General features: G+C 45.0%; 3 protein-coding genes across 9 annotated transcripts; 1 reads left to right on the top strand and 2 right to left on the bottom strand.

Moving 5' to 3' along the window:
• The first annotated feature begins 216501 nt into the window (after positions 1-216501).
• On the top strand, positions 216502-424982 carry LOC149441905 (leucine-rich repeat-containing protein 18-like). The gene is made up of 2 exons (XM_089656774.1): positions 216502-216619; positions 422762-424982. The coding sequence occupies exon 2, from the start codon at positions 422766-422768 to the stop codon at positions 423531-423533; it is 768 nt and encodes a 255-aa protein (XP_089512900.1). The 5' UTR covers positions 216502-216619; positions 422762-422765; the 3' UTR covers positions 423534-424982.
• A 75945-nt stretch (positions 424983-500927) lies between these two features.
• Positions 500928-1066629, bottom strand: LOC149441903 (plasma protease C1 inhibitor-like). 7 transcript variants are annotated; one of them, XM_089656783.1, is made up of 8 exons: positions 1066419-1066629; positions 1004702-1005269; positions 958145-958285; positions 869678-869881; positions 731846-731988; positions 663481-663703; positions 651815-651901; positions 500928-501334 (listed from the first exon to the last, which is right to left on the bottom strand). In XM_089656783.1, the coding sequence occupies exons 1-7, from the start codon at positions 1066521-1066523 to the stop codon at positions 651837-651839; spliced, it is 1449 nt and encodes a 482-aa protein (XP_089512909.1). In that variant the 5' UTR covers positions 1066524-1066629; the 3' UTR covers positions 500928-501334; positions 651815-651836. The 7 variants fall into 7 exon arrangements, with proteins under 7 accessions (XP_089512909.1, XP_089512911.1, XP_089512905.1 ...); XM_089656782.1 differs by lacking the exon at positions 500928-501334 and adding an exon at positions 564829-564965; XM_089656785.1 differs by lacking the exon at positions 651815-651901 and having other exon boundaries at positions 1066419-1066628.
• LOC149441904 (uncharacterized) lies at positions 902459-906136 on the bottom strand. Its single transcript, XM_089656775.1, has 3 exons — positions 906023-906136; positions 904905-905846; positions 902459-904657 (listed from the first exon to the last, which is right to left on the bottom strand). Exons 1-3 carry the CDS (start codon positions 906134-906136, stop codon positions 902657-902659), a joined length of 3057 nt encoding a protein of 1018 aa, XP_089512901.1. The 3' UTR covers positions 902459-902656.
• Positions 1066630-1153433: the final 86804 nt, after the last annotated feature.

Below are 1153433 nucleotides of genomic sequence, written 5' to 3'. Positions count from 1 at the left end.
TTTCCAAGTCATTCTGGGGCTCCCATGGTTATGGGCCCATAACCCCCAAATTGACTGGGAAACTGAGGTAATCTCGTTCCCTTCCCCATACTGTCGGGAACTTTGCCGCACTTCGGGCCCGGAGGTCCCCCAGGTCCTCCTGTGCTCTGAAGGGGATGCCAGCTTAAAACAGGTGATTCCTGCAGCCTATCATGAGTTTCTTGATGTGTTCAGTAAACGTGGTGCAGATACTCTACCCCCCCCCCACCGCCCGTATGACTGTCCCGTTGACCTGTTACCTGGTTCAGAGATTCCTTTTGGTCGAAATGTTCCCCCTTTCTGAGCTCGAATTAGGGGCCCTGAAGGAATATATTGAGGACAGCCTCCGGAAGGGGTTCATCCGCCCCTCCACTTCTCCAGCAGGGGCAGGGATCTTTTTTGTGGAAAAAAAGGACAAGACCTTGAGACCGTGTATTGACTACCGAGAACTGAATAGGGTCACGATCAAAAATCGTTACCCACTGCCATTGGTACCGGAATTATTCCAGAGTTTAAAGGCTGCAGTAGTATTTACCAAGCTGGATTTAAGGGGAGCCTACAACTTGGTTCGCATAAGGGAGGGGGATGAGTGGAAAACGGCCTTCCGTACCTGTTTTGGCCATTTCGAATACCTGGTCATGCCTTTCGGGTTGTGCAATGCACCGGCCACCTTCCAACACTTCGTAAACAACATTTTTAGGGACTTCCTGGATATCTTTGTTATCGTCTACTTAGACGACATTTTGATTTACTCATCTTCCCTAGGGGAGCACAGGATACATGTAACAAGGGTGTTGGGGCGGTTGCGGCAGCATGGGTTGTACGCTAAGGCACATAAATGTTGCTTTGAGCAGTCTAGCATTACATTTCTGGGCCTGCTTATCTCCACCATGGGGGTCGCAATGGACCCTCAGAAAGTCTCTGCGATCCTGGATTGGCCTGAACCCACGGACAGGAAAGGCGTCCAACGGTTTATCAGGTTCGCAAATTTCTACCGGAAGTTCATCAAAAACTTCTCGGGTCTGGTCTCCCCCATCACTCAGTTAACCAAGCTTGGGACCCGATTCAGATGGACGCCAGAGGCACAGGAAGCTTTTGAAGCGTTAAAGAGGTTATTCACCTCGGCACCCATTCTGGGTCACCCTGACGCCTCCCTACCCTACATCTTAGAGGTAGATGCATCAGAGAACGCGGTTGGTTCCATTCTATCCCAACGAAAGGTCACCAAGGAATTGCTCCACCCGGTAGCATTTTTCTCACGGAAACTTACCCCTGCAGAGAAAAATTATGATATTGGCGATTGAGAATTACTGGCTATCAAGACAGCATTAGAGGAATGGAGGTACCTGCTGGAAGGTGCCTCACACCCCATCCTGATATTCACAGACCACAAGAACCTGGAATACCTGAGGACCGCCAAACGTTTACGCCCACGACAAGCGAGATGGGCATTGTTTTTTTTAAGATTCCATTTTCATATCACGTACAGGCCGGGATCAAAGAACACAAAACCAGATGCGTTATCACGCATGTACGAGGACGCCAAGGAGATCCCAGTACCCGACACTATTCTGCCTGCAGGGAACTTCTTGGCCCTCCAGACGAACCTTCCCTCCAGGATAATGGGAGCATCCACAGCCATGTCAACCCCAGTTGGGGCGCCCCTCCAGAACAAGGGGGGACTCCTATGGAGAGAGGATCGGATTGTGGTGCCAGAGGAAGCCCGAACCCTAGTCTTGGGACATTGCCATGACCACCCGATGGCAGGAATTTTTGGCCCGGTCAAGACCCTGGAGCTTCTCCAACGCTCCTTCTGGTGGCCAGACATGGCCAAGGATTGTAAGAACTATGTGGGCTCCTGTGTCACCTGCCAGAGGAACAAGCCTTCAAGGAATAAGGCTTGGGGTCTGCTGCGTCCATTACCCATTCCTGAACGGCCTTGGCAGAAGATTTCAATGGACTTTATAGTCGAACTTCCACCTTCACTAGACCACACAGCAATTCTCGTGGTCGTGGACCGTTTATCCAAAATGGCCCATTTCGTACCATTACGAAAGACTCCATAGGCAGCTGAGACGTCGCAAGTATTCATTCGAGAGGTTGTAAGACTGCATGGGGTCCCTGAAGACATCGTCTCGGGCCGAGGGGTTCAATTTTTTTTTTTTTAATTTAAATATTTATTAGTTTTTCATATTATTACAAAAATTCCATAAGAAGAGACACAATACATATAAATAATCATTACATTTCTACTTTGCCCCTTCTAATTACCTCTTTTCTTTCCCTCCCCTCCCAACCCATTCCTACCCTCCTTCCCCCTCCCTCCCCTCTGCAAGTTCTCCAATCTCTCGAGGCCCAATAACTTTAAATAACTTCCTAGTTTAAAATTTTCTATATTTCTCTTTCAATCCCGATTTTTCCCATCGCGAATAGTATATTCCCAACCTGTCTTCCTGCATATAGTAAGATTTTTCCATTCTACTAATCTGATTTACTCTATTGATCCAGTCTTCCTCCTTCGGCACCTCTGTTTTCTGCCAGAACTTGGGTATCAACTCTTTTGCAGCATTTAAATAGTACCATACGCCTGATTCTTTATATTTGTTTACTGTTGTCTCAACATTATGTAGGAGGCACATCGTTGGGTCTAACCCTATGTCATTTCCAGTTATTATTTCTATTAATTTAACTATTGTCTTCCAGAAAGCCTGAATTTTCGGACATTGCCACTAGAGATGAGCGAATCGAACTTGGCGAAGTGGAATTCGTTTCGAATATTAGGAAAATTTCGATTCGCGACGAATCCGAAAATTAGCAGACTTCGGATGCGTGAATCGAAATTTTTCCTAAAATGGCGGCGACGGAGTGGGGATCTCTGGGAAGGCGCGCAGACAAGGCGCGCTGACCCATTATGCATTCATTCATGACATGTGATCGCATTAGCCAATCAGCAGCCAGCCAGCCAGCACTGTGTAATGGTCGAGCTATAAATTGCGGCCATTTTAGAATTCTGCATTAGCCTCCAGTCATTCAAGAGAGGCAGAGCTGTCTGTATTGAGGGAGAGAGTTAGGGCCACAGAATCGTTACTTAGGGACACAGAATCGTTACTTAGGGACACAGAACCGTTACTTAGGGCCACAGAATCGTTACTTAGGGACACAGAACCGTTACTTAGGGACACAGAATCGTTACTTAGGGCCACAGAACCGTTACTTAGGGCCACAGAAACGTTACTTAGGGACACAGAACCGTTACTTAGGGCCACAGAACCGTTACTTAGGGCCACAGAACCGTTACTTAGGGCCACAGAACCGTTACTTAGGGACACATTATTGTTACTTAGGGACACAGAACCGTTACTTAGGGCCACAGAACCGTTACTTAGGGCCACAGAACCGTTACTTAGGGACACAGAATTGTTACTTAGGGACACAGAATTGTTACTTAGGGCCACAGAACCGTTACTTAGGGCCACAGAACCGTTACTTAGGGACACAGAACCGTTACTTAGGGACACAGAATTGTTACTTAGGGACACAGAAACGTTACTTAGGGCCACAGAACCGTTACTTAGGGACACAGAACCGTTACTTAGGGACACAGAATTGTTACTTAGGGAAACAGAACCGTTACTTAGTGCCACAGAACCGTTACTTAGGGCCACAGAATTGTTACTTAGGGACACAGAATTGTTACTCAGGGACAGACACAGAATTGTTACTGAGGGACACAGAATTGTTACTGAGGGACATAGAATTGTTACTGAGGGACACAGAATTGTTACTGAGGGACACAGAATTGTTACTCAGGGACACAGAATTGTTACTCAGGGACAGACACAGAATTGTTACTGAGGGACACAGAATTGTTACTGAGGGACACAGAATTGTTACTCAGGGACACAGAATTGTTACTCAGGGACACAGAATTGTTACTCAGGGACAGACACAGAATTGTTACTGAGGGACACAGAATTGTTACTGAGGGACACAGAATTGTTACTGAGGGACACAGAATTGTTACTCAGGGACACAGAATTGTTACTCAGGGACAGACACAGAATTGTTACTCAGGGACAGACACAGAATTGTTACTCAGGGACAGACACAGAATTGTTACTCAGGGACAGACACAGAATTGTTACTGAGGGACACAGAATTGTTACTGAGGGACACAGAATTGTTACTGAGGGACACAGAATTGTTACTCAGGGACAGACACAGAATTGTTACTGAGGGACACAGAATTGTTACTGAGGGACACAGAATTGTTACTCAGGGACACAGAATTGTTACTCAGGGACAGACACAGAATTGTTACTCAGGGACAGACACAGAATTGTTACTGAGGGACACAGAATTGTTACTGAGGGACACAGAATTGTTACTGAGGGACACAGAATTGTTACTCAGGGACACAGAATTGTTACTCAGGGACAGACACAGAATTGTTACTCAGGGACAGACACAGAATTGTTACTCAGGGACAGACACAGAATTGTTACTCAGGGACAGACACAGAATTGTTACTGAGGGACACAGAATTGTTACTGAGGGACACAGAATTGTTACTCAGGGAGAGACACAGAATTGTTACTGAGGGACACAGAATTGTTACTGAGGGACACAGAATTGTTACTGAGGGACACAGAATTGTTACTCAGGGACACAGAATTGTTACTGAGGGACACAGAATTGTTACTGAGGGACACAGAATTGTTACTCAGGGACACAGAATTGTTACTCAGGGACAGACACAGAATTGTTACTGAGGGACACAGAATTGTTACTCAGGGACAGATACAGAATTGTTACTCAGGGACAGACACAGAATTGTTACTGAGGGTCACAGAATTGTTACTGAGGGACACAGAATTGTTAATGAGAGACACAGAATTGTTACTCAGGGACAGACACAGAATTGTTACTGAGGGACACAGAATTGTTACTGAGGGACACAGAATTGTTACTCAGGGACACAGAATTGTTACTCAGGGACAGACACAGAATTGTTACTGAGGGACACAGAATTGTTACTGAGGGACACAGAATTGTTACACAGGGACAGACACAGAATTGTTACTGAGGGACACAGAATTGTTACTCGGGGACACAGAATCGTTTAATTAAAGAGTATGTCAGACAACACGCAGAGGAGTGGCAGAGGAGGCAATGTTTTAGGAGCGAGCAGACGTGGCAGCAGAGGAATGGGTCGAGGCAGCACTAGTCGCAGCCAGAGGCCAGTGCTCCCGGTGTCATCCAGCGGTCGTGTCTCCACCGACAACCCTGCCGTCATCGATTGGTTGGCTCGGTCGTCTTCCTCTTCCCAGGTCACCTCTGACACCTACAGCCAACGGTCGGTGGGTACGTCAGACACAACCGTTAGTTGGCATGGCCCGGGAGCAAGCCCACTGAAATCACGTGTCCTCTACCTGCCCCTGTCCTTTGGTGTTCCCTCACCAAGCGAAGTATCGCATGCTGTGGGCTCAGCCCCACTGTACAGTGAGGAAGAGCTAACAGAGGGCGGTCAGGAACGGGGGGAGACATCCGCCTCTTCAGCAGCCAGGCGAAGAAGTACTGGCGAGGAGAGTGGCTCGGTAGCCGGTCTAGAGACAGGTCTGTCTCCTGACCCACACGCAGCCGAGGGGGCTAGTAGTGAGGCGGAGACCCTAATTGATGATGATGAGGCTGATCGCACTTGGCAGCCTCGTCGTCATCAGGCTATTGCTTCCGCATCATCAGGAGAAGAGGGTGGCAGCTTGGCAGCGAGCAAAACAGTCGGTGGGTTGCCCAGGAGGCAGCAGGGTCGCAGCAGTGTCAGTGGAGGCAAACGGCCACGGAGTAGAGCACCAGCTCCACTGCAGCCTACCACCACGGCCAGTAGTGGTGCCGGTGTGCACGGAGGAAGTAGCAGTCAGCCAGTGAAGAGTATCAGGGGCAAAGTTTCCTACTCGGCGGTGTGGCAATTTTTCCTCAAGCCGCCCGAGGAAGTAAACGTAGCCGTATGTCGACTATGTGGCCAGAAAGTCAAGCGTGGCCAGGGGGCCCATGTTGGGACTACAGCGTTGCGTCAGCATATGCAGCGTCGCCATTTGGTGGCCTGGGAAAACCGTGATAAAGATACGGCGGTTCTGCCTGCCCCAGCCCCCGCTCCATCACCCGCTCCGTTACTTGCTCCGTCACCCGACGTCAATCGCCCTCTATCAGCCAGTCAAGGCTCCAACACCTCTGCTGAGGGGAGTTGTCGCTCGTTGGCATCTTCCGCTCGTTCAGATGCTCCTTCTCCTGCTACTCCTCTTCACAGATTCCGTCAGCAGTCTTTCTTGGAATCCGTTTCCAAGAGACAACAGTTTGCGAGCACGCACCCGACGGTGCAAAAGCTGAACGTCCTCCTGTCCAAGTTGCTGGTGCTGCAGTCCCTCCCTTTCCAAGTGGTGGACTCAGCACCTTTCCGAGAAATGATGGCTTGTGCCGCGCCGCGGTGGAGAGTGCCAAGCCGGCATTTCTTCGCCAAAAAGGCAGTGCCAGCCCTGCATTCACATGTAGAAGAGATGGTGGGCCAGTCTTTGAGCATGTCGGTCTCTGCCAAAGTGCACGGCAGCGCCGACGTGTGGAGCTGTAACTACGGTCAGGGACAGTACATGTCATTTACGGCCCACTGGGTGAACGTGGTGCCGGCACAGCCGCACCAGCAACTTGGACAGGTCACGCCGCTTTTGCCTCCACGTTTGCACGTCCTTGGTCCACAAAAGATGTCCGCCTCTACCACCTCTTCTTCCGCCGTGTCCTCAGCCGCCACCCCCGTGCCAAGTCCCATTACCCGACCGGCATATCACATGTGCAGGGTGCAACGGTGTCACGCTGTGCTGCACCTGGTATGCCTTGGCGAACGTAGTCACACAGGGGAGGAACTTCTGAGTGTAATGAACAGAGAAATCGACAGATGGCTGTCTCCGCGCAAACTGAAAATCGGAACCATGTTGACCGACAACAGAAAGAACATGGTGTCTGCTCTGCGTCAAGGAAGGTTGTGCCATGCGCCATGCATGGCTCACGTGTTCAATCTGGTTGTCAAGCGGTTCCTAAAATCCACCATCCCACTGCAAGACATCCTTAAAATGTCACGTAAACTTTGCATGCATTTCAGCCATTCCTACACCGCAAAGCACACCCTCCTTGAGCTGCAGCGGCAGAACGGAATTCCACAGCATCGCCTGATCTGCGACGTTGCAACAAGGTGGAATTCAACCCTACACATGTTAGACCGCCTTTACGAACAGCGAAAGGCCATCACCGAATTCCTGATGTTACAAGCGGATAAAGGTACTCCCCTGTGTAACTTAGATGTCAGCCATTGGCAGCTCATGCGTGACACCTGCCGCTTGCTGAGGCCCTTTGAGGAGGCCACGCTATTCGTGAGTCGGCAGGACTATGGGATGAACGACGTCATTCCTCTGTTGCACGTCCTGGAACAAATGCTGTTAACAATGGCTGGTCAGGGTGCGGTAGACGTGGCGCACAGATCTCAACGCCACATGACCCCTGTGGGGGCAGGACAGGAAGAAGAGGAGGAGGTAGAGGAGGACATTTGTGTTCAGGAATTATTGAGTGAAATGGGTGGTTTTTCCACTCAGCGGACAGGAGTGGAGGAGCAGGAGCATCTGGTAGAGGAGGAGGAGGAGACAGAGGACCCAGACGCACCGTGGCAGTATGCTGTGGAGATGGAGGCAGGGAGTCCCTCGCATTCCTTGGCACAAATGGCCCATAGCATGCTCGGTTGCTTGCGTAGCGACAGCCGAATAATAACCATCAGACAGAGGGATGACTTTTGGCTGTCCACCTTGTTGGACCCTCGCTACCGTTCAAAAATGGTGGCCTTTTTCACACCTGCTGAGAGGGAGGCCAAAATAACGTACTATAAAAACCACCTATGTAGTCAGTTGGTCTCTGCCTTTCTGCGCCAACGTCCATCCTCAGACACTGTGGGCCCTGTGCGCTCGCGTTCCGCTGCCATGGCAGCAGGGGAGGGGTGGGGTGGTAGGAGCAGTGGCAGCTCCACCAGCAGCGGCTGCCTCAGTCTGCAGTCGATGATGAGTAGCTTTCTTCACCAGCGCAGTGAGGAAACTACTAACCAGCCGCAGCAGCAGCAGCATCAGGTGGACCTGGAGCAGGACCTCAAACAACAGGCTTGGGCCTACTTGGACAGCACCCTGCCAACCGAGGTAGACAATCCCCTTGACTACTGGGCAACGAAACTTGACCTTTGGCCCCAACTAGCTGAATTTGCCCTTGAAAGGCTGTCATGCCCGGCCAGTAGCGTGGCATCGGAGCGCGTGTTTAGTGCGGCAGGAGGTATTGTAACTCCGCGGAGGACACAACTGTCCACCCAAAGTGTGGAGAGACTCACGTTTGTGAAAATGAATCAGGCGTGGATTAGTCTGGATTTCAAACCACCAGTTCCTGACACAACTGACTAAATCCGCCATGAATCATGCCCCAAACATGTGCCACTTTCAGGTCTCCTCACACTGCTGGTGCTGTCCATTTTGTCATAGGGTGCTGGCAGATTACGGGCCTCCCATTGCTGCTGCCAGGCCTGTAATCTGCCATGGGCCCCCGTACCGCCTCCTCATGGTGCTGCCAGGTCTAGAGTCTCTTATGGGTCCCTGTACGGCCTCCCATTGCTGCTGTCTCCATCGCCACACTCTGCCATGTGCCACTTTCAGTTCTCCTCACACTGCTGGTGTGTTCCATTTTGTCATAGGGTGCTGGCAGATTACGGGCCTCCCATTGCTGCTGCCAGGCCCGTAATCTGCCATGGGCCCCAGTACCGCCTCCTCATGCTGCTGCCAGGTCCACAGTGTCTCATGGGTCCCTGTACGGCCTCCCATTGCTGCTGTCTCCATCGCCACACTCTGCCATGTGCCACTTTCAGGTCTCCTCACACTGCTGGTGTGTTCCATTTTGTCATAGGGTGCTGGCAGATTACGGGCCTCCCATTGCTGCTGCCAGGCCCGTAATCTGCCATGGGCCCCTGTACCGCCTCCTCATGCTGCTGCCAGGTCCAGAGTCTCTCATGGGTCCCTGTACGGCCTCCCATTGCTGCTGTCTCCATCGCCACACTCTGCCATGTGCCACTTTCAGGTCTCCTCACACTGCTGGTGTGTTCCATTTTGTCATAGGGTGCTGGCAGATTACGGGCCTCCCATTGCTGCTGCCAGGCCTGTAATCTGCCATGGGCCCCTGTACCGCCTCCTCATGCTGCTGCCAGGTCCACAGTGTCTCATGGGTTCCTGTACGGCCTCCCATTGCTGCTGTCTCCATCGCCACACTCTGTCATGTGCCACTTTCAGGTCTCCTCACACTGCTGGTGTGTTCCATTTTGTCATAGGGTGCTGGCAGATTACGGGCCTCCCATTGCTGCTGCCAGGCCCGTAATCTGCCATGGGCCCCAGTACCGCCTCCTCATGCTGCTGCCAGGTCCAGAGTGTCTCATGGGTCCCTGTACGGCCTCCCATTGCTGCTGTCTCCATCGCCACACTCTGCCATGTGCCACTTTCAGGTCTCCTCACACTGCTGGTGTGTTCCATTTTGTCATAGGGTGCTGGCAGATTACGGGCCTCCCATTGCTGCTGCCAGGCCCGTAATCTGCCATGGGCCCCTGTACCGCCTCCTCATGCTGCTGCCAGGTCCAGAGTCTCTCATGGGTCCCTGTACGGCCTCCCATTGCTGCTGTCTCCATCGCCACACTCTGCCATGTGCCACTTTCAGGTCTCCTCACACTGCTGGTGTGTTCCATTTTGTCATAGGGTGCTGGCAGATTACGGGCCTCCCATTGTTGCTGCCAGGCCTGTAATCTGCCATGGGCCCCTGTACCACCTCCTCATGCTGCTGCCAGGTCCACAGTGTCTCATGGGTTCCTGTACGGCCTCCCATTGCTGCTGTCTCCATCGCCACACTCTGCCATGTGCCACTTTCAGGTCTCCTCACACTGCTGGTGTGTTCCATTTTGTCATAGGGTGCTGGCAGATTACGGGCCTCCCATTGCTGCTGCCAGGCCCGTAATCTGCCATGGGCCCCTGTACCGCCTCCTCATGCTGCTGCCAGGTCCAGAGTCTCTCATGGGTCCCTGTACGGCCTCCCATTGCTGCTGTCTCCATCGCCACACTCTGCCATGTGCCACTTTCAGGTCTCCTCACACTGCTGGTGTGTTCCATTTTGTCATAGGGTGCTGGCAGATTACGGGCCTCCCATTGCTGCTGCCAGGCCCGTAATCTGCCATGGGCCCCAGTACCGCCTCCTCATGCTGCTGCCAGGTCCAGAGTCTCTCATGGGTCCCTGTACGGCCTCCCATTGCTGCTGTCTCCATCGCCACACTCTGCCATGTGCCACTTTCAGGTCTCCTCACACTGCTGGTGTGTTCCATTTTGTCATAGGGTGCTAGCAGATTACGGGCCTCCCATTGCTGCTGCCAGGCCCGTAATCTGCCATGGGCCCCAGTACCGCCTCCTCATGCTGCTGCCAGGTCCAGAGTCTCTCATGGGTCCCTGTACGGCCTCCCATTGCTGCTGTCTCCATCGCCACACTCTGCCATGTGCCACTTTCAGGTCTCCTCACACTGCTGGTGTGTTCCATTTTGTCATAGGGTGCTGGCAGATTACGGGCCTTCCATTGCTGCTTCTAGGCCCGTAATCTGCCATGGGCCCCAGTACCGCCTCCTCATGCTGCTGCCAGGTCCAGAGTCTCTCATGGGTCCCTGTACGGCCTCCCATTGCTGCTGTCTCCATCGCCACACTCTGTCATGTGCCACTTTCAGGTCTCCTCACACTGCTGGTGTGTTCCATTTTGTCATAGGGTGCTGGCAGATTACGGGCCTCCCATTGCTGCTGCCAGGCCCGTAATCTGCCATGGGCCCCAGTACCGCCTCCTCATGCTGCTGCCAGGTCCAGAGTGTCTCATGGGTCCCTGTACGGCCTCCCATTGCTGCTGTCTCCATCGCCACACTCTGCCATGTGCCACTTTCAGGTCTCCTCACACTGCTGGTGTGTTCCATTTTGTCATAGGGTGCTGGCAGATTACGGGCCTCCCATTGCTGCTGCCAGGCCCGTAATCTGCCATGGGCCCCTGTACCGCCTCCTCATGCTGCTGCCAGGTCCAGAGTCTCTCATGGGTCCCTGTACGGCCTCCCATTGCTGCTGTCTCCATCGCCACACTCTGCCATGTGCCACTTTCAGGTCTCCTCACACTGCTGGTGTGTTCCATTTTGTCATAGGGTGCTGGCAGATTACGGGCCTCCCATTGTTGCTGCCAGGCCTGTAATCTGCCATGGGCCCCTGTACCGCCTCCTCATGCTGCTGCCAGGTCCACAGTGTCTCATGGGTTCCTGTACGGCCTCCCATTGCTGCTGTCTCCATCGCCACACTCTGTCATGTGCCACTTTCAGGTCTCCTCACACTGCTGGTGTGTTCCATTTTGTCATAGGGTGCTGGCAGATTACGGGCCTCCCATTGCTGCTGCCAGGCCCGTAATCTGCCTTGGGCCCCTGTACGGCCTCCTCATGCTGCTGCCAGGTCCAGAGTCTCTCATGGGTCCCTGTACGGCCTCCCATTGCTGCTGTCTCCATCGCCACACTCTGCCATGTGCCACTTTCAGGTCTCCTCACACTGCTGGTGTGTTCCATTTTGTCATAGGGTGCTGGCAGATTACGGGCCTCCCATTGTTGCTGCCAGGCCTGTAATCTGCCATGGGCCCCTGTACCACCTCCTCATGCTGCTGCCAGGTCCACAGTGTCTCATGGGTTCCTGTACGGCCTCCCATTGCTGCTGTCTCCATCGCCACACTCTGTCATGTGCCACTTTCAGGTCTCCTCACACTGCTGGTGTGTTCCATTTTGTCATAGGGTGCTGGCAGATTACGGGCCTCCCATTGCTGCTGCCAGGCCCGTAATCTGCCTTGGGCCCCTGTACCGCCTCCTCATGCTGCTGCCAGGTCCAGAGTCTCTCATGGGTCCCTGTACGGCCTCCCATTGCTGCTGTCTCCATCGCCACACTCTGCCATGTGCCACTTTCAGGTCTCCTCACACTGCTGGTGTGTTCCATTTTGTCATAGGGTGCTGGCAGATTACGGGCCTCCCATTGCTGCTGCCAGGCCCGTAATCTGCCATGGGCCCCAGTACCGCCTCCTCATGCTGCTGCCAGGTCCAGAGTCTCTCATGGGTCCCTGTACGGCCTCCCATTGCTGCTGTCTCCATCGCCACACTCTGCCATGTGCCACTTTCAGGTCTCCTCACACTGCTGGTGTGTTCCATTTTGTCATAGGGTGCTAGCAGATTACGGGCCTCCCATTGCTGCTGCCAGGCCCGTAATCTGCCATGGGCCCCAGTACCGCCTCCTCATGCTGCTGCCAGGTCCAGAGTCTCTCATGGGTCCCTGTACGGCCTCCCATTGCTGCTGTCTCCATCGCCACACTCTGCCATGTGCCACTTTCAGGTCTCCTCACACTGCTGGTGTGTTCCATTTTGTCATAGGGTGCTGGCAGATTACGGGCCTCCCATTGCTGCTACCAGGCCCGTAATCTGCCATGGGCCCCAGTACCGCCTCCTCATGCTGCTGCCAGATCCAGAGTCTCTCATGGGTCCCTGTATGGCCTCCCATTGCTGCTGTCTCCATCGCCACACTCTGCCATGTGCCACTTTCAGGTCTCCTCACACTGCTGGTGTGTTCCATTTTGTCATAGGGTGCTGGCAGATTACGGGCCTTCCATTGCTGCTGCCAGGCCTGTAATCTGCCATGGGCCCCAGTACCGCCTCCTCATGCTGCTGCCAGGTCCAGAGTCTCTCATGGGTCCCTGTACGGCCTCCCATTGCTGCTGTCTCCATCGCCACACTCTGCCATGTGCCACTTTCAGGTCTCCTCACACTGCTGGTGTGTTCCATTTTGTCATAGGGTGCTGGCAGATTACGGGCCTCCCATTGCTGCTGCCAGGCCTGTAATCTGCCATGGGCCCCTGTACCGCCTCCTCATGCTGCTGCCAGGTCCACAGTGTCTCATGGGTCCCTGTACGGCCTCCCATTGCTGCTGTCTCCATCGCCACACTCTGCCATGTGCCACTTTCAGGTCTCCTCACACTGCTGGTGTGTTCCATTTTGTCATAGGGTGCTGGCAGATTAAGGGCCTCCCATTGCTGCTGCCAGGCCTGTAATCTGCCATGGGCCCCTGTACCGCCTCCTCATGCTGCTGCCAGGTCCACAGTATCTCATGGGTCCCTGTACGGCCTCCCATTGCTGCTGTCTCCATCGCCACACTCTGCCATGTGCCACTTTCAGGTCTCCTCACACTGCTGGTGTGTTCCATTTTGTCATAGGGTGCTGGCAGATTAAGGGCCTCCCATTGCTGCTGCCAGGCCTGTAATCTGCCATGGGCCCCTGTACCGCCTCCTCATGCTGCTGCCAGGTCCAGAGTCTCTCATGGGTCCCTGTACGGCCTCCCATTGCTGCTGTCTCCATCGCCACACTCTGCCATGTGCCACTTTGAGGTCTCCTCACACTGCTGGTGTGTTCCATTTTGTCATAGGGTGCTGGCAGATTACGGGCCTCCCATTGCTGCTGCCAGGCCCGTAATCTGCCATGGGCCCCAGTACCGCCTCCTCATGCTGCTGCCAGGTCCAGAGTCTCTCATGGGTCCCTGTACGGCCTCCCATTGCTGCTGTCTCCATCGCCACACTCTGCCATGTGCCACTTTCAGGTCTCCTCACACTGCTGGTGTGTTCCATTTTTTCATAGGGTGCTGGCAGATTACGGGCCTCCCATTGCTGCTGCCAGGCCCGTAATCTGCCATGGGCCCCCGTACCGACTCCTCATGCTGTGACGTTGCAACAAGGTGGAATTCAACCCTACATATGTTAGACCGCCTTTACGAACAGCGAAAGGCCATCACAGATTTCCTGATGTTACAAGCGGATAAAGGTACTCCCCTGTGTAACTTCGATGTCAGCCATTGGCAGCTCATGCGTGACACCTGCCGCTTGCTGAGGCCCTTTGAGGAGGCCACGCTATTCGCGAGTCGGCAGGACTATGGGATGAACGACGTCATTCCTCTGTTGCATGTCCTGGAACAAATGCTGTTAACAATGGCTGGTCAGGGTGCGGTAGACGTGGCGCACAGATCTCAACGCCACATGACCCCTGTGGGGGCAGGACAGGAAGAAGAGGAGGAGGTAGAGGAGGACATTGGTGCTCAGGAATTATTGAGTGAAATGGGTGGTTTTTCCACTCAGCGGACAGGAGTGGAGGAGCAGGAGCATCTGGTAGAGGAGGAGGAGGAGGAGACAGAGGACCCAGACGCACCGTGGCAGTATGCTGTGGAGATGGAGGCAGGGAGTCCCTCGCATTCCTTGGCACAAATGGCCCATAGCATGCTCGGTTGCTTGCGTAGCGACAGCCGAATAATAACCATCAGACAGAGGGATGACTTTTGGCTGTCCACCTTGTTGGACCCTCGCTACCGTTCAAAAATGGTGGCCTTTTTCACACCTGCTGAGAGGGAGGCCAAAATAACGTACTATAAAAACCACCTATGTAGTCAGTTGGTCTCTGCCTTTCTGCGCCAACGTCCATCCTCAGACACGGTGGGCCCTGTGCGCTCGCGTTCCGCTGCCATGGCAGCAGGGGAGGGGTGGGGTGGTAGGAGCAGTGGCAGCTCCACCAGCAGCGGCTGCCTCAGTCTGCAGTCGATGATGAGTAGCTTTCTTCACCAGCGCAGTGAGGAAACTACTAACCAGCCGCAGCAGCAGCAGCATCAGGTGGACCTGGAGCAGGACCTCAAACAACAGGCTTGGGCCTACTTGGACAGCACCCTGCCAACCGAGGTAGACAATCCCCTTGACTACTGGGCAACGAAACTTGACCTTTGGCCCCAACTAGCTGAATTTGCCCTTGAAAGGCTGTCATGCCCGGCCAGTAGCGTGGCATCGGAGCGCGTGTTTAGTGCGGCAGGAGGTATTGTAACTCCGCGGAGGACACGACTGTCCACCCAAAGTGTGGAGAGACTCACGTTTGTGAAAATGAATCAGGCGTGGATTAGTCTGGATTTCAAACCACCAGTTCCTGACACAACTGACTAAATCCGCCATGAATCATGCCCCAAACATGTGCCACTTTCAGGTCTCCTCACACTGCTGGTGGGTTCCATTTTGTCATAGGGTGCTGGCAGATTACGGGCCTCCCATTGCTGCTGCCAGGCCCGTAATCTGCCATGGGCCCCTGTACCGCCTCCTCATGCTGCTGCCAGGTCCAGAGTCTCTCATGGGTCCCTGTACGGCCTCCCATTACTGCTGTCTCCATCGCCACACTCTGCCATGTGCCACTTTCAGGTCTTCTCACACTGCTGGTGGGTTCCATTTTTGTCATAGAGTGCTGTATGGCCTCCCATTGCTGCTGCCTCCACCGCCACACTGTGGCTCCACACTCTGGTTTTGGCCCCGTGACTGCCCAAATGAGTGAAGTGTGCGGTGATTCTAAGATCGACGGCACTCATCTGCATGTCATACTGACTGACAGTATTATTTCTCTTCCCCAGCAGACTCCAAGGGCATTTAAATTAAAGGTACAGTGTTCTTCACTAATATAAAGGCTCTCTGAAGCCTAGAAACACCCTTTTATAAGTTAAATTCGCAGCGAATATATTCGCATCGAATCGAATTTATTCCTCGAATTCGCCGAATCAGCCGAATCGAATTTTTGAATACTTCGCTCATCTCTAATTGCCACCATATTTGAAACACCGTGCCCATCTCCCCACATCCTCTCCAACACATTTTTGAATTCTCCCCACTCATCTTGTGCTCAATGCTCGGTGTAATATGCCGTCGTGTCAAACACTTATAGTTAATCTCAACTTCTCTCATACTAACATTCTCGTGTATCAGTCGAAATATCTTGTTCTGTTGATCCTCGTCTAACACCACCTCCATATCTCTTTCCCATGTTGTTATAAAAATTTACTTTGTGTCTGTGTCTAATTCTGTGAGTATTCTATAAATTTTAGCAATACCATGTTTCCCATCTCTACGTGTTTCTAACAACCTTTCAAACATATTCCACTAATTTTTTAATCTCAGGGGTTTTGGTAGCTTTCCAATAAAACATTTTAACTGGTGATATTTCCACTCATCTATTCCAATAAAAATGTCTCCCTTCTTCTCTTTTATTTCTTTAAATGGTCTCAATTCCCCCTCTACCAGTACATCTCTCAGTTGGATATCTTCCCTTTTAAACCATCTCCCTGATATCTCATCCTTTCCTGGGGGGAAATACTCAGTATTTGCAAGAGGCATTAATATGGAGTTGAATTCCCATTTCTTATTTTTGTGTAAATTATCCCATACCCTAAAAACATTTAAAGTGTAAATACTTGTGCTTTCTTTAATTCTTCTAAAATGTGCTGGGACCCATATCATCTTACTCAAACTAATCCCACTCAGTTCATTTTCAATTTTTACCCAACTCTTCCCCTTATGGTTAAATGTCCAATCGTAGATTCTTGCTAAAATTACTGCTTTATAGTATCTCTTGACATCAGGTAGTCCCATTCCCCCTTTCTCTTTAGTCCTACTCAATGTTTCGTATGATATTCTTGGTTTTTTATTCCTCCAGATATATCTTGTTAACATTTTTTTTATTATCTTAAAAAAAGCCTCTGGGAGTTTGATTGGAACCATTTGGAACCTATACAGTATTTTAGGTATGATTACCATTTTAACTAGGTTTATACGTCCTATCCATGATGGGTTTCCTCCTTCTAATATTTTTAATTCTTCGTTTGTCTCATTTATCAAGGAAATATAGTTTAATCTATACAGTTGTTTATATGAGATAGCAAGTTTTATTCCTAGGTATTTTAAATCTTTTTCTCTCCATATAAACGGGAATTCTTTTCGTAGCTTTTCCTTTTCACTCTTTGATATGTTGATGTTCAAGATCTCTGTTTTTGTTGGATTAGTTTTTAAATTTGATAGTTCACCATATTCTTTCAAGATCATCATTATATTTGGTAAAGTTATTCGGGGGTTGCCTACATAAAACAATAGGTCATCCGCAAAGGCCGCTACTTTGTGTTCTATATTTTCTATCTGGATTCCCTTTACCGCTCCGCTATTCCTTATCATTGACAACAGGGGTTCCAATGACAAAACATACAACAGGGGGGACAGTGGGTTATTATAACCTGTTTCATGATATACCTATGGTATAATTTTTGGATACACCTCCTTTGGGAAGTGTTCACCTATGCGTTTGTGCTACAGGGACTTTAGACTCCTGTAGTCATTTTCTCTGTTGCACATGCATTCAGACCAGTCTTGGTGTCATTTTATATGGTTTTAGGTCTGTGTGTATTGTCTCTTACTGAGGTGATGGTAAACCAGGGCAATTGCCCACATGTCATATTTATATGTGTAATAAAGCATAATTTTTGGAAATTTTTCTGAGTGTCACATTCTGTTCATTATGTAGCCGCTTTTTCTGTGAATCTCTTTTCACAAATCCCCTTTTTTTGCATGCCTTTTTTGGCTACTGAATGGAGACCATATATTGGGTGATACGATAATTTATTCTACAACCTTTTAATAACTATCTTTAGCATATGTGTCTTTTGGGTTCTTATGGACCTGTTCTTATAGAGGTTATCTGACTTTGGTAATTTGGTTTGCCATCACCTCAGTTGATGAGTTTTTTATTATTATTTTTAAGGCGGCTGGAAAATATATTGAGTGGAAGGGCTTGTATTCATGGCATTTATACCAGGAGAAGAGGTAGAGTTGGAAATGCATCAAGCCTTTGCAGCAGAAAGCCCAGGTTTATCTACTGAAGATGAGGATATTAAAATTAAGTTTCGGGAACATAAAAAGCTTGTTATTAAACGTCTTAACCGGAAATGGGATGTATGCTTCTTGGAAGCCTACATTAGACAGAGTATTATCCCACGTGGCCTGAGAAGTAAGGTAGTTCCAGCTGAACATTTACACAATGAAAGGTTTCTAGAGAAATGGAAAGTGCTATGCATAGAACATGGGATTAATGGTATGAAACTTATAGTTGAGGAGGAAAAACTACAACTTGAAGAATTGGATCAGGCTATTAGTAAAAGTGCATCTGGACTGGATCCTTTTAAAAATCAGGAGAACTTTGAAAAATATAATGAGCAACTGAAAAAGGAAGTTGAAAAAGTACAAAAAAATCTTAGAACTACTAAACAAACTAAATTTAGACGTGACCTTAAGGACTGGGAAACGGGTGAGATATTTGATCTCACTACTAAAAGAAGTAGAAGTCGATCTAAACGAAGAGTATTTCGTTCACACTCTAGATCAATGGGGGAAACCATGTCTAGTGAAAGTGACTCTGAAAATCTTGGGAAATCTGTTTCTTTTTTAGACCAACAAAATGGAGAACCTCCTCGTACCAATCAATTACAGATGGGAAGAGGATCCAAAAAGAAAGTAGAGGAATCCTTAAAAAACAAACATCAGGAAGACAAGGGCAGAACAAGAAGTCAGAGGAGGTAGTAGATGAAAATATTCACGATAAAAAGGTAATCAATTTGGCTAATTTTCCACTCAGAAGGGAACATATTTCTTTATTAAATAAAGGTATGTCCTTTTCACCAGTGACCCCCATGGACGAGTTCAAGGTATTTAAAGATGTTAATTTGTTTTTAAGAAAAGTTTTCTTGAGAATGATACATGGTAATCCCATTATGTTGGAGGATATGGCCTCTGATCCGTCCATGGAGGACCGTAAGATGCTCGATATGTTGATATCTCTCATGGAGGAAAGTGAGGATGGTGATGAGAGCGAAATAGATTTGGATAATCACAGTAATGTGATTAGAAAGGTTGATCTGAATATTAGATCGACAAAAATGCCGAAAATTCGTTCCAACATGAGGATCTCGACATTTCTAGACTTTGTTGCTGATGATCTTAAAAATCTTGAGTGGAAAATACCAATTGGTGACAATCTTACTAAAAAAGAAAGAAAAGCCCTTAAAGAATTAAAAGAGACTAAGAATATTGTAATTAAGAGAAGTGACAAAGGGGGTAATGTAGTGATTTTAAATGAACAGAACTACGTCAGGGAGGTGAAGCGCTTATTAAGTGATTCATCCACCTATAGGAAAGTAGCCACTAATCCTTTTCATATGGTGGCAAAAAAATTAAATTCCATCTTAACACTAGGAAAAGAAGTGGGTTTGTTAACTAGAAAAGAGTATGAGTATCTGAGAACTGAAGAATTTAATCACCCTACTTTTTATATTATCCCTAAAATACACAAAAATCAAGAAAATCCTCCGGGTAGACCTATTGTTTCTGCTATCAATGGTCCCCTAGATAAAACAGGGAAATATATAGATCTGTTTCTTAAAGATATGGTTCCTAATCTTCCCTCCTATGTAAGGGATACTAAAGATGTGTTGGCTAAGATTGAGAATATGATTATCAATGAAAATTCCATTCTTGTAGGAATAGATGTGGAATCACTTTACACTTCTATCCCACATGAATGTGGTGTGAGATCGGCCTCTTACTTCCTTGATAAAACATACCCTACTTTGGGAGGACAGAATGAATTTATTAGTGAGTTGTTGGATTTTGCATTACGACATAATTTTTTCCAATTTAATAATACCTTTTATCAACAGACTAGAGGTACTAGTATGGGAGCACCGTGGGCTCCGGCCTACGCATGTCTTCATTTAGGTTTCTGGGAGGAGCAGGTTGTCTTCAGATCATCAAGATTTCTTGTTAATGTCCAGATTTGGTTAAGATATATAGATGATGTGTTCCTTGTATGGCGAGGAACATCTGAGGAATTAAAACTTTTTATGGAGGAGTTAAATCAAAACTCCTTTAATATTGGACTTACATATATATCTGATGAAAGATGTATTTCCTTTCTGGACTTGGAAATTAGACTTGAGAACGGAAGACTCCTCACAAAGACATATAGGAAACCAACTGCTGCTAATACCCTATTAGAGGCTAGAAGCTACCACCCACGTTCACCGATTTCAGGGATTCCAGTGGGACAGTTTTTGAGATGTCGGAGAAATTGTTGGAACATTAATGATTTTAGGATGGAGGCTCAGGACCTCTATAGAAGATTTAGGGAAAGGGGATATTCTCACTCTCAAATTAGAAATGCTCGGAGACGGGCATATCAAACTGACCGCAAGGATCTATTATCTCCCAAAAAGGATGAGAAGGTCAAAGTAAGTGATCAACCTGTTAGAATGATAACCCAATTTGGAGCCCAATGGCAAGATGTAAAATTAATATTAGAAAAACATTGGAAGATTTTAACTCAATGCCCCAAGCTGAGTAGGATTGTAGGTGAATGCCCCCAGATGGTAGCAAGAAGAGCACCAAATCTTGGTGATCTCCTTATCCATTCTGATTATCAACCATTAAAACAAACAACATGGTTGAAATCACGTACTAAGGGGATGTTTAAATGTGGAAAATGTCAAATTTGTAAATATGTAGATCGTACGGATTCCTTTTATGACTCAGGAAACAACACTCACTATAAAATTTAAAGTCTCATAAATTGTTCTACAGTGAGAGTGTTATATATCTTAACCTGTCCCTGTAAAAAGATGTATATTGGTAAGACCAAAAGACAACTTAAAGTACGAATAGGTGAACATCTTAGAGATATTAGATCAAATGATCCTGAAAGCAATCTTGCTCAACATTATGCTAAATATCATGGAGGTAAACTGGATGGTACAAAAGTGAAAGGTTTCTATGCATTGCACTTTCCACAAAGGAGAGGTGATTTTGACAGAGAACTGCTTAAAAAGGAGAAATACTGGATATATAAACTTGATACATTGTACCCAAAGGGGTTAAATGTGGAATGTGATCTCCAAGTATTTTTGGATAAATAGATTTACATAGTTGTGTACCCTTATATCTCCATATGTTGGCTAACTTATGGAATTTTTCTGTCTTCACTAATAGTTGGATTATATGTTAAATAACTAAGGTAAACCTTTTTTGTATTTGGGAATAATAACAATAATATTGATGACCTCATGTTATGAATTTAAGTATAGCTCCAAAAAATGTGAAAGGATCGACCGTTGAGCTAATTATCCCCTTTTCCCTTAATAATAACTATACCATAAAATGGGTATTTGAAATTTGGGTATATTTTTTATAAAATAACCCATAGTGAAAATTCTTAGTTAATATTGCCATCTTGTGGTGGCTTTGCGGTAATTCATATTGTTCTTTTGGGAACTTGACTCAATGAATAGACCTGGTAATTCTTTCATTAATATCGCCATCTTCTGGTGAGAGTGTGGTAATGTTTCAACTGATCAGTATATCTAACTCATGGTCCTTTGATTTATATATGCATTGTTAAAATTGCCAAGCTTTTCCTCTCTCTGATGTTTCTAGTCGCCTGTCTTTTTAATTATATTCAATAATGACCAGCAGCTGTGCTAAGTATTTAGCCCCCTTTTTTTCTTCCATTGGGAATAACTTCAAGATAGTTTTTGCATAAATGGGTGGGTCTTAACCCACTATAAATAGGAAATTGAAATGTAGTGTTTTCATTGGTCCTGACGAAGCTGAAAGAGATACGCCCATCGGCAAAACGCGTTGACGTCATACGTCAGATACGTCACTTCCGGTCATGCGCATTAGGTGGAACGCACGCTGACCTACAAGGAGGAAGCCATCTTCACATGCCATGAGGCAAGCCTAAGCAGCACAGGCGCCAAGAAGGGGCTGGAACCCGCGGTATATCGGCGGATGTCAGCGGTGGTTCCCTGGCCTCTCTGGCCTTGTATGGCAGTACCCATGAAGGACATTCTTTCCTTTCCTATTAGCCATTGCACAGGTGGTGAGTGGACTGTTACAGGACATTAGATATATGGTCCTATGTGATCTATATGACCTATATATCCTATATAGAGTGTAAGCTCTCTCAGTGACTTTCCACATATTATTTGTTTCACTACAGGATGGGGACATCATGGTGCTTTATATAGGAAACAAGTTATACCACGTATATTTCAACAGGCAGAAGATCTTTTGGGATGTGTCTTGTTTTTCTTACTGAAAGTGGTATGTAGTCCACATGTAGTGGTGAAGAAACCATTTCAAGCAGTGTGCTGCTTTTTGCATCTTTTCCTCAATCCTGGGAACAAATGGGGCATATTCTCATTTCAAGAGCCCTAGGAAACAGCTGTTTACATTACAGATGAATGGGCCCCAACCACTTGTGCCGGCATAGGAATGTACTGCATCATATATATGATATAATGTCTTTTTTCATATAGGCATAGAGGCATGCTTTTCTCTTTTTGACGCATACTGTGCTTGCTGCATTGCATACATGTGATACTTATATCCATAGTATAATTTTTTGAAATTCCCTGATTAGGATATAACCATTATGGTAGGAGCTTAGTCTACATTATTATAACCTGTTTCATGATATACCTATGGTATAATTTTTGGATACACCTCCTTTGGGAAGTGTTCACCTATGCGTTTGTGCTACAGGGACTTTAGACTCCTGTAGTCATTTTCTCTGTTGCACATGCATTCAGACCGGTCTTGGTGTCATTTTATATGGTTTTAGGTCTGTGTGTATTGTCTCTTACTGAGGTGATGGTAAACCAGGGCAATTGCCCACATGTCATATTTATATGTGTAATAAAGCATAATTTTTGGAAATTTTTCTGAGTGTCACATTCTGTTCATTATGTAGCCGCTTTTTCTGTGAATCTCTTTTCACAAATCCCCTTTTTTTGCATGCCTTTTTTGGCTACTGAATGGAGACCATATATTGGGTGATACGATAATTTATTCTACAACCTCTTAATAACTATCTTTAGCATATGGGACAGTGGGCAGCCCTGTCTTGTTCCATTGGACATCCCAATGGATTCCGACCTCTCCCCATTTACCGTAATATTTGCGGTGGGCTCCCTATATAATTTACCTATCCACTCACGCATTCTCTCTCCAATCCCCAACACTTCTAAGTTGTCCATCATGAAGCCCCAATCCACTCTATCGAACTCCTTTTCGGCATCAATCAACAAGAGTACCACCGAGGCTTTCCCTTTTCTACTTTTCTGGATAAGCATCAGAGTTCTCAACCCGATATCTCTACCCTCTCTCCCTGGGACAAAACCCACCTGATCTCCATGTATCCATTCAGGCATTAGATCTTTCAGCCTATTTGCTAGAACCTTTGCGTACAACTTGGTATCGGTGTTCAATAATGAAATTGGTCTATAGCTGGAACACTGAGAAGGATCTTTTCCCTCCTTGTGAATGAGTACAACATGGGCCTGAAGAGATTCTCTTCTCCCCTCCATCCCTCCTCCCAGATCGTTCATGTACTTCTTCAGCTTAGGTAACAATATTTCACTATATTTTTTATAGTACTTTACTGTATACCCATCCGGTCCTGGACTTTTTCCACTCCCTGTACTTCTTAATGCTGCTTTTATTTCATCCTGGGAAATTTCCTCGTCCAAGGAGTTCAATTGCACTTCACTTAACTTTGGTAATCCTGCGTTTTTTAAATATATCATCCTTTTTTTGTTGATATCCTCTCCATTTTCTTTTGGAGAGCTTTGGGGACTAATATTATACAACTTTCTATAGTACTCCGTGAACACTTTAATAATCTCTTTAGTTGAGTGAACCAACTCCCCCTTAGGATTTTTTATCTTTTCTATATAATTTCTATTTTTCTTTTTATTCAGAGCTCTCATTAAGTATTTTCCTGGTCTGTCTCCCCATCTATATCTTTCACTTAATACTTTATTATATACTCTTCTCCTCTCCTCTCCTCATCCATCAATCTCTCTAACTCATCTTTTTTATCCATTAACTTCTGTCTTGTTTCTCTTATTATTTTCTTCTTTTGTATCTGCTCCAAATCCAGGATTTCTTTTAAGAGCCCACTAACCCTCTCTCTTCTTTCTCTTTTCTTCCTTGCTCCCATCGCAATCAGGATTCCTCTTATATATACCTTGTGGCTTTCCCATACTGTGGCTGTCAATACTTCCTCTGTCTCATTCTCCTTAAAATATACCTTGATCTCTTCCCCAATCTTCTGAGCTATATCCTCATCCAAGAGAAGGGCCTCATTTAACCTCCATCCTAGGCCTCCCGTCCACCGTCTTCCCCATCCCATTTTCATTATGACAGAGGCATGATCCGAGAATGTACTCATCTCTATTTCTATTTTAACCAATAGTTGTATGAGTTGATGATCTATTAAAATATAATCCAGTCTCGAGTATATCTCATGTGCATTAGAGAAGAAGGTATAGTCTCTGTCCTTCATATGCATTATTCTCCAAGTGTCCACCAGTTGGTACTCGTGGATCGCTTTTTTCAAAGCTCTCAGAGACCTACCACCTTCTCTCTGCACAGGGGATGTTGTATCCTTTTGTGGGTCCATACAGAGATTTAAATCTCCTGCTACTATCAAACGCCCTTTTTTGAAGTCTATCAATTTTTTCAACAGACCCTTCAAATAGATCTCCGTCTTTTTGTTAGGGCAATATATATTGGCTAACGTACACTCGATTCCCTGTAATTTATCTTTCAAGAACAGGAATCTCCACTCCGGATCGGTCCTCCTATCCTCCAGCTCAAATCTCATATTCTTTGCCAACCCTATTGCCACCCCTTTTGCTCTTTTAATTGGAGAGTCAGCGTAATACCATGTTGGATAATATTTGGATTTTAATTTCACGTTTGACTCTATCTCAAAATGTGTTTCCTGTAAAAATACCACTGACGTTGCCCTATGATGTAACTCTTTAAACAACTTAAATCTTTTCCCAGGACAGTTCAACCCATTCACATTATATGTTGTAAACTGTATTTCTTCCATCCTTCTTAATTCTGTCTATCTCTCCTCTAATACACCTCCTCCTTTTAGGCCCTACTATCTTGCAGCTTATTAACCCAACCTCCCCTCCCCACACTCCCTCCCGCCAAACCCCCATCTCCCACCCCCACCCCTCTCACCCTCTCTTTTTTTTCCCCTACCCATTTTTAGGCATATAAACTGCCTACAAATCATTTGTGGATCTATTTCCACCATTGATTTAAAACGTAGGGCGTAAGCTCCGCCCATGTACAACTCACCTCTCCTCTGACCCCCCCAGATCCCCTCTCTCTATCATCTAGACTCGCAAGAATCTTTACTTCCCTCCCTTAACCGAAGCCTCCAGGAGGACTTCAACATCCGGAGGGGAGAGACCAGGGGCGAGAGAGGGAAAAGAGAAAAAAAAAAAAATATTTTCTACTTAATTCTCCCTCCTTTCCCTCCGCAGCCCCGGGACCTCCCTCCCCCTCCCCCCGACATGCTGCCAGTCCTCTTTTCTTGTATCGTCTGTATTTCCTTTATCTTCTTCTTCTTCTTCCCACCCAGCTATCACCATTCTTTGCAAGTCAAGTCTATCACAAAAATCCCTTAGTTCCTCCGGAAATCTCAAATAAGCTGTGACCCCGTTTTTCCAACCAATTAGAGATGCTGAGGTACCCCATCTATACTGCACATTCTGTTTTCTCATTTGCTCCAACAGGGGTCTCAGGGATCTCCTTCTCCATAGGGTCTCTGCTGTTAAGTCCGCATAAATTTGGATAGTCAGATCTCCATACTTAATTAATGATCTTCCCTTGGTCTTCTTCCAAATCTCATCTTTGACCCCACATTTTTGGAACTGGACAATTATGTCTCTCGGTCTTTCCTTCTCAGTAGCCTGTTTGAACTTTCCTATTCTGAACACTCCGTCTAACTTGATCCCGTCTGTTTCAGGTCTGTCTCTTATGGAGTTTAGAATTTTTTTAACTAGTTCATATAGTATTTCCCCTTTTGCAGTCTCTGGGATTCCTCGTACTCTAAGGTTACACCTTCTTTCTTTATTTTCTTGAACTTCCATCCTATAGATCAATTTTTTTCTGGGTGTTTTCCAATTGGCTTATTTTTTTCCTTAGATTATCTATATTTTGGGCCTGGGTTTTAACTTTCTCCTCTGTTTCTTCCACTCTTGATAGCAAATCCCCTAAATCATTTTGAATAGCTGTCATTTCATGTTTTATCGTTTTTTCCAAATTTTGAAACATTTCTATCATCTCCTTTTTATTTGGTACTTGTAGTTCACCGTCAGATTCTTTTTTTCCCAAGCCATCCACTATTTGTTGACTATAGCTGCTATTCATGCCCAATGATAATCTAGGACTATTTCCTGAACTAGTGTCCATTTCCCCTTTTGCGCTTGCGCCTTGGGCCCTTTCTGGCGTAGTATTTCCATATGATGTAAATTTCTTTATTGTTCCTGTTTGAGACCCTTTGAGCCCTGCTCCCTTGGGACCTTTATTCTTCATATCTTCTGTAAATCTTGATAGGCTTGCTATTATTCCTATATATTTTACTCTCCTAGGACACCTGGGCCTCCCCTCTTCTTCTCTTCTAACCCCTGGGAATCCTCCCCTCCTTCACCCCTTGGTCTCCTATGTCACTCAGGGGTCCACAACACAGTAAGCCCCCAGCAGCTCTCACTCACCCTTCCCTTCTCAGGACGGTGGCTCCAGGCTTGTGTGGAGAGCCTTCACTGCTGCTCAGTCCTGGGGGGGGGATTCCGTTGGTTTTCCGATGCTGTATTTCTTTCTTTCTCCTTAGGATTCGTCCCGGGGAAGCAGGGTGGGTCTCCTGATATTCATGGGTCTCCCTGACCCAGGATCGGACAGCCCGCCAGGGGGTACAGGAAGCTGTGAGCCGGCGGCTCCCTCTCACATCAGGAAGCCGGCCGGCTTCCTCTTTCCCCCAAAGATCCTCCGCGGCTGGCCACGTGCTCCCGCAGCGTCACCTCTCCTCTCAGCCGCACGGATCTCCCACTCATATAGCGCCGGGGAAACCAGCGTGTCACTGCAGCCTCAGACCAGCTCTCATCTCCGGCTCTCCGGGTTAAACTCCCCAGCCCTCCAGACTCCAGTGGGTCAGCTCCTAGTGAGGGTCACTGGGTGGGTCGGGAAGCGGGACCCAGCAAGGAGCTAGTGCCACTCGCTCCCACTCCCCACAACCGCCATATTCAGGGTCCTCCCTCTTTCCTTCAAGCAGGTTTAGGGATTGGTCCGGCGTCTCCCCTCTCCTGTCAGGTAACCAGCCGGCGTCTCTGCTTTCCAGTGCTCCTTTGCGGCCACCAGCGTGCTCACGCCGCACTGCTCCGTTTCCCCGGCAACCCGACAGCTGCACTCGGATCCCCGCAGCTTGTTCACCTCCCGGATCTCCGTGCCCGCTCTCCTCTCCCTTCACTGCGCCGGCTTCTCCCCCTTTGGAGACCTCCTCGATCAGGTAGGGCTCCGTACTTTACACCATGAGGGATCTCGGGATGGTCAGCTCGGAGGTTATCGGAGAGCACTCACATCGTGCTCTCCGTTGCCGCCATGTTTAGGCTCCGCCGGGCCGAGGGGTTCAATTAACCTTGAGATTCTGGAGGGCACTGTGCAAAGCCCTGGATATCAAACTGTCCCTTTCCTCGGCATTTCACCCTCAGACTAATGGACAGACCGAAAGGACCAATCAGACCCTGGATCAATACTTGCGATGTTACACATCATTTACTCAGGACGACTGGGTGCCACTTCTCCTTTTGGCGGAATTCGCGTACAACAACACTTGCCATTCAGCAATGGGGCAGTCTCCGTTCTTCTCCAACTATGGGTTTCACCCTGTCTTCCTCCCGGATTTGGTCCCGGAATGCCCAGTTCCAGCAACACAGGATGCACTAACATTTTTCTCTTCAAACAACAAGAAACTACAGGAAGCCATCAGTCGGGCCCAAGAAGACTACAAAAAGGCATTCAACAGGAAACGAAGAGGAGATCTGGTGTTGCGGCCCGGAGAAAAGGTTTGGCTGGCTACATCCAACTTGAAGATGCTCTGCCCTTCAAAGAAGTTGGGACCTAAATTTATAGGCCCCTTTTGCATTAAGCGGATGGTCAATGAAGTGGCCTATGAACTTGTTCTCCCTGAGACACTCAAGATCCACCCAGTCTTCCATGTGTCCCTGCTGAAGCCAGTAATCCCAGATGCCTTCCCAGAACGAGAATCCAGACCCCCGGAGGCCATAACGGTCGAAGAAGAATTTGAGGTGGAAACAATCCTGAAGCGCCGAAGAAGGGGGGGCCAGACCCAATTTCTTATTAAATGGAAGGGCTATGGCCCTGAGGACAATTCTTGGGAACCAGCCCATAATGTCCATGCACCCAGACTTGTCCGGAGGTTTCTTCGTGACCACCCGTGGTGGAGAGATAGGGTGGGCATCCGGAGGTTGCCCGTAGGGGGGGGCAATGTCAGGGATCTCCGCGATCCCCGCAGCGATGGTCCCGGCGCAGGCGCAGTGCGCTGCCCTGTGCAGGGACGCGGGCACTAGGTCCGGGCCGGCCGCGGCCTTCGAGTTTGCGCATGCGCAGTAGAAGCCGCGGCCGCCCGCTGGGCACCAATGGCAGCACTGGGCGGGATATTTAAATGGCCCTGAGCTGTCATTCAGTGCCTTCTGGTCTTACCTGCATCCTGTATCCTGCGAACCTGTACCTAGTAAGTTGTTTGACCCGGATTGTTCTTGACCTGCTGATTTCTCCTGCCCAGACCCTTGCTTTGCCTGACCTCTCTTCTGAATGCCCCTCATTAGATCTGACCTGCTGTTGCTGACCTGGCGTGTGACCCGACGATTCTCTGCCCGCCGCCTTGTACCATACCGTCCTCTCTGTTACCGACTCCGCCTGTCTGACTTTGCACTTGCTCAGCCATCCATCCCATCGGGGTCACCCGACCTCATATCAGGCTCTCCCCTGTTGGAGCCCCTGGCGAACACCCCTACCACTGACGGGAGTACTCAGTAGTCGCGACCTGGTCTCGGGGTACTCCAAGTCCATCCCCACCATCAGGGGCTCTGGTGAACAAGTACCCTGGGGCTTAGATTTCGCGCTCTGGGCACACCTGACCAGTGGAGTGCTAGTGGTGCCGCTAGGCGGTCCGTTACACCCACACTCTTAACACATTCAAAGTGTACACACTCGTGCTCTCGTTTAACCCTCTATACTCTGATGGCACCTATATAATCCTACTTAAATTATTACCCACTAAGTGAATTTTCTATTGTGACCCAATTTTTCCCTTTTACATTATGTGTCCAATCAAATATTCTGGCCAAAATTACTGCTTTATAATATCTCTTAAAATCTGAAACTCCCAATCCCCCTTTCTCTTTATTGCTAGTTATCACTTCATACGATACTCTAGGTTTTTTATTTCTCCAAATATATCTTATCATCATCTTTTTAATCATCTTAAAATATATCTCTGGAATCTTAATGGGGACCATTTGGAATTTATAAAGGATTTTGGGAACCAGTATAATTTTTTTCAGATTTATGCGACCCAACCAGGACTGCTTTTCACCTCCTAATCTCTTTTGTGCCTCTCTAATTTCATTTAGCATTACTATATAGTTTGATTTATACAGGTTTTTATATGCCGAGGTGAGTTTTACTCCCAAGTATTTTAATTCTCTCTCTTTCCATACAAAGGGGAATTCCCCTTGTATCCCTCTTTTTTCCTTATTTGGAAGATTTATATTTAATATCTCTGTTTTAGCCGGGTTAATTTTTAGATTTGACATCTCTCCATATTCCTTCAATGCCCTCATTAAGTTAGGGAGCGTTATCCTAGGATTACCGACATAAAACAATAAATCATCCGCAAAAGTGCCTACCTTATGCTCTGTATTTCCTACACATATTCCTTTTATGTCTAAATTTCTCCTTATTGTTGCCAACAGTGATTCCAAGGACAATACGAACAACAATGGGGACAACGGGCAGCCCTGTCTTGTTCCATTTGTCATCTCAAATGACTCCGACATCTCCCCATTTACCATAACAACTGCAGAGGACCTATCCATGCTCTCATTCTAGCTCCCACTCTCAGGACCTCCAATCTATCCATCATGTATCCCAAGTTAACTCTATCAAATGCCTTCTCTGCATCTACCGAAAGAACCACAACTGGAGTCCTTCCCTTTCTACTTTTCTGAATGAGCAGCAATGATCTCAACCCATTGTCTCTGCCCTCTCTCCCTTGAACAAATCCCACCTGATCTTCATGTATCCATTCGGGCATTAAATCTTTCAGTCTATTTGCCAGGATCTTTGCATATAACTTCGTGTCTGTATTCAATAATGATATTGGTCTATAACTTGAGCACTGGATGGGATCTTTTCCTTATAAATGAGGACCACCTGAGCCTGCAATGATTCTCGTCTCATGTCCATCTCTCCCCCCTAAGTGTTAAAATAGGCCTTTAATTTAGGTATTAACAATTCACTATATTTTTTATAATATCTAACAGTATACCCATCTGGTCCTGGACTTTTACCTGCCATAGAGTTCTTTAATGCTATCTTTATTTCTTCATTTGTAATTTCAGATTCTAGAGAGTTCAAAAGATCTTCATTTAATTTCGGTAGACCTGCGTTTTTTAAATATATTCTTTTTTTCGCCTTTGCTATTCCATCTTTAGATGTTAAATCTTGGGGGGCAATGTTATAAAGTTTACTATAATAATCCCTAAACACCTTTGCGATATCTCTCGTTGAGTGAACCAGTTCTGCCTTGGGGTTTTTTATTTTATCTATATAATTCCTATTTTTCTTTTTCCTCAAAGCTCTCAATAAATATTTTCCTGTTCTTTCCCCCCATCTTTCACATGCTACTTTATTAAAGACTCTCTTCTTCTCTTCTTCCATCATAATCTCTAGTTCTTCTCTCTTTTTCTTTACTTTCTGCATTATTTCTTTTGTTATATTCTTTTTATGCATCTGTTCAAACTCCGCTAATTCCTTTAGGAGCCCACTGATTTTCTCTCTCGTTTCTCTTTTCTTTCTTGCCCCAATTGCAATAAGGATTCCCCTTATATATACCTTGTGGGCCTCAAAATATCTCCTAATCTCCTCTCCAATCTTCCGCTGAGTCTCTTGATCCATTAGGAGAGCTTCATTCAACCTCCATCCCGGCCCTCCTGGAGGCCTCCTTCCCCATCCCATTCTCACTACAACCGGGGCATGATCTGAGAGTGACATTACCTCTATTGTTACTTTAACCAATGACTCTATTAATCGATGATCTATCAGTATATAGTCCAACCTAGAATACATCTCATGAACCTTTGAGAAGAAGGAATAGTCTCTATCTTTCATGTGTGTAATTCTCCAACTGTCCACCAACTGATACTCTCATCACTTTCCTCAGTACTCTTAGGGACTTACTCCCCTCTCTTTGTGTTACAGAAGTTGTATCCATTTGTGGGTCAAAACATAAATTAAAATCCCCAGCTACTATCAAAAACCCCTTTCTAAAATCCGTCAATCTCTTTAAAACTCTTTTCAAAAATAGCTCCATCCTCTATCTCCCTCTCCTAATTAACTGCCAATCTTCCTTTACTCTGGCCCCACAGTCTCCTTCCTCATCCTCCCAACCAGAAATCTCTATAATTTGTAAATCAAGTTTGTCACAGAAGTCTCTTAAATCCTCCGGGAATCTCAAATAAGCTGTAACTCCATTCTTCCATCCAATTAGACACTCTGGAATATCCCATCTTTAGTGCACACTTTGTTTTTTCATCTGCTCTAACAGGAATTTCAAAGATCTTCTTCTCCATAGTGTCTCTGATGTTAAATCTGCAAATATCTGTATATCCATTTCTCCATACTTAATGATTGATCTTCCCTTAATCTTTCTCCATATCTCTTCTTTATCTCCCATCTTCTGGAATTTGACAATTATATCTCTCGATTTCTCTTTTCCACTTCCTTGTTGGATCCTTCCAATTCTAAAGACCCCTTCCACATTAACCAATTCTGTTTCTGGTCTGTCCATTATGGAATTTAGGATTTTACAGACAAAGTCTCTTATTTTCTCTCCCTTTACAAGCTCCGGAACGCCTCTTACCCTAAGATTCTTCCTCCTTTCCCTGTTTTCCTGTACCTCCATCCTATAAAGCAGTCTTTTTTGCTCTTTCCTAATATCTTTTGTCCTTTTTTCTAAACCGGAGATAAATTGGGCATGATTTTTAATTCTTTCCTCTTTCTCCTCCATCCGCAATAACATCTGCCCCAAATCACTCCGTATAGTTGTCAGTTCTTGTTTTATTGTTGTTTCTAAATTCTTAAACATATCTGCCATCTCTTTCTTATTTGGTGCTTGTAATTCACTTTCCAATTTTCTCCTCTCCAAATTTTCTGTTACTTGTTGACTATTATTTTTTGTTCCCAGGGAGAGTCTAGGACTAACTTCCAAACTAATTTCCAGCTCACTTTTTTCACCAATGCTTTGAGATCTTTCTGGAGTCACATTTCCTTGGGACGTATACTTTTTTATCGTACCAGCTTGGGATCCCTTAAGCCCACTGCTTTTAACAATTTTTATTCTTCATCTCTTCTGTGTGTCTTATTTGCTTAAATACAGGAAGCACAATGAATTAACGAATGCAAGCCAGGGACCCAGATTTTAATCCACACTTATTTTCCACTTTTCCACTATATTCTCCTTTTTCTTCTAGGGCTGCTAGTTCCTCATCTCATTCCATCCTCCCCAGGGAATCCCCCCTTCATATACCTTCTTTTTCCCTTTAAACAAACAGTCACTGTTTATTAATATTGGCCAGCCTAAGCTGCTCACATTCACCCTCTGCTTGCTTTCCTTCTGTTGAGACAGCTACAGGCCACCAGCAGAAAGCTTCAGTCTTCCATTGCTCTCTTCAGGGGGATTCCTCTGGGACTCTTCTTTTTCAAGTTCCACTCCCCTGTGTATAGACTTGGTTCACAAGGGGAGCAGGTTGTCCATGGAAAGTTTCACTCGTGTGCTGAGGGTGGAGCGAACCGGCATCTTCGCTCTCACTTTGGACGCTGGCCGGCTTTTCCCCTTCCCAGTACTCCTCCGCAGCTGCCCACATGGTCACGCCGCATCTTTTCGTTCTCACAGCATCCCCGCACGTCAGGCCGGACTTCCTCCTACGAGCCTCCAGTGAACCCCGCTGTTATGGCCCGCCTTCTCCCCAGACCGCCGACTCCGCTCTGGACCCCGCCACTCTCAGGTAGGTCCCTGGTTCACACCTCTGTAGGCATCTGGGGCAGTGTAGATGTCTCGGAGAGCACCCGCTCCGTGCTCTCCTACACCGCCATGACTAGGCTTCCCAATATGTGTAAATTAATTGGTTTACGTGAAAGTTATAGAGTTTACAAATGGTGGAAAATACACTAGGGTTTTCTTTTTTTCAAATACTAATAATGGCGACGATCAGCGACTTATGGCAGGACTGCAGCGGACATTCTGACTCTTGGGGTGAGTGGGGGGTGACTTGGGGTCACTGACATACCCAGTGACACCAATACAGTGATCAGTGCAAAAATAAAAAAAACAGTGACGCTGTACTAATGGCACTGGGAGGAAGGGTTTAACATTTGGGGGCAATCAAAGGGTTAACTGTGTGATGGGATTGTTTCACTAGGGGGCAGGGGATGTGTGCCTCACTGTAAGTACACTGATCGGGATGGCTGTGCTCAGCCATCCCGAGCAGTGTGCCCAAACTTACAGGGAGGAGAGCTGCATTGTAAACAATGCAGCCGTCCTCCCTGTAAGTGTTTGCCTGTAATCACTGGGCTCCGGCGTGTAATCACCGGCCGGGACTCGGTGATTGACACCGGTGATGTCTACCTGACCTTGGCTTGGTATCAAGAGATCCCTGAACTTTCCACTTCGTAACAGCTGATTTAACAATACTGATTGGCATACTCAAGGCTTTGAACATCTTTTTATGTCCTTTTCCATCTTTAGAAAGTTCCATTACCTTGTTACACAGGACTTTTGACAGTTCTTTTCTGATCCGCATGGCTCAGTATCTAGCCTAGTCAGTGCTTCCATGTAAGAGCTAACAAACTAATTGACTATTTATACACTGACACTAATTGCAATTTAACCGCCTCCCGCCCGCCATATAGTAGAATGACGGACGCAAGGTGGTTCTCTCATTCTGGGAGGACGTCATATGACATCCTCCCATTCTAACCGCGCATGCGTGGCTCCGTGAGCACACGGTGATCGGCGGTGCGCTGTGTCCCTCGGACACAGCGGATCACTGATCAACGGAAAGAGCCGAAGATGTCGGCTCGGTCATGTGATCAGCTGTGTCCAATCACAGGGAAACAGGGAAATGCCGGTTATCGGCATTTCTCTCCTCACGAGCTGTCACGCATTCCTCGGAGGGGACATGTACACAGATCATCAGAGCACTGATGATCAGTGTGCCCTGATGATCTGTGTAGTCCCAGCAGCTCCACCTGTCAGTGTCCATCAATGCCAGCTCTCAGTGCCACATTTCAGTGCCCATCTGAGATGCCTTTCAGTGTCACCAATCAGTGCCAGTCAGTGCCGCCTATCAGTGCTGCCTATTAGTGCCAGTCAGTGCCGCCTATCAGTGCCATATATGAGTGCTACCTTTCAGTGCCCATCAGTGATGCCTGTCAATGCCCATCAGTGCCACCTACCAGTGCCTCCTCATCAGTGCCCATCAGTGCCACCTATCAGTGTCCATCAGTGCAGCCTATCAGTGACCATCACTACAGCCTAATTAGCGTACATCAGTGAAGGAGAAAAATCACTTATTTACAAAATTTTCAGTGGTTTTTGGTTTGTTTAAGAAAAAATAAAAAACCCAGAGGTGATTAAATACCACCAAAATAAAGCTCTATCTGTCACAAACAAATGTTAAAAATGTCATATGGGTACAGTGTTGCATGACCGCGCAATTGTCATTCAAAGTGCAACAGTGCTGAAAGCTAGAAGTTGGCCTGGGCAGGAAGGGGGTATAAGTGCCCTGTAGGCTAGTGGTTAAATAGCCACAGATGTGGGACATTAACCTCTAATTGGCATTTTAACCCGTGTGTGTCACCTTGTGTGTCTGTACCTAGGCCAAACATTCCAGGTTATGTAAACTTTTGTTCATGGCCATTTGGGTGATTTCTGTTGTTATGATTTAAAAAGGAGCCAAAGAACTATTTGATAATAAATGGCTTCATATGATCATCATCCTTCAATAAAAGAGCTTTTTTTGGCATGATCAGTCATTTTCAATATCAATGCCAAAATTTCACAATTTCTGCCAGGGTATGCAAACTTTTGAGCACAACTGTATGTATATATATATATTTATGTGTGTGTGTGTGTATATAGATATATATATATTGTGATTTTGTGCAACCCTGCTGCCCTGTAGCAGTAGTTCTGCTATAGGACTGCGTGGAACCGGTTAATGTTTTGCAGCTCTGACCAGACCAGGTCTGTTTGCTGCTGTTCTGTTGTCCCTGACTGAGATAAGAGCTTTTTTGAAGTCTGTCAAAAGTTACATCTACAAATAGTAGTAGTTTGCAGGAGGGAGGGAGGTCACTGCTCATGTAAACAAAATGGCCTTAGCAAGTTGGCTGTCGCCTACAGCTTCCATTTTCCTATTGCGCACAATCATTACACCATACTAAAATTCCAGCCCACCACTGGTCACATGACTGCCAATTTGTGATGTGGACATGTCCTCAGGAGCGAATCCGGGCACGTAGTCGTGGTGAGGGAGGTGAGACGGACTTAGTACAGCAAGTCCCATGGCTGGCTTTCTATTGTTCCACCAGATGGCACACGGCTGTCAGTGGCAGAGCGGAGCTCATGCAGTGCCTCACCGGTACCCCATCATCACATGTGTCCCTTCTTCCTGGGGTTGGTGTTGCCCAAGAAAAATGCCTTGTTTATCTTGCGGTAAATATACCCCTGCTTGTACGCTCCTGTGGTGAGCTGGGATATGAGAAGGGTGGATCTTATTTTGAGTTGGGTGATGACCCTTTCCTAGCAGGTATGGTGGTCCTAGTTGTCATTGCTGGCCCTTTACTCAGGTGAGTGCTTACTTTACTACTCTACCACTGTCTAGTGCAGGCATAGTCGCTGGTGGTCAATCCCCTTCGGGTGGTGCTGGAGAACAGTGGCTGTTCCCTTATGGTGCCCACAAGCTGGCTCCTTTGGGCCATTCCCCGGTATTTGTCAGTATGTTACGCCCTTGGGATAGGCCCTTCTAATGAAGTGGACCATTCCACCTGTGGCGGATCTCATATCTTGATGCAAACAACCTTGTTACAGGTGGAGGGAATCTCCTGTTTCGGGGTCCTGAGGACCGTGAGGCAAATTCAGTCACTGCATTATTTTTTTTTCTGTTACCGGCCCAGAGGTTACAACAAGGTTTGAAGACAGGACAGGTGTCCCTGGTGTAGGTGGTCCTTGTGAACTTGTTGGTCCAGAACCTGGAGTTTGCATGTGACACCTCTCCTGATGTAGCCCCGCTTTTTTTTTGGCGGTTACGTGGCTTCAGGGTTGTTCCACTACCAGAAGTCTAAAGGGTCCCAGGCGGCATTTACCTGCCTGAGTAAGTCTTCTCAGTGCAACCTTGGATGACAGCAACTGGAACCTTCCAAATGGCAGGAGTACTTCCTCCCACAGGACAAGATGGTATTGGAGCCATATCATAAACTTGGACCTTCCTTTTTCTGCATTCATTCCTCTGGTTCCTTGGACAAGAACTCTGAGACCTCACAGGCTCTTGTGGGTATTGTCAATGGCACCTTAACCCCAGAAGACCCCAAAGCCCATGGACAGGTTCCCCTCAGTCAGCTCACTCCCGCTCGTTCCCAGGATGGGGTTGTCCTTACTGGTTTGCGGGCCTGTGATCCTTCCTCATTCTCAGCAGTTTTTCCAAGTCCTGATTGTTCTCAGCTGCAGCATACATTTTCCGTCTCTTCCTCCAGTAAGCAAAATTTCTCCTGAACAACCTTTGCCTCCCCTTCCCCGCCTGCAGGCTTTGTACATGGTGGTTCTAGATTTGCTTCACCAAAGGGTGGCTGCTCTGTTTTCAGAGACAGTCTGTTCTTGGGGGCGCTCCCCAAATCTTATTTTTCGTAGAGGGCCGGGGTTCGCCCGTTCGTGGATCTCCGGGTCCTGTACTGCCTTGTGTGTTACAGAAGTTCCTGTTGGAATCCACCTGTTTAGTGGCGTCACCCTTTCTAAAAAAAAAAAAAATCCTGGCTTTCAGGGTCATCGAGCACGCATACCTGCATGGTCCCAGCTTTGCAGGGCACTGTCCTTCTGGTGCTTTGCGGAAGGGAAAATGAATTGTCCATTTGTAATGCTTCGCTTCAGCTTGGTCTCGGCTCCTTGGGTTCTTACTGAAGTGTTGGCCTGACCCTGGCGTTGCTGAGCCAAAAGGGGATTACCATGTTTATTTGCCTGGACATCTTTCTTCGGCGAGCTGGGGTTTGCACTGCACTTATGGTTGTTGTGGAGATCAGAAAGTACTCTGTAGGGCTTCGGTTGGTACCTGCATCTTCAGGACTCCTCTTTACCCTTGTTCAGAGGACAGCTATCACTGGGTCGGTCCCTTGCTTTGGCGCAGACCAGGATATTCTTCCCGATGGCCAAGCTTGGGGTGCTCAGACTTTGGTCCAGCTGTTCTTGCCCTGCAGATGCTTTTTTTTTGTGCTTGTGCGTGCTGTTCCTGGGGCTCCTGGTTCCCACCTTCAAGGCAGTCCTATTTGAGCAGTCCTCTATGCGTTTTTCAGAGGCCTATCCTGGCAACTAGTATGCATCTCCTGCTTCCTTGGATGACCAACTTGTCTGGGTTGATTGCCCATGATATCTCTATGTGGGTGGCTTTGATTGTCCTCTCTACAGGCCGGGGAGCTACTTCCCTACCCTTCCTTGGTCGATAGTTTTGGTATCTGGATGGGTTAGAGTCTTGGGTTCATGTTTGGTCAGCTGGTGGAGGCTTGTCTGCCCTCCAAAATCTTGGGCTGCGAGCATGAATGATATGTCTAGGGTGCTAGAACTTCTCTATGAACGCTTGGTTGGAATCATATTAGCCATCGCCACCGTAGTGGCCTAGATCAACTGCCAGGTTGGCACAGAGTGTGGTAGTGGCGTTGGAGGTTTCCCGCCGTCTTTGGTGAGTGGAATTGTACATGTTAGCACCTTCTGTTGTGTCTATTCCTGGTGTTGGAAACTGGCAGGTGGATGCCTCATCCTAATCTGGATCAGGGTAGGTGTATTTATACACCCGGGTATGTTCTATCAGATCTGCTGGAGCTGAAGGGCCCAGGATTTTACCCTCCTGATGTCTCGCTTCAGGGGTAAGGTGCCGAGGTTCATGAGGAGAGTGAAGGACTCCCTGGTGGATGTGGCAGGTATGCTTGGTGGTGCCGGGGGATCAGCTTCCCTGTCTGAGATGCAGGATGGTGGCAGGAGGAGTTCCAGTCCTTCTGGTGGCTACAGTCTAGCTTAGTGGGTCTGGTGTGGCTGATCCTGGGCGCCCCTGGCAGCCGTTGCTTTGACAGAACCTTCTGTTATTATCAAAGGTGTTCGACCTTCCTGCTTTACCATTTCTGATTGGGGGGTTGTCGGTTTCGTGATTGTACTGTGTTGATGCATTGCACGTCTGTCTATCGGAAGACCTATCATTTGGCCCTTGTAGGCTTACCTGGTCCAGGGCATGGCTCCAGGTGCCCAGTCTCACTACTGCTCTGTGGCTTGGGTTTTTGTCTTCTCTGGCAGCCTGTTGTACACTTGTTTGTCTTGAGTACCATTTTTGGCCAGGTTCTGCCCTGGCATTCTGTTTTCACCATCCCTTAGCCACCAACTCTTTGCTTCTTACCTTCAGCCAAGGGGTTTTCTGTGTGCTGCCCCCCCCGTGTGTTTCTTTCTTTTAGCCGTGAGATCTGGTCTTGGTTCCTTTGGTCCTTTTTGCCAGCCTCCATTGAAGGTGGCGGGCTTATGCCCCACCTATGAAAAAGAGGGTAATGGTGCAATAAATCTGACTCTTAGATGGAAAAGCTCATATGCTTATGGAGAAAAGTCTATCCGGAAGTAAGGGGAGAGTACCGCAGTATAGGGGGGATCTGCAGGTTTAGGGCAAGCCTCTGTAAGCAGTAGAAGCGATCTCCAAATAATGCATGAAAGACAAAAGGGATTCAAAGGCGCTTCCAAATGTAGACCGTTTATAATTTTTATTTTAAAAAAGATGTGCGTTAGCAACTCACATATTTGAAGAGAGAGGCAGGTGCATAGTAATGGCATTTGGTGAGTGGAGAAGGTCTTGAACGCAGGCCGTGTCCTTGGCTGTGTAACAGTCTGCTCGTCTCACTCCAAAAGCCGGCTTTAGTGTGGAGGAGGATCAGGAAGGAGGACTGGAACGCATGTGGAACGTAAGGCGTGATGATGTCATTAGACGTTATGTGGCACATGTTTCTGAGCATGCGTTTTGCGATGTCCTGTTAGGCACGCTCCTTTTTTGCAAGCTGTAAGGAATAAACTATGGTGCCTTTTTATATACGGGCAGCAGTATCTACTGGTGGGATATGAAATTGGATATTTAAAGCAATACTAAACATTCATTTTTTTTTTTTAATTTTTTTGTAAAATAACAGACATGTCTATACTTACCTGCTGTATGCAGTGGTTTGCACAGAGCAGCCTGGATCCTCTTCAGGGATGTAAAGTGCATATCGCCCGACACCCAGGACATGTAGTTTTTGTTTTACCTTTAGCAGGGCTCACCTGTCAGGTGGAAGCATTCGGGATGCAGCGGTGCAGCTCGATTGCTTCTACACAGCCCACTATGTTGCCAGCCACTGCCCCCTACGTTCCAGACTCCGCTTGCCAATCTGTGGGCCCGGGACTGGTTTAGTGGGTGCCAGCGGGTATACGGGAGACACATCCACTCCCCTCCCCTTCTTGTCCTGACCCAGAAGTGATTTTACGTTACTTCCAGGTCCCCATTGACAGATTCCCGGCCACTGGGGCTGGGAAAGAATATAATGCAGTGTGATGTGCACTGCATTACATCCAGTGTAGTACAGGGGAGACATGCAGGATCTGTTAGACCCTGCATGTCTCAAAAAAAGAACCTGTCACCAAAAAAATCATCACTTTTTGTTCCCATGTGATTGAAAAAAAAAAGTTAAGTAAAAAAAATTTTTCCTTTTTTTTTAAACTTTAAGTTATACCCCACCCCCCATAATTTTTCAAGGCCCCCACATATGTACAAACGTAACAGCACACACTGGGGCGTCTACACACGAAAACAACGATTTCGATACATATGTTACATATTGCCGTTCACGCCAGAATGAGAGCAATAATTCTATTACAAGACCTCCTTCGTAACACTAAAATGATGGCCTATAAGGGGACCCATAGAAAATATAGGGTACTAAAGTTTGTTGCAGTTTCACGAGTGCACGCAAATTTAAAGTTTGACTATTTGGATACCTATTTACTCAATGCCCCAAAATTAACAAGTGTATTTTTTACTGAAATTTGGAACTACCGCTATTTTATTCTCTAAGGTCTCTGATTTCAGAGAATATATAATGTTTTGGAATTTTGTGTAATTTTCAGGCCTAAAATGATTTTTTTAAACTTGTGCAAAAAGCGCAAAAACAGCTCTGGCAGTGAAAGAGATAAACCATAAGCCCGACGCTCCCCTTTCCTGACAAGCACCCAATGTTTGTTCTTTACACTGCAAGGTCTCTCCCCTCCCTGCTAATCCCAGGGTGCAATTCTGGAGACAGGCAGGGAGAGGAAGAGGGGGTAAACAGTGCAATGTTAAAAATGTTAATTGTTTAAGTCTCCATAAAGCCCCAGACATTACTTAAAGCAGATTTAAATACAGTTTTGGTTAAAAAAAACTTTCTTTTGTCAGGAGGTGTATATTGTCATGTAGGACAAATAGATTGGGGCATCGATTTAGTCCCTGGACAAGTAGTTTTTTTTTTTTTTTTTTTTTTTAATTTCCACACCCCTTCTCCTCTTCTCTCCACAGGCTCTCCTGGCTCCTCCTTCCTGTCGGGTGCTCCCACAGCAAGCAGCTTACTGGTCCCCTGCTCCGTGTATCCGTTCACACACGAAGCCGAGGTTTGGCCCCGCCCCTTCACTCAGCTAATTGGCTGTGATTGACAGCAGCGGGAGCCAATGGCTCCACTTGCTGTCTCAGCCAATGAGGAGGAAGAGACCCAGGACATGAGGTTGTCATGCACATCGCTGTATCTTGGTGGGGCTCAGGTAAGTATTGAGGGGGTGGGGGCACTGCTGCACACAGAAGGTTTTTTACCTTTATGCGTAGAATACATCCACTTTAAGCAACAAGTATATGGAGTTAAGATGGAGGATAGCGCTATGCGGTGGTGAGTGGGGACATTATATGCTTATAATGAAAAAAGTTGTCTGAAATAGTATTCAAAATGATATAAAATTAGGAAATATAAAATACACAGATTCAGGAATTATGAAAAAATAGATATATGAAAAAAAAACATAACCATAGGATGGTGATATTGAATAAACGGGGATATATATTAGTTTGGAATATTTTAAAATATGTGGTATATAGATGAATACATATCTAAAAGAAATATGTTATAGATGGATTATTCCTGGTAAGCATGTTGATTAGTCAAAAAATTATGATATGCTTGGACATGGAGTAGAGTCGCACAGCACCAGAGCACCAGAGCTCGCACCAACTTTCTAGCATATTGAGCCTTTCTGCAGCGATCCTGTTTAGTATGAGCTTGGCTAAATGGAGGAAAGTGAAGAGCCTCCACAGATCATTTCCCCAGTCTTAGATCCAGCGATACTTCCAAAGTTCTAAGCCCTCCTCGTCCCAGTCCCACATGAGGGAACCGCATGGTGCCTCCATCGTGGCATCCATCTTGGCTGCTCTACCTGCTTCTCCTACCTCCTAGGTGACATTGGATGCGTTCTCAGAGATACCAGCTGCACTTCTCTCACAACCGCTGTCAGCTCCTGCCAACCCAGACCTTCTGGCCCTCATCCAGGCGCTATCCACCAAGGCTGACATAGAGACGCTGTTTTTTTTGGCTGGAAGAAGCACACCGCCATGACATACACATGGTCCGCACTGAAGTACAGCAGCTAGCAGAATTGGCCGCCCAGGAAATGTAGACCTCTCTGGACTTTCTTGACAGTCCTACAGCTTCAACTGGAGGACTGGAGCTGCCTTAATAACCTGAGGCTCCATGGTTTCCCAAAGGCCACAGGCCAGGAAGCTCTTCAGGGCACGGTCTTGGCAATTTTCCACAAAGTACTGGACTCTACCCCATATGGAGTTCGATAGAGTGCACAGAGCGCTTGGCCCCTGTTCCGCTGACCCTAACAGACCAAGATCATCTCCATTGTTACTATCACAAGGAACGCATTCTTCATCAGGCAAGGGAAGCAGGTTTACTTTGATAGGACCTCAGTGAAAATACTACCAGACCTTTCTAGGGCTACCCTGCAACAAAGAGGCCTGCTCCGTCCCCTGTTGGACAAACTTTGGCACCTGAATTGCACATGCTGCTGGGGATTTCCCCTATTTCTTACGATCTGCAAGGGACCATCCTCCTTCGTCCTCCAACATTCAGATGCTCTAACAGACCTCTTTGCCTTCTTGGAAATGGACAGTATCTCAGTCCCAAACTGGCTGCAGCCGCTCCTGTGACCTTCTAGGCAGGTTGCTTCTTCGTCCATGGGTCTCCCTCAGCATCCTCCTAGAAATAGACATTGCATCCGTGTTTCACCTTCATATTCAGGCTGAGTTTCCTGACATCCCTAGCAGTTAGTTCTGCTGGCTTCTTGGTAAGCACCAGTAATACCTGCTTCTACCTACAATTCCAACCGTTTCTTTTGCAGAAACACTGACATTTCTATGACCATCTGGAGGGCTTAGCTCCTCAATTTATTATTTTTTTAATCTCCTTCTCTGCCAGTGATGTCTCTGTCTATCTGCAAGTCTGGCAACGCTTTAGCAGAGACACTGTGATATTGTCAATGGAGAGTTTAGGGCTCTACTCCTTGGTCGTATCCTTCCTCTTCCCCACTTAGGCCTGTGCTTGCTCAATCAGAGCTGTACTGTTGCGAGCGCTTTCCAGAAAACTTCCTGATAGTCCCTGAATAGTAGGCTCTTAAGGAGAGTCCCTGACCCCACCTTTTCTTTCTTTCCCTTCTTTTTCCTCCCTATTCTTTTCTTTCCTAACTCCTTCTTTCCCTTCCTAACTCCTCCTTTCTATCTTTCTCTTCCTATTCATCTTTCCTCTTTCCCTTCTTTCTTTTTTTTCCTCTTTTCTTGCCTCACTTCTCCTCTCCTCCCTTTTTATTTATTTTTTTCCCCTCCCCCTGCTGTGTTACTATGGACACTCTGTGTCTTACGTCTCTTAATGTAAAAGGACTTAATGTCCCTGAGAAAAGACGTATGTTACTACATAATCTGAAACGCCTGCATTCTGATGTGGCATTTGTACAAGAAACTCATTTTAGGACGGGTAAACTCACTTTCCTCCAGAACAGGTTCTACTCTGTTTAGAGTAGAATCTCTAAACATTAGATAGCCTCTAATCGGGAAGCTAAATCCAAAGGGGTTTCGATACTGATTTTTAGACCGGTACTGTGGACACTAATAAACATACGCTCCGACTCCCATGGGTGTTACCCCTTTGTTAAAAGCTGTATTGAAGGTGTTAAGTTGACGTTGGCTAACATTTACACTCCAAATCTACAGCAAGACTCTTATTTGTACTACTATCTTGGTGCTTAAGGAGTTTGCAGAGGGCAGGTTGTTTCTGGGTGAAGACTTTAATGTCCCTTTTGCACACCAGCTTGGACACCTCCACGGGCACTTGTTCATTCCTACCTGGCTCCAGAAAATGCATCCTACGAGTGCTTCACAAATCTCAGCTTATTGACGCCTGTCGCTTGCTGCACCCGGGGGTACGAGACTACACTTGCTATTCCTCACCAATACCAGTCCTATTCTCGTATTGACTTGTTTTATGTTCCTCATCAGCTTCTCTCTGCTATCGTTGACGTTAAGATTGGAACATTACTTGATCAGACCATGCTGCTGTCATCTTGCGTTTCTCACTCACAGATACTTCTTCTTCTCCGGACTAAAAATGGCACCTGAACGAGAGTCTATTACAAGACCCTGAGGTCTTTGTGGATGTCTCTAAAGAACTGATCGCTTATTTCCAGACCAACAACACCCCTGGCAGTGACTTGAGTATAGTCTGGGAAATGAATACAGCTGTTATACGAGGGATTTTGATTAAACACGGTGCACGTATTAAATGAGTGCGGGGAGTTAAACTAATGAACCTGCTCTCCGACATCCTTGAACTACAGAACAAGTGGGCGCCCACTTCCTGAATGGACCAAGACCTGACAGACACAGCTTTGCCGACAGGTATCTGACCTTTTGAGATTCAAGGCCAAAGCAGCCTTTCAGACTTGTAAGGAGCTCTACTATGAATCTGGGGACAAGTGTAGATGACTACTAGCCCAGACCTTACAAGACCGCCAGTCAGCAACATATATCCCACATATTATTGGATCAGATGGTCAGAAACACACCCTACCATAGGCAATAGCTCAAGCATGTGGCGAATATTATCCATCCCTGTACAATCTCTCGACTACCTCTTCTTCACCTTCATCCCTTGCTGACTACCTCATTTCGGCACCACTTCCGCGTCTTTCCTCTCCAATACAACGTGATCTTGAGGCCCCAATTAAACTAGAGGAGGTTCAAGTTGGCGCTACTAAATTGAGGAAGTCAGCGGGCCCAGATGGTTTCACTATACAATATTACAAAGCTCTCTTTCCCCTGTTAGGGCCTTATATGGTTAAGATGTTTAACACCTTAGGTCAATCCTCTTGCCTACCATCGAGAGTCCTTCAAGCTCATATTTCTGTGATCTCCAAGGCAGATAAAGACCCCGCGTCTTGTAATAGCTATCGGCCGATCTTGCTACTTAACATTGACTTGAAACTGTTTACCAAACTTCTAGCCTCCCGCATCCAACCACACCTGCCTAAACTAGTCCATTTGACCCAGGTAGGCTTTATCCCTATGAGGGAAGCACGGGACAACACCATTAAGGTCCTTTTTTAATTTAGTTCATTTGGCTAATCATAATAAAACCCTCTGCGTCTTCTTGAGTACAGACGTGGAAAAAGCCTTTGACAGGGTGAATTTGGAGTTAATGTTTGCAGTCCTGCGTCATATGGGGTTCATACAGTGGATATCCAGTGTCTATACTACCCGAAGGCTTCAGTTAAGGCAAATGGGGTATTCTCAAAACCCTTTGTTATATCTAATGGAACTTAGCAGGGCTGCCTTCTCTCCTCATTATTTGCCCTTACCCTTACCCTTGAACCCTTCCTAAAGTTAGATCAAACAATGCTATTAAGGGTATACAGGTCTGACCCTCTCACTACAAGGTTTCCACTTATGCTGATGATATATTATTTTCTCTAACCTACCCTCATACCTCCTTACCAATCCTTTTTGATGAATTCAGGAGCTACGATGCTCTTTCCAACTTAAAAATTAATTTCAACAAATCGGAAGCCATGGGAGTTTTGTTGCATACTTTACGAGCCAATTTTCACCTGAAGTAGATTTCCTCAGCTCGGAAGTATCTGGGCACTTACATTCCACAAGTCCTCACTAATACGTTCTTGCTCAACTTCCTGACTTTGCTCAGTAAAGTCCGTACCCTGCTGGATAAATGGAACTTAGATCTACACTCTTGGTTTGGTGGCTGCAACATCTTAAAGATGACTATCTTGCCCAAGTCCTTGTACCTCTTCCAGGCTTTACCTATTCATATTCCCTCATCCTTTGTAAAAAAATGTGCTAAATACTATCAGGCAGCACACCATGGGAGGGTGATTGATTGGTGCAGACACAGTGACCTCAAATTGTGGATGCACATTGAGCCCCCTAATAGGGCCCCATGGTGTTATGTTGCTCTACCAACCTCTCTTAAGACGCACCCGACCATAGTCCTCACACTTCGCATCTGCTACCTAGCCTGTCGCAATCCCGTGATATTTTTGGGCCTGTCCCCACTATTCCCTGTTCTGGGCAACCCTGGCTTCCAAGCAGGTCTGGATGGAACCTCGTTTTGAGAGCTCATTGGGAGGGGCTTTTTCCAAGCTTCACACTTTATATCTTCAAATGCCTGGCCCTCTATTTTGACACTGATGAACCCGGTAGGCCCTTATGGCCTGACCTTCTGGAGTGTACTGCAACTACACCATTTCTTTCACACTGTTGGCCCTCTGGCACAATTCAACTGTCCACTGATGTTTGAATCCTACTGTTCAGATAGTGGCGTTCTTCCCCGTACTCTTTCGAAAATGTATTCTCTACTGATCTTCCCGCCAGATGGCTTTACAATACCCTGTCTAGACAAATGGGTGCTAGATCTCCATCAAACCTTTACACCTGACCAATGCTGGAATATTATCCTCTTTACCCTGAAGTCCTCTGTAGCTGTATACAAAAGACAAATTATAAGCTGCTCACTCAATGGTATTACCCCCGGCTACATTACTTTATTTTTTCCCTGAGACCTCGGATTGTTGCTGGAGATGCCAGGAGGAAAAGGGGATATCGCTACATATTTTCTGGTCCTACCCAAAATTAGATTGCTACTGGAAAGAAATCTGCAGAATTGCTCAAATATTCACTAATCTCTCGGTTCCAGGTGACCCTTCCTCCTCCACTGCTCTCAATTTCCTGCAAAGACATACAAAAAATTTGTCCTTCGTTACTTGCTTAACACTGCCAAAGCCTGCATTACTTTAAAATGGAAAGATCCAACCCCTCCCTCCATTTCAATGTGGCTCAATAAGGTTGAGGATGTTAATACTCTGTAGGACCTGATACTAACCGCTTAAAATAAACGGGAACAAGATACAAAGACTTGATTCTACTGGAATCAGTTTGTTCATTCTGAGGAAGGCAAGACACTTGTGGTACCCTGTCCTGGAGATTAAACCGTCTTAGCTGCTCCCCCCACTCACCCACTTGGCCTCAGGTGTGAATCCCTTCCCACAATTTTTTTTTTCTCTCTTCTCTCCATTTCTCTCACTCTTTTTATCTTTCTGCTCTACTCTTCCCACTTTCTCTTGTAGAAAACAAGGTATCAAAAACAAAAAAAACAGCCTATATGTTCACCGATCATATTAAAACAGATTACGTTTGCCCTCCAGATCTTGGTGGTGTTGATGCTGGAAATGGCCAATAGCTGAACTTTTGCAGTCTGCTTGGGGTCTGTTCTTTTTATGGAACCGGCACTCTCCAGACATCGCCGCCTCACTGGTCTACAATACTTGGTGTTTGATGATTCCATATTTTGTATTTTATATATTGTATATACTCTCAATATTCTTCATCTCCCCTTGGTTGTATGTGTTCAGAGACTTCTATTGCTGTTTTTATTTTCCTTTTGCTACTGTATTTGTTTGGATACCTTGGATAAAGAATTTGCAAAAAAGAATTGTGCACAGCTGGTTAGTAGTAAAGTTTCTTATGTACCATGAGGTGCTAATAGGGTGTAATTTATTCAGCGGGTAAAATGTATTGAATACGGCACCATTTTTCTCGGTAAATATATTTCTAAGGGCTCATTTACACAGGGCATTTGGAAAACTCTTCTGAACAATGGAAACTAACTGCTGGAAAACGTAGGTTAAAAAACGTCAGTTTAGCTGCATTTGCATACCGTGTTTATGTGCGTTTGCATTTAGAAGCGTTTTTAAAAGATAACCTCAGGAGACCTTCCTGAATGCACTAAAAAATAGTAACTATTTCAGACATTTTGAGAGAAGTAGAGACAGCAGAAGCAGAGAGATCAGTATGTGTTGGGATTACTTATCTTTTCTGGTTGTATTCACTATGTATCCCATCATGAGCATAATGTAGCACGTTCTACCATTTTTTCCTTCACATGAAACCTGGAACTGACTGTGCTGGTGTACTAGGTCTATTTGAATACATGGAAAACACTTTGCATGCATTTCTGATGATAAAAAAAGGCTCTGGACAGCATCTGGACCTGAAAGTTAAAAAAACGCTTCTAAACGCAAACGCTGTTAACCGCATTTACAAGCGTTTGGCGTTTGAAATGCCGGTAAAATCTACTCCTGAACGCAAGTTTGGTGCATTCAAAAAAACCGACTGTAAACTAAAGTGCCTGTAAACGACTGTAAGCTGAACAGCTCCTGAATGTCAGTTTAGGACCTGCAGTGTACATGAGCCCTTACAGTAAGGTGCTATTGACATGAAATTTTCACCACATGTTGGTAAGAACCCATGCAATCCATACATACAAAGAAACCAAAACTAATAGGTTCAGAAATTAACCACTTGCCCTCCAGAGGATTTTCCCCCCTTAATGACCAGGCCATTTTAGAGGAGAAAAACAAATATTCTGAACCAGTTGACTGCAGACATAGTACAAGAGATGACCAGAGACTACGAACATAGTACAGGAGATGACCAGAGACTGCAGACATAGTACAGGAGATGACCAGAGACTGCGGACGTACGACAGGAGATGACCAGAGACTGTGGACATACTACAGGAGATGACCAGAGACTGCGGACGTACTACAGGAGATGACCAGAGACTGCGGACGTACTACAGGAGATGACCAGAGACTGCGGACGTACTACAGGAGATGACCAAAGACTGCGGACACAGTACAGGAGATGACCAGAGACTGCGGACACAGTACAGGAGATGACCAGAGACTGCGGACACAGTACAGGAGATGGCCAGAGACTGCGGACACAGTACAGGAGATGACCAGAGACTGCGGACACAGTACAGGAGATGACCAGAGACTGCGGACACAGTACAGGAGATGACCAGAGACTGCGGACACAGTACAGGAGATGACCAGAGACTGCAGATCTGTGGGAAGCGGGTACCCAAATTTGACAGGTACCCGCTCCCACTTCCGTGGAGTTGTCCTCCCTGTAGTCTTGTGGGACAGGTGACAGGTCCCAGAAGACTACAGGTAGCCATTCCAAAGCGCAGTGCTTCTCGCAGTGGGCACCTGGCTGTGAATCCACAAGCTCTCACAGCTGGGTGCCCACACTGAAGATTCTGGCGCCGGGGAGAGAAGATGGCCGCTGAAAGTAGGACACCACTGGACCGAGGAGCAGGTTCTTCTGCACAGTAGAGCTGAGCGGCGGCCCAGTATTCTAACACTGCTTTGGTGGGAATACCAGGCCGACCGCTCCATATTTGCTCCTTAAGACGCACAGACATTTCCCCCCATTTTTTGGGGAGGGGGAAATTGCGTCTTATGGAGCGACAAATACGGTACATACAGGCCCCCAAAATCCAATGAACACCTCCAGGCTTTCAAAAGGCATATTTCCTCAATTCACTTCCCCGCTACTTATCACATTTTCGGAGGCCCTAACATGCCAGAATAGTACAAACACCCCCTCAAATTACCCCTTTTTGGAAAGTAGTGTCTTGGAAATTCGCTTTTAACGAATTTCTCCTTACCATGAGTACTCGCAGTTGGATGCGCAGAAATCCCCCATAAAGCTGTGCGAATCTCGCTTACTGCAACTTCAGCTAAACTCCACGATTCCTGCGCCTCCAACTGGTTTAGCTATCTCGAGATGTGGGGAAAATGGAGCTCCAGTTACCTAGGAATGATCACACGACACTCTCAGGTTGCTGTTGGAATGCACATAGAGAGCGCTTTCATTCTCAGCCTCCGGTTTTATTACAAACACACACACACCCCCCACATGAGCCAGGTCAATCCCCTCCCACAGAACAATGCATGGGGAGTGTCTATACACAGAATGTACATCCTGATTGGAGGCATAGCCTTTCCTTTTATCTATACTGGAAACCAGTTCTCCCCTCCCCCGTTCCGATTGGTGAGCTCTCTGAGGAGAGTAAACTTCCCCCTATCCTATCAGCTCCTAGCAGTATGTCCATTCTCTGTAAAAGCATCCCCTAGATTAAACAGTGTCAGTCTGTATCTGAATGGGCCCGATACAATCTTTATTAAAACACATCCATCCAGATACAGTTCAGGTCGGTAATGGCTTGTAAGATATACATGAGCCTACACGCGGAGTTCGCACTGCTTGGCGCCTGGCGATACGAAGTCCATGTGGTACTATGCTGCTGATATGTGGATACAGGCCCACGGCTTACCGCCGGCGGCATTCACATCGAATGCCGTGGTGGTATACACGGCGGTCTATAAGCGCAGATCTGCCATCTCATCCATTACCGAGCTGAGTACTGTAATACATACATTGTAAATGCGCATGGCCCAATTGCAGCCTTCAGAGCTTTAATTAAGCCACACGAGAGACATATGAATAACACTAATATATGACACATTTAAAGTTCAACCTGTAAATACAAAATTTCCATGTCAGTAGACAGCCCAAGGAATTTGATAAGAAGCTTGGTGAGTATTTTACAGATATCATTTTTGTCACAGGGTTTTGAAAAAGGAAAATATACATTTTTGTTTTCTTTCTTCATTTTCCAAAAAAGTGGCAACAAATGAGATCTGCAAAATACTCACCATGTCTCTTAGCAAATACCTTGGAGAGTCCAAAATCGGGTCATTTGGAGGGGTTTCTTCTACTATCCTAGCATTTCAGGGCAAATATTAGAAGCTTATGACATACATCACCCACTCTTGAAGACCAAGCCTTTTCTGACACTTTCTGTTCATACGAAAAAAGTTTTTTTTGCTAGAAAACGACTTTGAACCCCCAAACGTTATATATATATTTTTTAAAGCAGAGGCCCTTGAGCATAAAACAGTGAGTGTTGAATTTTTTTACGTCACAGATTTGCTCAGCGATTTTGCCTGTGCAATGGCAACAAAGTACATACATTTTTATTATCAATGGGCAATGTTTTAACAGCTTTTACAGGTCACCAATTTATATTTACACAGGAGGTCTAGTGCTAGAATTACTACCCTTGATCTGACGTTAGCGGCGATACCTCACATGCATGGTGCAACTGCTGTTACGTAGTGGCACAGGGTCAACGCTTGTGCACTGTCCCTTTTTTTTTTTATATCACTTTATTGCTATCACAGATAATGAAATATCCCCTGTGTCTACAATAGGCATTGACAGGTATTATTTTTTGAGAAATCTGGGGTCTATTAGATATCTCCTCTGCCTAAGGGGCATCATCTGATCTCACCAAGATTGGTGTGATCAGATGCTTTCACAAATTTACAGTCTCTGTTTATATCCTGCAAAACTGAAGTGATTAAATGCTTGTAGCTTCCAATTTCTTAGACTGTAGAGATGATTGGAGCCATTCTGGTCTGTGATCAGCTCTATGGTCAGCCAGCGGTACTGCCGGCTGCATTCTCTGATTCCCTGTGGGACAGGAGAGCTCAAGAAAACTGTGGAAGGCAGCTGCTTCCGCTGCTCATAAAAGCAATTTAGCAGTTAATTGGCCACTAGGATTTCTTTTACATGAAAGCCGACCACCAGCTGAAAAAAATGATACCAGGATGATGCCTGCAGCTACAGGCATCATCCTGGTATCGTTTTTTCAGCTGGCGGTATAACCACTCAAAGTCCAGCAACGTACTAGTACATTGCTGTTCCATGTTAGGCATATATGTAACAGCAGAGATCCCGGGCATATGATGAATTAGGTCTGTGGACCAATATGACTGCAATTCATTCTTTTTTGTAATGTCCATGCTGAGGGTAAGACCCAAACAAGTTTTACATTCAGAAACGGTGATAGGTTTGCATGCAAATTGTCTGGGGGGGGTGTCACGAACGCGGGATCGCTGCAACCGATATGTGACGATCCCACGATCGCTGTCACCAATATGTGATGACCATGGTGTCAGACCCAAGCCCTTCTCACAAAACTCGTGACTGTAGGACTAGCCAATCTAAAACCGCGATGTCACGTGCGTAACAATGCCACACCCAGCTGCACCCTGTACAACAATTTTCCAGCTAATTGGACCACAATCGATGTACCGGCAGCCTGAGCGATTGTTACTGGGTCAGGTTAATTACGCAATTAACCCTTCACACTGCTACCACCTCCTTTTTGTACAGAGAAAGAGGAAACTCAGCGATATCAGTTATAACGCTATAATGGTTGAGGTAATCGTCTGTATAACACGGTTATACAGAGGGTTAAACAAGCACAGTAGCGTTCTCTTTAGAGGCAGGAATTCGTAAATTGCAATACAGAGCTATAGAAACAGTTCAACACTTTCAGAAGGAAAGATTTATTACAAAAAGGTCAAACGGGTGCAATAAAAAGATTTAGAGAAAAAGATGTAACTAAGATATATATATAAATATACAGAGACCAACAGCACAGCAAAGAGATATCAGAGAGAGGTGAAAGGGTTAAGGTACTTGCCAAAGTCCTGGGTTAGCAGATCCAAGCAGATCCAAGTTTCCGAGCAAAAGGGCAAGGGTCTCCCCAGGTGGTATTGATGTTAAAATGGGAGACGTCTTCAACTTTTTTTTCTTAGGCCTGACAGCCCAATTTGTAGTTCCCCAGCAGGGGGTGTCTCTGAAGTCAAGGACCAATACCCGTTTAGGGCGTGGAGGTCTGGGTGTGGACCTAAACTAGAGCCAAAATCTTGTGTAGTTAATATTTTGGCTTATAACTTTTCCTATGCACAAGTGAAACTCCACCCGCGGGTAGATTATTATGCAGACACGTCTGAGGATTGATTAGATATGAATTATGAAATTCTACACTAAATGGTTCACAAGATCTATTTTTCTGCTTTTCTATGTATTCAAGACAAGGTGAGTGACCTATCAAACTGTTCGGCTCCTCTTAGCCAATCTGACGATATGTCTGGTTTTTATGTAAGTCTCTCATATGCCAAGATATGAGACATAGGGGAAAAATGGATTTTGAAAAGTGTTTATCTGGTTCCTGCTTCATTGGAATGCCTTGAACTCCTGGGAAGGCTCTCTTATCTTTTTACGAGGTGTTAAATGGCACAGGTTGCTCAGACACCTAGGCACCTTGCTCAGAGAGGTGTTTTATAGCTCTGGGCTCCCTGCCGTGCTCTAGCCTGCCTGTGACCCTTCCAACACACATATGTCCCTGTGGATTAACAGAGAGGAAAGGGGGAAAAATGAGGGACAACATGGAGATTTTGTAACAAAATGGAGGACAGAGTCAGTCTCTGGTGCGCACATTTGCCTCCTGATGCAACCGACCTCTGCCCAGAGGTTCACGTTGGGTCGACCTGGTACCGCTGCACTGTAGAAGAACCAAGTTCCGTCTGAAAAGGAATCTTTTCTTCCCGGCCACACTGCTATGCCGACCAAGTGAGTGGTCACGGGTGAGCCCCAGTCAGCTGTGGCTATCCGAATATCGTGGCGACTGCCGGGCTGCCCACCTGTTCACAAAACACTTCAGCTCAGGGGGGTCATCTAACATATTGATATGTAGCTTCTTGTCGAGGTAGAGGAGGAGATTTCCCCTCCCATCTCCTTCCTCAGGCCTAGGACTACATCTGGCCCAAAGGTAGTGGCGCCTGTGTGAACAGGGGGAGAGAATGATATTTGCAGAGTATGATCTAAATTATGGTTGTTATTGTCCATATCTGTGCGCACAATTATCACACCTCCCCTCTCAGGTGGTTGCATGGGAGGGAACTGCAATTTTCCTCCTGAGGCAATCGACACCTGCTGCTGATTTGGCTGATCAGGACACAGATCTGTTAGGCCCAAACATTCACCTTGGTGTGATCTGGTACAACTGCATTGCGGGAGAACCAGGTTCCTTCTGAGAAGGGTGCTGTTCTCCCCAGCAACACAGTTGTGTCAACAAAGTGAGTTGTTAGGGGTGAGCACCAGTCTGCTGTGACTACCTGGATATCGTGGCAACTGCCGTGGTGCCCACCTGTTCACAAAACACTTCTGTTCAGGGGGGTCATATGCTAACATATTGAGATGTAGCTTCTTGTCGAGGTAAAGAATGAGATTTCCCTCTCCAGTCTCATTCATCAGGCCCAGGACTACATCTGACCCAAAGGTAGGGGCGCCTGTGTGCACCGGAACCAGACAGGTGAATTCTGGAACTCGCCTCCCAGATGTGTCCATAGGTACCTTCATCCAAGATGAACAGCCCTCTTTACCGGCTAGCATTCAGGACACCAGTTCCTCCAGTTTCCTGTCTGCTAGGTCAGTCACAGGTCCAGCTGAGTCATGATAGTTGTACCCAGGCGTCTTATCGTAGCCAGCTGCACCCACGACTGACGTAACCTGCTTTGTGGCCTGGGGAGCAGACCAGGCCACAACTGCATCAGTTTCCCCATGCCCAGACCTCTGGGGGTCTCTTCCTACTAGTGGTTCCCAAAGCTGTACCACTGACATGCCCCTCTGACAGTTACCCTTCTCGACTGTCAGACTAGGCACGGGCGGCTGGTTCCTGACTAGTGACAGCGGCCCAATTTGCTCTTCCCAGACAGGGACGAACACCTTAAGGTCCCTAAAAAGTGGGCAACTGCACCCAGTTCCACTCCGCATTGCAGGTAATTCCTGACCCCTAGGAAGGTGGTTGGGGCGTTCTCAACCCCAACTAGCTTTCCCGTGAATTCAGGCAAGCCACATGGGGTAGTGAAGGCTGACTCGTCCTGAGCCTCCTGGGTTAGAGATGGTGGCCCATACCCCCTGCTCAGGTCCATGATGGTTAAACAGTGGGCACCTTCCGGATGCTTCATTACCTCATGGCCCCCGGGCATAGGGTGTGCCAAACCCACAGGGCTGGCGCTCAGTTTTCCAAGGTCCTCAAAAAGCCTGGTCATGTGATCCTGTTTGGGGATCGAGACTACCGGGGATGCCCAGACTCGAGCTGACCCCTGGATTCCTGACTGCGCCATTCCCTCTGTCTCTTTGGCCCATTCAGCCTGCACCTCCGGGGAGGTGAGGTTGGTGGAAGGCAGGAGGGAGGCATGCATTCTGCAGTCTAACTCCTGAACAGCACGGGGAGCTCTCCCCGGGTTTCCCAGAATCCAGACACCATCTATCAGAGGAATTGTCAGCAGCTTCGGGACCGGAGTGGAATGGAAAGGTGATTGGAGTTGAGGAACGCAGCCCCCTCTCTGAGCTCCGGAGATCCCTCGCATTTCCAATCCAGGCGTGCTGTCACTGCCTAGGACCCATGTTTATCTGCCTGTTGATACACCATCAGATCAGATGACATGCTTTCAGGCTTCCAGCCCCCTGCGGATAGGCCATTCTTCCTGTTAGGCCTGTGTTTACTCTTCCCAGCAGGGAAGTTCACATCTAGCCAGAGGCTGAAATCCCTGTGTGAATGGCTTTCCAGTGCTGGCCTGCATGTGGGACTACAAGGCCCAGCCAGCTGTTGTGTACCCTCCTCAGCAGGGAAGCCCTCAGCTAGCTGACCTCTGAAGTTCCTTTGTGGATCGCTTTTCAGTGCTGCCTTATGCGTGGAACTACAAGTCCCAGCTGGCAGTTTACCCTCAGCAGGGCAGCTAACATCTATCTGACCTCTGAAGTTCCTTTGTGGATCGCTTTTCAGTGCTGCCTTATGCGTGGAGCTACAAGTCCCAACCGGCTGCACAGTACCATACAAGGCCAACGGCTGGGCACTTACCAAGGCATTATCTTCTGAGCCTGGGCAAGGGACATGCCTATCCAGACCATCCCTTTGCTCAGCCCCCAGAGATTGTACCTCTGCCCCCTTCACAGCACTGTGGGTGACCCTCAACAATGAAAATGCATCATTTGAATATCATAACCATCATTAGCATTACCAACATTCCCATCAACATTACTGACATTATCATCATTATTATCATTATCAACAGTTACGTTTATAATATCAATGACACATGAGTTCGATACCTCCCCAGGCAAGGGGATTTCTTCTCGTTCTCCAGCTAATGGAGAATCCTGTAGCCCCATTTCAATCCCAGCCCCCTCCCTCTGTCCATCCACCAGGTTGCCCAGACATTACCCCAATATCTGCACACAGTACCTTGGCATGTCAAGTGAGTTCCAGGGGGCCCTTCCGGGTATTCTCGGCAGGGGCATAATAGGAAACAAGAATGCCTAGGTCAGCACCCAACAGGTGTGGGAATTTCCCCTGAGACCCCCACCTCCCTCATCCCCCTTCCCGCATCCCAATCTATGAATACCTTTGCACAGGGTATGCGTGAACGGGTCCCCTAAACTCCTATGAGGGTAAGGAACTTTCCTTGGATGAGGTTCCTCTGCTCAATCACCTCTGGCCGGATCAAGCTGACTTCTGCCCCAGTGTCCCGGAAACCAGTTACAGATCGGTTGCCCACAGTGACTGGCTGCAAGTTGGCTGGGGTTACCCGCATCTTCCTGCGGACGAACAGCACGGAAGAAGAGTTGCCGGCTGGCCAGATGATGTCGTCTGCTTCTGCTCAGGACACTGCGTCCTGAGATGTCCGGCTTTCCCACAGGTGAAACATCTGCGGTTGTCAGGCAGGAATGGCTTGGCTCCAAGTGCTGCAGGTGTGGGCGGAGGGGAAGCTTGGCTCACCGATGTAGGAGGGGTTGCTATGGGCGATTTCCCACCTTTCCAGCCGTTCGGAGGAGCCTTGCGATGGTCAGACACTCGTGTGTGGACGAAGGTATCTGCCAAATCGGCTGCAGCTTTAGTAGATGCTGGCTCTCTCTCCAAGACAAACTGTCTGACGTCAGCCGGGCAGATGTGTAGGAGTTGGTCTCGTATCATGAGATCTTCCAAAGACTCGTAGGAGTCAGCTTTAAGTCCCTTAGTCCACTGTCAGAATGTGGTGCGTAAGCTACTCGCCACTTCCGTGTAAGAGTCCCCAGGTCCCTTCTGCATGGACCTGAACCGCTTGCGGTACACTTCCAGGGTCATCTGGTACTTCCGGACAATGGCATCTTTTAAAACTTCGTAATCATCATCCTGCCCCTCTAGCAATTCAACAAACGCATCCAGGGCCTTGCCTTGTAGCCCTGGTGTCAGGTACCGAGCCCATTGAGCTGGGGGCACATGGTACTGACGGCACATTTTTTCAAATGACAGTAAGTACGTGTCAATGTCACTATCTTTTTCCGTCACTGGAAACTTGGCTGCTGGGCCCACGACCAGAGAGGCGTCCCTGTACTCTAGGGACCCGAGGTTCTTGCTCTGTTGCTGCTGCTGGAGTCTCACCATCTCCAGTTCATGCCGACGATCAGCTTCCCTCTGCATCGCCTCTCTCAGCTTGGCGTTCCGCAGCTTCTTTGTCAGCTGCTGCTTGGCAATCCGCAGTTTCTCTTTCAGCCGCTGATTGGCGTTCCATAGTTTCTCTGTTAGCCTGGCGTTCAAGGAACCGCAGGTATGCCTCAAGATCTGTCTCCATGAGGCTTTTCAGGGCTTCCTGCATCTGAGGAGAGTCCCTACTAGTTACAGGCACTCCGGTGCTGGCCCGCTCAGGTGGTGGTGTGACGATACCATTCGGTGATCCTCCAGTGTCAGTCTCTGTATGCCCATCCTGCGAGGCCGTCTCTGAGCCACTGGGAATGTAGGTAGCGGGGACCCCGTCATGTTCAAGTTCCCCCGAGTTCTGATCTGCTCGGATATCATACTCCACTAGATCACTAATCAAATCTTCACGAGTTTTGCGACCGACGTCCATTCCCCGTGAGGCACATTCCGCACTCAAATCACTTTTGCTCATTTTCTTGTATGCTGCTGCACCAGACATAATTGCAAGCAAAGATAGAATAGGAAACAGAGAAAAGGAAGGAGCTGTTGCTATATGTCTCTCTCTCTCTGTATATATATATATATATATATATATATATATATATATATATATATCAAAAAAATATGCACCGCTTGTTTCTAAGGACTGTTTCCACAAAGGTTACAATCCTTCAGTGCAGAGCTAGTTTTTAACACTGCACTGAAGCTCTCAATGCAACTATCCCACGTACGCTGCCAGCCAATATGTCACAAATGCAGGATCGCTGCCACCGATATGTGACAACCGCAGTGTCGGACCCAAGCCTTTCTCACCAAACTCGTGACCGAAGGACTAGCCAATCTAAAACCACGATGTCACGTGTGTAACAATGCCACACCCAGCTGCACCCTGCACAACGATTTTCCAGCTAATTGGACCACAATCGATGTACTGGCAGCCTAAGCGATTGTTACTGCGTCTGGTTAATTACACAATTAACCTTTCACACTGCCACCACCTCCATTTTGTACAGAGAAAGAGGAAACTCGGCGATATCAGTTATAACACTATAATGGTTGAGGTAATCGTCTATATAACACGGTTATACAGAGGGTTAAACAAACACAGTAGCGTTTTCTTTAGAGGCAGGAATTCATAAATTGCAATACAGAGCTATAGAAACAGTTCAACACTTTCAGAAGGAAAGATTTATTACTAAAAGGTCAAACGGGTGCAATAAAAAGATTTACAGAAAAAGATGTAATTAAGATATATATATAAATATGCAGAGACCAACAGCACAGCAAAGAGATATCAGAGAGAGGTGAAAGGGTTAAGGTACTTGCCAAAGTCCTGGGTTAGCAGATCCAAGTTTCCGAGCAAAAGGGCAAGGGTCTCCCCAGGTGGTATTGATGTTAAAATGGGAGACGTCTTCAACTTTTTTCTCTTAGGCCTGACAGCCCAATTTGTAGTTCCCCAGCAGGGGGTGTCTCTGAAGTCAAGGACCAATACTCCATTTAGGACGTGGAGGTTTGGGTGTGGACCTAAACTAGAGCCAAAATCTTATTTAGTTCATAACTTTTCCTATGCACAAGTGACACTCCACCCGCAGGTAGATTATTATGCAGACACATCTGCGGATTGATTAGATATGAATTAGGAAATTCTACACTGAATGGTTCAAGAGATCTATTTTTCTGCTTTTCTATGTATTCGAGACAAGGCGAGTGACCTATCAAGCTGTTCGGCTCCTGTAAGGGATTTCCGGCAAGAAGAATCGCGATCGGGAACGCGCATGCGTGAAAGAGATCCCGCAGAAGAATTGCTGGTTGTGCGCAGGCGTGCAAGAGTGCGCGATTGCGCACGTGCACACGCACGGCAAAGATTGGCGCCAGACGGGCTATTTAAGGAGGGCTTCTGCTCAGGTTCAGTGCTGACTGGTCTTCAGCTCCCCCCGTGTACTGCTTGTTCCTGTACGATTCCTTTGTTGCTGACCCGGCTTGTTCCTGACCCGACTCCGATTACTCTCCTGCTCCTGGTTCCTGACTTCGGCTCTGCTCCTGACTTTGGCTTTTCCTTCTGATTCTGTACCGCGCTGCCCGACTGTTGATGACCCTGGCTATCCTATGACCCTGCTCCTGTCCTGTGTTCTGGCTACCTACCTTGCTTTGCTGCACATCGGGCACTACACAGAACCTGCTCTGTCTGCTATTATGGTGCTCAAATCAGAGGATACCCTGCCTATCAAGGTCACCACCTGCAAGAGCCGCAAGCAACAACACTGGTGCTCTTGTCCCCCTGCTCCCTAGACTCCCTCTGTTCCAACCTCAGGGGGGTCAGGGCTAGTGACACAAGTGTGGCCGACCTCATCAATTCAGTCTTCCATCAGGTACGTGACAGTACCAGTCAGCCAATGATGGAGTCTGAAAGGGAGGCCTCGCAACTGGGGGACATTCGCCAATCAGTAACTACCTTGTTCAATGTGATACACGACTTACAGAAAAACTTTGAACACCTGGAGAGTAAACTGCGAACCGACTCTAATGTCCTCATAGACACAGATCTCATGGCCACCTTTAATGTAGTCACTCAGACAGAGACCAGTATGATCTTTGAAAACTCTGCCTACACCTGAGTTCTTTACAGGGGACCGCAGAAAGTTCAAGACTTTTCGTAACTCCTGTGAGTTATACTTTTCTCTGCTCCCCAGGACCTTCTTGTCATCTAACACTAAGGTGGGATTTATTATCACACTTCTTAGAAATGAACCTCAGTCCTGGGCTTACCATCTCCGTGAACAACATGATCCGGCCCTAGCCTCAGTGGACTTATTCTTTACAGCGATGGCACAAATCTATGATGACCCCTTCCGGCGCCAAACCGCTGAAACTATGCTTAGTAACCTACAGCAAGGCCAGAGACCTGTGGAAGAATATGTCACAGAATTCCGCATCTGGAGTTCTGATACTCAGTGGAACAAGTCTGCTCTCCGTTATCAGTTCCGTCTTGGTCTTTCTGATACCCTGAAGGATGAGCTGGCCCGAGTGGGGGTACCAAGCAGGTTGGAGAGTCTGATAGACCTGACGATTCATATTAACCATCGGATTCGGGAAAGGCAGGGTGAGAGGACTAACGGGAAGATTCTAAAATGCTCCAAAATTGGGCCCTCTACGAATGTTGTTTCATCAGAATCGCCCACCAATCCAGCTAAGAGAAGTTTCTGGAGATCGAAGTTATCTGCAGCAGAACGCCTTCGACGGCAGAAGTCCAACCTCTGCCTCTACTGTGGTGATGCAGGTCATTTCGTGGCTATCTGCCCGGCAAAATTTCGTAAGCCCTCTTCCAATTGTTTCTACATGATGCACCCTCAAGGGGCAAGCCGGACGCATTTCTCTTTTCATCTGCAGCTACAGCTGGCCGAAAGGACAATCACTGTCCCAGCCATCCTAGACTCAGGTGCTTGTAGCTGTGGTATGGATGCTCATTTCGCTACTCAAAACCAGATTCCACTCCGTACCAAAGCACAAAGACTTGCAGTTCATCTGGCAGACGGATCTGGTATCAGTTCTGGCCCTGTAACACAGGAAACCGTGCCAATATTCTGCTACTCTCCTTCAGGACACCAGGAATTCCTATGTCTAGATATTATTACCTCCCCGATTTTTCCAGTTATTCTCGGCGTGCCTTGGCTAAGAGCCCACAACCCAACCATCAATTGGTTGTCTGGAGAAATCTTCTTTCCTTCAGAATATTGTCTGACTCACTGTACTCCTAAAGAGACAAATGAGGCAACTCCTCTTCTCAGCATTCACTCTGATCCTGAAACCATGAAACTTGTTCCTGTAGTATATCACGAGTATCTGGACGTGTTCAATAAGAAAAGTGCCAACACCCTTCCTCCTCATCGCTCCTATGACTGTCCAACTGAGCTCCTGCCCAGCGCCAAAATTCCTTTTAGTAGAATTTATCCCTTATACGAAGTGGAATTAGAGGTCCTCTGGGAATATATAGACGAAAGTTTGTAAAAAGGCTTTATTCGGCCTTCTACATCACCAGCAGGAGCCGGCATCTTCTTTATTGAGAAGAAGGATCACACTCTTAGACCTTGTGTTGACTACCGTGACCTAAACAACATAACGGTCAAGAATCGCTATCCCCTTCCACTGATCCCCAAATTATTTCAAAGGCTGCGAGGAGCATGCTTCTTCTCAAAACTGGACCTGAGGGGCGCTTACAACCTAGTGAGAATTCGGGAAGGTGACGAATGGAAAACGGCCTTTCGAACCCGATTTGGGCACTTCGAATATCTGGTAATTCCTTTTGGTCCCAGCAACCTTCAAACACCTGGTAAATGATATATTTCAAGACTATCTGGATCCATTTCTAATCGTTTATCTGGACGACATCCTGGTGTTCTCCAGTTCTGTAGAAAGTCATCGGGATCACGTAAAGAAAACTCTGGATAGACTACGCCAGCATTGCCTTTACGCAAAAGCTGAGAAATGTGAATTCGAGAGGCAATCCATCCAGTTCCTTGGGCTTGTGATCACTTCTGAGGGCATCTCTATGGACCCCCAAAAAGGTGTCCGCCATCTTAGAATGGCCCATCCCAGGAGACAGGAAAGCAGTGCATCGCTTTATAGGATTTGAAAACTTCTATAGGAAATTTATCAGGAACTTCTCTGGAATCATCGCACCAGTGAAACAGATCACCAGGCAGCATACTCCTTTTAAGTGGACTCCTGAGGCCCAAATAGCCTTTGAGCAATTAAAAACTATGTTCACGTCCGCACCTATCCTGAAGCATCCAGACCCTGCTCTAGCTTTTGACCTTGAAGTGGACGCTTCAGAGAATGCGGTTGGAGCCATATTGTCACAAAGACAGGGACTCAAATCCCTTCTGCACCCTGTCGCATTTTTCTCCCAGAAGTTAAGTGTTTCTGAAAGGAATTATGATGTGGGAGACAGAGAGTTACTAGCCATTAAGGCAGCATTGGAAGAATGGCGCTATTTACTGGAGCGAGCATCTCATCCCATTCTCATCTTCACAGATCATAAAAACCTAGAGTACCTGAAAACGGCAAAACGCCTCAGGCCACGACAAGCAAGATGGGCACTATTTTTCTCTCGCTTCGTCTTCCATCTGACGTACCGTCCGGGATCTAAGAATGGTAAACCCGACGCACTCTCCAGTGTGTTTCCCGACCCAATTGTGCAGTCTGAACCCGACACCATTTTGCCAGCCAAAAACTTCTTACTCCTCCAGACAGACCTTGTCACGCAGATAAAAGAAGCCGTGGATAATCATCCACCTCCCATAAATATGCACCTGCAATTAAAGGATGGTCTGTACTTCCACAAGGAACAGATCTTTATGCCCGAAGAACTCCGGACTCTTATTCTCCAGAGATATCACATCCATCCATTAGCAAGTCATTTTGGGATTCACAAGACTTCTGAGTTGGTTTCTTGCTCTTTCTGGTGGCCAAACACAGTAAAGGATTGCCAGGACTATGTGTAATCTTCCACAGTCTGCCTGAGGAATACGTCTGATAAAGCCAAGACTTGGGGCCTGTTGGAATCCTTGTCCGTACCGGAAAAACCTTGGAGCATGATCTCAATGGATTTTATTGTTGAACGTCCCCCATCTGAGGGATTCACTACTATCTTTGTACTAATTGATCACCTGTCCAAGATGGCTCACTTCAACCCCTTGAAAGGGACTCCATCTGCCACGGAAACTGCCTCTGTTTTCATCAAAGAGATCATAAGGCTACATGGCGTTCCCCTGAATATTGTGTCTGATCGAGGAGTGCAGTTCACATCCAAATTTTGGAAAGCTCTGTGTGAGGCACTAGAGATTGAGTTACGCTTCTCATCTGCTTACCACCAACAAACAAATGGACAAACGGAAAGGAGAAACCAAACTCTGGAGCAATACCTCTGATGCTTCTCCTCATATTCACAAGATGACTGGGCATCGCTCCTTCCATTAGCGGAATTTGCCTATAATAATTCCATTCATTCCATTACCAAGCAATCTCCCTTTTTCTCTAACTACGGATACCATCCCTCCTTTCTTCCAGAAATACCAATGGAGGCCGCTGTTCCAGCAGTACAAGAAAGGTTGGAGTTCCTCAGGAGTAACGGCAAAGTTTTACAAAGGACGATTTCTGAAGCTCAGGCGAGTAGCAAGAAATTTTTTGATAGAAAGAGAAGGGGCAACTTGGAACTGAAACAAGGGGATAAAGTCTGGCTATCCACGGCTAATCTGAAATTAAGTTGTCCATCAAGGAAGCTTGGTCCAAGATACCTGGGACCATTTACTATCAAGAGAAAGGTGAACTCTGTGGCTTTTGAATTAGAATTACCTACTAACTTGAAGATTCACCCAGTATTCCATTGCTCCTTGTTGAAACCACACATCCCAAGTGGGTTTCCCAACCGGAATTCGGAGGCACCTGCTCCACTGCTGGTGGAGGGGAATGAAGAGTATGAGGTTGAGGCTATCTTGAATTGTAGGAAGAGGGGCGGACAGACCCAGTTCCTCATCAAATGGAAAGGTTATGGACCAGAAGATAACTCCTGGGAACCATCCACTAATGTTCATGCCCCGCGGATAGTTCAAGCCTATCTCCGTCGTCACCCTGAGAAACGAGCCCTAGTGGGCATCTGGAGGCTGCCCCTAAGAGGGGGGCAATGTAAGGAATTTCCGGCAAGAAGAATCGCGATCGGGAACGTGCATGCGCGAAAGAGATCCCACAGAAAAATTGCCGGTTATGCGTGGGCGCGTAGGAATGCGCGACCGCACACATGCACACGCACGGCGAAGGTTGGCACCAGACGGGCTATTTAAGGAGGGCTTCTGCTCAGGTTCAATGCTGACTGGTCTTCAGCTCCCCCCGTGTCCTGCTTGTTCCTGTACGATTCCTTTGTTGCTGACCCGGCTTGTTCCTGACCCGACTCCGATTACTCTCCTCCTGGTTCCTGACTTCGGCTCTGCTCCTGACTTTGGCTTTTCCTTCTGATTCTGTACCGCGCTGCCCGACTGTTGATGACCCTGGCTATCCTATGACCCTTCTCCTGTCCTGTGTTCTGGCTACCTACCTTGCTCTGCTGCACATCGGGCACTACACAGAACCTGCTCTGTCTGTTATTACGGTGCTCAAATCAGAGGATATCCTGCCTACCAAAGGTCACCACCTGCAAGAGCTGCAAGCAACAACCACTGGCGCTCTTGTCCCCCTGGTCCCTAGACTCCCTCTGTTCTAACCTCAGCGGGGTCAGGGCTAGTGACACAAGTGAGGACGACCTCATCAATTCAGTCTCCCATCAGGTACGTGACAGCTCCTCTTAGCCAATCTGACGATATGTCTGGTTTTTATGTAAGTCTCTCATATTCCAAGATATAGACATAGGGGAAAAATGGATTTTGAAAAGTGTTTATCGTTGGAATGCCTTGAACTCCTGGGAAGGCTCCCTTATCTTTTTACGAGGTGTTAAATGGCACAGGTTGCTCAGACAGCTAGGCACCTTGCTCAGAGAGGTGTTTTATAGCTCTGGGCTCCCTGCCGTGCTCTAGCCTGCCTGTGACCCTTCCAACACACTTATGTCTCTGTGGATTAACAGAGAGGAAGGGGGAAAAATGAGGGACAACATGGAGATTCTTAACAAAATGGAGGACTGCGTCAGTCCCTGGTGCGCACGTTTGCGACGGGGATGGGGGGAGTGTTTGGGCAGATTGTGATCAGGGATTTTTTATCACTTTGCTTTGCAGGGGAAATAAAGATTATTTCTCTTGCAATGCAAAGCTTACTGTCATGAACCTAACTCATTCATGAACTGTCATTTCATGAGTTAGGTTTTTGACAGCTCAAGAAAGTGATCTGGGATTGGCTAGAGCTAGTCACATAGTACAGGGTGCTGTGATTGGCCCCATGTATCATGTGACTGCTGTGCGACACTCACAGCTCACTAGGAGAAGCAGAGCTGTTATGAATGAGATTGATTCATAACAGCTTTGCTTACATTGTGATCATGTGGAATGACAAAGGGAAAAGGTATTAAACATGCTAACTGAAATGTATTTAATACTTCGTACAAAATCCTTTGTTGGTAATGACCGCTTCAAGATGCCTCCTGTATGGAGGAACTAGTGGCATGCATTGCTCAGTAGTGATTTAGGCCCATTTTTCCACACAGTTTTCAAATATTGAAGTTGGGCCTCTTCTATGAATTCTGATCTTTAGTTCTTTCCATAGATTTTCCTATTGGATTCAAGTCAGGTGATTGGCTGGGCCATTCTAGCAACTTTATTTTCTTTCTTTGAAACCAATTGAGTTTCCCTTGGCTTTTTGTTTGGGATCATTGTCTTGCTGAAATGTCCACCCTCGTTTCATCTTCATCATCCTGATAGATCACTGCAGATTTTTTTCAGGAATGTCTTGGTACATTTTTCCATTCATCCTTCCTTCAACCACATGAAGTTTGCCAGTACCGTATGCTGATAAACAGCCCCACACCATGATGTTCCCACCTCCAAACTTCACTGCTGGTATGGTGTTTTTGGGGTGATGTGCAGTGTTATTTGACCTCCAAACATGGTGTGTATTATGGCATCCAAAGAGTTCAATTTTGGTCTCATCTGACCAGACCTTATTCTCCCAGTATTTCACAGGCTTGTCTAAATGTTGTGCAGCAAACTTTGAACGAGCTTCAACATGCTTTGTCTTCAGCAGTGGAGTCTTGCATGGTCAGCATGCATTCAGGCCATGGCGGTTGAGTGCATTACTTTATTGTTGTCTTTGAAACAATTGTACCTGCTAATTCCAGGTCTTTCTGAAGCTCTCCACAAGTGTTCCTTGGCTCTTGCAGAACTCTTTTCACTCCTCTGTCATAAATCTTGAGAGGAACATCTGGTCGTGGCCAGTTTATGGTGAAATTATGTTCTCTCCACTTTTGGATTATAGCCTCAACAGTTCTCACTGGAACATGAGGGCGATCCTTTCATACTCCATCACTGGTTGACTGGTACAGTCACGTGCCTGATAGAAGTCTGACTTGACAAGGTCTGCCCCTCTTGTATCTTCAGGCCAGGCCCCACTGAAGGTGGAAACACATGGTGCCTGCAGATGTTGATTGCGGAACTTGTGGCTGAAGGTGTAAACACGGTAAATCAGGAACAGATGAGATGCAGAAACGACCAGCTGAGGTCAAAGGAGCATATCACCGGAACTGCAAGATGTGGATGCGTGGCTTTCCTGACTTCTAACAAGCATGAGGCTGGAACACACTGTGACAACCAGAGCTGATATGATAGACAGCCAGGGCAAGCACTCGGCAGGACTGTAGAGCCAAACTGGAGCCAGAAGCGTAGTCAGAGTGATTGTCAGGGTCAGCAACAAGCAGGTGATGAGGTACCAAAGCATCAGACAGGAACGAGGTCAGGCGTAAGCCAGGATCAGAAACTGATGAGCAGATGCATTACCAGGATCCAAGAGCAGGTAATGTGGCAAGCCCGGGTCAGTAACGGATAACACACAGGATACAGCAGGACACAAGGAAATAGCTGAAGACCAGTTAGCACTGACAGAGAGAGCCTTCTTTAAATAGTCTGGCACCAGAAACTGTAGGCACGCTCGTGCATGTGTGAGCCTATGCTCATTTTTATTTGCAATGCGCCTGTGCTTATTTCTATGCGCGATGTTGCGCGTATGCACATTTCTATGCTCCAGTCGCCGTACAGGAATTCCCTTAAAGTGTGACACCTTTGTAATGAGACACATTTTTTATAGGCCATCAGTTGAGACTGAACCAGCTGATATTAATTTGTACTGACAAGGGGCAGGCTTGCTTCCTGATTACCAATAGATTTCAGCTGGTGTCTTGGCTTTCCATGCCTTTTTGCTTCTCCTTTTTTTTCATGTGTTCAATACTTTTTCCCCAGTCGTCTTCCAGGCCAGCCCTTGAGAGATGGAGCTCCCCTCCAATCAGGAAACACATTGCCACTACGTCTTTTTTAAGGCTGTCCCTCAGGCCCATAACCAGTTATTGTGTTTTCTCCATCCAGAGGGGACATACTGCCAAAGGGCTCCATCTCTCAAGGGCGGCCTGTGGGGAAGAGAGCCAGTTCAGGGGTCAGTTTACCTGGCTGACAGATTTGGTGGGAGGTGGTGGCTTGGGTGGCCACGGTGCTCCTTCCTTGGCAGTGGGTGGGAGGTGATGCATTCCCCCTCCCTCTGAGCCCAGGCACGGACAAGAGGCAGCCAATCCCTTTGCGGTCCTGGTGGGGGGCGGAGCTTTTGTAGCCAGTGCCGCTTGACCCGGAAATACAGACACATCACTTCTGTGGCGGGATGATGTAATCACTGTGGTCCCGACCCCTTAAAGGCACAGGGAGGAGAGGAAGTAAGCTGGTACTAGATGTGGACAACGTCACACAGCCCTCAGGATGCAAGGGAATGATTTTGAGCTGCCGTCCGCACAGACTTCGGGGAAAACAGGCACCAGCGGGACACAGGTAGACACCAGTGGGTGTCCTTTGTGTCTAAATTGTTTGGGTCAGAGCATCTGGGTAATGCCTAGTGGTCTAGGGCACAGCAGGAGAGCAATGTTGTTCACCGGGTGAGCACATTTTTGGTGTCTCTGGAGTCATTTATTGACCTTCAGGGGTCCGTCTTTTTATGTTTTGGCAGCTGATGCCGCTTAAAGAGCCCGAGCCCATTACCAAAAAGTGCTGTGAAAAATGTGGGATGAAGATTCCTATGGAGCAAAGGGAACCGCTTTGTAAACAGTGTGTCACTCGTTTAATAAAAAAGAAGTTAGACACCCTTTATGCAAATTTCTCTGGATTGGTCAAGGAGGAAATGACCTCGACTCTCAAGGAGTTTAAGAAGCTGATTGCAGATATCAGAACTCCGGCGGCTCCAGCAAGTCAGTCCTCACCCATAGCCTCGCCAGGGTCGGTGGCTTCGGGGTTTCAGGATGTCGCAGTGCACACTGCAGTTAGCCTGGTGACTAGTGATGCTGACTCTTCCAGTTTGGAATTGGAGCAGTAAAAAGGGAAGGAAGAGGAAAAGAAAGACCCTAAATTTAAGTTGTCCTTAGAGGATTTGGAAGATCTATTAGCCGCCATCTACGAGACCTTAGAAATTGAGGAAGAGAAGGGTCAACCCTCAAAACATGACCTGATGTATCAGGCCTTACAGAAGAATAAATCTAAGGTTTTTCCGGTTCACCAGATAATGTCAGACGTGGTAAATAAAAAGTGGGCAGATCCTGAGAAAAAAAATCTTTTTTGCCGCCAGCCAAGAGAAGAGGTTTCCGTTTGATCCGCAGGCACTTTGGAATAAGTGTCCAAAGCTAGATTCCCCCCTAAGGTGTCTAAAAAGCCAGTGCTTGCCTTTGAAGACATGGGGCATTTGAAGGACTGCATGGATAAAAGAGGGGACACTGTCCTTAAGAGAGCCTGAAAGACTAGCGTGGCTAGCCTACATTTGCCTTAGCTATGACAAGAAATCTGGATTTTTGGTTGACTCAGTTACAGGATGACATTAGGAATGGCACTCTGAGGGAGGAGATTCAGAATTCCATGCCAGTTCTCTTCAAAGCAGTCGGTTACATCGCGGATGTATCCGCTGAGTTGGTGAAGCTTGCCGTAAGAACAGGGGCTCTGACAGTGGCAACCAGAAGGCTATCTGGCTAAAAACCTGGTCTGGGGACGTGGCATCTAAGTTAAGGTTATGTAATCTTCCCTTTTCAGGAGACCTGCTGTTCGGACCAGGTTTGGATGCAGCCTTGGAGAGAACAGCAGAGAAGAAAAAAGCCTTCCTTGCTGAAAAGTGAACACCTTTCCAGAGGAGGTTTTTTCGGGGCCAAAAGGACTGTCCAACAAGAAGAAAGAAGGGAACAGCTGAAAAAGCACTGGGCAGGTCACAAGCAACGTCTTATGGCGCAACCGCAAAACAGTGACTTCAGGAAGCCAGTGGGAGGAAGGCTGGCTACCTTCCTTCCCCAGTGGCAGAAGATTACAGCCAACAAATATGTCCTCAACATCATTGCCAAGGGTTATGCTCTGGAGTTCAACACTATCCCTCCAGGAAGATTTCTTCTGATGAAACTTTCAAGAGACCCTGAAAAGGCTCAAGCGCTCCCTCTCCTCCTGGGGGAAATGGTAGACTATGGAGTGCTCATCCGAGTTCTGAGGGAAGAAAGTGTAAAGGGTTTTTATGCCCATGTGTTCATGGCCAAGAAGCCGTTGGGAAAGTTTTGTCTGATTCTAAATCTCAGACGCTTGAACAAGGAGATTCGTTACAATAAATTCCGGATGGAATCAATTTTTTTCATAAAAAACATTATTTGCCAAAAAGCGTTTATGGCAACCATGGACTTGAGGGATGCCTACCTCCATGTCCCCATTCGAGAAGACTCCCAGAAATTCTTGAGGCTGGCAGTGGAGATAGATGGAAAGGAGTGTAATTTCCAGAGCAGAGCACTTCCCTTTGGCCTCTCCTCTTCACCGAGAATATTTACGAAGGTACTGGCAGAGGCTTTAGCACCGTTAAGGTTGAAGTCCATGATAGTAGCACCATATCTGGATGACCTCCTCTTTATGGCCCTCATGGAAGCACAGCTGGCAAAAAATCTGAGTCAAGCACAACAGTGGTTGAAGTCCCAGGGATGGATTCTCAACCTGGATAAGTTGATTCTTTGTCCCACTCAAAACATCCTGTTTCTAGGATACTATCTCAGGTCGGTAGACCAGAAGACAGTGCTTCCAGAAGTGAAAGTTCAAAATCTAATCAGAAGAGTGGGGGCTCTACAGAACAATCAGCCAGTATCTGTGCGAGAATGCATGTCGGTACTAGGTTTGATGGCATCAACTATCCTGGTTGTTCAGTGGGCCAGGTGCAATTTAAGGCCCTTACAGTCCTTTCTACTGCAACTACAAGGGCATGAGGACCTGGACAGGAAGGTATGTCTGACAGCAGGGAAGGGGCCACTATGGTGGTGGAGAGGCCACACACGTCTTGGTGAGCGACTACTCTGGTTGCTCTCAATTTTGCAGAAGCCGGCGACTAATGCGAATAGGTGGGACTGGGGAGCCACCCAAGAAAAATAGACCCCAAAAGAAGCCCAGGTCTCTTCAAATTGGAAAATAGGAAATGACTTTTACTATGGCAGTAGCAAAAGCCATTTGCTATTTTCAGGATCAGGTGAGGGGTCACCACCTCATGATTCCTATCTGACAATTCGGTGACAGTCGCATATCTAAACAAACTGGGGCACCAGAAGTCCTTCCCTAATCAAGATATCAGATCTGCTGGTGGGCAGAGAAAAACCTTTTATCCCTGTTTACCTAAAAGGCGTTCACAACCAGGTGGCGGATTTTTTCAGTCGCCAAGAATTGTCACAAGGGGAATAAGAACTACATCCAGAAGTGTTTGCGGAAATTACAGATCAGTGGGGGATGCCATAAATAGATCTTTTCATATCAGCCATAAATGCAAAAGTGGATGTTTTTTACTCGCTAAATCCATGAGATCCAACCCTGGCGATCGATGATCTCCAGAATTCTTGGAATTTCGGGAAGTGCTATGCCTTCCCCCCAGTTCACCTGATTCCCAGAGTTCTGAATAAATTCCTACTAGAAAGTACAGCGTTAATTATGATCACTCCATTCTGGCCCAAAAGGGTGTGGTTTTTGCAACTCCTCTTCTTTTCCACAGAACAACCTTGGCCGCTTCCCCTCAGGGAAGATCTGTTGTGGCAGCGGTCTTGTCACCACCTCAGACTGGGAAATTTCAAGTGGACAGCCTGGCTTCTGAAGAGGAGTTGTTGAAGGCAAAAATGCTCTCAGAGAAGGTTGTGGTGACTTTACTGAGCGTTAGAAAGCCGAAAACCAAAGCCATTTCCAAAAAACTCATGGTGCTGTGAAAACAGTAGATTGAGTATGGACACTCCAGCGATTCTGGAATTCTTGCAGCAGGGGTTAGTAAAGAGGCTTATGCTGAGTACTTTAAAAGTACAAATACTAGCTCTATCTGTTTACCTTGAGCTCTCTTTGCAAGAAGTTCCTCTAATTACAAGGTTTTGGCAAGGCAGTGGGTAAGAACAAACCGTCTGAGTCCAGGAAATGTCCCAACTGGGACTTATCGGTAGTGCTGAGGGGTATCGTCAAAACTCTGTTTGAGCCACTGCAGGAGGCCTCACTATGCTGCTTATATATGAAGATGGTCTTCCTAGTGGCCATCACCATGGCCTGCAGGATAGGGGAATTTCAGGCTCTATCAGGGAGCCTTTCCTAAAAATTTTCTTCACCCTCCAACAGCAAGACCTGAGCCTCCTGGATGTCAGGAGTTGTTTAACATACCTTGAGGTTACAAGCCAATTTCGGTCTTCAGAAGCCTTGTTCATGCTATATGGGGAAAAGCAGAAAGGGAAGAAGACGTCCAAAAACACCTTAGCTAGGTCGATTAAGCAAGCAGTCACTGAATGCTATGGAATTATGCAATTTCCTCCACCAAAAGGTTCTAAAGTCACACTCCACCAGGGCGTCAGCGGCTACGTGGGCAGAAAAAGCAGGCTCTACCCGAGCAAATCTGCAGGGTACCAGCCTGGTAAAGATTCTCCACTTTTGTCCAGCATTACCGTCTGGACCTTATTTCCAGCCAGGACCAGGCCTTTGGGAGGAGGTCCTCCAAGCAGTGCCCCCCCCCCCCCCCCCAATCTGGTGAGTACTTGTTTATCCTCTAAAGGGCTGGCCTGGCAGACGACTGGGCAAAAACCAGAGTTAGACTTACCGGTGACACTGGTTTCCAGTAGTCTTCCAGGACAACATGTTCCCACCCTAGGATTTAAAGTTGTTCGGGGTTTTGTTGTTTGATATGTCTTTCAGATCTGCACTTTGGTTCTCATGGATAACTGGTCATGGGCCTGAGGGACCGCCTTCAAAAGACGAAGTAGTAATGTGTTTCATGATTAGAGGGGAGGTGCTCCATTGCTTAAGGGCTTCTGGAAGACTACTCTAAACCAAGTTACCGGTAAATCTGACAGAGTTTTTTCCCTGTGTCATTCCATTTTATTACATAGAATTTAATTTCTGAACTTATTTGTTTTGGTTTCTTTGTATGTATGGATTGCATGGCTTGTCAGCGACATGTGAAAATTTCATGTCAATAGCACCTTTAGAAATATATTTACGTAGAAAAATGGTGATGTGTTCAATACTTATTTCACCTGTTGTATATGTTAGTGTTGTATGTCTGCCACAAATCAGGCTGGATTTTGATGTGTTGAGACTAAATAAAGTGAGCCTCAAACATGGGAAAGGCACTATGGTCAGTTGTATAAGAAGGAAAGGTAGATGAGAATAATGGTAACTAGGTATCATACTATCATGTTCTAAGTCATACGTACCAAAAAGACACCACCCCATGTATGTAGAGGTTATAAGCCACACAACCAAAACATTCTGGATCCTGTAGGATAAGGAGAACGTGTTGTTAATAATTATTATGTATGGAAATGGGATCATATTATAGCAGCTACAGCATCTCCAGCTCTAAGTCCACCGGGAGACAGCCAGTCCAAGGTGTAGATCCAGTAGGTCTCCCTTTCGCAGAGCTGGTGGAACCACTCTACCTCAGGGAGGCCACTGGGAATCTGATCTACAACCCAAATCTCCAAGCTCACTGTAGACTTCCAGTGGAACTTTGCAAAGTGGCAAGGAATGCTGTTTGTCTTTCCCTTTTATTGGGTGACAGTAAAACCAAACCATTTTCTGAGGGGGCGTGTAGTGCAGCCTACATAAATTAGTTTGCAGGGGCAGGTAAGACAGTATATGACAGTCTGAGTAGCAATTGAAAAAGGCTCCAAATTTGCTTTTTTTTCCTTTTGTGGCAAACTCTTTAGATGTAGGAGCATGTCTTACACAATGCCTTTCTGCATTGGTATATACCACAGAGTGGGATAACCCCATCCCTCGCAGCCACTTGGTCCTCAGCCTTACAATAGAACAATCCCGGCGTTGAACATAGAGATAAGTGAAGGAAAGATGACACTTCCAGTTCCTGCGCCTTGTAAACAAGGCCTTTTTTTTTTTTTTTTTTTTTTTTAAGCACTAGATCAATGCCTTTTTTGATCTACATTGTCTTATTGACACCATATCTCTCCATAAAGAGGGCCTGTTACTACTTATTTCCATCACAAGGGTTGTGATCGGAATAAAAGTGATTTAAAAATGCTTTTGTAAAGGGACAGTGTAAAAAAAAAAAAAGTTTAAAGTGTCCCCGTCCCCCCGTGCTTGCGTGTAGTGGTAAATGCATATGTAGACAGTGTTCAAACCACACATGTGAGGTATCGCCATTACCAGAACAAAAGTAATAATTTTAGTACTAGACCTTCTCTGTAATTTTAAACTGGTAACCTGTAGACCTTTTTAAAGCGTCACCCATGGAGAGTTTTAAGTACCGTAGTGTAACCACATTCCACAAGCAGGTGCAATGTTAAAGCACAACTTGTTGGGTATCTATTTACTCGGTGCAACATCGTCTTTCATATTTTACAAAATAATTTGGGTATATATTGTTTTTTTTTAAGTCATTACAGTATATTTTTTCCAAAAAAATTGCTTTTGAAAGATATATTAATTTTTAAAAACTGTCCATTTCAGTTTTCGGCAAAGTGCATCCTGAATTTTCGGTTTCGGCACCAGAATTTTCATTTCGGTGCACTACTAGTCCTAAACTATCAATCTGATACTACCACCCCCTAAAGATCTTATTAATATTTATTGGATACTGCTATTATATCTCTATAAGAGACCACCACAATTAATTATTTAATAGACACTTAAAAATGTGAGGTCAAATTCCTTATTCAAACCTCTTGGGCCAGAAATTTGAGTAAATGTACTCAATGACTCCTTTTTGCTGTATTCTCTTATTTTATTTTCTCCCCTCCAGTGGCCTTTGTATACTTCTATTCCTAAAAACTGCAGACATTGATAACACAGGTCTGCAAAAAAATTTTTTTTCAAGAGCTGTTTTGGTTATTCCACATAATCTTTATGTTTTTTGGTGCGCTGAATCCGAAAATGACCTCCATTTTGTTATAGGACATCACGTTTCCTGACAATTTAGGTAACTATGTTAAATAAGGCAATATCTCAAAATAAATGGAAATAGACTTATAAAATTAAAGTTTTATTACAATTTTTTTTCATGAAAATCCTTTTTTGAACTGAAATGAGCTCACCTACACACACTAAACTCGATTCTTCTTCCCCGTTAGGCTCCTCTTGGTGCATTTACGCTTGTGAGTAGCATCTGGAATGTCTCTCTGAAGCATCCAACAGTAGTCTGCCATCATTGTAATGCTCCATTTTCCCTGGTATCTCCTTTCCATCTCTTTAATGTCTTGGTGGAATCATTCACCTTGTTCCTCACTCACAGCTCCCAAATTTTCAGGAAAGTAGCGTCAAGGTCCTACCTTTTCCCAGAGGTTATGTTACTCCATGTGCTGGCATCCATCTTGGATTTCTGCTGAGCATGGTGGGAATCTTTTATGCCTTCAGGTCTCTGAGGTCCATCCCCCAGAGGGGTGTGGCTGAGTACATATAAGCCTGTGATCCGCACATGCTCTTTGCACTTGTGTCTTGTGTCTTGGTCTTGCTACAGCTCTGTGTATACTCTCGTGACTCTTCTGGTATCTGACTCGGCTTGTGACTAGACCATTCTCTGTGTTTTCCTTCGATCTGACCTTCCGTTGCTGAACCCGACCCTTGACCTGTGATTCTCTGTCTACTGTTTGTCATGGAAATTTTGTATTGTTGGTCGAACTTTAAATGTGTCATATATTCGTGTTATTCATATGTCTCTCGTGTGGCTTAATTAAAGCTCTGAAGGCTGCAATTGGGCCATGCACATGTACAATGTATGTATTACAGTACTCAGCTTGGTAATGGATGAGATGGCAGATCTGCGCTTATAGACCGGCGTGTATACCACCACGGCATTCCATGCGAATGCTGCTGTCAGTAGACCGTGGGCCTGTATCCACATATCAGCAGCATAGTACCACGTGGGCTTCATAACGCAATGCGCAAGCGGTGTGAACTCCGCGTGTAGGCTTATGCATATCTTACAACCCATTACTAATCTGAACTGTATCTTGGATGGATGTGTTTTAATAAAGATCGTATCGGGCCCATCCAGGTACAGACTGGTATTTTTAGGAGATGCTTGTGCAGAGAATTTACATACCAATAGAAGCTAGTAGGACAGGAAATATGACCCCAGATGGCTCATAGGGGGGAAGGGGAGGAAGTCTGCTGACCTCAGAAGACTCATGGGGGAGGACCAGTGATAGATAATAGCAAAGGCTATGCTCCAATTGGAATGTACATCCTCTGTATAGGTACTCCCCATTGCATTGTTCGGTGGGAGGGGATTGACTTTATTCATGTGGGGGGCATGTGTGTATTTTTAATAAAACAGAGAGCTGAGCCTGAAGCCGGCCCTTATGTGGATTTGCAACACCAGCCTTAGAGTGTCGTGTGATCATTCTAGGGTAACGGAGCTCCAATCACCTACATTTCAACAGAACCAAAGTATTTGGATGGGCAGGAATCGTGTAGTTTAGCTGCAGTCGTGGTAAGCGAGATTCGCACAGCTTTATGGGGGATTTCTGCGCATCCAACTGCGAGTACTCACGGTAAGGAGAAATTCATTAAAGCGAATTTCCAAGACAGTTTGGCGAGCCTGGTGGATACTAACGCGTATTCTTGCGTAGCTAACCAAGAACGAGGGGGGAATGGGCCATCATGAACTAGCAAAAAGTATGCCGGCACATTTCAGGTCTCTCTGCCATTAAGAGGATCGCTTTTTGCGTGTTCGTGTGGCTGATTTCGCTCTCTGTTAGCTAACAAGAAATACCGCTTAACAAGGACCTCGTTTTTTGTCCTAAACTCTTGATTTGTGGGTGAAAGACAAGGGTTTGTCTCTGCGGAGAGCAGCAGAGGGGTGGGTTTGGTTGGCTGGATTTGGTCAAGTTTAAAAATCTTCCAACCAAAAATTAAACGGGTATATGTTTTAGCTGGTAAAAGTTGTTGCATAGTGTTAGGTAAGTATTTGTGGGCTGTAGGTACTGTGGTAATTGCTCTACCCCCCTCCACGTGAGGTAATTATTACAGTGCTGAAAGGCTTAGGTTAATTGTTAACTGTTGTAAGATCTGTGTTATGTAGTCTGTACAATGTTTTGTGGTACTACCGCTCCCAGCAAGCATGCAGCAGGGGGTCCTTTCTGTTACATGTGCATGTTAGTGGGATATGTTGGTGTTTTATGTCTGTTCTGTGATCGTGCCAAATTGTGTTGTATGTGTGCTGTATATTGTTGTGTAATTGTCCAGTGTATGTTCTGTCTAAAAGTCTGTTTTATGTAAGGGGTTAGAGGCAATTTTGAGGCTAGAGTCTGCCGTGTGCTTCCCTGTGGGGGGCCATTCTAGTGTTACCATGTGCTTCCCTGTGGGGGGTCATTCTAGTAATGACCATGTGCTTTCCCTGTTGGTGGCCATTTTGTTGGCTACCATGTGCTTTCCCTGTTGGTGGCCATTTTGTTGACTACCATATGTGCAGTAATCTCTATGCAATGTGTATGCAGTTTTCTATATGCATTTGACCCATATTGTGTTTTTAATCCAAATTTTTTACAGTTTCATTTGTTTGCTTTTAGCTTTAAATTTGCGTATTGCCAGCCAATTTAAAGTGTGTTAAGCGAGTTTTTCCCTCACGTGTTCCACATTTAGTGAGCGCGGTGAAGTCTGGGTTTTTGCACATAGATTTCTTGTATAGTGATTATGTTTTTCTTGTGTTTTTCCTGTTAAAAGTAGTTCCTTATTGTAAAGCGGGTTTGTTTTAAGCTGCTGTGTCGCGTGTTTCACGTCCAGCAGACTTTTTGTGTAAACGGTTTTAGGTGGTTGCAGTGAAGATTGCGTGTGTAGCGCAGATCGTTTAGCGGTGCTGGTATGAGTGATTTTTGCGTCAGCAACAAGGTTACTTTTGGCGCAGTTTTTCGGTTTACCTCTGTGTAATTGTTTTACTGTGAAACGTCCCGTGTTTTTCATAAGGATCCACTTTGTCCTTTTTAACAGTTTTTCAGGTTGAAAAGGGTTTTTTTCTGTGTGTATTAGGAAAGTTTTTTTCTTTACACAAATTTCCTAAAGGTCAGTTAGCAGGTTTCTGCCCAACCAGTGACCCCTAAGTAACATCCAAGAACCCCTCTTTTTGTTTTGACTTGTGTTAGCTACTGTGTGCAGGGAGAGAAAAGCCACTTTCATCATTGTGCGGTGTGGCCTGCCAAACACAGTGGGTGATGAGAACCACATAAATTACGCTGTGGGAGTGGGCGGTCCAGGTAAGTATAACACTTAGCCTGGTTACCACAAACACTTCGGGTGGTCAGGATCACATAAATTGCGCTGTGGGAGTGGGAGGTGTGCTCTCAGTCTGACCGCCACTTGATGCGCTTCGGGTGATCGATAAGTATCACATAAATTACGCTGTGCTGGGAAAGTGGTGGAATCAGGCCTCTCGGTAGGATCCCACCGAGTGCTCCAGGGGGTAAACAGGTACCCGGACGCGGGATATATACCAGTGACTAGTCACGATGGGCAGTAGTCAGTCCATGAAGAGAGAGGGGGAACCAGCCCTCTTCAGGGTAAGGACAGCTGCACAACTGATGAAGGTGAGTTTGGGGGGGAAGTCTACAGAACCCCTCAAAAGGTGGAATAAATGGTCGAAGGGTACCAGATGGGAAATTCCCCGGGAAGGTACATTTGACGCATGGAGGTGGGAAAAATTAATCTCTGAATTTGAACCACGGATGCAGGCGTCAGAACTAGAGATCGCACAGCTATGGCTTCACAGGTCAATCCGATTAGGGAGGCAGGGCATACATAAACTGGTGTCTGTCCGGAAGAACCAGGTGATGTATACCTGGCCTCCAGAGGGAATAAAACAGGAGGATCCGGTGTCAGAGGTGGAGGAAGCTCTTTCAGGGCTGACTCTACTAAGGCAGGCAGGATCAGGGTCTGCTGGGGTTCCCCAACAACCAACAGTGGCTGAGATAAGTATAACTGCACCTGTCTCTTCTGTTAGTGACGTCACTCTTGATGTACCTTCTGTGTCTTCTGTATCTATGCCTCAGCCTCTGCCTCTACCTCTCCCTTCTCCCTGCTTCACCCCAGCTCCTTCTGTTTCCAACTATGAAGCCTACTCAACAACCGATTTGCAGACTATCTGTGAATCAAGGGGAATAGACACCCGGTTAAAAAACAGGGCGGATTGCATCAAAGCGCTACGAACCACTGATCAGACCCCTGCCCCCCAGCTATACCCTGATCTGAGGGACCTCAAACCTGAAGGTGCAGTAAGCGAGGTGGTTAATCTAAGCCCACCGATGATGCTGGGTCAGCCCTTGCACTCTTCCCGGACCGAGGCCTATCCAGTCAGGGTGCAGCAATTTGAAGGCCCTCCCAATGCACAGGGGGAACGGACTTTAGGGGAACGGGTAGTTTGGCATGTCCCCTTCACCCCGGCAGAGATCCGCACTATTCTGGCTGAGCTCCCGGACTATCGAGTCAATCCGAGAGGATTTGCTCGAATGTTTGGACAAAACCAGTTCAGCTATGGTATGAGCGGGTCAGATTGTGCGCAGATCCTGCGGGCTAAGGTGGGCATGGAAGTGGCCAGTACAGTGATTGCAGGGTGCTCTATAACCACGCATGAGGAGATGACTTCAGGGGGCAAAGAGTTCTGTACACAGCTAAAGGCAAAGCTTCCAGAAATGTATGGTGCTACCTCTACTACGGACATGATGAAGCTCACCCAGGGTCCTAATGAGGAAAGCGCCTGCTTCTGGCGCCGTCTCAAGCAGACGGCACTGGATGCGGATCTGGAAGTTGGACCTGATGCTCCAACTGAAGGGGTAAAGGTGACCGCGACGCACATTCTGTTGCGGGCCAAATTTTTGGAAGGCATCGATACTAAAATTCGGGAAAGGCTGGTTCTGGCCCGACCCGAATATAATGAGATGTCTATCCCTGCTATCCTTTCCACTCTTGCGGCAATAGAGAGGGAAATGGATAGAAGAAAACAAGACAAGGCCAAAGTTCTTATGTCCCAGACCCCACACGAAAAACCAAGGGATCTGGGTCACAGGAAGGATAGGCCCCCACCCAGGTGCTTCCAGTGCCACCAAACAGGGCACATGAGGAGGAGCTGTCCCCAATTACCTAAAGGTCGGTGGCAGTTCATTCCTGATGAGTCCTCCGCCCCTATGACCACCATGGTAAGTAACTCCTATGAATTCTCATAGGAAGTTGACAAATCGGTGTCGGCCCAGATCCATCTTTTTCTAGAGGAATTAAAATATCCCCTCCCTTGCCTCACTGACACCGGTGCAGCAAGAACGGTCCTGCGAAAACAGGACATCCAAGGCAAGGTACCCCTCTCAGGGGAAAGCCCTCCTAACCCCTACTAACCTCACTATCAAACGATGCACTATTCTTAACCCAGCTTCTCTTCTTCCTGTGTCGGAAGATGAGAAGGGGGGGGAGGACAGCAATGACAGTGCTGAATTTTGCAACACGACTAACAATACTAACACCTCTTCTGCTAACATGTCTTCTTTGTCCACTATTAACCTCTCTTCCAAAGGACACGACTGCATTTCTTTGGTGGAACTGGAGTCAGCGGCGACACACCCCATATCACCCCGAGAGTAGCGGTAAGGTTGAACGTCTTCCGATACCCAAAAACCTTGGCCTGAGTGTCTCCCCATTGCCCCCTATTCCATCCGGAATGCCCCTCGGCAACCACATGGGCTGTCACCCTACGAGGTGTTGTTTGGGGGACCTCCCAAAACAGGGTTGTACTTTCCTCAACAGTTGTCGTCTTTGCATTCACAGCTTACAGGTTATGTGCAATCTCTGCAACGGGAGCTGCAGAAGATACACCATCGGGTTCGCGAATCGCTCCCCGATCCAAATGCAATAACAGGTGTTCTTTCTATTGAGCCAGGTGATTGGGTCGTCCTAAAGAAACATCAAAGAACCGGACTCGAGCCACGGTTCACCGGACCATACCAAGTCCAGCTGATGACACCTACCTCACTCAAACTCGAGGGACAAGACAACTGGGTGCACGCAAGCCACTGCAAGAAGCTTTTCAGCTACACCAGAGAATGAGGGGTGTCATTTTCCTTTTTCTTGTTGTTTGTATGTCTTACATGTGTGTGAACGGAGGAAAAGACGGCAGATACCCCAACCTTTTATTTAAAATGCACCTGCGTTTAGCCAGAACCGCCAACAAAACCAACTGTTGGGTATGCTCTAAGCCCCCACCCAGTCATCACATGTCCGCAATGGCCGCTGTTCATGCCCTATATGACATCCGCGTCGGCATGAAAAAGCAAGGGACACCTGGTCAGCCCCCACGTAGACATTTGTCGGTAGAACTTAATGACACATTTTTAGCAGGTAACATCAGTTTCAGCACCAATATTAGCTCTAGCTCCTGTAGGGCCCTCACCAGTCCATTATGGGTAACTGGGCAGCTAGGCAGCCCTCAGGTGTGCTTTAACATCAGCTTTGGCACAGGTAACAAGTTTGTTGGGACTACCACCTGCGAGGGAGGTATAACTGTCAATCTGACTAACCAGACTTCCTTTCTGAGTAACCACACTGACCGACCAGACCACGTGTGTTGGAAGGACGGATGTGATGTGCAGACTGAGGGAGCAATCCCCCAGTCTGTGCAACTGTTGCTCAGTGCCAGAGGCCGAACGAGGAACTCTTCCTGCTCTGCTCTGACAGGTCCATACTATTTTCTGTGTGGTTCGGCAGCCTATAGAACATTTCCCCAGAACGCGAAAGGTTCGTGTGCCCTCATAAAGCTAGTCCCCGCATCCTATGTAGTGATGGATCATGAAGAGTTGATGGTCCACAAGAAGGTAAGGATGGCAGGGAGAGTTCGCAGAGAGCTGTTCTCTGAGGGCGACCAGGCATGGGCTTGGTTCCACTCATGGACAGGATGGGGAATAGAACTTATGAAGCGCCTGAACAATTTTTCTGTCATCGTGGATAGTATGTTTAACGAGACCGTAGAGGCTGTCAGAGAAATTGCCCAAGAACAACGGCAGATGGGAATTTTAGTGCTTCAGGAGAAGATGGCCCTTGATTACCTTTTAGCCGCCAAAGGGGGGTTCTGTGAGTTCATCGGAGAGGATTGTTGTACTTGGATAGAAGACACCGATGACAAGGTCCAGGCCCATATGGACAAAGTTAGTGAACTACAGGGAAAAGCTAGAGCTATAGCTAGTGAGGGTTGGAATCCGTTCAAGGGTTTGGGAGGATTGGGGGATTTCCTGTTCTCCATCGGATCTTGGTTGAAGGAAGTGGGAGTGTATATCCTGATGCTTCTCTTTTTCATCTGCCTTTTATATGCCGCGGTGAGATGTTCCTGTTGCCTCATCGACCGTGTAAACCAAGCTCGGGCAGACGACCACATCTCCATGCCCGCTCCTGGGATCCCACTCCAACCACTGATCGGAGGAAGACCTCACCAACCATCCACCTTCTCTACAGATTATGTCCTGGCTTCCCTCTAATTTATCTCTCTGAAGACCACATTCTCCAAGACCTTCAAGCAAGCTTCAAGCCTCATCATGGTTTGTGTCTGCGATTTGGAAAACTGTCTGGGTCGAGACCAGCCTTGTGTGGCCCCGTCTGCAGGGGCAATTTGAGAATCTATTGCTGGATCTCCCCAGACCACCGTGGGATCACAAGCTTTATTCATACCACAAGTCTGTTTGTGGTTTTTGCAAGAGCCTTCCTGTAGTGAAGGTTCCAACGCTCTTGAGGATCATCGCTTCAATCAAGCCTGTTTGCGTCGAGTCTGCGTCGGGTCTTGTTGTTTCAGGTACCCCGTGGAGCTTTATTCTCAGGGACAACTACAGGAACTCTTTGAAGTTTGAGACTACACCCATCAAGCTGAAGAAGATCAAGAAGGGACACGAGGAGAATATGATAAAACAGGAGGGAATGTCATGGAAATTTTGTATTGTTGGTCGAACTTTAAATGTGTCATATATTCGTGTTATTCATATGTCTCTCGTGTGGCTTAATTAAAGCTCTGAAGGCTGCAATTGGGCCATGCACATGTACAATGTATGTATTACAGTACTCAGCTTGGTAATGGATGAGATGGCAGATCTGCGCTTATAGACCGGCGTGTATACCACCACGGCATTCCATGCGAATGCTGCTGTCAGTAGACCGTGGGCCTGTATCCACATATCAGCAGCATAGTACCACGTGGGCTTCATAACGCAATGCGCAAGCGGTGTGAACTCCGCGTGTAGGCTTATGCATATCTTACAACCCATTACTAATCTGAACTGTATCTTGGATGGATGTGTTTTAATAAAGATCGTATGGGGCCCATCCAGGTACAGACTGGTATTTTTAGGAGATGCTTGTGCAGAGAATTTACATACCAATAGAAGCTAGTAGGACAGGAAATATGACCCCAGATGGCTCTTAGGGGGGAAGGGGAGGAAGTCTGCTGACCTCAGAAGACTCATGGGGGAGGACCAGTGATAGATAATAGCAAAGGCTATGCTCCAATTGGAATGTACATCCTCTGTATAGGTACTCCCCATTGCATTGTTCGGTGGGAGGGGATTGACTTTATTCATGTGGGGGGCATGTGTGTATTTTTAATAAAACAGAGAGCTGAGCCTGAAGCCGGCCCTTATGTGGATTTGCAACACCAGCCTTAGAGTGTCGTGTGATCATTCTAGGGTAACGGAGCTCCAATCACCTACATTTCAACAGAACCAAAGTATTTGGATGGGCAGGAATCGTGTAGTTTAGCTGCAGTCGTGGTAAGCGAGATTCGCACAGCTTTATGGGGGATTTCTGCGCATCCAACTGCGAGTACTCACGGTAAGGAGAAATTCGTTAAAGCGAATTTCCAAGACATGTTCTGTACCGTTTTATCCCGTTGTTGTCGACCCGGCCTGCCTGACTACGTTATTGTCATTCTTACCAGTTACACGCCATTGGCGGCGGCCATTACCGCAGGCGGGGTGTCTCGGGGGCCGCGACCTGGTTCCTGGCTGCGTCAAGTCCATCCCCACCATCAGGGGCCCTGGTGAAGGGCAGCCTGGGACTTAGACTCCGCGCCCTGAGGGACTTCAGTCTGTTGGTGGTGGTTGTCGTCAGTCAGTGTGTTACCCTGCCACTAGGCCTACCTGTCCTGCTACAGCCCTGCCCTGACAAGTAGTCAAGGTGGGACTGGGGGAAATGCACTTTCAAACTCATCAGGCAACCTAAAGCTTGAAATGCTTTCAGCATTCATCGACGATCTTTTTGTAGTGAGGATCTTTATTATTGCCTAAACATTTCTGTATGACTTCTTTAAATGCAATCCACCCTTCTTTTTGAGGATCCGTCATGGTATTGACAAACTCTTGATCAACTATAAGCCTTCTAATGTCTGGTCCGACGAACACACCTTCCTTCAATTTTGCCTCCGACAGGCCTGGAAACTTGGTGACCAGGTATTTGAAGCATTCTCCATCTCTTGGAAGTGATTTTACGAATTGCTTCATCAATCCCAATTTTATGTGGAGAGGTGGTAGAAGAACTTTATGGGTAGGTACCAAAGTTTCTCGGAGGACATTTTTTCTCACTCTAACAGAGATGGCAGCCGCTTCCCAGGGAGAAATTTTGCATACTAGTTTCAAACCCAAATCCACCTTCTACATACCCACATACCCACTTTTTATGAGACAGTCTTAACTGAATTCAAGAAAATCTGCAATAGGAACGCATCCACACAGAAACATTACTTACAGCAGGATCCACTCACAGCTCCTTTAAAAACACTTAAAGAAAATAAAAATGTGATCATAGACAAGCAGACAAAGGAGGAGGCCTTGTTATTCAAGACCGAGATGCATATATAACAGAAGCCTTAAGACTTCTCAATGATCGTCAGACTTATGAAGTCTTACCCATGGAACCTATGGTTCAATATCAACAAAAGTTCAAAATACTACTTGAATCAGCACTATCCGAAAACATACTTACCAAGGATGAATTCCTTTTTCTTACACTAAACACCCTGCCACACCTTTCTTCTATCACATTCCTAAGATCCATAAAAACAAAGAAAACCCCCCTGGCAGACCCATCATTTCTAGCATAGGCAGCCTTACTAGCAATTTAGGCTGCTACATAGATCACTTTCTCAAAGAGATAGTAACAAATCTCTCATCCTATGTGAAGGATTCCAGCCACATGCTAGATATTTTGTCAGGCTACAAGTGGGAACATGGGTATAGATGGCTGTCCTTAGATGTGGTATCATTGTACACATCTATTAAGCACAATCATGGCCTTCGTGCCATTCAATATTTTTTAGCTCAGGATTCACCACTTCACTTTACACAATCTCAATTTTTATACAATTGTATTGAATTTGTTTTACAGCACAACCATTTTTCATTTTTAGATAAACACTATCGTCAGATCCAGGGCACTGCGATAGGCGCTAGATTCGCCCCCAGCTATGCTAACATCTTCATGAGCTACTGGGAAAACAATTATATATGGAGTAACACTCCCTTCAGTGCCAACTTGATCCTATATGGGAGGTATATAGATGACATCATAATCATCTGGAATGGCACTGACTCTAAGCTAGAAGGATTTTTAGATCATTGTGGGAATAATCCCTACGATATTTCTTTCACCCATGTGATAGATGATGATAAATTAGTATTTCTAGATTTGGAATTGAGACATGACAGCAATGGCCAGATATGTTCTAAAACATATTTCAAACCTACAGCGGGGAACTTTTATTTACATGCCAACAACAACCATCACCCAGAGTGGATATAAAATATACCCTATGGTCAGTTCTGTAGGCTGAAGTGTACATGCATCTTAAAAGAAGATTACATTAAACAAAGTATGATCCTCAAAAATAAATTTAAAGAAAAAGGATAGAATGAAAAACTGATTGAAACAGCCTTTAACAAATATTTACTCCTTTATGATCCTAACTCCTCAGATTCCAATGATACGGCAACTAGCACATACTCCAAGAACCTTACTGCTTCCAGCAATCTGGTAGAAGTATGCTTTTGTACTAGGTTTAACAACAAATCCTGGGATATTAAACATATTTTGTCCAAAAATTGGGATATCCTGAAAAGTGATCCCATTATAGGAAACGCACTCCCAGACAAGCCCACACTTATCTTGAGGAAACCGAGAGACCTCAGGAGTATTATAGCACCAAGCAGATAAGGTAAAACTACTAACCAGTTCAAACCTAACCTGAGCCCTTGGTCTGTGATCTTTGATCAAAAGGGGTGCTATAGATGTGGAGTCTCAAATTGTGGCACTTGTGAGGTTCTGTGGCATCAAAAATGGGACTTCACGAGTACTAATGGCAAAAAATACCCAATAAAACAATTCATCAATTGTGGTACGGCCTTTGTTATATATGGCTTACTTTGTCCATGCGGCCTATTATATATAGGCCACACTTCCCGGTGCCTTAGGACCCGTATTAGCGAACACAAAAGCACCATCAAAATGAGTAAAGATAAATACTCAGTCCCGTGCCATTTTAAAGAAGCTCATCTGAGCAACTATAGTGGTATGAGAGTCTTTGGAATTGAGGCCATCTCTAAAGATTTAGATAATGGAAGGAGACATCAAGAACTGTGTAGAAGAGAGAGTTTTTGGATTTTTACATTGGGCACCCTTACTCCCAAAGGGTTAAACGATGACCTTGAAATACACACTCTCATTTAGCCCCCCTTTTTTTCTATAATAGGTGTAGACAATTTGCTTTGAGATTGCATTCTGGTTCCCTGTCAGTTTCTTAGCTAAAATAACATTGCTGTTATCACTGACACATCCAACAATGGATTATAATCACACACGCACTCCAAATACTTGTGTGGTCCACATATGTGTCTATTTATATTTATATATAATTTTATATATATTTTTATATTATATTATTTGAATTCAATCAACTATAGACTGTGTCTGGGTCTTTGAGTTTTATGTTAATATTAGTATACATTTTTATACATTTTATTTCCACATTTTTTATATATTTTTTTTTTATACATTTGTAGGTTGAGCAATTTTTTTTATCCATTCTGCCAATTTCATTTACCATTGCTGTCTTTATCTTCTACATCATTCCCCATCACTGAGTACAGTAATACATAAGAATGAAGTTCACCTATTCTGAGAGAAAGTTGTCACTTGTCTCGTTGTCATAACATATGTGGTCACATGAGGGTGTGTGGGATTGCATACATACATGTATGCATATACACACATTTATATGCATGTACAATCATATATTTTTTATATGTATATACAATCATCTTATCCGATATTCCTGAGATCACAACCAATATCAGCTTTTCCTAAGGGTTGTTCTGCATATAATTGATATATTCCTAATCATAGTTTCATTTAATGTATGTCTTTTACCATCATTAGGTGTCAGGGCTCCGGGTATGACCAGAGGTGTGTGGACTGACACAGGGAAATGCAGGCTTCAGATATAGTATAAACAATATAATTTATTTAAGACTAAACAATACATAAACGCAGTGCAAGACTAAACATAAACACAGTGCAAACAAACCAAACCAAAACCCCCCAACAGATAACAAAAGAACAATACTAAGCGTAGTCGGGCAGGCCGGGTCGGCAGCAAACGGGCAGGCAAGGTACAAAGGATCAGGCAGAGCGTAGTCAGACGGGCCGGGTCAGGAACAATCAGGCAGACAAGGTACAAAGGAGCAGACTGGAGAGTGGTCAGGAATAGCAGAGGTCAGGACAGGCGGAGTTCAATCAGAGTCAGGGATCAAGCAGGATCAGACAGGATGCAGGTACAGGGGCTCTTGGAAAACATACACCAAGGCCCTGATCACAGGCCTGGCCATTCCTTATATGAACCTTCTGCAATCAGCCTCAGGTGTTTTGGCTGACTGCAGGAGTGAGCCTCTGGTTGCTGAGAGCACCCGCTGGCCAGTCCTGGTACTGCAACCCACAAAGCAGGTGAGTCCCACCACTGTTGGCGAGTCCATTCCTGACATTGGGTTTATACCATTATTTCTCTTTTTCTTCCTAACATCCCAGATCACCACTGCCCCCTACTGACTATAGACGACAAGCAGTGTTATCAATAGCACTTAATCCCATTTTTACATATCTTCTTGGATTTTTTCACTTCATTTATTCAGTATTCTTATATACCGTATTTGCCGGCGTATAAGACGACTGGGCGTATAAGACGACCCCCTACTTTTCCTGTTAAAATATAGGGTTTGGGCTATACTCGCCGTATAAGACTACCCCTCTTCCAACACACACCAAATAAAAATGAAAAAACATCAGATTTGATTTCAATATGGTATGCTATTTCAGTATGGTATTCCAATGATGGGGTGCTATTCCTCCCACTGACACCAATGATGGGGCCCGATTCCTTGCTCTGACACCAATGATGGGGCACCATTCCTCCCACTGATACCAATGATGAGGCACTACTCCTCCCACTGACACCAATGATGGGGCACTATTTCATCCACTGACACCAATGATGGGGCACTATTCCTCCCACTGATACCAATGATGGGACACTATTCCTCCCACTGACACCAATGATGGTGCCCCATCATTAGTGTCAGTGTGTGAGGAATAGTGTCCCATCATTAGTGTCAGTGGGAGGAATAGTGCCCCATCATTAGTCAGTGGGAGGAATAGTGCCCCATCATTGGTGTCAGTGGGAAGAATCGTGCCCCATCATTGGTGTCAGTGGGAGGAATAGTGTCCCATCATTAGTGTCAGTGGGAGGAATAGTGCTCCATCATTGGTGTCAGTGGGAGGAATAGCACCCCATCATTGGTATCAGTGGCAGGAATTGCGCCCCATCATTGTTGTTAGTGGGAGGAATAGCGCCCCATCATTGGTATCAGTGGAAGGAATAGTGCCCCATCGTTGGTATCAGTGGCGGGAAAAGTGCCCCATCATTGGTATCAGTGGGGAGAATAGTCCCCATCATTGGTATCAGTGGGGAGAATAGTCCCCATCATTGGTGTCAGTGGGGGGGGGGGAATAGTGCCCCATCATTGGTGTCAGTGGGGGGGGGAATAGTGTCCCATTGGTGTCAGTGGGGGAGGAACAGTGCCTCATCGTTGGTGTCAGTGTGGAGGAGGAATAGTGCCTCATCGTTGGTGTCAGTGGGGGGAGGAATAGTGCCTCATCGTTGGTGTGAGTGGGGGAGGAATAGTGCCCCATCATTGGGAAGGAGGAATAGTGCCCCATCGTTGGTGTCAGTGGGGGAGGAATAGTGCCCCATCGTTAGTGTCAGTGGGGGAGAGGAATAGTGCCAAGAGTGTCACAGCATGGTGCTGCTGCACACTTACTGGCCGCTCCCTCACTCGATTTTCGCGGGGCCGCTCGGCTCCGCCTCCTCGCCGGTGATTGGTCACCTGTATGTCTTCCCAGTGCTGGCGCCCAATCACCGGTGAGGAGGCGGAGCCAAGCGGCCGCGCGACCATCGAGCGCCCGAACTGAAAGAAGGAGCAGCCGTGCTTCCTGGACCGGATCGTCGTGGGACCGGGACCAGAGCCAGGTAAGGTACAGCAGCCCCCTGCCCACCCCTGTACTTAGTGTCCCTTCCGCCACCGCGCCGCCCCTCGAAAAAGTGCCGCCCTGACACCGGCTCGCCGTATAAGACGACCCCCGACTTTTCAGAAGATTTTCATGGGTTAAAAAGTCGTCTTATACGCTGGCAAATATGGTATATATTTATACCAGTATTCATATACATTTCACGTTATTCAAATTTTCTAGGTGCCCCAAGAGCACTATAACTTAGTCTATATGATTTGCACTACATATCATTCTCCCATCTCCCGTTTTCTTCATGCAAGGGGTTAAACATGAGATTTTCCTTGGGGCCATCCACGCAGCCGCACTAGTCACCATGCTGTATTGGCGTGCATTCCACACACAGGAACTGCAAGCAGCCATATACGAGATCCCCCTCTGCTGCTGATTTATAAGTATTACTTTCCTCTAACATCATGAAATACCATGACTTACATTCTGCTAGCCTGGTGATGTAGAAACCTTTTACGCTTGACTAATCTTTGTATAATAGATAGATGGATCCATGTAATAACAATAGCACTACAATTATATTTATTTCTATACACTGATTTATCATCTACCAATGAATTAGTGATGAACTATTGATTCATTTGCTATCACATAATATCAGTCATCTAGTTCACTTTCCTTCCAGAGATATGTTTCACAAAAGAACATAAGTTTTACTACATTTATTTACTATTTAATCATAATTAGCATCCTGATTTTATTTCATATATTTCATATATATAATTTTAAACACTAACCCATGTATCTATATGGATATAAAAATATTGAGATAAAATATAGAGATATATATGTATCTACATTTTTAACAATTTGAATCGGTCATTGTTTAAATCTGGGCATGTTTGTTTGTTTATTTATACTTATTTGTATCAAGGTTTTTAAGCACCTCCCGCCTGCCATATAGTAATATAATGGGTGCAAGGTGGCTCTCTCGTTCTGGGAGGACGTCATATGACGTCCTCCCATTCTCACTGCGCATGCGCGGCTCAGGGAGCGCGCAGCGCGGCGATCAGCGGTGCGCTGTGTCCTTCGGACACAGCGGATCACCGATCATGGAAAGAGCCGAAGATGTCGGCTCGGTCATGTGATCAGCTGTGTCCAATCACAGCTGATCACATGTAAACAGGGAAATGCCGGTTATCGGCATTTCTCTCCCCTCAAGCTGTCACTCTGACAGCTCGTGAGGAGAGGAGAGCCGGTAATCGGCTTACCGCGGAGGGGACATGTATGTTGCACATACGGTAAATAATTCAACTGTGCGAAGGATGGGTCGGGTGAAACCAGAAGTGCTTTATTAGGAATGGCTGTAACAAACACAGAAAACTCTTAATTACATGTGACTGGATATGTTCACTGTAATCACTGTCCTCTATACATTACTAAATATTTCCATATACATTAATAAGTATTTTCATATACATTAATAAACATCTTTAATTGCAATACTGAATATCTAGACCTCTGCAGATATGCTAGTGACCTATTCTGCATAACAATAGCGTATTACAATAGAGAAATCACATTCCCTGTATCTTAGCGCCAAATCACATAGCTGCAATATATATTCACATGTATGCTACAAGTAATCTGATTGCATAATAGTAACAGCGACATTTACTAACCACCAGGGCACATGTTAAGTCATTTTGTCCTATTTATCATGTTAAACAGCCTCCTGCTTACCTGTAACAAACACAGAAAACTCTTAATTACATGTGACTGGATATGTTCACTGTAATCACTGTCCTGTAGGAAACAAAGTGTTAGATTTTTAGTTCCCACTTCTTTGTCTTCCTATTATCACAGGAAGTAGTTCTGCCATCTTGTGATGGTACAATAAAAATGCAATCACTAGTATCTTCTATTGACAAAGATAGATTACTGTTATATTAGGTATTAGGCTTTGGATTTAAATTTTATGGGGATGCCTATTTTCTACACCTCTTACATTTACACTGATCGTCAGGGCACTGATGATCAGTGTGCCCTGATGATCAGTGTGGTCCCAGCAGTGCCACCTGTTCAGTGCCTTGTGTCAGTGCTCATCAGTGCCTCGTGCTAGTGCCCATCAGTGCCACATATCAGTGCCTACCAGTGCACATCAATGCCACATATCAGTGCCCATCTGAGCTGCCTTTCAGTGTCACCCATCAGTGCCACCTATCAGTGATGCCAATCAGTGCCGCCTATCAGTGCCAGTCAGTGCTGCCTATCAGTGTGCATCAGTGCCACCTAACAGTGCCTGTCAGTGCCGCCTAACAGTGCCAGTCAGTGCTGCCTATCAGTGCCATGTATCAGTGCTGCCTTTCAGTGCCTGTCAGTGATGCCTGTCAGTGCCCATCAGTGCCACCTACCAGTGCCTCCTGATCAGTGCCCATCACTGCCACCTATCAGTGTCCATCAGTGCAGCCTCATTAGCGCACATCAGTAAAGGAGAAAAATCACTTATTTACAAAATTTTATAACAAAAACTAAGAAAAAACATTTTTTTTTCAACATTTTCAGTGGTTTTTGGTTTGTTTAAGAAAAAATAAAAAACCCAGAGGTGATTACATACCACCAAATGAAAGCTCTATCTGTCACAAAAAAAATGATAAAAATTTCATATGGGTACAATGTTGTATGACCGCGCAATTCAAAGTGTGAGAGTGCTGAAAGCTGGAAATTGGCCTGGGCAGGAAGGGGGTATAAGTGCCCTGTAGGCTAGTGGTTAAACTTGTATGGACATGCTTTTTATTATTCTTGTCATTTGTTATATGTAAAGTTTTATGCAATCGCGATTGTTGTTTTATCAAGCTTTGAAATGTACTATTATGTCTTTTCTATCACCAGAGTGTTTTACTGAGACTTTTGTTGACACTTTAGTCCCATCTCTAATTGGAGATGGCCCATCCTAAACAGGGTGGACCCAATTTTAGTTCTAGAGTATATATAGGAGTGATCACTCATTGTTCAGTCAAGCTCTGATGAAGAAGGTTCGTCCTTCAAAACGCGTCAGCTGTTCCCTGAGTGTCCACTCTTCTGATGGGACTCGTGCAGACTGCTTTTATCCTTAGTCCCTTTGAGGACTTACATGCATGATATACTTCAGTGTGTAGCGCTATTTGTACACTCTTTGCAGCTACTGGGGTATGATGGCGCCACCTGTATAGTATTTAGAAGCAGAATCCTTATAATCTGTGTGATCAGGACAAGATCTTTAACAAGCGCTAGTGCCTCCACTCAATTGGGGCTTGTGGATAACAAGTGAAATCCCAACTGAGAAATGTATCATCCACAGACAGTAATCCACACAGCAGTGTATGTCAAAGTCCATGTATTGATGAAATAACATTCAGTGAACCATCCAACATAAAGTATCTTCCAAACAGGAACATTAAAGCATTCTTTTCTGCATGTCTCAGTGAGGGGAGGCTGCAACACTTATAGTCTGAGTTCTCTCTCTCTCTCTCTCTCTCTCAGGAAATCCACACTTCCCTCTTTTTCACAAGTCTCTCCCTCATGACCTCATCATCAGTGCCCAGAGAGCATAGCAGCCATATTGGAAAAGGGCAAAACAAACACTGCATAATAGAAGTACACACTGGAAAAATGGGCAAAGAAATTATCACTCACTACAAGTGTTTGTGAGTATTATTCTGTAATTAATAAATTTTGGCTTACTGAGGTAATGCGCAAGGTTGGTGCGCTCTGTTTGTTTTCGCTTCACAGTATTGGTCGGGATTCCCCAGCCTTGTTTGGAGCTGCACAATCCCATATGCACTGGTGGTAGATACTTCCAAGTCCTGACTCCATCTACCTACCCCGTGTTGGGTCATAGAGTGCAAGAGAGTTCGTTTTCGATCCACTACTTTTGTTACTAAGCGATCTCTAAGGTGGTGCTTTTTTGTATATGAATCTAGGTTTCTCTGGTATGATGGATCTTAATTGGTTGTCTTATTTTAGTACCTGCCAATGGTTACGTATAATTCTTTCCACCCTTTTACAATAGTGTGTTATACTGTGTAATATATATATTTATTGTAATTGTACTACCGTTATTCCCCAATCTTTTTCATTTACACCTTTCTCTTTATCCCTAATTAACAGAATGAAAATTCCTCCTATAAGATTAACCAGTGCTCAGCTGGACACTGGTAGCAGTCACAAGACTGCTATATACTGCTGATGAGCAAAGGTATTTACCAGTTTTATATTTACTGAAAATAATTGCATTTCTATATTCTGTGTACTATGGGAGACCAAATATGGTAAATGCAGGGTCATGGGTTTAGTAACACTTTAATCATATACTGTATTTCTATGTTTACTGGTGAGTGTTCCACTTTTGTTTAATGCCCATTTAACTGCCCATTTTATTGCTTCGTCATGATTTATATTGGTATACAGAGATGATACATCTGCTGTTGATGAGACAGTTTGATTCATAGTCTTACATGTTTGGAGTAATTGTATAACATGCTTAGTGTCTTTCAAATAAGCTTGGGTACAAGTGGCTTTAGAAAGAAATCTATATATTCCTCTAGTCTAGCTGATAGAGAGTCTATTCCATTTATTATGGGGCACCCTGGTGGGTTTTTACTGTCCTTGTGGATCACAGTAATTTACAGGTATCCTGCAAGTAGAGGGGATTAAATACCTGTAAGGGACCGCCTGGCGGTACCACTAGCACTCCACTGAGTAGGCGTCCCCAGCGCATGGAGTCTAAGTCCCAGGGTGCTTGTTCACCAGGGCCCCTGATGGTGGGGATGGACTTGGAGACCCCTGAGACTAGGTCGTGGCTACTGGGTGCGTCCGTCAGTGGTAGTGGTATGCGCCAAGGGCTCCCACGGGGAAGAGTCTGATATGAGGAGGTCAGCAGACCCCACTGCATGGGATGGATGGATGGATGAGCAAGGTCAGACGGGCCGGGTCGGTAACAGAGAGGACGGCAAGGTACAAGGCAGCGGGCATAGAATAGTCGGGTCACACGCCAGGTCAGCAACAGCAGGTCAAATCCAATAGGGGGCATTCAGGAGAGAGGTCAGGCAAAGCAAGGGTCTGGGCAGGAGAAATACAGCAAGGTCAGGTACAATCCGGGTCAGCAACTTACAATACACAGGTTCACGGATACAGGATACAGGTAAGACCAGAAGGCACTGAATGACAGCTCAGGGTCGTTTAAATATCCCGCCCTGCGCTGCCATTGGTGCCCAGCGGGCGGCCGCGGCTTCTACTGCGCATGCGCGAACTCGAACGCCGCGGCCGGCCCGGACCCAGTGCTCGAGTCCCTGCACAGGGCGGTATACTGCGCCTGCGCTGGGACCATCGCGGCGGGGATCGAGGAGATCCCTGACATTGCCCCCCCCCTACGGGCAACCTCCGGATGCCCACCCGATTTCTCCACCACGGGTGATCGCGAAAGAACCTCCGGACAAGTCTAGGTGCATGGACATTCTGGGCTGGTTCCCAGGAATTGTCCTCAGGGCCATAGCCCTTCCATTTGATTAGGAATTGGGCCTGGCCCCCCCTCCTTCGGCACTTCAGGATTGATTCCACCTCAAATTCCTCCTCACCCTCGACCGTTATGGCTTCCGGGGGTCTAGATTCTCGGTCAGGGAAGGCATCTGGGATTACTGGCTTCAGCAGAGACACATGGAAGACTGGGTGGATTTTGAGTGTGTCAGGAAGGACGAGTTCGTAGGCCGCTTCGTTGACCATCCGTTTAATGCAGAAGGGGCCTATAAACTTGGGTCCCAATTTCTTCGACGGACAAAGCATCTTTAAATTGGACGTCGCTAGCCAAACCTTCTCCCCAGGCCGCAACACAAGATCTCCCCTCCGTTTCCTGTTGAATGCCTTCCTGTAGTCTTCCTGGGCCCGACTGATGGCCTCTTGAAGCTTCTTATTGTTCGTGGAGAAAAACGTCACTACGTCTTGCGATGCTGGTACTGGGCATTCCGGGACCAAATCCGGGAGGAAGACAGGGTGAAACCCATAGTTGGCAAAGAACGGGGACTGGCCCGTCGCTGAGTGACGGGCATTGTTGTATGCAAATTCCGCTAGGGGGAGAAGTGGCATCCAGTCATCTTGAGTAAATGAAGTGTAGCATCTCAAGTATTGCTCCAGGGTCTGATTGGTCCTTTCGGTTTGACCGTTAGTTTGAGGGTGGAATGCAGAGGAAAGGGACAATTTGATGTCCAGGGCTTTGCACAGTGCCCTCCAAAATCTCGACGTGAACTGGACCCCTCGGTCTGAGACAATGTCTTCGGGGACCCCATGCAGCCTTACTACCTCACGAATGAAAACTCGCACAGTCTTGGCTGCCGAGGGGGTTTTTTTCAACGGGATGAAGTGGGCCATCTTGGACAAGCGGTCTACGACCACCAGGATTGCTGTGTGGTCTAGTGATGGCGGAAGCTCGACTATAAAGTCTAACGATATCTTTTGCCAAGGCCGTTCAGGAATCGGTAAGGGTCGCAGCAGACCCCAAACTTTGTTTCTGGAAGGCTTATTCTTTTGGCAGGTGATACAGGACCTTACATAGCCCTTACAATCTTTAGCCATGTCCGGCCACCAGAAGGAGCGTCGGAGAAGTTCCAGGGTCTTTTCTGGGCCAAAGTGCCCCGCCATCGGGTGGTCATGGCAATGGCCCAAGACCAGGGTTCGGGCTTCCTCCGGCACCACAATCCGATCTTCCCTCCATAGGAGTCCCCCCTTGTTCTGGAGGAGCCCTCCGGCTGAGGTAGAGACGGTTGTGGATGCCTCCATTATCTTGGAACGAAGGTCCGACTGAAGGACCAAGAAGTTTCCCGAGGACAAGATGGTGTCGGGTACTGGGGTCTCCTTGGCGTCCTCGTACATACGTGATAACGCATCTGGCTTAGTGTTCTTTGATCCAGGCCGGTACGTAATGTGGAAGTTGAATCTAGAAAAGAATAGTGCCCATCTTGCCTGTCGCGGGAGTATACGCTTGGCGGTTCTCAGATATTCTAGGTTTTTGTGATCAGTAAAAATTAAGATGGGGTGCATAGCACCTTCCAGCAGATACCTCCATTCCTCTAATGCCGTTTTGATCGCCAGTAGCTCTCGATCACCGATATCATAATTCTTCTCTGCTGGGGTAAGCTTCCGTGAGAAGAAAGCTACAGGATGGAGCAATTCCTTGGTGCCCTTCCGCTGGGAGAGAATGGAACCTACCGCATTCTCCGATGCATCCACTTCCAGGATGTAGGGCAGGGCGGCGTCTGGGTGACCCAAAATGGGTGCCGAAGTGAACAACTTCTTCAAGGCTTCAAAAGCTTTCTGAGCTTCAGGTGTCCATCTGAACCGGGTTCCCAGCTTGGTTAGCTGAGTAATGGGGGAGACCAGACCCGAGAAGTTCTTGATGAACTTTCGGTAAAAATTTGCAAAACCAATAAACCGTTGGACGCCTTTCCTGTCCGTGGGTTCAGGCCAATCCAGTATTGCAGCGACTTTCTGGGGATCCATCGCGACCCCCGCGGTGGAGATGATCAGGCCCAAGAAAGTAATGCTGGATTGTTCGAAACAACATTTCTCTGCCTTGGCGTACAACCCATGCTGCCGCAATCGCCCCAATACCCTCGCTACATGTATTCTGTGTTCCCCCAAGGAAGGGGAGAAAATCAAAATGTCGTCTAGATAGACGATAACGAAGACATCCAGGAAGTCCCTAAAAATGTCATTCACAAAGTGTTGAAACGTGGCCGGAGCATTACACAACCCGAACGGCATGACCAAATATTCAAAATGGCCGAAGCGGGTGCGGAAGGCCGTCTTCCACTCGTCCCCCTCCCTTATGCGAACCAAGTTGTATGCTCCCCTCAAATCCAGCTTTGTAAAAACCACTGCTGTTTTTAAACTTTGGAACAATTCTGGTACTAACGGCAGTGGGTAACGGTTCTTTATCGTGACCCTGTTCAACTCCCTGTAATCGATACACGGCCTCAAGGTTTTGTCCTTTTTTTCAACAAAGAAAATTCCCGCCCCCGCCGGTGAAGTGGAGGGGCGGATGAACCCCTTCTGGAGGCTGTCCTCGATATATTCCTTCAGGGCTCCCAATTCGAGCTCTGAAAGGGGGAAGATTCGCCCAAAAGGAATTTCTGAACCGGGTAACAGGTCAACGGGACAGTCATAAGGGCGGTGGGGGGGTAGAGTATCAGCTCCCCGCTTGCTGAACACATCTAGAAACTCATGGTAGGCTGCCGGGATTACCTGTTTTAATTCAGCTTCCCCCTCAGAGCACAGGAGGATTTGGGGGACCCCCGGGCCCGAAGTGCGGCAGTATACCCGACAGTATGGAGAAGGGAACGAAATTACTCCGGTCTCCCAGTCAATTTGGGGGTTATGGGCCCGTAACCATGGGAGCCCCAAAATGACTGGGAAGAGGGGTGAAGCTATAGCATCCAGGCGGAGCAGTTCCTGGTGCTGGCCGGCAATGACAGTGGCGATGGAGGGGGTTTCCTGGTTCACCACCCCTGATTTTATCCGGGAACCGTCAGCCAAATAAATATTGAACCCCTTCTGTTTCAATTGGAGAGGAATACCCTGCTGGTGAGCAAACTTAATGTCCAGGAAGCAGCTGCATGCCCCCGAATCAACTATGGCCGACACTTCCACGGTCCTTTCCGGAAGCTGAAAGGAAAGGGGCACCACTAAGTATTGGGATGGACTAACATTGCCAATGGACAAGGAAGAAGAGGTGCACTTACTCAGTTTCTGCGGGCAGGATCGTACCATATGACCAGCTTTGCCACAGTAGAGGCACAGGTTCTGGGATCGTCTGCACTGATGTTCCTCTGGAGATAGTTTAGGCCGCGCCAGGCCGAGTTGCATAGGTTCAGGGATATCTCCAGGTGGCCGGTTCTGGATGTTTGGCCTAGGTGCTTGACTGGGCCCTTGAAATGGCCCCCAGGGATTTCCATGACCCTGGCCGGACCTCTCAAACCTGCGTTCCCGCAGTCTACGGTCAATCTTAATAGTCAGTGCAAATAAGTCCTCTAAAGTCTCAGGCACCTCCACCCGGGCGAGCTCATCTTTCAGGCCTTCTGATAGGCCTATACGGAACTGATGCAGGAGAGCAAACTCGTTCCAACGTGTGTCCCCCATCCAGCGCCTAAATTCAGACGCGTACTCCTCCGCCGCTCGGCGGCCTTGCCGGAGCGTGTACAAAGTAGCTTCAGCAGAAGCTGCCCGCTGTGGGTCATCGTATAGGATGGCCATTGCGTCAAAAAAAAAGTCAACCGAGCTAAGGTGAGGGTCATTTTTTCCCCGCAGTCGGTGGGCCCAGTCTTGGGGTTCACCCTGCAGGAGGGAGATGACGAACCCCACCTTCACGGATTCAGTCACAAAGGTTCGTGGTTGCAACTCAAAATAGAGGAGACAGGACTCACGGAATGACCTGAAGCGTGTGCGGTCCCCGTGAAACCGTTCCGGTAGGGGTACTCGGGGTTCGGCCGCCGGGAGTGGGGCGGATGCCCCAGAAACCGGTACAGGGGCTGCTACGGCCGGGGGTGCGGGGACCGCGGCCTGTGGGGCAGAAACGGATATAGTGCAGGTCTGGAAGTGATTCTCAATCTGCTGACATCTGTCCTGCAGGGCCGATACGGCCTGCGTCAAGTTAGACAGGTGCCTGCAGATCTCCTCAAGTGGCGAGGGCCCTCCTCTAGACTCAGTCATGGCCTTCTGGTACTGTAAGGGACCGCCTGGCGGTACCACTAGCACTCCACTGAGTAGGCGTCCCCAGCACACGGAGTCTAAGTCCCAGGGTGCTTGTTCACCAGGGCCCCTGATGGTGGGGATGGACTTGGAGACCCCTGAGACTAGGTCGTGGCTACTGGGTGCGTCCGTCAGTGGTAGTGGTATGCGCCAAGGGGCCAAGAGTCTGATATGAGGAGGTCAGCAGACCCCACTGCACGGGATGGATGGATGGATGGATGAGCAAGGTCAGACGGGCCGGGTCGGTAACAGAGAGGACGGCAAGGTACAAGGCAGCGGGCATAGAATAGTTGGGTCACACGCCAGGTCAGCAACAGCAGGTCAAATCCAATAGGGGGCATTCAGGAGAGAGGTCAGGCAAAGCAAGGGTCTGGGCAGGAGAAATACAGCAAGGTCAGGTACAATCCGGGTCAGCAACTTACAATACACAGGTTCACGGATACAGGATACAGGTAAGACCAGAAGGCACTGAATGACAGCTCAGGGTCGTTTAAATATCCCGCCCTGCGCTGCCATTGGTGCCCAGCGGGCGGCCGCGGCTTCTACTGCGCATGCGCGAACTCGAACGCCGCGGCCGGCCCGGACCCAGTGCTCGAGTCCCTGCACAGGGCGGCATACTGCGCCTGCGCCGGGACCATCGCGGCGGGGATCGAGGAGATCCCTGACAATACCTTTCCAGTTTTTTATTTAATAACCACTTCCTTACCATGCAACGCAGCTGTTGTTCCAGGAGGACATCCATAGACGCCCTTCCAGAACCATTCCTTCCACGTGCTCCCTGTGGCACGCTCTGAAATCGCTGTGTCCCTTGGACACAGCTAATCACATATCGTGGTAAAGGGCCAATCACAGCTGATCACAATGTAAACTCACTTGCCGGTTATCGGCAGTACTTTCCTCACGTGCTGTCACAGCGTGAGGAGAGGAGAGCCGGTAATCGGCAAGTGTGACAAGGGCATGTACACAGATAATCAAATCATTCAGTGCCCATGTGTGCTGCCTATTAGTGCCACCTATCAGTGCCACATATCAGTAATATGCTTAGTGTCTTTCAAATAAGCTTGGGTATCTTGTACAAGTGGCTGAAGAAAGAAATCTAGATATTCCCCTAGCTGACAGGGAGTCTATTCCATTTATAATGGGGCACCCTGGTCAAATCATTCAGTGCCCATGTGTGCTGCCTATTAGTGCCACCTATCAGTGCCACATATCAGTAATATGCTTAGTGTCTTTCAAATAAGCTTGGGTTTCTTGTACAAGTGGCTGAAGAAAGAAATCTAGATATTCCCCTAGCTGACAGGGAGTCTATTCCATTTATAATGGGGCACCCTGGTGGGTTTTTACTTTCCTTGTGGATCAGCTTTCTGATCACCGCCATACACCATATCAGCATTCTGATCACCGCCATACCCCATACAAGCATCCTGATCACCGTCATGCCAGTGTCCTGATCACCGCCATACCTCATGCTAACATCCTGATCACCGCCATACTCCATACCTGCTTCTTGATCACGGCCATACATCATACAAGCATCCGGCATTTTAGGGTCTCAACTGATCAAATGTCAGAGATATATCCCAGAGTTTGTAGACTCTATTGCTTTCACACAGACTAAATATTATAAACTGGTTTTGGTTTATTTGTATCCCCAAAATGTAGCAGAATATATTTTGGCCTGAATGTATGAAGAATAATTGTTTGCAAAATTTTAGAACAAAAACTAAGCAAGAAAATGTTTTTTTTTTTCAAAATTGTGTTTTTTTCATTTATATAGCAAAAAAGAAAACACCCAGTGGTGATCAAATACTACCAAAAGAAAGCTTAAAAAAAATGATAATTTCATATGGGTACAGTGTTGTATGACTGACTAAAAGTGTGATAGTGCTGAAAATTGGTCTGGACTGAGAGGGAGTGAAAGTGTCAGGAATAGAAGTGATTAAATATTTTTTATTCCTTTTTCTGGTACAATAATGTTTATTGTAGTGCAAGTGGATAACGCAGGGGAAGTGAATAACAAACACAGAGGTACAATGTCAATGTTTTTATATTTTAACTATCTCATTTTGCAAACTGGCAAACCCGACCAATAGGGCAGGGGCAGTCCCAAATGACTGGCACAAAGGACCCAAACCAAAAACCTTAAGGAGCAGGGAGGCAAATCTCCAATCACTTTGGATTAAGACGTTTCCAATGGGGACTGGAGTGGGTGGGGGGGGGGGTAGAGGGGGATAAATGGAAAGGGGAGGGAGGGGGAAAAATAAAGGGGAGTGGAGAGAGAGAGGAAACTGAGCAAGGAAGGAGAGAGGAGAGTGACCAGGGGCGCCCATACTAGCCGGGGACAGAGTTGGAAGGGCATATGGCCACCAAGGGTCCCAAATCTTTAGGAATTTTGAATGGGTGTCATGAAGAATACTGGTCATTTTCTCATGGACCATTAGGGTAGTCAAAATGCTTTGCAGTTCTGCAAACTGGACTGAGTTTTTTTTTCCAAAGCTCTGGCTATTGCCTGCTTGCCAGCTATATACAAGTAAGTTGCCATTTTCTGCTGGAAGGAGAAGAGTCCCAGGACTGGATAATGAAGGAGCGCTTGTCTAGCGTCTTAGCAAAAAGATACATAGAAAAGGGTCGACAGGAGGCCGAAGACCCTTTACCAGAGGCCCACTAAGCATTGGACAGGTCCACCATATGTGAATCTCATCCCCGATTTGGACACAGCTCCGGAAACACCAATCATCATAAGATGGTTTTGAATGAGCGATATTGGCTGGTACAAGCGGAGGAGGACTTTATAGGCTGCCTCCATAGTGGCCATGTTGAAGGAACATTTAGCCACACTAGACCAGGCCTTGCTCCAGTTTTCTAGGTCTATAGGGACTGCCACATCACGATCCCATCAAGCAACATAAGGAAGGAACGTGGCCCAAGTGCTTGCGTTCAGGGAAGAGTAGAGCGCAGAAATAGTGCCGTGTGCATTTAGAGAATGAAGGCAAATATGTTCATAAGCTGTCTTCTGAAACGGGAAAGAATAATTACGCCTAAGTGGTGTAGTTGCATGTAGCGGAAGAATGCAGCAGGGTGTGTCATGTGATTTCCAGAGTGAGGTCCAGGATGGGAAGTTGCAGGATCCCAAGAAATGGCGAACTTGAATGAACCTATGTGCAGGCCACCACAAAAAGGCCTGGGGTTGTTATAGTCCCGGGGGGAAAAGAGGGTTATGCAGCACTGGAAGGAGAGGGAGAAATGGGGACATAAGGTGAGTATCGGATGGAGTCCCAAAGGCGCAAGCTATGTAATATGAGAGAGCTCAAGGACAGGGGCACAAATTGTCCGGAAGCCACAGGAGGGCTGAGGCCGGGATGGGAGCGCAGTTAAGAATCTCTATGGGCACCCAAAGAGGGACGTCCGATGTCGCTTGAAGCATGGTGAGCTGAGAAATTTGCACCGTCATGTAATATTTGGAGATGTTTGGAACTCCCAGACCCCCTCTCAATCTGTGGGCATAGAAGACTGAGCTATTCTGGGGTGCTTGTAGGTGCAAATAAATTAAAGAATCCTGTTTGGAAGGAGTCATAGGAAAAAGGTGGGGGTCCGTATCGACAGGGTCCCGAAAATAGTATAAAAGTTTGGGAAGAATGGTCATCTGGACCGCATGAATTTGACCAATCCAGAATAGGAAAGGAAAGCGCCAGGACTCCATAAGAGTGGTGACAGTGCACAGAAGGGGGTAGTAATTGGGGAGGAGTAGGAGGGCATCAGGTGGATCCCTAAGTAGTCTAAAGAAGAGCTTATCCAGCGATATGGAAAAGATACTTGAAGATTAGTGACCACTTGGTCCAGAAGAGTGATGTTCATAGCGGTCATCTTGTGGGGGTTGATATGAAGGCCTGAAATGGCAGTGAAGCAGGACAGAAGGTTTTGTAGTTTAGGTAGTGTGGTAATGGGGTTAGAGAGGGTCAAGAGTATGTCGTCTGCAAACAAGCTGATTTTATAGGATCCCAGTCATGTTTGTGTCGGCGTGGAAGGCAATGGTTAAGGGCCAAGATAAAAAAGGCTAGGGACGGGGGGCAGCCCTGTCTTGTTCCACAGAAAATGGGAAAGGAAGTGGAGGCATAGAGCCAGGCTAGGATGGGGTCTCTGAAGCCCCAGCGGTGCAAAACATAACAGAAGTATTCCCACGAGAGGGTGTCAAATGCCTTTTTAAATGTCCAGTGAGAGGAGGAACCCTGGGATCCTCCGTTGGTTCAGCATGATGAGATGGATTACTTTACGGACATCTTCCCCCACCTGGCGGCAAGGGACAAGGCTGACCTGGTTCGTGTGAGTTAAGTGTCATAAAAATTTGTTGATACAGGTGGATAGGATCTTTGCCAGAAGTTTCGTGTTGTCATTGAGGAGGGAAATCAGTCTTAAGCCCTGGGGGTCCTGGGCTTCCTCTGGTGTTTTCGAGATCATAGAGATGTGTGCTGTTAGTGAGTCTGATGAGGGAAGTGTGCCCTGATCAGGGTTTTAAAATAGGCCGCCAAATAGGGAGCCAGGAGCTTGGAGAATTTGTGGTAATAAAGGCCAGTGAAGCTGTCTGAGCATGGGGCCTTTGAGGGACAGATTGAATTAATGGCTGGGGCCACTTCTTTTTCAGTAATACATGCATTCAGCGATTCCTGAGCCAGTGTGGACGATGCAGGGAGATGGAGGTCACAAAAGAAGGCATCCACCCGGTCAGTGGGAAATGGGGTGGGCTTGCTGTAAATGGTAGACAAAAAGGTTGCGAAAGACGCTGTGATTTCTATCGGATCCGAGGTGAGATTGCCACCATTGGAAATATTTTTTCCTTTTAACAACTTTGTTCTCTTGGTTCTTTTTTGCATACTTTTATACAATTCAGATAGTTTTCCAAATTCTGCAGTGTCTTTAAATGGCTCTATTTTGTCCTTGAATTCCTTAATTTGTACCTCTATTTTGTGTGATTTCCTTTTTTTCCATTTAATAAGGAATTCCAGCACTTTCCCTTTTTGTGTTAAAAAATGTAAACCATTCCTGTATATCCTCATCCTCCAACAACCCCCTTCCTGACCAGGCCAATTTTCAGCTTTCAGCTATATCACAATTGCGCAGTCATGCAACACTGTACCCATATGAAATTTGTCTTTTTTTTTTTTTTTTTAGACATAACTTTCTTTTGGTGGTATTTAACCAGTTGCCGACCACAGATAGCTGAATGATGGCTACACTGTGGCCGGCCAGTTCTGGGAGGGTGTCATATGACGTCCTCCCAGAACACGCTCTTGTGCGCGCCCCCGGCAATCTCCATGATCGTTGTGTCCTACGGACACAGCTGATCACGTGATGTGGTAAAGGCCCAATCACAGTGGCCTTTTACCAAGTGATCAGCCGTGTCCAGTGACACACTGATCACAGGGAAATGCAATTGCTGGTTCTCGGTTGCACTTTCCTCTCGCTGTCAAAGCGTGAGGAAAGTACTGCCGAGCACCGGCAGTTGTCAGAACAGGGATCGGCACCGATCATCAGGGCACTGATGATCAGTGCCCTGATGATCGGTGCCCAGCAGTGCCACCCACCAGCTCCGCCCACCCGTGCCCAGCAGTGCCACCCACCAGCTCCGCCCACCTGTGCCCAGCAGTGCCACCCACCTGTGTCCACCAGTGCTTATCAGTGCCACCCACCAGTGCCCATCAGTGCCACACACCAGTGCCATACACCTGTGCCCACCAGTGCCACCCACCAGTGCCCATCAGTGCAGCCCAGCAGTGCCACCAGTCAATGCCCAGCAATTGTGCCAGTCAGTGCCCAACATTTGCGCCAGTCAGTGCCCAGCAGTGATGCCAGTCAGTGCCACCTATCAGTGCTGACTATCAGTATCCATCATCAGTATCGCCTATCAGTGCTGCCTATTCATGCCACCTCATTAGTGCTGCCTATTAGTGCCACCTATCAGTGCCCTTCAGTGCTGCCTATCAGTGTCAATCACTGCTGCCTCATCAACGCACATCAGTGAAGGAGAAAAATTACCTGTTTGCAAAATTTTATAATAGAAACAAAGAAACTTTTTTTTTTCAAATTTTTTGCACTTTTTTTGTTTATAGCGCAAAAAGTAAAATACCCAGCTGCGATTAAATACCACCAAAAGAAAGCTTTATTTATGAGAAAAAAAATGATACAAAATTTCATATGGGTACAATCTTGCATGACCATGCAATTGCCATTTAAAGTGCGACAGTGCTGAAAGCTGAAAATTGGCCTGGTAAGGAAGGGGGTATAAGTGCCCGGTAGGCAAGTGGTTAATCACCACTGGGGTTTTTATTTTTGCTAAACAAATGAAAAAAGACTGAAAATTTTGAAAAAAAGGGTGGCTCAAGTTGGCCGCTTGCTGAAACCGCTCCTCACTGCCCGGACACATCTGCTTATTAGCCTTTTGGAGAGTCCGCTACCAGCTCCATCACCCGAACACAGACTCCCTTGACCTCTGGGCACCTCATGGGGAAGCACACAATGCCCACCCAAAGGACACCAGATGACGCCAGCCCACCTGACGCCATCTTGAAGCCCCCTGGCCACAAGCCCAGATCCCTTCTCACAGCTACTAGTGGAGGACTTTGCTCACCTTCCAGAGACATGGGAGAGCCCCAATGTCTCCCCCACCGGCCCTGTGGGATTCTGAACTCCTGGCTCGCTCTAAGGCCATGCTGCAAGCCAAGCTCTCGGCTGCCACAAAAAAGCCGCCACTTCTAACCAAGGAGATCCGCGATTTAGAATCCCGCACAAATGACTTGGAAGATAAGATGGAGGCTGCCACAACGGTCCTGGAGAGCCATGAGCAGGATCTCTCTGACCTCAAGAAAGAATTCAAAGCTGCCCTACTTCACCTGGAGGACTTTGAGAGTCGGTCACACACCTACGTCTTCGGGGCATTCCCGAGTCAGTAACTGACCTCACCTCCACAGCTACTTCCCTGTTCCAGAAACCGGTGCTGGTTATCCCTATCGATCGCTTGGAGTTTGACCACATCCACAGTGCCATGTGCCCCAAGAGAACCAAAGGCCCGCCTCGCAAAATAATCAAGTTTACATACTACCGTACCGAAGACGCTCTCCTACGAGTGGCCAGAGGTAAGCCGGATCTCAGGTTCCAAGGTCATCGCTACCAGGTCTTCGCTGACCTTGCCCAAATCACCTTAGTGAAACGTTGACAGATGAAGCCTCACTCCTCTACCCTACATGCCCACCAAATCAGGTTTCGCTGCGGTTTCCCCTTCAAGCTTTCCTTCTCCTTCAAGAGCCACAGCCACGTGGTAACTTCACCAGAAGAGGCACAATCTGTTCTCTCACTCTGACTATTCCCACCTGACAAGGACCGTCGCAGTCCAGCAAATTTACTGCTTTGTGGTCACCTGACAGCCTACTGAGCCACCCATGGGAGAGGGCGAAAGGACGCAAATGCTCTCTCCCCAATACCCCTTCTGTATCCAGCTCCCCACACTCTGATACTGGATGACTATTTGTGTCGTAAGTTAATTTGTTCCACCTTGACTGGCGAAGGAAGGTAAACTCTTCCCCCTGCTGATTTGGCTATGGCTGCATCATGGCACCCCCTCCTTTTTCTTTTACCTTAAAGTTTGACTGCTGACATTTATTAGCCCCTCAAGACCTACACCAAACCTTAGCCTTCGGTCTTGATGCTTGAGAATACTCCAGGCTCCCTGTGGGAGAGACTAGACGTGGATTCCCCCCCTATGAGGATCTCTTAAACTGGAACTTCCTGATCCATAGTTCCACCATCCACCCCTCCCACCTCATTGGCATGTACAAGACGTGTCCTTCCAGCACCCCTTCACCACTCCTTCCCCTAGGTTATTTTCACCGGACCCTTGCTTTTTTACCCTCCCTAACCTCGTGTTGGACATATATCCTCCCCTTTAGGCATACGTATTGTTTACAATTTGTTTATACTGTTTGCTATGCTATTGTCAATATCCCTTTCTCCTACCGGGCTACCTTGGTAGAAAGCCTAATCTGTTCTTAGTATTGTACATATTTGTTCTCTTTGGGACTCACACATAGGGTCTCTCACATTTCTTCTTCCTCCCCAGCTGTCCGCTCCACATCTTTCCTCGCTCCTTCCCTCCCTCCCCCTCCCTTTCTTTCGCCCCCGATTTTCCTCTTTCCCTGTATCCACTTCACTTTCGCACCACCCCCCTCCTTGCCATTTTCCCCTCCCCCTTCCTTTTCTCCTCCATCCTCCTGACACCTCCCCCCTTTCCCCCTCATTCATCCTTTCCTGGCCTTTCCCATCCTACTCCTCCGCTCCCAGCTTTTGTTACCACAGCAATGCTGCTCCAGATTGACCTCCCTTCCTCTAGTGACTTCTACCTGTGAGTCCCCATGTTTCTTGTGTAACATTTTTTGGATGGTCTGTGTATCGGGTCACCAATGTTGGGGAACCCCGCTGTCCATGCCCGGGTATGAATGCTATCTTAATATTTTGATTGGTGCCCTGCCCACTCCTGCGTGCACCGACTGGGCGCAATCCACTACCCCTGGTAACTTGTGTGGACAGTTTCAGGGACCCCCGAATTTCCATGGGACCAATGCTATTCTCACTTTCCATCCCCTCCTTCTCCCTTTTTCCTTCTCCCCCCTTCTTGTTCCCTTTCCCCTTCCCAGGTGCAGCCCCACGCCAGTTGTCGAAAAGATCGCCCCCTGCTTTTCTCCTCCATGGCATAACTTCCAGTTGCCCATTGGGCCAGAAGCAGTCATGTGTCTGGCAGCAGAGCTATACATCCTTCTTTGGGATGTGGTCCACCCTAGAGGTGGCACAAAATGACTGCCCCCACCCCCATTCCTTCCTTCCTTCCTCTTCTATGCTTTATTTTTTCTTTTTTCTCTCCTTCCCTTTTCTGAAGCCTGCAGGTTGCAAGCCTGCAGTCTTCATTGCTATCAACTCTGGGCCAATTGAGTCCTGGCCTTGGACCTCCCCAGTGCTGCTTTCTGTTCTACCTTCGCAATGGCTACTGCCCTGCTAAAGATCTATTTCCATAACATCCATAGGTTCAACTCCCCGTTGAAGCAGTCCAAAGTATTCCACTTCCTCAAATCGAGTCGTGTTGATGTCATCTGCCTGTAGAAGTCCAGGTTTTCCACCTGCTCAGCCCCTGTGTACCACTCCTGACATTATCTCACTTTCTATCTTGCTTTTGCCCCTGAAAAACATAGGGGAGTCCTCATCGCATTCCGTCGCAATCTTGTCTTCTCTTGCAATACTGAGATAGCGGAACCCACGGGTAGATACCTTCTATTACAAGGGACACTAAATGGCCAGGAGGTCACGTTGGTGACATATTATGCCCCCAATTGCTTCCAACACAGATTTTTTTCTCATCTACTTCAAGTAGTTATGTGCTACTGCTCAGGGACTCTCCTTATGGGTGACACGAATGTAGCCCTTGACTTCTCGGTCGACAGACGCTATGCAGCCAGGTCGGCCCCATTGCACGACCCAGCCGTAGAGGACCAGATACGAGCACTTCTTCATTCCCTTGGCCTCATAGACGCCTGGCGGGAATTTGCACGCATGCGACTGGGACTTCACCTTCTCCAACCCGCATCACAGCTTCTGTAGAATTGACCATGTTCTAGTCCCCTGCCGCTTGTTATCCTGTATCGATAAAATTATGATCCACTCTTCGCCTTGGTCGGACCATGACCCCTTTGTATTTCTCACGACAATTGCCAATCCCCCCCATCCTTGCCCGTGGAGACTTAAAGACTCGCTCCTGACGATGCAAGACACATGTCTCGATATTCAAACTCGCATTCAACACTTTTTTTTTTGACAATGTAGGCTCTGTGTCATCGGCGGTCTCACTTTGGGAGACCCACAAAGCCACCCTAAGGGGTCACCTTTTCCAAATAGCCTCCACTCAGAAGCAGGAACAGCGCATTTGGGAGCTCACTTCCTAATTGGCAGCGGCAGACACTGCTTGGAAATCACCACCTTCAGCGGCAACTCTAAGGGCCTGTGACGTATTTGTAACAGAGCTGAATCTTCTGGCCTCTGATCAGGCTGAAAATGCCCTCCGGTGGGCCAAACACAAATTCAATTCCTGCACGAATAATCCAGGTGCACTGCTCGCCATGAAATTGAACTCAGTTGGCCGAGTTCACAAGCCCACCTGCCAACGGGGGTGTACTTATGTCTGATCCAACAAAAATCACTGCGTCTTTTGCGACCTACCTCTCCACTCTTTAGGGTAAGTCAGCTTCATTTCCCACTGACATGGCTGATACCTTCTTTCGGGACCTCTGGCTTGCTACGTTGCCTGAAGCAGCTTGAGAATCGCTGAACGTGTGCATCGCTGAAACAGAAGTGGCCATAGCCACTAAATCATTACTCCCCTCGAAGGCCCAAGGGACAGATGGCGCCACTGGTCTTTATTACCATTTTCTCAGTTTCTGGCTTCTCATTTGATGGCCTACTTCATCAGCCTACGGCAGGGCGCACTTCCTTCATCCGATTGCCTAAGGGCACATATCCCTATGATCCCTAAAACTACTGAGGAGGTCCAGGATCCCTAAAGCTTCACACCGATTTCCCTCAATGAGAATATGAAACTTCTGGGAAAGATCTTATCTACCAATATCAATAAATATTTATGACACTTAATCCACAGGGATCAAGTCGGTTTTGTTCCTGTCCACCAAACGGGGGACAATATTCACGAAGTAATCCATCTCATCACTCTACTTAACCACCGGACGATCCCTGGGTTTGACGTCTCGTTGGATATCTATAAGGCTTTGGACACCCTGTCATGGTATTATCTCTACTAGGCTTTGCAACGATGGGGTTTTGGAAACTCCGTGTCAGAGCCTGGGCTTGAACCTGGATTTCTGCGGTGAGAGGCAATGTTTCTTCTTACTGAGCCACCTGGAATGCTGGACAGCTCCCTTGACAATTATTTCAATGATTCTACCTTGTCCTTGTTTATCTTGAACCTTGAACCCCTTGCTCCTCCCATGAACTTCCTGATAAAAGCCATGTCTCTGCAGTTCCTGGTTGCCAGATTATTGTGCCTTCTCCAGCCAATATCCCGCTTGTCTCTCCTGCTTCCATCTATACCTTTGCTATCAACCTTTGGCTTGTTCCTGGACTATGATTCTGCCTCATCCTCATCTACTACTGTTTGTGACCGACCTTTGGCTTGTTGACTGACTCCGATTCTGCTTGATACCTAACCTGTTCGATCTGCTATTGGATTCCGGATTGCTCATTCCCTGGTGGGGTGATCCTGAGATCTACGACCTGGTACTAACACGCAGCTAAATCCATCTCCGCCATTAGGAGCTCTGGTGACCCTGCACCTCAGACCCCGCACCTCAGGTGAGCCTGCGTCATTTCCCAGGGTGACCTGCCTGTGTACCTATCCTGCTCAGGTAAGCCTTAACACTGCTATAGCAACTGGTCTCTGAACCTGACCCAGACCGTGACAGAATAATCTGGTCCAAACATGGAGGCCGCTATAGCAAACGTTGTGGCTTCTCTTAGGCAGCAAATTGCTGAGCTGCAGGAATTCGGGGTTACCCATCAAGAAAAAGTTGCCAAACTAGAAAGCATAGTGAATAGGCAACAGGGAGAGATTCAGACTCTGCAGAGACAACTGCTGAACCGAGATGATACAAACTCACATATGCCCCAGCCTCAACCATCTAAGTTTAATGGGGACTGCCGCCACTACAGGGGTTTCCTTAATCAATGTCGTATATATTTCCAAATGTACCCTGCTGCATTTCCTTCAGAGAAAAAGAAGGTAATGTTTATTATTGGGCTTCTGACGGGGGAGGCTCTAGCTTGGGCCTCCCCTTATATAGAACAAGACAATGTGTCATGGAAATTTTCTATTACAGGTTGTCCTTTAAATGTGTCATATATTAGTGTTATTCATATGTCTCTCGTGTGGCTTAATTAAAGCTCTGAAGGCTGCAATTAGGCCATGCGCAATTACAATGTATATATTACAGTACTCAGCTCGGTAATGGATGAGATGGCAGATCTGCGCTTATAGACCGACGTGTATGCCACCACGGCATTCGATGCGAATGCCACCGGCGGTAGGCCGCGGGCCTGTATCCACATATCAGCAGCATAGTACCACATGGATTTCGTATGGCCAGGCGCCAGGCAGTGCAAACTCCGCGTGTAGGCTCATGTACATCTCTACAAGCCGCTACCGACCTGAACTGTATCTGGATGGATGTGTTTTAATAAAGATCGTATTGGGCCCATTCAGATACAGACTGGCACTGTTTAATCTAAGGGATGTTTGTACAGACAATGTACATACTGCTGGGAGCTGATAGCATGTAAATAATGCGAAACTTGCTCTCCGAAGCGAGCTTACGGGGGAGGACAGAAAAACTGGAAAAACTGGTTTTTAGTATAGGTTAAGAGGGAACTTTGCACTCCGAGCAGGATGGACATTCTCGTGTATGGACATTCCCTATACATTGTTCTGTGGGAGGGGATTGACTTGGCCCCGTGCGGGGGGGGGTGTTTTGTAAGATAATAAAAACAGGAGTCTGGTGTTAGACCCATGCAGAGTGGATTCCAACTTTAACCTGGGAGTATCGTCTGACTTATTCCTGGATTACTGGAGCTCCATTTCCCCACATCTCAAAAGAGCTAAACCTTTGCACACCGGTTGGAGGCGCAGGAATCGTGGAACTAAGCTGCAGTCGCGGTAAGCGGAGGGCGCAATACGGTTGCAGCGAAGTTCGCACAGCTTTATGGGGGATTGCTGCGCATCCAACTGGGGGCACTCACGGTAAGGAAAATTCATTGAAAGGAATTTCCAAGACAAATGACACTGAATAATTTTGATACCTTTTTGACTGCGATGAATCAGGTTTTTGATGATCCCAACCGTTGTGCTACTGCCGAAGCAAAGTTGCATAGTCTGTGGCAGGGTAGACTCTCGGTCGCTGAATACACAGTCGAATTCAGATGTTGGATCTCAGATACCACTTGGAACCCTGCAGCAAAAAAAAGCCAGTTCCTCCAAGGGCTTTCTGAACAGGTAAAGGATGAGCTTGCCAGAGTAGATATTCCTAATGATCTTGAGGATTTCATCCAATTGTGTATCCAAATCAATCAAAGACTTACAGAAAGGAGGAAGGAGAGGCTGGGAATGTTTGGAAGTAATAGGGGCATGCATCTCTCTGCAAGTCCATTTGTTCAGCAGGATTCAAAAGTCTCTCTGGGTTCTAACACTCCTGAGCCTATGCAGGTGGATGCTATCAAGAGGTCCATTTCCATTCAGGAGAGAGAGAGAGCAGACATTCAGAGAACTTATGTCTATATAAGTTCTCTGCTCATTATGCAATTAATTGTCCTAACAAAGTTAGAAGAACAATTGCTGTGACTCATCTGATGGTGCCTGAACAAATAAACTCTATAAGCCAGTCTGTCTGCCCACTGATTCCTGAAGAGAATAAAGTGAACTCACTACTCTCTCATTTTGTCATCCCCATTAAACTGGTATCTGAGGGCCGTGAAATCTCCTGCTCAGCTATGCTGGATTCTGGGGCTGGGGGGAACTTTATGGATATAGAGTTTGCCCACAACAATAATATTCAAGCAAGAAATACATTTACCCCTATTGATATGGAGACAGTTGATGGGTCACCCTTATCTTCAGAACCTGTTACCCATAGAACGGTTCCCCTGGTACTGTTGTTTGAGGCTCACCATTGTGAGACCATCAGCTTTCAGCTGATTACATCACCACCCAAGTTTCCCATCATCCTGGGCATTCCTTGGTTCTCCACTCACAATCCTTCCATCAACTGGGGAGCACGGACTATAGATTTTACGTCCCCCCACTGTGAAAAGTATTGTAAAAAACTTTGCCGACCAAGTTCGTCACCGGCCAAGGAATCGCAAAGTGATATAGTGGCTATCCAGTCATATGACAATTTGCCCCCACAATACCATGAGTTCCGGGATGTCTGTGACAAGAAAAATGCAGATCAATTACCCCCTCATCGCACATATGATTGCCCCATTGAGCTGCTCCCAGTGGCAGAAATACCTTTTGGCCTTATTAGACACTCAACATCTCCTGCAGGAGCAGCCCTGTTCTTCTTTGAAAAGAAAGACTCCACCTTGCGTCCATGCTTTGACTACAAAGACATTAATAAAATAACTATTAAAAACCGCTATCCATGACCCTTCGTCTCTGAAATGTTGGAAAGACTTCGTTCTGTCAAGATCTTTACAAAACTTGATTTACGAGGGGCATATAACCTTGTCCGCATTCGTCAAGGAGACAAATGGAAAACCGCCTTCAGAACCAGGTATGGGCATTTTGAATCCTTGGTGATGCCGTTTGGACTTTGCAACGCCCCTGCAACGTTTCAGCATTTCATCAATGATGTTTTTTGTGATCTGTTGGACCAATTTGTAATTGCCTATCTGGATGATATCCTTATCTTTTCCGATAATTGGGAGGAGCACCGCAAACATGTTTCCATTGTCTTTGAAAGATTAAGGAAGAATAGGCTTTACATTAAATTGGAGAAATGTGAGTTTGAACAAACCCAGATCCAGTTCTTAGGCTATATCATTTCTCCAGAGGGAGTGAGCATGGATCCCGAGAAGATCAAAGCAGTGGTAGATTGGTCAGCTCCTGGAAATGTTAAGGAAATTCAACATTTCCTCTGGTTTGTTAACTTCTACAGAAAATTTATAAGCAACATTTCTAAAGTGATAGTTCCAATCACACAGCTGACAAAGAAAGGGGTACCCTTCATGTGTACCCAAGGCACAGGCTGCGTTTGAAAAGCTGAAAACTCTTTTCACTTCTGCACCAATTTTGGTATATCCCGATCCTGAACTACCCTTTATAGGGGAAGTGGATGCTTCCAATCTAAGCGAAGTGATGAAAAAATGCAGCTTCATCCATGTGCCTACTCGTTTGATGTCCTCAGTCGAAAGGAATTACGACATTGGGAATAAAGAGTTACTGGCAATTAAGGAAGCCTTTTCTGAATGGAGGCATCTGCTAAAAGGGGCTAATCATCCCTTTAACTGTTCTCACTGACCATAAAAATCTGGAATTCATTCGCTCGGCCAAGAGATTGTCTTCTATACAAGCACGTTGGTCTTTATTCTTTTCCAGATTAAATTTTATTTAGGAATAGTAAGGCTGATGCCTTATGAAAGATGCTGTCTGAGCCTCCCCAGGAGGGCAACTCCGAATGTTAAATCCTAACTCAAAAGAACTTCCTAGGGGCCACAAGTGCAAAGTGAGTCTGCTCGGGTGGAAGTCCTCAAATTGGTTCATGACTCCAAACTGGCGGGACATTTTGGGATTTCAAAAACAGATGACCTTCTTTCACGTTCCTTCTGGTGGCCTAGTTATAAGAAGGATATCAAACGCTACGTGGCCTCTTGTCTGACGTGCGCACGTCATAAGACACCCCGAGCTTCTCCTTTGGGGTTGCTCCAGCCACTTCCTGTTCCATCAAGACCTTACCTCCCTCAAAAGAAATGACTACTATCTTGGTAGTTGTCGACCGCCTTACTAAAATGGGTCATTTCATACCTGTTAAGGGGGTACCTTCTGCTGAACAAACTGCGGAGTTGATGGTTCGAGATGTTTTTAAATTACATAGAATTCCTGATGATGTGGTATCTGGCAGAGGAATACAGTTTACATCAAAATTTTGGAAAAGTTTTTGTTCAGCTTTAGGGGTAACAGTTAACCTGTCCTCTGCTTTTCATCCACAGTCTAAGGGTCAGACCCAGAGGACCAATCAAACTTTGGAACAGTACCTTCGGTGTTTTGTCAGTTATCTTCAGGATGACTGGGTGGACTATCTACCTACGGCAGAGTTTGCCTATAACAATGCTAAACATAGCTCCACCTCCCAAAGCCCCTTTTTCCTCAATACAGAGTATCATCCAGTTTTTATTCTTGATCTCCCTATCGCAACTCACATTCCTGCTGTTGCCAACAGATTAACTACTGTAAGGAACCGCCTGGCGGTACCTCTAGCAGCCCACTGGTCAGGCTTCCCCACAGCGCAGAGTCTAAGTCCCGGTCCGCTTGTTCACCAGGGCCCCTGATGGTGGGGATGGACTTGGAGTGAACCGAGACCCATGAGTACACCCACCCATGGTAGAGGAATCCGCCAGAGGTTCCTGCAGGGTGAGAGCCTGATGTGAAGAGGCGGATATGCCAGGGCAAGGTGGATGGATGAGCAAGAGCGTGGTCAGACAAGCCAAGTCAGTAGCCATGGGAGCAGTGCGGTACAAAAGCAGGGGGCAGAGAATGGTAGGGTCACACGCCAGGTCAGCAACAGAAGATCAGATCCACAAGGGGGCATCCAGAAGGGAGGTCAGGCAAGCCAGGGGTCAGAGCAGGAGAGAACAGCCAGGTCAAGAACAATCCGAGTCAGCAGGAATCACAGCAACAATATCAGGAACACAGGGAGACCAAACAGCACCACCTGCTAGCGCAGGGCGATTTAAATATCGCGCCCTGCGCTGTCATTGGTGCCAGGCGCGCACCTGCAGCTCCGAGTGCGCATGCGCGGGTTCCGTCTCCGCCGCGGCCGGCCAGGACCTAGTGCCCGTACACTAGCGTGAACAGGCACAGTGCGCCTGCGCCGAGCCGCGAATCGTGGCGGCTCCTGACATTGCCCCCCCTACGGGCAACCTCCGGGTGCCCAACTGAACTCTCCACCGTGGGTGACTAAGATAGAACTCCCGGATAAGTCTGGGGGCATGAACATTTTGGGCTGGTTCCCATGAGTTTTCCTCGGGACCATAACCCTTCCATTTGATCAAGAACTGAGTCTGGCCCCCCCTTTTCCGGCAGTTCAGGATTGCTTCCACCTCAAATTCCTCCTGCTCCCCAATGGTTATAGCCTCTGGAGGTCTGGACTCCCGATCCAGGACGGGGTCTGGCACAGCTGGCTTCAGAAGTAAAACATGAAAAACTGGGTGGATTTTGAAATTCTCTGGAAGAACCAGTTCATACGCCACCTTGTTAATCATTCGCTTCACTCGGAATGGACCCACAAACTTTGGGCCCAGTTTCTTCGATGGACAAGACATTTTCAAGTTTGTTGTTGCCAACCAGACCTGATCCCCAAGTTGCAACACTAGTTCCCCCCTTCGCTTCCTATCGAAGGTTTTTTTGTTGTCTTCTTGGGCTCTTGAAATAGCTTCCTGAAGCACCTTGTTATTGGTAGAAAAAAAATTGAGCGTGCTTTGAGTGGCAGGGACTGAACTTTCGGCAACCAGATCGGGCAGGAATGTGGGATGGAACCCATAGTTCGCAAGGGACGGAGATTGTCCCGTGGCTGAATGGTTCATGTTATTGTAGGAGAATTCTGCCATTGATACCCAATGCTTCACATAATGCCCTCCAGAACTTCGAAGTAAACTGGACTTCTCGATCCAAGACGATGTCTTCAGGGACTCCGTGCAGCCTCACTACTTCTTGTATGAAGATTTGCGCAGTTTCAAGAGCTGATGGCGTGTTCTTCAAGGGTAGAAAGTGGGCCATTTTTGGCAAACGGTCCACGATCACGAAGATCGCGGTGTGGCCCTGGGACGGAGGAAGCTCGACTATTAAAGTCAATCACAATCATTTGCCACGGTCGATCGGGTATAGGTAGTGGGCGTAGCAGACCCCAGGCCTTGCTCCTGGATGGTTTGTTCCTTTGACAAATGGCGCAGGACTTAATGTAGAGTTCACAATCCTTGATCATGCTTGGCCAGCAGAACGTGCGCTGGAGCAATTCAAGAGTCTTCGCCAGCCCGAAATGACCTGCCATCGGATGATCGTGGCAGTGTCCCAGGACCAATGTTCGGATCTCTTCTGGTACCACTCCTTCCTTCCATACGAGTTCTCCCTTGCTCTGGAGGGACACCCCAGGTAGGGTTGGCATACCCAGGGATGCATCTTGCAGCCTAAAACGTAGCGCCATCTGGAGGGCAAGACAGTTCCCCGAAGACAAGATGGAATCTGGCTTTGGAACTTCCTCAGGATCCTCAAACATGTGTGAAAGGGCGTCGGGCTTTGTGTTTTTGGAGCCTGGTCTGTACGTGATGTGGAAGGAGAATTGGGAGAAAAAGAGTGCTCACCTTGCTTGGCGTGGTCGTAAGCATTTTGCTGTTCTCAAATACTCTAGATTCTTATGGTCGGTAAAAATCAGAATAAGTTGCGTGGTTCCTTCCAACAGGTATCTCCACTCCTCTAATGCGGTCTTTATAGCCAACAGTTCTCGATCTCCAATGTCGTAGTTCCTTTCTGCCGGTGAAAGTTTCCTCGAGAACGCCACTGGGTGCAGAAGTTCCTTGGTGCCCTTCCTCTGGAAGGATGGCCCCTACTGCATTTTCTGAGGCATCTACTTCCAGGACATAAGGCAGAGATGAATCAGGATGACTGAGGATGGGAGCGGTAGTAAATAATTTCTTTAGAGACTCGAATGCTGCCTGAGCCTCGGGCGTAGATTTGAAGCGGACCCCTTGTTTGGTCAACTGGGTAATGGGGGAGACCAGACCAGAGAAGTTCCTGATAAACTTTCTAAAAATGTTAGCAAACCCAATAAAGTGTTGTATGCCTATCTTATCCGTGGGTACTGGCCAGTCCAAGATCGCCGAGACCTTCTGAGAATCCATCGCAACCCCTGCGGTGAAGATGATCAACCCCAAGAATGCAATACTGTGCTGCTCGAAGCTGCACTTGTCAGCTTTTGCATACAGACCGTGTTGGCATAATCGTTCCAACACACTTGTCATATGACCCCTATGAGCTTCGAGTGAAGGAGAGAATATTAATATGTCGTCCAAATAGACAACCACGAAAATATCAAGATGGTCTCTGAATACATCATTAATGAAATGTTGGAACGTGGCCGGGGCATTGCAGAGTCCGAATGGCATGACCAAATACTCAAAATGGCCAAATCGAGTACGAAACGCCATTTTCCACTCGTCCCCCTCCCTTATACGGACCAGATTATATGTACCCCTCAAATCTAGTTTTGTAAAAATGGCTTAGGATTTCAGTCTCTGGAAGAGTTCTGGGACCAGGGGCAGTGGATAGTGATTTTTTTATCGTGACCTTGTTTAGCTCACGATAATCAATGCAGGGTCTCAGGGACTTATCCTTATTTTCTACAAAGAAGATTCTGGCCCCTGCTGGAGAAGTGGATGAGCGGATGAACCCCTTTTGGAGGTTCTTGTCGATGTACTCCTTGAGAACCCCTAATTCTAACTCGGACAGGGGAAAAATTCGACCGAATGGAATTTCTGAGCCAGGTAGAAGGTCAAAGGGGCAGTCATATGTTCGGTGTGGAGGCAGGACGTCTGCCCCCCGTTTTCTAAAGACATCCAGGAAACTGTGGTAGGCCGAAGGGACGACCTGTCTTAGATTGGAGTCTCCATCTGAGCATAGGAGGAATTGGGGAGCTGCGGGGCCCGATGCATGGCAGTGTTGCTGACAATATGGGGAGAGGAACTGAATGGAACCGGTTTCCCAATCAATTTGGGGGTTATGGGCCTGCAACCAAGGAAGCCCCAGAATGACTGGAAAAAGAGGAGACGCTATAGCGTCTAGTCGGAGGAACTCCCGATGATGACCTGCTACCGTAGTAGAAATAGGGGGAGTCTCCTGATCTACCAACCCCGATTTAATTCGTGATCCATCGGCCAAAAATATGTTAAGGCCCTGTTCTTTAGTCTGGAGGGGAATTTGCTGCTGATGGGCAAAGTTTAAGTCCACGAAGCAACTGCATGCTCCGGAATCAATTATAGCCATCACCTCCACGGTACTTCCTGGGAGCTGGAAGGAAATAGGTATGCTAAGTAACCGGCCTGTTTAATATTTTCAGCAGATATAGAAGAAAAAATAGAGGCAGACTTACTCACCTTCAGCGGACAGGAACGCACCATGTGACCGGCTTCTCCACAGTACAGGCAGAGGTTTTTGGATTGTCTCCTCTGGCGTTCCTCAGACGGCTGAGCCAGTCCCAGCTGCATGGGCTCGTGGGTATCCACAGGTACTGGAGTCCGGTTTCCCTCTAGCATAGGTTGGACTGTTCCCCGGAAGGGTGCCCATGTTGTTCTTTGACCCTGGCTGGTTCTTTCAAACCTGCGTTCCTGCAGCCTGCGGTCTATCTGAATGGCCAATGAAATAAGATCCTCCAGGGACTCGGGTAGACCTACTCAGGCTAGCTCGTCTTTAAGAGCTTTGGAGAGCCCTACGTGGAATTGATGGCGTAGGGCGGCGTCGTTCCACCGGGTATCTCCCATCCACTGTCTAAATTCTGACGCATATTCCTCTGCTGCCTGCTGGCCCTGTCTAAGGGAGTACAGGGCTGATTCTGCGGAGGCTGCCCGCTGTGGGTCATCATAAAGTATGGCCATTGCCTCAAAAAAGTCTGTCACCGTTTCTAGGTGGGAATCATGATTCTCCATCAATCAGTGGGCCAATCCTGGGGTTCATCCTGGAGCAGGGATATTATGAATCCCACCTTGGCTGACTCCGTGGAAAACGTGCGTGGCTGCAGGTTGAAATAGAGGAGGCATGCGTTCCGGAAGGCCCTGAAACGTGCTCGGTTCCTGCAGAAACGCTCTTGTAGTGGAACGCGGGGTTCAGCAGTAGGCCATGCGGCTAAAGCTCCCGTGGATGGTCCTGGAGATTCCCCGGCTGGGGCAGGGGAGGCCGGGCCCTGGGAGGTGGTGACAGGTGCAGTCAAGGTCTGGATGCGGTTTTCCAGATGGGTATATCCATCTTGCAGCGTCTTGACGGCTTGGGACAGGGCCGACAGGTGCTGGCATATGTCTTCCAATGGGGTGGGTCCTCTTCCAGACACTGTCATGGCCGTTTGGTACTGTAAATAACCACCTGGCGGTACCTCTAGCAGCCCACTGGTCAGGTTTCCCCAGAGCGCGGAGTCTAAGTCCCGGTCCGCTTGTTCACCAGGGCCCCTGATGGTGGGGATGGACTTGGAGCGAACCGAGACCAGGTCGCGGCTCCTGAGTACACCCACCCGTGGTAGAGGAATCCGACAGAGGTTCCTGCAGGGTGAGAGCCTGATGTGAAGAGGCGGATATGCCAGGGCAAGGTGGATGGATGGATGAGCAAGAGCGTGGTCAGACAAGCTGAGTCGGTAGCCGTGGGAGCAGTGCAGTACAAAGCAGCGGGCAGAGAATGGTCGGGTCACACGCCAGGTCAGCAACAGAAGATCAGATCCACAAGGGGGCATCCAGAAGGGAGGTCAGGCAAGCCAGGGGTCAGTGCAGGAGAGAACAGCCAGGTCAAGAACAATCCAAGTCAGCAGGAATCACAGCAACAAGATCAGGAACACAGGGAGACCAAACGGCATCACCTGTCAATGCAGGGCGATTTAAATATTGCGCCCTGCGCTGTCATTGGTGCCAGGCGGGCACCCGCGGCTCCGAGTGCGCATGCGCGAGTTCCGTCTCCGCCGCGGCCGGCCAGGACCTAGTGCCCATACACTAGCGTGAACGGGCACAGTGCGCCTGCGCCGAGCCACGGATCGTGGTGGCTCCTGACAACTACATTGCAGGAGATTCAGGCGAAGTTGAGCGAGACCTTGGGGGAGGCTCAGGAATATTATAATAGGGCTGCCGACAGTCATCGCAGATCACTTCCTGCCTTTCGTGTGGGCGACAAGGTTTGGCTATCTACCCAAAATCTGAAGGTTCATGTTCCATCTGCAAAGCTGGGCCAAAAGTGTCAAGGTCCTACCTTTTCCCAGAGGTTATGTTACTCCATGTGCTGGCATCCATCTTGGATTTCTGTTGAGCATGGTGGGAATCCTTTATGCCTTCAGGTCTCTGAGGTCCATCCCCCAGAGGGGTGTGGCTGATGACATATAAGCCTGTGGTCCGCGCATGCTCTTTGCACTTGTGTCTTGTGTCTTTGTGTTGCTATTACTCTGTTCTGACTCTCGTGACTCTCCTGGAATCTGACTCGGCTTGTGACTCGACTATTCTTTGTGTTCTCCTTTGATCTGACCCTCTGTTGCTGAACCCGGCTCGTGACCTGTGATTCTCGTCTGCTGTCCTGTACCGTTTTGTCCCGTTGTTGTCGACCCGGCCTGCCTGACTACTCTATTGTCTTTTCCACCAGCTACACGCCATTGGTGGCGGCCATTACCGCAACTGAGGTGTCTCGGGGGCCGCGACCTGGTTCCTGGCTGCGTCAAGTCCATCCCCACCATCGGGCCCTGGTGAAGGGCAGCCTGGGACTTAGACTCCGCGCCCTGAGGGACTTCGGTCTGTGGGTGGTGGTTGTCGTCAGCCAGTGCATTACATTGTTTAGGCCTGCCTGTCCGTTCCTCAGCTCCTGCCCTGACAAAAAGTTTGTGAGAGCTTTCCAGATTTCTTCTCAGATCAACCCAGTCACCTTTCGCTTAAAACTTCCTGACAATATGAAGATTCACCCTGTTTTTCATGTATCACTTTTCAAACCATTTCATGAAAATCCTTTCTCTGGAAGAAGTCTTCCACCTCCTCCACCTGTTGAGGTACAGGGTGAAGAAGAATATGTGGTGGAGACGATTCTTGACTCTAGGATGTTTAGAGGAAAATTGCAATATCTTGTCCAATGGGAAGGATATGGGCAAGAGGAGAATTCTTTGGAGCCTGAGGAAAATGCTCATGCTCCTAGATTAACAAGAGAATTCCACCAGAGGTTTCCCCACAAGCCTGGTCCTAAGACATCCAGGGGATGTCCTGTGAGGAGGGGAGTACTGTCAGAGCCTGGGTTCGAACCTGGGCCTTCTGCGGTGAGAGGCAATGTTTCTTCTTGCTGAGCCACTTGGAATGCTGGACAGCTCCTTTGACAATTATTTGGATGATTCTACCTTGACCTTGTTTATCTTGAACCCCTTGCTCCTCCCATGAACTTCCTGATAAAAGCCATGTCTCTGCAGTTCCTGGTTGCCAGATTATTGTGCCTTCTTCAGCCAATATCCCGCTTGTCTCTCCTGCTTCCATCTATACCTTCGCTACCGACCTTTGGCTTGTTCCTGGACTACGATTCTGCCTCATCCTCATCTACTACCGTTTGTGACCGACCCTTGGCTTGTTGACTGACTCCACTTCTGCTTGATCCCTAACCTGTTCGATCTGCTATTGGATTCTGGCTTGCTCATTACCTGGTGGGGTGATCCTGAGATCTACGACGTGGTACTAACACGCAGCCAAATCCATCTCCACCATTAGGAGCTCTGGTGAAAACCGGTTAGTGCTTAGACCCCGCACCTCAGGTGAGCCTGCGTCATTTCCCAGGGTGACCTGCCTGTGTACCTATCCTGCTGGTTTCAGGTAAGCCTTAACACTGCTATAGCAACTGGTCTCTGAACCTGACCCAGACCGTGACACTCCGTTCTAGCATGGATTTCTGCTCTATATTCTGATCCCACAGCAACTGTCTGCTATGCGGGCCACTCCTCTGCTTCCTTCCCTGTTTTCCATGGAACACGACAGGGCTGTTCCCTGTCCCTTTTCATCTTGGCTTTGGAACCCTTAGTTTTGGCCCTCTGCGTTGATCCAAATATCACTGGGATCCCTTATGCTGGCAAATCATATAAGATCAGCTTGTTTTTGGACGATGCGCTCCTTGCCCTCACAAATCCCATCACCACACTGCCTAACCTTCAAAATCTCTTGTCCCACTTCGCTTCCATCTCTGGTCTTCGAGTTAATCCCCATAGGTTGACCACCATGAACATTACTCTCCTGAACCTAGTGGTATATAACCTCCGAGTGTCCTTCCCCCTACCACTGGACGAGCTCCCCTCTATACTACCTAGGGATCCATCTGATGCCCTCCTACTTGTCTCTGTTTGCAGTCAATTACTATCCTCCTTTGCGTACTGTCACCACTGTGGAGTCCTGGAACTTTCCTTTTCTATCCTGCCTGGATTGGCCTAATCCATTCAGTCAAAATGACCATTCTTCCCAAACTTTTATATTATTTTTGGACTTTGCAGATTCAGCTCCCCTCTTTTTTCCTACATCTTCTCCAGAACAGGATCCTCTCCTTTATTTGGGCTTACCAATGACCTAGAGTGGCTCGCTTGGTCCTTTATACCCACAAGCTGAAAGGAGGCGTGGGAGTTCCAAACATTTATATGGCGGCACAAATCTCTTAGCTCACCATGCTTCACGCTAAGTCGGATGTCCATCTCTGGGTACTGTTAGAGATCCCCAACTGCACACCCATTCCACCTTCAGACCTCCTGTGGCTTCCAACCAGTTTGCACCCACGGTCCCTGAGCCCTCTTATGTCCCATAGCTTGCGCCTTTGGGACTCCATCTGATACTCTGGCAGCCTTATGCCCTGCCCCTGCTCCCTCTGCTAATTAACCTTCTCTTCCCCCTTGGACTAGATCAACCCCAGGCCTTCTCGTGGTGGCCTGCACATGGGTTCATTCAAGTCCTCCATTTCTGTCCTTCTATCTATGAGTGCCGCCACCAATGTTGACTACACAGAAAACAATACATCATATTTAATGTTTTAAGCCTAAATATATTTGGTGATACAATAAAACGTATCCTTTTTTTGGCATAAAATAAATTCTAAAAACCAAATAAAATAGATTTTTGTTCTGACCTGGGAGCTCTCTAGTTCCATCTTGTGGTCAAATTTCATAATGGCCCCCTCCACATCGTAAAATCACCATTGAAAGATGGCACCCATTACAAACGTGCACTTATGTAGGTACATTAAAATCACAAAAAAGATATTTTTTTTTGTAAAATAAATAAATACACCACATGACAGAATAACTATTATTGAACTATTTAAATCATGTTCTACATTAAAATCGAAAGGGACATAGGATTTAAAATCATACATCTATTTACTTTCCAAGCCAGAGTCCCCCCCCCCCGTATGAGCTTACCTCCTCTCCAGTGTGCTGTATATTTATCAATGCCTATTACTTTTAGACTGGAGGTATCTTTTTTTATGATGCATAGTGTAATGTTTCCAAAGACTATGATTACGTAAACCTTTTTTAATGTTTGTTAGGTATTCATTGATTCTGACATGTAATGCATGTGTAGTTCTCTGTTGTGATGGAGATAAGAAATATTTTTTCTGTGTGTTGTTTTATTGAAATCAACAGTGTGTCAAGCAGTCAGTTTGTCTGCTTAATTAAATCTATGAGTTCCTGTGCCCCGCAGGGGATGGGAGATAAGGTTGATCTCAGCGGGAGGCACAGACAGCATGGTGTCCTGCAGCTGGAAAAAGCCAGACGTGCCGGCACCGTGTTTCAGGTTTGGTTGAATTGAAAGGACAGTATAATGTCCCTATGCTGGCAGAAAGGGTCAGAAAGTTCAGAGCTTGTGTCAGTGATGGACAGAGGAGCTCATGCCTGTAGGTCCCACTAGAAGATGCACTGGACTGGTGAGGTATATAGTTCTGTATATGCTATGCTTTGCTTTCTGCACTGCTATGATTTGTAGTTCTGCATTGTCTGAACACCTGGGACTTTACTCTACCCTATTCTGTTCCGTTCACTGTTGCCTGTGTTGGTCTTGAAGCTGTTGCCAGGGCACACAGCCCTCCGAGAATCTGTGATGAGTTGAAAGCCCTCTGCCCCTCTTTCTCCATGCCACTCTGCCTAGACTTACACTGCTGAGGCCACTGTTGGCTGATGAGTCCATGAATTTCTGCCCTGTGCCCCCGGACTTTGCTGTACCAGTTTGCAGCCTGCAATCACTGGCCCCAGATTGTTGCTTTTGACTCTGGACTAATCCCTGTTGTATTAGAGTGCCACCCTGTGCCTAGGACTTCGCCCATGTTGTGCTGGATCCCTGTCCATCCCTGCTGTATGCCCAGTTCTTTGTGTGGATTAACCCTCTCCCTGCCAGGACTCTGCCAACCCTGCCGTGTTTGTGGACTCCTGTCCTCCTCCCTGTACTGGGGTGTTTCTGAGCTCATGCCAGACCCCACAATCCTGTCCTGGAGACCATACCTCTGGCCATGCCCTGTGTGCAGGATTTAACTCTTTCCTCCCCAGATCTCTGCCCTGAGCTGGACTTGCCCTGTATACTGGAGTACCCCTGCTCTGCCTGGATCCTTTGCCCTGTGTGTCGGACTTAACCCTGCTCTGCCCAGATCTCTTCATGCTCTGCCCAGATCCCTTTGTCCTGTGTGCTGGACTTAACCCTGCTCTGCCCGGAACCCTTTACCCATTGTGATGGACTTAAACCTGTTCTGCCCAGAACCCTTTGCCCTGTGTGCTGGACTTAACCTTGTACTGCCCGGAACCTTTGCCTTGTGTGCTGGACTTAACCCTGTTCTGAGCGGAACCCTTTTCCTTGTGTGCTGGACTTAAGTCCAGTAAACAGGGCAAAGGGTTCTATTCTTCCCGAAACCTTTGCCCAAGGACTTAAACCACCCTTACTGTGCTGAGGACTTGCCGCCCTGCTGTGCCCTTGCTGCTCTCCCCTGTTTGCCCTGTACCTGCCCTCTTCTGCCCCATATTGCCACCCTAAGAATCATTCTTCATTGCTGTGTTGTTCTGTGGACTAGTTTTTCTGTGGTCTGTATACCGAGTTTCTCCAATAAACTACTGCACGTCTGGTTTCATGTGATCTGCCTCTGTGTGCTCTCTCCCTGAGCTCCTAGTTCGTCACATCCCTACATACTGTTTTTTTGCACTGACATTCAAGTAAGTATACAACAGGAGTAGGCAACCTTTTGAGCATAGTGTGCCAAAAAATGTTTTTGAAGACTTTGAGAGTGCCAGTTTTATAAAAAAAAAGTCAACTTTACACACTCAATCACAAAAAGGATTTTATATACGGTAAATGCTGTAAACTGAATACTAGTAAGAAAACATTGAGCTTTCAAGGATACCCTTTTTTTACCCATTTTGCAGAACATGTGCCGATTGAAATGAATTTGTCAGCCGAGGACTTCTGCAGTCTGAGGTGATAGTGGCCATTCTAATAGTTCTCTCAGTTTAAACCCAATGTCTTCACCTACATCAGCCCTTATTCCTCCACCTTTATACCTCGACTCACCCTAATCCCTGCACCTTCACACCTCAGATCACCCCAATTCCTGCACCTTCACCCCTCAGATCACCCCAATTCCTGCACCTTCACCCCTCAGATCACCCCAATTCCTGCACATTCACCCCTCAGATCACCCCAATTCCTGCACATTCATACCTCAGATCACCCCAGTTCCTGCACCTTCACCCCTCAGATCACACCAATTCCTGCACCTTCACCCCTCAGATCACACCAATTTCTGCACCTTTACCCCTCAGATCAACCCAATTTCTGTACTTTTGCACCCCAGATCAAGCCCAATTCTTGTTTTTTTTTGCAGACCTCAGATCAGCTCCAGTTTCTGCACTTTCACTCCCCACAACAGCCACAATTCCTTCACCTTTACACTTCAGATTAGCTGCAATTCCTGCACTTTCACACCTCAGATCACCCCAAGTCCTGCACCTCCAGACCTCAGATCACCCCAATTCCTGCACCTTCACATCCCAGTTCACACCAATGTCTGCACCTTCACCCGTCAGATCACACCAGATGAGCACCAATTCCTGAACCCCCAGAACTCTGATCCTATTTCTGCACCTTCACACCTCAGGTCAGTCCTAATATCTGCACTTTCACACCTCAGGTTACCCCAGTTCGTGCATTTTTACAATCCAGATCAGACCCAGTTCCTGTTCCTTCAAGGCTCAGATTACCTGTGCCATGCAGTAGAACTGGAGAATTGAGTCCCAATTCCTGCAGTTCCTAATTCCCTTTTCTAAGGTGGTAATTAACAATATCTGTTCTGAAGTTGTAGTTCCCAATAGAAGTTCTAAAGTAGTAGTTACTAAACCTTGTTTTAAAGCAGTAGTTCCTTCTATTTGGAAGTCACGGTGAATGGCAGTGGCAGGAATCTGCTGATTCCTGCTGCTGTTTTTGACACCTGTGAATTGCTGGCTTCAGCCACCGAGCCTGTACAGTACACTTTTATGATAAGTTGCTGTTCACACAACCGCTGTAGCTATTCATGGCTGTTCACACAACCGGTGATTACCTGTGGTGATCGCTGCTGAATGCTTACAAAGTGTGTGTTCAGTAGCTGCCATCTCTGGTAATCACTGACTCTGTGAACTGTCACAAATAGCTGCAGCACCCAGTAACCTGTCATTAGAGTGTAATGTAATGCTTGGCGGCTGTAGATAACTTCTGACTGGTGTCAAAAACAACAGCAGGAATCCGCAGATTCCTGCCACTGCTTTTTGCACTGTGGCTAAATGCCCTTGTGAATGTAGCCTAAATTTAGTAGTTCCCAATAGTAGCTATGTCAGAAAAGCCTTCTACCTCCACATTAAATTCTTCTTTGCATTAAGTTACTCATACAACATTGCTGTGGAAGGGGTTAATATCCATTTAAACCTCTCTGGCTATATCCCATCCAATCTGTGCCAGGCACATGGATGCTGAGGGAGAGAAATATTTGGAGGGAGGGCAGGTACACCAATAGTAAAAATATGGTAGTGTGACAAGAGCACCCCTACCTGAAAACAGAAGGTTACTAAATGATCCACGCGGAGTAATATGAATTCAAAAAATTCAGACAATACTTTATTTGATCACATAGATCATAAGGAGGTTAAACATGAGCACGGTGAACATGTCAAACAAATAAAATCATGTTTAAAAAGCACTAGGCGTCTTCATTATAGGGTCATTTTAGCAAGTAGAGCACCATATATGGTAATATAGGGTAATGGTGAGGTAATTCTCCTAGATTTCCATGGATTTCCAGCTTATATTAGAGTGAGCCATGTATACAGCAGATATATTCCCAATATACGTCAGGAACCTCCTGGTATGTGAAAGCTGGAACACAAAAAATACACAATGTATGTATGAGAATATAGGAGCTAAATCACATCCAGGCCTCACCACGCCTCCCTCTACAGCAAAAAGTGGACACTTCAATTACCTTCTCAGTTGTAAGACTGTCATACCCGCTTCTCAAATATAGGGACTTCCTGGGTAACCACCCCAAGTGAAACAAAGTCCACAGTACCAAATGATTCTGGGGATATATATAAAAATAAATATAAATGTATAGATCACAGGCATCAAGTGAACCCTGAAAACAAGGAACACAATATGGGTATATTACCATCAATGAAGATCAAGAAGACTCCCGTCGACTTGAAATAAGATCAGGTCCTTGATGCTTGTTCAGAGGTGCATATGGGGGTGGGAAGCCAGGTAGTCACCGTACGTAGATTCCAAACACATATAATATGTATGTAGCAGGCCGTGAGAACCTGAGTCTATATACCCAATAAAGGGTTTCCAAAAATTACTCAATCTGAGAGAATTGAAGCGGTTTCATTAGGATATGGCTATGTCACAGCATACAATGCCTAAATAGGATAGCGTGTATATATATATATATATATGTTATCCTCTAAAGAGGATTTCAAAACATTCCCCGTGTATACAGGGTAAATTAGGCCCATATGAGATGCCTTCTTAACTCCATATATGCTCTATAAATCTAAACAGCTGTAAGCTTAAATAACTTGCCACCGGTGGAAGATATATTCCCCTAGGGGATTGCTGTTTGCAAACCGCTGTAATAGTAGCCTTATGGTAGTTTTTCAGAGGGCCTCATGCCTTCCTAGCAAGGAGCTGTGACACCGCCGTTCCTTCCCACTTCATGGGCGCCGCACCCTATGAAGACGCCGAGCGTAGTGACGTCAATACGTTGACGCGTTTCGTCCGCCAATCACCGCAGACTTCGTCAGAACTGGGAGGGGACTTCAGTCCTTTGCCTTATATGGTGCACTAATTGCATACCAAAGAGTCTCCACCTCGCCATCTTGTGTTGAAAGAGTATCACTACATTTGAAATATCCAAAGTGAATTAAAACACAAATACTAAATTTAAATTGACTGCTGGAAATAAAAAGGAGGGACCATATTACTGTAAATCAGATCATCTTTAAAGAGGATAATGGAGAGAAACTATTATTATAGTAATTATCAAATAGGGAGACATCAAGACAGGGTTCAACTTCCTAATTTTAATATTAATCTAGTTATTATAGGAGTTTGATATATAATGGGAATAGAAAGAATCACATAGTTAGATTCATACTTTGTCCGGATAGATCCAAATTTCATTCCCATATATAGTTCCCCAATACAGGTTATAACTCAAGATATATTAAAGGTTCCAAAAAATTCAATTAAAAAAACCCCCAAAATTGAGTTCTGTGTTTAGTCCATATGGGACAAGTGCACCCAGGGTATAGATCCAGAACTTTTCTTTTTGTAGGAGGACTTTATCAAAGTCCCCCCGACGAGCTGAAATATTCAGCAGGAAATTCCCTTTCACTTTCAAACCTTCTGTTTTACCCCCGTGTACTTCTTTAAAGTGTTGTGCCAGTGGGTTCTCTTTCTCTCCCTTTCTTATATTCCTATTTTCGTTTCTGATATCTCTCAGATGTTCACCGATCCTAGTCCTGAGATTCCTTTTCGTTTTTCCTATATACATCTTCTTACATGGACATTCTATCATGTATATTATTCTGCTGCTGGAGCAATTAATAAAGCTTCGTATCTGGAATGCCTTAGATTTATCATTGTTAAAGAACTGATTAGACTTATGTACAAATGGACAAATTTGACAGTGGCCACATGGGAACATACCACATAGGCCGGTCCTCCTAGTTAACCAATTTCTTTGTGGTGCCCTCTGAAACTCTGATTGTACTAGTATATCATTTAAGTTCCGAGCTCTTTTTGCTACCATTTGGGGGCTCTCCCCTACCACTCTTGCTATCTGTGGATTTTGAGTTAGTAAGTACCAATGAGAGTCCAGGGCCTTCTTGACCTCACCCCATTGTTGTCCAAATTTAATTATGAATCTTACCGGTTGATTTACCGAATTCGCCCCTACCTTAGATTTTGATTTATTTATAAGCTCATCTCTTGTTTTACCGAGGGCTCTTCTTTTTGCTCTTCTTAGGGTTCTATGTGAGTAACCTCTTTCTCTAAACCTCTTGTAGAGCTGAATAGATTAATTTCTATATTCAGCTTCTTCTGTACAGTTCCTTTTTATTCTCTGAAACTGACCAATGGGTATTCCCTGATTTAAACTCCTTGGATGATAGCTATTAGCATGTAGAAGTGTATTGGCCGCTGTTTCCTTTCTAAACGTTTTAGTGACTAATTTATTTCCATAGACAGAGATTGATAGATCCAAAAATGTAATTACCTCTCTATCTGCTGTGTAAGTAAGTTTGATATTCCTATCATTCTCATTTAAGAATTCCATAAATTTTTTAGGTCATCTATACCTCCATCCCAAACCATCAGGACATCATCAATGTATCGCAACCATTTTATTGCATGTTGCTTATAGGGAGTGGAGGGATATACCAACTCCTCTTCCCACAGCCCTAGATGTAAGCATGCAAATGCCGGGGCCCAGGGTGCTCCCATGGAGGTACCACATATTTGCTGGTAGAAGGAACCCAGAAACTGAAAACAGTTATGGGTCAGCATAAATTCCAACAAGTCCGATATAAATTCATTTTGAGCCTCCATTTCAGGGAAATATGTCTCCAAAAAGTGGGCCACAGCTCTCCGTCCCCAAATGTGTGGAATAGAGGTATATAATGATTCCACATCAATGCCCACCAGAAGTGCATCCTTAGGTACTTTTACATTTAGAATCTTTTTCAGTACATCTCCCGTATCCCTCACATAGGATCTGAGTTCCAAGACCAGATCCTTAATTAAATCATCTACAAATTTACCTATTGGTTCCAACGGACCTCCGATAGCCGATACTATAGGGCGTCCCGGTGGTTGAGTAGGATTTTTATGTATTTTTGGAATTACATAAAAGGTGGGGATGTTATAAGCATCAACTGTCAGCATGTCACATTCCTGTTTAGTTAATAAGTTTGCTTCACGTGCCAGTTCCACTTTTTTATTTAGGGCAACCACAAGTTTGGGGAAAGGATTATTCTGTAGTTTACGATATGTATCCGGGCTCTTCAGCTGTCTGAGTACCTCCTTTTCATATTCCACACTCTCTAGTAATACTACATTTCCCCCTTTGTCACTTTTTTTAATCACAATGTTTTTAGCATTCTTAAGTTCCCTAAGGGCTGTTCTTTCACCCCTAGTAAGATTATCGGTGTTCCTCATTGTCCAGTCTATCTTTCCAAGATCATCATGTACTAGATCTAGAAAAGTACTTAACCATTTATTTTCCCTAATATTAGGCATTCTTTTAGATAGAGTTTTAAGTCTAGTGTGTCTTTTCCACTTATTTGAGACATCCACCTCCCCAGTCTCACCACTTATGGGAGTCTCCTCAAGAAGACTAATAAGATCGCTTAGTGCCTGTTGTTCCATCTCTGAATTAAGGTCACAGGGATTTAGTTCTTCTCTAGGTAGATATGGAATTCTTAAAAGGATCTTTCTCAGGAAAAGATTTAGATCTTTGTAGACCTCAAACAGGTCCATTTTATCCGTAGGAGAAAAGGTCAAGCCTTTCCGTAGTAAATCATAATGTCTTTTTTTCAACGCAAAATTGGAAAGATTTATTACCTTAAGGTCATTGGTTCCCTCCTCTAGGTTAGTCTTTACCTCTTGTGGCTTCTGGTTCGATTTTGATTGGGTGGTTTTAGGACAGCTATGATGCTTCTTTCTTCCTTTGTCCCATTTATTTGTTTGTTTGTCTGTTTTAATATCCCCTGGTTCTCGCCAGCCGTTTTTTCCTCTAAAAAACTGACAGATCTCTTATTACTTTCATCATCATCTTCGCTCATTTATCGTCTATTATTCCTAGAGAAATGTTTTTTGCGTTTTGATCGACTCCTTCCTCTGCTATTTGTTAGATCGAATATCTCACCTTTCTCCCAGTCCTCTAGATCTCTTCTAAATTTTTGTTGTTTTGCAAATTTCAGGTTTTTTTGTATTTTTTCTATCTCTTTTCTAAGGAAGTCATTATGTTTATCAAACTCAGGATCGTTCTTCAGGGGATCAAGTGATTCTGCACTCTCATTAATTTCATTAGAGAGTTCATTCAATTGAACCTTCTCTTCTTCCACAATTAGTCGCATGATCTCTATGCCATGCTTTATACAGGCCTCTTTCCACCTTTCCAGAAATCTGGGGGTGTGAAGATGTTCAGCTGGAATTACTCTTTCCCTTAATCCCCTAGGAACAATTCCTCTCTCTATATATGATTCAAGGGATGTAATATCCCACTTTCTATTCAAATATTTGGTAGTAAGCTTCTTATGTAATTTAAACCTAGTCTTGATGTCTCCCTCATTTCCCTCTACCTGAGGGTCTAAATTCTTTGTGAATGCAGATCTAATTTCAGCATCCATCTCCTCATTGATCTGATAGGCCATTTCCCCCCCTAATATTCTCCCTTCCCTCGAAAGGGAGGGGAATACAACCTATCTTATGGATTTAGTCAAAGAATATTACTTATCCAGCAGTCAATGTACACCGTGCTTATGTTTAAGTAAAATCAAAACCTCCAAGGTGGCAGAACAGGTTATAAGAACCTTTAAGAGAGTATGTCACAAAAATAGAGCAGAAACAAGCCACCTAAAATGACACGAATAGCTGGTGTCATTGTCATATCTCCGACTCACTTGTATAAGTGTGGATCCATAAACCCAAAAAAATGCATACTAAACAATATGGTAGTGTGACAAGAGCACCCCTACCTGAAAACAGAAGGTTACTAAATGATCCACGCGGAGTAATATGAATTCAAAAAATTCAGACAATACTTTATTTGATCACATAGATCATAAGGAGGTTAAACATGAGCACGGTGAACATGTCAAACAAATAAAATCATGTTTAAAAAGCACTAGGCGTCTTCATTATAGGGTCATTTTAGCAAGTAGAGCACCATATATGGCAATATAGGGTAATGGTGAGGTAATTCTCCTAGATTTCCATGGATTTCCAGCTTATATTAGAGTGAGCCATGTATACAGCAGATATATTCCCAATATACGTCAGGAACTTCCTGGTATGTGAAAGCTGGAACACAAAAAATACACAATGTATGTATGAGAATATAGGAGCTAAATCACATCCAGGCCTCACCACGCCTCCCTCTACAGCAAAAAGTGGACACTTCAATTACCTTCTCAGTTGTAAGACTGTCATACCCGCTTCTCAAATATAGGGACTTCCTGGGTAACCACCCCAAGTGAAACAAAGTCCACAGTACCAAATGATTCTGGGGATATATATAAAAATAAATATAAATGTATAGATCACAGGCATCAAGTGAACCCTGAAAACAAGGAACACAATATGGGTATATTACCATCAATGAAGATCAAGAAGACTCCCGTCGACTTGAAATAAGATCAGGTCCTTGATGCTTGTTCAGAGGTGCATATGGGGGTGGGAAGCCAGGTAGTCACCGTACGTAGATTCCAAACACATATAATATGTATGTAGCAGGCCGTGAGAACCTGAGTCTATATACCCAATAAAGGGTTTCCAAAAATTACTCAATCTGAGAGAATTGAAGCGGTTTCATTAGGATATGGCTATGTCACAGCATACAATGCCTAAATAGGATAGCGTGTATATATATATATATATATGTTATCCTCTAAAGAGGATTTCAAAACATTCCCCGTGTATACAGGGTAAATTAGGCCCATATGAGATGCCTTCTTAACTCCATATATGCTCTATAAATCTAAACAGCTGTAAGCTTAAATAACTTGCCACCGGTGGAAGATATATTCCCCTAGGGGATTGCTGTTTGCAAACCGCTGTAATAGTAGCCTTATGGTAGTTTTTCAGAGGGCCTCATGCCTTCCTAGCAAGGAGCTGTGACACCGCCGTTCCTTCCCACTTCATGGGCGCCGCACCCTATGAAGACGCCGAGCGTAGTGACGTCAATACGTTGACGCGTTTCGTCCGCCAATCACCGCAGACTTCGTCAGAACTGGGAGGGGACTTCAGTCCTTTGCCTTATATGGTGCACTAATTGCATACCAAAGAGTCTCCACCTCGCCATCTTGTGTTGAAAGAGTATCACTACATTTGAAATATCCAAAGTGAATTAAAACACAAATACTAAATTTAAATTGACTGCTGGAAATAAAAAGGAGGGACCATATTACTGTAAATCAGATCATCTTTAAAGAGGATAATGGAGAGAAACTATTATTATAGTAATTATCAAATAGGGAGACATCAAGACAGGGTTCAACTTCCTAATTTTAATATTAATCTAGTTATTATAGGAGTTTGATATATAATGGGAATAGAAAGAATCACATAGTTAGATTCATACTTTGTCCGGATAGATCCAAATTTCATTCCCATATATAGTTCCCCAATACAGGTTATAACTCAAGATATATTAAAGGTTCCAAAAAATTCAATTAAAAAAACCCCCAAAATTGAGTTCTGTGTTTAGTCCATATGGGACAAGTGCACCCAGGGTATAGATCCAGAACTTTTCTTTTTGTAGGAGGACTTTATCAAAGTCCCCCCGACGAGCTGAAATATTCAGCAGGAAATTCCCTTTCACTTTCAAACCTTCTGTTTTACCCCCGTGTACTTCTTTAAAGTGTTGTGCCAGTGGGTTCTCTTTCTCTCCCTTTCTTATATTCCTATTTTCGTTTCTGATATCTCTCAGATGTTCACCGATCCTAGTCCTGAGATTCCTTTTCGTTTTTCCTATATACATCTTCTTACATGGACATTCTATCATGTATATTATTCTGCTGCTGGAGCAATTAATAAAGCTTCGTATCTGGAATGCCTTAGATTTATCATTGTTAAAGAACTGATTAGACTTATGTACAAATGGACAAATTTGACAGTGGCCACATGGGAACATACCACATAGGCCGGTCCTCCTAGTTAACCAATTTCTTTGTGGTGCCCTCTGAAACTCTGATTGTACTAGTATATCATTTAAGTTCCGAGCTCTTTTTGCTACCATTTGGGGGCTCTCCCCTACCACTCTTGCTATCTGTGGATTTTGAGTTAGTAAGTACCAATGAGAGTCCAGGGCCTTCTTGACCTCACCCCATTGTTGTCCAAATTTAATTATGAATCTTACCGGTTGATTTACCGAATTCGCCCCTACCTTAGATTTTGATTTATTTATAAGCTCATCTCTTGTTTTACCGAGGGCTCTTCTTTTTGCTCTTCTTAGGGTTCTATGTGAGTAACCTCTTTCTCTAAACCTCTTGTAGAGCTGAATAGATTAATTTCTATATTCAGCTTCTTCTGTACAGTTCCTTTTTATTCTCTGAAACTGACCAATGGGTATTCCCTGATTTAAACTCCTTGGATGATAGCTATTAGCATGTAGAAGTGTATTGGCCGCTGTTTCCTTTCTAAACGTTTTAGTGACTAATTTATTTCCATAGACAGAGATTGATAGATCCAAAAATGTAATTACCTCTCTATCTGCTGTGTAAGTAAGTTTGATATTCCTATCATTCTCATTTAAGAATTCCATAAATTTTTTAGGTCATCTATACCTCCATCCCAAACCATCAGGACATCATCAATGTATCGCAACCATTTTATTGCATGTTGCTTATAGGGAGTGGAGGGATATACCAACTCCTCTTCCCACAGCCCTAGATGTAAGCATGCAAATGCCGGGGCCCAGGGTGCTCCCATGGAGGTACCACATATTTGCTGGTAGAAGGAACCCAGAAACTGAAAACAGTTATGGGTCAGCATAAATTCCAACAAGTCCGATATAAATTCATTTTGAGCCTCCATTTCAGGGAAATATGTCTCCAAAAAGTGGGCCACAGCTCTCCGTCCCCAAATGTGTGGAATAGAGGTATATAATGATTCCACATCAATGCCCACCAGAAGTGCATCCTTAGGTACTTTTACATTTAGAATCTTTTTCAGTACATCTCCCGTATCCCTCACATAGGATCTGAGTTCCAAGACCAGATCCTTAATTAAATCATCTACAAATTTACCTATTGGTTCCAACGGACCTCCGATAGCCGATACTATAGGGCGTCCCGGTGGTTGAGTAGGATTTTTATGTATTTTTGGAATTACATAAAAGGTGGGGATGTTATAAGCATCAACTGTCAGCATGTCACATTCCTGTTTAGTTAATAAGTTTGCTTCACGTGCCAGTTCCACTTTTTTATTTAGGGCAACCACAAGTTTGGGGAAAGGATTATTCTGTAGTTTACGATATGTATCCGGGCTCTTCAGCTGTCTGAGTACCTCCTTTTCATATTCCACACTCTCTAGTAATACTACATTTCCCCCTTTGTCACTTTTTTTAATCACAATGTTTTTAGCATTCTTAAGTTCCCTAAGGGCTGTTCTTTCACCCCTAGTAAGATTATCGGTGTTCCTCATTGTCCAGTCTATCTTTCCAAGATCATCATGTACTAGATCTAGAAAAGTACTTAACCATTTATTTTCCCTAATATTAGGCATTCTTTTAGATAGAGTTTTAAGTCTAGTGTGTCTTTTCCACTTATTTGAGACATCCACCTCCCCAGTCTCACCACTTATGGGAGTCTCCTCAAGAAGACTAATAAGATCGCTTAGTGCCTGTTGTTCCATCTCTGAATTAAGGTCACAGGGATTTAGTTCTTCTCTAGGTAGATATGGAATTCTTAAAAGGATCTTTCTCAGGAAAAGATTTAGATCTTTGTAGACCTCAAACAGGTCCATTTTATCCGTAGGAGAAAAGGTCAAGCCTTTCCGTAGTAAATCATAATGTCTTTTTTTCAACGCAAAATTGGAAAGATTTATTACCTTAAGGTCATTGGTTCCCTCCTCTAGGTTAGTCTTTACCTCTTGTGGCTTCTGGTTCGATTTTGATTGGGTGGTTTTAGGACAGCTATGATGCTTCTTTCTTCCTTTGTCCCATTTATTTGTTTGTTTGTCTGTTTTAATATCCCCTGGTTCTCGCCAGCCGTTTTTTCCTCTAAAAAACTGACAGATCTCTTATTACTTTCATCATCATCTTCGCTCATTTATCGTCTATTATTCCTAGAGAAATGTTTTTTGCGTTTTGATCGACTCCTTCCTCTGCTATTTGTTAGATCGAATATCTCACCTTTCTCCCAGTCCTCTAGATCTCTTCTAAATTTTTGTTGTTTTGCAAATTTCAGGTTTTTTTGTATTTTTTCTATCTCTTTTCTAAGGAAGTCATTATGTTTATCAAACTCAGGATCGTTCTTCAGGGGATCAAGTGATTCTGCACTCTCATTAATTTCATTAGAGAGTTCATTCAATTGAACCTTCTCTTCTTCCACAATTAGTCGCATGATCTCTATGCCATGCTTTATACAGGCCTCTTTCCACCTTTCCAGAAATCTGGGGGTGTGAAGATGTTCAGCTGGAATTACTCTTTCCCTTAATCCCCTAGGAACAATTCCTCTCTCTATATATGATTCAAGGGATGTAATATCCCACTTTCTATTCAAATATTTGGTAGTAAGCTTCTTATGTAATTTAAACCTAGTCTTGATGTCTCCCTCATTTCCCTCTACCTGAGGGTCTAAATTCTTTGTGAATGCAGATCTAATTTCAGCATCCATCTCCTCATTGATCTGATAGGCCATTTCCCCCCCTAATATTCTCCCTTCCCTCGAAAGGGAGGGGAATACAACCTATCTTATGGATTTAGTCAAAGAATATTACTTATCCAGCAGTCAATGTACACCGTGCTTATGTTTAAGTAAAATCAAAACCTCCAAGGTGGCAGAACAGGTTATAAGAACCTTTAAGAGAGTATGTCACAAAAATAGAGCAGAAACAAGCCACCTAAAATGACACGAATAGCTGGTGTCATTGTCATATCTCCGACTCACTTGTATAAGTGTGGATCCATAAACCCAAAAAAATGCATACTAAACAATATGGTAGTGTGACAAGAGCACCCCTACCTGAAAACAGAAGGTTACTAAATGATCCACGCGGAGTAATATGAATTCAAAAAATTCAGACAATACTTTATTTGATCACATAGATCATAAGGAGGTTAAACATGAGCACGGTGAACATGTCAAACAAATAAAATCATGTTTAAAAAGCACTAGGCGTCTTCATTATAGGGTCATTTTAGCAAGTAGAGCACCATATATGGCAATATAGGGTAATGGTGAGGTAATTCTCCTAGATTTCCATGGATTTCCAGCTTATATTAGAGTGAGCCATGTATACAGCAGATATATTCCCAATATACGTCAGGAACTTCCTGGTATGTGAAAGCTGGAACACAAAAAATACACAATGTATGTATGAGAATATAGGAGCTAAATCACATCCAGGCCTCACCACGCCTTCCTCTACAGCAAAAAGTGGACACTTCAATTACCTTCTCAGTTGTAAGACTGTCATACCCGCTTCTCAAATATAGGGACTTCCTGGGTAACCACCCCAAGTGAAACAAAGTCCACAGTACCAAATGATTCTGGGGATATATATAAAAATAAATATAAATGTATAGATCACAGGCATCAAGTGAACCCTGAAAACAAGGAACACAATATGGGTATATTACCATCAATGAAGATCAAGAAGACTCCCGTCGACTTGAAATAAGATCAGGTCCTTGATGCTTGTTCAGAGGTGCATATGGGGGTGGAAAGCCAGGTAGTCACCGTACGTAGATTCCAAACACATATAATATGTATGTAGCAGGCCGTGAGAACCTGAGTCTATATACCCAATAAAGGGTTTCCAAAAATTACTCAATCTGAGAGAATTGAAGCGGTTTCATTAGGATATGGCTATGTCACAGCATACAATGCCTAAATAGGATAGCGTGTATATATATATATATATATATATATATATGTTATCCTCTAAAGAGGATTTCAAAACATTCCCCGTGTATACAGGGTAAATTAGGCCCATATGAGATGCCTTCTTAACTCCATATATGCTCTATAAATCTAAACAGCTGTAAGCTTAAATAACTTGCCACTGGTGGAAGATATATTCCCCTAGGGGATTGCCGTTTGCAAACCGCTGTAATAGTAGCCTTATGGTAGTTTTTCAGAGGGCCTCGTGCCTTCCTAGCAAGGAGCTGTGACACCGCCGTTCCTTCCCACCTCATGGGCGCCGCACCCTATGAAGACGCCGAGCGTAGTGACTAGAGATGAGCGAATTATTCAAAAATTCGATTCGGCTGATTCGCCGAATTTGCGGGAGAAATTTGATTCGATGCAAATTTATTCGCCGCGAATTTAACTTATTAAAAGGGTTTCTAGGCTTCAGAGAGCCTTTATATTAGTGCAGAACACTGTACCTTTAATTTAAATGCCCTTGGAGTCTGCTGGGGAAGAGAAATAATACTGTCAGTCAGTATGACATGCAGATGAGTGCCGTCGATCTTAGAATCACCGCACACTTCACTCATTTGGGCAGTCACGGGGCACGACGAAGAAGAAGAAGAAGAATGAAAAGAAGAATGAAAAGAAGAAGAAGAAGAATGAAAAGAAGAAGAAGAAGAATGAAAAGAAGAATGAAAAGAAGAAGAAGAAGAATGAAAAGAAGAAGAAGAAGAATGAAAAGAAGAATGAAAAGAAGAAGAAGAAGAATGAAAAGAAGAAGAATGAAAAGAAAAATGAAAAGAAGAAGAAGAAGAACGAAAAGAAGAAGAAGAAGAATGAAAAGAAGAATGAGAAGAAGAAGAAGAATGAAAAGAAGAATGAGAAGAAGAATGAAAAGAAGAATGAAAAGAAGAAGAAGAAGAAGAATGAAAAGAAGAAGAAGAATGAGAAGAAGAATGAAAAGAAGAATGAAAAGAAGAAGAAGAATGAAAAGAAGAAGAAGAAGAATGAAAAGAAGAAGAATGAAAAGAAGAAGAATGAAAAGAAGAAGAAGAAGAATGAAAAGAAGAAGAAGAAGAATGAAAAGAAGAAGAAGAATGAAAAGAAGAATAAGAAGAATGAAAAGAAGAATGAAAAGAAGAAGAATGAAAAGAAGAATGAAAAGAAGAATGAAAAGAAGAAGAAGAAGAAGAAGAATGAAAAGAAGAAGAAGAATGAAAAGAAGAAGAAGAAGAAGAATGAAAAGAAGAAGAAGAATGAAAAGAAGAAGAAGAAGAAGAAGAATGAAAAGAAGAAGAAGAAGAAGAAGAAGAATGAGAAGAAGAATGAAAAGAAGAATGAAAAGAAGAAGAAGAATGAAAAGAAGAAGAAGAATGAAAAGAAGAAGAATGAGAAGAAGAATGAGAAGAAGAATGAGAAGAAGAATGAGAAGAAGAATGAAAAGAAGAATGAAAAGAAGAAGAATGAAAAGAAGAAGAATGAAAAGAAGAAGAATGAAAAGAAGAATAAGAAGAATGAAAAGAAGAAGAGAATGAAAATAAGAAGAAGAAGAATGAAAAGAAGAATGAGAAGAAGAATGAAAAGAAGAATGAGAAGAAGAAGAAGAATGAAAAGAAGAATGAAAAGAAGAAGAAGAAGAATGAAAAGAAGAATGAAAAGAAGAAGAAGAATGAAAAGAAGAAGAAGAAGAATGAAAAGAAGAAGAAGAATGAAAAGAAGAAGAAGAATGAAAAGAAGAATGAAAAGAAGAAGAAGAAGAATGAAAAGAAGAAGAAGATGAAAAGAAGAATGAAAAGAAGAAGAAGAAGAATGAAAAGAAGAAGAAGAAGAATGAAAAGAAGAATGAAAAAAAGAAGAAGAAGAATGAAAAGAAGAATGAAAAGAAGAAGAAGAAGAATGAAAAGAAGAAGAAGAAGAATGAAAAGAAGAAGAATGAAAAGAAGAATGAAAAGAAGAAGAAGAAGAATGAAAAGAAGAAGAAGAAGAATGAAAAGAAGAATGAAAAGAAGAAGAAGAAGAATGAAAAGAAGAATGAAAAGAAGAAGAATGAAAAGAAGAATGAAAAGAAGAAGAAGAATGAAAAGAAGAAGAAAAAGAATGAAAAGAAGAAGAAGAAGAAGAAGAAGAATGAAAAGAAGAATGAAAAGAAGAAGAAGAATGAAAAGAAGAATGAAAAGAAGAAGAAGAATGAAAAGAAGAAGAAGAAGAATGAAAAGAAGAATGAAAAGAAGAAGAAGAAGAATGAAAAGAAGAAGAAGAATGAAAAGAAGAATGAAAAGAAGAAGAAGAAGAATGAAAAGAAGAAGAAGAAGAATGAAAAGAAGAATGAAAAGAAGAAGAAGAAGAATGAAAAGAAGAAGAAGAAGAATGAAAAGAAGAATGAAAAGAAGAAGAATGAAAAGAAGAAGAAGAAGAATGAAAAGAAGAAGAAGAAGAAGAAGAATGAAAAGAAGAATGAAAAGAAGAAGAAGAAGAATGAAAAGAAGAAGAAGAATGAAAAGAAGAATGAAAAGAAGAAGAAGAAGAAGAATGAAAAGAAGAAGAAGAAGAATGAAAAGAAGAATGTAAAGAAGAAGAAGAAGAATGTAAAGAAGAAGAAGAAGAATGTAAAGAAGAAGAAAAAGAATGAAAAGAAGAATGAAAAGAAGAATGAGAAGAAGAATGAAAAGAAGAATGAAAAGAAGAAGAAGAAGAATGAAAAGAAGAATGAGAAGAAGAATGAGAAGAATGAAAAGAAGAATGAAAAGAAGAAGAAGAAGAATGAAAAGAAGTAGAATGAAAAGAAGAATGAAAAGTAGAAGAATAAGAATGAAAAGAAGAAGAAGAATGAAAAAAAGAATGAAAAGAAGAAAAAGAAGAATGAAAAGAAGAAGAAGAAGAATGAAAAGAAGAAGAAGAATGAAAAGAAGAAGAAGAAGAATGAAAAGAAGAATGAAAAATGAAGAAGAAGAATGAAAAGAAGAAGAAGAAGAATGAAAAGAAGAATGAAAAGAAGAAGAAGAAGAATGAAAAGAAGAAGAAGAAGAATGAAAAGAAGAATGAGAGAAGAATGAAAAGAAGAAGAAGAAGAATGAGAAGAAGAATGAGAAGAATGAAAAGAAGAATGAAAAGAAGAAGAAGAAGAGTGAAAAGAAGAATGAAAAGAAGAAGAAGAAGAATGAAAAGAAGAAGAATGAAAAGAAGAATGAAAAGAAGAAGAAGAAGAATGAAAAGAAGAAGAATGAAAAGAAGAAGAAGAAGAAGAATGAAAAGAAGAATGAAAAGAAGAAGAAGAAGAATGAAAAGAAGAATGAAAAGAAGAAGAAAAAGAACGAAAAGAAGAAGAAGAAGAAGAATGAAAAGAAGAATGAAAAGAAGAAGAAGAAGAATGAAAAGAAGAATGAAAAGAAGAAGAAGAAGAATGAAAAGAAGAATGAAAAGAAGAATGAGAAGAAGAATGAAAAGAAGAAGAAGAAGAAGAAGAAGAATGAAAAGAAGAATGAAAAGAAGAAGAAGAAGAATGAAAAGAAGAAGAAGAATGAAAAGAAGAATGAAAAGAAGAAGAAGAAGAATGAAAAGAAGAATGAAAAGAAGAAGAAGAAGAATGAAAAGAAGAAGAATGAAAAGAAGAATGAAAAGAAGAAGAAGAATGAAAATAAGAAGAAGAAGAATGAAAATAATAATAAGAAGAAGAATGAAAAGAAGAATGAGAAGAAGAATGAAAAGAAGAATTAAAAGAAGAATGAAAAGAAGAATGAAAAGAAGAAGAATGAAAAGAAGAATGAAAAGAAGAAGAAGAAGAATGAAAAGAAGAATGAGAAGAAGAATGAAAAGAAGAATTAAAAGAAGAATGAAAAGAATGAAAAGAAGAAGAAGAATGAAAAGAAGTAGAATGAAAAGAAGAATGAAAAGAAGAAGAAGAAGAATGAAAAGAATAAGAAGAAGAATGAAAAGAAGAAGAAGAATGAAAAGAAGAAGAAGAATGAAAAGAAGAAGAATTCCAGTACAGCAAAAAGTGTATCTGCAGAGAGCTCCGCTATTTCTGACAGTTCTCTGACAGTTCCTTCACATTTACAGCGGTTGAAACATTGTATCTATTTATTTCCGAATAAAAACATCTGTATCCTAAATGGAAACAAATAGATACAATGTTTCAACCGCTGTAAATGAACTGTCAGAACTGTCAGAGAACTGTCAGAAATAGCGGAGCTCTCTTTGAGAGTAACCTCTCACATAGAACCCTAAGAAGAGCAAAAAGAAGAGCCCTCGGTAAAACAAGAGATGAGCTTATAAATAAATCAAAATCTAAGGTAGGGGCGAATTCGGTAAATCAACCGGTAAGATTCATAACTAAATTTGGACAACAATGGGGTGAGGTCAAGAAGGCCCTGGACTCTCATTGGTACTTACTCAAAATCCACAGATAGCAAGAGTGGTAGGGGAGAGCCCCCAAATGGTAGCAAAAAGAGCTCGGAACTTAAATGATATACTAGTACAATCAGAGTTTCAGAGGGCACCACAAAGAAATTGGTTAACTAGGAGGACCGGCCTATGTGGTATGTTCCCATGTGGCCACTGCCAAATTTGTCCATTTGTACATAAGTCTAATCAGTTCTTTAACAATGATAAATCTAAGGCATTCCAGATACGAAGCTTTATTAATTGCTCCAGCAGCAGAATAATATACATGATAGAATGTCCATGTAAGAAGATGTATATAGGAAAAACGAAAAGGAATCTCAGGACTAGGATCGGTGAACATCTGAGAGATATCAGAAACGAAAATAGGAATATAAGAAAGGGAGAGAAAGAGAACCCACTGGCACAACACTTTAAAGAAGTACACGGGGGTAAAACAGAAGGTTTGAAAGTGAAAGGGATTTTCCTGCTGAATATTTCAGCTCGTCGGGGGGACTTTGATAAAGTCCTCCTACAAAAAGAAAAGTTCTGGATCTATACCCTGGGTGCACTTGTCCCATATGGACTAAACACAGAACTCAATTTTGGTTTTTTTTTTTATTGAATTTTTTGGAACCTTTAATATATCTTGAGTTATAACCTGTATTGGGGAACTATATATGGGAATGAAATTTGGATCTATCCGGACAAAGTATGAATCTAACTATGTGATTCTTTCTATTCCCATTATATATCAAACTCCTATAATAACTAGATTAATATTAAAATTAGGAAGTTGAACCCTGTCTTGATGTCTCCCTATTTGAATGATAATTACTATAATAATAGTTTCTCTCCATTATCCTCTTTAAAGATGATCTGATTTACAGTAATATGGTCCCTCCTTTTTATTTCCAGCAGTCAATTTAAATTTAGTATTTGTGTTTTAATTCACTTTGGATATTTCAAATGTAGTGATACTCTTTCAACACAAGATGGCGAGGTGGAGACTCTTTGGTATGCAATTAGTGCACCATATAAGGCAAAGGACTGAAATCCCCTCCCAGTTCTGACGAAGTCTGCGGTGATTGGCGGACGAAACGCGTCAACGTATTGACGTCACTACGCTCGGCGTCTTCATAGGGTGCTGCGCCCATGAGGTGGGAAGGAACGGCGGTGTCACAGCTCCTTGCTAGGAAGGCACGAGGCCCTCTGAAAAACTACCATAAGGCTACTATTACAGCGGTTTGCAAACGGCAATCCCCTAGGGGAATATATCTTCCACCGGTGGCAAGTTATTTAAGCTTACAGCTGTTTAGATTTATAGAGCATATATGGAGTTAAGAAGGCATCTCATATGGGCCTAATTTACCCTGTATACACGGGGAATGTTTTGAAATCCTCTTTAGAGGATAACATATATATATATATATACACACGCTATCCTATTTAGGCATTGTATGCTGTGACATAGCCATATCCTAATGAAACCGCTTCAATTCTCTCAGATTGAGTAATTTTTGGAAACCCTTTATTGGGTATATAGACTCAGGTTCTCACGGCCTGCTACATACAGTCATGGCCGAAATTGTTGGCACCCTTGATATTTCTCCAGGAAATCATGTATTTCTCACGAAACGTATTGCATTAACACATGTTTTGCTATACACATGTTTATTCCCTTTGTGTGTATTGGGACAAAACAAAAAAAGGGAGGAAAGAAAGCAAATTCGACATAATGTCACACAAACCTCCAAAAATGGGCTGGACAAAAGTATTGGCACCCTTTCACAACTGCGGATAAATAAGAATGTTACAAGCATGTGATGCTCCTGTAAACTCACCTGGGGCAAGTAACAGGTGTGGGCAATATAGAAATCACACCTGAAAGCAGATAAAAAGGAGAGACGTTCACTTAACCTTTGCATTGTGTGTCTGTCTGTGCCACACTAAGCATGGACAACAGAAAGAGGAGACGAGAACTGTCTGAGGACCTGAGAACCAAAATTGTGGCAAAATATCAACAATCTCAAGGTTACAAGTCCATCTCCAGAGAACTAGATTTGCCTTTGTCCACAGTGCGCAACATTATCAAGAAGTTTGCAACCCATGGCACTGTAGCTAATCTCCCTGGTCGTGGACGGATGAGGAAAATTGATGAAAGATTGCAACGCAGAATAGTCCGGATGGTGGATAAGCAGCCCCAAACATGTTCCAAAGACATTCAAGCTGTCCTGCAGGCTCAGGGAGCATCAGTGTCAGCGCGAACTATCCGTCGACATTTAAATGAAATGAAACGCTATGGCAGGAGACCCAGGAGGACCCCACTGCTGACACAGAGACATAAAAAAGCAAGACTACAGTTTGCCAAAATGTACTTGAGTAAGCCAAAAGCCTTCTGGGAAAACGTCTTGTGGACAGATGAGACCAAGATAGAGCTTTTCGGTAAAGCACATCATTCTACTGTTTACCGAAAACGGAATGAGGCCTACAAAGAACAAAACACAGTACCTACGGTAAAATATGGTGGAGGTTCAATGATGTTTTGGGGTTGTTTTGCTGCCTCTGGCACTGGGTGCCTTGACTGTGTGCAAGGCATCATGAAATCTGAGGATTACCAAAGGATTTTGGGTCGCACTGTAGGGCCCAGTGTCAGAAAGCTGGGTTTGCGTCCAAGATCCTGGGTCTTCCAGCAGGACAATGACCCCAAACATACGTCAAAAAGCACTCAGAAATGGATGGCAAAGAAGCGCTGGAGAGTTCTGAAGTGGCCAGCAATGAGCCCAGATCTAAATCCCATTGAACACCTGTGGAGAGATCTTAAAATTGCTGTTGGGAAAAGGTGTCCTTCCAATAAGAGAGACCTGGAGCTGTTTGCAAAGGAAGAGTGGTCCAAAATTCCGGGTGAGAGGTGTCAGAAGCTTATTGATGGTTATAGGAAGCGACTGATTTCAGTTATGTTTTCCAAAGGGTGTGCAACCAAATATTAAGTTAAGGGTGCCAATACTTTTGTCCAGCCCATTTTTGGGGTTTTGTGTGACATTATGTCATATTTGCTTTTCTGCCTCTGTTTTATATTTGTTCCAATACATACAAAGGGAATAAACATGTGTATAGCAAAACATGTGTTAATGCAATACCTTTTTTGTGTGAAATACTTGATTTTCAGGAAAAATATCAAGGGTGCCAACAATTTCGGCCATGACTGTACATATTATATGTGTTTGGAATCTACGTACGGTGACTACCTGGCTTCCCACCCCCATATGCACCTCTGAACAAGCATCAAGGACCTGATCTTATTTCAAGTCGACGGGAGTCTTCTTGATCTTCATTGATGGTAATATACCCATATTGTGTTCCTTGTTTTCAGGGTTCACTTGATGCCTGTGATCTATACATTTATATTTATTTTTATATATATCCCCAAAATCATTTGGTACTGTGGACTTTGTTTCACTTGGGGTGGTTACCCAGGAAGTCCCTATATTTGAGAAGCGGGTATGACAGTCTTACAACTGAGAAGGTAATTGAAGTGTCCACTTTTTGCTGTAGAGGGAGGCGTGGTGAGGCCTGGATGTGATTTAGCTCCTATATTCTCATACATACATTGTGTATTTTTGTGTTCCAGCTTTCACATACCAGGAGGTTCCTGACGTATATTGGGAATATATCTGCTGTATACATGGCTCACTCTAATATAAGCTGGAAATCCATGGAAATCTAGGAGAATTACCTCACTATTACCCTATATTGCCATATATGGTGCTCTACTTGCTAAAATGACCCTATAATGAAGACGCCTAGTGCTTTTTAAACATGATTTTATTTGTTTGACATGTTCACCGTGCTCATGTTTAACCTCCTTATGATCTATGTGATCAAATAAAGTATTGTCTGAATTTTTTGAATTCATATTACTCCGCGTGGATCATTTAGTAACCTTCTGTTTTCAGGTAGGGGTGCTCTTGTCACACTACCATATTGTTTAGTATGCATTTTTTTGGGTTTATGGATCCACACTTATACAAGTGAGTCGGAGATATGACAATGACACCAGCTATTCGTGTCATTTTAGGTGGCTTGTTTCTGCTCTATTTTTGTGACACCAATAGTAAAAGACTGGCCATGAGCCGGCTAAGAGTGCAGTGCCACAGAGGAGGAAGAAAACTGAATATAATAACCCTTTCAAAGTGAGAACAAGCAGCATGGGGAATATGACTCTGCACAGCTTCAGTGTGGAGAGAGCAATGCAGGAACCTACACCAGCAGGAATAGAGATGTGCAAGCACCAGCCACGCTGCTTCTGCTGTAAGCAGCCTCTGGCCAACTTTATTGTTTGGAAGGTGAGTCTCCCAGGACTCTTCTTGGATGCCGTCCTTGATGCTGTCGCATGCCACCTCTGGCATACAACATGTGTCATGGAGCAAGTAACTAGCTGTTTGTTATTATAGGTTCCATTTGTACTTTCAGACATACAGTGGGGCAAAAAAGTATTTAGTCAGCCACCAATTGTGCAAGTTTTCCCACTTAAAAAGATGAGAGAGGTCTGTAACTGGCATCATAGGTAGACCTCAACTATGAGAGACAAAATGAGGAAAAAAATCCAGACAATCACATTGGCTGATTTGGAAAGAATTTATTTGCAAATTATGGTGGAAAATAAGTATTTGGTTACCTACAAACAAGCAAGATTTCTGTCTCTCACAGACCTGTACCTTCTTCTTTAAGAGGCTCCTCTGTCCTGCACTCATTATCTGTACCAATGGCACCTGTTTGAACTTGTTATCAGTATAAAAGACACCTGTCCATAACCTCAAACAGTCACACTCCGAACTCCACTATGGTGAAGACCAAAGAGCTGTCGAAGGACACCAGAAACAAAATTGTAGACCTGCACCAGACTGGGAAGACTGAATCTGCAATAGGCAAGCAGCTTGGTGTGAACAAATCAACTGTGGGAGCAATAATTAGAAAATGGAAGACATACAAGACCACTGATAATCTCCCTCGATCTGGGGCTCCACGCAAGATCTCACCCCGTGGGGTCAAAATGATCACAAGAACAGTTGGCAAAAATCCCAGGACCACACGGGGGGACCTACTGAAAGACATGTAGAGAGCTGGGGCCAATGTAACAAAGGCTACCATCAGTAACACACTACCCCGCCAGGGAGTCAGATCCTGCAGTGCCAGACGGGTCCCCCTGCTTAAGCCAGTACATATCTGGGCCCATCTGAAGTTCGCTAGAGAGCATTTGGATGATCCAGAAGAGGATTGGGAGAATGTCATATGGTCAGATGAAACCAAAATAGAACTGTTTGGTAGAAACACAACTTGTCGTGTTTGGAGGAGAGAGAATGCGGAGTTGCATCCAAAGAACACCATACCTACTGTGAAGCATGGGGGTGGCAACATCATGCTTTGGGGCTGTTTCTCTGCAAAGGGACCAGGACGACTGATCCATGTACAGGACAGAATGAATGGGGCCATGTATCGTGAGCAGAGATGAGCGAATCGAAGTATCCGAAGTGGAATTCGAGTCGAATATCTGAAAAATTTCGATTCGTGCCGAATCCGAAAAATAGCCTAATTCGGACGCGCGAATCGAAATTTTTCAGAAAATGGCGGCTGACATGTGCGGCGACGGAGCGGGGATGTCTGGGAAGGCGCGCAGACAAGGCGCGCTGACCCATAATGCATGCCTCAACTACATGTGATCGCATCAGCCTATCAGCAGCCAGCCAGCCAGCACTGTGTAATGGTCGAGCTATAAATAGCGGCCATTTTGGAATTCTTCATTTGCCTGCAGTTATTGAACAGAGGCAGACCGCTCTGTACTAGGGACAGGGACAGAGTTAGGGCCACAGAAACGATAATTGGGGACAGAGAAAAGTTACTTAGGGACAGAGAACCATTACTCAGGGACACAGACTTGTTAATGAGGGCCACAGAATCGTTATTTAGGGACAAAGAAACGCTAGTTAGGGCCACAGAATTCATAATCAGGGACAGACAGAATTGTTACTCAGTGCCAGAGAATTGTTACTTAGGGCCACAGAAACGTTATTAGGGCCACAGAATTGTTACTCAGGGACAGACAGAATTGTTACTGAGTGCCAGAGAATTGTTACTCAGGGACAGACAGAATTGTTACTGAGTGCCAGAGAATTGTTACTTAGGGCCACAGAAACTTTAATTAGGGCCACAGAATTTTTACTCAGGGACAGACAGAATTGTTACTCAGTGCCAGAGAATTGTTACTCAGGGACAGACAGAATTGTTACTGAGTGCCAGAGAATTGTTACTCAGGGCCACAGAAACTTTACTTAGGGCCACAGAATTTTTACTCAGGGACAGACAGAATTGTTACTGAGTGCCAGAGAATTGTTACTCAGGGACAGACAGAATTGTTACTGAGTGCCAGAGAATTGTTACTTAGGGCCACAGAAACTTTACTTAGGGCCACAGAATTGTTACTCGCACAGACACAGAATTGTTACTCGCACAGACACAGAATTGTTACTGAAGGCCACAGAACTGTTACTTAGGGCCACAGAATTGTTACTCGCACAGACACAGAATTGTTACTCGCACAGACACAGAACTGTTACTGAGGGCCACAGAACTGTTACTTAGGGACAAAGAAACGCTAGTTAGGGCCACAGAATTGTTACTCAGGGACAGACAGAATTGTTACTGAGTGCCAGAGAATTGTTACTCAGGGACAGACAGAATTGTTACTGAGTGCCAGAGAATTGTTACTTAGGGCCACAGAAACTTTAATTAGGGCCACAGAATTTTTACTCAGGGACAGACAGAATTGTTACTCAGTGCCAGAGAATTGTTACTCAGGGACAGACAGAATTGTTACTGAGTGCCAGAGAATTGTTACTCAGGGCCACAGAAACTTTACTTAGGGCCACAGAATTTTTACTCAGGGACAGACAGAATTGTTACTGAGTGCCAGAGAATTGTTACTCAGGGACAGACAGAATTGTTACTGAGTGCCAGAGAATTGTTACTTAGGGCCACAGAAACTTTACTTAGGGCCACAGAATTGTTACTCGCACAGACACAGAATTGTTACTCGCACAGACACAGAATTGTTACTGAAGGCCACAGAACTGTTACTTAGGGCCACAGAATTGTTACTCGCACAGACACAGAATTGTTACTCGCACAGACACAGAACTGTTACTGAGGGCCACAGAACTGTTACTTAGGGACAAAGAAACGCTAGTTAGGGCCACAGAATTGTTACTCAGGGACAGACAGAATTGTTACTGAGTGCCAGAGAATTGTTACTCAGGGACAGACAGAATTGTTACTGAGTGCCAGAGAATTGTTACTTAGGGCCACAGAAACTTTAATTAGGGCCACAGAATTTTTACTCAGGGACAGACAGAATTGTTACTCAGTGCCAGAGAATTGTTACTCAGGGACAGACAGAATTGTTACTGAGTGCCAGAGAATTGTTACTCAGGGCCACAGAAACTTTAATTAGGGCCACAGAATTTTTACTCAGGGACAGACAGAATTGTTACTGAGTGCCAGAGAATTGTTACTCAGGGACAGACAGAATTGTTACCGAGTGCCAGAGAATTGTTACTCAGGGACAGACAGAATTGTTACTGAGTGCCAGAGAATTGTTACTTAGGGCCACAGAAACTTTCATTAGGGCCACAGAATTTTTACTCAGGGACAGACAGAATTGTTACTGAGTGCCAGAGAATTGTTACTCAGGGACAGAGAGAATTGTTACTGAGTGCCAGAGAATTGTTACTTAGGGCCACAGAAACTTTAATTAGGCCCACAGAATTTTTACTCAGGGACAGACAGAATTGTTACTGAGTGCCAGAGAATTGTTACTCAGGGACAGACAGAATTGTTACCGAGTGCCAGAGAATTGTTACTCAGGGACAGACAGAATTGTTACTGAGTGCCAGAGAATTGTTACTTAGGGCCACAGAAACTTTAATTAGGGCCACAGAATTTTTACTCAGGGACAGACAGAATTGTTACGGAGTGCCAGAGAATTGTTACTCAGGGACAGACAGAATTGTTACGGAGTGCCAGAGAATTGTTACTCAGGGCCACAGAAACTTTACTTAGGGCCAGAGAATTTTTACTCAGGGACAGACAGAATTGTTACTGAGTGCCAGAGAATTGTTACTCAGGGACAGACAGAATTGTTACGGAGTGCCAGAGAATTGTTACTCAGGGACAGACAGAATTGTTACTGAGTGCCAGAGAATTGTTACTTAGGGCCACAGAAACTTTAATTAGGGCCACAGAATTTTTACTCAGGGACAGACAGAATTGTTACTGAGTGCCAGAGAATTGTTACTCAGGGACAGACAGAATTGTTACCGAGTGCCAGAGAATTGTTACTCAGGGACAGACAGAATTGTTACTGAGTGCCAGAGAATTGTTACTTAGGGCCACAGAAACTTTAATTAGGGCCACAGAATTTTTACTCAGGGACAGACAGAATTGTTACTGAGTGCCAGAGAATTGTTACTCAGGGACAGACAGAATTGTTACGGAGTGCCAGAGAATTGTTACTCAGGGCCCCAGAAACTTTACTTAGGGCCAGAGAATTTTTACTCAGGGACAGACAGAATTGTTACTGAGTGCCAGAGAATTGTTACTCAGGGACAGACAGAATTGTTACGGAGTGCCAGATAATTGTTACTCAGGGCCCCAGAAACTTTACTTAGGGCCACAGAATTTTTACTCAGGGACAGACAGAATTGTTACTGAGTGCCAGAGAATTGTTACTCAGGGACAGACAGAATTGTTACTGAGTGCCAGAGAATTGTTACTCAGGGACAGACAGAATTGTTACTGAGTGCCAGATAATTGTTACTCAGGGCCCCAGAAACTTTACTTAGGGCCACAGAATTTTTACTCAGGGACAGACAGAATTGTTACTGAGTGCCAGAGAATTGTTACTCAGGGACAAACAGAATTGTTACTGAGTGCCAGAGAATTGTTACTTAGGGCCACAGAAACTTGAATTAGGGCCACAGAATTTTTACTCAGGGACAGACAGAATTGTTACTGAGTGCCAGAGAATTGTTACTCAGGGACAGACAGAATTGTTACGGAGTGCCAGAGAATTGTTACTCAGGGACAGACAGAATTGTTACTGAGTGCCAGAGAATTGTTACTTAGGGCCACAGAAACTTTAATTAGGGCCACAGAATTTTTACTCAGGGACAGACAGAATTGTTACTGAGTGCCAGAGAATTGTTACTCAGGGACAGACAGAATTGTTACCGAGTGCCAGAGAATTGTTACTCAGGGACAGACAGAATTGTTACTGAGTGCCAGAGAATTGTTACTTAGGGCCACAGAAACTTTAATTAGGGCCACAGAATTTTTACTCAGGGACAGACAGAATTGTTACGGAGTGCCAGAGAATTGTTACTCAGGGACAGACAGAATTGTTACGGAGTGCCAGAGAATTGTTACTCAGGGCCACAGAAACTTTACTTAGGGCCAGAGAATTTTTACTCAGGGACAGACAGAATTGTTACTGAGTGCCAGAGAATTGTTACTCAGGGACAGACAGAATTGTTACGGAGTGCCAGATAATTGTTACTCAGGGCCCCAGAAACTTTACTTAGGGCCACAGAATTTTTACTCAGGGACAGACAGAATTGTTACTGAGTGCCAGAGAATTGTTACTCAGGGACAGACAGAATTGTTACTGAGTGCCAGAGAATTGTTACTTAGGGCCACAGAAACTTTACTTAGGGCCACAGAATTGTTTCTCGCACAGACACAGAATTGTTACTCGCACAGACACAGAATTGTTACTGAGGGCCACAGAACTGTTACTTGGGGCCACAGAAACGTTAATCAGGGACACAGAATTGTTACTGAGGGCCACAGAACTGTTACTTAGGGCCACAGAATTGTTACTCGCACAGACACAGAATTGTTACTCAGGGACACAGAATTGTTACTCAGGGACACATAATCGTTTAATTAAAGAGTATGTCAGACAACATGCAGAGGAGTGGCAGAGGAGGCAATGTTTTAGGAGCGAGCAGACGTGGCAGCAGAGGAAGGGGTCGAGGCAGCACTATTCGCAGCCAGAGGCCAGTGCTCCCGGTGTCATCCAGCGGTCGTGTCTCCACCGACAACCCTGCCGTCGTCGATTGGTTGGCTCGGTCGTCTTCCTCTTCCCAGGTCACCTCTGACACCTACAGCCAACGGTCGGTGGGTACGTCAGACACAACCGTTAGTTGGCATGGCCCGGGACCAAGCCCACTGAAATCACGTGTCCTCTACCTGCCCCTGTCCTTTGGTGTTCCCTCACCAAGCGAAGTATCGCATGCTGTGGGCTCAGCCCCACTGTACAGTGAGGAAGAGCTAACAGAGGGCGGTCAGGAACGGGGGGAGACATCCGCCTTTTCAGCAGCCAGGCGAAGAAGTAGTGGCGAGGAGAGTGGCTCGGTAGCCGGTCTAGAGACAGGTCTGTCTCCTGACCCAGACGCAGCCGAGGGGGCTAGTAGTGAGGCGGAGACCCTACTTGATGATGAGGAGGTTGATCGCACTTGGCAGCCTCGTCGTCATCAGGCAATTTCTTCCGCATCATCAGGAGAAGAGGGTGGCAGCTTGGCAGCGAGCAAAACAGTCGGTGGCTGCTGCCAGGCCCCTAATCTGCCATGGGCCCCTATATACCGCCTCCTCATGCTGCTGCCAGGTCCACAGTGTCTCATGCCATGTGCCACTTTCAGGTCTCCTCACACTGCTGGTGTGTTGAATTTTTTGACATAGGGTGCTGGCAGATTAAGGGCCTCCCATAGCTGCTGCCAGGCCCCTAATCTGCCATAGGCCCCTATATACCGCCTCCTCATGCTGCTGCCAGGTCCAGAGTCTGTCATGGGTCCCTGTACGGCCTCCGATTGCTGCTGTCTCCATCGCCACACTCTGCCATGTGCCACTTTCAGGTCTCCTCACACACTGCTGGTGTGTAGAATTTTTTGACATAGGGTGCTGGCAGATTAAGGGCCTCCCATAGCTGCTGCCAGGCCCCTAATCTGCCATAGGCCCCTATATACCGCCTCCTCATGTTGCTGCCAGGTCCAGAGTCTGTCATGGGTCCCTGTACGGCCTCCCATTGCTGCTGTCTCCATCGCCACACTCTGCCATGTGCCACTTTCAGGTCTCCTCACACACTGCTGGTGTGTAGAATTTTTTGACATAGGGTGCTGGCAGATTATGGGCCTCCCATTGCTGCTGCCAGGCCCCTAATCTGCCATAGGCCCCTATATACCGCTTCCTCATGCTGCTGCCAGGTCCAGAGTCTCTCATGCCATGTGCCACTTTCAGGTCTCCTCACACACTGCTGGTGTGTAGAATTTTTTGACATAGGGTGCTGGCAGATTATGGGCCTCCCATTGCTGCTGCCAGGCCCCTAATCTGCCATAGGCCCCTATATACCGCTTCCTCATGCTGCTGCCAGGTCCAGAGTCTCTCATGCCATGTGCCACTTTCAGGTCTCCTCACACACTGCTGGTGTGTAGAATTTTTTGACATAGGGTGCTGGCAGATTATGGGCCTCCCATAGCTGCTGCCAGGCCCCTAATCTGCCATAGGCCCCTATATACCGCTTCCTCATGCTGCTGCCAGGTCCAGAGTCTGTCATGGGTCCCTGTACGGCCTCCCATTGCTGCTGTCTCCATCGCCACACTCTGCCATGTGCCACTTTCAGGTCTCCTCACACACTGCTGGTGTGTAGAATTTTTTGACATAGGGTGCTGGCAGATTATGGGCCTCCCATTGCTGCTGCCAGGCCCCTAATCTGCCATAGGCCCCTATATACCGCTTCCTCATGCTGCTGCCAGGTCCAGAGTCTCTCATGCCATGTGCCACTTTCAGGTCTCCTCACACACTGCTGGTGTGTAGAATTTTTTGACATAGGGTGCTGGCAGATTAAGGGCCTCCCATAGCTGCTGCCAGGCCCCTAATCTGCCATAGGCCCCTATATACCGCTTCCTCATGCTGCTGCCAGGTCCAGAGTCTGTCATGGGTCCCTGTACGGCCTCCCATTGCTGCTGTCTCCATCGCCACACTCTGCCATGTGCCACTTTCAGGTCTCCTCACACTGCTGGTGTGTTGAATTTTTTGACATAGGGTGCTGGCAGATTATGGGCCTCCTATAGCTGCTGCCAGGCCCCTAATCTGCCATGGGCCCCTATATACCGCCTCCTCATGCTGCTGCCAGGTCCAGAGTCTGTCATGGGTCCCTGTACGGCCTCCCATTGCTGCTGTCTCCATCGCCACACTCTGCCATGTGCCACTTTCAGGTCTCCTCACACACTGCTGGTGTGTAGAATTTTTTGACATAGGGTGCTGGCAGATTAAGGGCCTCCCATAGCTGCTGCCAGGCCCCTAATCTGCCATAGGCCCCTATATACCGCCTCCTCATGTTGCTGCCAGGTCCAGAGTCTGTCATGGGTCCCTGTACGGCCTCCCATTGCTGCTGTCTCCATCGCCACACTCTGCCATGTGCCACTTTCAGGTCTCCTCACACACTGCTGGTGTGTAGAATTTTTTGACATAGGGTGCTGGCAGATTAAGGGCCTCCCATAGCTGCTGCCAGGCCCCTAATCTGCCATAGGCCCCTATATACCGCCTCCTCATGCTGCTGCCAGGTCCAGAGTCTGTCATGGGTCCCTGTACGGCCTCCCATTGCTGCTGTCTCCATCGCCACACTCTGCCATGTGCCACTTTCAGGTCTCCTCACACACTGCTGGTGTGTAGAATTTTTTGACATAGGGTGCTGGCAGATTATGGGCCTCCCATTGCTGCTGCCAGGCCCCTAATCTGCCATAGGCCCCTATATACCGCTTCCTCATGCTGCTGCCAGGTCCAGAGTCTCTCATGCCATGTGCCACTTTCAGGTCTCCTCACACACTGCTGGTGTGTAGAATTTTTTGACATAGGGTGCTGGCAGATTAAGGGCCTCCCATAGCTGCTGCCAGGCCCCTAATCTGCCATAGGCCCCTATATACCGCCTCCTCATGCTGCTGCCAGGTCCAGAGTCTGTCATGGGTCCCTGTACGGCCTCCCATTGCTGCTGTCTCCATCGCCACACTCTGCCATGTGCCACTTTCAGGTCTCCTCACACACTGCTGGTGTGTAGAATTTTTTGACATAGGGTGCTGGCAGATTATGGGCCTCCCATTGCTGCTGCCAGGCCCCTAATCTGCCATAGGCCCCTATATACCGCTTCCTCATGCTGCTGCCAGGTCCAGAGTCTCTCATGGGTCCCTGTACGGCCTCCCATTGCTGCTGTCTCCATCGCCACACTCTGCCATGTGCCACTTTCAGGTCTCCTCACACTGCTGGTGTGTTGAATTTTTTGACATAGGGTGCTGGCAGATTATGGGCCTCCTATAGCTGCTGCCAGGCCCCTAATCTGCCATGGGCCCCTATATACCGCCTCCTCATGCTGCTGCCAGGTCCAGAGTCTGTCATGGGTCCCTGTACGGACTCCCATTGCTGCTGTCTCCATCGCCACACTCTGCCATGTGCCACTTTCAGGTCTCCTCACACACTGCTGGTGTGTAGAATTTTTTGACATAGGGTGCTGGCAGATTATGGGCCTCCCATTGCTGCTGCCAGGCCCCTAATCTGCCATAGGCCCCTATATACCGCTTCCTCATGCTGCTGCCAGGTCCAGAGTCTCTCATGGGTCCCTGTACGGCCTCCCATTGCTGCTGTCTCCATCGCCACACTCTGCCATGTGCCACTTTCAGGTCTCCTCACACTGCTGGTGTGTTGAATTTTTTGACATAGGGTGCTGGCAGATTAAGGGCCTCCCATAGCTGCTGCCAGGCCCCTAATCTGCCATAGGCCCCTATATACCGCCTCCTCATGCTGCTGCCAGGTCCAGAGTCTGTCATGGGTCCCTGTACGGCCTCCCATTGCTGCTGTCTCCATCGCCACACTCTGCCATGTGCCACTTTCAGGTCTCCTCACACACTGCTGGTGTGTAGAATTTTTTGACATAGGGTGCTGGCAGATTATGGGCCTCCCATTGCTGCTGCCAGGCCCCTAATCTGCCATAGGCCCCTATATACCGCTTCCTCATGCTGCTGCCAGGTCCAGAGTCTCTCATGCCATGTGCCACTTTCAGGTCTCCTCACACACTGCTGGTGTGTAGAATTTTTTGACATAGGGTGCTGGCAGATTATGGGCCTCCCATAGCTGCTGCCAGGCCCCTAATCTGCCATGGGCCCCTATATACCGCCTCCTCATGCTGCTGCCAGGTCCAGAGTCTGTCATGGGTCCCTGTACGGCCTCCCATTGCTGCTGTCTCCATCGCCACACTCTGCCATGTGCCACTTTCAGGTCTCCTCACACACTGCTGGTGTGTAGAATTTTTTGACATAGGGTGCTGGCAGATTATGGGCCTCCCATTGCTGCTGCCAGGCCCCTAATCTGCCATAGGCCCCTATATACCGCTTCCTCATGCTGCTGCCAGGTCCAGAGTCTCTCATGCCATGTGCCACTTTCAGGTCTCCTCACACACTGCTGGTGTGTAGAATTTTTTGACATAGGGTGCTGGCAGATTAAGGGCCTCCCATAGCTGCTGCCAGGCCCCTAATCTGCCATAGGCCCCTATATACCGCTTCCTCATGCTGCTGCCAGGTCCAGAGTCTGTCATGGGTCCCTGTACGGCCTCCCATTGCTGCTGTCTCCATCGCCACACTCTGCCATGTGCCACTTTCAGGTCTCCTCACACTGCTGGTGTGTAGAATTTTTTGACATAGGGTGCTGGCAGATTAAGGGCCTCCCATAGCTGCTGCCAGGCCCCTAATCTGCCATAGGCCCCTATATACCGCCTCCTCATGCTGCTGCCAGGTCCAGAGTCTGTCATGGGTCCCTGTACGGCCTCCCATTGCTGCTGTCTCCATCGCCACACTCTGCCATGTGCCACTTTCAGGTCTCCTCACACACTGCTGGTGTGTTGAATTTTTTGACATAGGGTGCTGGCAGATTATGGGCCTCCTATAGCTGCTGCCAGGCCCCTAATCTGCCATAGGCCCCTATATACCGCTTCCTCATGCTGCTGCCAGGTCCAGAGTCTCTCATGCCATGTGCCACTTTCAGGTCTCCTCACACTGCTGGTGTGTAGAATTTTTTTGACATAGGGTGCTGGCAGATTATGGGCCTCCTATAGCTGCTGCCAGGCCCCTAATCTGCCATAGGCCCCTATATACCGCCTCCTCATGCTGCTGCCAGGTCCAGAGTCTGTCATGGGTCCCTGTACGGCCTCCCATTGCTGCTGTCTCCATCGCCACACTCTGCCATGTGCCACTTTCAGGTCTCCTCACACACTGCTGGTGTGTAGAATTTTTTGACATAGGGTGCTGGCAGATTACGGGCCTCCCATAGCTGCTGCCAGGCCCCTAATCTGCCATGGGCCCCTATACCGACTCCTCATGCTGTGACGTTGCAACAAGGTGGAATTCAACCCTACATATGTTAGACCGCCTTTACGAACAGCAAAAGGCCATCACAGATTTCCTGATGTTAAAAGCGGATAAAGGTATTCCCTGTGTAACTTAGATGTCAGCCATTGGCAGCTCATGCGTGACACCTGCGCTTGCTCAGGCCCTTTGAGGAGGCCACGCTATTCGTGAGTCGGCAGGACTATGGGATGAACGACGTCATTCCTCTGTTGCACGTCCTGGAACAAATGCTGTTAACAATGGCTGGTCAGGGTGCGGTAGACGTGGCGCACAGATCTCAACGCCACATGACCCCTGTGGGGGCAGGACAGGAAGAAGAGGAGGAGGTAGAGGAGGACATTGGTGCTCAGGAATTATTGAGTGAAATGGGTGGTTTTTCCACTCAGCGGACAGGAGTGGAGGAGCAGGAGCATCTGGTAGAGGAGGAGGAGGAGACAGAGGACCCAGACGCACCGTGGCAGTATGCTGTGGAGATGGAGGCAGGGAGTCCCTCGCATTCCTTGGCACAAATGGCCCATAGCATGCTCGGTTGCTTGCGTAGCGACAGCCGAATAATAACCATCAGACAGAGGGATGACTTTTGGCTGTCCACCTTGTTGGACCCTCGCTACCGTTCCAAAATGGTGGCCTTTTTCACACCTGCTGAGAGGGAGGCCAAAATAACGTACTATAAAAACCACCTATGTAGTCAGCTGGTCTCTGCCTGTCTGCGCCAACGTCCATCCTCAGACACTGTGGGCCCTGTGCGCTCGCGTTCCGCTGCGATGGCAGCAGGGGAGGGGTGGGGTGGTAGGAGCAGTGGCAGCTCCACCAGCAGCGGCTGCCTCAGTCTGCAGTCGATGATGAGTAGCTTTCTTCACCAGCGCAGTGAGGAAACTACTAACCAGCCGCAGCAGCAGCAGCAGCAGCAGCATCAGGTGGACCTGGAGCAGGACCTCAAACAACAGGCTTAGGCCTACTTGGACAGCACCCTGCCAACCGAGGTAGACAATCCCCTTGACTACTGGGCAACGAAACTTGACCTTTGGCCCCAACTAGCTGAATTTGCCCTTGAAAGGCTGTCATGCCCGGCCAGTAGCGTGGCATCGGAGCGCGTGTTTAGTGCGGCAGGAGGTATTGCAACTCCGCGGAGGACACGACTGTCCACCCAAAGTGTGGAGAGACTGACGTTTGTGAAAATGAATCAGGCGTGGATTAGTCTGGATTTCAAACCACCAGTTCCTGACACAACTGACTAAATCCGCCATGAATCATGCCCCAAACATGTGCCACTTTCAGGTCTCCTCACACTGCTGGTGTGTTCCATTTTTTGTCATAGGGTGCTGGCAGATTACGGGCCTCCCATAGCTGCTGCCAGGCCCCTAATCTGCCATGGGCCCCTATACCGCCTCCTCATGCTGCTGCCAAGTCCAGAGTCTCTCATGGGTCCCTGTACGGCCTCCCATTGCTGCTGTCTCCATCGCCACACTCTGCCATGTGCCACTTTCAGGTCTCCTCACACTGCTGGTGTATTCCATTTTTTGTCATAGGGTGCTGGCAGATTACGGGCTTCCCATAGCTGCTGCCAGGCCCCTAATCTGCCATGGGCCCCTATACCGCCTCCTCATGCTGCTGCCAGGTCCAGAGTGTGTCATGGGTCCCTGTACGGCCTCCCATTGCTGCTGTCTCCATCGCCACACTCTGCCATGTGCCACTTTCAGGTCTCCTCACACTGCTGGTGGGTTCCATTTTTTGTCATAGGGTGCTGGCAGATTACGGGCCTCCCATAGCTGCTGCCAGGCCCCTAATCTGCCATGGGCCCCCGTACCGACTCCTCATGCTGCTGCCAGGCCCGTAATCTGTCATGGGCCCCTGTTGTCGCTTGTTGGCATATTCCGCTCGTTCAGATGCTCCTTCTCCTGCTACTCCTCTTCACGGATTCCGTCAGCAGTCTTTCTTGGAATCCGTTTCCAAGAGACAACAGTTTGCGAGCACGCACCAGACGGTGCAGAAACTGAACGTCCTCCTGTCCAAGTTGCTGCTGCCAGGCTTGTAATCTGTCATGCGCCCCTGTACCGCCTCCTCATGCTGCTGCCAGGTCCAGAGTGTGTCATGGGCCCCCGTACCGACTCCAAATGCTGCTGCCAGGCCCGTAATCTGTCATGGGCCCCTGTACCGCCTCCCCATGCTGCTGCCAGGTCCAGATTGTGTCATGGGTCCCTGTACGGCCTCCCATTGCTGCTGCCAGGCCTGTAATCTGCCATGGGCCCCCCTACCGACTCCTCATGCTGCTGCCAGGCCCGTAATCTGCCATGGGCCCCTGTACCGCCTCCTCATGCTGCTGCCAGGTCCAGAGTGTGTCATGGGTCCCTGTACGGCCTCCCATTGCTGCTGTCTCTATCGCCACACTCTGCCATGTGCCACTTTCAGGTCTCCTCACACTGCTGGTGGTTTCCATTTTTGTCATAGGGTGCTGCATGGCCTCCCATTGCTGCTGCCTCCACCGCCACACTGTGGCTCCACACTCTGGTTTTGGCCCCGTGACTGGCCAAATGAGTGAAGTGTGCGGTGATTCTAAGATCGACGGCACTCATCTGCATGTCATACTGCCTGACAGTATTATTTCTCTTCCCCAGCAGACTCCAAGGGCATTTAAATTAAAGGTACAGTGTTCAGCACTAATATTAAGTCTCTCTGAAGCCTAGAAACACCCTTTTTTAAGTTAAATTCACAGCGAATATATTCGACTCGAATCGAATTTTTTCTACGAATTCGCCGAATCAGTCGAATCGAATTTTTGAATACTTCGCTCATCTCTAATCGTGAGATTTTGAGTGCAAACCTCCTTCCATCAGCAAGGGCATTGAAGATGAAACGTGTCTGGGTCTTCCAACATGATAATGATCCCAAACATACCGCCCGGGCAATGAAGGAGTGGCTTCGTAAGAAGCATTTCAAGGTCGTGGAGTGGCCTAGCCAGTCTCCAGATCTCAACCCCATAGAAAACCTTTGGAGGGAGTTGAAAGTCCGTGTTGCCCAGCAACAGCCCCAAAACATCACTGCTCTAAAGGAGATCTGCATGGAGGAATGGGCCAACATACCAGCAACAGTGTGGGCCAACCTTGTGAAGACTTACAGGAAATGTTTGACCTCTGTCATTGCCAACAAAGGATATATAAGAAAGTATTGAGATGAACTTTTGATATTGACCAAATACTTATTTTCCACCATAATTTGCAAATAAATTCTTTCCAAATCAGCCAATGTGATTGTCTGGAATTTTTTTCACATTTTGTCTCTCATAGTTAAGGTCTACCAGTTGAGGTCTACCTATGATGCCATTTACAGGCCTCTCTCATCTTTTTAAGTGGGAGAACTTGCACAACTGGTGGCTGACTAAATACTTTTTTGCCCCACTGTAAATGTTTTCATTCTCACTACACTATGTCCTGTACTTTTACATACTTGACACCTTCTGCGGGGACAAAAACCTGTTAAATCACCAAACATCTGGACTTTACGTGGTCGTTCAACCACATTAGGAGCAATGAAATGTCTTAAATTTAAAGTCTTTCTAAAAATGATAGGTTTGTCTGGTAATTCGTCCCCAAAAATCTATAATTTTTCAAGATGTTACAATGTTTATTAAATAGTTTCTTAATATTGCTTTGAAAATGCTGCTTTGAAATTGTAGTGCTAAGAGTCCTTTCAAACCCACTATCTCCTTGTTTTTAGGTCTGTCATTCAGTAGTTCCTCACATTCCAACTGAGAAACAGATGTTATAACTGTCTGCAGTTTTTCATCATCATATGGCTTTGATAAAAATAAATGAGTGTACTTGTGAGCTACTATGGTGTTTGTCTAAACTCTTATCATTAATTAATTTGACAAACAAAACAAAACACAATATATGATACACCTGTGGTTCGCTGGCACTCACACCTACTCATTAGACAGTGTTCTGTGAGAAAATTAAATATATAAATTGTGCCTTGCTCCTGTGTATAAATAATTACAATATTCACTATTTCAAATAACAATCCAAAGTAAAGAATGATATATACTTATATCTAGTGTATAAAATAAAATTATCTACTGCTTATAACATCATAAATAAATACCGCATTCTGTGCTCGTGACAATAATAAATAATGATAATGATAAAAACAATATATATGAAAATTGTGCTCATAGACCGTCCTCTTTCAATATAAATTGTGATGGTGCAATGCCGCTCCCATAATCCACGTGCAGTGTGATTTTATTATTATGAGCTCACCGCAGGTTTTGCCTTATAAAAAGGCAAAACTAGCTTTTTGTCCTTATAGGACTGCTGGGATGATCCTCCTGCTTAGGATATTCCTGATGGCAAATGGGATGATTATGCTAGATCTTAATCCACCTGGGATCTCTGGAGTGATTATGCCTGCTGCTGATCAGGATTTGATGGCTGGATGGATATTTTGCTTTTTCCTCCAAAGGTCTCCTTCCTCCTATACTGATTTCTCTCCAATATATCGCAGAATGATTGTATGAAGAAACAAAAACATCATAGTGCTTTATCCTTTTAAAATTAAGGCTTTATTTGCTGCTGCAAGTTCCATATAGAGTTTTTAGCATTGGCTCAGAGTAAGGCAGTTTCAGCCTGTCCTGCGGTTTCTGCTAAGGCTGAAACTGCCTTACTCTGAGCCAATGCTAAAAACTCTGTATGGAACTTGCAGCAGCAAATAAAGCCTTAATTTTAAAAGGATAAAGCACTATGATGTTTTTGTTTCTTCATACAATCATTCTGCGATATATTGGAGAGAAATCAGTATAGGAGGAAGGAGACCTTTGGAGGAAAAAGCAAAATATCCATCCAGCCATCAAATCCTGATCAGCAGCAGGCATAATCACTCCAGAGATCCCAGGTGGATTAAGATCTAGCATAATCATCCCATTTGCCATCAGGAATATCCTAAGCAGGAGGATCATCCCAGCAGTCCTATTAGGACAAAAAGCTAGTTTTGCCTTTTTATAAGGCAAAACCTGAGGTGAGCGCATAATAAAATCACACTTCACGTGGATTATGGGAGCGGCATTGCACCATCACAATTTATATTGAAAGAGGACGGTCTATGAGCACAATTTTCATATATATTGTTTTTATCATTATTTATTATTGTCACCAGCACAGTATGCGGTATTTATTTATGATGTTATAAGCAGTAGATAATTTTATTTTATACACTAGATATAAGTATATATATCATTTTTTACTTTGGATTGTTATTTGAAATCGTGAATATTGTAATTATTTATACACAGGAGCGCGGCACAATTTATATATTTAATCATATGCCTTTGCTTTGATTCTTTTTTTGATAACATCAGCTTATTCAAAATAGTCAGTGTGACAGACCCAACGAGGACAGGGGCTTTTGGGTGGGACTAGGGGCTAGCCTTCTACCCACTGATTATGGCCCATGGAGGAGTTTGTGGGTTTTGTCTGCTTCTCCCAGTCAGAGCATGGAAAAGAGCTCAGTTCAGCCTCTGATCCTATGGTCAGAGGGAGCAGATCATTCTCTAATGATGGACAATAATGTGATGAATACTGAGAGTGAGGCTTGGATTAATTTTCTGCATAAAGACAATAAAGCTTCCCTCTGAAATGGATGGAAAGGTGTAGCAGGGATGTGGAAATTTTTGAAAAAACAACTTTTCCAGGGACTAAATTGGTGCCCCAATCTACTTGCTTCTCATGACAATCAATTGTCCTGATAAAAAAATACATTTTAACCAAAACTGTATTTAAATCTTCTTTAACTGGTTGCCGACCAGCCACAGTAATTATACTGCAGCAGGGCGGCACCGCTGCGCAAAATCACGTATATATACATGATTTTGCATATCAGATACGGGGGCGCGCGCCCGCCCTACCCGCGCCACCGATCGTGGCCACGGTTTTCAATCACCGGGTCCCGGTCGGTCATTACCCGCTGGGTCCCAGCGATTGCCGGCAAACACTGACACAGAGCAGAGCTGCATTGTTTACAATGCAGCGCTACTCCCTGTCAGTTCCCAACACACTGTTCCTGAGAGCAGAGATTAACTCTTGGGATCAGTGTGTTCCTGTGAAGTATACACCCCCCGCCCACTAGTAAAACACTCCCCTCACACAGTTAACCCTTTGATTGCCTAAAAGAGTTAACCCCTTCCTCTCCAGTGCCATTAGTACAGTGTCAGTGGTTTTTTTTTTTGCTCTGATCACTGTATTGGTGTCACTGGGGATGTCAGTGACCCCAAGTCAGTTCCCTCCCAGTGTAAGAATGTCAACCGTAATCCCGCCATAAGTCGCTGATCGCTGCCATAAGTCGCTGATCGCCATTATTATTAGTATAAAAAAAATCCAGTATATATACACCGCTATTTGTAAATGCTATAACTTTCACGAAAACCAATTAATTTACATGTATTGGGATTTTTTTTAGCAAAGACATGTCGCAGAATACATTTTGGTCTAAATTTATGACGAAATTTGATTTTTACATTTTTTTTACTGGACGTGTTTTATAGCAAAAAGTCCAAAATATAGTTTTTTTTCCTCAAAATTGTCGGTCTATTTTTTTTTATAGCGCAAAAAATAAAAAACGCTTAGGCGATCAAATACCACCAAAAGAAAGCCCAATTTATGGGGAAAAAAGGATGTAAATGTCATTTTGGTGCAACGTTGCATGACTGCGCAATTGTCAGTTAAAGTAATGCAGTGCAGTAACACAAACCACTTACGTAACCACTTCCTGACCGCCCTATATAGAAATACTGCTGCAGGGAGGCACAGGTGTGCAAAATCACATATATATACAGTGAGGAACAGAAGTATTTGAACACCCTCTCCCACTTAGAACAAGTTCTCCCACTTAGAAATCATGGAGGGGTCTGAAATTTACATTGTAGGTGCATTCCCACTCTGAGAGACAGAATTTAAAAAAAAAACTTCAGGAAATCACATTGTATGATTTTTAAAGAATTTATTTGTCTGGCACTGCTGAACATAAGTATTTGAACACCTAAGAAACAGCAAGAATTCTGGCTCTCAAAGACCTGTTACTGTGCCTTTAAAAAGTCCAGCTCTACTCCACTCCTTAATCTAACTTAGTAGCACCTGTCTGAGCTCTTTAAAGATACCTGTCCACCCCACAGTCAGTCAGACGCCAACTACTACCATGGGCAAGACTAAAGAGCTGTCAAAAGACACCAGAGACAAAACTGTGGACCTCCACAAGGCTGGAAAGGGCTACGGGACAATTGCCAAGCAGCTTGGTGAAAATAGATCAACTGTTGGAGCAATTGTTAGAAAATAGAAGAGGCTAAAGATGACTGTCAGTCTCCCTCGGACTGGGGCTCCATGCAAGATCTCACCTCGTGGGGTACCACTGATGATAAGAAAGGTGAGGCATCAGCCCAGAACTACAAGGGAGGAGCTGGTCAATGACATGAAGAGAGCTGGGACCACAGTTTCAAAGGTCACTGTCGGTAGAACACTACGCCGTCATGGTTTCAAATCATGCATTGCACGGAAGGTTCCCCTGCTCAAGTCATCACATGTCCAGGCCCGCCTGAAGTTTGCCAATGACCATCTGGATGATCCAGAGGAGGCATGGGAGAAAGTCATGTGGTCAGATGAGACCAAAGTAGAACTTTTTGGTCTAAACTTCACCCGTCGTGTTTGGAGGAAAAAGAAGGATAAGTTGCATCCCAAGAACACCATCCCTACTGTGAAGCATGGGGGTGGTAACATTATGCTTTGGGGGTGCTTTTCTGTGAAGGGGACAGGACGACTGCACTGTATTAAGGAGAGGATGAATTTATTGTGAGATTTTGAGCAATAACCTCCTTCCCTCAGTCAGAGCATTGAAGATGGGTCATGGCTGGGTCTTCCAACATGACAACGACCTGAAGCACACAGCCAGGATAACCAAGGAGTTGCTCCATAAGAAGCATACCAAGGTTCTGGAGTGGCCCAGCCAGTCTCCAGACCTAAATCCAATAGAACATCTTTGGAGGGAGCTGAAACTCCGTGTTGCTTAGCGACAGCCCCGAAACCTGACAGATCTAGAGGAGATCTATGTGGAGGAGTGAGTCAAAATCCCTTTTGCAGTGTGTGCAAACCTGGTCAAGAACTACAGGAAACGTTTGACCTCTGTAATTGCAAACAAAGGCTTCTGTACCAAATATTAACACTGATTTTCTCAGGTGTTCAAATACTTATGTTCAGCAGTGCAAGACAAATAAATTCTTTAAAAATCATACAATGTGATTTCCTGAATTTTTTTTTTAATTCTGTATCTGAGTGGGAATGCCCCTACAATGTGAATTTCAGACCCCTCCATGATTTCTAAGTGGGAGAACTTGCAAGATCGTAGGGTATTCAAATACTTCTGTTCCTCACTGTACGTGATTCACGCTCCCATGGTTTTCACGCCCCTCCCAGATAGCATCAGATTGCCCATCAGTACACCAGTCATCACATTTACCCCTTGACTGCCAGGAAGACGCTCATACACAATAAACCTCCATTGCTAGTATAGTGTATGAATGGATCAATATCTTTGATCAGATCAGCACTATACCAGCGTTAGTATAGCATCCCCAAAAATGAAGTGTTAGCGGGATCAGCCCCGGCACCTGCCAGCACCTGCGTTTAGCCCCTACGCTTACCCCCCCCCCTTCTCCCCCAGCAAGTGCAGTGTCAGTAGGTCACTGTCACTTGATACATTGCACACAAAATCGCAGTGTTGGCAGAATCAGGCCTGATCTCTGTTAGCACTTTTCAGTAAATTTTGATGACTCTCATATGCAGCAGAGTGCCGTGCTACCTTTTGGTGAACTGGCGAGCACCAGCGTTCTAGTACATCCTAGTCTTTCACAAACCTCTTAGATTGTAAGCTCCCAGGATCAGGCCCTCCTAACCCTCTTGTATTGTTGCTGTGTTGTCTCCCGTTATATTGTAAAGTGCTGAGAAAACTGTCGGCGCCATAAATCCTATATAAAAATAATACCAGCACTGCAGTATGACTTGATGACATGGCGAGTCCCCTTATGGAGTATGCAGTACAAGCTGGTGTGGTGACGAGCACAAGTACCAAGAATTCGCACACAGGCCGGTAGAGCCCCTAGTATCCTTCCGGATGTGCTTGTATATCCCGATTGGCAGCCCACAAATTCTGCAGCACCCGTACTTCCCCCATTTACTGGCCAACCTGAAATTCAGGTGGAAATAGCAAATTTAACTACTCCCCTTGATTTTTTGGACCTGTTTATCACAGAAGATTTGTATGCATTGATTGTGGATCAAAGCATTTTATATGTACAACAGTGTATCGCCGCCAACCCAGATTTAAACCTTGCCAGACCAGTCACATGGAAACTCATTACAGTTTCTGAATTTATATTTTTTTTGGGCCTAACCCTCAACATGGGCATTATTAAAAAAAATGAATTGCATTTGTATTTGTCCATAGACCCGATTCATCATATGCCCATGTTCTCTGCTGTCATGGCCAGGCATAGATATGAGAGTATAATGTGTTTTATGCATTTCAACAACAATACACTCTGTCGTCCTCAGGGTGACCCTGAATTTGACCGGCTCCACAAAATTCAGCCCCTCGTAAATCACCTTAACCAAAACTTTTCAGATGTATATACTCCCCAGCAAGACAACAGGCTACACTTATAAGTTTCGGATTTACGAGGGAAAAGATAGTCATGTGGAGCCCCCCGGATGCCCAGACTACATGGGGAGCAGTGACAAAATAGTTTGGGACTTGGTGTCATCCTTTTTCCATATGAGGTCCCACTTATACGTGGACAATTTTTATTCAAGCGTGCCACTATTTAGACATTTGTTCAATCTTGGAACTGGTGCATGTGGCAAAGTGTGACCTAATGTGTGCCCACCATTAGAAGTGGGTGGATGCAGGGCAGTATATTTTAATGGTGGGCATACCACACATTTTTTTTTATTGTCAGAGATTTCTTCTGTTTTTTTTTCATTCAGTCCACAGTCCACATACAAAAAAACCCCCAAAAAACATAGCATACCAAACAAGGACCAGCGACGTACTGGTACTTCACTGGACTTTGAATGGTTATACCACAATGATGCCTATAGTTGCAGGCATCATCCTGGTATCATTTTTTTCAACTAGCGATCAGCTTTTATGTAAAAGCAATCCTAGTGGCTAATTAGCTGCAAGATTGCTTTTATAAGTAGTGGGAGACCCTCCCCTGTTGCCTTCCACGGCCTTCTCGGGCAGTCCCGAGCCATCAGGGGAACCTGAGAATGCAGCCGATGTTTCTGCCAGCTGACCATAGAGCTGATTGGAGAATGGTGCCAATCCTCTCTATAGCCTAAGAAATCAGAAGCTACGAACATTTAATCACTTCAATTTCGCAGGATATAAACAGGGCCATTTGTAAACTGGGAAAGCATCTGATCACACTGATTTTGGTTTGATTAGATAATGCAGGGGGAAGAGGAGAGATCTAGAGTCTGACAGAACCCAGATTTCTGAAAAAAGAATATATGACAATGCACATTGAAGTTATAGGGGATATTTGCATTCCCTGTAATAGCATTAAAAGTGCTAAAAAAAAAAAGTTAAAGGGATAGTGTAAAAATAATTAAAAAAATCAAAATAACTTTAAAAAAAAGTACCTTTGCCCCCCCCCGCGCATGCGCGCACCTGCGTTGAACCTGTGCCCGTGTGGAAACAGCAGTTGTGCCATGCATGTGAGGTATTGCTACGAACGTCAGATCAAGGGCAGTAATTCTAACACTAGACCTCCTCTGTAAATCTAAAATGGTAGCTTGTAAATGCTTTTAAAATGTTGTCTATGGAATTAAAAACATATGCAGTTTGTCGCCATTGCATGAGGCATGCACAGTTTTAAAGCATGTCATGTTTGGTATTTATTTACTCGGCATACCGTCATCTTTTATATTTACCAAACAATTGGCCAATATAATGTGCTTTTGTGCATTAAAAGTAAAAAAAGTGTATTTTTAAAAACAAATTGCGTTTGAAAAATCGCTGCGCGAGTACTATGTGACAAAAATTTGCAGCACCCACCATTTTATTCACTAGGGTGTTTGCTTTAAAAAAATATATAATGTTTGGGGTTTAAATGAATTTCCTAGCAAAAAATACAGATTTTTTTCATGTAAACAAAAAGTGTCAGAAAAAGGCTTGGTCTTCAGGTGGTCAGAAGAGTGAATGATGTGTGGCATTAACTTCTAATGCTTGGCATAAAATGCCCCCACCTCCCCAAAACGACCCCTTTTTGGAAAGTAGACACCCCAAACTATTTGCTGAGAGGCATGTTGAATCAATAGAAGAATTTTATTTTTTTACTACAAGTTTTTGGAAAATGACCAAAAAAAAATTTTTTTTTTTTTTTTACACAAAATTGTCACTTAAATGATTTATTGCTCACACATGCTATGGGTATATGTGGAATTACTCCCCAAAATACATTCTACTACTTCTCCTGAGTATGGGGGTACCACATGTGAGAGACGTTTTGGCAGTCTAGCCAAGTACGGGACCCAAAATCCAATAAGCAGCTTCAGGCTTTTAAAGGGCTTTATTTCTTCATTACACTTCCTGACTACCTATCACAGTTTTTGAGGCCCTGAAATGCCAGGATAGCGCCAAGTAGACACCCCAAGGAATTTGATAAGAAGCATGGTGAGTATTTTGCAGATCTCGTTTATTGACACAAGTTTTTGGAATATGAAAAAAAAACAAACATATTTTTTCTTTTCTTTTTTTATATTTCAAAACCTTGTGAGAAAAAATGAGATCTGTAAAATACTCACCATGCCTCGTTTTAAATTCCTTGGGGTGTATACTTTCCAAAAAGGGGTTATTTTGTGGGGGGGTGGGGGGTTGGTGCTGTCCTGGCATTTCAGGGCCTTAGAAACTGTGATAAGTAGTGAAGAAGTGAAATGAGGAAGTTACGCACCTTCAGGCTTTCAAAGTGGTCATTGGATTTCAGGCTCCTGTATATGGCAAGGCTCCCAAAAAGTCTCACACATGTGGTATCCCCATACTCGGTAGAAGTAGCAGAATGTATTTTTAGGGTGTAATTCCACATATACCCATGGCTTGTGCGAGAAATATATAATTGAAATGACAACTTTGTGTAAAAAGAAAAAAAAGTGTTTGTCATATTCCAGAAACTTGTGGGAAAAAAAATAAATCTTTCATGGACTCAATATGCCTCTCAGCAGATAGCTTAGGGTGTCTACTTTCTGAAAAGGGGTCATTTGGGGGTATTTGTACTATCCTGGTATTTTAGCACCTCAAGAAATGTGATGAGCAGTCAGAAAGTAAAAGCTGTGTAAATTTCATTATCTATCCCATAGTTTGTAGATGCTATAACTTTCACACAAAGCAATCAATATATACTTATTGGGATTTTTTAACCAAAAACAGGTAACAGAATACATTTTGGCCTAGATTTATGACAAAATTTTTGTTTTGTTGGATATTTTTTATGACAGAAATGAGAAAATATTGTTTTTAAAAAAAAAAAAAAAAAAAAATTCTCAAACTTTTTTGTTTATAGCGCCAAAAAAAAAGTGCATAGGTGATCAAATACCACCAAAATAAAGCTCTATTTGTGTGAAAAAAGGACATAATTTCATTTATGTACGTTGTTGCATGACCACGCAATTGTCAGTTAAACTAGTGCAGCGCTGTATAGCAAAAAAATGGTGTAAATTGCATAAATCTATACTATAGTTTGTAGTTGCTATAACGTTCACACAAAGCAATCACTATACACCTATTGGGATTTTTTTTTACTAAAAACATGTAGCAGAATACATTTTGGCCTAAATTTATAACTAACTTTAAGTTTACTATATATTTTTTATAGCCAAAAGTAAAAAATATTGTTTTTTTTCAAACTTTACAGTCTTTCTTTGTTTATATAGCAAAAAATAAAAAGAGCAAAGGTGATCAAATACCACCGAAAGAAAAGGATGTATATTTAGTTTGGGTACAGCATTGCATGACCGCGCAATTGTCAGTTGAATTAGTGCAGCGCCGAGTAGCAAAAAGAGGCCTGGTCATTAAGGGGGGTAAATCCTCTGGAGGACAAGTGGTTAAGTAATGTCTGGGGCTTTTAAAAACAAAAGGGGCTTTATGGTGACGTAAACGTTTAATATTTTTAACATTGCGTTGTTTATCTCCTCCTCCCCTCTCTGCCTGTCTCCAGCAATGCACCCAGGAACTAGCAGGGAGGAGAGAGACCTTGCAGTGCAATGAGCACCGATTGGTTACTTGTGAGGAAAGGGGAATGTTTATACCTTTCGTTGCCAGAGCTGTTTTTGCGTTTTTTTTTTGCACACGTTTAAAAAATCAGTTACGGCCTGAAGATTACACAAAACTCCAAAACAATTTAAATTTTCTGAAATCCGAGACCCTAGAGAATAAATTAGTGGTAGTTCCAATTTTTTATGTCACACAATATTATCACAAAGGCCTAGGAAACGCAAAATTTCAGTAAAAAATACGCTTATTAATTTTAGGGCACAAAAAGCAATACATTTTACAAAATATAAAAGACGAGGTTGCATTGAGTTAATAGATATCTAACGTCAAACTTTAAATTTCCGGGAACTCGGGAAATGGCAACAAACGTTGGTACCCTATATTTTCTATAGGTGACGCTTTCAAAGCCCCTTAATAGGTCATCAGTTTAGGAGGAGGTCTGGTGCTAGAATTATTGCTCTCATTCTAGTGTGCGTGGCGATGTGTATTGCAACCATCGTTTTCATACGTAGGCGCCCCAGCGTGTGCTTTTACATTTGTACGTGCATACATATGTGGAGGTGGGGGGCCTTGAAAAAGCCTTTTGGGGGGTAATATGCTTGGGTGTACATTTTAATTTAAAAAAAATTACCACATATAGGGGACAAAATGCCCCCTATGTGATGATTTTTGGTGACAGGTTCTCTTTATTTGAGACATCCACGGTCTAAAAGACCCTGCATGTCTGCCCTGTGCTACACTGAATGTAATGCAGTTCACATTGCAGATGGACAAGCAGAGCCCGGGAGACATAGCGGGCAGGGGGGGTGGAGGCTAGCAACATAGTGGGCTGTGTGGAAGAAATCAGGCGGCAGCGCTGCCGCCCGAATGCTTTCACCTGACAGGTGAGCCCTGCTGCTTGCCCGCAGCAGGGCTAAAGGTAAAAAAGAACTACCTGCCTGGCGCTCGGAACTACATGTCCCAGGCGTCGTGCGATATGAATTGAACATCCCTATATAGTATTAATCTTGTACAGGTTAGATGGTTAATGGTACAATGAAGACACATTGGAAGTGACCAAAAGACATGTAGGCCCTGATTCACTAAGATGTGAGTGTAATAGCAGAGACTGACCATTCAGGCAGACTCCGGTCAATCAATCAGTCGTCTGACCAGCGTCTAGCAAGCTCATTGATGAGCGTCTATTGACTACTTTGCTATCACTGGCACATTTTTAGGTGCAATACCGGATATGTTCGCTAGATGGCGCACAAGCGCGGGCTTTATTTACATTGGCGTTTTCATGATGGCAAAAGAATTCTTAGAATGTTATAAATACACCTGTACACCTGTATTAGAATTTTCTATTTTCTTCTATTTATTTTCTTGCTGTGTCTCCAAAATGATCAGGAAACTAATGCATTTACTAATGAATGTCATACATTCTGTACTCAAATGTTAAACATTTACACACTTATATCTCAAATAATTTATATACTTCTAATTTCCCAATATAATTATATATCTTCATTCTCTTTAATCACGTAACTATTCTATGGTAAAGACAAGTGCAGCGCTATAAATGGATGTGATCAATAATGAACGCATGTAAAAACCAAAAAGTGCAAAGAATTGCAACAATGATGTAATATTGTAAATGGTGCTAAAATAAGTTCATAGAATCATTCCTGAATAATGGAATGTCCTTCGTGTGAGAGTACCAACTCAGAGAGTGCCTATGAATGGCACGTGTGGTCTCTCCGTGACGGACAGTAGTGCATGAACTCGTGAAAGGTAAACCACCCTTGGGACTGGTCTACACTCACCAGAACAAAAGTATTAATGTGTATGGGTTATACACTCCACACATCTGGGGGTGCAGCGGTATGCTGGCAGTTATGGGTTAGTCATCCAGCTCCATCCATCCATCCATCAGGGTGGGTGCCCAAATGGTCCTGGGGAGGAATTAGCTCAGCCACAGGAGCCAGAAAGGTGCTCAATAGTGTAGTACACTGTCACAGGGGTGGATGACCTTTCACGAGTTCATGCACTACTGTTCGTGGTTATATTTATCTTGTGTAATACCATTTTAGTAGTCTATATAATTTGACCAGCGCTCGCTCTATCATTTTCAAACAATGGAACTATTCTACATTATAGCTCAAACTGTGTCTCCCACAGTGGTTTAGTGGTTAGAGCTCAGAACTTACAGCACTTGGGTCATGGGTTCTAATCCCGGTCATGGCTACATCCTAAAAAATGGAGATCAATTTTCTGGGTTGTGTCAGTGCCAGGAATATTGATCAAACAATTATGATTTTGCCTAATGACTAGAAAGTGGATGAATGTACTCTTCTGCCAATTAGGAAATGTGCCATTTTCATGCCGTGTATATTTCATTGTAACATTTTTCTCTTTTAAATCTGTCTCCTTATACAACTTGACCCCCTCCCCCACCCCGCCATCACCTGTCCCATATGCAAATCTATGGATCACCGCCCCACTCTTTAACTATCTATTTACTGATCAAGTGAATGTGTCTCATTTTCTATCAGCTACAGCTCAGATCTCACATTATTATACAATTGCTGATTGTATCTCACCACTAGTCTGATTGAATTCACAATTCCTGGTCAGTCCCGTTCCCTGACCTCTAATAAACTTTAGGGCCAGTTCACACTACATGTGTTTCAGTTGCTTTTTCGGCATCACAAACGCACAGAAAGAAGGTTATATGGTTGTCAATGTCATAGTTCACATCAGCACTTGCATTTTCAGTGCATTGCAGGTGCTGTAAACAAAGTTGACCACGCTGCATTGTTTCTGCACAGAACTGTACTGGAACACATTGAAACGTCCTTGAATGTACTAAAACGCACATGTCCCTAACTACATTGAATACAAAGAAAATAGAAAAAAATAAGTGGAAGGGATATAAAAATGCAATGTAAACATGTCCAAAACGCATTCAAAATGTACTGGAACACACTAAACAAGCATGCCAAAAGGGCATGAAAAAAACCCATCAGGAACACATCTAGACTGTTTCTATAGTGTGAACCAGCCCTTAGGACTTGTTCACACCATTGGTGGTGCAGAAACGCATGCAAGAACACACATTTTCCAGCACAGCAAAGAAATGCAATGCCCTATGTAGATGTGCGCAGGTACCATGATGAAAACGTTGTTGCACCTACACACGTCTATTAAAAACAGCCCCATTCACAGCCACAAATACGCATGGCACCACACTACTGTGCGGTTAGGTGCGACACACTTGGAAAATAACATAAAAATAAGCCAACATGGCTAAAACATATCTTGAAAATATGGGGACTCTGATATCCGGCGACAGTCCGTTCACGAACGAGAAGCAATTCTGCACCCTAAAACCAACATAGAGGAAAGGGATGGTCAAATTGCTGTGCTGCTTCCAAACCACCTCTGGCATGCCAGGGTCATTATGCAGGTCCTCGATGCCAGTTCTTGCCTGCAGCCACAAAATATCCACTGGCCACGAGTGAAGGTGAGTGGAGGACGTGAAGGTGGATTTCTACCAGCTTCAACCGCAAGCAGTACCACTCCTGAAAAATGAGAGCAAATAATCATTGACACGTCATCATGACAGTCAATTCTCAGTGCAGGCTATCTAGAGTGTCTTTCCTTTTTAACCATTTCAAGAGTTCAAGGAAACATTCTTGGAGCATCTACTGTGTTTGGAAAGGCCAAAGGTCCCCCCCCTCCCCCAGGCACACTAATGCTTATGCAGACCATAGACGGGGAGAAAAACGGCCGATTTTTCTTTTAAAAAATGAAAAATTGGTTGTTCAAGCGGCCGACGTTGCCAGCAATGGTAAAAAAAAAATCGGCCGATTTTCATCCCGTCTACAGCCGGCAAAAAGTGTCTCTGCAGAGAGCTCCGCTATTTCTTTGACAGTTCCTTGACATTTACAGCGGTTGCAACAATGTATCTATTTGTATCCATTTAGGATACAGATGTTTTTATTCGGAAACAAATAGATACAATGTTGCAACCGCTGTAAATGTCAAGGAACTGTCAAAGAAATAGCGGAGCTCTCTGCAGGGACACTTTTTGCCATACTGGAATTCCTCTCATTTTTCATCCTTCTTCTTCTTCTTCTTCTTCTTCATCATCATCCTCTTCTTCTTCTTTTTCATCATCATCCTCTTCTTCTTAATCCTCTTCTTCTTCATCATCTTCATCCTCTTCTTCTTCATCCTCTTCTTCTTCATCATCTTGATCATCATCATCCTCTTCTTCTTCTTCTTCTTCATCATCATCCTCTTATTCTTCTTCATCATCATCCTCCTCTTCATCATCATCTTCTTCTTCTTCTTCTTCATCATCATCCTCTTCTTCTTCATCATCATCCTCTTCATCATCATCATCATCCTCTTCTTCTTCTTCTTCATCATCCTCTTCTTCTTCTTCTTCTTCTTCTTCATCATCATCATCCTCTTCTTCTTCTTCATCATCATCATCCTCTACTTCTTCATCATCATCATCATCATCCTCTTCTTCTTCATCATCATCATCCTCTTCATCATCATCCTCTTCTTCATCTCTCTTCTTCTTCATCATCATCATCCTCTTCTTCTTCTTCATCATCATCATCATCATCATCCTCTTCTTCTTCTTCATCATCATCATCATCCTCTTCTTCTTCTTCATCATCATCATCATCCTCTTCTTCTTCTTCTTCTTCATCATCATCCTCTTCTTCTTCTTCTTCATCCTCTTCTTCTTCTTCATCATCATCATCCTCTTCTTCTTCTTCATCATCATCCTCTTCTTCATCCTCTTCTTCTTTTTCTTCTTTTTGTCTTCCTCTTGCAGGTCACTGCTCATGTGCAGATTTTTTATCAGTAAAAAATCGGCCAATTTGCCCATCATTGCCGCGAAAATCGGCCGATCGGCAAATTCGGCCGTTTTTTTTACCAACTTTACCGAAAAAAAAAATCTGCCAAAATACCGAAAAACGGCCGAACAAATAGCCCACTAACGATCCGAAAATCGGCCGATTTTATTTTCGGACGAAAAATCGGCCAATTTTCGACCCATCTATGGCCTGCATAAGATATGGTGTGGCCCTAGGGTCAATGTGTGTTTAGAATACTTCCAAAATGCACATACAAAAACACTCCATCCAAATGCATGTTGCATTTCTATAGCATGTTAAACAGAAAAAAAATGCACTTACATAATGTTAACATGCGCAAGTAAAAGTAGACAAAATCCACATCCTTTTATTCTGGCTTCACATACATGCATTGTGGTCTAACACCGCACTCCTGGGCAAATCACATGCAATTTGTGTGCGTTGCAATTAGAGACAAACATTTTGCACACCTCAAATTGCACCGCATCCGGGCCAAAAATGTGCAGGACCCTTTTTCAGGGTATGCACATGTATTGTACTGTCCAAGGCATTGCACACTAACGCATTGCACACTAAAAATGTCAAATACGTTAGTGTGTACAGTGCATGAGTGTAAAATGCGTTAGTGTGTACAGTGCATGAGTGTAAAATGCTTTAGTGTGTACAGTGCATGAGTGTAAAATGCTTTAGTGCACACTGCAGTGTACAACGCATTGCACACTGTAATACACTGTAATACCGTGTACACCCACACATTGTAGACTGTAATGCACTGTACACTATCATGCAGGATGGAGCAACGCATTGCACACTGTGATACCGTGTACACCCACACATTGTAGACTGTAATGCACTGTACACTGTCATGCAGGATGGAGCTACGCATTGCACACTGTGATACGCTGTCCACTGTCATGCAGAATCCAGCAACGCATTGCACACTGTAATACCATGTACACCAACACATTGTAGAATGTAATGCATTATACGCAGTATACATGTCCAGATATTCAAAGATTAGCCATGAAGGCCTAGCTGGTTACCTATTGGGCGACCGCAGATACCCGAATAACGCTACACTGCATCCAGGCAGCTCTGGGAGGGTGTCATATGACATCCTGGCAGAACGCGCTCTCCGTGATTGCTGTGTCCTAAGGACACAGCTGATCACGTGATGTGGTAAAGGCCAATCACAGCGGCTTTTTACCATGTGATCAGCCATGTCCAATGACACGCTGATCACCGGGAAATGCATTTGCCGGGTCTTGGCTGCACTTTCATCACGCTATCAGAATGTGTGGAAAGTACTGCCGAGAACCAGCAGTTATCAAAGCAGGGGTCGGCCCCGATGATCAGTGCCCACCAGTGCCACCCAACAGTTACGCCCACCTGTGGCCAGCAGTGCCACCCACCAGTGCTGCCTCATCAACGCACATCAGTGTTGCTAAATTACCAGTTTACCAAATGTTATAATATAAACAGACTTTTATTCATTATGAGCTATTTTGTGGTTTATCGAGCAAAAAGTAAAACACACAGCAGCAAGTCAATACCACCCAAAGAAAGCTCTATTTGTCTGAAAAAACTGATACAAATTTAAGATGGGTACAATGTGGCATGACCGCACAATTGTCATTCAAAGGGTAACAGTGCAGAAAGATGAAAATTGGCCAGGACAGGAAGGGGGTAGGAGTACCCAGTAGGCAAGTGGTTAATATCATTGACCCATCAATACCCAGGAGCTAATGTACAGATAAGTAGCATGTGCGCCAAGTGAGATTCTGCTAGGCCCCACCCACAAAATTGCAATTACCTGTCCCTCACATGTTATAAACATGTTTGCAATGGCCACACTTACTGTACATATAAGGATCATCTCCTCAGTTGATAACTGTGCTCTCGCCATGTCCAAATGCCAATAAGGTTATCAAAATTTTCAACCAACACAAAACCTCCAACCACTTGTCATCCACTTACACTCCCCACAACCACTTCCGGGTGCGCGCGCACGTGATGACGGACTTCCAGGATAGCCGTTCATGCGCCATGCGGACACCTGGTTGGTGCTTATTTGTTTGCAATCGCGCATTTTTATGTGCGGCTATGATAGCTTTCGCAAATGTGTGTTTCTTATTGATTTGTTTTTTTTAACCTTGGCTAATATTTGTTGCCAAAGGCCAAAAATCAACAAAGTGTGGACTATTTTATTACTGTAAATCGAATTGTAGAAAACCTGTAGCTGGCTGCACAGTGAATGTGACATTCATTAGTACATAATATTGTGGTGCAAGTGGGTTTTTTTTTTTTGGTTTTGAAAAAGCCAGTTTGCACACACTTGCATATTCACGCTCTTACAAGCTACATTTGAGCAGATTATATAAGTATACAAAGTAACTATTAAGGTTGTTCATATATTGAACATAAAATAAACACAAAAACATCGGTCAAATATTTATTGATCAAATATATCGTCATTTATTTGGTCAGCAGGAACAAGTAGGTACAGTCAATATCTTGGTGAGTCACAAAAATAGGATTGATGTGGCAAAAATAAAACACTCCTGCTCATAAGAGCTTACAATCTAAAGATACTTCTAGTGAACTGTGTGTGCACAGGTTATAGCAGGAAACAAAGGGGAAGATGAATCAAGTAACATTTTCATGCACATAGGATTTACTTACACAATCACGTAGTATAAAGATACATTCAAAAAAAAAAAAAAGTCTTCAGATCAAAATATCAAGAAAACAAAGCATGTGAAAAAAAACCCTCCCACCTCTACAAATCCCCTCCCACCTCTACAAATCCCCTACACATACATTTGTCAGCAGGTTTGTCAGAAAAATGCATTGGAGTCTAAATAAGCAAGCAAAATTAAAACAAGAGCAGATTTTAAACAAAACGATTGACATGTGTGAGGCTTTCAATGCAAAGAGAAAAAACACAATCATTGTGCAATAACACACAAACACTTTACAAGGCCAAAAATATGCAAACATTTCCAGCCCACTTCCAAACACAGCCTGGGTGGTGTCTGGGGCAATTCAGCACAAAATCTCTTCTTCCCCCAAACCACTACAAGCAAGGACTTAGTCACAAACCACCCGGCCTAGTAACAGGCCAAATCACTCCCTACTGCACATCTTTATATAAGCTAGGTTGTATTTGGAGCACGCCAAACAAGGCCCCACACCCAATGAAGCCACACCCACCACTGACCTTAATTTGGTCAGTGAAAGTGTTTTCACCTGATGAATCCGCTTCCTACCTGCATTAACCCTTGGTATACAGGCCCCACAAATCAGAAAGAAATATACAGTGAAATGTACGTGTGCAGCATACAACAGAACATTGAGCAGGGATGTGAAAGGGAACCCCAATTGGAACCGTTATTGCTACTATGGTCACAATTCCCTCCAGATTCTCGCATGAGTTAAGACAGTCACATGACCACATCTTGTATGCAATACTGAAAATGACAAATCGATTTGACTAGTATGGTGAATTTCCCATCAATTGGCAAAACACTCCAGAAATCAAACATCACCAAACATTACACTCTGGGCAAAGCTGATTTACAAATCCTGCGACTTACAGTAAAGTTGACCATTTTAATGCAATTTTCAAGACATCTGACACAGATCTCTATGCAAATTGCCACTAAAGTAGTACATGTACTACTATAGAAATCAGTGTTTGAAACGCACCCATATGGTCGCTCTAATAGCAGACAATAGGGTGCGACTTTGCAGACGATTTACAGCTTGCATGTTGTGCAAATCACATGTCAAGTCCCACTCAATGTGCACGCTATTGGAGCGTTCATATTGTTGTGGTTCAAACTTGGTTGGAGCCGCAAGTAATAATAGAGTAATGAATACACTACTTTTCATGCAATTTGCTGAGAGATCGGTGTCGATTGTCTTGCAAATTGCACTTGAAATCACCATGTACCCTAACTTTGAAATCATGCAACTTCTATGCAAGTCACATGATGTGACTGTGGTGTCAATAACACCACTTAGAAATCTGCTTTAATGTGACCGGGTAGCCCCCAGTAACATTGTTTGCGATTGCCATGCAATTGGCATTACAGGCGACTTGCAAATCGTAGACCAAGTCGCACCCTATTGGCCACTGTAGGCTCTGTTCACATCCAATTGGATTGTGAACTCGTGCAACTTCACTGTAAGTTGGGCAATTGCCGCATCGGATTAGATGTGACAGTGGTGTTAGCCCCCAGTAACATTGTGTGCAATTTGCCATGCAAAGGGCAAGTTGCTGGCCATGCCAATCGCATGACAAGTCGCATCCAGGGTGTGCAATTTCAGGTGCGATTTGTGAATTGACATGGTACCTGATATTGGATATAATGAATGTGAATGTGAGTGTATTAACGTACGCCATTTGTTGCAGTGAGAGTTCAAAGGTATTTGAAGATTTTGGCCATTTATTAGCAATTTAACATCTAGACTCAAATAGAAATCGCAATGCTACACACAATTGAAAACACAACTAGTTAGTAATTCTCTAGAAAACACAGTAAAATTGGCAACTTAAACAGTAATTTTCATTTGCATATAGTGTGAACGAAGCAGGAGAATTAACAAAGGAAATAAATCTTTGAAGGTGTGCGGTCTGCTTTGCATTTGGTGGAAAAATCCATACCAGTATTTGTGACAAGTTTGATGTGTGGATTCACCAACCAAGTCTTTTCTCTCTCGCTCACTCTTCTTTGTCTCACTGGCTCGCTCTTCTCTCTCGCTCACTCTTCTGTATGTCTCTCTTTATCACTCTTCAGTATGTTTTTCTCGCTCACTCTTCTTCATCTCACTGGCTCGCTCTTCTCTCTCTCTGTCAGCTCTTTGCTTGCCAAATCCTTCACAAAAGTGGGTTGAGTGTAAACCATCATTATCAAATCTATTAGTGATTCAGGCCCTTATCTTACCCCATTGTATGACATTCACATAAGGTGCAGCTTTGAAGGTGTTTCAACAGACAAGGCCTCATTCTAATTCACATTTTAGGGATCACTTAGACAGAAAGCAAAGATGTTGCCAGAACATCTATTTGAAGACAGCCACACACGGAGATCATACTACTTCCTTGCCGTGGTTGGGATTCAAACCGACAACCCTAGAGTTGTGAGGCAGTAGTGCTAACCACTAATCCACGGAGCTACATTGCTAATCCAGCCTGTATTTCTGTGCTGTGAATCAATCTTAGGTCCCTGGGCAAGTTCAGTGTAACTACCAGATATCTCCAATGTGACACAAATGTTGTGCTATGTTGCCAATTCACATGTATGATGGTTCTATGTATCCCAATACAAAGGATTGCAATACTAATACAGGCGTACCTCGGTTTACCAATGCCTCAGGGAACGTCATATTTGGGGTACAAATGCCAAACCATTTCAGTTAATTGGTCTGTTTACAAATGTTTGAATAATTTGGTATGGGCATGTGGCCTGGTATGGTTCAGGAGGGGGGGAGGCGCTCGCTTGTCCCCCCCCCTTTCCTGACCTGCTGGGCTGCATGCTCAGATAAGTATCTGTTATGGATTTTGGGGGGTACCCCATGCTGTTTTTTATTTAATTTCAGCGTGGAGTTACCCCTTAACATCCATACGAGACCCGAAGGGCTTAGTATGGATGGGAGGGGGGACCCCACGCCGGGTTTTTTACAAATTGTTTATAATTCCCTGCAATACTTTTACATCAACTGTCAGTGGGGAACTCCGCCGACAGCTGAAACATGAGCGCTGCATTGGTTTTCGCTACTAAAATGCTGCATGAGTTGATAACATAACTCATGCGGGATTGTAGGAGCGACAGCCATGTGTTAATGTTTCAACTGTCAGCGGGGTTCCCCACTGACAGCTGAATGTAAAAAAAAAAAAAAAAAGCGTGGGGTCCCCCCTCCCATCCATACCAAGCCCTTCGGATCTGGTATGGATATTAAGGGGGAACTCCACGCTGAAATAAAAAAAAACAGCTTGGGGATCCCCCCAAAATCCATACCAGACCCTTATCCGAGCATGCAGCCCGGCAGGTCAGGAAAGGGGGGGGGACGAGCGAGCGCCCCCCCTCCTGAACTATACCAGGCCACCTGCCCTCAACATGGGGGGGTGCTTTGGGGAAGGGGGGCTCCCCCCCAAAGCACCTTGTCCCCATGTTAATGGGGACAAGGGCCTCTTCCGTTATTGGGATAATTGGTCAGCCATTTTTTGGGATTTTAGCATATTTTGTTTACCAGTAAAGTTGAAAATTTTTTGTTCCAAATTTACTGATAAAAAAAATGTGCCAAAATCCCGAAAAACAGCTGACCAATTAACCCACTAACGGCCCGAAAATCGTTCGATTTTCTTTTCGGCAGAAAAATCGGCCGATTTTAGACCCATCTATGGCCTGCTTTACATGGGTCTAAAATCGTCCGCAAAAAAAATCGGCTGATTTTCAGCCCGTTAGTGGGTTAATTGGTCAGCCATTTTTGGGGATTTTGCAACTTTTTTTAATTGGTAAATTTGGATAAAAATTGGCCGATTTTGCAGATCGGCCGTTTTTAGCTGCAATGATCGGCAAATTGGCTGATCTTTTAACAGATAAATAATCTGCACATGAGCCATGACCTGCAAGAAAAAGAATAAAAAAAAAGAATAAGAAAAAGAAAAATGCAGGCCTTAGATGGGGCGAAAACTGACCGTTTTAAAAAAAAAAAATCGGTTGTTCAATGGGCCGACGTTACCACCAATGGCAAAAAAATTGTTCGATTTTCGCCCCATCTACGGCCTGCAAATATAATAGCGAAGTAATTACTTCTGTCCCTGCAGAGAGCTGCGCTATTATATTTGACATTAAAAAGTATAAAGGTTGCAACATTGTATCTATTTGTATCCGAATAAAAACATCTATATCCGGAATGGATACAAATGGATACAATATTGCAGTCTCTATACTTTTTAATGTCAAATATAATAGCGGAGCTCTCTGCAGGGACAGAAGGAATGTTTCAGCTGTCATCGGGGTTTCCCACTGACAGCTGAATTTTAAATTATTTCCGTGAATTAAATAAATAATAAAAAAAACAGCGTGGGTCCCCCCTCTCATCCATACCAAGCCCTTCAGGTCTGGTATGGGTATTAAGGGGGAACTCCACGCTGAAATTTAAAAAAAAAAACAGCGTGGGTCCCCCTCAATATCCATACCAGACCCTTATCCGAGCATGCAGCCCGGCAGGTCAGGAAAGGGGGGGGACGAGCGAGCGCCCCCCCCCCCCTCCTGAACCATACCAGGCCACATGCCCTCAACATGGGGGGGTGCTTTGAGGCAGGGGGGCTCCCCCCCCCAAAGCACCTTGTCCCCATGTTGATGAGGACAAGGGCCTCTTCCCCACAACCCTGGCCGGTGGTTGTGGGGGTCTGCGGGCGGGGGGCTTATCAGAATCTGGAAGCCCCCTTTAACAAGGGGGCCCCCAGATCCCGCCCCCCCCCCCTACGTGAATGAGTCTGCGGTACATGGTCCCGCAGACTCCTTCACAAAAAAACTAAGTGTGGTGTAAAAAAAACACAGTACAGGGTCTTTGACAAGTCCTTTATTAAAACAATGTCCCCCGAAGTAGATCCAACGTCAATCACGGCGGCGGCGGCAGGGACCCGAAAAAAGAAAAAAAAAAAAAGGTTCCGCTCCCGTCGGAGGCTCCCAGCCTTGTGAAGAAGAGGCTAGCTGACAGTTCTTATATAGGTATGGGGCGGGGCCAGCCGGGCACATCATCCCCGCCCCTTACCTATTTGAGAAATGTCACCCTGTCTCTCCGCTGAGGCTAACTAGCTGAATGCAGGAGACAGTCTGACATTTCTTATATAGCTATGGGGCGGGGCCAGCCGGGAACAGCAAGCATGTGACATGGGGCGGGTCACTCGGATGATGTCCCCGGCTGGCCCCGCCCCATAGCTATATAAGAAATGTCAGACTGTCTCCTGCATTCAGCTAGTTAGCCTCAGCGGAGAGACAGGGTGACATTTCTCAAATAGGTAAGGGGCGGGGATGATGTGCCCGGCTGGCCCCGCCCCATACCTATATAAGAACTGTCAGCTAGCCTCTTCTTCACATGGCTGGAAGCCTCCGACGGGAGCGGAACCTTTTTTTTTTTTTCTTTTTTCGGGTCCCTGCCGCCGCCGCCGTGATTGACGTTGGATCTACTTCGGGGGACATTGTTTTAATAAAGGACTTGTCAAAGACCCTGTACTGTGTTTTTTTTACACCACACTTAGTTTTTTTGTGAAGGAGTCTGAGGGACCATGTACCGCAGACTCGTTCACGTAGGGGGGGGGGCGGGATCTGGGGGCCCCCTTGTTAAAGGGGGCTTCCAGATTCTGATAAGCCCCCCGCCCGCAGACCCCCACAACCACCGGCCAGGGTTGTGGGGAAGAGGCCCTTGTCCTCATCAACATGGGGACAAGGTGCTTTGGGGGGGGGAGCCCCCCTGCCTCAAAGCACCCCCCCATGTTGAGGGCATGTGGCCTGGTATGGTTCAGGAGGGGGGGGGGCGCTCGCTCGTCCCCCCCCTTTCCTGACCTGCCGGGCTGCATGCTCGGATAAGGGTCTGGTATGGATATTGAGGGGGACCCACGCTGTTTTTTTTTTTAAATTTCAGCGTGGAGTTCCCCCTTAATATCCATACCAGACCTGAAGGGCTTGGTATGGATGAGAGGGGGGACCCACGCTGTTTTTTTTTTTTTTTTTTTTATTGTGGACCTTTATTTTTACATTCAGCTGTCAAAATAAATATTATCTAGACCTTTGAAATAAGTAAAATCATTACAGAAATAATTATAAAGGATAAGAAACAAAAATAGAATCACTAGAACTAAGGAAATCTAGTTAGATTACATGAAGATATGCCGAGTGCTGTTTATTAAACACAATAGTCGCGAGCGAGTGCCGGCTCTCAGAGGAATCCACAATCAGATTCACTATTAGTCAGTGGCTAAAAAGCAAACGCCCATGGCAGAAGTCTAAAATGTGTTCTGCACATGCTCAGTTGTATCTGCCAAAGACACTGCACGGGCTTCTAGATTTTTACTGTGTCGATTTCCTTGAAAAAAACGATTTTTAACACATTTTTAATTTTTTTGGAAATAGCAGATATTGTTTAAAGTGAAGTCCTGATATTTGGCAAAGCAAATTTCTAAGTGAACATGTCTCTGCAGTGATTTTTCATGGTTTTAGACTTGCTTCTTAGCAAGTCTGTTTTGTGAGTCTGATTTCGGGCGTGTGTCTTTTTGTGAATTAGATTGGGCATCTGCTTATGGGCTCTGCTCAATAGTGAATTAAGTTGCAGGGTAAAAAATGACGGACGCCCATGAAAATTGGGCTTAAGCCCATAAATATGCGCCCACGCCCAATAGTGAATCAGGGCCGTACTGTCTATATTTAGATCTTTACGCATATTCAAAGTGGCTTTAGGGGGAGCGGGTACCTGATTTTGACATTTCCCGCTCCCACTTCCTGCTCAGTTCCCTGTGACAAACTGACTCATAAGTTTGGCCCCCCCTTCTTCCTACACAGACTTCTGGGACACTTCACAGGTCCCAGAAGACTGCGGCCCATTCACAAGCGCAGATCGCTTCACGCGTGTTCAGTAGGAAACCGACTGTGTAGCCTCAAGGAAGGCTTCACTGCTGGTTTCTCTTAGTCAAGATGGTGACGCCAGCACCCAATAGCCGATTTAAGAAGTGGCTCAGGTGAGGACACCGCTGGATGCATGGACAGGTAAGTGGCCTAATATTAAAAATTCAGCAGCTACAGTATTTGCTATGCTAGTTAAGGAGTCTGTGTCAGTAACTACTGGCTAGGGATTTATCTAAGGATTTCTGAATTTTGGGGACAACAACTCGCTGGTACCTTTTGGGTGCTGAGGGAACCAAATACTGTTTTTCCTTTTTATCTACTATATCTTCTTTATATGCCGCTGTCACTAGGGTCTCTGATTTTCTTAAATTTCACTGTCAGATTCCTTTTTAATAATTCATATGTGTCCTGGTCATTAAACATATTATTCATTTCAGTTAACTAGTCGTCTTTTTTTTTTTTTTTTTTAAGGATTACAATAGTGCTCTCCTTGTTTGCTGGTCTCATCACTATTTCTTTATGATCACATAACGTTTTTATACTTTCTTAGGTATGGAAATCACTCTCATTCTTTAATTTTACTCGTTCAAGATTCTTTCATATAATTTCTTGGAATTCTGCCAGATTTGGGGCAAAATTTTTCTGCAGTTTACAAAGACCCTTCATATGTGTCTTCTTTAGAAATGTTATTAGTATACGAAATGTTATTCTTACTAATCGGATTGCTCAAAAAATGGTGTTTAATAATGTTTTTTCTGACATATTTCTTAATGTCTATAAATGTCTCAAATCTATCAATTTTTCTAGGGGGCATATTTTAAAACCTTTGTTTAACAGGCATATCTCTGGTTGTGTAAAATTATGTTTACTGAGATTAACCACTCCATCGTTATTTCATTTCTGCTCTTTTTTATACTTGCTCGTTTTTCCTTCTTTGCTCCCTCTCTTTTTCTTGCTCATGTACTGTATTTGTTTTTTTTGTCCAAAGAATTCTGTGTTTGGTTTTGATAATATGGTCTCTAACCTCCTTGATTTATAATATTGGGGTCCCCTAGGAGTAGACCACTGTCTACCCTCATTATTACCTGTTGAACACCTAGGTTCCATAATCCCCTCAGTTTGCAAAGGAGTAGATCAATTTCTTAAGGGGATAAATCCCTGTTTAGAAGGAGCTGGTTTCCCCTTTTTATGAGTCCCTTCTTATACACCCACTGGCCACTTTATTAGGTACACCTTTCTAGTACCGGGTTGGACCCCTTTTGTCTTCAGAACTGCCTTAATTCTTTGTGGCATAGATTCAACAAGGTGTTGGAATTCCTCAGAGATTTTGGTCCATATTGACATATCAGTTGCTGCAGACTTGTTGACTGCATATCCATGATCCATTGATACAAGGCAGGATGTATCCATCCTTTCATGTTGTTTATGCCAAATTTTGTCCCATCTGAAAGTCACAGCTGAGTTTGAGATTCATCAGACCAGGCAACGTTTTTCCAATCTAATATTGTCCAATTTTGGTGAGCCTGTGCAAATTGTAGTCTCTGTTTCCTGTTCTTAGCTGACAGGAGTGAGACCCGGTGTGATCTTCTGCTGCTGTAGCCCATCTGCTTCAAGGATCAACGTGTTGTGCATTCAGAGATTATATTTTGCTCTGGGTTGTAACAAGGGATCATTTGAGTTACTGTTGCTTTTCTGTCATCTCAAACCAGTCTGTCCATTCTCCTCTGACATCAACAAGGCATTTTCATCCACACACCTGCTGCTTACTGGATATTTTATCTTTTTCTAGCCATTCTCTGTAAACCCTAGGGATGGTTGTGCGTGAAAATCCTAGTAGATCAGCAGTTTTTGAAATACTCAGACCATCTCATCTGGCATTTTGCCACATTCAAAGTCACTTAAATCCCTTTTCTTACCCATTCTGAGGCTGCTGATTGATTCAGCAAGTCATCTTCACCATGTGAAGCAGCCGACACCATTGATGCTGAGGGTGCATCTGCTCCTCTGATGGAACTCCTGCGTTCCCATAATGAGGGCACAGAGCCCTGCCTGTGATCCAGTTACCAACCCACCAGAGGGAAGCACCTGTAATTTAGGAATCTTCACCCACCCAGCCCTAAAGGGGTACTCTGGCTCACTGGATCTATTCATATATCTATACCTACCTGAAGGAGAACCCCGAGTTCCAGTCTGGACCCTGACCAGTGAAGTGGATCTGCATTACATATACACTGCGTAATTCAATTACGCTTCTGGTTAGTGCGCATTTTTTACTTAAGCACACAGAGCACCGTCACCAGACTGGAAGTTATTGATCACAATATACTTGATATCAGAACTGTCACGGATTGTTTTTCCATCATTTGGGATTTATATAACATTTTATATTTATTATCTTGAATAAATTTTTACTATATCAGATTGGTACATATTGATTAGCGCTGTGCATATATATTTTTATGTGTTTGTGACAAGGCTTTTATTTGGTTTCCTTGGATGCCCAGCTGCTTACACTCTAAGAGCGCTCACTTTCATTGCTATTTTATTCTGTGTTACCAACCAATTGAACAGTTGTACCTAATAAAGTGGCCGCTAAGTGTATTTTCTCTTATGTCTCCAGCTTTCCTCTTTATTAGAGGTAGAGGCCCTGTATTGTGAATTTTTCAGAGGATTTCTTATCCTCACAGGTGTTTGAATATAAGTAAGGATGCACCGAAATTTTGGCGGCCAAAACATGTCGGCCGAAAATAGCCCAATTGGCATTTTGCCGAAAGCAAAATGTGAGCCAATGCAAGTCCCGATAATGAGAGACCTGGCCCCAATGAGAGGTGGACATTCTACTTGGCTGGGGTTTTTTTTGGAGGGGCTATGTGTACTGCAGATGGAGGGGGGGAAGAGAGGAGAAAGGCAGGAGAGGAGGTAAGCGGTGTATACAGTGAGGCAGCAGTGTATACAGACAGTCTCCCTCACTTGCAGCCGCTGAATGTCATTGCCGGTTGTCAAATGCAAAAAAAATATTTGAGCCTCCCCACCCCCACATACGCAGATGTTTCGATTTGCATCCAGAATCTTCATTTTTGGCACCTGAATTTTTCATTTTGGTGCACCACTAATTATAATTATAACCCAGTAGCCAGGCTGTTTCTCTCTGTGTATCACTTGTTTTATTCTCCACCAGAGTCTCTTACTGCAATTCCCCATTCTGTCCACTTTTATTCACTGTTGTGGGTTTAACATCCTCATATAATTCCTGCCATTTAAATATCCCTTTTAGATGATAATCCTCTGTATCTTCCTTTTCTTAGATTTTTGTTCTATCTCTTCCTCTTCTAGGATATCCTTTATTTCATTAGAGTAAAAATTATAAGCCTTGTCTTTTACATAAAGGGCTAACTGTTCCTTGATGTGGTTGATTTCAGCATCTAATATTGCCAGTTTACGTTTTTCTTTACTTTCAGTTCCTCTTCTTGTTTCTCTGGAAATTAGGTTCCACCTGAAACTTCTTGGGTTCATCCCGTCTGCATATATACTTCTCAAGGAACAATATACTGTACATCAAGTTCTGTTACCATTGCATTTTTCAGTCTCATAAAAAGCCTCTAATGCTTTGATTCACCTGCTAGTTCTGTCCACAAACTTCATGTCTGTTAATGGCTCTTTATTTCTATATTCACAAATATCGATTTTACCAAGCTAGGCACCAGCTGCATGGATGTTGTATTGAAATGTCAATTAACTAAATGGTAGAAAAACTATGCTTTGTGCTCTGCATCAAACAAATCCAAATAAAAAACTCCCACGGCTGCACTCACAAACACGTAATAAAAATAGGAAGTGCAGCGCTGATAAATAGTCCTAAAATATATGTGAATACGATTTCATCCAATATAAAAAGTTAATAATAAATGATAAAATTCATAAGAGATCATATAAAAATAGTGAACAGGGTAGTAATGCAAAGTAATGCAGAGTTAATATAGAGTTAAGGAACCGACAGAACGTGACATCATCGCCACCGGAACCACGTGTAAGCCCGGCGGCCATCTTTAATAGGGTCAGTGCTGCTTAACTCTGCATTACTACCCTGTTCACTATTTTAACCACTATAACTGGAATAAAGATTTTTCTGAAATACTACACTATGGGCACCTGTTTTATGGCTCCTTCATAAAGCTTTCAGATGACCCCCATCGAATTGAATACCGAGAGGAAGGGAGCCCTGCATCCAGGCTGAGCACCCATCCATCCTAAAGGGGACTTCTGGACCTAGCAGATTTCCTTAAAATCCCAAGACTTGATGACCGATCCACAGAAGGAAGCTCACCATATACCTGACACCTTCCGCCTACCTAAGAGATCCTTGGTGGTTATATTTATTTGCGAATTACCTATGCACTTCCGGTGAGTGTGCAATTTTACTGTTGATTCCAGTCACAAGCCTATTTGAAATCTGCTACAGAGTAGTATATTCACATTATATGAACTCTTATGAATTTTATCATTTATTATTAACTTTTTATATTGGAGGAACTAGTATTCACATATATTTTATGACTATTAGCGCTGCACTTCCTATTTCTACAGTTGTTTGAAGGTTTATTTTGGTTACCTTTTAGTGCCACAGCTGCTATTTTAGAGCGCTCACTTTGCCATATTTTATACATAATATCAGTGCTGACCCAAAATTAAAAATACAAATGTTGTGCTGTGCTACTAAATTAAATGTGTCTTAGTTACATGTATCCCTATACAAAGGATCAAAATGTTATAAAGGGTGAAAGGGTGACACAAAATAATAAAAAAAAACATTAAATATTATTATTATTATACAGGACTTATATAGCGCCAACAGTTTGCTCAGCGCTTTATATTATGGAGGGAGGACAGTACAGTAACAATACAGTTCAATACAAGAGGGATTAGAGGGCCTTGCTCCTTGGAGCTTACAATCTAGGAGGGAGGGGATAGTGGTACAAGAGGTAATTAGCTGTGGGGGATGGAGTGGTAGGAGGAGTAGTGGATTCCAGTATTAGCTGGGGTCGGGCTAGGCTTCCCTGAAGAGATGGGTTTTCAGAGTGCGCCTAAAGGTGAGCAGAGTAGGCGATAGCCTGATAGCTTGGGGTAGGGAGTTCCAAAGGATGGGTGAAGCCCTTAAGAAATCCTGGAGACGAGCATGGGAGGAGGAGACAAGGGAGCTAGAGAGTAGGAGGTCTTGTGTGGAGCAGAGAGTACGGTTTGGGTGGTATTTAGAGACAAGATCAATGATGTAATTAGGGGCAGTGTTATGAACGGCTTTATACGTCAGTGTTAGTGTTTTGAATTTTATCCATTGGGCAACTGGAAGCCAGTGGAGGGACTGGCAGAGAGGGGTGGCAGATATAGAGCAGTTAGTAAGGTGACTGAGTCTGGCAGCAGCATTCATGATGGACTGTAGGGGGGATAGCCTGCGGTGAGGTAGGCCAGTGAGGAGGGAGTTACAGTAGTCAAGGCGTGATATAATAAGGGAGTGAATGAGTTGCTTAGTGATTTCCGAGGTTAGGAACGGTCATATCTTTGAGATGTGAGGTGAAGTCTACATGAGTTTGTCAGTGATTGGACCTGGGGCTGAAAGGACAGATTGGAGTCTAGGATTATACCTAGTACCCTGGCGTGAGGGGTGGGGCTGATGGTAGAGTTGTTGATCTTGATGGAGAAGTCAGGAGGGGGGGCACGGGCTGGGGGGAATACTAGAAGCTCAGTTTTGGAAAGGTTGAGTTTGAGGAAGTGGAGTGACATCCAGTCCGATATGTCGCTTAGTAGACTGGTGATGCAATTGGAGACTGAGGGGGTGAGGTGAGGGGTAGAGAGACAGATTTGTGTGTTGTCGGCATAGAGATGGTAGTTGAAGCCGTGGGAGTTTATCAATTGGCCAAGGGAGGAGGTGTAGATGGAGAAGAGGAGGGGTCCGAGGACAGAGCCTTGAGGGACCCCGACGGAGAGAGGGAGTGAAGGGGAGGTGGCAGCATTGTAGGTAACACTGAAGGAGCGCTGCGATAGATAGGAGGAGAACCAGGACAGATCGGAGTCTCTAAGGCCAAGAGAGTGCAGTTTTTTGAGGAGGAGGGGGTGGTCAACCGTGTCATAAGCCGCAGAGAGGTCAAGTAGTAGGAGTATAGTATAGTGGCCATTGGTTTTGGCAGTTAGTAGGTCATTGGTGAGTTTGAGTAGGGCAGTTTCGGTGGAGTGTAGGGGGTGAAAGCCAGACTGTAAAGGGTCAAGAGGGTTGTTGTCGGTGAGATGGGAGCTCAGGCAATTGTAGACTAAGTGTTCTAGGAGTTTAGAGGTAAATGGCAGTAGGGAGATGGGTCTTACGTTGTTCAGGTCGGAGGGGTCCAGGGAGGGTTTCTTAAGTATGAGAGTGATGTGCACATGCTTTAGAGGAGAGGGGAAGGTACCAGTGGAGAGGGAAAGATTGAAGATGTGAGTGAGGGAGCATAGGATGGAAGAGGAGGGGGACCGCAGGAGTTGTGAGGGGACAGGGTCCAGGGGGCAGGTGGTGAGGCGGGCTTCGGAGAAAATCTTAGTGACCTCTTCAATGGTAGTTAGGTCAAGGGAGCAAAGTGTTGAGGGGGTTATTGTGTGAGGAGTACTAAGTGGGGTGGGTGTCTGAGCAGTGGCGAAGTCCCTAAGAATTGCGTCAATCTCGTTTTTGAAGTGGTTGGCAATCTCGTGGGTGGTAAGTGAGGTACTGGGTGGAGGCGGACAAAGTAGAAAGTTAAAAGTGGAGAAGAGCCGGCGAGGACTGGAGGAGAAGGTACGAATGAGGGTAATAAAGTAAGCTTGTTTGGCAGCGTGAAGGGAGGAAGTGTACGTTAAGAAGGCAGATTTATAGTGGGTGAACAATTGTTGGGTTTTGGTTTTACGCCATAGTCGCTTCAGCTCGCGACTATGTCGTTTGAGGTTTCTGGTGTGGTCGGTCTGCCAGGGTTGTAGCGGTCGGGGCCTAATACTTCGTGTTGTTGGGGATGCGAGCAAGTCTAGAGCGGCTGAAAGCGAGTTGTTGTAGGCAGCAGTGGCCAGGGCAGGACAGGGGATGGATGCTGTGGTAAAGTTGGTCAGTTGCAGAGTGGAAGGGAGCAGGATTCCAGTTCTGGAGGTTTCTGCTGGTAATTGTTTGCTGTTTGGAGGGATAGGTGTTTGAGGACGAGGAGACAGAGAAGGTGATGAGGTTGTGATCGGAGAGAGGAAAGGGGGTGTTTGTGAGGTTGCAGGGAGTGCAAAGGTGAGAGAAGACAAGGTCAAGAGTGTTCCCGTCAGAGTGGGTGGAGGACTGTCAGGGCAGGGCTGTGGAACGGACAGGTAGGCCTAGTGGCAGGGTAACGCACTGGCTGACGACAACCACCACCAACAGACTGAAGTCCCTCAGGGCGCGGAGTCTAAGTCCCAGGCTGCCCTTCACCAGGGCCCCTGATGGTGGGGATGGACTTGACGCAACCAGGGACCAGGTCGCGGCCCCCGAGACACCCCAGCTGCGGTAATGGCCGCCGCCAATGGCGTGTAGCTGGTGAGAATGACAATAGCGTAGTCAGACAAGCCGGGTCAATAACAACGGGACAAAACAGTACAGAACAGTAGACAGAGAATCACAGGTCACGGGCCGGGTTCAGCAACGGAAGGTCAGATCAAAGGGAAACACAGAGAATGGTCTTAGTCACAAGCCGAGTCAGAATACCAGAAGAGTCACGAGCGTATACACAGAGCTGTAGCAAGACAAAGACACAAGACACAAGTGCAAAGAGCATGTGCAGATCCCAGGCTTATATGTACTCAGCCACACCCCTCTGGGGGATGGACCTCAGAGACCTGAAGGCATAAAAGATTCCCATCATGCTCAGCAGAAATCCAAGATGGATGCTAGCACATGGAGTAACATAACCTCTGGGAAAAGGTAGGACCTTGACAAGGACTGTATGCACTGTGCTAGTGCAAAAGAAGAGGTTATGTGGAGGAGTTGGATGTAGCCGGGTTATTGATGTTGATAGGGATGTTGAAGTCTCCGAGAATGATAGTGGGTAGCTCAGAGGAGAGAAAGAAGGTTAGCCAGGTGGCGAAGTCGTCAAGAAAGCGGGACACAGGTCCAGGAGGCCGATAGATCACTGCAATCCTCAGAGAGATTGGAGAGAATAGCCGGATGCAGTGGGTCTCGAAGGAGGAGAAGGATAGAGAGGGAGGGTTAGGGAGGACTTGGAAGGTGCTCAGTGGTGACAGGAGCAAACCAACCCCACCACCTTTCCGACCACTGGGTCTGGGTGAGTGGGTCCAGATGAGACCTTCATAGGAGAGTGCTGCGGGGGAGGCAGAGTCTGTTGCTTGGACCCAGGTTTCGGGAGCGGGAGACAAAGAGGTCACGGATGGAGGTGAGCTTGTTGCAGACCGAGCGGGTGTTCCAGAGTGCGCATGAGAACAGGATGGTGGTTTTGGGGAGCAGGGGGACAGATATAAGATTGAGGGGGTTGCGGCAGTTTACGAAAGAGAAAGGATGTCTTGTGTGTGGGCGAGGTAGTGGAGGACCAGGGTTCGGGGAGATATCCCCAGAGGTTAGGAGAAGAAGAAGGGTGAGAAAGGTGGTCTGGGAGCAGGATGTATATGAGCGTGTATGTCTTCCAGTTCTGGTGTTCAGGTCAGCAGGAGAGTGGAGTATCAGGAGGAGGTAATGAGAGCAGTTGTAGGGAGATGGAAGCAGTGAAGGTGAGATGTACAGTTGTTTGGGTGAAGCAGAGGGACAGAGAAAAGAGATTTTGGGGACACAGGAGAGGAATATGAAAAGGAGGAGTAGAGGGGGCATTTCCAAAGGTAAACGGAGTGGGAGTCAGGGGTGCAGAAGAGGTTCCCCGGGTGCGATTGCAAATGATCCAGTGTGCATTGGAGTTTTTCGTAGTTGTGTCTTTCTGCAGCTAGAGTTCTCGTGCTAAGTTCGGTAGAGTTCAGTTACGTGTCGTTTGGCCAAGGGTGGTACTGGCTCCAGGGGATCTGTGACACCCAGTGTCAGTGTAGAGGAGTAGTAGTATACAGTAGTTGGATCAAGCTACAAGTTCCAATTTGTGTAAGTTCTAGATTGTAAGGTGAAATTTGACTCGGGGCGGTGAGTGATGGATGTCAGCTGTACTCACGGGGGGTAGATAGAAGGGCCTCAGGTCCAGGTCAGGCCACGTCGTGGTAGGCTGTGGCAGGTCTCACTACTCACGGGGGGTAGACAGAAGGACCTCAGGTCCGGGTCAGGCCGCGTCGTGGTAGGCTGTGGCAGGTCTTGGGTCAAGCCGCGTCGTGGATTGGGTCAAAAATGGCCCAGCACCCCTCCCTGGGTGCTTATTAGGGGCCGCAGGGTTGCCAGGGCCCCTCCGGAGTCTGCTGCTGCCCGGATGGCAGCGGATGGGGAACTTGGGTGACGGAGCTCCTGTCTATGGGACTGCTTCGGTCACCATCTTGAATGTAATCAATAAACATAGATCCTGATGGAAGTCCACCCCCTATATGCAAATGTCCAAATGAAACAAGTAGTTGTGTAGTAGGGTTCCACCACCATTGCAAATCTTGTCATATGTTTCCACTTGTGAATGACAATAAGCAGCCTTGTGGATTCAATACCACCACCAATGGCAGCCTCTTACCAAGCGACAAGACCCCAAATTATAGGTGGTCTTATAACAGTGTGTTGTCAGTAAACATCCATCCACAGTCCATATGGGACCTCTCAGCATCAGGTTGTTCAATGGCACTCAGGAATTCCAGAGTTCATCAGCAGGGATTCGCTTTTTGCACCTCCGTTCCACCATCTACATTAAGCCATGTAAGAGATAAGCAAGCATTCCATAGTGCAACCTGCAGATTTATTGTAATATTTGTACATCTACTCACATAAGTACATGTAAGCACAACCACCACTCTGATTGCTTGCTATGTTTCAGTGGAGATGCTTACTGTGTTATACTGTACATTTCTAACTGACCAGGCCGCCAAAGAAACATCTGTTGCAGCCACCTCAGGGGGCTAGAGCAAATCTTTTATAACTGATATACTGCATTTAGTATGTTAAGCTGTACCTTATTGTTCTTAGTGCTTTCTTCACACACATTTTGTTCCCTTGCCATCGCATCTCAATCGCACCCCTGCGTGGGTAGCACTCGCATTATTTTTTTTTAGTTTTGTTATGTTTTATCTTTTGTAAACTCTTAATAAACAATTTAAAAAAATAAAGCCTGGTCCCATGGAGTAGTTTTGCAGGATTGACCCTTACTGTGCCTTCATATTACTCAGCCCAGCACACATTCCCCATGCCACCGGTGGTGTCTGCAGGACGTTGAGGAACGGTCACCCTATAAACACAGATGAGCTTGTTTTCTTCTTACTCTTGTGAGTGTCTTTAATCCTTTGCTATTAAATACAGTTTAACTGCTGCACTTAGATGGGCGCCTCCTTTTTCTTTTCTTTTCTTTTGTCCTTGCATATAGAGCTGGCTTTGCTCCGAGGATAGCTGCCGCTATTTTGTGCTAACCTTTGGGCCGATTGCCAAGAGACTTTTAAAATACTCTTTCTGTACTTATGAACATTATATCTTTATTTAACAGTGTTTTATGTCATTGCCATTTCTTGCATCAGTGTATATATATTTATTGTTATTTATATATATTACTTCATTTCTGTGTGCCAGAATCACCTCTTTACTGTATCCTGCCTGGGCGAAATGAGTATTTACCCTCCACTCCTTGGATACTTAGTGTGCTGCACACACCCAGTTGGTGTTCTTTTTCTGCCCATTGTATATTTGTTAACCACTTGCCCCCTGGAAGATTTACCCCCCCCCCCTTAGTGACCAGGCCATTTTTTGCTATTCAACGCTGCGCTATTTCAACTGGTAATTGCGCAGTCATGCAATGCTGTGCCAAAATTAAATGTATGTGTCAGCACCTGTGGTAGTGAGCTCTATTGATCCAGGGTGCAGAGTCTAAGCCCCAGCCTGCTTGTTCACCAGGGCCCCTGATGGTGTGGATGGACTTGCAGCAGGCTGGGACCAGGTTGCGGCCCCCAGGTACACCCAGCTGAGGTGGAGGAGACCGCTAGCGGGAGTAGGGTACAATGGGAGAAGACACAGGGAATCCAATAGGCAAGCTGAGGTCAGGACAGGCAGAAAACAAGCAAGGTCAGGAACGAAGCCGGGGTCTGTACACAGATAGACAATATAGGGTTCACAGCAGAAACACAAGGGAGCTCCAACAACTAAGAAGTTGCTCAGGCAAAGTGGCCTAGTCCGAGTACATCTTATATAGACAGGCAGACAAGGAGGCAGGACAGGAAGTGATGGAGGGGAAGGAAATAAAACCCAGAGGACAGCAGAGGACGCCCATAGAAGAGCACAGACAAACATGAGATGGTATCAGAAACAGGACTGCAGCAAGAAAGGTAAGAACACAAACAAAAACCGGTGATGACAATCTGCAGCTACTTTGTACTTGGAAGCTGACAGATGTAAGTTCTTGGAAACATTTGCCTCAGAAGGAGTAAGAATAGGAGCGCATACGACCGGAAACTGGTCTGGAGCAGACACCAATAACCAGGATGAAGGGTCTGGTGAGGAGGGTGCCAGGGAGGGTACAGGAGTAGGCGTGAAGGCTTTGATTTGTACAGTAGACAAGACAGGCTGTGCAGAACAGGAACTTGGGGTAATACAAGGAACAGAGGGCACTGTAGGGTGTACAGGGGCAGTTCGGGACAGAAGGCACTGTAGGGGGGCAGGGCAGGGGACAGAGGGTACAGTAGCTACTAATGTGGAAATCACGGGTGGGTTCAAAGCAGCTGAAGTGAGTTTTGGGGTCTCAGCATGTAGGGCTCATGAATCTGGAAACTCAGATGGTACAGAGGTCACAGATGTTGGGACCTCCACCCACCCAGAAGGTAGCGACATAGGAGCTCTGAGCTGCAAAGTATGTAAAGGGACTGAAGATTTGGACAGTAAAGAGGGTAAAGAACTAGAGGTGGACAGCACCGGAAGGGGGTCCACAATAGGAGTAGGCAGGGGAGCAGCTTTACTACAAGAAACATGTAAGGTCTAGAAATGCTGAGGGAGCATCGGAGAGGTGGTGGCCTCAGCCACGGGTGGGAACACCTCAGGGAGACAAGTCTGATTTTTGACCCCCAAGACAATACTTGCCCAGAGTTCCAGTCAAGATTGGGTGAGTGTTTCTGCAACCATGGAAGTCCAAGAATGATGGAGCTACAAGACTTAGGGAGGATCAGGAAGGAGATTTCCTCACAATGAAGAACGCCAACATGCATAGTTATGGAGGTAGTCCGGAAGCATAGAGGTCCTAAGGCCAAGGTAGAGCCATCAACTGTAGATACTGATTGGGGAGTCATCAAGGGGACAAGTGGAATGCCCAATTCAGTGGCCAAAGAAGTTCCCAGCTGCCCCAGAGTCCACATAAGCAGAAACCTGGTAAGAGTTCAAGGCCCAATGAATGGAGACAGGTATGATAAATCAAGGGAAGGTGGCAGAATTCAGGTTCTGGTCTAGATCACCTCCCTCAGAGTGACCTAGACCCGAGTTTCTCGGGCGGATAGAACATGACTTAATTAGATCACCTTCAGCCCCACAGTAAAGGCATAGACCAAATCTTAGGCGACACGATCGCTCTTGTGGAGTAAGGTGTGTTTGGCCTAACTGCATGGGCTCTTCAGATGTTGGTACGGTTGCAGAGGTAAGTTGATCAGGGACTTTCTGGAAAACAGGAGCAAAAGAACCCACTGGAGGGTGACGTGGATGAGCCCTTTCCAGATCTTGCTCCTGGAAGCGGATATCGATTTGGATGCTAAGAGCAATCAAGTCATCCAGGGTGGTGGGTATGGTTTTTCCAGCTAGTTCGTCTTAATACGGTCTGCTAGACCCTGCCAAAAGGTTGCAGAGAGGGCCTCATTATTCCATGCCAGTTCCGAAGCTAATGTGCGAAACTAACTGCATATTGTCCAACAGTCCTGCTACCTTGAAGAAGCCGAAGAAGAGCTCCTGCGGCAGAGGAAGTCCTGCCAGGCACATCGAAGGTTTTATGGAAAGCTTGCAGGAAGGCTGGGAGGCTGCAAATAGTTGGATCTTATCGCTCCCACAGTGGCGAGGCCCAGGCCAGTGCTTCACCAGAAAGGAGGGAAATCATATACGCCACCTTGGAACGGTCAGTAGAAAAATGGTGGACTGCTAGCTCGAAGTGAATTGAGCACTGATTGATGAAGCCCCGACAAGCTTTGGGATCACCAGAGAAGTGAGGCGGTGGAGGCAGCTGGAGTCTCGAAGGACAGTGTTCCACAGGGGGAACAGCGGAATGTGGAGCAGCAGGAACCGGAGCTGGGGCCAAAACAGAGGGTGAGGAAGTGGAAACAACCTGTAGCTGATCCAACCGGGAGGAGAGTTCCTGCAGACAGTGCATGATTTGTTCTTAAAAGGCCTGATGGACCTCGACTCTCAGCGCCAAATCTTGAAGTTGTTCCAGGACAGGCTGCAGTGTCTCCGAAGAGCTCATGGCCTGAGCAAACTGTCAGCACCTGTGGTAGTGAGCTCTATTGATCCACTGCTTGGGGTTCCCCAGGGTGCGGAGTCTAAGCCCCAGCCTGCTTGTTCACCAGGGCCCCTGATGGTGGGGATGGACTTGCAGGAGGCTGGGACCAGGTCGCGGCCCCCAGGTACACCCAGCTGAGGTGGAGGAGACCGCTAGTGGGAGTAGGGTACAACGGGAGAAGACACAGGGAATCAAATAAGCAAGCCGAGGTCAGAACAGGTGGAAAACAAGCAAGGTCAGGAACCAAGCCGGGGTCGGTACACAGATAGACACTATATGATTCACAGCAGAAACATAAGGGAGCTCCAACAACTAAGAAGTTGCTCAGGTAAAGTGGCCTAGTCTGAGCACATCTTATATAGACAGGCAGACAAGGAGGCGGGACAGGAAGTGATGGAAGGGAAGGAAATAAAACCCAGAGGAAAGCAGACGACGCCCATAGAAGAGCACAGACAAACATGAGAAGGAATCAGAAACAGGACTGCAGCAAGAAAGGTAAGAACACAAACAAAACTGCAGTCTAACATTTGACAGTATATCCTTTTTTCACACAAATAGAACTTTCTTTTGGTGGTATTTGATCACAAATGGGTTTTTTTTATTTTTTTTTATATAAACAAAAAAATGTTTGAAAAAAAACAATTTTTTACTCTTGGTTATCAAAAAAATACATAGTAAACTCAGTCATAAATTTAGGCCAAAATATATAATGCATTTGGGAAAAGTAGGATAAACATAGAAAATACACTAAGTGAGACACAATTGAGTAGGATAGTATGGCTACCACCTCATTATTGTGGGCTGGCAGAAAGCACAAGCACTTATACACAAAATGTATTGAACATTTGGGATACAGTTCACAAACAAACAAAATGGGAATTTAACTCTATGTTGATGCCTATAGTGGCCACCGATTTCTTTCCACCTGGGAATGAAAGCATTGCGGGGAAATGGATAAGAAAGGGAGACTCACAATTAAAGGATATAATGAATGGGGAAGTAATCTGTTCCTTTCAGGAACTGAAAAATAAAAATGAGTTGTTTTCTAGATTTTATGAGTGGCGATATTTTCAATTAAAACATTTTGTTGGAAAGCTCCCCAGGCCCCTAAGGACAAAAGTTGAGTTGAACCCATTTGAACAATTACTTAGTACATGTAGGGACGGTCAGCATGGGATTTCCCGAATTGATAAAATCCTCACAAGAATGACAGAAGTCACTGTCCCTTTGTGTATGTGTATGGAGAAATGGTAAAAGGAATTGGGTCTATCATTAGATGAGCAACAAAAAAAGATTTATAGATTAGCACATGGGACTGAAGTTGGTGGAAATGAACTATAAATGTTTAGCAAGGTGGTATACTACACACAGTGTAGCACATATACAATGTGGAGATAAATCACCTTTGTGTTGGCGTGGATGTGGGAAGAGGGGCACAATAGCACACATTTGGTGGGAGTGTCCTAAAATCCAGGAGTATTGGGAGGGAATAGTTCACCAGATTCAGGAGATAAGTGGGATTAAAATTTCAAAAGACCCAAAGGGTCTGTTTACTTCATGGAAAAATATAAAAACTCTGGGTTATTTTATAAATGCAGCAAAAAGTCTGATACCCAATTTCTGGAAGGAACAAGAGGCACCAAAATTAAAGGATTGGATAGGAAGGGTGGACTATATGTATAGAATGGAGGAACTTTATAATATAGATGAAGATAAAATGGAGAGATTCTGTAAAAGGCGGGATAAATGGGAAGAGTTTAAGAGATCAAATAAATATGCTGAAATGAGAGAAACAGAGATGAGAGGATTTGTATAATTAAATGTAGAAAGTAAGATTAAAATCTGGACTTCCACGAGGGGTGAACAACGTGGAGCTATCGGAAAAAAGATGTGGGGGGGTTGTATAAGGGGGAGGTAAAATTATATTTTGTATTTTTATATTGAGATGTAATGATATGAGAGTTTATTCTTATTGTACAACATAGGTTGAAATTGGAAAATTAATAAAATATTTATTAAAAAAAAAAATCTGGGACTTCTGTGTCTTCATGCTGGCTTCCACCCTAAACTTCCGCCCAAGGGTGCAGAGCCCCTCAACAAGGATCTCTTCCTACAGATCTGAACCCAGAAACACTACCCCTGCTGCTCAGGTCTCAGATTATTTATGGACATCTCCCTCACCATCTGGGCACATCTCCCCAGGGATTGGCTGAAATATTTAGGCTGCAGACTCTGTCCTTCCCACAATGTTCCAGAACTCTCCAAAAGATGGGGAAGCAATAGAGCAGCAGCCTGTGAAACCTTGAGCAGCCTTAATTATTCAACCTCTGCTTCTGTGATTACAGTGGAGCTAAACTAAATTTGGCCTAGCAACCTACTCTAACCTAGGAGAGAGTCCCTGTCCTTATGGGCCAAACCAAAAAAAACTAGCTTCTGGTCTCATGTAACATGTAGGTTAGTAAAGGCAGCTAACAATAGCAAACAATGTGGCATTGCACATGGTAAAAGAACATTTTAGATTGGCAATAACATTATTATTATTAATTTACAGGATTTATATAGCGCCAACAGTTTGCTCAGCACTTTACAATATAGAGGGAGACAACACAGCAATGATACAGTTCAATACAAGAGGGTTAGGATGGCCCTGCTCCTTGGAGCTTACAATCTAAGAAGGTCATAACTGTGGTGGATGAACTGATAGGAGAAATAGAAGATTTGGTTATTAGCTGAAGGCAGGATAGGCTTCCCTGAAGAGAGGTTTTCAGAGATCGCCTAAAAGTGGGCACAGTAGGCGATAGTTGGATAGATTGGAGTAGAGAGTTCCAGAGGATGGGGGAGGCTCTGGAGAAGTCCTGGAGACGAGCATGGCAGGAGGAGACAAGAGAACAGGAGGTCGTGGGAGGAGTGGAGAGGATGGTTTGGCTGATATTTGGAGACAAGATTGGTGATGTAATTTGGGGCGTAGTTATATTGGCTTTATATGTTATTGTTAATGTTTTGAATTTTATTCATTGTGCAATGGAAAGCCAGTGGAGGGATTGGCAGATATGGAATGTTTAGTAAGGTGGATGAGTCTGGCAGCAGCATTCATGATAGACTGAAGAGGGGATAGCCTGTGATTAGGTAGGCCAATGAGGAGGGAGTTCCAATAGTCAAGGCGAGAGATAACAAAGGAGTAAATAAGTTGCTTAGTGGTTTCAGTGGTTAGAAACGGGCGTATCTTGGAGATGTTGCGGAGGTGAAGTCTACAAGATTTGGACATTGATTGGATTTGGGGCTGAAAGGACAGATGGAAGTCCAGGATTACACCTAGTACCCTGGCATGAGGGGAGGGACTGATAGTTGCATTATTGATCTTGATGGAGAAGTCGGGAGGGGGCACGGGCTGGAGGGAATAGTATGAGCTCCGTTTTAGAAAGATTTAGTTTGAGGAAGTGTGGTTACATCCATGCTGATATGTCAGTAGGTTAGTAATGCGAGAAGAGACTGAGGGGGTGAGGAGTAGAAAGATAGATGCGTGTCATCAGCATAGAGATGGTACTTAGTCATGGGAGTTTATCAAGTGACCAAGGGAGGAGGTGCAGATGGAGAAGAGAAGGGGTCCAAGGACAAAACCTTGAGGGCCCCTACAGTAAAATGAAGTGGAGAGGAGGAATAAGAGTTATATGTAATGCTGCGATAGGTAGGACTAGAACCAGGAGAGAACAGAGTCTCAGAGGCCAAGAGATTGGACTTTTTTGAGGAGGAGGGGATGGTCAATAGTGTCAAAAGCCGCAGAGAGGTCAAGTAGTAAGAGTATGGAGTAGTGGCCATTGGATTTAGCAGTTAGTAAACCATTAGTGAGTTTTAGTAGGGCAGTTTCAGTGGAGTGTAGTGAGTGAAGGCCAGACTGTAAAGGGTCAAGAAGGTTGTTATCAGTGAGGTAGGAGCTCAGGCGAATGTAGACTAAGCGTTCTAAGAGTTTAGAGGTAAACTGGAGCAGGGAGATGGGTCTTAAGTTGTTCAGATTGGTGGGGTCCAGTGAGGGTTTTTTAAGTATGGTAGTGATGTGTGCATGCTTTAGAGGGGGGGGGGAAGGTGCCAATAGAGAGGGATAGATTGAAGATGTGAGTGAGGGAGCATAGGATAGAAGAGGGTGGCCGTAGTAGTTGAGGGAACAGGACCCAGGGGGCAGGTATTGAGATGGGCTTCTGAGAAAACTTTAGTGACCTCTTTCAGTAGTAGCAAGGACAATAGAGGAAAGTGTTGAGGGAGATTTAGTATAAGGTATGCTAAGTGGGATAGATGTCTGTGTAGTGGAGATGCCCCTACGAAGTGCATCGATCTTGTTTTTGAAATGATTGGCAATCTCGTAAGCAGCAATCGGGTTACTGGGTGGAGGTGGAGAAAGTAGAGAGTTAAAAGTAGAGAAGAGATGACGAGGACTAGACGACAAGTTATTAAGAGTTACAAAGTAGGCTTGTTTGGCAGCATGGAGGGAGGAATTTTATTTTAACCACTTCCCGTCTGGCCCATGTACATGAACGGCCAGATGGGAGCAGTGCCAAAGCGGGCTGCCGTTTATAAACGGCCCCCGCATTCACTGCCTGTGTGCGCTCCCTGGGAGCGTGCGGCACCATGATCCAGTGCCTGTTGTGTCCTCCGGACACAGCGGAACATCTGTACGGGATCTCTTTGTGAGGTTGACCAATCAGTGATCACATGAATAGTAGTAAGCAAGATGTCACTTCCTGACATCATTGCTTACTACTTGTGAAATCTGTGAATGATCACAGAGGTCACATGGTACAAGGCTATTCACAACAGCCTTGTACCATGTGACAAGATGTGACGAATCACAGCTCTCACAGTATTTCTCAATGGCTGCAAGAATGCAGCTAGAGAGGAGGAGAAATAATTGCTTTTACAGCCTTTGAGTGTAAAAGCAATCAGTGTAAAAAAAAAGAAAAAAAATCTTCATCACCCCCAAGTAGTGCAGTGTCACTATGGTGACACTGTACTGCTAGGGTGATGGTATGTTTAAATAAAAAAACATAAATAATAATATAAAAAAAAAAATAAAAATGTAAAAAAAAAATTTGAAAAATTATAGTTTTTGGTTATAAACTAATCTGGGTTTTTTTTTTCTAAAAAGATAGATGAATACATTTTGGCCAAGATTTATGAAGAAAGATTATTTATTTGCAAAATTTTATAAGAAAAACACTTTTTTTTTTTCAAAATGTTTGGGCTTTTTCATTTATATAGCAAAAAAATAAAAATCCCTGTGGTGAATAAATACCACCAAAATAAAGTTTTATCTGTCTCAAAAGAATGCTAAAATATTCATATGGGTACAGTGTTGCATGATTGCGCAGTTGTCATTCAAAGTGTGATAGCACTGAAAGCTGAAAATTGGCCTGGATAGGAAGGAGGTGAAAGTGTCTGAACTTGAAGTGGTTAAGAAAGCAGATTTAAATGGGGTGAATGCTTTCTGAGATTTGGTTTTATGCCACAATCGCTCCAGTGCACGACTGTATCCTAAGATTTCTGTTGTCGTCAGTCTGCCAAGGTTGGAATGGTCGGGGCCTGATACTTCGTGTAGTTAAAGGAGCAAGTGAGGCTAGTGTGGGCAAAAGTGAACTGTTGTAGACAGAAGTAGCCAGGTCAGGGCAGGACAGGGGAGATATTTTGTCATAGGGGCGGTCAGTTGCAGAGTGGAAAAGAGAAGGGTTAAAGTTGGGAAGGTTTCTGCGGGTAATTGTTTGCTGCTTGGAGGGATAGGTGTTTGAATGATGACACTGTGAAGGTGATGAGATTGTGATCAGTGAGGAAAGGAGGTTTTTGTGAGGTTGTAGGGAGTGCAAAGATGGGATCAAATAAGGTCTAATGTATTCCCATCAGAGTGAGTGGAGGACTGTGTCCATTGTGTTAAGGAAAAAGATGAGGTTAGGTTGGTTGAAGAGTCGGGATGTAGCTGGGTTGTTCACATTAATGAGGTTAAAATCTCCAAGAATGGGGGAGTGTCAAAGATGGCGACCGGAGCTGTCGCATAATCCGGAGCTCTGTCGCCTCTTATAACAATCCGCTGTCATCCTGGTGGCAGCGGACTGAGCACGATCACCGGGGGTCCCGCTGCCTCTTCTTGTCATCGGAGGAGGGGAACTGAGTGGCTCCGGCCCCTCTCCGGTTCAGTGCAGCCTTGGACATTCCTGCCGCCAGAGCCGGCCAAGGCACTGCCGCTCTACCTCTGAGCCCCACCTGGTGTGCTGGCGGTTGGGGGAGGCTCTTACAGGCTACCTGGCCCCCCAGTTGACCGTGGCCTAATTAGACAGAACCCAGGTGCTCTGTCTGGGGTGATACAGCCCCCACGAGGCCCGGGGCCTACTCCAGGCTACGGCCACCAGGGCCTACCACAACTGTAAATATACCTGGGGGTGAGAGTCCTGGTTACCCACAACCCCCCCCCACAGGACTCTGGCACTGAGGTCTGGGTGGTGGCGGCTCCTGCATCCTTCCAGCTTTGCAGCAGAGGCAGATTTTTTTCTTTGGCCCATAACTGAGCTGATTAGGCCTTCAACTCTTACAAGGAATATCAAATATAATTGTGGCCTACATCTACCTCTCCCCTCATCATTGTGATAACTTCTTCTATAATATAAATATGTCAGGGCGTATGTGCTGTCCTGCAGAGATCATTACTGTGTAAAAGGAGCCCTGTCTCTGCATCGGGTTGAACTGGTCCCCTGGGGCTATTCTCTCCCTTGGCAATATATTTTTCACCTGATCACCCCCAGGAGACTTCTTGCATGCTGTCCGCCAGGAATTGCTCAGAAATCCCTTACAACATGCTGAAGACACAGGAAGCTTGCAACATGCCCCAAGATAACACCGAGCATCCCCATCCCGCCTCACTCAGGATACCGCAGCTCATCCAACTACACAGGACAGTGAGTATGCACAGCAGCTTACAAAGGGGGACTTGGAATCCTGTTTTGAGTCTATGTACACCAAACTGGGCGCTAAATTCCAGTCGGAGCTTCATAAAAGTACGAACGTCCTTTCTCAGGAAATAGCTGCGCTGGGTTCTAGAATAGATCACTTGGAAACAAAACATGACGAGTTCAGCTTGGCCTACGGCGAGCACTCCAGAGATCATGACCATCTACAAATGGCCTTTACACAGCTGCAAGCATAGGTTGAGGATCTTAATAACCGAAATTGAAGGAACAATCTGCGTGTTCGGGGAATCCCAGAGACGGTGACCGATCTCTCTCAGGCTACAATCAGATTGTTCAAATCCCTCCTTCTGGACCATGATGCTAGATCCTTTGCATGCGATCGGATACATAGAGCTCTGCGTCCAAATCCTCGTAACGATAAACCACCTCGTGACATTGTTCTGTGTAAAAAGATATGAAAGATTTCCTGATTAAAGAAGATATACTCAGAGCTGCTCGCAACACCCCTGTGATCTCCTTTGAAGGCTCAACTCTGCAAATTTTTTCAGATGTCTCTCCGGCCACATAAGAGACATCAAAAGATGTGGGAAATCACATCTGCTCTTTTCTCGGCCCAAATTCGCTATATATGGGGTTTTCCCTTTAAGCTGATATTTCTGCACAATGGCAGCACGTATACAGCCACAACCCTTCTGGAGGGGTGAGAAATTCTGGCAAAGTTGGGTCTGGCGGACGCTCCCTCATCTCAACGCCCACCTTCTTCCCCTCGTGAATCCCCTATCTGGAACACTCCATCTCCACAACAGGAAAGAAGGAGAGTCAGACAAGAGCCAGGATGAGAGGGTCTTGCTCTTTTGCTATTCATAATTTTGATAAGATGTTGGGACGTGCTGAAGATTTATCACATTTCTATATGTTTGTTAACTTTGTCTTATCCCTTAGCTATTAGGATATGCAAAAAGTTTGAATGGGCCCTTAACCCACAGCCCGTATGCTGATCCTTTGGCACTACTTGATGCAGGACCCCACCATTTTACCGAGCATGGACGAAGATGTCAATGCCCAGATGCGGAGTGGCTGCTCTGCTTTCCATGTTTTATGGTGAAGAGGTCTGGGCCCGGTTGACCCTTTAATGTTTTGTTTCTCTGTCTTTTTAGGTGAGGCAGCTATCCTACCTGATCCATGGTCTGTTATAATTTCTTTAGCTATAGGGGATCTTAGGACCCTACATCTACTGTTTTATGTTTGTTTTTTTTGATAATCTTGGTTCATGATGGTAGTCATATACAACTTTCTTGATCTCCTTGCCGTAAATTTGTGGCTGGGTTACTCCATAAAATGATGCTGACATATTTCACCTTACAATTTGCAGATCCGAGTGCTCCACAGATGAGACCAACTTTTTCTGTTACAGCTCAGATGGATACGATAATGTTGTCTGATGCTATTTTCCTTATGATTAGCAATGTTCATTGTACAGTGAAGGGAATAAGTATTTGATCCCCTACTGATTTTGAATGTTTGCCCACTCACAAAGAAATGATCAGTCTAAAAATCGAACGGTAGGTGTATTGTAATACTGAGAGACAGAATAGCAACAAACAATTCAAAAGAAATGCATGTCTAACAAATTATGCACTGATTTGTATGTTCATGAGGGAAATAAGTATTTGATCACCTTCACAAAACATGACTTAGTACTTGGCAAAACCCTTGTTGGCAGTCACAGAGGTCAGATGTTTATTGTAGTTGGCCACCAGGTTTGCACACATCTCAGGAGGGATTTTGACCCACTCCTCTTGGCAGATCATCTCCAAGTCATTAAGGTTTAGTGGCTGACGTTTGGCAACTCGAACTTTCAGCTCCCTCCACAGATTTTCAATTGAATTAAGGTCTAGAGACTGGCTAGGCCACTCCAGGACCTTAATGTACTTCTTCTTGAGCCACTCCTTTATTGCCTTGGCCGTGTGTTTTGGGTCATTGTCATGCTGGAACACCCATCCATGACCCATTTTCAATGCTCTGGCTGAGGGAAGAAGGTTCTCACCCAAGATTTGACGGTACATTGCCCCGTCCATCGTCCCTTTGATGCGATGCAGTTGTCCTGTCCCCTTAGCAGAAAAACACCCCCAAAGCAGAATGTTTCCACCACCATGTTTGACAGTTGGGATGGTGTTCTTGAAGTCATAGGCAGCATTTCTCCTCCTCCAAACACGGCGAGTTGAGTTGATGCCAAAGAGCTCGATTTTGGTCTCATCTGGCCACAACACTTTCAACCAGTCCTCCTCTGCATCATTCAGATGTTCAGTGGCAAACTTCAGACGGGCCTAGACATGTGCTTTCTTAAGCAGAGGGACCTTGCGGGCACTAGAGGATTTCAATCCTTGTCGGCATAGTGTGTTACCTATTGTTTTCTTGATGACTGTGGTCCCAGCTGCCTGGAGATCATTGGCAAGATCCTCACATGTAGTTCTGGGATGATTCCTCACTGTTCTCATGATCAATGACACTCCACGAGGTGAGATCTTGCATTGTTCACCAGACCTAGGGAGACTGACAGTTGTTTTGTGTTTCTTCCATTTGCGAATGATTGCACCAACTATTGTCACCTTCTCACCAAGCTGGTTGACGATAGTTTTGTAACCCAGTCCAGCCTTGTGTAGGTCTACAATCTTGTCCCTGACATCCTTGGATAGCTCTTTGGTCTTTGCCATGGTGGACAGTTTGGAATCTTATCTCTATGGTGTCAACTAGGAACAGGGAGCGTTGGAAACAAATTCAGAAACTTACTAGGGAATTGGAGACGCATTATAGAACTCATGTAGGCAATCCATCTCTCCTAAATAGAACAATGATATCGCAAAAGCACTTAGAATTGATTACATTTTTATCCCAGAAAACTGAAAAGTCTCTGCACTGGTCTAAAGCTAAATTTTTATTACATAGCAACTCCGCATCAACTACAGGTGAAACTCGAAAAATTAGAATATCGTCCAAAAGTTCATTTATTTCAGTAATGCAACTTAAAAGGTGAAACTAATATATGAGATAGACTCATTACATGCAAAGCAAGATAGTTCAAGCCGCGATTTGTCATAATTGTGATGATTATGGCTTACAGCTCATGAAAACCCCAAATCCACAATCTCAGAAAATTAGAATATTACATGCAATCAATAAAATAAGGATTGTATACAGAACAATATCGGACCTCTGAAAAGTATAAGCATGCATATGTACTCAGTACTTGGTTTAGGCCCCTTTTGTAGCAATTCCTGCCTCAGCGCGGCATGGCATGGAAGCTATCAGTCTGTGGCACTGCTGAGGTGTTATGGAAGACCAGGATGCTTCAATAGCGGCCTTCAGCTCTTCTGCATTGTTCGGTCTCATGTCTCTCATCTTTCTCTTGGCAATGCCCCATAGATTCTCTATGGGGTTCAGGTCAGGCAAGTTTGCTGGCCAATCAAAAAAAGATCATCTTCTACCTCAAAACTATACCATCTCAGTGATGAACAATGATCTTAAGATATTTAGCCATGTTTTGGCAGATAGATTGGCCCCTATAATCTCCTTTTTGGTCTCGCCTGACCAATCGGGATTTATCCCTGATAGACTTATCACAGGCAACATACGCCTCACATTAAATGTTATTCAGGATGCTAACCTACATTCTAAAGAAGTATTGTTTTTGAGCCTGGACATCAATAAGGCCTTTGATAGTTTCCTCTGGCCATATTTATTTTCACTGTTGCAAAAGATGGGCTTCGGTGATGAATTTCTGTCTGGTGTACATGCTCTGTATGCCTCCCCCCAAACAAAAATTAGACTCCCAGGCTGCAACTCTTGACTTTTTTACACTGGGCAGAGGTACCCGTCACTGCTGTCTGCTTTCACCCTTACTATTTGCTCTTGCACTAAGAACATACCCAGATATTTCAGGATACCAACTTCTAGTCTCACAATTTAAATTATGTATGTAATGTAGATGGTATGCTCTTCCTTACTAACCCATTAGTATCATTACCTAATTTATGCACATTATTGAATGATTTTGCATCCATATCGGGTCTTACTGTAAATTTTACTAAATCAGTTGTCATGCCTATTAATGTCACTGAATACCTGAGTGCATCCCTCCGCAGCTCTTTCCCATTTTGTTGAGCCACAGACCGGATCCCATATCTTGGTAGATACCTTACACCTAGCTACTCGGGACTATTTGCTAATTAGCTAATTACCCACCATGTGTGTCGCGCCTCTCTACTTTGTTAAAGATCTGGCATGGATACCCTATCTCATTTTTGGGCAGACTCACGGTGGTGAAAATTACTGTTTTGCCAAAATTACTTTATTTATTTCGAGCACTCCCAATCTCGGTCTCGAAAACATTCCTTGATCGTTTTCAACAGATAATTAATAATTTTATTTGGTGTAATAAACGTCCTTGTTTTACGTCATCTGTCAGTTGCAGCAGACGGGTGGTCTTGGACTCCCCAATTTTTGGCTTTATTACCTGTCGGCCCGCTTTGCACAACTATCGCTGGGCGACTATTAACTCCCAGGTCCCTTGGATTTGATTCTTAATCTATACGCCTGTTCTATCTACAGGGTCTATTATGGACAAAAAAAACACCCACGCTTATTGTTGACCTATAATTCGATTGTTGCCCACTCATTGATACTTTGGTCCCGTTATAAACTTAAATTAAATCTTGTCTCCCTGTTTCACTGGGTTCATAATTTTTGGGTGACCTGAATTTCGGCGCAACATTTTCGTCTTCACAGGCATTCCGCTGGTGGCAAGATCTATCCCTTATCAGATTATCTGATTTTCAGTGAGGTGGGTCTTCTATCACTTTTGAGACATTACGAACACTTTTCAATATCCCACTTCGTGAATACTATCGTTATCGTCAAATAAGACATTTTTTCAACTCACATTTTGGTTTGATACCTTTGTCCCCGATTACGTTTTTTGAACGTATAAGCCGTGACTCTCCTAGGGGTAAGAGTCTTATCTCAGATTTGTACTGTCTTTTTTTGCCAACTATCTCTCCCTCACCCCCTTTATATAGACAGAAATGGGAAGTTGATAGTGGTGTCACCTTCTCAATGGAGGACTGGGACTCCATGGTAGATAACATACGTTCTTACTTGTGGCCAGAAAGGCCACAACCCCGGAAGCAAAGATGGGACATCTCTGAGAACATGATGTGTAGTCTAGAAGGGGTATAATACCAACGAGTTAATACTTTAAGGGCCATCTCAGGGACAGAAAGGGATGTAGACCTCTTGCAGTCCATCCAGAGCGCAGTAGAGTTCTTTGTGGTATCTTTTTGCTGCATTAGTTAAACTGCTGTTTCACACTCAAGCAGAAAATGCACTCGCGCAGGAAAATGCCCCATCTGTGACTGTACCCCCCATCTGTGACCTCCACCCGCCTGTGACAGTAGAAAATTTCAATATATACTGTATATTTTAATTAACCACTTAAAGACCAAACCTTTTCTGTAAAATACATTACATGTTAATGAATTTTAACCCACAAATACACAATACCCAATTGTTGATAAAGTATAATAGATGATGTTACTCCAAGTAAATAGATATCAAACATGTCATGCTTTAAAACTGTGCATGCCCGTGGAATGGCGACAAACTATGTACATTGTACTATCCATAAGCGATGCTTTAAAAACCTTTACAGGTTACCACTTTAGATTCACACAGGTCTGGTGCTAAAACTAATGCTTTGACATTCACAGTGATACCTCACATGTTTAATGCGATTGCTTTTACATACTGATGGAGGACCGACAACGTCCCTTGTGATAGTATGGGCAGTGACATATTTTCTTTACTGAGAGATCTGGGGTCTATTAGACGCCAGATCTCTCCTCTGCCCTTAAAAGCATTGAATAGCACAAAGATTGGTACGATCCGATGCTTTTTTTCAAACCAGTAATGGTTTTTTACAACTGGCGAAACCGGAAGAGATGAAATACTCGTCACTTACGTTGTTTTAGACCATAGAGATGATAGGAGTTGTTTCTGCCCAATCAGAACTATGGTCAAATGACTGTAGTCCTGAGCTCCCCGGTGGGATGGGAGAGCCTAAGAAGGCGGTGGAAGGTTATTTCCATCTTGCATAGAGAGACCCAGTGGATTTTCAATTTGAGGGGCAATCCATAATTCCTAATGGTGTTTGTATGTTCCCTTTTAAATGGCAATCTTGTTTTAGAACAAACTCTGTGGTGGACTTATTGCCAAGTAACCAGGGTGAACAATAGATGGGGGCAGGGCTGGCCATTGTGAACCTCTGTGACTTTAGTTCTGGTTGTGCCTCAATATGAGATGCAAGTAATCCAGGGTGCCATAGCCGGGGACTTTCAGAATGTCTGGAGATTATGTAATTGCATTACGACATGTGGAATGTCTGGAGATGGTGTATTTAGAGGAAGAACAACAAAAAGAAGCGCACCAACCTTGCGCATTACCTCAGTAACCAAAATTTATTGAATAAAAGAATGGTACTCACAAACAGCGAATAAAAACAGGACAAGCCTTCTTCCTCAGAAGGCTTGTCCTTCGAAACGCGTCAGCTGTACTGAGTGGCTTCCTCCATGATGGGATTCACATTTGCATCTTGCCTTTAAAGTCCCTTTGAGGACTTACATGCCTGTTTTTATTCGCTGTTTGTGAGTACCATTCTTTTATTCAATAAATTTTGGTTACTGAGGTAATGCGCAAGGTTGGTGCGCTTCTTTTTGTTGTTCTTCCTCACAGTTTCGTTTGGGCTTCCCCAGCCTTGGTGTGGAGCTGCACGACCTTGTCTATTTCGGTGGTTCCTTCCTTTTTTGGAGTTTGTTCCATCTACTCACCACCGGTCTGGGTCCTGGAGCGCAGGAGATATCGCATTTTGTTCATTGTCGATGGTGTATTTAGGTCATAACGTGAGCTCCATAAAGCTGTTTCTGGTGGGAGGTCATTCAGTTCCAGAACTGGAATTTTTGTCATTCCAGGGTGAGACTGAGCTAGGGGCATAGCAGGAGGGTTTGCAAAGTAGCACTCAATTTTTGGTAGGTATTTTTATATACCATATTGATATGATGGTTGCATGGTGGCCTTTGTATGTACCTCCTTTATGTTATCTAAAGCCTTTCCACCATTAGCATTTGGGCTGATTGCTATGTGCTTTTAGGTGCTAAGCAGGGACAGATCTAACTTGTCTGATGTGGGGATGCAGTAAAAAAAATGTCAGGTGGCAGAGAATAGAAGGTCAGCAGGGAAGTGTACAGGCCATTGTACAAAGGTCATTAGTTTGTAGGGCAGTGTACAGGGGTCAGCAGGGTGGAGGACAAGGGTCACTACTGGCAGGACAAAAGACAGTGGTTACTGCTGGCAGGGTACTCAGCAGAGGACAGGGGACACTGCTGGCAGGGCAATCAACAGGTCCTTCTCTGATCCCTGCACACAGGCAGCAGAGCTCCTTCTCCCTACACAGCACATAGCTGAGATCAGATTCCCTTGTAAATTTGTAGTAAAATCTATATGAGAGTGTTCAGGATGGTCATAAACATACATCTGTTTGTTTTTATTATATTGAAGACATACTGTGCATGTCTTTACATATTTCTAAGGCTCCATGCAAATTAGCATTTTTGAGCTTCTAGAAGCTCTTATCAGCATTTTTTTCTGCTCCTAGAAGCTAAATAGTGTGGTGCACACTATTTTAGGCTAATAGCATTTTTCAAGCTTCAGAGTTTAGGAGCAGAAAAAAAAAATATTTTGTAGAGTTTTTAGGAGCGCCATTCCGCAGAGAAAAATGCTAAACGCTCCTAAAATTCTCCTAACCACTTTTTTCTAGCTTTTGTTTTTCCTACTTGTACTGTAAAACACTAATAAAACTAACGCTTCTAAATGCTACCAGCGTTTCGTATCCAGTGTTTTTTGAGCTTAAAAAACACTAGCATACAATGGAGCCTTAATATGTATATGACATTTGAACAAATAAAAATATTTTCTATCTTTGTAAACAAATGTGTATCTAGTCTTTTCTCTTTTTTTGAAACTACATTAAGTCCTGGTTCACACTGATGCGATGCGGGAAACGCAGCAAATCCTTTGCATTTTAAGCACCGCATTGCAATTGCACGGCATGTTGCAGGTCTCAATGTTAAATTAACGACACTCCGAAACAGATCGCAAAATGCAGTTCAATTGCCAGAAATCAGATCGCAGGGATGTGAACACCCATACGATGCGAATCAAGTGCGGGGAAAAAAAGGTTCCGGAACCATTTTGGTGCGAATGCGATTTGAGCCATACAAAATGTAGGGCTCAAATTGCGGCGCACAGACATCGCATATGGTGTGCACAAGGAATACGGTGCTATTCCTGTATAAATCACATGCCATGTCCTGCCATGCACAAGTGTGAACCTAGTCTATGTTTATAACTCTTGAACCATCTTAAATATACTTGTATATTACAGTCACTCTCTACTATTCTATCAGGTAAAATAAAAGCATCTCGAGTAGGTGTATTTTCAAACAGTTAGATAATGTAACCCTTTATTTCTCTTTCAACCAGCTGAGATATGAAAAATGTATGCAAAAAGATACATTTTCTCCTATCTTTATTAATAAAAAAACCTTATATCGGCTAATAACTAAACTTAAAAATATCTTTGCTTGAAGTCTGTAGATTCCCATCTATGCTGGCGTGCTTACTTCACCTGTTTTGCATTACCTAAATAAAAGTATTCTATCACATACAATTTTGTTGCATTCACATACAGTTAATAATAGAGAGCTTTGCGAGCCATTCCCTAGTGTGAGAATGTGAACAAGGATGTTTATAGCAGCAGTTTCTAGGCCTCTTGACAGCCAAAGTTTATAGCAACCTAATAGACTATAGGCAGAACTTAATGTATGTGAATGCAGAAATAGAAACTTTGAAGACTTTCAGAAGTAGAAATTAGCATTTTGTTCCCTCCCCAACAGGGGCGGACTGACAACTCATGGGGCCCCCGAGCAATAGGGGATCATGGGGCCCCTGTGTCCAAACTCAAAAAAGCCTATGAAAAAGGTACCACGGGCATCTCTTGGGGCCCCCTACTGACCCCGGGCCCTCGGGCAGTGCCCGAGTTTCCAAATGGTCAGTCTGCCCCTGCTCCCCAGATACCCATGCACTACATGAAAAGCAAGAATATAGTGCCACTTTGGAGAAAACATTACAAAGGTAATAGAACAGACATTAAATACCAAAGATCAGGGAGTTACAATTTGTGCAGGTGTCCCACAGAGATTGTGGTACTTTAAACGTACAATCTTAAATAAATGGAGAACATAGTAGCCATTGAACATTCAAATCTGTACTGAAAAATATTGAATTTTTCAAAAGCTCAACAGGTAATATTAATTCAGTGACAATCAGTCAGATGTCATGTAAATGTGATTAATACAATTGTATCACAAATACAATAATCTAAAAATTTGCTCCTAGAGGGCATTTGAATCAGCAATAGAGAGTGCCATTAACAGCTTCTCTTTTTTTTCCCATCATGTTTGCTGACTCATGTTGCATGCTTTCTCTGTCTCCTAGGTGTGTTACTTGGTTACAGAAGCAGATTGTGTAGGTCTGATCTGCAGCACCCTTTTTATTCTACTTTTGGAGCCGTGTGAAAAAAGGTAAGACTAAACAGTTGTGTTGTTGATTTTAATCTTATGTACAATAAAAATAACTGTGAATGGCAAAATTGTTTAAGTTAAAGCTACAGGGATAGGGTTACTAACATGCTTCACAATGTTTCTGCTATTTCTGCACAATTTTCAGTTAAGTAAGTACTGATTAGAAGTTTTTAAAGCAACTGGTATTTTAAGGCAATAGCCATAAAAAATATAATTTATATAATATATCACAGCTATGGCATCCACCCTGCAAATGACAGAACCGAACTTTATTACTTTGACAGCTGCCGTCGGGTGGTTTATCAGGAACACCAATTGTTCACAAGATCTGCAAAAAAATTATGACTTTTAATCTGTAAGTCTTTTAGTCTATAATTCACATCTTTACACAGACAGGAATATTTCCGAAATTTAAGGGACAAGGATCCTTACTGTCATGGCTCAGTGCATTAGAGATACTTTTATTCATTTTAAAGTATCATTTAATAAGAAAAAAATGTAAAATAGTGCAAACAAAATATTTACAGAAAAGGGTATTACAAAAATACAATAAGAAATAATACAATAGAAAAAAAAATCAAAAATGAAAGTACTTAAAGTGTCACTAAATCCACAACAGTAAAATCGGTCTCTATATGCAGTAAAGCATGCTTGTTATACTCACTGTGGAACATACGGGTTAATCCACATTGTGTAAAAAGGCACAATTTCTTCTCTGGTCCTTCCTTTCTTCTACTGTCCCAAATTCATCTGCTGATAGTACAGAGCTCTAGGAAACACTCTGCATATGCTCAGTGTGTGTTTAATGTGTATGGCTAGAGATTTGTTTTGTTTTTTTTTCTTTGGGAGGGTGCATGTGATCTGCACAGGGCAAATTGGCACAGTCCAGACAGAGGGTCAAGGGTTATGCAGCCTCACAGGACACCCAATGCAGAATGAAAACTCCTCCTACAGATTAACCAGTGCTCAGCTGGACACTGATAGAAGTCACAAGACTGCTATATACTGCTGATAGGAAAAGGTATTTAGCAGTTTATATTTACAAAAATAATTGAAATTCCATGTTGTGTGTAGTGTGGGAGACCAGATATAGTGAATGTAGGGCCATAGGTTTAGTAACACTTCAATAATAGTTTTTTTTAGCTTTCAACGAATAAGGCTGTTGGATGATGTTCTTCCTTGCCATAGCAAAGGAGAGCTCCAGACTGCTGATGCAGCCACCTTTTCTGGCCCTGCAGGAGGATGGTGATAGAAATGACCTGACCAGTCAAAGAGTATGAGGAGTGGCCAAAGGGGTGTAAAATTGTTTATGATCATGCAGCTGCCGCTCCCTCAGATGCAGTTTACTGGTTTATCTTCAGAGGCTTACAGGTTGCATTTTGGCAACCTGTATTAATATTGTCCAGAACAGGGGCGGACTGACCATTTGGAAACTCGGGCACTGCCCAAGGGCCCGGGGTTAGTAGGGGGCCTCTTGAGATGTCCCTGGTACCTTTTTCATAGGCTTTTTTGAGTTTGGGCAAGGACACAGGGGCCCCATGATCCCCTATTGCCGGGGGGCCCCATGAGTTGTCAGTCCGCCCCTGATCCAGAATGGAATTGGTATTGGATGCCTATACCATCTGAGAGATAAGATGTGCCTGACTTTCTTCTGTTGCTTCCAAGTATGTCTGTGTTTGGTCTGAAAATGCGGGTAATTACTGGATACATGTAAATATATTCTTATTCTTTATGTAAGCTTATCAATTCAGAAGCTATGAACCCCCCCCTAAATTTTGACTCTATAGGGAGAGTTATTCAACCAGGAATGTGTATTCTGTTTTCTGGGTAGGAGGGTGTCAGGGATCGCCGCAGCGCTGGTCCTGGCGCAGTATGCCGACTCGCACTGGTGTGCGGGCGCTAAGTCCGGGCCGGCCACGGCGATGGAGCTTGCGCATGCGCACTGGGGTCCGCGGGTACGCGCCTGGCACCAATGACAGCGCAGGGCGCGGTATTTAAATCCCCCCTGTGCTGTCACTGGTTGCCATATGGTCTTTCTGATATCCTGTTCCTGAACCTGTGTATTTGTGATTGTTGCTGACCCGGACTGCTCTGACCTTGCTGATTCTCCTGTCCTGACCCTTGGCTTGCCTGACCTCGCTCCTGGATGCCCCCTTGTGGATCTGATCTTTTGTTGCTGACCTGGCGTGTGACCCGACCATTCTCTGCCCGCTGCTTTGTACCGCACCGACCCCACGGCTACTGACTCGGCTTGTCTGACCTTGCACCTGCTTCTCCATCCATCCATCTGTCCATCCTGTTGGGTTATCCCTGCCTCCTCACATCAGGCTCTAACCCAGCAGGAACCTCTGGCGAGCTCCTCTACCACTGGTGGGTATACCCGGGGGCCGCGACCTGGTCTCGGTTTGCTCCAAGTCCATCCCCACCATCAGGGGCCCTGGTGAACAAGTGAACCGGGACTTAGACTCCGCGCTCTGGGGAAGCCTGACCAGTGGGCTGCTAGAGGCTCCGCCAGGCGGTTCCTTACAGAGGGTTATAACTCCCGTAAGGTTTAATTTTGTCATCTGTGCCTCCCTGGGGAAATTTCCCTTCATTTCCTCTCCCACACCAAAAACAGGAAGTGAGGGAAAATCACTCAAAAGCAAGAGAATCCCTGGTTGTCACAGAACATGTGTCCCCACTGGAAGATTTCCCAACTACAGTGGTACCTCGGTTTACGAATGTCTCGGTTAACATAATTTTCGGTTTACGAATGAAAATCCATTGAAAATAATGCCTTGGTTTATGAGTTTTTTAATAATAAGTGTATGCTGGTGCTAATTTTTAAATGCAATTGCCAGCTTTTTTTTTCTTCACTATAGCTCACAAGATTAGCTGTCACTTTCCCTGGAGTTACAGGAAACTTTGTTTCTTTTAAAACTAAAAGGAAACATTGTTTATTTTAACTCCAGGAAATAAACTAAAAGAAAACTTTCTCTCTTTTAGCTGGGGGAAGTGACAGCTGAATTTCTGAGCTATGGTGAAGAAAAAAAAAAGCCATAATTACATTTAAAAACCAGCACCAAATTAAATTTAAAAAACGGTGTTGGGTCCCCCCTCCCATCCATACCAGGCCCTTCGGATCTGGTATAGATTTTGAGGGGAACTCCCATGCCAGATTGAAAATAATGTGGCAGGCATCGTGATTGACGTTGGATCCACTGCGGGGGATATTCTTTTAGTTTTTTCTTTTAATAAAAGACTTGTCAAAGACCATGTTCTGTCTTTTTTCACACTACACTTTTTTTTTTTTGTGAATGAGTATCGGGACCATGTACCCCATACTCAATCACATGGGGGGGGGGCGGTATCTAGGAGCCCCCTTGTTCCAGATTCCAACAAGCCCCCTGCCCGCAGACCCCCACAACCACCGGCCAGGGTTGTGGGGAAAAGGCCCTTGTCCCCATCAACATGGGGACAAGGTGTTTTGGGGGGGGAGACTCCCTGCCGCAATGCACCACCCTATGTTGAGGGCATGTGGCCTGGTATGGTTCAGGAGGGGGGCGTTAGCTTCTCCCCACCCCCTTTCCTGACCTGCCGGGCTGCATGCTCAGATAAGGGTCTGGTATGAATTTTGGGAAGGATTTTTGGCATGGAAGTTCCCCTCAAAATCCATACCAGACCTGAAGGGCTTGGTATGGATGAAGGGAACCCCAAGCTGTTTTTTAAATTATTTTTTTAATTGCCGGCAATTCTTTTACATTCAGCTGTCAGTGGGGAACCCCACTGAAACATTAACACATGGTTGTCACTACTTAAAATACCGCATAACTTAATAAAATAACTCATGCGGTATTTTAGTAGCGTTTACTTTTTTCTGACCTCCAGAACAGATTAATTGGTTTTATAATGCATTCCTATTGGAAACGATGTTTCAGTTTACAAATTTTTCGCTATACGAAAAGTCCTGCAGAATGAATTAAATTTGTAAACCGAGGTATTACTGTATTCCTGTTCTAGGGACAACCCACAATTTGGGATTTTCCTTTACTTTCAATTTGGTGATAATGGTAAAAAGGACTAATAGAGACAGTGAATCTTCCTAACAGGGACACCAACAGCAGTAAAAACAGTGGTTCTAATCTTTCACCACAAAACATAAAAAAAAAACAGTTTTGCCTTTAGGTATACTTTAAAAGTTTTTCTGTTTTGATAGGCTCTGTGTTGATGTTAAGTTGTTGTTTAAACGTGAAGGAACTGTTCACACACAGTCTCAAGTGTGTAGCGCTACCCTCGTAGGACCCGCTGGTAATTTTGGGTCCTCTGTTCTTATCTTGGCCCTAGGCAGAACCTCACTTCTGCTAACACCACCAGAATATCATGACCGGGCAGACAGGGCACACGCTGACCAAGGTAAAGCAAACCGACTGTATTGACAAAACTAGGGTGGTAGAGCAATACAGTTCAGTAATTCAAGGTTAACACATGACAATACATAAAAAAAGACATTATCTACTTCATGGCAAGCCTTCTTGTAGAAAGAGGAAGCAATCTCCAGGTACATGCAAAAAGGAAAAGGAAGGTGCCTCTGAGTGTAGACTGTCAATAATTTAACTAGACAATCTACAATTTCTGGGGAAATTGTGTAAAGTGTTCTTGCCGCAACCTTTACCAAATGATTGATGAAATGTAAGCAGTGCACATTGCAAGCCTGATAGTGAGAAATGCATTTCAGCTTGTATTTTGAAGCTCACAGTCCAGCCTCGTGAGTCATCTGCCTCTTGAGTGACCTTTGGTTGCTGCACCTGGAGAGGGCGGAGTAGGCTCACTGTGCTGAGACAGCTGGGTTGCTATGACAACTCACTCTGAGAGCAATGTCAGCATGCCTGTTCTAAACAGGCTTTTTAAACTTGCCAAGTTCAATTGCGTGCTAAAATTAGTATTAATTAAATATTAAAGAAAAGAAACATAGTGTCTTATCCGGGATATCAATTATTTATTTTTATTTTAATTTTTTTTTTTATTTTAATTTTAATTTTTATTTTATTTTATTTTAATTTTATTTTAATTTTATGTTAATTTTATTTTTATTTTATTTTAATTTTATTTTTATTTTTATTTTAATTTTATGTTAATTTTAATTTTATTTTTATTTTTATTTTAATTTTATTTTTATTTTAATTTTATATTAATTTTAATTTTATTTTTATTTTTATTTTTATTTTATTTTTATTTTAATTTTATGTTAATTTTATTTTTATTTTATTTTTTTTTAAAATTTAATTTTATTTTTATTTTTAATTTTATTTTAATTTTAATTTAATTTTTTTTTATTTTAATTTAATTTTTATTTTATTTTTATTTTTATCCAGACTGAATAATAATACCATCTCATTTATACAGAAGGAACTGTCATTCCCACTGCAAATATTTTTTATTTATTTTAATTTTAATTTAATTTTTATTTTATTTTTAATTTTATTTTTATTTTAATTTTAATTTTTTTTTATTTTTATCCAGACTGAATAATAACACCATCTCATTTATACAGAAGGAACTCATTCCCACTGCAAATATTTTTTATTTTTTATTTATATTTTTCATTCATAGTTTTTGTTTTTTCACATTGATAAATTAATTTATTTTATATATTTACACAAATCATATATTTAAGTATAATTAATTGATGTAATTATTTGATTATCGGTGGTACACTTATGAATTCATTATATCACATAAGGTAGAATATATTGGAGCGCGGTACACTACTGGCATTCGTGAACATTTTTAGTGACAGCAGGGTTAGCTGAACGTTTTGATATAAGATATGTGTAGGTGGGCTTGAAAATGGAAGAGTGATGGCAGTTTACAAATCATGTTCTGATTTTTCTGATTTTTCCTTTACACACTCTAGCTGTGCTCTGCTGCTCAATGCATTCCTATGGGAAAATTTCGCCGCAAAAACCGCGATATTTCTTGAACGATTTGGCGAAACGTTCCACAAAGTAATAGCAATCCGATCGGGAACAATCCGCACGTTTTGATATATTACTTGTATTTGTAGTGTAAAAACTGTGGGAGGAGTTAGCGTGGCAAATATGGCTATAATAAGAAACGGAATAAAAATAAGAACTAGACAATCTACAATTTCTGGGGAAATTGTGTAAAGTGTTCTTGCCGCAACCTTTACCAAATGATTGATGAAATGTAAGCAGTGCACATTGCAAGCCTGATAGTGAGAAATGCATTTCAGCTTGTATTTTGAAGCTCACAGTCCAGCCTCGTGAGTCATCTGCCTCTTGAGTGACCTTTGGTTGCTGCACCTGGAGAGGGCGGAGTAGGCTCACTGTGCTGAGACAGCTGGGTTGCTATGACAACTCACTCTGAGAGGAATGTCAGCATGCCTGTTCTAAACAGGCTTTTTAAACTTGCCAAGTTCAATTGCGTGCTAAAATTAGTATTAATTAAATATTAAAGAAAAGAAACATAGTGTCTTATCCGGGATATCAATTATTTATTTTTATTTTAATTTTTTTTTTTATTTTAATTTTAATTTTATTTTATTTTTAATTTTATTTTTATTTTAATTTTAATTTTATTTTAATTTTATTTTAATTTTATGTTAATTTTAATTTTATTTTTATTTTATTTTAATTTTATTTTTATTTTTATTTTAATTTTATGTTAATTTTAATTTTATTTTTATTTTAATTTTATTTTTATTTTAATTTTATGTTAATTTTATTTTTATTTTATTTTTATTTTATTTTTTTTTTAAATTTAATTTTATTTTTATTTTAATTTTTATTTTTATTTAATTTTTAATTTTATTTTAATTTTAATTTTAATTTTATTTTAATTTTATGTTAATTTTAATTTTATTTTTATTTTATTTTAATTTTATTTTTATTTTTATTTTAATTTTATGTTAATTTTAATTTTATTTTTATTTTTATTTTAATTTTATTTTTATTTTAATTTTATGTTAATTTTATTTTTATTTTATTTTTAAATTTAATTTTATTTTAATTTTTATTTTTATTTTATTTTTAATTTTATTTTAATTTTAATTTAATTTTTTTTTTATTTTAATTTAATTTTTATTTTAATTTAATTTTTATCCAGACTGAATAATAATACCATCTCATTTATACAGAAGGAACTGTCATTCCCACTGCAAATATTTTTTATTTATTTTAATTTTAATTTAATTTTAATTTAATTTTTATTTTTATTTTAATTTTAATTTTATTTTTATTTTTATTTTATTTTATTTTTTTATTTTAATTTTAATTTTTTTTTATTTTTATCCAGACTGAATAATAACACCATCTCATTTATACAGAAGGAACTCATTCCCACTGCAAATATTTTTTATTTTTTATTTATATTTTTCATTCATAGTTTTTGTTTTTTCACATTGATAAATTAATTTATTTTATATATTTACACAAATCATATATTTAAGTATATTTAATTGATGTAATTATTTGATTATCGGTGGTACACTTATGAATTCATTATATCACATAAGGTAGAATATATTGGAGCGCGGTACACTACTGGCATTCGTGGACATTTTTAGTGACAGCAGGGTTAGCTGAACGTTTTGATATAAGATATGTGTAGGTGGGCTTGAAAATGGAAGAGTGATGGCAGTTTACAAATCATGTTCTGATTTTTCTGATTTTTCCTTTGCACACTCTAGCTGTGCTCTGCTGCTCAATGCATTCCTATGGGAAAATTTCGCCGCAAAAACCGCGATATTTCTTGAACGATTTGGCGAAACGTTCCACAAAGTAACAGCAATCCGATCGGGAACAATCCGCACGTTTTGATATATTACTTGTATTTGTAGTGTAAAAACTGTGGGAGGAGTTAGCGTGGCAAATATGGCTATAATAAGAAACGGAATAAGAATTAGATTTCAAATATGGCAGAGAAGAGCGGTAAAAACAAACTGCTTAAAATTGCTCACTTCACTGGCGTCTTCACAATTTCTGTGGAAATTGTGTGGTGTTCTGGCCTCCACGCACTGGAGTGGGTGGAGTAGCTTTTGTCTCTCTGCTTCCTGCTCACACAGCTGGGTTCCTATGGCAACTCCCTCCACACCAAGGGCAGAGTCATGGTTATAAACACAGTGCTCAAACTTGCCGACATCACTGGCGATTGCCATCTTCAAACGCTTGTAGTTTTAAAAGTATAAATGCTACCGTGAAAAGGTTTATAATGTGACAATCACAAGAAACAGACCTAAATTTTGATGTATAGTATGTCTCTGCAATATTAAAAATGAAGGCACAGTCGCAGTTTAAAAACGTCCCTTAACATTTCAGGTGGCTCTGAGTGGATTTTCAATGAAAGTCAATGGGAGGGGTTATTTGCAAACAAATGGTCATATTGTGAAAACTATCAGGAGTATGTCCTAGCCGTGAACATTTTTAGTGACAGCAGGGTTAGCTGAACGTTTTGATATAAGATATGTGTAGGTGGGCTTGATAATGACATAGTGATGGCAGTTTACAAATCATGTTCTGATTTTTCCTTTCACACTGTAGCTTTCTCACTCTAATGTGACTCAGCTGCCCCCTGAGTGACCTTTGCTTGCACCTGTTACCTCAGTCAGTCACAGGTGTGTGACAGCTCTGCTCTAAACAGGCTATTTAAACTTGCCAAATTCACTGGCGATTGCCATCTTCAAACGCTTGTAGTTTTAAAAGTATAAATGCTACCGTGAAAAGCTTTATATTGTGATAATCACAAGAAAAAGACCTACAGTTTGATGTATAGTATGTCTCTGAAAGATAACAAATGAAGGCACAGTCGCAGTTTAAAAACGTCCCTTAAAATTTCTTGTGTCTAAAGTGGAGTTTCAATGAAAGTCAATGGGAGGGATGAGGTCCAAACAAATGGTCATATTCTGAAAACTATCAGGAATATGTCCTAGCCGTGAACATTTTTAGTGACAGCAGGGTTAGCTGAATGTTTTGATATAAGATATGTGTAGGTGGGCTTGAAAATGAAAGAGTGATGGCAGTTTACAAATCATGTTCTGATTTTTCTGATTTTTCCTTTGCACACTCTAGCTGTGCTGTGCTGCTCAATGCATTCCTATGGGAAAATTTTGCCGCAAAAACCGCGATATTTCTTGAACGATTAGGCGAAACGTTCCACAAAGTAATAGCAATCCGATCGGGAACAATCCGCACGTTTTGATATATTACTTGTATTTGTAGTGTAAAAACTGTGGGAGGAGTTAGCGTGGCAAATATGGCTATAATAAGAAACGGAATAAGAATAAGAATATATATGTGAGATAACAATAAGTGTTCCTTGCTATGCAAGAACACTTAATTAGATTTCAAATATGGCAGAGAATAGCGGTAAAAACAAACTGCTTAAAATTGCTCACTTCACTGGCGTCTTCACAATTTCTGTGGAAATTGTGTGGTGTTCTGGCCTCCACACACTGGAGTGGGTGGAGTAGCTTTTGTCTCTCTGCTTCCTGCTCACACAGCTGGGTTCCTATGGCAACTCCCTCCACACCAAGGGCAGAGTCATGGTTATAAACACAGTGCTCAAACTTGCCGACATCACTGGCGATTGCCATCTTCAAACGCTTGTAGTTTTAAAAGTATAAATGCTACCGTGAAAAGGTTTATAATGTGACAATCACAAGAAACAGACCTAAATTTTGATGTATAGTATGTCTCTGCAATATTAAAAATGAAGGCACAGTCGCAGTTTAAAAACGTCCCTTAACATTTCAGGTGGCTCTGAGTGGATTTTCAATGAAAGTCAATGGGAGGGGTTATTTGCAAACAAATGGTCATATTGTGAAAACTATCAGGAGTATGTCCTAGCCGTGAACATTTTTAGTGACAGCAGGGTTAGCTGAACGTTTTGATATAAGATATGTGTAGGTGGGCTTGAAAATGACATAGTTATGGCAGTTTACAAATCATGTTCTGATTTTTCCTTTCACACTGTAGCTTTCTCACTCTAATGTGACTCAGCTGCCCCCTGAGTGACCTTTGCTTGCACCTGTTACCTCAGTCAGTCACAGGTGTGTGAGAAGCCTCGCTCTAAACAGGCTGTTTAAACTTGCCAAATTCACTGGCGATTGCCATCTTCAAACACTTGTAGTTTTAAAAGTATAAATGCTACCGTGAAAAGTTTTATATTGTGATAATCACAAGAAAAAGACCTACAGTTTGATGTATAGTATGTCTCTGAAAGATAACAAATGAAGGCACAGTCGCAGTTTAAAAACGTCCCTTAAAATTTCTTGTGTCTAAAGTGGAGTTTCAATGAAAGTCAATGGGAGGGATGAGGTCCAAACAAATGGTCATATTCTGAAAACTATCAGGAATATGTCCTAGCCGTGAACATTTTTAGTGACAGCAGGGTTAGCTGAACGTTTTGATATAAGATATGTGTAGGTGGGCTTGAAAATGAAAGAGTGATGGCAGTTTACAAATCATGTTCTGATTTTTCTGATTTTTCCTTTACACACTCTAGCTGTGCTCTGCTGCTCAATGCATTCCTATGGGAAAATTTTGCCGCAAAAACCGCGATATTTCTTGAACGATTCGGCGAAACATTCCACAAAGTAATAGCAATCCGATCGGGAACAATCCGCACGTTTTGATATATTACTTGTATTTGTAGTGTAAAAACTGTGGGAGGAGTTAGCGTGGCAAATATGGCTATAATAAGAAACGGAATAAGAATAAGAATATATATGTGAGATAACAATAAGTGTTCCTTGCTATGCAAGAACACTTAATTAAAAACAAAGCTGTATTGCACTCTCATGATTATGGTAAAAGACAGACACATATATAAGTCCATGGATCGGTGAGGTGCCCTCCGCCACTGCTATTGTATATCCATCGCCCCCTTGGCCCCTGGCGGGCGTGCTCCTTTCTGAAGATGATCAGACTTTACTCTGAAGTGGACATTAAATAGAGAATACAATAAACCTCTCCTATAGGCGGACTATATAATGGGGTGGAATGATTTTAAAATAATGAAACCCGAATTTTACAGTTCCATCTAGTGACAAAATAACAAATTACTGTATTTTTCACTCCATAAGATGCACTTTTTTTCCCCCAAAAAAATGTTAGAATACTGGGTCAGCCACTCGGCTCTTCTGTGCTCCTCGGTCCTACCTGTTCCTTGGTCCAGCGCTGTCCTCAACGTCTTCTCTCCAGGGGCCGGCATCTTTAGTGTGGGCAACCGGCTGTGACAGCTTGCTGTCATCCTCTGTACTATGTCTGCAGTCTTTGGTGATCCCCTGTACTATGTCCGCAGTCTTTGGTGATCCCCTGTACTATGTCCGCAGTCTCTGGTCATCCCCTGTACTATGTCCGCAGTCTCTGGTCAACCCCTGTAGTATGTCCGCAGTCTCTGGTCAACCCCTGTAGTATGTCCGCAGTCTCTGGTCAACCCCTGTAGTATGTCTGCAGTCTCTGGTCATCTCTTGTACTATGTCCGCAGTCTCTGATCATCCCCTGTACTATGTCCGCAGTCTCTGGTCATCACCTGTGCTATGTCCGCAGTCTCTGGTCATCCCCTCATAACCCTGAGCACGTGCACTCAACTTGTTTGGCCGACCATGGCAAGGCCTGTTTTGAGTGGAACCTGTCCTGTTAAATCGCTGTATGGTCTTGGCCACCGTGCTGCACCTCAGTTTCAGGATCTTGGCAATCTTCATATAGCCTAGCCTATGTTTATCTAGAACAACTATTCTTTTTTTCAGATCCTCAGAGAGTTCTTTGTCATGAGGTGCCATGTTGAACTTCCAGTGACCAGTATGAGAGAGTGAGAGCGATAATACCAAATTTAACACACCTGCTCCGCATTCACACCTGAGACCTTGTAACACTAACGAGTCACATGACATGGGGGGGGGGGGGGGGGAATGGCTAATTGGGCCCAATTTTTGGACATTTTCACTTAGGGATGTACTCACTTTTGTTGCCAGCGGTTTAGACATTAATGGTTGTGTTGAGTTATTTTGAGGGGACAGCACATTTACACTGTTATACAAGCTGTACACTCACTAATTTACATTGTAGCAAAGTTTCATGTCAAGGTCCTACCTTTTCCCAGAGGTTATGCTGCTCCATGTGCTGACATCCATCTTGGGTTTCTGCAGAGCATGGTGGGAGTCTTTTATGCCTTCAGGCCTCTGCGGTCAATCCCCCAGAGGAGTGTGGTTGATCACATATAAGCCTGTTGTCCGCACGTGCTCTTTGCATTCGTGTCTTGTATGTTCGTGTTGCAACAAGCTCTGTTTCTACTCTCGTGGCTCTCCTGGAAACTGACTCGGCTTTTGACTAGACTATTCTCTGCTTTATCCCTTTATCTGACCTCCCGTTGCTGAACCCAGCTTGAGACCTGTTATTCTTGTCTACCGTTCTGTACTGTCTGTCCCGTTGTTATCGACCCGGCCTGCCCGACTACGCTATTGTCTTATCTGGTTCCTACCAGCTATACGCCATTGGCAGCGGCCATTACCGCAGCTGGGGTGTCTCGGGGGCTGCGACCTGGTCCCTGGCTGCGTCAAGTCCATCCCCACCATCAGGAGCCCTGCTGAAGGGCAGCCTGGGACTTAGACTCCGCGCCCTGAGGGACTCCGGTCTGTGGGTGGTAGTTGTCGTCAGTCGGTGCGTGACCCTGCCATTAGGCCTGCCTTGTCCGTTCCACAGCTCCTGCCCTGACATTACACAAATGCCATGAATCCTGATGGTGTAGTTACGCCTTCGCTTCCCATGTTAGTCGCCAGACTTCATCAACAGGATCTCCTGTTGGATCAGTTCGCTCAGGCGTTGCAGACTTTGCTTGCACGCACCGCGCACCTTACTCCTGGTGCTATTAGGCCGGTTGTCACTCCGGTGGTCGCCCCCGCTGCTGCTCCAGTTGTTGCGCCTACCGCCGCGGCTGCTGCGGCACCCGCGGTGCCCAGAGGTATGACTGGTTCAGCCCCTCTTCCACAGCGCTTTGGGGGTGAGCCGAGTCAATGTCGTGGGTTCCTCAACCAGGTGGGCATATATTTCGAGTTGATACCCCACGCTTTTCCAACTGAGAGGTCAAAGGTGGGTTTCCTAATCTCGCTGCTCTCAGACAAGGCCTTGGCCTGGGCAAATCCTTTATGGGAGAGGAATGACCCGGTGATTCACGAATTTTCCGGTTTTGTCGACGCCTTCCGTAGGGTATTCGACGTGCAGGCTCGCTCCACCTCGGCTGCCAAGCTGCTCATGTCCATGCATCAGGGTTCACGGACGGTCCCGAGTACGCCATAGAGTTTCGTACCCTGGCGGCAGAGGTGGGCTGGAACAATGAGGCTCTGGTGGCTGCTTTTTCTCATGGTCTTTCAGATGCGTTGAAGGACGAGATTGCAGCCAAAGAACTGCCTGTGGAGCTGGAAGCACTCATTTCCTTCCTAATCCTGATTAACACCAGGCCCAGGGAGAGGCCTTCACTCAAGGAACGCCTGCGGAGGCCTCCCAACCGACTGGCGCCTACGTTTTCTGTCCCACCCGTTCCTCCCTCTCCTCCCACGCCTCCTGGGGATGGCTTGTCTGGTGGGGAGCCCAAGCAGCTGGGGTTTGCTCGCCTTTCCGAGGGAGAGCGGGCCGCTCGGCGTCGGGAGGGTCGCTGCTTGTACTGTGGCCTTGGTGGGCACTTTCGGCAGTCCTGTCTGGTCCATCCGGGAAACGCTCGCACCTGAGATCCTGTCAGGGACAGATCTTGGGTGGAGTCTCCTTGTCCCCGGCGTTCCGCAAAGATAAACCACTGATCACCGTTGTCCTCTCTTGGGCGGAGGGCTCGGTGACGGCCCAGGTGTTGATAGACTCTGGGGCCGGCGGGTTGTTTGTGGACAGCTCGTTTGCCGCCCAGCACTCCATCCCCTGCAGGCTCGAGTTACCCCATTGGTTCTCGAGGCAATAGATGGCAGGCCCCTGCAACCACCGCAGGTTACCCACGAGACTCTGCCAGTTGAAGTAGCTATTGGGGCTGTTCACAGGGAGTTGGCCTGTTTTCAGGTAATTTCTTCCCCGCACTATTCTGTGGTTTTGGGGTATCCCTGGCTCCAGAAGCACAATCCAACCTTTAACTGGCGAACGGCTGAGATTCTCTCGTGGTCTCCACAGTGTGGGGCTGGGTGCATCCGTGGGCTGGTTAAAGTGTTGTGTGCCTCCTCAGACTCTGCGTTGCCCACCGACTATGGGGAGTACCTGGACGTGTTTGACAAGGTGCGCGCTGGTGCCTTACCTCCCCATCGTTCTTACGACTGCGCCATACCCTTGCAACCCGGTGCCACTCTTCCCGTGGCAGGGTGTATCCTCTTTCGGTTGCAGAGAATCAGGCCATGGAGGAGTACGTTGCGGATGCACTTTCCCGGGGGCACATTCGTAAGTCTACTTCTCCAGCAGGAGCGGGCTTTTTCTTCGTAAAGAAGAAGGGTGGTGAATTGAGGTTTTGCATCGATTATAGGGGTCTCAATCGAATCACCATCAAGAATGCCTACCCTATCCTGTTGATTACCGAGTTGTTCGAACACCTCAAGGGAGCAACGGTCTTTACCAAACTTGACCTTAGGACGGTGTACAACCTCGTACGGATCAAGCAGGGGGACGAGTGGAAGACCGCGTTTAACACCAGAACCGGTCACTATAAATCCCCGGTGATGTGTAACGCGCCCGCGGTCTTTCAGGAGTTCATAAATGATGTCTTTCGTGACTTGTTGCAGCAGTGTGCGTGGTGGTTTACTTGGATGATATCCTGGTTTACTCTGCCTCCATGGAGTCCCATATCCAGGATGTCAAGCGGGTGCTGCAACGGTTACGTGAGAACAAACTTTTTTGTAAGCTCGAGAAGTGTGAATTCCACCGGTCCCAGGTTGCCTTTTTGGGCTACATCATTTCTGCGGTGGGATTCTCCATGGACCCTCAAAAGGTTGCGGTGGTTCTGCAATGGCCTCATCCCAATGGTCTTCGGCCCATTCAGCGCTTTTTGGGTTTCGCCAACTATTATCGGAAGTTCATCAGGAACTTCTCCACGCTGGCAAAGCCTCTCTCAGACCTAACCAAGAAGGGCAGTAATCCTCACGAGTGGCCATCCGAGGCCATCGTAGCTTTTGAGGCTCTGAAATCCGCCTTCGCTTCGGCTCCGATACTGTCTCATCCCAATCCTGGGTTGCCTTTCATCCTCAAGGTTGATGCATCCGAGACGGGAGTAGGCGCTCTCCTGTCTCAGCGTCGGTCGCTCGATGGACCCCTACTTCCCTGTGGGTTCTACTCCAGGAAGCTTTCCTCTGCAGAATGCAACTACCATATTGGAGATAGGGAGTTGTTGGACATCATTCTGGCTCTCAAGGAATGGAGGCACCTGCTCAAGGGCTCCACGGTTCCGGTCCTCATTCTTACCGATCACAAGAACCTGAACGTATCTTTCGGAGGCCAAGAGATTGATGCCCCGTCAGGCCAGATGGGCCTTGTTCTTGTCGCGTTTCAACTATGTGGTTTCCTATTTGCCTGGTTCCAAGAATGTCAGAGCCGATGCATTGTCGCGGCAATACTCTGAGTTGTCCAGGGAGAACTCTGAGCCAACCTCGGTCATACCTCCGGATCAGATCCTGGCTGCCATTCGCACCAGTCTGACTTCTCCCCTTGGGGAGCAGATTTTGGCGGCTCAAACTGACGCTCCCCCCGAGAGACCGGATGGTAGATGTTTCGTACCTGAGGGACTGCGCACCCGCCTGCTGCGTACCTACCATAACTCCAAGAGTGCCGGGCATCCGGGGAGGAACCAGTTGTCCTGAGTCGTCTCTCGTTTATTCTGGTGGCCAACTCTCTGTGCCGACATCGCCTCTTATGTAGCGGCATGTTCGGTCTGTGCCCAGAATAACTCTCCACGGCATCTTACATTGGGCCTTCTGCAACCCATTCCCAATGGGGAGCGTCCTTGGTCACAGCTGGGCATGGATTTTATTGTAGACCTTCCTGTGTCTCGGGGTCATATGGTCATTCTCATGGTCGTCGATCGTTTTTCCAAAATGTGCCATTGTGTTCCGCTCAAGAGATTACCAACGGCTCAAGAACTGGCCACGGTTTTTGCCAGGGAGATTTTTCGCCTGCATGGGTTGCCCACAGTGATTGTCTCAGACCGCGGGAGTCAGTTCGTGTCTAGGTTTTGGCGCGCCTTCTGCTCCCAGTTGGGTATCAGGCTCTCCTTCTCTTCGGCCTACCACCCGCAGTCCAATGGGGCTGCGGAGCGTTCCAACCAGGCCCTGGAACAATTCCTTTGCTGCTATAACTCGGACCATCAGGACGATTGGGACGATCTCCTGCCATGGGCGGAGTTTGCCAGGTACTGCGGTATTACCTGAGAGGTTCTCACCACAGGACATTCCGACTGTGGAGAACCATCTTGCTGCCCTGCGTTCTTCATGGGGGCAGATCCAGAAGTCCTTGAAGGACTCAGCACAGCGCCAGAAGTTCCAGGCTGATTGCAGACGGCTGCCCGCTCCTTCATACCAGGTCGGAGATCGGGTGTGGTTGTCTACTCACAACCTCAATCTTCGGGTGCCCGCACCCAAACTGGCCCCCCGTTTTGTTGGCCCTTTTCGCATCCTCCGCAAGGTGAATCCGGTTGCCTATGCCCTTGCCCTTCCTCCTGGGATGCGGATCTCCAATGTCTTCCATGTATCCCTGTTGAATAAATCATACTTTCGTAAATTGGCCTATTTTCATAACTTGTGTATATATGCAGAGTCAACTACACAATCCGTAGTACAATATAAGTATTATAATAATGTACATTAATAAACTTTGGTTTTAGATCCAAAGGTGCAACCAACCTTGTGTCAGCACCTGTGGTAGTGAGCTCTTGTTGATATTCAACTTGGGGTTCCCCAGGGCGCGGAGTCTAAGCCCCAGCCTGCTTCTTCACCAGACCCCCTGATGGTGGGGATGGACTTGCAGCAAGCTGGGACCAGGTCGCGCCCCCCAGGTACGCCCAGCAGAGGTTGAGGAGACCGCTCACGGGAGCAAAGTATAATGGGAGGAGACATGTTTGATAGGCTAGCCCAGGTCAGGACAGGCAGAAAAAAAGCAAGGTCAGAGAACGAAGCCAGGGTTGGTACACAAGTAGTCAATGTAGGATTCAGGCAGTAGCAACACACAGAGGCTCCAACAACTAGGAAGTTGCTCAGGCAAAGTGGCCTAGTCTGAGCTTGTCTTACATAGGAGGCAGGCCAGGAAGTGATGGAAATAAAACCCAGAGGACAGCAGACGACGCCCATAGATGAGCACAAACAAACACATGAGGAGGGATCAGGAACAGGACTGCAGCAAGGAGGTAAGAACACAAACAAGAAACTGTAGGCTAACTTGTGACAGGACCCCCCTTACGAGGTCTCCCCACTTTTTTTAGGGCCAGGTTTAAGGGGAAACTTTTGATGAAAAAATTCCACCAGACAGGGTGCAGAAACATCAGTAGAAGGAATCCAACACTTCTCCTCAGGACCATATCCCTTCCAGTCAATTAGACAATCAGAATAATAAAAACCTAGCGAGCGCACATAAAGCAGCTATATGCACCAAAAGGAACCACAAAACCTTTCTATGACAAGCAAATGTAAAATAAAGTGCAGCGCTAAAATAGATGGTATACTATGAGACACAAATGGAAACCTTATATTGTGGGTAAAATCATATAAAACACCTTAAGTCAGTTAAAGAGTACTAAAAAAGTGAGTCCAAAGTAAGGTAATAATATGTTGGCTCCGTTAACCCAGTATGGAATCCAATACGGTGTCCAGGTGGAAAGAATGGAAAGATTGCCCTCTCACCAGAAGCGCAATCTTAATGCGCGTATAGATATCTCAATGGCCGGAGGGTCCGTGCTAGTACTGCCTGGTAATGCGATGTCCCTCAGGGGGTCCCTCCCCTTGGTTATATGTATGCCGGTCTGGTCTAGGACTTCTCTCCTTTGGTCTAAGCAGATCACCTGGAATCTTGGGCTGGGAAAGCTCAGTGCAGAGCAACAAACGTATAGATGCTCATAGTGTAGTATTCAAAATGATTTATTGAGCATAAAAGTATATAGTGTAGGTGGTGTAAAGACACAGGGTGACTGTTAGTAGCAATACAGCATGAAGCTGCTGAATACACTGACCAGTATACAAGTAATGGTGGCCGCTGGACCTCCCTGATCTAGCGTGACGTCAAGGGGTGCAAGGGCTCCTCTTAGACTCATTTCGTATAATAATACGTCTACTGTAGGGGTGATGCCATAGCCGCCGGACGTCATTTGGTTATAGATTGAGATTTGGTTATAGAATCTATATATACTGTATATATATCGAAACATTATAGGGATTTCCACCATAGAGACCCATCATCCCTCAAATTTGTAGGGATAGATGTGACACAACATCATTGGCGTGGTTCTAACAGGTGTAGGCAGGTTTCACGCTTGGAAACCAAGTGGATTTTTGAAATCAAGACTTTAACCCCTGCAGGCCACAATGTTGTCTATGGTGGAAATCCCTATAATGTTTTGATAATGAATCTTCACGGAAACCTCTTTTTATGTTGTATAAATGGTCCCGAAATCTTACATTAAGGACACCAAACAGGTGCTAAATGAGGTTAGAACTCTCAGTTGGAATCCTGAACTCATGACCTTCCTAGTTACAGCAGATGTAGCCTGGTTGTATAGTAACATTGATCATAATGATGGCATGACAGCAGTCAATTATTATGTCAATTTGGCTGATACCATTTCCATAACTCACAAAACATTAATTCTGGACCTATTGGACTTTGTGATGCGTAATAATTACTTCTGGTTCAACAACACCTTCTACCTACAGACCAGAGGCGTTGCAATGGGGGTAAAATTCGCCCCCAACCTGGCCAACCTGTTCAGGGCCAGGTGGGAGGAGGACATAATTTATTCTAGAGAGTGGCCAGAGTTACTTTTCTATAAACGATATATAGATGATGTCCTCCTTTTGTGGCAGGGAGATGAAACAGCCCTTGTAAATTTCTTTGGCACACTCAATAACAACAATTTGAACCTTCAGCTGTCTTTTGAATACAGCACGGATAGAGTCAACTTCCTGGATGTCACCATACTTAATAAAGGAGGATATTGTACCACAGAGGCTTTTTTCAAACATACAGATAGGAACGGCTACGTCCCCACCGATGGTTGTCATCACCCCCGGTGGCTGGCTAATATACCCAAAAGCCAGTTCATGAGGATCAGACGTAACTGCACTGATATCGATGCCTACTATGATAAAGCTGCCATCTTAAGACAGAGGTTTGTAGAAAAAGGATATGGGGTCAACACTCTTGACACAGAGATTGATAATGTAGCAAAAATTAACAGGGACAGTATGCTTTCCGGTCCACCCACACAGAAAAAGAACATATTTTGCCCATTCATTACCCCTTTCTCTATTCAGTACAAGACCATACACAAAATATTCAAGAAAAACTGGGATGTGCTCAAAGCCGATCCTATCCTCTCCCAAGCCCTACCAGAGAAGCCAGAAATTGTTTTCAGAAAGGCTCAATCACTGAGGAACATGATTGCTCCCAATGTGACTGACCACCCTCCTCATCCTAGCCTATTCACTAACCTCAAAGGCTTCTTCCCATGCAAGAAATGTCAAATCTGCCAACATAACAATATGCCAAAAAAAGAAAATTGAAACTTTTACCTCAGCCACAACAGGGAAGTCTTATAACATATCTACTTTTATCACTTGCAATACCCGATATGCAGTGTACCTTCTGGAGTGCCCGTGCCGGAAGCAGCACATCGGCCGGACAACCAGGAGACTACGAGACCGATTTCGGGACCATATATACAACATAAAAAGAGGTTTCCGTGAACATTCATTATCAAAATATTATAGGGATTTCCACCATAGAGAACCATCATCCCTCAAATTTGTAGGGATAGATGTGGCACAACATCATTGGCATGGTTCTATTAGGTGTAGGCAGGTTTCACGCTTGGAAACCAAGTGGATTTTTGAAATCAAGACTTTGACCCCTACAGGCCACAATGTTGAAGTGGACATAAACTGCTTCATTGACAATAGCTGACATCTACCATTACATTTTCAATTTCCAGCATACACTTTTTTTACACATGCTTTTATTTTATAATGTGATGATTTTAGACCACTTATAGATATGAGCATCTAGAGTACCACCTCCCAGAGAATTAATACAATCTGGATAGATGATATTGTTCTATTTTACCATTTATTCATGTATAACCAACAAGTACATATTACATATTTAATATTTTAATTAACTTTTATTTTTTCTTAGTGGGCTAACATAATTGTAGTCAAACCGCATATTTAGCATGCATTGATTCATCTGTCCTATACTTTTACAATACATACTTTTTATGTGATATATAGTTCACCAAGGTCTTCTCTGAAGCCCGCCTCACCACCTTCCCCCTCGACCCTGTCCCCTCACAAGTTCTATGATCTCCCTCCTCCTCCATTCTACTCTCCCTCACCCACATTTTTAATCTCTCCCTCTCTTCTGGCGTATTCCCCTCCCCTCTGAAGCATGCACACATCACTCCCATACTTCAAAAGCCCTCCCTGGACCCCACCGACCCGAACAATCTTAGACCCATCTCCCTGATGCCATTTACATCCAAACTCCTTGAGCGCTTAGTCTATACTCGCCTAAGCTCCCACCTCAACGAGAACAACCTCCTCGACCCCCTACAATCCGGCTTCTGTCCCCTACACTCCACTGAAACCGCCTTACTCAAACCCACAAACGACCTGCTAACCGCCAAAGCTAATGGCCACTACTCAGTGCTCCTACTCCTCGACCTCTCTGCAGCACTCCCTTGGCCTCAGAGACTCCGCTCTCTCCTGGCTCTCATCCTACCTATCACAACGCTCCTTCAGCATTACCTATAACACTACCCCCCCCCACTCCCCCTCTCTGTTGGGGTCCCTCAAGGCTCTGTCCTCGGGCCCCTTCTCTTCTCCATCTACACCTCCTCCCTTGGCCAACTGATACACTCTCACGGCTTCAACTACCACCTCTATGCTAACGACACGCAAATCTATCTCTCGACCCCTCGCCTCACCCCTTCAGTCTCACCAGCCTACTGAACGACATATCAGATTGGATGTCGCTCCACTTCCTTAAACTGAACCTCTCCAAAACCGAGCTCCTAGTCTTCCCCCCAGCCCGCGCACCCCCCCATTGACTTCTCCATCACGTCCAACCATGCCACCATCAAGCCCACCCCGCAAGCCAATCGCTAACAAACTCATGCAGACTCCACCTCCGCAACATCGCCAAAATACGCCCATTCCTAACCCAAGAAACTACTAAGCAGCTCATCCACTCCCTCATCATATCACGACTCGATTACTGCAACTCCCTCCTCACTGGCCTGCCTCACCACAGGCTATCCCCACTTCAGTCGATCCTGAATACGGCAGCCAGACTCATTCACCTTACCAACCGCTCTGTTTCCACCACCCCCCTCTGCCAATCCCTCCACTGGCATCCGATTGCCCAACGGATCAAATTCAAACTGCTAACACTGATGTACAAAGCTGTCCATAATTCTACCCCAAACTACATCACCGACCTAATATCCAAATACCACCCAAAACGCACTCTCCGCTCTTCACAAGACCTCCTTTTCTCTAGTTCCCTGATCTCCTCCTCCCATGCCCGCCTCCAGGATATCCCCAGGGCATCACCCATCCTATGGAACTCCCTACCCCAATCCATCAGACTATCCCCCACTCTCCTCTCCTTTAGGCGCACCCTAAAAACCCACCTCTTCAGGGAAGCCTACCCCACCCTCTGCTAACTGCCGATCTCCTCCACTCTTCCTACCACTCCATCCCCCACAGCTTTTCCTCCCGTACCACTATCCCTTCCCTCCTAGATTGTAAGCTCCAAGGAGCAGGGCCCTCGAACCCCTCATGCATCGCACTGTATTTTTATTGTACTGTCTCATGTATTGTCCCCCATTGTAATGTACAGCGCTGAGTGAACTGTTGGCGCTATATAAATACTGTATAATAATAATAAATAACTAGAAAATCTACAATTTCTGGGGAAATTGTGTAAAGTGTTCTTGCCGCAACCTTTACCAAATGATTGATGAAATGTAAGCAGTGCACATTGCAAGCCTGATAGTGAGAAATGCATTTCAGCTTGTATTTTGAAGCTCACAGTCCAGCCTGGTGACTCATCTGCCTCTTGAGTGACCTTTGGTTGCTGCACCTGGAGTGGGCGGAGTAGGCTCACTGTGCTGAGACAGCTGGGTTGCTATGACAACTCATTCTGAGAGGAATGTCAGCATGTCTGTTCTAAACAGGCTTTTTAAACTTGGCATCTTCACTGGCGATTGCCATCTTCAAACGCTTGTAGTTTTAAAAGTATAAATGCTACCGTGAAAAGGTTTACTGACAATCACAAGAAACAGACCTAAATTTTGATGTATAGTATGCCTCTGAAAGATAAAAAATGAAGGCACAGTCGCAGTTTAAAAACGTTCCTTAAAATTTCTGGTGTCTAGAGTGGAGTTTCAATGAAAGTCAATGGGAGGGGTGAGGTGCAAACAAATGGTCATATTGTGAAAACTATCAGGAGTATGTCCTAGCCGTGAACATTTTTATAAAAAGTTGGATAGTTACTTGTGAGCCACTAGGAGTTTTCTTTCTATATATAAACTCTATTGTTAATTGATATCATACATAAAAAATTATAAAAAAATATATGTGAAAAATATATAAATAATAAAATATTACGAATTAATTAATTAATTGCGTGCTAAAATTAGTATTAATTAAATATTAGATCGCCAGGTACTAATCGCACCCTCTCTAGGTGTATAAATATTAATCATAAATGCCAGTAGTGTACCGCGCTCCAATATATTCTACCTTATGTGATATAATGAATTCATAAGTGTACCACCGATAATCAAATAATTACATCAATTAATTATACTTAAATATATAAATGTGTGAGTTTAGCGAGCGCACCAATAAAAAGCTGCTGATGCACAAAAAGGAACCACAAAGCCTTTCTAAGATTATGACATGAAAATAGGGTGTGCAGCGCTATATAAATAAAACACACTGTCTAAAGTATGACAAAATATGACAGAAATGGAAAAATCCCATAAACTGGATGTTAGACAGTCCAAGGTAATATAATATCAGTCCAAAAAGGTATATTCCAGTGATGGAGTATAAATGACTTCAATCCAAATGGGTATATTCCAGCATCCTAACATGAAGGTGTAGAAAAATTGCCCACTCACCGGAAGTGCAATTTAATGTGCACATAGAAATTCCATGAAGCCGGAGGTCCCATGAAGGTATAGCCTGATGATAAAGGTGCCCTCTGGGGGTGGATAGGGTGACGGCTGCCAGAGAAGTTGATCTGGACCAATTTCCCAAATTGTCCTGCCTGGGTGGACTCCTAGAATGCTGGGCTGAGATGTGGAGGCTCAGTGCCAGGTAGTAGAGATGAGAACGCTCATAGTGTAGTATTATAAAAAGTATTTATTGAGTATATATCATTAAGATAAAACAGTAAACGTACAGGGTTAGAGTACCTATACAGGTATGGTGTAAATGAGCTCTTTAAATGCACTGACCAGTGAATATAAATGATGGCCACCGGACCTCCTGATCCGGTGGCGTAACGTCAGGGCGTGCAGAGGCTCCTCCTAGACGCGCTTCGTGTAATAACACGTCTCCTGTAGGGGTGATGCCATGCATGCCTGACATCTCCTTACTGCTATTTGTAGCCTAAAATTGCGCCAAAAAGTGTCCTGGCGCCGTTCTGCCGTTTTTCGGCCTATTGCGCATGCGCGGGTGCCATTTTGCTGGCTATTTGGCCTCGTGCGCATGCGCGGGCGCCATGTTATCGGTGATATTGTGAACATCTAAAAATGGTCGGCGCGCGGTACACTGCGCATGCATTTTATTGGTTTGAAAGCTTGCTGCCGACGTTCAACTGCGCATGCGCGAGCCGAACGATCGCAGCTAAAGCTAACGAACAGTCTAGGTGGTGTCATACTGAGCTGATGGCCAGTATGTATCACACCTAGCAAATGGACAATGACAGGATCACTGTAGTGATGGATACAAACCCCTAGCAGGTGTACCAATATATGGCCAGAACTGCTCTTCTATAAGAGGTATATAGACGATATTCTCCTATTATGGCAGGGAGAAGAAACTGCCCTGGTAAATTTCTTTGGCACGATGAACAACAATAATTTGAATATCCATCTCACTTACGAATACAGTACAGACAGAGTTAATTTCTTAGACATCTCCATTATCAACAAGGGAGGTTACTGCATCACTGAAGCGTACTTTAAACCATCGGATAGGAATGGATACATCCCTACTGACAGCTGCCACCATCCACGTTGGCTGGCAGGTATACCTAGGAGCCAATTCATGAGAATTAGGCGTAACTGCACTGAAATTGATACTTATCAAAACAAAGCACAAATTTTAAGACAGAGGTTTCTGGATAAGGGCTATACGGCAGACACTTTAGATGCAGAGATTGATAATGTTGCCCGCATGAACAGACAGGACATGCTCTCAGGACCACCTACCTTGAAAAAGAGTCTGTTCTGCCCGTTCATTACTCCATATTCTATTCAACATAAAACTATACGCAATATAATGAAGAAAAATTGAGAGGTACTCAGAGCGGATCCTATCCTTGCTGGGGTTTTACCTACCAATCCTATTATTATGTGCTATATATATATTTTTCATATAATTTTTTATATGGTTTTTTTATATGATCCCTTGAGTATTATAGCCATATCGATTTAATATATTATTATTATTAGGGGTATATGGATATATTTTTTAAGACAATATGCTAAGTACAGTTGTGTCCAAAATTATTCAACCCCCAATGCTGTAAAGGGGTTTAGGGACTATAGTGTACATTTGGAATTGTATTCAGAATCAAATCCTACAAGGACGTTGTAACTACCCAAATGCAACTAAAATGACATCAATTGTTTATGTAATACAGTAGTAAATGGTTCTTATGTGGTTTCTTCATTGCCACAATTATTCAACCCCTTAAAGACTACCACTCTGAAGAACAGAGGTTCATACAGGTGCTTTCCATCAGGTATTGAAAACACCTGTGGATGTCACCGAGCAGCAATCAAGCATAATAAGCACCAATTAGGCAGCTTTAAAATGACTGTGATACTCAGCTCCTTCTAGACATTTACTGGTGTGGTTACAAACATGGTGAAGGCAAGAGAATGGTCCAGGAAGACAAGAGAAGAGGTGATTTCTCTTCACAGGAAGGGCAATGGCTATAAGAAGATTGCAAAGATGTTAAACATACCAAGAGACACCTTAGGAAGCATCATTCGCAAATTCAAGGCAAAGGGCACTGTTGAAACGCTACCTGGTCGTGGCAGAAAGAAGATGCTGACTTCGACTGCTGTGCGCTACCTGAAGCGTAGAGTGGAGAGAAGTCCCCGTGTGACTGCTGAGGAACTGAGAAAAGATTTGTCAGATGTGGGTACAGAAGTTTCAGCCCAGACAATAAGACGCACACTGCGTAATGAAGGCCTCCGTGCCAGAACTCCCAGGCGTACCCCCTTGCTGTCTCCAAAGAATAAGAAGAGTCGACTGCAGTATGCCAAAAGCCATGTGGACAAACCACAAAAGTTGTGGGATAGTGTTCTGTGGACTGATGAAACAAAATTAGAACTGTTTGGGCCCATGGATCAACGCTATGTTTGGAGGAGGAAGAACAAGGCCTATGATGAAAAGAACACCTTGCCTACTGTGAAGCATGGTGGAGGGTCAATCATGCTTTGGGGCTGTTTTGCTTCTGCAGGTACAGGGAAGCTTCAGCGTGTGCAAGGTACCATGAATTCTCTTCAGTACCAGGAGATATTGGATGGAAACGTGATGCAGTCCGTCACACACCTGAGGCTTGGGAGACGTTGGACCTTTCAACAGGACAATGATCCCAAGCATACCTCCAAGTCCACTAGAGCATGGTTGCAGAGGAAAGGCTGGAACATTTTGGAGTGGCCATCGCAGTCACCAGACTTAAATCCGATTGAGAACCTCTGGTGGGACTTAAAGAAAGCAGTTGCAGTGCGCAAGCCTAAGAATGTGACTGAACTGGAGGCCTTTGCCCATGAAGAATGGGCGAAGATACCCGTAGATCGCTGCAAGACACTTGTGTCAAGCTATGCTTCACGTTTAAAAGCTGTTATAACTGTAAAAGGATGCTGTACTAAGTACTAAGATTGAATGTCACTTGGGGGTTGAATAAAACTGATAATGCTGTGAGCACAGAAAAGACATTTGTGGTTATTTCATTATAACTGTTATGTTATATTTGTCTGACCTACAAGTGCCTCTTTAATGTAAATGTAAGCAAGATGACTGAATGATCAAAAGCAATGTCAAACTGGCCAAAACACTCAATTTCAGTGGGGGTTGAATAATTTTGGACACAACTGTATTTACTGATCATCACCAGGATATGGTCTTTCCATTCACATATCTGTTTATTTATGTGTGGGGAGACTTTATGCCTGCTAATTGCTCGGGTTCATTTCAGATCCCCAATAAAATGGTGACCACCTTTTAATTAAAGCATAAGCTTCCCCCTTTTTATATGCACATTCCTATATGCATATTTTTTCATACTTTTATATTTTTATATTGGTACACCTGCTAGGGGTTTGTATCCATCACTACAGTGATCCTGTCATTGTCCATTTGCTAGGTGTGATACATACTGGCCATCAGCTCAGTATGACACCACCTAGACTGTTCGTTAGCTTTAGCTGCGATCGTTCGGCTCGTGCATGCGCAGTTGAACGTCAGCAGCAAGCTTTCAAACCAATAAAATGGCCGCCGGAACTCTCGCGCATGCGCAGTGTACCGCGCGCCGACCATTTTTAGATGTTCACAATATCACCGATAACATGGCGCCCGCGCATGCGCACGAGGCCAAATAGCCAGCAAAATGGCACCCGCGCATGCGCAATAGGCCGAAAAACGGCAGAACGGCGCCAGGACACTTTTTGGCACAATTTTAGGCTACAAATAGCAGTAAGGAGACGTCAGGCATGCATGGCATCACCCCTACAGGAGACGTGTTATTACACGAAGCGCGTCTAGGAGGAGCCTCTGCACGCCTTGACGTTACGCCACCGGATCAGGAGGTCCGGTGGCCATCATTTATATTCACTGGTCAGTGCATTTAAAGAGCTCATTTACACCATACCTGTATAGGTACTCTAACCCTGTACGTTTACTGTTTTATCTTAATGATATATACTCAATAAATACTTTTTATAATACTACACTATGAGCGTTCTCATCTCTACTACCTGGCACTGAGCCTCCACATCTCAGCCCAGCATTCTAGGAGTCCACCCAGGCAGGACAATTTGGGAAATTGGTCCAGATCAACTTCTCTGGCAGCCGTCACCCTATCCACCCCTAGAGGGCACCTTTATCATCAGGCTATACCTTCATGGGACCTCCGGCTTCATGGAATTTCTATGTGCACATTAAATTGCACTTCCGGTGAGTGGGCAATTTTTCTACACCTTCATGTTAGGATGCTGGAATATACCCATTTGGATTGAAGTCATTTATACTCCATCACTGGAATATACCTTTTTGGACTGATATTATATTACCTTGGACTGTCTAACATCCAGTTTATGGGATTTTTCCATTTCTGTCACATACTTAAATATATGATTTGTGTAAATATAGAAAATAAATTAATTTATCAATGTGAAAAAACAAAAACTATGAATGAAAAATATAAATAAAAAATAAAAAATATTTGCAGTGGGAATGACAGTTCCTTCTGTATAAATGAGATGGTGTTATTATTCAGTCTGGATAGTGTGATGAGTCTGTGTCCACTGCGTGAACCTCTCTCTCCTCTCTCCTCAGCACAGCCTTCTCAGTGAGACTTTCTCCACTGGCTGCTTGGCTTAGTCCTCCATATATGGAACATACAGAGAAGGGAAAAGAAACATAGGCCCTGATTCACTAAGATGTGAGTGTAATAGCAGAGACTGACCATTCAGGCAGACTCCGGTCAATCAATCAGTGGTCTGACCAGCGTCTAGCAAGCTCATTAACGAGCGTCTACTGACTACTTTGCCATTAGTGAATGAGGTATCCTGTCTGGCACATTTTTAGGTGCAATACCGGATATATTCGCTAGATGGCGCACAAGCGCGGGCTTTATTAACATTGGCGTTTTTCTGATAGAAAATTCGAATACAGCTGTACTATTACATTCTGAAAATTCTCTTTTGCTATTTTTTTTTTTTGCTGTTTCTCCAAAATGATCAGGAAAGTATTGCATTTACTAATGAATGTCATACATTCTATTTTCAAATGTTAAACATTTTCACACTTATATCTCAAATAATTTATATACTTCTAATTTCCCAATATAGTTATATATCTTCATTCTCTTTAATCACATAACTATTCTATGTTAAAGACAAGTGCAGCGCTATAAATGCATGTGATCAATAATGAACGCATGTAAAAACCAAAAAGTGTAAAGAATTGCAATAATGATGTAAACTGGTAAATCGTGCTAAAATAAGTTCATATAATTATTCCTGAATAATGGAATGTCCTTGGTGTGAGAGTACCAACTCAGAGAGTGCCTATGAATGGCACATGTGTTCTCTCCGTGACGGACAGTAGTGCATGAACTCGTGAAAGGTAAACCACCCTTGGGACTGGTCTACACTCACCAGAACAAAAGTATTAATGTGCATGGGTTATACACATCGCACATCTGGGGGTGCAGCGGTATGCTGGCAGCTATGGGTTAGTCATCCAGCTCCATCCATCCATCCATCCATCCATCAGGGTGGGTGCCCAAATGGTCCTGGGGAGGAATTAGCTCAGCCACAGGAGCCAGAAAGGTGCTCAATAGTGTAGTACACTGTCACAGGGGTGGATGACCTTTCACGAGTTCATGCACTACTGTTCGTGGTTATATTTATCTTGTGTAATACCATTTTACTAGTCTATATCATTTGACCAGCGCTCGCTTTATCATTTTTAAACAATGTAACTATTCTACATTATAACTCAAACTGTGTTTCCCACAGTGGTTTAGTGGTTAGAGCTCAGAACTTACAGCACTTGGGTCATGGGTTCTAATCCCAGTCTTGGCAACATCCCAAAAAAATGGAGATCAATTTTCTGGGTTGTGGCAGGAATATTGATCAATCAATTATGATTTTGCCTAATGACTAGAAAGTGGATGAATGTTACTTGCGTACTGTTCTTCTGCCAATTAGGTCATGTGCAAGTTTCATGCCGTGTATATTTCATTGTAACTTTTTTCTCTTTTAAATCTGTCTCCTTATACAACTTGACCCCCTCCCCCACCCCATCATCACCTGTCCCATATGCAAATCTATGGATCACCGCCCCACTCTTTAACTATCTATTTACTGATCAAGTGAATGTGTCTCATTTTCTATCAGCTACAGCTCAGATCTCACATTATTATACAATTGCTGATTGTATCTCACCACTAGTCTGATTGAATTCACAATTCCTGGTCAGTCCTGTTCCCTGACCTCTAATAACCTTTAGGGCCAGTTCACACTACATGTGTTTCAGTTGCTTTTTCAGCATCACAAACGCACAGAAAGAAGGTTATATGGTTGTCAATGTCATAGTTCACATCAGCGCTTGCATTTTCAATGCATTGCAGGTGCTGTAAACAAAGTTGACCACGCTGCATTGTTTCTGCACAGAACTGTACTGGAACACATTGAAACGTCCTTGAATGTACTAAAACGCACATGTCCCTAACTACATTGAATACAAAGAAAATAGAAAAAAATAAGTGGAAGGGATACAAAAATGCAATGTAAACATGTCCAAAACGCATCCAAAATGTACTGGAACACACTAAACATGCATGCCAAAAGGGCATGAAAAAAACCCATCAGGAACACATCTAGACTGTTTCTATAGTGTGAACCAGCCCTTAGGACTTGTTCACACCATTGGTGGTGCAGAAACGCATGCAAGAACACACATTTTCCAGCACAGCAAAGAAATGCAATGCCCTGTGTAGATGTGCGCAGGTACCATGATGAAAACGTTGTTGCACCTACACACGTCTATTAAAAACAGCCCCATTCACAGCCACAAATACGCATGGCACCACACTACTGTGCGGTTAGGTGCGACACACTTGGAAAATAACATAAAAATAAGCCAACATGGCTAAAACATATCTTGAAAATATGGGGACTCTGATATCCGGCGACAGTCCGTTCACGAACGAGAAGCAATTCTGCACCCCTAAAACCAACATAGAGGAAAGGGATGGTCAAATTGCTGTGCTGCTTCCAAACCACCTCTGGCATGCCAGGGTCATTATGCAGGTCCTCGATGCCAGTTCTTGCCTGCAGCCACAAAATATCCACTGGCCACAAGTGAAGGTGAGTGGAGGACGTGAAGGTGGATTTCTACCAGCTTCAACCGCAAGCAGTACCACTCCTGAAAAATGAGAGCAAATAATCATTGACACGTCATCATGACAGTCAATTCTCAGTGCAGGCTATCTAGAGTGTCTTTCCTTTTTAACCATTTCAAGAGTTTAAGGAAACATTCTTGGAGCATCTACTGTGTTTGGAAAGGCCAAAGGTCCCCCCCTCCCCCAGGCACACTAATGCTTATGCAGGCCATAGACGGGGAGAAAAACAGCCGATTTTTCTTTTAAAAAATGAAAAATCGGTTGTTCAAGCGGCCGACGTTACCAGCAATGGTAAAAAAAAAATCGGCCGATTTTCATCCCGTCTACATCCGGCAAAAAGTGTCCCTGCAGAGAGCTCCGCTATTTCTTTGACAGTTCTTTGACATTTATAGCGGTTGCAACAATGTATTTGTATCCATTTCGGATACAGATGTTTTTATTCGGAAACAAATAGATACAATGTTGCAACCGCTGTAAATGTCAAGGAACTGTCAAAGAAATAGCGGAGCTCTCTGCAGGGACACTTTTTGCCATACTGGAATTCCTCTCATTTTTCATCCTTCTTCTTCCTCTTCTTCTTCCTCTTCTTCTTCATCATCATCCTCTTCTTCCTCTTCATCATCTTCTTCTTCTTCTTCATCATCATCCTCTTCTTCATCATCATCTTCATCATCATCATCCTCTTCTTCTTTTTCTTCTTTTTGTCTTCCTCTTGCAGGTCACTGCTCATGTGCAGATTTTTTATCAGTAAAAAAATCGGCCGATTTGCCCATCATTGCCGCGAAAATCGGCCGATCGGCAAATTCGGCCGTTTTTTTCCAACTTTACCGAAAAAAAAAATCTGCCAAAATACCGAAAAACGGCCGAACAAATAGCCCACCAACGATCCGAAAATCGGCCGATTTTATTTTCGGCCGAAAAATCGGCCGATTTTCGACCCATCTATGGCCTGCATAAGATATGGTGTGGCCCTAGGGTCAATGTGTGTTTAGATTACTTCCAAAATGCACATACAAAAACACTCCATCCAAATGCATGTTGCATTTCTATAGCATGTTAAACAGAAGAAAAATGCACTTACATAATGTTAACATGCGCAAGTAAAAATAGACAAAATCCACATCCTTTTATTCTGGCTTCACATACATGCATTGTGGTCTAACACCGCACTCCTGGGCAAATATAATACAGAAATCCTTTTGCGCTCTTATGAAGGCCAAAAACGATTCTATCTGGCATACACCAAATATTCTGCGGCTGCTAACATCCAATCCTATACCAAGCAAGGAATAATAACATACATAAACACAAATGATGTAGCGCTCAAGCATAAATGCAATACATGATGGTGATCACCACGTGGGATAACTAAATGCTCATTAATGACATAAGTATGTGCGCAGCAGAATGTGTAGAGTCCTTAATGCACACATAACACTGCAACCGATGCACACAGGAAAGTCCAGTGATCCGTGTCACATTCCTCCTAAGCATGCAAAGTGGAGGAATGTGTATGAACCCACACACACTCCAATGTGATCCAAAAATGGCTAGAATGGCCTCTCACCTCCAGCCTGCGACCCTGCAGGGCCACAGCGCATTGAGTAAAATACCACCACAAGGACTAGGGTGTCCTCCTCTCGATACCGTATCTTGGGGATATAAGTACAGCTTCCACCTCTCCTTTGATGTTTTTATGGGCCAGTAAGCGGGATGAATCTCAGCTCAGATCCCCATAAAACAAAAGAACATATCCTCCATAGTGCAAACTGTTTATTTACGTTAAAAAAGAAATGAAGAACACACTCACATGGGCAGAGTGACATCCAGCGTTTTCCCCATATGCTGGGTGTAAGCATAGACCTCAAAGGTGTTCCAAGATGGCGCCACGCCGGAAGTGCGTCACCACGTCAAACCGTCGACGCGTTGCGTCACGTGACCTCGTGACTTCATCAGGACTAACGTGATTGGCCTATCGCACTTCCTTAAATAGGTCTGTATTAGCACCAATGGGAATCCATTGGGCGGGATCACGGCGGCCATATTCCTGTAGCCCATAGTTAACAACCGCAACACACAGGATCCAGGACATAAAATACCCGGGACTTGATAGAATAAGGTCGAAGCTATGCCAAACTAAGCTGCAACCAAACATAAAGTGACCCGAATATTGGAAACTATATGCCAAACATCCCAAGGTAGGGTGTACATTAATACCCACCCAATACCACTTATAAAAACAATATATGGTTAAAGACTAAATGGTGTATAAAAAATCCATATAGGGTGTATCATATAACTATGATCAGTCATTGAAGCCCAAAGTAAAATCAATAGGATATATCTGGGTCAAAATTGTATATATACAATTCCACCCAACCATAAACATAGCATAACATAGAAAAACACATAAATAAAAACAACTATAAAACTCAAAAATGTAAAAATAATATAATGAGATATCAATAAAAATTGATGGACCACCTTTAAGCGTATGCTCATCACCCCTCATATTTACAAATGATATACCAGAAGAAAATATTAATGATAGTAGTACTCAGAATATACGAAAGGTCAAAAAAACATGGATGATACAGATATGATGTCAACATTGAAACAATAAATAAAATCAAAAATCGCTAATAAAACAATTTAAATCAAATTCAATATTGAGTCCTTTCGGTACCTGTGTATCCATATTGAAAATCCACTTTGACTCTGTTTGGCTCAATACCCTGACCTTGTGACTCCCTCTCCAGTGTCTACGGTATTTCTCCACTCCCCAAAAAGAGAGACTTGCCGGATTTTTATTATGATATTGCAAGAAATGTTTGGAGACACTGTGTTTCGGAAAGCCCTTTCGGATGTTTTGGACATGTTCTCTGAGTCTGACCCATAATGGTCTTTTTGTCCGTCCTACGTATTGGAGGCCGCACCCACATTGCAACACATATACCACCCCCTCCGTCCTGCAAGATATAAAATCCTTAATCTGGAATTCTTTTTGGTTACTGGTGGAGATGAAGGACTTACGTCTGGGGTTAGGGACTTTGATAGCTCGACATGCATAGCACGTTTTACAAGGGAAAAACCCCTTTTGATCCAAAAACGTACCTTTCTTATTATTATTCGGTGGATCTAGAACATTATGTACTAGTGTGGACCTCAATGTAGGTGCTTTCCTATATATAAATTTTGGGGCTGATGGTAACATTTTACACAATACCGGGTCAGTAAGTAGAATCGACCAGTGTTTTTTGAAAACATTCTCTATTTTTCTATAATTAACCGTAAAGTCTAACACAATAGCCAATTGGTTATCAAATTCTGTGGTCTTTTGTTTGTCCACTAGAAGACAACTCCTATCCATATCACCTACTTCGGTGATTTTATTTTGTATAATATCTCGTTGGTATCCTTTATCCACAAACCTCTTTTCCATAATTTCAGCCTGCTTCATGTACTCTTCTTTTACAGTGCAATTCCTCCTTAGTCTAATCAGCTGACCTTTTGGGATGTTCAACAGCCATGGGGGGTAATGGCAACTATCCAATGGGATGTAGCCATTACAATCTACTTTCTTAAAGAAAGTTTTGGTGCACAACTTACCCTCATGTGCATAGACACATAGGTCCAAAAAATTAATAAATAACCGATTAACCTCCCATGAGAATTTGATATTCCGATTATTGCCATTCAGCCGATTAAGAAATGCCAATAGGTCATCTTCTGTACCATCCCAGACGATGAAAACGTCGTCGATGTATCTTTTGTACAGAATTAGTTGCTGTGGGGATTGATGGTATACTGCCTCTTCCTCCCAGTGGGCCATGAAAAGATTGGCCACACTGGGAGCGAATCTAGCCCCCATAGCAACACCCCTGGTTTGCTTATAGAAAACATTTTTGTACCAAAAATAATTGTGAGATAGGCAATAGTCCAAACATTCTGTAATATATCTCCTCTGCGTCCAGTTGAGATGACTAAATTCTCTTAGACCCCAATTGACTGAGTTGACTGCATCCTCGTGGTTAATTATTGTATATAAAGCCGATACATCAGCACTTGCAAGAACCAATTGGTTACTCCCCTTTATATTATCCAGCACCTGAATGAGATGCTTGGTATCTCTCAAATAGGCTTTAGTATTACTAACTAGAGGTTGGAGGAAGACATCCACATACTGTCCCATTCTTGACATTACGGAATCTATCCCATTCACTATGGGCCTCCCTGGTGGGTTCTCCGAATCTTTATGGATCTTGGGTATCATATATATAACTGGTATTCTGCATACTTCTGGATTTAAATATTGTGCCTCTTTTTTGTTTAGTAATTTCTTGTCTTTTCCTTTTTTGATAAGCTTCACAAGGTCTTTTTTGTATACATTGGTCGGATCCTTAGGTAGGGCTAGATAAGTGGTCACATCACTAAGATGCGTATCCATTTCTTTTTCATAGTACTCTTTAGTTAGTATTACTATACCCCCACCTTTATCAGCTGGCCTGATAATTATGTCATTTCTCTTCTTTAGTCTATTCATGCCAATTGACAACGCTCTATTTTGTGTTCCTTTCGTAAGTTTTAATTTCTTCATGTCCATATCTATCATTTTTTTAAAAACCTCAACCTGACTGTTGCTATTCAGCTGAGGGTTAAATATAGACTTGTTTCTCAATCCTGAATGAACAATATCATTAGCAGATGCATTAGATATCGTATTTTTCGCTCCTGGTAATCCCGAGAAAAACTTTTTAATATTTAATTTTCTGGCATATCTAAGAGTATCAACATAAATATTGAACCCATTACCTGAAGCAGGCTGAAATTATGGAAAAGAGGTTTGTGGATAAAGGATACCAACGAGATATTATACAAAATAAAATCACCGAAGTAGGTGATATGGATAGGAGTTGTCTTCTAGTGGACAAACAAAAGACCACAGAATTTGATAACCAATTGGCTATTGTGTTAGACTTTACGGTTAATTATAGAAAAATAGAGAATGTTTTCAAAAAACACTGGTCGATTCTACTTACTGACCCGGTATTGTGTAAAATGTTACCATCAGCCCCAAAATTTATATATAGGAAAGCACCTACATTGAGGTCCACACTAGTACATAATGTTCTAGATCCACCGAATAATAATAAGAAAGGTACGTTTTTGGATCAAAAGGGGTTTTTCCCTTGTAAAACGTGCTATGCATGTCGAGCTATCAAAGTCCCTAACCCCAGACGTAAGTCCTTCATCTCCACCAGTAACCAAAAAGAATTCCAGATTAAGGATTTTATATCTTGCAGGACGGAGGGGGTGGTATATGTGTTGCAATGTGGGTGCGGCCTCCAATACGTAGGACGGACAAAAAGACCATTATGGGTCAGACTCAGAGAACATGTCCAAAACATCCGAAAGGGCTTTCCGAAACACAGTGTCTCCAAACATTTCTTGCAATATCATAATAAAAATCCGGCAAGTCTCTCTTTTTGGGGAGTGGAGAAATACCGTAGACACTGGAGAGGGAGTCACAAGGTCAGGGTATTGAGCCAAACAGAGTCAAAGTGGATTTTCAATATGGATACACAGGTACCGAAAGGACTCAATATTGAATTTGATTTAAATTGTTTTATTAGCGATTTTTGATTTTATTTATTGTTTCAATGTTGACATCATATCTGTATCATCCATGTTTTTTTGACCTTTCGTATATTCTGAGTACTACTATCATTAATATTTTCTTCTGGTATATCATTTGTAAATATGAGGGGTGATGAGCATACGCTTAAAGGTGGTCCATCAATTTTTATTGATATCTCATTATATTATTTTTACATTTTTGAGTTTTATAGTTGTTTTTATTTATGTGTTTTTCTATGTTATGCTATGTTTATGGTTGGGTGGAATTGTATATATACAATTTTGACCCAGATATATCCTATTGATTTTACTTTGGGCTTCAATGACTGATCATAGTTATATGATACACCCTATATGGATTTTTTATACACCATTTAGTCTTTAACCATATATTGTTTTTATAAGTGGTATTGGGTGGGTATTAATGTACACCCTACCTTGGGATGTTTGGCATATAGTTTCCAATATTCGGGTCACTTTATGTTTGGTTGCAGCTTAGTTTGGCATAGCTTCGACCTTATTCTATCAAGTCCCGGGTATTTTATGTCCTGGATCCTGTGTGTTGCGGTTGTTAACTATGGGCTACAGGAATATGGCCGCCGTGATCCCGCCCAATGGATTCCCATTGGTGCTAATACAGACCTATTTAAGGAAGTGCGATAGGCCAATCACGTTAGTCCTGATGAAGTCACGAGGTCACGTGACGCAACGCGTCGACGGTTTGACGTGGTGACGCACTTCCGGCGTGGCGCCATCTTGGAACACCTTTGAGGTCTATGCTTACACCCAGCATATGGGGAAAACGCTGGATGTCACTCTGCCCATGTGAGTGTGTTCTTCATTTCTTTTTTAACGTAAATAAACAGTTTGCACTATGGAGGATATGTTCTTTTGTTTTATGGGGATCTGAGCTGAGATTCATCCCGCTTACTGGCCCATAAAAACATCAAAGGAGAGGTGGAAGCTGTACTTATATCCCCAAGATACGGTATCGAGAGGAGGACACCCTAGTCCTTGTGGTGGTATTTTACTCAATGCGCTGTGGCCCTGCAGGGTCGCAGGCTGGAGGTGAGAGGCCATTCTAGCCATTTTTGGATCACATTGGAGTGTGTGTGGGTTCATACACATTCCTCCACTTTGCATGCTTAGGAGGAATGTGACACGGATCACTGGACTTTCCTGTGTGCATCGGTTGCAGTGTTATGTGTGCATTAAGGACTCTACACATTCTGCTGCGCACATACTTATGTCATTAATGAGCATTTAGTTATCCCACGTGGTGATCACCATCATGTATTGCATTTATGCTTGAGCGCTACATCATTTGTGTTTATGTATGTTATTATTCCTTGCTTGGTATAGGATTGGATGTTAGCAGCCGCAGAATATTTGGTGTATGCCAGATAGAATCGTTTTTGGCCTTCATAAGAGCGCAAAAGGATTTCTGTATTATATTGTACACATTCTTTACCTACTTTACCCTTTTTGCTGCATATTATGGATGTGTTTGGGTTTATAGAAAGTAGAGCTATAAATATTGAAGATATCTTCTCCAAACCTAACAATGATCACATTAGTGATCTAGAAACACATTTTAGAAAGTTAGGCCACCTTATGGAGAAAAAAATAAGTATATGGTGGGATCTAATCACTTACGAAAAATATTTGAAAGAGAAGTTGGTACCTAGGCGTCTCAGATGGGAGGTACCTATTAGTGACGGTTTATTAGAGGTAGAGGATGTAGAAGAATGGTTTAATTTTTTCCAGGAGAGGGGGTTAGAGTTGGTTAATTTTCTCCTTAAAAGGAAACAAAGGAAAATGAGAAGTGTAGAATTACAGATCAATGATATCAAAACTAAATTAGAACCTCTTAAAGATACTCCGGATATGATTAACCTCACTAAAAGATTATGCAAAGATCTAGATAGTCTGGATCAAGAGGTTAAGCATCGTAAAATTAAAAAATATCAAAGGGATTGTAACGATTTTAAGAAAGATCAGGTATTTAAATGGCAAAGTTCCCTGATCGACAATGAAGTAGCATCAATAAATACTACACCAGTAAAGGAGATCAAATTTGATAACCATTTCCCCTCTAAAACTTCAAATAATAACACACCTCGTAATCCACATACGAATTATTATCATCAACCCACCCAGCAGACCCCAAAAAATGGGGGAAAGTCAAAGAATAACAGCTCTTATCAAAAGAAACCACCAAACAAAGGTAAACAATGGAGACCTTATTATCCACCTAGATCTTATCCTCCACGAGGACCAAACTACCAACAAGCCCAGTATTACAATGGACCACCAAGACAGGAACCATATAATAATAATAATTACAATAATAACTATTATAATAATGCCAGATCAAGACATAACTCTAGGACCTATTATGATAGGAGTCCTAGACCTTATCATAATCCTGAACACTACTATCGTCCTAATGAGAGGAGCCCAGTTCCCACACATAATCGGTTTGACCCTTTAAGACAAGAATATCATGACAGGGATTTTTTGTGGAGGGACAGGGCGGAATTCAGTCCAGGCCGGAGAAGCCCAAACAGAGGAGGGGATGCAGAGGAGGCCACCAGATCCAAAAGAAAAAGAGAGTCATAGGAAAAGGAGTTTTTAATCTGAGTAAGATCAAATTGACCACTGAAGAATTATTAGTCCTAGACAAGGGACTCAAATATGCACCCCCTAAAACAGGTAATGGGTTCAATATTTATGTTGATACTCTTAGATATGCCAGAAAATTAAATATTAAAAAGTTTTTCTCGGGATTACCAGGAGCGAAAAATACGATATCTAATGCATCTGCTAATGATATTGTTCATTCAGGATTGAGAAACAAGTCTATATTTAACCCTCAGCTGAATAGCAACAGTCAGGTTGAGGTTTTTAAAAAAATGATAGATATGGACATGAAGAAATTAAAACTTACGAAAGGAACACAAAATAGAGCGTTGTCAATTGGCATGAATAGACTAAAGAAGAGAAATGACATAATTATCAGGCCAGCTGATAAAGGTGGGGGTATAGTAATACTAACTAAAGAGTACTATGAAAAAGAAATGGATACGCATCTTAGTGATGTGACCACTTATCTAGCCCTACCTAAGGATCCGACCAATGTATACAAAAAAGACCTTGTGAAGCTTATCAAAAAAGGAAAAGACAAGAAATTACTAAACAAAAAAGAGGCACAATATTTAAATCCAGAAGTATGCAGAATACCAGTTATATATATGATACCCAAGATCCATAAAGATTCGGAGAACCCACCAGGGAGGCCCATAGTGAATGGGATAGATTCCGTAATGTCAAGAATGGGACAGTATGTGGATGTCTTCCTCCAACCTCTAGTTAGTAATACTAAAGCCTATTTGAGAGATACCAAGCATCTCATTCAGGTGCTGGATAATATAAAGGGGAGTAACCAATTGGTTCTTGCAAGTGCTGATGTATCGGCTTTATATACAATAATTAACCACGAGGATGCAGTCAACTCAGTCAATTGGGGTCTAAGAGAATTTAGTCATCTCAACTGGACGCAGAGGAGATATATTACAGAATGTTTGGACTATTGCCTATCTCACAATTATTTTTGGTACAAAAATGTTTTCTATAAGCAAACCAGGGGTGTTGCTATGGGGGCTAGATTCGCTCCCAGTGTGGCCAATCTTTTCATGGCCCACTGGGAGGAAGAGGCAGTATACCATCAATCCCCACAGCAACTAATTCTGTACAAAAGATACATCGACGACGTTTTCATCGTCTGGGATGGTACAGAAGATGACCTATTGGCATTTCTTAATCGGCTGAATGGCAATAATCGGAATATCAAATTCTCATGGGAGGTTAATCGGTTATTTATTAATTTTTTGGACCTATGTGTCTATGCACATGAGGGTAAGTTGTGCACCAAAACTTTCTTTAAGAAAGTAGATTGTAATGGCTACATCCCATTGGATAGTTGCCATTACCCCCCATGGCTGTTGAACATCCCAAAAGGTCAGCTGATTAGACTAAGGAGGAATTGCACTGTAAAAGAAGAGTACATGAAGCAGGCTGAAATTATGGAAAAGAGGTTTGTGGATAAAGGATACCAACGAGATATTATACAAAATAAAATCACCGAAGTAGGTGATATGGATAGGAGTTGTCTTCTAGTGGACAAACAAAAGACCACAGAATTTGATAACCAATTGGCTATTGTGTTAGACTTTACGGTTAATTATAGAAAAATAGAGAATGTTTTCAAAAAACACTGGTCGATTCTACTTACTGACCCGGTATTGTGTAAAATGTTACCATCAGCCCCAAAATTTATATATAGGAAAGCACCTACATTGAGGTCCACACTAGTACATAATGTTCTAGATCCACCGAATAATAATAAGAAAGGTACGTTTTTGGATCAAAAGGGGTTTTTCCCTTGTAAAACGTGCTATGCATGTCGAGCTATCAAAGTCCCTAACCCCAGACGTAAGTCCTTCATCTCCACCAGTAACCAAAAAGAATTCCAGATTAAGGATTTTATATCTTGCAGGACGGAGGGGGTGGTATATGTGTTGCAATGTGGGTGCGGCCTCCAATACGTAGGACGGACAAAAAGACCATTATGGGTCAGACTCAGAGAACATGTCCAAAACATCCGAAAGGGCTTTCCGAAACACAGTGTCTCCAAACATTTCTTGCAATATCATAATAAAAATCCGGCAAGTCTCTCTTTTTGGGGAGTGGAGAAATACCGTAGACACTGGAGAGGGAGTCACAAGGTCAGGGTATTGAGCCAAACAGAGTCAAAGTGGATTTTCAATATGGATACACAGGTACCGAAAGGACTCAATATTGAATTTGATTTAAATTGTTTTATTAGCGATTTTTGATTTTATTTATTGTTTCAATGTTGACATCATATCTGTATCATCCATGTTTTTTTGACCTTTCGTATATTCTGAGTACTACTATCATTAATATTTTCTTCTGGTATATCATTTGTAAATATGAGGGGTGATGAGCATACGCTTAAAGGTGGTCCATCAATTTTTATTGATATCTCATTATATTATTTTTACATTTTTGAGTTTTATAGTTGTTTTTATTTATGTGTTTTTCTATGTTATGCTATGTTTATGGTTGGGTGGAATTGTATATATACAATTTTGACCCAGATATATCCTATTGATTTTACTTTGGGCTTCAATGACTGATCATAGTTATATGATACACCCTATATGGATTTTTTATACACCATTTAGTCTTTAACCATATATTGTTTTTATAAGTGGTATTGGGTGGGTATTAATGTACACCCTACCTTGGGATGTTTGGCATATAGTTTCCAATATTCGGGTCACTTTATGTTTGGTTGCAGCTTAGTTTGGCATAGCTTCGACCTTATTCTATCAAGTCCCGGGTATTTTATGTCCTGGATCCTGTGTGTTGCGGTTGTTAACTATGGGCTACAGGAATATGGCCGCCGTGATCCCGCCCAATGGATTCCCATTGGTGCTAATACAGACCTATTTAAGGAAGTGCGATAGGCCAATCACGTTAGTCCTGATGAAGTCACGAGGTCACGTGACGCAACGCGTCGACGGTTTGACGTGGTGACGCACTTCCGGCGTGGCGCCATCTTGGAACACCTTTGAGGTCTATGCTTACACCCAGCATATGGGGAAAACGCTGGATGTCACTCTGCCCATGTGAGTGTGTTCTTCATTTCTTTTTTAACGTAAATAAACAGTTTGCACTATGGAGGATATGTTCTTTTGTTTTATGGGGATCTGAGCTGAGATTCATCCCGCTTACTGGCCCATAAAAACATCAAAGGAGAGGTGGAAGCTGTACTTATATCCCCAAGATACGGTATCGAGAGGAGGACACCCTAGTCCTTGTGGTGGTATTTTACTCAATGCGCTGTGGCCCTGCAGGGTCGCAGGCTGGAGGTGAGAGGCCATTCTAGCCATTTTTGGATCACATTGGAGTGTGTGTGGGTTCATACACATTCCTCCACTTTGCATGCTTAGGAGGAATGTGACACGGATCACTGGACTTTCCTGTGTGCATCGGTTGCAGTGTTATGTGTGCATTAAGGACTCTACACATTCTGCTGCGCACATACTTATGTCATTAATGAGCATTTAGTTATCCCACGTGGTGATCACCATCATGTATTGCATTTATGCTTGAGCGCTACATCATTTGTGTTTATGTATGTTATTACTCCTGGGCAAATCACATGCAATTTGTGTGCGTTGCAATTAGAGACAAACATTTTGCACACCTCAAATTGCACCGCATCCGGGCCAAAAATGTGCAGGACCCTCTTTCAGGGTATGCACATGGGTGTGAATAGGCATGCCATCCAATTTGGCAAATCGCAATACGCTTTGTGTACCAATATTGGTGTATTGGTAACTTCACCTAGAAAGCCGCAGCAGGTGACATGAAGGGGTTGCGGTTGTGATGCGGTGCAGCGCTTGCACAGAAAACACTGCAAATTTCACATCGCATCTGTGTGACACCAGAATGTGCCAATATGTGGCTTGACAAAGCACAGTGGTCAGTGCAGATTATTTTCAATCCATGTTTTTTTACACTTTTCATTCACTGGTTTAACTCAGGTGATCATTAATCACAATTATCTCCGGAGATCACATGCAGCCCCTCAACCATCTACACATATCTCTGGAAATCTATACAGATCTCCTTGAAAAAATGTCTCCTCTCCTCTTCGGAAAACAATTGTCCTCCACCTCATAAACAGGGGGACAGAGAAGACTTCTCCTTGATAACTAAAATCAGATGAATTATCTGTGCTTAATAAACATACACCAATACTGCAAATGCATTGTACTGTCCAAGGCATTGCACACTAATGCATTGCACACTAGAAATGTCAAATGCGTTAGTGTGTACAGTGCATGAGTGTAAAATGCTTTAGTGCACACTGCAGTGTACAACGCATTGCACACTGTAATACTCTGTACAAAGTAATACCGTGTACACCCACACATTGTAGACTGTAATGCACTGTACACTGTCATGCAGGATGGAGCAACGCATTGCACACTATGATACCGTGTACACCCACACATTGTAGACTGTAATGCACTGTACACTGTCATGCAGGCTGGAGCTACGCATTGCACACTGTGATACCGTGTACACCCACACATTGTAGACTGTAATGCACTGTACTCTGTCATGCAGGATGGAGCAACGCATTGCACACTGTGATACCGTGTACACCCACACATTGTAGACTGTAATGCACTGTACACTGTCATGCAGGCTGGAGCTACGCATTGCACACTGTGATACGCTGTCCACTGTCATGCAGAATCCAGCAACACATTGCACACTGTGATACCGTGTACACCAACACATTGTAGAATGTAATGCATTATACGCAGTATACATGTCCAGATATTCAAAGATTAGCCATGAAGGCCTAGCTGGTTACCTATTTGGCGACCGCAGATAGCCGAATAACGCTACACTGCATCCAGGCAGCTCTGGGAGGGTGTCATATGACATCCTGGCAGAACGCGCTCTCCGTGATTGCTGTGTCCTAAGGACACAGCTGATCACGTGATGTGGTAAAGACCAATCACAGCGGCTTTTTACCATGTGATCAGCCATGTCCAATGACACGCTGATCACCGGGAAATGCATTTGCCGGGTCTTGGCTGCACTTTCATCACGCTGTCAGAATGTGTGGAAAGTACTGCCGAGAACCAGCAGTTATCAAAGCAGGGGTCGGCCCCGATGATCAGTGCCCACCAGTGCCACCCAACAGTTCCGCCCACCTGTGGCCAGCAGTGCCGCCTCATCAACGCACATCAGTGTTGCTAAATTACCAGTTTACCAAATGTTATAATATAAACAGCCTTTTATTCATTATGAGCTATTTTGTGGTTTATCGAGCAAAAAGTAAAACTCACAGCAGCAAGTCAATACCACCCAAAGAAAGCTCTATTTGTCTGAAAAAACTGATACAAATTTAAGATGGGTACAATGTGGCATGACCGCACAATTGTCATTCAAAGGGTAACAGTGCAGAAAGATGAAAATTGGCCAGGACAGGAAGGGGGTAGGAGTACCCAGTAGGCAAGTGGTTAATATAATTGACCCATCAATACCCAGGAGCTAATGTACAGATAAGTAGCATGTGCACCAAGCGAGATTCTGCTAGGCCCCACCCACAAAATTACAATTACTTGTCCCTCACATGTTATAAACATATTTGCAATGGCTACAGTTACTTTACATATAAGGATCATCTCCTCAGTTGAGAACTGTGCTCTCGCTATGTCCAAATGCCAATAAAGTTATCAAAATTTTCAACCAACACAAAACCTCCAACCACTTCTCATCCACTTACACTCCCCACAACCACTTCCGGGTGCGTGCGCACCAGATGACGGACTTCCAGGAGGATAGCTGCTCGTGCGCCATGGGGGACACCTGTTTGGCGTTTATTTGTGCACGATCGCGCATATCTATGCACGATCGCTCATTTCTATGCACGGCTATGATAGCTTTCGCGAATGTGTGTTTTAGTGATTTTTTTTCTTTTTAAACCTTGGCTAATATATCTTTGTTGCCAAAGGCCAAAAATCAACATACAGTGGGGACTATTTTATTACTGTAAATCAAATTGTAGAAAACCTGTAGCTGGCTGCACAGTGAATGTGACATATTCATTAGTACATAATATTGTGGTGCAAGCAGGTTTTTTATTTTTTTGTTTGGTTTTGAAAAAGCCAGTTTGCACCCACTTGCATATTCACGCTCTTACAAGCTACATTTGAGCAGATTATATAAGTATACAAAGTAACTATTAAGGTTGTTCATATATTGAACATAAAATAAACACAAAAACATCGGTGAAACATTTATTGATCAAATATATCTTCATTTATTTGGTCAGCAGGAACAAGTAGGTACAGTCAATATCTTGGTGAGTCACAAAAATAGGATTGATGTGGCAAAAAGAAAACACTCCTGCTCATAAGAGCTTACAATCTAAAGATACTTCTAATGAACTGTGTGTGCTCAGGTTATAGCAGGAAACAAAGGGGAAGATGAATCAAGTAACATTTTCGTGCACATAAGGTTTACTTACACAATCACTTAGTATAAAGATCCATTCACAAAAAAGTCTACAGATCAAAATATAAAGAAAACAAGACATATGTGAAAAACCCCTCTCACCTCTACAAATCCCCTACACATACATTTGTCAGCAGGTTTGTAAGAAAAATGCATTTGAGTCTAAATAAGCAAGCAAAATTAAAACAAGAGCAGATTTTAAACAAAACGATTGACATGTGTGAGGCTTTCAATGCAAAAAGAAAAAACACAATCATTGTGCAATAACACACAAACACACTTTACAAGGCCAAAAATATGCAAACATTTCCAGCCCACTTCCAAACACAGCCTGAGTGGTGTCTGGTGCAATTCAGCACAAAATCTCTTCCTCCCCCAAACCACTACAAGCAAGGACTTAGTCACAAACCACCCGGCCTAGTAACAGGCCAAATCACTCCCTACTGCACATCTTTATATAAGCTAGGTTGTATTTGGAGCGTGCCAAACAAGGCCCCACCCCCAATGAAGCCACACCCACCACTGACCTTAGTTTGGTCAGTGAAAGTGTTTTCACCTGATGAATCCGCTTCCTACCTGCATTAACCCTTGGTATACAGGCCCCACAAATCAGAAAGATATATACAGTGAAATGTACGTGTGCAGCATACAACAGACCATTGAGCAGGAATGTGAAAGGGAACCCCAATTGGAACCTTTATTGCTACTATGGTCACAATTCCCTCCAGATTCTCGCATGAGTTAAGACAGTCACATGACCACATCTTGTATGCAATACTGAAAATGACAAATCGATTTGACTAGTATGGTGAATTTCCCATCAATTGGTAAAACACTCCAGAAATCAAACATCACCAAACATTACACTCTGGGCAAAGCTGATTTACAAATCATGCAACTTACAGTAAAGTTGACCATTTCAATGCAATTTTCAAGACATCTGACACAGATCTCTATGCAAATTGCCACTAAAGTAGTACATGTACTACTATAGAAATCAGTGTTTGAAACGCACCCATGTGGTCACTCTAATAGCAGACAATAGGGTGCGACTTTGCAGACGATTTACAGCTTGCATGTTGTGCAAATCACATGCCAAGTCCCACTCAATGAGCACGCTATTGGAGCGTTCATATTGTTGTGGTTCAAACTTGGTAGGAGCCGCAAGTAATAATAGAGTAATGAATACACTACTTTTCATGCAATTTGCTGAGAGATCGATGTCGAATGTCTTGCAAATTGCACTTGAAATCACCATGTACCCCGACTTTGAAATCATGCAACTTCTATGCAAGTCACATGATGTGACTGTGGTGTCAATAACACCACTTAGAAATCTGCTTTAATGTGACCGGGTAGCCCCCAGTAACATTGTTTGCGATTGCCATGCAATTGGCATGACAGGCGACTTGCAAATCGTAGACCAAGTCGCACCCTATTGGCCACTGTAGGCTCTGTTCACATCCAATTGGATTGTGAACTCGTGCAACTTCACTGTAAGTTGGACAATTGCCGCATCGGATTAGATGTGACAGTGGTGTTGGCCCCCAGTAACATTGGGTGCAATTTGCCATGCAAAGAGCAAGCTGCTGGCCATGCCAATCACATGACAAGTCACATCCAGGGTGTGCAATTTCAGGTGCGATTTGTGCATTGACATCGTACCTGATATTGGATATAATGAATGTGAGTGTATTAACATACACCATTTGTTGCAGCGAGAGTTCAAAGGTATTTGAGAATTGTGGCCATTTATTAGCAATTTAACATCTAGACTCAAATAGAAATCGCAATGCTACACACAATTGAAAACACAACTAGTTAGTAATTCTCTAGAATACACAGTAAAATTGGCAACTTAAAGAGTAATTTTCAATTGCATATAGTGTGAGCGAAGCTGGAAAATCAACAAAGGAAATAAATCTTTGAAGGCGTGCGGTACCTGCCTGCTGGGATAAGGGTCTGCTATGCATTTGGGGGAAAAATGCACGCCAGGATTTGTGACAAGTTTGATGTGTGGATTCACCAACCAAGTCTTTTCTCTCTCGTTCACTCTTCTGAATGTCTCTCTTTATCACTCTTCAGTATGTATCTCTTGCTCACTCTTCTTTGTCTCACTGGCTCGCTCTTCTCTCTCGCTCACTCTTCTGAATGTCTCTCTTTATCACTCTTCATATGTATCTCTCGCTCAGTCTTCTTCGTCTCACTCTTCTCTCTCTCTGTCAGCTCTTTGCTTGCCAAATCCTTCACAAAAGTGGGTGGAGTGTAAACCATCATTATCAAATCTATTAGTGATTCAGGCCCTTATCTTATCCCATTGTATGACATTCACATAAGGTGCAGCTTTGAAGGTGTTTCAACAGACAAGGCCTCATTCTAATTCACATTTTAGGGATCATTTAGACAGAATGCAAAGATGTTGCCAGAACATGTATGTGAAGACAGCCACACACGGAGATCATGCTACTACCTCGCCAGGGTTGGGATTCGAACTGACAACCCTAGAGTTGTGAGGCAGCAGTGCTAACCACTAACCCACGGAGCTACATTGCTAATCCAGCCTGTATTTCTGTGCTGTGAATCAATCCTAGGTCCCTGGGCATGGTCAGTTTAACTAGCCAGATATCTCCAATGTGACACAAATGTTGTGCTATGTTGCCAATTCAGATGTATGTTGGTTCTATGTATCCCAATACAAAGGATTGCAATACCAACGCCTCAGGGAACGTCATATTTGGGGTACAAATGTCAAACCATTTCAGTTAATTGGTCTGTTTACAAATGTTTGAATAATTTGGTATGGGCATGTGGCCTGGTATGGTTCAGGAGGGGGGGAGGCACTCGCTCGTCGTCGTCGTCCCCTTTCCTGACCTGCCGGGCTGCATGCTCGGATAAGTATGTGTTATGGATTTAGGGGGGTACCCCATGCTGTTTTTTATTTAATTTCAGCGTGGAGTTACCCCTTAACATCCATACGAGACCCGAAGGGCTTAGTATGGATGGGAGGGGGGACCCCACGCCAGTTATTTAAAGAACCGTTTATAAATCACTGCAATACTTTGACATTCAACTGTCAGTGGGGAAATCCGCCGACAGCTGAAACATGAGCGCTGCATTGGTTTTCATTACTAAAATGCTGCATGAGTTGATAACATAACTCATGCGGGATTGTAGGAGCGACAGCCATGTGTTAATGTTTCAGCTGTCAGCGGGGTTCCCCACTGACAGCTGAATGTAAAATAATTCCCTTTATTGCATAAATAATAAAAAAAAAGCGTGGGGTCCCCCCTCCCATCTGTACCAAGCCCTTCGGATCTGGTATGGATATTAAGGGGGAACTCTACGCTGGAATTAAAAAAAAAACCAGCGTGGGTCCCCCTCAATATCCATACCAGACCCTTATCCGAGCATGCAGCCCGGCAGGTCAGGAAAGGGGGGGGACGAGCGAGCGCCCCCCCCCCTCCTGAACCATACCAGGCCACATGCCCTCAACATGGGGGGGGTGCTTTGGGGCAGGGGGGGCTCCCCCCCCAAAGCACCTTGTCCCCATGTTGATGAGGACAAGGGCCTCTTCCCCACAACCCTGGCCGGTGGTTGTGGGGGTCTGCGGGCGGGGGGCTTATCAGAATCTGGAAGCCCCCTTTAACAAGGGGGCCCCCAGATCCCGGTCCCCCCCCTACGTGAATGATTCCGCGGTACACGGTCCGCAGACTCATTCACAAAAAAACTAAGTGTGGTGTAAAAAAAACACAGTACAGGGTCTTTGACAAGTCCTTTATTAAAACAATGTCCCCCGAAGTAGATCCAACGTCAATCGCGGCGGCGGCGACCCGAAAAAAGGAAAAAAAAAAAAAGGTTCCGCTCCCGTCCGAGGCTTCCAGCCTAGTGAAGAAAAGCCTAGCTGACAGTTCTTATATAGGTATGGGCGGGGCCAGCCGGGAACAGCAAGCATGTGACATGGGGCGGGTCACTGGGATGATGTCCCCGGCTGGCCCCGCCCATACCTATATAAGAACTGTCAGCTAGGCTTTTCTTCACTAGGCTGGAAGCCTTGGACGGGAGCGGAACCTTTTTTTTTTTTCCTTTTTTCGGGTCCCTGCCGCCGCCGCGATTGACGTTGGATCTACTTCGGGGGACATTGTTTTAATAAAGGACTTGTCAAAGACCCTGTACTGTGTTTTTTTTACACCACACTTAGTTTTTTTGTGAATGAGTCTGTGGACCGTGTACCGCAGAATCATTCACGTAGGGGGGGGGACCGGGATCTGGGGGCCCCCTTGTTAAAGGGGGCTTCCAGATTCTGATAAGCCCCCCGCCCGCAGACCCCCACAACCACCGGCCAGGGTTGTGGGGAAGAGGCCCTTGTCCTCATCAACATGGGGACAAGGTGCTTTGGGGGGGGAGCCCCCCCTGCCCCAAAGCACCCCCCCATGTTGAGGGCATGTGGCCTGGTATGGTTCAGGAGGGGGGGGGGGCGCTCGCTCGTCCCCCCCCTTTCCTGACCTGCCGGGCTGCATGCTCGGATAAAGGTCTGGTATGGATATTGAGGGGGACCCACGCTGTTTTTTTTTTTTTAAATTTCAGCATGGAGTTCCCCCTTAATATCCTTACCAGACCTGAAGGGCTTGGTATGGATGAGAGGGGGGACCCACGCTGTTTTTTTTTTTTTTTTTTATTGCGGACCTTTATTTTTACATTCAGCTTTCAAAAAAAATATTATCTAGACCTTCAAAATAAGTAAAATCATAACAGAAATAATTATAAAGGATAAGAAACCAAAATATAATCACTAGAACTAAGGAAATCTAATTAGATTACATGAAGATATGCCGAGTGCTGTTTATTAAACACAGTAGTCGCGACCGAGTGCCGGCTGTCAGAGGAATCCACAATCAGATTCACTATTAGTCAGTGGCTAAAAAGCAAACGCCCATGGCAGAGGTCTAAAAGGTGTTCTGCACATGCTCAGTTCTATCTGCCAAAGACACTGCACGGGCGTCTAGATTTTTACTGTGTCGATTTCCTTGAAAAAAAACGATTTTTAACACATTCTTAATTTTTTTGGAAATAGCAGATATTGTTTAAAGTGAAGTCCTGATATTTGGCAAAGCAAATTTCTAAGTGAACATGTCTCTACAGTGATTTTTCATGGTGTTAGACGTGCTTCTTAGCAAGTCTGCTTTTGTGAGTCTGATTCCGGGCGTGTGTCTTTTTGTGAATTAGATTGGGCGTCTGCTTATGGGCTCTGCTCAATAGCGAATTAGGTTGCAGGGTCAAAAATGGACGGACGCCCATGAAAATTGGGCTTAAGTCCATAAATATGCGCCCACGCCCAATAGTGAATCAGGGCCATAGTGTCTTATCCGGGATATCAATTATTTATTTTTAATTTTATGTTTATGTTTATTTTTTTTTTAAATTTAATTTTAATTTTAATTTAATTTAATTTTAATTTAATTTAATTTAATTTAATTTTAATTTAATTTAATTTTTATTTTTATTTTTATTTTATGTTTATTTTTAATTTTATTTTATTTTTATTTTTATCCAGACTGAATAATAACACCATCTCATTTATACAAAAGGAACTGTCATTCCCACTGCAAATATTTTTTATTTATTTTAATTTTAATTTTTAATTTTATTTTTATTTAAATTTTTTTTTTTTTTTTTTATTTTAATTTTATTTTTATTTTATTTTTATTTTTATCCAGACTGAATAATAACACCATCTCATTTATACAGAAGGAAGTGTCATAAATAAAAAATAAAAAATATTTGCAGTGGGAATATTTTTCATTCATAGTTTTTGTTTTTTCACATTGATAAATTAATTTATTTTATATATTTACACAAATCATATATTTAAGTATAATTAATTGATGTAATTATTTGATTATCGGTGGTACACTTATGAATTCATTATATCACATAAGGTAGAATATATTGGAGCGCGGTACACTACTGGCATTCGTGAACATTTTTAGTGACAGCAGGGTTAGCTGAACGTTTTGATATAAGATATGTGTAGGTGGGCTTGAAAATGACATAGTGATGGCAGTTTACAAATCATGTTCTGATTTTTCCTTCCACACTGTAGCTTTCTCACTTCTCACTCTAATGTGACTCAGCTGCCCCCTGAGTGACCTTTGCTTGCACCTGTGACTCAGTCAGTCACAGGTGTGTGAGAAGCTCTGTTCTAAACAGGCTGTTTAAACTTGCCAAGTTCACTGGCGATTGCCATTTTCAAACGCTTGTAGTTTTAAAAGTATAAATGCTACCGTGAAAAGGTTTATATTGTGACAATCACAAGAAACAGACCTAAATTTTGATGTATAGTATGTCTCTGAAAGATAAAAAATGAAGGCACAGTCACAGTTTAAAAACGTCCCTTAAAATTTCTTGTGTCTAAAGTGGAGTTTCAATGAAAGTCAATGGGAGGGGTGAGGTCCAAACAAATGGTCATATTGTGAAAACTATCAGGAGTATGTCCTAGCCGTGAACATTTTTAGTGACAGCAGGGTTAGCTGAACGTTTTGATATAAGATATGTGTAGGTGGGCTTGAAAATGGCAGAGTGATGGCAGTTTACAAATCATGTTCTGATTTTTCTGATTTTTCCTTTGCACACTCTAGCTGTGCTCTGCTGCTCAATGCATTCCTATGGGAAAATTTTGCCGCAAAAACCGCGATATTTCTTGAACGATTTGGCGAAATGTTCCACAAAGTAATAGCAATCCGATCGGGAACAATCCGCACGTTTTGATATATTACTTGTATTTGTAGTGTAAAAACTGTGGGAGGAGTTAGCGTGGCAAATATGGCTATAATAAGAATAAGAATATATATGTGAGATAACAATAAGTGTTCCTTGCTATGCAAGAACACTTAATAATAGTTCACATCCTTAAAGGTGTGCATTATCACACTAGAAACTTATATATGTCTATGTGGCATTTTATAATTCATTAATTTAACTAATCTGATATGGATCAATATGTATGTACAGTGGGGCAAAAAAGTATTTAGTCAGCCACCAATTGTGCAAGTTCTCCCACTTAAAAAGATGAGAGGGCCTGTAATTGGCATCATAGGTAGATCTCAACTATGAGAGACAAAATGAAAAAAAAAATCCAGACAATCACATTGGCTGATTTGGAAAGAATTTATTTGCAAATTATGGTGGAAAATAAGTATTTGGTCACCTACAAACAAGCAAGATTTCTGGCTCTCACAGACCTCTACCTTCTTCTTTAAGAGGCTCCTCTGTCCTGCACTCATTATCTGTATCAGTGGCACCTGTTTGAACTTGTTATCAGTATAAAAGACACCTGTCCACAACCTCAAACAGTCACACTCCAAACTCCACTATGGTGAAGAAACAAAATTGTAATGTAAGGGACCGCCTGACAGCACCTCTATCAGTCCCCCGGTAGAGCCTCCCCAGCGTGCGGAGTCTAAGCACCGGAGCACTTGTTCACCAGGGCCCCTGATGGTGGGGATGGACTTGGAGCGCTCCGGTACCAGGTCGCAACTACCAGGTATCTCCAACAAGGGTAGAGGAGTCTGACAGGGGCTCCAGAGAGCTAGGAGTCTGATGTAAGGGAGCCTAGTGATCCCTGCAGGGTGGATGGATGGATGAGCTAAATCAGAGTCATGCAGGCCGGGACGGTAACTAGAGGATCGGTAAGGTACTGCCTAGTACTGTCCAGGAGCGCCTGGGTCCTAGTGCCCTGCCACCTATACGTCTCGGCAGACACCTACGCATGTGTAGACCCATGCGTCGCGATGGTTCCTGACATTGCCCCCCCCCCTATGGGTACCCTCCGGGTGCCCAATTGATCTCTCCACTGCGGGTGACCCCGCACGAATTCCTGCATAAGTCTAGGAGCGTGAACATTTTGAACAGGTTCCCAAGAATTTTCCTCAGGACCATAACCTTTCCACTTAATCAGGACTTGGGTCTGGCCCCCCCTTCTACGACAGTTCAGGATTGCTTCCACCTCAAACTCTTCCTGATCCCCTACTGTAATAGCCTCTGGGGGTCTGGCTTCTCGATCTGGAAATGGGTCTGTGGCTACTGGTTTCAACAAGGAGACGTGAAACACAGGATGGATCTTAAAGGTTTCAGGAAGGATCAGCTCATAAGCAACCTCATTAATCATGCGTTTCACCGGGAAGGGACCTAAGAATTTTGGTCCTAATTTCTTGGATGGACACTGTAGTTTCAGGTTAGTTGTTGCCAACCAGACCTTGTCTCCGGGCTGGAAAATTAAGTCTCCCCTTCGTTTCTTATCGAATGCTTCCTTGTTGTCCTCCTGGGCTTTAGTCATAGCTTCTTGTAGCCGTTTGTTGTTGTCCGAGAAGAACTCCAACATGCTTTGAGTGGCTGGCACCGTACTTTCTGCCAACAGGTCAGGCATGAACGTGGGATGGAACCCGTAATTTGAAAAAAACGGAGACTGCCCTGTAGCCGAGTGATTCGCGTTATTGAATGCGAATTCCGCCATGGGTAAGAGTGTAAGCCAGTCGTCCTGTACAAAAGATGTATAACACCTTAGGTATTGTTCCAGCGTCTGATTGGTTCTCTCTGTCTGCCCGTTCGTCTGAGGATGGAAGGCGGAGGAAAGCGAAATCTTGAGGTGAATTGCACCCCACGGTCGGATACCACATCTTCAGGAACCCCATGTAGTCTAACTACTTCTTTGATGAAGATCCTGGCTGTTTCTTCTGCTGAAGGGGTCCCCCTTAGCGGTATGAAGTGGGCCATTTTTGACAATCTGTCCACGATAACAAAAATTGCCGTATGACCCTGGGATGGGGGTAGCTCCACTATAAAATCCATGGCAATTTTTTGCCAGCATCGTGTAGGAATGGGTAGTGGGCGTAGCAGCCCCCAGGCCTTGTTTCTGGTCGGTTTATTCCTCTGACAGATCTCGCAAGATTCCACGTATCTTTTGCAATCCTGGTTCATCTTAGGCCACCAAAAGGTGCGTTTGAGTAACTCCAGAGTCTTTGCCGTTCCGAAGTGCCCTGCCATGGGGTGATCATGGCAGTGCCCTAACACCTGTGTCTGCACCTCCTTTGGAACCAAAATCAGTCCTTCTTTCCGTATTAACCCTTCCTGGCGGGAGAGTGGCATGTCTGGCATTGTGGAACAAGTTTCAGATGCGTCCTGCAACTTAGCCCTTAGTTCCGTTTGCAGAGCCAAAAAATTACCAGCAGACAGGATGGTATCCGGTTTGAGTTCCTCCTCAGGGTCCTCAAACATGCGAGACAGGGCGTCAGGCTTTGTATTCTTTGAACCGGGCCTATATGTAATGTGAAAGGTGAACCGCGAGAAAAACAGGGCCCACCTGGCTTGGCGTGGTCTTAGGCGTTTAGCTGTTTTCAAGTACTCAAGGTTCTTGTGGTCTGTGAAGATCAGGATTGGGTGAGCAGCTCCTTCCAGTAAATATCTCCATTCTGCCAATGCCATCTTGATGGTCAATAGTTCCCGGTCCCCGATGTCATAATTGCGTTCTGCCGGGGTTAGTTTTCTGGAAAAGAACGCCACTGGGTGTAGAAGTTCCTTGGGACCCTTTCTTTGGGAGAGGATGGATCCAACCGCGTTTTCGGATACGTCTACCTCTAGCACAAAAGGCAGAGCTGTATCCAGGTGGCCCAAAATGGGAGCAGTGGTGAACAGTCGCTTCAGAGTCTCAAATGCTTCTTGAGCTCCTGGTGTCCACTTGAAGCGATTTCCTGACTTGGTTAACTGCGTTATGGGGGAAACCAGACCTGAAAAATTCCTGATGAATTTACGGTAAAAATTGGCAAATCCAATGAACTTTTGAACGCCTTTCTTATCGGCTGGAATTGGCCAATCAAGAATTGCCGAGATCTTTTGGGGATCCATTGCGATCTTCGCAGTGGAGATAATCATTCCTAAAAACGCAATGCTTTGCTGCTCAAAGCTGCATTTTTCTGCCTTGGCATATAGGCCTTTTTGAACATTCTAAAACGTGCTCGATCTCCCTGAAAACGTTCAGGCATGTGAACGCGGGGTTCGGCTGGTGGAGCTGCAGCCGCAGCCCCACTGGGAGATTCAGAAACCGCCCTAGTGTCAATAGCTGAGGCCTGACTCTGAGGGGACACTCCAGATAACGTTAGGGTGTCAAATCGATTTTCTAACCGACTACACTTGTCCTGCAGGTTAGTTACTGCCTGGGTCAGTCCGGACAAATGTCGGCACATCTCATCCCATGGAGAAGGCGACCCTCCAGACTCAGACATGGCCGAATGGTACTGTAAGGGACCGCCTGACAGCACCTCTATCAGTCCCCCGGTAGAGCCTCCCCAGCGTGCGGAGTCTAAGCACCGGAGCACTTGTTCACCAGGGCCCCTGATGGTGGGGATGGACTTGTGGACAATCTGTCCACGATAACAAAAATTGCCGTATGACCCTGGGATGGGGGTAGCTCCACTATAAAATCCATGGCAATTTTTTGCCAGCATCGTGTAGGAATGGGTAGTGGGCGTAGCAGCCCCCAGGCCTTGTTTCTGGTCGGTTTATTCCTCTGGCAGATCTCGCAAGATTCCACGTATCTTTTGCAATCCTGGTTCATCTTAGGCCACCAAAAGGTGCGTTTGAGTAACTCCAGAGTCTTTGCCGTTCCGAAGTGCCCTGCCATGGGGTGATCATGGCAGTGCCCTAACACCTGTGTCTGCACCTCCTTTGGAACCAAAATCAGTCCTTCTTTCCGTATTAACCCTTCCTGGCGGCAGAGTGGCATGTCTGGCATTGTGGAACAAGTTTCAGATGCGTCCTGCAACCTAGCCCTTAGTTCCGTTTGCAGAGCCAAAAAATTACCAGCAGACAGGATGGTATCCGGTTTGAGTTCCTCCTCAGGGTCCTCAAACATGCGAGACAGGGCGTCAGGCTTTGTATTCTTTGAACCGGGCCTATATGTAATGTGAAAGGTGAACCGCGAGAAAAACAGGGCCCACCTGGCTTGGCGTGGTCTTAGGCGTTTAGCTGTTTTCAAGTACTCAAGGTTCTTGTGGTCTGTGAAGATCAGGATTGGGTGAGCAGCTCCTTCCAGTAAATATCTCCATTCTGCCAATGCCATCTTGATGGTCAATAGTTCCCGGTCCCCGATGTCATAATTGCGTTCTGCCGGGGTTAGTTTTCTGGAAAAGAACGCCACTGGGTGTAGAAGTTCCTTGGGACCCTTTCTTTGGGAGAGGATGGATCCAACCGCGTTTTCGGATACGTCTACCTCTAGCACAAAAGGCAGAGCTGTATCCAGGTGGCCCAAAATGGGAGCAGTGGTGAACAGTCGCTTCAGAGTCTCAAATGCTTCTTGAGCTCCTGGTGTCCACTTGAAGCGATTTCCTGACTTGGTTAACTGCGTTATGGGGGAAACCAGACCTGAAAAATTCCTGATGAATTTACGGTAAAAATTGGCAAAGCCAATGAACTTTTGAACGCCTTTCTTATCGGCTGGAATTGGCCAATCAAGAATTGCCGAGATCTTTTGGGGATCCATTGCGATCTTCGCAGTGGAGATAATCATTCCTAAAAACGCAATGCTTTGCTGCTCAAAGCTGCATTTTTCTGCCTTGGCATATAGGCCTTTTTGAACGTTCTAAAACGTGCTCGATCTCCCTGAAAACGTTCAGGCATGGGAACGCGGGGTTCGGCTGGTGGAGCTGCAGCCGCAGCCCCACTGGGAGATTCAGAAACCGCCCTAGTGTCAATAGCTGAGGCCTGACTCTGAGGGGACACTCCAGATAACGTTAGGGTGTCAAATCGATTTTCTAACCGACTACACTTGTCCTGCAGGTTAGTTACTGCCTGGGTCAGTCCGGACAAATGTCGGCACATCTCATCCCATGGAGAAGGCGACCCTCCAGACTCAGACATGGCCGAATGGTACTGTAAGATCCGCCTGACAGCACCTCTATCAGTCCCCCGGTAGAGCCTCCCCAGCGTGCGGAGTCTAAGCACCGGAGCACTTGTTCACCAGGGCCCCTGATGGTGGGGATGGACTTGGAGTGCTCCGGTACCAGGTCGCAACTACCAGGTATCTCCCACAGGGGTAGAGGAGTCTGACAGGGGCTCCAGAGAGCTAGGAGTCTGATGTAAGGGAGCCTAGTGATCCCTGCAGGGTGGATGGATGGATGAGCTAAATCAGAGTCATGCAGGCCGGGACGGTAACTAGAGGATCGGTAAGGTACAAAACGGTAGGCAAAGGATAGTCGGGTCACACGCAGGGTCAATACCAGGAGGTCAGATCTAAACGGGAACATCCGGGAGCAGAGTCAGGCAAGCCAAGGGGTCAGGACGGGAGAAGGCAACAAGGTCAAAACAATCCAGATCAGAAGTACTCACACACAGGTAACAGGATACAAAGACCATTCGGCAACAAGTGTCTGTGCAGGGCTAGCTTAAATAGGCCGCCCTGCACCTGACAGGCATAGCCTGGGTCCTAGTGCCTGCCTAGTACTGTCCAGACGACAGGTGCGCCTGGGTCCTAGTGCCCTGCCACCTATGCGTCTCGGCAGACACCTACGCATGTGTAGACCCATGCGTCGCGATGGTTCCTGACATGTAGACTTGCACCAGGCTGGGAAGACTGAATCTGCAATAGGCAAGCAGCTTGGTGTGAACAAATCAACTGTGGGAGCAATAATTAGAAAATGGAAGACATACAAGACCACTGATAATCTCCCTCGATCTGGGGCTCCACGCAAGATCTCACCCCACGCAATGATCACAAGAACGGTGAGCAAAAATCCCAGGACCACACGGGGGGACCTAGTAAATGACCTGCAGAGTGCTGGGACCAACGTAACAAAGGCTACCATCAGTAACACACTACGCCGCCAGGGACTCAGATCCTGCAGTGCCAGGCGTGTCCCCCTGCTTAAGCCAGTACATGTCCGGGCCCGTCTGAAGTTTGCGAGAGAGCATTTGGATGATCCAGAAGAGGATTGGGAGAATGTCATATGGTCAGATGAAACCAAAATAGAACTGTTTGGTAGAAACACAACTCGTCATGTTTGGAGGAGAGAGAATGTTGAGTTGCATCCAAAGAACACCATACCTACTGTGAAGCATGGGGGTGGCAACATCATGCTTTGGGGCTGTTTCTCCACAAAGGGACCAGGACGACTGATCCATGTACAGGACAGAATGAATGGGGCCATGTATCATGAGATTTTGAGTGGAAACCTCCTTCCATCAGCAAGGGCATTGAAGATGAAACGTGGCTGGGTCTTCCAACATGACAATGATCCCAAACATACCGCCCGGGCAACGAAGAAGTGGCTTCGTAAGAAGCATTTCAAGGTCCTGGAATCGCCTAGCCAGTCTCCAGGTCTCAACCCCATAGAAAAGCTTTGGAGGGAGTTACTGGTCAGTATATTCAGCAGCTTCATGCTGTATTGCTACTCACAGTCACCCAGTGCCTTTTTTATATGTGTATGTACACCACCTACACTATATACTTTTATGCTCAATAAATCATTTTGAATACTACACTATGAGCATCTATACTTTTGTTGCTCTGCACTGAGCTTTCACATCCCAGCCCAGGATTCCAGGTGATCTGCTTAGACCAAAGGAAAGAAGTCCTAGACCAGACCGGCATACTTATAACCAAGGGGAGGGACCCCCTGAGGGACATCACATTACCAGGCAGTACCAGCACGGACCCTCCGGCCATTGAGATATCTATACGCGCATTAAGATTGCGCTTCTGGTGAGTGGGCAATCTTTCCATTCTTTCCACCTGGACACCATATTGGATTCCATACTGGGTTAACAGAGCCACCATATTATTTACCCTACTTTGGACTCACTTTTTTAGTACTATTTATCTGACTTAAGGTGTTTTTAATGATTTTACCCACAATATAAGGTTTCCATTTGTGTCTCATATTATACCATCTATTTTAGCGCTGCACTTTATTTTACATTTGCTTGTCATAGAAAGGTTTTGTGGTTCCTTTTGGTGCATATAGCTGCTTTATGTGCGCTAGCTAGGTTTTTACTATTCTGATTCTCTGCATAACTACTCTTTAGCTGAGCTGCATATCTACGTATTACCATGGATATTTTCGAACTTAGACAAAAAAGATCCACCATCCCTGACGATACTTTTTCCATCGATTAAAAATACCAATGATCTAGGTGGCATATTTTTACATCTAAAAAAATATTGCTTCATCCGAAATTAGAACATTATGGGACATATCTCTCTTGGAGAGATACATTAAGGACAACATGGTCCCCAGATCCCTTAGGTGGGATGTCCCTCCGGAAACGGATGACATTAATAGTGATACAGAATGGTTTCAGTTCTTTAACAACATGGTACTTGACCTCATAAAATTTCTTATCATTAGGAAAAAGAAAGTTGGTATACCTTGACAACAAAATCAATAAGGTTAGAGAACAACTCACACCTTTCAAGGGCACAACTGAATATATCGCTGAATCTAGCAGACTTCAAACATATTTGGAAGGTGTTGAACATAACCAGAAAATAAAAAAAAAATGTAAAAAATACTCCAGAGACACTAGAGATTACCAAAAGAACTTTTTCAAATGGCAGATCCCGAAAACTGATTCCAATCTAGATAAACACCTCCCAACCCCTACTGGTAGTTCTCATAATCGCACTACCAGTAGATTTCAAAGACCTACACCCCACCCAGGGAAGGATAAATACCATGATCCTAGGTCACCCAAGAGACCTGTACCCAGGGACAAACCTCATATCCCTGTTCAGAACAGGTTTGAACCACTACATAATATGGAGGATGAAAACATTGGGTCTAGAGACATGAGAGTTCATCCCAAAAAGACTCACCATATCCCTAGGAACAACGCTAATAATAACTATAATCAGCAACCCTGTTGGCAAGAGAATAACTCCAGCTCTACTCATTACCAGAATTCACCCAGAAGAAATTGGGGAACACCCCGTAACCCCAATTCCTATCCTAAAGGACAACCATAAAATCCCCCACACAAGAGAGATACTTACCAGGATGATTATTACAATAGTCGTAATATGAAATGTAATACGAATTATCGTACAGACTCACATCAACAACCTCATTTGTTAGGAGGGGGCAATACACGCAAGAGAAGCGTAAGAGCAGAGGAAGCAGGGGAGGAAAAAGGATTAATAGATTCAAAAAAGAGGAAAATGTAATAGGTAAGAGCATATATAACTTAAGTGATGTCACTCTCACACAACAAGAACTTGTGGTCCTAGATAAGGGCCTTAAATATGCACCTAAGGCCAAACTTGATAAATTCCAGACCTATGTGGACATCCACAAGTTCACTAGGAGGCTATCTATTAAAAGACATTTCATGAGTAAATCTGTTGGTGTTAATAATCTAACCACTAATTCCACCTACTCAAACCTCCGTAATGCATCTCTATTCAACCCCCCACCATATAAACAATCATACGTTAACATCTTCAAAGAGCTAGTATTAAAAGACATCGAGGCTATTAAAACATGACGTCCACATAATTCTAAAGACCTAGAGATAGGCCTTAAGTCCCTACTTAACAATAAAGATCTAGTAATAAGACCTGCGGATAAGGGTGGAGGGGTGGTAGTCCTAAGTAATTGAAATTCTCAAGGACCCTCTGCACACTGGTATATACCCTTTCAAGCAGACTATGCAATAAATAGGGATATTTAGTTCACACATACAGTATTGCAATACATGCTTAAGCTGGCCAACTGCGTCAAAGTAACCCCTCTATGGCCAGTCCTACGCTGCACTAGCTTTTGGGATTTGAGCACAGGTATCTCAGGTTTGTTGTATTGTTGGGTCAGTAGCCAGACCTGAACCTTTTAGCTCTCCCCAATTGTGTCTTTTCCCCTATGTTAGCATTGTGTCCACAGTAGCATTTGCGTAGGCAGAGCAGCATAGGACTGGCCATAGAGGGATTACTTTGACGCAGTTGGCCAGCTTAAGCATGTATTGCAATATGTGTGAACTAAATATCCCTATTTATTGCATAGTCTGCTTGAAAGGGTATATACCAGTGTGCAGAGGGTCCTTGAGAATTTCTATTGTTAATATGTGGTTACACCCCTTTAGCACTTGATGGATAAATGCATGCACTAGCTTTTGGGATTTGAGCACAGGCATCTCTTGTTTGCAGTCCTAAGTAAGACTGATTATCTGATGGAAGCCCAAAAAATCCTTGGGGATAAAGATACCTATACCGTATTACCGAAACATCCTCTTATTACGTAGAAACGTTCCCTGAAAAACCTAATCAAGCAAGGTTATGATCTCAAAGTAATCAACAAAAAAGAAAAGGAATACCTCTGTCCTAAAGCACCTAGGCTTCCTGTATTCTATTGCCTCCCCAAAATACATAAAGATCCATTACATCCTCCTGGCAGACCAATCATTAGCGGTATTGGTTCCCTATGTTCCAAAGTTGGGGAATATATAGATTTTTTCTTACAACCCCTGGTTTTGTCCACACCATCTTACATTAAGGACACCAAACAGGTGCTAAATGAGGTTAGAACTCTCAGTTGGAATCCTGAACTCATGACCTTCCTCGTTACAGCAGATGTAGCCTCGTTGTATAGCAGGGTGGATAAAAATCAATGATTTTTTTTTAAAAAAATTAAAAAATCGGATTTTTTTTTTATTTAAATCGGATTTTTTTGAATAAAATGCTTTTTGAGGAAAATATATTACCATCCAAAGGTTATTCCATCATGAAATAAAGATTAGTTTTTTAATTATGTAGAATAAGGCTGTATATGTTTAATTTTTTTGGTAAATACATTCCATTAATCCATTCACAATGTCATGCTGTTCCAGAGGTTTTTGTAAGATTATTGGGCAGTTTCTCTGCCTACAAGATATTATCACAGATGCTTGGTTTACTTTTGCAGTTCTCAAAACTGAATTTGACTCAGCTGAGATCACATGCCTCTTCACAGCAAAAATGTTATAACATGAACAGAGTTAAGAAAAAGACCTTAATCCTTCTACAAACCTATGAATACAGAATCAACCCCTTCAGTCCTAAGTTTCAAGAAGTTCAGTGAATAGAATAGAAACAATATTTTTCTGATTGTTTGGAGTGCAATAGATCTGCACAAGAAGAAAGTGAAACTAAGTGTGAGGAGGAAGGGGCTGACAGTCTAAGTTTCTTAAAAAATATATATTTTGTTTAGCCAAATTAGTTAACAAACATGGATGTTTGTTTAAGCAAATAACATATGCTGTAATGTTATTGTTTCAGTTGAATAAATCTATTTAAATTGTTATTAAGGTAATGATTGTTTTTCCCCTTCCTAAGTACAACAGAAAAGTTGTCCAAATATGAATGATTAACCTATTAAACTGGGGATAAAAAAACTAATATGAAAAGTTGTTATTCTAAAAATCTTCATCTACTTGCATATTAAAGTTATACCAGCAAGAATTAGTCTATGTAGAAAACTATGATTTAAATCAAGCCTTACTGACTAGTGATTTAAATCGTGATTTAAATCAGTTTGATTTAAATCAAATCCACCCTGTTGTATAGCAACATTGATCATAATGATGGCATAACAGCAGTCAATTATTATCTCAATTTGGCTGATAACATTTCCATAACTCATAAAACATTCATTCTGGACCTATTGGACTTTGCGATGTGGAATAATTACTTCTGGTTCAACACCTTCTACCTACAGACCAGAGGCGTCGCAATGGGGTAAAATTCGCTCCCAGTCTGGCCAACCTGTTCAGGGCCAGATGGGAGGAGGACATCATTTATTCTAGAGAGTGGCCAGAGTTACTTTTCTATAAACGATATATAGATGATGTCCTCATTTTGTGGCAGGGAGATGAAACAGCCCGTGTAAATTTCTTTGGCACACTCAATAACAATTTGAACCTTCAGCTGTCTTTTGAGTGAACTTCCTGTATGTCACCATACTTAATAAAGGAGGATATTGTACCACAGAGGCTTTTTTCAAACATACAGATAGGAACGGCTACATCCCCACTGATAGTTGTCATCACCCCCGATGGCTGGCTAATATACCCAAAAGCCAGTTCATGAGGGTCAGACATAACTGCACTGATATCGATGCCTACTATGATAAAGCTGCCATCTTAAGACAGAGGTTTGTAGAAAAAGGATATGGGGTCAACACTCTTGACACAGAGATTGATAATGTAGCAAAAATTAACAGGGACAGTATGCTTTCCGGTCCACCCACACAGAAAAAGAACATATTTTGCCCATTCATTATCCCTTTCTCTATTCAGTACAAGACCATACGCAAAATAATCAAGAAAAACTGGGATGTGCTCAAAGCCGATCCTATCCTCTCCCAAGCCCTACCAGAGAAGCCAGAAATTGTTTTCAGAAAGGCTCAATCACTGAGGAACATGATTGCTCCCAAAGCGACTGACCCTCCTCCTCGTCCTAGTCTATTCACTAACCTCAAAGGCTTCTTCTAGAGATGAGCGAATTATTCAAAAATTCGATTCGACTGATTCGGCGAATTCGTGAAAAAATTTTGATTCGAGTCGAATATATTCGCTGCGAATTTAACTTATAAAAGGGTGTTTCTAGGCTTCAGAGAGCCTTTATATTAGTGCAGAACACTGTACCTTTAATTTAAATGCCCTTAGAGTCTGCTGGGGAAGAGAAATAATACTGTCAGTCAGTATGACATGCAGATGAGTGCCGTCGATCTTAGAATCACCGCACACTTCACTCATTTGGGCAGTCACGGGGCCAAAACCAGAGTGTGGAGCCATAGTGTGGCGGTGGAGGCAGCAGCAATGGGAGGCCATACAGCACCCTATGACAAAATGGAACCCACCAGCAGTGTGAGGAGACCTGAAAGTGGCACATGGCAGAGTGTGGCGATGGAGACAGCAGCAATGGGAGGCGGTACAGGGACCCATGACACACTCTGGACCTGGCAGCAGCATGAGGAGGCGGTACAGGGGCCCATGACAGATTACGGGCCTGGCAGCAGCATGAGGAGTTGGTACGGGGGCCCATGGCAGATTACGGGCCTGGCAGCAACAATGGGAGGCCGTACAGGGACCCATGACACACTTTGGACCTGGCAGCAGCATGAGGAGGCGGTACAGGGGCCCATGACAGATTACGGGCCTGGCAGCAGCATGAGGAGTCGGTACGGGGGCCCATGACACACTCTGGACCTGGCAGCAGCATGAGGAGGCGGTACAGGGGCGCATGACAGATTACGAGCCTGGCAGCAGCAACTTGGACAGGAGGACGTTCAGCTTCTGCACCGTCGGGTGCGTGCTCGCAAACTGTTGTCTCTTGGAAACGGATTCCAAGAAAGACTGCTGACGGAATCCGTGAAGAGGAGTAGCAGGAGAAGGAGCATCTGAACGAGCGGAATATGCCAACAAGCGACAACAGGGGCCCATGACAGATTACGGGCCTGGCAGCAGCATGAGGAGTCGGTACGGGGGCCCATGGCAGATTACGGGCCTGGCAGCAGCTATGGGAGGCCATACAGCACCCTATGACAAAATGGAAACCCACCAGCAGTGTGAGGAGACCTGAAAGTGGCACATGGCAGAGTGTGGCGATGGAGACAGCAGCAATGGGAGGCCGTACAGGGACCCATGAGAGACTCTGGACCTGGCAGCAGCATGAGGAGGCGGTACGGGGGCCCATGGCAGATTAGGGGCCTGGCAGCAGCAATGGGAGGCCCGTAATCTGCCAGCACCCTATGACAAAAAATGGAACACACCAGCAGTGTGAGGAGACCTGAAAGTGGCACATGGCAGAGTGTGGCGATGGAGACAGCAGCAATGGGAGGCCGTACAGGGACCCATGAGACACTGTGGACCTGGCAGCAGCATGAGGAGGCGGTACAGGGGCCCATGGCAGATCAGGGGCCTGGCAGCAGCAATGGGAGGCCCGTAATCGGCCAGCACTCTATGACAAAATGGAACACACCAGCAGTGTGAGGAGACCTGAAAGTGGCACATGGCATGACACACTGTGGACCTGGCAGCAGCATGAGGAGGCGGTACAGGGGCCCATGGCAGATTAGGGGCCTGGAAGCAGCTATGGGAGGCCCGTAATCTGCCAGCACCCTATGACAAAAAATGGAACACACCAGCAGTGTGAGGAGACCTGAAAGTGGCACATGGCAGAGTGTGGCGATGGAGACAGCAGCAATGGGAGGCCGTACAGGGACCCATGAGAGACTCTGGAACTGGAAGCAGCATGAGGAGGCGGTACGGGGGCCCATGGCAGATTACGGGCCTGGCAGCAGCAATGGGAGGCCCGTAATCTGCCAGCACCCTATGACAAAAAATGGAACACACCAGCAGTGTGAGGAGACCTGAAAGTGGCACATGGCAGAGTGTGGCGATGGAGACAGCAGCAATGGGAGGCCGTACAGGGACCCATGAGACACTGTGGACCTGGCAGCAGCATGAGGAGGCGGTACAGGGGCCCATGGCAGATTAGGGGCCTGGCAGCAGCAATGGGAGGCCCGTAATCTGCCAGCACTCTATGACAAAATGGAACACACCAGCAGTGTGAGGAGACCTGAAAGTGGCACATGGCATGACACACTGTGGACCTGGCAGCAGCATGAGGAGGCGGTACAGGGGCCCATGGCAGATTAGGGGCCTGGCAGCAGCTATGGGAGGCCCGTAATCTGCCAGCACCCTATGACAAAAAATGGAACACACCATCAGTGTGTGAGGAGACCTGAAAGTGGCACATGGCAGAGTGTGGCGATAGAGACAGCAGCAATGGGAGGCCGTACAGGGACCCATGAGACACTGTGGGCCTGGCAGCAGCATGAGGAGGCGGTACAGGGGCCCATGGCAGATTAAGGCCTGGCAGCAGCAATGGGAGGCCCGTAATCTGCCAGCACCCTATGACAAAATGGAACCCTTGGCTGGGGCAGGCAGAACCGCCGTATCTTTATCACGGTTTTCCCAGGCCACCGAATGGCGACGCTGCATATGCTGACGCAACGCTGTAGTCCCAACATGGGCCCCCTGGCCACGCTTGACTTTCTGGCCACATAGTCGACATACGGCTACGTTTACTTCCTCGGGCGGCTTGACGAAAAATTGCCACACCGCCGAGTAGGAAACTTTGCCCCCGCTACTCCTCACTGGCTGACTGCTACTTCCTCTGTGCACACCGGCACCACTACTGGCCGTGGTGGTAGGCGGCAGTGGAGCTGGTGCTCTACTCCGTGGCCGTTTGCCTCCACTGACACTGCTGCGACCCTGCTGCCTCCTGGCAGCAGCAATGGGGAGGAGGAGGCGGTACAGGGGCCCATAGCAGATTAGGGGCCTGGCAGCAGCAATGGGAGGCCCGTAATCTGCCAGTACCCTATGACAAAAAATGGAACACACCAGCAGTGTGAGGAGACCTGAAAGTGGCACATGGCAGAGTGTGGCGATGGAGACAGCAGCAATGGGAGGCCGAACAGGGACCCATGAGAGACTCTGGACCTGGCAGCAGCATGAGGAGGCGGTACGGGGGCCCATGGCAGATTACGGGCCTGGCAGCAGAAATGGGAGGCCCGTAATCTGCCAGCACCCTATGACAAAAAATGGAACACACCAGCAGTGTGAGGAGACCTGAAAGTGGCACATGGCAGAGTGTGGCGATGGAGACAGCAGCAATGGGAGGCCGTACAGGGACCCATAAAACACTGTGGACCTGGCAGCAGCATGAGGAGGCGGTACAGGGGCCCATGGCAGATTAGGGGCCTGGCAGCAGCAATGGGAGGCCCGTAATCTGCCAGCACTCTATGACAAAATGGAACACACCAGCAGTGTGAGGAGACCTGAAAGTGGCACATGGCATGACACACTGTGGACCTGGCAGCAGCATGAGGAGGCGGTAAAGGGGCCCATTGCAGATTAGGGGCCTGGCAGCAGCTATGGGAGGCCCGTAATCTGCCAGCACCCTATGACAAAAAATGGAACACACCAGCAGTGTGTGAGGAGACCTGAAAGTGGCACATGGCAGAGTGTGGCGATGGAGACAGCAGCAATGGGAGGCCGTACAGGGACCCATGAGACACTGTGGACCTGGCAGCAGCATGAGGAGGCGGTACAGGGGCCCATGGCAGATTAGGGGCCTGGCAGCAGCAATGGGAGGCCCATAATCTGCCAGCACCCTATGACAAAAAATGGAAAACACCAGCAGTGTGAGGAGACCTGAAAGTGGCACATGGCAGAGTGTGGCGATGGAGACAGCAGCAATGGGAGGCCGTACAGGGACCCATGAGACACTGTGGACCTGGCAGCAGCATGAGGAGGCGGTACAGGGGCCCATGGCAGATTAGGGGCCTGGCAGCAGCAATGGGAGGCCCGTAATCGGCCAGCACTCTATGACAAAATGGAACACACCAGCAGTGTGAGGAGACCTGAAAGTGGCACATGGCATGACACACTGTGGACCTGGCAGCAGCATGAGGAGGCGGTACAGGGGCCCATGGCAAATTAGGGGCCTGGCAGCAGCTATGGGAGGCCCGTAATCTGCCAGCACCCTATGACAAAAAATGGAACACACCAGCAGTGTGTGAGGAGACCTGAAAGTGGCACATGGCAGAGTGTGGCGATGGAGACAGCAGCAATGGGAGGTCGTACAGGGACCCATGAGAGACTCTGGACCTGGCAGCAGCATGAGGAGGCGGTACGGGGGCCCATGGCAGATTAGGGGCCTGGCAGCAGCAATGGGAGGCCCGTAATCTGCCAGCACCCTATGACAAAAAATGGAACACACCAGCAGTGTGAGGAGACCTGAAAGTGGCACATGGCAGAGTGTGGCGATGGAGACAGCAGCAATGGGAGGCCGTACAGGGACCCATGAGACACTGTGGACCTGTCAGCAGCATGAGGAGGCGGTACAGGGGCCGTTGGTAGATTAGGGGCCTGGCAGCAGCAATGGGAGGCCCGTAATCTGCCAGCACTCTATGACAAAATGGAACACACCAGCAGTGTGAGGAGACCTGAAAGTGGCACATGGCATGACACACTGTGGACCTGGCAGCAGCATGAGGAGGCGGTACAGGGGCCCATGGCAGATTAGGGGCCTGGCAGCAGCAATGGGAGGCCCGTAATCTGCCAGCACTCTATGACAAAATGGAACACACCAGCAGTGTGAGGAGACCTGAAAGTGGCACATGGCATGACACACTGTGGACCTGGCAGCAGCATGAGGAGGCGGTACAGGGGCCCATGGCAGATTAGGGGCCTGGCAGCAGCTATGGGAGGCCCGTAATCTGCCAGCACCCTATGAGAAAAAATGGAACACACCAGCAGTGTGAGGAGACCTGAAAGTGGCACATGGCAGAGTGTGGCGATGGAGACAGCAGCAATGGGAGGCCGTACAGGGACCCATGAGAGACTATAGAACTGGCAGCAGCATGAGGAGGCGGTACAGGGGCCCACGGCAGATTACGGGCCTGGCAGCAGCAATGGGAGGCCCGTAATCTGCCAGCACCCTATGACAAAAAATGGAACACACCAGCAGTGTGTGAGGAGACCTGAAAGTGGCACATGGCAGAGTGTGGTGATGGAGACAGCAGCAATGGGAGGCCGTACAGGGACCCATGAGAGACTCTGGACCTGGCAGCAGCATGAGGAGGCGGTACAGGGGCCCATGGCAGATTACAGGCCTGGCAGCAGCAATGGGAGGCCCGTAATCTGCAAGCACCCTATGACAAAAAATGGAACACACCAGCAGTTTGTGAGGAGACCTGAAAGTGGCACATGGCAGAGTGTGGCGATGGAGACAGCAGCAATGGGAGGCCGTACAGGGACCCATGAGACACTGTGGACCTGGCAGCAGCATGAGGAGGCGGTACAGGGGCCCATGGCAGATTAGGGGCCTGGCAGCAGCAATGGGAGGCCCGTAATCTGCCAGCACTCTATGACAAAATGGAACACACCAGCAGTGTGAGGAGACCTGAAAGTGGTACATGGCATGACGCACTGTGGACCTGGCAGCAGCATGAGGAGGCGGTACAGGGGCCCATGGCAGATTAGGGGCCTGGCAGCAGCAATGGGAGGCCCGTAATCTGCCAGCACCCTATGACAAAAAATGGAACACACCAGCAGTGTGTGAGGAGACCTGAAAGTGGCACATGGCAGAGTGTGGCGATGGAGACAGCAGCAATGGGAGGCCGTACAGGGACCCATGAGAGACTCTGGACCTGGCAGCAGCATGAGGAGGCGGTACAGGGGCCCACGGCAGATTACGGGCCTGGCAGCAGCAATGGGAGGCCCGTAATCTGCAAGCACCCTATGACAAAAAATGGAACACACCAGCAGTGTGTGAGGAGACCTGAAAGTGGCACATGGCAGAGTGTGGCGATGGAGACAGCAGCAATGGGAGGCCGTACAGGGACCCATGAGACACTGTGGACCTGGCAGCAGCATGAGGAGGCGGTACAGGGGCCCATGGCAGATTAGGGGCCTGGCAGCAGCAATGGGAGGCCCGTAATCTTCCAGCACCCTATGACAAAAAATGGAAAACACCAGCAGTGTGAGGAGACCTGAAAGTGGCACATGGCAGAGTGTGGCGATGGAGACAGCAGCAATGGGAGGCTGTACAGGGACCCATGAGAGACTCTGGACCTGGCAGCAGCATGAGGAGGCGGTACGGGGGCCCATGGCAGATTAGGGGCCTGGCAGCAGCAATGGGAGGCCCGTAATCTGCCAGCACCCTATGACAAAAAATGGAACACACCAGCAGTGTGAGGAGACCTGAAAGTGGCACATGGCAGAGTGTGGCGATGGAGACAGCAGCAATGGGAGGCCGTACAGGGACCCATGAGACACTGTGGACCTGGCAGCAGCATGAGGAGGCGGTACAGGGGCCCATGGCAGATTAGGGGCCTGGCAGCAGCAATGGGAGGCCCGTAATCGGCCAGCACTCTATGACAAAATGGAACACACCAGCAGTGTGAGGAGACCTGAAAGTGGCACATGGCATGACACACTGTGGACCTGGCAGCAGCATGAGGAGGCGGTACAGGGGCCCATGGCAGATTAGGGGCCTGGCAGCAGCTATGGGAGGCCCGTAATCTGCCAGCACCCTATGACAAAAAATGGAACACACCAGCAGTGTGTGAGGAGACCTGAAAGTGGCACATGGCAGAGTGTGGCGATGGAGACAGCAGCAATGGGAGGCCGTACAGGGACCCATGAGACACTGTGGGCCTGGCAGCAGCATGAGGAGGCGGTACAGGGGCCCATGGCAGATTAGGGGCCTGGCAGCAGCAATGGGAGGCCCGTAATCTGCCAGCACCCTATGACAAAAAATGGAACACACCAGCAGTGTGAGGAGACCTGAAAGTGGCACATGGCAGAGTGTGGCGATGGAGACAGCAGCAATGGGAGGCTGTACAGGGACCCATGAGAGACTCTGGACCTGGCAGCAGCATGAGGAGGCGGTACAGGGGCCCATGGCAGATTAGGGGCCTGGCAGCAGCAATGGGAGGCCCGTAATCTGCCAGCACCCTATGACAAAAAATGGAACACACCAGCAGTGTGAGGAGACCTGAAAGTGGCACATGGCAGAGTGTGGCGATGGAGACAGCAGCAATGGGAGGCCGTACAGGGACCCATGAGACACTGTGGACCTGTCAGCAGCATGAGGAGGCGGTACAGGGGCCGTTGGTAGATTAGGGGCCTGGCAGCAGCAATGGGAGGCCCGTAATCTGCCAGCACTCTATGACAAAATGGAACACACCAGCAGTGTGAGGAGACCTGAAAGTGGCACATGGCATGACACACTGTGGACCTGGCAGCAGCATGAGGAGGCGGTAAAGGGGCCCATGGCAGATTAGGGGCCTGGCAGCAGCAATGGGAGGCCCGTAATCTGCCAGCACTCTATGACAAAATGGAACACACCAGCAGTGTGAGGAGACCTGAAAGTGGCACATGGCATGACACACTGTGGACCTGGCAGCAGCATGAGGAGGCGGTACAGGGGCCCATGGCAGATTAGGGGCCTGGCAGCAGCTATGGGAGGCCCGTAATCTGCCAGCACCCTATGACAAAAAATGAAACACACCAGCAGTGTGAGGAGACCTGAAAGTGGCACATGGCAGAGTGTGGCGATGGAGACAGCAGCAATGGGAGGCCGTACAGGGACCCATGAGAGACTCTGGACCTGGCAGCAGCATGAGGAGGCGGTACAGGGGCCCACGGCAGATTACGGGCCTGGCAGCAGCAATGGGAGGCCCGTAATCTGCCAGCACCCTATGACAAAAAATGGAACACACCAGCAGTGTGTGAGGAGACCTGAAAGTGGCACATGGCAGAGTGTGGCGATGGAGACAGCAGCAATGGGAGGCCGTACAGGGACCCATGAGAGACTCTGGACCTGGCAGCAGCATGAGGAGGCGGTACAGGGGCCCATGGCAGATTACAGGCCTGGCAGCAGCAATGGGAGGCCCGTAATCTGCAAGCACCCTATGACAAAAAATGGAACACACCAGCAGTGTGTGAGGAGACCTGAAAGTGGCACATGGCAGAGTGTGGCGATGGAGACAGCAGCAATGGGAGGCCGTACAGGGACCCATGAGACACTGTGGACCTGGCAGCAGCATGAGGAGGCGGTACAGGGGCCCATGGCAGATTAGGGGCCTGGCAGCAGCAATGGGAGGCCCGTAATCTGCCAGCACTCTATGACAAAATGGAACACACCAGCAGTGTGAGGAGACCTGAAAGTGGTACATGGCATGACGCACTGTGGACCTGGCAGCAGCATGAGGAGGCGGTACAGGGGCCCATGGCAGATTAGGGGCCTGGCAGCAGCAATGGGAGGCCCATAATCTGCCAGCACCCTATGACAAAAAATGGAACACACCAGCAGTGTGTGAGGAGACCTGAAAGTGGCACATGGCAGAGTGTGGCGATGGAGACAGCAGCAATGGGAGGCCGTACAGGGACCCATGAGAGACTCTGGACCTGGCAGCAGCATGAGGAGGCGGTACAGGGGCCCACGGCAGATTACGGGCCTGGCAGCATCAATGGGAGGCCCGTAATCTGCCAGCACCCTATGACAAAAAATGGAACACACCAGCAGTGTGTGAGGAGACCTGAAAGTGGCACATGGCAGAGTGTGTCGATGGAGACAGCAGCAATGGGAGGCCGTACAGGGACCCATGAGACACTGTGGACCTGGCAGCAGCATGAGGAGGCGGTACAGGGGCCCATGGCAGATTAGGGGCCTGGCAGCAGCTATGGGAGGCTCGTAATCTGCCAGCACCCTATGACAAAAAATGGAACACACCAGCAGTGTGTGAGGAGACCTGAAAGTGGCACATGGCAGAGTGTGGCGATGGAGACAGCAGCAATGGGAGGCCGTACAGGGACCCATGAGAGACTCTGGACCTGGCAGCAGCATGAGGAGGCGGTACGGGGGCCCATGGCAGATTACGGGCCTGGCAGCAGCAATGGGAGGCCCGTAATCTGCCAGCACCCTATGACAAAAAATGGAACACACCAGCAGTGTGAGGAGACCTGAAAGTGGCACATGGCAGAGTGTGGCGATGGAGACAGCAGCAATGGGAGGCCGTACAGGGACCCATGAGACACTGTGGACCTGGCAGCAGCATGAGGAGGCGGTACAGGGGCCCATGGCAGATTAGGGGCCTGGCAGCAGCTATGGGAGGCCTGTAATCTGCCAGCACCCTATGACAAAAATGGAACACACCAGCAGTGTGAGGAGACCTGAAAGTGGCAGATGGCATGACACACTGTGGACCTGGCAGTAGCATGAGGAGGCGGTACAGGGGCCCATGGCAGATTAGGGGCCTGGCAGCAGCTATGGGAGGCCCGTAATCTGCCAGCACCCTATGACAAAAAATGGAACACACCAGCAGTGTGAGGAGACCTGAAAGTGGCACATGGCAGAGTGTGGCGATGGAGACAGCAGCAATGGGAGGCCGTACAGGGACCCATGAGAGACTCTGGACCTGGCAGCAGCATGAGGAGGCGGTACGGGGGCCCATGGCAGATTACGGGCCTGGCAGCAGCAATGGGAGGCCCGTAATCTGCCAGCACCCTATGACAAAAAATGGAACACACCAGCAGTGTGAGGAGACCTGAAAGTGGCACATGGCAGAGTGTGGCGATGGAGACAGCAGCAATGGGAGGCCGTACAGGGACCCATGAGAGACTCTGGACCTGGCAGCAGCATGAGGAGGCGGTACAGGGGCCCACGGCAGATTACGGGCCTGGCAGCAGCAATGGGAGGCCTGTAATCTGCAAGCACCCTATGACAAAAAATGGAACACACCAGCAGTGTGAGGAGACCTGAAAGTGGCACATGGCAGAGAGTGGCGATGGAGACAGCAGCAATGGGAGGCCGTACAGGGACCCATGAGAGACTCTGGACCTGGCAGCAGCATGAGGAGGCGGTACGGGGGCCCATGGCAGATTACGGGCCTGGCAGCAGCAATGGGAGGCCCGTAATCTGCCAGCACCCTATGACAAAAAATGGAACACACCAGCAGTGTGAGGAGACCTGAAAGTGGCACATGGCAGAGTGTGGCGATGGAGACAGCAGCAATGGGAGGCCGTACAGGGACCCATGAGAGACTCTGGACCTGGCAGCAGCATGAGGAGGCGGTACAGGGGCCCACGGCAGATTACGGGCCTGGCAGCAGCAATGGGAGGCCCGTAATCTGCCAGCACCCTATGACAAAAAATGGAACACACCAGCAGTGTGAGGAGACCTGAAAGTGGCACATGGCAGAGTGTGGCGATGGAGACAGCAGCAATGGGAGGCCGTACAGGGACCCATGAGACACTGTGGACCTGGCAGCAGCATGAGGAGGCGGTACAGGGGCCCATGGCAGATTAGGGGCCTGGCAGCAGCAATGGGAGGCCCGTAATCTGCCAGCACCCTATGACAAAAAATGGAACACACCAGCAGTGTGTGAGGAGACCTGAAAGTGGCACATGGCAGAGTGTGGCGATGGAGACAGCAGCAATGGGAGGCCGTACAGGGACCCATGAGACACTGTGGACCTGGCAGCAGCATGAGGAGGCGGTACAGGGGCCCATGGCAGATTAGGGGCCTGGCAGCAGCAATGGGAGGCCCGTAATCTGCCAGCACTCTATGACAAAATGGAACACACCAGCAGTGTGAGGAGACCTGAAAGTGGCAGATGGCATGACACACTGTGGACCTGGCAGTAGCATGAGGAGGCGGTACAGGGGCCCATGGCAGATTAGGGGCCTGGCAGCAGCTATGGGAGGCCCGTAATCTGTCAGCACCCTATGACAAAAAATGGAACACACCAGCAGTGTGAGGAGACCTGAAAGTGGCACATGGCAGAGTGTGGCGATGGAGACAGCAGCAATGGGAGGCCGTACAGGGACCCATGAGAGACTCTGGACCTGGCAGCAGCATGAGGAGGCGGTACGGGGGCCCATGGCAGATTACGGGCCTGGCAGCAGCAATGGGAGGCCTGTAATCTGCCAGCACCCTATGACAAAAAATGGAACACACCAGCAGTGTGAGGAGACCTGAAAGTGGCACATGGCAGAGTGTGGCGATGGAGACAGCAGCAATGGGAGGCCATACAGGGACCCATGAGAGACTCTGGACCTGGCAGCAGCATGAGGAGGCGGTACAGGGGCCCACGGCAGATTACGGGCCTGGCAGCAGCTATGGGAGGCCCGTAATCTGCCAGCACCCTATGACAAAAAATGGAACACACCAGCAGTGTGAGGAGACCTGAAAGTGGCACATGGCAGAGTGTGGCGATGGAGACAGCAGCAATGGGAGGCCGTACAGGGACCCATGAGAGACTCTGGACCTGGCAGCAGCTATGGGAGGCGGTACGGGGGCCCATGGCAGATTAGGGGCCTGGCAGCAGCAATGGGAGGCCCGTAATCTGCCAGCACCCTATGACAAAAAATGGAACACACCAGCAGTGTGAGGAGACCTGAAAGTGGCACATGGCAGAGTGTGGCGATGGAGACAGCAGCAATGGGAGGCCGTACAGGGACCCATGAGAGACTCTGGACCTGGCAGCAGCATGAGGAGGCGGTACAGGGGCCCACGGCAGATTACGGGCCTGGCAGCAGCAATGGGAGGCCCGTAATCTGCCAGCACCCTATGACAAAAAATGGAACACACCAGCAGTGTGAGGAGACCTGAAAGTGGCACATGGCAGAGTGTGGCGATGGAGACAGCAGCAATGGGAGGCCGTACAGGGACCCATGAGACACTGTGGACCTGGTAGCAGCATGAGGAGGCGGTACAGGGGCCCATGGCAGATTAGGGGCCTGGCAGCAGCAATGGGAGGCCCGTAATCTGCCAGCACCCTATGACAAAAAATGGAACACACCAGCAGTGTGAGGAGACCTGAAAGTGGCACATGGCAGAGTGTGGCGATGGAGACAGCAGCAATGGGAGGCCGTACAGGGACCCATGAGACACTGTGGACCTGGCAGCAGCATGAGGAGGCGGTACAGGGGCCCATGACAGATTAGGGGCCTGGCAGCAGCAATGGGAGGCCCGTAATCTGCCAGCACCCTATGACAAAAAATGGAACACACCAGCAGTGTGTGAGGAGACCTGAAAGTGGCACATGGCAGAGTGTGGCGATGGAGACAGCAGCAATGGGAGGCCGTACAGGGACCCATGAGAGACTCTGGACCTGGCAGCAGCATGAGGAGGCGGTACAGGGGCCCACGGCAGATTACGGGCCTGGCAGCAGCAATGGGAGGCCCGTAATCTGCCAGCACCCTATGACAAAAAATGGAACACACCAGCAGTGTGTGAGGAGACCTGAAAGTGGCACATGGCAGAGTGTGGCGATGGAGACAGCAGCAATGGGAGGCCGTATAGGGACCCATGAGAGACTCTGGACCTGGCAGCAGCATGAGGAGGCGGTACAGGGGCCCATGGCAGATTACAGGCCTGGCAGCAGCAATGGGAGGCCCGTAATCTGCCAGCACCCTATGACAAAAAATGGAACACACCAGCAGTTTGTGAGGAGACCTGAAAGTGGCACATGGCAGAGTGTGGCGATGGAGACAGCAGCAATGGGAGGCCGTACAGGGACCAATGAGACACTGTGGACCTGGCAGCAGCATGAGGAGGCGGTACAGGGGCCCATGGCAGATTAGGGGCCTGGCAGCAGCAATGGGAGGCCCGTAATCTGCCAGCACTCTATCACAAAATGGAACACACCAGCAGTGTGAGGAGACCTGAAAGTGGCACATGGCATGACACACTGTGGACCTGGCAGCAGCATGAGGAGGCGGTACAGGGGCCCACGGCAGATTACGGGCCTGGCAGCAGCAATGGGAGGCCCGTAATCTGCCAGCACTCTATGACAAAATGGAACACACCAGCAGTGTGAGGAGACCTGAAAGTGGCACATGGCATGACACACTGTGGACCTGGCAGCAGCATGAGGAGGTGGTACAGGGGCCCATGGCAGATTAGTGGCCTGGCAGCAGCTATGGGAGGCCCGTAATCTGCCAGCACCCTATGACAAAAAATGGAACACACCAGCAGTGTGTGAGGAGACCTGAAAGTGGCACATGGCAGAGTGTGGCGATGGAGACAGCAGCAATGGGAGGCCGTACAGGGACCCATGAGACACTCTGGACCTGGCAGCAGCATGAAGAGGCGGTACAGGGGCCCACGGCAGATTACGGGCCTGGCAGCAGCAATGGGAGGCCCGTAATCTGCCAGCACCCTATGACAAAAAATGGAACACACCAGCAGTGTGAGGAGACCTGAAAGTGGCACATGTTTGGGGCATGATTCATGGCTTATTTAGTCAGTTGTGTCAGGAACTGGTGGTTTGAAATCCAGACTAATCCACGCCTGATTCATTTTCACAAACGTGAGTCTCTCCACACTTTGGGTGGACAGTCGTGTCCTCCGCGGATTTACAATACCTCCTGCCGCACTAAACACGCGCTCAGATGCCACGCTACTGGCCGGGCATGACAGCCTTTCAAGGGCAAATTCAGCTAGTTGGGGCCAAAGGTCAAGTTTCGTTGCCCAGTAGTCAAGGGGATTGTCTACCTCGGTTGGCAGGGTGCTGTCCAAGTAGGCCCAAGCCTGTTGTTTGAGGTTCTGCTCCAGGTCCACCTGATGCTGCTGCTGCTGCGGCTGGTTAGTAGTTTCCTCACTGCGCTGGTGAAGAAAGCTACTCATCATCGACTGCAGACTGAGGCAGCCGCTGCTGGTGGAGCTGCCACTGCTCCTACCACCCCACCCCTCCCCTGCTGCCATGGCAGCGGAACGCGAGCGCACAGGACCCACAGTGTCTGAGGATGGACGTTGGCGCACAAAGGCAGAGACCAACTGACTACATAGGTGGTTTTTATAGTACATTATTTTGGCCTCCCTCTCAGCAGGTGTGAAAAAGGCCACCATTTTTGAACGGTAGCGAGGGTCCAACAAGGTGGACAGCCAAAAGTCATCCCTCTGTCTGATGGTTATTATTCGGCTGTCGCTACGCAAGCAAGCCAGCATGCTATGGGCCATTTGTGCCAAGGAATGCGAGGGACTCCCTGCCTCCATCTCCACAGCATACTGCCACGGTGCGTCTGGGTCCTCTGTCTCCTCCTCCTCCTCCTCTACCAGATGCTCCTGCTCCTCCACTCCTGTCCGCTGAGTGGAAAAACCACCCATTTCACTCAATAATTCCTGAGCACAAATGTCCTCCTCTACCTCCTCCTCTTCTTCCTGTCCTGCCCCCACAGGGGTCATGTGGCGTTGAGATCTGTGCGCCACGTCTACCGCACCCTGACCAGCCATTGTTAACAGCATTTGTTCCAGGACGTGCAACAGAGGAATGACGTCGTTCATCCCATAGTCCTGCCGACTCACGAATAGCGTGGCCTCCTCAAAGGGCCTGAGCAAGCGGCAGGTGTCACGCATGAGCTGCCAATGGCTGACATCGAAGTTACACGGGGAGTACCTTTATCCGCTTGTAACATCAGGAAATCGGTGATGGCCTTTCGCTGTTCGTAAAGGCGGTCTAACATGTGTAGGGTTGAATTCCACCTTGTTGCAACGTCGCAGATCAGGCGATGCTGTGGAATTCCGTTCTGCCGCTGCAGCTCAAGGAGGGTGTGCTTTGCGGTGTAGGAATGGCTGAAATGCATGCAAAGTTTACGTGACATTTTAAGGATGTCTTGCAGTGGGATGGTGGATTTTAGGAACCGCTTGACAACCAGATTGAACACGTGAGCCATGCATGGCGCATGGCACAACCTTCCTTGACGCAGAGCAAACACCATGTTCTTTCCGTTGTCGGTCAACATGGTTCCGATTTTCAGTTTGCGCGGAGACAGCCATCTGTCGATTTCTCTGTTCATTACACTCAGAAGTTCCTCCCCTGTGTGACTACGTTCGCCAAGGCATACCAGGTGCAGCACAGCGTGACACCGTTGCGCCCTGCACATGTGATATGCCGGTCGGGTAATGGGACTTGGCACGGGGGTGGCGGCTGAGGACACGGCGGAAGAAGAGGTGGTAGAGGCGGACATCTTTGCCGGACCAAGGACGTGCAAACGTGGAGGCAAAAGCGGCGTGACCTGTCCAAGTTGCTGGTGCGGCTGTGCCAGCACCACGTTCACCCAGTGGGCCGTAAATGACATGTACTGTCCCTGACCGTAGTTACAGCTCCACACGTCGGCGCTGCCGTGCACTTTGGCAGAGACCGACATGCTCAAAGACTGGCCCACCATCTCTTCTACATGTGAATGCAGGGCTGGCACTGCCTTTTTGGCGAAGAAATGACGGCTTGGCACTCTCCACCGCGGCGCGGCACAAGCCAACATTTCTCGGAAAGGTGCTGAGTCCACCACTTGGAAAGGGAGGGACTGCAGCACCAGCAACTTGGACAGGAGGACGTTCAGCTTTTGCACCGTCGGGTGCGTGCTCGCAAACTGTTGTCTCTTGGAAACGGATTCCAAGAAAGACTGCTGACGGAATCCGTGAAGAGGAGTAGCAGGAGAAGGAGCATCTGAACGAGCGGAAGATGCCAACGAGCGACAACTCCCCTCAGCAGAGGTGTTGGAGCCTTGACTGGCTGATAGAGGGCGATTGACGTCGGGTGACGGAGCAAGTAACGGAGCGGGTGATGGAGCGGGGGCTGGGGCAGGCAGAACCTCCGTATCTTTATCACGGTTTTCCCAGGCCACCAAATGGCGACGCTGCATATGCTGACGCAACGCTGTAGTCCCAACATGGGCCCCCTGGCCACGCTTGACTTTCTGGCCACATAGTCGACATACGGCTACGTTTACTTCCTCGGGCGGCTTGACGAAAAATTGCCACACCGCCGAGTAGGAAACTTTGCCCCTGCTACTCCTCACTGGCTGACTGCTACTTCCTCCGTGCACACCGGCACCACTACTGGCCGTGGTGGTAGGCTGCAGTGGAGCTGGTGCTCTACTCCGTGGCCGTTTGCCTCCACTGACACTGCTGCAACCCTGCTGCCTCCTGGGCAACCCACCGACTGTTTTGCTCGCTGCCAAGCTGCCACCCTCTTCTCCTGATGATGCGGAAGCAATAGCCTGATGACGACGAGGCTGCCAAGTGCGATCAGCCTCATCATCATCAATTAGGGTCTCCGCCTCACTACTAGCCCCCTCGGCTGCGTGTGGGTCAGGAGACAGACCTGTCTCTAGACCGGCTACCGAGCCACTCTCCTCGCCAGTACTTCTTCGCCTGGCTGCTGAAGAGGCGGATGTCTCCCCCCGTTCCTGACCGCCCTCTGTTAGCTCTTCCTCACTGTACAGTGGGGCTGATCCCACAGCATGCGATACTTTGCTTGGTGAGGGAACACCAAAGGACAGGGGCAGGTAGAGGACACGTGATTTCAGTGGGCTTGCTCCCGGGCCATGCCAACTAACGGTTGTGTCTGACGTACCCACCGACCGTTGGCTGTAGGTGTCAGAGGTGACCTGGGAAGAGGAAGACGACCGAGCCAACCAATCGATGACGGCAGGGTTGTCGGTGGAGACACGACCGCTGGATGACACTGGGAGCAATGGCCTCTGGCTGCGACTAGTGCTGCCTCGACCCCTTCCTCTGCTGCTACGTCTGCTCGCTCCTAAAACATTGCCTCCTCTGCCACTCCTCTGCATGTTGTCTGACATACTCTTTAATTCAACGATTATGTGTCCCTGAGTAACAATTCTGTGTCCCTGAGTAACAATTCTGTGTCCCTCAGTAACACTTCTGTGTCCCTCAGTAACAATTCTGTGTCCCTCAGTAACAATTCTGTGTCTGTCCCTGAGTAACAATTCTGTGTCTGTCCCTGAGTAACAATTCTGTGTCCCTCAGTAACAATTCTGTGTCCCTGAGTAACAATTCTATGTCCCTGAGTAACAATTCTGTGTCCCTCAGTAACAATTCTGTGTCCCTCAGTAACAATTCTGTGTCTGTCCCTGAGTAACAATTCTGTGTCCCTCAGTAACAATTCTGTGTCCCTCAGTAACAATTCTGTGTCCCTCAGTAACAATTCTGTGTCTGTCCCTGAGTAACAATTCTGTGTCCCTCAGTAACAATCCTGTGTCCCTCAGTAACAATTCTGTGTCCCTCAGTAACAATTCTGTGTCTGTCCCTCAGTAACAATTCTGTGTCTGTCCCTGAGTAACAATTCTGTGTCTGTCCCTGAGTAACAATTCTGTGTCCCTCAGTAACAATTCTGTGGCCCTAAGTAACGTTTCTGTGGCCCTAAGTAACGATTCTGGGGCCCTAAGTAACGATTCTGGGGCCCTAAGTAACGTTTCTGTGGCCCTAAGTAACGTTTCTGTGGCCCTAAGTAACGATTCTGTGGCCCTAAGTAACGTTTCTGTGGCCCTAAGTAACGTTTCTGTGTCCCTAAGTAACGTTTCTGTGTCCCTAAGTAACGATTCTGTGGCCCTAAGTAACGTTTCTGTGGCCCTAAGTAACGTTTCTCTGGCCCTAAGTAACGTTTCTGTGTCCCTAAGTAACGTTTCTCTGGCCCTAAGTAACGTTTCTCTGGCCCTAAGTAACGTTTCTGTGTCCCTAACTCTCTCCCTCAATACAGACAGCTCTGCCTCTCTTGAATGACTGGAGGCAAATGGAGAATTCTAAAATGGCCGCCATTTATAGCTCGACCATTACACAGTGCTGGCTGGCTGGCTGCTGATTGGCTAATGCGATCACATGTCATGAATGAATGCATTATGGATCAGCGCGCCTTGTCTGCGCGCCTTCCCAGACATCCCCACTCCGTCGCCGCACATGTCGCCGCCATTTTAGGAAAAATTTCAATTCGCGCATCCGAAGTATGCTAATTTTCGGATTTGTCGCGAATCGAAATTTTCCTAATATTCGAAACGAATTCCACTTCCCCTAGTTCGATTCGCTCATCTCTAGCTTCTTCCCATGCAAGAAATGTCAAATCTGCCAACATAGCAATATGCCAAAAAAAGAAAATTGAAAATTTTACCTCAGCCACAACAGGGAAGTCTTATGACATATCTACTTTTATCGCTTGCAATACCCGATATGCAGTGTACCTTCTGGAGTGCCCGTGCCAGAAGCAGTACATCGGCCGGACAACCAGGAGACTACGAGACCGATTTCGGGACCATATATACAACATAAAAAGAGGTTTCCGTGAACATTCATTATCAAAACATTAAAGGGATTTCCACCATAGAGACCCATCATCCCTTGTGGGGATAGATGTGGCACAACATCATTGGCATGGTTCTAACAGGTGTAGGCAGGTTTCACGCTTGGAAACCAAGTGGATTTTTGAAACCAAGACTTTGATCCCTGCAGGCCACAATGTTGAAGTGGACATAAACTGCTTCATTGACAATAGCTGACTTCTACCATTACATTTTCAATTTCCAGCATACTCATTTTTTCACATGCTTTTATATTATAATGTGATGATTTTAGACCACTTATAGATATGAGCATCTAGAGTACCACCTCCCAGAGAATTAATACAATCTGGATAGATGATATTGTACTATTTTACCATTTATTCATGTATAACCAACAAGTACATATTTAATATTTTAATTAACTTTTATTTTTTCTTAGTGGGCTAATATAATTGTAGCCAAACCGCATATTTAGTATGTATTGATAAATCAGTCATATACTTTTACGATACATACTTTTTATGTGATGTATTATATAGTTCACATCCTTAATGGTGTGCATTATCACACTAGAAATTTATATATGTCTATGTGGCATTTTATAATTCATTAATTTAAACTAATCTGATATGGATCAATATGTATGTATGTACTATATATCAATCTCTAGCAATGTGTCTTATTATATCTAATATATAAGCACCGTTAACCTGAAAATGCGAACAACCGATTTTAGATAGATATATTTGTTTTTACCCATCCCGTGCTCATATGTCTGCATTCCATTCGATCATCAGTAAAATGGCGACCGCAACACTCACACATGCGCGGTTGCTCGTGCGCGCCTGCGCAGTTAAATGCGTATTGATTACATTGACGATCCACAATTACATGGCGCCTGCGCATGCACAGTGAGGCGAATCTCCGGCAAGATGGCGCTCGCTCATTTGCGCGCGCATCTTGCTATATATAGAAAAAATGACGTCCGACGGCTATGGCATCACCCCTACAGTAGACGTATTATTATACAAAACGTGTCTAGGAGGAGCCCTTGCACTCCTTGACATCACGCCACCGGATCAGGGAGGTCCGGCGGCCACCATTACTTGTATACTGGTCAGTGTGTCAGCAGCTTCATGCTGTATTGCTACTCACAGTCACCCTGTGCCTTTTTTATATCTGTGTATGTACACCACCTACACTATATACTTTTATGCTCAATAAATCGTTTTGAATACTACACTATGAGCATCTATACTTTTGTTGCCCTGCACTGAGCTTTCACATCCCAGCCCAGGATTCCAGTTGATCTGCTTAGACCAAAGAAGAGAAGTCCTAGACTAGACCGGCATACTTATAACCAAGGGGAGGGACCCCATGAGAGACATCGCATTACCAGGCAGTACCAGCACGGACCCTCCGGCCATTGAGATATCTATACGCGCATTAAGATTGCGCTACTGGTGAGTGGGCAGTCTTTCCATTCTTTCCACCTGGACACCGTATTAGATTTCATACTGGGTTAACAGAGCCACTATATTATTACCCTACTTTGGACTCACTTTTTTAGTACTCTTTAACTGACTTAAAGTGTTTTATATGATTTTACCCACAATATAAGGTTTCCATTTGTGTCTCATATTATACCATCTATTTTAGCGCTGCACTTTATTTTACATTTGCTAGTCAATTAGATACAAGAGCTTCCCTCTGATGAATTTAGAATCCAAGATTTGCTTGACTTCATACTGATCTGAAGTACTCGCTATTGGGGAAGGATGACGATGAGGACGGGAAAACCTGTTGATGATATACGGTCACAGAAGAGAAACATGGAAAACATTAGGGATTCTCAAATGTGAAGGGAGGCGAAGTTTAAAAGCAACAGGATTTACCTGGTAAAGGACGGTAAAGGGACCAATGAACCGAGGAGCAAATTTCATAGAGGGTACCCGTAGACGGATATTCTTGGTAGAGAGCCAAACCTTGTCACCAAGGAGAAATTTGTGAGTCATGCGGCGATGGCGATCTGCAGCTATTTTGTACTTGGAAGCTGCCAGATGTAATTTCTTGGAAACTTCTGCCAAGATGGAATTGAATGATCGTTGTTTGTCTGCAGCTGCGGGCACCACAGAGGAGATGGGAACAGGAAATGGCACCGAAGGATGATGACCATACACCGTGAAAAAGGGAGACTCACCAGTACTGGCACTGGCATGGTTATTAAGGGCAAACTCTGCCCAAGGTAGAAGGTCTACCCAATCATCTTGATTGACCAAAATGAAGGCACGAATAAAGTGTTCCACGTTCTGGTTGACCCTTTCATTTTGGCCATTAGACTGCGGATGAAAGGCTGAGGAGAAGACCAACTTGATTCCAAAGGATGTGGCTAGAGCCCTCCAGAAGCGAGCTGTAAATTGAACACCTCTATCAGAAACAATGTGTGAGGGCATACTGTGAAGATGGAAGATTTTCTTAATGAAGTTGGAGGCCAACATGACGGCCAAAGGTAGTCCCGGAAGTGGAGTTCGGTGGCACATTTTTGAAAACCTGTCCACAACCACCCAGACAACAGTGGAAACAGCTGAAGGGGGTAGTTCAGGAATAAAGTCCAAGAAAATGTAACGCTCAAAGGTAAGGTTCACTGTAAGGTTCATCTGGAACAGGTAGAGGTAAAAGGAGACCTGCTGGAGCAGACGTGGAGGACTCAGACTGCACACAAATGTAGCAAGCCTGAACATATTCTTCAACATCCTTCCACAGTGAGGGCCATCAGTAATGACGCTTCAGGAAGGCACAGGTGTATTGCACTACAGGATGTCCAGAGAGTTTAGAGTCGTGTGCCCATTTCAGTAGCTTGGAACGAAGGGCAGGGAACCACAAAGGTCTTTCTGGGTGGGATGCGTTTAGGCTGAAGATGAGTGGTGGCCAGGATATGATTGGCAGAAATGATAGGCTCCGGTTCAACATGACACTCAGAGGAGTCAACAATGTCAAATGATCTGGACAAGGCATCTGCACGGGTATTTTTACCGGGCCGAAAGGTATTGTCGAAATTAAATCTGGCAAAGAAGAGGGCCCATCGTGCTTGTCTGGGGTTCAAACTCCAGGTGGACTGGAGATACTGGAGGTTCTTATGATCAGTATAAATCAGGATGCGATGTGAGGATCCCTTCAGCAGATGTCGCCATTCTTGCAGTGCCAGCTTTATTGCCAGCAGTTCCCGATGCCGTAATTCTCTTCGGCATCCGAAAACTTTTTAGAGAAGAATGCACAAGGACGAAGCTTACCATCATCCATTTGGAGAAGGATGGCCCCCACTCCCAAAGATGAAGCATCTACCTCCAAGAAAAAAGGCTGAAAAACGTCCAGACGTATGAGAATAGATGCAGAGAGGAAGGTGGATTTTAGTTTGTGGAATGTGTCGACTGCCTCAGGAGGCCAGGTTCTGGCGTTGGAACCCTTCCGAGTCAAAGAAGTGATTGGGGCCACCAGCGAAGAATAGTCAGGAATGAACTGGCAAGAAGTTGGTGAATCCCAAGAAGCACTGTGTGGCTTTCAACCCAGAGAACTGAGGCCAGTTGAAGATGGCTTGGAGTTTGGAAGGATCCATAAGCAGCCCTTTATTCGTGACTATGTAACCTAGAAAAGGAACCTGGGTGTGTTCGAAGAGACACTTCTCCAACTTTGCATACAGGCGGTGGTCCCGAAGATGTAGGAGAACAGAACATACGTGCTGACAATGAGTTTTTAAATCTGGAGAAAAAAATGAGTGTCATCCAGATAGACAATGACACAAACATACAGATCAGAAAAAATGTCATTAACAAAGTTCTGAAAGATGGCTGGGGCATTACACAAGGCGGATATTCATAATGCCCATCTCAGGTATGTCTTGGAAATTCGCTTTTAACAAATTTTTCCTTACCGTGAGTACTCGCAGTTGTATGCGCAGAAATCCCCCATAAAGCTGTGCGAATCTCGCTTACCACGACTGCAGCTTAGCATCACGATTCCTGCGCCTCCAACTGGGTTAGCTCTGTTGAGATGTGAGGAAATGGAGCTCCCTATACCTGGAAATGATCACACGACACTCTCAGGTTGCTGTTCGAATTCACATAGCGAGCATTTTCATTCTCAGCCTCTGGTTTTATTACAAACACACACACGCCCCCCACATGAGTCCGGTCAATCCCCTTCCACAGAACAATGCAATGGGGAGTGCCTATACACAGGATGTACATTCCGATTGGAGCATAGCCTTTCCTTTTATCTATCACCAGTCCTCCCCTCCCTCCATGAGCTCTGAGGAGAGCAGACTTCCTGTCCTAGCTCCTAGTGGTATGTAAATTCTCTGTACAAGCATCCCTTAGATTAAACAGTGTCTGTATCTGAATGGGCCCGATACGATCTTTATTAAAACACATCCATCCAGATACAGTTTCAGGTTGGTAATGGCTTGTAAGATATACATGAGCCTACATGCGGAGTTCGCACTGCTTGGCGCCTTGCGGCATGAAGTCCATGTGGTACTATGCTGCTGATATGTGGATACAAGCCCGCTGCCTACCGCCGGCGGCATTCGCATCGAATGCCGTGGTGGTATACACACCGGTCTATAAGCGCAGATCTGCCATCTCATCCATTACCGAGCTGAGTACTGTAATACATACATTGTACATGCGCATGGCCCAGTTGCAGCCTTCAGAGCTTTAATTAAGGCACACGAGAGACATATGAATAACACTAATATATGACATATTTAAAGTTCAACCTGTAAATACAAAATTTCCATGACAGGTATTGAAAGCTGTTTTCCACTCTTCACCCTCACGGATCCTAACCAGATTGTATGCTTCACAGAGGTCTAGCCTAGTGAAAATTTGAGCATCCCAGAGTCTGTCAAAGAGTTCAGAAATCAGAGGTAAAGGGTACCGATTCTTAACGGTGATAGCATTAATCAATGCAGGGCCGGAGTGTACCATCTTTTTTCTCCACAAAGAAGAAGCCAGCCCCAGCAGGAGAATTGGACTTACGGATAAATCCTTTCTTCAGATTCTCCTGGACGTACTCAGACATGGCTTGAGTTGAGGAATGGAGAGAGGGTAAACTTTACCTCGAGGTGGAGAAGTCCCAGGTTGGAGGTCAATAGCATGAGGAGGCAAACAGTCAGCAGCTTTCTTACAAAAGACGTCTTGGAAGGCCTGATAATGCAGAGGGAGTATCGGAGAGGTGATGACCTCAGCCACGGGTACACACCGAGGTGGAAACACTTTTTAGGGAGCCAAGTTCGATGGCATTGTGACCCCCATGACAATACTTGGCCAGCGTTCCAGTCAAGATAGGGTGAATCTTTCTGTAGCCATGGAAGTCCAAGAATGATGTGACTTGAGGACTTAGGAAGGATCAGGAAGGAGATTTCCTCACGATGAAAAACGCCGACATGCATAGTTATGCTGTTAGTTCGAAAGTGTAGAGGTCCTAAGGCCAAGGTAGAGCCATCAACTGCAGATACTGACAGGGGTGTCATCAAGGGGACAAGAGGAATGCCCAATTCAGCGGCCAATGATTGTTCAATGAAATTTCTGGCTGCCCCAGAGTCCACATAAGCCGAAACCTGATATGAGTTCAGAGCCCAATGGATGGAGACAGGTATAACAACTCAAGGGAAGGTGGCGAAGTTCAGGTTATGGTCCAGATCACCTCCCTCAAAGTGACCTAGACCTGAGAGTTTCCCGGAAAAACTGAACAAGACTTAATTTACATGACCCTCAGCCCCACAGTAAAGACATAGAGCAAGTCTTAGGCGACGTGATCACTCTTGTGGAGTGAGGCGTGTTCGGCCTAACTGAATAGGTTCCTTGGATGTCGGTACAGTTGCAGAGGTAGATCGTTCAGGGGATTTTTGGAAAACAGGAGCTAACGAACCCACTTGGAGGTGACGTGGACCGGACTTTTGCAGATCTCGCTCCTGGAAGCGGACATTGATTTGGATGCTAAGAGCAAGCAAATCATCCAGGGAGGTCGGTATGGTTCTTCCAGCTAGTACATTCTTAACCACTTCCCATCCGGCCGTTGTATATAAACGGCCGGATGGTGGCAGTGCAGTATCGGGTGGCCCACAGCAGATAAAGTCCGGCCAGGCACATCGAAGGTTTTCCGGAAAGCTTACTGGAAGGCTGGGAGACTGGAAATAGTGGGATCTTGACACTCCCACAGTGGTGAAGCCCAAGCCAGTGCTTCACCCGAAAGGATGGAAATCATGTATGCCACCTTGGAACGATCAGTAGGAAAATGATCGGCTGCTAGTTCAAAATGAATAGAGCTCTGATTGATGAAGCCCTGACAAGCCCTGACAAGCTTTGGGATCACCAGAGAAGTGAGGTGGTGGAGGCAGCTGGAGTCTCAAAGCACGGTATTCCACTGGCGTAACAGAGGGAGTTGGAACAGCAGGAACTGGAGCAGGAGCTGAGACAGGAGCCAAAACAGAGGGTGAGAAAGTGGACACAACCTTCAGCTGATCCAACCAGGAGGAGAGTTCCTGCAGACCGTGCATAATTTGTTCTTGATAGGCCTGCTGGACATTGACTCTCTGCGCCAAACACTGAAGTTGTTCTAGGAGAGGCTGCGGTTTCTCCGAGGAGCTCATGGCCTGAGCAAACTGTCAGCACCTGTGGTAGTGAGCTCTTGTTGATACTCACCTTGGGATTCCCCAGGGAGCGGAGTCTAAGCCCCAGCCTGCTTCTTCACCAGAGCCCCTGATGGTGGAGATGGACTTGCAGCAAGCTGAGACCAGGTCGCGGCCCCCAGGTACGCCCAGCTGAGGTTGAGGAGACCGATCACTGGAGCAGAGTATAATGGGAGGAGACAAACGGAATCCGATAGGCTAGCCGAGGTCAGGACAGGTGGAAAACAAACAAGGTCAGAGAACGAAGCCAGGGTCAGTACACAAGTAGTCAATGTAGGATTCAGGCAGTAACAACACACATTAGCTCCAACAACTAGGAAGTTGCTCAGGCAAAGTGGCCTAGTCTGAGCATGTCTTATATAGGCAAACAAGGAGGTGGGCCAGGAAGTGATGGAAGGGACAGAAATAAAACCAAGGACAGCAGACGACACCAATAGATGAGCACAAACACATGAGAAGGGATCAGGAACAGGACTGCAGCAAGGAGGTAAGAACACAAACCTGAAACTGCAGGCTAACTTGTGACACCTTAAAAAAGAGATTATTTTGGTTATTGTGTTATGTAATATATTGTAAAGGTTTTATGAACGATACTAAGAAGTATAACCAAATTAGACAAATTATTATTATTATTTAAATATAACATGATATTCAATTTGTAATTATTTATATGGTGGATACTTACTAATGCTGGTGCTACCTACCACCCAAGTCAAGATATACAACCCATCAACTGAAAAAGAGGGCAAATTAGACGAGTATGGAAGAACATCATCGTATAACTGCAAATATATGATCCTGTAGGATTGTAGAAACTTCAATTTCCTCATTTAACCCTCTGGGTGACTATATATCTAGAGTATAAATGTAAAAAGTCTCCCTTTTGCAGAGCCTATGGAACCGCTCTGCTTTAGGGAGGCTCTTGGGTATTTGTTCTACAATCCATATTTCTAGCCCTTTTGTAGATTTTTGATGATATTCAGTGAAGTGGCGAGGTATGCTGTGGTTGTCTTTTCCCTCTCCTACTAAATGGTGATGTTCGCCAAAGAGTTTCCTTACTGGGTGAATAGTGCGACCTATATAGAGAAGATTGCAGGGGCATGTTATGCAGTACACCACATAATCTGAAGAGCAGTTGTAAAAATCTGTTAGTTTATATGTATTGCATTTTACTACAAATTATTTCTTACCATGTGAGATGAAAGGGCTGGTCTTACAACATATTTTTTTGCACTGATAAATGCCTATTATTGGTACAAGATACCCGCTGTTGGTTGTTCCTTTTAATTTACTAGGTGCAATTTTGTTTTTGAGATGTGGGGCTCTCCTGTATGTTACTCTAGGTTTGTTGGGAAGTAGTGGTGATAGGTAAGAATCATCTAGTACTATCTTCCGGTGTCTTTGGAAGATTTTCTTTTTTTTATTATATTGTAAACATTATTTTCCTATATTAGATATATATATATATAGTATGGGGGCACCCATCCAAATCATTGGATTTGGGTGTTACGATCACCTCCATAGTCACAGGTGTATAAAATAAAGTACCTAGGCATGCAGACTGCTTCTACAAACATTTGTGAAAGAACGGATCGCTCTAAAGAATTCAGTGAATTCAAGCATGGTACCGTGATAGGTTGTCACCTGTGCAATAAGTCCATATGTGAAATTTAATTTCTACTAAATATTTCACGGTCAACTGTTAGTGGTATTATAAAAAAATGGAAGCAACTGGGAACAAGAGCAACTCTGCAACAAAGTGGTGAAATGAGCGGGGTCAGTGCATGCTGATGTTCACGGTGCGCAGAAGTCACCATCTGTCTGCAGAGTCAATATCTTAAAGACCTCCAAATTTCATGTGGCCTTTAGATTAGCACATCAACAGTAAGCTTCATGGAATGGGATTCCATGGCCAAGCAGGTGCATCCAAGCCTTACATCAAGTGCAATGCAAAGCTTCGAATGCAGTGGTGGAAAGCACTCCACCACTGGACTCTAGAACAATGAAGATGTGTTCTCTGGAGTGACCAATCATACTTCTCTGTCTGGCAATCCATTGGGCGTGTCTGGGTTTGGTATTTGCTAGGAGAACGGTACTTGCCTGACTGCATTGTGCCAAGTGTAAAGTTTGGTGGAAGGGGGATTATGGTTTGGGGTTGTTTTCCAGGGGTTGGGCTTGGCCCCTTATTTCTAGTGAAGGAAACTTTTTTTTTTTTAAAAGATATGTTTTTGAGTTTTAACACAAGACGTACAAGAAACACAAAACCTAGGACCAAGGTCCGACAATTAAAATAGTGAACAGTCAAAGCATCTCACATTGCCATACATGTCCAACATGTCAAAGTATACAACAAACTGAACTAATGTACTACAAATAAAAAGTGGGGGGACCATACCTAACTAAACATAGTTGGGAATAACTCACTCAAGATAATGGATCTATAGAGGACAAAGTAAGGGGATTGGAAAGCCATCTCTTCCATATTTAAGTGTTCTTGCATGGCAAGACCACTTACTGTAATTTCACATGTTTATTCTTATTATTATAGCCAAATTTACCACCCTAACTCCTCCCACAATTTTTACACTACATAGACAGTAATATACCGAAATATGCGGATTGTTCCCGATTGGTGCGCTATTACTTTGTGGAACGTTTCGCCGAATGGTTCACAAAATATTGGCGTTTTTGTGGTGAAATTGGTCCCATAGGAATGAATGGCGGAATGTTCAAAACTAGAGTGGGAGCTGACAAAAGCTAGAGTGTGAGCTGAAAAATCAGGACGTGATTTCTAAACTGCCATCACTCCCTCATTTTCAAGCCCACCTACACAAATCTTATATAAAAACGTTCAGCTATCCCTGCTGATACTAAAAATGTCCACGGCTAAGCCATAGTCCTTATAGTTTTCACAATATGATCATTTGTTTGCAACTCACGCCGCCCCATGACATTCATTGAAACTGCACTCTAGCCATCTCAAATTTGAAGGGCAATTTCTAAACTGTGCCTTCATTTATAATCATTTCAGAGACATACTATGCATCAAAATGTAAGTCTGGGTCTTGTGATTCTCACAATATAAAGCTCTTCGCTGTAGGATTTATAATTTTTAAACTAAAACCGTTTGAAAATGGGAACTGCCAGTAAAGTGAGCAAGTTGGAGCAGTTTGTTTTTAACCGCTCTTCTCTGCCCTTGCTGTAGAGTGAGTTGCCATAGGATCCCAGGTGTGTGAGCAGGCAGCTGAGTGACAAGCCACTCCACCCAGTTACTCCGCCCACTGTAGACTACTGGTGGAGGCAAGAACACTTCACACAATTTCCCCAGAAATTGTAGCTTTTCTAGTTTGTGGAATGTTTTCCTGAGCTCAAAAGTAAGTTTATACAGGGGAAGGGTAGTTGTGGGTGGTTTCAGACATTCTACTTAGTGGAAAGTTAATCCAAGAGAGTTTTGTGGTGCTATAGCTTCAAAATATTTCAGAGATTTTTAAGGAATTTTGATTTACATATGTACATTTGTTTTGTTTGTTTTTGTTTTGTTTTTGTGTTGTTGTTTTGTTTTTGTTTTTTCTCTTTTCCTTTTTCTTTTGTTTTTGTTTTTCTTTCCCTTTTTTCTTTTCTTTTATATTTAGTTTTATTTTTTTCATTTTTATTTTATTTTATTTTTAGTATTATTGTTATTTATTATATATAATACATGTTATATTTTTTTTTATTTATATTTTCTTTATATTTTTTTCATTTTTTTACTTTTCTTTTTATTTATTTTTATTATCATTTTATTTAGATTTATTTTTATTTTTATTATTTCTTATATTTTTTAAAAAAATTATTTTTTTTTATATATTTTTTTTTATTTATATATTATTATTTCATTTATTTTCATTTTTATTTTCATGTTTTGTTTATTTTTAGTATATATTTTTTATTTTTATTTAATATTATATTTTGTTTTATATATTTTTTATTTTATTTTAGATTTTTTATTCATAATACATTTTTATTTTTATTTTTTCATTATTTTCCAGAGAGTATTAAAGATAATTGGAATATATGGTGATTTGTATTTATATTTATGAGGAATTTTGTTTAATTGTTTTAATTGCGGATCATTGTCTTGTATTTAAGTTGTGAAGGGTTCTCACGCTGAGTATATAGAGGATGAGGTAATGTCAGAGGGTGGGTACTTTGTATGATAATTATAATGGTTTAATGATCAGGTGTGGTAGTGGGAGGGAGTTTCTATTATTTTGCATAGGAGATGGATGAGAGCTCTCCCTAAAGGGTATAAAAGACGGCTGGAGACTGAAGGTGGTGTCTTGAGAACGCCCTGTGGGTGTGGCAAAATGCGTTGATGCACTTCCGGTCTGCCGTCATCTTGGCCTACGTCACTTCCGCTATTTGGAACGCACGCCGACTTTTGCGGTTCAAGCGGCCATTTTAGAGGTGGAAAGCTGGTCATCTTCTACAGTGATTCTTAAAGTGTGAGATCCCTATATTTACAATTTGGAAACTTGTTCCTTTGAAGCCTTTGAGGCTATTAAACAAGGCCTGTTATTTTATTGAAGCATGTGAGTGTCCTTATTCTATCGATTTATATGGTATTGAGTGGCAGTATTACACTATGTATCCTTTCTTTCCTTGCACATTATTGAGGATTCCATGGAGAAGTAGAGTGGATTCGATTGCTGTATCTAAGCAGGGTGAAGAAGGCAATTTGAGTTCCTCCTGAGGGGCTATAGGATCCCTTATATCCTATGAGGCTTATTACTCACCTCCATCTGGTGAGTGCGGTCAATATTATTTTTCACGTGGTGATTAGGTGGAAGCACATTTTGGAACATTGTCTTGAAAATCCTTTTGGGAAAATAAGGACTTATGTTTGAAATATTATATATATATATATATATATATATTTGCACGGACATTTATTTATTTGTGATTATTTTTATTTATTTAATTTTTGCGCTGTTTTTTGTGTTATTCAGCAAACAGTAATACCTTATGACCGTCTAGTTGTAGAGAACGTGAATTGCGAAATGAGTTGAGTATAGCTACCCGGTCAGCGTAGTTGAGATATTTGACGATTGTTGAACGTGGCGTGCGTCTATCATTTGAGGGTGCACCTAAGCGATGTGCCCTTTCGACCTGACAAGATGTCGCAATGCCCAGTGCTAAGGGAATGCGTTTAGAACAGATATCAGACAATGAGCCTGAGTTGTAGGATTCTGGGAGGCCTACGATGCGCAGGTTGTTCATCTAGCTTATCCAAGATGTTCTGTTGCATGCATTTGGATTGTGTAGCACCCATCTGTATAGCTTGGAACTCATCCTCTAGGTCAGAGAGGCGTTGTTCAGCTTCAGTTATACATTTGGCGTTTTCTCCAAGGTCCCTTCTAAGTTGCTCTATGCCCTGCGTTACTGCGCTGTCCACAGCCTGAGTAATAGTAGGTAGTAATAGAGAAGCGACAGCCTGTGCAATTCTTTTATACTGGTCCGTGGGACTACCAGTGTCAGCATGCCCTAATGAAGGTGTGTTAGGTGGCGGTGCTCCTTTCCTACCTGCTCCTGGTTCTGGCTCTGTATCCATGCTGCCCGTCCTGTAGTCATTGCTGCTTCTGTTACTGCAGCTTGAAGCATGTTCGGTGGCCATCTTGGCTGCAGTAAGGGAAAGCTATTCCCCTGGGATCGTGCGGCAGGATCAGGGCCGGGTGTTGCCAGCCTCAAGTACCAGTCCATGCAGGATCAGATGGGGGTGACTCGGGGGCACTCCCGTGCCAGGTAATTATACCCTCTGGTGCAGGAGGCTGATTTTACAAGTGAAGGTTTCCGAAGCCATGGGATGCCATCCCTAGCTCACGCGGCACCGGAACTGGAAGTTATATATATATTTTAATACAAACTCTAATTTACTGGTAATTAGTATTTCCTACACACGATCAAAGAATAACCCACGATAAATTGCAGTTATGTCAATCATATATGTATATCAAAGTAGAGTAAAATAACAAAACCTTGATCTGTCAGTGTTTTTCAAAATACTGTATGTTAGCATTCAGTATATATTTCCACAATTCCTGCGGCTGAAGAGAATTGGGAAAAATATTTCTGAAATTATAAATGCTTAAACACTTCAATTGTGTCCTTGGAAATCCATACCTTGTAATATAGATGTGGTTTCCAACATACCAATATAGAGAAAAAAAAATTAAAACTCTGTTCTACAACCAATGCAACCCAATACGATAACTTAGCACCCATTGTCCCTATGCACCATCCAATCTTGATGGTTCAACCAGATCTATAAAACCATGAAATAATGAGCAGTTTATACCACCATGCACAATATCAGCACTACAGCACAATAACAATATCAATAAAGTTCTAGTAATAATTTTAGGATTAATATAAGTTATGATACTTGGCCACAATATCTCACTACTCCCAGGTATAGCGTTCTCTGAGATCTTTGGGTGGAACAGCAGGTAGGTAAAAATGTTTCTTTTCAAGCAGCAGTCTCTCCAATCAGCAGACATTCTTCTCTTTTTAGTAAGCAAGCAAAAGTTGTGTTTATGTGATATTTTCCTGTTTAGATAAAATCTTCAGGAGTATTGCATTAATAAAATATATGTCTTGATGAAATATCAAAATGGCTCTCATAGATGTAGCAGGGGAAATTAATCCTATCTGTGACTGCTGTAATCTGTTGACTGGCATCTCGAGTGTAACCTGACACTTGGACTGGACACAGATAAGGCAGTGAGGGATTTCTGCCCCCCCTTCTCCTCTCAGACTGTAATAGAGAGAGAGCCAATCAGAAGAGCCATTAAAGGAGCCAATGACAGGGACTTTCTCAAGCAGGAGGTGCAGCTGCAAAGCATTGTGGAATATGCAGTCTTAAACAGAAACAGCCTGACAGGCTGATAAAGAAATAGAACTTCAAAAGCCATCAAGCTTCACTAAGATCAGATTGAAGATAAGATCAGAGTGAAGGGATCCATCTTGCTTTTTCCTGAGGGGAGGCAGGCTGTGGCAAGGGAATAGTCTGGACCTAGCAGAGGAGTGCTTGGGGTCAGTTCACAGCATGCTGAGTTATCTGCATCTGTCGGGGGAACATCCAAACTGAGAGATGTGGACCTACAATACAAAAGTGCTCATTGTGAGGTGACCAGAGGAGCCTGTCATTTCCAGGATGATCGTTTGGGCCTTAGTCACAGAATCTGGTGAGAGGGATTTTGCCCACTGGCAGATGACATGAACACACATACAGAGACATCATACTTTGCCCATATTCACCAGGCACTGGGTTGTGTAGATTGCCCTGCTGAAGCAGTATTCGCTTTGCTATACAAATACTGCCACGGGATTACAATTATACTTTAAGTGTTTAAGGAGTTTAAGTGCACCAACGAAAGTGGCTAGCTGAAGATCCCAAGATTCATCCTGTTACCAAGAGACTGAAGTTACTGGTGCCATACGGGCGTGCGCATGCGTATTCAGGCCTCTATATTGCATAGTGTGTGAGGGAATAGCTTTACCTTGGAAAGTAGCTATTAAGCATCAGTTGGGTACAGTGTTTGCCTACTGGGCTTGTGGTATCGGGTTAGAAGGGAGAGGTTTGACATAACAGAGAGTCATGCTGCTCTCCTCCTGCTTGGACATCATAGAGCCGAATTTATGTAGAGGAGTTAAATCCACTTTGCGGTTGCCATATAAGTGTTTGCCTCTGCTCTTGGGGTTATTCACGATTGGAATCCCCTGAAAGCAGCCTGAGTGTAAAAGTGAGTTATATTGCTGTTCTCTTGATTCACTTAACATGTACCTGTTAATGTTTATTACTTCCCATAGAGGTCTTACAGTAAAGCTGATATCTGTATTTTATTATAAAGCGCGTGCTTTTCATTGGTCCTTGCACTTACACTATTGCTAGGTGTGTCAGTTGGGGCTGAGACAGTTCTTGGGGTTGAGAGGCAGAGTGGCGGAGTGAACAAACTTAAGCAGCCCCTTCAGGGGTATCGCTACATAGATATCCCTCTTGATAATGTCCATTTGTTTGAGTTGGTTCACGTATTGTGGACCCTGGTATGTGAAAAACCAGGATGTACTAGGCCGCTGGTGCTCGCCAGTTCACCAAAAGGCACTAGTACTGGCACTCATCTGCATATGAGAATCATCAAGTGATTTTAACATCTCAGCAACCTGGGAATGGAGTCGGGTACGCTTGACCTTAGCTTGGACCATTTCTCCATCGTCTGAGCTATCTGTCGGGTGCCGCTGCTGTCTATAGGTTCGTATTCTGAGGCAGATTCTGTCAGTGAGGCTTCCCCTTCACTCTCATCTGACATGTTCAGAATCCTTTCGGCCTCTTCATTAGAGTACCTTTCGATGGACATTTTGGCCACCAAATTTATAGGTACCTAGTGTGACTCACAGGAAAAAGAGCACCTGGCTTGAACCGCTACAAAATATTTACCTGCAAGTGCTAACAAATATCAGGCTTGATTCTGCAAACACTGTGGTTTTTTGTGCAATATATCAAGTGACAGTTGTCTACTGACACTGCACTTGAAGGGGGGGATAAGCGTAGTGGCTAAACGCAGGTGGTGGCAGGTGCCGGGGCTGATCCCGCTAATGCTGCATTTTTGGGGACACTATACTAATGTGGACATTGGTACAGTGCTGATCTGATCAAAGATATTGATCTGTTCAGACACTATACTAGCAGTGGAGGTTTATTGTGTATGTGAGCATGTTCCTGGCAATCAAGGGGTTAAATGTGATGACTGGTGTAGTGACGGCAATCCGACGCTATCTGGGAGGGACGCTAACTGATGCCGATATCTGAAGCTGCCAGTGACACTAATACAGTGATCAGTAAAAAAAATATGTACGCTGTACTAAGGACACTGGTGACAGGGAAGTGAAGGGGTTAACTGGGGGGGTGATCAAAGGAGTAAATGTGTCCTAAAAGTGTTCCAACTGTAAAAGTGTGCTGCTTTTACTCACGTGTCTTCTTTCTTCTCTCTCTGGGACAGAATGTGCCCAGAGAGAGAATATTTCATTTGTTGTACCTGTGTAATTGTAAACACAGGTACAGAAAGATCCTTGATAGGTCAGGAATTGTTCTTCCGATTCAAGCCGAACATCGCTGGCTTAAATCGGATGATTGATCCCTTGGGCACAGAATTACAGCACCAGCGGGTCGGCGGGCACGTGTGTGTCCTTGGCCTGTGATCACCGAATCATGTATATACCCGTGCCTCCCTGTAGGTGTATTTCTGCTATAAGGCAGACGGGAAGTGATTAAGGTTTACTATCTTCTCCCACTGTGTGCCTCCTAGGTGTGCATTCCCATTGTTGACTGAGTCACCTATTGTGGGTCTGTTGGTAAGTCCAGCTCCTAGATGATGAGATTACACTGATGTCAGCTTCACCTCGTTATCTAATCAGTGTGGGATGTAATATTTGTTTTACTGTTCATGTGGGGGCACTGACCCTATTTTCTGGAGTGTATAAAAACTGTTTTTCTGTTCGATAAAGTAGTTCCAGTTTGCATCAAGCTAGTGTAGCCTAGTCTTGGGTGCAAAGCCCAGCTATAATACCTTGGTTCTGTATCTCAGTGGCGAGGAAGCAGTTCTCTGACGGAAGTCACAAGCTGGGTGCTAGGTGTTCCGTTACAATGTTTTGTGAGTGCGGTGCCTTTTATGTGGGCAAAACCAAATGCCCTTTTTGGCTCAGAATAAGGACCACATTAGAAATAATATGCCATCCACACCTATAGAACAACATGTGGGGCTTAATCATTCTGGTGATGCCCCGGTTGTAAAATTTGCAGCACTGGATCTGATCCTGAAGGACCCTAGAGGTGGAGATTCCGATAGAAGGATCCTTCAGCGGGAAATGCATTGAATTTACTCGCTAAAGGCTACTTTACCTCCAGGACTTAGTGTTACTAAACCCAGGGCCCTGCATTTCCTATATCTGGTTTCCCACAGTACACAGAACATGGAAATGCAATTGATTTAGTAAATATAAACTGCTGAATACCTTTTCTCATCAGCAGTTAGAGCTGTCCTGTGACTTCTATCAGTGTCCAGCAGAGCACTGGTTAAAGCTTGTAGGAGAAGTTTTCATTCTGCTCTAGGAGGATGCAGAACCCCTGACCTCTGTCTGGACAGTGCTGATTGGCCCTGTGCTAATCATATGCACTCTCCCCCCCCCCACAAAAACCTCTAGCAATACACATCAAACAAAGCATGTGCAGTGGGTCTCCACACGATATGTCTTATCAAGACAAGAGGGGGGAAGAAAAGGAGGATCAGAGAAGCCAGGATCAAACAGCATTTTTACACAATGCAGAAGATTAACCTTGTAGGTTCCACAGTGAGTATAACAAGCATGCTTTACTGCATCTACAATCTAATTTGGGGGGGGGGGGGCGCACCACACCGCACATTTTTCCTCCCTCTATCTGAAAATTATGTGTGCTCCTTGCCATTTTCACTTCTTGAAAGGCCTCGTCTGTACCCCTTTCATGGCTTCCTTTGACATTCTGTCTGCATGCTGTACCTGTTATAATAGACTATGGGGGAGATTTGCTTAAACTGGAGCACTAAGAATCTGGTGCAGAGGTGTATAGTAGCCAATCAGCTTCTAACTTCAGCTTGTTTAACCATTTCAATACCGTGCAATTTTACACCTTCCTGCCCAGGCCATTTTTCAGGTTTCAGCGCTCTCACAATTTGAATGACAATTGCGCGGTCATACAACATTGTACCCAAACTAAAATTTTATCATTTTCTTCACACAACTAGAGCTTTCTTTTGGTGGTATTTAATTACCGCTGGGGTTTTTATTTTTTGCTAAATTAACAAAAAAAGACCAAAAATTTTGAAAAAAACACATTTTTCTTTGTTTCTGTTATAAAAGTTTACAAATAAATAATTGTTCTTCATAAATTTAGGCCGAGATGTATTCTGCTACATGTCTTTGGTGAAAATAACCCAAATTAGGATGTATTTTTTAGTTTGTAGGAAAGTTATAGAGTTCACAAACTATGGTATAGATCTGAATATTGATCAATCCTGAAGTACTGACAGCCAATCTAATTTCTTGAGGTCCAAGAATGTCAGAACAGTACAGATATCCCACAAATGACCCCTTTTTGCAGAGTAGACAGTCCGACGTACTTCATAAGAGGCATGGCGAGTTTTTTGAAGTTGTATTTTTCTGTCATAATTTTTCGGAAAATGAAAAAATTAAAAAAATTATTTTCACTATTTTTTTTTTACATACTGTCACCAGTGCAGTACAGCGTCATCATATAACTGGCATGGCGGTTAACAGGGACACTGACTGGTGACAGTATGAAAAAAAAATATATATATATTTATTTTTTATTTTTTTTTATTTTTTTATTATATTTAATTTTTATTACATTTTTTTTTATTTTTTTTTTTATTTTTTTTTCATATTTTACTATGACCAAAGTAGTACAATGTTACCATAGTAACACTGTACTACTTTGGGGAAGTGATCAGTATTTTATTTATTTATTTTTTTTACACAATTTGCTTATAGCAAAGAATTACTTTGCTATAAGCAAGCATTTACCTGAATGAAATCGATTCATTCAGCTTTTTTTTTTTTTTTTTTTTTTTTTTTGTGCTTAGCTGTGATTTGGTCACAGCTAATCACATGACATGTGCATGTGATTAGCTGTGACCATTCACAGCTAGGCACTAGTATACAATGGATGGCATCATGAATGAAGCCATCCATTGTATACAACTGTCATGTCATGATTGGTCACAGCAGGTCACATGGTACCAACAACGGGAGCCGGTACTCGGATCTGTCATCGGCCGTGTCCGAGGTGCACGGCCGGTGACAGATCCCGCTGCTGCGCCGCTCTGCATTGCCGCAAATGGCGCATGTGCGGGAGCACGCCAAATGGCGTGCACCCGGAATGGAGAAGCACATCTGAAGCCGCCAAACGGCCATTGGCCGGGCGGCTAATGGTTAATTAAGGTTTGGCAATAAAACCTGAAAGATGACCTGGAACCTGGTTTCTGTGCAGGACTGGCCCCAGATTTTGCCCTCTCCAGCTTTAGAAAATGTCCCCCTATGTATTCACGCTGACATTTGTAAATATGTATATCTTTTGATGTATTGATAAAAATGCAAGTTAAGTATGAAGATAATTTTTTTAGGTTTGTGCATTCTAGTATTTCTTAGAATGGTGGCATTATAGTTTATTATTGTCCTGTTCTTACTTTATATGTTTGATATAGTTGATACCTATAGGGTTATTCTCGGGCACCTTGCTGAATGTTTGTGACCACTGTGGCAGTGCGGTATCCTATCATGGTGATAACCCAGGATTCTCAACTATACAGGTTGAGGGGCTCCAGGCAGTCCTCTTAATGCAGAGGAAACTGGTTTATCAGTTTCCTCTTTGGTTTGTAAAGCCCGTTTTGGGACCTGTGGCCTGGAGATTTCTAAGAGATTTGGGAGGGATGATTGCACAGGTGTGGGCAGGCCTTTTTGTAGAGGCCAAACCATGATCCTGGGCTCCAGCCGGCAGACAGGAGGTCACTGCCTTGGAGTCAGGTGGGCTTCACCTAAGAGAGGTGGAAGCCAGAGTAGCTGTGCGCTAGTGGCTAGCTGTGTGCGAAACAACCATTTTGGAAAGAGTTTGCAGGAGACAGACATAAATCTGTGTACAAGCCAGGAGGCTGAATATTTGTTGCATTTGTTTGATGGTGGATACCCCTGTGTAGGAAGCATGTTATTGAACTTTCTTTTAAATAAAATTGGGCTAAAAGGCCTTCACCAAAAGAAGAAGCGAGTTACTGTGTGCTTTAAAAAAGCTCTACCATTTTGATGCGAGTTCCCACACCACGTTATCACTGGAATTCTATGCCCCCTTTCAGTTAATATAAGTCTCTGTTATCTACCTTTTGGAGCAAGATGACAATGATTCATTTTTAAAAATGATGTCACCTCGTGTTGTGCCGATAATGTCCGCCTTTCTTTTTTTGTTAGCATTAGTTTTCAAAAAAGTTGTACAATTTTGAGGATGTGGCACAGTGAGAGTCTATATATTTCTCCCAGGGGATTTTTCATTCCCCTGTGACTTCAGACAAGGGCTCCAAATCTTTTTGTTCCCCATGGGTGGTACCAAGTGTTCCTGACCTCACAGGACCTCCAAATCTGCAGATAAACTCGCCTCAGCATAATTTTCCACAAGTGGGTCGGTAATCTGGTGCCATCGGGTTACAAAATCAAGTTTAATTCCCCTCCACTAGAAAAATTATTTCCCTCCAATAGCCACCTCTGTCCCCAGCATTTTTGGGCCATATACAAGGTGGGGCGGGTCCTGCTGTGTTAGGGCGTGATTGTTCCGGTACCAGAACTGGATCAGTTCTGGGGTTTTTACTCCAATCTGTTTATGGTTCCCAAGAAGGACGGGGTTTGTCTGATTTTGGACCTGAAGGGCATGAACGCCTTTGTGCGGGTTCAGAAGTCCTCTCTTCTTTGGGGGATTTTCTGACTTCCATAGATATCAAAAGCGACGTCCCTGGGGGTATCAGCAGTTACTTGGGGAAGCACATTTTCAATCTGTGGCATTATCCTTTTGGTCTAGCCTCCACTCCTCAGGTATTTACCAAGGTTTTGGCCCCAGTCCTTCCTCTGCTGAGGCAACATGGGATTGCCATGTTCTTGTAGCTGGACAATTTGTTCTTACGAGCTGAGACTCATGCAGCCTTGCTTGTGTTCAGATCACCATGCAAGCTCTGCAGGACTTCAGATGGATAGTGGACCTCAAGAAATCTGCCGTGACTCCGACCAGGCATCTTTACTGTTTAGGGTTTGATTCTCGACTCAGGGGAGGCAATAGTGTTGCACCCGCTGGACAAACTTCAGAATCTTCAGACTGCGGTCCACTTGCTGTTGTCCCACAGGCAGTCCTAACTGCATTCTTGCATGCATGCTCTGGGCCTAATGGTCTCCTCCTTCAATGCAGTCCCGTATGCTCAGTTCCATACAAGGACTCTACAAAAAAGGATTCTGGCAAAATGGGACAGGTGCCCCTACTCTCTGGACCACCAGATTTGTCTGGATCTGTCGATGAGGGCATCTCTTCTATGTTGGTTCCAGGCTACGGAGCTCCGAACAGGGAAGTCCTTTCCTCTTGTCCGTTAGACAGTAGCCACAAGAGGTGCATGTCAATTTGGCTGGGGAGGAGTCCTGAGCTTGAGTTTGACTCAAGATCGTTGGACTCCAAAAGAAGCTCACCTGCCCATCAGTATTCTGGAGCTATCAGCGATCATACTGTCCCTGAAATATTGCACAGTTCGTCTCTGGGGTTTGCTGGTATGGATTCAGTCAGACAATGCCACCGTAGTGGCCTGTGTCAGTCACCAAAGGGGCACAATGAGTGTGGCGTATTTCACATTCTTCGGTGGATGGAACAGATTCTTCCAGATCTTGCACCGTGCATTTTCTGTGTCGGTGTCGAAAACTGGCAGGTGAACTATCTCAGCCAGCAAATGCTGGACCAGGGAATGTGGTCCCTGCATCCGGAGATATTTCAGCAGATGCTTTTGGGCTGGAACACGCTGGACATGGATCAACTGGTGTCTCACCTCATCAGGAAGATTCCGAGGTGTGTGGGGAGGGAGAGGAATCCCCATGGTGGAAGCGCTGGTAGTGCTGTGGGATCAGGATCATCTCATATACGCCTTCTCTGCTCAAAACTGCTTTCCTGTCTGCTCTGCAGGATAGCTGGCGAAGGGACTATGGCCATTCTGGTGGCCCCAGATTGGCCTCGGCATCCTTGGTAGGCAGACATGGTTTGGCTGGTTGTGGACACTCCCTGGAGGCTGCCTCTTCAGGAGGATCTTTCCCAGGATCCAGTCTTCCACCGTGCTTTATCATCTCTGGCTTTGATGGCATGGCTATTGAAAAACAGGTTTGAAGGACAGGGGGTCGTCCGGTTTGGTGATCTGCACTATGCTGAAGACTCGCAAGTCTACTTCTCTGAAGATATATCACTTGAAGATTCGCACCTGGAAGGCTCCGCTCAGAGTCTGGTGTGAGGCTCTGGGGGAGCACCTGCATTTTTTTTCAGTGGTTTAGGTGTTGGCCTTTCTCCATCGTGGCGTTAATCAAAAACTTGTCTCTTTCTATATTTTTGGCTCTATCTATATTTTTCTTTAATGGCCCTTGGCCATGCATTCCTTGGTTTGCACCTTTTATTCAGGGGGTTCGACGTGTGGCACCCCCCATGCTTTCCCCATTGCCATCGTGGGACTTGAGATTTGGTCCCTTCGGTTCTCCGGAAACCTTCTTTTGAGAGTAATTCGGGATATTATTCTTCCTATTCTCTCTCAGAAAGTGGCCTTCCTGGTCTTTATTGCACCAACTTGGTGGCTCTGAAGCTGGCAGCCTTGTCGTGTAAGTCTCCTTATCTTGTGGTTCATAAGCACAAGGTAGATGGACGAAGGTCCATCTCCCTCCTTTCTGCTGAAGTTGGTGGCAGCTTTTGATCTAAATGAGGACATTGTCCTTCTTTCTCTGTGTCCTTGGCCATCATATCCTACGGAAGTTGCGTTGCACTCCTTGGAAGTGGTCTGGGCGATTCAGGTGTATTTGTTACAGCCACCTTTTGGAGATCCAAATTTTTTTGTGCTCACATACGGTTCGAAGAAGGGCATGGTGGCCTCCTCTGCCACTAGTTGCCATTGCATTCGGTAGACTGTTGTTTAGGCATAAGCTATTTTGGAGCGGGTGCCCCCTATTCCCTGTAACGGCACATTCCACAAGGGTAATTAGTGTGTCCTGGGCGTTCCGACATCAGGCTTCTATGTCTCAAATTTGCAAGATGGCAACCTGGTCATCTGTGCACACGTTTACAAAGTTGATGATTTAGCATCCTCTGATGCTTGTTTTGGCTGCAAACGTTTGAAGACTGCTGTTTGAGGTTTTCATGGGCCCCTTTGCATTGTTCTAGGGTTGGCAGGTTGCCTGGTTTCACCTTTTGCTGGTTTGCCACCCCTTGTTTTTTAACAAAGAACTTTATTCAGTTTTACAGATAACATTACACAAAACAGTGATACATCATCCCCAAGATTAGAAGAAGGTACAATAAAATATGCTCATCAATCACAATCCAGGTGATACAGAAAACATAGAAAAGCCTTAATCTAGTGAGATTGGCAAAAGCACAGGCACATAGCAAATTAGATTCGACAGGTAGCAATCAGTCTGTAGAACATCATACTGGATTAAAGTTTCAAGCAACGTCTTTGTCAGAACCCAAGCAAAAGAGAGGGAACAGAAAAAGGGGCAAAGGGAAGATCGGAGGGTCAGCAAAATATTTAGCATGACTGTGGGGTATATTAAGCAAAACTGTCTAATGGGGAGTTCACAACACAGGCAAGTCACAAAGTCAGGTCCCTCGCCGCAACCCAATCCACCCAAATCTTAGTAAACCTCCGTGGGCAATTACACCTCTTATAGGTCAGCTTATAAAGTGGGAGCGCATTATTAACCTCCTCCACATCTGAACAGTTTGAGGGCTCAGTTTTTTCCATTGGAGTAAAATAGTTTTCCTGGCATAGTAAGCAGTATAGAACACAGAGTTTATCATGATGGTTAACACCTATATTGTCACAGATCCCTAGTAGCAGTATGGCAGGGTCACTGACAACATTCAATTTACCTATCAGGTTAATATCTGCTACCACCCAACCCCAAAATTCCTGAATGTATGGGCAAGACCAGACTATATGTAAGAAAGTGGCCACTTCGGTATGACACTTAAGGCACGCTGCTTCCTGAGAATTGTAAATTCTAGATAGCCTATAGGGGGAATAATAGGTCTGATGTAAAAAGTTTAGTTGGACATATCTATCTCTCCCTGACACCATCAATGGTAAGTATTGTTGAATACCTTACTCCCAATCATCATCTGCTAAGGTAGGTATATCACTTTGCCAGAGAGAGAAAAGTTGAGCAACTTTAGAGGTTTCCAACCGAGACAAATGGGAATAGAGGGCTGAGAAAAATTTATCCTCACCATCTGGTGAAGGAGACCTTCAATATCACGATACTTAAGGGTAATTGGATAAGTGAACTGGATCCTGAAAGTATTGTGTATCTGGAGAAATCTAAAAAAAACATCCAGTTAGATAGCCCATACTTAAGTTTAAAGTCATCAAAAGTAAGCGCTCTCTAGACACAATGGGGTCAATTTACTAAAGGCAAATAGGCTGAGCACTTGCTCTAGATCTAAGGGGAACATGCAAGGAAAATAAAAAAAACAGCATTTTTGCTTGCAGTGATTGGATGATAGAAATCAGCAGAGCTTCCCTTCATTTCAGAGCTTCCCCTCAGATCTAGAGCAACTGCATTAGTAAATCAACTTCAATATCTTGTAAAGTTTTAATGCCAAATCTGGCCCGTTTGACTGGATCTGGAATGAAGTTAATATGTGAGAGAGTAGGTGTGACAGACCCAACCAGGACAGGGGCTTTTGGAGGGGTCTAGGAGCAAGCCTCCTACCCACTGATTATGGACCATGGAGAGAGCAGGTCATTCTCTAGTGATGGACAACAACATGATGAATGCTGAGAGCAAGTCTTGGATGAATTCTCTGCATCTTCCCTTCTGGAGTGGATGGAAAGATGTAATAATAATCTTGTACAGGTTACTGGCCAGAGGAAATATGGTGGTCCTCATTCGGACTGGGTTGGAGAAGCTCCTCTATTTGGGACAGAAATATTTATCAACAATCTCCCTCAAGAAATCTATGAAGATAAATGAATTCCACTGTTCAGACTGTTAGAATATCATATGAGTTTTGTCTTATGATGGACAGATTATACAAGTGACAGACAGCATTTGTAATGGACTTTGTGTATTCAGGGGTGGGTTTGTTGCCGGTCTGTCTGTGGTGTGCTCCCTGATTAATTAAAGCATTGTCTGGGTGCTTGGCTGCTGATTAGCTTACTGTAAATTAGATCACTGTTAGCTGTTGGCTGTACTGTTGTGATCATGCTCTTACCTAATCAGTGGGATATATTTATCTCAATGTGTAATATTTGTTTTATTCATGTGGAGTCACTGCCCATATTTCTGGAGTGTATAAAACCCTGTTTTTCTGTTCAATAAAGAGTTCCAGTTTGCATCCAGCTAGTGTTGTCTAGTCTTGGGTGCAATGCCCAGCTAGAATACCTTGGTCCTGTGTCCCAGTGGCGAGGAAGCTGGTCTCTGATGGAAGGCACAAGCTGGGTGCCAGGCATTCTATCACAGTAGGATTGTCCCATAAAGGGATGTGTGGGGACCAACAGTCTGCCCTAGCCACATTAACAGTAACCAGCCCTCCACACCTGAAGGGTAGTCTTCATAGGAAGAGTAATATTTAGGTTGGAGTGTGGACCCCTATGAACCAGACTTTGAAGCTCAGAGTAGCAGCCAAGTGGTGGCACTGTGCTTCCCTGGGCAGAAAGCTGCATTTTTAGTGTCCACCACTAGGTGTCTCCCAGCAGTCAGCAGATTCCAGCAACCAGCTCTACCTGGCCACACCTGCTGTGGGAGGGTACTTAAAGGATAAGCTAACCTTGTAGAAAAAAATAACTGCACATTTTTTTGCAGGTAAAAATAATTGTATTTATTATTTTTGTCTACAGGAGCCTGTAAACCATTGCACCAGCGATCAGCAGATCGCTGGTGCCATTCACGTCTCCTGCAGATCTGTCAGTATATCTGTTTGCTCGTACGGGATGTACAAGCAAGCAGATATACTGACAGGAAGAATGGATGAACTACCACGGCACTTCACAGTGGTGTGGTAGTTCATTGAGGACTACAAGCTGACAGCCACTAAGGCTGTTGGGATTTGTAGTCTCTCGTTCACAGATGACTGTAAATGAGTGATACGGCCGTGTATGCGGAGCACTGCACGGCCACATTTTTTTTTAAATTTGACAGCTAGCGAGGGGGGAGAGGATCCCCCTGCTAGCTGTCAAAGCGGGGATCGGGGGAGCTGAGGCCAATCTGATCGTAACATGTTACACCCTGAATATGGGTGTAACATGTTATGAAAAGTGAACTTATCCTTTCAGTTCCACTTCTGCTATGGCTCCTTGCGTCAGTGTTTTGGCTGCTCCTGCCTTGTACCTTGTTTGCCATGCTGCCATATTCTGTTGCCATTACCTTTTGATCCTGAACTTGCTCCTGCCCTGTACCCAGTACCTTGCTGCCTTACTCTGTAATTCCTTTCCCAGTTTTGTTTTCTACCTTCCCATCTGTTCCTCTAGTTTTCCCCTGCCTTGCATATTTTGTGTGTGTGTGTATGTGTGTGTATATATGTATATACTGTGTGTATATGTCTGTGTATATATATATCTATATGTTCTGTCCTCCTTATGTGTGAAGGTACATAGCTTGACAGACAGCTAAACCTTTCTCGGCAATGAGTTGACAAAGAAGCAACGTCCAACTTTGTCTTTATTGCAAAGATATAAGAGGTGAAACTGAGGAACAGAAAATAAGGCGCTTAGTAACACTGTCTGCCATGTGACAAAGCATATTATACATTACAGTAAGGCAATGCACATATAAACACATGTAAGACATGTAGGTTACATAAAACACAGATGCATAAGATATAGACATGTGTGTAGACGTACCGACGATGCTATTGTGAACCTGAATGTGAGGGCTGGATCCTACCAGCATACCACAGGAATGGAGTCTGTGATGAGGAAATGGCTGCTATGAGCATGGCTGATGATGTAATCAGAGTTAATAGGCTACAAGCTATGGAAGCTGAAATGGGTCAAACTTCTACTGTGAAAAGATGCAGTGTATACAAACAGCCACTAGATGGAGCAGTTACACAATGAACAGAGAATTACAAACTGATAAGGCATACTAATAATGCCTAATTAACAAAGAACAAATTGCTAAAGGCATGACACTCCCCGTCTGGTATCTAAAGGATACCACATTAAATCACCCCTGGAGAGAGCAACAAAACCAGTTCAGTAACGGGTCTGAGGAAGAGTTTGGGCTCCTGTTGTCTGCAGACCTTGACCTCCACTTTTCTGACTTTCCCATCTTCACTTGGGAACATCTTGGTTATCAGTCCCAAAGGCCAGTCATTTCTTCTTGACTGAGAGTCTTTAACAAGAACAACATTACCAACCTCCATGTTGGGTTTGCTGGTTTGCCATTTATTCCGGACATGTAGAGTAGAGATGTATTGTTTTCTCCATTTATCCCAGAAGGTATCTGCTAGAGTTTGCACTCGTCTCCACTGACACTTGTACAAGTCTTTAGCACTAAATTCGCCAGGAGGAGCCGATGCTGTACCGACTTTTTGGGTGAGAAGAGTGGAAGGGGTGAGCAAGAAGGGATTTTCTGGATCACTGGATATTGAAGTCAAAGGTCTGGCATTCATGATCGCCACTACTTCGGCCATGAAGGTTGAGAGGGTTTCATGGGTGAGCCTCGAAGTTCCCAGCTGTAGAAAAACAGAATCAAGGATCCGGCGAGCTATGCCAATCATACGCTCCCAAGAGCCTCCCATGTGAGACGCATGTGGGGGGTTGAATGTCCATTTACAGTCTTGGGCGGCAAGATATCTCTCTACATGGTCACTGTCAATGTTTGAGGGGATATGCAGTTCTTTGCAGGCCCCAACGAAGTTGGTACCTCTATCAGAGCGGATTAGTTTAACTGGGCCTCTGATGGAGATGAAACGTCTGAGAGCATTTATAAAGCTGGATGTGTCTAAAGACTCGATAACTTCTATATGCACAGCCCTGATACTCATGCATGTAAATATAACTGCCCAGCGTTTGCTGTTTGCCTGGCCTCCTCTAGTGTGCCGTGTGGTGACAGACCAGGGACCAAACACGTCAAGACCAACATTAGTAAAGGGAGGTTCTATACTGAGTCGGTCCGCAGGGAGGTTAGCCATCTTCTGTGACTGAAACATACCACGTAGTTTTTTGCAAGTGACACATTTGAAAATAAGACAACTCACAAGTCTTTTCGCTCCCACTACCCAAAATCCAGCTGTACGTAAAGCTCCTTCAGTGAACAAACGTCCCTGATGTTTAGTCTTCTCATGGTAGTGTTGCACAAGTAAAGATGCAATGTGATTGCTTGGAATTATTATGGGATTACATTCTTTACTCTCGAACTTTGCATTTGAAATACGTCCCCCAACTCTCAACAGTCCATTAGCATCTATGAAGGGGTCAAGCCTCTTGAGGGAACTGTCTTTAGGAACACTCTTTTGATTTTGGATGAGTTCAAATTCTTGAGTATAAACCTCTTGTTGGATACAACGGATGATAACGTCTCTGGCCTGTGTGAGCTCATCCACTGTATGGGCCTTGTGACAGTAATGCCAACCTTTGCAGTGATCTGATCCTGTAGGTGTGGCTCTAAAGGATCTGGCTATGTGGATCAAGCCGGCTATAGCTCTGTTCAGTGATTTCCACGTAGAAAACTTGTTGAATCGTTTGGATCCAAGCTCTTTGTGAGAAACTCTTGTGGTGAGTACAGAAATATGAGGACGAATCTCTGCATCAGCATTTGGTTCTAATAGCTGAAATGAGTATTTCTCCAGGGTGTCAAGTACAGGTTTGTAGAGGAATGGTGGCCCTGTGAACCACGTAGTATCTTTAAGGTGAGCTGCTGGAACAGCTCTTGTAGCATGGTCTGCTGGGTTGAGGTCAGTTGGTACATAGCACCACTGGGTAGGCTGTGTTGACCTCCTAATTCTTTGAACTCTGTTATGAACATAGACATAGAATCTCCTAGTCTCATTGTAAATGTAGCCCAATACTACTTTGCTGTCTGTATGAAACATTGTACTGACAAGTTTTATATCTATTTCTGACACAATGAGATCTGCCAGCTCTACTGCCAGAACAGCGGCACAAAGTTCCAGTCTTGGTATGGTAATCTCAGGGCTTGGTGCCAGTTTTGCCTTGCCCATTACAAAGCCAATTTGGACTTGACCTTTAATGTTTATAGTTTTAAGGTAAGCGACTGCAGCGATTGCTTTTACCGAAGCATCACAAAATATGCACAGCTGCCTAGACTGAACTTCTGCAGGGGAGAAGTGGGCATATGGCCTATAGATATGTAAGTTAGATAATGCCTGTAGAGAGTTTCTCCATGCTATCCATAGTGCTTCTTTCTCTGAGGGAAGTGGCGAATCCCAATCACACGTATCTGTGGTTAACTCTCTGAGCAGAGTCTTACCTTGGATCGTCACAGGAGCTGCAAATCCAAGTGGATCATATAGACTGTTAATGGTAGATAACACTCCACGTCGTGTGAAAGGCTTTTGCTCTTGGTCGACCTGAAAGGTAAAGGTGTCAGATTTGAGGTCCCAGCTGAGCCCTAGGCTGCGCTGCATGGGTATCGGGTCTGTCGCTAAGTCTAGATCTTTCAAATCACTGGCATGATCTTGAGTAGAGAAGGCTTCCATAACAACTTTGCTGTTTGAAGCTATCTTATGAAGTCTGAGGTTTGAACAGGAAAGCATACTCTGGGTCCTTTTGAGTAGACTGATTGCAGCCTCTGGTGAGGGAAGCGACTTTAAGCCATCATCTACATAGAAGTCTCTTTCAACAAACTTCTTAACGTCTTTCCCATAGTCTTTTTCACCTTCTTGAGCAGAGAGTCTGAGTCCATAAATAGCGACAGCTGGAGATGGGCTGTTGCCAAAAACATGGACCTTCATGCGATATTCTATGATGTCTTGAGTAGGGTCATTGTCCTTGAACCAAAGAAATCTCAAGAAGTTCCTGTGCTCTTCTTTTACTAGGAAACAATAGAACATTTGTTGTATGTCGGCAACTATAGCGATGGGTTCTTTACGGAATCTGATGAGGACACCGAGAAGTGTGTTATTGAGGTCTGGTCCTGTCAAAAGGACATCATTGAGAGAGACTCCCTCATACTGTGAACTGGAGTCAAATACCACTCGGATTCGTCCTGGCTTCTTAGGGTGGTAAACGCCGAAGATTGGTAGATACCAGCATTCTTCTTTTTCTTTTAGGGGTGGAGCTACTTCTGCATGATTGTTCTCAAACATCTTTTTCATGAATAAGAAGAAATGTTCCATCATCTCTGGTCTTTTCTGAAAGTTGCGTCTAAGTGAACAGAAGCGTTTTAAGGCCTGATACCTGTTGTTGGGAAGATGACGTCTCTGTGTTTTGAAAGGTAGTGGTGCAACCCAGGTGTTTGTTTTATCCTTGAAGAATCCTTGTTCCATTATGCCCAAGAAGGCCTCATCTTCAATAGAGGGAGCTATCTTGTGGTCTTCCTTTGTCCTCTGGAACACCGTGCACCCCAAGTGATCTTGGTCTTCACTGCAAGAGTGGTTCTCGGTTTCTGTAAAGTCAGGATATAGCACACTTGCCGGCTTCTCTCTTAGAAGGAATCTGTTAGGACAAGGCTGAAAGAGGGATGGACGTCCATTCTCCAAGGTATTTGTGTAAAGAGAATTCACTGTGGTTGGCTTGTGAACATTTCCTAGGCAAACATCACCTATGATGACCCACCCCAGGTCAAGCTTCTGAGCATATGGAGAACTATGAGGACCATTTATTTGTTTTCTTACCTTGTGGACTCTTATGATATCTCTCCCAAGGAGAAGTACTATTTGGGCCTTTGGGTCGAGTGCAGGTATGAGATGCGCTATGGTCTTTAAATGTTCATGATGTAATGCTGCCTCAGGTGTAGGAATCTCTTCTCTATTGTTTGGGATCTGATTGCATTCAATCAAGGTAGGTAGTTGCAGGGATGCTTCACTATTTATGGATTCGACTTGGAAACCAGTAGCTCTTCTGCCTTTTTCTTCACTCACACCAGCGCAAGTTTTAAGTGAATATGAAGAGCAGTGTCCTTTAATACTGAAGATATCAAAGAAGGCTGAGTTTGCAAGAGATCTATTGCTTTGGTCATCAAGGATGGCATACAACCTTACCGCTTTCTCTTTATGACCGATGGGGTAAACTGTAACAAGACAAATCTTGGAGCAAGATTTGTTACTAAGACCTTCTCCACAGACTTGGGTGCACTGGGGTGTCACTTCAGGAGGTACTGTGTCTCCCTCCTCCCCGCCGTGCTCTACAGCCTGGTCTGGGGGTGTGAGAGTCCATGGGGCTGGCCCAGGGTGTAAAGCTGTATTGTGCGCTTCACTGTTGCATTCCGAGCATTTGATGTTCGCTGTGCAGTCCTTTGCAAGATGAGAGGTTGAGGCACAACACCTGTAGCAAATGTGGTTTTCCTTGAGGAAAGTTCTGCGATCCCTGAGAAGTTTTCCTCTAAATCCTCTGCATTTCAACAATGAGTGTGGTTTCTTATGTAGAGGACATTCTCTGCATGGGTCCTTTGTGGAGATTGTCTCAGACTCTGTAGTACTGTAGGTTTTGTTTGAGGAGTCTTTAAGAGGCACACTGGTTTTGTGTACTGCAACCGGTGTACCTTTCATGTTATGAAGTGAGATAGGTTTACCTGATTTGGGGTAAGCGGTGTCAAACATCGAGAAGTTAAAGCTGGGATCATTCCTAGTTTTTGCTTGTTGGTGCACGAAGTCCATAAAGAAAGAGAATGGAGGGAACGAGACATCGTACTGTTGCTTGTACCTGGAGCCTTGAGCAATCCACTTCTCTTGCAGGTTGTACGGTAATTTTTGTACTATGGGGTTTACACCACGTGCAGTATCTAAGAATGCCAGACCTTGTAAGTCTCCTTCAGTTTTGGCAACTTGTAGCTCTGTTAACAGATCACTCAGTTCTCTTAGCTTCTGGGAATCTTTGTTTTGGATCTTAGGGAAATCCTCAATTCCTTTGAAAAGTGCGTTCTCTATCACTTCTGGTGAGCCGTAACACTCCTCAAGTCTCTCCCATATCATGTTTAACCCTCTGATTGGGTAGTTAATATTAATGTCTCTAATCCGCCTTGCATGCTCTGTCGACTCATTTCCTAGCCACTTGACAAGAAGATCTACTTCTTCACATGCAGACAGATCCAGATCTCTAATATTATTCCTGAATGATGATCGCCATGACCTATAGCTTTCAGGTCTGTCATTAAACTTGGAGAGTCCCTTGGTTATTAACTCACGTCGGGCAAAGAATTTTAGAAAATCTGACATACCTGTATCTCTGTTTGACAGATTGTTGCTGTAATAGGCACCATCTACTTGTTCTTCCTTAAAGGGTTTGACCATACTGCGATCATTTGTGGGTTTGAATGCAGGTTGCATTGAGGGTTGATGTTCTATGGAACCGTCGACTTGTTCCATGCAGGGTCTTTGGTTAACTGAGGTCGCTTGTTGTATGACTGGAGTCTGTTGGAGCTCCTTAGCAGGGGTTGATGTCGCTCTTGGACCTGGATTTAGGCCGTCTTCTGACTTAGCATGTTGCAGTATGTAATCTGAAGTGCGTTGCAAGTTATTGTGAAGACTGGGTTCGGGCCTACTTATGTAGCTGAGTCTATCGCTTGTGAAGTTTGCTGCTTCCTCTAAAGCCTCTGCTTCTGCTACAGCAGCTGCAGCTTCTTTTTCCACAGTTAGCTTTTCTAGAGCTGCTTCCGTGCATGCTTTCTCTATTTTTAATTGTCTTTCTTGTTCGGCAAATGTCGCGCGGGTTTTGGCGGCTTCGGCCTTCGCGCGGGCAATGGCGACGGTGGAGCTGCTCAAAGATCTCCCTGAGCCTCTGGAGTTAACTGAGATGCGAGACCTTGTCTCGAACTGTCCGGATTCCCTTGCTGACATGATGATGCTGTGAACGGGTTAGCACACTTGCAACCGCTGCGGGTGGCGATGCTGCGTAGTTCCTCTTATCCAGCTTGTGAGAAGCCACCGTTTCGCTGCAGTCAGGACTTCAGGAGTCGCAGTCCTCGTATCCAGCTTGTAAGAAGCCGTCGTTTCACTGCAGTCAGGACTTCAGGAGTCGCAGTCCTCGTATCCAGCTTGTAAGAAGCCGTCGTTTCACTGCAGTCAGGACTTCAGGAGTCGCAGTCCTCGTATCCAGCTTGTAAGAAGCCGTCGTTTCACTGTTCTGTCCTCCTTATGTGTGAAGGTACATAGCCTGACAGACAGCTAAACCTTTCTCGGCAATGAGTTGACAAAGAAGCAACGTCCAACTTTGTCTTTATTGCAAAGATATAAGAGGTGAAACTGAGGAACAGAAAATAAGGCGCTTAGTAACACTGTCTGCCATGTGACAAAGCATATTATACATTACAGTAAGGCAATGCACATATAAACACATGTAAGACATGTAGGTTACATAAAACACAGATGCATAAGATATAGACATGTGTGTAGACGTACCGACGATGCTATTGTGAACCTGAATGTGAGGGCTGGATCCTACCAGCATACCACAGGAATGGAGTCTGTGATGAGGAAATGGCTGCTATGAGCATGGCTGATGATGTAATCAGAGTTAATAGGCTACAAGCTATGGAAGCTGAAATGGGTCAAACTTCTACTGTGAAAAGATGCACTGTATACAAACAGCCACTAAATGGAGCAGTTACACAATGAACAGAGAATTACAAACTGATAAGGCATACTAATAATGCCTAATTAACAAAGAACAAATTGCTAAAGGCATGACACTATATATACATACAGTGGATATAAAAAGTCTACACACCCCTGTTAAATTGTCAGGTTTCTGTGATGTAAAAAAATGAGACAAAGGTAAATAATTTCAGAACTTTTTTTAATGTAACCTATAAACTGTACAACTCGGTTGAACAACAAACTGAAATCTTTTAGGTAGAGGGAAGTAAAAATAAAAAAAAAACGTTTTGTGCACACCCTTAAGCTAATACTTTGTTAAAGTACCTTTTGATTTTATTACAGCACTCAGTCTTTTTGGGTAGAAGTCTATCAGCATGGCACATCTTGACTTGGCAATATTTGCATACTCTTCCTTGCAAAAACATTCCAAATCTGTCAGATTGTGAGGGCATCTCCTGTGCACAGTCCTCTTCAGATCACCCCACAGATATTCCATCGGATTCAGGTTTGGGCTCTGACTGGGCCATTCCAAAACTTTAATCGTCTTCTATTGAAGCCATTCCTTTTGTTGATTTGGATGTATGCTTTGGGTCGTTGCCATGCTGAAATATGAAGTTCCTCTTCATGTTCAGCTTTCGAGCAGAAGCCTGAAGGTTTTGTGCCAGTATTGACTGGTATTTGGAACTGTTCATAATTCCCTCTACCTTGACTAAGGCCCCAGTTTCAGCTGAAGAAAAACGGCCCCAAAGCATGATGCTGCCACCACCATGCTTCACTGTGGGTATAGTGTTCTTTTGGTGATGTGCAGTGTTGTTTTTGTGTCAAACATATCTTTTGGAATAATGGCCAAAAAATTCAACCTTGGTTTCATCAGACCATAACACATTTTCCCACATGCTTTTGGGAGTCTTCAGATGTGTTTTTGCAAAATTTAGCCAGACTTGGATGTTTTTCTTCATAAGAAAAGGCTTCCGTCTTGCCACTCTACCCCATAGCCCAGACATATGAAGAATACGGGAGATTGTTGTCACATGTACCACACAGCCAGTACTTGCCAAATATTCCTGCAGTCCCTTTAATGTTGTTGTAGGCCTCTTGGCAGCTTCCCAGACCAGTTTTCTTCTTTTCATCAATTTTGGAGTGACGTCCAGTTCCTGGTAATGTCACTGTTGCACCATATTTTCTCCACTTAATGATGACTGTGTTCCATGGTATATTTAATGCCTTGGAAATTATTTTATATCCTTCTCCTGACTAGATCCCTCTGATGCTTTGGAAGCTCTGTGCAGACCATGGCTTTTGCTGTAGGATGAGACTAGAACATCTGAACTTTAATTTAGGATTAATCAGAGGCACTTTAAATGATGGTAGGTGTGTACTGACTCCTATTGAACATGATTTGAATGTGATTGCTTAACTCTGAACACAGCTACATCCCCAGTTATGCAACCACATTGTTAGTTTATGTTTGAAAGAAAAAAGGGGGGGTGTTGCACTTTAGAAAAAATGAATTAACATATATGTGAAAGAATTTAACTATATATAAGATACCTATATAGCAGCAGTCCTAAATGTGAATTCTTAAACACAAAATCTTATATATTTAAAAAATGGACTGCTCTAAGGTCACAAATAGACAAAATAAACTTTGCAATCTTTAAAGTGATAGCGCTGAGCAAAATACAAATACAATATTAATATTCAGCCCCAACATGTGAATAATTGGTGCAATGGCGCTGTATCTTTAACGGTGATGCTCCATATTGAAATGACAAGTGCTTCACTGCGTTCACACTGGTGCCCCACATAGATGTAAACTCACCGTTGTGACGGTGCGTGGTGTCAGACCCCAGCCCTTCTCACCAACCTGTGACTGAAGGACCAGCCGATCTCAGACCGTGCTGTCACTTGTGTAACAATGCCACTCTCAGCTGTGCCCTGCACAAAGATTTTCCAGCTCGTGGGACCACAATCTATGTGCCAGCAGCCTGAGAGCGATTGTTACTGGGTCAGGTTAATTACGCAATTATCCCTTCACACTGCCAGCACCACCTTTTTACAGAGAAGGAGGAAACTCACAAATCTTAGCAGTAATACTATGATACTAGTATAAGCATCTGTAACACACTGTCACCACAGACAGATGTATTCAGAGGATTATCACATACAGTAGCACTCTTCAGAGACAGGGATTCTTTAATTTTCATTAAAAACTTTAGAAACAGTTCAACACTTTTCAGAAAATACGATTTTGGTGCAATTAAAATATTTACAGAAAAGATGTAACAAATATATATACAGTCAGGTCCATAAATATTGGGACATGGACACAATTCTAACATTTTTGGCTCTATACACCAAAACAATGGATTTGAAATGAAACGAACAAGATGTGCTTTAACTGCAGACTGTCAGCTTTAATTTGAGGGTATTTACATCCAAATCAGGTGAACGGTGTAGGAATTACAACAGTTTGCATATGTGCCTCCCACTTGTTAAGGGACCAAAAGTAATGGGACAATTGGCTTCTCAGCTGTTCCATGGCCAGGTGTGTGTTATTCCCTCATTATCCCAATTACAATGAGCAGATAAAAGGTCCAGAGTTCATTTCAAGTGTGCTATTTGCATTTGAAATCTGTTGCTGTCAACTCTCAACATGAGATCCAAAGAGCTGTCACTATCAGTGAAGCAAGCCATCATTAGGCTGAAAAAAACAAAACAAACCCATCAGAGAGATAGCAAAAACATTAGGCGTGGCCAAAACAACTGTTTGGAACATTCTTAAAAAGAAGGAACGCACCGGTGAGCTCAGCAACACCAAAAGACCCGGAAGACCACGGAAAACAACTGTGGTGGATGACCAAAGAATTCTTTCCCTGGTGAAGAAAACACCCTTCACAACAGTTGGCCAGATCAAGAACACTCTCCAGGAGGTAGGTGTATGTGTGTCAAAGTCAACAATCAGGAGAAGACTTCATCAGAGTGAATACAGAGGGTTCACTACAAGATGTAAACCATTGGTGAGCCTCAAAAACAGGAAGGCCAGATTAGAGTTTGCCAGACGACATCTAAAAAAGCCTTCACAGTTCTGGAACAACATCCTATAGACAGATGAGACCAAGATCAACTTGTACCAGAGTGATGGGAAGAGAAGAGTATGGAGAAGGAAAGGAACTGCTCATGATCCTAAGCATACCACCTCATCAGTGAAGCATGGCTGCCAATGGAACTGGTTCTCTTGTATTTATTGATGTGACTGCTGACAAAAGCAGCATGATGAATTCTGAAGTGTTTCGGGCAATATGATCTGCTCATATTCAGCCAAATGCTTCAAAACTCATTGGACGCCGCTTCACAGTGCAGATGGACAATGACCCAAAGCAAACTGCAAAAGCAACCAAAGAGTTTTTTAAGGGAAAGAAGTGGAATGTTATGCAATGGCCAAGTCAATCACCTGACCTGAATCCGATTGAGCATGCATTTTACTTGCTGAAGACAAAACTGAAGGGAAAATGCCCCAAGAACAAGCAGGAACTGAAGACAGTTGCAGTAGAGGCCTGGCAGAGCATCACCAGGGATGAAACCCAGCGTCTGGTGATGTCTATGCGTTCCAGACTTCAGGCTGTAATTGACTGCAAAGGATTTGCATCCAAGTATTAAAAAGTGAAATTTTGATTTATGATTATTATTCTGTCCCATTACTTTTGGTCCCTTAACAAGTGGGAGGCACATATGCAAACTGTTGTAATTCCTACACCGTTCACCTGATTTGGATGTAAAAACCCTGAAATTAAAGCTGACAGTCTGCAGTTAAAGCACATCTTGTTCGTTTCATTTCAAATCCTTTGTGGTGGTGTATAGAGCCAAAAATGTTAGAATTGTGTCCATGTCCCAGTATTTTTGGACCTGACTGTATATATATATATATATATATATATATATATATAAAGAGAGTAATAAAACAACAGAGAAATAAAAGAAAGAAGTTTCAGAAGGCAGAATACTTGTGAAAGTCCTTGGTTTGAGCAGAGTCCAATCCTCCGAACAACAGCTTGCCTTTCTCTCAAAGATGGTTCCTGATGTTAAAAGGGAGAGCTCTCTTTTCTCCAGGCTGTCAGTCTTTTTCTATTATCTCAAAGGGGTGTCTCCTGAGAACAGATAGCCAATCACCTCATTTGGTGATGGGTGTTAGCTGGTGACCAAGGTTAGGACCAAATCCCTTTTAAGTTCATACTACGGTCAATAACCTTCAATTGGTACAGGTAGCATCCTAGCAACTGGCAGATTAATATTTAGAATCATATTCCAAATGCGCAGATACCAAACTGTAGCATATCCTGCCACTCCGGATAAAAGATATTGCTTTCTACCCTCTTGTAGATGCTACATAGGGATGTAAGGTGTCATGTGACTCATATTAAAATGACCTATCCGAATATATACTTCATATCAATGTGCCCAGTTCCTGCTGAAGTTTATGAATTTGTATGAAAAATTACTCATGTGGAATGTACGTTTTATGGGACACTTAACAGGACATGACTGATCCGAGTTATGGTTTTACGACCTGGCAGAGGAAAGTGGTTGTCAATCAGACATTCTGGAACCAGGCTAATTAGGGATTTACAGCCATGGAGCTCGCTCAGCTGTGCATATGCACTTATGACCCCCCTTCACTACAGACTCACATTCCATTCAAAAGGGAGGAGGGAGAATCATGAGCCATGAGAGACAAAATGGCTGCCAGCGTCCATGTCTCTATGGAGCACAATTGTCACAACTGTCATTTCATGACCACCTATCTCTAGGTAAGTCACACTTGCTTGTTGGGCCTATCCCAGTTTGCAATCCAGTCCTGATGGCAGATATTCCTTCACCCTTATAACCGTGGTTGCTGGTAGTAGCCAATAACTTTCCACTAGATCTGCATCGCTGTTAGGCAACTCCTCTCCTCCACAGGCAGTATTTCATATTTTCAGCATAAATCAAAACAAAACCAGACATCCCATAGTGTAAACCTGTATAAAACTTTAATATGGGGTCAAACAATAGAAATGCCACTCACAAAAAAGTGCCTTTCCTGGCACTAGGTGTATTCAGCTTTGTACATTATGAATGGGAATTAAGATGGCAGCCGCATTCCAGCATGTGTTCCAGATCTCGGAAGTGACATCAGCGGAAGTTGTGTCATAAGCCCTCGACTAGTTTTGACCAATAGGTCGTCCTCATGAAGTACAAAATCTGCCATATTGAAGAGGGTATTACTTCATACCTATATATTGTGTATATATATATATATATATATATATTATATACCCTTCAATCACCAATTGAATTTCCAATTATATTGCAGCTGTGGCACTCTTTTTTTCTTTTTTTTCTTTGCTATAAACGACTGCAACATTGCTGCAAGCCAGTGCCTACATAAATTGTAAACATACATAAACAACAATTTAATTATATATATATATATATATATATATATATATATATATTATCATTTTGAAAAAGATCACTGCATGGTGTTCTTAAAGGGGAAGGTTCCCTAATGCATGTTTATACACACAAATAGGGTAAATGCATTTATAAACAACAAAATTTTATCCCTGCTGCATCTCTGCATTCAGAAATAACTTTGACTATTTTAATATGAAAAATTATGTATATTAATCTCAGAAAAAATTGTATAAAATAATTAATATTAAATAATACCAAAATTGAAATAAACATAAAATATAACCATTCTAAATTTAACCCTATCCATAATGTCATTATAGTGGATATAATTACCATATTAAACCATGACACTATGGGGGGAGGGAATATTAACCCCATATATTGAAGATGCAAAATACTATATTTGCTGTAAATATCACTATATGACTACGTTACACACTATATGACTACGTTACACACATAATAATAAGGGCCAGCTCCGTGACATATATATCACGGAGCTGGCCCTTCCTTCCCCATCTTCCAGGTTTGCTGGGTCGAGCTAAGGGGCCCAGAATGTCAATAGCTACTCGTTGGAACGGCTCCTCAATAATGGGTAGGGGCTGTAGGGGGGCCCGCAGGCCACCTGTTCTTTCATGTCGCTGACAGGTATCACAGGTACGGCAATAGCGAGCTACCGATTGGGACATCCCAGGCCAATAGAAGGCCTGGGCCAACCTCCTTTCGGTCCATAGCTTTCCCTGATGCCCAGCCATGGGAATATCATGAGCAAGGTGTAGCAGTTGGGTTCAGAATTGTTGGGGAACTATCAGCTGTTTAGCCACGGTCTGGGGCCCCCCTTCGGTGTTGGTCTCTACCATGCGGTACAGCAACCCATTTTTCTGCACTATCCTTTAGCCGGTCCCCGGACCAGTCAGCCCTGCTCGGGCCCAGAAGCTTGTCAGAGTAGGGTCGGTGGCTAAGTCCCCTTGAAACTTGTCCCAGTCCCATGTCACCCCAGTATTGTCAGCAGTCAGAGTTGAGTCACTCACCGCGGGCAGCGGAGGTCCGTCCACATGCTGGGGTGACTCCTTCCTCTCAGCGGTTTCCCGGCAGGCCTGACTTCGTGTGACGGCTCCCACAAAGTGGCACTGAAGATCACCCACATCATTCCCAAGCAGCACATCTGCAGGCAGCCCTCCCATTACACCCACATTGCAGTGTTTAGGCCCCAAGCCATAGTCCAGATTGACAGTAGCAAGAGGGATGAAGCGTTTGGCTTCAGCAGCCCCTCCGTCAAGCAGCCCTACCACATGACGAGTCCAGTCTGTGGGTGGGAACTCCAGTAGTTCGCATTGGTATTCAAAGTCCTGGAAGAACCCATCCACATCTCCGGCGTGCTCTTGGTAGGGCTTAAAGTCCTTTCTGGATATTCTCTGGGCCTCCCGTGCCACAGGGACAGCCACAGGAGCACCTGCTTGATTCTTTGCAGCTTCCCACTCTGTTTGTCTCTTTTGAGCCTTTTCAATAGCCGCCATCTTTCTTTTTTTGTTTACAAACGTTTTTATTGTACATAAGTAGACAGTAAAACAACAGCACAGTATGAAAGTGATATTGTCAACAAAAATAAGGCATATTTGAAATGTACAATACATAAAAGTATATTAACATAAAAAAGAAGATAGAGGAAAAAAGAAAGTTATGAGTGCATGAGATACATAAATGATAAAATAGATTGAGTGATACATCTATCAACAATACATGTCGGCCAATCTTTACCGGGGATGTTGTCAATCATGCAACAAATGTCTACAATCCTTCCATGACTCCCATTTTTTATCGAATAAGTGCATCTTATCCAGTAGTGTATAATGAATACGTTCCATAAGCATTACAGCGTCAATTCTGTGTAAAACGGAGTCCAAGGGTACAACATTGGACCGCCAATGCAGGGCAATGGACCACAAAGTGGCAATACATAATGTATGTAGCAATCTCAGAATGGCATCAGGGACCCCTGGGATATGAACCCCCAATAAACAGGTCTGTATGGACAATCGTATCGGGCTGCCCAAAAGTGAGGTAGCCACCTCAGATATCTTACGCCAGATCAAAGATATGTTCGGGCAATCCCAAAATATTTGGACCAAAGTACCTGTGTGGCCACAGCCCCGGAAACATAAAGGGGATGTTTGTGGAAACAATGCATGTAGTCTGGACGGAGTATAATACCATCTGGTTAAAACTTTAAGGGCCGTCTCACGAACCGAAAGAGATCTAGAGCTCTTGCATATATTATCCACCATGGAGTCCCAATCCTCATCCGAAAAAGTGATACCACAATCCTCCTCCCACCTCTGTCTGTACATAGGAGGAGCATGAAAAAGACAGATCAAAAATTGGTGATAAAGATCTGAAATAAGACCCCTACCTCTAGGAGAGTCACGGCTGATACGCTCAAAAAAAGAGATCGGAGAAGATGGGGTAAGGCCAAAGTGCGTATTAAAAAAGTGCCTAATCTGTCTATAACGAAGATACTCACGAAGAGGAACCTCAAATAACACGTGCAGCATATCGAAGGTAATATAAGATCCTCCTCTTTGGAAATCAGATAATCTGATAAAGGATCGATCATACCACCAACGAAACATGTGAGGGGAAGAAAAGGCTACAACAAAAGTAGGATCGCCAAAAAATGAGACACCTGGGGGAATATGGGAGACTAAACTCAACTTAGCCTTGTATTTGGACCAAAGTGTCAGCGAGTGGGTCACTATAGAGTTATGAAAAGTAAGCGATCGGGGGGAGATTTTAGACCATAAAATTCCCGGTAAATAAAAAGGACGTATCGACTGAGACTCAAACTTAATCCATGGGATTTGAGAGTTAATAGTAGACCATTGTGATAATTGCGCAAAACGAGCCGAGAGGTAATATAGCCAAAAGTTGGGAAGACCAAGACCTCCCGTCCGTTGTGAGCGATACAAAATGGATGAGGCAAAACGTGGATGCTTATTTCCCCAAATAAAATTGTTAATAATCCGCTGAAAATGATCCAAAAACATTTTTGAAACCGGAACTGGAAGTGCTCTAAAAAGATAAAGCAGTTTGGGCAAGATATTCATTTTAACCGCCGTGACTCTACCCAGAAAGGAGATATGATAACCATGCCAAATCTTCAGTAGAGTAGAGAGACGTGACACACATGGTGGATAATTAGCTGTAAACATATTTGAGTATCTGGGAGCAAGATTAATCCCCAAACAGGATATCCTGTCCTTGACCCAACGAAATGGAAAAGAACTACGAAGAGATGCACTTAGGGAGTCAGGAACATTAACAGGCATAATCACCGATTTGGTAAAATTAACGGTGAGACCTGACACTTTAGCAAAATCATTCAATACGACACACAAATTAGGCAAAGAAGTCAACGGGTTAGTAATAAAAAGCATAACATCATCAACATACATGCTCAGCTTAAAATGTGAAACTAATAAAGAATAGCCAGAAATATCCGAATGTGATTTGATCGCCAATGCCAAAGGTTCCAACACCAGCGCAAACAAAAGGGGCGAAAGAGGACAACCCTGACGGGTACCTCTATCCAATGTAAAAAAGTCAGAGTTACAGCCAGGAAGCCTTATTCTTGTTTTAGGAGAGTCGTATAGGGCATGTATGCCTGCTAAAAACCCATCACTGAAGCCCATTTTCTGTAGCAAGGAGAACAAGTAGGGCCAAAGAACACTGTCAAAGGCCTTGTTAATGTCTAAACTCATCAACAGAACCTCTTTGGAATGTAAATTGGCATCTTGAATAACGTTAAGAGTGAGACAGATGTTATCAGTAATAAATCTGTCGGGAATAAAACCCGATTGGTCTGGGGAAACCAAAGAGGAGATGATAGGAGCCAACCTGTTCGCCAAAATGCGGCTAAATATCTTCAGATCGTTATTCATTACTGAGATTGGTCTATAGTTTTGTGGCAAACAGTGGTCTTTCTGTGGCTTGGGTATTAGAGACATGTTAGCTAACAACATCTCCTCGGGGAACTTACCCCCCTGTAAAACATCATTAAATAATGTTATCAAGTATGGAGCCAATATGGAGGTGAAATTTTTATAATAGCTAGCAGTAAATCCATCAGGACCCGGTGCAGTAGAGCGTCTCAGCGTGCCTATCGCACATGTTATTTCCTCCAAAGTACAGGGGGCATTAAGAGAGGCAATCTGAGAAGGTGTGAGAGCAGGAAGGGGTATAGAATCCAGCCATGAATCTGATAGAGAAACAGAATCCGACTGTGGAGAAGCCAGTAGTTTAGAATAAAACTTTTCAAAAATACCCAAAACTTCCTGAGGTAAAGATGAGATAGCACCTGAATTAGTACGCAATTTATACACGTGTGGGGGGGGCAAAGAATGGTTCAATTTCCTTGCAAACATGGTAGATGCTGAGTTGCTATGTAATAGGAACGAGGCCTTCGACCAGCGGAGGGCCTTTTCAGTTTTTTGGGAAAGTAGGGCATTCAGTTCCAAGCGTTTTTGGGACAATAGCTGTTTATTAAGTAAAGATGGATTAGCTACATGGCTTCTATAGTGTGCTTCTAATTCTCGGGTTAAAAGTAGTATCTGCTGCCAACGTTTTTTATTTCTGGCCGAAGCCATAGAGATAAGTCGGCCTCGTAGGACCGCCTTGTGGGCTACCCAGAGTGTGGCTGGGGAAATATCAGGGGTTGAATTAGATTGAAAGTAATCCTTAAGAGACATAACCACCTCCTGGCGAGAGTCAGTATCAGTTAGCATAGAATCATTAAGTCTCCATGAAAAGGGAGTAGGTGCCAATCCCACAAACGCGATAGATAAGGCCATAATACTGTGATCCGACCAAGTGCTCAAATGAATACTAGCTATCCTAGAATTAGCTAGCAAAATAGGGGTACAATAGATATAGTCTAGTCTAGCATAAGAGTCATGTGGGTGGGAATAAAATGTGTAATCCCGGGCTCCCGTGTTGTGCGCTCTCCAGGCATCCACCAACTGGGGGGCATCTAGTTTCTTAGTAAGGGATTTTGGGAAAGCTTGGGAAGTGTACGAGGAGGAGCTACGGTCCAAAAGAGGATTTGCCACCAGATTAAAATCACCACCCACCAATAGATGGGGGGACAAAAATGTATCCAGAGCACCAAAAAATTTAGAAAAAAAGGTAGCTTGTGCCGAATTTGGTGCATAGACATTAGCAATTGTAAGTTCTCGACCTGAAAGGGTGCCCTTAAGAATGATAAACCTACTGTCTGGATCATGATACACATGTTGAACCTCAAAGGGAAATGAGTTATGTAGAAAGATGGCCACTCCCCTACTCTTGGAGGAATGTAGGGTATAATACCCCTGCCTATAGGATCTATGAAAATATGTCAGGTGTTTTGCGGCTGCAAAATGCGTTTCCTGTAATAAGATGATTTTTGCTCCTAATCTTTTATATTGAAGAAAGGCTGTTTTGCACTTATTTGGCGAATTGAAACCCTGGACATTATGCGAAATACATTGAATTACCATAATAAACAGAGCTTGCCTCTATCATCATAAAAGTACACATTACAAGAATATCCCCTAAAATTATTTGACTAGACATAGAAACCCGCAGGTCTGCATCAGACAGACATACAGGTGGCAGAACCAGCCTAGGGGACCTCCAGACCCCAACATAGAGGTTGTGACGTCCACAGACTGACATAATACCATCCTCATGCATTAAAGTTTTGAGAAAAGAAAAAGCGAAAAACAATGGAGAAGAAGCTTTAACATCTTCTATATTTGAAAGGGTAACTGAAGAACGTGGATCAGGCAGAAAAGTCATCATACCTGATAAAACAAAAAGTTCAAACATTAAGGGGCCACATGGGCCCAAACCCTGTCTCCTTAGAACATGGAAAACAGAGCTGCCACCCCGCAATCGGGCGGCGACACCTCCGGCCATGTCAGGAGGCAGGGTGGGGTAACGTGTCAAAGAGTGGTACAACCATGAATTAATGGGCGCAATTAAGAGGGTCCAATGACCCTTGTTATACCTTAACTCGCCCAGTTATCAATGCAAGGCATACAAAATATTCAGTATTGCAAAAATATCACAGCAGCAACCACAGAAATACACAACCTGACAATGTAAAAAAAATAGAGAGCAAAATCCCTGTGTCCCAAATCTTAGTAAAGTCATAAAAAACAATAGACCAGACCAAAGACTATCAAGACAATGAGTGTTAGGCAAGAGAGAATGGACCTGTCAACCCGGTTCTTGTCTGACTCTCCTTCTATCTCTCCGTGGGGAAGGGGTATGCCAAATGGGAGAGATACGAGGGGTGGAGGGTGGACGTTGAGGTGATGGGGCATCCGCCAAGCCTAATTTGGCCAAGATTGCTCTACCTTCAGGAGGAGATGTAGCTATATATGTGCTCCCATTATGTGGAACTATCAGCTTAAAAGGGAAGCCCCACTTGTAGCGGATACGAGCTGAGAACAGGGCAGTTGTAACTTCTTTCATCTTTCTACGCTTCTCCAACGTGGCTGGGGAAACATCAGGATAGATTTGTAAAACCGAGCCTTCAAAGGAGATCGTTGGAGTATTGCGAGCGGCTCTGAGTATTTCTTCCTTGGTCAGAAAATCCTTCATGCACAAGACAATATCCCTAGGCGGCTTGTCAGCAGGAGGTTTAGGGCGTAGGGCTCTGTGGATGCGGTCACAGGCAAAAGATCCAGGGTCACGATCTGGAAGGAGTGACTTGAATAACTTGGTTATAATTAATGAGAGATCCGACATAGACTCCGGAATTCCCCTGATTCGCAGATTATTCCTGCGATTGCGATTATCAAGATCCTCGACCTGCGCCTGCAGTTGTGAAAAGGCCGTTTGTAAATGATCATGCTCTCTGGAAAGTTCACCATAGGCCAGGCTAAGTTCATCGTGTTTGGTTTCCAGTCGGTCTGTCCTAGAGCCCAGCGTGGCTATTTCCTGAGAGAGAACATTAGTGCTTTTATGCAATTCCGATTGAAATTTGGCGGCTAGTTTGGCGTACATGGATTCCAAGCAGGACTCCAAGTCCCCTTTTGTGAGTTGCTGTGTATTTTCACTGACCAAGGCTGATAAGGGAGCAGTGGTATCCCGTGCGGGATCGGACAGGGATGCTTGCTCTGTATTGACTGGAGACATGCTGCAAATCTCGTGAGCCTTAAGTAGGTATGCCGTGAGGGACTTCTGAGCTTGTCCCTTTTTTTTCTTGCTGGACGGCATACAAGGAATCTCCCGGGGGTGATCAACTGAAAATTGGAAAGTGAGTGGAGATTATAACCCCAGGGAACCTATAGCGCCCAAAATAGGTCCAGGGTTGTAGTTACATGGATGCTGTCAAACCCATCTGCGATAACATTATATTGTAAAAATATTCAACAAGCCTTGAAAGGGTAGGTAGAACATAAGTCGCAGCAATCCAGCAAAAATTTCACTCTGGAGCAGGATGATGGCACCAGATCCCAACTCAGGACACTAGAGGGACGGGTGGGAAGCAGGAAGCAGAGGACCTCCAATTCTGAGCACAGGGCCCCACAGGGAGACACCCTCCGGGGCAGTATCAAGGCCCCAGTAGGCCTCTGAGCCTTGTAAGGGCCACAGTCACAGAAGATGATGGATTCTGGGGCTATTAATATGAGGCCCACTCCCCAAATCCCTGTGGGGAGATCATAATGACAGGATGCCACCTGTACTCCCCACTCACTGTGACCAGGTGAAAGGAGGACTCTGGCAGATGGTGTAGGCCGCAAACGTCGCCGCCGCCGCGGGGAGCAGCAACCCTCAGCGGCGTCCCTCTCTCAGCCTCTGTGATACAGAGGACGCTGTAGACGTCCTCGGGTGATCCCCCACAGCCCGGATGGCAGTGGGTGCGGATAGGAGGTGCCGGAGCCCCGGCCCACGCGGCCGCCGCCACGAAGGGCGGAAATGTCGCCCGGATTCTACCTCCCAGGTATCCGGGATGATACCAGGGCCCTCCGCTGCTCCACTGTGATCCGCTGCTGCACGGATGGCAGCGGATTCTGGAATTCGGCGCTGGAGCTCCGGATTATGCGGCCGCTCCGGTCGCCATCTTGGACACGCCCCCCATGGCCGCCATCTTTCTATCTAGGGTGGCATCCTTCCCCAGAATGGCCATCTTTTCCTCATACCAGATGACCCAAGGGCTCTTGCCATTTGTGCTTTGAAGCTCTGGTCCATCTCCTCTCAGGACCTCTTGGCTCCTGTCTGTGCCCGCATCTTCCCGTTGCTGTTGGCTGGCTTCCTCCAGAATCTGGACCAGCTGATCTTTGTTAAGTCCCTTGTAGTTGAGGCCCAAAGTTCTGGCCTTTTCTTGTAAGCTGGTTACCATCCAGTGTTGATATTCTGGGGCCACCACTTCCATTGTATGCAGACTCTCATCTGCCATCTCAAGTGCTCTCATCCCGCCGCTGCCAACCAGTTGTCAAGAGAACCAGAGAGCACACAGAGGCAGATTGCACAGAACCCAACGTGCTTTTATTGAGGAGGATTTTGGGGCACAGACAACAGTTCCTTTAGTCCACAGATCCACACCAGACACAGCAGCACAGTACAGTTCTCTGGAAGGCAATATGGAACAACAGGGGTATTGTAATCCACAGGGTTAGTCCACACAGGAGGCTCCAGACAGGGAAGGGTTAAGTCCATGCAGGTTCACGGAGAGCAAGGGGTTAAGTACAGGCAGGGGATAGATCCAGCCAGGCAGATTCACGGGGACAGCAGAAGATTCCTCCACAGTGCAGGGATTCCTGGCAGCACAGACAGCCCAGGAGATGAGGAGGAGGACGGGGGATGGTCGGATGAGAGAAGCTGGCACTCAGCCCAGCCTTCCCTCACACACGCAGCCAGGAGAACACACTGGGGTTTTCCTTGCTCTCTCTTAAGTATAGAGCTATGTGCCTTGTTGGTAACCGGATACTTCCTGTCGGGTTACCATGGCAACAGGCCCTGTCTCCCAGGTCTCCAGACCTGCCCAGGGAGCTCAGGAATTGGTGCATGAGGGGGAAGGGTGGAGGGGGTCTGTTTGTGGATTCCTTCAGCAGGAGGCCAGACTGCAAGCGAGGGGGGTGAAGGGCTGCTGAGGGCTGCCTGTGTCAGGGACACGGAGAACTAGAAGTCCCAGCATGGATGGGACAGAAGAGTGAGGGGCTGCTGAGGAGTGGGGGTGGCAGCCAGCCAGATGGGGAAGGAAGGACCAGCTCCGTGACAATATATATATATATATATATATATATATATATATATATATATATGTCCGTGGTGATCAAAATAAATGTAAAATACCCCAATAATATAAATTATCTGTAAAGTGAAAAAAATTATATTTTTTATAAAATGTAATACAATTAATTTTATTTAAGACCTCAATATTCAGTGGTAATTATACTTTCTTTGATATTCATCAGAAAACAATTTAGATCGATTTGCCCTTCTGGCACTAATGTTTGGAGTTCATAAATCCATTGGGTTTCGTTTTTTTAAATTTCTCTAGTCATGTGTGATCCTCGCCAATGTCTATCTACTTTATCTATGGCAAGGAAGGATAATTAAGAGGGGTCTTTATTGTGTACCAATCTGAAATGGTTGGATACACTGTGCTTAGGGTAACCTTTTTTTATAATTGTAATATGTTCACTGATCCTCTTTGTAAGTTTACGGGTCATTCTCCCTATATATTGATAGCCACATGTACACATCAACATATAGATTACCTGTTTAGTCTGACAAGTGATAAAGGGTTTGATTAGAGATGAGCGAATCGAACCAGGCGAACCGGAATTCGAGTCGAATTTCAGGAAATATTCGATTCGCGGCGAAACCGAAATTTTGCCTACTTCGGGTGCGCGAATCGAACATTTCCCGATCAGCCGGCAAAAGTGTCCCTGCAGTGAGCTCCGCTATTTCTGACAGTTCTCTGACAGAAGGAACACATGTTTAGCGGTTGAAACATTGTATCTATTAGTTTACATTTAGGATACAGATGTTTCAACCACTGTTCATGTGAAGAAGCTGTGAGAGAACTGTCAGAAATAGAGGAACTCTGCACATACACTTTTTGCCGGCTTGGAATTATTCTTCTTTTCATCCTACTTCTTCTTCTTCTTCATCTTCATCCTCAGAAGAAGAGGATGAGGATGAGGATGAAGAAGAAGAAGAAGAAGAAGAAGTAGGATGAAAAGAAGAATAATTCCAAGCCGGCAAAAAGTGTATGTGCAGAGTTCCTCTATTTCTGACAGTTCTCTCACAGCTTCTTCACATGTACAGCGGTTGAAACATCTGTATCCTAAATGGAAACAATTTGTATCTATTAGTTTCCATTTAGGATACAGATGTTTCAACCGCTGTACATGTGAAGAAGCTGTGAGAGAACTGTCAGAAATAGAGGAACTCTGCACATACACTTTTTGCCGGCTTGGAATTATTCTTCTTTTCATCCTACTTCTTCTTCTTCTTCTTCTTCATCCTCATCCTCATCCTCTTCTTCTGAGGATGAGGATGAAGAAGAAAAAGAAGCAGTAGGATAAAAATAAGAATAATTCCAAGCCGGCAAAAAGTGTATGTGCAGAGTTCCTCTATTCTGCAGATACACTTAGAGGAGCTCTGCACATACACTTTTTGCCTGTTTGGAATTAATCTTATTTTCATCCTACTTCTTCTTCTTCTTCTTCTTCTTTATCCTCATCCTCAGAAGAAGAAGAAGAGGATGAAGAAAAAGAAGAAGAAGAAGTAGGATGAAAATAAGAATAATTGCAAGCCGGCAAAAAGTGTATGTGCAGAGTTCCTCTATTCTGCAGATACACTTAGAGGAGCTCTGCAGATACACTTAGAGGAGCTCTGCACATACACTTTTTGCCGGCTTGGAATTAATCTTATTTTCATCCTACTTCTTCTTCTTCTTCTTCATCCTCATCCTCAGAAGAAGAAGAAGAGGATGAGGATGAGGATGAAGAAGAAGAAGAAGAAGAAGTAGGATGAAAATAAGAATAATTCCAAGCCGGCAAAAAGTGTATGTGCAGAGCTCCTCTAAGTGTATCTGCAGAGCTCCTCTAAGTGTATCTGCAGAATAGAGGAACTCTGCACATACACTTTTTGCCGGAAACCGCTGTATGGAGGGAATGTCCCAGAACTGTCATAAATAGTCTATTTCTGACAGTTCTGGGACATTCACTCCATACAGCTGTTTCAACCGCTGTATGGAGGGAATGTCATAGAACTGTCAGAAATAGACTATTAATGACAGTTCTGGGACTGTCCTTCCATACAGCGGTTGAAACATTGTATCTATTTGTTTCCATAAATGGATCCATTTATGGAAACAAATAGATACAATGTTTCAACCGCTGTATGGAAGGACAGTCCCAGAACTGTCATTAATAGTCTATTTCTGACAGTTCTATGACATTCCCTCCATACAGCGGTTGAAACAGCTGTATGGAGTGAATGTCCCAGAACTGTCAGAAATAGACTATTTATGACAGTTCTGGGACATTCACTCCATACAGCGGTTGAAACATTGTATCTATTTTTTTCCATAAATGACATTCTGCAGATACACTTAGAGGAGCGCTGCAGATACACTTTTTGCCGGCTTGGAATTATTCTTATTTTCATCCTACTTCTTCTTTTTCTTCTTATGAGGATGAGGATGAAGAAGAAGAAGTAGGATGAAAATAAGATTAATTACAAGCCGGCAAAAAGTGTATCTGCAGCGCTCCTCTAAGTGTATTTGCAGAATGTCATTTATGGAAAAAAATAGATACAATGTTTCAACCGCTGTATGGAAGGACAGTCCCAGAACTGTCATAAATAGTCTATTTCTGACAGTTCTGGGACATTCACTCTATACAGCTGTTTCAACCGCTGTATGGAGGGAATGTCATAGAACTGTCAGAAATAGACTATTAATGACAGTTCTGGGACTGTCCTTCCATACAGCGGTTGAAACATTGTATCTATTTGTTTCCATAAATGGATCCATTTATGGAAACAAATAGATACAATGTTTCAACCGCTGTATGGAAGGACAGTCCCAGAACTGTCATTAATAGTCTATTTCTGACAGTTCTATGACATTCCCTCCATACAGCGGTTGAAACAGCTGTATGGAGTGAATGTCCCAGAACTGTCAGAAATAGACTATTTATGACAGTTCTGGGACATTCACTCCATACAGCGGTTGAAACATTGTATCTATTTTTTTCCATAAATGACATTCTGCAGATACACTTAGAGGAGCGCTGCAGATACACTTTTTGCCGGCTTGGAATTATTCTTATTTTCATCCTACTTCTTCTTTTTCTTCTTATGAGGATGAGGATGAAGAAGAAGAAGTAGGATGAAAATAAGATTAATTACAAGCCGGCAAAAAGTGTATCTGCAGCGCTCCTCTAAGTGTATTTGCAGAATGTCATTTATGGAAAAAAATAGATACAATGTTTCAACCGCTGTATGGAAGGACAGTCCCAGAACTGTCATAAATAGTCTATTTCTGACAGTTCTGGGACATTCACTCCATACAGCTGTTTCAACCGCTGTATGGAGGGAATGTCATAGAACTGTCAGAAATAGACTATTAATGACAGTTCTGGGACTGTCCTTCCATACAGCGGTTGAAACATTGTATGTATTTGTTTCCATAAATGGATCCATTTATGGAAACAAATACATACAATGTTTCAACCGCTGCATGGAAGAACAGTCCCAGAACTGTCATTAATAGTCTATTTCTGACAGTTCCATGACATTCCCTCCATACAGCGGTTGAAACAGCTGTATGGAGTGAATGTCCCAGAACTGTCAGAAATAGACAGAAACTGTCACAGAACTGTCCTTCTTCTCATCCTTCTCCTTCTTCTCATCCTTCTTCTCATCCTTCTTCTCATCCTTCTTCTCATCCTTCTCCTTCTTCTCATCCTTCTCCTTCTTCTCATCCTTCTCCTTCTCCTTCTTCTCATCCTTCTCCTTCTTCTCATCCTTCTTCTCATCCTTCTCCTTCTTTTCATCCTTCTCCTTCTTCTCATCCTTCTCCTTCTCCTTCTTCTCATCCTTCTCCTTCTCCTTCTTCTCATCCTTCTCCTTCTCCTTCTTCTCATCCTTCTCCTTCTCCATCTTCTCATCCTTCTCCTTCTCCTTCTTCTCATCCTTATCCTTCTCCTTCTTCTCATCCTTCTCCTTCTCCATCTTCTCATCCTTCTCCTTTTCCTTCTTCTCATCCTTCTCCTTCTGCTTCTCCTTCTCCTTCTTCTCATCCTTCTCCTTCTTCTCATCCTTCTCCTTCTCCTTCTTCTCATCCTTCTCCTTCTTCTCATCCTTCTCCTTCTTCTCATCCTTCTCCTTCTCCTCATCCTACTCCTTCTTCTCATCCTTCTCCTTCTCCTTCTTCTCATCCTTCTCCTTCTTCTCATCCTTCTCCTTCTCCTTCTTCTCATCCTTCTCCTTCTCCTTCTTCTCATCCTTCTCCTTCTCCATCTTCTCATCCTTCTCCTTCTCCTTCTTCTCATCCTTCTTCTTCTTCTCATCCTTCTCCTTCTCCTTCTTCTCATCCTTCTCCTTCTTCTCATCCTTCTCCTTCTCCTCATCCTTCTCCTTCTCCTTCTTCTCATCCTTCTCCTTCTTCTCATCCTTCTCCTTCTCCTCATCCTTCTCCTTCTCCTTCTTCTCATCCTTCTCCTTCTCCTTCTTCTCATCCTTCTCCTTCTCCTTCTTCTCATCCTTCTCCTTCTCCTTCTTCTCATCCTTCTCCTTCTTCTCATCCTTCTCCTTCTTCTCATCCTTCTCCTTCTTCTCATCCTTCTCCTTCTCCTTCTTCTCATCCTTCTCATCCTTCTTCTTCTCATCCTTCTCCTTCTTCTCATCCTTCTCCTTCTTCTCATCCTTCTCCTTCTTCTCATCCTTCTTCTCATCCTTCTCCTTCTCCATCTTCTCATCCTTCTCCTTCTCCTTCTTCTCATCCTTCTTCTTCTTCTCATCCTTCTCCTTCTCCATCTTCTCATCCTTCTCCTTCTTCTCATCCTTCTCCTTCTCCTCATCCTTCTCCTTCTTCTCATCCTTCTCCTTCTCCTTCTTCTCATCCTTCTCCTTCTTCTCATCCTTCTCCTTCTCCTTCTTCTCATCCTTCTCCTTCTTCTCATCCTTCTCCTCATCCTTCTCCTTCTCCTTCTTCTCATCCTTCTCCTTCTCCTTCTTCTCATCCTTCTCCTTCTCCTTCTTCTCATCCTTCTCCTTCTTCTCATCCTTCTCCTTCTTCTCATCCTTCTCCTTCTCCTTCTTCTCATCCTTCTCCTTCTTCTCATCCTTCTCCTTCTTCTCATCCTTCTCCTTCTCCTTCTTCTCATCCTTCTCCTTCTTCTCATCCTTCTTCTCATCCTTCTCCTTCTTCTCATCCTTCTCCTTCTCCTTCTTCTCATCCTTCTCCTTCTCCTTCTTCTCATCCTTCTCCTTCTCCTTCTCATCCTTCTCCTTCTCCATCTTCTCATCCTTCTCCTTTTCCTTCTTCTCATCCTTCTCCTTCTGCTTCTCCTTCTCCTTCTCCGTCTTCTCATCCTTCTCCTTCTTCTCATCCTTCTCCTTCTTCTCATCCTTCTCCTTCTCCTTCTTCTCATCCTTCTCCTTCTTCTCATCCTTCTCCTTCTTCTCATCCTTCTCCTTCTTCTCATCCTTCTCCTTCTTCTCATCCTTCTCCTTCTTCTCATCCTTCTCCTTCTTCTCATCCTTCTCCTTCTCCTTCTCATCCTTCTCTTTCTTCTCATCCTTCTCCTTCTTCTCATCCTTCTCCTTCGTCTCATCCTTCTTCTCCTCATCCTTCTCCTTCTTCTCATCCTTCTCCTTCTCCTTCTTCTCATCCTTCTCCTTCTCCTTCTTCTCATCCTTCTCCTTCTCCTTCTTCTCATCCTTCTCCTTCTTCTCATCCTTCTCCTTCTCCTTCTCCTTCTCTTTCCTCATCTCCAAGGGCATTTAAATTAAAGGTACAGTGTTCTGCACTAATTTAAAGGCTCTCTGAAGCCTAGAAACCCTTTTTATAAGTCATCTTCGTAGCGAAGAAATTCGCATCGAATCGAATTTCACACTGGAATTCGCCGAATCAGCCGAATCGAATTTTTGAGAAATTCGCTCATCTCTAGGTTTGATGTAATGCTGTCTATATGTTTGATGGGACATAAACGTTTTAATCTTTCTAGGCATTTTTTGAGTGGTTTTGCATAGTCCACATTTTCCATATCTAAACAAAACCTACTTCTTGAACAAATGAAAAAGAAAGTTTTTTAGGGGGATTTGGAATAATATGTACCAATTTCATCCCCAACCCAGGTGCTCTCCTATAGATGAATGATGGTTTTCTGGGGAGTATAGTTTTTAATGTGGGATCCTTACATAGGATACGCCAGTGTTTCTTAAAGCTTCGCTCCACAGCTTTGTACTGTTGGTTAAACCCTGTATTGTAGGCTAGTTCTCCTTTATTTGTGGATGGTCTACATTTATCTTGGAGTAGAATGGATCTATCCAGGGTACCTACTTTTTTTCTTGCTATTCTACATTCATCTACAGGATAACCTTTTTTTTGGATCTCTCTATGAGGACATCAGTTTGTTTAACATAATCTTCCCGTAACTGGCAATTTCTTTTAATCCTCATAAACTGTCCTTTAGGTATTGATTAAAGTATTGGCCGTCATACCAGAAAAATTGTGGGTCATTGATAGATCAAGACCTTCCTGAATGAAGGTTTTTTGTGTTTGTGGAAGTTCAGTATACTTGTCTAGCGCCCATTTAATTGCTTCTATAGCATATTGTTGTTTTATATTTGTGTATACTGACTCAACGTCTATTGTGACCAACGAACTGGAGTCATCTACTTTGAGATCAGTAACTTTATTTTTAACATCTTTGCTATCCTTTAGATATGAGGGACTTTTACTTGCCAAGGGTTGAAGGTAAAAGTCTAGCCTAGCCTTGAAAAAAGGGAATCTATCCCACTAAGGATAGGTCTCCCTGGTGGTGTAGTTATATTCTTTTGAATTTTGGCACTTGATATATCACCGGTATTCTAGGTGCATCTGGTACCAAGTACCTACTTTCTCTTTTGTTAAGGATACACATCTTTCTTCCTTTGTTAACCATTTTTGTCAACTTTTTCTTTAACTTGATACTGGGATTCCCTTTTATTTTTTTATATGTTGATTCATCATCTAATAATCTATTAATTTCAGCCTCATAGTCTCTTTTATTATGGACAACTACTCCCCCTCCTTTATCTGCAGGTCGAATAACTATATTTTTAATACCTTGCCATATAACTTTGTCTGTACTTTGTTTAATGACAGTCCTCTTTCTTATGTCTTCCTCTGTCATTCTTCTAAAAACCTCTTTGTATTGGTAGTTAGATACTTTGGGGTTAAATGTGGAATTATTACAAAGTCCACTATGTATGGATGAAGTGGTGGGTACACTAGTCTGGGAATCTCCTTTTTCCAAAGAATTTCTTAATCCCTAATTTTCTAATAAACTTCTGCAAGTCTAAATAAACTTCAAATGTGTTTAACTGTTTGGTAGGTGCATATTTGAGGTCTTGGTCCAATGTAATTAACTCTTTTTTACTCATTGCACCAATTATTCACATGTTGGGACTAAATATTAATATTGTATTTGTATTTTGCTCAGCGCTATCACTTTAACCACTTGCCCTCTGGAGGATTCACCCCCTTAATGACCAGGCCTCTTTTTGCTATTCGGCTCTGCACTAATTCAACTGATAATTGCGCGGTCATGCAATGCTGTACCAAAATGAAAATGATGTCCTTTTTTCACACAAATAGAGCTTTCTTTTGGTGGTATTTGATCACCTGTGCGCTTTTTATTTTTCGCACTATAAACAAAAGAAAGACCAAAAATTTAGAAGAAAAACTATATTTTTTACTTTCGGCTATAAAAAAATATATAGTAAATTCAAAATTAGTTATAAATTTAGACCAAAATGTATTCTGCTACATGTTTTTGGTAATAAAAATCCCAATAAGTGTATATTGATTGCTTTTTGTGAAAGTTATAGCTTCCACAAACTTGGGTATAGATACTGCAATTTACGCCATTTTTTTGCTATACAGCGCTGCACTAGTTTAACGGACAATTGCGCAGCTATGCAATATGGTACATAAATGAAATTGATGTCCTTTTTTTCACACAAATAGAGATTTCTTTTGGTGGTATTTGATCACCTGTGCACTTTTTATTTTTGGCACTATAAACAAAAACATTTTTGAAAGAATTTAAAAAAAAAACAATATTTTCTTATTTCTGTCATAAAAAATATCCAAAAAAACTAAAATTTTCTCATAAATTTAGGCCAAAATGTATTCTGCTACATGTTTTTGGATAAAAAAAATCCCAATAAGTGTATATTTGTTGCTTTGTGTGAAAGTTATAGCATTTACAAACTATGGTATAGATAATGGAATTTACACAGCTTTTATTTTCTGACTGCTCATCACATTTCTTGAGGTGCTAAAATACCACGACAGTGCAAACACCCCCAAATGACCCCTTTTCAAAAAGTAGACACCCTAAGCTATCTGCTGAGAGGCATATTGAGTCCATGGAAGATTTTTTTTTTTTTCTGCAAGTTTCTGGAAAATGACAAAAACTTTTTTTTTTTTTTTTACACAAAGTTGTCATTTAAATTATATATTTCTCACACAAGCCATGGTCATATGTAAAATTACACCCTAAAATACATTCTGCTACTTCTACGGAAACTGTGATAGGTAGTCGGGAAGTGTAATGAGGAAATAAAGCCCTTTAACCATTAGCCGCCCGGCCAATGGCCGTTTGGTGGCTTCAAAAGTGTCTCTGCACTCCGGGTGCTCGCCATTTGGCGTGCTCCCGCACATGCGCAGTTTGCGCTAATGCAGAGCGGCGCAGCAGTGCGATCTGTCACCGGCCGTGCACCTCGGACACGGCCGATGACAGATCCGAGTACCGGCTCCCGTTGCTGGTACCATGTGACCTGCTGTGACCAATCACAGCAGGTCACATGACAGTTGTATACAATGGATGGCTTCATTCATGATGCCATCCATTGTATACTAGTGCCTAGCTGTGAATGGTCACAGCTAATCACATGCACATGTCATGTGATTAGCTGTGACCAAATCACAGCTAAGCACAAAAAACAAAACAAAAAAAAAGCTAAATGAATCGATTTCATTCAGGTAAATGCTTGCTTATAGCAAAGTAATTCTTTGCTATAAGCAAATTGTGTAAAAAAAAAAAAAAAAAAATACTGATCACTTGCCCAAAGTAGTACAATGTTACTATGGTAACATTGTACTACTTTGGTCATAGTAAAATATGAAAAAAAAAAATCTTAAAAAAAATAAAAAAAAAGTAATAAAAAATTAAATATAATAAAAAAAATTAAAAAAATTTAAAAAAATATATATATTTTTTTTTTCATACTGTCACCAGTCAGTGTCCCTGTTCACCACCATGCCAGTTATATGATGACGCTGTACTGCACTGGTGACAGTATGTAAAAAAAAAAATAGTGAAAATAATTTTTTTAATTTTTTCATTTTCCGAAAAATTATGACAGAAAAATACAACTTCAAAAAACTCGCCATGCCTCTTATGAAGTACGTCGGACTGTCTACTCTGCAAAAAGGGGTCATTTGGGGATACTGTACTATTCTGACATTCTTGGACCTCAAGAAATTAGATTGGTTGTCAGTACTTCAGGATTGATCAATATTCAGATCTATACCATAGTTTGTGAACTCTATAACTTTCCTACAAACTAAAAAATACATCCTAATTTGGGTTATTTTCACCAAAGACATGTAGCAGAATACATCTCGGCCTAAATTTATGAAGAACAATTATTTATTTGTAAACTTTTATAACAGAAACAAAGAAAAATTTGTTTTTTTTTCAAAATTTTTGGTCTTTTTTTGTTAATTTAGCAAAAAATAAAAACCCCAGCGGTGATTAAATACCACCAAAAGAAAGCTCTAGTTGTGTGAAGAAAATGATAAAATTTTAGTTTGGGTACAGTGTTGTATGACCGCAATTGTCATTCAAAGTGTGAGAGCGCTGAAACCTGAAAAATGGCCTGGGCAGGAAGGTGTAAAATTGCACGGTATTGAAACGGTTAAAAGCCTAAAGGTGCTTATTGGATTTTGGGGTCCTGTACTTGGCTAGACTGCCAAAACGTCTCTCACATGTGGTACCCCCATGCTCGGGAGAAGTAGCAGAATGTATTTTGGGGAGTAATTCCACATATACCCATGGCATGTGTGAGCAATAAATCATTTAAGTGACAATTTTGTGTAAAAAAAAAAAAATTTTTTTGTTTGTCATTTTCCAAAAGCTTGTGGTAAAAAAAAAATAAATTCTTCTATTGATTCAACATGCCTCTCAACAAATAGCTTGGGGTGTCTACTTTCCAAAAAGGGGTCGTTTTGGGTGTGGGGGCATTTTATGGCCAGCATTAGAGGTTTATGCCACACATCATTCACTCTTCTAACCACCTGAAGACCAAGCCTTTTCTGACACTTTTTGTTCACATGAAAAAAATCTGTATTTTTTGCTAGAAAATTCATTTAAACCCCAAACATTATATATTTTTAAAGCAAACACCCTAGTGAATAAAATGGTGGGTGCTGCAATTTTTTATGTCACACAGTACTCGCGCAGCGATTTTTCAAACGCAATTTTTAAAAAAAAAATACACTTTTTTTTACTTTTAATGCACAAAAACACAATATATTGGCCAATTATTTGGTAAAATATAAAAGATGATGCTGAGTAAATAGATACCAAACATAACATGCTTTAAAACTGTGCATGCCCCGTGCAATGGCGACAAACTGCATACGTTTTAAAAGCCTTTACAAGCTACCATTTTAGATTTACAGAGGAGGTATAGTGTGAGAATTAACAGTAGACAGTCCCCTCTGAAGACGTGCTGGTGCACAAAACGCGTAAGAGGGAGCCAATTACGCCGTGACGTCATGCCATTGGAGCATCGTGGAGCTCTGGCGGACATCTTATCTTGTGGACGGTTAGTGCGATTTCTGATACTTGCTTGTTCATTCATGGATACATCTTTTTACTCCTAATAAAGCGTTAATCAATATACTACACTATGGGCATGTTTTATCTTGACTCCTTTGCGGAGTACTGATTTTCCAGACGCCCAGTACCAGTCCCAAGCCTCCAGAGAGGGAGCCTGTTAACCCTTTGAGAGGTGCACCCATCCATCCAGGAGTTCTGGACGCCCCTGGATCACCCTTTAAGGCCCTTGGATCCATCCATCCTGAGAGGGAGTTATTTCCACATCTGACCTGGCCCTGATGACCTTATCTGATGACACCTGGATATATTCTATAAACGCGCATAAATACTGCGCGTCCGGTGAGTGTGCATTTCTTCTGTTCACGAAAGCACAATCACCGATCTGAGCCATCAGGACTTTATTGGCACATTTACATCACTTTATGAACTATTATTTTACCATATTCATGTTTTATGAATTATTCACCTCAGTATCATTTCATATTATTTATCTACTATTTAATAGAGCTGCACTTTTATACATTTTGTGTCTTTTTAAAGGGTTTATTTTGGTTACCTTAGTGTACAGATGCTGATATACTGTGTTTACATTTTGAGCGCTCAGATGCATTTCTTAGTGTTAGAATTACTGCCCTTGAGCTGACGATCGTGGCGATACCTCACATGCATGGTGCAACTGCTGTTTCTATACTGGCACAGGGTCAAGGCTCACGAACGCAGGTGCACGGGGGGGTGAGGGTACTTTTTTTTTTTTTAAGTTATTTTGATTTTTTTTATTGTTGCACTGTCCCTTTATTTTTTATTTATTTATTTTATCACTTTTAATGCTATCACAGGGAATGCAAATATTCCCTATAACTTCAATGGGCATTGTCATATATTCAGAAATCTGGATTCTATTAGACTCTAGATATCTCCTCTGCCCTTACATTATCTAATCAAACCAGGATCGGTGTGATCAGATGCTTTCCCAATTTACAAATAGCGCTATTTATATCCTGCAAAACTGAAGTGATGAAATGCTCGTAGCTTCTGATTTTTTAGGCTATAGAGATGATTGGCACCATTCTGGTCTCCAATCAGCTCTATGGTCAGCTGGCAGAAACACCGGCTGCATTCTCAGGTTGCCCTGATGGCACAGGACTGCCCGAGAAGGACGTGGAAGGCAGTGGGGAGGGGGGGCATTGTCTCCCACTGCTTGTAAAAGCAATCCTGCAGCTAATTAGCCACTATGATTGCTTTTACATGAAAGCCGATCGCCAGCTGAAAAAAATGATACCAGGATGATGCCTGCAGCTGTAGGCATCATCCTGGCATAACCATTCAAAATCCAGTAATGTACCAGTACGTCGCTGGTCCTTGTTGGGTATATATGCTATGTTCTATTTTTTTTTGTGTGCAGCCTGTGGACTGAATGAAAAAAAGAGAAGAAAAAAATGTGTGGTATGCCCACCATTAAATTATACCGCCCTGCATCCACCCACTTCTAATGGTAGGCACACATTCGGTCACACTTTGCAACATGCGCCAGTTTTAAGATTGAACAAATGTCTAAATAGTGGCACGCTTCAATAAAAATTGTCCACGTATAAGTGGTACCTCATATGGAAAAAGAATGACACCAAGTCCCAAACTATCTTGCCACTACTCCCCATGTAGTCTGGGCATCTGGGTACTCCACGTGACTATCTTTTCCCTCGTAAATCCAAAACATAAGTATAGCCTGTTGTCCTCTCACAGATCTTCTACATCTTGACCCCATATCTGGCACGCTTGCTGGGGAGAAATTGTTTGAATTCAAGGCGGCCAGAAAAATGAATGAGGGACACATCAACACAGATTTTTTGCTGGGGAGTATAGACATCTGCAAATTTTTGGTTAAGGAGATTTACGAGGGGCTGAATTTTGTGGAGCCGGTCAAATTCAGGGTCACCTCGAAGACGACAGAGTGTATTGTTGTTGAAATGCATAAAACACATTATACTCTCATATCTATGCCTGGCCATGGCAGCAGAGAACATGGGCATATGATGAATCGGGTCTGTGGACCAATACAACCGCAATTAATTTTTTTTTGTTGAGGGTTAGGCCCCAAAAAAATATATATTCGAAAACCATAATGGGTTTCCATGCGAATGGTCTGGCAAGGTTTGAATTTTGGTTGTGGATCAAAGCATTTATATGCACAACAATGTATCGCCGCCAATCAATGCATACAGATATTCCAAGAAAAACAGTTCCAAAAAATCAAGGGGAGTAGTTAAATTTGCTATTTCCACCTGAATTCCGGGTTGAGCAGTGAATGGGGGAAGTATGGGTGCTGCAGAATTTGTGGACAGCCAAACGGGATTTGCAAGCACATCTGGAAGGATACTAGGGGCTCTACGGGCCTGTGTGAGAATTCTTGGTGGTTGCGGGACAATACTTGTGCTCGCCACCGTACCAGATTGTACTGCACTTATGGGACTCGCCATGTCACCAAGTGATACTGCAGTGCTGGTATTATTATTATACAGGATTTATATAGTGCCAACAGTTTGCTCAGCACTTTACAATATAACGGGAGACAATACAGCAACAAAACAGTTCAACACAAGAGGGTTAGGAGGGCCCTGCCCCTTGGAGCTTACAATCTAAGAGGTATGTGAAGGGCCAGGATGTACTAGACTGCTGGTGCTTGCCAGTTCACCAAAAGGTAGTGTGGCACTAGTACTGGCACTCTGCTGCATATGAGAGTCATCAAAATTTACCGTCAAGTGCTAACAGAATCAGGCCTGATTCTGCGAACACTACAGTTTTGTGTGCAATGGATCAAGTGACAGTGACCTACTGGCAATGCACTTGCTGGGGAAGAAGGTGGGGGTAAGAGGAGGGGCAAAATGCAGGTGCTGGCAGGTGCCGGGGCTGATCCCGCTAACGCTGTGTTTTTGGGCATGCTATGCTAATGTGAACGGTGGTATAGTGCTGATCTGATCAAACATATTGATCTGTTCAGACACTATACTAGCAATGGAGATTTATTGTGTATGAGCGTCTTCCTGGCAATCAAGGGGTTAAATGTGATGACTGGTGTACTGACAGGCAGTCTGACGCCATCTGGGAGGGGCGTGAAAACCACAGGAGCGTGAATCACGTGTATATATACAGGTGAAACTCAAAAAATTAGAATATCGTGCAAAAGTTAATTTATTTCAGTAATGCAACTTAAAAGGTGAAACTGATATATGAGATAGACTCATTACATGCAAAGCAAGATAGTTCAAGCCGTGATTTGTCATAATTGTGATGATTATGGCTTACAGCTCATGAAAACCCCAAATCCACAATCTCAGAAAATTAGAATATTGTGAAAAGGTGCAATATTCTAGGCTCAAAGTGTCCCATTCTAATCAGCTAATTAAGCCATAACACCTTCAAAGGGTTCCTGAGCCTTTAAATGGTCTCTCAGTCTGGTTCAGAATCACAATCATGTGAAAGACTGCTGACCTGACAGTTGTGCAGAAAACCATCATTGACACCCTCCATAAGGAGGGAAAGCCTCAAAAGGTAATTGCAAAAGAAGTTGGATGTTCCCAAAGTGCTGTATCAAAGCATATTAATAGAAAGTTATGTGGAAGGGAAAAGTGTTGAAGAAAAAGGTGCACAAGTAGCAGGGATGACCGCAGCCTGGAGAGGATTGCCAGGAAAAGGCAATTCAAAAGTGTTGGGGACTTTCACAAGGAGTGGACTGAGGCTGGAGTTGGTGCATCAAGAGCCATCACAGACAGACGGATCCTGGACATGGGCTTCAAATGTCATCCTCTTGTCAAGCCGCTCCTGAACAACAAACAACGTCAGAAGCGTCTTACCTGGGCTAAAGAAAAACAGATCTGGTCTGTTGCTCAGTGGTCCAAAATCCTCTTTTCTGATGAGAGCAACTTTTGCATCTCATTTGGAAACCAAGAACCCAGAGTATGGAGGAAGAATGGAGAGGCACACACTGCAAGATGCTTGAAGTCCAGTGGGAAGTTTCCACAGTCTGTGTTGATTTGGGGAGCCATGTCATCTGCTGGTGTTGGTCCACTGTGCTTCCAGGGTCAACGCAGCCGTCTACCAGGAGATTTTGGAGCACTTCATGCTTCCTTCCGCAGACGAGCTTTATGAGGATGTTGACTTCATTTTCCTGCAGCACTTGGCACCTGCCCACACTGCCAAAAGCACCAAAACCTGGTTCAATGACCGTGGGATTACTGTACTTGATTGGCCATCAAACTCGCCTGACCTAAACCCCATAGAGAATCTATGGGGCATTGCCAAGAGAAAGATGAGAGACATGAGACCGAACAATGCAGAAGAGCTGAAGGCCGCTATTGAAGCATTCTGGTCTTCCATAACACCTCCACGGTGCCACAGGCTGATAGCTTGCATGCCACGCTGCATTGAGGCAGTAATTGCTGCAAAAGGGGCCCAAACCAAGTACTGAGTACATATGCATGCTTATACTTTTCAGAGGTCCGGTTCTATGTACAATCCTTGTTTTATTGAATGCATGTAATATTCTAATTTTCTGAGATTGTGGATTTGGGATCTGCACCAAAATTAAATTTACATCCTTTTTTTCCCCCACAAATTGGGCTTTCTTTCAGTGGTATTTGATCGCCTGTGCGGATTTTATTCTTTGCTCTATAAAAAAAAAAGACTGACAATTTTGAGAAAAAAAACAATATTTTGGACTTTTTGCTATAAAACATGTCCAGTAAAAAAATTTAAAAATCAAATTTCGTCATAATTTTCGGCCAAAATGTATTCTGCGACATGTCTTTGCTAAAAAAAAATTCCAATACGTATAAATGAATTGGTTTACGTGAAAGTTATAGCGTTTACAAACTGTGGTATAGATACTGGATTTTTAATTTTTTTTTATACTAATAATAGTGGCAATCAGCGACTTATGGCGGGACTGCGGCGGACATTTTGACACTGGGGGGGAACTGACTTGGGGTCACTGACATCCCCAGTTACACCAATACAGTGACCAGTGCAAAAAAGAAACACTGACACTCAGGGGCGGACTGACAATTCATGGGGCCCCCAGGCAATAGGGGATCATGGGGCCCCTGTGTCCTTGCCCAAACTCAAAAAAGCCTATGAAAAAGGTGCCAGGAGCATCTCATGGGGCCCCCTACTGACCCCGGGCCCTCGGGCAGTGCCCGAGTTTCCAAATGGTCAGTCCGCCCCTGCTGACACTGTACTAATGGCACTGGGGAGGAAGGAGTTAACTTTTGTAGACAATCAAAGGGTTAACTATGTGAGGGGAGTGTTTCACTAGGGGACGGGGGTGTGTGCCTCTCTGTTACACACTGTTCTGGGAGGCTGTGACCAGCAATCCCGGAACAGTGAGCTGAAAGCTGACAGGGAGGAAAGCTCCATTGAAAACAATGCAGCCTTCCTCTCTGTCAGTGATTTCCGGCAATCACCGGGCTTCGGTGGGTAATCACCAGCTGGGACCCAGTGATTGACACCCGTGGCCATGATCGGTGCCGCGGGTAGAGCGGTCGTGCTCCTCACGCGTGCCCCCTACCACGGAAAGCAGGATTACGTTTATATACGTGATCCTGCGCACAGGGGCTGCCTTGTATGTACTTATATGTACTGCTGGCGGTCCCCTAGTGGTTAAAGATTGCAAAGTTTATCTTGTCTATTTGTAACCTTAGCGTGGTCCATTTTTTAAATATATTATTAGTTTATGGTTACTCCCCCCACCTTTAAAAGATTTCAGTTTGTTTTTCACTTGGGTTGTACAGTTTATAGGTCACATTAAAGGTGGAAAAAGTTCTGAAATTATTTATCTTTGTCTAATTTTTTTACGTCACAGAAACCTGACATTTTAACAGGGGTGTGTAGACACTTTAATCTACTGTGTATGTATGTATATGTGTGTATATATATATATATATATATATATATACTGTATGTGTGTGTGTGTATATAGTGTATTTTAGTTGTTTAGGTTATTGCATTTTGGCATTAAGTTTTGATTTTCATGCATTCTCTTTCACTGTAAATAAATCTCACAATATATGCTGTACATATGGTCTGGTCCCAGTTTTCTGGTGTAGCTACATATATCTGGTCACCTTAGCTACTGACTCCTTGCAGCCTAATGGTATTTAAGAAAACATGGCAAAGCTAGGCCACCCAGGGACAGGGACGTTGGCAGTTACAAAGTGGACTTGACAATCCTAGGTGTGCCACCTGCCCAGATAAAGGAGCTGACTATATGGTCTAGTCTATAGAAAAATGCTTGCGGGATATGTACTGTAGTGTGTCTAAACAAATATAAAAACTTGGGCAAAATAGACATTTTAATGATTTTTATACGGCCTACCGGGGTTAAGTGTAGAGGCTTCCACACAGCACATCTCTGAGTCAAGTGGGTTACCACCTGGTTGAGCTTATACAAAAAGAAGAACAAATGCCATTATTAAGGGTGTAACCACCCATCAGAAAATATTTCTTTGTACTTCCTTCATATATTCATCAATGTTGAATGATGGAATAGTGAGTAGTGAAACTCCTGGAGAATAAATGTGCAATAAATAAAGAATCTGGGAAGAGTCACCATATACATAAATCTGCATCTATCGCAACAAGCTTGAATCCAATAGTTTAAATGGCTCTAAGGAAGAAATGTATTATTGTAAACGTTATTATCTTCATTGTATTCCATCATCTTCATATAAGCTGATAAATGAGATTGCATTGTGTATGGCCAACCTCAATCGGCCGATATTCCTTAAATAGAATGCACTCAGTGGATAACAATAATGGTAAATCTATGATGAATGATAAAAATATTAAAGTAGGGGGTCGTCTTATACCCCCAAGTCGTCTTATACGCCGGAAAATACGGTAATCAGTTTTCTCCTATTTAATGCCCAAAAATATCTGCGTTAAGCATTGTTATATGGAAACCGGGACTTTTTGTCCATAAACCTTTTTAAAGGAACCATCTTGCTCTTACTTACAAGAGGAATTTTTGAGGCCTATAGAAGGCTATTTACATATATGTCCAGTGCAGTATTGCGATCCAAGCTTTACCTACATTTATAACAATTTTTGGCATTCAGGAGAGATATCACCTCTCATCTTTTGAAAACAGGTCTTAAAGATCCATACTCTATAAGTGGAAACAACAGTGACTTCCATTAGGGTAACTATTTCTTTCATTGGAACTGCCCATAGTGATTTATGATTTTCTGTATATTAATATTTTTATCCATCATAGATTTACCATTATTGTTATCCACTGAGTGTATTTCTATTTAAGGAATATCGGCCGATTGAGGTTGGCCATACACAATGCAATTTCCTTTACCAGCTTATATGATGATGATGGAATACAAGGAAGGTAATAACGTTTACAATGATACATTTCCTCTTTAGAGCCATTTAAACTATTGGATTCAAGCTTGTTGCTATAGATGCAGATGTACGTATATGGTGACTCTTCCCAGACTCTTTATTTATTGCACATTCATTCTCCAGGAGTTTCACTACTCACTATTCTATCATTCAACATTGATGAATATATGAAGGAAGTACAAAGACATTTCCAAGATAAGAGAAAAATAAATAAGAAATCAAAACTGTGAAGATTTAACCATTTTGAATACTACTATAATGGACTCCCCAAATATCTTAAAAGAAGATTTTCTGTCAAGTACTTATTACGGTTCTTTCAGCCATTTAAATTGATGCAGCTAAGTGAAAATGCAGAACACTTTTTTTGTTTTTATTCACTGATTTTATTTTTGTGATTGACAGTGTGTACACCATACTTTAAATGCCAAACCTTTCCATGATCTATATGATCTAAATAAAATAATTTGCATCCACTATTGATGGTGACAATTTACACCACATAGGATTCATAATATACCATCTTTCTGGCAGGTCTTCTCTAGTCAGCTGCTAACCTTTTTCTTATATACAGTACCACCTGGTTGAGGTTAAGAGGCAGGTACTGGGACAAATCACTGTGCATTTCAACTCCTAAGTATCGAAATTGGGAGACCTCTGAATGGGGGTAAAATAACCAGAGGGGGAGCTAACGGATGTAATGAGAACAAAATAGATTTATCCCACTTGATGCTTGTGACCATCTGGGTGCTCCATCAGAGAACTGCTTCCTCGCCACTGGGAAACAGGACCAAGGTATTCTAGCTGGACATCACACCCAAGATTAGGCAACACTAGCTTAGGTGCAAAACTGGAACTGTTTATTGAACGAAAATACAGGTTTTTATATACTTCAGAAGTAGGGGCAGTCCCCACATGAACAATAAAAACAAATATTACATATTGAGATAAACATCCCACACTAATGAGGTAAGAGCTTGATTACATTATCCTAAACAATGCAAACGATAAACAGTACAGCCAACAGTGATCTTGTTATGTCCCTGCCGGTGGTAGCCTCTAGCATTCCACAGACCGGAATCCCCCAAGGCGCGGAATCTAAGTCCCAACTTGCTTGTTCACCAGGGCCCCTGATGGTGGGGATGGACTTCGAGCAGGCCGAGACCAGGTCGTGGCCCCTGGGTTCACCCAGCTGTGGTAGGAGCACCATTGGAGGTGTATAGCAGGTGAGAGCCTGATGTGAGGAGGTAACGAGAGCAGGGTCGGACAGGCCAGGTCGGTAACGGTGGAGGCAGAACGGTACCAAATCAGTAGGCAGGAGAATAAACAGGTCACAAGCCGGGTTCGGTAACAGGAGATCAGAACGTGCAGGGTTAAGCAGGAGAATGGTCAGATAAGCCAGGGATCAGGACAGGAGACGGATAGCAAATCATGGTCAGGCAGGGTCGGTCAAGGCAATCTACAATACAGGAACTCAGGATACAGGTAAGACCATACGGCAACTAGAGTCAGGCCTGCCCTGTTTTAAATAGGGTGCCCTGATTGGTGCCAGGCGCGTCTGCGAATGCGCAAACCCGTGCGTGATCGCGGCCAGCTCTGGGGTCCCTGACAGATCTAATTAACAGTAAGCTAATCAACAGCCAAGCACCCAGACAAGCCCGGCACCTCCAACCCTGAATAAACAAAGTACTGTACATTACACATGCTGTCCTACAGGTGTTTGCTTTCACTTGTATAATCTGTCCACCATAAGACAAAACTCATACAATATTCCAACTGTCTCAAAAAGTGGAATTCATCTATCTTCATAGATTTCTTGAGGGAGATTGTTGATAAATATTTCTGTCCAAGTGGAGGAGCTTCTCCAACCGAGTCTGCAGGAGGGCCCCACATTTACTTTGACCATTAACCTGTATAAGATTAATATTACACCTTTCCATCCACTCCTGAAGGAAGCTGTATTGTCTTTACTCAGAGAATTAATCCAAGTCTCACTGTCAACATTCATTATGTTGTTGTCTATCATTAGAGAATTATCTGGTCTCTCCATGGGCCATAATCAGTAGGTAGAAGGCTAGTCCCTAGTCCTTTCCAAAAGCCCCTGGTTGGGTCTGTCACATTTCTTCCCCCTCAAAAGTAGACTAACCAGGTCCCAGACCTCCACCTGGCTTGGACATGCGTTAGTTGGGCAGAGTGAACCCACATAGTCTGTCTACACAATCTTGTAAAGAACTCTTAGCGCACTATTGGCTTATCTCCAGTGAATATTAGAACAAACATACAGAGTCCTTAAGTCCCAATAAAGTCCTTAACTGTATAACCGCTTATAGGTGGCAGCCATCCCAGAGTAAGCCAATTCTACGTACATGAAAGAAAAGAGGAGAGGCACCTTTTAAGTGCAGTATAAAAAAAAACGATTTTAATATGCCACAAGTATAAAAACTCACAGAATAGGGTGATAAATGAGCCCATCAGTGTAATTTGTTGTAAAGCCGTCATCCGTGTCCTGCAATGGTCCGCCCGGTGGGGTGATAACTGCCGTAGGTGGTGGAAAGGTTCCAGAACACTGTGGTTAGTCAACAGTCCTGGGAACTGTCACCTAACGGGAAGTGACTGTGACCAGCGTGAACCGCAAGCCCGGAGGACGTGACGTCACACAAGAGGAAGTTCGGCAATGGAGGCTATGCACTTGGAGCTAACTGCTACTTCCAGAGGCCTAATGATGAATTACTGGACTTGTTCTTTTTTTATTATTATTATTATTTATTAAATGTTTCTGGTACAAAAAAGAACATCCCATACATAAAAAAAAAAAAAAAAAAGACGACAGTGCAAATCACAGGTTCATCATCAATACAGAAGTTCCCTTTGCAACACATTTTCCCCTACCCGGGGGCGGACTGACCATTTGGAAACTTGGGCACCGCCCGAGGGCCCAGGGTCAGTAGGGTGCCCCATGAGATGCCCCTGTTACCTTTTTCATAGGCTTTTTTGAGTTTGGGCAAGGACACAAGGGCCCCATGATCCCCTATTGCCCGGGGGCCCCATGAGTTGTCAGTCCGCCCCTGCCCCTACCCCACCCTTATTCCCACTCTCCTCATATCCCTGTCCACACCCTCTTCTGTTCTATCCTCCCTCATGATTCTCTATCCATAGAGAATCATGAGGGAGGATTATCTACCCCTCCTTCCTACATCCTTTTTTTCTCTCGGGATCTCCATTTAGAGTTCCTCTGATGTATTCCACCTAGACTACAACTAATTCCAGATATTTTTTAGATGTCTTAAAATTTAACCATCTACTCCATGTTTTCCTAAATTTTTCTAATTTATCCACCTCAATATAATTGCATCCTGTAGATGTTTTCCACTCTGTTTAGCCAAAGTAAAACTCTTGGTGGCTCTGGAGCTTGCCAAAATTTGGGGATCAAGCATTTAGCCGCACTGGCTAAATGATACTGTTATGATCCGCCAGGTGGTGCTTCAGGCTGCCAACTGACAGACCTACTCAGAGCGTGGGGTCTAAGCCCGGGCTGTGCTTTCACCAGAGCCCCTGATGGTGGGGATGGACTTGAAACAGTCCCGGGCCAGGTCACGACCTCCGAGCAGGCCCGCCAGTGGCTGAGGAGACCCTTGGGGACAGGTACCGGGAGAGCCAGATATGAAGAGGATGGCGGCCCCAGCAGGGTAGTAACGGATTGTGGGCCCGTGAGGGTAAGCGGGGTACAGAATCGGTAGGCGAGAGTAGTCGGGTCACACGCAGGGTCAGCAGGGAAGTCAATCCGTAGAATGGTCAGGGCAATCCGGGTCAAACGCAGGAGCAGGCAGAATAGTCAGGACAATCCGGGTCAAAACGCAGGAGCAGGCAGAGTAGTCAGGACAATCCGGGTCAAACGCAGGAGCAGGCAGAATAGTCAGGGTCAATCAGGGTCACAGGATAGGTGCAGGAACTCAGGATCACAGAAGACCTTGCGGCAATCTGTGACAGTGCAGGGCATCTTTAAATAGTGCGCCCTGCACTGTCATTGGCCGGCTAGGACGTGCCCCCAGCTGTCATTGGACGCCTGAGGCGCGCCCGCGGCTCCTACTGCGCATGCGCGGCGTCCTGTCAGCCGCGGCTCGCCGGGACCTAGTGCCCGTGTCCCGGCGCGATCCGCCGCCACTGCGCATGCGCGAGGGACGGAGCCGCGATCGCGGACCCTGGAGCCGTGGTCCCTGACATTGCCCCCCCCCAATGGGCACCCTCCGGGAGCCCCACTGATCTCTCCACCGCGGGTGAGCCCGAAAAAACTCCCGGATGAGCCTGGGCGCGTGGACGTTCTGGGCGGGTTCCCATGAGTTCTCCTCAGGGCCATACCCCTTCCATTTTATCAGGAACTGTGTCTGGCCCCCCCTCCTTCGGCAACTGAGGATAGTCTCCACTTCAAATTCCTCCTGGTCACCTATAGTGACTGCCTCGGGAGGTCTGGATTCACGGTCCGGGAAGGGATCCGGTCTGGATGGCTTCAGGAGAGATACATGGAAGACAGGATTTATCTTGAAGGTCTGCGGAAGCTCGAGCTCGTAGGCCACCTCGTTAACCACTCGTTTTACCGGAAAGGGGCCGATGAACTTGGGTCCCAGCTTCCTTGAAGGACATAGCATCTTCAAGTTGGTCGTTGCCAGCCAAACCTGATCCCCTGGTTGAAGCAGTAATTCTCCTCTTCTCTTTCTGTCGAATGCCCTCTTACTGTCCTCTTGGGCTTTAGCGATGGCTTCCTGAATTGTCTTGTTATTGACAGAAAAGAAGTTCAAGATGTCTTGAGAAGCTGGTACCGGATTCTCAGGCATCAGATCAGGGAGGAATGTGGGATGATACCCATAATTGGAAAAGAACGGGGATTGACCCGTGGCTGAGTGACTCGAGTTGTTGTACGCGAATTCCGCGGAAGGCAGCAACGACAGCCAGTCGTCCTGAAGGTAGGATGTGTAGCACCGTAAGTACTGTTCCAGCGTCTGGTTTGTTCTTTCAGTTTGGCCGTTGGTCTGTGGATGGTAGGCGGATGAAAGCGACAGCTTGATTCCCAGCGATTTACATAAGGCGTTCCAGAACCTGGAGGTGAATTGGACCCCCCGATCTGATACTATATCTTCGGGAACACCATGAAGCCTAACCACTTCCTTGATGAAGATCCGTGCCGTTTCCGGTGCTGATGGGGTCTTCTCCAGGGGCACGAAATGTGCCATCTTTGAGAAGCGGTCAACGATCACCATTATTGCAGTGTAGCCCTGGGATGGTGGAAGTTCGACCACGAAATCCATGGCTATCATTTGCCAAGCCCGCTTGGGTATGGGTAATGGACGTAACAATCCCCATGCCCTGCTCCTGGAGGGCTTGTTCCTTTGACAGGTGGAACACGTTCGGACGTACTGCTCACAATCCTTGATCATGTCTGGCCACCAGAACGAGCGCCGTAGCAGATCCAGCGTCTTCGTTACCCCGAAGTGGCCCGCCATAGGATGGTCGTGGCAGTGCCCTAGGACCAGGGTTCGCACTTCTTCTGGGACCATGATCCGGTCTTCCTTCCAAATTAGCCCACCGTGGCTCTGGAGGGGTGATTCTGACGGAACTGGTAGTCCTACAGAAGCATCAAGAAGTCGAGAGCGAAGTTCCGTTTGTAGAGCGAGGAAACTCCCAGAAGGTAAGATGGTGTCAGGTAGCACAGCGTCGTCGGGGTCCTCAAACATGCGGGACAGAGCATCTGGCTTAGTGTTCTTAGTACCGGGTCGGTACGTTATATGGAATGAGAATCGAGAGAAGAAAAGCGCCCATCTCGCTTGGCGAGGTCTCAGTCGTTTTGCCGTTCTCAAATATTCAAGGTTTTTGTGATCTGTGAATATTAGGATTGGGTGTGTGGCTCCTTCCAGTAAATACCTCCATTCTTCAAGAGCAGTTTTAATGGCCAGGAGCTCCCGATCTCCAATGTCGTAGTTGCGTTCCGCTGGAGTCAACTTCCTGGAGAAGAACGCCACAGGGTGCAGAAGTTCCTTGGTACCATTCCTTTGGGACAAAACCGCCCCTACAGCATTTTCGGAGGCGTCCACTTCCAACACATATGGGAGAGAAGCATCTGGATGGCAGAGAATGGGAGCAGAGGTGAACAATTCTTTGAGCTTTTCGAAGGCTGTCTGCGCTTCGGGAGTCCACTTAAAGCGGACCCCTTGTTTCGTCAGTTGCGTGATCGGGGAGACCAGACCGGAGAAGTTCCTAATAAACTTCCTGCAAAAATTGGAAAAACCGATGAAACGCTGTACCCCCTTTTTGTCGGCGGGTATTGGCCAATCTAAGATCGCCGTGACTTTCTGGGGATCCATCGCGACCCCCGCGGAAGAGAGAACCAGTCCCAAGAATGTGGTTTCATGCTGTTCGAAACAGCACTTTTCTGCCTTTGCGTATAGCCCGTGTTGACGCAATCGTTCTAATACCCGTATCACATGACCCCGATGAACCTCCAGTGAAGGGGAAAAAATTAAGATGTCATCCAAATAAACCACCACAAAAATATCAAGAAGGTCACGAAAAACATCATTGATAAAGTGCTGAAAGGTCGCCGGTGCATTACAGAGCCCGAACGGCATCACCAAGTACTCGTAGTGACCGAATCTCGTACGGAACGCCGTCTTCCACTCATCCCCCTCCCTGATACGGACAAGGTTATAGGCCCCCCGCAGGTCTAATTTAGTGAATATCGTTGCCGACCTCAATCTCTGGAGGAGCTCGGGGACTAGGGGTAAAGGATAACGATTCTTTACCGTTATTTTGTTCAGGTCACGGTAGTCTATGCAGGGCCGTAACGATTTGTCCTTCTTCTCTACGAAGAATAACCCGGCCCCGGCTGGGGATGTGGATGGACGAATAAATCCCTTCCGAAGGTTCTCATCAATGTATTCCCTCAGTACTCCTGATTCTGCTTCGGACAAGGGAAAGATACGGCCGAAAGAGATTTCAGATCCGGGTAGGAGGTCTATGGGGCAGTCGTAGGAACGGTGCGGAGGGAGAACGTCAGCTCCTCGCTTACTAAAGACGTCTAAGAAGTCATGGTAGGCCGGGGGAATAACCTGGGAAAGATCGGTGTCACCATCCAAGCACAGGAGGAACCGGGGGACCACGGATCCTGTGACGTGGCAGTGACTTAAACAGTAGGGTGAGCAAAATTGAACTGTTCCCTTTTCCCATTCAATCTGGGGGTTATGGGCCCTCAGCCAAGGGAGGCCCAGAATGACTGGAAAAAGGGGGGACGCGATGGCATCCAAACGGAGGAACTCCTGGTGATGGTCTGCCATTGTGGTGAAAATGGGTGGTGTCTCCTGGTCCACCACCCCTGATTTTATACGAGACCCATCTGCCAAGAAGATGTTGAACCCCCTTTCTTTGGTCTGGAGAGGGATTTTTTGCCGGTGGGCAAAAGTCAGATCGATGAAGCAACTACAGGCTCCTGAGTCAACGATTGCGGTCACCGACAATGTTCCTCCGGGGAGCTGTAAAGACACAGGAATGGCCAGGTAACTCGACAGATCATCCCTTCCTGCGGGTAGAGAAAAAGAAACGGGTGTGGACTTACTCATTTTAGCAGGACAGGAGCGCACCTGATGACCAGCTTCCCCGCAGTACAGAAATAGGTTCTGTGATAGTCTCCTTTGACGTTCCTCGACCGATAAGTGAGAACGGGCCAATCCCAGCTGCATGGGTTCCGGGTTGTCCCCTGTTTCTGTGCTTCGCGGATGGTTCCCTGGGGTTGGAGCTGTATCCCTGGAAGGAATCCATGCCACCCTTTGACCCTGACCGCTCCTTTCCAGCCGACGTTCCCTTAGTCTACGGTCAATTTGAATGGCCAACTCAATCAGTTTTTCCAGGGAGTCAGGTAGGCCTACTCGCGCTAGTTCGTCCTTGAGAGGCTCAGACAGCCCGATGCGGAACTGGTGGCATAAGGCCGCATCGTTCCATCTGGTGTCACCCATGCAACGCCTAAAATCGGACGCGTATTCTTCGGCTGTCCGGCGGCCCTGCCGCAGGGAGTATAGAGTCGCTTCAGCGGAAGCAGCTCGCTGAGGGTCGTCATACAAGACGGCCATGGCCCGAAAGAATTCAGTCACGGATTCAAAATGGGGGTCGTGCTTCTCCATCAGACGGTGAGCCCAATCCTGGGGCTCATCCTGAAGGAGGGAGACTATAAACCCCACCTTGACGGTCTCAGTGGTGAACGTGCGGGGTTGTAAGTCAAAGTATAGGGTGCAGGCGTTCCGGAAGGCCCGGAAGCGGCTCCGATCACCACGGAACCATTCCGGCAGAGAAACGCGGGGTTCAGGAGCTGGGGATGTGGCAACCGCTCCGGATACCGGGTTAGCGGGAGGTCCTGCAGGTGGAGGACTCTGAGCAGGGGGAGTCAGGGGGGCTATTGACTCCATGCGGTCCTCCAGTCGGGCGCAGCGACTGTGGAAGTTCTGAAAAGCCTGGGTCAAGGTGGCCAGGTGCTGACAAATATCCTCTAGGGACGCCGGTCCACTTCCTGGCTCTGTCATGGCCGCAAGGTACTGTTATGATCCGCCAGGTGGTGCCTCAGGCTGCCAACTGACAGACCTACTCAGAGCGTGGGGTCTAAGCCCGGGCTGTGCTTTCACCAGAGCCCCTGATGGTGGGGATGGACTTGAAACAGTCCCGGGCCAGGTCACGACCTCCGAGCAGGCCCGCCAGTGGCTGAGGAGACCCTTGGGGACAGGTACCAGGAGAGCCAGATATGAAGAGGATGGCGGCCCCAGCAGGGTAGTAACGGATTGTGGGCCCGTGAGGGTAAGCGGGGTACAGAATCGGTAGGCGAGAGTAGTCGGGTCACACGCAGGGTCAGCAGGGAAGTCAATCCGTAGAATGGTCAGGGCAATCCGGGTCAAACGCAGGAGCAGGCAGAATAGTCAGGACAATCCGGGTCAAAACGCAGGAGCAGGCAGAGTAGTCAGGACAATCCGGGTCAAACGCAGGAGCAGGCAGAATAGTCAGGGTCAATCAGGGTCACAGGATAGGTGCAGGAACTCAGGATCACAGAAGACCTTGCGGCAATCTGTGACAGTGCAGGGCATCTTTAAATAGTGCGCCCTGCACTGTCATTGGCCGGCTAGGACGCGCCCCCGGCTGTCATTGGACGCCTGAGGCGCGCCCGCGGCTCCTACTGCACATGCGCGGCGTCCTGTCAGCCGCGGCTCGCCGGGACCTAGTGCCCGGGTCCCGGCGCGATCCGCCGCCACTGCGCATGCGCGAGGGACGGAGCCGCGATCGCGGACCCTGGAGCCGTGGTCCCTGACAGATACAGTACCCTATTCCTAAACACGTTTATTAAAGGCTCAGATTTATAAAACAAGCACATCCATTGATACCTCTGGACCGTAATCCCACATATTTCCTGAATGAGTTGTATTATTCCCTTCCAAGTATTATCGGGCAGTCCCATCATATGTGTCCTATTGTTCCCTTTTCCCCACAACCTCTCCAACACAACAGTGAAACATCTACTTGTTTATGTGCCTTACTCAGTGTAATATACCATCTCACCAGACATTTGTAATTCATCTCAACTGTGCTCATATTCATCACCCCATGTGTTAATTTGAATATTTTATTCCTTTGCTTTTCATTCAATTTTGTTCCAAGCGCCTGTTCCCATTTTCCCAAGGACCAAGGAGAATCGACACCCTCCATGTCCATAAGGATTCTATAGATCTTAGAGGTGATTTGTCTAGGAACTGTATCTACGTTTACCAGTTTTTCAAATGGATATAGATCCTCCTCAGTCCTCAATGGTTGTGGAAGCCCTGAAACAAAGTGACTTAATTGACAATACCGCCTCTCATCTAATGTGAAAAATAAATCATCTTTCTTCTTTAAATCTAAAAAGGTGTGCAATTTCCTTTGTTTAATATGTCCTTCAAATGTGCATTTTTATCTTTAAGCCATTTCCCAGAAATGTTATCCTTCCCTGGGAGGAAATACTTCGTCCCTCCCCCAGGGGAGTCATAAGTTAGTTATATTTCCATCTTTTTTGCCTATATAACCTATCCCAAATTTTTAAAACTATCTTTGTCAGTGAACTAATATTCACATCTAATGTGCGAAAATTATGTGGTATCCACACCATCTTCCCTAACTGTGCACTACTCAAAATCTCTTCCATATTCACCCAACCTTTCCCTTTTTGCGTTAAATGTCTAGTCTATTATACTTGATAGTATCACCGCTAGTAGAATTTCTTCATATTGGGTAAACCCAGGCCCCCATTCCCTTTTGCCCTACACAATACCTCATAACTAATTCTCGTTTTTTTATTTGCCCAAATAAACTTGAGTGTCATCTTCTTAATTATCCCAAAAAAATATCCCAGAAGGTGTACTGGTAGCATATGAAACTTATACAGAATTTGTGGTACTATCACCATCTTTACAAGATTTATACGACCTATCCAAGAAACTCCACCATTTGACAGTCTCCCCAGCTCGTCCTTTATTTTGTTTATTAATGGGATATAATTCGCCTGATCTAGACCTTTTATTGAAGGAGTTAATTTTACTCCCAGATAGCCTGTTTCCTTTCCCCTCCAACTGAATGGAAACTCTTTTTGAAGACTCTAATTTTGATAAATTGATGTTTAAAATCTCTGATTTTGCAGGGTTTGCAGGGTATTTTCAGATTTGACAGCTCGCTGTACTGATTTAACAATCTCATTAAGTCAGGCAACTTTATTCTTGGATTTGCAATTGAAAACAACATGTTGTCCGCATATGCTGCCATGTTATGTTCCATTTCCCCTATTTTTATTCCTGCAATATCTATACACTTTTTTATCCTTGCCAGGACAGGTTCCAGGGACAGTGCAAATAACAAAGGAGAGAGTGGACATCCTTGTCTGGTACCATTATACATTTTTGTTTACAAACCATTTTATTTTTCAAGGGTAGACTGTATAACAACAGTACAGTTACAAGTAATGCGTACATTGATAACAAGGCATATTTGAAAAGTACATTTCAGAAGAGTACATATGCGTAAAAAAGATAGATAGGGAGGAAAAAGAAAGAGAAAAGAATTTAAGTACATGAAGAATGTATACGATAAAGTGAGTTGAAAGACACATCTGTCAATAGCATATGCCAAATAACCTTCAAACGGAATGCTTTTTAATCATGTAATGAATGTCTATGAACCTTCCATGATTCCCATTTTTTATCAAACAAGTGCATCTTGTCCAGCAAAGTATAATGAATACGCTCCATGAGCATCACAGCGTCAACTCTATAAACACAGAGGTCAAGGGTACCGTGGTGGATTTCCAATGTAGGGCAATAGCCCATAAAGTGGCAATACAAATGGTATGTATCAATCTCATAACAGCATCAGTGGCCCCGGGATTTGAGCTCCCAATAAACAGGACTGTATAGTCAGACGTACTGGGGTGCCTACCAAGGGAGGATACCAAGGATACCTCCGATATCCTACACCAAACCAAGGATATAGATGGGCAAGCCCAAAACATGTGAACCAATGTACCTGTGAGGCCACAGCCCCGGAAACATAAAGGGGACGTTTGTGGGTACAGTACATGTAGTCTTGACGGGGTATAATACCATCTGGTTAATACCTTGAGGGCAGTCTCACGGACAGAAAGGGATCTCAAACTCTTACATATGTTATCCACCATAGAATCCCATTCCTCGTCTGTGAAAGTGATACCACTATCCTCCTCCCATCTTTGTCTATATAAAGGGGGTGTGGGAGAGAAACTGATCAAAAATTGATGATAAAGATCTGAGATAAGCCCCCTACCCCTAGGAGAGTCACGGCTAATACGTTCAAAGAATGAGATCGGAGAGGAGGGTATGAGGCCAAAATGTGACTGAAAAAAATGTCTAATCTGTCGATAACGATGGTACTCGCGAAGCGGAACCTCAAAAAGTACTCGCAGCATATCAAAAGCAATATAAGATCCTCCCCTTTGAAAATCAGATAATCTAATAAAAGATCTATCATACCACCAACGAAACGATTGAGGGGAAGGAAATGCCGTAATAAAGTTTGGATCACCAAAACACCCGGAGGAACCGAAGAGACCAGATTTAATTTAAGTGTATATTTGGACCAAAGTGTCAATGAATGGGTAACTATAGAGTTGTGAAAAGTGAACGATCAGGGGGAGATTTTGGACCACAAAATACCCGGTAAATAAAATGGGCGTATAGACTAAGATTCAAATCTAATCCTTGGGATCTGAGAATTTACAGTCGCCCATTGTGATAATTGTGCAAAACGGGCTGAGAGGTAATATAGTCAAAAATTGGGAAGACCTAGACCTCCCGTCCGTTGTGAGCGGTACAGAACAGATGTGGTAAAGCACGGACGTTTATTACACCAGATAAAATTAATAATAGCCCGCTGAAAGTGATCCAGAAATATTTTTGAAACCGGGACTGGAAGTGCTCTAAATAGCTAAAGCAGTTTGGGCAGAATATTCATCCTGACCGCCGTACCCAGAAAGGAAATGGGGTAACCATGCCAAATCTTCAGCAGAGTAGAAAGGCGTGACACACATGGTGGGTAATTAGCCGCAAATGTATCTGAGTATCTGGGAGTGAGATTGATACCTAAATAGGAAATCCGATCCGTGGCCCAACGAAATGGAAAAGAGCTACAGAGAGATGCACTTAGGGAATCAGGAATATTAACAGGCATAATCACCGATTTGGTCAAATTAACAGTAAGACCTGACACTTTAGCAAAGTCATTCAATACTGTGCATAAATTAGGCAATGAAGTTAACGGGTTAGTGAGGAAAAGCATTACATCATCCGCATACATGCATATTTTGAAATGTGAGACTAATAATGGATAACCAGAGATATCTGAGTGTGATCTGATTGCAATTGCCAAAGGTTCCAGCACCAGCGCAAACAATAGGGGTGAGAGAGGACAACCTTGACGGGTACCTCTTCCCAATGTAAAAAAGTCAGAGTTACATCAGGGAAGCCTTATTCTCGTTTTAGGAGAGTCATATAGGGCATGTATACCAGACAAAAACTCATCATTGAAGCCCATTCTCTGCAGCAATGTAAACAAGTAAGGCCAAAGGACACTATCAAAGGCCTTATTAATGTCCAGACTTAGCAACAAAACCTCTTTAGAATGCAAATTGGCATCTTGAATAACATTTAAAGTGAGGCGAATATTATCAGTGATAAATCTGTCCGGGATAAAACCTGATTGGTCTGGAGAGACCAAAGAGGAGATGACAGGGGCCAACCTGTCTGCCAAAATGCGGCTGAATATTTTCAGATCGTTATTCATTACTGAAATTGGCCTGTAGTTTTGTGGCAGATGGTCTTTCTGTGGTTTGGGCAATAAAAAAGACATATTAGCCAGCAGCATCTCCTCAGCAAACTTACCTCCCTGCAAACATCATAAATAAAGTTATCAGAGAAGGAGCCAACGTAGAAGCAAAGTGCTTATATACTGATGCTGCTAATGAGCAGTAAATCCGTCAGGACCCGGTGTAGTGGAGCTTTTTAGCGTGCTAATCGCACAAGTTATTTCCTCTAAAGTACAAGGGGCATTAAGAGAGGCTAACTGAGAAGGTGAGAGAGCAGGGAGGGGTATAGAATCCAGCCACGAGTTAGGTGGTGGAACAGAATTCGACTGTGGAGGAGCTAATAGATTGGAATAAAAATTTTCAAAAATACCCATAACTTCTTGAGGAAGAGACGATACAGCGCCAGAGTTAGTGCGTAACTTATAGATATGTGGGGGGCGCAAAGAGTGATTCAATATCCTTGCGAACATAGTAGACGTTGAGTTGCTGTGTAATAAAAACGAGGCTTTGGACCAGCGAAGAGCTTTTCCGGTCTTTTGAGAGAGTAGAGTATTCAATTCTAAACGCTTTTGAGATAATAAAGCTGTTTCAATAAACCAGTAGGAGAGATGGGTTCCCAGTTTGACTTCTGTGATGTGCTTCTAATTCTCGGGTAAGTTGTAAAATCCGCTGCCATCGTTTTCTATTTCTAGAAGAAGCCATGGAGATAAGGCGGCCACGTAGGACCGCCTTATGTGCTACCCATAGTGTTGCTGGAGATATATCAGGAGTAGAATTAGATTGAAAATATTCTTGAATAGAGGTAACCACCTCTTGGCGAGAGTTAATATCAGTGAGTATAGAGTCATTAAGTCTCCAAGAGTAGGGGGTGTCACGGATCCACAGTCGCCGCCACCAACAGGCGACAATCGCACGACCGCGACTAACAGTAATACGTCACGCCCACGGCGTCAGACCCCAGACCTTCTCACCAAACTCGTGACCGAAGGACCGGCCGATCTAAAACCGCGATGTGACGCGCGTAACAAGGCCACACTCAGCTGCACGCAGCACAGCGATTGCCCAGCTAATGGACTACAATCGGTGCCTGCAGCCTAAATGCGCTTGTTACTGGGTTGGGTTAATTACGCAACTAACCCTCTACTGCCACCAACACTTTTGTCGGAGACTGGGAAACTCCCATTATCAAATATACACTATAATGATTGAAATATTGATCTATATAGCACGGCCCGCAGACCTGCTATACAGAGATATAACAAACAGTAGCGTCTCTTCAAAGGCAGGGATTCGTGAATTGCAAGTAAGCGCTTAGAAACAGTTTAACACCTTCAGAAAGAAAGATTTATTACTAAAAGGGGTCAAAACAGGTGCAAGACAATATTTACAAAGAGATGTCACAAAAATATATATATATGTATATAAAGCACAGCAAGGAGATAAGTAGGAAGAAGATTACCGGGTTAAGTTACTTGCCCATATGCCTGGGTTTGCAGATCCAAGTTATAGAGCAGGGTGAGTTCTTGATCTCCTTTTGTTACGATGTTGCTGGGAGATCTCTGTGTGTGTCAAGCTCTAACTCACTTGTCTCTCTTAAAAGTCCCTCTCAAAGGGGAGGGGGGCTCTTACTACACGTTTTGGGAGTGGTCAGTGGGAAACTGAATTAACTATAGCTTTATAATACATGACATGAAACATACGGTTGACCTGAGGAATGTGCAATTACTCTGGTCAGTTTGATAATGTGTGGGCTTACGCCGTTTTGGGTCAATGCTTCCCAGCCCTCTGAGAAATGCGGCCTTATCAGACGTAGGTGAGAAAGGTGACAGTTCCCCCAGACTGCTGGTGAAAACTCAAGATGTCTTAACCTGGTTGACCCGCACCATCTGTCAGGAGATAACGTTTGCCTCGCAGGACTGGAAAGGGGGGATGTGAGGAGTGAGCGAGGAATACTTCAAATAACAGAACGGAACAAGAAAAAAAAGGTTGAAGGAGAACTCCGCTCCGACTCTGATGAGCAGGTTTGCTACAGGGGGTAGGTGCTAACCCTATAAACGTGATAGATAAGGCCATTATATTGTGATCCGACCAGGGACTCAAGTGAATGCAAGCTTTCCTAGAATTAGCTAGTAAAATGGGGGTACAGTAGATATAATCTAATCTAGCATAAGAGTCATGTGGGTGAGAATAAAATGAATAATCCCTGGCTCCCACATTATGTGCCCTCCAGGTATCAACCAACTGGAGGGCATCCAGTTTTTTAGTGAGTGATTTTGGGAAGATTGCGAGGGAGAGCTACAGTCCAAAAGTGGGTTTGCTACCAGGTTAAAATCACCACCCACCAATAGATGAGGGGATAAAAACCTATCCAGAGTGTTAAAAAATTGAGAAAAAAAAGAAGCTTGTGCCGAATTAGGCGCATAGATATTAGAGATCGTAAGTTCACGACCCAAAAGGGTGCCTTTAAGAATGATAAACCTACTGTCCGGATCACGGTACACATGTTGAACCTCAAAAGGGAATGAATTATGCAAAAAAATGGCTACACCTCTGCTTTTAGAGGAATGTAAAGTGTAATAGCCCTGCCTATAGGATTTATGAAAATATGTCGGGTGTTTTGCGCCTGCAAAGTTGGTCTCCTGTAGTAAAATATTTTTAGTCCCTAATCGCTTGTATTGAAAAAAGGCTGTTTTGCGCTTGTTTGGTGAATTGAAACCCTGGACATTATGCGAAATACATTGAATAACCATGGCAAACGGAAATAATAGCTATTAGCATAAAAGTACATATTGACAGGACATCTCTGAGAACTATTTGGTTAGACATTAGAATCAGCAGATCCACAACAAACAGAGCAATAATCTGTATTGACAATTTAAGGAGCATCCAGACCCCAGTGTGGGCGCCAGGACATCCACAAATCAGCACAAAACCAATATCATGTACTAAAGAAGAAAGATAGAAAGCAATAGAGGTGAAGCTTTAAGAGCCTCTACAATTAAAAGGTTAGCTAGAAAACATGGATCAGGTGGACCATGTGCCATACCTGAAAAAGCAGAAAAATCAAACATCGAAGGGCCAATCAGGCCCAAACCCTGACGCTGTGAAACATGAAAACCAGGGCTGCCACCCCACAATCGGGCGGTAGCATCTCCGGCCTTGCCAAGCGGCAGGGTGGGGTCACGTGTCCAAGAGTCTTAAGATCATGAACATAGGGACGGTGTAATATATGTCCAAAGACCTTAGTTAAACTTTAACACATGCAGATATAAATACCAAAAATGCAACATAATATGCAGGGATATAGAGACACCTCAGCAGTGATCATGAAAACCATCCAAAGGATGTATGAGATACAAATGAGCAAAATCCACTGGGGTCTGACGTCAAGGTGCCTCCGATGCCCCGGATGGGTCCACCTCCACACGGATGACCGCGGATTCTGCGCTGGGGCTCTGTGGTCGCACAAGGCCGCGTACCTCCGTGGTCACGGAGAGGGGTAATTCAGCCTGGGCCCTCCCTCCCAGATGCAGATGATAGTGAGGGAGCCCCCCTGTGCCTCGGATGGGTCCGCGGCCGCCAGATGTCAGCTGAATGAGGCCGAGGTGCCGAGGCTCTGCAGCCACACTAGGCCGCGGATGTCCGCGATCGCGGAGACGGGCAATATAGCCCAGATCCCCTCCCCCAAATGCAGGGGACAGTAAGGCAGCCTCTGGCTGAGTTTATGAGTTTATGAGTTTATCAGTGAGCTATTGGAATTTGCATTAAAACATAATTTTTTCCAATTTAATAATACCTTTTATCAACAGACTAGGGGTACCAGTATGGGAGCACCGTGGGCTCCGGCCTATGCATGTCTCCATTTAGGGTTTTGGGAGGAGCGGGTTGTATTCAGATCATCAAGATTTCTTGCAAATGTCCAGATCTGGTTAAGATATATAGATGATGTGTTCCTTGTATGGCGAGGAACATCTGAGGAATTAAAATTGTTTTTGGGAGAGCTCAATCAGAACTCCTTTAACATTGGACTTACATATATATTTGATGAAAGATGTATCTCTTTCCTAGATCTGGAGATTAGAGTTGAAAATGGAAGACTTCTTACAAAGACATATAGAAAACCCACTGCCGCCAACACCCTATTAGAGGCAAGAAGTTATCATCCGCGTTCACTGATTTCAGGGATTCCAGTGGGACAGTTTTTGAGATGCCGGAGAAATTGTTCAAATATCAATGACTTTAGGATGGAGGCCCAGGACCTCTATAGAAGATTTAGGGAAAGAGGATATTCCCATTCCCAAATTAGAAATGCTCGGAGACGGGCATATCAAACTGATCGCGAGGATTTATTATCCTCCAAAAAGGATGTGAAGGCCAAGTTGAGTGATCAACCTGTTAGAATGATAACCCAATTTGGAGCCCAATGGCAAGATGTAAAATTGATATTAGAAAAACATTGGAAGATTTTGACTCAATGCCCCAGATTGAGTAAGATTGTAGGCGAACGCCCCCAGATGGTAGCGAGAAGAGCACCAAATCTTGGTGATCTTCTCATTCACTCAGATTATCAACCATTAAAACAAACAACATGGTTAAAATCACGTACTAAAGGGATGTTTAAATGTGGAAAATGTCAAATTTGCAAATATGTGGATCGTACGGATTCCTTTCATGATTCAGGAAATAATACTCATTATAAAATTCAGAGTCTCATAAATTGCTCTACAGTAAGAGTATTATACATCTTAACCTGTCCTTGTAAAAAGATGTATGTAGGTAAGACCAAAAGACAACTTAAAGTACGAATAGGTGAACATCTTAGAGATATTAGATCTAATGAACCTGATAGTAATCTTGCCCAACATTACGTTAAATATCATGGAGGCAAACTGGATGGTACGAAAGTGAAAGGTTTCTATGCACTGCACTTTCCACAGAGGAGAGGTGATTTTGACAGAGAACTGCTTAAAAAAGAAAAATATTGGATATATAAACTTGATACATTGCACCCTAAGGGGTTAAATGTGGAATGTGATCTCCAAGTATTTTTGGAAAAATAGCTAGAGCCATGTACTTTATTATTGCCATGTGGTGGTTAATTTGTGGGATTTTTGTTTTCACTAATATGTCACTTAAATCCTTAAAAAGTATGTATGTATATGGAAACAACTAAAACAATATGGAAGATCTCAAGTTATGAGTTTAAATATAGCTCCAAACCATATGTATCAGGACGGTATTTTGAGCTAACTTCTTTCTTTGTACCTTTTTTCTTTAATAATAATCATACCATAGGATGGATATTTAAAAATTGGGGTATTTCTGTTGAAGTGACCCTTAATGAGAATTTTCAGGTTATATTGCCATCTTGTGGTATATTATGGTAATTCAGAGGGGTTTCTCTGATAATTTGATTCAGTGGATAGACTTGTTGATTCTCTGATTAATATCGCCACCTTCTGGTTAGAGTGTGATGGGTGCTTTAGTTGACGAATATATTTAACTCATGATTTTTTGATCAATATGTGTATCGTCAAAATTGCTAAAGTCTCTCCCCTCTCTGTTGTCTCCGGATATCTGTTTTTTAATTTTATTCAATAATGACCAGCAGCTGTGCTAAGTATTTAGCCCTTTCTTTCTTCCATTAGGAATAACTGCAGGTTGGCTTTTTGCATAAATGGGTGGGTCTTTACCCACTATAAATAGGAAATTGAAATGCGGTTGTTTCATTGGTCCTGACGAAGCTGAGTGAGATACGCCTATCGGCGAAACGCGTTGACGTCATACGTCAGATACGTCACTTCCGGTCATGCGCACTAGGTGGAACGCACGCTGACTCATAAGGAGGAAGCCATCTTCACAAGCCATGAGGCAAGCCTAAGCAGCACAAGCGCCGAGAAGGGGCTGGAACCCGCGGTATATCGGCGGATGTCAGCGGTGGTTCCTTGGCCGCCTTGGCCCTGTATGGCAGTACCTATGAAGGATTTCTCTTTCATTCCCGTTATCCATAGCACAGGTGGTGAGTGGATTGTTGCAGGACATTAGATATATGGTCCTCTGTGATCTATATGACCTATATATCTTCTATAGAGTGTGAGCTCTGTCAGTGACTTCCCACATATTGTTTGTTTCACTACAGGATGGGGACATCATGGTGCTTTGTATAGGAAACAAGATATACCATATATATTTCAACAGGCAGAAGAGTCTTTGGGATGTGTCTTGTTTTTTCCTACAAAAAATGGTGTATAGTCCACATGTAGTGGTGAAGAAACCATTTCAAGCAGAGTGCTGCTGTGTGCATCTTTTCTTCCATCCTGGAAATAAATGGGGCATATTTCCATCCAAGAGCTCTAGGAAACAGCTATCTATATTACAGATGAATGGGCCCCAACCACTTGTGCCGGCACAGGAATGTATTGTACAATATATTTGACATTTATGTCTTCCTTCATACAGGCCTGAGGCCTGCTACTCTCCTTTTTGACGCATATTGTGCTTGCTCCATTGCATACATGTGAGATATATATATTTACAGCATAATTTTTTGGATTTCTTGATAGGGATTTGCCATTATGGTTACTGGTTAATCCCTTATATCCTCTATTATGGTATGCCCATGGCATAATTTTTGGATACACCTCCCTAGGGAAGTGTTCACCTGTGTGTTTGTGTTGCAGGGACACTAGACTCATGTAGCCATTTTCCCTGCTACACATACATTTAGACCGGTTTTTGTGTCATTTTAAATGGTTTTAGGTCTGTGTGTATTGTCTCATACTGAGGTGATGGTAAACCAGGGCAAATGCCCATATGTCATATTCATTTGTGTGTAATAAAGCATAATTTTTGGAAATTATTCCCTTAGTGTCACGTTCTGTTCATTATGTAGCCGCTTTTCTGTGAATCTCTTTTCACAACCCTCCTTTTTTGTAAGCCTCTGGCACCCTGCACGATGCCCCCGCTGCCCAGATGACAGCGGATTACAATCCCGGGCGCTGGAGCTCTGGATTAGGCGGCCGCTCCGGTCGCCATCTTGGACACGCCCCACCATTATACGTTTTAAAGAACTGAGAGAGGGATCTATTAACCCTGATCACCGCTGACAGACCGCTGTAAAGCCCTTTTATGCACCTTAACATCTTAGGCCCTATTCCTAAGACATCTAATGTATCAAACACAAATCCCCAATTAACCCTGTCGAAAGCCTTTTCGGCATCTATCGACAGGAATATTGTCGGCAATTTCTCTCTTTTTCCAGTTGTAGGAGCAATGATCTCAGACCATTGTCCCTCCCTTCTCTTCCTGGAATGAATCCTGCCTGATCTAGGTGTATTCAATCCGACATCAGCTCCTTCATTCTGGTGGCCAGCACCTTAGCGTACAATTTGGTGTCAATATTTAATAAGGATATGGGCCTGTAACTGGCACACTGTGTGCCTTCTTTACCTTCTTTAAGTATAATCATTATATGTGCCTGGAAAAATTCCTCCCTCATTTCCAGTCCCTCCCCTATTGCATTCATATAACCACACATTTTAGGAACAAGGAGATCGTAAAACTTAAAATATCCCACAATGGAGATCTTTAAACTTTTTAAAATATCCCACAGTAGACTCTTTCCTGCAGCCGTGTTTTTTAGGGTCAGGGTAATTTCCTCCAGTGTGATTGATCTCTCTAGGGCCTCTAATTTTTCTTGTGCTAATCTTGGCAACTCCACTTCATTAAAATATTTCTGCCTATTTTTCTTCTCTTCGTCCTCCATTTCTTTTTTAATTCTGGGGCTCACGTTGTACAGCCTACTATAATACTTATGGAACCTATTAGAGATATCAGTGGTGGTGTACACCATTTCTCCTTTACCATCTTTAATTCTTTCTATAAAATTTTTAGATTTCTTTCCTTAAGCTTCCTCATTAAATATATTCCAGGTCTATTCCACCACTGATATCTTTCCTTTGAGACCCTGTTAAATATCCTTCTTGACTCCTGTTCCATAAGCTCTTCTAGTTCTTCTCTTTTAAAGGTCATCTTCTGATAAACGTCTGTACCTATCTTCTTTTTGTGTGACTGTTCTAATTTATAAAGCTCCTCCAACACCCTCTTTATTTTTTCCTCTTGTTCTTCCTTTTTTTCTGCACCTATCGCGATCAGTATACACCTAATATATTCTTTGTGTGCCTATCAAATTGTAGCCATCGAGACTTCCTCGGTTTCATTGCACTAAAAAAATTGCTCAGTTTCCTTCCTTAGCCTTTTCTCTATTTCTGGGTCTTGTAGAAGCATCCCATTTAATCTCCACATATTTATTTTGTCCTGTTTCCCTCCTACCCGTAGTCACATTGTGACGGTAGCATGATCAGAGATGGACGTAACCTCTATGTTGGAACTCACCAACGACTCCAGTTGTCTATGCTCGATCATTATATAATCCAGTCTTGAGTACGAACTATGTACCGGAGAGAAGAAGGTATAATCTCTTTCATTTGGGTGTTTTACTCTCCAAGTATCACTCAGTTGGCATCTATACAATAATCTCTTCAGTAATTTAGATTTCCTACTCCCCCTCACCGCGTACATGACGCATCCAACTGAGGATCCAGACACATATTTAAGTCTCCTGCCACAACCAGGCTACCTTTTTTAAATTCAGAAAGCTTCCCTAATACACCTTCCAGGAACATCTCCAGATTTTTATTTGGACCATAAATATTCACTAGTGTATATTCTACTCCTTGTAATTTCCACTCAAAAATAGGAACTGGCCTTCAGGGTCCTCCATTCTTTCCTCCAGGATGAAATTAGCTTTTCATGAGAACCTTTAGCTCTTTTAACTGGGGAATCAGCGTAATACTACATTGCATGGTGCTTAGAATATAACTTAACATTTGTGTCATGAGTTATATGTGTCTCTTGAAGAAACACCACATCCATGGAGTATTGGTGGATTTCCCTCAGTATCATATGTCTTTTTGCTGGAGAATTTAACCGTTTCGTGTTATAAGTCATAAACTTTATCACACTCATTTCAAATATTATCCCATTACCCTGCTAGCATTCCCACCACGGGAAGACAGAAACAAACAGCTTGAGATGTGGACTTTCTCCCTTCCCTCCCTAATTCACCCCCCCTGTTTCCATCCCTTCCCCCCCCCACTGATTTTCCTTCTTTCCCCTGCCCCCTTCAAATTTGAATGTAAGCTTTTTATGTTCTCTTTGCATCTCTTCAACCTGTGTTTCTAATTTAGTGATCAAGAGCACCTGTGTTTCCATTTTCCCCCCCACTTCTTCCAATCGTGTCAGCATTTGGCCCAGATCATTTTGTATTGCCACCATTTCATTTTTCATGGACATCTTCAACTTCACAAACATTTCCGTCATATCAGTTTTTGTAGGTATTTGTAACATAACACCCTGTTGTTCCAAAACACTTTGATCTGTTATACTATCCGCATCTATCAGGTCATTGGTCTGGTTCACATCTTGTGTCCCGAGTGACATTCTTGGGGGATCTCCCACTCATTTTCTAGTTCTCTCCTGTTGTTTATCAAGGGTTAAATTCTCTGGGCTCCTGCAAAGGAAGATACTTCCTTATTGTGCTAGTATTTTGCACTTGCTTGAGGGGTTTTTACCCCCCCCCCTTTTAGCTAATCTGTTCTTCATCTCTTTAAACTTTGCCGCTAAATTTGCTGCTGATGCTCCGCTGCTATATTATCTGATCTCAGGGAAAGCTTTTCCTTCTGATGACTTTAATTTCTCCTATTTGTTACTTTGGGAGCAGGAGTTATCTAGCTTGTTCCGCCAGCCACTGAGGACCACTGAGAACCCCCTCAAGTATAGTCCTCCGTCCCCTCTAATATTCTAGAGTGCGTTTAGACTGCAGCAATAACATCAGATGTATCAGATGAACCAAGTATTTGGTTCCCATTGGTTACTATACCAGATATTTGTATTTAAAAGACCATTGAGTAAGGTTATTACTCAATGGTCTTTTAAATACAAATATCTGGTATAGTGGAGTGCGCATGCGCGGCTGACGGTGCAGGACATGTCTCCCTGAGGCTCCCCCGCACCACGGGGAAGACAGCCAGCACCGCTCCACAAGCGGCACCGTTCGACAGTGCAACCCCCCGGCCACCTGTCATTATGGTCAGGGGGCACATAAACATCAAGCGGCGCCGCCGCACAAGCCAATAAAGGAGGCCCTAGCCCGTGCCTCCTCCAAGATGGCCGCCGCATCGGAGCACCACAGCAGCCAGCCAGCACTCTCCAGACCTGCAGCCCTGCAAACTGAGCAGCCGAGCCGCCCATGCTCTTTAGAGGGTGAGTCAGATGACACTGAGACCCCCAAGAATGCCTCGACGCCTGACCTTACTGCACCTGACATCCTAGCTCGCTTCGAAACAATGCTGCATAAGGCCCTGAAACAGACCTCAGACCGCATAACCGACAAGCATTCTAGGGAAATCCGTGAGCTGGGGCAATGCACTGCAGACCTGGAACAGAGGGTGGATGACATTACTCCAAACGCAAGGCGATGAGCTTGACCTGCTGCGTGACGAAAACGCTATACTTCACGCGCGCTTAGAGGACTTTGAGAACCGGGCTAGATGCTCCAACGTGCGTGTTCGTGGCCTCCCTGAGTCAATCATTGATGTCCACTCTACAGTCACTGCGCTATTCCAAGAGCTTGCCCCTGCTATTCCGATAGAACGCCTTGAGATGGATAGGGTTCACAGGGCACTAGCTCCAAAGCGCACCGATGGTCCGCCGAGAGACATCATAGCTAAACTTCACTTTTTCCGAACGAAAGAGCAACTACTACAAGCTGCTCGCAACTTGGAGTCCCTCCTGTTCCAAGGTCATAATTACCAGCTGTTTCAGGACCTTTGCCCCACTACCATCACCAAGCGCAGAGCCATGAAACCACATTTGCTAGTGCTTCAACAGCACAGTATACCGTATAAATGGTGCTTTCCCTTTGCGGTACGTTTCCGGTATCAAGCCCGTGACCACGTATGCAAGACTATGGACGAGCTTCAGGACGCCCTATGGAACCTCCAACTGCACCCTCCCGCTGCACAGTCTGAGACTTCCAGAAGGCGTTCGGCGTCGTGCTCACCGCAGAAGTCACAGCCATCACGGATCCCTAGCCTTAATGCACACAAGCGAGGACGCTTTTCTTCTCCTGCTCCCTCTCCACAAGATTCAATGGATTGATTCTTGTTGACCACTCTTGACCCTCCATCCTGCTCCTCATGTGGTGGACAGTCGCTACTCACACAGTTGTCACCTGCAGGGTTTAGTCAGTTGGTCCTATACCTGACTGTTGTCGTTGTACCCTTGTATCCTTATGCTGGTCTGTTGGGCTCCATTTGTTTTCCTTTTACCTACATCTGACCAGCACCGGATACATGCTGCCCAGGATGGGAATTCTATAGGTTTGCTGCTTGGTTTGGTGCATGCCATGTTTGGACTGCTGTTGAGCCTTTACCTCGCCTGCTGGACTCTCGGTTCCGGTAACTCGGTTGGTTTGGTTCCGGCCTCCCTGAGACTATGCCCGATTGGCCGGGGCCTCCAGTGCCGAGGCTCTCCAGGCCCCTTACTCGCTGATGTTGATGCCTTTTTTTCCTGCCAGGATCGCTTTAATATGCCTTTGTTTACATGCTGTCTACCTAGCCGCCTGCGCATCTGTGCACTCACCACTAGCCCCCTTGGTGTCCCGTTTTTTTGACACTACTTGGGCTACACCCGCTCCCTAGGCCACCCAATTTCTGGATGATCCCGGGGACCGTTCTCTTTTCCTTTCCTCTTGGCCTGTTTATGTTCTTCAGTGCTTATCATAGAGCACCCTCCCCTCCCCACATCCCCACACTTGTTCTCGCATACGGCTCCACGTTAAAGCTTAGCTTCAGCATCCGCATACCCTCCCTACGTCTAACCCGCAAAATATCCCACCTGATGGTACCCCATTATCTACTTACTCACTGCTTGCTCTACCCATGGTTTCCCTGAATATTCTCACCCTGAACGTTCAGGGCCTTAATGTCCCACAGAAGCACAACAAAGCCTTCCACTCATTTGCGTCTCATAATGCTCATATAGTCTGCCTTTAGGAGACACACTTCACTCCTACCTCTATTCCCAAATTTTTTAGCCCTCGTTACCCACAGGTCTATGCAGCCTCTGTTGCTACTAAGTGTATTGGAGTTTTAATTGCCCTTCATCGTACAACGCCTTTTAAGCTACATACTGAGATTAAGGATCCAGAGGGTCGTTATATCTTGCTTGTTGGGCAACTGCTGGACTTTGAGGTCACCATAGCCACTTATTACTCTCCAAACCAGGGTCCTCTGCCGGTTTTTTCCCACCTCTTCTCGGTCATTGATCATCATAAACGAGGCACGCTCATAGTCTGTGGAGACTCCAACCATATAATATACCCCTTTCTAGACAAATCCCCGCAATCCCCTTCTCCGCACACCCCCAAACACTCCTTCCAATCCATACTGCAACATTACTCACTGGTCGATTCTTGGAGGGAAACCAATCCTACCAAGCGCCAGTACACTTTTTACTCCCACCCACATAAGTTTTTTTCAAGAATCGATCATATTTGTATGACCGCCAGTTTCTCCCCCCCGCATCCTGGCTTCCGACATCCTTCCGATCCCCTGGTCGGATCACTGTGCAGTGGTTACCACCATTGCTTCTTTGGCTCCAGCCCCCCCTGATCCCTCCTGGACCATTAACGAAAGCCTGCTGGCTAATCCAATTTATTGCTCAGAAATAGCAGTTGCACTTAAGGACTATCTTTCCTTAAATCAAATCCCTGAAATCTCCCCCCTCCTATTATGGGAAGCTCACAAATCGGTACTCCGCGGACTCTGTATTAGTAAAGCCTCTTTCCTGAGTAGGGAAAGGCGACAGAAACGCCTCCTTCTTGAACAAGCTTACGACCAATCCCATACCGCCTTCCAAGCTTCCCCCACCCCTGCCAACAAAGAAGCCCTCGAGCACTCTCGACTAGCCCTGGATCTCTTCCTTATGGACCAAGCCGAGCTCTCCATCCGCAGATTTCGGCATAAATTCTACACTAAAGCCAACAAACCTGGCACTTTTCTTGCTCTCTCTCTCCGCAAACTAGACCATACTGTTAGGCCCATACGGTTATGGACCTCAACTGCAAATCTTACTAGCAACCCCAAACGGATTCTGCAAACTTTCCACAATCATCTCTCGCGTCTTTACTCCGCTTTCACACCCTTTGACTCTTCCCAGGCCGAAGCCCTTTTTGCTTCCCTCCCTTTCCTGAAATTGGCTGAAAATCACCTAGCAGCGCTGGAACGACCTATCTCTGCAGCTGAAACCTTAAATGCTATTAATTCCTTAAAGCCCGTAAACGCCCAGGACCCGATGGCTTTTCTGCCACGTATTATAAAAAGTTTGCCCCCATACTCACGCCTGTCATGACAAATGCATTTAACGCTATACTTTCGGGCCATACCTTTAGCTCAGATACAGTGCAAGCCAACATTTCTATGATTCCTAAGCCGAACTCAGATGACATGCAATGGTCTAATTATAGACCAATCTCCCTCCTTAACGTAGATGTTAAACTGTTAGCTTAAATCCTATCTACTCATCTTAATACATGCATTGGATCCCTAATCCATAATGATCAGGTCGGCTTCATACCAACCCGACAAGCAGGGGACAACGTCAGGCGTACATCCCTCTTAGCTCACTTAGCCAAATCTCGCAATATTCCTGCTTGTTTCCTGTCCTTGGACATACGGAAAGCATTTGACACTGTCTCGTGGCCATACTTACATTACATTCTGCGCCGATGGGGTTTTGGTCCGCATTTCCTAACCTGGATCTTTTCTCTCTACCAGGGCCCTTCGGCCAGAATTAAATACTTAGGGCATCGATCTGCTCATTTCCCAATTTTGCGTGGCACCCGACAAAGCTGTCCCCTATCCCCTCTGTTTTTCGCACTAGCTATAGAACCGCTGGCCCTATTGATTAGGACTGACCCAGATATCTGCGGACTTGAGATAGGAGGCACCTCACATAAACTGTGTTTATTCGCGGATGACGTTTTACTCTTCCTCACCTCTCCCTTAAAATCCACGCCTAACCTTCTTCGCCTACTTGATAGGTTTAGCATGCTCTCTAGCCTTCAAATCAATCCCCAGAAGTCACTGGCGCTTAATATCTCGCTTCCACCCAACGAACGTACCCACCTAAAATTGATACTGCCGTTCTCATGGTTGCAAGGCTCCGTTCCCTTTTTGGGTATAAAATTCACCCCACATATCTCAGGTCTCTATACCGCTAACTACATCCCTATGCTAGCTCATCTAACACTTATGACCAAATGGTCCTCCCTTCCGCTGGCTTGGCTAGGCAGGATTGCTGTTGTGAAGATGTCGATCCTTCCCAAAATCCTTTACCTCTTCTATCCCAGTACCCGCTCACTACCTCCGTGTCTTACAGCGCCGCATTTCCTCCTATGTTTGGGGCAAAATCCACCCCTGTGTTCCTTGTACTACTCTATACCGATCCAAACTCCATGGCGGTCTGGGCCTCTCTGAAATTAGCAAGTATTACCAAGCGGCGCATATAGCACAACTGCAAAAGTATCGCGCTACCTACGAAACCCCGCAATGGGTTATTCTTGAATCCATTGAGTGTGACCCCTTTTCTACAGCGAACCTTCTTTGGCTGAGACGCGTTGATCGCCGCATGATTGCGAATCCCATCACCTCACATTTCTTGTTCCTTTGGGATAAACTGAAGGCCAGCTATCTCTTACAATCACCCCATAATCCCCTCCTTTCATACCTTCGAAATCCAGCCTTTCCCCCAGCCTGGTCCGCACCACAGGTCTTTACTCGCTGGTCTACGGCTGGTCTCACCCAGACCCGACAATTTATGTGCAGGAATAAATTTTAAATCCTTTGCCTTACTATGTGAGTCCCATAACTTCCCCGCCTCTAAGTTATTCAGGTATCTGCAACTGAAACATTTCTTTGCTCCGTATACAATGGCTGCTATCCCAGCGCCTCCTTTGTCTCCTTTTAAGCGAGCATGCCTCAGAGACCCCCATAGACGGGGCCTCATTTCCTATTTATATTCCCTCTTCACAACCTCAACTATCTCATCGTTAACCTCGTACACAAATAAATGGGAAGAGGATTTAGGACGGCAAATCGACCCTCCAGATTGGGACCTCATTTGGTCCAACACCAAAGAGTCGTCGCACAATATTGTGGCCCTGGAGACCAAAGTCTTGACCCACTGGTACCTAGTCCCAGCTAGAATTGCGAAATTCACCGCTGATTACCCCTCAGCATGTTTCAGGGGCTGCGCAGACCCGGGTACATTTTTTCATATTTGGTGGGATTGCCCAATCGTCCGAGTATTTTGGGAGGAGGTTTTTAGAATACTATCCACACTCAGTGCTATAACCCTCCATCCAAGTCCATTAGTTGCGCTTCTCAACCTGCGACCACCTGACACCACAAAGGCAAATTTCAAACTCATTCTACAAGTCACCACCACTGCCAAGCAGGTTATCGCTAAGTCATGGAAGTCTCCCTTGCTGAGTATGACAGCAGTTACGAACAAGGACATTCAGGCGATGATTCACGCAAAAATAGAAGCCACTATTTTAGATTCTATTCCTAAGTTCAAGAAGATTTGGAATCCCTGGGTAGAGCATTTCCTCCCTTCCAATTTTGATGACTCCCTTCTCAATCCGTAACCTATACCTCTTGCCTTATTGGTACCATTCCTTACCAATACTGCGATTTTCCCCCTTCTCCCCCTAACGTGGAGCCGTATGCCCCTTTCCACCCTCCCTCCCCCTCCCCCCCTCCCCTTCTTGTTAGGCCTCATTTGTCATTTAATAGTCATCTATGTTAGCGATGCCTGTCATTGTATTATTGGGTATCTTTACTGTGCAATTACTGTACACCTTCAATGACCCATACTCTTACTTATTATCTTGTTTTGTTTCATGTTAAAACAATAAAATATTTGAACAAGAAATATCTGGTAACCAATTTATTATTTTTTATTCTTTTGCAGTTGTTATTGTAATCACTTTCTTTCCTTCCCCCCCCCCTTCTTTCTTTCTCTCCCTCCCCCCCCCCCTTTTTTTCTTTCTTTTTTCTGTCTTCTTTTAATTATGTAGTATTTGTTATGGTGCAATATACATGATATATTCTTATTCATATTTTATTAATTTTTATTGTTATTATGGTCCGTTGGGCTCTGTAGTCCTCCGGACGGTCCTGGCCTTCAAATAGAACACCTCCAGTAATTCATCTTTAGGCCTCTAGAAGGAGCAGTTAGCTCTGAGTGTGTAGCCTCTCTCCTCCATTGTCAAACCTCTTCTTGTGTGACGTCATGTCCGACTGGCTTGCAGTTCACGCTGATCACAGTCACTTTCGTTTCCGGTCGGGACAGTTCCCGGGACTCTTGACTATTCACAGCGTTCTGCACCCCCTCCACCACCTACGGCGGCCATCACCCCACTAGATGGACCCTTGCAGGACATGGATGACGGCTTTACAGCAAATTAAACTGATGGGCTCATTTATCACCTCAATTTTGTGAGTTTTTAAATTTGTGGCTTTTTAAAGTCGTTTTTTATATTGCACTTAAAAGGCGCCTCTCCTCTTTTCTTTACTACCATGTCCACACAATCTCCATTCTCGGCTGCAGGGCAGAGTTGTCATCGATAATTGTAGAGCAGAGGTTGTGGACCCTCTGTCCAGTTTCCAGCACTTCAGCTGGGAGGTCTTTACTGTTCGGTCTGCTGCCTCAACTCCCTGGAGCTGTGAAGACATACAGTTGTGACCAAAATTATTCAACCCCCAATGCTGTAAAGGGGTTTAGGGACTATAGTGTACATTTGGAATTGTATTCAGAATCAAATCCTACAAGGACGTTGTAACTACCCAAATGCAACTAAAATGACATCAATTGTTTATGTAATACAGTAGTAAATGGTTCTTATGTGGTTTCTTCATTGCCACAATTATTCAACCCCTTAAAGACTACCACTCTGAAGAACAGAGGTTCATACAGGTGCTTTCCATCAGGTATTGAAAACACCTGTGGATGTCACCGAGCAGCAATCAAGCATAATAAGCACCAATTAGGCAGCTTTAAAATGACTGTGATACTCAGCTCCTTCTAGACATTTACTGGTGTGGTTACAAACATGGTGAAGGCAAGAGAATGGTCCAGGAAGACAAGAGAAGAGGTGATTTCTCTTCACAGGAAGGGCAATGGCTATAAGAAGATTGCAAAGATGTTAAACATACCAAGAGACACCTTAGGAAGCATCATTCGCAAATTCAAGGCAAAGGGCACTGTTGAAACGCTACCTGGTCGTGGCAGAAAGAAGATGCTGACTTCGACTGCTGTGCGCTACCTGAAGCGTAGAGTGGAGAGAAGTCCCCGTGTGACTGCTGAGGAACTGAGAAAAGATTTGTCAGATGTGGGTACAGAAGTTTCAGCCCAGACAATAAGACGCACACTGCGTAATGAAGGCCTCCGTGCCAGAACTCCCAGGCGTACCCCCTTGCTGTCTCCAAAGAATAAGAAGAGTCGACTGCAGTATGCCAAAAGCCATGTGGACAAACCACAAAAGTTGTGGGATAGTGTTCTGTGGACTGATGAAACAAAATTAGAACTGTTTGGGCCCATGGATCAACGCTATGTTTGGAGGAGGAAGAACAAGGCCTATGATGAAAAGAACACCTTGCCTACTGTGAAGCATGGTGGAGGGTCAATCATGCTTTGGGGCTGTTTTGCTTCTGCAGGTACAGGGAAGCTTCAGCGTGTGCAAGGTACCATGAATTCTCTTCAGTACCAGGAGATATTGGATGGAAACGTGATGCAGTCCGTCACACACCTGAGGCTTGGGAGACGTTGGACCTTTCAACAGGACAATGATCCCAAGCATACCTCCAAGTCCACTAGAGCATGGTTGCAGAGGAAAGGCTGGAACATTTTGGAGTGGCCATCGCAGTCACCAGACTTAAATCCGATTGAGAACCTCTGGTGGGACTTAAAGAAAGCAGTTGCAGTGCGCAAGCCTAAGAATGTGACTGAACTGGAGGCCTTTGCCCATGAAGAATGGGCGAAGATACCCGTAGATCGCTGCAAGACACTTGTGTCAAGCTATGCTTCACGTTTAAAAGCTGTTATAACTGTAAAAGGATGCTGTACTAAGTACTAAGATTGAATGTCACTTGGGGGTTGAATAAAACTGATAATGCTGTGAGCACAGAAAAGACATTTGTGGTTATTTCATTATAACTGTTATGTTATATTTGTCTGACCTACAAGTGCCTCTTTAATGTAAATGTAAGCAAGATGACTGAATGATCAAAAGCAATGTCAAACTGGCCAAAACACTCAATTTCAGTGGGGGTTGAATAATTTTGGTCACAACTGTAGGTGCTACTGTAGACAGAGGCCAACGGTGCTCTGCCCTGTTGCCAGTGCTTCAGCTGGGGACTCCACATCCTCCGCTCTGGCTGACTCTTGAGGAGGGAGGAAGACTACCTCCTCTCCTGGACTGTGGAACTGCCACTGGGGAGAGAGGACGACCACCTCCTCTCCCGGACTGTGGAACTGCCGCTGGTAGATGAGCAAGTTGCTTCATCTCCTGTGCTATCATCAGGCTGCTGGGTTGACATTTCTCTGGTACTGTCTCCCTGGTGAACAGATCCTTGCTGGGGATGGAAAACCATTTCCTCTGCTCTAGCTGACTTCTGGGGAGGGAGAACAACCACCTCCTCTCCCGGATTGTGGATCTGCCACTGGGGAGTGAGGATGACCACCTTCCTTCCCGGATTGTGGAACTGTTGCTGGGGAGATAAAACTCTGACTACTTCTCTCTGAAGTTCCCGTGTCGCTGTAGGTGTTGGGAAAAGATAGTAGACCCTCTGTCCTCTTGCCAGTGCTTCTGCTGGGACTGTGTATGGGCAGAGACCAGCGTTACTTTACCAGCTTCAGCTGGGGTTAATAGTACCACTGTATCGGCCTGCTGCCGGGGAGAGGGGCTGCCCACCCTGGCTCCCTGCAGCTCTGGAATTGCTCTGGGTGCTGGGCAGAGGGTCAATTTGGCTCTGCCCTGATGCCAGCTCTTCCGCTGGGAAGTAAAATAAACATTTGGTGACCTCACACAAATCCTCCAGGGCCACCAATTGTTGTAGACCGAGGTCAGCAGCACTCTGCCCCGATGCCAGCTCTTTTGCTGGAGACTCACTGGGTTGTTCCTCCTCAACGGAAAAGTCTATTGAATCCCCAGTCTCTGGAATTGATGAAAATCCAGGGCATGGACTGGTGGCACTTGGGCCCAGTGCCAGCCCAGCCCAGTGGGTAACTCGTATTCCATAACAGCCATGGCTGCTGGGGCATAGTGTTGAGCATAATCAAACAGTTTTTATATGCTTGTTCCAGCTCCCATTCTTGTGTAATTATAAAGTCCAAGTCACGGCTCAATCCAACTCCTTTAAGGCTAGAATGTCCTCCCATCTCCACTCCGCTGCACTACCAAAATATGGACCCTCCTGAAACGTCTCACAGACACACTGGGGTGGCATTCCATTGCAGATCCTGATACCCACCATCCAGCACCATTTCCATCTGGACCAGCCACTCCAGCTCGGTCAGCCGTTCCTCCAGAAGATGCTCTCCTAGGAATGGTATCTGCCATGCAAGCTGATCACAAAAACGCTGCTCTGCTGTTAGAAGTAATTCTCCCCTGAACCTCCTCGATTGCCTCATTCCACAATTCTCTTAAAATCACATCCTTCCAGTCCAGATTGCCTTTACCGAGACAGGGCTATAAAACTGGGCCAGAGCTTCCTGCAGTCTCCACTGAAATTCAGCTGCCGTTTCCTATCTTTCATCATCCATAATCCCAGTGATAGTTTGGATTGCTCTAAAGGGAGGAACCAAATGTGACAGACTGTGTATACCAGAATAATCCCCAAAATGTGTTAATGATTCCAAGGCTGCCTCTAATGAATCACCCGCATCCCTGAGACACAGTAGAGTATGTCAATATAAAGAGAACTTCTCCTCCAGCAGACCCATAGTTATGCCATGTACATCCTGGGATGAATGAAGACGTATGGCCAGGGGCTCAATAGCCAGTGCAAATAGCCCCAGAAGACATCCCTGTCTCATTCCCCGCTAAAGACTAAAGGGAAGAGAGAGGGAATTACCTGCATGGACTCTAGCCATGGGGGTGCATAAAGGGCCTGTATCCGAGAAATAAATTTAGCTCCAAAACCGTGCTTATGCAGTACAGCCCATAAATATTCCCATTCTACTGAATCAAAAACCTTTTCAACATCTAAAGAAGCGAGTACATTAGACTGCTCCAAAAAATTTATAGAGAACCGTGTACAGTCACCGGAGGTTAATGTCCATGCCTTTACCGGGCATAAAGCTCGATTGGTCCCCATAGATAAGGATGACATCATTGAGGCATTTAGCAAGCACCTTAGTCGATATTTTAGCATCGGCATTAAGCAGGGAAATAGGTCTATAGGAAGAACGTAATTCAGGGTTCTTACCAGGCTTGGAGACAACAACAATAATCTACAATAATCTCTTGGGTCATATTAGCCAGAAGGCAATGCTCATCCATGTCATGTCATGGAGCTTGGGTGGTAAAATTTTAGTGTGAAACTTATAGAATTCAGGTAGAAGCCCATCCATAACAGGGGCCTTCCAAATTGCATCGAAAAAATTGCCTGTTGGACTTCGTCTAGTGTTATAGAGGCATTTAATTGCAACCTGAGCAAGGGGGCAAGGGATGGGAACTCAATTGTCTCCAGGTGTGATGCCAAGTCCTCCACACAATATGCTACTCTAGAGGAGTAAAGGGTGGTTTGAAAAGAAGCAAAACAGGCATTAATAGCTACAGGGTCTGTCAAAAATGTACCAGATTATTGGATTCAAGTGTTCCAATCACCTCCATGGCCACAGGCGTATAAAACCAAGCACCTAGGCATGCAGACTGCTTCTACAAATATTTGTGAAAGAATGGGTCACTGTCAGAGCTCAGTGAAGTCAAGCGTGGTACCGTGATAGGTTGCCACCTGTGCAATAAGTCCATCTGTGAAATTTCCTTGCTACTAAATATTCCACGGTCAACTGTTGGTTACCACCAACAACCACCAACCACACAACAACACAAACAACAACCACCAACGTTATAACAACGTGGAAGCAACTGTGAACAACAGCAACTCAGCCTTGAATTGGTAAGCCACGTAAAATGACAGAGCTGGGTCAGCGCATGCTGAAGCGCACAGTGCGCAGAAGTCTCCAGCTGTCTGCAGAGTCTATAACTAAAGACCTCCAAACTTCATGTGGCCTTCAGATTAGCACAACAGTGCATAGAGAACTTCATAGAATGGGATTCCATGGCTGAGCAGCTGCATCCAAGCCTTACATTACCAAGTGCAATGCAGAGCATTGGATGCAGCGGTGTACAGCACGCCACCACTGGACTCTAGAGCAGTGGAGACGGGTTTTCTGGAGTGACAAATCACTTTTCTTTGGCAATCCGATAGAGGTATATGGGTTTAGCTTGGCCCACTGGAAAGTGAAGGGAACTCTTAAGGTGTCAGCATACCAAGACATTTTGGACAATTTCATGCTCTCAACTTTGGGAACAGTTTGAGGATGGCCCATTTCTTTTCCAACATGACTGCACACCAATGCAAAAGCAAGGTCCATAAAGACATGGATGAGTTGGGGTGGAGGAACTTGACTGGCCTGCACAGAGCCCTGACCTCAACCCAATAGAATACTTTTGGGATGAATTAGAGCGGAGACTGTGAGCCAGGCCTTTTTGTCCGACATCATTGCCTGACCTCACAAATGCTCTTCTGGAAGAATGGTCAAACATTCCCATAGACACTCGTAAACCTTTTGGACATCCTACCCAGAAGAGTTGAAGCTGTTATAGCTGCAAAGGGTGGGCCAACTCAATATTGAACCCTACGGACAAAGACTGGGATGCCATTGAAGTTCATGTGCATGTAAAATACTTTTGACAATATATTGTATATGGGAGCTGTACTTCCTAAGGTAGGTGAACACCAGGGAGCGTTTGAGTTTTGTGTTACGCCCCTTGACATTCCACGAAATTCGTTTAAAAGGAGCCATAATACCAACAGTGAAATAAGTAACCAAAGGAGATAAACCCCATTAGTCCCAGAGGAGAATATGGCTAAGGCCCCACATGCACAGTGCTTTCGCCAACAATAGGACACCCAGATCGGAGGGGGTCAGATGCCCACACATGGCGAATAAGACCACTGCTAAGGACATTCCCCAAAACTAAAAGAAAAAAAAAAACAACAAACAAAACCCATCCCTCTCCCACTCTGCACAGCCATCAAGAACTTGGAGTGCTTAGAGTGCTAAACAACAAATAGGGGAAAAACTCCTGTGGGGGCAATGAACAGAAAAACAACACAGGTAAAAAAAACCTCAAAGAGTCAGAGGTTAACGACATGTAGACCTGCTTGCAATCTCTGCCATTATCTAACAGTCATATGGAACCAAATTACACTTAGCTACAGCTAAGGGCACACGCTAAGTTGCTAAAAGAACACAAAACCTTTTTATCGGGCCCATTCATTGGGCTCGTGGAAGTGTATCAAGCCATTGTGAAGCATCTTCAGGTGGGGTAAAGAATCAAGTGGACTCATGCAGAACACTGAGAGTAAGGGGAGGGACCTGAACATGGCGCCGTCATGGTCCATGGAATAGGAACACCCGGGGCCCGCCAGAAATAATGTGCAGGAGAACCTGAGCTAAATTCGGGATCTCCACCCTACCTTACCTTGAGTGTGCCCTTTGCCTGGAGTAGTGTCTCCGAGTCGGCCCTGGAGGGAGAGGAGGGTCCGGCTCCCGGACAGAGGAGAGGCAATGAACACTAGGAGAGGTCATTTGACTGCCGTGAATGAGCTCTGAGAGATGCTGGGGAGAAGAGGAAAGGAGCCAACACGGTGAGGACTGGAGCTGATAAAATTATATGGCTGTACTACATAACGATCTGGGACAGATATTATCATGAGTGGAAGAAACTGAGGAGAAATTGGATAAATATGCTCAAGTAATAACTAAATTGGAAGGGCAAATGGAAGAAATGCGGAAGGAGCAAAGGAAACCACTATACAATATGCAGGATCAAGTGAACAGAGATAGAAGGAAAAACCTGAGGATTTGGGGCCTGCCAGAAGTATCTCAATGAGAAGATTTAATGGATTTAATGAGGAAGGTGTTTAATCCAATAATAGATCGGTAAAAGAACAATTGAAAATTGACAGAGCAAAAAATTGACAGAGCAACCCCAAGAAGTGATGATGAAAACCCCCAGGGATGTGATTCTGCGATTTCATTATTATGAAGACAAAGCAAATATATAGAAGAGAAAGAGGGATCCCAGTAATAAAATATGGAGAAACGAGTTTGCAAATAAAACCATTACTGGAGCAGATGTGCAAAAAAACCTGCAATATAGTTGGGGGTTTCCAGCATGTTTGATTGGATGGAAAGATGGTTGCTCTGCTAGATTGAGGTTTCCAGAAGAACTGCGGGACTTTTGTGAAAGATTAGAATTACAGACAGTGGACATTCCAGGAAGGTTAACTTCTTCTGACCATTCTGGAATGTCCACTGTGATTGTGGGGATAGAAAAAGAGGGTTGCCAATTATTCCCTGAAAAGAGATTGCAATAGAAATAAGATGAGAAGCCTGGAGGAAGAGTAGAGGGGAAAATAATTAAGTTGAGGGAAGGGGTTTTTTTTTCTCTTTCCTCTCTCTCTTCCCTCCGACTATTACTTTCCCTCCTCTTCTTGTGGTGGTGTGGAGGAAGAGGTGGCCAGGGAACTGGAGAGAAAAAGCAGGTGATATTTGAATATTTGTATAATAGAGAAAAAAGGAGGGTAGGGTAGGTGAGGTTGAAAGAAAAAATTTTAGGGTAGGTGGGTAGAGAATTTTAGAGTAAAGACGGGGTACTAGGAGGTCCAACATGCACCCGAACTCGTGATCCAAGGATTCAGAATAGGGGTTTGGACAGGTGTGTGTGGTCAGAGTTCCACCCCAAAGTGGAATCGACAGTGGGACCAGAACCACAGTCGATTCAAGGGCAAAAAATGGGCCAGAGGGTTTTAAGATTAGGAGGGGTGATATGGGTGGGAGGGAGAAGAAGTAAGGAATATTTTGGTGATATCACATTCCTGACTACATATACCTGCACTTCTTTCAGTTTGAATATAGATGGGGAAAAGACATAGTATAAGGAATTAATTTGGTTATGACCTATAATGGTCAGGATTGAAAGTAATTGAATACTCTGGCTAAAAGACATAAGATTCCTAGAGAATTACATCAACTTTACTGTCAAGTAGACAGTCCAAGGTATTTAGTAGCAAACATACCGAGTTTTTTTGAAGTTGTAATTTTTTTCCCTCAACCCTTTGGAAAATGAAGAAATTTAAATACATTCTTTTTTCACAAAAGTTTCATACTAACAAGTTATTTCTCTCACTAGGCATATTTGCAATTACACCCCAAAATGAATTCTGCTACTCCTGAGTATGGTGATGCCACATGTGAAGCTTGTAGAAATAAAATTAATTTTATTTATTTATTTTCACAAAAAATTGTCATAGCAAGAATTACACCCCAAAATACATTTTTCTACTGTTCCTGAGTATTGCAATACCACAAATGTGAGAGTTTTTCACAGCTTAGCTGAAAAGATTACCTGTGGTTTTAGTAGAGCAGTTGTCTGCAGAGCAAAGCATTGGTCTAGAATAAAGCAGAGATGTGGTCAGCAGCAGCCAAATAAATTGTCCAGGCACCAGGCAGAAATATGGTCCACAAAAAGTCCTGGGTCATTACAGGCAGCAGGCAGAGATATTGTCAGCACTGTCAAAGTATTGGTCTAGGCCTCAGTCAGGTAAGACCTGGGCACGGGTAGAGACTTCTTCCCACCCAATTTCTTCAAAGCCTCCCGACCAAAAAGACCCTTATCTGTTAATTACAAAACTGGTTTTCTCTACTCGGAACACTACTCTGAAGCTCCTCTCTTAGGTGAGACCCCTGTGTTATCTTAAAACCCACTACTACAGTAGCAGGGCAAAACAGCAGTACAAGCGGCAGGCAAAATACTTGGTCGATTAACAGGCCGAGGTCTGTGCATTTTGAAGGCAGAAATGTGGTTGATTAAACAATCCAGACGACATGCAGATGTATGATCGATAAACAGGACAGGGTAAGTTCTGGTGAAAGGCAGAAACATGGTTTAGAGACAATCCAGACGGCATCGTTGGTTAACAGGCCAGGGTCAGTTAACGTGGAAGGCAGAGGCATGGAAATGGCAGGCTCCTAAAAATAAGGTGAACTAAAGCTCCCAGCACCGATGGGTTGCCTCTTGAGTATTACACGCATTATGTTGAATTTCTTGTTTCAAAACTCCTGGCACTGTATGAAGCTATTTTTCAGACCTCCACATTACCTGACTCTATGCATGAGGTCCTGATCCCAAAACCTGGCAAGGATCTGTTCATGCCGGACTCGTATTGTCCTATATCATTTTTACAAACTGCTATTAAGATCCGAAATAAGGTTATTGCCTCTCTAGTGCATCCAGATCAGATGGGTTTTATGCCTCTAAAAACACTGCATTTAATACCAGGAGGTTGTTCATGAACTTAGAAGCTACTCATGATTGTGTTGGTTGCAAGAGTTGTGGTGTCTTTGGAACGTCGCCATTGATTCAGTTGAATGGATATATCTATGGCAGTGTATCCGAAGCTTTGGTTTTGGCCATAAATTTATTAAATGGATCTCTATCTTGTATTCAAATCCACAGGCTCGAGTGCTGACTAATGGTTGGACCTCTGGGATATTTTCTCTTACTAGAGACACGCATAAAGGATGTCCTCACTTGTCCTTACTATACACCTTGGTGGCTGAATCTCTAGCCATAAAAATTCACTCTGCCCCTGGAGTGTGCGGACTGCAGAAGGGAGACTTGGTTGAAAAGATTGGGCTATATGCTGATAATATACTTTACTTAGCAGTCTCTGGACCATCTTTATCACAGTCTCCGGACCTCAGAACAATTCAGAAATTTTTCTGGCCTCAAAATTAATTGAGATAAATTGCAAATTTTTCCTATTGACTACTTTCCCCCATCTGCTGGCCAAGCCTCCTTGCCATTAGAGCATGTTAGCACCATCAACTACCTAGGTGTGTGAGTATCTAGATCACCCACTGACTATATTGCCCTAAATGTAGAACCCCTTTTCTCCCTCCTCAAGGCTAAATCACAAATTTGGGCTAGACTGCTATTGGGAGTTATGGGTAGAATTGGGCTTGTAAAAATAGTCCTATTGCCTAAAATTCTCTATATACTCTGGCACTCCCCAGTTTACATCCTACTTAGGTACTTTAAGGCAATGGATATGATCCTGAAATCCTTTATCTGGTACAGTAGCCGACATAAATTGGCATGGCGTGTACTTAAGAACCCGAACCCCCTGGAAGGCACGGGCCTCCCAGATCTTGGCCTCTATTATCTAGCTGCCCAACATTCTGATCTTTACTATATTGATAAAACTGACAGGGAGAGATTCTGTGCTTTAGTATCTGACCCAGATATCCCGCCCATTCTACCCATTCTGTGACATTATTAGAGGTGTTCAGGGATCTACTACACAGCCCTCTACTAAAGGGATGGCCTTCTATTATAAAAGAATCTGGGATCTCTCCACCTCTAAGATCAACGCTCTGCATTTTCATATTGATACCCCACTTTGGTCCAATCGGTTGTTGCTTGAACTCCTAACTGTTCCCGACCACAAGTTATGGATTTCTAGAGGCGTAATACCATCTAATATCCAATGGGGCGTTAAAGACTTTTGAGGTTTCTCTCCCAAATTTTATTTGGTTACCTTCAGGTACAACATGCCCTAATATCTCAATTCACTAACCGCTTCCCAGTCCTTGCCTCACTATCTTCACTGGATGTGGTGTATAGGAAAGAACCTCGCAAACTGATCTCCTCTCTGTATGAACTTTTCCTCACCCCAGTAGCCTCTGATCTGGCCTACTCTCTCAAATATCTATGGGTGACAGATGTAGGGACGATTGATGACGAGGAATGGGAGGAGGTTCTAGACTCCTGCAAAAAAAGGTTTTGCTTAAGATGCCCTAAGTCTTACCAAACTCTATGTTGTTCATAGTGCATTACTTAAAATAACTCATCTTGCATGATTTAGAACTGATAAGGATTCTTATTGTCCTAAATGTCATGTATCTGCGGGCACATTCGCCCACCTTCTTTGGCAATGCCCATGGATAAATTAATTTTTGGTGATCCAGTTTTTACATGACCGCATGGGTTCCCCTATATCCTTGGATCCTAAACCATGTTTATTGGGAATTATCCCTGATTCAGGCTCTGAAAGGTATTTGACTATGTTTTTACATTGTTTTACACAACTTTTTTTAGTGCCAGGAAATTGGCAGCCTGCCATTGGATGCAGGAGCTCCCTCCTACGTTGGAGGAATGGATGGCAGATATTAACAATCTATCTATTAAAAAAACAAAAAAAATTATTACAGGCTATCCTAACAAATATAACAAAATATGGGATAGTGACGCATGCGTGGAGCTGCCTAAACCAGGCATGTCTGCTTAGAGCCCCGCTCCACCACCGCTCACACAGCCGCAAAAAGCCGCAGCTAGGCAACCACCACGGCACCCCCACCCTCTCACATGCTCGGTAAGCACCTGTGAATTGATAGGATGGTCTCTGGGGGATCCCAACAAAAGCCCAAACCTAAAAACATCTGAGAGGTGCTAGCACAGGCCTCCTCCAAAATGGCTGCACCACCATCTTCCCACGAGTGTGTCTCGCTCTCCAAAGCTGAAACCCCCCATCTACAAGGAGGATGCAGAATCGGACTCACACATCCCCCGGTCTCCCCCCTTTCATCTCAGCCCAACTCTCCCCACTTGGATCTGCTGAGACAACTTGAGCGGATGCTACAAAAAGGCACTCGGACCTGTGACCAAATCACAGAATGCCTCTCCAGGGAGATTCGTGAGCTGGGCCACCACACCTCTGACCTAGAACAGAGGGCTGATGACCTGGAGACCACACTCAGCAACTACACAGACGAGCTGTAGACCCTCAAAGAAGAAAATCTCAGTGCCTACAGTCTCAACTTGAGGACTATGACAATAGGGCCAGCCTCTCTAACCTTAGAATACGTGGTATCCCTGAATCTGTTATTGATCACAAACATGGCCTTATTCCAGGAATTGGCTCCTTTTATTTCTATAGAGAGGCTTGAAATGGATCGGATAAACAGAGCCCTGGCTCCACGCAAACCAGAGGGCCCCCCACGAGATATAACTAAGCTCCATTTCTACCTCACTAAGGAGAAACATCCTGAGGAACCTCTGTTCTCCCTTATCTTCAATCCTCAGTTGGAACCACTGCTGATTCTCCTATAAGCCTATGCTGGGCACACTGTTATTGTTAATGACTCTGAGTTACTGACTTTTGCAAGACTGTCAGAAGTTTTGCCACTAAGTCTATTGCACTTAGATATCCTTTGAATGTATATGGCTACTGGCACACTATTTCGTCATAGCTACAGGGGAGGCGAATAACTTTCAATACTGATACCTCAGAATATGTCATGTAAATTGTTTTCAGACACCTTGGCTTCATGTAGAGAGCCACAACATATAAAACTCAGGTTTGCCTACGTCTTAAGATATGGGCACATAGTTCTACCTACTAACCCCTCACTCTTGCCACAAAAGTTCATGTTCATCTGAGGAGCACCGGTACCCCCATGTCTTTATGTTAACCTGATCTGTACCATAGCAATCCCTCCCTCATTACATACAAGTTACAAAACCCATATTTAACTGAGAACTCAGGGCTTCCCCTCCCACCTTAATCATAAAAAAGATAACCAGCCTCTTTTTGGTTAATATACTAGGGAGCCCAATCTAACTTGTACCCTACTTGTTCTCAACCCAAGGAGCGCTTCTCCCCTATCAAGCTATGTGTCAGTCCATAAACCTCCTTTGGCCTACTTGACTCATCAAGACTATTAGTAAATACCAACAGTCCCGATCCCCAGGAATCATACATGACCTAGCTGCAATTGTTGTTAATCTCACAGCCTATCAAGATGTTTTACGGCTGCTGTGACACGGGATGGTTGTCACTGCTGCCTCCAGCCTTGTTCTTGGGCACCCCCAAGCGGGCTCCCCCAGGACAAAGTTTAGCCTCCCAGGCTGTGGCTCTTAGCCCTTCCTGGTTAGGCAGTTTTGTACTTTTAAAGTTTGTATTTGCTTTTTCCAAGACACTTATCTTTCTACCCTCACTCTCTCTCTGGACCCACTCTACCCTTCTCACCTCTTTTTTCTATTTTTCTCTTCCTCACCCCAAGGGCTGGCCACAACCTGTACTGACTGCGTCCAATAGCTCACGCCCTCCTATACTACCATCCTCACCCTCAACGTCAAGGGTCTAAATTCCCCCCAAAAACGGGCTAAAGCTTTCAAATCATTCTTCTCAACCAAGGCCCACATAGTATGCCTACAAGAGACACAGTTCACTAAATCACACTGCCTTAAGTATTCTAGAGCCTTCCATCGTTGTACTCCATTTGCCCTCCGAGCGGTAATCGGAGACCCCGAAGGGCGATACATTATACTCACAAGCCACCTCCTCGATACAGAAGTCACAGTGGTATCCTCCTAACCATAAACCGACCTCCTTTCCCTCCCATCTCCTGAATGTACTTGAATCCCACAAATGGCACTCTGCTAGCTTGTGGTGACTCTAATGAGGTGTATACCCCTTCCTGGATAAATCCCCTGTTCCTGTCAAATCCAGCCCCATTAAACACAACTTCCAAGATCTTCTCCAACATCACTGTCTCTTCGACTTATGGCATGAGGCTAACCCGGCAAAACGACAATTCACGCATTACTCTTACCCTCACAACACCCTCTCATGTATTGGCCACATCTTCTTAACAACTGGCACATCACCAACCATACTGTTGTCTGTAATTATGCCCTACACCTGGACAGACCATAATGCTGTTCTCTCAACTTTAGACTCCTTGATCCGCAGGTCTAGAGACCCTACCTGATGTTTAAATGACACCCTTCTGGCTCGTCCGGGACACCATGCTACAATCAAAATAGTGATTAAAGACTATCTCCTCCACAATAACACACCAGATATCTCACCCATTACAATGTGGGAAGCCCATAAGCTGGTGTTAGGAGGAGTGCTTATAAGTCAGGCAACCCACTTAAAAAAGAGAGAAACAGTCACTTCATAGACTTCTAGATGCTGCATTCCATCAATTCCACATAGCCTTTCAAGCTGACCCCTCCTCCAACCACAAACAGGCTTTTGAGAAAGCCCATCTAGAGTGGGATCTCTTCCTAACCAAATCAGCCGAAAAAGTGCTCCGTAGGTCCAGACACTACATGAAAGACAATACACCTGACACTTTCCTAGCTCTGACTCTCCGCAACCTAGATCGATTACACAAACCTATTCACTTGAAAATAGCCAGAGATTCATATACAAGTAACCCTTTGAACATCCTACGAGTGTTTCAAAAACACCTCGCGCACCTTAGCAAAAACCACATTTGAGGAATTCAAAGTTGAAGCTCTTTTCTCCAATTTTCAACTCCCAATCTTAATACTGTCACATCGTGCATCTCTAGAGCCGCTGGTCTCTGACTCAGAGGTATTAAATCCCTTAAAACTAATACGGGCCAGATGATTTCACAGCCTCTTATTACAAACCTTTTGCTGGCCTCCTTGCCCCTCTTTTAGTCAGGGCCTTTAACTCTCTACTAAAGTACCACTCTTTCAGATTGGACTCCCTCACAGCCATCATCACTATGCTACCCAAGCCCAACTCAGACGACACCTCCTGGTCAAATTATAGACCCATCTCCCTCCTCAACGTTGACATTAAGATATTGTCTACACGTCTACACATCTGAATAGGGTTATTGGTTCTCTTATACACAGGGATCAAGTGAGCTTCATCCCCTTGAGACAAGCTGGTGATGGAGTCCATCAGGCAGTCCTGCTAGCCCAAGCAACCACCCATCAAATGCGGGACACGCCAGGCTGTCCTTTGTCCCCTCTTCTCTTTAACCTTGCCATCGAGCCCCTTGCACAACTGATACGAAACAACCCTGACATCCGAGGCCTAGAGCTAGGAGCTCATCATCATAAATTGACCCTCTTTGCAGATGACATACTTCTTTTTGACTACCCCCCTCGCATCTGCTCCCAATCTTTTGACCACACTAGACCAATTCTCAGTTGTCTCTGGACTTTGAGTCAACCCCCAAAAATCTAAAGCGCTCAATATCTCCATACCCTCTTCTACTTTCGCACAACACCAAGCTACCCTTCCATTCTCTTGGTCCATGCATCATATCCCTTTACTAAACATAAAACTCACCGCCAACCTGTCTGCTCTCTACTCCACCAATTACTCTCCCATGTTAACACACCTAACTAACCTTATGACATCCTGGTCCTCCTTACCCTTGGCTTGGATGGGACGCATCACTGTTGTCAAAATGTCAATCTTACCTAAAATTCTCTATCTCTTTCATGTCGTTCTCATCCCAGTCCCTTCCTACTTCCTAAGGATTCTTCAACGTCGAACTCTGTCTTATGTCTGGGGCAAAACTATATTACAAAACTCCAAGACAATTCTTTTCTCCCCTAAAACTAAAGGAGGCCTAAGCCTCCCGTTACTTCAAGCATTATCAAGCGGCACACCTTGCTTAACTCAATAAATACCACCCAGCCCACGAAACTCGGCTCTGGGTAGCTATAGAAGCTATAGATTACGACCCACTCTCACAATTGGTCCTCTACCAACCTCATTCGGGCCCATAAACTAACAACCCCAGAAACTTTCAAACCATTCCCATCCTTATGTGAGACATACGGTCTTCCAGGAACTGAACTATTTAGGTACTTGCAAATCAAGCACTTTTTCATACCTTACCTACGAACTTATTCCCTTACCGGATATGTCCAGATTTGAAAGGATCTGCAAGAGCGACCCGCATACCCGAGGCCTAATCTCTATACTTTATTCACAATTATTAGCTCCTCCATCACCCTCAGTAATGTTGCAAGATGGGAGAGAGACCTCGGTCTTATCCTAGATCCAACTGACTGGGAAGATATCTGGTTAGCTTGGTTCTCTTATACACAGGGATCAAGTGGGCTTCATCCCCTTGAGACAAGCTGGTGATGGGGTCCATCAGGCAGTCCTGCTAGCCCAAGCAACCACCCATCCAATGCGGGACATGCCAGGGCTGTCCTTTGTCCCCTCTTCTCTTTAACCTCGCCAGATGTCTTCCCAAAATATCTTGGCCCTAGAAACAAATTACAAAGTGTTTATTAGGTGGTACATGGTTCCCTCTCGGATAGTTTAATATCTCCCCCTCTACTCTTTTGCTTGCTTTTGGGGCTGCTCCGACCCTGGCACTCATTACCATTCTTGTTGGGCTTGTCCTCTGGCCCACTTTTTCTGAGGTTTTCCCATATCCTCTCCACTATGTTCTCCTACTCTCTACCCCCTGACCCAGCTACAGCTCTTCTTAATTAATGGCCACCAAACACTTCAAGCTCTTTTTGTAGGTCACAACTTCAGCAAAACAAACCATAGCCAAGGCCTGGAAATCCCTCACCTCCACATTTTAGAATTAAAATACAGGATCACCAGAGCCATGATCCACACCAAGGTCGAAGCAGTCCTTTTGGATAAAGTGCGTGAATTCAAAATGCTGTGGAAACCTTGGGTAGAACACTTCCTCCCACCTGATTTTGACGAATCCCTACTTCTCCCATGTTAGAACTCATGCCAGTTTTTGGTTCTTGACTAAAGTTGCTGCTCCTTCCCTTCGCTGCTCCCCTCACCTCTTCTCCCCTCTTCCCCACCTTTCTCTCTTTCCCCTTATCCCCCTCACGCTTTCTTTTCCATATCCCCCCTCTTCGTTCCTCCCCCCCTTCTCCCCCTCTTTACTTTTTCTCTTCCTCCTCTTTGTAATCGTAGGTTGTTCTCCTATAGATCGCTGGTGGAACACCCCTAACTATACCTACCACAATACCTACAGTTCAGTACCCCCTCTGTTAAGCAAACAAATATAACAGATATGTTTCCGTCATCTGTAAAGATGTGCTAATCACCACTTTATACTAGCCTTGCCCTAACTTGTCGATTGCTTTCTATATACTGAGCAATGTATAAACTCTGCTCCATTGTACTCTCTTCATGCATATTATTTCTCCTCTTAGTGCTAGGGGCTGGTTCCCCACCATCTACAAATGCCTTCCAGGCACTCTTTGAATTGTTACTGTTAACGTAGTTTTCTCCCGTTGTGGTTAGCTACCAGTGATCACTAGACCTGCAATCGGTAATTCAGATATGTTACCTTCAATAAAATATTTGAACAAGAAAACATGGGATCGTTGGCTGCAATCTGCAGACACCTGCATTTAGATAAGGCAGGTTTGGTTTGGCTTCATATATGGGCTGTACGTTTATTTTTTTTCTCTCCTTATTCTTCGTAGGTGCATGTATCTTTCTCATATAATCTTCCCGGAGGTAGACATGTCCTCTTCATAAGGGGATATGCTGACTGTTTTTTTTTTCTTTGCTGCTGGCAAACTTTATACAGGTCTCCACTTCTGTGTTATGATCAGTATTCTACTTATATTGTCACAATGTAGTTCTTTTTTTAGTTTGGTTGTTTGGTAACCTGTTTCTTTAATCTTTGTACAACTCAATGCTTTATACTGTAATCTTATGCTTTATTTTTCATTCAATTCAAAAGATTTTGCCTTCTTGGGAAAAAAAAACTGGAACAAATATTATCATGACGTGTGACAACGTTGGAAGCATAGGTCCACTTGGGAGGGACATTGGGGACAGTGAAAACTGGTGTCTCTCCTAACTCTTTCCTGCTGCATATCATACTTTTTTTTTTTCTTCTTCTTCTTGCAGTTTTTGTTGGTTGAATGTTCTCAGGGAAATGGCACTCATGTATGATGTGTAAACTGTTGATGGGTAGCAGTGATGGCGGCTCTGTGACAGTTATACTGATTAGGCTGCACTGATAGGTACTGTACGCTGCTGTGCTGCCCGACAGGTGCACATTTCTGGGGTGATCAGGGCACTGATGGGCACAGTATTTAAGGGGTTACGTGGAAACACACTGTTCCCAGATCCTGTGTGAGGAGGAGAAGCCATAACATTGAGTTACCATTGTTTGTTTACATTTGTGATCGGCTGTGATTGGACACAGCTGATCACATGGTAAAGAGACAGTTTCATTGGCTCTTTACCCTGATCAGTGATGCACTGTGTCTGCGCACCCAAGCGGCGTGACAGGGGGGGGGGAATCATGACGTCCACCTGTTATGACAAAAGGTCCCCCCTGCCATCAAACTGCTAATACCTGGGTGGGAACTGGTTAAGGTCATCACAGAGGACACGATGGCTTGAGGAAAGGAGATTAAATCTCCAAATGCGGAAAGACTGGCCAGCTCAGTCGATTGTTTTAAGAAAGGCCTGGATTCTTCCTTAAATGTACATAATATAACTGGATACTAATATTTATAGGTAAAATTGATCCAGAGAATATCCGATTGCCTCTTGGAGAATCGGGAAGGACTTTTTTCCCCGTTGGAGAAAATTGGATCACTTTGTTGTTTTGGCTTTTTTTCCTTCCTCTCGATCAATTGTGGGTATTTTATAGTGTATATGGAGGCTTTCTATTTGTGTGTATGTTGTTGTTTTTTTCTTTTCTGTTGGTTGAACTGTAAGGACTTGTGTCTTTTTTTTTTTTCAACTAGATTAACTATGTAACTTCTCACCCATCCTCTGACAAGTAAGGTTGGAGGACTCTATCCACCTTAATGCATCTTGAAGGATTCTTAAGTAATCATAGGAGCAAACTTGATGGCTTAGTGCCATGTTCAGAATAGCCACTGAGACAAGTCCTCTTAAAGCATAAGTTCACCTTTTGGACAAAAATAATAAGTGCACATTTTTTTGCAGATAACAAAAATGTGAATACATCATTTTTGTCCAAAGGAGCCTGTAAAGCATTGCACCAGCAATCAGTAGATCGCTGATGCCATGCAGACCTCCTGCAGACCTGTCAGAATATCTGCTTGCCATATGGGATGTACGGTCAAGCAGATATTCTGACAGGAAGCTTCAACTAACTACCATGGCGCTCCACAGCACCGTGGTAGTTAATTGAAAACTACTGTAAGGGAACTCCTGTGAGACAGCTGGCAAATAGAAATACGCATGCGCATGGAAATATCCGGAGAATAGTGACCAGACATGCGCATGCACAGAAATGCACGATCGCGCATGCGCATGTACACACACACACAGCAAATCTTGGCGACAGACGGACTATTTCAAGGATACCTCTGCCTGTGCTTAGTGCTGACTGGTCTTCAGCTGTCCCCTGTGTCCTGTTGTGTTCCTGTGTGATTCCCTTGTTGCTGACCTGGTTTGTTCCTTACCTGACTCTTGATTCCTCTCCTGCTTTGATACTCGTTCCTGACCCCGGCTCTTTTCCTGACTTTGGCTTGCTTATGATTTGATACCTCGCTGTCTGCCTGTTGATGACCCTGGCTATTCCTATGACGTTGCTCCTGCCTCCCATCCCAGCTTCCTGCCTTGCTCAGGTGCACGCCTGGAGGTCTACCATACCAGCTCTGCACATCGCTATTGTTCCTGAATCGTTGGTTCACCAGTCTTTTAAGGACTCCACCTGCAAGCTCTTCAGGCAACACCTGCTGGCACTCCTGTCCCCCTGGTCCCTAGACACCCTCTGTTCCACTTCCAGCGGGGTCAGGGCTAGTGACACAAGTGAGGCCGACCTCATCATCTCAGTCTCCTATCAGGTACATGACAATTACAAGCCAACAGCCGCTAAGGCTGCCGGGGCGTATAGGCACTCATTCACAGAACTTTGTGAATGAGTGATGCGACCATGTGTGTGGAGCCCTGCACGGCCACACTGTTTTCAAATCTGACAGATGATACGAGGAGACGTCTCCCCATGCTATCTTGCCAGAGGGGGAGGGGGAAGCTGCAGCTATGGGAACATGTTACATGTTCCACCCTAAAAACGGGTAGAACATGTAACGTTCCAAAGGTGAACTTATCCCTTAAGCCCCCAGCCCTCTGCCCTCTGCTTTTTCTGGGCCTCAGAAATGCCCCATTCATCCAGGGCTTGCATAGCTTGTTCCAGCCTCTCCTCAAACCCTTCCTCACTGGCAGGTACCTCAAGTCCTCGATTTTTGGTAACCAAACCCATTGTATACTGGATTACTCTTCTGGCACTCTGCTATGAATTCTTCTTCAAAAGAGGACTAGCTTCTTGGAAAAGAGTCTGCATTCTGCTCATCCACTCTAACAGCGTTTAAGTGTCTGGTCCACTTTGAAATCCAACACAAACATCCATTGTTCTGGAGCTATGGCCATCACTGCCTAATGATTTGTTCTTGTTCCAAGTGACTCCAGGGACATCCAGTAGTTCCTCAGGCCTGGTTTGCCATTTTGTTCTCTGCACCAATTGGCAGCTGATGCAGAGCCTGTGGTGGCTCCTGGGCTTGTGGCAGCCATCATTCTTCAATTATGGAACAGGAAATCTCAGATTTGCGCCGTCATGTGTAGTACTTACCCCCAAAGGAGGCACCGATGTATGGGTCCCCTGATTCTGGAAGACAACCACCCTTCTGACAATGCCATATATTCTGGCTACACACCTAACTAGAAAACAGCAAAAAATGCAATTTCAGTAAACAGTCAAAAAGTAAAACATTTGTACAATACAAGGCAAGGACCAAGTTTTTCCAAACCTGAATCCTAAATGTAGAGGGGACCTAACTAAAAGTGATACTCTCCTACCTCTAGGAGAGTATCACTTTTAGTTAGATTTTGCATGGTCCTTCCAAAACCCTTCCACTGGCCATCATGGTACTAAACGTTGGGGCCAAGTATCCTGCATTGGAGAACTCAAGTAAAATTTGCAATCCAACAGTAAAGGAGGTAGATCACCAAACTAAGTTCCAAATTAGGGTGGCACTGTCTCTTTAGGAGGAGAATAATGAGGTCTTTTGTGAAGTCTGGTCACACGCTCTGGTGCCTGATTATTCAATGGGGGCGTCCTGTAGGACCTGGCATTGGTGGCAACTCTGGACACTGTAGCAACAATCTCTTACAAATCCAATGATGCCCCTTTCCTACAGGTCATTGATTCTCTCCAATGGTTGCAGCCTTCGAGCAAATGCGGGACACAGTCCCATTTCAACACAAAGGCGAATGCTGGTGACAAGCAGCATCTCCAACATAGTAGTACTCCAACCATCTCCTCTCACACACTACGTGAGACTGCCCCAGTCCAGGCTTCTCCCTTCTCTTGACTTTTCTCCAGCATACCATTGCTCTTGGGACTTGTAGTCCCATATCCTACTTTACTTAATAGACTGTCTCCTGGGGACTATATATCCCATAGTTCCAAAGTAGCTCTCAGTAGTTTTTTACAGTCCCCTGGGTGGGCTCATTTTTTCCTAGGCTGCACTGCAGCAAATCAGTGTATAAAAACAATCATCAACAAAAATCCTGGGCAGTGGGCGGGCTGTCCTCCAAGAGCAGTTACTCAGTTTCGGGCCCACACTCTCTCTTCCCTACCTGTGATGCCACTCCGCACATCCACAACCAGGGACAGAGAGACGTCAAGTGCTTCCGCCAGGCTGTGGCTGGGGGGCACCTCAGACTGAGGCTACACTATAAGTTTGAGATGTCATGTATGAATACACGCTCCTAAAAGGAAATCGATGCAGCTGGTAACCACTGGAATGATTCTAAGGTGCTTATAAGGACTAAATGTACACAGAATCTTGAAGCGTATATGTAAATTTTGTTTTTTGACTTTAGTTACACTTTAAAATAGGTCTAAAGTTTTCATCACTTATCTGTCATTTATATAGGGAGGCAAGTAGAAAAAAAGGCCATATAGAGTAAACCTGTGAGCTCCCATGAGGTAATACACTTAGCGGTCAATACAGCGACCTCACTTCTCTCTTTCAGCCAAGCCCACAGATACCCGGGGAAACTGTCCCCATGCTAAATAGTGGAAATCCCTAATCTGGACTGCAAAAATTCAGTTTTTTACTCCCTGGCTGGGGAGAGAACATTCCATCATGGTGCCGGCTGCTTCTCTATCGCCGCTTCTCCTGCTGTGATTGCTTGAGGGACACTGACACAGCAGGCAGCTTCACTCCTTGGCACAGCTCCTCTACAGTCTCTGCTACATTCTGGTTAGTCTTCTCTGCCTGACTCCCACTCTACCAGTAGCCCAGCTAAAATGAAGGAATCAAAGCAGGGAAACAATATCAGGGAGGACATGTACTCTCCCAGCTTCCCACTCTCTGACTAGAAAATTCTTATCCCAGAAGCCTCTCTTATTTCCACAGCGGCTCCTCCTTTCTTTATTATGGAATTGTCATAAACACCAAAAATCTTTCTGGAAAGTCCTTCCTAAGCTTGTTCATCATTTTGAACCTAATGGAATTGTAGTGCCCTCTATCCAACCACAAAAAAAATCCTATCTCAGCTAGAGGCTTACTTGAAGCCTGGGATGAGTCAGCCTGGAAGTAAGACAGTGAGATTACCTCAGGTCAGGTTGGGAGTCTCTACAGGTCAGGGCTTCTGGAGCCCTCCCACCCTTCTAGAAACTGCTGGAACTTTCTAGAAGAGGGGCAGAAGAGGCCTGTATTTGCATGTTTGAGGGAACCTGGCAAATCCCCAGGCAAGAGGCCTGGCATGGTGGCTATGGGAGAGCCTGTTCAGCAAACTTAATTGGAGTTAGGTGCAAGATGGAGTGAAGGAAGATGCTGGTGTGTGGAGCCTGGGAGGGGGTCCCAGCAGTGGGGGGGGGGGGCTGCCTACAGGCTGAAGCTGGACAGAAGGATCCTCCACTGTCACACAGTCAACTAGAAAAGACAGCCTGTCAGCAGGGAAAGAGCCAGCCCAGCCTCCTGAAAGCAGCTGCAACCCATTAAGCTATAGGAACATGACAGTATGAGTACCTTCTGGGCCAAAGAAGGGCAGGTTTAATATCCAACTAGTTGTCCCAGGGACTACTTCAGTATGGATCTCAGAATCCTTTGCTCAGGGGCTTATTTATGTTCATTTTTGCTATGAGGTTTGTCCTCAAAGTTGTACAATTCATTGGGCATCCCCTATACCCCTCAACCCTATCCAAGTTTTTAACCCCTAATAAGAATAACAAAATCAAGCTCAAGGTCCGTTTTACTGACTGCGGATGAGAGTGCTGCAAAATGCATGTTTCTTGGCTGTGCAGACCTTAGAGGGGGACCCAAAAACTCAGCGGTCCTTGAAAGGGTAGCGCTACAGAATCTCTCACCTACTTGTTCTGGTATTCAGTCCACCCAAGCTATCGGCAAACTTTTTTTTTTTCTAACCCCTCGACTTATGCAATATAATTTTATTATTGCACGTTTTTTCTGGTGTTCTTTCTGAACTATTTTTTATTAGAGCATTCTTCTTGCCATTTCCACTGTTTTGTATTGGGCATAATTGACATTTACATGCCTCCCTGATTTACCTCTGGTATAGTTACTATACTATCAGGAACCTCTGCTTCGAATGGTCCATATTTTCAGCTTTACTTTCTCTTCTGCAACTTGATTTCCTTTACCTTTATTAAACTCCTTATGGCTTCAAAAATCTCATTTAATGTCAAAGGACTTAACAGTCTCCATAAAAGGAGAGTAATGCAGAAATAAATGCAATCCCTACACGGGGATATTGTTTTTGTTTCGAGAAACCTTCTTCCTGAAACACAAACACCCTGCTCTCTCCTTCAAGCAGTTCCAACACCTTTTCATAGCAACGCAGATGAGCAGAAAGCAGTTTTCATTGTCATCAAGAACTCTCTATCTTTCCATCTTAAATCATCGATGACAAGGGAAGTTTTAGTTTTCTGATCTGTGAAATTGACTGCATCCTGTACATCTTGGCAAATACTTATGCACCAAATGTCAAACAGATGGTATTTTTTAAACTTGTCTTTAAACAAATGACTCCTGCCGACAAGGCCAATTGTTGATTGGCGGAGATTATAATACCATTAACCACTTGCCTACTGGGCACTTATACCCCCTTCCTGCCCAGGCCAATTTTCAGCTTTCAGTGCTGTCGCACTTTGAATGACAGTTGCGCGGTCATGCAACACTGTACCCATATGAAATTTTTATCATTTTTTTCACACATAGAGCTTTCTTATGGTAGTATTTAATCACCGATGGGTGTTTTATTTTTTGCACTACAAACAAAAAAAGACCAAAATTTTGAAAAAAAACAAAGTTTTTCTTTTGTTTCTATTATAAAATTTTGCAAGCAGGTAATTTTCTCCTTCATTGATGTGCGTTGATGAGGCTGCACTGATAGGCAGCACTGATTGGCACTGATGAGCTGGCATTGATGGGCGGCGTTGCTGGGCAGTACTGATGAGTGGCACTACTGGGCACATGTGGGTGCGCTGCAGGGCACAAGAGGGTGGCACTGATGGGTACAGTGCCCTGATGATCAGTGCCGATCACTTCTCTGACAATTGCCGGTTATCAGCAGTACTTTCCTCACGCTGTGACAGCTTGAGGAAGGTGCAGCTGATAACTGGCAACTGTATTTACCCGGTGATCTGCTGTGTATTGACACTGTGTATTGGAAACAGTGATCACCAACGGCGCTGGGGGTGTGTTCTGGAATGATGTCTATGGATGTCGTTCCAGAAACAGACAACCGGCAGTAGCCGTCCTTCGGCTATGGCACGGTAGGGAACTGGTTAATGATCTATTTCTGACACCACTACCCTGACTAGATGTCGTTCATTATGCTTAAGTAAGAGAGATGTAGAGATGTTACCATGGAAGTGGATCTTGCTTTTGGACTGTAAATACCAATCCTCTATTTTTGACGCCATCCATGAATTTTTTACTCTAAACACCCCTAACGTTCACCCTTTTTCCCTATGTTCTGCCCATAAGGTGTTTATAATCGGTATATCGATACAATTAACCTCTCGCGCTAAAAAGTATATTGAAGCCATCAATTTGACTAATTCATTAAAGCCAAACGTGAACATGAGGAAATTATCAAACGGAAACCATCTGTATCTACTTCTGCCATTTTATTGTGAATTATGCACCCTATTACTGTACAAACATGAACGTCAGGTTACTTTTAAGGTCAACTCGCATGCTTTAGGTAACAAGACTGGAGCCTATCTCGCTAGGCATATTAAATCAACTTGTGACTAAAATTCAATTCCTCCAAAACCCTCATGACAACTCAAAGGACTATTATCATACTCTTATAGCAGAAATCTTTTAGAAATTACTATGCATCACTCTATAACTTACATTCGGATACTGCTACCCCTCAACCTACTACAGACCGAATACAATTGTTTCTCAAAAACTTGTTACTTGCCAGCCTTACTGGAGCCCAGGTAGAATGTCTATCCACTCCCTTTACGACCATTGAAAATTTAAAAGTTATACGGTCCTACACAAGGCACCTGGGATAGATGGTTATTTCAATGAATATTACCAAAACTTTTCCTCAGTTTTAAACCCCCATCTTGTCTCAGTGAAGCATTGTCTACAGGTCATTTCCTAAAAGAAATGTTACAAACCGTAGTCACCATGATTCCCAAATCAGATAAAGATACTTCATCTTCAGCTATCTATAGGCCAATATCTCTACTCTTTCTAACTTTAAGTGCAGAAAAAGCTTTCAACCAAGTGCTGGGGGTTTTTAGAAACAGTAGGCTTTCATGGCCCTATTCTGTCTGACATTATGTCTCTGTACTTGTTACCTGTGGCAAGAGTATACTCTTCTGGAGCCTTATCCTGTGAATTCCCTATCACGGATGGAACCACACAAAACTGCCCTTTATCGTCTCTTATTTTCACACTTGTTATGGAACCCCTAGAGCACTCTGTTAAAACATCTTCCCTTATCTCCAGCATTTGTATAGGTCATATTCACAATGGGATAGGACTTTTTGTTGAAGACGTCATCTTGATCCTTACAAAACCCTTGACCTCTCTAACGGCAGCACAACATTTATCTCTATTTGGTAGTGTCTCCTATTATAAAGTTAATGAGAGTAAATCTCAATTCTTGAGCTTCAATACTGTATATTCCCTTCCCTGCAGTCCCTTATTTAAACATGTTTTAAATTTCCATGGACTTCAAGCTATCTTAAATATTTAGGAATTCACCTGCCCTCCACATCCTCAAAAGTTTTCTCATCCAATTTCCAACCATTCTTTGATGCCCTTCCCAATTAATTAAAGAATCTAAGCTCTTTCAAATTCTCCATGTCAGGTAGAATTGTGGCCTTTCAAATGGTAATCCTGCATAAACTGCTGTATCTTTTTTGAACCATTCCAATTGTTATCTCCAAAAAATACTTTATTGAAATCCAATCCCTTCATATCCAGTTTATATGGCAAGGGAAAAGACCAAGATGCGCCCCCTCCACTATCTTGGAGAAACATACCTTAACATACCTTAAGCCTCACTTCACCTTTTTACTATTATTATATTTCTGCTCTCTTAGACCAGTCATGGTACTGGTGAAATTCTGATGCACAAAAAAGGGTTTCAGGTAGGACATTATTGTTCAAGGCTGCTTAGAGTAAAATTCTTTGAGCTGTCATTTCAAGGGAGGACCTTGAAACTACAGCTCAAAGAATTTTACTCTAAGCAGCCTTGAACAGTAATATCCTACCTGAAACCCTTTACCCAGCCATTATAGCCACAATACATGCCTCCATACACTTACTAAATGTCTTTCAAGATCTCTTCCAACTAAATATATTCCTCTCCCCATATACCTTATCTAAATCTACATAAATGGCAACAGCTTGGCATCCTTCACATAGGGGTCATCTTACAATGGTATTTTTTACATACCAAACATGAGCTGCCATTGTCAGAATTTTATAGATCTATTCACAGTGAAAGGGGATATTTCACTCTTTTACAAGCTATTGAGTGCTTTTTTCAACTTTACCAAAACTTCAGCATTCTCTAATTGGGAACATTGAGGAAGAGGCTTCTGTCTGAGCTGCTTGTATAGGCAACCGGCAGGTAGAGATGCTGGCTGCCATAGAGGCTTCAGCTCCAATAGCCCCTACATTAATCTGGGCCTGTGTACATGTATACCCTGCTTTAAGTAAATGTGCTTAGTGATGGGATCTGCATGCAACACCAGCGATGACATATGTACAAACACCCTAACATGATAATGCTGTTTCCAGCAGGCTCGTTGTTCTGTCCTCCCTACATATTTCTCTGTGTGTAAGTCAACATGCAGCTAAACCCTCTGCAATAAGCCAGAAAGTAATTGTGAAGCTTTATTAACAAAGCAGGGTGGGGTGAAACTATTAAGCAAAAACAGGAAACAAATAAGAAGTACATATAAGCAGTGTAAGAACATACAGTACAGAAAACACAATGAATAGTTAAGCTATAGATGGCAGAAAGTCCAACGCTACCAGCAATGCCTAAAGAGGGGATGCAAAGAGATGAACAAGTTCCAGTCCAATGTGCTCTGATAGCTGCCTCCTTCTCTTCCAGTCTCTAAGATGGAGTCTGAGCTCCCAAGAGGCATCTCTTTCCTTTCTCTCAGAATTATGGTAATTTTTATTAACTCTTATCTAAACAGTCTCTAGTTTCAGCAAAACAGTAAATTAGTCTCCATCTAGTGGTCAAATTTGATATTGCAGGAAGGAATATATTCCCCTGCTGAAGGCAGAGCATTCCTCTTCAGACGTCCTTATACTGTGCACAGAGACCTCCATTACTATTATGTTTACCCACATTTACCCACACAGAGCAGTTGTCTTGAAAGGTCCATGTACCATCTGCCTTTACTGTTGCTGCCCACATCACTATGGACATGAGAACCTCGGAATGGCAGCAAGCATTGGAAACTTAATGGAGTAGTAAGCCCTGTACATAACATAAATGCAAATTATGTATTTCCAGGAAAGGAATTCAGATGACTAGAAAAGTTCAAAATTAATAGTCTTGGTACTAACTGCATAAAATCCTCTCCTATTACAAATAATACGAGTAGACCTGTAAAGACAATTGCAAAGTTTTATTACATTTTAATGAATTGCCATATACTTCAAATTATAGTTTCTGAGTGTTTTTTTTTTGTTTCCTTTTTAATGTTTTTAGGACAATGCCAAAAGTGAAAAGTGCCCCCAAGGGTAAAAAAATAACCCTTACAGCTGCTAAGAACTCCATACGAATTACATTTGATGGTCGTCGAAGGTTGGATCTGTCTAAGATGGGAATTGCAGTCATTCCTAAATGCTTGTTGAAGCTCTGTGATGTGGAAGAGCTGGATTTAAGTCGAAATATAATACAGAAGGTGCCTAATTGGATACAGCGTTTTCAGAATCTTCGTTTCTTGGATCTGCATAGCAATCAGATTGAGAAACTTCCAGAATCTATAGGACAGCTTCAAAATCTTCTTCATCTTAATGTTAGCAACAACAAGCTGACAGCAAAGGGTGTCCCGATGGAACTGTGCCAGCTTAAGAATCTTCGGCAACTTAATCTTGGCCTTAATGCTATTGATGTTCTACCAAATACAATAGGTGCCCTTAAAGAACTCAAAGAGGTAGGTCTTTTTGATAACAATTTTACTACAGTGCCCCCCAGCATCCTTAAATTGCCAAAATTAAAGAAACTGAACACCAAGAGAAATCCCATATTGCCAACAAAAGAACAACTGGAGGCAGAACAACAGGAGGCCATTCAACGTGTTGCAAATCTCTATCTTGTAAGTGAGAAGAATTTGTGCAGCCCCTGTGTCACTAAGTGTCAAGCTGAAAGAAGCAAGCAGAATAAACTGAATAATATCGTGATTCCTATGTTAAAGAAACCTCTCTTCACAAATGTGCTAACTTCAAATTCAATAGCCAAAGAAATCCAAGATTATTAAATCAACATTAAAGTGGTTGTAAACCTTTACATATACCCAGTGAAGTGACTGGCCCTAGGTGATGTGTAGAGATGAAACAAATCATCCTACATACCTATTTATCTACAGCAGTCTTTCCCCTACATTTATTCAAAGTGCAAAATTTACACAATTTCTCAGCTCTGAAAAACAGGGAGCAGGGAGCTGAAGTTACATCAGTGAAGATAGCTCTGAGAGCTGATTGAAAGTAAGGAACAACACCCCCTTCACACAGTACACTGGAACAGAGCTGAAGCTGTCAATCACAGGCTGTGCCCTCCCCATCACCATTTTTCTCTTGGTGTCAGGAAAACTCAACAGAAGTGACTCATGCTTATAGCTAAGGAATGAAAGATCTGGCAGAAATTACACTTAGTGCTCTGGATTGAGAAGCGGGCACTATAGAGGGATATGATTTGTTCATATTTCATGTCTGAAGAATACAGCCATTTTAAATTGGCACTCTATACCAAAGTACTAAAGTGTACAAGTCTGCAAGGAAAACTGTTATCTAGATAAGCATATAATCATACAAGAATCCTTTGGTTTTATTTTCAGACCAAGAATGCAAGAAAATTTTGTGATCTGAGTTTGATGCTTCATGTTATGTGATGTAATTAAAAAAATAAATAAATAAATAAAAAAAAAATATATATATATATACACACACACACACACACACACACAAAATTAATCCCTTCATGACATCTTTGATAGAATAAAGATCACATGCAATATTTGGAGAAGAGTTGGTTTCTTGAGAATAGTGTTCTATAAATACAACTGTGATTAAAAAATAAACTTGAAATTCATAAGATATTTTAAAATTTCAGGTGCATGATTACAAAAATGAATACAAAACTACAGTTTAAATTTAACCTGTGGTTAATAAACTAGCAGAGTACATGTACGATTGCTCATTTATGACCAAGATGTTTACAAGCAAACCAGACGACATGTGATAGGTTTTCTTACAATTGCTTCTTTGTTTTGCAGTCAACCTAGCCAGTCTTGATGATTTTTGGGGGGGGACAGTTAGTACTTAAATTTTTTTTTAATGATAGTAAAATTGTGAAAATTATGAAAAAAGTGATTTTCTGGGGATTTCGACCCCATAAAAAATTTAAAAGATGAGGCACAGTTTTTTTTCTGAAATAATTTTTAAATTTGCCTGCAATAAAATACCAAATTTGCCTGTTTTTTTTTTCAAATTGTGGGAAAAATATAGAATGTAGAAACAATTGTGTAAATATTAGATTGTATTTTAAAAAAAAACTTTTTTTTCTCACACAATGACATAACATAGGCCCTATATCTGAAAATGTTAACAGAAATGTTAGACTGTGAATATTTTGAACATTTGTAATTAATGTTTTTGTTATATTAGATTTGCTTGAAATTAAGGCAAAAAAATTAAAGTTTTTAGTTTTAGTGTGTGTTTTTGTTTTCATTTACTATGCATATACTAAGTAGCCAATGATGGCTTTAAAATACTTTATACATTTATTCCTTTACATGAGCACATCACATAAGTATTTCTTAGTTATATGGTGTGAACATGACAGGGCCTGGAAACAAGGAAGGGCATTCTGGTGTCAGTAGCTGAAAACTGGAATCTTTGTTTTTGTTTGTTGGCAACAAATTGTACTTGCAGTGGCTTAGGAGTGGCAGGATCCTAGAAACTACCCAAATTACTCTGTTTAGAAAAGTAGACTCCTCAAGGGTTTTGACAAGAGATAACTTAGACTTTGAACCACAATTTGTCAGAATGCAATTGTCAGCAAAATTAGGTAAAACATTTAAATACAGCATGTTCAACAAATGTAGGCTGAGGCCACTCCTTATCCTTTATTTGCCTTGGCTAGTTGGTAGTATTCTGGGATATGGGGATATGATTTCACCTCTACTTTGAGCAGTGCCAAAAGCAACAGGTCATATGCTATCAAAAAAATCAAGTAAGAATTAAAACTAAAAAACAATTACACTGTAAAATCTACTAGTTTGGCAAACTTGGACTAGCTGACGGGCAGTATGGTGGCTGAATGGTTAATACTCAAACATCGGTATGTTGGTCAATGGGAACAATGCTTCTTACACTTGTGGTCAGTTGGAAAAATTACCCTACAGATGCCAAAAAGATCAGTGGTGTCAGCGGTTACTTATATGAAAGGCAGAAATTGCTCAACTGCTGGAAAAACCCTGGTTGAGAAAGGCTGGTCTAAGAGTTTAATTCCCACCAAGGACTTTTAAGCTTTTGCCACCCGGTCAATGGCCGTTTGGCGGCCGGCAAAATCCCTCAGCGTTGCGGGTGGACGCCATATGGCGTCCTCCAAGGCATGCGCAGTTTGCGCGCCTGTAGAGCCGTGCAGCGGCGTGATCTGTCACCGGCCGTGTACCTCGGACACGGCCGATGACAGATCTGAGTAGCGGCCCCCGTTGCCGGTACCATGTGACCTGCTGTGACCAATCACAGCAGGTCACATGACAGTTGTATACAATGGATGGCTTCATTCATGCGCATGGGCATAATTCCTGAGGGTATAATTCCTGACGCAGCCATGAAGTAAACCATAGCCTTGTCAGCTAAAGGGGAGCAGTATATCCAAGACTCAACCGCATGGTTTTACCGCCTCCAAGCACACATGTGAAAGAGTCCTGAATGAGAAAAAAGAGAGAATGAAGACCATGGAAGGAGTAACAACTGCAAATATACCACTGGAAGTGACCTCTGTGCTCATTCTCTCTAACCCCTTGCTCTACGCCCCCTTCTTTTCCTCCCCCTCTTTCCCTCTTCCTCTTTCCCTCCTCCCTCTCCCTTCTTCACCCTTTCACTCTATTTGTAGCTGCTGACTTTTAATTTTTTATAACTGACTGGAACTCCTCTTTAAATAGGAAAGTGTTGCAACCTCTGTCAGGATTTTATTGTAGTCGGTTTCCATTTTGCAGATTTTCCCTCACTTCCTGTCTGGTAAAAAGTTGAGGGAAAATCTCTACAGGAACTCCAGTTAGCTGTAAAACCTGTCAGGGTTTCTAACCTTTTCCTATTCTGTTTCAAAAAAAAGTTTGATAGACAATTTTTATGTGGTAGCTAATCAGCTTGTTCGATTAAGCCGTAATAGAAAAACCTTGATGCCGATTGGTTTCTACACCAGATTTTGCACTCTCCAGTTTTAGAAAATCAACCCCGCAGAGTCTCTGTAAAACACATTTTCCCATATTATTACACACCTTGTCTGTGAGTTGTTGCATTTAGTAGGGACATCGCTGAACATATGCCCCCTCCACCTGTCCAAGCGTACCTCTGTCACCTCACTCCCAGTGACAGAATGGGGTCCCACCGTGCACTACCTCATGCATGCACTTAACTTTTTCTGCTCTCCCGTACCATGCATCTAGGCTATGGGGTCTCTATCACGGGTTCAGTCCCCCTTGCTACTGGAGGCCCTGTTGCCACGCCAGGTACCACACTTGATAGGCTGCTGTTCGCTTTCCACCACTCATTGGTTACCCGTGGCAACTGCTCTCTTCCTCCACACCTTCTGCCGAGTAAACCCTTTGTAGTGGTCTTGCTTCTGTACCCCATTCAGGCCCTGTTTTCATAAACCAGAAACCACCATACACCCCTTTAAAATAACTTCAGACAAGGCTTTGGATCAGTTTTAGAACTTTACTAAAAACTATGTTGTGGCTGCCCAGGCATACCTGTAAAGGTGCAAGTCCATAAGTGGTCCATTGCTGGTAGATTCCTAGGGAACTCCGATATTTTGTAGGTATAACAGCCTAGTGTCCCATGCGTAGACGTCTTCTGTATGGACCTGGCCTTCCCCCTATTTATATATGGACTGTGAAGGAAGGACTCAAAAAGCCTGGAAACCCAGCACCCAAACGCTTAACCCCTTCCCACCCTGGCCAAACTAGCACACAATATGCCCCTTGTAGATGCCTACCTACATGCGGGCTAAATCCAGCCCTCCAGGTTATTTCATGTGGCCTTTGCACCTCTCCTGCAGCTTCAGCACCCCCCTCATCTCCACCCACACCTTGTCACAGCAGTCAGCAGCAGAGAAAAGGACAGAACTACTCCACCAGATCCTCTAACTGCACCATGCAGCTGCGAAGAGGCTTATCTCTGTCCCTCCTCTGTCTCAACAGATTAACTCCTCCTACAAGTCCTGTGCTTCTCTGTGCAGCCGCAGCACCCCCTCATCACTTTCTTTTCTGGTCTCAACATTCAGCTCCAGGAAACAGACAGCTAATGTTGTGAGCTATACTGAAGAAAAAAAAAAGATGGCAATTGCATTTAAAAATCAGCACTGACATACAATTAGTATTCTGAACAAAATTAGTAAAAAAATTAATAAACCGAGCCATTATTTTCAATTGATTTTCATTCGTAAACCGAGAATTACGTCAACAGAGGCATTCGTAAACCGATGTATATGCTGTTCTTTTTTTTTTTTTGTATGCAGCCTCTGGACTGAATGAAAAAAAGAGAAGAAATCTCTGCCAGAAAAAGTGTGTGGTATGCCCACCATTAGAATATACCGCCCTGCATCCACCCACTTCTAATGGTGGGTACACATTAGGTCACACTTTGCCACATTCGCCAGTTCCAAGATTGTACAAATTTCTAAATAGTGGCACGCTTGAATAAAAATTGTCCACGTATAAGTGGTACCCCATATGGGAAAAGGATGGCCCCAAGTCCCAAACTATCTTGCCACTACTCCCCATGTAGTCTGGGCATCTGGGGGGGCTCCACGTGGCTATCTTTTCCCTCGAAAATCCAAACAATACTTGTGCTCGCCACCGCACCAGCTTATACTACACTTATGGGACTCGCCATGTCGCCAAGTCATACTGCAGTCAGGGGCGTATTTGCCTAGGGTGGCACTTTTAAGGGGGACGGCGGGATGCCACTGCCTCCCCTCCTTCCAACGGAAGGGACATTTAGTACAGGGGCGGGCAGGGGGCTGAATGTCTGACTCCGGTCCCAGTCCCACGACGATCCAGGAAGTGCTGCTGGAGGAGGGGTAGAGAGGTCCACAGGTCTGGTGCCTGGACACGATGTGTGGGCGGGACGACACCCTCTGCAAGCTCCGCCTCCTCGCAGGTGATTGAGCGCCAGAACTGTAGCTTAGGAAAGGCACACAGGCAGCCAATCACCTGCGAGGAGGCGGAGCCAAGCGGCATCGCGAACATCGAGTGAGGAAGCGGCCAGGGTGAATGAAGGACAGCTGACCCCCCGGTAAGTGTGCCGTGCAGATGGTGCGGCTGCAACCAGGTATGCTGGCTGCAGCAGCACCTAGGCTGGAGCAGGGGTCAGCAAGTTAAGTGTCATTGGTGTCAGTGGGAGGAATAGTGCCCCATCGTTGGTGCCAGTGGGAGGAATAGTACCCCACCATTGTTGTCAGTGGGAGGAATAGTGCCCCATCATTGGTGTCAGTGGGAGGAATAGTGCCCCATCATTGGTATCAGTGGGAGGAATAGTGCCCCATCGTTGGTATCAGTGGGAGGAATAGTGCCCCATCGTTGGTATTACTGGGAGGAATAGTGCCCCATCGTTGGTATCAGTGGGATGAATAGTGCCCCATCGTTGGTATCAGTGGGAGGAATAGTGCCGCATCGTTGGTATCAGTGGGAGGAATAGTGCCGCATCGTTGGTATCAGTGGGAGGAATAGTGCCCCACCGTTGGTGTCAGTGGGAGGAATAGTTCCCCACCGTTGGTGTCAGTGGGAGGAATAGTTCCCCACCGTTGGTGTCAGTGGGAGAAATAGTGCCCTACCGTTGGTGTCAGTGGGAGAAATAGTGCCCCACCGTTGGTGTCAGTGGGAGAAATAGTGCCCCACCGTTGGTGTCAGTGGGAAGAATAATGCCCCATCATTGGTATCTGACACCAATGATGTAGCACTATTCCACCCCCCACTGACACCAGTGATGGAACACTATTCCTTCCCCCACTGATACCAATGATGGAACACTATTCCTTCCCCCACTGACACCAATGATGGGGTACTATTCCTCCCACTGACACCAATGTTGGGACACTATCCCCCCGCACTGACACCAATGATGGGGCACTATCCCCCCCCCCACACTGACATCAATGACGGGGCACTATTCTTCCCCCCACTGACATCAAGGATGGGTCACTATTCCTCCCCCCAACTGACACCAAGGACAGGGCACTATTCCTCCCCCCACTTACACCAATGACAGGGCACCATTGGTGTCAGTGGGAGGAATAGTTCCCCACTGTTGGTGTCAGTGGGAGGAATAGTGCCCCACCATTGTTGTCAGTGGGAGAAATAGTGCCCTATCATTGGTGTCAGTGGGAGGAATAGTGCCCCATCGTTGGTATCAGTGGGAGGAATAGTACCCTATCGTTGGTATCAGTGGGAGGAATAGTGCCCCATCGTTGGTATCAGTGGGAGGAATAGTGCTCCATCGTTGGTATCAGTGGGAGGAATAGTGCCCCATCGTTGGTATCAGTGGGAGGAATAGTGCCGCATCGTTGGTGTCAGTGGGGGGAATAGTGCCCCACCGTTGGTGTCAGTGGGAGGAATAGTTCCCCACCGTTGGTGTCAGTGGGAGAAATAGAGCCCCACTGTTGGTGTCAGTGGGAGAAATAGTGCCCCACCGTTGGTGTCAGTGAGAGGAATAATGCCCCACCGTTGTTGTCAGTGGGAGGAATAATGCCCCATCATTGGTGTCAGTGGGAGGAATAGTGTCCCATAATTGGTATCAGTGGGAGGAATTATTATTATTATTATTATACAGTATTTATATAGCGCTAAAATGTTTGCTCAGCACTGGACATTATAATAGGGGACAGAACATGAGACAATACAGGAACAAAACAAAACACGAGGGGGTCAAGGGCCCTGCTCTTTCAAGCTCACAATCTAGGAGGGAGGGGATAGTGGTACAGGAGGAAGTGGCTGTGGGGGATGGAGTGGTAGGAGGAGTGGTGGAGATTGGCTGTTAGGTGAGGGCGGGGTAGGCTTCCCTGAAGAGATGGGTTTTTCCGGGGGCGCCTAAAGGTGAGGAGGGTAGGTGACAGTCTGGTGGATTGGGGTAGTGAGTTCCAGAGGATGGGGGAAGTCCTGGAGAAGTCCTGCAGTCAGGCGTGGGAGGTGGAGACCAGGGAGCTAGAAAGTAGGAGGTCTTGTGAGGAGCGAAGATTACGGGTAGGATGGTATTTGGGTATCAGGTCGGTGAGGTAGTTTGGGGCAGCGTTATGAATGACTTTGTATGTCTGTGTTAGTAGTTTGAATTTAATGCGTTGGGCAATCGGGAGCCAGTGGAGGGAATGACAGAGGGGGGTGGCAGAAGCGGAGCGATTGGTAAGGTGGATGAGTCTGGCCGCTGAGTTCAGGATAGACTGAAGCGGAATAGTGCCCCATCATTGGTATCAGTGGGAGGAATAGTGCCCCACTGTTGTTGTCAGTGGGAGGAATAGTTCCCTACCGTTGGTGTCAGTGGGAGGAATAGTGCCCCACCGTTGGTGTCAGTGGGAGGAATAATGCCTCACCATTGTTGTCAGTGGGAAGAATAGTGCCCCATCGTTTGTGTCAGTGGGAGGAATAGTGCCCCACCATTGGTGTCAGTGGGAGGAATAGTTCCCTACCATTGGTGTCAGTGGGAGGAATAATGCCCCACCGTTGTTGTCAGTGGGAGGAATAATGCTCCACCATTGTCAGTGGGAGGAATAGTTCCCCACCGTTGTTGTCAGTGGGAGGAATAGTTCCCCACCGTTGTTGTCAGTGGGAGGAATAGTTCCCCACCGTTGATGTCAATGGGAGGAATAGTGCCCCACCGTTGGTGTCAGTGGGAGGAATAATGCCCCCCCCCCCCGTTGTCAGTGGGAGGAATAATGCCCCACCGTTGTTGTCAGTGGGAGGAATAATGCTCCACCGTTGTTGTCAGTGGGAGGAATAGTTCCCCACCGTTGTTGTCAGTGGGAGGAATAGTTCCCCACCGTTGTTGTCAGTGGGAGGAATAGTTCCCCACCATTGGTGTCAATGGGAGGAATAGTGCCCCACTGTTGGTGTCAGTGGGAGGAAAAATGCCCCCCCCCGTTGTCAGTGGGGGGAATAATGCCCCACCGTTGTTGTCAGTGGGAGGAATAGTTCCCCACTGTTGTCAGTGGGAGGAATAGTTCCCCACCGTTGGTGTCAGTAGGAGGAATAGTTCCCACCGTTGGTGTCAGTGGGAGGAATAGTGCCCCACCATTGTCAGTGTGAGAAATAGTGCCCCATCGTTGGTGTCAGTGGGAGGAATAATGCCCCACCATTGTCAGTGTGAGAAATAGTGCCCCATCGTTGGTGTCAGTGGGAGGAATAATGCCCCATCGTTGGTGTCATTGGGAGGAATAATGCCCCATCGTTGGTGTCAGTGGGAGAAATAATGCCCCACCGTTGTCAGTGGGAGGAATAATGCCCCACTGTTGGTGTCAGTGGGAGGAATAGTGCCTCACCGTTGGTGTCAGTGGGAGGAATTCACAGACTTTCATGAATGAATGAACTGCAAGTCCCAACAGCCTTAGCGACTGTTGGCTTGTAGTGTGAAATGAACTACCATGGTGCTGTGGAGCGCCGTGGTAGTTCATTAAATCTTCCTGTCAATATATGTGCATGGTCATATATCCTGTACGGGCCAGCCAAGCAGATATTCTGACAGATCTGCAGGAGACCTGCATGGCATCAGAGATCTGCTGATCGCTGATGTAATGCTTTCCAGGCTCTTTCAAACAAAAATAATGCACATTTTTTAACCTGCCAAAAAAAGTGCAGTTTTTTTTTGTCTAAGAGATAAACGTATCCTTTAAACACTTATCTTTGTATTTTTTCTGCAATTATTCATTTGTGCATTTTGGTTTGATAATATGTGCATATTTTATTAGATGTTAGGAATGAACAACACACTGTATGTAATGTTATCTATTTATAGCAGCGCAGCATTCTATTATTTTATTCTATTATTTGTGTCATTTGGAGGAATAATGCCCCATCATTGGTGTCAGTGGAAGAATAGTGCCTCATCATTGGTGTCAGTGGGAGGTGTGACGGATGCAAGATCGCTGCCACCAATATGTGACCAACACGGCGTCAGACCCCTGACCTTCTCACCAAACTCATGACCGAAGGACTGGCCAATCTGAAACCGTGATGTCACGTGCGTAACAATGCCACACCCAGCTGCACCCTGCACAATGATTTTCCAGCTAATTGGACCACAATCTATGTACCGGCAGCCTGAGCAATTGTTACTGGGTCAGGTTAATTACGCAATTAACCCTTCACACTGCCACCACCTCCTTTTTGTAGAGAGAAAGAGGAAACTCGGCGATATCAGCTATAACACTATAATGGTTGAGATAATTGTCTGTATAACACGGTCACCACAGGCCGGTTATACAGAGGGGAAAACAAACACTGTAGCACTCTTTTTAGAGGCAGGAATTCATAAATTACAATTAAGAACTATAGAAACAGTTCAACACTTCCAGAAGGAAAGATTTATTATTAAAAGGTAAAAAATGGTGCAATAAAAATATTTACAGAAAAAAGATGTAACCAATATATATATAAATATACAGAGAACAACAGCACAGCAAAGAGATAACAGAAGGAGGTTAAAGGGTTAAAGTACTTGCCATTAAGCCTTGGATTTAAGCAGATCAAGTTTCAGAGAAGAAGGGTGCTTTGATCTCCCTCTGTTTCAATGGTCAAGGGGAGAATTCTTCAACTTACTCTCTTAGGCCTGACAGCCCATTTTGTTTCCCCCAGCAGGGGGTGTCTCTAAAGCTAAGGACCAATGCCTCATATAGGGAGGGGTGGTCTGGACGGATACCTCAATTAGAGCCAAAATCTCTCATACTCATATTTTGGCGCATAACTTTCCATATGCATAAGTGACATTCCACCTCGCGGGTAGATTATTATGCAGACACGTCTGAGGATTTATTAGATATGAATTATGAAATTATACACTGAATGGTTCCCGAGATCTACTTTTCTGCTTTCCTATTGTCTTGGAAATTCGCTTTAACGAATTTCTCCTTACCGTGAGTACTCGCAGTTGGATGCGCAGAAATCCCCCATAAAGCTGTGCGAATCTCGCTTACCACGACTGCAGCTTAGCCCCAAGATTCCTGCGCCTCCAACTGAGTTAGCTTCTGTTGAGATGTGGGGAATTGGAGCTCCGTTACCTGGAATAATCACACGACACTCTCAGGTTGCTGTTGGAATTCACATAGAGGCAGTTTTCATTCTCAGCCTCTGGTTTTATTACAAACACACACATGCCCCCCACATGAATAAGGTCAATCCCCTCCCACAGGACAATGCAATGGGGAGTGCCTATACACAGGATGTACATCCGATTGGAGCATAGCCTTTCCTAATATCTACCACTGGTCCACCCCCCCATGAGCCCTCTGAGGTCAGCAGACTTCCTCCCCTTCCCCCCATGAGCCCTCTATGGAGAGCATATTTCCTGTCCTAGCTCCTAGTGATATGTAACTTCTATGTACAAGCATCCCCCAGGCTAAACACCAGTCTGTATCTGGATGGGCCCGATACGATCTTTATTAAAACACATCCATCCAGATACAGTTTCAGGTCGGTAATGGGTTGTAAGATATACATGAGCCTACACGCGGAGTTCACACCGCTTGGCGCCTTGCGCTATGAAGTCCATGTGGTACTATGCTGCTGATATGTGGATACAGGCCCGCGGCCTACCGCCGGCGGCATTCACATCGAATGCCGTGGTGGTATACACGCCGGTCTATAAGCGCAGATCTGCCATCTCATCCATTACCGAGCTGAGTACTGTAATACATACATTGTACATGCGCATGGCCCAATTGCAGCCTTCAGAGCTTTAATTAAGCCACACGAGAGACATATGAATAACACTCATATATGACACATTTAAAGTTCAACCAACAATACAAAATTTCCATGACACTATGTATTCGAGACAAGGAGAGTGACCCATCAAATTGTTCGTCTCCTCTTAGCCAATCTGACGATATGTCTGGTTTTTATGTAAGTCTCTCATATTCCAAGATATGAGACATAGGGGAAAAATGGATTTTGAAAAGTGGTTATCTGGTTCGTGCTTCGCTGAAATGCTTTGAACTCCTGGGAAAGCTTGCCTTATCTTATACGGGGTGTTATATGGTGCAGCTCGCCCAGACAGCCAGGCACCTAGCTCAAAAATGTTTTATAGCTCTGGGGTTCCCTGCTGTGCCCTAGCCTGTGACACTTTTAACACACACACTGCCATATGTCACTGTGCCTCTCAGAGAGGGAAGTATGAGGGGAGAAAATGGAGATTCTTAACAAAATGGAGGCTACGTCCTGCCTCTGGTGCGCACGTTCCCCACACCTCCCCCCTCAGATGGTTGCATGGGAGGGAACTACAATTTCCCTCCTGATGCAACCTACCTCTGCCCAGAGGTTCACCTTTGGTCGACCTGGTACCGCTGCACTGTGGGAGAACCAAGTTCCGTCTGAAAAGGAAGCTGTTCCCCCCGGCAACACTGCTGTGCCCACCAAGTGAGTGGTCACGGGTGAGCACCAGTCGGCTGTGGCTATCCTAATATCGTGGCGACTGCCGGGGTGCCCACCTGTTCACAAAACACTTCGGTTCAGGGGTGTCATCTGTTAACATATTAATATGTAGCTTCTTGTCGAGGTAGAGAAGGAGATTTCCCTCTCCCATCTTCCTCCTCAGGCCTAGGACTACATACAGTTGCAAGAAAAAGTATGTGAACCCCTTGGGATTACGTGGAGTTTTGCATGAATTGGGCATAAAATGTGCTCTGAACGTCATCTAAGTCACAACAATAGAAGAACACAGTCTGCTGAACATAATACTACACAAACATTAGATGTTGCCATGGTTTAATTGCACATAACATGTAAACATTCACAATGCAGGGAGGAAAAAGTATGTGCGGCCCTAGCTTAATGACTTCTCCCAGAGCTAATTGGAGCCAGGAGTGAGCCAACCTTGACTCCAATCAGTGTGATGATATTGGATGTGTTGCTGACAGCTGTCCTGCCCTTAAAAAACACACACCTGTTTTGGGTTTACTGGTTTCAAGAAGCACTGTCTGATGTGAACCATGCCTCGCAGAAAAGAGCTCTCAGAAGACCTACGATCAAGAATTGTTGACTTGCATGAAGCTGGAAAGGGTTACAAAAGTATCTCCAAAAGCCTTGATGTTCATGTGTCCACGGTAAGACAGACTGTCTACAAATGGAGAAAGTTTAGCACTGTTGCTACTCTCCCTAGGCGCGGTCGTCCTGTAAAAATGACTGCAAGAGCACAGCGCAGAATGCTGCATGAGGTAAAGAAGAATCCCAGAGTGTCAGCTAAAGACCTACAGAAATCTCTGGCACATGCTAACATTTTTGTGGACACATCTACAATAAGGAAAACATTAAACAAGAATGGAGTACATGGGAGGACACCACGGAGGAAGCCATTGCTGTCCAAAAAGAATATTGCAGCACGTTTGAAGTTTGCAAAAGAGCACCTGGATGTTCCACAGCACTACTGGCAAAATATACTGTGGACAGATGAAACCAAGATTGAGTTGTTTGGGAAGAACACACAACACTATGTGTGGAGAAAAAAAGGCACAGCACACCAACATCAAAACCTCATCCCCACTGTGAAACATGGCGGAGGGAGCATCATGGTTTGGGGCTGCTTTGCTGCCTCAGGGCCTGGACGGATTGTTGTCATTGATGGGAAAATGAATTCCAGAGTTTATCAAGACATTTTGCAGGAAAACGTACGACCATCTGTCCGCCAACTGAAGCTCTGCAGAGGATGGGTGATGCAACAGGACAATGACCCAAAGCATACAAGTCATTCAACAAAACAATGGCTGCAACAGCACAGAATACGCCTTCTGGAGTGGCCCAGTCAGAGTCCTGACCTCAACCCGATTGAAATGCTGTGGTATGACCTTAAGAGAGCGATTCACACCAGACATCCCAAGAATATTGCTACACTGAAACAGTTTTGTGAAGAGGAGTGGTCCAAAATGACTCCAGATCGTTGTGCAGGTCTGATCTGCAACTACAGGAAACGTTTGGTTGAGGTTATTGCTGCCAAAGGAGGGTCAACCAGCTATTAAGTCCAAAGGTTCACATACTTTTTCCTCCCTGCACTGTGAATGTTTACATGTTATGTGCAATTAAACCATGGCTAATCTAATGTTTGTGTAGTATTATGTTCAGCAGACTGTGTTCTTCTATTGTTGTGACTTAGATGACGTTCAGAGCACATTTTATGCCCAATTCATGCAAAACTCCACATAATCCCAAGGGGTTCACATACTTTTTCTTGCAACTGTATGGCCCGAATGTAGTGGCACCCGTGTGCACCGGAACCGGACAGGCGAATTCTGGAACTCATCTCCCAGATGTGTCCAAAGGTACCTTCATCCAAGATGAACAGTCCTCTTTACCTGTTAGCATCCAGGACACCAGTTCTGCCAGTTTCCTGTCTGCCAAGTCAGTCACAGGTCCAGCTGAGCCAGCATAGTTGCACCCAGGTGTCTTACTGTAGCCAGCTGCACCCAAGACTAACGAAACCTGCTTTTTGGCCTGGGGCGTAGGCTGGGCCACAACTGCCTCAGTCTCCCCATGCCCAGACCTCTGGGGGTCTCTTCATACCGGTGGTTCCCAAAGCTGAACCACTGACATGCCCCTCTGACAGTTACCCTTCTCGACTGTCAGACTAGGCACGGGCAGTTGGTTCCTGACTAGTGACAGGGGCCCAAGTTGCTCTTCCCAGACAGGGCCGAACACCGCAAGGCCCCTAAAGTGGGCAACTGCACCCAGTTCCACTCCACATTGCAGGTCATTCCTGACCCCTGGGAAGGTGGTTGGGGCGTTCTCAACCCCAACTAGCTTTCCCGTGAATTCAGGCAAGCCACATGGGGTGGTGAAGGCTAACTAGTCCTGAGCCTCCTGGGTTAGAGATGGTGGCCCATATCCCCTGCTCAGGTCCATGATGGTTAAACAGCGGGCACCTTCCGGATGCTTCATTACCTTATGGCCCCTGGGCATGGGGTGTGCCACACCCACAGGGCTGGCACTCAGTTTCCAAGGTCCTCAAAAAGCCTGGTCATCTGATCCTGTTTGGGGATCGAGACTACCGGGGATGCCCAGACTCGAGCTGACCCCTGGATTCCTGACTGCGCCATTCCCTCTGTCTCCTTGGCCCATTCAGCCTGCACCTCCTGGGAGATAAGGTTGGCGGGAGGCAGGAGGGAGGCATGCATTCTGCCGTCTACCTCCTGAACCACACGGTGAGCTCTCCCCGGGTTCTCCTGAATCCAGACACCATCTATCAGAGGCATTGCCAGCAGCTTCGGGACCTGAGTGGAAAGGAGAGGTGATTGGAGCTGAAGGCCGCAGCCCCCTCTCTGAGATCCAAGGATCAACTCCAATAAGACCCCTCGCACTTCCCATCCAGGTGTGCTGTCACTGCCTAGGACACATGTTTGTCTGCCTGTTGACACACCATGACAGGTCAGATCAGATGACATGCTTTCAGGCTTCCAGCCCCCTGCTGATAGGCTATTCTTCCTGTCAGGCCTTTGTTTACTCTTCCCAGCAGGGAAGTTCACATCTAGCCAGAGGCTGAAATCCCTGTGTGAAGGGCTTTCCAGGGCTGGCCTTCATGTGGGACTACAAGTATTAGCCAGCTGTTGTTTACCCTCCTCAGCAGGGAAGCTCTCAGCTAGCTGACCTCTGAAGTCCATTTGTGGGTCGCTTTTCAGTGCTGCCTTATGCGTGGAACTACAAGTCCCAGCCGGCTGGCCAGTACCATGCAAGGCCAATGGCTGAGCACTTATCAAGGCATAATCTTCTGAGCCTGGGCAGAGTCACAGTTACAGACCGGTTGCCCACAGTGACTGGCTGCAAGTTGGCGGGGGTTACCCGCATCTTCCTGCGGACAAACAGCACTGAAGAAGAGTTGCTGGCCGGCTGGCCAGCTGATGTCATCTGCTTATGCTCAGGACACTGTGTCCTGAGATGTCCGGCTTTCCCACAGGTGAAACATCTGCAGTTGTCAGGCAGGGATGGCTTGGCTCCAAGTGCCGCAGGTGTGGGCAGAGGGGAAGCTTGACTCACCGATATAGGAGGGATTGCTAGGATCGATTTCCCTCCTTTCCAGCTGTTCAGAGGAGCCTTGCGAGGGTCAGACGTAGGTATCTGCCAAATCGGCTGCCGCGTCGGCAGATGCGGGTTCTCTCTCCATTACAAACTGGGCAGAGTCACATTATCAAGGCATAATCTTCTGTGACTGCTTTTCTGAAAATATATACTTTATATTTCTACACAAACAAATGAGAACAAATTTCAAATGGAAGCAAATGGGCACACACATTTATATATACATTATATCCGTGATACACTGTTGCATCACCTGGAGTGTCATGAGCACAGAACCCAGTTTTCCCTGAATCAGCATACTGTGTTGCCATGGTGCAAATGGGTTGCCCCTGGCACCATAACAACCAAAGGTATTCTAGGGACAGAATGCTTTAATTCCTATGGTGATGAAAGCCAGCTTGTCCTCACCATGGTAACTCTTGGCCAGGTGACATACATGACACCTCCATCAGCATTTAGGAGAGGATGGAAGAGGGAGACCCAATCAAAAGAGCCATTAAAGGTGCCAATGACAGGGAGTTTCTCAAGCAGGAGGTGCAGCTGCAAAGCATTGTGGAATATGTAGTCCTGAACAGAAATGGCCTGATAGGCTTATATAGAAATGGAACTGCAAAAACTAGCATGCTTAGTGAGAGCAGAATGAAGGACTCCATCTTGTTTCTCCTGAGGGGAGGTAGTCTGCATGTTGAAGGTAACAGTCTGGACCTAGCAGAGAAGTGCTTAGGGTCAGTTCACAGCATGCTGCGTTATCTGCATCAGTCAGGGGAACATCCAAACTGAGAGATGTGGACCCTACACAGTGCCTACACGGACAGAGTGAAGCGCTCATCGTGAGGTGACCAGAGGAGCCTGTCATTTCCAGGACAATCATTTGGGCCTTAGTCACAGAATCTGGTGAGAGGGATTTTGCCCACTGGCAGATGACAGGAACACTGCACACAGACAGAGACATTACACTTTGTCCATACTCACCAGGCACTGGTGGCCCTGCTAAACAGACACAGTATTTGCTATGCTATACAAATACTGCCATGGGATTACAATTATACTTTACCATAGGAGTTTAAGTGCACCAATGAAAGTGGCTAGCTGAAGATCCCAAGATTCACCCTGTTACCAAGAGACTTACGGCACGCGCATGCGTATTCAGGCCTCTATGTTGCATGGTGTGTGAGGGAATAGCTTGGAAAGTAGCTATTTTCAATGTTTATTACTTCCCATAGAGGTCTTACAGTAAAGCTGATCTCTGTGTTTTATTATAAAGTGTGTGCTTTTCATTGGTCCTTGCACTTACACTATTTTTTGCATTTTATATTGAGCTGCCTCTAGATTTTGCATACTTTAAAAGGGTGCCATGACTGACTGAAAAAAGGTTGAGAAACGCTCCATTAAACAGTTGTAGTTGTGTCTTGTAGCTAAGTCGGGAATATTTCGGAAACCTCATTTATAGACAGAATGCTAATTTTATAGAAGTGCATTATTTTTGCTAATAGATAATAGATCTATGCCTGTACTCAGGGCCAGGACAAGGCAAGAGCAGAAGGAGCACCTACCTAAGTCTAGCACCTACTGACTTCAGTAGGGCTGTAGTGAGCGGTTGCGGGAGAGGAGGGGAGCTCTTTGCACTGGGCAGCCGTTAGAGGAGCTCTGTGTACTGGGTTGCCACGGGAGGAGGGTGGAGCTCTTTCTACTGGGTTGCCATGGGAGCAGGGAAGAGCTCTGTGTACTGGGGGGCCACGAGAGGAGGCAGGAGCTCTGTGTTTTGGGGAGCTAGGTGGAGGAGACCTCACCTCTTCTAGGAGATGGGGGGAGCTCTGTGTACTGGGGGTGCTAGGCGGTGGGGGGGGAGCTCTATATACTGTGGGTGCTAGGAGCTGGGGGCAGCTCTGTGCATTGGGGGTGCTGGGAGGTGAGCTCTGTGTAATGGGGGTTGCTGGGTGGTGGGGGAGCTTTGTGTATTGGAGGGGTACTCTATCTATTCCCTCAATATACAGAGATGCTCACCTCCCAGCACCCAATCCTAGCACCATCTGTGCTCTGTGTATTGTAGGTTGGGGGTGCTAGGACTTGGGGGAGTTCTGTGTATTGGGGATGTTAGTAGATAGGGGGAGCTCTGTGTGTTGGGGGGGCTAGGAGGTGGGGGATGTTGGTGTAATTGGGGGCTAGGAGGAGGGGGGGGGAGCTCTGTGTGTTGAGAGGTGCTACGACGTGGATGAGCTCTGTGTATTTGGGGTTCTAGGAGGTGGGGGATGCTCTGTGTACTGGGGGTGTTATGACGTTGGGGTAGCTCTGTGGATTGGGGGTAGTGGGTGGAGCTTTGTGTATTAGTGGTACTTGGAGGTGGGGGAGCTCTTTGTATTAGGAGTGTGTGACAGGACAAGACCCATTCACTTTGAGAAGATAGGAAAATGTGACACAGGATTCTCATTTAGAGTGAATGTAGTGCTCCATACTAGAGTTTCGGGGCAGAAAAAGTTGTGGATTTGGCTTTCTCTGGATTTTGCAGCTCTGGATCGGAACATTGCATCCTATGTCCGGGTTTTGCTAGACACCTGCAATCTGGATGAGTACCCAGCTGAGAGATGTCGTTTATGCAGCCCTGGCCAAAAATATTGAGAATGACACAAATATTAATTTTTGCAACACTGCTTCAGTGTTTTTAGATCTTTTTGTCAGATGATACTATGGCATACTAAAGTATAATTACAAGCATTTCATAAGTGTCAAAGGCTTTTATCGACAACTACATTAAAACTTATGCAACTATTATTAAACTTATTAAACTATGCAGAGTCAATATCTGCAGTGTTGACCTTTTCTTTTTCAAGTTCTCTGCAATTCCTCCTGGCATGGTGCCCATCCTTGCACAATCAATGCTTGTAATTTGTCAGAATTTGGGGTGGATGGGGGGGGTTCACCCACCTCTTGAGGATTGACCACAAGTTCTCAATTGGATTAAGGTCTGGGGAGTTTCCTGGCCATAGACCCACAATTTCAATAGTTTGTTCCCTAAGTTATCACTTTTGCCTTATGGAATGCTGGAAAAGGCATTGTTTCCCCCAAAACTGTTCTTGGATGGTTGGGAGAAGTTGCTTTTGGAGGATTTTTTTTGTACCATTCTTTATTCATGGCTGTGTTCTTAGGCATGTGAGTAGGCCCACAGAGAAGCAACCCCACACATGAATGTGGATGCTTTACTGTTGGCATGACACAGGACTGATAATAGTGCTCACTTTTTCTTCTCTGGACAAGGTTTTTTCTAGATGCCCCAAACAATCGGAAAGGGGATTCATCAGAGAAAATCGCTTCAGCAATCCAATCTCTGTAACTTGTGCAGAATATCAGTCTGTCACTGATGTTTTTCCTGGAGATAAGTGGCTTCTTTGGTGCCCTTCTTGACACCAGGCCATCTTCCAAAAGTCTTTGCTTCACTGTGCATGCACTCCCACCTGCCTGCTGCTATTCCTGAGCAAGCTCTGCACTTGTGGTGCCCCAATTCCACAGCTGAATCAACTTTAGGAGATGGTCCTGGCGCTTGCTAGACTTTCATGGGCCACCCTGAAGCCTTCTTCACAACAATTGAACCTCTCCTTGATGATCAGATTAACCACTTGTCTACCAGGCACTTATACCCCCTTCCTGCCCAGGTCTAAATTTCAGCTTTCAGTGCTGTCACATTTTGAGTGACAATTGCACGGTCATGCAACACTGTACCCATATGACATTTTTATAATATTTTTCACACAAATAGAGTTTTTTTGGTGGTATTTATTCGCTGCTGTGTGTTTTATTTTTTGCACTATAAACAAAAAAAATTGCAAAAAAAAAAATTAAAAAAAAAAAATCTTTGTTTCTATTATAAAATTTTGCAAACAGGAAATTTTTCTCCTTCACTGATATGCGTTGATGAAGCTGCACTGATAGGCAGCACTGAAGGGTGGCACTGACTGGCGGCACTGCTGAGCAGCACTGATGGGTGGCACTACTAGGCACTGATGGGCACAGGTGCTTAGCAATGATGGGCACTTGTGGGTAGCACTTCTGGGCACAGGTGGGTGGCACTGGTGAGTGGCACTGCTGGGTACTGTGACAGCATGTGGAAAGTGCAGCCGATAACTGGCAACTGCATTTACCGGTGATCTCCTGTGTCACAGCTGACCATGTGGTAAAAGGCCGTTGTAATTGGCTTTTTACCACATCACGTGATCAGCTGTGTCCGCCAGGTGCGTGTCCCCAGAACGCTCTGGGAGGACGTCATTCGGCGATAGTGCGGTTGGCAAGTGGTTAACCACATGCCGCCCAGCCACTGTATAAATACGTTGGCAGGGCGGCACGGCTGGGCAAAACCATGTTTTAAAACGTGTGTTTTGTAAACAGGTAGGGGGCGCACGCGAGGCACGCCGCCGCCCTATCTGTCCCGCCGATCACAGCCGCGGATGTCAGTCGCCAGGTCACAGCTGGTCGTTACTGGCTATGTCCCGGCGATCGGTGGCAATCGCTGACAGAGAGCACAGCTGCAGTAGCTGTGCTTTCTCTCAGTTCCCTGACAGCTCGAGGACACGCTGATCGGGACAGAAGAGTTTCTCTCTCCCGATCAGCGGTGTTCTCTGCAGTACACACCCCGCCCCCTAGTAAAACACTCCCCTCACACAGTTAACCCTTTCCCTGAAAAATAAAGTTAACCCCTTCCTCCCCAGTGCCATTAGTACAGTGTCAGTGTTTTTTTTTTTGCACTGATCACTGTATTGGTGTCACTGGGGATGTCAGTGACCCCAAGTCAGTACCCCCCAATGTCAGAATGTCCGCTGCAGTCCCGCAGTCCCACCACAAGTCGCTGATCGCCGCCATAAGTCCCTGATCGCCGCCATTATTAGTATAAAAAAAACTAAAAATCCCAGTCTTTCCCGCCATTTGTAAACGCTATAACTTTCACGTAAACCAATTAATTTACACGTATTGGGTTTTTTTTTTAGCAAAGACATGTCGCAGAATACATTTTGGCAGATATTTATGACTAAATTTGATTTTTACATTTTTTTTTACTGGACATGTTTTATAGCAAAAAGTCCAAAATATTGTTTTTTTTCCTCAAAATTGTCAGCCTTTTTTTTTATAGCGCAAAAAAAAAAACCGCACAGGCGATCAAATACCACCGAAAGAAAGCTCAATTTGTGGGAAAAAAAGGATGTAAATTTCATTTATGTACCGTATTGCATGACCGCGCAATTGTCCGTTAAACTAGCACAGCGCTGTATAGCAGAAAAATGGTGTAAATTGCAGTATCTATACCATAGTTTGTAGACGCTATAACTTCCACACAAAGCAATCAATATACACTTATTGGGATTTTTTTTACCAAAAACATGGAGCAGAATACATTTTGGCCTAAATTTATACCCAACTTTGAGTTTACTATATATTTTTTATAGCTGAAAGTAAAAAATATTGTTTTTCTTTAAAATTTTTGGCTTTTTTTGTTTATAGCGTGAAAAATAAAAAGCGCACAGGTGATCAAATTACACCGAAAGAAAGCTCTATTTGTGTGAAAAAAAAGGACGTAAATTTCATTTGGGTGCAGCATTGCATGATCGCGCAATTATCAGTTGAATTAGTGCAGCGCCGAGTAGCAAAAAGAGGCGTGGTCAGTAAGGGGGGTAAATGAGGGGGTCATATAGAACAACAGACACAGGTAACCAATAGAACAGAGAAGAGCATTACAACCCAGAGTGTCAAGAAACAAACCCGAAGACAGGCCAAATGAAGGTAGATATTGTATATATAGAGGAGAATCTTTGAATATAATCAATCTTGAAAAGGGGCTCTTGAAAGTTCATATATCCTTATTACAAAAGGGCCTGGATTTTTCACCGAGTTGCCCTGGAGATCAGTTTGAAGTGTATAAGGATATATGTCTCTTTCTCAGAAGAGTTAGTTTTAAACTCTTATATAAGCACAGAGAGGCACAGGAAGGTGGGGAAGCTAAGAACATTGAATCCCAGGATGTTAATCTCAGGGATATCGATGAGCTTGAATATCTACAGGGCAGTACCTGGTTGGATTCAAATATGTTAGATCCACCACCCCCATCCGGCTTGTCAAATAGATCCAAGACATTTCCAAATATAACCAATAACAGATAACTCCAAACATTTTTGGATGCGGTAACTAGAGATATTAGGGAGAAGGACTGGGATTATTTCTTGCTGGGTGAGGATAATTTATTGATTGGTGGATTTAGAGCCCTTATAGGAACTTAAAAATCTTGAGGTAATAATTAGGCCCAGTGACAAGGGTGGGATTGTGGTGATCTGGAAAGAAAATGATTATGTTGAAGAAGTGTATAGACAACTTAATAACGAAAGATGAAAGATGTGCCAATAATGCCTTCCCCGCACTTGTCACTGAAATTAATTACAAGCTCAGGGGGTGTCCAAGATGGCAACTGGAGCAGATGTATGGGGAGAGAGCTCCGCTGCCTCTCCCTAGTATCTGCCTCCATCCTGAAATTAGAGGGGTCCCGCTCCCATCGGGGACCCCTGTAGACTTCGGCCCCTTCCCGGCGAGAGAATTTGGACCGGATTGGTCCCTGACCAGCAGATCGTGGCCTACAAGAGGCCGTGGACCTGGCCTGCGCTATATCCGGACCCAGCGGTCCGAAGAACGCCAGAGACGCCGGTTAAATAACCTTTGCCTCTACTGCGGAGCGGCTGGTCATTTTGTACGCTCCTGCCCAGAGAAGTGGAGTAAGTGTGCCTCTGTCACTACTGCTATGTCTCCTACTTGCCTAAATAACTCAAGTCACCTAGCCGTGCCTATCTCTTTCCAGCTTCCCGGATGAACCGTACCAGTGACGGCCATTATTGATTCGGGGGCCTGCAGCTGTTTCATAGAACTTAACTTTGCAGCCCATCAGCGGATTCCCTTACAGACCAAAGAGCATGGCTTGAACATCTTCCTGGCTGATGGGTCTCGAATAAAATGTGGGTTGGTAGACCGAGAGTCCCTTCCAATCTGCACTATGGTGGCGGGTCATCATCAGGAACTCCTCCGCTTGGACGCCATCGCGTCCCCATTATTCCCAGTTATTTTGGGGCTTCCCTGGTTACGAGCACATGACCCCCAAATTAACTGGAAGACAGGGTCAATTCAGTTCCGTTCACCCTATTGTCAGGAGCGTTGTTTCCTCAGGACACCATCAGCCACCCAGATCCTATTCTGTGTGAACACGGACGAAGAGCTAGCTCAAACAATTCCTTCGGCTTACCACCACTACCTTGACGTATTTAGCCCACGGGGAGCAGACATCCTTCCCCCGCACCAGGCTTATGACTGCCCAATTGATCTTCTTCCGGGGTCTGAAATCCCCTTCGGCCAAATCTTCCCCTTGTCAGAGCGGGAGTTGGGAGCTTAGAAGGAGTACATAGACAAGAGCCTCCAAAAGGGATTCATCCGTCCTTCCACATCACCAGCTAGAGCCGGGATCTTTTTTGTGGAAAAAAAAGACAAGTCCCTGAGGCCCTGTGTTGACTATCGGGAACTGAACAAAATAACAGTTAAGAACCATTATCCCCTTCTCCTAGTCCCTTAGTTGTTCCAGGGATTGAAAACGGCATCTATTTTTACTAAATTGGATCTCAGGGGCGCCTATAACTTGGTCCGTATATGCGAAGGGGATGAGTGGATGACAGCATTCCGCACCTGGTTCGGTCACTTTGAGTACCTAGTCATGCCGTTCGGGTTGTGCCATGCTCCGGCCACTTTTCAGCACTTCATAAACTATATATTCAAAGATTATCTGGATATCTTTGTGGTAGTTTATCTAGATGATATCTTGATTTTTTTCTCCATTCTTGGAGGCACATCGAGGTCATGTCAGGAGTGTGCTGGAGCGACTTCGCCAGCACGGGCTCTATGCCAAAGCAGAGAAGTGCAGCTTTGAACAACACAGCATTCCGTTCCTGGGGCTAATTATTTCCACCACAGGAATTTCCATGGACGCCCAGAAGATTTCCGCAATCTTGGAATGGCCAGTACCCGCAGATCAGAAGGGTATTCAGCGGTTCATTGGCTTCGCCAACTTCTACCGGAAGTTCATCAAGAATTTCTCAGGCCTGGTATCCCCCATCACCCAACTCACAAAACTGGTGGTACGCTTTCAATGGACGCCAGAAGCGCAGGCTGCTTTTGAGGCCCTGAAGAAATTTTTCAAGGCAGCTCCCATCTTGAGTCACCCAGATGCATCTCTACCTTATATATTTGAGGTAGATACGTCTCAAAACGCGGTGGGAGCGGTACTATCGCAAAGGAAAGGTGTGAAGGAACTTATGCACCCAGTGGCCTTCTTTTCTAGGAAGCTCACTTCGGCAGAGAGGAACTACGACATTGGGGACCGGTACCTTTTGGCGATTAAGACAGCACTGGAAGAGTGGAGATACTTGTTGAAGGGGGCCTTGCACCCAATCCTGGTCTACACTGACCATAAGAACCTGGAGTATCTGAGGACGGCTAAGCGCCTTTTGACCACGTCAGGCCAGATGGGCATTGTTCTTTTCGAGGTTTGTCTTCCACATAACATACGGACCGGGGTCTAAGAACACGAAACCTGACGCGCTTTCTCGTATGTTCGGGGATCCTAAAGAAATGCCTAAACCAGATACCATCTTGCCGGCAGGTAACTTCTTACTGTTACAATCAGAACTCCTGTCTAAATTACAGACTGCATCCATGGGGGCCCCCAACCCACCTGGAGTCTCAATACAGAGCAGAGAGGGACTCTTATGGAAGGGGGAACAGATCGTGGTACCTGAGGAAGCTCGAACCCTGGCCCTGGGCAATTGCCACGACCACCCATTGGCGGGCCACTTCGGAGTATGCAAGACCTTGGAGTTGATACCATGCACGTTTTGGTGGCCGAGTAAGGCCAAAGACTGTGAGCCATACGTGAAGGCCTGTGTCATCTGTAACAGGAATAAGCCCACCAGGAATAAAGCTTGGGGCCCCTTGGGACCCTTACCGGTACCCAACAGACCGTGGAGTATGATCTCCATAGATTTTATAGTGGAACTGCCACCCTCACAGAATCATACCGTGATTTTCGTGGTAGTGGATCGCCTATCAAAGATGGCCCCACTTCCTCCCGCTGAAGAGTACACCTTCTGCTCCCGAGACTGCACAAGTCTTTATTAAGGAAGTAGTAAGACTCCATGGAGTACCCAAGAATATAGTCTCGGATCGGGGAGTCCAATTTGCCTCAAAGTTTTGGAAGGCCCTATGTGAAAGTTTGGAAATTAAACTATCCTTCTCCTCTGCGTATCACCCGCAAACGAATGAGCAGACTGAGTGGACCAACCAAACGCTGGAACAATACCTCAGGTGTTACACCTCGTTTCTTCAGGACGACTGGCTGGCACTCCTGCCCCTAGCGGAATTCGCTTACAACAATGCGAGTCATTCCGCCACCAAGCAGTCCCCATTTTTCGCCAATTACAGTTTCCATCCCACTTTCCTGCCTGACCTGATCCCAGAAAACTCGGTTTCGGCGGCTCAAGATACCTTAAATTTCTTTGCAGCCAATAACAAGTTGTTACAGGAGGCAATGACAAAGGCCCAGGAGGATAACAAAAGAGCCTTTAATAAAAAGAGGAGAGGGGAGTTGGTCGTGCACCAAGGAGATCAAGTCTGGTTGGCAACGACCAACCTGAAGATGGCATGCCCATCAAGAAAATTGGCACGCAAATTCGTGGGCCCGTTCCAGGTGAGACGGCAGATCAATGAAGTTGCTTTCGAATTAACACTGCCCGAATCTTTCAAGATACACCCTGTGTTCCATGTATCCCTGCTAAAGCCTGCCACTCCAGATCCCTTCCCGGGTCATAGGTCAAGACCTCCGTTGGCCCTAGACATTCATGGAGAAGAGGAATTTGAAGTTGAAGCAATCTTAAGCTGCAGGAAGAGAGGAGGTCGGACGCAGTACCTCATCAAATGGAAAGGCTATGGGCCAAAGGAAAATTCGTGGGAACCAGCCCAAAATGTCCATGCTCCCAGGTTGATTCAAGAATTTTTCCGCAACCACCCACAGAGGAGAAATCAGTTGGGCATCCGGAGGCTGCCCGTAGGGGGGGGCAATGTCAGGAATCCCAGAGCTCGCGGCGGCGCACGGGTCTGCGCATGCGGCGGGCATTAGGGCATAGGCAACAGCGGTGGCCGCGCATGCGCACTCAAGATCGCGGACACGCACCTGGAACCAATGACAGCGCAGGGCGCACTATTTAAACTGGCCCTGTGCATACTCAAATTGCTGTATGGTCTTTGTTCCTGTGTTCCTGCCCATTCTGTTTGTGTGATTGCCTTGTTGCCGACCCAGCCTGACCCTGATTCTGTTGACCGCCTTTTGCTCTGACCCTTGGCTCGTTTGACTATTCTCTGCCTGATCCTGATTATCTGACCTCCCGTTGCTGAACCTGGCCTGTGACCCGATTACTCTTAGCCTGCTGCTCTGTACCATCTGCCTCCGCTGTTACTGACCTGGCCTGTCTGACTTCGCTGATCCTGCTCGGATCCATCCATCCTGCTCGGATCCATACATCCTACTTGGATCTATCCATCCTGCACGGATTCATCCATCCTGTTCGGATCCATCTGCTACTGCCTAGGTCTGCTCTGCCTCTTCACAGCAGGCTCATACCCGCTACGTACCACTGGCAATTATCTCTACCACAGCTGGGTGTACTTGGGGGCTGCGACCTGGTCTCAGTCTGCTCCAAGTCCATCCCCACCATCAGGGGCTCTAGTGAACAAGCTGTCTGGGGCTTAGACTCCTTGCCCTGGGGAATACTGGTCTGTGGGTCTCTAGAGCCCCCGCCAGCTGGTACCTGACAGACGCCCAGCCCTCCTGAGCCCGATGACACTATGCAGCTCACAGGGGATCCAGACTCTGGTGAGAACAGTCAGCACCAGTTTCCCTCTGTTCTAACCAGTTTTTTTTATCACAATCCTGAAGCCTTATTACTCAAATTCCATTCCATTGTGTTGCATTCCATTACAACTGCCTCTCGCAAGTTATGTTCTCATCTGGTAAAGGGTCTTAGGGATTGGGACATCATGCTCACCAACTAGAACAACGTATGGATCTGGTGACTAAGGTTTTAGAGGGCCATGAACAAGCGGTGGAGGATTTGCATGCTGAGCTGGGACAATCTCCAAATCCGCCGGGTTCTGGAAGTGATTACTGACTCACAGGGCAATGCTACCGCCCTTTATTAAGAACTGGCTCCTGAGTCCGTATCCACAGAGCTTTAGCTCCTAAACCCACAAAGAGCCCTCCCTGGGACATTATTATTAAGTTCCACTTTTACCGCACTAAAGAGCGCCTACTACAGGTGGCTCGGAATCTACTGGCTTTGGAATTTCAGGGTAACTCCCTTCAGTTGTTTGCCAACTCAGTCACAATTGCAAAATGTCGTACCCTAAGGCCCTACCTTCAAATTCTACAGTCTGCTAATATCAAATACAGATGGGGCTTCCTGTTCAAGCTCTCTTTCTCCTATTAAGGTTGTCAGCTGCAGGCTTTGTCCCCTCCAGATCTTTGTCGCCATTTTCAGGAACTGAAATTGGAATTGCCACATTCCCAGACTGAGGAGGCTACAGTCCCTGCACGTTTGTGGGGCTCCCAGTTTTCACTCAAGTCACCTCCTCCAAGTCAAAGCAGCTCTCAAGCTCTTCATTCTCTTCAGGCTCAGCATTTCCCTGTGTCAGTCCACACATCTCTGGTTATATCCAGATCCTTGACATAACACCAAGGCCAGTCCTGACCAGAAGTGGCTGCACAGGGAAGCCATCTTGGCTTGTTATTTGTGAAGGATGCATCCTGTGGAGGTTGTGTACTTGTCTCTGCTAGCAATAGAAGACAGAGAATACTGCTATCAGATTCTGAAGGAGTGGGCCAGGGATCAGCTGCTAGAGGGCATGTGGGTTGCTCATTCTCTTGTAGATAAGGGCAGGGTGTTTTCTGAGGTGCAGCCATTGATTCAGGCTTGTGCTGAATATGCTCTGTCCAGTACCCCTGAAACAGGGATGACTTTTCTCCGCCATTCAGTACAGATCAAGTAGAATCACTGGTATGGTTGTTGGAGGATGATCCGGATTGCTTCTTTGAGCATTATTCAGCACGTTTACAACATGTGCTTGTTGATTGTATAAACACAGTGCAGTCTTTGGTTAGACATGTGTAAGCTGAGCTTTGTTCAACCAGTACTACAGACATGGTCAGATTTGTTACACCCAGCATCAGTCAGCTTTCAAGAACCCAGTCCTGCTTCTAATCCATTTTTTTCAAAGCTCTATCCCTGCATTCCCGACAGCACCCCCAGTTACAGCCCAGTATACCCTGCTATCAACCACATGTCAGTACCTGGTACCCTGCCATTAACCACGTCAAGAAGTCCTCTGTAGCATCTGCTTCCTTCTCTGTTCCATCCTTCAGCTCTTCTCTGTCTTCAGCTGCTCCCTCCATTTACAGCCCTGCATTTACTTGCAGTGCTTCAGTAACTAAACCCAAGAAGAAGCAAAAATTCTTTCCAACCTGTACCATCCTGCCAGTATCCAAATCGGCCAACCTGCTGTCGGAGAACCCGCCTTCTGTTATCCGGCCTGATGACCCGATGCCTGTTATCCAGCCTGATGCCTTGATGCCCGCTATCCAGCCTGATGCCTTGATGCCTGCTATCCAGCCTGATGCCTTGATGCCTGCTATCCAGCCTGATGCCTTGATGTCCGCTATCCTGCCTGATGACCCGGTGCCCGTTATTCAGCCTGATGCTTTGATGCCTGCTATCCAGCTTGATGCCTTGATGCCTGCTATCCAGCCTGATGATCCGATGCCTGCTATCCAGCCTGATGACCCGATGCCTGGTATCCATCCGGACGACCCGATGCCCGCTATCCAGCCGGATGACCCAGTGCCCGCTATCCAGCCTGATGACCCAGTGCCCGCTATCCAGCCTGAAGACCCGGTGCCCGCTATCCAGCTTGATGACCCGGTGCCTGCTATGCAGCCTGAGGAACCGATAACTGCCATTCGGCCTGATGTCCCGGTGCGCGCTGCCCAGCCTGATGTCCCGGTGCCCGCTGCCCAGCCTGATGTCCTGGTGCCCGCTGCCCAGCCTGATGTCCCGGTGCCCGCTGCCCAGCCTGATGTTCCGGTGCCCGCTATCCAGCCTGATGACCCGATGCCACAAATAAACTATGTAATTACATCACTCCTGAAGCCTGCTATTCCCTGTGTCAGTCCACACATCTCTGGTCCGGATCCTTGACACTTTTTGTGGGTTTATCCTCCACAGTTGGTTACTATGATATTTGCACTAACCTTACTGTGTCAAATGCATATTGTATATACCAGATGGTTTCTTGTCTTCTTTCTCCTTTCTTGCTTTTTTTCCCTTTTCTTGGTTTCTTGTCCAGTGTATTTTGTGTTTTCACCAAAGTTTTTTCAGGGTTCCCGGGGATCGTGACGGAGACTATCTTCTTCCTTTTCGGTTGCCATGTTGCTGAATTGGCTATCCCTGAATGTTCAGGGAATTAATTCTCAGAGAAATGGGTGAAGATATTCAAGTTTCTCTTGGCTCACCATGTGGATATTGCTTGTCTGCAGGAAACTCACTTCTCAACCACCTAGAGGCTAGAGCCCAAAATAATTGATGCACGCTGTCCATCAGGTTTTTAAGAATACTGTACTGGCCCTAAGGGGAGTCCTTATTGCCTTTCACAAGAAAACCCCATTTGTCAGTGTGACGCATGTTGCTGACCCAAGTGGTAGATATCTTTTGCTACAGGGCATGATTCAGGATGTTGATATCACAATTTTGACCTATTATGCTCCTAATGTCAATCCTGGACCCTTTTTATCACATATCTGCTCCCTTCTGGCAATCTATCAATGGGGTACTCTCTTGGTGGCGGGGGATTCTAATTTAGTTTTAAATCCTACACTTGATAAGTACCCCCTAGAGGACTCTAATCCTTCTGCTGCAGCTAAATCTTTCACCAATACTTTGCGAACCCATGACTTGGTAGACTTATGGCGTGAGCTCCACCCTTGTGGGAAAGACTACACTTATTATTCTCATCCTCATCATTCCCAGCAGAATTGACCATGCTTTTGAGCTACGTAAACCTCTGCCTCTTGTGCGTTCCATTTCTATTCTTAGACTTATGGTACCGTGACCTGATCACGGCCCCATTTTGGTGGTTTGTCGATCTCTCCGCTGTAAACCTTCCTATTCCTCATGGATTATGAATGACTCCCTGCTTTCACTGAACGAGGTTCAGGTGGAACTCTTGTGCAAATCCCAGGAATATTTTCAGCTTAATTCAGGTTCTGTCCCTTCTTTGGTGACGCTGTGGGAGGCCTACAAGGCTGTCCTTCGGGGTCATATTATTCAAGTAGCTTCGAGACGCAAGAGAGAGGCAATATAAACAGCGTCAGCTTGAATCAAAGCTAGCTTCTGCATTGGCCCACTTTAAGCAAGCATCGACCCCTTCTAACTGTAGGTTGTTGGATCAGGCTCGCCTGGAATTGGATCTTTGTTTGACAGATGATACTAAGAGCTCTTTGCGTTGGATGCGTCAGAAGTGGTACAGTAAGGCAAACAAACCGGATTCCATGTTGGCAAGTAGACTGCGCTCTTTTACATATCACCCTAAGCCAATCTCTCCATGCACTCGACATAATATTCTAACTAGGAATCTTGTAGCGGTGCTGGAGGAATTCCGTTATCGCCTTGCTAAACTTTTTACGGACCCCACACAGGCTAATCCCCAGGCTATTTCTGATTTCTTGTCCCGACTGTCCTTGCCTACTTTGACTCAGACCCATAAAGAACTGATGGACCATGATATTCAAACATTGTAAGTCTTGCACTGCACTGCAGATATGAAGACGAGCAAACGCCCAGGCCCAGATAGATACACGGCTTAATATTACACAGCTTAATATTACAAGAAATTAGCTGATGTGCTTGCTCCTCACTTTGCTGCTATGTTCAATGCGGTAAAGGGAGGTTTGGCTTTTTCTCCCAACTCCCTGACAGCTAATGTGGTTATGATCCCGAAACCTGATCGAGACCATTCTTCTTGGGCAAATTACAGGCCAATTTCTCTTATTAACATCAACATGAAAATACTAGCTAAAATCTTAGCCACTCATTTGATTCTTTTCTTTTTGTCTGATCAAGAAAGACCTGGTGGGTTTTGTTCTCCATAGACAAGCGGGGGACGCCATCAGATTTCTTCATCTTGCTCATACTCGCAAAATTGACATGATGCTTTTATCCTTGGAAATCAAGAAGGCTTTCGACACTATATCCTGGCCTTACCTTATGTTGGTCCTTCACCATTTTGATTTCGGCCCTTCATTTTTGCGTTGGATTTTGTCGCTATATATGTGCCCCCAAGCAAAACTCAAATATTACTGTTTTGAGTTTACAACGTTCCCAATTGGTAGGGGTACTAGACAGGGTTGCTCGCTCTCCCCCATATTATTTATTTTGGCTTTGGAGCCCCTGGCAGAAGTTATCTGTATGCATCCCAATATTAAGGGACTGGATATTGCTGGTTCTTAGCATAAGTTATCCCTCTTTGCTGACGATATATTATTGTCAGTTATGAGTCTGAGGGCTACCCTGCCAAACCTACTCGTGGTCCTGGATTCTTTCGCTGCTATGTCAGGCCTTCGTGTAAACCCTGCTAAGTCTATGGCCATGTCGGTTACCCTTTCACAGTTGTTGGCGACTCTGAAACATTCGTTCTCTTTTCAGTGGTTCTTAACTTTGCCGTATTTGGGGATTAAGCACACCCTGACTTACGAAGGACTATATCAGGCTAACTTCCCCGCTGTTTTTAAGGATTTGACAGAGATGTTGTCCTCCTGAACTCATTTTCCGCTTTCTTGGTTCGGTAGAATCAATGCGATTCGTATGACTTATCTCCCCAAATTACTGTATGTGTTTTGAGTTTTACCGGTCCCAGTCCCTTCACATATATTGTGCATCCATTAGCGGAGGCTTCTATCTTTTATCTGGGACTCCACTCGACCAAGAATTAACAAACAGATTTTATTTGCCCGCAAGACCGAGGGAGGGCTGTCTGTTCTGAATCTTCAGGCTTACTATCTAGCGGCTAATATTGCTCCCTTAGCCCATCTTCACGCATCTCACAATATCCCATTGTGGGCTACCGTTGACCTGATGGATTCCCACCCGATACCACTCTCTTCTTTGTCGTGGCTTCAACCTATTCATCGCCCTTCTCCTCTTGGTCCGATAATGATGCACGCGCTTCGACTTTGCTATTCTATTAAATACTCTGCTGGTCTAATTTCCGCCCACCTGCCTTTTCTGTGTTTGATCCATAATCCATTATTTCCCCTGGGGCGTGACAATCCCAGACAGTTTGCATGGTGGCTAGCCCACAGCTTACACGATGTACATTCATTCGCCTGCCCGTCTGGCTCATTTTATTCCTGCATACCCCCCGACTTGTTTTCGGGGTTTCCAACAAATAGGCACCATGGCCTATATTTGGTGTATTTTCCCTAAGGTTTGCAGATTATGGATTAGGGTATAGACCCTTCTCCGCAATGTTTCACACAAGATTAAGCGCAACCCATACGATGATGTGCTATTATTTAAACCATCAGAAAACTTGTATGTCTTATTTTTGTTGGTCAGTGATCTTGTTTATGACTGTTTCTCTGATGTAAAAAGAAATTAATTACAAGCTCAAAAGAGCCTTTGAAGTGGGTTTGAGTTGGAAAAAAGAACGGGACTACCTACATATAGGGGAATATAATATTCCTACATTTTATGTCACCGCAAAGGTCCATAAGAATCTAACCCGACCACCTGGGAGACCTATTGTATCAGAGATGGGTGGACCCACCGAACGCCTGAGACAATATGTGGATAGAAGAATTAAACATCTGGTTGAAGCACTACCCTTCTTTGTTCTGAACACAGGGCATCTCTTGAGTAAATTTACAGATTTGAATGTACCAGCAGATTGTTTACTGGCGGGGGTGGACGTGGAGTCATTATATATGTCCATCCCTCATCAGTTAGGAATCCAAGCCATCTCAGAATGGCTAGAATACAAGCACCCATTGTCTGGCCCACATAATGAATTCTTAATGGAATTGTTGGACTTTATTCTCCACAATAACTTCCGCCATCATATGCATGCTTACATTTAGGCTGGTGGGAGAAAACTGTTGTGTATGAAAATCCAAGATACCATAATAATGTAGTTATGTGGGATCGCTACATGGATGATGTGCTGGTGACATGGAGAGAGTCATCGGAAGAATTCCAATTATTTATAGTAATAATTATAAATTGTAATGAAAAAAAATATTTTCCAAACATATAAAGTGGATCAATGTGAAATGGATTTCTTAGATTTGAAAATAAGGAAAGTAGGAGAGAAAATTGAGACTGCCATTTTTCAGAAACCTACGACGGGCAATACCCTTCTCCATGCCACCAGCCATCATCCCTGGCCACTGATTAGAGGGATCCCTTATGGACAATTCCTAAAAAGTAGGAGAAATTGCTCTAATATAGATGATTATCACGCGAGAGGATACCCTAGGTCAGTATTATAGGAAGACAGAGTGTGAGCACTGAAACAAAATAGGACACCGTTATTGCAAAATAGAAAACATAAAAATAAATCACATCAAGACAAAATAGGGCTAGTTATGGAACACACTGGGGTCAGCTAGAATCTGTGCTTAATCAGCACTGGCATATTCTAACGTTAGATAGGAGAATTTTGAATATAATAGGTAAAAAGCCCTGGATTATAGCAAAGAAAGCCCCTACTATAGGTGATATTTTGGCCTGTAGTGAATACGGGAAAAGTAGAAGTGAACTTATGTACATACAACCATCCCTGAAGGGCATGTTTACATGTGAACATTGTTCCATATACAAACCTGTAGATAAGATTAGAGAATTTCAGGATTCTACAAGAATGAAAACATATTGTATTAATTAATTTCTTAATTGTTCATCGTCGCCCATGCAACAAGGCCTATATTGGCAAAACAAAATGGAATTTATGTAGGCCGTACATGGGTCAAATTCCAAACAAATTTTCTTTTGAATCAGAAATTTTGTGTGTTTTGTAATCAGACGGTGCCACTGTTGATTTCGAAATTCAACCAACCAAGCCTACAATTTCACCTCATGTTGCTACAGACAAGAATTTTTGTGGCCAAGAATTTTCTTTTCTTTCCAGGTCACAGCTCATGCTCATTTCTTTTTCGTTTATATTTCTCACACAATTCTCCCATCATTGATTCGAAATTTGTTCATTACTCAAAACATTTCCAACATGTCCGATCACTCAAATTCAATGGTCACGCGAAAATTGTCCGTTTCTGTGACCCCTAATGGTGCGAAATTCAAACGAAAATTCTTAGAAAAGATTTTCGAAAGAAAATTCTTTCACAATTCGACCCATGTGTAGGGTTTAGACGTAGAATAGGAGAAAATTTAGTGAGCATTACTAGTAAAGAGGATGAGTCCCCAATAGCCATCCACTTCTTTTTCTATTAGATACTATGTGTAACGGAACCAACCCCAGACTGCGCTTGGGTACTTCCGTTATAATATCGCTTCCCCGTCCGGACACCGACCACATACACCACAGCCAACCAAACAAGACTAGATGACCCCAGTCTGTCTGAACATGGAATTCTTTATTTGAAACTCAAACTGGCTTTTTTATACACTCCGGGGAAAGTCCCCCCTCCCTGCATAATGACACAGGGCAGGGCAATCTACACTTAGCAACACAGGTATTCAAACTTCACACCAGCAGACAGTCCCATCAGGAGAGAGGGCTGCTGGAGACACCCCCCCCCCAAACTAAGCTAATACACATAGATACATATATCCCATAATAGTTTGCTCCCAAGCAAGACACACGATAGAACAATGGGATGCAGCTACATGGCATTAAACCATCAACAACCCCACCCCAATATTAGGACAGATCACCCTAGACTTCTAACAGGCGCAGGGTGACTTACACATAAGAGGAACATGGGGAGCTGAGACAGGGATCTCCCCACTTCTTCAAAGTGAGCTGGATTCCATGGGCCCCCACCCAAAGTGACTCATGGACTGAATAATAGTTTGTCATTACAATAATTTTTATGAAGACTGATTTACATTTAGCTTTATTAGTGAGATATTGGAGACCATGTGGATCCAAGTAGTGAAAACGGCATGAATCTCTGGAGCAGCCATGATTGGGATGATAAGAATTAGGATTTTTTCCTCAGCACTATATGGTTCTGCATGCTGTCCAACCAGTAGGGGGAACCCACGGGGCGCTCAGGTTTATATTTATCCCTGGGAGGCTGCTTTAAGAGGATAATGTAGATATTATTATCTACATCTGTAGCTATAGATAAATAGTAGAGGCAGTAGATGTAGATAAATAGTAGAGGCATCCAACTAATCCCTATCTACACCCTGAAGCCCGGTCAGTGGGAGGGGCGAAACATGTAGGCAGAAGTGATCATGTCCTCCTTCCTTTTGTGATCCCCTGGAGAGATGCCGGAGTGCATGCCGGCTCTCTAGCCCAGTCTGTGAGCATGTGCCGTTCTGGACATTACTACTGATGGACACTGTAATATCTGGCTATTGAGACCGCTTGTATGGACCTCTGCTGCCCTCACATGGTGAGATTGTTTCACTACACCTTTTCATTGTACTGGTACAAGATTATACATTGTGGTTTAAGGCAATCAGAGTCAATCAGCTAACAGTCATTGGTAGGCTGGACCTGGTTTGTGCCTGTCAGATGTCAGTATATGGACTGATCAGATAGTGGCATACCTTCAATAACTACAACCTGCATTATATATATATGTTCTTACTTACCACATGGTTGAAGGCACTGCATCAGAGGGACTTCTGGGGGATCTATTTCCACTCTCATAGGATAGGAGGACTGTAGGAATTATAGGGAGGGGTGGAGGGTTAGTCTCTTGGTGTTCTGGTTTTGGGGATTGGGGGATAGGCTTGTGGGGGTGCTGGGGTTGCACTGGGAGGGTTGGGGTTGTGTGGGACCAGGGTGGGGGAGATTGGTGGGGGGTGGAGGTTCGGAGGGGTGGATAGGAACAGGGTATGTGCATTGTATTAATGCAATAAATAATTTGCGCTAGTGAATATATATATATGTATAAATAATAAAAAAGTTCAAATCATAAGTCCAAAATAAGAATGCCAATACCACAAAAAAATGTGCAAAAAAAGTGTCTAAATGTGACAAAACACCACCAAAGAACCTTGATAATATGATGGCAAGTCATCCATAGGTATATCTTCAGGAAACAAAATTCTGCAGAACACCGATCCTCATAGATCAAATAACAAAATGAAAGAAGCTTTTCAAATTATTGGAAATCCACTTCTCCAAAAGAAAAAAAACACCTTCAATCGTATCCAAGGAGGAAGATGCCAGGCACTCGAGAAAAACAGAGAAACTTCATGGTGCAATATTATAAAAACCAATTCCTTTATTAGGTACTCATTGCACTTACTCAGGAGGTGTCCCAGCCGACACCAGCATCAACAGCATAGCAGCAATCACATAAAATGAGCCTAGCTACTAAGCACATGCGCAGTAGCTCGTAGCCAAACGTAATGACGTCACATCAATCAAGCTCCGCCCTACGCGTTTCATCATCGACGTATGATGATATGATACGTGTTGTATACACTTTATACGTCCTTAATAAATTATATTTATACTGTTGATTAGCTTTTGAGGTGCTACATCTTTTCTTTGGGTTTTTTCTGCAGTGTCAGGAGAACCCCCATCTATAGGCCAGAGTTGGGCCTTACAGCAGGGTGCTGTGTCTAAAGGCTAGAGGGCAAAGTATCCAGGAGAGGTACTGCAATTGAAGCTGAGTAAGCTTATGAGCCAGGTGGCTTGGCATTTTCCAGTGTATGGATTTCTCTTGAAGTTGGAGAAGGTCCTCAGCGTGGGAAATTATTTGTTTGGGAACTTTTGCTTTCATTTAAATAAGTGGGCTATCAAGACCCTAAATATAGTTTCTATCTGCTATGGACTCCGTAAAAAATAACTCATTTATCTTGAGAGCTGGCTACCCCATGTCACATATGGGAGAGAATAATGCATGCAAAATGATGGTGAAATCCAGGTCTACGCTCCAATGATAAGTCCATGTCAGGAACTGTTCACTCTGTGTGGAAGTGCAACCAGGCGAACAGCATTACGTGTTGCAGGTGATGAAAGGAAAAGGTCTGCTGGGAACTGTTACAAGTTGCTATGTGCAACAGCTGATGTGATTGCAGTGAAGTCTGCATGGAGAAGTGCAGTCCAGTCTAGAAAGCGCTGGGAAACTTCTGCAGGGAGAATGTCGTCTTCCATGGTAGCAATAGAATGTCTGGTTGCAGAAAGGAGGAGCTACAGCAGAGAGGCGGCTCCAATTCGGACTGAAGATGTTTTTGCAAAAGTGTCTGGCAACCATGGAGAAAAGTTTGTTCAGCCTGCAGGGGGTGGTAGAGAGCAACCAGTTCCATTTTATGGCTGCATATGTTAATTGCTCAGCCCAGGAAAGAGGGCTCAGTTAGAGTTAATCCCTTTTAAAACCAAGGACATATTAATTATACAGGTTCTGAGGCTAATTTAATGCAGATAAGGCATTAAGGGAGTTTACTTACCATCTTAATCAGCCACAGAACCTGTGTAATTATTATGTACAGTAACACCTCGGTTTACAAATTTAATTTGTTCTGCGGGAATTTTCGTATAGCGGAAAATTCGTAACCGAAACATAGTTTCCCATAGGAATGCATTGAAAACCAATTAATCCGTTCCTGAGGTCAGAAAAAATGTCAAACACAAGTCTTGTATCTGTTCAAAACTCTTTATAAAGTGCACTTTTCAAAGGCATTAATATTGTACAGGGACAGGATTACTCAAGCAATAACATGTCAAACATCCAACTTCAAATTTTAAAGCACACATCTTTTAAAACATGGCAAACTTTTCAAACAATTTCAACATTCTCTGGAGGAGGAGCAGAGCAACTGGGCAGCACTAACACAAGCAGGTTCTTCTTCATGTCTAGGCTGTTTTAGTAGGAACCTTTCTATTGTCTGCTGCCTCAGGCACCTTTTCAGCATCCCTCAGAAAGGGGACATGACATAGGTGTCAAAACTGTTCAAAAGTCTCTGGGCTAGAGCCTTATCTGGGTAGTGCTGCTCTACAAAAGCCTGTAGGTTCACCGACAGTTGGCATGCCTCCTTGAGATCCCTGGAATAGAGCTGTTCCTCACTTGTTTACTCCTCCTCAAATGAGACCCGCTCCTCCATCGCCTCCTTCTGCAGTTCCACCAGGTCCTCAGTGGTTAGCTCACAGTTGTGTCCCTCCTCCACCAGCTCACAGACATCTTCCTCAGTCACCTCCCCAAGGAAACAATCTCCTTCTACACTGTTGACTCTGGTGCAGGTGCAGAAGCATCGGAATCAGGTGTCACAACACAGTCTGGCCACAGGTTGCGCCAAGCTGAATTTAGGATTCTATGGCTGGCCCAGGCAATGGTGATAATCTGCAGACAGCTCACGATGTCAAAATGGTCTCTCCAAAATTCATGGAGGGTGAGGCTTGATCGATCTGTCATCTCAAAGCATCGCCAGAAAAGCTCCCTTGTGTAGAGTTGTTTAAAATTGGAGATGACCTGCTGGTCCATTGGCTGGAGTAGTGGGGTGGTGTTAGGCGGAAGGAACATGACTTTAGTCCTCCAGCAAGTCTTCCTCGAGGCCTGAAGGATGAGCAGGAGCATTGTCCATGAGCAGCACGGCCTGGAGCGGCAGGTTATTGTCGACAAGGTGCTGCTTGACAGCAGGACCAAAAACAAGATTGACCACTGCACAAACAAGAGGTGTGTGACCCAAGCCTTTGGGTTGGACTGCCACAAAATGCTCAACTGCTCCTTCTTCACCTTGTGTTTCTTGAAGGCCCGTGGGTTCTCTGAGTGATAGACGAGCAGGGGCTTGATCTTAAGGTCCCCACTGGCATTGGCGCAGAACAGGAGGGTGAGACGGTCTTTCATCGGCTTGTGGCCAGGAAATGAGGTCTCCTCTTCTGTGATGAAGGTACGCTTTGGCATCCTCTTCCAGAAGAGCCAGTCTCGTCACAGTTGAAGACCTGCTGAGGAAGGTAACCCTCTGAAATCATGACCTCCAGGAACTCTGTAGCAAATTCCTGAGCTGCAGCAACATCAGAACTTGCGGCCTCGCCATGCCTGACCACGCTGTGGATGCCAGATCTGGTCTTGAACCTTTCAAACCACCCCCTGCTCGCCTTGAAGCCTTCTGCATTGGCTGACATTCCTGGCTGTTGGTAGAGGAGGTTAGCGTGCAAGGCCTTGGCTTTTTCGCAGATGATCGCCTCGGTCACTGTGTCCCCTGCACGCTGCTTCTCTTCAATCCAGAGCTGGAGCAACTTTTTGACCTCCTCCAGAACAGGAGGCCGTTGCTTGGAGATCCTGGTGACTCCCTTGGCTACATCTCTCCCAGTTATCTTCTCTTTCATCTTTAGGATGGTACCGATTGTGAATGCACTCTTTCCATACTCTATGGCAAGGTCAGTCAATCGCATTCCTCCTTCATGCTTCCTGATGATTTCTTTCTTGACCTCAAGCAGAATCATCTCCTCCTTCCTCTTCCCAGCTTCCGCTGCTTTCTTGGGTGCCATGACACCGCAGTCACTAAGTGAGCAGAATATAAAAAAAAAATGCTTTACTGTACACCCACACCCAGTCCAGGAGCCCCAAGTCTATCAGTAGCAGGCATGCACAGCACATGAGCTGGCATGGAAACCACCCCACAATGCAAAACACACAATAGCAGGCATGCACAGCACATGAGCTGGCATGGAAACCACCCCACAATGCAAAACACACAGTAGCAGGCATGCACAGCACATGAGCTGATATGGAAACCACCCCACAATGCAAAACACACAGTAGCAGGCATGCACAGCACATGAGCTGGCATGGAAACCACCCCACAATGCAGAACACACAGTAAAAGACATGCAAACGACAAAGCTCACCTCCCTACCTTTCCACAGGCTCCAGCATGCATGGTGCTAAACCTCCCAGGCACAACACCGACTCCAGCATGCACAGTACTACTGTGTAAACCTCTCAGGCACAACACAGACTCCAGCATGCACTGAGATATAAACCTGCCAGGCACAATGCATCCTGAGGAAACTTGCTTCGTATTGCGGTAAAAATTTGTAAACGGAGGCATTATTATCAATGGATTTTCTCCTAGATTGTAAGCTCGAAAGAGCAGGGCCCTCGAACCCCTTGTGTATTGTTTTGTTACTGTATTGTCTCATGTTCTGTCTCCCACTATAATGTAGAGCGCTGAGCAAACCTTTTGGCGCTATATAAATACTGTATAATAATAATTCGTAAACCAAAAGTTCCATTAACCGAGTCGTATGTAAACCGAGGTATCACTGTATTCGGTTTTAAAGGGATGAGGTGGCAACCCTAAGCACAGCATCCAGCATCCTGCAAGGGATATGACCATGGGTTTGGGTCTGCCGTTACTTCTGGCAACAGGGAATCTGTTTTGCCTACAGGAGTTGTTGGAGAGTCCAAGAAGGCTGCAATGTTGCCCTGTGACCATGTGGGGGCATTAGCCTATGAGGGCGCAGCAGAGAAGAGACAACACCCACAACTGAAGAGTACAACACATGCCATCTTGAATAGTAAGACTGTGTTCCTATTACATGTATGAGAGAGACTGAGTATGTGTTTAATGCCGGTGAAGTGGTAGCAAGTCTGGTGAGGAGATTTGCTTTCAGAAGAGACTTGCTGTGTAGAGGGAAACCATGGGTTAATGCTGAATCCACAGCAAGATGGAGGACTCATATTGACTTGCCTTCATGCAGTCTTATGTGTAGCAGGGAGATAAGAGGGTAAAACTGAGTATAATGATATGTAGTAACATATATATAGTAAGTATACTGATGAGTTTAAAATTGTTGTTTACATAACAATGGATTAATTCCACTTGCTATGACTGAAACAGCAGAGTCTTATAAAGTTAATGAAGCTCTGTCAGTGCACGGTGGTGAAAATATGGTACTGCAGTCAGTTATGTCAGGGGTGACCAATGAGAGATGTATGCAATTGCCCCTAGCAACCATAGTAGGTGCAACAAAGGTGTCCCTGGAGACCTCCCCAGAGCTCACGGTATCCGAGCTTTAGGTTTCCCAGGACAACTGTGTAGCTGCCCTGATGAGCCAGAATGTTTCTCATAACATGGAAAATGGTGTACTAAATGTCCTCCAGGCTCAAGCTGCTGATAGTTGGAGTCAGGAATGATAATGTTGATGTTGGCAAATGTATTACTTTCAATGTTGTTGATGTTGGGAAATGTATTACTTTCAATCTTGATGATGTTGGTTTGACATCTCCCATGACAACCACGGACAGTGCCGCAGAGTTCTCCCTGGAAGGCTCACGAGGACTCCCTGTGTTGGAGCCAGCGTTTGTCCAGGACAGCTCTGGGGTACTTGTCTGTTAATTCACCGGATATATATATATATATATATATATATAAATAAATCTGGTGAATTAACAGACAAGTACCCAGCTCTGGTACTGTTCTGGTGGACCAGTGGGAAAATTGGCTCAAATGGTAGATCATATATTATCTGAGTCTGATGTGGATAGAGGTGACTGGGAAAATCTTCCATAAAGTTATCTGCATGGTTGAATGAAACTTCCATGTGTGACACTGGGGTGGACATGACATGCAGGGTCTGCAGAGGGCGGCATGTTGGGTGTTGCAAAAGTCAACCCTCTCCAGTCAGAAGGATCAGTTAACCACTTCAAGTCTGGACACTTCTACCCCCTTCCAGTCCAGGCCAATTTTCAGCTCTAACACATTTTGAGTGACAATTACTCTACTGAGTTAGCCCGCATCGGTGCTCTACCCATATTAACTGTGTATCCTTTTTTTGAGACTGAGCTTTCTTTTGGTGGTATTTAATCACCATTGGCTTTTTTATTTTTTGCTATATAAATGAAAAATCACTGAAATTTTGAAAAAAAAAAATAATTTTTTGCTTTGTTATAAAATTTTGCAAACAGATCATTTTTATTCATACAATTAAGCCAAAATGTATTCTGCTACATTTTTGGGGTAAAATAACCCATAACAGTTTATATTATTTAGTTTGTGTGAAAGCTATAGAGTCTACAAACTATGAGATATACTGTATATTTGAAAATTGATCAGTTAAGATCCTAAATTGTAATTGGTCACAGCAATCACATGGTAAAACACCACGTGATCGCCCGAACACAGCAGTAATGTGATCCGCTGTGTCCGGGCGACACGCCGATCACCGGGCTCCAGGGTGCATGCTCTGTGAGCCACGCAGGAGCCATCAATGTGGGCTGATGTACAGGAACGTTAGCCCGCATCGGGGCTGCTTCCCGTCCACTATCTATGTACAATGGGCAGACGGGAGGTGGTTAAGGGTGTGTGCATGGCAGAGGCTTTGTCCACAGCCCAACAACAAAATAATGTTGAGTACTAAAATGTCAGTGTAAATTATAAAGACTTGGAGAGACTCTGTGTTGTTGAAAATGAGAGGATGAATATGACATACTGTATGTGTTTGGCAGGACTCAAGGGGAGCCACAAGTTGTATCAAGTACCTCTGAGGTGGAGGTCTCTTTAAATGGCTCTGCCCCTCCAGCCTTAGTGGATGAGCTCAACCACATCGCTAGTAAGGGAAGAGTCCCTAAAGTTCAATAACAGAGATGTTATTGAAAATGTTGGAACCCTATTGCGTGTATCCACCGCAGATGGGCGGCCTGGTTCTGCGAGTACCATTCAGTGGAGACAGGTGGTACAGGCTACAGCAATGTTGGTCAAAATTGGTATTGGTTACTGCCGTGCTGGTTACTTGTATGAAAAGTGGGGTCTACAAGAGTACATCCAGTGGCGGTTTTGTTCGGAAGGCACTCAGGGGAACTGCTAGAGAAATCGCAAATGACAGATATGTTAGAAGTCTCTCCATCTGATGTGATTGGATGTGGTCTGAAGCGCGGTTGAGCAGTGGTTGGTACATGGCACGTATACTGTCTCACCCACTGAACCTCATGAGCAGGAAGGGTCCAGAAAGGACATGGCAGTAGCTGCAATTCTGTCCATCACCCTCCAAGAGGTGCAGATTAAGGCACCCAAAAACTCTCTGACAGGAAGAAATAACAATGTTGGTAAATGTAACGGTTGTCTTACAGTGTCAGCACAGTAAAGTAGGGTGCTTCCTACTGATCTTGGGAATGAGAAGCACGCTAGAGCACTGTTGGACGGGTGAGACTCGTAAAAAATGTGTTGAAAAAAGGTTAGCTGGTAGGACAGTGTTGGACAACAGGGAGTGTTGGACAACAGGATGCAATGTGAAACTTTGGGAAGGAGTAACCGTTGGCCTGTATGTGGTCCCTCCTCAGATACTGTCCTAGCAAACAATGGGACAAGAGTTCCTCGTAATGGTGACCATAATGGGGGGGAGGGGAAGATATGTGACAGGACGAGACCCATTCACTGTGAGAATATAGGAAAATGTGACACAGGATTCTCATTTACAATGAATGTGATCTTCCAGACTAGTTTCCAGAGAAAGTTGTGGATTTCTTCTTCAAATGGATACTGCGCTAGGTGAACCCTTAAAACTTTGTGAGCACTATAGAGACCTTTACACCTCTGAAAAGTGATCAAAAATTGAAAATAAAACACTGTAATAGTTAAACTAAATAAGTGCATACATATGCCCTATGAAGACCCTCACCCCTCTGAAGGGCAATCAAAATTTGAAAAAAATTTATTGAATTAACTGAGTACAGTAATCATAAATATGTGTAAGAAACAATGATATGTGGTCAAGTTAACCTCAAATTTCATGCATTATCTATGAGCCCTATGAAGACCCTCACAACCCTGAAGAGTAATCAAGGTTGAGGATAGGTCTAATTTCAATGTGCAAAAAATTCACATCAAATGTACATAAAGGTTAATAGAAAAATTTCAAGAATAAAAACAAAAAATGCCCATAGTCCATAAGTATGAGAAGAAAATTCCACAATCGATATTATTGTAGACAATGCTGTAAGTGCAAATGTAGATAAACTTGCTTCAAATGGTCACCAGAGTGCACACCACCACCAATGTAATGAATGGAGGCTTACCAGAAATGGAGACCCTTAATTGCAGGGTGTCCTAACCAGCTTTATAATGTAGAGCACTGGCAGGCTTCCCATATCACACCTCAAAACATGGTGTAACAGAACCGACCCAGAGTGCGCTTGAGTACTTCCGTTAGAATACCGCTTCCCCGTCTGAATACCGACAACAGACACCACAGCCGACCATACAAGACTAGACAACACCAGTCTGTCTGAACATGGATCTTTTTATTTTAAACTCAAACGGGCTTTTTATACAATGCACACTGAGACTGATCACATGATCATATGCAAAAGCAGCTATATACAGAAATAGAATTAACACTCTAAACAGTAAGTTAATTAGGTTAGCTAGCTGGGTGATCTAAACAAAAGGTGAATGGGAATTCACAACTAGACAATGGTTTGATGAATTAGGATCTCACTGCAGAGCAGACGGTCTGGCTCCTACACTTGAGTAGAGGAGAGGCTGGCGTAATCAGCTCTTTCCATTCTCATGTCTAGTTCAGAATCAACAACCAGGAATAGTCTTCATATGGCTGATAAGTATTACTGTCCCACCTGAAGTAATTTCTACCGCATTCTCAGCGTTCATTAGTCACCCTGTGCCCCTAAGAGAGACAGGGTGACTTGCACATAACACATGGGGAGATGAGACAGGGGTCTCCCAACATCTGCAAAGTAAGCTGGCTTCCATGAGCCCCCCCACCCAAAGTGACTCCCGTCACATATGGAACTTCCCAGACTCCAACTCGAATGTAAACTCAAAGTGTAGTGCCAGACAAGGTAATGAAAAAAAAAACATGCCTCAATAGGTATCAAAAACGTCTTTATTTGTGCAAATAGGATCCTACTTACAAGCTGTAGAACAATTAAAAACATTCAGATGAACCATATCCAAGATGGCCGACAACACAATAACATCATAGGGCATATGTATGCACTTATATAGTTTAACTATTAGGCTACGTTCACACTAGCGTTGTGTGCAGGCGGCAGAGTGGCCTCTGCCAATTCTGCACATTACAGCACATGGTGCTGTTCTACCGGGAGAGTTTGCGCCGCGTTGCGTCGCGTTGTGGCAAAACGGACGCCTCTGGTCGAGTCAGTAGACGTTGAAGCCTCCTATTCTAGTCTATGGTGCCGCTCCGCAAACGCCCGGCCGGTGTTTGTGGTGCGGTTGCGGGGCGTTTGCAGAGCGGTAACACCATTCAAACTGCATTATAGGCGTTTGTGGGGCGTTTTAACGCTCGGCAAACACCTAGCAACCGCCGCTAAACCGCACATGCGGCGTTTGTGGAGCGTTTGCCAAGCGTTAAAAATGCTACGCAAACACTGGACCAACGCTTGCCAAACGCTGGTAAAACAGCCAAGTGTGAGCGAGCCCTAACAGTGTTTTATTTTCAATTTTTGATCGTTTTTCAGATGTTTGAAGGTCTTTATAGTGCTTACAGAGTTTTAAGGGTTCACCTAGCGCAGTATCCATTTGAATTAGCCTTTTAAGAGACAATATCCTCTTAAATACTTGCAGCTTTGTGATTTCAGTTGATTGGGGATTTGCACAGTTTGATCTTACATACAAAGCTGTGGATTTGGCTTTCTCTGGATTTTGCAGCTCTGGATCGGAACATTCCGGGTTTTGCTAGACACCTGCAATCTGGAAGAGTACACAGCTGTGAAGTGTCATTATATACTCAGGTCTGAAAATAGCTCAGTTGAAGACAGCTCCGCGGTGGGTGAAATGGAAGGTCTTGTTGAAGGGTTAGAGGACCCTGCCGAAAGCCAAGAGACAAAGGTCTGAGTTCCAGAAGTCAGGACGCCTCCGATCAGGGTGTAAGGAGAATCCCTATCTATAGGCCAGAGGTGTGTCTTACAGTAGGGTGCTGTGTCTAAAGGCTAGAGAGCCAAATATATACTGCAATTGAAGCTGAGTGATCTGGGGGTGCTATGGGGGGGAACCTCCTAGCACTGCATTGGGGGTGCTAGGAGGTGATAGGAGCTTTATTTGTTTGGGGGTGCTTGGAGGTAGGGGAGCTCTGTGTATTGGGGGTGCTAAGAGATGGGGGGAACTCTGTTGGCACCAATGGGATGCTAGGGGTGGGTGGAGCTCTGGATTAGGGGGCTAGAAGGTGGGGGGTCTGTGTATAGAAGGGCGGGAGGAGCTCTGTGTATTGGGGGTTCTAGGAGGTGGGATGAGCTCTGTGGTTTGAGGGAGATCTGCGTATTGGGGGACTAGGAGGTTTGGGGAGATTTCTGTAATGGGGAGGCTAAGAGGTTGAGGATCTCTGTGTATTAAGGGGTGCTAAGAGGTGGAGGGGAGCTATGTGTATTGGAGGGTACTAAGAGGTGGTGGGAGGTCTGTGTATTAGGGGATGCTGGGAGGTAGAGGGAGCTCTGTGTACTTTGGGTGCCAGAAAGTGGGGGAGCTCTGTGTATTTGGGGGTATTAGGAGGTGAGGGATCTCTGTTATAAGGGGTGCTAAGAGGTGGGGATATCTGTGTATTAGTGTATTAGGGGATGCTAAGAGGTTGGGGGAGGTTTGTGTATCAGGGGGTGCTAGTAAGTAGGGGGAGGTCTGTGTACTGGGGACTGTTGGGAGGTAAGGGAGCTCTATGTTTTAGGGGGTGCTAGGAGGTGGTGAGAGCTTTTGTGTATTGGGGATGCATGGAGGTGGTGGGGCTCTGTTCATTAGGGGGTGCTGGGAGGTGTGGGGAGCTCTGTGTAAGAAGGTAGGGGGAGCTCTGTGAATTTGAGGTACTAAGAGTTGGGGGAGGTTTGTGGATGGGGAAGCTACTGAGGTACTAAGGTGTGGGGGAGATTTTTGTTTTGGGGGGCTAGGAGCTGTGAGGAGTATTGTGCACAGGGCATGGACAGGCAGGGCCAGAAGGGGCACCTGCCTCAGGTGCTTGCTCTATTTGCAGTGGAGGGGGCGTGCTGGGAGTTCCCTCTGCCTCTCACTGACAGACAGGAATGACTGCAGTGTCACTCCTGTCAGCAGGGATTTTTTCCATCCAGAGATCGGTGATACTGTCAGGGTCCTGTCCACGGCTGAAGTTCTGGAAGATCTCCAGCCTCAGTTAGCCTCAGTATCGTGCCAGATGGCCTTTATAAGGAGGCTCATCACTTACTCAAGTTGCTGGATGATCTCTACCTCCCCATACCTTGTTCCTGTTTCTTGTGTTATTGTGACCTGTGTCACACGGGGCACCATTTGTTTTGGCGGTTTTCCTACCCACACTTATTTACTTGGTTCTATACAGATTATAAATGTAATAAGTGATTATAACCTTTTGTCTATACCTGAATTTAGCCAATAGTGTTAATATTAAAAGATAACCACTGTGCAAAAAATAAAGATCTAATTTATTTACAAAGCAAGGAAGCTTTCTTCTAATCAATTACAACAAAAATATAATACAGAAGACAAATAGTTACTAATATAGTCAATCAATTGATGTTACATGAAATAAAATATTAGATGTTACAGTATAGAGAGATGACTATAAGAAAGGAAGTTATAGAAAATAAAAGATAGAGCATGGCTTATACATTACAGACACCCTGACGTTGTTAGGTCTGGCTCCTGGAAGGCACACACAATAAAGAGAGAGCTTATCCTTTGTCCAAGGTGTTTTATGCACATTACAAAAGACCATCCCAAGAACCACCCACCCAAGTTATCTTCCAATGGGTGGGCTTCAGAGTAAGGTACACTAAGAAGCAGTTGCCTTCCATCCCCCTCAGCTCCATTGAGTCTTTTGCAGTGTAATCCCCCTCCCCCCCACAGTCACAGTAACATACATGGAGGTGTGTTGAGGTGATACAACAGATGGTAAATATGTTGAAAATTATTATAGGCCCAAAATAGCCACCACATCTCCCCCTCAAGTTCATTCGAGAACTTATGCCCTCCCTCAATGATTTTGTACCCACCCATGACCACCCAGAAGGCCCAACCCCCCCACCACCACTGCGGCCTCCTCTTCTTTCTTGATCACGAAGGAACTCCTAGTAAACAAAGAAGTCCTGGTGCCTCCGAGACCTCACATTCGCACCATGAATGCCTGTGTTGGGATGTTTCCTCACCCCTCTGCCTTGGAAGGATGGAACTCCAACATCGATGGCGGGATCCTGGTATCTTTAGTCCCGTAGCTTGGGAACACTGTGCAATGTTTGCAGAGATTGGATCAGACCGCGAAATGGCACTATTCAGCATGGCGAAAGATAGTTGAGGAAGGTCTAGCTTTTGCACCCTTGTCTCTAGAGATGACGTGGTGGTTGTTGTTTCTTCAGGTGGTGGTAGGGCAGGCCTCCAGACAATCATACATGGATACGAAAAAAGAGAAGGAGAATGTTATTGGGGGGGAAATCAAGCGTGAAGCAGCTGTTTGGCCTTTAAGGTTGTTAACCATAGGGGGTCTTAATGTGGGCAAGTGAAGTGGGATCCCCACAGGATGCAGAGTCTGAGCAACAGCCGGTATTTACCAGAGCCCCTGAAGGTGGGGATGGCCGATGCTGCATGCTATTGTCAGGTCTCAGTCCCTGGGTTCTCCCCACCCACTCACAGGGCTCGGGGTGAAACTATATACAGATTGAGGGATGTCTGCAGGAAGCAATTCTAAGCCTGTGGATCCCCATCGGACTCTTGAAACTGAGTCAGGCACAAATGCCACAGCCTTTTAATTCAGGCTAAAAAAAATTACATGAAACAAGGAAAAAGAGAGAGAGGAAAGAGTAATAAAAGCCAAAGCATAAACAAAATGATATAAAAATAAAAAGGGTACAGATTTAATGCTCCTCCAACTACGACTTTTACTTTAGGATGGTGAAGAGCAATGAATCTGTATTCATACAAAAAAATTAAAAATGAGAAAAGGTGAAAAAAAATTATAATATATACTGTATAAATATAGTCGCCTGGGAAAACTGCATTAAAACACAAAAACATTGCAAAAATTGCAGCAGTTACTAGACAATAGACAAGTCCTCCACCATACTATAATCAACAGTATATTTGCAGGTCAGGTACACAAAAACGGGGAGAGTAAAAAAATTTGATTGAAAAAACTTTTAGAATTTAAATAAACCTGACTGCATTTTATTGCTCCAATTTAGAGGCTTCTCCCTAAAACAAACCAAACCAAAAAAAACAATAAAAAGGGGAAAAAAGAAACAAAGAACATCAAGAGTTTCCTTTTCCTTTATGTTGTTTTAGGGTCCTCTCTTGAATGTGCAAATTTCTTTTGTGTGCATCAGATCAGGTTCTTTAGAGAGCAGTTAATGGCCTCTCGGTTTCTCAATAGGAGATACCTCATTGAGGTACACCTTCTTATAAGTTTGGTGATCATTTTCCTGACAGTGATGCACATTATTAATTGCATCAGGAAGAGCAACAGGGTTACACAAATCAGGTGAAGAGGGTGGAGTAAGATGTTTAAGAAAGCTGTGGCTTTAGGACTGTACCTGAAGAAACTCATCAGCATACCTTAGCATCTCTCTAATGTGTGTGTTACTTGGATTAATCGACTTTGATCCAAAGGTAACACCTAAATTGACCACTCCACTCCTCCTAAGACATCCTGATCTCCAGCTCCCCTGTTACCTTCTCCCCTGCTCATCATCAGGACTGCTCCAGAACCTCTGGAACTCCCCTCCCCAGTATGTCCAGCCAACTCCTACCCTGTTCACCACTAGGTGATCCCAGAAAATGAATTTATTTATGGAAACTTCATCTGCCTCCACCTAAAAACTATACCTCAGCCAGCTCCATCAGACCATTCTCCCGCAGCTATTACTCTTTGTACCACCCCCTCCCTTTAGATTGTAAGCCCCTTGAGCTGGGCCCTCCTGTTGATGCTCTGCACAAACTATTGGCGCTAGCTAAATCCTGTGGCCCAAAGCCAAACTTTTTAGCTCTTCTCCAAATTCCAGGAAGTTTCTGTAGGTGTATGGGGGTGTCAGGTTTGAGACCAAGCATTTTCTCTGAGGTAATAGGGGTATATCCCTGTGTCTGTGCTATTCTTTGTGCCAGCATTGCTGTCTCCTGTAAAGCACCAAGCCTAACAGAACACCCTCCTTTCTCCAGCACCCATCAGTATCAATCATCTGAGGATGTCCGGACTCATAAACCATCAAAACATGATGGACTCGGGGATATAACACAGTAAAGTCCGACAGGATAGTACCCAAATTGACTGCGGTATACGCACGTTGTTCAGTCCCTGCAATGGGACACAGGAATGAGACAGTGTAAGTCAGGCATTGATAGCCATGGAACTGAGCCATCCACCAATCCTTCTGACTCATAGCAAACTTGGATACTACCCTACCTGTGTCTTTTCAAAGTGGAAATTATACCACTGAGAAAGAGGCAATCATTCCTCCGAGGTCCTGGGACACCTCTGATTGTACCTGGGTACTGGACAGAGCAAGTTGGATTTCCTGATCCCTTCACCAACATGTAGCAGACCTCCCAATTTGATTCTGAGTGCCTCCAGATCCATAGTGTAATATTAGTTGAGGTACACTAGGAGCCTAGGATAGGAAGGGCACTTATGGGTACTACCTGTGGAGACTACAGCATACCCGCATGTATCACAAGGTGAAGGGCTCTTGGAAGAGCCGAGGCACAGTGTTCAAGGAACAGCTACTATTGGGATCAATTGGCCAATAAACAAATAAGAATCTCTTGCAGCGCCGAGGCGCTGGGATCACTGAACATTAGGGGGCAAAATTCAAGTTGACAGGTGTGCATAGAGACACACAGATATCGGGGACAAATATACAAAAACACATAAAAACAGCCATGCAAACAAACCGAAATCTCTAGAAGACAGGTAGAGGGGCACAGTGACACTGGACAGGAAACGGGCTTAAAATACAATTGGGTACACAAAGGCAGGCTGCTAGGAACAATAAGGTGACAAGCCTATGGTAATTAGGCAAGCTTAAAAAGAGATAGCCTGGCTGGGGGGTGGGGGTGTAGCTAACTGAATTAACAGCAGGAGGTTAACCAGTCTACAACACAAGTTTTGCGAGACAACAAGGATCAGCCAAACCTTACAAGTTAAAGCCATGGCACTACATATACCATCATACCTACTGATCCTTAGGAATATCTTCACAAAACACAAACACTATAGATGTAGTAACACTTTTTAGCGCTGTCCTAATCAGATTTCCATCTGAAAACTGGCTTTACCTAGTCACCAATCAGTGGAGCAAAGAAACTCGTTCATACTTGAGCTCCATACATGTCAGATTAGGACATACAAGCATACAATCCAAACGCACACGTTCCTGCATTACCAATGGCGGTGTGTATAAGTGGGTGCTGCAGCGACCGTCTGCTGGAACCGAACAGAATCAAGCAAAGCAAATTGTCACCAGCACACTGAGGATCACCAATATGGGGCAAAAAGTTTTAATGAACGATCACATGGTTACAACAAAGCAATTAGAACATACAACACACGCCTAGACCTGAACAGTAAGACACAACCTGACTGACAAACGCAAACAAGCACCATCTAACTAATGGGGGGTGAAACTCATAAACATGGACACCTGAAAACAGACAATACAGGAGAAAAATAATTTTGGAACGAGATGATCGCCTTCTGTTCGGAAAGCCCTGAAAGCCAATGACAAAACCTATGAGGTAAAACACCAATAAAATTTAGAAATAAAACATTACATTTCCACCTAAAAAATAAACAACCAATGGTTAGGGCTTTACAACAGCAACACAGCTTACAGTGAATATTAAAAAAAAACAAAACATTTTCTCAGATGTTTAAAGAGTGCACTTTTTGTATTACAAAAAAAATTGTTGACGTCAACTAATTATTACCACGTGGATTTTGTTTATGGTATACCATTAATATCCAAAAAAAAAAATTGTTTACCATGGTTAAAATGAGCAGCTCAAAACAAACATTTTAGTGTTCCCATCCATTTACAAAATGTTGTACTTCACCAAAGAAATTCTTCAAAACTTGTCCTTCTGGAAAAAACAAACACATTAGGGTGAATACAGCTCAGAACATTTGTATATGAATAGGGTCATTTCCACTCACAGACCTGGCTATACAGGAGGGGGGGGGGGGGCAGTTGTTGGTGGGCTGTCAGCAACTGAGACATTAGATTTTTGAAGCCTAAACAAATATTACGTTCACCTTCAGACAAGACAACATAGATTCCATAAACACACTCTTACAATTTGTTATCTCAAAGACAAACTCTAGATACCACTAATACCATCATGTCTTCTCCAATAACCTGGACTTTTTCTTTTTACTTCCATAAAATCCATTTTGGAAGTTTGAGATTCCTTTAATGATTCTTCCCTTTTCAGTTGCTTATTCTCAGCCTGTATAGATGCATTCTCTACCTTCATCTGCTGGAATGGGACCCATGATCTCGGCCGTTCATACTTATTACACTTCGGCCATGTTCCAAAGCGTGCTGAATACACTTCCACATCACGTCTCATTGTCCTGTATGGATTTTGTTTCACTACCTTTCCAGCAGAAGAGGATCGACAAAATCGTGCAATGTGGCCAAATAATCCACATGCATAACATTTGATCTTTTCTAAGGTGGTCCGGCATCTATTAACTAAAGGCTGTGTTTTAGACGGAGAATATTCAGTAACTGACACCTGATTAGCAACTTTTTCTGGCTGCTTACAAGATGAAGGGGCAGCTATACAATCGCTCCCACCATCCAGAGATTTACAGATGTTCACACAGACACTAGGGGAGGATGATTTTTCACTGAATTGACAAATACTTAAATCAGTCTTTTTATCATCTAATCTTAACGGGAAAATGAGCGAGCTGCTTCTGGCAGTCCACAGAAAATTGATTCAATTCACTTTCTGCATTCTTCAATTTTCCTACTAACTGATCAATTTCTTCCTGTAATCTTTTGTTATCTCTTGTTACCTGTTGGTGACTAGCATCAGAATATTTTACAGAAATTTTTAAACTACTCAGGTCGCTTTTGGATACTTCAAGAGCTTCCTGTAGTGATTCGTTTTGCAACTTCAGATGCTCATATTCCTTAGCCATCCAACAGGCAGCAAAGATCAGTGGAGTCTTTCCCACACGCTTACTACAACTTTTCCCGCTAGGTTTTGATTTTGTATCTTCTTCTAACTCCAGTCTGGCCTTTCCCTGACTAACTTCTCTGTTTTCCTCATTCTGTTCCTGTTCCTCACAGTCTTTTGGCCTTACCTTGTGGCTCTCCCTTTTCATCAACTGCTGATAACAGTCCATATCAGTGCTTGAGAATTCCACTGGCAAGGACTGGGTAACTGCATAAGGCCCCAGTCCTGAAGATTGCTCATTGTCCCCCTGTTCATCATTGCCATAATTCTGGGGTTTAGACTTTTGTGACTGTTCCTTTATACATTTACTTTCAAGTGTTTGGAATGCGTTCTCATGGAATGATTCCATATTAAAAACATTCCCTGCTTCCCTACTCATTGACTCTAACAGCCATATACTCCAAGCATCTCTTTCATTTGGGCGTGTCATCTTTTTACGATGATCATACCAGAGGTCTTCCCAGGTCTTAGGTTTAAAAGTACCTCTTTTAGAATACTTCATTCCAGTCCAGCGCTCCCAATCATGTATATATTCTACCACCCAGGGTTCATATTTACCGATCATCTCTTCCCTTGGGGTCAGTTGGCAGGGTTTGCCACACTTAGACGCCCTCCTTGAGTTGATGCTGTTACCCATCCTTACGGATACTGGACCCTGGAATAATTCCCAACCTTAAGCGGTTGCCCCAACCTTAAGCGGTTGCCCCCAGAGGTAGCTAATCTCTGGCCAATGATTGGGGTTGACAGGTTCTGCCCCTGTCACCGTTGCTGCTTTTCACTACTTGTAATATAGTCCTTCAAGCAGCCTAGGGATCACCCGAACTTGATAGTTCAATCCCCCCCCGTGGAGGTTTCTAAAGTATTCTGACAGATTTTTTCCTAAATTGCTCCTATTATCCCAAGAAGGATTAGAGCAAACTTAAATAATCAAGATTTGAGTGCTTGGAGTGCATCAGGCAGTTAATTGAGGCACAGCTACTTGCAGTATGGTGTGTAGTAGTTACAATAGAGCTGGTTCTCACAGATCTAACTACACGCTTACAATCTACAGTTACTAAATTACAAAGAGGACAGATTCATACTCACACCCCGCTGCAATAGGTGCAACCCAGCAGTTATGATGTTTCCTTATGCACTCTCAGTACAATTTTAATTCAATTATACTGTTCATAATCAGTCTCATCAAAATATTAGTAAAGACAAAAGGTAAAAATGACATTCGACAAAGCTTACTAGTCTAGGTATTTTAGACAGAAATGGAAGATAGACATGAAAACAAAGAAAGATGTAAATAATTATCTATTCCACACAAGAAGTAATATTTACCTAAACATTCAGACTTCCTCACTAAAGGGGCACCATTTGTTTTGGTGGTTTTCCTACCCACACTTATTTACTTGGTTCTATACAGATTATAAATGTAATAAGTGATTATAACCTTTTTGTCTATACCTGAATTTAGCCAATAGTGTTAATATTAAAAGATAACCACTGTGCAAAAAATAAAGATCTAATTTATTTACAAAGCAAGGAAGCTTTCTATTAATCAATTACAACAAAAATATAATACAGAAGACAAATAGTTACTAATATAGTCAATCAATTGATGTTACATGAAATAAAATATTAGATGTTACAGTATAGAGAGATGACTATAAGAAAGGAAGTTATAGAAAATAAAAGATAGAGCATGGCTTATACATTACAGACACCCTGACGTTGTTAGGTCTGGCTCCTGGAAGGCACATACGATAAAGAGAGAGCTTATCCTTTGTCCAAGGTGTTTTATGCACATTACAAAAGACCATCCCAAGAACCACCCACCCAAGTTATCTTCCAATGGGTGGGCTTCAGAGCAAGGTACACTAAGAAGCAGTTGCCTTCCATCCCCCTCAGCTCCATTGAGTCTTTTGCAGTGTAATCCCCCTCCCCCCCACAGTCACAGTAACATACATGGAGGTGTGTTGAGGTGATACAACAGATAGTAAATATGTTGAAAATTATTATAGGCCCAAAATAGCCACCACACTGTGATTTCCTGATACCGACTCGGCTTGCTCTTGGACCTGTCTACTCTGCTTAACCCCTGATCTTGGCTAACGGATACTCTCTCTCGCTCCTCTGTGTATGACCTCGGCTATCCCATCTGACTACGTCTGCACTGATTCCCACCTGGTACCTGACCTTGGCTTGAACCAGCTATTCAGTAATCCTCTATTCCCGGAAGGGCTGGCATACCTCGCACAGGCGCCACCTGTCTGCAGACCTTATCTCCGTGCATCAGCTGTGCTCATGGGTGAACCACCAACAAGCACTTCTACAGGTGACCTGTGCCACTTTGGGCCTGACTCCCGCTGTCCCACTCTCAGGGGAGTCTAGAACTTAGCCGCAAGGGAAGCCCTCTCTCCATTGACCTCCATCACCAGGTACATGATAGATACTCTGTACCACCACCTCCAGCACTAATCCTCTGCTCCCCACCGGCCACTGTCATTTGTAATCTGTGCCGAGTCTGTGTTTAGTGAGAGGAGGGGTGAGCTCTGTGTACTTGAGGGTGAAAGAAGGTGAGAGCTCTGCATCCATGGGGGGGGGGGGGGGGGGTCAGCTTCCCATCTTTGCCCTTGGCATTGATTGATCTTGAATCGGCTGATCACTGCCTGTACTGGTTGCAACAATTCTATCTTAACTAGTTAGGCTCTAGAAAATTTTTTTGCACATGTATTGGGGGTGCTAGGAGGTGGGGGGAGATCTGTGTATGGTGGGGTGAGGAGGTGGGGGGGAGATTTGTGTTTTGTGGGGGATAACAGGTGGGGGGAGCTCTGTGTTTTGGGAGGTGCTAAGAGGTGGGGGAGCTCTGTGTATTGGGGGTGCTAGGTGGATGATCTTTTTGTACTGGGGGTGTTAGGTGGTGGGATCTGTGTATTAAGGGGTGCTCCAAGGTGGGGGGAGCTCTGTATATTGGGGGGCATTAGAAGGTGAGGGATCTCTGTGTTTTAGGGAATGTTAGAAGGTCGGGGAGCTCTGTGTATTGGGGGGCTAAGAGGTGGGGGGAGATCTGTGAATTGGGGTTGCTGGGAGGTGGGGGAGTTCTTCGAGGTTGGGGGGCTCTGTTCATTGGGGGAAGGTGCTGGGAGGTGGGGGATGCTCTGTGTACCGGGGGTGCTAAGAGGTGGGAGAAGCTCTGTGTACTGTGGGTGCTAAGAGGTGGGGGGAGCTCTGTGTATTGGGGGCTAGGAGGTGGGGGGGGATCTGTGAATTGGGGTTGCTGGGAGGTGAGGGAGCTTTCTAGATTGGGGGACTAGGAGGTGGGGGGAGATTTGTGTTTTTGGGGGCTAGGAGGTGGGGGGAGATTTGTGTATTGTGGACAGGGACAGAAGGGGCACCTGCCCCGGGTGCTGGCTGTAGGTGCAATGAAGTTGCTAGCTCCCCTTTCTCGGTTTCTCACTGACAGACAGGAGTAACTGCAGTGTCACTCCTGTCAGCAGGGATTTTTTTTCCATCCTGCACTAATCCTCTGCGCACTTGCCAGCTGCTCTGTATTGTGCCGATTTTATATTTACATATGACACAGTACACCTCAAGTGACACACCTCAGTTCAAGAGGAATAGTTGCCAGGAGGCTAGGCTTTGAGCACTCTTCAGTAGGGCTATATTTGGCAACTATGGGAGGAAGAGGGAGCTCTCTGTACTTGGCAGAGCTCTGTACTGGAGGTTCTAGGACGTGATGGGAGCTCTATATATTGGGGGGTGTTAGGTGAGGAAGCTCTGTTCTTGGAGCTTCTCGGAGCTGGGGCCTCTGTTCTTGGAGTGGAGGCTCTGTAGTGGGGGGGGGGGGTAGGTGGGAGGAGTTGTGAGCTGCTGCTAGTTCATGGCCTATGGTGGCGGACTTGCTCGGCAGCGTGGGTGAGCATGGCCTCCCACTGGAGGCAGCAGCGTCCACTGCCCCATCCGGGGACTCGGTCACCTTCTCAGACCTCCCTGTGACCTTGACTACCTCACCTCTTGCCCTGGCTTCCCCCTCCCAGATGATGTGGAAATCAGAGAACTCTTGCACACCCTCCCTACAAGGGCTGATATTGAGGCCTTGCTTCTCCGTGTGACCGAGACCCACAAACAAGACCTCCAGGTAATGCGCACTGAAGTGCAGCAACTATCTGAATGTCTGTAGCAGGAGGAGGTGGTGCTGGGGACCATAGAAGACAGGGTTGTGGTGATGGAGCGGGAACAGGCACGGCAGGCGGACTCTGCTGTAACCCTGCAGTTCTGCATGGAGGACCTGGAAGACTGGAGCCGACGCAACAACTTGCGGCTCCATGGACTTAAGAGATACAGTTGTCAACATATTCCATCTAGTGCTCAGTACAACTCTACCGGAGCCCCTAGAGCTTGATAGGGTACATAGAGCACTAGGCCCCAAATTGGTTCACCTCAATAGACCTCGGAACATCATCTGACGCCTTAATCGGTACACGCATAAACTGCGGAGAGCCTGGACCTTGGGGGAAGTTGATTTCGATGGGGAGACTATCAAGATATATCTGGACCTATTGAGAGTGACCCTACAACGTAGAGCGCTACTGAGACCCCTGCTTGAGAATCTGCAACATCTAGGTTTGTCATACAGATGGGGTTTCCCTTTCTCCCTGATGATCAGGAAAGATGATAGGTCCTTTACCCTTTTATAGACCATCGGACCTCCCTGATCTGTTTGCATTATTGGAGATCCCCCCTATTGTTTTTTTTTTTTTAATTTAAATATTTATTGATTTTTCAAAATAGTAACAAACAATTTAATCATACCTTCCTTCCCTTCGCTTCCTTTCATTCCTTCTTATCCTGAACTTCTCTCCCCATCCTTCCCTCCTTCTTTTATTCCTATCCTTCCCTTCCATCCCTACCCTCCTTCCTCCAATTCTTTCCTTCCTTCACCCTCCTCCCCATCTCCATTTCCTTCAATCCTTTCTTCATACTTTCCCTTCCTTCTTTATTTCCTCCCCTCCTTTCCTAACTCACTTCCTTCATTCCTATCTTCCTTCCTTCCCTTCTTTCCTTCCTGCTTCCATCCCCTTCTTTCCCTCCCTCCCGTTCTTCCATCTTTCCCTTTCCTTTATTTCTTCCCTTCCTTCCCTCTCTTCCTTCCTTCCTTATTTCCTTCATTCCTTCCTTTTTTCTTTCCTTCCTCCCCTCCCTTCGTCCCTTCCCTTTCCAGGATGGAAAGAATGAAAGGAAGGGAAGCGAAGGAAGAAAGAAAGAAAGGGAAGGAATGATAGGATAGGAAAGGGAGAAATAGAGGAAAGGAAAGAAGGAAGGAAGGATAGAAGGAAAAGAAAGGCATTGAAGGAATGAAGGAGAGGAGGGGAGGGAAGTAAGGAAGGAGGGAGGAAAGAAGGAAGGAAAGGATGGAAGGGAAGGAAGGAGGGAAGGGATGAAGTAAGAAGGGGATGGAGGAAAGGAAGAAAGGAGAGGAAGGGAGGCAGGGAAGGAAGGGAAGATAATAAATGAAGGAAGGAAAGAAGGAAGGAGGGAATGAAGGAAGGAAGGGGAGGGAGGGGAGGGAAGGAAAAGAAAGGCATGGAAGGAATGAAGGTGATGAGGAGAGGGATGGGAGGGAGAAAAGGAGGAAGGAAGGAGTGAAGTAAGGAAGGAGGCAGGGAAGAAGGAAAGGATGGAAGGGAAGGAAGGAGGAATGTGATGAAGGAAGAAAGGGAGGGAGGAAAGGAAGAAAGGAAAGAAGGAAGGGAGAACAGATAGGAAAGGGAGGAGGGTATAAAAGGAAAGAAGGAAGAAAGGGAAGGAATGAACGAGAGGAGGGGAGGGAAGGGAGGTAGGAAAGGAAGAAGGAGGGGAAGGGAAGGGAAGGAAGGAGGGAAGGAAAGGGGGAGGAAGGAAGGAAGGAGGATAGAAATGTAGGGAGGGAAGGAAGGGAAGGGAGGGGACGCTTAGGAAAGGGAACGGAAAGGAAGGAAGGAAGAAAGGGAGCAAATTAAGAAAAGAGAGGAAGGAAGGAAAGAAGGATGAAAGGAAGGAAAGAAGGAAGGAAAGAGGGAGGAAGGAAGGAATTTCTACTTGCTGTAGAAAGACTTTTGTCTTTTTTCAGCTAGACTACACCTTAGGCTTCACAAAGTCGTCAGACTAGTCCAGCGGAGCAGATTGGATTGGATTGGATTGAACCAGTGACCAACGATTGCTGGTGTTCTGAGAGCATGGGCTAAAATACTTGATTTAATATTACTGAAAGCTTTAGGTTGGAAAATAACTGGTTTGCAGACTTCTCTTATTTTGGGTGGGGACAAGATGGAAGATCAGTTTGCTTGCATTACATGAAAATCCTGATATAATCATTGCTACACCTGTCTGCCTGATGTACGGCCGCGAATCTAAAGTTGCGCAGTGTGCAGTATGTCGTTTTTGATTAATCAGACAGACTTTTGCTGAGCAGCTGCAGGAGATCCTTGCCTGTCTTCCAGAAAACCGCCAAATCCAGCCAATCTTCCCAAGATGCTGCTAGAATTTGCCCGTGCAGGTCTTACTGAACCTGTGCTAATCTGTCTGGATGTTGATACAAAGCTAAGTGATCAGTTAAAACTGGCATGTTTTCATGTGAGGGCAGAAGATAAACCTGCTGTGCTTCTACATCTATTGCACTGCATTGTGAAGCCTCAGGCACAAACGATCATCTTTGTGGCCACCAAACACCATGCTGAGTATCTTTCATTCCGGCCCTCCTTCCTTCCTTCCCTTGCATCCTTTCCTTTACTTCCTTCCCTCCTTCCTCCCTTCCTTCCTTCTTCCCCTTCTCCTCCCTTCTCTTTGCTTCAATTTCTCCCTTTCTTTCCTTTCTGCATTCCCATCTTCCCTTCCTTCCTCTACCCTTCCTTAACTTCCTTCCTTCCCTCCCTGCTTTCCATCCCCTTCCTTCCTTCCTTTGTGCCTTCATCCCTTCCCTCCTTTCCATTCTTTCTTTCTTTCCTTTCATTTCTTCTTTCCTTTCTTTTCCTTCCTTCCATCCTTGTTTCCTTCCTTCATTCCTTCTTTCCTTCTTTCCATATATTTCTATCCTCCTTCCCTCCTTCTTTCCCCATTCCTTTCTTCCTTCCTTTTTTCCTCTTCTTCTTCACATTCTTCCCTTTCTTTCTTCCCTTCCCCTCTTTACTTCCTTCTTTCCCTCCCTTCCCTTATTTGCTTCCTTTTATTCCTCCTTCCTCCCGCCTTCCTTCATTCCTCCCCTTTCTTCCTGCCTTCTTTCCTTCCCTTCCCTCCCTCCTTCCTTCCTCTTTTCCTCTCTCCTTCACTCCCCTCCACTCCCTCCCTCCCTTCGTTTCTCCCCTTCTCCTCTTCATTCCCTCCTTCTTTTCTTCCTTTCCTCCTTTCCCTTCAATCGCATTCCTCCCTCCTTTCCTTCCTTCACCCCCCTCCCCTTCTTATCTCCCTTCCACCCTTTCCCTTCATTCCCTCCCCTCCATTCCTTCCTTCCTTCTTTACCTCTTTCCTTCCTTCCTTCCCTCCCTTCCTTCCTTTCTTCCCTTTCTTCGTTCTTTCCCTCCCTCCCATTCCCTTTTCTTCCCCTACCCTTTCTTTCCTTTCCCTTCCTTCCTGCTTTCCTTGCCTTCCTTCCTTCCTTCTTTTCTTCCTTCCTTCCCCCCTTCTTTCTATCCCTCCCTCCCTACCCTTTCCTTTTCTTCTTCACTCCCTCCCTCCCACCCTCCCTCCCTTCCTCTTCCCTTCCTCTTCCCTTCCTTCCTTCCTTCTTTACATTCTCCTACCTTCCCTTTGCTTCCATTTCTCCCCTTCTTTCCTTTCTGCCTTCCTTTCTTCCCTTACCTCTCCTTCCCATCCTTCCTACCTTTCCTTTCCTTTCTTTCTTTCCTTCCTTCCTTTCTTCCCTTCCTTTCTTCCCTTCCTTTCTTCCCTTCCTTTCTTCCCTTCCTTTCTTCCCTTCCTTTCTTCCCTTCCTTCCATACATTTCTTTCCTCCTTCCCTCCTTCCTTCCCCACTCCTTTCTTGCTTCCTTTCTTCCTCTTATTCCTCTCATCCTTCCATTTCTTCCCTTTTCTTCCCTTCCCCTCTTTCCTTCCTTCCTTCTTTCCCTCCCTTCCCTTACATGCTTTCTTGCTTTCCTTCCTCCTTCCTTCATTCCTTTCCTTCCTCCCTTTCCTTCTATTCTTCCTTCCTTCTTTCTTTCCTTCCTTCATTCCTTCCCTCCTTTCCTCCCTCCATTCCCTCCCCTCCTCTCCTTCATTCATTCCCTACTTTCCTGCCTTCCTTCTTTCCCTTCCCTCCTTCACGCCCCTCCACTTCCTTCCTTCCTTCTTCCCTTCTCTCCTTCTTTCCTTTCCTCTTTTCCTCCCTTTCCTATCCTATCCTTCACTCCCCTCCCTTCCTTCCTTCCTTCTTACCTTTTCTCCTTCCGTCCCTTTCTTCCTTCTTTCTTTTTCTCAATTTCTCCTGTTCCTATCCCATCCTATCCTTCCTACTCTTCTTTTCTTTCTTCCCTCCCCTTCCTTCCTTCCTTCCCTTCCTTTAATTCTTTCCTTACCTTCTTTTCTTCCTTTCCTTCACTTCCATCCCTACTCTCCTTCCTCCCTCCTCCCCATCTCCATTTCCTTTCATTCGTCATTCATCCCTTTGTTCCCTTTCATCCTTCCCTGATTTCCTTCCGGCTTTCCTCTCCTCCTTCCCTTACCTCTCCTTCCCATCCTTCTTTTTTCCTTTCCTACCCTTCCTTCTCTTCCTTCCTTCCCTCCTGCCCTCCATCCCTTCCCTCATTTCCTTTATCTCCCCTTTCCCACTCCTTTCCCTTTCCTTTCCTTTTCCTTCTTCCTTCCTTCCTTCCCTACATTTCTATTCTTCTTCTTTCCTTCCTTTCCTTTCCTTCTTCCCTCCCTCCTTTCCTCCCTCCCTTCCTCTTCCCTTCCTTCTTCCCCTTCTCCTACCTTCTCTTTTCTTCCATTTCTCCCCTTCTTTCCTTTCTGCCTTCGTTTCTTCCCTTACTTCTCTTTCACATCCTTTCTTTTTTCCCTTCCTGCCCTCCTCCATCCCCTTCATACCTTCCCTCCTTTCCTTTATCTCCCCTTTCCTTTCCCTCTCCTTACCCTTTCCTTTCCTATTTTCCTTCCTTCCGTCCTTCCTTCCTTTTTTCCCCTCCTTCCATACATTTCTATCCTCCTTCCCTCCTTCCTTTCCTTTCCTTTTCTTCTTTCTTCCCTCCCTCCCTACCTCCTCCCTTCCTTCCTTCCTTCTTCCCCTTCTCCTACCTTCCCTTTGCTTCCTTTTCTTTCTGCCTTCCTTTCTTCCCTTACCTCTCCTTCCCATCCTTCCTTTTTTTCCCTCCTACCCTACCTTCTCTTCCTTCATTCCCTCCTGCCCTCCATCCCCTTCATCCCTTCCCTCCTTTCCTTTCTTTTCCTTTCCTTTATTTTTTCCTTTATCTCCCCTTTCCTTTCCTTTTCCTCCTTCCTTCCTTAGATTTCTATCCTCTTTCCCTCCTTCCTTTTCTTTCCATTCTTCTTCCTTCCCTTCTTTCCTTCCCTCCATACATTTCTATACTCCTTCCCTACTCCCTCTTCTTCCTCTCATCCTTCCCTTTCTTCCCTCCCTCCCCTTACTTGCTTTCTTGCTTCCTTTATTCTTTCCTTCCCTTCCTTGTTTCCTTCCTCTCCTTTCTTCCTTCTCTCTTTCCTCCCTCTTTTCCTCCCTCCATTCACTCTCCTCCACTCCTTTCCTTCTTCCCTTCTCTCCTTCCTTCCCCCCTTCTTTCCTTTCCTCCCTTCCTCCTTTTCCTATTCTATGCTTCCTTCCCTTGCTTCCTTCCCTTTGCTTCCTTTCATTTCTTCCATCCTGAACTTCTCTCCCCATCCTTCCCTCCTTCTTTTCTTCCTATCCTTTCCTTCCATCCCTACCCTCCTTCCTCCATTCTTTCCTTCCTTCACCCCCTCCCCATCTCCATTTCCTTCAATTCTTTCTTCATCCCTTCCTTTCTTACCTTCTTCCATCATTTCCCTTCTTCTTCCATCCTTTCCCTTCCTTCCTTATTCCCTCCCTCATTCTTTCCTTCATTTCCTCCCCTCCTTTCCTAACTTCCTTCCTATCTTCCTTCTTTCCCTGCTTTCCTTCACGCTTCTTTCCCTCCCTTCCATCTTTCCCTTTCTTTTATTTCTTCCCTTCCTTCCCTCCCTTCCTTTCTTCCTTCCCTTTCCAGGATTGAAGCGAAGGAAGGGGAGGGAGGGAGAGAAGGAAGGATAGGAAAGGGAGGAATAGAGGAAAGAAGGAAGGAAGAAAGGAAGGAAGGGTGTGGAGGGGAGTGAAGGAGGGAAAGGAAAGAAGGAAGGCAGGGAAGTAGGGAATGAATGAAGGAGAGGAGGGGAGGGTGGAGGGAGGAAAAGAGGAAGGAAGGAGGGAGGGAAGGGGAGGGAAGGAATGAAGGAAGGGGGGGGGAAGGAAGGAAGGGGAGGAATAAAGGAGGGAGGAAGGAAGAAGGAAAAAAGAAAGGAAGCAAGTAAGGGAAGGGAGGGAAAGAAGGAAGGAAAGAGGGGAAGGGAAGGATGGAAGAAAAGAAGGAAGAAAGGAGTGGGGAAGGAAGGAAGGAGGATATAAATGTATGGAAGGAAAGGAATGAAGGAAGGGAAAGGAGAATGGAAAGAAAATGAAATGAGGAAAGGGATGAAGGCACAAAGGAAGGAAGTGGACGGAGAGCAGGAGGGAAGGAAGGAAGGAAGATGAGGAAGGGTAGGAAGGAAAGAAAGGAAGGAAGGGAAGAAAGGAAAAGGAAGGAAGGGAAGAAAAGAAGGAGGAAAGAATGGGGAGAGAAGTTCAGGATGGAAGGAATGAAAGGAAGCGAAGGGAAGGAACGAAGGAAAGGAAGGATAGAATAGGAAAAGGAGGAAAAGAGGAAAGGAAAGAAGGGGGGAAGGAAGGAGAGAAAGGAAGGAAAAAAGGAGAGAAAGGAAGGAAAGTAGGAAGGAAGAAAGGAAGTAAAAGGGAAGAACAAATAAAGCAGGGATGAAGGAGGAAGGAAAGGAAGCAAGTAAGGGAGGGAGGGAAGAAAGGGAAGGATGAGAGGAAGAAGAGGAAGAAAAGAGGGAGGAAGGGAGTCGGGAAGGAGGATAAAATGTATGGAGGGAAGAAAGGAAGGAAGGGAAGGAGGAAGAATGGAAAGAAGAGGAAAGAGCATAGAAATGTAAGGAGGGAAGGAAGGAAGGAAAAGCAAAGGAAAGGAAACAGAAAGGAATGGAAACGGAAAGGGAAAGAAAAGAGAAGATAAAGGAAAGGAAAAGAAAGGGAAGGGATGAAGGCACAAAGAAAGGAAGGGGATGGAGGGAATGAGGGAGGGAAGGAAGGAAGAGAAGGAAAAAAGGAAGGTTGGGAAGGAGAGGTAAGGGAAGAAAAGAAGGCAGAAAGGAAGAAGTGGAGAAATGCAAGTAAAGGGAAGGTACGAGAAGAGGGAGAAGGAGGGAAGAGGGAGGGAGGGAAGGAGGGAGGGAAGAAGGAAAGGAAAGGGTAGGGAGGGAGAGATAGAAGGAAGGGAGGGAGGAAGAGAACAAAGGAAGAGAAGAAAGGAAGGGAGGGAAAGGAGGGGAGGAAAGCAAGAAGGAAAGCAGGGAAGGAGGAAAGGAAGGAAGGAATGAGGGAGGGAAGAAGTGAGGAAGGTTGGAATGGAAAGAAGGGATGAATGATGAATGAAAGGAAATGGAGATAGAGAAGAAGGGAGGAAGGAGGGTTGGGATGGAAGTGAAGTGAAGGAAAGGAAAAAAAGAAGGTAAGAAAGGAAAGAATGAAAGGAAGGGACGGAAAGGAAGGGGTGGGAGGGAAGAAAGAAAAGGATAGGATAGGAAAGGGAGGAATTGAGAAAACGAAAGAAGGAAGAAGGGGAAGGAAGGAGAGAAGGTAAAAAGGAAGGAAGGAAGGGGAGTGAAGGAAGGGAGGAAGTTATGAAGGTAGGAAAGAAATAATGAAGGAAGGAAATGGGAAGGAGGATAGGAACAAAGTAAAGGAAGAAAAGGGAGGGGGGAAGGGAAGGAAGGAAGAAAAAGGAAAGTGAAAAGAGGGAAGGAGGGAGGAAGGAATAGTAAGAAGTGAAGAAATGAAGGAAGAAAAGATATCAAGGAAAGAAATGGAGGGAAGGAGGGAAAGGAGGGAAAGAAGGGGAGGGGAGGGAATCGGGAAGGACAGCAAGGAAGGAAGAAAAGGATGGGAGGAAATGAAGGATTGAGGGAGAGAAGAAGAAAAAAGGGAATGGATGGAAGGGAGATAAGAAGGAAAGGGATGAAGGAAGAATGGAAGGAAATGGACAAGGGGAGGGGGGTGAAGGGAGGGAGGGATGGGATGGAAAGGAAGGGAAGGAAAGGAAGAAAAGAAGGTCAGGAAGGACTGAATGAAAGGAAGGGAAGGGAATGAAGGGAAGGGAGGGAAGAAAGGAAAAGAATAGGAAGGGAGAAAAGGGAAGGAAGGAGAGAAGATAAGAAGGAAGGGAGGGAAGTGAAGGATGGAAAGAATGGGAGGGAGGGAAGAAAGGGAGGAAGTTATGAAGGTAGGAAATAAATAAATAAGGAAGGAAAGAATTAATGAAGGAGGAATGGGAAGGAGGATAGGAACAAAGTAAAGGAAGGGAAAGAAGGAGGGAAGGAAGGGAAAAAGCAAGGAAGGAAGGAAGGGAGTGGAGGGAAGGGAAAGAAGGAAGGCAGGAAAGTAGGGAATGAATAAAGGAGAGGAAGGGAGGGAATGGAGGAAGGACGGAAGGAGGGAAGGGAGGGAGGGAGGGAAGGAAAGGGGCAGAATGATGAAGGTAGGAAGGAGGAATGAAAAATGAAAGGAAGCAAGTAAGGGAAGGGAGGGAAAGAATGAAGGAAAAAGGAGAAGGGAAGTGGATGGAGGGAAGAAAGGGAAGGATGGGAGGAAGAAGAGGAAGAAAGAGAAAGGAAGAGAAGGAAAGGGAAGGATAGATTGAATAATGGGAGGAAGGAAGGGCAAGACAGAAGGATGGAAATAATTAAGAAATGAAGGGAGGGAAGAAAGGAGGAAGGAAGTGAGTGGAGGGGAGTGAAGGAGGGAAGGAAAAGAAGAAAGGCAGGGAAGTAGGGAATGAATAAAGGAGAGGAGGGAAGGGAATGGAGGAAGGAAAAGAGGGAGGGAGGCAAGGAAGGGGAGGGAAGAAAGGAGGGAGGGAAGGAAGGGGAGGGAAGGAAGGAAGGAAGAAAGGAAGGAAGAAAGGAAGAAAGGGAGGAATGAAGGAGGGAGGAAGAAGGAAGGAAAAAAGAAAGGAAGTAAATATGGGAAGGGAGGGAAAGAAGGAAGGAAAGAGGGGAAGGGAAGTGGAGGGAGGGAGGGAAGAAAGGGAAGGATGGGAGAAAAGGAAGAAAAGAAGGAAGAAAAAGTGGGGAAGGAAGGAGAATGTATGGAAGGAAGGAAGGATGAAAGAGAGGACATTTCTATCCTCTTCCTTTATTCTTGCTCCCACCTCTCGTCCATTCCGTCCTTCCATCCCTCCCTTCCCCTCCTTCCTTCCTCCCTTCTCTCTTTTTTTCTCTTCCTCCCAACCTTCCTTCTTTCCTCCCTTCTTCCTTCCTTCCTCCTTTCCTCCCTCCCTTCCCTCCCCTCCTCTCCTTCATTCCTTCCCTTTCTTCCATTTTTCCTTTTATCCCTTCCTCCCTTTCCTATCCTATCTTTTTTTCCTTCCTTCCTTCCTCATTGTCCCTTCCTTCCTTCCTTCCTTCCTCATTGTCCCTTCCTTCCTTCCTTCCTCATTGTCCCTTCCTTCTCTTCCCGTCTCTCTTTCCTCTGCTTCCTTCCTTATTTCCTCCCTTCCTTCATTTATTCTATCCTTCTTTCTATCCCTCCCTTTCCCTTCTCTTCCTTTCCCTTTCCTTCTTCCCCTCCTTCCTTCCTCACTCTCTCCATGTCATTCCTTCCTTCCTTCTTCCCTTCTCTCTTTCCGTTGCTCCCTTCCTTCCTTTCTTTCGTTCCTTTCTTTCTTGCCTCCTTCCCTTCCTTCCTTACCTATCTTTCCTTCCATTCCTTCCCTTCCATCCTTCTTTTTCTATCCTTCCTTCCTCACTCTTCCTTACCTTTTCTATCCTGCCTCCCTCCTACCTTTCTTTCCTGCCTTTATTTCTCCCTTCTCTTTCCTTCACTTCCTTCCTTCCCTCCATCCCATTCTTTCCATCCTTCCTTCATTTCCTATCCTTTTTTCTTTTTTTGTTCCCTCCTTCCCCCTTTTTCCCCTCCATTTTTTCCTTCCTTATTTCCCTCCCCCCCTTTTTTGTTTCCTTTCCTTCTTTCCCAAACCTTCCTTCCTTCTTGTTTTCCTTCCTCCCTTTTATCCTTCCTTTCCATTCCCTGTCCTACACTTCCCTTCCTTCCTTCCCTCCCCACATTTCTATCCTCCTTCCTTCCTTCCTTCCTTCCTTCCTCTCCCTCCTCTCCTTCATTCCTTCTTTCCCTCCTTTGTTCCCTTACTTCCTTTCTTTTTTTCCTTCCTAGATAGATTGAAGTATGGGAGGAAGGAAGTGCAAGGGGGACATAAGGATGGAAATAATTAAGAAAGGAAGGAAGAGAAGGGAGGATAAAGGAAAGAAGAAAGGAGAGGATGTGAAGAAAAGGAAGGAGAGGAAATGAAGGAAGCTGGAGGGAAGGAAGGAAGAAAAAAGGAAGGAGAAAGAAAGGAAGGAATGTAAGGGAAAATAGAAAGGAATGAAGGCAAGGGTAAAGAAGAGATGGGAGGCAGAGAAGGAAGAGAAGATAATGAATGAAGGAAGGAAAGAAGGAAAAGAAGGAAGGAGGGAAAGAGGGAATGAAGGGGAGGGAAGGAGGGAAGGGAAGGAAGGATAGAATAGGAAAAGGAGGAAGGAAGGTGGGAAGGAAGGAGAGAAGGGAAGAAGGAAAGGAGTGGAGGGGAGTGAATGGAGGAAGGAAGTAAGGAAGGAAGGATGGAGGAAGGAAAAAAAGCAAGAAAGCAAGTAAGGGGAGGGAGAGAAGGAAGGGTGAGAGGAAGAAGAGGAAGAAAAGAGGGAGGAAGGAAGGAAGTAGGGAAGAAGGATATAAATGTATGGAGGGAAGGAAAGGAAGGAAAGGAAGGAGGAAGAATGGAAAGAAATGCAAGGAGGGAAGGAGGATAGAAATGTATGGAAGGAAGGTAGGAAGGAAGGGGAAAGGGAAAGGAAAGGAGGGGAAGGGATGAAGGCACAAAGGAAGGAAAGGCATCGAGGGCCCTACATCGAGGGCAGGAGGGAAGGAAGGAAGAGAAGGAAGGGTAGGAAGGGAAAAAAAGGAAGGATGGGAAGGAGAGGTAAGGGAAGAAAGGAAGGCAGAAAGGAAAGAAGGGGAGATATGGAAGCAAAGGAGAAGTGGAAAAAGGAAGGACGGAAAGAGGGCGGGAGGGAAGGAGGGAGGGAAGAAGGAAAGGAAAGGGTATGGAGGGAGGGATAGAAAGAAGGGTGGAAGACATGGAAAGCAGGAAGGAAAGAAGGAAGGAAGAAAGGGAAAGGAAAGAAAGGGTAGGGAATGGGAGGGAAAGGAAGAAAGGAAGGAAGAGAATGAAGGAAGGGAATAAAGGAAGGAAGGGAGAAAAGGAAGGAAAGAGGGAAAGAAGGAAGGAAGGAATGAGGGAGGGAAGAAGGATGGAAGGGAATGGATGGAAGGGAAGGAAGGGATGAAAGGAAATGGAGATGGGGGATGAAGAAGGGTAGGGATGGAAGTGAAGGTAACGAAGGAAAGAATGAAATAAAGAATGAAAGAAATAAAAGAATGGTAGGAAGGATAGGATAGGAAAGAGAGAAATTTAGAAAAGGAAAGAAGGAAGAAAGGGAAGGAAGGAGAGAAGGTAAGAAGGAAGGAAGGAAGGAAGGAAGGGAGGGGAGTGAAGAAAGGAAGGAAGGGAGGGGAGTGAAGAAAGGAAGGGAAGAAAGCGAGGAAGTTATGAAGGAAGGAAAGAAATAAGGGAGAAAGGAAAGAATGAAGGAAGAATGGGGAGGGAGGATAGGAACAAAGTAAAGGAAGAAAAGGGAGGGGAGGAAGGAAGGAAGAAGGCAGGAAGTAAAGGAAATTAAAAGAAAGGAAAGGAAAGTGAAAAGAGGGAAAGAGGGAGAAAGGAATAGTAAGAAGTGAAAAAAGGAAGGAAGGAAGAAAAGATGGCAAGGAAAGAAATGAAAGGAGGGCAGGAAATAAGGGAGGAAGGGGAGGGAGGGAAAAAAGGGGAGGGGAGGGGAGGGAAGCAGGAAGGAAAGCAAGGAAGGAAGGAAGGAAAGGATGGGAGGAAATGATGGAAGGAATGAGGGAGGGAGGGAAGAAGAAAGGAAGGGAAAGGATGGGAAGGAGAGGTAAAGGAAGAAAAGGAAGGATAAGAAGGGAAGGGATGAAGGAAGAATGGAAGGAAATGGAGATGGGGAGGGAAGGGAAGGAAAGGAAGAAAAGAAGGAAGGGGAGGGAATGTCAGGATGGAAAGAATGAAGGGAAGGGAGGGAGGTTAGAAAGGAAGGAAATAAAGAAGAGAGGAAGGAGGGTAGGAATGGAAGTGAATGAAAGGAAGAAAAGAAAGTCAGGCAGGACGGAATGAAAGGAAAGGAATGAAGGAAGGGAAGGGTGGGAAGAAAGAAAAGAATAAGATAGGAAAGGGAGGAAGGGAGAAAAGGAAAGAAGGAAGAAAGGGAAGGAAGGAAGGAATGAGAGAAAATAAGAAGGAAGGGAGGGAAGTGAGGGAGGGAAGGGAAAGAAGGATAAGAAAGGCATGGAAGGATTGAAGGAGAGGAGGGCAGGGAAGGGAGGGCCTTAAAGGAGAAAGGAAGGAGGGAAGTAAGGAAGAAGGGAGGAAAGAAGGAAGGAAAGAAAAGGGAACGAAGGAAGGGAAGGGAGGGGAAGTGTAGGAAAGGAAGATAGGGAGGAAGGAAAGGAAGAAGGAAGGAAGGTTTGGGAAGTAAGGAAAGGAAACAAGGAAAGAAGGGAAGCAAGGGAGGGAAATAAAGAAGGAAGAAATGGAGGGGGAAAAGGGGGATAGGAAATGAAGGAAGAATGGAAAGAATGGGCTGGAGGGAAGGAAGTGAAGGAAAGAGAAGAAAGGAAGGAAGGAAAGAAACGAAAAAAGAAAGAAAATAAAGGTAGGAGGGAGGTAGGGAGGATAGAAAAGGTAAGGAAGAAAAACAGGGAAGGAAGAAAAAAAGGAAAGGAAGATAGGGAGTGAGGAAGGAAGGATAGAAAATTAAGGATGGAAGAAAGGAAAGAAAGGAAGGAAGGGAGCAATGGAGAAAGGGAAAGAGAGAAGGGAGGGAGGAAGGAAGGAAGGAAATGGCGGGAGTGAGGAAGGAAAGAGGAAAGAGAAGGGAAAGGGAGGGATAGAATGAAGGATAGAATAAATGAAGGAAGGAAGTGCAGTTTGGAGGGAGGAAATAAGGAAGGGAAGGAAGGAAGGGACAATGAGGAAGTAAGTAGGTAAAGGAAGGAAGAGCACTAAGGAGGGAAAGAATGATAGAAGAACATAAATGAAGGAAGAAAGGAGGGGAAGGAAGGGATGGAAGGAAGAAGGGGAAAGAACTAAGGAAGGGAAGGAAGGGAAGAAGGAAAGGGAAGGGAAGGAGAGGGTGGGATAGATTGAAGGATGCAAGGAAGGGCAAGAGGGACATAAGGATGGAAATAATTAAGAAAGGGAGGGAAGAAGGGAAGGAAGGAGAGAAGAAAGCAAGGGGATGGAGGGGAGGATCTTTCTTTGCTCTAGGACAAGTCCCACAATGTTTGATAGATGATGAAGATGCTCTGCTGATCACAGATCATGAGCGGTCTTTGGAACTGCAGAACTTGCATCGCATCTTTGAGAATGCTTACAAACAGTACAGGCAAATCCAGACCAGCCCCAGCTCCAGAGTCCTTGAAACGTGTCAGACAGGCCAATTACATTCAGTTGGGAGTACATCCCTTATTCTGGTCTCGCCTTGCTGGGGAAGAAATTCCGCTCTGAGTAGCATACCAAACAGCAGATTCTCAAGCAGAGACAATCACAGCAGAAGCAGCATTTCTTACTAAGCGGTGGAATGAAAAAGCTGAAAAATAAAACAAAGCAAAGAGTGCAGGAAATGAGGAAAACTGCTTTTCGCAGAGGAACTGAATTTAATAAAGGAAAGATAAAGAAAAGATCTTGACACTTCCAAGCTTGACACTTTCAGTGTTTTTTAGAACATGACATGGCTCATTTGGAATAGAGTTACTTGCTGTGCAATGACTTTTGTCTTTTTTCAGCTAGACTTTCAACCCCCTACTGCTGCTACACTTTTTTCCTTCCTTCTTCTCCTTTCTTCCTTTCCTCCCTCCCCTTCTTCCGTCATCCCTTCCCATCTTCCATTCCATCCCCTTCCCTTCCTTCCTTTCTTTCCTTCCTACCCTTTTTATTTTCCTTCCTTCCCTCCTGCTCTCCACCCCCTTCCTTCTTTTGTGCCTTCATCCCTTCCCTCCTTTCCTTTCCTTTCTTCTTTCTTTTTTTCATTTCTTCTTTCATTTCCTTTGTTTTCCTTTCTTCCTTGCCTCCTTTCTTGCTTACTTCTTTCCCTTCCTTCCTTCCATACATTTTCTCCTCCTTCCCTCCTTTTTTCCCCATTCCTTTCTTCCTTCCTCTTTTTCCTCCCATCCTTCCCTTTCTTCCCTTTCTCCACTTCCCTTTTCTTCCCTTCCCCTCTTTCCTTCTTTCTTTCCCTCCCTTCCCTTACTTGCTTCCTATCCTTCCTCCTTCCCTCCTTCCTTTTTTCTTCCTTCTTTCCTCCTTCATTTCCTCCCTCCTTCCTTCTCTCCCTCCTTCCTTCCTCCTTTCCTCCCTACATTCCCTCCCCTCCTCTCATTCATTCATTCCCTACTTCCCTGCCTTCTTTCCCTTCCCTCCTTCACTCCCCTCCACTCCCTTCCTTCTTTCCTTCCTTCCTTCCTTCCTTTCTTAATTATTTCCATCCTTCTGTCCTTCTTGCCCTTCCTTCCTCCCATTCTTCAATCCATCCCTCCCTTTCCTTCTCTTCCCTTCTCTTTCATCCTCTTCTTCCTCCCATCCTTCACTTTCTTCCCTCCCTCCACTTCCCTTCTCTTCCCTTCCCCTATTTCCTTCCTTCTTTCCCTCCCTTCCTTTTCCCTTCCTTCCCTTCCTTCCCTTCCTTCCCTTCCTCCCTCCCTCCTTCCTTCCTTTCCTCCCTCCCTCCTTCCTTCCTTCCCTCCTTCCTCCCTCTTTCCTCCCTCCATTCCCTCCCTTCCTCTCCTTTATTCATTCCCTACTTCCCTGCCTTCCTTCTTTATCTTCCCTCCTTCACTCCCCTCCACTTCCTTCCTTCCTTCCTTCCTTCCTTCCTTCCTTCCCTCCTTTCCTTTCTTAAATATTTCCATCCTTATGTCCTTCTTGCCCTTCCTTCCTCCCATTCTTCAATCCATTTCCCCCTTTTCTTCTCTTCCCTTCTCTTCCTCTTCTTCCTCCCTTTCTTCCCTCCCTCCACCTCCATTTTCTTTTTTTCCCCTCTTTCCTTCCTTCTTTCCCTCCCTTCCCTTACTTGCTTCCTTGCTTCCTTTCCTTCCTCCTTCTTCCCTCCTTCATTCCTACCATTCCTTCCTTTCTTCCTTCATTCTCTCTTATCTTAGTTCCTTCCTTCATTTCCTCCGTCCCCTTCCCTCCCTCCTTCCTTCTTCCTTTCCTCCCTCCATTCCCTCCCCTCCACTCATTCATTCATTAATTCATTCCCTCCTTCAATCCCCTTCCCTCCTTCAATCCCCTTCCCTCCTTCAATTCCCTTCCCTCCTTCATCCTTTCCTCCATCCATTCCCCCCCCTCCACTCATTCATTCATTTCCTACTTCCCTGCCTTCCTTCTTTCCCTTCCCTCTATCAATCCCCTCCATTGCCTTCCTTCCTTCTTCTTTTCTCTCCTTCCTTCCCTTTCTTCCTACTTTCCTTTCCTCTTTTCCTCCCTTTCCTATCCTTCCTTCCCTTCCTTTCTTTCTTTCTTTCTTTCTTTCTTTCTTTCTTTCTTTCTTTCTTCCCTCCCTCCCTCCCTTTCCTTCTTTCTCTTCCTTTCATTCTTTCCATCCTGACCTTCCCTCCCCTTCCTTCTTTCTCTTCCTTTCATTCTTTCCATCCTGACCTTCCCTCCCCTTCCTTACCTCTTTTTTTTTCTTCCTTTCCTTCCCTTCCTTTCCATCCCATTCCTCCCTCCTTTCCTTCCATCACCCCCCTCCCCTTCTCCATTTCATTCCATTCTTCCTTCATCCCTTTCCTTCTTATCTCCCTTCCATCCATTCCCTTCCTTTCTTCTTCTCTCCCTCATTCCTTCCTTCATTTCCTCCCATCCTTTTCCTCCTTCCTTGCTTTCCTTCCCGCTTCTCTCCCCTCCCTCTCTCCATCCCTTCCTTCCTTCCTTCCTTCCTCTTTTCTTCCATTCCTCCTCTCCCTTCCTGATTTCCTCCCTTTTCTTCATTTCTTTCCTTCATATCTTTTCTTCCTTCCTTTCTTCACTTCTTACTGTTCCTTCCTTCCTCCCTCCTTTCCTCTTTTCACTTTCCTTTCCTTTCTTTTCCTTTGCTTTCATCCTTCCTTCCCTTTCCCCCCTCCCTTTTTCTTCCTTTACTTTGTTCCTATCCTCCTAAGCCTAAGATATCTATACTTAAAGACCCTGCTACAGGGTAAGAGAAAAATGACAATAAGCGGTGTTCAAATAGGAGGGCTGGAGACCCCTGTTCTGGGTCTAATAATGTAGGGAAGCTCGAAGGACTTCAATGCAGCAAGGATGTTGATAACATCTGGAAACTTGAAAAATGCAGAAAAGAGCCAAAGTTGCAGTCTCTAAGGAACCATGTAGAATATCTATGTGCATCCTCACGGTGCGTTTCGCTGAGAGTTCCGTTTGTTGGAGTGATTATTGGATCTTTCTCTTTGGGGTTGACCCCCCAGGACTCTTGGTTGAGGCAACAACAGTCAGCCAATTTGGTACATGTATCAGATCCATTTTTGCAAAAGCAAAATGATCAGGTAGCTCAAAAGGGTGAGGGTAAAGGTATGGTTCCCCTTCCTCATGATCACGTGGAATGGTTGGCCGCATTTGTAGGTCAGACGCAATTCACCGAGCCATTCAAGTAAAGGTTTGAGTGTCTTGAGCATTAACAGAGTTCTCTGCGAGACATCTGGCAGGAGATGGACAGCCGCGCTGTCAAATTCCAAGACGTCCAGTTGGCAAGCCAATTGTAATATTTCCTCCTTAGAGGGTATAAGAGTGTAAACAGCACAACACATCACTCGGCATGTCAGGTGGGGGGGTTGAGGACCAAGGGTCCGGTGAACTCTGTCAATGACAATCTCCATATCTTGTGGGCGGCCTAAGTATCTGTTGAAAATGGCTGTTACTGTAGTGCGGAGTTCCCCCTGTAGGGTTGACTCTGGATTCCTTGGAGCCTGATGTTTTGTTGTCGTCTGCAGTTTTCCAGGTCATTAAGTATTGTTGGAGGTGAACAATTTGCTCTGAAAGATCTGAGGACTGTAGGGTCTGGATAGATTGGGACATATTCTTGTTCTACCACAGACAGATGAGAGTCAAGGGCAGACACCTCTTGTTTAAAGCTCTGCACCTCACCCCTCAGGGCAGTCTCCACCCTGTTTGCCAACATCTCAAAATCAGCCCTTGTGGGCAGCTTCTGAAGAAAGGACCATAGTGTCTGTTTTGTGGGTGAGACTGCCATGGGTCACATATCAAATATAGGGTGCATTAAAGTATTCACAGTGCCCTGGGGAGATACTCCTGGATCCATCTTGGCAGGTGTTGAGACATGGCTGAGGTGGTGGTTGCCAGGAGAAACAAATCCCACTAGATATCCACACAGAGCTGGGATGTGTGTGCAGATCTCCTTGTCAGGTGTTGGAGATAGCAACCCAGGCAGACAGGGAGAGAGATCACTCGGTGGTGTGAAGAGAGGCATCAGATGTTTGTCCTCTGGCTTTGCAGCCTGCTCCACTGTAACAATGGCCGCAGCCACCGCTGGACTCACAGGGTGGGTTGGCACCATCTTGGCTGGGTTCGGTGTGGATACTGCCGTCTGAAGCAGCCTCAGATAGTGCTCCATGTTGGCAAATTCGGCCAGGGGACACTCCGCTTGCCTTCTAGGAGGTGCCTGGGAACCGGGTAAGGCTCACAATGTGGGGTAACTGCAGGTGCTCTGCTGAAGCCCATCTTCACATAGCCATGCCAAGACCACGCCCCCACTATTCTCATATTCTTATTAGCAACATGTCCAATGTATTCCTAGGCATACCACAATTTAACCATGATATAATTTTACCCAAAATGTTCATGGAGAAAAATAACTAAACCCATATTCAGGTCAAATATGGTCCTTGGCATGTATATCCATAATAATCCACCCAGAATCCCCATGTGCAAAAATAGCTATTCTCATATTCTTATCAAAAACAGATCAAATGTGTTCCTAGGCATGTTTAGCCATGATATTCCACCCATAATCCCCATGCAGAAAAATAACTATTCTCATATTCTTTTCAGAGGTCAGATGTGTTCCTAGGCATGTTTAATTATGATATTCCACCCATAATCCCCATGCAGAAAAATAGCTATTCTCATACTCTTATCAGAAACAGGTCATATGTGTTCCTAGGTATGGTTTAACTACCATAATCCACACGTAATCCCCATGGAGAAAATTACTATTCTCATATTCCATTCCTCCTCTCATATCAAATGTGTTCCTAAGCATGTTTAACCATGATATTCCACCCATAATCCCCATGTAGAAAACCAACTATTCACATATTCTTATCAGAAACATGTCAAATGTGTTCCTAGGTATGTTTAACCGTGATATTTCACCCATATTCCATAGGTAGAAAAATAGCTGTTCTCATACTCTTATCAAAAACAGGTCAATTATGGTCCTTGACATGGTTTCACCACAATAATCCACCCATAATCCCCATGTAGACAATGAACTATTCTCAAATTCTTGCCAAAAACCTGTCAAATGTGTTCCTAGGCATGTTTAACCACTTCAATATCGGGCACTTTTACCGCCTTCCTGCGATAAAAACAAAAAAAGACCGAAACTTTTGTGAAAAAAAAAAAAGTTTTTCTTTGTTTCTGTTATAAAAGTTTGCAAATAATTGTTCTTCATAAATTTAGGACAAGATGTATTCTGCTACATTTCTTTGGTGAAAATAACCCAAATTAGTATTTATTATTTAGTGTGTAGGAAAGTTATGTGATATATCTGAAAATTGATCAATCCTGAAGTATTGATAGCCAATCCAATTTCTCGAGGCCCAAAAATGTTAGAACAGTACAAATATCCCCCAAATGACTCCTTTTTTTGCAAAGTAGACAGTCCGATGTATTTCATAAGAGGCATTTTTTGGAAAATGAGGAAATTTAAAAAAAAAAAAAAATTCGCAATTTTTTTTTTACATACTGTCACCAGTGCAGTACAGTGTCATCATATAACTTGTGTGGCGGTGATCTAGGACAATGACTGGTGACAGTACGAAAAAAAATTTTTTTTAAATTTTTTTATTAAAATTTTTTCTTTTTGTTAAGAATTTTTTTTTCACATTGCCAGTAGTATAATGGTACCACTTTGGGGAAGTGATAAGTATTTTTTTTTCCTGATTTTTTTACACAATTTGATTGATTATAGCAAAGAATTTATTTGCTATAAGCAAGCATTTAACTGAATGAAATTGATTCATTCAGATTTTTTTTTGTTTGTGATTAGCTGTGATTGACCACAGCTAATCACATGACACAAATGAGCTGTGATTGGCCCACCCTGTGCATGTGATCGCTGTGACCATTCACAGATAGACACACTTGTATACAACTGTCATGTTACCTGCTGTGATTGGTCACAGTAGGTCACATGGTACTGGCAATGGGGCCAGTACACAGATCTGTCATCGGCTGTGTCCAACACCATGGTATGGATACTGGAATTTACACAGCTTTTACTTTCTGACTGCCGATAACATTTCTTGAGGTGTTATAATGCCAGGGCAGTACAAACACTCCCAAATGACCCATTTTCAGAAAGTAGATACCCTAAGCTATCTGCTGAGAGCTGCTATCATGTTGAGTCCATGGAAGATTTTTTTCTCTCCACCAGTTTTTGGAAATTAAAATTGTCATTAAAATGGTATATTGCTCACACATGCCATGGCTACATGTGGAATTACACCCCAAAATACATTCTGCTACTTCTACCAAGTATGGGGATACCACATGGGTGAGACTTTTTCAGAGCCTAGCCACATAAAGGAGCCTGAAATCCAATGACCACTTTGAAAGCCTCAAGGTGTGTAACTTCCTTATTTCACTTCCTCATTAACTATCACAGTTTTGGAGGCCCTGAAAGACAAGGATAACACCCCCCCTAAATGACCCCCTTTTGGAAAGTAGATACCCAATGAATTTAATAAGAGGCATGGTGAGCATTTTGCAGATCTCTTTTTTTCTCACAAGGTTTTGAAAAATAATAATAGAAAATAAAAAAATGTGTTTTCGTTTTCTTTCTTCATTTTCCAAACGTTTGTGAGAGAAAGTAAGATCTGCAAAATACTCACCATGCCTCTTATCAAATTCCTTGGGGTGTCTACTTTCCAAAAAGGGGCCATTTGAGGGGGTTGTACTATTCTGGCATTTCAGGGCCTCCTAATCTGCGATAGGTAGTGTTGAGTCAGATTAAGGGGTCCCCAAATGAGACCTTTCAGATGAGATAGTGAGTCCAAATTGATAAAGAAAGGTGCATTTATTACACTGCGGTGGAGATAATATAGCATACAGAAGTTCACCTCGTGTGAGATGGACCAAGATATTCAATATATCTAAACTCTTAAGCTTTAAACTAATATAATATATAATCATAAAGTCCAGGCGTGTCTTATAAAGTCCAGACATGATAGTATAGTTTTAGTCCAATCAGATCCTTTTATGCTTAACAGCAAGCTTAGAGTTAAACGGGTGTTAACATGATGTGACTAGTCCAAAATGGGAACCTGTGGTCATCCGCTATGACAGTTGCTGGTTCAAACTTGTTTGACCACAAGATGCTTTTCTTAAACTTGAAGCAGGAAGGTAGGTAGTTAGTTCACCTCGTGGATGCTTACGTCACAGGCACAAACTTCAAACCACATTTCCTAAGTGAAAGAAAGGGCAAAGTGTATTAAAAGCTCTTAAAAATGACAGTATATATGTTTACAAGAACCTTCATTGTTAGACCCCCCCAATATTTCTACTCAATTCCCTCCTCTTGACCCCCCGACTGGGGGTCACCACTATATTCCCTACCTTATATGACACCAGAAGGTCCACAGCGCTACTTCACTACTAAGTGGAGTAAAGTTCTTCTTGGTATGTATGTGGATACTTAGACTTTACTCATTCACATCACCCTTCTTGGCATCATATTAAATCTGATAGGTTCACTATCTGCTAACACTCTATTTCTTTCCTTGGGGTCATCTTCCTGAGTTTTAACTGTCATTGTAATAATCTTTTGTATTCCACATTTAGTATACCTTTAAAACAAATAGGCAAGCAATCCTACAACTATGATTCCTATGAGCAACAAAACTTTTATTCGTTAGCGAAAGGTCTTAGCAGGATTAATGTCCAAATACTAAGCAACCCCAAAGGTCGGTTACAGCATATATCTATTTCATTGTACCTTTAAACTTTTAAACTTATAATCTTTAAGCAGTTAATGAGTAACATTTGCGTTTTGCACTTCTGCTTTTTATCTCTCTAGCTTTCTAGACACAGGCTGTTCTTGCTTTCTGACAGAAAAATACAGGATGTTGGGAGGGGGGAGCGAGTTGAGAGGGGAAGCGAGATCTGTATGTAGCTGTGAGGAACCGCAGTGGTGTACTACAGGTGTCATCCAGTTCTTCCCAGAAAAAAATTGCAGGAGAAAAAAAACATAACTTAGCATAGCTTCATTATAGATCACTGATACATGGGTCACATGATTTGCCCTCTATAACCTTGACTACTAAAATCAAGCAAAGGCATAACAACAGTTTACTCATCTTTTGAGATTGGCTGTATTTTTTTGCAATGACTGGCATGTATCCACGTCTGTTTTCCTTCTAATTTTACAGCTGTGGCAGTTTTCAGGAGTACTTGGTAGGGTTCTTTAAACTTTGGTCCCAAGGGTACCTTTACATGTTCTTTTACTAGGACCCAATCATCTGTCTGCATATGATTTGCATGATGTGTCCGGTGAAATTTGTTCCACGGTCACTTTCTATGGTTTCAGGGACTCCAAAATGGCATATCACTTCTGAAAGGAGTTTCCTTGCTGTTGTCTTGGTATTTGCTTTGGCCACTGGCCAGGCCTCTATCCATGATGAGAACATGTCCACACACACCAAAAAATATTGGTATTGGACTGATTTGGATAATTGGATGTAATCAATCTGAAGTCTTTCAAAGGGGAATAGTGACTTGGCCAAATGTCTTTGTGTCGCTCTAGTTGTTTTTTTGGGGTTATTTTTAGCACAAACTATGCATTCCTCAACAAAATCGTGACATGCATTTCTGGAATATCGAATGAACCATCCGGCCTTTTCAATGTTTCTCTCCATTGCCCTAGGGCCTGCATGACCTGGATCATGGGCTAGTTGCATGATCATCTTCTCTGTTTGAGGTGGGACACATATTGCATTTTCCATGCACAACAATCCATCTTGGTCTTTCTTTGCTCCATCCCTTTCCATTATCCTTTCCATTATCTCATACCAACCATCGGGTGCAGACTCTTGCAATTTCCTAATCAGTTCCTTTGCCTTCTTTATTCGCTCTCTTTTCTTCTCCAGTCTTGAGCTTCTTCTTCTTTTGCAAAGTCAGTGATTAGGGTCATTCACTTATATTTGTTATAACTGTGATTATTAACACTGATTTCTGAGGATATTTTTATCGATAACCAGTTTTCATTTAATGTATTTTTAGTGCTGCACCGTCTCTATATTTATTGATGTTTACTAGGTTTCAGGATTCTGGTGACACTTATAATTTATTTATATAATTTATTTATGTTGTGAGCGCTCGCTGTATTTTTACCATTTTTTGACCTTTAAGATGGCTACTTCCCTTGGGAGGGTGACCGCTTCAAAGAGTTTTTGAACATATTTCCAGTTTTGGATTGGTTCTCCTGCAGCAGTTGTGAATCCTCTGTTCTTCCATATGGGTCCATAGTCATAGAGCACACCTCTATGCGTATAGATGTTGGCTGATCGATCCCTTGCAGTCTCACAAGCCCTGGTGAGTGCTACCAACTCAGCAACTTGCGCTGAAAGTGGTGAAGGGAGCAGTTGGGTCTCAATAACTTCCTCCAATGTTGTCACCTTCATATGCTGTCCTTGGGACTCCATCCTCATATGGGCATGGACCGTCTACAAACAAGATCAGATCAGGATTTTCAAGTGGAGTGTCCTTTACTGGGGAGATTTGCTCAATTTCTTTTTCCATGAGTTCCAGATTTGAGGGGGATGTCTTTTGGTAGGCGGGACTTTTTAATTATAGTTTGGCAGAGCCAGTGTCGACTAAACATGAAATTTCCTGGTCTGTTAATTGTGGAAAGCGTAATGTTACAAACGCCTCTTTACCGTCTGTCTAAGAGATGCACAAGTTGGACCCTGTAGGCTCAGAAAGTTCAGGAGACATTGCTAGTCATTCATCACCTTCTCCCTCTTTCTTTTGCTTGCATTTGTCAGGTAGTTTGCACCTCTTAGCAAGATGCCCAAACTTGCCGCAATTAAAATATTTCCTGGTTTCTCTCCTAAAATCAATAGCTCCTTGAGCATGATCATGAGCTACAAAAGTATTAAGTCTTTTCTCTCTCCTTGCTTCTTCTTGAGCCTCAATACTGCTACACACTTCTCTTAGCAAAGTCCATTCAAATCCCTTCTACTCTGGTTTTGTTGCCATTAAACGTTTCCTTGTTATTTCCTTCAGCCCCATCACAACAACATTCTTGCAACTTATGGCAGTGATGTTAGTGTGATCTACATCTACGCCCACAGTTTCTGCCATAGATTGAACACGCTTAATGTAATCAAATAAATCCTCAGTCTTTTCTTGTCTCACATCTAGCAAGCCACCAGATTTGTTCTGTGAGAGTCATTCATTAATAAAGAATTAACAACATTCTGTCCATTTTCTTTCTAGCCCTTTTATTGTTTTATCTTCAGCCTGGAACAAAAAGTTTCCCCTGCCTGTGGGGCATACAGTGACATTGTGATTGTCTTCTGCACTTTTCTGTGCGACCTTGTTCAGATCAGCGGACCCAAGGACTATTCTCAATAATTGAACCATATCTGCCAAACAGAAATCCTGAGATTCTTTTAATATGTTCATCTCTTGCATAAAGGTGGTGACCATTGGTTGACCACCATCATCCGGTCCTTGTCTAGTACTGGCAAATATGTCAAGAGGCTATGCGCTGTATCTTAGGCCCAATTTGGCTTCATTTTCTCCCTGGGCTGCTATAGCCTCTAAGTCTTTCATAGCTCCTCTGTATGGTCCTTGCCCTGCACTGTTAGGTTCAGGACAAGCTTAGTAACTTGGGGGAGGAGGATGATTTGGGTAAGAGGGTGCTGTGGGGGATAAACATACTGGGGAGTGAACTTGGGGTGACTTACTGGGTGAAGGAAGGGTCATTGTTTTTACCTTACCTTAAATTCAATCTGCAATTTAGAAAAGGACTTTAGATACAACTGAGATACAAATTTCAGGCAGCGATCCCTCCATTCGTGAAAAGCCTCCAATTTAGCCAGTTCTTCATATTGCGAGTTATTCCACAAGGGAGTACAGGAGAGAAAGACAGACAGTAATATTAAAGGACGCTTTTACCGTACTCCAGACGCGCCTCAAGAGGTCTACAGTTGGAGCCGTGGATGGAAGGACCGGCAGAGCCAACTGAAGATGAGAAAGAGCTGAAATGCTGAGATCAGAAAGGGAAATCAAACTAATAATAGGATCAGTATTATCAAGCAAATTCCAGCCAACCAGTTGCTGCAATTGGGCCGCTAGAAAGTAAAGTCTGGGCTCAGGAACCGCCAATGCCCCCAACTCCTTACTGTATTGCAACGTGGACAATTTTATCCTAGCCACCTGCTTTTTCCAAATAAGACTCCTAAACTCCTAGGTCTCTATGTGATGAAACCACTTCTTGGGAATCCATATGGGAGAATTATGGGAAACAAAGAAGTTGCGGGACCCAAATCATTTTAATTTAATTGACTCTACCCGCCACCGACAAGGAAGTTTGCACCAACTTGTTACACTTCACTTTCTGCTGATGGAGCAGAGGTAAAAGATTAAGAGAAATATACTGCTTAGGATCAATAGAAACTACCACCCCCAAGTACTTAAATGTAGACACTACTTGGATGTGCTGTGCACAGGCCGGGAGGGGGAGTTCCACAGGATCCACAGGCATCAACACCGATTTATGCCAATTAATTGTAAAGCCGGAAAATCCACCAAAGCGTTCGATTTGGGACATAACAGAATCTAAGGATGTGGAAGAATTGCCCAAGTATAACAATGTGTAAAGGGATATCTTTTCCGAAAGAACACCCCTTCTAAAACCGACGATGTCCGGAGATTGGTGCACCAAAATTGCCAAAGGTTCTAACGCCAAAGCGAACAATAGAGGCAAGGGGGGACAACCTTGCCTCTTTCCCCTCTGCATCCTGAATGAATCTGACAGATCCCCATTAACCCGGATTTGGGCACTAGGGGCCGCATAGAGAAGGCGTACCCATTCCCATCCACGCTGAACACATCGCCCCTGGCCCTGGAGCAGTGTGGGAGCCTCTTCCTCTCTTCCACACCCATCCCCGGCCACATTACCCCTGGTGCCAGATCTGCATAGGAGCCGTTTGTGTGGTGTAAAAAAAACACAGTAAAGGGTCTTTGACAAGTCCTTTATTAAAACAATGTCCCCCCGAAGTAGATCCACTTATGTGGATTCTTACAGTTCTTAAATAGGTTAGGGGCGGGGCCAACCGGGGACATCATCCAAGTGACCCCGCCCCATGTCACATGCTTGCTGTCTTAAATAGAAAATAGAAAAAGAACTGTCAGACTGTCTCCTGCATTCAGCTAGTTAGCCTCAGTGGAGAGACAGGGTGACAGTTCTTAAATAGGTAAGGGGCGGGGCCAGCTGGGGACATCATCTGAGAAACCCCGCCCCATGTGACATGAATGATGTCACATGGAGCGGGGTTTCTCGGATGATGTCCCCAGCTGGCCCCGCAACTAACCTATTTAAGAACTGTCAGCGAGTCTTTTTTTCAGAAGGTTGGAAGCCTCCGACGGGACCGGAACTTTTTTTTCTGCGGGTCGCCGCCGCCGTGATTGACGTTGGATCTACTTCGGGGGACATGGTTTTAATAAAGGACTTGTCAAAGACTGTCCTGTACTGTGTTTTTTTTAAACCACACTTTGTTTTTTTGTGAATGAGTGGCGGGACCATGTAGCGCAGACTCATTCATGTGGGGGGGGGGCGGGATCTGGGGGCCCCCTTGTTAAAGGGGGCTTAGAGATTCTGATAATCCGCCCGCAGACCCCCACAACCACCGGCCAGGGTGACAGTTCTTAAATAGGTAATAGGTGTATCCATTTCAGATATAGATGGTTTCATTTGGATACATATAGATACAATGTTGCAACCTTTATACTTTTTAATGTCAAATATAATGGCGCAGCTCTCTGTAGTGACAGAAATAATTACTTCGCTATTATATTTGCCGGCCGTAGACGGGGCGAAAATCGGACAATTTTTTTTACCGTTGGTGGTAACGTCGGCCCATTGAACAACCGATTTTTCGTTTTTTGTTTTTTTTAAAAAACGGTCAGTTTTCGCCCCATCTATGGCCTGCATTTTTCTTTTTCTTCTTCTTTTTTTTATTATTCTTTTTCATTTTCTTCTTTTTTTTTCTTTTTCTTGCAGGTCATGGCTCATGCGCAGATCTGTAAAAAGATCAGCCAATTTGCCGATCATTGCCGCTAAAATCGGCCGATCTGCAAAATCGGCCGATTTTTATCCAAATTTACCGATTAAAAAAAGTGGCAAAAGTGGCTGACCAATTAACCCACTAATGGCCCGAAAATCAGCTAATTTTTTTTTCGGCCGATTTTAGACCCATCTAAAGCAGGCCATAGATGGGTCTAAAATCGGCCGATTTTTCTGCCGAAAAAAAAAAAAATCTAACGATTTTCGGGCCGTTAGTGGGTTAATTGGTCAGCCGTTTTTTGGGATTTTGGCACATTTTTTTTATCAGTAAATTTGGAAAAAAAAATTTCCAACTTTACTGATAAACAAAATATGCTAAAAACCCAAAAAATGGCCGACCAATTATCCCACTAACGGAAGAGGCCCTTGTCCCCATTAACATGGGGACAAGGTGCTTTGGGGGGGAGCCCCCCCTGCCCCAAAGCACCCCCCCATGTTGAGGGCATGTGGCCTGGTATGGTTCAGGAGGGGGGGCGCTCGCTCGCCCCCCCCCTTTCCTGACCTGCCGGGCTGCATGCTCGGATTAGGGTCTGGTATGGATTTTGGGGGGATCCCCAAGCTGTTTTTTATTTAATTTCGGTGTGGAGTTACCCCTTAATATCCATACCAGACCCAAAGGGCTTGGTGTGGATGGGAGGGGGGACCCCATGCCGTTTTTTATTTATTATGGTGCTGGTTTTTAAATGTAATTTTCCCTTTTTTTTTCTTCACTATAGGTCAGAAATTCACCTGTCACTTCCCCCAGCTAAAAGAGAAAGTTTTCTTGGAATTTATATCCCTAAAGGAAACAATGTTTACTTTAAGTTTATTAAAAGATACAAAGTTTTCTGTAACTTCGGGGAAAGTGACTTCTAAGCTTGTGAACTATAGTGAAGAAAAAAAAAGGCTGGCATTTGCATTTGAAAATCGGCGCCGACATACACTTTGTATTGCAAAAAAAAATATTAACAATTGTGTAAACCGAGGCATTATTTTCAATGGATTTTCATTTGTAAACTGAAAATTACGTTAACCGAGGCGTTGGTAAACTGAGGTACGCCTGTATTAGTATTGCAATCCTTTGTATTGGGATACATAGAACCAACATACATCTGAATTGGCAACATAGCACAACATTTCTGTGGCATTTGAGATATCTGGCTAGTTACACTGACCTTGCCCAGGGACCTAGGATTGATTCATACCACAGAAATACAGGCAGGATTAGTGTTCAACAGCTCCGTGGATTAGTGGTTAGCACTACTGTCTCACAACGCTAGGATTATTGGTTTAAATCCCAACCACAGCAATGAATTTGCATGATCTCCGTGTGACTACCCTAACATACATGTGCTGGTGGCAGCATCTTTGCTTTCTGTTTAAATGATCCCTAGAATGTGAATTAGAATGAGGCCTTGTCTGCTCAAACACCTTTAAAGTAGCATCTTATGTGAATGTCAAATGATGGGATGAGATAAGGGTCTGGACTAATGATTGATTGGATAATGCTGGTTTGCACTCCACCTCCTTTTGGGAAAGTTTGTCAAACCATGAGAAGAGTGAGAGAAAGAAATGGATTAAAAAAAAAAATAAAATAATGGCATGGAGTCGGCCCCCCCCCCCCAAATCCTACAGACCCTTATCTGAGCATGCAGATACTGCATGCCTTCAAAGATTTATTTCCTTTGTTGAATTGCCTGCTTGGTTCACACTAGATGTGATTTAAAATTGTGCTTTTTGTTGGCAATTTCACCGTGTTTTCTGTAGATTTACCAATGAGTTATTGCGTTTTCAATTGTTTTTTGCGTTGCGATTTCTATTGTAGTCTATATGTGAAATCGCTACAAAATGCTGAAAAAGTTAGACGAGAACTACTTTTGAAATTGTGCTGCAGCAAATCGCTTACGTTCACAAAGACACTCACATCCACATTCATTAGATTGGATATCCGGTACAATTTCAATTCCCAAATCGCACCTGAAATTGTGCACCCTGGATGCGACTTGGCATGCGATTTGCATGGCATGCGACTTGCAAATCGTATGCCAAGTCGCACCCTATTGTCTGCTATAGAGCAGTCACATGGGTGTGCATCCGACACTGATTTCTAAAGTAGTACATGTGCTAATTTTGTGACGATTTGCATAGATATCTGTGTCAGATGTCTTGCAAATCGTAAGGAAATCAGCTTCTTCACTGTACGTCGCACAATTTCTAAATCGGCTTTGATGTGACCGCGGTGTAAGGCCTTTTTATGTTTGAATTCCTGAGTGTTTTTCCGATTTATGGGAAATGCCGCATACTAGCAAACGTGAATTGACATTTTCAGTATTGCATGCGAGATGTGGTCATGTGACTGCCTTAAGTCATGCGATAATCTGGAGTGAATTGTGCCCATAAGGCCAAGAAATATTGCCAATAGGGTTCCCTTTCACATCCCTGCTCAGCGCTGTACATTACAATGGGAGACAATACATGAGACAGTACAATAACAATACAGTACAATTACAATACATGAGGGGTTCGAGGGCTCTGCTCCTTAGAGCTTACAATCTAGGAGGGAGGGGACAGTGGTACAGGAGGAAAAGCTGTGGGGGATGGAGTGGTAGGAAGAGTGGAGGAGATCGGCAATTAGCAAGGTAGGCTTCACTGAAGAGGTGGGTTTTCAGGGTGCGCCTAAAGAAGAGGAGAGTAGGTGATAGTCTGATGGATTGAGTTAGGGAATTCCAGAAGATGGGCGATGCCCTGGAGAAGTCCTGGAGGTGGGCATGGGAGGAGGAGACCAGGGAACTAGAGAGAAGTAGGTCTTGTGAGGAGCAAAGAATGCGTTTTGGGTGGTATTTGGATATTAGGTCGGTGATGTAGTTTGGGGCAGTATTATGGACAGCTTTGTACATTAGTGTAAGCAATTTGAATTTGATCCGTTGGGCAATCGGAAGCCAGTGGAGGGATTGGCAGAGGGGGGTGGCGGAAACAGAGCGGTTGGTAAGGTGGATGAGTCTGGCTGCCGTATTCAGGATCGATTGAAGAGGGAATAGTCTGCGGTGAGGGAGGCCAGTGAGGAGGGAGTTGCAGTAATCGAGTCGTGATATGATGAGGGAGTGGATGAGTTGTTTAGTGGTTTCTGGGGTTAGGAATGGGTGTATTTTGCCGATGTTGCGGAGGTGGAGTCTGCATGAGTTTGTTAGCGATTGGACTCAGGGCAGGAAGGATAGATTGGAGTCTAGTATGACACCAAGTACTCTGGCTTACGGGGTGGGCCTGATGGTGGCATTGTTGGATGTGATGGAGAAGTCAGTGGGGGGGGGGGTGGTACGCGGGCTGGGGGGAAAACTAGGAGCTTGATTTTAGAGAGGTTCAGTTTAAGGAATCCGATATGTCCTTCAGCAGGCTAGTGATTCGGGCGGAGACTGAGGGGGTGAGGCAAGGGGTCGAGAGACAGATTTGTGTGTCGTCGGCATAGAGGTGGTAGTTGAAGCCGTGAGATTGTATCAGTTGGCCAAGGGAGGAGATGTAGATGGAGAAGGGGCCCGAGGACAGAGCCTTGAGAGACCCCGACAGAGAGGGGGAGTGAGGGGGAGATGGTAGGGTTATAGGTAATGCTGAAGGAGTGTTGTGATAGGTAGGACGAGAGCCAGGAGAAAGCAGAGTCTCTGAGGCCACAAGGGAGTGTAGTTTTTTGAGGAGGAGGGGGTGGTCGACTGTGTCGAAAGCCGCAGAGAGGTCGAGGAGTAGGAGCACTGAGTAGTGGCCATTAGCTTTGGCGGTTAGCAGGTCGTTGGTGAGTTTAACTAAGGCAGTTTCGGTGGAGTGTAGGGGACGGAAGTCGGACTGTAGGGGGTCGAGGAGGTTGTTGTCATTGAGGTGGGAGTTTAGGCGATTATAGACTAAGCGCTCAAGGAGTTTGGATGTAAATGGCAGCAGGGAGATGGGTCTAAGGTTGTTTGGGTCAGTGGGGTCCAGGGAGGGCTTTTTGAGTATGGGAGTGATGTGCGCGTGCTTCAGAGGGGAGGGGGACCAAGGTAATCAATATATCTAAACTCTTAAGCTTTAAACTGATTTTATATATACAGTCATGGCCGAAATTGTTGGCACCCTTGATATTTTTCCTGAAAATCAAGTATTTCACACAAAAAAGGTATTGCATTAACACATGTTTTGCTATACACATGTTTATTCCCTTTGTATGTATTGGAACAAATATAAAACAGAGGCAGAAAAGCAAATATGACATAATGTCACACAAAACCCCAAAAATGGGCTGGACAAAAGTATTGGCACCCTTAACTTAATATTTGGTTGCACACCCTTTGGAAAACATAACTGAAATCAGTCGCTTCCTATAACCATCAATAAGCTTCTGACACCTCTCACCCGGAATTTTGGACCACTCTTCCTTTGCAAACAGCTCCAGGTCTCTCTTATTGGAAGGACACCTTTTCCCAACAGCAATTTTAAGATCTCTCCACAGGTGTTCAATGGGATTTAGATCTGGGCTCATTGCTGGCCACTTCAGAACTCTCCAGCGCTTCTTTGCCATCCATTTCTGAGTGCTTTTTGACGTATGTTTGGGGTCATTGTCCTGCTGGAAGACCCAGGATCTTGGACGCAAACCCAGCTTTCTGACACTGGGCCCTACAGTGCGACCCAAAATCCTTTGGTAATCCTCAGATTTCATGATGCCTTGCACACAGTCAAGGCACCCAGTGCCAGAGGCAGCAAAACAACCCCAAAACATCATTGAACCTCCACCATATTTTACCGTAGGTACTGTGTTTTGTTCTTTGTAGGCCTCATTCCGTTTTCGGTAAACAGTAGAATGATGTGCTTTACCGAAAAGCTCTATCTTGGTCTCATCTGTCCACAAGACGTTTTCCCAGAAGGCTTTTGGCTTACTCAAGTACATTTTGGCAAACTGTAGTCTTGCTTTTTTATGTCTCTGTGTCAGCAGTGGGGTCCTCCTGGGTCTCCTGCCATAGCGTTTCATTTCATTTAAATGTCGACGGATAGTTCGCGCTGACACTGATGCTCCCTGAGCCTGCAGGACAGCTTGAATGTCTTTGGAACATGTTTGGGGCTGCTTATCCACCATCCGGACTATTCTGCGTTGCAATCTTTCATCAATTTTCCTCATCCGTCCACGACCAGGGAGATTAGCTACAGTGCCATGGGTTGCAAACTTCTTGATAATGTTGCGCACTGTGGACAAAGGCAAATCTAGTTCTCTGGAGATGGACTTGTAACCTTGAGATTGTTGATATTTTGCCACAATTTTGGTTCTCAGGTCCTCAGACAGTTCTCGTCTCCTCTTTCTGTTGTCCATGCTTAGTGTGGCACAGACAGACACACAATGCAAAGGTTAAGTGAACGTCTCTCCTTTTTATCTGCTTTCAGGTGTGATTTCTATATTGCCCACACCTGTTACTTGCCCCAGGTGAGTTTACAGGAGCATCACATGCTTGTAACATTCTTATTTATCCGCAGTTGTGAAAGGGTGCCAATACTTTTGTCCAGCCCATTTTTGGAGGTTTGTGTGACATTATGTCGAATTTGCTTTCTTTCCTCCCTTTTTTTGTTTTGTCCCAATACACACAAAGGGAATAAACATGTGTATAGCAAAACATGTGTTAATGCAATACGTTTCGTGAGAAATACATGATTTCCTGGAGAAATATCAAGGGTGCCAACAATTTCGGCCATGACTGTATATACCTGTGTGTGTGTGTGTGTGTGTGTGTGTGTGTGTGTGTATATATATATGTGTGTATATATATATATATATATATATATATATATATAAAATCATAAAGTCCAGGCGTGTCGTATAAAGTCCAGGCGTGATTGTATAGTTTAAGTCCAATCAGATCCTTACATGCTTAACAGCAAGCTTACAGTTAAATGGGTGTTAACCAGGGGTGGACTGACCATTTGGAAACTCGGGCATTGCCCGAGGGCCCAGGGTCAGTAGGGGGTCCCATACCCTGGTACCTTTTTCATAGGCTTTTTTGAGTTTGGGCAAGGACACAGGGGCCCAATGATCCCCTATTGCCCGGGGCCCCATGAGTTGTCAGTCCGCCCCTGGTGTTAACATCATGTTACTAGTCCAAAATGGGAACCTGTGGTCATCCGCTATGACAGTTGCTGGTTCAAACTGACTTGACCACAAGATGCTTTTCTTAAACTTGAAACAGGAAGGTAGGCGGTTAGTTCACCTCGTGGATGCTTACATTCCAGACACAAACTTCAAATCACATTTAATAAGTGAAAGAAAGGGCAAAGTGCATTAAAAGCTCTTAAAAATGACAGTATATAAGTTTACAAGAACCTTCATTGTTACACCCCCAATATTTCTACTCAATTGTCAGGAAGTGTAATGAGGAAATAAAGCCCTTTAACCTCCCTAGCGGTATGATTATGTCAATATTTCTGTGCTTAAAGCGGTAAAATTTTTTGCATGGAAACATGTTGTTTTTTTATTGTAGGCCTGTAATTTTTAGGAATAACTCACTGAAATCTGTCCGAACAAGAGTCTAGTACATCCCGGGTATGATAAAATTTGAAACATGAAATCATAAATTATAATATAATAAATAATCATAAAAAATAATAATATAATAATAATACATTTAATTCAATAATATAATCAAACCAAAAGTACTGAAATCTGAAATAAAGCTTAGTCGCAAAATCGTTTTCAGTGTCTGACGAATTTCCCCACGAATCATTATCACTCAGTTCTGCAAGTGGTTCTAATTTACTATCGCTGTTCTCTAGCTGGTCTAAAACCGCTTTTGACATAAAGGGACGCTTTTTGGATGCCATGGACTTTTCTCAGTTTCAAGGCGCAGAAAGAACGGTGAAAATGCAGGCATGGCACAGGACAAAGCAGTAGGGACAAAATGTATAAAAAGTGTAATGCTTTGATACAGTAATGTTTTACTATGTGATTTTAGTGTATTTAGTGAATGTCACTTTTAAAAATTAAAAATTTCCCGCCGGTTCCGGCCCCCGTACATCCCGCACGCCCCAACGCTCGCAGGGACCGGAACCCGGAAGAGGAGATGTCCTGGGACGCTGCAGGGGGCACATCGCGGGAGCGCAGGACAAGGTAAGTGAAACAGGGATCCCGGAGCAACGCTGCAGGGTAATCCCGAGTGTAGCTCGGGATTACCGCTTTTGGCACTGATAATTAACACCGAGCTACACTCGGGAATACCACCAGGGAGGTTAAAAGCCTGAAAGTGCTTATTGGATTTTTTGTCCTGTATGCGGCTAGACTGCCAATAATTCTCTCACACGTGTGTAGCACTGCCCCTTGGGACAAGCTGGAATATATTATGGGTCCTGCGCTCAATAGATCCAACCCTAAGCAAACCCAATCCCTCTGGCACAACTGGTAATGAATAGCAAATACACCACCAAGAAATCTGCAGACACAGGGTTAAATGAAACAAGAACAATTTTCTAGAGAATGAAATGCAGTGTAGAGGGGTGGGGTTCCCCTTTCAACTTCCAAACCTACTTTTCTTCTTTGTGCAATGCAGTAAATTTGGTCTGCCACTAGAGGGCTTCACAGCCAAGAGTCTCCGGATGGCAGAGGCGCACTTTAAGCAGAATACAACTGATATCAAACAAATAAACTTACTTATGCTCTATCACTGAAATGTATTACCCACACCGGTGTATGATTCTGCTTCTGAGGGGCGTTAGCCAAAAATCACCTCAGAGTCAGAACAGAATGCAATAAAGAGGTACCTCTAATAAAGCTACTAAGCCAGATTCCCCCACTTCAGTCCTTGTAACGGTGGAGCTCTAATTGGTGCACGTTTAGTCCTTACAATGAAGTAAATAGCAGCTGAAGGCTTCTTTGGAGTTTCAGCTGGTGTGGTTTACATCAGATTTCACTAGGTTTCTGGGCTGAGAAGATCCAACCTCAGTGTCTAGAAGCAACACAAAGCACCCCAGGACCAGGAGCAGTCGCCAGATGCAATCTCCCAGTATGTGTCAGTCCCCGGGGCAGACAGTCTCAATTACACTGGTGGTGAGGGACAAAGCAGGCAGGGGAATCTGTGGCTTGCACAGGGCCCCGGATGGGTGAGATCCCAGCAGTGGGGTGCGGATGTCCCAGTCTATATGCAAAGTGTAAATGGTGTGTCTTACTCTCTCCCAGTGGGACAGCTCACCAGACCCCGAACACACAGCAGGGTCCCTCTATCCGCGCTGAGTGCTGTAGTGCCTCCTCCTCTCCTTGGATGGGCTCCACGTGTCCCTGTCTTTCTCCAGCCTCGTGTGTCTCTCTGTTCTCCCCTTCACTTCCTGCCTCCTCCCCTTCCCAGTGTCCTTTGCTGAGAGCCCTTTGCTGTGAAGTGGATGAGTCATGAGCTTGGCAGAATGCCCAGGTTTTACAATAGGGGAGGGAGAGGGAGGACCGACTGCAGAACGTGTGATTCCTTCTGAATTCTCTTGTACAAGGAGCCTGCTACACACTCCCCCCACCAGAGAAGCTTTGGTCCTCCAAAGACAGCAGTAAGAGCAACCTGTTACATGCTTTCTATATACACGCGGAGAGAAAGCAAAGTTAGTACACACAGGAAAATTAAATTATTCACACTTGCATAAGAATCTGGCAGAGGAACCTCCCACCATGTAGCAGAGTGAGGGTTGTCCTGCCCATAGGCCACACTAATGGGAATGGCCCAACCAGATGTGCCAGGGGGTGAGTTGGGGCTGTCCCCTACCGAAACTGCGGTAGGAGAACCAGGCATCACGAGAGTCCTTTGAGAAGCATGTACTACTTCTTCAGAGTTTTCACCCAACACATCATATGTCAGTCTTTTTGGGGGTTGAATAACTCTACGCTCTCTCTGTTCCCTGGGCTCTAGCAATTGTTCTAGTGTTGGTTCCGATGTTGGTTCTGACACTACTGACTCATCAACCCTCGCTTCTTGCTCGACGCTCTCTGTCTCTCCCAGTTCAGCTTCCTCCACATCTTCTCCCTCATCAACAATGGACCCAGAGTCTTCAGGTTCTAACTCGGGTAGAGAAGGCTCAGGCTCTTGCAAGTCTTCTGCAGGTTGGGCCTGAGGCACAAATTCAGGAGCCTCTGGCCTAAGAGGAACTACGTCAGTCACTCCAGTGGAAGAAGGAGTGGTGGGTTCGGAAATGTCAGATGACCACAGCAAATCTGTCCCTACCTCCTCACTCTCACTGTCCTCTTCATCTGCAGGAGGTGGTGTGGGTTGAGACTTGGTCACAGGTCTAGTCCTCTGAGAAGTTGAGGGGGTAGACTGTGGATCAGATTGTGATGGTAGACGGACTGCATCTGACAAAGGCAAAAGGTGGTTGCGGTGCCAGGTTTTGAGTGGGCCAACACCCTTTTCCGGTCGAATCTGGTAAACTGGCAATCCAGGCAATTGTTTGCAGATGACAAAGGGCTCTGATCGCCACCGATCCGCCAACTTGTGTTTTCCAGGGATACCCAGATTTCTCAGTAAGACTCTGTCTCCAGATTGTAAGTCCTGTACTCGCACTCTGAGATCAAAGTTCTCTTTGTTTCTCTGACCCCTGGCGTCTGAGGTGGCTTGAGCCTTCTCATAAGCAATCTTCAGGCTTTTCCTTAGGCGGTCCACATATCCTCTATGGGAAGCTGTAGAGTTATGGTCTACAGAGGTTCCAAAAGCCAAGTCTACTGGCAGTCGGGCTTCCCGGCTGAACATCAGCCGGTAAGGAGAGTATCCCGTAGCGTCGTTGGCAGTGCTATTGTAGGCATGTACGATGGCTGCTACATGCTTACTCCAGTGTTGCTTTTGCACTGAAGTCAAAGTCCCGAGCATATTCCCGAGATAGTCCCGAGATCTCTCTGGCTGAGGATCTCCCTGAGGATGGTATGGAGTAGTCCTCGACTTTTGGATGCCTAGTAGACTCAAGAGTCTCTTGATGAGGTTGCTCTCGAAATCTCTCCCTTGGTCTGAGTGGATACGTTGTGGTAGTCCATAATGCACAAAGAACCTTTCTACTAAAATCTTTGCCACAGTTAAAGCTAACTGATCTCTAGCAGGAAAAGCCTGGGCATACCTGGTAAAATGGTCAGTCACTACCAGGATATTTCCCTGTCCACTCTGATCCGACTCCAGGCACAGGAAGTCAATGCACACCAACTCCATGGGTCCCTGACTTTGAAGGTGGCCCATTGGGGCAGCTCATTGAGGCAGAGTCTTCCTCTGAATACATCGGATGCAGGAGTGACAGTAACTTTCAACTTCTGTCCGCATGCAGGGCCAGTAGAAGCGGTCTCTTACCAAACAAAAGGTTATTTCTGGTCCCAGATGGCCATGGTCATCATGGAGAGCGGTCAGCACCGTTTCTCTGTGTTTTGCGGGCAAAAATAGCTGCCATTGCTCTTCAGGATCATCAGAGGGGCCCCTTCGGTAGACCACTCCGTGGCGTAACTGTACCCGATCCCACTCACGATGTAGCCGCCGGGCCTCCCTTGACGATGTAAGAAGCAAATCAGGGCTTTTGCTTTCTAAAGCCTTCAATACTAGGCCGCAGAGGGGGTCTTCCAACTGATCTCTTCGCAGATCCTTCCTGGAAAGCTTGGGCAGGCCTTCACCCCCAACCTGGGTGACATTGCAATAACACCTGGGAACGCCAGATGCCGAAATCCCAATGTCTTCTGCCCTGGACCCACCTCTTGTTCGGTGTTCCACTCCTTGGCATAAGGCTTGTACCCCTTCCGAGGGCACCTGAGTCCACTCTTCTGGGGAATCCTTGGAACAGTGAGGTCTTCGGGATAAGGCATCTGCATCCCTATTCCCTGGCCGATAACTGAGGTTGAAAGTGAATTCCGATAAGGCAGCTAACCACCTGTGGCCAGTAGCATCCAGCTTAGTTGTAGTGAGAATGTATGTGAGGGGGTTATTATCTGTTTTTATCACAAATTCTGCTCCATATAGGTAATCTCGAAGTTTGTCCACTACTGCCCACTTCAAGGCCAAGAATTCAAGCTTGTAGGTGGGGTAGTTCCTCTCAGCGGACGCCGAAGCGCGGCTCACATAGGCGACAGGTCGCAAGCATCCATTCTGTTCTTGATAGAGGACTCCGCCTAACCCATCTCTACTTGCATCCACATGCAATTCGTATGGCTTGGCTGGGTCTGCATAGGCCAGGATTGGGGCAGTGGTTAGACTCTTTTTCAGCCGTTCAAAGGCCTCTTCACACTGGGTTGTCCATTGTCCTTGAATAGATTCCCTAGGCCTCCTAGGTCCCACTGCTGGCTTCGCAGGTCTAGAAAGATTTGCATCATCATTGTCTTCTTCGTTTCTGAGCAGTTCATTGAGTGGGCGGGCTATCCGAGCGAAGCCCTGGACAAATCTGCGATAATAGGAGCAAAACCCCAGGAAAGATCTGAGCTCTGTGACATTTGTGGGTCTCGGCCATGAGGTGACAGCTTCCAGCTTCTTGGGGTCAGTGGCCACTCCATCGGCAGATACGATATGACCCAGGTAATTGATCGAGGGTTGGCAAAACTGGCACTTCTCCAAAGACAACTTCAATCCCTCATCATGAAGTCTCTTGAGCACCTTCTCCAATCTCTCCTCATGTTCCTCCAGGGTCTTCCCAAACACAATGATGTCGTCCAAGTATACCAGTACTTCAATTAAATTCATGTCACCCACCGTCTTCTCCATCAGCCTTTGAAAGGTGGCTGGAGAGCTGCACAAACCTTGAGGCATCCGGTCGAATTCAAGGAACCCTATTGGGGTTATGAACGCGGTCTTCTCTCGGTCTTCCGGGTGCATGGGGATCTGGTAATACCCATTCTTCAGGTCCAGCACACTGAACCACTTTGCCCCTGATAGGCTTTGCAAAGCATCCTCTATCCTGGGGGTGGTATACTGATCAGGAACAGTTCTTCGGTTTAGCGTCCAGTAGTCGATGCACAATCTCAGAGATCCGTTCTTCTTCCGGAACCACCACTATCGGAGAGGCGTATGGGCTTCGGGACTCTCTGATGATGCCTGTCCTCTTCAACTCTGCCAGTTGCTCACGCAGGTCTTCTAAATCTCCCAATGGAACTTGTCAAACCCTTTCCCTGAATGGGGCGTCTTCTTGAAGCCGGATCCGATGATGGGCACTTTCTGCACACCCCACATCGAACTCACTTCTGGAGAATGCAGCCCGCCACCTTAGGAGTTGATTCTTCGCTCTCTCCATTCTGGGGAAAAGGGGGTGTTCTTTGGGTAAAACGCATCAACAGGGATTTCTTTCTCTCTTCCGTCCCCTAGCTCAGTGGGCAAGATTGGGGTTGCAGGATCCACATGTCCTAACAGCACCCGAGCTGGGATTTTCACTGGGGCAGCAGTTGGGTTACGAACACTGACCGAAACCTTTCCGTGGCTCCTCCGTAGCGCTTTTGTTGACACTACCTCTGGGAGGATCTCCACTCCTGTGTTCTCTTCACAGCCACCAGCCTCAAAGACAAATGAAGGGGCCTGGCTGCTTCCAGGTCAATTTGACTGATGACTGATGTGTCAGTCCCCGGGGCAGACAATCTCAATTACACTGGTGGTGAGGGACAAAGCAGGCAGGGGAATCTGCGGCTTGCACAGGGCCCCGGATGGGAGAGATCCCAGCAGTGGGGTGCAGATGTCCCAGTCTATATGCAAAGTGTAAATGGTGTGGCTTACTCTCTCCCAGTGGGACAGCTCACCAGACTCCGAACACACAGCAGGGTCCCTCTATCCGCGCTGAGTGCTGTAGTGCCTCCTCCTCTCCTTGGACGGGCTCCATGTGTCCCTGTCTTTCTCCAGCCTCGTGTGTCTCTCTGTTCTCCCCTTCACTACCTGCCTCCTCTCCTTCCCAGTGTCCTTTGCTGAGAGCCCTTTGCTGTGAAGTGGATGAGTCGTGAGCTTGGTAGAATGCCCAGGTTTTACAATAGGGGAGGGAGAGGGAGGACCGACTGCAGAACGTGTGATTCCTTCTGAATTCTCTTGTACAAGGAGCCTGCTACACGTGGTATCCCCATACTTGGGAGAAGTAGCAGAATGTATTTTGAGGTGTAATTTCACATATACCCATGGCATGTGTATATATCATTTAAGTGACAACTTTGTGTAAAAAATAAAATTAAAAAACCTGCTCCCTTTCTCCAGTGCCAAGCAAGGACGTTTGTGGCAGGAAGACCAGAAAAGGGTAGGGCCCTTTGCAAACATACCATCCCACAGAGTCCCACCCCTACAGATCAGCCCATCAGGCTGAGATGCCCATCCTTGTCATACCCGCCTCCAGGAAAGAGTGTGATCAGGAGAGACCAAGGAGAAGGGCGGGTGCCCACAGGCAAAATGGTGAGCGCAACTCCCCATCCCAAAAGGCCGCAAAGCCCTGGCCTAAATTTTGGAGCCGTCTGACTGTGTGGTTTGGACACCCACAGGGGGGCAAGATATGAACCACAGGCCTGGTAGGAGGGCCTAGAACAAATGTTCTAGGTTCCCCTACACAGACTGCAGTTCAGTATCTTGCAGCAGCAAGTGGTAGTGACAAAGCAGCTCCCAGGCATCTGCACTTAGACCAGCACATAAACCGACCCAGGGCAGGTGGAAACGGCACATGTGCAAAGCTTTCATCATGGCACTGGCAGACCTCCTCTGGCCAGACCAGGGGGCTGCTTGCCTAAACAGGGATACAGGCAGGGCTACCTGACAGTCGGAGGCAAGCAGCTTCAGAGAATATGCCCCATTATAATACAACTGGTGCCCACCGCTGGGAAGGGGGTTGGGAGATGGGTACAGAAGTGCGTGCCTGCAATGGTGGCGTGGAGGGGAAGCCCACAGGGCCAACCACCACAGGGAGCATCAATGCCCAGGAAGGGAGGGGACAGCTACTTACCAATCCAGTGGAGTATGCAGGGGGGCTGTCAGCTAAGATAACACTGTGACATAGACTCTAGCCCAGTCATATGCATTCCCGCAGGATGTTTAACTTGCTGCCTGCCCTGGTCAAGGGCTGGGGTTGTTGCAGCTGACTCAGTCCGGAATTAATAGTCTGCATGTACTTGCTGGAAAGAGTGCGGTGATCACTGGATCTATATTATCCAGCCCATCGCCCAGCCCTACTGTTGATTGGAGATCTACACATGGAAAATCCCAGGAAAAAAGGCCATGGGACACAAGTCCCAGCAGGGACTTGGTCTTTACTCCTGAAACAATAGGCAGAAATAACTGTTTTGCAGAGAGGGCGTTTTATCCCAAGAAAAGACTGCCTATAGTCAAAGTATAGTGCAAAGTCTTTTTTTTCTGTCTTGTGTCCTACTCCTGTAGGTGGCTATAATAAACCTTGTTTGGTTAAGATTGGTCAAGAAGAGAAACTTTGTCCATCAAAGAATGTTCTTCCATAGACTCAACATGCTGTTCAGCAAAAACCTTGGGGTGTCTACTTTCTGACAATGGGTAATTTTGGGAGATTTTTGTACTATCCTGGCATTTCAGGGCCTCCAAACCTGTGATAGGTTGTTAGAAATTAAAATGAGGAAATTACACCCTTTTGAAAGCCTGAACCTGGTCATTGGTTTTTGTCTGCTATATGCGTCTAGGCTCCCAAAGTTTCACACACTAGGGTAGTGATGTAGCTGGGTGCTAAATTGTATATGGCATTGTAAATTGTTAGTATTTTGAATTTAATTTATTGGGAGAGCAGAAGCCAGTGGAGAGATTCAGTGGAGGAGTAGCAGACACTGAACAGTTGGTAAAAATGGATGAGCAGCAGCATTCATGAGGACTGAAGAGGGGATAGCCTATGTAAAGGTAATACAATGAGGAGGGAGTTGTAGTAGTCAAGGCGAGAGATGACCAGGGAGTGAATTCGAAGCTTTGTGATGCCATTGATTAGGAATCCTTGTGTTTTGGAGATGTTGGGTAGGTTGAGGTGGCAAGCTCTGAACAGTGATTGGATGTGGGGATGAAAGGATAGTTCAGAGTCCAGGATAACACCTAGCACCTTGGCATGGACGGGTTAATAGTTGTACCTTCAATTATGATAGGGAAGTCAGGGGAAGCAGCACGTGGGGGAGGAAATATTATGAGGTTGGTTGTCTGGATTGAGTTTGAGGAAGTGGTGTGACATGCTGATATGTCTATTAGTAGATTAGTGATGCGCTTGGAGATGATGGAGTGACTTCTGGGGTAAAGAGATGGATTTGGGAGTCGTCAGCGTAGAAATGGTATTGGAAAAAACATAAATTATAAAGGTGTGGCTGGCCAAGCAGGGGTGGGATATCGGGGAATAAATTATACCGGGGGGGGGGGGGTAGTCGCCAACCCGCATAGCTTCAAAGCAAATAAAATGATGAAAAGGGTGTTCAAGGGTGGCCTGCCTATATATATCTAACGTATTAGAAGCACAGAGAGAGAGCACACTGGGACAGATTGCACGGAATTCGATGTGCAGGCATTTATTGGGGAGTTTTGTGGGGTACAGACAATAGAACCGTTAGTCCACAGAACAACACAAAACACAGCAACACAGTAAAGTTCTCTGGAAGGCAATATGGGACAGCAGGAGGCCGATAGTCCACAGGGTTCAACAGAGGGGCGGAGGTTCCATGGGAGTTGGAGTTCATGGGGAGAATTGGGCTAAGTCTTTCGGGTAGCACAGGGTTAGTCCACTTACTGGATGCGGGGGGGGCTGGACACGGAGGGTTACAGTCCACACAGGCAACACGGGGTCAATCCACACAGGCAGCTCCAGGCAGCAAAGGGTTAGGTCCGTCAGGCTCACGGGCGGCAAAGGGTTAAGTCCGCCAGGCTCACGGGCAGCAAAGGATTAGGTCCACCAGGCTCACGGGCAGCAAAGGGTTAAGTCCGCCAGGCTCACAGGCAGCAAAGGGTCAAGTCTGCCAGGCTCACGGGCAGCAAAGGGTCAAGTCTGCCAGGCTCACGGGCAGCAAAGGGAGTTTTTTGGGGTACAGACAATAGAACCGTTAGTCCACAGAACAACACAAAACACAGCAACACAGTAAAGTTCTCTGGAAGGCAATATGGGACAGCAGGAGGCCGATAGTCCACAGGGTTCAACAGAGGGGCGGAGGTTCCATGGGAGTTGGAATTCATGGGGAACCGTTGCCATGGTAACCAAGACATAGCATTGGGTTACCATGGCAAAGGGCCCTGCCCCCCCTCCGGCCCCGCGCAGGGAATGCAGACTTTGTCCCTGTCGGGCACGGAGCGTGGGAGGACAGGATCGCGCCGTGCATGTGGGGATAGTGAAGGGGTTGACAGGAGGGAGCTTGCATGTGGATTCCCACAACAGGGGGGTCAACTTTCTGGCACTCGGCCAGGGGAGCAGGATGCTTCCTCAGTAGGGGGCCAAATTACTGGCACAAAGTGTGAGGGGCTGCTGGGGGGTGGGGGGTGGGGGGTGGCAGGCAGCAGACCGGGGGATGGGGGGAGACCAGCTCTGTGACAATATATATAACATCCATACTTGGTGGCAAGTACCTTGTTGGCAATCACAGAGGTCCTACGTTTCCTGTAGTTGGCCACCAGGTTTGCACACATCTCAGGAGGGAATTTGGCCCACTCCTCTTGGCAGATACTTTCCAAGTCATTAAGGTTTGGTGGCTGATGTTTGGCAACTCAAACTTTCAGCTCCCTCCACAGATTTTCAATCGGATTAAGGTCTGGAGACAGGCTAGGCCACTCCAGGACCTTAATGTGCTTCTTCTTGAGCCACTCTTTTGTTGCCTTGGCCGTGTGTTTTGGGTCATTGTCATGCTGGAACACCCATCCACAACCCATTTTCAATGCCCTGGCTGAGGGAAGAAGGTTCTCACCCAAGATTTGATGGTACATTGCCCCGTCTGTCATCCCTTTGATGCGGTGCAGTTGTCCTGTCCCCTTTAGCAGAAAAACACCCCCAAAGCAGAATGTTTTCACCATCATGTTTGACAGATGGGATGGTGTTCTTGGGGTCATAGGCAGCATTCTTTCTCCTCCAAACACGGCGAGTTGAGTTGATGCCAAAGAGCTTGATTATGGTCTCATCTGACCAAAACACTTTCAACCAGTCCTTTGCATCATTCAGATGTTCAGTGGCAAACTTCAGACGGCCTGGACATGTGCTTTCTTGAGCAGATGGACCTTGCGGGCACTGCAGGATTTCAATCCTTGTCGGCGTAGTGTGTTACCAATTGTTTTCTTGGTGACTGTGGTCCCAGCTTCCTGGAGATCATTGACAAGATCCTCACGTGTAGTTCTGGGATGATTCCTCACTGTTCTCATGATCGTTGACACTCCACGAGGTGATATCTTGCATGGTACACCAGACCTAAGGAGACTGACAGTTGTTTTGTGTTTCTTCCATTTGCGAATGATTGCACCAACTGTTGTCACATTCTCACCATACTGCTTGGCGATAGTTTGGTAGCCCAGTCCAGCCTTGTGTAGGTCTACAATCTTGTTCCTGTCATCCTTGGACAGCTCTTTGGTCTTTGCCATGGTGGAGAGTTTGGAATCTGATTATTTGATTGCTCCTGTGGATAGGTGTCTTTTATATAGGTAACAAAATTAGATTAGCAGCACTCCCTTTAAGAGACTGCTAATAATCTCAGCTTGTTACCTGTATGAAAGAAACCTGGTAGCCAGAAATCCTGCTGAATGATAAGGGATCAAATACGTATTTTCCTCATGAACATGCAACAGGAACAATTGAGTCCTGTAGCAAATGCACTAATACGGCTACAATCACCTCAAGCCTCATGAACATGCAAATCGGTGCATAATTTGTTAGACATGCATTTCTTTTGAATTTTTTGTTGCTATTCTGTCTCTCAGTGTTACAATACACCTACCATTTGATTTTTAGACTGATCATTTCTTTGTGAGTGGGCAAACATTCAAAATCAGCAGGGGATCAAATACTTATTTCCTTCACTGTATTTGACATTTTCCACAAGCAAACATAGAATGAGGGAATTCAGTGAGACAATTATGGGTAGAGTTTTTAACAAATTCTGAGTGCATAAGGATATCTCCTAGGTTACTTGCCCGACGTGATGTCATTTTTAGTGTAGGTCCTACAATTTGCAATAAATATTGGTTAAAATGCCGCAATGCTTCTGAAGGACATCTCGTACCCTATTTCATTGGGCCCCATACAGAGTTATTAATCGAACAGTATGCCCGTCATTGCTAACAACTTCCTTTTCTTTAACCTGTAAAAGGTGTTTTCTATCACGTTCTGCGGCTTTCCTCCTTGCTCATCTAATTTGTTTGTGGGAATAACCTCATTCAAAAAACCATGCATAGAGTTCTTTTCCATCCTAGTATAGACTTTTCTGGGTCTGTGCAGTTGTGCTTGATACGTAGGAATTGCCCAACTGGTATTCCATTCTTTGTCCAATTAGGATGATGACAATCTGCCTGTAACTAAGTATTTGCAGATGGCTCTTTCCGAAATGAATTTGTCTCTAATTTTCCATCTTTTACACTAATGCACAGATCCAGAAAGGAAATCTAAGTTTGACTAAAGGTGTAGGTTAACCGAATATTTAGTTTATTAACATTTAAAGATGTAATAAATGCATGTAACTCAACTTTAGAGCCACTCCAGATCACGAGCACATCATCAATGTACATTATCCACGTTTTTATGTGGTTTCTAAACATTGTCTTCCTCCCATCGTCCAAGATGGAGGCATGCATAGACCGGTGCCCAGGCTGCCCCCATAGAGGTGCCCCTGACTTGTTGATAGTACTTATTATGAAATTAGAAAAAGCTGTTTTCCAGTGCAAAGGCCAATAATTCCACAATAAATGTGTTTTGTGGAGCTAATTGTGGGTAATTTAATGACAAGAAAAATTCTACTGCCTCTAATCCACACGTATGTGGTATTGAGGTGTAGAGGGACTCGATGTCCACTCCTACCAGCCAGTTACCCATATCCATTTTGAGGTCATCAATCTTAAGGAGTACATCCCTCGTGTCCTGAACATAAGATCTCAATTTGGTTACCATGTCTTTGAGTAATAAGTACAATTACCAGTTGAATTAGCGCATTGCCGAACAGCAAAAATTGGCCTGGTCATGAAGGGGGGTAAATCTTTTGAAGGGCAAGTGGTTAAGGTAAGAGCACCAATTACACAGCTTCCAAAGAAAGGAGTGCCCTTTGTATGGTCACCTGAGGCACAGACTGCTTTTAGTAAGCTAAAGAATGTCACTTCTGTACCAATATTGGTACATCCTGATCTACATTTTATAGTGGAACTGGATGCCTCAGACTGTCGTGTGAGCTATCCTTTCTTAGCGAAGAGGAAAAAAGATGCAGCTCCATGCTTATGCATATTTTTCTCACTTTATGATCTCAGCTGAAAAGAATTATGACATTGGAAATAAGGAATTAAAGAAGCCTTTTCCAAACTGAGGCATCAGCTGGAAGGGGCTAAGCATCCTGTGACTGTTCTCAATGATCATAAAAATCTAGAATTAATTTGTTCTGCCAAGAGATTGTCGCTGTTCTTTTTAATTTTATTATTTTGTATTGACCTGGGTCAAGAAATGGTAAGGCATCATCAGTCTTATCAGGGATGTTGTCTGGGCATTTTCAGGAAAACAACTATCAGTGCTCGATCCTGTCTCAAATGAACCTCCTAGGGGCCACAAGTTTTAAGGCATTCTCAAGGAGGGGTATGATAATGACTCACTTATCGATCACTTATCAATCATCCACCTAAGAACATTAATCTGGCTTATAAGAACGGATTTTGGATTCAAGGTCATCATCTCTACGTACCTGAATCTGCTCGGGTTGAAGCCCTCAGGTTGGTTCATGATTCCAAACTTGCTGGGCATTTTGGGGTTTCTAAGACAGAAGAACTTTTATCATGTTCCTTTTGGTGGCCTGGTTACAAAGATGTCAAATGCTATGTGACCTCATGCCTGACTTGTGCATGCAATAAGACTCCTCGAGCTTCTCCTTTGGGGTTGCTCCAGCCACTCCCTGTTCTGTCAAAACCATGGCGATGAATTTCTATGGACTTTGTGCTTGAATTACCTCCCGCAGTCCCAGCTAGGATTTACCATGCTTATCCTGATAGCAGTGATTGATGTTTTTGGAATTGTGGTCAATGAGGGTACATCCTACATACATGGTGGCTGTGTCCGCATCTGATTGGCTTCTGGTCCAGAGTCTTTGACCTACTGCAGATGTTATTTCATGTGATGGTTGGTAAAGACGCTTGGCTGGCTATTTAACATTGTCCTATACCGGGCTGCTCTGCACCACAGCAGAAACTGGCCTCTTACCTTTTTATTTCTGCCAAACGAACCATTGCTCAGGCCTGAAAGACCCCTTCTGTTACCATTCAAGGGGTGAAGACTAACATGACCGCTATGATGATTAATGATAAATGTCCAGTATTCACATGGAAAATTTCTGAAAGTCTGGGAACCGTGGATAAGTTTCCCATCCCTGCCTCTGTCTAGCTCCGGTTGACTGTGAGCACCATTTGTTCAGACCCCGTGCCCATGGTACTCGCCCTCTCCTGGGGCCTCTTTTTTTTCTCCTCTCCTTTTTCTCTTCCCTCTTTTGTTGTTTCCTTCCTCTCCACTTCTTTTGTAATACAAAGGTTAATGAAGATTGCGGTCCCCCAGTATTGTCTGGGATATTTCCCTCATTTTTACTCTGGTCCTATTTGGTCTGGTAACAGTTTGCTATTATGTTAATTGTTATGCGTACCTAGGTGTGAAAGAAGCAGCATGTTTGATGTCGCCCCTGTGCAGGCAAAACTATGGCTTGTCATAATCCCTTGAAATTTCAATAAAAATATTGAACCACAATTACTTCCCGCAAAAGGAATGACCACCATCTTGATAGCTGTCGACCGTCTCACACAGATGGCGCATTTTATTCCAGTTAAGGGGGTACCCACTGCTGAACAAACTGCGGAACTGATGACACTATGTCTTTGACACTACATCGTCGGGGATTCTATGTAGTTTAGACAGTTTACTTTGAAATTCTGGAAAAGCTTTTGCTCAGCATTAAGAGATACCATTGTCCTCTGCTTTTCATCCCCAGTCTAATGGTCAGACCCAGAGGACCAACCAAACTCTGGAGCAGTATCTTCCATGCTTTGTCAGTTATCTTCAGGATGATTGGTAGGACTAACTTCCTACGGCAGAGTTTGCACATAATTCTAAACATAGCTCCACTTCTCAATCTCCTTTCTACCTAAACACCGGATATCATCCAGTTTTATTCCTAATCTCCCTATTACAACTCCAATTCTTGTTGTTACCAACAGACTTATTACATTACAAAAAATTCTGGATAAATTTATTGAGACTTTAAGGGAAGCTTTGGAATGTTACAAAAAGGCTGCCGACAGACATCGCAGATAACGTCCTACCTCTTGTGGGTAACAACATTTGGTTATCAACCAAAAATTTGAAGGTTCATGTTCCATTTGCTAAATTGAGTCAAAAGTTTGTGGGTCCTTTTCAGATTGCTGCACAAATCAACCTGGGCACCTTTCACTTAAAACATCCTGACAGTATGATTCACCCTGTTTTTCACATATTGCTACTCAAACCGTTTCATGAAAATCCTTTCTCTGGAAGAATTCTTCCACCTCCACCACCTGTTGAGGTACAGGGTGAACAATTTGTGGTTGAGAAAATTCTTTATTTCAGGATGTTTAGAAACAAACTGCAATATCTGGTTCAATGGGAAGGATATGGGCCAGAGTAGAATTCCTGGGAGCCTGAGGAGAATGTACATGCCCCTAGATTACCACGTGGAATGATGGACAGCTCCCAGGACAATATCTTGAATGATCCTGCCTCGACCTTGTTTATTGTGAACCCTGAACCCTTTGCTCCTCCCATGATCTTCCTTCCTGCTTTAAGCCATGTCTCTGCACTTCCTGTTTGCCAGTTTACTGTGCCTTCTCCATATCTCACTCTCATTTCTCCTGCTGCCTTCATTACATTCGCTACCACTTGTTACTGACCTTTAGCTTGTTCCTCCACTACGCTTCTGCCTGATCCCAACTTGCAACCACTTGTTACAGACCTTTGGCTTGTTTACTGACTACACTTCTGTTTGATCCCTACCTGTGATATATATTTCTGGACCCCAGCTTGCTCACCCTTTGGTGGATTGCGATCTGGTACTGGCAAAACCCATCTCCATATCTAGTGAATACCGGTTAGTGCTTAGACTCTGCACCTCAGGTGAGCCTGCATCCTCTGCCATCCTACTGGTTGGTGGAAGCTACTGATCTCTGAGCCTGACACCTGACCGTGAAATGTATGTGCTTATCCTCATAATAGAAAACAGATGCAACCATCAAATCTAAGGACTAGTAAAATGCAATATATTACATTTTTGTTCCTGTAATTAGTAATCTTTTAACCTTGAGTTTAACAGACCTATTTTGTGTTTTTTTTTCTTCCCTGTAACATGACAATAAGCACACACTGGAGGGTGTGTGGATCCATGTAAAAAGATACAGGATGAAAAAGGTTAATTTGAAGTTCAGTCTGATACTTTATCTGCCTCTTGCTAAATAATGCAGTGATCACCTACCTGCACCCTGCGGCTGCTGTTTGTTCCATCGAGCAGTGGACTTGTCATGTTTCACATGACTGTCATATGCCTTTAAGTGTTCTTTGTATTTTGTCTCTGCTCCTCCCTTTCCTCCGGTTTAGTTCATGCTGTATAGTGTCAGGGAAGAAGAATGTTGCAGCTGCGCCCACATGTACGTGCTGACATGCACAGGTGGGCTATTTAAACCCCTGCTATAAACAGAATGGTGCATTCTGGTCTACTACTTCCTGTTTCCTGTATCCTGACTCCTGTGATCCACTTGCTTGACTCTGACTAAAATTGAACTCCGCCTGCACCGACCCGGCTCTCCCTTTTGACTATCCGCTTGCCTACTTCTCTGTACCTGATCCGTCCAATTGATCCTGACCTGGCCTGCCTGACTATTCTACCTCTCCTGCCTGTGACTATCCCTGACTACCAGCTGTCACGGTCATCCGCATCTCAGCTACACCTCTCTGCTGCTGCACCTGCTCACCTGCATACTGCTACCTGTATCCTGGTATTCCGGATCTTCACCTGCCAGCTGTCACCGCAGACCTGTCAGGCACTTGTGCCCCTTCCAGCTCGTTACTTCCTGTCTACCCTATCAGGGGTCCCGAATGGGAGTGGTAAGAGGACGTCCTCTCTCCACATCAGACTCCTCAACCAGGTATGTTACAGTACCAGAAGGCCATGTCGGAGCCTGAGAGAGGGGACTCTCCTCTAGATGAGATTTGTCATCACATCTTGGCACTAACACAGGCCGTCAAGGATCTTCAAGAAGGATACACCCGGCTGGAGAACCACCTTCAGACCTTACCTGCACCTGCATTGTCTGATAAGCCTGTAGCAGCTCCTGCTCCCGCTGCTACCCTAGGAAACATAATTCCTTCTGCGGTGATGATGTTACCTCCCGAGCCAAGGGTCCCTACACCAGAAAGATTCTCTGGTGATCACAGAAAGTTCAGGGCATTCCGCAACGCATGTGAGCATTATTTCGCTTTACAACCCCGGACCTTTTCCCTTGAAACAACTAAAGTGGGGTTTGTGATTTCTCTGCTCCAGGGAGAACCACAGGCATGGGCCCATCACTTGCTGGAAAAGGAGGATGCCAAGTTAGCCTCCTTAAACATCTTTTTTGGTTCCATGGCTCCAACGAGCCACATCAGCAGAGGCCGCTCTTAATGTACTCCAGCAGGGACGCAGAGCAGTGGAAGATTACGTCACAGAATTTACCCATTGGAATGACACTGCCCTACGTTACCAGTTCCGTTTAGGTCTTGCTGCATCCCTCAAGGATGAACTGGCCCGCGTAGGAGTACCCAATACTCTGGAGGAGCTCATTACTCTCTCTATACAAATTGACCGTTGTCTTAGGGAGTGTAGATTAGAGAGATCCACCGGGCTAAGTCGCCCCATATGGATGCTACCTAGGGCTCCAACGTCAACCAACATGTCACCTACCAGCTCTGCTACACCTTCTGTGGAGGAACCTGAACCCATGCAAATAGGTCTATTATGAACCTCTTTGACACCTGAAGAACGCCAGCGTTGACGCCAGAAAAATTTATGCCTCTGTTGCGGAGAAACCGGGCACCATGTGCGGAACCGCCCCGCCAAGATGCGTAAGTTACCAAATGACTTACCTACCAGTCCACCTGCTGCTCCCGTCAACCATGCTCACATTTCCATTCCTATCTCCTTTCAGCTTATGGAAAGAGCTCTTCCAGTGTCTGCTATCCTTGACTCCAGAGCTTGCAGCTGTTTTATCGATGTAAGCTTTGCCCAGCGACACCAGATACCGTTATGAGCTAAAGCACAGAAACTTACCGTATACCTGGCTGATGGATCCAACATCAAATCTGGAGCAGTTACCCAGGAAACAATACCCCTACTGGTCACAATACCATCCTCGGGCCACAAGGGACTATTATGTCTAGATGCCATTGCCTCCCCAATATTTCCGGTTATCCTGGGAATTCCCTGGTTACAGGCACATAACCCTAACATCAATTGGGTATCTGGTGAAGTAAAGTTCCTGTCCACCTACTGTCATGAGCACTGCCTGCTCCAACCCTTTGCTCTATCCAGACCCCTCCTATGTATGGACACAGAATCTGAGGTACATCAAATAGTCCTAGCGGCCTATCTTAGTTTCCTGGATGTTTTTAGTAAACGTGGTGCTGACTCCTTGCCATCACACAAACCATACAACTGCCCAATCGAGTTACTGCCTGGGGCTGAAATTCCCTTAGGTTGGATTTTCCCTTTGTCAGAGCAGGAATTAGAAGCACTAAAGGAGTACCTCGATGCCAGCCTGAGAAAGGGGTTTATCCACCCATCTACCTCCCTGGCAGGAGCTGGCATCTTCTTCGTAGAGAAGAAGGATCATTCCCTTTGTCCCTGTGTGGAAAACCGTGAGCTAAACAATATCACCATCAAGAACAGATACCCCCTACCATTGGTTCCAGAACTATTTCAGAGGCTGAGATCTGCAACCCTGTTCACTAAGCTAGATCTAAGGGGAGCTTATAACCTGGTACGTATCCGAGAGGGGAATGAATGGAAGACTACCTTTTGCACCAGATTTGGGCATTTTGAATATCTAGTAATTGATAAAATAAAGCGAGCGCTAAATCTGAATGATAGAGTAAGCAGCTGAACACACTAAAAGGTAAACCGCAATACCTCTAAACAACAAAAAATAAATATTGGTGCAGCGCTGAACATTTAAACAAAAGACCTGCTGTGTGTTTTATGTGATCAGACAAGATGTATCACTGAAGATACACTAGAAATAAGAATATAGAAAACGCATGATCATGACATGCGTGGAAGTATCCAATTGTCCAAAATGTATGAGGATCAGGTGTGTAAGGGAAAATGGAGCAGCCATTTCTAGATATAAATATGAAATACATTGGTATTGAATTAGATGGCCTAACAACCTATTTCCCTCTCCTGCTGGCTCGACATTTGGCACTCCAGTTCTACCTCCAGCTCCGCAGCATTCACACCACCTATTGTCTACAAGATTATTGTCACAGCCTTTGAAGACCTGTTAAACCCAAAGGACAATGGAAATAACACTAACATGTGGATAACTATTTGCATCTCAATGAGTTACACCAAAGACACAGATGACTCTTCAAAGAAAGATCAGATAGCTAGGTACCACCCACTGTAGAGCATATAAATTGTATTAGAAAGCCCTAGTTAGAGAGAGTATTTTCTTTGAATCCAACACCATGTATTGTTCTGCTCTCCCTGCATGGAGGTCTAGCTACATGCTTGTATAATAAACATCTAATTTTCAATCCGGCTTCAGCAGTCAAAATGTTACTGAAACCCACGAGTTTTGGGTTTCCCCGTCAATTTGGTCCTTCGAGCCGGAAAGGGAAACTCTACAGACATCGTTTAGACACAGAAGGACAGCACAACCTGGGAAGTCATCTCTGCCGGCATTGGTAAGCTAACTTTCTGCTTACTATGATTTCCCCTTGTGCTGTGCCTTTTTCTGTAAAGTCGATGTGTCATGGAAATTTTGTATTGTTGGTCGAACTTTAAATGTGTCATATATGAGTGTTATTCATATGTCTCTCGTGTGGCTTAATTAAAGCTCTGAAGGCTGCAATTGGGCCATGCGCATGTACAATGTATGTATTACAGTACTCAGCTTGGTAATGGATAAGATGGTGGATCTGCACTTATAGACCGGCGTGTATACCACCACGGCATTCGATGCGAATGCCGCTGGCAGTAGACCGCGGGCCTGTATCCACATATCAGCAGCATAGTACCACATGGGCTTCATAACGCAAGGCGCCAAGCGGTGTGAACTCCGCGTGTAGGCTTATGCATATCTTACAACCCGTTACCAATCTGAACTGTATCTGGATGGATGTGTTTTAATAAAGATCGTATCGGGCCCATCCAGGTACAGACTGATATTTCTAGGGGTTGCTTGTACAGGGAATGGACATACTGCTAGGAGCTGGGAAATATGACCTCAGATGGCTCATGGGGGGGAAGGGGAGGAAGTCTGCTGACCTCAGAAGGCTCATGGGGGAAGACCAGTGATAGATAATAGGAAAGGCTATGCTCCAATCGGAATGTACATCCTGTGTATAGACACTCCCCATTGCATTGTTCGGTGGGAGGGGATTGACTTTATTCATGTGGGGGGCATGTGTGTATTTGTAATAAAACCAAAGGCTGAGTCTGAAACCGGCCCTTATGTGAATTGCAATGCCAGCCTTAGAGTGTCGTGTGATTATTCTAGGGTAACGGAGCTCCATCATCCACATCTCAACAGAAGCTAAAAGTAGTTGGATGGGCAGGAATCGTGTAGTTTAGCTGAAGTCGTGGTAAGCAAGATTCGCACAGCTTTATGGGGGATTTCTGCGCATCCAACTGCGAGTACTCACGGTAAGGAGAAATTCGTTAAAGCGAGTTTCCAAGACAGTTTGGCGAGCCTGGTGGATACTAACGCGTATTCTTGCATAGCTAACCAAGCACGAGGGGGGAATGGGCCATCATGAACTAGCAAAAAGTATGCCGGCACATTTCAGGTCTCTCTGCCATTAAGAGGATCGCTTTTTGCGTGTTCATGTGGCTGATTTCGCTCTCTGTTAGCTAACAAGAATTACCGCTTAGCAAGGACCTAGTTTTTTGTTCTAAACTCTTGATCTGTGGGTGAAAGACGAGGGTTTTCTCTGCTGAGAGCAGCAGAGGGGTGGGTTTGGTTGGCTGGATTTGGTCAAGTTTAAAAATCTTCCAACCAAAAATTAAACGGGTATATGTTTTAGTGGGTAAAAGTTGTTGCATAGTGTTAGGTAAGTATTTGCGGGTTGTAGGTACTGTGGTGATTGCTCTACCCCTCCACGTGAGGTAATTATTACAGTGCTGAAAGGTTTAGGTTAATTGTTAACTGTTGTAAGATCTTTGTGTGTATGTAGTCTGTGCAATGTTTTGTGGTACTACTGCTCCCAGCAAGCATGCAGCAGGGGGTCCTTTCTGTTACATGTGCATGTTAGTGTGACATGTTGGTGTTTTATGTCCATTCTGTGATTGTGCCAAATTGTTTTGTATGTGTGCTGTATATTGTTGTGTAATTGTCCAGTGTATGTTCTGTCCAAAAGTCTGTTTTGTGTAAGAGGTTAGAGGCAATTTTGAGGCTAGTGTCTGCCATGTGCATCTCTGTGGGGGGCCATTCTAGTGGCTACCATGTGCTTCCCTGTGGGGGGCCATTTTCTTGACTAACCACATGTGCTGCTTTGTTTGGCAACCATTTGTGACTGCCATGTGTTTTCTCCACCATTCCTTTTTCCAAGTTTCGCTTTGAGTTTCAATGATCTCTATGCAATGTGCATGAAGTTTTCTATATGCATTTGACCCATTTTGTGTTTTTTATCCAAATTTTTTTACAGTTTAATTTGTTTGCTTTTAGCTTTAAATTTGCGTATTGCCAGCCAATTTAAAGTGTGTTAAGCGAGTTTTCCCCTCACGTGTTCCACATTTAGTGAGCGCGGTGAAGTCTGGGTATTTGCACATAGATTTCTTGTATAGTGATTATGTTTTTCTTGTGTTTTTCTTGTTAAAAGTAGTTCCTTATTGTAAAGCGGGTTTGTTTTAAAGCTGCTGCATTGCGTGTTTCGCATCCAGCAGACTTTTTGTGTAAACGGTTTTAGGTGGTTGCAGCGAAGATTGCGTGTGTAGCGCAGATCGTTTAGCGGTGCTGGTATGAGTGATTTTTGCGTCAGCAACAAGGTTACTTTTGGCGCAGTTTTTTGGTTTACCTCCGTGTAATTGTTTTACTGTGAAATGTCCCGTGTTTTTCATAAGGATCCACTTTGTCCTTTTTAACGGTTTTTCAGGTTGAAAAGGGGGTTTTCTGTGTGTATTAGGAAAGTTTTTTCTTTACACAAATTTCCTAAAGGTCAGTTAGCAGGTTTCCAGCCAACCAGTGACCCTTAAGTAACATCCAAGAACCCCTCTTTTTGTTTTGACTTGTGTTAGCTACTGTGTGCAGGGAGAGAAAAGCCACTTTCATCATTGTGCGGTGTGGCCTGCCAAACACAGTGGGTGATGAGAACCACATAAATTACGCTGTGTGAGTGGGCGGTCCAGGGAAGTGTAACGCTTAGCCTGGTTACCACAAACACTTCGGGTGGTCAGGATCACATAAATTGCGCTGTGGGAGTGGGAGGTGTGCTCTCAGTCTGACCGCCACTTGATGCGCTTCGGGTGATCGATAAGTATCACATAAATTACGCTGTGCTGGGAAAGTGGTGGAATCAGGCCTCTCGGTAGGATCCCACCGAGTGCTCCAGGGGGTAAACAGGTACCCGGACGTGGGATATATACCAGTGACTAGTCACGATGGGCAGTAGTCAGTCCATGAAGAGAGAGGGGGAACCAGCCCTCTTCAGTGTAAGGACAGCTGCACAACTGATGAAGGTGAGTTTGGGGGGGAAGTCTACAGAACCCCTCAAAAGGTGGAATAAATGGTCGAAGGGTACCAGATGGGAAATTCCCCGGGAAGGTACATTTGACGCATGGAGGTGGGAAAAATTCATCTCTGAATTTGAACCACGGATGCAGGCGTCAGAACTAGAGATCGCACAGCTATGGCTTCACAGGTCAATCCAATTAGGGAAGCAGGGCATACATAAACTGGTGTCTGTCCGGAAGAACCAGGTGATGTATACCTGGCCTCCAGAGGGAATAAAACAGGAGGATCCAGTGTCAGAGGTGGAGGAAGCTCTTTCAGGGCTGACTCTACTAAGGCAGGCAGGGTCAGGGTCTGCTGGGGTTCCCGAACAACCAACAGTGGCTGAGATAAGCATAACTGCACCTGTCTCTTCTGTTAGTGGCGTCACTCTTGACGTACCTTCCGTGTCTTCTGTATCTATGCCTCAGCCTCTACCTCTACCTCTCCCTTCTCCCTGCTTCACCCCAGCTCCTTCTGTTTCCAACTATGAAGTCTTCTCAACAACCGATTTGCAGACTATCTGTGAATCAAGGGGAATAGACACCCGGTTAAGAAACAGGGCGGATTGCATCAAAGCGCTACGAACCACTGATCAGACCCCTGCCCCCCAGCTATACCCTGATCTGAGGGACCTCAAACCTGAAGGTGCAGTAAGCGAGCTGGTTAATCTAAGCCCACCGATGAAGCTGGGTCAGCCCTTGCACTCTTCCCGGACCGAGGCCTATCCAGTCAGGGTGCAGCAATTTGAAGGTCCTCCCAATGCACAGGGGGAACGGACTTTAGGGGAACGGGTAGTTTGGCATGTCCCCTTCACCCCGGCAGAGATCCGCATTATTCTGGCTGAGCTCCCGGACTATCGAGTCAATCCGAGAGGATTTGCTCGAATGTTTGGACAAAACCAGTTCAGCTATGGTATGAGCGGGTCAGATTGTGCGCAGATCCTGAGGGCAAAGGTGGGCATGGAAGTGGCCAGTACAGTGATTGCAGGGTGCTCTATAACCACTCATGAGGAGATGACTTCAGGGGGCAAAGAGTTCTGTACACAGCTAAAGGCAAAGCTTCCAGAAATGTATGGTGCTACCTCTACTACGGACATGATGAAGCTCACCCAGGGTCCTAATGAGGAAAGCGCCTGCTTCTGGCGCCGTCTCAAGCAGATGGCACTGGATGCGGATCTGGAAGTTGGACCTGATGCTCCAACTGAAGGGGTAAAGGTGACCGCGACGCACATTCTGTTGCGGGCCAAATTTTTGGAAGGCATCGATACTAAAATTCGGGAAAGGCTGGTTCTGGCCCGACCCGAATATAATGAGATGTCTATCCCTGCTATCCTTTCCACTCTAGCGGCAATAGAGAGGGAAATGGATAGAAGAAAACAGGACAAGGCCAAAGTTCTTATGTCCCAGACCCCACACGAAAAACCAAGGGATCTGGGTCACAGGAAGGATAGGCCCCCACCCAGGTGCTTCCAGTGCCACCAAACGGGGCACATGAGGAGGAGCTGTCCCCAATTACCTAAAGGTCGGTGGCAGTTCATTCCTGATGAGTCCTCCGCCCCTATGACCACCATGGTAAGTAACTCCTATGAATTCTCATAGGAAGTTGACAAATCGGTGTCGGCCCAGATCCATCTTTTTCTAGAGGAATTAAAATATCCCCTCCCTTGCCTCACCGACACCAGTGCAGCAAGAATGGTCTTGCGAAAACAGGACATCCAAGGCAAGGTACCCCTCTCAGGGGAAAGCCCTCCTAACCCCTACTAACCTCACTATCAAACGATGCACTATTCTTAACCCAGCTTCTCTTCTTCCTGTGTTGGAAGATGAGAAGGGGGGGGGGAGGACAGCAATGACAGTGCTGAATTTTGCAACACGACTAACAATACTAACACCTCTTCTGCTAACATGTCTTCTTTGTCCACTACTAACCTCTCTTCCAAAGGACACAACTGCATTTCTTTGGTGGAACTGGAGTCAGCGACGACACACCCTATATCACCCCGAGAGTAGCGGTAAGGTTGAACGTCTTAACGGAATCCTTAAAAACAGGATCTCCAACATCATGGCTGATACCCAAAAACCTTGGCCTGAGTGTCTCCCCATTGCCCCCTATTCCATCCGGAATGCCCCTCGGCAACCACATGGGCTGTCACCCTACGAGGTGTTGTTTGGGGGACCTCCCAAAAACAGGGTTGTACTTTCCTCAACAGTTGTCGTCTTTGCATTCACAGCTTACAGGTTATGTGCAATCTCTGCAACGGGAGCTGCAGAAGATACACCATCGGGTTCGCGAATCGCTCCCCGATCCAAATGCAATAACAGGTGTTCTTTCTATTGAGCCAGGTGATTGGGTCGTCCTAAAGAAACATCAAAGAACCAGACTCGAGCCACGGTTCACCGGACCATACCAAGTCCAGCTGACGACACCTACCTCACTCAAGCTCGAGGGACGAGACAACTGGGTGCACGCAAGCCACTGCAAGAAGCTTTTCAGCTACACCAGAGAATGAGGGGTGTCATTTTCCTTTTTCTTTTTGTTTGTATGTCTTACATGTGTGTGAACGGAGGAAAAGACGGCAGATACCCCAACCTTTTATTTAAAATGCACCTGCGTTTAGCCAGAACCGCCAACAAAACCAACTGTTGGGTATACTCTAAGCCCCCACCCAGTCATCACATGTCCGCAATGGCCGCTGTTCATGCCCTATATGACATCCGCGTTGGCATGAAAAAGCAAGGGACCCCTGGTCAGCCCCCACGTAGACATTTGTCGGTAGAACTTAATGACACATTTTTAGCAGGTAACATCAGTTTTAGCACCAATATTAGCTCTAGCTCCTGTAGGACCCTCGTCAGTCCATTATGGGTAACTGGACAGCTAGGCAGCCCTCAGGTGTGCTTTAACATCAGCTTTGGCACAGGTAACAAGTTTGTTGGGACTACCACCTGTGAGGGAGGTATAACTGTCAATCTGACTAACCAGACTTCCCTTCTAAGTAACCACACTGACCGACCAGACCACGTGTGTTGGAAGGACGGATGTGATGTGCAAACTGAGGGAGCAATCCCCCAGTCTGTGCAACTGTTGCTCAGTGCCAGAGGCCGAATGAGGAACTCCTCCTGCTCTGCTCTGACAGGTCCATACTATTTTCTGTGTGGTTCGGCAGCCTATAGAACATTTCCCCAGAACGCGAAAGGTTCGTGTGCCCTCATAAAGCTAGTCCCCGCATCCTATGTAGTGATGGATCATGAAGAGTTGATGGTCCACAAGAAGGTAAGGATGGCAGGGAGAGTTCACAGGGAGCTGTTCTCTGAGGGCGATCAGGCATGGGCTTGGTTCCCCTCATGGACAGGATAGGGAATAGAACTTATGAAGCGCCTGAACAATTTTTCTGTCATCGTGGATAGTATGTTTAATGAGACCGTAGAGGCTGTCAGAGAAATTGCCCAAGAACAACGGCAGATGGGAATTTTAGTGCTTCAGGAGAAGATGGCCCTTGATTACCTTTTAGCCGCCAAAGGGGGGTTCTGTGAGTTCATCGGAGAGGATTGTTGTACTTGGATAGAAGACACCGATGACAAGGTCCAGGCCCATATGGACAAAGTTAGTGAACTACAGGGAAAAGCTAGAGCTATAGCTAGTGAGGGTTGGAATCCGTTCAAGGGTTTGGGAGGATTGGGAGATTTCCTGTTCTCCATCGGATCTTGGTTGAAGGAAGTGGGAGTGTATGTCCTGATGCTTCTCTTTTTCATCTGCCTTTTATATGCCGCGGTGAGATGTTCCTGTTGCCTCATCGACCGTGTAAGCCAAGCTCGGGCAGACGACCACATCTCCATGCCCGCTCCTGGGATCCCACTCCAACCACTGATCGGAGGAAGACCTCACCAACCAACCACCTTCTCTACAGATTACGTCCTGGCTTCCCTCTGATTTATCTCCCTGAAGACCACATTCTCCAAGACCTCCAAGCAAGCTTCAAGCCTCATCATGGTTTGTGTCTGCGATTTGGAAAACTGTCTGGGTCGAGACCAGCCTTGTGTGGCCCCGTCTGCAGGGGCAATTTGAGAATCTGCTGCTGGATCTCCCCAGACCACCGTGGGATCACAAGCCTTATTCATACCACAAGTCTGTTTGTGGTTTTTGCAAGAGCCTTCCTGTAGTGAAGGTTCCAACGCTCTTGAGGATCATCGCTTCAATCAAGCCTGTTTGCGTCGAGTTTGTGTTGGGTCTTGTTGTTTCAGGTACCCCGTGGAGCTTTATTCTCAGGGACAACTACAGGAACTCTTTGAGGTTTTGAGACTACACCCATCAAGCTGAAGAAGATCAAGAAGGGACACGAGGAGAATATGATAAAACAGGAGGGAATGTCATGGAAATTTTGTATTGTTGGTCGAACTTTAAATGTGTCATATATGAGTGTTATTCATATGTCTCTCGTGTGGCTTAATTAAAGCTCTGAAGGCTGCAATTGGGCCATGCGCATGTACAATGTATGTATTACAGTACTCAGCTCGGTAATGGATAAGATGGCGGATCTGCGCTTATAGACCGGCGTGTATACCACCACGGCATTCGATGCGAATGCCGCTGGCAGTAGACTGCGGGCCTGTATCCACATATCAGCAGCATAGTACCACATGGGCTTCATAACGCAAGGCGCCAAGCGGTGTGAACTCCTCGTGTAGGCTTATGCATATCTTACAACCCATTACCAATCTGAACTGTATCTGGATGGATGTGTTTTAATAAAGATCGTATCGGGCCCATCCAGGTACAGACTGATATTTCTAGGGGTTGCTTGTACAGGGAATGGACATACTGCTAGGAGCTGGGAAATATGACCTCAGATGGCTCATGGGGGGGAAGGGGAGGAAGTCTGCTGACCTCAGAAGGCTCATGGGAGGAAGGGGAGGAAGTCTGCTGACCTCAGAAGGCTCATGGGGGAAGACCAGTGATAGATAATAGGAAAGGCTATGCTCCAATCGGAATGTACATCCTGTGTATAGGCACTCCCCATTGCATTGTTCGGTGGGAGGGGATTGACTTTATTCATGTGGGGGGCATGTGTGTATTTGTAATAAAACCAAAGGCTGAGTCTGAAACCGGCCCTTATGTGAATTGCAACGCCAGCCTTAGAGTGTCGTGTGATTATTCTAGGGTAACGGAGCTCCATCATCCACATCTCAACAGAAGCTAAAAGTAGTTGGATGGGCAGGAATCGTGTAGTTTAGCTGCAGTCGTGGTAAGCAAGATTCGCACAGCTTTATGGGGGATTTCTGCGCATCCAACTGCGAGTACTCACGGTAAGGAGAAATTCGTTAAAGCGAGTTTCCAAGACAGATGTTGTGGAAAAGTACCCTTTCCAAGAACCTTGACTGTTGAATTTTTTTCTTTTCTTTTTACTTTCCATACTATCTGTTACTTATTACTGTCCTTTTGCATGAATGTGTTCTGCTGAATGATTTGCCCTATTTCAGGTGCAATGTGTGGTTAGGTAGGATCTCTGCAGTTCCTGTTACCGGGCGACTGGGCAGGTCAGGGATCGGGTCTTCTGACTCAAAATATCTTGAGGTATGACTGATAAGGTACTAAGTGTGGTGGGGCCATGTGGTCCATTGCCATGGGTGACAGGCTGCTTAAAAAACAGCACTGCTTGAAACATTAGTACCAGTTTTGATTGATGAAGCTTTCTTCTTTTTTCTCTTCTGCGTGGCTCTCCATAAAGTCACACCATAAGTAGAGGAACTGTCTTTTCTATTCTACAGCAGTGTCTATAAACTGATGTGAAAGACTTTTTAGGGAAACAAAGCTATCAGATACTATACTTTCTCTAAAAAGTTCTATAATCTTTTCCTATTGAAATTTTGGTTGCTTTGGTTGTACTGTATTGATCTCTTTATGCGCTGCCATGTGTTTTACATATAAGTGGACTGTCTCTCTTTTTGTAGAAAGAAGTACTTTTTTTTTTTTTTTACATTCCTGAATTGTTTTACTCTGTATAACCGAATCCCCTCAGCCTATGTGACTGAGGTGTCCCTGTTCAGTCTGTGTGGCTAATTTATGCATAGTATAGTCTGGTATATATCCTTGGCCAGGATTGGGGGCCAGATATACGGTTCCTGCTATTATCTAGGTATATCGTATCTTTGCATATGATCGTGGGGGCCTAGTAATAGATGAATTCTGACATTATCTAGGTATATCGTATCTTGCATTTGATCGTGGGGGCTTAGTAATAGATTAATTCTTGAGGAAGTCTCACCACCGTGTGAGATGGGGAATTGTACCACCGTGTACACCCCAAATGGGTATCTGTGTGATACCACCGGGAGTTCCTCCTGGATTGCCAAAGATTATATAACTTTGGAACAGGAGTGGCTGAATCCCTCAAGGAATGGAACCAAGGCACACAGGGGTTTAGTACCCCTAGAAGGGAAATTTCACCTTAAACTCTTGAAAGAATGTAAAAAAAAAAAAAAGTACTACCCAGATACTTTCAAAGATAAGACAATTGAACAAATGTGACTGAACAATGTGAACAAAATTGTTGAAAAAGGAAATAAAAGAGACTTATAGTCCTATATAAGAACATGAACCTGGTAATATTGCCAAATAACTGTAAGCACATGATAGTTTATACTACCACCCTGCCTACTTACAATGACCTAACTAGAGGCATGGGTTAAAGCCTACTGTAAGTATGAACACCAGATAAAACAAAAAAAAAAAAAGGGAAATAATGAGATCTATATATAGATTTGAGGTACAGTCCAGAAAAAATAAGAGAGAATGCAGCCTTATTAGAGAAATGTGCCCATATTTTTGTCTAGAATTTAAGCAAGCTAATTGTGAGAGTATGTTGTTGTGTTAAGATGTGTGAGATCCATGGATTGTATGTTGTATTGTCTGGGTTGACTGTATTAATGTGCCTAAAGTGCCCTGTCAGCAAAATATTTGACAATACTGATTCAATATCAGTGGCATAATGATTTGTTTTGTGTTTGTTACTTATGTTTTAAGGTGATGTGATGTTGCAAGTAAAGGTAACGAGTCAATACCATGTTGGTCATGGCAACATCTAGAAGATAAACACATTTTGACCTTAAAATTACTAAATTTTGATTTTTGAGACTTTTAGAAGTTTAAACAAATTGAGACATTATTGGGGTACCTAATCACTTAAAATCGTAAAGCTATAAGTGTAATATGCAGAAGTTTTGCACTTTCCAATTTAAGAATGTGATAAATTTAAAGTAGGGAAAAAAAAAAACATGTAAAATATACTGCTCATTCTAAAAAAATTAATCTAAGAAAATTGTAAGTTGAAAATTGTGAAAAGCTTGCAGGGGTAACTATTGGTTTGGACATTTAAGCCGCACCCACTACCGTTATTAAAATTGATAAAAAGTCAAGGGGAATGTTAAAAGAATTAGTGACATGTAAAAAGCATTTTCACTGATCCTATTTAAAGTTTAAAAATCAGGAGTGCTCTCTCATACGTTTAAGATGCTGACAGCCCACCGAGTGCTGACCCCCCTTTTTCTTTAACACATGTTAATTGCATGGTTTGTATATGAGAACAGCTGTATGGTCATGCAAATTTACTTAGCCAAGTGAACTCTAAAAGGAAATCAGCTGTTAATAGGGAATTGTTATGTGTATTCACTATCTTGTGTTTGTTTTTTAGAAGATACAGTTTTGGAAGTTTCCAATGTGTTCAGTATGGTGAAGTATAACTCTTGCACACAAATGGTAGCTTACTAAAAGGTTTACATTGAGCTGCTCATTTTTAACCATGGTGTATAATAATAATTTTTTTTCTTAATGGTATACCATAAACAAAATCCACGTGGTAATAATTAATTTGACGTCAATAATTTTTGGTATTAGAAAAGTGCACTGTTAGAACAACAAAGAGAAAATTTTAAAAGTATGTACTGTATGTTTTGTTGTTAGATCTTTAACCATTGGTTTATTAGGAGGAAAGAGTCATGTTTGTTACTAAATGTAATTGATGCTTATTCCTCAGATTAGATCAATGCCTTGGTTGGACTTCTTTCAGGCTTTCAGAACGGAAGATCACAGCCTTCATAAAAAAAATCAACCAATGGAAGTATTCCAAATTGTTTTCTTCCTTGTTTTATTAGTCTGTTTTCTTTTGTAAATACTTAAATGTTTCACCCCCATTAGCTGATATCGGTGTAGTTGGTTAAGTTTGTACCTTCTTTGGAAGTTCCTAGTTGCCTATTTATTGGGTGTTAGATCTTCTTTGTTGTGTGTTCTGATCTAACATGTATGGGCTCTGGTATTAACGAGTTCAACACTCTAAGGGAGGTCCCCAAACGAACCAGACAAAGCCAGAAATCCCCTATTACCAGTGACAATAGAACTGAGCATTTTCTATCTTATAAAGTTTTTATATTATTGTGAAAGTTTGACTATTGAGTTGAATAATTGTTTCTCTATTTTAACACCTATAATATCCTAAGAAATATAATTAATGTATGTTAGTGTTACTATATTGATTGTTAAGCTCAGTTAGATATTGTCAAGATTTTAAATTAAATCTATGTCGGGGTCTTCAGCTTTTCTTCAGATCTGTCTCCTCTATTTCCAAAGAGCAGCAGGGGTATGCTGGTACATGTAGTTCCATGACTTTAAATTATAAGGTTCTGCTGTTGCCTATTGTCCCACAAGATTTGTGTTTAAGGCTGCTTAACCTCCTGCTGATTTAATGAGCCCAGCCAGGCCATCTCTTCTCATTCTAATGTGGCTCATTGCCTCAGGCTTTATACCTTAAAGGTCCTAGCAGATTGTCTCTGTGTTTCCGAATGTGTTTCAATCCTGTTTCCTGTTTGGTGTCACCGTACATCTCTATCTGCTCTTAGAGACCCCTGTTTGTTTGCTTGCTTTACTACCTACTCCTAGTTTTCTGTTCCCAGTGTCTGTGTGTTTCTATGCATGTCAGCTTGAACTGAGCTCCCTACTGTCCAGTGATCCCTGTGCCTCATCACTGCAAGGGGTTCTTATTTATCAGTTAGTAATTCCCAGTAGCTTCCTGCCAGGGTGAGTACGAGGACCGCAACCTGGGGACTGTCTGCAGCAAACCCATCTCTACCTTCAAGAGCTCTGGAGAAGACAAGGCAGTTCCTTAGACTCTGCGCCCCGGCCCTTACAAGGGCCCTCGCCTTTGTTACATGTGCGGACATGCTGCGTTCTCCCCAGATGATACTGTTGGGAATCCTTCCTGTCTTAGAATCCTTGATATATCAGCTGTATCCTGTGTGCCTGCATTCCCTGTGAGCCCTGATCCCCAGTGCTACAAGTGTTTCTTACTAGCATTTTGTGTCCTGCTTGATTTTAAGACCAGTGCCCCAGTGCTGAACTGTCCTCCTGCCATTCTTCTAAGTCCTGTATTCTGTGCTCTCCAAGTCTCCTATCTCTGTGCTTACATATTCCTGGTCACTGATCCCAGCCATACATGATAGGCCCTTTTTAAGATGGCCGATTGTTTATGATTGAATTATGAATAGTGTAGTTAAGTTTGGATGACGACTGAGTAACACATTATACAAAGTGAGAGTGGTTTCTCCTCGTATTAAGATGTATTTCTTTTTTTTCTAGGTCTTATTGTCTCTATAACACAGATTTACTTCGGCAGAAAAATAAAAACGCCATGGCTTCATGGGCATTTTTGTTAAATACCTAATGCTGGACTAGCAATCTGAATGACGCCATCTTCAAAAATATCCTCCCTTATTCCTGGACTTCTTGACATCAGCCACAAACAACAGTGATGGAGAAAAGTGGTTTCAAAACTTTTAAGTATCTGAAGAACATTCCCACTTATCATTTCAGCTGTCCATGAATAGAAGTCAAAGCTCAATTTGCTATAATTGCAGCAGATCTGCACACCTACCGGAAGTTTCTTGTCATGTGGACTGCGATGGTCCTGAAGAAAATATTATGTATGAACATTGTACGAGTTCTTAGGTGTTGCAGTACAGTCTTATGGAGGACTAGCTGTCAAGGATACATTGGAGGAATCAACTAAAGACTTGGCGTTCATAAACAGTTAGCCCAACACACAGTTTTTTTAGACTTTTTGATTTTTAATTTTGTTTAATGTTTTGCATTTTTCAGCCTTTGTGAAGCAAAATTAGATTTTTCTGCAGAAGTAAATTGGATGTATAAATCAGGAGAAATATGAACTAGAAAGAAATATTAGGCAAACAAAGTGAGATGTATGAGAATTTAAGGGAGGAATTGTAAAGCAAATATGTTTCTCAAATTTCTTTTTAGGAAGGGATAATTGTTTGGACAATATGATGTCCAAGAGGAGGGATTGTAAGGGAAAATGGAGCAGCCATTTGTAGATATAAATATGAAATACATTGGTATTGAATTAGATGGCCTAACAACCTATTTCCCTCTTCTGCTGGCTCAACATTTGGCACTCCAGTTCTACCTCCAGCTCCGCAGCATTCACACCACCTATTGTCTACAAGATTATTGTCACAGCCTTTGAAGACCTGTTAAACCCAAAGGACAATGGAAATAACACTAACATGTGGATAACTATTTGCATCTCAATGAGTTACACCAAAGACACAGATGACTCTTCAAAGAAAGATCAGATAGCTAGGTACCACCCACTGTAGAGCATATAAATTGTATTAGAAAGCCCTAGTTAGAGAGAGCATTTTCTTTGAATTCAACACCATGTATTGTTCTGCTCTCCCTGCATGGAGGTCTAGCTACATGCTTGTATAATAAACATCTACTTTTCAATCCGGCTTCAGCAGTCAAAATGTTACTGAAACCCATGAGTTTTGGGTTTCCCCGTCAGGTGCAACCTTCCAAAAGTTTATATAGAATCCAAATGCGTATATATTCTCCTCTGGATGATGTAATTGATGTACAGAGTGCGCACTTACCAGATGCTCTAATAAAAAGCACGTTGTTATATAGTATCCCTGGTGTGAAGAGGTCCCTCGGGTATGGATGACCCGAGGCCGAGCCTAGGGGTGGGTGGTCCTCCTCAGGGTCCTGGGGTGCGTTAGTCTTTCCAGATATTTAGCCTCTTTAAGGTACCGGGATACTGACTGGAAGAGGTGCAGAGGGATTTAAATTTTGAAAAAGGCCTTTTTTGGTGCTTTTTTTCAAAATTTATGAGGCTATAAATAGCTGTATTGAGACGTCAGGCTGCACACAGGCATACCCCTTTTGAAAATGAACGTTGAGTTCGAAACGCGTTAAGGAGGAGCCCTTGTAAGCCGTTGACGTCAAGCCGTCGGATCACGGGGATCCGACGGCCACTCCATATTCCGAGCTGGTCAGTTGTTCATATGTTTTACATAAGCGAATCTTATGTGGCATTTTTGTAACACTACAGTTCTTTCTGTCTGGAAGAGGTGCTGAGGGATTTAAAGTGCTTGGTACAGAGCAAACATTAGGAATATCCCATAGTGTAGTATGATAAAAGTACTTTATTTGGTAATGCTAAAAGTTATATTATAAAAAACTTACAGAAAGAACTGTAGTGTTACAAAAATGCCACATAAGATTCGCTTATGTAAAACATATGAACAACTGACCAGCTCGGAATATGGAGTATGTATGTCGTGATCATGCGTTTTCTATATTCTTATTTCTAGTGTATCTTCAGTGATACATCTTGTCTGATCACTCTACATATATAAATAATGCATTTTTGCTGTATATGCGTTTATAAAACACACAGCAGGTCTTTTGTTTGAATATCTAGTAATTCCCTTTGGCCTATGCAATGCTCCAGCAACGTTCCAGCATTTTGTAAATTACATTTTCAGAGACTTCCTAGACATTTTCATTATAGTGTACCTTGATGACATTTTAATTTTCTCTGCTTCCCTTTAATTCCACCAAGGCCACGTACAGAGAGTCTTCAGCCGCCTAAGACTTCATGGTCTTTACGCCAAGCCCGAGAAGTGTGAATTCGAACGCCAAAGCATCCAACTCCTTGGATTAATCATTTCCACAGAGGGGTTCAGGATGGATCCTCAGAAGGTTTCTGCCATGTTGGAGTGGCCTGCACCAGCAGACAAAAAGCGAATACCTGAAGACAGCTAATTGTTTAAACCCCTGGCAAGGAAGGTGGGCACTCTTCTCACGTTTCATTTTTCATATTACCTACAGGCCAGGATCCAAGAATGTTAAACACGATGCCTTGTCCTGGATGTTCGACGATCCTAAAAATCTACCCATTCCTGACATGGTGCTCTCAGCAGGAAACGTCTGTCTCCTACAAACAGAACTGTTGTCACAAGTCCAGCAAGCATCAGTGGCGGGTCCCTCACCTCCAGGAGTAACCCTATTGGCTAAAGAAGGCTTATTGTGGTTAGGAGACATGATTTTTGCACCAGAAAGTGTACGGCTGGAGATCTTAGGGCTATGTCACGATCATCCCCTGGCGGGACACTTTGGAGTCCACAAGACTCTAGACCACTTCTTGTGGCCTGAATGGGAGAAAGACTGCAAGGCATATGAAAACTCATGTCCTACATGCACACGAAACAAGAGCAATAGGAGCAAAACATGGGGATTAGTGAGGCCCTTAGCAGTCCCCAATCAACCCTGGAAGATGATTTGCATGGATTTCATTGTGGAATTACCCCCATCTGAGGGGTGTTTGGCCATCTTCATTGTGGTGGATCGATCCTCAAAGATGGCCCTCTTCGTTCCTATGAAAAGAGTACCCTCTGCAACAGAGACGGCCTAAAGTTTTATTAGAGAAATAAGAAAGACTTCATGGAGTTCCGAGAAATATTGTCTCCGATCGAGGAGTACAGTTCACCTCAATATTTTGGAGAGCACTGTGTGAGAAACTAAGAATAGAACTATAATTTTCATCTGCCTATCACCCCTAGACTAATGGCTAAACGGCAAGAACAAACCAGACACTGGAACAATATATCCATTGTTTTACGTCATTTTCTTAGGATGACTGGGTGTTAGTGTTGCCTTTGGCCGAATTTGCCTATAACAATTCTAAGCACTCAGCTACAAAGCAATCTCCATTATTCTCAAACTATGGATTCCATCCGTCATTCTTATCCAACACATTGCCTGAATCATCAATCCCAGCAGTACAGAATACTTTGGGTTCCTGCAAAGGAACAACAAACTACTATAGGGGGCAATCCTGAAGGCCCAACAAGATAATAAAAAAAATTTTTGATAAGAAAAGAAAGGGGGACCTGATCCTAGAGCCTGGTGAAGAGGTATGGCTGTCTATAGCTAATTTAAGATTGACCGGTCCCTCAAGGAAACTCGGTCCCAAATTCCTGGGACCTTTCCCAGTAAAGAAAAGGATCAATGATGTTTCGTACGAACTCACTTTGCCTGAAACACTGAAGATACATCCTGTATTTCACATATCATTGCTCAAACCCTCAGTACCTAATCCTTTTCCAGACTGGAAATCAAAGCCACCTGAATCTGTGATTGTTGTAGTGATTTTTGGACTCTTTATTAAAGAAAACAATATTCCCCAAAAGAGAATCATAAAGCTGACTGTTATTTATTAATTACAGGTACTTATATAACACCGTCAATTTACGCAGCGCTTTACATATATATTTTATACATTCAGATCAGTCCCTAACCCTCAAGGGGTGTACAATCTAAGGTCCCTAACTTACATTCATACACATACTAGGGCCAATTTAGACAGGAGCTAATTAGCCTACCAGCATGTCTTTGGAGTGTGGGAGAAAACCAGAGTACCGGGAGGAAACCAGAGAACCCACGCAGGCACAGGGAGAACATGCAAACTCCAGGCAGGTGCTCCCATGGTTGGGATTCGAACCAATGACCCTAGTACTGCCAGGCTGAAGTGCTAACCATTTAGCCACTCTGCTGCTCATGGGTTAACCAGTTGGTGAAACCTCAGATGACCTGTCCATGAAGCCATTCTAAACAATGAGTATTGAATGGAAAGAGACCTGTTTGTCATAAAATTGAAACCAAATACACTGCCTTGAGAACTGCAGATTCTCAACCTAAATTGACAATTGTGGGACTCTGTATTATTTACCTACAGCTTTAGGAGCCCTTACAGGAAATTTACTCACCAAACAAGCCCAGCAGGATGTCACAATTGTCTATTGAGAGCCAGAAGGTCAGCCTCAATTATAGTGAATCACACATCTCAGGAAAACCCAACTGAATGTTTACTATAATTACCAAACAATAGGGCTTGTTAACTGGAGACTTCCTAAAGCCATATCTCCCTGAACCTTGCACTCAGTTTATATGAGGAAAGATTTCAGTTAATATTTTACAAAAGTTTTTGGCATATATCTAAACTGAAATATTATTAAAGTCATGGGTATATACTAACACACCAAGGTCCATTTAATAAAGTTGGATACTGCATATCACTCAACTGAAGATCATTAAGTCATAAGGATATAGAAGATGGTTTGTGATTTGGGTAAAATATATATCAAAATAAAGATGCAGCAACACATGTGTCTACACCAAGATGTAGAGAGAGGTGGCATATATCACACGATGGACTGGAATTAAGCGTACAAAGATCAAACTGAATACCATAACCAATTATGGAATTATTATACGGAGATCAGCCGTTTTCAGGACAAAGATCAGACATCAAAATACAGCTCTCATATAAGGAAGATAAGCCGCTAAATCAGCTAATATATATATGGACCTTATTCAAAAGAGATATTGGAAAAAGTAATTTTCATACCTCAAACAGGACACAAATTTTATCATACTTCAGATAAAAGATGAGTCATCATTTCATTCCTGGTACATGACTGCCCCTGGTGGACAGGTAAAGAACATCCAAATTACACAGAATTCTAACCGTCCAATCAAGCCCCCTGGGAGGTCTTTCAGAACAATGGACCTGTACCATATATATATGCAAGACCCTCAAGAGATGAACACATTCTAAAGATTTGACATTCAAAGACTCTGCCTAAGACTCTACACTCGGCCTAATATTGAAACGCTCTGCAAAGACTCTGCCTGCTGCTGAGAACTTCCTGCTGCCATTTTATTTTTGAAGTTTTTTTTTTTTTTTTTAGAAGAAGCCTTTCGCCAAAGAAGAGACTGACTGCTGCTGATCCCAATTTTTGTTCCTGACTGACGAGAGACATTTTATTTTTACCAATTGCATCCCACTGGAAGACCTCAGAAAACACAATTCTGGGAGTGGTGAGAACTGTATTAGAACATCATAACTTTTTATATATTTAAAACTTACTAGAGCTTTTGTCATATTTCATTGTGTTGGTAAGAGTAATATAGCACATATCTGTGTAATTTGCATGGTGTACAGAGGTTAACTGGGTAATTGATCTAACGTTTTGGGTACTGATATCATATATTGTGTACTAACATATTTGAAATATTTTGCTGTGTATTTTATCAGGTATCCTTTCTTATTTCTCTACAGCTGCGGGAAATTGGAAATTATATCTGGAGCACTAATCATTTAATACTAACCCCTTTAAAATTGTTTTTGCATTCTGGTGATAGACCTATATTGTGTTTTTATACCATAGACTGTGTGTAAGGAAATACTCGTCACCAGTAGTTGTGTTTGTTTTATATATATATATATATATATATATATATATATATATTTGTACATAAATAATTTATCGAAAAGGCAAATTTTGTGTATATGGTAAGAAATGACATTGGTGAAAAGAACTCAAGGAAAATTATAGTGTTGTGATCAAATTATTAAGGTGTCCATATCATTGGATTATTAATTATTTGCCGTATTTAACAACTGGAGGCACTGCAATATATTGTTTACGGGAGTTGGACAGCGCCCAATTTATTTAGAATTATTTTCTATTAAACCTACCCCTACATCGTCACTGGCGAAAGAGAATATGAGGTGGAAACGATCATTGATTGCAGGAAGAGAAGGAATCAACTCCAATACCTGATCAAATGGAAGGGATATGGATCTGAAGATAATTGCTGGGACCCAGCATCCGATGTTCACGCTAGAGAATTTTGGCATTTAAATGCAGGTACCCTGAGAAAATGGCCCAGTTGGGCATCTGGAGGCTGCCCTTAAGAGGGGGGCAATGTCAGGGAAGAAGAATGTCGCAGCTGCGCACACGTGTACATGTTGACGTGTATAGGCGGGCTATTTAAACCTCTGCTACAAACAGAATGGTGCCTTCTGGTCTACTACTTCCTGTTTCCTGTGATCCACTTGCTTGACTCTGACTACAACTGAACTCCGCCTGCACTGACCCGGCTCTCCCTTTTGACTATCCGCTTGCCTACTCCTCTGTACCTGATCTGTCCAATTGATCCTGACCCAGCCTGCCTGACTATTCTATCTCTCCTGCCTGTGACTATCCCTGGCTACCAGCTGTCACAGTCATCCGCATCTCAGCTACACCTCTCTGCTGCTGCACCTGCATACTGCTACCTGCATCCTAGTATTCTGGGTCTTCACTTGCCACCGCAGACCTGTCAGGCACTCATGTCCCTCCCAGCTCATTACTTCCTGTCTACCCTATTAGGGGTCCTGAACGGGAGTGGTAAGAGGACACCCTCTCTCCACATCAGACTCCACCACCAGGTATGTTACAGATAGCCCACCCCTTTTTGCAGTAAGGCATTTCAGCTTCAAGCTTCATGTCATGAAACAGATCACATTATGATCTTTTGACCTATCTTATGTTCATTGTTGTAAGATTCTCTCAGTTTATGGAATAAACTTCACAAGATCTACCAAGTGTCATCTGATCTGTCACTGCCTGTCTTATTCAACTAAGATTGGAATTATCGCTATCTCATCACAACTGTAAGTTAAAGAGATCACACTTTCAATGCTTAGATTGGAGAAACAGAACAGTCAAAAGATCAGTGAAATGTCTTCATAGGATACTTGCTAGCTTTGGATACACAGTGAGATGTTATATGGACACTTTAATAGCAGCTACAGACTGTGCAGCCATCTCTACACAAGCCTGTACATGTCTGCAAATATATCTCAGTATAACACTCATCAGTGTCAGGACAAATTATTGATGTGAAGGTCTTGCAACTGCAAGTTTATACATTGTATCTGTATGCATTAGCACATGACTTGTCTGTGAAATCTTAGAAAGTGAAAGAAAACCTTTCTGCAACCATTGCCTAGAAACATGAGCTCACCCACAGAAAAATTGATACATTTCTCTGTAAACTTTCTATCAAGCCCTCTCCTTGTTAACATGATGTTTCAGGAAAGTAATATACAGTCTGGGGAAACTATTACACAACCACAGCTTCATCCAGAGCAGGGCTTAAACCCTGAATTATACAAAAGAGAAAAATGCTTAACAAAAAAAACCTGAAGATGCAGAAGAATCGTAATGCTGACAAGGAAGGATTGCTGTCTAATATAATGACTTATGGTCTTATACTGTTAAATGCATGTCTGCTCTCTCCCAACAATCTCATGAGCCAATACAACTAGAGGGCGCTACCCAGCAATTGAATGTTGCTTATGAGAATTATCAAAGACTGTGTGTTAAATCGGTACAACACTCAAGGGCCATTGGAAGAATAATTGAGGTTTTAGGAGCTCAATCTTGAAAGAGACAATTTAATGGTGTGAATAAAGACAAAGGCAGAAGTGAGAATAACGCAGCTCCATGAATCCAGATCTTATCGCTCTACTGAAAACGCTACTCTCCTCAAGATCTTTCAAATCCCTACAATCAAGGTCTTCTACACTCTGCAGAAGTCTTAGGTAGGAGAGCCAGTGGTCTTGTAGTTACTCCTCTGAATGACAATGTGGAAATATCTTTGCCCACTATCACTGAGTGCAACCAGATTCCAAACACCAAAGAGATCCCTACTCCTGAAGCTGCTTTTCACCATTCTCACTTAACGCACATAGCCAACTGAATACCAGTCCTCGATGAAAGTGCCGATATCCTGCTGTTACTCGGTCCAGACATCCTAAGGGTGCACAAAGTTCGTCATCAAATCAACGGTCCACACAATGCACCATATGCTCAGCATCTGGATCTAGGATGGGTCATCATCTGACCTAGACAAGGACAGAAGGTCCTACTCAGTCTCTTCCCTTAAAACACATGTCCTGTCAAATGGGCGAACAACTTGTTCTGCACAACGACCACATAAATATATCGTGAAAGAAAGACTGTTTGAAAAAAGTGCACAACGGCACATCATGCAAGACAATAAGAAAGCTTTTTTTTTTTTTTACAACACATCTCATATATAATCCATTTTCTCCCAATATTGCCCTTAGCCCCCCCCTCCTCCACTCCCACTCAGCCCCCTCCTCCACCCCCATCTCTTACCTACCTGTCTATCTTTTACTTCTCTTTCTCTTGATTACCCCTTAATGCTTTTACATTTTCTTTACTTCCCCCTTTTCCCTATTCAATTCCAGGTGGGGTATCTTAAAAAGTTCAAGGATCTATTAATCCCTAAAATCTGCAGATATATGAACGCAATAGGTGCAGGGTTAGAAATGAGGAAGGAGTCACTGCAAGCCCACATTACGCTCATTTTAAAGGAAGGAAAGGATAGCTCACAATGTGCGAGTTATAGACCTATATCATTATTAAATACAGATACTAAATTATATGCAAAGGTACTAGCAATAAGACTGAAAGATCTGATGCATGAATGTAGATCAGGTGGGCTTTAGACCGGGAAGAGAAGGAAGGGACAATGGCCTGAGATCCTTGATCCTTATACAAAGAGCTAAAAGAGAAAAGATACCTACAATACTTTTGTCAATAGATGCCGAAAAGGCATTTGATAGGGTCAACTGGGGATTCATGTTTGATAGATTAGAAATAATAGGAATAGGGCCTAGGATGATGAATTGGATAAAAGGATTGTATAATGACCCATCAGCGGCGGTTAAAGTTAATGGATTCCTCTCTCAGTGCTTTAGGATGCATAATGGCACCAGCAGGGATATCCCCTTTCTCCTTTATTATTTGCTTTGTCTTTGGAACCACTCTTGGAGAGTGTAAGGAAATGTATAGATATAAGGGGGATAAAAGTAGGAAAAAGAGCATAAAGTTGCCACCTTTGCAGATGATATGTTGGTTTTACATAGTTAACCCTAGAATAACTTTGCCTAATTTAATGAAAGTATTAAAACAGTATGGGGAGATGTCAAGCTTGAAAATAAACTCCATTAAATCTGAGGTCTTAAATATTAATCTCACAAGGTCAGAGAAGAATGGATTACAAAAAGAATTCCCCTTTACTTGGAAGAGAAATGAAATAGGATATCTTGGAGTAAAATTAACAACTACATGCCGCCCAGCCACTGTACACATACGGCGGCAGGGCGGCACTCGCAGGCAAAACCACGTTTTAAAACGTGTGTTTTGTAAACAAATAAGGGGCGCGCGCGAGGAGCGCCGCTGCCCTATCTGTCCCGCGGATCACCGCCGCAGATGTCAGTCGCCGGGTCGAAGCAGCTCCTAACGGCTATGTCCCGGCGATCGGCGGCAAACAGTGACAGAGAGCACAGCTGCAGTAGCTGTGCTGTCTGTCACTTCCCTGTCAGGTTGAGGATGAGCTGATCGAGAAAGAACAGTTTCTCTTTCTTGATCAGCCTTGTCCCATCCAGAACACACCCCGCCCCCTAGTAAAACACTCCCCTCACTCCTATAACCCTTCCCTGCAAAATAAAGTTAACCCCTTCCTCCCCATTGCCATTAGTACAGTGTCAGTGTTTTTTTTTTTGCACTGATCACTGTATTAGTGTTTTTGGGGATGTCAGTGAACCAAAGTCAGTACCCCCCAATGTCAGAATGTCCGCCGCAGTCCCGCAGTCCCGCCATAAGTTGCTGGTCGCTGCCATATGTCCCTGATCGCCGCCATAATTCGCTGATCGCCGCCATTATTAGTATAAAAGAAACCCTAAAAATCCCAGTATCTTTCCCGCCATTTGTAAACACTATAACTTTCACGTAAACCAATTAATTTACACGTATCGGGTTTTTTTTTTAGCAAAGACATGTCACAGAATGCATTTTGGCAGAAATTTATGACTAAATTTGATTTTTGCATTTTTTTTTACTGGACATGTTTTATAGCAAAAAGTCCAAAATATTGTTTTTTTTTCCTCAAAATTGTCAGGCTTTTTTTTTATAGCTCAAAAAATAAAAACCGCACAGGCGATAAAATACCACCAAAAGAAAGCTGAATTTGTGGGGAAAAAAAGGATGTAAATTTCATTTATGTACCATATTGCATGACTGCGCAATTGTCCATTAAACTAGCGCAGCGCTGTATAGCAGAAAAATGGCGTAAATTGCAGTATTTATACCATAGTTTGTAGACGCTATAACTTCCACACAAAGCAATCAATATACACTTATTGGGATTTTTGTTTACCAAAAACATGTAGCAGAATACATTTTGGCCTAAATTTATAACCAACTTTGAGTTTACTATATATTTTTTATAGCTGAAAGTAAAAAATATTGTTTTTCTTCCAAATTTTTGGCCTTTTTTTGTTTATAGCGTGAAAAGTAAAAAGCACACAGGTGATCAAATTACACCGAAAGAAAGCTCTATTTGTGCGAAAAAAAGGACGTAAATTTCGTTTGGGTGCAGCATTGCATGACCGCGCAATTATCAGTTGAATTAGTGCAGCGCCGAGTAGCAAAACAAGGCCTGGTCATTAAGGGGGGTAAATCCTCTGGAGCTCAAGTGGTTAAGGAAGAATTAAGAAAACTATTAAAAGGAGGAGCTTCGTGGTTTGGACAAATAAACCTGGTTAAGATGGTGATACTCCCAAAGATATTGTATAAATTCCACATGCTCCCGATCTCTCTCCCAAGGTACTTTTTTGGGATAATTAAAAAAATTATTAAATTCATCTGGGTAAATAAGAAACCAAGAATTAGTTATGAGGTGTTGAGTAAGGCAAAAGGAAATGGAGGTTTGGGATTACCTAATATGAAGACTTATCACACAGCAGTAATATTATCACGAGTAGTAGATTGGACATTTAATACACAAGGGAAGAGTTGGGTAAACATAGAAGGGATATTAAGTAAAGCTCATTTAGAGAAAAATATATGGATGCCACATAGGTTTCGCACATTGGATGTTGAAACAAGTTCACTGACTAGGTTAGTTTTGGGTATGTGGGATAGAGTTCACAGACAGAAAGGATGGAAGTTTAATTCACTGATGATTTCACTTGTGGGAACAGACTTTTTTCCTCCGGGGAAGGATAAAATTAGTGGGAATTGGATAAAAGATAAGAATGCACGTTTGAAAGATATTATAAAGGATGGGAAATTGCACACCCTTCAAAATGTAAAAAAGAAAAAAGGACTTGTCACGATGGATGAATGGAGGTATCACCAGCTGAACCATTTTGTTGCAAGCCTCCCACATCCATTGAGGACAAAAGAGGAGTTGTACCCATTTGAGAAATTATTGAGCGGAAGTTTGACACCAAAACATGTTACTTCAAAGATATATAAGATACTTGGGGATACGGGAGGAGTAGACTCTCCAGGGTTTCTAGGGAAATGGGAGAAATAACTGGGAATAGAAATGAACCCACAGCAAAGGAACACTGTCCTTAAACTAACACATAAGGTGATAAATATGTGTACGGTAGAAATGAATTATAAATGTATAGCCAGATGGTATATTACACCAAATGTAGCTCATAAACAGTGGGTAGAAAATTCCCCATTGTGTATGAGAGGATGTGGAGAAAGGGGCACAGCAGCTCACACATGGTGGAGTTGTCCAAAGATTCAGAACTATTGGAGGGAAATAATCCTTATCCAGGAAATTTGCGAGCTAACTTTTCAGATAGACCCATGGAAGTGTTTATTTTATTATTTTGAGCCACCATCGGAATAATACAAAAACAGAGCACTGTATCAGTTGATTAGTGCAGCAAAGGGGTTGATTCCTAAGTATCGGCAAGAGATTGAAGCACCAAAAATTGGAAACTGGATAGATAGAGTGGAGGGTATCTTTAGAATGGAGGAATTGTACCACTCGGAAGAGGATAAAATGGAAAAATTTAAGAAAACATGGTAATAAGAAATCTCTTAATCTCTAGGATGACAACATCGGCAACACAGTGTTCGAGGTAACCACTAAAGAAAATGAGTTGGCAGCCACCATAGAAGACAAAGAATTCTTGAAAACCATGAGTAAAGAGTTCTACCAAGATGATTCCAACAGTTGGGTAGCACCTCTACCATTTCGTACCCCAAGAAAAAGACTACCAAACAACAGGGTACACACAGAATCATGGTTTGTTTCTTTAAATTGTAGTTTGGACCAGAAGCCTGAGATGAAAAAGCACTTTGTGGACTTTATGCAGAAGGTGTTTGAGAGAGATCATGATGAGCCTGCACCTCCTCTTACGGAAGGAGAAGAATGCTTTGGTGTCTACCATCCTCGCAAGCCTGATCAGATTAGGGTGGTCTTTGACTCAAGTGCTTGTCATGAAGGTGTCTCCCTCAATGACAATCTTCTCACTGGGCCTAATCTGAACAACAATCTTTTAGTTTTACTTTGCTTCAGACAACAGCCAATTGCATTTGTATGTCGGCAACAGAGTGGAACACAAGGAAGTTCTCTACGCCTGAACAATGGCACTAATGTTCCCACTAGCCTCAACTGTCAGGAATGGACTGGCCAGCTATGGTGGGACTCACCTGCCTTTTGATCTGCAGTACTAGGGCTGGCCAGCGGGTGTTCCCAGCAATCAGAGACTCAACTTTGCAGCCAGCTAACACCTGTAACTGATTATGCTGGGGTATTTAAGGGATGGCCAGACCCACAGACTCTGCCTTGGTGTGTGTTTGTCCTGGGCCCTGCATCCTGTTTCTGTCCTGCATCCTGTTTCTGAACCGCTGCTGACTTCTCCTGCTCTGATCCCGGCTCGCTCCTGACCATCCCTCTGTCTGACCCTCTGTACCACGCTGCTTGCTACCTGTTCTGATCCCTGGCTTGTGACCCTGACCAATCTCCGCTTGCTCCCCCTGTACCTACCTGCCCTATTGTTATTGACCCGGCCTGCCTGACGACGCTTGCTTGTATGTACTGTTATCTGTGGGTGGTTTGGTTTGTTTGCACTGTATTATGTTTTAGTATTGCACTGCGTTTATGTTTGTATTGTTAGTGTTAATAAATTATATTGTTTATAACATATCTGAGGTCTGCGTTTCCCTGCGTCAGTCACACATCTCTGGTCACACCTGGGAGCCCTGACATTACACCAAGGCCAATCCTGACCAGAAGTGGCTGCACAGGGAAGCCATCTTGGCTTGTTGATGGGAAGGATGGATCTGGACGAGGTTGAGTATTTATCTCTGCTAGTGCTTGATGACAGAGAGTATGCTTATCAGACTCTGAAGGAGTATCCCCGGGATGAACTGCTAGAATGTATACGGCTCGCTCATGTTCTAGTAGATCAGGGCACAGATTTCTCTATGGTGCAGCCATTGATTCAGGTTTGTGTTGAGTTGGTTTCATCTGGTTCCCCCGAATGCAGGGATGAATTTTTGCCACCATTTAGTGCAGACCAGGTTGAGTCCCTGGTGTGGTTATTAGAGGATGATGTGGGTTACTTTCTGGAGCGTTATTCCACATGTTCACCACAGACACTAAGAGATTGTATAAACGCAGTGCAGTCATTGACCAGACAGGCTTTGTGTAAGCTCAGCTTTGTTCAACCCCTACTGCAGACATGGACAGACTTGTTGCACCCAGCCTCAGTCAGCTTACAAAAACCCAGTCCTGCTTCTAACTCTACTCCTGTATTCCCACCAGCTCCTCCAGTTACAGCCCAGTATACTTGGCTATCTACCGCATGTCAGTACCCTGTTCCCACTCACTGCACCTATCCTGCCTTTAACCCTGTAAAAAAGCCCTCTGTAGCAACTGCTCCCTCTCCTGTTCCATCCTCCAGTTTTTCTCTGTCTCCAGCTGCTCCATTCGTTTGCAGACCTGCGTTTACTTGCAGTGCTCCAGTAGTTAAAACCAGAAAAAAGCGAAAATTCTTTCCAACCAATACCATCCTGCCAGTATCCAAACCGGTGAACCTGCCTTCCGTGACTCAGCCGGATGCCTCTCTTCAGCCGGATGCCTCTCTTCAGCCGGATGCCTCTCCTCAGCCTGAGGCCTCTACTCAGCCGGATGCCTCTCTTCAGCCGGATGCCTCTCTTCAGCCGGATGCCTCTCTTCAGCCGGATGCCTCTCCTCAGCCGGATGCCTCTCCTCAGCCTGATGCCTCTCCTCAGCCTGAAGCCTCTCCTCAGCCTGAAGCCTCTCCTCAGCCTGAAGCCTCTCCTCAGCCTGATGCCTGCATTCAGCCTGATGCCGCTACTCAGCATGATGAACTGATCCAGCCCGACGATCCTATTAGGCCAGTTGACTCGATGCCCGCTGTTGATCCAGATGATCCGGTACCTGATCCAGTGCCCGCTGTCGTGCCAATTGACTCAGAGCCCGCTGTCATACCTGGTGACCCGGTGCCTACTGCCTTGCCAGATGACGCGGTGCCCGCTGGCAAGCCAAATGACCTGATGCCTGGTGACCCAGTGCCCGCTGTCATACCTGGTGACCCGATGCCCGCTGTCGAGCCAGACAATCCGATACCTGATGACCCGGTGCCCACTGTCGTGCCTGTTGACTCGGAGCCCACTGTCTTGCCAGACGACTCGGTGCCCGCAGTCTTGCCAGACGACTCGGTGCCCGCAGTCTTGCCAGACGACTCGGTGCCCGCAGTCTTGCCAGACGACTCGGTGCCCGCAGCCTTGCCAGACGACTCGGTGCCCGCAGTCCCGCCAGTTGACTCGATGCCCGCTGTTCCGCCAGTTGACTCGGTGCCCGCAGTCTTGCCAGACGACTCGGTGCACGCAGTCTTGCCAGACGACTCGGTGCCCGCAGTCTTGTCAGACGACTCGGTGCCCGCAGTCTTGCCAGACGACTCGGTGCCCGCAGTCTTGCCAGACGACTCGGTGCCCGCAGTCTTGCCAGACGACTCGGTGCCCGCAGTCTTGCCAGACGACTCGGTGCCTGCTGTTCCGCCAGTTGACTCGGTGCCCGCAGTCTTGCCAGACGACTCGGTGCCCGCAGTCTTGCCAGACGACTCGGTGCCCGCAGTCTTGCCAGACGACTCGGTGCCCGCAGTCTTGCCAGACGACTCGGTGCCCGCAGCCTTGCCAGACGACTCGGTGCCCGCTGTTCCGCCAGTTGACTCGGTGCCCGCAGTCTTGCCAGACGACTCGGTGCCCGCAGTCTTGCCAGACGACTCGGTGCCCGCAGTCTTGCCAGACGACTCGGTGCCCGCAGTCTTGCCAGACGACTCGGTGCCCGCTGTTCCGCCAGTTGACTCGGTGCCCGCTGTTCCGCCAGTTGACTCGATGCCCGCTGTTCCGCCAGTTGACTCGGTGCCCGCAGTCTTGCCAGACGACTCGGTGCCCACTGTCGTGCCTGGTGACTCGGTGCCCGCCGCTTCGTCTGGGGGCCCGAGACCTGTTGCTCCGCCTGAGGGCCCGAGACCTGTCGCTCCATCTGGGGGTCCGGCGCCCGCCGCTCCGCCTGAGGGCCCGAGACCTGTAGCTCCGCCTGGGGGTCCGGCGCCCGCCGCTCCGCATGGGGGTCCGGCGCCCGCCGCTCCGCCTGGGGGCCCGATGCCTGTCGCCCCGTCTGGGGGCCCGATGCCTGTCGCCCCGCCTGGGGGCCCGATGCCTGTCGCCCCGCCTGGGGGCCCGATGCCTGTCGCCCCGCCTGAGGGCCCGAGACCTGTAGTTCCGTCTGGGGGTCCGGCGCCCGCCGCTCCGCCTGGGGGTCCGAGGCCTGTCGCCCCGCCTGGGGGTCCGAGGCCTGTCGCCCCGCCTGGGGGTCCGAGGCCTGTCGCCCCGCCTGGGGGTCCGAGGCCTGTCGCCCCGCCTGGGGGTCCGATGCCTGTCGCCCCGCCTGGGGGTCCGATGCCTGTCGCCCCGCCTGAGGGCCCGAGACCTGTAGTTCCGCCTGGGGTCCGGCGCCCGCCGCTCCGCCCGGGGGCCCGAGGCCTGTCGCCCCGCCTGAGGGCCCGGTGCCTGTCGCCCCGCCCGGGGGCCCGGTGCCTGTCGCCCCGCCCGGGGGCCCGGTGCCTGCCGCTTCGCCTGGTAGCCCGATGTGCCTCTGCCCGGGGTCCTGCCCGATGTGCCTCTGCCCGGGGTCCTGCCCGATGTGCCTCTGCCCGGGGTCCTGCCCGATGTGCCTCTGCCCGGGGTCCTGCCCAATGTGCCTCTGCCCGGAGTCCTGCCCGATGTGCCTCTGCCCGGAGTCCTGCCCGATGTGCCTCTGCCCGGAGTCCTGCCCGATGTGCCTCTGCCCGGGGTCCTGCCCGATGTGCCTCTGCCCGGGGTCCTGCCCGATGTGCCTCTGCCCGGAGTCCTGCCCGGTGTGCCTCTGCCCGGAGTCCTGCCCGGTGTGCCTCTGCCCGGAGTCCTGCCCGGTGTGCCTCTGCTTGGAGTCCAGCCCGGTGTGCCTCTGCCCGGAGTCCAGCCCGGTGTGCCTCTGCCCGGTGTGCCTCTGCCCGGAGTCCAGCCCGATGTGCCTCTGCCCGGAGTCCAGCCCGATGTACCACTGCCCGGAGTCCTGCCCGGTGTGCCAGTCTTTGATATCCCGCCAGTTACCAGACCCGGGCGGTGGAACATTTTTCCCAGCTAGGACTGTTTGGAGCGTCCTGAGGCCGCTCCTTGAGGGGGGGGTACTGTCAGGAATGGACTGGCCAGCTATGGTGGGACTCACCTGCCTTTTGATCTGCAGTACTAGGGCTGGCCAGCGGGTGTTCCCAGCAATCAGAGACTCAACTTTGCAGCCAGCTAACACCTGTAACTGATTATGCTGGGGTATTTAAGGGATGGCCAGACCCACAGACTCTGCCTTGGTGTGTGTTTGTCCTGGGCCCTGCATCCTGTTTCTGTCCTGCATCCTGTTTCTGAACCGCTGCTGACTTCTCCTGCTCTGATCCCGGCTCGCTCCTGACCATCCCTCTGTCTGACCCTCTGTACCACGCTGCTTGCAACCTGTTCTGATCCCTGGCTTGTGACCCTGACCAATCTCCGCTTGCTCCCCCTGTACCTACCTGCCCTATTGATATTGACCCGGCCTGCCTGACGACGCTTGCTTGTATGTACTGTTATCTGTGGGTGGTTCGGTTTGTTTGCACTGTATTATGTTTTAGTATTGCACTGCGTTTATGTTTGTATTGTTAGTGTTAATAAATTATATTGTTTATAACATATCTGAGGTCTGCGTTTCCCTGCGTCAGTCACACATCTCTGGTCACACCTGGGAGCCCTGACATCAACCCTGCTGACTGCGGCAGTCGTGCAGTACCTACTACTGCATTTCAGGACACATCTTGGCTAAATCCACCATGAAAGAAGGTTATGCACACCTTTACTTCAGGCCTATAAAGGAACTAGTACTTCTTTTGACCAAAGAGGAAGACAAGTCATCAACCTGAATTAAAGGTAGGTAAGAAGGAATGTGCATGTTGCTGCCTTCCCCTCTGAATATGGATTTCCATGTCTGGACTTTTGAGACCAACATCTGCAAGTATTATGCTAAATGTTTGCATTGTTTTCCTTTGTTCTTCCCTTCCTTCTTGTTTTGCAGATGTTCCTGGAAAGAATCTTCATTTCCTATATTGGATTAAAGTTTGTTATAATAGAAATCATAGATTTCGACAGGGAGTGTCATGTTTCACATGACTGTCATATACCTTTAAGTGTTCTTTGTATTTTGTCTCTGCTCCTCCCTTTCCTCTGGTTTAGTTCATGCTGTATAGATAGCCCACCCCTTTTTTCAGTAAGGCATTTCAGCTTCAAGCCTCATGTCATGAAGCAGATCACATTATGATCTTTTGACCTATCCAATATTCATTGTTGTAAGATTCTCTCAGGTTTATGGAATAAACTTCACAAGATCTACAAGGCATCATCTGATCAAGTCACTGCCTATGTTATTCAACTAAGATTGGAGTTATCGCTATCTCATCACAAATGTAAGTTACAGAGATCACACTTTCAATGCTTAGATGTTTATCCAGTACAAAAGCAGTCCTGTTCTGTCTCTCCAATCTATTACAATGGCTCTTATTTTTGAGTGCAGCTTCTTTTTTTCCTTGCCTGGTTATTTATGCATGTTGCTATAAAATGTGTTTCATCACAGTGGACTGAATAGATCAATAAAGAGACCAGGGTAGAGACAAGGGAAATTAATGAGTATTTAATATATTCGATATTTTAATATCTGAATTTTAGTAGCATGCAAAAATATGGTCTATCTTGCTTTTTTGTAGTTAACAGAATTAGTGGATTCATTTCTAACAGTAAGACACTTCCTTTAGCCTGTTCTCTCCTCACTGACTTGGGTCATTGATATGTCCAATAAGGATAGGAACTTTACTATCATCAGACATTAGAATGAAGAGAAAAGGTCTTCGCACAGTAAAAACTGTGATAGTGCGAGCAATGGTTATAGCAGAGACAGCCGCAGCCTTTACTCCTTCTTCCTTGATTTCCAGATGTGCATGATGGTGGACATCACTTACAGCAAGGTCTGTGCGGTTTGATAAAGCACATAGATTTGGATACTCAAATATATCATAGAGACCTAGAAATGAAAAAGCCAACAGAGAAAAAGATATGTAAGATTAGATTCAAATGGTTGAAAAAGCCAACAGAGAAAAAATATGTAAGAAGATTAGATTCAAATGCTTTTAACATATTCTGAAAAAAACCTTAGAGTAGAAGAGCAGTGGAAGCTCTTTAATAGGTTTGCTGTGCCATTGCAGAAAACAAAAATCAAAGCTTTCCCAGGTAGGAACATCTATATAAATATATAGAATCACATTTCATAACGAAAGCCATTTTTCCCAAATTATCTTCCAGGACAGCCTATGGGATATGCTCTTCCTTCATCAGGAACAGGGAACATATCACCAGAAAACACTTGGAGAAAACTGGCCAGTTCAGAAAGACATCCTCTCAGTCCAGAGGAGATTCATTGCCTGGAGCCTAGTGCTAGGAGACTTAGCTTAGGATCCCCCTCTACAAACCGTCACCCATCCTGCTTTTTTCATTACCTGCACTCCTGATGGTGGTACTCTTGCCCATCTTTGCTTCTTCAGTTCCTTCCTCTTGAGGGGCTTAAGACGCCTAGGGCCAACTTTTTTTCATGACTGGGAAGGTCACACCCTTGGTTGACCAGTCTGGGCTGGTACGAATCTGCTCTGGTAGCAGTAAGGGAATGTCCCAGTGAGATATGTGCCAAGCTGAGTTTACCAGAACAGCTGTACTAGATGCCAAAATCCCTGGTGCGGCAATGCCATTGTCTGGGCACTGCAGCTCCTAGTTCTGGAGCTGTGAAAGTGCAGAGGATGTAAGCTGGGCCTGCTGATACCTATTCCAGTCAAAGGGAAGTGATGGTATGTAGGCGGGAGGACAATTTTGGGACAATGTTTCCTCCACTCTAACACCTGCTACGATTGACTTGGGCAGACAACATCTTCCATCCATAACTCTTGCACCAGCAATATGCAGCTAACCTTTTTGTCAATAGTTATTACATTTCATCCCCTCAGAGTTTTCCTTGGAATCTGTCTGTGACATGAAATCCCTTGGTAGTGGACTTCAAATTTTGACTTCATGGTTGGCTGTAGAACAGGATGGAGTTCGGTGGGGGGAGGGGGGGGGTGGGGGGAGGGTCATGTTTTCTCAAGGGTTAGGTTTTCATGTGAAACCTGGTTTGTTTTGCTGTATGGGTGGCATTGAGAATTAGCAGGCCCTCTGCTATTCATAGTTACATACGTAGCTAGTCAGGTTAAAAAAAGACAATTTAGTTAAATCAAAAGAAAAGGAATAGAATAAATAGAAAGCCTACATATACAGAATTCTATACCCACAGTTGATCCAGAGGAAGGCAAAAAAAAAACATATAAAGCATGGTCAAGTTTGCTCCAGTGGCAGAAAATAAATTCCTTCCTGATCCCTAAGAATGCAATCAGATATTCCCTGGATCAACAACCTATTATTGCCTATAAATATTATTCTTTGGTTCTATTTTGTGTTTTTAGGAATTCATCTGCTCTTTTTTTAAAGCAATCTACTGAGCTAGGCAGAACTAGTTGTTGAGGGAGTCCATGCCACATTTTCATAGTTCTTGCTGTAAAGACGCCTTTCTGTATATAGAGGTTAAGTCTCTTTCCTACAGAAATAGTATACCCTTGTAGTCACCTTGTTAGTCACCTTAAAGTGACTAACTCAACACCAAGTTCACTAAATTATACATGGTAGTATACTCCCTTAATTGCTTCTTCTCAAGAGACAATACATTCAGTTCTGCTAATCTTTCTTCATAGCTGAGCTCCTTAATGCTTCTTATCAGTTTGGTTGTCCTCTTTCTCCAGTTCTCTGATTTTCTTTCTGTGTACTGGTGCAGAAAACTGAACTGCATATCCTGGATAAAGTTTGTACAAGGGAAAAATTATGTCTCTTTCCCTCTCTGGAGTCTACCTATTTTAATACAGAAAAGTATTTTGCTAACTTTAGAAACTGCAGCTTTGCATTGCATGCTATTATCAAGTCTATGATCTACTAGAACACACAGGTCCTTCCCAACCATTGACTCGCCCAGATGTTCTCACAGAATAGTTAATGCATGCATGTTTCTAAGCCCCATGTGCATGATTTAACATTTATCAACATTAAACCTCATTTGCCACATAGTTGCCCAATTATCAGGGGCATTCAAATAAATGGTACTTTTGAATTTATATAATAAAAGCACAAATTTCAGGGAGTGGAAACTCCCTTTTCATCATCTCCTCCTCTGCAACATTTAAACACTTATCCGAGCATTTAACTAATGCCTGGAAAGTAGGGATACACCAATACAAATATTAGTATCGGTACCTGTACTCATGAAAATGCTCCTGATACCCAAACTGATACTTTGCAGTGCGATTTGTGTCAATGTGATTTGCTGTCCAAATCGCATGCAGTTTCAAATCCCCGCAGCTTTCTCTGTTCTCAGTGCAGGGATGACAGCACGGTCTAGACAGCTTCTGATTGGTCAGCACTGGTCAGCCGTTGCTTTCTCTCCTGTCCTACAGCTGAACATCTGCCTCCATCCTCCACCTGATAGCCGACACCAGTGTATACATCCCACATGTCTTTCTCTCCCACTCTCTGCTCACAGCATGGGATAGGTGCAGGAAGGTTCCCAGCACCACTCCTGTGTGAACTCAGGCTATAACAAGCCTCGGTATCAGCGAGTACTTGACTGAAAGTATCAGTACTTGTACTCGCCAATCAAACAATTGTATATGTGCCTCTCTACTAGCAAGTTTCAGCATGGAAAGATTAAGCCAGTATGCCCTAGGACAGCCTGCTTCACTCCATCAGTGCTGAAATGCTTACCACAGAAAGATTCTTGTGCAATTTCACAACAGGCTATCCAGGATCAGGTGTTCCATGCGCTGAATGCTCACAGGAATGACTCCTATAGACAGGGAACCACCACTGCCAGGATTGTCACTGACAGACGTACAGCCATGTAGTTATTTAGTGTTTTTTTTAACTCACTTTGGCACAATAAAATTTTTTTACATTAAAGTAAAGTATCGCACACAAATATTTTTTTCTTTTTTCATTTTCAAGATTATTGTGATTTGCAGCATCGACCGCTCCCGTCAAACATTTTTCTATTTCAGTTATTTCCAGTTTTCTTTCAAATATTTTCATCTTTATTTTATTTAATTTTTATGCTCTTTATTAATTATTCTTTTTTCAGCGTTCTTTTGTTTTTTTTTTGTTATTTTATTTTTACATATTTCTTCTTTTTTTTTGCTTACTCTTAATCTTTTTTTTTTTTTTCACTTTTCTTACTTCATCACAACACTATTTACCGGTTTTGTCCATGTCACATACCCAAGTTTCCAGCGGCTGCTTATGCATAAAAATACCCTAATCGTGTTACAGATTCCCACCCTGCCCTGGTGGGCAGGGTGAAAAACATTAGGGAGTATGGATTCTTGGCAGTAACATGAAGGCCGAGACCGCTCCATACTTGTGTCACGTTGACTGGCCGGGAGAGCGGCATCTTCTTTTACTAAAGCGATTAGAAAATCAGACAAAAAATACAATCTGATCATTGGTACACAATCATGACAGTTCATGCAACAATATATACGAAAGGACAAGCACAAGAAATTTTCTTGGACGATAGCAGAGGGAAGGATGTTTGTTTAACCCCTTGGTGCTGACCGCCTCCTGGCCCTATAAGGGTTCTAAAAGCCGAGAGATGGAGGTGGGCCTTTGGGTCATGTGGCCACTGTGATTGGCTGTTACAGCGGTCACATGATCGGAAAGCTTCCAATCACAAGTTTGGATTGGGAGCTTACCGATCACCACTGGCTACCGTGCTAGTAAGTAGTTTTAACAGGGCTGCTCAGCGATAAGGTCCACCCCAAGTGGCAGCATATATGCATGAGGTCGGTGTCATAAGGTTAATCAGTACATTATTCGTCTGAAAAAAATCAGAAGACCATGACCATGCATGCTCAGAAACAAAAGAGTACCTTACAATATATTAAATCACTTCTGAAGTTATATTGTGTTGTACGAGAATTTTCGTAACTTTAGTAACCTCTTTATTTTCGATATGAGACTAGCAAGCGGAAAAAATGGACGATCATTTGTCCGATATTCTCATTGTGTGCACGAAGCTTAACTGTACCTAGCATCAACTGAGGGTTGGATTAGACTATTAGCTGATCTGAATTGAAGCAGTCTGTGAGGAACAACTGTAAGCATGAAGAGGAGTCAGAGTTATAACCAGTCCAGTCAGGAGTGGACGGGGCCAGGGGGCAATTGATCCCCCAGGCCACTCTGATGCCCCATAAAAAGGCTGCACTGCTTCCCTTAGGCTTTGCGCACACTCTGTCATGTCCTCTCCCAGGCTTGACCAATGACAGGTGGATGTCAGTGGCTTGGTGGGGCTCTTCAGCTTGCTTCATTTGGAGTCCCACCACAGTGGTGGAATGCCAGGGCCCGGTTGCAAATGTGACCTTTTCAGCCCTAGTAGTTTCGCCACTGGTGGCAGTAGTTTTTTATTTTTGTTTTTTTTGTTTTTTTTTGCAATTAAATTTTTCATTATTTTATAATTTTTTTTTTTAGGAGGCTTGTTGGCGGGCTTTGGTGAAATATCAGGGGTATAAACAGACCTCTGATATTTCACCTTTGAGACAAAGAAAGGAGAATGAGGGCACAGACTTCAATCTCCACCTCTGCAGCAGCACAGAATGAATGGACAGGAATAGCTCTGCACAGAGCTTCCCGTTCATTCACAAACTGAAGCATAGTAAACACAGTTTACTATGGGGGTGCCAAGGGGCAGCAGGACAGGCATAGGGTGGGTGTCATGTAGAGGAACTGCAATTCATGCAGTAACGCCTGCACACCTTGCTGCCCCACTCACTGTTCTCCCTCATAGCGGCGCACTGCAGGAGAAATGACAGCCAATCCCGCAGTTAGGCTGTCGTTGTGTACCCAATTAGATGCTCTGGAACTGCAACTAATCAGGAAATTCTGATATCGTTATGTGACAGTGGTAGAGGTAGACCTTTCGTAATTGGCTGCAGTTTCAGGGCTTCTGATGGCGTACACTTACTAGAATGCAAGAACAGCTGCTGTATAGAGTTTGTGATGGAGCCTCCTGATTTAAATGGCCACTCCTGATGTGCAGGGGAACTCCTGATAATAAATGGGGGGGGGGGGGGGGGGGGGGCGGGGCTCTACTAATAAAGGGGAACTCCTAATGTGAAGGGGGAGACCTCTGATGTAAAGAGGGATTCTGACATAATGGGGACACCTGATGCTCAGTAGGAGGCTATTGATTTAAGGAGGGCTCTTGTGTTAAAGATGGATTCTGATGTGAAACGTAGAATCCTGATGAAAGTAGGGACTAGTGATGCAAAGGGAAACGCCTAATGTAAAAGGGGGGGGGGTCTTCTGATGTAAAGAGGAACTCAGATGTAAAAGGAGACTCAGGATGTTAATTAAGGGGCTCCTGATGTAAAAGGGGGAGTCCTGATGGTAAGTAGGGAGCTCCTGATGTTACAGGGGGGGACTCCTGATGTGAAAGGGGGTCTATTGATGTGAAGAGGACTCCCAATTTAAAGGTAGGCTCCTGATGTAAAGGGAGCTCTTGATTTAAAGGGCCACTACTGATGTGAAGGAGAACTCTGATGTAAAGGGGGACTCTGATGTTAAAGGAGAACTCTTGATGCTAAGTAGGGAACTCCTGATGTAAAGGGAGGACTCCAGATGTAAGGGGAACTACTGAAGTAAAGGGAACTCTGATGTGAAAGGGTGACTCCTGATGTAAAGGGGGTCCTTGATGAAAGGGGGCTCCTGATTTAAGGGGCCACTGCTCATGTGAAGGGACACCTGATGCTAAGTAGGAGATCCTGATGTATAGGAAAAATCCAGATGTGAAGGGAGCTCTTGATTTAAAGAGCCACTACTGATGTGAAGGAGAACTCTGATGTAAAGGGGGACTCTGATGTTAAAGGAGAACTCTTAATGCTAAGTAGGGAACTCCTGATGTAAAGGGAGGACTCCAGATGTAAGGGGAACTACTGAAGTAAAGGGAACTCTGATGTGAAAGGGTGACTCCTGATGTAAAGGGGGTCCTTGATTAAAGGGGGCTCCTGATTTAAGGGGCCACTGCTCATGTGAAGGGACACCTGATGCTAAGTAGGAGATCCTGATTAGAGATGAGCGAATCGAAGTAGGCGAAGTGGAATTCGTTTCGAATATTAGGAAAATTTCGATTCGCGTCGAATCCGAAAATAAGCAGACTTCGGATGCGCGAATCGAAATTTTTCCTAAAATAGCGGCGACATGTGCGGCGACGGAGTGGGGATATCTGGGAAGGCGCGCAGACAAGGCGCGCTGACCCATAATGCATTCATTCATGACATGTGATCGCATTAGCCAATCAGCAGCCAGCCAGCCAGCACAGTGTAATGGTCGAGCTACAAATGGCGGCCATTTTAGAATTCTCCATTTGCCTCCAGTCATTCAACAGAGGCAGACCTGGCTGTATGCAGGGAGAGAGTTAGGGACAGAGAAACGTTAGTTAGGGCCACAGAATCGTTACTTAGGGCCATAGAAACGTTACATAGGGCCACAGAAACGTTTACTTAGGGCCACAGAATCGTTAGTTAGGGCCACAGAAACGTTACTTAGGGACACAGAATTGTTACTCAGGGACAGACAGAATTGTTACTGAGGGATACAGAATTGTTACTGAGGGCCACAGAATCGTTACTTAGGGCCACAGAAACGTTACTTAGGGCCACAGAATTGTTACTTAGTGACAGACACAGAATTGTTACTGAGGGACACAGATTTGTTACTGAGGGCCACAGAATCGTTACTTAGGGCCACAGAATTGTTACTTAGGGACAGACACAGAATTGTTACTGAGGGACACAGATTTGTTACTGAGGGCCACAGAATCGTTACTTAGGGCCACAGAAACGTTACTTAGGGCCACAGAATTGTTACTTAGGGACAGACACAGAATTGTTACTGAGGGACACAGATTTGTTACTGAGGGCCACAGAATCGTTACTTAGGGCCACAGAATTGTTACTTAGGGACAGACACAGAATTGTTAGTGAGGGACACAGATTTGTTACTGAGGGCCACAGAATCGTTACTTAGGGCCACAGAAACGTTACTTAGGGCCACAGAATTGTTACTTAGGGACAGACACAGAATAGTTATTGAGGGACACAGAATTGTTACTGAGGGCCACAGAACCGTTACTTAGGGCCACAGAAACGTTACTTAGGGCCACAGAATTGTTACTTAGGGACAGACACAGAATTGTTACTGAGGGACACAGATTTGTTACTGAGGGCCACAGAATCGTTACTTAGGGCCACAGAATTGTTACTTAGGGACAGACACAGAATTGTTATTGAGGGACACAGAATTGTTACTGAGGGCCACAGAAACGTTACTTAGGGCCACAGAAACGTTACTTAGGGCCACAGAAACGTTACTTAGGGCCACAGAAACGTTACTTAGGGACACAGAAACGTTACTTAGGGCCACAGAATCGTTATTTAGGGCCACAGAAACGTTACTTAGGGACACAGAATTGTTACTCAGGGACAGACAGAATTGTTACTGAGGGATACAGAATTGTTACTGAGGGCCACAGAATCGTTACTTAGGGCCACAGAAACGTTACTTAGGGCCACAGAAACGTTACTTAGGGACAGACAGAATTGTTACTGAGGGACACAGATTTGTTACTGAGGGCCACAGAATCGTTACTTAGGGCCACAGAATTGTTACTTAGCGACAGACACAGAATTGTTACTGAGGGACACCGAATCGTTACTGAGGGCCACAGAATCGTTACTTAGGGCCACAGAAACGTTACTTAGGGCCACAGAATTGTTACTTAGGGACAGACACAGAATTGTTACTGAGGGACACAGAATTGTTACTGAGGGACACAGATTTGTTACTGAGGGCCACAGAATCGTTACTTAGGGCCACAGAATTGTTACTTAGGGACAGACACAGAATTGTTATTGAGGGCCACAGAACCGTTACTTAGGGCCACAGAACCGTTACTTAGGGCCACAGAAACGTTACTTAGGGCCACAGAATTGTTACTTAGGGACAGACACAGAATTGTTACTGAGGGACACAGATTTGTTACTGAGGGCCACAGAAACGTTACTTAGGGCCACAGAAACGTTACTTAGGGCCACAGAAACTTTACTTAGGGCCACAGAATTGTTACTTAGGGACACAGAATTGTTACTTAGGGACACAGAATTGTTACTCAGGGACAGACACAGAATTGTTACTGAGGGATACAGAATTGTTACTGAGGGCCACAGAAACGTTACTTAGGGCCACAGAAACGTTACTTAGGGCCACAGAATTGTTACTCAGGGACAGACACAGAATTGTTACTCAGGGACACAGAATTGTTACTCAGGGACACAGAATTGTTACTGAGGGACACAGAATTGTTACTGAGGAATACAGAATTGTTACTGAGGGCCACAGAAACGTTACTTAGGGCCACAGAATTCTTACTCAGGGACAGACACAGAATTGTTACTCAGGGACACAGAATTGTTACTCAGGGACACAGAATTGTTACTGAGGGACACAGAATTGTTACTGAGGGACACAGAATTGTTACTCAGGGACACAGAATTGTTACTTAGGGACACAGAATTGTTACTTAGGGACACAGAATTGTTACTCAGGGACAGACACAGAATTGTTACTGAGGGATACAGAATTGTTACTGAGGGCCACAGAAACGTTACTTAGGGCCACAGAAACGTTACTTAGGGCCACAGAAACGTTACTTAGGGCCACAGAATTGTTACTCAGGGACAGACACAGAATTGTTACTCAGGGACACAGAATTGTTACTCAGGGACACAGAATTGTTACTCAGGGACACAGAATTGTTACTGAGGGACAGACACAGAATTGTTACTGAGGGACACAGAATTGTTACTGAGGGACACAGAATTGTTACTGAGGGCCACAGAACTGTTACTTAGGGCCACAGAAACGTTACTCAGGGACACAGAATTGTTACTCAGGGACAGACACAGAATTGTTACTCAGGGACACAGAATCGTTTAATTAAAGAGTATGTCAGACAACATGCAGAGGAGTGGCAGAGGAGGCAATGTTTTAGGAGCGAGCAGACGTGGCAGCAGAGGAAGGGGTCGAGGCAGCACTATTCGCAGCCAGAGGCCAGTGCTCCCGGTGTCATCCAGCGGTCGTGTCTCCACCGACAACCCTGCCGTCATTGATTGGTTGGCTCGGTCGTCTTCCTCTTCCCAGGTCACCTCTGACACCTACAGCCAACGGTCGGTGGGTACGTCAGACACAACCGTTAGTTGGCATGGCCCGGGACCAAGCCCACTGAAATCACGTGTCCTCTACCTGCCCCTGTCCTTTGGTGTTCCCTCACCAAGCGAAGTATCGCATGCTGTGGGCTCAGCCCCACTGTACAGTGCGGAAGAGCAAACAGAGGGCGGTCAGGAACGGGGGGAGACATCCGCCTCTTCAGCAGCCAGGCGAAGAAGTAGTGGCGAGGAGAGTGGCTCGGTAGCCGGTCTAGAGACAGGTCTGTCTCCTGACCCACACGCAGCCGAGGGGGCTAGTAGTGAGGCGGAGACCCTAATTGATGATGAGGAGGCTGATCGCACTTGGCAGCCTCGTCGTCATCAGGCTATTGCTTCCGCATCATCAGGAGAAGAGGGTGGCAGCTTGGCAGCGAGCAAAACAGTCGGTGGGTTGCCCAGGAGGCAGCAGGGTCGCAGCAGTGTCAGTGGAGGCAAAAGGCCACGGAGTACAGCACCAGCTCCACTGCAGCCTACCACCACGGCCAGTAGTGGTGCCGGTGTGCACGGAGGAAGCAGCAGTCAGCCAGTGAGGAGTATCGGGGGCAAAGTTTCCTACTCGGCGGTGTGGCAATTTTTTGTCAAGCCGCCCGAGGAAGTAAACGTAGCCGTATGTCGACTATGTGGCCAGAAAGTCAAGCGTGGCCAGGGGGCTCATGTTGGGACTACAGTGTTGCGGCAGCATATGCAGCGTCGCCATTTGGTGGCCTGGGAAAACCGTGATAAAGATACGGCGGTTCTGCCCGCCCCAGCCCCCGCTCCATCACCCGCTCCGTTACTTGCTCCGTCACCCGATGTCAATCGCCCTCTATCAGCCAGTCAAGGCTCCAACACCTCTGCTGAGGGGAGTTGTCGCTCGTTGCCATCTTCCGCTCATTCAGATGCTCCTTCTCCTGCTACTCCTGTTCACGGATTCCGTCAGCAGTCTTTCTTGGAATCCGTTTCCAAGAGACAACAGTTTGCGAGCACGCACCCGACGGTGCAAAAGCTGAACGTCCTCCTGTCCAAGTTGCTGGTGCTGCAGTCCCTCCCTTTCCAAGTGGTGGACTCAGCACCTTTCCGAGAAATGATGGCTTGTGCCGCGCCGCGGTGGAGAGTGCCAAGCCGTCATTTCTTCGCCAAAAAGGCAGTGCCAGCCCTGCATTCACATGTAGAAGAGATGGTGGGCCAGTCTTTAAGCATGTCGGTCTCTGCCAAAGTGCACGGCAGCGCCGACGTGTGGAGCTGTAACTACGGTCAGGGACAGTACATGTCATTTACGGCCCACTGGGTGAACGTGGTGCCGTCACAGCCGCACCAGCAACTTGGACAGGTCACGCCGCTTTTGCCTCCACGTTTGCACGTCCTTGGTCCACAAAACATGTCCGCCTCTACCACCTCTTCTTCCTTCGTGTCCTCAGCCGCCACCCCCGTGCCAAGTCCCATTACCCGACCGGCATATCACATGTGCAGGGCGCAGCGGTGTCAAGGTGTGCTGCACCTGGTATGCCTTGGCGAACGTAGTCACACAGGGGAGGAACTTCTCAGTGTAATGAACAGAGAAATCGACAGATGGCTGTCTCCGCGCAAACTCAAAATCGGAACCATGTTGACCGACAACGGAAAGAACATGGTGTCTGCTCTGCGTCAAGGAAGGTTGTGCCATGCGCCATGCATGGCTCACGTGTTCAATCTGGTTGTCAAGCGGTTCCTAAAATCCACCATCCCACTGCAAGACATCCTTAAAATGTCACGTAAACTTTGCATGCATTTCAGCCATTCCTACACCGCAAAGCACACCCTCCTTGAGCTGCAGCGGCAGAACGGAATTCCACAGCATCGCCTGATCTGCGACGTTGCAACAAGGTGGAATTCAACCCTACACATGTTAGACCGCCTTTACGAACAGCGAAAGGCCATCACCGATTTCCTGATGTTACAAGCGGATAAAGGTACTCCCCTGTGTAACTTCGATGTCAGCCATTGGCAGCTCATGCGTGACACCTGCCGCTTGCTCAGGCCCTTTGAGGAGGCCACGCTATTCGTGAGTCGGCAGGACTATGGGATGAACAACGTCATTCCTCTGTTGCACGTCTTGGAACAAATGCTGTTAACAATGGCTGGTCAGGGTGCGGTAGACGTGGCGCACAGATCTAAACGCCACATGACCCCTGTGGGGGCAGGACAGGAAGAAGAGGAGGAGGTAGAGGAGGACATTTGTGCTCAGGAATTATTGAGTGAAATGGGTGGTTTTTCCACTCAGCGGACAGGAGTGGAGGAGCAGAAGCATGTGGTAGAGGAGGAGGAGGAGGAGACAGAGGACCCAGACGCACCGTGGCAGTATGCTGTGGAGATGGAGGCAGGGAGTCCCTCGCATTCCTTGGCACAAATGGCCCATAGCATGCTCGGTTGCTTGCGTAGCGACAGCCGAATAATAACCATCAGATAGAGGGATGACTTTTGGCTGTCCACCTTGTTGGACCCTCGCTACCGTTCAAAAATGGTGGCCTTTTTCACACCTGCTGAGAGGGAGGCCAAAATAACGTACTATAAAAACCACCTATGTAGTCAGTTGGTCTCTGCCTTTCTGCGCCAACGTCCATCCTCAGACACTGTGGGCCCTGTGCGCTCGCGTTCCGCTGCCATGGCAGCAGGGGAGGGGTGGGGTGGTAGGAGCAGTGGTAGCTCCACCAGCAGCGGCTGCCTCAGTCTGCAGTCGATGATGAGTAGCTTTCTTCACCAGCGCAGTGAGGAAACTACTAACCAGCCGCAGCAGCAGCAGCATCAGGTGGACCTGGAGCAGGACCTCAAACAACAGGCTTGGGCCTACTTGGACAGCACCCTGCCAACCGAGGTAGACAATCCCCTTGACTACTGGGCAACGAAACTTGACCTTTGGCCCCAACTAGCTGAATTTGCCCTTGAAAGGCTGTCATGCCCGGCCAGTAGCGTGGCATCGGAGCGCGTGTTTAGTGCGGCAGGAGGTATTGTAACTCCGCGGAGGACACGACTGTCCACCCAAAGTGTGGAGAGACTCACGTTTGTGAAAATGAATCAGGCGTGGATTAGTCTGGATTTCAAACCACCAGTTCCTGACACAACTGATTAAATCCGCCATTAATCATGCCCCTGCCATGTGCCACTTTCAGGTCTACTCACACTGCTGGTGTGTTCCATTTTTTGTCATAGGGTGCTGGCAGATTACGGGCCTCCCATAGCTGCTGCCAGGCCCCTAATCTGCCATGGGCCCCTATACCGCCTCCTCATGCTGCTGCCAGGTCCATAGTCTCTCATGGGTCCCTGTACGGCCTCCCATTGCTGCTGTCTCCATCGCCACACTCTGCCATGTGCCACTTTCAGGTCTCCTCACACACTGCTGGTGTGTTGAATTTTTTGACATAGGGTACTGGCAGATTACGGGCCTCCCATAGCTGCTGCCAGGCCCCTAATCTGCCATGGGCCCCTATACCGCCTCCTCATGCTGCTGCCAGGTCCAGAGTCTCTCATGGGTCCCTGTACGGCCTCCCATTGCTGCTGTCTCCATCGCCACACTCTGCCATGTGCCACTTTCAGGTCTCCTCAGCCACACTCTGCCATGTGCCACTTTCAGGTCTCCTCACACTGCTGGTGTGTTCCATTTTTTGTCATAGGGTGCTGGCAGATTACGGGCCTCCTATAGCTGCTGCCAGGCCCCTAATCTGCCATGGGCCCCTGTACCGCCTCCTCATGCTGCTGCCTGGTCCAGAGTCTCTCATGGGTCCCTGTACGGCCTCCCTTTGCTGCTGTCTCCATCGCCACACTCTGCCATGTGCCACTTTCAGGTCTCCTCACACACTGCTGGTGTGTTCAATTTTTTGACATAGGATGCTGGCAGATTACGGGCCTCCCATAGCTGCTGCCAGGCCCCTAATCTGCCATGGGCCCCTATACCGCCTCCTCATGCTGCTGCCAGGTCCAGAGTCTCTCATGGGTCCCTGTACGGCCTCCCATTGCTGCTGTCTCCATCGCCACACTCTGCCATGTGCCACTTTCAGGTCTCCTCACACACTGCTGGTGTGTTCAATTTTTTGACATAGGGTGCTGGCAGATTACGGGCCTCCCATAGCTGCTGCCAGGCCCCTAATCTGCCATGGGCCCCTATACTGCCTCCTCATGCTGCTGCCAGGTCCAGAGTCTCTCATGGGTCCCTGTACAGCCTCCCATTGCTGCTGTCTCCATCGCCACACTCTGCCATGTGCCACTTTCAGGTCTCCTCACACTGCTGGTGTGTTCCATTTTTTGTCATAGGGTGCTGGCAGATTACGGGCCTCCTATAGCTGCTGCCTGGCCCCTAATCTGCCATGGGCCCCTGTACCGCCTCCTCATGCTGCTGCCAGGTCCACAGTGTCTCATGCCATGTGCCACTTTCAGGTCTCCTCACACTGCTGGTGTGTTTAATTTTTTGACATAGGGTGCTGGCAGATTACGGGCCTCCTATAGCTGCTGCCAGGCCCCTAATCTGCCATGGGCCCCTATACCGCCTCCTCATGCTGCTGCCAGGTCCAGAGTCTGTCATGGGTCCCTGTACGGCCTCCCATTGCTGCTGTCTCCATCGCCACACTCTGCCATGTGCCACTTTCAGGTCTCCTCACACACTGCTGGTGTGTTCAATTTTTTGACATAGGGTGCTGGCAGATTACGGGCCTCCCATAGCTGCTGCCAGGCCCCTAATCTGCCATGGGCCACTGTACCGCCTCCTCATGCTGCTGCCAGGTCCACAGTGTCTCATGCTATGTGCCACTTTCAGGTCTCCTCACACTGCTGGTGTGTTGAATTTTTTGACATAGGGTGCTGGCAGATTTCGGGCCTCCCATAGCTTCTGCCAGGCCCCTAATCTGCCATGGGCCCCTATACCGCCTCCTCATGCTGCTGCCAAGTCCAGAGTCTCTCATGGGTCCCTGTACGGCCTCCCATTGCTGCTGTCTCCATCGCCACACTCTGCCATGTGCCACTTTCAGGTCTCCTCACACTGCTGGTGTGTTCCATTTTTTGTCATAGGGTGCTGGCAGATTACGGGCCTCCTATAGCTGCTGCCAGGCCCCTAATCTGCCATGGGCCCCTGTACCGCCTCCTCATGCTGCTGCCAGGTCCACAGTGTCTCATGCCATGTGCCACTTTCAGGTCTCCTCACACTGCTGGTGTGTTGAATTTTTTGACATAGGGTGCTGGCAGATTACGGGCCTCCCATAGCTGCTGCCAGGCCCCTAATCTGCCATGGGCCCCTGTACCGCCTCCTCATGCTGCTGCCAGGTCCACAGTGTCTCATGCCATGTGCCACTTTCAGGTCTCCTCACACTGCTGGTGTGTTCAATTTTTTGACATAGGGTGCTGGCAGATTACGGGCCTCCTATAGCTGCTGCCAGGCCCCTAATCTGCCATGGGCCCCTATACCGCCTCCTCATGCTGCTGCCAGGTCCAGAGTCTCTCATGGGTCCCTGTACGGCCTCCCATTGCTGCTGTCTCCATCGCCACACTCTGCCATGTGCCACTTTCAGGTCTCCTCACACTGCTGGTGGGTTCCATTTTTTGTCATAGGGTGCTGGCAGATTACGGGCCTCCCATAGCTGCTGCCAGGCTCCTAATCTGCCATGGGCCCCCGTACCGACTCCTCATGCTGCTGCCAGGCCCGTAATCTGTCATGGGCCCCTGTTGTTGCTTGTTGGCATATTCCGCTCGTTCAGATGCTCCTTCTCCTGCTACTCCTCTTCACGGATTCCGTCAGCAGTCTTTCTTGGAATCCGTTTCCAAGAGACAACAGTTTGCGAGCACGCACCCGACGGTGCAGAAGCTGAACGTCCTCCTGTCCAAGTTGCTGCTGCCAGGCTCGTAATCTGTCATGCGCCCCTGTACCGCCTCCCCATGCTGCTGCCAGGTCCAGAGTGTGTCATGGGTCCCTGTACGGCCTCCCATTGCTGCTGCCAGGCCCGTAATCTGCCATGGGCCCCCGTACCAATTCCTCATGCTGCTGCCAGGCCCGTAATCTGTCATGGGCCCCTGTACCGCCTCCTCATGCTGCTGCCAGGTCCAGAGTGTGTCATGGGTCCCTGTACGGTCTCCCATTGCTGCTGTCTCCATCGCCACACTCTGCCATGTGCCACTTTCAGGTCTCCTCACACTGCTGGTGGTTTCCATTTTTGTCATAGGGTGCTGTATGGCCTCCCATTGCTGCTGCCTCCACCGCCACACTGTGGCTCCACACTCTGGTTTTGGCCCCGTGACTGCCCAAATGAGTGAAGTGTGCGGTGATTCTAAGATCGACGGCACTCATCTGCATGTCATACTGACTGTCAGTATTATTTCTCTTCCCCAGCATACTCCAAGGGCATTTAAATTAAAGGTACAGTGTTCTGCACTAATATAAAGTCTCTCTGAAGCCTAGAAACACCCTTTTATAAGTTAAATTCGCAGCGAATATATTCGACTCGAATCAAAATTTTTCCACGAATTCGCCGAATCAGTCGAATCGAATTTTTGAATACTTCGCTCATCTCTAATCCTGATGTATAGGAAAAATCCAGATGTGAAGGGGGGACATCTAATATAAAAGGGGACTAAATATACTTTGAGTACTGGCAACAAAGTATTCCTTAGCCCCTGACTGTATCTGAGTATATACATGGCAGGATTTTTAAATTAAATGCACGTTTATGTAAGTGAGTGTCTCACTCAGCACAGTAATTATGCAGTATTTTGTAGGTATGAGATTAAAGAGTTCTCTAAATTTAGATCTAGATTTAGATCTAGATTTAGATGAATGACGAAAGTGGCAGGTGGGGATCAGGAGGAGGCAGGAAGAGGGAGAGCTGGAGGGGGGCTGAGTAGCTGCACCATGGACCTATGGGTTGTACTTTCCCCTGGGCCAAAAGTACAGAAGTGGAGGTACAGATGTTTTTCCACTTTGGTGTGCTTTTATTTACCTCTTTATATACTGTGTATATATATATGTTTTACTTGTAAGGCCTGGTTCACACCAATGCGTTTTTAGTGCTTTTTGCAGAAATGCACTACGGCCCATTTAACATGGTTTCCTATGGGAAACGTTCACATCTATGCTTTTTTGAGCCGCTGGGTGTTGGAGAAGGTCAAGGACTTTTCTAAAAACACAAAATGTTGCTTTTTTGATTCAATAGACCTCAATGGAGATGCTGCAGAAAACATGTGACATATTTTTGATGCGTTTTGCGTTTTTAGTCTGCACATCAACAAGTTGAACCCCAAAAAAAAAGAAGCAAAAACGCATTAAAAAAGTATCAAAAACGGCCGTGAAAAAAGCAAAACACACCGCAAAAAGGACAAAACGCAAATTGCATTGGTGTGAACCACGCCTTTGTGGGCTCTCATTTTACTTCTTTGGGTGTTTTTGCCTTACTGGTCAATTATTTGTTTCATTATTTCCTTGATATGTCTACCTTACAGTTGTTTGGCCCTGTGCCTGCTCAAGGTCATCTGTCTAGTGCGAAATGCAAGCTGCACCACCCTGACCCCCCTCCGGTGGAGGAGGGAATGGAGAACATAGTGGAGCACACAGCAAAACGGAGTTTTAGGAGTTAAAAAAGGCAATGAAGAGGGTGAAACAGTGACCTTTACTGGACATCCCTCCAAAATTGAACAAAAGAAGAGAAGTAAACTGGTCTGGGAGGCTACCAAGAGGTCTACACCAACATTAAAGGAGCTGCAGGAATATCTAGCAAGTACTGACTGTGTGCACATGTGACAACAATCTCCCATATTCTTCATATGTCTGGGCTATGGGGTAGAGTGGCAAGATGGAATCCTTTTCTTACGAAGGAAAACATCCAAACCCGGCTAAATTTTGCAAAAACACATTGGAAGTCTCCCAAAAGCATGTGGGAAAATGTGTTATGATCTGATGAAACCAAGGTTGAACTTTTTGGCAAAATTCCAAAAGATATGTGTGGCGCAAAAATATCACTGCGCATCACAAAAAGAACACCATACCCACAGTGAAGCAATGTGGTGGCAGCATCATGCTTTGGGGCTGTTTTTCTTCAGTTGGAACTGGGGCCTTAGTCAGTCAAGGTAGAGGGAATTATGAACAGTTCCAAATAACAGTCAATATTGGCACAAAACCTTCAGGTTGCTGCTAGAAATCTGAACATGAAGAGGAACTTCATCTTTCAGCATGACAAAGACTCAAAGCATACATCCAAATCAAGAAAGGAATGGCTTCACTAGAAGAAAATTTAAGTTTTGGAACAGCCCAGCCAGAGGTCAAACCTGAATCTGATTGAAAATCTGAGGGGTGATCTGAAGAGGGCTGTGCAGAGAAGATGCCCTCACAATCTGACAGATTTGAAGTGTTTTTGCAAGGAAGAGTGGGCAAACATTGCCAAGTCAAGATGCACCATGCTGATAGACTCATACCCAAAAAGACTTAGTGCTGTAATAAAATCAAAAGGTGCTTCAACAAAGTATTCGTTTAAGGGTGTGCACACTTATACAACCATATTATTTTAGTTTTTTTATTTTTACTTCCCTCCACCTAAAATATTTCAGTTTGTTGTTCAACTGAGTTGTACAGTTTATAGGTTGCATTTAAGGTGGAAAAAGTTCTGAAAAGATTTATCTTTGTCTCATTTTTTACATCACAGAAACCTGACATTTTAACAGGGGTGTGTAGACTTTTTATATCCACTGTACATATAAACCTCTAAGAGCTCCCTGTGTTTTGCAGTGTATCAATATTATTTGGCATGCTGTAAGACAGGTATGACATATGAGGAGCGATTTCTTTATTGGCTTATTTACACCTGCTTTGCTGTCTGAAGAGCGATATGTGTACAGAAGCAGAGTGTTGCAGCAGCACCATGTGTACACCCCAGCTGCTGTCTCTTCAGCAAAAGGGGGAGTGGTTGGGCGGGGGCAATAAAAAATTCAACTCAACCACAAGGTTTTACCGCTCTCAACTGCTAGTGTAAACAAGCACTAAAGTCTCATTTTGGTGGTTTAGGATCGCAGGTGGAATCGCTGCAATTCTGCCTGCGATTTCAAATCACACTGCAATCATGGAAAAATGCAACACGTGTGTTTAGGTGCCATTCTTTTTTACGTTTTGCCATGAATGTCACGTGACATCGCACGAGGCTTGTCACCCATAAAGGAGCAGGAGCTTCTTTGGGTGGCAAGCTATGAGTAAAGTGGTTTGCTGAGATTGCTGCACAATCAGGACAAAACCGCAGTAAGCTTGAGGTGTCATTAAAAATGATTGGCATCGAAAAGTTTTTGCCACAACTACAGTGCAATTTGGAATTGCAGGCAGAATCGCAGTGATTCTGCTTATGATCCCAAATCGCTGGATATGAATGGAGACTAGATTGATTATAATATGTTAGTAGTCTCTTGCATCTAACTTCCTGTTCACACTTCATGTAGTAGGAAAGCACAATCCCAATCCCAATTATTTTGCGTGATTCACTGTGTGTTGTGGGATAGGCCAGCCCATTCATGTTTTTTGCGCCAAAGAAGCTCCTGTACCACTTTGGGCAATGAGCTGCAGGTGATTTTTTTCCCATGCATTTTTTCGCAATTGCTGAATGTTTTTGTTGCGTTACAATCACAGAAAAATCGTATCGTTCTTAACCACTTGCCATCCTGATTTACCCCCCTTAACCACTTGAGCACCTGAGGATTTACCCCCCTTAATGACCAGGCCTCTTTTTGCTACTCGGCGCTGCACTAATTCAACTGATAATTGCGCAGTCATGCAATGCTGCACCCAATCGAAATGTACATCCTTTTTTTCACACAAATAGAGCTTTCTTTCGGTGTAATTTGATCACCTGTGTGCTTTTTATTTTTCACGCTATAAACAAAAATGTTGAAGAAAAACAATATTTTTTACTTTCAGCTATAAAAAATATATAGTAAACTCAAAGTTGGTTATAAATTTAGGCCAAAATGTATTCTGCTCCATGTTTTTGGTAATAAAAAATCCCAATAAGTGTATATTGATTGCTTTGTGTGGAAGTTATAGCGTCTACAAACTATGGTATAAATACTGCAATTTACGCCATTTTTATGCTATACAGCGCTGTGCAAGTTTAACGGACAATTGCGCGGTCATGCAATACGGTACATAAATTAAATTTACATCCTTTTTTTCCCCACAAATTGAGCTTTCTTTCGGTGGTATTTGATCGCCTGTGCGGTTTTTATTTTTTGCGCTATAAAAAAAAGGCTGACAATTTTGAGGAAAAAAAAACAATATTTTGGACTTTTTGCTATAAAACATGTCCAGTAAAAAAAAATGCAAAAATCAAATTTAGTCATAAATTTCTGCCAAAATGCATTCTGCGACATGTCTTTGCTAAAAAAAAATCCAAATACGTGTAAATTAATTGGTTTACGTGAAAGTTATAGCGTTTACAAATGGCGGGAAAGATACTGGAATTTTTAATTTTTATTTATACTAATAATGGCGCCGATCAGCGACTTTTGGCGTCAATCAGCGACATATGGCGGCGACCGGCGACTTATGGCAGGACTGCGGGACAGCAGTGGACATTTTGACACTGGGGGGGGGGAACTGACTTGGGGTCACTGACATCCCCAGTGACACCAATACAGTGATCAGTGAAAAAAAACCACTGAAACTGTACTAATGTCACTGGGGAGGAAGGGGTTAACATTTTTAGAATTTGCAGTGTAAGGGGAGTGTTTTACTAGGGGGCGGGGGTGTGTACTGGATGGGGGGAGGGAGGGGGGAGCTGATCGAGGGAGAGAAACTCTGCAGCTTCTCACAAGCTGTCAGAGAACTGACACAGAACAGGGCTGTGTGTAAACAATGCAGCCCTGCTCTGTGTTAGCGATCACCGGCAATCGCGGGAAAACGGCCAGTAAAAACCATTCATGACCCGTCGGCTGACACCCGCTGCTGACACCCGCGGGACAGGTAGGGCGGGCGCGCGCCCTCTACCTGTTTTGAAGGCAGCCGTTTTAAAAAGTGCTTTTGCCTACGAGCGCTGCCCTGCCACCGTTTATATGCGGTGGCTGGGCGGCAAGTGGTTAATGACCAGCCCTCTTTTTGCTATTCAGCGCTGCACTATTTCAACTGATAATTGTGTGGTCAAGCAATGCTGTACCCAAATGAAATTTATATCCTTTTTTTCACACAAATAGAGCTTTCTTTTGCTGGTATTTGATCACCTGTGCGCTTTTTATTTTTTGTGCTATCAACAAAAAAATACCAAAAATTTTGAAGAAAAACAATATTTTTTATATTCGGCTATAAGAAATATATATAGTAAACTCAAAGCCAAAATTGAGGCCAAAATGTATTCTGCTACATGTTTTTGGTAAAAAAATCCCAATAAGTGTATACTGATTGCTTAGTGTGAAAGTCATAGCATCTACAAAGTATGGTATAGATACTATAATTTACGCCTTTTTTTGCTATACAGCGCTACACTAGTTTAATCAACAATTGCGCGGTCATGCAATACGGTACATAAATGAAATGTATGTCCTTTTTTCACACAAATAGAGCTTTATTTGATCACCTGTGCACTTTTCATTTTTGGCTCTATAAACAAAAAAAAGTTTTCTTTTTAAATTAAAAAAACCCAAAGTGATATTTTCTCTTTTCTGTCATAAAAAACATCCAGAACTCTCAAATTTTGTCATAAATTTAGGTCAAAATGTATTCTGCTACATGTTTTTGGTTAAAAAAAATCCCTATAAGTGTATATTGATTGCTTTGTGTGAAAGTTATAGCATCTATAAACTATGGTATAGATAATGGAATTTACACAGCTTTTACTTTCTGACTGCCCATCACATTTCTTGAGGTGCTAAAATACCAGGACAGTACAAATACCCCCAAATCCCAAATGACCTCTTTTCAGAAAGTAGACACCCAAAGCTATCTGCTGAGAGGCATGTTGAGTCCATGGAAGATTCATTTTTTTTCCCACAAGTTTTTGGAAAATGACATCCAATGATCACTTTGAAAGCCTGAAGGTGCATAACTTCCTCATTTCACTTCCTCACTACCTATCACAGTTTCGGAGGCCCTGAAATGCCAGGATAACATCAAACCCCCCCCCCCCAATTACCCCTTTTTGGAAAGCAGGCACCCCAAGGAATTTAAAAAGAGGCATAGTAAGTATTTTGCAGATCACATGTTTTCTCACAAGGTTTTGAAATATAAAAAAAAAGGAAAAAAATATGTTTTTGTCTTCTTTCTTCATTTTCCAAAAACTTGTGGCAACAAACAAGATCTGTAAAATACTCACCATGCTTCTCATCAAATTCCTTGGGGTGTCTACTTTCCAAAAAAGGGGTTTATTTTTGGGGGGGATTGGTGCTATCCTGGCATTTCAGGGCCTCCAAAACTGATAGGTAGTCAGGAAGTGTAATGAGGCAATAAAGCCCTTTAACAGCCTGAAGGTGCATATTGGATTTTGGAGTCCTGTACTTGGCTAGACTGCCAAAAAGTCTGACATGTGGTACCCCCATATTCAGGAGAAGTAGCAGAATATATTTTGGGGAGTAATTCCACATATACCTGTGGCATGTATGGAACCGGACATAAAGCGAGCAAAATCATCTCTTGTATTAAAAGAGGTATAGACTCCAGAGAGAGATATCATTTTACCCCTGTACAAATCATTAGTAAGACCTCATCTGGAATCTGGGGAACTGGAGAAAGTACAGAGAAGGGCAACTAAACCGATACGAGGCATGGATGAGATCAGCTATGAGGAAAGATTAGAGGAACTGAATTTATTCTCTCTTGAGGAGATTAAGGGGGGATATGATCAACATGTATAAATACATCAGTGGTTCATATAGTGAACTCGGTGTAGAGCTATTCACCCTGAGGTCATCACAGAGGGCAAGGGGGCACCCTTTACGTCTGGAAGAAAAGAAATGTAATCTCCAAACACGGAAAGGTTTCTTCACAGTGAGAGCTATAAAAATGTGGAATAGACTCCCTCAAGAGTTGGTTCTGGCCAGCTCAGTGGATTGCTTCAAAAAAGGCCTGGATTATTTCTTAGATATACAGAATATAACTGGATACTAACATTTATAGGTAAAGTTGATCCAGGGAGTATCCGATTGCCTCTCGGGGGATCAGGAAGGATTTTTTTCCCAGCAGGAGCAAATTGTATCATGCTTTGCTGGGTTTATTTTGCCTTCCTCTGGATCAACTGTGGGTATAGGATTTTACCTTTTTTTTTTTTTTAATGGTTGAACTGGATGGACTTTTTTCTTTTTTTCAGCCAACTGTAAATTTTCCGTAAAAAAAAAGAATCTTTCTTGTAATTTTCCAAAAGCTTGTGGTAAAAAATAAATTCTTCTATTGATTCAACATCTCAGCACATCGTTTGGGGTGTTTACTTTCCAAAAAGGGGTCGTTTTTGGGGATGAGGGAATTTTATGCCCAGCATTAGAAGTTTATGCCACACATCATTCACTCTTCTAACCACCTGAAGACCAAGCCTTTTCTGAAACTTTGTTCCCATGAAAAAAAAAAATCTGTATTTTTAGCTAGGAGATTACTTTGAACCCCAAAACATTTATATTTTTTTAAAGGAGACACCCTAGTGAATAAAATGGTGGGTGCTGCAATTTATGTCACATAGTACTTGCGCAGCAATTTTTAAATGCACATTTTAAAAAAAAAAAATACACTTTTCTACTTTTAATGCACAAAAACACAATATATTGGCCAATTATTTGGTAAAATATAAAATATGATGGTATGCCGAGTAAATAGACCAAACATGACATGCTTTAAAACTGCGCATGCCCCGTACAATGGCGACAAACTGCATACATTTTTAATATCCATAGGCAACTATTTAAAAGCCTTTACAAGCTACCATTTTAGATTTACAGTGGAGGTCTAGTGCTAGAATTACTGACCTTGATCTGACGTTCACGGTGATACTTCACATACATGGTGCAACCGCTGTTTACATACTGGCACAGGGTCAACGCTCACGCACACAAGTGTTTTTTGTGTATGCAGCCTGTGGGCTGAGTGAAAAAAAGAGAAGAAATCTCTGCCAGAAAAAGTGAGTGGTTGACCACCATTAGAATATACCACCCTGCATCCACCCACTTCTAATGGTGAGCACACAGTAGGTCGCACGGTGCTACATGCGCAAATTCCAAGATTGTACAAATGCCTAAATAGTGGCATGCTTGTATAAAAATTGTCCACGTACCCCATATGGAAAAAGGATGACACCAAGTCCCAAACTATCTTGCCACTACTCCCCATGTAGTCTGGGCATCCGCGGGGCTCCTCGTGACTATCTTTTCCCTCATAAATCCGAAACTTATATGTATAGCCTGTTGCCCTCTCACAGGTCTTACACATTTTGACCCCATTGCTTGCTGGAGAGAAATGGTTTGAATGCATGGCGGCCAGAAAAATTAATGAGGGACTCATCAACGCAGATGTTTTGCTGGGGAGTATAGACATCTGCAAATTTTTGGTTAAGGTGATTTTTCAAGGGACCGAATTTTGTGGAGCCGGTCAAATTCAGGGTCACCCCGAAGACAACAGAGTGTATTGTTTTTGAAATGCATAAAACACATTATACTCTCGTACCTATGCCTGGCCTTGACAGCAGAGAACACGGGCATATGATGAATTGGGTCTGTGGACCAATACAACTGCAATTAATTTTTTTTAGTAATGCCCATGTTGAGGGTTAGGCCCCAAAAAAATTTAAATTTGGAAACCATAATGTGTTTCCATGTGAATGGTCTGGCAAGGTTTGAATTTGGGTTGGCAGCGATAAATTGTTGTGCATATAAATTGCTTTCCACAATCAATGCATACAGATCTTCCGTGAAAAACAGCTCCAAAAAATCAAGGGGAGTAGTTAAATTTGTTGTTTCCACCTGAATTCCTGGTTGGGCAGTGAATGGGGGAAGTACAGTTGCTGATTCTGCGAACACTGCTGTTTTGTGTGCAATGTAGCAAGTGACAGTGACCTACTGACACTGCACTTGCTGGGGGAGAAGGGGGGAGGGTAAGCGTAGGGGCTAAATGCAGGTGCCGGGACTGATCCCGCTAACATTGCATTTTTGGGGACACAATAGTAATGTGAATGCTGGTATAGTGCTGATCTGATCAAAGATATTGATCCGTTCAGACACTATACTAGCAATGGAGGTTTATTGTGTAAGTGTGTTCCTGGCAATCAAGGAGTTAAATGTGATTACTGGTGTACTGATGAGCAATCTGACGCTGTCTGAGAGGGGATGAAAACCACGGGAGCGGGAATCACGTATATATATGTGATTTTGCGCAACCGTGCCGCCCTGTAGCAGTATTTCTGCTATAGGGCGGTCAGGCAGCAGTTACAGAAGCGGTGCATTACGGCGCTGCGTTATTTCAACTGGCAATTGCGCGGTCATACAACGCTGCACCAAAATTAAATTTATGGCCTTTTTTTCCCAAGAATTGAGCTTTCTTTCGGTGGTATTTGATCGTTTGTGCAGCTTTTATTTTTTGCGCTATAAAATAAAAAAAAAACGACAATTTTGAGAAAAAAAACAAAACAATATTTTGGACTTTTTTCTATAAAATATGTCCAGTAAAAATTTTTTAAATAAAATTTCATCAAAAATTTAGGCCAAAATGTATTCTGTGAGATGTCTTTGCTAAAAATAAAAAATCCCAAAACGTATAAATTAATTGGTTTACATGAAAGTTACAGCGATTACAAATGGCAGTATAGATACTGGAATATTATATATATACATATATATATATATATATATATATATATATATATGTATATATATATTTTTTTGTAATAATGGCGGCGATTAGCGACTTATGGCGGCAAAAAAAGCACTGACACTGTACTAATGGGACTGGGGAGGAAGGGGTTAACATTTGGAGGCAAAGAATTAACTGTGTGAAGGGAGTGTTTTACTAGGGGCGGGAGGTCTGTGTTTCACTGTAAGCACACTGATTGGTGTTTGCTGGCAATCGGCGGGTGTGATTGACACTCGGGGCCGCAATCGGCGGCACGCGTAGGGCGGTCGCGTGCCTCGAGCACGCCCCCTACACAGAAATGCAAAATTACATATATATATATATATATATATATATATATATACACATGAGTTTGCACAGCGGGTCCGCCCTGCCACAGTAAAAGTACTGCGGGCGGGCGGTAAGCGGTTAATGACACCCAAAACCGCAGGCAGCATTTTGCAATTCCAAAATCCCTAGGTGTGAATGCAGCCTAATATCTACAGAAAAAAATAAAGTGTGGCGTTCCCCCTTATATTGATGCCAGACCCATTGAGGGTATCAGCTATTGGAAGACTTCATGCTTTGCAGCACAGCAACCACAAAGACTTTAACATGTTAGCTTACCGAAATCTTGTCTGAACAGTTTTTCATAACAGAAACAAAACTCTAAGTTGAGGCTGCATACAAGAGAAAAAGAGTAAAAAGAAGAATACAAAAGGGAGGAGAGAGAGAAGAGAAACAATGGGGGGGGGGGGGGTATGGGAGGTAAAAGGAAGAATTCTCACTCTCTCAGCAAGCACCTTGCCAGATTCACTGGTGTCCAGTGGAACCACTTCTGTCTAATTTTTTCTACCTCACTGTGCAAAAAAATCAAAAGTTTTTCCATGGAATGGAATTTAGCCACTCTTGAGAGTGAGTGTGAGACCGTGGGGGAAAACTCCTGCTTTCAGAGAGTTGGGATACATGCCTTAGTAGCATTTGGCAGATGGATTGTTTATATCTGTGTCTTGGGAAGTCAGAGATGAAGCAAGTATTTGGCCAGATCTCTGACCAGGTTAAAATCAGTACTTTATTGAAGGTAAATTGCACTTGAGTCCAAAAGTTCTCCCTGAGAGACAACTAGAGTGTACTGAAGAATTGCAGTTTGAGCTGAGGGCCTGGGTGAAGATTACCAAAGCATTCGAGGGCTCCTGAAGTACTGGACTGAAGCAGGATCTTTTTTATCTTCCTCACTGAGGAGCTACCTGTGGAAGCTAAGTAGCAGACAGCTTCTTGTGAAAACCTGGGTTTGGGATTTTCAGCTGTTTTCTATGTGCCCTAGCGATGACTTGCATTAAAAACACCAGTCACTACATTATGTGTGAACAGGCCCTCAGGTATTATTTTTCAAGTTGGTGATTATCTTATTAACTACACCACATCTTAGGTCTCTTGCAATTGTGCACATTACATTACATTTCTGACCAGTTTTTTACTAATTTCATATTATATGTATTTATATCATATTATTTTGTCAGGAATACATATATACCAATCCTTGAGCCAAGTCTTCTAAAGTTCTAGGCACTTCTTGGTGCTTTAACAGTGCCTGTGACACAGGTTATTGGTAGATGTGAGATTTTAGGCGGATCTTTTCACAATATAGTTTCCTTTAATATGCGGCTGCTGTTAAGATTTTAGGCAACTCTTTTTACAATATAGTTCCTGTTAACATGTGGCTGCTCTGTTTAGACAGGTCTTTATTAGGTGGTGTTCTTTTAATATAATCACTATATTTATGGTTGCTGGTGGTTGAAGCTATTCACTGCTCTTCATACAGCCAGAGATCACAGGTAATAGATTCCTGCCACAGCAATTCCCAGTGGCCTAAATCGCCGGAGTAAATGTAGCCTAATTTTAACACTTTTAGCCGTGTACACACATGTGTGTGCTTCTGCAGCAGACTTGTCTTTTCTTATACTTGTAGTGATGTGATAATTTTTTTGCCCATTTTCCAGTGTATACTTCTATTATGCAGTGTTTGTTTTGCCCTTTTCCAATATGGCTGCTATGCCCTCTGGGCACTGAGGATGAGGTCATCAGAGAACGATTCTGTCAGGGCTCCGGGTATGACCAGAGGTATGTGAACTGACGCAGGGAAACGCAGGCTTCAGATATGTTATAAACAATATAATTTATTAATACTAACAATACAAAACGCAGTGCAATACTAAAACATAAACAAAGTGCAAACGAACCAAACCAAGCCACCAACAGATAACAATACATACAATGCAAGCGTAGTCAGGCGGGCCGGGTCAATAACAATCAGGCAGGTAGGAACAGGAGGAGCAGGCAGAGAGTAGTCAGGTCACGAGCCGGGTACAGCAACTAACGGGCAGGTAGGTACAGGAGGTCAGGCAGAGAATGGTCAGGGTCACAAGCCAGGGATCAAACAGGAGAAGTCAGCAGGCAGGCAGGAACAGGAATGCAGGTAACAAGATACAGGGGCCCATGGAAAAACACACACCAAGGCCCAGACTGCAGGTCTGGCCATCCCTTAAATACACCTCCATAATCAGCTTCAGGTGTTTGACTGACTGCAGGGTTGAGTCTCTGATTGCTGAGAGCACCCGCTGGCCAGCCCTGGTACTGCAGCCCACAAGGCAGGTGAGTCCCACCATTACTGGCAAGTCCATTCCTGACAGTACCCCCCCCTCAAGGAGCGGCCTCAGGACGCTCCAAACAGTCCTAGCTGGGCAAAATGTTCCACCGCCCGGGTCTGGTAACTGGCGGGATATCAAAGACTGGCACATCGGGCAGGACTCCGGGCAGAGGCACATCGGGCTGGACTCCGGGCAGCGGCACATCGGGCTGGACTCCGGGCAGCGGCACATCGGGCTGGACTCCGGGCAGAGGCACATCGGGCTGGACTCCGGGCAGAGGCACATCGGGCTGGACTCCGGGCAGAGGCACATCGGGCTGGACTCCGGGCAGCGGCACATCGGGCTGGACTCCGGGCAGAGGCACATCGGGCTGGACTCCGGGCAGAGGCACATCGGGCTGGACTCCGGGCAGAGGCACATCGGGCTGGACTCCAGGCAGAGGCACATCGGGCTGGACACCGGGCAGAGGCACATCGGGCTGGACACCAGATCACCAGGCGGAGCGGCAGGCACCGGATCACCAGGCGGAGCGGCAGGCACCGGGCCCCCAGGCGGAGCGTCAGGCACCGGGCCCCCAGGCGGAGTGGCAGGCACCGGCCCCCAGGCGGAGCGACAGGCATCGGGCCCCTAGGCGGAGCGACAGGCATCGGGCCCCCAGGCGGAGCGACAGGTGCCGGGCCCCCAGGAGGGGCGGCGGGCACCGGGCCCCCAGGCGGAGCGGCGGGCACCGGGTCATCAGGCACGACAGCGGGCATCAGGTCACCAGGCATCAGGTCATTTGGCTCGCCAGCGGGCACCGCGTCATCTGGCAATGCAGTGGGCACCGAGTCACCAGGCACGACAGTGGGTTCCGAGTCAACTGGCATGACCGCGGGCACTGGGTCAGCAGGCATGACAGTGGGCACTGGGTCATCAGGCATTGGATCGTCTGGCTCGACAGCGGGCATCGGGTCACCAGGCATGACAGCGGGCACTGGGTCATCAGGCATTGGATTGTCTGGCTCGACAGCGGGCATCGGGTCACCAGGTATGACAGCGGGCACTGGGTCACCAGGCATCAGGTCATTTGGCTCGCCAGCGGGCACCGCGTCATCTGGCAAGGCAGTGGGCACCGAGTCACCAGGCACGACAGTGGGCTCCGAGTCAACTGGCATGAGCGCGGGCACTGGGTCAGACATTGGATCGTCTGGCTCGACAGCAGGCATCGGGTCACCAGGCATCAGGTCATTTGGCTCGACAGCGGGCACCGCGTCACCAGGCACGACAGTGGGCTCTGAGTCAATTGGCACGACAGCGGGCACCGGGTCATCAGGTACCGGATCATCTGGCTTGACAACAGGCACCGGGTCATCTGGCGCTGGATCGTCTGGCTCGACAGCGGGCATTGGGTCACTAGGCATGACAGCGGGCACTGGGTCATCAGGCATTGGATCGTCTGGCTCGACAGCGGGCATCGGGGAACCAGGCATGACAGCGGGCACCGGGTCATCAGGTACCGGATCGTCTGGCTCGACAGCGGGCACCGGGTCATCTGGCGTTGGATCGTCTGGCTCGACAGCGGGCATCAGGTCACCAGGCATGACAGCAGCACTGGGTCATCAGGCATTGGATCTTCTGGCTCGACAGCGGGCATCGGGTCACCAGGCATGACAGCGGGCACTGGGTCATCAGGTACCGGATCGTCTGGATCGACAGCGGGCACCGGGTCATCAGGCATTGGATCGTCTGGCTCGACAGCGGGCATCGGGTCACCAGGCATGACAGCAGCACTGGGTCATCAGGCATTGGATCGTCTGGCTCGACAGCGGGCATCGGGTCACCAGGTATGACAGCGGGCACCGGGTCATCAGGTACCGGATCGTCTGGCTCGACAGCGGGCATCGGGTCACCAGGCATGACAGCAGGCACTGGGTCATCAGGCATTGGATCGTCTGGCTCGACAGCGCGCATCGGGTCACCAGGTATGACAGCGGGCACTGGGTCACCAGGCATCAGGTCATTTGGCTCGCCAGCGGGTACCGCGTCATCTGGCAAGGCAGTGGGCACCGAGTCACCAGGCACGACAGTGGGCTCCGAGTCAATTGGCATGACCGCGGGCACTGGGTCAGCAGGCATGACAGTGGGCACTGGGTCATCAGGCATTGGATCGTCTGGCTCGACAGCGGGCATCGGGTCACCAGGCATTGGATTGTCTGGCTCGACAGCGGGCATCGGGTCACCAGGTATGACAGCGGGCACTGGGTCACCAGGCATCAGGTCATTTGGCTCGCCAGTGGGCACCGCGTCATCTGGCAAGGCAGTGGGCACCGAGTCACCAGGCACGACAGTGGGCTCCGAGTCAACTGGCATGACCGCGGGCACTGGGTCAGACATTGGATCGTCTGGCTTGACAGCAGGCATCGGGTCACCAGGTATGACAGCGGGCACCGGGTCATCAGGTACCGGATCGTCTGGCTCGACAGCAGGCATCGGGTCACCAGGCATGACAGCGGGCACTGGGTCATCAGGCATTGGATCGTCTGGCTCGACAGCGGGCATCGGGTCACCAGGTATGACAGCGGGCACTGGGTCACCAGGCATCAGGTCATTTGGCTCGCCAGCGGGCACCGCGTCATCTGGCAAGGCAGTGGGCACCGAGTCACCAGGCACGACAGTGGGCTCCGAGTCAACTGGCATGACCGCGGGCACTGGGTCAGACATTGGATCGTCTGGCTCGACAGCGGGCATCGGGTCACCAGGCATCAGGTCATTTGGCTCGACAGCGGGCACCGCATCATCTGGCAAGGCAGTGGGCACCGAGTCACCAGGCACGACAGTGGGCTCTGAGTCAATTGGCACGACAGCGGGCACCGGGTCATCAGGTACCGGATCGTCTGGCTTGACAGCAGGCACCGGATCATCTGGCGCTGGAACGTCTGGCTCGACAGCGGGCATCGGGTCACCAGGCATGACAGCGGGCACTGGGTCATCAGGCATTGGATCGTCTGGCTCGACAGCGGGCATCGGGTCACCAGGTATGACAGCGGGCACCGGGTCATCAGGTACCGGATCGTCTGGCTCGACAGCGGGCACCGCGTCATCTGGCAAGGCAGTGGGCACCGAGTCACCAGGTACGACAGTGGGCTCCGAGTCAACTGGCATGACCGCGGGCACTGGGTCAGACATTGGATCGTCTGGCTCGACAGCGGGCATCGGGTCACCAGGCATCAGGTCATTTGGCTCGCCAGCGGGCACCGCGTCATCTGGCAAGGCAGTGGGCACCGAGTCACCAGGCACGACAGTGGGCTCTGAGTCAATTGGCACGATAGCGGGCACCGGGTCATCAGGTACCGGATCGTCTGGCTTGACAGCAGGCACCGGGTCATCTGGCGCTGGATCGTCTGGCTCGACAGCGGGCATCGGGTCACCAGGCATGACAGCGGGCACTGGGTCATCAGGCATTGGATCGTCTGGCTCGACAGCGGGCATCGGGGAACCAGGCATGACAGCGGGCACCGGGTCATCAGGTACCGGATCGTCTGGATTCTCTGTCATCAAAAACCAGCAGCGACAAATACACAACCTCATCAAGATCCATCCTTCCCAGCAACAAGCCAAGATGGCTTCCCTGTGCAGCCACTTCTGGTCAGGATTGGCCTTGGTGTAATGTCAGGGCTCCGGGTATGACCAGAGGTATGTGAACTGACGCAGGGAAACGCAGGCTTCAGATATGTTATAAACAATATAATTTATTAATACTAACAATACAAAACGCAGTGCAATACTAAAACATAAACAAAGTGCAAACGAACCAAACCAAGCCACCAACAGATAACAATACATACAATGCAAGCGTAGTCAGGCAGGCCGGGTCAATAACAATCGGGCAGGTAGGAACAGGAGGAGCAGGCAGAGAGTAGTCAGGTCACGAGCCGGGTACAGCAACTAACGGGCAGGTAGGTACAGGGGGTCAGGCAGAGAATGGTCGGGGTCACAAGCCAGGGATCAAACGGGAGAAGTCAGCAGAGGTCAGGATCAGGCAGGGTCGGCAACGAGTCAGTCAGGCAGGAACAGGAATGCAGGTAACAAGGTACAGGGGCCCATGGAAAAACACACACCAAGGCCCAGACTGCAGGTCTGGCCATCCCTTAATGACAGCGGGCATCGGGTCATCAGGTACCGGATCGTCTGGCTCGACAGCGGGCATCGGGTCACCAGGCATGACAGCGGGCACTGGGTCATCAGGCATTGGATTGTCTGGCTCGACAGCGGGCATCGGGTCACCAGGTATGACAGCGGGCACTGGGTCACCAGGCATCAGGTCATTTGGCTCACCAGCGGGCACCGCGTCATCTGGCAAGGCAGTGGGCACCGAGTCACCAGGCACGACAGTGGGCTCCGAGTCAACTGGCATGACCGCGGGCACTGGGTCAGACATTGGATCGTCTGGCTCGACAGCGGGCATCGGGTCACCAGGCATCAGGCCATTTGGCTCGACAGCGGGCACCGCGTCATCTGGCAAGGCAGTGGGCACCGAGTCACCAGGCACGACAGTGGGCTCTGAGTCAATTGGCACGACAGCGGGCACCGGGTCATCAGGTACCGGATCATCTGGCTTGACAGCAGGCACCGGGTCATCTGGCGCTGGATCGTCTGGCTCGACAGCGGGCATCGGGTCACCAGGCATGACAGCGGGCACTGGGTCATCAGGCATTGGATCGTCTGGCTCGACAGCGGGCATCGGGTCACCAGGTATGACAGCGGGCACCGGGTCATCAGGTACCGGATCGCCTGGCTCGACAGCGGGCATCGGGTCACCAGGCATGACAGCGGGCACTGGGTCATCAGGCATTGGATCGCCTGGCTCGACAGCGGGCATCGGGTCACCAGGTATGACAGCGGGCACTGGGTCACCAGGCATCAGGTCATTTGGCTCGCCAGCGGGCACCGCGTCATCTGGCAAGGCAGTGGGCACCGAGTCACCAGGCACGACAGTGGGCTCTGAGTCAATTGGCACGACAGCGGGCACCGGGTCATCAGGTACCGGATCGTCTGGCTTGACAGCAGGCACCGGGTCATCTGGCGCTGGATCGTCTGGCTCGACAGCGGGCATCGGGTCACCAGGCATGACAGCGGGCACTGGGTCATCAGGCATTGGATCGTCTGGCTCGACAGCGGGCATCGGGGAACCAGGCATGATAGCGGGCACCGGGTCATCAGGTACTGGATCGTCTGGATTCTCTGTCATCAAAAACCAGCAGCGACAAATACACAACCTCATCAAGATCCATCCTTCCCAGCAACAAGCCAAGATGGCTTCCCTGTGCAGCCACTTCTGGTCAGGATTGGCCTTGGTGTAATGTCAGGGCTCCGGGTATGACCAGAGGTATGTGAACTGACGCAGGGAAACGCAGGCTTCAGATATGTTATAAACAATATAATTTATTAATACTAACAATACAAAACGCAGTGCAATACTAAAACATAAACAAAGTGCAAACGGACCAAACCAAGCCACCCACAGATAACAATACATACAATGCAAGCGTAGTCAGGCAGGCCGGGTCAATAACAATCGGGCAGGTAGGAACAGGAGGAGCAGGCAGAGAGTAGTCAGGTCACGAGCCGGGTACAGCAACTAACGGGCAGGTAGGTACAGGGGGTCAGGCAGAGAATGGTCGGAGTCACAAGCCAGGGATCAAACGGGAGAAGTCAGCAGAGGTCAGGATCAGGCAGGGTCGGCAACGAGTCAGTCAGGCAGGAACAGGAATGCAGGTAACAAGATACAGGGGCCCATGGAAAAACACACACCAAGGCCCAGACTGCAGGTCTGGCCATCCCTTAAATACACCTCCATAATCAGCTTCAGGTGTTTGGCTGACTGCAGGGTTGAGTCTCTGATTGCTGAGAGCACCCGCTGGCCAGCCCTGGTACTGCAGCCCACAAGGCAGGTGAGTCCCACCATTACTGGCAAGTCCATTCCTGACAGATTCACTTGTGAAAAAAGAAGGAAGTGTGGGATTTTCCTGAGAGAGAGAGCTCATACTGTAAGTGTTGCAGCCTCCCCTCACTGAGACATGCAAAAAAAGACTGTTAATGCTTTAATGTTCCTGTTTGGAAGATACTTTATGTTGGATGGTTCACTGAATGTTATTCCTTCAATACATGGACTTTCATATACAATGCTGTGTGGATTACTGTCTATGTGGACGATACATTTCTCAGTTGGGATTTCACTTGTTATCCACAAGCCCCAATTGAGTGGAGGCACTAGCGCTTGTTAGAGATCTTGTCTTGATCACACAGATTATAAGGACTCTGCTCCTAAATACTATACAGGTGGCGCCATCATACCCCAGTAGCAGCGAAGAGTGTCCAAATAGCGCTACATTTGGAGGCACTGCTGAGAGAATATATCTTGGATCAGGAAATTAAGGAAAGACCATGTCACTGTTATCAACAGAAGCTGTGAGGCAGTGGGCTCTAGAAGAGGGCCTGCCACCTAAAAGGACATTTGCTATTTCATATGTGCCTATCACTGAATTCCCACAGACTGCAGGAGGCACGAAAAGCAAATGAAACCTTGCAGTATGCCACTCTTGTGGATAAAAGAGAAGATGAGAGTTTTGAACTTTATAACCATTATCTCTGTCTCAGTGAGGTGGATTTAAATCCAGTTAAAGGTCCCTTTTGCATAAATCCAAAGGGGGCTGAAGCAATTGGTTGTGCTGTAGAATTTCCAGTCATTTCACTTCCAGTAAGGTGAAATTTATCAGCCCTTCCTGTAAAGTGTGAACCATTGAATACAACTGCTTCATCAGGAGAGACTGTAATGTTGCCTGCTACAGCCACTAAGCAGGAAACAAATATTGAGCATCTGCTGCTAAAAGTTACTGAAGTCATTGCTCAGAATTTACATGCTGATTCTTACCGCAAATTAGAGGCTTTTCAGGAGTGCTACCTGTCCCTGCTGGTGAAGAAAGTTTTGAAGTGTGGAAAGATTTTACACAACAAGTGATAGAGGAATAAACCTACTCATAGGAAAAAAAAAAAAAAAACAACAGCGCATCATGGAAAACTTAAGACCATAAGCATCCATTATTGTTAGAGCTTACAAGGACACACATGTGAGTAACCAGTGCCCAAGAATATATTGATATTTTGACAGATGCTTATGGACTGCACCGTGACCTGGATCAGATGCTTGCTAATTTTAAACAGACAAAGCATAAGAGGGAGAGGATGTTTCTGTGTTTGTGAGGAGGCTAGAAGTGCTTCTAGGGAGATTGCTCACTGAAAGGGTCATCTCTCCTACAGATGTTGATAAATTAAGGACTGCTCAAATCATAAAGGGGTTACTGCCGCATCACCCAATGTCACCGGTCCTAAGAGTTGTTTTGAGAGAGAGAAACTTTACTTTTACTGAAACTATGACTGAAGCAAAGTTCATCAGAGTTCTTCGGGTGAGCACAAAAATGAGACTGTTGCTAAAAACAAAGAAGTTGGTAGACTTCCACAGCCTAGAGCTCTGTCTGCTGATAAAACTTCCAGTGATAAGCCTCTTTTCCATATTAAGTGTTTCCGCTGTAGACAAGCAGGCCACACAGTTTGTCAGTGTCCTCAGCTTTCTGATAGTTCTGAAATTTATAGTAAAGCTGGACAAATGTATAAAAGAAAACAGGGAAAATCAAGAAAACAAGATGTTCACTAAACTGCTTGGAGTAGGCCGCAGATGTACTTTCAATTTGTTTGTTAATGATATACCCACTACTGCCCACTACTGCACTGGCTCTCACATGACTATTATCTACTATTATTATCAGCAACACTTAAGCCACCTGCCTTTGAAACCTATGGACACTATGCCTGTTTATAGTGTGGGAGAAAATCCTGTTTTTATGGATGGTTGTCTAGAAGTTCAGCTTCGCATTCCTCGTGTGACAGCTGATGAGGATCCCCCACACAAAGTCATTGCCTATGTGAGCCCTCCACCCGGGGGTAATGAGTATGCTCCTATGATTGTGGGTTTCAATGTAGAAGCCGTTGAGGCTGCTTTCATAAGGTTTCTTCAGCCACAACAGGGTACTCCTCTGTCTTCACTACCTGTTGCTCCAGAACTTCAAAATATCTGCCAAACTTTTGCTCCTGATTTTCCTGGAGGATGTGTGGGGAATCCATGGCATCCCCACGGATGAGAGCTTCCAGCCGGGGGAGTGAGAGTGTTGCGGGTTTATGTGGAAATTTCACCAGGTGCAAATGGTAGCTTTTTCCTGCTAGAGACTGATCCAAAAGAGGCTGCAAAGAATGGCTGGGAGGTGGTACCAGAAAGGAAAAAAACTATCATTTAAAATGTCCAAGAATGGATGTTGTTACTGTTCGGAATGTTACCACATACCCAGTTATAATACCAGCCTGGCAGGAGGTAGCCTATTGTTACCCAGTGGAAACCATTAGTTCCTACCCTGCCAAGGTCGAGGAGAAAGAAACCAAATTAGACTTTCACCTTAATGATGCTGATAGTCCTGCAGAACACAAACAAGCACTAGAAGAGCAGCTAATGGAATACAATGATGCTTTCTCTACTGATGACATGGATTTCGGGTGTGCTAAAAGTATTCAACACAGTATTCACCTAACAGATAGCACTCCCTTTAAAGAAAGATCAAGGCGCATACCTCCTAAAGATCTGGATGATGTTCGAGAGTGCTTGCACAAAATAAAAGATCAAAACATTGTTGAGTCAAAAAGCCCGAATGCATCCCCAATAGTGGTGGTCAGAAAGAAAAATGGTGGAGTGTGCGAATATGTGTTGATTACAGGACTCTAAATCGGCGAATGGTCCCAGATCAATACACGCTACCTCACATTGAGGAAGCACTTGATGCCCTGCAAGGCAGCAAATGATTCACAGTAATGGACTTAAGATATGGGTATTACCAAGTACCAATGAGTGAGGAAGATCAAGAAAAGACAGCTTTTATTTGCCCCCTGGGGTTTTTCCAGTTTGCTCGAATGCCTCAGGGAATTTAGTGGTGCACCTGCAACCTTCCAGCGTCTAATGGATCAGGCACTGAGAGACCTTTGTCCCACTCAATGTATTGTCTATTTAGATGACCTAATTGTTTTTGGCTCCACTCTGGAGGAGCATGATCAGAGACTGTTTAAAGTGCTTGATCGTTTGAGGAGAGAAGGTCTGAAACTCTCCCTGGACAAATGTAAGTTTGCCCATTCTTCAGTAAACTTTGTGGACTACATTGTATCTGCAGAAGGGGTAGCAACTGATCCTGCTAAAGTGGAGGCTGTGGTAACCTGGCCCCGTCCCACAAATCTGACAGAACTGAGGTGTCTCTTGGGGTTTTGTGGCTATTATCGTCGCTTCATTAGAGACTATTTCAAGACTGCTCGGTCTCTTAATGACTTGCTTAAAGAAACACCTGGAATTGACACAACCAGCAAAACTCCTTTCAGTGAGAGGTGGACTTAAGCTGTAGAAAAGCTTCCTCACAAGCAGAAGAAAAGCCTTACAGAAGCACCAGTGTTGGCTTATGTAGACCCACAAAAGCCATACATTCCGCATGTAGATGCCAGCTACGATGGGTTAGGAGGAGTCCTCCATCAGGAGTACCCAGGAGGACTAAGGCCTGTTGCTTATATCAGTCACAGTCTAAGCCCAGCAGAAAAGAATTATCCTGTTCACAAACTGGAATTTCTTGCCCTGAAGTGGGCTATTGTTAAAAAGCTGCATGATTACTTGTATGGGGCTTAGTTTGAGGTGAGAACTGACAATAACCCCCTCACTTATGTTTTGACTACAGCCAAGTTGGATGCCACTGGTCATAGGTGGCTTGCTGCCTTGCCTAACTACCAATTCACTCTCATGTACAAGCCAGGACCCAAAAATATCAGGGCTGATGCTCTTTCCAGGCATCCTGGATTGCCAATGAACTTAGAAGAAAGTGAATGGGAGGAAGTACCTGGGCCTGCTGTGGCTGCCTACTGTGCTACAGCTGCTGTACAAGGAGACAATATTGTTTTCTCAGACTTAAGAGTTGTTGACTCATTGGTAGCTGGTGAAGAGTGTATCCCAAACATGTATTACTGCCCCACTGCTCTAGGGGTACCAGAAAACATCCAGCTGCAAAAGAAAGATATGATTCTTCTACAAGAGGGATCCAGTAATCAGACATGTTAGAGAGTCTGTTTTCCGCAAAGATCCCAATTACCTGAGAAAAACCCTACCTGAGCAGAGTACCTACTATCTTAAGAAATGGGATGAACTCAAAATAATCGATGGACTTTTGTATAGGGTACATTTTGTTCCATTATCATCCTGGAAGGAGACAGCTAGTGTTCCCTCAAGTCTACAGAAATTAAGTTTTGAGAAGTTTGCATGACCTACGTACATGGGCATCTAGGAGTTGAAAAAACATATAGATTAATCCAAGACCGTTTCTTTTGGCCACGAATGAGGGAAGCTGTTGTGGACTATTGCCACCGTTGTGTGAGATGTCTGTGTCAGGGCAGGGGCCGAGGAACAGACAGGCAGGCCTAACAATGTAACGCACTGGCTGACGACAACCACCACCCACAGACCGAAGTCCCTCAGGGCGCGGAGTCTAAGTCTCAGGCTGCCCTTCACCAGGGCCCCTGATGGTGGGGATGGACTTGACGCAGCCAGGAACCAGGTCGCGGCCCCCGAGACACCTCCAGCTGCGGTAATGGCCGCCGCCAATGGCGTGTAGCTGGTGGAAGAGACAAAAGAGTAGTCAGACAAGCCGGGTCAACAACAACAGATCAAAACAGTACAGGACAGCAGACGAGAATCACAGGTCACGAGCCGGGTTCAGCAACAGAGGGTCAGATCAAGGGAGAATACAAAGAATAGTCAAGTCACAAGCCGAATCAGATACCAGGAGAGTCACGAGAGTCAGAACAGAGTAATAGCAACACAAAGACACAAGAGCATGTGCGGGCCACAGGCTTATATGTCATCAGCCACACCCCTCTGGGGGATGGACCACAGAGACCTGAAGGCATAAAAGGATTCCCATCATGCACAGCAGAATCCAAGATGGACGCCAGCACATGGAGTAACATAACCTCAGGGAAAAGGTAGGACCTTGACAGTCTGCAACGGAAAACTCTGCCTACTCGAGCTCCTCCTATGGAACACTTGAAAAGTTCTGGTCCAATGGATTTAGTGTGCATAAACCTTTTGTGTATTGATAATGACAGCAGTGGTATGGGAAATGTTTTGATTGGGACTGATCACTACACTTGATATGCTCAAGCCTATTCCACCAAAGATCAAAAAGCAGTAACTGTGGCCAAAGTGTTGTGGGAGAAGTTTTTTGTTCATTATGGACTGCCAAGTCGACTTCACTCTTACCAGGGACGGGACTTTGAAAGTCGCCTAATTAAAGAGCTGTTAACATTGCTTAACATCGACAAGAGCCAAACCACACCTTATCATCCAGAGGGTGATGCTCTCCCTGAGCGTTTCAATCGTACCTTGTTGAATATGTTGGGTACCCTCCCTAATGGTGCTAAACAAACCTGAAGCCGACATGTTGGAGCTATGGTAGATGCCTATAATTGTACCAGACATGAGTCAACTGGTTTTTCTCCTTATTTTCTCATGTTTGGGAGAGAAGCCCGTCTGCCTATTGACATTCAGTTGCAGGAGTGGAACATAGAAATCACTGAGTGGAACATAGAAATCACTACCAGTATATGGTACGACTCATAATTTACAAGAGGCCTATCGAATGGCTGAGGAAAATGCTGCAAAAATAAATTAAATGCTGCCAATAAAAGACGCTTTGATGCCAAAGTTCGTTACAAAGACTTGCAACCTGGTGATAACGTGCTTCTTCGCAAATTTGGGACCCTCAGCCAAACATAAGTTAGCTGATCGCTGGAGAAATGAGTTGTTTGAAGTTATAGAAAAACTGCCTGGAATTCCAGTCTACCATATTCGAGGACCTGCGGGTCGGATCAAAGCCTGGCACTTGCCTGCAGTACAACAAGTTGCTACTGCGGATGAGGAGCCATAACCTGATATTGCTACAGATTCTAATGACGTGCCTTGTGCAAACTGTGGAGAACAGTATGATGACAATGACTGGTTTACACCTCCACCAGAGTCTGTACAGGCTCCTTTACCTATTACTAATGGCAGCCTTCCTCAGAGGGAAGGTCTGAACCCAACTATTCCTGCTTTTGAACCAACAGCCCCAAACTTTGTGCCTACAGTTCCAGACATGATTGGAGCACCAAGTTTTCCCACTAGTGCAGTCCCAGATTTATCTGGGAGGGCTTGAGGAGAGGAGATCATGTTCGAAGACCTCCACCAATGTTTACTTATGACACCTTGGGAAGACCCTGCTATGCTGTACAGAACTATGCTGTACAACCTCATGTTCTGCTGGACATGATTACAGCCCATTCTAGACTGGTTAGCATGATGCCTATTTCTTACTAACCATGTTTTCTTTGCAACTAATCTCTGTAATAGATTGCTTCTGGAGAAGTTAACAATGTTAACTCTCTGTGTTTTGCTGTTGCTTTATGTGTATATATTTAAATTCCGTTTGTGATACACCTCTAAATTACCCAAAGTAATCTCCGAATGTGATAAAATAAATAAAACCATATACCAAATACATAGAATAAATATATATAACTAAAAAAATAATAAAACTCTCAAAAAACAAAAATAAAAAATAAAAATAATAAGTGTCCAAGTCCCAAAAATAATAATTTCCAAAAATTATTCTCTTATAAGTCCAGTGAAGCAAACCGATTCAAAATATTCCTTGGTAACCTCAAAAAACAAACAAACAAACAGAAAAAAAATTCATAGTGTATTACCTTAAAATACTTCACTCTGTGCACCACTCCAAAATCACACAAAATTGTGCAAATTCAATTAATTAGATATCAATTCATATAATAAATTTAAAATAGATCAAAAGGTGAAAACTCGTGATCACTCCAACCTCAAGTGAATGGTGATACTAGGTACTAGTACCCTTTAAACTCCAGCCACAAGTGATACCAAATACCATTACCCTCTTTCAATATTTTTCAAGCATAGGCTAATATAAGGAAAAGGTCTCCATCCATCCTTCTTTTCAGGGGTATTCCTCATGCAGGTAAAGAAAGGCTCTTTTAGACAGGATCCATAAAAAGGAACAGATTTTAATCGCAACTTACATTAAAAACAGGGATATCCAGCTTCCAGCACTGATCAATCAAGTTCTGGGTTGAAAACCATATGTTTCCAACCAACAAAATGGCCGCGGCGACACTTCCGGTTGGCGTGCGTGCGTGATGACGTCACTCCCTAACGCGTTTCGTCACTTCCGGACTTCATCTGAAGGGATCCAGACGTCTCATTGGCCTCTCCTTAAGTTCCACTATATCTCAATAGGATGAGGCCAATTCCGCCATCTTGACTGAGGGAAAACATCGCAAACCCCCCATCTTACTTGCTACGGACCCGCACATACAGGATAGCTTCTCCAAATTCATATTTCAATGTTACACATGATTATTATACGCTCAAAACTTCTCCAAATATAAAATCATCTAACCTATGTACTGTACATATATTCGACATATCCTCTTATCCATATAATCCTAATATATTAATTTTATCACTAGATAATTATAAATACAATAAATCTACAATCAAAAGGTTTCATTCTGTGACAATCTTTGGACTTTATTGCCCCCTCTCCTAAGGTCATTGGAGAGGGGGCAATAAAGTCCAAAGATTGTCTCAGAATGAAACCTTTTGGATCTTTCGGTTAAATACATTAAAACCTAAGGGATTAAATATAGAATTAGACTTAAATTGTTTTATTTCGGATAGATAAAAATAAGGGGCTAAATATATTTTTGGATTTTTTTTTGATTGGAATCTGAAGGAGTCGTTTTTATGTATATGTATATATATGTGTATATATGAATGTGTGTATATATATATATATATATATATATATATTTTCTTTTATTTGATATATGTGGTTTTAAATATAATTAAATTTAAATATATTTATATTTTATTTATTTTTATTAAAATATTAATTTTATTAAAATATAATAAGTGGGGGTTATATTAATAGGGACATTTATTAAATTATTTTATATTATAGTTTTTATATATTATATATTTGAATATACATAATAAAAGGATCAGTGTATTATTACAAGGTTTTTATCTAAAAAGACCACTAGGGGGAGTATTTGGCATTCTTTTAGATTTTAAGTATTTAGTATGATTAATATTAGAGATGAGCGAATTATTCAAAAATTCGGTTCGGCTGATTCGCCGAATTCGCCGAAAAAATTCGCTTCGAGCCGAATATATTCGCTGCGAATTTAACTTATAAAAAGGGTGTTTCTAGGCTTCAGAGAGCCTTTATATTAGTGCAGAACACTGTACCTTTAATTTAAATGCCCTTGGAGTCTGCTGGGGAAGAGAAATAATACTGTCAGTCAGTATGACATGCAGATGAGTGCCGTCGATCTTAGAATCACCGCACACTTCACTCATTTGGGCAGTCACGGGGCCAAAACCAGAGTGTGGAGCCACAGTGTGGCGGTGGAGGCAGCAGCAATGGGAGGCCATACAGAACCCTATGACAAAATGGAACCCACCAGCAGTGTGAGGAGACCTGAAAGTGGCACATGGCAGAGTGTGGCGATGGAGACAGCAGCAATGGGAGGCCGTACAGGGACCCATGACACACTCTGGACCTGGCAGCATCATGAGGAGGCGGTACAGGGGCCCATGACAGATTACGGGCCTGGCAGCAGCATGAGGAGTCGGTACGGGGGCCCATGGCAGATTACGGGCCTGGCAGCAGCATGAGGAGGCGGTACAGGGGCCCATGGCAGAGTGGCGGAGCGTAAGCAGCTAAAATTGAAGGCCATAGAGAGGCCTATGTTAAAAAGTCCCCCCAGCAGCAGCGTGGGGAGACGACTATCAAGAGTCCAATGGCAGAGTGGTGGAGCAGAAGCAGCTTCAATTGAAGGCCATACACAGGCCTAGGTTAAAAAGCGGAAGCCGTCAGCAGCGTGAGCAGACGACAGAGACACATGGCGCAGGGTGGCGGTGGATGCAGCAGTATTCGGAAGCCAAACACAGGCCTCGGTTAAAAAGCGGAAGCCGTCAGCAGTGTGAGCAGACGACAGAGGCACATGGCGCAGGGTGGCGGTGGAGGCAGCAGCAATGGAAGGCCGTACAGCACCCTATCACAAAATGGAACCCACCAACAGTGTAAGGAGACCTGAAAGTGGCACATGGCGCAGGGTGGCGGTGGAGGCAGCAGTATTTGGAAGACATACACAGGACTAGTTTAAAAAGCGGAAGCCGTCAGCAGCGTGAGCAGACGACAGAGGCATATGGCGCAGGGTGGCGGTGGAGGCAGCGGTATTCGGAAGCCATACACAGGCCTAGGTTAAAAAGCGGAAGCCGTCAGCAGCGTGAGCAGACGACAGAGACACATGGCGCTGGGTGGCGGTGGATGCAGCAGTATTCGGAAGCCAAACACAGGCCTCGGTTAAAAAGCGGAAGCCGTCAGCAGCGTGAGCAGACGACAGAGGCACATGGCGCAGGGTGGCGGTGGAGGCAGCAGCAATGGAAGGCCATACAGCACCCTATCACAAAATGGAACCCACCAACAGTGTAAGGAGACCTGAAAGTGGCACATGGCGCAGGGTGGCAGTGGAGGCAGCAGTATTTGGAAGACATACACAGGACTAGTTTAAAAAGCGGAAGCCGTCAGCAGCGTGAGCAGACGACAGAGGCACATGGCGCAGGGTGGCGGTGGAGGCAGCAGTATTCGGAAGCCATACACAGGCCTAGGTTAAAAAGCGGAAGCCGTCAGCAGCGTGAGCAGACGACAGAGACACATGGCGCAGGGTGGCGGTGGATGCAGCAGTATTCGGAAGCCAAACACAGGCCTCGGTTAAAAAGCGGAAGCCGTCAGCAGCGTGAGCAGACGACAGAGGCACATGGCGCAGGGTGGCGGTGGAGGCAGCAGCAATGGAAGGCCATACAGCACCCTATCACAAAATGGAACCCACCAACAGTGTAAGGAGACCTGAAAGTGGCACATGGCGCAGGGTGGCGGTGGAGGCAGCAGTATTCGGAAGACATACACAGGACTAGTTTAAAAAGCGGAAGCCGTCAGCAGCGTGAGCAGACAACAGAGGCACATGGCGCAGGGTGGCGGTGGAGGCAGCAGTATTCGGAAGCCATACACAGGCCTAGGTTTAAAACTGGAACCCAGCAGCGTGAGCAGACGACAAAGACGCACATGGCAGAGGATGGATCTGGCAGCAGTATGAGAAGGCGGTACAGGGGCCCGTGGCACAGTGTGGTGATGGGGGCTACAGCAACTGGATGCCAGAAAGTGGCCGATAGGGTTATATACTGCATGACTACATAGGTGGTTTTTATAGTACTTTATTTTGGCCTCCCTCTCAGCAGGTGTGAAAAAGGCCATCATTTTTTAACGGTAGCGAGGGTCCAACAAGGTGGACAGCCAAAAGTCATCCCTCTGTCTGATGGTTATTATTCGGCTGTCGCTACGCAAGCAACCGAGCATGCTATGGGCCATTTGTGCCAAGGAATGCGAGGGACTCCCTGCCTCCATCTCCACAGCATACTGCCACGGTGCGTCTGGGTCCTCTGTCTCCTCCTCTACCAGATGCTCCTGCTCCTCCACTCCTGTCCGCTGAGTGGAAAAACCACCCATTTCACTCAATAATTCCTGAGCACCAATGTCCTCCTCTACCTCCTCCTCTTCTTCCTGTCCTGCCCCCACAGGGGTCATGTGGCGTTGAGATCTGTGCGCCACGTCTACCGCACCCTGACCAGCCATTGTTAACAGCATTTGTTCCAAGACGTGCAACAGAGGAATGACGTCGTTCATCCCATAGTCCTGCCGACTCACGAATAGCGTGGCCTCCTCAAAGGGCCTGAGCAAGCGGCAGGTGTCACGCATGAGCTGCCAATGGCTGACATCTAAGTTACACAAGGGAGTACCTTTATCCGCTTGTAACATCAGGAAATCGGTGATGGCCTTTCGCTGTTCGTAAAGGCGGTCTAACATGTGTAGGGTTGAATTCCACCTTGTTGCAACGTCGCAGATCAGGCGATGCTGTGGAATTCCGTTCTGCCGCTGCAGCTCAAGGAGGGTGTGCTTTGCGGTGTAGGAATGGCTGAAATGCATGCAAAGTTTACGTGACATTTTAAGGATGTCTTGCAGTGGGATGGTGGATTTTAGGAACCGCTTGACAACCAGATTGAACACGTGAGCCATGCATGGCGCATGGCACAACCTTCCTTGACGCAGAGCAGACACCATGTTCTTTCCGTTGTCGGTCAACATGGTTCCGATTTTGAGTTTGCGCGGAGACAGCCATCTGTCGATTTCTCTGTTCATTACACTGAGAAGTTCCTCCCCTGTGTGACTACGTTCGCCAAGGCATACCAGGTGCAGCACAGCGTGACACCGTTGCGCCCTGCACATGTGATATGCCGGTCGGGTAATGGGACTTGGCACGGGGGTGGCGGCTGAGGACACGGCGGAAGAAGAGGTGGTAGAGGCGGACATCTTTGCTGGACCAAGGACGTGCAAACGTGGAGGCAAAAGCGGCGTGACCTGTCCAAGTTGCTCGTGCGGCTGTGCCGGCACCACATTCACCCAGTGGGCCGTAAATGACATGTACTGTCCCTGACCGTAGTTACAGCTCCACACGTCGGCGCTGCCGTGCACTTTGGCAGAGACCGACATGCTCAAAGACTGGCCCACCATCTCTTCTACATGTGAATGCAGGGCTGGCACTGCCTTTTTGGCGAAGAAATGCCAGCTTGGCACTCTCCACCGCGGCGCGGCACAAGCCATCATTTCTCGGAAAGGTGCTGAGTCCACCACTTGGAAAGGGAGGGACTGCAGCACCAGCAACTTGGACAGGAGGACGTTCAGCTTCTGCACCGTCGGGTGCGTGCTCACAAACTGTTGTCTCTTGGAAACGGATTCCAAGAAAGACTGCTGACGGAATCCGTGAAGAGGAGTAGCAGGAGAAGGAGCATCTGAACGAGCGGAAGATGCCAACGAGCGACAACTCCCCTCAGCAGAGGTGTTGGAGCCTTGACTGGCTGATAGAGGGCGATTGACGTCGGGTGACGGAGCAAGTAACGGAGCGGGTGATGGAGCGGGGGCTGGGGCAGGCAGAACCGCCGTATCTTTATCACGGTTTTCCCAGGCCACCGAATGGCGACGCTGCATATGCTGACGCAACGCTGTAGTCCCAACATTGGCCCCCTGGCCACGCTTGACTTTCTGGCCACATAGTCGACATACGGCTACGTTTACTTCCTCGGGCGGCGTGACGAAAAATTGCCACACCGCCGAGTAGGAAACTTTGCCCCCGCTACTCCTCACTGGCTGACTGCTGCTTCCTCCGTGCACACCGGCACCACTACTGGCCGTGGTGGTAGGCTGCAGTGGAGCTGGTGCTCTACTCCGTGGCCGTTTGGCTCCACTGACACTGCTGCGACCCTGCTGCCTCCTGGGCAACCCACCGACTGTTTTGCTCGCTGCCAAGCTGGCACCCTCTTCTCCTGATGATGCGGAAGCAATAGCCTGATGACGACGAGGCTGCCAAGTGCGATCAGCCTCATCATTATCAATTAGGGTCTCCGCCTCACTACTAGCCCCCTCGGCTGCGTGTGGGTCAGGAGACAGACCTGGCTCTAGACCGGCTACCGAGCCACTCTCCTCGCCAGTACTTCTTCGCCTGGCTGCTGAAGAGGCGGATGTCTCCCCCCATTCCTGACCGCCCTCTGTTTGCTCTTCCTCACTGTACAGTGGGGCTGAGCCCACAGCATGCGATACTTCGCTTGGTGAGGGAACAGCAAAGGACAGGGGCAGGTCGAGGACACGTGATTTCAGTGGGCTTGCTCCCGGGCCATGCCAACTAACGGTTGTGTCTGACGTACCCACCGACCGTTGGCTGTAGGTGTCAGAGGTGACCTGGGAAGAGGAAGACGACCGAGTCAACCAATCGATGACGGCAGGGTTGTCGGTGGAGACACGACCGCTGGATGACACCGGGAGCACTGGCCTCTGGCTGCGACTAGTGCTGCCTCGACCCCTTCCTCTGCTGCCACGTCTGCTCGCTCCTGAAACATTGCCTCCTCTGCCACTCCTCTGCGTGTTGTCTGACATACTCTTTAATTCAATAAGCACCCCAAAAATAAAACCGGATTTAACTCTTTGAACGTACAATAGTGGTTGTGAAGCAGAAAGTCAGTTTATTTAGCACAATCGGTCAATTGCAGCTTGCCGTTGGCTGTAAACTGTACGTTTATGTCACTGGAATGCACTAATCACCCAAAAAATATTACCGCCACCCGGCGTGTAAATGGATCTAACTCTTTGAACGTACAATAGTGGTTGTGAAGCAGAAAGTCAGTTTATTTAGCACAATCCGTCAATTGCAGCTTGCCGTTGGCTGGAAACTGTACGTTTATGTCACTGGAATGCACTAATCACCCAAAAAATATTACCGCCACCCGGCGTGTAAATGGATCTAACTCTTTGAACGTACAATAGTGGTTGTGAAGCAGAAAGTCAGTTTATTGTACACAATCGGTCAATTGCAGCTTGCCGTTGGCTGGAAACTGTACGTTTATGTCACTGGAATGCACTAATCACCCAAAAAATATTACCGCCAGCCGGCGTGTAAATGGATCTAACTCTTTGAACGTACAATCATGGTTATGAAGCAGAAAGTCAGTTTATTGTACACAATCGGTCAATTGCAGCTTGCCGTTGGCTGGGAACTGTACGTTTAGGTCACTGGAATGCACTAATCACCCAAAAAATATTACCGCCACCCGGCGTGTAAATGGATCTAACTCTTTGAACGTACAATAGTGGTTGTGAAGCAGAAAGTCAGTTTATTGTACACAATCGGTCAATTGCAGCTTGCCGCTGGCTGGAAACTGTACGTTTCTGTCACTGGAATGCACTAATCACCCAAAAAATATTACCGCCAGCCGGCGTGTAAATGGATTTAACTTTTTGAACGTACAATAGTGGTTGTGAAGCAGAAAGTCAGTTTATTTAGCACAATCGGTCAATTGCAGCTTGCCGTTGTCTGGAAACTGTACGTTTATGTCACTGGAATGCACTAATCACCCAAAAAATATTACCGCCACCCGGCGTGTAAATGGATCTAACTCTTTGAACGTACAATAGTGGTTGTGAAGCAGAAAGTCAGTTTATTGTACACAATCGGTCAATTGCAGCTTGCCGTTGGCTGGAAACTGTACGTTTGTGTCACTGGAATGCACTAATCACCCAAAAAATATTACCGCCAGCCGGCGTGTAAATGGATTTAACTCTTTGAACGTACAATAGTGGTTGTGAAGCAGAAAGTCAGTTTATTTTGCACAATCGGCAAACTGCAGCACCAACTGTGCACGACAGCCACCAAAAAAAAAAAGGGTGTATGTCACTTTAAATTTTCGATTCTTTGATAGCTGTGGCCCTAAGTAACGATTCTGTGTCCCTGAGTAACGATTCTGTGTCCCTGAGTAATGATTCTGTGTCCCTGAGTAACGATTCTGTGGCCCTAAAGTCTCTGTGGCCCTAACTCTGTCCCTTAATATGCACAGGTCTGTCTCTCTTGAATGACCGGAGGCTAATGGAGAATTCTAAGATGGCCGCGATTTATAGCTCCACCATTACACAGTGCTGGCTGGCTGCTGATTGGCTAATGCGATCACATGTCATGAATGCATTATGGGTCATGAATGCATTATGGGTCAGCGCGCCTTGTCTGCGCGCCTTCCCAGAGATCCCCGCCCCATCTTCTCTGTCGCCACACATGTCGCCGCCATTTTTGGGAAAATTCGATTCGTGCATCCGAAGTTTGCTAATCTTCGGATTCGTCGCGAATAGAATTTTTCCAAATCTTCGGAACGAATTCCACTTCGTCATGTTCGATTCGCTCATCTCTAATTAATATATTAATATATATTCAATTAAATGATTTAGCAGTTTAATTGTATTTGATTTTAATTGGATTTGATTGTAGATTTATTGTATTTATAATTATCTAGTGATAAAATTAATATATTAGGATTATATGGATAAGAGGATATGTCGAATATATGTACAGTACATAGGTTAGATGATTTTATATTTGGAGAAGTTTTGAGCGTATAATAATCATGTGTAACATTGAAATATGAATTTGGAGAAGCTATCCTGTATGTGCGGGTCCGTAGCAAGTAAGATGGGGGGTTTGCAATGTTTTCCCTCAGTCAAGATGGCGGAATTGGCCTCATCCTATTGAGAGATAGTGGAACTTAAGGAGAGGCCAATGAGACGTCTGGATCCCTTCAGATGAAGTCCGGAAGTGACGAAACGCGTTAGGGGAGTGACGTCATCACGCACGCACGCCAACCGGAAGTGTCGCCGCGGCCATTTTGTTGGTTGGAAACATATGGTTTTCAATCCAGAACTTGTTTGATCAGTGCTGGAAGCTGGATATCCCTGTTTTTAATGTAAGTTGCGATTAAAATCTGTTCCTTTTTATGGATCCTGTCTAAAAGAGCCTTTCTTTAACTGCATGAGGAATACCCCTGAAAAGAAGGATGGATGGAGACCTTTTCCTTATATTAGCCTATGCTTGAAAAATATTGAAAGAGGGTAATGGTATTTGGTATCACTTGTGGCTGGAGTTTAAAGGGTACTAGTACCTAGTATCACCATTCACTTGAGGTTGGAGTGATCACGAGTTTTCACCTTTTGATCTATTTTAAATTTATTATATGAATTGATATCTAATTAATTGAATTTGCACAATTTTGTGTGATTTTGGAGTGGTGCACAGAGTGAAGTATTTTAAGGTAATACACTATGAATTTTTTTTCTGTTTGTTTGTTTGTTTTTTGAGGTTACCAAGGAATATTTTGAATCGGTTTGCTTCACTGGACTTATAAGAGAATAATTTTTGGAAATTATTATTTTTGGGACTTGGACACTTATTATTTTTATTTTTTATTTTTGTTTTTTGAGAGTTTTATTATTTTTTTAGTTATATATATTTATTCTATGTATTTGGTATATGGTTTTATTTATTTTATCACATTCGGAGATTACTTTGGGTAATTTAGAGGTGTATCACAAAAGGAATTTAAATATATTGTATACTCTCTAGGGAGAGAGTAGTGATTTGTGATAAGGGTGGAATTTAGGAGCTTTATTGATTGATTGTTTGCTTTATGTGTATATCCTTGCCGGGTCGGAAGGATTTTCAGCAGGGGGAGTGTTTGTTTTGCCCTTTTCCAATATGGCTGCTATGCTTTCTGGGCACTGAGGATGAGGTCATCAGAGAGAGAGCACTTGTGAAAAAAGAAGGAAGTGTGGGATTTTCCTGAGAAAGAGAGCTCAGACTGAAAGTGTTGCAGTCTCCCCTCACTGAGACATGCAAAAAAGACTGTTAATGCTTTAATGTTCCTGTTTGGAAGATACTTTATGTTGGATGGTTCACTGAATGTTATTCCTTCAATACATGGACTTTCATATACAATGCTGTGTGGATTACAGTCTATGTTGACATACATTTCTCAGTTGGGATTTCACTTGTCATCCACAAGCCTCAATTGAGTGGAGGCACAAGCACTTGTTAGAGATCTTGTCCTGATCACTCAGATTATAAGGACTCTGCTCCCAAATACTATACAGGTGGCGCCATCATACCCCAGTAGCCACAAAGAGTGTACAAATAGCAGTAAAACAAATAAAGTGCAGTGCTAGTCGTATATGTATTGAATAAATAAATCAATATATGAATAGATATAAGTTAATTAAACGAATAAAGTTCCAAAATGGCATAGGAAATAATCTCCAAGACAGCAGATCTCTTAATAAACTTGTGACTGGAATCAAATAGTAGAAATGCACACTTACTGAATGCACATGGATAATACGCATATAAATATATGACCACCAGGTAGAAATCTGCAATGGGCAGATGGTGAGCTTCCTTCTAGGAATTGGTCATCAAGCTTAGGTGAAAATGAGATTCTGCTGGGTCCAGAGGTCCCCTTAAGGATAGACAGGTGCTCAGCCTGGATACAGGGCTCCTTCTGGATACTGGATGCAATAGGAACTGTTGGTTTAATAGCTCCACATTGGAGCCCAAAAAGGTGCCAATAGTGTAGTATGTCAAAAAGATTGCTTTATTCTTGTTCAGGTTAAAAGTAAATATTCAGGGCAGTATGCAAAGTATATTAATATAACAAAGATTGCAGAGTATTGCAGCATCTTTTAAAGACCACTCTGGAATTCTATTTATGTATGTTTGAGATGCGGATTTACTCTTCTCATTTTTAAGACCTACTTTTATGAGCACACTGACCATTTCTACAGACAAATGTGTTTTTATAGTGATGATTAATTTAATATATACCTGCTTATAAGGAATTTATCATTGTTAATTTATTGTATTGAGCGCCCCCTGTGCCGTGGCTAGATATTGCTTTTTATAGTATTAATGACATTTATATATAACTTGTGGTATTCAATATAATACTGCCCTGGGATATATTAAGAAGCTTTGTGGGTTAAGCTTCTGATAATTGAGCCTTTGTCTTTATATAACTATTATGTGAATTATAACAGTATATTAAATCCCCTGGGGTCTGTGGCGTTTGTCGCCGTCTGTTCGTTTCTGACAGAATACCACTGTCTGTGAACAGTGTGTCATGATGCTGATCGATCCACGGCAAAATGGCGTCTCCGGGAGCATGCATGCGCATTCCGTGCTCTGAGAAATTGGCGGTGGCCTAATGCGCATGCGCCATTCACCGTATTTAACTGACGTCTGTCACGCTACTGTTAGCCTCCCCTCTGATGATGTGCCTTAGCACGAAAGGCCTTAGGAGGAGCTGACAGAGCGTGACGTCATCGCCGCCGTAGCCACGAGGAGGCCTGGTGGCCATCTTTTAAAGGGTCAGTGCTGCAATACTCTGCAATCTTTGTTATATTAACCACTTGCCCTCCTGAGGATTTACCCCCCTTCCTTACCAGGCCTCTTTTTGCTACTCGGCGCTGCACTAATTCAACTGATAATTGCAATGCTGCACCCAAACGAAATTGACGTCCTTTTTTCACACAAATAGAGCTTTCTTTCGGTGGTATTAGATCACCTGTGCGCTTTTTATTTTTCACGCTATAAACAAAAAAAGACCAAAAATTTTGAAGAAAAATTATATTTTTTACTTTCAGCTATAAAAAATATATAGTAAACTCAAAGTTAGTTATAAATTTAGGCCAAAATGTATTCTGCTACATGTTTTTGGTAAAAAAATCCCAATAAGTGTATATTGCTGCTATACAGCGCTGCGCTAGTTTAACGGATAATTGCGCGGTCATGCAATACGGTACATAAATTAAATGTATGTCCTTTTTTTCACACAAATAGAGCTTGTTTTTGGTGGTATTTTATCACCTGTGCAATTTTTATTTTTGGCGCTATAACCAGAAAAAGTTTTGAAGAAAACTATTTTTAAAAAAAAACAATATTTTCTCATTTCAGTCATAAAAAATATCCAAAAAAACTAAAATTTTGTGATAAAATTTAGGCCAAAATGTATTCTGCTACATGTTTTTGGTTTAAAAAATCCCAGTAAGTGTATATTGATTGCTTTGTGTGAAAGTTATAGCGTCTACAAAATATGGTATAGATAATGGAATTTACACAGCTTTTACTTTCTGACAGCCCATCACATTTCTTGAGGTGCTAAAATACCAGGATAGTACAAACACCCTCAAATGACCCCTTTTCGGAAAGTAGACACCCTAAGCTATCTGCTGAAAGGCATATTGAGTCCATGGAAGATTTATTTTTTTTCCACAAGTTTCTGGAAAATGACAAAAACATTTTTTTTTTTTTTTTTTTTTACACAAAGTTGTCATTTAAATTATTTATTTCTCGCACAAGCCATGGGTATATGTGGAATTACACCCCAAAATACATTCTGCTACTTCTACCGAGTATGGGGATACCACACGTGTGAGACTTTTTGGGAGCCTAGCCACATATAGGAACCTGAAATCCAATGACCACTTTGAAAGCCTGAAGGTGCGTAACTTCCTCATTACACTTCCTCACTACCTATCACAGTTTTGAAGGCCCTGACATGCCAGGATAGCACCAAACCCCCCCAAATGACCCCTTTCTGGAAAGTAGACACCCCAAGGAATTTAAAAAGAGCCATGGTGAGTATTTTGCAGATCTCATTTTTTCTCACAAGGTTTTGAAATATAAAAAAAGAATAGAAAAAAATATGTTTTTGTTTTTTTTCTTAATTTTCCAAAAACTTGTGGCAACAAATGAGATCTGCAAAATACTTACCGTGCTTTTTATCAAATTCCTTGGGGTGTCTACTTTCCAAAAAAGGGGTCATTTGGGGGGGGGGGGGTTAGGTGCTATCCTGGCATTTCAGGGCCTTCAAAACTGATAGGTAGTCTGGAAGTGTAATGAGGAAATAAAGCCCTTTAAAAGCCTGAAGATGCTTATTGGATTTTGGGGTCCTGTACTTGGCTAGACTGCCAAAACGTCTCTCACATGTGGTACCCCCATGCTCGGGAGAAGTAGCAGAATGTATTTTGGGGAGTAGTTCCACATATACCCATGGCATGTGTGAGCAGTAAATCATCAGTAACAATTTTGTGTAAAAAAAAAAAATTTTTTCCTTTGTAATTTTCTAAAAATTCTTCTATTGATTCAACATGCCTCTCAGCAAATAGTTTGGGGTGTCTACTTTCCAAAAAAGGGGTCGTTTTGGGGGGGGGGGCATTCTATGCCCAGCATTAGACGTTTATGCCACACATCACTCACTCTTCTAACCACCTAAAGACCAAGCCTTTTCTGACACTTTTTGTTCCCATGAATAAAATCAGTATTTTTTGCTAGGAAATTAATTTAAACCCCTAAACATTATATATTTTTTAAAGCAGACACCCTAGTGAATAAAATGGTGGGTACTACAATTTTTTATGGCACATAGTACTCGCGCAGCGATTTTTCGAAAGCAAATTTTTTGAAAAAAATACACTTCACTTTTAATGCACAAAATCACAATATATTGGCCAATTATTTGGTAAAATATAAAAGATAATGGTATGCCGAGTAAATAGATACCAAACATGACATGCTTTAAAACTGCGCATGCTCCGTGCAATGGCGACAAACTGCAAACATTTTTAATATCCATAGGCAACGCTTTAAAAGCTACCATTTTAGATTTACAGAGGGGGTCTAGTGTTAGAATTACTGCCCTTGATCTGGCGTTCACGGCAATACCTCACATGCATAGTGCAACCGCTGTTTACATACCGGCACAGGGTCAAGGCTTGTGCACACAGGTGTGGGAGGGGCAATTTTTTTTTCTAGTTATTTTGATTTTCTGTATTATTTTTACATTGTACCTTTCATTTTTTTTTTGATCACCTTTAATGCTATAACAGGGAATGCAAATATCCGCTATAACTTCAATGGGCATTGTCATATATTCTTTTTTGAGAAATCTGAGGTCTATCAGTCTGGGGTCTCTGGATATCTCCTCTGCCCTTACATTATCTAATCACACCAAAATCGGTATGATCAGATGCTTTCCCAATTTACAAATGGCACTGTTTATATCCTGTGAAACTGAAGTGATGAAATGCTTGTAGCTTCCGAATTCTTAGACTATAGAGATGATTGGCAGCACTCTGGTCTCCAATCAGCTCTATGGTCAGCTGGCAGAAACACCGGCTGCATTCTCAGGTTCCCCTGATGGCACGAGACTGCCCGAGAAGGCAGTGGGGGAGGGAGGGCATCATCTCCCGCTGCTTGTAAAAGCAATCCTGCAGCTAATTAGCCACTGCTTTTACATGAAAGTCGATCGCCGGCTGAAAAAAACTATACCAGGATGATGCCTGCAGCTGTAGGCATCATCCTGGTATAACCATTCAAAGTCCAGTGATGTACCAGCATGTCGCTGGTCCTTGTTGGGTATATATACTATGTTCTTTTTTTTGTATGCAGCCTGTGGACTGAATGAAAAAATGAGAAGAAATCTCTGCCAGAAAAAGTGTGTCGTATGCCCACCATTAGAATATACCACCCTGCATCCACCCACTTCTAATGGGGGGCACACATTAGGTCACAATTTGCCACAAGTGCCAGTTCCAAGATTGAACAAATGTCTAAATAGTGGCACGCTTGAATAAAAATTGTCCACGTATAAGTGGTACCCCATATGGAAAAAGAATGACACCAAGTCCCAAACTATCTTGCCACTGCTCCCCATGTAGTCTGGGCATCCAGGGGGCTCCACGTGACTATCTTTTCCCTCGTAAATCCAAAACTTATAAGTATAGCCTGTTGCCCTCTCACAGGTCTTCTACATCTTGACCCCATATCTGGCACGCTTGCAGGGGAGAAATTGTTTGAATGCAAGGCGGCCAGAAAAATTAATGAGGGACTCATCAACGCAGATGTTTTACTGGGGAGTGTAGACATCTGCAAAGTTTTCGTTAAGGCGATTTGCAAGGGGCTGAATTTTGTGGAGCCAGTCAAATTCAGGGTTACCCCGAGGATGACAGAGTGCATTGTCGTTGAAATGCATAAAACACATACTCTCATATGTGTTCTCTGGCCATGGCAGCAGAGAACACGGATATGATGAATCGGGTCTATGGACCAATACAACCGCAATTCATTTCTTTTAGTAATGCCCATGTTGAGGGTTAGGCCCAAAAAAATGTAAATTCAAAAACCGTAATGAGTTTCCATGCGAATGGTCTGGCAAGGTTTGAATTTGGGTTGGCGGCGATAAATTGTTGTGCATATAAACTGCTTTGATCCACAATCAACGCATAAAGATATTCCATGAAAAACAGCTCCAAAAATCAAGGAGGTATGTGAAAGACCAAGATGTACTAGACCGCTGGTACTCGCCAGTTCACCAAAAGGTAGAGCGGCACTAGTACTGGCACTCTGCTGCATATGAGAGTCATCAAAATTTACCGACAAGTGCTAACAGAGATCAGGCCTGATTCTGCAAACACTGCGGTTTTTGTGCAATGTATCAAGTGACAGTGACCGGACACTGCACTTGCTGGGGGAGAAGGGGAGGGGTAAGCGTAGGGGCTAAACGCAGGTGCTGGCAGGTACCGGGCTGATCCCACTAACGCTGCATTTTTAGGGACGCTATAGTAATGTGAACGCTGGTATAGTGCTGATCTGATCAAAGATAGTGACCCGTTCAGACACTATACTAGCAATGGAGGTTTATTGTACATGAGCGTGCTCCTGGCAATCAAGGGGCTAAATGTGATGACTGGTGTACTGACGGCCAACTGACGCTATCTGGGAGGGGTGTGAAAACCACTTTTGGTGGTATTTGATCGCCTGTGCGTTTATTTTTTGCGCTATAAAAAAAAAAAAGGCTGACAATTTTGAGAAAAAAAAAACAACATTTTGGAGTTTTTGCTATAAAACATGTCCAGTAAAAAAATGTAAAAATCTAATTTAGTCATAAATTTCTGCCAAAATGTCTTTGCGAAAAGAATCCCAATACGTGTAAACTAATTGGTTTACATGAACGTTATAGCGTCTACAAATGGCGGGAAAGATACTGGGATTTTTTTTTTATTATACTAATAATGGCAGCGATTAGCAACTTATGGCGGTGATCAGCAATTTATGACAGTGATTAGTGACTTATGGCGGGACTGCGGCGGACATTTTGACACTGGGGGGGAACTGACTTGGGGTCACTGACATCCCCAGTGACACCAATACAGTGATCAGTGCAAAAAAAAAAAACCCACTGACACTGTACTAATGGCACTGGGGAGGAAGGGGTTAACTTCACAGGACTTCACAGGAACATGCTGATCCTGAGAGATAAAGTCTTCTCTCAGGTTCAGCGTGCTCTGAACTGACAGATAGCAGACTTCCAGTGTAAACACTGTCAGTGATTACCGGTAATCGGCGGAAGCCGGTGGGTAGTGACCCGCCAGGACACGGTGATGGACACCCAGTGCCACGATCGGCGGGACAGGTAGGGCGAGCATGCGCCTCGTGCGCACCCCCTATCTGTTTTGCATAGCGACATTAAAAGACGGCGCTATGCGCAGCGGTGCCACCCTGCCGCAGTAATAACACTGCGGCAGGTCGGCAACTGGTTAATATACTTTGCATACTGAATATTTACTTTTAACCTGAACAAGAATAAAGCAATCTTTTTGACATACTACACTATTGGCACCTTTTTGAGCTCCAATGTGTAGCTATTAAACCCATAGATAGTTCCTATTGCATCCAGTATCCAGAGGAGGGAGCCCTGTATCCAGGCTGAGCACCCGTCTATCCTTAAGGGGACCTCTGGACCCAGCAGAATCTTTTTTTTCACCTAAGCTTGATGACCAATTCCTAGAAGGAAGCTCACCATCCGCCCATTGCAGATTTCTACCTGGTGGTCATATATTTATATGCGCATTATCCATGTGCATTCGGTAAATGCGCATTTCTACCATTTGATTCCAGTCACAAGTTTATTAAGAGATCTGCTGTCTTGGAGATTATTTCCTGTGCCATTTTGGAACTTTATTCGTTGAATGAACGTATATCTATTCATTTATTGATTTATTCATTCAATACATATACGACTAGTGCTGCACTTTATTTTACTGCTAATTTGAGGTTACTGTGGTTCCCTTGAGTGCTTCAGCTGCTATAGTCTAAAGAGCGCTCACTATTTTAACATTATCAGTGTACAAATAGCGCTACATACTATTATACTGTATGGAGTGTGGACATATATCTCCACCACAGATCAGTCCTAAAATAGCACATTCATGTTCTGGTGAGGCTATACATTTGTCAGCTTGCTTTTCAAACTTCATAAAGAGTTTCCATCGATAGATATACAGGAAATTCTACATTCTTATCTCTCATATGCAGAACATAGGTATAAACAAAGAGAATGGCACTAAGTGGCTATATATCAGCCTAATCTGACAGCTAACATCCAGAGAAAAAAGTAACAAAAGCCACTAGCTGAAATGATTTTTTATTGGACCAAATAAATGGTAGTGATAAATAATTCCAAAGACAATTGCAGAATACTTATGGGAAACTGCTTTTTAAGAGATAATAAAAATATTCCAAATTAAGAATTGATGCAGAATATTAACCACTTGCCCTCTAGAGGATTTACCCTTAATGACCAGGCCTCTTTTTGCTACTCGGCGCTGCACTAATTCAACTGATAATTGCGCGGTCATGCAATGCTGTACCCAAATGAAATTTACGTCCTTTTTTTCACACAAATAGAGCTTTCTTTTGGTGGTATTTGATCACCTGTGCGCTTTTTATTTTTCACTCTGTAAGCAAAAAAAGACTGAAAATTTTGAAGAAAAACCATATTTTTTATTTTCGGCTATAAAAAATATATCGTAAACTCAAAATTAGTTATAAACGTAGGCCAAAAGTATATATTGCTACATGTTTTTGGTGAAAAAAAATCCTAATAAGTGTATATTGATTACTTTGTGTGAAAGTTATAGCGTCTACAAACTATGGTAGAGATACTGCAATTTACGCCATTATTTTGCTATACAGTGCTGCACTTGTTTAATGGACAATTGAGTGGTCATACAATATAGTACATAAATTAAGTTTATGTCCTTTTTCCCATGAATAGAGCTTTCTTTTGGTGGTATTTGATCACCTGTGCGCTTTTTATTTTTGGCGCTGTAAACAAAAATTTTTGAAGAAAAAAAGATTTTGAAGAAAAAAAACAATATTTTCTCATTTTGGTCATAAAAAATATAAAAAAAAACCTAAAATTTTGTCATAAATTTAGGCCAAAATGTATTCTGCTACATGTTTTTGGTTAAAAAATCCCAATAAGCGTATATTTATTGCTTTATGTGAAAGTTATAGCATCTACAAACTATGGTATAGATAATGGAATTTACACAGCTTTTACTTTCTGACTGCTTATCACATTTCTAGAGGTGCTAAAATACCAGGACAGTACAAACACCCCCAAATGACCCCTTTTCGGAAAATAGACACCCTAAGCTATCTGCTGAGAGGCATATTGAGTCCATGGAAGATCTATTTTTTTTCCCACAAATTTCTGGAAAATGACAAAAACATTTTTTTTTTTTTTTACACGAAGTTGTCATTTAAAATATTTATTTCTCACACAAGCCATGGGTATATGTGGAATTACACCCCAAAATACATTCTGCTACTTCTACGGAGTATGGAGATACCACATGTGAGACATTTTGGGAGCCTAGCCACGTAATGGAGCCAATGACCACTTTGAAACCTGGAAGGTGCGTAACTTCCTCATTTCACTTCCTCACTACCTATTACAGTTTCGGAGGTCCTGAAATGTCAGGATATCACCAACCCCCCCCCCCCCCAAATGATCTACTTTTGGAAAGTATGTGAGTATTTTGCAGATCTCACTTTTTCTCACAAGGTTTTGAAATACAGAAAAAGAAAAGAAAATATATGTTTTTGTTTTTTTCTTCATTTTCCAAAAACGTGTGGCAACAAACGAGATCTGCAAAATACTCACCATGCTGCTTATCAAACTCATTGGGGTGTCTGTGTTGATTTAAATAGCCCACCTTGCGGTGACGTGTACGCTAGTACGCATGCAAGCAACCGCACGCTCCCACACATGCGCACTTGCTGTGTGACGGCGAGGGAGCGATCCCTGACAGTGCCCCTTCTCTAAGGGCAGTCTCCGCATGCCCAACTGGGCCATCTTCTCTGGATGCCTGCGTCTGAATGCCAATATTAAGTGTTTAGCGTGGATGTTGGATTCCGGTTCCCATGAATTGTCTTCAGGTCCATATCCTTTCCATTTAATTAAATATTGGAGCTGGTTCCTCCTCTTCTTACATTCAATAATTGTCTCCATCTCATAATCCTCTTCGCCGTTGGTGATCGCTGGCTCAGGTGGCCCCAATTCCTGATCTGGAAAGGGGTTAGAGACTGAAGTTTTGAGCAAGGATATGTGAAAAACGGGGTGAATCCTTAGTGATTCTGGTAATGTAAGCTCGTATGCTATGTCATTAATCCTCCTTTGTACTGGGAAAAGTCACACGAACTTGGGGCCTAGCTTCTTTGAAGGACAAGTCAACCTTAAATTGGCTGTTGACAACCATACTTCCTTGCCAGGTTCCAGGACCAGGTCCCCCTTCCTTTTCCTGTCAAAGAATCTTTTGTTGGTCTAACTGAGCCTTTGTGATTGTCTCCTGTAGCACCTTGTTGTTCTGCTGAAGGAATTCAAAAGTGTCTTGGACCGCTGGAATTGATGATTCAGGCACTAAATTGGATAGGGATACAGGATAAAATCCATAGTTAGAGAAAAAGGGAGACTGTTTTGTGGCTGAGTGTTTTGAATTATTATATGCAAACTCGGCCAAGGGTAAACGTGATACCTAGTCATCGTGGGAGGATGACATAAAACAGTGAATGTATTGCTCCAAGGTCTGGATGGTTCTTTCTATTTGGCCGTTGGTCTGAGGGTGATAAGCGGAAGAGAATGAAAGTCCCACTTTCAACTTCTCGCAGAGTGCTTTCCAGAACTTCGAAGTGAATTGTACCCCTCGATCCGAGACGATGTTCCCTGGAACACCATGGAGCCTCACCACCTCTCCTATGAAGATTTGGGCCATCTCTGCTGCAGACGGTACTCCCTTCATTGCAAATAATATGGGCCATCTTAGAAAAACGCTCAGGCCACCAAAACTGGCGCTGCACTAGGTCTAAGGTCTTGTGGACACCAAAATGTCCTGCCAGTGGATGGTCATGACATAACCCTAAAATTGCCAATCGGGTAGTTTCTGGTGCAAAGATCTTGTCTCCTGACCATAGTAAACCTTTAGTGGATAGAGTTACTCCTGGTGGAGACAGAGCCCCTAAAGATGCCTGCTGGATCTGGGAGAAAAGGTCTGGTTGTAAAAGATGCCTGTTGAGAGCTCTGTATCAGGGGTAGGAGGATCCTTAGGATCATTGAACATCCTAGACAGGGCATCAGGTTTGATATTGTTAGAGCCTGGTCTATAGGTAATGTGAAATATGAACCTTGAGAAAAAACGTGCCCACCTGGCTTGTCGGGGTTTTAGACGTCTCGCAGTCTTCAGGTACTCCAGATTCTTGTAATCGGTATAGATCAGAATGGGGTATGCTGCTCCCTCTAAAGGTACCTCCATTCCTCCAAGGCTGACTTGATGGCCAGTAATTCTCAATCCCCCACATCATAGTTCCTCTCCGCAGGGGATAGCTTACGGGAAAACAAAGTGACTGGAAGAAGCAAGAGTTTCAGACCTTGCCGCTGTGATAGGACAGCCCCAACAGCATTCTCCGAGGCATCTACCTCTACCACAAAGGGTAGTGCTGGATCTGGATGGCTTAATATGGGTGCTGAAGTAAAAAGTCCCTTTAATGAGTCAAAAGTGTTTTGGGCTTCTGGTGTCCAACAGTATCGGACTCCTTGTTTGGTCAGTTGGTTGATAGGAGTGATGATAGCGGAGAATGATTTGGTAGGCTGCAAGAATGATTTGGCCTACCTCGGCATCATTGTCCATACATAGTAGGGCACGGGTTGAGCAGGACTTTGGGGCAAGCAGTGCTCATGGCAGTAGGCCGACTGAAAGTCCACTTCACTAGATACCCAGTTCATGCTGGGGTTGTGGGCCTGTAACCATGAGATCCCCAAGATGATGCAATAACATCCAGGCAAAGTAGCTCCTTGTGGCCAGATGGAGATACTACCATGGGTAGTGAGATAGTCTCCTGTGTGACTGCCCCAGACTTAATGTTGAATCCCTCGGCCAAGTACCGTATTTTTCGCTCCATAAGACGCACCTGACCATAAGACGCACCTAGGTTTTAGAGGCGAAAAACAGGAAAAAAAAAATTCTGAACCAATGGACTGCAGATATAGTACAAGAGATGACCAGAGACTGAGGACACAGTACAGGGGATGACCAGAGACTGCGGATATAGTACAGGAGATGGCCAGAGACTGCGGACTTAGTACAGGAGATGGCCAGAGACTGCGGACATAGCACAGGAGATGGCCAGAGACTGCGGACACAGTACAGGAGATGACCAGAGACTGCGGACACAGTACAGGAGATGACCAGAGACAGCGGACACAGTACAGGAGATGACCAGAGACAGCGGACACAGTACAGGAGATGACCAGAGACTGCGGACACAGTACAGGAGATGACCAGAGACTGCGGACACAGTACAGATGACCAGAGACTGCGATGACCATTCACAAAGCGAAGCGCATGCGCAGTGGGCACCCGGCTGTCACAGAAGCCAGCGCGGGAAGACTGTGCAGCGCTGGAGCGAGGAACAGGTAAGGCCCTGCAGGAGACAACAGCTGAGCGGCCGGCCCGGTATTCTGACATGGTGGCAGCAGAAATACCGGACCGGCCGCTTTATATTCGCTCCATAAGACGCACTGACATTTTCCCCCCTTCTTTTGGGGGAAAAAAGTGCGTCTTATGGAGCGAAAAATACGGTATACTGTCAGTCTTTGAGTTTTGGCCTTTAAGGGTATCTGATGTTTCAGGGCGAAGGTTGAGTCGATAAAACAACTGCAGGCCCCGGAATCAATGATAGCGGGCACTGGCAGGGTTCTTCCCGGGAGCTGGAATTAAATGGAAATGGTAAAGTGAGCAGGGTTGATGGCTGCAGTTGATAATTTAGCAGGCAGGGTGGTCAGAGACTTACGTAGCTTTGCAGGACAGTTTTGTACATAATGGCCGGCTTCTCCGCAATAGAGGCACAGGTTACCCTGTCGGCGGTGTTGTCATTCGTCTGGGGTAAGTGAGGTTCGTAGCAACCCTATTTGCATGGGTTTGGATTCTTCAGCACTGGGTGTAGCAGGACTAGTTGGTACCATGTTCTCTGGAGGTGGTACCCTGGGTAGCATTCACATAGGGCGAACTTGGCCGGTTGACCTTTCCAGTCTTTGTTCACTAAGCTGGCGATCAATTTGGATAGCCAGGTTAATAAGCTTCTTCCAGCGTGTTTGGTAATCCGACTCGGGCTAGCTCATCTTTAAGGGGTTTAGCAAGGCCTAAGCAGAACTGATAGCGTAGGGCAGCGTCGTTTCAATTGGTATCGGCACTCCAGCACCTAAACCTTTTACATGGTCCTCTGCTGCCCTGCGACCCTGCTGAAGAGAATGGAGTACTGCTTCTGCTGATGCAGATCGCTGGGGATCATCATGGAGTCGAGCCATAGCCTCAAAGAAGCGATTTAAGTTAACTTGGCATCTTCCTTTTCCAGCAGATGGTGGGCCCATGCCTGTGGTTCGCCCTGGAGGAGTGATATCACGAACCCTACCTTGGTTGCCTCTAAAGAAATAGTGCGAGGTGGTAATTCAAAATAAAGTTCACAGGCATTGCGGAATACCCTGAATTTGTTCCGATCACCAGAAAACCTTTCAGGTGTGGGAACCCTAGGCTCCGGGGGCAGCATCATCACTGCCGGATTCATCATAGCTCCTGAAGCAACAGTTGGGGCAGATGTCGCTGTGGTGTTGGCAGAGGGTGCTGGTGCAGATAGAGTCTGAAAACTATTTTCAAGTTGGTTATATCCCTCTTGCAGGCCCTTGACAGCTTGTGTCAGTGCCGCAATGTGCTGACAGATCTCTTCCAGAGGAGAGACCCCTCTCTCAGGCTCTAACATGGCGTTCTGGTACTGTCACGTACCTGGTTGGAGAGCCTGATGAGGAGAAGAGGCATCCTTTAGGGAGGCATCCTTTAGGGTGTACTCTGTCCCCACTATCAGGGGCTCCCCACTCGGAGTCCCTGATAGTGGGGACAGAGTACACCAAGCCAGGAGTGGCATGAGTGCCGGGTGGGTCTGGAGATGATGGTAGGCAGATGAGGACCCAGAAGATCCAGATACAGGCCAGGTGCGGATGCAGGAATGTGGGTGCAGCAGCAGGCAGGTATGTTGGCAACCAGGATGCAAAGCAGGAGCATAGGTGCGGCAGCGGATAGGTATGGTGCAGGCCAGGTGCAGGAACGTAGGTGCAGCAGCAGGCAGGTATGGCGGCAACCAAGATGCAGACCAGGTGCGGATGCAGGAACGATCCACACCTACGCAGGTGTGGCAGCAGATAGGTATGGCGGCAACCAGGATACAGGTCAGGTGCAGATACAGGAACGTATGTGCAGCAGTGTCAGATAAGCCGGGTCATGATCAATCGAGCGGATCAGGTACAAGGGAGCAGGCAAGCCAGGGATAAGCCGGGTTGCTGCAGGCGGAGTGCTTTCTTAGTCAGGGTCAGATTAGATACCTGCAACAGAATCAGGTTATGGAGTACAGGACGTTATATAGACCAGAAGGCATAGGCTAAACTGTGTTGGTGATTTAAATAGCCCGCCTTGTGGTGAGGTGTACTCTAGTGCGCATGCGCACAACCGCACGCTCCCGTGCACTCGCACCGCTGCGGCTGACAGGTATCCGGAGCAATGCAGCTGTGTTCCGTCAGTTTTTGCCAGCAATCGCCGGGCTCCGGCGGGTAATCACCGGCCAGGACCCGGTGATTGACACCCGTGGCCGCAATCGGTGCCATGGGTAGGGCGGGCGCGTGTAAGTAAGTAAGTAGCAAGTAAACAGAATGTTTATAAATGTGATCCTGCGCACAGGGGCTGCCTAGTGGTTAATATCTCTGTATTTAATAAAAATCAATATTATTGTAGCGCTCATCCCTGAAGAAGCTGCCGAGTAGTGGATCCCCCTATATCCTGAGCAGCCAGGAAACATGCATTTTGAGACTTCGACTCAAAGTCAGTAACCAGTCCAAAAGCTTGTTTTTGTTGTTTTATTTAAGGGATACATAACTTAGATATGGTTTAGGGGTATATGGGATGCCCAACTTGACATGCACTAATAACTTTAAGAACAAACTATTATGTACAAAAAAGATCCTAAACTTTCTACTCCAGCCGGAGTGGCACAGTCACATAACGAATCAATAGCACCAGTCTCTGTGAGGAGCACCTGGTCCCCTCTAAGTGAACTCTTTTCAGACCCCAGCTAATTTTGTAAAACAAAATAAAAATAAACCAAACTAAAAAAAACAGAACTTCAGGTATATGGTATCCAATTATCTAAACATTACTAATAAAGCAATTAATATCAATTTCCATATTCAATCCCCTCGGAGTCAGTGAGTCAACCATATAAATCCATATAAATCCATTTAGTCTCCCTTTTTAATAAATCTCTAATCCTACTGGAACCTCTCCATGAAGGTAAAACTTTATCCACCTCCCAGACTGTTAAACCTGACAGATCCTTCTTGTTGCACAGTCAAAAATGAAGATCCCAGCTTCAGATACCCATTTACCTGGCTGTTTGTTGAAGAGTACCCTGGAGCACAAGATTCCAAGACAGGCATGCAGGGATAATTGGTTAATTATTGCACCCAGCAGCCCTCTCTCCTGTTGACCCCAGGGGTGTAAAGGTACTCACACTGTCTTTGTATCCTGAAGCTCTGGGTAAACTGCGTTCGGGCCTCTCACTGAGCCATTTTCTGACACATCGTGCATAAGCTGTTTTGTATCTCTCTGCACAAAACAGCATGCCTCCCTAGTAAAACACCACACATAGTAAAACACACACAGCACACAATTAACCCTTTGATCACCCAAAAGTTAGTCAGTTCCCACCCAGTGTCAGAATGTCTGCCGCAGTCCCGCTATAAGTCGCTGATCACCATCATATACACCGTATATATAACGCTAGACGCTATAACTTTCACGTAAACCAATTAAATTTACACAAAATACATGTAGCAGTATGTACTTTGACCTAACTTTATGATGAAATTAGATTTTTTTATTGGATATGTTTTGTAGTAAAAGTCAAAATTATTGGGTTTTTTTTGTTTATAGCGCAAAAAATAAAACTCGCAGCGGTGATCAAATACCACCACATGAAAGCTCTATTTGTGGTGAAAAAAGGACACACATTTCATTTATGTACAGCGTTGCATGACTGTGCAATTGTCAGATAAAGTAACGCAGAGCCTTATCGCAAAAAATGGCCTGGTCAGGAAGGAGAGTAAATGCTCTGGAGGGCAAGTGGTTAATTATAAGCTTACCTGTAGGTAAAATTAAAAAAAAAAAAAAAAGAGTTTTTCTACTTTAACTCAATTCTACCATAAAAAAAAAGCACAATAGATGTATAAATTTGTGGCTAATACTCAGAGTGAATAACTCCTATGAAATGAGTTTGAACTGAAACAAAGTATAAAATTAAATGCAAATATAGCCTAAAAATTAAATATAATATATAACATTCAAAAACAGAAATATGAAATGAAAAAGAAAAAAAACACTAGGTTATGTATGCATATGTATGTATGTGCACATACGCACACACGTAGGGGCGCATAGGATATTCCAGTACAAAAAGGAAAGGTCAGTAACATCTGAAAAGGTGTATGCTACAAACATATGTATAATAAAATAATACAGCTGGGGGAGATGAATGAGGATTAGGAATATGCCATATGAATTATCCAAGGGGAAGATGTAAACTATCAGCTTTCTTTTTTTTTATTTTAAGTTTTTATTTGATTATTATACAAGTACAAAATGTGAAAAACTAAAAACACCTCTATGACAAAACATCTCATATATAATCCATTTTCTCCCAATATTACCCTTAGCCCTCCTCCCTCCTCCACTCCCACCCAACCCCCTCCTCCACCCCCAATAATTCTCATCTCTTACCTACCTGTCTGTATCTTTTACTTCTCTTGATTACCCCTTAATGCTTTTACATTTTCTTTATTTCCCCTTTTCCCTATTCACTTCTATATACAGTATGTTTCCGAGTTTTTAAATTTCATCCATCTATACCATGTATTCTTAAATTTTTCCATTTTATCCTCTTCCAAGTGGTACAATTCCTCCATTCTAAAGATACCCTCCACTCTATCCAGGTTCCGATTTTTGGTGCTTCAATCTCTTGCCAATCTCTTGCTTAGGAATCAACCCCTTTGCTGCACTAATCAAATGATACAGTGCTCTGTTTTTGTATAATTCTGATGGTGGCTCAAAATAATAAAATAAACACTTCCATGGGTCTATCTGAAAAGTTATCTCGTAAAGTTTCTGGATAAAATAGATTATTTCCCTCCAATAGTTCTGAATCTTTGGACAACTCCACCATATGTGAGCCGCTGTGCACATCCTCTCCAACACAATGGGGAATTTTCTACCCGCTGTTTATGAGCTACATTTGGTGTAATATACCATCTGGCTATACATTTATAATTCATTTCTACCATATGCATATTTATCACCTTATGTGTTAGTTTAAGGACAGTGTTCCTTTGCTGTGGGTTCATTTCTATTCCCAGTTCTTTCTTCCATTTCCCTAGAAACCCTGGAGAGTCTACTCCTCCCGTATCCCCACGTATCTTATATATCTTTGAAGTAACATGTTTTGGTGTCAAACGTCCGCTCAGTAATTTCTCAAATGGGTACATATCCTCTTTTGTCCTCAATGGTTGTGGGAGGCTTGCAACAAAATGGTTCAGCTGGTGATACCTCCATTCATCCATCGTGACAAATAAGTCCTTTTTTCTTTTTTACATTTTGAAGGGTGTGCAATTTCCCATCCTTTATAGTATCTTTCAAACGTGCATTCTTATCTTTTATCCAATTCCCACTAATTTTATCCTTCCCCGGAGGAAAAAAGTCTGTTCCCACAAGTGAAATCATCAGTGAATTAAACTTCCATCTGTCTGTGAACTCTATCCCACGTACCCAAAACGAACCTAGTCAGTGAACTTGTTTCAACATCCAATGTGCGGAACCTATGTGGCATCCATATATTTTTCTCTAACTGAGCTTTACTTAATATCCCTTCTATGTTTACCCATTTCTTCCCTTGTGCATTAAATGTCCAATCTACTACTCATGATAATATTACTGCTGTGTGATAAGTCTTCATATTAGGTAATCCCAAACCTCCATTTCCTTTTGCCTTACACAACACCTCATAACTAATTCTTGGTTTCTTATTTATCCAGATGAATTTATTAATTTTTTTTTTTAATTATCCCAAAAAAGGACCTTGGCAGAGAGATCGGGAGCATGTGGAATTTATACAATATCTTTGGGAGTATCACCATCTTAACCAGGTTTGTTCAATCCACAAAGCTCCTCCTTTTATTAGTCTTCTTAATTCTTCCTTAATTTAGTTTATTAAAGGGATATAGTTTACTTGACAATCTTTTTAAGGAAGTGGTTAATTTTACTCCAAGATATCCTATTTCATTTATCTTCCAAGTAAAGGGGAATTCTTTTTGCAATCCATTCTTCTCTGACCTTGTGAGATTAATATTTAAGACCTCAGATTTAATGGGGTTTATTTTCAAGTTTGACATCTCCCAATACTGTTTTAATACTTTCATTAAATTAGGCAAAGTTATTCTAGGGTTAACTATGTAAAACATCATATCATCTGCAAAGGCAACGACTTTATGCTCTATTTTTCCTACTTTTATCCCCCTTATATCTATACATTTCCTTACCCTCTCCAAGAGTGGTTCCAAAGACAAAGCAAATAATAAAGGAGAAAGGGGATATCCCTGTCTGATGCCATTATGCATCCTAAAGAACTGAGAGAGGGATCCATTAACTTTAACTGCTGCTGATGGGTCATTATACAATCCTTTTATCCAATTCATCATCCTAGGCCCTATTCCTATTATTTCTAATGTATCAAACATGAATTCCCAGTTGACCCTATCAAATGCCTTTTTGGCATCTATTGACAAAAGTATTGTAGGTATCTTTTCTCTTTTAGCTCTTTGTATAAGGATCAAGGATCTCAGGCCATTGTCCCTTCCTTCTCTTCCCGATACAAAGCCCACCCTGATCTACATGTACCCATTCATGCATCAGATCTTTCAGTCTTATTGCTAGTACCTTTGCATATAATTTAGTATCTGTATTTAATAATGATATAGGTCTATAACTGGCACATTGCGAGCTATCCTTTCCTTCCTTTAAAATGAGTGTAATGTGGGCTTGCAGTGACTCCTTCCTCATTTCTAACCTTCCACCTATTGCGTTCATATATCTGCAGATTTTAGGGATTAATAGATCCTTGAACTTTTTAAAGATACCCCACCGTGTACCCATCTGGCCCTGGACTTTTGTTTACAGATGTATTCTTTAACGTTGATTCAATTTCTTCCGTGGTAATAGGACTTTCAAGGGCATCTAATTTTTCTTGAGTTAATTGTGGCATACCCACCTCCCTCAGATGTTTCTAATTTTTTTCTTCTCTTCTTCACTTTCCCCTTGATTGACCCCCGCCCCCCTCACATCATAAAGTTCACTATAATATTTATAGAACCTCTTAGCGATATCAAGAGTATTAAACACTTTCTCCCTTCCCATCTCTAATTTTTTCTTTGAAGTTTCTAGTTTTCTTGTTCTTAAGTCTTCTCAAATATTTTCCAGGCCTATTCCCCCCTTGATATCTATCTTTTGAAACCTTATTAAATATCCTCCTTGACTCTTGCTCCATCAGGTCTTTTAACTCATCTCTTTTCAATATTATCTTCTGATATATATCTATTTCGTTCTTTTTTTTTATGCATTTGTTCCAACTTATAGAGCTCTTCCATCACCGACTTTATTCTTTCCCCTCGTTCCTTCTTTTTTATTCCTATAGAAATCAATATATCCCTAATATAAGCTGTGTGTGTCTCCCAAACTGTTGCCGCCGATATTTCATTGGTCTCATTAAGTTAAAAAAATTGTTCAATTTCCAGTTTTAACCTTTTCTCTACTTCGGGGTCCTGTAAAAGCATATCATTTTACCTCCAAGAGAGTTTTTTCTCTTTACCTCCCCCTACTTGTAACTTCATTGTGACGGAAGAATGATCCGAGATAGACATAACCTCTATATTGGAGCCTATTAGTGTCTCCAATTGTCCATGCTCTATCATTATATAATCTAGCCTTGAATATGAACCATGTACATGGGAGAAGAAGGTAAAGTCTCTTTCTCTTGGATGGTTTACTCTCCACACATCCACTAGTTGATATTTATATAATAATTTCTTCAATGATTTCAAGTCCCCATCCTCTTCTCTCCTTGAACATGATCTTGCATCCCATTGGGGGTCCAGACACAAATTAAAATCCCCTGCGATGACCAGAGATCCCTTTTTAAATTCTGCGAGTTTCTTTAACATCCCCTTTAAAAATTTAGCTGGCTTTTTATTTGGACAATAAATATTGGCCAATGTATATTCCATTACCTGTAACATTCCCCCGATAAACAGAAACCGACCTTCAGGGTCTTCCATTCTGTCCTCCAGGGAAAAGGCAACATTTTTTGAGAATCCAATTGACACTCCTTTTGCCCCTTTGCCTGATGAATCAGCGTAGTACCATGTTTGGTGGTACTTTGAATATAATTTCACATTTGTGTTATGGGTCAGGTGTGTCTGAGGAATATTACATCTATTTCATATTGCTGGATTTCCCTGAGTATCTTATGCCTTATTTTGGGGGAATTTAACCCTTTCACATTATAGGTCATAAACTTCATCCAACCCATTTTTTTGACCTTTTAACTTTTCTTCACACAATAAAAGACACAGATAGTTTGTAATGTAGGCGATCTTCCACCCCATCTCCTTCCCTCCCGCCCCTCCCTTCCCTCCTCCCCCCTCCCTTCCTTGCCTGTATTGGGCATTAGAATCTGTTGAGGGAATTCCCTACTTACGATTCCTAATTTGGGGTGTAGCTCGAAACAAGGCCACCTCTCATTCGCCTGAGCAAATGTCATTCCTTTATTGAAGCAACCGTGTGCAGAGCCTCCCCAAACACCAACCTGGTCTGTCCCCGTATCCCCCCTTTTTTACCCAATTAGGGGGGTAGATGTCTATAAAGAAAACCGGGACACATGCCTTATTGAGCCCAGGGAGGAAAAAAAAAACAAAAAAAAAAAACACATCAACAACTCCTAATCTCTTCCTAGGCCCCCTCAGACCGACTCTTCCTAATTCTTCTTCCTAGGTATCTGTTGTCACCCTTCTGGACCCTGTCCTTCCTTATCTCTGGGCCCCTCTGACCATCCCCCAATAGTCACTCTCTGCAAGTCCAGTTTATCACAAAAGTCATTGTATTATTCTGGATCTCAGCCTCGATGATCTTCCATCTTTCCACCCGATTAAGCAGGCTGGGAAACCCCAGTTGTATCGAACTTTTTTTTCTCTCATGTGGTTTAACAGTGGTTTCAGGGATCTCCTCCTAGCCAATGTCTCTGGGGAAATGTCTGCAAAAATTTGTATAACTGTTTCTTCATATTTTATTTCAGTAAGATCCCGCAGCCTTTTCCATACATGTTCTCTGTCTCCTAAATCCTGAAACCTAGCAATCACATCTCTGGGGTTTTGTACTGGAATTCCCTTTGGCCTTCTGACCCTGTATATTCTGTCCAGTTTCAAATGATCCAACTCCGGTATTCCCATTATTGGGTTACAGATTTTTTTCAATTTCTCCATTAGATCTTCCTCCTGCCCTTTTTCTTCTGGAATACCTCTGAACCTTAAGTTGTTTCTTCTGTTGTTCTCCTGGTCCTCCATTTTAAGTAGTAGTTCTCTCTGTTCTATCCGCCTCTCCTCTGCTTGCTCTTCTAATTTCTTAATTTGTTTTGCATATTCCTCTGATTTTCTCTCTATTTCTTCCATTCGATCTACTATATGGCCCAAATCATTCTGGAGACTCCCTATCTCTTTTTTCAACACAGACTTCATTTTTGCGAACATTTCTACCAAGTCCTTTTTTAAAATTGGATGTACTAATGACTCTTCTTGTTCCACATTTCTTTTTCTCCTATATTTTCCAGACTTGGGCTTTCTTTATCTTGGTTCTCTTCTACATTCCCAAGGGATAGTCTAGATTGGTCTCCGCTAGAATTGGAGGGCCTTTCCCCATGTTTTTCGTGGGTTGGCGGCTCTGGGCTTTTTTTTTTCCTGTACGGGCAGGAATTTTTTTTATTGTGGGGGAATTCATGCACCTCCTTTCCCTCTACAGTTGCAAGAAAAAGTATGTGAACCCCTTGGGATTACGTGTAGTTTTGCATGAACTGGGCATAAAATGTGCTCTGAACGTCATCTAAGTCACAACAATAGAAGAACACAGTCTGCTGAACATAATACTACACAAACATTAGATGTTGCCATGGTTTAATTGCACATAACATGTAAAAATTCACAGTGCAGGGAGGAAAAAGTTTGTGAACCTTTGGACTTAATAACTGGTTGACCCTCCTTTGGCAGCAATAACCTCAACCAAACATTTCCTGTAGTTGCAGATCAGACCTGCACAACGATCTGGAGTAATTTTGGACCACTCCTCTTCACAAAACTGTTTCAGTGTACTCTTGGGTTGTCTGGTGTGAATCGCTCTCTTAAGGTCATGCCACAGCATTTCAATCGGGTTGAGGTCAGGACTCTGACTGGGCCACTCCAGAAGGCATAATCTGTGCTATTGCAGCCATTGTTTTGTTGAATTACTTGTATGCTTTGGGTCATTGTCCTCACCCATCCTCTGCGGAGCTTCAGTTCGGGCAGATGGTTGTACGTTTTCTTGCAAAATGTCTTGATCAACTCTGAAATTCATTTTCCCATCAATGACAACAATCCGTCCAGGCCCTGAGGCAGCAAAGCAGCCCCAAACCATGATGCTCCCTCCGCCATGTTTTACAGTGGGGATGAGGAAATGTTTGGTTGAGGTTATTGCTGCCAAAGGAGGGTCAACCAGTTATTAAGTCCAAAGGTTCACATACTTTTTCCTCCCTGCACTGTGAATTTTTACATGTTATGTGCAATTAAACCATGGCAACATCTAATGTTTGTGTAGTATTATGTTCAGCAGACTGTGTTCTTCTATTGTTGTGACTTAGATGACGTTCAGAGCACATTTTATGCCCAATTCAGGCAAAACTCCACGTAATGCCAAGGGGGTTACATACATTTCCTTGCAACTGTATATGATCCAGGTCCATAAAATTTTAGATGACACAGACACGTATAAACCACTTCCGAAAAATCCCCTAATCCCATATAAAAAAGAACTTAAAAAACTGATAAAAAAAGGGTTTGATGAAGGGTTGCTAAATAAAAAAGAAAAAGGCCTTTCTATGTCCAGCAGCTCCTAGATTACTGGTCTTATACTGCCTCCCCAAGATCCATAAGGACCCTGACTGTCCCCCTGGAAGGCCAATTATTAGTGGTATTGGTTCGCTTTGTTCTCGCATCGGAGAATATATCGATTTTCTTTTTCTTACAACCATTGATCATTTAAACACCAGCATATTTAAGAGATACAAAGCAAATACTTACAGAAAGGAAAGATTTAAAGACTACTAATAAGACATATCTAGTAACGGCAGACGTCTCTGCCCTTTACAGTAGCATACAACATGAAGATGGCATGGCAGCAGTGAAATTTTATCTTGACGTGGCTATAGATATACCTAGGCGACAAAAGATGTATATTTTGGAATTACTCAATTTTGCCATGCATCGCAACTACTTCTGGTTTGACCATGCTTTTTATCTTCAGATTACCAGAGTTGCGATGGGAGCTAAATTTGCTCCTAGCTTGGCAAATTTATTCATGTCTAGGTGGGAGGAAGACCTTATTTATTCTCGTGATTGGCCCTCCCTTATATTTTACCACCAGTACATAGATGACATTTTTCTTTTATGGCAAGGGGATACATTTTCATTATTAAACTTTTTTACTACTCTTAATTTCAATGATCTTAATATTAACCACTTCCTGTCCGGACACTTTTACCCCCTTCCTGTCCAGGGCAATTTTCAGCTTTCAGCGCTATCACACTTTGAATGACAAATGCGCGGTAATGCAATACTGTACCCATATGAATTTTTTACCATTTTTTTGAGACAGATAAAGCTTTATTTTGGTGGTATTTATTCACCACTGGGATTTTTATTTTTCTTACTATGTAAATGAAAAAGTCCAAAAATTTTGAAAAAAGTGTTTTTTTAAATAAAATTTTGCAAATAAATAATATTTCATCATAAATCTTGGCAAAAATTTATTCCGTTATTTTTTTAGTAAAAAAAAAATCCAAATTAGTTTATAACCAAAAATTATAATTTTTAAACATTTTTTTTTACATTTTTATTTTATTTTTTTATATTATTATTTTTTATTTTTTTTTTACATACTGTCACCCTAGCAGTACAGTGTCACCATGGTGACACTGTACTACTTGTGGGGGGTGATGAAGATTTTTTTTTTTTTTTTACACTGATTGCTTTTACACCCATATAGGATGTAAAAGCAATCATTTCTCTTTCTCTCTGTCTGCATTCTTGCAGTCATTGAGAAGTACTGAGTGAGCTGTGATTGGTCACAGCTTGTCACATGGTACAAGGCTGTTGTGAATAGCCTTGTACCATGTGACCTCTGTGATCATTCACAGATTTCACACGTAGTAAGCAATGATGTCACAAGTGACATCTTGCTTACTACTTTGCATGTGATCACTGATTCGCCAATCAGTGATCACATGATCGGGACTTCGTACAGAGGTCCCGTCCGACGATCGGTTTTTCACTGTGTCCGGAGGACACAGCGGGCACCGGATCGCAGTGCTGCGCGCTCCCAGTGAGCGTGCACAGCTGGAAAAGGCGTGTGCCGTTTATGAACGGCAACCCGCCCCTGGACTGCCACTGCCCTGCCGTTTATAAACAGCAGGTGGACGGCAAGTGGTTAAACTATCTTTTCAGTATGATATTAAAGAGATCAATTTTCTTGACTTGGTTTTAATTAATGATGGTGCTAATATTATCACCAAAACTTATTTCAAAAGCACTGATAGGAATAGTTTTTTGCCCACAGGTAGTTGCCACCATCGGGTATGGCTAAATAACATTCCAAAGGGACAATTCCTCAGACTATGGAGGAATTGTGTTAATTTAACTGACTATCACCAACAAGCGGGTATCCTTAAAACTAGATTTTTGGAAAAAGGTTATAGCATAGATTCTCTTAATAATACTATTGAAGAGGTTGGAGCCTTAAATAGAATTAATTTACTCACGTCAGAGAAAAAAAATAGGTCTGATCGTGTTTGTCTGTTTATTACAAATTTTTCCACACAATATAAAGATGTAGCAAAAATTATCAAAAAGAAATGGGCAATTCTTAAGAATGATCCAATACTAGGAGAAGTTTTACCCGAACGCCCAGAAATTACTTTTCGTAAGGCTCCCTCTCTGAGACACACATTGGCACCTAACGTGGTGGACCCGCCGAGTAACCTCTCATCATCATTTGGATTGAAAGGCTTCTATCCATGTAACAGGTGTCTAGCCTGTCAATATAATGGTTACCGCAAGAAAAAAGTTGTAGATTTCAAATCCAATATTACGGGTAAGACCTATAAGATTAACCCACTCATCACTTGCAATAGTACCCATGTAGTTTACCTACTGGAATGCCATTGTAACAAACAGTATATTGGTAGAACTACAAGGAGAGTAAGAGACAGGCTTAGAAAGCACTATTACAACATCAAGAAAGGATATAAAGAATGCTCTCCAAACACTTCCGAGATTATCATGGTAAAGATCCCACCCTTTTGAAATTCACAGGGATTGATCTTATTAAACCGCAGTGGAGAAGGGGGTCACAAAAGGAGGGCTGTATCACAATTGGAAACACGGTGGATTATTGAATTAAAATCCTTGTCTCCATATGGCCTCAACATCGATTTAGATATAAATTGTTTTAATCGACAATAGTTGACTATTACCCTCTATATTTTTTTCTTTATCCTATTCCTCTTATCATTTTTTTATATATCATTGTATGTGTGTGTATATATATATATATATATATATATATATATATATATATATATATATATATTTATAATTTCATTTTTTATCCATCCTGATACCTTATTCTAATCACCTTGCCATATTTACCATTTTATGCACCTTATGATTGTTTACCATCTTATGTACCTTATGGATTTTTTAAATCTTTTACTTTTATCTTCTCTTTGCTGTGTACAATTACATTTATATATACAGATATTTATTGGTCTATTTTTTAGCTATTTATGACTTTATATATATACCTATTGTTAATATTGTTGCTTATGTATCATTATTGTCTTTTATGTACATATTCAGTCGCCAAAAATCCCCTTTATTTTTATATATATTTATATGCATGATTATATGCATTTTTTTAAAGTATTTTTATTTGTTTTAATAAAATGGACTGGCACTTTTAGTCCATGACAAACACTATGGCCCTGATTTACTAAGAATTGAGTCTACCAGCAGACACTGAACATTCAGGCAGACTCAATTCAAACAATCTAGACCTGTCAGTCTTCTGAAAGACGTCTAGCAAACTCATTGAAAAGCGTCTACTTTTTAGACTCTTTCCTGTTAGTAAATGTGGAATCGCGTCTGGCACATTTTTAGGTGCAATACTGGATATGTTCGCTAGGTGGCGTACAACTGCGGGCTTTGTCCCTTTGGAGGTTTTCTGTTTGCATATGAGAATGCTTATAATTTAAAGTAAAAAGTACACCTATATTTTTTTTTTTTTTTTTTTGGGTTGCTGTTTCTCCAAAAATGATCAGACAACTAATGCATTTCCTAATGAATGTCATACATTCTATTTTCAAATGTCAAACATTTTCACACTTATATCTCAAATAATTGGGAATGTCTAGTTCTAATTTCAAATCTTCATTCTCTTTAATCATGTAACTATTCTATGTTAAAGTAATAGTGCAACGCTATAAATGCATGTTATCAAAAAAGTGCAATAATGATGTAAACTGTTAAATGGTGCTAAAAAAAGTTCATATAATTATTATTGAATAATGGAATGTCCTTCATGTGAGAGTACCAACGCAGAGAGTGGCTATGAATGGCACATATGGTTTATCCATGAAGAAAAGTAGTGCAGATGGTTTATCCGTGACGGACAGTATGGCGGACGCTCTTCAAAGGCGGTGGTGTGGCGTCAGCAAAAGGGCTCCACTCAATGCATTTCGTGTACCAACACGCCCTCAGGGGCACACCAATAGGACGTGTTAGAACACAAAATGCATTGGGTGGATCCTTATTGCTGACACCACGCCGCCGCCATCTTGGTACTCACTTTGCTATTATTTGTATTACTCCACATGGATATTTTTAATTGTTACTTGTGACCATTATAATAAAGTACTACACTATTAAGCACCTTTCTGGCTCCTGTGGCTGAGCTAATTCCTCCCCAGGACCATATTGGCACCCACCCTGATGGATGGAGTTGGATGACTAACCCATAGCTGCCAGCATACCGCTGCACCCCCAGATGAGGGATGTGTATAACCCATGCGCATTAATACTTCTGTTCTGGTAAGTGTACACCCCTCCCAAGGGTGGATTACCTGTCACGAGTCCATGAACTACTGTCCGTCACGGATAAACCACACGTGCCATTCATAGGCACTCTCTGAGTTGGTACTCTCACACGAAGGACATTCCATTATTCAGGAATGATTATATGAACTTTTTTTTTTAGCACCATTTACCAGTTTAAATTATTATTGCACTTATTTGCACATTTTTGATTTTACATGCGTTTATGATTGATAACATGCATTTATAGCACTGCACTATTACTTTAACATATTTCTATTATGGGACTGTTGGCCTGCATTAGATTGTAAGCTCCTTGACATTTGTGAATGCCCAAAATATGGAGATCAATTTCCAGGGTTCTGTCAGTGCCAGGAATATTGATCAATCAATCAATTAAGATTTTGGCTACTGACTAAAAAGTGGAAAGGGAGTGAATCTTACCTGTGTCCTGTTCTTCTGACAAGTTTGAAACTTTCAATTTTCTTTCTGTTTATATTTCATTACAACTTTATCTTCTCTAAGGCTACGTTCAAACTAGCTTTGTCAGCAGGCATCAAACAGGCGTTTGGGAAGCGTTTTACACGCTTCTCCAACGCCTATGAAAATTCTGCACAGTGCTGTTCACACTGAAGCGTTAGCATTGCGACACGGCAAAACTAGCGCCTCATATGGAGTCAGGAGGAGTTGAAGCCTCCCATTCAAGTCTATGGTGCCGCTCCTCAGACGTTTGCGGTGTGGTTGTGAGGCATTTTCGGAGCGTCAATACCATTTAACTTCATTACAGGCATTTGTGGTGCAGTTTTAATGCTTGGTAAATGCTTATCACATGCCTCAAAACCGCACATAGGGCATTTGGGGAGCATTTGAGGAGCGTTAAAAACGCTTCCCAAACACCTGTCAAACACTATAGGGCCGTTTGGCAAGAGTTAGAAATAAAGTCAAGTGTGAACGAGCTCTTAGACCTCTCTCCAACTTGACCCCCACCCCCCATGTCATCACCTGTTCCATCTGCAAATCTGTCTATCACTGCCCCACTCTTTTTAACTATTTATATACTGATCAAGTTAATGTGTCTCATTTCCTATCACCTCCATCCCAGATCTTGCATTATTATCCGATTCCTGATTGTATCTCACCACTAGTCTGATTGAATTCACAATTCCTGGTCAGTCCCATTCTCTTACTTATAAAAACCTTTAGAGCCATGTACCATGTACCGCATACTCATTCACGTAGGGGGGGGGGCTGGGATCTGGGGTCCCCTTGTTAAGGGAGGGGAGGGGAAAGTGGTACAGGAGGAAATGGCTGTGGGGAATGAAGTGGTGGGAGGAGTGGAGGAGGTCAGCTGTTAGGTGAGGGTGGGGTAGGCTTCCCTTAAGAGGTGGGTCTTCAGGGTGCGCCTGAAGGTGATGAGGATAGGTGACAGTCTGATGGATTGGGGTAGGGAATTCCAGAGGATGGGGGGAAGTCCTGGAGCAATCCTCCAATCGGGCGTGGGAGGAGGAGACCAGGGAGCTAGAGAGTAGGAGGACCTGTGAGGAGCGAAGGGCACGGGTAGGGTAGTATTTGGGTATCAGGTGACACCCAGGACTATGGCATGTGGGGTGGGAGTGATGGTGGCATTGTTAGTAGTGATGGAGAGGATTGGGGGGGGCGCGGGGTGGGGGGAGGACCAGGAGCTCTGTTTTGGACAGGTTAAGTTTGAGGAAATGGAGCGACATCCAGTCTGATATGTCGTTCAGGAGGTGGGCGATGCGGGCTGAGAGTGAGGGGGTGAGGTGGGGGGTGGAGAGGTAAATTTGTGTGTCATCAGCATAGAGGTGGTAATTGAAGCCGTGGGAGTGTATTAGTTTGCCAAGGGAGGAGGTGTAGATGGAGAAGAGGAGGGGTCCGAGGACAGAGGGGGAGGTAGCAGTGTTATAGGTGATGCTGAAGGAGCGTTGGGAAAGGTAGGAAGAGAACCAGGAGAGAGCAGCATCCCTGATGCCAAGGGAGTGCAGTTTAGTAAGGAGGAGAGGGTGGTCGACAGTGTCGAAGGCCGCATAGAGAACAAGGAGCAGGAGGACAGAATAGTGGCCATTAGCTTTGGCGGTTAGTAGGTCGATGGTGATTTTAAGTAGGGAGGTTTCGGTGGAGTGCAGGGGACGGAAGCCAGACTGTAGAGGGTCAAGGAGGTTGTTATCAGTGAGGTGGGCGCTTAGGCGATTGTAGGCCAGGCGCTCAAGAAGCTTGGAAGTGAATGGCAGCAGGGAGATGGGTCTAAGGTTGTTAAGGTCAGTGGGGTCGAGGGAGGGTTGAGTATGGGGGTGATGTGCGCATGCTTTAGAGGGGAGGGGAAAGTGCCAGTAGAGAGGGAGAGATTGAAGATGTGGGTGAGGGAGCGAATGATGGAGGGGGGGGTGACTGGAGGAGCTGTGAGGGGATAGGGTCCAGAGGGCAGGTGGTGAGGCGGGCTTCAGTGAAGACCTTAGAGACCTCCTCAGGGGTAGTTGGGCTGAAGGAGCGGACTGTTGGGGAGGTGATAGTGTGCGGGGGGTTAGGCATAGCAGGGGGTATGAGGTTGGAGGAGGGGAGGGTAGAGGGGTTGTAGGAGGGCGGGAGGCTGGGTGGAGAGGTAGATTGTGAGTTGACAATGTCCTTATGGATTGCGTCAATCTTGTTTTGGAAATGATTGGCAATCTCGTGGGCGGTGAGTGAGGTGCTGAGTGGAGGTGGGGGGGGGAGAGCAGGGATTTGAAAGTGGAGAATAGCCGACGAGGACAGGTGGAGAGGGTGTTGATAAGGGTTACAAAATAGGCTTGCTTGGCGGCGTGGAGGGAGGTGGTGTAGGTGAGGAAGGCGGCTTTGTAGAGGGAGAATGCGCGAGGGGATCTGGTTTTGCGCCATAAGCGCTCCAGCGCACGACTGCGTCGTTTGAGACTTTTTGTACGGTCGTTTTGCCAGGGTTGAAGCGGTCGGGGGCTGGTGTTACGCGTGGTTAGGGGTGCCAGGGAGTCGAGGGCAGCCGACAGTGAGTCGTTGTACGCAGTAGTGGCCAGGTCAGGGCATGACAGAGGGAGGATACTGTCATACAGACGGTCAGCTGCCGGGTGGAGATGGGTCGGGTTCAGATTGCGGAGGTTGTGGGTGATGGTTAGAAGCTTTGGGGGGGGAGTTAAGGGAGGGGGAGATGGAGAATGTGATGAGGTGGTGGTCAGAGAGGGGGAAGGGGGTGTTAGTGAAGTCGTGGGGGGTGCAGAGAGAAAACGAGGTCCAGGGTGTTTCCATTGGTGTGGGTGGAGGACTGTGTGCGCTGTGTGAGCGCGAAGGAGGAGGTTAGGAGGAGGAGTTGGGAAGTAGCTGGGCTGTTGGCATTGATGGGGATATTGAAGTCACCTAGGATGATGGTCGGTAGCTCGGAGGAGAGGAAGAAGGAAAGCCAGGTGGCAAAGTCGTCAAGGAAGGGGGATGAGGAACCAGGAGGCCGATAGATTACCGCAATCCTCAGGGGGGTGGGAGAGAAGAGCCGGATGCAGTGAGCCTCGAAGGAGGAGAAGGATAGGGAGGGGGGGTTAGGGAGGACCTGGAAGGTGCTCAGCGGTGGCAGGAGCTTACCGACCCCACCGCCTCTGCGGCCGCTTGGTCTGGGTGAGTGGGTCCAGGCGAGGCCTCCATAGGAGAGAGCTGCAGGGGAGGTGGAATCAGTGGCTTGGATCCAGGTTTCAGTGACCGCTATATGCGCAATATTCATGCGCTTCTGGTAAGTGCATAAGTTTACTAGTCCTCGTCACTGAAGCTCACCAGCACAGAACACCGATGATTATTATTATTTCTCTTGGACCTGCAATATATTGATCTAAATGAACTATTTCACTCTTGTCACATCACTAATTTATTGATATCTCTTTGCATTTTGATGCGTCATCATCAGATGTAATCTCACTAATAATGCGCCCTAGTAGCACTCACTACTATATATGATCATTTATTGTCCTATCATTTTAGCGCTGCATATATTTATTATATTTAATATTTTCTACTGTTTTAAAAAAGTTTTATTTTTCTATTTGTTGGGGGGGCATAAGTAGATGTCTTGCCTAGGGCGCAAAATAGCCTAGCACCGGCCCTGTTTGTACTGCTAGCCCAGACTTTCACCCTTGTCCATATGTCAAAAAGATCGTCCCCTCTTAATTTTTATTAAATACCTTCTTCAGTTCTCTGTATAAAAAGGAGCATGGGGGAGCTCTTGTCCATAGTGGGCATGGTATTAACATAGCCCCAGATGATCCACATTGGTTCACAACTGATATGATCCAGAAATATTTTGACAGAATAAAGGTGAACAAAGCACCTGGACCGGATGGCATACACCCACGGGTCCTTAAAGAATTGAGCTCTGTCATTTCAAAGCCATGGTTTCTAATTTTTAGGGACTCTTTAACCACTTCCAGTCCGGACACTTTTACCCCCTTCCTGACCAGGGCAATTTTCAGCTTTCAGCGCTGTCACACTTTGAATGACAATTGCGCGGTCATGCAAAACTGTACCCATATGAATTTTTTACCATTTTTTTTGAGACACATAAAGCTTTATTTTGGTGGTATTTATTCACCTCTGGGATTTTTATTTTTTTTGCTATGTAAATGAAAATGTTCAAAAATTTAGAAAAAAAGTGTTTTTCTTATTAAATTTTGCAAATAAATAATAATATGTCATCATAAATCTTGGCCAAAATTTATTCCATTATCTTTTTAGTAAAAAAAAATAAGCCAAATTAGTTTATAACCAAAAATTATAATTTTCAAACATTTTGTTTTACATTTTAATTTTTTTTTATATTATTATTTATTTATTTTTTACATACTGTCACCCTAGCAGTACAGTGTCACCATGGTGACACTGTACTACTTTTGGGGGGTGATGAAGATTTTTTATTTTTTTTTACACTGATTTCTTTTACACCCATATAGGATGTAAAAGCAATCATTTCTCTTTCTCTCTGTCTGCATTCTTGCAGCCATTGAGAACTACTGAGTGAGCACTACATGTGATCACTGATTGGGGAGGTCCCGTCCGACGATCGGTGTTTTACTGTGTCCTCCTCCACAGCGGGCACTGGATCGCGGTGCTGCGCGCTCCCGCGGAGCACGCACAAGCAGGGTGCGGGGGGGGGGCGTTTATAAACGGCCACCCGACCCTGCAGTGCCAACGTCCGGCCGTTTATATACAACGGCCGGTCGGGAAGTGGTTAATGACTGGCATAATACCACTGGATTGGTGTGGAGCCAATGTGGTGCCTATATTTAAAAAGGGTTCAAAATCTTTACCAAGTAATTATAGATCTGTTAGTTTAACATCTATAGTTGGGAAGATACTGGAAAGTTTAATAAAATACCACATAGATGAGTTCATGCTTGAAAAAAATATATTTTAAGCAACAGACCGCATGGATTCATGAAATACAGAAGTTGTCAAACAAATCTGATTTCTTTTTATGAGGTGGTGAGCAAAACCTTGGACAGAGGGGTGGCTGCAGTGGTGTATTTTGGTTTTGTGCTGCCCTAGGCAAGACTAAAATCAGGCACCCCCTGCATGTAGATTTGTCCCACCCCTTCCTGTTTAAGATCCACCCCTTCATCTGTAAACTCCATCCCTTCCTCTTTATGCTCCACCTCTTGTTTTATTCCATTATCAGTGTCATTTGGAGGAATAGTGCCCCATCACTGGCGTCAGTGGGAGGAATAGTGCCTCATCACTGGTATCAGTGGGAGGAATAGTGCCCATCATTAGTGTCAGTGTGAGAGGAATAGTACCCCATCATTGGTGTCAGTGGGAAGAACAGTGCCCCATCATTGGTGTCAGTGGGAGGAATAGTTCCCCATCATTGGTGTCAGTGTGGGAGGAATAGTGCCCCATCATTGTTGTCAGTGGGAGGAATAGTGGAGGAAATGCATGTGGGAATGTAAGTTTTAGCTAAGTGGAGATGTGAATGGAGCTTGACAACTGAGTGTGTCTACTCCCTCCTATGTACTTGTGTAGCACCCTCCTAGGTAGTTAGAGGGAGCTTGATTTGTTTTTTTTTTTAGCTAGAAAGGCTGAACAGCCTGGTCTAAGATAGAGGGGTTATTTTAGGTCAGGGATAAGAAGTTCTGCAGGTCAGTTTATTGACACCTCCCCCTGCTCTAAAATCTTGGAGAAGATTCTAGAAGCAGTGGGTGGGGGTGAGGATGGACTGGTTTGCACACTTAAGGGACTCTGGCCAATCCCATGCTGGAGGCTTGGCATGGGGCCAGGGCAGCCTTTAAATGTGCTAGAGCCTGTTCAGCAGCAGGAGAGATTGGGTGGAGGATAGAGTGAAATGGCTGAGGAGCAGGAGCCTGGGAGGGAGCCTAGTTGGGAAGGAGCTTACCTCCAGGCAGTAGTGCTGAAGAGGAGGAAATCTTAGACCTCATCGGCCCCCCAGAGAGAGGACCACCTGTGCTTCAGGGAAGGAGCCAGCCCAGCGAAAGGCCTGAAAGCAGCTACCAACCCACCAGCTCATAGGCAAAGGATTGAGTGAGTAATCCTACTACCCCTGGTCAAGTTAAGGGGAAAGAAGCACTCTAATGGGAAACTGGATTAGCTCCTTGTCCTGGACTGTCTCACATTAATGTTGCAGGCACTGGATTCCTTCAGACAGCTGGATAGAGGAGGATTATCTGGGGTGTGGGGACCACCCCACACCAGGAGAGACTGTAGAGCTCTCCAAGAAGAGGATTTTTGTCTAAAAGACATATATAGTTTCAGGAAGTTGTGCTCAATTGCAGTTCTTTTGGGAATACCATACACCCCTTACCCATCCAATATATTTACCCCTAAATAAAATCACCAAAAAACAAGCTCAAGGACTGGTTACTGTCTCCTGGATGCAAATCTGTGAAGAATGTGTGTTGCCTGGCTGTGCAGGACTATAGGGGGACCCAAAATCTCTACAGACTCCTAAGGGGGTAGTGCTTCACTTTTATAAAAGATGGACATTATGCAATCTGATTGTACAATCTCTGTACAATTTCCTTTAGATTTACAAGAACTATGGGATAGGATACACATGAACAATCTATTCAATTTTTATCAAATCAGACAGGCCCTTGTACCAAATAGCTGATGGAAGATCTAAAGGAGATTGTACAATAAGATTGTATAGAATGTGAGTGGAAGGTAGTATTGTAATGAGGGAGGTATAGTCCAGAGTGGTGCACCACTGTTCTGTAATGCAATAAGTAAGTGAAACCTTCTAGGAGATGGTCTATAGGAAGTGAATGCTGAGAGAGTATCTACAGGAAGTGAAGGAATCATGAAAATCATTTCAAAAATTCAAATAAACTGTCAAGATTTTAAACCTCCTGGGGATGAGGTAAGTGAGAGAAAAACACATTGGGATGACTGGGCCAGAAATGGCATTGAAAAACATTCTAATATGAGAAGTGAAATTCTGTCCAAAAAGGTGAACCACTTGCCGCCCAGCCACTGTAGATATACGGCGGCAGGGCGGCACTCGCAGGCAAAACCACGTTTTAAAACGTGTGTTTTGTAAACAAATAGGGGGCGCGTGCAAGGCGCGCCGCCGCCCTACCTATCCCGCCGATCACCGCCGCAGATGTGAGTTGCCGGGTCAAAGCCGGTCCTTAGTGGCTGTTTCCCGGCGATCGGCGGCAAACAGTGACAGACAGCACAGCTGCAGTAGCTGTGCTGTCTGTCACTTCCCTGTCAGCTCGAGGATGAGCTGATCGAGAAAGAACAGTTTCTCTTTCTCGATCAGCCTTGTCCCGTCCAGTACACACCCCCACCCCCTAGTAAAACACTCCCCTCACTCCTATAACCCTTCCCTGCAAAATAAAGTTAACCCCTTCTTCCCCATTGCCATTAGTACAGTGTCAGTGTTTTTTTTTTTGCACTGATCACTGTATTAGTGTTTTTGGGGATGTCAGTGACCCCAAGCCAGTACCCCCCAATGTCAGAATGTCCGCCGCAGTCCTGCCATAAGTTGCTGGTCGCTGCCATAAGTCCCTGATCGCCGCCATAATTCGCTGATCGCCGCCATTATTAGTATAAAAAAAAAAACCTAAAAATCCCAGTATCTTTCCCGCCATTTGTAAACGCTATAACTTTCACGTAAACCAATTAATTTACACGTATTGGGTTTTTTTTTTTTAGCAAAGACATGCCGCAGAATGCATTTTGGCAGAAATTTATGACTAAATTAGATTTTTGCATTTTTTTTTACTGGACATGTTTTATAGCAAAAAGTCAATTTTTTTCCTCAAAATTGTCAGCCTTTTTTTTTTATAGCACAAAAAATAAAAACCGCACAGGCGATCAAATACCACCAAAAGAAAACTCAATTTGGGGGAAAAAAAGGATGTAAATTTCATTTATGTACCGTATTGCATGACCGCGCAATTGTCCGTTAAACTAGCGCAGCGCTGTATAGCAGAAAAATGGCGTAAATTGCATTAATTACGCTATAGTTTGTAGACGCTAACCCATAGTTTGTAGACGCTATAACTTTCACACAAAGCAATCAATATACACTTATTTTTTTTACCAAAAACATGTAGCAGAATACATTTTGGCCTAAATTTATAACCAACTTTGAGTCTACTATATATTTTTTATAGGTGAAAGTAAAAAATATTGTTTTTCTTCGAAAGTTTTGGGCTTTTTTTGTTTATAACGTGAAAAATAAAAAGCGCACAGGTGACCAAATTACATTGAAAGAAAGCTCTATTTGTGTGAAAAAAAGGACGTAAATTTCGTTTGGGTGCAGCATTGCATGACCGCGCAATTATCAGTTGAATTAGTGCAGCGCCGAGTAGCAAAAAGAGGCCTGGTCATTAAGGGGGGTAAATCTTCTGGAGTTCAAGTGGTTAACCATTTCAATACCGAGCACTTTTACCCCCTTCATGCTCAGGCCAATTTTCAGGTTTCAGAGCTCTCACACTTTGAATGACAATTGCGCAGTCATGCAACAATGTACCCAAATTAAAATTTTATAATTTTGTTCACACAACTAGAGCTTTCTTTTGGTGGTATTTAATCACCACTGGGGTTTTTATTTTTTGCTAAATGAACAAAAATAAGACCTAACATTTTTAGAAAAAGAAACTTTCATTTTGCTTGAGGTGATTGTAGCCGTATTAGTGCATTTGCGACAGAAACAATTGAGTACTGTCCGTGATACTTTTTTTATTTGCACTAACATACAATTTTGAGGACAATCTTTCGGGGAATGTCCCCTTCTTCAAGGTCCAAGCAGTACTGATCACAAAGTTTTAGCAGAATGTTAGAAGAGATGTGGGGGATGGAAAAAAAAGAGACTAGAGATAAGACACAGCAAAAGCAAAGACTGGGGGGGAGACAACACTCATAGAGGAAGTTATGCTTGAGGTGATAGTCATAAAACTGTTGGAGAATGATTGAGGAATCCCATGTGGAAGATCTAGCTAGATATATAGGTTCAGCTCTCACCTGAATCTGGTGACACCTCCGATTATACCCAGAACACTCCGACACTCAGAAAATATTTTCTATGGGTTTTATTGAAGAAAACAAACCCTGAAAAAGAACTGGCTGATTTAACACAGGTAATATACATAAACACAGATACCAGTTTGCATAACACAGTAAGAAATCACTCTTCATTCGCCAAAGACTCCAAAAACTTACTAGTATCACACTGACTAGGGTGGCACATGAGATTGACATTGACACATGAAACAATAACTATTAATGAGATTAAACAACTTATTGACATTTGTTATAGCAGTACTATCTAGAGCAGAAATATCCTACATAACCACTGGCCAGTGGGATGAAACTTAAAGTCTCTCAAACGTTGGGGCCCTTTCATGCAGAGAGTGAGCGCTCTTCCATTGATTAGAGAGTATTTGTAATCCAGGGATAGCAGGATAGCACAGTCTCCTTTAAGCAGAATCTTCCAGTGAACATTGCAATAGGAAAAAAACAACACTTCAACAAATCTTTACCATACAGGTGAAATCCTGATATACTGACACTTGCTCAGTATATTCAAAGCAGCAAGCTTCTGTGGGGACTTGGAACTAAACACACTCTTCAGCCACAGCACAAATCTTGAGGAGATAAACCAGTAATATACAGAGACAGAGTTTTCTCATCAATCAGCAGCAGGAATAGCTAATTCTGAGCAGCTTGGGCTTTTACCAAGATCTGTGTCACTCTGAGAATTAGAGAGCAGGCTTTCTCATGACCATTCTCCAGAGATGAACAGCAAATGCAGCAATATCAAAATCCTCTTTCATCACAGAGTACTCACTGTTTCTGGATTGTCATCTAGATAGCATTAGACAGCAGTAGAAATCCTCTCTTTCAGCAGCTCCAAACTTTGAGAGACACATACACTTGAGTGGCTGTAATCCTGAGTGTCAGGCAGGACAATCCTTGATTTGCACACTGTCCTCCTGCAACAAGTCCTCTGCTACTCACGCCCAGCCCATGGGCTGTAGCAGCACAAAGAGTGAGACTCTGACTTTACACCAGGAGCCCTTGCTCCATGCGGTCCCCTGAAAATGTCTGCGTCCCCACATGTGCTTCTTCTTCCTTTTTCCTCTCTCTTTTCCTCCACAGCCAATCATAAGTTCAGCTGCAACAGTGCTGCTATGGGTGTTTCCTTCTCAACTGTAGCAACCACCAATCAGAGCACAGTCCTGCTTTTCCTGTCTGTCACTCACAACGAGGGAAAAGGAAAAAAATGCTTTGCAACTGCTGTTTAAGATTTAAAGCAACCAGCACCTCTCTACACATGTCCAAATTAAGGCCATTATATCTTGTGTCAAATAGAATTATCATTCTTAGTTCAAAAGTTTTTCTTTCCTGAATGGATTTGAAATTTCCTTTCGAGAACAAAAATATTGAGGTCTCCCAAAGTGTGGTCTGGTTGTCCGAAATGGTGTCCCACAGGTGTGTAAAAGTCATCTTCTTTATGTTCCTTGATGGTATGTGTAAATTCATCCTTGTTTGCAACTTCTGTCCTGTTTCGCCAACATAAGATCCTTTGCTACATTTTCTGCACTTGATAAGGTACACAACATTACTGGACGTGCAGCTGTATGATCTGGAGATATTGAAGATCCCTTTTGAGTGTCTGACACTTTTTGATGGATTGAATTGGTTGCACAGTTTGCAGCGTTTTTTTATTGCAGGGTTTGCTTCCATTATTTGTGACATCATAATCAGAACAAAGTTTCCTACTGATTAGTTTATTTCTGAGGTTGAGGGGTTGTCTCAACCTCTGGCCTTCTTGTATATATTTGTTTGTATCCATCACAACAACTGCTCCCCCTTTATCCGCTGGTTTGATGGTGATGGCCTGATTATTGTGCAAATCGTGTATAGCCCTTCGCTCTAGTGGTGAAAGATTGTACAGAATTTTCTTTTGCTGGGTGGATATCAGGGATGTAGCTCGCAATCTGAAACTATCAATATAGGTGTCCAGTTTGGGGTTGCGTCCCTGTGGAGGTGTGAAGCAGCTATTCTTTTTCTTTGTGTAGCACTCCATTGTCCTAGGATTCCTTTCATTACTGTGGAAATATTCTTTGAACCATAGTCTCCTGAAGAAATCCTCCATATCTGACACTAATTGTAAATGATACAATTTGGTGGTTGGGCAGGATGTAAGGCCTTTGAAGAGGATGGTTAATTCTGGTTCAGAAAGTTTATGATTTGACAAGTTGATGATTCCAAGTTCATCTGTTATATCCACATTTTCAGTCAGTTCAGCACTTACTCAAGGGATACCTTGGGATTCCGGATTAGATTCCAGGTCACTGATAGTAGGAGGTATAGATGTTGGGTTGCTTTTTATGTTTAGGTTGTATCCAAAAGGTCTGCTCTTGGTGTAGCTTCTGAAGTTTTTTTTGCTTCCCATTCATGGCAAGTTTATTTATTTATGGCTGACCTGGAGGAAAAATTCCTGAACAGCATGGAACAAAAACCATACAGATACTATAGCTATATTGATGATATTTTCATCATATGGACAGAAGGTGAAGAATACAATTTTACTCATTGATCAACACTTTTCATCCATCAATCAAACTAAAAATGGAATACTCAAACACCCACGTCAGCTTCCTAGACACCACAGTATACATCAGGGATGATACGCTTCACACCTCAATATACAGGAATCCCTCTGACAGATGCAACTACCTTTCACGGTTCTAGCTTCCACCCCCAACACACGAAACGTGCCATCATACACAGTCAGGCCATTAGATACCACCGAATATATTCTGACCCAAGAGACAGAGATAAACATCTCGGGACACTAGCAGACTCCTTCCATAAGAAAGGTTACAAGGACAAAACTATCAACAACAGCATAAACAGAGCCTTGAGAACCTGAAGAGAAAATCTACTTCAGTACAAAGAGAAAAAAAACAAACAACCGTGTACCTCTAGTAACCACATACAACCCAGCACTAGAAGGAATAAGAAAAATAATCAAAGATTTACAACCCATCATAACAGAGGATGGAACGCTGAAAGAAATATTCCAGCAACCACCAATACTGGCCTTCAGACAACCCCCCAACCTCAGAAATAAACTAATCAGTAGGAAACTTGCTTCTGATTATGATGTCACAAATAATGGAAGCAAACCCTGCAATAAAAAACGCTGCAAACTGTGCAACCAAATCAATCCATCAAAAAGTGTCAGACACTCAAAAGGGATCTTCAATATCTCCAGATCATACAGCTACACCTCCAGTAATGTTGTGTACCTTATGTTGGCGAAAAAGGACAGAAGTTGCAAACAAGGATGAATTTGCACAGATATACCATCAAGGAACATAAAGAAGATGACTTTTGCACACCTGTGGGACACCATTTCGCACAACCAGACCACACTTTGGGAGACCTCAATATTTTAGTTCTTAAAAGGAAATTTCAAATCCATGCAGGAAAGAAAAACTTTTGAACTAAGAATGATAATTCTATTTGACACAAGAGATAACGGCCTTAATTTGGACATGGGATTCCTCAATCATTATCCAACAGTTTTATGACTATCAGCTCAAGCATGACTCCCTCTGTGAGTGTTGTCTCCCCCCTCCTCCCCAGTCTTTGCTTTTGCTGTGTCTTATCTCTAGTCTCCCCGACATTCCCCGAAAGCTTGTCCTCAAAATTGTATGTTAGTGCAAATAAAAAAAGTATCACGGACAGTAAATTGTTTCTGAGAAAAAGAAAAACATGTTTCTTTGTTTCTGTTATAAAAGTTTGCAAATAAATAATTGTTCTTCATAAATTTAGGCCAAGATGTATTCTACTAAATTTCTTTGGTGAATATAACCCAAATCAGTATTTATAATTTAGTCTGTAGGAAAGTTATAGTTTGCAAACTATAGGATATATCTGAAAATTGATCAATCCTGAAGTACCAATCCAATTTCTCGAGGCCCACAAATGTCAGAACAGTACAGATATCCCCCAAATGACTCCTTTTTGCAAAGTAGACAGTCCAACGTATTTCACAATAGACATGGCGAGTTTTTTGAAGTTGTAATTTTTTTGTCTTAATTTTTCGGAAAATTAAGAAATTAAATAAAAAAATAGTTTTCACAATTATTTTTTACATACTGTCATCAGTGCAGTACAGCATCAGCATATAACTGGTGTGGGGGTGATCAGGGACACTGACTGGTGACAGTACAAAAAAAATAAATTATAATTTTTTAAAATTTCTTTTTAATTTTTTAATTATTTTTTTATTACATTTTTTTCTCTTTTTTTAAGATTTTTTTTCATATTACACTATGACCAAAGTAGTATAATGTTACCATAGTAACATTGTACTACTTTGGGGAAGTGATCAGTTTTTTTTTTTTTTTTTTTTAGACAATTTGATTGCTTATAGCAAATAGTTTATTTGCTATAAGCAAAGCATTTAACTCAATGAAATTGATTCATTCAGGTATTTTTGTTGTGATTTGTTGTGATTGGCCACGGCTAATCACATGACATGGATGGGCTTTGATTGGCCCAGCCTGTGCCTGTGATCACTGTGACCATTCACAGCTCGACATACTTGTATGCAATGGATGACATGAAAGGAAGCCATCCATTGTATACAACTGTCATGTGACTTGCTGTGATTGGTCTGCTTTCCTTTATGCAAGCTCGAGAAACCTATTCTTCATAGATGAAACTTGGTAAAGCCCTCTACAGTGGAACAATTGCATCTGGCTCTAATTGACCTTTCAGTATAGCCTTCAGCATGGCTGGTGCTAAACTATTATGCGCCCTAGGCAAAACCAGATACCCCCCCCCCCAAAATAAAACTTCACCTCTCCTAGAACACATCCTCTTTCTCCTCAAATTTTCCATCCTAGCACAACCCCGCCCCCCCCACCTCCTAGCACAAATTCACCCAATCCCACCTCCTAGCACAAATCCCTCCAATCCCACCTCCTAGCACAACCCCTTCAAATTACCTTTCCCAGCACAAATCTTTCCTCCCCACCCAAATGCCCCCTCCTAACACAAATCCCCCCCTCCTAGCACAATCCATCCCAGTCCCCCCTCCTAAGCACAGTTTTCCCTCCAATCCCAACTTCTAACACAAATCCCCCCAATTCCCCTCTCCTAAGCACAAATTTCCCCCTCCAGTACAATATTCCCCCCTAATCCCATCTCCTAACACAAATCCCTTCCAATCCCCCCCCCCCCAGTACTAATCATCTTTCTTCAATCCCCCCACCTAGGACAAATTCCCCCAAATCCCTCTTCCAGCTAAAACCCCTCCAAATTACTCTTCCCAGCATAAAATACTACCACCTCACCCAAATCCCCGCCCCCCCCTTTTAGCACAAATCCCCCCCAACCCCCCTCCCAAAACATCCCTCCTACTCCTACCACTTTGCCCCCCATTCCTTCTGCTAGCACAAATCCACCCCTCAATTATCCCCATTGCCCATTCCAGCACAAATAGCCGCCATCTCCCCTCCTCCTGTAAGCTCCCCCCCACCCAACTTGGGCTGTACACAGTTTGATTACCCTGCCCCCTGTCTCCTCCAATGACCACTCATCTCTCAGACAGCAGGGAACCAGGGAAAGAATCAAACACTGAACATGCCGATGTGAGAATGATTCTGTATCATCTGTTTTCCTGGAGGATAGCTCCACTGACAGGGGAGGAGAGAACAGCCTGCACATCCTGGCTCTCTCCTGCCATTTATGCTTTGCAGGCTTCACTGCTCCAGGCTACTCTTGTCCCAGCTGTGAGTGCAGTGGTAGGGGAAGGCACTCAGCGGCCAGACACAGCATCCATGGAAAGATCTTCCTGGGGGAGTACAACTGAAATATGGGGAGGGGGGGGCGTAGCCAACCCCAGCACCCCCCTAGACCTGGCCATGGGAGAGAGCAGGGAAACCAGCGGCTGTGGCAGTGCACCCTAGGCGGCTGCCTAGTTCACCTGGTGGTAGCACCGGCTCTGGCCTTCAGTAAATTAATTGGATGACAACTATTAGCATAGAGAAGAGTTTCTTGATGTGAGTTTACTATAGGCCTGCACTTATTTTTTGATCCTCCGAGGATCCAATCAAAGTTAGATCCAAGTAGCTGATCCTTACAAACAGCTCCTCTCCTATGAACATGAGATTATACTCATTGTCACCTAAATATTTAAAAAATCCTGTCTTGGATAATTCTCTGTGCATAGAGGTTATGCTCCTCCCACTAACCATTACAGAGACTGATATAGACGGGGTAAATTTAGCACCTATCAAGGCACCCATCCATTCTTTATTTTCTAATCTCTGGATGACATGCTTAAATATCACATAAATAGGAGGATAAATTAACTACCAGTGATTGAAAGTGTCCATCAAATCTCCCAAAGGTTTACCCAGAGAGATAATACTAGCTAAAGTGGGCAACCCTATAATCAGAGTCTCCTACTTGTGAACCTTTGGGAGATGACAGAAGATGGGAACAACTGGGAATTCCAGTATTAGTCTCTGAGCTGTCCTCACTCACAATGCTAATGCTTCTTTTACAATCTGTTCTATTTCATTTTTGTAACCCATGGTAGGATCCCTATGTAACCTAAAAAAAGATATTAGTATTTGATAAATGTCTCAAAGCCTTATCTCAATAATCTTTTGTAGGAATTTGCTGCCCTTTACTGTTAGCTGCTAATATCACAGTGTTATGTATAATTATGTATTAGCACTTCCTGTCTCTGGCGGGATGGCTTAAAAACCTCAGAAGGAGGAAGTGAAGAGAGAGAGGAGCTAACACCACATGCCCACCTACAGGAGCTGCATTACCCAAATATTGTATTTTATTCAGACAAGAAGCAGAGACTATTAGGTAATAATTCCTGTGTTCTGGCTGTTTAACTGTACTGTAACTTCTTGATCCGAATCCTAGTGACAGATCTTCCAGATACCCATTAGAATGACTGGACTGTAGATCTTGAGGACTCTAGCTTAACAGCACTTTCTCCTCCAAGACAGACACTGAACTCTGAATCTCCAGAGTTTGTGCCTCAATTAGTGAGCACATCTAGTCAGGGACCCAGTCTCTCTACACAGCCAGTGCCATAGTCACTGCCCTTCATAGTCCTATTGCAATGCCTGAAAACACAGGACAACTTCAGAGAGATGTGCAGAAGATGGCAGAGAGATAGACATCCTAAATCTGTTTTGACCTAAGATAATTTGAGGGCCCCCAGGTTTATCCCTTAGCCTCACTGGTTTCATTCTTGGTTAGGAGCAATCTCCAACTTAGTCAATATGTTGCTTGCTTTTACTTCACCCTGCATGTATTTTTACGAATGTGTTGATTTTCCTCAGCACTCCATTGTAATAGGGAGAGGACAATCCTGTTTCTTAAATTGATGTTTATAATAAACATTGTGTTGCCTTTGACAGGATGTAAAGATGTCACCAGTGGGAATGTGTAGGGATCAGCTGCCCTCTACAACCACTGATATCACAGTGTTATGTTTAATTATGTATTAACACTTCCTGTCTCAAGGATGGACTTTGAAAACCACAGAAGGAGGAAGTGAAGAGAGTGGAGGTCTCAGCCACATGCCCTGTCCAGGGCAGTTGCTACTGTTGTATTTTTACTAAGACCAAAAGGGGATACTATTATTCATGTATTCCTATGTTGTAATAGTTTAACTGCTGTTGCCCCTAGTTTCCTGAGTGGCAATCCGAATCCTTATAACAGAGTATCCCTATCCTATTGTTATTAAAAACCTATGACGTCCTACCATTCTAACCGCGCATGCGCGGCTCCGGGAGCACGCAGCACGGCGGTCAGCGGTGCGCTGTGTCCCTAGGACACAGCGGATCACCGATCAATGCGAAAGAGCCGAAGATGTTGGCTCGGCCATGTGATCAGCTGTGTCCAATCACAGCTAATTGCATGTAAATAGGGAAATGCCATTTATTGGCATTTCTCTCCTCACAAGCTGTCACGCTGACAGCTCCAGAGGAGAGGAGAGCCGGTAATCAGCATCTCCCAGAGGGGACATGTACACTGATCATCATGGCACTGATGATCAGTGTGCCCTGATGATCTGTGTAGCCCCAGCAATGCCACCTGCCAGTGCCCATCAGTGCCACATCAATGCCACATTTCAGTGCCTACCAGTGCACATCAATGCCATATATCAGTGCCCATCTGAGCTGCCTTTCAGTGTCACCCATCAGTGTCAGTTAGTGCCACCTATCAATGCCAGTCAGTGCCGCCTATCAGTGTGCATCAGTGCTGCCTATCAGTGCTGCCTAACAGTGCCAGTCAGTGCCACCTAACAGTGCCCATCAGTGCCCATCTGTGCCACCTCAGTGTCCATCAGTGCCCATCAGTGCAGCCTCATTAGCGCACATCAGTGAAGGAGAAAAATCACTTATTTACAAAATTTTATACAAAAACTAAGAAAAAAATCTTTTTTCAAAATTTTCTGTGGTTTTTGGTTTGTTTAAGAAAAATTAAAAAACCCAGAGGTGATTAAATACCAGCAAAATAAAGCTCTGTCACAAAAAAATGATACAAATTTCATATGGATACAGTGTTGCATGACTGCGCAATTGTCATTCAAAGTGCAACAGCGCTGAAGGCTGGAAATTGGCCTGGGCAGGAAGGGGGTATAAGTGCCCTGTAGGCTAGTGGTTAAACGCACTACAATCCATTTAACATGGTTTCCTATGGAACATGTTCACATCTATGCTTTTTTGAGCTGCTGAGTTTCTGGAAAGGGTCAGGGACTTTTTTAAAAGCAAAAAGCATTGTTTTTGCTACAATAGAGTTCAATGGAGAAGCTGCTGAAATGCATGGTAGTGCGTTTTTGCCAAGTTTTGCATTTTTATTCTGCGCAGCAACAAAAAAAAATTCCACTTTAACAAAACAAAAAAGAGAACTGAACAAAACCCAAAATGCGGTAAAATTGCATGAAAACCGCGTGTAGAAAAATGCAAAACAAAATGCAAAAAGCACTTGAGAATGCATCAAACGCAAACTGCTATTATGTTAACCAAGCCGGAGTGCAAGGTATTCTTGAGGGGAACATATCTATGTGTTTACACAAATGGTAGACAATGCGACCCTCTCCACTTCCCTTTCAGGATTCAATGCTCAAGCATGGGCAGCCAGTTGCTAGACCTGAACATGAGGAGAAGGTCATTAGGACTGTTTTAGCACTGACACAGGGTTTAAACTAAGCATTCCTGCATGCGAGCAGAACAAGGTGAAATGTGCATGAGGTCAATCTTAGTAGATGGGAGGTTCTCTGACAAGAGAATTTGACATTATTTTTGAAAGGTCAAAGTAATAGATTCTCCTTAAGTCCAGATAACCTCTGTACCCCAGCAATGGGTTAACCATGGTGTTTACAATTAAAAGAAAAAAAAATACATCTACTAGTGCATCTGTTTTCATTTTTAATTTTATGTGCATTTTTCTCTACATTCTTAGCAGAAATCTAATCAGGAAAATAATTTTTTGTTGCCTTTGTCAATGTTATCAGTGCAGATTGCCTGGTGTCTGGGGTAATTGTGACATAAATGTACAGATTTGAGTAGCTGAAATGTGACCTGTAGCAATATGTAAACGTAAATTTAGTCAGTCCTTATCATTAAAGAAATATTCAGTCATAGGTATTCAGAGACAGATGGTCCCCCATTAGCATCTGAAAAGAGACAGAGATTCTCCAGGCTGGAAGTGGCACCTGGGTGCTAATAAGATTTTGTCACCTATATGTAATCAGACTTTGCCACCTTCCTGAAGCTTAAAAGAGAAACGCAGACGTTTCGGCTTCATGACACCAGGGGGGCTCCGATCTGTCTAGGGAGCTCTAAAAGTATATACATTCATTAAAGGAGTATGTTTCATCCCTCATATAAGCTAAAATATTAGGCTAAAATATGTAGGCTACATCGGCATATAAAAACTGTTTGTGGCCTATGTAGAATGTCAGAAAAATGCAGGAAATGGTTATGTGGCACTGGAGTGCGATAGCGGAACAGGGATTGGTACTGTCACGATCGGACTGATTCAAGCCGGTCTTGGTCCAATTGACTTTGGGCAGTTCAGCACCCAGAACAGTCTGTGGGCGGGTACATGAACACCCCCCAGAGTCAATTGGCCAAGAGCTAATGTCCCGCCTACGTCCATATCCCCATAAATTGAGGACCCTGACATTGGAACATTGTGATTCGTATGGAGCTGGTTCGATCGACTAACGGATTATGGACTCTCTGACTTGACCCAGTCACAGGGTAAATCTTGGTAAAAGTTTTATCTCTGTTTTTTATTTCCTTTTATTTTATATTGAATAGTCTATGTGTGTCTTCTTGTATTTTCTGTAACTTTTTATACTTTGTACATATTTTATGCACTGCCCACTTTCGGGATATTAAATCTTAAAATTAAAAGTAACTTCTGGGTATTTAAGCACGGGCTTATATCTCCGGAGAGATTAGATTGTATTGTATTTTAGTGTCTATATGCTTGGTCAAGCTCATTGCCAATCTGTTTCCAATTGCACTGCGTGTTGGCAGATTGCGTGCAGATTGTAAAGGTAACAGATCTGCCAGACGGAGATCTGTGTGTGTGGGGTGTCCCAACAGACTGTTCTGCGGATAAACTGTTGGGTGGTGGCCAGCTACCGTTTGTGGTGTGTCTGGTGTGGGGGGGTGTGGACAGTGGAAGAATGATTAACACCGGGGTTCTGGCTTGTAGGATAGCTGGAGGGATCCTAGAAGGGTGTGTGATTACTAAGCTGCTCCTCAACTCTAATTAGTGCACCAGATTGTATGTAAGATTTATATCTGCCAGTGTGCGTGTGGTCGACCAGCTGGATTGGAGTGGAGTCTCCCTCCGGTGGTGGCCAAGAGGTAGTGCAGGCTGTGAAAGTATATCATGGTCAGTTTTATATATGTAGATATATTCAAAGTTAAGTCCCCCTTATTCCCTCTTACCCCAAGTCACGGCCGCACATGCGCGCCTCGGTTAGCTAGTCACTGTGGGCGTGGCGTGTGGGTGAATGCGTGACAGTAATCATTTCAGTTGATAAGTTGCCTGAATCATTATGTGATGCTGACTGGTCACAAAAGTTTTTTTAATTTTTTTTAATCTAAGCCGGCCATAGATCAAAATTCATCCAGTTCTGTAGGAATCCAGGTATAAGCAGGCTGATTGTACTGAAGTTGACCTATCGATTGCTATAGCCACAAGCAATGATCATTTTATTCTGATGGCTGGGAAACCTCCCACTGTCAGAATACAATAGCTCTGCGTGAAGGATTCCCCCACCAACATGTGTTCATGGTGGAATCCAGCAAATTTAGCTTGCATTACTCCCTTGCAGTCTTTTTTTTTTTCTTTTATTGTCACATAATTACTGTAGCTATTGTTATAAGCAGTCAGCTCTCTGTTTAATTATTAGAGAGAACTTTTGCAAATAAGATTAGCATGCATTTTCTTGGAAGCCATCAGTCATTGCAGATCAGTAGGAAGGCTCCCTGCTGTCAGTATACAATACCACAATGGGAGGGATTCCCCCATCCACATTAAATGTGTGGATAAGGGAATCTGATCAATGTATGGACTGCCGAAGTCTCTAACTTTAAGTCTTTACTCACCAAGTGAACTTAGGGCTTCATTCAATCCAAAGTTGGTATCAAGTTTGATCTGAGGAAGGGACACAGATGTTGCTCGAATAGGCACCTCTTCAAGCTGTTTAATGAGCAAATTCACAATTTCTTGACTTAGACGTTTCTCCATTATTTTCAGTGCATCTGCTGCATGTACCAGAGGCAAGAGGATGAGAAGGCTGCAATTGTCTGACAAAGGGAATCGGGCAACCTGAGTGGACAACACATAGTGGCATATTAGGTGATAAATCAGACCCATTTAATTTAGCAGCACTACATTGTACTACTTTTGTCTCTTTTACGATTACTTACTGTCTTGTTAGACTCATGGTCAAATACTGCCTTTTAAGGAAAAACACAACACATTTAGGTAATAACATCTTTTTGTGCCCCCACAGCACTTTAAAGGCTAAGATCACCTTTTTTGTCTAATTTCCAGCCAATCTATGTACCAATATAATGTACCTCTAGTGTACCTCTGCTGCAGAAAAAAAAACCTCTCTCTATGTTCTAGGACAAGCTCTATTTCCATAGAAAGCTCTTTTATTCTTCTTGCTACCCGTTCCTTAGTTTGGGAAAACTGTTAGAGACTCAGGAAGTAGTCCAAGAGTTGACCGCATTAACACACCCTACACCTTCCCTCCCCTTCCTGGAGATTACTCACCATACACTATAAAATCTGATTGTACAATTTAGATTCACCATCAACTACTGTATGTAGTGGAAGGTCCTGCTTGATTGGATAGATAGGCGTGTCCTTTTTTTATATAGTTTTGGTAAATCTAAAGTAGATTGTACAAAGATTGTACAATCAGACTGTAAAGCCTTTATGCACTTAAAATGAACTACATGTAAACAAAAGTAGAAGAACTGTCCAAAAATTTAAAATACAAAGCTGCAAACACAAAAAGGGTATATCCCCCCCCCCCATATGCTAAAGATGGCAGTATACTGTATTGCCCTAAAAAATGTGCAAAAATAAAACAAATCATAAACCCATAATAAATAAACAAATGCGTGAATTCACAACATATTATAAACATACAAAACAAAAAGTGCCCATGAAGTGCAAGTGTTAATTCAGAATAGTCCTACATTCCAAAAAAACAAGAAGTCCCTTAGATGTGCAAAATAAGTACATTTCGTTCTTCCTCAAAGGTGTGCCAATTTTTTCCACTGTTACCAAAAATGGTAGCAAAATGCAAGTTTACAGAATAACAATGACGCTCCTATTACAGAGTAGTCATAGAAAACTTAACCAGCATACACAGACATCAGAGGCATCTCTCCATGTATGTCCACAAGGCCATCACCAAAAAAAAAAGCACCCTCACCCCCCCCCCCCCCCCCCCCGCGCACACACAACTGCATGTGCGAGCGTTGACCCTGTGCCGGTATGTAAACAGTGGTTGCACCATGCATGTGAGGTATCGCCGTAAACGTCACATCAAGGGCAGTAATTCTAGCACTAGACCTCCCCTGTAAATCTAAAATGGTAGCTTGTAAAGGCTTTTAAAGCATTGCCTATGGATATTAAAAACGTATGCAGTTTGTCACCATTGCATGGGGCAGGCGTAGTTTTAAAGCCTTAAATGCAAATGAAGAAACAAAAAGAGGGCGTGCCGGCTTAGTGCATTATTGTTTAAAATATTTATTAAAAGAATTAAAAAGTAGGTATCATACTCACAATGGACATATAAAACATAGGCACATCACAGTGAACAAAGGTGTTCAATCCATATTATTATTATACAGTATTTATATAGCGCCAACAGTTTGCTCAACGCTGTACATTACAATGGGAGACAATACACGAGACAGTACAATAACAATACAATGCGATACATGAGGGGTTCGAGGGCATACAGCATCGGAGTCCACAACGATGGAACCCTGGATGACCAACTTACTGACGCATGTCGAGAACTCAGCCTCTTCATCAAAGCCCTCTGAGGAAGAGGCTGAGTCCTCGAAACGAGTCAGCCAGTTGGTCATCCAGGGTTCCATCGTTGTGGACTCAGATGCTATATGGATTGAACACTTTTGTTCATTGTGATGTGCCTATGTTTTATATGTCCATTGTATGATACCTACTTTTTTATTCTTTCAATAATTTTAAACAATAATGCACTAGGCCAGTGCTACCTCTTTTTGTTTTTTCATTTGCATTTAGTGACTTTGAACTACCCCGATCCGTTGAGGGCAGCAAGCAGTGCATATTTCAGAACATTTACATTGTCATCCTAGCCTCTGCTGAGTCCATCCCCAGCGCAGGAGTAAAGTATTTATGTGTTTGAGCAGTTTTAAAGCAAGTCATGTTTGGTATCTATTTACTTGGCGTACCATCATCTTTTATATTTGACCAAATAATTGGCCAATATATTGTGTTTTGGTGTATTAAAATTAAAAAAAGTGTATTTTTTTTTAAAATTTGAGCTTGAAAAAAATTGCTGCGCGAGTACTATGTGACATAAAAAATTGCAGGACCCACCATTTTATTCACTAGGGTGTTTGCTTTAAAAAATATATAATGTTTGGGGGTTTAAATTAATTTCCTAGCAAAAAATACAGATTTTTTTCATGTGAACAAAAAGTGTCAGAAAAGGCTTGATCTTCAGGTGGTTAGAGTGAGTGATGTGTGGCATAAACTTCTAATGTTGGGCATAAAATGCCCCCCCCCCCCAAAATTACCCCTTTTTGGAAAGTAGACACCCCAAAACTATTTGCTGAGAGGCATGTTAAATCAATAGAAGAATGTATTTTTTAACCACAAGTTTTTGGAAAATGACAACATTTTAATTTTTTTTTTATACACATAATTGTCACTTAAATGATTTATTGCTCACACATGCATGGGTTTATGTGGAATTACTCCTCAAAATACATTTTGCTACTTCTCTCAAGTATGGGGTACCACATGTGAGATTTTTGGCAATCTTGCCAAGTACAAGACCCCAAAATCCAATAAGCACCTTCAGGCTTTTAACCATTTGCCAAAAATAAAAATGCAATTGGCACAAGAGAATTTGTAGTGGATATAACGTTCACTCAGTAAATCTTAAACAAAATAATCCAATAAACAGAAATTGAGATATATAATTATATATGCTAGTAATAAAAGGACAAGTAAATGATGCAGCTTTAGTGGCGAGGAAAGGGAAGGGGGGAGGAGAGGGGGGGGAGGGAAAGGAGGGGAAAAAAGACTTGTAATGCAAACAGTACTGGATTGAGATAGATGGTGTATATATATATATGTATACATATATATACAAAGCTGCAATGTAGACACCGTCGTGAGGCTTGCACTTTCTAGAGTAAACCGGACTCTGTGGTAAATAGAGAAAAAAGAGAAGTGCGCCAGACTAAGTGCAGTAGGAATATAACAGTATATTGCACACAAGATTATAAAAACTCACAAGAAGTGGGTAGATATCAGGCATCAATATATAAGGAGGAGGATGTCATCTGTGCTGCACCTCACAAATGGATGGCTGCAATGCCAAGGTGTTGCGCGGCTGGCGCTCTAGGCGGGTCCCACAGGAGGAAGCGAGGGTGGCAGGCGCAGTAACCGGGAGTCGCGGCGCAGATAAGAACCGGGATCCAGGGCAGGCATTGCTGATCTTCCCTTTCCTCACCACTAAAGCTGCATCATTTACTTGTTGTCCTTTTATTACTAGCATATATAATTATATATCTCAATTTCTGTTTACTGGATTATTTTGTTTAAGATTTACTGAGTGAACGTTATATCCACTACAAATTCTCTTGCGCCAATTGCATTTTTATTTTTGTCTTTTATACTAAACCTTTATTGTGCTGCAGAGAACTTCCTTTTTTCCATTTAGATTTATTGATTTGCCTTTTTTGATTGTGATTGATTGTTTTTGCTGGTGTTTTATTTATTGTTAAATTGATGCCTTTGTTCACTTGTTTTTTATTATAGACCATTTAATTAATGCTGTGCTTTCTCTAATATCAATTTAATTGATTGCCATTTATGTTTTATATATAAAATTTTTTTTATTTATTTATTTTTTTTGTTGTTTGCTGCTTTCTGACGAACATGTTTCCCTTATACACTGTATAATTTAATTTCATTACCTTAAACAACCCCTTCCTTTTCCACCATCCCCAATACAGTATATACTTCTGCCCATGTCCATAATGACATCCCCAACATTATCTTCATTTCCACATAGTACTACTAATCCTACTATCCTTTCGGATATAGAATCATCTAAGTACTCTACTCTAGAGGAGTTATACGATCTTTTTCCTGCTTCCTTTTTTCAACAATCTTTTTCACTATCAAAACCTCTAGTTCAAAAATGTACCCTTTTTATGAAGAAAATAGAAGATTCTATTAATCGTACCAACCAACAATGGTGGGACAGTTTCTTTCTAAAATGCTATTCCCTGGCCATGATTTCCCCCCCGGGGCCTACGTATTCTCAATACCTGTTCCTTTAAGGATCCTGATCTTTGCTCTGAATGGGCCCAAATTGCAGAATTTTGTACACAAAAATGGATCAAACTTTTAATCATGTATAGAGACGATAGGTTCCAGATACTCAAAAATACTACCTTACAACTTATTTATCAACTTCAGTCTCTTACACCCACACTTCCACTAATCTGGCTTAAAACACTTAAACGCAATACTAAATATAGGGAGGACTCGCTCCTAGGTACCAAATTAGGTAAACTCAGGAGAGACCTGGATGATTATAACCTTAATAGAGTCTTCAATTGGAAGAAACCCAAAACTGTCATTCCTACTTCTCCTCCTTCTTCCCTTCCCCCCATTCCCAGTTTACTACATATATCTTTACCTCCTAAACATATACCGTCCCTTTTAAAAAATACCACTACTCGTAACCATCCACCATTTCGTTCCCCTGGCATTATTAGTAATTAACCTACCTCCTCCTCCAGATGGCATATTAGGCCAGTCCATTCAAAATCATTACTCCCTAGGTACAGCCATTCCATCACAGTACCTACTAAACATCATTTATCTGTTCGGCCCCACTCATCACTTCATACCCACCACATTCCCCATCCTATACCCCAACACACCTCACACCGCACTACTCATACCACCAACCATATTAGTCATATATCCACAGTCAATGCTACCACCAATTATTCCCCTGAACAGCATAGCAACATTGAGGTCCCTTTTTTAGATCAGACCCCCCGCTCCAGCCTATTAAAAAGAAAACACGACGAAGAAGCAGGAGAGGGGGTCGACATAAACCCCAAAAAACCTGTCAAAATCAGGAAACTATAAAAGTTTATAACCTTTCATCCATCACATTAACAGATAGTGAACTGTCACTACTAAAAAGAGGCCTCAGTTTTGCACCGACTACTACACCTAATCCTTTTACCCTATTCAAAGACCTCAATAAATTCACCCGCAATCTTATTCTCAAAAGACATTTTCAGCTACAGGCCTTTAAGAACGCCAAAACATCATCTCTATCCCCGAACACTACCATTGTGGAAATAGACCCTTCAATTGACCCTCAGGCCCTAGACTTACTAATGGAACTCTGGGATGACGGAGACCCAGATGTCTCAATATCCTCCAGATTCTCCCTGTATTACACATACAAATTTAAAACCCCCATCCACATTCAACCCAACTTATAATAAGGGTCCCTACATAGATACTTTTTTTCAAATGGTACACTCTGATCTCAAAATCCTCTGTTCTGAAAACACTAAATTTACATCTAACCTCAACCACTCTGAATCCCTAGCCCTCAAAACCCTTAGCAATAACTCTGATATTATCATTAAGACAGCTGACAAGGGGGGAGGGATAGTTATCCAAGATAAGGTCGATTATATTAATGAAGCCAATCGTCTGTTGTCTGATTCCAACACCTACCTTAAACTAGCCTCGGACCCTCTTCCTAAATACATCCTAGAATTGAATGATATCATCAAAATTGCCACCCAGGAAGGAATCCTCTCTAAATCAGAGGCCTCTTTCTTCCGGAGAGACATATTCAAAACCCCATATTTTTATCATCTCCCAAAAATCCATAAAGACCTTGATCATCCGCCTGGCCGCCCTATAGTTGCAGCTATGGAGAGCATTACCACCAGCTATTCGCTCTATATTGATAGCTTTCTCCAACCTCTAGCCCAATCACTTCCCTCCTATATTCGGGATGGTGTACATCTATTGGAAATTCTTGAGGCGTACTCCTGGGAACCCTCTTACATCTGGGTCTCCCTTGACGTTAGTTCCCTATACACCTCTATTCCTCACGATGTAGGATTAGAAGCTGTTCTACACTTCCTATCTTTGGATGCTTCCCTCCACCCTAGCCAGATTAATTTCATTCTCACTGCTACAAAATTCTGCCACCAGCACAACTATTTTTTGTTTAATGATAGTTTCTATTTACAAAAAATAGGCACAGCTATGGGCGCTAATTTTGCACCTAGCTATGCCAATGTCACCATGGGCCTCTGGGAAGATCGCTATATCTGGAGTAATAACATCTTTGCTGCCCATTTGGTGTTCTATGGTCGTTATATAGACGACATTATCATCATCTGGGATGGCCCTGTCACTTCTCTCGCACCTTTCATTCAATATTGTAACAATAACCCATTCAATCTTTCTTTTACTTATGTCATGGACCCTACCTCACTAAGTTTTCTTGACCTTGACCTGGAACTTAGCTACTCGGATTCTAATATTATAGCTAAAAATTACACCAAACCAACTGCTGGTAATTCCTTTCTTCATTATACTAGCTATCATCATCCTAGATGGCTCCAAAATATACCTAAAAGGACAGTTTTGCAGACTTCGACGCAACTGTACCTTACTTAACCACTTCCCGACCGGCCGTTGTATATAAACAGCCGGACGGTGGCAGTACAGGGTCGGGTGGCCGTTTATGAACGGCCTCCCCGCACCCTGCTTGTGCGCGCTCCCTGGGAGCGCGCAGCACCGCGATCTGGTGCCCGCTGTGTCCTCCGGACACAGTGAAACACCTCTAATATTATTGGCCAATCAGTGATCACATGCAAAGTAGTAAGCAAGATGTCACTTGTGACATCATTGCTTACTATGTGTGAAATCTGTGAATGATCACAGAGGTCACATGGTACAAGGCTACTCACAACAGCCTTGTACCATGTGACAAGCTGTGACCAATCACAGCTCACTCAGTATTTCTCAATGAGTGCAGGAATGCACACAGAGAGAAAGAGAAATGATTGCTTTTACATCCTATATGGGTATAAAAGCAATCAGTAAAAAAAAAAAAAAAAAAAAAAAATCTTCATCACCCCCACAAGTAGTACAGTGTCACCATGGTGACACTGTACTGCTAGGGTGACAGTATGTAAAAAAAAAAAAAAAAATAATAATATAAAAAAATAAAATAAAAATGTAAAAAAAAATGTTTAAAAATTATAATTTTTGGTTATAAACTAATTTGTTTTTTTTTGTTTTTTTGCTAAAAAGATAACGGAATACATTTTGGCAAAGATGTATGATGAAATATTATTTATTTGCAAAATTTTATAAAAAAAACCACTTTTGTTCAAAATATTTGGACTTTTTCATTACATAGCAAAAAAAATAAAAATCCCAGTGGTGAATAAATACCACCAAAATAAAGCTTTATCTGTCTCAAAAAAATGGTAAAAAATTAATTTGGGTACAGTGTTGCATGACTGCGCAATTGTCATTCAAAGAGTGATAGCGCTGAAAGCTGAAAATTGCCCTGGTCAGGAAGGGGGTAAAAGTGTCCGGTCTGGAAGTGGTTAAGGACTACAAAGCCCAAAGCATTGAATTAAAACAAAAATTTACAGAAAAAGGATATGCCTCTGATTTAGTGGAACAAGCATATCTCACCTACTTATCAGACACGATCCCCCCACCTAATTCTTTGCTATAAGCAAGTTGTGTAAAAAAAAAAAAAAAGGAAAAAATACTGATCACTTCCCCAAAGTAGTACAATGTTACTATGGTAACATTGTACTACTTTGGTCATAGTGAAATATGAAAAAAAAAATCTTAAAAAAAAAGAAAAAAATTTAATAAAAAATAAAAAAAATTAAAAAAAAATTTTTTTTTTTCATACTGTCACCAGTCAGTGTCCCTGATCACTGCCATGCCAGTTATATGATGACGCTGTACTGCACTGGTGACAATATGTAAAAAAAAAATAGTGAAACTAATTTTTTTAATTTTTTCATTTTCCGAAAAATGACAAAAAAAAATACAACTTCAAAAAACTCGCCATGCCTTCGTCGGACTGTCTACTTTGCAAAAAGGGGTAATTTGGGGGATATCTGTACTGTTCTGACATTCTTGGACCTCAAGAAATTAGATTAGCTGTCAGTACTTCAGGATTGATCAATATTCAGATCTATACCATAGTTTGTGAACTCTATAACCTTCCTACAAACTAAAAAATACATCCTAATATGGGTTATTTTCACCAAAGACATGTAGCAGAATACATCTTGGCCTAAATTTATGAAGAACAATTATTTATTTGCAAACTTTAATAACAGAAACAAAGAAAAATGTGTTTTTTTTTCAAAATTTTTGGTCTTTTTTTGTTAATTTAGCAAAAAATATAAACCCCAGCGGTGATTAAATACCACCAAAAGAAAGCTCTAGTTGTGTGAAGAAAATTATAAAATTTTAGTTTGGGTACAATGTTGTATGACCTCGCAATTGTCATTCAAAGTGTGAGAGCGCTGAAACCTGAAAACTGGCCTGGGCAGGAAGGTGTAAAATTGCCCGGTATTGAATTGGTTAAAGGGCTTTATTTCTCCATTACACTTCCTGACTACCTATCACAGTTTCAGAGGCCCGGAAATGCCAGGATAGCACCCCCCCCCCAAAATGACCCCTTTTTGGAAAATAGACACCCCAAGGAATTTGATAAGAAGCATGGTGAGTATTTTGCAGATCTCGTTTGTTGCCACAAGTTTTTGGAAAATGAAGAAAGAAAACAAACATATTTTTTCTTTTCTTTTTTTATATTTCAAAAACTTGGGAGAAAAAATGAAATCTGCAAAATACTCACCATGCCTCTTTTTAAATTCCTTGGGGTGTCTTCTTTACAAAAAGGGCTCATTGGGGAAGGGGATTGGGGCTGTCCTGGCATTTCAGGACTTCCGAAACTGATAGGTAGTGAGGAAGTGAAATGAGGAAGTTACGCACTTTCAGGCTTTCAAAGTGGTCATTGGATTTTAGGCTCCCAAAAAGTCTCACACGTGGTATCCCCATACTCAGTAGAAGCAGCAGAATGTATTTTGGGGTGTGATTCCACATATACCCATGGCTTGCGTGAGAAATATATCATTTATATGACAACTTTGTATAGAAAAAAAATGTTTTTGTCATTTTCCAGAAACTTGTGGGAAAAAAATAAATCTTCTAAAATAAGGTTTTTCTTCAAAAGTTTTTCACCATCATTGGTGTCAGTGGGAGGAATAGTGCCCCATCATTGGTGTCAGTGGGAAGAAACGTGTCCCATCATTGGTGTCAGTGGGAGGAATAGTGCCCCATCATTGGTGTCAGTGGGAGGAATAGTGCCCCATCATTGGTGTCAGTGGGAGGAATAGTGCCCCATCATTGGTGTCAGTGGGAGGAATAGTGCCCCATCATTGGTGTCAGTGGTGGGAGGAATAGTGCCCCATTATTGGTGTCAGTGGTGGGAGGAATAGTGCCCCATTATTGGTGTCAGTGGGGGGAGGAATAGTGCCCCATTGTTGGTGTCAGTGGGGGGAGGAATAGTGCCCCATCGTTGGTGTCAGTGTGGGAGGGGACTAGTGCCCTGTCATTGGTGTCAGTGGGGGAAGGGGATAGTGTCCCAACATTGGTGTCAGTGGGAGGAATAGTGTCCCATCATTGGTGTCAGTGGGAAGAATAGTGCCCCATCTTTGGTGTCAGTGGGAGGAATAGTATGTCATTGGTGTCAGTGGAGGGGAATAGTGCCCAGTTATTGGTGTCAGTAGGGGGGATAGTGTCCCAACATTGGTGTCAGTGGGAGGAATAGTGTTCCATTGTTGGTGTCAGTGGGGGGGATAGTGTTCCATTGTTGGTGTCAGTGGGGGGTGGAATAGTGCCCCATCGTTGGTGTCAGTGGGGGGGAGGAATAGTGCCCCATCGTTGGTGTCAGTGGGGGGGGGGAGGAATAGTGCCTCATCGTTGGTGTCAGTGGGGGGGGGGAAGGAATAGTGCCTCATTGTTGGTGTCAGTGGGGGGGGGGGAATAGTGCCTCACCATTGGTGTCAGTTGGGGGGAGGAATAGTGCCCCATCATTGGTGTCAGTGGGAGGAATAGTGCCCCATCATTGGTGTCAGTGGGAGGAATAGTGACTAGGAATAGGTAGAAGTAGAGTGCTTCCTTGACCTGGAGGGAATACAAGGAGGAATAGACCCCTGGAGGTGAGAAGGGGAAATCCATCCATCCATCCTTATACCACCATAAGAAACCACACACTGGAGAGACATCAGGTGGATAATTAGCAAATTGCAGTGTGGAACCATCTGGGAAGGAGTTCAGGAGTAGCATTATTTGCATCTGTCCCTATAGGACAAACAGCTATTTCAGCCTATAATAAGTAGGCAAATAAGGAGGTAAGCGCATAATAGAAGAACAATTATCCTGAAGCCGTCTTATGGGTTGAAACAAATCCATATATTAATATTGGAGAACTATTCATTTAAATATCATTTTGGACACTCATTGATGTGATATATTGTTTTTGTTTTATGGGATTGGATAATAATTATATTGTTTTGGTCATTAATATACTTGCATATATTTAGGTTAATTATATAGAGCATCTTTGGATTCATAATCACAAGTGTAGGATTTATAAATTTAAAAATATTTTTTGGTACACTAATTTATTTATATATAATTTTTAGTACACTAATTATTCAGTAAGGGAGCGCTGCACTAATGTTTTGAATATATAGAGGAATAGTGACCCATCATTGGTGTCAGTGGGAGGAATAATGCCCCATCATTAGTATCAGTGACACCAATGATGGGGCACTATTCCTCCCACTGACACCAATAAAATGTAACTTGCTGACCCCTGTTCCAGCATGGTGCTTCTGCAGCCAGCATACCTGGTTGCAGCAGCACCATCAGTGAGTGAATGAAGGAGCAGTGCTTCCTGGACTGGATCGTCGTGGGACTGGGACCAGAGCCAGGTAAGGTACAGCAGCCCCCTGCCCACCCCTGTACTTAGTGTCCCTTCCTGTCCCGCCCCTGCCGGCGGGCCGGATAAATGGCCTCGGCGGGCCGCATGTGGCCCGCGGGCCGTAGTTTGAGGACCCCTGCTCTATGCAATCTGACTGTACAAACAATAGGAGAACCCGTCTGAACAATCTATCCAATTTGTATCAAATCTGGCAGGCCTTTGCATTACATAGGTACACTACACCACTTAAGGTAGATCTAAAGGAGAGTTTACATTCGGATTGTACTATGTATGGCCAGAAGTAGAAAGTGGGTGAAGTAGAAGAAGTAGAAAAGTGGGTGTAAATAAAACACAAGGTGGTATATTGGTGTGGGAGGTGTGGTCCAGACAGGTAAACATGTGATGCAGTAAGACAGTGCATGATGGGATCATTGAGATATGACATTTCCTGGAATGGCACGTGATCTACAAGGAAGTGATGAAAACAGAAAGCATTTTTAACTTCAAACAGAGAGGTGAAAATTCAAAGCTGCAATGGACTAGGTAAGTAAAAGATATTCACATTGGGATGGCTTGGCCAGAAAAGACATTAGAAAAGGCTATTATGAAAAGTGAAATTCTGCCTGAAAAGGTGAACTTAGCCTTTAACTTGATCCTAAGTTTGGGTATAGAATGGACTTTCTGATAACGTGACTGTGATTGGCTGTCACAGTGGTCACATGATGAGGAGCTTGTCCATCACATGATCAAGCGCTCGCTTGCTCACCATATGTCAGGGTCCTGTCCACGGCAGAAGTTCTGGAAGATCTGGCATTTCTCCCAGTACTCTTCATGGCCACAGAAGGACACATCAGCCTCAGTTTGGTGCCAGGTGGCCCTTATAAGGAGGCTCATCACTTCCTCAAGTTGCTGGATGATCTCCCCGTGCCCTGTTCCCTGTGATTCTGACCTGTCATTTCCTGTTATTCTGTCCTGTGATTTCTTGTTACCGACTTGGCTTGCTCCTGGACCTGTCTACTCTGCTTTACCCCTGATCTGACCTCGGCTTGGATTACGGATACTCTCTCCCGCGCTCCTCTGTGTATGACCTCGGCTATCCCATCTGACTACATCTGCTCTGATTCCCACCTGGTACCTGAGCTTGGCTTGAACCGACTACCCAGTAATCATCTAAATCCCGGAAGGGCTTACATACCACGCACAGGCGCCTCCTGTCTGCAGACCTATCTCCATGCACCAGCTGTGCTTCTGAGTGGACCACCAACCAGCACTCATACAGGCGACCTGTGCAACTTTGGGCCAGACTCCAGCTGTCACACTCTCAGGGGAGTCCGGAACAAGGGAAGCCCTCTCTCCATTGGCCTCCATCACCAGGTATGTGATACCATACCGGGAGCGGTCAGTGACAGTTTGGTCACTGTAATGAAAGCACACTCTCAGAACAAAACCCTCAGCTGCCATGGACCCTTATCTGTGGCGTATGGACATTAGGGCCCACCCTCCTTGCTACTGCACGTATACATTATGTGGTCAGCAAGAGATTAATCTATGAAAAAGAGTTAAAGTGACTGCCACAAAAAATATGTTATTTCTGTTAGATCCTTTTCACAAGGGCATTCTGTGTGTCAATTATTCATCTATCCATTGATGTCCATTTCCGTTTGGGTGTAAATATGTTTACATCTACATGTGTCCACATCCGTTTTCTTTAAAACAGATCACAGCCCTATTTTAAAGGATAAAACAGAGGTAAACAGACAGTCTGTTTTTGCCTCCATTTTTGCATTGGTTATTAGGAGCCAGCACCGGCCAGAGTCCTAATGCCTTTGGTAACTTCAAACAAGTTGTGAAAGATGTCAGAGGAAAAAAAAGACATTTGGCCAAACCTTTATTATTGCAAGTCCTGAACAAATGGGTCAGAGAAGAAACATCCAGAAATATGTACATAACACTATCACTGTACAAGTTGTGACAATTTAATTCCCAGAACGGACTGGTAATAACCCTATCAAACATCTCTTCATTCTTCAAAAGATCGGACAAAGTTTAAAGAAGATGTTCTTTCTGATCTTCTGTCAGGAATCGAGGCATCATCTTTGCAGATATCTTTCTAATTCCCAAATCCTCCATTAGAATCTGCCACATTTTTCCTGTTCATGCTCAATTCTGCTATCATTTGCACGCTCAACCTTCTATCTGAACATCTGAGGGTTCACACTCTGTCCACATTTGCATCCTTCCTTTGCTTTTTGGCTTCTCTTCCCACCCCTCCCTAAACTGCCTATGCCATTCAAAAATACTTGATTTTTTAATGGATTATTAATCATTAGCATGTCGTAACAGAGCTAAAATTTTACTTGCACTTTTGCCAATTTTTACACAAAATTTGATGTTAGTCTGCTGCTCCAGATTCTGTCACTCATTTTCCACCAACAGCTCAATGCACACACGTTATTTCTTCTACTACTGAGTCAACTGGTCTGTGACTCAGATGAGTGCAAAGTTCGTACATAATAGAACACGTTCGAGTGTGAATGGTGTGACTCGCCACCATAGTGCTATGCTGAATCTGAAGGACTTAGACCAGGGATCCTCAAACTTTTTAAACAGGGGGCCAGTTCACTGTCCCTCAGAATGTTGGAGGGCCGGACTATAGTTTGAAAAAAAAAAACTATGAACAAATGCGGACACAGTACAGGAGATGACCAGAGACTGCGGACATACAACGGTGGTGGGAATACTGGGCCGGCCCCTCCATAAGACGCACAGACATTTTCCCCCAAGTGTGTCTTATGGAGCGAAATAGTGCCCCATCATTGGTGTCAGTGGGAGGAATAGTGCCCCATCATTGGTGTCAGTGGGAGGAATAGTGCCCCATTATTGGTGTCAGTGGGAGGAATAGTGCCCCATTATTGGTGTCAGTGGGAGGAATAGTGCCCCATTATTGGTGTCAGTGGGAGGAAGGGAGGAATAGTGCCCCATCATTGGTGTCAGTGGGAGGAAGGGAGGAATAGTGCCCCATCATTGGTGTCAGTGGGAGGAAGGGAGGAATAGTGCCCCATCATTGGTGTCAGTGGGAGGAAGGGAGGAATAGTGCCCCATCATTGGTGTCAGTGGGAGGAAGGGAGGAATAGTGCCCCGTCATTGGTGTCGGAGGAAGGGGAATAGTGCCCCGTCATTGGTGTTAGTGGGGGAAGGGGATAGTGTCCCAACATTGGTGTCAGTGGGAGGAATAGTGTCCCATCATTGGTGTCAGTGGGAGGAATAGTGTCCCATCATTGGTGTCAGTGGGAGGAATAGTGTCCCATCATTGGTGTCAGTGGGAGGAATAGTGTCCCATCATTGGTGTCAGTGGGAGGAATAGTGTCCCATCATTGGTGTCAGTGGGAGGAATAGTGCCCCATCTTTGGTGTCAGTGGGAGGAATAGTACGTCATTGGTGTCAGTGGGGGGGAATAGTATCCCGTCATTGGTGTCAGTGGGAGGAAAAGTACACCATCATTGGTGTCAGTGGGGGGAGGAATAGTGTTCCATCGTTGGTGTCAGTGGGGGGGAGGAATAGTGCCCCATCGTTGGTGTCAGTGGGCGGGAGGAATAGTGCCCCATCGTTGGTGTCAGTGGGCGGGAGGAATAGTGCCCCATCGTTGGTGTCAGTGGGGGGGAGGAATAGTGCCCCATCGTTGGTGTCAGTGGGGGGGGAGGAATAGTGCCCCATCCTTGGTGTCAGTGGGGGGGGGAGGAATAGTGCCCCATCCTTGGTGTCAGTGGGGGGGGAGGAATAGTGCCCCATCCTTGGTGTCAGTGGGGGGGAGGAATAGTGCCCCATCCTTGGTGTCAGTGGGGGGGGAGGAATAGTGCCCCATCCTTGGTGTCAGTGGGGGGGGAGGAATAGTGCCCCATCCTTGGTGTCAGTGGGGGGGAGGAATAGTGCCCCATCATTGGTATCAGTGGGAGGAATAATGCCCCATCATTAGTATCAGTGACACCAATGATGGGGCACTATTCCTCCCACTGACACCAATGACACTTAACTTGCTGACCCCTGTTCCAGCATGGTGCTGCTGCAGCCAGCATACCTGGTTGCAGCAGCACCATCTGCACGGCACACTTACCTGTCAGCTGTCCTTCTTCACTCCGGCCTCTCTCTCACTTGATGTTCGCAGGGCCGCTCGGCTCTGCCTCCTCGCAGGTGATTGGCCACCTGTGTGCCTTTCCTGAGCTACAATTCTGGCGCCCAATCACCGGTGAGGAGGCGGAGCTGAGCGGCAGCGCGAACATCGAGTGAGGGAGTGGCTGGAGTGAATGAAGGAGCAGCACTTCCTGGACTGGATCATCGTGGGACTGGGACACGGAGCCAGGTAGGATACAGCAGCCCCCTGCCCACCCCTGTACTTAGTGTCCCTTCCTCGCGGCAAATACGCCCCTGCCAGCGGGCTGGATAAATGTCCTCGGCGGGCCGCATGTGGCCCGCAGGCCGTAGTTTGAGGACCCCTGACTTAGACTGTGAGGAACAAGATTCTCTGGTCTGATGAAGCCAAGAAGTTTGACCTCAAAGTTATGTCTGGAGGAAATCAGGCCAATCACAGCCAAATACCATCCCAACAGTGAGGCATAGTGGTGGCAACACTATTCTCTGGGAGTATTTTTCAGCAGCAAGGACAGGGAGACTGGTCAGGGTTGAGAGAAAGCTGAATGGAGCAAAGTACAGAGATATCCTCCATGAAAACCTGTTCCATAGCGCTCAAGACCTCAGACCAGGCTGAAGGTTCACCTTCGAAAATGACAAGGATCCTAAGCACACAGCCTAAACAACACGGGATTGGTGATTGTGAATATCTTACAGTTGTCAAGTCAGAACCCTGACTTGAACCCTATTAAACATCTCTGAGGAGACCTGAAAATGGCTGTCTACCCATAGTCTCCATCCAACCTTACTGAGCTTGAGAGGATCTGCAAAGAAGGCAGAAAATCCCCCAATCCAGTCATGCAAAGCTTGTCACGTCATACCTAAAAAGACTCGAGGCTGTAATTGCTGCCAAAGGTGCTTCAACAAAGTACTGAGTAAAGGGTCTGAATACTTAAGTACATGTGATATTTCACTTTTTTCTTTTTAATAAATTCACAGACATTTATAAAATTCTGTTTCCACTTTGTCATTATGGGGTGTAGATTAATGAGAACAAAAAATAAATTTAAACAACTGTAGTATCAGGCTGCAACATAACTGAATTTAAAAAAGTGAAGGGGGTCTGAATACTTTATGAATGCACTGTGTGTATAGGACAACCAGTGCCCAGGGCGAAGATGGGAAGCTTTTCTAAAGGCAAACTTTTTTTTTTTAAAGTTTTTTTACAGAGTGGAGAAGGATTAGAACACCGATCAGTTTTATTGCTGTCTGTGCTCGCATTAGGCAGATTCCTCCTCTCTAGTTGTCCTGTTTACCATTATCATTGAAAGTGAAAAGAAAACCCCACATTTTGGGTTGTTCCTAGAAAAGTAACAGAGGGAAAATCTTCCAATGGGGACACTAGTTCTAGTGACCTGGGGGGATTCACTTTATTTACAGGGATTTCCTCACTTCCTGTTTTGACTATGGGACAGGAAGTGATGGGAAGTCTCCCCAATAGTCATAAATGGCAAAAAATAAAAAATAAACTAACAAGGTTCATGACCCTCCCTTACTTTATCCAAAATGAAAAAAATGTGTTGCCTATAGTTCTACTTTAATATTATTTTTTTCACAACATAAATCTCAAAACACAGGAGGTTGTAACAACAGGCTACATCATCACCCTAAGGCCCTGATTTACCATTGTGCCTAGGCGCATTTCCGTGGGCGAACTTCTATTTTTAGTGGCGACTTTTACAACGCAAAGAGATTTACTAAAGAGAGCGTCAACAAGTAGACGCCAAATCGAATTTACTAACGAGACAGACCAGGAATCAGACTCAAAAAGCAGACTTGCTAAGAGGCATGTCTAACACCATGAAAAATCACTGCAGAAACATGTTCACATTGAAATTTGCTTTGCCAAAAATCAGGACTTCACTTTAAATAATATCTGCCATTTAAAAAAAAATTTAAAATGTGTTAAAAATAGTTTTTTTTTTTAAGCAAGTCGACACAGTGAAAAAATAGACACTTGTGGAGCATCTTTGACTGATATAAATGCGCATGTGCAGAACACATTTTAGACGTCCTCTGTGGGCGATTGCTTTTTAGACGCTGTTCAATAGTAAATCTCTGTGTGGAGTCCTCTGACAGACGGCACTTGGTCGCGTCTACCGTGTTTAACAAACAGCACTAGGCATATCTTTATGTATTCTAATTTGATTTCCTTAGTTCTATTGATTCTATTTTTGTTTCTTATCCTTTATAGTTATTTCTGTAATGATTTTACTTATTTTGAAGGTCTAGATAATATTTATTTTGACAGCTGAATGTAAAAATAAAGGTCTGCAATAAAAAAAAAAAACTGCGTGGGGTCCCCCCTCCCATCCATACCAAGCCCTTCAGGTCTGGTATAGATATTAAGGGGGAACTCCACGCCAAAATTAAAGAAAAAACAGCATGGGGTTCCCCCTAAAATCCATACCAGACCCTTATCCGAGCATGCAGCCCGACAGGTCAGGAGGGGGGGGGGAGCGAGTGCCCCCCCCTCCTGAACCATACCAGGCCACATGCCCTCAACATGGGGGGGTGCTTTGGGGCAGGGGGGCTACTTCGGGGGACATTGTGTTATTAAAAGACCCTGTACTGTGTTTTTTTACATTACACTTTTGCTTTTTTTGTGAATTAGTAGCGGTACCATGTACCGCAGACTCATTCACGCGGGGGGGGCGGGATCTGGGGGCCCCCTTATTAAAGGGGGCTTTCAGATTCTGATATGCCCCTCGCCCGCAGACCCCCACAACCACCGGCCAGGGTTGTGGGGAAGAGGCCCTTGTCCACATCAACATGGGGACAAGGTGCTTTGGGGGGGAGCCCCCCCTGCCCCAAAGTACCCATGTTGAGGGCTTAAAGGTATTCTTAAAAGAGTGTCACGGTGTAAGGTCAGGTTCAGAGACCAATTGCTACAGCAGTTGTAAGGCTTACCTGAAACCAGCAGGGTTGGTACACCAGTGGATCACCCTGGGAATGACGCAGGCTCACCTGAGGTGCGGGGTCTAAGTATTAACCGGTTTTCCCCAGAGCTCCTAATGGTGGAGATGGAATTGGCTGCGTGTTAATACCAGGTCGCAGATCTCAGGCTCACCCCACCAGGGAATGAACCAGCTGGAAACCAATAGCGGATCAAACAGTTTAGGGATCAGACAGTAGCGGAGTCAGTCACAAGCCAAGGGTCGGTCACAAGTGGTAGCAGATGAGGATGAGACAAAATCGTAATCAGTAACAAAGCCAAAGGTCGGTAGCAAAGATGTAGACGGCAGCAGGACAGAGAAGCGGGATATTGGCTGGAAGGCACAATAATCTGGCAAGGAGGAAGTGCAAGGACATGGCCTTTATAGGAAGTTCATGGGAGGAGAAAGGAGTTCAAGGTTCAAGACAAGCAGGGCCAAGGCAGGATCATCCAAAGAATTGTCAAGGGAGCTGTCCAGCACTCCAGGTGGCTCAGTGAGAAGAAACATTGCCTCCCACCGCAGAAGGCCCAGGTTCAAGTCCAGGCCCTGACAGTACTCCACTCCTCCCAGGCCGTCCTCTGGACGTCTTAGGGCCAGGTTTGTGAGAAAACCTCTGGTGGAATTCTCTTGTCAATCTAGAGGCATGAACATTCTCCTCAGGCTCCCAAGAATTTTCTTCTGGCCCATATCCTTCCCTTTGAACCAGATATTGGAATTTGTTCCTAAAGATCCTGGAGTCAAGAATTTTCTCCACCACATATTCTTCTTCACCCTGTACCTCAACAGGTGGAGGAGGTGGAAGAATTCTTCCAGGGAAAGGATTTTCCTGAAACGGTTTGAGTAGTGATATGTGAAAAACAGGGTGAATTTTCATACTGTCTGGAAGTTTTAAGTGAAAGGTGACTGGGTTGATTTGAGCAGAAATTTGAAAAGGACCCACAAACTTTTGACCCAACGTAGCAGATGGCACATGTACCTTCAAATTCTTTGTTGATAACCAAACCTTGTCACCCACATGAAACGTAGGAAGTGCTCTCCGGTGGCTGTCAGCAGCCTTTTTGTAATATTCCTGAGCTTCCCTCAAAGTCTCAATAAATTTCTCCTGAATCTCCTGCAATGTAGTTAGTCTGTTGTAACAGCAGGAATTGGAGTTGTGATAGGGAGATCAGGAATAAAAACTGGATGATAACCGGTGTTTAACCCCTTCCCGCCGACGTCACACAAATATGCGGCCTCACGGAACTGGGCTTTGTTCCGTGGGGCCGCATATTTGCGTACCTGTCTTTGTGCTGGGAGTGCGCCGAGCACTGAGACCGTGGTGTCACTGAGAGCACCGGGTCCCGTTCTAACGATCAGGACCCGGGACTCCCGAGCCCGAGTCACATGATCGCCTCTGATTGGCTATCACAGTGATCAGTCACTGTGCAGCTCGGCCCCCTTGTTTTTTTCTCTCTCTATGAATGGAGAAGAGAGATACATAGTATCTCTTACTCCTGGCATAGAGAGAAAAAAAATTGTAAAAAAAAAAAAATAAATAAATATTAAAAAAGAAAAAATAAAGAAAAATACCTAGAGGTTTGATCTAGTTCAGTGCCAGGGTTAGTGTCTAGATCAAGGTCAGGGCCAAAGGTCAGGATTTAAACAAAAATGGTATCAGTGTCAGTTAGTGTTAATGTTAGTGTGTTTTAGGTTAAAAAAAAAAGACAAAAACAAAATGCGCACTATTGTTTCTGGGCTGTACTACGGGTACAAACAACAAATAACATACACATATATGGTATTGCTGCGATCATCAAGAGCTGGAGAATTTATTTTGGGGTGTTCTTTGGTGGTAGGTTATGGTTGTAACAGAAACACACAGCTAAATAAAAACAAATGATTTTTTTTTACTATTTTGGGCCAGTTTTCCTTTGATGATAAAAAAAATCAGGAGATATCCATAACCAATTACCACCAAATGAAAGCCCAATTTGTCCTGAAAAAATCAAGGTATAATCCACCTGGATGTACAAAGTAGTTGTGGTGATATGGACAGTTTTACTATCACATATCAACGTTGCAGAATTGTGCTTAGGCATTTAGATTTGTTTTACCCTTAGGCGTGAAGGGGTTAAGTAAAAGGAACTTTGAGAAGTGGAACTATGTTTAGAGTTGTTGTATGCAAACTCTGCAGTGGGAAGACAGTCCACCCAGTCATCCTGAAGATAAGTGACAAAGCATCGAAGATACTGTTCCATTGTTTGATTAGTTCTCTCAGTCTGACCATTAGACTGAGGATGAAAAGCAGAGGACAGATTGATTGTAACACCTAAGGCTGAGCAAAAGCTCTTCCAGAATTTTGAAGTAAACTGCACACCTCTGCCAGATACCACATCATCAAGGATTCCATGCAGTTTAAAGATTTCTCGAACCATGAGTTCTGCAGTCTGTTCAGCAGTGGGCACCCCCTTAACTGGAACGAAATGGGCCATTTTTGTGAGACGGTCCACAACTACCAAAATGGTGGTCATTCCTTTTGAGGGAGGTAAATCCACCACAAAATCCATAGAAATAGACCCCTATGGTCTTGATGGAACAGGGAGTGGCTGAAGCAACCCCAAAAGGAGAGGCTCGGGGAATTTTATTGCGTGCACAGGTCAAGCATGAGGCCACATAACGTTTGACATCTTTCTTGTACCCAGGCCACCAAAAGGTACGTGATAACAGTTCTTCAGTCTTAGAAACTCCAAAATGCCCAGCAAGTTTGGAATCATGAACCAACTTGAGAGCTTCCACCCGAACAGTTTCAGGTACGTAAAGTTGATGTCCTTGAATCCAAAATCCATTCTTATAAGTCAGGTTAATGTCCTCAGGTGGATGATTGAGAAGTGGGTCATTCTCATACCCCTCTTTAAGCAGATTCAAAAATGCCTTAGGACTTGTGGCCCCTAGAAAGTTCTTTTGGAGCAAGATTGTGCATTCAGTGTTGTGCTCCTGGAGAGGCTTAGACGACATCCGTGATAAGGCATCAGCCTTACCATTTCTTGACCCAGGTCGATATGAGATAATAAAATTGAACCTGGAAAAGAACAGTGACCAACGTGCTTGCCTAGAAGACAATCTCTTGGCAGAACGGATGAATTCTAGATTTTTATGATCAGTGAAGACAGTCACAGGATGCTTAGCCCCTTCCAACAGATGCCTCCATTCGGAAAAAGCTTCCTTAATAGCCAGCAACTCCTTATTCCCAATGTTATAGTTCTTTTCAGCTGATGACATCAAACGAGAAAAATATGCACAGGGATGAAGCTGCATTTTTTCTCCTAGTCGGTGGGAAATGATAGCTCCCACGGCAGAGTCTGAGGCATCCACTTCCACAATAAAAGGTAGCTCAGGATCTGGATGTACCAATATTGGTGCAGAAGTGAAAAGAGTCTTTAGCTTATTAAAAGCAGTTTGCGCCTCAGCTGACCATGCAAAGGGTACTCCTTTCTTTGTCAGCTGTGTAATTGGTGCTATCACTTTAGAGAAGTTTCTTATGAATTTCCTATAAAAGTTGGCAAATCCGATAAATCGTTGTATTTCCTTAACGTTTCCCGGAGCAGTCCAATCCACCACTGCCTTGATCTTTTCGGGATCCGTGCTCACTCCTTCTGAAGAAATTATATATCCCAAGAACTGAATCCGGGTTTGTTCAAACTCACACTTCTCCAGTTTGATGTAAAGTCGGTTCATCCTTAACCTTTTGAATACAGTGCAGACATGCTTACGATGCTCCTCCAGGTTGTCCGAAAAGATGAGAATATCGTCCAGATAAACAATGACAAACTGGTCCAACAGATCTCGAAAAACATCATTGATGAAGTGCTGAAAGGTCGCGGGAGCATTGCATAGGCCAAAAGGCATAACTAGGGACTCGAAGTGTCCGTATCTGGTTCTAAAGGCAGTCTTCCATTCGTCTCCTTGACGCATGCGTACCAGGTTATATGCCCCCCGTAAGTCAAGTTTTGTGAAGACTTTGGCAGAGCAAAGTCTTTCCAACATTTCTGCGATTAAAGGGAGTGGGTTTCGGTTCTTAACAGTGATTTTATTCAAGCCCCTGAAATCAATGCATGGACACAAAATGGAGTCCTTTTTCTCAACAAAGAACAGGGCTGCCCCTGCAGGGTCTGATAAAGCCCTTCTCCAAATTCTCATCAAGCCACTCCCTTAGCGCCTTTAATTCAGGTTCTGATAAATTGAAAATGCGGCTGAATGGTATTTCTGCTCCTGGAAGCAGTTCAATGGGACAATCATATGGACGATGAGGAGGTAATTGATCCGCATTCTTTTTATCACAGACGTCTCGAAACTCATGATATTGTGGAGGCAGGTTGTCATATGACTGTGTAGTTACCATATCAGCCTGTGATTCCCTGATTGGTAGACAACTTGTAGCACATGGTTTCCTACAATGTTCCTCACAATGGGGGGATGTAAAATTTATGGTCCGTGCTCCCCAGTTGATGGAGGGATTATGGGTAGAAAACCAAGGGATGCCCAAGATGACAGGAAATTTAGGTGATGTAATCAGCTGAAAGCTGATGGTCTCAAAATGGTCAGCCTGAAATTGGAGTACTAGAGGAACCGTTTCATGAGTAACTCCTGATGATAAAGGTGAACCATCAACTGTCTCCATATCAATAGGGGCAGATTTGTTTCTCCTGAGAATAATATTATTGTGGGCAAACTCTGTCCATAAAGTTTCCCCCAGCCCCAGAGTCCAGCATAGCAGAACAAGGAATTTCATGGCCCTCAGTGAAAAGTTTGATAGGGACAACAAAATGAGACTGTTTAGGACCAACTTTATCGATCAATGGGGAGACTGGGTAATTGAATTTATGCGTTCAGGCAGGATAACATCAGTCGCAGCAATTGTTCTTTTGACTTTATTGGGACAATTAACTGCGTAATGCCCAGAGTCCCCACAATATAAACATAAATTCTCCAAACGTCTTCTCTCTTTCTCTTGAGTAGAAATGGATCTTTTAATAGCATCTACCTGCATAGGTTCAGGTGTGTTAGAATCTGAAGAAATGTTTAGATCCTTCTGACTGAACGGATTAGCAGAGAAACGCATGCCACCATTACTTCCAAACATTCCCAATCTCTCCTTTCTTCTTTCTGTAAGTCTCTGGTCAATTCGAATGCATAATTGGATGAACTCCTCAAGATCGTTAGGAGTCTCTACTCTGGCGAGCTCATCCTTCACCTGTTCAGAGAGCCCCTGCCGGAACTGACTCTTTTGCGCTGCTGGGTTCCAGGTGGTATCTGAGATCCATCGTCGAAATTCAGTTGTATACTCCGCAACACAGCGTCTACCCTGCCGCAAACTATGCAGCTTTGCTTCATAGTTGGTTCATTGCCATCACAAAAGTCTCAAAACTATTTAAAATTGCATTGTTTTGCTCTATATAAGGGGAGGCCCAAGCTAGGGCTTCCTCAGTCAGGAGGTTTATAACAAACAATACCTTCTGCCTCTCAGTATTAAATGCAGTAGGTTGCATCTGGAAATAAATGCGGCATTGGTTAAGGAAACCCCTGTAGTGGCGGCGGTCTCCATTGAACTTGAGTGGCAGAGGTATGCATGTATTAGCAACATCACGGGAACACAAGTCCAGCAATCGTGTCTGCAGAGCATGGATCTCTTCCTGTTGCCCCTCTACTACACTTTGCAGTTCAGAAAATGTATTTTGGTAGGTAACACCAAAGTCTTGCAGCTCTGAAATTTGCTGCCTGACAGGAGCCATGGCATTTGCTATAGCAGCCTCCATGTTTGGGCCAGATTATTCTGTCACGGTGTAAGGTCAGGTTCAGAGACCAATTGCTACAGCAGTTGTAAGGCTTACCTGAAACCAGCAGGGTTGGTACACCAGTGGATCACCCTGGGAATGACGCAGGCTCACCTGAGGTGCGGAGTCTAAGTATTAACTGGTTTTCCCCAGAGCTCCTAATGGTGGAGATGGAATTGGCTGCGTGTTAATACCAGGTCGCAGATCTCAGGCTCACCCCACCAGGGAATGAACCAGCTGGAAACCGATAGCGGATCAAACAGTTTAGGGATCAGACAGTAGCGGAGTCAGTCACAAGCCAAGGGTCGGTCACAAGTGGTAGCAGATGAGGATGAGACGAAATCGTAGTCAGTAACAAAGCCAAAGGTCGGTAGCGAAGATGTAGACGGCAGCAGGACAGAGAAGCGGGATATTGGCTGGAAGGCACAATAATCTGGCAAGGAGGAAATGCAAGGACATGGCCTTTATAGGAAGTTCATGGGAGGAGCAAGGAGTTCAAGGTTCAAGACAAGCAGGGCCAAGGCAGGATCATCCAAAGAATTGTCAAGAGAGCTGTCCAGCACTCCAGGTGGCTCAGTGAGAAGAAACATTGCCTCCCACCGCAGAAGGCCCAGGTTCAAGTCCAGGCCCTGACAAAGAGGTTATGAAATAGGAGTATTGAATAAAAAAGAAAAGGAGTACCTGTGCCCTACAGTACCCAGGTTACCAGTCTTTTATTGTTTACCAAAGGTACAAAAAAATCCGGTTAAACCTCCGGGCAAACCGATAATAAGTGGTATAGGCTCATTAACTTCACGCATAGGAGAATACATCGATTTTTTTCCTGCAGCCACTGGATAATAACACCCCTGCATTTTTAAAAGATACGAAACAGGTGTTAACTGACCTGAAAACCATCAATATCCAACAACCTACTTACCTGGTGACGGCCGATGTGGCCTCTCTATATAGTAGCATGAAACATACTGCTGGCAACAAAGTCGTACTTAAGCACAGCAGAGGACATTCCCATCCAACAGAAGGAATTTATACTGGAACTCCTTGACTTCGCAATGAAGCACAATTACTTCTGGTTTGGAGACAATTACTATTTACAAATCACGGGCGTTGCCATGGGGGAAAAATTTGCCCCCAGTCTAGCCAATCTGTTTATGGCTAACTGGGAAGAGGATATAATATATTCTAGAGATTGGCCTGACCTCATCTTCTATAGACCTTATATTGACGACATTTTATTATTATGGAAAGGTGACGAAGTCTCTCTGACTAATTTTTTTAAGACTCTTAATTGTAATAATCTAAACATCAATTTGACTTATGAACATAGTCATCGGGAAATCTATTTTCTAGATTTAACACTTTTTATTGAAGGAACCAGCATTTTAACTAAAAGTTTTTTTAAAGCAACAGATCGAAATAGTTTTATTCCAAAAAACAGTTGCCATCACCCAAGATGGCTAAACGGGATCCCTAAAGGACAATTTCTGCGGATTCGCAGAAATTGTGATAAAATAGAGGACTACAATACTCAAGCCAACATCCTTAAATTACGGTTTGTGGAGAAAGGATATGACATCAGCACTTAAGACAAAAAGATCCAAGAGGTGGGTAACCATGATAGGGGTAATCTCCTTGTTCCCAAAGCCAATCATCAAAATGAAAGATTCTGCCCTTTTATTACTAATTTTTCTATTCACCATAAAAAGTTTTCAAGAATTATTAAGAAAAATTGGTCTATTCTTAAGAATGATCCTATATTAGAAGTGTTACCAAACCACCCGGAAATCACATTCAGAAAAGCCCTCCCATTGAGAAACATTTTAGCACCGAATATTGTCAGCCCACCGAGACAGCTCTCTTTTAATTTTAATCAGAAATGTTTTTATCCTTGTAACCATTGCATGCTCTGCATTTACAATGGCATTCATAAAAAGCCGATTAAAGGTTTCCGATCTAACGTCACTGGGAAATCATATGATATACAAACAGTAATAACCTGTTACAGCACCCATGTAGTGTATTTACTTGAATGTACCTGCGGGAAACAGTACATCGGTAGAACTACGAGATGATTACGAGACAGGCTCAGAGAGTATTTAACTAACATCAAAAAAGGATATAGAGAACATTCTGTCTCGATGCACTTTCGTGTTGCCCACAACAAAAATCCACATAATCTTAAGTTCATTGGGATAGACATTATCAATAGTCACTGGAGAGGTATTTTCAAACGGAGAGCTGTATCGCGACTGGAAACGAAGTGGATATACATACTACACACTTCAGCACCACTTGGCCTTAACATTGATTGGGACATCAACTGTTTCATTGACACGAGCTGATAAGGAATGTACTACATATTATATGATCCATAATTATAAAATACTGCTTAAGGAAAATGTTCCACTATAATATACACTACCCAGTATATTAATAATTCATCTAATATTTTTATATTTTTTAAGTCTGTGGAATGGACATTGGAGGGTTAACCACTATATAGAATAAAGATACATGTGCAATTTTACCACTTCATTTATGACAGGTCCTCATTGTTGCCCGTGTTCTTGTTTACCCACTCCACAGGGTAACAGAGAGTGACTAAATGGTGTATAACCAATGAATAGATATCCATATCCATTGTGATTTAAATATTCCTTCAATAAAAATATGATGTTTATAGAAGTTTATTTATGTATATTTTTATGAATTTTATTTTTATTACTTGTTTTATCTTTATAATACATATCTTATATTCACATATTTTTTATATTATATAATGTATATTTTTTTATATGCTTTTGAATAATTAAGGTTGTTTATTCATTATTATTAGTTTTTAATGTTCATTATATATGAGGGTTTGCACATGCCATTCAGATATTCGCTGGCACTTGTAGTACTACAGGTGTTGATAATTAACTGTATTTGTATATTTTATTTATAGCCATCTTCCCATAAGTGTGTTTTCAACACTAACAAATATTCACTTATGCATCAACTAAAAACAGTTTAAAAACCTCCCTTTATTTTATTTGGCATATTTTGCTGCTTAACATTGATATTTTCATGATTAAGCGAAGGAAGAAATAGAGGGATCATCTCTACACTACTCCTGTTGATCTGCCATGTCTTCAATAAAAGGCTATGGAAAGCATTGGTCTTCAACAAAATGGCCACCGCAAGCGCGATCTGCGCATGCGCGAACGGCCGGAGCGGCAATTACAGCTAATTGATGTGCAGGTGTCACCCTGGATATATAAGAACAGTCACTGAGGGGGCCAGCTTTCTTTGAAAACGTGCCTTAGCACAAAACATGTCATAAAGCTCCCCTCAGTGACCTTTCTATCACGTGGACTTCTTTCTTGGCTAAAGGCCATTTGCACCTTATATGCGCAGTCTCCCTCTGGTGGTTTTTTGAGCATACTACACACATTTGGATACCTGGTTTGAGAAGGTTTGATGACATCCTGGTTGGTGGCTCCCTCTGGTGGTCTTCGATCAGAATTCAGTCATTCAGAAGCTTGGCTGACACGCTGTGATTCCTATGGCTGCTCGTCAGAAAATCTGGGTCCAGATGGCCTTATCCAGATGATTTCATCACTCACATGCGCTTTATATAGTGCTATCTATTTAGTGCAATCCACTCTCACACCTACCACCAGTGTCATGATTATTGTTTTCATCAGATATAGACTGTCACCCATTTATCACCAACTTATCTATGAAGTATTGAATTACTGAACAATTCTTATTCATAATGATCATCTATATTTTGTATCGCATTATCTCATATATTTATGTTTAACATAAATTATCTGAGCGCTGCATGGTATTTTACATATTTTGCACACAGAAGGTTTTGAGGTTATTATCTCTCATGCCAGCTGCTCTATCCATATAGATCTAGCGCTCGTTTCTTGTCTAATATGTGGCTTGGTATGGTTCAGGAGGGGGGGGAAATCTCACTGGCCCCCCCCCCTTTCCTGACCTGCCGGGCTGCATGCTCGGATAAGGGTCTGGTATGGATTTTGGGGGAACCCCATGCTGTTTTTTATTTAATTTCGGTGTGGAGTTACCCCTTAATATCCATACCAGACCCGAAGGGCTTGGTATGGATGGGAGGGGGGACCCCACACCATTTTTTATTTATTATGGTGCTGGTTTTTAAATGTAATTCTCCCTTTTATTTCTTCACTATAGCTCAGAAATTCAGTTGTCACTTTCCCCAGCTAAAAGAGAAAGTTTTCTTGGACTTTATATCCCTAAAGGAGACAATGTTTACTTTGAGTTTCTTAAAAGATACAAAGTTTTCTGTAAGTTTGGGGAAAGTGACTTCTAAGCTTGTGAACTATAGTGAAGAAAAAAAAAAGGCTGGCATTTGCATTTGAAAATCAGCGCCGACATACACTTTGTATTGCGAAAAAAAATTATTAACAATTGTGTAAACCAAAGCATTATTTTCAATGGATTTTCATTCGTAAATCAAAAATTACGTTAACCGAGGCACGCCTGTATTAGTATTGCAATCCTTTGTATTGGGATACATAGAACCAACATACATCTGAATTGGCAACATAGCACAACATTTGTGTCACATTTGAGATATCTGGCTAGTTACACTGACCTTGCCCAGGGACTTAGGGACACCACAGAAATACAGGGAGCATTAGTGTTCAACAGCTCCGTGGATTAGCGGTTAGCACTACTGCCTCACAACACTAGGGTTGTCGGTTTGAATCCCAACCACGACAATGAATTTGGTTGATCTCTGTGTGACTACCTGAACATACATGTGCTGGTGGCAGCATCTTTGCTTTCTGTCTAAACGAACCCTGGAATGTGAATTAGAATGAGGCCTTGTATGTTCAAACACCTTTAAAGTTGCACCTTATGTGAATGTCAAACGATGGAATGAGATAAGGGCCTGGACTAATGATTGATTTGATAATGCTGGTTTGCACTCCCTTTTGGGAAGGTTTGTCAAACCATGAGAAAAGTGAGCGAGAGAGAAAAGGATTTAAAAAATATAAAATAAAATAATGGCATGGAGTCCACCCCCCCCCCAATCCATAACAGACCCTTATCCGAGCATGCAGATACCGCATGCCTTCAAAGATTTATTTCCTTTGTTGAATTGCCTGCTTGGTTCACACTAGATGCAATTTAAAATTGTGCTTTTTGTTGGCAATTTCACCATATTTTATGTAGATTTACCATTGAGTTATTGCATTTTCAATTGTGTTTTGCACTGCGTTTTCTATTGTAGTCTATATATGAAATCGCTACAAAATACTGAAAAAGTTAGACAAGAATGACTTTTGAAATTGTGCTGCAGCAAATTGCTTACGTTAAGACACTCACATCCACATTCATTAGATCCGATATCAGGTACAATTTCAATTCCCAAATCGCACCTGAAATTGTGCACCCTGGATGCGACTTGGCATGCGATTTGCATGACATGCGACTTGCAAATTGTATGCCAAGTCGCACCCTATTGTCTGCTATTAGAGCAGTCACATGGGTGCTTTTCCGATACTGATTTCTAAAGTAGTACATGTACTACTTTTATGGTGATTTGCATAGATATCTGTGTCAGATGTCTTGCAAATCGCAAGGAAATCAGTAGAGATGAGCGAATCGAACATGATTAAAGTAGAATTCGTTTCGAAGATTAGGAAATATTCGATTCGCGCCGAATCCGAAAATGAGCAAACTTCGGATGCACGAATCGAATTTTCCCAAAAATGGCGACGACATGTGTGGCGACAGAGCGGGGATCTCTGGGAAGGCGCGCAGACAAGGCGCGCTGACCCATAATGCATTCATTCATGACATGTGATCGCATTAGCCAATCAGCAGCCAGCCAGCACTGTGTAATGGTGGAGCTATAAATCGCGGCCATCTTAGAATTCTCCATTAGCCTCCGGTCATTCAAGAGAGACAGACCTCTGTGTATTAGGGACAGAGTTAGGACCACAGAGACTTTAGGGCCACAGAATCGTTACTTAGGGACACAGAATCGTTACTTAGGGACACAGAATCGTTACTCAGGGACACAGAATTGTTACTCAGGGACACAGAATTGTTACTCAGGGACACAGAATCGTTACTCAGGGACAGACACAGAATTGTTACTCAGGGACACAGAATTGTTACTGAGGGACACAGAATCGTTACTCAGGGACACAGAATTGTTACTCAGGGACACAGAATCGTTACTCAGGGACACAGAATTGTTACTCAGGGACACAGAATCGTTACTGAGGGACACAGAATCGTTACTCAGGGACACAGAATCGTTACTCAGGGACACAGAATTGTTACTCAGGGACACAGAATCGTTACTGAGGGACACAGAATCGTTACTCAGGGACACAGAATTGTTACTCAGGGACACAGAATCGTTACCCAGGGACAGACACAGAATTGTTACTCAGGGACAGACACAGAATTGTTACTCAGGGACACAGAATCGTTACTCAGGGACACAGAATCGTTACTCAGGGACACAGAATCGTTACTGAGGGACACAGAATCGTTACTCAGGGACACAGAATCGTTACTCAGGGACACAGAATCGTTACTCAGGGACACAGAATCGTTACTCAGGGACACAGAATCGTTACTCAGGGACACAGAATTGTTACTCAGGGACACAGAATCGTTACTCAGGGACACAGAATCGTTACTGAGGGACACAGAATCGTTACTGAGGGACACAGAATCGTTACTCAGGGACACAGAATTGTTACTCAGGGACACAGAATCGTTACTCAGGGACACAGAATCGTTACTGAGGGACACAGAATCGTTACTCAGGGACACAGAATCGTTACTCAGGACACAGAATTGTTACTCAGGGACACAGAATTGTTACTCAGGGACACAGAATCGTTACGTTATTTTTGGGTTGCTTATAGAATTAAAGAGTATGTCAGACAACACGCAGAGGAGTGGCAGAGGAGGCAATGTTTCAGGAGCGAGCAGACGTGGCAGCAGAGGAAGGGGTCGAGGCAGCACTAGTCGCAGCCAGAGGCCAGTGCTCCCGGTGTCATCCAGCGGTCGTGTCTCCACCGACAACCCTGCCGTCATCGATTGGTTGGCTCGGTCGTCTTCCTCTTCCCAGGTCACCTCTGACACCTACAGCCAACGGTCGGTGGGTACGTCAGACACAACCGTTAGTTGGCATGGCCCGGGAGCAAGCCCACTGAAATCACGTGTCCTCTACCTGCCCCTGTCCTTTGGTGTTCCCTCACCAAGCGAAGTATCGCATGCTGTGGGCTCAGCCCCACTGTACAGTGAGGAAGAGCTAACAGAGGGCGGTCAGGAACGGGGGGAGACATCCGCCTCTTCAGCAGCCAGGCGAAGAAGTACTGGCGAGGAGAGTGGCTCGGTAGCCGGTCTAGAGACAGGTCTGTCTCCTGACCCACACGCAGCCGAGGGGGCTAGTAGTGAGGCGGAGACCCTAATTGATGATGATGAGGCTGATCGCACTTGGCAGCCTCGTCGTCATCAGGCTATTGCTTCCGCATCATCAGGAGAAGAGGGTGCCAGCTTGGCAGCGAGCAAAACAGTCGGTGGGTTGCCCAGGAGGCAGCAGGGTCGCAGCAGTGTCAGTGGAGGCAAATGGCCACGGAGTAGAGCACCAGCTCCACTGCAGCCTACCACCACGGCCAGTAGTGGTGCCGGTGTGCACGGAGGAAGTAGCAGTCAGCCAGTGAGGAGTAGCGGGGGCAAAGTTTCCTACTCGGCGGTGTGGCAATTTTTCGTCAAGCCGCCCGAGGAAGTAAACGTAGCCGTATGTCGACTATGTGGCCAGAAAGTCAAGCGTGGCCAGGGGGCCCATGTTGGGACTACAGCGTTGCATCAGCATATGCAGCGTCGCCATTCGGTGGCCTGGGAAAACCGTGATAAAGATACGGCGGTTCTGCCTGCCCCAGCCCCCGCTCCATCACCCTCTCCGTTACTTGCTCCGTCACCCGACGTCAATCGCCCTCTATCAGCCAGTCAAGGCTCCAACACCTCTGCTGAGGGGAGTTGTCGCTCGTTGACATCTTCCGCTCGTTCAGATGCTCCTTCTCCTGCTACTCCTCTTCACGGATTCCGTCAGCAGTCTTTCTTGGAATCCGTTTCCAAGAGACAACAGTTTGCGAGCACGCACCCGACGGTGCAGAAGCTGAACGTCCTCCTGTCCAAGTTGCTGGTGCTGCAGTCCCTCCCTTTCCAAGTGGTGGACTCAGCACCTTTCCGAGAAATGATGGCTTGTGCCGCGCCACGGTGGAGAGTGCCAAGCCGGCATTTCTTCGCCAAAAAGGCAGTGCCAGCCCTGCATTCACATGTAGAAGAGATGGTGGGCCAGTCTTTGAGCATGTCGGTCTCTGCCAAAGTGCACGGCAGCGCCGACGTGTGGAGCTGTAACTACGGTCAGGGACAGTACATGTCATTTACGGCCCACTGGGTGAACGTGGTGCCGGCACAGCCGCACCAGCAACTTGAACAGGTCACGCCGCTTTTGCCTCCACGTTTGCACGTCCTTGGTCCAGCAAAGATGTCGATGACTATCAAGAGTCCAATGGCAGAGTGGCGGAGCAGAAGCAGCTTCAATTGAAGGCCATACACAGGCCTAGGTTTAAAAGTCCCTCACAGTTAATTCCAATAACGAACTCTACTCCTCCGTGCAATCTACTTACGAGACCCTGGGCAGGTCTGGGTCCAATTTGTGGTAGAGACTGGTTTTGTTCAGCCATGCTTGAGCGAGTAATAACAGGTCTGTGCTGCCCTTTGGTGTCTGGCTTAATGCGCACAACACTGAACGTCCCAGCGTTTGTCAACGATTTGCCGTTAAGTGATGCAAACCCGCTGAACCACGTTCATGAGGAGCCGGTACAGGGGGCCATGAATCAGTATGGACCTGGCAGCAGCGTGAGCAGACGACAGAGGCACATGGCGCAGGGTGGCGGTGTAGGCAGCATTATTCTGAAGCCATACACAGGCCTAGGTTAAAAAGCGGAAGCCGTCAGCAGCGTGAGCAGACGACAGAGGCACATGGCGCAGGGTGGCGGTGGATGCAGCAGTATTCGGAAGCCAAACACAGGCCTCGGTTAAAAAGCGGAAGCCGTCAGCAGCGTGAGCAGACGACAGAGGCACATGGCGCAGGGTGGCGGTGGAGGCAGCAGCAATGGAAGGCCATACAGCACCCTATCACAAAATGAAACCCACCAACAGTGTAAGGAGACCTGAAAGTGGCACATGGCAGAGTCTGGCGATGAAGTCAGCAGCAATGGGAGGCCGTACAGGGACCCATGACACACTCTGGACCTGGCAGCAGCAAGAGGAGGCGGTACAGGGGCCCATGGCAGAGTGGCGAAGCGTAAGCAGCTTAAATTGAAGGCCATACAGAGGCCTATGTTAAAAAGTCCCCCCAGCAGCAGCGTGGGGAGACGACTATTAGTCGTCTCCCCACGCTGCTGCTGGGGGGACTTTTTAACATAGGCCTCTGTATGGCCTTCAATTTTAGCTGCTTACGCTCCGCCACTCTGCCATGGGCCCCTGTACCGCCTCCTCATGCTGCTGCCAGGCCCGTAATCTGCCATGGGCCCCCGTACCGACTCCTCATGCTGCTGCCAGGCCCGTAATCTGTCATGGGCCCCTGTACCGCCTCCTCATGCTGCTGCCAGGTCCAGAGTGTGTCATGGGTCCCTGTACGGCCTCCCATTGCTGCTGTCTCCATCGCCACACTCTGCCATGTGCCACTTTCAGGTCTCCTCACACTGCTGGTGGGTTCCATTTTGTCATAGGGTGCTGTATGGCCTCCCATTGCTGCTTCCAGGCCCGTAATCTGCCATGGGCCCCCGTACCGACTCCTCATGCTGCTGCCAGGCCCGTAATCTGTCATGGGCCCCTGTACCGCCTCCTCATGCTGCTGCCAGGTCCAGAGTGTGTCATGGGTCCCTGTACGGCCTCCCATTGCTGCTGTCTCCATCGCCACACTCTGCCATGTGCCACTTTCAGGTCTCCTCACACTGCTGGTGGGTTCCATTTTGTCATAGGGTGCTGTATGGCCTCCCATTGCTGCTGCCAGGCCCGTAATCTGCCATGGGCCCCCGTACCGACTCCTCATGCTGCTGCCAGGCCCGTAATCTGTCATGGGCCCCTGTACCGCCTCCTCATGCTGCTGCCAGGTCCAGAGTGTGTCATGGGTCCCTGTACGGCCTCCCATTGCTGCTGTCTCCATCGCCACACTCTGCCATGTGCCACTTTCAGGTCTCCTCACACTGCTGGTGGGTTCCATTTTGTCATAGGGTGCTGTATGGCCTCCCATTGCTGCTGCCAGGCCCGTAATCTGCCATGGGCCCCGGTACCGACTCCTCATGCTGCTGCCAGGCCCGTAATCTGTCATGGGCCCCTGTACCGCCTCCTCATGCTGCTGCCAGGTCCAGAGTGTGTCATGGGTCCCTGTACGGCCTCCCATTGCTGCTGTCTCCATCGCCACACTCTGCCATGTGCCACTTTCAGGTCTCCTCACACTGCTGGTGGGTTCCATTTTGTCATAGGGTGCTGTATGGCCTCCCATTGCTGCTGCCAGGCCCGTAATCTGCCATGGGCCCCCATACCGACTCCTCATGCTGCTGCCAGGCCCGTAATCTGTCATGGGCCCCTGTACCGCCTCCTCATGCTGCTGCCAGGTCCAGAGTCTCTCATGGGTCCCTGTACGGCCTCCCATTGCTGCTGTCTCCATCGCCACACTCTGCCATGTGCCACTTTCAGGTCTCCTCACACTGCTGGTGGGTTCCATTTTGTCATAGGGTGCTGTATGGCCTCCCATTGCTGCTGCCAGGCCCGTAATCTGCCATGGGCCCCCGTACCGACTCCTCATGCTGCTGCCAGGCCCGTAATCTGTCATGGGCCCCTGTACCGCCTCCTCATGCTGCTGCCAGGTCCAGAGTGTGTCATGGGTCCCTGTACGGCCTCCCATTGCTGCTGTCTCCATCGCCACACTCTGCCATGTGCCACTTTCAGGTCTCCTCACACTGCTGGTGGGTTCCATTTTGTCATAGGGTGCTGTATGGCCTCCCATTGCTGCTGCCTCCACCGCCACACTGTGGCTCCACACTCTGGTTTTGGCCCCGTGACTGCCCAAATGAGTGAAGTGTGCGGTGATTCTAAGATCGACGGCACTCATCTGCATGTCATACTGACTGACAGTATTATTTCTCTTCCCCAGCAGACTCCAAGGGCATTTAAATTAAAGGTACAGTGTTCTGCACTGATATAAAGGCTCTCTGAAGCCTAGAAACACCCTTTTTATAAGTTAAATTCGCAGCGAATATATTCGCCTCGAATCGAATTTATTCCGCAAATTCGGCTAATCAGCCGAATCGAATTTTTGAATACTTCGCTCATCTCTAGAAATCAGCATCTTCACTGTACGTTGCACAATTTCTAAATCGGCTTTGATGTGACCGGGGTGTAAGGTCTTTTTATGTTTGATTTCCTGAGTGTTTTTCCGATTTATGGGAAATGCCGCATACTAGCAAAAGTGAATTGACATTTTCAGTATTGCATGAGAGATGTGGTCAAGAGACTGCCTTAACTTATGCGTTAATCTGGAGTGAATTGTGCCCATAGGGCCAAGAAATATTGCCAATAGAGTTCCCTTTTACATCCCTGTTCAATGTTCTGTTGTATGCTGCACAGGTACACTTCACTGTGGCTTTCTTTCTGACTCTGATTTGTGGGGCCTGTATACCAAGGGTTAACGCAAGTGGGAAGAGAATTAATAAGGTGCAAACACTTTCTCTGACCAAATGAATGATAGTGGTGGGTGTGGCCTACCTTATATAAAGAGATGCAGTAGTGGGTGATTTTTTTTGCCTTGTACAGGCCACATTATTTTCTGCAAGTCCTTGTCTGTGGTGGTTTGGGGGAGGAAGAGATAGTGAATTGCCCCAGGCCACACTCACGCTGTGTTTTGATGTGGGCTGTAAATGTTTTGCATGTTCTTCCTTCTAAGGTGTGTTTGTGGGTTATTGTACGACTGTGTGTTTATTATCTTTGCATTGTAATCCTAACACATATCAATTGCTTTGCTCTTCCAAGTTTGCTTTATTTAGGATGAAATGCCATTTTCAGACAAACATGATGAGAAATGTATGTGTGGGGGATTTGGGGAGGTGGGAGGTGTTTTATTTTGGCATGTATGTATTTTTATATTGATATTTTGTTCTGCAGCCTGTTTTGTGGATAAGCCTAAGTGATTCATATTAACCATTTGTTTCCTGCTGTAACCTGTGAAAGCACAGTTCATTAGAAGTATAATCTTTTAGATTGTAAGCTCTTAGGAGCAGGACCGTTCTATTTTAGCAACATCAATCCTGCTTTTTTTTTTTTTTATTTTCACCAAGATATTGAATGTACCTACTTGTTGTTGCTGTCCAAATAAATGTGGAATGTGTATTTGATCAATAAACATTTTTTGGGGGGATTATTTCATGTTCTAGTTGAATGTAGCACAGTGGCTAAATGGTTAGCACTTCAACCTGGCAGTTCTACGGTCGTTGGTTCGATCCCAACCATGGTGCCTCCTGCCTGGAGTTTGCATTTTCTCCTTGTACCTGTTTCCTCTGGGTACTCTTGTTTCCTCCCACACTCTAAATACATGCTGGTAGGTTAATTGGATCCTGTCAAAATTGGCCCTAGTATATGTATGAATGTAAGTTAGGGCCCTTAGTATGCCCCTTGAGGGTTAGGGACTGATGTGAATTTACCACATATATATGTAAAGTGCTGCGTAGATTGACAGTGCTATATAAGTATCTGAAATAAATAAATGTACTAGCACCGCTAACACTTACTTTTTTGTTAGCTATATAATATGCCCAAATCTTCCTTGTTAGAGTGCACATATGCAAGTATGTCCAAACTAACAAACCAAAAGCCCCCTATTGCACTAAGACGATGTTATGTACCAATGAATAGGTCGTGTTCAATGTCCAGCTAGCTATTCTTTTTCTACAATCTACAATTTTTCTACAATCCTTTTAACAGTAATAAATTGGGCCTTTACCGGCAAATATGTATTTGCCAATGTCATATACAAGCTGCAAGCATACATTCACCAATGCCAAATCCACAATAGAACTGCAAACATATATTTGCGAAGGTTATATACACAGTAGAGCCGCATGTAAAATTGCTATGGTGCACAAATAAACGCCAAGACGGCTGTTGGAGGAGGCGCTAGAGCAGCTGTCATACCGGAAATACGTCATGCCAGTGGCGAAAGGACGTTTGCACACACCCGGAAGTGGTAGTGGGGAGTGTTAGTGGATGGGAGTGTAGTTAGGAGAGTTTAGTGGTAATTTGCAAGTCTATTTTTTAGTTTTGTGAATTGTTCTTTGTGGAATTCCAGACCACATCTGGACATGGCAAGATTGCTGTTCTCCACCAAGGAGCTGATCCTCATTTGCCAGGGAAACATTACTAATAATTGTATTTTCAGTTGAAAACATGTCCAATTCCTAGATCCATTGAGGTTCAGCAGAGGTTCAAGGTTCTTCCTAACTATACAGGTGGCACAGACACAAGCATACACCCAGGGCCACTGTTAGATATCATGGGGCCCCATACAGCATACCTGACAGCCCCCCACCGCCAGAGAAAATATCCAAATTATATTTATGGTAAAAATATACTAAAAACATTATTAATTGACATAATCCCAACCAAATTCCTGTGAAATCTAAATGATAAAACTGTACTGAGTTCATAAATAAAGCTGTGTGTAATTGAGGTCATGGGGCTCATTCACATGGGTGCTGTGGCCTGTAGAGTGGGAATCAGTGGTTTGTTTTTTTGGCTATCGCCGTTTGCAGACAACCTATGTTACACAATGGAAATGCTGCAGGTCATAATTTGACAAGCATATGGGTGCAGGTGTACAGCCCTGAACACAGACAGTGAGCATTCAGGGCCACTTCCCCACACCTTCACACCTGTCAGATTAAAACCTGTGTTCATACAGCTGCTGTGTCCCCATAGTATAACAGGTGGCTCCAGCCACATGAACAACCCCCTCATTCATGCTGTATAGGACAGAGGACCTGGGTGAATGGGGCATTTTTTACTTTTTTTCCCTCAGCTCATTAATTTCAATGGGCTACCTAACATGTGGGAACATGCAAAAATACTGCAGGCATGTTATTGTAAAAGTGTGTTGCACCTAACCGCACAGTAGTGTGGTGCCATGCGTTTTGGTGGCTGTGAATGCATCTGCGTTTACTAGACATGTGGAGGTGCAATTAAGTTTTCATCATGGTACCTGCGCACATCTGCAGAGGGCATTGCATATCTTTGCTGTGCTGGACAATGCGTGCTCTTGCATGCGTTTCTGCACCACAAATGGTGTGAACAAATCCTAAGGGCCAGTTCACACTATAGAAACAGTCTAGATGTGTTTCAGATGCGTTTTTGCATGCACTTTTTTGATGCATGTTTAGCTCGTTCCAGAGCATTTTGGATGCGTTTTTGATGTGTTCCACTGCATTTTGGATGCGTTTTTTGTGTGTTCCAGTGCATTTTTTTATGCATTCCAGTTAATTTTTTTCCTCTCTCTTTTTCTAAAATTTAAATGTTTTACCGTGTTCCAGTACAGTTCTATGCATAAACAATGCAGCCTGTTTGACTGTTTTGGCAGCACCTGCAACGCACTGGAACTGCAAGCGCTGAACTATGACATTGACAACCATATAACCTTCTTTCTGTGCGTTTTGGATGCAAAAAATGCAACTGAAACACATGTAGTGTGAACTGGCCCTAAATGTTATTATAGGTCAGGGAATGGGACTGACCAGGAATTGTGAATTCAATCAGACTAGTAGTGAGATACAATCAGGAATCATATAATATTGCGAGATCTGAGCTGTAGGTGATAGGAAATAAGACACATTAACAAGATCAATAAACAAATAGTTAAATAAAAAGAGTGGGGCGGGGATACATAGATTTGCAGATGGAACAGGTGATGACGGGGGGAGGGAACAGGTGATGACAGGGGGGGTGGGAGTCAAGTTGTATAAGGAGAGAGGTTTAAGAGCTCGTTCACACTTGACTCGACATGAGGCGCCAGTTTTGCCATGATGCGTAGTAACTGAAGCGTAGTAAATGAAGTATCAGTGTGAACAGCACTGTGTGCTGCCATGTGCAGAATTTTCATAGGCGTTTGAGAAGCATAACAAGCGCTTCCCAAATGCCTGTCTGATGCCTGCTGACAAAGCTAGTGTGAACGCAGCCTTAGAGAAGATAAAGTTGTAATGAAATATAAACAGAAGGAAAATTGAAAATTTCAAACTTGTCAGAAGAACAATACGCAGGTAAGATTCACTTCCTTTCCACTTTCTAGTAAGTAGCCAAAATCTTAATTAATTGATCTATATTCCTGGCACTGACAGAACCCTGGAAATTGATCTCCATATTTTGGGAGAAGAAGAAGAAGAGTGTTTTTACATATACTAGGCCCAATTAACCTAATAGCATGTCTTTGGAGTGTTGGCAGAAACACACCCATGCAAACTGAGATGCAGCCATAACTGGGATTAGAACTCATGACCCACATGCTATAAATTCTGAGTTCTAACCACTAAGCCACTGTAGTAGACAGAGTTTGAGCTGCAATGTAGAATAGTTATATTGTTTAAAAATAATGGTAAAGTGAGCGCTGGTAAAATTATACAGACTACTAAAATGGTATTTCACAAGATAAATATAAATATAGGTATAGATATGAAGGTAGCAGCTAGCACTCAGGGTATTGGCAACAATCTCAGAACAGAAATATGTTAAAGTAATAGTGCAGCACTATAAATGCATGTTATCAATCATCAACGCATGTAAAATAAAAAAAGTGCAAATAATTGCAATAATGATGTAAACTGGTAAATGGTGCTAAAAAATGTTTATATAATAATTCCTGAATAATGGAATGTCATTCGTGTGAGAGTACCAACTCAGAGAGTGCCTATGAATGGCACGTGTGGTTTATCTGATGGACAGTAGTGCATGGACTCGTGAAAGGTATGAACCTTTTTTAGCACCATTTACCAGTTTACATCATTATTGCAATTATTTGCACTTTTTTGATTTTACATGCGTTTATGATTGATAACATGCATTTATAGCACTGCACTATTACTTTAACATAGAATAGTTACATGATTAAAGAGAAGGAAGATATTTCATTATATTGAGAAATTAAAACTAGACATTCCCAATTATTTGAGATATAAGTGTGAAAATGTTTGACATTTGAAAATAGAATGTATGACATTCATTAGGAAATGCATTAGTTGTCTGATCATTTTGGAGAAACAGCAACCCAAAAAAAAAAAATATAGGTGTACTTTTACTTTAAATTATAAGTATTCTCATATGCAAACAGAAAAATGCCAGCGGCCAAGCCGTGGTTGTGCGCAACCTAGCGAACATATCCGGTATTGCACCTAAAAATGTGCCAGACGCGATTCCACATTTACTAACAGGAAAGAGTCTTCAAAGTAGACGCTTTTCAATGAGTTTGCTAGACGCCTTTCAGAAGACTGACAGGTCTTGATTGATTTAATTGAGTCTGCCTGAATGTTCAGTGTCTGCTGGTAGACTCAATTCTTAGTAAATCAGGGCCTAAGTGTCAAACTTAAATTCAGTGAAGAGATAAATAAACTGTGTATATTCATATTATACATTTGTGCATAACATACAACACACCTGACCCAGTAATGCTGTCTAGATATGAAGTAGTGCTGTGCTAACTCACACCCACATTACTATAATGTGAAAGATGAACACAACACAAAATCAAAATGACTCAAATTAAATTAATAAAATTAAATAAATCCATTTATAAAGTCCACTCCACCAGCCCTATTTTAATTATTTAAACACAGTTCAACAGTATCACTTTGTAATCCACACCAATCCATCACATGCCAAGTGAATGTAATTCCCAGCACTCCATCACACTCACTGACATCTAATGCCTGCCATATTACAGATAGGCAGTAGCACTTTAGGTTATATTTCCACTTCCTTGTAAGACTCCAGTGTCCCCTTGATTTCCCCTTTGAGGAGTTTCACAGGCAACTCCCAATGAAAAGAAGGAAGACGAATAGTGTACTATACATTTATTTGCATCCCAGTTAAAATTTACTCATAAAACATGAAATGTAAATGTTAAAGTTCTAATGAAGTAACCTGGGCCAAACTACCAATGTAAGTTATGGGTAGAATTGGGTTGGTAAAATGGTCCTATTGCCCAAAATCCTTTATATACTTTGGCACTCCCCAGTCTATATCCCACTAAGGTACTTTAACCACTTCCCGACCGGCCATTGTATATAAACGGTGGCAGTGCAGGGTCGGGTGGCCGTTTATAAACGGCCTCCCCGCACCCTGCTTGGATGCGTTCCCTCGGAGCGCGCAGCACCACGATCCGGTGCCCGCTGTGTCCTCCGGACACAGTGAAACACCGATCGTCGGACGGGACCTCTGTACGAGGTCCCGATCATGTGATCACTGATTGGCCAATCAGTGATCACATGCAAAGTAGTAAGCAAGATGTCACTTGTGACATCATTGCTTACTACGTGTGAAATCTGTGAATGATCACAGAGGTCACATGGTACAAAGCTATTCACAACAGCCTTGTACCATGTGACAAGCTGTGACCAATCACAGCTCACTCAGTACTTCTCAATGAGTGCAAGAATGCACACAGAGAGAAAGAGAAATGATTGCTTTTACATCCTATATGAATGTAAAAGCAATCAGTGTAAAAAAAAAAAAAAAAAAAATCTTCATCACCCCCCACAAGTAGTACAGTGTCACCATGGTGACACTGTACTGCTAGGGTTACAGTATGTAAAAAAAAAAAAAAAAATAATAATAATATAAAAAAATAAAATAAAAATGTAAAAAAAAATGTTTAAAAATTATAATTTTTGGTTATAAACTAATTTGGATTTTTTTTTACTACAAAGATAACGGAATAAATTTTGGCAAAGATTTATGATGAAATATTTATTTGCAAAATTTTATAAAAAAAACACTTTTTTTCAAAATGTTGTGACCAATCACAGCTCACTCAGTACTTCTCAATGAGTGCAAGAATGCACACAGAGAGAAAGAGAAATGATTGCTTTTACATCCTATATGAATGTAAAAGCAATCAGTGTAAAAAAAAAAAAAAAAAAATCTTCATCACCCCCCACAAGTAGTACAGTGTCACCATGGTGACACTGTACTGCTAGGGTTACAGTATGTAAAAAAATCTGTCTCAAAAAAATGGTAAAAAATTAATTTGGGTACAGTGTTGCATGACCGCGCAATTGTCATTCAAAGTGTGATAGCGCTGAAAGCTGAAAATTGCCCTGGTCAGGAAGGGGGTAAAAGTGTCCGGTCAGGAAGGGGGTAAAAGTGTCCGGTCTGGAAGTGGTTAAGGCTATGGACATGATCTTGAAATGTTTTGTTTGAGGCAGCAGCAGACATAAACTGGCATGGCATGTACTGAAAAATCCCACCCCTTTGGGAGGCACCTGGGCTCTATTATGTGGCTGCCCAACTTTCCCATCTTGATAAAACTGACAGGGAAAGGTTCTGTACCTTGATATCTGACCCGGAAATTCTACCAAGGTTACACCCATTCTGTGATATCATTGTGAGGTGTTCAGGGATCTACTACACAGTCTTCCACTAAAGGGATAGCATTCCATTAAAAAAGAATTTGGGATCTCTCCATCTCCAAGATCAAAGCCCCACAGTTTCATACAGATACCACACTTTTGTCCAATCGGTTGTTACCTGAACTCTTGTTCCTGACTATAAGTTGTGGATCTCCAGAGGCATATACTTCCTCTCCCATGTAATATCAAATGGGGCATTAAAGACATTTGAGGTCCTAAAGCAGGAGTTCTCTCTCCCAAACTTTATGCTATTCCATTACATTCAGCTACGATATGCCCTAATGTCTCAATTTACTAATGGCATCCCAGCCCTCACATCATTATCCTTACTCTAGTAAGGATTTTGGAAATGTTCCGGAGGTTGTGGCGACAGGATTTAGCCAGTGATTGGATTTGGGGCCCAAAGGAGAGGTCGGAGTCTAGGATTACGCCTAGCACCCTGGCATGAGGGGAAGGACCAATGGTTGTGCTGTTGATCTTAATGGTAAAGTCGTGAGTTGGGGATCGGGGAGGAGGAAATATTACAATCTCAGTTTTGTAAAGATTGAGTTTAAGGTAGTGGTGTGACATCCATGCTGATATGTCGCTTAGTAGATTTGTGATACATGAGGAGGTGAGCTGGGGAGTGGAGAGATAGATCTGGGTGTCATCAGCATAGAGGTGGTATTAGAAGCCATGGGAGGTTATCAGTTGGCCCAGGGAGGAGGTGTAGAGAGAGAAAAGGAGAGGCCCAAGGACAGAACCTTGGGGACCCCAACAGAAAGAGGGAGAGGAGCGGAGGAGGAGTTGTATATGACACTGAAAGTGCGCTGAGAAAGGTAAGAGAAGAACCAGGAGAGAGCAGAGTCATGGAGGCCGGTGGAGTGGAGTTTACTGAGGAAGAGCAGGTGGTCGACTGTGTCAAAGGCAGCGGAAAGGTCAAGGAGTATGAGTATGGAGTAATGGCCATTGGTTTTAGCAGTTAGTAGGTCGTTAGTGAGTTTTAGTAGGGCAGTTTCAGTGGAATGTTGTGGGCGGAAGCCAGACTGTCGGGGATCAAGAAGGTTGTTTTCAATGAGGTAGCAGTTCATACGGTTGTAAACAAGGCACTCAAGAAGCTTGGAGGCAAATGGGAGCAAGGAGATGGGTCTTAAGTTATTCAAACAGGTGGGGTCCAGTGAGGGTTTTTGTGGGGGCTTTAGTTGGCAATAATTAAAAATCAAGAAACTCTGCATTAATAAACACAAAAACCTACTGACAATGTGTGAAAATGTGTTATAAATCACAACTCAGCATTAAATAAAATGTAAACGGAAAGCTGTCAACATGAATACCCAGGGCAGCACAGCTAAATGGTTAGAACTTCCGCCTGCCAGTACTAGGGTCATTGGTTTGAATCCCAACCATGGCACCACCTGCCTGGAGTTTGCATGTTCTCCCTCTGCCTGCGTTGGTTTCCTCCAGGTCCTCTAGTTTCCTCCCACAATCCAATGGCATGCTGGTAGGTTAAATGGCTCCTGTCTAAATTGGCACTAGTATGTGAATGTATGAATGTAAGTTAAGGACCATAGATTGAATGCCCCTTGAGGGTGTCAGGGACATGTTGGCTGAGGCTCGTAGCTGCACATGAATGCGCAGGTGTGGGCCTGCAGGTTATCATGCTATTATGTGCGCACACGGCAATACACGCTGGCTAATTCTTGTACCTATTGGCCTTTAAAAGTGCAGTAGCTGCACTAGTGAATTGCTCTCCCTGTGTTCCTGTATTGATATCCCTGATTGACCCGGCTTATACTGACCTCACTTAAATGCTACCTACACTGACCTCGGCTGGCTTCTTGGGACTCTGTCTCTGCCTATGGTATCTGCCTCACTGCTGCTGACATTTTGCCTGCTGTCTATGCTTGACCTGTCTGCCTGTTACTGACCTGGCCCGTCTGACCCTGCGCATCCAGTTTCGCCTGCTATCAGCCTGCTCTGCTGTGTCTGAATAGAGAAAAACAAAGAGGGTGCACCGGCCTAGTGCATTGCCTTAAAAATGTTTAATGAATGTAAATAATAAGTATTATACTCACAAATGATCAATAAATAAAAGGCACATCATAAAGGAACAGCTCTGTCCAGCTCAGCTTACACATAGCCTGTCTGACCAAAGACTGCACTGCGTTTATACAATCAACTAGCATATGCGTTGAACATGCTGAATAATGCTCAAAGAAGCAATCTGGATCATCCTCCAACAACCATACCAGTAATTCTACTTGATCTGTACTGAAGCGCGGAGAAAAGTCATCCCTGCTTTCAGGGGTACTGGACAGAGTCAATTCAGCATAAGCCTGAATCAATGGCTGCACCTCAGAAAACACCCTGCCCTGACCTATTCGAGAATGAGCAACCCACATGCAATCTAGCAGCTGATCCCTGGCCCACATCTTCAGAATTTGATAGCTGTATTCTCTATTCTCTGTTACTAGCCGAGACAAGTACACAACCTCCTCAGGATGCATCCTTCACAAACAGCAAGCCAAGATGGCTTCCCTGTGCATCCACTTCTGGTCAGGACTGGCCTTGGTGTTACGTCAGTAATCTGGATATGACCAGAGATGTGTGGAATATCAGGCTTCTGGAGTGATGTGGATAATATAATTTATTGTGAGCTACACCAATATACAAAAACGCACAGTGCAAACAAAACCCAAATAACCAAAAACCTTCACCCAATATATATATGTACAGCAATCAAGCGTAGTCAGGGCCGGGGTCATACACAGGAGATCAAGCATGGGACGCAGGGAGGAAGACAGGACACAGAGTGAATCACAGGTAGTAGGTAACAGGTTCAGAGAAACAGGATAACAGAGGCTCATGGGAACAAACACCAAGGCACTGATTACAGGCCTGGTTACTGTTTAAGTACACCTCCTGCAATCAGCCTCAGGTGATGGCTTGATTGCAGGAGGTGAGATCCTGGCTGCTGAAAGGCACCTGCTGGTAAGTCCCAGTACTGCAGCCCATAGAGCAGGTGAGCCACAGCACCACTAGCAGTGAGCCCTTTCCTGACAATACCTTGTGATGCCCTTTGGTCTCTGTAACGCACCAGCTACTTTTCAGCAGTTGGTGAATGACATCTTTCGGGACTTCCTGGACTTATTCATTATTGTCTACTTAAATAACATTCTCATTTTTTCTGCTTCACTAGAGATCCATCGGGTCCATGTAAAAAAGTGTGTTAAGCAAGTTAAGAGAACACCGCCTTTATGCAAAACCCGAAAAAGTGAATTCGAAAGACTGACCATTCCGTTCTTGGGACTTATTATCTCTGCAGAGGGAATTTCCATGGATCCTCAGAAGGTGTCTGCAATCCTTGATTGGCAGGCCCCCACTGATAAGAAAGCAGTGCAGCGGTTTGTGGGGTTTGCCAATTTTTACAGAAAGTTAATTTCCCCGATTACGCAGCTGACAAAACAACGGACAGTTTTTTCCTGGACCTTAGAGGCTCAAGCTGCTTTCTTAAGACTGAAGGATCTCTTTACATCTGCACCCATCCTTAAACATCCAGATCCTGCGTTGCCATATGTCCTGGAAGTGGACACTTCTGAGAATGCCGTGGGGGCCATACTGTCACAACGACAGGGAACTAAGTCCTTACTCCATCCTGTCGCCTTTTTCTCAAGGAAGTTAAGTTCCCCGGAGAGCAACTATGATGTAGGCGATCGGGAGCTACTTGCCATTAAATCAGCTGTGGAGGAATGGCGTTACTTGCTGGAAGGAGAAGCACATCCTGTTCTTGCGTTCACAGATCATAAGAACCTTGCATACTTAAGGGTAGCTAAAAGGATAAGACCCCGCCAAGCCAGATGTTCACTTTTCTTCTCTAGGTTTAATTTCCATATTACATATCAGCCTGGGTCAAAGAATGGGAAGCCTGATGCCCTTTCTTGTATGTTTCAAGATACTGGGATGCCTCCTGAACCTGACACAATTCTACCTGCTCAGAACTTCTTGTTATTACAAGCTGATCTCGTATCACAGATAAAGATAGCAGTCCTGAATCATCCCCCACCTCAGGAACTTTGTCTCCAACTTAAGGAGAGCCTCTACTGCCGCGGTGAGCAGATCTTTCTTCCAGAGCGATTTCGAACAGCAATTCTTTATATATGTCATGATCATCCTCTGGCAGGTCATTTTGAAGTTCATAAGACTTCACATCTAATTCTTCGCTTATTTTGGTGGCCAGACCTGATGCAAGATTGCAGGGACTATGTTAAATCATGCACAGTATGCTTACGAAATAAGACTGAGAGAACTAAGAATTGGGGTCTGTTAGAGCCACTTCCTGTACCTAACAAATTATGGAGCATGATTTCCATGGACTTTATTGTGGAGTTACCCCCATCAGAAGGATGTACCACCATCTTTGTGGTGGTGGATTGTTTGTCCAAGATGGCCCACCTTCTGCTGCAGAGACTGCATCTTCCTTCATCAGGGAGATAGTACGCCTACATGGTGTCCCCAGTAACATCATCTCTGACTGTGGAGTACAGTTCACTTCCAGGTTCTGGAGGTCCTTACGTGAAGTGTTGGGCATGAAACATTCTCTGTCTTCGGCATACCATCCACAAACTATTGGGCAGACGGAGAGGACAAACCAGACCCTAGAACAGTACTTGCATTGTTTTTCTTCCTTTGCACAAGATGATTGGGCGCCTCTTCTTTTTTGGCAGAATTTGCTTATAATAACTCAGTACATTCCGCTATGAAACAGACACCATTATTTGCACATTATGGATTTCATCCTTCCTTTCTGCCAGATTTTCCTCAAGAATCTTCAGTACCAGCTGTGCAGGCTCATCTGAAATTTTGGAGGTACAATAACCAGTTCCTACAAGAAGCCATTGCTAGATCTCAAGCAAACAATAAAATTTTTTTTTATAAAAAGAAGAGGGGCAATCTGGATCTAGAACCTGGAGATAAGTTACAGTATGGCTATAAACTACTATCTTAAAATTGGTCTGTCCCTCAAAGAAATTGGGACCAAGATATATTGGGCCTTTTTCTGTAAAGAGGAGATTAATGCTGTAGCTTTTGAGTTAACTCTGCCTGAGAGCTTAAGAAGTCACCTTGTGTTTCATGTTTCGTTATTAAAACAAACTATTTCTAACCCATTTCCTGATCAGGAACTAGAGGCTCCAGCTTCACTGCTTGTTGAAGGAAATGAAGAATATGAGGTTGAAGCCATCCTAGGTTGCAGGAAAAGGGGGGGCCAGACTATTAAATGGAAAGGCTACAGCCCAGAAGATAATTCTTGGGAACCTTCCTCTAACGTTCATGCTCCACGGTTGGTGCAGACTTACCTCCATCTTCATCCTAAAAAACGGACTATGGTTGGCATCCGGAGGCTGCCCCTAAGGGGGGGGCAATGTAAGGGAATTCCTGTACGGCAACTGGCTAACAGAAATGAGCATAGGCTGACGCATGTGTGCAAAAATGCGCGCACATGGTTGCACACAAGCGGGAGCATGCCCACTGTTTCTGGCGCCAGACAGACTATTTAAAGGAGGCTCTTACTCTGTCAGTGGTCTTCAGCTAACTGGTCTTCAGCTAATTTCCTGTTTGCTGCTGTATCCTGTGTGTATCAGTTACTGACCCGGTTTGCCATTGACCTGCTCTTGGATCCTGTTTATGCTTCTGCTCATCGGTTTCTGATCCTGGCTTTCTCCTGACCTTGTCCCTGTCTGATGTTTCGGTACCTCATCACCTGCTCGTTGCTGACCCCGGCTATTACTCTGACTACGCTTCCGGCTCCAGTTTGGCTCTACAGTTCTGCCGAGTGCCTGTCCTGGCTGTCATTACATCAGCTCTGGTTGTCACAGTGTGTTCCGGCCTCATGCTTATCAGAAGTTCCTGCAAGCCACGTACCCAGATCTTGCAGTTCCAGTGGAGTGCTTCCTTAACCTTAGCTGGCTGTTCCGACATCACCTCTGTTCCTGACTGGATACCTGTCTGATTTACTGAGGTTACATCACCAGAAGTTCCACAATCAATATCCACAGGCACTCGTGTTCCTCCTGTCCCTCGGCACCATCAGTTTCACCTTCAGTGGGGCCTGGGTTGGAATACAAGAGAGGCTGACCTCGTCAATTCAGACCTACGTGACACACCCAGTGGCGTTCTTTTCTCGTAAACTCACACAAGCAGAGAGGAACTATGATGTGTGGGCCATCAAAGCTGCCCTTATAGAATGGAGATATTTGGAGGGGGCAGCACATCCAATACTCATTTACACTGACCATAAAAACGTTGAATACTGAAGGACTGCCAAACGTTTGAAGCCACGCCAAGCTAGGTGGGCATTATTCTATTCAAGATTTGTACTCCATATTACCTACAGGCCTGGATCAAAGAATGTTAAGCCGTGTGCTCTTTCCCGTATGTTCGAGGATCCCATGCAGCCATCAGTGCCAGCTACTATTCTGTCTGCTAGTAACTTCCTGTTGTTGCAAACTGATCTTTCATCTAGCAAGCTTCCATGAATATTCCCAGCCCTCCTAGAGTCACTTTGGTGGCTAAATAAGGGATGTTGTGGAAGGAGGATAAAGTTTTCCTGCCAGAAGAGATTCGAGTAGCTGTTCTGGGGCTTTGTCATGACCATCCCTTGGCAGGCCACTTTGGAATTCACAAGACCCTCGATCTGGTACAAAGCATGTTTTGGTGGCCCAATCTGGATAAAAAAACTGAAAAGAGTATGTCAATTCCTGTGCCACCTGTACCCGAAACAAAAGTGTCAGGAGCCGAGTCTGGGACTTTCTCAGAACTTTACCAGTTCCGGACAGATCTTGGCAGATGATCTTTATGATCTTCATAGTGGAACTTCTGCCGTCTGAAGGGTGCACGGCCATCTTTGTGCTTGTGGATCGGCTTCCTAAAATGGCTCATTTTCTTCCATGGAGACTGCTCGGATATTTGTCAAAGAAATTGTAAGACTTCATGGGGTCCCTGTGAATATTGTCTCAGATTGGGGAGCCCAATTCACTTCATGATTTTGGAGAGCCCCGTGCGAGGTCTTGTAAATCGAGCTTTCCTTATCCTCGGCCTATCATCCGCAGACTAATGGGCAAACTGAGAGGACTAATCAGACTCTCGAACAGTACATTAGGTGCTTTATTTCATTCATCCAGGATGATTGGGTTTCACTGTTACCCTTGGCGGAATTTGCCTATAACAACGCTAGCCACTCAGCCACAAGACAGTCCCCACTTTTTTGCCAACTATGGGATCCCTCCGTCCTTCTTGCCTGATCTTGTTTCACAATCTACGGTCCCAGCTGTTCAGAGCACCGTGGATTTCCTCAGCTGCAATAACAAGTTGCTGCAAGAAGCGGTGACTAAGGCACAAGTGGACAATAAAAGGGCTTTTGACGAGAAGAAGGGGGGAACTGGTTCTTCATCCTTGCGATAAGGTATGGCTGTCCACGGCAAATTTGAAGCCAGCCTGTCCATCGAAGAAGCTTGCACCTAAATATATGGGCCCGTTCCTGGTAAGACGGATGCTCATTGAAGTATCTTTGAAGTATTCTGCAGTAGACTGCAGAAAAAGGAGGAACTGGTTGCAATACCTTATAAATTAAGGGAGAGCAGTCCGGAGGAGAACTCCTGGGAACCTGAACAGAATATCCATGCCAAGGAACTCCATTATGTCTTCTTCCTCAGTCATCCGCAGAAAAAAAATCCAATTAGGCATCCAGAGGCTGCCCGTAGGGAGGGAGCAATGTCAGGGACATGTTGGCCGCCACGGCTGAGACCCATAGCTGCACACGAATGCACAGGCACGGGCCTGCAGGTGCTCGTGCTATTGTGTGCGGGCGTGTGCATATGTGCGCACGGCAATGTGCATTGGCTAATTCTGGTGCCTATTGGCCTATATAAGTGCAGCAGCTGCACTAGTGAATTGCTGTCTGATGTGCAGCTCTCTCTGTGTTCCTGTGTCTGTTCCTGTATTGATAACCAATTGACCCGGCTTATCCTGACCTTGCTTGAACGCTACCTGCACTGACCTCGGCTTGCTTCTTGGACTGTCTCTGCCTATGGTATCTGCCTCACTGCTGTCGACATTGGCCTGTGACCTTACCTCTCTTCTGCCTGCTGTCTATGCTTGACCTGTCCGCCTGTTACCGACCTGGCCCATCTGACCCTGCATCCAGCTTCGCCTGATATCAGCCTGCCTGCTGTGTCATCTGCCCGCTGTCAGCCTGCCTGCAACCAGCCTGCTCTACCGCGCCACCTGTGGCCAGCCTGCTCTGCAGTGATGTCTGCCTACAGCCTGCTGCTTCACTCCTGGCATCCATTCAGCAAGTCATCTGAGCCGGTGCTGTACGAGAGGCCTTCCTCTACACGAGGTACTTGACAGTTAGGGACTGAGGTGAATGTACAATATATATGTAAAGCGCTGCGTAAATTGACAGCACTATATAAGTACCTGTAATAAATACATAAAATAATAATACAGATATTATTATTAATAATAAAATCTAATCTAAAACCATACATGTAAAGCACTATCCTCAGTGTTCACAAACATAGGTAATCTATCTTTAAATCTACAATACACTACATGCAATTTATGTTTGAAATAAAGTCCTCCAAAAAAGCTGGTTACTGCTGCCAACAGCAGCATTTTGTATTTTCAGGTATTCGCAATAGTTCGTGGCTGAATACCTGTGGTCCCATGATCCTGTGGTGTCGGATATGCCCTGAAAACTATCCATATGGGTCCTGTCCATTGTCTATGAGATCCTGGAAAGACATCTGAGCAGATAGGGAGCAGGAAGAAGTGTGGTATAACAAGTGCTTTGTGACCTCCTTGTGATGCAGGGGTCTTATTGCAAGGTAAGGAATTTGATTCTCTTTTCTGGTGGTGGTGGCTGCATTAGTTTGCTTGCATCCTGGCACAAGAGAAATTAGATTTTTTGTTTTCACAAGCACTTTTGTGGACTTTATTTCAAACATAAATTGCATGTGGAGTATTGTAGATTTAAAGGGACATTACCTATGTTTGATGATTGTGAACACTGAGGGTAGCGCTTTACAACCTCGCTGTCATTGAACCAGTCCCATTGACTATTGGTCTTGTGCATGTTTATGAATTTTCGGTAATGTATATGTAACACCCTGGCGTAATACTGGTTGCAGTATGTTAAATGGACACAAGATAGAAGTGTTCTGCAGACCAGTTATACAGACTGTTGAAAAGCTTTGTGTGATTCGTAGGCTGATTGCAGGACTATCTGACAGTGAGCTAACAAACTACATTTCCCAGAGGAGCTGTGGATGGGCGGAAGCAAATACAGAAGCCTGGGAACCCAAGGACAGGAAGTGGACAGAGAGAGTGCAGGAGAAGGCCATGCGAGACGCTAGAGGTCCAAGCTGGGCCAGGCTTGGTAGAGGAGAGAGGAGGAATTGCTGATGGCCCTGCGAGCAGGCAGACCAGAGTGCTGTTTTCCAAAGTGATCTCTGAAGGAGATCCCCTGTCTACAGAGGGGGCCCCTGTCTACAGAGAAACCATCTGCTACCTGAGCGAGGCCACGGATAGGGTGAGGGAGTTCTATACTCAAGCCATCTAAGTTGCAAATGACATTACTGAATTCATTTACTTTCTACTCAATTTGACTGCCATTATTTCTCAAGTTACATGTGTTAAGGCCCAGGATGTTCAGCCTACCAGTTATTACACTTTCAGCATATCCAATCACAAAAGTCTACTGCAATATCTGCCCTCCGCAGGTCAAGCTGTATTATTGCTTCCATTTTTAGTCTGCCCTATTCACCAAGGAGCTCCTTCATTGTTGCAGTTTGCCACTGTGGTCCACAGAAGAACTAATCCCTACAGAAGCTGGATTTTGCCCATTATTTAATCTCTGCCTAATTTTACATCTCACCCTATGTGTGTTAAAGGGGTATCATTCAAATTCAATATCACTTAAAGGGGCAGCTGCCTTCCTTTGTGTTCACCCGCTATTAGGGAACTTCTCAAGGAAGACTCGAATCCTTATGTGCACCAACTAGCGTGCAGAAGATCAGAGACTGCAGGTAAAGGGACATTGGCCTATTTAACTGAAGAGCTCTTCCTTCCTCAGAATTAAACCCAGTCATCAGCCACTGAGACCCCAAAGTGAGGTAGCCTCTCTATTTTTTTTTTTGCTCACTGTGGAAGAGATATCTCAGGACTGGGGCTACCCCCTGAGGGGGTAGTGCTACATATATATATAATTGGGAGCCGACAGCCACTGATCTACTAAATACCTTTTTTATTTTTTTGTCAAAACTTTAGATCTACTGTATATCCCCATTCAACCGCCTCTTCAAGTTTGTTCTTAAAACCCTCTGTTGGATCATTTTATAATTTCCTGTAGGCATTAGAATAAGCTAGCATCTCAACTATTTGGCAGTGATAAAATTCCTTATCAAAAAGAACTACCCCCATCTTTATCACATCTTTTTTCTTGCCAAAGCTCTCTATCCCTTCCCTTATGTACCTGGGAATAACATGTCCCCTAGGGACAATTTTGTAACACCTTTTTCTTTTTCCTCTTCAAAATAAGAGCTTTAAGCTCTTTGCCTGCCTGGTTAAATAAACGGGTCCATTCCTTTTCTTTGACACCATCTTGGGGAGCAGGCTTCCAAAAGAGGCTCCCAAAAGAGTCTCCCAACAATAGTGTCCTCCTTCAAATACCTCTCTAAAATACAAATGTCCCCCCAAGTTTTCACTTGCTTTTCCAAACACTCCTGTGAAATTATCCTTTATATAATATATATATATATATATATATATATATATATATATAGTGCCTATTGTTTAGAAAAGTTGCCTTCTCTGTTGCAGCAGTTTAATACTACTATAATATCTCCAGACTTGTAGCTTTGGTGAAATCACAACTTAAATCTCAAAATGCTGCACGCAATAGGTCGCAATAGGGGTTGATTTACTAAAACTGGAGAGTGAAAAATCTGTTGCAGCTCTGCACAGAAACCAATCACCGTCCAGTTTTTTTGGCAAAGCTTAACTGAATAAGCTGCAGTAAAAGGTGGATTGGCTGCCATGCACCAGATTTTGCACTCTTCAATTGTAGTAAATCAACCTCTATGTGTCAACTCAGTGATAAAAAAAACCCTGTATATTCACTGCTGCCACCTTATATATGTAGCACTACCCCCTTAGGGGTCGCTTGAAGATTTGGGTCCACCTATAGTCCTGCACAGCCAAGCAACATGCATCTTCATACAGGCTTGCACCCAGAGTCAGAAATCAATCCTTGAGCTTTGTTTTTTTTGTGCTATTTAGGGGATTTGAACTGGGATAGGGTTAGGGGTGTACAGGATGCTTAAGGAAACTGATGAACTGAGGCCAACTTCCTGGAACTATTTACAGGCCTTTGCTGCAACACAGTCTTTGTTGGAGAACGTGCCAGCATCTCCTTAATGTACCACTCCAGACCCTAGATGAACTCCTCTTCTTCACCCAGCAATCTGGAGGTATTCCTGGACAGGGGATCTGGTGCCTGTTATTTTAAAAGTGGACAGCCCCAATTAGGCAGCAAATTTGGTTTCCCACCAGAGTGCTCCTTCCTCTATCTGCCCAGGGGGCCGATCCTTCCCTGCAGGTGGTCCTTGCTCTGGGGGCCAGTGAAACTCTCCCTTTCCAGCTCCAGGCCTGCAGGTAGGCCCCATCCCACTGGCCCTCCTCTCAGCCTCCTGCCTCACATCCTCCTCACTGTCTTCCACCTGAACTCTCCTGCAGCTGAGCAGGCACCAACACTTTTAAGTGTGTCCCAGCCCTTTGGCAAGCCTTCCGTTGAGTATTGGCTAGGATCCTACAAAAGTGCAAGCCAGATCCACCCACTGCCTTTAGGCCTTCCTCCAAAGCCCTATAGCAGGTAAATTCCAGAGGGGCCTGCCGAGCCCCTCAGCTCCTGACCAGAATTTGACCTTCTGGCTATTACACCCAGGCTGCTACTCTCAGCCCTCTTCTCTATCAATCAGGACTCTAGCTCCCCCTAACTAACTAGAAGGGTGCTACATACACTTGTGAATATTATAAGACACACCTAACCCAATAATACTGTCGAGATATGAGATAGCTCTGTGATAACGCACAAACACATAACTATAATGTGAATGATCAACACATAAGATCAAATTAATAAATTAAAAATTTTTTCAGTCTATGATAAGCATATCTCTAGTCTCTAACAATTCCTGTGGCTTGTTTGTAATCACTATGCCATCTTCTGTACTATGCCTTTAGTCTCTGACCATCTCTGGCAACACATTTGTAGTCTCTAGCCATCTCCTGCAGCATGTCCATAGTATCTGACAATCTCTTGTAGCATGCCCATGAATTTAAGAGGTCGCAGCCACCGCAATGGCGACCCTGCCCATGTTCCAGGGTATTCAAAAGAATTAAAGAGGTACTGTATGTCAAAATGTGGTCAGTTTCCCTAAAATATTTTTAATCACTCTCTCAATATGTAAATAAAGATATGAAATATCTCTTTATCCCCTGGGAGTATCTTGGAGTGTGTTGGGAGTATCTTGGCACATGGTGAGAGAAGTAGATGCTAGTGGGGGGCCCCAGGTCAACTTTTGCATCAGGGCCCACAAGCTTCAAGCTACTCCTCTGTCAGACATAATTCATGCTGATAGCAGAAGAATAAAGCAGCAGACATAAATGACACTTAGGGGTAGATTTACTAAAACTGGTGGACTCAGAATCTGGTGCAGCTGTGCATGGTATCCAATCAGCTTTAGACTTCAGCTTGTTCAATTAAGCTTTGACAATAAAACCTGAAAGCTGATTGGTTTCTATGCAGAGCTACACCCAGAGGCATCCCTAGGGTTGGTGTCACCCGGTGCAGTAACACTTGGTGACACCCCCTCCGTGATCCCCGCAGAATGGATCGGATCTGCGGATTAAGCATAATGGATCGGACTCCGATCCATTATGCTCAATCCGCAGATCCGATCCATCCTGCGGGGATCATCGGCTTTCTTTACAACTTACCTTTTCTTGGAGCGGGTCCTGTGTCACCCCGTATAGGTTGGATGCTGATGATCCCCGCAGGATCGTCGGCATGCAACCTGTACGGGGTGACACTGGACCCGCTCCAAGAAAGGGTAAGTTGTAAAGAAAGCAGACGATCCCCGCAGGATGGATCGGATCCATCCTGCGAGGATTGTCGGCTTGCTTTACAACTTACCTTTTTGTGGAGTAGGTCTGTTGTCATCCTGTGCGGTAGGTGTCACCAGGTGCGGACCGCACCCCCCGCCACTGGCTGCGCCAGATTTTGCACTGTACAGTTTTAGTAAATAAGCCCCTTAGTGCTGTTAATTGAGACAACTACATGCTATAGAGCAGCGGTTCCCAACCTGGGGGTCGCGACCCCTTTGGGGGTCGAACGACACTTTCCCAGGGGTCGTCTAAGACCATCGGAAAACACATATTTCCGATGGCCTTAGGAACCGAGACACCGCTGCTCTATCCGTCTCCAGGTGTGGGCGGGATGACATGCCGCCCCTGTCATCTGGACACACCCTCGAGATCCTCGCCGGTGATTGGCCGCCGGAACTGTAGCTCAGGAGAGGCACACAGGCGGCCAATCACCGGCGAGGAGGTGGAGCTTGGAGAGGAGGAGCCGAGCGGCACCGCGAAGATCGAGCGGGTGAAGAGGAGGAGAGCGGCCGGAGAAGGAAGACATCTGACAGGTAAGTGTCTGTACCATGGGAGAGGGAGGGAGCGAGCCCAGGCTGGAGCAGGGGTCAGCAAGGTAAGTATCATTGGTGTCAGTGGGAGGAATAGTGCCCCATCATTGGATTCACTACTACCAATGATGGGGCACTATTCCTCCCCCCACTGACACCAACGATGAGGCACTATTCCTCCCCCACTGACACCAACGATGGGGCACTATTCCTCTCCCCACTGACACCAACGATGGGGCACTATTCCTCCCCCCACTGACACCAACGATGGGGCACTATTCCTCCCACTGACACCAACGATGAGGCACGATTCCTCCCCCCACTGACACCAACGATGAGGCATGAATCCTCCCCCCACTGACACCAACGATGAGGCACGATTCCTCCCTCCACTGACACCAACGATGGGGCACTATCCCTTCCCCCACTGACACCAACGATGGGGCACTATTCCTCCCCCCACTGACACCAACGATGGGGCACTATTCCTCCCCCCACTGACACCAACGATGGGGCACTATTCCTCCCCCCACTGACACCAACGATGGGGCACTATTCCTCCCCCCACTGACACCAACGATGGGGCACTATTCCTCCCCCACTGACACCAACGATGGGGCACTATTCCTCCCACTGACACCAATGATGGGGCACTATTCCTCCCACTGATACCAATGATGGGGCACTATTCCTCCCCCACTGACACCAATGATGGGGCACTATTCCTCCTCCACTGACACCAACGATGGGGCACTATTCCTCCCACTGACACCAATGATGGGCATTATTCCTCCCACTGATACCAATGATGGGGCACTATTCCTCCCACTGACACCAATGATGGGGCACTATTCCTCCCACTGATACCAATGATGGGGCACTATTCCTCCCACTGACACCAGTGATGGGACACTTTTCCTCCCACTGACACCAATGATGGGGCACTATTCCCCCCACTGACACCAATGATGGGGCACTATTCCTCCCACTGACACCAATGATGGGGCACTATTCCTCCCACTGACACCAATGATGAGGCACTATTCCTCCCACTGACACCAATGATGGGGCACTATTCCTCCCACTGACACCAACGATGGGGCACTATTCCTCCCACTGACACCAACATTGGGGCATTATTCCTCCCCCTGATACCAACGATGGGGCACTATTCCTCCCCCCACTGACACCAACGATGGGGCACTATTCCTCCCCCCACTGACACCAACGATGGGGCACTATTCCTCCCACTGACACCAACGATGGGGCACGATTCCTCCCCCCACAACGATGAGGCACGAATCCTCCCCCCACTGACACCAACGATGAGGCACGATTCCTCCCCCCACTGACACCAACGATGGGGCACTATTCCTCCCCCCACTGATACCAACGATGGGGCACTATTCCTCCCCCCACTGACACCAACGATGGGGCACTATTCCTCCCCCCACTGACACCAACGATGGGGCACTATTCCTCCCCCCACTGACACCAACGATGGGGCACTATTCCTCCCCCACTGACACCAACGATGGGGCACTATTCCTCCCACTGACACCAATGATGGGGCACTATTCCTCCCACTGATACCAATGATGGGGCACTATTCCTCCCCCACTGACACCAACGATGGGGCACTATTCCTCCCACTGACACCAACGATGGGGCATTATTCCTCCCACTGACACCAACATTGGGGCATTATTCCCCCCACTGACACCAATGATGGGGCACTATTCCTCCCACTGACACCAGTGATGGGGCACTATTCCTCCCACTGACACCAATGATGGAGCACTATTCCTCCCACTGACACCAATGATGGGGCACTATTCCTCCCACTGACACCAGTGATGGGACACTTTTCCTCCCACTGACACCAATAATGGGGCACTATTCCCCCCACTGACACCAATGATGGGGCACTATTCCTCCCACTGACACCAATGATGGGGCACTATTCCTCCCACTGACACCAATGATGGGACACTATTCCTCCCACTGACACCAATGATGGGGCACTATTCCTCCCACTGACACCAACGATGGGGCACTATTCCTCCCACTGACACCAACATTGGGACATTATTCCTCCCCCTGATACCAACGATGGGGGTGCTATTCCTCCCACTGATACCAATGATGGGGCTGCTATTCCTCCCACTGATACCAATGATGGGGCACTATTCCTCCCACTGACACCAGTGATGGGACACTTTTCCTCCCACTGACACCAATGATGGGGCACTATTCCTCCCACTGACACCAACATTGGGGCATTATTCCTCCCCCTGATACCAACGATGGGGCACTATTCCTCCCCCCACTGACACCAACGATGGGGCACTATTCCTCCCCCCACTGACACCAACGATGGGGCACTATTCCTCCCACTGACACCAACGATGGGGCACGATTCCTCCCCCCACTGACACCAACGATGAGGCACGAATCCTCCCCCCACTGACACCAACGATGAGGCACGATTCCTCCCCCCACTGACACCAACGATGGGGCACTATTCCTCCCCCCACTGATACCAACGATGGGGCACTATTCCTCCCCCCACTGACACCAACGATGGGGCACTATTCCTCCCCCCACTGACACCAACGATGGGGCACTATTCCTCCCCCCACTGACACCAACGATGGGGCACTATTCCTCCCCCACTGACACCAACGATGGGGCACTATTCCTCCCACTGACACCAATGATGGGGCACTATTCCTCCCACTGATACCAATGATGGGGCACTATTCCTCCCCCACTGACACCAACGATGGGGCACTATTCCTCCCACTGACACCAACGATGGGGCATTATTCCTCCCACTGACACCAACATTGGGGCATTATTCCCCCCACTGACACCAATGATGGGGCACTATTCCTCCCACTGACACCAGTGATGGGGCACTATTCCTCCCACTGACACCAATGATGGAGCACTATTCCTCCCACTGACACCAATGATGGGGCACTATTCCTCCCACTGACACCAGTGATGGGACACTTTTCCTCCCACTGACACCAATAATGGGGCACTATTCCCCCCACTGACACCAATGATGGGGCACTATTCCTCCCACTGACACCAATGATGGGGCACTATTCCTCCCACTGACACCAATGATGGGACACTATTCCTCCCACTGACACCAATGATGGGGCACTATTCCTCCCACTGACACCAACGATGGGGCACTATTCCTCCCACTGACACCAACATTGGGACATTATTCCTCCCCCTGATACCAACGATGGGGGTGCTATTCCTCCCACTGATACCAATGATGGGGCTGCTATTCCTCCCACTGATACCAATGATGGGGCACTATTCCTCCCACTGACACCAGTGATGGGACACTTTTCCTCCCACTGACACCAATGATGGGGCACTATTCCCCCCACTGACACCAATGATGGGGCACTATTCCTCCCACTGACACCAATGATGGGGCACTATTCCTCCCACTGACACCAATGATGGGGCACTATTCCTCCCACTGACACCAATGATGGGGCACTATTCCTCCCACTGACACCAATGATGGGGCACTATTCCTCCCACTGACACCAATGATGGGGCACTATTCCTCCCACTGACACCAATGATGGGGCACTATTCCTTCCACTGACACCTATGATGGGGCACTATTCCCCCCACTTACACCTATGATGGGGCACTATTCCCCCCACTGACACCAATGATGGGGCACTATTCCCCCCACTGACACCTATGACGGGCACTATTCCTCCCACTGATACCAATGACGTGGCACTATTTCTCCCACTGACACCAATGACGGGGCACTATTCCTCCCACTGACACCAATGACGGGGCACTATTCCTCCCACTGAAACCAATGATGGGGCACTATTCCTCCCACTGACACCAATGACGGGGCACTATTCCTCCCACTGACACCAATGATGGGCACTATTCCTCCCACTGACACCAATGATGGGGCACTATTCCTCCCACTGACACCAATGATGGGGCACTATTCCTCCCACTGACACCAACGATGGGGCACTATTCCTCCCACTGACACCAACATTGGGACATTATTCCTCCCCCTGATACCAACGATGAGGCACTATTCCTCCCACTGACATCAGTGATGGGGGTGCTATTCCTCCCACTGATACCAATGATGGGGCACTATTCCTCCCACTGATACCAATGATGGGGCACTATTCCTCCCACTGACACCAGTGATGGGACACTTTTCCTCCCACTGACACCAATGATGGGGCACTATTCCCCCCACTGACACCAATGATGGGGCACTATTCCTCCCACTGACACCAATGATGGGGCACTATTCCTCCCACTGACACCAATGATGGGGCACTATTCCTCCCACTGACACCAATGATGGGGCACTATTACTTCCACTGACACCTATGATGGGGCACTATTCCTCCCCCACTGACACCAACGATGGGGCACTATTCCTCCCACTGACACCAACATTGGGGCATTATTCCTCCCCCTGATACCAACGATGGGGCTGCTATTCCTCCCACTGACACCAGTGATGGGGGTGCTATTCCTCCCACTGATACCAATGTTGGGGCACTTTTCCTCCCACTGACATCAGTGATGGGACACTTTTCCTCCCACTGACACCAGTGATGGGACACTTTTCCTCCCACTGACACCAATGATGGGGCACTATTCCCCCCACTGACACCAATGATGGGGCACTATTCCTCCCACTGACACCAATGATGGGGCACTATTCCTCCCACTGACACCAATAATGGGGCACTATTCCTCCCACTGACACCAATGATGGGGCACTATTCCCCCCACTTACACCTATGATGGGGCACTATTCCCCCCACTGACACCAATGACGGGGCACTATTCCTCCCACTGACACCAATGACGTGGCACTATTTCTCCCACTGACACCAACGACGGGGCATTATTCCTCCCCCTGATACCAACGACGGGGCACTATTCCTCCCCCCACTGACACCAACGATGGGGCACTATTCCTCCCCCCACTGACACCAACGATGGGGCACTATTCCTCCCACTGACACCAGCGATGAGGCACGATTCCTCCCCCCACTGACACCAACGATGAGGCACGAATCCTCCCCCCACTGACACCAACGATGAGGCACGAATCCTCCCCCCACTGACACCAACGATGAGGCACGATTCCTCCCCCCACTGACACCAACGATGGGGCACTATTCCTCCCCCCACTGATACCAACGATGGGGCACTATTCCTCCCCCCACTGACACCAACGATGGGGCACTATTCCTCCCCCCACTGACACCAACGATGGGGCACTATTCCTCCCCCCACTGACACCAACGATGGGGCACTATTCCTCCCCCCACTGACACCAACGATGGGGCACTATTCCTCCCCCCACTGACACCAACGATGGGGCACTATTCCTCCCCCACTGACACCAACGATGGGGCACTATTCCTCCCACTGACACCAATGATGGGGCACTATTCCTCCCACTGATACCAATGATGGGGCACTATTCCTCCCCCACTGACACCAACGATGGGGCACTATTCCTCCCACTGACACCAACGATGGGGCATTATTCCTCCCACTGACACCAACATTGGGGCATTATTCCTCCCCCTGATACCAACGACGGGGCACTATTCCTCCCACTGACACCAGTGATGGGGCACTATTCCTCCCACTGATACCAATGATGGGGCACTATTCCTCCCACTGACACCAATGATGGGGCACTATTCCTCCCACTGATACCAATGATGGGGCACTATTCCTCCCCCTGATACCAACGATGGGGCACTATTCCTCCCACTGACACCAACGAAGGGGCATTATTCCTCCCACTGACACCAACATTGGGGCATTATTCCTCCCCCTGATACCAACGACGGGGCACTATTCCTCCCACTGACACCAGTGATGGGGCACTATTCCTCCCACTGATACCAATGATGGGGCACTATTCCTCCCACTGACACCAATGATGGGGCACTATTCCTCCCACTGATACCAATGATGGGGCACTATTCCTCCCACTGACACCAGTGATGGGACACTTTTCCTCCCACTGACACCAATGATGGGGCACTATTCCCCCCACTGACACCAATGATGGGGCACTATTCCTCCCACTGACACCAATGATGGGGCACTATTCCTCCCACTGACACCAATGATGGGGCACTATTCCTCCCACTGACACCAACGATGGGGCACTATTCCTCCCACTGACACCAACATTGGGACATTATTCCTCCCCCTGATACCAACGATGGTGCACTATTCCTCCCACTGACATCAGTGATGGGGGTGCTATTCCTCCCACTGATACCAATGATGAGGCACGATTCCTCCCACTGATACCAATGATGGGGCACTATTCCTCCCACTGACACCAGTGATGGGACACTTTTCCTCCCACTGACACCAATGATGGGGCACTATTCCCCCCACTGACACCAATGATGGGGCACTATTCCTCCCACTGACACCAATGATGGGGCACTATTCCTCCCACTGACACCAATGATGGGGCACTATTCCTCCCACTGACACCAATGATGGGGCACTATTCCTCCCACTGACACCAATGATGGGGCACTATTCCTCCCACTGACACCAATGATGGGGCACTATTCCTTCCACTGACACCTATGATGGGGCACTATTCCCCCCACTTACACCTATGATGGGGCACTATTCCCCCCACTGACACCAATGATGGGGCACTATTCCCCCCACTGACACCTATGACGGGCACTATTCCTCCCACTGACACCAATGACGTGGCACTATTTCTCCCACTGACACCAATGACGGGGCACTATTCCTCCCACTGACACCAATGACGGGGCACTATTCCTCCCACTGACACCAATGACGGGGCACTATTCCTCCCACTGACACCAATGACGGGGCACTATTCCTCCCACTGACACCAATGACGGGGCACTATTCCCCCCACTGACACCTATGATGGGGAACTATTCCTCCCACTGACACCTATGATGGGGCACTATTCCTCCCACTGACACCAATGATGGGGCACTATTCCTACCACTGACACCAATGATGGGGCATTATTCCTACTACTGATACCAATGATGGGGCACTATTCCTCCCATTGACATCAGTGATGAGACACTATTCCTCCCACTGACAACAACGATGAGGCACTATTCCTCCCCCCACTGACACCAACGATGATGCACGATTCCTCCCTCCACTGACACCAATGATGAGGCACGATTCCTCCCGCCACTGACACCCACAATGGGGCACTATTCCTCCCCCCACTGACACCAACGATGGGGCACTATTCCTCCCCCCACTGACACCAACGATGGGGCACTATTCCTCCCCCCACTGACACCAACGATGGGGCACTATTCCTCCCCCCACTGACACCAACGATGGGGCACTATTCCTCCCCCCACTGACACCAACGATGGGGCACTATTCCTCCCCCCACTGACACCAACGATGGGGCACTATTCCTCCCCCACTGACACCAACGATGGGGCACTATTCCTCCCACTGACACCAACATTGGGGCATTATTCCTCCCCCTGATACCAACGATGGGGCTGCTATTCCTCCCACTGACACCAGTGATGGGGGTGCTATTCCTCCCACTGATACCAATGTTGGGGCACTTTTCCTCCCACTGACATCAGTGATGGGACACTTTTCCTCCCACTGACACCAGTGATGGGACACTTTTCCTCCCACTGACACCAATGATGGGGCACTATTCCCCCCACTGACACCAATGATGGGGCACTATTCCTCCCACTGACACCAATGATGGGGCACTATTCCTCCCACTGACACCAATAATGGGGCACTATTCCTCCCACTGACACCAATGATGGGGCACTATTCCCCCCACTTACACCTATGATGGGGCACTATTCCCCCCACTGACACCAATGATGGGGCACTGTTCCCCCCACTGACACCTATGACGGGGCACTATTCCTCCCACTGACACCAATGACGTGGCACTATTTCTCCCACTGACACCAACGACGGGGCACTATTCCTCCCCCCACTGACACCAACGATGGGGCACTATTCCTCCCCCCACTGACACCAACGATGGGGCACTATTCCTCCCCCACTGACACCAACGATGGGGCACTATTCCTCCCACTGACACCAACATTGGGGCATTATTCCTCCCCCTGATACCAACGATGGGGCTGCTATTCCTCCCACTGACACCAGTGATGGGGGTGCTATTCCTCCCACTGATACCAATGTTGGGGCACTTTTCCTCCCACTGACATCAGTGATGGGACACTTTTCCTCCCACTGACACCAGTGATGGGACACTTTTCCTCCCACTGACACCAATGATGGGGCACTATTCCCCCCACTGACACCAATGATGGGGCACTATTCCTCCCACTGACACCAATAATGGGGCACTATTCCTCCCACTGACACCAATGATGGGGCACTATTCCTTCCACTGACACCTATGATGGGGCACTATTCCCCCCACTTACACCTATGATGGGGCACTATTCCCCCCACTGACACCAATGATGGGGCACTGTTCCCCCCACTGACACCTATGACGGGGCACTATTCTTCCCACTGACACCAATGACGTGGCACTATTTCTCCCACTGACACCAACGACGGGGCACTATTCCTCCCACTGACACCAATGACGGGGCACTATTCCTCCCACTGACACCAATGACAGGGCACTATTCCTCCCACTGACACCAATGACGGGGCACTATTCCTCCCACTGACACCAATGATGGGCACTATTCCCCCCACTGACACCTATGATGGGGCACTATTCCTCCCACTGACACCTATGATGGGGCACTATTCCTCCCACTGACACCAATGATGGGGCACTATTCCTACCACTGACACCAATGATGGGGCATTATTCCTACTACTGATACCAATGAAGGGGCACTATTCCTCCCATTGACATCAGTGATGGGACACTATTCCTCCCACTGACACCAATGATGGGACACTATTCCCCCCACTGACACCAATGATGGGGCACTACTCCTCCCACTGACACCAATGATGGGGCACTATTCCTCCCACTGACACCAATGATGGGGCGCTATTCCTCCCACTGACACCAATGACGTGGCACTACTCCTCCCACTGCAAAATTACAGTTATGAAGTAGCAACGAAAATAATATTATGGTTGGGGGTCACCACAACATGAGGAACTGTATTAAGGGGTCGCGGCATTAGAAAGGTTGAGAACCACTGCTATAGAGGGATATGCTTTGTTCATATTTCATGTCCGAAGTTTACAACAACTTTAAGTCTCACCACTGGCCATGGTAAGTGGGCTACTACTGGACGTTTCACCTCGGTCCTAATGCGCATTTGTGAAAAATTGTGAGTTGCATATGCGTTTTTACTTAATAAAAGGTACACCTTTTTTATTACATGAAATTTGAACACTCCTGTTTTTAATTGTAATTGCTCTAGTTTATGGAAGCCCTCTATTTGGAATTGCAGGATCAATAACATACATAATCTCTAGGTTTATGAATACTCCTCACACTGCTATTAATTGCTGCAGACATCTGTCATTTCTTTGCCCTGAGGACACAGTTCATAAAGTGTGTTCATGAAGTGTGCTTTTTTCCCTGCTTTTTCTTTTCATTGCTAGTTCTCTTTAAGCTTCTTTTCTTAGGTCTTAAAATAATTGCTGTACTCCTAAATGATTGCTATGCTCTTGCACAAATGTCGCTTTGCAGGAAAGAAAAACAGCTAACCTTATACTAAAAATTATATTCAGATTCTAGTGTTTATATTTCTTACCCAAGGAGTTTTGAGAAGACACACGCAAACTACTGCTCAATGCATATGTGGACCCAGAGGCACTGGTTTATATAATAAATACAGCCAAATAAGTGAGATCATATTTACAGCATATTAGTTCCTCATGGTTCAAGATACAGTTGCAAGAAAAAGTATGGGAACCCCTTGGGATTACGTGGAGTTTTGCATGAATTGGGCATAAAATGTGCTCTGAACGTCATCTAAGTCACAACAATAGAAGAACACAGTCTGCTGAACATAATACTACACAAACATTAGATGTTGCCATGGTTTAATTGCACATAACATGTAAACATTCACAGTGCAGGTAGGAAAAAGTATGTGAGGTCCTAGCTTAATGACTTCTCCCAGAGCTAATTGGAGCCAGGAGTGAGCCAACCTTGACTCCAATCAGTGTGATGATATTGGATGTGTTGCTGACAGCTGTCCTGCCCTTAAAAAACACACACCTGTTTTGGGTTTACTGGTTTCAAGAAGCACTGCCTGATGTGAACCATGCCTCGCAGAAAAGAGCTCTCAGAAGACCTTTCCGATCAAGAATTGTTGACTTGCATGAAGCTGGAAAGGGTTACAAAAGTATCTCCAAAAGCCTTGATGTTCATGTGTCTACGGTAAGACAGACTGTCTACAAATGGAGAAAGTTTAGCACTGTTGCTACTCTCCCTATGCGTGGTCGTCCTGTAAAAATGACTGCAAGGGCACAGCGCAGAATGCTGCATGAGGTAAAGAAGAATCCCAGAGTGTCAGCTAAAGACCTACAGAAATCTCTGGCACATGCTAACATTTTTGTTGACACATCTACAATAAGGAAAACATTAAACAAGAATGGAGCACATGGGAGGACACCACAGAGGAAGCCATTGCTGTCCAAAAAGAATATTGCAGCACGTTTGAAGTTTGCAAAAGAGCGCCTGGATGTTCCACAGCACTACTGGCAAAATATATTGTGGACAGATGAAACCAAGATTGAGTTGTTTGGGAAGAACACACAACATTATGTGTGGAGAAAAAAAGGCACAGCACACCAACATCAAAACCTCATCCCCACTGTAAAACATGGCGGAGGGAGCATCATGGTTTGGGGCTGCTTTGCTGCCTCAGGGCTTGGACGGATTGTTGTCATTGATGGGAAAATGAATTCCAGAGTTGATCAAGACATTTTGCAGGAAAACATATGACCATCTGTCTGCCAACTGAAGCTCCGCAGAGGATGGGTGATGCAACAGGACAATGACCCAAAGCATACAAGTAATTCAACAAAACAATGGCTGCAACAGCACAGAATACACCTTCTGGAGTGGCCCAGTCAGAGTCCTGACCTCAACCTGATTGAAATGATGTGGCATGACATTAAGAGAGCGATTCACACCAGACATCCCAAGAATATTGCTACACTGAAACAGTTTTGTGAAGAGGAGTGGTCCAAAATTACTCCAGATCATTGTGCAGGTCTGATCTGCAACTACAGGAAACATTTGGTTGAGGTTATTGCTGCCAAAGGAGGGTCAACCAGTTATTAAGTCCAAAGGTTCACATACTTTTTCCTCCCTGCGCTGTGAATGTTTACATGTTATGTGCAATTAAACCATGGCAACATCTAATGTTTGTGTAGTATTATGTTCAGCAGACTGTGTTCTTCTATTGTTGTGACTTAGATGACGTTCAGAACACATTTTATGCCCAATCCATGCAAAACTCCACGTAATCCCAAGGGGTTCACATACTTTTTCTTGCAACTGTACTGTAAGGAACATTATTAAGGTGTTTAAGCAAATTAATGAAAGGGAACACAGAATGCAGGCAGGTATGAGAGTGTTTAAATTGGATCTAATAATAATTAATAGTTCATGTAATGTTCATTTATTACCACTAAACTCATTTATACCTGGGCTTGCAAATATGTATCCTTAAGGATCTGCAGAGGATACTTGTGGGCATTCATTGTAGGAACTTTAACTGAACCTGAAGATAGTTGGTGAAAGTTTTCATTCTTTGTAAGGTTTGGATCAAACTGGGATAACCATTTCCCTGTTAAGAAAAAGACAAAACAAAAACACCAAAACATAAATAAGTTGATCAATTTTCATTTAGATTCATTGTAAAGGTACAGAGACAAAGGCTGCATAAACACACACAGGTATACAGTATATATATTATACTATATTATATATATATTACTATACAGGATTTATATAGCGCCAACAGTTTGCGCATCGCTTTGCAACATGAGGGCCAACAGTACAGTTTCAATACAGGAGGAATTAGAGGGCCTGGCTCGTTGGAGCTTACAATTTATAGGGGTGCACATGCTACGGTGGCACATGTTATGCTTCTTTCAATGAGTGGTGTTCTTTAATTAAGTGGCACTTCCACTCTGGCACTTCAGCAATTGCAAAAAGCGAAAAACTATGGCAAACTACTTTGCAAAACACTGAACAGATTTCTGGTGACCCCATTTTCCAATTCAGCTCTCATTCCTCTATGTAACATGCACTCTCTATCTTTCCTTTTCAACAATTGTGTCCTCTCTTCCTAAACTCTTGCACTCCCATATTATCTTCCTTACCCTTCTGGATCTCCTAACCTCTGGAGATCAATCCCCAAACCCTGGGCCTCCATCATTTAACTGTGCTCAATACACCCATCACCTTGCACCATATGGCAGCTGCCGCAATCAACACAATTTAATTTACATTCCTCTTCTTCCCCAAACCAGCCTCCCCTTCTCCTGAACCCTTTGAAACAACCACTCTGTCTACAACCAACTCACATTTGTCCATGACCTTAGTCACCATTTCCTTTAATCTACTTGCTGTTACCGAAACCTGGCTTCATGAATCCGTCACTGCTTCTCCTGCTTCCCTCTCTTATGGTAGCCTTCTCTGGACTCACTCCCCCAGACCCAGTGTTGAAAAGGGAAGTGTAGTGGGAATACTCCTACCCCACAGAGCACCTTTCAAGTTCTCCACTCTTCTCCCTCTCATTGTTTGAAGCTCACTATATAAGTCTATTTTCTTCTACTTCTTTAAGGATTGTTGTGATTTTATAGCCCCCCTGACTAGTATCTTCTTTCCTTGTTGACTTCTCTGTCTAGGTACCCTACTTTCTCTCTATTGAAATTCCCACAGTCATTCCTGGTGACTTCAACATTCCTCCTAATACTAACACTCCTGCCACTTCTAAACTCCTCAGTCTAACCTCCTCTTTTGACCTGAAGCAATTGGTACATGCTTCTACTCGCTCTGATGGCAGCACCCTTGACCTTGTATCCCCCTAACTTTGCACTCCGTGCAACCTGTCCAACTATCCTTTTCCTCTCTCTGATCACCAACTTATTAGGTTTGCTCTCCCTATCTTCCACCACCTCTCCCTCCAACCTCCTAACTACCTATAGAAACCTTTGCCACTTTAACCCTTCTTTTCTCTATTCTGCTACTGACCACCTCTATGACAAAATTTCACCCCTGTCCTGCCCCAATCTAGCCACTTCTGTCTACAATAGATCTTTGTCCTCCGCCCTGGACAAGCTCGCCCCCTCCCCCTCACTACAGCTAGAATCAGGCTCCAACCTCTACAACCTTGGAAAACAGAGGACACCAGAAGTCTCAAAACATATAGCTGGGCTTGAGTGTTTGTGTTGTAAAACTAAATCTCAGAAAGACTTCAACCAATATAAATCAAAATGTAGCCACGCTCTTGAGTGTATGTGGCATAAGACTAAGTCTCAGAAAGACTTCAACCAATATAAATCAAAATGTAGCCGCGCTCTTGAGTGTATGTGGCGTAAGACTAAGTTTCAGAAAGACTTCAACCAATATAAATCTGCCCTCCAAAAATACAATTCAGGAGCCAATGCATGTGTGTATATATATATATATATATATATATATATATATATATATATATATATATATATATATATTACACACACTATATTGCCAAAAGTATTGAGGCTCCTGCTTTTACATGCACATGAACTTTAATGGCATCCCAATCTTAGCCTGTAGGGTTCAATATTGAGTTGGTCCACCCATTGCAGCTATGACAGATTCAACTCTTTTGGGAAGGCTGTCCAGAAGATTTAGAAGTGTGTCTATGGGAATGTTTGACCATTCTTCCAGAAGTGCATTTGTGAGGTCAGGCACTGATGTCAGATGAGAAGGCCTGGCTCACAGTCTCCACTCTATTTCATCCCAAACGTTTTCTGTTGGGTTGAGGTCAGGTGCAGGCTGGTCATGTTTCTCCACCCAAAAGTCACTCATCCATGTCTTTGCTTTGTGCACTAGTGCGCAGTCAGGTTGGCCAGGAAGGTGCCATCCCCAAACTGTTCCAACAAAGTTGGGAGCATAAAATTGTCCAACTGTATGCTGACGTCTTAAGAGTTCCTTTCCAGTGAACTAAGAGGCCAAGCCCAACCCCTGAAACCCCACACCATAATCCCCCCTCCACCAAGGGGGGGGGGATTATGGCACAATGCAGGCAGGCAGGTATCGTTCTCCTGGCAATCACCAAACCCAGACACGTCCAACTGATTGCCAGACAGAGAAGTGTGATTGGTCACTGCAGAGAACAAATCTCCACTGCTCGAGAGTCAAGTTGCGGCATGCTTTACACCACTGCATCCAATGCCTTACATTGCAGTTGGTGATGTAAGGCTTGGATTCAACAGGTGGCAACCTATCACGGTACCACGCTTGAATTAACTGAGCTTCTGAGAGTGACCCATTCTTTCACAAATGTTTGTAGAAGCAGTCTGCATGCCTAGGTGCTTGATTTTTTACACCTGTGGCCATGGAGGTGATTGGAACATCTGAATCCAATGATTTGGAGGGGTGTCCCAATACTTTGGGCATTATAGTGTATATACATATATATTACTGTGCAAATGTTTTAGGCAGATGTGAAAAATGCTGTAAATTAAGTGTTAATCATTAACTTTTCATTGTTTTGATTGATAAAAATTAACAGGAGAAATCCAGATCAATCCATATTTGGTGTGACTAGCCTTTGCCTTCAAAACATTTTCCTATCATTTCACTTGCGCACAGTTTTTGAAGCTACTCAGCAGGTAGGTTGTTCCAAACATCTTGAAGAACTAACCACAGATCTTCTGTGGATTTAGACTGCCTCAAATTCTTCTGTCTCTTCTTGTAATACCAGGCAGACTTGATGATGTTGAGATCACATCTCTGTGGGGACCAAACCATCACTTTCAGGACTCCTTGTTCTTCTTTATGCTGAAGATAGTTCTTAATGACATGTTTGGGGACATTGTCCTTCTGCAGAATAAATTGGAGGCCAGTTACTTGCTTCCCTGATGGTATGGCATGATAGATAGGTATCTGTATGTATTTCTCAGCATTGAGGACACCATTCACCAAATCTCCAACCCTGTTTGCAGAAATGCATCCTCAAACTTGCAAGGAACCTCCACCATGCTTCGCTGTTGCCTGCAGACACTCATTATTAGAATAATTAGGTTCACATTTATAAATGCTATAAAGTACAAGTGCACACATAATTACATAAGCATATAAAAACTAATTGCCTTAAAAACAAATAAAAAAATATATAAAAATACATCATAAAGACAACATATCATATTTATCAATAAATAATAAATAGGTTGGTGCAATCATAAAAGTGCAAATTCAGGTGTCCAGTCCATGTAAACTTCATCTAACAGAAGTAGAGGACAAATGTGACTCCACCATGAATCACTCAACCCCTTACCAAATTATGTTGATCTCATATAGTAGCAGAGATCAATATGCAGTCAGTGTAAGTATGCCTTTAAGGACCACTTGCTTGCACCTGTATACTTCATCAGACCTCCAGCCAGCCAGACAAAGGGTCAACAATATGACATGTGAAGCAAAATCATCCTCCAAAAAGAGCGAAAAGGAACTAGCACCACCAAACAGGTTCCTTTATAACTTTAGTCTACAGTAGGCATCCGCCAAACATGTTTTACTACCGATCAGCTGATGCTGGGGGGAATAGAGTATCTTTCGTTCCTGTTCCTCGTGTATAGTGGTGTTGCTTAGCCTTGTTTTCACATCAGAGATATGGCTTTTTGGCTGCAATTCTTCCCTGAAAGCCACTTCTGGCCATATTTCTCTGGACAGTAGATGGGTGTACCCGAGTACCACTGGTTTCCACCTGTTCTGTGCTGATGGCACTGCTGGGTATCTTCTGATGTTGAAGAGAAGCATGATGTGTCATTTATCTGCTGCATTAAGTTTCCTTGAACGACCACTGCATCTATGGTCCTCAACGTTGCTCGTTTCTTTGTGCTTCTTCAAAAGAGCTTGAACAGCACATCTTGAAACGCCAGTCTGCTTTAAAATCTTTGTGTGGGAGAGACCTTGCTGATGCAGTATAACTACCTTGTATCTTGTTGCTGTGCTTAGTCTTGACATGGCGTATGACCTGTGACATGAAACAGTCTTCTACAACCTCAGTTTAGTAGCAGAGTTTGGCTGTTCCTCAGCCAGTTTTGTATTTCAATGGTTTTTATTAATTTTCAAAAAGAAAAAAAACTTTTTGTGGTACAGAAAAGAAAAACATTAGCAGAAATCATGGGATCAGAGAAGTATCCTGCAGACTTGACTGAGGCCAAGGGGGAAGAGTACAAGGACTCAATCCAAGAGAGAACCGAGTCACCGAAGCCCCAAAGGGACAGCACAAACCGCAAATAGTCCCAGGACAGGGAATCAAACGCCTTATAGATATCTAGCGACAGCAAGAAACCCAGGATTTTGTGTTGATGTAGCAGATGAATAAGGTGGATCACCTTACGGACATTGTCACCTGCCTGCCTCCCAGGGACGAAGCCAACTTGGTCTCTATGGATTAAATGTTGTAAATATTTGTTGATACGAAGGCTCAGAATCTTGCCCAGGATCTTTAGATCCTGTCAGGGCTCCCGGTAAGACCAGAGATGCGTGAACTGACACAGGGAAACGCAGGCTCAAGTATGGTGTAACAATATAATTTATTAAGGGTTATACAAAAATATAACGCACAATATAACAAAACCAAACCTCCAACTGATAACGCAATGTACACAAATAAGAGCAGTCAGGGCTGGTGAGGTGGAGTGGTCAGGCGGGCCGGGTCAGGAAACATTGGGCAGACAAGACACAAAGGAGTAGGCAGAGCGTAGTCAGACGGGCCGGGTCAGGAACAATCAGGCAGGCAAGGTACCAAAGGAGCAGGCTGGAGAGTGATCAGGAATAGCGGAGGTCAGGACAGGCAGAGTTCATTTAGGGTCAGGATCAAGCAGAATCAGGAATCAGGCAGGAAGCAGACAGGATGCAGGTACAGGGGCTCATGGGAAACATACACCAAGGCACTGACTGCAGGTCTGGCCATTCCTTAAATACACCTCCTGCAATCAGCCTCAGGTGATGGCTGACTGCAGGAGTGAGCTTCTGGTTGCTGAGAGCACCCGCTGGCCAGCCTTGGTACTGCAGCCCACAAGGCAGGTGAGTCCCACTGTGGCTTTATGCGCCTCCCATAGGGGCACTGCCGAACAAACTGAGTCTGTGAAATAGGCTTGAATGAAGGATTGGATCTGTTGACAGGTGGCCTGGGCCGTCATCAAAAGGGATTTGTTAATATGCCAAGTAGGCGGGTGTCATACCATTCCTATTTATATTTGTCTTATTTGTCTTAAACCCATAAATGGTTTAAGACACAGCGCTGGAGAGTAGTGAACTGGCCAGCCAATGAGTCCAGTTCTCAATCCCATAGAGCACCTGTGGAAAGATCTTAAAAAAGCAGTTGGGAAAAGGAACACTTCCAATCTGAGAGACCTGGAGCAGTTGGCAGTGGTCCAAAATTCTGGTAGAGACGTATAAGAAACTCATCGATGGTTACAGGAAGCAATTGATTTAAGTTATTTTTTCCAAGGGGTGTGCTACCAAATCTTAAATTGAGGGTGACAATATTTTCCAGTCCGTTTTTGGGGTTTTGCGTGGAATGTGTCAGATTTGGCTTTTTGTTTTTCCACTTTTTTGTGTCATACCAATACTAACATAAGAAATAAACATGAGAATGCCTAAACATTTGTAATTGCAACAATTTTCTGGGCAAAGTGGTATATTATTTGACAGGTGATTGTAGCTGTATTAGTGCACTTGCGACAGAAACAATTGGGTACTGTCCGTGATACCTTTTTTATTTGCACGAACATCCAATTTCCAGGACAAGTTTTCAGGGTATGTCCCCTTCTTCAAGGTCCAAGCAGTACTGCTTGGATGTACGAGCAAGCAGATATGCTGGTAGATAGGTTCAATTAACTACAATGGCGCCCCACAGTGCCATGGTAGTTCATTGAAAACTGCAAGCCGACAGCCGCTAAGGCTGTTGGGACTTGTAGTTTCTCGTTCACAGTGATGCACTTGGGCGGGCAGACGACTGCAAGGCCACTTTTTTTTTTTAATTTGACAGCTTGTGAGGGGAATAGAAGATCCCCTTCTAGCTATCAAAGTGGGGGATCAGCAGGGAGCGGGGGGCAGTGCTTTCATAACATGAAAGGCAAACTGATTCTTTAATAGCACTGACACCTTGCTTGAAAAATGGCTTGCTGAAGTTGACATCAGGATAAACATCAAAGGCATAATGCTGCAATCTGCAAGTACCGTGCTTTGCAAATTTCTCAGAGAAATCAAAACGGGTTTGCTATCCGTTTCTCTAACTCTCATAGTATAACAAAAAGAACTCTTTGCAAATAAGGACTTTAGGGTAACCATATTTAAGTACCCAAGCTATTTGGTTAAAAACATTTCTATGCATTTATTGCACAGATTCCATTTAAAATCATATACAAATAAAAGAAATGCAAATTGGCTGTGCACATTTGTTCAATATGTTAGTATGCATTGTGTATAATAACCTCCTGAAACCTGGACTCTGGTTAAGAGCTTACATAATTCACAGAACAATTATTCTTGCCCTATTTTTAAGGCAATAGTGAAACAATTAAGGGCATCAGGAGACTGAACACATTTCAAACACAGTAGGTCTGCTTTTTCAGGAGATTGCAGGAGGTGAATTCATCTACTATGTGTATTAAGTACATTTATTAACATGTATAACACGAACACTAAACAATATATTCTAAATTCATTATAGTACATAACATAGCTATTAAAGTTGGGAGTTAATCCCTAACAACCCCCCTTTATTCAATTTCATAGGTAGATCTACCTTTGTTGGATATGGGGTTCTGGAAATGCATGAAGGTACAAAAAGACAGCAATATTAAACAAAAAGAAAAACTTCATGAAGGGTCTTAGGATAATTTTAAAAACTGAAAGATCGTGACAGGAAATCACATATACAATGGTTTTAGTGGAAAATTGTTTCAAGGAGAATATTTGCCCTCATACAGATTTTCCCACAAATTAGGGAGGTCACAAATAAGTTTAAATGGGAAGAAAATCTACAAAATTCTAGGATTGTAATGGCAATGTTGGTTGATTTTATGAACCATAAAATTTATGAGCATAGCGAACAAGGAGAGAGAAATCACCATGGAAGTTTTGTATCCATTTAAACATTAGATATATATGAGAGAAAGGAGAAATCTATAATACCATCGAAAATTTAAATAGGGAATTATTAGTAGGTAGGGTTGGCTATACATCAATCATTTTTTTTTCATTCAAACAATGAGTCGAATTAAAAAAAAATGAGCCAATTACCCCATCCAAACACTCAATGTGGATGGGGGAATGCTTCCCACTGAGCCATGTATCATGACAGTGGGGAGACTTTCCTGCCATCAGAATACTGTGACCAGTATTGCTGGCTATAGCTGACGGCACTGATCGAATGGTTCGTCTGGTCCCTTAAGTTCTGTTCAAATATATGTAGGATTCAACTGGTTTAGGTGATGGCCCTCTCTCAGCCACCTTGTACTTGCTAGAGTACAGCACCTAGACTCTGAATATCGGCATTGGTTCTTAGCTGAAATGGAAGGAAGAAGTCCATAGCATGTGAGCTAACATCAGCTGCTACTTCAAGGTAAATGCCTCCTTTTGTCCTGATCCCCATTCCACTTTCATATGGCCGCCTTTTTGACCTACCCCATGTAGGAGATTTTGAATTGGGACAGACAAATATTTATAGTGCTTTATGAAATGTCAAATATATCCTGCCAGTCCCAGAAAAGCTTTGACTTCCATTCCAGTATGGTCTTTGCTTTCTCGGAATTGGGGAGTATGACTGGTCTAGGAAAGATGTGTCCAAGGAACTCGACAACACATTTAACCTCCCTGGCGGTATTCCCGAGTGTAGCTCGGGGTAAAGTTTCAGTACCAAAAGCGGTAACCCCGAGCTACACTCGGGCTTACCATGCGGCGTTGCACAGGGATTCCCTACAGCGCTTACCTTGTCCTTCGCTCCCGTGATGCGTCCCCTGCAGCGTCCCTGGCCATCTCCTCCGGCTGATGCCGGCATCTGGCTTCCGTGTTCCGGTCCCTGTGACGTCGGGACGTACGGGCGCCGGAACCGGTGGCAAATTTGAAAATTAAAAAAAAAATTACATTTTTTTTAAAATGATTATTTCATAGCAAAACATTCCTGTATCAAAGCATTTCACATACATTTTGTCCCTACTGCTTTGTCCTGTGCCCTGCCTGCATTTTGACTGTTCTTTCTGCCTGGAAACTTAAAAAAGTCCACGGCGTCCAAAAAGCGTCCCTTTAGGTCAAAATCGGTTTTAGACCGGCTAGAGAACAGCGATAGTAAATCAGAACTACTTGCAGAATTGAGTGATAATGATTCATGGGGGAAATTCGTCATCAGACACTGAAAACGATTTTGCGACTTTGCTCAGTGATGTGCGAACTTGGCGCTATATTTCAAATTTCAGTGTTTTTGGTTTGATTATGTTATTGAATTAAATTTATTATTATATTATTATTTTTTATGAGTATTTATTAAATTATAACTTATGATTTCGTGTTTCAAGTTTTATCATATCCGGAATGTTTACTAGACTCTTGTTCGGACAGATTTCAGGGAGTTATTCCTAAATTACAGGCCTACAATAAACAAAATACATATTTCCATGCAAAAAAATGGTACCGCTTTCAGCACCAAAAATCTGAAATAATCATACCACCAGGGAGGTTAAATAGGTGATGCTTCTTGAGTTTGAACTTCAGCACATACTGCTGTAGTCAGGTCAAAACAGCAAGATGGTTCTTGATGTAGCAGAATATACCACTACAATGATGGATCAGGATACTATCCAGATTCATGTGCCCAAGACAGTTCTACAACATCCTTTGGAATGTGGTGGGTGCTTTGTTTAGTATTCTTTTGAACTAACACAACCCCATGGGAGTAATACTAGCAATCATCAGGGGGTCAGCCTTAGAGACACAGATCTGCCAATACCCTTTGATGAGATTGAGTGTGGAGAAGAGTTTCGCCTGTCCTAGGATGGCAGGAAATTTTTCAATCCATGTAAGAGGATAGGTGTCCCTCATGGTAACAGTAATCCTCCCTCTGAAAGACGATTGGAGCCACCCATTGGCTATTACCCTCTTTAATCTTTCCATATTGGATCATCTGTTCTAGCATCTGCTTGGCTTTTTGGTAGAGGTGTGGTGGCATACTTTAATACTTATCCTGAATAGGAGGGCTCTCTTCTGTGAATATTTCATATTCAGTTCTAATGCTACAGCCCAGGTCATGATAACCCTGTGAGAAAACCTCTGACCATTTGTTGTTTTATTGCTTTTGAGTGGGTATTCCGTGGTCACTTGTAAAGCAGTAACTTTTGCTAACTCTGTTTGTTCCTGATGACTATTGTGTCAACTTTACTTTTGCCAATTAACCACTAAGGGACCGCCTGCAGTACATATACTGCTACAAGGCGGCCCCTGTGCGCAGGATCACGTATATAAACGTCATCCTTCATTCCGGGGTATGGGGTGCGCGACCACCCTACCCGTGGCACCGATCACGGCCTTGGGTGTCAATCACCGGGTTCCGGCCGGTGATAACACGCCGGAGCCCGGCGATTGCTGACAAACACTGACGGGAATGAAGGCTACATTGTTTTCAATGGAGCTCTCAGCACACTGTTCCAGGATCGCTGGACACAGCCTTCTTGAACAGTGTGTAACAGAGGTACACCCCCCCCGCCCCCTAGTAAAACACTCCCCTCACACAGTTAACCCTTTGTCTCTAAAAGTTAACCCCTTCCTTCCCAGTGCCATTATTACAGTGTCAGTTTTTTTTTTGCACTGATCACTGTATTGGTGTCACTGGGGATGTCAGTGACCCCAAATCAGTTCCCCCCCAGTGTCCGCCGCAGTCCCGCCATAAGTCGCTGATCGCCGCCATAAGTTGCTGATCGCAACTGTTATTAGTATTAAAAAAAATTAAAAATCCAGTATCTATACCGCCATTTGTAAATGCTATAACTTTCACGTAAACCAATTAATTTACACGTATTGGTATTTTGTTTTAGCAAAGACATGTTGCAGAATACATTTTGCCCTAAATTTATGATGAAATTTGATTATTAAATTTTTTTTACTGGACATGTTTTATAGCAAAAGTCCAAAATATTGTTTTTTTTTCTCAAAATTGTTGGTCTTTATTTTTATAGTGCAAAAAATAAAAACCGCACAGGCAATCAAATACCACCAATAGAAAGCCCAATTCATGGGGAAAAAAGCAGAAATACTGCTACAGGGCGGCACAGGTGAGCAAAATCACATATATATACACGTGATTTGATTTGCGCTCTTGTGGTTTTCACACCCCTCCCAGATGGCGTCAGATTGCCCATCAGTACACCAGTAATCACATTTAACCCCTTGATTGCCAGGAACACGCTCATACACAATAAACCTCCATTGCTAGTATAATGTCGAAATGGATCAATATCTTTGATCAGATCAGTACTATACCAGCATTCTTGTTAGTATAGCGTCTCCAAAAACGCAGCGTTAACGGGTCAGCCCCGGCACCTGCCAGCACCTATATTTAGCCCCTACGCTTACCTCCCCACCCCTTCTCCCTCAGCAAGTGCAGTGCCAGTAGTTCACCGTCACTTGATACATTGCACACAAAACCGCAGTGTTCGCAGAATCATACTTGATCTCTGTTAGCACTTGCCGGTAAATTTTGATGAGTCTCATGTGCAGCAGAGTGCCAGTACTAGTGCCGCGCTATCTTTTGGTGAAATGGCGAGCACCAGCAGTCTAGTACATTCTGGTATTTCACATACCTCTTAGATTGTAAGCTCCCAGGATCAGGCCCTCCTAACCCTCTTGTATTGAACTGTATTGTTGCTGTATTGTCTCCCGTTATATTGTAACGCGCTGAGCAAACTGTTGGCGCTTTATAAATCCTGTATAATAATAATACCAGTGCTGCAGTATCACTTGGTGATGTGGCGAGTCCCATAAGTCCAGTACAAGCTGGTGCGGTGGCGGGCACAAGTATTGTCCCGCAACCACCAAGAATTTGCACACAGGCCTGTAGAGCCCCTAGTATCTTTCCAGATGTGCTTGCAAATCCTGATTGGCAGCCCACAAATTCTGCAGCACCTGTACTTCCCCCATTCACTGCCCAACCCAGAATTCAGGTGGAAATAAAAAATTTAACTCCTGCCCTTGATTTTTTGGAGCGGTTTTTCACAGAAGATCTGTATGCATTGATTGTGGATCAAAGCATTTCATATGCACAACAATGTATTTCCGCCAACCCAAATTCAAACCTTGCCATACCAGTCACATGGAAACTCGTTATAGTTTCCGAATTTATTTATTCCGATTCATCATATGCCTGTGTTCTCTGCTGCCATGGCCAGGCAAAGATATGAGAGTATAATGTGTGTTTTATGCATTTTAACGACAATACTCTCTGTCATCCTCGAGGTGACCCTGAATTTGACCAGCTACACAAAATTCAGCCCCTCGTAAAATCACCTTAACTAAAAATGTGCCGATGTCTATACTCCCCAGCAAAATATCTGTGTTGATGAGTCCCTCATTAATTTTTCTGGCCGCCTTGCATTCACACAATTTCTCCCCAGCAAGCGTGCCAGATATGGGGTCAAGATGTAGAAGACCTGTGAGAGGACAACAGGCTATACTTATAAGTTTCGGATTTACGAGGGAAAAGATAGTCATGTGGAGCCACCTGGATGCCCAGACTACATGGGGAGTAGTGGCAAGATAGTTTGGGACTTGGTGTCATCCTTTTTCTATATGGGGTACCACTTATACGTGAACAATTTTTATTCAAGCGTGCCACTATTTAAACATTTGTTCAATCTTGGAACTGGCGCATGTGGCACCGTGTGATCTAATGTGTGCCCACCATTAGACGTGGGTGGATGCAGGGCAGTATATTTTAATGGTGGGCATACCACAAATTTTTTTTTTTTTCAGAGATTTCTTCTCTTTTTTTCATTCAGCCCACAGGCTGCATAAAAAAAAATAAAAAAATTAGAACATAGCATATATACCCAGCAAGGACCAGCGACGTACTGGTACATCATTGGAATTGGGTATACCAGGATGATGCCTACAGCTGCAGGCATCATCCTGGTATAATTTTTTTCAGCTAGCGGTCGGCTTTCATGTAAAAGCAATCCTAGTGGCTAATTAGCTGCAGGATTGCTTTTAGAAGCAGCAGGAGACAATGCCCCCCCTCCCCCGCTGCCTTCCATGGCCTTCTCAGGCAGTCCCGTGCCATCGAGGGAACCTGAGAATGCAGCCGGTGTTTCTGCCAGCAGACCATAGAGCTGATTGGAGATCAGAATGGTGCCAATCATCTCTATAGCCTAAGAAATCAGAAGCTATGAGCACTTCATCACTTCAGTTTCGCAGGATATAAACAGCGCCATTTGTAAATTGGGAAAGCACACTGACCTTGGTTTGATTAGATATCTAGAGTCTGATAGACCCCAGATTTCTCAAAAAAGAAGTTTTAGGGCATATTTGTATTCCCTGTGATAGCATTAAAAGTGATAAAAAAAAATTAAGGGGACAGTGTAAAAATAATTCAAAAAATCAAAATAACTTAAAAAAAAAAAAAAAAAAGTACCCTCGCCCCCCCAGCACACCTGCGTGTGCGTTGACCCTGTGCCGGTATGTAAACAGCAGTTGCACCATGCATGTGAGGTATTGCCATGAATGTCAAATAAAGGGCAGTAATTCTAACACTAGACCTCTGTAAATCTAAAATGGTAGCGTGTAAAAGCTTTCAAAATGTTGCCTATGGATATTAAAAACGTATGCAGTTTGTCGCCATTGAATGGGGCATGCGCAATTTAAAGCATGTCATGTTTGGTATCCATTTACTCGGCATACCATCATCTTTTTTATTTTACCAAATAATTGGCCAATATTGTGTTTTTGTTCATTAAAAGTAATAAAAGTGTATTTAAAAAAAAAAAATTGCGTTTGAAAAATCACTGTGCGATTACTATGTGACATAAAAATTGCAGCACCCACCATTTTATTCACTAGGCTGTTTGCTTTAAAAAAATATATAATGTTTGGGGTTTATCATAATTAGCTAGCAAAAAATACAGATTTCTTTTATGTGAACAAAAAGGGGTTTATTTACTAAAGCTGGAGAGTCCAAAATCAGACTCCCTTCTGCATAGAAACCAATCAGCATCTAACCTCAGCTTGTTCAATGAAGCTTTGGCAATGAAACCTGGAAGCTGATTGGTTTCTATGCAGAAGGGAGTCTGATTTTGGACTCTCCAGCTTTAGTAAATAAACCCCAAAGTGTCAGAAAAAGGCTTGGTCTTCAGGTGGTTAGAAGAGTGAATGATGTATGGCATAAACTTCTAATGCTGACCCCTTTTTGGAAAGTAGACACCCCAAACTATTTGCTGAGAGGCATGTTGAATTAATAGAAGAATTTATTTTTTTACCACAAGTTTTTGGAAAATGACAAACAAAAATTTTTTATTTCCTTTTCACAAAATTGTCACTTAAATGATTTATTGCTCACACATGCCATGGGTATATGTGGAATTAGTCCCCAAAATACATTCTGCTACTTCTCCCGAGTATGGGGGCACCACATATGAGAGACGTTTTGGCAGTCTAGCCAAGTACAGGACCCCAAAATCCAATAAGCACCTTCAGGGCTTTATTTCCTCATTACACTTCCTGACTACCCATCACAGTTTTGGAGGCCCTGAAATGCAAGGATAGCACCAAACCCCCCAAGTTACCACTTTTTGGAAAGTAGACCCCCCAAGGAATTTGATAAGAAGCATGTTGAGTATTTTGCAGATCTCGTTTGTTGCCACAAGTTTTTGGAAAATGAAGAAAAAAAAACAAAAACATTTTTTCTTTTTATTTTTATATTTCAAAACATTGTGAGAAAAAATGAGATCTGCAAAATACTCATCATGCCTCTTTTTAAATTCCTTGGGGTGTCCACTTTCCAAAAAGGGGTAATTTGGGGGGGGGGGGGGGGGGTTGGTGCTATCCTGGCATTTCAGGGCCTTTGAAACTGTGATAGGTAGTGAAGAAGTGTAATGAGGAAGTCACGCACCTTCAGGCTTTCAAAGTGGTCATTGGATTTCAGGCTTCTGTATGTGGCTAGGCTCCCAAAAAAGTCTCACACATGTGGTATCCTCTTACTCGGTAGGAGTAGCAGAATGTATTTTAGGGTGTAATTCCACATATGCCCATGGCTTGACAAGAAATATATCATTTAAATGACAACTCTGTGTAAAAAAAAAAAAGTTTGTCATTTTCCAGAAACTCAAAACTTTTTTTGTTTATAGCGCCAAAAATAAAAAGCACACAGGTGATAAAATACCACCAAAAGAAAGCTCTATTTGTTGAAAAAAGGACATAGACTTAATTTATGTACCGTATTGTATGACCGCACAATTGTCAGTTAAACTAGTGCAGCGCTGTATAGCAAAAAAAGGCGTAAATTGCAGTATCTATACCATAGTTTGTAGACGCTATAACTTTCACACAAAGCAATCAATATACACTTATTGGGATTTTTTTACCAAAAACATGTAGCAGAATACATTTTGGTCTAAATCTATAAATAACTTTGAGTTTACAATATATTTTTTATAGCCAAAAGTAAAAAATATCGTTTTTCTTCAAACGTTTCGGTCTTTTTTTTTGAAAGTGCGAAAAATAAAAAGGGCACAGGTGATCAAATACCACTGAAAGAAAGCTCTATTTGTGTGAAAAAAGGAAGTAAATTTTGCTTGGGTAGAGCATTGCATGACCGCACAATTATCAGTTGAATTAGTGCAGCGCCGAGTAGCAAAAAGAGGCCTGGTCATTAAGGGGGTAAATCCTCTAGAGGGCAAGTGGTTAATGAAGACTATTCGGCTCCTGGAGAACAATCCCATTTGTGATTAGAAAACATTCTGTCACCTCGGTCCCAGGGGGCAGACAGAACTGAGGGACAGTAAGAGGCCTGATGACAAATGGAGCCACTTCTGAATGCAAAAATTCCACAAGGACAGTGAAGCTTTGCAATCCATGGTAAAAACCAACATTCATGGAGAGAATGATCTCTTGATTAGGTGGTATTATTTATTATCATTGTACAAGAATAGATCAACAAATGACACTGTAGCACAAAGAGATTGTGAAGATCAACGGAGTTATACTGTGGACTATTCAAAACATCACTTCATAGTACCTTCTGGTAACCTCACCAATGCAGCCCTCTTCGGACAGGGAAATCTTATTAGCAGATAAACATAGAACAAAAGGGCCCAAAGACCTAGTGCATTTCCTGATGAAGCATTTATTACAAAACTGGAAGAAAATGCATACGCACAAAAGCCCAAGGCTGATATGCAACAAGACTAGACTCAAGTGGCAGTGTAACCTTCATTGCGGGAAGCGACAATACACCCTGGCATCACCAAGACTCGCCAGGTAATGCATTTCTAGGGCTGAACCCTCTTCATCATAGCAAAAGCCAGTCTATGGGGTTGATTTACTAAAACTGGAGAGTGCAAAATCTGGTGCAGCTCTGCAGAGAAACCAGTCCGCTTCCATTTTTTTTTTTTGGTCAAAGCATAACTGAACAACCTGAAGTTAGAAGCAGATTGGCTACCATGCACAGCTGCTCCAATTTTAGTAAATCAACCCCCTATATGTCACATCTTTTTATATTTAATCTGTGTTTATTATCATTTTTGCATAATATAATAAAATACATACATATCAAAGCATGAAAAGCTACTCAAATTGTATGAAAAGGTAATGCACTCAATAAAACATCAAGGGTGTATCAAGTTGGCCGTCTGGTATAAACAGGAAATGACGTCACCCAGCTTCCAATCCGACACAATGTGTCACTTACCATGACTTCACCAGGAAACCCTGATGAAGTCACGTGGTACATGATGCAACGAGTCAGACTGGAAGTTGGGCGATGTCATTTCCTGTTTATACCAGAAGTCAGCCATCTTGGCATACACTTTTTCAAACAATATGAATGAACAATGTTTCATGCATTTTATGTGGATTTAATAAATATACTGCAATATGGATGCCCTTCTTTTGGGTTTTTTGAGCCCTCTTATTGCCTGCGTATTGGATGCATCCCCCCTGAGGCAATAGGATTCACCACCTTGGATATTAAACCCAATAAGCACTGTTTGATCTCTATGAGGTGAGCGTACATGTTGGCCAGTGGTAAATCACAGTCACATTCCTGTTATCTGAAGAACTTTTGTTTTCTCTTGTTGAGTTTCACTTGTGATTTGGGACAGATTCATCTTTTTTTGGACTTTAATTTTACCCCTTATGTGTATAGGTGGAGCAGGAGTGTGTTTCTTAAATTTATTAAATTGATTTACATTAAGTTCACATTATAATTATTATTCACTATTCTGACGCCAGCTGTTGTATTAGTGACTTATCCCTTGCTGAGACCTCTATACCTGGTCTGTATAAGCAGATACAATAACTGCAGACAGTAGCAGATAGCTGAACTCACCAAACACCCTTTTCTCATCTATTTATCTTTTATTGCAATGCAGAAAGTACAGTATGGGGGCGCATGCGCGGCCAGGGACGATGGCGGCTGTGATTTAGCTGAGCTCCGCTAATCCCCAGCCAGCACGGACTCACCCGACATGCGCCACTGTCTCACACAGAGAATAGGGTGAGTCACACTTACCTGTCACCCGGTCCGGCATCAGGGAGAGACCTTCATGGGGAGTCCGCAGCCACAGGATTCGCGGCCCTCGCCGCTCCAGCGGTTCCTATCCAGGCCGCAATCCCCGGCCTCTAGTATGGCCAGGAACCCAGGGAGAGATCTCGGCCCCCCGGTGGTCACTGCACCCTCATGTGGTACTGCACCCTCATGTACTCCAGCTTCCATGCCTGCTGCTGCCCTGATTCAGCCCTAGATGGAGGACTCTGATCCCCACCATATAACTGGGGGGGCAGTGGAATACTCTGCACCAGGGAATCATCCTCCCTCCACCCAGATATCTCAGCAGACCATTCCGTCTCCTTCCCTCACAATTTCAGCGTTAGATGACAAGTTGCAAATTTTTTTACGCAATATTACTGCATCCATATCCGCTGAAATTGGAAAGCTGGCATTGGATCTCAGAGGGGAAATAGCTCAGATTGGAGACCGCACGGATAAATTGGAAAATGAGTTTGATGATTTGGTGCAATACGTTCATGTTCTGGAAGAGGATAACGCATATTTGAAGCATTCCATGTCCCAAATGCAGCTCCAGCAAGAGGATTTAGAAAACAGGGAACGGCACCAAAATATCCGTATACGCGGTATGTCCGAATCTATTGCTGACACACAATTACAACGTCACCTTCTGTCCTTCTTTACTGCAACTGCTCCCTTGGTTCCAGAAGCAGATTGGCGTATGGACAGGGCTCATCGCTCCTTGAGCCCAAAACCTGTCGAAGGCACCAGACCACGCGACGTCATAGTTCGCTTCCACTTTTTTCAAAGCAAAGAAGCCTTATTATCAGCTGTTCGTCACAAATCATCTCTGGAATTTAAAGGTGACAGACTCCAACTCTTCTGCGACCTGTCCCCGATTACCCTGGCCAAGCGGCGAGCCCTGAAGCCGATCACCACACACCTTCAACAACATCATGTCCCTTATCGATGGGGTTCCCCTTCCGGCTGGTCGTGACTAGGGACAATACCCAAGTTGTGCTCCGTGATCTTCATGAGGCGGATTCCTTCTTAAAGCGCCTGGGACTTCCACCTTTGTCAGAGGATGTGTCCCCTCTGCCACCAACTCCGTCTCGTCCATCCGCCACCCCCAACAAAATCTGGACTCCAGTCCGCGGAGGTCGGAAGAGACTTTCACGTACTCCACAGCGTCCACGTCACCCTCGGTCAACCGATCCGCCTGTCTGAAGATTCTCTGGGGTGACCTTCCGATGTGTTTCCGGTGACGATCCTTCCCTCCTGGTTTTTTTACATAATTTTTCCACAGGTTTCTCTTTTTTGTCCGGCCGAACCATTGTTGGGTGCATTTTTCACTTTTGTTTGGTCTAGCTGGGCATGACGACCTTTCTGATGTCTTGGTTGTCGTGCTGCTCCCGATTCTGTCTAGCCATAGGCCTAGACGACTTGGGCCAAATTGTTGCTCCCAAGTTTATATCCTCGCGGATACTTATGTCAATCTCTGTGTTTATACTTTCCTGTGTTATTTTACTGTTTTTTGTTTTCTATTCTATTACATTGATGGTATTTCATTCATTTTTTATGCTAACACATTTGCTTCAATCCTTGTTATTTTATAATGGCTTTGAGGTTTCTGTCATATAATGTCAAGGGCCTCAACTCCATTCAAAAACGGTGGATGGCTTTGAGGGAATTTCGATCCTCAGGAGCAGACATTATTTTTGTCCAAGAGACCCATTTCAAATCATCTGGCTCCTTTCGTTTTGCCTCGAGATTTTTTCCCCAAGCCTATTCGGCCTTTGATCCTTCCGGGAAGGCTGGGGTGGCAATCTTGATTGGGTCGCACTGCTCCCTTCGGGTTGTTTCCTCCAAAGTTGACCAAAAAGGTTGCTTCATTATTTTGGAATGTATGCTTGGTGACACTCCCCTTGTTCTGTTGAATTTATACGCCCCTAATACAGGTCAATTGCAATTTCTTTCCCAAACACTCGCTGACTTAGATTCTTTTTCCACTTTGCATGTGATTGTTGGGGGTGATTTTAATTTGATTTGTTCCCCCCATAAAGACAGGAAAGTTCTTTTTGAGTCCACACCCTCAAAGCGGCAATGCTCCTCTTCAAAATCCTTTCGTAGACTGATAAGGGAGCATCGTCTCTTTGACGCTTGGTGGATTAAACACCCCCTCCATAAACAATTTACTTTCTACTCTACCCCTCACTGTAGCTTCTCCCGCTTAGATCACTTTTTCATCTCTGCCCCACTGCTTCCACTCTTGGTCTCTTCTGAAATTAACCCCATTACCTGGTCTGACCACGCCTCTCTAACTTTAAACCTTTTCTTTCCTCCTGCTATACCCAAACCATGTCATTGGCGCCTTAATGAGACCTTCCTTTCCACAGACCATCTTAGGGATGAATTGTCTCGGGGACTTGATACCTATTTTACTCACAATGTTGGCTCCGTAGCTTCCTCTTCAACTTTATGGGAGGCCCATAAGGCGGTATTTCGAGGACTCTGTATTTCTATGGGTTCTCGTTTAAAAAAATCTGCGGCGAGTGCTAGGGACTCTCTTGTACATCAACTATCTTTGGCGGAACGACGGTTGATAACCAAGCCGTCCATTTCTGGACTCCGGAGGGTAACATTTTTACATGACCGAATTAAAACTCTCGACTCCAGTAAGTCTGCACAATCCCTCTTGTGGGTTAAACAGAAATTTTACGAATTTTCCAACAAACCCCATCGTGTGTTAGTCAATCGACTTAAAGCTCAGTCTCCTTCTACGATGCCTGATCTTTTAATCCAACCAAACGGAAGCCCTACCTATGATCCTCAGGTCATGGCAACCCTTTTTGGCTCATACTATGAGAAACTGTATAACTGTCTGATCCCAGATCTTCACCCGCCTCTCACACAGTTATCCTTTGATAATTTTTTTGACCCCTTGTCACTTCCGAGACTATCACCCCCAGACATTGCCACCCTTAATGCTGACATTACGCTAGAGGAACTACTTGACACAATTAAACATCTTCCCTCTCGTAAAGCCCCGGGTCCGGATGGATTGCACTACTCCTATTATAAATCCTTTATTGGTATCCTGGCTCCTCATCTCCTTTCCCTTTATAGAGACCTTTTTAAGGGGGTCACACCCCAGACTGAATTTTCACGTGCCTATATCTCTGTTATCCCTAAACCCAATAAAGATCATTCTATTGTAGACAACTACCGTCCGATTGCCCTACTTAATTCCGATTACAAGATTTTCACTAAAATTTTGGCCAACCGACTGTCCGGGATTATTCCCAAACTCATACATAGGGACCAAGTGGGCTTTGTACCTTCCAGACATGCTGCAGATAACACCAGAAGAACTATTGATCTGGTTAACCGATCCTCCACCCCTGCTGTGTTATTGAGCTTGGACGCCCAAAAAGCTTTCAACCGTTTAAGTTGGCCTTACATGTTCATGGTCTTGGAGAGATTTGGTTTCAGCGGCCCATTTGTAGCGGCCTTGAAGGCCCTTTATTCTTCCCCATTTTCACAGGTCAGATTAGCCTCTTTTCTTTCCCTCCCTTTTCAGATGTCAAATGGCACACGTCAGGGTTGTCCTCTCTCTCCTTTGCTGTTTATTCTTTGCCTGGAACCATTAGCCACATCCATCCGGATATTCGCGGGATACATTCCCATACCCATGAGTACAAATTATCGCTGTTTGCAGACGACATTCTCCTCACACTCACGAGTCCCCATACCTCTTTACTGATTTTGCATCAAACCTTGAAACAATTTGGGGCTATATCAGGCTACAAAGTCAACACGTCTAAAACTGAGGCACTCCCAATACACGTCTCACCTGTCGCTCTATCCTCGCTTCAGGAAGCCTTTCCCTACCGGTGGTGCACCCATTCTTTAAAATATTTAGGTACTAATCTTACTTCCTCTTACCAATCCATATACGAGGCCAATTTCCCTCCACTATTTATAGCAATTTCTCGCTCTCTGAAACACTGGGATGCCCTGCCCATTTCTTTCCTCGGACGTATTAACGTATTAAAAATGACAGTGTTACCTAAACTTTTATACCTGTTTGCGACCCTCCCCGTTCCCGTTCCTATGTCCAAACTTCACTCTCTTCAGAAATCTTTCCTGCATTTTATTTGGCACAACAAGCGGCACAGGATTGCACGTTCTGTTTTGCTTTCCCCACGATCTAGGGGGGGTTTGGGGGCTCCGGATATAATAACATATTACTATGCAACACACCTTCGTTTTCTCATGTCATGGTCTACCCATTATCCTCCCAACATATGGACTGAGATCGAATCTTTGCAACTGTCCCCAGCTCATCCATGCTCTCTCCTTTGGTCGACCTCAGCAGTGGATGTCTCTTCCTTTCGCCATCTATTCCTTGGTCCCATGCATTTTTCTTTGACTGTTTGGCGGAAATGTAGGGCTAAATTTACACTGGTCTCTGATTGCTCCCCACTGACAAATATCCTCTATAACCCTAATCTTCCAGACAATATGGCCATGTCCCGGATGTCTCTTTGGGTAGTAGCTAACCTTTTTCAATTGCGTCACTTGGTACACCCGGTGACTCGTAAGTTACACTCATTCCCAGATCTCCAGAAAAAAGCCCTTTTACCTTCTCAACACCTATATACTTATCTTCAAATACGCCACTTTTTTTCCACTTTATCACCTTCATTGACTCTGGGGAAGCCTACTCCCTTCGAACGTTTATGCATGCAGGGTCCCCACCAAAGGGGTATAATTTCTAATATTTATAAATTTCTCATGGAAGCCCCCTCCTTATCCAATGATACTCACCTTTACATGCGTAGGTGGTCTCAATTCATACAATGCGATATTGATTTATTAACATGGAAGAAAATTTGGGAAAATGCATCTAGATCTTCTGTCTGTGTGGTTTTTAAGGAAAATATTTACAAGATCATGATGTTATGGTACAAAACACCTGAAGTTCTTCATGCTTATAATCCGAGTGCTTCTCCTGATGGCTGGCGCTGTAGTAGAGACCTCGGTTCTCTCTATCATATTTTTTGGACATGCAGCTCCATTACTCCTTTTTGGCAAGATGTTCTCTCCTTGCTGAATTCATTGCTGCATGTCTCTCTCCCACTTGATCCACTACATTTTTTGCTGGGTTTACCATTCCCAGGACTACCTAAATTATCCAGGAAACTTGCTGTACATGTACTGACCGCAGCCAGGAGAAGCATTCCTATGTGTTGGTTATCTTCTAATCCTCCTTCAATCCCGATTTTGTACAAACTTATTGCTGATGTAAGACAGATGGAATATTTGACTGCACTACATAGTTGTTCGTTTGCTGTATTTGAGATGATTTGGCTCCCATGGGATACTTTCACTTCTTTTATGACGTCCCACATTGCAAGACCCTGATATCCTCCACACTGTTATTTTATGATTTCGCCGGTCCTGACCCTATTTAATTTTGCCATCAATGTACTTTTCTGTTATGTTTATTTTCTCTTTTTATCCTTGTTAAACATGTTGTTTGTATTTCACGAAAACCAATAAAAATTGTTAATATAAAAAAAAAAAGAAAGTACAGTATGTTGTTTTCTTTGTTATGAATAAGCACAGGATCGTGTGAACCGCGTTAACAGGTCCTGTATTCATATCCTGGTGTTTTGTGTGTCCTATGGATCAATAAATATTCACTATGTTCATCTATCCTCCGGTGTGCGGCTGACCCTTCTTCCTATTGCAAAAGGTACAGCAGACAACGAGATGCAGATGAGTGAAAAGATGGTATTTGCAGGTCAAAACATGGTAATGCAAATACTGGATGCAAGCGGATTACATGTAGCCTAGCAGCCATATTCATCCTCATAAAAACAGAGTGAAAAGGAAGTGAAAATACATCACAAGTGGGAGGAACACAGGGTGGAAGACAGAAAAAGATAGTGCTATAACCAAAATAACCACAAGATGGCAGTATATTAACTAATTATACTGAGGCTAATAAACAATGGCTTAAGGAAAACTATATACATTCTCAATTCAGTAATATGAACATTAACCATGACTGTGCATTGTATTTTATTTTCACACAGTAAGTGTAACAGCTCACTACCCATCTGGTATTTTAAAATGCCACTATATTACAATATACATTATGGTATAGTTATGCAAGTGCAAACAATATGGCAATTTGCATCTGTCTTAAAGACCTGAAAGAGAAAGGAAAAAAACATGTATATATATGCAACAAAATAACTGAAATGTAGGGTATCAAGTAGTGTCAATTAAAGTTCAAGGAGCTCTCTTCTTGAGGTGAGAAACAGGATTCAACAAACCCAGGTAAGCAAGTTCAGTTTCCAAAAGGCAAGAGAAAAACGAGTTCTGTGGTGAGTCTGATGAAATGTCTTTTAATAGGTTCCACTGTAAGCCCATACTTCTCTGAACAGGAGGCATGTCCATTCCCAGATCTAATTGTTTAAATCCAGTGGTTTGATCACCAGGCTGAAAGGCTTTAATCACAGTGGTACTGGATGAGGCATCTTATGGAGTCTGAGGTTGGCCTCAGAAAGCAAACTTTGAGTCCTTTGGAGCAGATTTATGGCTTCTTCATCTGTGGGTAAGGATTTGAGTCTGTCATCCATGTAGAAGTCTCTCTTAACAATGTGTTTAGCATCTGCACCATACTGTCACCATCAAGAGCAATCCTTCATAGACCATATGCTGCAATGGCAGGCAAGGAACGGTTTCTTAAAGCAAGCACTTTCATGCGCTATTCATGACTTCATTGTTTATGTTGTTGTCACTGTGCCACAGAAACCTTAGGAAGTTCCTATGGTCTCTTACTATAAAGTAATGGAACATTTATTCAATGTCAGCAGTTATGGCAACTGGCTCTCTTCTGAACCTCATAAGTGCGCCTACAAGATTGTTGGTTAAGTTAGGACCAGTGAAAAGAGCATCATTAAGGGATACGCCTTGATGCTTGGCATTGGAGTCAAACACTACCCTGATTTGTTTTGGTTTACCCTCTGAAGAAAGGCAGATACCAGCAGTCATGTTCTAGAAGAGGTGGGGCTGGCTCAGTGTGATCAATGTCAAAGATCTTTTTCATAAAGAAAATTAAACGGTCCTTCATGCAGGCCTGTTCTTTAGTGTTCACTGAAGTTAGTTGAATCTGGGTAAAGCTTGTTCACGATTGTTTGAAAGTCTGACTCTTGTAGCATGAAGAGGTAATGGTGCAACCCAGCTGTTTGATTCATCTTTGAAGAATTAATTGTCCATTACGGTGATGAACTCTCTATCTTCAACTGACAAGGCTATTTTGTTGTCATCACTTGTAGTACAGAACACTGTGCTAAGTTGTCATCATAGGGGATGGAAGTAACATGAGATACCTGGATGAAGTCCAGAGGCTTCCCCTTTATTTCATAATGATGAAGTCATTGTCTGAAGTGAGATACATGCCCATTTCTTAACACGCGAGTTTTGAAGAAGTTGATATCATGATGGCATGTGCATGTCTCTTCCCAACAAGGCTAAGGTTTCAGCATCAATGTCCATTGGAGGAATCTCAGTAACCAGGTGTCTTAACTGGGGATGGTGGTACACAGCTTCTGGGGTAGGAATTTCTTCCCTGTTGTCTGGTATTTTGTCACACTCAACTAATGTTGTCAAGGGTATGCCTTTCTTTGCCTCTGCCTTGATATAGGAGACCATGAACCCACTGGCCCTTCTGCCAGAGGTTTCTACATGACCAGAACAGGTGTTGAGAGTATATGGTGTTGCATATTCCTTTATGCCAAAGATCTTAAAGAATTTATGTCTAACCAGGGATCTGTTGTGCTACTCGTCTATTATGGCATACTTCCTGGTAGCTTTTTCAGGTTGATCCTTCAGATATATTATGACTAGACATACCATGGCACAGTATTTGTGGCTTAATCCTTCTCCACAGACTTTAGTAAGAAGAAACATTTGTTGTGGCTGGAGCATGGCTTTGTTGCTCCCTGCCATGATTTGAAGCAGGGCTCAATGTAGATGGCTGCTGTGGATTGTCTGGATGTGGAGCAGGATGTACAGCTGTAACGTCTTTGTCACTACTGAATTCTGTGCACTTGATGACAACTTTACAATTTTTGGAAAAATTATCATAGGATGCACAACGCATATAGCATATTCCAAGTTTCTGGAAAATCTCCCTGCATTCTTGTAGTCTTTGCCCTAAGCCCATGAAATTTCTTAAGAGGGTGAGGCTTTTTGTGAATAAGGCACCGACGATTAGGATCTTTATTGCTATCACCTGAATCACTCTGGTAAGCAGGAGAGGATACGGGAGGTGAGATGTCTGTCTTTGTTAGCAGATACTGCTCTATTGATGTCTCTATGTTTAGCTGCTTTTTTATCATACCTTGATGATGATGATGATGATGATGATGAAGCAGGCAAGCTAGATTCACTGAAGCTGAAGCTGGATTATTTCTCATCCAGGCTTGTTCACTGATGAACCTGCAAGAATATGAGACTTAAGGAAAAGATACATTATAGTCTCTTTTATATTTTGAGCCCTGTTGTGCCTATTTCTCTTGCAGGCTACAGTATATAGTAGTTTAGACACCACTGGATTCATGCCATGACCAGTGTCCAGATAGCTTATTCTAGGTAGCTGAGGGTCTGTTTTTGTCAACGCTAGCTCCATGAGGAGGTCACTTAGTTCTTGAAGCTTGTGATGATCTTTGCTACCTATTTTCGGATAGTTTTGCAGTCTCTTTAATATAGCGTTTTCTATGGCGTCTGAGCTACCATAGGTTTGTGCGAGTCTTTCCCATGCAGCAGCAAAGCCTGCATCTGGGTAGTCAACATGTACTGCTCTCAGTCTTTTAACATGATCTGTAGAATCTGACCCCACCCTCTTTATGAGCAAATCAAATTCCTCCTTAGCAGTAAGGTTGATTATATCAACAATAGCAGCCTTGAAAGTTGATCTCCAATCCCTATAGTTCTCTGGACAGTCGTCAAACTTTGAGATTCTAATATTAAAGAGCTTGAGGCAAATCATAAATTTGGCAAAGCCAGACAGGTCTGATTTCTCACTCTTTGGTGCCAAAGTTCTCTGGTGAATAAGTGTGTGATATACCAGGATAAAATTATGTTACAAGAGCATTTAGCTGTGATTTAGTCTCTAAGGTTTCTGCTGGCTGTTGTTTGAACTGCTGTTGTGGCTTGTCACTGGGAGTCGCCTTGTTGTTGGAGGAAATTATGTGGTTTGCTGTGTAGATGCACTTGTTGTGGATATGGAGAGGCTAAGGCTTTTCCAGGTTGGAGGTCTCATTGTTGAAAGTCCAAACAGTATTGTTAATAAGAGGTACAGGAGATGATTTTGTTTAATTGCAAACATTATGCCTTAGCACATATTCACTGGTGCGTTCAACTGGATCTTCCAGTTCTGCTGAAATAGAATAGTCTGATTTAGTACTTTTTCCCATTGCTTGTTCAAGGGCCTTGAGCCTTGCTGGGGAAGCTTCTTCCTCCCTTTCCATTTGCAGAATCTTTATTTGGGATTCCGCCTTTTCTAGGCGAGCTTTGCTCTGAGCTTCTATTTCTACTTGCCGAGTTTTGCTCTGAGTTTCTATTTCTGCTTGGCAAGCTGTCATCTCTGCTTGCAGAGTTTTGCTATGAGCTTCTGCCTATGCTTGGCAAGCTGTCATCTCTGCTTGAAGAGTTTTGCTTTGAGCTTCTGCCTCTGCTTGCAGAGTTTTGCTTTGAGCTTTCATTTCAATGTAGCAATACCCCCGAAGGGGCTGCTTAAGTTTGTTCACTCTGCCACTCTGCCTCTCAACCCCAAGAACTGTCTCAGCCCCAACTGACACACCTGGCAATAGTGGAAGTGCAAGGGCCAATAGAAAGCAAACACTTTATAATAAAACACAGAGATCAGCTTTACTGTATGACCTCTATGGGAAGTAATAAACATTAACAACAGGTATTCGTTAGGTGAATCAAGAGAACAGCAAATATTGTGACCGAAAGCAATATAGCTCACTTTTACACTCAGGCTGCTTTCAGGGGATTCCAACCGTGAATACCCCAAGAGCAGAGGCAACCACTTAAATGGCAACCTCAAAGTGGATTTAACTCCTCTACATAAATTCGGCTCTATGATGTCCAAGCAGGAGGAGAGCAGAAGAATGACTCTTGTGAAGACTTCTCCTTCTAACCCCTGACACCACAAGCCCAATAAGCAAACACTGTACCCAAATGATGCTTAATAGCTACTTTCCAAGGTAAAGCTATTCACTCACACACCATGCAATATAGAGGCCTGAATATGCATGCGCGTGCCCGTATGGCACCAGTAACTTCAGTCTCTTGGAAACAGGATGAATCTTGGGATCTTCAGCTAGCCACTTTTGTTGGTGCACTTAAACTCCTATGGTAAAGTATAATTGTAATCCCATGGAAGTATTTGTATAGCAAAGCAAATACTGTGTCTGTTTAGAGGGGCCATCTACACAACTCAGTGCCTGGTGTAATGACTCTGTATGTGCAGTGTTCCTGTCATTTGCCAGTGGGCAAAATCCCTCTCAACAGATCCTGGGACTAGGGCACAAACGATCGTCCTGGAAATGACAGGCTCCTCTGGTCACCTCACGATGAGCGCTTCACTCTGTTAGTGTAGGCACTGTATTGTAGGTCTACATCTCTCAGTTTGGATGTTCCCCAGACTGATGCAGATAACTCAGCATGCTGTGAACTGACCCTAAGCACTTCTCTGCTAGGTCCAGACTGTTACCTTGCCACATGCAGAATGCCTCCCCCTCAGTAAAGACAAGATGGAGTCCTTCACTCTGCTCTCACTAAGCATGATGGCCTTTGTAGTTCTATTTCTATATAAGCCTTATCAGGCTGTTTCTCTTCAAGACTGCATATTCCACAATGCTTTGCAGCTGCACCTCCTGCTTGAGAAAGTCCCTGTCATTGGCTCCTTTAATGGCTCTTCTGATTGGGTCTCTCTCTCTTACAGTCTGAGAAGAGAAAGGAGGGGCTGAAATCCCTCATTGCCTTGTGTGTGTCCAGTGCAAGGGTGAGATTTCAGAAGAGATGCCAGTCAGCAGATTACAGCAGTCACAAATAGGATTAATTTCCCCTGCTACGTCAACTTCCTTTGTGGCAAAGGAACTTCACACTTTATTTGCTTCCAGACTTGCACAGGCCTCTATTAACTTGTCACTTAACGTTGAGCTTCTGGAGCGAGAGGATCTAGAAGAACATACTGTTAACTTAGTAGTTGTGGATTTTTGAGATCTGGTTTCCTGCAGTTGAGCAATGCAGAGTTCTACCTTATCCTTAGCTTCTTGCACTTAGAGATCTCTTTGTTGGTTTAGTGTGTCTGTCTTAGTTAGCTTTGCTAAACAGCCATCTATATTAGAGTCCTTTAAGAAAGCTGTGTATTTTGCAAACAGCTACTAGTAACATTTGTATGCTGCAGAGAGGCGATCTATAGAATCTCTTAATTCACCTGGTTGATATTTTAAATGCGGCAAAATTGTCATGCAGTATGTAGGTCTGTCCCATAGATCTAAGTAATAATTAATAAGGGCAACGCAACCAACACCATGCATATCAAAAAATAAATTTCATCAAAGATGCAAAATGGGTATCCAAACACACTATATTGCCAAAAGTATTGGGACGCCTGCTTTTACACACACATGAACTTTAATGGCATCCCAGTCTTAGTCTGTAGCGTTTAATATGCACCCTTTGCAACTTTAACAGCTTCAACTCTTCTGGGAAGACTGTCGACAAGGTTTAGGAGTATGTCTGCGGGGAATGTTTGACCATTCTTCCAGAGGCTCATTTGTGAGGTCAGGCACTGATGATATCGGACGAGAAGGTATTGCTCTCAGTCTCTGCTCTAATTCGTCCCAAAGGTGTTCTGTCGGATTGAAGTCAGGACTCTGTGCAGGCAAGTCAAGTTCCTGCACCCCAAACTAGCTCATCCATGTCTTTATAGACCTTGCTTTGTGCACTGGTGTGCAATCATGTTGGAACAGAAAGGGGCCATCCCCAAACTGTTCCTACAAAGTTAGGAGCATGAAATTGTCCAAAATGTCTTGGTATACTGACGCCTTAAGAGTTCCTTTCACTGGGACTAAGGGGCAAAGCCCAACCTCTGAAATACGACCCCACACTATAATCCCCCCTCCACCAAACTTCACACTTGTCACAATGCAGTCAGGCAAGTACCGTTCTCCTGGCAACTACCAAACCAAGATACGTGCATTCGATTGCCAGACAGAGAAGCGTGATTCTTCACTCCACTCTAGAGTAGAGACGTGCTTTACACTACTGCATGCGATGCTTTGCATTGCACTTGGTGATGTAAGGCTTGGATGCAGCTGCTCAGCCATGGAAACCGATTCCATGAAGCACTCTACACACTGTTGTGCTAATCTGAAGGCCACACAAATGTGGATGTGTTTAGCTATTGACTCTGCAGAAAGTTGGTGATTTCTGCGCACTTCAGCATGCGCTGACCCTGCTCTGTCATTTGACATGGCCTACCACTTCGTGGCTGAGTTGCTGTTGTTCCCAGTTGCGTCTACTTTCTTATAATACCACTAACAGTTGACCATGGAATATTTATTAGCAAGGAGCTTTCTTGGATGAATTTATTGCACAGGTGCTTGATTTTATATTGAAGATAAAAAAGCAAAGGTTCTCAGCGCGCTCCGCTTAGTGCATGAACCAGTCAAAAGAATATAAAAAATAACTTATTCCCAATTCCTATTGGTGGAAGCTCCAGAGTTGATATTATAACAAAGTGCTGGCTCAGGTTAGTGGGTAAAATTGTTCAGCAGCCTTAATGATAGTTGTTGTGGAATGAAGACCAGGGATGGATGGATGAGAGACTGGATGGATGGAGAGCTCTAATGAAATTCCACTGCTTGGCACCTCAGATCTGGGAGGCATATAGAAGATGACAACAATTTAGCCAAAGCGCAGGAATTAGTAAAAACAATGTGACGTTTATTAAATAAACAAATCCAGACTTGCATTCAAGTAAGAGAAGTGCTGCTTGGACATAGAAGGAAATGATAGTATGTGCCTGAGAATGATGAACCCCCGGGTCTATAGACCAGCTACAGCTGTCATCCACAGGAAACCGGACCCACTGTGTAAGGATGGAAAGCAGCAGCATAAACGACCATCCTCAACGAACATGGCATCCAGGGAAAAATATCATGCTGGATATCTATACTGATATGGACTGGTTAATGTGTTAGGAACGTAAGGATGCCCCATCATTTGATGGAAGTGAAAATTATAAACCTACAGAGGATTGAATTCAAAGACACCCTGAAAATCAAAGTTAAAAAATTATACAGCAGGCTAGTCTATTTTGCTGAAATTTCATTGCAGCAACTCAAAATGGAACTCATTAATTTGTATGGCCCCCACATGCTTGTGTGCATGCTTGACAACATCGGGGCATGCTCCTAATGAGACGACAGATGGTGTGCTGGGGTATTTCCTCCCAGATTTTGACCAGGGCATCACTGAGCTCCTGGGCAGTCTGAGCTGCAACCTGGCAGCATCCAAAACATGATATCCCAGAGGTGTTCTATTGGATTTAGGTCAGGTGAGCATGGCGGCCATTCAATGGTATCAATTCCTTCATCCTCCAGGAACTGCCTGCATACTCTCGCCACATGAGGCATTGTCGTGCACCAGTAGAAACCCAGGACCCACTGCATCAGCGTAGGGTCTGACAATGGGTCCAAGGATTTCATTCTGATACCTAATGGCAGTCAGGGTGCCATTGTTTAGCCTGTAGAGGTCTGTGCATTCCTCCATGGATATGCCTCCCCAGACCATCACTGACCCACCACCAAAACGGTCATGCTGAATGATGTTACAGGCAGCATAACATTCTCCACGGCTTCTCCAGAACCTTTCGTGTCTGTCACATGTGCTCAGGGTGAACCTACTCTCATCTGTGAAAAGCACAGGGTGCCAGTGACGGACCTTCCAAATCTGGTGTTCAATGGCAAATGCCAATCAAGCTCTATGGTGCCAAGCAGTGAGCAGGACCCACCAGAGGATGTTGGGCCCTCAGGCCACCCTCATGAAGTCTGTTGCTGATTGTTTAGTCAGACATTCACACCAGTGGCCAGTGCTGGAGGTCATTTTGTAGGGCTCTGGCTGTGCTTCTTGCACAAAGGAGTAGATACTGGTCCTGCTGATGGGTTAAGGATCTTCTATGGCCCTGTCCCGCTCTCCTAGAGTAACTACCTTTCTCCTGGAATCCCCTCCATGCTCTTGAGACTGTGCTGGGAGACACAGCAAACCTTCTGGCAATGGCACGTATTGATGTGCCATCCTGGAGGAGCTGGACTGCCTGTGTAACCTCTGTAGGGTCCAGGTATCGCCTCATACTACCATTAGCGACACTGACCTTCGCCAAATGCAAAATTAGTGAAAAACAGTCAGAAAAGAGGAGTAGAGGAAAAAAATATCAGTGGCCTCCCTCCACCTATAAAAACCATTCCTGTTTTGGGGTTCATATCATAGTTGCCCATCTAGTGCACCTGTTGTTAATTTCATTAAAACCAAAGCAGCTGAAACTGATTAACATCCCACACTGCTACTTAACTGACCAGATCAATATTCCAGTAGTCAATTTACTTGATGAGATATATACACACACACACTACATATACACACACATACATATATATATATACAAATATACACACACACACACACACCTCGGGAAGATTCCATGTCCAAGTGCATATTGTAATACAGATTTCAGTCTGTTTCATTCTTGTGTGTGAGATATTCTGTGTGGTAGATATGGAGGAGGTTGAGTATGTAGTTGGTGAGTTGGTGAGCAATTGATTCTAACAACCCAATGTGGGATTCAGATTGAAATTGTAGCCCCCCCCCCCAGTTTCTTTTATTTGATTTTTGGTTTTGGTGACATAGAGTTCTTGGTGGCAGCCTGTCATAATGTACAGGTTAAGCTGAGCATTATGTAATAACAAAGAACATAACATTTTGGGGGGATATCATGTTATTCCTGTAGATGCAGAATTTCGGTTGGGATTTGGATTACAAAGACTGTGTTCTTCTTGATAATGAAGATGAATCGGGTACCCCCATCTTTACATTGCCCCAATGGCCTGAAGTTGGTGTAAGAGGGGCTTCAAGATGGTCCATATATGAAGGAAGTTTCAGAAAAGAACTGGTAAAATCTGTATGCGAGATCCATCAAAGCCTATACAGCGTTTTTGCTATACTTTACGTATGAACCCCATCTATTTCAATATCTTTCACCAGTTCATCTCCCAGTAAATTACTTTGAATCCCAAGGACTGTGTCTTGGAGGTCTGCAGCTGCTCTTGCTTCACAGATACCTCTAATGTGGATGTAATTTCTCCGGTCACAGCCCTCTAAATCATCTGCCTATAGCTGGAGATTAGTTAGCTGGTGCATGGTTGAGGTTAGTTTGGATTCTAGAGCTTGTTGTGGTGGACTCACTACTAGGGTGCTGTGAGGTTACAGTCTGTAGTTGTCAGGGCTCTGTCCACAGCAGAGGTACTAGGAGACCTGGCATTCCTGCCAGTACCTTACATGGCCACAGAAGTGCACGTTGGCAAAAATCTATGCACATTGGCGCACGGACACGAGCCAAAACATGCATGCGCACTGGCGCATAGTTACACACGCATTGGCTCAGTTTGGCGCCAGACGGACATTATAAAAGCATTGACTCCTGCTGCCTTCCTCCTGGGTAAATGCACCTTTCTCCTACCTCCACTCTTAACTCCAAAACGCATTGACTCCTGCTATATTCAGAACAAATGGTGTATTTATATTTGTGTATGTTGACCAGTCCTCACCTTTAGCTGCACCCGTTTTATGATTGTGTCTGTTTCCTGAGAGAAACATCCCCCACTACTCATGTGATCCTTATCAGCTTCTAATTGGGGTGGAGTAGAATGCTCATTTGAGCATCTCCCTATAAATTTAGATCAGCTCATGGGGGAGATCTCTGATGGGGGGCACAGTCTCTGATGGGGGTGCTGCTTCAGATTGAGTGCGGCTTAGAAGGAGTGCGAAGCAGTTAAACACAGCAGTTGAACTAAAGCAGGAGAACTTAAGCAGCAGGAAGACACAACAACAGCAAGAAGCTCTACTGCATGCTGGAAGACTGCAAGCAAACACCCTGAGAAACATCTCTTACATGCCTGAGACCCACTCCGTGTACCTTTATATAATACGCCCCCTCTTCTCATCATATTACTATCCTCTGTTCCCAAATCTCATTTCTTTACCCCTCTGCTCCACCCCAAAACTTGTACATCTCCCCCTCACTGCTATCATCTCCCTACTATTGCTCTCTTCACCTCCCCAAAATGCCTCTTCCACTCCTCCTTCTCATTTTCCTCTCCTCCGTTCCCAAAATCCATTCACTATATCCCTCTGCTCCTCCCAAACAATTGTATATTGTGTCCTCACTGCTTCCTTCGCCCCTCTATGGCACCCACCACCTCCTCCTATTACTCCACTCTCCCACTGACCCCAACACCTCCACTAGTAGTTTCACACGCTCCTGCACATCCCGCTCCCATGCCACCTTTCTCACCCTTCTCCTCCTCCTAGCCGCGGGGGACATCTCCCCGAATCCTGGCCCTCCACCACCTCCCTCACCCGCACAACACCCTCCCACCTCCACGTCCTACTGCAACCCCCACAACTTAGTATCTGTCCCCCTGCTCCCTAAAATCTCCCCCCCATTTTCATGTGCACTCCTGAACGCCCGTTCGGTGTGCAACAAGCTTACCCCCATCCACGACCTCTTTGTTTCCCGCTCCCTCAACCTCCTAGCGATCACGGAAACCTGGATCCAGCCCACTGACTCTACCTCCCCTGCTGCACTCTCCTACGGAGGTCTCACCTGGACCCACTCACCCAGGCCTAACGGTCGTAAAGGTGGTGGGGTTGGTCTGCTCCTGTCACCGCAGAGCACCTTCCAAGTCCTCCCAAACCCCCCCTCCCTATCCTTCTCCTCCTTCGAGGCCCACTGCGTCCGACTATTCTCCCCAACCCCCCTGAAGATTGCTGTGATATACCGGCCTCCTGGATCCATACCCCGCTTCCTGGAGGACTTCTCCTCCTGGCTACCCTTCTTCCTCTCCTCTGAGCTACCCACCATCATCCTTGGGGATTTCAACATCCCTGTCAACCTCGACAACCCGGACACATCCCGTCTCCTCCACTTAACCTCCTCCTTTACACTTGCACAGTGCATACAATCCACCACCCACTCCAACGGTAATATCCTTGATCTCGTCTTCTCCAATCGCTGCGCTCCCCACAACCTCACTAACACCCCCTTCCCTCTCTCTGACCACAACCTTATTACCTTCTCTATCTCCTCATCCTCCAACGCTTACCCCTCCAAATGTCACACTACTACCAGCCGTAACCTCCACAACCTTAACCCTGCCTCCCTCCACTCTGCAGCTGATCAACTCCACGACCGCATCCTCCCCCTGTCCTGCCCCGACTTGGCTATGACCGCCTATAACAATGCGCTCTCAACAGCCCTTGACTCGCTAGTGCCTTTAACCACACGCAGCATCAGACCCCGACTGCTCCAGCCCTGGCAGACTGATCACACCAAAACCCTCAAACGACAAAGTCGTGCCCTGGAGCGACTATGGCGCAAAACCAAATCCCAACAAGCCTTCACCCGCTACAAATCTGCCTTCCGCACCTACACCTCCTCCCTCCATGCTGCCAAACAGGCCTACTTCTTGACCCTCATCAAGGCCCTCTCCTCCAATCCTCGCCGACTCTTCTCTGCCTTCAACTCTCTACTCTCTCCACCCCCACCTCCACCCAGCATCTCACTCACTGCCCTTGAGATTGCCAATCACTTCAAAAACAAGATTGACACAATTCGCAAGGACATTATCGCAACTCACATACCCTCTCAACCCGTCCCCTCTCACACAGCTACCCCCTTATCCCCCCTCCCCCTCGACATAACCCGCAGGGACTTCGTCGCTGCTCAAACTCTCTCCAACCCCCTTCACCCTCACTCAGCTACCCCCTCATCACCCCTCTCCCACGGCCCCACCACTGCTCTGACCTCCTATTCCACCCCACCCTTCATTCCTCATACTGAAGCTCCCCCCACACTCCGCACCTTTGACCTTACTACCATCGAGGAAGTCTCCAAGATCCTCTCTGATGCCCACCTCACCACCTGCCACCTCGACCCTATCCCCTCACAACTCCTACGACCTTCCTCCTCCTCCATCCTACGCTCCCTCACCCACATCTTCAATCTCTCCCTCTCCTCAGGCACTTTCCCCTCCCCTCTGAAACATGCACACATCACCCCCATGCTTAAAAAGCCCTCCCTGGACCCCAAGGACCCGAACAACCTCAGACCCATCTCCCTGCTCCCATTTACATCTAAACTCCTCGAGCGCCTAGTCTACACCCGCCTATGCTCTCACCTCAACGACAACAACCTCCTCGATTCCCTACAGTCCAGCTTCCGTCCCCTACACTCCACCGAAACTGCCTTACTCAAACTCTCCAACGACCTGCTAACCGCCAAAGCTAATGGCCACTATTCAGTGCTCCTACTCCTTGACCTCTCTGCGGCCTTCGACACAGTCGACCACCCCCTCCTCCTCAAAAAACTACACTCCCTCGGCCTCAGAGATTCTGCTCTCTCCTGGCTCTCATCCTACCTGTCACAACGCTCCTTCAGCGTTACCTATAATGCTACCACCTCCCCCTCACTCCCCCTCTCTGTTGGGGTCCCTCAAGGCTCTGTCCTCGGGCCCCTTCTCTTCTCCCTCTATACCTCCTCCCTTGGCCAACTCATACACTCTCACGGCTTCAACTACCACCTCTATGCCGACGACACCCAAATCTATCTCTCAACCCCCCACCTCACCCCCTTGGTCTCAGCCCGAATCACACACCTACTGAGCGACATATCAGACTGGATGTCGCTCCACTTCCTTAAATTGAACCTCTCCAAAACCGAGTTTCTTGTCTTCCCCCCAGCCCGGACACCACCCCCCATTGATTTCTCCGTCACATCCAACAACGCTACCATCAAACCCACCCTGCAGGCCAGAGTACTTGGTGTCATTCTGGACTTCAACCTATCCTGTCAACCCCAAGTCCAATCCTTAACAAACTCGTGCAGACTCCACCTCCGCAACATCGCCAAAATACGCACGTTCCTAACCCCAGAAACCACTAAACAGCTCATCCACTCCCTCATCATGTCACGACTCGATTACTGAAACTCCCTCCTCACTGGCCTGCCTCGCCGCTGGCTATCCCCGCTTCAGTCAATCCTGAATACGGCTGCCAGACTCATTCACCTTTCCAACCGTTCTGTCTCCGCCACCCCCCTCTGCCAATCCCTCCACTGGCTTCCGATTGCGCAACGGATCAAATTCAAAATCCTAACGCTGACGTACAAAGCTGTCCACCATACTGCCCCGAACTACATCACTGACCTAATATCCAAGTACCGCCCAGCACGCACACTCCGCTCCTCGCAAGACCTCCTTCTCTCTAGTTCCCTGGTCTCCTCCTCCCATGCCCGCCTCCAGGACTTCTCCAGGGTGTCACCCATCCTCTGGAACTCCCTGCCCCAACCCATCAGATTATCACCTACTCTCCTCTCCTTTAGGCGCACCCTGAAAACCCATCTCTTCAGGGAAGCCTACCCCACCCCCTGCTAACTTGCTGACCTCCTCCACTCTTCCTACCACTCCATCCCCCACAGCTATCTCCTCCTGTACCACTATCCCCTCCCTCCTAGATTGTAAGCTCGAAAGAGCAGGGCCCTCGATCCCCTCATGTTTTGCATTGTATTGGTATTGTTCTGTCACATGTTCTGTCCCCCTTTGTAATGTACAGCGCTGAGCTAACTATTGGCGCTTTATAAATACTGTATAATAATAATAATAATAATAATAAAGGAGGCCCATCACTCCCTCAAATTGCTGGTTGATCTCTGGCTTCCCAGTCCCTTTGTCAGTGTTCCCTTGCTATTGTGATCTCCTGTTACCGATTTAGCTTGCTCCTGGACCTGTCTTCTCTGCCTGACTCCTGACCTGACCCTGGCTTGGCTACTGGATATTCTCACCCACTCTTCTGTGTATGACTCAGGCTATCCTATTGACTACGTCTCCTTCAATCTCCACCTGGCACTTGACCTTGGCTTTGAACTGACTATTCTGTGGTCCTCTGCTTCCCTGAAGGCTTGCATACCTCTCACGGGTCCCACCTGTCTGCAGACACCATTCCAGTGCATCAGCTGTGCTCCTGAGTGTACCACTGACAAGCACTCCAACCTGTGCTACTTTGGGCCGACTCCTGCTGTTCCATGTCCAGGGGAGTTTGGAACTTAGCCGCAAGGGAAGCTCTCTCTCCATTGGCCTCTAACACCAGGTACGTGATAGTAGTGCTGTAATGTCTTCCTTGAATTATTTCTGTATATGAGGAGACAAAGCCTCAAAGTCTTCTTTAAGATGGTTTGTACCTTGAGGTCGGCAGGCAGGGTAGCTGAGGTGTCAGGGTATTGTCCCCTGATGTGAAGGTCTTTGGAGTACCTCAGATGGGGCTTCCATAGATCTAGATGAACGTGGGAGCATGGTGTGAATCTGTGCCATCTTGGCTGAGAGGGCATCAGAAGTTTGTGAGGCAGAATCATGCTGAATGGTGGGTTCTGAGGTATCTTTCTTGGGCTGCTTTAGCTTAAGCGTGACTGTTTGGTGATGGTTGGTAGTCATTGCGTCTGGTACATAAACTGAATTATAGTCCACTGCTTGGGAGCTACCAAAGCATATAGCTTACTTGGCCATACTCTGGACACACCCCTCGGCCATAACTATATTAAATAAAAAGGATTAAGATGCCAAGATTAGGAGATTGTTGTTACCTATAGGACTAACAATTCAATAAAATTATTTCTCATGTCACCCCAACCAGGCGGGTTTTATGTCCAATATGTCCACTGTGGTGAACATTAGGCGTGCTTATATAAATATGCAAGTTTTGCTGAGTAACAAATCTAATAGAGGTTTTTTGGCACTAGATGCCATAAAGGCATTTGACAGGGTGGAATGTGGCTATTTGAGGGTTCTCATGGAGAGACTTCAGATTGGCACTACCTTCGGTAAATGGGTGAAATTACTCCAAGATCCTGTATTAAGAGTTAATGGCTTGCAGTCCCATTCTTTAATCTACATAGAGCCACTAGACAGGAGTGTCCTTTATCCGCTCTCCTTTTTGCCATGGATATAGAGCATTGGCCTGTTTGCTTCGTCAATCCTCAGATATCTCAGGACTAGTAAAAGGCTCTCTGGAGGTAAAGATAGTTTATTTATCTTGAATACTCAAATTTCTCTCCCAGCAGTGATACAACAGGTAGATGTCTTTGGAAGGTTCTTGGGATTTGCTATTAACTGGGAGAAATTGATATTGCTTCCTATAGATCCTCTACGTGAATCACTACCCCCTCGTTAGCACACCTTAATGTAGTTCCTTTTCCAAAATACTCGGAGGTTAATATGTCTAACTCTCCCAGAGATTACATCTCAAACAATATTCTCCCTTAACTTTCTAAATTTCAAAAGCAATGTAAAGTGTGGTGTAAGTTACCAGTTGTGGGGATAATTCATTTGCTTAAAATGATTTGGTTGCAGCAGTTGCTGCATTTCTTCTATAATGCTCCTACTGTATATGGATACCCATGAGGATCTTTGTAAGGGTTAATACTATATTTAGGGACCTAATCTGGAGGAGGAAGTCACCAAGGATAAAATTAGAATGTTTACAATATCCTATCGATGCAGGAGGTTTATCTGTCCCTATTTCATAGCAGTCCAGTTACAACATCTAGCGTGGTGGAACCCTGAGATGTCCTCTAAATCTGCCTGTTTTTTTAATGTGCAAAATATGGGATGCGACAAACAAATATTGGGGTTTTTCTTCTTTACTTCATTTACCCCATTTGGAATAATCCCCCTTTTCCTGAAATGTGTAAAATCCAGGGATACCACAGATGGGAAAAAGCAGGAATATGTACCCCGGAACATTTCTATAATAGAGTTGCTTTAAAATCTTTTTCACAATTAGTGACAGAATTTGAGATTAATCCTAAGAGGTTTTATCAATATCTCCAATTTAGGCACACATTCAAGCTCAGCCTAATTTGGAATTGGTTTCTTGTTCTCCCATGCCTCTCGTTACCCACTATAGTTCATGCGTCATCAATTAAAAGATTGATTTTGGATACCTACAAAGGATTATTAGATCATTTCCTATTGAGGTTTCCTTTGTTATGTAGGTCTCTATGGGAGAGAGATATAGGCTTTATTCCTAATGAAAGCTGGGAAGATAGAACTCCTACAATTTTATTTACATTGGCCTGAAAGATGACCCTTGCTGTGCTAGAGATGTGGACGTGGATCTGGGTTCCTTATTCATCTTTCATGGCATTGTCCCAAAAACTGGGCTGAGGCTGTAGAGACATTTAATGGGCTTTTTGGGGTTAACATGTTGGTTGGCACTCTTATCTGTTTACTTGGTCATGTGGATTTACAGGTATGTTTAACTTATCAGAATCTGCAGCTCACTGTTTTGAGAGCCTGCAGACTGATTGTACTCAAATGGACTTCCCTTCGCCCCCTTCTCTTTCTGAATGGATAACAGAGCTTAACAAATGTATTGTCTTTGAAAAACATACCTACTATCTTAGGAACTCTATGTGGAAGTTTGAAACAATATAGTCCAAGTGGATAGAGTGTATGTATCCTAATTTTTGATAAAGATCATTTGTTAATCACTTTATTATGATGATTGAGCTCCTTTCCCCTTGTGGGGGTTTCCTTCCCGCTTTTTCTTCTTTTTTTTTTGTCTTGTGTTGTTGGATTGTTTGTTCTGCCCTGCGAGGCAGGTATAATTATTTTGTTTTTGTATTATTGTTTGTATAATGGGAAATATATGTATAAATACAATTTGAATTTATAAAAAAAATTATCCATCGGGTAATACTAAAAATATAAACATTTGGTGAAAAAAGGAAAAAGGGAGCAAATTCTAGATAAAGGAGAGTAAATATTTAACCCCCACAGCCCTAAGAATTTCTACTGTATATTACCTTTCTAATATACATAAGGAGAATGTGAATCCCCTGGGAAGGTCTATAGTTCGTAGTTTTGGATTCCTATCCTCTAGGAATACATATACTTTTATTTGCAGCCACTTGTAACAACTATACAATAAAACTATAAATAATCACGTTAGAGCACCAATAATAGTGAAAGAAAGCAGCTGACACGATATCGCAGGTACAATATGATCAGAATATTACAGTGCAGCGCTAAATGCAGGTTACATAAATAACAAAACCTTGCCCATCATAATAATGACAACAGTCCAATTAGATGATAAACAAAAGATCTAATATGTCCATAAATGCCACACCATAAACCCAAGTGCTAAACTCAAAACTATAAATCCCAAAACAAACAGTCCAATGTCCAAAATAGAAAATTATTCGTGTAACATCACTCAAAAACCAAATATAAAATCACTGCAACAAAATAAGTGTCCAAAATCCAACTTATCAATTTATTTGGTGCTGAGCCACTCCACTGGCTCTTAGAGGACAGAAAATACCTCAAAAAAAGAAAAGAAAAGAAAAAAACTACATAGTGCATTACCTTAATCAATAAATCACAGAAAGGTATCATTCTTTCCCCAAAAAGTGCAAAATTCAAAATAGTGCAAAGATAGTGAACACTGCAACGTAAATAATAGTGTGTCACTCTGTGACTACAGCAAAAAACAAGTGACCACAACAGGTGTAAACTTCTATACTGAAAAAGCATATATACTCTTACCAGAACAAAAAAGTAAAACGCCTTTATTCATAAAGTAGGAATCGTCTGCATACTTCCACTCCTCTCCTCCACTCCTGAAGTATACCTCTTAAGATGTCATCCACCATATCCTCCTGAGCATCCTCATGGTTTAAAAGGACATTCCCAAGATTCCAGAGTGCTCATGTAACAGATGTATAAATATAATATAGTGTAATTCCGTTTTTCATATAAAGTTGTTAATTTTATTGTAACTGCTTACATTAAAATTTAAGAAAAAACATATAATCCCATGCCTAAAACCACTCAGGGTTACCAAGCAGCTTCCTCTCAACTTGCCATGCGGTTTTGCCAGCTTCCAAAATGTCCGACACACCACTTCCAGTTCCTTTCCTGTCCGTCCAAGGGCACTTCCCTTGACGCGTTTCGTCACATCCGGGACTTAATCATAAGGGGTGTGGATTTTGGACACTTTTTTGTTGCAGTGATTTTATCTGTGGTTTTTGAGTGACGTTACACAAATAATTTTTTATTTTGGACATTGGACTGTTTGTTTTGGGATTTATAGTTTTGAGTTTAGCGCTTGGGTTTATGGTGTGGAGTTTATGGACATATTAGATCTTTTGTTTATGATGTGCACTTTCAAGGGTGGAAGTAATTTTTCTAGTATGTGAAAAGGTTCTTTTGGGTTAGTTTAGTGATAGGTGATACTGTACCTATATTTATATTACTCCAATTAGATGGTGCAAATAAAAATAAAAAGACAGTAATCCTTGGAAAGTCCCCAGTAGATAAATTCGGACAGATGGTGTTGGCGTAAATAGAGAAGACAGGGGGAACAGACCTCCACCACACTGAATAAACTGCCTCTTACCAAATAGTCTGACCACCCATCAGGAACAGTCAACATACGCAAATAAAATACACCATAGGACGTCTTTGCTGGACATCCAACTTTGATCACAATGGCACCACACTAAGTAGATGAATCAGCCCCAACCGGATGGATAACATCAATCCAAAATGCAGGAATCAAAGAAGAAAGGCCATCTCATAGTGTAGTAGGTTAATACAAATATGATTTAATCCAAGAAATAAACTCACATTTAAAAATGTGTAAAAAAGCACAACATAGTCTCACAGTGCTATATCTGACCAGTATTCTTTCAAACCAACAAGATGGCTGCCACATCAACGTGCCCGATGACATCACATGCCGTAACTCCTCCCTGTGTGTTTTATCATCAATGATATAGTCAGGGGCGTGGCGTAATGCTGACATCGCGTCGTATATAAGGGGCTGGCTGGAACATTGTCACTCCAAAAGACCGGATGGGGCCCACGCAATGAATAGCAAGTAATACCCCATTGGTGAAATAGAAAATGAGGCTGGTTTAACTTATCTTCATAGATCCCCCATAGACAGCAAAAAATATAGAAATTTTTAAAAGATACATTTAAACATTCATTGATGTTCATAAGTATATACAGAAATGAAATGTGAAGAGATATTTGATTACCAATCCTTCTAGATTGGGGAATCAAGTCTCTTCAAGTTATAAACAGACTTCTTTATCTAACACCTCAATTTTAACCCTCCTGGCAAATTATCCCCTGCAGAATCTGTGTTTAGGGATTTGGTTCTTAAGGAGTTAGACCAGTTAAAATTAAAGAAAAAATGAATAGATCAGAGGTTTAATAAGGGTCTACAGAAGCTGAAGGACAGAAATAGCATTGTGGTACACCCTGTGGATTAGGGAGAGGGCATCGTGATTTTGGATCGCGATGCCTATAATACTGAGATCCTTAGATTGTTGTAAGATAGGGACCCTTATGTCACTTGAATTTAAAGGCAAATTTGTCTTTATTTGGTTTTGCAATAAATCAAACAATGCATAGTATAAAAGAAAGAATTATGAGAACATCAACAGTGATAAGGGTGAGTAAGAACATTAAAATGGGAATTAGCGTAGTCTATGGATTTGGGAGATATGTACGGGTCCCTTCATAATTATAGAGGGGGCATCCCCCAACAGGTGATATTCAAAGGTGATACAATAATTCCTTAATGTCTAAATGAGAAACCCTTGTAGAGAATAATGAAAACGCTCGAGAGAGAGCGAGTCAAGGAGAAAGAGATATAGGTAGAGCAAGAGGGAAAGAGGGGGGGGGGCAAAGAGAGCCAAGAATGAGAAAGAGGCGCAGAGAAGAGGCGGGAGGGGGGAGGGTGGGAAGACAGAAGAAAAAAAAAAGGGGGGGAGGAGAAGATACTGGGTGGGGGGTCGGGGGGTTTTGCTGGAGCAGGCCTGCTAGGTGGCCAGCCGCTGGTATGGGCGTGTCAGATAGTTGAATCGGGGTGTATGCCTGAGGGCGTTGAGTATGACTCCATCCAATCCCTTCAGGGGCGCAAAGATTTCGCAGGCATGGGGAAAAGGAGAAGTGGAGCCAGACCGACCACAACAGCTTGTGTTTATCGAAAGTGTTGTTGTCAAATGCCAACATTTCCTCCATGCGCATGGTATCATATAGCACCGAGACCCACAAGAGGAGGGGCGGGAGGGTTGTCGACTTCTAGAAGAGGGGTATCAGTTGGCGGGCGGGGATAGGAAGAAGCGCAGCAAGCTTTTCTTCTGAGTAGCTATAGAGCCCAGAAGGATCAAGAGGAGGGCAATTTCTGGTGTGGGGGTCAGAGATTCACCATAAATCTTGTCATATATGGCAAAGACCTGTCGCCAGTAAGGTTGTATTAGGTCGCATTCCCACCAGACGTGGAGCTGAGTACCAACCGCTTTAGAACAGCGCCAGCACAGGTTCGGTGTGGAGGGGAATATTTTGTGTAGAGAGAGGGGGTCCCTGTACCATCGGGCGAGGGTCTTAAAGTTATTCTCTTGTGAATAACAGGAAATGGATGACTTATGGGTGAAGTGATATGACTTGGACCAGTCTGCGTCCGATATGTCCCTGCTGAGTTCTCGGGCCCACACCTTTTGTGTAGGGTGGGGGTTCGGGGTGGAAAGCGTCATGTAGAGATTTATATAGGGTGGCTAGGACATGTCTAGGCAGACTGGGGAGAGAGCATAGTTGCTCAAACTCATTGAGCGGTCGGTGAATGACGGGGGAGAAGTGTAGGTGGTTGAAGAATGTGGATATGCATAGAGTCGTCAACCAATCCCGAGAGCCACGCCGGAGGAGCGGGAGACCTGATTGGGGGCAAATGAAGTCACGGACGACGGGCCAAGAGGTGCCGATGAAGGGGCCGATGGCAGCAGCGCCTACACTCTGGGGTAGGGCAGAGTTGTCGAACAGGGGTGATAGAGGGGAGGGATCGGATGACACTAGAGCGACCACGCCCCGTCTGTACCAAAAACACAGAGAGGTCAAGGTCAGTGGGGATAGGCCAGAGAGACGCCGGTGTTCTCGGCTGTAACCTCACAGAAGTGCTCGAAGATTGACCGGGGACAGATCCTGTTCAACCATGCAGGAGGCCTTGAGGAATGGCCTGGGGAACCAGTCTAGGATTCGGGCCATCAATGTAGCTTTGTGGTATAGCTCAAAGTCCGGTAGGCCTACACAACCCCTGGACTTCGGGTACGTGAGCACTCTGTGTTTTAGCCTTGAGAGACCTTGGCGCCATACAAATCTGATGGACAGGGAGCATAGGTCGTGGAAGAAACTCTTAGGGACGGTGATTGGTACGGTCTGGAAAACGTATAGTAATTTTGGTAGGGTGTTCATTTTGATGGTGTTGATGTGGCTGAACCAGGGGAGGGCTGAGGTGCCCCAGGACGCCAAGTCTTTTCGGATACTAGTGAGGAGGGGTAGGTAGAGTACAAAGTGATGAGGTTCATGGGGATCATAATCCCCAAATATTTAATGGCCGATGGGCACCATTGAAAAGTGAAGTTGGAGCGAACGTTCGTTTTAGAGATATTGAGTTTGAAGTTACTGAAGAGGCCGAATCTATGGAACTCGTGGAAGAGACAGGGGAGTGATATGTGTGGGTGTTGGACATAGACTAGGAGGTCGTCCACGTACAAGGATATTTTGTGGTGCGCGGAGGGAGTGTGGATGCCCGTGATTGAGTCGTTCACTCGTATGGCTCTGGCGAGGTGTTCCATTATCAAGACGAAGAGAAGGGGCGAGAGTGGACAGCCTTGTCTAGTCCCGTTCGAGATAGGGAAGGATGGGGAGGTTGACCAGTATCGTTGCTGAGGGGCAGGAGTAAAGCGACATAATCCGAGCTAGGCAACGTAAGGGTAAGGCGTAGGAAACGCCAGTCCACGCAGTCGAACGCCTTCTCAGCATCAAATGATAGTAGGCATGCCTTTAAGCCATGACGCTTGATGTAAGAAATGAGGTGGATAGTTTTAGACATGTTATCTCTAGCCTCGCGGCCCGGAACAAACCCCACCTGATCGCGGTGGACTAGAGTGGGTAGGAAAGGTGAAAGGCGGTTCGCTAGAAGCTTTGCAAAAAGCTTAGTGTCTAGGTTGAGAAGAGAGATTGGGCGGTAGCTACCGCAGAGAGATGGGTCTTTATTTGGTTTTGGGATGACCGAGGTGTTGGCCGGCAGAAAGGCCGGGGAGGGTACATTCTGATCGTCGATGGCGTTGAAAGCTTGGGATAGAAGTGGAGCTAGAGAGGCGGAAAACGTTTTGTAGAAGCGGGGGGATGAACCCATCCGTGCCCGGGCATTTACCAGATTTCAAGGCCTTGATTGCCCCAAGGACTTCCATAGTCGAGAAGGGCTCTTCCAGCGCAAGAATGTCCTGGGTGTCAAGGACCGGCAGCGCCGTCTCCTTGATATATTGGGCCATGTCCGAGGGGGAGTAGGCGGAGGGGGTAATGGGCTGCGCCGGGTGTAGGTTATAAAGACGAACATAATAACGTTCGAACGCGGATGAGATTCCCTGGTTGTTGTAGATTTTGGTGTTTTTGGGTGCCTTTATGTGCTGGATCGGTCGGCGATATGTGCGGGAATGGAGTACACATGACAGGTGTTGACCGCATTTATTTGCTAAAGTGTAGTGTGTGTTGCGTGCTTTATCTCATGCCACCAGCGAGGAAGAGTCCAACAGCTGGAGTAGGTCCCTGCGGGCGTTAGACAGATCCACCGCGGTCTTCGGGTCTAGCGTACTCTTGTGGGTGGATTCCAGATGCGCGATAAGCGAGAACAAGCGACGCGTCACCGCCGATCGGGCTTTTTTTAAGCACGCACCGTGCTTAATGAGAACCCCTCTGATGACACACTTAAGCGCCTCCCATTGGTTGAGGGAACCGGTCGTGTCTGAGGAGTGATCAAAGACAAAGTGTTGTATGGTCTGTGATACCTCTGCGATACACAGGGAGTCCTTGAGCAAATTGTCATTCAAACGCCAGGAGAAGTGGCGCGTCGATGTTGGTCGGTTTTGGATGGCCAGGTGTATTGGGGCATGGTCAGACCATAAAAGGTGGTCGATGGCGAGATTGCAACACAAAGAAGTAGTCAATGCGAGTGTACAACTCGTGGGTCGGGGAATAGTAACTGTAATCTTGCTCCGAAGGGGGGGTTGGGTTCGCCAAATGTCCACTAGGTGTAAGTCGTGAAGGCGCGACTTAATGAGGGATAGGGTCGTAGCAGGGAGAGAAGATTTGCCCATGGAAGTGTCAAGTTCCGGTGAGAGAGCCACGTTAAAGTCCCCTCTGACTATGTAACAGGGACCACCAAAATCAGATAGCTTAGAGAGGACCTTTGTCAGGAATGGGACTTGGTCTTGGTTGGGGGCGTACACGTTCGCTATCGTGAAGACAAAGTCTTGAAGCTTTAGCTTGAGGAAAAGGTATCGACCTGCTGGGTCGATGAGCGAGTCCAGGACCTCTGGGCTGAAGGGCGATCGACATCCCCTGAGACCTAGCCAGTGGATTAGTGCTATGATACCATTGAGTAAAGTGGCGATTACGGAGGGCTGGGATACTATCCGAGCGAAAATGGGTCTCTTGAAGGAGCAGGATCTGCGAGCCGTGTTTGTGGAAGTGATAAAGCATCTAGCCCCTCTTCTCCGGTGTGTTGAAGCCCCTACAGTTGATAGAGGAAAATTTGATCGGAGTCATAGTGGGGCCGTGCGACAAGTAGGGGCGGGATGAGTCACCCAAAACGTTGCCCAATTACTCCCTTGGGTTGGGTGAAGGGGAAAGAGGAGAAAAAAAAAGGGGGGGTTATCCCCTGAGGCTAGGGGAGAGGGGGATGGGAAGAGAGGGGCAGACAAAGAAAGAAAAGTAACAAAGAAAGATACCAGACAGACGAGCTGTCTGAACATGCAAACAGTGTGGTATACAACAATACACCGAGGGCCTAGGTGGGGAACGTCACAGGCGCAAGTGTCCAATCCCGACTCAAACCCCCCACAGGCAATTAGCAACTTCAAGGGGGGTCAGCGAACCCTCCAACATACATGTTACAGCTAAACAGTTGGGCCCCACCCTTGATATGTAAAACTAGTGTAAGGGACCGCCTGGCGGTACCACTAGCACTCCACTGCATTGGCATCCCCAGCGCACGGAGTCTAAGTCCCAGGGTGCTTGTTCACCAGGGCCCCTGATGGTGGGGATGGACTTGGAGCCCCCTGAGACCAGGTCGTGGCTACTGGGTGCGTCCGTCAGTGGTAGTGGTATGCGCCAAGGGCTCCCACGGGAAAGAGTCTGATATGAGGAGGTCAGAAGACCCCACTGCAAGGGATGGATGGATGAGCAAGGTCAGACGGGCCGGGTCGGTAACAGAGAGGACGGCAAGGTACAAGGCAGCGGGCATAGAATGGTCGGGTCACACGCCAGGTCAGCAACAGTAGGTCAAATCCAATAGGGGGCATCCAGGAGAGAGGTCAGGCAAAGCAAGGGTCAGAATAGGAGAAAACAGCAAGGTCAGGTACAATCCAGGTCAATAACTTACAGGGTACAGGTTCGCAGAATCACAGGATGCAGGAAATACCAGAAGGCACTGAATGACAGCTCAGGGCCATTTAAATATCCCGCCCTGCGCTGCCATTGGTGCCCAGCGGGCGGCCGCGGCTTCTACTGCGCATGCGCGAACTCGAACGCCGTGGCCGGCCCGGACCTAGTGCCCGTGTCCCTGCACAGGGTGGTGCACTGCGCCTGCGCTGGGACCATCGCGGCGGGGATCGAGGAGATCCCTGACATTGCCCCCCCCTACGGGCAACCTCCGGATGCCCACCCGATCTCTCCACCACGGGTGATCGCGAAAAAACCTTCGGACAAGTCTGGGTGCATGGACATTATGGGCTGGCTCCCAAGAATTGTCCTCAGGGCCATAGCCCTTCCATTTGATAAGGAATTGGGTCTGGCCCCCCCTCCTTCGGCACTTCAGGATTGTTTCTACCTCAAATTCTTCTTCTCCCTCGACCGTTATGGCTTCCGGGGGTCTAGATTCTCGGTCCGGGAAGGCATCAGGGACTACTAGCTTCAGCAGGGACACATGGAAGACTGGGTGGATCTTGAGTGTGTCAGGAAGGACAAGTTCGTAGGCCACTTCGTTGACTATCCATTTAATGCAGAAGGGGCCTATAAATTTGGGTCCCAATTTCTTCGACGGGCAAAGCATCTTTAAATTGGACGTCGCTAGCCAAACCTTCTTCCCAGGCCGCAACACCAGATCTCCCCTCCGTTTTCTGTTGAATGCCTTCCTGTAGTCTTCCTGGGCCCGACTGATGGCCTCTTGAAGCTTCTTATTGTTCCCGGAGAAAAACGTTACCACATCTTGCGTTGCTGGTACTGGGCATTCCGAGACCAAATCCGGGAGGAAGACGGGGTGAAAACCATAGTTGGCAAAGAACGGGGACTGTCCCGTCGCTGAGTGGCGAGCGTTGTTGTATGCGAATTCCGCTAGGGGTAGAAGTGGCATCCAGTCATCTTGAGTAAACGAAGTGTAGCATCTTAAGTATTGCTCCAGGGTCTGATTGGTCCTTTCGGTTTGACCGTTAGTTTGAGGGTGGAATGCAGAAGAGAGGGACAATTTCAACGGGATGAAGTGGGCCATCTTGGACAAGAGGTCCACGACCACCAGGATTGCCGTGTGGTCTAGTGATGGCGGAAGCTCGACTATAAAGTCTAACGAGATCTTTTGCCAAGGCCGTTCAGGAATCGGTAAGGGTCGCAGTAGACCCCAAACTTTGTTTCTTGATGGCTTGTTCTTCTGGCAGGTGATACAGGACCTTACATAGCCCTTACAATCTTTAGCCATGTCCGGCCACCAGAAGGAGCGTCGGAGAAGTTCCAGGGTCTTTTCTGGGCCAAAGTGCCCCACCATCGGGTGGTCATGGCAATGCCCCAGGACCAGGGTTCGGGCTTCCTCCGGCACCACAATCCGATCTTCCCTCCATAGGAGTCCCCCCTTGTCCTGGAGGGGCCCTCCGACTGGGGTAGAGACGGTTGTGGATGCCTCCATTATCTTGGAACGAAGGTCCGACTGAAGGGCCAAGAAGTTACCCGAGGACAGGATGGTGTCGGGTACTGGGATCTCCTTGGCGTCCTCGTACATACGTGATAACGCATCTGGCTTAGTGTTCTTTGATCCAGGCCGGTACGTAATGTGGAAGTTGAATCTTGAAAAGAATAGTGCCCATCTTGCCTGTCGCGGGCGTAGACGCTTGGCGGTTTTCAGATATTCCAGCTTTTTGTGGTCAGTAAATATTAAGATGGGGTGCACAGCACCTTCCAGCAGGTACCTCCATTCCGTTTTGATCGCCAGTAGCTCTCGATCACCGATATCATAATTCTTCTCCTCTGGGGTAAGCTTCCGTGAGAAGAATGCTACAGGATGGAGCAATTCCTTGGTGCCTTTCCGCTGAGAGAGGATGGAACCTACCGCATTCTCCGATGCATCCACCTCCAAGATGTAGGGCAGGGCGGCGTCTGGGTGACCCAAAATGGGTGCCGAGGTGAACAGCTTCTTCAAGGCTTCAAAAGCTTCTTGAGACTCTGGTGTCCATCTGAACCAGGTTTCCAGCTTGGTTAGCTGAGTAATGGGGGAGACCAGACCCGAGAAGTTCTTGATGAACTTCCGGTAAAAATTTGCAAAACCGATAAATCGTTGGACGCCTTTCCTGTCCGTGGGTTCAGGCCAATCCAGTATTGCAGCGACTTTCTGAGGATCCATTGCGACCCCCGCGGTGGAGATAATCAGGCCCAAGAAAGTAATGCTGGATTGTTCGAAACAACATTTCTCTGCCTTGGCGTACAACCCATGCTGCCGCAATCGCCCCAATACCCTCGCTACATGTATTCTGTGTTCCCCCAAAGAAGGGGAGAAAATCAAAATGTCGTCTAAATAGACGATAACAAAGACATCCAGGAAGTCCCTAAAAATATCATTCACAAAGTGTTGAAAAGTGGCCGGAGCATTGCACAACCCGAACGGCATGACCAAATATTCAAAGTGGCCGAAGCGGGTGCGGAAGGCCGTCTTCCACTCGTCCCCCTCCCTTATGCCAACCAAGTTGTACGCTCCCCTCAAATCCAGCTTTGTAAAAACCACTGCTGTTTTTAAACTTTGGAATAACTCCGGTACTAACGGCAGTGGGTAACGGTTCTTTATCGTGACCCTGTTCAACTCCCGGTAATCGATACACGGCCTTAAGGTTTTGTCCTTCTTTTCAACAAAGAAAATTCCCGCCCCCGCCGGTGAAGTGGAGGGGCGGATGAACCCCTTCTGGAGGCTGTCCTCGATGTATTCCTTCAGGGCTCCCAATTCAAGCTCTGAAAGGGGAAAGATTCGCCCAAAAGGAATCTCTGAACAGGTCAACGGGACAGTCATAAGGGCGGTGGGGGGGGTAGAGTATCGGCTTCCCGTTTTCTGAACACATCTAGAAACTTATGGTAGGCTGCAGGGATTACTTGTTTTAATTCGGCTTCCCCCTCAGAGCACAGGAGGATTTGGGGGACCCCCGGGCCCGAAGTGCGGCAGTATACCCGACAGTATGGGGAAGGGAACAAGATTACTCCGGTCTCCCAGTCAATTTGGGGGTTATGGGCCCGTAACCATGGGAGCCCCAAAATGACTGGGAAGAGGGGTGAAGCTATAGCATCCAGGCGGAGGAGTTCCTGGTGCTGGCCGGCAATGACAGGGGCGATGGAGGGGGTTTCCTGTTTCACTACCCCCGATTTTATCCGGGAACCATCAGCCAAATAAATGTTGAACCCCTTCTGTTTCAATTGGAGAGGAATACCCTGCTGGTGAGCAAAATTAATGTCCAAGAAGCAGCTGCATGCCCCCGAATCAACTATGGCCGATACTTCCACGGTCCTTTCTGGAAGCTGAAAGGAAAGGGGCACCACTAAGTATTGGGATGGACTAACATTGTCAATGGACAAGGAAGAAGAGGTGCACTTACACAGTTTCTGCGGACAGGATCGTACCATATGGCCAGCTTCACCACAGTAGAGGCACAGGTTCTGGGATCGCCTGCGCTGGTGTTCCTCTGGAGATAGTTTAGACCGTGCCAGGCCGAGTTGCATGGGTTCCGGGATATCTCCAGGTGGCCGGTTCTGGATGTTTGGCCTAGGTGCTTGACTGGGACCTTGAAATGACCCCCAGGGATTTCCATGACCCTGACCGGACCTCTCAAACCTGCGTTCCCGCAGTCTACGGTCAATCTTAATGGTCAGCGCAATTAAGTCCTCTAAAGTCTCAGGCACCTCCACCCGGGCGAGCTCATCTTTTAGGCTTTCTGATAGGCCTATACGGAACTGATGCAGGAGTGCAAATTCATTCCAGCGTGTGTCCCCCATCCAGCGCCTAAACTCAGACGCGTACTCCTCCGCCGCTCGGCGGCCTTGCCGGAGCGTGTACAACGTAGCTTCAGCAGAAGCTGCCCGCTGTGTCATCGTATAGGATGGCCATTGCGTCGAAAAAATTGTCAACCGAACTAAGGTGAGGGTCATTTTTTCCCCGCAGTCGGTGGGCCCAGTCTTGGGGTTCACCCTGCAGGAGGGAGATGACGAACCCCACCTTCACGGATTCAGTCACAAAGGTCCGTGGTTGTAACTCAAAATAGAGAAGACAGGACTCACGGAACGACCTGAAGCGTGTGCGGTCCCCGTGGAAACGTTCTGGTAAGGGTACTCGGGGTTTGGCCGCCGGGAGTGGTGCGGACGCCCCAGAAACCGGCACAGGGGCTGCTACGGCCGGGGGTGAGGGGACCGCGGCCTGTGGGGCAGGAACGGATATAGTGCAGGTCTGGAACTGATTCTCCATCTGCTGACATCTGTCCTGCAGGGCCGATACGGCCTGTGTCAAATTAGACAGGTGCCTGCAGATCTCCTCAAGCGGCGAGGGCCCTCCTCTAGACTCAGTCATGGCCTTCTGGTACTGTAAGGGACCACCTGGCGGTACCACTAGCACTCCACTGAATAGGCGTCCCCAGCGCACGGAGTCTAAGTCCCAGGGTGCTTGTTAACCAGGGCCCCTGATGGTGGGGATGGACTTGGAGCCGCCTGAGACCAGGTCGTGGCTACTAGGTGCGTCCATCAGTGGTAGTGGTATGCGCCAAGGGCTCCCACGGGAAAGAGTCTGATATGAGGAGGTCAGAAGACCCCACTGCAAGGGATGGATGGATGGATGAGCAAGGTCAGACGGGTCGGGTCGGTAACAGAGAGGACGGCAAGGTACAAGGCAGCGGGCATAGAATGGTCGGGTCACACGCCAGGTCAGCAACAGTAGGTCAAATCCAATAGGGGGCATCCAGGAGAGAGGTCAGGCAAAGCAAGGGTCAGAATAGGAGAAAACAGCAAGGTCAGGTACAATCCGGGTCAATAACTTACAGGGTACAGGTTCGCAGAATCACAGGATGCAGGAAAGACCAGAAGGCACTGAATGACAGCTCAGGGCCATTTAAATATTCCGCCCTGTGCTGCCATTGGTGCCCAGCGGGCGGCCGCGGCTTCTACTGCGCATGCGCGAACTCGAACGCCGCAGCCGGCCCGGACCTAGTGCCCGTGTCCCTGCACAGGGCGGTGCACTGTGCCTGCGCCGGGACCATCACGGCGGGGATCGAGGAGATCCCTGACAACTAGGCTAGAGAAACACAACCAGGTGCTAACCCGGAGAAGATTTAGGTAATTGGGGGGGGCCTAGGGCCCCTGTGACTAAGGCCCGAGGAGTCTCAGTTCACCAACGCAAGCAGCGGCGGTTTTACCTGAGGAGGGTCCTCCCGCCACAGCCCCAGGGTCCCGCAGACAACAGGCACAAGTTTATAAAAACTGAAGAAAAAAAATTAAAAATTAAAAATGTAAAAAAGGCACAAAATCGCTAAAGCGACTAGAGCATACAGAAAGAAATAAACCACTCGGGCAAGGGTGGACAAGAATGGCAGGCTTGTCTCTAGTTATTCAGGTAGCGGTCATCCTTCTGGGTTCTTCTGGGAAGAGGACCCGGCACGCTTCTTCTTCTTTTGGTCGGACAGCTGCCCTGTGGGTGGGGGGTCAGGGAATGGGAGCTGGTGGGGCCAGTCCAGGAGGGCCACTTGTGGTAGGCTGAACACCCCTAAAAATGTAGGTAAGTCTCCGATCGTGCGAAAAAGGGCGGATTTACCCTGATGCGTCGCTTGGAGCTGGAATGGGAATCGCCAGTGGTAGCGGATGTTCATTTCCTGCAGAATCTGGGTGAGGGGGCGCAGGGCCCTGCGCATGGCCAAGGTCTGACGTGAGAGGTCAGGAAGTAGCATCACCGACGTTCCGTTGAATAAGATGGCGTCCTGTAGGCTGGCTGCATGCATGATGGCGTCCTTGATTTTGAAATAATGAACCCTGCATAAGATGTCGAGGATAAAGGATGGGTCGGATTTTCTGGGGCCCATCGTGCGGTGTACGCGGTCCAGCTCTATAGGGGTATCCTTGGGTTGCTGCAGTAGTTGGTTGAAGATATAGGAAACCGTCGCGGCCAGGTCTTTAGGTTCAACCGATTCCGGGATGCCCCTGATCCGAATGTTGTTGCGGCGATTTCTGTTTTCGATATCGTCCTGTCGGTACAGGAGCTGCTGTATGAGCACCATATGAGAGTTGAGGGTCTCTTCTTGCTTTTGTAGGGTGTTACTTAGGCCGTCAGTGGTGCTTTCGATCTCATCTAGGTGCGTGCAAACGTCTTGTTTGAGGGCGGCGATCTCTTGTTTGTATGTGCGCTCAATTCGATTCACGCAGTGTTCAAAATCCGTCTTAGTGGGGAGAGATTTAATGTAGGTATGCAGGGATCTCATGTGGGACTGCAGGTCCCAGCCATCTTCTGAACAAAGGGATGCCGAGGAAGGACTATGGGACCCCTGCGAGTTGTGCGGTCTCAGGTTTGGCGAGGGGCTGTGGAATCTCTGTGTGGCCTGTGAACACAGTGGGCCCCTTGTGCTCCCTGTGGGCTCCCTTGGCAGTGGGCCCCTTGTGCTCCCTGTGGGCTCCTTGGTGGGGAGGAGGGAGTGTTGGACCTCTATGCGGTCTGCGGTCTCTGTGTTGGAGAGGGGCTGAGCGCCCCCTGCGTGTCCGTGGGCTCCGTGATAGGGAGGGATTGTGGGACCCCATGTGGTCCAGTGTAAAAGTGTCCTTGTGGTGTCCCTGTGTGCCTCCTTCATATGTGGTGGCTTGGGGGCTGTCCCTTGGTCCCTGTGTGAGGGGGGCTGTGGGGCTCCTTAGGGTCCCGGGTCCGTGGTGCAGGGGAGAGTGGTGCTGTGGGGTCCCTGGGTCTAGTGGGGGATTCAGGACCCCGTGGGCTTACCTGCCCCTCGAATCCTTGCTCCGGAGTCCTGGTGTCCCCTTGTGCAGCAGTGCCTGCAGCCGTCGGCGCCATCTTGGATTCTGGGGCGCCCACTGCTCTGTCCCTCGATCGGACCAGATACCGGCTCAGAAAGCCGCCGGTTCGGTCCCTGATCGATCCCTTGGGGGGTGTGGTGTGCCTTTCTCCCCATCGCCTGTGCCGTGAGCTCCGGGGGAAGGCTGAAGAGACCTGTGGACTGAGGCTCGGGCTGGGAGCTGAGCAGAGGAGCTGCCTAGCTATCCATGCGCCTGGCCACGCCCCCCTGTCACCTTGAATTTAAATCCTACTGCCAAGTATAAGAAGGAATTACAGACTTTGGTGGATAAGGGTTACCAAGATAGGCTGATTAACAAAAAAAGAAAGCATTTTTAGTTCCAGTTGCCCCTCAGGTTTCAGTCATTTAATAGTTACCAAAGGTTCATAAATATGCTCTTAATTCCCTGGAGAGACTAACCAGTGGCATCGACTTGGTCACCTCCAGGGTTGGTGAATATATTGATACTTTTCTCCAGCCTTTGGTAACGGGAACTCCATCATTTTTTAAAGATACTACGCAGGTGATAAATATCGTAAATACTACAAAAAAAGACTACATTCTGGTTACAGCAGATGTAGCCTCGTTATATACTACTATATCCCATGATCATATATATACTACTATATCCCTTGACCCTTTACAGTCTGGCTTTCACTAACTACACTCCACTGAAACTGCCCTACTAAAACTCACTAATGATCTACTAACAGCTAAAACCAATGGCCATTACTCCATACTCTTACTACTTGACCTCTCTGTAGCTTTTGATACGGTTGACCATCCCCTCCTCCTCACAAAACTCAGCTCTATTGGTCTCAGAGACTCCCCTCTCTCCTGGTTCTCCTCCTACCTATCGCAGCGCTCCTTCAGCGTTACCTATAACGCTGCATCCTGCTCTTCGCTCCCTCTTTCTGTAGGGGTCCCTCAAAGTTCTGTCCTTGGACCCCTTCTCTTCTCCATCTACACCTCCTCCCTTGGTCACTTGATAAACTCCCATGGCTTTAAGTACCATCTCTATGCTGATGACACACAAATCTATCTTTCTACCCCTCACCTCACCCTTTCAGTCTCCTCTTGCATTACTAACCTACTAAGCAACATATCGGCATGGATGTCACTCCACTTCCTCAAACTCAATCTTTCCAAAACTGAGCTCTTAGTATTCCCCCCAGCCCGTGCCCCATCCCCTGACATCTCCATCAAGATCAATAACACAATCATCAGTCCCTCCCCTCATGCCAGGGTACTAGGTGTAATCCTAGACTCCCATCTGTCCTTTCACCCCCAAATCCAATCACTGTCCAAATCTTGTAGACTTCACCTCTGCAACATCTCCAAGATACGCCCATTCCTAACCACGGAAACCACTAAACAACTTATTCACTCCCTTGTTATATCTCGCCTTGACTATTGCAACTCCCTCCTCATTGGCCTACCTAATCACAGGCTATCCCCTCTTCAGTCTATCAAGAATGCTGCTGCCAGACTTATCCACCTTACTAACCGTTCTGTATCTGCCACCCCTCTCTGCCAATCCGTCCACTGGCTCCCCATTGCCCAATGGATACAATTCAAAACATTAACAATAACGTATAAAGCCATTTATAACTCTGCCCCAAATTACATCAACGATCTTGTCTCCAAATATCACCCAAACCGTATTCTCCGCTCCTCGCAAGACCTCCTGCTCTCTAGCTCCCTTGCTCCCTCCTCCTCCCATGCTCATCTCCAGGACTTTTCCAGAGCTTCCCCCATCCTCTGGAACTCTCTACCCCTTTCCAAACACTAGTCTTTATGTCATAATAAAAACCCAGTGGGTACCCTTTTTTTGGCAATTTATACCTTCAACAAGAACTGGAGGGGTGATGTTAGGAGGTAAATATCTAAACTTGAGACATGGTGGATATATACTTTAAAAAGAATATGTAATAGTCAGGTGACTATTGGTTAATGGTCTTACCGATCAGATAAAAAAGGTGCCACATCCCAATTTCAAAGATCAAAATTAAACTGCAGCTACTGGACTCTTTAGGCACATAAACTCCAATACCACAGTATTATAAAACCATATTGCTTTATTTATACAAATTGTCTAAAATTAAATAAAACATAGACTCCAGTATTTTACCCCCTAAGATTGAGGTTCAGTGGGGGCCCTAGATGCAGATGCAACAATCCACTAGCTTCAGAATTGGGGGGTTCCACTGTTGTTGGCCAACATGTTTTGCGACAGAGGTCAATTCTTCAGGGGCTTTCAAAATATCAATAGAATAAACAAACTTCCCAATAATTACCAGTAAAAAATGACAGTGAAATAAATCGTACATACAAAAGCTACCAAATAATCACTTGCCATCCTGAGGATTTACCCCCCTTAATGACCAGGCCTCTTTTTGCTATTCGGAGCACCACTAATTCAACTGATAATTGCATGGTCATGCAGTGCTCTTAGAATCACCGCACACTTCACTCATTTGGGCAGTCACGGGGCCAAAACCAGAGTGTGGAGCCACAGTGTTTTGTCATAGCCACCCTATGACAAAATGGAACCCACCAGCAGTGTGAGGAGACCTGAAAGTGGCACATGGCAGAGTGTGGCGATGCAGACAGCAGCAATGGGAGGCCGTACAGGGACCCATGAGACACTCTGGACCTGGCAGCAGCATGAGGAGGCGGTACGGGGGCCCATGGCAGATTACGGGCCTGGCAGCAGCAATGGGAGGCCCGTAATCTGCCAGCACCCTATGACAAAATGGAACCCACCAGCAGTGTGAGGAGACCTGAAAGTGGCACATGGCAGAGTGTGGCGATGGAGACAGCAGCAATGGGAGGCCGTACAGGGACCCATGAGACACTCTGGACCTGGCAGCAGCATGAGGAGGCGGTACGGGGCCCATGGCAGATTACGGGCCTGGCAGCAGCAATGGGAGGCCCGTAATCTGCCAGCACCCTATGACAAAATGGAACCCACCAGCAGTGTGAGGAGACCTGAAAGTGGCACATGGCAGAGTGTGGCGATGGAGACAGCAGCAATGGGAGGCTGTACAGGGACCCATGAGACACTCTGGACCTGGCAGCAGCATGAGGAGGCGGTACGGGGGCCCATGGCAGATTACGGGCCTGGCAGCAGCAATGGGAGGCCCGTAATCTGCCAGCACCCTATGACAAAATGGAACCCACCAGCAGTGTGAGGAGACCTGAAAGTGGCACATGGCAGAGTGTGGCGATGGAGACAGCAGCAATGGGAGGCCGTACAGGGACCCATGAGACACTCTAGACCTGGCAGCAGCATGAAGAGGCGGTACAGGGGCCCATGGCAGATTACGGGCCTGGCAGCAGCAATGGGAGGCCCGTAATCTGCCAGCACCCTATGACAAAATGGAACCCACCAGAAGTGTGAGGAGACCTGAAAGTGGCACATGGCAGAGTGTGGCGATGGAGACAGCAGCAATGGGAGGCCGTAAAGGGACCCATGAGACACTCTGGACCTGGCAGCAGCATGAAGAGGCGGTACAGGGGCCCATGGCAGATTACGGGCCTGGCAGCAGCAATGGGAGGCCCGTAATCTGCCAGCACCCTATGACAAAATGGAACCCACCAGAAGTGTGAGGAGACCTGAAAGTGGCACATGGCAGAGTGTGGCGATGGAGACAGCAGCAATGGGAGGCCGTACAGGGACCCATGAGACACTCTGGACCTGGCAGCAGCATGAAGAGGCGGTACAGGGGCCCATGGCAGATTACGGGCCTGGCAGCAGCAATGGGAGGCCCGTAATCTGCCAGCACCCTATGACAAAATGGAACCCACCAACAGTGTAAGGAGACCTGAAAGTGGCACATGGCAGAGTCTGGCGATGAAGTCAGCAGCAATGGGAGGCCGTACAGGGACCCATGACACACTCTGGACCTGGCAGAAGCAAGAAGAGGCGGTACAGGGGCCCATGGCAGAGTGGCGAAGCGTAAGCAGCTTAAATTGAAGGCCATACAGAGGCCTATGTTAAAAATAATAACATGTTTGGGGCATGATTCATGGCGGATTTAGTCAGTTGTGTCAGGAACTGGTGGTTTGAAATCCAGACTAATCCACGCCTGATTCATTTTCACAAACATGAGTCTCTCCACACATTGGGTGGACAGTCGTGTCCTCCGCGGAGTTACAATACCTCCTGCCGCACTAAACACGCGCTCCGATGCCACGCTACTGGCCGGGCATGACAGCCTTTCAAGGGCAAATTCAGCTAGTTGGGGCCAAAGGTCAAGTTTCGTTGCCCAGTAGTCAAGGGGATTGTCTACCTCGGTTGGCAGGGTGCTGTCCAAGTAGGCCCGAGCCTGTTGTTTGAGGTCCTGCTCCAGGTCCACCTGATGCTGCTGCTGCTGCGGCTGGTTAGTAGTTTCCTCACTGCGCTGGTGAAGAAAGCTACTCATCATCGACTGCAGACTGAGGCAGCTGCTGCTGGTGGAGCTGCCACTGCTCCTACCACCCCACCCCTCCCCTGCTGCCATGGCAGCGGAATGCGAGCGCACAGGGCCCACAGTGTCTGAGGATGGACGTTGGCGCAGAAAGGCAGAGACCAACTGACTACATAGGTGGTTTTTATAGTACGTTATTTTGGCCTCCCTCTCAGCAGGTGTGAAAAAGGCCACCATTTTTGAACGGTAGCGAGGGTCCAACAAGGTGGACAGCCAAAAGTCATCCCTCTGTCTGATGGTTATTATTCGGCTGTCGGTACGCAAGCAAGCGAGCATGCTATGGGCCATTTGTGCCAAGGAATGCGAGGGACTCCCTGCCTCCATCTCCACAGCATACTGCCACGGTGTGTCTGGGTCCTCTGTCTCCTCTTCCTCCTCCTCTACCAGATGCTCCTGCTCCTCCACTCCTGTCCGCTGAGTGGAAAAACCACCCATTTCACTCAATAATTCCTGAGCACCAATGTCCTCCTCTACCTCCTCCTCTTCTTCCTGTCCTGCCCCCACAGGGGTCATGTGGCGTTGAGATCTGTGCGCCACGTCTACCGCACCCTGACCAGCCATTGTTAACAGCATTTGTTCCAAGACGTGCAACAGAGGAATGACGTCGTTCATCCCATAGTCCTGCCGACTCACGAATAGCGTGGCCTCCTCAAAGGGCCTGAGCAAGCGCAGGTGTCACGCATGAGCTGCCAATGGATGACATCTAAGTTACACAGGGAGTACCTTTATCCGCTTTTAACATCAGGAAATCTGTGATGGCCTTTCGCTGTTCGTAAAGGCGGTCTAACATATGTAGGGTTGAATTCCACCTTGTTGCAACGTCACAGCATGAGGAGTCGGTACGGGGGCCCATGGCAGATTACGGGCCTGGCAGCAGCAATGGGAGGCCCGTAATCTGCCAGCACCCTATGTCAAAAAATTGAACACACCAGCAGTGTGTGAGGAGACCTGAAAATGGCACATGGCAGAGTGTGGCGATGGAGACAGCAGCAATGGGAGGCCGTACAGGGACCCATGAGAGACTCTGGACCTGGCTGCAGCATGAGGAGGCGGCATAGGGGCCCATGGCAGATTAGGGGCCTGGCAGCAGCTATAGGAGGCCCGTAATCTGCCAGCACCCTATGACAAAAAATGGAACACACCAGCAGTGTGAGGAGACCTGAAAGTGGCACATGGCATGAGACACTGTGGACCTGGCAGCAGCATGAGGAGGCGGTATAGGGGCCCATGGCAGATTAGGGGCCTGGCAGCAGCTATGGGAGGCCCGTAATCTGCCAGCACCCTATGTCAAAAAATTCAACACACCAGCAGTGTGAGGAGACCTGAAAGTGGCACATGGCATGAGACACTGTGGACCTGGCAGCAGCATGAGGAGGCGATACAGGGGCCCATGGCAGATTAGGGGCCTGGCAGAAGCTATGGGAGGCACGTAATCTGCCAGCACCCTATGTCAAAAAATTGAACACACCAGCAGTGTGTGAGGAGACCTGAAAGTGGCACATGGCAGAGTGTGGCGATGGAGACAGCAGCAATGGGAGGCCGTACAGGGACCCATGACAGACTCTGGACTTGGCATCAGCATGAGGAGGCGGTATAGGGGCCCATGGCAGATTAGGGACCTGACAGCAGCTATGGGAGGCCCGTAATCTGCCAGCACCCTATGTCAAAAAATTCAACACACCAGCAGTGTGTGAGGAGACCTGAAAGTGGCACATGGCAGAGTGTGGCGATGGAGACAGCAGCAATGGGAGGCCGTACAGGGACCCATGAGAGACTCTGGACCTGGCAGCAGCATGAGGAGGCGGTATAGGGGCCCATGGCAGATTAGGGGCCTGGCAGCAGCTATAGGAGGCCCGTAATCTGCCAGCACCCTATGACAAAAAATGGAACACACCAGCAGTGTGAGGAGACCTGAAAGTGGCACATGGCAGAGTGTGGCGATGGAGACAGCAGCAATGGGAGGCCGTACAGGGACCCATGAGAGACTCTGGACCTGGCAGCAGCATGAGGAGGCGGTATAGGGGCCCATGGCAGATTAGGGGCCTGGCAGCAGCTATAGGAGGCCCGTAATCTGCCAGCACCCTATGTCAAAAAATTCAACACACCAGCAGTGTGAGGAGACCTGAAAGTGGCACATGGCATGAGACACTGTGGACCTGGCAGCAGCATGAGGAAACGGTACAGGGGCCCATGGCAGATTAGGGGCCTGGCAGCAGCTATGGGAGGCCCGTAAACTGCCAGCACCCTATGTCAAAAAATTGAACACACCAGCAGTGTGAGGAGACCTGAAAGTGGCACATAGCATGAGACACTGTGGACCTGGCAGCAGCATGAGGAGGTGGTACAGGGGCCCATGGCAGATTAGGGGCCTGGCAGCAGCTATAGGAGGCCCGTAATCTGCCAGCACCCTATGACAAAAAATGGAACACACCAGCAGTGTGAGGAGACCTGAAAGTGGCACATGGCAGAGTGTGGCGATGGAGACAGCAGCAATGGGAGGCTTTACAGGGACCCATGAGAGACTCTGGACCTGGCAGCAGCATGAGGAGGCGGTATAGGGGCCCATGGCAGAATAGGGGCCTGGCAGCAGCTATGGGAGGCCCGTAATCTGCCAGCACCCTATGTCAAAAAATTCAACACACCAGCAGTGTGAGGAGACCTGAAAGTGGCACATGGCATGAGACACTGTGGACCTGGCAGCAGCATGAGGAGGCGATACAGGGGCCCATGGCAGATTAGGGGCCTGGCAGAAGCTATGGGAGGCCCGTAATCTGCCAGCACCCTATGTCAAAAAATTCAACACACCAGCAGTGTGTGAGGAGACCTGAAAGTGGCACATGGCAGAGTGTGGCGATGGAGACAGCAGCAATGGGAGGCCGTACAGGGACCCATGACAGACTCTGGACTTGGCATCAGCATGAGGAGGCGGTATAGGGGCCCATGGCAGATTAGGGACCTGGCAGCAGCTATAGGAGGCCCGTAATCTGCCAGCACCCTATGTCAAAAAATTCAACACACCAGCAGTGTGTGAGGAGACCTGAAAGTGGCACATGGCAGAGTGTGGCGATGGAGACAGCAGCAATGGGAGGCCGTACAGGGACCCATGAGAGACTCTGGACCTGGCAGCAGCATGAGGAGGCGGTATAGGGGCCCATGGCAGATTAGGGGCCTGGCAGCAGCTATAGGAGGCCCGCAATCTGCCAGCACCCTATGTCAAAAAATTGAACACACCAGCAGTGTGAGGAGACCTGAAAGTGGCACATAGCATGAGACACTGTGGACCTGGCAGCAGCATGAGGAGGCGGTACAGGGGCCCATGGCAGATTAGGGGCCTGGCAGCAGCTATAGGAGGCCCGTAATCTGCCAGCACCCTATGACAAAAAATGGAACACACCAGCAGTGTGAGGAGACCTGAAAGTGGCACATGGCAGAGTGTGGCGATGGAGACAGCAGCAATGGGAGGCTTTACAGAGACCCATGAGAGACTCTGGACCTGGCAGCAGCATGAGGAGGCGGTATAGGGGCCCATGGCAGAATAGGGGCCTGGCAGCAGCTATGGGAGGCCCGTAATCTGCCAGCACCCTATGTCAAAAAATTGAACACACCAGCAGTGTGTGAGGAGACCTGAAAGTGGCACATGGCAGAGTGTGGCGATGGAGACAGCAGCAATGGGAGGCCGTACAGGGACCCATGACAGACTCTGGACTTGGCATCAGCATGAGGAGGCGGTATAGGGGCCCATGGCAGATTAGGGGCCTGGCAGCAGCTATGGGAGGCCCGTAATCTGCCAGCACCCTATGTCAAAAAATTCAACACACCAGCAGTGTGTGAGGAGACCTGAAAGTGGCACATGGCAGAGTGTGGCGATGGAGACAGCAGCAATGGGAGGCCGTACAGGGACCCATGAGAGACTCTGGACCTGGCAGCAGCATGAAGAGGTGGTATAGGGGCCCATGGCAGATTAGGGGCCTGGCAGCAGCTATAGGAGGCCCGTAATCTGCCAGCACCCTATGTCAAAAAATTCAACACACCAGCAGTGTGAGGAGACCTGAAAGTGGCACATGGCATGAGACACTGTGGACCTGGCAGCAGCATGAGGAGGCGGTACAGGGGCCCATGGCAGATTAGGGGCCTGGCAGCTGCTATAGGAGGCCCGTAATCTGCCAGCACCCTATGACAAAAAATGGAACACACCAGCAGTGTGAGGAGACCTGAAAGTGGCACATGGCAGAGTGTGGCGATGGAGACAGCAGCAATGGGAGGCCGTACAGGGACCCATGACAGACTGTGGACTTGGCAGCAGCATGAGGAGGCGGTATAGGGGCCCATGGCAGATTAGGGGCCTGGCAGCAGCTATGGGAGGCCCGTAATCTGCCAGCACCCTATGTCAAAAAATTGAACACACCAGCAGTGTGAGGAGACCTGAAAGTGGCACATGGCATGAGACACTGTGGACCTGGCAGCAGCATGAGGAGGCGGTACAGGGGCCCATGGCAGATTAGGGGACTGGCAGCAGCTATGGGAGGCCCGTAATCTGCCAGCACCCTATGTCAAAAAATTCAACACACCAGCAGTGTGTGAGGAGACCTGAAAGTGGCACATGGCAGAGTGTGGCGATGGAGACAGCAGCAATGGGAGGCCGTACAGGGACCCATGAGAGACTTTGGACCTGGCAGCAGCATGAGGAGGCGGTATAGGGGCCCATGGCAGATTAGGGGCCTGGCAGCAGCTATAGGAGGCCCGTAATCTGCCAGCACCCTATGACAAAAAATGGAACACACCAGCAGTGTGAGGAGACCTGAAAGTGGCACATGGCAGAGTGTGGCGATGGAGACAGCAGCAATGGGAGGCCGTACAGGGACCCATGAGAGACTCTGGACCTGGCAGCAGCATGAGGAAGCGGTATAGGGGCCCATGGCAGATTAGGGGCCTGGCAGCAGCTATAGGAGGCCCGTAATCTGCCAGCACCCTATGACAAAAAATGGAACACACCAGCAGTGTGATGAGACCTGAAAGTGGCACATGGCAGAGTGTGGCGATGGAGACAGCAGCAATGGGAGGCCGTACAGGGACCCATGAGAGACTCTGGACCTGGCAGCAGCATGAGGAGGCGGTATAGGGGCCCATGGCAGATTAGGGGCCTGGCAGCAGCTATGGGAGGCCCGTAATCTGCCAGCACCCTATGTCAAGAAATTCAACACATCAGCAGTGTGAGGAGACCTGAAAGTGGCACATGGCATGAGACACTGTGGACCTGGCAGCAGCATGAGGAGGCGGTACAGGGGCCCATGGCAGATTAGGGGCCTGGCAGCAGCTATGGGAGGCCCGTAATCTGCCAGCACCCTATGTCAAAAAATTGAACACACCAGCAGTTTGAGGAGACCTGAATGTGGCACATGGCATGAGACACTGTGGACCTGGCAGCAGCATGAGGAGGCTGTATAGGGGCCCATGGCAGAATAGGGGCCTGGCAGCAGCTATAGGAGGCCCGTAATCTGCCAGCACCCTATGTCAAAAAATGGAACACACCAGCAGTGTGAGGAGACCTGAAAGTGGCACATGGCAGAGTGTGGCGATGGAGACAGCAGCAATGGGAGGCCGTACAGGGACCCATGAGAGACTCTGGACCTGGCAGCAGCATGAGGAGGCGGTATAGGGGCCCATGACAGATTAGGGGCCTGGCAGCAGCTATGGGAGGCCCGTAATCTGCCAGCACCCTATGTCAAAAAATTCAACACACCAGCAGTGTGAGGAGACCTGAAAGTGGCACATGGCATGAGACACTGTGGACCTGGCAGCAGCATGAGGAGGCGGTACAGGGGCCCATGGCAGATTAGGGGCCTGGCAGAAGCTATGGGAGGCCCGTAATCTGCCAGCACCCTATGTCAAAAAATTGAACACACCAGCAGTGTGAGGAGACCTGAAAGTGGCACATGGCATGAGACACTGCGGACCTGGCAGCAGCATGAGGAGGTGATACAGGGGCCCATGGCAGATTAGGGGCCTGGCAGCAGCTATAGGAGGCCCGTAATCTGCCAGCACCCTATGACAAAAAATGGAACACACCAGCAGTGTGAGGAGACCTGAAAGTGGCACATGGCAGAATGTGGCGATGGAGACAGCAGAAATGGGAGGCCGTCAGGGACCCATGAGAGACTCTGGACCTGGCAGCAGCATGAGGAGGCAGTATAGGGGCCCATGGCAGATTAGGGGCCTGGCAGCAGCTATGGGAGGCCCGTAATCTGCCACCACCCTATGTCAAAAAATTGAACACACCAGCAGTGTGAGGAGACCTGAAAGTGGCACATGGCATGAGACACTGCGGACCTGGCAGCAGCATGAGGAGGCGGTACAGGGGCCCATGGCAGATTAGGGGCCTGGCAGCAGCTATAGGAGGCCCGTAATCTGCCAGCACCCTATGACAAAAAATGGAACACACCAGCAGTGTGAGGAGACCTGAAAGTGGCACATGGCAGAGTGTGGCGATGGAGACAGCAGCAATGGGAGGCCGTACAGGGACCCATGAGAGACTCTGGACCTGGCAGTAGCATGAGGAGGCGGTACAGGGGCCCATGGCAGATTAGGGGCCTGGCAGCAGCTATGGGAGGCCCGTAATCTGCCAGCACCCTATGTCAAAAAATTGAACACACCAGCAGTGTGAGGAGACCTGAAAGTGGCACATGGCATGAGACACTGTGGACTTGGCAGCAGCATGAGGAGGCGGTACAGGGGCCCATGGCAGATTAGGGGCCTGGCAGCAGCTATAGGAGGCCCGTAATCTGCCAGCACCCTATGTCAAAAAATGGAACACACCAGCAGTGTGAGGAGACCTGAAAGTGGCACATGGCAGAGTGTGGCGATGGAGACAGCAGCAATGGGAGGCCGTACAGGGACCCATGAGAGACTCTGGACCTGGCAGCAGCATGAGGAGGCGGTATAGGGGCCCATGGCAGATTAGGGGCCTGGCAGCAGCTATGGGAGGCCCGTAATCTGCCAGCACCCTATGTCAAAAAATTCAACACACCAGCAGTGTGAGGAGACCTGAAAGTGGCACATGGCATGAGACACTGTGGACCTGGCAGCAGCATGAGGAGGTGGTACAGGGGCCCATGGCAGATTAGGGGCCTGGCAGCAGCTATGGGAGGCCCGTAATCTGCCAGCACCCTATGTCAAAAAATTGAACACACCAGCAGTGTGTGAGGAGACCGGAAAGTGGCACATGGCAGAGTGTGGCGATGGAGACAGCAGCAATGGGAGGCCGTACAGGGACCCATGACAGACTCTGGACTTGGCATCAGCATGAGGAGGCGGTATAGGGGCCCATGGCAGATTAGGGGCCTGGCAGCAGCTATGGGAGGCCCGTAATCTGCCAGCACCCTATGTCAAAAAATTCAACACACCAGCAGTGTGTGAGGAGACCTGAAAGTGGCACATGGCAGAGTGTGGCGATGGAGACAGCAGCAATGGGAGGCCGTACAGGGACCCATGAGAGACTCTGGACCTGGCAGCAGCATGAGGAGGCGGTATAGGGGCCCATGGCAGATTAGGGGCCTGGCAGCAGCTATAGGAGGCCCGTAATCTGCCAGCACCCTATGACAAAAAATGGAACACACCAGCAGTGTGAGGAGACCTGAAAGTGGCACATGGCAGAGTGTGGCGATGGAGACAGCAGCAATGGGAGGCCGTACAGGGACCCATGAGAGACTCTGGACCTGGCAGCAGCATGAGGAGGCGGTATAGGGGCCCATGGCAGATTAGGGGCCTGGCAGCAGCTATGGGAGGCCCGTAATCTGCCAGCACCCTATGTCAAAAAATTCAACACACCAGCAGTGTGAGGAGACCTGAAAGTGGCACATGGCATGAGACACTGTGGACCTGGCAGCAGCATGAGGAGGTGGTACAGGGGCCCATGGCAGATTAGGGGCCTGGCAGCAGCTATGGGAGGCCCGTAATCTGCCAGCACCCTATGTCAAAAAATTGAACACACCAGCAGTGTGTGAGGAGACCGGAAAGTGGCACATGGCAGAGTGTGGCGATGGAGACAGCAGCAATGGGAGGCCGTACAGGGACCCATGACAGACTCTGGACTTGGCATCAGCATGAGGAGGCGGTATAGGGGCCCATGGCAGATTAGGGGCCTGGCAGCAGCTATGGGAGGCCCGTAATCTGCCAGCACCCTATGTCAAAAAATTCAACACACCAGCAGTGTGTGAGGAGACCTGAAAGTGGCACATGGCAGAGTGTGGCGATGGAGACAGCAGCAATGGGAGGCCGTACAGGGACCCATGAGAGACTCTGGACCTGGCAGCAGCATGAGGAGGCGGTATAGGGGCCCATGGCAGATTAGGGGCCTGGCAGCAGCTATAGGAGGCCCGTAATCTGCCAGCACCCTATGACAAAAAATGGAACACACCAGCAGTGTGAGGAGACCTGAAAGTGGCACATGGCAGAGTGTGGCGATGGAGACAGCAGCAATGGGAGGCCGTACAGGGACCCATGAGAGACTCTGGACCTGGCAGCAGCATGAGGAGGCGGTATAGGGGCCCATGGCAGATTAGGGGCCTGGCAGCAGCTATGGGAGGTCCGTAATCTGCCAGCACCCTATGTCAAAAAATTGAACACACCAGCAGTGTGTGAGGAGACCTGAATGTGGCACATGGCATGAGACACTGTGGACCTGGCAGCAGCATGAGGAGGCGGTACAGGGGCCCATGGCAGATTAGGGGCCTGGCAGCAGCTATAGGAGGCCCGTAATCTGCCAGCACCCTATGACAAGAAATGGAACACACCAGCAGTGTGAGGAGACCTGAAAGTGGCACATGGCAGAGTGTGGCGATGGAGCCAGCAGCAATGGGAGGCCGTACAGGGACTCATGAGAGACTCTGGACCTGGCAGCAGCATGAGGAGGCAGTACAGGGGCCCATGGCAGATTAGGGGCCTGGCAGCAGCTATAGGAGGCCCGTAATCTGCCAGCACCCTATGACAAAAAATGGAACACACCAGCAGTGTGAGGAGACCTGAAAGTTGCACATGGCAGAGTGTGGCGATGGAGACAGCAGCAATGGGAAGCCGTACAGGGACCCATGACAGACTCTGGACTTGGCAGCAGCATGAGGAGGCGGTATAGGGGCCCATGGCAGATTAGGGGCCTGGCAGCAGCTATGGGAGGCCCGTAATCTGCCACCACCCTATGTCAAAAAATTGAACACACCAGCAGTGTGAGGAGACCTGAAAGTGGCACATGGCATGAGACACTGTGGACCTGGCAGCAGCATGAGGAGGCGGTACAGGGGCCCATGGCAGATTAGGGGCCTGGCAGCAGCTATGGGAGGCCCGTAATCTGCCAGCACCCTATGTCAAAAAATTCAACACACCAGCAGTGTGTGAGGAGACCTGAAAGTGGCACATGGCAGAGTGTGGCGATGGAGACAGCAGCAATGGGAGGCCGTACAGGGACCCATGAGAGACTCTGAACCTGGCAGCAGCATGAGGAGGCGGTATAGGGGCCCATGGCAGATTAGGGGCCTGGCAGCAGCTATAGGAGGCCCGTGATCTGCCAGCACCCTATGACAAAAAATGGAACACACCAGCAGTGTGAGGAGACCTGAAAGTGGCACATGGCAGAGTGTGGCGATGGAGACAGCAGCAATGGGAGGCCGTACAGGGACCCATGAGAGACTCTGGACCTGGCAGCAGCATGAGGAGGCGGTATAGGGGCTAATGGCAGATTAGGGGCCTGGCAGCAGCTATGGGAGGCCCGTAATCTGCCAGCACCCTATGTCAAAAAATTCAACACACCAGCAGTGTGAGGAGAGCTGAAAGTGCAACATGGCATGAGACACTGTGGACCTGGCAGCAGCATGAGGAGGCGGTACAGGGGCCCATGGCAGATTAGGGGCCTGGCAGCAGCTATGGGAGGCCCGTAATCTGCCAGCACCCTATGTCAAAAAATTGAACACACCAGCAGTGTGAGGAGACCTGAAAGTGGCACATGGCATGAGACACTGTGGACCTGGCAGCAGCATGAGGAGGCGGTACAGGGGCCCATGGCAAATTAGGGGCCTGGCAGCAGCTATAGGAGGCCCATAATCTGCCAGCACCCTATGACAAAAAATGGAACACACCAGCAGTGTGAGGAGACCTGAAAGTGGCACATGGCAGAGTGTGGCGATGGAGACAGCAGCAATGGGAGGCCGTACAGGGACCCATGAGAGACTCTGGACCTGGCAGCAGCATGAGGAGGCGGTATAGGGGACCATGGCAGATTAGGGGCCTGGCAGCAGCTATAGGAGGCCCGTAATCTGCCAGCACCCTATGACAAAAAATGGAAAACACCAGCAGTGTGAGGAGACCTGAAAGTGGCACATGGCAGAGTGTGGCGATGGACACAGCAGCAATGGGAGGCCGTACAGGGACCCATGAGAGACTCTGGACCTGGCAGCAGCATGAGGAGGCGGTATAGGGGCCCATGGCAGATTAGGGGCCTGGCAGCAGCTTTGGGAGGCCAGTAATCTGCCAGCACCCTATGTCAAAAAATTCAACACACCAGCAGTGTGAGGAGACCTGAAAGTGGCACATGGCATGAGACACTGTGGACCTGGCAGCAGCATGAGGAGGCGGTACAGGGGCCCATGGCAGATTAGGGGCCTGGCAGCAGCTATAGGAGGCCCGTAATCTGCCAGCACCCTATGACAAAAAATGGAACACACCAGCAATGTGAGGAGACCTGAAAGTGGCACATGGCAGAGTGTGGCGATGGAGACAGCAGCAATGGGAGGCCGTACAGGGACCGATGAGAGACTCTGGACCTGGCAGCAACATGAGGAGGCGGTATAGGGGCCCATGGCAGATTAGGGGCCTGGCAGCAGCTATGGGAGGCCCGTAATCTGCCAGCACCCTATGTCAAAAAATTCAACACACCAGCAGTGTGAGGAGACCTGAAAGTGGCACATGGCATGAGACACTGTGGACCTGGCAGCAGCATGAGGAGGCGGAACAGGGGCCCATGGCAGATTAAGGGCCTGGCAGCAGCTATAGGAGGCCCGTAATCTGCCTGCACCCTATGACAAAAAATGGAACACACCAGCAGTGTGAGGAGACCTGAAAGTGGCACATGGCAGAGTGTGGCGATGGAGACAGCAGCAATGGGAGGCCGTACAGGGACCCATGAGAGACACTGGACCTGGCAGCAGCATGAGGAGGCGGTATAGGGGCCCATGGCAGATTAGGGGCCTGGAAGCAGCTATGGGAGGCCCGTAATCTGCCAGCACCCTATGTCAAAAAATTCAACACACCAGCAGTGTGAGGAGACCTGAAAGTGGCACATGGCATGAGACACTGTGGACCTGGCAGCAGCATGAGGAGGCGGTACAGGGGCCCATGGCAGATTAGGGGCCTTGCAGCTGCTATAGGAGGCCCGTAATCTGCCAGCACCCTATGACAAAAAATGGAACACACCAGCAGTGTGAGGAGACCTGAAAGTGGCACATGGCAGAGTGTGGCGATGGAGACAGCAGCAATGGGAGGCCGTACAGGGACCCATGACAGACACTGGACTTGGCATCAGCATGTGGAGGCGGTATAGGGGCCCATGGCAGATTAGGGGCCTGGCAGCAGCTATGGGAGGCCCGTAATCTGCCAGCACCCTATGTCAAAAAATTCAACACAAAAGCAGTGTGTGAGGAGACCTGAAAGTGGCACATGGCATGAGACACTGTGGACCTGGCAGCAGCATGAGGAGGTGGTACAGGGGCCCATGGCAGATTAAAGGCCTGGCAGCAGCTATAGGAGGCCCGTAATCTGCCAGCACCCTATGACAAAAAATGGAACACACCAGCAGTGTGAGGAGACCTGAAAGTGGCACATGGCAGAGTGTGGCGATGGAGACAGCAGCAATGGGAGGCCGAACAGGGACCCATGAGAGACTCTGGACTTGGCATCAGCATGAGGAGGCAGTATAGGGGCCCATGGCAGATTAGGGGCCTGGCAGCAGCTATGGGAGGCCCGTAATCTGCCAGCACCCTATGTCAAAAAATTCAACACACCAGCAGTGTGTGAGGAGACCTGAAAGTGGCACATGGCAGAGTGTGGCGATGGAGACAGCAGCAATGGGAGGCCGTACAGGGACCCATGACAGACTCTGGACTTGGCATCAGCATGAGGAGGCGGTATAGGGGCCCATGGCAGATTAGGGGCCTGGCAGCAGCTAAGGGAGGCCCGTAATCTGCCAGCACCCTATGTCAAAAAATTCAACACACCAGCAGTGTGAGGAGACCTGAAAGTGGCACATGGCATGAGACACTGTGGACCTGGCAGCAGCATGAGGAGGCAGGACAGTGGCCCATGGCAGATTAGGGGCCTGGCAGCAGCTATGGGAGGCCCGTAATCTGCCAGCACCCTATGTCAAAAAATTCAACACACCAGCAGTGTGTGAGGAGACCTGAAAGTGGCACATGGCAGAGTGTGGCGATGGAGACAGCAGCAATGGGAGGCCGTACAGGGACCCATGAGAGACTCTGGACCTGGCAGCAGCATGAGGAGGCGGTACAGGGACCCATGACAGACTCTGGACTTGGCATCAGCATGAGGAGGCGGTATAGGGGCCCATGGCAGATTAGGGGCCTGGCAGCAGCTAAGGGAGGCCCGTAATCTGCCAGCACCCTATGTCAAAAAATTCAACACACCAGCAGTGTGTGAGGAGACCTGAAAGTGGCACATGGCAGAGTGTGGCGATGGAGACAGCAGCAATGGGAGGCCGTACAGGGACCCATGAGAGACTCTGGACCTGGCAGCAGCATGAGGAGGCGGTATAGGGGCCCATGGCAGATTAGGGGCCTGGCAGCAGCTATAGGAGGCCCGTAATCTGCCAGCACCCTATGTCAAGAAATTCAACACACCAGCAGTGTGAGGAGACCTGAAAGTGGCACATGGCATGAGACACTGTGGACCTGGCAGCAGCATGAGGAGGCGGTACAGGGGCCCATGGCAGATTAGGGGCCTGGCAGCTGCTATAGGAGGCCCGTAATCTGCCAGCACCCTATGACAACAAATGGAACACACCAGCAGTGTGAGGAGACCTGAAAGTGGCACATGGCAGAGTGTGGCGATGGAGACAGCAGCAATGGGAGGCCGTACAGGGACCCATGACAGACTCTGGACTTGGCATCAGCATGAGGAGGCGGTATAGGGGCCCATGGCAGATTAGGGGCCTGGCAGCAGCTATGGGAGGCCCGTAATCTGCCAGCACCCTATGTCAAAAAATTGAACATACCAGCAGTGTGTGAGGAGACCTGAAAGTGGCACATGGCAGAGTGTGGCGATGGAGACAGCAGCAATGGGAGGCCGTACAGGGACCCATGACAGACTCTGGACTTGGCATCAGCATGAGGAGGCGGTATAGGGGCCCATGGCAGATTAGGGGCCTGGCAGCAGCTAAGGGAGGCCCGTAATCTGCCAGCACCCTATGTCAAAAAATTCAACACACCAGCAGTGTGAGGAGACCTGAAAGTGGCACATGGCATGAGACACTGTGGACCTGGCAGCAGCATGAGGAGGCAGGACAGGGGCCCATGGCAGATTAGGGGCCTGGCAGCAGCTATGGGAGGCCCGTAATCTGCCAGCACCCTATGTCAAAATATTCAACACACCAGCAGTGTGTGAGGAGACCTGAAAGTGGCACATGGCAGAGTGTGGCGATGGAGACAGCAGCAATGGGAGGCCGTACAGGGACCCATGAGAGACTCTGAACCTGGCAGCAGCATGAGGAGGCGGTATAGGGGCCCATGGCAGATTAGGGGCCTGGCAGCAGCTATAGGAGGCTCGTGATCTGCCAGCACCCTATGACAAAAAATGGAACACACCAGCAGTGTGAGGAGACCTGAAAGTGGCACATGGCAGAGTGTGGCGATGGAGACAGCAGCAATGGGAGGCCGTACAGGGACCCATGAGAGACTCTGGTCCTGGCAGCAGCATGAGGAGGCGGTATAGGGGCCCATGGCAGATTAGGGGCCTGGCAGCAGCTATGGGAGGCCCGTAATCTGCCAGCACCCTATGTCAAAAAATTCAACACACCAGCAGTGTGAGAAGAGCTGAAAGTGGCACATGGCATGAGACACTGTGGACCTGGCAGCAGCATGAGGAGGCGGGACAGGGGCCCATGGCAGATTAGGGGCCTGGCAGCAGCTATGGGAGGCCCGTAATCTGCCAGCACCCTATGTCAAAAAATTGAACACACCAGCAGTGTGAGGAGACCTGAAAAAGGCACATGGCATGAGACACTGTGGACCTGGCAGCAGCATCAGGAGGCGGTACAGGGGCCCATGGCAGATTAGGGGCCTGGCAGCAGCTATAGGAGGCCCGTAATCTGCCAGCACCCTATGACAAAAAATGGAACACACCAGCAGTGTGAGGAGACCTGAAAGTGGCACATGGCAGAGTGTGGCGATGGAGACAGCAGCAATGGGAGGCCGTACAGGGACCCATGAGAGACTCTGGACTTGGCATCAGCATGAGGAGGCGGTATAGGGGCCCATGGCAGATTAGGGGCCTGGCAGCAGCTATGGGAGGCCCGTAATCTGCCAGCACCCTATGTCAAAAAATTCAACACACCAGCAGTGTGTGAGGAGACCTGAAAGTGGCACATGGCATGAGACACTGTGGACCTGGCAGCAGCATGAGGAGGCGGTACAGGGGCCCATGGCAGATTAGGGGCCTGGCAGCAGCTATGGGAGGCCCGTAATCTGCCAGCACCCTATGTCAAAAAATTGAACACACCAGCAGTGTGAGGAGACCGGAAAGTGGCACATAGCATGAGACACTGTGGACCTGGGAGCAACATGAGGAGGCGGTACAGGGGCCCATGGCAGATTAGGGGCCTGGCAGCAGCTATGGGAGGCCCGTAATCTGCCAGCACCCTATGTCAAAAAATTGAACACACCAGCAGTGTGTGAGGAGACCTGAAAGTGGCACATGGCAGAGTGTGGCGATGGAGACAGCAGCAATGGGAGGCCGTACAGGGACCCATGACAGACTCTGGACTTGGCAGCAGCATGAGGAGGCGGTATAGGGGCCCATGGCAGATTAGGGGCCTGGCAGCAGCTATAGGAGGCCCGTAATCTGCCAGCACCCTATGTCAAAAAATTCAACACACCAGCAGTGTGAGAAGAGCTGAAAGTGGCACATGGCATGAGACACTGTGGACCTGGCAGCAGCATGAGGAGGCGGGACAGGGGCCCATGGCAGATTAGGGGCCTGGCAGCAGCTATGGGAGGCCCGTAATCTGCCAGCACCCTATGTCAAAAAATTGAACACACCAGCAGTGTGAGGAGACCTGAAAAAGGCACATGGCATGAGACACTGTGGACCTGGCAGCAGCATCAGGAGGCGGTACAGGGGCCCATGGCAGATTAGGGGCCTGGCAGCAGCTATAGGAGGCCCGTAATCTGCCAGCACCCTATGACAAAAAATGGAACACACCAGCAGTGTGAGGAGACCTGAAAGTGGCACATGGCAGAGTGTGGCGATGGAGACAGCAGCAATGGGAGGCCGTACAGGGACCCATGAGAGACTCTGGACTTGGCATCAGCATGAGGAGGCGGTATAGGGGCCCATGGCAGATTAGGGGCCTGGCAGCAGCTATGGGAGGCCCGTAATCTGCCAGCACCCTATGTCAAAAAATTCAACACACCAGCAGTGTGTGAGGAGACCTGAAAGTGGCACATGGCATGAGACACTGTGGACCTGGCAGCAGCATGAGGAGGCGGTACAGGGGCCCATGGCAGATTAGGGGCCTGGCAGCAGCTATGGGAGGCCCGTAATCTGCCAGCACCCTATGTCAAAAAATTGAACACACCAGCAGTGTGAGGAGACCTGAAAGTGGCACATAGCATGAGACACTGTGGACCTGGCAGCAGCATGAGGAGGCGGTATAGGGGCCCATGGCAGATTAGGGGCCTGGCAGCAGCTATGGGAGGCCCGTAATCTGCCAGCACCCTATGTCAAAAAATTGAACACACCAGCAGTGTGTGAGGAGACCTGAAAGTGGCACATGGCAGAGTGTGGCGATGGAGACAGCAGCAATGGGAGGCCGTACAGGGACCCATGACAGACTCTGGACTTGGCAGCAGCATGAGGAGGCAGTATAGGGGCCCATGGCAGATTAGGGGCCTGGCAGCAGCTATAGGAGGCCCGTAATCTGCCAGCACCCTATGACAAAAAATGGAACACACCAGCAGTGTGAGGAGACCTGAAAGTGGCACATGGCAGAGTGTGGCGATGGAGACAGCAGCAATGGGAGGCCGTACAGGGACCCATGAGAGACTCTGGACCTGGCAGCAGCATGAGGAGGAGGTATAGGGGCCCATGGCAGATTAGGGGCCTGGCAGCAGCTATGGGAGGCCCGTAATCTGCCAGCACCCTATGTCAAAAAATTTAACACACCAGCAGTGTGAGGAGACCTGAAAGTGGCACATGGCAGGGTCATGATTCATGGCGGATTTAGTCAGTTGTGTCAGGAACTGGTGGTTTGAAATCCAGACTAATCCACGCCTGATTCATTTTCACAAACGTGAGTCTCTCCACACTTTGGGTGGACAGTCGTGTCCTCCGCGGAGTTACAATACCTCCTGCCGCACTAAACACGCGCTCCGATGCCACGCTACTGGCCGGGCATGACAGCCTTTCAAGGGCAAATTCAGCTAGTTGGGGCCAAAGGTCAAGTTTCGTTGCCCAGTAGTCAAGGGGATTGTCTACCTCGGTTGGCAGGGTGCTGTCCAAGTAGGCCCGAGCCTGTTGTTTGAGGTCCTGCTCCAGGTCCACCTGATGCTGCTGCTGCTGCGGCTGGTTAGTAGTTTCCTCACTGCGCTGGTGAAGAAAGCTACTCATCATCGACTGCAGACTGAGGCAGCCGCTGCTGGTGGAGCTACCACTGCTCCTACCACCCCACCCCTCCCCTGCTGCCATGGCAGCGGAACGCGAGCGCACAGGGCCCACAGTGTCTGAGGATGGACGTTGGCGCACAAAGGCAGAGACCAACTGACTACATAGGTGGTTTTTATAGTACGTTATTTTGGCCTCCCTCTCAGCAGGTGTGAAAAAGGCCACCATTTTTGAACGGTAGTGAGGGTCCAACAAGGTGGACAGCCAAAAGTCATCCCTCTGTCTGATGGTTATTATTCGGCTGTCACTACGCAAGCAACCGAGCATGCTATGGGCCATTTGTGCCAAGGAATGCGAGGGACTCCCTGCCTCCATCTCCACAGCATACTGCCACGGTGCGTCTGGGTCCTCTGTCTCCTCCTCCTCCTCCTCTACCACATGCTCCTGCTCCTCCACTCCTGTCCGCTGAGCTGAGTGTGGCGTTGAGATCTGTGCGCCACGTCTACCACACCCTGACCAGCCATTGTTAACAGCATTTGTTCCAGGACGTGCAACAGAGGAATGACGTTGTTCATCCCATAGTCCTGCCGACTCACGAATAGCGTGGCCTCCTCAAAGGGCCTGAGCAAGCGGCAGGTGTCACGCATGAGCTGCCAATGGCTGACATCGAAGTTACACAGGGGAGTACCTTTATCCGCTTGTAACATCAGAAAATCGGTGATGGCCTTTCGCTGTTCGTAAAGGCGGTCTAACATGTGTAGGGTTGAATTCCACCTTGTTGCAACGTCGCAGATCAGGCGATGCTGTGGAATTCCGTTCTGCCGCTGCAGCTCAAGGAGGGTGTGCTTTGCGGTGTAGGAATGGCTGAAATGCATGCAAAGTTTACGTGACATTTTAAGGATGTCTTGCAGTGGGATTTTGGATTTTAGGAACCGCTTGACAACCAGATTGAACACGTGAGCCATGCATGGTGCATGGCACAACCTTCCTTGACGCAGAGCAGACACCATGTTCTTTCCGTTGTCGGTCAACATGGTTCCGAATTTGAGTTTGCGCGGAGACAGCCATCTGTCGATTTCTCTGTTCATTACACTGAGAAGTTCCTCCCCTGTGTGACTACGTTCGCCAAGGCATACCAGGTGCAGCACAGCGTGACACCGTTGCGCCCTGCACATGTGATATGCCGGTCGGGTAATGGGACTTGGCACGGGGGTGGCGGCTGAGGACACGAAGGAAGAAGAGGTGGTAGAGGCGGACATCTTTTGTGGACCAAGGACGTGCAAACGTGGAGGCAAAAGCGGCGTGACCTTTCCAAGTTGCTGGTGCGGCTGTGACGGCACCACGTTCACCCAGTGGGCCGTAAATGACATGTACTGTCCCTGACCGTAGTTACAGCTCCACACGTCGGCGCTGCCGTGCACTTTGGCAGAGACCGACATGCTCAAAGACTGGCCCACCATCTCTTCTACATGTGAATGCAGGGCTGGCACTGCCTTTTTGGCGAAGAAATGACGGCTTGGCACTCTCCACCGCGGCGCGGCACAAGCCATCATTTCTCGGAAAGGTGCTGAGTCCACCACTTGGAAAGGGAGGGACTGCAGCACCAGCAACTTGGACAGGAGGACGTTCAGCTTTTGCACCGTCGGGTGCGTGCTCGCAAACTGTTGTCTCTTGGAAACGGATTCCAAGAAAGACTGCTGACGGAATCCGTGAAGAGGAGTAGCAGGAGAAGGAGCATCTGAACGAGCGGAAGATGGCAACGAGCGACAACTCCCCTCAGCAGAGGTGTTGGAGCCTTGACTGGCTAATAGAGGGCGATTGACGTCGGGTGACGGAGCAAGTAACGGAGCGGGTGATGGAGCGGGGGCTGGGGCGGGCAGAACCGCCGTATCTTTATCACGGTTTTCCCAGGCCACCAAATGGCGACGCTGCATATGCTGCCGCAACGCTGTAGTCCCAACATGGGCCCCCTGGCCACGCTTGACTTTCTGGCCACATAGTCGACATACGGCTACGTCTACTTCCTCGGGCGGCTTGACAAAAAATTGCCACACCGCCGAGTAGGAAACTTTGCCCCCGATACTCCTCACTGGCTGACTGCTGCTTCCTCCGTGCACACCGGCACCACTACTGGCCGTGGTGGTAGGCTGCAGTGGAGCTGGTGCTGTACTCCGTGGCCGTTTGCCTCCACTGACACTGCTGCGACCCTGCTGCCTCCTGGGCAACCCACCGACTGTTTTGCTTGCTGCCAAGCTGCCACCCTCTTCTCCTGATGATGCGGAAGCAATAGCCTGATGACGACGAGGCTGCCAAGTGCGATCAGCCTCATCATCATCAATTAGGGTCTCCGCCTCACTACTAGCCCCCTCGGCTGCGTGTGGGTCAGGAGACAGACCTGTCTCTAGACCGGCTACCGAGCCACTCTCCTCGCCACTACTTCTTCGCCTGGCTGCTGAAGAGGCGGATGTCTCCCCCCGTTCCTGACCGCCCTCTGTTTGCTCTTCCTCACTGTACAGTGGGGCTGAGCCCACAGCATGCGATACTTCGCTTGGTGAGGGAACACCAAAGGACAGGGGCAGGTAGAGGACACGTGATTTCAGTGGGCTTGGTCCCGGGCCATGCCAACTAACGGTTGTGTCTGACGTACCCACCGACCGTTGGCTGTAGGTGTCAGAGGTGACCTGGGAAGAGGAAGACGACCGAGCCAACCAATCGATGATGGCAGGGTTGTCGGTGGAGACACGACCGCTGGATGACACCGGGAGCACTGGCCTCTGGCTGCGAATAGTGCTGCCTCGACCCCTTCCTCTGCTGCCACGTCTGCTCGCTCCTAAAACCATGCCTCCTCTGCCACTCCTCTGCATGTTGTCTGACATACTCTTTAATTAAACGATTATGTGTCCCTGAGTAACAATTCTGTGTCTGTCCCTGAGTAACAATTCTGTGTCCCTGAGTAACGTTTCTGTGGCACTAAGTAACAGTTCTGTGGCCCTCAGTAACAATTCTGTGTCCCTCAGTAACAATTCTGTGTCCCTCAGTAACAATTTTGTGTCTGTCCCTGAGTAACAATTCTGTGTCCCTGAGAAACAATTCTGTGTCCCTCAGTAACAATTCTGTGTCCCTGAGTAACAATTCTGTGTCCCTGAGTAACAATTCTGTGTCCCTCAGTAACAATTCTGTGTCCCTCACTAACAATTCTGTGTCCCTGAGTAACAATTCTGTGTCTGTCCCTGAGTAACAATTCTGTGTCCCTAAGTAACGTTTCTGTGGCCCTAAGTAATGGTTCTGTGTCCCTCAGTAACAAATCTGTGTCCCTCAGTAACAATTCTGTGTCCCTCAGTAACAATTCTGTGTCTGTCCCTGAGTAACAATTCTGTGTCTGTCCCTGAGTAACAATTCTGTGTCCCTGAGTAACAATTCTGTGTCCCTCAGTAACAATACTGTGTCCCTCAGTAACAATTCTGTGTCCCTGAGTAACAATTCTGTGTCCCTGAGTAACAATTCTGTGTCCCTGAGTAACAATTCTGTGTCCCTCAGTAACAATTCTGTGTCCCTGAGTAACAATTCTGTGTCTGTCCCTGAGTAACAATTCTGTGTCCCTAAGTAATGTTTCTGTGGCCCTAAGTAACGGTTCTGTGGCCCTCAGTAACAAATCTGTGTCCCTCAGTAACAATTCTGTGTCTGTCCCTGAGTAACAATTCTGTGTCCCTAAGTAACGTTTCTGTGGCCCTAAGTAACGGTTCTGTGGCCCTCAGTAACAAATCTGTGTCCCTCAGTAACAATTCTGTCTGTCCCTGAGTAACAATTCTGTGTCCCTAAGTAACGTTTCTGTGGCCCTAAGTAACGATTCTGTGGCCCTAAGTAACGTTTCTGTAGCCCTAAGTAACGTTTCTGTGGCCCTAAGTAACGTTTCTGTGGCCCTATGTAACAGTTCTGTGGCCCTCAGTAACAGTTCTGTGGCCCTCAGTAACAATTCTGTGTCCCTCAGTAACAATTCTGTGTCTGTCCCTGAGTAACAATTCTGTGTCCCTAAGTAACGTTTCTGTGGCCTTAAGTAACGATTCTGTGGCCCTCAGTAACAATTCTGTGTCCCTCAGTAACAATTCTGTGTCTGTCCCTAAGTAACAATTCTGTGGCCCTAAGTAACGTTTCTGTGGCCCTAAGTAACGTTTCTGTGGCCCTCGGTAACAATTCTGTATCCCTCAGTAACAATTCTGTATCTGTCCCTGAGTAACAATTCTGTGTCCCTAAGTAACAATTCTGTGGCCCTAAGTAAAGTTTCTGTGGCCCTAAGTAACGTTTCTGTGGCCCTAAGTAACGATTCTGTGGCCCTAAGTAACGTTTCTGTGGCCCTAAGTAATGTTTCTGTGGCCCTCAGTAACAAATCTGTGTCCCTCAGTAACAATTCTGTGTCTGTCCCTAAGTAACAATTCTGTGGCCCTAAGTAACATTTCTGTGGCCCTAAGTAACGGTTCTGTGGCCCTCAGTAACAATTCTGTGTCCCTCAATAACAATTCTGTGTCTGTCCCTAAGTAACAATTCTGTGGCCCTAAGTAACGATTCTGTGGCCCTCAGTAACAAATCTGTGTCCCTCAGTAACAATTCTGTGTCTGTCCCTAAATAACAATTCTGTGGCCCTAAGTAACGTTTCTCTGGCCCTAAGTAACGGTTCTGTGGCCCTCAGTAACAATTCTGTGTCCCTCAATAACAATTCTGTGTCTGTCCCTAAGTAACAATTCTGTGGCCCTAAGTAACATTTCTGTGGCCCTCAGTAACAAATCTGTGTCCCTCAGTAACAATTCTGTGTCTGTCCCTAAGTAACAATTCTGTGGCCCTAAGTAACGATTCTGTGGCCCTCAGTAACAAATCTGTGTCCCTCAGTAACAATTCTGTCTGTCCCTAAGTAACAATTCTGTGGCCCTAAGTAACGTTTCTGTGGCCCTAAGTAACGATTCTGTGGCCCTCAGTAACAATTCTGTATCCCTCAGTAACAATTCTGTCTGTCCCTCAGTAACAATTCTGTGTCCCTAAGTAACGTTTCTGTGTCCCTAAGTAACGTTTCTGTGGCCCTAAGTAACGATTCTGTGGCCCTAAGTAACGTTTCTGTGGCCCTAAGTAACGTTTCTGTGGCCCTCAGTAACAATTCTGTGTCCCTCAATAACAATTCTGTGTCTGTCCCTAAGTAACAATTCTGTGGTCCTAAGTAACGTTTCTGTGGCCCTAAGTAACAACTCTGTGGCCCTCAGTAACAAATCTGTGTCCCTCAGTAACAATTGTGTGTCTGTCCCTAAGTAACAATTCTGTGGCCCTAAGTAACGTTTCTGTGGCCCTAAGTAACGATTCTGTGGCCCTCAGTAACAATTCTGTATCCCTCAGTAACAATTCTGTCTGTCCCTGAGTAACAATTCTGTGTCCCTAAGTAACGTTTCTGTGGCCCTAAGTAACGTTTCTGTGGCCCTAAGTAACGATTCTGTGGCCCTAAGTAACGTTTCTGTGGCCCTAAGTAACGTTTCTGTGGCCTTTAGTAACAATTCTGTGTCCCTCAATAACAATTCTGTGTCTGTCCCTAAGTAACAATTCTGTGGCCCTAAGTAACGTTTCTGTGGCCCTAAGTAACGATTCTGTGGCCCTCAGTAACAAATCTGTGTCCCTCAGTAACAATTCTGTGTCTGTCCCTAAGTAACAATTCTGTGGCCCTAAGTAACGTTTTTGTGGCCCTAAGTAACGATTCTGTGGCCCTCAGTAACAAATCTGTGTCCCTCACTAACAATTCTGTGTCTGTCTCTAAGTAACAATTCTGTGGCCCTAAGTAACGATTCTGTGGCCCTCCGTAACAAATCTGTGTCCCTCAGTAACAATTGTGTGTCTGTCCCTAAGTAACAATTCTGTGGCCCTAAGTAACGTTTCTGTGGCCCTAAGTAACGATTCTGTGGCCCTCAGTAACAATTCTGTATCCCTCAGTAACAATTCTGTCTGTCCCTGAGTAACAATTCTGTGTCCCTAAGTAACGTTTCTGTGGCCCTAAGTAACGTTTCTGTGGCCCTAAGTAACGATTCTGTGGCCCTAAGTAACGTTTCTGTGGCCCTAAGTAACGTTTCTGTGGCCCTTAGTAACAATTCTGTGTCCCTCAATAACAATTCTGTGTCTGTCCCTAAGTCACAATTCTGTGGCCCTAAGTAACGTTTCTGTGGCCCTAAGTAACGATTCTGTGGCCCTCAGTAACAAATCTGTGTCCCTCACTAACAATTCTGTGTCTGTCCCTAAGTAACAATTCTGTGGCCCTAAGTAACGATTCTGTGGCCCTCAGTAACAAATCTTTGTCCCTCAGTAACAATTCTGTGTCTGTCCCTAAGTAACAATTCTGTGGCCCTAAGTAACGTTTCTGTGGCCCTAAGTAACGATTCTGTGGCCCTCAGTAACAAATCTGTGTCCCTCACTAACAATTCTGTGTCTGTCCCTAAGTAACAATTCTGTGGCCCTAAGTAACGATTCTGTGGCCCTCAGTAACAAATCTGTGTCCCTCAGTAACAATTCTGTGTCTGTCCCTAAGTAACAATTCTGTGGCCCTAAGTAACGTTTCTGTGGCCCTAAGTAACGATTCTGTGGCCCTCAGTAACAATTCTGTATCCCTCACTAACAATTCTGTCTGTCCCTGAGTAACAATTCTGTGTCCCTAAGTAACGTTTCTGATGCCCTAACTAACGATTCTGTGGCCCTAAGTAACGTTTCTGTGGCCCTATGTAACGTTTCTATGGCCCTAAGTAACGATTCTGTGGCCCTAACTAACGTTTCTGTGTCCCTAAGTAACGTTTCTCTGTCCCTAACTCTCTCCCTGCATACAGCCAGGTCTGCCTCTGTTGAATGACTGGAGGCAAATGGAGAATTCTAAAATGGCCGCCATTTATAGCTCGACCATTACACTGTGCTGGCGGCCTTTTGGCTAAGATCAAGTGTAGTATCTGTTCTTATCAGTGTCCAGTGGGGGTGCTCCCGACCATTCTAGTTTACGGGGATGGTTGTTGTATAGTACCCTCACTGGTATGATGGGGGTCCGGAAGGCTAGTACCGGAGGGACAGAAACCAGGGAGCGCCATGATTCGTTCTGGGGCCTTGGGAGTAATTCCTCTGGGGAGACCGGAAAGACCCAGTACCTCCTGATCTGAACATGCTACCTTGGTCTGGCCAGGGGCTGGGGAGGCAAAAAGTCCGCAAACTCAGTGCCCCCTGAGGAGACGCGCTCAGGGGTGTCACTAGTAACACTTGGGTGTGGGACCCCACGGTGTGAAGATGACACTTGGCCACTGTTTTTACACATCTTTTTGCACAGCGCCCTAAGGACCAGGCCTTTTGGCTAAGTCCAGGGCAATTTTTGCTACGGGCCTCAGGGCCTGGTCTGTGCACATTTCGGCACGGTACCATTTTTTATTATTTTCTTATTTTTCTTATTTATTTATTTATTATCACTCCCACGTTTGTCACTTTTTCTTTGCCTTATGTGTGTGTTTTTTCACGGATGGAGGGTGTGGGTCCTCGGGCCTTACCTGAAGTCTAGGGGGAGGATGTGTGGCCATACGGTTCCTTCCTCCCCTGATCCCTAGGGGGTTTTCTCTTCGGGAGAACCCCCTCGCCTAGTACTGGATGTCCGGCTTCGACTGGGCATAAGGAACGGTGGTCCACCAGGCCTTTTGGCCAGGAGGACCAAATGGGAACCTTGTCCCTGTCAGGAGCTTCGTGCCCCGGGGGATCAGGCGAACGGTCCAACCCTTTCGGGGGTAGGACAAACACACCCCTAAGTGCACGTTTTTCGTGTGGTGTTTTGCACTTGCACTTTTTTGCGGACACTTACGGGTTTTTTCGATATAGTTGCACGTTTGCGGACTTTAAAAAAAAAAAAAAAAAAAAAAAAAAATTACACTGTGCTGGCTGGCTGGCTGCTGATTGGCTAATGCGATCACATGTCATGAATGAATGCATTATGGGTCAGCGCGCCTTGTCTGCGCGCCTTCCCAGACATCCCCGCTCCGTCGCCGCACATGTCGCCGCCATTTTAGGAAAAATTTCGATTCGCGCATCATACCCTTTTTCAACAAACTTATCTTTGATGATTACTGCTTGCTTATAGTATGCGTCTACATTGGTACAGTTGCGTTTGATTCTGGAAAACTGCCCCTTTGGAATATTGCGTAACCAAACAGGGTGGTGGCAGCTGTCTGTTGAAATGTAACCATTTCTGTTTCTGTCTGTTGGTTTGAAGTAAGTTTCCGTCTCTATTTTACCATTGTGATTCATTAACACCAAATCTAGGAAATTGACACTAACCTGACTATATTCAAACGTGAGCGTAATATTTGAAGAGTTAAAATTCAAAGTGGTGAAAAAGTTTAAAACGCAACTGTACCAATGTAGACGCATACTATAAGCAAGCAGTAATCATCAAAGATAAGTTTGTTGAAAAAGGGTATGATGAATCCACCCTGAACCATACCATTGACATCATAGGAAAATCTGACAGAGAGTTGATGTTGAATAACATTTCTACACAAAAACAAAAGCGGATATGCCCTTTCATTACTAACTATTCCACACAATATAAAAAGATAGCCAGTATTATTAATAATAACTGGAAGATTTTGATGACTGATCCGATTCTGAGTACTATATTGCCAGAGAAACCGGAAATCATTTTCCGGAAAGCGACATCACTTAGGAATAAAATTGCCCCCAATATAGTAGATCCGCCTAAAAGCATAACTATGATAACTAACCTAAAAGGTTTTTACCCATGCAAAAAATGTGTCATCTGCCGATGTAGTAAATATACGAATAAAAGTAATCATTTTTTATCTACAACAAGAGGCAAACATCATATTATTGAGGATTTTATTACTTGTACAAGCAGATTCGTAGTGTACTTGCTCCAATGTCCTTGCAACCTTCAATATGTTGGACGCACTACTAGGCGCCTTAGGGACAGATTAAAGGAGCATGTCAATAACATAAAAAAGGGGTATAGGGAACATTCTTTGTCGCATCATTACAAGGTCCATCATAACAAAGATCCATCGTCTCTCAGATTTATGGGCATAGGCATTATCAATGCCCACTGGCGAGGAACAAATAAAAAACGAGCAGTGTCACAGCTCGAATCGAGATGGATCTATGAACTAGGCTCCCTACACCCCAGAGGATTGAATATAGATTTTGATCTAAATTGCTTTCTGGATAATAGCTAGGATGAGTAGGACACATAGTAGTATTTATTCTTTTTCTATATACATATGTATTGAGATTCTTATATTTTAATCAGGATTAACGATTATCTAACCTATATGACACCACCGTATCCAATTAGTTATATTCGGTGTTAATATCGTGTACTCCTCGTCATCGCTTTTATTGTTTATAATTTGAATTTTGTATTTTAATCCGGATTGTGTATTTTTACCTGATGCATTTTAACCTGACGTAATTTTATGTTCGATGTTTTATTTTCTGACCTTGTATTTCAGTTTTATGTACATAATTTTTATCTGACCATGTATTTGTATTATATTTATATCTATATGTATTTTATTAATTGTGCTATTTATATTTCTATTTTTATTTATGCTTATCATTTTAATGGGAAGAAATAAGATGTGGACTTATTTATATATTTATCTAATTACACATAATATATAAATTGGTATTTATGTGTAAATAGGGTGGGCTCTGCACATTATTTGTGCACATAAGGGATTACTAACAAATACCTTATGATCAACACGGTCCTATAAAGGTTCCCATCTCTAGTAATATATATTTTTATATGGAGTCTCTCTTCCCACTATATGCACAGTTCATGATAATGAACTGTGCTTTGTCTCAGGTGTTTTTGATTACCGCCGGTAAAATGGCCGCACCGCATCAAGGGAGACTGTTTTCCAACTAATGGATCACATATAGGATCCACGACAAAATGGGGCCGACGATCCGCGCATGTGCTGTAGGTCGGCAAGATGGCGCCGATGATCTGCGCATGCGCCGATAGCCGGCAAGATGGCGGGCGCCTCAAAGCGATTTTTCCACTGCAGAATATAAATAGCACTAGCATAGGTGCCCAGGCTGCAAGCCCTTATCCCTATGACTATGTGCAACGCACGAAATGCGTCAGAGGGGCAGCAGTAACTGGACATCTAACCACAGCATACCCTGAATACATGGTCAGTAACTTTTGGAACTTTTTGAAAATCTGTTTTTACCATTGCACCCATTATCCTTGAATAAAAAGGTACCTTAAGCAATATCACGCTATGTGGTCTCTCATTGGGCACTCTGTGTGAGTGTCATCATTCACAGTGCCCATTTGGAGGAAAGATGACCCTGATGGTGATACCTGGTAGCGGTTTCTGGTGACCTTTTCTGTGGAGCTGGGATGGTGATTCGTATGGTAACCTGACCCGAGACCTGATGACCTTTCTATAACCTGATGACGCAGGATTTATTATTGTGCATTTTAAACGCACATCTGGTGAGTGCGTTTTTTATCCATTCGTTTGGCTTGCACCTGTTGTCACTCCCGGATCAGGACGTCCACACACTTGGAATTGTGATCTTTGTTTGATCCACACAACTATTTTGAACTAAATATATCACGATTAATCACCTTAAGGTGATACCACCTATCCACATTTATTTGAAATGGCATGGCATTATGTATACTAATATGTATTATCATTTAGCGCTGCACCAACTTATTTGAATACATATATACTATTGGAGGTTTTTTTTGGTTGCCTTTCGGTGTATCAACTGCTTATTTATTTAAATTTATATACATACATGTGTGTATGTATGTGTGTATATATATATTTACATATATATATATATACTTTTTGTTGTTTTTTTGGTAGCGCTCACTGAAATCTCCTTTATTGTATATGTCACATATTCCCAAGAAAGTGAATTAAATGTTTTATAAATGTCCAGGGATAAAAGGAACCCTGGTATCCTGTGGCGATGTAAAATATGAATAAGATGGATGACTTTACGGATGTTATCAGCGGCTTGTCACCCCGGAACGAAGCCAACCTGATCTCGATGAATAAGTGAGAGTAGATATTTATTAATTCGGGTGCTCTGAACATTTCCCAGAATCTTCAAGTCCACATTTAGCAGCGAGATTGGTCTGAAAGCTTGCGGAACAAAGGCATCTTCAGTTTTCTTAGGGATCATAGTAATATGCGCCTGAAGAGACTCCAAAGAAAGCCGGGAAGCCTGCTTCAAAGAATTGAAAAAGGCCGTCAAATGAGGAACCAGAACAGTGGCAAATTTTTTATAGTAGAGCCCAGAAAATCCATCTGGGCCTGGAGACTTGGAGGCCTTAAAAAATTTGATGGCTTGGTAGAGTTCAGATTCAGAGATATCCACATTCAGGGCATCGCGGGCTGCAACGGATAAAGAGGGTACATGTAGCTCAGCAAAAAAGCTGTCAGCATGTTCAGCGACAAAGGTGTTCGGTTTTTGGTAAAGAGGACAAAAAATCTGCAAATCTATGAGTAATCTTCACAGGGTCCGAGGTAAGGCCACCGCCCCTCATTCAGACTTGAACAGGTTTATGCGTGTGACCAAGCGAATTAAGTTTCTTAGCGAATATTGACCCCGGTTTATTGGCGCATGTATAAAACCTATGTCCGGCCCAACATAAGGGCTTCTTAGCTCGTGTAGTGAAGAGAAGATGAAGTTCAGCAGCCACCACATCTCAAGCTTTCTTATTGGCCGTAGTCGGGCAGGCTTTCCAAGTAGTGTCTACCACGGCCAATTTTGAGATCAATTCCAACATCCTCTTCTCTCTGGCCCGTTTCCTGGACGAGGTGATTTGAATCAAATGACCCCTAATGGTGGCTTTGTGAGCCTCCCACAGAGAGACGGCCGAAGATACAGAACCCACATTGTCCGTAAAATAGGATTGAATGTGCAAAAGAACCTGGGAGCAAGAAGCCTGAATGGTGAGCAGGGATTCATTGAGTCTCCACAGAAAAGAGAGCCGAGCCATACCAGAAAGACGCAGTGAAAAGACCAATGGGACATGATCAGACAGGGTGAGGTCGAGAGGACAATCTTTTGAATTAAAGATAAACGTTGGAAGGAAATGAAAACGTGATCTATTCTACAAAAGCTCAAATGTGGGGCCAAATAAAAAGTGTATTCCCGTGACGTAGGATGCATTTCCTGCCAGACATCAACAAAACCATAAGCTTGCAGCGTATCAAGCAATTTCTATTCCTGAGAAAGGTCGTGGCTAGGAGTCCCTCCCGTCGGGTAATGGCGATCAACAGAGGAATTAAGAGTAACATTCGAATCGCCCAGCAATAAGAGGATACCACGTTGGTGGTGCAAAATCCGTGCAGCGATTTTTCAATTGCAAATTTTAAAAAAAAACAAAACACTTTTTTTACTTTTAATGCACAAAAACACAATATATTGGCCAATTATTTGGTAAGATATAAAAGATGATGGTATGCTGAGTAAATAGATAACAAACATGACATGCTTTGCATGCCCCGTGCAATAGCAACAAACTGCATACATTTTTAATATCCATAGGCAACACTTTAAAAGCCTTTACAAGCTACCATTTTAGATTTGCAGAGGAGGTCTAGTACTAAAATTACTGCCCTTGATCTGATGATCATGGCGATACTTTACATGCATGGTGCAACCGCTGTTTACATACCGGCACAGGGTCAAACGCGCACACAGGTGCGCACGCGTGGGGAAGGGGAGCAATGGTGATTTTTTTTTTTTAAAGTTATTTAGATTTTTTACATTTTTACACTGTCCCTTTCATATATTTTTTTTTTTTAGCACTTTGGGTATTGTCATGTATTCTTTTTTGAGAAATCTGGGGTCTATCAGACTCTAGATTTCTCCTCTGCCCTTACATTATCTAGTTAAACCAAGATCGGTGTGATCAGATGCTTTCGCAATTTACAAATGGTGCTGTTTATATCCTGTGAAACTGAAGTGATGAAATGCTTGTAGCTTCCGATTTCTTAGACTATAGAGATGATTGGCACCATTCCGGTCTCCAATCAGCTCTGTGGTCATCTGGCAGAAACACCGGCTGCATTCTCATGTTCCCCCGTTGGCACGGGACTGCCTGAGAAGGGCGTGGAAGGCAGCTGGGGGGGGGGGGGGGGGAGGCTATCTTGAGAATACATACGTTTTTCCTTTTACCTTTTATTCCTCCCCATCTAGATGTATATATAAATGGGGAAAGGAACAAAATCAAAAACAAGTCATCATGAGAAAAACAACTGGTTCACCCGAGACATCCCGACAGAGAAAATTGTGGATACACATGATTTCCCCTAAGGGGGGATAAGTGGAGCTACATGTCTGATATAAAATGTCACACCTGCAAGAGGCGGTCCGCTCTTAACTGAGGAGGGGCCTGCCCACCGGTACAATTGCACAGGGGTCCTATACGCCCGATGGAGAATAAACAATTGTGACAATTTATGAAAGGAAGAAAGAGGTATCACTGGAACAGATTCCAGGGCAGCGTCCCAGACATCTCCGGCAAGCTCTCCAACATTCCGGGACCACTGCGCACTACCCCGGAGACTAGCATGATTCTGTACCATGGACAACAACTAGGAGTAAACCTGAGAAATCATGCCCTTTTTATGGGTTGCCTGAATTACATCCTTGAGAAAAATCGAGTCTGTCAATGTGAGATTGGAGAGCAGAGACTGGGCCTGCACCGCATGGCGTAGCTGAAGATATTGGTAAAATTGCTTTGTGTAAATGTAAATTCCGTTTGCAATTGTGAAAAAGACTTCAGAGTTTCCCCTGAGTACAGCTGAGATATAAATTTCAAGCCTCGTTCCATCCATTCACGGAAACCCTCTAATTTATCCAGTTCTACATATTGCTGATTGTTCCACAAGGGGGTACTGTGATAGATATTTTGGGCCTACAATAATTTTTACCATTATTGTGAACTTCTGCTAGGGGTCTCAATTCTTGTAACTTATTTACCATCTGTTGCATCACCTCAACACCCCCCCTTAGAAGGTTTCCTGTAGAGGTTTATGACAGTAGGGCCATCCAGCTGAATAAGCCTTGGAGACATAATTTCTAACACCTCCTAGGAAGTTTCCTGTGGGAACTGGTTTCAAAGGAGGTATGCTTCGCTAGATATTGGCCTATCCTAAATTCCATCTGATGAACTACAGTTGGCCAATATCATTCACAAATCACAGAGCCCCCCTTTGAACAGAAATGGCAAAATACTGGAACCTATTGTAGGGTGTGACTACCTGGAATGGAGAGGGTATAAAGTATGCCATTGCTCACATTTCAGCCTCTTTGTCCCTTGCCTCTTTGGAAGACCAGAACATCAGGATGTCCGTGTAATGTATCACCATTGCTCTGTCTCCTTCCTGTAACTTTATTTCTTTCCTGTAGTCCGCATTGTAATATTACTACTTTTAAAGTTATACCGGCTACTATTTATTTTGTCATAATTGATTAGTAGTCAGCTTATTTGCTGTTTAAATAAATTAGATGTTTATTTTTTGCAAAGTTGTTATCCTTTGCTATTAACATTATTGGTATTAGACACATGAGGATTGGCTAAATTCATGTATAGACTAAAGGTTGTAATCAATTATTACATTTATAATCTTGGATAGAACCAAGTGAATAAGTGCGGTAGAAAAACCGCCAAAACAAATTATGCCCCTTGGTGAGGAAGTCTGAATGTTTAAGTTACTTCTTATGTGGAATACAGAGTAATATTTACAACTTTCTTTGTTTTCATGTCTATCTTCCATGTCTGTCTGAAATACCTAGACTAGTAAGCGTTGTCGAATGTCATTTTTACCTTTTGTCTTTACTAATATTTTGATGAGACTGAATATGAACAGTAGAATTGAAATAAAATTGTACTGAGAGTGTATGAGAAAACATCCTAACTGCTCAGTGCGCCTATTGCAGCAGGGTGTGAATGTGAATGAAAGGGCTCTGACTGAACTCTTTAGAGGCAGTGAAATAAAATGTAGGATCTGTGCCATTCTGCCTAAAAGTTTTCAGTTGGCTCTCAAATGAGATTTGGTCAAGATGCTTCCCAATCTTTGTGATTGAAATGCGCCTGTGGGCCTAAATCACACGGAATGATCTTGTTGTGTATGAATCTGTCCTCTCTGTAATTTACTAACTGTAAGCGTGTAGTTAGACCTGTGAACAACAGCTATATTGTAACTGCTACAAACCATACTGCAAATAGTTGTGCCTCAATTAATTGCCTGCTGTACTCCAAGCACTCAAATTTTGATTATTCAAGTTTTCTCTAATCCTTCTTGGGATAATAGGAGCAATTTAGGAAAAAATCTGTCAGAATACTTCAGAAAGGTCCACGGGGGGGATTGAACTATTGGCAAGTTCAGGAGATCCCCAGGCTGTTTGAAGGGCTATAGTCAGAACAGGGAAACATTAAAAGTTTGTTCTGACAAGTATTGAAAAGCAGCAACGGTGACAGGGGTGGTACCTGTCAACCCAGTCACTGGCCAGAGATTAGCTATCTCTGGGGGCAACCGCTTAAGGTTGAGAAATTATTCCAGGGTTTGGTATCCGTAAGTATGGATAACAGTATCAACTCAAGGAAGGTGTCGAAGTATGGTAAACCTTACCAACTGACCCCAAGGGAAGAGATGATCGGTAAATATGGACCCTGGGTGGTAAAATATTTACATGATTTGGAGCGCTGGACTGGAATGAAGTTTTCTAAAAGAGGTACTTTTAAACCTAAGACTTCGGAAGACCTCTGGTATGATCATCGTAAAAAGATGACACGCCCAAATGAAAGAGATACTTGGAGTATATTGTTGTTAGAGTCAATGAGTAGGGAGGCAGGGAATGTTTTTAATATGGATTCTAAAGAGAAATCATTCCAAACAACACTTGAAAGTAGATATATGAAGGGACAGTCACAAAAGTCTAAACCCCAGAATTGTGGCAATGATGAACAGGGGGACAATGAGCAATCGTCAGGACTAGGGCCTTATGCAAGTTACCCAGTCCTTACCAGTGGAATTCTTGAGCACTGATATGGACTGTTATCAGCAGTTGATAAAAAGGGAGAGCCACAAGGTAAGGCCAAAAGACTGTGAGGAACAGGAAAAGAATGAGGAAGGCAGAGAAGTTAGGCAGGGAAAGGCCAGACTGGAGTTAGAAGATACGAAATCAAAGCCTAGTGGAAAAAGTTGTAGTAAGAGTGCGGGAAAGACTCCACTGATCTTTGCTGCCTGTTGGATGGCTAAACAATATGAACATTTGAAGTTGCAAAATGAATCCCTAAAGGAAGCTCTTGAAATATCCAAAAGTGACCTGAGCAGTTTAAAAATTTCTGTAACTAATTCTGATGCTAGCCACCAACAGCTAACAAGAGATAACAAAAGATTACAGGAGAAAATTGATCAGTTAATAGAAAGATTGAAGAATGCAGAAAAGTGAAGTGAATCAATTCTATGTTGACTGCCAGAAGCAGCTTGCTCATTTTCCTGTTAGAGTAGATGATAAAAAGACTGATTTAAGTATTGTGAATTGTGGGAAATCATCCAACCCTAGTGTATGTGACAATATCTGTAAATCTCTGGATGGTAAGAGTGCTTGTAAAGCTGCCCCTTCATCTTGTATGCAGCCAGAAAAAGTTGCTAATCAGGTGTCAGTCACTGAATATTCTCAATCTAAAACAAAGCCTTTAGTTAATTAGATGCCATACCACCTTAGAAAATATCAAATGTTATGCATGTGGATTATTTGGCCCGATTGCTCGATTTTGTCTATCCTTCTGCTGGAAAGGTAATGAAACAAAATCCATATAGGACAATGAGATGTGATGTTGAAATGTATTCAGCATGCTTTCGAACATGGCCGAAGTCTACAAAGTATGAGCAGCTGAGATCATGGGTCCCATTCCAGCATATTAAGGGAGAGAATGCATCTATGCAAGCTGATAATAAGCAACTGAAACGGGATGAATCATTAAAGGAGTCCCAAACTTTCAAAATGAATTTTATGGAAGTGAAAAGAGAAAGTCCAGGATATTGGAGAAGACATGCTGGTATCTGTGGTGTCTAAAGTTTGTCTTTAACCACAAGCCTACAGGGCACTTATACCCCCTTCCTGCCCAGGCCAATTTCCAGCTTTCAGTGCTGTTACACTTTGAATGACAATTGCTTAGTCACCCTCGACACAATCCGCAGAGACTTCGTTGCTGCTCAAACTCCCTCCAACCCCGTCCCCTCTCACACAGCTACCCCCTCATCACCCCTCTCCCACGGCCCCACCACTGCTCTGACCTCCACCCCACCCAACATTCCTCACACTGAAGCCCCCTCAACACTCCACACCTTTGACCTTACTACCATCGAGGAGGTCTCCAAGGTCTTCTCTGATGCCAGCCTCACCATCTGCCCCCTCGACCCTATCCCCTCACAACTCCTATGACCTCCCTCCCCCCCCATCCTACGCTCCCTCACCCACATCTTTAATCTCTCCCTCTCTTCCAGCACATTCCCCTCCCCTCTGAAGCATGCACACATCACCCCCATACTTAAAAAGCCCTCCCTGGACCCCAATGACCCAAACAACCTCAGACCCATCTCCCTGCTCCCATTCACATCCAAACTCCTCGAGCGCTTAGTCTACACTCGCCTAAGCTCTCACCTCAACGACAACAACCTCCTCGATCCGCTACAGTCCAGCTTCCGTCCCCTACACTCCACCGAAACTGCCTTACTCAAACTCTCCAACGATCTTCTAACCGCCAAAGCGAATGGCCACTTTTCAGTGCTCCTACTCCTTGACCTCTCTGTGGCCTTCGACACAGTTGACCACCCCCTCCTCCTCAAAAAACTACACTCCCGTGGCTTCAGAGATTCCGCTCTCTTCTGGCTCTCATCCTACCTATCACAACGCTCTTTCAGTGTTACCTATAATGCTACCACCTCCCCCTCACTCCCCCTCTCTGTTGGGGTCCCTCAAGGCTCTGTCCTCGGGCCCCTTCTCTTCTCCATCTGCACCTCCTCCCTTGGCCAACTCATACACTCTCATGGCTTCAACTACCACCTCTATGCTGACGACACACAAATCTATCTCTCAATCCCTCGCCTCACCCCCTCAGTCTCCGCCCGAATCACAAACCTACTGAACGACATATCAGACTGGATGTCGCTCCACTTCCTTAAACTGAACTTCTCCAAAACTGAGCTCCTAGTCTTCCCCCCAGCCCGCACACCACTCCCCATTGACTTCTCCATCACGTCCATCAATCCCACTATCAGGCCCGCACCGCAGGCCAGAGTACTTGGTGTCATTCTGGACTCCAACCTATCCTTCCAGCCCCAAGTCCAATCATTAACAAACTCATGCAGACTCCACCTCCGCAACGTCACCAAAATCCGCACGTTCCTAACCCCAGAAACCACTAAACAGCTCATCCACTCCCTCATCATATCACGACTCAATTACTACAACTCCCTCCTCACTGGCCTGCCTCGCCACAGGCTATCCCCACTTCAGTTCATCCTAAATACGACAGCCAGACTCATTCACCTTACCAACCACTCCGTTTCCGCCACTCCCCTCTGCCAATCCCTCCACTGGCTTCCAATTGCGCAACGGATCAAATTCAAAATCCTATCACTGACGTACAAAGCTGTCCACCACACTGCCCCAAATTACATCACCGACCTAATATCCAAGTACCGCCCAACACGCACACTCCGCTCCTCACAAGACCTCCTTCTCTTTAGTTCCCTGGTCTCCTCCTCCCATGCCCGACTCCAGGATTTCTCCAGGGTGTCACCCATCCTCTGGAACTCCCTGCCCCAACCCATCAGACTATCACCTACTCTCCTCTCCTTTAGGCGTACCCTGAAAACCCACCTCTTCAGGGAAGCCTACCCCACCCCCTGCTAATTTGCCGACCTCCACTCTCCCTACCACTCCATCCCCCACAGCTATCTCCTCCTGTACCACTATCCCCTCCCTCCTAGATTGTAAGCTCGAAAGAGCAGGGCCCTCGAACCTCTCGTGTATCGCATTGTATTGTTACTGCACTGTCGCATGTTCTGTCCCCCTTTGTAATGTACACCGCTGAGTGAACTGTTGGCGCTTTATAAATACTGTATAATAATAAAAAAATATGGCACTGATAGGCGGCACTGACTGGCACTGATGGGTGACACTGACTGGCAGCTCAGATGGGCACTGATATGTGGCATTGATGTGCACTGCTAGGCACTGATATGTGGCATTGATGGGCACTGCTAGGCACTGATATGTGGCATTGATGAGCACTGACAGCTGGCACTGATGGACACTGACAGGTGGCACTGATGGGGCTACTCTGATCATCAGGGCACACTGATCATCAGTGCTCTGATGATCAGTGTACATGGCCCCTCCGCGGAATGCAGTTACCGGCTCTCCTCTCGAGCTGTCAGCGTGACAGCTCGAGAGGAGAGAAATGCTGATAACCAGCATTTCCCTGTTTACATGTGATCAGCTGTGATTGGACACAGCTGATCACATGACCGAGCCAACATCTTCGGCTCTTTGCGTGGATCGGTGATCCGCTGTGTCCGAGGGACACAGCGCACCGCCGATCGCCGCACATGCGCGGTTAGAATGGGAGAACGTCATATGACGTCCTCCCACAACAAGAGAACCACCTTGTGTCTGTCATATTACATATTATATGCTGGGCAGGAGGTGGTTAAGATAACAAATTGTAAGAGTGTGTTTATGGAATTTATGTTGTGTTGTCTGAAGGTAACTGTAATCTTTGTTTAGAGCTTCAAAAATCTAATGTTGTCTCAGCTACTGACAGCCCACCAACAACTGACCCCCTGCTGTATAGCCAGGTCTGTCAGTGTAAATGACTATTGACATGCATATGTACTGAGCTGTATTCACTATAATGTGTTTGTTTTTCTAGAAAGACAGTATTGAAGAATTTCTTTGGTGAAATACAACATTTTGTAAATGAATGGTACCTCTAAAATGTTTATTTTGAGCTGCTCGTTTTTTGTTTTTTTTTAACCATGGTAAACAATTTTTTCTTTTGTTATTAATGGTATACCATAAACAAAATCCACATGGTAATAATTAGTTGACGTCAACAATTTTTGTATTCGGAAAAATGCACTCCTAAAACATGAAATAGTCAATGTATGTTGTGTTGGTGTTGTAAAGTCCCTAACCATTGGTTTATTATTTTTTTAGGTGACAAATTGAATGTTTTATTACTAAATTTTATTGGTGTTTTACCTCACAGGTTTTGTCATTGGCTTTCCGAACAGAAGGCAATCATGGCCTCCAATGACAAGAAGTGTCATTCCAAAAATTGTCTTTTTCCTGTAATGTCTGTTTTTACATGTACATTTTTATGAGTTTCACCCCCCATTAGCTAGATGGTGCTTGTTTGAGTTTGTGTCTTGCTGTTCAGGTCTAGACCTTGCATGTGTTGTATGTTCTAATCTAATTGCCTTGTTGTAACTATGTGATCATTCATTAAAACGTTTGGACCCATATTGGTGATCCTCGGTGTGCTGGTGACATTCTCCCTTGCTGATTCTGTTCGGTTCCAGCAGACGGTCGCTGCAGCACCCACTTATACACTCAGCCATTTGTAATGCAGGAATGTGTGCGTTTGGATTGTACACTTGTATGTCCTAATCCAATGTATGGAGCTCTGGTAATAACGAGTTTCTTTGATCCACTGATTGGCGACTAGGTAAAGCCAGTTTTCAGATGGAAATCTGATTAGGACAGCGCTATAAGACTAAAAGTGTTACCACATTTATTGTGTTTGTGTGTTGTGAAGATATTCATAAAGATCAGTAGGTATGATGGCATATGTAGTTCCATGGCTTTAACTTGTAAGGTTTTGCTGCTCCTTTTTGTCCCACAAGACTTGTGTTGTGGACTGGTTAACCTCCTGCTGTTAATTCAATTAGCTACACCCCCCAGCCAGGCTCTTTTCAAGCTTGCCTCGTTAGCATAGGCTTGTCACCTTAGTGTTCCTAGCAGCCTGCCTGTGTTTCCCAAAGTGGATTTCAAGCCTGTTTCCTGTCCAGTGTCACCGTGCACCTCTACCTGTCTTCTAGAGATTTCTGTTTGTTTGTTTGCAGGGCTGTTTTTTTATGTGTTTTTGTCCACAGTATCTGTGTGTCTCTATGCATACCTGTCAGCTTGAATTGTACCCCCTACTGTTCAGTGATCTCAGTGCCTCCATGCTGCAAGGGCTCCTGTTTGTTTATTGCCCCTTTGATCTCAATAGTAGCAGTTCCTTGGACACTGCACCTTGGCTCTTCCAAGAGCCCATCACCTTTGTTATACATGCGGGTATGCTGTAGTCTCCTCGGATAGTATCCATAGGTGTCCTTTCTGTCCTAGACTCCTAGTGTACTTCAACTAATATTACACTATGGATCAGGAGGTACTCAGAACCAAATTGGGAGGTCTGCTACATGTTGGTGAAGGGGTCAGGAAATCCAACTTGCTCTGTCCAGTACTCAGGTACAATCAGAGATGTCCCAGGACCTCGGAGGAATGATTGCCTCTTTCTCAGTGGGATCATTTACACTTTGCAAAGACACAGGTAGGGTAGTATCCAAGTTTGCTATAAGTCAGAAGGATTGGTGGATGACTCAATTCCATGGCTGTCAAAGCCTGACTTGCACTGTCTCATCCCTGTGTCCAGTTGCAGGGACTGAACAACGTGCGTACACCGCAGTCAATTTGGGTACTATCCTATTGGACTTTACTGTGTTACACCTCTGAGTCCGTCATGTTTTGATGGTTTATGAGTCTGGACATCCTCAGATGATTGATACTGATGGGTGCTGGAGAAAGGAGGGTGTTGTGTTATGCTTGGGGCTTTACAGGAAACAGCAATGCTGGCACAAAGAGTGGTCATGTCTAATGGATGCTGAGAAATTGTCCCAACCTTGTTATAGAATACTTGGGGCAAGGGTATTGGTGCCAGTATCAAATGTCTAGTAATGCCCTATATTCGATATATGGGTGACATTGTACACAGTGGGGTACACTACCTCGGGGAGTCTATTATGCATCTCCTGTCTTTGGCATAGAAATAGCAGAGACACAGGGATAAACCCCTATTACCTCAGAGAAAAGGCTTGGTCTCAAACCTGACGCCCTCACACACAGACAGAAACTTCCTTTGGAATTTGAGGCACAGTTAAAAGTTTGGTTGTGAGACTTTTGGCAACAGGTTTTAGATAACGCCAACAGTTTGTGCAGGCCGTTAATAGGACGGCCCAGCTCAAGCGGCTTATAATCTAAAGGGAGGGGGTGGTACAAAAGGTAATAGCTGCAGGTGGATGATCTGATGGAGCTGGCAGAGGTATAGTTTGTAGGTAGAGGCGGATGAGGTTCCCCTAAATAAATTAATTTTCTAGGATCACCTAGTGGTGAACAGGGTAGGAGCTGGCTGGACATACTGGGAAGTGGAGTTCCAGAGGTTCTGGAGCAGTCCTGATGTTGAGCATGGGGGCAAGTAACAAGGGGGCTGGAGATAACAAGGGGGCTGGAGATAACAAGGGAGCTGGAGATAACAAGAGGTGTTGTCTTGGGATTAAAGTCGATTAATCCAAGTAACACACGCAAGGTATATGGGTGAGTTTTTTTTGGTACAGTCCTAAAGCCACAGCTTTCCTAAACATCTTACTCCACCCTCTTCATCTGATTTGTGTAACCCTGTTGCTCTTCCTGATGCAATTAATAATGTGCATCACTATCAGGAGAATTAACACCAAAGCTATAAGAATGTGTACCTCAACGAGGTATCTCCTTTTGAGAAATCAAGAGGCCATTAACTCAGAAACTGCTCTCTGAAGAGCCTGATTCAACCCAGACAAACAAACGAATTTGCACATTCAAGAGAGGACCCTAAAACATCATAAAGTTAAAGAAAAAGGAAACTCTTGATATTCTTTGTTTCTTTCCCCCCCCCATTTTTATTGTTTTTTGGTTTGTTTTATTTTAGGGAGAAGCCTCTAAATTGGAGTAATAAAGTGCAGTCAGGTTTATCTAAATTCTAAAAGCTTTTCAATCAATTTATTTTTACTCTCCCCATTTTTGTGTACCTGACCTGCAAATATACTGTTGATTACTAGTATGTCGGAGGACTTGTCTATTGTGAAGTAACTGCTGCACTTTTTGCAATATTTTTGTGCTTTAATGCAGTTACCAATAGTTTTTCAAAGCGACCATATATATATATATATATATATATATATATATATATATATGTGATTTTTTTTTTTTACCTTTCTCATTTTTATTTTTTTTGTATGAATACAGATTCATTTCTCTTTACCAACCTAAAGTGAAATATGTAAAGTAAAAGTCGTAGTTGGATGAGCATTAAATCTGTACCTTTTTATATCATTTTGTTTATGCTTTTGCTTTTATTAATCTTTCTTCTCTTTCTTTTTCCTTGTTTAATATTCCTTTAACATATAACTTTTTAGATAAATGAGCTGTAAATTATAAGGCTGTGGCATTCGTGCCCGACTCTGCTTCAAGAGTCTGGCGGGGATCCGCATGCTTATAATTGCTTCCTGCAGACATCCCTCAATCTGCCTATGGTTTCCCCCCCGAGACCTGTGAGCGGGTGGGGAGAACCCAGGGACTGAGACCTGGCAATAGCATGCAGCATCGGCCATCCCCACCTTCAGGGGCCCTGGTAAATACCAGCTGTTGCTTAGACTCTGCATCCTGTGGTAATCCCACTTTACTTGCCCACATTAAGACCCCTATGCTTAACAACCTTTAAAGTCCCAAACAGCTGCTTCACTCTTGATTTCTCCCCAATAACTGTACACTGACATTCTCCTTTTTTTTTGTATCCATGTATGATTGTCTGGAGGCCTGCCATACCACCACCTGAAGAAACAACAACCACCATGTCGTCTCTTGAAACAAGGGTGGAAAAGCTAGACCTTCCTCAACTATCTTTCACCATGCTGAATAGTACCATTTCGAGGTTTGATCCAATCTTTGCAAACATCGCACAGTGTTCCCAAGCTATGGGACTAAAATTACCAGGATCCCGCCATCAATGTTGGAGTTCTGTCCTTCCAAGGCTGAGGGGCGAGGAAACATCACAGCACAGGCATTCATGGTCCAAATGGGAGGTCTCGGAGGCACCAGGATTTCTTTGTTTGCTCAGGCTCAAGTTCATCAAAACAGATAAGGAGTTCCATCGTGATCAAGAAAGAAGAGGAGGCCACAATAGTGGTGGGGGGTTTTGGGCTGTCATGGGTGGGTACAAAATCATTGCGGGATGGCATAAGTTCACCAATGAACTTCAGGGGGAAATGTGATAGATATTTTGGGCCTACAATAATTTTTAACATTATTGCGAACTTCTGATAGGGGTCTCAGTTCCTGTAACTTATTTACCATCTGTTGCATCACCTCAACACCCCCCCTTAGAAGGTTTCCTGTAGAGGTTGATGACAGTTGGGCCATCCAGCTGAATAAGCCCTGGAGACATCATTTCTAACACCTCCTAGGGAGTTTCCTGTGGGAACTGGTTTCAAGGGAAGTATGCTTCACTGGACATTGGCCTATCCTAAATTCCATCTGATGAACTACAGTTGGCCAATATCTTTCACAAATCACAGAGCCCCCCTTTGAACAGAAATGGCAAAAAACTGAAACCTATTGAAGGGTGTGGCTACCTGGAATGGAGGGGGGAATGGAGGGGGGAGGGGGTATAAAGTATGCCATTGCTCACATTTCAGCCTCTTTGGCCCTTGCCTCTTTGGAAGACCAGAACATCAGGATGTCTGTGTAATGTATCACCATTGCTCTGTCTCTTTCCTGTAACTATTTCTTTCCTGTAGTCATCTCTTTGTATTGGTAACACTCTGTATTTGCATTGTAATATTACTACTTTTAAAGTTATACCGGCTACTATTTGTTTTGTTATAATTAATAGTCAGCTTCTTTGCTGTGTAAATATATTAGATCTTTATTTTTTGCCCAGGTTGTTATCCTTTGCTATTAACATTATTGGTATTAGCCACATGATGATTGGCTAAATTCATGTATAGACAAAAGGCTGTAATCACTTATTACATTTAAAATCTTAGATAGAACCCAGTGAATAAGTGCGGTAGAAAAAACGCCAAAACAGTACTAGAGAGGAACTTGGAGTGGAGGTAAAAGATTGAGAGATATGTACTGTCTAGGATCAGGAGAGCCCACCACCCCCAAATACTTAAATGTAGACACTACTTGTATCTACTTGTATCTGCTGTGCACAGGTCGGGAGGGGGAGGTCCACAGGCATTAACACCGATTTATGCCAATTGATTTTAATGCCAGAGAAGCCACCAAATCATCCAATAAGGGACATAACCACATCTAAGGATGTAGAGGTATCGCCCAAATACAACAGTGTGTCATCCGCATAAAAGGGATATCTTTTCTGAGAGAACACCCCTATTAAAACCTATAATATCCGGAGATTGTTGCACCAAAATCGCTAAAGGTTCTAATGCCAAAGCGAAAGAGTACAGCCTTGTCTCGTCTCCCTCTGCAGCCTGAATGAATCTGACAGATCCCCGTTGACCCGGATACGGGCACTAGGGGCCACGTAGAGAAGACATACCCAACTAATAAATTGGGACCAAAACCAAATCTAGACAGTACTTCCCATAAATACAGCCATTCCACACTGTCAAATGCCTTAGCTGCTTCCAAAGATGATATTGCCAAAGAATTTGTAAGTTCATAAAAAGCCTACGAATATTATTCGCCATCGCTCCATAGAGAATAAACCCTGACTGATCTTTATGCACAATATTACCAATAACCCGCGCTAATCTAGATGCTAGAACCCGGGCCAGCAATTTAGTGCCCCTATTCATAAGGGAAATAGGTCGATAGGAGTCTGGTTTTAACTTATCTTTTCCAGGCTTCAATACAACTATAATAACAGCTTCATTCATGGAGGGGGTAAACCATTTCCATCCAGGCGGCATTCAGGGTGTTGAGCAAGGCCGGAAGCAGTTGCTCACCATATCTATTATATATTTCAAATGGCAATCCATCAGAGCCCGGGAATTTATTAGTCGAACTTCCTAGTAAAGCTTCGGAAAGTTCCTTAACAGAAATTGGCAGATTCAGGTCTCTCTGCTCAGCCTCCGAAAACACAGGAAAAGGGCAATCGTCTAGAAACTGCAAAAGCTCAGAATGGGTGGCTACCATTTTAGAAGCATACAGAGCATCATAAAAGTGGTGGAAAACTCTCAGGATATCCGCATGACTCGTGCAGATCTCCCCATCAGCATCATCGATCTTATCTATAGTGGACACCTCTTGTTGTGATTTCGCCACAAGAGCAAGATGTCCCGTATTCTCACCCTCTTCAAAATATTTTTGTTGCAAAAAATATCATTTCTTGAACAATAAGAATAGCATTTTGCTGACGGATACTTCATCTGCCACACTTCCTGGAGGCCCAATTCCGCCAATAAATTAGCAAATGGGATGGGCTGAGGGGATAATTGTCTGCCCCTACCGCCCAAGGGTCTATCCAAAGTAGGAAGTAAACAATTGTTATAAATCACCCAACACCAATAGGGGAGCACCAGGGTAACTTGCCATAAATCGAGCTAGGAGTTTAATGACCTACAGAGAGTAGGGCGGGGGGATATACAGTCAGGTCCATAAATATTGGGACATCGACACAATTCTAAAATTTTTGGCTCTATACACCACCACAATGGATTTGAAATGAAACAAACAAGATGTGCTTTAACTGCAGACTGTCAGCTTTAATTTGAGTGTATTTACATCCAAATCAGGTGAACGGTGTAGGAATTACAACAGTTTGCATATGTGCCTCCCACTTGTTAAGGTACCAAAAGTAATGGGACAGAATAATAATCATAAATCAAACTTTCACTTTTTAATACTTGGTTGCAAATTCTTTGCAGTCAATTACAGCCTGAAGTCTGGAACGCATAGACATCCCCAGACTCTGGGTTTCATCCCTGGTGATGCTCTGCCAGGCCTCTACTGCAACTGTCTTCAGTTCCTGCTTGTTCTTGGGGCATTTTCCCTTCAGTTTTGTCTTCAGCAAGTGAAATGCATGCTCAATTGGATTAAGGTCAGGTGATTGACTTGGCTATTGCATAACATTCCACTTCTTTCCCTTAAAAAAACTCTTTGGTTGCTTTTGCAGTATGCTTTGGGTCATTGTCCATCTGCACTGTAAAGCGGCGTCCAATGAGTTCTGAAGTATTTGGCTGAATATGAGCAGATATTATTGCTCGAAACACTTCAAAATTCATCCTGCTGCTTTTGTCAGCAGTCACATCATCAATAAATACAAGAGAACCAGTTCCATTGGCAGCCATACATGCCCAGGCCATGACACTACCACCACCATGCTTCACTGATGAGGTGGTATGCTTAGGATCATGAGCAGTTCCTTTCCTTCTCCATACTCTTCTCTTCCCATCACTCTGGTACAAGTTGATCTTGGTCTCATCTGTCCATAGGATGTTGTTCCAGAACTGTGAAGGCTTCTGGCCTTCGTGTTTTTGAGGCTCACCAATGGTTTACATCTTGTGGTGAACCCTCTGTATTCACTCTGGTGAAGTCTTCTCTTGATTGTTGACTTTGACACACATACACCTACCTCCTGGAGAGTGTTCTTGATCTGGCCAACTGTTGTGAAGGGTGTTTTCTTCACCAGGGAAAGAATTCTTCGGTCATCCACCACAGTTGTTTTCCGTGGTCTTCCGGGTCTTTTGGTGTTGCTGAGCTCACCGGTGCGTTCCTTCTTTTTAAGAATGTTCCAAACAGTTGTTTTGGCCACGCCTAATGTTTTTGCTATCTCTCTGATGGGTTTGTTTTGTTTTTTCAGCCTAATGATGGCTTGCTTTACTGGTAGTGACAGCTCTTTGGATTTCATCTTGAGAGTTGACAGCAACAGATTCCAAATGCAAATAGCACACTTGAAATGAACTCTGGACCTTTTATCTGCTCATTGTAATTGGGATAATGAGGGAATAACACACACCTGGCCATGGAACAGCTGAGAAGCCAATTGTCCCATTACTTTTGGTCCCTTAACAAGTGGGAGGCGCATATGCAACCTGTTGTAATTCCTACACCGTTCACCTGATTTGGATGTAAATACACTCAAATTAAAGCTGACAGTCTGCAGTTAAAGCACATCTTGTTTGTTTCATTTCAAATCCATTGTGGTGGTGTATAGAGCCAAAAATTTTAGAATTGTGTCGATGTCCCAATATTTATGGACCTGACTGTATATCACAGCCACTATGCAGTGAAACCCATTCAAAGTGCACAGCAGGAAAATATACCTGCCCTCCACATCAATCCACTCCCGCACATTAACAAATTGAACAGAATTTGAGATAAGGATACTCACACCTCTAGAAAACATGGAATGGAAAGAATGCTATTGTATGGGAAATAAAACGGGAGCGGAGGGTGCGGACAGTGTCAGATTTGAAATGGGTTTCCTGCAAACATACTACAGATGGCTTTAAATGAAATACAGCACCCCGTTTGGTTCTATCCCCCAGACCCCTAATATTCCAGGATAAAAACATCAATTCTTTATGAGAGACAGACATAATGCATATGGAGAAAATGAGAAGGATGGCACAGTCGTAAACAGAAATGTCGTCCCCTCAGGGGAGCAGAGAGTGGATAGGCAATAGGTAAAAAAAAGATGCAGGGTAAGAAACCTTTGCAAAAAAATACCCGGATCATAGGGGCCAAAGTGGCCAGAAGGACAGCCATCAGGAAACAGGAATGGCAGTTCCAGCAACATACACTCCATTATATATAGACATCTCAGGTGAACCATAAACAAAGTAATGGATAAAACAGAAAATACCACCAACATATTGGCCAATAGAGCCATAATAATGATAACTGGAAACACTGGCAGGAGGCCAAAAGGTCCCCTCAGGACCAAAAGCAGGGTGGGGTTTACACAATGTCTCGTGGTCATGCACGCAGTAGGTAGGTGCAGGGATAGTGTAAGAGGGGAGGAGCCCCAACTTAATCGGTAAAAAAGTAAAAAACAACAAAGGGAGGAAATGTGAGAGCAATACCCCGCTGTTCTACTAAACTGAGATTAAGGCACTAAGGATCATCAGGGTCCCCAAGGTTCCACCATTCCAGGATAATGCTCCAAGCGATATTCTGCTCCATCCAGCCACTGTAGGGCTGTATTGCGACTATCAAAGAAATGGGATGTATCCTCCACAATCATTATAAAAAAAGCATGGCATATTGAAGGCCCAAAGCCCGAAGTTGTTTTTGACATCCAGAAATTTTGCGCGTTGCTTTTGAACTTCCATGGAAAGATCTGAAAATAAGGATACTTGAATATTATCAACCGACAGGTTACCCTTGCTTCTGGCTTGGGAGAGAATGGTGTCTCTGTCCCAATAATTGAGGAGTCTATACAGAAAAGGCCGTGGAGGAGGACCAGCCGATGGAGCACATGCTGGGACTCTGTGTGAGCATCGCTCACATGGGGGAGAGTACGTCACTGCCAAATCTAGAGGTCAGCTAGGCTTCTATAAAGGCTACAGGATTTTTACCCTCAGCACGCTCTGGTATGCGTGCACATTGTTGCGGCATAACCGATTTTCCAAATCTTCTAATCTAGAGGCATTAGTAGAGGCGACTGACTGCACATAACGCACATCCCTGTATAATGGTTGCCAGTCATTTTCCAAAGTGCTCACTCTCCCCTCCAAGGCCATGGTGCGATCCCACAATTTCTGCATATCTTGATGCACCAGGGACAATTCCACCCTCATCCCCTTCTCCTTCCCAGTGAGAACCGCAACAGATGGAGGTGCATATAATAACTGCAGAGAGAATCTCTCTGAGGGTGGGTTCAGGATTATCTTCAATGGAAACAGCAGCCTGTGTCCCATGAGACTGGGGTGGATGGCTACTCACTGTGGGACTGCAGGATGGGATCTCTCTGTCTCCCAGTACAGGGGGGAGCTGAGCACTGCCTGCACAGTCTAAGTCTGGATCAGTAGCGGATTCCAGAAGTTGTTTTTGGGAAGTTTCCCTGGTAAGCGCCCTGGCAAATAACTTTTGAGCAGCCTCCCTCTGCTTCTTCTTGGATGCACAGAGCGGGGCACCTCCATCTTGTCCAGCCAACTCAGGCAAGGCCCGAGTTTCTTTCGCCCATTTAGCCATCTCAAGACAGGAGAAACTGAGCTCCAAGTGACAACAGGGAGGGCAGAGCACACCCCAGGGACCAAAGATGTCCTTCCGACCAGAGAACGAGGTGCCAAACAGGAGAAATTACAGCATACACAGCAGAGCTCACTAGGCACACTTCCTAATGCATGCAATGCTGGCCACGCCCTCTCTAGGATTGCTTTTACATGAAATCCGATTGCCAGCTGAGAAAAACGATACCAGGATGATGCGTGCAGCTGTAGGCATCAACCTGGTATAACCAAAGATAAGAAATCTCTGCCAGAAAAGGTGTGTGGTATGCCCACCATTAGAATATACTACCCTGCATCCACCCACTTCTAATCGTGGGCACACATTAGGTCGCATGGTGCCACATGCGCCAATTCTAAGATTGTACAAATGTCTAAATAGTGGCACGCTTGAATAAAAATTATCCACGTATAAGTGGTACCCCATATGGAAAAAGGATGACACCAAGTCCCAAACTATCTTGTCACTACTCCCCATGTAGTCTGGGCTTTCAGGGGGCTCCACATGACTATCTTTTCCCTCGTAAATCCGAAACTTATATTTATAGGCTGTTGCCCTCTCACAGGTCTTCTACATCTTGACCCCATATCTGGCTCGCTTGCTGGGGTGAAATCATTTGAAAGCAAGGCGGCCAGAAAAATTAGTGAGGGATTCATCAACGCAGATTTTTTGCTGGGGAGTATAGTCATCTACAAATTTTTGGTTAAGGTGATTTACCAGGGGCCAAACTTTGTGGAGCCGGTCAAATTCATGGTCACCCCGAGGACAACAGAGTGTGTTGTCATTGAAATGTATAAAACACATTATACTCTCATATCTATGCCTGGCCATGGCAGCAGAGAACAAGGGCTAATGATGAATCGGGTCTGTGGACCAATACAACCGCAATTCATTTTTTTTAGTAATGCCAATGTTGAGGGTTAGGCCCAAAAAAAAATTTTAATTCGGAAACCGTAATGGGTTTCCATGAGAATGGTCTGGCAAGGTTTGAATTTGGGTTAGCGGCGATAAATTGTGCATATAAATTGATTTGATCCACAATCAATGCATACAGATCTTCTGTGAACAACAGCTCCAAAAAAATCAAGGGGAGTAGTTAACCACTTGCCGCCCAGCCACCGCATTAAAAGGGTTGCAGGGCGGCACTCGCAGGCAAAACCACGTTTTAAAATGTGGTTCTGCAAAACAGGTAGGGGGCATGCGTGAGGCGCGCGCCCGCCCTGCCTGTCCCGCGGGTGTCAGCAGCGGGTCTCGGCCGGTTATTACCAGCCGTTTTCCCGCGATGACCGGTGATCGCTGACACAGAGCAGGGCTGCATTGTTTACACACAGCCCTGCTCTGTCAGTTGCCTGTCAGCTCGTTACAAGCTGAAGAGGGAGAGAAGAGTTTCTCTCCCTCGATCAGCCTGTCCCTGTCCAGCACACACCCCTGCCCCCTGGTAAAACACTCCCCTCACACAGTAAACCCTAACTATGTTAACCCCTTCCTCCCCAGTGCCATTAGTACAGTGTCAGTGGTTTTTTTTTCACTGATCACTGTATTGGTGTCACTGGGGATGTCAGTGACCCCAAGTCAGGTCCCCCCAGTGTCAAAATGTCCGCCACAGTCCAGCAGTCCCACCATAAGTCGCTGATCACTGCCATATGTCGCTGATTGCCGCCATATGTCGCTGATCGCCACTATTATTAGTATAAAAAAAATTGAAAATCCCAGTATCTTTCCCGCCATTTGTAAACTCTATAACTTTTACGTAAACCAATTAATTTACATGTATTGGGATTTTTTTTAGCAGAGACATGTCGCAGAATGCATTTTGGATGAAATTTGTGACAAAATTTGATTTTTTAATTTTATTTACTGGACATGTTTTATAGCAAAAAGTCCAAAATATTGTTTTTTTTTCTCAAAATTGTCAGCCTTTTTTTTTATAGCGCAAAAAATTAAAAACACACAGGCGATCAAATACCACCGAAAGAAAGCTCTATTTGTGGGAAAAAAAGGACGTAAATTTAATTTGGGTGCAGTGTTGCATGACAGCGCAATTGTCAGTTAAAGTAACGCAGCGCCGTAACACAAACCTCTTCTGTAACCGCTTCCTGACCACCCTACAGCAGAAATACTGCTACAGGGCGGCATGGGTACGCAAAATCACATATATATATATATATATATATATATATACGTGATTCGCGCTCCCGTGGTTTTCACACCCCTCCCAGATAGCATCAGATTGCCCATCAGTACACCAGTCATCACATTTAACCCCTTGATTGCCAGGAGAACGCTCATGTACAATAAACCTCCATTGCTAGTATAGTGTCTGAACGGGTCAATATCTTTGATCAGGTCAGCACTATACCAGCGTTCACATTAGTATAGCGTCCCCAAAAACGCAGCGTTAGCGGGATCAGCCCCTGCACCTGCCAGCACCTGCGTTTAGCCCCTACGCTTACCCCCCCTTCTCCCCCAGCAAGTGCAGAGTCAGTAGGTCACTGTCACTTGATACATTGCACACAAAACCGCAGTGTTTGCAGAATCAGGCCTTATCTCTGTTAGCACTTGCCGGTAAATTTTGATGACTTTCATATGCAGCAGAGTGCCAGTACTAGTGCCGCTCTACCTTTTGGTGAACTGGCGAGTACCAGCGGTCTAGTACCTCCTGGTCTTTCACATACCTCCTTGATTTTTGGAGCTGTTTTTCACGGAATATCTGTATGCGTTGATTGTGGATCAAAGCAGTTTATATGCACAACAATTTATCGCCACCAACCCAAATTCAAACTTTGCCAGACCATTCGCATGGAAACTCATTACGGTTTTCAAATTTACATTTTTTTGGGGCCTAACCCTCAACATGGGCATTACCACAAGAAATGAATTGAGGTTGTATTGGTCCGCAGACCCGATTCATCATATGCCGTGTTCTCTGCTGCCATGGCCAGGCATAGATATGAGAGTATAATGTGTTTTATGCATTTCAGCGACAATACACTCTGTCATCCTTGGGGTAACCCTGAATTTGACCGGCTCCACAAAATTCAGCCCCTCGCAAATCACCTTAACCTAAAATTTGCAGATGTCTATACTCCCCAGCAAAACATCTGCGTTGAGGAGTCCCTCATTAATTTTTCTGGCCACCTTGCATTCAAACAATTTCTCCCCATCAAGCGTGCCAGATATGGGGTCAAGATGTAGAAGACCTGTGAGAGGGCAACAGGCTATACTTATAAGTTTCGGATTTATGAGGGAAAAGATAGTCACGTGGAGCCCCCCAAATGCCCAGACTACATGGGGAGCAGTGACAAGATAGTTTGGGACTTGGTGTCATCATTTCTCCATATGGGGTACCACTTATACGTGGACAATTTTTATTCAAGCGTGCTTTTTAGACTATTTAGACATTCATTCAATCTTGGAACTGGCACTTGTGGCAAAGTGTGACCTAATGTGTGCCCACCATTAGAAGTGGGTGGATGCAGGGTGGTATATTCTAATGGTGGGCATACCACACACTTTTTCTGGCAGAGATTTCTTCTAATTTTTTCATTCAGTCCACAGGCTGCATACAAAAAAAAAAAAGAACATAGCATATATACCCAACAAGGACCAGCGACGTACTGCTACATCACTGGATTTGAATGGTTATACCAGGATGATGCCTACAGCTGCAGGCATCATCCTGGTATCGTTTTTTTCAGCCGGTGATCAGCTTTCATGTAAAAGCAATCCTAGTGGCTAATTAGCTGCAAAATTGCTTTTACAAGCAGTGGGAGATGATGTCCCCCCTCCCTCGCTGCCTTCCACGGCCTTCTCGGGCAGTCCCCTGCCATCAGGGGAACCTGAGACTACAGCCGGTGTTTCTGCCAGATGACCATAGAGCTGATTGGAGACCAGAATGGTGCCAATCATCTCTATAGTCTAAGAATTCGAAAGCTACAAACATTTCATCACTTCAGTTTTGCAGGATATAAACAGCGCCATTTGTAAATTGGGAAAGCATCTGATCACACCGATTTTGGTTTGATTAGATAATGTAAGTGCAGAGGAGATATCTAGAGTATGATAGACCCCAGATTTCTCAAAAAAGAATATATGACAATGCCCATTGAAGTTATAGGGGTTATTTGCATTCCCTGTTATAGCATTCAAAGTGATTAAAAAGAAAAAAAAATGAAAGGTACAATGTAAAAACAATAAAAAAAAATCAAAATAACTATAAAAAAAAAAATTGCCCCTCCCATGCGCGCACACCTGTGTGCACAAGCCTTGACCCTGTGCCGTTATGTAAACAGCGGTTGCACCATGCATGTGAGGTATTGCTGTGAACGTCAGATCAAGGGCAGTAATTCTAACACTAGACCTCCTCTGTAAATCTAAAATGGTGGCTTTTAAAGGCTTTTAAAGCGCTGCCTATGGATATTAAAAATGTTTGCAGTTTGTCGCCATTGAACGGGGCATGCACAGTTTTAAAGCATGTCATGTTTGGTATCTATTTACTCGGCATACCATTATCTTTTATATTTTACCAAACAATTGGCCAATATATTGTGTTTTTGTGCATTAAAAGTAAAAAAAGTGTATTTTTTTTAAAAATTGCTTTTGAAAAATCGCTGCGCGAGTACTATGTGCCATAAAAAATTGTAAAACTATTTTATTCACTAGGGTGTCTGCTTTAAAAAAATATATAATGTTTGGGGGTTTAAATTAATTTCCTAGCAAAAAATACTGATTTTTTTCATGTGAACAAAAAGGATTGGTTTTCAGGTGGTTAGAAGAGTGAATGATGTGTGGCATAAACTTCTAATGCTGGGCATAAAACGCCCCCACCCCCCAAAATGACCCCTTTTTGGAAAGTACCAAACTATTTGCTGAGAGGAATGTTGAATCAATAGAAGAATTTATTTTTTTACCACAAGTTTTTGGAAAATGACAAAAATAAATATATATTTTTTTTTACACAAAATTGTCACTTAAATGATTTACTACTCACACATGCCATGGTTATATGTGGAATTACTCCCCAAAATACATTTTGCTACTTTTCCCGAGTATGGGGGTACCACATGTGAGAGACTTTTTGGCAGTCTAGCCAAGTACAGGACCCCAAAATCCAATAAGCACCTTCAGGCTTTTAAAGGGCTTTATTTCCTCATTACACTTCCAGACTACCTATCACAGTTTCGGAGGCCCTGAAATGCCAGGATAGCACCTAACCCCCCCAAATTACCCCTTGGAAAGTAGACGCCCCAAGGAATTTGATAAAAAGCATGGTAAGTATTTTGCAGATCTCATTTGTTGCCACAAGTTTTTGGAAAATGAAGAAAAAAAACAAAAACATATTTTTTCTATTTTTTTTATATTTCAAAACCTTGTGAGAAAAAAATGAGATCTGCAAAATACTCACCATGCCTCTTTTTAAATTCCTTGGGGTGTCTACTTTCCAGAAAGGGGTCATTTGGGGGGGTTTGGGGCTATCCTGGCATGTCAGGGCCTTCGAAACTGTGATATGTAGTGAGCAAGTGTAATGAGGAAGTTACGCACTTTCAGGCTTTCAAAGTGGTCATTGGATTTCAGGCTCCTGTATGTGGTTAGGCTCCCAAAATGTCTCACACATGTGGTATCCCCATACTCAGTAGAAGTAGCAGAATGTATTTTGGGGTGTAATTCCACATATACCCATGGCTTGTGCGAGAAATAAATCATTTAAATGACAACTTCGTGTAAAAAAAAAGAAAAAGGTTTTTGTCATTTTCCAGAAACTTGTGGAAAAAAAATAAATCTTCCATGGACTCAATATGCCTCTCAGCAGATAGCTTCGGGTGTCTAATTTCTGAAAAGGGGTCATTTGAGGGTGTTTGTACTATTTTGGTATTTTAGCACCTCAAGAAATGTGATGGGCAGTCAGAAAGTAAAAGCTATGTAAATTCCATTATCTATACCATAGTTTGTAGACGCTATAACTTTCACAAAAAGCAATCAATATACACCTATTGGGATTTTTTTAACCAAAAACATGTAGCAGAATACATTTTGGCCTAAATTTATGATGAAATTTTAGTTTTTTTAGAAATTTTTATAACCAAAATGAGAAAATATTGTTTTTTTCAAAAAAAAAATTTTTTCTTCAAATTTTTTTCTGGTTATAGCGACAAAAATAAAAAATGCACCGGTGATCAAATACCACCAAAAGAATGCTCTATTTGTGTTAAAAAAAGGACATAAATTTCATTTATGTACCATATTGCATGACCGCGCAATTGTCCGTTAAACTAGCGCAGCGCTGTATAGCAAAAAAATGTCGTAAATTGCAGTATCTATACCATAGTTTGTAGACGCTATAACTTTCACACAAAGCAATCAATATACACTTATTGGGATTTTTTTTACCAAAAACATGTAGCAGAATACATTTTAGCCTAAATTTATAACTAACTTTGAGTTTACTATATATTTTTTATAGCTGAAAGTAAAAAATATAGTTTTTCTTCAAAATATTTGGTCTTTTTTTGTTTATAGCGTGAAAAATAAAAAGCGCACAGGTGATCAAATACCACCGAAAGAAAGCTCTATTTGTGGGAAAAAAAGGACGTAAATTTCGTTTAGGTGCAGCATTGCATGACCGCGCAATTATCAGTTGAATTAGTGCAGCACCGAGTAGGAAAAAGAGGCCTGGTCATTAAGGGGGGTAAATCCTCAGGAGCTCAAGTGGTTAAATTTGCTGTTTCCACCTGAATTCTGAGTTGGGCAGTGAATGGGGGAAGTACAGGTGCTGCAGAATTTGTGGGCTGCCAATAGGGATTTGCAAGCACATCCGGAAGGACACTAGGGGCTCTACAGGCCTGTGTGTGAATTCTTGGTGGTTGCGGGACAATACTTCTGCTCGCCTCTGCACCAGCTTGTACTGCAGTTGAGACCTCAGCAAGTGTTTCTGCTATAGGGCAGTCAGGAAGCAGTTAAAGAAGTGGTTTGCGTTACGGCACTGCGTTACTTTGACAATTACGCGGTCATGCAATGCTGCACCCAGATGGAATTTACATCCTTTTTTCCCCATAAATGGAGCTCTCTTTTGCTGGTATTTCATGGCCTTTGCGGTTTTTATTTTTTGTGCTAAAAAAAAAAAAGACTGACAATTTTGAGAAAAAAAATTATTTGGACTTTCTGCTATTAAACGTCCAGTAAAAAAATTTAAAAATCGAATTTTTTAATACTAATAATGGCGGCAATCAGCGACTTATAGCGGGACTGTGGCGGGCATTCTGACACTGGGGGGAACTGACTTGGTGTCACTGATATCCCCAGTGACACCAATACAGTGATCAGTGCTTAAAAAAAAAATAAAAGCACTGACACTGTACTAATGGCACTGGGCAGGAATGGGTTAACAATAAGGGACAATCAAAGGGTTAACTGTGTGCTGGGAGTATTTTACTAGGGGGCGGGGGGGGGTGTGCTTTACTGTAAGCACACTGACAAGATGGCTCTGCTCAGCAATCCCTAGCAGTGTGCCCAAACTGACAGGGAGGAGGGCTGTTGGAAAACAATGCAGCCCTCCTCCCTGTCTGTGATTGCCGGTAACGAGTGGGCACCGGCGGGTAATCACCGGCTGGGACCTGGTGATTGACACCCGGGGCCGCAATCCGTGGTGCTGGTAGGTTGCGCGTGCCCCGCACCCGGAAATGCAGAATCGCGTATATATACACGTGATCCTGCGCACAGGGGCTGCTCTGCAGCAGTAAATCTACTGTGGGCGCTCCTAAAGCGGTTAAGGCACTTACATGAACATGTATATAAAGGATGTATATCAAAAAATGGACTCTTACATCAGCGTGCAGAATAGTTTACGACTTGGCACTCCCAATATAGATATTTTAATGCATAACAAGCACAACAAGCAGGCGGCTGCAAGGAAAAAGGGGGACCATCATGACAGAAATCACTTGAAAAAAAAAACATGCAAAAAGGTTGCATATATGCAACTCACTTAGAGGGTGAATTATACTCGCCCTCAATTAGCATAGGTAATATGGTGGTGTGATAGTGCAAAACACAATAGGCCTATAGAGAAACCAGATGTAATGTGCTAGGGTATGCCCCAAAGAGGACATCATAAGGACTATATTCTGGCATATATCCCCAAACAGCTAAAACATGTAATAATATGTCTAAACCCAACGTATGACATAAATTACCTTATTGAATTATGGGGCTAATCGACTACATATATCAAGAATACTGTAATATGTCCAACTGATTACAGTTCTAGAGGTTGTAACGGCGTCCACAGTCTTGGGCCACAGCAGTCCTATTAGTCCACCATGCGGGCCAGATTAGCTGTAAAGCACATATATATGGTCTTCATGTCAATTAGCTCAAAGAGGAGGGCTACACCACACACCACCACAAAATAAGGTATCAAGGGCTACAAAGGGACAAAAACCTTCATAATATATACCTCAAAGAAAAAGGTGGCAGAAATGGAAGGCCACGTGGCCTTCCAATCTTGGAAGGGGTGAAACACTGGAGTCTATGCAGTTTATTCAGTGTGGTGGAGGTCCGTTCCCCCTGTCTTCCCTTTTCACTTGAACACCATCTGTCCGAATCCATCTATTAGGGACGTTCAAAAGATTACTGGCTTATTCTTTTTAGTTACACCCTCTAATTAGACTGTTGTCATTAATATGATGGACAAGGTTTTATTATTTATGGAATCTGCATTTAGCGCTGCACTGTCATTTTATATTCTGCAGAGTCATTTCCCATTGTCCTTTACAGTCCTATTGTCTCAGATTACAGCACTGGGTGCAAAACAGGAAGTGACACAGTGTGCTGCTGAGTCATTTCCCATTGTCCTTTGCAGTCCTATTGTCTCAGATTACAGCACTGGGTGCAAAACAGGAAGTGACAGGGTCCTGCTGAGTCATTTCCCATGGTCCTTTGCAGTCTGGGAAAGTGGGAGGCAATCTGTGAGATGTTTCAGCTGAAAAACGCTAAAATCGGGGATGAATGCAGATAAACACTATGCAAAAATGCTGAGAAACTAGCGTTTTTAACACAGCTGTTATCAGCAAGTGTGAAAGAGGACTAAAAATGGTTTAGGAGAAACCTGACACCAGAGCTTAGATACTCCCAGAAAGGTGCAATTAGTTTCAGCAGCAAATGTATTAAGTTTAAGATAAAATTGCTGGTTATTGTACACCTTCAGTCAAAAGTGAATAGCTTAGCAAACTTTAAATATCATCAGTGCATGAATAATTCCTAAAGACACAATCATTTAACTCTCCAATTACGGGAGTCTGAACAACTTTCTTGACACAATCCACTCAGTTAGTCACAACCTGTGAGGCCATCATACAGGCTCATGTTGTCCTATTCACAGATGTGTCCTAGCAGTGCCAGGACAAGCTCATCTACCACCCAGAGAAAAGATGTCAAAATGCCCCCCCCCAAAGATGTATCAAGCATCATGTGTCAACAAAAATATTTTCTCCCCCCAGAAAACATTGAGTGCTAATTGGCACATTAAGGCCCTATGCAAAAATTCTTTGAAAACCAAAAATTTTCCCCATACAAAAATTCCCCCTCTGCCAGTAAAAATCTTCCTCTCCTCCCCCCCTCCAAGCTCAAATCCTCTCTCTCCCCAAATCTTCCCCGATTGGGGCGTGGCAAGCATCACATGCAGTAGGAAGTGTGCCTAGTGAGCTCTGCTGTGCATGCTGTAATTTCTCCTGTTTGGCACCTCGTTCTCTGGTCGGAAGGACATCTCTGCCCCACAGGGTGTGCTCTGCCCTCCCTGCTGTCACTTGGAGCTCAGTTTCTCCTGTCTCGATATGGCTAAACGTGGGAAAGAAGCTCGGGCCTTGCCTGAGTCAGCTGGACAAGATGGAGGTACCCCGCTCCGTGCATCCAAAGAGAAGCAGAGGGAGGCTGCTCAAAAGTTCCCCCCGTGTACTGGCAGACAGAGAGATCCCATCCTGCAGTCCCACAGTGAGTAGGCATCCATCCCAGTCTCATGGGACACAGGCTGCTGTTTCCATTGAAGATAATCCTGAACCCACCCTCAGAGAGATTCTCCCTGCAGTCACTACATGCACCTCAGCTGTTGCGGTTTTCACTGGGGAAGTGAAGGGGATGAGGATGGAATTGACCCTGGTTCGTCAAGATATGCAGAAACTTTGGGATCACACTGCAGTCTTGGAGGGGTGAGTGAGCACTTTGGAAGATGACTGGCAACAGGGATGTTTGTAATGTGCAATAGGTCGCTTCTACTAATGCCTCTAGTCTAGAAGATTTGGAAAATCGGTTACGCTGCAACAATGTGCGCGCAGTGGGCGTACTAGAGCCTTTATTGAAGCCTGGCTGACCTCTACATTTGGCAGTGACGCACTCTCCCCCATGTTACAGAGTCCCAGCACATGCTCCACCGGCTGGTGCTCCTCCACGACCTTTTCTGTTTAGACTCCTCAATTATTGGGACAGACACCATTCTCTCCTAGGCCAGATGCGAGGGTAACCTGTCAGTTGATAGTGTCCAAGTATCCTTACTTTCAGATTTTTCAGTGGAAGTTCAAAAGCAACACGCAAAATTCCTGGATTTCAAAAATTACTTCTGGCTTTGGGCTTTCAGTATGCCATGCTATATCTGGCTAAACTTCAAATGATTGCAGGGGACACATACCATTTCTTTGATAGTCCCAATGCAGCCCTACAGTTTCTGGACGGAGCGGAACATCACCTGGCGAATTCTCCTGGAACTTAGCCTTGGGGAACCTGATTATCCTTAGTGCCTTAATCTCAGTTTAGTAGAACAGCGGGGTATTGCTCTCACATTTCCTCCCTTTTTGTTTTTTACTTTTTTCCCGGTTAAGTTGGGGCTCCTCCCCTCTTACACTATTCTTGCATCTACCTACTGCTTGCATGACCATGAGACATTGACACCCTGTTTTTGGCCGAGGGGACCTTTTGGCCTTCTGCCGGTGCTTTCAGTTATCATTATTATGGCTCTGTTGGCCAATATGTTGGTGGTAATTTCAGTTCTACCCATTACCTTGTTTATGGTTCACCTGAGATGTCTATATATATATATATATATATATATATATATATATATATATATAAAATGCAGTGTATGTTGCTGGAACTGCCATTCCTGCAGGCTGTCCTTCTGGCCACTTTGGCCCCTATGATCCAGGTATCTGTTTGCGATGGTTTCTTACCCTGCACCTTTTTATACCTATTGCCTATTCGCTCTCTGCTCCCCACGGGGGGCAACATTTCGGTCTATGACTGTGCCATCCTTCTCATTTTCTCCATATGCATTATGTCTGTCTCCCATAAAGAATTGCTGTTTTTATCCTGGAATGTAAGGGGTCTGGGGGATAGAACCAAATGGGGTGCTGTCTTTCATATGCTTAAACATTTAAAACCGTCTGTAGTATGTTTGCAGGAAACCAATTTGAAATCTAACACTGTTTATTTCCCATACAATATAATTCTTTCCATTCCACGTTTTCTAGAGGTATGAGTATCCTCATCTCAAATTCTGTTCAATTTGTTAATGTGCAGGAGTGGATTGCTGTGGAGTGCAGGTATATTTTCCTGTTGTGCACTTTGAATGGGTTTCGCTGCATAGTGGCCCGCCCTACTCTCCGGAGGTCATTAAACACCTAGCTCAATTTTTGGCAAGTCACCCTGATTCTCTCCTATTAGCGTTGGGTGATTATAACAATTGTTTACTTCCTACTTTGGCAGGCAATTATCCCCTCAGCCCACCCCATTTGCTAATTTATTGGCAGAACTGAGCCTCCGGGATGTGTGGTGGATGAAGTATCCGACAGCAAAATGTTATTCTTGTTATTCTGCTACTCATGATAGACTTTCACGTATAGATTTGGGCTTTGGGAATTCAATTATCCTACCATATATGTCTGATGCTGCATATGAACCCAGAGCTCTGTTTGACCATGCCACTTTCTGGGTTAAACTGCAGGTGTGCTATACCCGCTCTTGTCCGCTGTGGAAGGTTAACCCATTCTGGTTGACACGGTTTCCAGGGTCTGAGTCGATTCCGGGTGGAGTTGTCAGAATTTCTGCGGAGGAATGAGGGCTTGTCCCCATCAGGCCTGGTTTGGGATGCGATGAAGGAATTTCTGAGGGGTCTGATTATCCAGGAGATTTCAGCAGTTAAGCGCAGATCTAGGGAGTGGGAGGAAAAGGTACGACTAGATGTTCAACAGAGAGAAATTCAGATGATCCAAGACCCAAGCCCCCGCAACTGTATCTCCTGGAAGGAGGCCCAGACCCTTTATGAATCAGTGCTTACTCAAACAGCCGATAAGAAACAATATTTTTTGCAACAAAAATATTTTGAAGAGGTTGAGAATACGGGACATCTTCTTGCTCTTGTGATGAAATTACAACAAGAGGTGTCCACTATAGAGAAGATTGAGGATGCTGATGGGGAGATCTGCACGAGTCATGCGGATGTCCTGAGAGTTTTCCACCACTTTTATGACGATCTGTATGCTTCTAAAATGGTAGCCACCCATTCTGAGCTTTTGCAGTTTCTAGACGATTGCCCTTTTCTTGTGTTGTCGGAGGCTGACCAGAGGGACCTGGATCTGCCAATTTCTGTTGAGGGACTTTTCGAAGCTTTACTAGGAACTCCCAGTATTATATCCCCGGGCCATTTGAAATATATAATAGATATGGTGAGCAACACCTCCAGCCCTTGCTCAACGCCCTGAATGCCGCCATGGATGGAAATGGTTTACCCCCCTCCATGAATGAAGCGAATATCATAGTTGTATTGAAGCCTGGAAAAGATAAGTTAAAACCAGACTCCTATCGACCTATTTCCCTTCTGAATACGGACACTAAATTGCTGGCCCAGGTTCTAGCCTCTAGATTAACGCGGGGTAATTGGTAACATTGTGCATAAAGATCAGTTGGGGTTTAATCCCTCTGGAGCGATGGCGAATAATATTCGTAGGCTTTTTTTTAACTTACAAATTCCAGTGGACAACCCTGGGGGGAGGGCAATATTATCTTTGGATGCGGCAAAGGCATTTGACAGTGTGGAATGGCTGTATTTATGGGAAGTACTGTCTAGATTTGGTTTTGGTCCCAAGTTTATTAGTTGGGTACGTCTTCTCTATACGGCCCCTAATGCCCGTATTCGGCTCAACAAGGATCTGTGAAATTCATTCAGGCTGTAGAGGGGGACGAGTCAAGGCTGTCCTCTTTCACCCCTTTTGTTCGCCTTGGCATTAGAACCGTTAGTGATTTTGGTGCGACAGTCTCCGAATATTATAGGTTTTAATAGGGGTGCTCGCTCAGAAAAGATATCCCTTTATGCAGATGACACACTGTTGTATTTGGGCAATACCTCTACATCCTTTGATGTGGTTATGCCCCTTATTGGACGTTTTGGTAGCTTTTTTGGCCTTAAAATCAATTGGCATAAATCGGTGTTAATGCCCATGGATCCTGTGGACCTCCTTCTCCCGGCCTGTGCGCAGCAAATACAAGTAGTGTCTACCTTTAAGTATTTGGGGGTGGTGGTCTCTCCTGATCCTAGACAGTACATACTGTATATCTCTCAAGATTTTACCTCTATGCCATCAGCATAAACTGAAATGCAACAGTTGGTGCAAACTTCCTGTATCAGTGGTCGGCAGGGTCAATCTGATTAAAATGATTTGGGCCCCACATATTCTTTATATTTTCCATAACTCTCCCATATGGATTCCCTAAGAAATAGTTTCACCATATAGAGACCCAGTTTCAAAGCCTCATTTGCAGAAAACAGATGGCTAGGATAAAATTGTCCACATTACAATATGGCAAGGATTCGGGGTAGGGGGGGGTGGTTCCTGAGTCTAAATTATATTTCCTAGTGACCCAATTGCAGCATCGCGTTGAGTGGGATTTATTTGATACTACTGATCCTATTAGGAGTCTGATTTCTCTTCCCGATTCCACCATTTCAGCTCTCTCTCATATTGAAATGGCTCTGCCAGTCTTCTCATCTACGGCTCCAACCACGGACCTTCTGAGGTGTGTGAGGAGCGCGGTAAAATCATCCTTTCATGTCCCAGGGTTCCTCTCTAGTACCCCCTTGTGAAACAATCAGCAATACGTAGAATTAGCTAAATTAGAGGGTTTCCGTGAATGGAAGGAACAAGGCTTGAAATGTATATCTCAGCTGTGCTCAGGGGAAACTCTGAAGTCTTTTTCACAATTGCAAACAGAATTTACATTTACGCATAAGCAATTTTACCAATATCTTCAGCGTTGCGGGCCCAATCTCTGCTCTCCAATCTCACATTGACAGATTTGATTTATCTCAAGGATGTAACTCAGGCAACCCATAAAAAGGGCATGATTTCTCAGGTTTACTCCTAGTTGTTGTCCACGGTACAAAATCATGCTAGTCTCTGGGGTAGGACGCAGTGGTCCTGGGATGTTGGAGAGCTTGCCGAAGATGTTTGGGATGCTGCCCTGGAATCTTTTCCGGTGATAACTCTTTCTCCCTCTCATAAATTGTCACAATTGTTTATTCTCCATCGGGCGTATAGGACCCCTGTGCAATTGTACCGGTGGGGCAGGCAAGATTCACCTGATTGCCCAAGGTGTAGGATCCAGCAAGGAGATTTCATTCACATGCTCTGGCGCTGCCCAAAGCTGCATAGATATTAGTGTGAGGTCCTCTAGCTTATTTCCCTAGTATCACAATATATTGTTCCCCAAGATCCCTTGCAATGTCTGCTGGGGGCACTGGACCAAGAACTGTTCCAACCTGGAGTGTATATTATGGTATCTAGACTTTTATATCTGGCTTGGAAGTTGATTACAAGGTACTGGTTATTATTGGCCCCGCCGACTAGTAAACAATGGATAGATTATGTTAATTCATTACTCCCAGGGGAAAAACTCACATACAAACATTGCAATGCTTATCGCATGTTTCAGCAGGTGTGGCGGGGCTGGCTAAATACACCTGGTCTTGCCCCTCCTCAGTTAATAGTGGACCGGCTCTTGCAGGTGTGACGTTTTATATCAGGCATGTAACTCCACTTATCCCCCCTTAGGGAAAATCATGTGTATCCAAAGTTTTCTCTGACGGGATGTCTTGGGTGAACCAGATGTTTTTTTCATGATGGTTTGTTTTTGATTTGTTCTTTTACCCCATTTATATACACACACACATCTAGACAGGGAGGAATAAAAGGTAAAAGGAAAAAGTTATGTATTGTTAAGATAGCCCCAAGGTCCAAACCCATGTGTTCCCTGCTATGATTGGTCAGTGCCTTAGGTATTCTGTATGTTACAGGATCTCCATATCCACATTGTTCTATGTATGTATAATTCTGCTGGTGCAGTAATATTATTGAAGATTCTTCTTCCCCCAATCCCCCCAGAAAAAAAACCCCAAATCACTCCTCCTAACCCCCCCCCCAAATGCCTCTCCTAAAAGAAGTCCACCTATTCAAATCCCACCCCCCAGCACAAAATTCCCCCCAATCATCCCTACTAGCAAAAATCCCCCCCCCTTATTTCCCCCTTTTAACACCCCCATAATCTCCCGTCAGCTTGTAATGGCAGAAATTCTCCTGGCTGTGACCCCCCCACCTCACATATTATTATTATACAGTATTTTTATAGTGGCAATAGTTAAATTCAGTGCTGTACATTACAATGGGAGACAATACATGAGACAGTACAATGACAATACAGTGTGATACACAAGGGGTTCGAGGGCCCTGCTCCTTGGAGCTTACAATCTAGGAGGGAGGGGATAGTGGTACGGGAGGAAAAGCTGTGGGGGATGGAGTGGTGGGCAGAGAGGAGGAGATTGGCAGTTAGCAGGGGGTGGGGTAGGCTTCCCTGAAGAGGTGGGTTTTCAGGGTGCGGCTAAAGGAGAGGAGAGTAGGTGATAGTCTGGTGGATTGGGGTAGGGAGTTCCAGAGGATGGGTGATTCCCTGGAGAAGTCCTGGAGGCGGGCATGGGAGGAAGAGACCAGGGAGCTAGAGAGAAGGAGGTCTTGTGAGGAGCGGAGAGTATATTTTGGGTGGTATTTGGATATTAGGTCAGAGATGTAGTTTGGGGCGATATTATGGACAGCTTTGTATGTCAGTGTTAGCATTTTGAATTTGATCCGTTGGGCTATCGGGAGCCAGTGGAGGGACTGGCAGAGGGGGGTTGGTAAGGTGGATGAGTCTGGCTGCCGTATTCAGGATCAACTGAAGCGGGGAAAGCTTGCGGTGAGGGAGGCCAGTGAGGAGGGAGTTGCAGTGATCGCGTCGTGATATGATGAGGGAGTGGATGAGTTGTTTAATGGTTTCCGGGGTTAGGAATGGGCGTATTTTGGTGATGTTGCTGAGGTAGAGTCGGCGTGAGTTTGTTAGCGATTGGACTTGGGGCTAGAAGGATAGATTGGAGTCAAGAATGACACCAAGTACTTTGGCTTGTGGGGTGGGCCTGATGGTGGCATTGTTGGACCTGATGGAGAAGTCAGTGGGGGGGGGTGCACGGATTGGGGGGGGAGACTAGTAGCTCGGTTTTGGAGAGGTTCAGTTTAAGGAAGTGGAGCGACATCCAATCTGATATGTCGTTCAGTAGGCTAGTGATTTGGGCGGAGACTGAGGGGGTGAGGTGAGGGGTCGAGAGATAGATTTGCATGTCGTCGGCATAGAGGTGGTAGTTGAAGCCGTGGGAGTGTATCAGTTGGCCAAGGGAAGAGGTGTAGATGGAGAAGAGAAGGGGCCCGAGAACCGAGCCCTGAAGGACCCTGACAGAGAGGGGGAGTGAGGGGGATGTGGTAGCATTGTAGGTGACGCTGAAGGAGCGTTGTGATAGGTAGGACGAGAGCCAGGAGAGAGCGGAGTCTTTGAGGCCAAGGGAGTGTAGTTTTTTGAGGAGGGGGTGGTCGACTGTGTCGAAAGCCGCGGAGAGGTCGAGGAGTATGAGCACTGAATAGTGGCCATTAGCTTTGGCGGTTAGCAGGTCGTTGGTTAGTTTAAGTAAGGCAGTTTCGGCGGAGTGTAGGGGACGGAAGCCGGACTGTAGGGGGTCGAGGAGGTTGTTGTCGTTGAGGTGGGAGCTTAGGCGATTGTAGACTAAGCGCTCGAGAGTTTGGATGTAAATGGCAGCAGGGAGATGGGTCTAAGGTTGTTCAGGTCACTGGGGTCCAGTGAGGGCTTTTTGAGTATGGGAGTGATGTGTGCGTGCTTCAGAGGGGAGGGGAATGCGCCAGAAGAGAGGGAGAGATCAAAGATGTGGGTGAGGGAGCGTAAGATGGAGGAGGGAGGTCGTAGGAGCTGAGAGGGGACAGGGTCAGGGACAGGGCTGAGGGTGCAGGTGGTGAGGCGGGCTTCGGAGAAGACCTTGGTGATCTCCTCGGTGGTAGTAAGGTCGAAGGAGTGGAGTGTTGAGGGGGCTTCAGTGTGAGGATGTTAGGTGGGGTGGAGGTCTGGACAGTGGTGAGGCCAAGGGAGAGGGGTGATGAGGGGGTTGCTGTGTGAGAGGAGATGGGTGGGGAGGAGGTCTGGGCAGCGGCAATGTTACTGCGAATTGTGTCAATCTTGTTTTTGAAGTGATTGGCAATCTCAAGGGAGGTGAGTGAGCTGCTGGGTGGAGGTGGGGGCGGAGAGAGTAGAGAGTTGAAGGTAGAGAAGAGCCGGCGAGGATTGGAGGAGAGGGTATTGATAAGGGTCAGAAAGTAGGCTTGTTTGGCAGCGTGGAGGGAGGAGGTGTAGGCGTGGAAGGCAGATTTATAGCGGGTGAACGCTAGTTGGGATCTGGTTTTGCGCCATAATCGCTCCAGTGCACAACTGTGTCGTTTGAGAGTTTTGGTGTGATCAGTCTGCCAGGTCTGATGTTTAGTGTGGTTAAAGGTGCTAGTGAGTCAAGAGCGGATGACAGCAAGTTGTTATAAGCAGTCGTGGCCAAGTTGGGGCAGGACAGGGGAAGGATGCTGTCATAAAATTAATCGGCTGCAGAGTGGAGGGGGGTGGGGTTCAGGTTGCGTAGGTTTCGGCTGGTAGTAGTTTGGGATTTGGAGGGGTAGGCGTTAGAGGATGAGGAGACAGAGAAGGTAATAAGGTTGTGGTCAGAGAGAGGGAAAGGGGTGTTTGTGAGGTTGTGGGGAGCGCAGCGATGGGAGAAGACAAGGTCTAGGGTGTTCCCGTCGGAGTGGGTGGTGGATTGTATGCACTGTGGGAGTGCAAAAGAGGAGGTTAAGTGGAGGAGTTGGGATGTGGCTGGGTTGTTGATGTTGACCAGGATATTGAAGTCTCCAAGGATGATGGTGGGTAGCTCGGAAGAGAGGAAGAAGGGTAGCCAGGCAGAAAAGTCATCAAGGAAGCGGGATACGGGTCCAGGAGGCCGGTAGATTACACCAATCCTCAGGGGGGTTGGGGAGAATAGTTGGATGCAGGAGGAGGAGAAGGATAGAGAGGGGGGTTTGGGAGGACTCGGAAGGTGTTCAGTGGTGACAGGAGCAGACCAACCCCACCACCTTTACGACCGTTGGGTCTGGGTGAGTGGGTCCAGATGAGACCTCCGTAGGAGAGTGCTGCAGGGGAGGTAGAGTCAGTGGCTTGGATCCAGGTTTCCGTGATCTCTAGGAGGTTGAAACAAAGAGGTCGTGGATGGCAGTGAGCTTGTTGCACACTGATCGGGTGTTCAGGAGCGCACATGAAAACGGGGGGGGGGGATGTTTGGGGAGCAGAGGGACAGGTACTAGGTTGAGGGGGTTGCGGCAGGAGGTGGAGGTAGGAGGGTGCCTTGCGAATGGGCGAGGTGGTGGAGGACCAGGGTTCGGGGAGATGTCCCCCCGCGGTTAGGAGGAGAAGAAGGGTGAGAAAAGTAGCATGGGAGCAGGATGAGCAGGGGCATGTAAGTCTACCAGTGGAGGTGTTCGGGTCAGTGGGAGAGTGGAGTATTAGGAGGAGGTGGTGAGTGCCGTAGAGGGGAGAAAGAAGCAGTGAGGGCGCAATGTACAGTTGTTTGGGAGGAGCAGAGGGGTATAGGGAAGAGATTTTGGGAACGGAGGAGAGGAATAAGAGGAGGAGGAGTGGAGGAGGCATTGTAGGGAGGTTCACGGAGTGGCGGGAGGCTTGGTTGCAGATAGTCTAGCGTGCAGTGGCGTATCTTGTTGCTGTGTCTTCTGGTAGCTAGAGTTCTCGTGCCTAGGAACAGGATGAGTAGAGTTCAGTTCGATAGTTTGTAGCCAGGGGTAATCAGACTGCGAGTATCAGTTTATGAAAGTCTCGGTTTGAGGGGTGAGGTTTGGTTTGCGGAGATGAAGGGTGGTGATCAGCAGCAGAGGCGTTTTCCAGGTAGTGGAGATGGGGTGAAGAGAGGGTTGTGAGAGGTGGGCGTCAGATGTAGGTGGTGGGTGTAGTAGGGCTGGGGGATCGCAGGACCAGCAGTCGAGCCTTCTCCCGTAGTGTATTCCCAGGGCTCATCAGATGGGTTTCGGGTCCGGGCAGGGTTGTGCTGAGCTTGGCGATGGTAGGCTTCACCAGGGTGAGGTCGTCCGTTGAGCTCAGCGGTCCGGGCAGGGTTGCATCGTGGGAGGCAGTGGTGGAACTCGCCAGGCCGAGATCATCTGCTGGGCTCAGTGGTGTGGGAAGCGCTCGCTTCATGTCACTCCTATGGGTGAGGATGGGGGTGTGCGGGTGCAGTTCTTTTAGGCCAGGTACAGGCTCACTTTGGGTTGTCCCGTGGGGGGGGGGGGTGTCGTGGTAGGCCGCAGTAGGCCTTGCCAGGCACTTACGTAGGTGTCGGCCTAGGTGGTGCGTGTCCCATGGCGCCTCACGGCAGGGTCGGAGGGACCGCCGGTGCTCTCTCCCTGCCCTCAGACTACCCGGGTGGTAGGGTTGTGAGGTGGGGCTGGGCAGTGCGGTTGGCCTGGTGGTCAGTGTGGCTTAGGGCCCAGTTGTGGTGTGGAGCAGCCTGGGTGCGGGCTACAGCGGGCAGTGGGAGGCAGCAGGGTTGAGGGCTGGGGGCTTATGTGGTTGCCCCTGTATTTTTGAGTCCCTGGTGGGTAGTGGTGTGTGTGCGCCCTGTTATTGGTATCCCTGGTGGTGTAGTGGTTGGGCAGCGGATGTGGCTGGGCCCTGCAAGGATGGGCGCCGCTGTAGTGGAGGCAGGGGTGGAGCGGCGGCGAGGCTCAGCCAGCCGCTTCCCCAGCGTGCCTGACGAACCTGGGCGCTGCAGAGGGGCACGGATGCCGGGGATGCAGCCACGTGGGGACGGGTGCCGGGGATGCCGTCCGGGTCGTTTAGCCGTGGGTGGTGCGGCCGGTCTGGGGGTCTCTCCGGCTCCCGCTGGTGCTGGACTGGGATGCCACCACGTGGGGATGGATGCCGGGGATGCCGTCTGGATCGTTCAGCCATGAATGGTGTGGGCCAGGCTGGGAGTCCGTGGTGGTGCTGGGCAGGGATGCCGCCACGTGGGGATGGATGCCGAGGATGCCATTCGGATCGTTCAGCCGTGGATGGTGTGGCCGGTCTGGGGGTCTCTCCGGCTCCAGCGGCCGGGGAGACCGACTGCCCAATGTCCAGCAGATCACCATGCACAAGACCAGTGGCATCCTGTGTATCATGTGACATTTGGAATCTGCTGCAGTTTTTGGTGGTTACACAGAATGACCCCAAATGCCAACAGGAGACGAACATTGGTGCCATACATACTACAAGTGTCTGTGACAGCCTCCCATCCCCCCCCCCTTCCTTGCCCCAGCTTTGGGACCTAGTGTTCACATATTAACACTCCTCAACACATTACAAGCACATTCATACAGGGTTTGCCAATTTAATTACCAGAATGCACTGTGCAAAAAATATCAAACACCTCTGCATGTTCTTTCTGATCTGTCATGTTTCGAGGTACCATCATTGTGGAAATCTTTCTCAATCCCAAATGCTCCATTAGAATCTGCCACATGGTTTGCCTTTTCATATTCAATTCTTCTCCCATTTACACACCTAGTCTTCAATCTGAGTGTATGAGAGTTCACACTCTTCACATATTCTATATCTGGGCTGAAAACAACTAGGTAGCACCACATCCTCATATGAATTAGAAAGATTTTTTTAAATATAAAAAATTGATTTTTCATGTGCCACACCATGTGAACATTAAAATACACTTTTAAAACCAAGCATATTAAACTATTCAACCCCTCCATCACAAACAGGTGTGCTCCAAGTACCTACGTACAAGAATTGTTTTCACAAGAGTACTACATGTGTATGTGCATTTCTTCAATTAACAATACAAAAAGAATAAAGCAACTTGTTCTTGTGCTCACAGGGTATCCAAGTGGAAAGGATAGACTCTTGACATGCTTTACGGGTGAGCACAGCTTCATCAAGAGAAAGGGTGGCCTGGAAACTACATAAAAAAGAAATCAAAGAAAGCATATATGCATAACAAACATAAATCAAAGTAATCATGTAGTATACAGTATGTACACATATTGTAATATTGGCTTACAGAAACTGCATCCAAAAAGAAGGCCAGGGACAGATTTGGCCAGGGAACTTCAGAAGGCTCCCCCTACTAGCAGGCGTGGGGGTACACACACGGGCCGGCCACTGCGAGAAACTAGGGAGGGAGGGAAGCAATGAGAATTGTAAAAAGAGACAAAAAATGCTGTGACCCACAAAGTAATCCACCTCTACACAACCCAATAGGGAAGGGGGAGAGGAAGAAAAAAAATTAAAAATGAGGGACCATATTGAACCCCACACACCTGTGAATGATGTGTTAACAATCCCTGGGGTTCATTATTGTACAAAGATTTCAAATTCCTCATCCATCCAGTCCCATAAATTCTAACTATGCTCCACCAGCATTGACAATGGGTCACAGAGATCTAAAAGAAGAAATATATAAATCTAACATACAGTGCTGTGAAAAAGTATCTGCTCCCTTCCTGTTTTTCGCTTTTTTTTTTTTGTATATTTGTCACACTTAAAATGTTTCAGATCATTTAACACATTTTGATATTACACAAAGATAACCATGAGTAAAAGAAATTGCCCGTTTTTAAATGAGGATTTCATTTATTAAAAGGAAAAAAGTTGCCCAAACCTGCCAGGCCCTATGTGATAAAAAATAATTGCCCCCTAAACCTAATAATTGGTTGCTCCACCCTTGGCAGCAACAACTGCAATCAAGCAGTTAACAGACAATGAGTCTGTCACATCGCTGTGGAGACATTTTTGGCCGACTCTGCAGAATTGTTTTAATTCAGCCACTTTGGAGGGTTTTTTGAGCATGAATGGCCCATTTAAGGTCATGCCACAGCTCCTCAATTGGATTTAAGTCTGGACTTTGACTAGGCCATTCCAGAACCTTAATTTTGTTTTTTGTATCCACCAAGGGCCCACCAGCCAAGGACAGGGGCAGAGAGACCACTTCTGGGACCAAGAAGAGAGTTAGCCCTTGCAATCCCAGTGCAACCCCCTGCCCCCAGAGGGACCATGAATGCCTGCCAACCAAAAATTAAGGGGAGCACATCTACAGAGTCCTGACTGCACCAGCCCATCAGTCCATGAAAGAAGGGCACAATGTGGGCAACCAACAACCCATAGGCTTAGCCAAAATGTATATACACACACAGTATGTAATATTCCAAATAACATAAGAAAAAAAAAAACGAGCAAAAAACCCATGAAAATGACAAGAAGCAGTACAGCCATATTAAATACTCTTATTTATGTTTAATAGTATGGCATCTCAAATAAACTTGCCAAATGTACTGGGTATAACACATTTGTTTAAAGCCCTACTTATGTACTGTATACGCATGCCATCATGAGTCTCGCAATATGTATAGGCAGGTCATATTACCACAAGTCTAGCAAGGAAACAGATATAACATTTACATATTAACCACTAACAGTTTCCCCTTTTCCAGTCCAGGCCAATTTTAAGCTTTTATCATTGCAACACTTTGAATGACAATTACTCAGACATGCAGCACTGAATCCAAATGACGTTTATCATTTTTTTCTAGACTGATAGAGCTTTCATTTGGCGGTATTTAATCACCACTGTTTTTTATGTTTTGTTATATAAATGAAAGACAGAGAATTTTGAAAAAAAACCAAGGTTTTTTTTAGAATAAACATTTTGCATATAAATAAAATAATCTTTCTTCATAAATGTAGACTGAAATGTATTCTGCTACTTTTTTATGCTAAAAATAACCCAAAAATCCAAAAGGTATTTAATAAAGAGGTATGGGGAGTTTGAAGTTGTAATTTTTTTTGGAAAATGAAGAAATTAAATAAAATTTGTAAAAAACGTTTTTCACAAAGTTGTCATTTTAACCCCTTTACGCCGGCCGCACACAGATGTGCGGACTGTTGGCGTCTGGGCCTAGATGCCTAGCGGCCACACATTTGCATTCAGGTAAAAAAAAAAACATACGTGCTGAGAGTGCGCCCTACGCGCTCCCAGCACACATGTCCGGTACTCACGGAAAGGTCCCGGTCTGCTTTTTCGATCGGAACCTTTCCTGATCATGTGACCGCTGTGACGACGCAACGCGGTCACATGATCCTTAAACCATGCCCCACCCCCCAGCGTTTGAAACTCTTAAAGGGCTGGGAGGTGCCGGCGGGAAGGGGTTAACAAGCATTTTCTCACACACATACATACCCCAACACATTCTGCTATGTTTCCCAAGTATGGGGGATACAGCATGTGTTGGATTTTTAAACCTTCTATGCATCTAGGCTGTGAAAAAAATCGAAGGAGCACCTTTAAGGTGTTTCAGGGGCAATAAATTACAGTTGCAAGAAAAAGTATGTGAACCCCTTGGGATTACGTGGAGTTTTGCATGAATTGGGCATAAAATGTGCTCTGAACGTCATCTAAGTCACAACAATAGAAGAACACAGTCTGCTGAACATAATACTACACAAACATTAGATGTTGCCATGGTTTAATTGCACATAACATTCACAGTGCAGGGAGGAAAAAGTATGTGAGGCCCTAGCTTAATGACTTCTCCCAGAGCTAATTGGAGCCAGGAGTGAGCCAACCTTGACTCCAATCAGTGTGATGATATTGGATGTGTTGCTGACGGCTGTCCTGCCCTTAAAAAACAAACACCTGTTTTGGGTTTACTGGTTTCAAGAAGCACTGTCTGATGTGAACCATGCCTCGCAGAAAAGAGCTCTCAGAAGACCTACGATCAAGAATTGTTGACTTGCATGAAGCTGGAAAGGGTTACAAAAGTATCTCCAAAAGCCTTGATGTTCATGTGTCCACGGTAAGACAGACTGTCTACAAATGGAGAAAGTTTAGCACTGTTTCTACTCTCCCTAGGTGTGGTCGTCCTGTAAAAATGACTGCAAGAGCACAGCGCAGAATGCTGCATGAGGTAAAGAAGAATCCCAGAGTGTCAGCTAAAGACCTACAGAAATCTCTGGCACATGCTAACATTTTTGTTGACACATCTACAATAAGGAAAACATTGTACATGGGAGCACACCACGGAGGAAGCCATTGCTGTCCAAAAAGAATATTGCAGCACGTTTGAAGTTTGCAAAAGAGCACCTGGATGTTCCACAGCACTACTGGCAAAATATACTGTGGACAGATGAAACCAAGATTGAGTTGTTTGGGAAGAACACACAACACTATGTGTGGAGAAAAAAAAGGCACAGCACACCAACATAAAAACCCCATCCCCACTGTACAACATGGCGGAGGGAGCATCATGGTTTGGGGCTTCTTTGCTGCCTCAGGGCCTGGACGGATTGTTGTCATTAATGGGAAAATGAATTCCAGAGTTTATCAAGACATTTTGCAGGAAAACGTACGACCATCTGTCCACCAACTGAAGTTCCGCAGAGGATGGGTGATGCAACAGGACAATGACCCAAAGCATACAAGTAATTCAACAAAACAATGCACAGAATACGCCTTCTGGAGTGGCCCAGTCAGAGTCCTGACCTCAACTCGATTGAAATGCTGTGGCATGACCTTAAGAGAGCGATTCACACCAGACATCCAGAACCAGAATGTTTACATGTTATGTGCAATTAAACCATGGCAACATCTAATGTTTGTGTAGTATTATGTTCAGCAGACTGTGTTCTTCTATTGTGACTTAGATGACATTCAGAGCACATTTTATGCCCAATTCATGCAAAACTCCACGTAATCCCAAGGGGTTCACATACTTTTTCTTGAAACTGTATATCTGTTTTCTCACTAGACATGCATATACATGTCACCAGACTTGTGGTGACATGACATACATATACAGTACATATGTAGGGCTTTGGATATATGTTATATGCAGTAGTTGGTTTATGTAAGATGCCATATTATTAAACACAAATAAGAGTTTTGAATACAGCTGTACCTCTTCTTCCTGTTTTTATTTTTCTGCTCTTTGTTCTTTTGTTATATGTAATATTACATTCTGCATGTATATACATTTTGGCTCATCCTATGGGTGGTTTTTGGTTGCCCACACTATGCCCTTTTTTCAGGAACTGATGGACTGGAGCGGTCAGGACCCTCAAGGTGTGCTCCCCTTAATATTTGGTTGGCAGGTGTTCCTGGACCCACCGGGAGCCAGGCATTGCCCTGGAACTGCAAGGACTAATTTTTCTCCTTGATCCCGGCAGTGGCCTCTCTGTCTCTGTCCTTGGCCAGTTGGCTATTGTTGGATATGCTGGCAGTGGAAGCATTGGCTTTCCTGGCATGCATTGTCCCTATCCAAGATGGTGGTTTCTTTTCAGTGTACTAGGCATGTGTGGTATGTGTGGAAATGATAGTCTGCGCATTCCCATTAGAGGATCCATGGGCCAGGGGATTTAGCTTGCACCATAGGTGCAGGCAATTGTTGTTTCCCCCGGGGGTTGGTGGTGCTGCTGCCACACATGAGAGGCTTGTGTGAGCTTTGTTGTCTCTTATTTAACCCATCCAATTGGCAAGTAAATTCCTTAACTCATTGTGGTGTTTTTTTTAATCTTGCTTGAGTGAGACTGAACAATGCATTTGTCTGATTTTCTGCAGCAATCTTTGATATACCTTTAATTAGTTCCTCATCTGAATAGAACTCTTTGTGTGACCTCTTGGATTGGGGATAAATATTGTAAGTATTTATTGTATGGGGCCGGCTCTAAGTAATGTTGGATACCTTTTATAGGCTTATGGGCAGCAATCTTGAATATATGTTGGACGTATATTTTTCCTCTTTGAATCTGTGACCCATTGTCAGTGCTGGTGGTGCATGGTTGGAATTTATGGGACAGGATGTATGGAAATTTTTGTATGATAAGGAACCCCAGTGATTGCCAACACATTTGCAGGTGTGTGGGGTTCAAGAATGGATCTTTTATTTGAATAATGCCCCTCATTTTTTCCTTCCCCTCCCCCTTTCCTATTAGGTTGCGTAGATGTGGATTACTTTTGGGGTCACAGTATTTTCTTTTGTCTTTTTACAATTCTTATTGCTGGACATTTTGTCCGGCTTCTTTCCCTTCCTTCCTAATTTCTCACATTAGCCTGGCCCTTGTGTGTACTGTTATGCCTACTCGTAGAAGAAGACTTCTGAAGTTCCCTAGCCAAATCTGGCCCTGGCCCTCTTTTTGGATGCAGTATTGGTGAGTCAATATTACCTTATGTGTACATTTACTAAAATTAATATTTTGATTTATGTTTCTTATGCATATATGTTTTCTCTATGGTTTTTTTTATGTAGTTTCCAGCCCACCCTCTCTCCTAATGAAGCAAGGCTCATCCATGAAATGAGTTCAGAGTCTACCCTTTCAACTTTTATACCCCACATGAAATACTTTTTTTGAAGTTGCATTGTCCTTTTGTATTGTTGATTGAACAAATGCACATTATAGGGGGTACCAAACCAAACAAAAATTTGTATATTTACTTGAACAGAACACACCTGTCTGTGAAGGGGGGGCTAAATTGTTTAACATGTCTGGTTTTATATTTTCTATAAAATAAAAGTGTATTTTATGCATCATCGTGGACATCTTACCGACCCTCCTTATACCACTTATGCTGTTTAAAAACACTTGATTTCTTCATGGAATGTTCACCATAAGCCTGTTGTAGCAGAGGTAACGTTTCATTGCACTTTTGCAAATATTAATGCAAAATTTGATGTTAATCTGCTGCTCCAGATTCCAGTCACTCATTTTTCACCACTCATGGAGTGAGCTCATTGAGTCAAGTTAGAACATGCCAGGACATGCTCAAGTGCAAATGGCTGTGTGACTCACCACCATAGTGATACGTGGTGGGCATTCTGGGAATTAAGTTGTCATGCCTCGTATAGTGTAGTGGTGCTTCACAAAGCTCAAGTCTGAGCTAGAGCTCATTTATGCATTTTCCACAAGTATTCCACACAAGCGTATCGCCCTAAAGCTATTCAAGTGATATAGGTAAAAAGACTACATAAAGGTTAGAAACTCCCTCCTAATCAAATGAGGGCTCAAGCTCAAAAGTCTTGGTCTGGTTTCACTAACAATGTGGTAAACAGGGCAGTAGGCAACTGCATAACCCGTCCCTTATACCACAATGTGATCCCTTATTTCCTCCTCCCATGCTAGTCTCCAAGACTTCTCTAGGGCGTCACCCATTCTCTGGAACTCCCTACCCCAATCTATCAGACTATCACCTACTCTACTTGCCTTTCAGCGATCACTGAAAACCTTTCTCTTCAGGGAAGCCTATGCCACCTGCTGCTAATTCTGGAATCCTCTACTCTTCCAACCACTCCATCCCCCACAGTGACTACCTATTGTACCATTCACCCCTCCCTCCTAGATTGTAAGCTCCAAGGAGCAGGGCCCTCAAATCCCTCTTGTATTGGACTGTATTGTTACTGTATTTTCTCCCACTATAATGTAAAGCGCTGAGCAAACCGTTGGCGCTATATAAATCCTGTACAATAATAATAATAATAATCTATGCCTCCTGTGCAGGAGTGAATTTAGGTGAGCTCAGATTTCTCTGTATTCCTTCAGAATGGTGAGTGACATCACCCTCACCTAGGAGAACAAGCTGGAAGCTGAGGTTTTAAGTATGTTTTTTTTCCCCCCATTGTTTTCTCTAATTCTTTTTTGTCCTAGGCTTTGAGGAGGTTTACTATAAAGGGTTTAGTTACTGCGAACTGTTTTAAAATCAAATTTTCTGAGAAAATTTAGTATTAAAGATTTAAGCTTAAAGTCAAGGCATTATCCAAATACATTTACAAGCTCCCCTTCTCCTCTACAGCATTTCTCGCATTATCCATTTTCTTTTACCTTGTTCCTGTAAATTACTTTAATGTGACATTATCAGCAGGCATGTAAAATTCTTGCAAGGACAGTTGTCGGGAGCTCATTTTTACTGAAGTAAGCAATCACGCCTCAAGAACTAAATCTCACAAGAGCCCTTTCCCTACACACAGAGTGTGGGCAAGCTTTCAGAAGACAAGACAGCAGCGGTTTTTTTTTTGGCTGTGAAGTAAATCAATGTTTGAGAGAGTGGTCAAAGATATAAAGTGTTCTCTAGCCCAGCAGGCGGGACAATGATTGTTGTGATACAAAGGCACCAGGAAGTTAGGAGCACACTGGATTTCGGACTGATCATTAGGTATTTTGTTACAGAATGACACAATACTGTGTGTGTATCAAAGAGATTTACTCATATTTTATTGACATACATTCTCTGAAGCAGACATTTGCAGGTTATAATAAGGGCATAGCAACCTGTTGCATGGGGCCCAGACGGTGGGGACAGGGGCCATGGGGCAGTCAAAAATGTTCTGCACTTTCCCGTGTTCTTTTTGTACACCATATTTGTAGTATATTGTGTGTAATATATATATATATTTATTTATTATGTGGTGTATTCTCAAGTTAGTGACCAAGCCAGAATGACTGAGCTAGATGTATTTTACACAACAAAGGCAGCCAAGGACTCTTTGTTTTGTTAATTTTATGCAAGGTAACCTGGGCACTCAGGGGTCAACTTGTTACATTCAAAGTAGGTAATTTGGACATTTGCAAGGGTGATAAAATGCAGATAGCTCAGTCAGACTTGAAAGGAGTTGGCCAACAGAGGTACTAAGTATGGTAAATAGCATTCTTCAAAGGCTAACTTGTTTATCTAATTAATAGTAAAAGAATGCAGTTTAGGAAATATCTAGACAACTTTACTTCAGCTGTCCAAGCTCAAAAGGCATTACCTGTTACCCAGAAGATCAAAGGGGCTCCTAAAAGTGGCCAGAGTGTTTGTCATTGTACCGAATGAGAAAAATGTGTATATTAAGGAAGCTTATTTTTGGTTAAATGTGACAGGACACAGGAAAGTTCTCTGAAGGGTTCTAATGATTGCCTGAATATTCTAAGTATCCTGTCATCTTCCTTGTCTGTACCTCTGCTGGGAGAGGAGCTTCTTCCTGTCATTAATATGGGAGCATAGGTATAGATCATAACTCACATTATTGCATGCATGGAAGCTACCTAGGTGCATATTATAGATCGGACATATGCTGGACAGTGTAGTATCTCTATGCTTGATATGAAGAAATGGGACTTTGAGGATTGTTGTTCATTGTAATATTTACAAGTATTCAGCTGGATTTCTGTCATCTGTAACAAATGTCTTTATCCAAATAAATGCATCTCTCTGGAAAAGAACTGTTAGTTGCTGCGGGAAAAGTACATTTATAAATACACCCTGGTCATCCGGAGAAGGGCTGGATCTCCATGTTTGATATGAACTATCTTGAACTGATCTAAACCCATATCTGGTAAAAACTGTTGTGATAATAATATATGATAAAACAACACATTGCCAAAAGTATTGGGACACCTGCCTTTACAATCGCATGAACTTTAATGGCATCCCAGTCCTAATCCGTAGGGCTCAATATGGAGTTGGCCCACCCTTTGCAGCTATAGCAGTTTCAACTCTTCTGGGAAGACTGTCCACAAGGTTTAAGGGTGTGTCTATGGAAATTTTTGGCCATTTTTCCAGAAGCGCATTTGTGAGGTCAGGCACTGATGTTGGACGAGAAGGCCTGGCTTGCAGTCTTTGCCCTTATTCATCCCAAAGGTGTTTTATTGGGCTGAGGTGCAGGCCAGTCAAGTTCCTCAACCCCACACTCTCTCATACATGTCTTTATGGACCTTGCTTTGTGCGCTGGTGCGTAGTCATCTTGACACAAGAAGGGGCCATTCCCAAACTGTTCCCACAAAAAGCTGGGAGCATGAAATTGTCCAAAATGTCTTGGTATGCTAACGTGTTAAGAGTTTCCTTCACTGGAACTAAGGGGCCAAGCCCAACCCTTGAGAAACAACCCCACACCATTATCCCCCTCGGCCAAACTTTACACTTGGCACAATGCAGTCAGGCATGTACCGTTCTACTGGCAACACCGGACACGTCCATCAGATTGCCAGATAGAGAAGCGTGATTCGTCACTCCAAAGAACACACCTCCACTGCTCTAGAATCCAGTGTTGGCATGCTTTACACTTGGTGATGTAAGGCTTGGATGCAGTTGCTCGGCAATGGAAACCCATTCCAAGAAGCTCTCTATGCACTGTGCTAATCTGAAGGCCACACGAAGTTTGGAGGTCTTTAGCTGTTGACTCTGCAGACAGTTGGCGACTTCTGCGCACTGTGCGCTTCAGCATGCTCTGATCCCGCTCTGTCATTTTACATGGCCTGCCACTTTGTGGCCGAATTGCTGTTATTCCCAGCTGCTTCCACTTTGTTATAATACCACTAACAGTTGACCGTGGAATATTTATTAGCAAGAAAATTTCACAGATGGACTTATTGCACAGGTGGCAACCTATCATGGTGCCATGCGTGAATTCACGGAGTTCCTGAGAGTGACCCATTCTTTCACAAATATTTGTAGAACCAATCTGCATGCCTAGGTGCTTGATTTTATACAGCTGTGGCCCTGGAGGTGATTGGAACACCTGAAGGGGTGTTCCAATACTTTTGGCAATATAGTATACCTTTGGGGAATATAAAAATTTGTGTTTAGAAGCTGATCTATGAATCATTTTCTTACCTTGGTAATGGATAACATTCACCAAAATCAGTTGCACGTCTGGCGGAAGCTCCTGCAGTAATGTTGGGATGAGCCCTTTTGTTCTTCGCGATACCCAAGAATTTATCTTTTCCAGGCTTTTTTTTTTATCTTTGGGTAATGGTATGCTTTTTGACCCATAAAATTTTGAAGACTGATCTATGAACTCCTCATTTATATGTAATTCTATGGAGAAACGCAAGGTTAAAGAGGATTAGCAAAAAGTACTGTGGAAAATACACGTACTGTATCCCTTTGAACAAAGCTTACTGGCCAGTGCAGCCAATGCTATCATAATTATTTATAAATGTCTCACATATAGCAAAAGGCAGTATTCCTTAAAGCAGTAGTAAACAAAACAAAAAAAAAAAAGGTAATATCATAATGTGCAAGTATGTGTAGCACCACCCTCATATATTTTTGCCCAGGTTATCCCTTATTTCACTCCGCAGCCAGGCACAGTGTTTTTCTTCAACCAAATACACACACACACACCTCCTCTCATTGTCTTCAATAATAGGGGATGTTTATTTTTGGAGTTTTATTGTAGAACTGGGGATAGGAATAATGGATGTAGTAGCGTACTCCAAAATTAGAACTATTCACACTGAGGATATCTAGCTGATCTCTTAGTTGAGCACTACTGAAATCCTAGCTGAAAGCAGATAGCAGACTTATCTTAGAATTGTAGCAGTAAGTAGTTTAGAAATGAGCAAAGTCCCATTGTGCAGTAGTAGTAGTTACAGGGCTGAGCTCCTCAGGTACAAGCCAGTTACGTCAGACTGCGACAGCCCAAAGTGAACGTAGCGGAGTAAACTCCTATGCAATAGCAACAGTTGGACAAGCTCTTCAGAACACTAGCAGTGTTCCCTTTTTCTCTGACCCACGCTATTAAGCACCAGATGGGGAAGCAATGTCTGTACTCACAGGGCCAAATGACAGAATGGTTGACTCCTTCCAATCTTCCAAGCAAAACTCTACAGTGATACCAGAAAGCTTTGGAAGACAGCTCCCCTCAGTCAGTGTACTGTAGAACCAGGGTCATGCTCTCAAACTTCGAACCACCCAAGGCTGCATGGCAGCAAGTGCCAGGCAAGGCAAGCCGGCTTGGTTCAATTCTCTCCTGGAAAAGATGCTGAACCCATGTGCTCACAGAACATAAATACCACTCCCAGCATTCAATGGGGCTTCCTCCCCTGCAATTTGCCAGGGCTATATCCACATTCATGCTGTTCATTTGCGTAGCCCCTATCCATGTTCTGGAAGGCTCTCATAGCTTCCTGAAGGTGGGCAGAACCCAGACAAAAACTCAAGCAGCACCAGAGCATCGAGCAGACCTAACTAATCAATCACAGCACACTTAAAGAGACAGCCTAAATATATTTTCCTAACAAATCTATGCTTTACATAACTATACCAATCCTGGCACCTAACTAGGAGGGTGCTACACATGTATTACATACTAGCACATTAATAAAGATTTACCTTGAAACAAAGCCCTCCAGCAGCCAGCTGTCACTGTTGACAGGGCTTCCATCTTCGCCTGATCTTCCTTCTGGGTTCACGGACTGCAGCAGTTCGAATAGCTGAGCAATGGGAGTCTTGGCTGCGGCACACAGCTCTGAAGGAATGGCACGGGTATGCCGTTCCTTCAGAGTGCATGCGCTGGTTACGTCACCGGCTGCTGCTCACTACAATATCTCCTAAACGGTGAACGTTTAGGAGATATTCACTTTGTTATAAGCTTAGCTGTAGGTAAAAATCTAAATCGTAACTTTATTACCACTTTAAGCACAAAAAGGAAAAAAAATATCCAATTAGCAGCAGCTGAGACTGAAAGAGATACAGTAAATCCTCCAACTATTCACACATGATGTGGCTGTATAATATAGTCAGACAGTCAGTGCTTGCTGTAAAAGTATTACAAAATATCACAGTATGCAATCTGTACAACAATGTATCCAATCCTCACAGTCAGTATGTCACGATCCTATCGTGATTCATAAACCAGTTTTAAGAGACTGTAACACACATGTAACAATCATTCACAATAGAAATTGCATGTAAATCGCATAGGAATGTGTGGACAAAAAACATGCTGTTATTCAAATTATATATATTAACAGCTTCCCTTCTGCCCTATAGCAGAAGTACTGCTACAGGGTGGCACAGGTGCGCAAAATCACGTATACTGTATATACGTGATTTCGCAGTTTCGGGTAGGGGACGTGCGTGCGCCCTACCCACATCGCCATTCATGGCCTAGGCTGTCAATCGCTGGCACCTGGTGCTTGCCGAGCATCTGATAGGGGGCGTTTATAAACAATACAGTTCTCTCTGCTGTCAGCGCCCACACACGGCTTACAGTGTGCTTACAGTGAAGCAGGCACACAGCACACTATGTAAAATGGCACACAGTTAACTCTTTGATCGCCTCACATGTTAACCCCTTCCTGCCCAGTGCCATTAGTACAGTGTCAGTGCTTTTTATTAGCACTGATCACTGTATTGGTGTCACTGGGGATGTCAGTGACACCAAGTCAGTTCCATCCTGTGTCAGAAAGCCTACTGCAGTCCCGCTACAAGTCGCTGATCGCCGCCATTACTAGTAAAGAATAAAGTCCCAGTATATATACACACCGCCATTTGTAAACGCTATAACTTTTATGTAAACCAATTAATTTACATGTATTGGGATTTTATTTAGCAAAGATATGTAGCGGAATACATTTTGTCCTAAATTTCTGATAAAATTAGCTTTTTTTTACATTTTTTACTGGACATGTTTAACCACTAGCCTACAGGGCACTTATACCCCCTTCCTGCCCAGGCCAATTTCCAGCTTTCAGCGCTGTCACATTTTGAATGACAGTTGCGCAATCATGCAACACTGTACCCATATGAACTTTTTATCATTTTTTTGAGACAGATAGAGCTTTCTTTTGGTGGTATTTAATCACCTCTGGGATTTTTATTTTTTTCTTAAACAAACCAAAAACCACTGAAAATTTTGAAAAAAAATGTTTTTTCTTAGTTTTTGTTATACAATTTTGTAAATAAGTGATTTTTCTCCTTTACTGATGTGTGCTAATGAGGCTGCAGTGATGGGTACTGATAAACTGCAGTGATGGACACTGATAGGTGGCACTGATGAGGAGGCACTGGTAGGTTGCACTGATGGGCATTGACAGGCATCACTGATGGGCACTGAAAGGCAGCACGGATACATGACACTGATACATGACACTGTATATGGCACTGATAGGTGGCACTGATAGGCGGCACTGACTGGCACTGATAGGCGGCACTGACTGGCACTGATAGGCGGCACTGATAGGTGGCACTGATTGGCATTGATAGGTGGCACTGATGGGTAACATTGAAAGGCAGCTCAGATGGGCACTGATATGTGGCATTGATGTGCACTGGTATGCACTGATATGTGGCATTGATGTGCACTAGTATGCACTGATATGTGGCATTGATGTGCACTGATATGTGGCATCGATGTGGCACCAATGGGCACTGGCACGTGGCACTGATAGGCACTGACAGGTGGCACTTCTTGGGCCACACTGATCATCAGGGCACACTGATCATCAGTGCCCTGATGATCAGTGTACATGTCCCCTCCGCGGGAAGCCGATTACCGGCTCTCCTCCACTCTCGAGCTGTCACGCTGGAGAGAAATGCCGATAACTGGCATTTCCATGTTTACATGTGATCAGCTGTGATTGGACACAGCTGATCACATGACCGAGCCGACATCTTCGGCTCTTTCCGTGATCCGCTGTGTCCGAGGGACACAGCGCACCGGCGATCGCCGCTCTGCGTGCTCCCTGAGCTGTGCATGCGCAGTGAGAATGGTAGGACGTCATATGACATCCTATCAGAACGAGAGATATGAACAGGAGCCAGGCGCTGTGTAGTTTTGTGATAGAAATAATACACCTTGTATGGAGGTGTGTCTTTAATAAGTCATATGGTAAAACAATAATAAATAACCAGCCTGTGGCTTTAGGAAGCCAGGTTCCAAGATGGACGGCCCGTCCACTCAGAGGGAAGCAGTGGAGTAGAATGCCTGTCAGTGCAGGGACCACGTTTACCCGACGTCCCAGCGTCCTGGATGACGTCACCACGATGTGGAGAGACAGAGGGGGGGAGAACTCTTGCTGGAGCCGCAGCTTTAGAAGGAAGAGGCCGGTTGCTGGGACAACATGTTTCGCGCGCATGCGCTTTGTCAAGTCCTAACCGATGTGTTTTTACCATGGCAGCAGTGAGTTTTTTCCCCACCAATCATAGTTGACATATACCATTCACTTATTTCCTTTGGGACACATCTGTGCGCTTTTATCCAGACCGTTCTATCAGAACGAGAGAACCACCTTGCACCCGTCATTGTACTATAGGGCGGGCGGAAGGTGGTTAATAGGAAAGTCAAAAATAAATAGTTGTTTTTATTCAAAATTATCTTTTTTTCTATAGCGCGAAAAAAAACCCACACAGGAAAAATGACCACCGAAAAAAAGCTCTATTTGTGGGGAAAAAAGGACGTACATTTCATTTGGGTGCAATTGTCAGAAAATGCATAAAATGGCCTGATCAGGAGGGGGAGGGGGGGGGGGATGAATCCTCTGGAGGGCAAGTGGTTAAAACTGGAAGGACTCAACAGTCTACACATGTTTAACTCTTATTAAGGGTACTTACAATTTGTGTAGAAAGAGAAAAAGAGGAGGAAAAAGAGGAAAAAAAGGAGAGAAAGAGGGGTAATATCCAGTGGAATGAATACAGTGGAGAAGGAATAGAGTCCCTGTCAGCTTTTAGTTCTAAGAAAAGAGTTAAAACGTAGATACTGTATATGCCGACAATGCAGTGCCTGCAGCATATGTATTAATGCAAAAGAAAAAAAGTGACTGGAATATCAGTCAAAGCTGCTGTCACAGAACACATGTAGTATATCCAGCTCCAGTATTATATATTATATACAGCTCCAGCAGTATATTAAAAACAACTAAGTTTAGTGAAGTAAATATAAAATAGCTTTATATAATGTCAAATTCTGAATGAAAATTGTACAAAAAAAAAAAAAACACACCACACACACACACACACACACCTTTCACCAATGAAAAATACAACAATGTCATTGGGGAGTTTTCCCTTCACCAAAATAGGAAGTGAGAGGAAATCCCTGCAAATTTAAAGAATCCCTTGGGGAAGATTTCCCATCTATTACTGTTCTGGGTACAACCCAGAATTTGGAATTTTCTTTCATTTTCAATTATAACGGTAAACAGGATAAACAGAGAGGGTTAAACGGACAGCAATAAAAACCTGACAGGGGGTCTAAACCATCTCCACACCAGGGGCGGACTGACAACTCATGGGGCCCCCAGGCAATAGGGGATCATGGGACCCCCGTGTCCTTGCCCACACCCAAAAAAGCCTATTAACAAAAAATAGACCCCGGGCCCTCGGGCAGTGCCCTAGTGCTTAAATGGTCAGTCCGCCCCTGCTCCACACTATCCAAAATTTAACAAAAAGTTTTGCCTTTAGTTATACCTTAACCACTTGCCCTCTTGAGGGATTTAACCCCCTTAATGGCCAGGCCTCTTTTTGCTATTCAGCACTGCACTATTTCAACTGATAATTGTGCGATCATGCAATGCTGCACCCAAACTAAATTTATGTCCTTTTTTCACACAAATAGAGCTTTCTTTCGGTAGTATTTGATCACATGTGCGCTTTTTATTTTTTGTACTTTAAACAAAAAAAGGCCGAAAATTTTGAAGAAAAACAATATTTTTTACTTTCGGCTATAAAAAATATTTATAGTAAACTCAAAGTTAGTCATGAAATTTAGGCCAAAATGTATTTTGCTACATGTTTTTTGGTAAAAATAAATCTTAATAAGTGTATATTAATTGCTTTCTGTGAAAGTTAAAGCGTCTACAAACTATGGTATAGATACTGCAATTTACGCCATTTTTTGCTATACAGCGCTGCACTAGTTTAACTGACAATTGTGAGGTCACTCAATAAAAAGGTACATAAATGAAATTTACATAATTTTTTCACACATATAGAGCTTTCTTTTGGTGCTATTTGATTACCTGTGCATTTTTTATTTTTGGTACTAAACAAAAATACCTAAAATTTTGAAAAGAAACTATACCTTCTCATTTCTGTCATAAAAAATATCTAAAAAACTCAAACTTCATCATAAATTTAGGCCAAAATGTATTCTACTATGTTTTTGGTAAAAAAAAAAATTCCAATAAGTGTATATTGATTGCTTTGTGTGAAAGTAATAGCATCTACAAACTATGGTATAGATAATGGAATTTACACCGCTTTTACTTTCTGACTGCCCATCAAATTTCTTGAGGTGCTAAAATACCAGGACAGTACAAACACCCCCCATATGACTCCTTTTTGGAAAGTAGACAACCTAAGATATCTGCTGAGAGGCTATTGAGTCCATGGAAGATTTTTATTTCCACAAGTTTTTGGAAAATGACAAAAACTTTTTTCTTTTTTTTTTACATACACAAAGTTGTAATTTAAATTATATATTGCTCACACAAGCCATGAATTTATGTGGAATGACAACCCAAAATACATTCTGCTACTTCTACCAAGTATGGGGGTACCACATGTATGAGACTTTGATAGCCTAGCCACATACAGGAGCCTGAAATCCAATGACCACTTTGAAAGCCCAAAGGTGCGTACCTTCTTCATTTCACTTCCTCATTACCTATCACAGTTTCGGAGGTCCTAAAATGCCAGGATAGCACCAAACCCCCCCAAATTACCCCTTTTTGGAAAGTAGACACCCCGAGGTATTTAAAAAGAGGCATTGTGAGTATTTTGCAGATCTAATATTTTCTCACAAGGTTTTGAAATATATAAAAAGAAAAGAAAAAATATGTTTTTGTTTTCTTGTTTCATTTTCCAAAAACGTGTGGCAACAAACAAGATCTGGAAAATACTATGAATGCTTCTTATCAAATTCCTTGGAGTGTCTACTTTCCAAAAAGAGGTCATTTTGGGGGGTTTGGTGCTATCCTGACATTTCAGGACCTCCAAAACTGTGTAGGTAGTCAGGAAGTGTAATGAGGAAATAAAGCCCTTTAAAAGCCTGAAGGTGCTTATTGGATTTTGGGGTCCTGTACTTTGCTAGACTGCCAAAAAATCTCTCACATGTGGTACCCCCATACTCGGGAGAAATAGCAAAATGTATTTTGGGGAGTAATTCCACAAATACCCATGGCATGTGTAAGCAATAAATCATTTAAGTGACAATACAGCTGCACCCCCAGATGTGTGATGTGTATAACCCATGTGCATTAATACTTTTGTTCTGGTGAGTGTACACCCTTCCCAAGGCTGGATTACCTTTCACGAGTTCATGCACTACTGGTCGTCATGGATAAACCACACATGCCATTCATAGGCACTCTCTGAGTTGGTTCTCTCACATGAAGGACATTCCATTATTCAGGAATGATTATATGAACTTTTTTAGCACCATTTACCAGTTTACATCATTATTCTGGTCAGTCCCGTTCCCTGACCTATAATAACCTTTAGGGCCAGTTCACACTACATGTGTTTCAGTTGCTTTTTTTGCATCCAAAACGCACAGAAAGAAGGTTATATGGTTGTCAATATCATAGTTCACATCAGCACTTGCAGTTCCAGTGCATTGCAGGTGCTGCCAAAAAAGTCAAACGGCTGCATTGTTTATGCATAGAACTGTACTGGAACGCGGTAAAATGTACATGTCCCTAATTAAATTGAAGGCAAGAGAGGGGAAAAAAAATTAACTGGAATGCATAAAAAAAATGCACTGGAACACGTCAAAAACGCATCCAAAATGCACTGAAACACGTAACAATGCATCCAAAATGCTCTGGAGCATGCTAAACATCTGGAACACATCTAGACTGTTTCTATAGTGTGAACTGACCCTTAGGACTTGTTCACACCATTTGTGGAGCAGAAACGCATGCAAGAGCACGTTTTTTCCAGCACAGCAAAGAAATATAATGCCCTCTGCAGATGTGCGCAGGTACCAAGATGAAAACATAATTGCACCTCCACACGTCTAGTAAACACAGATGCATTCACAGCCACCAAAACGCATGCCGCCACACTATTGTGCGGTTAGGTGCAACACACTTTTAAAATAATATGCCTGCAGTATTTTTGCATGTTCCTACACGTTAGCCACCCCATTGAAATTAATGAGCTGAAAAAAAAAAAAAAAAAGTAAAAAATGCCACATTCGCATAGGTCACCTGGCCTGTACAGCATGAATGAGTGGGTTGTTCATGTGGCTGGAGCCACCTGTTACACTATGGGGACACAGCAGCTGTATGAACACAGGTTTTAATCTGACAGGTGTGAAGGTTTGGGGAAGTGGCCCTGAATGCTCACTGTCTGTGTTCAGGGCTGTACACCTGCACCCATATGCTTGTCAAATTACGACCTGCAGCATTTCCATAGTGTAACATAGGTTGCCTGCAAACGGCGACAGCCACAAAAACAAACCACTGATTCCCACTCTACAGGCCACAGCACCCATGTGACTGAGCCCCAAGACTTCAATTACACACACAGCTTTATTTATGAACTCAGTACAGTTTTATTATTTAGATTTCACAGGAATTTGGTTGCGATTGTGTCCATTAATAATGTTTGTAGTGTATTTTTACCATAAGTATAATTTGGATATTTTCTCTGACGATGGGGGGCTGTCAGATATGCTGTACGGGGCCCCGTGATATCTAACAGAGGCCCTGGGTGGATGCTTGTGTCTGTGCCACCTGTATAGTTAGGAAGAACAAGAACTTCTTCTATGGAATACCTATGTACCTCAATGGATCTAGGAATTGGACATGTTTTCAACTGAAAATACAACAATTATTAGTAATGTTTCCCCTGCAAATGAGGATCAGCTCCTTGGTGAAGAACAGCGATCTCGCCATGTCCAGATGTGGTCTGGAATTCCACAAAAGAACAATTCACAAAGCTAAAAAAATAGACTTGCAAATTACCACTAAACTCTCTTAACTACCCTCTCTTAACTACACTCCCATCGACTAACACTCCCCACTACCACTTCCGGGTGTGTGCAAACGTCCTTCCGCAAACGATAAGACGTATTTCCGGTATGACAGCTGCTTTAGCGCCTCCTCCAACAGCCGTCTTGGTGTTTATTTGTGCACCATAGCAATTTTCCATGCGGCTCCATTGTGTACATGACATTCGCAAATATATGTTTACAGCTCTACTGTGTATATGACATTGGTGAATGTATATTTGCAGCTCTATTGTGTATATGACATTGGTGAATATATGTTTGCGGCTCTACTGTGTATATGACATTGGCGAATATACACCGTGTTCCAAATTATTATGCAAATTCTAGTTAAGTGTCACAAAGATTAAATATTTTGTTTTTCAGTTGTCAGAGCGCTTTTGATCACTGAAAACAATCTCGGACACCTGTGATAATTAGATTGGACTCACCGGCCAATTTAAGGAAAAACTACTAAAGGACAGTGTTCCACATTATTAAGCAGAGCACCATTTCCAAGAAATATGGGGAAGAAAAAGGATCTCTCTGCTGCCAAAAAGAGTGAAATAGTTCAATGCCTTGGACTAGGTATGAAAACATTAGATATTTCACGAAAACTTAAGCGTGATCATCGCACTATTAAGAGATTTGTGGCTGATTCAGAGCACAGGCGGGTTTGTGCAAATAAAGGCACATTGAGGAAGATTTCTGCCAGATCCATGCATCGGATCAAGAGAACAGCTGCTAAAATACCATTACATAGCAGCAAACAGATATTTGAAGCTGCTGGTGCCTCTGGAGTCCCATGGACATCAAGGTGTAGAGTCCTCCAGAGTCTTGCAATTGTGCATAAACCTTCAATTTGGCCACCACTAACCAATGCTCACAAGCAGAAACGGCTGCATTGGGCAGAAAAATACATGAAGACTAATTTTCAAAGAGTCCTGTTCACTGATGAGTGCCGTGCAACCCTGGATGGTCCAGATGGATAGAGTAGTGGATAGTTGGTGGACGGCCACCCTGTTCCAACAAGGCTGCGACGTCAGCAAGGCGGTGGTGGAGTCATGTTTTGGTCCGGAATCATGGGAACAGAGCGGGTCGGCCCCTTTAGAGCCACCGAAGGTGTAAAGATGACCTCTGCAAAGTATGTGGAGTTTATGACTGACCACTTTCTTCCCTGGTACAGAAGGAAGAACTATGCTTTCCATAATAAAATCATCTTCATGCATGACAATGCACCATCTCATGCTGCAAAGAATACCTCTGCATCAATGGCTGTTATGGGGATAAAAGGAGAGAAAGTCATTGTGTGGCCTCCATCCTCCCCTGACCTCAATCCTATTGAGATCCTTTGGAGCATCCTCAAGCAAAAGATCTATGAGGGTGGGAGGAAGTTTACATCCAAACAGTAGCTCTGGGAGGCTATTCTGACATCTTGCAAACAAATTCAAGCAGAAACTGTCCAAAAACTCACAAGTTCAATGAATGCAAGACTTGTGAAGATGCTATCAAATAAGGGGTCCTATGTTAAAATATAACGTGACCTGTTAAAATGTTTAAAAAGTTAAAATGTTGTTAAAAGTTTGATTGAAATAGCTTTTGATTTCAGTAAATATGCTGCAAACACAATAAATTACAATTTTCAGTTCTTTACAACCTATAAAGTGTTTTGAAACTTACTGTGCGTAATAATTTGGAACAGTGCATTGTAAGTGTTTTATGTTTAAAAAAAATACTGTTATCATTAGGAGGTTTGTTCAATAAAATTTGAATTTGAATTGATGTTATTTACATCAATTATTTAGGTAAATGAGAAAAATATTATTTGCATAATAATTTGGAACACGGTGTATATTTGCCGATAAAGGCCCAAAGTCAACATAAATTGGGGGCCTAATTTATTACTGTAAAGAGGATTGTAGAAAAAGAATAGCTAGCTGCACATTGAAAACTACCTATTCATTGGTACAGAACATGGTCTTGTGGTGCAATAGGGGCTTTTGGTTTGTTCGTTTGGACATACTTGCATATGTGCACTCTAACAAGCTAGATTTGGGCATATTATATAGCTCACAAAATATAAGTGTTAGGGGTGCTAGTATATTGAACTTGAACATGAAATAACCCCCCCAAAAAGAAACATAGTCCAAACGTTTATTGAGCAAATACATATTCCACATTTATTTGGACAGCATCAACAAGTAGGTAGTCAATTTATTGGCGGGGAAAAAAAAAGCAGGATTGATGTTGCTAAAATAGAATGGTCCTGCTCATAAGAGTTTACAATCTAAAAGATTATACTTCTAATGAACTGTGCTTTCACAGGTTACAGCAGGAAACAAACGGTTAATATGAATCACGTAGTAGGCTTATCCACAAAACAGGTTGCAGATCAAATTATCAATATAAAAATACATACGTGCCAAAATAAAACACCTCCCACCTCCCCAAATCCCCCACACATAAATTTCTCATCAGGTTTGTCCAAAAACGGCATTCCAGTCTAAATAAGCAAACTATAGCCAAGTGCAGATTTGGAAGAGCAGAGCAATTGACAAGTGTTAGGATTACAATGCAATGATAATAAACACACAATCATTGTAAAATAACACACATACACACCTTAGAAGGAAAAAAATGCAAAACATTTACAGCCCACATCAAAACACAATGTGAGTGTGGCCTGGGGCAATTCAACACAATATCTCTTCCTCCCCAAACCAGACTTGCAGAACATAACCTGGCCTCTTCCAAGGCAAAAATCACCCATTACTGCAACTCTTTCTATAACATAGGCCACACCCACCACTGTCATTCATTTTGTCAGAGAAAGTGTTTGCACCTGATTAATTCACTTCCCACCTGCTTTAACCCTTGGTATACAGGCCCCACAAATCAGTCAGAAAGAAAGCCACAGTGAATGTATGCAAATCGCCACAAAAGTAGTACATGTACTACTTTGGAAATCAGTGTCCGAAACACACCCATGTGACCGCTCTAATAGCAGACAATAGGGTGCTACTTGGCATACAATTTGCAAGTCGCATGTCATGCAAATCATATGCCAAGTCGCACTCAATGTGACCGCTATTACAGCGTTCATATTGGTGTGCTTCAAACTTGATGGGGACAAGGGCCTCTTCTCCACAACACTGGCCGGTGGTTGTGGGGGTCTTATCAGAATCTGGAAGCCCCCTTTTACATTAATGAGTATGGGGTACATGGCACTGCTACTAATTCACAAAAAAAAAAACAAAGTCTAGTGTAAAAAAAAAAAAAAAACTCCCACGCAGGACACGGTCTTTGACAAGTCCTTTAATAAAAGAAAAATCTCAAAGAATGTACCCTGAAAAAGATGCAACGTTAACTACGAAGCCCGCCACGGGCGACCGGAAAAAAAAAAAAAAAAAAAAAAAGGTTCCGCATTGGACGCCTTCTGCTGCTGTGAGCCTGGGTGACAGCTCTTAAATATGTAAGGGGCGGGGCCACCCAGGGACATCACGCATGTGACCCCACCCCATGTGACATCAATGGGGACATCACTTGGATGATGTCCCCAGGTGGCCCCGCCCCTTACCTATTTAAGAGCTGTCACCCAAGCTCACAGAAAAAGGCTGGCAGCCAGCGTCGGAAGCGTAACCTTTTTTCGGGTCTCCGGTGTCTTACACCGTGATGGACATTGGACCGTGTTCTGTGTTTTTTTACACTACACTTTTAGTTTTTTTGTGAATGAGTAGCGGTACCATGTACCCCATACTCATTCACGTGGGGGGGGGGCCGGGATCTGGGGGCCCCCTTGTTAAAGGGGACTTCTAGATTCTGATAAGCCCCCTGCCCGCAGACACCCACAACCACCGACCAGAGTTGTGTGGAAGAGGCCCTTGTCCCCATCAGCATAGGGACAAGGTGCTTTGGGGGGGGGAGCATGCGGCCTGGTATGGTTCAGGAAGGGGGGGGCGCTCGCTTGTACACCCCTTTCCTGACCTGCCGGGCTGCATGCTCGGATAAGGGTCTGGTACGGATTTTGGGGGGTCACCATGCCATTTGTTTTACATTTTGGCGTGGAAGTTCCTTTATAAATCCAGACCTAAAGGACTTGGTGTAGAAGGGAGGGGGGACCCCACGCCATTTTTTCAATTCTGTATTTAAGTCCCTGCAATGCTTTTATATTCAGCTGTCAGTGGGAAACTCCGCCGACAGCTGAAACATGAACGCTGCATTGGTTTTCGCAAGTAAAACGCCGCATGACTTGATAAAATAACTCATGTGGGATTTTAGTAGTGACAGCCATGTGTTAATGTTTCAGCTGTCAGCGGGGTTCCCCACTGACAGCTGAATGTTAAAAAATTTCCGTAAATTAAATAAATAATAAAAAAAATGGCGTGGGGTCCCCCCTCCCACCCACAACAAGCCTTTCATGTCTGGTATGGATATTAAGGAGTAACTCCATGCCGAAATTAAAGAACGGCGTGGGGTCCCCCCCACAATCCATACCACACCCTTATCTGAGCATGCAGCCCAGCAGGTCAGGAAAAGGGGGGGACAAGAAAGCGCCCCCCCTCCTGAACCATACCAGGCCACATGCCCTCAACATGGGGAGGTTCTTTGGGGCTCCCCCCCAAAGCACCTTGTCCCCACGTTGATGGGGACAAGGGCCTCTTCCCCACAACCCTGGTTGTGGGGGTCTGCGGGTGGGGGGCTTATCAGAATCTGGAAGCCCTTTTTAACAAGGGGGCCCCCAGATCCTAGCCCCCCCCACATGAATGAGTATGGGGTACATGGTACCGCTACTAATTCACAAAAAAAAAAAAAAGTGTAGTGTAAAAACACAGGACACAGTCTTTGACAAGTCCTTTAATAAAAGCATGTCCCCCGAAGTAGATCCAACATCAATCACGGTGTCAGGCTCTGGCGACCCGAAAAAAGAAAAAAAAAAAAAACTTTCCGCTTCCGATGGTGGCTCCCCAGCCTTCTGCAGTGAGGTTCCGTGACAGCTCTTAACCAATTCAATAGCGGGCAATTTTACACCTTCCTGCCCAGGTTATTTTTCAGGTTTCAGCACTCTCACACTTTGAATGACAATTGCACAGTCATACAACATTGTACCCAAACTAACATTTTATCATTTTCTTCACACAAGTAGAGCTTTCTTTTGGTAGTATTTAATCACCACTGGGGTTTTTATTTTTTGCTAAATTAACAAAAAAAAGACCAAAAATTTTGAAAAAAAAAAAAAGTTTTTCTTTGTTTCTGTTATAAAAGTTTGCAAATACATAATTGTTCTTCATAAATTTAGGCCAAGATGTATTCTGTATACACATATGGATGATCAATGAATGGCAAGTGATTTGTATATAGAATGGGCAATTCATCCAGAGTGCTTGCTAAAAATAATTGGAAATTGTCAAAAACTACATTGATTCATCAATAAATAGGTGTATATACATTTATACATATAAAAAAAAGTGGACATTCACGTGTATTACCAGGCAAAGGCGTGACTCATGCAGGTAGGGGGTAGATATTTCAAGTGGATCAGCTGGATCAGTGATATTTCATGCTCGGCAGCAGAGGGAGATCTTGTGTCATTTAATATGGCTGTAGACTGGTTCTAACCGTGGAACGCACGCCAATGTGGCGCGGTAGTGAATGCGTGTGCACGATCCAGCACGCGCATGCGCAATATGTACGGAGTCCACGCGATCTCATAAGCGTATATCTGATGGCCATTGCACACGCGTTAGATGGCGCCGCTCTATCCAAACAGGGTCCTAGTTTCCCTACCAGCCTGCACACTGACAGGCTCAGGTTGGCAGAAGCGAAAATCTAGGAGAGCTCTCTCAGTTCAAAACGCCAACCAGCCTCTAATGTGCCTAATCAAATGGGGCAACAATAGAGGTCACTATCTTCCACAAAAAAAAAAAAAAAAAAAAAAGAGAAAGGAGGATTGTGGAAATTGTAGTGTTTTCATATCTATTAGATAATCAATGTGTGAAATCGGTAAAGCCAATGTAAGTAAAAAAATAAATAGATGGATTAAAAATGCTTAAGTAGATCTATAAATACAAATATAATTGTATATACATGTAAATAGTGGCAATATCAGTATATTCATTAAAAATGACGAAAATGCCAATGAAGTAGCCAAGCACTGAGGACATCACTCCCACACAGAAGAACCTATCATATTAATAAAAACACATAAAAATATATATATATATATATATATAAAAGATATGTACAATAAATATGTATAATATATGATGCCAATGGATATACAGTAAAATACAATGAAGATTTACCGTATTTTTCGCTCCATAAGACGCACTTTTTTCCCCCAAAAAAAGGGGGGGAAATGTCAGTGCGTCTTATGGAGCGAATATGGAGCGGCCGGTCCGGTATTTCCACCTCCTCCGTGTCAGAATACCAGGCCGACCACTCAGCTCTGCAGCAGGTCCTTACCTGTTCCTTGGTCCAGCGCTGCGCAGTCTTCCAGCGCCGGCTTCTTTAGAGTGGGCTATCGGCTTGACAGCCGGGTGCCCAGTGCGCATGCGCGAGAAGCGCTGCGCTTTGTGAATGGTACGACGTCTTCTGGGACACATGACATTTCCCAGAAGACGCTGGACCAATCACAAAGCGCAGCACTTCTCGCGCATGCTCACTGGGCACCCGGCTGTCAGCCGGGTGCCCACCTTAAAGGGAGGACAACTCCGCGGAAGTGGGAGCGGGTACCTGTCCCCAGTCTCTGGTCATCTCCTGTACTGTCCCCAGTCTCTGGTCATCCCCTGCACTGTCCCCAGTCTCTGGTCATCCCCTGCACTGTCCCCAGTCTCTGGTCATCCCCTGCACTGTCCCCAGTCTCTGGTCATCCCCTGTACTGTCCGCAGTCTCTGGTCATCTCCTGTACTGTCTGCAGTCTCTGGTCATCCCTGTACTGTCTGCAGTCTCTGGTCATCCCCTGCACAGTCCGCAGTCTCTGGTCATCCCTGTACTGTCCGCAGTCTCTGGTCATCTCCTGTACTGTCCGCAGTCTCTGGTCATCTCCTGTACTATGTCTGAAGTCTCTGGTCATCTCCTGTACTATGTCTGCACTCCATTGGTTCAGAATATTTTTTTTCTTGTTTACTGCCTCTAAAACCTAGGTGCGTCTTAAGGTCAGGTGCACCTAATGGAGCGAAAAATACGGTATGTCTGCACACATATATATATGATTCAACATGATTATGGTTGCGAATATAAATAAATAAAATATATATAATACAGTTGTAAATGTATACGTAAATGCAGGAATCAATACATCAATAAATGAATAAATAATAAATCAATAAATAAGTGTATTTAAAACTATATTATGAACAGATAAAATGATGTATTATGGTGTATATGTATCACTTCATCTCTGTACACATAAGGTTTCCAGTAGGACATAGGCTCAATATGCTCAGTAGCAAGGAATCGTGTTAGGAAGTTACAGATTGTCACCATATTTTCAGGAAGAGCAATTAAAAAGACGTGGTATAATGTATTATTGATGTAGATGGACAACTGATGTGGCCAAGACTAATACTGAATGACAACAATACTCATAACCGACACACTAATGGTAGGTTAATAAATTATTACATTAATTTATTGAAATTAGTATGAATAGTATAAATAGATGAATAAATTCTGTCATTAAAAACCACACATGAATTGAAATGAAATAAGGACACCCTCACCAACTAGATATGCACATCACTAGCTGGTGGTTAAATAAGAGTGTGAATTTCAAGGTCATCATTAAGGCCTCTAGGAGACAGGGTGCCCAATGTGAGAAGCTTTCCCTTCTGCATAGCTCTTGGTGTCTCCTCCCACTATCCAAATCCTTTGAGATGGCCTCAATTCCAAAAACTTTCATACCGCAGTGGTTACTCAAATGCTTTTCTTTAAAATGGCGGGGGACTGAGTATTTGTCTTTCCCTAGTTTAATGCTGCTTTATGCTCACTAATACGTATCTTCAGGCAACGCGAGGTACAGCCTACATATAATAAGCCACATGGACAGAGTATACCATAGATGACAAAAGAGATCCCACAATTTATAAACTGTTTTATGGGATACCTTTTCCCGTCAATGCTTGTAAAATCTCGTTTCCGGTGGCATATGACTCCACAGGTACCACAGTTGGAGATGCCACACCTATAGCTTCCCTTTTGGTCAAATAGCATTGACCACAGGCCCGGGTTAGATGTCATGGTTTTGCGCACTCTACTTGACGCTATTAGACTCCTAAGGTCTCTAGGTTTTCTGAAAATCAATGTAGGTCTATCCGGGAGTGTATTTCCTAGAGTGGGATCGTTTTTAAGAATATTAAAATTTTTAGACATAATTTGTTTAATGTCCCAGGCTTTGTTGCTGAATCTAGTGCAAAAACGTACTTCTTGTTGAAAGTGACAGTGGAATTCTGGTAGCTGGGGCCAATTGCCGTATCATTAGAGACTCTGGAATCATATATAACTAAATACTTACTGAAAGCTGTTTTTATATGGTTTTCATTGTACCCTTTCTCCTTGAATTTATTTTTAAGGATTAGACTCCTCCTTTCTCTTTTTTTTTTTTTGTGGAAGATAGTGCCCTCTATTATTGCCCCATTTGATTAGGCACATTTGAGGCTGGTTGGCGTTTTGAACTGAGAGAGCTCTCCTAGATATTCGCTTCTGCCAACCTGAGCCTGTCAGTGTGCGGGCTGGTAGGGAAACGAGGACCCTGTTTAGATAGAGCGGCGCCGTCTGACGCGTGCGCAATGGCCATCAGATATGCGCTTATGAGATCACGCGGACTCCATACATATTGCGCACGCGCGTGCTGGATCGCGCACGTACATTCACCACCACACCACACTGGCGTGCGTTCCACGGTTAGAACTAGTCTACAGCCATATTAAATGACACAAGATCTCCCTCTGCTGCCGAACATGAAATATCACTGATCCAGCTGATCCACTTGAAATATGACATTTCCACCCCCTACCTGCATGAGTCACGCCTTTGCCTGGTAATACATGTGAATGTCCACTTTTTTTATATGTATAAATGTATATACACCTATTGATGAATCAATGTAGTTTTTGACAATTTCCAATTATTTTTAGCAAGCACTCTGGATGAATTGCCCATTCTATATACAAATCACTTGCCAGTCATTGATCATCCAACTACGAGTTTTTCTTTCTCTTGTATGTATTTCACCATCAGTTTTATTTATTACTGCTACAGTTTTATGCATTTAAATTTAATGAGTTATTGTGTATATATATATATTTTTTTAATCTGTCCTCTGATGGCTTGATAACGAGATATTGTACCTTGTTGACATCCTAGCCCCTCCTCCCAGCCTGAGACTGCCCAACCCAGAGGGGAGGGCCAAATTTCAGTCTGTGGGCATAAATGGGAGCAGACACTCTGGCCCTGATTCACTATTGGGCGTGGGCGCATATTTATGGGCTTAAGCCCAATTTTCATGGGCGTCCGTCCATTTTTGACCCTGCAACCTAATTCACTATTGAGCAGAGCCCATAAGCAGACGCCCAATCTAATTCACAAAAAGACACACGCCCGGAATCAGACTCACAAAAGCAGACTTGCTAAGAAGCACGTCTAACACCATGAAAAATCACTGTAGAGACATGTTCACTTAGAAATTTGCTTTGCCAAATATCAGGACTTCACTTTAAACAATATCTGCTATTTCCAAAAAAATTAAGAATGTGTTAAAAATCGTTTTTCTCAAGGAAATCGACACAGTAAAAATCTAGATGCCCGTGCAGTGTCTTTGGCAGATAGAACTGAGCATGTGCAGAACACCTTTTAGTCCTCTGCCATGGGCGTTTGCTTTTTAGCCACTGACTAATAGTGAATCTGATTGTGGATTCCTCTGACAGCCGGCACTCGGTCGCGACTACTGTGTTTAATAAACAGCATTAAGCATATCTTCATGTAATCTAATTAGATTTCCTTCGTTTTAGTGATTATATTTTTGTTTCTTATCCTTTATAATTATTTCTGTTATGATTTTACTTATTTTGAAGGTCTAGATAAAATTTATTTTGAAAGCTGAATGTAAAAATAAAGGTCCGCAATAAAAAAAAAAAAAAAAAAAACAGCGTGGGTCCCCCCTCTCATCCATACCAAGCCCTTCAGGTCTGGTATGGATATTAAGGGGGAACTCCATGCTGAAATTTAAAAAAAAAACAGCGTGGGTCCCCCTCAATATCCATACCAGACCTTTATCCGAGCATGCAGCCCGGCAGGTCAGGAAAGGGGGGGGGACGAGCGAGCGCCCCCCCCCTCCTGAACCATACCAGGCCACATGCCCTCAACATGGGGGGGTGCTTTGGGGCAGGGGGGCTCCCCCCCCCAAAGCACCTTGTCCCCATGTTGATGAGGACAAGGGCCTCTTCCCCACAACCCTGGCCGGTGGTTGTGGGGGTCTGCGGGCGGGGGGCTTATCAGAATCTGGAAGCCCCCTTTAACAAGGGGGCCCCCAGATCCCGGTCCCCCCCCCTACGTGAATGATTCTGCGGTACACGGTCCACAGACTCATTCACAAAAAAACTAAGTGTGGTGTAAAAAAAACACAGTACGGGGTCTTTGACAAGTCCTTTATTAAAACAATGTCCCCCGAAGTAGATCCAACGTCAATCGCGGCGGCGGCGACCCGAAAAAAGGAAAAAAAAAAAAGGTTCCGCTCCCGTCCGAGGCTTCCAGCCTAGTGAAGAAAAGCCTAGCTGACAGTTCTTATATAGGTATGGGCAGGGCCAGCCGGGGACATCATCCCAGTGACCCGCCCCATGTCACATGCTTGCTGTTCCCGGCTGGCCCCGCCCATACCTATATAAGAACTGTCAGCTAGGCTTTTCTTCACTAGGCTGGAAGCCTCGGACGGGAGCGGAACCTTTTTTTTTTTTTCCTTTTTTCGGGTCGCCGCCGCCGCGATTGACGTTGGATCTACTTCGGGGGACATTGTTTTAATAAAGGACTTGTCAAAGACCCTGTACTGTGTTTTTTTTACACCACACTTAGTTTTTTTGTGAATGAGTCTGCGGACCGTGTACCGCAGAATCATTCACGTAGGGGGGGGGACCGGGATCTGGGGGCCCCCTTGTTAAAGGGGGCTTCCAGATTCTGATAAGCCCCCCGCCCGCAGACCCCCACAACCACCGGCCAGGGTTGTGGGGAAGAGGCCCTTGTCCTCATCAACATGGGGACAAGGTGCTTTGGGGGGGGGGGAGCCCCCCCTGCCCCAAAGCACCCCCCCCATGTTGAGGGCATGTGGCCTGGTATGGTTCAGGAGGGGGGGGGGCGCTCGCTCGTCCCCCCCCCCTTTCCTGACCTGCCGGGCTGCATGCTCGGATAAGGGTCGGTATGGATATTGAGGGGGACCCACGCTGTTTTTATTTTTAATTTCAGCGTGGAGTTCCCCCTTAATATCCATACCAGATCCGAAGGGCTTGGTACAGATGGGAGGGGGGACCCCACGCCAGTTATTTAAAAAACAGTTTCTAATTCCCCGCAATACTTTGACATTCAACTGTCAGTGGGGAACTCCGCCGACAGCTGAAACATGAGCGCTGCATTGGTTTTCACTACTAAAACGCCGCATGAGTTGATAACATAACTCATGCGGGATTTTAGAAGCGACAGCCATGTGTTAATGTTTCAGCTGTCAGCGGGGTTCCCCACTGACAGCTGAATGTAAAATAATTCCCTTTATAGCATAAATAATAATAAAAAACAGCGTGGGGTCCCCCCTCCCATCTGTACCAAGCCCTTCGGATCTTTAATTCCAGCGTGGAGTTCCCCCTTAATATCCATACCAGATCCGAAGGGCTTGGTACAGATGGGAGGGGGGACCCCACGCTTTTTTTTTATTATTTATGCAATAAAGGGAATTATTTTACATTCAGCTGTCAGTGGGGAACCCCGCTGACAGATAAAACATTAACTCATGGCTGTCGCTCCTACAATCCCGCATGAGTTATGTTATCAACTCATGCAGCATTTTAGTAATGAAAACCAATGCAGCGCTCATGTTTCAGCTGTCGGCGGAGTTCCCCACTGACAGTTGAATGTCAAAGTATTGCAGTGATTTATAAACAGTTCTTTAAATAACTGGCGTGGGGTCCCCCCTCCCATCCATACTAAGCCCTTCGGGTCTCGTATGGATGTTAAGGGGTAACTCCACGCTGAAATTAAATAAAAAACAGCATGGGGTACCCCCCTAAATCCATAACACATACTTATCCGAGCATGCAGCCCGGCAGGTCAGGAAAGGGGGGGACGACGACGAGCGAGTGCCTCCCCCCCTCCTGAACCATACCAGGCCACATGCCCATACCAAATTATTCAAACATTTGTAAACAGACCAATTAACTGAAATGGTTTGACATTTGTACCCCAAATATGACGTTCCCTGAGGCGTTGGTAAACCGAGGTACGCCTGTATTAGTATTGCAATCCTTTGTATTGGGATACATAGAACCAACATACATCTGAATTGGCAACATAGCACAACATTTGTGTCACATTGGAGATATCTGGCTAGTTAAACTGACCATGCCCAGGGACCTAGGATTGATTCACAGCACAGAAATACAGGCTGGGTTAGCAATGTAGCTACGTGGATTAGTGGTTAGCACTGCTGCCTCATAACTCTAGGGTTGTCGGTTCGAATCCCAACCCCGGCGAGGTAGTAGCATGATCTCCGTGTGTGGCTGTCTTCACATACATGTTCTGGCAACATCTTTGCATTCTGTCTAAATGATCCCTAAAATGTGAATTAGAATGAGGCCTTGTCTGTTGAAACACCTTCAAAGCTGCACCTTATGTGAATGTCATACAATGGGATAAGATAAGGGCCTGAATTATTTGATAATGATGGTTTACACTCCACCCACTTTTGTGAAGGATTTGGCAAGCAAAGAGCTGACAGAGAGAGAGAAGAGTGAGACGAAGAAGAGTGAGCGAGAGATACATATGAAGAGTGATAAAGAGAGACATTCAGAAGAGTGAGCGAGAGAGAAGAGCGAGCCAGTGAGACAAAGAAGAGTGAGCAAGAGATACATACTGAAGAGTGATAAAGAGAGACATTCAGAAGAGTGAACGAGAGAGAAAAGACTTGGTTGGTGAATCCACACATCAAACTTGTCACAAATCCTGGCGTGCATTTTTCCCCCAAATGCATAGCAGACCCTTATCCCAGCAGGCAGGTACCGCACGCCTTCAAAGATTTATTTCCTTTGTTGATTTTCCTGCTTCGCTCACACTATATGCAATTGAAAATTACTCTTTAAGTTGCCAATTTTACTGTGTTTTCTAGAGAATTACTAACTAGTTGTGTTTTCAATTGTGTGTAGCATTGCGATTTCTATTTGAGTCTAGATGTTAAATTGCTAATAAATGGCCACAATTCTCAAATACCTTTGAACTCTCGCTGCAACAAATGGTGTATGTTAATACACTCACATTCATTATATCCAATATCAGGTACGATGTCAATGCACAAATCGCACCTGAAATTGCACACCCTAGATGTGACTTGTCATGTGATTGGCATGGCCAGCAGCTTGCTCTTTGCATGGCAAATTGCACCCAATGTTACTGGGGGCCAACACCACTGTCACATCTAATCCGATGCGGCAATTGTCCAACTTACAGTGAAGTTGCACGAGTTCACAATCCAATTGGATGTGAACAGAGCCTACAGTGGCCAATAGGGTGCGACTTGGTCTACGATTTGCAAGTCGCCTGTCATGCCAATTGCATGGCAATCGCAAACAATGTTACTGGGGGCTACCCGGTCACATTAAAGCAGATTTCTAAGTGGTGTTATTGACACCACAGTCACATCATGTGACTTGCATAGAAGTTGCATGATTTCAAAGTCGGGGTACATGGTGATTTCAAGTGCAATTTGCAAGACATTCGACATCGATCTCTCAGCAAATTGCATGAAAAGTAGTGTATTCATTACTCTATTATTACTTGCGGCTCCTACCAAGTTTGAACCACAACAATATGAACGCTCCAATAGCGTGCTCATTGAGTGGGACTTGGCATGTGATTTGCACAACATGCAAGCTGTAAATCGTCTGCAAAGTCGCACCCTATTGTCTGCTATTAGAGTGACCACATGGGTGCATTTCAAACACTGATTTCTATAGTAGTACATGTACTACTTTAGTGGCAATTTGCATAGAGATCTGTGTCAGATGTCTTGAAAATTGCATTGAAATGGTCAACTTTACTGTAAGTTGCAGGATTTGTAAATCAGCTTTGCCCAGAGTGTAATGTTTGGTGATGTTTGATTTCTGGAGTGTTTTACCAATTGATGGGAAATTCACCATACTAGTCAAATCGATTTGTCATTTTCAGTATTGCATACAAGATGTGGTCATGTGACTGTCTTAACTCATGCGAGAATCTGGAGGGAATTGTGACCATAGTAGCAATAACGGTTCCAATTGGGGTTCCCTTTCACATCCCTGCTCAATGTTCTGTTGTATGCTGCACACGTACATTTCACTGTATATATCTTTCTGATTTGTGGGGCCTGTATACCAAGGGTTAATGCAGGTAGGAAGCGGATTCATCAGGTGAAAACACTTTCACTGACCAAACTAAGGTCAGTGGTGGGTGTGGCTTCATTGGGTGTGGGGTCTTGTTTGGCACGCTCCAAATACAACCTAGTTTATATAAAGATGTGCAGTAGGGAGTGATTTGGCCTGTTACTAGGCCGGGTGGTTTGTGACTAAGTCCTTGCTTGTAGTGGTTTGGGGGAGGAAGAGATTTTGTGCTGAATTGCCCCAGACACCACTCAGGCTGTGTTTGGAAGTGGGCTGGAAATGTTTGCATATTTTTGGCCTTGTAAAGTGTGTTTGTGTGTTATTGCACAATGATTGTGTTTTTTCTTTTTGCATTGAAAGCCTCACACGTCAATCGTTTTGTTTAAAATCTGCTCTTGTTTTAATTTTGCTTGCTTATTTAGACTCCAATGCATTTTTCTTACAAACCTGCTGACAAATGTATGTGTAGGGGGTTTGTAGAGGTGGGAGGGGATTTGTAGAGGTGGGAGGGGTTTTTCACATATGTCTTGTTTTCTTTATATTTTGATGTGTAGACTTTTTTGTGAATGGATCTTTATACTAAATGATTGTGTAAGTAAACCTTATGTGCACGAAAATGTTACTTGATTCATCTTCCCCTTTGTTTCCTGCTATAACCTGAGCACACACAGTTCATTAGAAGTATCTTTAGATTGTAAGCTCTTATGAGCAGGAGTGTTTTCTTTTTGCCACATCAATCCTATTTTTGTGACTCACCAAGATATTGACTGTACCTACTTGTTCCTGCTGACCAAATAAATGAAGATATATTTGATCAATAAATGTCTGACCGATGTTTTTGTGTTTATTTTATGTTCAATATATGAACAACCTTAATAGTTACTTTGTATACTTATATAATCTGCTCCAATGTAGCTTGTAAGAGCGTGAATATGCAAGTGGGTGCAAACTGGCTTTTTCAAAACCAAACAAAAAAATAAAAAACCTGCTTGCACCACAATATTATGTACTAATGAATGTCACATTCACTGTGCAGCCAGCTACAGGTTTTCTACAATTTGATTTACAGTAATAAAATAGTCCCCACTGTATGTTGATTTTTGGCCTTTGGCAACAAAGATATATTAGCCAAGGTTTAAAAAGAAAAAAAATCACTAAAACACACATTCGCGAAAGCTATCATAGCCGTGCATAGAAATGAGCGATCGTGCATAGATATGCGCGATCGTGCACAAATAAACGCCAAACAGGTGTCCCCCATGGCGCACGAGCAGCTATCCTCCTGGAAGTCCGTCATCTGGTGCGCACGCACCCGGAAGTGGTTGTGGGGAGTGTAAGTGGATGAGAAGTGGTTGGAGGTTTTGTGTTGGTTGAAAATTTTGATAACTTTATTGGCATTTGGACATGGCGAGAGCACAGTTCTCAACTGAGGAGATGATCCTTATATGTACAGTAACTGTGGCCATTGCAAATATGTTTATAACATGTGAGGGACAAGTAATTGTAATTTTGTGGGTGGGGCCTAGCAGAATCTCACTTGGTGCACATGCTACTTATCTGTACATTAGCTCCTGGGTATTGATGGGTCAATTATATTAACCACTTGCCTACTGGGTACTCCTACCCCCTTCCTGTCCTGGCCAATTTTCATCTTTCTGCACTGTTACCCTTTGAATGACAATTGTGCGGTCATGCCACATTGTACCCATCTTAAATTTGTATCAGTTTTTTCAGACAAATAGAGCTTTCTTTGGGTGGTATTGACTTGCTGCTGTGAGTTTTACTTTTTGCTCGATAAACCACAAAATAGCTCGTAATGAATAAAAGGCTGTTTATATTATAACATTTGGTAAACTGGTAATTTAGCAACACTGATGTGCGTTGATGAGGCGGCACTGCTGGCCACAGGTGGGCGGAACTGTTGGGTGGCACTGGTGGGCACTGATCATCGGGGCCGACCCCTGCTTTGATAACTGCTGGTTCTCGGCAGTACTTTCCACACATTCTGACAGCGTGATGAAAGTGCAGCCAAGACCCGGCAAATGCATTTCCCGGTGATCAGCGTGTCATTGGACATGGCTGATCACATGGTAAAAAGCCGCTGTGATTGGTCTTTACCACATCACGTGATCAGCTGTGTCCTTAGGACACAGCAATCACGGAGAGTGCGTTCTGCCAGGATGTCATATGACACCCTCCCAGAGCTGCCTGGATGCAGTGTAGCGTTATTCGGCTATCTGCGGTCGCCAAATAGGTAACCAGCTAGGCCTTCATGGCTAATCTTTGAATATCTGGACATGTATACTGCGTATAATGCATTACATTCTACAATGTGTTGGTGTACACGGTATCACAGTGTGCAATGTGTTGCTGGATTCTGCATGACAGTGGACAGCGTATCACAGTGTGCAATGCGTAGCTCCAGCCTGCATGACAGTGTACAGTGCATTACAGTCTACAATGTGTGGGTGTACACGGTATCACAGTGTGCAATGCGTTGCTCCATCCTGCATGACAGAGTACAGTGCATTACAGTCTACAATGTGTGGGTGTACACGGTATCACAGTGTGCAATGCGTAGCTCCAGCCTGCATGACAGTGTACAGTGCATTACAGTCTACAATGTGTGGGTGTACACGGTATCACAGTGTGCAATGCGTTGCTCCATCCTGCATGACAGTGTACAGTGCATTACAGTCTACAATGTGTGGGTGTACACGGTATTACTTTGTACAGAGTATTACAGTGTGCAATGCGTTGTACACTGCAGTGTGCACTAAAGCATTTTACACTCATGCACTGTACACACTAACGCATTTGACATTTCTAGTGTGCAATGCATTAGTGTGCAATGCCTTGGACAGTACAATGCATTTGCAGTATTGGTGTATGTTTATTAAGCACAGATAATTCATCTGATTTTAGTTATCAAGGAGAAGTCTTCTCTGTCCCCCTGTTTATGAGGTGGAGGACAATTGTTTTCCGAAGAGGAGAGGAGACATTTTTGCAAGGAGATCTGTATAGATTTCCAGAGATATGTGTAGATGGTTGAGGGGCTGCATGTGATCTCCGGAGATAATTGTGATTAATGATCACCTGAGTTAAACCAGTGAATGAAAAGTGTAAAAAAACATGGATTGAAAATAATCTGCACTGACCACTGTGCTTTGTCAAGCCACATATTGGCACATTCTGGTGTCACACAGATGCCATGTGAAATTTGCAGTGTTTTCTGTGCAAGCGCTGCACCGCATCACAACCGCAACCCCTTCATGTCACCTGCTGCGGCTTTCTAGGTGAAGTTACCAACACACCAATATTGGTACACAAAGCGTATTGCGATTTGCCAAATCGGATGGCATGCCTATTCACACCCATGTGCATACCCTGAAAAAGGGTCCTGCACATTTTTGGCCCGGATGCGGTGCAATTTGAGGTGTGCAAAATGTTTGTCTCTAATTGCAACGCACACAAATTGCATGTGATTTGCCCAGGAGTGCGGTGTTAGACCACAATGCATGTATGTGAAGCCAGAATAAAAGGATGTGGATTTTGTCTATTTTTACTTGCGCATGTTAACATTATGTAAGTGCATTTTTCTTCTGTTTAACATGCTATAGAAATGCAACATGCATTTGGATGGAGTGTTTTTGTATGTGCATTTTGGAAGTATTCTAAACACACATTGACCCTAGGGCCACGCCATATCTTATGCAGGCCATAGATGGGTCAAAAATCGGCCGATTTTTCGGCCGAAAATAAAATCGGCCGATTTTCGGATCGTTGGTGGGCTATTTGTTCGGCCGTTTTTCGGTATTTTGGCAGATTTTTTTTTTTACGATAAAGTTGGAAAAAAACGGCCGAATTTGCCGATCGGCCGATTTTTGCGGCAATGATGGGCAAATCGGCCGATTTTTTTACTGATAAAAAATCTGCACATGAGCAGTGACCTGCAAGAGGAAGACAAAAAGAAGAAAAAGAAGAAGAGGATGATGATGATGAAGATGATGAAGAAGAGGATGATGATGATGAAGAAGAAGAAGATGATGAAGAGGAAGAAGAGGATGATGATGAAGAAGAAGAGGAAGAAGAAGGATGAAAAATGAGAGGAATTCCAGTATGGCAAAAAGTGTCCCTGCAGAGAGCTCCGCTATTTCTTTGACAGTTCCTTGACATTTACAGCGGTTGCAACATTGTATCTATTTGTTTCCGAATAAAAACATCTGTATCCGAAATGGATACAAATACATTGTTGCAACCGCTATAAATGTCAAAGAACTGTCAAAGAAATAGCGGAGCTCTCTGCAGGGACACTTTTTGCTGGCTGTAGACGGGATGAAAATCGGCCGATTTTTTTTTTACCATTGCTGGTAACGTCGGCCGCTTGAACAACCGATTTTTCATTTTTTAAAAGAAAAATCGGCTGTTTTTCTCCCCGTCTATGGCCTGCATAAGCATTAGTGTGCCTGGGGGACCTTTGGCCTTTCCAAACACAGTAGATGCTCCAAGAATGTTTCCTTAAACTCTTGAAATGGTTAAAAAGGAAAGACACTCTAGATAGCCTGCACTGAGAATTGACTGTCATGATGACGTGTCAATGATTATTTGCTCTCATTTTTCAGGAGTGGTACTGCTTGCGGTTGAAGCTGGTAGAAATCCACCTTCACGTCCTCCACTCACCTTCACTTGTGGCCAGTGGATATTTTGTGGCCGCAGGCAAGAACTGGCATCGAGGACCTGCATAATGACCCTGGCATGCCAGAGGTGGTTTGGAAGCAGCACAGCAATTTGACCATCCCTTTCCTCTATGTTGGTTTTAGGGGTGCAGAATTGCTTCTCGTTCGTGAACGGACTGTCGCCGGATATCAGAGTCCCCATATTTTCAAGATATGTTTTAGCCATGTTGGCTTATTTTTATGTTATTTTCCAAGTGTGTCGCACCTAACCGCACAGTAGTGTGGTGCCATGCGTATTTGTGGCTGTGAATGGGGCTGTTTTTAATAGACGTGTGTAGGTGCAACAACGTTTTCATCATGGTACCTGCGCACATCTACACAGGGCATTGCATTTCTTTGCTGTTCTGGAAAATGTGTGTTCTTGCATGCGTTTCTGCACCACCAATGGTGTGAACAAGTCCTAAGGGCTGGTTCACACTATAGAAACAGTCTAGATGTGTTCCTGATGGGTTTTTTTCATGCCCTTTTGGCATGCATGTTTAGTGTGTTCCAGTACATTTTGGATGCGTTTTGGACATGTTTACATTGCATTTTTGTATCCCTTCCACTTATTTTTTTCTATTTTCTTTGTATTCAATGTAGTTAGGGACATGTGCGTTTTAGTACATTCAAGGACGTTTCAATGTGTTCCAGTACAGTTCTGTGCAGAAACAATGCAGCGTGGTCAACTTTGTTTACAGCACCTGCAATGCATTGAAAATGCAAGCGCTGATGTGAACTATGACATTGACAACCATATAACCTTCTTTCTGTGCGTTTGTGATGCTGAAAAAGCAACTGAAACACATGTAGTGTGAACTGGCCCTAAAGGTTATTAGAGGTCAGGGAACAGGACTGACCAGGAATTGTGAATTCAATCAGACTAGTGGTGAGATACAATCAGCAATTGTATAATAATGTGAGATCTGAGCTGTAGCTGATAGAAAATGAGACACATTCACTTGATCAGTAAATAGATAGTTAAAGAGTGGGGCGGTGATCCATAGATTTGCATATGGGACAGGTGATGATGGGGTGGGGGAGGGGGTCAAGTTGTATAAGGAGACAGATTTAAAAGAGAAAAAAGTTACAATGAAATATACACGGCATGAAACTTGCACATGACCTAATTGGCAGAAGAACAGTACGCAAGTAACATTCATCCACTTTCTAGTCATTAGGCAAAATCATAATTGATTGATCAATATTCCTGCCACAACCCAGAAAATTGATCTCCATTTTTTTGGGATGTTGCCAAGACTGGGATTAGAACCCATGACCCAAATGCTGTAAGTTCTGAGCTCTAACCACTAAACCACTGTGGGAAACACAGTTTGAGTTATAATGTAGAATAGTTACATTGTTTAAAAATGATAAAGCGAGCGCTGGTCAAATGATATAGACTAGTAAAATGGTCTTACACAAGATAAATATAACCACGAACAGTAGTGCATGAACTCGTGAAAGGTCATCCACCCCTGTGACAGTGTACTACACTATTGAGCACCTTTCTGGCTCCTGTGGCTGAGCTAATTCCTCCCCAGGACCATTTGGGCACCCACCCTGATGGATGGATGGATGGATGGATGGATGGATGGATGGAGCTGGATGACTAACCCATAGCTGCCAGCATACCGCTGCACCCCCAGATGTGCGATGTGTATAACCCATGCACATTAATACTTTTGTTCTGGTGAGTGTAGACCAGTCCCAAGGGTGGTTTACCTTTCACGAGTTCATGCACTACTGTCCGTCACGGAGAGAACACATGTGCCATTCATAGGCACTCTCTGAGTTGGTACTCTCACACCAAGGACATTCCATTATTCAGGAATAATTATATGAACTTATTTTAGCACGATTTACCAGTTTACATCAGTATTGCAATTCTTTACACTTTTTGGTTTTTACATGCGTTCATTATTGATCACATGCATTTATAGCGCTGCACTTGTCTTTAACATAGAATAGTTATGTGATTAAAGAGAATGAAGATATATAACTATATTGGGAAATTAGAAGTATATAAATTATTTGAGATATAAGTGTGAAAATGTTTAACATTTGAAAATAGAATGTATGACATTCATTAGTAAATGCAATACTTTCCTGATCATTTTGGAGAAACAGCAAAAAAAAAAAATAGCAAAAGAGAATTTTCAGAATGTAATAGTACAGCTGTATTAGAATTTTCTATCAGAAAAACGCCAATGTGAATAAAGCCCGCGCCTGTGCGCCATCTAGCGAATATATCCGGTATTGCACCTAAAAATGTGCCAGACAGGATACCTCATTCACTAATGGCAAAGTAGTCAGTAGACGCTCGTTAATGAGCTTGCTAGACGCTGGTCAGACCACTGATTGATTGACCGGAGTCTGCCTGAATGGTCAGTCTCTGCTATTACACTCACATCTTAGTGAATCAGGGCCTCTCAGTCCAGTTAGTTCTGATGAAGAAGGCATGGCCTTTGAAACGCATCAGCTGTACTGAGTGTCTACCCCCATGATGGGTTTCACGCTGGCTATTTGTCTCTGAAGTCCCTTGGTGGACTTACATGCCTGATTTTATTCGCTGTTTGTGAGTACCATTCTTTTATTAATAAATTTTGGTTACTGAGGTAATGAGCAAGCTTGGTGCGCTTCTCGTTTTTGTTTCACTTTGCAGTGCTGTATGTTAAACACAGTAGACATGACCGAGTGCCGTCTGTCAGTGGACTCCACACAGAGATTTACTATTGAACAGCGTCTAAAAAGAAAGCGCCCACGGCAGACGGCTAAAATGTGTTCTGCACATGCGCATTTATATCGGGCCATAGATGCTGGAAAAGCGTTTATTTCTTCACTGTCACGACTTACTTTAAAAAACGATTTTTTTGCACATTTAAAAATTTTTTTGAAATGTACAATATTGTTTAAAGTGAAGTCCTGATATTTGGCAAAAAAAATTCCAATGTGAACATGTCTCTGCAGTGATTTTTTGTGGTGTTAGACGTGCTTCTTAGCATGTCTGCTATTTGAGACTGATTCCTGGAGTGTGTCTGGTTAGTAAATTCGCTTTTGCGTCTACTTGTTGACACTCTCTTTAGTAAATGTCTTTGCCGTCTAAAAGTAGACGGTCGCTATTAAAAAGTAGACATTAGCCCACGGAAATGCGCCTAGGCACAATAGTAAATCAGGGCCTTTTTGTTCACATGAAAAAAAAACCAAGTTACACTTACGGTAACGTCTTTTCCAGGAGTCTTTCAGGCCAGCACTCTGAGAGACCTCGGCTCCTCCCCATCTGAGGAAACACCTCCACCTACAATAAAAAAGCTCCACTCCCCTCTGACCTCAGTTCTCCAAGCATCCTCCGGTCATCTGGGGAGACACAATGCGAGACAACATAATCACAATAAGCCATCTTCACATAACCAATATCAACAGTGGGTGGGAAACCGGTGCTGGCCTGAAAGACTCCTGGAAAAGACGTTACCGTAAGTGTAACTTGGTTTTTCCCCTACCGTCTTTCAGGCCAGCACTCTGAGAGGATAAGCGAGTACTCACCCTTCGGGCGGGCTAACTGCTTGTAAGACCTTACGACCAAAGTCCTGCTCCTGCACCGAGACCAGGTCCAGTCTGTAATGCTTGGCAAATGTGTCATAGCTGGACCATGTTGCCGCTCTGCAAATCTGCCCTGGGGAAACCCCTGCTAACTCTGCCTGGGTAGCCGCCACAGCTCGGGTGGAATGTGCCTTGATACCCTCCGGGACCTCCAGGCCTTCTGCCTGATATGCTCCTGTAATCGCCAGCCGCAGCCAGCTGGCCAGCGTCCTTCTAGACGCCTTCTTGCCTCTTCTAGCCCCCTTAAAAAAAACAAAAAGGGATTCGGTGCTTCTGAACTCCCTAGATTTCTCTAGATACTGGAGAACGCACCTTCTGACATCTAAACAATGATACCTCTCCTGATCTACCCCCACCGGGTTAGGAAAAAATGAGGGAAGGACAATGTCCTGTTCCCTCTGGAAACTCCGAGCTACCTTCGGAATGAAGGACGGGTCTGGTCTGAAAACGATCCTGTCTGAAAAAATACGGAGATAGGGTGTTCTGATCGAGAGGGCCTCCATCTTACACACCCTCCTCGCCGTGGTAATCGCCACCAGAAAAGCAGTCTTAATGGTGAGCTCACCTATCGGACAGGACTCCAAGGGCTCGAACGGAGCCCTAGTCATCCCCCCGAGCACCTTGGCCAAATCCCACACTGGAAATGGTCTGGACCTCGGAGGCCTCTGCCTCACCAGAGCTTTGAAAAACCTACTCACCAACGCCTCCCTGGCCAGGGGCGTCTCCAAGAACACACTGAGGGCCGTGACCTGGCCCTTGAGCGTGCTGACAGACAATCCCTTGTCCGCTCCCGCCTGCAGGAATTCCAACACAGAAACCAAACTATGGGTTGCCACAGCTGTCCGGTCACACCAGGCTGTAAAGCAACCCCAGACCCTACCATAAATGGCCTGGGTCTCCTCCTTCCTACTGGCCAGTAATGTCGCCACCACCCTAGGCGAGAACCCCTTTTCTAAGAGGAGCTGCTGCTCAGAAACCAGGCCGTTAACCGCAATCTTCCTACGCTGGGGCAAAGAACCGGCCCCTGTGTTAACAAATCCACTCTTGGAGGCAGCTCCCAGGGTGGACGAGAGGCCAAACTCTTCAGGGTCGCAAACCACGCCCGCCGCGGCCAGAAGGGAGCTATCAGGATTAACGAGGTCCCCTCTGTCCTGAATTTCCTCAGGACCAGGGGGAGCAAAGGAACCGGGGGAAAGGCGTAACAAAGCCGGTAGTCCCACCTCTGACCTAATGCGTCCACCGCTCTGGACCCGTCCCAGCGGGATAGAGAGAAGAAATTTGGGACCTTGTTGTTCCTTCCGGAGGCAAAAAGGTCCACATCCGGGGATCCCCACCTTCGCACAATCTCCTGAAAGACATCGGGGTTCAAGGCCCATTCCGACTCCCTGAGCCGAGTCCTGCTCAGGAAGTCTGCCTTCTGGTTCAGCTCCCCCTTTAAGTGTATCGCAGACAGGGACGCCAAATTCAGCTCTGCCCAGGACAACAGTGTCGCCGCTAAGGCCCCGAGGGCCTTGCTCCGCGTCCCTCCCTGCCTGTTTATATAAGCCACTGCCGTGGCATTGTCCGTCAGGACACGCACGTGCTGGCCCGTGACCTCCGCCTGGAAGGAGTGCAGAGCCTCCCACACTGCCCTCAATTCCTTCCAATTCGAGGATTTGTCCTTCTGCCCTAAGGACCATTCCCCCTGAGTCACCAAATTTCCCAGGTGGGCTCCCCAGCCCCTGGCGCTGGCATCCGTAGTGACCTCCGCGGAAATCGGAAAGCACCACAACAGCCCCTGAGTTATGCTGGACGATCTCCTCCACCACCATAGAGACCTTTTCACACTGGGGGGCACCAAGACCCTGCGTTCTAGGGAGTGACACTTCCTGTCCCAAACCCTCAGGATCCACAACTGGAGGGGACGCATATGCAGACCTGCCCACTGAACTGCCGGAATGGACGCTGTCAGCAATCCAAGTACCGACATGGCCTGTCTTATGGACATCGACCTGCTCCCCTGCAGTAATCTGACTCCGGCCTCCAACTTGGTGACTTTTTCCAAAGTCAGGCTGGTCTTTTGGTCTACCGAGTCTAGAGTGTAGCCCAAGTAAATCACCTTCTGAGAAGGCACCAGGCAGGACTTCTCCAGATTCAAAATCCACCCCAAGCTTTCCAGATGGTTCCTCACTATAACCAGGTCTTGCCGTAAGTGAGCCTCTGAATCCGCGAAGAGCAGCAAATCGTCCAGATAGGCCACCACTGAAATCCCCCTCAAGCGGATAGAAATCAGTGCCTCCGACAGAACCTTGGTGAATACTCTTGGCGAGGAGGAAAGGCCGAATGGAAGAGCCCTGAACTGCCAGTGTCGAACCCCTTCCTCCCCCCCCACTGCCAACCTGAGGAACCTCTGAGAGGCTTCCGCCACGGGCACGTGTAGGTAGGCGTCCTTCAAGTCTATGGATGCCATGAATGCACCTGGTGGGATTAGGGACCTGATCGTAAAAATGGAATCCATGCGGAACCTCCGGTAACGCACTGACTTGTTCAAGGGTTTCAGGTTCAAAATCAGTCTGAACGCCCCAGACGGCTTTTGAACCACAAACACATGGGAATAAACTCCCTTCCCTCGCTCCGCTACCGGAACCCTGGAGATGACCCCCTGGGACTCCAGAATCTCCAAAGCGCCCACCAGAGCCGCGTCCTTCGTCGGATCCCTTGGACGGGTCGTCACCAGAAAAGTCTCGGGTGGCGGTCTCAGAAATTCCAACCGGTAACCCCTTCGGATGACATCCAAAATGAAGGGGCTGGTGACCACGGCTTCCCACTGTGGGAGGAATGCCGCCAATCTTCCCCCCACAGGAGGAACCAAGTCACCTTGGTTTTTGGGGCTGCTCAGGAGGGCGAAAAATCGCTCCCCCTCTTCCCCTACCTCTCTGTCCCGCCGACCTACCCTGACCAGGCGGTCGCAGGCTCAGCCTCTTTGCCGGGCGGGCCTTCCGTGTCCCCCCCTCCTGCATTTTCCTCTTGAGGGGGAAGGACTTTTTCCTATCAGCTGTCCGGTCCAATAATTCCTCCAACCCCGGGCCGAACAGACAGTCTCCTGTGAGGGGGATGCCGCATAACCTAACTTTTGAAGTGATGTCCCCCTGCCATGTCTTTAGCCACAGCGCCCTTCTGGCTGAATTGGTCAGGGCAGCAGACCTGGCCCCCAATCTCACCGACTCTGCGGAAGCATCCGCAATATACCCCACTCCTTGCAAAAGGGTCTCAAAAGAGGCCAAGATTTTTTCCTTGGGAGAGTCTGCCACAATATGGGCCTGTAATTGCGTAAGCCAATACTCTAAGTTCCTGGCCACCACTGTCGTAGCCATGGCCGGCTTCAGGTTGTACAGGGTCGAGTCCCAGGCCTTCCTAAGGAGAGACTCTGCCCTTCTGTCCAATAAGTCTGGTAAGACCCCCATGTCCTCAAACGCTAGGTCAGTTCTCCTGGTTGTTTGGGAAAAGGCCGCGTCTAGCCTGGGGCTCTTGTTCCAGACCGCCTCCGGGTCTTCCGAAAACGGAAACCTCCTCCTCAATGCTTTTGAGAAGAACGGTTTCCTTTCCGGGTCTTGCCACTCCTTCTTAATCGTGTCTACCAAAATGTCATGCACAGGAAACATTCTGTGCTGGTGCTCCTCCAATCCCTGATACATTTGGTCGTGGAGAGATAAGGCCTTAACCTCCTCCTTAATGTCCAGGGTTTCGTATATAGCCCCCAGGAGCTCATCAACCTCCTCTAGGGTCAACTTATACCGGGAGGGGCCCCTCCCTTCCTCTGAGGGACCCTCACCCGCTGATTCCTCCTCAGACTGGGAGTCCCCCACTGGTTCCTCCCCAGTCATAAGGGGTTCCCGACGACTCACCGAAGCCACCTGGGGGGGGGGGGGAAGTGTAGGTAATGGGAGGGCAAACCTCTCCATGAGGGACTTGAAGGAGTCGAAGGTGGTAGCCAACTCCTTCACTGACCTAGCTAGGTCCCCCTGTTCCGGCTTCTCCTCCCTCACCAACCCCTGTATACATGGGCCACAAAGAACCTTTCGCCAAGATTCTTTTAGAACTTCCTTACAGGAAGGGCATCTCCGCTTGGGCTCCTGGTGCCTAAGTTTAGCTCGGGCCTTGCCCTGCAAGACACAAAAGAAAAGGGGGAAGGAGGGAAGCCCAATCAGTCCGACACTAAACACCCCCCCCCCCCCCTGCTTCCCGGCAGAGCAACAAGGGCCTGAAAAACCGCAGACCCCTTGCCCTACCTTCTGCTAGGGGCCCACAGGTAGGGGAGGCCTCCACTGAGGCACCTTACCTGCGACTGGCTGGTGCTGGCATCTCCTGGTCCCGGTGCCTCCGACATCCCGAACCGGAGGGTGGTCGCCTGGTGCAGGTCTGTCCCCCAGACCGCTGTGCACCGCACCGCCATATTCGAATTTCGCGCCGCCGTGGTGTGGAGGCCGCGACCGGAAGCGGAAGTCGCGGCCCTGGGCGAAGCCCCGCCCCTTCCGCCGGAAACCGCCGTCTCCCGACGTCCGGCCCGGCAAAGCCCTCAGACCGCCAGCATGGGAAGGAGCGGAACTCCCCCCGATCCTCCCCAGACCTCACCACGGCCACCCCGACACCCCCCCTCGCCGGAGGGGGTCGGGGGGCGAAGAGCAGGTAAGTGCCCTGTCCCGTCCCCCGGGATGCACTCTCACTGCTGGCAGCCTGCCCTGGGAGGATATGCAGCCGGACACTCCGGCCTTCACTCCCGGCTGCGTCGGGCCTCACAGCCGGCTATCCGGCCCTCGGCTCCCCTATCGTCCTCCTGCGCCTCCTCGTGTCTCCCCACCGGAGGAAACACCTGAACTGAGGTCAGAGGGGAGTGGAGCTTTTTTATTGTAGGTGGAGGTGTTTCCTCAGATGGGGAGGAGCCGAGGTCTCTCAGAGTGCTGGCCTGAAAGACGGTAGGGGAAAAAAATCTGTATTTTTTGCTAGAAAATTACTTTGAAGCCCCAAAAATTATATATTTATTTAAAGCAGACACCATAGAGAATAAAATGGTGGGTGCTACAATTTTTTATGTCACATAGTACTCGCACAGAGATTTTTTAAAAGCAATTTTTTTAGAAAAAAACAACACTTTACTTTTAAAGCACAAAAACACAATATATTGGCCAATTACTTGGTAAAATATAAAAGATGATGGTATGCCGAGTAAATAGATACCACACACAACATGCTTTAAAACTGCTCATGCCCCGTGCAATGGCGACAAACTGCATACATCTTTAATATCCATAGGCAACGCTTTAAAAGCCTTTGCAAGTGACCATTTCAGATTTACAGAGGAGGTCTAGTGTTAGAATTACTGCCCTTGATCTGACATTTGCGGCGATACCTCACATGCATGGTGCAACCGCTGTTTACATACCGCCACAGGGTCAATGCGGGGGGGGGGGGTGTTTCTTTTTTTAAGTTATTTTGATATTTTAAATTATTTTTACACTGTCCCTTTAATTTTTTTTTTATTTGATCACTTTTTATGCTATCACAGGGAATTCAAATATCCCCTATAACGTCAATGGGCATTGTCATATATTCTTTTTGAGTCAGACTGTAGATATCTCCTCTGCCCTTACATTATCTAATCTCACCAAGATCGATGTGATCAGATGCTTTCCCAATTTTCAAATGGCGCCGTTTATATCCTATGAAACTGAAGTGATGAAATGCTTGTAGCTTCCGATTTCTTAGACTATAGAGATAATTGGCACCATTCCAGTCTCCAGTCAGCTCTATGGTCATCTGGCAGAAACATCGGCTGCATTCTCAGGTTCCCCCGATGGCCCGGACTGCCCGAGAAGGCCATGGAAGGCATCGGGGGAGGGGGGCATAATCTCCCACTGCTTGTAAAAGCAATCCTGCAGCTACTTAGCCACTAGGATTGCTTTTACATGAAAGCCAATTGCCAGCTGAAAAAAAAAAACTATACTAGGATGATGCCTGCAGCTGTAACCAAAGTCCAGTGATGTACCAGTACGTCGCTGTTCCTTGTTGAGTATATATGCTATGTTCTTTTTTTAATTTTTTTGTATGCAGTCTGTGGGCTGAATGAAAAAAAGAGAAGAAATCTCTGCCCAAAAAAGTGTGTGGTATTCCCACCATTAGATTATATCGCCCTGCATCCACCCACTTCTACTGGTGGGCACACATTAGGTCGCACTGTGCCACATACGCCAGTTCCAAGATTGTACAAATGTCTAAGTAATGGCATGCTTGAATAAAAATTGTCCATGTATAAGTGATACCCCATATTGAAAAAGGATGACACCAAGTCCCAAACTATCTTGCCACTACTCCCCATGTAGTCCAGGCATCCAGGGGGCTCCACGTGACTATCTTTTCCCTTGTAAATCCGAAACTTATATGTAAAGGTCTGACAAGGTTTGAATTTGGGCTGGCGGCGATAAATTGTGCATATAAATTGCTTTGATCCACAATCAATGCATACATATATTCTGTGAAAAACCGCTCCAAAAAATCAAGGGGAGTAGTTAAATTTGCTGTTTCCACCTGAATTCCGGGTTGGGCAGTGAATGGGGGGAGTACAGGTGCTGCAGAATTTGTGGAAAGCCAATCGGGATTTGCAAGCACATCTGGAAGGATACTTGGGGCTCTACAGGCCTGTGTGTGAATTCTTGGTGGTTGCGGGACAATACTTGTGCTCACCACCACACCAGCTTGTACTGCACTTATGGGACTCGCCACGTCACCAAGCGATACTACAGTGCTGGTATGTGAAAGACCAGGATGTACTAGGCCACTGGTGATTGCCAGTTCCCCAAAAAGTAGTGCGGCACTAGTACTGGCACTCTGCTGCATATGAGAGTCATCAAAATTTACCAGCAAGTGCTAACAGAGATCAGGCCTGATTCTGCCAACACTGCGGTTTTGTGTGCACTGTATCAAGTGACAGTGACCTACTGACACTGTACTTGCTGGGGGAGAAGGGTGGGGGGGGGGAAGCGTAGGGGCTAAACGCAGCTGCTGGCAGGTGTCGGGGCTGATCCCGCTAATGCTGCATTTTTGGGGACACTATACTAAAGTGAACGCTGGTATAGTGCTGATCTGATCAAAGATATTGATCCGTTCAGACATTATACTAGCAATGGAAGTTTATTGTGTATGAGCGTGTTCCTGGCAATCAAGGGGTTAAACGTGATTACTGGTGCACTGACGGGCAATCTGATGCTATCTGGGAGTGGGAGGGGCGTGAAAACCATGGGAGTGCAAATCACGTGTATATATATATATATATATATATATATATATATATATATATATATATATATTCACACACACACACACACACACATATATATACATATACACACAAACACACACATGATTTTGCGCACCCGTGATGCCCTGTAGCAGTATTTCTGTTATAGGGTGGTCAGGAAGCGGTTTGGGTTACGGCGCTGCGGTACTTTAACTGACAACTGTGAGATCATGCAATGCTGCACCCAAATGAAATTTATGTCTTTTTTTCCCCCACGAATTGAGCTTTCAGTGGTATTTGATCACCTGTGTGGTTTTTTTTTTGCGCTATAAAAAAAAAAAAAAAGCACCGACAATTTCGGGGAAAAAAAATTTTGGACTTTTTGCTATTAAACATGTCCAGTAGAAGAAAAAAAAATCAAAACCAAATTTCGTCATAAATTTAAGCCAAAATGTATTCTGCGACATGTCTAACAAACCCATATACGTGTAAATTAATTGGTTTACCTGAAAGTTAAAGCATTTACAAATGGCGGTATATATACTGGAATTTTTTTTTTTTTTTTAATACTAATAATGTCGGTAATCAGCGACTTATGGTGGCATTCATAGACTTATGGAGGCGATCAGCGACTTATGGTGGGAATACGGCAGACATTCTGACACTGGTGGGGAGCTGACTTGGGGTCACTGACATCCCCAATGACACCAATACAGTGATCATTGCAAAAAAAACCCACTGACTCTGTACTAATGGCACTGGGGAGGAAGGGGTTAACATTTGAAGGCAATCAAAGGGTTAACTGTGTGAGGGGAGTTTTTTACTAGGGGGCGGGGGGTGTGTACTTCACAGTAACACACTGATCCAGAACGCTGAGCTCAGCGAACTGGACCAGTGTGCTCAAACTGACAGGGAGGAGAGCTGCAGTGTAAACACTGCAGCCGCACTCCCCGTCAGTGATTGACGGTAATCACCGGCCAGGACCCGGTGATTGACACCCATGGCCACGATCACCGGTGCAGGTAGGGCGGTTGCTCGCCTCGCGTGCACCCCCTACTCGCAATGCAAAATCACGTATATGTACTGTGGCTGGTCGGCAAGCGGTTAAAATAGACACATAAGCTGGAAGTATGCAGCAGCTCACAGAGGTCACTTTTCTTATCTTAATCACAGTGGGCCAAAAAAAGGGTGGTGGATAACGGCTTATTTCTTTCACTTTTCTCAGGATCTGCCAGTGTTTGCTTGTTTCTGTTAGTTCACTTAAAAGAGGGTGCTGTTGAAAATAGTTAAATAAATACATAAAGCTAATTGAAATAAATTGAAACCCATGCGCTGCCTAAATAATAGGACAAAGTGTAATGAGTGTGACAATGATGGCTGCTTCTAACATCAAATTGTGTTCCCACAATAAAGACAAATCAAAAATAAACAAGTGATGTTGTGGTGCACAACATCACTTGTTTATTTTTAAATAAATACATATATTTTACTAATGAACATAATCTTCTTAGCTGTGCTTCTATCCTTATAATATCTTCCTATATGCACACTGTATTTTAAAATGTAAATGTTACATACTGCATATACAATAGAGCACTGCCTAAATTGTAGGTGATAGAGATATATATATATATATATATGCACCTGCAACTAATTAATAGGTTAATAATATGCTTCTTGTAGAACCACACCCATTTAAATGAATGGGGCACCCCTAAAGTACATTCTATATTGTACATTCTATATTAAAATTGTATTTTTTGATGAGTACTAGCATCAAACAGTAGAGCTTTAAAGGACACTGCCACTCACTATTCTTCTTTCTAAAGGTCTTTTTTGGCCCAGTTTTATTTAAAGAAAGTTCAAATGCAAAACTCACCAGTTTCCCACGCAGGGAAATAGCTCTCTTATATGCAAGAACAAAGATATGCCTTCCAGATTGCACTTGCAGCACTGCCACTCTAGCCTTACACTCCAGGCCCTTGTCTGTCTTCTACAGAGTGTTGGCTCACCGACTCTGTCCACACATCCAGCAGCCCTTGCTGCTTTGGCTCCCACAGCTCTCCTAGGTGGAGTTCTCCTTACTTCTGGGCCAGAGCTCCAGTCTGTCAGGGTGGAGCCCAGAATCATGGTCAGGTCAACATGAAAAGCCTAGCACACACCTGACCAATTAGTGTGCTGGCTATTCACAAAGCCCAGATCCAGGATTGGAGATTTCATCCCTCCCAGATCACTTTGAAATCTCTAGGCTCCAGCTCCCAAAACAGACTTTACTAAACACTGAGGAGACTGAAAAACCAGTTTCCTCTGCACATGACACAAGCTCCCTGGAGCCCCTCAACCTGCCTTGCTGAGGATGCAGGGTCGTAATATATATATATATTTATTGTGGGGTTAGCTCAGGTGGGGGGGGGGGGGAAATCACCTTCCCTGGGAAAAAGGTAGACTGCACAGCAAGCTTTCTTTAAAATCCAACTGGTCGTCAGTTTTAATCAAAGGTTGCAAATATCAAAAACAGTCCCAGGTCACAAGAAGCTTCTTGCTGTAGCCCTGCCTGATTTATACCACCTGCTGGTGTTCATCAATGGACCACAAAACCGGGTCCGGAACCACCTCAATGATAGTGGCCCAGAAAACCTGGAGTGGACTTCACCTTATTCTCCCAGATATGCCTGCATGCGAGGTGACACATAGACCCTGATTTACTAATATGCCTAGGCGCATTTCCGTGGGCTAACGTCTACTTTTTAATGGCGACCATCTACTTTTAGATGGCAAAGACATTTACTAAAGAAAGCGTCAACAAGTAGATGCAAAATCGAATTTACTAACCAGGCACAATCCAGAAATCAGTCTCAAAAAGCAGACTTGCTAAGAAGCACGTCTAACACCACGAAAAATCACTGCAGAGACATGTTCACATTGAAATTTTCTTTGCCAAATATCAGGACTTCACTTTAAACAATATCTTACATTTCAAAAAAAATGTAAAATGTGTAAAAAATAGTTTTTAAAGGAAATCATGACAGTGAAGAACTAGACGCTTTTCCAGCGTCTATGGATGGATATAATGCGCATGTGCAGAACACATTTTAGCTGTCTGCCGTGGGCACTTTCTTTGTAGATGCTGTTTAACCAGTTCCCGCCAGGCCTATAGCCAGATGGTGGCCGAAACAACACGTCATCCCTCCGGGTGGACGCCATATGGTGTCCTTTCAGGCACAGAGCAGTTTGTCTGCACGCAGGGCCGCTTTGCAGCTCGATCTGTCACTGGCCGTGTACCTCGGACACGGCCAATGACAGACCTGTGTACCGGCCCCATTTCCAGTACCATGTGACCTGCTGTGACCAATCACAGCAGGTCACATGACAGTTGTATACAATGGATGGCTTCCTTTCATGCCATCCATTGTATACTAGTGTGTCTAGCTGTGAATTGTCACAGCGATCACATGCACAAGCTGGGCCAATACATCTTGGCCTAAACTTATGAAGAACATTTATTTGCAAATTTTTATAACAGAAACAAAGAAAAACGTGTTTTTTTTCAAAATTTGTTAATTTAGCAAAAAATAAAAACCCCAGTGTTGATTAAATACCACCAAAAGAAAGCTCTAGTTGTGTGAAGAAAATGATAAAATTTTAGTTTGGGTACAGTGTTGTATGACCACACAATTGTCATTTAAAGTGTGAGAGCGCTGAAACCTGAAAAATGGCCTGGGCAGGAAGGGGGTAAAAGTTCCCTCTATGGAAGTGGAGAATAGTAAATCTCAGTGTGGAGTTCTTTGACAGACGGCATTTGATTGCGTCTACTGTGTTTAACAAACAGCACTATTTGTAGTTAGGCATATCTTTATGTATTCTAATTTGATTTCCTTAGTTCTATTGATTCTGTTTTTGTTTCTTATCCTTTATAATTATTTCTGTAATGATTTTACATATTTCGAAGGTCTAGATAATATATATTTTGACAGCTGAATCTAAAAATAAAGGTTCGCAATTAAAAAAATAGAAAAAAACGGCGTGGCAGGTCAGGAAAAGGGGGGGGGCTCTTCCCCACAACAATATGTAAGGGGCGGGCCACCCGGGGACATCACCCACATTCCAAACCCCAGAAACCACTAAACAGCTCATCCACTCCCTCATCATATCACGACTCGACTACTGCAACTCCCTCCTCACTGGCCTACCTCGCCGCTGGCTATCCCCGCTTCAGTCGATCCTGAATACGGCTGCCAGACTCATTCACCTTTCCAACCGCTCCATCTCCGCCACCCCCCTCTGCCAATCCCTCCCCTTTCTTCCGATTGCGCAACGGATCAAATTCAAAATCCTAACACTGACGTACAAAGCTGTCCACCATACTGCCCCGAACTACATCACTGACCTAATGTCCAAGTACCGCCCAGCACGCACACTCCGCTCCTCACAAGACCTCCTTCTCTCTAGTTCCCTGGTCTCCTCCTCCCATGCCCACCTCCAGGACTTCTCCAGGGTGTCACCCATCCTCTGGAACTCCCTGCCCCAACCCATGAGATTATTACCTACTCTCCTCTCCTTTAGGCGCACCCTGAAAACCCATCTCTTCAGGGAAGCCTACCCCACCCCCTGCTAACCTGCCGACCTCCTCCACTCTTCCTACCACTCCATCCCACACAGCTATCTCCTCCTGTACCACTATCCACTCCCTCCTAGATTGTAAGCTCGAAAGAGCAGGGCCCTCGATCCCCTCATGTTTTGCATTGTATTGGTATTGTTCTGTCCCCCTTTGTAATGTACAGCGCTGAGCGAACCATTGGCGCTTTATAAATACTGTATAATAATAATAATAATGTGATCCCACCCCATGTGACATTCACTCGGATGATGTCCCCGGGTGGCCCCACCCCTTACATATTTAAGAGCTGTCACCCAAGCTCACAGCAGAAGGCTGAGCAGCCATCCTTGGGAGCGGAACCTTTTTTTTTTTTTCTTTTTTCAGGTCGCCGGCGCCTTACACCATGATTGACGTTGGATCTACTTTGGGGACATTCTTTGAGATTTTTCTTTTATTAAAGGACTTTTATTAAAGGACTCCCCCCCCAAAGCATCTTGTCCCCATGTTGATGGGAACAAGGGCCTCTTCCCCACAAGTCTGGCCGGTGGTTGTGGGGGTCTGCGGGCGGGGGGTTTATCAGAATCTGGAAGCCCCCTTTAACAAGGGGGCCCCCAGATCCTGCCCCCCCTACGTGAATGAGTATGGGGTACATGGTACCGCTACTAATTCACGAAAAAACAAAAAGTGTAGTTTAAAATAAACACAGGACACGGTCTTTGACAAGTCCTTTAATAAAAGAAAAATCTCAAAGTATGTCCCCCGAAGTAGATCCAACGTCAATCATGGTGTAAGGCGCTGGTGTCACGAAAGCAGAAGACAAAAAAAAAAAAAGGTTCCACTCCCGAGGATGGCTGCCCAGCCTGCTGCTGTGAGCCTGGGTGAAAGCTCTTAAATATGTAAGGGGTGGGGCCAGTCGGGGACATCATCTGAGTGACTCCGCCCCATGTGACATCATTGATGTCACATAAATAGTAAAAATATGCAGCGCTAAAGATAAATGAGTAACTCCACAATGCTAAAGAAGTTCAATAAATTATGAAGCTTCTAGGTTAGCATAACGTATTAACGTGACTTCTGTGATAAAACAATGTCTGGAAGACTGGCATGTTCGTGACTCTTGTGGTGATAAACTGAGAGTAGATTGCACTAACCGGATACATATGCAAATGAAGCATGGAGTAATTAAGACCTACTCCTAGTACTCTGGAAGTAGGTCACTGGATAGGTGGTTGTCATCTCCAAACTTGCCACTAGGTGTCATATCTCCCAGGTCAGGCAAAGGTGGGAAATCCACAGACAGCAGCAGCAGCCAGATGCAGTGTTAACCAAGGATATCAGCCAGCAGCAGAGCAGCAGAACAGGATATGTATAGCCACCTTCAAAAAAGGGGGGGCCCGGGCTCCCTCAATGAAAGAAAAGGAGCCACAGGCCAGAAGCTTCGATAGTGTAGCAGGGTTTATTGATAGCATAAAAACAAATGTAGAAACCACTTACAGAATAAGTAAAAACGTTCACAGCCGTCCAGCAATGGCCATGCAATAGTAGAGGATATCGGGGGGGCACCTCTCTGACGCGTTTCATGCACTGTGCACGTTCTCAAAGGGGAGTGCATGAAGAGAAATTGATTCCTTTTAAATGCCGATTCGCGCATGCGCCATATGGTCCGCTACGTCATTACGGCGGCGGCGCGCATGCGCAGTGACATCGCGCCGCGGCCATTTTCCTGCAGTATATTGACTGCAGACAAAATACCCACGGCGCATACACATGAGGCGATGGCGGCGGCCATTTTTTCTGTGATCAGTCCTGTTAAGACACAGGGCTGCAAGAGGAGAGAACAGATAAGTCAGGGGTGAAGATATTTCACCAATTGTGACCTACCTCAAGATCCAAAGCTACAAGGATGCAAGGGATGGATGTGGAAACACTGAGGCTGAACAGCATGGAAATCAGCCCCATAATAAACGGACTAGTGATCCCATGATATGAGGATTAATCAGGGAGGTTGTCAGGAATCAAGGAATGACCAGAAAGGTGCGGACTGACACAGGGAAACGCAGGTCTCAGGTATAGTATTATACAGGTATTATTAGCCACCCAGATATATATATAAACGCACAGTAAACAAACTAACCTTCCACTAATCTTAGGAGGTGCAGGAACACAGGCGTAGTCAGGGCTGGAGAGGTGGAATGGTCAGGCCGGCCGTAGGGTTCTGTAACGACTGCCTGGTGGTACCTCTAGCGGTCCTCAGGGCAGGATTCCCCAGGGCGCGGAGTCTAAGTCCCAGTCTGCTATTCACCAGGGCCCCTGATGGTGGGGATGGACTTGGAGCAGACAGGAACCAGGTCGCGGCCCCTGAGTACACCTGCTAGTGATAGAGGGATCCACCAGAGGTATGTGCAGGTACGGCTGGATCCGTGCAGGATGGATGGATGGCAGAGTAGTTAGCGTGGTCAGACGGGCCAAGTCAGCAACGTGCAGGCAGCAAGGTATCAAAGGAGCAGGCAGAGAATGGTCAAGGTCACAAGCCGGGTTCAGTAACTCACGGACAGCGCAGTACAGAGGATCAGGCAGAAGAATAGTCAGGGATGAGCCAGTAGTCAGAGCAGGAGATGGTCAACAGGAATCAGGATCAGACAGGGTCGGCAACAAGGTATCTTCTCACAGGAACTAGGAACAGGATACAGGGGCACATGGGGAGACATACACCAAGGCAAAGAGCACAGGCCTGGTCATGCCTTATATACACCTTTCTGTAATCAGCCCCAGGTTTGGCTGATTGTGAGCTTCTGGCTGCTAAGAGCACCCGCTGGTCAGCTCTGGTACTGCAGCCCACACGGCAGGAGAGTCCCACCACCAGTGCTGAGAGCACCCGCTGGTCAGCTCTGGTACTGCAGCCCACACGGCAGGAGAGTCCCACCACCAGTGCTGAGAGCACCCGCTGGTCAGCTCTGGTACTGCAGCCCACACGGCAGGAGAGTCCCACCACCAATGCTGAATCCATTCCTGACAGAGGTATTGCTTCAAAGATAGCCCTGACATGATACTAGTGAACACATTTACTGTCAGTAAGTTAAACTGAATCATTAAGAACATATCTCATGTCAATAAAAAATATAACAGAAATGTGGAAATTTAAAAATTTACAACAGGTGACAATATTAGACCAGAGAATAATAAATACGCATGATGATACAGTATTAACACATGATAAATAAATATGGATAAATAGCCATAAAACACTTAATATAATATGAAATACTGGATAAAATATGCATAAAATGATGCATATTAAAATAAATTAGATTAGCAACCAAACAACACACAAGTAAAAAGATAAATATCCATGATCGCAATCTCAAATCGTAGGAAGAGGTCAATAAAAAAGGTGTTAAAAGAAAGGGATAAAGATGGGCTAACTGGTGTCGATAAAACAATTTATATCAAGCTCTATGTTAAGGCCTAATGGTGATTGTGTCTGGAGCAGGTAAATCCATTTTGTCTCTAGCATTGAGACAGCCCTTCTTTTATGTCCTCCTCTCCAATGTTTGTGGATTATATCGATACCGATAAATTTGAGGAAGTGAGGGTTCCGATTATGCTGTTGGCGAAAATGCATCGACAAACAGTGCTCCTTAAAGCCTTTTTTAATGTTCGCGAGATGCTCACGCAATCTGTTCCTTAGTCTCCTAGTGGTCCTGCCCACATATTGTTTGCCGCAGGAGCATTCAAGAAGGTAGACCACATGGAGGCTATTACATGTGATAGTGGAATTAATTTAAAATTGCTTTCCTGTGGAATGGGAGCAGAAAGTAAAAACCGGGGCTTTATGGATGCCATTAAAAACACACAACATACATCTGTTACACGGAAAGAATCCATTTCGGTTAAAGAAGTATGTAAGTTGCCTTGGAGGGTTAACCACATTGGGGGCAAGCTTGTTTCTTAATGAAGGGGCCTTCCTAAATGTAATTTCTGGTAAACTTGGTAAAACATTTCCTAAAACCGGGTCACTCTTTAAAATACCCCAATGTTTTTTAATAATTTTGGCTACGTCTCTGTATTGAGCAGAAAAATTGGTAATAAACGGACAAACCCTATTATCTTTAGTTTTATTTGTTGTGTTGAGTAATGTCTCTCTGTTGATGTTTTTCACATAGTTAATTTCTGTCTCTAATGTGTTACTGTCGTAGCCCTTCTCGATAAACCTGTTTTTGAGTATATTTGATTGTAAAATAAAGTCCTCCTCCTTGTCGCAATTTCTTCTAATCCGCAAAAACTGACCTCTTGGTATATTGTTTAACCATCTCGGATGGTGGCAACTATTCTTTGGAATGAAACTATTCCGATCGGTCTGTTTAAAAAAGGTTTTGGATAATAGCCCAGTACCATTATTAAAAATAGTCAGGTCTAAGAAATGTATTTCTTGATAGTGATATTGGAAAGTCAGCTTGACATTGATAGAATTGTAGTTTAGGGTTGTAAAAAAATTAATCAATGAAAATTCATCACCATCCCATAGTAATAAAATGTCATCAATATAACGAAGATAAAACAGGAGGTGTGGCCAATCCCTGGAGAAAATAATGTCCTCCTCCCAGTAGGCCATAAATAAATTTGCGAGGCTTGGCGCAAATTTTGCACCCATGGCAACTCCCGTGACCTGTAGGTAGTAATTGTTACTGGACCAGAAATAGTTATGGCTCATTGCGAATTTAAGGAGATCCAATATAAAACATTGCTGAGGTGGAGGAATATCTGACGCACCCCTCAGATAAAATTCAGCAGCTAAGAGGCCGTCCTCATGCTTAATGTTACTGTAGAGAGCGGAAACGTCTGCCGTGACCAAAAAAGTGGGGTTGATTAGTTTTATATCCCTAATAGCTGATAAGACCTGTTTCGAATCCCTTAAGAATGCAGGTGTATTATTCACTAGAGGTTGAAGAAACCCATCTATATATTCGCCTACCCGGGCACAGAGAGACCCAATCCCACTAACAATGGGACGCCCAGGAGGATTGACAGGATCCTTATGGATTTTAGGGAGACAGTAGAGTATAGGCAATCTTGGAGCAGTAGGACAGAGATAATCTTTTTCCTTCCTATTAAGAATACCTGCTTCGTAGCCTGAATTGATTAAAGTCTTTAGAGATTTTTTATAAGCGATTCTTATTGAGCAGCATATAAGTTTCTTTGTCTTCTAAAATCTTATTGACTTGTAATAGATAGTCAGGTCTATTCATGATGACTACTCCACCACCTTTATCAGCAGGCCTTACTACCAAATCTTTACTTTCTAGTAAGTCCTTAGTTATGATGTCAATATGTCGCTGATCATGGTATTTATTAACCCTTGTTTTATCCAGATCTTTCAGAACCATACTCTTAAAGATATTAATATGGGAATGGGCAGGCGGGTTAAAAAGAGATGCATTCTTAAGATTAGATGTTTTGTACACTACAGAGGAAATGGGAGTAATGTTACTTCTGATAGGGTTACTGATAAAGTGTCTTTTTAATGACAACTGTCTTGCGAATTTATGCACATCTATAAAGGTGCCAAATTTGTTCAATTTGGTAGAAGGGGCAAATTTTAGCCCTTTATTTAAAAGAAATAGTTCCTTTTGGGTGAGTGTTTGGTTGCTAAGGTTAAAAATCCCAGATTCTATTACATCCTTCTCTTTTTGTCTATTAACCCTCGCTCCTCCTACGATTTGAGATTGCGATCATGGATATTTATCTTTTTACTTGTGTGGTGTTTGGTTGCTAATCTAATTTATTTTAATATGCATCATTTTATGCATATTTTATCCAGTATATCATATTATATTAAGTGTTTTATGGCTATTTATCCATATTTATTTATCATGTGTTAATACTGTATCATCATGCGTATTTATTATTCTCTGGTCTAATATTGTCACCTGTTGTAAATTTTTAAATTTCCACATTTCTGTTATATTTTTTATTGACATGAGATATGTTCTTAATGATTCAGTTTAACTTACTGACAGTAAATGTGTTCACTAGTATCATGTCAGGGCTATCTTTGGAGCAATACCTCCCTGATTAATCCTCATATCATGGGATCTTTGAAGCAATACCTCTGTCAGGAATGGATTCAGCATTGGTGGTGGGACTCTCCTGCCGTGTGGGCTGCAGTACCAGAGCTGACCAGCGGGTGCTCTCAGCACTGGTGGTGGGACTCTCCTGCCGTGTGGGCTGCAGTACCAGAGCTGACCAGCGGGTGCTCTCAGCACTGGTGGTGGGACTCTCCTGCCGTGTGGGCTGCAGTACCAGAGCTGACCAGCGGGTGCTCTTAGCAGCCAGAAGCTCACAATCAGCCAAACCTGGGGCTGATTACAGAAAGGTGTATATAAGGCATGACCAGGCCTGTGCTCTTTGCCTTGGTGTATGTCTCCCCATGTGCCCCTGTATCCTGTTCCTAGTTCCTGTGAGAAGATACCTTGTTGCCGACCCTGTCTGATCCTGATTCCTGTTGACCATCTCCTGCTCTGACTACTGGCTCATCCCTGACTATTCTTCTGCCTGATCCTCTGTACTGCGCTGTCCGTGAGTTACTGAACCCGGCTTGTGACCTTGACCATTCTCTGCCTGCTCCTTTGATACCTTGCTGCCCGCACGTTGCTGACTTGGCCCGTCTGACCACGCTAACTACTCTGCCATCCATCCATCCTGCACGGATCCAGCCGTACCTGCACATACCTCTGGTGGATCCCTCTATCACTAGCAGGTGTACTCAGGGGCCGCGACCTGGTTCCTGTCTGCTCCAAGTCCATCCCCACCATCAGGGGCCCTGGTGAATAGCAGACTGGGACTTAGACTCCGCGCCCTGGGGAATCCTGCCCTGAGGACCGCTAGAGGTACCACCAGGCAGTCGTTACAGAACCCTACGGCCGGCCTGACCATTCCATTGTGTGTTGTTTGGTTGCTAATCTAATTTATTTTAATATGCATCATTTTATGCATATTTTATCCAGTATTTCATATTATATTAAGTGTTTTATGGCTATTTATCCATATTTATTTATCATGTGTTAATACTGTATCATCATGCGTATTTATTATTCTCTGGTCTAATATTGTCACCTGTTGTAAATTTTTAAATTTCCACATTTCTGTTATATTTGTTATTGACATGAGATATGTTCTTAATGATTCAGTTTAACTTACTGACAGTAAATGTGTTCACTAGTATCATGTCAGGGCTATCTTTGGAGCAATACCTCCCTGATTAATCCTCATATCATGGGATCACTAGTCCGTTTATTATGGGGCTGATTTCCATGCTGTTCAGCCTCACAGTGTTTCCACATCCATCCCTTGCATCCTTGTAGCTTTGGATCTTGAGGTAGGTCACGATTGGTGAAATATCTTCACCCCTGACTTATCTGTTCTCTCCTCTTGAAGCCCTGTGTCTTAACAGGACTGATCACAGAAAAAATGGCCGCCGCCATCGCCTCATGTGTATGCGCCGTGGGTATTTTGTCTGCAGTCAATATACTGCAGGAAAATGGCCGCGGCGCGATGTCACTGCGCATGCGCGCCGCCGCCGTAATGACGTAGCGGACCATATGGCGCATGCGCGAATCGGCATTTAAAAGGAATCAATTTCTCTTCATGCACCCCCCTTTGAGAACGTGCACAGTGCACGAAACGCGTCAGGGAGGTGCCCCCCCGATATCCTCTACTATTGCATGGCCATTGCTGGACGGCTGTGAACGTTTTTACTTATTCTGTAAGTGGTTTCTACATTTGTTTTTATGCTATCAATAAACCCTGCTACACTATCGAAGCTTCTGGCCTGTGGCTCCTTTTCTTTCATTGAGGGAGCCCGGGCCCCCCCTTTTTTGAAGGTGGCTATACATATCCTGTTCTGCTGCTCTGCTGCTGGCTGATATCCTTGGTTAACACCGCATCTGGCTGCTGCTGCTGTCTGTGGATTTCCTACCTTTGCCTGACCTGGGAGATATGACACCTAGTGGCAAGTTTGGAGATGACAACCACCTATCCAGTGACCTACTTCCAGAGTACTAGGAGTAGGTCTTAATTACTCCATGCTTCATTTGCATATGTATCCGGTTAGTGCAATCTACTCTCAGTTTATCACCACAAGAGTCACGAACATTCCAGTCTTCCAGACATTGTTTTATCACAGAAGTCACGTTAATACGTTATGCTAACCTAGAAGCTTCATAATTTATTGGACTTCTTTAGCATTGTGGAGTTACTCATTTATCTTTAGCGCTGCATATTTTTACTATTTATGTACCACTTGAAGTTTTAGAGGTTTATTTCCTATGTCAGCTGCTATCCACCCCTTTCTTTACTGACACCTAGCGCTTGTTCTATTTATCCTTTTATTGATGTCACATAGGTCAAGGTCACATGTGTGATGTCCCCGGGTGGCCCAGACCCTTACATATTTAAGAGCTGTCACCCAGGTATGGATTTTGGGGGGGGACCCCATGCCGTTTTTTTTTTTATTTTGACGTGGAGTTACCCCTTATGATCCATACCAGACCTGAAGGACTTGGTGTGGATAGGAGAGGGGACCCCACGCCTTTTTTTGTTGATTATGGTGCCGGTTTTAAATGTAATTCTCCTTTTTTTCTTCACTATAGCTCAGAAATTCAGCTGTCACTTCCCCCAGCTAAAAGAGAAAGTTTTCTTTGAGTTTATTTCCCTAAAGGAAACAATGTTTACTTTTAGTTTATTATTATTATTATTATATAGGATTTATATAGCGCCAACAGTTTGCTCAGCGCTGTACATTATAAAGGGAGACAGTACACGAGACAGTACAGTAACAATACGAGTCAATACACGAGGGGTTCGAAGGCCCTGCTCCTTGGAGCTTACAATCTAGGAGTTTATTAAAAGATACTAAGTTTTCTGTAACTTCGGGGAAAATGATAGATAAGCTTGTGAACTATAGTGAAGAAAAAAAAAATGCTGGCATTTGCATTTAAAAATCAGCGCCGACATACACTTTGTATTGCAAAAAAATTATTAACAATTGTGTAAACCGAGGCATTGTATTGGAATACATAGAACCAACATACATCTAAATTGGCAACATAGTACAACATTTGTGTCACATTTGAGATATCTGGTTAGTTACACTAAGCTTGCCCAGGGACTTAGGGTTGATTCACACCACAGAAATACAGGCAGGACTAGTGTTCAACAGCTCCGTGGATTAGTGGTTAGCACTGCTGCCTCACAGCGCTAGGGTCATCGGTTTGAATCCCAACCATGGTAATGAATTTGCATGATCTCCCTGGGTGGCTACCCTAACATAGATGTGCTGGTGACAGCATCTTTGCTTTCTGTCTAAATGATCCCTAGAATGTGAATCAGAATGAGGCCTTGTCTGTTCAAACACCTTCATTGCTGCACCTTATGTGAATGTCAAAAGATGGGATGAGATAAGGGCCTGGACTAATGATTGATTTGATAATGCTGGTTTGCACTCCGCCCCCTTTTGGGAAGGTTTGTCAAGCCAAGAGCTGAGAGAGAGAGAGAGAGAGAGAGAGAGAGAAAAGGGTTTAAAAAAAATAATGGAGTCCCCCCCCAAATCCATAACAAACCCTTATCCGAGCATGCAGATACTGCATGCCTTCAAAGATTTATTTCCTTTGTTGAATTGCCTGCTTGGTTCACACTAGATATGATTTAAAATTGTGCTTTTTATTGGCAATTTTACCGTATTTTATGTAGATTTACCAATGAGTTATTGCATTTTCAATTGTGTTTTGCATTGCGATTTCTATTGTAGTCTATATGTGAAATTGCTACAAAATGCAGAAAAAGTTAGACAAAAACTACTTTTGAAATTGTGGTGCAGCAAATCGCTTACGTTAAGACACTCACAAACACATTCATTAGATCCGATATCAGGTACAATTCCAATTCCCAAATCGGGAATTGCACCCGATGTGACCAGGGGCTAACACCACAGTCACATCTAATCCGATTTGGAAATTGGGCAACTTATAGTGAAATCGCACGATTTCAAAATCAGATTGGATGTGAATGGAGCCTATAGTGGACAATAGAGTGCGACTTGGCCTACAATTTGCAAGTCGCATAGCATGCAAATCGCATGCCAAATTGCACCCAATGTTACTGGGCGCCACCCCGATCACATCAAAGCGGATTTTGAAGTGGTGACATCATGTGACTTACAGTGAAGTCGCATGATTTCAAAGTCGGGGGACATGCTGATTTAAAGTGAGATTTGCAAGACATCTGACAGATCTCTCTGCAAATTGCATGAAAAGTAGTGTATTCATTACTTTAGAAATTGTTGCGGCTCCAACCAAGTTTGAACCACATCAATATGCATTGTCTAATAGCGGTCACATTGAGTGCGACTTGGCATGTGATTTGCATGACATGCGACTTGCAAATCGTATGCAGAGTCGCACCTTATTGTCTGCTTTTGGAGCAGTCACATGGGTGCGTTTCCGACACTGATTTCTAAAGTAGTACATGTACTACTTTTGTGGCAATTTGCATAGATATCTGTGTCAGATGTCTTGCAAATCGCAAGGAAATTGGCATCTTCACTGTACATCACACAATTTCTAAATTGGCTTTGATGTGACCGGGGTGTAAGGCCTTTTTATATTTGATTTCCTGAGTGTTTTTCCGATTTATGGGAAATGCCGCATACTAGCAAAAGTGAATTGACATTTTCAGTATTGCATGCGAGATGTGGTCATGTGACTGCCTTAACTCATGCGATAATCTGAAGTGAATTGTGCCCATAGTGCCAATAAATATTGCCATGGGGTTCCCTTTCACATCCCTGTTCAATGTTCTGTTGTATGCTGCACAGGTACACTTCACTGTGGCTTTTTTTCTAACTCTGATTTGTGGGGCCTGTATACCAAGGGTTAACGCAGGTGGGAAGAGAATTAATCAGGTGCAAACACTTTCTCTGACCAAATGAATGACAGTGGTGGGTGTGGCCTATGTTATATAAAAAGTTGCAGTAGTGGCTGATTTTTTCCTTGGAAGAGGCTAGGTTATTTTCTGCAAGTCTGGTTCGGAGAGGAAGAGATATTGTGGTGAATTTCCCCAGGCTACACTCATGCTGTGTTTTGATGTGGGCTGTAAATGTTTTGCATTTTTTTCCTTCTAAGGTGTGTTTGTGTGTTATTGTACAATGATCTTGTGTTTATTAGCTTTGCATTGTAATCCTAACACATGTCAATTGCTATGCTCTTCCAAATCTGCACTTGGCTATAGTTTGCTTTCTTATTTAGACTGAAATGCAGTTTTCAGAAAAACCGGATAAGAAATGTACGTGTGGGGGATTTGGGGAGGTGGGAGGTGTTTTATTTTGGCACGTATGTATTTTTATATTGATATTTTAATTTGCAGCCTGTTTTGTGGATAGATAAGCCTAGTACGTGATTCATATTAACCGTTTGTTTCCTGCTGTAACCTGTGAAAGCACAGTTCATTAGAAGTATAATCTTTTAGATTGTAAGCTCTTATGAGCAGGACTGTTCTATTTTAGCAACATCAATCCTGCTTTTTTTTTTTCTTTTTCTACAATCCTCTTAACAGTAATCAATTAGGCCCCCAATTTATGTTGAATTTGGGCCTTTACCGGAAAATATATATTCACCAATGTCATATACACAATAGAGCTGCAAACATACATTCACCAATGTCATATACACAGTAGAGCTGCAAAAATACATTCACCAATGTTATATACACAGTACAGCTGCAAACATATATTCACCAATGTCATATACACAGTACAGCTGCAAACTTACTTTCACCAATGTCATATACACAGTAGAGCTGCAAACATATTTACCAATGCCAAATCCACAATAGTACTGCAAACATATATTTGCGAATGTCATATACACAATGGAGCCACATGGAAAATTGCTATGGTGAACAAATAAACGCCAAGATGGCTGTTGGAGGAGACGCTAGAGCAGCTGTCATTCCGGAAATATGTCATGACTAGAGATGAGCGAATCGAACATGGCGAAGTGGAATTCGTTTCGAAGATTAGGAAAAATTCGATTCGCGCCGAATCCGAAAATTAGCAGACTTCGGATGCACGAATCAAATTTTTCCTAAAATGGCGGCGACGTGTGGCGACGAAGCGGGGATCTCTGGGAAGGCGCGCTGACCCATAATGCATTCATTCATGCCATGTGATCGCATTAGCCAATCAGCAGCCAGCCAGCCAGCACTGTGTAATGGTGGAGCTATAAATCGCGGCCATCTTACAATTCTCCATTAGCCTCTGGTCATTCAAGAGAGACAGACCTCTCTGTATTAGGGACAGAGTTAGAGCCACAGAGACTTTAGGGACACAGAATCGTTAATTAGGGACACAGAATTGTTACTCAGGGACACAGAACTGTTACTCAGGGACACAGAACTGTTACTCAGGGACAGACACAGAATTGTTACTGAGGGACACAGAATTGTTACTGAGGGACACAGAATTGTTACTGAGGGACACAGAATTGTTACTCAGGGACACAGAACTGTTACTCAGGGACACAGAATTGTTACTCAGGGACACAGAACTGTTACTCAAGGACACAGAATTGTTACTCAGGGACAGACACAGAATTGATACTGAGGGACACAGAATTGTTACTGAGGGACACAGAATTGTTACTGAGGGACACAGAATTGTTACTCAGGGACAGACACAGAATTGTTACTGAGGGACACAGAATTGTTACTGAGGGACATAGAATTGTTACTCAGGGACACAGAATTGTTACTCAGGGACACAGAATTGTTACTCAGGGACACAGAACTGTTACTCAGGGACACAGAATTGTTACTCAGAGACAGACACAGAATTGTTACTGAGGGACACAGAATTGTTACTGAGGGACACAGAATTGTTACTCAGGGACAGACACAGAATTGTTACTCAGGGACACAGAATTGTTACTGAGGGACACAGAATTGTTATAGAGGGACACAGAATTGTTACTCAGGGACACAGAATTGTTACTCAGGGACAGACACAGAATTGTTACTCAGGGACACAGAATTGTTACTCAGGGACAGACACAGAATTGTTACTCAGGGACACAGAACTGTTACTCAGGGACACAGAATTGTTACTCAGGGACACAGAACTGTTACTCAGGGACACAGAACTGTTACTCAGGGACACAGAATTGTTACTCAGGGACAGACACAGAATTGTTACTGAGGGACACAGAATTGTTACTGAGGGACACAGAATTGTTACTCAGGGACACAGAATTGTTACTCAGGGACACAGAACTGTTACTCAGGGACACAGAATTGTTACTCAGGGACACAGAACTGTTACTGAGGGACACAGAATTGTTACTCAGGGACAGACACAGAATTGTTACTGAGGGACACAGAATTGTTACTGAGGGACACAGAATTGTTACTCAGGGACACAGAATTGTTACTCAGGGACACAGAATTGTTACTCAGGGACAAAGAATTGTTACTCAGGGACACAGAATTGTTACTCAGGGACAGACACAGAATTGTTACTGAGGGACACAAAATTGTTACTGAGGGACACAGAATTGTTACTCAGGGACAGACACAGAATTGTTACTGAGGGACACAGAATTGTTACTGAGGGACACAGAATTGTTACTGAGGGACACAGAATTGTTACTCAGGGACACAGAATTGTTACTCAGGGACACAGAACTGTTACTCAGGGACACAGAATTGTTACTCAGGGACACAGAATTGTTACTCAGGGACAGACACAGAATTGTTACTCAGGGACACAGAATTGTTACTCAGGGACACAGAATTGTTACTCAGGGACAGACACAGAATTGTTACTCAGGGACACATAATTGTTACTCAGGGACACATAATTGTTACTCAGGGACACAGAATTGTTACTCAGGGACAGACACAGAATTGTTACTCAGGGACACAGAATTGTTACTCAGGGACAGACACAGAATTGTTACTCAGGGACACAGACTTGTTACTCAGGGACACAGAATTGTTACTGAGGGACAAAGAATCGTTACTCAGGGACACAGAATCGTTACTCAGGGACACAGAATTGTTACTCAGGGACACAGAATTGTTACTCAGGGACACAGAATCGTTACTGAGGGACACAGAATTGTTACTCAGGGACACAGAATTGTTCCTCAGGGACACAGAATCGTTACTCAGGGACACAGAATCGTTACTGAGGGACACAGAATCGTTACTGAGGGACACAGAATTGTTACTCAGGGACACAGAATTGTTACTCAGGGACACAGAATCGTTACTCAGGGACACAGAATCGTTGAATTAAAGAGTATGTCAGACAACACGCAGAGGAGTGGCAGAGGAGGCAATGTTTCAGAAGCGAGCAGACGTGGCAGCAGAGGAAGGGGTCGAGGCAGCACTAGTCGCAGCCAGAGGCCAGTGCTCCCGGTGTCATCCAGCGGTCGTGTCTCCACCGACAACCCTGCCGTCATCGATTGGTTGACTCGGTCGTCTTCCTCTTCCCAGGTCACCTCTGACACCTACAGCCAACGGTCGGTGGGTACGTCAGACACAACCGTTAGTTGGCATGGCCCGGGAGCAAGCCCACTGAAATCACGTGTCCTCTACTTGCCCCTGTCCTTTGGTGTTCCCTCACCAAGCGAAGTATCGCATGCGGTGGGCTCAGCCCCACTGTACAGTGAGGAAGAGCTAACAGAGGGCTGCCTCTTCAGCAGCCAGGCGAAGAAGTAGTGGCGAGGAGAGTGGCTCGGTAGCCAGTCTAGAGACAGGTCTGTCTCCTGACCCACACGCAGCCGAGGGGGCTAGTAGTGAGGCGGAGACCCTAATTGATGATGATGAGGCTGATCGCACTTGGCAGCCTCGTCGTCATCAGGCTATTGCTTCCGCATCATCAGGAGAAGAGGGTGGCAGCTTGGCAGTGAGCAAAACAGTCGGTGGGTTGCCCAGGAGGCAGCAGGGTCGCAGCAGTGTCAGTGGAGGCAAACGGCCACGGAGTAGAGCACCAGCTCCACTGCAGCTTACCACCACGGCCAGTAGTGGTGCCGGTGTGCACGGAGGAAGTAGCAGTCAGCCAGCGAGGAGTAGCGGGGGCAAAGTTTCCTACTCGGCGGTGTGGCAATTTTTCGTCAAGCCGCCCGAGGAAGTAAACGTAGCCGTATGTCGACTATGTGGCCAGAAAGTCAAGTGTGGCCAGGGGGCCCATGTTGGGACTACAGCGTTGCGTCAGCATATGCAGCGTCGCCATTCGGTGGCCTGGGAAAACCGTGATAAAGATACGGCGGTTCTGCCTGCCCCAGCCCCCGCTCCATCACCCGCTCCGTTACTTGCTCCGTCACCCGACGTCAATCGCCCTCTATCAGCCAGTCAAGGCTCCAACACCTCTGCTGAGGGGAGTTGTCGCTCGTTGGCATCTTCCGCTCGTTCAGATGCTCCTTCTCCTGCTACTCCCCTTCACGGATTCCGTCAGCAGTCTTTCTTGGAATCCGTTTCCAAGAGACAACAGTTTGCGAGCACGCACCCGACGGTGCAGAAGCTGAACGTCCTCCTGTCCAAGTTGCTGGTGCTGCAGTCCCTCCCTTTCCAAGTGGTGGACTCAGCACCTTTCCGAGAAATGATGGCTTGTGCCGCGCCGCGGTGGAGAGTGCCAAGCCGGCATTTCTTCACCAAAAAGGCAGTGCCAGCCCTGCATTCACATGTAGAAGAGATGGTGGGCCAGTCTTTGAGCATTTCGGTCTCTGCCAAAGTGCACGGCAGCGCCGACGTGTGGAGCTGTAACTACGGTCAGGGACAGTACATGTCATTTACGGCCCACTGGGTGAACGTGGTGCCGGCACAGCCGCACCAGCAACTTGGACAGGTCACGCCGCTTTTGCCTCCACGTTTGCACGTCCTTGGTCCAGCAAAGATGTCCGCCTCTACCACCTCTTCTTCCGCCGTGTCCTCAGCCGCCACCCCCGTGCCAAGTCCCATTACCCGACCGGCATATCACATGTGCAGGGCGCAACGGTGTCACGCTGTGCTGCACCTGGTATGCCTTGGCGAATGTAGTCACACAGGGGAGGAACTTCTGAGTGTAATGAACAGAGAAATCGACAGATGGCTGTCTCCGCGCAAACTGAAAATCGGAACCATGTTGACCGACAACGGAAAGAACATGGTGTCTGCTCTGCGTCAAGGAAGGTTGTGCCATGCGCCATGCATGGCTCACGTGTTCAATCTGGTTGTCAAGCGGTTCCTAAAATCCACCATCCCACTGCAAGACATCCTTAAAATGTCACGTAAACTTTGCATGCATTTCAGCCATTCCTACACCGCAAAGCACACCCTCCTTGAGCTGCAGCGGCAGAACGGAATTCCACAGCATCGCCTGATCTGCGACGTTGCAACAAGGTGGAATTCAACCCTTTACGAACAGCGAAAGGCCATCACCGATTTCCTGATGTTGCAAGCGGATAAAGGTACTCCCCTGTGTAACTTAGATGTCAGCCATTGGCAGCTCATGCGTGACACCTGCCGCTTGCTCAGGCCCTTTGAGGAGGCCACGCTATTCGTGAGACGGCAGGACTATGGGATGAACGACGTCATTCCTCTGTTGCACGTCCTGGAACAAATGCTGTTAACAATGGCTGGTCAGGGTGCGGTAGACGTGGCGCACAGATCTCAACGCCACATGACCCCTGTGGGGGCAGGACAGGAAGAAGAGGAGGAGGTAGAGGAGGACATTGGTGCTCAGGAATTATTGAGTGAAATGGGTGGTTTTTCCACTCAGCGGACAGGAGTGGAGGAGCAGGAGCATCTGGTAGAGGAGGAGGAGGAGACAGAGGACCCAGACGCACCGTGGCAGTATGCTGTGGAGATGGAGGCAGGGAGTCCCTCGCATTCCTTGGCACAAATGGCCCATAGCATGCTCGGTTGCTTGCGTAGTGACAGCCGAATAATAACCATCAGACCCTCGCTACCGTTCAAAAATGGTGGCCTTTTTCACACCTGCTGAGAGGGAGGCCAAAATAACGTACTATAAAAACGACCTATGTAGTCAGTTGGTCTCTGCCTTTCTGCGCCAACGTCCATCCTCAGACACTGTGGGCCCTGTGCGCTCGCGTTCCGCTGCCATGGCAGCAGGGGAGGGGTGGGGTGGTAGGAGCAGTGGCAGCTCCACCAGCATCGGCTGCCTCAGTCTGCAGTCGATGATGAGTAGCTTTCTTCACCAGCGCAGTGAGGAAACTACTAACCAGCCGCAGCAGCAGCAGCATCAGGTGGACCTGGAGCAGGACCTCAAACAACAGGCTTGGGCCTACTTGGACAGCACCCTGCCAACCGAGGTAGACAATCCCCTTGACTACTGGGCAACGAAACTTGACCTTTGGCCCCAACTAGCTGAATTTGCCCTTGAAAGGCTGTCATGCCCGGCCAGTAGCGTGGCATCGGAGCGCGTGTTTAGTGCGGCAGGAGGTATTGTAACTCCGCGGAGGACACGACTGTCCACCCAAAGTGTGGAGAGACTCACATTTGTGAAAATGAATCAGGCGTGGATTAGTCTGGATTTCAAACCACCAGTTCCTGACACAACTGACTAAATCCGCCATGAATCATGCCCCAAACATGTTATTATTTTTAACATAGGCCTCTGTATGGCCTTCAATTTAAGCTGCTTACGCTTCGCCACTCTGCCATGGGCCCCTGTACCGCCTCCTCTTGATGCTGCCAGGTCCAGAGTGTCTCATGGGTCCCTGTACGGCCTCCCATTGCTGCTGTCTCCATCGCCACACTCTGCCATGTGCCACTTTCAGGTCTCCTCACACTGTTGGTGGGTTCCATTTTGTCATAGGGTGCTGGCAGATTACGGGCCTCCCATTGCTGCTGCCAGGCCCGTAATCTGCCATGGGCCCCTGTACCGCCTCCTCATGCTGCTGCCAGGTCCAGAGTGTGTCATGGGTCCCTGTACGGCCTCCCATTGCTGCTGTCTCCATCGCCACACTCTGCCATGTGCCACTTTCAGGTCTCCTCACACTGCTGGTGGGTTCCATTTTGTCATAGGGTGCTGGCAGATTACGGGCCTCCCATTGCTGCTGCCAGGCCCGTAATCTGCCATGGGCCCCTGTACCGCCTCCTCATGCTGCTGCCAGGTCCAGAGTGTGTCATGGGTCCCTGTACGGCCTCCCATTGCTGCTGTCTCCATCGCCACACTCTGCCATGTGCCACTTTCAGGTCTCCTCACACTGCTGGTGGGTTCCATTTTGTCATAGGGTGCTGGCAGATTACGGGCCTCCCATTGCTGCTGCCAGGCCCGTAATCTGCCATGGGCCCCTGTACCGCCTCCTCATGCTGCTGCCAGGTCCAGAGTGTGTCATGGGTCCCTGTACGGCCTCCCATTGCTGCTGTCTCTATCGCCACACTCTGCCATGTGCCACTTTCAGGTCTCCTCACACTGCTGGTGGGTCCCATTTTGTCATAGGGTGCTGGCAGATTACGGGCCTCCCATTGCTGCTGCCAGGCCCGTAATCTGCCATGGGCCCCCGTACCGACTCCTCATGCTGCTGCCAGGCCCATAATCTGTCATGGGCCCCTGTACCGCCTCCTCATGCTGCTGCCAGGTCCAGAGTGTCTCATGGGTCCCTGTACGGCCTCCCATTGCTGCTGTCTCCATCGCCACACTCTGCCATGTGCCACTTTCAGGTCTCCTCACACTGCTGGTGGGTTCCATTTTGTCATAGGGTGCTGGCAGATTACGGGCCTCCCATTGCTGCTGCCAGGCCCGTAATCTGCCATGGGCCCCCGTACCGACTCCTCATGCTGCTGCCAGGCCCGTAATCTGTCATGGGCCCCTGTACCGCCTCCTCATGCTGCTGCCAGGTCTAGAGTGTCTCATGGGTCCCTGTACGGCCTCCCATTGCTGCTGTCTCCATCGCCACACTCTGCCATGTGCCACTTTCAGGTCTCCTCACACTGCTGGTGGGTTCCATTTTGTCATAGGGTGCTGGCAGATTACGGGCCTCCCATTGCTGCTGCCAGGCCCGTAATCTGCCATGGGCCCCCGTACCGACTCCTCATGCTGCTGCCAGGCCCGTAATCTGTATTGGGCCCCTGTACCGCCTCCTCATGCTGCTGCCAGGTCCAGAGTGTCTCATGGGTCCCTGTACGGCCTCCCATTGCTGCTGTCTCCATCGCCACACTCTGCCATGTGCCACTTTCAGGTCTCCTCACACTGCTGGTGGGTTCCATTTTGTCATAGGGTGCTGGCAGATTACGGGCCTCCCATTGCTGCTGCCAGGCCCGTAATCTGCCATGGGCCCCTGTACCGCCTCCTCATGCTGCTGCCAGGTCCAGAGTGTGTCATGGGTCCCTGTACGGCCTCCCATTGCTGCTGTCTCTATCGCCACACTCTGCCATGTGCCACTTTCAGGTCTCCTCACACTGCTGGTGGGTTCCATTTTGTCATAGGGTGCTGGCAGATTATGGGCCTCCCATTGCTGCTGCCAGGCCCGTAATCTGCCATGGGCCCCCGTACCGACTCCTCATGCTGCTGCCAGGCCCATAATCTGTCATGGGCCCCTGTACCGCCTCCTCATGCTGCTGCCAGGTCCAGAGTGTCTCATGGGTCCCTGTACAGCCTCCCATTGCTGCTGTCTCCATCGCCACACTCTGCCATGTGCCACTTTCAGGTCTCCTCACACTGCTGGTGGGTCCCATTTTGTCATAGGGTGCTGGCAGATTACGGGCCTCCCATTGCTGCTGCCAGGCCCGTAATCTGCCATGGGCCCCCGTACCGACTCCTCATGCTGCTGCCAGGCCCGTAATCTGTCATGGGCCCCTGTACCGCCTCCTCATGCTGCTGCCAGGTCCAGAGTGTCTCATGGGTCCCTGTATGGCCTCCCATTGCTGCTGTCTCCATCGCCACACTCTGCCATGTGCCACTTTCAGGTCTCCTCACACTGCTGGTGGGTTCCATTTTGTCATAGGGTGCTGGCAGATTACGCGCCTCCCATTGCTGCTGCCAGGCCCGTAATCTGCCATGGGCCCCCGTACCGACTCCTCATGCTGCTGCCAGGCCCGTAATCTGTCATGGGCCCCTGTACCGCCTCCTCATGCTGCTGCCAGGTCCAGAGTGTCTCATGGGTCCCTGTACGGCCTCCAATTGCTGCTGTTTCCATCGCCACACTCTGCCATGTGCCACTTTCAGGTCTCCTCACACTGCTGGTGGGTTCCATTTTGTCATAGGGTGCTGTATGGCCTCCCATTCCTGCTGCCTCCACCGCCACACTGTGGCTCCACACTCTGGTTTTGGCCCCGTGACTGCCCAAATGAGTGAAGTGTGCGGTGATTCTAAGATCGACGGCACTCATCTGCATGTCATACTGACTGACAGTATTATTTCTCTTCCCCAGCAGACTCCAAGGGCATTTAAATTAAAGGTACAGTGTTCTGCACTAATATAAAGGCTCTCTGAAGCCTAGAAACACCCTTTTTATAAGTTAAATTCGCAGCGAATATATTCGCATCGAATCAAATTTATTCCTCGAATTCGCCGAATCAGCCGAATCGAATTTTTGAATACTTCGCTCATCTCTAGTCATGACATTTGCAGAAGGATGTTTGCACACACCCGGAAGTGGTAGTGGGAGTGTTAGTGGATGGGAGTGTAGTTAGGAGAGTTTAGTGGTAATTTGCAAGTCTGTCAGGGACTGCGGGTCTCGCAGCGGCGCACAGGTCTGCACATACACAGATTGCCTAGGTGTACTAATGTGCAGGCACTAGGACCTGGGCGTCGGCAATTGCACCAATGACGGTGCAGGGCGCACTATTTAAACTGGCCAGACGGTGACTAGGTTGCCGCAAGATCTAGTTCCTGTACCCGTGTTCTGAAGTGTGTTCCTGTTGCCGATCCTGCTTGTCCTGATTTGTGTTGACCTTCTCCTGCTCTGACCCCCGGCTCGTCCCTGACTACTCTCCTGCCTGTTGTTATATCACTATTGAACCTCCTGTTGCTGAACCTTGGCTCGTGACCCGGCTGCTCTCTGTCTACTGTTTGGTACCTACCTGCCACCACCGTTACCGACCTGGCTAGTCTGACTACGCTCATTCCTGACTGTCATCCATCCATTCCGCTCGGGACCTGGACTTGTCAGCCTCTTCACAGCAGGTTCACCCCCCCCGGCATGTACCCTCGGCAGGACCCCTCTAACACAGTTGGGTGCACTCAGGGGTCGCGACCTGGTTTCAGTCTCGCACCAAGTCCATCCCCACCATCAGGGGCTCTGGTGAAAAGGCAGACTGGAACTTAGACTTTGCGTCCTGGGGAATCCCGTTCTGTGGATCACTAGAGATTCCGCCGGGCGGTGCCTGACAGAGTCTATTTTTTAGCTTTGTGAATTGTTCTTTTTTGGAATTCCAGACCACATCTGGACATGGTGAGATTGCTGTTCTCCACCAAGGAGCTGATCCTCATTTGCAGAGGAAACATTACTAATAATTGTTGTATTTTCAGTTGAAAACATGTCCAATTCCTAGATCCATTGAGGTACATAGCAGAGGTTCAAGGTTCTTCCTAACTATACAGGTGGCACAGACACAAACATACACCCAGTGCCACTGTTAGATATCATGGGGCCCCGTACAGCATACCTGACAGCCCCACCGCCAGAGAAAATATCCAAATTATATTTATGGTAAATATACACTAAAAACATTATTAATGGACACAATCCCAACCAAATTCCTGTGAAATCTAAATGATAAAACTGTACGGAGTTAATAAATAAAGCTGTGTGTGTAATTGAGGTCTTGGGGCTCATTCACATGGGTGCTGTGGCCTGTAGAGTGGGTATCAGTGGTTTGTTTTTGTAGCTGTTGCTGTTTGCAGGCAACGTATGTTACAATATGGAAATGATGCAGGTCCTAATTTGACAAGTATATGGATGCAGGCGTACAGCCCTGAATACAGACAGTGAGCATTCAGGCCACTTCCCCACGCCTTCACACCTGTCAGATTAAAACCTGTGTTTATACAGCTGCTGTGTCCCCATAGTGTAACAGGTGGTTTCAGCCACATGAACAACCCACTCATTCATGCTGTACAGGCCAGAGGACCTGTGCGAATGTGGCATTTTTTTTTTTTTTCCTCAGCTCATTAATTTCAATGGGCTACCTAACGTGTGGGAACATGCAAAAATTCTGCAGGCATATTATTTTAAAAGTGTGTTGCACCTAACCGCACAGTAGTGTGGTGCCATGTGTTTTGGTGGCTGTGAATGCGTCTGTGTTTACTAGTCGTGTAGAGGTGCAATTAAGTTTTCATCATGGTACCTGCGCACATCTGCAGAGGGCATTGCATTTCTTTGCTGTGCTGGAAAAAACGTGCACTTGCATGCGTTTCTGCTCCACAAATGGTTGTATACATATAGTTCACACTATAGAAACACAGTCTAGATGTGTTCCAGATGCGTTTTTGCATGCACTTTTTTGATACATTTTTAGCGTGTTCCAGAGCATTTTGGATGCATTTTTGACATGTTCCATTGCATTTTGGATGCGTTTTTGACGTATTCCAGTACATTTTTCTTAAATGTAATTTGGGACAGGTGCGTTTTAGTACGTTCCAGGGCATTTTACCGCGTTCCAGTACAGTTCTAAGTTGTATAAGGAGAGAGGTTTAAGGGCTCGTTCACACTTGACTTTATTTCTAACTCTTGCCAAACGGCCCTATAATGTTTGACAGGTGTTTGGGAAGCGTATTTAACGCATGTGATAAGCATTTGCCAAGCATTAAAATTGCACCACAAATGCCTGTAATGAAGTTAAATGGTATTAATGCTCCGAAAACACCACACAACCACATCGTAAACGATTGCTAGGCGTTTAAGGAGCGTCATCATAGACTTAAATGGGAGGCTTCAACTCCTCCTGACTCGACATGAGGCACCAGTTTTGCCATGACACAATGCTAACGCTTTGTCACTCGACTATTTTTCTCTTTGTTATCGCACATCCACTTGAGCGGGGCATGTTCAGTAACCAATTTGAATTGTCTTCCCAACAACCAATTTGAATTGTCTTCCCAATATTTCAGGGCCTCCAAGGCTCATTTGATGGTCAAACATTCCTTCTCAACAAATTATTGCATAATTTCTCTCATGTTTGTTAAGCTTTCTACTCAGGAAGACCATGGGGTGCTCCTCTCCTTCTCTGATTTGGGACAGAACAGCACCGAGTCCCACATCAGAGGCATCAGTCTGTACCACAAAGCCTGTTGTGAAATCTGGGGTCACAAGCACAGGTTGGGCACAGAGAGCTTGTTTCGACCTTTTAAATGCTGTCTCTGCCTCAGGATTCCACTCAATAATGACCGACCCCCTACCTTTTGTCAGATCTGCCAGTGGGGTTGCAATGGTGGCAAAATTGGGTATAAACCGCCTGTAGTATCCTGTGATCCCAAGAAATTCCCGGACTTGCTTTTTATTTACAGGTTGGGGGCACTTTTGAATCGCCTCTATTTTATTGATCTAAGGCCTAATGACACCTCGACCAATAATGTAGCCAAGATATTTGGCCTCCTCCAACCCTATGGCGCACTTTTTGGGGTTGGCGGTAAGACCTGCTTTCCTATGCGAATTTACTACTGATTGCAAGTGGGACAAATTAGACTCCCAGTCTGGACTGTGGATGACGAAATCGTCCAAATAGGCAGCTGCGTATTGGCGACGTGGTCTTAAAGTTCTGTCCATCATTCTTCAATCTGCCAATAGCCTTTTGTCAACTCTAAGGTAATTATGTAATGAGCCGTTCCCAACCTGTCAATGAGCTCATCCACCTGATGCATCGGGTATGCATCGAATTTAGACACACTGTTCAATTTCCAGAAATCATTACAAAAGCAAATTGTTCCATCTAGCTTTGGGACCAACACTATGGGACTTGACCACTCACTGTGAGATTCCTCCATCACTCCCAACTCTAACATGTCCTTTATTTCATTTGCCACTGCTTCCCGCCTGGCCTCGGGTATTCTATAGGGCTTTATATTTACACGGACACCCGGCTGGGTAAATATGTCATGCTGTATTACTGTGGTCAGCCCAGGTAGGTGAGAGAAAAACAAACTCCTTAACGTCATTCTGTTGGGCTACTGACAAGGTTTCAGTTATAGGTACCTGAAGGGGCCACGGGGACTACGTCCTTTTGGGGTTTGGTACTGCCAATAAACTCTCTCTGTCCTTCCAAGGTTTTAAGAGATTCACATGATATATTTGCTCAGGTTTCCTTTTCCCTGGCTGGTAAACTTTATAGTTTACTTCACCTACTTTCTCCCTAATTTCAAAGGGACCTTGCCACTTTGCGGGGAATTTACTTTCCACAGTGGGAACTAGCACCAGCACTCTATCCCCAGGTTGAAGGTACAGATCCTGGCACCCCGGTTATAAACCCTTCTCAGGGCCTCCTGGGCTTGCTCCATATATTCCTGTACAAGCGGTATGACAGCTGAGATTCTATCCTGCATCTGTGAAATATGCTCGATGATGCTTCTGTAGGGCATGGTCTCTCCCTCCCATGTTCTTTTGCGACATCTACCAACCCCCTGGGATGTCTACCATACAGTAGTTCAAAAGGCAAGTACCCTGTAGACGCCTGAGGTACTTCTCGTATAGCAAACATGAGGTATGGTAACAAGAAAACCTAATTTCTCCCATCTTTGTCCACCACCTTTTTTAACATATTCTTTTTTTTTTTTCCCAAAAAAAGTTTTTATTGAACGTTGAAAGGCATATCAAATCACATACAGATACGGATCACAGTCCGCGCATAGACATAGCATATATTCTCCCCTATCGCAGACGGGTCATATGTTGTAGGTTTAAAGTGTGATTTATCTCGAGACAAAATAGCACATAAAGCAAATGAATATTACATACCAGCCGATATAATGATTATATTAGGTAAGAGAAATAAGTATAATGGCCAATGATCCAATTAGTAGGGAGTTCTCAGGGAAAGGGACCTTGTAGTGTAGGGCAAGAATATCATCTGAAGGCGTATATGCCATATGTTTCCGTATCTGGAAAATGTAGGTTACTTAAAAAAAAAAAAAATAGTCACACCTGTATACGAATAGATGCTCTATTCTGTTAGGAAAATATGATTAGTAAGGGCATGTCAAAGTTGTGAGATAAAGATAAGTCAGAAAAGAGAACCGATTGAAGAAAGATGTGTAAGGTGACGTCTTAGGGGAGGGGGAGAGAGAGAGAAAAAAAAAAAGGGGGGAGGTAATTGATTATGTAATTGCAGTTAAACCAGTCACATCATATGTATTAGCCGGACTAAAAGAAACTGTTCATCTAGCATAAAATGCAATCCGCATAGGTACAATCAATGGGGTAACTCCTGAGGTAAAAGCTCTGAGGGTAATCCAAGTTACCGAATCTCAGCTCATTCAAATGAATATCAAAAAAGTCTACAGTGTTTAACATATTCTTAAGCGTCTTGTTAAATCTCTTCACAAGCCAATTGGTTTGGGGGTGGTAGACCGAGGTACGGAGATGGGAGATTTTGAACAACTTGCATAATTCTTTCATGACCCTAGACATAAATAGCGTGCCCTGATCCATTAATATCTCTTTTGGAATAGCTACACGACTAAATACCCGGACAAGCTCTCTGGCAATAGTCTTAGCAGAAGTATTACGCAAGGGAATGGCTTCTGGATACCGGGTGGCATAGTCCAGTATCACCAGTATGTGCTGATGCCCCCGGGCAGACTTTACTACTGGACCCACTAGATCCATGCCCACTCTTTCAAAAGGTACTTCAATTATGGGTAAAGGTACCAGTGGACTGCGAAAATGGGGCGAAGGTGCAGAGTACATACATTCTGGGCATGACTCACAATACACTTTGACATCTGCATGTAAGCCTGGCCAAAAGAATATCTGGGTTATCCTTTCCTAAGTTTTCTCTATACCCAAGTGTCCACCTATTATATGCCCATGGGCTAAATCTAGTACCATCCAGCAAAAGGGTTTGGGGACCACTAACTGTTCTACCACCTCCTCCCCTTGCTTTACCACTTGATACAGCAAGTTATTTTTAAGAGCCATATTGGGAAAAAACACCCCTACATCATTTTCAACCAGTTCCCCATCAATCATTTTAATGTTTTCTCAGGCTCTATTAAGTGTGGAATCTTTCAGTTGTTCCATATAAAAATCCTCTTTTCTGACCTCTAGGTCAGGCACCACATTCTGTCCACTCTCATTAGAGCCAGAGATAATCTCTTGTTCAGTATCCTCAATGTCTGGGTTAGAATCCAGCTCCTCCTGCTCGCCAGCCATTACAGAGAAAGGAAAAGGATCTATGCCTTCCTCGGACACACCAACAGTTTCCACTTCCACTTTGCAGTCAAAGGGGTCAGGAGTGAGTTCAGGTGTTTCCCCAGCAGGGGGAGCTCGATCCTCCTGACTCCTCTCCTTGTCCCATAACCTCCAGAAATGGGGAAAATCTCTCCCCACTATGGCGTCATGAAGCAGTGAGGGAACCACTCCCACTGAATGTGCCACAGGGCCCCAGGGACTATCAATCTCAACCATAGCAGTCTGGTCATTACCAGTGTATCTCCATGAATACAAATAACCCTAATAGTGCTAGGGTGTAACCTTGCAGGGTTTATAATATCACCTTTGACTAAGGTCACAACACTACCAGAGTCTAGCACAGCAGTTACTGGCTTTTCATCAATTGCCATCACACACACATTTGCTTTTCCATGTGTTCCTGACATGCTGCAGTACATACCACCTGTGAAAAAAGAGGCATGCGTTTTTCTAAATAAGCATTTTCACATTGCATAGGTTCATTATTTAAGGAACAGTTTGCAGCAATATGACCTAATGCATGGCAACGATAACACTTTATCTGTTCTGCACCCAAACCTCTAAACGGCCTCAGGGACCTTCCTGACCTATTTGGTCAGTCTCTAGGTCCTGAGCCCACAGTCTCTTTATCTTAAACAATACTCTTGTCATTTTTCCCTAAGACTTTGACCCCTGGAACAGTCTTATCGGATCCTCCGGGTAGTTTTTCACACATAGTGATATTTGGGTAGGGCCCAGATGAGTGCAACAAGTCCTCAGCGGCAGTATATCTCTCCCCCAGGTCCACCAGCTCGTTTTGCAGACTTAGGGTCTCCATGGCTGACCCACTTCCTCAAAGTGGCTGGGAGCGCACGTAAATATTGGTCCATGACCACACACTCCACAACCTGAGGGGCTGACAATACCTGGAGCCACTTCCTGGTGAGATGTATCAATTCAAACATCTGGGAGCGGGGTGGCTTGTCAGTACCATAATGCCAGTGAATCACCCGTTGAGCCCGGACTGCAATGGTGATGCCCAGGCGTGCAAGGATTTCAGCCTTCAGCTTCTCATAATTCTTAGCAGCATCTGGTTCCACGTCATAATAGGCTTTTTGGGTTTCACCTGTCAAAAATGGTGCAAGCAGTCCCGCCCATTGCTCTTTTTGTCATCCTTCCCAAACAGCAACTCTTTCAAAAGTTGTGAGGTAGGTTTCCACATCATCTGCAGGCGTCAACTTTTGCAAAAAATAGCTGACCCACGCAATTTTCTGTTCCACTGGCAGCGGATCAGTGGACTCCTTTATTTCCAATAGGTGATGGGCCACCTCCTTAAGGAGCTCTCGGTCTGCTTGTTGGGTCTCCTGTTGTATTCGTTGAGCCTCCGCAAACTGGTGATTCGCCTCCTGTTGTGCTGCATTGGCCTCTGCGAACTGGCGATTGGTTTCCTGCTGGGTTGGTGGGGGGGGGGGGGGAATCACCTTCCCTGGGAAAAAGGTAGACTGGACAGTACGCTTTATAAACCCTTGCCATCCAGGCAGTAACTAAACACAGAACTTTTCCTCTCTCACTGGTAAAGGGCTTCTCTCTGTCACCAACAAAAAAATGTAACAGTAAGCAAACCTTTTTCCTTGTTTGTATAACACACACTTTCATTCACAGTTCTCTTTGGAATGGTTCTCTGAGTCCCAGGTCATGAGCAGCGTCTTGCTGCAGCCCTGTCTGATTTATACCACCTGCTGGTTGTCATCAGTGGACCACAAAACCAGGTCCGGAACCACCTCTGCCATAGTGGCCCAGAAAACCCAGAGTGAACTTCACCTTATTCTCCCAGAAATGCCCGCATGCGAGGTGACACATAGGCTCTGATTTACTAAGAATTGAGACTACCAGCAGACGCTGAACATTCAGGCAGACTCAATTCAATCAATCTAGACTTGTCAGTCTTCAGAAAGGCGTCTAGCAAACTGATTGAAAAGAGTCTACTTGTAGACTCTTTTCCTGTTAGTAAATCTGGAATCACGTCTGGCACATTTCTAGATGCAATACCGGATATGTTCACTAGGTGGCGGACAACCGCGGGCTTTGTCCCATTGGCGTTTTTCTGTTCGCATATGAGAATACTTATAATTTAAAGTAAAAAGTACACCTATATTTTTATTTTTTTTTGGGTTGCTGTTTCTCCAAAATGATCAGACAACTAGTGCATTTCCTAATGAATGTCATACATTCTATTTTCAAATGTCAAAATGTTTACACTTATATCTCAAATAATTGGGAATGTCTAGTTGTAATTTCCCAATATAATTATATATCTTCATTCTCTTTAATCATGTAACTATTCTATGTTAAAGTAATGGTGCAGCGCTATAAATTCATTTTATCAATCATAAACGGGGGGCACACCAATAGGACGTGTTGGTACACGAAATGCATTGGGTGGATCCCTATTGCTGACGCCACGCCGCCGCTATTGAGGAGCATCTACCATCTTGGTACTCACTTTGCTATTATTTTTATTACTCCACGTGGATATTCTAAATTGTTACTCGTGACCATTATAATAAAGTACTACACTATTAAGCACCTTTCTGGCTCCTGTGGCTGAGCTAATTCCTCCCCAGGACCATTTTGGCACCCACCCTGATGGATGGATGGATTGATGGAGCTGGATGACTAACCCATAGCTGCCAGCATACCGCTGCACCCCCAGATGTGTGATGTGTATAACCCATGCGCATTAATACTTTTGTTCTGGTGACTGTACACCCGTCCCAAGGGTGGATTACCTTTCACGAGTCCATGCACTACTGTCCGTCACTGATAAACCACACGTGCCATTCATAGGCACTCTCTGAGTTGGTACTCTCACATGAAGGACATTCCGTTATTCAGGAATGATTATATGAACTTTTTTTTAGCACCATTTACCAGTTTACATCATTATTGCACTTATTTGCACATTTTTGATTTTACATGAATTTATGATTGATAACATGCATTTATAGCACTGCACTATTACTTTAACATATTTCTATTATGGGACTGTTGCCAATACCCTGAGTGCTAGCTGCTACCTTCATATCTATACCTATATTTATATTTATCTTGTGTAATACCATTTTAGTAGTCTATATAATTTTACCAGTGCTTGCTTTGTCATTATTTTTAAACAATGTAACTATTCTACATTGCAGCTCAAACTCTATCTTCTACAGTGGCTTAGTGGTTAGAACTCAGAATTTACAGCACATGGGTCATGGGTTCTAATCCCAGTCATGGATGCACCTGTCTGCATCTCAGTTTGCATGCTTTCTCTGCATGGGTGTGTTTCTGCCAACACTCCAAATACAGGTAAATTGGGTCTAGTATATGTCTGAGTTTCTGGCCTTAGATTGTAAGATCCTTGACATTTGTGAATGCCCAAAATATGGAGATCAATTTCCAGGGTTTTGTCAGTGCCAGGAATATTGATCAATCAATTAAGATTTAGGCTAGAAAGTGGAAATGGAGTGAATCTTACCTGTGTCCTGTTCTTCTGACAAGTTTGAAACTTTAAATTTTCCTTCTGTTTATATCTCATTACAACTTTTTTTTATCTTCTCTAAGGCTACGTTCACACTAGCTTTGTCAGCAGGCATCAGACAGGAGTTTGGGAACCATTTTTTACGCTTCTCAAATGCCTATGAAAATTCTGCACATGGCAGCACACAGTGTTGTTCACACTGAAGCGTTAGCATTGTGTCATGGCAAAACTGGCGCCTCATGTCGAGTCAGGAGTTGAAGCCTCCCATTCAAGTCTATGGTGCTGCTCCTCAAATGCCTGGCAGACATTTGCGGTGTGGTTGCGAGGCATTTTCGGAGCATTAATACCATTTAACTTCATTACAGGCATTTGTGGTGCAGTTTTAATGCTTGGTAAATGCTTATCACATGCCTCAAAACCACACATAGGGCATTTGGGGAGCATTTGAGGAGCGTTAAATACGCTTCCCAAACACCTGTCAAACACTATAGGGCCATTTGGCAAGAGTTGGAAATAAAGTCAAGTGTGAACGAGCTCTTAAATCTCTCTCCTTATACAACTTGACCCCCTCCCCCACCCCCCCTGTCATCACCTGTTCCATCTGCAAATCTATGTATCACCTCCCCACTCTTTTTATTTAACTATTTATTTACTGATCAAGTTAATGTGTCTCATTTCCTATCACCTACAGCTCAGATCTCACATTATTACATGATTCCTGATTGTATCTCAACACTAGTCTGATTGAATTCACAATTCCTGGTCAGTCCCATTCCCTTACTTATAATAACCTTTAGGACCAGTTCACACTACATGTGTTTCAGTTGCTTTTTTTGCATCCAAAACGCACAGAAAGAAGGTTATATGGTTCTCAATGTCATAGTTCACATCAGCGCTTGCAGTTCCAGTGTGTTGTAGGTGCTGCCAAAAAAGTTGAACAGGCTGCATTGTTTATGCATAGAACTGTACTGGAACGCGGTAAAACGCCCTGGACGCACATGTCCCTAATTAAATTTAAGAAAAAGAGGAGAAAAAAATTAACTGGAATGCATAAAAAAATGCACTGGAACATGTAAAAAAACGCATCCAAAATGCACTGGAACACGTCAAAACCACATCCAAAATGCAATGGAACACACCAAAAATGCATTCAAAAGGCAGTGGAACACATAAAAAACGCATCCAAAATGCACTGGAACACACCAAAAACGCATCCAAAATGGATGCTTCAATAGCGGCCTTCAGCTCTTCTGCATTGTTCGGTCTCATGTCTCTCATCTTTCTCTTGACAATGCCCCATAGATTCTCTATGGGGTTCAGGTCAGGCGAGTTTGCTGGCCAATCAAGCACAGTAATCCCACGGTCGCTGAACCAGGTTTTGGTGCTTTTGGCAGTGTGGGCATGTGCCAAGTCCTGCTGGAAAATGAAGTGAGCATCCCCATAAAGCTCGTCTGCAGAAGGAAGCATTAGGTGCTCCAAAATCTCCTGGTAGACGGCTGTGTTGACCCTGGACTTAATGAAGCACAGTGGACTAACACCAGCAGATGACATGGCTCCCCAAATCAACACAGACTGTGGAAACTTCACACTGGACTTCAAGCATCTTGCAGTGTGTGCCTCTCCATGCTCCCTCCATACTCTGGGTCCTTGGTTTCCAAATGAGATGCAAAAGTTGCTCTCATCAGAAAAGACTTTGGACCACTGAGCAACAGACCAAGTCTGTTTTTCTATAGCCCAGGTAAGATGCTTCTGACGTTGCAAGTTGTTCAGGAGCAGCTTGACTAGAGTAATGCAAGGAGGATGGCTCTTGATGCACTGACTCCAGCCTCAGTCTACTCCTTGTGAAAGTCCCCAACACTTTTGAATGGCCTTTTCCTGACAATCCTCTCCAGGCTGCTTGCGCACCTTTTTCTTCCACACTTTTCCCTTTCATATAACTTTCTATTAATGTGCTTTGATACAGCACTTTGGGAACATCCAACTTCCTTTTCCTGTTTCCTGTGGGTGTGGTCACTGGAAGCGGCGTGTGTGAGTGCTCTGAGGCTTGTGGAAGCCTCATCTGGGCCTGGGACTCAATTTTTGGGTCTAGGCCCTTTGCTCCATGGCGGAGCCCGGCTGTGATCCAGGTGGGGCTCCTTCCCCCTACCACCCATTGAGGACCTGGGAAAAGGCCCCAAAAGGAATGAGTTATATGCCTCTTACCGAGGCCGTGTTTCGGCCCATGTGGCCCAGATTGGAAGAGAGGAGGAGAAATTGACCAGAATGAAGGGAGACCTAAAGAGGTTCAAGGCCAACTTTCAGAGGGCCAGGAACGCCAAGAAGCAGGTGATGAGTCCTGAATTGGAGTCCATGGAGCTGGCGATATGCCAGCAGGCCAGTTTGGTCTCCTCCCTAAAGGCAGCAAGTGGGATCTTTCATGAGAAATATAGCAACGAGGATCGTTTTAGGCATGCCCGTGAGCGGTCTCTGGCAGCAGCAAGAGGGCAGACCAGTGAGAAAGGATCTTTGGGAGACCTGTCAGATTCCCTTGGTGAGACAAGTGAACCTGCGACTAGCGGCTTACAGCAAGCTGGGGAGTGTGTGTCAGCAGTGGAAAGTAAGGAGCCGGGATCAATCCTACCTCAGCAGCAGCAGCAGCAACAGCAGCAGCAACGGCCGGATTGGGGATCCCTGGAGGAACCAGAGGAAAGCGCCGGCATGATGCAATTCATATCGAAGTTGGAGTCCCCATTGGGGGGCAGGAATTTCTCCTTCTCGTCGGAGGATAATGAGGACGGGGAGGAGAATTTTTGCCCGAAGGCAGTAATACTTAAGAAAAAAGAGAAGTTGGTGTTTGTGCACCTAGAAAGAATGCTCAGTTTGTTGGTAAAGAAAGCGCAGGAGCTGGGGGGATAGTGGTGGAGCCGCAAGGTAAAGCTTGTCCTCTGACAAGGACTGTAAATAATGTGGACGTTAGTTGTGTGGAATCTCCTGCAGAAATTGTGGGGGTGACAGTCCCGGCTGGCAATATGCCAGGGGTAAGGTCTGTTGTGGCTTCCCCTGTAGCTATCCCAGCTGGTACCTTGCCAGTGGGAAAATCTGAGTATGTCATGGCTCCCTCAGTAGTAAGTGCCCCAGCCGGTAGTATGTTGGTGGCAGGAGCTGTCACGGCTCCCCCTGCACTAACAGTCCCGGCCGGCGGTATGCCAGTGGGACCTTTTGAACCCGTCACAGCTTTCCCTGCTTCTGATATCCTGACCGGTATCTTGCCGGAGATGGGAGCTGTCAAGTTCCCCCCTGCGTTGGGTGTTTTGGACGGCGCTGTGCCGGCGCTGGGTCCTGTTACAGCTCCCTCTGCATCAGTGATCCTGGCTGATGTTGTGCCGGCAGGAGCCTTTGAGGTAGCCGGGCCCTCGCCCATACTTACTATCCCGATCGTTAACTTGCCGGTGTCAGGATACTTTGCGGATCCCCCTGCAGCAGCCATTTCCGGAGGAGGGACATGTCACGGCTCCTGCATTGCTTGCTTCGGGCCATGTGGTGCAGGTGTCTGAGCCTGTTGTGGCTCCTCCTGTGCAAGTGGTCCCAGCTGGTATTGTGCTAGTGGAGTCTGGTGAGGTCCCCCCTGCATTGGCGCTTCCGATTTGGTTGTCTCTGATACCCCTGTGCCAGTGATACCAGGTGTACCCCCTAATGTGTCTGTACCTCCCATGGTTGCAATATCTCCCCCTGTTTCAGCATCTTCCCAGGTGCCGTCTGATCCTTGTGTGCCTGTTCCCCCGGTTCGTAAAAAGCGTGCGGAGATGGCTAAAGGGACAGGGGGGTCCCAGAGGCCCTCAGTGGCCACTCCTCCGGTCTTGCTTCCACGCCGCTGTAGGGGCTCTGTAGCCTCTGTGGGTGTGTCGGGGGGGTCTCTTGGGCAAGGGTGGTAAGGAGGTAAAATGGTCTATGGTGGGGAAAGGGGGTAGGCATAAGGTTATGTTATCCCCTGCTTCCTGTGTCCTCATTAGAGGCAGGTGATTTACAGCTGAGAAATAGGTTTGACATACTTTCAGGGGATGAGCTGGACTTTGGGTCCCTCTCCCCCATGGAGGATGAGGAGGCTGGGGGGTCTCTCAAGAGGGCTAGGCCCCCTGCTGAAACAGAGAAGGATAAGGTTAAGAAACGTCCACCTCCATTATCTTAATGGCAGTTCCCGCTCCATTAAAGGTGGCAACCATTAATGTTGCCAGCCTAAAATCTGTAAGTTTTAGGAGTACAGCCTTATTTTTGCTCAGTGGGATGGAAGCTCAGTGGATCTGGCTAAGAGGAAATGGAGGCGTGGTCCTTCCTTTTGGTCTCTTGCGGCTGAGCCTTACAGCGGAGTTGCGGTGCTTTTTTCTGGCATGGTAACGTGCCGGCGGATCATTGAGGTGGAGATTGGAAGGTGTTTGGTTCTGGACATCCTTGTGAGGGGGCAAGAGCTAAGGCTCATTAATATCTATGGTCCTCAGACTAAGTGGGATAGGAAATGCCTCTTCACAAAGATTAGGCCTTTCCTTTTTACGTCCCGGCAGATTGTCTTTAGAGGGGATTTTAACACCGTTACTAGGCCCAAGGACAGGAAAGGCTCCAATGACAGGCTGGGATATGACAGCATTTTTTGAATAAGATAGTCAGGGAAGCAGGTCTGGAGGATGTCTTAATTAAGCGCAACCCAGACAGCACAGGCTTCACATATAGGAGAGGTAGATGTGAGAGTAGAATAGATAGTTTTTTTTTAAAGGGGGACCCTAACTTCTCGGCACCAGTGTGTCGGGCGGTGGAGTTCTCCGATCACCTTATGTTAACTGTGGCTTTAAATGTTTCAGATACACCACTGAAGGGGAGGGGTATCTGGAGAATGAATACGGCCCTGCTGGACGATGAGGAGGTGAGACGATCCTTTGAGGAATTTTTTCAGGCTCAGGAAACTATTCTGGATTTTTGCAACAGTAAGTCGGAGTGGTGGGAGCTTACTAAGGTGTGGATCAGCAGGTTTTCAAGACCATAGGTAAAAAGAAACAGCTTGATAAATATATTGCCTACCAGCAGCTGCGGAGGAGGCTTGACTGCCTTGTCTCCAGCGGTGGAGATCCTGGGGCCATCTCGGAGGTGAAGCTTCTTCTCAAGAAGTACCAGTACGACCGGCTCGCTGCTTTGGTTCTGGAGAAGGATTATGGGAAGTACCATTCACCCGACCCTTACCAGAATTGCAGGGAAAGCGCAGCAGTTAAGACGGTAACTGGCCTAAGGGACAGTACGGGATCCTTGGCAAAATCCAGGTCAGGGATCTTGGAGGTCTCGAGGTCTTTTTATAAGGAACTTTTGGGGAAGATGCACCTCGACCGGGCAAGGATGTTGAGCTTTCTGGATACTACGCCAGGTCTTGAGGGGAACATTTCGCTTGCAAGTTTGACTGGAGAGATCACAGTAGAAGAGGTGGTCAAAGCCATAGATAGTCTGGCCATTAAAAAGACACCAGGACCAGATGGGTTGACGGCAGAGTTTTTTAAGACCTTTAAATCTAGCTTGGCACCTCATCTCGCGGAGGTTTTCAACTGCTGTCTGGAGGAGGGCTCACTCCCTCCCTCCATGAGACAATCTGCTGTGATCTTATTGTCAAAAGGTAAAGATCCTTCGATGATTGGGAATTGGCACCCCATTAGCCTTCTCAATGTCGATAGAAAGATTCTGGCCAAGATCTTGTTCTGGCGCCTGTCGTCAGTGGCAGACAAGTTACTCTCGGGTCAGCAGCACTGTTCGGTCCAGGGCAGGAGCACATTTACAGCAGTGTTAGCTGTCCGGGAGGTTCTGGAGCGGTGCAGAGCTGATGGTTGTGGAAAGTATCTGCTAGCATTGGACCAGGCAAAGGTTTTCAATTGGGTTGATCATGAGTACCTCTGGCATCTTCTTGACAGGTATGGCTTGGAGGGGAGGTTTATTGGTTGGCTTAAAACTTTATATAAAGAGGCAGAAAGCTTCATTCTGGTGAATGGTTGGGTTGGGCGGCCCTTTGGGGTTGGCTCTGGGGTTCGCCAGGGGTGTCCTCGGAGTCCCTTGCTCTATGTCTTTGCTATTGACCCCTTCATCAGAAGGCTAGATGGTGAGGCATTGGGCGGAGCGCCGGTGGGCATTTCTGGGGGGTTGCCTTGGAGGGTCGTGGCTTATGCTGATGATGTTTCTGTCTTTATCTCCGGGTCCAAAGAGGTGCAGAAGGTGGTCTCGGTGATAGAGCAGTATTCCGAGGCATCTGGCTCCAAGGTCAACCAGGATAAGAGTGAAGCTTTCTGGATGGGTAGGGAAGGTGAGAGCTTTCCACTTCCGGACACCTTCCTGGAGCCTCAGAGAAAGATCAAAATTTTAGGCATTGAATTTGGCCCAGATGATTACAGCAAATCCAATTGGGAGGCCAAGCTGACCAATGCCGAGGTCAAAGTAAGATGCTGGAAAGGATGGCGGCTCTCCTTAAGGGAAAGGGTTGATTTGATCAAGGCTTACCTGGTCTCCATCTTTTTATATGTTAGTTTTGTTTGTCTCTTGCCAGAGTCTCTCTATACGAGGGTCTACAGTTGTTTCTTCCAGATGTTATGGGGGAACAGATTGAACCTTGTTAAGAGGAATGTGACCTACCTATCCAGGTGGGAGGGTGGCCTAGGCATGGTCAACCCAATTGTTTTTTTCTCTTTGATGTTCTTGAAACATAACTTTGGTAACATGCTTGCAGAGAGACCGCCTGCATGGGTGGGTCTTTTTCGGGCCTGGTTTAGTCCTTTTCTTAGCTGTTGGGAGAGTGGTGGTCCAGTGAGAAGCCTGAGGGTCAGACATGGTAAGCTCCCGACTTATTTTGCTCTGTGCCTGAAATTACTTAGGCGGTGGTGTGTGACGGCAGGGGAGGTCAGGTCTCTCTCTAGGAAAGTCCTGGGTGAGAGGGGTGTGGCCACTGCCTTTCATGCGCCACTGGCCTTGAAGGATTGCCCAGGCCATATTATGAGGGAGGGTTTGCACTTGATTAACTTGGAATGGATACCCTTGAAATTTAGGGACCAGGCCTGGCTCGCGTTCCACGGCAGACTCTATGTGAGGGGGAACTTGAAGTTCCGTTCTCTGGATGACCGTGGTTGTCCGAGGACGGAGTGTGGGGGTGAAGTGGAGAGTATGGACCACTTCTTGCTTCAGTGCCCCTTTAACGTAGAGGTGTATAAAGAGGTGGGAGGGACTCTGGGTATCCCCTTCCTGCACTGCATGTCTTATGCAGAGTGGGTATATGAAGCATTAGAAAGCCATACTGGTTATGATTTTGACACTCTTTTTTTAGTCTGTCTAGTGGTCAGCTACTTCACGTGGAATGCACGGTGTCAGGTCTCCCTTCGGCAGAAAGTCCTTCCGGTCCAGGTGGTGGTGTGTGACATTCTTGGTGAGGTTGGTAAAATTCGGGGTCTTGGGAGAGACAGGTGGTGGTGAAGGGCTTGGATAAAGGCGTGGAGGAATATCAAGCCTGTAGCTGCCATCTGTTGATCTTGGGTGTTGGTATCTTTCCTGGTTTTTCATCTTCTTTCACTCTCTTAGGTTTTGTTGAGGAAAAACTGTTTTGAAGAAAGGCCACAAGTGCCTGAGGATCAGGTTTCTTAACCTTGTCGTTATCAGTTTATGTCCTATAGTACAAGTTTTTGTTTTTGGTTAGAATGGTCATAAGAGCCTCTTTTCCTTTCTTGAATATAATGTCTTGCATAAAGTCTCTAAATATCTATGCATTATAATTTTGTGGACCGTAAAGGTCAGAGGATGTTCCTTTCGGTTTCTTTTCCTTATTAATATTGTGTTTTTCTTTTTTTTGGAGGAATACCTTGTTATGCTATGTTCAGTTAAAAAACCAGAGATTATGGTATGTGTATTTATTTATTTATGTAAATGTTTACTTTTGTAAGGAACATTTTGAATGTTGGTTGCAAGATTTTACAAATAAAAAAATTTTCAACTTCTTTTGCAATTACCTTTTGAGGCTTTCCCTCCTTATAGAGGGTGTCAATGATGGTTTTCTGCACAACTGTCAGGTCAGCAGTCTTTCCCATGATTGTGATTCCCACTGAACCAGACTGAGAGACCATTTAAAGGCTCAGGAACCCTTTGCAGGTGTTATGGCTTAATTAGCTGATTAGAGTGGGACACTTTGAGCCTAGAATATTGCACCTTTTCACAATATTCTAATTTTCTGAGATTGTGGATTTGGGGTTTTCATGAGCTGTAAGCCATAATCATCACAATTTTGACAAATCACAGCTTGAACTATCTTGCTTTGCATGTAATGAGTCTATCTCATATATTAGTTTCACCTTTTAAGTTGCATTACTGAAATAACTGAACTTTTGCACGATATTCAAATTTTTCGAGTTTCACCTGTATATCTTGGTTTGTTCTCTACATTAAAGCAACATGTGGTAGTAATTAGTCTAGCTGTCCCTTCCCCATCTTCCCCCATCTCTGTAAGTAAGAGTTAAAGTTTCACTAATAAGAGAATTGTAAGAATCTATTTCATGCATGTTGAGCTTACAAGATTTATACTGCAATATTTCTTGATTACGATATATATATATATTTATAAAATATAACTTTTATATGAAGATTACTTTTAGGATATGTATATATATATATGTGTGTGTGTGTGTGTGTGTGTGTAATACACCATTCCCCCTGATTGATGGAATGTCGGTGGAGTTTTTGGCTGGAGGTTCCAAGGATTGAATTTCAGACTCTTAGGGGAGGGAAGACTGAGGGTTTGTTATATACATCTGTTGCCAATTATCTTGCAAATATTCTGTCTAGAGACAGAAAAGAAAATCAGCCCTCTTTTAGGAGGGGGGGGGGGCTGAATTGCTCCTTAAAGAGCAGAACAAAGGTTTTTTAGTCACACTTTTTAGAAGCCTAGATTCATGACCTACACAGCTTCACACCACACACATACAATCTTTATATCAAGAACTTAACTATATTTTTTGGATATTATCTAATCATTCTGTATTCCAATATTTTATTTCTAATTTTATGCAACATTATTATTAAATCAATTTTTGAGTTTATGCAAGAGTTGGTAGGACTTTCTATATTGAACTTTTCTCACCAGTACAAGTTAACAAAATATCGAAACAATACGGTATATTACAAGAGCAGAGATTGGGCCTGCACTGCATGGAGTAGCTGAAGATATGCGTAAATGTAAATTCCATTTGCAATTGTGAAAAAGACTTCAGAGTTTCCCCTCCACTCACGGAAACCCTCTAATTTAGCCAATTCTACATATTGCTGATTGTTCCACAAGGGAGTACTAGAGAGGAACCCGGTGACATGAATGGATGCTTTACTGCACTCCACATGCGCCTCAGAAGGTCCGCGGTTGGAGCCATAGATGGGAGGACCGGCAGAGCCATCTCAAGATGAGAGAGCCAAAATGGTGGAATCGGGAAGGTAAATCAGACTCATAATAGGATCAGTAGTATCAAATAAATCCCACCCAACAAGATGCTGCAATTGAGCCACCAGGAAAAAAAAATAAAAATCTAGGCTCAGGAACCGCCACCCCCCCAAATCCTTGCCATATTGTAACGTGGACAATTTTATCCTAGCCATCTGTTTTTTTCCAAATGAGGCTCCAAAACTGGGTCTCTATACAATGAAACCATTTCTTAGGAATCCAAATGAGAGAGTTATGATTGATATAAAGAAGATGCGGGGCCCAAATCATTTTAATCAGATTGACCCTGCCCACCACTGATAAAGGAAGTTTGCACCAACTAATGCATTTCAGTTTATGCTTATGGAGTAGAGGCAAAAGATTGAGAGATATGTACTGTCTAGGATCAGGAGAGACCACCACCCTCAAATACTTAAATGTAGACACTACTTGTATTTGCTGCGCACAGGCCAGGAGGGGGAGGTCCACGGGCAACAACACCGATTTATGCCAATTTATTTTAAAGCCACCAAAACATCCAATAAGGGATATAAATGCATCTAAGGATGTAGAGGTATCACCCAAATACAACAGTGTGTCATCCGCATAAAAGGGATATCTTTTCTTTGAGAGCCCCCCTATTAAAACCTATAATATCCGGAGATTGTCGCACCAAAATCGCTAAAGGTTCTAATGCCAAGGAGAACAAAAGGGACAAAAGAGGACAGCCTTGCCTCGTCCCCCTCTGCAGCCTGAATGAATCTGACAGATCTCCGTTGACCCGGATACGGGCCACGTAGAGAAGATGTACCCAACTGATAAACTTGGGACCAAAACCGAATCTAGACAGTACTTCCCATAAATACGGCCATTCCACACCGTCAAATGCCTTAGCCACATCCAAAGATAATATTGCCCACCCCCAAAAAAAGCCTACGATTATTATTCGCAGTCGCTCCAGAGGGAATAAACCCTGAGTGATCTTTATGCACAATATTACCAATAACCCACGGGGAGCAGAGAGAGGATAGGCAATAGGTAAAAACAGGTGCAGGTGTAAGAAACCATCGCAAACAGATACCTGGATCATAGGGGCCAAAGTGGCCAGAAGGACAGCCAGCAGGAATGGCAGTTCCAGCAACATACACTCCATTATATATAGACATCTCAGGTGAACCATAAACAAAGTAATAGATAAAACAAAAATTACCACCAACATATTGGCCAACAGAGCCATAATAATGATATCTGGCAACACCGGCAGGAGGCCAAAGGTCCCCTCAGGACCAAAAACAGGGTGGGGTTTACACAATGTCTTGTGGTCATGCACGCAGTAGGTAAATGCAGGGATAGTGTAAGAGGGGAGGAGCCCCAACTTAAGCTGGAAAAAAGTAAAAAACAAATAGGGAGGAAATGTGAGAGCCCCGCTGTTCTACGCCTAGTAGTAATCTCAATCTATGAGATTAAGGCACTAAGGATCATCATGGTCCCCAAGGACAAGTTCCAGGAGAATGCACCAAGCGATGTTCCATTCCGTCCAGCCACTGTAGGGCTGCATTGGGACTATCAAAGAAATGGGATGTATCCTCCACAATCACTCGAAGTTTAGCTGGATATAGCATGACATATTGAAGGCCCAAAGCCCGAAGTAGTTTTTTGACATCCAGGAATTTTGTGTGTTGCTTTTGAACTTCCACGGAAAAATCTGGAAATAAGGATACTTGAACATTATCAACCGACAGGTTACCCTTGCTTCTGTCCTGGGAGACAATGGTGTCTCTGGCCCGATAATTGAGGAGTCTAAACAGAAAAGGCCGCGGAGGAGCACCAGCCGGTGGAGCATGTGCTGGGACTCTGTGTGCTCGCTCCACTGCAAACATGGGGGAGAGTGCGTCACTGCCAAATGAAGCGCGCTCTGGTATGCCCACTGCGTGCACATTGTTGCGGCGTAACTGATTTTCCAAATCTTCTAATCAAGAGGCATTAGTAGAAGCGACCTATTGCACATTGCTAGTCATCTTCCAAAGTGCCCACTCTCCCCTCCAAGGCCGAGGTGCGATCCCACAATTTCTACATATCTTGATGCACCAGGGACAATTCCACCCTCATCCCCTTCACCTCCCCAGTGAGAACCGCTACAGATGAGGTGCATGTAATAACCACAGAGAGAATCTCTCTGAGGATGGGTTCAGGTTTATCTTCAATGGAAACAGCAGCCTGTGTCCCATGAGACTGGGATGGATGGATGGATACTCACTGTGGGATTGCAGGATGGGATATCTCTGTCTGCCAGTACAAGGAGGAGCTGAGCACTGCCTTCACAGTCTAAGTACGGATCAAAAGCAGATTCCAGAAGTTGTTTTTGGGAAGTTTCCTTGGTGAGCGACCTGACAAATAACTTTTGAGCAGCCTCCCTCTGCTTCTTCTTGGATGTACGGATCGGGGTAGCTCCATCTTGTCCAGCCGACTCAGGCAAGGCCCGAGTTTCTTTGCCCGTTTAACCTTCTCAAGATAGGAGAAACAGGGCACCAAGTGACAGGAGGGAGAGCAGAGCACACCCCGGGGACCAGATATGTCGTTCCAACCGGAGAACGATGTGTCAAACAGGAGAAATTACAGGATACACAAGCAGAGCTCACTAGGCACACTTCCTACTTCATGCAAAGCTGGCCACGCCCCCCACATCTGATATCTTGACTTCCACAAGCTTTGAAACAATGATAGCTCCCTAGCGGTTAGATGGGGTTTTTTTTGGCTGGGGCTCATCTCCTAAATGCCTCCCTCTTCACGGAGCACCTGATCGTGAAGAGACTTCCATCTGGTCTAAAGTGCTTTTCCTATTAAAAAAAAAATCAATATTAATATTATATTGAAGTGTATATATAATTAAAAATTAATACAGAAATTAATAAATTGCATAAAGAAATGGCAATGCAATATGTATATCATGCAGAAATATGCACTTACATTGGTCATCTCTCAGCCTTCTGTTCATGTCAGCTCTTGGCAGTGTCAATTCACATGCAATTTCAGCCCAGGATTGCTTGGTTTGTAGATAATCAGAATGCAGTAGATGATCAAGGTCCCAAAAATCTGGATGAAGTTGCACGCTGATGATCAGCTGGGCTTATGTCACATCCTGAACCATGATGGATTTCAGCAGCACAGGAGCGCACATGCAGGAGTCTCAAGAACAATAGGAAGCAAGGCCTCCGGAAACTTCCTGTCATTCCAGAACTTTCTGGAATGTATCCAATGAAAATACAGTGGTTTCTGACCACTGTAAAGTAAACACGCTCTAAAACAATATCTCTTAAACACGTTCGTTCCTGCATTTTTTCAACTCAAAAGGTGCTCCTCTAAACACAATGTTAGAGGAAGAAAAGCCTGTAAAAGCAGCATTTTAAGGCCTTTGTCAGGCAGACCCGATTAGATCCTCTATGGAGCAGTGGATGTAAATGGACTTGTTTCCATTTGCACCAACCTATCTCCAATCTGATCCGATTCGCTAGAAACAAACAGAAGGGGATCCATTCTTCTCCATCTGGGCAGATCTGATTGGAGGGCAGTTAGGTGCAAACCGACAGCCAGAATGTTTACATCTGACCGCCCACAAAGCAGTGTGGACTGTGTCTGCACAAGAGTCTTCACTCTGCTCAGCAGAGGAGCAGCAGACAGATTTCCTGGTGAGAAATGCATATCTGCCCCATGTGAAAGGAGCCTTAAGCTCAGGTGTTCATGAGGCCTTGAACTGCAATCATATGTGCTATGTGGATATCTATAAACAGGGTGTTTTTTTTTTTACAAACATCCCACTCAGTGGATAGATTTCAACACTAGGTTACACACACATAGATCAGCCTTATGATCTCTTAACGCTGGTGAATGCATTCATAATAGGACCATAACATACTGACTGTGAGGATTGGATACACTTTTGAACAGATTGCTTACTGTGATATTTTTCGATATTTTTCTGGCAAGCACTGACTGAACTCCTATTATATGGCTTCATCTTATTGTTTGCAATCTCCATGAATGTGCATTTTTGTGCACAATAATATGCATTGAATATGAATGCTTGTGTAACAGCCACACATATTCACACATTGTCTACTATACTGTAATTTAGGCCTCTTTCACATTGCCAGAGACATGCAGATGGCAGAGTTTTGCTGCTGGAATGACAGGATCACATGATCAGCAGTGACAGCTCAGCCTATTTAAACTAATGTTGGGCTGATAGCGGTGCCTGCTGTTCGCATATAGCCACACTCAGAGCAGGTAACTACAGTTAAGGACAGATGTCCAGGTTCAGACATCTGCCCCTAACTACAGCTAACTGCTCTGCATATGGCTACTTGCAGATCTTTTGACCCGGTAATTCCAGCAGCAAGAATCTGCCAATTTTTGCTTCAGGAATCTGGCAGTTGCATGTAACCACCCGTGTGGAGCAGGCTAAAGCAGCTGTTATTGGCAGGAACATTTACTAACTGTCACGGTATGAGGTCAGGTTCAGAGACCAGTATAGCAGCAGACCAACCAACAGGATAGGTAAACAAGCAGGTCACCCTGGGAGATGACACAGGCTAACCTGAGATGCGGGGGGCTAAGCACTAACCGGTATTCACCACAGCTCCTGATGGTGGAGATGGATTTTGCTGCGTGTTAGTACCAGGTCACAGATCTCAGGATCACCTCTCCAGGAAGTGAGCAAGCCTAGAATCCAGTAACTGATATGGCAGGTAGGGATCTAGCAGAAGTGTAGTCAGCAAGCAAACAAGCCAAAGGTCGGTAACAAGCGGTAGCAGGTTGGGATGAGGCAGAATCGTAGTCAAGGAACATGCCAAAGGTCGGTAGAGAAGTTATAGACGGCAGCAGGAGAGACAATGCGAGATACTGCCTGGAGAAGGCACAATAATCTGGCAAACAGGAAGTGCAGAGACATGGCTTAAATTAGGAAGTTCATGGGAGGAGCATGGAGTTGAAGGTTCATCAGAAAAAAAGCACAAGGCAGGATTGTCCAATAGATCAGGCAGAGTGTTTTCCAGCATCCCAGGTAGCTCAGTGAGAAGCGTTACTACCTGACACAGTAGAGGTCCCTGTTTCAAGTCCAGGCCCTGACACTAACAGTGTACAATGGTTATAATATGTGCCTGTTTTTTCTAAAATGCTTTACATTCTACAATGCAAGTTACATTTTACCATTTTTATCTCTCACCTTTGTTATAGAAAATCTCTGATGCACTTAGAAATGAACCATGGGTGGTCAAATTCTGCACTGCCTCAGGTAAGCAACGCACATCTTTCACTCCCTTGTATAATGCATTAAGCATGTCATCCTTTGTTTTTCCATCAGCTCCTGCATAAAGCCATGTAAAATAAGCCATACATTATTAATTGAACAATACAAATACAGAAAAATTAAACAGGTGTTTCAGGGACAGTACTTGTATATAATAGTTTTCTCCCTATGCTATAATCACAGTTTATATATTTGTATATTGCAATCATGTCTCCTCTCAAGAAGACCTGTTACTGTAGTTACTCAAGTGCCCCCAAGTTACTCACGGTGCCTCAACTCATAGTGCTCCAAGTTACAGTAAATGGGGAACAGTGAGTAACTGTGGCATTTTAAGTAACTGTACTTACAATGCCACAGTTACTCACTGTTCCCCATTTAATCTGACTCATTATTCACAGTGTAGAAAAAATTTGGTCTGCGTGACCGCCACTGCGCTAAAATCTTCTTTTAATAAATCGATCACACAAAGAATTACATAAGAAGTACAGTCGGTTCACTCATTTCGGCCATATGGCCTTAGTCATGACACTTAATGTAACATGAAACACACACACACACATATATAGTCATGTTTCACATGACTGTCATATTGACTGTCATATGCCTTTAAGAGTTTTCTATATCTTGTCTCTGCCCCTCCCTTTCTTTTGGTTTAGCTAATGCTGTATAGATATCCCACCCCTTTTCCCAGTAAGGCATTGCAGCAAGCCTCATGGCATGGAGCAGAAACATTATGATCTTTTGACCTATCGAATGTTCAACAATGATGTTCAATGATGTTCAACAACAATGTGAGATTCTCTCAGTTTATTGAATAAACTTCACAAGATCTACAAGATGTCTTATTGATTGAGTCACTGACTGTGGTATCCAACTGAGGTTGAAGTTATCGCTATCTCATCACAACTGTAAGTTACAGAGATCACACTATCAATGCTTAGATTGGAGAGACAGAACAATCAAAAGATCTGTGGAATGCTTCATAGGAAACTGGCTACTCAAAGGATCAGTGAACTGTCTTCATAAGAATCCTTGCTAGCTAGAATACACAATGATATGTTACATAGATACTGGATATAACAGCTATAGAGAGTGCAGCCACCTCTACACAAGTCAGTACATGCCTCCAAGTATATCCCAGCATAACACTCATCAGTGTTAGGACAAATTATTGATGTGAATGTTTTACAACTGCAAGTTTATACTACATCTGTATACATTTCCAAAACTCTTGCCTGTGAACTTATAAGAAAGAAACAGAAAATCTTCCTGCAGCCATTGCCTAGGAAACCTGAACTAACCCATTGAAAAAGTTATACATTTCTCTGTAAGCTTTCTATCAGCCCCTCTCTTTGCTAACATGATGTTTCAGGAAAGTAATATACAGTCTGGGGAAACCAATACACAACCACAATCAGAGCTTCATCCAGAGCAGGACTTAGATAAATGAGAAAAACGCTTAAGAAATTCAACCTGACAAGGAAGAATTGTTGTCTAATATTAATGACTTATGGTCTAATACTGTTAAATGCATGTCTGCTCTCCCCCAACAATCTTATGAGCCAATACAACTAGAGGGCGCTATCCAGCAATTGAATGTTGCTTATGAGAATTATCAAAGACTGTGTGTTAAATATATTGCCTTGTTAAAGCGGTACAACACTCAAAGGTCAATGGAAGAATTAATGAGTTTTGAGACAAGAGACAATTTAGTGGTGCGAACAAAGACAAAGGCAGAAGTGAGAATAACACAGCTCCACGAATCCAGATCTTATCGTTCTGCATCTACTAGACGCTCCTCAAGATCTTCCAAATCCGTACAATCAAGGTCTTCTACACTCAGTCAACATCTAATAAAAGCCTGTGCTGATGCTGAAGCTTCAAATTTTCAGGCAGCTTTCGGCCAAAAGAAAGCAGAAATGGAGGCTCAGGCCATAGAAATAGAGGCTCAGGCCGCATATAAGAAAGCAGAAATGGAGGCTCAGGCCACAGAAATAGAGGCTCAGGCCGCATATAAGAAAGCAGAAATGGAGGCTCAGGCCGCACATCAGAAAGCAGAATGAGATGCAGCTGAGGGGGAGGAGCCTGAACATGGCGGCGGCAGAGAGCATGAGATAGGAGCTCTCCGACAAGACTCCTCCGCCTAAACACTCCCCAGAAACCCCATCCAAGAAGAGGCATGAGCGGCTGAAGAGATACCTGGAGAGCGGGGACCTCGACGGCAGAGTGGGGCCCTGGTGCGGAGAGAGAGAGGAGCTGTTGGTTCGGGCTGGTCTGCCCGGCAACCCGGACCGCGGCAAGTGAGAGAGCCGGGAAGCCGGGTTGCCGAGGTGACAGGAGAGCGGCGTGACCATGTGACCAGCCGCAAAGGAGCGTTGGGAAAGGAGAAAGCCGGCTGGCGTCTCACAAGAGGCAGGGAGAGACAAGGCGGCTTCTCCGAGTACCCCCCTAGCTGTACCTGCACCGAAGGGGGGAAAGAAAAAATGGATGCCCCTGCTGAACCAGGAACTAAGGACACCCCTGGGGGAGAAGACATAAGAGGGGGGAAAAATTAAAGGAAATGACCCTGTGGAATCCCCAAGCAAATCGTTTGGAATTGAAGTCAGCAAGCTGGAACCACACCGAGGAGAAGGAGGGGTGAGCTGGGTGAGTGGAGGCTGCTGAAAATTGAAAAATAATTCATAAAAACGTGGTTTATTATTCCCATTGTATTTGTCTATTGCTTGTGATACAACATAAAAAAAAAAAAAAAAAAAAAGAACAAAAGAGAAGAGAAAGGAGGGGATTCCCAGGGTATCTGGAAAGAGAGATTAATGTAGCAACTGAAACAGGAAAACCAGAGAATAATCTAACAGGCAAAAAGGGGACTCTATTATAGAAGTGTATTATTTAATATCACATGGAAAAATAAAAGAACCCTATAGAAAACATGAAGAATAAGAGCATTAAAGGAAGTGGGCTTAAAGGGTCCCAAACAGGAACAATTAAAAAATATACATCGCAGGGAAACATAACCCCAGAAAGGTCACAAAGTACAAATGGCAAAAGAGAGGGGGACATCAGTCTGGAAAAAAGTCCAAGATTATCATTGGGCTTGGATGTCACTAACCAGCAGATATCGGAAATTGCGGAGGGGAGAGAAATGGAAAGTGACCTACAAGCACCAAATAAAAAAGAGATGGCAGAAATGTTTGAGGCCTTAGAAAAGATAATAAAGAATGAAATGGCAACTATCTGGAAGGATCTGGGGCAGGTGCTGACAAGAGTGGAGGAAATGGAAGGAAAAGTAAAATATCAGGCCCAGAATACATCTCAATTGGAGGAAAAAGTAAAAAGTATGGAGAAAACGCAAGCGAAGTTGCTGTATAAACTGGAAGTACAAGAAAATAGGGACAGGAAGAACAACCTAAGGCTGAGAGGAATCCCAGAGACTATAGAAGGGGAAATATTACAAAAAGAAATATGTAAAATTTTAAATTCCATATTGAATAGAGCTGCATCAGAGGTGATAAAAACAGATGCCGTTTGGAGAAAAGGAAAATTTCAAAGTGGTGGGAAGGAAAAACCAAGAGATGTAATAGTTCAACTCCACAGATATGGGGATAGAGAAGAGATCTGGAGGAAGATTAAAGGGAAAACAATGATTAAATATGGCGAAATGGACATTCAGATCTTTGCAGACCTTACACCAGAAACTTTGTGGAGAAAAAGAACTTTGAAACCACTGACAGAGCAGATGAGAAAAAAGAAGGTGTTCTATAGATGGGGAACCCCAATTTGCCTGATTGGGTGGAAAAATGGGATAACAGCCTATCTGAGATTCCCAGAAGATATGAGAGATTTTTGTGAAAAACTTGAGTTGCAGAGGATGGAGATCCCTGGATGGGAAGAAGAAAATAAAGGAGGAGAGGCAAGACAAGAGGAATGGCAGACTGTTAGAGGGAGAAAGTAGAATTAACTACTGTCTAAATAGAGACTCTTCTGAGACTTTCCCTAGGGGTGAAACCGCGGAATGTTAAAAGTAAAGAAAGAAATGATAAAACGGATGGGAAGAGTTGGGGAGGAGGGCGAAGGAGGAGGAGCTGTTCATGGGCAGAGTTCAACCCCAAAAAATAATCAACAGTGGTTCTTAGAACCACAAATGATTAATAGGTATATTAGATGCCTAGTGGTGGGGAGGGGGGAGGGGAAGGGGTGAGGTTAAGGGGGATGGGATGGGGTGTGGGAGGAGGGGAGGGATGGGGTGTGGGAGGTGGGGAGGGATGGGGGGGGTTGGGGGGATGCGAGGGGGGGAGGGAAATGGATAATAAGGGTAACACTCTGCAGGATTGAGAGAGGTATTAAAGCAAGGGAAAAGAGAAGGAGGATAGTTATGCGATCTCCAGTTGGAAAGGAAAAAAGAAGGATATTAAAAGGATGGAAGAATTACAAGTCATTACTTATAATGTAAAGGGGTTAAATTGTCCTGGGAAGAGATTTAGGTTATTTAAGGAATTACATCATCAAGCAGCTTCGGTGGTTTTTTTGCAGGAGACACATCTTGAGATAGAATCTAAGGTGAAGTTGAAATCTAGAGATTACCCAACATGGTATTATGCAGATTCCCCGATTAAAAGAGCTAAAGCGGTGGCAATAGGGTTCAGAAAAAATATAAGATTTGAATTGAAGGATAGAAAAGTGGACCCAGAGGGGAGATATTTGTTTTTGAAGGGGAAAATACAAGAGGTGGAGTGCACAGTAGTTAATATATATTGTCCAAATAAAAAACCAGAGACGTACTTGAAGGGGGTGTTAAAAAAGTTGATGGATTTTAAAGAGGGTTGTTTAATATTGGCGGGAGATTTTAATTTTTGTATGGATCCACAAAAGGATACAACTTCTTATGTGCAGCGAGAGGGGAGTAGATCTTTGAGACTATTAAAGAAGGTGATCCATGAGTGCCAATTGGTAGACGCATGGAGAATCTTGCATATGAAAGATAGAGACTACACATTCTTCTCAAATGCACATGAGCCGTATTCAAGGTTGGACTATATATTGATAGAACATCAATTTATAGAGTCAATGGTTAAAGCAGATATAGGGGTAATGACGCTTTCGGACCATGCCCTGTTGTATTGAGGATGGGATGGGGAAAGAGGAGAACAGAAGGGGTAGGATGGAGGCTGAATGAAGCACTCCTTATGGACAAGGATATTGCACAGAGGATTGGGAAGGAAATTGAGAGATTCTTTAGAGAGAATGAGACAGAAGATGTGTCTAGGGCAACAGTATGGGAATCTCACAAGACATATATAAGAGGAATCCTGATTGCTATTGGGGCAAGAAAGAAAAGAGAAAGGAGAGAAAAAATTAGTGGGTTCTTAAAGGATATATCTGAGCTAGAACAGATACATAAAAATAGCATGGTAAAAGAAATTAAGCAGAAGATAACAAAAAAGAAAGAGGAGTTGGAAACCCTGATGGAAGAGGAGAGAAGGAGAGTTTACAACAAAGTGCTAAGTGAGAATTACAAATGGGGAGATAGGCCAGGAAAATATCTAATGAGAACCTTAAGGAAAAAAAAAAACAGGAACTATATAGATAAAATAAAAAGCCCCAATGGAGAATTGGTCCACTCAAATAAAGAGATCGCAAAGGTGTTTGTGGATTATTACAGGAAGTTGTATAATATCAACCCTTATGATGTAGTAAATAATATGGAAAAGGAAAAAAGGGAAAAAAGGAAGATATATCTAAAAAATGCGGGACTACCGAAACTAAAAGAAGATCAACTAAATTCCCTTGAAGCAGAGATCACACAAGAAGAGATAAAAGTAGCAGTAAAAAGCATGGAGATGGGGAAGAGCCCAGGACCGGATGGCTATTCAGCAGGGTATTATAAAAAATTTAGCGAAATATTAACTCCCAAATTAGAAAAATATATGAACGCCCTGGGAGGAGAGATGGACATGAGGGGAGAATCTTTACAGGCTCATATGGTACTGTTACATAAAGAAGGGAAAGATGCCTCGCAGTGTTCGAGTTACAGGCCCATCTCACTGTTGAATTTAGACACTAAGATATATGCAAAGGTCCTGGCGAATAGGTTGAAGGAGTTTATGCCTGAATGGATACATGGAGATCAGGTGGGCTTTGTCCCAGGAAGGGAGGGCAGGGACAATGGATTGAGATCCCTGATGCTGATACAGAGAAGTAAAAAAGGGGAGGTACCGGTGGTGGCCCTTTCAATCGACGCAGAAAAGGCCTTTGATAGAGTAGACTGGGGCTTCATGATGGATACCTTAGAAGCCCTGGGAATTGGAGTTAGAATGAGGGAATGGATTGGAAAGCTGTACAGTAAGCCCTCCGCAGTGGTAATAGTAAATGGGGAAAAAACAGAGCCCATCGGGAAGTCTAATGGAACAAGGCAGGGCTGCCCCCTGTCCCCCTTATTATATGTTATGTCATTAGAGCCTCTTCTATCTACAATAAGGAAAAATGGAGATATAAGGGGAATTCAGATAGGAAATGTAGAACATAAAGTGGCAGCTTTTGCCGATGATCTGCTGTTTTATGTGGGGAATCCCAGGATAACACTCCCAAATCTAATGAAACTGTTGAAGGAATATGGAGAAATATCAAATTTAAAAATCAACCCAACAAAAACGGAGATCCTAAACATAAACATCCCAAAAAGTGAAAAAGAAAAAATACAAAAAGAATTTCCCTTTATTTGGAAAGAAAGAGATATAAAATATTTGGGAGTAAGGCTTAGTGCGGCGTATAAAAACTTGTATAAACTAAACTATATTTCATTATTAAATGAAGTAAAGGGGGAATTAAAAGCATTAGAAAGAGGATTCCCATCGTGGTTAGGATGTATAAACTTGGTAAAAATGATAATTGTACCAAAAATTTTATACAGATTCCAAATGATACCAATCAAACTCCCGGAAGCTTTTTTTAAAGTAATAAAAAGAATGATAACGGGATATATCTGGAGGAAGAAAAAACCGAGGGTGTCCCATGAAATATTAAGTAGAGATAAAGAGAAGGGTGGTCTGGGAGTTCCAGATATAAAGAGATATTACAAAGCAGTAATATTAGGGAGAATTTTTGACTGGACGTTCAATTTAGAGGGGAAAAGTTGGGTAAAAATTGAAAATACACTTAGTGGAACTAATTTGAATAGAATAATATGGTTACCAACACAATATAGAGGATTGAAGGAGGATTTAAGTTTGTACACAGTAAATGTATTAAGGGAATGGGATAAAATACACAAATATATGAAATGGGAATTTAATTCTATACTAATGCTACTAAGAAACACAGAATTTTTTCCACCAGGCAGAGAAGAGATAACAGGTAGATGGTTTATAAAGGAAGATGTCCAACTAAGAGATATAATGGGGAAAGGGAAATTGAAGACCTTTAAAGAGTTGGAAAAGGAAAAGGGAAATATATTCACTAGGTTAGATGAGTGGCGTTACTATCAATTAAAATGTTTTTTGGGAAATCTCCCAAAACCCCTGAGAATGAAAAAGGATTGGAATTTGTTTGAAAGGTTGCTGGATGCACGGGGTGATGGGAAACACGGAATAGCTAAAATATATGGAATCCTCACAGATTTAGACACAAACACTAAACCAATGCACATAGTGAAATGGGAAAGAGATATGGGGGTGGTATTAGATGAAGGAAAACAGAAAAAAATAAATAGATTAGTTCACGGAAATGTAAGTTTGAGGGATGTAGAAACAAATTATAAATGTTTGACAAGATGGCACATTGTTCCGAGTGTGGAGTGTAAGATAAGTGGGGAAAAATCACAGTGGTGTTGGCGAGAGTGTGGGGAAGTGGGGACAGTGTATCATATTTGGTGGGAATGTCCAAAGATTCAAATATTCTGGAAAAAAATAGTACATTTAATAGAGAACATTATTGAAATGAACATCGGGTTAGATCCAGAGATGTGCCTGTTACATAGCTCAGAGCTATCAGTTAGTAAATATAAGAAATTAGGTTTAGGGTACTATTTGAACGCAACAAAAAGCCTGATCCCCAAGTATTGGAAGAAAAAAGAAATACCGAAAGAGGAGGAGTGGATAGAAAGAGTAAATTGGACTAGTAAGATGGAGAAGATATATTATATACAGGAAGATAAGTTGGAGGTATATCTCGCGAAATGGGAAAAATGGGAAAACTTTGTAACAAACGTGAGAAAGTGAAAAGGAGAACGTCATAGAGAAATAGACAGATGGGTAGGATATGCTTGCTTTGGATAAAAGATAAGGAAAATGCAGAGTGGGGGGGGGGTTAGGGGGGGGGGAGGGGTTAATGTTTCAAGAGGGGGATAAAAGTAATAAGAAATAATTGTATATTTATGATGATTGAGATGAAAAGGTTTTTATCTTTCTATTTATTGTTATCACTGTGAAAAACTAATAAATATTTAAATTTAAAAAAAAAAAAGAAAGCAGAATGAGAGGCTCAGGCAGCAGAAATGGAGGCTCAGGCCGCACATCAGAAAGCAGAAAGAGAGGCTCAGGCTGCACAAATGGAGGTTCAGGCCACATATAAGAAAGCAGAAATGGAGGCTCAGGCCACACATCAAAAAGCAGAGAGCTGAAGCCACACGCCAAAGGGCAGAAATTGAAGTTTTAAAAAAAAATGTTAGCACGCCACAGCCATGGCAAGGTTAAGGGTCTTAGAACAAGCCGCTAGTGAAAACGAAAGAGACAACAGTTCCAGATACTCAGTTGTATCTTATGTCTCAGATTCTTCACACACCTCTTCAGAAGGTCAACTCCCTCTCACAACAGCCAAACTACTCCATCAAAGTCTCTTCTCTGCACCTACTGTACCTCAAGACCATTTGCCCTTATATCCTCCAATACATCAGACTGCAACATCTCAGCTAGCCGCAGACACTGGTGTGTATTTAATAGACTGTCCATCATACTTTGGCACCAACAGAGTACCTCCTAGCAAACGCACTACTCTACAAACCAACAAGCCAATGGACTTTAAGCCAGCTCTGGCATTGAATGCCTTAGCAGCAACATATGTTCCTAAGTCACTCCACGTAAGTCCACCAACTCTGTTCCGCCTGCAGTCATGCACCCAAAATATGAAAACACGGACATGTCACAGTTTGCTAAATACATGCTCTGCAGAGAGCTTGTTAAGACAGGCCTCACCAAGTTTGATGAAAAGCCTGAAAATTACAGAGGCTGGAAATCCACTTTTAAGGCCACAATGAGTGACCTAGACATCAATGCCACATAGGAATTAGATCTACTCATCAGATGGCTAGGTCCCCAGTCTACTGAACGCATCAAGAGGCTCAAAGCAGTTCATATTGACAACCCTGCTGCAGGCCTTAATGATGCTTGGGGCAGACTTGAACATACCTTGGGCAGCCCAGAGGCCATTGAAGATGCTTTATTCAAAAGGTTGCAAAGCTTCCCAAGGATTTCTGCTAACGACAATCTAAAGTTTCAAGAACTCAGCGATGTTCTATTAGAGCTTCAACTTGCTAAGGCTGACATCAACTTACCTGGTCTCAGTTACCTTGACACCTCTCATGGCATCAAATCTATTGTTCTCTAGCTACCATATGGAATTCAAGAAAGATGGGCAGCGCTTGGATCAAAGTGCAAGGAAGAACACAGAGTTGCCTTTCCTCCTTTTTCCTACTTCTGCGAGTTCATCAAAAGAATTGCAGACACAAGAATGACCCAAGTTTCTCATATGAGGACTGTAACCTTCTCAGTACACTCTCTCCAAGACCTATGAACACATGTATGTCGCACAGAGACCGTAGAGGTCCAGCGTTAGTGAAAAGGCCTAATGTTCTACCTGCACCTGCTACAGTTCTTGAAAAGACTGACCAAAACAAGAGAATTGAGGACCCAAATCGCCAGTGTCCAATACATAACAAACCACATCCACTTAAGAAACGTATCGGCTTCAGAAAGAAAACCCTCCAAGAACGTAAGGAACTTTTGAAGAAATTTGGGGTTTGCTACAAATGCTGTACCTCCATGGAACACTTTGCAGAGGACTGTAAAGCGATCATCAAATGTATAGAGTGTGACAGTGATGACCATGTGCAAGCTCTTCATCAATATTTGCACATGGTCAAATAAATATATTACAAAATTCTTGCTGAAATTGATGTATTGTTGAATGGAAAACTCCTTCCCAGAAGAGAAAGAAGAAAAAGATTTACCTGTCAAAAGTAAATGGCCGTGCTTACGTGTCGTCTTATTATAAGGATAACTGCCTGTGCATGATAATAACCAAGTAGGTTGACACCTCCTACTAGAGGACTGAAATAAGCTCAGTGATGAGAGCCTAAGGTAGGTTCCCACTGACTAGAGAAACGACAGCCATTATGTAATACTGTATACAAACGTTTATGTGTGTATAATATAGGAAAATTCTTTTTTATGATTTTTGTAATTTTTTTTTTCATTAAGTGTTTTATTAGTTTCAACATTACAAAAATAAATTATCTCATCATTACAAAAAAAAATGTTTCCTATTCACATTTTCCCCAATACCCGCCCTCCAAACCCCTCTCCCCCATACACACCTGAACTTTTAAACTCATTCCATTTTTCCCATATTTTTTTTTAATCTCTATTTTATCTTCTACAATGTGGTAAAGTTCCTCCATCCTATATGTGTAATCTACCCTATTTATCCAGTCTTATTTTTGGTGCCTCCTGTGCTTGCCAAAATGTAGGTATCAATCCCTTTGCTACATTTATTAAATGGAATATCATCATATTCTTGTATTTTTCCACTGTAATCTCAGTTTTATGGAATAAGCATACTTCTGGATCCCTTGAGATATTAGTCCCCAAAATCTCCTGTATTTGGTGAGTTATTTCTTCCCAATACTCCTGTATCTTAGGGCATTCCCACCATATATGTGCCATTGTGCCCTTAATCCCACACCCCCTCCAACACATATGTGCCACACTCGGTGTAATATACCATCTTGGTAAACATTTATAATTAATTTCCACCACCTTCATATCTACGGCCCCATGTGCTAATCTAAATATTTTCTTTTTATGCTGTTCATCATATGATATCCCAAGTTCCATTTCCCACTTTTCTAAATACGGCAGAGAGGTGGGCCCTGCTATTGCGGTAAGGATCTTAGAAACACGAGAAGTACTATGTTTCCGTATCTTACTTGCACTAAACAATTGTTCAAATGGATTCAAATTCTCTATTGTCCTTAGTGGCTGTGGGAGCATTGCAACAAAGTCAGACTCCCTTCTGCATAGAAACCAATCAGCTTCTAACCTCAGCTTGTTCAATGAAGCTTTGGCAATGAAACCTGGAAGCTGATTGGTTTCTATGCAGAAGGGAGTCTGATTTTGGTATAGAGACAAGTATAGAGACTGCAACATTGTATCTATTTGTATCCATTTCGGATATAGATGTTTTTATTCGGATACATATAGATACAATGTTGCAACCTTTATACTTTTTAATGTCAAATATAATAGCGCAGCTCTCTGCAGGGGCAGAAGTAATTACTTCGCTATTATATTTGCCGGCTGAAGACGGGGCGAAAATCGGACAATTTTTTTACCGTTGGTGGTAACATCGGCCCATTGAACAACCGATTTTTCGTTTTTTTTTTTTTAAATGGACAGTTTTCGCCCCATCTATGGCCTGCATTTTTCTTTTTCTTCTTTTTCTTGCAGGTCATGGCTCATGCGCAGATTTTTTTATCTGTAAAAAGATCAGCCAATTTGCCGATCATTGCCGCTAAAATCGGCCGATCTGCAAAATCAGTCAGGAGGAGTTGAAGCCTCCCCTTCAAGTCTATGGTGCCGCTCCTCAAATGCCTGGCAGACGTTTGCGGTGTGGTTGCGAGGCGTTTTCGGAGTGTTAATACCATTTAACTTCATTACAGGCATTTGTGGTGCAGTTTTAACGCTTGGCAAATGCTTATCACATGCCTCAAAACCGCACATAGGGTGTTTGGGGAGCATTTTAAGAGCATTAAAAACGCTTCCTAAACACCTGTCAAACACTACAGGGCAGTTTGGCAAGAGTTAGAAATAAAGCCAAGTGTGAACGAGCCCTTAAACCTCTCTCCTTATACAACTTGACCCCCTTCCCCAACCCCCCCCCGTCATCACCTGTTCCATCTGCAAATCTATGTATCACCGCCCCACTCTTTATATTTAACTATTTATTTACTGATCAAGTTAATGTGTCTCATTTCCTATCACCTCCAGCTCAGATCTCGCATTATTATGGCCCCATGTGCTAATCTAAATATTTTCTTTTTATGCTGTTGTTCATCATATGATATCCCAAGTTCCATTTCCCACTTTTCTAAATACGGCAGAGAGGTGGGCCCTGCTATTGCGGTAAGGATCTTAGAAACACGAGAAGTACTATGTTTCCGTATCTTACTTGCACTAAACAATTGTTCAAATGGATTCAAATTCTCTATTGTCCTTAGTGGCTGTGGGAGCATTGCAACAAAGGGATTTAGGTGTCCGTTTATGACACAGAGAACAGCTGCGATTCAACAGATCTCAGCTATTCTCTGGTCATTCACAGTTTATGACACTCAGGAGATCATGTCAGCCCTTCTCTGGAGATCTGTGTTCTCCCTCCAGATTCTCCAGCCCAGAGCTGGAGAATCAGGGGGACCGAAAACTAAGCAGAGATAATTTACCTCTGCTTAGTAAACTGATCTTTTACTGTAATCTCGCGAGATTATAGTAAAATGAGCCATTTTCCAGAGTTTGTAGACCGTTCTCCAGCGTTTGGAGACCGTTCTCCCTTTGTTCGGAGAACTGCTTCATAAACTGCATTCACAGGAGAACTGTGTTCTCCGAGAATGCCGGAGAACTGAGCAGCGATCTATTACCGCTGGTTCACAAACGGACACCTTATTTACTAAAGCTGGAGAGTCCAAAATCAGACTCCCTTCTGCATAGAAACCAATCAGCTTCTAACCTCAGCTTGTTCAATGAAGCTTTGGCAATGAAACCTGGAAGCTGATTGGTTTCTATGCAGAAGGGAGTCTGATTTTGGACTCTCCAGCTTTAGTAAATAAACCGCAAAGTGTCTTAACTGAAAATATCGCCATTCATGTAACATAAAGAACACCTCCTTTTTGTTTTCTAACTCCTGAAAAGGAGTATATTTCTCCTTTTTTTATTTTATCTTTTAACTGTGTATTCCTTTTTTTTTATCCATATACCAAAAATATTCTCTTTCGCTGGTGGGAAAAAAAATCTGTTCCCACCAGCAGTATTAACGGTGAGTTATACTACCATCCCATTTGTTTATGAATTACTTCCCATACCCTAGTTACATTTCGTTTATAAGTGCTCGTGCTTTCAGCCAACATGCAGTGCTGATGTGGCAACCAAACAATCCTATCTAATTGTGTCTCACTTAATGTGTTTTCTATATTAACCCAACTTTCCCTAGTGCATTATATATCCAATCAAAAATATGTGACTGTGCTATGGAAAAATAATAACTCTTAAAGTCCGGTATATTTAACCCCCCATTTTCTTTACCTCTATACAGCACGTCATAGCTTATTCTCATTTTTTTATTTCCCCAAATATACCTCAGTATAATTTTTTAAATTATTTTAAAATAAGTTCCCGGTAGATATATACTATATATACGGTATCGTATGAAATTTATATAGGATTTTCGGGACTATTAACATCTTTACCATATTTATTCATCCTATCCAGGAGAATGATTCTATAGAGATTCTCCTCAATTTATCTTTTATCTAATTTATTTATGGAATGTAGTTTGCTTTATATAGGTTCTTAAAGGACGAGTTCAATTTTACTCCCAAATATTTTAGTTCTTTTTCCCTCCATGTGAAAGAGTATTTCGTGCTCTTGAGAGAAGGGGCTCTAAAGATAAGACAAACAAAAGGGATGAAAGTGGGCACCCCTATCTTGTCCCATTATACATTTGAAAGAACTTTGATAGTGAACCATTAACCTTTACCACAGCTGAAGGTTGACTATAAAACTTTCCTATCCACTTTCTCATTTTGGGTCTTATTCCCAGTACCTCTAATGTATCCATCATGAATGCCCAATCTACCCTATCAAAAGCTTTCTCAGCATCTATCAATAAAACTAATACAGGGGGGGGGGGTTCTCACTTACTTTTGTGTAGAAGGAGTAATGATCTTAACCTACAGGTGTCAAATACAAGGCCCTTGGACCGAATCCAGCCCTTCAGGCTATTTCATGTGGCCCTTGCACCTCTCCTGCAGATACCCCCTCATCTCCGCCCCCATCTTGTCTCAGCAGTTGACAGCAGAGAGGAGAATAGAATTCCTCTGCCAAATCCTGCACCTCTCCATGCAGTTGCAGCACCCCCTCATCTCTGCTTCCCCTGGTCTCAGCATTCAGCAGACTCTGGTACCCGACTCCACTCCTCCTCTAGTCCTCCTCCAGACCCTGCTCTGCTTTCCAGCTCTGCCCCCAAAGATGTTAGGGAGGGTGTAGGACTCTTGACATCTGATATAGTGGGGAGGTGGGGTGCTCTGGACATCTAGTCTTATAGATACAACCGGCCCTTTGAGGGCAACCATAATGCCCACGATGAAATGCAGTTTGACACCCCTGTCTTAACCCATTATCTCTTCCCTCCCAGGGATAAATCCCACTTGATCTAAGTGAATCCATTCCAGCATTAAGTCTTTCAACCTAGCTGCCAGAACTTTTGCATATAGTTTTGTATCAATATTTAACAGCTATATAGTATAGCTGGCGCATTGGGTCCTATCTTTCCCCTCTTTCGGTGTAATTGTGATATGTGCTTGCAATGACTCCTCCCTCATTTCCATTTAATCTCCTAGTGCGTTCATATATACACTCAGTTTAGGGACTAATTGTTCTTTAAATTTCCTGATACACTCAGTTTAGGGACTAATTGTTCTTTAAATTTCCTGTAATACATTACTGTACACCCGTCTGACCAAGGGCTCCTCCCTGCAACTGTGCCCTTCAGTGCCTCCTGGATTTCCTCCTGTGTTATTGGTTTTTCTAAAAATGCTAAGCATTCCTCTCCCAGTCTTGATAATCCCACCTCTTTTAAATATGTCTGTCTTTTTCTAGCTCTTTCTGCCTCTCCTTCTTTTAGATTTTTTGAGTTCATGTTGTATAACTTCCTGTAATATTTTTGAAATATCTTTTACTATTCTCTTTTTATGTGAATGTTCAAGTTCATATAATTCCCTTATTAGCATGTTTATTTTCTTTTGCCTTTAATTTTTTCCTCTCCAATAGCAATCAGAATTCCCCTGATATATGCCTTATGTTCTTCCCACATCGTAGCAATCGTAGCAGTCTCATTTGTTCTAAAATATTTTCTATTTCTGTTTTTATTCTCAGTTGTGTCTCATGATCCTGGAGGACCGTCTCATTCAGTTTCCACATATTTATCTTATTTTGTTCTCTTCCCCATTGTAACTTCATTGTGACAGGTGCATGGTCCGATATGGTTATAACATCTATATTCACTTTAACCAGAGACTCCAAGACCCTGATTTACTATTGAGCCTGGGCGCATTTCTGTGGGCGAACGTCTAATTTTTATGAGCGACCGTCTACTTTTACCCGCTAAGAGATTTACTATTGAGCAGTGTCCATAACTAGTCCAATCGAATTTACTAACGAGACACACGCCAGGAATCAGACTCACAAAGCAGACTTGGTAAGAGGTATGTCTAACACCATGAAAAATCACTGCCGAGACATGTTCACTTTGAAATTTGCTTTGCCAAATATCGGGACTTCACTTTAAACAATATCTACCATTTAAAAAAAAAATTAAAATGTGTTAAAAAGTTTTTTTTTAAGCAAAACGACACAGTGAAAAACTAGACGCTCGGGCAGTTTATTTGGCTGATACAAATGCGCATGTGCAGAACACATTTTAGCTGTCCTCTGTGGGCGCTTGCTTTTTAGCCACTGCTCAATAGTAAATCTCAGTGTGGATTCCTCGGACAGCCGACACTCGGTCACATCTACTGTGTTTAAGAAACAGCACTAGGCATGTCTTTATGTATTCTAATTTGATTTCCTTAGTTCTAGTGATTCTATTTTTGTTTCTTATCCTTTATAATTATTTCTGTAATGATTTTACTTATTTTGAAGGTCTAGATAATATTTATTTTGACAGCTGAATGTAAAAATAAAGGTAAACAATAAAAAAAAAAACAAAACAGCGTGGGTCCCCCCTCTCATCCATACCAAGCCCTTCAGGTCTGGTATGGATATTAAGGGAGAACGCCAAAATTTAAAAAAAAAACCAGCGTAGAGTCCCCCCCAATATCCATACCAGACCCTTATCTGAGCATGCAGCCCGGCAGGTCAGGAAAGGGGGGGGGGGACGAGGGAGCGCCCCCCCTCCTGAACCATACCAGACCACATGCCCTCAACATGGGGGGGTGCTTTGGGGCAGGGGGGCTCCCCCCCAAAGCACCTTGATGTTGATGGGGACAAGGGCCTCTTCCCCACAACCCTGGCCGGTGGTTGTGGGGGGTCTGCGGGTCAAATTAATCATTAGTCCAGGTCCTTATCTCATCCCATCCTTTGACATTCACATAAGGTGCAACTTTAAAGGTGTTTGAACAGACAAGGCCTCATTCTAATTCACATTCTAGGGATCATTTAGATAGAAAGCAAAGATGCTGCCACCAGCACATGCATGTTAGGGTAATCATACAGAGATCATGCAAATTTATTGCAGTGGTTGGGATTCAAACCAACCCCTAACATTGAGGCAGCAGTGTTAACCACTAATCCATGGAGCTCTTGATCCTGGTAATCCTGCCTGTATTTCTGTGGTGTGAATCAACCCTAAGTCCCTGGGCAAGGTCAGTGTAACTAGCCAGATATCTCAAATGTGACACAAATGTTGTGCTATGTTGCCAATTCAGATGTATGTTGGTTCTATGTATCCCAATACAAAGGATTACAATACTCATACAGGCGTACCTCTGTTTCCCAATGCCTCGGTTAACGTAATTTTCGGTTTACGAATGAAAATCCATTGAAAATAATGCCTCGGTTTACACAAGTTTTAATTTTTTCGGCAATACAAAGTGTATGTTGGCGCTGATTTTTAAATGCAAATGCCAGCCTTTTTTTTTTCTTCACTATAGTTCACAAGCTTAGATGTCACTTTCCCAGAAGTTACAGAAAACGTTGTATCTTTTAATAAACTGAAAGTAAACATTGTTTCCTTTAGGGATATAAATTCAAAGAAAACTTTCTCTTTTAGCTGGGGGAAGTGACAGCTGAATTTCTGAGCTATAGTGAAGAAAAAGGGAGAATTACATTTAAAAACCAGCAACATAATAAATAAAAAAACGGCGTGGGATCACCCCTCCCATCCACACCAAGCCCTTCGGGTCTGGTATGGATATTAAGGGGTAACTCCATGCTAAAATGTAAAACAAAAATGGTGTGGGGTCCCCCCTCCCATCCACACCAAGCCCTTTGGGTCTGGCATGGATATTAAGGGGTAACTCCACGCCGAAATGAAAAAAAAACAGCGTGGGGTCCCCCCAAAATCTATACCAGATCCTTATCCGAGCATGCAGCCTGGCAGGTCAGGAAAGGGGGGGGGGGCGCTCACTCTGATAAGCCCCCCTGACCCAAAGCACCCCCCCATGTTGAGGGCATGTGGCCTGGTATGGTTCATACCTGCCGTGCTGCATGCTCAGATAAGGGTCTGGTATAGATTTTGGGGGGAACCCCACGCTGTTTTTTTTTTTAAATTTTGGCGTGGAGTTACACCTTAATATCCATACCAGACCCGAAGGGCTTGGTATGGATGGGAGGGGGGACCCCACACCTTGTGGTTTTTTTTTTGTTTTTTTTTTATTGCAGACCTTTATTTTTACATTTAGCTGTCAAAATAAATATTATCTAGACCTTCAAAATAAGTAAAATCATTACAGAAATAATTATAAAGGATAAGAAACAAAAATAGAATCAATAGAACTAAAGAAATCAAATTAGAATACATAAAAATATGTGCTGTTTGTCAAACACAGTAGACGCGATCGACTGCTGTCTGTCAGTGGACTCCAGGGCCCTGATTCACTAAGATGTGAGTGTAATAGCAGAGACTGACCATTCAGGCAGACTCCGGTCAATCAATCAGTGGTCTGACCAGCGTCTACCAAGCTCATTAACGAGCGTCTACTGACTACTTTGCCATTAGTGAATGAGGTATCCTGTCTGGCACATTTTTAGGTGCAATACCGGATATATTCGCTAGATGGCGCACAGGCGCGGGCTTTATTCACATTGGCGTTTTTCTGATAGAAAATTCTAATACAGCTGTACTATTACATTCTGAAAATTCTCTTTTGCTATTTTTTTTTTTTGCTGTTTCTCCAAAATGATCAGGAAAGTATTGCATTTACTAATGAATGTCATACATTCTATTTTCAAATGTTAAACATTTTCACACTTATATCTCAAATAATTTATATACTTCTAATTTCCCAATATAGTTATATATCTTCATTCTCTTTAATCACATAACTATTCTATGTTAAAGACAAGTGCAGCGCTATAAATGCATGTGATCAATAATGAACGCATGTAAAAACCAAAAAGTGTAAAGAATTGCAATAATGATGTAAACTGGTAAATCATGCTAAAATAAGTTCATATAATTATTCCTGAATAATGGAATGTCCTTGGTGTGAGAGTACCAACTCAGAGAGTGCCTATGAATGGCACATGTGTTCTCTCCGTGACGGTCAGTAGTGCATGAACTCGTGAAAGGTAAACCACCCTTGGGACTGGTCTACACTCACCAGAACAAAAGTATTAATGTGCATGGGTTATACACATCGCACATCTGGGGGTGCAGCGGTATGCTGGCAGCTATGGGTTAGTCATCCAGCTCCATCCATCCATCCATCCATCCATCAGGGTGGGTGCCCAAATGGTCCTGGGGAGGAATTAGCTCAGCCACAGGAGCCAGAAAGGTGCTCAATAGTGTAGTACACTGTCACAGGGGTGGATGACCTTTCACGAGTTCATGCACTACTGTTCGTGGTTATATTTATCTTGTGTAAGACCATTTTACTAGTCTATATCATTTGACCAGCGCTCGCTTTATCATTTTTAAACAATGTAACTATTCTACATTATAACTCAAACTGTGTTTCCCACAGTGGTTTAGTGGTTAGAGCTCAGAACTTACAGCATTTGGGTCATGGGTTCTAATCCCAGTCTTGGCAACATCCCAAAAAAATGGAGATCAATTTTCTGGGTTGTGGCAGGAATATTGATCAATCAATTATGATTTTGCCTAATGACTAGAAAGTGGATGAATGTTACTTGCGTACTGTTCTTCTGCCAATTAGGTCATGTGCAAGTTTCATGCCGTGTATATTTCATTGTAACTTTTTTCTCTTTTAAATCTGTCTCCTTATACAACTTGACCCCCTCCCCCACCCCATCATCACCTGTCCCATATGCAAATCTATGGATCACCGCCCCACTCTTTAACTATCTATTTACTGATCAAGTGAATGTGTCTCATTTTCTATCAGCTACAGCTCAGATCTCACATTATTATACAATTGCTGATTGTATCTCACCACTAGTCTGATTGAATTCACAATTCCTGGTCAGTCCTGTTCCCTGACCTCTAATAACCTTTAGGGCCAGTTCACACTACATGTGTTTCAGTTGCTTTTTCAGCATCACAAACGCACAGAAAGAAGGTTATATGGTTGTCAATGTCATAGTTCACATCAGCGCTTGCATTTTCAATGCATTGCAGGTGCTGTAAACAAAGTTGACCACGCTGCATTGTTTCTGCACAGAACTGTACTGGAACACATTGAAACGTCCTTGAATGTACTAAAACGCACATGTCCCTAACTACATTGAATACAAAGAAAATAGAAAAAAATAAGTGGAAGGGATACAAAAATGCAATGTAAACATGTCCAAAACGCATCCAAAATGTACTGGAACACACTAAACATGCATGCCAAAAGGGCATGAAAAAAACCCATCAGGAACACATCTAGACTGTTTCTATAGTGTGAACCAGCCCTTAGGACTTGTTCACACCATTGGTGGTGCAGAAACGCATGCAAGAACACACATTTTCCAGCACAGCAAAGAAATGCAATGCCCTGTGTAGATGTGCGCAGGTACCATGATGAAAACGTTGTTGCACCTACACACGTCTATTAAAAACAGCCCCATTCACAGCCACAAATATGCATGGCACCACACTACTGTGCGGTTAGGTGCGACACACTTGGAAAATAACATAAAAATAAGCCAACATGGCTAAAACATATCTTGAAAATATGGGGACTCTGATATCCGGCGACAGTCCGTTCACGAACGAGAAGCAATTCTGCACCCCTAAAACCAACATAGAGGAAAGGGATGGTCAAATTGCTGTGCTGCTTCCAAACCACCTCTGGCATGCCAGGGTCATTATGCAGGTCCTCGATGCCAGTTCTTGCCTGCGGCCACAAAATATCCACTGGCCACAAGTGAAGGTGAGTGGAGGACGTGAAGGTGGATTTCTACCAGCTTCAACCGCAAGCAGTACCACTCCTGAAAAATGAGAGCAAATAATCATTGACACGTCATCATGACAGTCAATTCTCAGTGCAGGCTATCTAGAGTGTCTTTCCTTTTTAACCATTTCAAGAGTTTAAGGAAACATTCTTGGAGCATCTACTGTGTTTGGAAAGGCCAAAGGTCCCCCAGGCACACTAATGCTTATGCAGGCCATAGACGGGGAGAAAAACAGCCGATTTTTCTTTAAAAAAATGAAAAATCGGTTGTTCAAGCGGCCGACGTTACCAGCAATGGTAAAAAAAAAATCGGCCGATTTTCATCCCGTCTACAGCCAGCAAAAAGTGTCCCTGCAGAGAGCTCCGCTATTTCTTTGACAGTTCTTTGACATTTATAGCGGTTGCAACAATGTATTTGTATCCATTTCGGATACAGATGTTTTTATTCGGAAACAAATAGATACAATGTTGCAACCGCTGTAAATGTCAAGGAACTGTCAAAGAAATAGCGGAGCTCTCTGCAGGGACACTTTTTGCCATACTGGAATTCCTCTCATTTTTCATCCTTCTTCTTCCTCTTCTTCTTCCTCTTCTTCTTCATCATCATCCTCTTCTTCCTCTTCATCATCTTCTTCATCATCATCATCCTCTTCTTCATCATCTTCATCATCATCATCCTCTTCTTCTTTTTCTTCTTTTTGTCTTCCTCTTGCAGGTCACTGCTCATGTGCAGATTTTTTATCAGTAAAAAAATCGGCCGATTTGCCCATCATTGCCGCAAAAATCGGCCGATCGGCAAATTCGGCCGTTTTTTTCCAACTTTACCAAAAAAAAAAATCTGCCAAAATACCGAAAAACGGCCGAACAAATAGCCCACCAACGATCCGAAAATCGGCCGATTTTATTTTCGGCCGAAAAATCGGCCGATTTTCGACCCATCTATGGCCTGCATAAGATATGGTGTGGCCCTAGGGTCAATGTGTGTTTAGAATACTTCCAAAATGCACATACAAAAACACTCCATCCAAATGCATGTTGCATTTCCATAGCATGTTAAACAGAAGAAAAATGCACTTACATAATGTTAACATGCGCAAGTAAAAATAGACAAAATCCACATCCTTTTATTGTGGCTTCACATACATGCATTGTGGTCTAACACCGCACTCCTGGGCAAATCACATGCAATTTGTGTGCGTTGCAATTAGAGACAAACATTTTGCACACCTCAAATTGCACCGCATCCGGGCCAAAAATGTGCAGGACCCTTTTTCAGGGTATGCACATGGGTGTGAATAGGCATGCCATCCAATTTGGCAAATCGCAATACGCTTTGTGTACCAATATTGGTGTGTTGGTAACTTCACCTAGAAAGCCGCAGCAGGTGGCATGAAGGGGTTGCGGTTGTGATGCGGTGCAGCGCTTGCACAGAAAACACTGCAAATTTCACATCCCATCTGTGTGACACCAGAATGTGCCAATATGTGGCTTGACAAAGCACAGTGGTCAGTGCAGATTATTTTCAATCCATGTTTTTTTACACTTTTCATTCACTGGTTTAACTCAGGTGATCATTAATCACAATTATCTCCGGAGATCACATGCAGCCCCTCAACCATCTACACATATCTCTGGAAATCTATACAGATCTCCTTGAAAAAATGTCTCCTCTCCTCTTCGGAAAACAATTGTCCTCCACCTCATAAACAGGGGGACAGAGAAGACTTCTCCTTGATAACTAAAATCAGATGAATTATCTGTGCTTAATAAACATACACCAATACTGCAAATGCATTGTACTGTCCAAGGCATTGCACACTAGAAATGTCAAATGCGTTAGTGTGTACAGTGCATGAGTGTAAAATGCTTTAGTGCACACTGCAGTGTACAACGCATTGCACACTGTAATACTCTGTACAAAGTAATACCGTGTACACCCACACATTGTAGACTGTAATGCACTGTACACTGTCATGCAGGATGGAGCAACGCATTGCACACTGTGATACCGTGTACACCCACACATTGTAGACTGTAATGCACTGTACACTGTCATGCAGGCTGGAGCTACGCATTGCACACTGTGATACCGTGTACACCCACACATTGTAGACTGTAATGCACTGTACTCTGTCATGCAGGATGGAGCAACGCATTGCACACTGTGATACCGTGTACACCCACACATTGTAGACTGTAATGCACTGTACACTGTCATGCAGGCTGGAGCTACGCATTGCACACTGTGATACGCTGTCCACTGTCATGCAGAATCCAGCAACGCATTGCACACTGTAATACCATGTACACCAACACATTGTAGAATGTAATGCATTATACGCAGTATACATGTCCAGATATTCAAAGATTAGCCATGAAGGCCTAGCTGGTTACCTATTTGGCGACCGCAGATAGCTGAATAACGCTACACTGCATCCAGGCAGCTCTGGGAGGGTGTCATATGACATCCTGGCAGAACGCGCTCTCCGTGATTGCTGTGTCCTAAGGACACAGCTGATCACGTGATGTGGTAAAGACCAATCACAGCGGCTTTTTACCATGTGATCAGCCATGTCCAATGACACGCTGATCACCGGGAAATGCATTTGCCGGGTCTTGGCTGCACTTTCATCACGCTGTCAGAATGTGTGGAAAGTACTGCCGAGAACCAGCAGTTATCAAAGCAGGGGTCGGCCCCGATGATCAGTGCCCACCAGTGCCACCCAACAGTTCCGCCCACCTGTGGCCAGCAGTGCCGCCTCATCAACGCACATCAGTGTTGCTGAATTACCAGTTTACCAAATGTTATAATATAAACAGCCTTTTATTCATTATGAGCTATTTTGTGGTTTATCGAGCAAAAAGTAAAACTCACAGCAGCAAGTCAATACCACCCAAAGAAAGCTCTATTTGTCTGAAAAAACTGATACAAATTTAAGATGGGTACAATGTGGCATGACCGCACAATTGTCATTCAAAGGGTAACAGTGCAGAAAGATGAAAATTGGCCAGGACAGGAAGGGGGTAGGAGTACCCAGTAGGCAAGTGGTTAATATAATTGACCCATCAATACCCAGGAGCTAATGTACAGATAAGTAGCATGTGCACCAAGTGAGATTCTGCTAGGCCCCACCCACAAAATTACAATTACTTGTCCCTCACATGTTATAAACATATTTGCAATGGCCACACTTACTTTACATATAAGGATCATCTCCTCAGTTGAGAACTGTGCTCTCGCCATGTCCAAATGCCAATAAAGTTATCAAAATTTTCAACCAACACAAAACCTCCAACCACTTCTCATCCACTTACACTCCCCACAACCACTTCCGGGTGCGTGCGCACCAGATGACGGACTTCCAGGAGGATAGCTGCTCGTGCGCCATGGGGGACACCTGTTTGGCGTTTATTTGTGCACGATCGCGCATATCTATGCACGATCGCTCATTTCTATGCACGGCTATGATAGCTTTCGCGAATGTGTGTTTTAGTGATTTTTTTTCTTTTTAAACCTTGGCTAATATATCTTTGTTGCCAAAGGCCAAAAATCAACATACAGTGGGGACTATTTTATTACAGTAAATCAAAATGTAGAAAACCTGTAGCTGGCTGCACAGTGAATGTGACATTCATTAGTACATAATATTGTGGTGCAAGCAGGTTTTTTATTTTTTGTTTGGTTTTGAAAAAGCCAGTTTGCACCCACTTGCATATTCACGCTCTTACAAGCTACATTTGAGCAGATTATATAAGTATACAAAGTAACTATTAAGGTTGTTCATATATTGAACATAAAATAAACACAAAAACATCGGTCAGACATTTATTGATCAAATATATCTTCATTTATTTGGTCAGCAGGAACAAGTAGGTACAGTCAATATCTTGGTGAGTCACAAAAATAGGATTGATGTGGCAAAAAGAAAACACTCCTGCTCATAAGAGCTTACAATCTAAAGATACTTCTAATGAACTGTGTGTGCTCAGGTTATAGCAGGAAACAAAGGGGAAGATGAATCAAGTAACATTTTCGTGCACATAAGGTTTACTTACACAATCATTTAGCATAAAGATCCATTCACAAAAAAGTCTACACATCAAAATATAAAGAAAACAAGACATATGTGAAAAACCCCTCCCACCTCTACAAACCCCCTACACATACATTTGTCAGCAGGTTTGTAAGAAAAATGCATTTGAGTCTAAATAAGCAAGCAAAATTAAAACAAGAGCAGATTTTAAACAAAACGATTGACATGTGTGAGGCTTTCAATGCAAAAAGAAAAAACACAATCATTGTGCAATAACACACAAACACACTTTACAAGGCCAAAAATATGCAAACATTTCCAGCCCACTTCCAAACACAGCCTGAGTGGTGTCTGGGGCAATTCAGCACAAAATCTCTTCCTCCCCCAAACCACACCATGCAAGGACTTAGTCACAAACCACCCGGCCTAGTAACAGGCCAAATCACTCCCTACTGCACATCTTTATATAAACTAGGTTGTATTTGGAGCGTGCCAAACAAGACCCCACACCCAATGAAGCCACACCCACCACTGACCTTAGTTTGGTCAGTGAAAGTGTTTTCACCTGATGAATCCGCTTCCTACCTGCATTACCCCTTGGTATACAGGCCCCACAAATCAGAAAGATATATACAGTGAAATGTACGTGTGCAGCATACAACAGAACATTGAGCAGGGATGTGAAAGGGAACCCCAATTGGAACCTTTATTGCTACTATGGTCACAATTCCCTCCAGATTCTCGCATGAGTTAAGACAGTCACATGACCACATCTTGTATGCAATACTGAAAATGACAAATCGATTTGACTAGTATGGTGAATTTCCCATCAATTGGTAAAACACTCCAGAAATCAAACATTACCAAACATTACACTCTGGGCAAAGCTGATTTACAAATCCTGCGACTTACAGTAAAGTTGACCATTTCAATGCAATTTTCAAGACATCTGACACAGATCTCTATGCAAATTGCCACTAAAGTAGTACATGTACTACTATAGAAATCAGTGTTTGAAATGCACCCATGTGGTCGCTCTAATAGCAGACAATAGGGTGCGACTTTGCAGACGATTTACAGCTTGCATGTTGTGCAAATCACATGCCAAGTCCCACTCAATGAGCACGCTATTGGAGCATTCATATTGTTGTGGTTCAAACTTGGTAGGAGCCGCAAGTAATAATAGAGTAATGAATACACTACTTTTCATGCAATTTGCTGAGAGATCGATGTCGAATGTCTTGCAAATTGCACTTGAAATCACCATGTACCCCGACTTTGAAATCATGCAACTTCTATGCAAGTCACATGATGTGACTGTGGTGTCAATAACACCACTTAGAAATCTGCTTTAATGTGACCGGGTAGCCCCCAGTAACATTGTTTGCGATTGCCATGCAATTGGCATGACAGGCGACTTGCAAATCGTAGACCAAGTCGCACCCTATTGGCCACTGTAGGCTCTGTTCACATCCAATTGGATTGTGAACTCGTGCAACTTCACTGTAAGTTGGACAATTGCCGCATCGGATTAGATGTGACAGTGGTGTTGGCCCCCAGTAACATTGGGTGCAATTTGCCATGCAAAGAGCAAGCTGCTGGCCATGCCAATCACATGACAAGTCACATCCAGGGTGTGCAATTTCAGGTGCGATTTGTGCATTGACATCGTACCTGATATTGGATATAATGAATGTGAGTGTATTAACATACACCATTTGTTGCAGCGAGAGTTCAAAGGTATTTGAGAATTGTGGCCATTTATTAGCAATTTAACATCTAGACTCAAATAGAAATCGCAATGCTACACACAATTGAAAACACAACTAGTTAGTAATTCTCTAGAAAACACAGTAAAATTGGCAACTTAAAGAGTAATTTTCAATTGCATATAGTGTGAGCGAAGCAGGAAAATCAACAAAGGAAATAAATCTTTGAAGGCGTGCGGTACCTGCCTGCTGGGATAAGGGTCTGCTATGCATTTGGGGGAAAAATGCACGCCAGGATTTGTGACAAGTTTGATGTGTGGATTCACCAACCAAGTCTTTTCTCTCTCGTTCACTCTTCTGAATGTCTCTCTTTATCACTCTTCAGTATGTATCTCTTGCTCACTCTTCTTTGTCTCACTGGCTCGCTCTTCTCTCTCGCTCACTCTTCTGAATGTCTCTCTTTATCACTCTTCATATGTATCTCTCGCTCACTCTTCTTCGTCTCACTCTTCTCTCTCTCTGTCAGCTCTTTGCTTGCCAAATCCTTCACAAAAGTGGGTGGAGTGTAAACCATCATTATCAAATAATTCAGGCCCTTATCTTATCCCATTGTATGACATTCACATAAGGTGCAGCTTTGAAGGTGTTTCAACAGACAAGGCCTCATTCTAATTCACATTTTAGGGATCATTTAGACAGAATGCAAAGATGTTGCCAGAACATGTATGTGAAGACAGCCACACACGGAGATCATGCTACTACCTCGCCGGGGTTGGGATTCGAACCGACAACCCTAGAGTTGTGAGGCAGCAGTGCTAACCACTAACCCACGGAGCTACATTGCTAACCCAGCCTGTATTTCTGTGCTGTGAATCAATCCTAGGTCCCTGGGCATGGTCAGTATAACTAGCCAGATATCTCCAATGTGACACAAATGTTGTGCTATGTTGCCAATTCAGATGTATGTTGGTTCTATGTATCCCAATACAAAGGATTGCAATACTAATACAGGCGTACCTCGGTTTACCAACGCCTCAGGGAACGTCATATTTGGGGTACAAATGTCAAACCATTTCAGTTAATTGGTCTGTTTACAAATGTTTGAATAATTTGGTATGGGCATGTGGCCTGGTATGGTTCAGGAGGGGGGGAGGCACTCGCTCGTCGTCGTCCCCCCCTTTCCTGACCTGCCGGGTTGCATGCTCGGATAAGTATGTGTTATGGATTTAGGGGGGTACCCCATGCTGTTTTTTATTTAATTTCAGCGTGGAGTTACCCCTTAACATCCATACGAGACCCGAAGGGCTTAGTATGGATGGGAGGGGGGACCCCACGCCAGTTATTTAAAGAACTGTTTATAAATCACTGCAATACTTTGACATTCAACTGTCAGTGGGGAAATCCGCCGACAGCTGAAACATGAGCGCTGCATTGGTTTTCATTACTAAAATGCTGCATGAGTTGATAACATAACTCATGCGGGATTGTAGGAGCGACAGCCATGAGTTAATGTTTCATCTGTCAGCGGGGTTCCCCACTGACAGCTGAATGTAAAATAATTCCCTTTATTGCATAAATAATAAAAAAAAAGCGTGGGGTCCCCCCTCCCATCTGTACCAAGCCCTTCGGATCTGGTATGGATATTAAGGGGGAACTCCACGCTGGAATTAAAAAAAAAACCAGCGTGGGTCCCCCTCAATATCCATACCAGACCCTTATCCGAGCATGCAGCCCGGCAGGTCAGGAAAGGGGGGGGACGAGCGAGCGCCCCCCCCTCCTGAACCATACCAGGCCACATGCCCTCAACATGGGGGGGGTGCTTTGGGGCAGGGGGGGCTCCCCCCCCAAAGCACCTTGTCCCCATGTTGATGAGGACAAGGGCCTCTTCCCCACAACCCTGGCCGGTGGTTGTGGGGGTCTGCGGGCGGGGGGCTTATCAGAATCTGGAAGCCCCCTTTAACAAGGGGGCCCCCAGATCCCGGTCCCCCCCCCCTACGTGAATGATTCCGCGGTACACGGTCCGCAGACTCATTCACAAAAAAACTAAGTGTGGTGTAAAAAAAACACAGTACAGGGTCTTTGACAAGTCCTTTATTAAAACAATGTCCCCCGAAGTAGATCCAACGTCAATCGCGGCGGTGGCGACCCGAAAAAAGGAAAAAAAAAAAAAAGGTTCCGCTCCCGTCCAAGGCTTCCAGCCTAGTGAAGAAAAGCCTAGCTGACAGTTCTTATATAGGTATGGGCGGGGCCAGCCGGGGACATCATCCCAGTGACCCACCCCATGTCACATGCTTGCTGTTCCCGGCTGGCCCCGCCCCATACCTATATAAGAACTGTCAGCTAGGCTTTTCTTCACTAGGCTGGAAGCCTTGGACGGGAGCGGAACCTTTTTTTTTTTTTTCCTTTTTTCGGGTCGCCGCCGCCGCGATTGACGTTGGATCTACTTCTGGGGACATTGTTTTAATAAAGGACTTGTCAAAGACCCTGTACTGTGTTTTTTTTACACCACACTTAGTTTTTTTGTAAATGAGTCTGCGGACCGTGTACCGCGGAATCATTCACGTAGGGGGGGGGGGCGGGATCTGGGGGCCCCCTTGTTAAAGGGGGCTTCCAGATTCTGATAAGCCCCCCGCCCGCAGACCCCCACAACCACCGGCCAGGGTTGTGGGGAAGAGGCCCTTGTCCTCATCAACATGGGGACAAGGTGCTTTGGGGGGGGGAGCCCCTCTGCCCCAAAGCACCCCCCCATGTTGAGGGCATGTGGCCTGGTATGGTTCAGGAGGGGGGGGGTGCTCGCTCGTCCCCCCCCCCCTTCCCTGACCTGCCGGGCTGCATGCTCGGATAAGGGTCTGGTATGGATATTGAGGGGGACCCACGCTGTTTTTTTTTTTTTTTTTCGACGTGGAGTTCCCCCTTAATATCCATACCAGATCCGAAGGGCTTGGTACAGATGGGAGGGGGGACCCCACGCTGTTTTTTATTATTATTTATGCTATAAAGGGAATTATTTTACATTCAGCTGTCAGTGGGGAACCCCGCTGACAGCTGAAACATTAACACATGGCTGTCGCTTCTAAAATCCCGCATGAGTTATGTTATCAACTCATGCGGCGTTTTAGTAGTGAAAACCAATGCAGCGTTCATGTTTCAGCTGTCGGCGGAGTTCCCCACTGACAGTTGAATGTCAAAGTATTGCGGGGAATTAGAAACTGTTTTTTAAATAACTGGCGTGGGGTCCCCCCTCCCATCTGTACCAAGCCCTTCGGATCTGGTATGGATATTAAGGGGGAACTCCACGCTGAAATTAAAAATAAAAACAGCGTGGGTCCCCCTCAATATCCATACCGACCCTTATCCGAGCATGCAGCCCGGCAGGTCAGGAAAGGGGGGGGGACGAGCGAGTGCCCCCCCCCCTCCTGAACCATACCAGGCCACATGCCCTCAACATGGGGGGGGTGCTTTGGGGCAGGGGGGGCTCCCCCCCCCCCAAAGCACCTTGTCCCCATGTTGATGAGGACAAGGGCCTCTTCCCCACAACCCTGGCCGGTGGTTGTGGGGGTCTGCGGGCGGGGGGCTTATCAGAATCTGGATGCCCCCTTTAACAAGGGGGCCCCCAGATCCCGGTCCCCCCCCCTACGTGAATGATTCTGCGGTACACGGTCCGCAGACTCATTCACAAAAAAACTAAGTGTGGTGTAAAAAAAACACAGTACAGGGTCTTTGACAAGTCCTTTATTAAAACAATGTCCCCCGAAGTAGATCCAACGTCAATCGCGGCGGCGACCCGAAAAAAGGAAAAAAAAAAAAAGGTTCCGCTCCCGTCCGAGGCTTCCAGCCTAGTGAAGAAAAGCCTAGCTGACAGTTCTTATATAGGTATGGGCGGGGCCAGCCGGGAACAGCAAGCATGTGACATGGGGCGGGTCACTGGGATGATGTCCCCGGCTGGCCCCGCCCATACCTATATAAGAACTGTCAGCTAGGCTTTTCTTCACTAGGCTGGAAGCCTTGGACGGGAGCGGAACCTTTTTTTTTTTTTCCTTTTTTCGGGTCGCCGCCGCCGCGATTGACGTTGGATCTACTTCGGGGGACATTGTTTTAATAAAGGACTTGTCAAAGACCCTGTACTGTGTTTTTTTTACACCACACTTAGTTTTTTTGTGAATGAGTCTGTGGACCGTGTACCGCAGAATCATTCACGTAGGGGGGGGGACCGGGATCTGGGGGCCCCCTTGTTAAAGGGGGCTTCCAGATTCTGATAAGCCCCCCGCCCGCAGACCCCCACAACCACCGGCCAGGGTTGTGGGGAAGAGGCCCTTGTCCTCATCAACATGGGGACAAGGTGCTTTGGGGGGGGGGGAGCCCCCCTGCCCCAAAGCACCCCCCCCATGTTGAGGGCATGTGGCCTGGTATGGTTCAGGAGGGGGGGGGGGCGCTCGCTCGTCCCCCCCCCCTTTCCTGACCTGCCGGGCTGCATGCTCGGATAAAGGTCTGGTATGGATATTGAGGGGGACCCACGCTGTTTTTTTTTTAAATTTCAGCATGGAGTTCCCCCTTAATATCCATACCAGACCTGAAGGGCTTGGTATGGATGAGAGGGGGCACCCACGCTGTTTTTTTTTTTTTTTTTTTTATTGCGGACCTTTATTTTTACATTCAGCTTTCAAAATAAATTTTATCTAGACCTTCAAAATAAGTAAAATCATAACAGAAATAATTATAAAGGATAAGAAACAAAAATATAATCACTAAAACGAAGGAAATCTAATTAGATTACATGAAGATATGCTTAATGCTGTTTATTAAACACAGTAGTCGCGACCGAGTGCCGGCTGTCAGAGGAATCCACAATCAGATTCACTATTAGTCAGTGGCTAAAAAGCAAACGCCCATGGCAGAGGACTAAAAGGTGTTCTGCACATGCTCAGTTCTATCTGCCAAAGACACTGCACGGGCATCTAGATTTTTACTGTGTCGATTTCCTTGAGAAAAACGATTTTTAACACATTCTTAATTTTTTTGGAAATAGCAGATATTGTTTAAAGTGAAGTCCTGATATTTGGCAAAGCAAATTTCTAAGTGAACATGTCTCTACAGTGATTTTTCATGGTGTTAGACGTGCTTCTTAGCAAGTCTGCTTTTGTGAGTCTGATTCCGGGCGTGTGTCTTTTTGTGAATTAGATTGGGCGTCTGCTTATGGGCTCTGCTCAATAGTGAATTAGGTTGCAGGGTCAAAAATGGACGGACGCCCATGAAAATTGGGCTTAAGCCCATAAATATGCGCCCACGCCCAATAGTGAATCAGGGCCCAACTGTCTGCAGAGTCAATAGCTAAACATCTCCAAAGTTCGTGTGGCCTTCAGACTAGCACAACAGTTCGTAGAGAGCTTCATGGAATGGTTTTCCATGGACAAGAAGCTGCATCCAAGCATTACATCACCAAGTGCAATGCAAAGCATCAGATGCAGTGATGTAAAACACTCCGCCACTGGACACTAGAGCAGTGGAAACATTTTCTCTGGAGTGACGAATCACGCTCCTCTGTCTGGCAATCCGATGGACATATCTCGGTTTGGCGATTGCCAGAAAAACAGTACTTACCTGACCTCATTAGGCCAAGTGTAAAGTTTGGTGGAGGGGAGATATGGTGTGGGGTTGTTTTTCAGGGGTTGGGCTTGGCCCCTTATTTTCAGTGAAGGGAGCTCTTAAGGTGTCAGCATACCAAGACATTTTGGACAATTTCATGCTCCTATCTTGTGGGAACAGTTTGGGGTTGGCCCCTTCCTGTTCCAACATGACTGCGCACCAGTGACAAAGCAAGGTCCATAAAGACATGGATGAGTGAGTTTAGGGTGGAAGAACTTGACTGGCCTGCCCATAGACATACTCCTAAACATTGTGGACAGCCTCCCCAGAAGAGTTGAAGCTGTAAAATTGTGGGCCAACTCAACATTGAACCCTACGGCCTAAGACTGGGATGGCTTCAAGTTCATGTGCGTGTAGGCAGACATCCAAAACTTATGGCAATATAGTGTACACACACATTTTTGTGCTATTAATGTTTTGGTGCAAATAACATAATATTTTTAATTAATCACACACACACACACACACACAGTATTCGCTGTATAAGAAGGGATGCATTGTTATCAGAGGGAGGTGCATTGTTATAGAGGGAGGTGCAGAATATCACAGACTGCATTATCAAAGGAGTTAGAGGTTATAGGGGATGCGGAAAATCATGAGATTCATTATTATCAGAGGAGATATAGAGGGGGGACAGAATAGCATGGCTTGCATACTAATGCCAGCCATGATATTCTGCATCCCCTCTTTTATCTCCTTTGATAATAACTGTGATATTCCGTACCCCCCTCTATATCTCGTCTGATAGCAATGCAGGCCGTGATATTCTGCACCCCCCTCTATATCTCATCTGATAGTAAAGCAGGCCATGATATTCTTTACTATCTCTATATCTCCTCTGATACTAATGCAGGTTGTGATATTCTGCCCCCCTTTATCTCCTCTGATAGCAATGTAGGCTGTGACATTCCACCCCCCTCCTTCATCTCCTTTAAGAGTAAAATAGGCAATGATATTTTGTACCCCCTCTGTATTTCCTCTGAAAATAATGATGACTGTGATATTACGCACTTCCTCTATATCTCCTCTGAGCTGCAGGTTGTGATATTCTACATCCCCTCTATTTCTCCTCTCATAGCAAAGTAGGCTGTGACTTTCTGCACCCCCCCCCCCCTTTATCTCCTCTGACAGTAAAGTAGGCCATGATATTGTGCACCCCCTCTATATCCCCTCTGATAAGTAATGTAGGCCATGATATTCTGCATCCCATGATACCCCTGTCCCCCAGACTAACACTATCCCCAACTACTGACCTCCCCCATTATCAGAGCCCCACCCACTCAGACTGACATCCCCACTCTAACTGACCCCATCTCCCAAGACTGACACACCCACCACATCAGACTTCATCCCCCACAATGATAGCTCCCCATGCTCAAACACCCCACACTGACACCCCCCACCCCCTATGCAAAAATGCCATGCTCCCCTACACTGACACCCCCCCATCCCACTACACTGACACCCCACCCCCTACACTGGAATCCCCTGCACCCCTACACTGACACCTCACATGCCCTGACACCTCAAACCCTCTACACTGATTTTCCCTACACTGACACCCAACACCACCCTACAGTGACACTCCCCACCCCCTACACTGATACCCCCCAGACTGAGAAATTATAGATTGAAAATAACTAGTGGGCTTCAAGTAATAGCTACTGGTTACATAGTGAAGGTGCCTGGGCATTGAGGGGTTGATTGTGATCCTCCTGCTCGGCTCCCTCCCCAGCAGCTGTAGGGTTAAATCTGTGTGTTGGCTTCTGCTGGCTCTTTTGAGAATGATGACTATAAAAGCACGGTTCCCATGTACACAGAGAATTCAGGCTCAAGCTAGGGGAATGTATTTTTAAAATGTATTGCTAAATAACTACAATAGGAGAGGGGTTTGAAGTTTTAGGATAGTCCAAAATGGAATTAGCAATCAATGGGAGGAAAACCTTTCAGGAGCAGGCACACATTCTACAGCCTCAAATTAGGTCTTTTTCACAGTGGTCCAGGAGCTGTTTGCCACCCAGCATCCACAGGTAGATGAAGGAGTAAGGGAGATAATTATCCTTCAGACTAGGACTATTTTCAGCCAGCTGTAATCCGGTCACATGATCCCCTGTGTCAGCCAGTGGTGGCTGTAGGGGAGAAGATAGAGTGGTCCAACAACAACTAGTAAAGCCTGGAGTGTTGACATCACCCACAGGCTTCAATGACCCATCCATTGTTGGCGTTCCCTCTTCTCCCTTGCACTGGCTGACACAGAGGAGCTGGATCAGGTGACTGGACCAGAGCGGTCTGAAAATGGGCAAGTATATACATATTTCTTGCACAGGTTAGTTGGTATAAGTGTAAGGAGGTGGAGGGGAGAGTTTTAAGGCTAGTTAGGTGTATATCCAGAATTTCACTTACAAAAATAGACTTTGAAATAGAAATGAGATATATTTAGTTTTGGAGCAAACATTCTTTTGGTAATATTGTCTTCCAATAATAATTTAATTTACATTTTCTTTACATTATATTTATCTATGTTTTGAAGGAATATATACTTTTTTCAATACATCATGATAATTTTAAAACGATAGTTGTTAAAGATAAGTACTCATTTTATTCTAGGTAAATAGGAATGCACACACCTCCTAACTGCTATTTAGTTAACAGCCACTGTATTTTATTCTTCAATATTAAAATGATGAAAGTCTAAGAGCTCATGTACACTGCAGCTGATAAACTCAGGTTTAGAAGAAGTTCAGCGTTTTCTTCAGCAGCCCCTGAACTCACTCTAATGTTTTCCTATGTGTCCATGTACACATCTTCGTTTACAGTTATTAACAGGCATTTGAGTTTACAGTAGTTTTTTGAACGCAGAGAACTGCCTTCAGCAGTTGATTTTATTAGCGTTGCAAATGCAAAACGCTTGTAAACGTGGAAAATCACGTTTATAAGCGTTTGAGTCTGAAATTTTTTTTAATTCTTCCGGTTCCCAATACTGTCCAGAGCCTTTTTTTCATCATGAAAAATGCATACAAAGCGTTTTCAAGGTACTCAGATAGACAAAACACTGAAAACAGGATGTTCCAACCAACCTTGTCACACATGGTAATTACCAATTCACACCTCATACATCTCCCACCCTTGGAAACAGAAGATACGTTAATGACCATTCACACCTCAAACTCCTCATGAAGATCCCCTGCCAGGTGGCCTTAATGACTCACTCCACCAGACACCTTTCCCACCCTTGGAAACAAAAATGTTAATGAGCAACACCTAAGCTAATTTCAATACAGACTGCTGTCTCTACTTCTACTCTCTGTATTTCTATGAAACAGTCTGAACTAGTTAATAATGTACTACTTTTCAGTGCATTCTGGGCACTTGGGAGGTTCTCCTGTGCTTATCTTTAAAAAAATGCTCCTAAACGCAAGCGCACATAAACGCGCATAAACGTGTTAGGCAAACGCCACTAAACAGACTTTTTTTAACCTACATTTTCCAGCAGTCAGTCTCCATCATTCAGAAGTGTCCCATGTACATGAGGCCTAAAAGTATTAACACTTCTAGCCTATGAAAGCATCCAGGATTGTTCTAAAATTTGATAAAAGACAAAACAAAGTACAGATTCACTGTGTAGTCTAATTATTTAAAATAAAAATAAAACAACGAATGCTGTACTTACAAACCAGCTACTGCGTTCACATGCTCAGCCTACACTATCGTATTGATCATTTTGAATAATGCTGATGAAGCATCCCAACATATGAAGGAGTGAGTTGATGTGAGCTCCTCTAACTAACATTCCCCTGTGCAGCAAACACATTGACAGTGATGTGTTTCAAGGTCTTGTGGAGGTAGTATGTAACAAACAGCCCTTTCCGGTTTGAAAGGTCACTGTGCCCCTCCTCCATAAGGACCTATGCTTTGCATTCCCACAGACATGAAAATGCAAAACCCACTTGAAGTGTCAGGACCTGGATCTAAACCCAGGACCTCGGCAGTGTTTGGCAGTAACGTTTTGCCGAGCCACCTGAGATGCTGGACTGCAAGCTGTCTTTGAACTTTCTTAACTTGTCTCTTATTTTTTGGTGAACCTCTAACTCTTTGTTTCTCCCACAAACTTCCTGATTTCAGCCATGTCTCTGCACCTCCTGTTTGACAAATGATTGTGATCTCTCCAGCCAACAGCTTGCTCTGGTTACTCCTGCTGCCATCTGTATCTACACATTAAAGACACATCGATGGTTCCTTGCCTACGCTTCTGCTTGATCCAAACCTGCAACCACTCATTACCGGCCTTTGGCTTGTTTACTGACTATGCTTTTGCTTATCCCTATTTGCTATATCTGCTAATGGACCCTAGCTTGCTCACTTCCAGGTGGGACGATCCTGAGGACCGCCAACTGGTACTAACACGCAGCAAAACCCATCTCTACCATCAGGAGCTCTGGTGAACTCCGGTTAATACTTAGACTCATGCAGGTGAGCTCATGCAATCAACCAGGGTGACCTGCTTGTGAACTTATCTAGCTGGTCAGTGGGTGCCTTGCTACTGTTATAGCTCCAAGCCTGACTCCAGATTGTGACATGAAGTGAATAAAAGCCAGGTGATACAGACCCTACCTAATAAAACACCAGAGAATGTCTGGCTGATTCCAAAGCCCTACCTATGTTGCCAAGGACCCAGTGGGCAGCAAGTAACAGAAGAAAAAAACAACCCACCATTGTCAGGGAAAGAGAGTATGTGTGTATATTCACTGATCTGGGATATCATGTTTCGGTCCATCTGACACTGCCAGGTTGCACCTCGACTGTCCAGGTGCTCAGTGATGCACTGGTCCAGGTCTGGGAGGAGATACCCCAGGACACCATCCGTCGTCTCATTAGGAGCATGCCCCGACATTGTCAATCATGCATACAAGCACGTGGGTGCCATACAAACTACTGAGTACCATTTTGAGTTGCTGCAATGAAATTTCAGCAAAATGGAGTAGCCTGCTGCATTGTTTTTTACTTTGGTTTTTGAGGTGTTTTTGAATTCAGTCCTCTGTAGGTTTATAATTTTCATTTCCATCAAATAATGGGGCATCCTTGCGTTCCTAACATATTACCCAGTCCAAACCAATATAGATATCCAGCATGATATTTTTCCCCATTGAGATCTGATGTGTTTTCAAAGTGTTCCTTTAATTTTTTGAGCAGTGTATAAAAGATAGCTTATTCATTCTATCACAGAAGTGTACACAAAGCCAATAGTGTACCACTTGCATGGAGTTTCCCGTGGTCCCCCCGCCCTCTGACAGCGATATGTCACTTCCAGTTGCCATGTTAACCAACCCCAAGTTTTGTGAAACTTTATTTTAATAAAAGTGGGCAAGGAAACCCCTAAAAAAGACAAGTGGCGAGTAGCTGAGTCTTTTGAATGGTAGAGTCAATCTTCCCACTGCAAACGCCACTATATAGTGGCGTTTGCAGTGGGCAGAATAAATAAGTGCTACTGCAATGAACTGTCTTGGAAGCACTATACTTGAGCTAAACTTCAAACTAATATATATATATATATATATATATATATAACACACGTATACACAAACCCTGGCAGAAATTGTGCAAGTTTGGCATTTATATTGAAAAATATGACTGACCATATTATCATTTAATCAGTGGGCCCATGTGCAAGTTCAAAAGTGGGCTCTAGTCATTGATAAAGAAAAAACACGGCACAATGACTTATACATGCAGAATGTTATAACCAACTGTGATCAATAAGCGCCTAAATCCAAAATACTATTAAATACCTCTTTGTTGCATGCTGAACACAAAAAACAGTGGATTCCACCTCACTTTCTAAATATATTCACAAATTACTAGTGCAGCGCAACTCTCTAAATTAATAATTGTTAGAAAAATCTTCCATTTTGCTTGAGGTGATTGTAGCCGTATTATTATTATTATTATACAGTATTTATAAAGCGCCAATAGTTCGTTCAGCGCTGTACATTACAAAGGGGGACAGAACATGTGACAGAACAATACCAATACAATGCAAAACATGAGGGGATTGAGGGCCCTGCTCTTTCGAGCTTACAATCTAGGAGGGAGGGGATGGTGGAACAGGAGGAGATAACTGTGGGAGATGGAGTGGTAGGAAGAGGGGAGGAGGTCGGCAAGTTAGCAGGGGGTGGGGTAGGCTTCCCTGAAGAGATGGGTTTTCAGGGTGCGCCTAAAGGAGAGGAGAGTAGGTGATAATCTGATGGGTTGGGGCAGGGAGTTCCAGAGGATGGGTGACACCCTGGAGAAGTCCTGGAGGTGGGCATGGGAGGAGGAGACCAGGGAACTAGAGAGAAGGAGGTCTTGTGAGGAGCGGAGTGTGCGTGCTGGGCGGTACTTGGACATTAGGTCAGTGATGTAGTTCGGGGCAGTATGGTGGACAGCTTTGTACGTCAGTGTTAGGATTTTGAATTTGATCCGTTGCGCAATCGGAAGCCAGTGGAGGGATTGGCAGAGGGGGGTGGCAGAAACGGAGCGGTTGGAAAGGTGAATGAGTCTGGCAGCCGTATTCAGGATCAACTGAAGCGGGCATAGCCAGCGGCGAGGCAGGCCAGTGAGGAGGGAGTTGCAGTAGTCGAGTCGTGATATGATGAGGGAGTGGATGAGCTGTTTAGTGGTTTCTGGGGTTAGGAACATGCGTATTTTGGCGATGTTGCGGAGGTGGAGTCTGCACGAGTTTGTTAAAGATTGGACTTGGGGCTGGAAGGATAGGTTGGAGTCCAGAATGACACCAAGTACTCTGGCCTGCGGGGCGGGTCTGATGGTGGCATTGTTGGACATGATGGAGAAGTCAATGGGGGGTGGTGTCCGGGCTGGGGGGGAAGACAAGAAACTCTGTTTTGGAGAGGTTCAGTTTAAGGAAGTGGAGCGACATCCAATCTGATATGTCGCTCAGTAGGCGTGTGATTCGGGCGGAGACCGAGGGGGTGAGGTGGGGGGTTGAGAGAGAGATTTGTGTGTCGTCGGCATAGAGGTGGTAGTTGAAGCCGTGAGAGTGTATGAGTTGGCCAAGGGAGGAGGTGTAGATGGAGATGAGAAGGGGCCCGAGGACAGAGCCTTGAGAGAGCCCAACAGAGAGGGGGAGGTGGTAGCATTATAGGTAACGCTGAAAGAGCGTTGTGACAGGTAGGATGAGAGCCAGGAGAGAGCAGAATCTCTGAGGCCGAGGGAGTAAAGTTTTTTTTTGAGGAGGGGGTGGTCGACTATGTCGAAGGCCGCAGAGAGGTCAAGGAGTAGGAGCACTGAATAGTGGCCATTAGCTTTGGCGGTTAGCAGGTCGTTGGAGAGTTTGAGTAAGGCAGTTTCAGTGGAGTGTAGGGGACGGAAGCTGGACTGTAGGGGATCAAGGAGGTTGTTGTCGTTGAGGTGAGAGCATAGGCGGGTGTAGACTAGGCGCTCGAGGAGTTTAGATGTAAATGGGAGCAGGGAGATGGGTCTGAGGTTGTTCGGGTCATTGGGGTCCAGGGAGGGCTTTTTAAGTATGGGGGTGATGTGTGCATGTTTCAGAGGGGAGGGGAAAGTGCCGGAGGAGAGGGAGAGATTGAAGATGTGGGTGAGGGAGCGTAGGATGGAGGGGGAGGGAGGTCGTAGGAGTTGTGAGGGGATAGGGTCAAGGGGGCAGGTGGTGAGGCGGGCATCAGAGAGTATCTTGGAGACTTCCTCGATGGTAGTAAGGTCAAAGGTGCGGAGTGTTGGGGGAGCTTCAGTATGAGGAATGTAGGGTGTGGTGGAAGTGGAGGTCAGAGCAGTGGTGGGGCCGTGGGAGAGGGGTGATGAGGGGGTAGCTGAGTGACGGGAACGGGGTTGGAGGGAGTTTGAGCAGCGACGAAGTGCATTTGCGACAGAAACAATTGAGTACTGTCTTTTTTTATTTGCACTAACATACAATTTTGAGGACAAGCTTTCGGGGAATGTCCCCTTCTTCAGGTCAAAGTAGTACTGATCACAAAGGGTTAGAAGAGATGTTTTGGAGTTGGAAGAAAAAAAAAAAGAAAAAGAGAACAGAGATAAGATAAGACACAGCAAAAGCAAAGTCTGGGGAGGGGGGAGACAACACCATAGAGGCAGCGATGCTTGAGGTGATAGTCATAAAACTGTTGGATAATGAGTGAGGAATCCCATGTCCAAATTAAGGCCGTTATCTCTTGTGTCAAATAGAATTATCATTCTTAGTTCAAAAGTTTTTTTTTCCTGAATGGATTTGAAATTTCCTTTAAGAACTAAAATACTGAGGTCTCCCAAAGTGTGGTCTGGTTGTGCGAAATGGTGTCCCACAGGTGTGCAAAAGTCATCTTCTTTATTGTTCCTTGATGGTATGTCTGTGCGTATTCATCCTTGTTTGCAACTTCTGTCCTGTTTCGCCAACATAAGATCCTTTGCTGTATTTTCTGCACTGGATAAGGTACACAACATTACTGGAGGTGCAGCTGTATTATCTGGAGATATTGAAGATCCCTTTTGAGTATCTGACACTTTTTGATGGATTGATTTGGTTGCACAGTTTGCATCGTATTTTATTGCAGGGTTTGTTTCCATTATTTGTGACATCATAATCAGAAGGAAGTTTCCTACTGATTAGTTTATTTCTGAGGTTGGGGGGTTGTCTGAAGGCCAGTATTGGTGGTTGCTGGAATATTTCTTTCAGAGTTCCATCCTCTGTTATGATGGGTTGTAAATCTTTGATTATTTTTCTTATTCCTTCTAGTGCTGGGTTGTATGTGGTTACTAGAGGAACACGGTTCTTTGGTTTTTTTTTCTCCTTGTACTGAAGTAGATTTTCTCTTTGGGTTCTCATGGCTGTGTTTATGCTGTTGTTAGTTTTTGTCCTTGTAACCTTTCTTATGGAAGGAGTCTGCTAGTGTCAAGAGATGTTTATCTCTGTCTCTTGGGTCAGAACATATACCGTGGTATCTAATAGCCTGACTGTGTATGATGGCACGTTTTGTGTGTTGGGGGTGGAAGCTAAAACTGTGGAGGTAGTTGCATCTGTCAGTGGGTTTCCTGTATATTGAGGTGTGAAGCGTATCATCCCTGATGTATACTGTGGTGTCTAGGAAGTTGACGTGGGTGTTTGAGTATTCCATTTTTAGTTTGATTGATGGATGAAAAGTGTTTGATCAATGAGTTGTTTTAGGTTTTCTTCCCCTTCTGTCCATATGATGAAAATAGCAATAGTATCTGTATGGTTTTTGTTCCATGCTGTTCAGGAATTTTTCCTCCAGGTCAGCCATAAATAAATTGGCATATTGGGGTGCCATTTTACTTCCCATCGCAGTACCCATACATTGAAGATAGATGTCTTTATTGAAGGCAAAGTAGTTGTAAGTATGAATTCAATGAGCTGTGTAACATCCTCAGCAGTGCATTTGTGGTTTGGTGAGGATGATAAGGATCTGTGGCATGCAGCTAATCCATCCTTGTGAGGGATATTACTATACAGGGATACTACATCCATAGTCACTAGAAGTGTATTAGATGGTAATTTCTGTATGTTGTTGTTCTTGTTCAGAAAGTCAGTTGTGTGTTGCAGGAAGCTAGCAGTATTCTTGACTAACGGTTTTAAAATTTCTTCTACAAAGCCTGAGATTTGTTCGGTGAGTGTATTCATACCTGTTATGATGGGTCTGCCTGGATTTCCTGGCTTGTGGATTTTGGGCAGCATGTAGAAGTCCCCGATTTCTGGATGATCCGGAATCGCATTTATAAGTTCTAAATGTAGGTGGGCTAGAAGTGTTTAATGAGAACTTAATTGCTTTGTAAAGTCCTGGGTCGGATCATAATCCAGTTTCTTATAGTAGATGGTATTTTCCAGCTGCCTCTGGCCTTCTTGTTTGTATTTGTTTGTATCCATCACAACAACTGCTCCCCCTTTATCCGCTGGTTTGATGGTGATGGCCTGATTATTGCGCAAATCGTGTATAGAGCTTCGCTCTAGTGGTGAAAGATTGTACAGAATTTTCTTTTGTTGGGTGGATATCAGGGATGTAGCTCGCAATCTGAAACTGTCAATATAGATGTCCTGTTTGGGGTTGCGTCCTTGGGGAGGTGTGAAGCAGCTGTTATTTTTCTTTGTATAGCACTCCATTGCCCTAGGATACCCTTTATTACTGTGGAAATATTCTTTGAGCCTTAGTCTCCTGAAGAAATCCTCCATATCTGACAATAATTGTAAATGATCCAATTTGGTGGTTGGGCAGAATGTAAGACCTTTGGAGAGGATGCGTAATAATCAGGCCATCACCATCAAACCAGAGGATAAAGGGGGAGCAGTTGTTGTGATGGATACAAACAAATACATACAAGAAGGCCAGAGGCAACTGGAAAATACCATCTACTATAAGAAACTATTACTATATTGATGATATTTTCATCATATGAACAGAAGGTGAAGAATACCTAAAACAATTTTAATCATTGATCAACACTTTTCATCCATCAATCAAACTAAAAATGGAATACTCAAACACCCACGTCAACTTCCTAGACACCACAGTATACATCAGGGATGATACGCTTCACACCTCAATATACAGGAAACCCACTGACAGATGCAACTACCTCCACAGTTCTAGCTTCCACCCCCAACACACAAAACGTGCCATCATACACAGTCAGGCTACTAGATACCACTGAATATGTTCTGACCCAAGAGACAGAGATAAACATCTCAAGACACTAGCAGACTCCTTCCATAAGAAAGGTTACAAGGACAAAACTATCAACAACAGCATAAACACAGCCTTGAGAACCCGAAGAGAAAATCTACTTCAGTACAAGGAGAAAAAAACAAACAACCATGTTCCTCTAGTAACCACAAAAAACCCAGCACTAGAAGGAATAAGAAAAATAATCAAAGATTTACAACCCATCATAACAGAGGATAGGATAGATCTCTGAAAGAAATATTCCAGCAACCACCAATACTGGCCTTCAGACAACCCCCCAACCTCAGAAATAAACTAATCAGTAGGAAACTTCCTTCTGATTATGATGTCACAAATAATGGAAGCAAACCCTGCAATAAAATACGCTGCAAACTGTGCAACCAAATCAATCCATCAAAAAGTGTCAGACACTCAAAAGGGATCTTTAATATCTCCGGATCATACAGCTGCACCTCCAGTAATGTTGTGTACCTTATCCAGTGCAGAAAATGCAGCAAAGGATCTTATGTTGGCGAAACAGGACAGAGGTTGCAAACAAGGATGAATACGCACAGACATACCATCAAGGAACATAAAGAAGATGACTTTTGCACACCTGTGGGACACCATTTCGCACAACCACTTTGGGAGACCTCAATATTTTAGTTCTTTAAAGGAAATTTCAAATTTATTCAGGAAAAAAAAACTTTTGAACTAAGAATGATAATTCTATTTGACACAAGAGATAACGGCCTAAATTTGGACATGGGATTCCTCACTCATTATCCAACAGTTTTATGACCATCACCTCAAGCATCACTGCCTCTGTGAGTGTTGTCTTCCCCCCCCCCCCCCAGACTTTGCTTTTGCTGTGTCATATCTTATCTCTGTTCTCCTTTTCTCTGTATAAAACTTTACTCTATCCCCCACTAAAATAACACTTACAGATATAAAAGCATAAAATGTGTATCCACATCAAGCTCACTGCTCCGCTAGCAAGATAGCGGTGGTGTGGAGACACAGTACTGGCTCCTCCTTCCTAGATGCGTTGCGCCCCCTCTCACGGCTTCCTCAGTAACTGATCACCCGCAACTTTTCATTTCACCTGCTGCAGTAGAGGCCAACAGGCGACTGGACCCCCTACTAGCCTACGAGCATGCCTGAATGGTCAGTCTGCCCCTGCTGCATCTCATTCATGGGTGCAGTGTGGAACACAGCACAGTGGGCCCCCACCCACCCTTGGGGCCCATGTGCAGTGAACATCCTGCACCCATGGATGATACGCCACTGTGATCATGCCAAAAACTGTCTTTTATTTAAGGATAGTAATCATATCAAGCTATTTATTATCACATAGTTGTGTGGCTCCTGTTTTAATCATAATGATAACAGAAATCATCCAAATGGTCCTAATCAAAAGTTTACATACCCTGGAATGTTTGACCTTGGTACAGACACACAAGGTAACACATGCAGGTTAAAATGACAAAGGTTAATTTCCCACATCTGTGGCTTATTAAATTGCAATTGGTGTTTGTGTGTAAATAGTCAATGAGTTTTTTAGCTCTCACAAGGATGCATTGAGTAGGCTAACTTTTGAGCCATGGGGAGCAGAAAAAAACTGTCAAAATACCTGCATACCAAGGTAATGAAATTTTATAAAGATGGAAAAAGGATATAAAAAGATATCCAAAGCCTTGAATATGCCAGTCAATACGGTTGTAGGAAATTGGATTCAGTGAGTAACACAGGTAAGGTAATTACTGTATTGTGTATTATGAAGTATATTTGAAGTGCATTATGTTGTATATAATATACTTTCTTCTACTTCTTATCACCATTTAGATTTTATATCCCTCAAAGTCTCCTGAAGAAGCATGTTCACCCTATGAAATGCATTGAGGCACACCACAAGTGCATGAGAACCCCCTATATATGCTGTGCAAAGCTATAGCATATGTGATATGGGTAACCTGTAGTTTAAGACACTAAGAGGGTTTCTTAAAACAAATCAGTCTTATTTTGTGAATATATATGTTCTAATTTAATGCAAATTAAGGTTTTCAATTTATAAAAAAAACAAAAATTAGCCTGTTCATCCTTCAGCACTTTCAGAATCCACAGTGAATCCACTAGTTTTGGTGACCTGGGGACCCCAATGGATTCCTTTAATTTGCAGGGATTCCCACTCACTTTCTGTTTTGGACATGGACAGAAATCTCCTCAATAGGACAGAAATGGCAAAAAAAATTTAATTATATATATATATATATATATATATCTATATATATATATCTATATATATATCGTGTTTTGCCTATACTTCTACCTTTAACCACTTGCCGCCCAGCCATCGCATATAAACGGTTGCAGGGCGGCACTCGTAGGCAAAACCACGTTTTAAAATGTGGTTCTGCAAAACAGGTAGGGGGCGCACGTGAGGCGCGCGCCCGCCCTGCCTGTCCCGCGGGTGTCAGCAGTGGGTCTCCGCCGCCGGGTCACGGCCGGTTATTTTCCCGTGATGTGCGGTGATCGCTTGCACAGAGCAGGGCTGCATTGTTTACACACAGCCTGCTCTGTGACAGTTCCCCGACAAGCTGAAGAGGGAGAGAAGAGTTTCTCTCCCTAGATCAGCTCCCCCCTCCCTCCCCCCGTCCAGTACACACCCCCGCCCCGTAGTAAAACACTCCCCTCACACATTAAACACTAAATATATTAACCCCTTCCTCCCCAGTGACATTAGTACAGTGTCAGTGGGGTTTATTTCACTGATTACTGTATTGGTGTCACTGGGGATGTCAGTGACCCCAAGTCAGTTCCCCCCCAGTGTCAAAATGTCCGCCGCAGTCCCACCATAAGTCGCTGATCGCCGCCATAAGTCCCTGATCGCGGCCATAATTCGCTGATCGCCACCATTATTAGTATAAAAAAAATTCAAAATCCCAGTATTTTTCCTGCCTTTTGTAAACGCTATAACTTTCACGTAAACAAATTAATTTACACGTATTGGGTTTTTTTATTAGCAAAGACATGTCGCAGAATGCATTTTGGCAGAAATTTATGACTAAATTTGATTTTTGCATTTTTTTTTTTCACTGGACATGTTTTATAGCAAAAAGTCCAAAATATCATTTTTTTTCCTCAAAATTGTCAGCCCTTTTTTTTTTATAGCGCAAAAAATAACAACCGCACAGGCGATCAAATACCACCGAAAGAAAGCTCAATTTGTGGGAAAAAAAAGGATGTAAATTTCATTTATGTACTGTATTGCATGACCGCGCAATTGTCCGTTAAACTAGCGCAGCGCTGTATAGCAGAAAAATGGCGTAAATTGCAGTATTTATACCATAGTTTGTAGATGCTATAACTTCCACACAAAGCAATCAATATACACTTATTGGGATTTTTTTTACCAAAAACATGTAGCAGAATACATTTTGGCCTAAATTTATAACCAACTTTGAATTTACTATATATTTTTTTATAGCTGAAAGTAAAAAATATTGTTTTTCTTCAAAATTTTTGGCCTTTTTTTTGTTTATGGCGTGAAAAATAAAAAGCGCACAGGTGATCAAATTACACCAGAAGAAAGCTCTATTTGTGTGATAAAAAAAGGACGTAAATTTAGTTTGGGTGCAGCATTGCATGACCGCGCAATTATCAGTTGAATTACTGCAGCACCGAGTAGCAAAAAGAGGCCTGGTCATTAAGGGGGGTAAATCCTCTGGAGCTCAAGTGGTTAATGTTTTGTTGCATGTAGATGATTAGCCTTTTATTTTTATTTAAGGAATATAATCTATATATCTTACCTAGCATTAGATGTGATAATGCAAGAGCAACACTGATGGGAGATACTACAAGATTTGGCCTGGAATCCACTGCTGACAATTTTTGGAATAGGTCCAGTGTAAAAGTCATAAGATCTTTTCCAACCTCAATAAGTGTATCATCAAAATGCTCCCTTGAGCATTCTGGCCACAGTGTAGAACAAGATGATGTCTTCTTCACCTGAGGCAAGTCATGTTCAGTAACAACCTTGTGTTTTTTAATCTGTTCTTGCCATCCTTCTAGTTTGATCACCTCCCTGCTCTTTGTTTCATGATCAGGATGTTTGGTTTTAGGGAATTCAGTCCCCTTTGCAATTTGAGGTTCTTGACCTTTTAAGATCTTATCCGCTCCTTCGGTTTGCTTGTACATATTTGAAGACTGTTCCATAGTTTCAGTTTTCTCTATCTCTTGCTGCGTTCCTGAAGTCTGATTGTCTTCTGGTGACTTTGTTCCTCCAAGGATAACGGATACCGTTTGGTGCTCCTGCATTTTTACAAGAGGTGAAATAATAGTTGTTGGTATAGACAGAGAGGGGTCAGAATTGGGAACCTGCAGAAAAAGACAGAATAGCTTGTTAAATGAAAAAAAATATATATCACTGGAAGAAATAGTTTGAAGGACTTTTATTATATTATTATTATACAGGATTTATATAGCGCCAACAGTGTGCTCAGCGCTTTACAATATAACGAGAGACAATACAGCAACAATACAGTTCAATACAAGAGGGCAACAATCTAAGAGGGAGGGGCTAGTGGCACAAAAGGTAGTAACTGTGGGGGATGGACTGGTAGGAGGAGTAGAAGATTCCATTATTAGCTGAGGGCGGGATAGGCTTCCCTGAAGAGATAGGTTTTCAGAGATCACCTAAAAGTGAGCAGAGTAGGTGATAGTCTGATAAATTGGGGTAGAGAGTTCCAGAGGATGGGGGAAGCTCTGGAGACGAGCATGGGAGCCTACAAGGGAGCTAGAGAGCAGGAGGTTGTGCGAGGAGCGAGAGTACAGTTTGGGTGATATTTGGAGACAAGATTGGTGATGTAATTTGGGACAGAGTTATAAATGGCTTTATATGTTGTTGTTAATGTTTTGAATTTTATCTGTTGGGCAATGGGAAGCTAGTGGAGGAATTGGCAGAGAGGGGTGGCTGATACAGAACGGTTAGTAAGTTGGATGAGTCTGGCAGCAGCATTTATGATAGACTGAACAGGGGATCGCCTGCGATGAGGTAGGCCAATGAGGAGGGAGTTACAATAGTCAAGACAAGAGATAACAAGGGAGTAAATAAGTTGCTTAGTAGTTTCCGAGGTTAAGAACGGGTGTATTTTGGAGATGTTGCGGAGGTGAAGTCTACAAGATTTGGACAGCGATTGGATTTGGGGCTGAAAGGACAGATGGGAGTCTAGGATTACACCTAGCACCCTGGCATGAGGTGAGGGACCGATGGTTGTGTTGATCTTGATGGAAAGATTGAGTTTGAGGAAGTGGAGTGACATCCATGCCAATATGTCACTTAGTAGGCTAGTAATGCGAGAGGAGACTGAAGGGGTGAGGTGAGGAGTAGAAAGATAGATTTGTGTGTCATCAACATAGAGATGGTACTTAAAGCCATGGGAGTTTATCAAGTGACCAAGGGAGGAGGTGTAGATGGAGAAGAGAAGGGGTCCAAGGACAGAACCTTGAGGGACCCCTACAGAAAGAGGGAGTGGAGAGGAGGAGCCAGAGATATAGGTAGTGCTGAAGGAGCGCTGCGATAGGTTGGAGGAGAACCAGGAGAGAGCAGAGTCTCTGAGGCCAAGAGTGGAGTTTTTTTTGAGGAGGGTATGGTCAACAGTATCAAAAGCCACAGAGAGGTCAAGTAGTAAGAGTACAGAGTAGTGGCCATTGGTTTTAGCAGTTAGTAGATCATTAGTGAGTTTTAGTAGGGCAGTTTCAGTGGAGTGAGCAAAAGCCAGATTGTAAAGGGTCAAGAAGGTTGTTGTCAGTGAGGTAGGAGCTCAGGCGATTGTAGACTAAGCGTTCAAAGAGTTTAGAGGTAAACAGGAGCAAGGAGATGGGTCTTAAGTTGTTCAGGTTGGTGGGGTCCAGGGAGGGCTTTTTAAGTATGGGAGTGATGTGTGCATGCTTTAGAGGGGACGGGAAGGCACCATTAGAGAGGGAGAGGTTGAAGATGTGAGTGAGGGAGCATAGGATGGAACAAGAGGCTGACCGTAGTACTTGTGAGGGGACAGGATCCAGGGGGCAGGTAGTGAAATGGGGGGCTTCTGAGAAAACCTTAGTGTCCTTTTCGGTAGTAGCAAGTGTAGCAAACTAGCTAATCAGAGTTGGACGCGGAGTTCCCCTTTTTCTTTTCTTTTAGTGGAAGTATTCCTTATTCCTAGATCATTTACTCCCTACCCCCTCCCTTCCTGAGTGACAGATGATGGGGGGTCAACCACAGGCTAGGCATTCCTGGTTTGGTGCCAGCCGTCTGCGAAAATGTAACCTACGTCCTGATAAGGCCAGCATTTCTCAGAGAATTGGGAAGCACTGACCCAAAACGGTGTAGGCCCACACATCATAAAACTGACCAGCAGTTAATTGAACATTCCTCAGGTCAACTGTATGTTTCATATCATGGAGTATGAAGCTGTTAGTTTAATTCAGAGTTCCCCTGACCCCTCCCAAAACAGCGTAGTGGCCAGTGTTCAGAGCCGCCCCCCCTTCCCTTTGAGAGGGATTTCAAAAAGGACAGGCAAGCCTGAAAGCTGAGCTTCACACATCTCCTGAGTGTAACATAGTAACAGAGGAGATCAAAGACCCTTCCTGCTCTGCACTTGGATCTGCTTAAAAACCAAGGCATATTGGCAAGTAACTTAACTCTTTAATTTCCTTTCTATTATCTCTTTGCTGTACCTTTATATGCATATACAGTGGGGATCGAAAGTTTGGGCACCCCAGCTAAAAATTTGTATTAATGTGCATAAAGAAGCCAAGGAAAGATGGAAAAATCTCCAAAAGGCATCAAATTACAGATTAGACATTCTTATAATATGTCAACAAAAGTTATATTTTATTTTCATCACTTACACTTTCAAAATAACAGAAAACAAACAAATGGCGTCTGCAAAAGTTTGGGCACCCTGCAGAATTTATAGCATGCACTGCCCCCTTTGCCAAGCTGAGACCTGCCAGTGTCATGGATTGTTCTCAATCATCGTCTGGGAAGACCAGGTGATGTCAATCTCAAAGGTTTTAAATGCCCAGACTCATCTGACCTTGCCCCAACAATCAGCACCATGGGTTCTTCTAAGCAGTTGTCTAGAAAACTGAAACTGAAAATAGTTGATGCTCACAAAGCTGGAGAAGGCTATAAGAAGATAGCAAAGCGTTTTCAGATGTCAATATCCTCTGTTCGGAATGTAATTAAGAAATGGCAGTCATCAGGAACAGTGGAAGTTAAAGCAACATCTGGAAGACCAAGAAAAATATCAGACAGAACAGCTCGCAGGATTGTGAGAAAAACAATTCAAAACCCACGTTTGACTGCACGATCCCTCCAGAAAGATCTGGCAGACACTGAAGTTGTGGTACACTATTCCACTATAAAGAGATACTTGTACAAATATGGTATTCATGGAAGAGTCCTCAGAAGAAAACCTCTTCTACGTCCTCACCACAAAAATCATCGTTTGAACTTTGCAAATGAACATATAGACAAGCCTGATGCATTTTGGAAACAAGTTCTGTGGACCGATGAGGTTAAAATTGCACTTTTTGGCCGGAATGAGCAAAGGTACGTTTGGAGAAGAAGGGGCAAAGAATTTAATGAAAAGAACCTCTGTCCAACTGTTAAGCATGGGGTTGGATCAATCATGCTTTGGGGTTGTGTTGCAGCCAGTGGCACAGGGAACATCTCACGAGTAGAAGGAAAAATGGATTCAATAAAATTTCAGCAAATTTTGGATGCCATCTGTGAAAAAGCTGAAGTTAAAGAGAGGATGGCTTCTACAAATGGATAATGATCCTAAACACACCTCGAAATCCACAGGGGATTACATCAACATAATTGAAAATCTATGGATAGACCTAAAAAGAGCAGTGCGTGACAGACAGCCCAGAAATCTCAAAGAACTGGAAGACTTTTGTAAGGAAGAATGGGCAAAGATACCTCAAACAAGAATTGAAAGACTCTTGGCTGGCTACAAAAAGCGTTTACAAGCTGTGATACTTGCCAAAGGGGGCAGTACCAGATATTAACTCTGCAGGGTGCCCAAACTTTTGCAGACGCCATTTTTTTGTTTTCTGTTATTTTGAAAGTGTAAATGATGGAAATAAAATCTAACTTTTGTTGACATATTATAAGAATGTATAATCTGTAATTTGATGCCTTTTGGAGATTTTTCCATCTTTCCTTGGCTTCTTTATGCACATTAATACAAATTTTTAGCTGGGGTGCCCAAACTTTCGATCCCCACTGTATATATATAGTTACATTTTCTTTGTAAATATTTTATTGCAACTGTATAACACTTTCAGAAAGAAAGATTTATTACTAAAAGAGTCAAACTGTTTCTAAGCGCTTTCTTGCAATTCACAAATTCCTGCCTTTGAAGAGACGCTACTGTGTTTGTTTAATCCTCTGCCCAATCAGCCTGCGGTGACCGTATTGGACAGGCGACTTTTCAATCATTATAGTGTATATTTGATAACGGGAGTTTCCCAGTCTCCGACAAAAGTGGTGGTGGCAGTAGAGGGTTAGTTGCGTAATTAACCCGACCCAGTAACAAGCGCATTCAGGCTGCAGGCACCGATTATAGCCCATTATCTGGACAATCACTGTGCAGGGTACAACTGGATGGGGCCTTGTTACGTGTGTCACACCGCGGTTTTAGATTGGCCGGTCCTTCGGTCACGAGTTGGTGAGAAGGTCTGGGGTTTGACGCCACGGGCGTGACGTATTACTGTTAGTCGCAGTCGTGCGATTGGCGCATGTTGGTGGTGGCGGCAACCATGCGATCGTGACAGCAAGGTCAAAAGAGGAAAGTATTTGAGGGAGGTTTAGTATAAGGTATGCTAAGTGGGATGGATGTCTGTGCAGTGCAAATGCCCCTACGAATTGCATCAATCGTGTTTTTGAAATGATTTTCAATATCGTAAGCAGTGAGTGAGGTACTGGGTGGAGGTGGAGAAAGTAGAGAGTTGAAAGTAGAGAAGAGAGACAACGAGGACTGGATGACAAGCTATTGATGAGAGTGACAAAGCAAGCTTGTTTGGCAGCATGGAGGGAGGAATTGTATGTTAAGAAAGCAGATTTATATTGGGTGAAAGCTTGGTGAGATTTGGTTTTACGCCATAATCGCTCCAGCGCATGACTATGTCGCTTAAGATTTCTGGTGTCATCAGTCTGCCAAGGTTGTAATGGTCGTGGCCTGATGCTTCATGTTATTAGAGGAGCAAGTGAGTCTAGTGTGGATGAAAGCGAACTGTTGTAGACAGCAGTGGCCAGGTCAGGACAGGACAAGGGAGAGATTCTGTCATAGAGGCGGTCAGTTGCAGAGTAGAAAAGAGAAGGGTAAAGTTGTGAAGGTTTCTGTGGGTAATTGTTTGCTGCTTGAAGGGATAGATGTTTGAAGACAAGGACACTGTGAAAGTGATGAGATTGTGATCGGAGAGAGGAAAGGGGTTGTTTGTGAGGTTGTAGGGAGTGCAACAATGGGAGAAAACAAGGTCTAATGTATTCCCATCAGAGTGAGTGGAGGACTGTGTCCATTGTGTTAAGGCAAAAGATGAGGTTATGCTATATTATGCAATTTTACAAAACAGATGCAAAGGATCTGAGCTGCTTTTACTACAGTTACATAGTGTCAGATCTTTAAAAAAACCCAGTTAAACTTACCAGTATTTCTAGGAATTTTCCAGGACATCTACATGAGAAATGATTGGTCTACCTTCAAAAGGAAACATGAGCAATCACTTTAAATACCTTACCCACCCTTCTTGTCCCTCATTAAGTTTAAGGCAGACTATTACCATCACCAAATGCATGGGGGAAACAGAAATAAAGTTAATCCAAAAAGTCAAACCAGACAAGAACAGTTCTAAGAGTGGGAACTAGGAATGCTGTCTTAGAAGATTCCTAGAAATAATGTTACTGGAAAGACTAGCTAGGAATTTCCCTAATATTCTTCCAGCGCAGCTACAAGAAAAGCAAGCATAAGCATGCCTTGTGATGGGACCACTGCTTGCAGAATGTTTCTGCCAAACATCAGGTTTTGCGGAAATAGCATCTCCACATGAAGTATTACAAAGTGGGTGTTCTGACTTGCCTATACAGCTGCTTTACGGATCTGGACCACAGTGACACCTGCTCTCTCGACGCAAGAAGCTGCCAGTGATCTAGATGGGCTTTTAGTGCCCCTGGGATCTCTAGACCTTCTTCCTTCTATATAAACTGAATGGTCTCTCAAATCCATCTAGCGGCTGAGCTTCTGGAGGCTTAGATTTTGTGTCCACTTAAGTATTCTAAAAGGTGGTTGGATCAAAATTCTCGTCATGTTTAGATAATGCAGTAAGCATCTATGTACATCCAAACTAAGGAACTCCTCCTCCTTGGAATTCTTGGGCTGACCACAAAAGGATTGCAGCACAAACTCCTGGAATCTATGAAAGCTGGAAACAACTTTGGTGAGGTACCTTGGGTTTGGTCTCATAATTATTCAGGGAGCACTGTAAAGCAGGGTATACACAGACCGAAAATCTGTGGGTTCAGCAAAAACTGGCTGAATTTTGCTCTGTGTTCCCCTATCCATTCAACAGAAGCCAGTCTGTTGACTGGCTTCTGTGAAATGATCCTGCTGGAGAACCAGTATTCAATCAGTGCTTGCAGCCAGTGGCTGCAGAGCTGATAAGTGTATTCTGATCTGTCACAATAGCGCAACAGGAGAGATCCCTGCATTCATATCACTTGTGTGGATGCAGAGATCTGTGAATTTTTGGGGCTTTTTTGTTCAACCCACTGTTTAGCTCATTATATGAAAGTAAAGTTAATATAACTTGGATTACAAAATTTTCAGTTTTTTATTCAAATTAGTTGATGCAAAAATGAATACACCCCACAACAAAAACTACTACATCTAGTATTTTGTATGGCCTTTATAATTTGTAAGGACAGCACCAAGTCTTCTACGGATGGAATGAACAAATTGGTGACATATTGCAACATCTATCTTTTTCCATTCTTTAAGAATGACCTCTTTTAGAACCTAGATGGTGGATGGAGAGTGATGCTCAACTTGCCTCTTCAGAATTCCCCATAGGTGTTTGCCCGTGCTTAAGATATTGTTTTTTTTTTATAAATGAGGTTTTCAAGTCCCCTTCCCTTCTTGCAAAGGTATTGCTAAAAGAAATGTAATCTTAAAGCTGTTTTAAACCCAAAACCAAACATGTAATATTACAGCTAATCATTAGATGTGGTAGCTGCACCACTTCTAATGATTTGTAAGTTGAAATATTACATATTTATTTTCTTATGATTTTTGCCCCTCTGTTTTCACCTGGTGATCTGGCCAGTAACACACCTCTTGTATTAGAGTGCCCTCACTCTGGATGACGGAGCACAGGGGGCACCTTTGGACGGCAGCATTGTCAGCCAAAGGAGTGTTAGATGTACTAGCGGTCAAGATACACTAACAAACTGAAGCCAAACTCCAGTTACAACAGTTACAGCAAACAGTTTTTTTTTCTTATGGAACAAAAGGTTTTACATACAAAAATAAAGTTTGATCATTGTAAGCACCCCTGCTAGTGTTTGTTATTTAAAAAAAAATTGAAGCCTTTAATATCACTAACAAGTCATACAGCTTGCTATGGGGGGTACCCGCTGCTCCGTGTGTCCATTCACACACAGGGCCATGGATTGGCCCCACCCCCTCTCTTCTTATTGGCTCACTGGCTGTGATTGATTGGCTGGTATCTCAGCCAATGAGGAGAGGGAGTCCCAGGATTGCCCAGACTCCAGTGCACATCGCTGGATCGGTGGGTGTAAATGGACACAGGTTCATTTACATCTGCCGGTCCATAAGGATGAATAGAAGGTCTGATCAGGTTTGTCTGAAAAACCCACCAGCTGAACAAAGAAAACAAAAATAACCATGTGTACTCAGCTCTAGACTGATACCAGCAATGTAGGGACATTTTTTTCCTTTCAGTGACACAATCAATGCAAAGACACGTTTTCCTTTTGTGACACTATCAACTCACAGGCATCATTTACTCACACTGATGCTGCAGCATTTCTTTACACATCACTATTAGCCCCATATTTTACTGCAGAATGAAATGTGTACTGCTATTAAACTCATATGTTACATATAACCTGGGCACCAAATGACCTTGTCCAGGCACTGCTATCACCCCATCTAAAGTCATTATGTTTATTAGAAAGAGTATACTAAAAATCAATACCAGTAAAACCACCTGAAATACTCCAATGCTAGAATATCATGATAAAACAAAGGAACAGCAGTGGGATCCTCATTAGCAATTTAGTAAAAATGTATACAACCAGTGGCGGAACTACCAGGGTAGCAAAAGTCACACTTGTGACCAGGCCCTGTAGTTCCGCCACTGTGTGTGTGTGTGTGTGGGGGGGGAGCAAGAGCTGGACTGTGTCTCCCCAGCTCTGCATTGTTGCTGGCTGTAGGGCTCTGAGGTGAGAGTTTCTCTAACAGGCAGCCCAAAACCAGAGCTGACAGTTCTCCCCTCCCCTCCACCCTCTGCACGGATGAGAGAGAGCGAGCTGGCTATTCTCCTCCTCCCACCCTCTCCTCCTGTGTCTGCTCCTACCCAGAGCCAGGGCAGTTTGAACTGAAGCCACACAGCAGGAATAGAAACAGTGCCAACAGCCCATCCATGCATCCTGTGAGTAAAGTCTCCCCTCTCCACCTCCTTTCCTTCCTCCCAGTACAATATGTAAGAGGGGCTCTGGTGTAAGGCAGGCGCTGTGGACTCTGATGTGGAAGGGATTTGTTGAGCAGAGATCACCTTAAATCAGAGTTCCCCTCTGTCCACAGCATTCCCCAGTATATCAGATCCTCCCTGAATCAGAGTTTCCCTTTACATTCTAGAGTCTACAGAGATCTCCCTTACAGTGTAACTGAAAATTCTGAGGACTTTCGTGGTGGGGGGCTCTGTGGACTCTGATGGTGGAGGGGCTCTAGGAACCCTGATTAAAGAGGAATTCTGGGAACGTTGATGTAAGTTACCAGGAACCCCCTTATATAAGAGTTCCCCTTACATCAGAGTCTGCATAGTTCCTTCTTACGTTAGTGTTTCCTCCTTACATCAGAGTTCTGTATTCCTCAGAGTCCCCAGAGTTCCCCTTTATATCAGAGACTGCAGAGTTGCCCCTTATACTGTAAGGGAACTTTGCAAGTTCAGGTGTAAGGGGGGAACTCTGCGGACTCAGATGTAAGTGGGGTGATTAAATCCATATGATTAGAAATGTTATTTATTTGTGCGGTTTCTAAAGCAAGCAAAATCCTCTCGTATTAGAAGAGGTATAGACTCCAGAGAGAGATATAATTTTATCCCTATACAAATCATTAGTAAGACCTCATCTGGAATATGCAGTTAAGTTTTGGGCACCAATTCACAAAAAGAATATCCAGGAAATAGAGAGTGCAGAGAAGGGCAACCAAACTGACAAGAGGAAGAGGAAAAATTAGAGGAATTGAATTTATTCTCTCTTTAGCCGAGGAGATTAAGGTGGGATATGATCAACATGTATAAATACAGCAGTGGTTCATATAGTGCCCTTTATGATTTCTTGCACTGGTGCCCTGAAGGTTCTAGTTACACCTCTGTATTCAGTAAAACAAAATAGTGCACTCACTTGCAAAGTTCTTGACAATCAGCTCAGGTGGTGAATCCAACAAAATAGAGGTACCATCAAGCTGTTATAAAGCATCTGCTAATCTTGCTCCCTGGCCGGCATATCAGAGAACTCACATCTGACAGCTGTTAAAACCGCCAATGGCTGGCATCGAGGACTGCTATCACTGCCTTGTGGAACCTCTACACACTGATGGGAGGGAGAGGGAGGAAGAGGGTGGTACAGGGGGGGCCATTATGCATTTCAAAGGACACTCCCTCTTTGTCATAACCTGCCCCTATGGCTAGCATATGGATTTAAATAGGATAGGATCGGCCAGCAATTAATGCTATGTGTGGCCTGCAACTAGCAACACACATTGTATCAAACAGCAATCCCAGTCTTCTATTGCATGAGAGAGATGTTGTATTTAACCTCCCTAACAGTTTTCCTGAGTCTGGCATGGGGTTAAATCTAGCTGTCAAAAGCACGGACCCCAAAGCTGACCTGGGGTCAGCGCAAAATACATATCTGGTCCTGCAATCTGTGTCCCGGGTCCTGCAGCCGCCTCGAGCCATCCGCTCCGACCTTCCCCTGTCTCCTTTCCGTCTATCTCACGCTGATCTGTGTAATCAGCGTGAGACAGCCACGCTGTGTCGTGAGGGGAGGGGCTTGTGGAAGGTGGGAGTTTTAAAAATAGACCTGTGTAAAAATAAAGTGTTACTCTAGTGAATACATTGTAAAATTTCCGCAGTTTTTCGGTTTCTGTGACTAAACGGTTTTGCACTCATGGCTTCCAAAAAGCATCTCGTTAGCGCAAAAGCTGTTTTTGATGAGCTAGCAAACAGCAACAGTGAGAAGCTACTTGAATTAAGCGATAGTGATTCATGTGGAGATTTGTCTTCAGACACCGACAGTGAAGACAGCACCGAATCTGAAATTGACGTGTGATCTGCGAACATGGTGCACTATAGATTGCGGTACGCCAGCGCCACCATGATTCCTGTGCACCTGGTATGAAATTCCACGTTGAAGGTGACAACCCCTTGGTGTACTTAGAATTTTTTCTGACCGACAAAGTTATTGGAATAATCATGACGGAGACAAACATGTACGCAGCGCAACATACAGCAGGTTTTCACGAAGCAGAAAGTGGGAGCCTGTGAACAAAGAAGACATTTGGCTGTTTCTCGGCCTAATTATTCTACAAGGAGTAGTAAGGAAACTGCTGCAGAAGTGGTATTGGACCACCAACAAAATGCTTGCCACGTTTTCTTTGGCACAGTCATGTCAGAGTACTGTTTTTCACTCATCATGAAATTTTTGCCGATTTTGACGAATTGACTCATCCAGCTTCCAAACGAAAGAAAATTTGGGAAGTCTCCAAAATAATTCTCAGGAATTTCCCGCAGAGCTATGTGCCAGAGAGAGACATCAGTATAGATGAAAGTCTAATGGCCTGCAAAGGAAGGCTCAGCTGGGTACAGTACATCGCATTGAAGATAGCACGATTTGGTGTCAGATCCTACCTGTTGTGCGAATCCTTTACTGGCTACATCTGGAACACAATTATTTACACTGGCAAAGGAACAAAATTTGATCCAAAGTACAGCAAATGTGGAATGGCAACATCTCCCATCCTGTCACTAATTGAGCCTCTGCCAAACCAAGGTTACTGTGTAACAACAGACAATTTCTACACCTCTCCACAACTTTACGAGGTTCTTCTGCAGCACAAAACAGATGCCTATGGAACCGTTATGGCTAACCAGCGCAACCTGCCATCAATGATTGGAAAAAGCAAACTGAAACTTGGAGAAATAGTTGCCTGGCAGAAAGGCAAAATGATGGCACTGAGATGGCGGGACAAGGATTGTGCCTAGTGAGTACCATTCGCAATGCCTCCACAGTGACGCTACAATCAAAAGGTGGGAAAAACATTCAGAAACTGCAGGTAGTTATTGACTACTATAGCACCATGGGAGGTGTCGACAGAGCTGACCAAGCTATGACTTTCTATCCAGCAATGAGAAAGCAGCAGAGGAAATACTACAAAAAGATTTTCCGGAACCTGCTAGGGAGGTTAAGAAAACAATAACATTGTAGCAATTAGCAATCTTGTTCTCCTTGAGGCCTCTTTCACACTGTGCAGAGAGACAGAAAGCGGCACGTCCATGCTGACAGGAGAGAAATCTGTGTTTACACACAGATCTCTCCCTTTTTAGCTTCACCGATGATCACCGAGTGATCGGCACCCAGTGACTGACATCCTAAGGAGCCAATAGCAGCGTGGGTAGGGTGGCATGTGCATGTCCCATACCTGTAAATGCAAAATCACGTATTGTGGCAGTGCGGTAACCTGCCACGGTGGAAATCACGGTGGTGACCCAGGATTCTCGATTATACAGGTTGAGGGGCTCCAGGCAGTTCTCGTAATGCAGAGGAAACTGGTTTATCAGTTTCCTCTTTGGTTTGTAAAGCCTGTTTTGGGACCTGTGGCCTGGAGATTTCTAAGAGATTTGGGAGGGATGAAATCTCCAATCCTGGGTCCAGAGTTTGAAAGCAGCCAGCACACTAATGGTACAGGTGTGTGCAGGGCTTTAAATGAGTGTCTGTGTGAGACTGATGCTGTGTGCGTTTAAGGCTGTGTGCGGTCCAAGGACTCCAAGGCTGTGTGCGTCAGGAGGGCTCCACCTAGGAGAGGTGGAAGCCAGAAGCAGCAAGGGGCTGCTAGGGAGTAGCTGTGTGCTACTAAGTGTTAAAGGCCCTTTTGGAAGGCATCTGTAGGAGACAGCGGTATACCTGAGAGAGCCAGAAGGCTGAATATGGTTTCAATTGTTGGATGGTGGATACTCCTAGTTGTAGTTGAAATGCATAAAACACATTATACTCTCATATCTATGCCTAGCCATGGCAGCAGAGAACACGGCATATGATGGATCGGGTCTGTGGACCAATACAACCGCAATTAATTTTTTTTTTTTTCTTAGTAATGCCCATGTTGAGGGTTAGACCCCAAAAAATGTAAGTTCGGAAACCGTATTGGGTTTCCATGCGAATGGTCTGGCGAGGTTTGAATTTGGGTTGGCGGCGATAAATTGTTGTGCATATAAATTGCTTTGATCCACAATCAATGCATACAGATCTTCTGTGAAAAACAGCTCCAAAAAAATCAAGGAGAGTAGTTAAATTTGCTGTTTCCACCTGAATTCCGGGTTGGGCAGTGAATGGGGGAAGAACGGGTGCTGCAAAATTTGTAGGCTGCCAATCTGGATTTGCAAGCACATCCGTAAGGATACTATGGCCTGTGTACAAATTCTTGGTGGCTGCGGGACAATACTTGTGCTCACCACCAGCTTGTACTGCACTTATGGGACTCACCACGTCACCAAGTGATACTGCAGTGCTGTTATGTTAAAGATCAGGATGCACTAGTCCGCTGGTGCTCGCCAGTTCACCAAAAGGTAGCGCGGAACTAGTACTGGCACTCTGCTTCATATGAGAGTCATCAAAATTTACCGGCAAGTGCTAACAGAGATCAGGCCTGAATCTGCAAACACTGCGGTTTTGTGTGCAATGTATCAAGTGGCAGTGACCTACTGACACTGCACTTGCAGGGGGAGAAGGTGGGGGGTAAGCGTAGGGGCTAAACGCATGTGCTGGCAGGGCTGATCCCACTAAAGCTGCATTTTTGGGGATACTATACTAATGTGACTGCTGGTATAGTGCTGATCTGATCAGATATTGATCCGTTCAGACACTATACTATCAATGGAGGATTATTGTGTATGAGCATGTTCCTGGCAATTAGGGGTTAAATTTGATTACTGGTGTACTGATAGGCAATCTGATGTTATCTGGGAGGGGGCATGAAAACCACGGGAGCGTGAATCATATATATATATATATATATATATATATATATATATATATATTGTGGCAGTGCGGTGTCCTGCCACAGTCAAACTCAAGTCGAAAACCCTGGATTCTCAACCAGGCAGGTTGAGGGGCTCCAGAGAGTTAATGTATTGCAGAGGAAACTGACTTTTCGGTTTCCTCATTTATTCAGTAAGTTTGTTTTGGGATCTGGAGCCTGGTAGATTTCGAAGAGATCTGGGAGGGATGAAATCTCCAATCCGGGGTTCATGTTTTGAGAACCCCCAGCACACTGATTGCACAGGTGTGTGCAGACCTTTTTGTAGAGGCCTAACCATAGTTCTGGGCTCCACCCCAGCAGTTAGGAGTCAGGCGGGCTCCACCCCGGCAGACAGGAGGTCTCAGCCGTGGAGTCAGGTGGGCTACACCTAGGAGAGGTGGAAGCCAAAAGCAACAAGGGGCTGCTACAGAATAGCTGTGTGCTAAAGGTTCGCTGGGTGCCAAAAGAACCTTTTGAGAAGAGTCTGCAGGAGGCAGACTTAAAACTGCTTGCAAGCCAGGAGGCTGAATACTATTAATTTGCTTGATGATGGATATCCCTGCGTGGGAAGAATTCTTGTTTATTTGAACTTTCTTGTAAATAAAATTGGGCAAAAAGGCCCTTAAACAGATGCGAGTTGCTGTGTGTTGAAGAAGAGCTCTACCACTTGAAGCGAGTACCCACATATGGTGGAGGATGCGGGCATAATTGGAGATCCCTGCAAAAGTAAGTTCATCAGTTATATGAACTGTGTTTCTGTGCAATGGACAGCACAATTTGGTGTGTGTGCAGGTGAGGAGATCCTGCAGAGAAAAAGGAACTTTCCTTAAAGAGACAGTGCTCCATTGTGTTGCTGGACTGTGCAAAAGTGTTGTGGAGTGACTGCAAAGATGGGGCGGTCAAAACTCAAAGAAGCAAGATTTTCTGAAATGAGAGACAGAGCCCTGTGGCTGGAGGGGTTGTTACCACCAGAACAAGCCCCATACATGGCTGCACAAAGTTTGCCACAGTGGGAAGTGCATGCTGTTGTCCCTGGCAATGCTGCTAAAAGGAAACCAGTTTTCTGTGTGCAGAGTACTAAGCCTGAAAGAGGATGCAGTGTTGGAAGTTCGGCCAAGATACTGCCGCAAGAGCGCTGTTTGCGGTGCAGTGAATGGGGGCACACTGTCTCCAAGTGCCCATTATCCCAGCTTCCAGTACGAGGTGACACAACCAGACAAAGGTCTGGGTATGCAAATGGGAAGCCTGCTTGGAGTTCCAGGAAGGAGCAGCAGGCTGCCACAAAGTTTCAGAAGAATGTGGTTGCCAATAGCAACACCTGTGACTTCAGATCTGCGGACCCGGTGAGAGAAGAGTCGTCTGCAGAGGATTGTGGCAACGCAGAGATGAGAGTTCAGCGCATCTGGAGGAACCCACAAAGTTCAGCTGGGAGAGTGCCATCTCCCATAGCAACAGGAGAAAGCCTGCCAACCAGGAGAAGGGGCTACAAGGGAGATGTGGTTCCGTATCCCAAGAAGGTTATCTGTGGAACCATACCCTGCCTGGAATGTGGTCAGTTTGGGCATGGTATCTTTACCTGCCCCAGATTATGGAATACCACTGATGAGGGTGCTACTGGGCAAAAGTCTTCATCTGCAAGCCAAGGTTTGTGTTTAAAAATGTTGGCAGCCACCTCTAGCAACAGTGAAAAGGTACCTGTTGTGCCTGCAGGGGGTGCCAAGGAGTCAGAAGTGCCTGCCACAGTATCATCCTATAACTGCATGGATGAACTGGCTGGCCTAAGCCAAGCAGAGGAGATGACAGAAAGGATCCAGATCCCTCGCACTCAAGTGAAGGTGAAGCCTGTTACAGTGGTGGGTAAGACTGGTACTTTTGAGATAAATGTGAGAGATACTAATGCACTGCTTGAGACTGAACTTGAGACACTCTGCTATAAATATGGGATACTCCCAGTTGGGAAACCCACTGCTGGTGATTGTGAGAAAGACTTGCCTCTGTATAATGCTTTTAGTGGGGAGGCAACGGTTAAAAATATCAATATGAAGAGTACTGGTATTGGGGTTGCACCAATGTCATATAAACAGAATGCTGAATTAAATGTAGTAGGGGTGACCACTAAGGATGTGTTATCTCCCCTAGCAACGGTGGTTAAGGTAACCCGGGATAACTATGGTGTTGCTCTGGTGGATCAGAGTGTATCTGAATTGAGTGATGAGAATTTTTTATTGCAGTGTGGCAATGGTGAATCTAAAAGGTATGAATGTATTCATAATGATGATGGGTTAATGCAATCCACTAATGCTAAAGTTTTTGTAGTGAATGACACGCCACTAGGTCACGGTGGTGAGAGTAGGAAATTGCAACCTGTTGTGCCTAGAAAAGGAGTCTCCCATTGTGATATGGATAATGAAGATATAGGTAATGGGTGTGATACAGAGCCACTCTGTCCCTCTGTGTCTCCTTCAGCGGTTGGAGTGGTACTGCGTAGTACCTCTGATGGGATCACAGGGACAATGGACTGGGACAGATGGGCAACAAGCTTGTTGGCATTTATAAAAGATGCTTCTGTGGGTAACAATGGGGTGGACATGGTTTCTGCTGTGCTGAATAGAGGGACTGTGGAGCAGCTATTAGTCCAGGGCGCTCCTGTCGCTGCTAAAATTAACCCACCGCTGGTAAAAGGCACAGTTAAGGATAAACGCTCAGCAGAAGTTTTGCCCACAGCCCATAAAGGAGTTAATGGTGTGGTATACCAAACTGATACCCATAGAGAAGCCGTGGAAGAGCTCATTGACACTGAGCCTCAGAGTATTTGGGTGAATCCCACACCTGGTTAAGCTCTGGGAGAGCCCCAGGTTATTGTATTGGGTACCTCCAGCCGAGAGGAAGCCTCGTTAAGAAGCCCCACCTCTGAGGCATCAGTAAATGAGGGTCTCCATGTCTCCAGGAAGGTCTTATGGGTGGAATCAGGCTGTCTTTTTATAACAGACCTGCTGAAGGAAATGTTATCCTTCTGGAGTGTACAGCCGGTGTATACCTTGCTGTCTCTTCCATGTTCGGGAGAGCTGGTACAGTGGAGTCCCGCTAATCGGAGCTGGGTATTACAGGCTATACAAAACAAAGATGGTCAATATAGGAATTCTGTGATACCATCCTTGTTGGTAATGGTGAAAATTGTCTTTCAGTGCATTGCTGGGTTGCTTCATAGCAGTAATCTGTATGAGAGGCACACCAGAGTACTGTTGGACAGGTCAGAGGTTTGGGCAGAAGTGCCGGAAGACGCATGTAAATGTGATGTGGTTGGGGTCGTCTACCCAAATGCAGAATTATGTAGGGAAGGTCACTCTGGAAAAGTTTTCCAAAGGTCCAGTAAACGCCCAAGTTATAAGAATGAAAGGTCTAAGGGAAATGGCCCAAAGCTTAACGAGGGGATGTTAAAAGAGTTTGATGCCACAATAAAAGAGCCCATGTCTGTTACTAAAGGGTTTAAAAATATATCCCCTGTAAAAGTAAATGAAGCAAAAAGGGATGGTCTAGAGGAATTTGAGGGAGCACGTTGTAACGTTACAGGTACCTGGCACGTAAAGCTTAGGCGTCAACCTCAGGTTACAAAGGGTACTGAGACTTGTAAAACCCCCACTAGTGAAACGACTAGCATAGTCTTAAGGAACTTAGAAAGACAGCGCTTTTGGAAGCGCACTCGTAAAAAGGCACAGGGATGTCATAGAGCCCAAGTAAGGGTAGCAAGAGGAGACGAGGGAAGTCATGTCTTGGGGCAGGGAGTAGTGTCTCCCTTTGATGAAAATGAAGTCAGCCAGGATTGGACCTTTACAGGTGATAGTCGGCACAGAAGTGCTAAAGGAAGGGTTTTAGGTTTGTGTGTTCCGCCCCCTACGGGGTCAAAACAAAGGGGGGGGATATGTGGCAGTGCGGTGTCCTGCCACAGTCAAACTCAAGTCGAAAACCCTGGATTCTCAACCAGGCAGGTTGAGGGGCTCCAGAGAGTTAATGTATTGCAGAGGAAACTGACTTTTCGGTTTCCTCATTTATTCAGTAAGTTTGTTTTGGGATCTGGAGCCTGGAGATTTCGAAGAGATCTGGGAGGGATGAAATCTCCAATCCGGGGTTCATGTTTTGAGAACCCCCAGCACACTGATTGCACAGGTGTGTGCAGACCTTTTTGTAGAGGCCTAACCATAGTTCTGGGCTCCACCCCAGCAGTTAGGAGTCAGGCGGGCTCCACCCCGGCAGACAGGAGGTCTCAGCCGTGGAGTCAGGTGGGCTACACCTAGGAGAGGTGGAAGCCAAAAGCAACAAGGGGCTGCTACAGAATAGCTGTGTGCTAAAGGTTCGCTGGGTGCCAAAAGAACCTTTTGAGAAGAGTCTGCAGGAGGCAGACTTAAAACTGCTTGCAAGCCAGGAGGCTGAATACTATTAATTTGCTTGATGATGGATACCCCTGCGTGGGAAGAATTCTTGTTTATTTGAACTTTCTTGTAAATAAAATTGGGCAAAAAGGCCCTTAAACAGATGCGAGTTGCTGTGTGTTGAAGAAGAGCTCTACCACTTGAAGCGAGTACCCACAATATATATATATATACCCTATTCCAAAATATTATGCAAATTCTATTTAAGTGTCACAAAGATTAAATATTTTGTTTTTTAGTGTTACTCATGGATGGCATTGTGTGTCAGGGCTCTTTTGATCACTGAAAACAATCTCAGACACCTGTGATAATTAGATTGGCCGGTGAGCCCAATTTAAGGAAAAACAACTAAAGGAGAGTGTTCCACATTATTAAGCAGAGCACCATTTTCAAGCAATATGGGGAAGAAAAAGGATCTCTCTGCTGCCGAAAAGAGTGAAATAGTTCAATGTCTTGGACGAGGTATGAAAACATTAGATATTTCACGAAAACTTAAGCTTGATCATCGCACTATTAAGAGATGTGTGGCTGCTTCAGAGAACAGATGGGTTTGTGCAGATAAAGGCACATTGAGGAAGATTTCTGCTAGATCCATGCATCGGATCAAGATAGCAGCTGCTAAAATACCATTACATAGCAGCAAACAGATATTTGAAGCTGCTGGTGCCTCTGGAGTCCCACGGACATCAAGGTGTAGAGTCCTCCAGAGTCTTGCAACTGTGCATAAACCTATTCGGCCACCACTAACCAATGCTCACAAGCAGAAACGGCTGCATTGGGCAGAAAAATACATGAAGACTAATTTTCAAAGAGTCCTGTTCACTGATGAGTGCCGTGCAACCCTGGATGGTCCAGATGGATGGAGTAGTGGATAGTTGGTGGACGGCCACGCTGTTCCAACAAGGCTGCAACGTCAGCAAAGCGGTGGTGAAGTCATGTTTTGGGCCAGAATCATGGGAACAGAGCTGGTTGGCCCCTTTAGGGTCACCGAAGGTGTAAAGATGACCTCTGCAAAATATGTGGCGTTTATGACTGACCACTTTCTTCCCTGGTACAGAAGGAAGAACTATGCTTTCCATAATAAAATCATCTTCATGCATGACAATGTACCATCTCATGCTGCAAAGAATACCTGTGCATCAATGGCTGCTATGGGGATAAAAGGAGAGAAAGTCATGGTGTGGCCTCCATCCTCCCCTGACCTCAATCCTATTGAGAACCTTTGGAGCATCCTCAAGCAAAAGATCGATGAGGGTGGGAGGCAATTTACATCCAAAAAGCAGCTCTGGGAGGCTATTCTGACATCTTGCAAACAAATTCAAGCAGAAACTGTCCAAAAACTCACAAGTTCAATGGATGCAAGACTTGTTAAGCTGCTATCAAATAAGGGGTCCTATGATACAATGTAACACGACCTGTTAAAATGTTTAAAAAGTTAAAATGTTGTTAAAAGTTTGATTGAAATAGCTTTTGATTTCAGTAAATATGCTGCAAACACAAGAAATTACAATTTTCAGTTCTTTACAACCTATGAAGTGTTTTGAAATTTACTGTGCGTAATAATTTGGAACAGTGCATTGTAAGTTTTTTTATGTTTAAAAAAAATCCTGTTATCAGGAGGTTTGTTCAATAAAATGTGAGTTGTACTCTTGATATAAATAACAGCATAATTCTCATGTTATTAAATATTAATTATTTAGGGAAATGAGAAAAATATAATTTGCATAATAATTTAGAACAGGGTGTATATGTGATTTTGCGCACCTGTGCCGCCTTGTAGCAGTATTTCTGCTATAGAGCGGTCAGGAAGCAGTTACAGAAGCGGTTTGTGTTACAGCGCTGCGTTACTTTAATTGACAATTGCACGGTCATGCAACGCTGCAACCAAATGAAGTTTACATCCTTTTTTCCCGTGAATTGAGCTTTCGTTCAGTGGTATTTGATCACCTGTGTGTTTTATATTTTTTGCGCAATAAAAAAAAAACACATCCCCAGTGACACCAATACAGTGATCAGTGCTAAAAAAAAGCACTGACACTGTACTAATGGCACTGGGGAGGAGGGGGTTAACAATGAGAGGCAATCCTCTGGTTAACTGTGTGATCAGAATGTTTTACTAGGGGGCTTCACTGTAAGCACACTGATCGAGACGGCTGTGCTCAGCTCAAACTGACAGGGAGGACGGCTGCATTGTAAACAATGCAGCCATCCTCCCTGTCGGTGTTTGCCAGTAATCACTGGGCACTGGCGGGTAATCACTAGCCGGGACCTGATGATTGACTCCAGGGGCAGCGATTGGCTGCGCGGTTAGGGCGGCAGCGCGCCCCCTACCCAGAAACGCAGGATCACGTTTATATATGTGATCCTGTGCACCCTAGTGGTTAAGAAAAACTGAGTCTGTCAATGTGAGATTAGAGAGTGAAGCCTGAGCCTGTGTAGCATGGCGTAGCTGAAAATATTACTAAAAATGCTTATGTGTAAATGTAAATTCCATTTGCAGTTGAGAAAAGGACTTTAGGATTGCCCTCGAATACAGCTGAGATACAAATTTCAGGCCTCAATCCCTCCAGTCGTTAACCAGTTCTACATGTTGCAGATTATTCCACAAGGTAGTACAGGAAAGAAAGCCAATGATATGAAAGGATGCTTTTACCGTACTCCAGATGCGCCTCAAGAGGTCTGCAGTTGGAGCCGTGGATGGAAGGACCGGTAGAGCCATCTCAAGATGAGAGCGCTGAAATGGTGGGATCAGGAAGGGAAATCAAACTAATAATGGGATCAGTATTATCAGGCAAGTCCCAGCCAAAAAGTTGCTGCAATTGGGCTGCCAGAAAAAAAATTCTGGGCTCAGGAACCGCCAACCCCCCAGACTCCTTGCCATATTGCAACATGGACAATTTTAGCCTAGCCACTTGTTTTCTTCCAAATAAGACTCTTAAACTGGATCTCTAGGTGATGAAACCATCCACTGACAGAGGGAGTTTGCACCAACTGCTACACTTCAATTTCTGCTGATGGAGTAGAGGTAAAAGGTTAAGAGAAATATACTGCTTAGGATCAGGAGAGACTACCACCCCCAAATACCTAAATGGAAACACTACTTGGCCGGGAGGAGGAGTTCTACAGGATCCATGGGCATCAACACTGATTTATGCCAATTAATTTTAAAGCCGGAAAATCTACCAAACCATCTAAGGATGTGGAAGTATCACCCAAATATAACAGTGTGTCATCGGCATAAAGGGATATCTTTTCCGAAAGAACACCTCTTGTAAAACCGACACTGTCCGGAGATTGTCGCACCAAAATCGCTAAAGGTTCTAACGTCAAAGCGAACAAAAGGGGCGAGAGAGGACAGCCCTGCCTCGTTCCCCTCTGCAGCTTGAATGAATCTGACAAATTCTTGTTAATCTGGATTTGGGCACTAGGGGCCACATAGAGAAGGCGCACTCAGCTAATGAACTTGGGACCAAAGCTGAATCTAGACAATACTTCCCATAGATAAGGCCATTCCACACTGTCAAATGCCTTGACTGCATCAAAAGGCAAAAGTCTACGAATATTATTAGCCGTCGCTCTAGAAGGAATAAACCCCAACTGATCTTTATGTATGATATTACCAATAATCCGTGACAGTCTAGTACAGCAATGGGCAAACTACGGCCCGCGGGCCGTATACGGCCCGGCGGACCTTTTAATCCGGCCCGCGGAGCTAGGCTCCCGCAAGGCCAGTGGTCGGCAAGCCGCGGCTCTTTACAAACTTAGATGCGTGCCGGGCGTCCGCTCCCCTCCCTCCTCTCGGGCGGGCGGGCGGCCTCCTCTCCTCCTCTCCCCTCCCCTCCTCTCGGATGGCCGCCCCCCCTCTCGGATGGCCGCCCCCTCCCTCCTCTCGGGCGTCAGGACTCTGCAGCTGTCACGATGTAGGCGGGGCAGCCTGGATGTAGGCGGGGCAGCGTGATGAACTCTTCTCTCACAGTCCTCCCTGAAGACCAGAACGGCGCGGGAATACGAGAGGAACGCGCGGAGCAAAGGTAAGTGAACTGACACAGGGGGGACTTACTATATGGGGGACTTACTATATGGGGGATGAATTACTATATGGGGGATGAATTACTATATGGAGGACTTACTATATGGGGGATGAATTACTATATGGAGGACTTACTATATGGGGAATGAATTACTATATGGGGGACTTACTATATGGGGGACTTACTATATGGGGGACTTACTATATGGGGAATGAATTACTATATGGAGGACTTACTATATGGGGGACTTACTATATGGGGGACTTACTATATGGGGGACTTACTATATGGGGGACTTACTATATGGGGAATGAATTACTATATGGAGGACTTACTATATGGGGAATGAATTACTATATGGAGGACTTACTATATGGGGAATGAATTACTATATGGAGGACTTACTATATGGGGAATGAATTACTATATGGAGGACTTACTATATGGGGAATGAATTACTATATGGGGGACTTACTATATGGGGAATGAATTACTATATGGAGGACTTACTATATGGGGAATGAATTACTATATGGAGGACTTACTATATGGGGAATGAATTACTATATGGGGGACTTACTATATGGGGAATGAATTACTATATGGGGGACTTACTATATGGGGAATGAATTACTATATGGGGGACTTACTATATGGGGAATGAATTACTATATGGGGGACTTACTATATGGGGAATGAATTACTATATGGGGGACTTACTATATGGGGGACTTACTATATGGGGAATGAATTACTATATGGGGGACTTACTATATGGGGGACTTACTATATGGGGGACTTACTATATGGGGGATGAATTAATATGGGGGATGAATTACTATGTGGGGGATGAATTACTATGTGGGGAATGAATTACTATGTGGGGGATGAATTACTATATGGGGGATGAATTGCTATATGGGGGACGAATTACTATATGGGGGATGAATTACTATATGGGGGACGAATTACTATATGGGGGATGAATTACTATGGGGGATGAATTACTATATGGGGGATTAATTACTATGCTTACTATGGGGGAATATTACTATACTTACTATGGATGACACATACACATCATTCATCTACTCTTGGTCCGGCCCCCGGGTCCAATATATGAACCCATTGCGGCCCTCAAGTCAAAAAGTTTGCCCACCCCTGGTCTAGTAGCTAGAATCCGGGCCAACAATTTAGCATCTGTATTCAGAAGGGAAATAGGTCGGTAGGAGTCAGGTTTTAATTGATCATATCCAGGTTTCAATAATACTATAATAGAGGGCTTAAAATTTCGAGTTTACACCTACTTGCCAGGCACAAACCTTACTCTCCACCAGTTGCCCCACTCAACCTTGCCCAGGTCCTCCTCCAACCCCACCCCTGGCCCGTCCCCCACCCCCAGCCCTGCCCCCAACCATGCCCCCTTAAAGTTTATGAAATTACATTTTTCCTTTAGACAAAAGAGTCCAAAATATAAAAAACTGCAATTATAACATAGCTTTATTATGCCAAATTAAACATAACAGCAATAGCTTAATAGCAATAGGATGCAATCAAAATATCAAGTTTTACAGCTTTAAACATTTTGTATTTTTTTTGTTTATCTCCTGCATCTTTAAAAAGAGACTTTAGTAACTAAAGTCTGTTTTAAAAGATGGAAGTTTAGTTAATGTCATTTACCTTATGCTTGTGGGTGTAGTGATGTGCACCATTTGCGGGTCTCGCCTTCACGTGTCCCCCACACCGGTGGAGAGCGGGCCTCATGTCCCCCAAGGCGGTGGAGAGCGGGCCTCTCTTCGTGTCCCCCATGGCAGGGGAGAGCGGACCTCTCCTCGAGTAACCCGCGGCGGTGGAGAGCGGGTGTCTCCTCTCAGCGGAGGAGAGCGGACCTCTCCTGCACCTGTCCCCTCAGCGGCGCTGCCAGTGTAATGGCGGTGCCAAAGAAGTCGGAAACCGGAAGTCGGAAACCAAAAGTTGGTTTCACAATGAGGCTTGGAGCACAGGTGGAGCCACTCCATCTGTGCTCGCAACACAAGGATTTTCCCTCACATTTGGCGAGTGGGCGAGCGGCTTTTTCAAGCCCTGCTATAATAACAGTATAACTGAACCGACCCAGTCTGCGCTTGGGTACTTCCGTTATAATACCGCTTCCCTGTCCGAACACCGACCACAGACACCACAGCCAACCAAACAAGACTAGACGACACCAGTCGGTCTGAACATGGACCTCTTTATTTGAAACTCGAACTGGCTTTTTATACACTCAGGGGAAAATCCCCCCTCCCTGCATAATGAAACAGGGTGGGGCAATCCACACTTAGCAACAAGAGACACACAGGTATTCAAACTTCACACCAGCAGACAGTCCCATCAGGAGTGAAGGCTACTGGAGACACTTCCCACTAAGCTAATACACATAAACACATACCATAATAGTTTGCTCCCAAGCAAGACACACAATAAGAACAATGGGATGCAACCACATGGCATTAAACAATCAACAACCCCCCACCCCAATATAAGGACAGATCACCCTGTACCCCTAACAGGAAAAGGGTGATTTACACATAATAGCATGAATAACATTTTGCTGTCGGATACTTCACTTGCCACACATCCCGGAGACCCAGTTATTATTATTATTATTATTATTATAGAGGGTTTTCTCAGCGCTGTACATTAGAATGGGGGGACAAAACATGAGACAATACAGTATCAAAACAATACACGAGTGTTAGAGGGCCCTGCCCTTTCGAGCTTACAGTCTAGGAGGGAGGGGATGGTGATACAGGAGGGGATGGCTGTGGGGGATGGAGTGAGGAGTGGAGGGGATCGGCTGTTAGGTGAGGGTGGGGTAGACTTCCCTGAAGAGATGGGTTTTCAGGGTGCGCCTAAAGGTGAGGAGGGTAGGGGACAATCTGATGGATTGGGGAAGTGTGTTCCAGAGGATGGGGGAAGCTCTGGAGAAGTCCTGCAGTCGGGCATGGGAGGTGGAGACCAGGGAGCTAGAGAGTAGGAGGTCTTGCGAGGAGTGAAGATTACGGGTAGGGTGGTATTTGGGTATCAGGTCAGTGAGGTAGTTTGGGGCAGCGTTATGAATGGCTTTGTATGTCAGTGTTAGTAGTTTGAATTTGATACGTTGGGCAATCAGGAGCCAGTGGAGGGAATGACAGAGGGGGGTGGCAGAAGTGGATCGGTTGGTAAGGTGGATGAGTCTGGCCGCTGAGTTCAGGATACACTGGAGCAGGGATAGCTTGTTTTGGAATAGGCCGGTGAGAAGGGAGTTGCAGTAGTCCAGGCGTGAGATAATAAGGGAGTTAACGAGTTGTTTACTAGTGTCTGGGGTTAGGAACGAGCGTATTTTGGAGATGTTGCGGAGGTGGAACCTGCATGCGGTTGTCAGCGATTGGGCATGGGGTTGGAAGGACAGGTTAGAGTCTAGGATGACACCTAGGACCTTGGCTTGCATGGTGGGACTGATGGTAGCGTTGTTGGTCATGATAGAGAGGGTGGGGAGGGTGGTGCGGACAGAGGGGAAAATTAGGGGCTCGGTTTTGGAAAGGTTCAGTTTGAGGAAGTGGAGCGACATCCAGTCCGATATGTCATTCAGTAGGTGGGTGATAGGGGCGGAGAATGAAGGGGTGAGGTGAGGGGTGGAGAGGTAAATTTGCGTGTCATCGGCGTAGAGGTGATAGTTGAAGCCATGGGAGTGTATCAGTTTGCCGGGGGAGGAGGGGTAGATGGAGAAGGGACTCGAGGACAGAGTCTTGGGGGACCCCAACAGAGAGGGGGAGAGAGGGGGAGGTGGCAGCGTTATAGGTAACGCTGAAGGAGCGCTGGGATAGATAGGAGGAGAGCCAAGAGAGAGCGGAGTCTCTGATGCCAAGGGAATGTAATTTGTTAAGGAGGAGGGGGTGGTCAACTGTGTCAAAGGACGTGGAAAGGTCGAGGAGTAAGAGGACAGAGTAGAGTCCATTAGCTTTGTCGGATAGCAGGTCGTTAGTGATTTTGAGTAGGGTGGTTTCGGTGGAATGTTGGGGGCAGAAGCCGGACTGTAGTGGACCGAGGAGGTTGTTGTCGGTGAGGTGGGCGCTTAGGCGATTGTAAACTAAGCGCTCAAGGAGCAGTTCCACCAATAAATTAGCAAATGGGGTAGGCTGAGAGGATAATTGTCTGCCCCTACCGCCCAAAGGCAATCTATCCAAGGTAGGGAGTAAGTAATTGTTATAATCACCCAACGGCAATAGGGGAACATCAGAATGATTGTCCATAAATTGACCTAGGCATTTAATGACCTCTGAAGAGTAGGGTGGAGGGATATATACCGCATCCACTATGCAGCGAAACCCATTCAAAGTACACAATAGGAAAATATACCTGCCCTCCGCATCAATTCACTCCTGCACATGAATAAATTGAATAGAGTTAGAGATGAAGATACACACACCTCTAGAAAACGTGGAGTGGAAAGAATGTTATTGTATGGGAAATAAATGAGAGCAGAGGGTACCGACAGTGTCAGATTTCAAATGGGTTTCCTGCAAACATACTACAAACAGTTTTAAATGTTTAAGTACATGGAAGACAGAACCCCGTTTAGTTTCATCTCCCAGGCCCCTTACATTCCAGGATAAAAACTTCAATTCTTTATGGGAGACATACATAATACATATGTATAAAATGGGAATGATAACTCAATCGTGGACAGATATAATGCCCCCCCGAGGGGAGCATTAGTAGGCAGTAGGAGGGGCCCAGATCATATGAGTCCGGGTGAGCAGAAGGACAGCCGCAGGAAGCAGGGAAGATAAACCCAGCAACATGCACTCCACTAAACACAGACATCCCAGGTGAACCATATACAAAATAAGGGAGAATACTGAAATTATTACTGGCCAACAGAGCCATAATAATATTAGATAAAATAAACTTATATATAAATATATATATAAAATCGAGCGCAGTATGAGGATGTAGATAGGGTAGCTGCTGGCACTGAAAGGCACCTCGTGAACCTCCAGAGTAATGGTAAAATATGAAAGTGCAGCGCTAACTTAAACAATGATTACACATAAGATAGATCCCATATGAATGTGGATCGGCAAAAAAGACGGCGTCAGTTCATCAGATGTGCTAAATACGTATACAGTCTCCAACACTTGAAGAGCCAGGGATAGTAGATATCAGCAATGATAAAGAAAAGCCAAGTAATGCACTGACCAGATAGCGCAAGTTAAAGCGCATGGGACATTTAAGACCTGTCCCTGGTACTCAGCCACTGTATCACTGGAGCAAGGCGGTGTCATCTGTAGGGTGACCACTAGATGTCATCTGTCCGGATGGAAGCTGTGTCCAGCCACTGTGTTGATGGATCAGGTGGGTGTTGTCTGTAGGGTGACCACTAGATGTCATCGGTTCCAGGAGAAGCTGTATCACGGATCCAGGGATGTCACTGCAGATGTGTTCTTGTTAGGCACAATCCCAGGACCTACTGGATTTACAGGCTCCCCAGAAATAAAGAGCCCGTGGAAAAAGGCCTCAAATAGTGTGATAACGTTTATTTAAAATTGAACAATCAGAAAAGAACTTACTTAGCAAAGGTACAGCTGCTTATAAACGGCCAGACCGGAGGTACATGTACATAAGATAAACAAAGCTTGGCACTTCCCTAAGGGAAGCCTGTAAATCCAGTAGGTCCTGGGATTGTGCCTAACAAGAACACATCTGCAGTGACATCCCTGGATCCGTGATACAGCTTCTCCTGGAACCGATGACATCTAGTGGTCACCCTACAGACAACACCCACCTGATCCATCAACACAGTGGCTGGACACAGCTTCCATCCGGACAGATGACATCTAGTGGTCACCCTACAGATGACACCGCCTTGCTCCAGTGATACAGTGGCTGAGTACCAGGGACAGGTCTTAAATGTCCCATGCGCTTTAACTTGCGCTATCTGGTCAGTGCATTACTTGGCTTTTCTTTATCATTGCTGATATCTACTATCCCTGGCTCTTCAAGTGTTGGAGACTGTATACGTATTTAGCACATCTGATGAACTGACGCCGTCTTTTTTGCCGATCCACATTCATATGGGATCTATCTTATGTGTAATCATTGTTTAAGTTAGCGCTGCACTTTCATATTTTACCATAATAATATTAACTGAAGACACTGGCAGGAAGCCAAAAGGTCCCCTCAGGACCAAAAGCAGGTTGGGGTTTGCACAATGTCTCATGGACAAGCGCACAGCAAGTAAATGTAAGGAAAGCCCAAGAGGGGAGGAGCACTAATTTAAGTGGGAAAGAAATCAGATACAAAAAGGAAAGGAAATGTGAGAGCAAAACCCGCTGTTCTGCTATGCTGAGTTTAAGGCACTAAGGATCAACCAGGTCCCCAACATAAGGTTCCAGGGGAGCTTGCCAGGAGATGTTCCGCTCCATTCAACCACTACAAGGCTGCATTAGGATTATCAAAAAAGTGAGATGCATCATCCGAAAGCACGCAAAGTTTAGCCGGATATAGCATGGCATATTGAAGGCCCAATGCCCGAAAACATTTCTTGACATCCAGGAATTTTGCGTGTTGCTTTTGAACTTCCACAGAAAAATCTGGAAATAAGGATACTTGAACATTGTCAACTGACAAGTTACCCTTGCTTCTGGCCCTGGAGAGAATGGTACCTCTATCCTGATAATTGAGGAGTCTAACAAAAATGTTTACCCTCAGCGTGCTCTGGGATACCCACTGCACACAAATTGTTGCGGCATAACCAATTTTCCAAATGTTCCAACCTAGAGGCATTATTAGAAGCGATCAATTGCACATATCGCACATCGCTATGTAATGGTTGCCAATCATCTTCCAGGGTACTCCCTCTCCCCTCCAAGGCCACAGTGACATCCTGCATTTTCTGCATATCTTAATGCACCAGGGTCAATTCCATCCTCATCCCCTTCACCTCCCCGGTAAGAACTGCTACAAATGAGGTGCATGTAGTGACTGCGGAGTGAGTGGGTTCAGGATGATCTGCAATGGAAACAGCAGGCTGTGTCCCATGAGACTGGGATGGAGGGATACTCACTGCGGGACTGCAGGATGAGATCTCTCGGTCTGCCAGTGCAAGAGGGATCTGTGTACAGCCTGCACAGTCTAAGTCCGGATCAGTAGCGGAGTCCAAAAGTAGTTTCTGGGCAGTTTCCCTGGTGAGCAGCCTGGCAGAGAACTTTTGAGCAGCCTCCCTCTGCTTCTCTTTGGATGCACGGATAGGGTTACTGCCATCTTGCCCAGTTGACTCAGGCAAGGCCTGAGTTTCTGTCCCCCTTTTAGACTTCTCAGGTCAGGATTATCAGGGCACCAAGTGACAGCAGGGGGGTCGGAGTACACCCTGGGGACCCGAAATGCCGTTGTAGCTGGAGAACGAGGTGCCAAACAGGATAATTAACAGGATGCAGAGCAGAGCTCACTGAGCACACTTCCTACTGCATGCAAAGCTGGCCACGCCTCCCATGAGCCAAGATTGCAGTTTAACCACTTCAAGTCCGGACACTCACCCCCTTCTAGTCCAGGCCAAATTTCAGCTTTCAGTGCTATCACACTTTGAATGACAATTGCGTGGTCATGCAACACTGTACCTAAATTAATTTTTTTTAGCATTTTTTTTTGAGACAGATAAAACTTTATTTTGGTGGAATTTATTCACTACTGAGATTTTTATTTTTTTGCTATATATATGAAAGTCTAAAAATTTAGAAATTTTTTTTCTTATAAAGTTTTTTTTTATAAAATTATGCAAATATATAATTTCTTCATAAATCGTTGGCAAAAATATTAATCTATCTTTTTAGGGAAAAAAAATACCCCAAATTAGTTTATAACCAAACATTTTTTTTTAAATTTTTATTTTATTTTTTGATATTATTATTTATGTTTTTTTTACATACTGTCACCCTAGCAGTACAGTGTCACCATAATGACACTGTACTACTTGTGGGGGGAAATTAAGATTTTTTTTTTCTTTTTTCCACTGATTGCTTTTACACCCATAAAGCCTGTAAAAACAATATTTTCTCCTTCTCTCTGGCTGCATTCCTGCAGCCATTGAGAAATACTGTGCGAGCTGTGATTGGTCACAGCTTGTCACATGGTACAAGGCTGTTGTAAATAGCCTTGTACCATGTGATCTCTGTGATCATTCACAGATTTTACAAGTAGTAAGCAATGATGTCAGGAAGTTACATCTTGTTTACTACTATTCATGTGATCACTGATTGGCCAATCAGTGATCACATGAATCGGGACCTCACACAGAGGTTCTGTTCAGTGATCTGTGTTCTGCTGTATCCTCTGGACACAGCGAGCACCGGTCGTGGTGCCGCGTGCTCCTAGGGAGCGAATACAGGCAATGGATACGGGGAGGGGCATTTAGAGACATCCACCCGTATCGGCAGCGCTCCCTTCCAGCCATGTATTAACATGGGCTGGACGGGAAGAGGTTAAGATATGGCTCCCTTTCCCCATCCTGGAAGGATCATTTATAATTGTGTTCTCAAGTATTAAACATGACCTCATAATTACAGGGAGCACAAAATATTCAATATCTACAATATACAGTGTGGATATGAAGCAAATAACTGAATAAACCTCCTAGCAATGCTATTACTAGGCTGCACCTAGAGGGAACTCTAAGGATTTGTAGTGTGACTTCAGGAGACTAATACCAACAAGCTTATATTACACTCGTAATGCAAGTGAGCAACATATGTTTGTGCTCTCCTCTTTGATACAGGTTAGTCAACCGTTATTTATGCTATCTTTGTTCAGTTTTGTGTTTGTTCTGACGTTCACATTCTCTGTTTAGTATCCTGTATGTTAGTAATGGTAACTCTCTAATACAAATTGATGCACTTTTCCATGTGGTCTGTGCTGCCACTATAGTTATCTGTATAATGTGATCCATTTCTTTTTAACACATTAAACTCAGAATGCAAATGAACAACTCATGTTTGTGCTTTCCTCTTTGATACAGGTACTGCAGGCTGCATCTTTTTTACACCTCGCACTCAGATCAACGGTAATTCTGTAACATTTAAGGACTCCATCTGGGATTGGTGCAATCATAGTGCCATAGGTCACAAACAAAGGAAGTGACAGACTACATGGAGGTTGAACAGAACACAAGATGGCTGATCCAACATCAGTAAAGAAGCTGCAGTGGCACATTCAGAAGTTATTGCACGCATTGTCTGAGTCAGCTGTACTCACTGGCTATCTTGATGCAGGAAAAAAGTTAAAGCCGTTTCTAAGCCCACAGGTTCAAGTGAGATGGAGAGTGAGTGGTGAGTACATTATGGAACATCTGCAGGGAGAAGATGTATGCAATGCAGACAACATGGCATACCTTCTCCAGGTAAAAGAACAGTTTTTGTCTTTGATATGTGAAAGAAGCTATGAAAATCCTAATATAAGTGTAGCAAGAGATAGTGGACCAGCCAAGAGAAGATGACTTCCAATCACGATAATGCGACAGGATAATAACCCTGGACCAGCCCGTCAAATACTTGGGGGTCTCAAAAAAGTAGGCCCAGCCTTTTTGTGTGAAAGTTATAGCGTCTACAAACTATGGTATAGATACTGCAATTCACGCCAATTTTTTTGCTATACAGTGCTGCACTAGTTTAACTGACAATTGCGCAGTCATGCAATAAGGTACATAAATTAAATTTATGTTCTTTTTTCCACACAAATATAGCTTTCTTCTGGTGGTATTTGATCACCTGTTGGATTTTTATTTTTGGCGCTATAAACAAAAATTTTTGAGAGAATTTTTTTTAAAAAAAATAATATTTTCTCATTTCTGTCATAAAAAATATCCAAAAATACAAAAATTTCATCATAAATTTAGGCCAAAATGTATTCTGCTACATGTTTTTGGTTAAAAAAATCCCAATAAGTGTATATTGATTGCTTTGTGTGAAAGTTATAGCATCTACAAACTATGGTATAGATAATGGAATTTACACAGCTTTTACTTTCACTTTCATTTCACTTCTTCACTACCTATTACAGTTTTAAAGGCATTGAAATGCCAGGATAGCACCAAACCCCCCCAAATGAGCCCTTTTAGGAAAGTAGACACCCCAAGGAATTTAAAAAGAGGCATGATGAGTATTTTGCAGATCTCATTTTTTCTCGCAAGGTTTTGAAATATAAAAAAAGAGAAAAAATATATGTTTTTGTTTTTTTTTCTTCATTTTCCAAAAACTTGTGGCAACAAACAAGATCTGCAAAATACTCACTATGCTTCTTATCAAATTCCTTGGGGTGTCTACTTTCCAAAAAGGGGTAATTTGGGGGGGGGGGGGGGTGCTATCCTGGCATTTCAGGTCCTCTGAAACTGTGATAGGTAGTCAGGAAGTGTAATAAGGAAATAAAGGCCTTTAAAAGCCTGAAGGTGCTTATTGGATTTTGGAGCCCTGTACTTGGCTAGACTGTCAAAACGTTTCTCACATGTGGTACCCCCATACTTGGGAGAAGTAGCAGAATGTATTTTGAGGAGTATTTCCACATATACCCATGGCATGTGTGAGCAATAAATAATTTAAGTGACAATTTTGTGTAAAAAAAAAAAGTTTTTTTGTTTGTCATTTTCCAAAAACTTGTGGTAAAAAAATAAATTCTTCTATTGATTCAACATGCCTCTGAGCAAATAGTTTGGGGTGTCTACTTTCCAAAAAGGGGTCATTTTGAGGGCTGGGGGCATTTTATGCCCAGCATTAGAAGTTTATGCCACACATCATTCACTCTTCTAACCACCTGAAGACCAAGCGTTTTCTGACACTTTTTGTTCACATGAAAAAAAACCAGTATTTTTTGCTAGGAAATTAATTTAAACTCCAAACATTATATTTTTTAAAGCAAACACCCTAGTGAATAAAATGGTGGTGCTGCAGTTTTTTATGTCACATAGTACTCGGGCAGTGATTTTTCAAAAGCAATTTTTTTAAAAAATACACTTTTTTACTTTTAATGCACAAAAACACAATATATTGGCCAATTGTTTGATAAATTATAAAAGATGATGGTCTGCCGCGTAAATAGATACCAAACATGACATGCTTTAAAACTGCACATGCCCCGTGCAATGGTGACAAACTGCATACGTTTTTAATATCCATAGGCAACATTTTAAAAGCCTTTACAAGCTACAATTTTAGATTTACAGAGGAGGTCTAGTGTTAGAATTGTGCAAAAATTATGAGTGCAGCGCTAATTAGTATCTAATAGAACCGCAATACAATATATACTCAATCCCCAAAATAAATCCAAGATACTCAATACATATACAGTGTCATGCATGTATTCCCTCATGGGGAATATCTCGTGCAAAAACGTGAAAATAAAGTAATATATACTATAATAACATATATACAAATAATAAACAGTGCCACACAAAAAGTGCACAAAGGAATAAACGATAGGTCAAATACGAGAAAAGTCCAAAGTTAATAATAATAATACTGATGATGCTGTGCTTAATGATGAACTTCACACTCCACTCTTCATGCAAAATTATGTGCAGTGTACGTGATTCACACGTGACAATCCTTAACAGCCAAAATGCCCCCTCACCTCCTTCCTTAGACCCCAAGGGGCCAGCACGCTTTCAGGATCACACGATCCTATCAGTATGGATCACTCTCTAGAAAATATCTTCCTCCTCCAGCGTCCACCAGTTTAGCAGCCAGCTCCTCCCAGGGTCATAGTAAGACACAAGCAGAGACCCTCCATAGTGCAACCAGTAATTTTATTGGTAATAGGTATAAAAAGTAGATTTCCACTCACAAAATGATGAATCTTCCAGCCTCCTACCACATGCTATGGGTGTACTGCATACATTGTTGTGCATATAAAATGCTTTGATCCACAATGCATACAGATCTTCCGTGAAAAACAGCTCCAAAAAATTAAGGGGAGTAGTTAAATTTGCTATTTCCACATGAATTCCTGGTTGGGCAGTGAATGCGGGAAGTACGGGTGCTGCAGAATTTGTGGGCTGCCAATCGGGATTTGCAAGCACATCTGGAAGGATACTAGGGGCTCTACGTGCCTGTGTGCGAATTTTTGGTGGTTGCGCACTAGCTTGTACTGCACTTATGGGACTTGCCACATCACCAAGTGTCTGCAGACAGGAGGCGCCTGTGCGTGTATGTAAGCCCTTCGGGGATTTAGATGTTTACTTGGTAGTCGGTTCAAGCCAAGGTCAGGTACCAGGTGGGAATCAGAGCAGACATAGTCAGATGAGATAGCCGAGGTCATACACAGAGGAGCGAGAGAGAGAGTATCCGTAAGCCAAGCCGAGGTCAGATCAGGGGTAAAGCAGAGTAGACAGGTCCAGGAGCAAGTCGAGTCGGTAACAGCAAATCACAGGTCAGAACCACAGGAAATAGGAAACAGGAACAGGGCACAGGGAGCTAGAGATTATCCAGCAACTTGGGGAAGTGATGAGCCTCCTTATAAAGTCCGTTGGGCACCAAACTGAGGCTGATGTATACTTCTGCGGCCATGCAGAGTACTGGCAGAAATGCCAGATCTTCCATAACTTCTGTCGTGGACAGCACCCTGACAGTGCCCCCCCCCTAAAGGGCAGCCTCCGGATGCCCACCTGCGTCATCTTTTCAAGATGCTTGGAAAAAAATTCTTGGAGAAGCCTGGGGGCATGTACATTTCCTTTTGGTTCCCAGGAACTTTCTTCAGGTGGGTACCCCTTCCATCTGACCAGGTACTGGATTTGTCTTCCCCACCTTCTGCAGTCCAGAATTGCTTCAACCTTGTATTTCGTCTCCTCCCCAACTGTTATCGGCGGAGAATGTGGTTCTACTTTCCCTGGAAAAGGATCAGGAACAGCTGGCTTGAGTAGGGAGACGTGGAAAACTAAGTGGATCTTGTATGATTCCAGAAGGAACAGCTTAAATGCCACTAGATTGATTTCCCTCTTGATCCAGAAAGGGCCAATGTACCTTGGACCCAACTTGAGTGACGGGCATGGGAGTTTTAGATCGGCAGTTCACAGCCAAACTTTGTCTCCAATCTTCAGAGGAGGGTTTCCTCTCCGTTTCCTGTCGCAGTGTTTCTTATAATCAGCCTGGGATTTCAGTATAGACTCTCAGAGGACTTTACAGTTGTTCTGTAGCATGAAGAGTCTGTCCTGTACTAGGGGTACCGAAGCTTCAGCAATGGTGTCAGGTATGGAGGAAGGGTGGAATCCATAATTGGCCCAAAATGGCGACTGGTTTGTAGCAGAATGGACTGAATTGTTGTAGGCAAATTCTGCCAATGGGAGTAGGGATGCCCAACCGTCCTGAGAAAAAGCAGAGAAGCACCATAAATATTTCTCCAAAGTCTGGTTCGTTTGCTCCATTTGCCCGTTACTCTGGGGATGGTAGGCGGATGATAAGCAGAGTTCCACCTTCAGGGCTTTGCAGAGGGCTCTCCAGAACCTGGATGTAAACTGCACCCCTCGGTCTGAGACAATATTACTGGGCAGACCATGTAACCTGACAATCTCTTTGATGAAGGTTAGTGCAGTCTCTGGTGCGGATGGAGTACCCACCATTGGTAAAAAGTGGGCCATCTTGGATAGCTGATCCACTACTACCAGAATGGTAGTAAACCCCTCCGAGGGCAGCAAATCCACAATGAAGTCCATTGTGACCATCTCCCAGGGACGATCAGGAATGGGCAGGGGCCTCAGCAACCCCCAGGCCTTGGCTTTGTCTCCCTTGTTCCGTAGACACACTGTGAACAACTTCACATAAGCTCTACATTCATGATTCAAGTTGGGCCACCAAAAGGATCACTGTATTAGTTCCATTGTTGTACGGGCTCCAAAGTGTCCAGCCAGTTGATGGTCATGGAAAGCCCTGAAAACGTGAGACCTCACTTCTTGGGGTACAAAGATTTTATCCTTGTGCGACAGAAGACCATCCTGCCTTCTAAGCGAATCTTGTTCGGGTTCAGGACATAGTGCAGAGGTTTGTTTGATTGAACACTTTAGGCTGGGTTGGATCAGCAAAACATTTTGGGCAGAAAAAATGGTGTTGGGGGGAGAAGGCTCCTCTGGGTCTGGGAACATGCAGGAAAGGGCATCTGTCTTCCTCTTCTTGGATCCTGGGCGGTAGGTTATGTGTAAGTTAAACGTTGAGAAATATAAAGCCTGTCGAGATCTTTGGCGCTTGGCGAACCTTAGATACTCCAGATTTTTATGATCTGTGAAAATCGTAATTGGGTGGCTGGCTCCTTCCAAGAGGCTATCTTAATCGCTAAAAGTTCCCTATCATCCACATCGTAGTTTCTTTCGGCTTGGCTCAGTTTTCTAGAACAAAAGGCTATTGGGTGAAACAGAGCCTTTGGGCCCTGGCGCTGGGTGAGTACGGCTCCTGTAGCAACTTCAGATGCATCCACCTCCAGGACGAAGGGGAGTGTTGGCTCTGGATGCTGTAACACAGGAGTGGAGGTGAATTGATCTTTTAATTGCTCAAATGCTTTTTGAGCTTCCTGGCTCCAGCAAAATCGTGTATGCTGGCGGGTGAGTTGAGTAACAGGGGCAATGATTGTGGAAAAGCCCTTAATAAATTTCCGATAAAAGTTAGCGAAACCCACGAATCTTTGGACCCCTTTCCTGTCTGAAGGTGCAGGCCAATCCAGGATAGCAGATACTTTCTGAGGGTGGTCCATGGAGATTCCCTCGGTGGAAATTATGAGCCCCAGGAACTGGATGGACTGCTTCTCAAACTCACACTTCTCCGCCTTGGCGTACAAGCCATGCATCCTTAGAGTGTTTAGCACTTTCCTAACGTGATCACGATGGAGTTCCAGCTAGGTAGAGAAAATTAGGATATCGTCCATGTAGACAATCACAAAAAGGTCAAGGTACTCTCTAAAGATGTCGTTCACAAAATGTTGAAACGTAGCAGGGGCATTACATAGCCCAAATGGCATCACTAGGTACTCAAAATGTGTGAAGGTTGTTCTAAAGGCGGTCTTCCACTCATCGCCCTCATATACGGACTAAATTGTAGGCCCCCCGTAAGTCCAATTTAGTGAACACTTGGGCTGTTCAAAATCTCTGAAACAACTTGGGCACCAGAGGAAAAGGATACCAGTGTTTAATAGTAATTTTATTAAGTTCCCTGTAGTCAATACAAGGTCTAAGAGACTGATCCTTTTTTTCTACAAAGAAAATACCAGCCCTGGCAGGAGAGGAAGAGGGGCAGATAAATCCTTTAGCGAGATTCTCGTCTAGATAGTGCTGGAGGGCTTCCAGTTCAATTTCGGACAATGGGAAAATTCGCCCAAATGGTATTTCTGCCCCTTGGAGTAACTCAATTGGGCAATCGTAAGACCGATGAGAAGGCAATGCGTCGGCCTTCTTATCAAATACATCAAGAAAGTCGTGGTAGGGAGAGGGAACTGATTGACTGGCCTCTGGTGGAGGTTGGACTGAGAGACATACAGAAGAATTGGTGAGAGCAGGGGCACCACAGTGTTGTAGACAATATTCTGAAGAAAAGATGATTTCCTTCTTGGGTCTGATCTGTGGGTTGTGGGCTTGCAACCAGGGTATTCCTAGGATGGCTGGAAACATGGGGGATCTGATCACGTCAAAATGAATAAACTCCTGATGGCTGATAGTCGGTTGTTGCAAGAATAGGAATGGTTTCCTGGGTAACAGGTCCGGAACTCGGAGTAGTGCCATCCGCAAGGAAGACGTCAAGTCTGTTTCTTAGGCAGAAGAGGGATGTGTAAGTCGTTAGCCAATTGGATGTCTAAGAAACAGCTACAAGCTCCTGAGTCAATGTCAGCCACCTGCACTGACATGAGGAGAATGCCATGGGTGGTTAGCTGGGGATAGCTGAAGGTATGAAGGATGGGCCTGGCTGGACTTACTTGGTCGTACTGGGCAGGAAGTGGCCCATGGCCCCACAGTAAAGACAGAGGTTGCCTTGCTGTCTGCATAGCCTTTCTTCCGGAGTTAGGGCGGGCCGGAGAAGGCCAATTTGCATAGGTTCTACCTTCAAAGTATTGATGGGTTGTGGTGCAAGGGCAGGAGCCGTTGGTCCTGGAACTTTTGGCAGAACCCAAGTGGGCCAAAAGGTCTGAGTACGCTCCACGCGTCTTTCCTGTAGACGCCGATCCAACTGAGTAGCGAGCAGGATAAGGTTCTCCAAGGAAGAGGGAGCTTCCACCCTAGCTAACTTGTCCTTTGAGGGACTCGGACAGGCCTAGATGGAACTGGTACTTCAATGCTGCATCGTTCCAACCGGTGTCTGGCTCGATTGATCCTGACCCGGCTTGTCTGACACTGCTGCACATATGTTCCTGTATCTGCACCTGGCCTGTATCCTGATTGCCGCCATACCTACCTGCTGCTGCACCTATGTTCCTGCACCCGCACCTGGTCTGCACCCTGGTTGACGCCATACCTACCTGCTGCTGCACCCACGGTCCTCCATCCGCACCTGGTCTGTATCCTGGTTGCCGCCATACCTATCTGCTGCTGCAACCACGTTCCTGCATCCGCACCTGGCCTGCATCCGGATCTTCTGGGTCATCACTTGCCTACCGTCATCTTCAGACCCACCCGGCACTCGTGCCACTCCTGGCTCGTCACCCTCTGTCTCCACTATCAGGGGCCCAAGCGAGAGTAGTAAGAGGACACCTCATCTCCACGTCTGGCTCCCCAACCAGGTATGTGACAGTAATAAAGCAGGGAAACTTTTAGCATGTCAGCTACAATCACGTCAAGCCAAATCTAATTTAGCTTACTTAGTACACCCCACCACCAAAGATAAAGTTTTTCATCCCACGGATATCACAAATTCCTTTAAGGACTACTATCAAGCCCTTTGTAACGTAAATAGAAGCACTAACACCCCTCAACCATCCACAGAAAATTTAGCAACATTTCTGAAATCCTGTTAATCTTTCTTCTATAGATCCTGAAATTTTAGAAGGGCTGAATGAATTAGAAAACAGTATTTCCTTACTAGCGTTAAATAAATCCCCAGGAGAGGATGGACTCTCTGCCAAATACTATAGAACATTTAAGGATACCCTATTTCCCTACTTATTATCTGTTTGTAATGAAGTTGCATCTTCAGGAACATTTCCTAAGGAAATGCTCCAAGCACTCATCATAATCTTGCCAAAACCTGGGAAAGTACCTGACATGCCCCAAAACTTTGGGCCCATTTCCCTTCTAAATATGGACCTCAAAGTGTATGCTAAAGCTATAGCCAATCATTTAGCAGATGTCACCCCTACTTTGATAGCACTACTATTATTATTATTAATAGTATTATACAGTATTTATATAGCGCCAAAAGGTTTGCTCAGCGCTGTATATTATAGTGGGGGACAGTACATGAGACAATACAGTAACAAAATAATACACGAGGGGTTCAAGGGCCCTGCTCTTTCGAGCTTACAATCTAGGAGGGAGGGGATAGTGGTACAGGAGGAAGTGGCTGTGGGGGATGGAGTGGTAGGAGGTGTGGAGGAGATCGGCTGTTAGGTGAGGGTGGAGTAGGCTTCCCTGAAGAGATGGGTTTTCAGGGTGCGCCTAAAGGTGAGGAGGGTAGGTGACAGTCTGATTGATTGGAGTAGTGAGTTCCAGAGGGTGGGGAAAGTCCTGGAGAAGTCCTGCAGTCGGGCGTGGGAGGAGGAGACCAGGGAGCTAGAGAGTAGGAGGTCTTGCGAGGAGTGAAGATTACGGGTAGGGTGGTATTTGGGTATCAGGTCGGTGAGGTAGTTTGGGGCAGCATTATGAATGGCTTTGTATGTCAATGTTAGCAGTTTAAATTCAATGCGTTGGGCAATCGGAATCCAGTGGAGAGAATGACAGGGGGGGGGTGGCAGAAGCGGAGCGGTTGGTAAGGTGAATGAGTCTGGCCGCTGAGTTCAGGATCTACTGTCTAGATCAAGTAGGCTCCGTGAAAGTGAGACAGGCATCTGATGGGACATGTAGGATGCTCAGTCTCCTTAGAATTGCTGAACCCTGCAGGTTGCCTGCTACATTTATACCTTTAGATGCTGAAAAAGCATTCAATAGGGTGCAATGTGGGTACATGCAAGCAACATTACAAAAATGTGGATTACGGGATTTATTATGGCATTGTACACATCCCTATCTGCCAGAGTCTTCAGTTCTTTTGTCCTATCAGACACATTTTATTTAACAGGGATGTCCATTATCCCCTATCATTTTCTCCCTAGTAATGAAACCATTTGCAGAGACCATTAGGAATTTAAATGCTATATCAGATATTCCAGTGAACGGGAAGTAGGGCTTTTTGCTGACGATGTGATTCTAACCCTCATGTATACAAATCTCTCCCTTCCCACAGTTGACAAAATAATCAAAGCATTTGGAGAGGTGTCTTATTACAAGGTGAATATAGATAATTGCCATGCCCTTACTACTAACCTTACTAAGGGGGAAATATTATGGTTGAGAATAGTATTTCCTTGTGTTTGGGACAATGAGCGTATTCCTTATCTAGGGATTCAATTAATATCAAAATCAGCATATTTGTATGATGCTAATTATAATAAGCTATTGCATAAAAAAACTGACCTGCTTAATCTGGCTAAATCTGAAATCTCATGGCTGGGGCGCATAGCGTCTTTTAAAATGCTTCTGCTCCCCAAAAATTTATACTACTTCAGGACCATTCCCATCATGTTACCTGCTCATTTTTTACAACCTTAAATTCAGTTCTTAAACATTATGTATGACATGGAAAGCAAGAGTTTCCTTTTACTATCCTTACTGAACAAATTTAAAGGAGGTATGGGTTTGCCAGTTTTACAGGATTATTATAGAGCAGCTGTGACGGGAGTGACTTTTGGGGGTGGGGGGACCCCTGTATCATCTTCCCAAATCCCTCTTATGTCTAAGGCACCCTGTGTCTGTTAGGGGGTACAGGGTGAAATGTTCTAATATGGGAGTGGGGGTTGTCCATTGTTCACTGCCATGTGGTTGGTCCATTGTTCACTGCCATGTGCTGCATTCCATTGTTCTGTGTCTTGGATTGGTGGGGGTTTTTTCCTGCAGCCCTTCTCCCTGCTTGGAGTACCTGAAGCTCAGGCAGTGGATTTGGGAGGTGCTTTGGAGAGGAGCCCTCCAGGCTGCTGGTATGGACAAAGGTAAATGCTATCCAACCCCAGGGGAACGGGCCAGGGACCATTGGAAGTTACGGATGCCATTCCTGGGAGAGCGACCCCAGGAACAATGGGTGACTGAGTTGAACAGGCTGGTCCAGCAGGAGATACAACTGGACAACCAATATCGGGCTTTGCGGTGGTACGTAGAGCAGGAATATTTAGGGGTGTCAACAGAGTGCTCTCCTGAGGGATATGACTTTGCTGAGCCTGGCTTGCTGTGGGAGAGCCTTACAGATCATTTTGTGTTTAGCGATGAAGGGGAACCTACCTTGGAGGAGTTGCGAGAAGGCTATGTTCGGTCTCACAGGGGTCTCAGAGCTTGAACCAGATCTGGAATACCTGCTGAAGAAAGAACTGCATCTGGAAAGGGCATACAGTCAACTGCTAAAACATGTTCGGCAGCATGCCCAAGAATCGGCAGTGGAAATTCCAGAGACTGGAGATTTGATAGACTTTTCAGCAGTAAGAGTCTGGTGCTGTCTATTTCCTGCATGATTAGCGGTGAGGGTCCGTGGATGGTGTTCGGGCAGGGAAGCTGGAGTATAACGGAAATACCGAAGTGTAGTCTGTGTCCAGTTCCGTTACAGCGGCGCTATTAGACCAAATATGAACGTGGTTAATACCTTCCACTGAAAAAAAGTGGGTGTTCCTCAAGATGGATTTTGATAGGAAACAAAGACCTTACCACCCTGTTGTTAGTGGCAGCCACTAAACATCCTATACAGATCCCTGATCACCCATCTATGTTGGCATGGCAGTATTTACTAGGGCCACAAAAAGAAAATATATCTAAGACTGCATTACCATCACAGGTATATGATTTCTTCGTCCCTTATTTTTCTACAAAACCTTGGACAGTTAAATGGTTTACTAATCTAACAGATTTACCATTTGAGGTACAGCAACGGAGACTTATGAAATAGCTCAAATTAATAATCTCCACAGAGGATATAAAATTCTCCAATAGCATTAGATAAAGTGTGGGATTATGATCATAAATCTGAAATTTCAAAGGGGGAATCTCCTGGTTCTATTCTTACCTACTAACTCATAACCAGCGAGTAAAATCCCATCAATCAATGATTAAATGGGAAGATAAACTGGGCTGTGGTTTCACAGAGAAGGAATGGGAGATGGCTTTTTTCACTTTGTATTTGACAACATTACTCCACATAGAATGTCAATTCAGAGAGGCCTTCCCTGCCCCCACCTTACAAATGTATTTCCACTTTCTCCATCAGATCATCCCTACAGTTATGACCTTTTGTACCTCTTGAATTTCTTTTGAGATTTGTAAACTGTAAGGAGCACGGCTCTCTGATTCCTACTGTATTGTAATTGTACTGTAGCCCCTATGTTGTAAAGCGCTGTGTAAACTGTTGGTGCTATATAAATCTTGTATAATATTAACTAGTTGACACCCAGCCTATAGCCAGATGGCGGCCGGGCGAACAGCTCGTCCCTACGGGTGGATGCCATATGGCGTCCTTTCTGGATCACGCATTGCGCATGCCCACAGGGCTGCGCTGAGGAGCGATCTGTCACCGGCTGTGTACCTTGGACATGGTCAATGACAGATCTGTGTACCGGCCCCGTTGCCAGTACCATGTGATCTGCTGTGACCAATCACAGCAGGTCACATGACAGTTGTATACAATGGATGGCTCTCTTTCATGCCATCCAATGTATACAAGTGTGTTTAACTGTAAATGGTCACAGCGATCACAAGCACAAGCTGGGCCAATCACAGCCCAGCTGTGTCATGTGATTAGCCGTGGCCAAATCACAGCTAACCACAAAAAAAAAAACCCCTGAATGAATCGATTTCATTCAGGTAAATGCTTTCTTATAGCAAAGTAGTTCTTTGCTATAAGCAAATTGTGTAAAAAAAAAAAAAAATTACTGATCACTTCCCCAAAGTAGTATAATGTTACTATGGTAACATTATACTACTTTGGTCATAGTGAAATATGAAAACAAATCTTAAAAAAAGAGAAAAATTTTTTTATAAAAAATTGAAAATAAAAAAAAAATATAATTTTTTTTTCGTACTGTCACCAGTCAGTGTCCCTGGTCACCACCATGCCAGTTATATGATAACGCTGTACTGCATGGTGACAGTATGTAAAAAAAAATAGTGAAAATAATTTTTTTAATTTCTTCATTTTCTGAAAAATTTACAAAAAAATTACAACTTCAAAAAACTCACAATGTCTGTTATGAAATACGTCGGACTGTCTACTTTGCAAAAAGGGGTCATTTGGGGGATATCTGTACTGTCCTGACATTTGGGGAATATCTGTACTGTTCTGACATTCTTGGACCTCAAGAAATTAGATTGGCTGTCAGTACTTCAGGATTGATCAATTTTCAGATATATCCCATAGTTTGTGAACTCTATAACTTTCGTACAGACTAAATAATAAATACTAATTTGGGTTATTTTTACCAAAGAAATGTAGCAGAATACATCTTGGCCTAAATTTATGAAGAACAATTACTTATTTGCAAACTTTTATAACAGAAACAAAGACAAAAGTGGGGTTTTTTTCACATTTTTTGGTATTTTTTTGTTAATTTAGCAAAAAATAAAAACCCCAGTAGTGATTAAATACCACCAAAAGAAAGCACTAGTTGTGTAAAAAAATTATAAAATTTTAGTTTGGGTACAGTGTTGTATGACCGTGCAATTGTCATTCAAAGTGTGAGCACGCTGAAACCTGAAAAATGGCCTGGGCAGGAAGGGGGTAAAAGTGCCCTGTATGGAAGTGGTTAATAATACACTGTTGGAGGTACAGTTCCTCAAGCCGACCATAGAGAGATCAAAATTTGGCCGGTTTAAAGGGAACTAGCTGAATTTTGATCCATCTATGGGCAGGCAGGCCGTACTAAAGTTATCTATCGACCTCATTACAACTAGCCTGTGGGTTTTTTTTATACGATTACTGCTGCTGGCTATAGTAATCATTGTACTCTGGCAGCAGGGAAGCCTCCTGCTGTCAGAACAGAATCTCGCAGCTCAATTCCCCCATCAACACATTCAGTGTTGATTTGGGAATTGAAAATGTCCTTTCCTTCAACCCATGGTTGAAAGAAATAAAATGGCTTATTGTACTGTATGGCCAGTTACAAGGGTAAATACGTTTAAATGCAAAATTGTCTTTTATTATTTTGCACAAATTTAACAGAGCATGAGAAATAAAAAGAACAATAAATAATTAAGGGAGCATTAAGATCGGCTGAAATCATGACCCCCAGGATGCCCAAAATTGAGTCGTTAGCTTGTATGGCTCTTGCAAGATGTTCCATTATTAAAACAAAGAGAAGAGGCAGGAGGGGACATCCTTGTCTGGTCTCATTTGATATGGTGAAGGGTGAAGAAACCATACCATTGACCAGGACAGACGCCAAAGGAAGAGAGTAGAGGGACATAATCTGAGCGAGGAACCACAAACCCAAACCAATCTGTTCAAAGGTAAGACGGAGAAAGCACCAGTCAACGCGATCGAACGCCTTCTCGGCGTCAAATGAGAGTAGGCAAGCCTTTAAGCTGTGTTGCTTGATATAAGAGATAAGATGGATTGTTTCCACGGTTGCAGACTGAAGCCTAGAGCAGAGCTCCGTTTGGAGGGCAAGAAAGTTCCCAGGGGACAGAATCGTGTCGGGTTTAGTGGTTTCTTCTGGATCCTCAAACATTCGAGAGAGGGCGTCCGGTTTGGTGTTCTTGGACCCGGGCCTATACGTGGTGTGGAACACGAATCGGGAAAAGAAAAGTGCCCATCTAGCGTGGCGTGGTCTCAGGCATTTATCTGTCCTCAAGTATTCCAAATTCTTGTGGTCTGTAAAGATTAGTATTGGATGTGTGGCCCCCTCCAGCAGATACCTCCATTCCTCTAGTGCCGTTTTAATGGCCAAGAGTTCCCGGTCACCAGTATCGTAATTTCTTTCACGGATGTAAGTTTCCTAGAAAAGAATGCCACTGGGTGCATGAGCTCCTTGGTCCCTTTCCTCTGGGACAGGATGGCCCCTACCGCGTTCTCAGACGCATCGACCTCCAGGATGTAGGGAAGCAAGGAATCAAGATGATTCAGAATGGGGGCTGTATTGAACAGTTTCTTCAGGGTCTCGAATGCGGACTGTGCCTCGGGCGTCCACTGAAAACGTACCCCTTGTTTGGTAAGCTGGGTGATGGGGGACAGAAGGCCTGAGAAGTTCCTGATAAATTTCCGATAGAAATTTGCAAACCCAATGAAGCGTTGTACGCCCTTTTTGTCCGTGGGCACCGGCCATTCAAGAATGGCCGAAACTTTTTGAGGATCCATCGCAACCCCCGTGGTGGAGATAATCAGCCCCAGAAATGCAATACTGTGCTGCTCAAAACTGCATTTGTCCGCCTTAGCGTACAACCCATGTTGGCGTAGACGCACACTTCTAACATGACCCCTATGGGACTCCAGGGAAGGCGAGAAAATTTAGAATATCGTCTAAGTAGACGACAACAAAAATGTCCAGGTAGTCCCTAAACACGTCATTGATGAAGTGCTGGAACGTGGCTGGGGCGTTACAAAGTCCGAAGGCCATAACGAGGTACTCGAAGTGCCCAAATCGAGTACACAACGCGGTCTTCCACTCATCCCCCTCTCTTATGCGGATCAGGTTATACGCGCCCCTCAAGTCTAACTTAGTAAACAGTACCGCTGACTTTAACCTCTGAAAAAGCTCTGGGACCAAAGGGAGGGGATAGTGGTTCTTAACCGTAATTTTATTTAAGTCCCGGTAGTCTATGCATGGTCTTAAGGACTTGTCTTTCTTCTTCACGAAAAAGATTCCAGCACCGGCTGGCGAAGTGGAGGGCCAAATGAATCCCTTCTGTAGGTTTTCATCTATGTACTCCTTGAGTACCCCCAGTTCCCGTTCCGACAAAGGGAATATCCGTCCAAACGGGATCTCAGATCCGGGCAAAGGTCAATGGGGCAGTCATAGGTCCGGTGGGGAGGAAGAATGTCTGCCCCCCGCTTACTAAAGACATCTAAGAAGTCATGATAGGCCGGGGGAATAATTTGGACTAACTCGGTGTCTCCGTCTAAACATAGAAGGGGCTGGGGAGCCGAGGAAGTCGGGGAGTGACAGTGTTCCTGGCAGTAAGGTGACCAGAACTGGATGGTCCCGGTTTTCCAATCAATCAATCTGGGGGTTGTGGGCCTGCAGCCACGTAAGTCCCAGAATGATTGGAAATAATGGGGACGCAATGGCGTCCAGTTGGAGAAACTCCTGATGATGATTGGTCACTGTGGTGCAAATAGGCGGGGTTTGCCAGTCTACTATCCCTGACATAATGCGTGACCCATCGGCTAAGAAGATATTTAACCTTGATTCTCTGGTCTGGAGGGGGATTCTCTGTTGTGTGGCAAAATCCAAATCAATAAAACTACATGCCCCAGAGTCAACAATTGCTGTTGCTGACACGGTTCCTCCTGGGAGCTGCAAGGAAACAGGCAATGTTAAGTAACTTAAATGACTAGCATGTGAAGCAGATACAGAGGAAAAAACAGTGTGGCACTTACTCATTTTCGCTGGGCAAGAACGTACCATGTGACTGGCTTCCCCGCAATAGAGATACAGGTTATTCACCCGTCGTCTCTGGCGTTCTTCCGCTGACAGAGATGGTCATGTCATACCGAGCTGCATGGGTTCAGGGGTGTCATCATGTTCCATGCTCCGGGGTCCCTGCAGGGTCCAGGTGGGGGTTGAAGAGGAGCACGAGGAAGTACCCATGCAGGCCTCTGACCCTGGTTGGACCTTTCTGCCCTGCGCTCACGTAGTCTGCGGTCAATTTGAATGGACAGGGTGATGAGGTTCTCCAATGAATCAGGAAGGCCCACCCTGGCCAACTCATCTTTAAGGGACTCAGATAGACCCATCCGAAATTGGTGACGTAAAGCAGCATCATTCCATTGGGTGTCCCCCATCCAGCAGCTGAACTCAGCGGCGTATTCCTCCGCTGCCCGGCGGCCCTGCCTGAGTGCGTACAATGCGGTTTCTGCGGAGGCAGTGCAATGCGGGTCGTCATATAAGACTGCCATCGCATTGAAAAACCCTGTTACTGTTTCCAGCCGGGGGTCCTGGGTTTCCATTAGCCCTGGGGTTCATCCTGGAGCAGCGAGACGATGAACCCCACCTTCACGGACTCGGATGAAAATGTCCGCGGCTGTAACCTGAAGTACAGCAGACATGCGTTATGGAAGGCCCTGAATTTTGCCCGATTCCCATTAAAGTGTTCCGGCAAAGGCACACGGGGTTCCGGAGGGGGCAGAGAGACCGCTGCCCTGGAAGGAGGTCCTGAAGGTTCTTCTGTTGTGGCAGGAGGGACTGGATTCTGGACCGCGGTGGCTGGTGCGGCCAGCGTCTCTACACGTCCCTCAAGGTGCATGTACCCTTCTTGTAATACCTTGACGGCTTGAGATAGACACGACAGGTGCTGACAGATTTCCTCCAGCGGAGTCAATCCTCTTGCAGGCTCTGTCATGGCCGTATGGTTCTGTTATGAACCACCTGGTGTACTCTAGCAGTCCCCAGGACAGGATTCCCCAGGGCGCGGAGTCTAAGCCCCAGTCCGCTTGTTCATCAGAGCCCCTGATGTTGGGGATGGGCTTGGAGCGGACAGGCAAGCGTAGTACAAGGCAGCAGGCAGAAGAATAGTCAGGTCACTCGCCGGGGTCAGTACCAGTAGTTCAGATCAGGTAGGGATATCCAAAAAGAGAGGTCAAACTTAGCCAGGGGTCAGAGCAGGAGAAGTCAGCAGAGGTCAGGTCCAGGCAGGTCAGCAACAAATCTCAAACAACGGGAACACAGGAACACAGGAACCAGATCAGACCATATGGCAACTTGTGTCTGTGTAGGGCTGGTTTAAGTAGCCCACCCTGCACCTGAGAGGCGCAGCCTAGGTCCTAGTGCCTGCCCAGCACTGTCATAGGCGACGGGTGTGCCTGGGTCCTAGTGCCCTGATGCCTGCATGTCTTGACAGACACCTATGCATGTGCAGACCCATGCGTCGCGATGGTCCCTGACAATAACATTAAAAGCTTGGGCCAGAAGCGAGGCCAATTGGGCGGTGAATGTTTTGTAAAATCGCTGGGTGAATCCTTCCGGACCCGGGCACTTACCAGTTTTCAGGGCAATTATGCCCCAAGAACTTCTATAATCGAGAAGGGCACCTCCTAGATCCAATGCATCTTGGGCATCTAGAACAGGTAACGCCGTCTCCGCAATATATTGGGACATAGCCATCAGGGAGGAGCATCAGGACTCGCCGAGGAGAGATAATAAAGTTGAGAATACTAACGCTCAAATGCAGAACAGATTCCCTTATTGTGGTAGAGTTTAGTATTGTCAGGCACCTTGATGTGTTGGATCGGACGATGGGACGGATGAGGGTGAAGTACACTTGCCAGGTGTTGGCCACATTTGTTAGCTAAGGAGTAATAAGTGTTGCGTGCATTGTCTCGTGCAACAAGGGAGGAAGAATCTAAAAGTTGGATTTAGTCTCTACGAGCCTTGGATAGGTCCACCACGAGCACCGGGTTCAACGTAAGTTTGTGGGCCGATTCTAGATGTGCAATGAGCGAAAATAATCGACGCATCTCCATTGTACAAGCTTTTTTTAAGTGAGAGCCATGTTTAATAAGAACCCCTCTAAGAACACATTTGAGAGCCTCCCATTGAGTGAGAGGGCCGGTAGTGTCCAATGTGTGGTCCAGAATAAAGTCCTGGATAGTCTTCACAACCTCCTTGATACATAGAAAATCTTTAAGTAGGGTATCGTTCAAGCGCCATGAAAAGCGACGCAAAGATGATGGTCCTGAATCATAATATGGATTGGGGCGTGGTCTGACCATAAGAAATGACCGAGAGAGGATGAAGTCGGACAATCTAGAAAAGACTGTGAAACTAAGAAATAGGGGGCGTGGTCTGCAGGGATCCAAGATGGCCACGTGACACAGGAGCTCCTGCCAGCCAGAGACTTTGCATCAATATTAGCAGAGGAGCGGGTGAGACAGAGCCATTACATGATGGGGAAAACGGACCGGAAGGTCTCCAGCTCCCGTTCCCGCTTCCCACGGGCACATAACCCCCAGCAGTCCAGACATATTCAGGAGCTGTTCAGCTCCCAGCAGAGGGACAGGCCACATGCAGCATCCCCCTCTCCCTTCCCTCCTCCCTCCACTACAGCAACATGTGCTCAGGGTGTACAGAGCACAGACACTGGGGATGGTATGGAATCTGTCCCACAGCATGATCTCTCTTCAGACACTCATACACTTTCTTTAAGAGATCTGCAGGCAGTTGCAGCTGACATTAAAGCTAATTTTACCACAGCCCTCAGTGACCTAAGAGAAGACCTTAATTTGTTAAGTACAAGAATAGAGGAGGTGGCATTCACAAGCAGATCTAATGCTGATGCCATAGTGGAGATACAGCAGTTGTCAGTATCGCACACATCTCATATTCGTGATTTTTATAGACAGATTGAAGATCTGGATAATAGAGGTCGCAGACGTAATATCAGATTACATGGCTTGCCTGAATCTGTGGAGCCGAGCGACATCCCCAAAACAGTAATTGTGATCTTCAATGATCTTCTGGGCCGTCCAACCTGCTGCACTCATTGATCTGGAACGTGCACACAGAGCGCTTCGCTCCAGAGGCAGAGATTCTGACCCCCCAAGAGATGTGGTGTGTTGCTTGGTCAGCTTTCCAATCAAAGAAGTCATTCTCAGAAGGGCCAGAGAAAGAAGACGCCTTTTATTTCAGGGTAATGAGATACACCTGTTCCAGGACCTCTCCTCCATAACCTTGCAACAAAGGTGAGAACTTCGCCCCCTGCTGGACACACTTCGCTCTCATAACATACCATACAGGTGGCGATTTCCATTTTGTCTCTCCGCTCAAGCTCATGGGCGCACAGCCTACCTGCGAGTTTTTCAGAGGATCTCCCCAGCTTCTGTTCCGCACTGGACATTCCCCTAGTTGAGCTTCCAGATTGGTACAGATCTTTGCGTCTTCCAAATGCTGCTGAATCTGGTCGAATACCAAGTGACACGGATTGGCAAGGCCCCCATCTCTGCCGCCACCGATCGGTCCCTTCCACTCCTCCAAGACTTCCTGCCAGAGGCTCCACCACCAACAACAGCCTGACAGCCTCTCCTGTACATCGCAGACCCCGCCATGATGCCTAAAGGCCTTTCTTCGATCTTTTCCCTGACTTTCTCTCATCAGCAATACTTATCAGATTATGATCTTACCGGATCCCTCCCATCCGACTCCAGGACCATGCCGGTAGCACCTCAGGTCCTATTTGACCCTTAACTGGACACCTTCACCCTTTCATTTTCTGCTCTCTAACCCATCCGTCCTGGTCCAGGTCTTTTGATGCCCCTGCAGATGTTGCCAAATTCCCCTCATCGATCATGAAGACCTTTTCCCTCTCCGTCTCAGCTTCTCCAATGGACCGCCAGTCCTGATGTACCTCCGCAGGCACCCTCCATGTCACCGGCCTTTTTATTGCTGCATTTTCACTATCTCTGATGGAAGCCTGGGGGATGGTTCTACAGTTTTTCTCTAGCCCTGTTTGTAATGTATATGCTGATTTGTCCTCTGCATAGAGTCTCTGGAGAGTATGGATCTCTAGACCCTCTATGTCCGGCCCCTGTTTGATTGTATGGCCTCCCAGGGGTCTTTTGATGATCTTGCAGTGGTCAGAGGTGAATTCCATGCCCTCCATTACATATTGTCTGTATTTCCCTGACCATGATCCCTACTGTTCTTCATTAGAGTTTACTGTGAGAGGCTTCATACTCCAGCTCGCCTTTATACTTTTTCCAGGAGTGGTGTGGGATGGCGGGGGGCAGACTGGGTTGGGGGGAGGAGGGGATCTGGGACCCGGGCTGTCATTTACATACTATTGTTATGTTACATATCTGTTTGAAATCAAGTATCACCTCGTTTCACTCTCCAGGTGTTGTTCCCTGCGGGGTCCGGCAACCTCCTTCACCTCATGTCATAACACCCATCTAAACCACATTTACTGCTTACAGGTTTTGAAACCATCATTCAGAGTTTCTGCTGAGCTCCCCCCCAGTCCCGTCCTCTCCCCTTGCCTAGCTACTGCTATTTTTTCTTTTTAGACATGAAGTGCTACTTGATTTTTAGAATATCATGGAGTCCTGCGGGAGCGGGGTGGGAGATGAATGGTTTGAGTTTTTGAGAGGGAGCCGGGAAGAGAAGAGTTAGGACAGATGAGAGATACCTTAGGGTTCCAAAAAGAAATGGTGCACTATGTCTCATTTTTCCCAATTGTTTTCTTTGATGGTTGCCTTTTTTTGTTAATGGTTGCCCTGTTGTTTCTTTGATGTTGCAATGTTTTTCCCTAAACAGATTATAATACGATTTGCTTTTCATCTTAATCATATGCAGGTTTTCCACTTGGCTTTCACTGATGTTTTATTTTCAGCATGGACTCGCACACTGGCCCTACCACGGCACACCTACGATACCACAACTCTGCCCATAACTTTAGGATCATGCTACGACTCCATTCCACTTAGATGTGCATTTTCTCATTCCTCTACATACAATGCTTCCACCACTATATGCCCTAATGATATATATTCGGTCTCCTTGCCCTCATGACATTTATTACATTTTCCTTCTGATATCTCTAAGCTTGTTGCTGCGTCTTATGTCACCCATGTTGTCAGACGATGGCGGTTGTGCCCCCATCTATATCTTCATTCAAACAAATTGTGCTCACCCTCCCTCCCCGATTCTTGCATTTTTTAAGGTCCATGGCCCGGCGGACTCTTTCATTTTGGATCTAAGTCAACCACGTTTCCCACACAGCGAGCTTTGAGAGCTCTCGCTGAACTTTTTCCGGCCGTCTTTACTCCCTTGTCCACTACTTCTCATCTCCTTTCATTCCTTGTTCCTTTTTCTGCTATTTCCCTCCTACCCCTTCTTCTTTATTGTTCTTCTTTCCTCCTTCCCGTATCTTGGTGGGTCAGCTGGTCTACCCCCACTGCCGGTTATCTCTCTCTCTCTCTTTTCTCCCCTCTTCCTTTTCATTTCTTTTATTTTCCTTCCCCTCTCCCCCTCTTCTTCTCCCCCTCCCCCCACCCACCCCATTTTTTTTTCTTTCCTCTCTTCTCTCTCTGCCCCATACCTCCTTTCCCATCCCTTTAGGTTCCCTTCTCTCAACTCCCTGTCAGGACATCTTTCACTGAAAGTTCTGTCTATTACTGTGAAGGGTCTGAATACCCCTGATAAGCGCTCTCTCCTGCTTTCACACCTTTTAAACAGAGAGCGGACATTGTCTTTCTTCAGGAATTGCACTTCCGTCACGATGCCATACCCAAGCTTACTAACTCCAATTTTCTGACAGTTTATCATGCTCCTAACCCTCATGCTAAATCTAAAGGCGTTTCCATTTTGATTACAAAGCACCTCCCTCTGGTTATCTCGGAGTCACTTCCGGATCCAGATGGTAGATTCCTGTTTCAAAAAGGTAATTTTGCCAATAGGCCCATCACATTAGCAAATCTTTACGCACCCACCACTAGACAGGTATCCTTTTTCCGCTCCATTACCTCTTCACTCTCCTCCTTTCAGACGGGTATCCTAATCTTGGGAGGTGATCTTAACGTTCCCCTATGCCCTTTATTGGACTCTTCCTCGGGAAGCTCTTTCTTGCCATATAAATCCATTAGACAGATTCACACTCAACTTCAAGATCTGCAACTTCACGACTCTTGGCGAGTCCTCCACCCGAATGTCAAAGACTATACATTTTTCTCCCCTCCACACAACAAATATTCCAGTATTGATTACCTCCTTATCACACAAGCTGACCTCTCTTTCCTCCATGATTCTTCCACCAATGATCCGATGATCCTCTCTGATCATCACCCTATGACTATGACATTACGATTTCCAGAGGAATGTTCCCGTTCTAAGATATGGCGTTTGGATGCCTCTCTTCTTTCTGACTTGGCCAGTGAAGCAATTAATGGACTACTTTTCGAACAATAAAACTCCAGATACCTCTTCGTTAAATCAATGGGAGGCACATAAATGCGTCATTCGAGGAGTCCTAATAGCTATGGCCACAAAATGTAAAAAAGAGAGACAGACTCGCTTACAACAACTCTTCCTGGAAAAGGCGCACAAACATATGAGGCCACCTCAACTTTATCTGATCTTCCGGACACCCGCACACAGCTCTTAAACGAACTAGGCAAAGCAGCTAAGTGCAGATTCATTTTGTCGCAAAAACCTTTTTATGAGTTTGCTAACAAAAGCGGGAGATTCTTAGCCAGATCCCTCCAGACAAAAAAGTCGAGTTTAACAGTTCACAAGATTAGGGGCCCGGATGGCTCTTTGGCCACCTCAAATCACTTCGAGCAATAATACAAAACATTATAGAATCTCCCTCCAGAACATTGCCCTTCTGAGGCCAATAAGCCTAGAGACACCTTAATCTCTGACTTTCTTCGCCTCTATAGTCCTTCCACTGTACCTGATGATACTGTTCAGGATATGGAACATCATATCACGGCGGAGGAACTCTCCCGAGCCAGCCAGCAAATGAAACTTGGTAAAAGCCTGGGCCCTGATAGTCTTTCTGTGGCATAGTACAAGGAGTTTCTAGATATTTTGAGTGGATCCTTCCTCTCGGCCTTCAACACTTTCTCTTCACCCTCCACGCAACATCATCGCCTCCTGGAAGCTCATATCACAGTCATCCTCAAGGTAAAGATGTCACTTTGGTTACCAATTATAGACCCATCTCTCTTTTGAACGTAGACATCAAAATCTACGCAAAGATCCTAGCCAACCATCTCCTTCCCTTGTTACCCTCCCTGATTGACCTTGATCAAGTCGGCTTCATCCCGGGAAGGGAAGCAAGGGATAACACCATCAAGGCTCTTAACCTTCTCCACCGACTTCATGATTCTTGCAGTCCAGGATTTATTCTTTCCCTAGATGCCGAGCAGGCTTTTGATAGGGTGTCCTGGGAATACTTAAAGGCATCCCTACAGGTGATTGGTTTAGGGACACCATGCTCAATTTCATTATGGCACTGTATTATGGTCCAATGGCTCAGGTCCGTGTGAATGGGCATCTATCTCATCCATTCTCTCTTGGGAATGGTACGCGCCAAGGTTTCCCCCTATCCCCGCTTCTTTTTGTGATATCACTAGAACCATTGTTACGCAAACTCCGCTTAAACCCAGATATCAGGGGTATTTCCATGGCGAACAAGGAATACAAACTTGCTGCCTACGCAGATGACATTCTTTTGTTTTTGACGGAGCCCCGGATCACCTTGCCCAACCTACTTAAGGATTTTTCCTTTTTTCACTATATCTCAAACCTCAAAATTAATCATTCCAAATCCTTTGCCTTAAGCATTACTCTTCCTCCAGACTTGGTTTCCTTTTGTCAGTCACAGTTCCCGTTTCAATGGGAAAGGGACTCCCTTACCTATCTGGGAATACAGCTTATGAGTAACCTCTCTGATATTTATGTCAAAAACTTTCTTCCAACTCTTGGTGCCATCCGAGCAGACCTAACTAGGTGGCATCGCCCATGCTTCTCCTGGTTTGGTAGGGCTGCTATAATAAAAATGAATATCCTCCCATGCCTCAATCTATTTCAAACCTTACCTATCCATTTACCACACGCCTTTTTTCTTTCATGCAGAAGAATGTGCTCTCTTTTTCTCTGGAATCATAAACAGCCACGTATTTCCTTCTCCCAACTTGTGCTCCCCAAATCCAAAGGGGGGATTGGACTACCTGACCTGCAACTTTACCATCGGGCCTGCCATCTTACTAGGATAATCGATTGGAATATTCACTTTACCACCAAAGCGTGGGTCCAGCTGGAACACTCTTGTTCCACTTCCCCCTTGGCATCAATCCCGTGGCTTCTGATCAAACACATTCCTCAAGACCTCCTCCTACATCCAATAATCGGTCCTTACCTTAAAACCTTTCGCTTAGCATGTAAATCGGCCTCCATGTCGGATGCCCCAACCCACTAACTTCTCTTCGCCTCAATCCAGACTTCCCTCCCGGTATGCAAAAGTCCTTTCCATCAGCACATTGGCCACACAGTCAAGTTTTGGCGAACCATTTTTTTCACAAAAGTCAGCTGAAGTCTTGTTCTTCCCTGGCAAGTACTATGGGTGATCTCACCTTTCCCTTTTGGGCCTTTCTTCAAATCAGACATTTTTTTTCTCTCTCCTGCATATCTCCATAAATAGGTTTGCCCTCTCACCTCCTTTGAGTCACTCTGTTCGAAGGCTGAACCACGGAGGCATTTAGTATCATTTACCTATCTGCTTCTTCTTGGTGACAGAACCTCTGATTCACTTCCCGCCTGCAAAGCTTGGAAATCAGACTTAAACATTGACTTTTCTTCCTCTGATTGGGACCAAATCTTTACCTTTTCTCATAAGTGCTCCTTGAAGGTTTCGGCACAAGAAAACGGATACAAGTTGGCGACATGTTGGTACAATACACCTTCTAGAATCCATCATTTTAATCCATCCAGACCCAGTATTTGTTGGAGATGTGGGGCTCCTGTTGGATCTCTTCTTCATATCTGGTGGAACTGCCCTATGGTTCAGCCCTTTTGGCAGGAGGTACATCGGATTACTTCTTCGGTGTCTACTCTTGATATTGAGTTCTCTCCGGCCCAACTCCTCCTCCACCACACTCCGTCTATATTTCAAATCTCTTGCTATGCATATGCTTAATGCGGCTAAACTCTGCTTACCGGATCACTGGGGGTCTGTTGACCCCCCGAAAGTGCGAGATTGGTTCATACGCTTGAACAGAATTGCTGAAATGGAAGAGCTAATTGCTTCTTCTCTGGATAACCCTACCAAATTTTCTCATACGTGGTCCTGTGGGATTCACTTCTGAACGACCCCTGAATATCGTTCTTTCATGGGCCTTGCTGATTGATTCTGAACCTCTCTGATACCCCGTAGTGTTTCTGGCGATATAAATTGGCTCTCTGTTTTTTCAAGGTTGTGATTGAGGTCCTTTGTCTCAATGTCCTGCACTGCTTGGAGCAAGCTACGCTTGGCACCCTGATACACCTGCAACTGTCCCCAGCTCGCTTCTCTGCCAGGGTTGCGCGTATATCTCATGTCCTGGGAGTCTTGAGTAAAGGTGACTTACCTACCCTCCTACTCTTCCACACCTCCTCCCCGTCCGACCCTTCCCAACCCCCCCCCCCTTTTTTTTTTCTTTTTCTTCTTCTCCTCTCTTCCCTTCTTTTTCATGCTTATTCTTAAATTCTTAATCCCCATTTCCCTGCCTTCTTACTCAGAGTTTAGCTTTCATTCTCCTCTTTCTATTTTGGTACACTTCTCTACTCATCTGCAATCCAGCTGCGCATATGTTTTACTTTTACATATCTCCTTTCCCGAACCCTTTACCCACCTGTAGTCGGTTACCTCAGCTTCATCAAAAGTACAAGGCCATATCCTACAAGCCCTTGCACCCCCCCTCCACACCTACTGTATACATTTCCAACGCATACCTCACTGGCCCTGCTCTTTGCTGCTGCTCGGTAACTGAGGTTACATATTATCGACCCTGCCAGTGCTGTGATTCCAATATGCTGAATAAGGGCTTGAGACCAGATATGCCTTTAATGTTCCTGTGCTCGCATGTTCTCATTTTTCCCCTGTTTTCTTTTCCCTGGGATGACTTACGTCTGATTCTTTGTCTATGTATTGCTATGTATCTTTTTGTTTGCTGTATGTGTATTACCTCCTATTGTATTTCCGACTGATACCTTGTATTACCTGTACTTATTGTATGCTCTGAGTGTAATAATAAACTTTATGGAAAAAACAAAAAAACAAATAGTCTATACGACTATATAACGCATGAGCTGCGGAATAATAACTGTAGTCTCGCTCCGAAGGATGTTGGATGCGCCAAACGTCCACTAAATGTAAGTCATGCAAGCACGACTTAATTTGAGATAAGACTGATAAAGAGAGAGAAGATTTACCCATGGAAGTGTCCAAGTCTGGAGAGAGAGCTACGTTAAAGTCCCCTCTGAAAATGAAACAGGGACCCGCCAAAGCAGACAGCCTAAAGAGGACCTCCGCAAGAAATGCAGCCTGGTCTTGATTGGGAGCGTAAACGTTCGCCACTGTAAAAACAAAATCTTGGTATTTCAATGTAAGGAAGAGGTAGCGACCAGTTGGATCAACTAGGGAGTCCAAGACCTCCGGACCGAAGGTATGATGAAAGACCACCGACCCCCCACCCCATCCCTAGACCTAGCCTGCGGATTAGTACTATGATACCACTGATCATAGTGACAATTGTGGAGGACTGGGATACCATCAGAGCAAAAATGAGTCTCCTGGAGGAGCAAGATCTGCGATCCATGTTTATGGAGATGGTAGAGCATCTGGCTCCGCTTCTCCGGAGTGTTAAAGCCCCTACAATTAATAGAGGAATATTTAATCGAAGTCATATTTGTCTGTGGGATAGCAAATAGGAAACAAGTGTGTCACCAATAGAGCTCCGCCGAGCCACCCCCTGAGGAGAGAAAAAAAAAAAAAACAATAGGAGGGAAGAAAAGAAGGGGATTAAATAAAGAACTAGCGAGAAAAAGGAAAAAAAGCCAAGAAAGGAAGAGCAGAAAAAAGAGAGAAGTGAGAAGGAGAAACTACTAGATAGGCGAGCTGTCAAAATAACAGTGTGATACTGCGCAGTACACCAAAGACCTAGGTGGGAAACGTCAGAGGCGATGTATCCAATCCCGACCCAGGCCTCCCACAGGCAAATGATAACTTGAGGAAGGTCATCCTCAGATGAGGATGATCCCCCCCTACAAAACATATTCAATAAACCCTCAAACAGGTATGAGAAAATAAGCCCCTGCCCTCGACAAATAAACATAAACATAACCCAGCAATGACTGTGTGTGGATGAAACAAAAAAAAAGGAAGGGCCCGAAGCCCTCCAGACTAGAACCGAAGGCGTTCCCGCCCATCACAGCAAATGGTGGTGGCAGAACCCGGGGATTAGCCACAGGCCATAGTCCCAAAACCCAAAAAACAACAGGCACAAATATAAGGCATAGATCCAACAGGAGTAACAAGAATGTGTAAAAACTGTAGGAAGAGGGAGAAACCTCCCAATTCACGCAGATAGGGGATGATCCCCTCTGGGATCTTTTAGGAGAAGGATCTGGAACATTTCTTCTTCTTGCAATCAGACCGCTGATAGGAAGAAGGAAATGGAAGGCCAGGGGTCAGGAGTTGGAAGGGCCAATCCGGGAGGGACACCTGAGGTAGCTCAAACACACCGATAAATGTAGGCAAGTCCCCAAGGGTGCGGAATTGAGCATATTTACCATTCTGTGAGGCATGAAGTTGAAACAGGAACTGCCACTGGTAGCGGATATGCCTCTCCTGCAACATCTGAGTGAGAGGGCGCAGAGCCCTGCGCATAGCCAGAGTCTGGTGGGAAAGGTCAGGGAGGAGCATCACTAGCACTTCGTTGAATAGGATGGTGTCTTGAGTGCTGCCCACACGCAAAATGGCATCCTTGACCTTAAAGTAGTGGACCCTGCACAGGGTATCACGGCCAAAAGATGGATCAGGTTTCCTGGGGCCCATCGTGCGATGTACACGGTCCAACTCAATATAGGTGCAGTAATGCACACTACTTGCGTTTGGATCTGTGCACCTGCTCTTGTCTGCATGTCTGGTTTTGAAAACCAGCAACATGCAGATGTGTCCGTGCAGCTGATGCGCCTTCATCTACTTCTGTAGGCTGCTGAAATACAACCTGGGTGGATGCAGGACCAAATACAAAATCTGAATGCAGGATGGGTCTCGACACCCACCCGAACAAAGCTAAAGTTGGAACAATAATATTGGGTGATCTGGATGCCTTTTTTGTTTGCTGTGCAAGCATCAAATGCTCACACATGCAAATGAAAGGTCAAATCTTTAGTGATTGCATACCTGTCAAAATAGTGATGGTTATGTTAATATCTTCTCTCATCAACCCAACTTGTTATTTTAAGTTGCGCTTCACAATTTAGCATCAAAAGGGAACACAGCTCTTCTAAAGTAAAACACATACATTTACTTTGAGCTTTACTACATACATAATGAGCTTTACTACATACTTAAAAGCTACACTAATGTGATCATGTTTTGTGCCACATTTATGAGGGTGCACAAATTACATTACTGTTGTATTGGGAATTTGTTTTCTAATTTTTTTTTACTATTTACTCTAAATAAATACTAAGAATATATGTATCCAAATTTGCTACTAAATTAAAGCCCTACTGTCCTGAAAAAAAATTACATGTTATACTTTAGGGTAGACTACAACCTAAAAGATAAAATTCAGTGTGTTGCCAAAAAAACAACATGGCAGTTTTCAGCCATTTACAGAATATGCTTTCGTTACTAGGCCTTGACATGTTCCCACCAGGTGACTAAGGCATAATAATATGGTATCCTTGTGTACAGGAGAACTATCTGAACATATTTTTGGATGGTTTTTACTATACCATCACTGTGTTTGCGGAACCATCACTGAATTTACACTTTTGTTGAAAATGTTATACTTAAATATTTTCAAATTTTTGCTGCCAAGTGCATTCTCAAAAATTGAGAATTCAAAGTCCAAGTTATACCCTTTGCCAAACACCCTGAGGGATCTACTTTTCTAAATAGTCATTTTGGGATAGTTTTAGGATCCTGCCACTCCTGAACCACTGTTAATGTAATATGGTGTCAAAAAATGGACATGCAAGTTTTCAGCCATTGAGAGCCAGAATGCACTCCCTTGGTTCTGGGCCTTGCCATGTTCCCACCATGTGACTAAGACATACTTATGTGGTTTCTTTTTGTACGGGAGAGGTAGCTGAATAAATTGTTGGATGCAGTTTTTACTATGTCATCTCTGTATTTGAAAAACCCGGAACCGAATTTACTCTTTTATTGGAAAGTCTGCATTTATTTTTTTCCTAATGTTGCTGCCAAGTGCATTCTGAGAAATTGAAGTTCAAAGTCCAAATTATAACTGTCGCCAAAAACCTTGAGGGGCCTAGTTTTCCAAACAGAGTCATTTTGGTGTAGTTTTGTGGTCCTGCCACTCCTGAGCTACTGTAAATGCTATTTGGTGCTAAAAACTGGACATGTCAGTTATCAGCGATTGAGAGCCAAAATATGCTCTCTTGTTCCTGAGTCCTGCCATGTTCCCACCCTGTGAGAACACATACTTATGTTGTGTTCTCATGTATAGGAGTAGTAGTATAATGTATTTTATAGCATCCTTACCTACTCATATACATAGGAAACTGAAAAAAACAACTAAAAACAACAACTTTTTATTTTATTTTTTGCTTTAATTTCAAGTAACCCTAATAAAAAAAAATAATTACAAATGTTCAAAACATACCCAGTCTAACACTTCAGACTGCTGTTTGAAATGTTGCAATTTGTGCGGTATTTCAATATATTTTCCAAGATAGAGCCTATGTTGTCATGTCATAGTATCAGATATCATAAATTAAATGTAATACATACACCATTATTTCTACACCATATATTTTCCACATAACTGTAAAAAACAACTTATTTGGTATTGTTTAAATCCAGAAAAGTAAAAAAAAAAATTATTTCAGAAAACACGATTCCTCGGCTTTTAAACATTCTGTTGTCAAAATCATCAGAAAATCAATTTTTTTCATAATTGTCACCATTTTTTCTGTCATTTCTCTCAATGAAATCATTTAAAGTATGGTATAAAAAAATTACTATCCCCCCCCAAAAATGATCCCAAGATTGGCTATGTTGACTGCAAAACAAAGCAGCAATTGTTAGACCATCTGTCCAATTATGTCTAAAACCTGAAAAAAAGCCCTGAATGTCAAAGGGGTTTACATAGGTCAAACATGCTGGGACTCAAATGGTCAAAATCCCTTCAATGTACATTGATCACCAAGAGGACTTTTTTTTTTTTTACTCATTATTCTATAGGAGAATATGTAGGTAAAGCATACAAATGTTAAAAGAAGAAATACATATAATTACAGTACTTATTTGTGCTTTAAAATCAAACAGTTTTGAAAAGTAGACTTATATTTAAAGTATACCGTTGTCTTTAAGTGTAGTTTTCTTACCTTTCCTGCACGATCTGCATTGTTCCTTAGGTTGGAAGCAAATATGTCATGTGAATTTATTGTACATATTGTAATTCCAAGAAGAAAAACAATACCAAGAAGCATCTTCACTGTAGGGATTCAAAAAAAGAAAAAACAAAAACTTAAGGACGAAAAAATATCCTCAGTCAGGAAATCTACTGAAAATTGTCTGACAATGTGTCCCTATCTCTCTTATGTATACATAGTGTGCATATCAAGCAGTGTCAGGGACAAAGATAGGTTTGCAAGATTTTATTGGTCAGTACAAAGAGATAAACAGTTACATATTCTCCCAAATTCCTGTAAATCAGACGACTATTTCATAGTTCCTCCCCTAGGCACAAAAAATATTGACACTGGAAATTTCCATACTACAATCTTTTTTAACTTTTGTTGTCATTAATGCTCAGGATTGATAAAATAAACAATACTGTGTAATTTTTATGAATATTGTCTTTATTCTGTTTAAAAACTGCCTTGAAAAGTTCTTACTTAGACACAATAACTCCTACCACCACCACCATCACATTGTATTATAAGTTGCAGTAGCAGAGGCATGAAAAATAAAAACACTTGTAGCGATACCCCCGAAGGGACTGCTTAAGTTTGTTTAACCACTTGCCCTCCAGAGGATTTACCCCCCTTCCTGACCAGGCCTCTTTTCGGTACTCGGCGCTGCACTAATTCAACTGATAATTGCGCGGTCATGCAATGCTGTACCCAAACAAAATTTACGTCCTTTTTTCACACAAATAGAGCTTTCTTTTGGTGGTATTTGATCACCTGTGCACTTTTTATTTTTCATGCTATAAACAAAAAAAGACCAAAAATTTTGAAGAAAAACGATATTTTTTACTTTCAGCTATAAAAAATATATAGTAAACTCAAAGTTGGTGATAAATTTAGGCCAAAATGTATTCTGCTACATGTTTTTGGTAAAAAAAAATCACAATAAGTGTATATTGATTGCTTTGTGTGAAAGTTATAGCGTCTATAAACTATGGTATAGATACTGCAATTTATGCCACTTTTTTGCTATACAGCGCTGCGCTAGTTTAACGGACAATTGTGCGGTCATGCAATAAGGTACATAAATCAAATTTATGTACTTTTTTTCACACAAATAGAGCTTTCTTTTGGTGGTATTTGATCACCTGTGCACTTTTTATTTTTGGTGCTATAAACAGAAAAATTTTGAAGAATAAAACATTTTTTTTGAAAAAAAACAATATTTTCTCATTTCGGTCATAAAAAATATCCCAAAAAACTAAAATTTAGGCCAAAATTTATTCTGCTACATGTTTTTGGTTTCAAAAATCCCAGTAAGTGTATATTTATTGCTTTGTGTGAAAGTTATAGCATTTACAAACTATGGTATAGATCAGGGGTGGGCAAACTTTTTGACTTGAGGGCCGCAATGGGTTCATATATTGGACCCGGGGGCGGACCAAGAGTAGATGAATGATGTGTATGTGTCATCCATAGTAAGTATAGTAATATTCCCCCATAGTAAGCATAGTAATTAATCCCCCATATAGTAATTCATCCCCCATATAGTAATTAATCCCCCATAGTAATTCATCCCCCATATAATAATTCATCCCCCATATAGTAATTCATCCCCCATAGTAATTCATCCCCCATAGTAATTCATCCCCCATATAGTAATTCATCCCCCATATAGTAATTCATCCCCCATAGTAATTCATCCCCCCTATAGTAATTCATCCCCCATAGTAATTCATCCCCCATATAGTAATTAATCCCCCATATAGTAATTAATCCCCCATATAGTAATTCATTCCCCATAGTAATTAATCCCCCATATAGTAATTCATCCCCCATATAGTAATTCATCCCCCATAGTAATTAATCCCCCATATAGTAATTCATCCCCCATAGTAATTCATCCCCCATATAGTAATTCATCCCCCCTATAGTAATTCATCCCCATAGTAATTCATCCCCCATATAGTAATTCATCCCCCCTATAGTAATTCATTCCCCATATTAATTCACCCCCCATATTAAGTCCCCAAGTCCCCCCTGTGTCAATTCACTTACCTTTGCTCCTTGCGTTCCTCTCGCCGTGTTCCCGCGCCGTTCCGGTGTAGCATGAAAATCTGTCTCCTATGAGGATCTGTCCCCCTCGACGTATCTGCGCATGTGCCAGTTTCAGGCATTAGCAGCCGATCGGCGATCTCCGGAACATGCGCAGATACGTCGAGGGGGACAGATCCTCATAGGAGACAGATTTTCATGCTACACCGGTCTTCAGGGCGGACTGTGAGAGGAGCCTAGCGGGAGCCTAGCTCCGCGGGCCGGATTAAAAGGTCCGCCGGGCCGGATTAAAAGGTCCGCCAGGCCGTATACGGCCCGCGGGCCGTAGTTTGCCCATTGCTGGTATAGATAATGGAATTTACACAGCTTTTACTTTCTGACTGCGCATCACATTTCTTGAGGTGCTAAAATACTAGGATAGTACAAACACCCCCAAATGACCCCTTTTCGGAAAGTAGACACCTTAGGCTATCTGCTGAAAGGCATATTGAGTCCATGGAAGATTTATTTTTTTTCCACAAGTTTCTGGAAAATGACAAACTTTTTTTTTTTGTAAAAGCAATCCTGCAGCTAATTAGCCACTAGGATTGCTTTTACATGAAAGCTGATTGCTGGCTGAAAAAAATTATACCAGGATGATGCCTGCCGCTGTAGGCATCATCCTGGTATAACCATTCAAAGTCCAGTGATGTACCAGTACATCGCTGATCCTTGTTGGTTATATAGGCTATGTTCTTTTTCTTTTTGTATGCAGCCCGTGGGCTGAATGAAAAAAAGAGAAGAAATCTCTGCCAGAAGTGTGTGGTATGCCCACCATTAGAATATACCGCCCTGCATCCACCCACTTCTAATGGTGGGCACACATTAGGTCACACTTTGCCACAAGCGCCAGTTCCAAGATTGAACAAATATCTAAATAGTGGCACGCTTGAATAAAAATTGTCCACGTATAATTGGTACCTCATATGGAAAAAGGATGACACCAAGTCCCAAGCTATCTTGCCACTGCTCCCCATGTAGTCTGGGCATCCAGGGGTCTCCACGTGACTATCTTTTCCCTCATAAAAACTGAAACTTATAAGTATAGCCTGTTTCCCTCTCACAGGTCTTCTACATCTTGACCCCATATCTGGCACGCTTGCTGGGGAGAAATTGTTTGAATGCAAGGCGGCCAGAAAAATTAATCTGGGACTTATCAACGCAGATATTTGCTGGGGAGTATAGACATCTGCACATTTTTGGTTAAAGTGATTCATAAGGGGCTGAATTTTGTGGAGCCGGTCAAATTCAGGGTCACGTCAAGGACGACTTGTTGAGTGTATTGTTGAAATGCATAAAACACATTATACTCACATATCTATGCCTGGCCATGGCAGCAGAAAACACGGGCATATGATGAATCAAGTCTGTGGACCAATACAATTGCAATTCATTTTTTTTAGTAATGCCCATGTTGAGGGTTAGGCCCAAAAATGTAAATTCGAAAACCGTAATGAGTTTCCATGCGACTGGTCTGGCAAGGTTTGAATTTGGGTTGACAGTGATAAATTGTTGTGCATATAAATTGCTTTGATCCACAATCAACGCATACAGATATTCCGTGAAAAACATCTCCGAAAATCAAGGGGAGTAGTTAAATTTGCTATTTCCACCTAAATTCTGGGTTGGGCAGTGAATGGGGGAAGTACGGGTGCTGCAGAATTTGTGGGCTGTCAATTGGGATTTTCAAGCACATCCGGAAGGATACTAGGGGCTCTACAGTCCTGTGTGTGAATTCTTGGTGGTTATGGGACAATACTTGTGCTTGCTACAACACCACCTTGTACTGCACTTATGGGACTCACCACATCGCCAAGTCATACTACAGTGCTGGTATTATTAGTATTATTATACAGGATTTATATAGCACCAACAGTTTGCTCAGCGCTACAATATAACGGGAGACAATACAGAACAATACAGTTCAATATAAGAGAGTTAGGAGGGCCTGATCCTGGGAGCTTACAATCTAAGAGATATGTGAAAGACCAGGATGTACTAGACAGCTGGTACTCGCCAGTTCACCAAAAGGTAGCGTGGCACTAGTACTGGCACTCTGCTGCATATGAGAGTCATCAAAATTTACTGACAAGTGCTAACAGAGATCAGGCCTGATTTTGCCAACACTGCAGTTTTGTGTGCAATGTATCAAGTGACAGTGACCTACTGACACTGCACTTGCTGGGGGAGAAGGGGGGGGTAAGCGTAGGGGCAAAACGCAGGTGCTGGCAGGTGCCGGGGCTGATTCCACTAACGCTGCGTTTTTGGGGACATTATACTAATGTGAACGCTGGTATAGTGCTGATCTGAAGATATTGATCCGTTCAGACACTATACTAGCAATGGAGGTTTATTGTGCATGAGCGTGTTCCTGGCAATCAAGGAGTTAAATGTGATGACTGGTATACTGACGGGCAATCTGATGCTATCTGGGAGGGGTGTGAAAACCGCTGGAGCGCGAAACACGTATATATATGTGATTTTGTGCACCCTTCCCGCCCTGTAGCAGTATTTCTGCTATAGGGCGGTCAGGAAGCGGTTACAGAAGCGGTTTGTGTTAGTTCGCTGCGCTACTTTAACTGACAATTGCGCAGTCATGCAACACTGCACCCAAATTAAATTTACGTCCTTTTTTCCCCACAAATTGAGCTTTCTTTTTGAGAAAAAAAAACAATATTTTGGACTTTTTGCTATAAAACATGTCCAGTAAAACAATTTAAAAATCAAATTTCATCATAAATTTCGGCCAAAATGTATTCTGTGACATGTTTTTGCTAAATAAAAATCCCAATACATGTAAATGAATTGGTTTACGTGAAAGTTATAGCGTTTACAAATGGAACTATAGATACTGGATTTTTAATTTTTGTTTATACTAATAACGGTGGTGATTAGCGACTTATGGCAGCGATCAGCGACTTATGGCGGGACAGCTGCGGACATTCTGACACTGGGGGGGAACTGACTTGGGGTCACTGACATCCCCAGTGACACCAATACAGAGATCAGTGCAAAAAAAACCCCAGACACTGTACTAATGGGACTGGGGAGGAAGGGGTTAACTTTTTAGGCAATCAAAGGGTTAACTGTGTGAGGGGAGTGTTTTACTAGTGGGTGGGGGGTGTGTACTTTACTGTTGCACGCTGTCCTGGAAAGCTAATCTCTGCTCTCCGGGACAGTGTGCTGGGAACTGACAGGGAGCAGAGCTGCATTGAAAACAATGCAGCTGTGCTCTATGTCACTGTTTGCCGGCAATCGCCGGGACCCGGCAAGTAATGACCGGCCAGGACCCGGTGATTGACACCCACAGCTGCGATTGGCGGCGCGGGTAGGGCGGTCGTGCGCACCCCCTACCTGATATGCAAAATGACGTTTGTAAACGTAATTTTGCACAGCTGTGCCGCCCTGCCGCAGTATATGCACTATGGCTGGTCGGCAACCGGTTAAGTTTGTTCACTGCGCCACTCTGCCTCTCAACCCCAACAACTGTCTCAGCCTCAACTGACATACCTGGCAATAGTGTAAGTGCAAGGACCAATGAAAAGCACACACTTTATAATAAAACACAGACATCAGCTTTACTGTAAGACCTCTATGGAAAGTAATAAACATTAACCAGTTGCCGCCCGACCTATAGCAGGGCGAGGAGCTTGTCCTTTCAGGCACGCGCAGTGTGCCTGACCGCAGGGCCGCTCTGCGGCGCGATCTGTCACAGGCCGTGTACCTCGGACACGGCCGATGACAGATCTGTCACCTGCCGCGTTTCCAGTACCATGTGACCTGCTGTGACCAATCAGTTGTATAGAATGAATGGCTTCCTTTCATGCCATCCATTGTATACAAGTGTGTCTAGCTGTGAATGGTCACAGCGATCCACATGCGCAAGCTGGGCCATTCACAGCCCAGCTGTGTCATGTGATTAGCCATGGCCAAATACAGCTAAGCACAATAAAAAACCCTGAATGAATCAATATCATTCAGGTAAATGCTTGCTTATAGCAAAGTCATTCTTTGCTATAAGCAAAGGACCCACTCACCCAGACCGAGTGGTCGCAGAGGTGGTGGGGTCGGCATGCTCCTGTCACCGCTGAGCACCTTCCAGGTCCTCCCTACCCCCCCCTATCCTTCTCCTCCTTCAAGGCCCACTGCATCCGGCTCTTCTCTCCCACCCACCTGAGGATTGCAGTAATCTATCGGCCTCCTGGATCCGTATCCCTCTTCCTGGACGACTTTGCTGCCTGGCTTCCCTTCTTCCTCTCGTCTGAGCTACCGACCATCATCCTCAGGGATTTCAACATCCCCATCAACGTCAACAACCCGGCTACTTCCCAACTCCTCCTCCTAACCTCCTCTTTCGCGCTCACACAGTGCACACAGTCCTCCACCCACACCGATGGGAACACCCTGGACCTCATTTTCTCCCACCTCTGCAACCTCCACAACTTCACTAACACCCCCTTCTCCCTCTCTGACCACCACCTCCTCCTCCTCTAACCCCCCCCCCCAAAGCGTCAAACCATCACCAGCCATAACCTCCACAACCTGAACCCGGCCCATCTCCACTTGGCAGCTGACCGTCTGTACGACAGTATCCTTCCACTGTCATGCCCTGACCTGGCCACTGCTGCGTACAACGACTCACTGTCAGCTACCCTAGACTCCCTGGCACCCCTAACCACGCATAACATCAGACCCCGACCGCTTCAACCCTGGCAGAACGACCATACAAAATGTCTCAAATGATGCAGTCGCGCGCTGGAGCGATCGTGGCCCAAAATCAGATCCCCTGGAGCGTTCTCCCTCTATAAATCCGCCTTCCTCACCTACACCACTTCCCTCCACGCCACCAAACAAGCCTATTTCGTAACCCTCATCAACACCCTCTCCACCTGTCCTCGCCGGCTCTTCTCCACTTTCAAATCCCTGCTCTTTCCCCCCCCCCCCACCTCCACTCAGCACTTCACTCACTGCCCACGAGATTGCCAATCATTTCCAAAACAAGATTGATGCAATCCGTAAGGACATTGTCAATTCACAATCTACCTCTCCACCTAACCTCCCTCCCTCCATCACCCCCTCTACTCTCCCCTCCTCTGACCTCGCAGCCGCACTGCCCCCCACCATACCTAATGCCCCGCACACTACCACCTTCCTAACGCTCCGCTCCTTCAACCCTGCTACCACTGAGGAGGTCACTAAGGTCTTCACTGAAGCCCGCCTCACCACCTGCCCCTTGGACCCTATCCCCTCAAAACTCCTCCAGTTACCCCCCTCCTCCATCATTCGCTCCCTTACCCACATCTTCAATCTCTCACTCTCTACTGGTGCATTCCCCTCCCCCCTAAAGCACGCACACATCACCCCCAAACTCAAAAAACCCTCCCTTGACCCCACTGACCTAAACAACCTTAGACCCATCTCCCTGCTGCCATTCACTTCCAAGCTCCTTGAGCGCTTAGCCAAGAAATCGCCTAAGTGCCCACCTCACTGACAACAACCTCCTTGATCCACTACAGTCTGGCTTCCGTCCCCTACACTCCACCGAAACCGCCCTACTTAAAATCACTAATGACCTGCTAACCGCCAAAGCTAATGGCCACTACTCAGTCCTCCTGCTCCTCGACCTCTCCGCGGCCTTCGACACAGTCGACAACCCCCTCCTCCTTACTAAACTGCACTCCTTTGGCATCAGGGACGCCACTCTCTCCTGGTTCTCCTCCTACCTATCCCAACGCTCCTTCAGCGTCACCTATAATGCTGCCACCTCCCCCTCTCTCCCCCTCTCTGTTGGAGTCCCCCAAGGCTCTGTCCTCGGACCCCTCCTTTTCTCCATCTACACCTCCTCCCTTGGCAAACTGATACACTCCCACGGCTTCAACTATCACCTCTATGCCGACGACACACAAATTTACCTCTCCACCCCTCACCTCACCCCCTCTCTCTCCGCCCGCATCGCCCACCTCCTGAACGACATATCAGACTGGATGTCGCTCCATTTCCTCAAGTTAAACCTGTCCAAAACCGAGCTCCTAGTTTTCCCCCCAGCCCGCGCCCCCCCTATCCTTTCCATCACGACTAGCAACGCCACAATCAATCCCACCCTACACGCCAAAGTCCTGGGTGTCACCCTGGACTCAAACCTTTCCTTCCAATCTCATGTCCAATCACTATCAAAGTCATGCAGGCTCCACCTCCGCAACATCTCCAAGATACGCACGTTCCTCACCCCAGACACTACTAAACAACTCGTACACTCCCTCATCATCTCACGCCTGTACTACTGCAACTCCCTTCTCACTGGCCTACCCAAACAAATGCTATCCCCACTCCAGTCTATCCTGAACTCAGCAGCTAGACTCATCCACCTCACCAATCACTCCACATCTGCCACCCTCCTCTGCCAATCCCTTCACTGGCTCCCGATTGCCCAACGCATTAAATTCAAATTACTAACTCTGACATACAAAGCCATTCACAACGCTGCCCCAAACTACCTCACTGACCTGATACCCAAATACAACCCTACCCGTGCCCTTCGCTCCTCACAGGACCTCCTACTGTCCAGCTCCCTGGTCTCCTCCTCCCACGCCCGACTGCAGGACTTCTCCAGGACTTCCCCCATCCTCTGGAACTCCCTACCCCAATCCATCAGACTGTCACCTACCCTCCTCACCTTCAGGCGCACCCTGAAAACCCATCTCTTCAGGGAAGCCTACCCCACCATCACCTAACAACCGATCTCCTCCACTCCTCCTACCACTCCATCCCCCACAGCCACTTCCTCCTGTATCACTATCCCCTCCCTCCTAGATTGTAAGCTTGAAAGAGCAGGGCCCTTGAACCCCTTGTGTATTGTATTGTACTGTATTGTCTCATGTTCTGTCCCCCTCACTAATGTACAGTAGTACATTATAATACTGTATAATAATAATAATCAAATTGTGTAACAAAAAAAAATAATACTGATCACTTCTCCAAAGTAATAGAATGTTACTATGGTAACATTATACTACTTTGTTCATAGTGAAATATGAAAACAAAATCTTATAAAAAGAGAAAAAAATTTAATAAAAAATTAAAATTAATAAAAAAATTAAAAAAAATTATAATTTTTTTTTCGTACTGTCACCAGTCAGTGTCCCTGATCACCGCCATGCCAGTTATATGATGACGCTGTACTGCACTGGTGACAGTATGTAAAAAAATAGTTTTAATTTTTTAATTTTCCAAAAAATTATGACAAAAAAATTACAACTTCAAAAAACTTGTCATGCCTCTTATGAAATACGTCGGACTGGGTGATATCTGTAAGAAAGCTCTAGTTGTGTGAAGAAAACGATTAAATTTTAGTTTGGGTACAGTGTCTTATGACCGCATTTGTCATTCAAAATGTGAGAGCGCTGAAACCTGAAAAATGGCCTGAGCAGGAAGCGGTTAAAAACAGATATACATTAGGTGAATCAAGAGAACAGCAAATACTGTGACTGAAAGCAATATAGCCCACTTTTACACTCAGACTGCTTTCAGGGGATTCCAACTGTGAATAACCCCAAGAGCAGAGGCAAACACTTAAATGGAAACCTCAAAGTGGGTCTAAACCCCTTTGTATAAATTCGGCTCTATGATGTCCAAGCAGGAGGAGAGCAAAAGAATAACTCTCTGTTGTGTCCGACTTATCCCTTCTAACCCCCGACATCACAAGCCCTATAGGCAAACTCTATAAACAAATGATTACACAGGTCTGCAACTAAAAAGCTGTTTGATTATTTTCATCTAATTTCCATGTATTTTGGTGTGCTGAAAACAAATAAAATATTGAAAAAACTCCTAGACGTCATGAATGCAAAATTGTCTTCACATTTATCAAATTTTTTTTAATTTTTGGTATTTTTTTTATATTATGGGTTTTTAACCAAATTTAAAGTCCAAATTATTATTAATTAATTCACATAAGTAAATTTAAGATATAAAATGCCAAAAAAACCTTAAAGGGGTTGTCCGAGTTATGTAAAAAAAAATATAGCACTGTAAATCTGATGGTCATCAATATATACATAAGCTAAGCAAGTTTTAGGGAAAAAAATCTATTTCCTCATTTCCCTAGTTCTCTTCTGGCCCTTTGTTGTTATTTGCAGGTAAACAATCTCTGCCCCTCCCCCCTGAAAAGTGGGTGAATACATGTGCTGCTCTGAGTGAGATGTCTGACTACTGGGATACTCTGCAGTATGCTGTATTTGTAAGCCTCAGCCCTGAGTCTGTGCTTCTAATGGTAGAAGGGGTTAATCTTTCCTGAAGAATCCAGTGGGTGGGATACCAAATACCCTTGTTTTCTGTGTCTATGGGACAGTCGAGGCCGACAAAATCACTGGACCAAAAAGAGTTGGCAGCCGAGGGTGCTAACTGTCGATGAAAAAAATGTCCTACGAGAAACTTTGGTTCCTTCCCATAAAGTTCTTCTACCACCTCTCCACATAAAATTGGGATTGATGAAGCAATTCGTAAAATCACTTCCAAGAGATGGAGAATGCTTCAAATACTTGGTTACCAAGTTTCCAGGCCTGTCGGAGGCAAAATTGAAGGAAGGTGTGTTTGTCGGACCAGACATTAGAATGCTTATAGTTGATCAAGAGTTTTTCAATACCATTACGAATCCTCAAAAAGAAGGGTGGATTGCATTTAAAGAAGTCGTACAGAAATTTTTAGGCAATACCAAAGATCCTCACTACAAAAAGATCGTCGGACGAATGCTGAAAGCATTTCAAGCTTTAGGTTGCCTGATGAGTTTGAAAGTGCATTTCCTCCAGTCCCACCTTGACTACTTTCCTGAACATTTGGGAGCTGTGAGTGAGGAACAAGGTGAACGATTCCACCAAGACATTAAAGAGATGTAAAGGAGATACCAGGGAAAATGGAGCATTACAATGATGGCAGACTACTGTTGGAAGAATGGAGTTTAGTGTGTGTAGGTGAGCTCATTTCAGTTCAAAAAAGGATTTTCATGAATTTTCATTTATTTTGAGGTATTGCCTTATTTGACATAGTTACCTAAATTGACAGGAAACATGATGTCCTATGACAAAATGGAGTTCATTTTCGGATTCAGGGCACCAAAAAACATAAAGATTACGTGGAATAACCAAAACAACTCTTGAAAAAAATTTTTTTGCAGACCTGTGTTCTTAATAGCTACTTTCCAAGGTAAAGCTATTTCCTCACACACTGTAATGGACCGCCCGGCGACACCACTAGCACTCCACTAATCAGGCGTCCCCAGCGCACGGAGTCTAAGTCCCAGAGTACTTGTTCACCAGGGCCCCTGATGGTGGGGATGGACTACCCCGGGACCAGGTCGTGCCTACTGAGGATACCCATCAGTGGTAGGGGTGTTCGCCAGGGGCTCCCACGGGAGAGAGCCTGATATGAGGAGGTCTGGAGACCCCGTTGAGAGGGATGGATGGATGGATGGCTGAGCAAGTGCAGAGTCAGGCAAGCCGGGTCGGTAACGGGGAGGACGGTACGGTACAAGGCAGCGGGCAGAGAATAGTCGGGTCACACGCCAGGTCAGCAACAGCAGGTCAGATCCAATAGGGGGCATTCAGGAGAGAGGTCAGGCAAAGCAAGGGTCTGGGCAGGAGAATACAGCAGTGGTCAGGTACAATCCGGGTCAGCAACTTACAGGTTCAGGTTCAGGTTCAGGATACAGGATACAGGACAAGGATAAGACCAGAAGGCACCGAATGACAGCTCAGGGCCGTTTAAATATCGCGCCCTGCGCTGCCATTGGTGCCCAGCGGGCGGCCGCGGCTTCGACTGCGCATGCGCGAACTCGAGCGCCGCGGCCGGCCCGGACCTAGAGCTCGCGTCCCTGCACAGGGCGGCACACTGCGCCTGTGCCGGGACCATCGCGGCGGGGATCGAGGAGATCCCTGACACACACCATGCAATATAGAGGCCTGAATACGCATGCACGGGCCCGTATGGCACCAGTAACGTCAGTCTCTTGGTAACAGGATGAATCTTGGGATCTTCAGCCAGCCACTTTTGTTGGTGCACTTAAACTCCTATGGTAAAGTATAATTGTAATTCCGTGGCAGTATTTGTATAGCAAAGTAAATACTGTGTCTGTTTAGCAGGGCCATCTACACAACCCAGTGCCTAGTGAGTATGGGCAAGTGTAATGTCTCTGTCTGTGTGCAGTGTTCCTGTCATCTGCCAGTGGGAAAAATCCCTCTCACCATATCCTGTGACTAAGGCCCAAACGATTGTCCTGGAAATGACAGGCTCCTCTGGATGAGCGCTTCACACTGTTGGTGTAGGCACTGTACTGTAGGCCCACATCTCTCAGTTTGGATATTCCCATGACTGATGCAGATAACTAAACACACAGTGAACTGACCCTAAGCACTTCTTTACCAGGTCCAGACTCTCTCCTGCCACATACAGACTTCCTCCCCTCAGGCTGTTTCTGTTCAAGACTGCATATTCCACAATGTTTTGCAGCTGCACCTCCTGCTTTAGAAAGTCCCTGTCATTGGCTCCTTTAATGGCTCTTCTGATTGGCTCTCTCTCTATTACAGTCTGAGAGGAGAGGGGAGGGGCTGAAATCTCTCACTGCCTTGTGTGTGCCCAGTGCAAGTGTCAGATTTCACAGGAGATGCAAATCCGCAGGTTACAGTAGGCACAGATAGGATTAATTTCCTTTGCTACACACTTAAGGGTGTATATATTAAAAATGCATAGCAATTCACCCAGTGAAAGTGCATGTACATTTGTTTTATTAGGCTATTTCCTGTGCTGGACAGATTCATTTATTTAAAGGATAAGTTAACCTTTGGGAACATGTTACATGTTCCACCCGTTTTTAGGGTGCAGCATGTAAAATGCTCCCAATGCTGCAGCCGCCACCTGCTTGTAGTTCAGCTTGTAGTTCTCAATGAACTGCCACGGTGCTGTGGAGTGCCGTGGTAGTTCATTGAATCTTCCTGTCAGTATATCTGTTTGCCTGTACATCCCAGGGAATCAGATTTACTGACAGATCTGCAGGAGACCCATATGGCACCAACATTCTGCTGATCGCTGGTACAATGCTTTACAGGCTCTTGCAGCCATAAATAATAAATGCACATGTAGTGCCCTCTAGGTTAGTTAGGTAGGGGTTTTTTTTGTTAGATAGAGGCCGAGTAGCAGCCTGGGGATGAGTCAGCCTGGGAGTGAGGTTACCTCAGTACAGACTGGGAGGCTCTAACAGCTCAATGCATCTGGAGCCCTCCCACCTTTCCAGAAACCTGAGAGCTTTGTGGAGCAGGGGAGAGGAAGGGAGGAGGCCCAGATCTGCATGTTTGAGGGACCTTGGTCAATCCCCTGGCAGGAGGCTGGGCATGGTTACCAAGGGAACCCTTAAATGTGGCAGAGTCTGGGGGAAGGTGTGCAGTGTCTTGTGGAAGATGGGTTGAGGAAGGCTGGAGTGTGAAGGGGGTCCCAAGGAGGGGGGCCTACCTACAGGCAGGTCGCTGGAGAAAGGATCTCCACTGTCTCAATGTCGCCTGTGGAGGACAGTCTGTAAAGAAGGGAAGAAGCAAAGCAGGTGTAAGGCCTGGAGGCAGCCACCAACCCACTAAGCTAGCAGGAGAGGACAATGTGAGTACTCTTACTCCGCCATGGCCAGATAAGGGGAGAGGGCAGTCAAGTGTAATACCCAACCAGTTGCGGACTGACAACTCATGGGGCCCCCAGGCAATAGGGGATCATGGGGCCCCTGTGTCCTTGCCCAAACTCAAAAAAGCCTATGAAAAAGGTACCAGGGGCATCTCATGGGGCCCCCTACTGACCCCAGGCCCTTAGGCAGTGCCCGAGTTTCCAAATGGTCAGTCCGCCCCTGTACCCAACTAAATTCTCATCTGGGACTGTTCAATTGGCAGCTCTTGGGCCCCCTTGCTCAGGTATATCTTTAGGCAGCTGGGTGAAGAGGAGGAATCATCTGGGGTCTGAGGAGGTACACCAAAGTGTCTTTGATGCTCTTTAAGAAGAGACTGTTGGGAATTTCATTTTTTGTACATAGTTGCTAAGGAGTCATCCTCAAGTTCTACAGTTTCTCTGGCATCCCATATACCCTTAGACCCCATACAAGTTTAACCCCTTAATAAAATCACAAAACCAAGCTCAAGGACTGTTTACTGACTCCCGTGTGCAAGGAGGCGGGGTGTTGCCTGACTGTACAGAGCAAAGGGGAACCCCATTCAAAATCTAGCGACCCTTAAAAAGGTAGTGTTACATGTGGGGGCTTGTATTCCAGGATTTCCCTACAGCAACCTGCATGACCGTTGCCCCTAGCAACTGGCAACCAGTGAGGCAGAAGATTGTGTGCTGCTGTACAGTGTCACAGAGCCGAGTGGGAAAGTGGAATGTGCTCTACTGCTGGGACTGTGACTGTTGCTGTGTCTTTTCAAGTGCTGTTTCTAGTGATGTCGCCTGTGGCAACCAAGCTGGGCCTGTCTAAAAAGTCTTCCTCCTGCTCTACAGGTGGCTGGTAAAAAAGACTATGCTCATTGTTCATCTGCTAATGCCAGTGATACTTCTGCAGTTACTTTGCTTGCCGTTGCCTGGAGCAACCAGAACGGCGCATCAGACTGTGAAAGTCTTTCTGCTGCTCTACAGGTGGCTAATGTAAAAGACTATGTTGGTTATTTGCCTGCTTATGCCACTGACATCTATGTTGCTACTTTGCTAATTGTTGTCCGTAGTAACCATGGTGAGCTGCTGTGCCTTTGTGGATTACAAATGTCCAGTTGCCCTACAGTGGCTGGAAACAGTGACTGTGTGCTAATGTGCTTTATATTTTGCAGCGATGAGTGTGTCCTGCTGTTGCCTGTAGCAACCATTGTGGGCCATCGCTATTCCAACTATGAACACCCACATACCCAACAATGGCTGGGGCCAGATGTTCTGCTATTGCCAGTGAATGGTCTTTGTGTTGCTGTACAGATTCGGTGCCATACAAGCCTGCAAACCAGTCAGCACGCTATCACTCGGTGAAGCCGGGGTTAACACAAGCGCTGGGAAAATCCTGCACAACAGTCTCACTTGTGCCAACATGTCCGAGAGAGGGCATCACACCCTTGAGTCCACCCAGCCTGCTGAGAGTGAGAGAGGAGAAAGATGGAGGGTGTGATACAAGTTTTTCCACAGGCTTTGTTCCGTTGGCATTTTTCTGTTTGCATATGAGAATACTTATAATTTAAAGTAAAAAGTACACATTTTTTTTTTTTTGGGTTGCTGTTTCTCCAAAATGATCAGACAACTAATGCATTTTCTAATGAATGTCATACATTCTATTTTCATATGTCAAACATTTTCACACTTATATCTCAAATAATTGGGAATGTCTAGTTCTAATTTCCCAATATAATTATATATTTTCATTCTCTTTAACCACTTGAGCACCTAAGGATTTACCCCCTTAAAGACCAGGCCTTTTTTTGCTGATTGGCGCTGCACTAATTCAAATGATAATTGCGCGGTCATGCAATGCTGTACCCAAACGAAATTTACGTCCTTTTTTTCACACAAATAGAGCTTTCTTTTGGTGGTTATTTATCACCTGTGCGCTTTTTATTTTTTGCGCTATAAACAAAAAAACCACAAAAATTTTGAAAAAAAACAATATTTTCTACTTTCAGCTATAAAAAATATATCGTAAACTCAAAGTTAGTCATAAATTTAAGCCAAAATGTATTCTGCTACATGTTTTTGGTAAAACAAATCCCGTGCATTAGCGGGCAAACTGGCGCTATCTGGGAGGGGCGCTAACACTATCGGAAGTCACCAGTGACACTAATACAGTGATCAGTAAAAATCTGTTCACTGTAATCAATGACACTGGTGACAGGGCAGTGAAGGGGTTAACTGGGGGGGGATGGGGGCGATCAAGGGGTGAAATGGGATTTCTGGTGCACTAGCGGGCAAACTGGCGCTATCTGGGAGGGGCACTAACACTATCAGAAGTTGCCAGCGACACTGATACAGTGTGTTCTAACTGTTAGTGTAGTGCTTTGTACTCACTTTTACTGTGTTTTCTTCTCTGTCTGGAACGGAATGTGTCCAGGCAGAGAAGAATGACATCATATCCTGTCCTGTGTAAATGTCAACACAGGACAGGATAGGGACCAATCATCTGATTTCAGCCAGACATCACTGGCTGAAATCTAATGATTGATCCCTCCGGGATCGAATCGTGTCACCCGCGGGTCGGCGGGAACGCGCACGTGCGCCCCCTGCCGGCGGAACCCATTTTAAAACGTGGTTTTGCGCCTGAGTGCAGCCCTGCACACGTATATATACAGTGGCAGGGCGGCAAGCGGTTAATCATGTAACTATTCTATGTTAAAGTAATAGTGCAGCGCTATAAATGCATGTTATTAATCATAAACGCATGTAAAATAAAAAAAAGTGCAAATAAGTGCGATAATGATGTTGACTGGTAAATGGTGCTAAAAAAAGTTCATATAATCATTCCTGAATAATGGAATGTCCTTCATGTGAGAGTACCAACTCAGGGAGTGCCTATGAATGGCACGTGTGGTTTATCCGTGACGGACAGTAGTGCAGACGGTTTATCCGTGACAGACAGTATGGTGGCGTGGCGTCAGCAATAGGGCTTCACTCAATGCATTTCGTGTACCAACATGCCCTCAGGGGCACACCAATAAAACGTGTTGGTACACGAAATGCATTGGGTGGATCCCTATTGCTAACGCCACGCCGCTGCCATTGAGGAGCGTCTGCCATCTTGGTACTCACTTTGCTATTATTTTTATTACTTCACGTGGATATTTTAAATTGTTACTCGTGACCATAGTGTAGTACTTTGGTACTACACTATTAAGCACCTTTCTGGCTCCTGTGGTTGAGCTAATGCCTCCCCAGGACCATTTTGGCACCCACCCTGATGGATGGATGGAGTTGGATGACTAACCCATAGCTGCCAGAATACTGCACTCCCAGATGTGTGATGTGTATAACCCATGCGCATTAATACTTTTGTTCTGGTGAGTGTACACCCGTCCCAAGGGTAGATTACCTTTCAGGAGTCCATGGACTACTGTCCATCATGGGTAAACCACACATGCCATTCATAGGCACTCTCTGAGTTGGTACTCTCACACGAAGGACATTCCATTATTCAGGAATGATTATATGAACTTTTTTTTAGCACCATTTACCTGTTGACATCATTATTGCACTTATTTGCACTTTGTTGACTTTACATGAGTTTATGATTGTTAACATGCATTTATAGCGCTGCACTATTACTTTAACATATTTCTATTCTGGGACTGTTGCCAATACCCTGAGTGCTAGCTGCTACCTTCATATCTATACCTAGATTTATATTTATCTTGTGTAATACCATTTTAGTAGTCTATATAATTTTACCAGCGCTCGCTTTATCCTTATTTTTCAACAATGTAACTATTCTACATTGCGGCTCAAACTCTATCTCCTATAGTGGCTTAGTGGTTAGAACTCAGAACTTACAACACATGGGTTCTAATTAGAGATGAGCGAATCGAACATGACGAAGTGGAATTCGTTTCGAAGATTAGGAAATATTCGATTCGCGACGAATCCGAAGATTAGCAAACTTCGGATGCACGAATCGAATTTTCCCAAAAATGGCAGCGACATGTGTGGCGACGGAGCGGGGATCTCTGGGAAGGCGCGCAGACAAGGCGCGCTGACCCATAATGCATTCATTCATGACATGTGATCGTATTAGCCAATCAGAAGCCAGTCAGCCAGCACTGTGTAATGGTGGAGCTATAAATCGCGGCCATCTTACAATTCTCCATTAGCCTCCGGTCATTCAAGAGAGACAGACCTCTCTGTATTAGGGACAGAGTTAGGGCCACAGAGACTTTAGGGACACAGAATCATTACTTAGGGACACAGAATTGTTACTCAGGGACACAGAATTGTTACTCAGGGACACAGAATTGTTACTCAGGGACAGACACAGAATTGTTACTCAGGGACACAGGATTGTTACTCAGGGACACAGAATTGTTACTCAGGGACAGACACAGAATTGTTACTCAGGGACACAGAATTGTTACTCAGGGACACAGAAATGTTACTGAGGGACACAGAATCGTTACTGAGGGACACAGAATCGTTACTCAGGGACACAGAATTGTTACTCAGGGACACAGAATTGTTACTCAGGGACAGACACAGAATTGTTACTCAGGGACACAGAATTGTTACTCAGGGACAGACACAGAATTGTTACTCAGGGACACAGAATTGTTACTCAGGGACACAGAATTGTTACTGAGGGACACAGAATTGTTACTCAGGGACACAGAATTGTTACTCAGGGACACAGAATTGTTACTGAGGGACACAGAATTGTTACTCAGGGACACAGCATTGTTACTCAGGGACACAGAATTGTTACTCAGGGACACAGAATTGTTACTCAGGGACACAGAATCGTTACTGAGGGACACAGAATTGTTACTCAGGGACACAGAATTGTTACTCAGGGACAGACACAGAATTGTTACTCAGGGACACAGAATTGTTACTCAGGGACAGACACAGAATTGTTACTCAGGGACACAGAATTGTTACTGAGGGACACAGAATCGTTACTGAGGGACACAGAATTGTTACTCAGGGACAGACACAGAATTGTTACTCAGGGACACAGAATTGTTACTCAGGGACACAGAATTGTTACTGAGGGACACAGAATCGTTACTCAGGGACACAGAATTGTTACTCAGGGACAGACACAGAATTGTTACTCAGGGACACAGAATTGTTACTCAGGGACACAGAATTGTTACTCAGGGACAGACACACAATTGTTACTCAGGGACACAGAATTGTTACTCAGGGACAGACACAGAATTATTACTCAGGGACACAGAATTGTTACTCAGGGACACAGAATTGTTACTGAGGGACACAGAATTGTTACTGAGGTACACAGAATTGTTACTCAGGGACACAGAATCGTTACTCAGGGACACAGAATTGTTACTCAGGGACACAGAATTGTTACTCAGGGACACAGAATTGTTACTCAGGGACACAGAATTGTTACTCAGGGAAAGACACAGAATTTTTACTCAGGGACACAGAATTGTTACTCAGGGACACAGAATTGTTACTCAGGGACACAGAATTGTTACTGAGGGACACAGAATTGTTACTCAGGGACACAGAATTGTTACTGAGGGACACAGAATTGTTACTCAGGGACAGACACAGAATTGTTACTCAGGGACACAGAGTTGTACTGAGGGACACAGAATCGTTACATTATTTTTGGGGTGCTTATAGAATTAAAGAGTATGTCAGACAACATGCAGAGGAGTGGCAGAGGAAGCAATGTTTCAGGAGCGAGCAGACGTGGCAGCAGAGGAAGGGGTCGAGGCAGCACTAGTCGCAGCCAGAGGCCAGTGCTCCCGGTGTCATCCAGCGGTCGTGTCTCCACCGACAACCCTGCCGTCATCGATTGGTTGGCTCGGTCGTCTTCCTCTTCCCAGGTCACCTCTGACACCTACAGCCAACGGTCGGTGGGTACGTCAGACACAACCGTTAGTTGGCATGCCCGGGAGCAAGCCCACTGAAATCACGTGTCCTCTACCTGCCCCTGTCCTTTGGTGTTCCCTCACCAAGCGAAGTATCGCATGCTGTGGGCTCAGCCCTTCTGTACAGTGAGGAAGAGCTAACAGAGGGCGGTCAGGAACGGGGGGAGACATCCGCCTCTTCAGCAGCCAGGCGAAGAAGTACTGGCGAGGAGAGTGGCTCGGTAGCCGGTCTAGAGACAGGTCTGTCTCCTGACCCACACGCAGCCGAGGGGGCTAGTAGTGAGGCGGAGACCCTAATTGATGATGATGAGGCTGATCGCACTTGGCAGCCTCGTCGTCATCAGGCTATTGCTTCCGCATCATCAGGAGAAGAGGGTGACAGCTTGGCAGCGAGCAAAACAGTCGGTGGGTTGCCCAGGAGGCAGCAGGGTCGCAGCAGTGTCAGTGGAGGCAAACGGCCACGGAGTACAGCACTAGCTCCACTGCAGCCTACCACCACGGCCAGTAGTGGTGCCGGTGTGCACGGAGGAAGTAGCAGTCTGCCAGTGAGGAGTAGCGGGGGCAAAGTTTCCTACTCGGCGGTGTGGCAATTTTTCGTCAAGCCACCCGAGGAAGTAAACGTAGCCGTATGTCGACTATGTGGCCAGAAAGTCAAGCGTGGCCAGGGGGCCCATGTTGGGACTACAGCGTTGCGTCAGCATATGCAGCGTTGCCATTCGGTGGCCTGGGAAAACCGTGATAAAGATTCTGCCTGCCCCAGCCCCCGCTCCATCACCCGCTCCGTTACTTGCTCCGTCACCTGACGTCAATCGCCCTCTATCAGCCAGTCAAGGCTCCAACACCTCTGCTGAGGGGAGTTGTCGCTCGTTGGCATCTTCCGCTCGTTCAGATGCTCCTTCTCCTGCTACTCCTCTTCACGGATTCCGTCAGCAGTCTTTCTTGAAATCCGTTTCCAAGAGACAACAGTTTGCGAGCACGCACCCGACGGTGCAGAAGCTGAACGTCCTCCTGTCCAAGTTGCTGGTGCTGCAGTCCCTCCCTTTCCAAGTGGTGGACTCAGCACCTTTCCGAGAAATGATGGCTTGTGCCGCGCCGCGGTGGAGAGTGCCAAGCCGGCATTTCTTCGCCAAAAAGGCAGTGCCAGCCCTGCATTCACATGTAGAAGAGATGGTGGGCCAGTCTTTGAGCATGTCGGTCTCTGCCAAAGTGCACGGCAGCGCCGACGTGTGGAGCTGTAACTACGGTCAGGGACAGTACATGTCATTTACGGCCCACTGGGTGAACGTGGTGCCGGCACAGCCGCACCAGCAACTTGGACAGGTCACGCCGCTTTTGCCTCCACGTTTGCACGTCCTTGGTCCAGCAAAGATGTCCGCCTCTACCACCTCTTCTTCCGCCGTGTCCTCAGACGCCACCCCCGTGCCAAGTCCCATTACCCGACCGGCATATCACATGTGCAGGGCGCAACGGTGTCACGCTGTGCTGCACCTGGTATGCCTTGGCGAACGTAGTCACACAGGGGAGGAACTTCTGAGTGTAATGAACAGAGAAATCGACAGATGGATGTCTCCGCGCAAACTGAAAATCGGAACCATGTTGACCGACAACGGAAAGAACATGGTGTCTGCTCTGCGTCAAGGAAGATTGTGCCATGCGCCATGCATGGCTCACGTGTTCAATCTGGTTGTCAAGCGGTTCCTAAAATCCACCATCCCACTGCAAGACATCCTTAAAATGTCACGTAAACTTTGCATGCATTTCAGCCATTCCTACACCGCAAAGCACACCCTCCTTGAGCTGCAGCGGCAGAACGGAATTCCACAGCGTCGCCTGATCTGCGACGTTGCAACAAGGTGGAATTCAACCCTACATATGTTAGACCGCCTTTACGAACAGCGAAAGGCCATCACCGATTTCCTGATGTTACAAGCGGATAAAGGTACTCCCCTGTGTAAATTAGATGTCAGCCATTGGCAGCTCATGCGTGACACCTGCCGCTTGCTCAGGCCCTTTGAGGAGGCCACGCTATTCGTGAGTCGGCAGGACTATGGGATGAACGACGTCATTCCTCTGTTGCACGTCCTGGAACAAATGCTGTTAACAATGGCTGGTCAGGGTGCGGTAGACGTGGCGCACAGATCTCAACGCCACATGACCCCTGTGGGGGCAGGACAGGAAGAAGAGGAGGAGGTAGAGGAGGACATTGGTGCTCAGGAATTATTGAGTGAAATGGGTGGTTTTTCCACTCAGCGGACAGGAGTGGAGGAGCAGGAGCATCTGGTAGAGGAGGAGGAGGAGACAGAGGACCCAGACGCACCGTGGCAGTATGCTGTGGAGATGGAGGCAGGGAGTCCCTCACATTCCTTGGCACAAATGGCCCATAGCATGCTCGGTTGCTTGCGTAGCGACAGCCGAATAATAACCATCAGACAGAGGGATGACTTTTGGCTGTCCACCTTGTTGGACCCTCGCTACCGTTCAAAAATGGTGGCCTTTTTCACACCTGCTGAGAGGCAGGCCAAAATAAATTACTATAAAAACCACCTATGTAGTCAGTTGGTCTCTGCCTTTCTGCGCCAACGTCCATCCTCAGACACTGCCATGGCAGCAGGGGAGGGGTGGGGTGGTAGGAGCAGTGGCAGCTCCACCAGCAGCGGCTGCCTCAGTCTGCAGTCGATGATGAGTAGCTTTCTTCACCAGCGCAGTGAGGAAACTACTAACCAGCCGCAGCAGCAGCAGCAGCATCAGGTGGACCTGGAGCAGGACCTCAAACAACAGGCTCGGGCCTACTTGGACAGCACCCTGCCAACCGAGGTAGACAATCCCCTTGACTACTGGGCAACGAAACTTGACCTTTGGCCCCAAGTAGCTGAATTTGCCCTTGAAAGGCTGTCATGCCCGGCCAGTAGCGTGGCATCGGAGCGCGTGTTTAGTGCGGCAGGAGGTATTGTAACTCCGCGGAGGACACGACTGTCCACCCAAAGTGTGGAGAGACTCACGTTTGTGAAAATGAATCAGGCGTGGATTAGTCTGGATTTCAAACCACCAGTTCCTGACACAACTGACTAAATCCGCCATGAATCATGCCCCAAACATGTTATTATTTTTAACATAGGCCTCTGTATGGCCTTCAATTTAAGCTGCTTACGCTTCGCCACTCTGCCATGGGCCCCTGTACCGCCTCCTCTTGCTGCTGCCAGGTCCAGAGTGTGTCATGAGTCCCTGTACGGCCTCCCATTGCTGCTGTCTCCATCGCCACACTCTGCCATGTGCCACTTTCAGGTCTCCTCACACTGCTGGTGGGTTCCATTTTGTCATAGGGTGCTGGCAGATTACGGGCCTCCCATTGCTGCTGCCAGGCCCGTAATCTGCCATGGGCCCCCGTACCGACTCCTCATGCTGCTGCCAGGCCCGTAATCTGTCATGGGCCCCTGTACGGCCTCCTCATGCTGCTGCCAGGTCCAGAGTGTGTCATGGGTCCCTGTACAGCCTCCCATTGCTGCTGTCTCCATCGCCACACTCTGCCATGTGCCACTTTCAGGTCTCCTCACACTGCTGGTGGGTTCCATTTTGTCATAGGGTGCTGGCAGATTACGGGCCTCCCATTGCTGCTGCCAGGCCCGTAATCTGCCATGGGCCCCTGTACCGCCTCCTCATGCTGCTGCCAGGTCCAGAGTGTGTCATGGGTCCCTGTACGCCCTCCCATTGCTGCTGTCTCCATCGCCACACTCTGCCATGTGCCACTTTCAGGTCTCCTCACACTGCTGGTGGGTTCCATTTTGTCATAGGGTGCTGGCAGATTACGGGCCTCCCATTGCTGCTGCCAGGCCCGTAATCTGCCATGGGCCCCTGTACCGCCTCCTCATGCTGCTGCCAGGTCCAGAGTGTGTCATGGGTCCCTGTACGGCCTCCCATTGCTGCTGTCTCCATCACCACACTCTGCCATGTGCCACTTTCAGGTCTCCTCACACTGCTGGTGGGTTCCATTTTGTCATAGGGTGCTGTATGGCCTCCAATTGCTGCTGCCAGGCCCGTAATCTGCCATGGGCCCCCGTACCGACTCCTCATGCTGCTGCCAGGCCCGTAATCTGTCATGGGCCCCTGTACCGCCTCCTCATGCTGCTGCCAGGTCCAGAGTGTGTCATGGGTCCCTTTACGGCCTCCCATTGCTGCTGTCTCCATCGCCACACTCTGCCATGTGCCACTTTCAGGTCTCCTCACACTGCTGGTGGGTTCCATTTTGTCATAGGGTGCTGGCAGATTACGGGCCCCCCATTGCTGCTGCCAGGCCCGTAATCTGCCATGGGCCCCTGTACGGCCTCCTCATGCTGCTGCCAGGTCCAGAGTGTGTCATGGGTCCCTGTACGGCCTCCCTTTGCTGCTGTCTCCATCGCCACACTCTGCCATGTGCCACTTTCAGGTCTCCTCACACTGCTGGTGGGTTCCTTTTTGTCATAGGGTGCTGGCAGATTACGGGCCTCCCATTGCTGCTGCCAGGCCCGTAATCTGCCATGGGCCCCCGTACCGACTCCTCATGCTGCTGCCAGGCCCGTAATCTGTCATGGGCCCCTGTACGGCCTCCTCATGCTGCTGCCAGGTCCAGAGTGTGTCATGGGTCCCTGTACAGCCTCCCATTGCTGCTGTCTCCATCGCCACACTCTGCCATGTGCCACTTTCAGGTCTCCTCACACTGCTGGTGGGTTCCTTTTTGTCATAGGGTGCTGGCAGATTACGGGCCTCCCATTGCTGCTGCCAGGCCCGTAATCTGCCATGGGCCCCTGTACCGCCTCCTCATGCTGCTGCCAGGTCCAGAGTGTGTCATGGGTCCCTGTACGGCCTCCCATTGCTGCTGTCTCCATCGCCACACTCTGCCATGTGCCACTTTTAGGTCTCCTCACACTGCTGGTGGGTTCCATTTTGTCATAGGGTGCTGTATGGCCTCCCATTGCTGCTGCCAGGCCCGTAATCTGCCATGGGCCCCGAACTGACTCCTCATGCTGCTGCCAGGCCCGTAATCTGTCATGGGCCCCTGTACCGCCTCCTCATGCTGCTGCCAGGTCCAGAGTGTGTCATGGGTCCCTGTACGGCCTCCCATTGCTGCTGTCTCCATCGCCACACTCTGCCATGTGCCACTTTCAGGTCTCCTCACACTGCTGGTGGGTTCCATTTTGTCATAGGGTGCTGTACGGCCTCCCATTGCTGCTGCCAGGCCCGTAATCTGCCATGGGCTCCCGTACCGACTCCTCATGCTGCTGCCAGGTCCGTAATCTGTCATGGGCCCCTGTACCGCCTCCTCATGCTGCTGCCAGGTCCAGAGTGTGTCATGGGTCCCTGTACGGCCTCCCATTGCTGCTGTCTCCATCGCCACACTCTGCCATGTGCCACTTTCAGGTCTCCTCACACTGCTGGTGGGTTCCATTTTGTCATAGGGTGCTGTATGGCCTCCCATTGCTGCTGCCTCCACCGCCACACTGTGGCTCTACACTCTGGTTTTGGCCCCGTGACTGCCCAAATGAGTGAAGTGTGCGGTGATTCTAAGATCGACGGCACTCATCTGCATGTCATACTGACTGACAGTATTATTTCTCTTCCCCAGCAGACTCCAAGGGCATTTAAATTAAAGGTACAGTGTTCTGCACTAATATAAAGGCTCTCTGAAGCCTAGAAACACCCTTTTTATAAGTTAAATTCGCAGCGAATATATTCTCCTCGAATCGAATTTATTCCTCGAATTCGCCGAATCAGCCGAATCGAATTTTTGAATACTTCGCTCATCTCTAGTTCTAATCCCAGCCATGGCTGCACCTGTCTGCATCTCAGTTTGCATGCTTTCTCTGTACGAGTGTGTTTCTGCCAACACTCCAAAGACATGCTGTTAGGTTAATTGGGCCTAGTATATGTCAAAAACATATATATGTTGTAAAGTCCTTAACTTTAGATTCATACATATACTAGGAAAAATTTTGACAGGATCCAATTAACCTACCAGCATGTCTTTCAAGTGTGGGAGGAAACCAGAGTACCCGGAGGAAACCCACACAGGCACAGGGAGAATATGCAAACTCCAGGCCAGAGGTTTCATGGCTGGGATTCAAACCAACAACCCTAGTACTGCCAGGCGGAAGTGCTAACCATTTAGCCACTGTGCTACATTCAACTAGAACATGAAATAATCCCCCAAAAAATGCATAGTCCAAATGTTTATTGCTCAAATACACATTCCACATTTATTTGGACAGCAACAACAAGTAGGTACATTCAATTTCTTGGTAAAGAAAAAAAACCAGGATTGATGTTGTTAAAATAGAACGGTCCTGCTCATAAGAGCTTACAATCAAAAAAAGATTATACTTCTAATGAACTGTGCTTTCACAGGGTACAACAGGAAACAAACGGTTAATATGAATCACTTAGGCTTATCCACAAAACAAGCTGCAGATCAAAATATCAATATAAAAATACATACATGCCAAAATAAAACACCTCCCCAAATCCCCCACACATACATTTCTCATCAGGTTTGTCTGAAAACTGCATTTCAGTGTAAATAAAGCAAACTTGGAAGAGCAGAGCAATTAACATGTTAGGATTACAATGCAAAGATAATAAACACACAATCATTGTACAAGAACACACAAACACACCTTAGAAGGAAGAACATGCAAAGCATTTACAGCCCACATCAAAACACAGCGTGAGGGAATCAACAATATCTCTTCCTCCCCAAACCACCACAGAAAAGGACTTGCAGAAAATAATGTGGCTTGTACAAGGAAAAAAATCACCCACTACTGCATCTCTTTATATAAAGTAGGCCACACCCACCACTGTCATTCATTTGGTCAGAGAAAGTGTTTGCACCTGATTAATTCTCTTCCCACCTGCGTTAACCCTTGGTATACAGGCCCCACAAATCACAGTCAGAAAGAAAGCCACAGTGAAGTGCACCTGTGCAGAATTCAACAGAACATTGGACAGGGATGTGAAAGGGAACCCTATTGGCAATATTTCTTGGCCCTATGGGCACAACTCACTCCAGATTATCGCATAAGTTAAGGCAGTCACATGACCACATCTCGCATGCAATACTGAAAATGTCAATTCACTTTTGCTAGTATGCGGCATTTCCCATAAATTGGAAAAACACTCAGGAAATCAAACATAAAAAGGCCTTACACCTCGGTCACATCAAAGCCAATTTAGAAATTGTGCAACATACAGTGAAGATTTCGATTTCCTTGCGATTTGCAAGACATCTGACACAGATATCTATGCAAATCGCCACAAAAGTAGTACATGTACTACTTTAGAAATCAGTGTCGGAAACGCACCCATGTGACTGCTCTAATAGCAGACAATGGGGTGCGACTTGGCATACGATTTGCAAGTCGCATGTCATGCAAATCACATGCCAAGTCGCACTCAATGTGACTGCTATTAGAGCGTTCATATTGGTGTGGTTCAAACTTGGTTGCAGCCGCAACAATTTCTAAAGTAATGAATACACTACTTTTCATGCGATTTGCAGAGAGATCTGCAGTGCCCGAGTGCTCGAATGGTCAGTCCACCCCTGCGTGCGGCTTCACTGTAAGTTGCCCAATTTCCAAATCGGATTAGATGTGACTGTGGTGTTAGCCCCCAGTCACATTGGGTGCAATTTGGCATGTCAGCGGAGTTCCCCACTGACAGCTGAATGTAAAAGCATTGCAGGGAATTATAAAAAAAAAAAAATACAACGGCCGCCGCGAAACACCTTGATTGATGTTGGATCTACTTCGGGGGATATTGTTTTATTAAAGGACTTGTCAAAGACCTTGTACTGTGGTTTTTTACACTACACTTTTGCCATGTACCGCATACTCATTCACGTGGGGGGAGGGGGTGGCGGGAGCTGGGGGCCCCCTTGTTAAAGGGGGTTTCCAGATTCTGATAAGCCCCCCACCCACAGACCCCCACAACCACCGGCCAGGGTTATGGGGAAGAGGCCCTTGTCCCCATCAACATGGGGACAAGGTGCTTTGGGGGGGAGCCCCCCCTGCCCCAAAGCCCCCCCTGCCCCAAAGCACCCCCCCATGTTGAGGACATGTGGCCTGGTATGGTTCAGGAGGGGGGGCGCTCACCCCCCCCCTTTCCTGAACTGCCGGGCTGCTTGCTCGGATAAGGGTCTGGTATGGATTTTAGGGGGGACTCCACGCCATTGTTTTTTACATTTTCGGTGTGGAGTTACCCCTTAATATCCATACCAGACCCGAAGGGCTTGGTATGGATGGGAGGGGGGACCCCACGCAGTTTTTTAAATTATTTATTTAATTTTAAGAAAATTTTTTTACATTCAGCTGTCAGTGGGGAACCCCGCTGACAGCTGAAACATTAATGCAGAATGAAATGAAAACGAGAAGCACACCAACCTTGCGCATTACATCAGTAACCAAAATTTATTAATTGTAAAAAATATACTCACAAACAGCGAATGAAATCAGGCATGTAAGTCCTCAAAGGGACTTGAAGATAGCGCGAATCCCATCAAGGGGATGGGTATTCAGCATAGCTGACGCATTTCGAAGGGTGTCCCTTCTTCATCAGAGCTAACTGAACTGGGAGGCTCTCTCCTATATGTATCCCAGGACTGAAATTAGGCCCTCCCCTCTGGGTTGGGCAGTCTCAGGTTAGTAGGAGGGGCCAAGGTATCGTCAACAGAAAATAGCTATTTGTAATGCCATCAGAGAGAAACAATATAAAAAAACATAAAATATATAATATATAAAACCACATGTTGCATAAACCACTTAATATTCATGCAATATATCAACTGGGGGATAACAGCAATGGAAATGATGATAATAGATAATACATGATAAATAATAAATAGTAAATAGTTAATATTATTACATGATTCATTAGTGAACGATGTATAAAATGGGCAATTCATCCAAAGAGCTTGTCATGATGCTGGATGATATATAGCATATAATGTAAAAATAGATTATTAATCAATAGATATCTTAATGGATAGGTGACCATACAGTGACACATGTACATATATATACAATCCTTCAACCAGAAACTGTGTGATGTGTATTACCAGGCAACTGCATGTACTTCATGATCGGACGATGGAGAATCCATGTCTCAGGTGGATAATATTGGATCAGTAATATTGAGTAATCAGCAGCAGAGGGAGATCTTGTGCTTCCCTCTATAGTTGCAGGCTGATCCTGTGTGTGGAACGCACGCCAGTATAGCGTGGTCGTGACTGCGCATGCGTGGACCAATATGCGCATGCGCAAAAAATAATAGATTGCTTCAGGTTGGAGGTGTAAGTGGTGGCCTTTTATGCTTGATCATAGTATCTTAATATTAGGTTTTCTCACTATCAGTAGTATTATCATTTTATCATTTTAATGTCTTTTATCAGTAATATGGTGTTAAAGCGTTTATTATCGTGATTTTTACCTCTATATCTAATGTGCAGTTATGTGTATAGAGTTATATTTTTATTTTTTATATATATGATGCATGGATGACGTTCATGTGGACACATGCATGTATATTTCATATTTCATATCCACCGGCAACACTACTGTCATATCCATCCAAGGTGATATACGCATATATATGTATATATATATATGCTTATGCTGACGTCTTCCACTATATCACACCTTTTTATTGTGGCAGCCAGGGCCTTTTTGACTGCCCCATTTGATTGGACATTACGGGGACTCAACAGCAAGTTCGTCAGAGGGGAATCCCCAGACAGTTCCCCTAACTAGAGCCTCGTCAGAGGGTGGGGGCGGGTGGCAGGCCTGGAATCTTGCCCAATAGAGTGGTGCCGGTTTTACGCGTGCGCAGTGGCCGTCAGATGTGCCTGACGTGCGCTCACGTGATCGCGCCGACGGACCTGTCCTCCGCATACTGCGCATGCGCATATGCGTCCACGCATGCGCAGTCACGACCACGCTATACTGACGTGCGTTCCACACACAGGATCAGCCTGCAGCTATAGAGGTAAGCACAGGATCTCCCTCTGCTGCTGATTACTCAATATTACTGATCCAATATTATCCACCTGAGACATGGATTCTCCATCGTCCGATCATGAAGTACATGCAGTTGCCTGGTAATACACATCACACAGTTTCTGGTTGAAGGATTATATATATATATATATATGTACATGTGTCACTGTATGGTCACCTATCCATTAAGATATCTATTGATTAATAATCTATTTTTACATTATATGCTATATATCATCCAGCATCATGACAAGCTCTTTGGATGAATTGCCCATTTTATACATCGTTCACTAATGAATCATGTAATAATATTAACTATTTACTATTTATTATTTATCATGTATTATCTATTATCATCATTTCCATTGCTTTTATCTCCCAGTTGATATATTGCATGCATATTAAGTGGTTTATGCAACATGTGGTTTTATATATTATATATTTTATGTTTTTTATATTGTTTCTCTCTGATGGCATTACAATACCTTGGCCCCTCCTACTAACCTGAGACTGCCCAACCCAGAGGGGAGGGCCTAATTTCAGTCCTGGGGTACATATAGGAGAGAGCACTCCCAGTTCAGTTAGCTCTGATGAAGAAGGGACACCCTTCGAAACGCGTCAGCTATACTGAATACCCATCCCCTTGATGGGATTCGTGCTATCTTCAAGTCCCTTTGAGGACTTACATGCCTGATTTCATTCGCTGTTTGTGAGTATATTTTTTACAATTAATAAATTTTGGTTACTGAGGTAATGCGCAAGGTTGGTGCACTTCTCGTTTTCATTTCTGCAGTATTGGTCAGGCTTTCCCAGCCTTGTTTTGGAGCCGCACAGCCCTTTATGCATTGGTGGACGATTTCTCCAGGTCTGGTTCCATCCATTCGCCACCTGTCTGGGTCCTAGAGCGCAGGAGAATTCGTCTTTGATTAGCTGAAACATTAACACATGGTTGTCGCTCCTAAAATCCTGCATAAGTTATTTTATCAACCCATGCAGTGTTTTAGTAGTGAAAACCAATGCAGCGTCAAGTATTGCAGGGAATTATAAAAATGGGGGTGGTCCCCTCTCCCATCCATACCAAGCCCTTTGGGTCTGGTATGGATATTAAGGGGTAACTCCACGCCAAAATTAAAGAAAAAGCATTATGGGGTTCCCCCCATAATTCATACCAGACCCTTATCCGAGCATGCAGCCAGGCAGGTCAGGAAAGGGGGGGGGGTGAGCGAGCGCCCTCCCCTCCTAAACCATACCTGGCCACATGCCCTCAACATGGGGGGGTGCTTTGGGGCAGGGGGGCTCCCCCCCAAAGCTCCTTGTTCCCATGTTTATGGGGACAAGGGCCTCTTCTCCCCAACCCTGGCCGGAGGTTGTGGGGGTCTGCAGCGGGGGCTTATCAGAATCTGGAAGCTCCCTTTAACAAGGGGGCCCCCAGATCCCGGGCCCCCTACGTGAATGAGTATGCGGTCAAAAAGCAGAAGTGTAGTGTAAAAAAACACAGTACAGGGTCTTTGACAAGTCCATAAATGAAACAATGTCCCCCCCGAAGTAGATCCAACGTCAATCACGGTGTCACGGCGGCGACCCGAAAAAAAGAAAAAAAAAAGTTACGCTCTCGACGGAGGCTACCAGCCTTATGCAGTGAGCAAGGGTGACAGCTCTTAACCATTAGCCTCCTGGCCTATAGTCGTTTGGTGGCTGCAAAAATGCTCTAGCTTTCCGGGTGCACGCCATTTGGCATCCTCCCGCACATGCGCAGTTCGCGCGCTTGCAGAGCCGCGCAGCGGCACGATCTGTCACCGGGCGTGTACCTCAGATGACAGATCTGAGTACCGGCCCCCGTTGCCGGTACCATGTGACCTGCTGTGACCAATGACAGCAGGTCACATGACAGTTGTATACAATGGATGGCTTCATTCATGCCATCCATTGTATACTAGTGCCTAGCTGTGAATGGTCACAGCAGGTCACATGCACATGTCAAGTGATTAGCTGTGGCCAAAGCACAAAAAAAAAAAAAAAAAAAAACCTGAATGAATCCATTTCATTCAGGTAAATGCTTGCTTATAGCAAAGTAATTCTTTGCTATAAGCAAATTGTGTAAAAAAAAATACTATGGTAACATTGTACTACTTTGGTCATAGTAAAATATGAAAAAAAATCTTAAAAAAAAAAAAATGTATTAAAAAAAAAAATAAAAAAAATATATATATATAACTTTTTTTCATACTGTCACCAGTCAGTGTCCCTGTTCACCGCCATGCCAGTTATATGATGATTCTGTACTGCACTGGTGACAGTATGTAAAAAAAAAATAGTGAAAATAATTTTTTTCATTTTCCGAAAAATTATGACAAAAAAATACAACTTAAAAAAACTCGCCATTCCTCTTATGAAGTACGTCGGACTGTCTACTCTGTAAAAAGGGGTCGTTTGGGGATATCTGTACTATTCTGACATTCTTGGACCTCAAGAAATTAGATTGGCTGTCAGTACTTCAGGATTGATCAGTTTTCAGATCTATACCATAGTTTGTGAACGCTATAACTTTCCTACAAACTAAATAATACATCCTAATTTGGGTTATTTTCACTAAAGACATGTAGCAGAATACATCTTGGCCTAAATTTATGAAGAACAATTATTTATTTGTAAACTTTTATAACAGAAACAAAGAAAAACGTGTTTTTTTTCAAAATTGTTGGTCTTTTTTTTTAATTTAGCAAAAAATAAAAACCCCAGTGGTGATTAAATACCTCTAAAAGAAAGCTCTAGTTGTGTGAAGAAAATGATAAAATTTTTGTTTGGGTACAATGTTGCATGACGACGCAATTGTCATTCAAAGTGTGAGAGCGCTGAAAAGTGAAAAATGGCCTGGGCAGGAAGGTGTAAAATTGCCCGGTATTGAAATGGTTAAATAAGTAAGGGGCGGGGCCAGCTTGGGACATCATCCGAGTGACCCTGCCCCATGTGACATCATTGATGTCACATGGGGTGGGATCACATGCTTGATGTCCCCGGCTGGCCCCGCCCCTTACCTATTTAAGAGCTGTCAGCTGAAACATTACTTCGGGGACATTGTTTTATTAAAGGACTTGTCAAAGACCCTGTACTGTGTTTTTTTACACTATACGTTTGCTTTTTTGTGAATTAGTAGTGGTACCATGTACCGCATACTCAGTCACGTGGGGGGGGGGGGCGGATTCTGGGGGCCCCCTTCTTAAAGGGGGCTTCCAGATTCTGATAAGCCCCCCGCCCGCAGACCCCCACAACCACCAGCCAGGGTTGTGGGGAAGAGGCCCTTGTCCCCATCAACATGGGGACAAGGAGCTTTGGGGGGGAGCCTCTTTGCCCCAAAGCACCCCCATGTTGAGGGCATGTGGCCTGATATGGTTCAGAAGGGGGGGTGCTCGCTTGTCCCCCCCTTTCCTGACCTGCCGGGCTGCATGCTCGGATAAGGGTCTGGTATGGATTTTAGGGGGGACTCCACGGCATTGTTTTTTAAATTTTGGCGTGGAGTTACCCTTTAATATCCATACCAGACCCAAAGGGCTTGGTATGGATGGGAGGGGGGACCCCACGCAGTTTTTTTTATTAAGTATTTAATTTATGGAAAGTATTTAAAATTCAGCTGTCAGTGGGGAACCCCGCTGACAGCTGAAACATTAATGCAGGCCATAGACGGGTCGAAAATCGTCCGTTTAACTTCCCTAGCGGTCTGATTATGTCCATATTTCTGTGCTCGAAGCGGTTAATTTTTTTGCATTGAAATATGTATTTTTTTTATTGTAGGCCTGTAATTTTTAGGATTAACTAAAATCTGTTTTCAGCACTGAAATCCGTCCGAACAAGAGTCTAGTAAACCTCCTCGGGTAGGATAAAACTTGAAACACGAAATCATAAATTATAATTTAATAAATAATTATACAAAATAATAATATAATAATAATAAATGTAATTCAATAATATAATCAAACCAAAAACACTGAAATTTGAAATAGTCACAGCGGCGACCCGAAAAAAGAAAAAAAAAACAGTTCCACTCTCGACCCCTCGATCACTTACTTTGTCCTGCGCTCCCGCAATGTCCCTCCTGCAGTTTCCCTGGCAATTTAATCCGATGGATGCTGGCATCTGTCTTCTGGGTTACACGGTACCGCTACTCATTCACAAAAAAAGCAAAAGTGTAGTGTAAAAAACACAGTACAGGGTCTTTGACAAGTCCTTTATTTAAACAATGTCCCCTGAAGTAGATCCAACGTCAATCACGGTGTCACGGCGGCAACCCGAAAAAAGAAGTACAGGGTCTTTGACAAGTCCTTTATTTAAACAATGTCCCTCGAAGTAGATCCAACGTCAGTCACGGTGTCACGGCGGCAACCCGAAAAAGAAAAAAAAAAGTTCCGCTCTCGACGGAGGCTACCAGTCTTATGCAGCGAGTCTCGCTGACAGCCCTTAAATAGGTAAGGGGCGGGGCCAGCCGGGGACATCAAGCATGTGATCCCTCCCCATGTAATATCAATGATGGCGGGGTCACTCGGATGATGTCCCCGGCTGGCTCCGCCCCTTACCTATTTATGAGCTGTCAACCTTGCTCACTGCATAAGGCTGATAGCCTCCGTCGAGAGAGGAACTTTTTTTTTTCTTTTTTCGGGTCGCCACTGTGACACCGTGATTGACGTTGGATCTACTTCGGGGGACATTGTTTAAGTAAAGGACTTGTCAAAGACCCTTTACTGTGTTTTTTACACTACAGTTTTGCTTTTTTTGTGAATGAGTAGCGGTACCGTGTACTGCATACTCATTCAAGTGGGGGGGGGATCTTGTTAAAGGGGGCTTCCAGATTCTGATAAGCCCCCCGCCTGCAGACCCCCCACAACCACCGGCCAGGGTTGTGGGGAAGAGGCCCTTGTCCCCATCAACATGGGGACAAGGTGCTTTGGGGGGGAGCCCCCCCTGCCCCAAAGAACCCCCCCATGTTGAAGGCATGTGGCCTGGTATGGATGAGACCGCACGCAGTTTTTATTTTTTTATTGCAGACCTTTATTTTTACTTTCAGCTGTCAAAATAAATATTAAATAGACCTTCGAAATAAGTAAAATCATTATAGAAATAATTATAAAGGATAAGAAACAAAAATAGAATCAATAGAACTAAGGAAATCAGATTAGAATACATAAAGATATGCCTTGCTACAAATAGTGCTGTTTGTTAAACACATTAGACGCGATCAAGTGCCGTCTGTCAGGGGACTCCACACTGAGATTTACTATTGATCAGCGTCTAAAAAGAAAGCGCCCATGGAAAATGCACATGCGCATTTATATCGGCCAAAGACGCTACAAAAGCGCCTGTTCTTCACTGTGTCGACTTGCTTTAAAAAACCTATTTTTTATACATTTAACATTTTTTTGAAATGGCAGATATTGTTTAAAGTGAAGTCCTGATATTAGGCAAAGCAAATTTCAATGTGAACATGTCTCTGCAGTGATTTTTCATGGTGTTAGACGTGCCTCTTAGCAAGTTTGCTTTTTGAGTCTGATTCGCGGGCTGTGTCTCGTTAGTAAATTCGGTTTGGCATCTACTTGTTGACGCTTTCGTTAGTAAATCTCTTTGCAGTGTAAAAGTAGACGGTCGCTATTAAAGAGTAGATGTTAGCACACGGAAATGCGCCTAGGCACAATAGTAAATCAGGGCCTATCAGTCTATAATGGCTATTCTTAGTATTACAGGAGATGGGCTTTGCAGGTCCTATCATAAATCTTGTTAAGAATATGTACTCCTCCCCTACGGCAAGATTATGTACTTCAGGATATATTTCGGAAACTATGAAACTTTCAAAAGGAACCAGACAAGACCGCTCCCTCTCGCTTTTATTTTTTAATTTGGCCATAGATCCATTTTCTAGATATATAAATAACCAATCCAACCTATCGGGTATTAAGATAGGAGATACGGTAATGCACTAATGGACTAAAGATACATTTTTCTAAAAGTGAAATTTTGCCTTTGAACTCAATAAAAGCAAAAAGCTGAATACCAACCTTCTTTTTCTGTATGGCTAGACAATTTATTACTTACCTGGGCATAACAATTGGTAAAGATTCTGCATCCTTGTATTACCTGAATTATCCACATCTTTTTACAAAAATTTATAAAAAACTGGATGCATGGACACACCTTCTGGTGTCACTTTTTGGGAGATGCCATATTATTAAAATATTGTCCTTTTCCAAATTACTCTATCTGTTACAGACAATACCACTCCTGATCAAACATTCTGATATTAATGCTCTAAATAGAGCTATAAATTCCTTTTTGTTGAGATCTAAATTAATAAGAATTTCTTTAACAAAATTATATGTTCCAAAGTGCGAGGGAGGAGCAGGATTACCAAATATAAGAGTATACTATTTAGCGTGTCTACTTAGATTTGGTATTGATTTGGTTAAATGGAAGTTCTAAATATACCAACTATGACTTAGAATCAAAATTATTTTTTCCCTATAACTTACCAAGGGTCCTACATAGCAAATTTAATAATATTCCATCAAATATACAACACAGTTTATTAGTAAGAGATACTTATATGACTTGGCACTCAACAAGAAGAATACTTGGACTTCCACCTACCATTTCAAATCAGCTGGGGATGGATAATATTTACAATTCTGTTGCAAACATGAATGTTGAAGATGGTGAATTGTGGATCATTAAGGGCATAACAAGGATATCAGATATCTTTAGAACAAACTATTCTTAGTTCAAATCTCTTTGGGAATGCTCTTCAGAATATAAGATACCATTGTCTCCTGAATCATATTACAAGCAAATAATAGACAATATGAAAAAATGTTTCAATCCAAAGAAAGATCCTCTTTTGACTTCCTTTACTGACAAAGCAATTCAGCTGAAGTCCTACTCTATATCTGATTTATACAAACCCTTACTTTTTCACACATTGAAACCACAAAAAAACTGCTCTTTTAAAAAGCTGGAGTAAGGACTTACAAGGAGAAAATCTACAAGAGAAAGTTTTGGAGGGATATTTGAAGTCTCGTGCTCTTATTACCAGTGAAAATTGGAGAGAAACTCAATTTAAGATAACTCACAAAGCTTTCATTCCTTTTCTGATCCATTATTCTGATGATTCTTTATCCCTGTTTATGGTGTAAATCTTTCAGGTCATCACTATTTCATCATTTCTGGGAGTGTTCTCAGATATCAAAGTTCTGAGGACCAGTTCTGAATTACATTTATGGTATCACTCCCATATGAGTGGCAAAGTGTCCTCTAATATGTCTGTTTGTAAATATTCCTGAAAACACAGATAATCTACTTAAGCAATTTATTCCTCTTTGGGCTTGGTTATGCCTATCTACTGCACGAAAAGCTATCTTGAAATCGTGGACAGTGGCTACATCCCCCAAGCTATCTATGGTGGAAAAAGATCTCAAAGCCTTAATGTATATTGAGAAATAAGACACTGCTCCACAATCTTACGGCTCCACAGCTCGTTTTTTTCAAAAGATGGCAATCTTTCATGGAACACACTCTCCGAAATTGTGCAGCTCATGTCCACATTTTGCTATTCAAAATGGTATCATACAACAAATGTTTTTCAATTCTCTAGCTAGATTGAAATTGCATTAAACTAACTTTAATATGTGCAAAATAAGCTTTGGTTGTTGTATTCAGTATTATCTATTTGTGTCCTGGGTATAGGCATGTTAATTTATTAAGCCTGGTAATTGAGTTGACTAGGTTTGTCTCTGTAGTAGTACTCATTTTTCATGGATTATGACATAATATCCATGAGAACTTGAAAACAAAACATGATTGCATTCCTTTTTTCTCCTTTGTCTTTGTCATCTACATGCTCTTTTTCTCTTCTATTTATCTATTTCTTTTCTTTTTGTTGGAGGCATTCCCCATTACAAGGACAAGAACTCAGTTGAGGAGTGAGATTGTGTTTTCTACAATTATGTGCAAACAATACTAAATATGCCAAAATGCTGAATTAATGACGTTAAGATTACTGCTGTACTATGTTATAGCATATCAAAAATTGTATGGATATGAGAATGCCTGTTTTCAATTTATTCTCTCTTGACCTTTTTTTTCTTTTTTTTTTCTTTTGTTCTTTTATTTTATTTTATTTTATTTGAATGGAAGTCATTTGTCCATTTTGTTATATTTTGTTTACTTATGCTGAAAATTAATAAAAATTATATACAAAAAAGTCATATTTTTAAAATGTATATTTCCACAGAATTAAAATTATTAGACTAAAATAGTTACAATGCATAATGTCTGTTATTAGCTAACACCCAACCCTGAGATACTCTGCTACTTCTACCGAGTATGGGGATACCACATGTGTGAGACTTTTTGGAAGCCTGAAATCCAATGACCACTTTGAAAGCCTGAAGGTGCGTAACTTCCTCACTTCACTACCTCACTACCTATGACAGTTTTGGACGCCCTGAAATGCTAGGTTAGATCCAAACCCCCTAAATGATCCCTTTTTGGAAAGTAGACACCCCACGGAATTTAAAAAGAGCCATGTGAGTATTTTGTAGATCTCATTTTTTCTCACAAGGTTTTGAAAATTAAAAAAAACTAAATATGTTTTTATTTTCTTTTTTCATTTTCCAAAAATGTATGGCTACAAATGAGATCTGCAAAATATTCACCATGCTTCTTATCAAATTCCTTGGGGTGTGTACTTTCCAAAAAGGGGTAATTGGGGGGTTGTACTTTTCTGGCATTTCAGGGCCTCAGAAACTGTGATAGATAGTCAGGAAGTGTAATGAGGAAATAAAGCCCTTTAATAGCCTGAAGGTGCTTATTGGATTTTGGGGTCCTATACGTGGCTAGACTGCCAAAAGTCTCTCACATATGGTATCCCCATACTCGGGAGAAGTAGCAGAATTTTGTATTTTGGGGAGTAATTCCACATATATCCATGGCATGTGTGAGCAATATATCATTTAAGTGACAATGTTGTGCAAAAAAAAAATTTTTTTGTAATTTTCAAAAACTTGTGGCAAAAAAGAAATTCTTCTATTGACGCAACATGCCTCTCAGGAAATAGTTTGGGGCATCTACTTTCCACAAAGCGGTCATTTTGGGGGGAGGGGGGCATTTTATGCCCAGCATTAGAAGTTTATGCCACACGTCACTCACTCTTCTAACCACCTGTAGACCAAACCTTTTCTGACACTTTTTGTTCACATGAAAAAAAAATTATATAAAATGAATAAAGTGAATAAAATGGTGGGTGCTGCAATTTTTAATGTTACAGTACTCGAGCAGATTTTTCAAACGAAAATTTTTTGAAGAAAACCCCACTTTTTTTTTACTTTTAATGCAAAAAGCACAATATATTGGCCAATTGTTTTGGAAAATATAAAATATCATGGTATGTCGAGTAAACTGATACCAAACATGACATGCTTTAAAACTGTGCACGCCCGTGCAATGGCGACAATCTGAATTCATTTTTAATATCCATAGGTGACATTTTAAAAGCCTTTACAGGCCACAATTTTAGTTTTACAGAGGAGGTCTAGTGCTAGAATTACTGCCCTCAATCTGACATTCATGGCGATTCCTCACATGCATGATGCAACCACTGTTTACATACCGACATTGGGTCAAATCTTACGCACGCAGTTGCGCACGCGGGCCGGGGGGGCAAAGGTGCTTTTTTTGTTATTTTGTTTTTTTTAATTATTTTTACACTGGCCCTTTCATTTTTTTTATCACTTTTATTGTTATCACAGGGAATGTAAATATCCCCTGTGACTGCATTAGGCATTGACAGGTATTCTTTTCTGAAATCTTGGGTTTATTATATCTCCTCTGCCCTTACATCATCTGCTATCACCAAGATCGGTGTGATCAGATGCTTCCCCAGTTTAAAAATGGCAGCTGCATTTAAAAGCAATCTTGCAGCTAATTAGCTACTAGGATTGCTTTTACATGAAAGCTGATTGCTGGCTGAAAAAACAATACCAGGATGAAGACTGCAGCTGCAGGCTTCATCCTGGTATAAACAGTGATGTAACAGTATGTTGCTGGTCCTTGCTGGGTATATATGCTATGTTATTTTTTTTTTGCAGCTGAACGATAAAGGTATGCCAAAAAAAGGTGTGCGATATGCCCACCATTAGAATACACCGCCCTGCATCCACCCACTTCAAATGGTGGGCACACATGAAATGTTCTTTTTTTTTTTTCGTTCAGCCTGTGGACTGAATGAAAAAAAAAAGAACCTAATAGATCAACCTCTATCAATCTATGTGGATGAAATCTCTGGCAATTTTTTTTTAAATATATGCCGAAGAAGAAGGTTCATCCACCCACTGGCCACCCCAGGCCCCCATGCTTGGGCATATATGCTCTTCTTAACTGCGGATGAAAAATCTCATCCAACAGCACTGCATGCACGATGTATATTCTGAGAGCAAGACCCTGTTGCTGTCAGAATAAACAGATCGGTGGTGCAGTTGAATGGCATTCCTGCAAAGAAAACAGCAACGGTTAAGAATAAAATAGTAACTAAATGAAAAAACTTTTTTATTGAAATCTGTGCCAAAAATATGCTTTGGTGCTAAATATATATGCTTGGGCATATTCTTTATTTTTTTTTACTGTGGATGAAAAATCTCATCTAACAGCTCTGTACACACTTACATATGTATATTCTGAGAGAAAGACCCTGTTGCTGTCAGAATAAACAGATCAGTGCTGCGGCTGAATGGCATTCCTGCAAAGAAAACAGCAACTGTTAGCAATAAACAGTAACACTAAAACAGTAATGAAAAAAAACAACTTTTTTTATTGAAACATGCGCCAAAAAATATTATAAAATATATATGCCAAAGCATAGGGACCATCCACCCACTGACCACCCCAGGCCCCCATGCTTGGGCATATATGCTCTTTTTTAACTGTGGATGAAAAATCTCATCCAACAGCGCTGCACACACTTATGTATTTTCTGAGAGCAAGACCCCCCTATTGCTGTCAGAATAAACAGATCAGTGCTGCAGCTGAATGGCATTCCTGCAAAGAAAACTGCAATGGTTAAAAATAAAACAGTAACAGTAAAACCATAACAGTAAAACTGTAATGACAACAAAAAAACAACGATTTTTGTTTTTTTCATTTATTTTTTACTTTTTATACTAATAGTCTCTACCTCAAGCAGTCCTTGAGGCAGAGACCAGGTTGGCCAGGTCAGGAGGGACAAAAACACGTCTGTCACGCATAATTCTGTGTCTGCTACAGACATGACATCTTTTTTGGGGTGCCTTTTGGGTTGGGGTACCAGGAATGGCATCGGGAAAATGCCTCTCATGCAACCGGCTAACTGCATCTGGGTTGGGGGTTGGGGCCACAGCACTTTCTGGATACAAAAGGGCCGTGATGATCTCTTCCTGGAACTTTAGGAAGGATCCATTATGTCCAGTTGCTTATACAGCCAATTGAAATAAATAAACAGATACTTTTTTGTATCAGCATCTGGCTTTTCGGGAAACTAAGTACGGCTTCGTCGTCTGGTCGTTGAAGTCCACCCCTCCCATGTTAAGGTTATAGTCATGGACACAGAGGAGTTTCTCAACAACACCAGCTGCCGTGGAAATTAGGATGATTGTGTCCATGTGAATGGAAGACAGGACAAAAACATCCTGTTTTTCCTTCCACTTCACTGCAAGCAATTCATAATTTTTCAAGCATGCTTTTTCCCCCTTTCTAAGACGAGTATTTACAAGCCGTTGGGGGAAGCCCCCTCAATTAGGTCGCACAGTGCCACATGCACCAATTCCAAGATTGTACAAATGTCTAAATAGTGGCACGCTTGAATAAACATTGTCCACGTATAAGTGGTACCCCATATGGAAAAAGGATGACACCAAGTCCCAAACTATCTTGCCACTACTCCCCATGTAGTCTGGGCATCCAGGGGGCTCCACATGACTATCTTTTTCCTCGTAAATCTGAAACTTATAAGTATAGCCTCTTATAAGTATTGTCCTCTCACAGGTCTCTACATTTTGACCCCATATCTGGCACACTTGCTGGGGAGAAATTGTTTGAATGCAAGGTGGCCAGAAAAACTAATGAGGGACTCATCAATACAAATGTTTTGCTGGGGAGTATAGACATCTGCAAATTTCTTGTTAAGGTGATTCATGAGGGGCCACATTTTGTGAAACCAGTCAAATTCAGGGTCACCCTGAGGACAACAGAGTGTATTGTCGTTGAAATGCATAAATTGCATTATATTCTCATATCTATACCATGGCAGCAGAGAACATGGGCATGTGATAAATCGGGTTTGTGGATAAATACAACTGCAAGTCATTTTTTTTTAGTAATGCCCATGTTGAGGGTTAGGCCCACAAAAACTTTAAATCCAGAAACCGTAATAGGTTTCTATGCAAATGGTCTGGCAAGGTTTGAATTTGGGTCGGCGGAGATAAATTGTTGTGCATATAAATTGCTTTGATCCACAATCAATCCATACAGATCTGCAGATCCAAACAGCTCCAATTAACCAAGGGGAGTAATAAATTAGCTGTTTCCATCTGAATTCTGGGTTGGGCAGTGAATAGGGGACGTATGGGTGCTGCAGAATTTGTGGGCTGCCAATCAGGATTTGCAAGCACATCCAGAAGGACACTATGGGCTCTACGGGCCTGTGTTCGATTTCGTGGTGGCTGCGGGACACTACATGTGCTTGCCACTGCACTGGCTTGTACTACACTTATGGGACTCACCATGTCCCCAAGTGATACTGCAGTGCTGGATGTATAAGACCAGAATGTTCTAGGCAGCTTGTGTTCACCAGTTCACCAAAAGGTGGAGCGGCACTAGTACTGGCACCTTAGCAGGGACCTCTACTTCATCGTCTGAGCTAACTGTCAGGGTGCTGCTGCTGTCTACAGGATCATATTCAGAGGCAGATTCTGTCAGTGAGGCTTCCCCTTCGCTCTCATCTGACATGGTCAGAATCCTGTAGGCCTCTTTACTAGAGTATTTTTCGTTGTACATTTTGGCAAATAAATTTATAGGTACCTAATGCAACTCATGGGAAATAGAGTGCCTGGCTCTCAGGGACTGCTTAAACCGCTACAAAAAATATATCTGCAAGTGCTAGCAGAGATCAGGCCTGATTATGTAAACACTGTGTTTTTTTGTGCAATATATCAAGTGACAGTGATCTACTGACACTGCACTTGCTGGGAGAGAAGGGGGAGTTAAACATAGGGGCTAAACGCAGGTGCTGGCAGGTGGTGGGGCTAATCCTGCTAACACTGCAATTTTGGGGACACTATACTTTTGTGAACTCTAGTATACAGTAGTTCTGATCTGATCAAAGATTTTGATCCTTTCAGACACGATACTAACAATGGAGGTTTATTGTGTATGTGAGTGTGTTCCTGGCAATCAAAGGGTTACATGTGATGACTGATGGCAATCTGACGCTATCTGGGAGGGACGCTAACTGAAGCTAATGCTATCTGAAGCTGCTGGTAACACTAATACAGTGACCAGTAAAAAAATCTGTACACTGTACTAATGACACTGGTGACAGGGCAGTGAAGGGGTTAACGGGGAGCGATCAGGGTATTAAATGTGACTTGGATACAAATAAAACAAACAGAGCGTGCACCGACCTAGTGCATTACTTTAAAAAGCATTTATTGAAAATAATATTAATAGGTATTGTACAGCACTGTCCAATCCACACTACGTGACTGTCCGCAATGGGAACCTTGGACTTTCAACAGTGTAACGCATTTCGAGGACTTGTCTCTTCCTCAGAGCAAGCTCTGAGGAAGAGGCAAGTCCTCAACACTGTTAGTGTGGACTGGACAGTGCTGTTCTTTCATGATGTGCCTTTGCCATTATTGTCATTTGTGAGTACAATACCTATTATTATTCTTTTCAATAAATGTTGAGGGCTGGTGAGCCCTCTGTTTGTTTTCTTTGTATCCAGTGCATTTAGACTTTCCCGGTGCTTTGAGGGCAGCAAGGCATGCACTTTCCAGGACATTCGAGATGTGGTTATATCCTATACTGAGTCCATCCCCAAGTGCAGGAGTATTTGCATTTGCCGTTTTCGTGGTTGAATGTGACCTAGCTGTGCTTTTACTGTAAATGTGTGCTGTTTTTACTCACATACTGTAGATTTGCTTTCTTCTCTCTCTGGAATGGAAAGTGTGTTTACATTTACATAGGTACAGGAAGATCTGTGATCTGTGATAGGGCAGGGATCAATCAGCAAATCCAGGCCGAACATCACTGGCCTGAATCTGATGATTGATCAGGCGGGCACCGAATCACGGCACCACTGGGTCGGCGGGCACGCATGCACCTGGCCCGCAATCATGGCGGGAGCACAAATCCTTGCACACCTGGTAGCTCTTTTCACTTGTATGCAGGGAGTGGCTGTGTTCCATCTTAATTTTCACCCATAGACTGAACACTGCATCCTAGAGTGCTGTTCATATATGTGATCAAATGACTGTTTTGTCTACAGTGACATGTTTGACTGCTATTTCTAGGGACACCATTATGATATCTAGCATGTTCTAACTCCAAGTGGGGATAATTCATCACAGGACTACACTTGTCAGCATTGATCATATACAGTACACCTGTCAGGATCCTGAGGACACCATCCTCAATTTTGGGTGAGTCGGCTATATAATCTGTATATTGTTTTGGCAATGAATCCCGTTTTTGTTTTTATTACTTCAATTTCTAATCAGGACTTGAAGGAATGCAAACATAATGAAAACATTATTAGTGCATTGTTCAGAATAAGTGCAGTGTACAATACATAGGCAAAGCATACAGTACAAATATCTTATTAAAGTGACTTGGAGATATTGTCCTCTTGGTTGCTCAAATATGACCCTATGTTAGTGGGTAGTTTGTACACACTCCAGCCACCTATTTGTGAAACAGAACATAAACCATAGCAACATTAAGATACAGTCAGGTCCATAAATATTGGGACATCGACACAATTCTAACATTTTTGGCTCTATACACCACCACAATGGATTTGAAATGAAACGAACAAGATGTGCTTTACCTGCAGACTGTCAGCTTATATTTGAGGGTATTTACATTCAAATCAGGTGAATGGTGTAGGAATTACAACAGTTTGCATATGTGCCTCCCACTTATTAAGGGACCAAAAGTAATGGGACAGAATAATAATCATAAATCAAACTTTCACTTTTTAATACTTGGTTGCAATTCCTTTGCAGTCAATTACAGCCTGAAGTCTGGAACGCATAGACATCACCAGACGCTGGGTTTCATCCCTGGTGATGCTCTGCCAGGCCTCTACTGCAACTGTCTTCAGTTCCTGCTTGTTCTTGGGGCATTTTCCCTTCAGTTTTGTCTTCAGCAAGTGAAATGCATGCTCAATCGGATACAGGTCAGGTGATTGACTTGGCCATTGCATAACATTCCACTTCTTTCCCTTAAAAAACTCTTTGGTTGCTTTTGGAGTATGCTTTGGGTCATTGTCCATCTGCACTGTGAAGCGGCGTCCAATGAGTTCTGAAGCATTTGGCTGAATATGAGCAGATAATATTGCCCAAAACACTTCAGAATTCATCCTGCTGCTTTTGTCAGCAGTCACATCATCAATAAATACAAGAGAACCAGTTCCATTGGCAGCAACACATGCCCACGCCATGACACTACCACCACCATGCTTCACTGATGAGGTGGTATGCTTAGGATCATGAGCAGTTCCTTTCCTTCTCCATACTCTTCTCTTCCCATCACTCTGGTACAAGTTGATCTTGGTCTCATCTGTCCATAGGATGTTGTTCCAGAACTGTGAAGGCTTTTTTAGATGTCGTTTGGCAAACTCTAATCTGGCCTTCCTGTTTTTTGAGGCTCACCAATGGTTTACATCTTGTGGTGAACCCTCTGTATTCACTCTGGTGAAGTCTTTTCTTGATTGTTGACTTTGACACACATACACCTACCTCCTGGAGAGTGTTCTTGATCTGGCCAACTGTTGTGAAGGGTGTTTTCTTCACCAGGGAAATAATTATTCGGTCATCCACCACAGTTGGTTTCCATGGTCTTCCAGATCTTTTGGTGTTGCTGAGCTCACCGGTGCATTCCTTCTTTTTAAGAATGTTCCAAACAGTTGTTTTGGCCACGCCTAATGTTTTTGCTATCTCTCTCATGGATTTGTTTTGTTTTTTCAGCCTAATGATGGCTTGCTTCACTGATAGTGACAGCTCTTTGGATCTCATCTTGAGAGTTGACAGCAACAGATTCCAAATGCAAATAGCACACTTGAAATGAACTCTGGACCTTTTATCTGCTCATAGTAATTGGGATAATGAGGGAATAACACACACCTGGCCATGGAACAGCTGAGAAGCCAATTGTCCCATTATTTTTGGTCCCTTAACAAGTGGGAGGCACATATGCAAACTGTTGTAATTCCTACACCGTTCACCTGATTTGGATGTAAATACCCTCAAATTAAAGCTGACGGTCTGCAGTTAAAGCACATCTTGTTCGTTTCATTTCAAATCCATTGTGGTGGTGTATAGAGCCAAAAATGTTAGAATTGTGTCGATGTCCCAATATTTATGGACCTGACTGTATATACCATTGCCAGCCAAAGGAGGTGATCAACATCCATACATCACTGTCTCATCAATCCAGTATATCGCCTGAACGTCATAGGTTAACTCTGAGCACCAGGACATCTTGTCTAATATACCCCCATGACACCAAGGGTAGAGGTGAGGGCAGGGGGATTTTCGTTCTCGGGGACCATTGTGTGCCATTGTCCGTACGTCAATCAATAAACAAATAACCTCCTTCTCCTCCACTCCTACCAAAAAGTCACACTTTCTCCCTAGAAAGTATACAATATAACATATCCTTTTTGTGATAAACTACATAAATCCCAAATAAAATAAAATAAAATAAAGTTCCACAAATAAAATTAATTAATGCAATCAAAATTAATACAATTAAATTAAAAATTGTGTCCAAATCAAATTCAATCCCAAATATGTCCCAAAATTCAAATAAACCCAAATGTGTCCAATGCCAAGGTCCCAAATTTTCCACTTCAATCCAGTTGGAAGGAAAATGATCCTAAATATTCCATGAAAACCTCAAAAAAGAAAAATCCATAGTGCATTATCTTTTAAATATATATAACAACACTCCACTCTGTGCAAAATGCAAAACCACTCTTAAAATAGTGCAAAAAAAAAAATAACTTTCTGTGCAAATTTATATAAATATATGCTTATTATTTAAATAAATAAAACCCAAAATGTGACAAACTCCGTGGACACTTCAATCACATATACACTCTGTGATCCAACCAGTTGTGAATTGTGATACTAGGTACTATTACCCTCTATAATCCAGCCAATAGTGATACTAGGTACTATTACCCTCTGGGAGTTATTCTCAAGCATAGGCTATCTTATGGAATCCATATCTTTCCATTCCTTCACTTCAGGGGTACTCCTCCAAAGTCCTCATAAAGATAAGAAGGCTCTTAAGCAGAATTCAAACCATAGAAACAAATTTATTCATGACTTACATTAAAAGAAAGGAACTTCCAGCTCACAACATTGCTCCTCAATGGCTCTGTACTGGCTGAACAAACATTTGGTTGAAAACCATGTGTAAACAACCAACAAAATGGCAGCGGCGACACTTCCGGTTAGCGTGCGTGTGTCTTGACGTCACTCCTCTAACGCGTTTCGTCACTTCCGGACTGCGTCTGAAGGGATACGGACGTCTCATTGGCCTCTCCTTTTATCCAAATGTCTCTCAATGACCTGAGGCTTGTGCCGCCATTTTAAATGAGGGAAAAAACCGCTAAAATGATTCTTACTATCACAAATCCGGAAATCCCGGATATAAAACTTAATATCACAATCTAACCTAACAACATGATTAATACAAACTCTCAAATCTTACCATATGTAAAATACATCAATTGTAGCCTATTCTTCCACACTAAATACATCATCTGACATATACCTAAATTTGCTCTACTACCCCTATTTAATATATTTAAAATTAGTAACCCCATAAATCATTAATATTTCCTACACCTTATTTTTCTAGAACTAATACTTTAATAATCATCATAGCATAAAATAAAATAAAGTACAAACTTTAATATCCCTTAATCATTATAAATCTATTATAAGTACTCCGCTCCCTCTACTGGCCCTTATTAACATAGCCCTCCACATTACACTACCCTATTTGAAATAAAATCAAACATACATCCAAATAAATATATAACCATCCATACCCTCCCATATAAGTACCAAATAATTTTAGTTCATCCTAACATTCCATCCACAGAGGCCCCCAATCTATAAATTAATTTAATTCTATTAAAACCGACTCATAAAAATAAATACTAAGAACCACAGCTCATATATAACTCAGATAAAAATACAGATAAAACCACAGCTCATATTATTTCAAGCTCTATATCCAATCCCCTCAATTAATGTACATCCAACCAAATTCATACATTTTTCTTCCCTCGTATATCCGAAATAAAACAGTTTAAATCCAGCTCTATATTCAATCCCTTAGGTTTGAGTGTATTTACCCGAAAAATCCAAAAGGTTTCATTCTGGGATAATTTCTGAATTCTATTACCCCCTCTCCAGTGTCCTTCCACAGTATCAATCCCGCAAAATTTCAACAAACTTGGATCTGAGTTGTGAAATTCTTTAAAATGTCTCGAGACACTGTGATCTTTTTTACCCTTTTTAATATTCCTAACATGTTCTTCTAGCCTCACACGTAGATTTCTCTTTGTTCTACCTATATATTGGAATTGTCACGGACATTCCAACATATACGTAACATACCGTGTATTACATGTGATAAATTGTTTTATAGAAAACTGTTCTCCAGTCGAATGGGACCTAAAAGATGAAATCACCTTATTACTAATTCCAGTGGTTTTACACATCCTACATTTTTTACAAGGATAGAACCCTTTAAAATCAAACATTTTAATAGCCTTTTTCTTCGGTGGGGAAATTACTCCTTTAACTAGGGTACTTCTTAAATTATTTGTTTTTCTATATATAAATGATGGTTTCTTTGGTAAGACTGGACCCAGGACGTTATCTTTCTTTAACCACTTGCCTACCAGGCACTTATACCCCCTTCCTTACCAGGCCAATTTTCAGCTTTCAGCGCTGCCGCACTTTGATTGACAATTGCGCGGTCATGCAACATTGTACCCAAATGAAATTTTGATCATTTTTTTCTCACAAATAGAGCTTTCTTTTGGTGGTATTTAATCGCCACTGGGCGCTTTACTTTTTGCGCTATAAATTAAAAAAGTGCAAAAAATTTGAAAAAAAAAAAGTTTATTTGTTTCTTTTATAAAATTTTTCAAACAGGTATTTTTTCTCCTTCACTGATTTGCGTTGATGAGGCGGCACTGATGGGCACTGATAGGCGGCACTGATGGGCACTGATAGGCAGCACTAAAGGGCACTGATAGGCAGTACTAATGAGGTGGCACGGATAGGCGGCACTGATAGACAGCACTAATTAGGGGTCACGGATAGGCGGCACTGATATGCAGCACTGATAGGCGGCACTGATAGGTGACACTGATGATGGGTACTGATAGACGGCACTGACTGGCATCACTTCTGGGCACTGACTGGCACAACCCCTGGGCACTGACTGCTGGCACTGACTGGCAGCACTGCTGGACGGCACTGGTGGGCGGGCACAGGTGGGTGGCACTGGTGGGCACAGGTGGGTGGCACTGGAGGGCACAGGTGGGTGGGCACAGGTGGGTGGGCACAGGTGGGTGGCACTGCTGGGCACATGTAGGTGGCACTTCTGGGCACAGGCAGAGTGGCACAGGTGGGTGCACTGCTGGGCACAGGTGGGGGCACTGCTGGGCACAGGTGGGGGCACTGCTGGGCACAGGTGGGCGGGGCAAGTGGGCGCACTGCTGGGCGGAACTTGCGGGTGTCACTGCTGGGCACCGATCATCAGGGCACTGATCATCAGTGCCCTGATGATCGGTGCCGATCCCCGCTCTGACAACTGCCGGTTCTCGGCAGTACTTTCCTCACGATCTGACAGCGTGAGGAAAGTGCAGCCGAGAACCGGCACTTGCATTTCCCTGTGATCAGCGTGTCATTGGACACCGCTGATCGCGTGGTAAAAGGCCGGTGGGATCGGCCTTTCACCACATCACGTGATCAGCTGTGTCCGTAGGACACAGCGATCACGGAGATCGCCGGGTGCGCGCCCCCTGGGGCGCGCAGGAGAGTGCGTTCTGGGAGGACGTCATATGACGTCCACTCAGAACTGGCCGGCCGCGGTGAAGCCGTCATTTGGCTATGCGCGGTCGGCAAGAGGTTAATATTGGCCAATGTCTCATAAAAACCTTTTCAATTTCTTTAAATTGACAGTTAAAACGCGAAATGAATGCATACTCTATTCTTTTATTATTTTCTTTCATTTTCAATTTTTTCTTAATTTTTCCATCCCCTAAATAGTTCTGACTAATTTTAAATCTCATATCTTCCAATTTATTTGGGTCATAACCCTTAGACAAAAACCTATCCCTAATGATATCAGATTGTACAATATAGTCTTCCAACCTAGAGCAGTTTCTCATAATTCTTGTAAACTGCCCTTTCGGTATACCCTGGATCCAATGAGGGTGGTGACAGCTACTCGTAGGAATGTATCCATTTCTATCTGTATCTTTAAAAAAAGTTTTAAAACATAATTTATTATTAAATTTAAAAATAGTTAAATCCAGAAAATTGGCCAATTCGGTACTAATATTATGGGTAAATTCCAATTCATAACTATTAGTCCCAATAAAATCCAAAAAACATTGTAAACTCCCCTCTGTCCCTTCCCATATTACCAAAATATCATCTATATATCTTTTCCATATTCTTAACCCTTTCCAACTTTTACCGTAGATTTCCTTATCCTCCCACTTCGCTAAAAAGATGTTGGCTAAACTTGGGGCAAATTTAGCGCCCATTGCAACACCCTTCTTTTGCTCATAATAATCTCCATTATACCAGAAATAATTCTTCCCCATTGAAAATTCCAACAATTGAATAATGAATTTCCTCTCTTTAATATGCAAGTCAGTATGATTTTTTAAGGCCCACTTAATAGCTTCTATTCCATCTACATGCTTAATACTTGTGTATAGGGAGTTCACGTCTATGGTAACTAGATAAATTTCTTGAGTACTCTCCATTCCTTCCAATAAATTAATGACATCCTGACTATCTTTTAAGTATGACGGCATTTTCTTAACCACTGGTTGTAAATAAAAATCAATGTACTGTCCCACCCTTGAATGTATCGACCCAATCCCATTAATGATGGGCCTACCTGGAGGTTCTGTCAAACTCTTATGGATTTTTGGTAAAATATACATATACGGTACTTTACAAAATGAAGGAACCAGATATAGAGCTTCTTTTTCATTAATAATTTTATCTTCCTCTGCTTTTTTAACTAATTTCTGGAGCCGTTTTTTATATAAAACAATCGTATTTTTTAAAATCTTCACATATGTCCCAGTGTCACTTAAAATCCAGTCCATTTCCTCTTCATATTTTATTCTATCCATTATCACCGCCCCTCTACCCTTATCTGCTGGTCTAATAACAATGTTCCTCTTATTCTTTAAAGCGACCAAACCCTGATATAGAGATTCTTCTTCCTTTAAATTACGTGTATTTACTTCATATAAATCATCTATTACCATCTGCTTAAATACTTCTATATTCATATTCCTAGTATTAGAGGAGTTAAACGTAGACTTATTCTTTAAGTCACTATGAACATATTTAGACATTGACAAGGGGTTCGCAGTTCGTGTTGGACCTGGTAAGGAAGCAAAGTACTTTTTAATATTTAGTTTCCTAATATATTAATTTATATCAATGTATGTCTCAAATTTATTTAAATTCGATTTTGGAGCAAACTTTACACCTTTATCTAACACCAAAATTTCATTTTCTGTCAAAGGAACTGAGCTAAGATTGTAAATACCTTCCCCTATACTTCGTTCCTCTTTCTTTTGTTTATATTCCCTTTGTCTTGTGATTGGTCCCCTATATAATGATTCTGGGGTCCGCTTCCCTCCTCCTCTCTCGGAACATAACTTCCTTCCCATTCCCTCCTCTGATAGTATGGAGGATTTCTCGGTCCTCCTCTTCCCCATTGGGGTTGATAAAATGGTCTCATGAACGGTGGACCCGGGGGACGGCCTCTGTAGTCCCTCTGAAAAAAATTTCCCCTTCCTCTATTTCTACTCGGGCTATGATAATTACCCCTTGGGCTATAATAATTATTCCAGCTCTCTAAAGGCTGAAACCTATTTTGTACCGGGATATTAAATGCCTGATTGAATGAGCTCTTAGGTTTAGAATTATCTCTCCCCGACAATGATTTAGATTCCACTATTTTCCCTGGGATTGACAGAGTGTCCTTATTCCTATTTTGGCCCTGGGAAATGTGTCCTTGTATTAGCCTATTCCTTTCATTATCCTCTGACAATGATTTGGCTGGTGATGATTCAGTCGATTGGCAATTATTAATCGCCAACTCTTGCCATATATAAATTTTGTTAGCCTGATAATCACCCATATCTCTAACAAATTTTTTATGTTTCTTTTTCTTAATTTCCTCATATTTCTTATTAAGCTGTTCCTGTAAAGTCTGGAATAATCCAAATCCAAATAATCAAATCCTTTTTATCTTTACATTCTTCAACCTTCTTTTTCATCTCCTCCAATTTTTTTTCTACCATCCTTAATTTTCTCCTTTTCCTCTCTATCAACATATTAAGTAATTGTTCCTCACATGTGTGGAAAAATTTCTTCCACTCAATTAGGGAATCTTCATCTATTACCCTCTGGGAGTTATTCTCAAGCTGTCAGGGCTGGGGCCTGAGGAACGGACAGGCAGGCCTAACAATGTAACGCACTGGCTGACGACAACCACCACCCACAGACCGAAGTCCCTCAGGGCGCGGAGTCTAAGTCCCAGGCTGCCCTTCACCAGGGCCCCTGATGGTGGGGATGGACTTGACGCAGCCAGGAACCAGGTCGCGGCCCCCGAGACACCGCAGCTGCGGTAATGGCTGCCGCCAATGGCGTGTAGCTGGTGGAAGAGACAAAAGAGTAGTCAGACAGGCCGGGTCAACAACAACAGGACAAAACAGTACAGGACAGCAGACGAGAATCACAGGTCACGAGCCGGGTTCAGCAACAGAGGGTCAGATCAAAGGAGAATACAAAGAATAGTCGAGTCACTAGCCGAATCAGATACCAGGATAGTCACGAGAGTCAGAACAGAGTAATAGCAACACAAAGACACAAGACACAAGTGCAAAGAGCATGTGCGGACCACAGGCTTATATGTCATCAGCCACACCCCTCTGGGGGAAGGACCTCAGAGACCTGAAGGCATAAAAGGATTCCCATCATGCACAGCAGAAATCCAAGATGGACGCCAGCACATGGAGTAACATAACCTCAGGAAAAAGGTAGGACCTTGACACAAGCATAGGCTATCTTATGGAATCCATATCTTTCCATTCCTTCACTTCAGGGGTATTCCTCCAAAGTCCTCATAAAGATAAGAAGGCTCTTAGGCAGAATTCAATTAGGCAGAAGGCAATTGAATATTGGGGTGATTTTGATTAATTCAAAATGGATGTGTTTAGTTTTATGGATACTAGGAAAATTAATTTGGATGAAGTATTCTCGACTACTCAGCTAACTTGTGATGCTAATGTGGAGTTGTTGATGAAAAAAGTGGGCTACACTATGGAAAGGAAGTTGCAATTATGGTGGGATATTGTAACGTTTGAGAAATATATTGCAGAGGGTATAGTACCAAGGAGACTAAGATGGGATTTAATTCCCAATGATGGACTTAATGATGAAGATTCCCTAATTGAGGGGAAGAAATTTTTCCACACATGTGAGGAACAATTACTTAATATGTTGATAGAGAGGAAAAGGAGAAAATTAAGGATGGTAGAAAAAAAATTGGAGGAGATGAAAAAGAAGGTTGAAGAATTTAAAGATAAAAAGGATTTGAATGGATTATTCCAGACTTTACAGGAACAGCTTAATAAGAAAGATGGGGAAATTAAGAAAAAGAAACATAAAAAATTTGTTAGAGATATGAGTGATTATCAGGCTAACAAAATTTATAAATGGCAAGAGTTGGCGATTAATAATTGCCAATCGACTGAATCATCACCAGCCAAATCATTGTCAGAGGATAATGAAAGGAATAGGCTAATACAAGGACACATTTCCCAGGGCCAAAATAGGAATAAGGACACTCTGTCAATCCCAGGGAAAATAGTGGAATCTAAATCATTGTCGGGGAGAGATAATTCTAAACCTAAGAGCTCATTCAATCAGGCATTTAATATCCCGGTACAAAATAGGTTTCAGCCTTTAGAGAGCTGGAATAATTATTATAGCCCAAGGGGTAATTATCATAGCCCGAGTAGAAATAGAGGAAGGGGAAATTTTTTTCAGAGGGACTACAGAGGCCGTCCCCCGGGTCCACCGTTCATGAGACCATTTTATCAACCCCAATGGGGAAGAGGAGGACCGAGAAATCCTCCATACTATCAGAGGAGGGAATGGGAAGGAAGTTATGCTCCGAGAGAGGAGGAGGGAAGCGGACCCCAGAATCATTATATAGGGGACCAATCACAAGACAAAGGGAATATAAACAAAAGAAAGAGGAACGAAGTATAGGGGAAGGTATTTACAATCTTAGCTCAGTTCCTTTGACAGAAAATGAAATTTTGGTGTTAGATAAAGGTGTAAAGTTCGCTCCAAAATCGAATTTAAATCAGTTTGAGACATACATTGATATAAATAAATATATTAGGAAACTAAATATTAAAAAATACTTTGCTTCCTTACCAGGTCCAACACGAACTGCAAACCCCTTGTCAATGTCTAAATATGTTCATAGTGACTTAAAGAATAAGTCTACGTTTAACCCCTCTAATACTAGGAATATGAATATAGAAGTATTTAAGCAGATGGTAATAGATGATTTATATGAAGTAAATACACGTAATTTAAAGGAAGAAGAATCTCTATATCAGGGTTTGGTCGCTTTAAAGAATAAGAGGAACATTGTTATTAGACCAGCAGATAAGGGTAGAGGGGCGGTGATAATGGATAGAATAAAATATGAAGAGGAAATGGACTGGATTTTAAGTGGCACTGGGACATATGTGAAGATTTTAAAAAATACGATTGTTTTATATAAAAAACGGCTCCAGAAATTAGTTAAAAAAGCAGAGGAAGATAAGATTATTAATGAAAAAGAAGCTCTATATCTGGTTCCTTCATTTTGTAAAGTACCGTATATGTATATTTTACCAAAAATCCATAAGAGTTTGACAGAACCTCCAGGTAGGCCCATCATTAATGGGATTGGGTCGATACATTCAAGGGTGGGACAATATATTGATTTTTATTTACAACCAGTGGTTAAGAAAATGCTTAAAAGATAGTCAGGATGTCATTAATTTATTGGAAGGAATGGAGAGTACTCAAGAAATGTATCTAGTTACCATAGACGTGAACTCCCTATACACAAGTATTAAGCATGAGGATGGAATAGAAGCTATTAAGTGGGCCTTAAAAAATCATACTGACTTGCATATTAAAGAGAGGAAATTCATTATTCAATTGTTGGAATTTTCAATGGGGAAGAATTATTTCTGGTATAATGGAGATTATTATGAGCAAAAGAAGGGTGTTGCAATGGGCGCTAAATTCGCCCCAAGTTTAGCCAACATCTTTTTAGCGAAGTGGGAGGATAAGGAAATCTACGGTAAAAGTTGGAAAGGGTTAAGAATATGGAAAAGATATATAGATGATATTTTGGTAATATGGGAAGGGACAGAGGGGAGTTTACAATGTTTTTTGGATTTTATTGGGACTAATAGTTATGAATTGGAATTTACCCATAATATTAGTACCGAATTGGCCAATTTTCTGGATTTAACTATTTTTAAATTTAATAATAAATTATGTTTTAAAACTTTTTTTAAAGATAGAGATAGAAATGGATACATTCCTACGAGTAGCTGTCACCACCCTCATTGGATCCAGGGTATACCGAAAGGGCAGTTTACAAGAATTATGAGAAACTGCTCTAGGTTGGAAGACTATATTGTACAATCTGATATCATTAGGGATAGGTTTTTGTCTAAGGGTTATGACCCAAATAAATTGGAAGATATGAGATTTAAAATTAGTCAGAACTATTTAGGGGATGGAAAAATTAAGAAAAAATTGAAAATGAAAGAAAATAATAAAAGAATAGAGTATGCATTCATTTCGCATTTTAACTGTCAATTTAAAGAAATTGAAAAGGTTTTTATGAGACATTGGCCAATATTAAAGAAAGATAACGTCCTGGGTCCAGTCTTACCAAAGAAACCATCATTTATATATAGAAAAACAAATAATTTAAGAAGTACCCTAGTTAAAGGAGTAATTTCCCCACCGAAGAAAAAGGCTATTAAAATGTGTGATTTTAAAGGGTTCTATCCTTGTAAAAAATGTAGGATGTGTAAAACCACTGGAATTAGTAATAAGGTGATTTCATCTTTTAGGTCCCATTCGACTGGAGAACAGTTTTCTATAAAACAATTTATCACATGTAATACACGGTATGTTACGTATATGTTGGAATGTCCGTGCCAATTCCAATATATAGGTAGAACAAAGAGAAATCTACGTGTGAGGCTATAAGAACATGTTAGGAATATTAAAAAGGGTAAAAAAGATCACAACCAAACGAAAAAGAGCCACCTGATATGACACCTACAAATATGTTATATTAATATCTCCGTCTCACTCATAATTAGTGTGGATTTATGAACCTAATATATACCTAAAAAAAAATAGCAGTATGACAGATGCAATACTGCTTGAACAAAAGTGGTTACTTCAAAATCCAAGCGGAGTAGTATTGTTATTGTCAGGGCTCCCGGGTATGACCAGAGGTGTGTGACTTGACGCAGGGAAACGCAGACTTCAGATATGTTATAAACAATACGATTTATTAACACTAACAATACAAACATAAACGCAGTGCAATACTAAACATAATACAGTGCAAACAAACCCAACCAACCACCCACAGATAACAGTACAAACAATGCGAGCGTCGTCAGGCAGGCCGGGTCAATATCAATCGGGCAGGTAGGTACAGGGGGAGCAAGCGGAGAATGGTCGGGGTCACAAGCCAGGGTCAGCAGGTAGCGGGCAGCGTGATACAGAGGGTCAGGCAGAGGGATGGTCAGGAACGAGCCGAGGTCAGAGCAGGAGAAGTCAGCAGAGGTATAGATCAGGCCGGGTCAGCAACAAGACAGGAACAGGAATAGGAACAGGAACAGAAACAGGAAGCAGGAACAGGATACAGGGCCCAGGAAAAACATACACCAAGGCAGAGTCTGCAGGTCTGGCCATCCCTTAAATACACCAGTATAATTAGTTCCAGGTGTTTGACTGGCTGCAAGGTTGTGTCTCTGATTGCTGGGAGCACCCGCTGGCCAGCCCTGGTACTGCAGCTCATAAGGCAGGTGAGTCCCACTATTGCTGGCCAGTCTATTCCTGACAGTTATACAAAAAGCTTTATTCGATCACGTGGATCATATAGAGGTTAGACATGGATATGGTAAACAAGTAATAATAAAATCACTTAAAAACATTCGGCGTCTCCAAATAAAGTAGTTGTTCGGCAGTTTGAGGATCCACATAAGGCAATGGAGTTCCTAACCACTAGATCAAAGAATTTTCCATATTTTCCATAGAAAATCAGCATAGGGAGATCATTCTTCAGAAACCATAATGGTAATAATCACAATAAGTAGAATGACTTCCTAAAATGGAAAAACCAAAAAGAAAGATCATAGTAGGTGGAACTACAATAGGGTAAATATACTGGGTGAATGAATCAGCCCAGCAAACACAGAACTAGTGTATATTTTAAGTCATTACCTTCTCAAAAGCTTGACCATCATTGAAGGATGGATATATGGCCTTCCTGGGTAACCACCCCAGATGAAAGTGTATCCACATTAATAGATGACTCTAAATAGGTGTATAAATGTGAAACATCAATGACAAAAAGCATATACCTGAATAAAAATAAATAGAGGTAAAAAACTAAATATTACCATATAGAAGATCAAGGGGACTTAATCCACTTGAAGTACGATCAGGTCTTGATGAAAAAAGTGAATGCAGGGGTGGGAAGCCAGGTGGTGAATATATACAGTCCAGACTGATATAGCTCAGTCAAAATATACTGTGAAATAAATACTCAAAACTGGGTTTCCAAAAATTGCTCAAATGATGAGGAGGCAATGTAATCCTAATGGATATGTGAGACTATTTTCACATGCCACAGCACATATGTAGCGTATTAAATACGTATTACTCCCATTGGAGTTCAAAAAATTCCCCCAATTCTGAGGTAAAAATAAGCACAGGTTACTTAGAGGTATAAAGGTATACCTCATACATAGGTTAGGGTTCAAGCCTCAATATACTATACGGCTAATAACTTGCCACCGGTGGAAGTATACTGTGCCTCAAGATCACCATGTGCGGGCTGTTTTGATGGTGTATTCATCATGATTTCAATGTCTCCTGCCTTTCAAATGTGGAGCTGAAGCAAACCGCTTCTTCCTTCCTCGTGGGCACCACGCCCTATGGAGACGCCGAGCGTAATGATGTCATCACGTTGACGCGTTTCATCAGCCAATCACCGCAGACTTCGTCAGAACTGGGAGGGGACTGTTATTCCATTGCCTTATATAGTGCCCCAACTACATATAACGTTGTATATGTCGCCCTCTTGTGTTGAAAAAACATCATTACATCTAAAATCAGAACTTATGTAAAGAATGTATACTTTATGGTGACATTCTGGAGGGGCCTTTATTTATCAGAGAAGAGGATCACTTTTATAAAACTATACTTATATCAACAGTTTTCTAACCCCCAATGGCAATATGGATATACATTCAATATTAAATATTAAAGTGGCTCTCCAACTTAGTTCAAGAATACTTTGAAGTTAAGTTCAGTATTTAGTCCATATGGGACTAATGTATTAAGAGAATATATCCAATATTTTTCCTTTTGGAGGAGAACTTTATCAAAGTCTCCTCGTCTAGCTGAAATATTTAGTTGGAAAATTCCTTTGACCTTTAGGCCCTCAGTTTTTCCCCCATGTACTTCTTTAAAGTGTTGGGCAAGTGGATTTTCTCTCTCTTTATTATTTCTATATTTATTTTCATTCCTAATATCTCTCAAATGTTCACCAATTCTAGTTCTCAGGGTCCTCTTCATTTTCCCTATATATTTCTTTTTACAAGGGCATTCTATCATATAGATTACCTTATTGCTAGAACAATTGATAAAATTCTTTATTTTGAATTTCTGGGATTCATCTGTATTGCAAAAATGGTTGGTCTTATGTACAAACGGGCAATCTTGACAATGTCCACAGGGAAACATCCCGGTTATACGAGTTTGTTTGTTTAGCCAGTTTGTTTGAGGAATTCTTTGAAATTCTGATTGCACCAGAATATCATTCAAATTTTGAGCTCTTTTTGCTACCATATGTGGATTATCTCCCACTATTTGTGCTATTCCCAGATTTTGAGTTAATAAATGCCAGTGGGAGTCCAGGGTCTTTTTAACCTCATTCCATTGTTGTCCAAATTTAGTTATAAATCTTACTGGTTGGTTTTGAGGATTATCATTCATTTTAATTTTAGAATTAGAGATTAATTCATTTCTTGTTTTATATGAAGCTCTACGTCTAGCTCTTCTCAGAGTCCTATGTGAATATCCCCTTTCTCTAAATCTGTTATAAAGTTGGATAGATTCCACTTTGTATTGGACATCGTTAGTACAGTTCCTTTTAATTCTCTGAAATTGGCCAATTGGTATGCCTTGCTTCAGGCTTTTTGGATGATAACTAGTGGCGTGTAGAAGTGTATTTGCTGCTGTTTCTTTTCTAAAAGTTTTTGTAATCAATCTATTTTCACAGATTGATATAGATAGATCTAGAAAAGAAATTACTTCTCTATCAGCTATATACGTTAGCCTAATGTTTCTATCATTCCCATTAAGGAGTTCAAGAAAACATTCCAATTGTGTTAAATCACCATCCCATATCAACAGGACATCATCTATATATCTTAGCCATTTAACTATGTGTTGATTAAAGGGAATGGATGGATAAACCAGATCTTCTTCCCATAGTCGTAGATGGAGGCATGCATATGCCAGGGCCCAAGGTGCCCCCATCGATGTGCCACGTACCTGTTGGTACCATGCCCCCAAGAATTGAAAACAGTTATGTGTCAACATGAATTCTATGAGATCCAAAATAAATTCGTTCTGTGCCTCCATTCCTGGAAAATGTACTTCTAGGAAAAAAGCTATAGCTCTCAATCCCCAAATATGTGGAATCGAGGTATATAGTGATTCAACATCGATACCTACTAAGAATGCTCCCTTAGGTATTTCCAAGTTGCCAATTTTTCCCAGTACATCTCTAGTGTCTTTTACATAAGACTTAAGTTCAATGACCATATCTTTAATGAGGTCATCAATAAATTTGCCAATTGTTTCTAATGGGCCCTTTATAGCTGACACTATGGGACGTCCTGGTGGTTGAGTAGGATTTTTGTGTATTTTAGGAATAACATAAAATGTGGGGATGTTGTAAATATCAACCGTTAACATATCATATTCCCTTTTTGTTAAAAGGTTTACTTCAAATACCCATTTTATCTTTATATTCAGTGCCTCTACTATCTTGGGAAAGGGGTTTATATATAACTTACAATAAGTATTTGTCAAGGTCCTACCTTTCTTCAGAGCTTGTGCATCTCCATGAGCTGGCATCCATCTTGGTTTTCTGCAAAGCATGGTGGGAACCTTTATGCCTTCAGGCTTCTGAGGCTCCTCCTCAGAAGGGTGTGGTTGAGCACATTTAAACCTGCTGTCTGCAAGTGTGCTCTGCACTTGTGTCCTGTATGTTGCCCTGTTGCAAGCTCTTGTGTTGTTCCCATTGCTCTCCTGGTAACCGACTCGGCTTTGACAAGACTATTCTCTGTGTTAACCCTTTACCTGACCTCCCGTTGCTGAACCCGGCCCGTGACCTGAGTATTCTTTGCCTACCGTCTAGTACTGTCTGCTCCGTTGTTATTGACCCGGCTTGTCTGACTACTCTACTCGTGTTCCCATCTAGCTCCCACCAGCTGTACGCCATTGGCGGCAGTCGTTATCGCAGCTGGGGTCACTCGGGGGCCGCGACCTGGTCTCAGGCTGCGTCAAGTCCATCCCCACCATCAGGGGCCCTGGTGAAGGGTAGCCTGAGGCTTAAACTCCGCGCCCTGAGGGACTCCGGTCTGTGGGTAGTGGCTATCGTCAGTCGCAGCGTGACCGTACCATAGGCCTGCCTGCCCGTTCCAGCGTTCCTGCCCTGACAGTATTAGGATCTCTTAGTTTTCTTCGAATTTCCTTCTCATAATCTTCATTTTGTAATAATACTACATTCCCTCCTTTATCACTTCTCTTTATTACAATATCTTTTGCATTTTTTAGCTCAAACAATGCTCTTCTTTCGTCTTTAGTAAGATTATCTGGATTCCTCATAGACCAATCAATTTTGCACAGGTCATTATGAACCAGGTCCAGAAAGGTACTAAGCCATTTATTTTCTCTAATATTAGGCATTCTTTTGGATGCCTTTGTTGTTAATCTAGTTTGTCTTTTCCAAATCTCTGGGGTATAATCATCCTCCAGCTCATCGACAGTGGATGTCTCATCCAGAAGGCTCACAAGATCTAAAAGAGCTTGCTGTTCTCTCTCTGAATCTAGAGCAAATGTCCTGTTTTCTCCAGAAATGTATGGCATTCTTAGCAAAATTTTCCTCAAAAATAAATTCAAGTCTTTATAAACTTCAAATAAGTTCATTTTATCTGTTGGTGAAAAGGTTAATCCCTTACATAATAGATCATAGTGTCTTTTTTCCAGCTTAAATTTAGATAGATTAATTACCTTAAGATCTTTAGTATTCTCCTGTAGTTTTATCTCTTGTGACTTCGAGTTCGATTTTGGTTGGTTGGAGGATTTGGACATAGTTGTTACATTCCTTTCGTCTTTTGTTACACTCATTGGTTTGTTTCCTTGTTTTAAAATTCCTTGACTTTCCCCAATGGTTTTTTTTCACCTCTAAAAAACTGACTGATTTCCTATTAGTGTCATCCTCATCTTCACTCATAGATGAATATTGTCTATTATTTCTAGAAAAATATCTCTTACGTTTAGATCTACTTCTTCCTCTATTAATGGACAGATCAAAGATCTCTCCCCTTTCCCAATCTTCCAGATCTCTTTTAAATTTCTGTTGTTTAGTGAATTTCAAATTCTTTTGTATTTTTTCCATCTCCTTTTTAAGAAAATCATTATATTTTTCAAAGTCAGGGTTATCCTTCAGAGGGTCTAGAGATTTAGTACTCGCGTCAATTTGTATAGAAAGTTCATCTAATTGAACTTTCTCTTCTTCTACTATTATTCGCATCACTTCAATGCCATGTTTAATACAAACATCCTTCCATTTTTCCAGGAACCTAGAAGTATGGAGATGTTCTGCTGGAATTACTCTCTCCCTTAATCCTCTAGGGATAATTCCCTTTTCTATATGGGATTCTAGGGAGGTAATATCCCATTTTCTTTTTAAATATTTGGAAGTTAGTTTCTTATGGATTTTATATTTATTTCTAATATCCACATTACCATCGTTTGTCTGGTGATTAAAATTTTTGGTGAATGCTGATTTTATTTCTGCATCCATTTCCTCATTAATCTGATAGGCCATCTTTCCCCTTTTTCTTGTGTTTCTAGTCACCCGGTATTGTTTACCATAAAAATGTCCAAAAGGAAAAATTTCCTATAGATTGACCTCAATAGAGGTGGCAGAACAGGTCATATTGACCTTTAAGAATACTTATTAAACAACCAAGAAAGAAAAGAAAACTGTTGATATAAGTATATTTTTGTAAAAGTGATCCTCTTCTCTGATAAATAAAGGCCCCTCCAGAATGTCACCATAAAGTATACATTCTTTACATAAGTTCTGATTTTAGATGTAATGATGTTTTTTCAACACAAGAGGGCGACATATACAACGTTATATGTAGTTGGGGCACTATATAAGGCAATGGAATAACAGCCCCCTCCCAGTTCTGGCTAAGTCTGCGGTGATGAAACGCGTCAACATGATGACATCATTACGCTCGGCGTCTCCATAGGGCACGGTGCCCACGAGGAAGGAAGAAGCGGTTTGCTTCAGCTCCACATTTGAAAGGCAGGAGACATTGAAATCACGATGAATACACCATCAAAACAGCCCGCACATGGTGATCTTGAGGCACAGCATACTTCCACCGGTGGCAAGTTATTAGCCGTATAGTATATTGAGGCTTGAACCCTAACCTATATATGAGGTATACCTTTATACCTCTAAGTAACCTGTGCTTATTTTTACCTCAGAATTGGGGGAATTTTTTGAACTCCAATGGGAGTAATACGTATTTAATACGCTACATATGTGCTGTGGCATGTGAAAATAGTCTCACATATCCATTAGGATTACATTGCCTCCTCATCATTTGAGCAATTTTTGGAAACCCAGTTTTGAGTATTTATTTCACAGTATATTTTGACTGAGCTATATCAGTCTGGACTGTATATATTCACCACCTGGCTTCCCACCCCTGCATTCACTTTTTTCATCAAGACCTGATCGTACTTCAAGTGGATTAAGTCCCCTTGATCTTCTATATGGTAATATTTAGTTTTTTACCTCTATTTATTTTTATTCAGGTATATGCTTTTTGTCATTGATGTTTCACATTTATACACCTCTTTAGAGTCATCTATTAATGTGGATACACTTTCATCTGGGGTGGTTACCCAGGAAGGCCATATATCAATGATGGTCAAGCTTTTGAGAAGGTAATGACCTAAAATATACACTAGTTCTGTGTTTGCTGGGCTGATTCATTCACCCAGTATATTTACCCTATTGTAGTTCCACCTACTATGATCTTTCTTTTTGGTTTTTCCATTTTAGGAAGTCATTCTACTTATTGTGATTATTACCATTATGGTTTCTGAAGAATGATCTCCATATGCTGATTTTCTATGGAAAATATGGAAAATTCTTTGATCTAGTGGTTAGGAACTCCATTGCCTTATGTGGATCCTCAAACTGCCGAACAACTACTTTATTTGGAGACGCCGAATGTTTTTAAGTGATTTTATTATTACTTGTTTACCATATCCATGTCTAACCTCTATATGATCCACGTGATCAAATAAAGCTTTTTGTATAACGATACTACTCCGCTTGGATTTTGAAGTAACCACTTTTGTTCAAGCAGTATTGCATCTGCCATACTGCTATTTTTTGTTAAAAAAGATCACAGTGTCTCGAGACATTTTAAAGAATTTCACAACTCGGATCCGAGTTTGTTGAAATTTTGCGGGATTGATACTGTGGAAGGACACTGGAGAGGGGGTAATAGAATTCAGAAATTATCCCAGAATGAAACCTTTTGGATTTTTCGGGTAAATACACTCAAACCTAAGGGATTGAATATAGAGCTGGATTTAAACTGTTTTATTTCGGATATATGAGGGAAGAAAAATGTATGAATTTGGTTGGATATACTTTAATTGAGGGGATTGGATGTAGAGCTTGAAATAATATGAGCTGTGGTTTTATCTGTATTTTTATCTGAGTTATATATGAGCTGTGGTTCTTAGTATTTATTTTTATGAGTCGGTTTTAATAGAATTAAATTAATTTATAGATTGGGGGCCTCTGTGGATGGAATGTTAGGATGAATTAAAATTATTTGGTACTTATATGGGAGGGTATGGATGGTTATATATTTATTTGGATGTATGTTTGATTTTATTTCAAATAGGGTAGTGTAATGTGGAGGGCTATGTTAATAAGGGCCAGTAGAGTTTGCCGAGTACTTATAATAGATTTATAATGATTAAGGGATATTAAAGTTTGTACTTTATTTTATTTTATGCTATGATGATTATTAAAGTATTAGTTCTAGAAAAATAAGGTGTAGGAAATATTAATGATTTATGGGGTTACTAATTTTAAATATATTAAATAGGGGTAGTAGAGCAAATTTAGGTATATGTCAGATGATGTATTTAGTGTGGAAGAATAGGCTACAATTGATGTATTTTCCATATGGTAGGATTTGAGAGTTTGCATTAATCATGTTGTTAGGTTAGATTGTGATATTAAGTTTTATATCTGGGATTTCCGGATTTGTGATAGTAAGAATCATTTTAGCGGTTTTTTCCCTCATTTAAAATGGCGGCAGAAGCCTCAGGTCATTAAGAGACATTTGGATAAAAGGAGAGGCCAATGAGATGTCCGTATCCCTTCAGACGAAGTCCGGAAGTGACGAAACGCTTTAGGGGAGTGATGTCAAGACGCACGTACGCTAACCGGAAGTGTCGCCGCGCCCATTTTGTTGGTTGTTCACACATGGTTTTCAACCAAATGTTTGTTCAGCCAGTACAGAGCCATTGAGGGAGCAATGTTGTGAGCTGGAAGTTCCTTTCTTTTAATGTAAGTTATGAATAAATTTGTTTCTATGGTTTGAATTCTGCTTAAGAGCCTTCTTATCTTTATGAGGACTTTGGAGGAGTACCCCTGAAGTGAAGGAATGGAAAGATATGGATTCCATAAGATAGCCTATGCTTGAGAATAACTCCCAGAGGGTAATAGTACCTAGTATCACTATTGGCTGGATTATAGAGGGTAATAGTACCTAATATCACAATTCACAACTGGTTGGATCACAGAGTGTATATGTGATTGAAGTGTCCACGGAGTTTGTCACGTTTTGGGTTTTATTTATTTATTTAAATAATAAGTATATATTTATATAATTTTTGCACAGAAAGTTATATATTTTTTTTTTTGCACTATTTTAAGAGTGGTTTTGCATTAAGAGTGGAGTGTTGTTATATATATTTAAAAGATAATGCACTATGGATTTTTCTTTTTACTTTTTGAGGTTTTCATGGAATATTTAGGATCATTTTCCTTCCAACTGGATTGAAGTGGAAAATTTGGGACCTTGGCATTGGACACATTTGGATTTATTTGAATTTTGGGACATATTTGGGATTGAATTTGATTTGGACACAATTTTTAATTTAATTGTATTAATTTTGATTGCATTAATTAATTTTATTTGTGGAACTTTATTTTATTTTATTTGGGATTTATGTGGGATTTATGTGGTTTATCACAAAAAGGATATGTTACATTGTGCATACGTGACAGCGGCACGCACATGATGTCATGGTGCTGCCGCTGGGGCACCATTTTGGCTCCATATGGCAGGATGGCAACAATGCATATGTTGCCATGTGGCAACAAGGCAGGATGTCCTGGTGCTCAGAGTTAACCCTAGACATTCAGGCAGCAAGTATACCATTGTCAACCATAAGAGGAGCACCAAGGGATCAACATCCATAAATCACTGTCTCACTTTAAACAAATCCAGTCGGTGCACCTCTTTTGGCTGGCAATGGTATATATATATATATATATATATATATATATATATATTGCTATGGTTTATATGTTCTGTTTGACAGATACTTGGCTGGAGTGTGTACGAACCACCCACTGGCAATGGTATATATCGTAATGTGGCTATGGTTTATATGTTTTGTTTGATAGATATTGTCAGAAATGGACTTGCCAGTGGTGGTGGGACTCACCTGCCTTTTGGGCTGCAGTACCAGGGCTGGCCAGCAGGTGCTCTCAGCAACCAGAGGCTCACTCCTGCAATGAGCCATCACCTGAAGCTGATTACAACAGGTGTATTTAAGGAATGGCCAGGCCTGTGATCAGGGCCTTGGTGTATGTTTCCCATGGGCCCCTGTACCTCCTGTCTGCTTTCTGCCTGATCCAGATTCTGCTTCGATCCCTGACTCTGCATGAACTCCGCCTGTCCTGACCTCGGCTATTCCTGACTACTCTTCCGCCTGCTCCTTGTGCCTTGCCTGCCCCTTTGCTACCGACCCGGCCTGCCCGACTACGCTTAGTATTGTTATCTGTTGGAGGTTTGGGTTGGTTTGTTTGCACTGTGTTGTTGTTTAGTCTTGCACTGCGTCTATGTTTTGTTTAGTCTTAATAAATTGTCTTATTCACACTATACCTGAAGTCTGCGTTTCCCTGTGTCAGTCCACACATTTCTGGTCATACCCGGATCCCTAACAGATATTTGGCTGGAGTGTGTACGAACCACTCACTAACATAGGCCCATATTTCTGAAACCAGGAGGACAATATCTCCTAGTCACTCTAATAGGAGGAGGGTGTGCTTGTACACTGTTATGTTATGTTCTTGGAAGGCATGAATTTTGTTTTTGGGGGTAATGTTAGTTACCAGTATTTTTTTTTTTCATTTTTTTTAGATTATATATATAGTGTACTCCCATTGGTTTACTATTGCGGACTTTGCCCCACATACACTGACTACATAAGTGAGCGTGAAGGCTGGTTGCCTGTTGATTATTAGTTTGAAACTGGTGTATATATATTGAGTGAACAGAAGTTTGGGATACTGCTAAAACACTATCATGCCTCAACTACATTTATATGAGTCAGTGGGGATTTTTGTTCTACAATATACCTTTTGGGTGAGTTCAACTGTCCATACCTTATAGAATATTTTCTTCATATAAGAGGGAAGGCTATACATTACATTATACAGTACATCTCATTGTTACCTTCTCATATTTCATCCAGTTGGATCCGTTTGATCTGAAGTGTCACGGTGGCTGCCCACCTTATTGTTCATCTGGGAATTGGTCCCTGGGACAATCTTCCTTCCTGTTGTACCATTGCATCCACCCTAGAGCCTTTTAACCATCCATCTTTTATATATGTCCTGATCAGGCAAGCATGCTTTCGTTATATAAATGTATAAACTGATGACAATGTTTTATCAATTATAAGAATATTTTTGTTATTACATATACTTATACTTGTATTATACTTTAGAGTGTATGGCAACACCTACTTAGCCAGTCTTGAGGAAGAGAGCAAAGTTTGCGAAACGAATCAACTTTTGAGCATGCGTGGACATGAAAACTAAGGCCTATACTGAACCATGATAGTCATACTTATGTGACCACTAGAATATTGTATTTATATTGATATGCCTAGTTCCAGGCTCTATCTCAGGGTTGGGTGTTATCTAATAACAAACATTATGTGTTGTAACTATTTTATTCTAGTAATTTTAATTCTGATGAAATAAAAATATGACATTTTGATGGGTTGCCTCGTGTTGTGCCGATAAATTCCATTTTTCTTTTGATAATGTTGGTTCCAAAAATTAGTTGTTCCTCTTTTACATAATCTTCTCCCACTATCTAGCTCATTAGAGATAGCCTCAGTTTCAAAAACTTTCATATCTGCATGGTCCCCTCCATGTACTTCCTTGAAATGACATGGGGTATTTATCTCTGCCATTGTGTATGCTACAGTTATGTTCCCCAATGCAGACCCTAAGCAGAAGTGAAGTGTGGTCCACATACAACAAGCCACAGGGACAAAGAATACCATATACTATAAAATAGGGTGCCCCAATTTATAAATTGCTTAATGCAATGTATTTTGCCATCGGTCTCAGTTATTTCACATTTTCAGTGCCACTTAAGGCAACAAGTACTGCAGTTCTTTACCCCACATTTGTAACTCCCTTTTTGATCAAAAATGGATGTCCATTGATTTACTTGGCCATTAGGGTGCACCTTAAGTTTCTGCATTCTGCTAGGGGCAACCATACTCCTCAGCTCACAAGATTTTTTGAAAATAAAGTTGGGCCTGTCAGGTAGTGTACCTCCCAGTACTGGTGTTATGTACCGCCTGGCGGTATCTCTAGTGAACCACAGAACGGGATTCCCCAGGGCGCGGAGTCTAAGCCGCAGTCTGCTTATTCACCAGAGCCCCTGATGGTGGGAATGGACTTGGAGCAGAACTGAGACCAGGTCGCGGCCCCTGGGTACGCCCAACTGACCTCAGAGAGGACCACCGGAGGTATGTACAGGAGGAGAGCCTGATGTGAAGAGACTGGCAGGCCCTGGACAGTGGCGACTGGATCCGAGTGGGATGGATGGGTGGATGCCAGTATAGAGTATAGCGGGGTCAGACAAGCCAGGTCGGTTAACAGCAGAGGCAGACTGGTACAAGGCAGCAGGCAGAGAGTAACCGGGTCACGAGCAAAAGGTTCGGCAACAAGAGGTCAAATAATTCCGGAGCAGGCAGAAGAGTAGTCAGGGACGTTCCAGGGGTCAGAGCAGGAGACGGTCAACGGATCAGGGTCAGGCAGGGTCGGCAACTAGCAATCTCTCAGGACACAGGATAACAGGAACAGCAGGAAAGATCATACGGCAATTTGAGTATTGCCAAAGCCTGTTTAAATAGTGCGCCCTGTGCACTCATTGGTGCCAGGCGCGCGTCTGTGAGTGCGCATGCGCAGCCGCCATTGCTGCCATGGGTGCCAAGGTCCTAGCACCCGCATGCTAGTGCGCCTAGATGGACCACGCATGCGCAGACTCGTGCGCCACGGTAACTCCCGGAGTCCCTGACAACTGGATCTTTACTTAGAATATTCCAGTTCCTGGCCAGGATACATTGTATTTCCCAAACCTTATTATTAAATCTGGTACAGAAGCTTGCTTGTTGTATTTTCTTACTATTTGGAGCCATTTCCCTAGAAGCCTGGAAACTTACAAACTTTTTTTTTTCATTACACAAAAGCAGGCATTTATTGAAGGCTTCCTCATTGTGAATATCCTGATATCTCTTTTCTCTAAATCTCTTTTTAAGAGTGGCCTCCTATTCAACATAATCCTGTCTGAGGGTGAAGGTGCGCCTCAACCTGCATAGGACAGATTTTTAATGCAGCAAGGTTGATGGTGGCTTTTGGTGTGTAGATGATGTGTAGAGTTTCCTTTATTTGGTTTGAAATTTGTTTTGGAAAGAATGGATCCATCTGGTTCTGAACTCAACTCCAGGTCAAGAAAGACCTGGGTCTTTCTTGGGTGAAGTTGATACCTAATATGTTCTTACAATGGTCTAAAAAGCCATCTAGCTGTGCATCTGTGCCATCCCAAATGTTTAAAATATCATCAATATACCTCGCATATAAGGCCAGGTTCACCTCGAACAGGTTATTGGACATGTACTGGTGTTCCCAATAGCCCATGAATAAATTTGCATAACTAGGGGCAAACCTGGCCCCCATAGCTGTACCCTGTAATTGTCTGTAATGTTTACTCAAAAAGGAGAAGTTGTTATGCTTGAGAGTGAAAGTAATGTTTTTGTATAGGAATTAGGCCTGTTTATAATCATGTTTGATGAAGGTGTATAAAGATATCACATCTAACGAGAGCCACTTGTAACCTTCTTGCCAAGTGTAGTGTATAATATGGCTCGAATCTTTAACATAGGAAAGAAGATAATATGTCCTGTAGGAGGTAGTCGATATAGCAACCTAAGTTGCTAGTGAGGCTCTCTCTGCCAGGTATGATGGGTCACCCTGGATTTTCCATATTTTTGTTGATTTTTGGGATGTGATAGAAATAGGGCATGGCTGGATGCTTTTTGTATAGAAAATGATATTCCTCTTTGGTAAAACCCCATCAATTGGGAGGGGATTTCAATCAATTTATGAATGTGCTAGAAGACAAATCAAAACCCTCTAATCCAAACTACCCATTCCTTCCCTCCCCCTCCCCCCATCAACATCACACGCACTACTGAATAACTTCACAGAAGCACTACAACTCACGGACATATGGCGCCTATCACATCCAGAAGGAAGGGAATTCTCCTTCTTTTCCCCTGTTCACCATACGCTATCCAGACTACTATAGACTATTTTTTTGTCAACAACATCTCTTTACAACATATCACAGATTCTGAAATACATGACATAGCGATCTCTGATCACTCCCCGATCTCCATATTTCTTCAGCGACCACAGAACAACCAACACTTACGTACTTGGCGTTTCCCTTCTTTTCTTGCAAACAATCAAGATTTACTACGGGTACTAAATACTGCCTGGAGTGAATTCTGTAGCACGAACTCGGAACACCAATCTAACCCTAATCTTTTTTGGGAGACAGGTAAAGCAGTACTACGAGGTAGAATCATTGCATTTACATCTACGTACAAAAAAAAAATCTTCTTCGAAATTTTAAAGAAGCCAGTCTCCGCTTAAGACGGGCGCAAAAGGACTTGGCAAGCCTCAACTCTCACGAAAATAGGAAAACATGGTCAGAGGCCAAAAAATACTTTGACACATGGGCAGCGGCTCAAGAAGTCACACACCAGTCACACAGCGACCTACTATTTCATAAATTCGGCAACAAGCCGGGCAAGTTGTTAGCGAGGTTATGTAGAAAACCTTTTACACCTACCCTCTTTACATCTCTGAAGGACCAGCAGGGATCACTTAAAAGTGACCCTTCTGACATCATCTCCATCTTAGAAAATTATTACCAATCTTTGTATGGCTCGGACCCTATAGACACGGCCAAGGCCACTTCCTTTCTAGATGGTATTCCTTTGCCACAACTAGACCCAACCGCATTGCAAGCTTTAAACGCTCCCATCACTCAGGCGGATATATCCACAGCTATTAAGTCACTCGCAAATGGAAAAGCTCCAGGCCCTGATGGCTATACAGCCGAATTCTACCAGCTAATGGCAGAAACCCTACCTTACAATCAGTATTCCAAAATATCCATGAGGGAGGGGATTACCTTCCCTCCGGTTATCAAGCCCATATTAAATTAATTGCCAAAAAAGATAAAGACGCGACAGAACCAGGATCATTTCTCTCTTGAACCTCGACGCAAAACTCTTATCAAATATCTTTGCCTCCCGCCTAGCAATTATTCTACCTACCCTTATCCATCCTTCGCAAGTGGGGTTTATACAGGGCCGCTCAGCAGCTTCAAACATTCGTAAGGTGATCTTGGCCCTGAACCAGGCCTCTAATGATACAAATTTAGACACAGCAATCATTTCACTGGATGCCGAAAAGGCATTTGACAATGTCAACTTCGAATGGTTTTTTCTAGCACTACGGCAGTTTGGCTTTGAGGGCCCTTTCCTACACCTGATTCAGACCATGTATTCATCCCCTACAGCCCAGATCATAGATGCAGGCCACATATCTAACCCCATTAAACTACACAAAGGCACCAGACAGGGGTGCCCCCTATCCCCTTTGCTTTTCAATCTGGCTCTTGAACCATTAGCACGTTTCCTACTATTGCACTCTAATCTCCACGGTATTACAATAAGTCAACAAGAGCTGAGACTTGCCTTGTTCGCAGACGATATACTAGTTTTTACCTCGCACCCATCCCTTGATCTCCCATACATTCAACAAATTTTTTCATCTTTTAGAATTTGTTCTGGGCTTCGCATAAACTTCTCTAAAAGTGAAGTGCTACCGTTATTTCACTCTCGCCTACCGGTATGGATGCAGAATTCGAGTTTTAAAATTGCCACCAAATATATCACTTATCTAGGCTTAAAGATTGGGAAACTAGCTTCATCTCTCTACGAGTTGAATTATACGCCCACAATTACCAAAATTATTGGAGAACTGGAAATGTGGAAAGATCTGCCACTATCACTCCTGGACAGATCACATCTCTTTAAGATGGTGAGTTTTCCGAAACTCCTCTACCCACTCCAGACCATGCCCCCCTTACTGAAACATAGCGACATTACGAGGCTAAATTGTGCAATCGCAAATTTTCTATGGAAAGGTAAACGTCCCTGCATAGCTCTCGCCAAATTATTTTTGCCCCGGGGCGAGGGCGGTTCTGGCCTCCCAAATGTCCGAGTTTACAGCCTCTCCTGTATACTCCGTATATGCCTGGACTGGCTCACACAATCCTCTGCCTACTCCAATTACCACATTGAATCAGCGTTAGTGCATCCCTACGATTTAACGGCCTTGCTACACTCTAACATAAATTCTCTCCCAAGCTATCTGAAACATAATTTACTCATTTGCGACACCCTTGTTACATGGAGGGAAGTTAGGCGCAAACTGGGGGTATCTCCTTGGCTCTCTCGCTTTCTACCTATCCACCATAACCCTTCTTTTACTCCCCCACAATTATATGAAGCTTATGAACTTTGGAAAACTCAAGACTTAACTTTGGTACAACATTTGTATGACACCTCTACGGGTTCCCCAAAACCCCTTCATACTATCCTATTCACCTACGGTCTTCCAGCACACCACTTTTTCTACATACTTCAAGTAAGAAACTTCGTCAACTCGGTGGCACCTGTGAAGTCTGCAAGGTTTCAATCTACATTCATCGAGGTCTTAGCAAACTCTCGAAAATACAAAATATCGAATATATACAGACCCCTGAATCTATTGTATGCCAAACCTTTCGAGACTTTTAATGCTGTGCAGTCCTGTGCCTTTAACCATAATGAGTTCTGGCGGGAACAGCAACTTAAGATTATCCATCGTGCCTACATGCCCTGTCTCTTTTCAAAAACTGATTCGGCTCTATCTACCTGCTCTCTTTGTGGATGTCAAAAACCAACCCTGAAACACAGATTCTGGCTATGCCCACCAATTTCCTCATTCTGGAAACAAGTGGTCAACTTCATAACCCTAATCTCCACCATCCAGCTACCCATATTTCCTATGGTGGAATCCGTACAAACAAACTGACTTCCTTCTTCCCCTCCTCTCCTCTTTCTGTTATCTTCCGTCTCCTCTCTTTCTTTCTCTCCAGTTTAACCAAACTGGACCTCCTGGTGATACCTTTTTTCTCCTCTATTTTCATTTGATTACTCTTTCTATCATTATCTCGCCCTCCTTGCCTTTCTTGCCTTCTGAGCCTTTTTCTTTCTTTCTCTTCTTCCACATTATCTAATCTCAGATTCTGAGTCCACAGACAATTTTTCTTTTATCACTTATTTTCGCAAGGTCGCTGGTGGATAACAAAAGCCTTCTATGACACCTAACTCAGCTAATACTGCTTACAAGCCAACCTCATCTCCACCGTACTCTTTGATTACACATCTTTTATAGATTTTTCATACCTTCTCTACTTTATATACCTATCATTTACATAGACCATTCTATTCATTACTTAATCATACCTACTTTAAAAATCAATGTCATGTGCATGCTTTCTATTCAATGCTTTCACCACACTGAGTGAATTTTACCCTTTCTTCTTTATCGATAATTTTTCTTTTCTTAGGCACTGTTCTTCTACCACTCCGACCAGAATTTTTGTGGCAAGTGTATCTTAATTGTCATGACTTTTTGATTGGTTAAACTCTGTTAAAACCCAATAAATATTCTTTAAAAAAAAAAAAAAAAAAAACCCCATCAATTAGGCCTAAATCCAATAGGGATTTGAGATAATTTTTGTATTGTGTGACAGGTTCTCCTGGGAGAGTTTCATAAGTATCTCGATCCCCTTAGAGTCTCAGGCCTCTCTGTCCTGAATAACCAGGCCTCCCCCCTTGTCAGCCTGTATGATTATAACGTCTCTATGATTTTTAGTGGTCTCTAAGGGACCATAAAAAGGATCAGTAATGGCCGTACCCCTCCTAGAATCTTTGCTGGCACACATGCTCTTAAATTCTCCAGACTACCTCGTAAAAAGTGGGAACGTGGTTACCTTTGACCCAATGTGGGTAAAATTTGGATGTTGGTTTAAACCTGGAGTGTATTAAACTATATGAAGAGGAGTCCAAAAGATTACTGGTCACCTTAGATTCCTAGTCCTCATCATCACTGCTATGGCTTTCAGAATATAGATCTTCAAGGACTTTCAAAATAGAATAGACATCTTCAGGAGGGGGTGGGTCACTGAAAACAGCTGCCTGGCTGCTATCAGAGTTGTCTTATAGCATCTCTTCACTGTGAGGTTGTGTATAAATTTGGTCTACAAATAATTCAAAAATATTGGGTGGATTGGGAGGGGAAACATTTAGACCTTTCCTCAACAGAATCTAGCTCAGTGTCAGTGAACCCGGAGCCAGAGAGTTTAATGGTAGTATGAGATCTTGGTAGAGAGAGATCTTAATGGTAGTATGGGAAGGTGTTACCTCCTCTTTTTTTTGTATGCTTTTCCTCCTCTCCTCCCTTTTCCCGTATGTGTTTGGCAATGTTTTTGGCAATCCCCATTTTGTCCTTGCCTGTTGTGGCTGCAAGTGCCGAGGCATTTGCAGCCTCTTTGTATAAAAAAGACTCCTCATCTCTATCATTGTCAATAGAGATGAGCGAATCGAAGTATCCGAAGTGGAATTCGAGTCGAATATCGGAAAAATTTCGATTCGTGCCGAATCCGAAAAATAGCCTAATTCGGACGCGCGAATCGAAATTTTTCAGAAAATGGCGGCTGACATGTGCGGCGACGGAGCGGGGATGTCTGGGAAGGCGCGCAGACAAGGCGCGCTGACCCATAATGCATTCCTCAACTACATGTGATCGCATCAGCCTATCAGCAGCCAGCCAGCCAGCACTGTGTAATGGTCGAGCTATAAATAGCGGCCATTTTGGAATTCTTCATTTGCCTGCAGTTATTGAACAGAGGCAGACCGCTCTGTACTAGGGACAGGGACAGAGTTAGGGCCACAGAAACGATAATTGGGGACAGAGAAAAGTTACTTAGGGACAGAGAACCATTACTCAGGGACACAGACTTGTTAATGAGGGCCACAGAATCGTTATTTAGGGACAAAGAAACGCTAGTTAGGGCCACAGAATTCATAATCAGGGACAGACAGAATTGTTACTCAGTGCCAGAGAATTGTTACTTAGGGCCACAGAAACGTTATTAGGGCCACAGAATTGTTACTCAGGGACAGACAGAATTGTTACTGAGTGCCAGAGAATTGTTACTCAGGGACAGACAGAATTGTTACTGAGTGCCAGAGAATTGTTACTTAGGGCCACAGAAACTTTAATTAGGGCCACAGAATTTTTACTCAGGGACAGACAGAATTGTTACTCAGTGCCAGAGAATTGTTACTCAGGGACAGACAGAATTGTTACTGAGTGCCAGAGAATTGTTACTTAGGGCCACAGAAACTTTACTTAGGGCCACAGAATTTTTACTCAGGGACAGACAGAATTGTTACTGAGTGCCAGAGAATTGTTACTCAGGGACAGACAGAATTGTTACTGAGTGCCAGAGAATTGTTACTTAGGGCCACAGAAACTTTACTTAGGGCCACAGAATTGTTATTCGCACAGACACAGAATTGTTACTCGCACAGACACAGAATTGTTACTGAAGGCCACAGAACTGTTACTTAGGGCCACAGAATTGTTACTCGCACAGACACAGAATTGTTACTCGCACAGACACAGAACTGTTACTGAGGGCCACAGAACTGTTACTTAGGGCCACAGAATTGTTACTCGCACAGACACAGAATTGTTACTCAGGGCCACAGAACTGTTACTTAGGGACAAAGAAACGCTAGTTAGGGCCACAGAATTCATACTCAGGGACAGACAGAATTGTTACGGAGTGCCAGAGAATTGTTACTCTGGGCCACAGAAACTTTACTTAGGGCCACAGAATTTTTACTCAGGGACAGACAGAATTGTTACTGAGTGCCAGAGAATTGTTACTCAGGGACAGACAGAATTGTTACGGAGTGCCAGAGAATTGTTACTCAGGGCCACAGAAACTTTACTTAGGGCCACAGAATTTTTACTCAGGGACAGACAGAATTGTTACTGAGTGCCAGAGAATTGTTACTCAGGGACAGACAGAATTGTTACGGAGTGCCAGAGAATTGTTACTTAGGGCCACAGAAACTTTACTTAGGGCCACAGAATTGTTACTCGCACAGACACAGAATTGTTACTCGCACAGACACAGAACTGTTACTGAGGGCCACAGAAACTTTACTTAGGGACAAAGAAACGCTAGTTAGGGCTACGGAATTCATACTCAGGGACAGACAGAATTGTTACGGAGTGCCAGAGAATTGTTACTCAGGGCCACAGAAACTTTACTTAGGGCCACAGAATTTTTACTCAGGGACAGACAGAATTGTTACTGAGTGCCAGAGAATTGTTACTCAGGGCCACAGAAACTTTACTTAGGGCCACAGAATTTTTACTCAGGGACAGACAGAATTGTTACTGAGTGCCAGAGAATTGTTACTCAGGGACAGACAGAATTGTTACGGAGTGTCAGAGAATTGTTACTCAGGGACAGACAGAATTGTTACTGAGTGCCAGAGAATTGTTACTTAGGGCCACAGAAACTTTAATTAGGGCCACAGAATTTTTACTCAGGGACAGACAGAATTGTTACTGAGTGCCAGAGAATTGTTACTCAGGGACAGACAGAATTGTTACTGAGTGCCAGAGAATTGTTACTTAGGGCCACAGAAACTTTACTTAGGGCCACAGAATTTTTACTCAGGGACAGACAGAATTGTTACTGAGTGCCAGAGAATTGTTACTCAGGGACAGACAGAATTGTTACTGAGTGCCAGAGAATTGTTACTCAGGGCCCCAGAAACTTTACTTAGGGCCACAGAATTTTTACTCAGGGACAGACAGAATTGTTACTGAGTGCCAGAGAATTGTTACTCAGGGACAGACAGAATTGTTACTGAGTGCCAGAGAATTGTTACTCAGGGACAGACAGAATTGTTACTGAGTGCCAGAGAATTGTTACTTAGGGCCACAGAAACTTTACTTAGGGCCACAGAATTGTTACTCGCACAGACACAGAATTGTTACTCGCACAGACACAGAATTGTTACTGAAGGCCACAGAACTGTTACTTAGGGCCACAGAATTGTTACTCGCACAGACACAGAATTGTTACTCGCACAGACACAGAACTGTTACTGAGGCCACAGAACTGTTACTTAGGGCCACAGAATTGTTACTCGCACAGACACAGAATTGTTACTCAGGGCCACAGAACTGTTACTTAGGGACAAAGAAACGCTAGTTAGGGCCACAGAATTCATACTCAGGGACAGACAGAATTGTTACGGAGTGCCAGAGAATTGTTACTCTGGGCCACAGAAACTTTACTTAGGGCCACAGAATTTTTACTCAGGGACAGACAGAATTGTTACTGAGTGCCAGAGAATTGTTACTCAGGGACAGACAGAATTGTTACGGAGTGCCAGAGAATTGTTACTCAGGGCCACAGAAACTTTACTTAGGGCCACAGAATTTTTACTCAGGGACAGACAGAATTGTTACTGAGTGCCAGAGAATTGTTACTCAGGGACAGACAGAATTGTTACGGAGTGCCAGAGAATTGTTACTTAGGGCCACAGAAACTTTACTTAGGGCCACAGAATTGTTACTCGCACAGACACAGAATTGTTACTCGCACAGACACAGAACTGTTACTGAGGGCCACAGAAACTTTACTTAGGGACAAAGAAACGCTAGTTAGGGCCACGGAATTCATACTCAGGGACAGACAGAATTGTTACGGAGTGCCAGAGAATTGTTACTCAGGGCCACAGAAACTTTACTTAGGGCCACAGAATTTTTACTCAGGGACAGACAGAATTGTTACTGAGTGCCAGAGAATTGTTACTCAGGGACAGACAGAATTGTTACGGAGTGCCAGAGAATTGTTACTCAGGGACAGACAGAATTGTTACTGAGTGCCAGAGAATTGTTACTTAGGGCCACAGAAACTTTAATTAGGGCCACAGAATTTTTACTCAGGGACAGACAGAATTGTTACTGAGTGCCAGAGAATTGTTACTCAGGGACAGACAGAATTGTTACGGAGTGCCAGAGAATTGTTACTCAGGGCCACAGAAACTTTACTTAGGGCCAGAGAATTTTTACTCAGGGACAGACAGAATTGTTACTGAGTGCCAGAGAATTGTTACTCAGGGACAGACAGAATTGTTACTGAGTGCCAGAGAATTGTTACTTAGGGCCACAGAAACTTTACTTAGGGCCACAGAATTGTTACTCGCACAGACACAGAATTGTTACTCGCACAGACACAGAATTGTTACTGAGGGCCACAGAACTGTTACTTGGGGCCACAGAAACGTTAATCAGGGACACAGAATTGTTACTGAGGGCCACAGAACTGTTACTTAGGGCCACAGAATTGTTACTCGCACAGACACAGAATTGTTACTCAGGGACACAGAATTGTTACTCAGGGACACATAATCGTTTAATTAAAGAGTATGTCAGACAACATGCAGAGGAGTGGCAGAGGAGGCAATGTTTTAGGAGCAAGCAGACGTGGCAGCAGAGGAAGGGGTCGAGGCAGCACTATTCGCAGCCAGAGGCCAGTGCTCCCGGTGTCATCCAGCGGTCGTGTCTCCACCGACAACCCTGCCGTCGTCGATTGGTTGGCTCGGTCGTCTTCCTCTTCCCAGGTCACCTCTGACACCTACAGCCAACGGTCGGTGGGTACGTCAGACACAACCGTTAGTTGGCATGGCCCGGGACCAAGCCCACTGAAATCACGTGTCCTCTACCTGCCCCTGTCCTTTGGTGTTCCCTCACCAAGCGAAGTATCGCATGCTGTGGGCTCAGCCCCACTGTACAGTGAGGAAGAGCTAACAGAGGGCGGTCAGGAACGGGGGGAGACATCCGCCTTTTCAGCAGACAGGCGAAGAAGTAGTGGCGAGGAGAGTGGCTCGGTAGCCGGTCTAGAGACAGGTCTGTCTCCTGACCCAGACGCAGCCGAGGGGGCTAGTAGTGAGGCGGAGACCCTACTTGATGATGAGGAGGTTGATCGCACTTGGCAGCCTCGTCGTCATCAGGCAATTTCTTCCGCATCATCAGGAGAAGAGGGTGGCAGCTTGGCAGCGAGCAAAACAGTCGGTGGGTTGTCTCCATCGCCACACTCTGCCATGTGCCACTTTCAGGTCTCCTCACACACTGCTGGTGTGTAGAATTTTTTGACATAGGGTGCTGGCAGATTATGGGCCTCCCATAGCTGCTGCCAGGCCCCTAATCTGCCATGGGCCCCTATATACCGCCTCCTCATGCTGCTGCCAGGTCCACAGTGTCTCATGCCATGTGCCACTTTCAGGTCTCCTCACACTGCTGGTGTGTTGAATTTTTTGACATAGGGTGCTGGCAGATTATGGGCCTCCTATAGCTGCTGCCAGGCCCCTAATCTGCCATAGGCCCCTATATACCGCTTCCTCATGCTGCTGCCAGGTCCAGAGTCTGTCATGGGTCCCTGTACGGCCTCCCATTGCTGCTGTCTCCATCGCCACACTCTGCCATGTGCCACTTTCAGGTCTCACACACTGCTGGTGTGTAGAATTTTTTGACATAGGGTGCTGGCAGATTACGGGCCTCCCATAGCTGCTGCCAGGCCCCTAATCTGCCATAGGCCCCTATATACCGCCTCCTCATGCTGCTGCCAGGTCCAGAGTCTGTCATGGGTCCCTGTACGGCCTCCCATTGCTGCTGTCTCCATCGCCACACTCTGCCATGTGCCACTTTCAGGTCTCCTCACACACTGCTGGTGTGTAGAATTTTTTGACATAGGGTGTTGGCAGATTATGGGCCTCCCATTGCTGCTGCCAGGCCCCTAATCTGCCATGGGCCCCTATATACCGCCTCCTCATGCTGCTGCCAGGTCCAGAGTCTGTCATGGGTCCCTGTACGGCCTCCCATTGCTGCTGTCTCCATCGCCACACTCTGCCATGTGCCACTTTCAGGTCTCCTCACACACTGCTGGTGTGTAGAATTTTTTGACATAGGGTGCTGGCAGATTATGGGCCTCCCATAGCTGCTGCCAGGCCCCTAATCTGCCATGGGCCCCTATATACCGCCTCCTCATGCTGCTGCCAGGTCCACAGTGTCTCATGCCATGTGCCACTTTCAGGTCTCCTCACACTGCTGGTGTGTTGAATTTTTTGACATAGGGTGCTGGCAGATTATGGGCCTCCTATAGCTGCTGCCAGGCCCCTAATCTGCCATGGGCCCCTATATACCGCCTCCTCATGCTGCTGCCAGGTCCAGAGTCTGTCATGGGTCCCTGTACGGCCTCCCATTGCTGCTGTCTCCATCGCCACACTCTGCCATGTGCCACTTTCAGGTCTCCTCACACACTGCTGGTGTGTAGAATTTTTTGACATAGGGTGCTGGCAGATTATGGGCCTCCCATAGCTGCTGCCAGGCCCCTAATCTGCCATGGGCCCCTATATACCGCCTCCTCATGCTGCTGCCAGGTCCACAGTGTCTCATGCCATGTGCCACTTTCAGGTCTCCTCACACTGCTGGTGTGTTGAATTTTTTGACATAGGGTGCTGGCAGATTATGGGCCTCCTATAGCTGCTGCCAGGCCCCTAATCTGCCATAGGCCCCTATATACCGCTTCCTCATGCTGCTGCCAGGTCCAGAGTCTCTCATGGGTCCCTGTACGGCCTCCCATTGCTGCTGTCTCCATCGCCACACTCTGCCATGTGCCACTTTCAGGTCTCACACACTGCTGGTGTGTAGAATTTTTTGACATAGGGTGCTGGCAGATTACGGGCCTCCCATAGCTGCTGCCAGGCCCCTAATCTGCCATAGGCCCCTATATACCGCCTCCTCATGCTGCTGCCAGGTCCAGAGTCTGTCATGGGTCCCTGTACGGCCTCCCATTGCTGCTGTCTCCATCGCCACACTCTGCCATGTGCCACTTTCAGGTCTCCTCACACACTGCTGGTGTGTAGAATTTTTTGACATAGGGTGCTGGCAGATTATGGGCCTCCCATAGCTGCTGCCAGGCCCCTAATCTGCCATAGGCCCCTATATACCGCCTCCTCATGCTGCTGCCAGGTCCACAGTGTCTCATGCCATGTGCCACTTTCAGGTCTCCTCACACTGCTGGTGTGTTGAATTTTTTGACATAGGGTGCTGGCAGATTATGGGCCTCCTATAGCTGCTGCCAGGCCCCTAATCTGCCATAGGCCCCTATATACCGCTTCCTCATGCTGCTGCCAGGTCCAGAGTCTGTCATGGGTCCCTGTACGGCCTCCCATTGCTGCTGTCTCCATCGCCACACTCTGCCATGTGCCACTTTCAGGTCTCACACACTGCTGGTGTGTAGAATTTTTTGACATAGGGTGCTGGCAGATTACGGGCCTCCCATAGCTGCTGCCAGGCCCCTAATCTGCCATAGGCCCCTATATACCGCCTCCTCATGCTGCTGCCAGGTCCAGAGTCTGTCATGGGTCCCTGTACGGCCTCCCATTGCTGCTGTCTCCATCGCCACACTCTGCCATGTGCCACTTTCAGGTCTCCTCACACACTGCTGGTGTGTAGAATTTTTTGACATAGGGTGTTGGCAGATTACGGGCCTCCCATTGCTGCTGCCAGGCCCCTAATCTGCCATGGGCCCCTATATACCGCCTCCTCATGCTGCTGCCAGGTCCAGAGTCTGTCATGGGTCCCTGTACGGCCTCCCATTGCTGCTGTCTCCATCGCCACACTCTGCCATGTGCCACTTTCAGGTCTCCTCACACACTGCTGGTGTGTAGAATTTTTTGACATAGGGTGCTGGCAGATTATGGGCCTCCCATAGCTGCTGCCAGGCCCCTAATCTGCCATGGGCCCCTATATACCGCCTCCTCATGCTGCTGCCAGGTCCACAGTGTCTCATGCCATGTGCCACTTTCAGGTCTCCTCACACTGCTGGTGTGTTGAATTTTTTGACATAGGGTGCTGGCAGATTATGGGCCTCCTATAGCTGCTGCCAGGCCCCTAATCTGCCATGGGCCCCTATATACCGCCTCCTCATGCTGCTGCCAGGTCCAGAGTCTGTCATGGGTCCCTGTACGGCCTCCCATTGCTGCTGTCTCCATCGCCACACTCTGCCATGTGCCACTTTCAGGTCTCCTCACACACTGCTGGTGTGTAGAATTTTTTGACATAGGGTGCTGGCAGATTATGGGCCTCCCATAGCTGCTGCCAGGCCCCTAATCTGCCATGGGCCCCTATATACCGCCTCCTCATGCTGCTGCCAGGTCCACAGTGTCTCATGCCATGTGCCACTTTCAGGTCTCCTCACACTGCTGGTGTGTTGAATTTTTTGACATAGGGTGCTGGCAGATTATGGGCCTCCTATAGCTGCTGCCAGGCCCCTAATCTGCCATAGGCCCCTATATACCGCTTCCTCATGCTGCTGCCAGGTCCAGAGTCTCTCATGGGTCCCTGTACGGCCTCCCATTGCTGCTGTCTCCATCGCCACACTCTGCCATGTGCCACTTTCAGGTCTCACACACTGCTGGTGTGTAGAATTTTTTGACATAGGGTGCTGGCAGATTACGGGCCTCCCATAGCTGCTGCCAGGCCCCTAATCTGCCATAGGCCCCTATATACCGCCTCCTCATGCTGCTGCCAGGTCCAGAGTCTGTCATGGGTCCCTGTACGGCCTCCCATTGCTGCTGTCTCCATCGCCACACTCTGCCATGTGCCACTTTCAGGTCTCCTCACACACTGCTGGTGTGTAGAATTTTTTGACATAGGGTGCTGGCAGATTATGGGCCTCCCATAGCTGCTGCCAGGCCCCTAATCTGCCATAGGCCCCTATATACCGCCTCCTCATGCTGCTGCCAGGTCCAGAGTCTGTCATGGGTCCCTGTACGGCCTCCCATTGCTGCTGTCTCCATCGCCACACTCTGCCATGTGCCACTTTCAGGTCTCCTCACACACTGCTGGTGTGTAGAATTTTTTGACATAGGGTGTTGGCAGATTACGGGCCTCCCATTGCTGCTGCCAGGCCCCTAATCTGCCATGGGCCCCTATATACCGCCTCCTCATGCTGCTGCCAAGTCCAGAGTCTGTCATGGGTCCCTGTACGGCCTCCCATTGCTGCTGTCTCCATCGCCACACTCTGCCATGTGCCACTTTCAGGTCTCCTCACACACTGCTGGTGTGTAGAATTTTTTGACATAGGGTGCTGGCAGATTATGGGCCTCCCATAGCTGCTGCCAGGCCCCTAATCTGCCATGGGCCCCTATATACCGCCTCCTCATGCTGCTGCCAGGTCCAGAGTCTGTCATGGGTCCCTGTACGGCCTCCCATTGCTGCTGTCTCCATCGCCACACTCTGCCATGTGCCACTTTCAGGTCTCCTCACACACTGCTGGTGTGTAGAATTTTTTGACATAGAGTGTTGGCAGATTACGGGCCTCCCATTGCTGCTGCCAGGCCCCTAATCTGCCATGGGCCCCTATATACCGCCTCCTCATGCTGCTGCCAGGTCCAGAGTCTGTCATGGGTCCCTGTACGGCCTCCCATTGCTGCTGTCTCCATCGCCACACTCTGCCATGTGCCACTTTCAGGTCTCCTCACACACTGCTGGTGTGTAGAATTTTTTGACATAGGGTGCTGGCAGATTATGGGCCTCCCATAGCTGCTGCCAGGCCCCTAATCTGCCATGGGCCCCTATATACCGCCTCCTCATGCTGCTGCCAGGTCCACAGTGTCTCATGCCATGTGCCACTTTCAGGTCTCCTCACACTGCTGGTGTGTTGAATTTTTTGACATAGGGTGCTGGCAGATTATGGGCCTCCTATAGCTGCTGCCAGGCCCCTAATCTGCCATAGGCCCCTATATACCGCTTCCTCATGCTGCTGCCAGGTCCAGAGTCTGTCATGGGTCCCTGTACGGCCTCCCATTGCTGCTGTCTCCATCGCCACACTCTGCCATGTGCCACTTTCAGGTCTCACACACTGCTGGTGTGTAGAATTTTTTGACATAGGGTGCTGGCAGATTACGGGCCTCCCATAGCTGCTGCCAGGCCCCTAATCTGCCATAGGCCCCTATATACCGCCTCCTCATGCTGCTGCCAGGTCCAGAGTCTGTCATGGGTCCCTGTACGGCCTCCCATTGCTGCTGTCTCCATCGCCACACTCTGCCATGTGCCACTTTCAGGTCTCCTCACACACTGCTGGTGTGTAGAATTTTTTGACATAGGGTGTTGGCAGATTACGGGCCTCCCATTGCTGCTGCCAGGCCCCTAATCTGCCATGGGCCCCTATATACCGCCTCCTCATGCTGCTGCCAGGTCCAGAGTCTGTCATGGGTCCCTGTACGGCCTCCCATTGCTGCTGTCTCCATCGCCACACTCTGCCATGTGCCACTTTCAGGTCTCCTCACACACTGCTGGTGTGTAGAATTTTTTGACATAGGGTGCTGGCAGATTATGGGCCTCCCATAGCTGCTGCCAGGCCCCTAATCTGCCATGGGCCCCTATATACCGCCTCCTCATGCTGCTGCCAGGTCCACAGTGTCTCATGCCATGTGCCACTTTCAGGTCTCCTCACACTGCTGGTGTGTTGAATTTTTTGACATAGGGTGCTGGCAGATTATGGGCCTCCCATAGCTGCTGCCAGGCCCCTAATCTGCCATGGGCCCCTATATACCGCCTCCTCATGCTGCTGCCAGGTCCAGAGTCTGTCATGGGTCCCTGTACGGCCTCCCATTGCTGCTGTCTCCATCGCCACACTCTGCCATGTGCCACTTTCAGGTCTCCTCACACACTGCTGGTGTGTAGAATTTTTTGACATAGGGTGCTGGCAGATTATGGGCCTCCCATAGCTGCTGCCAGGCCCCTAATCTGCCATGGGCCCCTATATACCGCCTCCTCATGCTGCTGCCAGGTCCACAGTGTCTCATGCCATGTGCCACTTTCAGGTCTCCTCACACTGCTGGTGTGTTGAATTTTTTGACATAGGGTGCTGGCAGATTATGGGCCTCCTATAGCTGCTGCCAGGCCCCTAATCTGCCATAGGCCCCTATATACCGCTTCCTCATGCTGCTGCCAGGTCCAGAGTCTCTCATGGGTCCCTGTACGGCCTCCCATTGCTGCTGTCTCCATCGCCACACTCTGCCATGTGCCACTTTCAGGTCTCACACACTGCTGGTGTGTAGAATTTTTTGACATAGGGTGTTGGCAGATTACGGGCCTCCCATAGCTGCTGCCAGGCCCCTAATCTGCCATAGGCCCCTATATACCGCCTCCTCATGCTGCTGCCAGGTCCAGAGTCTGTCATGGGTCCCTGTACGGCCTCCCATTGCTGCTGTCTCCATCGCCACACTCTGCCATGTGCCACTTTCAGGTCTCCTCACACACTGCTGGTGTGTAGAATTTTTTGACATAGGGTGCTGGCAGATTATGGGCCTCCCATAGCTGCTGCCAGGCCCCTAATCTGCCATAGGCCCCTATATACCGCCTCCTCATGCTGCTGCCAGGTCCAGAGTCTGTCATGGGTCCCTGTACGGCCTCCCATTGCTGCTGTCTCCATCGCCACACTCTGCCATGTGCCACTTTCAGGTCTCCTCACACACTGCTGGTGTGTAGAATTTTTTGACATAGGGTGTTGGCAGATTACGGGCCTCCCATTGCTGCTGCCAGGCCCCTAATCTGCCATGGGCCCCTATATACCGCCTCCTCATGCTGCTGCCAAGTCCAGAGTCTGTCATGGGTCCCTGTACGGCCTCCCATTGCTGCTGTCTCCATCGCCACACTCTGCCATGTGCCACTTTCAGGTCTCCTCACACACTGCTGGTGTGTAGAATTTTTTGACATAGGGTGCTGGCAGATTATGGGCCTCCCATAGCTGCTGCCAGGCCCCTAATCTGCCATGGGCCCCTATATACCGCCTCCTCATGCTGCTGCCAGGTCCAGAGTCTGTCATGGGTCCCTGTACGGCCTCCCATTGCTGCTGTCTCCATCGCCACACTCTGCCATGTGCCACTTTCAGGTCTCCTCACACACTGCTGGTGTGTAGAATTTTTTGACATAGGGTGTTGGCAGATTACGGGCCTCCCATTGCTGCTGCCAGGCCCCTAATCTGCCATGGGCCCCTATATACCGCCTCCTCATGCTGCTGCCAGGTCCAGAGTCTGTCATGGGTCCCTGTACGGCCTCCCATTGCTGCTGTCTCCATCGCCACACTCTGCCATGTGCCACTTTCAGGTCTCCTCACACACTGCTGGTGTGTA

This window comes from Staurois parvus, unplaced genomic scaffold (genome assembly GCF_062004578.1).
Source record: "Staurois parvus isolate SC_StPar_1 unplaced genomic scaffold, SC_StPar_1.0 ptg000937l, whole genome shotgun sequence".
Taxonomy (NCBI): Eukaryota; Metazoa; Chordata; class Amphibia; order Anura; family Ranidae; genus Staurois; species Staurois parvus.
Note: the sequence above shows the minus strand (reverse complement) of the source record. Positions and strands in the feature narration are given on the sequence as shown.

Coding starts and splice junctions, on each gene's coding strand:
- LOC149441903 (XM_089656779.1), bottom strand. CDS start 1,066,523: ATGCTTCTTGGTATTGTTTTTCTTCTTGGAATTACAATATGTACAATA. Junction 663,704..731,845: donor ATACATATTTGCAAGCCCAG/GTATAAATGAGT, acceptor TTGTCCACTCAG/GTTGCCCGATTCCCTTTGTC. Junction 564,966..663,480: donor TGAAGCCCTAAGTTCACTTG/GTGAGTAAAGAC, acceptor TTTCATTTCTAG/GTCTCTATGATATATTTGAG.
- LOC149441905 (XM_089656774.1), top strand. CDS start 422,766: ATGCCAAAAGTGAAAAGTGCCCCCAAGGGTAAAAAAATAACCCTTACA.
- LOC149441904 (XM_089656775.1), bottom strand. CDS start 906,136: ATGGCGGTGCGGTGCACAGCGGTCTGGGGGACAGACCTGCACCAGGCG. Junction 905,847..906,022: donor CCAGCACCAGCCAGTCGCAG/GTAAGGTGCCTC, acceptor TGTGTCTTGCAG/GGCAAGGCCCGAGCTAAACT. Junction 904,658..904,904: donor CGGATGCTTCCGCAGAGTCG/GTGAGATTGGGG, acceptor CAAAGAGGCTGA/GCCTGCGACCGCCTGGTCAG.